Here is an 822,677-nt window from a genome sequence, read left to right as displayed (position 1 = left end):
CAAATTTTCTCTTATTAAGGACACCAGTCAGATTGGATTAGTGCCTACACTAACAGCCTCACTTTAATATATCCTCTTTAAAGAACTGATCTCCAAATAACAGTAACATTCTGAGGTACTATTTATTAGGGCTTCAACATATGAATTTGGAGGGCATACAATTCAGACAGTAACAACTGGTATAGAGAAACACAAATGATTTTTTGCTTATTAGTCATGTATTCTGCAACCTTACTGAACTCATTAATTCTAATAGGTTCTTAATATGTATGGGTTCTATAGTTTTCTATATGTAAGATCATGTTATCTGCAAATATAGTTCAACATCTTTATTTTGAATATGACTGGCCCTTTTTTTTTTTTTTTTTGCCTGATTACCCTGATTAGAACCTCCAGTACAATGTTGAATAGAAGTGTTGAGAGTGGATGTCTTGTCTTGTTCTTAGAGGGAAAGCTTTAGTTCTTTCATCATTAAGTGTAATGTTAGTTGCCAGTTTATCATTGATGCCCTTTATCAGGTTGAGCAAGGTACCTTCTGTTCCTGGATTGAGTGTTTTTTTATCATGAAGGGATGTTGGGTCAAATTCCTTTTTCTACATCTACCAATATGAGTGTGCATTTGTTCCCTTTATTCTATTGGTATAGTATATTGATGAACAAACCTTGCAGTCATGATATAAATTCCACTTGGTAATGGGATATACTCCTTTTACTAAGCTTCTGAATTCAATTTTCTAATATTTTTGGAGAATTATAGCAACCATACTGCTAAGAGATACTGATCTGTATTTCTTGTGATATTGTCTTTTGTCTAATTTTGGTATCGGGATAAAACTAGCCTCATTAAGTTAGGAAGTATTCCCTCTTCTGTTTTTTTTGAACAATTTGAAGAATTCGTATTCTTTAAACATTTGGTAGAACTCGCCAGTGAAGTCATTTGGATCTGGGTTATTCTTTGTGGAAAGCTATCTTGATCACTAATTAGTGATTCATACCACTGTGTTCAGAAAAAGATTTCAGTATTTTAAAATTTACTGAGAATTGTTTGGTGAACCCATCTAGTAAATTTTTCAAGTGGTTATTATACTTTTCACCTCCAATTTTTATTTGGTTCCTTTTTATAATTTCTATTTCCTAATCGACATTTTCTATTTGAGATGCCATTTCATAATTCATAAAAACTCATTGGGGCAGTTTCCTTTAGCTCTTTTTTTTTTTTTTTTTTTTTCCTTTAGCTCTTTTGAACATTACTTAAAACAGCTGATTTAAAGTTTTGTTTTCATCTAGTGAAACACCCTGCACTTCCTCTGATTGTTTCTATTGATTGCTTTTTCCCCATGCGTGGGCTATTCTTTTCTGCTTCTTGGCAAACTTCTTTTTTTGCAAACTGAACATTTCAAATAATGTGACAACTCTGTAACTCAGATGATATCCTCTACCCAGGGTTTGTTGTTGCTGTTTGCTATAGCCACTGCTGTTTGTTTAGTGATTTTCCTGTACTAATGTGAAATCTGTATTCTTTGTCACATGTGGCCGCTTAAGTCTCTACTTGGTTGGCCTCACAGTTGCTGATCAGGTTTCCTTAAAGGACTGGAACTGAATTTTCTGTCTTTGCTGAGGGGCTTGTGTGTATGTTGTATGCTTTCAACGTTCAGCCAGATTAATTTTCACCTCCACTGTAAGTTCCCACTTTCTGCTGACCATGGCCTTATGGTCAGCCAAAGATGAGGCACTGTAGTCTTCTAAGGTCTTTCCCCAGCAGGCACATAGCTCTACACATGCATGTGGCCTTCTAGATTCCCAGCAATATATGTCCGAGTTTTGAAGAGCCACTACAGGCATCTCATTCTTCAGGTTTTCCTTAAGATTTTTGGTTAATCTGTGTTCCCCAATAGTTATCAATCTTCCCAGGCAGCTGCAAAGATAAAGCACTTGACTAATTGTTTTCACTGCAACGTAAGGAAGAAGGCTTTTAGTATAGGGTGTGTTCCAAGTCAGCCTTGAAAGTGGGTCTTCCAGGGACCCTTCAGACAGGTAAAATAATGACCATACTTTGGAAATAAGGCTTTGAAAGAGATGCAGTTCTACTCGCTCACTACTGTAGATGCCATTCTGCACCAGGAATGCAGAATGTTACCTATTACAGCTACAACTGAGCTGGAGAGCAGCATAGGGCTAGAACATGATAAAATGCCCAAAAGCTCACTGTTCTTGAGAGTCAACCATTTTTCTTGCATTAATACTCCTTGGGTTGCTGCAAGCCTTTGTTTAATTTCCAGAATTCTGAAAAGATTTTTCTGCTAATTTTGCCAATTGCTTTTATGGAAGAACAAATGTTCAGAGGTCCTTCCTCTACTATTTTTGCTGACATCCACCCCTGCTTTTTTAAAAACAGTCTGAAAACTTTGGGGATTAGGAGGGTTATAAATCTGAAAGAATTAGAGAATCACAGGAAGAAAAATATGTAAAGTTTAAAATATCTAATTTAATTCTTTGAAAATGTAGAAGAGAACAGTAACATTTGTATACTTTAAGAAGTTTAAGAGACTTACAAAATATACTGGTTCTCTCACTTTTAACACACTTCACTTTTAAAAATTTAACACGTCAGCATAAAATATTCATATATTTAAACTCATTAACTTCATGAAGCTTGCTCCTACCTAAAACAGCTTTGTCATCTACTCCTCAGTGCCCCTTTGTATAATTTTTAACTAACGAGTTATTCACTTTTAATCTTTAAAATAGAAATAAACAACGTACATGGAAGTTGACTTGTTAGGAATCTCAGCATATAATTCGACTGAACTTATTTTCTCACTTGTCTTTTTCTGAAGTTCTTTGTAAACAAATCTGTTTCAACTGATTCATGTCTGTTCAGTCTTAATAAGTAAACAGAAAGAATGTAGTATAATATTCTGCATTTCTTAAAAGTAGAATTTTCCTTAAATGTCTTTATATGCAAATGTTGACTAAAATGAGTCATTAAAATCATCAATTACATTAGATAACAACTATTTTACTGCTAATTGATATTGATCTTAGCCCACTATTTTGTGCTTCTCAACATCCTTTCTAGCTCGATTTCACCGTGTCCCTGAAGTGACACTAAGATCCCAAATGGACTCCCAAATGTTTCAAGGTCTCTAACCTCCTTTTGTAAAAAACTGTGGTATACTGGGCTTCCCTGGTGGCGCAGTGGTTGAGGGTCCACCTGCCGATGCAGGGGACACGGGTTCGTGCCCCGGTCCGGGAACATCCCACATGCCGCGGAGCGGCTGGGCCCGTGAGCCATGGCCGCTGAGCCTGCGCGACCCGAGCCTGTGCTCCGCAACGGGAGAGGCCACAACAGTGAGAGGCCCGTGTACCGCAAAAAAAAAAAACCCAAATGCTGCATGAAATTTAACTTTTACCTGATTTTTTTTTCATGTTAATATACTGTATGAAAATCTCTATTCACATTAAGATTCATAACACATACCGAAGGTAATATGTCCTTTATGGCACTGATTTTTATGGCACTGGTTGTTTGCAATAAGCATGTTTTGTATCCTGTTAGTCTACTTTTAGCCTTTATTCTAACATAGGCTTTGCTGTCACTTGTTTCAGAATTTCCCTGGAAATCTGGCTTGCCCCTTAAGGTCTCCTTTGCCTCCTTAAATATTACTTTTTTTTTCTAACTAGAAATTGTATTTTCATTTCTAGTTTCTTTTTTCTTCTCCCATAAGAAAATACCATATAGTGAATCAACTCTAAACACATTACTGCTAGGAGGAAAAATTAATAACACAGTTACAGATAATGTACTATTTAAATTTGAAAATAGTTAATAGGTTACCACAAGTACAACCACCTTTACTAAGGAATGAAGTCCAGCCCTCACATGGGATGTGGATGATTAAAATCAACACATACAAGAGGCAGGATTGCTCACGCAGTGTGATGCAAAAGCTTGAGAAGTGAAAGGGTGTGGTGAAAACTCAGCTGTACAGTCAAATGAAACTTGATGGCTCCAGCAAGTTTCCACACGCACACATAAACAGGCTAATGTCAACCACAGTCATCTCAGGGATTCTTAACTGTGCCCCTTTTTTGGTCAGAATAAACCCCAAATTCAGGAGATCATATTCACTTCACATGAACCCTCGGCAGATCTGGACTCAAATTTTTAAAGGCTATTTCTGTTGCTTGTTAAATACTGTAAAAATTCTATTATATTAGAGGGATCAGTAGACAAATACATAGGAAGCTAGTTCAGAGTAATCTGATGGGCAATCCTCATTTTAATGGAAAAGAAGTTTAAAGTAGCTTTCAAAGAGTTGATGGAAATGGTACAGTCAAGTTGGATATGACTCCTTTCACAATGTTTTAAAACCAAGTGGCTCTAGCCAGCATCTTTAAAGAGAGGAAGATGCAAATATCCCGTGTTACAAAGGACCAACTCTGCCATTTAAAATTTTAACCCTCAAACAAATATTCCTATAGCAAACATATTATGGTATTAACATTCCTTATAACATATCACAATAAGTTGCCAGGACAGTCTAACTTTAGTTCATAATACTGAAAGTGTATTTATTTCAGAAAAAGATTGTCGAAAGAAACATAATCATTATCATTACATATTAAATGCATACCTAAAAATATCCTATTAATTAAAGTGCAAAGGACATAACATGGAAATACATGGGATAATATTGTGTTGCTAATAATAAGACATAAACTACAAGAGCAACTAAAGTAATCTTCAAGTCATACTGTCCACTTTTAGATCTCCTGCATATGCCTGTTGAGTTTGCCAGAGTAAGGAACTTTCAGATATATATAATCTTGTTGCCATTGTACTTTTGTGGTAGAACATCAGTATTTAATTGTGGTTGATTCATTGAAATACACAATATTTATTGAAATTCTGCAGAAAAGTGAAGGAACATTCAAATTTAGGTATTCTGTGACCCACTTAAAATGACAGAAATCACAGGATAATTTGTATTAAAAAGCAAATGAATGCTTTAGTATCTTCTAGAACATCAAAAAAACTTTAATAAATGCTAATGTGCTATTGTTAATGAATGCCTTTTGTACATAACTGGGAAAGTCTATTAGTTTCTTTTGATACTTAGAGAATTTCATTTATTATTAAAGAATCCAATAATCCATTTTTTCCTAGCTCTACAGAATTTGGTCTGACATATTTTACTACCTGTGTGCATTCTCTCCTTCTGACTTAATTCTAGTTGTCCTGATTAAATCATCCATCATTTTTAGGAAGATTTTTCTCCTTATTGACTTTTTGGTACTGCCTCAGTAGTTTTAGCTATTTGCTACTTTCTCTTCCCAATATGTCACTTTGAAAATATTACTGTTACTTTCTTATATTAAATTTTCTAATAGCATTTTAGTTTTCATTTGTGTTTCAGTTCATTTTTCTATTTCTTATCCTTCATGCTTTTCATGTCTCTGGATTTCTATATCTACTTGGGACCTTCAATTAAATGAGCATCTTCTCCAAAGAAGAAATCTTACCCCTATATTGTCAATATATAGCTTGAAAATATTCCATAACCCCTAAATCCAGTGACACCTAGAAGTACAAGTTTTCTAATGTATTAGATTTAGATGATCATTAGCTACTTTTTCTTTAATGAGCTACAAAATGTTTTGCATTGATCCTGAAAAGACCAATTAAACTTTCCATTTTGTGCAGAAATAGACACCACCAAAGAATTCCAGAGAGAGGACAGAGAGATAGAGAAAACATCATCAAATGACAGTCATGGAGTTAACAACCACATGATGATCTTTCTTCATTTCAAGTGATAACCCAGAGTCCTAGCATCATGAACTAGCCTCATGACTTGTGGAGTCAATCTTGTAAAGCTGTTAAGTTGGGTCATAGATTAATAATGGCAACCTGAATCAGCATCTGAACTTTCATTTGAAACATGATGGTACTTAACAGAAATGTGATTCTCAACAGAATGAGCGTGTTCATATTTCTTGCAGGGCTGTGAGGGATGTTTGGGGAAAAGGAGGCTGTGTAGAAAAAATTGATGTTATAGTTTTGTATGTGGGAAACAAAAGTCTACCTGTTAAAACACAAACTACAAAAAATAACATCTTCTCAGCTAATGGGAATATAAAAAAGTTCATGATCCTTAACTGGAGCTGAAGTGCAGAGGGCACACACTGGCAGGGGTCTTAACAATCTTCATGAGAAGTGAGATTTTTATGTTATGGAGGACATGAAATGAAGCAGAAAATATTAGTGTTGTATAATGACTAATCCAGTGTTGTCACTCAAGTGTGTGTTCAAATCAACATTTGAGTAACTCTGGGCTACTATCAAAGCAAGAATTAGACTTAGTGATATTTAAAAATCCATGATTATTGCCATCATTATGGGAAGTCCCACAAATTACCAATCATCAATTTAAAAAGAAGTCTCACAAAATATACAATAGATGTGCATATCTGACATTAAAGTGTACTTTAAAGAAGCTGGATAGAACACATCTTAGATGTGACAATAGCCGCTAAAGCGGGGCCACTCCTTGAACTATCTCCATCAGGATCACCAGCTATGCTTGTTTTGTATGCATTTCTGATCCACACCCCTGCCTGGTGATTCTCACTCAGTGAGTCTGAGTTGGGGTGGAACGTGGGAAACAAATTTAGGTGATTAAACGGCTCAAGTCATCCTAACACCATACTTTAAGAACACTGTCCTAGGGTAAAGGAATGACAGAGACGTTTCATCATACATGTATGTATAAATGCATTTTATTTTTACTATCTCTCAATTTTTCATGGTGACAGCAAAATTAAAAGGAAGCAAACCTCTACAAAATAATACATGCTTTTTTTTTTTTTTTTTTTTTTTTTTTTTGCAGTACGCGGGCCTCTCTTTGTTGTGGCCTCTCCCGTTGCGGAGCACAGGCTCCGGACACGCAGGCCCAGCGGCCATGGCTCACAGGCCCAGCCGCTCCACAGCATGTGGGATCTTCCCGGACCGGGTCACGAACCCGTGTCCCCTGCATCGGCAGGCAGAGACTCAACCACTGCGCCACCAGGGAAGCCCCAATACATGCTTTTTTAAAAAGTCTTTTCTAACATGTAAATTTCTGCAGTTTTATGAGATTAGAAAGTAAGATGTATTAATTAAAAATTATAAAGCACATTCCTCTATGATTAAATCAGTTTACATAATGAGGTTGTAATTCAGAATTTAGAGGGCTTCCCTGGTGGCGCAGTGGTTGAGAGTCCGCCTGCCGATGCAGGGAACACGGGTTCGTGCCCCGGTCCGGGAAGATCCCACATACCATGGTGTGGCTGGGCCCGTGAGCCATGGCTGCTGAGCCTGCGCGTCTGGAGCTTGTGCTCCGCAACGGGAGAGGCCCCAACAGAGAGAGGCCCGTGTACCGCAAAAAAAAAAAAAAAAAAAAAAAAAAAAAAAAAAAAAAAAAATTTAAAAGTAGTAATCAAGTTGAGGACAAGTCCGTCTCATTAAATAGTTCCTCCTTGGTTATGAGTTAATAATCAGAGCTTAAATCCTTTTGATTCTAAAACAAGTTGCACTTACAGGGCCTTTTAGAGAGATTTGTGAGAACTCCTCTCCTTGTTTCATTGATCAGAATAAGTTTAAAATATATGGGGCAGTTCATTTTTCACATGTTTTTACTATTTTAAAGAGAATTTCTATCTGGGAAAATTAGCCCTTTAATTACCAATACAACCTCTCATTGTGTGTGTATTCTACAGACAGACATCTATTTATTGCTCATTTCTACACAAAAATTATTGAAATTAATAAACCATGTTTGTAGCTTTATCAGAGAAGATAGTACAAGTTTTCTTGTAAGATGTAAGAAATAAAACATTGTTTCTAGTATTGCACAAATACTACTGTTTAGCCTTACAGACTTTTGCTTATCTAAAATACATTATAGGAATTCAAAATTACTGCCTTTTCAATGGCAATAATTTATACCTTGTGGTTCTTACATAAATTATATTATCTAAAAATTTGTGTGGAAATATTAGGATTTCCCAGAGTAAAACAATTGTGCTTTCAAAAAAATCAAAATGACTGTTTCAATGAAAACTGATAGTGTCATATATGCAAACTAGAATGTAAAAGGTATTAAAAAGTTACAGACATTGACAAAATTTTATAGTTGAAAGTTTTTATTCGGTGAGTCTATTATGTCAAACTTCTGGATTTTTGATATCCTACAAACAGGAATGAATCTTTATACTCATAACTGAGTTATGTTCTGCTTAAGTAGAGGATTTGCCCAAATTATGACCAAGCTTGACAAAGGGATCTATTCTCAAAACTAGATTGGAAAGTTGCCACTGTGACACTCTAGTAAAACAGTAGAATTACAGTAAAAGAAACAATACCCTTTTCTTTCCATTTCACGACATGGGTCAATCTAGATAATTTGGAAATGGTGACAAAACTAGAAATGGCTTGTAAGTGCGGAATTTGGAGATTCCATGTTTAATAGTTTGTGAGATAAAATAAATGCATATGTAGAAAAGACTATAATCAGTTCATTAACTCCACGGTCATGATTCTTTTTAAATGTATTTTTTAATTGAGGTATAATTTACATACATTATATTAATTTCAATTGGATGACATAATGATTCAATTATTTGCATAGATTATGAAATGATCACCACAAAAAACTCTAGTTAATATCCATCACCATACATAAAGATTTTTTTTCTTTTGAAAAGAATTTTTTTAAACATGTTTATTGGAGTACAATTGCTTTACAATGGTGTGTTAGTTTCTGCTTTATAACGAAGTGAATCAGCTATACATACACATATATCCCCATATCTCCTCCCTCTTGTGTCTCCCTCCCACCCTCCCTATCTCACCCTTCTAGGTGGTCACAGAGCACCGAGCTGATCTCTCTGTGCTATGTGGCTGCTTCCCACTAGCTATCTCTTTTACATTTGGTAGTGTATATATGTCCATGCCACTCTCTCACTTCGTCCCAGCTTACCCTTCCCCCTCCAAATGTCCTCAAGCCCATTCTCTACGTCTGCATCTTTATTCTTGTCCTGCCCCTAGGCTCATCAGAACCATCTTTTTTTTTTAAATTTTTAGATTCCATATATATATGTTAGCATATGGTATTTGTTTTTCTTTCTGATTTACTTCACTCCATATGAAACACTCTAGGTCCATCCACCTCAATAAAAATAACTCAATTTCGTTTCTTTTTATGGCTGAGTAATATTCCATTGTATATATGTGCTACATCTTCTTTATCCATTCATCTGTCAGTAGACACTTAGGTTGCTTCCAAGTCCTGATTATTGTAAATAGAGCTGCAATGAACACTGTGGTACATGACTCTTTTTAAATTATGGTTTTCTCAGAGTATATGCCTAATACTGGGATTGCTGGGTCATATGGTAGTTCTATTTTTAGTTTTTTAAGGAACCTCCATACTGTTCTCCATAGTGGCTGTATCAATTTACATTCCCACCAACCGTGCAGGAGGGTTCCCTTTTCTCCACACCCTCTCCAGCATTTATTGTTTTTAGATTTTGTGATGATGGCCAGTCTGAATGTTATGAGGGGATACCTCATTGTAGTTTTGATTTGCATTTCTCTAATGATTAGTGAGGTTGAGCATTCTTTCATATGTTTGTTGGCTGTCTGTATATCTTCTTTGGAGAAATGTGTATTTAGGTCTTCTGGCCATTTTTGGATTGGGTTGTTTGTTTTGATATTGAGCTGCATGAGCTGCTTGTAAATTTTGGAGATTAGTCCTTTGTCACTTGCTTCATTTGCAAATATTTTCTCCCATTCTGAGGGATGTCTTTTCGCCTTGTTTATGGTTTCCTTTACTATGCAAAAGCTTTGAAGTTTCATTAGGTCCCATTTGTTTACTTTTGTTTTTATTTCCATTTCTCTAGGAGGTGGGTCAAAAAGGATCTTGCTGTGATTTATGTCATAGAGTGTTCTGCCTATGTTTTCCTCTAAGAGTTTGATAGTTTCTGACCTTACATTTAGGTCTTTAATCCATTTTGAGCTTATTTTTGTGTATGGTGTTAGGGAGTGATCTAATCTCATACTTTTACATGTACCTGTCCAGTTTTCCCAGCACCACTTATGGAAGAGAATGTCTTTTCTCCATTGTATATTCTTGCCTCCTTAATCAAAGATAAGGTGACCATATGTGCATGGGTTTATCTCTGGGCTTTCTATCCTGTTCCATTGATCTATATTTCTGATTTTGTGCCAGTACCATACTGTCTTGATTACTGTAGCATTGTAGTATAGTCTGAAGTCAGGGAGCCTGATTCCTCCAGCTCCGTTTTTCATTCTCAAGATTGCTTTGGCTATTTGGTGTCTTTTGTGTTTCCATACAAATTGTGAAATTCTTTTGTTCTAGTTCTGTGAAAAATGCCATTGGTAGTTTGATAGGGATTGCACTGAGTCTGTAGATTGCTATGGGTAGTATAGTCATTTTCACAATGTTGATTCTTCCAACCCAAGAACATGGTATATCTCTCTGTCTGTTTCTATCATCTTTAATTTCTTTCATCAGTGTCTTATAGTTTTCTGCATACAGGTGTTTCGTCTCCTTAGGTAGTTTATTCCTAGATATTTTATTCTTTTTGTTGCAATGTTAAATGGGAGTATTTCCTTCATTTCCCTTTCAGATTTTTCATCATTGGTGTATAGGAATGCCAGAGATTTCTGTGCATGAATTTTGTATTCTGCTACTTTACCAAATTCATTGATTAGCTCTAGTAGTTTTCTGGTAGCATCTTTAGGATTCTCTATGTATAGTATCATGTCATCTGCAAACAGTGACAGCTTTACTTCTTCTTTTACGATTTAGATTCCTTTTATTTCTTTTTCTTCTCTGACTGCTGTGGCTAAAACTTCCAAAACTATGTTGAAGAATAGTGGTGAGAGTGGGCAACCTTGTCTTGTTCCTGATCTTAGTGGAAATGGTTTCAGTTTTTCACCATTGAGGGACAATGTTGGTTGTGGGTTTGTCATATATGGCCTTTATTATGTTGAGGAAAGTTCTCTCTATGCCTACTTTCTGGAGGATTTTTATCATAAATGGGTGTTGAATTTTGTCGAAAGCTTTTTCTGCATCTATGGAGATGATCATATGGTTTTCCTCCTTCAATTTGTTAATATGGTGTATTACATTGATTTGCGTATATTGAAGAATCCTTGCATTCCTTGGGTAAACCACACTTGATATGGTGTATGATCCTTTTAATGTGCTGTTGGATTCTGTTTGCTAGTATTTTGTTGAGAATATTTGCATCTATCTTCATCAGTGATATTGGCCTGTAGTTTTCCTTCGTGACATTTTTGTCTGGTTTTGGTGTCAGGGTGATGGTGGCCTCGTAGACTGACTTTGGGAGTCTTCCTCTCTCTGCAATATTTCGGAAGAGTTTGAGAAGAATAGGTGTTAGCTCTTCTCTAAATGTTTGATAGAATTCACCTGTGAAGCCATCTGGTCCTGGGCTTTCCTTTGTTGGAAGATTTTTAATCACAGTCTCAATTTCTGTGCTTGTGATTGGTCTGCTTATATTTTCTATTTCTTCATGGTTCAGTCTTGGAAGGTTGTGCTTGTCTAGGAATTTATCCATTTCTTCCAGATTGTCCATTTTATTGGCATAGAGTTGTAGTAATCTCTCATGATCCTTTGTATTTCTGCAGTGTCAGTTGTGACTTCTCCTTTTTCATTTCTAATTCTGTTGATTTGAGTCTTCTCCCTTTTCTTCTTGATGAGTCTGCCTAATGGTTTATCAATTTTGTTTATCTTCTCAAAGAACCAGCTTTTAGTTTTATTGATCTCTGCTAATGTTTTCTTCATTTCTTTTTCATTTATTTCTAACCTTTATGATTTCTTTCCTTCTAACTTTGGGTTTTTCTTGTTCTTCTTTCTCTAATTGCTTTAGGTGTAAGATTAGGTTGTTTATTTGAGATGTTTCTTATTTCTTGAGGTAGGATTGTATTGCTATAAATTTCCCTCTTAGAACTGCTTTTGCTGCATCCCATAGGTTTTGGGTCGTCGTGTTTCCATTGTCATTCGTTTCTAGGTATTTTTTTATTTCCTCTTTGATTTCTTCACTGATCTCTTGGTTATTTAGTAGTGTATTGTTTAGCCACCATGTATTTGTATTTTTTACAGATTTTTTCCTACAATTGATATCTAGTCTCATAGCATTGTGGTTGGCAAAGATACTTCATACAATTTCCGTTTTCTTAAATTTAGCAAGCCTTGATTTGTGACCCAAGATATGATCTATCCTGGGGAATGTTCCATGAGCACTTTAGAAGAAAGTGTAATCTGCTGTTTTTGAAAGAAATGTCCTATAAATATCAATTAAGTCCATCTTGTTTAATGTATCATTGAAAGCTTGTGTTTCCTTATTTATTTTCGTTTTGTATGATCTGTCCATTGGTGAAAGTGGGGTGTTAAAGGCCCTTACTATGATTGTGTTACTGTTGATTTCCCCTTTTATGGCTGTTAGCATTTGCTTATATATTGAGGTGCTCCTATGTTGGGTGCATAAATATTTACAATTGTTATATATTCTTCTTGGATTAATCCCTTGGCTCATTATGTAGTGTCCTTCTTTGTCTCTTATAATAGTCTTTATTTTAAAGTCTCTTTTGTCTGATATGAGAATTGCTACTCCAGCTTTCTTTTGATTTCCATTTGCATGGTATCTCTTTTTCCATTCCACTTTCAGTCTGTATGTGTCCCTAGGTCTGAAGTGGGTCTTTTGTAGACAGCATATATATGGGTCTTGTTTTTGTATCCACTCAGTGAGCCTGTGTCTTTTGGTTGGAGCGTTAATTCATTCACATTTAAGGTAATTATCGATATGCATGTTTCTATTACCATTTTCTTAATTGTTTTGGGTTTGTTATTGTAGGTCTTTTCCTCCTCTTGTGTTTCCTGCCTAGAGAAGTTCCTTTAGCATTTGTTGTAAAGCTGGTTTGGTGGTGCTGAATTCTCTTAGCTTTTGCTTGTCTGTAAACCTTTTGATTTTTCCATCGAATTTGTATGAGATCCTTGCTGGGTAGAGTAACCTTGATTGTAGATTTTTCCCTTTCATCACTTTAAATATGTCCTTCCACTCCCTTCTGGCTTGCAGAGTTTCTGATGAAAGATCAGCTGTTAACCTTATGGGGATTCCCTTGTGTGTTATTTGTTGTTTTTCCCTTGCTGCTTTTAATATTTTTTCTTTGTATTTAATTTTTGATAGTTTGATTAATATGTGTCTTGGCATGTTTCTCCTTGGATTTATCCTGTATAGGACTCTCTGTGTTTCCTGGACTTGATTAGCTATTAGCTATTTCCTTTCTCATATTAGGGAAGTTTTCAACTATAATCTGTTCAAATATTTTCTCAGTCCTTGTCTTTTTCTCTTCTTCTGAGACCCCTATAATTCGAATGTTGGTGCGTTTAATATTGTCCCAGAGGTCTCTGAGACTGCCCTCAATTCGTTTCATTCTTTTTTCTTTATTCTGCTCTGCAGTAGTTATTTCCACTCTTTTATCTTCCAGGTCACTTATCCGTTCTTCTGCCTCAGTTATTCTGCTATTGATTCCTTCTACAGAATTTTAAGTTTCATTTATTGTGTTGTTCATCATTGTTTGTTTGCTCTTTCATTCTTCTAGGTCTTTGTTAAACGTTTCTTGTATTTTCTCCATTCTATTTACAAGATTTTGGATCATCTTTACTATCAGTACTCTGAATTCTTTTTCAGGTAGACTGCCTATTTCCTCTTCATTTGTTTGGTCTGGTGGGTTTTTACCTTGCTCCTTCCTCGTGCTGTGTGTTTCTTCTCTGTCTTCTCATTTTGCTTAACTTTCCTTGTTTGGGGTTTCCTTTTCACAGGCTGCAGGTTCGTAGTTCCCATTGTTTTTGGTGTCTGCCCCCAGTGGGAAAGGTTGGTTCAAGGGGTTGTGTAGGCTTCCTGGTGGAGGGGACTGGTGCCTGTGTTCTGGGGGATGAGGCTGGATCTTGTCTTTCTGGTGGGCAGGACCACGCCCAGTGGTGTGTATTGGGGTGTCTGTGACCTCATTATGATTTTAGGCAGCCTCTCTACTAATGGGTGAAGTTGTGTTCCTGTCTTATTACTTCTTTGGCATAGGGTGTCCAGCACTGTAGCTTGCTGGTTTTTGAGTGGATCTGGGTCTTAGCATTGAGATGGACATCTCTGGTAGAGCTTTCACTGTTTAATGTTACGTGGGGCTGGGATGTCTCTTGTGGACAAATGTCCTGAACTGGGCTCTCCCACCTCAGAGGCACAGGCCTGACACCCGTCCGGAGCACCAAGACCCTGTCTGCCACACGGCTCAGAAGAAAAGGGAGAATAAATAAATAAATAAAAGTTATTGAATAAAATATAATTATCAAAAATAAAAAAAGAATGAAGAGAGCAGCCAAACCAAAAAAAAAAAAAAAAATCCACCAAAAACGGACAGATAGAACTCTTGGGCAAATGGTAAAAGCAAAGTTATACAGACAAAATCACACAAAGAAGCATACACATACACACTCAGAAAAAGAAAAAGGAAAAAAAAAATATATGTATATATATATATATATATATCGTTGCTCCCAAAGTCTACCACCTCAATTTTGGGATGATTCGCTGTCTATTCAGGTATTCTGCAGTTGCAGCATACATCAAGTTGATTGTGGAGATTTAATCCGCGGCTTCTGAGGCTGCTGGGAGAGATTTCCCTTTCTCTTCTTTGTTCGCACAGCTCCCGGGGTTCAGCTTTGGATATGGACCCGCCTCTGCCTGTAGGTCACCTGAGGGCGTCTGTTCTTCGCTCAGACAGGACAGGGTTAAAGTAGCAGCTGATTAGGGGGCTCTGGCTCACTGAGGCCATGGGGGAGGAAGGGATACAGAGTATGGGGCAAGCCTGCAGTGGCAGAGGCCAGCGTGACATTGCAACTGCCTGAGGCATGCCCTGTGTTCTCCTGGGTAAGTTGTGCCTGGATCACGGGACCCTGGCAGTGGCGGGTTGCACAGGCTCCCGGGGGTGGGGGGAGGTGTGGATAGTGCCCTGTGCTTGCACACAGGTTTCTTGGTGGCTGCAGCAGCAGCCTTGGCATTTCACGCCCGTCTTTGGTGTCCGCCCTAATAGCCGTGGCTTGTGCCCGTCTCTGGAGCTCGTTTAGGCAGTGCTCTCAACTCCCTCTCCTCGCGCACCCCGAGACAATAGTTTCTTGCCTCTTAGGAAGTTCCAAACTTTTTCCTGGACTCTCTCCGGTTAGCTGTGGCACACTAGCCCCCTTCAGGCTGTGTTCATGCAGCCAACCCCAGTCCTCTCCCTGGGTTCTGACCTCCGAAGCTCGAGCCTCAGCTCCCAGCCCCCACCTTCCCTCGCAGGTGACCAGACAAGCCTCTCGGGCTGGTGAGTGCTGGTCGGCACCAGTCCTCTGTGCGGGAATCTCTCCGCTTTGCCCTCTGCATCCCTGTTGTTGTGCTCTCCTCCGTGGCTCCAAAACTTCCCACCACCACTCCCGTCTCTGCCAGTGAAGGGGCTTCCTAGTGTGTGGAAACCTTTCCTCCTTCACAGCTCCCTCCCATTGGTACAGGTCCCGTCCCTATTCTTTCATCTCTGTTTTTTCTTTTTTCTTTTGCCCTACCCAGGTACGTAGGGAGTTTCTTGCCTTTTGGGAGGTCTGAGGTCTTCTGCCAGCATTCAGTAGGTGTTCTGTAGGAGTTGTTCCACATGCAGATGTATTTCTGATGTATTTGTGGGGAGGAAGGTGATCTCCATGTCTCACTCCTCCGCCATCTTGAAGGTCCCAAGAATTTTTAAGATTTACTCTCCTACCAACTTTTGAATAATGCAAAACGATATTAATAAGTACAGTCACCATGCTGTACATTACATCACCATATCTTATTTACTTTTAACTGGAAGTTTGTATTTTTTGATTCCCTTCATCCATTTTACCCAACCGTGACCCTCTGCCTATGGCAACCACAAACATGTTATCTGTATTTATGAACTTGGCTAGTTGATTTTTTTTTTAGATTCTACATATAAGTGAAATCCTATGGTATTTGGCTTTCCCTGTCTGATCTGACTTATCGCACTTAGCATAATGCTCTCAGTATCCATGCATGTTGTCGCAAACATCAAGATTTCATTCTTTTTTATTGCTGAATATTCCTGTGTGTGTGTGTGTATTTTTCTTTATCCTTTCATATATCAATGGACACATACGTTTCCTATATTTTGGCTATTGTAATTAATGCTGTAATGAACATGGGGGTGCATGTATCTTTTTGAGTTAGTGCTTCATTTTCTTTGGATAAATATTCAGACATGGAGTTTCTGGATCATATGCTAGTTCTGTTTTTATTTTTTTCAGGAACCTCCTTACTGTTTTCCATAGAGGCTATACCAATTTACATTCCTACCAACAGTGCACAGGGGTTCCCTTTTCTCTATATCCCTGCCAACACTTGTTATTTTTTCTCTATTTGATAATAACCATTCTAACAAGTGTGCAGTTATATCATTGCCGTGTTGATCTGCATTTCCCTGATTAGTGATGTTGAACATCTTTTCATGTATCTGTTGGACATCTGTATGTCTTCTTTGGAAAAATGTCTATTCAGATCCTCTGCCCATTTTTAACTGAATTGTTTGGGGTATTTTTTGCTCTTGAGTTGTGTAAGCTATTTATATAGTTTGGATATTAACCCTTTATTTGACATGATTTGAAAATATTTTCTCCCATTCCACAGGTTATCTTTTCATCCCTTGATGGTTTCTTTGCTATGTGGTAGCTTTTGTTTGATGTACTCCAACTTCTTTATTATATCTTTTAATGTCAAATCCAGAAACTGACTGCCAAGATTGATGTTAATGAGCTTACTGCCTATATTTCCTTCTAAAAGTTTGGTTTCAGGTCATACGTTCAATCCATTTAATTTGTGTCGTGTAAGATAGTGGTCCAATTTCATTCTTTTACATGTGACTGTACAGTCTTTCCAAAACCATTTAGTAAAGAGACTGTCCTTTCCCCATTGTATATTCTCTGGTAATTTGTCATAATTGACTATATACATGTGGGTTTATTTCATGAGCTTTCTATTCCACTGATCAATATGTCTGTTTGTATGCCAAAAGCATACTGTTCTCATTACCATAGCTTTGTAATACAGTTTGAAATCAGGGAGCACAATCCCTCTTCTTTGTAAAGACTGCTTTGGCTTTTCAGGACCTTTTGTGGCTCCATACAAATTAGAGAATTGTTTTTTCTATTTCTATGAAAAATGCCATAGGAATTTTAATAGGGACTGTACTGAATCTGTTGATTGCTTTGGGTAGTATGGATATTTTAACAATATTAATTCTTCCAATCCACAAGCACAAAATGTCTACTTAATGTTTCTTCTTCAATTTCTTTTGTCAATGTCTTACAAGTTTTCAGTGTATAGGTCTTTCACTGCCTTGGTAAAATTTATTCATAGGTATCTTATTTATATTATGAAATGGTAAATCAGACTGTTTTCTTAATTTCTCTTTCTGATAGCAGTCTCTTTCTGCTATTAGCATACAGAAATACAATAGATTTCTGTATGTTGATTTTTCATCCTGTAGCCTTAGTGAAATCCTTTACCAGATTTTAGGTGGACTCCTTAGGATTTGGGTTATATAGTACTATATCATCTGCATAGTTTTACTCCTTCCTTCCCAATTTGGATGCCCTTTATTTCTTGTCTAATTGCTCTGGCTAGGACTACCAATATTATGTTGAATAAAAGTGGCAAAAGTGGGCATACTAGTCTTGTTCCTGATCTTAGAGGAATTGTGGTTAGCATTTCCCACTGAGTATGATGTTAGCTGTGGGCTTGTCATATATCGTCTTTATTATGGTGAGGCACATTCCCTCTTCACCCACTTTGTCTTTTTTTCTTTTTTTTTTTTTTTTGCAGTACACGGGCCTCTCACTGCTGTGGCCTCTCCTGTTGCGGAGCACAGGCTCCAGACGCACAGGCTCAGTGGCCATGGCTCACGGGCCCAGCCGCTCCGCGGCATTTGAGATCTTCCCAGACCAGGGCACAAACCCGCGTCCTCTACATCAGCAGGCGGACTCTCAACCACTGCGCCACCAGGGGAGCCTCACCCACTTTGATATGTATTTTTATCATAAATACATGTTTAATTTTATCAGATGATTTTTCTGCATTCATCAAGATAATCATGATTTTTATCTTTTGTTAATGTCATGTATCACATTAATTTTTGCAAATAGTGAACCATTATTGCAATAAATTCCACTTGATCACAGTGTTTTAGTGTTTTAATGTACTGCTGAATTTGGCTTGCTAATGTTTTATTGAGAATGTTTGCATCTGTGTTTATTAGGGATATTGGCCTGTAATTTTCTTTTCTTGTGGTATCCTCTGGTTTTGGTACCAGGGTAATGCTGATCTCATAAAATGAGTTTGAAAGTGTTTCCTCCTCTTCTGTGTTTTAGACGAGTTTGAAATGGATTAGTATTAATTCTTCTTTTAATATTTGGTAGAATTTGCTAGTGAAGTTGCCTGGTTTTTCTAGGAAGTTTTAAAATTACTGATTCAATCTCTTCACTAATAATCAGTCTATTGAGATTTTCTATTTCTTCCTGACTTAGTCTTTGAAGTCTGTTATGTCTTTAGGAATTAATCCATTAATTTTAGGTTATCCAATTTGTTGTAATATAATTATTCATAGTCTCTTATGATCATTTGTATTTCTGTGGATCAGTTGTAATATCTCCTGTTTCATTTCTGATTTTGAGTCCTCTCTCTTGATTTCTTAATAAGTCAAGCTAAAGGTCTGTCAATTTTATGTATCCTTTCAAAGAACAAGCTTTTGGTTTGGTTGATCTTTTCGATTGTCTTTTTACTATTTCTGCTCTGATCTTTTATTTCCATACTTCTACTAGAACTTTATTTATAATTATTTCTCTAGTTCCTTGAGGTGTAAAGTTAAATTGAGATTTTTCTTTTTTATTGTGGTAAGCATTGATTCCATCTTAGAATTGTTTTTGCTGCATCCCACAAGCTTTTGTATGGTATATTTACATTTCCTTTTGTCTAATGGAATATTTTGATTTTGCTTTTGATTTCTTCATTGAACCATTGTTCAGTAACATGTTGCTTACACTTCACATATTTGTGAATTTTACACTTTTCTTTTTATAATTGATTTCTAGTTTCATACCATTGTGTTCAGAAAAGACACTTGATATGATTTCTCTTTTTCACTTAAGTACAGTTGGTGTACAATATTGTATAAGTTAACAGGTGTACAATATAGTGATTCACAATTTTAAAAGGTTATACTACATTTATAGTTTTTATAAAATATTGGCTATATTCCCCGTGTTTCACAATATATCCTTGTAGCTCATTTTATACATAATACTTTATACTTCTTAATCCCCTACCTCTATCTTATCCCACCCCCTTCCCTCTCCCCACCGATAACCACTAGTTTGTTCTATATGTCTGGGAGTCTGCTTCTTTTTTGTTATATTCACTAGTCTGTATTTTTTAGATTCTACATTTAAGTGATACAGTATTTGACATTCTCTGTCTGACTTATTTCACTTCGCATGATGCACTCCAAATCCATCCATGTTATTACAAATGGCAAATTTTCATTCTTTGTATGGCTGAGTAGTATTCCATTGTATATACATACTGCAACTTCTTTATACATTCACCTGTTGATGGACACTTAGATTGCTTATGTGTCCTGGCAATTGTAAATAATGCTGCTATGAACAGTGGGGTAGACTATCTTTTCAAGTTACTATTTTCGGGTATATACCCAGGAATGAAATTGCTGGGTCATAGGGTGGTTCTACTTTTAGGTTTTTGAGAAGACTCCAGACTATTTTTAACAGTGGCTGCACAAATTTACATTCCCAGCAACAGCAGACCAGAGTTCCCTTTTCTCCACATCCTTGGCAGCATTTCTGTGTTCTTTTTTTTTAATATATAAATTTATTTATTTACTTTTTGGCTGCCTTGGGTCTTCATTGCTGCCTGTGGGCTTTCTCCAGTTGCAGTGAGCAGGGGGGCTACTCTTCATTATAGTGCACTTGCTTCTCATTGCGATGGCTTCTCTTGTTGTGGAGCATTGGCTCTAGGTGTGTGAGCTTCAGTAGTTGTGGCATATGGGCTCTGTAGTTAGGGCTCACAGGCTCTAGAGCACAGGCTCAATAGTTGTGGCACACAGGCTTAACTGCTCTGCAGCATGTGGGATCTTCCCAGACCAGGACTCGAACCCGTGTCCCCTGCATTGGCAGGCAGATTCTTAACCACTGAGCCACCAGGGAAGTCCTCTGTGTTCTTTTTGAGGATATCCATTCTGATAGGTGAGAGTGATATCTCGTTGTGCTTTTTATTTGCATTTCCCTGATGATTAGTAATCTTCAGCACCTTTTCATGTGCCTGTTGACCATCTGCAAGTCCTCTTTGGAGAAATGCCTATGGAGATCTTCTGCCCATTTTTTAAGTGTTTTGGTTTTTTTTTTTAATGTGGAGTTCTATGAGTTTATATATTTAAAATATTAACCCCTTATATCATTTGCAAATGTTTTCTGCCATTCAGTAGGTTGTCTTTTCATTCTATCAGTGGTTTCCTTTGCTGTGCAAAATCTTTAAGTTTAAATAGGTCCCATTTGTTTATTTTTGCTTTTTCTTCTTTTACCTTAAGAGAGAGATCCAAAAAAATATTGCTAGGATTTTTGTCAAACAGTGTCTTCCCTATGTTCTCTTCTAGGAGTTTTATTGTTTCCAATCTTACCTTTAGGTCTTTAATCCATTTTGAGTTTAATTTTGTATATGGTGTTAGAGATTATTCTAATTTCATTCTTTTAAATGTAGCAGTCCAGTTTACCCAGTGTCACTTATTGAAGAGACTGTGTTTCCTTCATTGTATATTCTTGCCTTCTTTGTCATGTATTAATTGATGCTAAGTGCATGGGTTTATTTCTAGGCTCTTAATTCTGTTCCATTGATCTATGTATCTGTTTTTGTGCCAGAACCATACTGTTTTTGATTACTGTAACTTTGCAGTGAACTCTGAAGTCAAGGAATGTGACTCCTAAAGCTCTGTTCTTCTTTCTCAAGATTGTTTTGGCTATTCAGGGTCTTTTGTATTTCCATACAAATTTTAAAATTATTTATTCTAGTTCTGTGAAAAGTGCCATTGGTATTTTGATAGGGATTGCACTGAATCTGTAGATTGCCTCGGTATTGTGGTCATCTTAACAATATTAATTCTTCCAATCCAAGAACATGGTATGCCTTTCCTTCTGTTTGTGTCATCTTCAATTTCTTTCATCAGTTTCTTACAGTTTTCAGAGTACAGATCATTTACTTCCTTAGGTAGGTTTATTCCTAGGTATCTTATTCTTTTTGATGGGATGGTAAATGGGACTGTTTCCTTGATTCCTCTTTCTGACAGTTCATTGTTACTGTATAGAAATGCAACAGGATCTGTATAGTAATTTTGTATCCTGCAACTTTACTGAATACATTGATGAGCTCTAGTAGTTTTCTGGTGGAGTCTTTGTAATTTTCTATGTATAGAATCATGTCATCTGCAAACAGTGACAGTTTTACTTCTTCCTTTCCAATTTGGATTCTTTATTTTTCTTGTATGACTGCTGTGGCCAGGACTCACGATACTGTGTTGAATAAAAGTGGTGAGTGGGCATCCTTCTCTTGTTCCTGATGTTAGAGGAAATGCTTTCAGCTTTTCACTGCTGAGTATGATGTTAGCTGTGGGTTTATCATATATGGCCTTAATTATGTTAAGTGATGTTCCCTCTATGGCCACTTTCTGGAGGGTTTTCATCATAAACTGATATTGTATTTTGTCAAAAATGCTTTCTGCATCTAATGAGATAATTATGTGATTTTTATTCTTCATTTTGTTAATATGGTGTATTACATTGACTAATTCGCAAATATTGAAAAATCCTTGCATCCCTGGGATAAATCCCACTTGATTAGGGTGTATGATCCTTTTAATGTATTGTTGGATCTGGTTTGTTAATATTTTCTTGAAGATTTCTGCACCTACGTTTATCACTGATATTGGTCTGTAATTTTCTTTCCTTTTTTTTTAATATCTTTGTCTAATTTGGCATTAGAGTGATGCTGGCCCCACAGAATGAGTACACAAGTGTTCCTTCCTCTGCAATTTTTAGGAATAGTTTCAGAAGGACAGGTGGTAACTCTTCTCTAAATGTTTGGTAGAATTCACCTGTGAAGCTATCTGGTCCTGGACTTTTGTTTGTTGGGTGTTTTTAAATTAATGATTCAATTTCATTACTGGTCATTGGTCTCATATATTCTATATTTTCCTGGTTTAGTCTTAGGAGAGTATACATTTGTAAGAATTTGTCCATTTCTTCTAGGTTGTCCATTTTCTTGGCATATAGTTTTTCATAGTAGTCTCAGGATCTTTTGCATTTCTGTGGTGTCAGCTGTAACTTTCCCTTTTCATTTCTAATTTTATTGTTTGGGGCACTCCTTTGTCTTCATGAGTCTTGGTATAGGTTTATCAATTTTATTTCTTTTCAAAGAAACAGCTTTTAGTTTCATTGATCTTTTCATATGTTTTAGTTTCTAGTTTATTTCTGCTCTGATCATTATGATTTCTTTCCTTTTACCAATACTATCTTTGGATTTTGTTTGTTCTTTCTGTAGTTGCTTTAGGTGTAAGGTTAGGTTGTTTGAGGTTTTTCTTGTTTCTTGAGGTAAGCTTGTATTGCTATACACTTCCCTCTTAAAAATGTTTTGCTGAAACCCATAGGTTTTTCATCGTTCTGTTTTCGTTCTGTTTTTGGTTTTGGGGATTTTTTTTGCAGTACGTGGGCCTCTCACTGTTGTGGCCTCTCCCGTTGTGGAGCACAGGCTCTGGACACACAGGCTCAGCTGCCATGGCTCACAGGCCCAGCTGCTCTGCAGCATGTGGGATCTTCCCGGACCGGGTCACAAACCCGTGTCCCCTGCATCGGCAGGCGGACTCTCAACCACTGAGCCACCAGGGAAGCCCTGTTTTCCTTTTCATTTTTCTCTAAGTATATTTTTTTTATTTCCTCTTTGATTTCTTCAGTGATCCATTGGTTGTTTAGTACCATATTGTTTAGCTTCCACATGTCTGTTTTTTTCTTTTACAGTTTTTTTTTTCCTTGAGGTTGATTTCTTATCTCATAGTATTTTGGTCAGAAAAGATGCTTTATATGATTTCAGTTTTCTTAAATTTAGTGAGGCTCACTTTGTGGCCCAGCATATGATCAATCCTGGAAAATGTTCCATGTGCACTTGAGAAGAATGTGTATTCTGCCTTCAGATGGAATGCTCTATAAATATCAGTTAAGTCCATCTGGTCTAATGTGTCATTTAAGGCCTGTGTTTCCTTATTGATTTTCTGTCTGGATAATCTGTCCATTGATGTAAGTGGGGTGTTAAAGTCCCCCACTATTACTGTGTTACTGTCAGTTTCTCCTTTAATGGCTGTTAGCATTTGCCTTATATATTGAGGTGCTCCTACGCTGGGTGCATATATATTTACAATTGTTATATCTTCTTCTTGGATTGATCGCTTGATTATTATGTACTGTCCTTTTTTGTCTCTTTTAAGAGTCTTTAAAGTCTATATTGCCTGATATGAGTATTGCTCCTCCAGCTTTCTTCTGATTGCCATTTGCATGGAATACCTTTTTCCATCCCCTCACTTTCAGTCTGTATGTCTCCCTAGGTTTGAAGTGGGTCTTTTGAAGACAACATATATATGGATCTTGTTTTTTTATCCATTCAGCCAGTCTGTCTTTTGGTTGAAGCATTTAATCCATTTACATTTAAGGTAACTATTGATATGTATGTTCTTGTTGCCATTTTGTTCATTCTTTTGGATTTGTTTCTGTAGGTCTTTTTCTTTCCCTTCCTCTTTTGTTCTCTTGTAATTTGATGACTAACTTTATTTAGTGTTGTGTTTGGCTTTTTTTTTTTTTTTTTGCGGTACACGGGCCTCTCACTGTTGTGGCCTCTCCCGTTGCAGAGCACAGGCTCCAGACGTGCAGGCTCAGCGGCCATGGCTCACGGGCCCAATTGCTCTGCGGCATGTGGGATCTTCCCGGACCGGGGCACGAACCCATGTCCCCTGCATCAGCAGGCGGACTCTCAACCACTGCGCCACCAGGGAAGCCCTGGATTCCTTTTTCGTGTGTGTGTGTGTGTGTGTGTGTGTGTGTGTGTGTGTATCTAGTGTAGATTTTCAGTTTGCAGTTACCATGAGATTTTGATATAACAGTCTATATATATATATATATATATATATACACACACACACACACACACACACACACACACACACACACACAAGGTTGTTTTAAGTTGCTGGCCTTTTAATTTCAAATGCATTTCCAATATCCTGCATTTGTACTCTCCTCAGGATTGCTGGGTTTTGGTTTTTTTTTTCTTTGCGGTACGCGGGCCTCTCCCGTTGCGGAGCACAGGCTCCGGATGTGCAGGCTCAGCGGCCATGACTCACGGGCCCAGCCGTCCGCAGCATATGGGATCCTCCCGGACCGGGGCACGAACCTGTGTCCCCTGCATCGGCAGGCGGACTCTCAACCACTGCGCCACCAGGGAAGCCCCGGATTGCTGGTTTTGATACCACATTTGTGTGGGGATAATTTCCTATCTTTACTGTAAATTTTGCCTTTTCCATTAGTAATTTTCTTGTTTCTATTTGTGGTCTTTTCTTTTCCACCTAGATAAGTTTCTTTAGCATTTGTTGCAAAGCTGGTCTGGTTGTGCTGAATTCCAGGCCAGGGAGCCTGATGTCATGCTCAAAACTTTCATTCCTGTGAAGGACTTCTGTGATATAATTATTTTACAGTTTGTGTGCTGCCCATCCAGCAGATATGGCATTTGATTTTATCACAATTGTGCCCCTCCTACCATCTCACTGTGGCTTCCCCTCTGTTTTTGGATGTAGGATATCTTTCTATGTATGTTTAGTAGGTTCCAGCTTTCTTTTAGTAGGTTCCAGCTTTCTTTTGTCAATGGTTGTCCTTCTACTCTGCCATCTTTTCTCCACCTCTGATCCTGCCTCCAGAGTGGGAAAGATGCATGATCCCTGGCCACCTCTGAGAGGTTGTCCCTGCAAACCCCTCACTTTGTCACTGGACACTACCACGGCAAGGGTCCCCTGGGTAAGGAATAAAGACCCAGGAGAATGTGGCATGCTGACTAGGTCCCCTCAACCTAAGAGCTGCCTGAACGGATCCCTCAGGTACACCACAGCAGCCCGTGTATGAGTGTGCTCTCCTGCCACGTCGCTTAGCAACCTGTGAAGCCATCCAGTCTTCCCGACACATCAACTCATCCCGCCCCTGCAAAGTGTAATTTTTTAAAAGATTTTGTTTCCGGGTCGAACCTGCTTTATGCAGCAGCAGGTCTCTTTAGCTCCCATGTTAACCCTTGGGGGAGGATCAAGTCTCCTTTTTTTCCCCTTAGAGAGGTTTCTTTAACATTTGTTGTGAAGCTTGTTTGGTGGTTTGAAGTCTTTTAGCTTTTGCTTGCCTGTAAAGCTTTTGATTTGTCCTTCAGTCTGAATGAGAGCCTTGCTGGGTAGGGTATTCTTGGTTGTAGGCTTTTCTATTTCATCACTTTAAATATATCATGCCACTCCCTTCTGGCCTGCATGGTTTCTGCTGAAAAGTCAGCTGATAACTTTATGGGAGTCCCTTGTATGTTATTTGTTGCTTTTCCCTTGCTGCTTTTAATATTCTCCCTTTATCTTTAATTTTTTGTCATTTTAATTATAGTGTGTCTTGGTGTGTTCTTCTTTGGGTTAATACTTTATGAAACTCTCTGTGCTTCCTGGACTTGGATGACTGCTGCTTTTCCCAGTTTAGGGAAGTTTCTAGCTACTATGTCTTCAATTATGTTCTCAGCCCACCTCCCCAACCCTTCTCCTTTTGGGACCACTATAATGTGAGTATTACTGCACTTGGTGTCGTCCCAAACAGCTCTTTAACTGTCCTCATTCCTTTTTTTTTCTTCTGTTCAGCATCACTGATTTCCACTACTCTGTCTTCTAGCTTTCTCTGTTTCACTTATCTACTGCTGATTCCTTCTAGTGTATCTTTCATTTTACTTATTGTATTCTAGCTCTCTGGTTGGTTGGTCTTTATATTTTCTAACTCTTTGTTAAAAACTTCTCTCTGTGCATCCATTCTTCTCCCAAGTTCTTTGATCATCTTTATGACCACTAACCTGAACTCCTTCTTTGGTAGACTGCCTGTCTCCACTTCACTTAGTTTTTCTTCTAGGGTTTTATCTTGTTCCTTTGTCTGGAATATATTCCTCTGTAGCCTCATTTTGACTAAGTTGCTATTATTTTTATGTATCTGGTAGGTTATGTTTCCTAACCTTGGAGAAGTGGCCTTTTGTAGGAAACATCATGTGTGTCCCTGCAGAGCACACCCCTCTCGTCACCCAAGCTATATGCTCTAGGGATTACCCCTATGAGGGCTCCATGGGTCCTTCTGTTGTGGTGGGCTGAGTGTGTGGGTAATCTGGCAGGTCTGTTTGGCCCCCGATCTGGTTGGTTGCCAGGCCCTGCCTTTTGCAGAGGCTGCCATCTTCTGGTTGGCAGGACTAGGTGACATTGCAGCTAACTAGGGAACCCCAGGGGCCCTGGGACTTATGCTGGCTTACCAGAGGGCAGAGTCAGGATCCAGAGGACCCCGGGACTGTTCTCCGCTCACTGGTGGGTGAAGTTATGTTCTGGGCTTAGTGCTGGACTACTGGCAGGGAGAGGTGGGTCCTGGAGTCTGACTGCAGAACCCAGGGACCTCAGAGCTGGTGTCAGGTCACTGCTGGGTGGGGTGGGGGGAGCAAGTTTCCTGACACAGTTGGGTACAGAGTCTGGGGTGTCCTGAAGCATCTGCTGGCCTTCTCATGGGCAGGGCGAGGGCTCAGCTGGTCTCAGAACAGCATCTGGACAGATTGAGTTCCCAGGATGCAAGATTATCGTTCCCTTGAATCTGGTGTCTACCCCCTAATGGGTGAGGCTGGTTCAGAGCCTAGAGCAGGCTTCCTGGAGTGGAGGGCAGGGGCCCAGGGGTTTCTGAGGCTGGTGTCTTCCCATTGATGGGTGAAGTTGGGTCCTGGGACCTCTGTTGGGCAGGGCTGTGTCTAGAGGCCTGTCTAGAGGTGGCAAGGGGCTCAGGAGATCTTTAGGCAGCCTATCTACTAGTCGCTTGGCCTGAGGCTGTGCCCATCCAGTTAGTAGCCTGGCCTAAGGCACCCCAGCAGTGGTGCCTATAGGCTGTTGGGTGGGTCCAGGTCTTGGTACTAATGAACTAAAGGGAGGATTCCACAATGGTACCTGCCAGCACCAGCATCCACAGAGTAGAAGCTCTCAAGAATGGCTGCCTCCAGTATCTAAGTCCCCAGGGTGAGCTGCAACCAAACCCCATCTCTCCAGGAGACTGCAAGATCAGCAGGCAGGTCTGGCCCATGTTACTATCAAATTACTGCTTTTGCTCTTGGGTGTCAGCATGTGAGATTTTGTGTGTGCTCTTTAAGAGAGAAGACTCTATTTCCCCAGTCTTGTGGGGCTCTGGAAAGAAGCCCACTGGTCTTCAGAGCCAAATGCTCTGGGTTCATGTCTTTCCAGTGCAGGACCTCTGGGGTTGGGGAGCCTGACATGGGGCTCAAGACTCTCACTACTATGGAAGAAATTCTGCAGTATAATTATTCACCAGTTTGTGGGTCACCCCTGCCCCAGGGGTATGAACTTGACTATATCAGAAGTCTGCCTCTCCTACATGGCTCATTGTGGTTCCTTCTTTATGTCTTTAGTGGCAGGTCTTCTATGGTAGGTTCCGGTCTTTTTCATTGATGGTTATTCTGAAGATAGTTGTGATTTTGGTGTTTGTGACAGGAAGTGAGCTTAAGGTCTTTCTACTCTGCCATGTTGGTCAGATCTCCTGGCTGATGTGATTTCAATATTCTTAAATTTGTTAAGACTTGTTTTGTTGCCTAATATATGATCTACCCTGGAAAATGTTCCATGTGCACTTGAAGACTGTGTATTCTATTCCTTTTGAATAAATTGTTATGTGTTATTCTTTCTCTTAATGCTTGTATTTGACTTTTCCTTTCTATGAAGATTCATATTTTTTTAGTCTGTTGTTGACATAAACAAAGAATAACTTACAACCTTGGTTATGTCTCAAATTTTTTTTTAAGGTTAAAAGTATACTCTGGCGCTTGCTTGGTCAATATGTATACTAAAATTGGAACAGCACAGAGAAGATTAACACAGCTAAAGTGCAATGAGGGTTCACATGTTCGTGAGTCATTCCCTATTTGTCAGTCTTTGTCTTGGAAGAGACAGGGCTGGGGAAGCAGGATGGCAAAGGAGATTAAAGGGTACTTAACCTCTACCAATTGTATTTTATTTATTTTATTACATAAAACACTGGTGTTAATGAAGTAAATCTTGGTGTGTGAACGCAGTCTCTGATTTTTATATTTTAAAGTACAGAGACAGTAATCACTACAGCAGTCATTCCATATCCAAACCTATGAAAATTATCAGAAGTGCATTCCAAGATTTATCCATAAGGATATTCTCTTCAGCATTATTTATAACAAGAAAAAACTGGCAACAATCTAAAATTTGAACAATATAGGAATGGTTAAATAAATTATAGTAGAGTCATGTGATTGTTATATATTTATTTGGACATCTTATGTTCCCTATTAGTTTCTTATTGCTGCTGTAAGAAATGACCACAAACTTAGTGTCTGAAAACAAAACAAATTTATTATCTTACAGTTGTGGAGGTCAGAAATCCAAAATGGGTCTAAATGTGAAAAATCAAGATGTTGGTAGGGCTGTATTTCTTCTGGGAGATTGTTTTTCCTTGCATTTTTCAGCTTGTGGAGGTTTCTACATTCAGTGGTTCTTGGCTTTTTCCTCACGTCACTCCAACCTTTTGTTTCCATCTTCACATCTTTTTACCACTGACTCTGACCCTCTGACACCCTCTTTTAAAGACCCCTGTGATTACACCATACCCTCCAGAATAATCCAGTGGAATTTACTCATCCCCACATGATTAAATTAATCACATCTGCAAAGTCTCTTTTACCATATAAAGTAACATATTCACAGGTCTAGGGACTGGGATATAGACATCTTTGGGGGACCATTATCCAGCTACCACATTACTTAAGCAAATAAAGGCATGTGAATATTTAAAGTGTTCAGAAGTGGAGAGTTCCTTGGTAGCCTAGTGGTTAGGATTCCGGGCTTTTGTGGCCCAGGTTACATCACTGGTCCAAGAACTGAGATCCCACAAGCTGCACAGCATGGCCAAAACAAAAAGAATGCCTGACACAAAACACCATCAATTATGATTTGTAAAATGAATGGGTAGATAGGCATACTTCTCACTGCTTTCACAGTCTGATCTAAACCACTATCATTTCTTACCTGGTTAATTTCCATAGTCTTGTCACAGGCCTCCCTGCTTCTATCCTTGCCCCCATCTACTCTCAGCACAGCAACCAGAGTGATGTGTTCAAAACATAAATCAGATTGTATGCTACGCTGGCCTCTTAATGTTCCTTCATAACACTAGTCGTGTTACCACCTCAGGACCTTTTCACTTGCAGTTACCTCTGCCTGGAATAGTCTTCTCCCAGATATTCATGTGTCTCATATCCACATTTATTCAAGTCTTTGCTCATATATCACCTCATTGAGCCCTACCTTATGCACTCCATTTAAAATCTCAACTGTTCCATCATTTCTATGTTCCAAATTCTTACTCAGCCTCGTTAATTTTACATAGCGTATCACCTTTTAGTATTCTAAATGCTTTATTAATTATGCTTGTATTTTCTCACCCCCTACTGAAATATAGATTCCAAAGGACAAGGAATCTTACATGTTTTGCTTAATGATATATTTTCACTTCCTTGAAAAATGCATGGCAAATACAAATCACTCAAAAAAACAGCTAATGAACAAGTGACTAATAAGTTCCTACTGTGTGCCAAGTTACATCCTAGGTACTAAGATCATATCAGTAAATTTGACGGAGTATCTCCTTTATTGGAACTTGCTTTCAAGTTCTCTAGTCTATCAAAATCTACTACACCCAAGTCCCCATGTTGATGAGACAGAAGAAAACACTAGATGAGAAGTAGTAAGACTGGAAATTATTAATTAGCCTTGCTTTCTTTACACATCATCCCCATCCTTACCACTCCTATACTTCTGTCCCAATTACTGGGTATTGTTTCACTGATGTTTGGGAAATTAATTCAAATGGATGTAGTTGTTAATTGTGGGTGCCGAAAAACAAACAAAACAAAACATGGGAATTTGTTTTAAGGGTCACAGAATAAACCAGTGGGAAATGAGAATGTCTCTTTAAACATTCTATCATTTTACAAATATACATATAACATATATGCACATATTCAGATAGAACTGACTCAAAACTAATTAGCCTTTTTCAAAAATTATTTTCTTGTTGACTGTCATTTTTAAGCTGCATTGAGTATAAACCTTTGTCTTAAATGCATCCTTCAGTATGTTACATGGAATCCTGACAAAATTATCAGGAGAGTTTTTTGTTGTTGTTTTGTTTATTTTATTTTATTTTTGGCTGTGTTGGGTCTTCGTTGCTGCATGTGGACTTTCTCTAGTTGCAGTGAGGGGGGGCTACTCTTCGTTGCGGTGTGTGGGCCTCTCATTGTGGTGGCCTCTCCTGTTGTGGAGCACGGGCTCTAGGTGCACGGGCTTCAGTAGTTGTGGCATGTAGGCTCAGTAGCTGTGGCTCGTGGGCTCTAGAGCACAGGCTCAGTAGTTGTGGCGCACAGGCTTAGTTGCTCCACGGCATGTGGGATCTTCCCGGCCCAGGGCTCGAATCCATATCCCCTGCACTGGCAGGCGGATTCTTAACCACTGCACCACCAAGGAAACCCTATCCCGAGAGTTCTGGCTGAGATTTTTCATTTATTTTGCAGGACACCACACTACTATCTTCAGAAATTAAGCAAAGCAGGGGAATCAGTTATTTGTAAGCAAAAATTTTAATCTTTGCTTTACACTTTACCATTTTCTTTCTATGTATAAAATACTCTTAAATTTTAGAGTAAACATGCTGATGCTGCATCATCCCAAACATTTTTTTTTAATCAGAGAATTCAGGGTCAAAACACGCCAAATGGTTGATATGGAACTTAATGACCTCGATTATCAGGCTTCCCAAAGATGAGATTAACTAGATAATTTAATGTACTATCCCACACCATTTTACTTTTTTCTATTACAATGAATATTTTATCACAATTTACAAGTGTAAACATTTAAAAATATGTATTTATTTATTTTGGCTGTGCCAGGTCTTAGTTGCAACACATGGGATCTTCGTTGCCATGTGTGGGATCTTTAGTTGCGGCATGCAGAATCTTTAGTTGTGGCAAGTGGGATCTTTAGTTGCGGCATGCGGGAACTTTAGCTGTGGCATGCAAACTCTTAAGTTGCAGCATGTGGGATATAGTTCCCTCAAAAACCTGGCCTCCCTGAATTGGGAGTGTGGAGCCTTAGCCACTGGACCACCAGGGAAGTCCCAACAACTGTAAACATTTTAAAACACAGTAGTTTTAAAATTTCAACTATATGGGTACCATGACCAATCATGTCCTTTTGGTGTTTTAAAACATCCACCAAGACTTTTCCTTCACATTTTGTGAGAAAAATATATGCAAGTCCAATTTCTCCTCAAAGGTTAATCAACCATTTGAAAATGATGTAATATTTCAAAAGGCATCCATTATTTTATGATTTTTTGCTCTGTGACAATCTACTAATAATTTTTTTCATTATTTGGAGGACTTCATAAAAATAAGATCTGGGAAGACATTTATTTATATTTTTGAAATGTTAGTAAAGTCTAGCTCGCTTCATCATCAACTACAATTTTAGTATTTTCAGGTGTAGATAACTTCTGGTTATACTCCCAACTCAATAACACAAATGTTATTACAGTACAATTAACAACTGATTGGGTAAATTTATACTTTTTTATGTAGCAATATTTTAAAGGTTTACATGAAAACTGTGTCTTGCTTGAAGACAGAAATGTTAAACTCCACATACTTTTGAAGAAGTATTTACTAATACCTCTAAATAGCTGATAGTGATGTGTATGTGTGTTCCTTTCTTCTGTTTCTTCTGTTTCTAGTTTCAACCAAAAGACCTAATTGTAACATATGTTCCGAGCAAGCTGCCCAGTACCTCGGAGCATCACTTCATCTTTGATATGCACATAGTAATTCCTGCCCAACCTCACAGAGAGGTTGTAAAAATGACAATCTGGTGGCATGTTGTAAACTCTAAAGCAACTGGAGATAAAATATATTAAGTGCTTATATAAGTCTCCTCAGCTTAAGTGTAACTAAAATGTTCTCTCCCCCACATTTTCTTCCATATTACCTCTCCTTAGAAAATAGTAGGCAATGTGACACATAAAGACAAGTATTGCATGATTCTCTGAAACAGTCCAACTCATAAAACCAAAGACTAGAATGGTGGTTACCAGGGGCTCGGGGAATGGAGAAATGGGGAGATATTAACCAACAGGAGTAAAGTTTCAGTTAAGTAATAAGATGAATAAGCTATAGAAATCTGCTGTAAAACATTGTTCCTATGGTCAACAATAATGTACTGTACACTTGAAATCTGTTAAGAAGATAGTCATGTTAAGTGTTCCTAACACTATTTAAAAAAAATTATTTGGTGTATGATTCCATTGATATGAAATGTCCAGAATAGGTAAATCCTATAGAAATGGAGGTAGATTAGAGGTGACCAGGGGATGCAGAGGAGAAAATGGGGAGTTAAGTGGTCAGTACAGAGTTTGTTTTGGGTGATGAAAATGTTATGGAAATAGTGATGATTGCACAACACAGTGACCATAATTAATGCCACTGAATTGTACATTTAAGATAAAGTGGTAACTTTTATATTATGTATATTTTACCACAATTAAAAAAAAAGAAAATAGGGGGCCATGAAATTCTGTTTTCTCCCCTTCCATCAACAAATAGACCTTAAAAAATCATGGATATGCATTTATTCAAGAAATATTTATTGAGTGCCAATTTTGAGCTGGCCTTGTTTTAAGGATACCCCAAATGTCTATTGTTTCTCTATGTGAGAATACAGATGTTTTAAGTTAAAGGTATTCACAAATCCTTCTACCTCTAGTGTTAAGAATTTCGTAGCTTAATGTTAACTATTTGCTTAACTTTTTAAGTTGGATATCAATACCCCCGCTTATTTCTTTAAGTTGGATATCAATACCCCCGCTTATTTCTTGTCTCACCGTCACCATTACTGTGATTTTCACAATGAAGAAAAAACTACACTGGCTCTAACTATGAAACTCTTGTTCACCACATAGGAAAATACGTTTAGATCATCTTTTTACCATAATTCTCCCAAGATCTACAGTTCTACCTGGTTATTCTGTTGATATCTCAACATCAGTACACCTCACACTGTACTTATCTCCCTTTCCTCACCCCTAAACTGCTCCTTCTGACTTCACTATTTTTATTAACACCAGTACCATTCGATGAGGCCCTAGTTTGAGAAGTTTTTGTGTTTCCGACCTCATATATTTTATTTCTTCTTGTTTCCATTCTACCTCTATTTTGTTCTCCAATTTAAAAATTTCATATTTCAGGCACTTACAATCTTCGGCCTGGATTTTTTTTTAACATCTTTATTGGGGTATAATTGCTTTACAATGCTGTGTTACTTTCTGCTTTATAACAAAGTGAATCAGTTATACATATACATATGTTCCCATATCTCTTCACTCTTGCGTCTCCCTCCCTCCCATCCTCCCTATCCCACCCCTCCAGGCGGTCACAAAGCACCGAGCTGATATCCCTGTGCTATGCGGCTGATTCCCACTAGCTATCTACCTTACGTTTGGTAGTGTGTATATATCCATGCCTCTCTCGCGCTTTGTCACAGCTCACCCTTCCCCCTCCCCATATCCTCAACTCCGTTCTCCAGTAGGTCTGTGTCTTTATTCCTGTCTTACCCCTAGGTTCTTCAGGACATGTTTCTTTCTTAAATTCCATATATATGTGTTAGCATGCGGTATTTGTCTTTCGCTTTGTGACATACTTCACTCTGTATGCCAGACTCTAGGTCTATCCACCTCATTACAATTAGCTCAATTTCGTTTCTTTTTATGGCTGAGTAATATTCCATTGTATATATGTGCCACATCTTCTTTATCCATTCATCCGATGATGGGCACTTAGGTTGTCTCCATCTCCGGGCTATCGTAAATAGAGCTGCAATGAACATTCTGGGACATGACTCTTTTTGAATTATGGTTTTCTCAGGGTATATGCCCAGTAGTGGGATTGCTGGGTCATATGGTAGTTCTATTTTTAGATTTTTAAGGAACCTCCATACTGTTCTCCATAGTGGCTGTACCAATTCACATTCCCACCAGCAGTGCAGGAGTGTTCCCTTTTCTCCACACCCTCTCCAGCATTTATTGTTTCTAGATTTTTTGATGATGGCCATTCTGACTGGTGTGAGATGATATCTCATTGTAGTTTTGATTTGCACTTCTCTTAATGATTAATGATGTTGAGCATTCTTTCATGTGTTTGTTGGCAGTCTGTGTATCTTCTTTGGAGAAATGTCTATTTAGATCTTCTGCCCATTTTTGGATTGGGTTGTTTTTTGTTATTGAGCTACATGAGCTGCTTCTAAATTTTGGAAATTAATCCTTTGTCAGTTGCTTCCTTTGCAAATATTTTCTCCCATTCTGAGGGTTGTCTTTTGGTCTTGTTTATGGTTTCCTTTGCTGTGCAAAAGCTTTGAAGTTTCATTAGGCCCCATTTGTTTATTTTTGTTTTTATTTCCATTTCTCTAGGAGGTGGGTCAAAAAGGATCTTGCTGTGATTTATGTCATAGAGTGTTCTGCCTATGTTTTCCTCTAAGAGTTTGATAGTTTCTGACCTTACATTTAGGTCTTTAATTCATTTTGAGCTTATTTTTGTGTATGGTGTTAGGGAGTGATCTAATCTCATACTTTTACATGTACCTGTCCAGTTTTCCCAGCACTACTTTTTTTTTGCGGTACGTGGGCCTCTCACTGTTGTGGCCTCTCCCGCTGCGGAGCACAGGCTCCAGACGCGCAGGCCCAGCAGCCACGGCTCATGGGCCCAGCCGCTCCGCGGCACGTGGGATCCTCCCGGACCGGGGCACGAACCCGCGTCCCCTGCATCGGCAGGTGGACTCTCAACCACTGTGCCACTAGGGAAGCCCTCCTATAAGATTTTTAGAGTGTCAGGTCTTACAGTTAGGTCTTTAACCCTCTTTGAGTTTATTTTTGTGTATGGTGTTAAAGAATGTTCTAATTTCATTCTTTTACATGTAGCTGTCCAGTTTTCCCAGCACCATTTATTGCAGAGACTGTCTTTTCTCCATTGTACAGTGTTGCCTCATTTGTCATAAATTAATTGACTACAGGTGCTTGGGTTTATTTCTGGGTTTTCTATCCTGTTCCATTGATCTCTATTTCTGTTTCTGTGACAGTACCATACTATTTTGATGAATGTAGCTTTGTAGTATAGTCTGAAGTCAGGGAGCCTGATTCCTCTAGCTCCATTTTTCTTTCTCAAGATCGCTTTGGCTATTTGGGGTCTTTTTGTTTCTCCATACAAATTTTAATATTTTTTGTTCCAGTTCTGTGAAAAATTCCATTGGTAATTTGATAGGGATTGCATTGAACCTGTAGATTGCCTTGAAAGTATAGTTATTTTGACAATATTGATTCTTCTAATCAAACATGCTATATCTTTCCATCTGTTTCTGTCATCTTTGATTTCTTTCATTAGTATCTTATAGTTTTCAATGTATAGGTCTTTTACCTCCTTAGGGTAGGTAGGTTTATTCCTAGATATTTTATTCTTTTTGATGCAATGGTAAAGGAGATTGTTTCTTTAATTTCTCTTTCTGATCTTTCATTGTTAATGTACAAAAATGCAACAGATTTCCATGTATTAATTTTGTATCCTGCAAATTTACCAAATTCATTGATGAGCTCTAGTAGTTTTCTGGTAGCATCTTTAGGATTTTTTATGTATAATGTCATGTCATCTGCAAACAGTTGACAGTTTTACTTCTTTTCCAATTTTGATTCCTTGTAATTCTTTTTCTTCTCTGACTGCCATAGATAGGACTTCCAAAACTGTGTTGAATAATGGTGAGAGTGGACATCCTTGTCTTTTTCCTGATGTTAGAGGAAACGCTTTCAGCTTTTCACTATTGAGTATGATGTTAGCTGTAGGTTTATCATATATGGCCCTTATTATGTTGAGGTATGTTCCCTCTATGCCCACTTTCTGGGGAGTTTTTATCATAAATGGCCGTGGAATTTTGTCAAAAGCCTTTTTTCTGCATCTGTTGATACAATCATATGGTTTTTATTCTTCAGTTTGTTGATGTGGTGTATCACACTGATTTGTGGATATTGAAAAATCCTTGTGTCCATGGGAAAAATCCTATGTGTTCCTGGTGTATTATCCTTTCAATGCATTGTTAGATTAGGTTTGCTGGTATCTTGTTGAGGATTTTTTCGTCTATATTCATCAGTAATCTCAGCCTGTAATTTTTTTTTGTGGTATCTTTGTTTGGCTTTGGTACCAGAATGATGGTAGCCTCATAGAATGAATTTGGGAATGTTCCTCCCTCTGCAGATTTTTTGGGAATAGTTTCAGAAGTATAGGTGTTAACTCTTCTCTAAATGTTTGATAGAATTTGCCTGTGAAGCCATCTGGTCCTGGACTTTAGTTTGTTGGGAGTTTTTAAATCACAATTTCAATACTTGTGATTGGTCTGTTCATATTTTCTATTTCATCCTGGTTCAGTCTTGGGAGATTGTACCTTTCTAAGAGTTTGTCCATTTCTTCCAGGTTGTCCATTTTATTGTGGACATTTAATGTGAATTTAATGTGAATGTGGTATCTTTCATTAAATTGTATCCATGCTTTAAATATAAAAGTAATTTACTCCAATATACTAGAACAAATAATTACTGTAATTTATCCTCATGACAATAACACCATTTATTGAATGTCTACTATATACACATGCTTTATATATGTCTATACCTAATCTTCACAATAATATCAAGTGATCAATATTTTAATACACATTTTATAAATGAAAAAACTGACTTTCTAAGTATATAAGTAACTAGTTCAGGGTTATGTAGCTAATTAATGATAGAGCCAAGCTTTTAATCCAGTGTTCGTACACATACACGTTTTCCACTAAGCCATGCTGTGCCAGTCAAGCATTTCTAAGGTTAACAAGTCTCCTCAAACTCCCAGAAACATTATTTTAAAAAAAGAGGAAAAGTCCACAGGTGCCAAAAATTCCAAATATTTAAAATTCATATAAGTCAACCCATTCTAGCTTCTCTAGCTCTATCATGAGGTCTGCAATGCTTGCAGGTCCCTTTAAGTGTCACTAACAGGCCTAACGCAGAAGCACAGAAAATGCACATAGGAACAATAAAGGTGATAAAAGAAGAAAAGAGAAAGAAAAGGAGAAATGAAGGGGAAGGATGCTTTTGGTGAGGAGTGGGAAAACCACCACCAACTGGCTACCAGACACCCCCATTTGTGGGTACACTTTAACACTTAATGCATTTCTGATAATGTGTTGAAGTCTCATGTATAGCAGTCAAATATTAGGCAAATACAGGAAGTTTCTCTTAGAGTCTGAAGAATAGAAAAGCTATCTTTTTTTGTTAGACCTAATCATCAGTGATGAAATTCCAACATTCCATACACGTTCTTAAATTTGGTTTTTTGTTTTAATTTGACAGTCAAATGCATAGTATACTTGCTTAAATCTAGTGAGAATCTGGTTACAATATAATTTTTTCAAACATTTTCCAATGTTATTTAAAATAGAGTAGGCTTATAAGTCATACTTCTTGCCCTCTGAGTTGTTTTCCAGTTTTCATAGTTTTCATAAAAGGATAAAGACAAAATGTAGGATATTAAAATAATTACAGAAACTAGTGCACATAAATGGTGATGTTACTGAAATTGAACTACAGCCTGAAAGAGTTCCTTTTTTGTGACAGCTTGAAATGTCTGTCAGCTAATCATAAAAGCCTAAATTCCGAGTAGTGAAGGGTTTTTAGGGACACTGGTGGATAGTTTGTGAAAATTAAACTGCTATGGAAGATGAACACATGAACAGAAATGCCTTTAATTACCTACGTTTTTGTCTCCTTGGTTCAAACTCTCTGAGGCCATCCAGTGTTTCCTTAATTACACTTCATCAAGGACAGAATTGCCTTTTCAAACCTGAAGGGGTCAAAAGTTCATTTCACTCTTTCTTTCTGTTCTACATTCATTAGCTTTTCCCTTAAAGCATCAACAGAGTAAATGCTCTCTTCTATACACCATGGAAGAACATATGAATGAATCAGGGAGAGTCTTCCCTTGAGGAAGACAAACTCTGAACTCCATGAGAATGCAAAGACTCGGTTGTTCATTGACTGTTCTTATCTTAACTGCAGAATTCCAGTAAGTGGAACAACAGCTGGTATTTTATCAGTAGGCATTCAACAAACGCTTGTTGATGACTACACCTAAAACTGGGAAAGTGTATTCATTGACCCAAAAAGGAAGGAAGGAAGGGAAAAAGAAAGGAAGATACAGAAAGACAGAGAGAAAGAATGAGATAGAACAAGAAAGAGAGAAAGGGAAGCTAGGAGAGAAGGAAAGAAAAACTATAGGATTTACAGCTTGGGGAAACCTTAGCAATTATGTAGCCTATGAAAAACCAGCCAAGGTATTCCATTTAGCAAGTGACAGAGTTAAGAGTAATATTTTATTTATAATTCCCAATACAGTGTTTTCTCAACATTATAGTAAAATAAACAAATATGTATTAAATATTTAAGATGAACCCAGCCATGTTTAGGCTTTAAAAGAATATAGGAAAAATAACATATTAAATTTCTCAATCTTTGCAGAGTACACTGCACAATAAATGGTATCTGTAATAGTAATAATAATTATTAAGTCGTTTATATTTAGAATTCTGAGGATGCCTCATATTAATAAAACTATAACTATGAATACCTCAAGAATTAGGAAAATAAAAGATAAAGGAATCATCAAACTGAACTTTAAACAGCACCATAACATTACTATATTTTACAATGCTTGCTATATTAGTCTTAGTTCTTACAAACAGCTTACTGAACATCTCTTAATGTCATGAGGCATTTATTCTTTAAGATAAACTAAGGTTATTAATATTTCCTTTTTTAATTCACTTATACCTTATCTCTAGAGCTCTTTGGAGGCGTTAAAGTTTTTCTGCTTTGATTTTCTAATGGTGCCTTTCCCTGAGGCTGTTATCCAATAAAAAAGCAGATTAATCAGCACACTCAGAGTACACTGCTCAGTTTTTCTGAAGTAAGCTAAGTAGCAACTCTAAGGTAGGCCAAGTCCTGAAAAAAAACTTTCCTAATACCTGCAAAGCAATGTCAAGTACACTCAGAAACTTGCTTCAGGGAGTGGTACTTTTTATTATTTGTTTTGTTTCTTGTTCTTTTTGTTTTGCTTTTGGAATAAGTAATAAAAATGTGAATCAGTATGGAAGAAACATTTTGCTGTAAGAACAAGCAACAACTTGAATTTGTCTATATAACAGCTGCATGAGAGGCCATGTTTATACAGTACAGGTATGCTACCTGCACCAGTTGGGGGTGGGGCAATATATAGTAATAACTCACACCTGATTTATGTATCTTTGTTAGTACTTGCTGAAGTGTGGTTTAGAATATAAATTGCTTATTTCTTAGTTTCCATTTCTGAATTGTAAGCTTCTTGAGGTTACGAGTGCCTGATTTGTTCATTACCTGATGTTCCTAGCCCACATCTTACATATTATAAGTGCTGCTCTAAAATATCAGTAAGTTTAACTAATAATTAGTTAACTTCAGACTTAATAATTATACATTAGAAATTATACACTGTAAATTATTTAATGTCACTAAAATAAACCGTTTTAACATTCAAAAGGAATTCATGTTTGTTGTGGAATATTCAGATCATCTAGAATATAGTATAAGCCATAATAAGAAATAAAATTTTCATATAGCCTCACAAATAAGACACAGTTGTTCATTCAACAATATTGACCACCACCAGGACTTAGGTAGGTCTTGCTCCAGGTGTGGGTAACATGGCTGAAAAGTTCTGACAAGCTCCTCCTGACTTTACAGAGCCTATGTTCCAGCGACAGACAACAAACAAAATTCAAAACTGCTGGAAGGAGCATGCTGTGGCACAAAAGTTCTGAAATGGCAAGAACTTGATATGCATGAAGCTTTTGTTGCTGGAAAAGGTAAGCAAAGGGTGAGATGGTACATGCAGGTGCTCATGCAGGCCACTGTTAAGAAGCTGAGTCTTTATGTACATAGGAAGCCACTGAAAACTCTTATGTAGGAAGCCGATGTGGCTTTATTGAAGAAAAAGCAAAAAAACAAAGGCAAAACCAAAGCAAACCACACTGGCACACTGGTTGCTGTAAAGAGAATGGGTGATGAAAACTGGAAGAAAAGAGACCTGATAGGGAGTTCACTGCAATAATACATCTACCCAGGAGATGATAACGGCTTATACTAAAGGGGTAGCAGAGGAAAGGGAGAGAAGGTGATAGGTTCAAGATGTACTTTGGAAACAAAACTAAGAAGACTGGCTGATAGATTAGATGTGGGGAGGAATCAAGAATGACCCTAGGATTTTTATCTGAATCACTACGTAGACAATAGTTCTGTTTACTTAGATGGCAAGAACGGAAGAAGAAATAGTGTGGAAGATCCCTCTACCTACCACACAGTTCCACTTCTCTCCTCCTTCTTTGGTAACAACATTCAGAGTTTATATTAAAGATGGAAATGGGTCCAGCTAAAACTATTTTTGCCTTCTTTTCCTTGCAGTTAGGTGTGTGCCCATTGGCTGGGTTCTGGCCAACAAAACATAATTGGAAATAACATGTGAGATTTCTGGAAAGTTTATTTCAAGCTAAGTGATGTTCCCTTTTCACTCTTTTATCTTTCCCATCTTCCTCCTGAAACCTGAACATGATGGCGGTGTCCCAAGACCACTATGGATACTGAAATGATTTGAAAGATGGGGGCACCTGCCAAGACAGTGTGATGACCAAGGAGGCTTCATAACAGCTTTGAATGAAGACCTTCAGCCCTCTCATATGAAAAAGAGAAAAAAATTATATTTTAAAGTCATTTTATTGATAGTTTCTTTTATTTGCAGCTGAATTCAATCTCCACTGATACCAACTGGCTTGAGGAGAGAGGTGAAAAATAAAGAACTATTTCTGAAATTCTAAGTTGAGGTGTCTATTAGACATCCAAATGGACATGTCAAATAAACAACTGAATATAGAAATCTTGTCCTAAAATGAGACCCCAGCACTGGAGATATACATCTGGGAGCTACTGTTGAGTTAAAGCTATGGGACTGATAAAGGTTATATAGATAGAAAAGGGCCCAGTCCTGAACCCTAGGACACCCAGATTTAGGCATCTGCACAAGAGAAGGAGCTGGAGAATAAGGCTGAGAAAAGGAGTCCAGTGAGATAGTAAGAAAATTCAAAGACTGTGGTTTCATAGATGCAAAGGAAGGAAAATATACTAAGATATAGGGAGTTGTCAATTGTACTGAATGCATTCAGTAAAGAATTGAATTCAATGTAGAAAGAGTACATGGGAGGGCTTTAGTTTCCTGCAATGCGGAAAAATACATATCCTGGAAAGCCTCCCAACAGAAAACTCAGAAATACTGGACAAAGTACAACAAACACCTTCTTAAGTAAGTGGCTAAGCTACAAGAAACTAAGGAGAATCCTAAAGGGTAGATAATGAAGAGGTGTTAAAGAGGGACAAGCTGAAAACTAAAACTGTTTGGTTGCCCTTGGGTAATTTGCCAATCACCATTTAAATTTTTCTTAAAAGCTGAATAGATACAAAAATATTAAGTATTTGTAATATATGAAAATAATCATAATGAAATGAACACTTACAAATGCCTTTCAAGTCGCCTCTGAGCCCCTTATACTAGCCTTTCCCCTCCTTGCTAAGAGTTAACCCCTTTCCCAAGTGTTATTACTACCTTCACTTAATAGCTTCATTAAAGCTGTGGCCCCCCCAAATGTTACTATTTATAATGTGTTCATAGCAAGTTTTACTATGTTTAAATGAATTCAGTCTTTATGTTATTCTGCAACTTCATTTTTTTGGCTTAATTGTATTTTTCTGAGGTTTATCAATGGCTGTTACATGAAGCCACAATTTAGTAACTGATGATAAAAGTAACACTGCAGTGCTGTGGGAAGAAGATGGTTTTGTCAATAAATGTACAGGCCAATGGAAAATACAAATGAAACTTAGCTCCTACCTAACCCAGCTCACAAAAAAATAGAATGGTGGGTTTGAGAACTAAATGTAAAAGTTAAAACAATCAAGGATCTAGAAGGTAACATCATCGAAAATCTTCATGACATCAGAGTACAAATATATTTCTTAAATTAGAGGCAAAACTCACTAGCCATAAAAAATAAAGAGGACCACATTAAAACTAGAGATTTTTGTTCATCAAAAGATTACTAAGAGCGTAAGAGTGGAGAAAGTATATGCAACAGGTATATCCAACAATGAGTTTGTAATGAAGAATATTCAAATAATTTTTACAAACTGACAAGTTTGACAACCCAATAGAAAAATTAGCAAGAAATCTGATTAAGAATTTCACAAGAGTTTAACTAAATGACCAAAAATTATAAGAAAAGGTCTTGACGTGATTAAACAGGAGGAATATGCAAGTAAAAACCATGTGAGGTACACAATAGAATGACTGCAATTTAAAAATGACAATTCCAAATGTTGGAAAAGATCTGGAACAAAAGAATCACGCTGGTGGAATAATAAATTGATACAGAAACTTTGGAAAATTCATTGGCAGTTTGTATTAAAGGTAAGCATTCATATAGCCTCATGCATGTTTCCATTCTTAGGTACATACCTAGCAAAAATGCATATATATGCATTGTTTACCCAGAGGCATGTCCAAGAATGTTCATAGCAACATTATTCATACAACTCCAAACTGTCCAAACTAGAAACAGACCAAACTGTCCATGAACAGTAGAATGGATAATTTTCAGAATACCCATAGAGCCAATACTTGACAATAATGAAAACTGTAGTAAAATGCAACAAAATGAATGAGTTTCACAAAATCAGTGCTGAACAAAAAGCAAGACACAAGAGAATACTTACTATTCATTTTTCAAAAGTACAATAACACATATGGTGTGAGACATAAAAAGAGTAGTTAACCTTCGAGAAGGGAGGAGTAATGATTGGGAGAATCATGAGAAACTATGAGGGAGGTTTCTGGAGGGCTGGTGACATTTTATTTTGATCTGAGTGCTGTTTACATAGGTGGTCTTATTCATTTCTGCACTCTTAGCAACTGAGAATAGGGTTAAATATTATAGGTTTGCATTAAATGTTTGTTGACTAAGTTTTGTTGAATTTAAGATGAGAGGGAGAAGCCTTATAAATGAGATCATAGCTGTTATATTACTTCAGCACTCCATAATATATCTCTACTGAAACCAAGAAACCAAAAGTGGTTCGCTTATGCTTCACAGATCCTTTTGAAAGCAAGGAAATGTTTGTCAACCATATACACTTTTATACTTTTTAAATTTTTAAATATTTAAAATTAGTAAATTAATAATTTCTGGAAATTTTTTTTTGGCCACACCACACAGCTTGCAGAATCTTAGTTCCCCGACCAGGGATGGAACCCATGCTCCCGCAGTGGAGGTACAGAGTCCTAACCACTGGCCCACCAGAGAATTCCCAGGAAATTTTCTTATTCACATTATCTTTTTCCCTGACGATTACAAATAAATTAGGTAATGGGAATGAAAACGTACATCTGGTCACTAAATTGGCTTCTAGTGGGGATAAGGAAGTCCTAAATGACTTTCACTGAATTTCAGGAATGCAATGTTAAAGTTAGCTCTGGAAGTTTTAGAAGGTGCCAGGAGAGAAAAATAAGAAAGCTTAAAAATGTCCCTAAAATAATAAGGCTTCCAGCTTCACACTAACAAGAGGTTCTAATGAATAAATTGGAATGCTAGGAACTGTTACAACATAACAAATGGAGAGTTAAAATATTTCCTTCTTCTAAATGCTCTCAGAAAAATAAACAGAAAAACACTTAACTACTGAGCCATAAAAATTCAGGACATTTCAAATTTATGAAATATTAAGGACAGGAAGTATGGCACATGAAAAAAAGAGTTCTCTAATCTTTTGTCTCCACAGTAAAGAAAGGAGATGGATTTCAAAGGGAAAAGGAAAAAAAACAGATTTGCGCTTTTATGTTCTCCTTTCCCGTAATAAATAACAATTAAATTTCAGGTTTTCTATTTGCAGGTAAAGAGTGGATACTCTTCATTATGACAAAGTTGAGAAGGAAGGAAATCATCTGAACCTTCAATTATACTTTGAAGCAGACTCAGACTGCAACAATACTCTATAAACATTCAAACATCCTAAAGAGGCTATTAATAAATAATGGCCTGAGAGAGATTTAACAGCAATAACAACAACAACAAAATCCCAAATGCTCCACAGCTACAGACCACTCTTCCAGCTCCAGGTAGCCACCTCCATGAGTATGCTCCTATTCAGAGGAACCAGCTTTGTAAAGGATTTAGCTCAGTGCAACCATTAAACTCACTGAAAAACAGCTCAAAGCACATGTCCTATTGATGGGTATCTACATTGCCATTTATCATTGTCAGTATTATAATGGAACACACATCTCGAGAGGCAACTAAGCCTCACAGTTCAGAACACAAGTTCTAGAGCCAGACTGAGTATGAATTCTGCCTCCACCATTTATAAGCTATGACTTTGGGCCAGTTGTTCAACCACTCTGGCCTGCAAAACCATTAACTGTGAAGAGGAAATAATGTATCTACCTCAGAGATCTATAGGGATTGTGATGGTTTATGTGTCAACTTGATTTGCCACAGGGTGCCAAGATTAAACATTATTTCTGGGTATGCTGTGAGGATATCTCGGGATGAGATTAGCATTTGGATTGGCAGACTCAGTAAAGTAGATGGTCCTCCCCAACAGGGGTGGGCATCATCCAACCCACTGAGGGCCTGAATAGAACAAAAGGAGGAGGATGGGGGAATTCATCTTCCACTGCCTCACTACTCTAGCTGGGACATCACATTTCTTCTTCTGGCCTTGAACTGGGATTTATACCATCAGTGCCCCTATTTCTCAGGTCTTCACACTGGGTCTGGGTCTCTAGCTTGCAGACAGCAAATCATGGGGACTTCTTAGCGAGCATAATTGCATGATCAAATTCCTCATAATATGAAACAAAACCAATAGAAGATATATACCTGGAGAACCCTAATACAGGGGTTAATGAGTTAATACATGTTATCTAGCACCTAGAAAGTCCTCAGTAAGTGTTAATTACCATCGTTATTTTCATTACTATTACTGTGTAACCCAAAGAGCAGGAACAGCTCAAAGACTTACGAACTTTGTTCTAAGAAAGAAGGACAGTCAGTCATAATTAAATAGATTCAAGAAATCAAAACACATCCTGGAAACCAGGGCTGCTGTGGGGGCTGAGTGCAGAAGAAAGAATCAGTATCCAGAAAGGTCTTCCCCATGATTTCCTGGTCTTTAAAGGAGATATTCTACTAGCAGTAAGGCCATCCCAACTCTTTCTTGTGCACAGTGGGAAAAGATACAGGAAACCTCAGTGAGATGTCTCTAACCACTATCCACATAAAAGGAGAGAAAAACACTGTGAGGCTGAGAGGTAACACCTTGAGGCCAGGTGGTGTGAGAGATGTATGATGATGAGTGAGCAATGGGACAGAGGACCCAGGTGAGGCCAGTGGAGGACAACCTGGCCACATAGTCAGTCTTGCTTCCCACTAACAACTTTAAGGAATTTTAACAATATTTTGTCAAACTTACGCCATCTCCTCTGTGAGCAACTCCCCACTCCCTACCCCTAGGTGATGGCAGATGCCTCAAGCCTTTCATGGGTAGCTAAGGGACGTAAGGCCAACCTCACTAACTGCTTGAGTTTCTGACTCTACTATGCAACTTCTGCCAAAGATTTCAGGGTAAGGACTCATGGTAGGGAAAAATACCGCCTCAAGAGGGAAACTGCAAGGTGTGCAGACTTAATGAAGTTTGACTTTGACTAAACGTAGTGAAAACAGGGAATTGGGGTGATTTGTTTTCAAGCGCTTAGGACACAATACTCTCCTTGGTTATATGTTACCAAAAGGACTCACAACCAATGGAAGGTGAAGGGCAGAAGTCCTGGTTCTCACCCAGCATCTGATAAAGGTCTCCCCTTTGGGCTCATAATGACAGAACATCTCGTGAATATTTAAAAGGCAACACCTTTTTGGATACAGATTCAAATAAATGACCTCATTGTACAACAATGAACTCTTCTTTGCCAGGACCCCCTCCTCCTCCTCCCTGCTTCCCATATACTTCCAGGTTCTTTTGTAGGCGCTGATCCATGTCAGTTTTGAATATATATATATATATGTGTGTATGTATATACACACATATACACACACACACACATATATCCAGCTTTTTCCTGAGTGGGGTTGAGAGGGTAGGCATGGGGTAAAAACAATACACCTTTATCTTTCTTTACAAATTGTAAATTAACTCAATTTTCTAAGCTTCCCCCCCCACCCCACCCCTTTTCTGTCTGTATCAACACAGAACTTGTTTAGCCAGAGGAGTCTGTTGTGGTGAGACTGTCAAATATGTGAACAGACTGTTGTCAAACAGCCTTGAAAAAAAACAAGTATTTGTTCACCATATGAAAGAACATTCACACAAACATCTCTCTACCAAATCCCTGAGCAAATATTCTTAAAATCTGTAGTGGGATGGATGTTCTACATCAAGTTTACAACAAAACAACAACAAAAAACTCAAAATGTATTATACACGAGGCACCATGCTTAGCATTGATGTGGACACAAAGGTATGCAAAACCTGTACTGTCTAGGTATGCAGTAAAGCTATGAACTTGGGCCATTTGCTTAATGCCTCCTGGTGGGCTTCAGTTTCTACTTTCTTACAACAGGACCGAATTGTCATACCTCTGTGGTTGTATCTACCCTTAAAATCAGCCTAACTAGAATGGTCAAACATATACACAGGAAATTTAGCCAATAATGTAAAAATACAAAGAATGTTAAGTGTGTGACGAGTGTTATTGCTCCTATACGAGTTCAGAGGAAAGAGTTCACTGCAGGCTGAGTGTTGCAGGGAAGGCTTCCAGGAGGAGGGAGGACCTCACCTGGATACTGAAGACAGAGTAGGCACTGGACGGCCATGAAGACAGGATAGGGAGTTCTATCAGTAACTTGGCAGAGCATTTGTGGGTGGTAAAGACTGGATGTGATAACATGAAGAGGAAGTTTTATTGAGAGTTAGCACAAGGTAGGTTTGGGGAAATGTATTGCAGTTTGACTATGATTCATCCATTCTCCACTTTTCTTTTGTATGAAAAATCTCAAACTAAGAAACATGCAGTGCTCTGTGGGATAAAATCATTCTGGCAATGCTATTAATTGTTTATTTTTGTAATTTTCTAATTGTAGTATGTATTTAATAGAATATAAAACTGAAAAATCAGCTTTCATAACATTTTCCAATCTGCATTTTTTCCATACAGTAAAAAAATGCTAGCTTTATATATTAATAAACCATCTTAAAGTACTGGACAATACTCAATATCAAATGAAAAATAACTAATAATAATTTTGTAAAATATTATTAGTCTGCCAATCAACAAATGTTCATTTGGCACCTACTACGTGCTAGGCTCCACAGTAGGAGCTGGGTCAGACACGAACAATAAATGCGTTCTGGCTGGAATAAGAATCACTGATTTGAAATGCTGAAGTGGGTGTGGAGGAAAGGGAACATTCCTGCACTGCTAGTAGGAATGTAGCTGGTACAGCTACTGTAGAAAACAGTATGGACATTCCTGAGAAAACTAAAAATAGAATTACCATATGATCCAGCAATCCCACTCCTGGGCATATATACAGACAAAACTGCAGTTCAAAAAGATACATGCACCCCTATGTTCACAGCAGTACCATTCACAATAGCCAAGACAGGGAAACAACCTAAATGTCCATCAACAGATGAATGGATAAAGAAGATGTGGTATATACACATATACAATGAAATACTACTCAGCCATAAAAAAGAATGAAATAGTGCCATTTGCAGCAACATGGATGGATCTAGAGATTATCATACTATGTGAAGTCAGTCAGAAAGAGAAAGACAAATACCATATGATATCACTTATATGTGGAATCTAAAATATGACACAAATGAACCTATCTATGAAACAGAAACAGAATCAGGGACATAGAGAATAGACTAGTGGTTGCCAAGGGGGAGGGGGTAAGAGAGGGATGGATTGGAAATTTGGGATTAGCAGATGCAAACTAGTATATATAAAATGCATGAAACAACAAGGTCCTACTTTATACCACAGGGAACTATATTCAACATCCTGTGATAAACCATAATGGAAAAGAATATGAAGAAAAATGTATGTATGTACAACTAAGTCACTCTGCTGCACAGCAGCAATTAACACTGTAAATCAACTATACCGACTATACTTCAACAAAATAAAATAAGGTGTACGTAACAAAACATGGTGCTCTGAATCTGACCTCTTGCATTTCCTCTAGGGGAGGTCTCTAAAAGAGTGAAATGACCTTATACGTAATAGACCTTGGATATTTATGTTCCAACACATATATAATTTTCACTTGTGGGACATAATGGCTCTGTAAGAATACGTTTATTTTTTGAATCTATTTCCTCTTTTATGATGCAAACTTTGAAGTGATATTTCATAAAGTTTCTGCCTTCTCAAATTTCAAGGCATATCTCCTCATTCACATGTGCCAAAATTTGATGAAAGTTAATTATTTCTGTGTATCCATCTGGTTCATGTCATTATACATCTCAATAAATAAATAACAATTAAAAAAAGAAACACTGGTTTGAAATGCTGGAGAGGGTGTGGAGAAAAGGGGATCCTCCTACACTGTTGGTGGGAATGTAACTTGGTGCAGCCACTATGGAAAACAGTAGAGAGGTTCCTTAAAAAACTAAAATTAGAGCTACCATATGATCCTGCAATCCCACTTCTGGGCATATATCCGCAAAAGATTAAAAAAACTAATTTGAAAAGATACATTCACCCCAATGTTCATAGCAGCACTATTTACAATAGGCAAGACATGGAAGCAACCTAAATGTCCATCAGCAGATGAATGCATAAAGAAGATTTGGTATATATACACAATGGAATACTACTCGGCCATAAAAAAGAATGAAATAATGCCATTTGCAGCAACATGGATGGATCTAGAGATTATCATACTAAGTGAAGTAAGTCAGAAAGAGAAAAACAAATACCATATGATATCACTTACATGTGGAATCTAAAATATGACACAAATGAACTTATTCTCAAAAATGAACTTATTCTTGAAACAGAAACAGACTCAGAAAACAAATTTATGGTTACCAAAGGGAAAAGGGGGTGGGGGAGGGATAAATTAGGAGTATGAGATTAGCAAATACAAACTACTATATATAAAATAGATAAACAACAGTGTCCTACTGTATACCACAAGGAACTATATTCAATATCCTGTAATAAACCATAATGGAAAAGAAGATGAAAAAGAATACATATATATATTCAGATACATATCTATATATATCTGAATCACTTCACTGTACACCAGAAACTAACACAACATTGTAAATCAACTACACTTCAACAACAAAAACAAAAAACCCACTGGTTTTGAAACGAAGAATAGCTCAGTCAATAAAAAAATTTAAATAGGTCTTTCTGATAACTGAAGAATGTTGCAATTTATATGTACTTTATCCCAAAGAAACCTAAAAATATTTACCTTGACTTATTAATATTGAATCTGTCTTGATACATAACAGTTAACTACACTACACAAATACATTTTTATACTTGCCAATGCAGAATATTTAAATTATGTTGATTATTCCTAGTTTATAGAGGTGACCAAACTTATCATACAACTGTTTCAAAATATCCACTGATTAGAAGGAAACGAACAAAAGTCTCATAGATATCTATGAGCTCCTTTTCCCTCATCTACAAAAGAAAAAGGTGGTGAGAGAATTCTGACATTACATCCTGTGAGAAAATTTTGTATCATGAATTTCGCAAGGCATAACCCAATCCCATCAATTTTCAGTGTTTTTGGATTTTCCTTGAAAAAACAAAAACTACAGCTGCAGGCACACACAAGGCTAACTGCAATAGCTCCTTCTCAGGGAAGAATTTGTTAAAGGAAATAGATTCTAATGGAGACATGGTCCTTCTGCTTGTTCCCTACATCCCTTTCCTTCCTCGCTTCTCGAGAACTTTTCTTCTATAATTATATTCTCTCAACTGACAAAAATGTCCACTAGTTTTCTCCTACAAGTGACTAAATGTTTAAATCCTAATTATTTAACCAAGGTGTTTAAGGTCAGCATTAATAATGGTGCCTACTTGTGTGTGTGTGTGGAAGGAGGGGGTGGAGTGGGGGGGCTGGGGACATTGGAGAGAGGGGTGCAGACCTGGCAAATGGGGGACAGAGACGGGAGAGGGCTTCTCACTGTTTATCTTTCAAATGCTCTTTGGTCTTTGAAGCACATAAGTATAGACCCTTAACAATCAATCAAGCAGTCAATCAATCAATAATACCTAATAACAGCAACAATAACAACATAACTGGAAATTTAAAAGAAATTGTTCTCCAATCTCTGTAGAATTATTAGAATGGAGTTATGTAAGAGTAGTAGCACAAGTTGCTGGTTAAATCTGTGTAAATTAGACACGCAACTTCAATTGTGGACTTCTTCCATAAAATATTTAGCATATGCATTTTTAAAATTTGTTCTTAGCATGTTTTTAAATATTCACTAATCTGCCACGTTAACAACATCGGCCATCTTTCCCCACGGGAAACACCTCAACCCTAGGGCCATCACCCTTTAAGCAAAGAGCACCAACCCAATGCCTCAGCTTCAACTATGAAGGCTGCTGCATTAGCTCAATGTATCGCAATAACTTACCGCTTTGGATACTTAACTGGTGTCCGGACGCAGGTGGAGGAGCCGGTGCGGTGCTAGGGACTCGTCGCAGCCAGAGGGGACCTGGAGGAGAAGAGGGACGTGCGTGGGCAACCGGCTACGGCTCAGGCTCCTAGGACCATGGGCGTCAGGCTTTGAAGACACGAGGGTCCCTGCGTCCATGAGGAAGAGCGACTGCTCCGGCAGCCCTGCCTTTTCCATGGTACTGGAGGCCAAGAGCCTCAGGCCACCCCAGTACGCGCAGGTGACTTCAAGGGGTGGCCCGCTCCTCTCAACCGGCATCCAGGCCTTGGACGCGCCAAGAGACCGGCCCTTCTACGGCTCTGCCGGGACGGAGCGAAGGGAGAGAGCTTGCGGTTTCCGCAGGCTGCACCGGCCCACTGGGCCCAGTGCCCGAGAGCTGTTCAGAAAGGTGGTTCTCCTCGTCCACCACCAGCTACTGGAGCTCTGCCACACGGTGTTTGCGGCGGAGAAGTGGCCCAGCCCCTCACAGACGGTTTGAAGGCCCCAGGGCCTCGCACAAAGGAGCAGACGCTCTGCTGCGACCAGGAACACTTCCACCTCTTTATGCCGCTGGCCGCCATCTTGGCTGGCAGGGCGGACGCGGGGCGCGGGCTACTTCCGGCTCCACCTCCGCCTCGAGGCCAGGGGCTCACGCCTCTCCCTGGCGCTCTTCGCTGCTTGCAGCCTCTGACGCCGCTTGCAGCCTCTTGACGCCGCTTGCAGCCTCTGACGCCGCTTGCAGCCTCTTGACGCCGCTTGCAGCCTCTGACGCCAGTCTCCTTCCGCTGCCAAGCCCAGCTGTGCTCTGAGTGGAGAAAGTGCGCTGAAGAGCCCGGATATGCGTGGCTTCGAGGTACCCAGCTCAGCTCGCTGGCGTCTGGACTCCTGAGGAAGGCAGCGGAGGAGACGCCGTGAGAAGGCCGGGCTGGCAGGTGCAGAGGCAGCTGGTGATGCCCCGGCGTTTGGAAGGACGGAAGCTGCATGACCCTTCCTGCGTGGCTAGAACGCTTCTTAGGCCAAACGATGCCAAGCAGAGCCTATTTTGTGACCCTGTGTGAAGATATTTTCAGATATTTTTGCGCACCGTTGTACATAAGGAGGGCAGAAGGACGTGGTCGTGAGCTTCCGACGGAGCAGGTACCCAGATCTCATTCTAAGGTCCACTTGGCCCCTTCCAGGCCAGCAGGTGTGGCCACAGGTGAGATGAGGGTGCCCATCAGGCGGGGAAGTTATACAAGCCTCTTGCGCTTTTCTGCACCGCAGGCTTGCTTTCCTGACCCCTTCGACTGTAAATTGCACCGCATTTCAAAAACCCACCCCAATGAATAAAAGGAGACCTTGCTGGGGAAAAAAAAAAGTGTTCAAAGGCAAGAGCATCCATACATCAGTCAGGCATGATTCTGCATATGACAGTTCACAAAAATCAACATTTTCCAAGTGTTTTCTGTTTTAGAAAAGCTCTGTTTCAATGCTTTCTTAAAGAAGAGTCCTTTTCATCATCTTATTACATATTGTTTTTCTAGTGAAGAAAATATTTTAAGAACTTTTGCCATTTCTAAGGTCGAAGAAGAGTGCTAGATAAAAAGCACTGGGTTGGTTATTGTGCCTCTGCTATAATGCCTCACATCTCTAGAAAGTCTTCCATATGAAACTTCAAATACGTTACATTTATAGTGCTATAGTACTATCTTTATTTGATGAATGGGGAAAAAAGGCTCAGGAGGCCAAGGGGCTCCTCCACAATCACAGAGTCAATAGGAAAATAAATTCTCAGAGTGAACCCTTACTGATGCACTTTGCTGATGACATCTGACCACAGGGTAGAGAGAATGGCTTCTCCAAGTGTGGAAATGAGTTCATGTATAAAGGGTTAATCAGTGATCTTACTATTGGAGAGGCTTTCCGACTCAAATAGACATCTTTCCAGAGCCTCTGTTCAAACTGAATCCTGTGGCTTGTATGCCTTCTCCTTAGGCATCATTTTCCATTAGGCGCCACAGGAACAGTGCTTGGAGACTATGCGTTTCCCAAGAGTCTAAGAAAATGTCAAGGGGAAAAATATATTATACTAAATATAAGAAAAAATAATCACAAAATTGAATTAATAAACATTTCATTTGTTGTCTACAAAGTGTGGCCTTACAGCATCTTCAAATACAATCCAACTCATATGATTATGTATAAATTATAAAGTACACTTTAGTGTCTGATATGGTCACATTTTAAAAGTGTTTGATATGACATTAAGTACTTCAAAGAGTATCTAGAATTTACAGAGAACCTCTTCCCCAGGCCTACCTGGAGACAACTATTCAACTGTCAAATGCCAGCTTAAGTGCCACTTTTTGAGAGGCTGTTTATTATTCTGCATTTCTGCTTCCTCTAGGCTGAAGAGCTAAGCACTTGTTTCTCTATGCCCTGATGATAATTTGTTCATATTATTAGTAGTTTATTATAGTTTTTGATTGTTTGCTGGTTTGTTGGTTGGTTGGTGTGCTTTAACATACTGCCTGGATTCAGGGACCAGGAATTACTCAGCTCTGTATTCCCAGTATCAGGAACAGCGCAGGTAGGTCCCATAGTTGTTTACTGATTTAAATTCCTTTTCTGTGCAGATGTCAGAGCATCTGAAATTCTACCGTTACAATTATACTTTTGGGGGGGGGGCAAGTATGCTTATCATAAAATGCACATAATCTTCGGACTTATATTGGAGTGTTTTCCCCATATCTTTTTGAAAACCTAATAGTTTTTCCTAGGACTGGGTAGACACAGAATGTTAGAATCATATTTGACCATTTAACTTTTCCTCAAAGGATGACAGCTAGCCTGAAATCTCCCCCAAATGCTCTTTGCCTCCATTTTCTTTTTCTGTTTCTTCTATCCATCATAATTTTTTTTTCCTCTTTACTCTTTCCATTTTGGACCTATCAACAAAGGTTTTAGCTAGAATCAATTTTCCTGAAGGTTATTTTTATGACAACTCTGAAGACTCAAGCTTTTATTTTATATAAAACTTTTCTTAATTTATTGATACTTCCAGGAGGTTTGTTTTCTCTTTTAGTGGAAGGGAAAAAAAACCAAGAGACAGAGCACGCTTATCCTCATACTTAATATTTTTACACTTACCCATTCTTGATTAATTACAATGATATGCTGCAGATGTCCAACATAAACTGGATCATTTAATGCATAATTATACCTTTTAGATGAATCTCAGATCTATTGCTGTTATTTTCCATGGACTGGAGCTGTTATGTGCCTGACAGAATTAAGTTCCCATCATCCTGTGCCACGGAAGATGAAAGTGAAAAAGAAACGAGCTTGAGGAGAAATTGTTCTTATAGTAGCAAAATTAGCAGTCGAGGTTCCTGAAAGACAGGAAACTGCCACATGCCACTACTAACTCATGTAAAACATAAACTGCATTTTACAGATGATGAAACTGACTGTTCACATGGTAACGAATAATGCCACTAAAAGAGTAGGTTTTCAAGAAATGTTGTATCATATACTTGGTAACAAAATACTGTTCCTGTGCTTAACTTTCTTCATATAACAGGAGTACCAATCTTTTAAACCTAAGCCAAAAATTTAGTGTTGAACGGATAAAAGGGTAAAAACAAAAAGTCTTATAGCATTTTTTTTTTTTTTGCTTCATTTTAAACTTTATCATATGGCATAGAGTTAACAAGATGTGTGTTTTTCTGTAAGGGTAACTTTTTTTTTTTTTTTTTTTTTGCGGTACATGGGCCTCTCACTGTTGTGGCCTCTCCCGTCGTGGAGCACAGGCTCCGGACGCGCAGGCCCAGCGGCCATGGCTCACAGGCCTAGCCACTCCGCAGCATGTGGGATCTTCCTGGACCTGCAACAGCAGGCGGACTCTCAACCACTGCGCCACCAGGGAAGCCCAAGGGTAACTATTATTCAAGACAGCACTGAATACGTATGGCTAAATTTTTAGAGATAACAGTAACCTTTTAAAATTTTGATTGCTTTAATGCTGTAACAGCATCAGAATTTCAACACTGACTCTGAAAAAAATCAACATCACCTATATCTCTAAAATATTTAATTGAATTGTGCACTTGACAGCTTAATTTGGTTGTTGTTTATGAACCTTTGTCTCCCTCTTGGAGATTTCTTTTCTTAACAGGGGTGATAAACTACTGATGTGCTTTCAAGATCAAAAAGCTTGTTTATCAGGGCTGCCTTCCAAATACAGTATTTCACAGAGCTATTTTATTGAGGTCCAGGGCAAGTTCCACAGTAAGAGGATGAATGTCGAGCCACTGAGTGGCAGATCTGATGTGGGAGAGATGTAGGCGGAGAGTCAGAAGCCAGGCTTGCAAGATCAGTTTCATAACTATTCTTTGTGGCTGATCTTAGGCAGGTAAGTCATAAGCCTTATAAAGTTGAGATGATAATGTCTGCTTCAAAGGATGACTTTTTTCAGTTTGATACTACATAGGAAGGCACTTTGAAAAGTGCAAAATTACACAACTTTTAAGCTCTAGATTTTCTCTTGATCTGCTATCCAAAGTATCAAACTTAACCTGAAGTTGAAGTATTTTACTAACCCACAAAAGATGTACCTTGAAACACTTCTTTGGACTTAACTTCAAATACATTATGTACTCCCTCTGGATGATTTAATTCATTTCTGTTAATCCAAATAACTTCAAAAATAAATAGCAACAGAGCTGTCATTTATTGAGGCACTGTGTATATCTCATTTAATTGCCCACTACAAACTTTATGAGGTAACTAGTATTATCTGCATTCTAAAAATGAAATTTAAATAACTTGTTTAAGAAAACCAGTATGTAAATTTTCTGTTTTCATCTTCACATTGTCCTGGAGCTGGAGACCCATATTACCTACTGTAATCACTGGGATATCTAGGTTACTCAATTTAACATGTTTAAACTCATTATTTTCTTTCCCAGATCAGTTTCTTTCTCTTGCATTCCTAATTTAGTTAATTATATCAATATCTACTTAGCTTCCCAAGTCAGAAGCCAAGGGTCATTTTACATTCCTTCGCTTCCCTAACCTACTGTAGCCTAATAATCATGAACTTGCCAATTATACCATAGAAGTGAGTCTTAAAAAATTTCTATCTACAGAGCCATGTTTTTACTCCAAATCCAAATAATTGTTGGTACATATGACAGCTTTTACATTGGTCTCACTGCCCTATCCAAAACCATCTACCACACTGAAACCAGAGTTATTTTCCTAAAATAATAATTTTCGAAAAAGTGTGGTTATGCCACTTCCTTGCTAAAATAACCACCATGGGTATTCTGGCCGATATAGGCTAGAATCCAAACTCCTTATCAAGACACAATGTCCTTTATTAATTTGCCTTGACTTATGTTTCTGGTCTTATTTCCTGCCTCTGTATCGTGTATTTCATGCCTCACACTCATCCCACTCTCCCAGAAATTATACAGTGTTTTTCTATTTCTGCACTTTTGTTCTGGCTTTTACCTTACTGTACTTTCCCAGTTCTTCTTGCTTTAAAAACTCTTTTTCATTCTTCAGACTTAGCTCTTGCTATCACCTTTATTAAGTCTTTTTTTAAGTTCTCTATCTTCTTCTGTCCAGCCCCATTCATGGAACAGAGACTCTACCTTGGTGCAGCATGCTTAAATGGGGCTCTGATCTCTCTTGCCCTGACAAAGTGGTGGTTTCACACTAGAAGAGGAAGGCCAGAGGACCCCACCCACTGAACTCTGGGTTTCTAGAGCAGGATGTCATTCAGAAGATTACAATTGTCCCCAGCCCTAACTCCAGAACACTGGCTCAGAGATTTTGCCTGGGGGGAGAAACAGGCCAAAAAAACAAATCATTACTAATTTATTTCCAAGGAATTGCCTTCATTTGCAACAGAGTGAAGAAATTCTAGCCTAAAGGCACTCTCAAAAAGAGTGCGGGTTGTGGTGAAGGCAATTGGGAGAAGATTCCAGCTTCAGGCTAAACTGTAGGTCAGCTAATTTGAAGGAGAGAGGTAGGGAATAATACAGCTGGGTTGAGTCCTCTGTTTCAGAACAAAAACCCAGCTGTTCATATCAGAAACTAGTCCTTCAAAGGGGCCACATTTTATCAGATTCATTTAATAATGCCCCAAGGCATTATTTTAAAATGATAGAGCAATCAGCTGGTAATTAGTAATAATTTAATAGTTAGGGGTAGTCAGGGAAAAGAGATGAAAAGAATCCTACCAGTGCCACTGTCATCCCAGTGTGTTGTGGGCATACCCAAAGTTATACCACCCTGAGGAACAACATCAGAGGCTGACACTGAAGGTGGGGGGAAATCAACTTCAGTGAAATGAACCAATCAGTTACTAGACAAATAAATAATAATAATAAGGTAGTACTGAAAGTTGCTACAATATATTATATAAAATGTCCAGTTTCCAACAAAAAAAAATTGTGAGACATGTAAAGAAACAGGAAAATATAACCCATACACTGGAAAAATATTCAGGTAACAGAAGTTGCATATGAGAGAGATCAAATATCAAATATATCAGTAAAAGACTATAAAGTAGCCATTACAGACATGTTCACAGAACTAAATGAAACCATGATTAAAGAAGTAAAACAAGGTATGCCACATAAACTATATAATAAAAATAGAGATAGAAATTATAAAAAAAGCAAATGGAAATTATGAAATTGCAAAGTACAGTAATTAGAACATTCACTGGAGGGGCTCAATATTAGATTTGCTCAACTGGCAGAAGAAAGAATAAGGAAACTAGAATATAGGTCAATAAAAGTTATGCAAGCTGAAGAACAAGAAACAAATGAAGAAAAATGATGAAAGCATCAGAGAAATGTGGGAGGCTATTAAATATACCAACAAACATGTAGTGGAAGTACCAGAATGAGACGAGAGAGAGAAAGGAGCAGAAAAATATATGCAAAAAAATTTAATAATAATGGATGAAAACTCCCCAACTTTATTGAAAAACAATATTATACACATTTAAGAAGGTCAATGAACACCAAGAAGGATAAACCCAAAGAGAGCCACAAACAGACATGTCATAGTAAAAATGATGAAAGTTGAAGACGAGGAGAAAATCTTGAAAGTAGCAAGAGAAAAACTACTTGCTACTTAAAAAGGAACCCCAATGAGATTAAAAACAGACTTTATGGTAGAAACAAGGGAGACCAAAGTGCAATGGCATAACATATTCAAAGTACTCAATGAAAAAAACTGTCAACCAAGAATCCTATATCCAGAAAATCTATCTTTCAAAAATGAAGTCCAAATAAAGACTTTACCAAATAAACAAAAACTGAGAGGATCTGTTTCTGGTAAACCTACCTTCTAAGAAATACTAAAGGTACTTCTGCAAGCCAAAAGCCAGTGATTCTAGGTGGTAATCTGAACACATGAGAGAAAACAAAGAGTACCAGAGAACATAAGTATGTAGTTGTAAAAGACAATAGATATACATATTTTTTCTCTTATCTTAAATGATTTCAAAAGCAATTGTATAAAATATGTGCATAATGTAATCTTGGGCTTATAACATAAAGAAATGTGCCAGTAACAGCACAAAGGAGGTGAGTGGGAGAAACAGTGTTTTGGGCTAAGGAAATGACTAGTTTGTAGAGTAATAATTGTAGCAATGTATTGTTGGGTCTGTAATAGTAACAGATATAATAAGCATAAAAATAATACCTCAAAAAAGGGAAAGAGAGCAGAGCTATATAGGAGTAATATTTAGATATATATGGTGAGCCCTGAGCAACTGCTAGAAAAACAACCAACTAAAAAATGTAGTGGAAAAAAATCATTAGAGAACTTAAAATTGCTACATTTGAAAATATTCACTTAATGTTTAAAAAAAGTCATAAAGGAGGAATAGAAAAAGAAAAAAGAGGTGAGATATATAAAAAACAAACAAAAATGGCAGATGTAAATCTATCATACTAGTAATTACATTAAATGCAAATGAATTAAACTCTCCAATTAAAAGGTAGGAATTTTCAGATTTGATTTTAAAAACTGCCACAGTGAATATTCAAAAATGCAAACATATTGAAAGAGAAAAGATAAAAAAGATGTATCAAACAAACAGCAACCACAAAAAAGCTGGAGTGGCTATACTGATATCAAGCATAATAGACTTTAAAATAAAAGATGATACTAGAGATAAAGAGGGATGTTTTATACTGATGAAAGGGTCAATCCATCAGGAACATATAATGATTATATATGCACTCAATGACACTTCACTAAAATACATGAAGCAATAATGACAGAAATTAAGGAAGAAATAGGCAATTCAACAATAATCATCTGAAACTTGAATATCTGATTTTAAATAATGGATAGAAAAACTAGACAGAAGATCAGCAAATAAACAGAAGCTTTGAACCACGCTATAGACCAACTAGACCTAACAGACATTTATAGAACACTCCCAAATAACACAGAATATACATTCTTCTCAAGTGTACGTGGACAGTTCTCCAGGATAGAAGATATACTAGGCTATAAAATAAACCTCAATAACTTTAAAAGAACAGAAATAATACAAAGTATGTTCTTTGGCCACATGGAATGAAATTAGAAATCAGTAGCAGGAAAAATTGGGGAACTCATAAATATTTGGAAATTAAACAACACACTCCTAAATAAACAATGGGTCAGAGAAGAAATCAAAAAGGAAATAAGAACATATTTTGATATACATAAAAATGAAGACAATGTACTGAAACTTATTGGATGGGACTAAAGCAGTGCTTAGAGGTAAATTTATAGTAGTAAATGCCTATAATAGGAAAAAAGATTGCAAATCAATAGCCTAAACTTTCACCTTTAGACACTGAAAAAGAAAAGCAAACTAAACCGAAAGCAAGCAGAAATAATAAAGAATAGAGCAGAAATGAATGAAATAGGGAATAGACAAACAATAGAGAATAATCAATGAAAACCAAAAGCTGGTTCTTTGAAAAGATCAATAAAATTGACAAATCTTTAGCTAGATTGACCAAGAAAAAAAGAGAGAAGACTCAAGTTACTAGAATCAGAAGTGAAAGAGGAGACACTACTATTGCCTTATAGAAATAAAAAGGATTTAAAGAGAATACTATATACACTTGTATGCCAACAAATTAGATAATTTAGATGAAATGGACAATATTTTAAAAATGTATGAACTACTGAAATTGACTCCAGAAAATAAAAGGCAATCTGACTGGACCCTATAACATAAAGAGACTGAGGAAATAGTTTACTTAAAAATCCAACAAAAAAGCCCAGACTCAGATGGCTTTGCCACTAAATTCTACCACACATTTAAAGAAAAATGGAAAACAGTTATTCACAAATTCTTCTAAAAATTAGAAGAGGAGAAAACATTTCCCAACTCTTTGTATGAGTTCAGTATTACCCTGATATCAAAATCAGACAAAAAAATTATAAGAAAACAAAAATACAGACCAGTATCTCTTATGAACATAGGTTCAAAAACCCTCAACAAAATACTAGTAAACCAAATCCAGCAACATAAAAAATGAATTATACACCATGACCAAATGGGATTTATCCCAGGAATGCAAGGTAGGTTCAACATTTGAAAATAATACATTACATCAATATAGTAAAAAATAAAAGTCACATAGTCATCTCATTAGATGCCAGAAAAACATTTGACAGGATCTAATACCTTTTGATAATAAAGACACTCAACAAATTAGGAATAGAAGGGATCATTCTCAACTTGACAAAGGGCATCTATTGAAAAATCACAGCTAATATCATAGTCACTGATAAAAAGCTGGATATCCCCTAAGATCAGGAAAACATAAAAATATCCTTCCTCACTGTTTCTATTCAACATTGTACTGGAGGTTTTAGTAAGGGCAACTAGTCAGGCAAAAGAAATAAAAGTCATCCAGATTGGAGAGGAAGAAGTAAAACTATCTCTATTTGTAGATGACATAACCTTATGTATAGAAAATCCTAATAAATTCACTAAAAAGAATTAGAACTAATAAATAACAAGACAAACAAGTGAACTGAAAGAAACAATTACAATAAACAAGTTCAGTTAAGTTTGCAGGATACATTATCAATATACGAACATCAATTTTATTTATATTGACTTGCAATGAACAATCCAAAAATGAAATTTTAAAAATCTTTTTATGATAGTGTCAGAAAGAATTAAATACTTAGGAAGGAATTTAATAAAAGAAATATAAATCTTATACTCTGAAAATTACAAAGCAATAGTAAAATAAAGAAGATGTAATAATTGGAAAACTTCCTTGTTCATAAATCAGAATACTTAATATTTTATGATGGCAATACTTCCCAAACTTATCTACAGATGCAACACAATCCTCATAAAAATTACAGCTGACTTCTTTATAGAAATTAACAAGCTGACTCCAAAATTCATATGGAATTTCAAGTCACCCAGAATAGCCAAAATAATTTTGAAACAGAATACTAAAGTTAGAAGATGCATTCTTCCCTATTTCAGAAGTTACTGCAAAGTTTGAGTAACCAACACAGTGTGGTATTGGACCAAGGATAGACATATAGATCAGTAGAATAGAATTCAGAGTTCAGATATAAACCTATGATTTATAGGTTTATAAACCTATATATGGTCAACTACTTTTCAACAAGGGTGCCAACACCATTCAATGGGAAAACAATCACCTTTTCAATAAAAATGGCTAAGACAACTGGATATCCATTTGCAAAAGAATGAATTTGGTCCCCTTCCTCACACCATATACAATAATTTACACAAAATGGATTAGTCTAAATGTAAAAGCTAAAGCTATAAAAGTCTTAGAAGAAAACATAGAGGTAATGTTAATGACCTTGGATTTCACTGTGGTTTCTCAGATATGACTGCTCCAAAAGCAGGAGCAACAAGACAAAAAATAAATAAATTGAACTTCATGAAAATTAAAACTTTTGTGCTTCTAAGGGCACCATCTAGAAAATGAAAAAGACAACCGCCAAGATGGCAGAAGATATTTGTAAATCATGCCGATATTGTTGATCATGAAGGTGGACCAAGAATAAGGAGAAAGAACTTCTGGCACCTTTGTTCCCATTCTAAGCATGAGGTAATGATAACCAACTGCTATATGTGTTTGAAGTCTGTGGGAAAAGGTTAGGAGAGCAGCAACAAAACCCAAAACAAGCCAAGTCCTGATTAGAATAACAACCCCACATAATAGATGCATGACAAACGAAGAGGTATGCTCATTTTCAGGCATAAATACTATTTCCTTTAGTCTCTGCTATTCTACATATGATATCCAGCATTCAATGCAAAATTATCAGACAAAAAAGCAAGAAAAGCCAATCCCTAATCGAGGTAATCAGAAGATCCAATTTCAAAATGACCGACATGTTAGAATAATCTAATAAGAGAATTTAAAATAACTATAATTAGTATAAATCTTGCCGAAAAAGTTGATAACATGTATGAACAGATGCAAGATTCAGCAGGCTGAAAGAAACTATTTTAAATTTCAAATGAGAATACTAAAAATAAAGCATACAATGTCAGAGATGGAGAATTCCTTTAATGGTATCATCAGCAGACCAAACACAGCTGAGAAAACTAAATTTGCAGGTACATCAATAGAAATTATCCAAAGAGAAACTCAGAGATAAAAACTGGGGGAAAAAAAAACTCACAACAGAACAGAGCACCCAAGAACTTCAGGACAATATCAAATGGCCTAACATACATGAAATTTGAATCTCGAAAGAAGAGAGAAAGGATGAGATAGAATAAGAGAACAAAGAGATAATGGCCAGAAAATTTTTCAAAATTTATGAAAAAAAAGCCACAGATCCATGAATCCCAAAGAATCTCTAAAAGGATAAATTCCCCAAAACACACCTACACACATTAGAGTCAAACAGCTAAAACTCAATGATAAAAAGAAAAATCTAGGGGGAATCGGGAAGATGCCGGAAGAGTAACATGCAGAGATCACCTTCCTCCCCACAGATACACCAGAAATACATCTACACGTGGAACAACTCCTACAGAGCACCTACTGAACGCTGGCAGAAGACCTCAGACCTCCCAAAAGGCAAGAAACTCCCCACGTACCTGGGTAGGGCAAAAGAAAAAAGAATAAACAGAGACAAAAGAATAGGGATGGGACCTGCACCAGTGGGAGGGAGCTGTGAAGGAGGAAAAGTTCCCACACACTAGGAAGCCTCTTCACGGGCAGAGACTGCGGGTGGCGGAGGGGGAAAGCTTCAGAGCCGCTGAGGAGAGCGCAGCAACAGGGGTGCGGAGGGCAAAGCGGAGAGATTCTCGCACAGAGGATCGGTGCCGACCGGCACTCACCAGCCCGAGGCTTGTCTGCTCACCCACCGGGGTGGGCGGGGCTAGGAGCTGAGGCTCGGGCTTCAGGCTTCGGTCGCAGCTCAGGGAGAGGACTGGGGTTGGCGGCGTGAACACAGCCTGAAGGGGGCTAGTGCGCCACGGCTAACCGACAAGGCGTCTGGGGAAAAGTCTGGACCTGCCAAAGAGGCAAGAGACTTTTTCTTCCCTCTTTGTTTCCTGGTGCGGGAGGAGAGGGGATTAAGAGCGCTGCTCAAAGGAGCTCCAGAGATGGGCGTGAGCTGCAGCTAAGAGCGTGGACCCCAGAAACAGGCATGAGACGCTAAGGCTGCTGCTGCTGCCACCAGGAAACCTGTGTGCGAGCACAGGTAACTATCCACATCCCCCTTCCAGGGAGCCTGTGCAGCCCGCCACTGCCAGGATCCTGGGATCCAGGGACAACTTCCCCGGGAGAATGCCACAGGCTGGTGTAACGTCCTGCCGGCCTCTGCCACCGCAGGCTCGCCCCGCATCCACACCCCTCCCTCCCCTTGGCCTGAGTGAGCCAGAGTCCTCGAAGCAGCTGCTCCTTTAACCGCGTCCTCTCTGAGCGAAGAACGGACAACCTCCGGGTGACCTACAGGCAGAGGCAGGGCCAAATCCAAAGCTGAACCCCGGGAGCTGTGAGAACAAAGAAGAGAAAGGGAAACCTCTCCCAGCAGCCTCAGAAGCAGTGGATTAAAGCTCCACAATCAACTTGATATACCCTGCATCTGTGCAATACATGAATAGACAACGAATCATCCCAAATTGAGGAGGTGGACTTTGAGACCAAGATTTATGATTTTTTCCCCTTTTCCTCTTTTTGTGAGTGTGTATGTGTATGCTTCTGTGTGAGATTTTGTCCATATAGCTTTGCTTTACACCATTTGTCCTAGGGGTCTATCTGTCTGGTTTTTTGTTGTTGTTGTTTTTTCTTAAAAAAATTGTTTTTTCTTAATAATTATTTTTTATTTTAATAACTTTATTTTATTTTATCTTACTTTCTTTTATCTTCTTTCTTTCTTTCCTTCCTTCCTTCCTTCCTTCCTCCTTCCTTCCTTTCTTTCTTTCTAATTTTTCTCCCTTTTATTCTGAGCCGTGTGGATGAAAGGTTCTTGGTGCTGCAGCCAGGAGTCAGTGCTGTGCCTCTGAGGTGGGAGAGCCAACTTCAGGACAGTGGTCCACAAGAGACCTCCCAGCTCCACATAATATCAAACAGAGAAAATCTCCCAGAGATCTCCATCTCAACACCAGCACCCAGTTTCACTCAACGACCAGCAAGCTACAGTGCTGGACGCCCTATGACAAACAACTAGCAAGACAGGAACACAACCCCACCCATTAGCAGAGAGGCTGCCTAAAATCATAATAAGTCCACAGACACCCCAAAACACACCACCAGACATGGACCTGCCCACCAGAAAGACAAGATCCAGCCTCATCCACCAGAACACAGGCACTAGTCCCCTCCACCAGGAAGCCTACACAACCCACTGAACCAACTTTAGCCACTGGGACAGACACCAAAAACAACGGGAACTATGAACCTGCAGCCTGAAAAAGGAGACCCCAACACAGTAATATAAGCAAAATAAGAAGACAGAAAAACACACAGCAGATGAAGGAGCAAGATAAAAACCCACCATTCCTAAAAAATGAAGAGGAAATAGGCAGTCTACCTGAAAAAAAATTCAGAATAATGACAGTAAAGATGATCCAAAATCTTGGAAATAGAATAGACAAAATGCAGGAAACATTTAACAAGGACCTAGAAGAACTAAAGATGAAACAAACAACGATGAACAACACAATAAATAAAATTAAAAATACTCTAGATGGGATCAATAGCAGAATAACTGAGGCAGAAGAACGGATAAGTGACCTGGAAGATAAAATAGTGGAAATAACTACTGCAGAGCAGAATAAAGAAAAAAGAATGAAAAGAACTGAGGACAGTCTCCGAGACCTCTGGGACAACATTAAATGCACCAACATTCGAATTATAGGGGTTCCAGAAGAAGAAGAGAAAAAGAAAGGGACTGAGAAAATATTTGAAGAGATTATAGTTGAAAACTTCCCTAATATGGGAAAGGAAATAGTTAATCAAGTCCAGGAAGCACAGAGAGTCCCATACAGGATAAATCCAAGGAGAAATACGGCAAGACACATATTAATCAAACTGTCAAAAATTAAATACAAAGAAAACATATTAAAAGCAGCAAAGGAAAAACAACAAATAACACACAAGGGAATCCCCATAACGTTAACAGCTGATCTTTCAGCAGAAACTCTGCAAGCCAGAAGGGACTGGCAGGACATATTTAAAGTGATGAAGGAGAAAAACCTGCAACAAAGATTACTCTACCCAGCAAGGATCTCATTCAGATTTGATGGAGAAATTAAAACCTTTACAGACAAGGAAAAGCTGAGAGAGTTCAGCACCACCAAACCAGCTTTACAACAAATGCTAAAGGAACTACTCTAGGCAAGAAACACAGGAGAAGGGAAAGACCTACAATAACAAACCCCAAACAATTAAGAAAATGGTAATAGGAACATACATATCGATAATTACCTTAAATGTAAATGGATTAAATGCTCCCACCAAAACAAACAGACTGGCTGAATGGATACAAAAACAAGACCCATATATATGCTGTCCACTTCAGACCTAGAGACACATACAGACTGAAAGTAAGGGGATGGAAAAAGATATTTCATGCAAATGGAAACCAAAAGAAAGCTGGAGTAGCAATTCTCATATCAGACAAAATAGACTTTAAAATAAAGACTATTAGAGGAGACAAAGAAGTACACTACATAATGATCAAGGGATCGATCCAAGAAGAAGATATAACAAGTGTAAATATTTATGCACCCAACATAGGAGCACCTCAATACATAGGGCAAATACTAACAGCCATGAAAGGGGAAATTGACAGTAACACATTCATAGTAGGGGAGTTTAACACCCCACTTTCACCAATGGACAGATCATCCAAAATGAAAATAAATAAGGAAACACAAGCTTTAAATGATACATTAAACAAGATGGACTTAATTGATATTTATAGGACATTCCATCCAAAAAAAGTAGAATACACATTTTTCTAAAGTGCTCATGGAACATTCTCTAGGATAGATCATATCTTGGGTCACAAATCAAGCCTTGGTAAATTTAAGAAAATTGAAATTGTATCAAGTAACATTTCCGACCACAACGCTATAAGACTAGATTTCAATTACAGGAAAAGATCTGTAAAAAATACAAACACATGGAGGCTAAACAATACACTACTTAATAACGAAATCAAAGAGGAAATCAAAAAATACCTAGAAACAAATGACAATGGAGACACGACAACCCAAAACCTATGGGATGCAGCAAAAGCAGTTCTAAGAGGGAAGTTTATAGCAATACAATCCTACCTTAAGAAACAGGAAACATCTCGAAAAAACAACCTAACCTTGCACCTAAAGGAATTAGAGAAAAACAAAAAAACCCCCAAAGTTAGCAGAAGGAAAGAAATCATAAAGATCAGATCAGAAATAAATGAAAAAGAAATGAAGGAAACGATAGCAAAGATCAATAAAACTAAAAGCTGGTTCTTTGAGAAGATAAACAAAATTGATAAACCATTAGCCAGACTCAACAAGAATAAAAGGGAGGGGTTTCCCTGGTGGCGCAGTGGTTGGGAGTCCGCCTGCCGATGCGGGAGACACGGGTTCGTGCCCCCGTCTGGGAGGATCCCACATGCCGCGGAGCGGTTGGGCCCGTGAGCCACAGCCGCTGAGCCTGCGTGCGTCCAGAGCCTGTGCTCCGCAGCGGGGGAGGCCACAGCAGTGAGAGGCCTGTGTACCGAAAAAAAAAAAAAAGAATAAAAGGGAGAAGACTCAGATCAATAGAATTAGAAATGAAAAAGGAGAAGTAACAACTGACACTGCAGAAATACAAAAGATCATGAGCGATTACTACAAGCAACTCTATGCCAATAAAATGGACAACCTGGAAGAAATGGACAAATCTTAGAAATGCACAACCTGCCAAGACTGAATCAGCAAGAAATAGATAATATGAACAGACCAGTCACAAGCACTGAAATTGAAACTGTGATTAAAAATCTTTCAACAAACAAAAGCCCAGGACCAGATGGCTTCAAAGGCGAATTCTATCAAACATTTAGAGAAGAGCTAACACCTATCCTTCTCAAACTCTTCCAAATTATAGCAGAGGGAGGAACACTCCCAAACTCATTCTACGAAGCCACTATCACCCTATACGAAAACCAGACAAAGATGTCACAAAGAAAGAAACCTACAGGCCAATATCACTGATGAACATAGATGCAAAAATCCTCAACAAAATACTAGCAAACAGAAGCCAACAGCACATTAAATGGATCACACACCATGATCCAGGTTTATTCCAGGTTATCCAGGTTTATTCCAGGAATGCAAGGATTCTTCAATATACGCAAATTAATCAACGTGATACACCATATTAACAAGTTGAAGGAGAAAAACCATATGATCGTCTCAATAGATGCAGAGAAAGCTTTCGACAAAATTCAACACAGATTTATGATAAAAACCCTGCAGAAAGTAGGCATAGAGGGAACTTTCCTCAACATAATAAAGGCCATATATGACAAACCCGCAGCCAACATCGTCCTCAATGGTGAAAAACTGAAAGCATTTCCACTATGATCAGGAACAAGACAAGGTTGTCCACTCTCACCACTCTTATTCAATATAGTTTTGGAAGTTTTAGCTACAGCAATCAGAGAAGAAATGGAAATAAAAGGAATCCAAATTGGAAACGAAGAAGTAAAGCTGTCACTGTTTGCAGATGACATGATACTATACATATAGAGATTCCTAAAGATGCTACCAGAAAACTACTAGAGCTAATCAATGAATTTGGTAAAGTAGCAGGATACAAAATTAATGCAGAGAAATCTCTGGCATTCCTATACACTAATGATGAAAAGTCTGAAAGTGAAATCAAGAAAACACTCCCATTTACCATTGCAACAAAAAGAATAAAATATCTAGGAATAAACCTACCTAAGGAGACAAAAGACCTGTATGCAGAAAATTATAAGACACTGATGAAAGAAATTAAAGATGATACAAATAGATGGAGAAATATACCATGTTCTTGGATTGGAAGAATCAACATTGTGAAAATGACTCTATTACCCAAAGCAATCTACAGATTCAATGCAATCCCTGTCAAAGTACCACTGGTATTTTTCACAGAACTAGAACAAAAAATTTCACAATTTGTATGGAAAAACAAAAGACCCCGAATAGCCAAAGCAATCTTGAGAACGAAAAACGGAGCTGGAGGAAACAGGCTCCCTGACTTCAGACTATACTACAAAGCTACAGTAATCAAGACAGTATGGTACTGGCACAAAAACAGAAAGATAGATCAATATAACAAGATAGAAAGCCCAGAGATAAACCCACGCACATATGGTCACCTTATCTTTGATAAAGGAGGCAGGAATGTACAGTGGAGAAAGGACAGCCTCTTCAATAAGTGGTGCTGGGAAAACTGGACAGGTACATATAAAAGTATGAGATTAGATCACTCTCTAACACCATACACAAAAATAAGCTCAAAATGGATTAAAGACCTAAATGTAAGGCCAGAAACTATCAAATTCTTGAGGAAAGCATAGGCAGAACACTCTATGACATAAATCACAGCAAGATCCTTTTTGACCCACCTCCTAGAGAAATGCAAATAAAAACAAAAATAAACAAATGGGACCAAATGAAACTTCAAAGCTTTTGCACAGCAAAGGAAACCATAAACAAGACCAAAAGACAACCCTCAGAATGGGAGAAAGTATTTGCAAATGAAGCAACTGACAAAGGATTAATCTCCAAAATTTACAAGCAGCTCATGAAGCTCAATAACAAACAAACAAACAACCCAATCCAAAAATGGGCAGAAGACTAAATAGACATTTCTCCAAAGAAGATATACAGATTGCCAACAAACACATGAAAGAATGCTCAGCATCATTAATCATTAGAGAAATGCAAATCAAAACTACAATGAGATATCATCTCACCCCAGTCAGAATGGCCACCATCAAAAAATCTAGAGAAAATAAATGCTGGAGATGGTGTGAAGAAAAGGGAACACTCTTGCACTGCTGGTGGGAATGTGAATTGGTACAGCCACTATGGAGATCAATATGGATGTTTCTTAAAAAACTACAAATAGAACTACCACATGACGCAGCAATCCCACTACCGGGAATATACCCTGAGAAAACCATAATTCAAAAAGAGTCATGTACCAAAATGTTCATTGCAGCTCTATTTACAATACCCAGGAGATGGCAACAACCTTAGTGTCCATCATTGGCTGAATGGATAAAGAAGATGTGGCACATATATACAATGGAATATTACTCATCCATAAAAAGAAATGCAATTGAGCTATTTGTAATGAGGTGGATGGACCTACAGTGTGTCATACAGAGTGAAGTAAGTCAGAAAGAGAAAGATAAATACCGTATGCTAACACATATATATGGAATTTAAGAAAAAAAAATGTCATGAAGAACCTAGGGGTAAGACAGGAATAAAGACACAGACGTACTAGAGAATGGACTTGAGGATATGGGGAGGGGGAAGGGTAAGCTGTGACACAGCGAGAGAGTGGCTGGACATATATACACTACCAAACGTAAAATAGATAGCTAGTGGGAAGCAGCCACATAGCACAGGGAGATTAGCTCGGTGCTTTGTGACCACTTAGAGAGGTGGGATAGGGAGGGTGGGACGGAGGGAGACGCAAGAGGGAAGAGATATGGGAACATATGTATATGTATAACTGATTCACTTTGTTATAAAGGAGAAACTAACACACCATTGTAAAGCAATTATACTCCAATAAAGATGTAAAAAAAAAAGAAAAAGAAAAATCTGGAAAGCAAACAGAAAAAACAAATAAAAATGTACATTACATAGAGAGGAACAAAGATAATAATGTCACCGTTCTTTTCATTAGAAACTATACAGCCTAGAAGAATATGGAATGGCATCTTCACTCTTCTTCAAAGTAATGATAGAAAAATCTCTCATCACAGACTTTGATACTCAGCAAAAATATCGTTAAAAAAGTGAATGCAAAATAGAGACTTTTTCAGGGAATCAAAAGCTGAGAGAACTTATGACCATCAGGCCTGTGTTAAAAGGAATGTTATAGAAAGTTATTTAGACAGAGAAATATGATATTGGATGGAAATTGAGACCTTCCTAGAGAAACAGTGGAGTGGAAAGGGTAAAAATAATGGTAATTTACAGTAGCTTTTTTTCATAGTTTTAGTTGCTTTAAAAGATAATGCAGAAGAATTAACAGTGCATTGTGTAGTTTTGACATATATAGATGTAAAAATTATAACAAAAACAGCATATAGCATTAAGAGGGAGGGAATGAAAGAATAAATACTATTGTAGGGTTCTTACACTATACATGAAATTATATTTCAAGGTTGACGTACATTCTAAACTCTACAGCAATCACAAAAATAATATAATAATTTACCTATATAATACAGGAAATCTCTAGAATAAAAAGTGCTATACTTTTAAAAACTTCTTAATTAATGAAGACTGATGCTCTCTTTTTATAAAGCATTTGCTGTAAATTGAAAGAACAAATATATTTTAAGTGTTTAATCCTAAAGTCAGTGAACTTCTATCTTTTTTCTCTTTACAAATACAAATATAAAATAACTGGGATTAATATAGTAAAGACAAGGACAAGGTAGACAATATTTTGCTCTCTATATACTTTCAGCACTATGGAACACAGTAGTGGAAGTTTAAAAGTATTTTATTCTAAGCAACAAGCAATAAGATGAAATGTTCCACTTTCTATTGCTTAACCATGGTAGGAAAAATAATAAACTTGCATTATAAAATCACCTTCCAGGGTATAATGTTTCAAAATATACCAGACAGTGTGAAGAGCCCAAGGCAATAAGAGGAATTTTAAATGTAGAGCTTTTATTGGAAATAACATTGTTTATTTGTTCCTAATACGTTTTACTTCATTTTCATTTATGCTGATATTTTGGATCCAAAAGCACAGGGAAAATAGAATATTTGTATTTTCAGTTGCCATAAAACAATTCCAGTCCAAAAAAACAAAACAAAACAAAAACTTGAGTTTTAATCCTAATATAAGCCTTCCTATTTTTTCAACTTCCAAATTATAGTTATTGCTGTAATATGATTGACAGAAACACATCAAGCACTGGCCGTTTTCTTGCATTAATTGAACTACATTCATTCTAATCTTTGGGTTGCTAATGGTTTATGCTCTGCATCAGAACGAGCAGCCACTGGGCTAGTTTTCTGAAATTCCCATCCCCCTTTCTTTCTTTTCAGTTCTGCTTCTAGATGCTGCAGTAGATCAAAGCTTTTCAAAAGCAGCATCATGCTCATTGTCTTTCAAGTCATGGTATGATAGAGAGTGACGAAGAGGAACAAGAGTGTTTGGAACAGCTACAATAGTAACCATTATACATCAATCATAGAAGGACAAGCTGAATTGTGCGGAATTGATATGTGCCTATTGTCGAAGCTTTTTCTGTAACATCAGCTAGAAATAATCATTCTGAGGCAGGCTTTCCTGGGAAAGATATCCTCTCTCTTTTGGACGTGTATTTTCAGTATGGTAGGTGGTGCTGCGGTTAATGTAAGGCACATCAAATGAGTAATCCAGTTTCAAAGAATTGGTTTTAATTGCGGTGGCGATGCTCAATGACCGAGCATTGGAATGTATAATGCCAAGCATGGAACTGGCACTCCTTTGAATTAGAAATGATCTATTTTCATATTTATATCTGGCAAGCACCTTAAGTATGGAGAAATGCAAATGCTTCAGGGAGCTGCAAATGGGTATCTGCCCAATAGGCATCCTAATAGAGCAAAATGTCTAGCACTCTTGTGAAATTCGTTTCCAGAAATCTCTAGATCATGAAAATCCTACCTGGCACAGGCATAATTTGTCTTGTCTTTATACTTAGGGCACTGGATACTTCACACCATTTTCTCCTGCTAACATTTATCATTTTAATTGGTAATGTTCAATATTTTACTCTACTTAATTTTACAATATAATATGTCTGATTATGCTGTACTTCATGGAATGTGCTTCAAAAAGTGAAATTCCAAAGTCTTTTTCTAATAAATATTTTCCAGGGGATTCGTTTTGTAGAAAGATGTAAAAATGTATTAAAAACTAGGGGGATTTTTATAGTTTTATAGGCACTACAAAAAACCCATAAATTTTCTGATACGCACATTATTAAAAATGTAAGTCAACCGATTTTAAGTTTATAGCTTCTCTGTAAGTTCCCTAATGTTTTTTACACGGAGGGGAAGATCTGCCTTCAGTCTGTTGCAGTGGGTTCTCTTGAGGAACAGAGCCCCCCTGAACCCAAGAACTGTGCAGACAGAGAGGAGGTCACCACCTTAGAGGACCTTAGAGGACCTTAGTGACCTTAGAGTAGGTCACCACCTTAGAGGACCTTTGAGGACCTTAGTGACCTTAGAGGAGGTCACTAAGAATTTGACCACTAGAAACACTCCCTGTCTTGGCTCAGCTGGGCAGGTGTGGAGAGGTGACTTCTTTCCATGATGGCCATGGAAAAGTTGTCTTAGACTTGGATAAAGTAGAGAAGGTAGCAAAAGAAAGGATTAAGGCCTCAATCTTATGATTTGACACAAACCAGAATGATATGACCTCTCTCTCTCCCTCTCTCTCTCTCTCTCTCTCTCTCTCTATATATATATATATATACACACACACACATCTATATACACCCATCTGTATTTGTATCTATAGCTATCTACATCTACCTCTATCTCTACATTGTTCTTAAGAGCCTAACTTGCATCAATAGTTTGTTTGCTCCATCATTGCAAATCTCCCTATTGAATTGCATGTTGTCTGGACGTGAGGACGTTTCCTTTCTCTCCATACAATGAAACACTTATGTACAGACACAGGATAGAATTATTCATGGGCCGGAGTATGCTACTTACCTACCTGGACAGAATTAATCTCATTTAAATGAATACATTTCCTACTTAGTACACTGGGAAATCATTACTAAATTGTGAACACGCATAAATCATTATCATCCTTGATACTAATGTCATTATAATGTCGAGTTCTACCATAAGTCTGCTTTAATTTAGCACTAAATACCCGCCACTTCTTGAAAATTGTTGCCATATGAAGATTAATAATGAATAATGTTGAGACCTTTATTTTATTTATCTTGTTTCCAAGTTTAACACAATTCAGTACTTAAAATATTTACATCTGAAATAAAAGTAAGGCCATGTAAATTGATTTCTGAGTAATAATATATTTCCTAATCTTAACCATGAAATGTTTATTAGGAAAGTCAGAGTTAAGTGGAATTGTGTTCATTGGGAACAAATACAATTTGGCAAAGTTAAGAGGACTTGTGTTCTACTAGATCAAATCTATGAAAAATTTGGCAAATAAATATTTTTTGTGATTCTTCATGACTTATTTTAAAGAATTTCAAAAATTTCACTCAGTGTTAATTAACTTTCTATGAGTTTTCATTTTTAAAAGTTTCTAAAACTGAAGTTTCTAAAAGTTAACCATCCTGCTCTTAACAGTCTGATCTCATATCACAGAATGCTTTCTGAAAATCTATAAGAATAATATTTTTACATTACTTTAATGATATTTTCATTAAAACAACTTTTCATTGATATGATTAATCCCTAATAATGGACAATATACAGAATGTATCTGTAAAAAGGAATGAAGGAATTACTAGAAAGCTGAAGGGACAGATTTTGTAATCCATTCTTGCTCTACAATCACAGGTCACTGTCTAAATTAAGATCTGAACTTTACATTCTTATTCTATTATTTTCTCAGCCAATTCTTGATATGTTTCCCACACCTATGATCTATGAAAAATGTAACAAAAAACCATTGCGGGTCCCATGTAACAGCACTGTTATGGACTGAAAGTTTGTATTCTCCAAAATTCACATGTCAAAGCACTAACCATAATGTGATGGTATTTGGAGATAAGGCTTTGCAAAAGTAATTAGGTTAAGATGAGGTCATGAGGGTGGGGCCTCATGATAGGATTAATGCCTGGAAAAGAAGAGGCACAAGGAGAGTTTATTTCTCCTTGTCTCTGCCCTAACACAAGGAAGAGGTTGTGTGAGCACACAGAAGGCAGCTGCCTATAATCCAAGAGAAGAGACCTCAGAATGAAACCTACATTGCTGGCACCTTGATCTTGGATTTCCCAGACTCTAGAACTGTAAGGAATAAATTTTTGTTGTTTAAGCCACCCAGTCTAAAATATTTTTTGTTACAGCAGCTCAAGTTGACTAAGGCAAGCCCCAATTTATGCTTCAGTTGGTTTTCTTTGGTTGTTAGCAACAGAAACCTACCCTGACTAACTTTAGCAAGACACAGGGATATTGCTTAATAGACTAATTCCCATCAGAAAAAAATCAATTAGCCTGCCTGAGAGTTGGTAAATTTGAATCCAGGACTTTGGTATCAATTTTTATAACTAACATGAGTCAAAATTATATTTTTCTTTGCTATTTGTGATCTCTTGAATCAATTTTTATAATTGGCATTTCCCTAGAAAATTATTAATTTTATCCAGGTTTTCAAATTCACTAATACAAATTACTTTTTATAATAATTATATTTTTTACACTTTTATTAAAATATAATTGACATAAGACATTGTATTAAAGTGTATTACATAATGATTTGCTGTGTGTGTGTACTGTGAAATGCTAACCACAATAAGTTTAGTTAGCATCTGTCACCACATATAGTTAGTTTTTCTTCTTGTGATGAGAACTTTTAAGATCTACTCTCTTAGCACCTTTCAAATATGCAATACAGTGTTATTAACTATACTCACCATGCTGTACATTATATCCTCAGAACTTACTTATAACTGGAAGTTTGTGCCTTTTGGCCACTTTTACCTATTTCCCCTACCTCCCACCCCAGCCTCGCAACCATCAAACTGTTCTCTGTATCTATAAGTTCATTTTTGTTTTGTTTTGTTTTATTTTGTTTTTAGATTCCACATATAAGTGAGATCATACAGTATTTGTCTTTCTCTGACTTATTTCACCTAGGTCACAAACAACCAGAGGAGAAAAAAAAAAAAAAGAAGATATACAATGGCCAGTAAGCACATAAAAAGATGCCCAACATTATTAGTTATTAAGGAAATCCAAATCAAAACCATAAGATACCTCTTCATAAAAACTAGGGTAGCTATAAAAAATATATGGACAATAACAAATCTTTGTGAAAATGTGGAGATACTGGGACCCTAAACATTGCTGGTAGAAGTGTAAAATGATGCAGCAATTATAGAAAACAGTTTGGCTGTACCTGAAAAAGTAAACATAGAGTTAATTTATGATCCACAATTTCACTCTTTGGTATATACAAAAGAGAGCTGAAATCATACGTTCACATAAAAACTTGTCCATGAATGTTCATAGCAGTTCTACTCAGAAAAGCCAAAAAAGTGGAAACAATCCTGATGTCCATCAATTGAGGAACAGATTTAAAAAATGTGGTATATCCATTCAATGGAATATAATTCAAAAATGAAAAGTAATGAAGTACTTATACATGCTACATGATGGATAATCTTGAAAACATTATTCTATGTGAAAGAAGTCAGACATAAAAAAGTCACATATTGTATGATTCCATTTCTATTAAGTATCCAGGTCAAATCTGCAGAGACTGAAAGTAGATAAGTGACTGCCAGGGGATTTGAGGAGTTGGGAATTGGGAATGACTGCTAAAAAGCATACAATTTCTTTTGAGGGGGCGGTGATAGAAATATTCTGGAATTAGTGAACGATGATGAATGCATAGTAGTTGAATATACTAAAGACCTTTGAATTTTACGATTTAAAATAGTAAATTTTATGGTATATGAATTATATCTCAAAAACATTTAAAAATGCATAGTTCATGAATTATCACAAAGATCATACTTGTGTTACAGCACCTGAGTCAAAAAGAGTAGGGCATTGCCAATATTGCATATCTCCTTTCATGTTTTCTTTCATGGTTTTACCTTCTGGACTTTCACACCTAAATACTGTTCCTAATATGTATGATATTTTTGCATCTACCCTATTTTACTCAACATTATGCTTGTGTGATTCATCACTGTTGTTGCAAATACCTATAGTTTGTTCACTTTCATTGTTATATATTTTTCTAGCTTATTAATAGGCTACACTTTATTTAATATATGTATATACAATGGACAGATATTTGGAATTTTCCCTATTACAAATAATGCAAGAATCATCATTTCTTAATGCACATATGTATGCAATTTTGTTGACTGCACATTTTATTGGATGCATATATTTATTGGATTCACATATGTATGCAATTCCTGAAGAGGGTGAATTGCTGGGTTATGGGGTATGCATATGCTCAGCCTTAGTAGATAATTACAAACAAATTTACACCATCCCCAGCAAGTATGAAGGGTTCAGTTGCTTCATTTCCTTGTCATTGTATACTTTGTATAGGCAGCATCCTTGGTATTTGCTCACTGTCTTAGTTAACTCAGGCTGTCATAACGAAATACCATAGACTGGGTGGCTTAAACAATAAAGATTTATTTCTCACATTTCTGAAAGCTGAGTAGTCCAAGATCAAGGTGCTAGCAAGGCAGGTTTCATTCTGAGGCCTCGTCTCTTAGCTTGTAGGCAGCCACCATTTTACTTCGTGCTCACATGATCTCTTCTTTGTATGCTTAAGGGAGGAGACACAGCCGGCAAGCTCTCAGGTTTCTTGTCTGAAAAAGTCACTAATCCCATCATGAGGGCCCCACACTCATGACCTCATACTAAATTGCGGGAGAGGGGCACAGATATTCAGTCCACAACAGCAACATTTGGTATTGTCAGTCTTTTAAAATTTCAGTCATTCTATCTTGCATATAGCAATATATATTAGCCTAACATCTAGTGTTACCTACTGGCATGTTTAGTTTGGATTTGCCTGATGATTTATAAGGTTAAGGATTTATTCATATGTTTATTGACTCATCTTCTTTTGTAGATTTCCTATTCAAGTGGCTTGTCAATTTTTCTTTTTCTTTTTTTTTTTGATTTACAATGTTTTAAAACATATTAGACATATAAGTTCTTTTTTGGGCTTATAGGTTGCAAATAACTTCTCACATGCTGTGTTTCATTCTTCACTGTCTCAATTTTGTTGAGCAGAAGTTTCTAAATATAACGTCATCCAATTTATTGATTGTTAATTATGGTTAATTTTTTGGTTAAGAAGTCCTTCCCTTCTTGGAGATAATAATCACATTTTTCTATATTCTAGGTCAGCCTGGGAGGTTAATTGTTGTGCTTTTTACCTTTACATATACAGTAAAATCCACCTAGAGATGATTTTCATGTAAAGTTTATAGTGGGAGTCAGATTGCCCTTATTTTTCTAAATTGAAACAGAAGTTTAAGCTTATCATTGAAAATGTCCTCCTTTTTGCACTGTTCCACAATGCCACATGGGTAAGTCAGGTACCCATGTACATAGTATTTGTTTCTGGGATCTCTATTCTGTGTCATTGGTCAATTTGGTTATCTTTATGCCAACACCACAATGCACTAATTATTCTAACTTTGTATATGATATACAGTAAAGAACTCCTCAGACCATATTCTTTCAGAGTTTCCTGGCTAAATTTGGCCCACTGTGTTTCCATATAAATTTGAGCCAGCTTCTCGGGTCTTAACCATCTGACAGGAATTTGATGGGGATTTTATTGACTTTACAGATTAATTTGGAAAAATCAAATATTGTATCTATTTATAGGCCTATTTTAATATCTCTTAATATTTTAGGCCATATATGTCTTTTGTAAGATTTATTATTCCAATGTATTTATTTTAAATTTATTATGATAGTTTCATTTAAAATAATTTGTTTTATGTTTCTTCAAGATATATATTCAATTGAGCATTATATATTATTCTTGTATCTAACAAACTTGTTATACTATCTATAATGACAATGTATTTTTTCTTTTCCAATACTTATATATATATATTTTTCTTTTTTTATGTCTTATTTTCTCACTAGGATCACCAGTAAAAAGTTCAAATATTTTAAAAGAAGTGGTATTAGTGGCCATTCTTGGCTCATTCCTAATACCAAATTGAAATCAACATTCCACCATTAAGTATAGTTGTGAGTATTTTTGTAGCCACTTTTTATCACATTAGAAATATTCTCTTTTTAGTCTTCTAAGATATTTTTTATTATGAACAGATGTTGTAGTGACCAAATGCTTTTTATGCATATATTAAAATGATCATGTGCTTTTTTTCCTCATTCTGTTAATGATTGATTTTTAAAGTTAAACTTAGATTTGTGGAATAAATATGAAAACAGTAATATATTCATAATAAAAAATATACATTTAGTACTTCACATCTGTTTTTATGAGTAACATTGACCTAAAATTTTCCTTTATTGTGATGTCTTTGTCAGAGCTTGTATCGAAATTTTGCTGTCCTCATAAAATGTGTTAGGAAGCATTATCTCTTTTCTTGTTCTCTTGAAGTGTTTATATGTCTGGCATTATTTACTTTTTTTTTTTTTTTGCGGTACGTGGGCCTCTCACCGTCGTGGCCTCTCCCGTTGCGGGCTCCGGACGCACAGGCCCAGCGGCCAAGGCTCACGGGCCCAGGCGCTCCACGGCATGTGGGATCTTCCTGGACCGGGGCACGAACCCATGTCCCCTGCATCGGCAGGCGGACTCTCAACCACTGCGCCACCAGGGAAGCCCTATTTATTTTTTTAAAGTATTATAATATTTGCTAGTGGATCTTATGAGCCTAGAGTTTCTGAAGGAAGATGAGGTATGGATCAATTACTTTAACTGGTATAGGATTACTTAGGTCTTCTATTTCTTAAGTTTTTTTAGAAATTTGTAATTTTCCAGGAATTTGTTTATTTCCTCTAGAGTTTGATATTTTTATATTTTTGGTTGTAAAGTTCTTTTGTCTTTTTTTTTTTTTTTTTTTTTTTACAATACTGTCATTACCCTCCTATTTCTAGGATTTGTAATGATTTTATCATTTCCATTTCTGGCATTGGCTATTTGTACATTATCTTTTTTCTTTGATTTGTTTCCTAAGAGCTTTTTCATTTTATGCTTTATTTCCCCAAAGTTTCATCAGGGGGTTATTACTCTTTTTAAAGAAACAACACAGTTCTATTGTTCCACTTCATTTTATATGTTTTCTATTTTATTAATTTCTTACCTTAGATATTTGAAGAAACTTGGGTGCTAACAATGTAAAGAAGAGTTATGAGATCAGCATCGAGGGGAGGATAGAAGTCCCAGATGGGATGAATCCACATAATATAGAGTGTTTGTTACTTACCTCTCCTCTCACTGTCTCACTGCCTTGTCTCACTTCTTTCACTGTAAATATTTCTTTACAGATATTTGTTGAACAAATTAATGACAATATAGTTATCCCACAGTGACTAATTTTTTTCTTTAGCCATTAGTTTATGGTTAGTGATAGACTAATTGTCTGTTATTAAAAAAATAAAATAAAAAGCTTTATAGAGAAACAAGGTTTCTTATTCCTGATCTCTTATGCTGGCATTTCTTTTATTGGCCCCAAATTATATACTGACTGCAGATAATTATGCTAATTTCCTCAGCTGATTTCTTAGTAACACAACTCTGGGAAAATATTATAAAACTCTGAAGAAGTTGTCTTGAAAGGGGCAAGAACCGGCCTAAATAAATAAACATTTTAAAAATTAGAAGAATAAAAAGCTTTTTATTATTGCTTCCACATTCTAGAGAAGAGACTGTGTTCTTTACTCTCTCAGAATGTTTAATGACATGTATCATGTGAATTTTTAAGTGGATCTTTAAGTATCATAGTCATTCATTCATTCTTTTATTTATTTGCATGCATACTTTGATTCATAGTTAATGAGTTCTTTAATTCAAGATATGGCATGCAACCAGTTTCACTAAAATTTCACAAAGTGGGTGCTTGTAGAAAGTGGTGTCTTTTCACTTCCAATTATTTAAAGAGCAAGGTCTTGAATTTGATGTTACTTATTTTAGACATTAACCCTTGAACTGATTTTCTAGATACAATAGCAAAGAAATCCCAGGCATTCTGCAAGCTGATACAAAGAAAAGCAGAATAACTACTTCTAAGACTCACAAAGCTGTCATTGTTCAGACAGTGAAATATATACTTGAAATCTTATTTTTTAAAAGGCTTTTTGGAAAAAAATTCAGAGTCCTTTTATGGATGTTCCCTGGTTTTTATTTTTAAGAATAAAGTTTAAGACTACTTATTGCGAAAGACATTGCCATGAATATAGTAGTTGGTTTACCTAAAGTACATGCCCTTAAATGCAAAATACAAGGCGGTTATTATTTAAAGGAGTCATGAATCTTCAGTTCTTGGTGTGATAAATGTGAAGAATGATTGACAGCCATGAAGATGAAAAGGGAAAAGCAAATTTTTACACAATTCTTTCAAAATGCCATCTAAATGTAGAAAAAAGTAGGCAAAGATGATATGGGTATAACAGAATGATATGTTATATTTATATACCAAGAAAGCACTATTAAAATATGCTTCTTTATCACATATGTTTGCTAGTTTGCTTACAGCTAAACATGGTTTATCTTATTTATAACATTACTATGCTAAAATTTGGCTGATTCTAGTTAAAATATACATACTGGGAAATATTTTTAGTGCTTATTAGATTTATAGAGATTACTGCTGTGCTCTTCACAGGAAAATATTTCAATATTGTTCTAAGCCAGTGCTCTCGGAGAAAACTTTATGTGATGGTGGAAATGTTCTCTGTGTTGTGCAATACAGTGGCCACAAGCCACATGTGGTTACTGAGCACTTGGAATGTGGCTAGTACAACTAAAGAAATGCACTTTAAAAGTTTATTTAATTTTAGCTAATTTAAATTTCATATTAAATATCCACACGTGGCTAACATACTATACAGCACATTATTTCCATGTATGTGAGTTAAAACACATAAACTACTTAGAACAGTATTTGGCAGATAATTAGTACTTATTAGCTTGCTATTAATGTTGCTATTGTTATTAATATGCTTAAAGTATATTTTGGGAAAGAGCAGGTTGGTCACGTGAATCCAGTTAGCAATGATATTGTCTTAAATATTTGTGCACTCAAAGTCCTAAGAATCTGTCAGCACTACTCATTAGTATCTGTTCTCCTGACATCCACCAGCTTAAAAAAAAAAAATTGTTTTCAATAGATTCTCTGTCCATTGTGAAATCTGAGATGTTTTTATGATTTAAAGCTGAGTTATATAATTTGTGGACTCTGTATACTTCCTGTTGTCCCTTCCTCTATTTTTCTTCTTCCTTTGCCTATTTTAAAAATCACAATGGTGCAAATTTGGACTTATATCAAAAAGTTTTCAGAGGAAGAAATATGCAAATAAAAATATATTTTTTCTAAATCTTACATTAAATTATGAAAACAACATAAGCATCTACCTCTTCTACTTATTGGATAAGAAAAATCAATTTTATTAGTTTAGTTTCATAGAATTGACATATATATTTATAAGACCTCACAAATATTTGACTTAAATATTTTAGAGCACATTTAACTTGCTCCCGAAGAAAATTTTGAACACTTTTAAGAGTATCTTAATTTTTAGGCTCTGTAGATTTTCTGTCATTAGTCTCAATCAGGAGCTACATATGTTATGAATTCTCTCAGTATTCCTATGAAACAAGTCAATTTAAGTTGGATAATCATTTTTATTATCTCTTTTGCACCTTCTCTACATTTTTCATGCATTAGCTTTGAGGTCTTTACTAAAACCATACCTGAATTTTAATTCACTGCTTCTTTAAGAAGTTAGGCAAAGATCTTGATTATATTTGTTTAGTTTTTAACAAATTTATTGGAGTATAATTGCTTTACAGTCTTGTGTTAGTTTCTGTTGTATAACAAAGTGAATCAGCTATATGTATACATATATCCCCATATCCCCTCCTTCTTGCATCTCGCTCCCTCCCTCCCTATCCCACCCCTTCCCACTAGCTATCTATTTTACATTTGGTAGTGTATATATATACATCAATGCTGCTACTCTCTCACTTCGTCCCAGCTTACCCTTCCCCCTCCCTGTGTCCTCAAGTCCATTCTCTACGTCTGAGTCTTTATTTCTGTCCTGCCCTTAGGTTCATCAGAACCTTTTTTTTTTTTTTTTAGATTCCATATATATGTGTTAGCATGCAGTATTTGTTTTTCTCTTTCTGACTTACTTCACTCTGTATGACAGACTCTAGGTCCATGCACCTCACTACAAATAACTCAATTCCGTTCCTTTTTATGGCTGAGTAATTTTCCATTGTATGTATGTGCCACATCTTCTTTATCCATTCATCTGTCGATGGACACTTAGGTTGCTTCCAGTCCTGGCTATTGCAAATAGTGCTGCAATGAACATTGTGTACATGTCTCTTTTTGAATTATGGTTTTCTCAGAGTATATGCCCAGTAGTGGTATTGCTGGGTCATATGGTAGTTCTATTTTTAGTTTTTTAATGAACTTCCATACTGTTCTCCATAGTGGCTGTATCAATTTACATTCCCACCAACATGCAAGAGGGCTCCCGTTTCTCCACACCCTCTCCAGCATTTATTGTTTGTAGAATTTTTGATGATGGCCGTTCTGACCCGCATGAGGTGATACCTCATTGTGGTTTTGCTTTGCATTTCTCTAATGATTAGTGATGTTGAGCATCCTTTCATGTGCCTGTTGGCCATCTGTATATCTTCTTTGGGAAAATGTCTATTCAGGTCTTCTGCCCATTTTTTAATTGGGTTATTTTTTTGATATTGAGTGGTATGAGCTGTTTATATATTTTGGATATGGATATTAACCCCTTATTGGTCATGTCATTTGAAAATATTTTTTCCCATTCAGTAAGTTGTCTTTTCGTTGTGTGAATGGTTTCCTTTGCTGTGCAAAAGTTGTTAAGTTTAATTAGGACCCATTTGTTTACTTTTGCTTTTTGTTCCTTTTGCCTTAGGAGATAGATCCAAAAAATATTGCTACAGTTTATGTAGAGTGCTCTGCCTACATTTTCTTCTAGAAGTTTTATGGTTTCAGGTCTTACATTTAGTTCTTTAATCCATTTGGGGTTTGTTTTTGTGTATGGTGTTAGGAAGTGTTCTAATTTCATTCTTTTACATGTAGCTGTCCAGTTTTCCCAGAACCACTTACTGAAGAGAATGTCTTTTCTTCATTGTATATTTTTGCTTCCTTTGTTGTTGATTAATTGACCGTAAGTGTGTGGGTTTATTTCTGGGCTCTCTATTACGTTCAGAACAACAAAGCTTCTTGACATATATTTTAGCAATATTTTTATATCTATGTAAAGATAGATGTTAAATGATTATTTGAATGAAAGGAAGTTTAGGATGATAATTTATCACATTTTTTCCAAAATGCAGAAATAAATTTTACTCATGGTTATGTTGTTAGGATTACTATGATTTGTCCACCCATTCCTGCTAGTTAGTTTGTATACTAAGTCAGTTCAACTCTGTTTCTAAGGTCAATGGCATCTAAATAAGCATCTTAAAACTTCTTTATATTCAGGATCTGAAACAATTTGATTCATCCTTTAAAAAAATGAAAGGAAAACAAGAAACTTAAGTGGAACATTTTATCAAACTATTCATATATATAATGAAGATAAGGTTCTGATTCAGATTCCATGAAAACATTCAATATATTCCATAAGACAATTTATTTGTAAATGTAATAATTAGAGTAGTATTCTGAATCCCTCCTATTTTTACTATTGCATGAGTTTCTATCAGATTTCACGGACTGGAATATAAGATCATACTTGATCTTTTTTTTGTTTGTTGGCTGGTTGGTTGGTTTTTCTTTTTCTTGCCACACCATGTAGCACGTGGGATCTTGGTTCCCCAACCAGGGGTCAAACCCGCGCCCCCTGCAATGGAAGCTCAGAGTCTTAACCACTGGACCACCAGGGAAGTCCCAAGCATACTTGATCTTGATGGTACTATTTGAGATGATTAGATTCAGTCTCCAGGCTTCCTGATGTTGTGTCATATAATGGATTTGAGAAGGAGTACATAGAACTCTAAAGAAAAACACATTGAAAAAAGTTATGATTTTAGGCGTTAAAATAAGAGACTTCTTTCCAGATCATGCAGATTGAGGTGAATTTTTAATGGATTTTCATTGCAGTAATAACTAGAGCATCACCAGCTCCTACTTCAGCACCTCCAGTCCACACCGCCTGAACCACTGACGCAGGCCTAGTCTTGGTGTATGCCCAGCGTCCTCTAGTGGCATAGGAGTCACTGCCTCATCCTCACCTCTGCATATACCTTATATGGATCATGATTTTAAAAATATAGCAACAATAACAAAGTACAAAACCCCCTACTTACTTATGAGACAATTGGGGTAGGTTGAACACTGATTGAATATTTGATTGTGTCAAGGAATTATTATTAAATGTTTAAGCGTGTTACTGTGGTTATATATTTTTTTATGTTCTTATCCTGGTACAACTGAAGTTTGTACAGGTAAAATTAAATGATATCTGGAATTTGCTTAAAAACACTCTGGTTGACACCAAGAGTGAACCATAATGTAAACTATGGACTCTGGGTGATAATGACATATCAGTGTAAGTTCATCAATTGTAAGAAATCTACCCCTCTGGTGGTGGATGTTGATAATGGGGGAGGCTATGCATGGGTGGGGGCAGGGAGTATATGGAAAGTTTTAGGTTCTGCCCTGAACCTAAAACTGCTCTAAAGAAAATTAAGTCTATTTAAAAAAATATCACCACCATTCTGGTGGGTGAAGGGAATAGGTGGCAGTAGAGGTGAAACAAGAATGACCACAGGTTGATAATTGTTGACGTTGGCTGATGGGTATGTGGTTTTCATTATACTATTCTCTCAATTTCTATTTCAGAATATGAGAATTTTCTCTAAGAATGTTCAGAAGAGTATTTTCGGGGAAGTCTATTTCTCTGTTACAATGTCAGGGAAGGTGCACTTAGTTTAATTAATACAAAGTCATTTGTTTCTGAAACAACAGAAATCAAAATAGCAACAAAAGTCTAGAGCTATGACAGGATTTCTTAGCCATTCTTAATCAGAAGAAAAAAACATGAAAGAGGAATGATAAATATAAAAATGTCAAATTTAAAACACATTTTAATTCCTTACATCATTTGTAACTTTCAGATACTAAAAGTTAAACTACGCTAAAGACTAAAAAGATTAAGTTTTCTTTTCTTTAGTAAAAATGAAAATAGGTTTACATTACACCTCCTACTTTGTCAAGAAGATGTATTACATTTTGTTTCTTAAATATTCATTTATTTATTTGTTTATTATCCATTAAGTAGGGCTACATTTTCTTTTCTTTTCTTTTTTTTTTTTGCGGTACATGGGCCTCTCACTGTTGTGGCCTCTCCCGTTGCGGAGCACAGGCTCCGGACGCGCAGGCTCAGCGGCCATGGCTCACGGGCCCAGCCACTCCGCGGCATGTGGGATCTTCCCAGCCCGGGGCACGAACCCGTGTCCCCTGCAACGGCAGGCGGACTCTCAACCACTGTGCCACCAGGGAAGCCCTACATTTTCATTTTTATTCTACGACTTGACTGACTTGGCAAATCATCCAAATTAATTCTGTGTTCTGGGAAATATCTTCCTTCTTCCTTTCATTCCTAACAAAACAATACTAAAAGTGTATATGACATCATTTTTGAAGATGCAATGCCCTTAATTTCTCCTTTCTTCTTTTTAAGTTATCAGGTAACAGAAATAAAAAAGTCAAGGGTTGTGTTAGACTTCAACCACATCACTCAAAAATACTAGAAACCACCTGATCTGAAACCTTTGCTACTCGGTTTCAGCAACAGTAACAACTGTTTTATGGAGGATTTTCATTAAAAAAATAATAGGAGAAAATGAAAGTTGGTTTTCTACGTGCTCACTTTCACAAGAGAATGAATTTGATACAATATTTCTAAAATCAGATGTAAGGAAGCTTTCATACAGAAGAAGTGATGTGTTATGGCTAATCCTGTTTTATACCCAGATGGATGCTCATATTACCTATTTAAGAAAGGGGTGAGAGAGATTTTATTATACTTGCCATTTTCTCTCTAGCCTACTTCATATTGCACTGATAAGGAGTAGCCCTAAAAAGAGGCCAAGAAAGATGTAACACACTTTTCCTTTCTCCTTTCTCTTTCTAAGTTATCAGGTAACAATCCTCACAGCCCACACCTGAATTGAAAGAGAGCATAGAACGCTATTCTCCCTTTTGTGTTTGGGAATAAAATATGAAGAACAGTCAATGAAGAGTTACTGTGAGTAGATGACTAATACTTTGTGGGTTAAACTGATATTTTCCAGATTCGTCAGCTCTATTTGGGTATGAACAGTGACCACAAAGCCATTTAACAGTGAACTGATTCTACAAGCAGATTGAAACCATCCTGAAATGGAAAATTCTCATTGCATATTTAGAGAGACTGAAAACTCCTTCCCATCCCGTCTCTTTAGTGGAGAAATAATTCCACTAAAACACATCTTTTAACCATGATATGGGAACATGTCCAGACAACACTGTGTGTGTGTGTGTGTGTGTGTGTGTGTGTGTGTGTGTAGTGTGCACGTGTGCAGGCTTGTTCCCCGTTCTGAAACAATACAGTTCATTACCACTTACCTCTGTTTTCTCTGGGTTGCTCCAGTTCCCATAAATTGGATTAACAAATGCACAATTAATACTTCTTTTAGTTTTCCTTAAAGCACCCAGGGCCACAAAAAGAAAAGTAAGTATTAAAACGCACCACACGACATTTTCAGGCTATTATCTGATAGAAATCTTTGGGAGACACATTATCTAGCCAGTGTACTTATTTTTATGAATGTATTTCCATAAGTAAAGACTTTTTTGCAGGATACCAAGGCAAACACATTCTTGAAAGCAAATGTAATTTGACCTCTGAATATTTAAATCCAAAAAAACCCAAGCACATAAAAAAAGTTGTTCTTAAAATTGATTGCTTAAATATTATTCAAATAATACCAAGGTGTACAAGATTAGAAAGAACAATGTTATATAAAGTTGAATTGGTTATAAGGAAAGGCCACCTTGAAGTCCCATCGACTTCAAGAGTTGCCAAACCCACCACATCCTTTATGACAGTGTCTGCCATAAAGATTTGTATGTAGTGCCTGTCATAGTATTTAACATTTTAAACAGCAAATTTAAATATGAGCATTTTGAAGAGATCTTTATGTTACTATTTCCTTTCATGGATCATAAAGAGGCATGTCCTTGGTAATCTGACATACTGGTCTAGATCTGCATAATTTACTCTGATTAACTGAGCTCCTAAATGATCATTTCCTTTTTATACTTCAGTTACTTAAGAGTCAATAGACTTATCGGAAGACAAGTAGCCCTGCTATAGCTGGTCACAAATGATGAAGAAAAAATACTCATCACAGGAAAAAAATAAATATAACCAGATAACTAAATACACCCTATTGAAGATATAAGGAAAATCCCCAATATGCGCGCACACACGCGCACACACGCACACACACACACACACACACACACGTACACGTACACATACACATAGTGGAGAATGGAAGACCGATTCCAGGATGATTGCCAGTGTCTTGAGGAGGCAACCAGGAAGAAAAAATATATAATGCATGACTATTTTTGCCCAGAGTATAATGACAATAAATGTTTGTCAATAATGTACCCTTAAATCCTAAAAGAAAAGATAATAAAGAGGAAGTCTTACTGATTTACTCTTTGAAAAGAAACTGTCAGAGGTATGACCTCTTATTTCATCTACCAAACCACATGGTCCTCTTCTAAAAAATAACAGTGTTAATGAGCACAATAGCATAATCAGGGTAATTGTGTTTGACTGACAATACATTCTCCCTGTGGATTCAGTGTCTTCTAAGCTTCCTGACCTCCGCTGTTTCCATGTAATTGGCTTCAATATTCAATAGCTTAACCAGTTCACCTTCATTGCATCTACGTTTTGGTTATTGATGAAGAGGGCCACAGCAGCCATTTTTGTGAGTTATTTTGTGAAAAAAAAATCATATACTCTTAAACGGTGAGGCAACAAGTTAATTCCTTAACCACTAATTGAAAACTTATGAGTTGCTCTAATTGAATGAGTGGTGCTTGATTCTTTGCCTTTTCTCTCTCCAAGGCTAGTCGATGTTAAGTTCTCAGAGCAGTAAGCTCAATAATTGGCATAGTTAGAGCAAGAGCCTAGACAGTGCTGCTCGCAAAACAGACTGGGTGGGAAGTGAAGTGGTGTTTCGAAATATGTCAAAATGTGAAAGCAAAGGCTGGTACAGGAGAAACAACATGCAGGGAGGGAGGATTAGAACAAAATGGAAATTAGGCACTAGGTAAAGATGGGACAGCCCCAAACACCGACAGCTCAGAAAAATTATTCTTGGCTGAAATCAGGCATGAAATCAGGAAACAGGAGGAAACCCAAACCACAAAGACTAGACAGGACAGATGGTCCAAAGGCTGGGCAGGCAACCAGGAACTGGAGGGACAGGCTCGGCTGTCAGTTGGATAGAATTGAGGTACATGCAACACAAAAGATTTTGATCTGAGGTGCTTATTTTTGGCTTTGAACTGCTGAGACCCCAGATGACCTAAACCAATATTGGCAGGCAGAAGTCAAGTAAATTGATCAATTTTCCAACCCTATTAATTCAGCTATTGAAGCTACTTTTCTTCTGAAGGATTTTAAGTCTTAAATAATTTTCTATTAAAATAAAGTGGCCAGCCTTTGGGGATTGGGTGACTATAAAGAAAGAAGGGTGATACATAAGTGTCAGGATATGGAGTTGTAATAAAACAAGAAAGGGTCACAGTATGAGTAGTGGAAGGTGAGCAAATTTCTTTACTTCAACTTATGTTTATTAGTAATCTCAAACTTTTATTTTTCCCAGATCAAGTGTATGTCTCCCAACATTGGAAATCTCTGAATGGTTGGGCTTAATTCTTAATGTCTTTCCTATTTAAAAGGTAAAATATTACCCACTGCCCATAGATACTTCCATTAAGAAAAATTTTAAATGTCAACTCCATATATTTACCATTTCAAGTTCTATGATATAATTTTCTACCTTCATCAATTATATACATTCAAGCGTAATTTGTTTAAGTAAAACACAATTTTACTTAAAATGATGGATCCTGATATGAGGAAAACAAAATGTTTGACTGTGAAGTTTTCTGCCACTTCTAACACTGTATGGTGCAATGATAGTCTGCATTAGGATAAAAAATGCTTGTTTAACTTACTGTATCTGTCATTGAGCAGACAGCTCTTTAAGAGCTGAGGTTTCAAAGAATGGAGCGACCTCTAGGAATCAGCAAGACATTGACTTAGAAGCTTAGAGTAGAGGAAAGGAAGCTGCGTGGATCTCATGAGTTTTCCTCCCCTAACTTGTGATGAATTCACTTAAATTATTATTAAGCTCTGGCTACATCCAATATGTGCAGGCACTGTATAGGGTGGCATTGCGAAGGGGCTAAACAGACAAAATGTTTCTGATGCAAGTTTCCAATTTAAATTTAGTGAGCATATGAACACCTCTAAAGGAATTGACTTCATAGCTTATTAACTAACAAAGTTGTTTTAGTGTTGATTAAAAACATGAAAGTATTTACAATAGATACCTGAAATCACTGTAGATGGGCAATGAAGAAAAACAAAACAAAACTTCATCTATGTTGCATCCAGTAAACATGACTTTCACACACCATACACTTCACCCATTTAAAGAATATAATTCAAAGTTTTTTAATAAAATGAATTTTATTAATTTAAAAAAACTTTGTAAAATATATATAACAAAATTTTCCATTTTACCCACTTTTTAAAAGTGTACAATTCAGTGGCATTCACAGTGTTGTGCAACCATTACCATTACCTATTTCTAAAACATTTGCATCAGTAGAAATGGAAATTCTACAGCCATTAAACAATAAAAACTGTGCTCCTCTTCCTCCAGCCCCTGGTAACCTCTAACTTACTTTATGTCTCTATGAATTTACCTAGTCTAGGTACTTCATATGAGTGGAATAATACAATATTTATCCTTTTGTCTGACTTATTTCACTTAGCATAATGTTTTCAAGGTTAATCCATATTGTAGCATGTATAAGAACTTCAATAATTTTTATGGCTGAATAGTATTCCATTGTGTGCATATGCTACATTTTGTTTATTCATTCATCTGATGATGGACACTTGAGATGTTTCCACCTTTTGACTATTGTGAATAATGCTGCTTTGAACATTGGCGTATAAGTATCTGGGCCCCATTTCAACTCCTTTGGGTATATAACTAGGAATGGAATTGCTGGGTCACATGGTAATTCTGTTTTAGGTTATGAGGTGGCACCGAACTGTCTTCCATAGCTGTTGTACCATTTTACATTTCCACAAATAATGTATATGCAGGTTTCTATTTCTCCACATCTTCACCAACGCTTGCTATTTTCTATTTTATTATTACTATTATTGCCATCCCAAAAGGTGGGAAGTGGTATCTAATTATAGATTTGATTCACATTTCCCTAATGACTAATGATGTTGAGCATCTTTTCATATGGTTATTGGCCATTTGTATATCTTCTCTGAAGAAATGTCTGTTCAAGTATGCTTCTTTTTTTAAATTGGGTTGTCTGTCGATTTGATGAGTTGTAGGAGTTTTTATATATTCTGTATATTAAACTCTTATCATATATATGATTTCAAATATTCCCATTCTGTAGGCTTTTTCACTTTCTTAATACCCTTTGATGCATGAAAGTTTTTGATGAAGTCCAATTTATTTATTTTTTTCTTTTGTTTCTTATACTTTTGGTGTCATATATAAGAATGCATTGCCAAATCCCAGGTTATAAAGATTTACTCCTATGATTTTTTCTAAATGTTTTATGGTTTTAGCTCTTATATTGAAGTCTTTGATCTGTTTTGAGTTAATTTTTGTGTGTGGTATGAGGTAGGGGTCCAATTTCATTCTTTTGCATGTAGAAATCCAGTTGTCCCAGCAACACCTATTGAAGAGACTGTTCTTTCCTTATTGAATGGACTTGTCAAAAATCGACTGGTCATAGATGTATGGGTTTATATTTGGATTCTTAATTATAACCCATTAGTCTCTATGTATATTCATATGCCAATACCATATTGTTTTGTTTGCTGTGGCTTTGTGGTAAGTTTTGAAATCAGGAAGTGTGAGCCCTCCAACTTGATCCTTTAACAAGACTGCTTTGGATTTTTGGTGCCCTTGAAATTCCATATGAATTTGAAGATCAATTTTCCATTTCTGCAGAAAAGGCTGTTGGAGTTTTAATTGGCACTGTGTTGAATCTGTAGATTGCTTTGGGCAGTACTGACATCGTGACAATATTGTCTTCCTATCCATAAACTGCAAATGTCTTTCCATTATTTAGGTTTTCTTTAATTTTTTTCAGTAATGCTTTGTAATTTTAAGTGTAGAAACCTTTCACCTCTCTGGTTAAATTTATTCCCAGGTATTTTATCCTTTTAGATGCTATTCTCAAAAGTGATTGCATTCTTAATTTTTTTTTCTGATTGTTTATTGCTGGTATTTAGGAGCACACCTGATTTTTGTGTGTTGATTTTGTATATTGCAACTTTGCTGAATTCATTTATTAGCTCTAGTAGCTTTTTGGTGGATTCTTTGAGATTTTCTGTATATACATGATCATGTCATTTGTAATAGATTTATTTATTCCTTTCTAATTTGCATGGCTTTTTTTGTCTTTTTCTTGTCTAATTGCTCTGGTTAAGGTTTCTTATTGGTAAACACATTTATCTCTAGCTTAGTGGAACTATAAAACCTTCATTAATATAAAACAAAATTGTAATGCTAGCGTATGAGGCAAATTATTATGGCAACATTTGGACAGTTTTGGGTAGAGTCTGATTGTCACTTAATGTGAAACCTTTAGACTGGATAAGTGAATAAACCTTTATCTAGGTTGAAAGAAAAACAAGGTGACAGTGAGCATAGGTGTCACCCTGCATGTTGAAGAATGGCTATCAGGAGGGTTACAAGGAAAGAATGACAAGACAATGCCTGAATTGTTTTCATTGACAAGTCTATACTTCAAAATAAACATCAATTTACACATATTGTAAGTTCATTAATTAATAATTTTAATCAACTTTTATAATTTGTCTTACTGAGTGTGTCTTCTTATTAATTTTATTTACTAAATTAATTGTTGCTTTTAGTTATCAATCAGTGGTTTACTTTCTTTCTGTTAAGAACAGACATGTTTTTCTCCAATTTACTGGTATGTCATTTCGTGTGTCTGAGAAACTACTCACACTTCTTAGTCAAATCCACCAAACACCTAGTGGTAGTCCCCACTACCATCTCATGGGAGTAAATCTGTCACAATGTATTCATATTTAAAAATAGGCTTAGAAGGGCTTCCCTGGTGGTGCAGAGATTGAGAGTTGGCCTGCCAATGCAGGGGACTTGGGTTCGTGCCCCGGTCCGGGAAGATCCCACATGCCGCGGAGCGGCTAGGCCCATGAGCCATGGCCGCTGAGCCTGTGCTCTGGCAACGGGAGAGGCCACAACAGTGAGAGGCCTGCGTACCGCAAAAAAAAAAAAAAAAAAAAGGCCATGAGCTCAAAACTTTAGCACAAATTATAAAAGTAAGGTGGAATGCCATTTGAGATGGCCATGCATGATGATTCCTGTTACACCCAGGTGGATGGCATTATAAAACTCTACTGTAAAAACCTGTCTACTAAAAAGTATGAAGAACAACACTTTCTGAAATTGGGCAATCCTAATGCAGCTATCTATGTGGTTTGCAGAGATAAACACGATAATTTATTTACCAAAAGATATTTGCTGTGCATGTGTGTGTGGAGGAATTTGCTCTCATGCTTCCATTAAAGAAATGATTTCTATATTTGTTTCTAAATGCTGAAGAACATTCTAAGATCCAAGAAATAACTGTCCTGAGTTAAGGGCCTGAAGGAAAATGATGTCTATAATGTGGTGACTCACTCCTTAAGGTGGTGAAATGTTAGAATGCTGATTATGTTATTTATCATCTTTCATGTTTGTTTAAATTTATCCAACATTTCTAGGACACATATTATCTAACAAACATTGTGTTAGGTCCTATACTTACAAAGTTGATCATTATTTGTTCCTGCCTCTAGAATTTCTTTTGGAGGGTGGCAGCTTGCTAGATTTCTGTCTCTTAGATTAAATTACATTTATAAAATGCCTACCACAAGTAGATGCCCACTAACTGTCCAGTGCTATTCTTTTACCTTCTTTTCTTATTCTCTCCTTTGGTCATTTATATCTTCTTTTAAACTTCCTACTTGTTTCTCCTGACCCCCAAACTTGGGACCAATGAAAGGACATTGGGATGAAGGAAAAAAAATAAGGAAGTGGCAAAATTAGTAATAATACTCACTGTAGTACTTTTAATTTTTTAAAATAAATTTATTTACTTAGAGCTAGCAAGGACCTTTGCAATCATCTTGTTTATGCCTTTTTTACAGATGGAGCAAATGAGCTTCTTCCCCCACTAGATTATAAGTCCTTTGGAGGATAAGGACCTTGTCTGGTTTACTCTTCTCTCTATCTCAGCACCTAATACAGTACCTAGTGCGGCAGGAATCAACTGAATGTTTATAGAAAGAATAACTTAATGAATGCACATAGTCCGAAGGCTTAATGATGGAAAAAAAGCCACTAACCAGCTCTCTACTCTGTTATTCCATGCCTACTCCCAGCAATATACTTCATCAATACTCAGAGAGAAAAGACATTCATTTTTACTACTGTTACCATGGAGTCACATTTGTATTTAGATTTCTGTTCCACTGAGCCCAAGACTTTAAGTGGGCCAGGAGCCTACTTTTGACCTCTGTCTCTTTCATTTTTTTTTTTTTTTCAGCTGGTTAAGTGCCAGCTCAGAGGAGCAGCCTGGGGGCTTTCCTGAGGATGAGTAGAGTATAAGAGAATAGGGATGGTCCTTCTATCTATTTCATTACATGGGAACTGAAAAAGTCATATTATTGGAGAAAAATTAATTTGGTACAAATAACTCATTTTACAATATTTGAAAAATAAAGGTCTGTGTCCCTTATATCTCATATTCTCTGAAAAATAAGAGGTATGAAATATCTATGTATAAATATCAGGGGTTGATGTGAGTTTTCAGGCTATGAAGTATTTGATTTGTTATTGCCGGGGAAAAATGTTTTCTAACCATAAAAGTACATGTGACATATTTTTTTAAAAAAGGGTCCATCTAAATTATGAAATACAATCATTTCACTGGTGGAAATGGAATTCATTTATTCTGGGAGTCATGCCTATTATATTAAATTTTGCTTAGCCAGATTAATGGTGAATCTGGAGTGTCTCAGAGAAGTAAATCTCAATTCTACTCATTTCCACCTATGTCATTTTAAACTCTTCAATTAGGTTTTTCCAAATGTTTCCAGTCCTAAGACTTTCTATGAAGTCTTTCTGAGTGTGCTAATCTTTCAGATAAAGGGAAAATACATTATAAAATCCTAACGAAAATAAAATATTTCTGGTCCCCACTTTTACTCATATCTATTTTTAATGTTCATTAAACATATTTCTGTCAAGAAGAGATCTTTTTAGAAATGTCTGTTTCTTAGGGTACTAATAATTTTTTTCTCTGCCTCATTATAAAAATTAATGAGTAATGCTCTTATTTTTGCTTCCTGATCTTAGAACCTATAAAAATGAGGTTTTTTTTTTTTTTTGGCTTGTTCATTTTTAACTTGTAGTAATAGGAGGAGATTGGTGCACTGCATTTCCTGTGCAATTATCGGTGCCACACGATTCACATACATCATCTTTCTTTTCTCAAAACCTTAGACAAGTTTTATTTTACACCTGGTCTCTGACTGTTTCCAATTCAAATTTTAGCCTGTCTGAATAGACCGTTTTTAAGGAGAGGTATCACACATTTTTTAATTTAGACACTACTTTGTCCTTTTTGTAATGAGAGCAACTTTATGGCAGTTTGCAAAGATAAGCATAATAGAAGAATATAAGCCAAATGAGAAGGGACTTCCCTGGTGATGCAGTGGTTAAGAATCCGCCTGCCAATGCAGGGGACATGGGTTCGAGCCCTGGTCTGGGAAGATCCTACATGCTGTGGAGCAACTAAGCCTGTGCACCACAACTACTAAGCCTGAATTCTAGAGCCCGCACTCCGCAACAAGAGAAGCCACTGCAATAAGAAGCCTGGGTACCACAACCGAAGAGTAGCCCCCACTTGCCGCAATTAGAGAAAGCCCACACGCAGCAGTGAAGAAGCAATACAGCCAAAAATAAATAAATTAAAAAAAAAAGACAAATGAGAAACAGATAGGAGGTGGAGAAATGGATTCTTAGAACTGGAAAATAGAGTTGAGCCAGAGGGAAAGAGATGGGGACAGTATATGACATGGGTATGGTGAGTCTATTTACTTACTTAATGTAGGATACAAATTTGACTTTAAGATTCTCCAATTCAAATTTAAACAGGACAAAAGAATCAATCACATAGGTCACACTTTCAAAAAACAAAGAAAAAAACAGTTGCTTAGAAGCACATCTTTACCAACTCAGGAGAGAAGACTTATGGTATGCATCCTGTCACTATACTCTAGGCTAACAAGGTAACAAGTGCCCACATTATTTTAGGAAGACCAGCAATGGGTTTCACGAAGTTGTTTCAACAAATATCTTGCAAAATATCAGACTGAGACTATGCCAAAATGTGTCTCAGTGAAACTATCTAGGAGAGGGTGGTAGCAAGAAGCGGGAGGGATTAAATGGAACACTTGAAGCACAACAGTGTGTTAGAGAATTAGATTTGGGGAACATTTTATTTTGGCTGCACTGTGCAGCATGTTGGGTCTTACTTCCTTGACCAGGGATGGAACCCAGCCCGTGGTAGTAAGAGGAAGGAGACCTAATGACTGGACGGCCAGGGAATTCCAATGAGGGGCATTTTAATATGGTTGTGTTTATCATAAAAAAGCCAGCACCAAGATTACAATTTGTAGTGTGTAATTATAGTGTGGCACATTAAATCTGTTTTAAGAATCTATAGATAGTAAAACTGTCACTGTTTGCAGATGACATGATACTTTACATAGAGAATCCTAAAGATGCTACCAGAAAACTACTAGAGCTAATCAATGAATTTGGTAAAGTAGCAGCATACAAAATTAATGCACAGAAAGCTCTTGCATTCCTAAACACTAACGACAAAAAATCTGAAAGAGAAATTAAGGAAACACTCCCATTTACCACTGCAACAAAAAGAATAAAACACCTAGAATAAACCTACCTAAGGAGACAAAAGACCTGTATGCAGAAAACTATAAGACACTGATGAAAGAAATTAAAGATGACACAAACAGATGGAGGGATATACCACGTTCTTGGATTGGAAGAATCAACATTGTGAAAATGACTATACTACCCAAAGCAATCTACAGATTCAATGCAATCCCTATCAAACTACCAATGGCAATTTTCACAGAACTAGAACAAAATATTTTACAATTTGTATGGAAACACAAAAGACCCCGAATAGCCAAAGCAATCTTGAGAAAGAAAAACAGAGCTGGAGGAATCAGGCTCCCTGACTTCAGACTATACTACAAAGCTATGTAATCAAGACAGTATGGTACTGGCACAAAAACAGAAGTATAGATCAATGGAATAGGATAGAAAGCCCAGAGATAAACCCACACACATATGGTCACCTTATCTTTGATAAAGGAGGCAAGAATATACAATGGAGAAAAGACAGCCTCTTCAATAAGCGGTGCTGGGAAAACTGGACAGGTACATGTAAAAGAATGAAATTAGAACACTCCCTAACACCATACACAAAAACAAACTCAAAATGGATTAAAGACCTAAATGTAAGGCCAGACATTATAAAACTCATAGAGGAAAACATAGGCAGAACACTGTATGACATAAATCACAACAAGATCCTTTTTGACCCACCTCCTATAGAAATGGAAATAAAAGCAAAAATAAACAAATGGGACCGAAAGAAACTTCAAATCTTTTGCACAGCAAAGGAAACCATAAACAAGATGAAAAGACAACCCTCAGAATGGGAGAAAATATTTGCAACTGACAAAGGATTAATCTCCAAAATATACAAGCAGCTCATGCAGCTCAATATCAAAAAAACAAGCAACCCAATCCAAAAACGGGTGGAAGACCTAAATAGACATTTCTCCAAAGAAGATACAGATTGCCAACAAACACATGAAAGGATGCTCAACATCACTAACCATTAGAGAAATGCAAATCAAAACTACAATGAGGTATCACCTCACACTGACCAGAATGGCCATCATCAAAAAGTCTACAAACAATAAATGCTGGAGAGGGTGTGGATAAAAGGGAACTCTATTGCACTGTTGGTGGGAGTGTAAATTGATACAGCCACTATGGAGAACAGTATGGAGGTTCCATAAAAAACTAAAAATAGAACTACCATATGACACAGCAATCCCACTACTGGGCATATACCCTGAGAAAACCATACTTCAAAAAGAGACATGTACCACAACGTTCATTGAAGCACTATTTACAATAGCCAGGACATGGAAGCAACCTAAATGTTCATCGACAGATGAATGGATAAAGAAGATGTGGCATATATATACAATGGAATATTACTCAGCCATAAAAAGAAACAAAATTGGGTTATTTGTAGTGAGGTGGATGGACCTAGAGTCTGTCATACAGAGTGAAGTAAGTCAGAAAGAGAAACACAAATACCGTATGCTAACACATATATATGGAATCTAAAAAAAAAAAAATGGTTCTGAAGATCCTAGAGGCAGGACAGGAATAAAGATGCAGACGTAGAGAATGGACTTAAGGACACAGGGAGGGGTAAGGGTAAGCTGGGATGAAGTGAGAGAGTAGCATTGACAAATAAACACTACCAAATGTAAAATAGATAGCTATTGGGAAGCAGCTGCATAGCACAGAGAGATCAGCTCGGTGCTTTGTGACCACCTAGAGGGGTGGGATAGGGAGGGTGGGAGGGAGATGCAAGAGGGAGTGGATATAGGGGTATACGTATGCATATAGCTGATTCACTTTGTTAAACAGCAGAGACAAACATAACATTGTAAAGCAATTATACTCCAGTAAAGATGTTAAAAAAGAAAAAAAAGACTATTGTACTCACTTTGAATGGTGACAGGTGGTAACTAGGCTTATTGTGGAGATCATATATTAATGTGTAAAATTATCAAATCAGGTGTGTTTTACCCCTGACACTAATATAATACTGTGTGCCACTTATAATTAAATTAAAAGTTTAAAATAAAAAGGACAGTTAAAAAAAAGAATCTATAGATAGAATAAAACTGCACATCATCAAGCATTATAAGAAAGAATAAACTGAGTCTATAAATCATCCTTTTCTCACTGAATGTATACTTCTGTAAAATACTGTATTACCTGACCACCGCTAAAGAAAAAAGGGAAGACATCATGAGGAGTAGTAAACAAAAATATTCACCTATATAATGGTCTCTATCTTTGGCAAGATGATGACATTTAAAAAAAAAAAAGAATTACAACAAACAATCTGTAACACGGGACAGAAAGAAAGAAAAGAAGCAAGTCAACTTGAAAAAGCAGGGATAATTTAGGGGGGATGTCCATGAGCTCAAGTTTTCATTTCCCAGTCTTTAAGGAAGAAGCTGAACCAGATGTTTTGGGTGAAAAAGTTCAGAAAGAATTGGGTTTGGAAATATAACCAGAAATGCCCCAAAAGGGAGAGGAAAGGATTAATCATCCGGGGTCACAAAACCAAACCACTGGGACACCAAAGCTTGCTAAACTCATTCACATGATACAGCAGCTGCCATGTTTTTCTCCTACTCTTTTGAGGCAGGAAATAAATATCACTAACCACAAAACATGTCCCTGTTTAATACGATCTTGCTGTGGCAGAGTGCTTACATGGGAACATGCCCAGGAACATGGAAGCAATTAGTATGAATAAAGCTGATCCAGGTTCCTGTAGCTTAACCCTAAGGAGACCCCATGTTGCCAATGGGAGGGCAGTCTCCACCGACTTCTAGCACATTCACAACCACCTAACATGAACCGGATGCACAGTAGAACACAGACTTTCAAGAAGAAAGGTGCATGTACATGTGTGCACATTGATAAAAGTTTGGAAGAAGACACATCAAAATGGTAACAGTCTCTATCTCTGGGTGGTGACATTCAATGTCATTTTTAATTCTTTTCTAGCACTTTGCTGTACTTTCCAAGTTCTATTCATTAGGCTGCTGTGTATCAGAATCTTGGGAGTGGGGTGGTGATTTTACAATTTGGAAAAGACCATGAGGTGTTTCCCCTGCAAGAGCTCCTCGCCCCCACCCTGCCCTGGCTCCTTGTAAATCATTTGCCTGAAAGGTAAGATCCCTACCGCAATCGTTCCTGCCTCCTCTCTCTTTAGCATTTCTTCTCAACGTCTACCTGCCATCCCTGCTGCACTTCTTAGGGGGTTTAAGTAGGTCATAATACCTGTTTTTGCTCTTAAATACCCTCCTCATTGGCCAGAGCCTTTGCCAGCTCTGGAGCCAGATAAACCGTTTCTCTTCTTTGTACTCCACGGTGCAGTGTGCATTTTACTCTCAGGATATATGGTATTTTTGTTAATTGGAATGAAATATTTTTCCCTGTAAATTGCTCCATATGAAAACTCACTCTAATTTCCTTATTGAATTCCCTTAGACACGTAATCTCTTTGCTTAAAAACCGATTGCAGTATTGAAGTTAATTATCAGTCTTTGTGATTTTCCCTAGTGATCACCTAGCGACTGGCTTCTTTCTAAATCTTTTGACAATTTAAAGTTGATAACGCTATGTAAGAATCTGTCTAGAAAAATGAACTTAGTTGCATTTATCTATTTACATTCATGTCTCTCCCACTTGAATGTTAACTTCCTATGGGCAGAGATAAAATCTTTATTTTCCAATTTATCTCAGAAACGTTACTTGAGTCCCAAATATGTGCCATGTACTCTACTGCAGAGCTACTCAGAGTGTGATTTATGTGCGGTTATGGTCTTATTCTGTTTATCGTTCTGTGATGAGATAAATACAAAGATTGAGGACAGGTGTTTAGAAAGAGTAAATAATAGTAATAGGTAGTAATAATAGTAATAGGTGTTCAGACAGAGTAAATTTATGTCTGTTGAGGCTCAGAATAAGACATTTAGACTAGTATTTTGTGCGTCTTTTAATTTCACTTTTCCAATACTTCTTACAAAAGCATTGGTATGTGATGGATTGAAAACAAAACGAAGCAAAACACAGCTGGTCCTTCATCACACATAGTTTTGCTGGCTCTGTTCTGCTAACACTGGTGTTCAAATTTGAGTAAATACACATTTGCCTGGCTAACATTTTGCTAGCTACCTCTTCTGAAAATATTTTCTCTTCCTTTCTCTTTGAATGAATGTGATACCTCAAAGTCCCACAGTTGGAAAGGGCCAAGTGCTATATAACTTTCTTCGATCAGAATGAAATATTTTTTCATGTAAATTGCACTATATGAAAACTCCCTCTAATTTTCTTATTGAATTCCCATAGACACATAATCTGTTTGATTGAAACTGATTGCAGTGTTGAAGTTAATTATCAGTCTTCATGATTTCCCTCAGCAATCACCTAGCAACTTGCTTCTTTCTAAATCATTTTAGACAATCTAAAGCTGACGACACGATATGACAATCTATCTAGAAAAACTTACTTCTTTCATTATGACTTACAAATACCTACAAATTCCTTTAAATATACCCTATTTTGGATTTATTAATACATTTACTTAAAATTCTCTTGGGTCTATGAATTAGTTCAGCTTATAATACTTAAACTTTGAAAAAAGCAATAAAATTGCATTTTCTTGTAGTTATTTTAGAACTTATTTTTAAAACATAAAGAGAAATTATAAGTACACGAGCACATGATTAGTATTCTATGTAGATTTCTTAAAAATAGTCTATCCCTGTTGTTCTCAGTAAATTTCCTATCATTTTTCCTTACCTGACCTGTGTTTTATTCACACTAACCACACCATTCTCCATTATAGCTTGTGCTTTGACACAAACTGTTCTGTCTGCTCTTCCTCATTTTCATCTTGGGGATTTCAAGCCATGAATTCAGACTTGAGTGATGCAGCGTATACTCACTAAATGCTTCTTCAATTTCCCCACCATATTATTTACACCTTTGAAAGAGACTTGGCCTCTCTTTTTTTTTTTTTTTTAACATCTTTATTGGGGTATAATTGCTTTACAATGGTGTGTTAGTTTCTGCTTTATAACAAAGTGAATCAGTCATACATAAACATATGTTCCCATATGTCTTCCCTGTTGCGTCTCCCTCCCTCCCACCCTCCCCATCCCACCCCTCCAGGCTGTCACAAGAGCTATTTGTAATGAGGTGGATAGACCTAGAGTCTGTCATACAGAGTGAAGTAAGTCAGAAAGAAAAAGACAAATACCGTATGCTAACACATATATATGGAATTTAAGAAAAAAATGTCATGAAGAACCTAGGGGTAAAGCAGGAATAAAGACGCAGACCTCTTAGAGAACGGACTTGAGGTTATGGGGAGGGGGAAGGGTGAGCTGTGACAGGGCGAGAGAGAGTCATGGGCATATACACATTTGGCCTCTCTTTTACCTGTGTTTCTCCAGACCTTTGTAGGAAGCAACTGCATGTGTTTCATATATGCTTGTTGAAGAATTGACATTATTTGCTTTTCTATATAATTTACACTTTTACAGAGTGTAAATTATCATTTACTTCTCTATTCCCAGCGACTAGCACAGTGCCCAGCACATAACAGATGCTTAATAAATGTTTGCCAACAAGTACATAAATGAATCGCTGAGAGTTTCTGATATATGTGTTTCTTTTTACAAAGACAAAAATAAGCTGGTCTTTCAAGTTCTCTTGTCATTCTGTCCTTTGATTCATTAGGGAACTAGAAATTCCAACACAGTAAACAGATTGTTGAACTTGTAAGAGTGTCCCTGAGGATGCTTTTAAGGAGAAATTGTGTGAAACATAATTTGAAAGCAGAAAAGAGTCTGTCAGGAGGATGGCAAAGCAGTTAGTGAAGAAAAATGATGAAGCTGATCCCATCTTCCCCTCTTTGAAATTCCCTACCCTCTAGTAACATTAATAAAGAACAACATGTAGAATTCTGATTCTCCAGCAAAAGGAACTAAATGTATTTGCTACATGCCATAGCAGAGCTAAATCATTTGCTAATGGCACACACCTCACTTTTCTTTACTGCCTCCTGTCCTTCCTCATTTAAACAGGTTACCTCTTTCAAGGAGCAACTCTGATTTCCTACAACACATTCTTCTACTCTGATTGCGTGGATATGAGGAAACACATGCAACATTGAAATATTTCAGGACTGAAATGCTGTCTTCCTGCTAATGTAAGATTTATAGTGAACAGAGAGAAGACGCTGAATCCTGCCCTGGGGACTATTTCTGCCAAATAGTCACCTGTATGAAAATGGCAAAATAGCTATTTCAGATCAAATAATTAGAATATGCGGCTATTATACGGTAAAGTGCTCTTTATATTTTTTACACAGAATTTATTTCTTAGACTATTTGGAGTCTGTATCCAATGACAATAGATTTGAAACAACTTGGGAGAGTTTGCAGTGACAACACACACACGTACACACCAACGAAACTTGCATTATTCCAGACTTATATTCCTGACACATCGCATGTAAGCTGATTTTGCATAGTCAAATAATATCATAAATGACCAGGGAACTGGTTTTTTAAAGAGCTACTACTTATTTAGTAAAAACAGCAAATCATTTTGAAATTCACGTGAATTTCCTAATTTTGTTCATTTGATAAATATGAATATTACTTTAAGAGTTAATCTATGTACTCATGAAAGAAAGTAGAATGAGAGTAATAATATCCTTATAAATAAAACTGGTAATCAGATTACCAGTTAGATTGATTAGATTAGATTGTCAGATGCCAGGGTGAAATCTGTCACACGTACAGATATCCAAATTAAATGGTATAGTGTGAGGACGATATTGAGAGGAGTGAATATCATCACTTTTTAAAGTAAATTGAATTTCCTGCCTCCCTGAAATGCCCAGGTGTTTTGATGCTCAGGTGTTTCTTCCATACATTATGAATGTTCATACTTGTAGGGTTTTGGTATTCTCTAATGTCCTTCATTAATATTCTAGGATGTAAGCTTCTGACTATGGGCTGATTTTGTAGCCCATCATGGACCCCGATAATGATTTTGCTAAGGGTCATACATGTAGGGCTCATTTGGGCTTCCTTTATTTGCTTTCAGCTTCTATAGAATAGCATGAAGGTCTATCAAGTTAGATTGAAATTCTTCAAGAATATCGAACAATGATATCCTAACTTTAAGAGTCATCTGAGAGTTTTATAGTAGGAATAAATCCTGGAGCATTGAGGCCAAGTAAAATATTTCTTGGAATATAAAATGTTCATTTGCGCTCAAATATCCTACTGGAAACAGGCTGAGACGTTTGATTTAACAGATATTTACTACGATGAATTTCTAAGGAATATCAATATAAATAGGACAAGGACCCTACCACTAAGAGGCTCACAATCTGTTATGGGATATCTCAAACCAAAAGTCAATCTGACAAGGGAAAAACAAGGCTGAGAACAAAGCGCTTTGGAAGCTCAGAGGTAGGAGTGCTTACTTTTTGTCCAACATGACCTGGGAAAATTCGCAGATGACACTTCTGTGGTTAGCCTTTGTGAAAGTTTTCCCTTTTTATGTTTTATTTTTATGGCAAAGGAAGAAGTAAGCCTAGCAGTTCTGAAAATTTGTTCTATCTTCCTTTGACCAACAAGTTCTTCTTGGCCATTAGAGTCTGGAAAGATGGCAGCTGGCATCACGCATTCAATGTCTTGGGCATAATCAGCCCATAGAGCCTGAATTCCAAGACTTTGATGTATTACTGCAAATCTACAGATCCCAGCCATCTTATTTTTCATCTGCCCTACATGTTACTTATGAAATGCACACTGTGTGTTAGGCAAGGAGCAGAGTAAACAGTCACTGATGTCTCTGCTTCCCAGAGATTTTATCAGTGGATAGAATGATAACCAAGTCCCAGATATTGCTGTTCTTAACCATCAGTCAGCTGCGTGGTCAAGACCACCATACAGAAAGATTTGCCAAGTGCCTGGTTTAATATCGTAAGTTAGATACTTTAAAAATTTTTTAAAATAGGCATTGACTCTCTCAGGAAATTGTAATGCAAAGATAAAGGTAGGGGCTTCCCTGGTGGCGCAGTGGTTGAGAGTCCGCCTGCCGATGCAGGGGACACGGGTTCATGCCGCCGTCCAGGAAGATCCCACATGCCGCGGAGTGGCTGGGCTCGTGAGCCATGGCCTCTGGGCCTGCGCTTCTGGAGCCTGTGCTCCGCAACGGGAGAGGCCACGGCAGTGGGAGGCCCGTGTACCGCAAAAAAAATAAATAAATAAAGGTAGGATACTACTCAGTCAGATAAAAGGCACCCTAATAGCTGAAAGGCTTAATGCAGTTACATCACAACCAGGGAATACTCAGGGCCCAAAAGACCAAACTCTAGTCTATTTAAAGATAAGTAAATAAATAAAAAGAATAGTAAACATAATATATAGTCATGCCCTAAATTGTGGAGGTGGCCTATATACATGACAGACATTTGGGAAAAATTTAGTTCAACTTCCTCATTTTATGTGTAAGAAAATACAGAATATCAAAATAGCTTTCTTCCCTGTTGCCCAGCCTGATTTTCTTCCTGGATTTTTGGATCGCTGTTAGTGGCATTACCAACTGTGCAGCTGCCTAGATATAACATCCTCGGATCAACTTTGACCCCTGTTTCTTCCTCACGTCCTATGTTAGGTCAGTCACCACTGCGCAAGTTCAAGTTCTCACTGTCTCTCATCTAACCTCTCAAACAGGCTTATGTCTCTAGACTGCAGATCGCTTTCTTAAGCTTTTCCTAATCGGTTCTCATGCTCTGCATTCTTTTTTGAACCACAGATATGATCTTGTCAGCCTTCTTACATTCTTAAAACACTTCCCTGGCTTGCATCAGTTAAGGCCCTAGCAGGAAATAGCTGACATACTCAAACCAGGAAATTTGAGGAGTGTTTGATCAAGTGACAGTTTGCAAAGGTTTGGCCAGAATATGAAGAAACCAGTAGCAATGGTGCAGTAGGCTGGGCCAATGACATCACGCCTGTTACCACCCTAGGCTGGAAGGAGGCAGACTGAGAAGGGTACAGCTGTGGAATGCATAGGGGCTCCTCATGGACCTGTCACTGCCAGCAGTCAGCTGGAGCCATGCTGCAGACAGGAGCCAGGGTTATGAATACCCAGCCCCCTCTCTCTTTCCTCCCTCAAGGTGCTCCACTTTGGCCAAACATATGAATTCAGATGAATATAAATTCAGCCCGTTAATGCAGTGCATAGAGGTCAGGTCTCCAGATCCACCTTCTACCCTCTCCATCCTGTTCAGTGAGAAGTGTAGAGGGTGGACTTGGGGGACAGACAGAAGATAGCCAGCACTTAGCCCAATTTTTGAAAATAAGTTGAAATCTCCTTAAAATAGGCATTCAAAACTTTTAACCACCTGTCTACCGTATACTTTTCTAAGTGTAATCTAATTAGTTCTCCCACCCCCATTCTATAGCATTGTCAGTCAATTTGAAAACCATAAGTTTCCACATTCTATTTTCAGGAACCCTCTTTCTTCATCTCTGCCTGGCTTCTCCATCCTTCAAGTCTTTATGCGATTGCTACCTTCCCTGTGCAGTCCTCTTCATCCATCTGAATTGCTGGCTCCCCAGAATATATCACCTCTACGTGATATGCCAAGGCTTGCCCCGGTGCACTACTCACTCCACTCTGAATAAGAGGAGTTCTGACTTCACGAAATTCCCGGCCACAGGGTAGGGAATGGGGCTTTTCTGAGAGGAGCAGAGATGTGACCAGTTTGGGACAAAACTCTTTTTCCTTTGAGGCCTCTTTTATGGGCCTGTTCTACCATTTCAGGATAAAAAAAACAAACAAACAAAGGTGAGGATGAAGGGAAAAGTATAAAAGAACAGGCTGCATAAGATTCTTATTGAAAAAAAAAAGAGAGAAGAAAAAGAAGGAGGAGGAAGAGGAGAAATCATCATTATCACACATGGTCCAATCCCATTTTTAAGGGGAAGATTTCAAAACCCTGCCCTTCATTTGGCTTTTCTAGCTCAAAGTAAACATTTAGCAGGGTTTGGCGGAGCATGGCCAATGTTTGCACAAAGGACTGAGACTGAGGAGTTCGATTCGTGGATCTTAACAGCTGTACTTCTCGAGGGCAAATGCACATATGGAGAGAGCAAAGGTTCGCAAGCGTTATGAGACGACCTTGGTCATTGCCGCTAGTGGAATTCCAGTTTGCCAAGACTAAGTATTCATTTCAGGGACCAAGGACAGGCTCACTGGTGACATTCTAGCTGCAAGAGCAGCTGAATGCCTTGAGGCATAGAGTAAGTAAGGTTTTGATTTTGACTAAGAATAAATACCCATCGCTGGGCCCAGGTTAGGTCTATGCCAGGATCTCACACTGGAAGAGAAGTAAAACTTCTGCCTCCAAAGAGCCACATTATCATACAGGGTGTCAGCAGTGGGAAAGGGTCTGGGAGAAAGAATAATATTATAGAGATAGATATTTTATTTGCAAGTCAGGGCCACTTATTCATAAATCTCAAACAAGAACATCTGTAATCCTCATGGGCAGCTGGTATAGCTTTTGGGATCCTAATAACCTTCTTTCTTATCAGAAATATAAATAACAATCATTATTTTTGTGCTGTACGCGGGCCTCTCACTGTTGTGGCCTCTCCCATTGCGGAGCACAGGCTCTGGACGCGCAGGCTCAGCGGCCATGACTCACGGGCCCAGCCGCTCCGCGGCATGTGGGATCTTCCCAGACCGGGGCACGATCCCATGTCCCCTGCATCGGCAGGCAGACTCTCAACAACTGTGCCACCAGGGAAGCCCCAATAGTCCACTATTTATTTGTATCCTTTAATCTAGATTTCTAGGTGTAGGCTGGATTGTCACATTTACTTTGTATGAACCGCAAACAGCTCTAGAAGGCTGCTACATTTGTTGCTTCCTCTAAAGTGTCATGAGTAAAAATTTGGTGGATTTTGGACCATGGGGACAGGTGTAGTGGATACCTTTCAGAGACCTTTCATGATGACACCCCCCCCCCCCCACAGCAGTCATGTTTGTACTATTGATCCTGCCCCATAGCTCACCCACAGTTGATTTGACCAGAAATGGGATCTTGACCCAAGTGGGCTAATCAGAGGGTTATCCTTTGGAATATGGAATGGAGACGTAAAAACAAAGATATAGTCTCTCCACAGATCTGGGGACATAATGAGTAACAAACATCCATTCTCTAGTCAACACCTTTTTGTTATATAGACAGAGAGTAAAGGAAGTGTGTTTTCAGAGAGAGAACCACCAAGAGTGAAGCAAAAAGCAGCAGAGATGAGAGGCAGATGAAGAACACTGCTGGGTCCAGGTCTTCCTGAGGTCTGATCTCTTTACTCCTACCCTTGTGCTCTGGAAGACGTGTGCATTGTTACACTAAATTCTTTATTTTGATTAAGGGGCTTGAGATGCTTTCTTCCCCTGCAATCAGAGTGTCCTCACTAATACATTCAATGGCAAGTAGCTAACAGAAAGGTCAGAGAATGTATAATAAAATCCAGGAACCGCATCTCTAAAAACAACTTTCAGAGTCTCGTTGCTGTGCTTAGCATTGTCTGAGCATGCAGTGCTCCATCCTGTGTTTTTAAGAAATTAATACAAAAATGTTTCTTTCAAGTCACTGTAGGGCCTCTTATGCTACAGATTCTTTTTATAAAATCCAGTGAAAAATCTTAAGGTTAAGGTTTATTTAGAGAGGATGATGAATTTCCTGCTCACATAAATTCCTGCCTATCTCAAGGTTTTGGTATTATTTTCAAGGTGAGTCACTGTTAACATTTAGCCATCTCTTGGCCAAGCATTCTAACTTGCTTTAGGGCTTAAAAGATTTCATGCAAAAAGACATTTTTTAAAAGTTAATGTGCAACATTTTAATTTATAAGTAATTAGTAGACACGAGCAATGTTTTTGGTGATGGTCAGAAGTATGGATAATGTTCAATAAAGTATAGATAGCCTTAAATGGGCGTGTATCGGGTATCGGTTATTCATACAATGCTAGAAACTGGGGATGTAAAGATACGAACTGGTTAATATGGAAATAGTTTAGTAGTAACACTACATAATGGAGCTATAACTGTCTTCTTGAGGATAACATTCTGACAACTCAGTGACTAACCCTGAAGGGATGCCAGGATATTTTTGCTTAGCATCGAAAATACATCAGTTTGTATTGCTCTGCCAGGCAGAGGGTGTGAAAAGCCATGCACTTTGGGGAAATGGTGAGACTTTTCCCAAGGGTAGGGTGTATGTGGAGGGGGCAGATGGTGGAAAATTAAACTTGGTGCAGTGGTCTTTGAACTCTGCCACTTGAGTTTTCCCTAACATAATTTAGAAAAATATGCATCTCCTTGTACATTTTCATGTTAATATCTAAAATTTTTATAAGTTTAGTGGCTGCAAAGAATATAATTTCTGAAATATTTTATATTGAGTTTTTTAAAATTATGGAATTTGCCTGCCATCTCATCTAAATGACAAAGCCAGTCCTGCTAACTATCCAATCAACCAAATCAAACAATTTTCAGAAAAAGACTGACTTCATTGTTAAACTCAGAGGCATATGTTAAAATGTGTCCCAGGGAATCTAAAAGAAAATGGTACAAATGGACTTATTTAGAAAACAGAAAGAGACTCACAGACATAGAAAATAAACCAAAGGGGAAAGGGTGGGGGGAAGGGATAAATTAGGAGTTGGGGATTAACAGATACACACTACTGTATATAAAATACTGTACTGTACTACTGCACTACTGTATGGCACAGGGAACTATATTTGATACCTTGTAAAAACCTATAATGGAAAGTAATCCGAAGAAGAATATATGTAATATACACATATAACTGCATCACTTTGCTGTACACCAGAAACTAACACGACGTTGTAAAACAACATACCTCAATTAAAAAAAAAAATCATGATTTCAAATTCTAAGTGGGAAAGGAGAGAAAGAGGACGAGCGACAGAGAAAAATTGGGAAACTGAGAAGATAAATTTGGCAAAGATTTATCTCCTGTTTCCCTTTCAATATTGCTTATCTCAAATCTCTTTTGCTACAGGAATCTCTTTTCGGTAAGTTTCAGGATAAGTGTAAGGTAATGAGGACATCTGGGAAAGAAGAAACAGGAGAGGCAATGCCCTGGGGCCAAATGCACCCTTCTTAGAAGAGAATCTATGAAGTTTGAGCTTCTGTAAATTGACTCCCTTGAAACTATTTGTGCCACAAATCCTTGGGAAGTCTCTGAGGCCTCAGGGTAAGCCTCCCCCAATCCAAAGGACTGGCAGAGGGATCGTGGTAGCTCTGGGCTGGGTCTTCCCCACCTTTGGGCCGAGGCAGGTCCAAAGTAGGAGCTTCCTCACTGTGGCCTCTGGGGCAGGGTGTGCAGTGAACAATTCAGGAGATCACTTACAAGAGAAATACAAATATCACTGTCTTGAGTGATATTTGTTTGGGGGAGTTATAGGGAATAAAACCACTGTCTTTAGATTTTGGAAATCAGAAGAGAAGGTACTAGTGAGAGAGAAGAGGACAGGGCGGTAAGTCAGCAGTGAGGAGCAAAGAGGAAGTGAAGGTATAAAATTACAGAAGAATGACAGAAATGGAGGAGAGAAAGGAGAGGTGGCTCTGTCAGGCTGGGCTGTGGTACCACCAATGTCTGCCTGAGAGGTCGGTCTCTCCATAGCCCTGACAGTCCAGGCTGTCCAGTAGGAAGCTGAAGAAGGTGTGAAATTTAGGGTTGTTTCTGAGGACTCCCACTGGTTGGGTTAATATGACAACTTATTTACATACTGCAATGATTAATTTTATATGTCTACTTGACTAGGCTATGGAGCTCAGCTGTTTGCTCAAACACTAGTCTAGATGTTGCTGAGAAGGAATTTGCAGATGTGATTAGCATTTACAGTCAGCAAACTTTAAGCAGGTTACCCTCCATAATGGGGGTGGGCCTCGTTCACTTATTTGAAGGCTGTATGAGTAAAGACTGAGATTTCTTGAAGAAGAAAGAATTCTGCCTCAAGACGGCAGCAGAAAATCCTACCTGTGTTTCCAGTCGGATAGCTTGTCTGGCAGACTTTGGACTCAAGCCTGCACCATCAACCCTTACTTGAATTTCTGCTGCAAGTTTCATGCTTGCCAGTCCCCACTATTACAGGAGCAAATTCCTTGAAATAAATCCCTCTCTCTTAACATATTACATGATTAATTTTCTTATTAATACAATTAAAATATTGATTATTTCATTAATATTAATAAATATAACTTATGTAACTGATATTACATAAATGTAATATATGAATATCTAATTCTTTATATAGAGATATGTTAATTTGAGATATCTTTATATATTATATACTGATATATTTAAACATGATAAGACAATATAGTAATATAACAATAGTTATATAATAATTATATATATATAATAATATATATAATAATTAATAATATATTAATGATATATATTGTATAATATATTATGTATAATATATAATATGTATAATATATAATATATTATGTTTATACATTAAATATATATTATGTATTTGATATTTAAAGATATATATATACACAGAGAGAAAGAGAGAAACAACAGGATATCTAACTAGCTAGCTATCTTTCTACCTATCTATCTATCTATCTATCTTATCTTTCTGTTTCTCTGGAGAACACTGACTAATACATGTATTTCCTAGCACAAAACCAGTATTTCACTTAGTAGCTTTGTTTCTGTTTTTCCCCACTACATTAAGTCCAGACTGATTTTCATTCATATTTGTATCCACATTGTCTGACATATTTTAGGCACATAAGAAACAACTAAAGAATTAATAGGGGACTTCCCTGGTGGCACAGTGGTTAAGAATCCGCCTGCTAATGCAGGGGACACGGGTTCAATCCCTGGTCCTGGAAGATCCCATGTGCCGTGGCGCAACTAAGCCCAGTGTGCCACAACTACTGAGCCTGCTCTCTAGAGCCCATGGGCCACAACTACTGAGCCCACATGCTGCAACTACTGAAGCCCATGCATTCTAGGGCCTGGGCTCCAAAACAAGAGAAGTCACTGCAATGAGAAGCCCACATACCACAACAAAGAGTAGCCACTGCTCACCACAACTAGAGAAAGCCCACGTGCAGCAACGAAGACCCAATGCAGCCAAAAATAAATTAAAAAAAGAATTAATAGTTGGGTAAGATCTTCTTAATAGTAATGGATTAAAATGTCATATTTTTTTTCTAACAAACACTATCATTTTATAATAAATTTGCCTTAATTGATGATATCAAGATTGGTGTCTGCTAATTAACATGATTGCAGACTGGACATCTGAGGAAAATTCAAGTGGGAGGCACATACAAGTTGGCACCAATGAAAATGCAGTTATCCAGTGCTCTATGACACAGAGATTTGCAGCAAATCTAAATCTCTGACCACAAAATCAGGTGTGCAAGAGATAATTCATTTAAAGGAGGCAAGAACATACAATGGAGAAAAACAGCCTCTTCAGTAAGTGGTGCTGGGAAAACTGGACAGCTACATGTAAAAGAATGAAATTAGAACACTACCTAACACCATACACAAAAATAAACTCCAAATGAATTAAAGACTTAATGTAAGGCCAGACACTATAAAACTCTTAGAGGAAAACATAGGTAAAACACTCTTTGACATAAACCACAGCAAGATCTTTTTTTGACCCACCTCCTAGAGTAATGGAAATAAAAACAAAAATAAACAAATGGGACCTAATGAAACTTCAAAGCTTTTGCACAGAAAAGGAAACCATAAACAAGATGAAAAGACAACCCTCAGAGTGGGAGAAAATATTTGCAAATGAAACAATGGACAAAGGATTAATCTCCAAAATATACAAAGAGCTCATGGAGCTCAATATCAAAAAAACAATTCAATTAAAAAATGGGCGGAAGACCTAAATAGACATTTCTCCAAAGAAGACATACAGATGGCCAACATGCACATGAAAAGATGCTCAACATCACTAATTATTAGAGAAATGCAAATCAAAACTACAATGAGGTATCACCTCACACCAGTCAGAATGGCCATTATCAAAAAATCTAGAAACCATAAATACTGGAAAGGGTGGGGTGAAAAAGGAACCCTCCTGCGCTGTTGGTGGGAATGTAAATTGACACAAGGACTATGGAGAACAGTATGGAGTTTCCTTAAACAACTAAAAATAGAACTACCATATGACCCAGCAATCCCACTACTGGGCATATACCCTGAGAAAACCATACTTCAAAAAGAGTCATGTACCACAATGTTCACTGAAGCACTATTTCCAATATCCAGGACATGGAAACAACCTAAGTGTCCATCGACAGATGAATGGATAAAGAAGATGTGGCACTATATACAATGGAATATTACTCAGCCATAAAAAGAAATGAAATTGAGTTATTTGTAGCGAGGTGGATGGACCTAGAGTCTGCAATACAGAGTGAAGTAAGTCAGTAGGAGAAAAACAAATACCGTATGCTAACACATATATATGGAATCTAAAAAAAAAAAAAGAAAAAAAATGGTACTGATGAACCTAGGGGCAGGACAGGAATAAAGACGCAGATGTAGAGAATGGACTTGAGGACACAGGGAGGGGGAAGGGTAAGCTGGGATGAAGTGAGAGAGAGGCATGGACATATGTACACTACCAAATGTAAAATAGATAGCTAGTGGGAAGCAGCAGCATAGCACAGGGAGATCAGCTCGGTGCTTTGCAATGACCTAGAGACGTGGGATAGGGAGGGTGGGAGGGAGGCTCGAGAGGGAGGGGATATGGGGATATATGTATGCATATGGCTGATTCATTTTGTTGTACAACAGAAACTAACACAGTATTGTGAAACAGTTATACTCCAATAAAGATCCATTAAAAATTTTCATTAAATCTTATTCTGAGCCCTTACCTTGTTCAGTTTATGGGAAAGTCAATCGCTTTCATTATTGGGGTGATGTGTTTCCCACACAGGTGATGGGAAGATGGGTATTGGGTAGGAAGCCCCAGGGTCCTGAAAGGCACTGTAGGTTGTGAGGTCTTAGTTATGCATGAGCCCAGCCCACAGAGGTCCTCCAGCTGCAGCAGCTCTTGGCCTCTGTTCTGTATGTTGCCTAGAACATGGGAGTCTTGGTCTGAAACACTGGTGCTTAGAGCCAGCCTCCCTAAGCAAGTCAAGAAAGGATCCCTTTGGCAGTTGTGCTGCCTTCCCCGGGCACTACCTGAAAGTGGGACATCCAGCACCTCATGCCTTTTTAATTTGGGGAGAATGTCAGATTCTGTTTTCTGGTGTCATCAAAAATGTTCCTAACAGAATTGGAAAAGTAAACTTAATGCTTTTTATTTAAAACAAGAGGGATTATCATTAAGTAGCTCTTGCTTTCTACTCAGAAAAATAAATCCATAAAGTATGGAAAACTAAAGTTACCAGTATGTAATATGGGATGAAATGAAAATATAGCAAATGAAATGTTTCAGAAAATTGGTCTGCCACAGCAATCAAAGGCATCACTTACCTTACTGGTACTTTTCTCTTGGCAAGAAAACACAAGACCGCTACTGTTATATGAGTCGTCAGGAAAGCGAATCCAATACCCAGGAGGGTCCATATATCTGGAATTTCAAACCAATGAAAAATGTAAATATTCAGTGAAAAATATTAGAGACTCCAAAACTCAAGTGACTGTGGTCAGAATGTAACCTACTGTTCTGAGTGTCCGTGAAATCAGCAATGGGAGGGTTAACCTTGACATGGCAACGATTTCCCTTCCATCCTTGTCCACATCTGGAAATGAGATAAAATGTAATAGTTGGCAAAAAAAGAAGTAGAAACATATGTTAGCAGTATTGTCATGGAATAAAATGATGAATGTCAATAAACAATGAGATACCAGGAATGTGGGTAACTTTGATACGAAACCAAAAATGTTAAACCAAAGCAAAAACATAATTAAATTGTATTCTTTTCACATTATTGTGTAAGATGATTTTTTAAAATATTTATTCCCTTCTTAACTTTATCTGTAAGGTGGGGACTTGATTTCTTTATCTATAAGGTAAGAACAAGGCTAATTTCTTGCTTTCAAAAATTGACTTCACTTTTCACCAGTGTCCAATATTACTTTACTTTTTCATTTGTCTCAAACTCAAAAGCTACACATTTTTCAACAGTGAATGGATTTCAGTTCTTTCAGATACCAATAGAGAATATTCAAATTATAGATTAACATAAATATAAATCAGAGAGTATTTTTATTTCTCGTTACAAGGGGATGATCTTTCAAGTTCATGGATTTGGAATCAGGTTAAGGATCAAATTGGATATACCATCAGTCCTAGAGGATTTCACTACCTCTGCTATATTTAGCGACATACGTGATGAAGCTTGTAACACTAGGGACATGTCCTCTGATATGGATGGCCTTCAGAAAGTTCAGAATTGGAGACTAGTTTGTGCCTCAAAGGGAGACGAGGTTTATTTCTAAGCAGTGAATGTGCCAGAATTTCTCTGGTGGAGTGTGTTTGCATATGAGTGTGAAAGCTTAGGTATACATTCTTGTTTACCAGAAATAACAGAATACAAGTTAACAAGGGTTTGGTTGAATTTCCTGCCAAATTCATGGTACATGCTATAAAACAGGATTAAAAACTAGCTTTTGAATGTGTGTGCTTAAAAGTGGTGTGTTAGAAGCAATGCTTCTTCGGCACACAGTTAATATATTTTTTTCTCAGTCTCTCTTTTGAATTTGAAAATCTGAATGACCAATAGCAATTTCTTCAAAAAAGAAATAGCTTCTCTAAATATAAAAAGCTTAGTGTCTCCAAAGAAGATATACAGACTGCCAACAAACACATGAAAGAATGCTCAACATCATTAATCATTAGAGAAATGCAAATCAAAATGACAATGAGATATCATCTCACACCAGTCAGAATGGCCATCATCAAAAAATCTAGAAACAATAAATGCTGGAGAGGGTGTGGAGAAAAGGGAACACTCTTGCTCTGCTGGTGGGAGTGTGAATTGGTACAGCCACTATGGAGAACAGTATGGAGGTTCCTTAAAAAACTACAAATAGAACTACCATATGACCCAGCAATCCTCTACTGGGCATATACCCTGAGAAAACCATAATTCAAAAAGTCATGTACCAAAATGTTCATTGCAGCTCTATTTACAATAGCCAGGAGATGGAAACAACCTAAGTGTCCATCGACAGATGAATGGATAAAGAAGATGTGGCACATATATACAATGGAATATTACTCAGCCATAAAAAGAAACGAAATTGATCTATTTGTAATGAGGTGGATGGACCTAGAGTCTGTCATACAGAGTGAAGTAAGTCAGAAAGAGAAAGACAAATACCATATTCTAACACATATATATGGAATTTAAGGGAAAAAAATGTCATGAAGAACCTAGGGGTAGGACAGGAATAAAGAGAGAGACCTACTAGAGAATGGACTTGAGGATATGGGGAGGGGGAAGGGTAAGCTGTGACAAAGTGAGAGAGTGGCACGGACATATATACACTACCAAACGTAAAATAGATAGCTAGTGGGAAGCAGCCGCATAGCACAGGGAGATCAGCTCCGTGCTTAGTGACCACCTAGAGGGGTGGGGTTGGGAGGGTGGGAGGAGGGAGACGTAAGAGGGAAGAGATATGGGAACATATGTATATATATAACTGATTCACTTTGTTATAAAGCAGAAACACACCACTGTAAAGCAATTATACTCCAATAAAGATGTAAAAAAGTAAAATAAAATAAGATTAACACGAGATCTCATTCGTTAATCAACTAAACTTTCTGTTCTCCCTTCCCTTTGTTCTTTGATAAAAAAAAAAAAAAATCTTAGTGGTTCAAGGAGGCCCATAAGAATGCCTTCTTTCCTTAGTAAATACTCTTTAAAAAGTAGAAATTTAAGATAATTTGATTGTTTTTGATGCCTCTGACATTCAAATTAAAATAAATTAGAATGTTTAAGATTGGAGTATTTGTTTTTTATTCTCATAAACTGTAATATGTATTCCTTATCAGTTCTCAGGTTGGCAATGTGAATCTGCATGTAAGTCCTTCACATTTTGCCTGGACTCCCTTAAAATCTTCCTGAATGGGGTGGGTCCTCAATTCTTGTCTTGGAACACGGAGACCTGTAGTGATGGTATGCTAGAATTGGCATGCTGAAGTTCCTTTCGCTTTGAGCAATGGCAGTGAAAGGAATTTCTCTGGTCCCATCTCCCTGAGGACTGCAAGCTAGAAGTGAAAATTGAGCATCCTGTCCTGTCTGCTCTACAGTTTGGGGGACTCATCTCCTCCAAGGTGACCACAGATCTCTATTAAAGATCATTAAGACGTTTTAAAAAGAAAAGGCTAGTCATCTTCTTATTACTTTTTACAGGCAATCTTGGTAGGGAAGCGTAGATATTTCACTCAACTATTTATTTCTCCTTAGCAAATCAGCAATATTAGCATACCAAAGGAAAAATAAGAGACTGACTTTTCCTGAAGAGAGAATGCAACGATTGTTGTTTTTAGTAGTAGCGTGTTGGGTAATATTATAGTTGTTGGGGGTGAAGGGCGAAGGCTTTTGTGGGGAGAAATCAGATAGGGTAAGTGGATGAGATATTGGGAAGAACTGGGTGTGCTTTGGCTAAGCGGACGCCAGCCAACCAGGAGACCAGTCCCAGTGGCCATTCCAGGCACAGCTGTGTGAAAGCTGGGTGGCTGTTAAAGTCCGGTGGGTGTGGGGAGTGCTGCATAATTGGTGCCAAGAGTGAGGTCCCTAAAAGAATGTGGCAATGAGAGTCACCTTATTTGCTTGACAATTAAGGACTAGATAGCCCTTTTTAGGTAATGTTTTAGCTATTTTATGATTAAACAAGATCGAATGCAATGGTGATTCCACCTATTGTGCAATCCAAAAGGATCCATAAGAACGATAAACATTTTATAATATTTGTGCTAAAGACTAGGATACCTCAGTCTAAATTAGAATGCATGTTTGTTTTGTTTTAATGGCAAGAAGAAAGAAATGTTAGATGTGATGAAATTATGTTGGAGGTCTTCTTTTTCATAATGAGTCATAAGAATCGGTTTAATGAAAAAAAATTAACTGATAACTTGACAAAAGGGAAGAAAATGACTTGTTTTTATTCAGAAAGCACCCATAAGAAAAAGCTTTTGAGGAAAATTTGATTTATTCTGAGCTAATCTGAGGCTGTGTGTTTTATCACTTATTTCATATACCTGATGGGTGTAAGTATAACACTGGAGAATTTCAGCCTTATTTTTAGAATGGTGGAAGTTCACACTACCACTTAATTATCCCCCAGATTCATTTAACCACCCACACTCCTTCCCTTCCCTCCACCAAATCATAAGCATGTCTATGGTTTGGTTGGGAGGGAACCACAACCTGACCTCTAGAGTTAATCTCATTTTCCTTGGTGTAGCCTTTTGCCTCAGGACCCTGTCCAATGCATTCCTAAAATCAACAGTGATTGGTTCATAGAGAGACATGGACATAAGTTTGTCCAGTAAGAATTTTGTCACCAGTGGGTACATATTGATGGATACTTGTGGTAAGAAATGTCCTCTGCCCAACTCTGATGTGAAAAAGGAAGAGTATAGCCCTGTGAAGCTACCATTTTGCTACAAAAGCAAGCCTGAGGAGAAAACAAACAGGAAGACAAGCCTAGGAAATCATGGAGAAATGGAGGAACAACCTTAATGGCATTGAAAACTTTCCAGTCCATTCCTGTTTCAAGCCTGCTCTGGGTTTAGACTTTTTAGATACATGAGTCAATAAATTCTTTATTTGTTTGAGCCAGTTTGAGTTTAGTCTTCTACTATGAGCACACACACAAAACCAGTTTTCCTACTCTTTCATTTTGATCCCTGAAGTTCTCCTCATTAAATCAATAATCCCTTATTCATAAAATATTTATTGAATGTCTACTATGTACAAGGTAGTCTGCTAGATATAAAAAAGATGGGCAAGACATGCTTGAGAATTTATAGGAGCATAAACTTGGGAGATAAAAAACACATTTCAAAATAAATAAGAGACAAAGCAGAAAATAAAATATATGAAGTATAAGAAAGGTAAAGAAAAGTGCTAAAGAAGAAAATGAAAAAAATAGCTTTGGGCTTCCCTGGTGGCGCAGTGGTTGAAGGTCCGCCTGCCGAGGCAGGGGACATGGGTTTGTGCCCCGGTCCGGGAGGATCCCACGTGCTGTGGAGCGGCTGGGCCCGTGGGCCATGGCCGCTGGGCCTGCACGTCCTGAGCCTTTGCTCCGCGACGGGAGAGGCCACAGCAGTGAGAGGCCCGTGTACCGCAAAAAAAAAAAAAAAAGCTTCAAGAATCTATTTTTCCAGAGCCAGAAAGTGAAAAAATGTGCAATCTCAACTAGACATGAATGGAAAGGCTGATATATTAAGTTATATTTATTCCAAAGCATTACACATTTATGTATGTATTGAACAACAATGTTTCAGAGAAAAACGGTCATCTAAATATATAGATATCATCTATGACTGATGGGATCTCGAGAGATATGTTTGAATTATGTTCAGATTATTAATGCGATGCTAAACTAACCTCTAGATTTCCCAATTCTTTACTGCAGTATATTTTTTCATCCATACTTACTCTAATTTTATAGTTTTTTATGTCTGTAGAAGGAAAATCCCTTCAGAAGGAGCATGCATTTTGAATATAGTCCAGATTAGATTTAGCATTAGAGCAGTAGACTTGTTTTTCTTTTTATTAGGCATGTTTACAGCAACACGTTATGATTATTAAGATCACGAATATCTTTTTTTTTTTTTTTTTTTTTTTGCGGTACGCGGGCCTCTCACTGTCGTGGCCTCTCCCGTTGCGGAGCACAGGCTCCGGACGCGCAGGCTCAGCGGCCATGGCTCACGGGCCCAGCCGCTCCGCGGCATGCGGGATCTTCCCGGACCGGGGCACGAACCCGTGTACCCTGCATCGGCAGGCAGACTCTCAACCACTGCGCCACCAGGGAAGCCCATGAATATCATTTATAGAAACCAATAGCATCCTACAATGACATTCATGCTTCAGAAAACTACAATATACTAAGCCCCACAGAGATTGAATTGAACACCTGCTGTGTGCTAAACAATATTCTAAATGCTTGTGGAACACTAATGTTACAAGATAGGAGTTATTTCCCCATTTCACAGTTGAGGAAATAAAGGCCCAGAGTGGTTGAGCAGTAAGTCACCAGAGGTACACTCTGAACTAGACTTTAAACTACATCTCTTTGGCTCTCGCGTGGTACTCTGTTCACTACATGGTTTTGCTTCCCATGGTCTTCCTAAAGTTGGAATATAGTTGTTTATAATAGCAGTCAAGCTCGCAATTTTTGTATGTTAGGAGAGAAACAGTGGAGATATTCGTGATCCTCATGGTCTGAAAACTCCCATTTATCACATTAAGCTTTACCCTGGAAACATCTAGGTGTAGGGGAGGCAGATGTAGAGCTGGGAAAAGAGCAAGTAATGAGAGTCAGGGCACCTGGGTTTCAGGCTAGACTCTGCCACTTTCTAGCTATGTGGCTTTAGGAGAGTCAAATCACTTCAGTTTCCTATTTATAAACAGTAAGAATTACAACTCACCTAACAAGAGGTGTAGGAGAATTAAATAAAACAATGCATGTGAAAGTACATTGCTAACTGTAAAGTGTTATCTATGTCAGGCTCTTTGATACCCAGCCTCTTGCTTTCTGGTGTAAATCATGGTCCTGACCATTCCCTGACCTAACATACTGGCCCTCCAGGGAGCTGGCATCAGACAACTGCCCTGTCTCCATCCCTGCCTGAGCAACAGTAAGACTTAGGGAGTGGTGAAAAGACATTGCCACAGGTTCTATTTTCATGACTTATTAATTATGCCATTTAAAAAGCATTTTTACATCTGAATATGCCTGGAGGCTCTTGAGCCAGTTATACAGGGAGGGGAAGGAAGAGCAGGTGTTTAGGATGCTCGCTGCCTGTGATGAACATTTCTACCCCCCACCCCACCCCGCCCCATACTCTGTGGTTTCTACCCATCGGAAGTACTCCAAGGGGGAGAAAGTAGTGCCGTCCCAACTTTGCATGAAAGCATCAGCTCAGACCGAGTGCTTTCTGATCCCTAGGCTGAGCCTGTGCCAGCAGAAGGGGAGTGGGACAATTGAGGTAGCCCCTAATGGGGCTAGAATTCAGGTTCTCGAAACTGCTTCACCTATGCTCTTGTCATCGCACTATATGAATATTTATAAAATTCTTACTATATTCCATTTCCTAACAAAAAAGCAGCATATATATGATCAGATTTTGTCCTTAGGGGATGATTACTTGAACATACAAATCACATGCTGCTGTGTGGCTTTTACTGCAATGTCCACTTGGATTGGTAGTCGAGTTGCACAGAATTGCAAAGGTAGGGAGGAGGCACATTCATGTTATTTCAAATTGTTACAATAGAAACAACTTTAACTACTTCAGAGAAGAAATAAAGCAGATAAAAATTGTCCTTCTTTTCCCCTCTTGCTCATACAGATAGCTGATGTGACACTAAAAAGCCCCCAGAAAACTCCCAAAATTGATGTTTTGAGCTTCTCACGTCCGCTTTTTTTCTCAACTGTTATGAAGTATTATTTCCCTGGAGTTGGATGGAAGGGGGAAAGAACAGCAAAGAAACTAAATAATTCACAAACTGGGCAACTGAAAATGGCTGCAAGTCAATAGAAACCAGTCTTGTTCTAAGATAAAGATGATAAAGGCATTGAGTTTTTGCTGTGGAGCGTACACTAGCAAGAAATAGGTTTCTGAACTTTTTCTCCTGTCATCCTATGAAGTGTGAAAGAATTTTCCTTTAAAACATAGATTGTGACTTAATTCCAGCAAGTCTTTCTTCTTGTTTTCTCTCCTTCATTGAATATATGTGCCCTGAAGTACATACGAAAACACACAAGATGGTAAGGCTGAAAATTAGAAAGAACAAACACTGAATTGTCAGCCTCTGGAAGGAACGTCCACTAACCAGAGTACTCACAAGGCCCAGGGTGAGAATCCACAGGTGTTTAGGACTCACTTTGACCTTTTGGTGAAGTAACAAGGCCCTCTACTTGCTCAGTACAAAACAAAGAATCTTCTAATGACTTTCCAGTCAACTGAGAAAAAAGTCTAAACCCTGCACTTTTTGCTCAGTGAGTAATTACTGAACACCTTCTGTATGCTAGGCCTTGTTCTAGGTGCATCGTAATCTATCAGACCACATGTTGTCTGGTAATGCTCTTCCCTAAACACACTAAGCTTGTTCTTGCCTCGGGGACTTCCTGTTCTCTGCTTTTCCTGAGTTAAGTAGTGTGCCCAAATCTTGGACTAGCTTGAACTTCCATGGAATTGTGATCTTGACTCAAATTACACCTTCTCAGAGAGGCCTTAATCAGCAAGTTTATCTAAAATACATCACTGCCATCATCCCTTCCCCATCCCTTCCTAGCAACCTGCTTACCCTAATGATTTTTCTTCATTGCACTTGTTACTATTCAAATTTCATGCACACCTGCACACACTAGCGTATATATTATACATGTATGTATATTTAACATATATTTGTAAGTGTAAATGTTAATATGTAAATATATATAGATTATATATAATGTATATAAAATAAATTTATTTATTATATGTATATACATACATATTTATATACTAAGCTCTATAAACAGAAACTTGAAAACCTCAACGAAATGAATGATTTTGCAAGGATACTATAAATTATATAATTAATGTAAGCAGTAGAAATCTAGAGTAGTTCAATAACACATATGATATTGAAAAAGCCTTAAAAACTGCTTCAAGACCAGGCTATTTGGCTGCTTTGTCCTCTCCAAGTTTCTAGAAAAGGTTATTCTCATGCTTTATGTGCCGTTTCAGAGAATAAAAAGCTACCCAATTTACTTCAGAGATCTAATGCTTGTCTGGTAACAGAACCTCAAAAAATATTATGCACAGAAGAAAACCTGGGAGCAATGTCACTTATAGATGCCAAAATCCTAAATAAATTACCAACAATCTGAATATAAGAGTACATTGTGCTGTAAGATTTTTAAACTCATGGGTAAAAGGCAGATCAATCTGTACAAGAAACAGAGGACCCTGTGAGAGAGAAGTAAAAATAGTAGAAGAACCTATTGTTCTAAATTATCCACAGGTTCCTTTCAATAGAATTTCTATCTCTAAATCACTATACTGATGAATTTTCTCAAGTTGTTAATGAATAAATAATCCTCATGTTATATAAACTCTTCTAAACATAGAAAATGGATAATAACAATAGAACCGTTTTGTTATTAATGAAAAATCTCCTAACATATTTCCTGGTTTAGATCAATTTACTGGTGAATTCTCTCAAATGTTTAATAAGCAGATAATTCCTAGCTAATTATCTCTGCCAATTACTTACCCTCAAATTTCTTTATAAGATTTGTAATTAGAAATTTATAAAATAATTTATAAAATTTCTAATTCCTTTCTAATTCCTTTCTAAACATATGAAAAAGAAAGGCTAACTAATTTGTTCCATCAAGTTACATATCTCTGCTACATAAATCAAGTATAGCACACCCACAAAATCATAGCTCGATCTCACTCAAAGATGTGCAAAAATCCCCAAATACAATACAGAAAAAAATGATTACACAAACACATATATTTCCATTGTTTATATATCTTTGTTGTTAGAGTATGTGATGATCTCTTAAAACTTCACACACCCTTAGACATAATGAAGAATGATGGTCCTTCATGTGTAACACCTGGTGAGGATGGAGCTCTGGGTGACCACCTCTGTGGGTGGAATCTCTGAATAAGAATAGGGTGGTGCAGCTGGCAACGGAAGAAAAATGACTCTGTTAGAGGCTATTTCACCTTGTGAAAATCTCATAAATTTTAAGGATAATAGGTCGTTAACCACCTGGCTTGGGATATTCTAGGTACATAGCAGGAGAAAGAAATTGGAAAAAAGAAAAAGTCAGGGCAAGAACAAGCTGGTGATGCTGACGGATCTTTACCAAAGAGACGTTGCCTCATCTCTCCTTAGGTTTCAGCAGTTTCTGGTACAATAAATCCCGATATTAGACGATTTTGTGACACCCCATCTACAGAGCAATAAGCATTTCCCGTTAAATTAAAAAATATATATATAGTTTAAATGATTTCTGAGCACCTTACTACATTTGCAAGGAAATAAACATGCACTAAAAATGGCATTTTTAAGCAATTAGAACTGACATGTAGCATGTATTGGTTGTGATTATGTTACTAAATATTTAACTATTTTTGTAGGATGTTATATTTATATATATAATATAAACATAGATTAGTGCAAAATAATTGTCTTTTCATTTGATTTGCATTGCATATTTGTATTAAATCAAATGTTTTTTTAAAAGTATTCAAGTAATTGTCATGCTGTATGTCCAATATTGTGTACCATATATTATGCACTAAAACATCTTTTTAAAAATCATTGTGTTGTTTTGAAACAAAGATTTGATACTTAATTCACTTGTTTGAAGATATTTATTGAGGGCCAGGTGCTATGCCCAAAGTGTTGGGATAGCAGCATAAAAGCCAAAGTCCTGCCCTCACAAAGTGTACATTTTATCGAGGGAGGGGGGTGTAGAGAAAGACAATAAGCAAATACATCAGTAACTACGTTTATGGTGGAATTAGAGAGGTTGCAGTGCCAATGGAAGGACCGAGTTGGAGACACTGAGCGTGGACAACACTTTGAAGAGGATAAGATGGATTTATTGGGAGCTGGAATAGCAAGTGGGAACAAGTGAGGGCTGTGTTGTCTTCTTTATTTTAAGGGTATAGCTAGAGAGCAAGTTTGTTGATAATTCAGTAGATATGGAGAGGTTGCTGTCTGATAAAGAGAGAGGGGGTGATGAAATTCTTGGGGTGCGAGAAGGAATGGGCTCCAGAGCCCATGGGGAACAGGGTCTTTTCTGAGATAGGATATGGATAAGAATGGGTCATTTGCTGATGGAAAAACTTGGGAGTTCTCTGCTAACAAATCTTATAAAGAAATTTGAGGGTAATTAATTGGCAGTGATGGTACTTTGGGGTGGGGGGCTTGAGGAAGAGAGGAAAATGCATGAAACTGGAGTAATTTCTGACTCAAAAAGCACTCAATCTAGAAACATATAACAGCATGTTCAAGCAGTGCTGAGTGCTCATTTGAGGTCATAAATATGACCTCAAACAGTTAGGGTTACGGTTAGGCTTAGTGTGTATATATGTGTGTGTGTGTGTGTGTGTGTGTGTGTGTGTGTGTGTGTGTGTGTGTGTGTGTGAGATCCGGGGGACTTTGTTATATTTATATTTTCATTACAGTATTGCATGCATATGGTTCAAAAACTCAAGTTGCACTAAAAGTCTTAAGCTTCTAAGACAAATACTTTCAATCTCCTTAACTGTTTCTTCTAGTGTGAACCTCTACTTTTATTAATGATACACATATGTGGTGGTTTTGATTTATCTATTTAATTGTTATAGCTAAAAATTTCATTGTGTTATAAAACCAGCAGCTCCTTACTCACTGCCTCTTAGAGCCCTCCCTCCACCACTCCATATAATTAAATCCATATTCAGAGTTTATAATATTATTACTACATAAATATTGCTGTTAACTGCTGAGCCAATAGTGTACGAAAATTAACCATCCGTTTACTGTTTTTGATTTTTTGCTTTTTTCCTGGAGCTAATTATCCAATTTATTTTAATTTGCTAAGTTTTCTAGGCTTTATGGCTGATTCTTAAACTCTCCAACAACTTCTTAATACAATTTTCCACTAGATTAAAATATCAGACAGACTATTAAGACACTATTTCTTTTGGAGACTTCCGAAGTCCCCTTTGGGTTGATTCTTTGGGCCAACCTGGACTGCTTACTCTCTAGACCTGCTTTCCAGGGACTTTTCTGGGACTTCTCTTGAACATCACCCTGGTGTCCTGGATCCCATTTCCTCCTCTTCCTCGGTTTCCTCCTTCATTTTGTTAGGGCACAGACTAGGTGGGATGTTCTTTTTTTTTTTTTTTTTCCGGTACTCGGGCCTCTCACTGTTGTGGCCTCTCCCGTTGCGGAGCACAGGCTCCGGACACACAGGCTCAGTGGCCATGGATCACGGGCCCAGCTGCTCTGGGACATGTGGGATCTTCCTGGACCGGGGCTCAAACCCGTGTCCCCTGCATCGGCAGGCAGACTCCCAACCACTGCGCCACCAGGGAAGCCTCGGATGTTCATTTTTTGAGATCTTTTGTTTGAAATACAACACTCATATTCAATTTTTAGTTTGGAACTCAGTTTTGAAAATCATGTTATCTAATAAATAAGCCAGAAGATGTATCGTCTTCCCTCCATTCTCTTCTAGTTTCCAGTGTTTCTCGGATTATTCCTCATTCTTTGTATGTGAACTGTTACATTCATGGAGAGTGTTGTCATTCCCAGGTTTTCTGAACTTCCCCCATGGACAGTCTTTGTAGGGTTCTTTTTTCACTCACTGTACCTGACACTTCATTAGTCTGGGGAAGTTTTTGCATTATTTCTTTCACAATTCTCTTCCTACTTTATTTTCTCTGTTCTTTCTTTCTGAAGCTCTTACTTTTTAGATACTAACCTTCTGAATTGATCCTTAAATTTTATTTTTATCACATATGTTCTTTGTCTTTATATTCTATTTTTTAGGAGAATTCTCTGCCTTTACCTGCCAACATTTTTATTAAAATTCTGAGAGATACTTTAGATTTCTTTAGGCTCTTTTTTCTCTATTTATTTTTTATAGACACCGGGTATAATGTATTTCCTAACTCTCTGAGCACATTAAACAGAATTAAACATTTTTCTTTAGATTCCCCACACTGTTTCTGTTTCATATGAATTCCATTTTTCTACTTGAATCTTTTGATTTATTAGTTTTATCTGTCTTTTATATTAGCATCTTTCCTCTACATTTGGTTCTTCTTAGCTTTCTAGGTGTTAAGAGTAAAGCCCTGAAAAGATGATCACGGGTCTCTGGCATGGGCTGAACTGGTTGACTAATGGGCTGCATTTTAAGGCAACAAGCCTCCTTTTCTTGCCACTGCCCTATTATAGAATTTGTACGTCTTTATTCTGGTGTCATTTAGCCTCTCAACTGAGCGAGACTTCAGTCTTTCACTGTGTGGTGGTGGTGGAAGTTCGGCATGGGGAAGATATAAAGTTAACTGCCGGAGTTTGGGGGGCTGTGAAGGAAAAGGAAAAGAAAAACAAGGTTTTCATCATTAAAAATGCAAACTGGCAATTCTTGAAGCAGCAGCTCATGGCTGTTCTCTGCTGAACCTACTCTTCTTGCATCCAGAGTGACACAATTTCTCCAGAGAATACATCTCCTGAATGGGTGGGTACAGCTGGGGCTTGGATATCTAACAACTCCTTATGGGCTTTCAACAAGTTATTTTCCAACGTAGTGCTCCATTCTGCCATTGAGGTACTCAGTCCTCCAACTGTTGGGCCCTGTTGGGTGTCTATGGGGTGAATGCACTTATGCCTCATTGGAAGCCCCTTCTGCAGGTGCTTAGGCTTCAGCTTGTTCCACTCAGATAAGTCATCCTTCACCTATGTTTCCCTTTTAAAATGATCTTTTGTTGCCTATTCATCACTGCCTCATCCTTGTGGATTTATACGGCTTTTATTCTTTGTTGTTGTTATTTTGGTGAGTCTGGAAAAGAGATGGGGGTAAACATATATGCACGGCCTACTAGCTTTGATAATTTTCTTCCTCTACATTTAGCTGCCCTGGTGTATTCACAGAAAGGACAGGTAGTTAGGTACATTTAGAAGCGGAGTTTTTCCCAGTAAATAATTCAGAGAGAAATGGTGAAAAGGAGTTGACAATATTACCAAGAGAATACTTTTAATAATGGACCATAGAATTTAACTTTGGTAAGAATGCAAGTAAAGACACGAGGAAGATGAGGAAGAATGTAAAAACTAGTTTGGAGTCAATGGTTTGCGAATCTAAATAAGAACAAAGAATACTGTAGTGAATATATTAGGTAGATTATGTAGTCTGGAAGTATTAGTCAGAAACAGTGTTATTTGAAATCTAAATAATGAAGCTGTCGGTGGTGACAATGTCCAGGATATGCCCATAAGAAGGAAGAGATCTGCAAGTGTAGAAGGAAAGCTAATTGGGGAGAAGTCAGAGAATTGAAAGGACCGAGAGTATTCTGAAGATAAACTCACTGACCCTTAGGCCACTAAGAATGATTACAGGACTGGCGACCCACACAGCTGAAAGCCACAATCAAAGGTGGGAAGGCAGATGCTAGCAACAAGGAGGAGCGGCAAACAGCACAGGCAGAGGGCCGAGTTCTCAAGGCACAGCCTGTTTTCCGTGGTGGCCAGGAGGTGAAGTTGTTGAGGCTACGGGACATTTTGCTGACTGTACATCTAGAGACCGGGGGACAGAAGGAAAGAGTCTGGGAAAATGGACAGAGGTGGGGGACTGAGTTAGGTTAGCAAATATATCTTACAAAATGAGATTGAAAATCCTTGGCCATAATAAATGACCTAGGAGGAAAAATGTAGAAATACTAACGTTTAAGCTAAGGCCCGAAATGCCTGAGTTTTAGTAGGGCTCAGGGTAGCTGCTCCATTCAGTAGTTTAAGAGGATGCGATGTCTTGCAGGAGGAAAAGAATTAACACAATCAACCCTAAATAGGTGCCTGTTTACCTCCCAAGACTCCAGGTAATGGCCTTTGAATTAAGGCTAATGCTCAATGATATGTGAATAATTAATATTATTTTAAAGTAACTTTTGAAATGAAATGCAAAAATAAGTTTATAAGATGTAAAGTACAAAAGGAAGAGTTCTGAGAGTACACAGTGTAATCTTTTTTTTTTTTTAAACTGTATCTTTTTTTTGGAATAAATGTATTTATTTTATTTATTTATTTTTGGCTGCCTTGGGTCTTTGTTGCTGCGCGTGGGCTTTCTCTAGTTGCGGAGAGCAGGGGCTACTCTTTGTTGCGGTGTGCAGGCTTCTCATTGCGGTGGCTTCTCTTGTTGCAGAGCATGGGCTCTAGGCGTGTGGGCTTCAGTAGCTGTGGCACGAGGGCTCAGTAGTTGTGGCTTTCAGGCTCTAGAGCACAGGCTCGGCAGTTGTGGCTCACGGGTTTAGTTGCTCCTCTGGGTGTGGGATCTTCCCGGACCGGGGATCGAACCCATGTCCCCTGCGTTGCCAGGTGGATTCTTAACCACTGCACCACCAGGGAAGTCCATAATCTTAATTTTTAAAGCAAAGGTACATCAACCTATTAATTTTGATTATTTCTGAGGTTTCCTGTTTGATGTACTTCTCAATTTAAAATTTTTTCTATAATAAATACATTAAAATACTACTCTTTTATATGAAAGAAAAATCTTCAAAACTATACAACACTGTGCATGGAATCTTTTCTCTTACTTAGATGTGTGCTTACTTAAAAAAAAGTTATTATACAAAACCTTTAGATTAATAAACCAGTTTTCTTTGAGATACAGGAAGGCTATGACACTTCCATCCTGAAACTCAATTAACACTTAAAGCCAATGATTTCCAAATTAGACTCACCATCGGCATCCTCCTCTGAGATCCCATTAAAAGTCCTTCCTGCTCTCGGGCCCACAGAGCCCAGCCATGATCATACTCCTCTTCTGTGGGCTAACACGCCATGGAAGATGGAGAAAGGCCTCTTCTCTTGAGGGTTTTCACCTTGACTTTCTCTAGAGCAACCTAGCCATCTCCTCAGCCACTTATCTGCAAATTAAGGGCTATCACGGAGAGTTTTCAGAGTAATTTTGACTCACTTTCTTTACCCTCACTGCTTTTGTGAAGGAGGTGACTTCAGTGACAGGCAAAGCTTCACCTTGATGAACCATAATCATGAATCATGTTTTACTACGTTTTATACAGAACTGTACAAAACAGTGCTAAAAGCTGAGCAGTTGGAAATTTAGAAACCCGACTTTTCTCTTTCCTTGGATAACTGGATGACCTTGAGTTTTTAAACTCTCAAAACCTTTGTCTGCAAATACTCACAGTATACTTTTTAAATCTCAGAAATGCTGTAAAGGGACTTCCCTGGTGGTCCAGTGGTGGAGTCTTCACTTTCCAATGCAGGGGGTGTGGGTTTGATCCCTGGTCAGGGAGCTAAGATCCCACATGTCTCAGGGCCAAAAAAAAAAAAAAAAACAAAACCAAACCATAAAACAGAAGCAGTATTGTAACAAATGCAATAAAAACTTTAAAAATGGTCCACATCAAAAGAAAAAAAAGAGTCTTTAAAAAAAAAAGGGGGGGCTTCTTTGGTGGTGCAGTGGTTGAGAGTCCGCCTGCCAATGCAGGGGACACGGGTTCATGTCCTGGTCCGGGAAGATCCCACGTGCCGCGGAGCGGCTGGGCCCATGAGCCATGGCCGCTGAGCCTGAGCGTCCGGAGCCTGTGCTCCGCAACAGGAGAGGCCGCGACAGTGAGAGGCCCGCATACCACACACACAAAAAAAGAAAACAAATGCTGTGAATATATAATTGTTTCCAGAGTCGGAAAATATTTTGAATTCTTCAAAAAGAATGATGCTATATAAACTCAACAATAATGTTTGATTTTGTTCTATAACAAGTGATGAATAAAAGGATTATTTATCTTTTTGCTTTTTTGCTCCTGCAAAGTACTGCTGCTCTGAAATGTACTTGGTGTTCTTTTTCAGTCTCCAGCAAAGAACAGGTTAGGTAGACTCAATGAATACTTTCATCTTAAAGGTCCTTAAATTTCCATTCAAGCCTTTAAATAATGTTAATCTACACGTATTCAATTATAAATACAATATAGTGCTGGTATTGAATAGTACCTAGTCAATATCTAGCAAAAATATATGACAAAACCTTGCCCAATTATTTTTTTCTTCCTAGGACTTAGTATGTGCTAATTATACTCTTTCATATTAAAGTAGTCTGTGATTGTATTAACAGATGCTACATTTTTAAGATACATTTTTTTTAAAGGAAATAATGAAGGAATGGGTGTTACATTGAATCCATCTGTAGGTTGGAAAGTTAATTCAAAACCTCAAATTTTCTATCTGAGCAGCTATTTTGTCCATTGTGGTGTCAGCCATGGTGCCACAGCGGTATATGCACTGTTTCTCACAATAGAAAGTGAGGCTGTCTCCCTTGGTTTGCTCTCTGTGAGTACATTGTTGTTAATATCAATCTGTCATTTGTTTTCCTGTCTACCAAAGAAAAATTGTTAGTGTGTTAGGAATGATGGCATTGGAATAACTGATGTTATCTACCACCTCCTCCCACAAGGAAACAAAAGAACCTGAAGAAAGATAGTTTAACAAGAAAGTCCAATTGTAAAACAGTCCTTTAAAGAACTATGATCACTGTAGCTAATTAGTTTCCTTTTTTAGGAAAACATAGGGAAGTAGAAAAACCTTCTAGAATTAATGCCACTATTTTCATAGCATGCTATTTTGTTTGATTGGGAGCTTATGGGAGAAAATATTTGATGCTTTCAAGTGATTACAATTACTGTGAACTCTCAAAAGCAAAGCAAACCAAAGAAAAAACAGAACAGTTTTTTTCAAATGGAGAAAGGGGAAGGTAGCTTATAAAATAATTTGGGCATTTTGAAATGATACCTGACTTCGGTAAATACACCTGGTATCCTTTTCTTCCATTTTCATACCCTCATCACGAACATGTAATAACCAGTTAAGAGCATCTCTTCCCTCCCAGCCTCCAAGGCCCAGGACGGCCGCAGTAATGACTGTCTCGTTCACTGCTTTATCTGCAGCCTGGGACGAGAGGCGCTTTGTGGCCACTCAGTGCACACATTCTCAATTAAACTAGGCTGAATGCTTATAGCTCCTTGTATGGATATCTCTGATGACCCCCTAAAAGAAGAAAACTCAGAAATCCCAAACTAAAATTGATAGTCCCCCTTTTGCCAGAGACTGGGAGAAATTTCTTCAAATAACAATTCAGGCAGATTACAACAAACATACCCAAGCTTCGACATCTTGTGTAAGCAGACTTTAATTGTAAGCTTAGTCTGTGCCTAACGGAGAACAAGGAGTCATTTTATTACTGCCAAGGTGTGCTTTCACCTCTCTATGTCTTTTCAGTGGAGGGAACCCCCAGAAAGTACCATGACCCAAAGATACTGATTTTGGGGCACATTATGTCCTGTGAGATAAAGCCCTCACAGCTCAAGTCACAGAAGGTGACTATGGAATTAGGTAGAAAATCCTCCCATAGCTCAGGCTATGCTGTGCATTGTATCTTAAACAATTCAGCATCAAGTCAGCAACACATTCATCAAGTCGGCAGATCCAAGGGCCAGTTAGCACCATGAGGGAGAGCTGAAAACGGGATGGCTTGTGCCCATCACCAAACGCCCCCATTTGATTGGAGATGGGCTTCATATCACCCAGGCAGAAGGGGAGTGGGGACGTGGGCACCTGATATACTCTGTTTACTGACCTCAGTCCACAAGGAAAAATAAATATGCCACCTTAAATATGATGTTAGGAAAAGGCGAAAGGAACATTATCCTAAAGATCCAGAGAATGATCTACTGTAAGAAGAAATGGCTTCTATGAAGCAGACAAGTGGTGGAGAGAGATGAAAATGAAATAAATATGAACAGGAATAAGATAAGGAAGAGTATGTGGAAATTTAAAACAAAAGAGTTAAAAAAATTAAAATTAAACTATATGTTGGAGGTAATGAATATAGAAATAGGCATTTCAAAAAATAGTTTATTGATAAAGAAAATAAATTTGAGAATCTCATCCAGTATGTAGAAGATAAAGGTAATTACTTAATTTGTGCTTCAGTTTCCTCATCTGTAAAATACGTAAACGTAATAACACCTATACCTTAGGGCTTAATTCACTTAATATATGTCAAAGTGCTTATAATTGTACTTGATACATATTAAGCATTCTATGAATGTTAGCTCAATATTTTATTTATTGAGCTCAATAGCTCAATATTTTATTGAACTCCTAATATATGCAGTGTGCAGGGCTAATTATTAGAAATATAAAGGCTAAAGCAACTGACATAGGGATGAAAAGTTAATCAAATGACTAGCAGAGCAAATATCAAAAGACTGAAATAGGTAGGAAAGAGCTCCCTATCCTAACATGACACTGAAGGCTACAGAGTAAAAACTAGGAAAATACACAGACGAGTCGTTGTTATAGTCAGTTCAGCAAACAGGCAGTTTTCTGCTTTGCCGATTAAAACACAAGATATCAAACCATTTGTCTTCCAGAGTTAGCTCAATTGATTTTTCATTTGTTCTTTAAAAAAATCATGATTGTTTTTAATGGCATTCCTCTAACAAAGCAGTGCAGCAATATGATTACTTATACAGGTAAACTACCAAGAGACATGTAGAGTTTTTTCACATGTTGTGTGGTCAACATGACAGTGAAAAATAACTGGTATGAAATTAGAGGCTGTGTCGAGTACCATGGTGGGTAAATAGGAGAGGGCGGTAAAACCTGCACTGAAAGGGCCGTTATTGCTCTTCTGGTCCAAGTTGCTGTCCCCGTTCCCATTTATATATAAGGAAATTGGAGATCAGAGAAGTGAATTAACTGCGTAGAAATGACCCAGTTGGGACGGCAGCCATCAGAGCCCACAACTCTTGACTCTCAATATCAAGATCTCCGTCTGCATTATTTTGTCCAGTTCTCAAAATAGCCCTATGAAGCAGTCAAGACAAACACTGTCATCCCATTTTAAAGATGGAGAAATGAGTGTCTATAGAAGTCTCACAAGCAATAATAGCAGAAGACAAGCGTCACCTAAACTTTTAGTGAGGGGGATCATGAAGGTTTTTAATGATTCGTGACGTGTACGTTTTGAAAGTAGTGGTATATTTAACCGATTGTTGAATAAATGTGTATGTAATCTGTAATATTGATTCCTCTCTCTTAATTGCTTTATTTCTAAAGGAAACAAACAAAAACAGCTCTCCATTTGTCCTTGCAGTCACTTCTTGGTGACTGAAATGACCAGGTATTTCAATCACCAAGGTGGGGCTTGGGGGGGCTTCGCCTTGACTAGGTATCTGGACCACCAGTCCAGAGGTCCCGGATGTGGACACTGGAAAATGCTTTCATTGGGTTTTCTGGAGAAGCCACCCTGAGCTCTGCACTCTCAAGAAAGAGAAAAGCAAAGGTCTGAGGATTGTGTGGGAGAATGCACATTGTTAGGATGTGGAGGAAGGGAATGAATTCAATGAAAACTAAAAATCCGATTAGTGCAAAGGCCAAATCAATCAACAAAGCAAAAGTTGAAGACAGGTTAAAGAGAAAAAAGATTGGATTAGATGATCAAGGGTGGTTGAACAACTGTGCCAGCAGACCAAAAGACACAGCGTAAAGGTATGAAAAGATTGGGAGGGAATGAGGATAGCAGGTTGAATGTACAAATGGAGAAATTTGGTGACGGAAGGTAGGAGATATACAAAAACATCACTAACCATTTTGGCCAAACATTGTTTGATCCATATCTATACTAGTATTATATATTGATTCAGCAGCAACTATTCTCTTAGATCCTATAAATTAAAAAAAGTCTGAAGAGATAGTTCACAATAGAATAGAACTCCAAGTGTTTGTAAGCAGAGTGAGGAAAACCAACTAAGTGAAAAAGATTGAGGATGTCATACAAAGAAGCATCCCAAAGGAAAATGGTTCATGAGGACAAGGTCAAGAACAGTACTGGGCAATCTGATGGACAGCCCTAATGAATACATTGTTGTCTGCTGTAAAATCATCATGCTACACATAACGCAGGTATATAGCTTAGAAACATTTCCTAGAATGCCAATTTTCTATCTATTTGGGAAGCTTTTGTAAGATTACATGGAGGTTGCAGATAAACAAATGCATGAGGCTGGAGGTTAGTTTTGAGTCAGACAGAAAAAACAAAGTTCATCTGTGAAATACTGCCAGAGTTCCCTAGGTCACAAGAGCTAAAGGAATACAGAGAATGAATGGTGGCAATTCAGCAAGAAGAAATTGGCCATTAATAGTACTTTAAATTCTATTTAATAAAGAAAAACATTTATTTATAGAATAGTAAATTGGAACTTTAGGTGAATCCGTTTCATTATTGTCTCAAAAATATTAACTATAGAAGCTATATATTGGCCATTGTGGACAATACCAAATAAAGCATTCCAAAAGAGTTGATCTATTATAGATATTTTTTTCAAATATGAGATGATAAATGGTTAGCATAATTAAATGTAAAAATGACCTGGGATGCTTAGACACTCCAATATATATTAGGTTTAATATTTAGGTCAAGACATCAGATACTCTGATTTTTGATAAGCTCTGTTAAAGGACAGAGTTTTTCTTAGTGCCAATCTACCAAATAATTATAATAGCTGCAAGAATCCAGCACTACCTATGTACTTGGCATTGTTTCAGATGTTCTATCAGTATTAGCCTAGTTAACCTTTATACCTACATGATGAGGTAGGTTCTGTAACAATCTGCAATTTACACATGAAAATAGTGAAGAGAGAGTAATTAACTTGTCCAAACTCCTGCAGCCAGCTAGTATCAGAGTCAGGATATCAACTCAGACACCCTGAACCTTAAATTCTATACACTTAATGACACCGTACTGTCTCAAATCAAGTTCACACACAATTAAGGTAAGTGGCCCTCTAGTGGAGCAGAGGTGTGTGGAAAACTGTAAGAAGGGAAATCAGAAAGGTGGGAATAGGTCTTCCTACCAGAGTCACTACCTACCTTAAAAAATTGCCTTATCCTACTGGTGTTATTTTCAGCAATGGGTATGACATATGTCTAGATATATCTCACAGAGCAATCATTTTATTGCAGTTAGGTATAATGGGAATAATTGTGGATAAAACTATTGTCTTATCTCCACAAACGCACATGCCTTCTTGGGATCTGTAGGTTCTGTGATATCAAGTGTATCTTCAAATCATCAATAGTTACATTGAAGAAAGTCAGGCTCAGAGTAGTAAATATATGGAGAAATCAAGGCCATAAATGGTTTATAAAATCACTTCCCTCTTCCTGCATACAAAGGTCAAAATCCTAGAAACAGACCCTTCCAAGTCTTACTGCAGAAATTAAAAAATTCTTCAATTTGCATTTCATTTTTAGAATTAATTTGACCAGAAGACTGAGGCAGAACTGTAACAACACATCCCCTAACTGAGGCATATGTTTCTTTTTGAGCTCAGGTGCAGTTTCTGTAACTTTTGCAGCATTATTCTGTCTACAAATTCCCACTATTTGTAATTTTTATCCCACACAACAGGGCAAAATATTGGCCAACTACGTCATGTTCTTTGTTCTTTAAAATGAGTCTTTAGAGTCACATAAATTCTGTGATTATTGTAAAGTTACTACCAGCGGAGAAGGACTGATTCCTTTCTGTTAAATAAACAGGAAAAAAGTTGCAGTTCTTTACGTTCTACCAAAGCCAAATACCTCAAATCTTCATAAGACTTTCGTGTAGCAGGTGGGGCAGGAAGCTGAAACAGTCCATAAATATTCAAGCCCTCAGGCCCAGCACACACTGCTGTGTCTATCTTTTACATTTCTTTCTTGCACCTAATTCTCTTGATAGTCACTTCCTGATTTCCTCTCTGTATGAGGATATTTTCAGCTTCAATTTTCATCCTGCCTCATTTTCTCTTTTACTATATTCAACGACAGGGAACTTTGTTCCCTAACCTCTTTTTACTTTAAGAACGTTGAATTTTAGATTCATCTGAAAGTTATTTGTTTGCAATTGGGAGTAAGTGAAAACATACAAATGTAGCCATTTATTACAACAAAGGTTTCCTTTCCAAAATATACTGAGAACAAGAAACCCCACTATTTAATATGATTCTCCTTTTGGGTTCATCTATGTAGAAATATGCATAATGGTCATTTGTCCCAGCCAAAGACAGCCTTTATATCTGTTTACCCTGGTGCTTACCATATAAATCAGCAAAGCACGAATAACATGAAACAGGCCTTCACTTACAGGCTTGAATGATGACTGTGTTTGGTGAGATGTGTTATGCTACACATCTTGCTAATAAGATGCATTAAAAAAAAACTCCCCATTTTTTGATGAAATTTTTTTCCCTTTTCTTAATCTTGGTTTAGTTTTTTATCCAACAAAATTGTTTCTTCCCACCGGAGGGAGCAGGCCAGTGGAGACATTACTCCTGCCAGGTAGATGGCAGTGCATATGGGAGGTGATAAATCATTTTGTCATTTTGAGGAAATCACAAATTCATCTGCCGCACAGAAGACAATATAATGTTGTAAAGTCTACGGCTGCCTATTCTTAATGCTGTACATGTCAGGAAGCCACTCAGTATATCCATGATAACCCTGCCCATTGTTAACAAAAATATTCATTAAACTGTTAATGTGCGATTATAGTTCCGCTTGGATTTACCCATCTGGGTGACTGTTGGAATCAAGGATCATTTCTCAGCAACAAAGACATGTTCAAATCTCTCTCCATCAACGATTCAAAAAAAAAAATAGAGGAAGGAGAAAAGACCTATATGATATTTTAGGTTCCTCTCTATAATCTATACAAGTCTTTCTCTGTATTTCTATTATCCTGTTTCATTCATTATAAAGTTAATTAATTAATTAATTAGCTAATTAAACCCTGGACTGTGAGAGCTGTAATGGTGAAAAAAAGCCACATTTATCTTCATGGTTAGCTGGTATATCGGTGAATTGAGAGGCACCTGGGTTTAAGGGAATGACGTTCGTAATTTCTAGAATATCCAAGGGTGCCACAGCAAACGAAACTAGCTAAAGTCTTTAGACAACTGAAAACTTTATCCTGCATACATTTGCATATATATTCATAATGATAATTAGGAGCCACAAGCAATGCTGTGGAATTCAAAAGTTTTTTATTATTAATGGAAAAACTGTGTTAAAATGGATCATAATGGACCACCAAAGAACAACCTAGATATCATTCTGAAGTTTAGACAGACTGTTCCGAAGTTGCCTTTGAATTACCTACATAGAGGTAAAGAAGAACAAAGTCTTCTTAAAGTACAAAGAAAAAGAAAAGAAATTAACAAAGGTAAACGTGAATAGAGGAGGGCAAATGAACTTTAAACTCTTTCCCAAGGATTCTTCTCTGCTATTTTTTCTTCCCCATTTTTAAACCTACAGAAAAATGCAACTTGGAGGAAAAATCATCTTTAGTAATTGTTTAGGTTTATTCTTGCTAGGGATCAGAGGATTCTTTGCATTTTTAAACTGAAAGCAATTCTCATTTTTAAGAAATGTCATTAGCTTCTAATATTTACCCCATATGTTTTATTTTTGAAACACCTGTCAGGTCTATATCTCATGTACCTTCCCAATTCACGGAGCCTGCTCTACATAAGGTGGCTGGTAGCATTCTAGTTGTTCACAAGTGGACGATTTCTAGGCTTTATCTTACTGGGCTCTTCACCATTTGACAGTTCAGACGACACTGGTTGAAATTCTCTAAGATTCTCTGGTTGAATCCTCCCTAGGACTTCATGACATCAACTCTTCCAGATATGGTCCTTACTCAGATTCTTCCTTATATTCTTTTCTGCATTCTGCCCATCCTTTGTGTTTATGTACTGATGATTCCAAAATTAAAACCTCTAGTTCTAAGTGTTGAGAACTACCTGCACATCATGATTGATACACATTATCCTGTTCTTTATATATATGAACCCTAGAGGTAGAAATTATTCTCATTTTATAATTGAAAAACTGAGGTTCAGAGAGGGTAAGTAACTTGCCTAGGTCATACACCTAGACAATTAGTAGAGTGGTAACATTTTTTAATTACTAGAGTGATAACTCAAACCAAAGACAGTTTGTCCAAAAGCTCCAGCCCCGGCCATCACACCACACCGCTTCTGATCAAGAATCTCATCTAAGTGCCAGACGCTCATACTGAATTCCTAGAGGATACCTCCATGTAGATATTCCACAGGTGCTTCAGAATCAGTATATCCAAGGTGGAATTCAACAACATCCTGCAAAACCTTCTAATGCACTTGCCTTTCTTAGTTCAGAGACTCTTATTCCTTGCAACCTAGTTCTAGAAATCTGAGTGTTATCTTTTTTTTTTTTTTTTTGGCCACACCACAGGCATGTGGGATCTTAGTTCCCCAACCAGGGATCGAACCTGTGCCCCCTGCAGTGGAAGTGTGGAATCTTAACCACTGGACTGCCAGGGAAGTCCCCTGAGTGTTATCTTAAGCTATTCATTTTCACTCATCCCTATATCTGATCAGTTTTCAAGTCTCGCTGATTTCTCTTTTACATAGTTTTATTTTTGTAGCTTCCTGTTTGTTCTCACAGCCATAGCCATCATCCAGGCCCTCATCTTTCCTCACCTGAGTTTGATTCAGTGGCCTCCTAACTGATCCTTCTTGCTTCAGTGTACCACTGACACACACTCTATTCCCAGAGCAACACCTATTGTGCGTAGGGATTTGTATAACATTCAGATCCAAGAATGTTCATTCCCATTTCTCCCAGGCTTACCCTCCTATGTGGCACACAGGAACCTTTGTGATCTGCATACTGTCTGCCTTTAGAAGTTTAGCTCCCACGCCTTTCTTGCATGGGCCACGTACTTGATCAGCACATTGAGGAAATATGTCTTTACACATTTGCTCCCTTCTTCTCGGAATATGTAACTCCTTGCCTGTTTAGTAAACATCTATTTAATTTTCAAGATTCGTCTCAAAGGCACTTCATATAAGAAGAGAGAGGCACAGTGCACATCCCACATCCCCTTATAGAAATTGAACACTCCAGACTTTTGCTTTGCCAGTTTCCATGGCAGCTAAGATGTCAAATCCTGGCTTTGTTTGCTGCTAATGTTGTGACTTCTTTCAACGTTCTCATCCATAAAATGAGGATATCTATAGTATTACTCCACAGAGGAGTTTTGAGAATAAATTGAAATAATGCATAAAAAGTGCCCAGCAAAATGCCTGGCACTGAAAAACTCTAAAAAAAAAAATCATACCATCTAAATCATATGGATAACCTTCAGGAAAGCAAAAATGGGTCTGCTCTCTGAAAATAAAAACCTATATTATCAGAACTGTATTTTAAAAAAACTCATGTAGAAAGGATTCTTGTCACTCTTAATGCAGCATTAATAATAAGAGTGTTTACTCTAAATGGAAGTCTCACTATTTAGAAAGAGCTATGACAAAATCCCTGTTGGCAATAAACCAACAGAATATGTTTCCAGAATATAACTAGGAATGCACAGATATGCACCATCTACTTATATTGTTCATTTTTTAAAAAATAGAAAAGTAAATTAAACCTTAACTTTAATTAGCCTGACTAGAGGATTGTGGGTTTTATGCATCTTTGCAAAGAGCAGTCTTTTCATTGATTTTCTCTATTGTTCTGTTTTCAAATTCATTAATTTCTGCTCTAATTCTTATTATTTCTTTTCTTCTACTTACTTTGGTTTTAATTTGCTCTTCTTTTTAGTTTTCTAAGATAGAAACAGATTATTAATTTCAGATCTTCCTCTTTTCTAATATATTCATTCAATGCTATAATTCTCTCTCTAAGCACTGCTTTCACTGCATCCCGCAAATTTTGATGTTATATTTTTGTTTTCGTTTAGTTCAAAATACTTTCCAATTTCCCTTGAGTTTCCTTCTTTGACCCATGTGTTATTTAGAAGCACATTGTTTACTGTCCATGTATTTTGGGATTTTTCAGTTATCTTTCTGTTACTGATTTCTGTTCTTTCAAATTGAAGGTGTGTTTTATGACCCAGAATGTGATCTATTGTTGAATGTTCCATGTGAGCTTGAGAAGAATGTGTTCTGCTATTGTTGGATGAAGTAGTCTATAAATGTCATTTAGATCTAGTTGATTGATGGTGTTGTTGAGTTCAACTATGTCCTTCTGATTTTCCTCTTGCTATATCTGTCCATTTCTGATAGAGGGGTATTGAAGTCTCCAACTATAATAATGGATTTACCTGTTTCTCCTTGCAGCTCAATCAGCTTTTGCTTCATGTATTTTAACACTCTATTGTTAGGTGCATAATACATTAAGGATTGTTATGTCTTGGAGAATTCACCCCTTTATCAATATGAAATTCCTTTCTTTATCCCTGATAATTCTCCTTGCTCTGAATGAAGTCTGTTGTGTCAGAAATTAACATAGCTACTCCTGCTTTCTCTTGATTAGTGTTAGCATGGTATGCTTTTCTCTATTCATTTACTTTTAATATATATGTGTTTTTATATTTAAAGTGGGTTTCTTGTAGAAAACATAGAGTTGGGTCTTGTTTTTGATCCACTCTGACAATCTCTATCTTTTAATTGGTGCATACAGACCATTCATGTTCAAAGTGATTATTGATAGTATTGGAATAATATCTACCATATTTGTTACTGTTTTCTATTTGTTGCCCTTATTCTTTGCTGCTCTATTTTTTCTTCTATGCTTCTGCCTTTTTAATGAAACATTTAAATAACTGCGTTTTCTCTCCTTTTTTAGCATATTGGTTATACTCTTTTTAAATTCTTTTTAGTGGTTGCCCTACAGTTGGCAGTACATATTTACAGTTAATCCAAGTCCACTTTTTTTTTTTTTGCGGTACGCGGGCCTCTCACAGTTGTGGCCTCTCCCGTTGCAGAGCACAGGCTCCGGACGCGCAGGCTCAGCGGCCATGGCTCACGGGCCCAGCCGCTCTGCGGCATGTGGGATCTTCCCAGACCGGGGCACGAACCCGTGTCCCCTGAATCGGCAGGTGGCCTCTCAACCACTGCGCGTCTTCACGAGTAGTAACTTCACGAGTAGTGTGAGTATCTTTTAATAACAAAATAATCCTAATTTTCTTTCCTGTCCCTTGTATCATTGCTGTTATCTATTTCACTTATATATAAACATATATAATCAAATATATTGTTGCTATTATTTTCAACTGTCATCTGTTAGATTAAGAAAAATAAAAGTTTTTATTTTAGTTTCACTTATTTCTCCTTTGATGCTGTTCCTTATTTTGTGTAAGACCCTAACATATATTATTTTCCTTCTCTCTAAAGGACTTTTAACATTTGTTATAAGGCATGTCTTCTGGAAACAAATTCCCTCAATTTTTGTTTGTCTGAGAAAGTCATTCTTTCTCCTTCACTTTTGAAGAATAAATTCATGGGACCCAGAATTCTAGGTTGGTGATTTTTTTCTCAACACTCGATTTCATTCCACTCTCTTCTTACTTGTGTGATTTCTGAGATGTCAGATGTAATTCTTATCTTTGCTCCTCTATAGGTAAAGTGTTTTTTTTTTTCCCCTGACTTCTTTCAGAATTGTTTATCTTTGATTTTCTGTAGTTTGAAAGTGATATGCCTAGGTGTAGTTCTGGGGGCATCTATTCTGCTTAGGGTTCTCTGAGCTTCCTGGATCTATGGTTTGGTGTCTGGCATTAATTTTAGGAAATTCTCAGCCATTTGATTTTTTCAAATGTTTCTTCTGTTCCTTTCTTTGAGTATTTGAGAATTCCCACTATGCCTATGGTACACCTTTTGTAGTTGTCACATAGTCCTTGGATATTCTGTTCTGTTTTTTCTGAGTCTGTCCTCTTTGCTTTTTGGTTTTTGAGGATTCTAATGATATATATTCTAGCTCAGAGATTCTTTCCTCAGCAGTTTCCAGTCTACTAATGAGTCCATCAGAGGCATTCTCCACTTCTGTTACAGTGTTGTTTTTATTTTTTCTAGCATTTCTTTTGGTTCTTTCTTAGAATTTCCATCGCTCTACTTACATTGCCCGTCTCTTCTTGCGTATTGTTTGCTTTATGCATTAGAGCAATTAGCACATTAATCATAGTTGTTTTAAATTCCTAGTGTGATAATTCCAACATCTCTGCCATTTCTGGCTCTGATGCTTGCTAGGTCTCTTCAAATTGTGTTTTTTGCCTTTTGGTATGCCTCGTAATTTTTTTGTTGATAGCCAGGCATAATACACGGTAAAAGGAACTGCGATAAATGAGCCTTCAGTAATGTGGTAGTAAGGTGTGGGGGAATGGGAAGCATTCTATAGGTCTATGATTAGGTCTCAGTCTTTTAGTGAATCTATACCTCTGGACTGTGAACTTCACAAGTGTTTTTCAGGTTTTTTTTTTTTTTCCTCCCCCAGGTGAGACAGGATAGCTAGAACTGGCTGGAGTTTTTCCGCTGAGGGCAGGCTTTATTAAGAAGGACTGAGTGCTCTGAAGTATTCAAAATAGTTCCTTTTCCCCTCCCTCTGCTGGAAGCATGTGTGGATTTTTCTCTGATATTTACTGTGGGAAACTTGTTGAGCTCCTGGAGATAAATCTCACAGTATTGTGGGGGCTCCCTATGACTGAGTCCCTCTGGAGTTTTCAACTCTCAGACCTGTCCACACTGAGTCTCTGACAATCTGTCAATTAAAGTTCAGGCTTTCCTACCCCAGCACTGGTTCCTGCAGTGGTTTCTGCTTGTGATTTCTGCTTGGTAAACCTCGACTGCCTGTATTTGCCTGTCTCTGTAATCTTGGGAGCATCAGTTTGCCTTGTCCTCCCGTCTTTTAAGCTCCAAAAAGAGTTGTTGACTTTTCAGTCTGTTGAGCATTTTACTTGTTGTTATTATCTAGTCCATCTCGAATTTTTAACTTAGTATAGGTTCCAAATGTCTGTTCTGCAGCTGTTGGGTATAGCATTCTATAAATATCATTTAGGTTAAGTCGGTTGATAGTGTAGTTCAGATAATCTTTATACTTATTAAACTTTTATCAACTTGTTCTATCATTTACGGAGTGTGAATTTATCTATTTCTCACTTTAGTTTAGCCACTGTTGGCTTCGTGAATTCTGAAGCTCTGTATTAGTTGTACATGTATTTAGATAATTAAATCTTCTTAGTTAATCCCCCTCTTATCATTATAAATGTGTTTCTTTATTATAGTATTTTTTGTCTTGAAGTCTATTTTATCTGATATTAATAGAACCAAGCTTTCTCATTCTGTCTGTATAGTACATCCTTTCCAATTCTGTTACTTTCAACCTATTTGTGTCTTTTAAATTACTGAGTATCACTTGTAGACAGGATACAGTTGGGTCTTGATTTTCCACCCAATCTGAGAATCTTCCTTCTAATTTGAATGCTTAGTCCATTTACGTTTAATGTAATTTTAAAATTAATTAATTAATTTATTTTTGGCTGCATTGGGTCTTTGTTGCTGCGTGCAGGCCCTCCTTAGTTGTGGTGAGTGGGGGCTACTCACTGCGGTGGTCTCTCCTGTTACAGAACACAGGCTCCAGGTGCACAGGTCTCAGCAGTTGCGGCACGTGGGCTCCAGAGTGCAGGCTCAGCAGCCATGGCACATGGGCCCAGCTGCTCCGCGGCATGTGGGATCCTTCCGGACCAGGGCTTGAACCCACGTCCCCTGCATTGGCAGGCAGACTCTCAACCACTGTGCCACCAGGGAAGCCCCATTTAATGTAATTTAATGTGACTATTGATAATGTTAGTTGTTTCCCATTTGTTTCTTCTTTTGGTTTTGGTTTTGGTTCTTTTAATGCTTCATCCCTACTTTTGCCTTCTCTGAATTAATTGAATAGTTTTTGGTAGTCCATTTTAGTTCTTCTATTGACTTTTTAGCTATACCTTAAAAAAAAATTGTTTTAGTAGCTGCTTAGGGTTACAAATATTCATCCTTAACTTATCAATTTCTAATTAGGGATACTTCAACGTCCACTTCTCAATTAAATTTCCTATTTCCATTTCACAAATGTCATAAACTCACAACTCCGTTTACCTGCCTCACCTGGTCCTTTTGCTATTGTTATTTACCTCACTGTATATCTCTTATTTCCTAACTTATAACCTTACTGTTTTGCTTTAAGCAGTCAGTTGTCTTTTAAAGAAAAATGAGGGGGGGGGAACTTTGTCTTTTATATATACTACTTAGTTGCCACTCCTAATGTTCTTATTTTTTCCCCATAGATGCAAGTTTCCACCTCATATTATTTCTCTTCAGCCTGAATGATATTCTTTTGCATTTCTTATAGTACATAGCTGCTGATGACAGATTTTCTTAGTTTTTGTTTATCTGACAATATACAGTATTTCACCTTTGTTTTGAATGATATTTTTACTGTTTCTTTGTCTTTCATTACTTTATATTTTGGTCCATTGCTTCTGTTGCTTCTGACAGGAAGTCAACCTTCATTTGTTTCTTTGTTTCTCTGTATATAATGCATACTTTTTTTTCTCTAGCAGCTTTTAAGATTTTTCTCTTTCAGTTTGATTTTCAGCAGTTTTACTATAATGTGTTTAAATGTGGGCTTCTTCATATGCATCTTGCTTGGGGTTTTCTGAGTTTCTTGAATCTATAAGTTGATGGTTTTCACTAAATTTGGCAATTTTTTTGTCTTATGTCCTTAAATATTTTTATGGACAATTCTCATGCTCTTTTTCTGGGGCTCTTATTATAAATCTGTTAGATAATTTCATATGTTATACTATTTAACACATCCCTAAGGTTCTGTTCAATTTATTTGTCAATCTTTTTTTCTCCACATTTTTCAGATAGGATAATTTCTATACTCCAGGTGACTGAATCTTTCTTATGCCACCTCTAATCTCTTAACCTTATCCAGGGAATGTTTTATTCCAGATATTGGACTTTTATATTCTATAATTTCCATTCTGTTCTTTTTTATATTCTCTACTGAGATGCCATGTCTGCTTACAAATTAAGACCATATTTTCCTTTAATTCCTTGAACCTATTTATAATAGCTGCATTAAAGTCTTTGTTAAATGCAAAAGTCTTTGTTAAATGGAGTATTTGGGGGTTGGTTTCTGCTGACTAACTTTTCCCTTGATTGTGAGTTACCTTTTTCTTCATCTCTGCATATCTGTATACTGGATGTTGCTGATTATATATTGATGAGACTGTGGTCATCTCCCTCTGAAGAGTATTGTTTGCTTTTTTTTTTCCTAGTAGACAGCTCAATTATTAATTGATTACCTTGAAACTCATTGTCTTGATTTTTTTTTTGCAGTATGTGGGCCTCTCACTGTTGTGGCCTCTCCCGTTGCGGAGCACAGGCTCCGGACGCGCAGGCTCAGCGGCCATGGCTCACGGGCCCAGCTGCTCCACGGCATGTGGGATCTTCCCAGACTGGGGCATGAACCCGTGTCCCCTGCATCGGCAGGTGGACTCTCAACCACTGCGCCACCAGGGAAGCCTTCGTTGTCTTGATTTTAAGCTGTGTTATGTGTTATGGTTGATCTGTGGGAAACCTAAGGAGTTCCCCAAGCTCCTCTAACTTGGCATGACTCAACCTTCAACTTTCTCTCCTTGGCACATTTGTCAAGGTTTGGTTTTAGGCCCTGTTGGGATGGTTTAGATTAGGCCTTATTCTGAGATGTGGTTCTTAATCCTAAAATGAGGCTTTATCTCATGTCTGATTTTATGTATCTCAGATGAGTAACAGTGATGTTAACAAGGTGTTAATGAGGTCTTTCCACTGTGACTGAATTGGACTCCCAACACTCCACCCTTGACTTCTAGAATTTTTTTCCATTTTTGGCCTCATAACAGTTGTTCTCTGGTAATCCTTGAGTAGTTTCACACTGTGCATGTAGAGCCCAACCTTCACAGACGTCCAGACCTCTCATCTTCATAGCTTCCTTCTAACTGGTGCCTTGCTTTGCAAATTCCAGTAGCCTCAGTTGCCCTAATCATCATTCTCTGCTTAAACTCCTGCTTTCTGTGCCACAGTTGGGAAATTATGTCCAGGCAGAGAGCCTATGAAATTGTGAGCCTTGCCTCATGAGTGTCCGTTCTCTCGGGGTTTGCGGACTTGTGCTGCCTATTAGTCCCATGTTTGAAAATATCTGCATCATGTATCTTACCCAGTTTTGTCGTTGTTTACAATGAGATGGCTAGTCTGGTATCAGTTGCTCCATAATAGCTAGAAGCAAAAGTCCTAATATTTTATATTGTTGATTAAAATATTCTATTTAGTATATTTCTGCAGTATTTTTGATACATAAGATATCTATATCCCGGGCTAAATCCTCTTGCTTTACCAGTTGCCCAGTTTACTTTGAATTTCCATATATAAATTAGATTACTCTATGTCCTGGTGTGATACAGTAAGAAATATATATTTTGGTCTTTGTCCTTAGTTTCTGATACAGAGTTTCTAAAGCCTTTGGAGTTGCCTTAGTAACAGGGTTGACAGGAGCATCTTTTGATATTCATAACAACTCCTTTTGACCACATCTGAGTTTATGCTAATGAGGTGACTCCTGGTGGGCCCCTAGATAGCATCAGCATATGGTGTAGTTGCCAGAGGAACCAACCACTGGATTAGATGGTTGGATCTTTCAGCCCTACCCCTGGACCTCAGGGAGGGGAGAGGAGCTGCAGATTTGAGTTCAAACACCAATGGCTAATGATTTAATCAACCATGCCTATGTCTTAGAACCTCGATAAAAACCCCTAAATGATGGCGTTTGGAGAGCTTCCAGGTTGGTGAACATATGGAGGTGCTGCAAGGGTGGCATGCCCAGAGAGAGATGGAAACTCCATGTCCTTCTCCCACACCTTGTCCAAGACATGCATTCCATTTGGCTGCTCCTGAGAGGTATCCTTTGTAATAAACTGGTTACAGTAAGTAAAGCGGTTTCCCGAGTTCTGTGAACTGCTGTGAGAAATGACTGAATTTGAGGAGGACATTGCGGGAAGCCCCAATTTATAGCTGGTTGGTCAGAAGTATGGGAGGCCCAGCACTTGTGACTGGTACCTGGAGTGGGGGCTGTCTTGTGGGACTGAGCCCTTTAACTTGTAGGATCTGGTGCTAATTCCAGGTAGATGGTATTAGAATTGAATTGAATTGTTGGACACACAGTTGGTCTCCTGAGAGTTGGAGAAGTGGTTGGTGTCAGGAAAATACAACAGCTGGTGTCAGAAGTGTTGTGAGTAAAGACAGTTCAGACCTGATTTACCTGGAACAGTCTTAGCTAATTTATCCTGCTTAAATTGCGCCCACTTTCACATTCCAACATGTTCCAGTTATGAGAATACATTATATGGTCACCTTACTTACCTATACATCCCTGCTCAGGTACAGCCAATCCATAATAGTGACTTTCCTATGGAAAGTTAAATTGTCATGTACTCCTAAGGAGAATGGGCATGTGAAACTTCTTTAGGTTGGTTTTATTCAAACAGGTTGGTATAATAGTGGTGTGCTAAGGAGAACACAAAACATGATAGAAATGCTATACCTAATTTTATGGGCATCAATGACACTAAAAGAATCTTGAAAAACATTATTGTATATATGGAAATAGAGATATACCATGCATGCATCTCGAAGTTTGCTAACTTTTTAAAGATAAAGCAGGAGACTATCAGAAAATGTCACATCTGCAGTAAGCTTCGACAGGCTGTACTCCCAAACTTCTCCAGGGATATGCTTTTGTTTCTTTCTGCTACTAGGGCTTTTTTGATGAAGAATTTGAGGAACGCTTACCTCTAGGTCACCTGAGGACATTTTTCAAACCTTATCCAGCTTTTAAAAATCTTCTCTGTGCCTTTCCTCTGTCTGCCCAGTATTTCTCATAGGTCTTTTATCACTCAGTGCTCAGCACGGTTCTTATAAGTTTTCTGTTAAGAACTACAAATATGGGACTTCCCTGGTGGTCCAGTGGCTAGGATTCCACACTCCCAATGCAGGGGGCCAATGTTCATTCCCTGGTCAGGGAACTAAATCCCACATGCTACAACTAAGAGTTTGCATGCTGCATGCCACAACTGAGGATCCCGCACACTGCAATGAAGATTCTGCGTGCCGCAACTAAGACCCAGCTCAGCCAAATAAAAAAAAAAAAAGAACTACATATATATCCAGCACATTTTATGTCTTAAACAATAAAGTAGCACACACTTCTGTCCTTTTTTTACTCCTGAACCAGGACAAGTGAAAGGCTGTACATAGGTAACCCCATTCAACAAATCAATGGCTTTATGAAAAAAATGTATTATCATTTGCTTTATTATTTTTTTAAAGCATGCATGTGCCAACAGTGCCCTGAGTGCCAGGGACACAGACAAAAACAGTACTCAGCTCTGTAGCTGAGAAAATAACAGAGGGAAGCTTTAAAACCTACTTTAAACCTAAAATATTTTATATTCTATAAATATTTTGGGTCATTGGTTAACCAAAAGTTGGAAACAATGTAGTAGCCGAGATGTGGAATGAGTTTTCCTATTAATAATCCCAACCAGCAGCCACATGCCAGCAGCCTCCCTAATGAACTGTTGAAAAAGGAAATGCTAACCTTTGGATGTGTCTCAGAGAAAACAAACAAAAGAAGAAACAGTGTCATCTTTTAAGAAGAAAGAAAAGAAAATTGGTGAAAACTGGATCCATAATATAACTTAGCAAAACTTTGCTTTTCCTTGTTTACATGAGCTACAAAATTTGCATTTTAGTCAACAAAGAAAATGCCAATAAAGGAAAACCAGAATTTGTTTTTGTAGGAAAAAAGATACATCATTGTTTAACGTACTATTTAGGAGCTAAGAAAATAATTTGCTCCCTACCCATTTTTTAATATACTGAATTCAGAGATCATTGTTTAAGATTTTACAAGATATAATGGCACCGTTAAACAAGAAAAAAGGAAGAAAATTATCTGATGATGTCCTTCAATTAGAACTGATACATAGTTTATTCCAAGTTATAATCAGTACAAGATAATTATTTATATATCGTTATCAAAATACAGTTTTTACTTATCCCCAAAGACAACGTTTAGCTTTATAAATGGTTGCTTTTCTACATATGCACCAGAAGGCTAATTATAAGGGTTAAGGGTTAGGAGAATATTATTTATAGTCAGAATGGGTTTACTTTCTGTTGCTTGTTAGCTGCATGACTTCGGGGAAGATACTAAATGTGTTCGATCCTCACGTTCATCATCTGAAAACAACACCCTCACGGTCTTTCTATTCTTAAAATTAAAGGAGACAGTGGTACCTGACCCATAGTATTCAAAAGTGATGCCATTTATATTATTAAATGATAATACGTATCCACTAACACAACTGTTTTGGTCTTGTCCTGAGCTCTTGTCATGAGATAAGATCTTGCTAAATGCTAATTTTTAAGGTGATTCTCACTTAAGAACTCTGTTTTATTACATAGAATCAGATGCTGTCTTGCCTATAAACATAAAGGTCATATATTTACATACAGCCACCCGCCCCCCCATCACTGCACACGATCCAGTTGAATGAACTGCTTCCCCGAGTCCATCTCTGATGCCCACAAGCACAGCAATTGGAAGGGTAAGTTCCCTTCCACAAAGCAGATTGATAGGCAGTTATGGTGAGCATCTCCTAAACCTTGTCTCTTTCAAATGAATAACAATGGGGTTTCTTTATTAGATCACTTACCTAAAATGAGCTCAGAAGATAGTATCCCACAGGATCCCTGGTTCGTGTACTTCCAGGATCTATAAGCCTACAGAGCACTGTAGGAGAAGACTACCTTTGAGTCTTCTTCCCCTTTAAAATCAAGATTTGGGAAGGGAAGTGTTCGGTTAGGGTTTTGGCAGAAAACAGATGACATAGTCCTTTCAGTTCACTGAAGAGGGTTTAGTAAAGGGATATCTTACAAAAATGAAGGCAAGCCTAAGGCAAAGCTGCAGGGATAGAGCTGTATATCAGGACAATTAACAGTAGGAAGCCGAAGGGACCAGAGGAGAGGGCTCTTTCCTGAGCTCAGAAATAGAACTGTAGCAGAGGAGGGTTCCTGGTCAGAAGCTATGTCTTAGAAGGTACAGCCAGCCTGCAACAACCCAGGAGGTAGGGGTCCAGGAAAATAATATCATTCTCCTTCTGCTCTCTGATCTCTACCAGTGCATCCCCACAGCTGAATTCAATTAGAAGCCAAAGGGCAAGGGAGCCTGTTGACACAGTCCAGGAAGGTCGGCATCCCTGGAACAGAGCGTGGGAACAGAGAGTGGTGAATAGATATGGGGGCAAATGGAATACGTGCTGCAGCGAGGGGACAGAGTATGCAGTATTCCTGGTCTTGACACTGCATACTAATAAATACGTCTCTTTTCAAAAAATCCTAACGTCAAACATTTAATTTGATCTGTTAGTGGAGTCAGGGGCCAAAATAAGAAGAATGGGTGCTGATTTTCCCCCTCTATTAACAGAATTCATATGAGATTACATTAAAAAGTATGTTACATTTATTGGACAATTTAATCAAGTACAGTTTTGGTTAACTGAAGAAATAATATGCACAGTCTTATTCACACAAACTTACATCATTTTATCTTACCCAAATGACTAATAATTACCATACTAGTTGGTATGCAAAATTTTTCCTACAAAGGAGAGAATATACAAAAGAAATGCAAAGGCAAACTAGACTTGACCATTACCCACAAGGAGATGATAAGAAGCTATGTTCAAACTAACTACAAAATTCTTACAGCTCCTAAGTCACAATATGAATCAAGTTCAGTGAGACCCTGAAGAGACAGCTTTCTGGAGGCAATGGCAATGGCTTTGTTTGCATAACTCTGAGACCACTCCTTGAAAGCTCCCGCTAACCTCACAGCCATATCCCCTTGCTGACTAATACATGGGAGACAATTATCCTTAGTTCTTCCACTCTAGACTCTCAAACTTGAGGCATCTAACCTAGGACTTTGAATTTTAAAAGGCCCAGATCTTCTCATAGGAACGTTGCCTAAATTGAACTTGAGGATTTCTGTGCAGATTATATATTTTTTGCTCTTAGCTCTTTCTAAATTACTCAGACTACTGCACCTAGCCTTAGAGATAGGTTTGTTCAGTTGGATTATATGTGTATTTACAGTACTGATTATTTTTGTCTTTTCCCCGTGCCATTCTATTCAATAAATGTCTAGCTTGTTTTTATATTGTTTATTTTAGCTTTGTTTGTTTTTTTTTCTTTTTTTTACTTTTACTGAAAAATTGGACGTAACAATGTAGGTAGGTAGAGTTTTAAATAATAATAATAAAAAAACCCTCAATATGTTTGGTTGCTTAGTTAGCTCTTTATAAGTAATTTCTATACCTCTAAATGGATTTCAAAAGAAGCGGCACCAAGCCCCAGTCAAAAATGTATCCATTTTGCTAACTCTGAACATCACAGAGTTCAATATACCTTCACAGAAGAGCGATACGATTAGCCACTAAGACAGTCCAATAGATTTTCTGAAATAGTCTGTTATCCTGTTTCTATCTGATTCAAGCCAATATAGGGAGATGCATAAATATACAAACAAAAACATTGTTTTGCTGGCCTAACCCTTAAAAACAATGTGGTAAAGTTCAAAAAATTTAGTTTGGGGTTGAGTTTGACATATATCATTCAAAAATACCTTAAAACTGTGCCACAAACGATGAAGATTAGTTTTAATTTTAAGGAAAAGTATGCATTAACCTTTATTCACTCAAAGATAATCTCTAGTTCCTACCATTATGGGCTTACTTGTTATTATCAGTAACAAAAGGACAGGGTTTAGATGTATGGACTGTAATACTACTTGGGTCATTTAATATATGTTGAATTTACAATTTAACTCAGAGGAAGTCATGTCTAGTGGTTGGGAAATATTTTGTATATATACTTGTAATAAAATTTTGTATCAGGCATTAAAAATCAACTGAGGAGCTTGCATAAGAGACAGGCAAACTCACATTAGATTGTAAGATAGCTACAATGCTCATTCTCTCCTAACAAAGTATTTTCACTCCAAGAATATAACAAATGGTTTCTATCATTCCTTAAGGGTCTTACTTTTTCCATAATTTGTCTGTTGGATCCTATATGTAATCTGTAATGGAGAATTAGAGCACCACAAACAAAAGTTCTAAACAAAGTCTAATGCTGTACTGGGGAAAAAAAATTTGGTCAAAAAGTAAAACAAAACTATTAATGTCTTAAGATGATGTCTTTGCTTATAAGGACCATACTCTTTTATAAAGTATTATCCACTGCCATTTCCTTTCTGTATTTCAGAATTCACTTTTCCTTGTGAATGTAAAGCCTTTGTCTGATGATCAAAAAGCAATGGGTGTACATATAATTATTGCTTGGTACTCCAATACATATAGTTTATTTTTAATATCTTTAGTGGTATTCATTACTCACTTTAACCATTTTATCTAACAATAAGATTTTGAATGTTAATTCTAGAATGTCCTTATGTATTACTTGCTGTTTATAAGATTCATCATACTATATATGCTATCATATAAAAATATAACCCACCATCATAGGATTTATAGTACATTAAACATACCTTTGGGATGTTTAAATCTGATCATTTTCTCTTTTTTTCTCTTATTTAAACCTATTTTTATCTTCCTTTGGGACCATTAGTAAAAATGAATGTCCAAGATAAAAAACACAGATGGCATTAAGATGATAATAATATGAGTAGAAAGCAATTCCTAAATGATTTCTAGTTGGATATGAAAATAAAATGAAAACCATATAGCAGTAATTTTTTTTCAAAGACAAAACTCCATTATTCTGACAAATTCCTTCTTCATCTTTTTTTCTTTTCATATGAAAAACAAAAAATTATTATAGAATTTCCACATCTCAGCTCTTTTGCTGTGTAATACCATGAATACAGTTATTTCTGGATTGTATAGAAAGGGGAAAGGGGGAAACTAGATAAGTTCAAGAAACAAAATGACAGGAACTTTTTAACCACAGAGTAACAGTGACCCAGAGAGATACAAATTAGAATTAGATGCTGTTGGATACCACATTTTCCAAAACAGTCTAATGTTATGAGAATCCATAAAGTATCAGAATATTTTAAGTATAGAATATGGTTAGGATAGAAAGGAACATTAATAATATGTTGAGTGTTAAGTTTCAATTGTGGTTTTTGAAAGACCCCATAGACGTTTATCTATTTAAAAAATTAAAACAGACTTTCTTTTTCTCTTTCTTCTTTCTCAGGATTGGAGACACCCTTGGATACTGCAACAGGACTTCAGGAAATAGCAGCTGAGGAGTAGGACACAATAAAGCAGTACCCCCTGGTGGGCATCATACTCAATGGGGGAATTACTGCAATACTTTCAAGTTGAGGGGAGGGGAGGCAACTTGCGCTAGTTTCATTTAATTTGCCCAGCTCTACTGTGAAAATCACCTCCATCTCTACTACCATCACTCCTAAAAGACATCCTATATATTCTGATACATGTGATATATAGACACAAAACCACACATTGACTCTTTAGGGCAATAGCAACTCTGAGGTTTATTTAATGGTGACTCAAACTATATCCTACCCTGCTAAGCTAAAAACATACAAATCATCTGTATTCTGAAAGTAATACAGTGGTTAGCTGCTGGCCAGAGGTGTATACATTGCAAATATGATCAGAGAAAATATTAATGTTCGATTGTTGTATATTCATACTCTCTTATTTAATGCCTTCTGCCAACGAAATAATTTGTATCTGTCATTTCTCACACTGATTTTACGGTAGAAGACTAGAGATGTATGCTCAGGTTCCTGTGCACTCAAGGAACGGAACACTGAGATCTCAGTGACCCTTTCAGGTATACTGTGGAGAGTCAATCTCGATTTTGAAGTGTTATTTATTTACTTATTTTTGAGTATTTCCCAAACGTATGGTGTGAGCTGGGGAAAAGTTGCTTTAAAGGGTATGGGAACCTCCATGTGTGGTGGGCAGAGAGTTATTTTACAGGATTCTTGTGGGGATCAAAGAGATGTGCCTGTTGAATTTGAACTACTTCATTTCAGCCATTTTTCTATTCAAGGCCGTGTAAAGATGACTACATCCTGCCAGCATCCTGCAGACAAATAAGCACATGAGTTTCATCCATCTATGTAGGATTGAACTCTATTTGGTGATGCGATGGACGCTTTTTCTAAAATAAAAGCGCAGTATCAAGATTAAATGTTTTTCTCTGCTATATAATTTTTTAAAGGAGAATAACACTGCACATTTTTGACACTGTATTTGTTTCTATGTTTGACCTTCTGGATCATTCCTCACTTCGACATCCTAACTTTTACTTTCTGTATAGTTGTATACCTTATGGAGCTCTGAGCTATTTCTTTTTTTTTTTTTTTTTTGTTTCCCCTCAGATAAAGCAAAGTTTAAGAATTTAGTTTTCATGAGGCTTCAATTAAGAAGAAAAAAACCCTAGCCTTCCTGTTACTCTGGTCACCCACATGACAAAAAGGAAGTTAAACTGTTTGCTGACATGTCTCTTATGGTTTGAGTCTGGGCTTCCTTCTCTAGGACACTTGCCAAACACTCAGCTTCCACAGGCAATCTTTTGTGGGAGGTGACCTCATTGGAATCTAAGAGCAAAGGCTAAAAAAAATGCCATAATAATTGCAAACAAACCCTAGTTCTGGTGAGGATTGGTTGGTTCACATTCCTGAAGTAGCTGGAAATATACTTTCTGAAGATTTAATAGAATAGTAAGTAGGTCTCTTCTCTTGAAAACAACTCTTCTAGACTCTCAGGTTCCTGTTTACAGTACCACCACTTTCCAAGTTGTTAAAAAGGGTTAGGGTAATCTTTCATTCTTCCTTCTTCTTTATCATCTATCTCTCATATTTAATTAATTAGTAAGTTCTAAAATCTCTTTTCCAAAATTAATTTTCTGCTACTCCCTTAATGCAGTATCACTTTACTTTTAGGTGAATGGTGTGTCTGTAACTTTTATGATTAATTTCAGTCTCTTTAAGCATTCTCTCCACTTTCATCCCCATCTAACTTTTTGTCCTGTGCCTTTAACACACTTCACATGTTTTCATAGTTCATGGAGAGAAATCAATAGGGGAAAAAAAGTGACCTTATTCACTGCCTTTGTTTAAACATTTAGCTTTAAATATCCTTGGCATTCCTTTTGTTGATCTTTAGGACTAAAACTTTTGCCTTCTCTCCTGAATTCTTTGATCTGTTATGTGATGTTGTCTTTCTAGTACTGAGTGGTTCCTCTCTGGGAAAGTGATCTCAAATTTGTTTTGGAGATTACATCTTGGCATACTAGTATTGTGACTTAACCCCACGTGCCCACCCCAGCATGTGGCTGGTATGTTTGCTGATTCATTTCTTATTTCTGTAAATAAAATGGGACATTAACCTTCCTAAAACAGAACTTTGACCGTATGACTAACGTGTTATAAACCATCAATGACTCCCCTTTGACTCTGGTTCTGGAACCAGGTAGACCCGATATCCAGTTTTGTCATTCACTAGCACAGTGGCAATCTCCTGAACCTCACTAGGAATAAGTTACTTTATCTAGTAACAATTGATAAATTCAGTTTGAGTATTTCACTTTTGATTTTTGCCTTTGTCTTTAGAAGTAAACGTGCTCGACACTTCCTTTGATTTGTCCTTATCATTGGTATCAATATTATCCTAAGTCTCATAAAGTAAATAGGATGGTTTTTCTATTTCCTTTTATTTTTCTGAAATCATCAGTATAAAATAGGGATAATTTTTCCATGAAGATTTGGTAAAGCTCATTTTAAAAACCATCAGATATGGGAATTTGCTTTGTAATTGTTTTTTAAATTAACATATGTTTTCTTCAATTTTCTAAATATATGATATATTTCACATTAAAAGAGGAAAGAAAAAAACTTGTTTGGTTTCAATGGCCACTTGACAGGAATACTTTTTGTTTGTTTGACTTATCTAAGGTGATTATTTTTGTTTCTTCATAAGTCATTTTTGAAAATTTAATTTTTTGAGATAAATCTCAATTTTATGTATTTTTAAAAAGGTATTAACAATGCAACATAGTAATCTCATACTCTAAAAAATTAATTCAATCACGGAAGTGAAGTTTCCTTGTAACTTGATCAATTTTTGCTATTATGTATTTTGATGCGGTCTTGTTATGTGCATTTAGGTTCATGAGGAATTATTCTTTTATACACCTTTATTCCTATATAATACTTTTTTTCCTTTTCATTCCTATTCTAATTTTTTGCCTCATTTTTATTTAGTTTACTTCTATAGCAGCTTTATTTTTATTATTTTTTTTCCTGGGTATGTTTTACATCCCCCCTTTTTCTCTTCAAACTTTTTGTATATATCCCCTTAAGCAGCATGTAATTGGATATTTTTTAAACCAATAATATAATTGATACCATTAAATAGTCAATTTTCATCTGTTTAAATGTACTGTGATTACTGTTGTTTCAATATTTTTACTATTTTATTTTGTGCTTCCTGTTTAGTATTGCTTTTATTTTCTTATGGTTTCTGTTGGTTTTTGTTGGTTCATAGACTGCCATTTATTTTCTTCTCTCTTTTCCTTGGAAGTACACATTTTATTTTTATTCTTTGCTGGTTATCTTTATCTTTTAAAATATATTCATAGTTTGAAAGCAGGAACTCTAACAGATATTTGTATACCCATGTTAAGAGCAGTGTTATTCACAACAGCCAAAAGGTATAAGCAACCCAAGGGTCCATTGATGGATGAATGGATAAACAAAATGTGGTAGGTATATCCATATAATGGGATATTATTCAGCTTTAAAAATGAAGGGAATTGAGACACATGTTACAACATAGACGAACTTTGAGGGCATTATGCTAAGTGAAATAAGCCAGTGGACAACTACGATATGATTCCACTTATATGAGGCACCTAGAGTAGTCAAATATATAAGAGACAGAAAGTAGAATGGAGGTTGCCAAAGGATGGGGTTAGAATGGGAGTTATTGTTTAATGGGTACAGAATTTCAGTTTTATAAGATGAAAAGTGCTCTGCAGATGGATGGTAGTGATGGTTGCACAACAATGTGAATATACTTAATACTACTTAACTCTACACCTAAAAATTGGTTAAATTTTATGTTATGTATATTTACCACAATAAAACTATGAAAAAATATATTCATAACTAATATTTCTTAAGAAAATCCTAAAGTAATTTGGAATGTTTATCTTCTGAAATGAAAAAAGAATTTAGTCCATATAACTACCTTCTGAACTCTCTCTTTCCTCTTTAATGTTATTCCTTTCCAAATTTTAGTTCTGACTTTTAAAAACAGTATTATTTTTAGAGTTAATAGTTAATACATTTATAGAAGCGTTTACCAACTTCTTTAATCACCATTGTTTTGTGCATCTACACTTTCCCTTTGGGATAAAGTTTTCCCTTTGTTTAAGTACTCACCAAGGAATTGTTTCTTTTATTGGAAAGTCTATGGGTAATAAATATTCCTGATCTTCGTATGACTGACAATGTCAGTCATACGTATGACTTCGTATGACTGACAAGGCCTTATTTTAAAGAGTTTACTAGGGCATGAAATTCTAGTTTGACCGTTATGTTCCCTTGGCATTTTCCCTCTGTTGTCATTTGGCATCCTTAGTCTTGAGAGAAATCCATGGTCAATTTAATTGCTAAAGATTTATAAGTACTTTGTATCTTTTCTTCCAAATGCTTTTATCAATAAACCATTCTCTTTCCCCTGATATCCTGCAATTTTTCTATTACTCATTAAGGAGTGGATTTTGTTTTTTTGTTTTGTTTTTCATATTGTGTAGTACTTCATGTGCTAAATTTGAAGTCATAATTTTACTCAAATCAAAAATATTCTTAGCATTTTCATTCTTTCAATATTGCTTTTCTAATATTCTATTTTTCTATGTTTCTAGAAATCATAGTGGTGTATACTGAAGCTCATCAATCTATCCTCCATATATCACAACTATCCTTTCATATCTTTAATTTTTTTGTTTTCTGTGTTGTATTGAGTTAATTTGTTAATAATATCTTCCAATTTACTTATTCTCTCTTCAACTGTGTTCAACTTAGAACTAGATTTTATTTTAAATTTCCATGAGTAGTTTTCAGTTCATTTTTTGTTGAATCATAGTTGCCTTTTTACTTGAAAAAAATTATTTTGCTTTTTTGCGGGTCATACTTCTTCCTTTAGGTTTTTGAGGCTCTTTAACATTCCTATTTAAAATTTATTTTAAATTGCTTTTTTATTTCACCAGGAGTTTATTTCCAAATTGTTGATTTTCCTTACTCTCTCTCTTATCATTAGGTTTTCTTATTGCCTTAGAGTGTTATTTGGTGAGCTCATCATGAATTGGAGTTCTCTCTCATGATTCTCCCTTGTGTAGTGGTTTTAGGTTACCTTTCTTAGGTTGCCTTTCATTCTCCTATCAAGACTTATTGTTTCAAGGCTCCTGTGCTGTCATGATACCAGAGCTCTCAAATTTGTAGCTCTTGCTCCCATAGGTGGCTTGGCCAAGTACTAGGTGCAAGGCAATCTGTGCTCTTTACTGTGATAGGCATTCAGCTTTATAAAAGGTGCAGATCAAAACCACAATTGCAATTTTCTTTTATCCTAATTTCATGAGTGCAGAATCTTGCTTTCATATCTCATTTCATGTATTGAAATGGAAGTATTTCTACCACCAAACTGGAAGTACTTCTGGTACTGATTCTTCTTCAGGAGTTAAATGTCCAGTCAATTTTGCCCATTTTATGGTACTTTTTATTTGGCTCTCACCAAATAAGTCTCTGGAACCAAACTCTTCTTACTAAATTTTTATAGTTTACTTGCCTTTTAATAGCATATTATTTCTCATAGCTGTGCAGTCATATTTGAGGACCCTGAGTCTAGTTCATCCTGTTCAATCTGCATATGAGTTCTACGGAAGAAACTTCTGGGCACCATATCTGTTCTCTCCTCATTCTAAAGCAAACAAACAAACAAACAAAACCCTGAAAAATGCCCAACTGAAAACTAGTAAACCTGTGTATTGCACAAGCATGGCTTTTGGAATATAATAAAAATAAAATCCGTTTTGTCTTCCATGGTCTTTAAATCTAGTACAGATGAATAAAAATTCCAGTAGCCCTCATGACTTTCCTGCTCACTTTAGGTAAATCAATAATGTGATGGTCACTTTCAGTACCTTGTTTTGGTGATTTGAATGCTTAATCTTATGTAATAACCAAAAGCCCAAACTTAAACTTGTGTTTCTTTCCCTCCCTTAGCAGGGGCCAGCTTTAAGAGGGCTGCCCCATTGGAGAAAAGGTGAGCTGGCATTTTCTTTCTCCCTCAGCTGCTCCTCTCCCAGCTGCTTCTGGTCCACCTGGCCTGGGAGTCTGGGGAAGGCCAGGGGAAAACAGATAAAGTATATTCTTCCTTGAGTTGTTCCTCCAGTTCTCTGGGCCTGGCAAGTGTTGAAAGAATCTGGATTTTTCAGAAGGCTGTTTTGGAGTCCTTTCTCTTTGGGGTTCCCTCACTTCTGGCAAAACCACCTTGAGGAAACCACTTTTAGAACCACTAGGCTGACATTACTAACATGAGTAGAACATTCTGTCTCCAGAATTTGTATACTTTTGACTTACTTGTAAGAGGAGGAATGCAGCTGTTTTCCTATGTCCCCTCTACTGCTTCACTCTGCCCTGACACTGTAGGACAACAGTCACTACCAACCACCTGTAGGTATCTCATGTGCATGACAAACTCCAGTCTGTGAGCTCTTAAATGATAGGAAACATATCAGTGCTCTCCAAGAGGTCTCTTTGAAGCCAATTTCACTGTGCTTTGCCTTGAGGGATGGAGTGGGGCTCAGCATAGCCAAGAAATCTTCATAAATCCACTCCTTCAAAATTCCCCTCTCAACAATTTTAATAGCCTCACTGTTGCACAAGGTGTCTAAAAGAGTCACAATATCTTAACAACTTGATAGTCTTACTGACCTTCACCCCTTAATCTAAACTGCCACTGAATATCTTGTCACAGGTCATTTCTTTGGAAAATGAGACAGATGTGGAAATTGTTAGGTGGGGCTTCTGGTTAAGTCTCTTTTCCCCGTCTGTCCTATCTTTTTTTGAGTTGTCTGGAAAGGGCTCATGATGGAGGACCAGGCCCAGAATGTAAGGTCAGAAGAATTGTAGATTTGCTTTTGGCATCTTTGAAGAAGTGAAATAATGCCAGTAGTTATTTATCTCCAGAATTTTTATTATTAAAAAAATTTTTTTTCCCTTAGGTTTTTAAGTCACTGTAGTCAGATCGGTATCAGTAGAAACTGAATGGGCTTTCTAATTGATACATATACTATTGTTACTGAGTCTAAGCTCGTACTGCTTGCTGCATGACAGGCCAATAATCGAGAGATGAGTTGCCGGGGCAAGGAATAATGACTTTATTTGGAAAGCCAGCAAACCGAAAAAACAGTGGGCTCATGCCCGAAAGAACCATCTTGCCTGAATTAGAATTCAGGCTCCTTTTATGCTAAAAGGGGAGTAAATCAAACACTTCCTGCTTCCCATCAGCCTCCAGAGGGGATGTGTTCATTTCCTTCTCCCTGCAGTCATTCACAGGTGGGCCTGGTCAGGATGTTTCTTGTGAGCTAAACAAAGGTATTTTAGCTTAATGCTCATTACCTGGGAGTCAGGGTTCCCAGAGATGGGCCATTATGTATAATTTAAGCTTATAGGCAACATTCCTTTAGTAATTAGCTTGTAATAGAATACTACAAAAGTTTCTCCCTTATTACACTATGATAGAGACAGGTTAAAAGATCTACCGAGGTCATTCTACAGGTCACTCCCTTCTACGCCCTTATCTGTGGTCTGGGATAAGAACCACTATGGGTTACTTCCTTATCTATGGTCCCTGGTTGGCTTTCTGTTGGGTTTAGCCAAGGGGAGACAGAAGTTGGAGTTTGAAGGGCGGGAGAAGAGAGAATTTGCATATGTTTTATCTGTTTCCTCCAGCTTCTCTGCCAAGGCAGTTGCTTCTCCAACTCCCACTCCTCCTACAAAGCCCCCTCCCCACAGTTCCAGCTCTCACCAGGAACTGGGTATCTAGGACCTACTCCTTGTTCCCTCATTGTAGCCTTTCTACTGTTGCTAGTCTCTTGGAGTCTCAACATCACTTGTCATTTCTTAAACCTTGCCTATACCTTCATTAAAGTAAATATTCTTGAAAGTTTTGTTATTTTAGCCATCTGGAGTGAATTGTCTTTTCTGATAGACTTCTGACTAATACTGCTATATAATCATTAAATGTAGTTAAGGCAGATCTTCTAATTATAAGTCCACTCTTTCTTCTCTTACACCTCACAATATTTCACATACTTGACACTGAATAAATGACTAAGTTATGTACTGTGATGTTTTACCATAAAAATAAATTTTAAAAACAGCAAAATACTTGTCAATATGGATATATATTTGTTCCCCAGGGTGATTTATCCTAGTGAAAAATATACCATATAAAGAATATATTATATATCATCTATCAACATATACCTTTTTTTATAGAGAGCTTACGTCCCTCCATAACCAATAGGAAAAAACAATGCATTATAACTTACATTGCTACAGAGAAAATTCTCGTAATATTTTAAATTCCAACAAAATGGAAAAGAATAATATATGTAAAGCCTTGTTTCCTTTACTGAAGTCTTAATTCAAACTAAAAACATTCTCATTCTGACACTCTAACAAGAGAAGAGTGTTTTTCAGTTTTATCTACAAAATGAAGCAATTATTAGAAAATATTCTTATTCCAAAATTAGAATTCCCCGTGTATATTCAGAAAGCATGCCACTTTAGTCCTCTACATTGTCAGATAGTGGTGACACTAAAACGAAGGTTTTGCTGTGAAGGGATCTTCTATGTTTTCATTCTGGATCCCCAAGCAATAAATTCAAAGGGGATACATTTCTCTCTAACACCAAAATGCCTGTTCTCTCTTTTATCTTTTTTTCTTGCTACTCCTGTGGTATTTACTCCAGTGTATTTGTGTGGTCAGTCATTGCCCACAGAGAATGAAAAGGCAGGAACATCTACCGACACTATCATACTTTCCATAAAATTATTTGTTCCGTATTGTGTATTACTTTTTCTAGTTTTCATATATCTGACTCTCACAAGTTTTTACGTATCAACACATAGTAAACAGAAGGATAAGATGGACCTATAGACTTACCTATAGGCTTATATAAAATCTAGCCACTGATAATGAGTAGTGATAATTTAATCCTAAACTTAGAGACATAAACAAGTTCCATTACCTCCTTCTTCCTCCTGGCGAAAATAAGGAAAATAAACAAAGTCTTTCTCTGAAGAATACAAAGGGATGCCGTACATCTCGGAGTTACAGATGGACAGCAGATTAAGGCAATGGCAAACATAAACGAGGACTTTCAGAGGATGAGAAAAGTCCCACGGGAGTTTCAAAATTAAAATGCATTGAACTACTTAGATGTGTCAACATTTCACTACGAAGAGGGAGAAGTTCAAAAAGTTCTACCTCATTTGCTAGTTTTCGCTTCTGTAAGGCAGAGATCAGCCACCTAGCAACACCACAAAAGATTCTACTCTGACATAGTTTAACTCATGCTGGCTGAGCAGGAAGAAAAGCTATGTAGGATCAGGGCAGAACTGGATGGCCTGTAGTTCCAGTGCCACTAGGGAGTCTGGTTTGGGAAATTGTGAAATTCAGTCTGAGGAATGACTTTTTGTCAGCATTCTTCGAAGCTCAGGTCTCTGAGCACCTCTGCTGGGCTCTTTATCTCCCATTCAATAGACTGCATTGGAAACACACACACACACTCATCACGCACGGTGAAGAAAGAAAACATGTCATTTCCAATCAATGACTATCCCATTAAAGTTCAATTGTGCATACGCTAGGAAAAGTGATAAAGTAAAAACTGTGTCGATTAAGAGGAAACATTTTCCTACGCAGCTGTTTTAGGATTGGTGGAGTACTGAGCTTTTCCAAGTTCCTGATCTTCACAATATAGACAGCTATCTCTTGTTCTCTCTTTTAAAGCCAGTCCGTTGGCATTAGATCCTGCCCCAGAAATAACCCACCACTTTTCTTCCAGGAGAAGAGAAATATCTACTTAACAGTCAGGTCATACCAGAGACTTTGGAAAATATCTGGATCACAAACCCCTGTCAGCAACAGCCAGTGTATGAAATCTGGGCCATGTCCTTCCTTGGAGGATGTCCTCCCTGGATGAGTCCACAGGTCATTCAAGAGGCACTTGCATCAGATTGTCAAAGCAATGCCGTTTTCGGCTGTGAAAGCTTACGGCTGGCATGGAAAGTCTAAAAACAACTGGACAATTGAGTGTACCAACACATCACGAGGCTTCCTTTCTGGGAAAGGGTCAGAGAAGGAAAATTAGGTATTACCGTGCTTTTGATTTTCATGACTCTCTGGGCATATGTGAGCGGAGGAGAATCCAACTCTGGGAGTGAGGCGGGGAGGGAGGCTTGGGGAGAGAGGTTATTTGCTTCATCTTCAATCGCATTCCTGGCTTGTCTGACTCTGCACGAGGCACAAAGTGTGTAATGCTTTCTGACAACAGGGGAGGAAAACCGAGGGACGGGCACATTTCATCTCAGAGCTGCTGCTGAAAGCAGCCAGCTGGCCCTGCCTTTTACTGTAAGAGGTGTTGTTATTTTTTAAATATTGTAACCGTTTTTAAGATCTTTTTGGAAAAATGCATTTCTAAGCTACTAAAGCAGTTCTTGTTAAAATACAAATGCAGAAACTAAAATATGAAACTGCCCTTTCCTCCAGAGCCAGGCTCCTTCTAGACAGGTCACTGACAGCTCTGAATACTTTGATGTGTATGCTGTTACACTTGTTTTGCATTTTCACATACTTTCTGTCCCCTGCATAGTATTTTAATACGCATATTATTTTGGAATTTGCACATTTCACCTAACAACACACATTGCTACGTCAGGATTTATATTTCCATTAAAAGAATTGTTACATAGTATCCTACGTTTAAATTTGTTTTCAGAATAGTACTGCACAATATCAAAATCAACACATTTATCTGCATATTTCTTGTTAATATGACAGTAGGCTAGATTCCTAGGATTGAGGCTGGCTGAGTTTAAGAGTATGAATATTAAATTCTTGAATGGATATTGCCACTTTGTCTCTCCTACAAGTTTCTTTTCCTAAATGTTGTATGTTTAGTTTCCTAAATATACGGGTTATATTCCCATAATCTGTGTAAAAGAGGGTCAATGTTTCTACATTCTCACAAATAGTAGATATTACTAAACTTTTTTTGTCACTTTGATGGGTTAAACCAAGGTTTCAAAGGTTTAACTTTGCACTTATTTATTAAACAGGGTTGAATTTTTTTTTTTTTTTTTTCTTTTCGGTATGCAGGCCTCTCACTGTTGTGGCCTCTCCCGTTGCAGAGCACAGGCTCCGGACGCGCAGGCTCAGCGGCCATGGCTCAGGGGCCCAGCCGCTCCGCGGCATGTGGGATCCTCCCAGACCGGGGCACGAATCTGTGTCCCCTGCATCGGCAGGCGGACTCTCAACCACTGCGCCACCAGGGAAGCCCCATAAAGAGGGTTGAATTATTTTAGATATGTGTTGACCATTGATATTCCTTCTTCTGTGAATAATCTTTGTCTATCATTTATTGTATAATTTTTATTGCTTTGAGGGAACACTACATATTCTAGCTAATCCCCATTTATAGTATATACAGTATATCTTTCTTGTGGCCTGTAACTGTGTTTTTAAAAAATTTTGGTTACGGTGTCTTTCACCATTACTGCAGTTTTATTTTTGTTTAGGAACCATCCATGTGGTCAAATTTCCAAAGCTATTCATCTTTTCTTTTATGGCTGCCTAGTAAGCTTATAAATGACCTCTATTCGTCAAGATTTTAAGCTATTCCCTTATTGTATATTTTCTCTAAGAATTTTTGTAAGTTTTCCCTATTTATACCTTTCATAAATCTGGGATTAATTCCCTGGGTATAATGTCAATAACAATTTATATTTTAAATAAATGGCTAACCAACTGTCCTAACACCAATTATTATGTAGTTCAACCCATCCACTCTCATCAACTTGAAATGCCACCTATTTTACATTAATTTCACATAGCTACATCAACCTATTAGTAGACTCTGTACCTGTTCCAACAGTCTATTTGTCTCTTTCTGTCCCAGCTCCACAATATTTATTACCATGACTTTATGACAAGCTTTACTATGAAGTACAGCAAATACCAATCCTTAATTTTGTCTTTAAATATTATATTTATTTTTCTGGTGAACATTAAGACCCACTGGTGTATTTCAAAAATAAATAAAAATCTAAGACACTAAAAATGTCCTCTGTTAACTGTCATTTGTACACTACTGAATATGGTTAATTCCAGAAAGTAAGTTCATTTGCTTCTTTCTTATCCATTTGATCAGGTCTTTGAGTGTCCTTCATTTGTACCTTCAGTTTTCTTTATGTGGGTCTTAAACATTTACAGTTAAGTGTAGGCCTGTATATATTATAATAACACAGCTAGTTCAGAATGGAGCTCTTTTCTAATTATCTTTCTCAATTATTTTTCCTACTGATGAAAAGGAAATTTACTTAGTGTTGCATATTTACCTTGTATGCATCTACCTTGCTGAACCCTTTTTATCATTCTAATAGTGTCACAGTTAATTTGCTTGAATTTCCTAGTCTGTGAATAACTGCAATAATATTTGTCTTTCTTCTTTTTCAATATGTCTCACTCTTACTTCTTTTTCCTTATTCCTTTGCTTAAAACCTCTTGAGCAAATGGAATAATCTCAGTGGCAGCAGATCCTTTTTTTCTTATTCCTGGATTTAAGGGCAGATACTTTCAGTTTTTTAAAATAGATACACAATTGGAAGAGAGGGACTACATCTTTGCCTTTTAAAATTTCTACTGTGTCACTTAAGCTACTCAACTTTAATACCTCTGCTTGGGCCAATTTTGGTAATTTATATTTTCCCATAAAATTGTTTCTTCCATGTGTTGGATATGAAAAAACTACAACCACATGACCTCTTAAGCTTACTACACAGAAGATATCTAAATGCCCTCCTCTTTAAATTGACTTCTTGAAACTTTGAAATAATTTTCATTTACAGAACATTCAAGTGTTATTATAAATATATTTGTTAGTCCTTAGCACTTGAGTGCTATGTTTGAAAAAACTAACAACAGAGACCATGACGTCAAATTTTGATCATTTGTTCTGTATTCCACCAGTAAAGAACTATTGTTGGTTGCTATGGAGATGACTTCAACAATGTTAAATAAGAAACTGGCAAACGGATTACTAGTGCTTCCCACTTAGATACATTTTAAAAAGTGTTCTTAAGTAAATAAAATGATTATGAATTATACATTTCAGCAGTACAAAAGCTCTTTTCAATTCACAGCTCCATCACGGCGGAGAATGTTGGTTTCTTAGCAAATGTTCATTTTCCCCTCCTCCTTATAAAAAGGTTAGGTAATTTATTCAAAGTTATGGAGTTAGTAAATGGTGGATGGAGTTCATACTCAAACCCAGGTTTACTTGGTTTTAGGGTCATATCCCTGTCCTCTTTTGTATACTACATACAGGATACGACTCATATGTGTTGGTTCCGGAAAATAGAGAGGACGTTCTACACAAGTTGGGACCTAAAAGATAAATCTGGAGTTTTTCAGGTAGTCAAGGTGAGAAAGAGTAATATGGGCAAAAAGGAACAACACGAACACTCATAAGAATACTAGAAGTGCACAGTATGCTAAAGAACAGAAAACAGCCAAATGCAAGTAAAGCTTCGTTCTAGAATTTCTTCAGGCATTTGATTCAAATCTATACTCATTGAATCTTGCAATCATAGAATCACAAGCCACCTAGTCAAATCCCCAAAGAGGCAAAATACCACGATGGTTCATAACTTAGGAGTACAGACGCTGGCCAGAAGACTGAGGTTTAAACCTGAACTCCACCGCCTTTCTTGCTCTTTGTCTTTGGTAAAATTACTTAATTTCACGGTCTCATCTCCTTACCTGCCAAATTAGACACCGTATCATCTGCTCTGTAGGTTTATGTGAAGGCCAAACGCATGTCAAACACTTAAGAGGTGCCTGATGTAAGCCAGTAGCATACCTCAGATTTTTAACATTTGCGTCAAATGAAAGAAAAGCCATAGGATGGTTCTAGCAACTATGACTACATATTTTCATTTTCCTTTAGCCTGCCCCAGGCAACACCTGCCCCACACCTGGTAGAATGGACACTCCTTAACTGTTCCACATTCCAATTGTACTCTGTTGTGTGGATGTACCATAGTTTATTCAGCCACTCTCCTATATGTGGGCATTTAGGTTGTTTCCAATATTTTGAAATTATAAAAATGCTTACAGCAAGTAACCTTGTGGACATTATTCTCATAGTGCTGGAATTGTACCAACAGTATAAATTCTAGAAGTGGAATCGTTAGGTTCAAAAAGTAAATGAATATGTAGTTTTTTTAGATGCTGCCGAAAACAAAATTATACCAATTTACCATAAAAATATCTACCAATTTTTATACCATAAAAATTATACCAACTTGCATTTCTACTAGCCAAGTGCTTGTTTCTTTATATCCTTACCAACAGAATACGTTGCTCATCAGAGAGGTGGGGAATAGCAGCTTAGTATGGTTTTAATTTGTCTTTATCTCATGAATGAAGTTGAATTATTTTCATAGGTTTAAGCATAATTTTACATATTTTTAAACTAATCATTGTCCATTTTCTTAATGTGATGTTTGGACTTCCCCGTATTTTAAAACAGCTCATTAAGTATTACGGATATTTTCATTTTTCTGAGATATATAATACAAGTATTTTCTCTCAGATTGCCAGCTGTCTTTTGATGTTGCATATTGTATATTTTGTGCCATGCAAAAGATTCTAACCAAAATTTATGTAGTCAAATTTATCAGTATTATATTTGATTGCATTTGGACTTGAGTCATTGAAAAAAGCTTTATTCTTACATCCAGATTATAGAGGAATTCACCATGTATGTAAATGGTCTTAAATTCACCCTAGTATGTATAATTTCATTTTGAATTCTGATCTACCTGAAGTTTATTTTTATGTGTGTATGGCGTGAGGTGTGGTTCTAATTTTTATCTTTTTCCAAATAGCTAACTAGTTGCTCCAACACTGCTTGAAAGTCTATCCTGTTCAGTGACTTAAGATGCCATCTTTACCATTTACTGAATTTTCATGTGCAATTGGATATATTTCTAGAATTTTTACTCTATTCTGTTAGTCTGAAATGTCTATAATGCCTATTCAAGTTCCTGTACCACATTGCTTTAATAATAAGGACTTAATTCTGTTTATTCTAGGGCTACTCAGCCTCTAGTAGCTTGTCTTTTTCAGTGTTTAACCAGTTAATTCCATGTGTATTTTTCCATGGGAACTTTAGTACCAAATTGTTTACCCCAATTTGTGGGTATTTTTGTAGGGATTGTGTTAAATTTGTAGATTAACCGAGGGAGAACCAAGGTCCTTAAGATGTTGCGTCAGCTACCCAGAAAAGGAAAATGTCTTTCTACTTGTTTAAGACTTTTGGGATTGTTTTTCAATCATACAGGTTTGCTTTTATTTTTTAAATTTATTCCTAAATATTTTATCTTTTTATTTTTGTTGTGAGTAGGGTTTCCTTTTCCACTTTTTCCTCTAGTTTTGTGTATACAGACTATTGATTTCTGAATGCTAATTTTATATCCTCCAAACTTATTGAATTGATTTTAACTTTTGAATTAATATTTATGATTATTTTCTAAGGTTTTCCAGGCATACTATCATGATAATTTAACTTCTTTCCTAATTTTTATGCTTCTTTTTTTGTTATTTTGTCTTGTTTTATTTTTGGTCAAATTGTATTGACTACTATCTCTCATAAAAATGTTAAATATCAGTGAAGATAGTGGTCATATGTGCCTTGTTCCTAACATCTTCATGGAAATGCCTTTTGTGATTCTCTATTAAGATGCTGATTTAGGAATAAAGAATTTATTTTTTATAATGTCAAGGAAGCATCAATTGGATATCAATTCATATTTTCCTTAATGCTTTTTTTGAAAAGACTTAAGACCTTTTTTTAAAACCCTGGAGAAAATCGTAATAGATTTCTTTGGCTCTCTGCTTTCAGAAGTCTAATGCTTGACTAATCCCTTTTCCTTATTATTTGGTCTTTTTCCCTAGAGGTCATGCGGATATTTTTCTTTGGTTTAGAGCTTAATATTTTTACTAGGATATATCATGGAGTTGCTAGGTTTGTGTCAAATTTCCCAGGTAACTGTTGACCCTTTCATTATGTAAATTCAGGTTTTCTTTCATTGCTGAAAGTTTTCTTGGATTATAGTTTTAAATATTAATTCTGTTCCATTGTTTTGTTTTTCCTTTTTAGGGACTCAAACTGCAGTTGATCTTTGAACAACTTGGGGTTTAAGAGCTCCAACTCCTGCACAGTTGGAAATCCATGCATAACTTTACGGTCAGCCCTCTGCATTTGAAGTTCCACATCCTCAGATCCAAGCGTTCATGAAACGTGTTGTACTGTAGTGCATATTTTTTGGAAAAAATCTGCATGTAAGTGGACTTATAATCTGCATATAAGTTGTGTGCAGTTCAAATCCATGTTGTACAAGGGTCAACTGTACATCCATATTCTTTGTCTTCCACTTCAAATACTTTCTCTTTGATTCTTTTTACTTAATCTCATTTTCATTCCCTTGGTTATTTCCCCACCTTTGTTCACAATTCCTTAATAAATTTAATTTGAATATGTCCTCCCTTGGGAGAACTGTAATTTAGTCTTTCTTTTTTATTTAATTTTTTTCCTGAGTTCCATTGATTCTTATTCGATTCTTACTGTTTTGTTGTCCATTTGTACTTAGACTTTGAATTTCTCAATTAAGAGTTTTTTCCAATATCCTTAAATGTTTTTTCTGACAATATTTAATTTACTTTGGAGTTGGGATCTTAGAGTATTTTCTTTTTTGCTTCATCTTTCTTTCTTTCTTTCTTTCCTTCTTTCTTCATTTTTCTCTTTCTTTCTTTTTTTGGTGGAGGAAGGAGAGTGTTCATAAGCTAAATTTTATTTTAAACAGTGGTTTTGTAGAGATGGAAATTGCATTTATTTTTCATTTCAAGCCTAGGGCTGTAATGAGGTAGTTTACAAGATTCCTAGTTTAAGAGCACCCTCTTCTGTCATTGTACAATTCCCAGAGCTTCTTTAATGGGTGACATTTTTCTTTTTTGGTATCCATGCTGTCCTACAAACTGTAGAGTAATTTCTTTTTAGTATAATGAGCACATCATAGGCTCACTCAATATATTGGGTTGGCCAAAAGATTAGTTTGGGTTTCTCCGTAAGATGTTATGGAAAAACCCAAATGAACTTTTTGGCCAACCCAATACTCCTTGCAGCACACATAGAAAGTACCCAATAGTTCCTCTGTGGTTGATAGTTTGGGTTATGGTGAGGTCATATGCTCATATCAATAATTTAAGAACATATTTAAAAGTATTGATATTTTTTCCTTGAAACTTCAGAACTTTCTATTTGTATTCATTTGTTCATCCTTCATTCAATATATCATTCAAATGGTTCTTACAATGTCAGGTATGAATTTGGTACTAGTCATGAAAAGCTATGGAAAACATACCTTTTGAAGACTATGGTCTTCAAAATGTTTGCCCACACACCCTAAAAGAGTTTTTGAAAAAACTTTGTAGTCCCTTTAATTTTAAGTCAAAGTTAAATTTTTTTCATCTTCAAGAAATTGCAAAGGATGCACTCTCCAGGCTACTATAAATAAAACTCTTAGACTGCTCAAATGTAGACACTGAAATGTAAATACCATAGTGATTGGATACACATCATCTTCCAACAAAAAATACATGAAGACATTTGCCTTTAATATTTAGAATTTTTAATAGTTCCTTTTCCTCCTTAAACTACTATTTTGATTTCCCTTTCCAACTGATTTTTATCCTTCATATTATAGATTATTTTTTAAAATTTTCAGTGAGCATAACTGTCTAAGAGTTTATCCTTACATATAGAACTAGTAAAAATTGGGAAAAACAAAATTTGATAGTCATACAAAATAAAATTGCATTGGAAATATATTTCTTAATAGGATAGGTAGGGCAGGTTTTAAATAGGTAATTTCGTAAAACAAACACTTGTAAAAAAACATAATGAGGGAAGCAATAGCGGAGCCCGGAAGGAGCAATGAGCCATTCTTCCTCGTTGGTATGGGAAAGGATTCCCAGAGAAAATGCCATTTATATTGGATCTTAAGCATTAAAAGGCATCCTTTGGGAAAATAGGGTAGAAAAAGAAAACTCTAGGCAGAGGGAACAGTGTGTGCAAAGCTTGGAGAAAGAGGAGAAGACCACCTGTCAAGGCAAAAGATCTTTTTGGACATGTTAAATTTGTGATGCCTGTTAGATATCCAGATGTGATCTGGTGTCTTTTTGGGGACTGAATTTAAGAATGTGGAATTTAGTGGAATAGGTTTGGGCTGCTGATAGATTGTATTCAAAGCCAATAAATTAACCCAAGCTTAGATGAGATCATATAGTAAGTGAGGGTAGGAAGAAAAGAGAAGAATTTCAAGCACTGAGGATTGGAGTACTACAATATTGCAGGAAAGGGAAGGAACAAGTAAAGAACACTGAGAGTGATGGCCAGTGATATCCCCCAAATCAGGTAAAGAAAAAGGGTAATTCACTCTCAAATACTCCCATGTAGAGAAGGTAAGAAATGAGAAATTACCATTTTTATTGCCTTTTAAATCCCAGGTTAAAGTGCCTTTCTAATATAAGGGTTTCCTAGAAATGGTATTTAAAATTTCCGAAAGGTATTTTTTTTTTGTCACCCGTCTATGTTTTATTTCTTTTGGATATCTAGGAATTTTTGCTTTCTGTATTTTGTTACTATGTCATTTGATACACAGAGAGTTTTGCCTATTGTAACTTTTTAGAGTGTATCATTTTAATTTAAAATGATATAGCCTTTTAAAAACGATATAGCCTTTAAAAAATGTGCTTATACTATAATTCTGTGGGGTTTTTGATATTAATAAGGTCATTACTGTGTATTTTTATTAGCCAAATCATTTTTTCTTACCTTTTGTTTCAGTCCTTCTTCTAGATATATTTCTTGTTTAAAATGAAATTATGCATGAAATATAATATAAAATGTTTATGTAATAAGAATATATATGAAATAAATATATATAGTAAAATTCTATATATGTATATAATTATATATGTATTTTAAATCTGATGCTGCTTCCTATGTCTCTCTTTTAGCCTGGCTAACTGATTTTCTTTTCTTTCTTGTAACCTCTTTCCTGCCCTCCATATTAATTTGGAATTTATATTACATAGCTCACTCTATTTTTCTAATAAACATATTGGTATAATTGAAATAATGATCGAGCCTCCTTAAGTGAGGAATAATTTACCTCTTTCAGCTCACGGTTTGTGTCTTCAGCCCTCAAACATGCCAAGTTGTTAATGTTTCTCAAGTAATGGAAAACCATGGTTCACCTAGTAGTTTCTACTCCTGTGGATAATTACAAGCTCCCAGCAACACAAATGACCTTATACATTCTCCTTCCTCTGGATTATAGATAAAACCTTAGATTTCAAGAGGAAATCCAAAGGTTTTTGTGAGAGGCTTCCTCAGGAAACCATGAAATTCTTGTATTCACAATGGCCTGGATGAGAGGCGGGCTTTGGCCTTCTGTCCTTACTTCTTTGGGTGACAAAGACAATGAATTCCCACTCTTGGGAATAAGAGAATAGGGCTTGACATAAAGCCAAAACCTTTCCACAGTGCCCTATAGTTACTCTAAAACTATATTCTAAAGCTGTCTTCACTTAACCTTAAATCCAAAAATGAGTACCTGTATGTGACAAATGAACTGGACACTAAATTTAATTGGAAATGAATCTGACACTAAGTGCAATTAGAAATAATTTAATCATTATTTGGCATTTCATTAAGACACATTATGCTTAAAGTAAGGAATTGTGCAAGGATAAGTCAAAGGATGGGTATTGCAAGATACTGTGAAACAAAATATTCAAGAACCAAATGACCAGGACTTCCCTGGTGGCACAGTGGTTAAGAATCCCCCTGCCAACGCAGGGGACATGGGTTCCATCCCTGGTCTGTGAAGATCCCACATGCCGCAGAGTGACTAAGCCCGTGAGCCACAACTACTGAGCCTGCGCTCTAGAGCCCGTGAGCCACAACTACAGAGCCCGCGTGCTGCAACTACGAAGCCCACGAGCCTACAGCCTGTGCTCCACAACAAGAGAAGCCACCGCAGTGAGAAGCCCATGCGCCGCAACGAAGAGTAGCCCCTGCTCGCTACAACTAGAGAAAGCCCGCACACAGCAATGAGGACCCAAGGCAGCCAAAAAATAAATAAATAAAATAAATTTACTAAAAAAAAAATAAGAACCAAATAATCTGTAGTAGGATTAATGGGGTTAATTAAATGATGACAAGCCCATATATTAAATACTATATACTACACAGCATAAAACAGTGGCATAATAATACTGATGGCTAGCATTCCTGTAATGTCTTTTATGTGTCAGGCTCTGTGCAGAATGTCTTACATATATTAACCCCTCTAAATCTCATAACTGCTCTATGAGGTAAGTGCTGTTATTTTCTCCATCTTACCAAAGAAGAAGCAGAAACACAGTCAGATTGAGGGATTTACCCAATATTAGACAGCTGGTAAGTAGTGGATCTAGAGTCATGTTTACTGACGTGGAAGAACAGCATGATATTTCATGAAGAGATTAAAAAAAACACAGCACAAAGTATACTGCAAAGTGTAATTCACATTTCAGTAAGAAATAAATGTGCGCTCGTGTGTGCATGTTTGTGAAAGGAAAGCCACATGGATATAAGCCATATACTACTCAAGAGTAGGATTTAGATGTTGGGATTTCTACTTTTTGCCTCATACACTATTTTATGCTTTTAAAAAATTTTATTGCAATACACATGTATCACTTTTGCAGTTCACAATTTAAAGAAATAAAAATTTGAATGAAGAGACTACCATATTATACTATGAAAAAAATATTCAAAAGTCTCTTTTTTTCACCCCGACATAGCAGAAAGCACTCAGTCCAGACAGTTATTTTGATGGTAATTACAGTTATTTAGCTATTTGCAAAGTATTATTTACTATCAAAAGTAACATATTAAAATACTTCATTAGCTTTCTGGTTAGTGAATTCCTTTATACATTTTGCTGCATTAATTTCCTTTCTTTGGTCCTTCTCTCTGTCAATCCTCCTGTCACATCTCCTCCCCACATTAGAGTTTTCTCACTTGAGAGAAAGAAGTTTCGAACATCACCATCTGGATTTCAATTTTTAAAGTTTATTTAAGTACATGAGGATGTTGCCAAGAACGCAAAACTCTTTGCTTGCTCAGCTGAGACTAACTACAGCGGGGAGCTTTCCTGTCTAACCATCAGGGTTAGAGAAGACAAAAATTCAAATGTCCTTACTGTAAACAGCTGACACCAAATAACATGACCCACTCAGTTGATGCTTAATAAACATTTACGCCATCATTCTCAATTTCTTCCAGGAGACTTTTAGAAATTAATATTACTTATTCTGTATTGCCATCAAGTTATAGTTTGTGGTAAGTTAATTTCCATGGAAACCGATACAGGGAAAAGTATAATTTTGCTAAGATGTTGTGAGATAAATTATGTAGTGCATTTGAGAGCCAAATACTTTGAGAAACCCATTAATATTTCCATTTCAACAATGTTAAAACAGTGTTATATTTCATCATAAAATTTTTTGTTGTTGTTCTACTTGGTAGAGGTTTTTGCATTTTTTAGGGATAAACAACTTTTCCTAAAATATGAGTGTTGACTCAGAAGGATATAAGAATGTAAACAACTATTAATCAGTTTTTTTTCCAGATACTCCTGCGTGCTTTGTTATGACTTGAGTATCAACCTGAAACCATTTCTCTAATAAGCAAGGTAATATATCCATCCGTCTGTTAGACTAACAAGTCATAAACACAAATATAATGGAATATGCATCATTTCCTTTAGAATTTATGAAACAGTTTGCACAATTTCCTAAAGGGTGAGCGAAAAAAAAATCAAGTCGTCTTTGATATGCAGTATAAATAATTCCCAGAAGAAATCACAAGGACTGTTTTTGTTTATTTTTGCTTTAAGTAGGCACGTATGTTCCTTATCTGTACCTTAACCTTAGCTACTCATAAGCATCCACTGAAAAAACCGGAAAAAGCTTCTATTTATGAATTAATTTTATCCTTGTCTTGTGAGAAAATAAAAATATGGAATTTGAAATAAAAAGGGAGATAGGAAATACAGACACTAAGTTCATCTGAAACAGGATGATACCCATATAAAACATTTTATAACCTTACATAAATATTAAAAAAAGGAATAATGAGTACTATTAGAGCCATCTGTCCCACACAATATAAAATGTTGAGAGACATAAAATCATGTGAAATAACTGATATTTTTCTAAAATACACTTACATCTTCCTTTCTCTTCTTCAGACAGATAAGTGTAAATGGTGTCGTTATCCACTATTTTTACCTTAATAACCACATGTTCATTCATTAGATCAGCCTCAAGAAAAATAAAACGACAACAATACATGTTAAAAAAAAAAAAAAGGCAATGGTTCTTACCGACACACAGGACCGTTTTTCTCCACTACACAAGTCCCACCATTTCTGCAGTAACCTCTTGGACACTCTAAAACGAAGCATCCGAAAACCCACAGTTAATTATAAATATTACTAGGAAGAAGGAGAACGTATTACTGTTAGTCGTTGCATTAAATCTAATCATGGAGAGTAAATTGCTTCTAGTTGCTAAAAGCACAGAATTCTTTCAGGTTACTTTCCTGTACCCCCCAAATTTGTTCGATGCCGCCTGCTGCCCTGGACGTGTTCATCCTCTTTACATGCGCAGTGCTTGACCACAAGAGACTTCTTTTCTCCCGTGGATTACGTACAATCTACTTATTTAGAATGTCTGCATGACATATTTGCGATTACCCTGAAATGTGTCCTTTACTGAAACATTTCTTCAGCTCCACACTGCTGTCACTGTACCACGGCAGATAAATGCTTTGCATGGGTGACTGTCATTTTGATAAGATGTCACTTGTGTGCACGCTCTTGTCCTAGCTCCACGTCCGTGACAGATGTCAGCACAGCTCAAATGGATCCTCGATGCCCTGGCCCTGCTTGTTTTGCTGCTCGTATCATTCCTGAGTTCTAGGTTAGCATGAACATTCATTTTCAAAGGTGGTTTGTTTATAGGTTAAAAAGAAGCTAAATAGTTTCACGCAGTCACGGTTGTAGAAGTGATTAGTGATTTCAACTCTTTCCTTTACACCGTCTCCTTGTACTGTCACTACAAAATCCTGATCCATTAAGACCTGTCAATTTCCTTACTTAATCCGCTAGTTACTCTTCTTGGCTTTTTTAACACCTCCTCTCTTGTAGGAGACCATTCTTCCCCGGTTGGGCTACCATAGCTCTAATACTTGATGGAAACCTACACTGCCTTTAGTTTGTAATTCAACACATCTATTCTGAGTCCCTGTTCAATGTCTGGCACTCGGCTAGGCACTGGATATGGAATGATAAATAATACAGGAAGCTTACACAGCTGTTAAGGCTGCGGGCACTGGAGCCAGACCACCTGAGTTGAAATTTCAGCTCAATTTATTAGCTGTGTGATACCGAGTAAGGTAACTAATCTCTCTGTGCCTCAGGTTTCTCTCTGTTAAACAGGGTTGAAAAACAGTTCCTATCTCACAGGGTTGTTGAGAATGTTAGAACACTAGGCTCATGGTATGTGTTTAAGAAATGCTGATCTAAAAATGATATAGGCACAGTCTCTGCTCTCACTGAACTTCCACCTTCATGGAGGATGCAAAAAAGTGACGAGGGGATTAAAATACAGTATTAAAAGTAGTCTAATTTGGGATGAATGTAACAAGGGTAATGGGAACACCAAGAGAGCACATAAGTCAAATTTGGGGAATAAGGAAAAGCTTTCTAGAAAAACTTTTACTTGGGCAGGTGTGCGTGCATGTGTGTGTGTGTGTGTGTGTGTGTGCGTACCTGTGTGTAAAGGTAAGCATACGGACACAGGCATGAGAAGACAGTGTGGTGTACTTGACAAACTGAGGGAAGTTCAGCCTGGTTGGATTGTTGGCAATATGAAGTATAGTAAGTATGAGAGAAGGTCAGAGACACACAGGGGCCAGATCATCTGGGTTCAGTGAGGAGTTTAAAGTTTATCCTAGGAGACCAGGATTTTAAGAAGGGAAGTAGTATGCTTTGTGCTTAGAAAGATAATTCTGGCTACAGAGTTTACAGTCAACAGAAGGGCCAAGAGTAAAATCTGAGAACACAGTTAAGTCTTTTGTAACAAATCCAGGAATGCCTGAACGAAAGGGATGGGGTGGAAGCGTTCACAGTTGTGGGAATTTATAAGATATTTAAATGTTGGGATTGAAACATCTTGGTGATTATTTGGGAAAGTCAAGGATGACGTTCAGATATCTGACTGGGCTCCTGGTTAATTGATGGCTTGATTCCTTGAGTTGGGGGATTTATGGGAAAAGGAAGATTTTAAAGAGAAAGATGCCGTGTTGTAGGTGCCTAAGGGACATTCGAGTGGAAGTATTCAGTGGGCAGGATTTGTAGGTCTGAAGCCAAGATGAAATATTAACACACAGAGAGAAGCCATTTACTTGGGTAGGGGAAGAATGATGATCGTGAGGCAGAGTAGGAAAGTAAAGAGGAGAAATAGAAACATTATGTAGGCAATATTCATTGAAGGAAAACGTAGGAGGATAGGGCGTCTCGAGAGAGTCAGATTGTCATGCCAGTCTCTGAATGCTCAGAAGGGGATACAAGAGGCATTAGGAAAGAGGAAAATAGGGAAGGAGGGAGGGTGCATTCTGGGAAAAAACTTGAAATATACCATGTATTTGGTATCTTGTTTGCTTCAAAAGTTTTCAGTGTTTTGCTTTCCCAGGGGTATATTTTCCATCTTGCCTTCCTCAAATCTTCCCATTTAACTGTAAGAAGGAAGTGCAGTGCTGGAGATGGGTGTAAAGAGCTACACCCCTTAGGCTTCGGGGGCAGACTCAGCTGAACAGAGCAAATGTGAAACTTCCTTCATAAACAAGAAATTAGCTGGTCTGACTAAAAATAGCCCATCAATATGATAAAGCATAAATAGATACATACCTTGTTAGAGGAACCATTTTATGGTTATTTTGGGCCTTAGGTACAATTTTAATCTTCCTCAAATAAGAGTTGTATTTTAGCAAAAAATCAGTAGAGTGTCTGATACTGCACAACATCAAAATATACACAGCTGCACATTTTTTTCTGGGGTCATTAAAATTTGCTTTGATGCCTGCTTTACATCAGAATGATTCTGTGGGAATCTAAATATGTATTTTCTTGCACGAGATAGTGGAGCACAGTGGAAACAACACAGGCATTGGCTGCAATAAAGAGTGAATCCTGGTGTTTGGGTGGACAGAAGATTTGTAGATTATCTCTGCGAGAAGTTTTTCTAAGTTTCTGCCTTAGACCCAGGTTCTTTATCCAGAAGATGGGAAGACACAGTACAAGTATTTTCATCTTTCATCTACTCAAAACAATTTACAGCAGAGAGCAGATGAAATGGGGAAAGACATGGGTACACTAGGTAGTAATGAAGAGACTAAATATTTTTAGTAGATAATAGTTGGGACCTAGAAATCCATAAGTGTAATATTAGAATTAGCACTATTATTGTCTCACTGCCTTGTACCCTCTTGAGTTGGTTGTTATGACCATGTGTCTGGAAGCCAATAGCACTCACAGTTAACTACGTGGAAATATCATTCTGTAAAGGAGTCACATTCAATCCCACTCTGGTGTGTTACTTTGGACGAGCAGAAAAACACATAGAAGCTGGACAAGTGATCAGTATAAAAACAAAAGTAACTTTTGAGCTTAAATCTAAATAATTTGCAGTTAGGCACACACACAAACATATATATATATATATATTTTTTTTTTTTCCTTCTAAATTGCATGGAGACTAGGGAAGTGATGGCTATTCCATGATGGACTGTTGGGAAGACTGATAATCATGTGAGTTCTGGTTTTTCCCTCTGTGATACTTGGTTTAGTTAATGAGTTATGTGTTGTCGTTGGGCTAGGTATTTTAGGTATAAGGTTCATCATGTTTAAAGTGAGGATGACCTTTTTTATAGGACTGTTGGGAGGATAAAATTAAATTTATTTATAACAATTTTACACTAGTGAATCGTATGCATAAAGTATTAAATGATTGTTCTCATCCATCTCTCTGTATTTGGAGGTTCTTTGAGTTTGCCATGAAACCTAATTTCTATTACCACTGCTCTCTCTCCAAATTCTTGTTTTTCTTTTCTTTTCCCTCTTCTATCATCATGATCACCATAACCACTACTGGTTACTGAAGACTTGCTCTATGTCAGAGACTGTCCCAAGAGTTATTACTGGTGTTACTTCATTTATTCCTCACAACATTATGTGGTATATCCCATACTTACGCTTTTTTTTTTTTTTTTACAGAGGAAGAAACTGGTCAATAATATAATGTGCTCAAGTTAATAGCAAGGGAGCACCAGATATTCATCTAAATTCTGGTCCTCTAATTCTAAAGCCTGTTAGTATAAAAATGTCAATTATTCAGTTCAGAATTTCTATCACCCCTTGTGTTTCTTGATATTATGGGATCAAGAACCCTTTTGAATTGTATGGTATTTATGCTTTGTCATGGATTAAATATATATATACACAATAAGCTACATGTAGTTTCAGGAGCTCCATGGATTATAAGAGTTCACCAGAAGCTTGTGCAGCAAACCAAATTCCTAGTGGGCACGGACTGTTTCTTTATCTTGAAATCTCAGCACAAGAACTGCAGGAGGGATTAACCATGTTTCAGAAACTTGAAGTAGCTTCATAGTACTTGTATGAGAAGTTTTGTGTTATGTTTTGGTTTGGTTTTCAAAAACTTCTGAAACTTTGTTAAGCTATATTGTTATTATTCATATATTAAGTTAATAATATCTCATCCTATAATTGTATATTTTTAGTGCCTTTCCCTAATTCTCCTTCAAACAGGTGATTATCATAATTACAGTATCACCTTAACATAACCTTTATTAACCTCTACTACTGCAAATGACTGGAAAAAGATTTTCAATTTACATTAACTCGGATGTATCCTGTTCAATAATTTGCTGTTGCCTAAGCAACCAAAAGTTGCAAATAATATGCCTTTTTAATGTAATTTGGGAATAGATAGGACTCACTGAAATATACTTAACCTGCAACACTCATGCAATGCCTGAGCTTGACGTTTTTGTTAATGACTTAAACCTTGAGGTGAGGGGAGACCAGATGCTCACCATCTGTTGTGTGACCACTGGGAGAATTACTGGATGCTGTAAGGACTGGCCTCATAAATGTCTATGAAATGCTGACCTTAAAAGAATATGATGCTTGAAAAGAGAGAGGAAGGTGGAATGTGCATGGGCACAGCATGGATGAGACTTAAAGGTTTTCTTAAAAACAGTGACTTTATCATATTTGATTGACAAACCAAAAAGCACAGAAAATATAAATAAGAGAATGCATAATGTAATACGGATCTTATTTCTGAGAACTGTTTCACTAGTTCTTTATTTCATTTTAACCCAATAGCTGTGGCAATATGACCTATACTTTGTAAATGAACTAAACGAATTGGTGAGTGACAGAAATGATGGACAACAAAAATGTGTTCTATATTATTACCTATAGGTTGTCTATCACGCAGGATGAATGACAGGTCTTCTGTTTTCTGTTTCTTTGTATTTTTAAATATAGAACATGTCAAAGCAGACAATGAACTGTAACATGTTACAATATATTTGTTCTCATATAGGTCTATCCTGAAGAAAATCTCATTTTTATGTAAATACGTTTGGGTACTGGACATAAGTGCTGTGTCTTAATAGTTTCAAAGAATGGAATTATCTCATTAATATCTTTCTTACTCTGAAGAGAGTAATAGAATTTCCTTCCGGGTATCTAATCTGATGTATAAGCATGCATAGTAGAGAAGTAATGCCAAAGAGCATTCATCTTCACGTATTTTATGGAATCAGATTTGTGCCCTTCTTGATTTCCCTTTGTGCTCATAAAACTCAGTGCTGCACAAGTACTCATTTTTAGTAGCATAAAAAAAGATATTTTTTGCACTATGATTTTATTTGAATTATCATGCTTTTGTCACTTATAACATTCTTCTATCTTGAAAGATACAAAAATATATTCTTTCCTACTTTTGATATGAAATATCCCCAATTTATTTAGAAAATACGATTGAATACATCCTTTATCACCAATTTATATTATTGTTTAGTTGTGACATTTACATTGCCCCTAACTATCTTTTATTTTATATATCTCCTGCACGAAATAAAAATTCAATTACTCAGGAGAGATGTTAACAATGGACTATAATAAATTAGAGACTATTAAAGCAGTTTTGATAAAAGTATAATCACAAAAACACATTATCAGATCTTATAAATGTTCTAGGGTCAGAAGAAAGAAAAATGTTTAAAAGTTAGTCTGAAGTTAAATAAATTGACTTTTAAGCATGACTAGATCACGCAAATAGGGAGCTCTTATGAAGAAGTGAGAAAAATTACAATTTAAAAAAATTAATAACATATTAGATTGTGTAGGGGTTTCCCTATTATAGAAAGCAGCAATTTGCATAGAAGAGATTAAATGCTAATGATGTTAAGTTATATTATATTAAATTAAAATGGTTTGATTTTTATTTCATGAACATGGTTTATGTAGAGTACACATGAATTCATTATATTATATACTTGTACATTTTTTATAAATGTAGCAAATTAATGTTAACATTCTTCCTGCCCCCAAACCAATAATAGTAATTCAATTATTCCATGCTTGATATTATTTAGAATTTCAAGTTTTAATATTTTTATTGTGTGCAGGTTAAGTTATTGGCTTATATTACAAAGAATATTTTAATGGATATACAGTACCTAAGCAGCTGGACTCATCAGGCTGGAAATCCATGCAGTCGGCAAAGCCATCACAGCGCTTGTGCACTGGGATACAGCTGTTAGAAGAGGCACACATCAAAGCTCCATCAGAACAATTTTCATTGGCTGAAAAAAAAACAATAATTATCATCGTTTTTAAAAAACAAATTTCTTCTAATAAAATAATAAGACCGTTTATTGTTTTACCCCTCATTTTGCTAGCCCTACATTTAAACTATATATTAGAGTTCTTGGTGAAGGAAACTTCAATTTATGAAATTAAAAATTTCTTCACAAAAAGTTTGTCCATAGAATCATCTCCCAGTTGTGCATTATGTCGTATTATTCGTGTATGTGTGTATAAAATGCATTGTATGTACTATATAGTCCAAACTGATTTTAGACTAGAGTCAACTTTAATAGCAAGGCAGATCTCTTTGTACTTCTGTTGCTCCCCTAACATCTCTATATTATGTGCAACTGAACTAACAGAGATTGTCATTTGTTTGAATGTTCATCCATTTCCAACTGGGTTATAAGTCATGGGTAGTCACTGGGTATCTGTTAGATCTGGGTAGTGATGCAGATCACTGCAGCCCAAGGTGATATGAGTATGTGCCTTTATAGCATTGCCAGTGCATGATGTAGGTATTTTACGAATTTCAGAGTCTCTTGTTGGCTTGATTTCAAGGGACAAGCATACATCTTGTGCATAGGACTTTGGTTGTTTCAGAAAATTGTCCTTATCAATGAACCCATCAATGATACTGACATTTCAATGGCAATCTATTTCTGCAAAGTACTTGACCTCTCTTGGATGCTACCCTTAGTCCTGTAACTGTTTTCTTGTGTTCCTTCCTCTTGCTCTCTAGTCTTTCCAGGATTATAACTTCCTGTAAGGCAGTGGACTGTTCTACACTCCTTTTACGAGTTAGGGCTAAACCAGAACCCTTCATTCCAGGCCACCATCATGCATTTCCAGTCTCCTGTTTGCTTCAGAACCTGCAAACCAGCAGGCTTGGTTCTATTCCAGTTTTGTTCCAGCCCTATATTAATCATGTCCCTGAGCCTTTTTAGGGTCATTTCTTCTATCTAGCATTGTTATGTGCTTGGAGTAGAGGGAAAGTGTCAAAGAATGAACCTACTGCACCATCTTGTCAGGATTTCTGGATCGATTTCAAAAGCACTAAATAATAATGATATTGATCTAAGCTGCATTCCTATTCCTGTTCCTTTGAGCCCTGGGTTTCTGCAGAGATATGTGGAAGGCAGCAGTGAAGAGCCAGGGCTTTCTGGCACTTACCCCAAGTTCAACAAGAATAGCTCTGCTTCTCTCTGATGCACTTAATGGTTTCATATACAATATCTTATTTGAATATTTTAACCCAAACCTATTGCCAAAAATTTAAAAAGGATTTATCTGGAAAGTTACTTCCACTAGAATAAAGACAATTAAGTTCAAATTTCTCAAGCTAAATTGATAGTTTAGAAGACTCAGGAGTAAATATTCCCATGCATGGGTCTTGCACAGATTTTGTCAGTTCGGTCACAAATTTTTCTTTTTTTAAAGTATATTTATGGGCTGGAAGGAGTTGTTTATTTGAGTTATCATAGGTTACTGACAAAGTTCAGCTTGAGAACCGCCTATCAAAATTTATTGTCAAGTGGAACATAAAAATGTTTTTTAAGGCACCCGATGTACATTGCAGCACTATTTACAATACCCAGGACATGAAAACAAACTAAATGTCCATCAACAGAGGAATGGATAAAGATGTGGTACATATATACAGTGGAATATTACTCAGCCGTAAAAAAGACCAAAACAATGCCATTTGCAGCAATGTGGATGGACCTAGAGATTGTCATACTGAGTGAAGTAAGTCAGACACAGAAAGCCAAATATCATATGATATCGCTTATATGTGGAATCTTAAAAAAGGATATAAATGAACTTATTTACAAAACAGAAGTAGAGGGACAGATATAGAAAACAAACTTATGGTTACCAGAGGATAAGGAGGGAGAGGGATAAACTGGGAGGTTGGGATGACATATACACACTGCTATATATAAAACAGGTAACTAATAAGAACCTACTGTATAGCACAGGGAACTCTACTCAATACTCTGTAGTGACCTATATGGGAAAAGAATCTAAAAAAAGAGTGGATATATGTATATGTATAACTGATTCACTTTGCTGTACACCTGAAACTAACACAACATTGTAAATCAGCTATACTCCAATAAAAAATTAAAAAAAAAGAGTATGTATTTCCATTGACTAAAAGTGCTGGGTCTGAAAAATTAAAGTGATACTCCTCATTGAGCAATTCTTCCTGCTAGAACATTAATTCACACCAATAAATATTATTGAGGTGCCACTATAAGTAAGACATTATGCTTAGCACTTCCACTGGTGAGTGCAGGAGAGAAATTTTTAAAAACAGTAACCAAAACATATACAGCAACAAAAGCAAGATAACAATATAAGAATGATTAATGGTTCAAAATAATAATAAGAGAAATGTCATACAGCCAGACTTAGAAAAGCATTGGTATAGATAAGTATGATAAAAATAAGAGATTCCTTTAGCATAGGGAAGTCTGTAAAGGGTGAAAGTAAGAATAGAGTCTTGAGATATGTTTTAAATTTTAATGTTTCCAGAGAATAGCCATTTACCAGAGTGGGAATCAAGTCTACAGATTGGGAATCAATAAGTTTGATACTAGAACAGTGAGTAAAAGCAGTTTGCCTTGGACTGGGGAGTTTGTGTGAAGAGGTAGGACAGACAAATCTAAAAAATGAGGCTGAAACCGGATTGTAGAAATGGCTAAGATGCCAGGAGAAGAGATGATCTTTAAGCTTTTCCAAAGGGTGACATAATTTAGGATATGTAATACATCAACAAGATAAATAATATTCCAAACCAAGTAAACTAAAAAATAGAATAATTTTCCAACTCCTATTAGATGAAGAGATGTTTGTAAAAAATGAATGTGTGAATATATACATGCCTCAGTATATCCATGTATGTGTATGTATACATATTTTCTTATCATTGTTTTTCATTGCAAGGAGCTGAGGGACCATACAAGATAATAGTTTTATGATTTTAAACAATATAATGTGTTGAAATTTGTATACAAAGATGAGACATACTCACCTACTTGTAAAGCATTATTTTGGACCCTTCTTCTCTCAGAAATACTAATCCAATCCTTAACCTAATTTCCAGTGTGACTGAGAGCTTATTTTCAAGTTGACTGTACAATGAAGAGTTCTAACTTGTAAGCGGTATAAATGCTCAACTATGGCCCAAACAGCATTGAAACACATAAAAAGTATATAAGAAAATAAATGGTTTCATTTGTAGAAAGTTTTACTTTTTTATCGAAAGTTTAGTTTAGATAGTTAAAAACTGGCCTTTCACTTTATGAAATTTGAAACTAAAATCTTAGTTTCTGTGGCATTTTAAATGGTATAACGTTAAAGTTAGTATTTATTAATTTCCTTTTGAAAGTGGGTTGAGGGCTTCCCTGGTGGCGCAGTGGTTGAGAGTCCGCCTGCCGATGCAGGGGACACGGGTTCGTGTCCCGCTCCGGGAAGATCCCACATGCCGCGGAGCGGCTAGGCCCGTGAGCCATGGCCGCTGAGCCTGCACGTCCAGAGCCTGTGCTCCACAAAGGGAGAGGCCCCAACAGTGAGAGGCCCATGTACCGCAAAAAAAGAAAAAAAAAAAAGTGGGTTGAAAATAAATTATGTATGCAATTAATACTTATTGACACCTATACAGCAAAGGACTGAATGCAGCAAAGCAAATGGAATCATTAGTTTCTTTTTATCCTCCATTATTAACACATACACAACAAAAACATTTTCCAAAATTAGTCCAAATAAGTTATAAATAAAATTTATAGGAAGTTCAGGCTTCAAAATGTTACCCTGGACAATACCTACTTTTGCCACATTCTCTTTCAAACATTATGGTTTAATGTCTATAAAAATACTTATTTCAATCTGTCATCATCCTAGAGGTTCATACTCTTTCTAATCGAAATAAACTAAGTAACACAGAGAATTTTATGGCTTTTAGCTCATTCACTCAGGTAGATGATACATTAAAGATAAACAATTCGTGAATGGCTCATCGGAGTTACTTCCATAAAGCAAAACCCCTTTTGAAGATTATAGTTGCTGCATAAGAAATATACACAGAAGTAAGGCACGTATGACTATGGGTGTATATCCATTTACTACTAAAATGAAACTCATGTATGTAGCAGATTAAGGTTTCTAACAGCAAAGAAACTATGATCTTGGCCATGGGAATAAAGGCTACAAGCCCTTCAAGGCAGACACACACGTGGCATGGAGCAGGATGGATATGTGTTCTATCCCTGAACTAACACCAATCACTACTCTTATTGAAATATCTTAGCAGCTTAAATAATTTTAATAAAACTATAAATATAATTTAAAGTGGAAAGGATAACAATGTATTACGTCTGTATTATGTACTTTACCATATTAATTCATTTAATTCTCCAATACCTCTGTAAAAAAGACTTGATCTCTATGATTTTAATGTTGAGTAAACTGAGGAACACTCTTGTTAGAAGCTGTCAGATGCAGAGGATGATCTTTACAGTGTGATGGAGAAGCACCAAAGGATGTTGAGATCCTAGCTAACAAATTGAAAGTCCAATAATAAAACTGTGGATGGTCAAGGCTGGTCCACAAGTCTTAGGAGCATGATCCATTCCCAATCTTCAGAAGTGACGCTCCACTTGATAAGACGTATTGACTACTATTGGAACATAAAGTTAGATAGTAGGAAAACTATGCACTTCTCCATCTGTTTTTCCCATTCTCTCTATTATTGATGGATAATGTGCCTCTCCTGAGCCATTCTCCATCTTCTCTCCCTGCTCTGAGCCCTGGGAGGTTGAACTCTAAGGATACATCAACGTGCTTCTTTGCCTTCTAGCTTTGGTTGGGTTTGCTTGATAGGTAGCACCAGCAAGACGTTGATGCAGAGAGAAGAGACTGTGAGATTACCACTGGTTAGCGGCTCCGTAACCAAACGCCACTCCTTTTAGCAGGTAGCTCTCCTTGACTCTAGATTCAGGCAACTGTTCCCTCCTCTCACATCCTTTGTTCTATGAATGATAAAAGGCCCCGCTGTTACTATTCCTTATGATTTCCCTATGCATATTATTTCCTTAATAAATAATCCCTTTATTAAAACAATCTCAACGTGCCATCTATTTCTTGTTAGGATATTGACGGATACATCTGATGAAATCAAAATCTTCTTGGTGAATAGATTGCTATCAGAGGAATATCAATGAGAAGAATGTTCCTGGTTTTGTGTTATTTTCCTATATAATTAAACCATACTTATTTTTCCATTTATTTTAGGGAAAGGAAATATTTTTGGTGAAGTATCACTTCAGTGTATAAAAAAACATGTTTCCAGTGGAAAGACAACATTAAATATGAATTATTTTTAAATTTGGACTTATCACATGCTTTGTTTGAGCATTCTGATCACTAAACATGTATTTTTGCAAGAATAAAAGGCTTTCAAATATCAATTGCTATCGATTTTCCAGCATAAAATTGCAAACTTCTCAGAATTCTATTCCTACAACATTTAACTATGTGCAAGCCTCACAAAATCAACAAACCAAAGAACCAAACCTCTTATTTTATCCTAGACCCCACTCGAAATGCCAACTTCTTGAAGTTTTCTGTAGCCGGCTTCCCTCTGCCATTTCCCATCTTCTCCACAAAAGACTGACATCACAATTCTGCTCCAAGACCACCAGCAACCATTTGTGCTTTTTCCCAGTCTGTATTTTTTTAGTCCTAATCTTACATGATCTCTCAGACACGTCTGAACCTTTGAATACTCTCTGATACGTAGGCTTTCTACCTTTAATTGAAGATCATCACTCTCTTTTGGTTGCCCTCCTATGTCTATGACCACATCTCCGTGTCTTTCGATGTTTGGTTTTTCTTAACAGTCCTTTACGTGTTCCTTAGGATTCTGTCTGCCACCTTACCTTTTTCCTCTCTCCATTATCTCATCTATATCCGCAGCTTGAATCATCGTATGCTGATAGCTATGTATCTTTATATATCTTCCTTTAGCTCGTTCCTGAGCTCCAGACATCCATTTATAAACACATCCTGAACGTTTCACATGGATGTGCCACAGATACCATAAATACAACATGTTTAAAAATGAAGCCACATTCTTACCCTAAGAGGTCCTTCCCCTCCTATTTTTCCCAGCTCAAGGAATGGCTGATTAGCCGTCTTGTTGCCCACATCAGAAACTTGGAAACTAGTTTTGATTACTTTCTCTTCCTCTTCACTTGAATGTCTCTTAAATCTATTCCTAATCTTACCTCATGCCATTAATCTACTCAATCCCTTTATATTTCCACTGTAACATCTCCTAACCAGTCCCCCATCCTCACTGCAATCCATTCCATGTACTACTTAAACACTTCTTCCTGGCATGATGGGGTGGACTCTTTAAGACCTAGTCCCTGCTTATCTCTCCCAACCTATTTCTGCAAAAGTCCCTGTACCGCAAACTCTACTCTAGTTATATGAAATATGTTTCAATCAAACAACTTTTTCTCTATTCTTGGAACATTCTCCACTGGAATCAAGCATCTCTACTTGCCTAATGACTACCTGTCTTTCCAAAATTGGCTCTGCAATCATTTTTCTTGTTAAAATTTATAGACTCCCTAGCACCATAGTTAGGGAGTACCCTATGTTATTCAATAACACTGTTTTTATCTCTGTCACAGAACTTATCACATGGTATTCCAACTATCACTAATCTCCTTCACTAATATGTAATGTATCCAACAACCTGAGCTTGTACCATGTCATGTCCATCTGGATCGCCAATGTCCAATACAACATGTGGCATAAATTACATCCTTAATGAAGATTTGTGATGAAGGAAGGAAGGAAGGAAGGAAGGAGAGTTTATAAAATACCATTCTAAATAAATAGGTGAGCCCAGAAGGAGGGAAAAAAACCGTTATGCTTTCAATTGTTTGGTAAATTGTCACCATCAGATGCTTTTATTCTGTAATTTTGCTCTAGCATTTTGTCCATGGTTTATTTTCATGCAATTTTCCCTACAGAGTCCCAACTCAATAAATATTTTGGACATGGAGAGAAGCAATTCTTTTACAATGCCGTCTATTCCTAATGTGGACTTATTTCCCCTTAGAAGCAGAATTTCATATATTACTATCTCATCGAACACCAATTTTCCAACATATGTCTAAAAGTATAAGGATACAGTCCCTTCCTAAGCTTCTCTTTAAATAGCATTGTTATTTGAAGTCAAATACCATATGACTATATTGAACTTAATCTGATGTCTATCAGCCAAATTCCATTAGAGCCTTGATGGGAACAGGGATAAGTAACTTGGCTTCCTCTTCCTCATTCACCTCCATTTGTTTAACTTGCTCCTAAGAAAATATTATAAGACCTCACAAATTGGCTTTATTATAGAAAGAATATACATGTAGGAAATAACAGGGAGATAGAAAGCCAATCTCCAAACCTAAACCAGCAAAAGAAATTCACTGATTTAAGACAAAAACCTTCAAAAATCCAAAAGTCATCTTCCTTTTCCTTTATTCATCTTCACATCTTTTCCAGTCGTTATCATAATTCTGGATGCCCACAAAAAACAGGGCACTGAAATACCCTTCTATTTCTCCCAATAGCCCCCTCTTACAGTTACCTTCCAAACTTTACTGCTCCCCCCGACAAAAAAGTGGCCACTAACATAGGGCTTATGGAGCTCTATCATTGCAGCCCAAATACAGCACGTTATAATGTGAAACCAAGCAAACAAGGAATTAAATAAAATGTTAGTGATGCTTTGGCTCCACCACGATTATGTACTCACCTTAAAAATTTGTGTAATTTGTATAATTACTTAATTAACACTCTTCCTTCCCTATCTGACATAGGCTAATCATAATAAAGACAGAAGTTGACGGATGCAGGACTGGGAATTTTACACTCATTCTCTCAAATCTGCACAGCCCTGTAAGTTAGGTATTACATGGATGGTAAGACTGACTCAAATAATGTTGCCCAGATTGTACAAGTAGTTAGTGATAAGGATAACGTCAACCCTAATGTCCCACAGATTTACTTCTACATTAACTCTTTCCGGTTTTTTTTTTTTTTTTTTAATCTTTGGCTGCGCTGGGTCTCCACCACTGCGCGACGGCGCCCCCGACCGCGGAGAGCCCCCCTGCCGTGGAGCACGGGCTCCAGGCGCACCGGCCCCAGCAGCTGTGGCATGCAGGCTCTGCAGCCGTGGCTGGCGGGCTCCAGAGCACAGGCTCAGAAGCCACGGCGCATGCGCCAAGCCGCTCTGCGGGTCAGGGCCCGAACCCGCGTCCCCCACACTGGCAGGCGGACCCCCATCTGCATTAACTCTAATGACGTAACATCTACCCAGGTCCAGGTCCTTCCCCTAGCTACATCTATTCACTACAATGGATATTTGCCCATTTGCTCGAGCCATCTTCATGAACATTTACGGTGGGAAGAAATTATAATTACATGTCTTCAATCCATTCCCACAAACATTTATTAAAAAGATAATGGATACATAAGAGCATCCCCTACATGAATGACCCAGTTGTAAATAAAAAAGGAAATCACACACATTTAACAGAGATTAGTGTGACTACAAACAAAATGTTTCCAGAAATGCTAAGCGAGGACAATATGCTTTGTTTAGCAATATAACACAAACAACTATGTTACTTCTGATACGATCATGGTAACACTCTAGAGAACTTTACTTTATCTGTCGTGCTTTCTCTATCATTTCCAAACAGCATTTCTCCCCTGGCACACTGAGTGAATGAAAATAACTCACAGCAGCCGGATTCGTCTTCATTAAGGTGACAGTCAGGCACTCCATCACATAGCAGGAGGGATGGGATACACTCGTTGGTAGAGCACTGGAACTTCATTTGACCACAGAGCTGAGGAGGGGGGCTGAGAGAACAATCCATTTCATCAGATCCATCTATGCAGTCTTCCTGTCCATTACATTTCCCTGAGAGGGGCACACACTGGAGTGTGTAGACACAGGAAAACTGATCAGCTTCACACGGTGACAGCTGTATTGAGACAGGACCTAAAAAGAGAGCCAGTCATTTTCACATTAGGGGAGTTATCTCTCTGTCTAGTGTTGAAACATTATAGGATACTCTCATTCTCGCATAAACATGAAACATTTAGCTAATTTAAGCAAATCAATTTTCTATTAGGAGTAATATGAACTCTAACAAAACAGGCCAACATGATTAGAGAATACACCTTATCTTAACCTCAGAAACATTTATATAAAGGGCATCATTACTGTGAAAAAATGACACTTTCAAATTAAAGAAGAAATTTTGATTCATGCTCTTAAATTTGACCATCAGATTTTCCTTGAGGAGTAAAGATACCTTTATACAGTAAGTTAGGCACTTTGAAAAGTTGCAATCACAATTTTAAAATTTAAGTAAATTGGCATTATGTCATTATATCAGTATACAGTTTAGTAACTGTTTCTTAGTGGCCTCAGCTAGGGGAATTTGGCTCCTGAGAACTTGGGGAGGACTGAGTCACAGAACTGAGGTCTGCTATGGTTTTGTCACACTGCTCTTTGCCCTTGAGTCATGATCACATTTCAAAGGTCTAAAGAGTACAGATCTGTGTAGCCATATCTAAAGTGCAGATGCAATCACAGTTTAAGCTAAGATATTACACTAGTGAGAATCTTCAGGATAATGTAATTCACACCTAACCAACCCATTTTATAGATGAGGATACTGAGGCTCATAAATTTTTAGCATCCAAAGACATGATGTAAATTTAATGAGCTTTTATCATGTGAAACTGTTCCATAGCAATGGTTTAAGTCAACACTTAAAGCATGAGCAAAGAGTGTTGACTTGCTGCTGTTTCTAGAGGTCAGGGGATATCTGTGAACACACAGGGTTGCACTAATTTGCTGGAACGTTATTAGTGGAACAGTTCTTATACTTCGTATCGTCTCTGGGACAGATGTTGACGGGCTCATCAGTATTTTAAGGGAAAAGAAAATCGAAAGTAGTGGGGACCAGTTCAGGAACACCTTATTTTGTGTTTTTTACATTTTAAAACTACTATTATTTATGGGTAATATAAGAATGATTTGTTTTATACATAAGGGTGGTGGTGTGAATTCATTTTAGAAATGAAATTTAAAAGTTACTCTCCCTTACCACTCACTCAGTAGTGGTGACATATCTAGAATACATTTAAATTCAAACTCTGTGATGAAAGTCATGTATATAAGACAATCTTTGTTCATGGAAATAAGCATATTTAAGTGGGAGAGGGATAAATGTATGACTTTGAGACGTTTGTGTCATGTTCTTATTTAACTACCTAAGTCATAGCAGTGCATACAATTGCAGTATTCCAATGGAAACGTTCTGAATTCAAACTTAGAAAGTAAATTGGATTTCAATTTTTATAAATTTATATGTATAACATATATATATCTTTTGATATTTAACTATTTAACCATGGTCAAATAGTTTCTCTTCATTCTTTTTATTAATCTCACATTGAAGACAGGACAGACATCCTTACTTTCATTTCTTTCTCAAATATTTTATGGACTAAACTTTCATCTTTATACACTCACCTCAAGGTTGAACCTCAACTGTAGGTTGAAAAGGCTGAATAAACGTTTTGCATGTGACGAAAATCTAGAACCAACCTTAGTAATACACCTATTACTTAGCTAAGCTAAGGTACCAACCTTTTGTTGGGAATAACAACAAAAGGGAATAATTTTCTCTATTTCAAGACAAGTTTCTCACCTTATTCAAAATGAGTTGCATGTGTGTGTTCCTTTATATTTTTGCTTACATCAGATATGCAAAGTAAAGTTCTCTCTTTTATTTGGAGGCAGCAATTCTGTTAAATTCTAGAATCATTCATATGAAAAGATATTCAAACTCACTTGTTCTAGGTCCTTCTTTACAAGAAAACTGGTGGGCTTTATTGTCTGTAGTGGATTCTGTCTTGAATTGTCCAGAGTTTTCTATCAAGGCCCTCATGCCCCCAGCTGCTGGGAGGTTACCAGATGACAGCTCACAGCTGAGTCTACCTCTAGGATTTTCCCTCTAAAGTCACACAGCTTCCCAGGATCGGCTCCCTTCATTGGCGAATTGGGGATAAGATGGTCCAGCCCCTATGCATCAGTTTGGGACCAGTGCAGCTCCCGGGCTCCCCATGGCATCAGCGTGAGACCCCCTATGGCACCTGTATCAGAGTTCAACCCTCCCTCTGCCCAGCCCTGCTTCCTTCACTTCACAGGGGTTGTTCCTGGGAGAATTTCCAATAAACCTTTTGCATAGGAATCAGGGCCTCACAGTTCACTTCCCTGGGAACCTAAGATACTATCCCACCATCAAAATGCATCTTGTTTTAAATTAAACACCCTCTCCACACTGTCGAATCACTTCTCAAATTTTCCATGGAAATACTTTTGTTGCAAGAGGAACCTGAACTTGCACCCCTAAAGGGAGTCTAGGTAGACCCTTAGCCGGAAGTAGTTCTCCATAAGCTCAACATTTCTTTTAAGTCTCTTGTTTTATCTGATCAAAATTCTACATTCTACGACATAGGACATTCAAGCTTTTTCACTATAAAAGACTTCCTCCAGGAATTCAAATAAAATGAATACTCTTGGAAGATGTACTATGTATATCTTCTGAACTGAATGCCTTCTACTGCATACCCTCTTTGAGAAGTTAAGAAGGTTTCCCTAAAATTTTAATATTAATGTGTTTATTCTTGGGTATCAGCCATGGAGTTACCTAATTAAGACAGTTAATGTCTTTCTCATATAATTCTATGAAAAATGAACGATATTAATTGTTCTCTTTTATAACCTGAAAAACATTAGCACCACCTTAAATGCATATTACTAAGTGAAAACAGTCAATCTTAAAAGCCTACATATTGTCTGACTCCAGCTATATGATATTCTGGAAAAGGCAAACAATGGATATTGTAAAATGGTCGTTGGTTACCCAGAGATGGTAGAAAGGAAGGGAGGAACAAGGGGGGACTTTTAGAGCTGTAAAACTCTTCTTTATGGCTCTGTAATGGTGGATGCATGCCATGGCACAGACTGAATGTTTACATCCCCCCCAAATTTCGTATGTTGAGACATAATTCCCAATGTGATGACATTTGGAGGTGGGGTTTTGGGAGCTGATTAGGTCATGAGAGTGGAGCCCTCAGGAATGCAATTAGTGCTCTTATTAAAACTGGCCCTTGCCCTTTCCACTTTGTGAGGACCCAGCAAGAAGGCACTAGTTGAGGAAATAGTTTTGCACCAGACACCAAATCTGCCAGCATATTCGTCTTGGACTTCTTAGCCTCCAAAACTATGAGAAAGAAATATTTGTAGGCATCCAAGTCTATGATATTCCGTTACAGCATTCTGAATAGATTAAGACATGCCATTACACATTTGTCAAAAGTAACAGAAATTATAATACCAAGAGTGAAAGCTAATGTAAACTATGGGCTTTGGGTGACAGGGATGTGTCAATGTTGATTAGTCAGCTGTAACAAACATAACATTATGGTGCTGGAAGGGTGATTATGGGGGAGGCAGGTGTACCCACACTCTGTAATTTACACCTAATTTTGCTGTGAACTGAAAACTGTTTTAAAAAATAAAATGTGTGTGTGTATGAATCTCAACACCAATATCCCTCAGAATCTACATTCTAGCCCAAGCTCTTCACTAGTGGTGGAAAGGGTGGAGGAGAGACACAGGGCAGTGGATGTTGGGTTACCTACAACATGAAGCTGTGACGGAGCTCGCTCTCTCCCCCAACACACAGAGGCCCCAGACGCAAAAGAAAATCAAGAATATATTTTCCGTGCTAGGGAAAATCAAGAGCTGAAGAAGCAGAACCTATTAAGAGGCCCCCAAAGAGTTATCATTGTTACTCAGCATCAATATTTGCCACAATGATAGTGAATTCCTTCCTAACTATGAATAGTGATACCACTGCAAATGTCTGAAATTGCATAAAGGAAGAGTTTTCTGCCTTCATATAACCTCAAATAATCTAAAACATACATGAATGTGGAAACATATACAAAAATATGAAATGTTAGAGCAGTTGCTGGTCATTTCTTTCTTGTCATGAGGCCTGGAACCCAGAGAGACCCCAGAGGATAAGAGATACATTCCTCTTTTATCATCTCCAGATGGTCCTACACTATATTTCCTGGTCTGACATATCTGTGCTGGTATGGCCTCTTTTATATGCAATGTTGGGCCAGGTTATGTACTTGACCTAATTTAATGCTATTGTTCACTGACAGCTCTATTCCATATTAACTGAACTTTATTTAATAGTCAAAGAATTGCCCAAATGTTAAACTCTTAACTTCTACTTTAGGGCCAATATTATTAAATAATTCCCCCTTTTAATTCCTGCTTCACATTGCTTCCAAAATACATTTCCTAAAGGAAGAATCCTGTTCAAAACTGGTTCTCCAATGCCTCACAGGGTGGTCCGCTGTCCTTACCAGATTAAGGTCCACTGCCCTGTGGTTATTCAACGACCTAACTCCTGACTCAGCCTCACCTATATTCTCCCAATAAAGCCTAAAATTGCAGAGGAAATCATGACTATTTCAATTATGACTGTATTGTACTCTTTGCCGCCTGGGATGGGGCAGGAAGGAGAACGCCGTTGTCGTTCCTGTGAGTGGGAAGGTTTTCACTTACAGATATCATGAGTGGGTGTTTTGGCGTCTAAGATTACATCTTTGTCTCAGTGTAGAAGGCTTGAGATGGAGAGTGGGAAGCTGTCTCTTCATCACACACCACAAATATACACAATTGAAGGAAATCTAAGAGTCTGAGGCAATCGTCTGTGAGGGAATATTGCCGAATTTCAAGTACACTTTGGGGACACCTGTTTTACATGTCTCAGGCAGGTGAAAGGAGAGAGAGGCAGGTACTGAGATGGAGATATCGAGGTGGGCAGTAGAGAAGACCACTCAGGAGTTAGACGTGGTGGTCTCTCAGAGATCTCTCAGCTGTACTGTCTCAACTGCCTCGATGAAAGAGAAACTAGAGAAAGTGGCTGTGATACCCCATAACTTCCAGTTAACAGGGCATTGGCACTAAACACAAATACATACAACTATGTTTAACTTCATATTAACTTCTGAGGAATATGAATAAGTAGCTTTACCTAAAGTTTGGAGTGTTCTACATGATTGAATTAGTTTTACTTTTAAAACCACATAATTTTAAGACTAATTTCTGCCTTTCTAATAAAATAATTTAAAATGTACAGCTGTATAGCTGAAACTAACACAACTATACCCCAATAAAAATTGAAAAAAAAGGAAAATACACTTGAAGTCAAAAAGAACTACTAGAAATAGTAGTTCATTCATTGCTTAATAATAAACAAAAATTGATTTATGGAGAAGATAAAAAAATGATCACTTTAATGTGTGTTGGGTTATGAATGCTGCCCCATATGAAACCCTACATGAGGCATACCCAACTAACATTACCTTAATTACACTGTAATCAGAAAGAGCAGAAAGGGCAAAATGCAAGATCTGGATGTTTCAGCACCTGAACTGACCTCCTAATTGATCCATCATCTGCTCCATCGGGCAGAGAAGACCAACCATGGGCCTGTCATTCCTTTAGACCCCTTTTTATCAAAAACTGGTTATTTCTCTAAACTCATGCTCTCTATTTTGACCAAGTTTATATTAGTGAAAATGATAACTCATACATATAAACCTATTTATTTACTCTTTGTTAAGCCAACAAACTTGTTCTTTGTTTTCTATTTTCCCATTTCCAACTATTTCCACAAAGAGTGACTGGTCTTCTCTAGGTAAAATGTTCTCATATGCCAATAAGATGCTCTCAGAAAAACTGGTCATTCTGTTGAAGTCACTTGTTTTCAATGAAAAAAAAAAAAAAACTTTTCTTAAAACAGATTTTTTTAGTGAAGCAGTGTCACTTTCTTATTTTATTTCTTAGGCAACAAACAAACAAGCTTGTTTTCATAAAGTCTGAGCGTTTTCCAGATAACAACATATGTGTTCCAGGCAATCAGGAAACCCATAATAGAAGTAAACATTAATAGCCCAAGAGAACAAAACAGGCCCAGATTGACCTTGGCTATTGAAAAACTCCCAGAATCCCTCAGACACACTTGGTCTGGTAAAACACTGGCCCGCTGAATATTTCCAAATAAAAAGAAAAGAGTCAGCAAAGGTTATGATAATTTTCAAAAATGACTATATGGTAGACAAATGACTAACTCACCATACCATATTTTATTTTAAATATACATATATATTTATATACTATGGATACATAAATATATATGATTCTGTGGTAAACGTCCTTGTTCATATAAAAGCATTCACCTTTAAGACAGTGTTGGGACAGTGAACTGTGGTTTATCTTCACATTCAATATGAGGAACTTGTCAAACCCAGGCTAATGGAGTATGGTTCCTACTGGGACTGATTTTTCCATGGTTGTCATTTAGATTTCTTCCCCCTAATTCAATAAAATTCCTTCCAGCCTGAAGATCAGCAGGAAACCCAATAAGAACCACCTCACAGTATAACAGACAAGCTCCACCAGATGTAGTTAAGAGGGAATCCTGATCTTACTCCCATAAGCCTGCTTGGTATTAGCTTTTAATGCCATTTTCCAGTTTTTGTGTTTTTTCCTTCTAATCTAGTGTCCCTTCCAGGAATAAAGGGGAATTATCCCATCATTTGACAAACTGGGAGGACTTCATGGACTCTGACTGCAATAATAGATTTAAAACCTAATAATATTCTATAAGCCGATAAGTGAATCAGGATCGACTGATAATCAATTTCATTCAGCTTTTTGTACATTCATCACTATTTGTTTAAAAATTAGGCCCATGAATCACTAACTGAATCAAAATTATGAAAATGACCCATGCGTTAAAACCATGTTCTAAATCATTTATCTACAGTGCTATATCTCTTCTGATATAAAATGGATATCTACTCTATATCATACACTTATTTCAAATTTATATTTTTATCAATCAACCTAAAGTTAAAGATACTCATACTCACTAAAATTTTCTTTAAAAGACAAGATAATGACAATGGAGATTTTTCAATGGAGAGGAACTGAAAATGACAGAAAACAAGCTACACATATCACAAAATACCATGTAAGATATATCACAGGAGAACTGCAAACTTAAGGTCTTAACAATCTGGAACAGAGTTTGCTTTCCTGCTGGGGATATTAAGGATAAATTCATGAGGAAGGTGGCTTTTGCTCTGCCCTTGAAAGTGAAAAAGGATTTACACAAGAGGAGATAAAGGGCAGGGCATCTCCAGCCTGAGAGCAGTAAGATTAAAGTCAATGAGATGAGAGGACAGAATATGGGACATGACTAGAGAAAGGCAAGAGGTCTTACTTTAAGGGATCATTTCATAACCAGAATCAGAGAGATAAGACAGGAGCTGCGACAAAGGATAAGAAACATATTCAGTAGGCAAGTGACAGCCTCTAAGCATTTTTCTTCCTTACAACTTGTATGAATTTATGTATATTGATTAGTCTCAGTTTTATTTCATCTCTCACCATTGGAGTATAGATAGAAAATTTATTGTTTCTCGTCAGCTTTGTAAATTGGTCCAGATGGTTGCAGAATATTCAAGCTCGATTATGATTTTTTAAAAAAGAAGAGGAATGGTCGTCAGCCAGAGGTGGCTGATGTGGAAATTAGAAATGAAAGTGTAACTTACAAGACTCTGAAGTGTAGACATATGATTTGGGCTTGGTCAACAGTATGCTTCCAACCAGCTCCTTTAATTTTAAGGGAGTGACAAAGGGACGATTAGAGATTACTCATAATGGTGGCAGGAAAGTAGATAGCCCAGCTCTGAAAGAAGTATTCATAGGCAGTGGACTTAGGTAGTTTCAGCCTCTGGTTTACTCAGTCTTACTCACTTCCCACTTATTTTTCTGTCTTAGATTCTTAGTTTTACATTTAATTTTTGGAGCAATCAATATTCTTTCAATAAGCTTATTTTCTGCCTTTAAGTGAGCCCGAGTCAGGTTCTGTTGCTTGCAATAAAAAATTCTTTTTGTTATCGTGGTGAATAAGAAAAACGCAAGGTCTACTTTTCTGGAACTTACACTATAGTAGGGACTAGAAGATTAAGCCGGTAGTTACGTGTGTGTGTAAATTAGATAGGTCTGTTATGCAGCCATAACAGGGATTCCGATGAGTAATAAGAAGGCCTTGAAGTAGAGTTTGAGCTGTAAAATGGAACTGAGGGGGAAAAAAGAAGGCAGAATCTCTGGTTTCAAAGTGGATATTGAGAAAAGGATAAAGGCACTAAAAACTTGATGACATCTCTTTATGGTTCATAAACAAGAGGTTTTTGAGGCTTTTTTTAAAAATATAAACTCATACAAATGGTACAAATATCCTTATTATGAGATTAGTTTTCATTAGCAAACTCTTCACCCATTATGAGAAGTAAATATGCTCATTCTTTGCCCTGGACCACAGCCGTAGTTTTCACTCCTCTGTCTAGCTGGGAGGAAAGGAGCATCAGTACCCCTGAGGCTCCTTCCTCTGACGTGTGTGTATGGCAGCCTGTTGTACTGCTTCGCCAAAGCTGACTGTGTGCTTTTCTTCTCAAATACACCTTCGGTGAGGTCATACTGGCAACCTGAAATTAACCATGCTGGGGTATTTCACCAAGGAAATAGGGAAATGCTACACATCAGGGATTTTTTCCCCCTTGAGAGCTAGTCTACCAACACACCACTGAATATTTCTTATGAATATTCATTGATGGCTCAATAAGTTACTTCCATACACTTGATGCTGCCTTCAAGTCAAATGAAATCATCTTAGAACTATAGTTTTAGAGCTGAGAGAGTTTCAAATGCACTTTATAATATTTTAGGCTTCCACGTATGCGTCATTATCCTAATATGTCCTTAGTTTGTAAATTCCTGGAGAGCTGGCGATAATATTATAGGCACATATGTCCTTCCAATCTAAATCCAGGGCAGCACACAGTAGATTCTCAACTTTGACTAAATGAAGGGCAGACTTACTCAAGTTCACAAATACAGCAAGTAGCAAGAAGTCTTCTGTGTCTTCGTGCAATGACATTTCTGCCATAACCCTAGATCCCTTTGAACTCCCTCCTCATTCTCTCTGGACTCTCTTCTTTTGTATGTCATTCTCTATGCCTTCCTTCTGCCTTCCTAATCCTCTTTTACAAACCAAGTCCCATATGATCATAAAATGATAGACCTGAAAGTGTTAAGAGATTATCTATATCATTTCCCTGATGACAAAACATGGTCTAAGGAGTTTAAATTAGTTTCTTAAAATTATACAAGTATTTAGTGATACAGTCACGATTTAGACTCATGTCTCTAAATTTTTAGTGTAGTTGTCATCTTTCTATCACTCAATATAGCCACACAGAATCTATTGGATTCTCTCTGCGTCTCTCTTTGTCTCTGTCTCTGTCTCTCTTACCTCCCAAACAAGGGTTTGAAAATAAGACTGGAGGCAGAGTTCATTGGTGGTGGTGAAAGGAGGTACCATATGTCGATAAATTCAGTTGATGACTTTTACTTATTCATCTACTCATTTGACATATTTCTTTATTCATAGGACATGTTTATTGAGTAGCTCCTGTACAACAGGACTCTGCTAGGCATGCAGAATACATCACTGAAGATGATATAAATGATGAAGATGATGAAAACAGACAAATGTCTCCATCTTTAAATAATTTGCATTCAAGAGAATAGACCTGTCCTGGAAACGCTCCAGAGTAATACTTGCTGCTCAAATTCAGAGATGTGAAACAAGAATGAAAATCTCTATTCCAGAATGACGTGAGAGCCACTGTCGTTTAGCAGTGATAATAGAACAGGAGAACTTGTGGCTGCTTATTCCCCTTGGATGCCTTATGAATTTCATTATTTGTCTGGCACCTTGCTAGTTACTCTCATTTTATACTTACCAAGTCAATTTAAAAAAGGATGCCCTAGGATAATATTTCTTTTCTTTGCATTCACTTCCTGAAGATCATTTTCTTTCAATTTAACAAAAAAATCTAGTTGGAAAGTTTGTTCATAAAGTGAATCCCTAAAACTGGAGTTTTCTTAGATTTAAAATCCACAGCAGCATCCCTCGTTATTTACTGTGTATTTAAATAATGGAGCATCGGACTCAGTACATTTCATTTAGGAATGTTAATTAGTAGAAGACAAGATGTTGCAGAATTATTCTTAGGTTTTTTTTGCCTGAAATAGTTAATGCTTTACGAAACAGAAGTAAAGTCATGGATGTAGAGAACAAACTTATGGCTATCAGGGGATAAGTGGGGGGAGGGATAAATTGGGAGATTGGGATTGACATATACACACTACTATATACAAAATAGATTACTAATAAGAACCTGCTGTATAGCACAGGGAACTCTACTCAATACTCTATAATGGTCTGTGTGGGAAGAGAATCTAAAAAAAAAAAAAGAGTGGATATATGTATATGTATAACTGATTCACTTTGCTGTACACCTGAAGCTAACACAACACTGTTAATCAACTACACTCCAATAAAAATTTTTTAAAAAATTAGTTACTGCAACTCTTTTCAGGAAAGGCACATTTCCTAAATCTTGATGATATCATTTCATGGATAAGAAAAATGGGGTCAAGTGGGTAGTAAGTGTTTTAATGACAATTTGAACCCAGTTCTTGGTTATAAAGTAGACATCAGTGTTACCAGTTGTACTCGTTTCCTAGGGATGCCATAACAAAGTACCAAAAACTGGATGGCTTAAAATGATAGACATTTATTCTCTCACAGTGCCATAGGCCAAAAGTCTGAAATTCAAGGTGCTCACAGAGACACACTATCTCTGAAGGCTCTAGGGGAGAACGCAGTCCATTCCTTTCTCTTAGCTTCTGGTTTTCCTGGCCATCCTTGTCATGCCTTTACTCAGAGATGCATCACTTCAATCTCTGCTTCCTTCATCACATGATATTCTTCCTGTGTGTCTGTTGCTGTGTCCCTTCTCCTCTCCTTAGAACGACACCAGTCATATTATATTAAGGGCCAACCCTACTCCAGTATGACCTCCTCTTAACTCGCATCTTAATTACATCTGCAAAGACCTTACTTCCAAATAAGCTCACATTTTGAGGACCTGGGAAGGCCATGGATTTGGAGGAGGACACTATTCAACCCAGAACACCAAAATAATCTGCTTCCTACCTATCATTCCCCTTCCAGCTGTGTCTACCGGTATTTGCCCCCTTATTAGACTCCTGAAAAAAATTCTGTAGATATGTACCATATCTTCAAGTATGCTACATTTTCTCACTCACTGTTGCTTCAAATACTGTACAATGTCTTGTATAGTTTTAAAGGCAGCAATGTCCTACCAGCCCTGTAAAATGTTTCTTCACCAGGGAGAAAAATGTGTTCCTTCTTGTTTCAAATTATAGAACAAAAATAGAAAACACCTTCCACCCTGGAAACTCACATGGTTAAAAAAACCAGACTCTGTGAAAATAAATGCATTTCTCTGCCGACTCAGAATTGCTGGAGGTGCTTTGTTGCATAAAGGATGTCTCCATTCAGAAAATGTTTCCCTGGGAAACCTGAAGTAATTAAAGGAAGGATAGAGAAGTAATAACATAGAAACTAAAGATCTGTGGGGTAGGGAAGGGGTCGCCATTGTAGGGCAATCTTCTAAATGGAAAGAAAACTACAGGTAACTTATGGTGACAAATGCTGCAGTTCTACATCCCTTCATATTCTGGGAGAGTGCATCTTATTGAGGGTGTGTGGGGTGAATGGTCAAAACAACCAAAAAACCTAATATGAGGTTGAAATGAAGTTGAGAGTTTTTAATCTTAGGATGCTGTTTTTAATCTTAGGATGTTAATCTGGACATCAGAAAATGTAATATGCTAAATGTAAAAATCTGGATATCTTATTATAGATTTGGAGAATATTATCTAAGTTAATTTAGCTTGCTTAGTTCACTTGAATCGAGACTGAGCTAATTAAGGAAAGATGGAAGCAGCAAGTATTCAATAGTTTTGATGGTAGAGAATTTTTCACATTCTCTGAGAGCTGAATGAAGAAGGACACACATGGATGAATATTGGAAACATTTATCTAATCTTTCTCTTGCTTTGTTCAACAAATATTCATTGTAGAAGGCCGTGTACCACCTGAATTTTAACATTTTTTTACAACTCTATTCCATTGGAAAACTGTGTCCATCCTGGGCATTTTCATTCAATAAAAATAGAATATTTGGAGAGAACTTCATTGAAATTTGATCAGTTTTAAATTTTATGTGATAATAATGCTTCCTTTATACAGTATTACTAGGAAATGAAGTTTTCCTTGCTGAGTGCTAACACTTCGAAGACCATTTTTACCAAACGTTTTGGAGGCATAAATATATAATTGCTATTTTTTTCTTTTTAAAAAATCTTTAAAAATTCCATGTGAGGAGAGTGACATCAGAAAGATGGTAGAATAGGAGGTCCCTAGCTCACATCCCTCCAACCCCAAACAACAAACTAGCAGTCACCCATGGACAAAAGTGCCTTCGTGGGAGTTTCAAGCTATCCTGGCAGGAGTTGTGAAACTCTGGTGAAGCCCAAGACCAGGGAGAGCTGCTTGGAGAAGGGAGGCCCATGCTCTGGTGGCAGGTTCACTGAAAGTGGTCCTGGATACAGACCAAGAGTAGCCCCATTTCCCAGTGGACTCAGCTACAGCCATGCTTGGCCACACTTCCACAACCAGCCCAACATGCCCAGAGGTGGGGGAGGACCCATGCCTGTCTGTGCCCCATTAAGAGGCCGCCTGACCTTGGACGTGACTGAAGATCCTGCAGCAGTCCTATGACCCAGTTCCAGCCCTGCTCTACTGCATTCCAGGAGTTAGTCCTGCCTACACACATTTGTGCCCCTGGAAGCAGGCCCGCTGACGTCAGTCCTGGCTGTGGACCCTGGAGCTGTCCTGTGACTAGTTGCAACCCTGCTCTGCCACGGTTCAGTTCCTGCTCCCTCAGCAACCAGGAGGAGCCCTGTGTGTACTCCCAGTCACAGGCCTGCTGGCTTCAATCTGACCATGGTCCCTGAGGCGGCCTCGTGACCTGGCTTGAATCCCACATCATGTGATTCCCAGAGAACAAGAGAGAAAGAGAAAAAGGCAGAAAGTTCACCTAGAGAAATAATGGCCAAAAACATCCTAAATCTTGGAAAGGATATAGAAATCCAGACTCATGAAGCTCAAAAGTGCCCAAACAGGGCTTCCCTCGTGGCACAGTGGTTGAGAGTCCGCCTGCCGATGCAGGGGACACGGGTTCGTGCCCCGGTCCGGGAAGATCCCACATGCCGTGGAGCGGCTGCGCCCGTGAGCCATGGCCGCTGAGTCTGCGCGTCCGGAGCCTGTGCTCCGCAACGGGAGAGGCCTCAGCGGTGAGAGTCCCGCGTATGGGGAAAAAAAAAAAAGTGCCGAAACAGGATCAACTCAAAGAAGTCTACCCAGATACACATTATAATTAAATCATTAAGAGTCAAAGAAAAGAAAGAATTTTGAAAGCAGCAAGAGCAAAGTAACTTGCCACATACAAAAGAACCTCCATGAGGCTATCAGCAGATTTCTCAGCAGGATTTTTCAAGGGATTTTTTCCTGAGACGAACGGTGACAAAAATAATTTGGTTGCAGTTACAGGCACATTTGGAGGAAGGGAAGAGAAAATTAAGGAAGTTCATTATAAACGGGCTCTATTTTCTGTTCAAAGGATATAAGAACATTGGCAGAGTGAAGAAAGTTCAAGGAAGAGACGAGGATTTGAGGATTGTTGTAGAAAAGTAGCGCCAGGGAATGGTCCTAAACCTGCATCTGGGACTGTTGGAAGTCCAGCTAACGTGATAAGTTGACATTTTTAGTGGTCCCAATGAGTATGACCAGTAGCAGTTTGGAAAATGCAAATGGCTACGGCTACTGTAAGTCAATTTCAAAGACTGATAAAGCCATTATACGGAACATGAGCTAGATACTTGGATCTATTCTACAGGGATGGTCTGATAAATAAATGTGTTAATACTTGCAAAGTACTTAGCAGAGTTCCTGGAACATAATTAGGACCCAAATTTATGTTAAAATGAAAAAAAGAGGACAGAATTCAAAGTGCTTGATTAAGAATGGAATTGAGGTGTTAGATCATTAAATCTGAGACCATTAGGGGAAAAGTATAAAAAGCTTGTTTTATGGAAAAAAACAGGAAACATTGCAAATCTAGAGTTGTATTTTTTCTTATTACTTACATTGGAAAACAGGTTTAGGAGGAGCAGAAGACATAAATGTAGAAGACATAATGATTATAGTTTTCAAAAAGTAGAAGACATAATGATTATATTATATTTTTTAACTCTAAATTTTCAGAGGGGATGATAAAGTTCAGAATATAACTATGGGAGTTGGTTAATGAGGAAAAATATTTATGAAAGTTACTAGAATTTAAGAGGCCAATGTTTCACACAGTTTGATTCACCTGGAGGTTGAGATTGCCCAGGATTTAGAATCCAGTGGAAAACCATGAGAAAAAGAACCCAGATGTGTGGCTTTAAACGAGAAGAAAAGTTTGAATAAAGGCTGTAAGAACAGAACTTTGAAAGAGGCATGGAGTAGTCTGAAAGGCAATGACCCTACTCTCTAATGTTGATAACGTGAAGAATTTATAAGAGAGCAAATAGCTACTTAACTGGAAGCATCTTAAACATTAGAAATTCAGATTTCAGTTAAGGCGATGATTTCTAAGAAAAGGAGTTACTGACAAGATTTTTTTTTCTTTATGCAATAGAATCAGAGTTCTAGATTGTAGTGTAGAAACAGAAGGGAAATGGCCCAGGGAAAGGGAAAAGCTAATATGGATGGAAAAGACAGTCTGGAAGATGACAGGTGAACAGAGGAATCTTTACCTCGTGCAGTTGTTGTGAACCTTTGGAAATAAAGAAAGTAGACAATAAAGCTATACTGATGGAACTAAATTTTCTCTGGGTTTCTTAAAGAATTTTAGTCTAAGCTATTCTGCTGCCTAGAGGATATGAAAATTTCATGATAAAGTTTCATGGGGAGAAAAACTTTACCTCCGGCAGTACATACTGTTCTTTCTACAATGTATGAGTAGGACCGGATGTGAAAAGAAGTGCAATGCCTCAGAAATTCCCCATTTTTCTATATTCAGATATTTAAAACAATCCTTGAACATCCCATTTTCTGAAGGGATGGCTTACCTTCAAATCTACATTCTGGGGTAAAGGAGATGTCATCAAGGGCAATAAAGATGTTCTCTTTTCCGCTCAGATCAGCTTCAAATGCCACCTTAAATGGACTGTTACTGGAGAGAGGTACATGTCCATACATCCAACCGGTTCTTTTATTGCCAATCACTGACCACACCAGGATGCTTAGTCCAGATTCCTCAACAGTATACACCTAAAAATGGGGAGGAAAAAGAAACAGAGAAAAATCAACTCTTCATTGTTTGGAAGTTAGAGGCATATGGGCATCCAGGTTGTTGTTGAAAGAATGGAATCTAGCAATGCGACAGCTCAATAATAATACTTTTAATCATCCTTGATGTACAATCTGTTCTATAACATAGTGGGCAAGATCCAGCTTATACTCAGGCAAGGTGTGGTTATAAAGTGAGACTATGGATGTTATATTTCCTTTGGCGAGTTAGACCTTTGTTTAGTTTTGACATATCGATTTCCGTGTACCAAATTAGACATGGCCCCAAACTGTAACTATCTCAAGTATCTAAAAAGCTGGTGGAGGTGTACAACTAGAATTTTTCACCACTTAAAAAAACTTCATCCATCTCGACTAAGGTGTGTTACTGTAGAAAATCCTCATAGTAAATGAATATGAGAGTAAACAAGTCATTTCAGGAACCAATCTGTGGAAAATATTTAACATTTTGACAGACAGAAAATCTATCTGAATTAACTAACGTCAATATTCAGGACTTTTTAAAGTATAAGGACTAACAGATTCAAAAGGAAGAGAAATAGAAATAGAGCTTGTTTTGAAACCAACCACCATGACAAGTTCTGATTTTTTTTAAACAATAAAAACAATTCAGAACAAAATAAAAACAGACATTTCCTAGCGCTCTTCAAAAAAATCTATTTAAACAACAAAAAATAAAGTTGAAAAGATACTTTCCTACATTTTTTTGCACGAAAATTTTATGATTACCATTTCCTTAGTTGCTATACATATGTATAATATATACATATATATTATACATATATAATGTACTTTTAAGGTACTTCAGCAATCACTTCTACAATCCTTTCTTTTACACGGGAAAAATAAGACTCAGAGTAAAGAATACTCATGGATAGTAATTTTCTCTATTGCAATATTCTTTTTCTTCAATGACATTTCCCTTTACTGAAAAACCTTACTTCCTCACTTTTTTCTTAGTGTCAAAATTTATCTACAGATAATTTATCCTATAAAAATCTATCCAAAATTTATACTATTAGAAGGAGAGGACAATATCACTCATTCTGTTACACATGATATTATATTGACATTCTAGGAGTCTTACCAAAAACCACTAAATAATTCAGACCAGAAATTAAGCATACTGCCAATGTGCACTACTACAAAAAGTCTAAGGTCAAGTCAGAAATCCAACTCTTAATGGACATTAAACATAATACCAAAAATAAATCAAGATGACAGACTAAAAAAAAAAAAAAAAAAGAAAAGAAAAACTTGCCTGAAGCTTGGAAACCTGAAAAGTGAGACTTTATCACCAACATTTTGGAAAAGCAGACAGTTCTTAAGTAAAAATTACCTTTCATATTTGATTTCTTGAAAAATAAAATAAGCTAAGATTCAATATGAAAGGAATTCGGGTCAGTTGACTGTTTTCTGTCTCACACATAAGCAAACACTCACTCCAAAGAGTCTTCAGCTCCAAGATTTAGTGAATACTTAGTTTTCAAATTCATACAAATTTTCCCCATTTTTTAAAAGTTAAAAAGAAATATGTATGAAGCTTCTGACTGACCTTGATAACAGGACACCTCTACAAAATCAAACTAAGTTGAGCCCTCCTTTTGCATTAATCCTGGATTACATCACAGAGATTTAAAAAGAAATAGCTTTATTTTTATTTATTTTATAACTCTTTTTCTGGGAAAATCATCTCAGAAAACCAAATTTCATGAAAATATAACACAACCTTTTCTGGTTTTATCCAAAACTCTAGCATACGTGTGTTTTATTTATTAATGTATCATTTTTATTGTTTTAACACTTCATTTTATTCTCTGCTTTCAGTCTTTTAAATCTTCAATCGATCCTACATGCTCTTGACAGATTCCCTTTCCTTCCATTCTCCTTTTACTCTACTTCTCAAAACCCCACCATGACATCTCCTGCCCATCCCTCTTGTACCCTCTCATCATGAGAATTAACTCTCCAATATATGTCAACCTATTTTTATCCCATTATTTCATCCTACTACAGTCCAAATTAATTCTGGTTGAGTTTACTAACTCACTACTTAATTTCAACAAAACTTTTTGACAAGTTCATTAGTTGTTTCAATAGTAATATATATTTATGGAACCACCAGTGTATTAAATTGAACAATTGCATGTCATGTAAAGTGATTTTTGTAGCCACAGTGGCCAATGGAAAAACTAGAAGAATCATTTATGGACTCCTTTTAATGCTGGATTTTATTTATGGCCAATGGGCCACCCACTAAAGACTAAAATTATGGTATGTATTTTTTGCCTTTCAACAGAAATAATACTCACTGTCTCCTGAGACTTTTTGTGTGTGTATGTATATGATAATGCTCAGCAAAGTATTTATTTTAAAAAACTTTTAAACAACTATCACTTTTTTATTTTGCGGTACGCGGGCCTCTCACTGTTGTGGCCTCTCCCATTGTGGAGCACAGGCTCCGGACGCGCAGGCTCAGCGGCCATGGCTCACGGGCCCAGCCACTCCGCGGCATGCGGGATCCTCCCGGACCGCGGCACGAACCTGTGTCCCCTGCATCGGCAGGCGGACTCTCAACCACTGCGCCACCAGGGAAGCCCTAAACAACTATCACTTTGAAAAATTAAAGTGGCTAATGTCTTCAAAGCTAATTAATTCTAAATTCGTTTGTTTCTAATTTTGTATTTTAATACACACATTTTACTGAAAAGCAATTCATGTGGCAATAATAACATTATTTGAAATAGCTTTATAAAAATCAACTGCTAGATAAATAATCTGGTTACTTCTACTTTGATATTCTACATTTTGGTTGAACACTCACCATTAATATAATAATTGTTAACATTATATACTGTAAAACAACCATTGTTACCATGATTTTTATTATAAAAGCAAAATGTATTCAAATAATATATAAAGATATAATGAAGTTTATGTATTGATATTATAATCAAGTTTATATTATATTCAAAGGTGATATTATAATCCAAGCTTATAATGTAGGGTAGGAAAAACTTAAAGAGAACTTGCTAAATGAAAAACATAGATAGTCAGAATAAAATAATATTATACCATTTAAATACAAATATTATAACATTAACCAGTTAAATTTATGTCAAGGATTTGAGAAAGCAACTCCTCAGCATTTGTTTAGAATGAACATTCCTCTGGAGGAGAACACTCAGCAACAGGTAATAGAAAATATGGGTGATGATGATTAAATTCCAGAAGAGCATGGCTCTTAGAGACCAGCTTCCTCAACAATATCCGTGTATCTAGGTTGTCCAGATAAAGAATTAAAAGAACTCGACCAGTAGCTTTTCCTAAAGTTCCTCTCCTGCAACTAGTCAGTCTCCAGGTTCCTGAAACACTGAAGGCAGGTCCCAGTGCCGATTTGGAGACTCTGAATGGACACTTTTGGATAATGGAAACATTTATCCATTTCATCACATACTTAGCTCATTAAAGTTAGGGTGTAAAATGCATCAGTGAGAGGAAACCTTGGCTTTACTTGGCCCTCAGTTAACTCTCAGCTGTTCTGCTAGGTGTCTGCTCTTTAATCACTACTGATAGGGCAAAGCAATGAACTGAACGGTGCTTAATCCTTAGCAGTGCACAATTTCTCATGGTTTCATTTGAAAACACTCAAATTTTATATGAGAGGAAACAAAATAATCAAAAGTAATGAAAAGGGAAATTTCCCTCAAAAGGGAGTTTATAGGCTTTATATTCATTTAATAAAGGATAGAAATAACAATAATATTGCCCATATTAATAAAATTTAGAACATTCACATATGTTATGTTATATGAACACTACCACATGTGTAGATGTAGGGTAAGACTATTAACTTCCCTTAACAGATCTGGGTTAGAAATCTGGGGTAGAGAGAGGTTAAACAATTCATTACACATGTACAGCACAGACCTCTAGTCTCCAGGACAGCAATGTAAGGAGCTTGAAATTGTTACTCTAGTCCTCACGACAAGAGAAAAGCTGAATAAACTGAAAATCAACAACTCTTCTTAAATTCTTCAGTGAATTGAGGTCACAGAGCAATCATAACTGCTGCCTCCAAAATTGGAGAGAGAGACAGGCAGATGCTGAGAATCACAACTTACTAAAACAGAAACCAAGGGACAGAAACCCCTGTGGGGACCAGTAATGAGGTCGAAAAGCCTAAACTGTAGTTGATGAATTGCTGGAGACTCACTGTGGACAAGTTTGAAAGTTAAAAAATCTTGGGTGGCAGGGGTCAGTGGGGAGGATCTCCAAACTTTTGTGAGTTAGACCTCCAGGAGTCCTATCAGGTTCTCACAGGGAAAAATCACAGAAAAATTTCCCTCAATTTTTTGGCAGGAGGAGGGGAAAATATACCCAGAAATATACCTAGAGCATTCTGTTCTTCTCAGCAAGGCCTACCCGCAAGACAAATTATTTAAAAAGAGCTTAACTGACTAGGTTCATCAGAGCCTAACCGAATTGGGGAAAAGAAAATACCCAACTCCAGTGCCTGGTAGTTTTCCATGCACGGGGAAATTACCAATTCAGCTCCCTCTAGTCTTCCTGTATTACCTAAGGAGTGAAAAAAGTAAAAATCTGAGGGGAAATTATAAAGAATAAAACCCAGGGGTAGTAAAGGACTCACTAAAAGACTGAGACCTAATTGTAGCCCTACAGAGAGCTTTCTCTCACCCCACAACTTACCAACATATATGTAGGGCTTCTATGTAAAAATACGGGAATTCAACTTAAAGAACAGTACATTGTAGACCTTATTTAGGAAGAAATCTCTCTGGAAACCCAAAGATAGCAGAGGAGACAAAAACAAGGACAAAAGGGAAAATTAGAGCCCTGATCCTACAGCTAGAGCAAACAGCAAACACAGCTTAACCTCTAGCCAGATGAACATAAAACCTCATACTAAAGGCCTAATTTTTACCCAGTATATCATGTTAGGCTGTCAAGGCACAGACTAAGCATCAGAACCAGATTTAGGTATGGTGGAGATGTTGAAATTATCAGACAGGAAATTTAATACAAGTATGATTAATAAGCTAAGGGCTCTAATGGAAAAAGTGGACAACATGGAAAAACAGATGGACAATGTAAGCAGAGAACTGGAAACTCTAAGAAAGAATCAAAAGGAAATGCTAGAAATTAAAAAAAAAAACACTCTAACAGAAATGAAGCATGCTTCTGATGGGCTCATCAACAGACTGGACACAGCAGAGGAAAGAATCAGTGAGCTTGAAAGTACATCAATAGACAATTCCAAATCTGAAATGCAAAAAACAAACAAACAAAAGAATGGAACAGACTATCCAAGAATTGTGGAATGGTTATAAAAGGTATAACATGCATAATGTGAATACCAGTAGGAGAAGAAAGAAAGAACAGAAAAAATATTTAAAGTGATAATAAATATTTTCCCAAACTTAATGACAGACAACAAACCATGGATCCTGGAAGATCTGAGAACATCAACATGATAAATACCAGCACTAAAATTTATCTACACTGAGGCACATGATATTCAAACTTCAGAGAATCAAAGGTTAGAGAGAATCTATCTAATGAAAGAAGCCAGGGGGAGAAAACAACTTATAGAGCAGCAAGGATAAGAATGACATCAGACTTCTTTTCAGAAAACATGCCAACAAGAAGACAGTGAAACAAAATATTTAGAGTGACGAAAGAAAAACTCCAACCTGGAATTCCATATCCAGCAAAATTATCCTTCAAAATAAAGGAGAAAGAAAGATTTTCTCAGACAAATAAAAATTGAGGAAATTTTTTGCTAGTAGATCTGTCTTGCAAGTAAAGTTAAAAGAAGTTCCTTAGAGAAAAGGAAAATGATGTGGTCAGAAAATCAGATTACATAAAAAAAAAGAAGAGTGTTAGAGAAGGAATAAATAAAGGTAAATAAAATATTTTACTTTTCTTATTATTAATTGATGTAACAGATAATAGTTTAGTCAAAATAATAATAACAAGAATGTATTCAGTGATTTTAGCTTTTGGGCAAGTGAAATGTATGGCAGCACATTATAAGAGAAGGGAGGGAGGAATTGAGAATACTGTGTACTTGCACTACTCATGAAGTGGTATAGTGTTATTTGAAAGTGGACTTGGATTATTAGTAAATGCATGTTGCAAACTCATGGGCAAATAATAAAAAAGGCTTTAAAAAGAAGACATGCTAAGAGAAGAGAAAAAAGGACTCATAAAAAATGCTCATTTAAAACAAAGGAAGCAAAAAAGAGTATAAGACACATGCACACAAAAAGAACAAAGTTAACAAATGTAAAACAGTAACAGATATGCTAGGTATTGACTCAACTATCAATAATCACTTTAAATGTCTGTTTTCTAAATATACCAATTAAAAGACAGAGATTGTCAGATTGTCAGATTGTCAGAGATTGTCAGAAAAAACAAGCCTCAACTATGTATTGTCTATAAGAAACTTAAGTTAAATATAAAGACACGGGTAGATTAGAATTAAGAGGATGGAGAAAAATATACCATGCTAATACTAATGAACAGAAAGCTGGAAAAGCTATATTAATTTTGGGCAAAACAGACTTCGGAGAAAGAAAACTATTATGGATGAAGAGGGCATTACACAATGAGAAAGCGGTCAATTCTCTAAGAAGACAACAATCCCGAATGTGTATGCACCCAACAACAGAACATCAAATACTTGAGACAGTACAACTCAAAAAGTGGTACAACTGCAAGGAGAAGTAGATGAATCCACTCTTACAGTTGAAGACTTCAACATCCCTCTATAAGTAACTGACAGAGCGGGAGGCATTAAATCAGTAAGGGCATAGTTGAATTGAATAATATCAATCAACTAGATCTAATTCATTGGTAGACTACGTCATCCAGAAACAGCAGAATACACATTCTTCTCAGACTCATAGAGAACACTCACCAAGATTGAAGACATCTGGGTCATAAAACACACTATAGCAAATTTAAAAGAATAGAATCATACAATGTATCCTTTCAGATCACAGTGGAGTTTAACTAGAAATAAGTAACAGGAAAATAGCTGAAGAAAAAGGCCAAATACTTTTGAGATTATACAACACACTTCTCAATAAAACATGGGTTAAAGAAGGAGTCACAAGAAAAACTAAAAGTATTTCAAACCAAATGAAAATGGAAATATAATCAAAGTTTGTGGGATAGTGAAGCCATGTTTACAGGGAAATTTCACAGAATTAAATTCATAAAGTAGAAATTAAGAAAGATCTAAAATCAATAATTTAAACTGGTCCTTGGAAGGGAACAATAAAACTGATAAACTTCTAGCTAGGTTACCTAAGGAAAAAAAGAGAGAAGATACAAATATAAATATCCGAAATGAAAGAGTAGCCATCATCATTGATCCCCTGAAAGAATAATAAAGGGTTATTAATTATTAACAACTCCATGCCCACAAATTTGATAATCTAGATGAAATTGATCAATTCCTTGAAAAGCACATCTATGAAAACTCACACAAGAAAAGCAGATAATGTGAATAGGCCTTTATCTATTAATGAAATTGAATCAATCATTAATAAACATTCCAAAAGAGAAAGCAATAAATCCAGATGGGTTTGATGGTGAATTCTACCAAAATTTTAAGGAAGAAATGGTATCAACTCTCTACAGTTGTATCCAGAAAATAGAAGCAGAGGAAACATTTCCAAATTCATTCTATGAGACCAGCTTTACCCTAATACCAAAATCAGACAGAGACTACTAGAAAGGAAAACTATAGGCCAATATCTTCCATGAACATAAATGCAAAAATCCTCTACAAAATATTAGCAAAATGAATCCAAAAATGTATAAATGAATTATACACAACCATGAGGTAGAATTTATTTCAGGTATGTTAAGTTGGTAAACATTAGAAAATTGATTAATGTAATCTACCGTATCAGCAAGCTAAAGAAGAAAAATCATATAATTTTATCAATAGATGCAGAGAAATCATATGACAAATTTTAACATCCATTCATGATAACAACTCTTAAGAAGCAAGGAATAGAGGGGAACTTCCTCAACTTGTAAAGAATATCCTACAAAAAACCTATAGCTAATCTCATTCTTATTTTTATGTCACCAGTTTTTATTTTTTAATGAAGAACATAGATGTTTTATGTTCTGAGTCCTGTTTTTCATTGTCATCACACATTCATTTACCATTTCATTCATTCAGTTAATAAATATTTATTGAGTTTTGGCTAAGTACCAGGCATTGTTTCACGTACAGCAGAAAAATCTTAGCTCAGTCTTACAGTCTTACCATAGTAGTTAATTTGTGCTATCCAACTTAGACACTTATAAACTTCTTTTTCAATATATTTAAAGTTAAATATATTTTTTTTCAATATGTGTCTGAAATTGGAGTTCTTTAAATCACTTTTGCCTGTATATGGTGAGAAACTGGAGACTTTCCTGTTCAGGTCAGGAACAAAGAAGGATGTCTGCTTTCACTGCTTCTATTAAACATTGTACTGGAAAACTGACATAATGCAATAAGAGAAGAAAAGGAAATAAGAGGTATACTGATTATAAAGAAATAAAAATGCTTCTGTTTGCAAGTGACATGACTGTCTATGTAGAAAATTTCAAAGATGCAACAACAATGAAAAAACTTCTGAAACTAATAAGCAATTATAGCAAGGTTGTAGGATACAAGGTTAATGTACAAAAGTCAGTTATTTTCTTATATTCCAGCAATGAACAGTTGGATTTGAAATTAAAAACATAATACCATTTATATTAGCACTGAAAAAAGAAATATAAATGTAAAAATGTAACAATAAAGTACATGGTCTATATGAAGAACACTACAAAACTGATGAAAAACCTATCTAAGTAAATGGATGATATTCCATGAGGAAGACTCAACATTGTCCAGATGTAAGTTCTTCCCTACTTGATGTATAGATTGAATTCAATCCCAGCCAAAATCTCAGCAAGTTATTTCAGGGCTATTGACAAATTCTTTCTAAAGTTTATAAGGAAAGTTAAAATACTTAGAATAGCCAACACAATATTGAAGGAGAAGAACAAAGTCAGAGGAGTGACACTACCTGACTGCAAGACTTTCTACAGAGGTACATTAATTAAGACAGTGTGGTACTGGTGAAAGAATAGACAAATTGATCAAAGGAACTGACTATAGAGCCCAAAACAGGCCCACAAAAATATGGTCAACTGATCTTTGGCAAAGGAACAAAGGCAATTCAATGAGGAAGGTTAGTGTTTTCAACGAATGGTATTAGAACAACTAGATCAACGTGCAAAAAAGTGAATCTAGATTCAGAGCGTCCATGTTTCACCAAAATTAACTTGAAATGGTTCACAGACCTAGATGTCAACTGCAAACTATAAAACATCTAGAAGATAACATAAAAGAAACTATAGGTGATCTTGAGTTTTGCAATGACTTTTTAGATAGAAAACCAAAATCATGAACCATGAATGAAAAAATTGGTAATTGGACCTCAATGAAATTAAAAGCTTCTGCTCTGTGAAAGACACTGTTATAGGTATGAAAAGATGACCCAGAGATTGGAGAAAATATCTTAAAACACATATCTGATAAAGGACTATTACAAAATATACAAAGTACTTTTAAAGCTCAAAAATAAGAAAACAAACAACCCAATTTAAAAATACACAAAATGTCCAACAGATACCTCACTAAAGAAGCAATACAGGTGGCAAATAGGCATAGGATAAAATGTTCAACGTCATACGTCATCAGAGAAATACAAATTAAAACAATTATAACACATATTAGAATGGCTAAAATCCAAATCACTGAAAATACCAAATTTTCTCAAGGAGCAACTGGAACTCTTTTTCATTGATGGTGGAAATGCAAACTAGTACAGCCACTCTAGAACACAGTCTGGCAGTTTCTCACAAAACTACACACATCCTTACCACATGATTCAGCAATTGCACTCCTTGATATTTACCCAAAGGATTTGAAAACTTATATCCACATAAAACCCTCCATATTAATGTGTATCGCACCTTTATTTATAATTGTCAAAACTTGGAAGCAACCAACAGGGTTTTCAACAGATGAATAGTTAAACTTTGGTACATCCATACACTAGAATCTTATTCAGTGATAAAAACAGAAGTGAGCTATCAAGCCACAAAAAAGACATGGATAAACGCATATCTCTAAGTGAAAGAAACCAATCTAAAAGGGCTACAGACTGTATGATTTTAATTATATGAATTTCTGGAAAAGATAAAACTGTGGACACAGTAAAAAATGATCAGTGGTTACCAGAAGTGTGGCAGAGGTAGGGAAGGATGAATAGATTGAGCCCAGGGGGATTTTAGGGCAGTGAAACTATTCTGTATGAAACTGTGTGTACACATCATTATACATTTGTGAAAACCCATGGAATGTACAGCATGAAGAGTGAAACTTAATGTAGACTATGGACTTTAGTTAATAATAAAGAGCTAATATTGGCTCATCGACTGTAACAAATATACTAGAGTAATGCAAGATGTTAATAATAGCGAAAACTTGGAGCTGGGGGTAATGAGAGTGGGTACTGTATACAGGAACCGTCTGGGCATTCTGCTCAATTTTTCTGTAAACCTAAAACTGCTAAAAGAAATAAAGTCTATGAATCTAAAGAATATTTTTAAAAACCCAAAATATTCACAGTAGAGAATGACCGAGCTAGTGTGGAATTTTCCTGATTTGCTTTGATTCACTCAATTTCCTAGTCTGTTGGAAAAAAACAATTGCCTCATCCATTTCAATGCCAATTAAAGCAATTATTCAAATGGTCACTTGGTCTTCTAAACACATTTACTCACCCTCTCTTTCCTCCCTACCCTCTTTCCATCACACTTTCTATTTCCAATTTTGGACATTTAAAAAAGTCAAGTGGCACATCGCCTCTAAGCTTGCCAATGTCAGCTCCTTTTCCCAACTCCCTCTTTAAGACCAAGCTCCTTTGCCTGATCACAGGCAAGAATTATCAAAGTACCAGGTATATTAAGCTATCAAAGGAGGCGCTTAAGAACTCAGTAATAGCAACTTTCTAGAACTGGGTCTCACAACAAAGGTAATAAAAATGTCCTTCCAATGGTATGAAAGTTTTTTCAAGACCTCTCCCCATTCCCCTTCCTCTGTGTCTTCTTACTCTCTCCTCCTTCCCTGTGCTCTAGCCACAAGACTCCCTTGCCTATCTCCCTAAACCCCATGAACACTCCTGACTTGGGTCTTTGTACTGTTTTTTTCTCTCTGTCTGTTCTCCCACTCCGGGCGCTGTATCTGCATGGCTCACAGCCTCACCTCCTTCAAGCGTTTGCTCTAAGCTTACACCCTTAAAGCGGCTCACTCTGCCCATACCCAGCCCGACCAATCCTCTTACACTGCTTTACTTTGTCACAGAGTCTTGAAAAAGAGTACTCAGCTTACTCACTGATCTCATTTCCTGCTGTTTAATGGGAGTTTCCCCATTATGACATAAATTCTACGGGAGCAGGGAGTTGTCTGTTTTGTTTATTTATGTATGCCTTGAACACTGCCAGGTACATAATAGGGGCTCAGTAAACATTTGCTAAAGAATGAAAGAATGAAAAAGCTAAAGATTTAAGAACTTTGGAGTTGGACAGGATCTTGGAGATCATCTAGTCAAAAACTTTACAGGGCCTAGAGACCAAGTAACTCGCTGACCAGTGGTCGAAGAAGAAGTAGCATTCTCATTGTTTCTCACTGCACAAGTTCTACCTTGGCAAATTCATCATTTTATCTGATAAAGAAAACGTATCTACTTATAAAAATCAGGATTATTCAGGTACTGCCGTGAGAGTTAGCAATACCCTAATCGCTATTTCTTACAAATAGTTTCTTGTTCTCACTAAAACATCACCACAATTTTCTTTCTGGGTTAGGCAGTCAGTGAGTTATAAATAAGCTATGGTGTCTTAAAATTTAAAAATACACCATAGGTAAGTAGGAGAATGGATGATTTAAAAAAAAAAAAAAAAACCTTAGAACGTCAGAATTTGAACTGCAGAACCATCTACATTTCAGCTCTGTCCCTGAAGGCTGAGGAAATAGATCACTCTTTTTTTCTTTGCCTTTCTCATTGGAGATGGGAAAAAGGGAATCCAGTTTGTTCTGTAACATCTCAGAGCAAATTAAATGAGTTCACTGACATGAAAACCCTGTTCAAACTATAAAGGACCAGCCAAATTGGCTGGTGAATATTTGTGGTAAAAGGAGGAATTTCTGGTCCCTCTATCATATTTAAAAAGCATATAACTTTCCTTCAGGGTTTTACCTCCCTATAAATAAGAAGGCTGAATAGTGTTATGGTCAGGGGCTAGGACGCAGATTCTAATCCTGGCTCTGCCAATACTAACTGGATGTCTTAGGCTAAATTATGTAACCTTTTCAAGCTTTGATTTCTCTTTTGTTAAATGGAAGAAATATTGATATCTTCCTGATATGTCTGTTATTAGGTTTAAATTAAAATAATGTATATAAAGTATCAAGACTAAATACATTTCCTTTTTATTATTATTTAAGAGCTTGCTATTACATATCATATATCATCCATAGAGAAAAAAAGAGTTAATATAGTAGGATGAGTCATGTTAATAAGAAAGTTAACTAGGCAATTTCACCATAACGAGCTGACACATTCATGGGATTTAAAAAAAAATGATTTCAGGGCACAATTTCAGATTTTTTACAAATGCGTCACTAGGGTGCTTGTAAACAAGGGGAACGAGAACCAGAGAGCTTTAGAAACTCTGTAAGTTTCTAGTCATTAGCAACTTAGAAAGCTGGGTCTAGGACATAGGTTTCCAGTTGATTGTCTTTCCTGAACATCACTTGTTTGCAAAAAACATCACTGGCTGTATCAGAGGAAGAAGAGCTGAGAAAAATTACAGCTACTACGCATGTGGAAATTGAAGTGGCTGACTTGTATTTAGCTCTACAACATTAACTTCACATTCTTTGAAAGAGACAGACTATTTAGGAGTAATCAGACATAAAGCACCAACCAAATATTTCTCAATAGTAGAATGACCTGTGTAGCATTCAGTGTTAGCCTGATACCTCCATGTTTTTTCTCCCAACTAATCACTGTACAGACTACCTTCAAAATGCCTTCAAAACATCTTCTCTCAAAATGAAGGAAATTTTAGACTGTAAAACAACAAACAGAAAAAAAAAAGGGAGTTTACTTTTTTTAGTGTATTCTGCAGAATTGTAAATATTCGGAAAAATGGTTCCTGGTTCTGATGGCTAACTAAAAACATATGTTTACTTATATACCTCAAGAACGTTCCACTGCAAAGACAGGAAAAATACTGAAAGAAATCCACAGAAGCACAGGAAACTTAGGAGCACATCTACCAACATACAAAAATAGTAAGGACTTTCTGGGAGTTTCAAACCAAATGGAAACTGTTGGTTGAAATTACATAAACAAAACTGAGGAACTTGCAAACAGCTACAGGTGAAAAAAAGACCAACAAAAAAGTGACTGTTCGCAGTGGAATTCTGGAATAACTCTAAGAGGTGGACAGCATAGAGAAGAAGCTATGCATGTGTCACTAGCTCATAATTAATCAAAGGACTCCATAAAAAGCCAGATCAGTCCATATGTTAGGAGTTACTGATGCAGGCATTCATACCTAGGACACACAGGTGGATAAATACTGCTGGCGTGGGAGATCTGACACGGGAGTTTTCACGAAAGGGCACTGAGACCAAAGAAGTGAGGTGGTGGCCTTGTGACTGCCACAAAGTACTTGTACTTCCCTCGACAAATAAACAAGCCAGCAGTACATCAGAAATGTAAGTCCACTAGAAAATGCATCTCCTTCTTTACACCAGAGCAATAAAACTGGAGATCTTGAATTAGAATGCATATTCACTGCTAGGAAAAGAAAATTTCTTACTTGGTCTGACACAATAAAACACACATGGTAATAATATCCAATCTAGACGCATCCACATATAGGAATAGAAAACCAATAGTAAGTAACCTGACAGTTGAGGAAAATTCTGAAAGACAGGAATTAAATTGAGACCAGTACTGAACACCATGAGAACAACTGCTAATAGGATAAATGGGGAAATATATAAAGAAATGTAATTAATTCCCTTGAGAGATTCAAGTGTCCATCATATCTATAAAATAGAACAAACTAATATGAAAAAGAAGCATTCAGAGTTCTTGGAAATTAACGAAATGATTGCTGAAGTAAAGCCCCCAGAGATGAACGGCATAGCAGCATCGATACAGATTAAATTTCACAAAGTGAACTGGAAAACGGAACCAAGTGATCCTCCCAAGACCACAGTGTCAGAGGACCAAGAGATGAAAACTTTGAGAATATATGGTAGGGGATAGCAAGGATAGATCCAGAAGTTTCCACATCAGTCTAATAGATGCCTTTAGAAGGAAATAATTAAATAAATTACAGATGAAAGCCTCCCGGAGGTGAAAAATGATGAGAGCCCATCAAATTCCCAGGAGAATTTATCAACTCCAAGGATTAAAAGAATATTTTACCCACTTCCTGTGAGAAAAGTAGGACATGTGAAAATCCTGGAGGAGAAATAATCAGTCAGACAGCTGTCTTCTACATGGCAGATAGACACTGGACATTAGAATACAATGCAGGAGTGCCTTCAATTACTTAAGGAAAAATAATTTTGAACCTAGAAGTTCATACCCAAACTATCTTTCCAGTATGGATTCATGATATGTTTCTTTCAGCCAATCAGGAACTCAAAAAGCTTACCAGCCATGCACTGTTTCTGAAATACCTATGAATAAAACATGCTATGGGCTGCATGTGACCCTCCAAAGTTCATATGTTGAACCCTAAACCCCAGTACTTTAAAATGTAACTGTATTTAGAGATAGAGCTTTTAAAGAGGTAATTAAATTAAAAGGAGGCCCTTAAGGTGAACCCTAATCCAGTCTTGCTGGTGTCCTCATAAGAAGAGGAAATTTGTACATTGGAGGAGATATTAAAAATGCACCCACATAGAGGAAAGACCAGGACATGGTGAGAAAGCAAACATCTGCAAGCAAAGGAAAGAGGACTCAGAAGAAATCAAAACCGCCGACTCCTTGATCTTGGACCATCAGCTTCCAGAACTGTGAGAAAATAAATGTCTCCTGTTTAAGCTGCCCACTTTGTGATATTTTGTTATGGCAGCCCTGAGCAAACTGATATACATATCAAACAAAAAGAATCCAATATAGTGGACTGCAGAGGAATTAATAAAGAGTAGTGAGCAAAGGTAACTGTAAAACATATAGTCTTACTTGATAATTATATACCGGTGAGGTCTAAGGCATTTTAAAGAATACGACTACCAGGGGAGTAGATGAATTATTTACACCATGACTCTAATGTTCCAACAAACTTTAGTAAGTCAGAGAGTTGTTTCGGAGGATGAGCCAGGTCAGTAAAATTTTGCCAAAGGTCTTCTTTAATTTGAGGGGTGGATAGGTTAGAAGTATGCGATTAAGTTTCAATAAAAATGGATAAATATTTTGAATAGATTTACTAAAAATTAAATGTCCACTTTAGAAAAAAGATACAGCAATTAAAACTTACAAACACTGGGAATAAGGAGGAATAAAGGAAATACGATCACTCTAATTAAAGGCAGAGGTAAAGGGGAAGATAATGAAACAAGAAAAAGACTAATACAAAACACACACGAAAAACGTTTTGTACATATGTGAAAGGACTGAATTGATTTATTAAAAAAACAGAAGCTCAGATTACGGAAAAAATAATCCAGCCATATGCTGTTTATAACTGACATAACTAAAGTCAAAAGTCATGGGATTGTTAAAAATAAAGGGATGAGTAAGATGTTAAGGCATTTATTTTTATTTTTTAATTTTTTTAACATCTTTATTGGAGTATAATTGCTTTACAATGGTGTGCTAGTTTCTGCTTTATAACAAAGTGAATCAGCTATACATATACATATAACCCCATATCTCCTCCCTCTTGCATCTCCCTCCCACCCTCCCTATCCCACCCCTCTAGGTGGTCACAAAGCACAGAGCTGATTTCCCTCAGCTATGCGGCTGCTTCCCACTAGCTATCTATTTTACATTTGGTAGTGTATATATGTCCAGGGCATTTATTTTTTAAGTGGTAAGAATGTCCATATTATTAGCAGACAAAATAAGATTTCAGGAAAATATAAAGGAGGTAATTAATATTGATAAAAGTTATAATTCCTTGAGCACCTATAACTGTCTTGAATCTTCATGCATTCAACCATATGGCTTTGAAATATAAGTGCTGAGACCAATAAGAACAGAAAGACAAACTGAGACTTTATACTGGAGGAACTTAAAATATCTTTTTTCCCTAAATTGACAAATTAAGTAGATAACAGTGAGTAAGGATGTAGAGGATTATGATTTAATTTATCTCTGTGTTTCTATCATCTCTCTGTGCATCTATCTTTGCATCCAATGAAGAAACAATCATTCTTTCATACATCTGTAGAAAGTTTACAAATGCATATATGAACTTAACGTATTATGAAAGCATGTCAAATCAACGGGGAGGACACAGTACTGAATCAGTGATGTTGGAAGAACGAGCTTCCTATTTGGAAAGAAAATCATGAATTTCTAACTTCTCACCATACATATGCAAAATCAATTATAAGTGGATGAATTAGTTAAATCTAAAAAGTCAAAATTATGAGATAACTTAAAAAAATGAGAATATTTTATTTTATGACAGGAAAGGGCTTCCTAAGCAAAGTATTAAGGCCAAAATCTATAAAGAAAATAGAGACTGACAGATTTCACAAAATAAAAATGTAGAAGAAAAGTTGCTTTAACTATGAATCTGTTAAAAGTTTTTTTGTTTGTTTGTTTTTTTTTTTTTGTTTTTTTTTTTAAGAAGCAATATTCAGCTTGGGACCCAGACTTCTACGCGAAGCTGAGTTTTGGTTCTTTCTCAAGGTGACTTTGCACCTAGCCTGCTTGTAGGCAGGGGTAAGAAATACCTTCTTTTGCAAATTCCCATGTCTCTGTCCTAAAACGGTAACTTGATTTTAATTTTTAGCAGCATAACTCTTCAACCTGAGGTCACTTTTCTTTTCCTGCTTTTATTATACTCTAAAGGGAAAGTCTAATTTGAAGGTCATATTCGATTAGCTCCTTCTGAGTGTCACCCTTTGCATTTCATGTAGTGCCATCCCAGCCTGATAATTTATACTTTAATAGAAACTTGCAGCAGCGTTTTTTTTTTTACCATCCTGAGGCTTATATGTCTACTATCTACAATAAAAGATACACAGCACATGTCAGCATCGTTTCCTCTACCTGTCCTATCCAAGTATCTTTGCTGTCAAGGTCTGTGTGCCCACCTTTGCTAAGTTGTTAACATAAGCTCATGATTCTCACTATGTGATGGATGGTATGTTGTGTTTGACGCACTCTCCTCGGTGTCCCTCATCACATGGTCCTGAGGGTCATGCAAACTGCTTGACAAAATGCCTGACACATCAGATACAACCTTACATTTCTTCTCTTCTATTCAATAAGACCTGTCAGATTAAATACATCACACTGATATAATACAGGGAGAATCTTGAATCTATACTCAAAAAAGGGAGGAAATCACTAAAAAGTACTTGGGTTCATTTTAACTACTGTTCTTGCGTATTCCCTGTGTCACATCTTACAAATGACTGCAACACAGCAGTGTGTGAGACACATTGAGAATTACTACCTTAGTACATTACTAGCTATGTTTATGCTAAATTAGTATGAAATGCTCAAATGTAGGGTATAATCTCGAGCTTCGACAAGTCTGTTTAGAGGGCAGAAATGTGCTAAGTAAGCTCAGTGACTCCTACACACACTTCCAACCTTTTATGCCTGGAGATATCTGCATATATTATTGTTTCTGCTTTTAAGCACTATCGAATGTTGTTCTCAAAAGCTGCCCTTGATAAGCAGTGTACCACCACCTGTGGAAATAATGACCATGAGGTTTAGCATGTGACAGGGATGAGAGGGAACTGGTTAGTCTGGGACAGTTAAAATGCATATAAAAAAGGAATAAAATTATTGACCGAATACTGATAGTGCCTCTCAACAACTTTCACAATAACATAACATCATAAAAAATGCATTGTTAAATTAAGCACTAATAATAAAGAAAAGGATTAAACAAAATAATCTGACGTGTAAATTGTCTGAAGCATATGCCATACAAACTAGTACCTATTTAATTTTGTATATATATTTCTATATGAATACAAGTACGTATTCAACTTTTTTAAATATATTTTTTCCTTTTCGAAACTTAACATTTTCCTCCTTTCTCTCTCTCTTTTTTTTTTTTTTTTTTTTTTGCGGTACGCGGGCCTCTCACTGTTGTGGCCTCTCCCGTTGCGGAGCACAGGCTCCGGACGCGCAGGCTCAGCGGCCATGGCTCATGGGCCCAGCTGCTCCGCAGCATGTGGGATCTTCCCGGACCGGGGCATAAACCCGTGTACCCTGCATCGGCAGGTGGACTCTCAACCACTGCGCCACCAGGGAAGCCCCCTCCTTTCTCTTTTTACTCAACATATCACTGGAAGAATCTCTAGAGCACTAGTGATAATTAAGAAATGGGCCAGGTCCTCATCTATGTGGTAACATAACATCTCATGGTAATAACCAGAACCTTTGGGGCAAGTCATTAACACAGGTTACCATCTTGTAAATTATTACTTCATTGCACTAAGTGGTAACCCAGTGCCCTGATTAAATGAATGTGAATCTAAAATGCATTTCCTTTGTTAACTAGAAACTGTTCATACACAATATTTCATTGATTCATTATTTAATTATTTCTGATTATATTATTATATATAGTGATAAGGGTAGTTGCTGATTGATGTATCAGAAGTCCTTTCCAGAATATCTCACAGTACCTGGCCCTCGCTGGTGCACTGTGCCTCTGCACCATCCCCCAGAGGGCCCAAGGTCATCCTGCATTTAAGAAACAAGGCTGAACTGAAGTGAGACTCTTTTCCTTCTCTGCTAAACTTCCCGTTCTGAAGTTCATGTGCCTGGAAACATCACAGGGAATAAACAGAAGTTCCTCCTGCATTTATCCTAGAAAACGGGCCCCTGAAAGGTCCAACTCTTCTAAAAGGACAGCTATAGTTCTAATGACAAACCCAAGAGGACTCCGAAACTGACCAGAGGAGGCCTGGATCAGTTTGACAAAGAGGATGTAGTCTGGTAGCTCTTATCCGTGGTGAACGGCTCATTCACAAGTTAATCATCAAAAGCAGCAGCACAGAAGGATTAAATGGTTTGTCACACAGGCAATTATAGGAAAAAGAAACACCAAAAGCGCCTCCCACACCACCCTACACACACTACACGTTTAGGAGGACGGTTTAAATAACTGTTACACCGATTTTTTTTGTTTTTTGCTACATTTGTAATTCAAATCAAATTTATACTGAAAACTACAATACGTAGAACCGGAAATATGCAAAGCACCTTTTAAGGAACCAGATTTCAGTAACTATTGGTAGGAAATAAAAGATGATTTTGAATAATAAAATATGGAAAATAAAATATTCCATAAAAACCCCATCTAGTTCTGAGAGGCAGTAAGCATAGTAATTAAAAGCATATGCTGGAGCCATTTCGTAAATAGCTCTGTGACCTTGAACAAGTTCCTGAAGCTTTCTGTATCTCATTTTCCTCATCTGTTAAAATGTAGGTAATGTCATTACTTGCCTCACGGAAGGTGTGAGGATTAGATCAATCAATACATGTAAACGACTTCAGTGGATGGCATACAGTAACCCTCCGATATTATTCTCGGCTTTTTCCTTTTTTTTCTCTGATCTTACTATCTTCCTAAATATCACATTAAAACGAAACAAAGCAGAATTCACAAGCATGCGGCCACCTCAATAATGGCTTCCCGAATGGAACATTTACATGCTAAATTCCACAGGTTTTAGCAGGAATCATGTAGCTCTAAAACTCAACTTTAAAATAAAGATCACTTCAACCTGGTGGCTAACTGTTCTGATATATGAACAATAGCCTTCTAGAAGCCCATTTAGATATATTAACCCATCTGTTAACACTGAAAGAAGTTTTAGGAAATAGTTCGTTTTTTCCCCCCTGAGCAATTAGAAATTTCTATAAATTACAAAAAGTATTAATTATAAAAGTTCACTTCCTTTTCGTATCTTTAAAAAATGAGTCGGGGGTAATCAAAGGATATTAGTCATTTGCAGAGACATTCTCTTGTCCTGTGTCAAACTTTACCTCTTTCCATAGATATTAAATAACTCACCTGAGCTAGCATTAAATATCAGAACAAGCCAGAAGCTAGAAAGATGAACTACTGAAACTAAATAATCTCATGGGAAATTAATTGGGTTTCACTTAGGGTTCTTTTGGCAATGTGAATCAGAAAGAGACCAGAACCATTTTAAAGAGTGCTTTTAATTTAATAGGTAGGTAGGTAATTGAAAGACAGAAAGAAACTGACCTAGAAAATAAAGTATGTATTAGCATGGTTCCATAATTTGTGAGCCTGTGAATCAAGGGATACTGATGCCTGTATAGATATCTTATTATTCTGAATATTATTCATTCACTATCCTGAATATTATTCACTTATTATACTACCAGGCTTTCCAGTTCCCGTAAAACATTTCCTCCATCATGCAGCGCTCTACTTTACAGGCTGGGATAAAACTGAATTGTTTGGCTTTTTACCCTAAAAAGTAATAGGGACGTCATAATTGAAGTTCACTTTGATCTCATCAACTGTATGTCTTCTTTGACTGCCCTAGCTTTATATGATGTCCTTCACTAATACACTAATACAATTAAAGTGTGCTTTATTTAGAAAATAATCTTAATATGCCAGTGAAGATCTAAGTCATGTTCATTATTTGAAGCAATTGTTTTCCAGTTTATCCTTATACTCCACTTTAAACCAAGCTATATCTTCTCTGCCGGAGACCCCTGGAAATCATCTTCTAACTTGTCTCCCTGTTCCACTTCCACTTTCTGGCCTCCTCTTACCCCCAGGTCCTGTCCTTTTCCCCCTCAGCAGCCAGCCAGATCTTCTAAATTTTCAAATGAGGTGTTATTATCCCTCGATTTTAAACTCTCTGCTATGGACTTAATGAGTCTCCTCAAATTCATATGTTGAAGCCCTCATTCCCAATGTTTTGGTTTTGGGAGGTAGGGTCTTTGGGAGGTTATTAGCTCATGAGGGTGAGGTCCCTGTGAATGAGATTAGTGTCCTTATAAGAAGAGACACAGAGAGATGATCCCCTTCTGACAGGTGAGCACACAGTGAAAAGTCAGGGAGAGGGTTCACAACAGGATCCAAATTGGCCCATACCTTGATCTTGAACTCCTCAACCTCCAGAACTGTGAGACATAAACTTCTGTTGTTTGAACGATCTAGTCCTTGTTAATTTGTTATAGCAGGCTAAGCTAAGAGACTCTCCAATGACTTCCCATGATTCTTACAATAAAATCTAATCTCTTTACCATCCTTACAAGGCCCTGAAGGAGCTGGTTCCTACCTATCTCTTAGCGTCTCTCACTCTCTTGCTTATTTTGTGCCAGCTATACTGGCCTTCAGATACCTCCCACTTTTGAGCTTTTCCATTAGCTTGTTTCCTCTGCCTAGAACATTCTTACTTCAGTTATTCACAAGAATGGATCTTTCTGGTTTTTCAAATCTAAATTCAAACTTCGTATTTTTCAGAGACTTTCTTACCATTCAATATAAAATAACTCTCTCAGCAGACCATGAGTAATTATTTATAACAGAAAACAGTTTACTTTGCTCCAGAGTATTGTATCACAAATTGAAGTTTTCCTATTTGTGTTTCTTAAATTTGTTTTCTGTCCCCTCTACTAAACAGTAAGTTTTTAATAAGTTAATGTAAGGAGGACAAGTTTAAACTGAATGAAGCTCACTCAAAATTTTTCATTGTTTTATCAGTTAATGTCTTCAAAAGATTTGTGTTTTCATTGGGGTGGGCACTTAGACAGGGCTGAGTTAGAAAATATAAACTAACATATTTCAAATAGAGGACCTTTAATATAGGGAATGGGTACCAAGTTTATGGAAGATATGAGAAACTACCAAGGAAATTATGAGGCAACCTCTAGATTAGTATGTACAGGAAGATGTCTCCAACCCGAAAACTAGAGGGTCAAAGGGAGGGAGTAGTGAAGCTAAGTTGCTGAAAGAAGATGGCATTTGGCAGGCATCCTTGGTGGGAGCCAGAGCCAGGGAAGCAGGGACTCTCTAGGGGAACTGAGTCACAGATGAGATGCAGCAGAGTAGCCAGAGAGACAGGGACAGAGATATAGATATAGAGACAGAGAGAGAGAGAGAGACAGAGAGACAGAGAGAAGGAGAGGGAGAGAGACAGAGAGAGGAGGAAGGCTTGTCTCCTCTTCCTGCCCTCAGATCTTTGGCCAGTACCTTCCGTTGGTCAAACTTATTCAGGAATGCAGACAGCAAAGGACTCGGGAAAGTGTAGTTCTCTGGGATACAGAACAGAGCACAGAAGGGCGAGGAATACATGGCACTTAATACAATTTCATAAAATTTGTGCTGACAAGAAAGCATTCTCTCACAATCTGCAATTTGAAATCTCTTTTAGGAATACTTTGTTATTTTTATGTCCTCATAGATGCTCTATCATGAAACTTCACTGTAGGTATTTTCTTTGTCATATCCTTTCTAAAGGATTTATGTAATCAGTGTAAGAAATAGTTTCAGATTAGCACAGTTATAATCTACCATATGCTCCAGAATTGTATTTGCTATTTATTAACTCAAGAAGTCACCTATTTATGGCATATCCTAGAGCAGTGTGTTTCAACCTTTTCAAACATGAAGACCCTTTAGAAATATATATTTTTCTCATTAGAAAGGTAATACATGTTTAATGTAGAAAAATTATAAAATAAATAAGAGTAAAAGTAATGAAAAAAATTTTTTCATTTCACCATCTAGAGGTAATTACTTTTACCATTTTAGTGTCTATCCTTCCATATATTTTTCATATATATATATATACACACACACAGATACAGATATTTATCAAATTAATATATAGATATAGATATTCATATGTTAACATATACAAAACTAGACATATTTTTATATGGCATTTTAAAATACATATTTGTTAATTTGGTTACTTTGGTTATTAATGAATCATAAATACTTCTCTTTATCATTAATTATTCATTCATAGAATTAATTTCTCCATAGTATTTCATTGTAAGAGTGAATGTACTATATTTCACCAATTCTTAATATTTGACATACAGGTGGTTTCAAATATATCCTACTATAAACAACAGTGAGATGAAGAACCTTATAAATAAAACATCATGCATATCTATCTTTATTTATAAATATTTATAGATGTAGAATGTTTTGGTAGGTAGTATAAAAATTATAAAGCTTTTAATTTCCAAAATGCTCTTTATAATTGCATATTGATAGCAATGACTATCTATTTCTCCACATCCATGCCCTCAGTGGACATTATCATTTATTTTATTCTTTAAAAATTTCTTTTTAATATGAAAAAGAGGAGGTTCTTCCTCACCACAAATCCAGATAATATTAGTTGGACTTCTGGTTAATTTAGAAAATACATGCACAAAGTTGGGTTCTCAGACCTTTTGTAAGAAGCTATCTGTCCATCAGACTTGCCAACGCTGTAACTACAGGTTCTTTCAAATGCAACACATCAGTTGAAAAACCCCACCTTAGAAAATGTTGTAAAATGTGACACCGTTACACCCAAATTAGAGATGAAAAGAAAGAATAAAGTTGCATGTGAACAAACAGCATGTTGCTGGAAAGCCTTGATTTAAAGGGTAAAAAGAATGGGTTTCCACTTAATTGATTCACTCACATATAAAAATACGGCACACTCGGGAAGTTTTTCAGTCTGGGAATAATTCAAGATTAAAAGCAATAGTTGAGAAAGAGACCTGCCACAGGAACTGTGATCAGTCAGAGACATAAGGATACATTATGAAAACAGTTTCTCCTTGGGTGCCTGTCATAGTTACGAATTTTTCAATAGCAAGTAACAAATAGAATTTTACTGGCTCAGGTAAAGCAGGCTCCAGGATTTAAACAAAACAGGCACAATTCTGTTTCCTCCTTTGTTTTTTTAGTCCTATGTCCCTCTGTGTGCTAGCTTCTTTCTCACACAATCTCTCTCCCCATATTGGGAAAGATGGCTTTCAATAGCCCCAGATTTAGCCTACTTCCTTGTGACTTGCACCACAGAAGAAAGAGAAAGCCTCTTATAAACATTGCATCAAATACTGTAAATGACTATGATTGACCCCACTTGGGTCATCTATGGAGGCGGTAAAAAAAAAAAAAGCCATGGTGACAGTCAAACCTACCAAGACAATCTGGAGTAGGGTAGGGCAGCTCCTCTACAAAACCTGGGTGTCAACCTGACTACCATTGGCCTCCACTGTTCTTTCCAGTAGACCTCTATGAAGGCAGCCCAGAGTATAAAAGCATTGCTACACTTAACTGCTGGCCTCCAGCTAGAAAAACCTGTACTCACCAAAAGCAAGCTATCAGAAATCAAGACTTGAGGCCAACGTTTCCATTTCAAAGGTTATTTGTAGAAGCATGGATTAAAGCAGTGGGCTGTTTAACTAGGTAACTGAACTAGTTGACTGTCTTAGTTCGACTTTAACATTTGAATTTTGGGAGACAAAAACATTCAGTCTATAGCACTGAATGACCAGCTGGTGAAGAGCTAAAGGATATATGGACACTGTTTTTGAACTGAGGAAGCAACATTTTATTAGACAGTGACTGGAATCTGCGTGCATTCCATTGAATGGTTCATTGGCCTTTCCATTTCTTATTTGCTTCCGTGTGTAACTAATAACCATTGACGAGTGTCCTCTTCAATTGCAGCATCGATGTTTTAAAATGTCGGTAAAAACAACATGTTAGAGAGTCTTTTTTAAGATCAGTAGTTATAAATTACCCTGGACAAAATTTAGCATAAGCAAAAGGCTAATCTACTGAATATTCACATACTGTATGTAAAAACAATGAAAAAAAAAGCAAACTTTTCTCATGATCTACATAGACTCACATGTATTGAAACTGTTAAAAATGAATCTCTTTTTCTGTTGTTTTTACTGGCTTCTCTTTAGGAAAATGGACATTTAAATAGAATCCATATAACTCCTCCACTTTCTTTGCATGTTTTTAGTTTTACTTGATAAGAGCTCTCTTTCCTATCAATGGCTAGAATCGATAAGGCCGTTTATTCTTTCTTTCCCTCATGTTTTTCCTTAGACATCTCTGAATACTGCAGAAAATCTGAGAAACAATGCTGGATAAAGGATGTCAGACCTCTGAAATCAGATTTTTGGCTAGTTGTGTAATCATGGAAAAATTACTGTCACTTTGAGTTTCAGTTTCTTTACTAAAAATTTGGGAAAAGGATACTACCTCATCAGGTGAATGTGAGAATTAAAACGGATAACACATATAAAGTTAAAATGAACAGCCAGAAAGATAGGAATCACTTAATAATAGCTGTTATTATTTATAAGGGACAATGTTTGAGATAAAGACAAAAATTCCAAATTGTATTTATCCCAATAATAAATGACTGTATAATTTCAAAGCCATAACACTACATGTTGTGCTCTGATATACAATCTTTTAATTAGAAATTAAGATTTCAAAATTGGTTCCTAATGAATGAAAAGCTCATTCATTGATCTCTCATGCAATAAGAAGTATAAATGCAGCAACTTGTTTCTTTAAAGACATTTGCATTTGGTGCAGATTCTTATATTAAATTAGTTAAAAATGAAGCAGGTATGTTGTTTTTAGCGTGAGCTGATATATACTTATAATCTTAAGTGTGCTTCGCTTTTACTCTGTGGAAGAAAATTCTCTCCATTATTATCCCTCTCATCATATTTCTTCATTGTCCCTATCTAAGTTGTTATTAGAAGATATATGTAGAATCTGCCCATAATCTTTTATCTCTAGATAATCTTTTAAATAGCATGAACCATAATTGAGTTCAGGTGGCAGCAGTGAATGACATAAATCTTGAATGAGATTAAGATGAATGACAGCACTGCTTGCCAAAGTCCCATGGCCCCAGAAAGAAATGAGAAGTTAATAGAATCAGGATGGGTGCTGTCTGACTACCAAAAAAAAAAAAAAATGTTTAAACACATGCTCTGAATATTTCAGTGAAAGACAAATCTCTATCTTCCTTTTGTACCTTTAATACTCCCATGCTCCTGGGATCGACCATGTAGAACCAGAACCGAACAGTACACATTCCGAGGCTTGCTGGGAAGCATTGAGAAGTAGTGATTCTTGCAGTGTATCCTTCTTTGGGGCCAGATGAGTTGACATACAGGAAGTGCTGGCCACTACCTTGTAACAGATGAATATATTTTTTATTTAGTGAAATATGTTTTATAGCATGAGGCAGAATATATTTAAATCGAGTACGGATTTCATTTTTCCCCAAACACACACACACACACACACACACACACACACACATACACACAGAAAATTAAACACAACTCATTTTCTTTTTCTCAGTTATATATTAATAATATTTAATTCTTTGAACCAATATTAAAAAGAGTGTCACTATGATTATGTGATTCATAAAATTCACCTTGGTATGCGACTTGTGCATAAAGTGATCAAATAGTTGTGTTGACTCTGAAAGTGTATTCCTTTTCTCCTAGTTTGCTCAAACCTGTCTGTCAGTTTCAAGTACATAAAATATTTTGTGTGCTGCATGTAGAGCAGGTTCAGAGGCTGCTGGGGCTGACTGATATTGTATCTCATTTTTGGTTGTTCAGATTCCCACACTGACCAAAGTAACAGTGAATGGTAGGCAAGAACTGCAAAGTGAAATGTAATTCTTAAAGTCACCACGTTATTTTTCTGAGCAATAGATAATTTCTGTTCTTCTCAACTGCATTAGTATGTGAAAGAACTCTCCATTTAAACACAATTGGATTTGATTTTTCTGCCGACATCATCAAAATTCATCATAGTCATTATTCCCTCCGTGGCGTTTATTGGGGGAGAATGAAAAAAATATATATATACTTTCTTACGTTAAATATTTATTTGTAGTTCTAAACTAAGGTTATTAACATATTTTCTAATTAAAAGTATTTTTTTCCTGTGGTATTTATTATTGTTACTGAGATATATGTTCTTAAATCATAAATTGTGAGTTAACAGTATGCCTTTTCCAGAATGTCATACAGTTGGAATCATGCAGTACATAGCCTTTTTAGATTAGCTTCTTTCAGTTAGCAATATGTATCATTTAAGGTTCTTCCATGTCTTTCTGTGGCTTGATAGCTCATTTATTTTTATCACTGAATAACATTCCCTTGTATGGATGTACCACAGTTTGCTTCTCCATTCACCTATGAAGAACATCTTGGTTTCTTCTAAGCTTTAGCAAATATGAATAAAGCTTGTGTAAGCATCAGTGTGTTAAGCTTTTGTGTAGACAGAAGTTTTCAATTCATTTGTGAGTATGCCAAGGTACACAACAGCTGGATCTAATAGTAAGACTATGTTTAGTTTTGTATGAAACTGACAACCTGTCTTCCAAAGTTGGCTGTCCCATTTTGCAGTTCCATCAGCAATGAATGAGAGTTCCTGTTTCTTCTCATTCTCATCCACATTTGGTGTTATCAGTGATTTGGATTTAGCTATTCCAATAGCCAATACTTATTGGTGTTCTCTCTTGAGGGCAGGTCTTGTTATTAAGAACACACTGTTCTGGGTAAATTTCAAAATGGCTACTTTTCCCTTCCACCAGCTCAAAGCAGAGAGGAGGTCTCTCTATCTTCACTGTGAGAAATGGCAGGACTACTGAAGTTAAAGCTTACACAAGTGTGGAGCCCCCTAACACTGAATCCCCTGGGATTTTTTAATCTCTCAAATGTGTGCACATTGAGCCTGCAACAATTCATCAGTTATAGTTTAGGATTTCCTACCCCAGTTCTGATTCCTGCAGAGGTTTCTCTTCGTGAGCTTCTGCTCCAGGAAGCTGTGATTCTGTTTCTCCTGTTTGTCTCCAATTTGGAGGCAGTGGTTTGCCTTTGACCTCAATTCTCTAACAGATCAGGAAGAGTTGTTGACTTTTAGTTTATTCAGCTTTTTGTCTTGTTATGCGGATGGGAATAATGACTTCCAAATGACTTACATGACAGATGAGAAACTGAAAGTGACTTGTATCTATTTTTTAAAAAATGTTCCTTACTGAAAATATTTCTCTTTGCTAAGAACCCTTATAAGGTCTGACAAAATAAAGAAAAAATATCTTAATCAAGAAAAATAACCAAGGAACATGACATGTGAATTATTATAGCAAGATTTTCCTCAATATAAAAGAATGGTAGTGGAAATAATTTGAAAAGTTGAAAAGTCTCCCTACTGCATCAGTGAACAGCCTTCTATCTTCATTGTCCTATGAAATATATTTTATGTGCTAGCAAATACTGGATTAGGAAAATTGTACACACTTTTAATTCAGCAATGAAATAGTTTTCTAAGTTTTCTTTCACATTTCTTTGCAAGGATGTCCCTTATTTGTTTTCTTGTTTGGAAAATGAAGACATATATGTGGCATGCATAACCAAGATACACCTACACTCCATCTGTCAAACCTACCAAGAACCATGGCTTATTCATTAAGAACATGCATTCTTTAAACCCAGGCTATTTTTTAAAATTTAATTTAATTAATTTATTTTTTATACAGCAGGTTCTTATTAGTTACCTATTTTATACATATTAGTGTATATATGTCAATCCCAATCGCCCAATTCATCACACCACCACCACCACCACCACCCCCATCACCTTCCCCCCTTGTAAACGCATGCTATTTTGATTAAACAAGATCATCTAAGTTTTCCTTCATCTTATTACTTTTTACACTCTTGATGACTTCCAGTACATTTAGACTACACTTTATGGAACATGCTTCAAAACATTACCCTGAATGAGGAAATATAATACAATTAGCTGTAATAATTACTTTTTTATATAGTTAAGACTTTATTGAAAATATGGAATCTATTCAACCTATACTGGATGTAAAGAAATAGGCTTGATCTAGTTCCAAATAAGATAAATTAATGTTAACTATGTTTGTATGAAACTATTCCACATTTAGTAGCTCAGCTCTTAAATAGTATGGCATACATAATGAGACTGATGAACTTCTAACTCAAAAGAAGATTATGTCTAATTCAGACAGCAAATATATTTCATTCTATGCTTTACTGCTAACCTGATGCTGAAGGTCAAATGTTTAGGGCAGTGGGAAAAAAGTAATTGTGTTCACTGACACAAATTTAATCTTTACAAAGTTAGGAATTCTCCCAATACCTTTTTCACAGCAGCCCAGGTGGGGAGCAATACTGCAGTTTTGTTTATTAAGTATTTAAGTCCAAAGAACTTAATGCTTATTGGTATTCCAACAATATTACAGGCATTTAAAAACCAAAACATACAAACTGAAAACAAATTATTTCATTCTTAATTAGCCACAGTTACTTTCTATTGGAATGTGTGCCTACTGGGCACACATTCTTAAACCTTGAAATCAGATCGAAAACCCTCACCCTCATTCCCTATTTCACATTTATCTTCCCCAGTACTTACTTTTTCTTACAGCGACTACTGAAAAGCAGTTTAGCAAAGATACATCACTGAAAAGAACGTGGGACAATCTGATGTTTGTATTTTAGGGCTATATCATGGAACTCAGCGTAGGAAAAAAACAGCAAAAAAACTATAGTTCACTGGGGATGATAATTATCCATCATTTCACTGCAGTATACTTATTTCAGTACAAGACAAACAATGTTATATGCGGCGTAACATTAAAGTTAGCAATTCCAATTATTAGTTAGGGGACTCGGGGTGAGTTTCCAAAGCACACCCCTCCTGGCCTCTTCTGATTTGCATATTCAATTTTGGTCTTACAAAATCCCACAGTCAAACACAAAAATTAGAAAGTCAATTCCTGTGTGATGTATTAGTGCGTGTAAATGTAAAGTTTTATCCATTAAAAAATTTAAGATTGCAAGACCGTGCATGGCAATTTAGAAGCCACCATTGCAAATTTGGTCTTTGGGGATTTTAAATTCTAGAACTCAAGCGTCTGTAAGTCTGACTTTGTAAGTGGAATAGACTTGTTGCAATGTCATATTTTTTCTGGAGAATCATCAAGGTGAAAAGTTGCTTAGCCTCTTAAAATTATTAATAGAAATTTATGAATTATCCAGGAACTATGTACTGTATCACAAAATTATAAAATCTTACATTGAATTATATTTTCAGAAATAGACTCGTTCTTTATCTAGCAAGCTCAGACTAGACCCACTTTCGAACATTTATAAACTTGTAGTTGCTTCATTGAGAATTACCTATTTATAGATAAATTACCTATTTCTATCTAGCAAAATCCTTGGGGAAGGTCAAGGGGAATCCAGCCTCCCACACAACTTCAGAACTTGTTAAAGCAGATAATAAAATTGAAATGTCTCAGCTGCCACAACATAGTTAGAATTTAATGATAAATCATTAAACCAGCTTTATTTAAATGTAACTATATGGAATGATCAACAACATTCATTCGTGGGACAGATTTCTACAGAAGCGGAATTTTTTGTTTGTTGGTTTGATTTTGGACTGTTTCACAGCTTTCTACTGGGCATTTAAAATGTTACTTAACTCTCACATATTAGACAGTATGCATTCAATTAAGTTTGTAAAATCTATCATACTTTAATTAAACACTACTAGATGTAATACTCTAGAACATAGGCATTCACTAAATATTGTCTGAATTTCACCTCTCCCCATACTTTCTGCCTCCTGATATTTTCTGTAAATTTTCAGATTAATACTTCAATTTTGCTTGTACATGTGTAATGATTACAAGTTCTTAAGATTCTTAGGGTATAGCTTTTATATTTCACATCTTAGTTAAAATAAGAACTGGATAGAAATTTCTCATTAATGTTCAATTTTTTACCTTAAAAACTTTAAAGAATTGGACATGTTTTCAAAAATTGACTAGTGTCAAATAGGGCAAATTCAGCATCGAAGTGTACTTTGTTCAAATCACTACTGTTTCTTGACATTAGAGGCCAAAATATATTAGCCACATTCAGAATCCATCACCATGCTTCATGGACATTCTTTTTTAACTTTGGTGTCTGTAGAGAGTAAAGATTCTAATTTGTCTTTTAGATGTTATTAGCTACAATGTTGAGTTTTCAAAAATGTTTCATTGAGTTATTATGCCATAAGGTAATAAATTTGACATGTCTTTTTAAAATAGACAGTTAATACTTTTAAAAGAAAGCTGTATTTTTAAAGCTCCAGCGCCCTCAGCAGAATCATAGTCGTTTGCCCTAGGGTCAAATCGTAAAAGACAATTTCCCACTTCAAGTGATCTGAATTCATTCCCTGTTTTAAATTGTAGGCAATTTTCATCTTTTTTTTTTCTTGCTCATAAAATAAAGCTGCCTAATGTTTTTTTTTTTAAATGCGATGCAATATGTCTCTCAAGATAGCAAATTCTCCCTTCCTCAGAGTCAGACTTACTTAGCTGGGCTCTACATTCTCTACAATTTCTACCTGTCTCTCACTCTAAAATAGAAGGGTGCATAATGACTATCAGTTGAAATGCCCTCAATCTCTTTTTTTACTTTCATTCCTCCCGCCCCCAGATTTTCAAGGTGCCGTCTATTTGCATCTGCAAGTTTTACAGCCTGTGAAATGTAAACATACTCAGAGAACAAAAGTTTCCTCAAAGTTGTCAAAATGGCAACCACAGATACAGCGCCTCTCAAGTCAAATGAAATTTTCTCGTGGTATTTGATAGACATTGTCTGTCATTATATCACTTCTATTTGCTTTTTGTAGAGCTGTGTAATGAATAGATTTGGCATTTCTTTATATTTACCCTTTACAACAGTTTATTCTACAGACATTATTCTCTTGAGAGTCATTATTACCTATTTTTTAAAACATCTTTTTCAGCTGAATGTCTCATTTCAGTACTATTTACTATTATCAAATTTGGTGCTGCAAGTATTTCCCCTCAGCATGCAATGTTCTGATATAAAAGTGAAGCTTCTAGTTGTGACAGGCCAACACAGGGTAGATTCATCTTATTTTGAAAGCTTCAAATTTGCTCAGAAGCAAGAATGTCTCAGTCACACGAAGATGAAATATGAATGGAATTGGCTGGTTCTTTCTATAAGTCTAGGAATTTCAAAGGACTCTGTAGTTCTTAACCCTTATACTAAAAGAACACTGAACAACATCTTTAGTTGTCTTTTCTTGTCAAGATGCCTTTGGAAACATTACTGGCTTAACAGCATTTCTGTAATGATTTCATTTGCCAAGTTGAGATTAAAAAGTAAAATAAAAATATAAATCATAAACCCTTTTCTTTAGGTAAGTGAGATATGGTAAGAACTTTGATTTTGTTTGATCCATTGTATGGAAAGCAAATAAGAAGAGAATATTTACTTTTATGGAAACAGAAAACAGGATTATCATATTCTTTTAATAAATAAATAGCAGAAACTGTGGGCTGGATTTTCCACTAGTTAAGTCTGCAGGTACTGGAGGCTTTGATTCACATCCTGACTCTTCCACTTATTAAGTATGTGACTTTGGGCAGCCTATTTAAATTCTCCAGGACTCAGAAGCAATAAGATAATTATAGTAGACATTTTAACCTCATGGGGTTGCAGTAAAGATTAAACAATACACTACATGTTAAGTGCTTAAAACACAGCTGCAAATTATTGTTACTCTCATGAAAAATTTAAAGAATAGATATAAATATGATTTTAGCAGTGGAAATAATCATTTAATAATTGATTAAATAATCAATCACAAGTTACTGATTGGATAACTATTATATAGAAGACACCGTGTCTTGCATTTGGATGTTAGGGAGATGGACAAGTTATGACTGGAAAAATATGAAACATACCCAAAAGACTCTAAGAAAAAAAGCTAACAATATGTACTATTTAGTAGATAAGCTCTGGGTCAGACTAGCTGGGTTCTAATCCAAACTCTGATACTCGTGAGCTTTATGACTTTGGGTGAAACACTAAATTCCCGCTGTCTCTCATATTCATCATCTATCAAATGGGGATGATAATAATAATGATATACAGCTCACTGGGGTTACTGTGAGCATATAATACCAAGTATTGATGGAGATCATAATTGCTATGCAGTTCAACAGATAAAAGATGGCTTAAATTTGGTGGATATAGAAAGACTTCATAAAAGATAGTAGATTATATTAGTATATTAAAGAATACAGTGGAGATGACGTAGGCAAAGAAGGTTGTATAGGAGTGGGAAAAGATTATTCTAAAAAAAAAAAAAAGTGGGGGAAGACTTCTGGTTTCCAGTCCAGCATGTAAGGAGCTTCGAAAGCATCAGTTTCATCTTCACAGCAACAAAAACTCAAAAAACTCTTCTTAGATCCTTCAGAAAACAGAGACCACAGGGGAAACTGCCGCCCCAAAACTGAAGAGACAACAGGCAGATATAGACAGTGACAACTTAGCAAAGCAGAAACTTGGGGAAAGGAACGGTGGCTGGAGCCTGTACTGGGTGAGGAAAAGGTAAACTGTAATTAACAAATTGCTGGAGGCTCAGTGTGGGAAAGCTGGAGGGATATGAACCCTAGCGGGACCAGTCTTAGGGGCACCCCAACAATGTTACCTCCAGGAGCCCTACCAAGTTCTCATGGTGAAGACTGGAGAGAAAAATCTCCTCTGCTTCTTACAGGGAGAGGGGAAAAAGTAGCCAGTTGGAAGTGTGCCTAATTTTCTTGGCAAATTCTAGATTTCCTATCTCACCTAAGGGGTCTGGGGTGGGGTCGGGTAGGGTGAGAGTAGTCACAGTGAAAGGACGCAGACTCACTAGAAGACTGAGCTCAAACCATAGGATTGTAGAAAGCTTCCATTCCCCTGACCTTACACTCAGCACCTGTCCACCCCATCATCACATCCGTAGGGCTCCTACATACTAACAGGGAACTGTACTGAAAGAGCATCATCTCTCAGACCTTATTTAAGAAGTTTGGGACATGAAGATACAAGGGAGACAAAAACAAGGACACCAGAGGAAACTTTACCTTCTGTCATCTACAGCTGCAGTAACTAGTAAACACAACCTTACTCCTAGCCAGATAAACAAAAAACCTTATACTACAGGCCTGCTTACCTTGATTCCTTCAAACCAATTCATCATGTTCATCATTGACACAAAACTACAGGTCATACTAAAAAAATGATATGGCCCAAAGTTGACATTTATAATACCCAAAGCATGTTTGAGGGACAAGAACACAGTTTATAGAAGAATAATAGATGAAATCAGAAATGCAATTTGGGAAAGAACATAGGAAGACTTTAAAGCCAATTAAAAGGCAATGAAGAGCTTCTGATGATTTGGAGACCAGGCGTCATTATTTAGGGATATTAACCCCGCACCAGTGTGAAGAGTGGCCTGGTTTAGGAGAGTATTTGCATGGAGATGAGTTGCCTTGACACGTGCAATAGCCCAGGAGTTAACTAAGATGACAGAGGTGGAGATGCAAAGAAAGAAAAGGATATAAGTTGAGAATGAAGAGGTGACAATTTGCAATTCAAAGAGAATTAACTGTGTTGATGATAATGTCAATAACCGAAATAATAAAATCAGGAGTAGGAGATTCTTTCTTTCTTTTTTTTTTTTTAAACATCTTTATTGGAGTATAATTGCTTTACAATGGTGTGTTAGTTTCTGCTCTATAACAAAGTGAATCAGCTATACATATACGTATATCTCCATATCTCCTCCCTCTTGTGTCTCCCTCCCACCCTCCCTATCCCACCCCTGTAAGTGGTCACAAAGCACTAAGCTGGTCTCCCTGTGCTATGCGGCTGCTTCCCACTAGCTATCTATTTTACATTTGGTAGTGTATATATGTCCATGCCACTCTCTTACTTCATCCCAGCTTACCTTTTCCCCTCCCCATGTCCTCAAGTCCATTCTCTACTTCTGAGTCTTTATTCCTGTCCTGCCCCTAGGTTCTTCAGAACTATTTTTTTTTTTTTTTAGATTCCATATGTATGTTTGCATACGGTATTTGTTTTTCTCTTTCTGACTTACTTCACTCTGTATGACAGACTCTAGGTCCATCTACCTCACTACAAATAACTCCATTTATTTGATGGGAGATTCTTTCTTAAAGGAAGGTAAGTATGAGTCTGAACATGTGACTTGGAGATACTGGCAATTGAAAATATGGGACGAGGTTGTGGAAATAAGGGCTACATAAATGCAGGAATGAGCAAATTTTGAGCACTGAGAGAATAAAACCTCTAAGTAAGTAAAATATGTAGGAAAAGACATAAAAAGGTCAAAGTCAGAATATTGGGTGAGACTCACAATTAGGTCTTAGAAGGAGAAAGAAAAAGCACAAAATATGAATATAACATTAGGGGAAAAATCACAGTCCTCTGTACTGAAAACACAGATGAACACTTCAAGAAGGTGTGGATTGATCAAATGCAGCATTAGAAGAATCAGGTCATTATGATTATGAAATCAATAAAGTCCTCAAAGACAGCCAGAATACCAGCTCCATGAGGGTCAGGAATGTATCTGATAAACAATTATCTCTACAGTTTTACATCGGTGACCAAAAGTCAGTGACCAATAATTAAATGCTGAAGAAATAATATTTTTTGCAGAAGACAGATTGTAGAGAGTCAAAGAAGATGTGTGTAGTGAGGTAAGGGATACAAACAATGTGTGGGAAATGGTAATTGGAGATTAAAACAATAAAAAACAATAATACTTAGATGGGAAACAAAGTTAAGGTTAGGTAGTTAGGTATTTCATTTTGTTTGTTTTTTAAGGTAAGAGAATTGTGATGCTTGAAGGCACAAAGTAGTGATAAAGAGGCAATTTAAGGACACAGAAAAAAGGAAGTAAATACAAGGAGGCAAGGTTCTGAGAAGACAGAAAGGGATAAGCTTAATGGTTCATTATTTTATTGAGAAATAAAGTCTGTAAATAAATATGCATTTAGTAAATTCCTTTTAGAGAAACTATGATTCCTGGATACTTGTAAAATGATAACTAACCTGAAAGATGTTCAGATTATTTATTCAGGGTTTAATCTTGCCCTACAGGATTCTAAAAGAATTGCTTCATTCACATGCTTTTCACTGAACACCATGTCTCACAGATGATAATACATCCTGGCATTTCAAAAAAAAAAAAGCATCATCTGGGTCCTACCTGAAACAATTATTAAGTATTCCTGGAAGTATTTTAAGTGAACACAGACAAAACTAAGACAAAGAAAAGAAAAACAGAAATTAAGATTTTGTTTCTTCCCCAAAGGCAGAAAAACGTGATATAAATTGGTTGGAGTATTGATTCAAATAGTACATGTGGGGACTTCCCTGGTGGCGCCGTGGTTAAGAATCCGCCTGCCAATGAAGGGGACACAGGTTCGAGCCCTGGTCTGGGAAGATCCCACATGCCGCAGAACAACTAAGCCCGTGCGCCACAACTACTGAGCTTGTGCTCTAGAGCCCACGTGCCACAACTACTGAAGCCCGCGCGCCTAGAACCGTGCTTCGCAACAAGAGAAGCCCACACACCACAATGAAGAGTAGCTCCGCTCGCCGCAATTAGAGAAAGCCCACGCACAGCAACAGACCCAACGCAGCCATAAATAAAATAAATAAATAAAACACAAATGGTACGTGTGGATGATTGGTAGTGGTTCAAGGTTTGACACCAGCATTGCTTTTTGCCAACAAAATGGGAATCACTGTCAGATCATGAGAGCTTAAGACACGTAGAGGACTTATAGATGATCTGGGCTTGTTCTTGCTGTCTAAACATCACCAAAGTCAAGTTTACCCTTTGTCTCTGAGTAAAATAAGGAAAAGAGGAATAACCCTGGCTTAACCACTCACTTCATGAAGAGAACTACCCTTGTTTTCTCACTTCATGAAGATGAAGTGAGAAAGAGAATTGCCTTTATTCTAACTCTGGTTGACAAACAAATGATGAGTGTCATTCATTGCCTTTTTGCAATGGTTTAGAGAAATCTAAACCTGAAAGACACATTCTGAGATTTATCAGCCAAAAAAGTCTCCTGTTGTTTTTTCCTTGGCATTGCTGTATATCTGGAGTGGAATGTTTGTAGTTCTAAAAAGTAACACAAGACAAAGAGAGTAGAAATGATACTGAACTGTGGTAAGAAAATGGCAACTAGAGTAAATAAGAAATATAGAAAAAAATACTTGTTTGCTTTGAGCTATTTTATACTGATAAAATGCCATCTTCCAACATTTTTGTGTTTTAGAAGAGAAACTTCTGAGTATTCTTCACGTATCTGATCATCACAGTTTACATTTCAGTAAGTTTTGAGAATGTCATGTTAAGCCTTAGAGACTAAGGGTCACAAATGTAGGCTTTTGCTTTAGAGAGACATGGGTCCCAGTGCTGGATTCCACAAGTGTCTTCTGTGTGGCTGGGGGCAAGTTATTTATTCTCTCTGTGCACCCATTTCCTCTGCTGTAAAACTTCAAGGTATTGTGAGGATTAAACAAGAAAGCCAGAAGAAAGCCAGGGACCTGGTGATCGGCACTCAGTGAATACCAGCTACATAGACACAATTTTTGACAAGACTTGTTCTATTTAGTTACATTTAACAATTATCAATTTTTAGTAGTAAAAAGAAATAAATGATAACAATAAAAAACCTCTCTTCATCTGTACTGTATGAAAGTAGACTCTTTAGTACTCTTTCATTCTAAAGTATATAATTACTGAATTAATACATTTTTAGAAAATATCAGAGCCAAACTACTTTTACAAGATGATATTAAAGATTACCAAAAGTTATAATAAAGTCAGAAAAATATGTTATGCTATTTATTATTACTCATTTTATCCTAATATTCTATGTTTCCTTTTACCTAATGCTTATATGTTTTGGGGGCAACACAGGAGAAAAGTAAAGGGGAAAGAAAAAGGAGGTACAAATAGCAGGAAATGAGAAAAAAATACTAATATTCATAATTTACATACATTCTATAATGCATAACTTGAGCATAAAGAAAAAATATTGACAATGAAAGAAAGTTAGAATAACTACATATTTTGTAGTTATGCTAAACATAAAGGGACCTGTCTAGGCCAAGTCAAAGAAACAGCTCTAAAATTAAGTAGAACAGAGAAAGCTTTCAAAAGAATCTGAGATAAATTCAGAGATCCCACATGATACCAGATCCAATTATGGGGATAATGCCGTCTAATTCATTGTTAAAACAGAGCATTCAAAGGAAATCAATTTATATGACCAGTAAAGGCCCAGGTGGCCGCGCTGGCCATGCTGATGATCATAGTTGTGGTGATGGCTGTAGTGGTGGTGGTGTTTGAGATTCATGATGCAGTGATTGCCACTATTTTCAACTCAATTCTGTAGTAAGACAAAGTTCTTCCTATTCAAGAAACTTCGGAATATGAATGTCTAGTTGTGAAACAACTAAATATCGTAAGGAAAGCATCATTCTACCAACAAAAATTATTGCATTATATAGTACTTAAGAAAAAAATTTAAGGGCTTCCCTGGTGGCGCAGTGGTTGAGAGTCCGCCTGCCGATGCAGGGGACATGGGTTCGTACCCTGGGCCGGGAGGATCCCACATGCCGCGGAGCGGCTGGGCCCGTGAGCCATGGCTGCTGAGCCTGCGCGTCCGGAGCCTGTGCTCCGCAACGGGAGAGGCCACAGCAGTGAGAGGCCCGCGTACCGCAAAAAAACAAAAACAAAAACAAAAAAATTTAAGGTGATTACTTGAAAATGTAGGTCCTATAAGAATTAATACACAACGTATACATACAGATCTGGGATCGTTTTGTATAGTGAGTTATGTAGACAAGACCTGTCATCATAGGGATGTTATCACACAGTCATAACTCTTGTCTAATTGGTATTTCCCAACTCTGTAATTTCATAAAAACAATAGACTATCGACTTTGAACCTTAACTACATATTAGGAAAAAAAAAGGTATAGAAGACAAATGAAAGAAAATATGGAAATAAAGAAAGACATTGTTTTTTCTCTTTGAAAGTTATGGAACAAGGAACCACCATATTTGGGCAATAATACAGAAATACAGAAAGCAGTATTTTTTAACATAGAGACTACTGATACCACAAGAAAAACTGCATGATAAGGTTTAATTATTAGGATGTAATATACACAATATAATATTATGAAGATAATCACCCCACTTTACTTTTTATATGTTCTTTTCTTTTCAAAGTCCCTTTTGCTTAAAGTAGACTTGAAGTTAAATATAGATAATTTTTGCAGTTTCTAGTGGCAAGTGTGTGAATTCATAAGCAAGAGATTGCCCATCTTCGAAGACATCCAGATAGGGATACTTTTCAGTATCTCTTTAGTCAATTCAAGTGTTTTTTTTTCACTTGAGAGACAAGAAAGCTTTCTCTATGTATGCAATGTAATACAGAACAGAACTGTCCAACAGAAACAGTGAGTCACATGTGGTTTTAGAATTTTTAGCAACACATTTAAAAAAGTAAAAGGAAATAGGTTAATCCTTAGTAATACATTTTATTTAACCCCATGTTCCCCAAATGCTATCATTTCAACATATAATCAATGCACCAATTATTAATGAGATATTTTTAAAATTCTATTTTCTTTTGTACTCCATCTTCAAAATGCAGTATGTATTTTACACTTGAAGCACATCTCAATTTGAACCAGCCATATTTCAAGGATTCAACAGTTCCGTGTCACTGGTGGCTATCATATCAGACAGTGTAGGCTATAAAAGAAAGCCTTTTAGTCAGAGAGTTCAATATTCCAATCCCCCTGCCCACTTACCCTTGTGGCTTGGTCAAGTTTTTTAACCTTTCTAAGAATTTAGTATCCTCTACATCACAATGTATTAAAAGGATTAAATAAGATAACAGATGCAAATCTTTTACTGTTTCTGACTCTTGGGAAACATTTAACATATGTTAGTTCTCTTTTTCTAAATCCCTCTGAATTTTCTCCTTATATTTTTTGAAAAAAAAAATCCTTTTGTCTGGATTTTCGTGAAGATAAGAACAACAACTACTCAACAGCCATCCACAGCCCTTTAGAAAACAGCAATGCAGGTACCCTCATTCTAGTGGCTACACAGAAAAATGTCCCTAACTGACAGCACCTTCCCACCCTTGTAGCTCCTAGGCTACTCTCCACTGGTTCCTGGTTCCTGGTTGATCCTTCTTTGAAGGTTCCACTTTCCCTTATTTTCCTCCTAGTAATTAACTTCCCAGAAACTATACGAGCTTTTTATTTATAATGCTTGATATTGATTTTCTATTCCCCTCTGCTACAGTGTCAGCCACATGACAGCAGAGATCCTTTCTTGATTTATTCAATATATATTCCAAATAACTACAACAGCAGCTAGCAAAAAATGGGCTCAACGACTATTTGTTGAATGAATGAATGACTGAAAAAACATTTTTTCACCATGCCAACGTAATTCATTTTATTTGCGCATCACGCACCTGTAGAAACGCTTCCATTTAGTCACATGCGTTTTTAAAGGGGTGGCTGAAGCACCACACAAATCCGAGCTGTTTTCCTTTAACCCTCTTCTCAGACTTTAATGTGATGATGATGATGCTGATGACGACGAAGAGTAGTAGTATGCAGAGTAGTAGTATGTTAGTAATTAACTTCCCTTGAAGTATCCAAAAAATTTCCATTTTAAGCAGAAATTTGCTGTGAACCAGTATCATAATAAATTCCAGTGTATTGTTTAAGGATCAGATAAAATAAAAGAAGTAGATATTTACAAATCATATACTTTGATTCTCTGAGTATCATCTGAAAATCTAGTGAAGAGCTTATTTTTATTATTGTTTTCATGTCTTCATTTCTACCTTGTGTACAAATCCCTTAGTGTTTTCTGAATATCCAGTTCTTATTTCATGCTAGATGTCATATTGCCAAGGCTTTTTCACTTAAGTTGCATTCATATTTATGGGGAACTATTTTTTAAAACATCTTTATTTTGGAAAATTGCAAATTTATACTGAAGTATAAAAAACAGTATAATGAAATCCCATCTACCCAAAACCCAGCTTCAACAATTTCAACCCATGATCAGTCTTGTTTCCTCTATATTACCACCCACATCCTCAATACCACTAGATTACTTGAAAGTAACCCTAAATATCAAATTACATCATCTTTATATACTTCAGTATATATTTCTATAAGATTAGAACTCTTTTTTCATAACTATTATATCACATTTAAAGATGAACTATACTTCCTTACTATAATTAAATATTTAGTCAGTAGGAAGCATATTTTATATGTTAATACAGATATAAGTATATTTATTGGAACATATATGTATACATGGGAATATATATATATTCCCAACTTTTTATATAATGTCACCCATAGAAATGATTATACTCCTATAGCATGCTGCAATAAATGGAAGAGGGTAATTGCTGTTTGTTTCCAAAGCAAAGCCTTCCACATGGGCATCTGATTGGCAGTTTTCATCCTAAGCACATGACAAGTTGGGTGATACAGGACTCTAGAGGCTCAACAGTAAACAAACAGAGCAGTAGCTTTCTAAAGAGCGATGAGAACATATGACAAACGTCTACTACACCGAGTTATCTATTTCCTCCAGAGATAACTGTTCTCTTTTCACGTCCTTATCTTTCTCTTTCATGACATTGGTTTTCTTTAAATGCCTGGTAATTCTTGGTTATCCATTTCAACTTTTTGTTTTTTTCTTAAATTTTTATTGGAGTATAGCTGATTTACAATGTTGAGGTAGTTTCAGGTATACAGCAAAGTGAATCAGTTATACATATACATATATGCACTCTTTTTTAGATTCTTTTCCCATACAGGCCATTACAGAGTACTGAGTAGAGTTCCTTGTGCTATACAGTAGGTCTTTATTAGTTATCTATTTAATATATAGTAGTGTGTATGTGTCAATCCCGATCTTCTAATTTATCCCCACCCCTTACCGCCGGTAACCATAAGTTTATTTTCTACATCTGTAACTCTATTTCTGTTTTGTAGATAAATTCATTTGTAGCCTTTTTTTAGATTCCACATATAAGTGATATCATATGATATTTGTCTTTCTCTGCCTGACTTACTTCACTCAGTATGACAATGTCTAGGTCCATCCATGTTGCTGCAAATGGCATTATTTCATTTCAACTTTTGAATGAAGGCCTTTGTTGCTTAGTATATAGGTAACAGGAAAGAATTTCCGCTGCTGTTATGCAGAGCTGTTTCCCACCGAGCTCTCCTTTGATTGGAAGAATGAAGAGAAGGTGCTGGACAGGTGGGTTGGGCATGTAGCCACACAGACGTCCCTATGGGGCAGTAGTTCTCAACCTTGGATACACATTAGAAACTTATGGGGAGTTCTTAAAAATCTTGCTGCCCAGGCCACAACATTGACCAATTAAGTCAGAATCTTTGTGGGGGGATCCAGATATTAGTACTTTGTTTAAACTCTCCAGCTGATTCTAATATTCAGCCAAGATTGAGAACCACTGTCCTTGGTTGTGAGACCAAGGGGTCGGCAGGCATGCAAACTGCAACGCTCCAATTTTTTATTCTTGGACAGAGTTATCTTTCTTTACTTCCTCCTGCAAACCTATAGTGTTGATCCTGTGCAGCCCCATGTATGACCCTGCCTCTTTTTTCAGGATCTAATTATCTCATGATAATCCTTTCCCAGGCAGGCAGATGCCCAGTTTTCTTTAGATGACAGTAGTCTGATTTTATCCTGGGAGAAAAAGCTACTTCTGTGAGCAGTTGTGTTTGAAACCCTGGTCCTGGCAGGGAAACACGAAGGGTGGGGCCAGGTTCCCAGCTCAGCCAGGTGTTCTGAGCGCTGTTCCTCAGTCAGTTACCCTCAATAATTCTTCATAACATTTCTCGGTATTTGTATTAGCTCGGGCTGACATAACAAAATACCACAGACTGGGAGCTTAAACAATAGAAAGTTATTTTCTCACTGTTCTAGAGGCTCAAAGTCCAAAATCAAGGTGCTGGCAGGGTTGGTTTCTCCTGAGGCCTCTCTCCTTGCTTGCAAACGGCCACCTTCACTGTGGGTTCTCACAGGGGCTTTACGCTGTGTAGGTGCCTCCTGGGGTCTCTTCCTCTTTTTATAAGGGCACAAGTTCTACTGGATGAAGGCCCCAAATTTATGACCTCACTTGACCTTAAAACCTCTTTAAAGGCCCTTTCTCCAAATGCAGTCACATTGGGGGTTAGGGCCTCAACATCTGAATTTGGGGGGGGGACACAATTCCGTCCAGGACAGTGCTTTTGATTTTAATCTTAGAATATTTGTGTAGCTTCCTTGGGAAGATCTACAGCGAACCATGTTTCCCTAGGATGGGATTTCTGCTGTCTTTACTCCATTCATTCTGATCCTATCAGCTTTCTTTTATTCCCTTCTGGAATACCTCAAACATTTCTGGTCCAAGGATTGGAATTTTTAAAAATGTGTTACAGTACAGTTATTATCTCCTTCTGTATGTGTATGTATGTGTGCATGAGTGTGTGTGGACATGATCAAAGTGAGTGGTCTGATAAACATGTGATCGAGGGCTGGCTTTTGTGTATAACACACCATATCCCTGACCAAGCTTCCACCCTCCCTACTCTATCAGAGACCAGGGTGAGATGCTGATATAAACCTAGAAGGAATAGAGGTTAAGTGGCCCCAAACATGGATGTTAAGGAGATTCAGGCAGAGCTGTATAAGGATGAAGGAAGATAGTGATGTTCTGGGAACGGGCTTGGATGAGGCTTCAAACACCAGGGGTTCATTTCTGGCTTGGTCACTCAGTATACAGGCTCAGAGAAGACCTTTAACTTCTCTGGTTCCTCATCTCTAATGTAGGAATAATAACATCTGTCCTGTCTGCCCAATAGGAAGTACAGTTATCACCCGTTAGCCTGCAGGGCTCTGTCAACCAAGTACCAAGTAAGTTCTGTCTGTTGAACACTTAATACTTTAAACTGCTGTCATACACATTAGAGCATTAGTGTCACTAAGATTGTTTGCGGGTACTTTTTGACCTTGGGCTGTGAACACAGAATTGCACAACAGTAAGCATGTGGGTTATATCAGGCAGCATATTCCATTCCAGTTACCTTCCAAACATTTACTTAATTCAGTTCCCAACACATTGTGTGTGGTGTTTAGTAGGCACTCAGGAAATATACGTTGCCTTAATTAATCCAAAATATGTGCAATAAATACAGAAGAAGATAGATCCAGGTCCCGTGAGGCCTACACAAGTATTCATCAAGTGCTACTCAAGTTTAAATGCTGGAGAGAATATAAACATAGCAAAAGATGTGACTTCTGCCCTACCGGAGTTTACAATCTAATTCTAGAGATGGTTAACTTATTATAACATTAAATAGAAAATAAAGTTACGAGGGAAGGGAATAAAAAAGAGACAGCAGCCTTTTGAATTTTACCTCTGTTAATTCATGTCACGCAAATGTCATTCTTGCCATTAAATCCCGTATATACTAAGCCCAAACACTATTTATTCATGTGCAGACTGGAGAGTGGCTTAATGCTTGAAGTTTCTCTCTACAGCTTTGGCAATGGCTCCAAAAAGACTCATAAACAGGCCTGCGATGGGCATTGAAAATGCCCTCCTTATGTATCTAATGCTTCATCTTGGTAACAATAAGTGAAAAGATACATAAATGCAGCTTTAATTAACAACGATGTTGTGATGCTTAGAAACAGACTGTAGGCTCTTTGAATCTGCTGGCCTTCTCATAAAGAATTTTGTTTTTCCCAGAAGGTCAACATTAATTAATGTCCTTATAATCTATTTAGCAGCCCATTGTCTCGGTGATGTCTAAACAAGTTTAGTGAGCCGTAGTGGTGTAGCCAGGATGATATAATCAGAGTGCTTTGAAAAGAGCACTCTGCAAAAATATACTGTCTTGTGTAGTGATTAGCAGGGAGGATAATAAAGGATTCTGTCAGAATGATTAGTTTTCCTTATCTGTGGATGACATTACTTGTATACCATATTGCATAAATAACCAGATGGAAAACTTTTCATGTGGTCTTTAATGAACTCACACAAGCTATAAAAGTTCAAAAAAAGAAAATAAACACAACTATTAATAGTCCTTAATTGTTGCATTAAAAGGTATCCATAGATTACTTATGCTTGTCTTTTGGGACAATGTGTGGAAACTTTCTCATGTCCATCGATTATACTTCTACTTTTTCTTAAACTGAGCCTACAATACTTTTTGTCCCATTAGTAGTATTATACAAGCAGACATGCTCGGTAATTTTCAAATATTGTCTTAGGAGAAGGAAAGATTGCAAAGATTGCTGCAGATGTTATCAAAAGAACCCGTCAGCATTTGTCATCTAGATGTTACTGTCTGGATCTTAGTAGGAAATAAATATTGGTTTATTTCTTACAGTTTCTCAAGGAACAGAAACTGATATTTATCCTCAGGAACTATCGGAAAAGTAAAAAAAGTTCCATTTAAATGTATATTGATTACTGTGATGTTTAATATTAGGAAATAATTTAAGAATTTACCATTAGATAATTTTATAAATTATGGTATATCCAACAAGTAGAATACTATGATATAATAAAAACTATGTTGCTAAACATATTTCATAACATAAACTTGTTCGCACTATGTTTTTTAAATTACTAAATCAAGTAGAAACTTTCTTTTTATCGGCCAATATGTGCATTAAGGAAGAATGACAGGATACACAAATACGAAGCTTAAAGGTGGTTATATTACTCTACTGGAACAACTGGGGTTTTCTTTTTTCTGGTTATTTATATTTCTAAAATTTTAGAAAAAGATGTATTACTCAGTAATGTAAAATTGATGAAAAGAAATACTGAAGAAAAAATAAATATTAAAAGAGTGAAATACAATAGTTCAGGCTTTTTAAGGAGTAAAACTTGAAACTATCCACCACATTTTCCACACACATAAATGTGCTACCATCATGTACGTTAGAGTTTCTTTTGAGGTGTGATTCCTGGTTTCAATTATTTTCTTTTTCTTTTTGCATTTATTCCTCCTCTCCTCTACTCCAACCTTATCACCCATCCAAGTGATTCATGTTAATAAACGAGTATGTATCCTTTTTCATCCTCTTTTCCACGTTCACGTAGTTATTCTGGAAATATCTAGGTATGGAGTTATACATATGCACAGATGGGGGGGGCAGTCATTGTTTGTTTTAGACATATTAGATCACACCGTATAATCATTTTGCACGTTGCTTTACTCCTTTTAGAATATCTTTTGGAAATCCCTGCAAATCAGCTGTATGGCACTAAACTCTCTTTTTAGTGGCTGCGTGATATTGTGTGTTGTGGATGTAACCAGTTATGTTGGCTGTTCCTCTAGGTTCTTAATTTTGGCCCCTTGGGGATAGTTGTCAATTTCTGAAGCCATTTTTGAGTTGTCAGCACCCGGGAGAGGAGTGATGCTGGTATCAAGTGGGTAGAGGCCACGGATACTGCCAAGCATCATGCAGTGCACAGGGCAGCCGCACAACAATGAATTAGATTACCCAGAGCATCACTAGTGTCCAGGCTGAGTCACCCACCAGGCACACTCTGATCTCAGGGTGTTTGGCACTGGCAGTCCCTGGGGCTGGAACACTCTTTCCTTAGGTACCTACCTGTATCACTCTCTCACTTCCGTCAAGTCATTTTTCGAATGGCATTTTCTCAGTGCAGCCTATTCTGACCAGCTTATTTAAATTGCCATCCGCCCCCAACCCATCCCCTGGCCTTCCGGATCCTACTTCCTCTATTCTTTCTTTCCTCTACTTCTAACAGGCCATATAACTTATTTACTTATTATGTTTATTTATTATTGTTTCCCTCCGTCTAGAATGTGAACTCCACTGTGGCAGTGAATTTTGTCTGTTTTATTCACTAATGTATCCCCAGGACCTAGAACAGTGCCTGACACTTAATAAATGAATCAATAAAAGAAGAAAGGAATGAATAAATGATTGTATGAATGATGCATGTTCATTTTATTTCTCATTTCTTTCAACTGCAAACAATGCTGACGTAAATATCCTTACACACATGTACTTATGTCTTGGTCCTTGTATTTCTATGTGGCCAGAATGCTTTCCAAAACAGAAAATTTCCCATAACCATTAATGAGTATCCTTCTGTTCCCCACACTCCATCTCTCAATCATCTGTAAGTGGCTTTTGAAAATCTCTTCCCATCTGATTATTTTAATTTGCATTTTTCTGATGAGTTGTGAACTTGAGCATCATTTAATATATTTGTTGATTATTTGAATTTGATCATCTGTGAACTGGCTAGGCAGTTCCTGGTTGTTAAAATTGCCATTTCTAATAAGTTTGTGAGAGTTATCTGTATATACAGTCTACCTGTAATATGTAAAGAAAAAAACTTCAAATCTATTATATGCCTGTTGATTTTGTTTATGAAATATTTAGATCATAGCTATAATTTTATATCTAGGCTTTTGGAAGTTTGATACTGCCTTTAAATTATACATAGTTTACCCTATGTTTTCTTGGTAAGAGTTTTATTATTTTAATTTGTTAGATCTACATCTTTAATCCATCTGGAATATATGTTGTATATGAAATATATAGAAGAAAAACTGGAATTTAATTTCATTTCCTTCCAGGTGGACAACCAGCTATGCCAGCATCATATTAAGTAATACAACTTCTTCCCACTGAATTGGCCTTTGTTATATACTAAATCCTCCTAATTACTTACCTAAGTGTCTTGATTCTCTGTCCTGTTCCATTAACCTATAACATGGTGTATACTAATCTCATTTTTTTTTTTTTAAGGAAAAAACACTTGATGAAAGGCAGAAAAAATACAACTTGACAGGTCGAAAGGAATAGAAATATTCAATCTGAAGCTGAATTAGGAAACAGCTTTAAAATAAGAATGAACATCTATGCTGTAATTGAACATCATGATATTTTATCCCTAAGAAAAGTTTTGTCCCTAAGAAAAGTTATCACTGAAAAAAGTTATTTTTAATTCCTAAGAAAGTTAGATTCCTAAGAAAAGTGTTGAGTATCAGGCAAGATTTCAGGGTAAAAGTAAACAAGAATACAAGCTTCCTTCTACTCTGACTCTATTAATTGGAAAACCATTTAAGATTACATTGATCTCCTGTCACAGGCAGGAAGCAAAACTTGTTCAGAGTTTGCTGATGCTCATTCTTTTTATCACCACTTACCTTTTAAATCTCTGCCCCTGTACTTCAGAGGGTCTGGAATGAAATTGGTGGCAGGCTAGCGATCATCGTGGCAGCATGCCAACTATATACCTTTGTCTACTGCATGCATTAATCTGAATGTTCCCTACTTGTCCCTGCCCCAATTGGGGAATTTAAGGCCACCTTTAGGGTAGGGTAAATAAAATCTGTGAGTCTCTTAAATAGAGTCATTGATTTCCTTGTTGTGGCAATATCAGTTCTAGGTCTATTAAATAATTCAGGGGTTAAACGGAAGGAACTAACTCTCTTTTCATAAAGGCTATTGAGCTCTACCCCCACAAAGACATAAGGAAGGTGCTCTGACATTCACTCAAATAGTTAAAGCAAATTTCCAGCCCAGTGAACTACATGGCCTGACTATCTCTACTGCATTTACCTGGTGTGTGATCGAGGTCTGGACTCAGTGCTTCAGTAGGAATTCTGCTGCCAATGGCCCAATCCAAGTCATCTTGAGAGTCTTGAGTAAGACTGCAAGCTGTGGTCCAGCTTCCTGAAGTTATTTCAAAATTGCAGCTTCCCGTCGTGCTTGTATACTGGCCTAAGGAAACAAAAATATTAATGGAATGCTGTAGAAATGTATGTCACACTTGATATTATACTACATTTGCGATGATTTAAAATTAGTATTTGCATACTCTGTTTATTTAAAAATTTAAAGAACCAGGGTATTTGCACTCATTGGAAATATCAGTTGTACACCGAAACTTTTTTTATCACAGGGTCTAGAAGCAGTGCGTGAATACTGTCATTTAGCCATTAAGGATTTACATGGATTGACTAATAACATTTTAGATGATAGATAAAACTGTATCTACACATGAACAATGTACAAAACATTATGATAATTTGGATTATTCAGGTCAAATAAATCAGTATCTCCAGTTGTCTGGATGTTTAACTCCTTCCCTCTGTCCACTCTGGTGTTTGAACAGCATAGACCATTACAGAGGAAAAGTCATTTAACTAGAGAAAAGGTGCCTTTGGTAGAAGTAGTAAACCATATAGGATGCAAACCCTCTCAGCATTCCATACCCATCACCCACGTACAACATTTCAGAGCCAGTCACTAAATTATTTCTCACTAAATAATGAAAGAAGTTCTCTTCTAAAAGTATTGATTCATAACTCATCAAAAAACTAAGTTGTTCACAATGAGAAAAATTACTAGATAACTGATTGTCTACTACCTAGTCATCTGTGAAAAGTGCCTTCATAATACCCTGATACTGCTTTCATCTTTCTTTAATTTTCTTTTTGCATAGCAGTTATTATTTTTGAGCATTCACTGTAAAAACTGTGTTATAGAGACACAATGAATTATTGGATGGTTTAATCAGTATGAATCAACTGAGATTGTCATTGACTTTTTTTTTTTAGAAAGATGAAGTTTGTATTATTTTTAACGTTTCTTCTCCAGATGGTTTCTTGTTCATAACTTTTTCTTGACATAAAACTATTATTAGCATATATAGAAACTTTGTCAGCAAGGAAAAACTTGCTGTTAAAATGGATGCCAAACATTTGGCAAAACAAAGCTTTAATATTTTTATAGAAAATTTTCTGGATCTCTAAGAGTATTTTCATAAAATCTCAGCATTTTACTTCTCTGGCATGATTGCATCTTATCCCTAAAAACTAGAATCGTTTTTAATTATATACATTTCTTTCATTCATTCTACATGACTTATGCTCCATTGGTTTTTATATACTTATTTATGGGCTCTGTATATCCTTTTTATGCCATGCTTATACATAGGTTTATACCATGCTTATATAATATGGATAAAAGTGAGGAATGTGGTTCTCCAGGTGTTTAGTTAACACAACCGCAAACATGTGGAATCTTCCAATGTTACAAACAAGACAGTCATTGTGTGTTTGTTAGAATGATGTCACACACAGGTTCTATAGTATTTCTGTGTAACTGACTCCCAGGCACATAGCCCCTACAATAATTATTCTTTTTCTATTCTCTGTGACCACTCTTGTCCTTCCTCTTCCACCGTATTTAATATATGACTTTACCATTGACTCTAAAGATATCTACACAATCAGGATTCATTCTCTTACATTTCAGCCTCCTTAACTCAAATTATATCACTTTTACTTTTCCCTTTTCTAGGGTTAACCTTGGTTTATGATCTCAACTGCTTACCAAACACTGTTATTAGCATTCCACAGCTGCATTTATTTCAAAGTTATACAACTTTTCCACATCTTTCAATCACACATTCTCTATTAATTCCTTTCTTATATTGCAGAGTTAGCTGGGGTGCCCCTCTTGTTAAAAAATTACATAATTAAAAAAAAGTCTCACTCTATGTATCTTCACTCATTCTTTCCCATAGCCTTTCATACTTTTGTGCAGATGACCTACAAATCTACAGCTACAATGAAATGCAGGTGTTTATCTACAAATGTTTGTTGAACATTCCACTTGGAATATGCAATTATCATCTCAAAACCAACAAGCCTAAAATGAACTCATCATTTACCCCTCTAAATGGGTTCTTCTCTCTGAGAATATTGATTAATTTCATAGCATGAATCTTCTCTCTCTTTCTAAAGATTCAAACTATGAAGTTATCTTTGATTCTGCATTCTTTATTTCCATATCTAATCTATCACCAACAGCTATAGATTCTCCCTTCGAGAACTTGTTTAGTTCATTCCTTTCTTTGCAGCTCTATAGTTCCTGTTCCAGCTCCATTGGTTCAAGCCCCTGGTTTATGTTAAGAGCCTCTTTCTTTAGTGTAGCCTTCATCCTATCGACCTTATACACCCAAACCACATTATTAATCTTCAAGACTGCTCTCATGTTATTTCCCTTGCTCGAAATATTCAGGTGTTCACATTATTTGAAAATGCCCTCAAAACCTCTAGCCTTGAATACGATAACCTTTCTGTTGATGCAATGCTTTTTCAGGCTGAAATCTGTCTTGTCTCCAAAACTGCCTCTACTTCAATGAAATCTTTCAGAAAAATTTCTTTTGACTAAAACTGACTTCTTTCAACTTTTATGTTGAAGTACTTCTCTCTCTCTCTCTTTTTTGACACATGTTCTCTAGCAATTCGATGCTCATTTGTCAGTCCTTCCTTCCCTCTCTTGTTCAGGACAGAACTGCAGTTTTATCTAGGAATTCACCTTCTTTCACTCAGATATTTGTTGGAAGAGTGAAACGGCCCCCTGTAACACCAGAGGCGGCTCATGGTTTATCTAAGCAATCATGATGCGCTGTTCAAACTTCCCTTGTCTTGAGTGGTTTAAGATAGTCTTGGGATGCTTTTCTAGACAATGAGACTTACTAGGGAAAAGACACCTAGGAAGAGGTTTCTTTATTCTTAAAAATAAATCAAAAGGAAGAAAACCTATTTGTCCTTTCTCAGGATATCATTGCAAAGATGCGATGCTTGGGACTAAAGAGATTCTATGGGGAGCTGACTTTATAAGAAAATCCATTATCTGAAGATGGCAGAACATAAAGAATGAAGGAGGGCATATAGTTCTATACGTTTGATGACAAAAGTTACTAAATTAACCAACTCTAGAGCTCCCTTGCTTTTGGACTTCTTGCTATTTGAGATAATACATTTTCCTTATTGCCTGTATCAGTTAGAGATGCACTTAGTTTCAAGTAACTGAAAACCCAAATAATAGTAGCTTAAACAGCTACTACTCATTCATCTCAATTAACAATATGTCAGGAAGGTGTCAGTTTAAGGTTGGCACTGTGACTGTGGTTCAAATGTGTAGTTGTGAAGCACGTATTTTCCATCTTTCCTTTCTGTCATCTTGCCATCCTCATGCTCATTCATGGTTGCAAGATGATGCTGCACCTTCCAGCGTTGAAAAATCCAAATATTCAAGGCATTGAAAGGAGTGGGAAGAGGGAAGAAGAAAAAAACGTTTTCCTATTCTGGTGCTTTTTCTTTTTGAAAAGGATACCTTCCCCAAATTCCCACATATATCTCACTGGCGGGCGAGTGCTCACGGGCGGCTACAAAGAAGTTTGGAGGAGATGGTACCTGTGGCTGGTCATAATGTTGCCCTGGATAAAACTGCAGTTCTGTTTCTAAGGAACAAAAAGAAATGGATAGGCAACAAGCAGGGACTGCTATGAGGTCTACACCTGTCAAGGTTGGAATTTCTGTTACAAGTGTATTAATTAATGTATCTTGTCCATTCCATCTAGCAAATAATACTCTTTCTTGAATGTCCAACTTCTGTACTATCTTTCTCTTTCCAGATCATGTCAGTTCTCAGGGTCTGTGTGTGTGTTTTATAACAGTAATCATAGTTATTACTATTCATTTGGCAACTTATGACTTCTTTATTTTGCACTGCCACCTTAATTGTTGTTTACTATTGAACTACTGTAAACATTTCCATGTGATCAGGTATTATTATTGAACTGCATTATATAAGCCGTGATTCCATACTAATTACTGAATGATAGATGATATGAACACTTTGTAATATTAATATTTCTTGCAGATTAATATGTATCAATATTTTCAAAATCGCTATTGCTTTAGAAAAAATATTTTCCAAATTGTGATCTTTATTATGATCCCTTGAATGGATTCAAAGTATTACTAACATTGTTTTAAACGACTGGCACTTTTCCACTGGTACAATATTCAGCCATATTGTTGTAGGTCAGTATAAATATTAATCAATTCAGTTATATTAAAGAGATGGCCCCATAATGAATTATTTTTAATTCTCACATCCACATAGCAACCTTATTTTGCCATACCATGATATATAACATAGAACCATTAAACAGTTTCTCCTCATTGTGAAATGCCTTTTTGGAAAGCTGCACTGAGAAGGATTTTGGAGAATCTGGGTACAGTGGGGAAGAGTGACATGACTGACTAATGATGTTTATCACTGTAAGATGCAGGAGAGAAAGTACCCATCCCATTCTGCGCATCCCTAGCCTAGAATACAAGGCACGCTTACTACGTGTTTTAGGTAATAATTTCCTCCATGAAAAAAAGAGCATATTTTCTAACTTAACTGTTTCTTTTAAAAAGAATTGATCTTATTTGTTACCAACCATGCATTTTTGCAACAAGGGGTAGCAATGCAAAAGAAGATTTTATCTTTGCTCACAACCTAAGGTAAGAATTCAGTCATGAGGAATAGCTGCATTTATTGACTGATAAGTATAAAGGACATGTAAATAAGGCATTCACAATGACGGACAAATTTCAAGAGAATATAAAAATAATGGCATGGAAGAAGCTAACATTAATCCTGAAAGACTGAACAAATATATTCTTTACATTATTTCATTTAATTCTCAAAGCACTCTGTATGTTATTATATGTACTATATAGATAAGGAAATTGAGCCTCTGAAAATTTAAATAATTGCCCAACAAATGATGGTCAAAGTCAAAATGAAGACTTCAGTTTAATAACCCAAAGGTCAATTGTTTCCTTATATTTCTCCAAAGGTGACTTTGAAAATGTTGTAATTTATTCCATTATCCACGATAGATTCTCTGCCTGCAGGAATCCAGCCCTGATGCCTCCAATATTTCCCAAAGACCATCATATAAAATATTGATGGAGTCAATTTGCAGCATCAATAAGTCACCTGTATATCTCTGTGTGCTGTGCAATATTCCTTTTGGAGGTGAACAAAATCTATCAAGAAGTTTTAAGAAAAGTGACTATTTCATTTGTCAACATATTGCTTTTATTTTAATAAATTCAAATACTTCTTGCAGTTGTCCATCAGAGTCATGGGTAACACTAACAGACATGGATATGTAACTGACTTCAGTTTCTGATAATCAAAACTGCCTTTGTGTGTTTTATATCAATACCTCAAATAGCTGTGGGAAAAAAATAAGAATCATACAAGGTACTCTGAGAAGAAAAATGAGTGAAGCAAAAAGAACATGGGCAGCATTCACATTTAAAAAACCAAAACACCTGTAACTCTTTCTGATGTTTTTAGGTCTATTTTTATATTTCATATACAGATGCACATACACACACACACATTTTTCTTCATATGTACTCCCCACATAAGCTGTGATAACCTTATTCCTGATAGCACTTGTTACACTTAAAAAATAATCAGGAATCTTTTCATTTACTAACTACCTTTTCAAAAAGCAAAGAACATTATATTTAATGCATTTTTCCCTCTAGGTTTTTTTTTCCACAGTAGAAAATGAATTTCTGAAGCCCAACACAATGTCTTGTTCGTTTTTATATACCCAATGTTTAGAAAGTTGTTCCTAGCCCTACTAGGAATAGGAATAAACACAAGAGTATAATTTTTATATAAACTTTTCAATATATGTACATTTTTACATGAGAGGAAGATATTTACTGTCTGTAATAAGTTTTCTATATGCATGTGATAGCTGTCCTTCTCACCCCACTGGATTATGTATGTCAATGCCATCATATTCAAATTATTTTTTCTTTAGAGCCTTCATAAATCTGGCCAAGTTTTTAATGTTTTGCTGGTGATTATTAAATGCTCTATTTATGTCTTGTGGGGAAAATGGTGATTTCAAAATGCTTCAGAGCATTGTTTTAGAACTCCATTGAAATCAATTCCTAACAGTCAATATAAAAAATATATATATTTTTGGTGCACTTAAAAGAAGCTAGAAATAACACTAGAAAGTATTATTTAATGTATTATAAATTTCATTTGAGAATATATATATTATAAAGGAAATATTTTGTGAAATTAAGATTACAATACTGTAGTATTCAAAATACAGTTTAAAAAAGTGCCAATCATTTTCACTTTCTTCTTTGCCTGACTTAAAATTAAAAGATGGGATGAATGTTGAGGATACTATGCTAAGTAAAATAAGCTAGTCACAAAAAGACAAACACTGTGATTCCACTTACATGAGGCACCTAGAGTTGTCAAATGCATAGACAGAAAGTAGAATGGTGGTTGTCAGGGGCTGGGGGTGGGGAGAATAGAGCGTTATTGTTTAATTGGTAGAGTTTCAATTTTTCAAGATAAAAAAAGTTCTGGATATGGGTTCTGGACGCCCTCTAAGGGAAAAACCTTTCCGATGACACTTACGCAAGCTGGCATAAGTGTGAAGCTGTGGTGTTGGCTGCACAACGATGCCAATATACTTAATGCCACTGAGCTGTACAGTTAAAAAGGTTAGAATAGTAAATTTTATGTTATGTATATTTTATGTATACTTTACCACAATTAAAAAAAATAGCGAATGCAAGAAAGAGAAATGAACACTTCAGAAGTAAACATCCCGAGGAATAAAAATGACACTGAGCTAAAAATAAACATTTAAACGTGCCTTGTGTAGTAAGCCTTCCCTGTGCATGTGTGATATTTTCCCACTGAGAAATGGAGTCTATTCCCTTCCTCTATTTGAATCTAGGCTAGACTTTGTTATTTGAATAACCATTAGGAAGAGCCAGGAGGGACATTCTGGAACTTCTGAGGCTAAGTCATACAAACTCTTTGCTATTTTTCCTCAGGCTCTTGGAACTTTCTGTGAATGAAGAATGTTGCATGCCACATCAGTAAACAAAGGACACTGTAGCCATCAGCCACTGCCCGCCCCTCCCACCCCCTAATGGTGTGCCCTGAGGGAACTCAGGGTAGAAACAACAGGATGCCCGCCATCAAGCCCTCAGCCACTGCAGCCCCCTCCCCCACTCCGGCAAGGTGCACCCTGAGGGGATTTAGGATGGGAAAAACCAGGATGCTGGCCCTAGATAGCTAAGGTGTGTAGCAAAGGAACGACTTCACTGAACACAGTCTCTTGCATCTTCCCAAACACAGAAAAGCACTAAATTCCTTAACTTGAGCTATCTGGTTTTCTTTAATTAACAGTAATCTTTTGATGTTTGGGCTCCCAAAACTCCTGTATATCCTGTCTCCCCCTCTACCTCTTGGGAGCAGTTCCTCAGAGGGATCTGAGAGGCTGCCTCCTGGGCTGAAGTTCTCATACTTCTTAACTTTGAGGTTGTGCATTCTTTTACAGTCGACACATGGTAAAAGCCAATCCCATGTAAGATGTCTGACTAACCCGTGATAGCCCAAGCCACAGGGATTGCCCTGGAGGTTGATTCCATGTTGATCCAGACAGAGAAACCAAAGAGTACACATGTGCCGAACATGTAGGGGATAAAGGCATCTTGGAAGTGATCCTCCACGTCCAGCTGTACCAGTCTGAGCCATGTGGATCAGAGACAAGCTGCCTAGCCGATTCCTTCCTGAATGAATGATCCACAAAATTGCAAGCAAAATGAAACTTGTTTAGGCCACTAACTTTTAGGGTAGTTTGTTACGCTGCAAACATTAACGGCAACAGGCAGCCTGTATGGTATCAAGATTCCATATGAATGCTCACCAATAAGATATATGAAAAAAAATTCTTTGGATTTAAATATGTGTTCATATTTTAAAATTACACACTTGGCTTTATACATGAATTTAAAAATCATTTGAATTAAAGTTTGAATAAAAAAACCAAAGTGGTTCTTGTATTCCTCTTTTTCCAGGGCAATGTAATTATTAAAATTAATCATTAAACTAGTATTTATTCAAAGTGTTCTTTTTTCACCTCACCTATAAAATCAGTCATTTTTTGGGGAAAAAGGAATGGAATCAGTCATGAGAACTGATGAAGAAATGTAGGCTCTGCTAGTTCAGTTTCTGACAATTTTAACCCTGACTCTGCACACAGTTCTATATAATGACATGATGGGAAATTTTTGTGACATGATTTGCTATAGATTTGGTGCAGTTTTTAGTCTGGGGGTAAAAAGGATGGAAGGGCTGCCATTTAAATATTTGCATAGAGAAGTTGGAAAAATGTTTTGCCTATTCTAAATCTACTCTGGTGCATGAGAAGAACATTTCTTCTCAGTCATCAATGCCAATAAGTTACTCTGCTAACAAAGTGAAAATCTGTGCTGAACTGGTAGCATCAGAACAGACAAATCCACTTACCACAGTGAGCTTCATCAGACCTATCAGAGCAGTCTGGTTGATAGTCACAGACCAGGTGGGATGCAATACACTGCTTGTTGTGGCACAAGAAATCAGTGGCTTCTGGGCAAATCTCAGAAGTCTCTCCCACTGGGGGGAAAACAAAATAACAAACACAAACATCATTTGGTAATACTTTCATCAAATTTGAATACTCCTTTTAGTTCCCACACTATTAGATAAGTTAAAGATTTTAATTGTTGTCCAAGGTAGACTTGTAGACAACTCCCCGTCTCTCAGTCCCACCTGGAACTGTTCAGCAAGTAACATAGATTGTACTTCCAAAATATCTTTTAACCAGTCAAGGGCTGACCATCGTCTATTACATAAACCCAAACTCCCAATCAAGGCATTAAAAATGTTTTGGTTTTTGGCTCCAGCTTAGTTTTCCAGGCTCATTTTCTGCAACTCTTCTCTTAAGCACCTGCAAGTAAATTATATCCTAGGACTGAGGGCTTCACAAATATGCCACTTGGTCTGCATTTTACCACATGTTCACAAATGCTGCTTCCTTTACCTGTACTGACCATTCATTCCCTCTTGTGGTCTTGGTGGTCTGTTCAACCTTAGGACTCAAGGAAACAACTTCTCTCTCTACCCTTGTCTTGCCTTTCTCTTTGCCATCCAAGCCTCTGGTCAGACACTCCCTATTTCATGCTGCCTAAGGATACTTTTATTCCTATATTACATGCTTACCACCTCGTATAAGAGCTGTTTACACTTCTGGCTGTCCTCCCAGACTCTAAGCTCCCTCGACACAGGAGTTTTTGCTATGTTTTCTTGGGCCTAACACAGCACCTAATATACAATTTGTGCTTTATAAATGCTGGTTACAATAACTGAAGGCATAATGGTTTCATCTGAAGGGGGCTTAGAAAAGCAAACTGACATAGAATTTTCAAAGCAATTCACATGTTGGCATATCATTTCAACTGATATGAAGTCTAATGATAATATTTTATAGCTTCAAAGTGATATACATTAAAGGTCTGAAACTATCTTTATCAAACTCAACAAATTAAATAAAGCTCAGCGGTTCCTTTGTTACATCGATTAGTATGGGTTCAGGATAGGGTGTCTGCGGTGGGGGTAGGTTACTCAAGGTTAGGGAGTATTTTCATGAAGGAAAATAGTAAAACTACAGATTTCATAAAAGTGCATTTCCAGAGTCTTTCCGTAGTCATCCCCATAATACAATAGCTAAAACCTCAATAATTTCCAGAAATAATTTACCAGTAAAATGTAGTCCCAATACGAAGATTGAGAGGAGGCATCTAAAAGAACAGCCAATATTTATTAGATCGTGGGTATCAGTAAGGTGAAGAATGAAAGGTCGTGTTCTTTGAGTGATTTAGAAACTTTGCCACATAATTTTAATTAACACTAGTGAGAATTGACAGTTAACCCAGAGAACTATGTGGACATTGTTTAGTATGCAAGTCTATGCATTGGAGATTATTTTTCTATGCCACAGGCTGTGGAGTCATAAAATTACTCCACAGAGGATATGGGTTTTGACTTATAATCTAAATAATTGATTCTTTAGTTTAAAAAAAAAAAGACTGAAATAGACTCCATCTCTAAATGAGGCTTACTACCTTAACAACATAGAATAGAAAAAACATGAAGAGGAATCAAGTCAATGCTTTGAAATATAGTAAACTGAGCATAAACCAGAGTATCTATGGTATATGGGTTGCACGGATTAAAAATAAAAAGAGACTGCAATTCTAAGAAAAGTAGATCTTCTTTAAGACAAGAATATAGTCAGTCAGACTGCTGTTAGCAAAAACAGCATGGTAAATAGAAGAGGAACATTATTTTAGTGAGAATGTCTTGCATGTGTTTAGCCATTTTCAATTTCTTCATTTAGCCAAAATGATAAAGGCAGTACCTATTAACCTGGTCAACAAATATATGAAATGAAAGATAATCTCACATATACTATAGTTAATGATATGAGAATAGAAAGAGCATTGGTGCTCATAAGAGCGAGTTGAAGATGACCTGCTGGCAGAATACGACACATGAAACAGACTAAATATTTATTTTAGCTTAGAAAATACAGGTTGACGGAGTCCAAAAGACCTAAAACTAACACATGATAAATGGAAAAATCCTAGGAAGAAGAAAATGTCTGCAAAATAATGTAGCCATAAGAATCGAATACTTAATCCACTAAAAGCACGAGGAACATATAGGACTAATCCACTGTGGATTTGAATACACTGTCCCCAAAGTTAAAGTGACGTCCATTGAAAACTCACATTATTCTCCTTTGAAATAGAATTTACAGTAAAGAAATCCTTGCCTGTATAAATTTGTATTTGGACTAAAACAGCTTTGTGCACAGGATTCATTACATAGAATTAGATATAATCATTCTACAGATTATGTTTGTGGATACACACTTGTTTTATCATCTCCTTCAAGTGATGATATTCAGTATGCTCTGGGATTTCAGACAGTAAATTTCACGTGGGCACACATTTTTGGCACCTTTATTTCTCATGCAGAATATTACCACATGAAGGACATAAAAGACGTGATGGCAATGGCCAGACTCCCCCTCACTGAAGACCATATTATTCAGGCTCCTTAGGCTGAAGGAGACTGAATAACCATGACCATGTCACGTCTCCTTAGGCTTCTCTTCACTGTGACAGTTTCTCAGATTTTCCTTGTCTTTGATAACTTTTACACTTTGGACAGTACTGGTCAAGTATTTTGTAGGATTTCTATTAGAATTTGATTTTTCCCCCTTATAATTTAGGCAGGATTATGGGTGTAGGGGAGGAAGACTACAGAAGTAAAGTGTTATTTTCATCACGTCATGACCAGCGCACGTACTATGACACAACTTGTCACTGTTCATGTTGACCTTGTCTACCTGGCTGATGTAGTTCTTGTCGTATTTCTCCACTTTAAAGTTACTTTCTTTTTTCTATCCCTTTAAATACAATATTTCTTTGGAAGGAAGTCACTGTGTGCAGACCAAATAGTGGAGAGGAGATCTATGCTTCCCTCCTTGAGGGTAGAGAATCTACGTAGATTAGTGTTCTTACATATGGGAGATTGGTCTTTTCCCTCCCATTTATATATTTATTTAGTAATTTATATCAATATGGACTCCAGGATATTTATTTTACAATTTGAGTCATAATACAATGCTACTTTATTTTTTTATTGCTCAAATTGGCAAAGGGGAGCTCTTTCAGTTGGCTTCTATGTCCCTTTGACATGCTACCATCAATGTAGCCTTTTTTTTTTTTTTTTGCACACTGCTTTCTGTTCTAACACCATACGTTGCTTCAGCCTTACCTTGTATTTTTCCCAGCCCAGTCCTAGAATCAGCCATCAGCCATTTCTCCAAGCAGCCCTGGTTCCTTTTATTGGAGAATGCTGTCGGAAACCAAAATCTGGGTACTAGGTTGCCCCCTGCTACTGGGGTGTCATTGTTTCTATGCTATGGTAACTTGAGGAGTCATGCCATTTTTCAATTACAGAAAATGATCAATTTTATTTCTTCAAGTACTATTTTTCCCTAAGTCTCTGTTTTCTATTTCTGGAACTTTCTTTTTTTTTTTTTAACATCTTTATTGGAGTACAATTGCTTTACAATGGTGTGTTACTTTCTGCTTTATGACAAAGTGAATCAGCTATACGTATACATATATCCCCATATCTCCTCCCTCCTGCATCTCCCTCCCACCTTCCCTATCCCACCCCTCTAGGTGGTCACAAAGCACCGAGCTGATCTCCCTGTGCTATGCGGCTGCTATTAGAAGTGTTAGATTCACTTATTCTATCTTCAATGTCTCAATTTCTGTTCATATTTTTTTTTCTCTTTACCTTGCTGTGTTGCATTTTGGTGAGTAAGCTCATGCTTATTTGATGATTTATCCTTCAACTGTGCCTCTAATCTGTTTGTTTAACTTTTCCATTGATATTTATTTTCAGTTATAATTTCTGGAAGTGAAATTTAATTATTTTATTTAGTATCCTGCCTACTTTATTTTATGCTTTCCTTTTTCTGTATTATGATCCCAATAGCATGTGGTCCCAACAGCATAAATTTACACTGGCTTCATGCATTATCCTTGAAGTTTCAGTGGTTCTAGAAATTTTAATATTAATGTGTTATTTTTGAGTTCTCATTCTCACAGCATGTACTATCCTACGTGTGGTATGGCACAAGTTTTAGGGTTTTGGTTTCATGCTGGTAGCTCCTGTTCTGTTCATTTATTTTTCTTTAATTTTTTCCAACTTCCTGGACAGACAACAAATTTCTCTGGGCTTTCTCTGGAAAGGACCAGGCTTTATGCAAGGGTACATGTCTAGCTCTCCTATTCTGATATAGGGTTAAAACTTCCAGTCTCCAGATACCATTTTCTATGTCTAGGTTCCCAAGTCCTTTAAGCCCCTGGGAAGTTAGCTTTCATCTATGGTCTATGTTTGAGTCCCCTCTTTGGTTCTGGAACTGGTATATTTCCTTTTCTTTTTCAAATTTCAGTTTGGAGTATTAACAAGTGCTTTTTAAAGATATTTTTATATGTTTGTAGTGAGTGGAAAGCACATCCTATGATATGATTTTGTTAATTTTTCTGTAGTCTAATTTTCAATATAAATTTAATATTTAAAAACTTAAAACCTTGTATCATGAATTCTAAAAATAATCTCAAGAAAGTCCCATAAAACAATTTTCTCCAAATTATGCTCCTTATTATAAAAAGAAACCCTCTGAAATTGGCATATATCATTTTCTTTACCTTGTGTTCCTATAAAGGTAAACATATATGAACATTTGAGTGCATTCATTGAAACAGAAACATAAAGATATATTTGTAGTGGCTAGAAGAGGGAACTTTTTCATAAACATAGTTTCTTTTTGTTTGTTAATATATACATTTTCCTTGTCATTTATCTGTTTTAACTTGTAAATAAATCATCTTTGGATAGCTTTTATTGTAGGTATGCTTCAAAAGTTTTATCAGTCTAAGTAAAAGTTTCCCTCTAGTTAAAGCTGGTAATACTGGACAGTAAATATTGATTGCTAGTGGAAAGTCAAAATATGTGTGGCCAATGTATTGATCTGAACCTCCATTCTCATGAAAGCTCTGTAACCTTAGGTAACTCATTTACTATCAATCTCTAAATGAAAACAATGGTAATCACTCTCTCATACAAAGTACTATACCTTTAAATCTAGTGACATCATCCATTTAGTATCTTTACTTATTCATCCTAGAAACATATATTGAACAGTTGTCAGACACCATGGTGGATAGTACTTATCAACAAAGAATTTATAATCTGGTAGTGAAAACTTATGTGTAAAACAGGCTGTTTAGGGCTGTAATGGAAGATATTTAATGGCTTGCTGTCAGAGGACAACAAAATGTAGCCCTAGTTTGCACTGGTGTGTTAATAAATATTTAATACATTTATTCACCGCTGACCTTTCAAAATGCATATCATCTCAGCTTGTCATGTAGCCAATTAGAAAAAGAGGCCAGACCACTCAACTGAGAAGAAGCAGGTCCTTTATAAGACCCCATTCATTTCAATTTCCTTATCAAGTACGTTTGGCCACATGTTGCAAATACGGAAGACTCAATGTTATCTGAAGAATAACACTTGGGTAAAAAAAAAAAAAAAAAGGGCGAAATAGGCTCAAGAAAAAAATATTTTGGGAAAGATCACACACCTGAAATCTTCCTTCACAGATGAACTATTTCACCTGACAGCGCTCTTGTTCTAGAAATAGGATCGGGACAAGTTTGCAAATCAAAGGAAATCTCAACACTGCTGATGACTACATATCTCATGACCAGGATTTTTAAATGTCCAGAAAATAACAATAAACACCTTTCGTATTTTCTATTCAGGGTGAGCGCTTAAATCTATCTTATGTTAGAAAGATTGCTAGGTTTCAAGAAGGTCACTGCACATATCAGACAACTGAGAGCAACACATCTGAATGTGTGACCTCCGTGAGCTCAGTGACAGCAAAGTTCAGTTTGTGCCCAAATTATCGAAGTGTTATCAGCGTTACTGGACCATGTCTTAGAGGACGGCAAGAGCTTAGGAAAATATAAAAAACGCAAATCCACTTGTGCTACACAGAGGCAAGGTGTATATGAAGTGGAAAATAGCTTAAAGATCAACTTTTCAGCTTTTTAAGCAAAACGGTGACTTTATAAACTGATTCTATACTTGTTTGAAAGAAAATCATATGTGTCAACCTCTCTTTTCAGACATGCAACTCAGATTTTTATCTTTAGCTTTTTTTAGATCTGGATGTATTTTAAATATCTAGTTTTCTAAATCATTAATTTAAAGGTTTAGACAAAAATCCTTTTTAGAAGGTTTACAATGAAGGAAAAGGAAATAATAAGAAAATAAAGCAAAATCAACAACAAAATTCAGAAGTGATATATTTGACAATGACCAGTATGCTTTTCAGCTTGAAGAAGCATTTTTAGTGGGTTAGTGATTCAAAAGTCCTCATCCATCCCTCATCTCTTTTCAGGTCCTAATGCTCCATTAAAAGAACCCTTGCTTCGTTTTCTGGTAATTTCCTAACTACCATTTTAAAAGAAATGTTGACCCTTTCCATTCTGGATTTTACTTCTGCATCTGATATACCAAAAATGTCTTCCTTTCTGTGACCCTCAACTCCTTTAGCTCCTGGCCACCGTATTCCTACTACTCCATCACAGCTTAACCTTCCTTCTCTCTCTTGGTTCTTTTTCCAGTCCAGGCCTTCAATGCCAATGCAGCAAATTGTGACCCTATGTTCTTCTTTGGGCATCATATTTACTGTCATGATTTTACCTGACATCTGGGGGTTGATGACCTGATATCTACAACCCAATCTGTCCCTTCTCCTGAGTTTAGTCGCTTAGGATACATTTCCCGCTGGACTTCTCTATAACATATCAGACACACTAAACGTGACCAAAAAATGCACTTTTTTCTCTCTTTTTGCCTCCTACTTTATCTTCCTCTACTTCTTGACTCACACTAAACCTCACAATGCTCATCTGTGGATGGTCCACAGAAGCATAACACCTTTTCTCACCTACTTTGGTCCTTACTCTTGTTTTTACGCCTTCTTCCTGTCTCATCCGTGGGGTGGAGATGGCTGGCTGTTTACAACATATACCTTCAAATTTCTACAGCAGACAGTTGTTGCTGGGTAGCAGCTGCTCAGCCAGGCACTTGACTTCTCAACACCATATGCAACCAGGTGGGGCCACAAGGGTGAGTTCTAGCCAGGGGAGTGTGAGTGGAGGTGATACTCACTCACTTCCAGGCAAAGCCACACAAACTTCCACGCACAGCTCGTCACGTTCTTTTCCTCTCTCCGTTGGATAGAAACAATGTGATGTTCACTAGGGTGGACCTTGAAGGTCAGAGACTAAAGATCTGCCTGGGTCCCTGAATAAATGCATGAGAAGAGTGGTCCCCCTAATCTGTTCACTTGCTAACTACTGCAAGCTGAATAAGAAATGAACTTGAACTGTGATCTAGCTGTAGCCTCCCCTGCTACAACTGGTATGCAATGAGGATGATTCTGTTGATAAATATGGTGGCTCTGACTCTTAAGGAGACTAGATTGCATGTCTCATCCTGTTTAAGCACGTTATATATATAAACTCATTTAATTCCGAAGATAGCTCCACGAAGCAGGTACTATAATTTTTTGTCTTATTAAAATTACTGAAGGTCACACAACTACATCACAGCAAAGCCGGAATTCATGCTTTGACTACAGCCTTTACTCTTTTTTTTTTTTTTGCGGTACGTGGGCCTCTCACTGCTGTGGCCTCTCCCACTGCGGAGCACAGGCTCTGGACGCGCAGGCTCAGCGGCCATGGCTCACGGGCCCAGCCACTCCGCGGGGCACGTGGGATCCTCCCGGACCGGGACACGAACCCGCATCCCCTGCATCGGCAGGCGGACCCTCAACCACTGTGCCACCAGGGAAGCCCAGCCTTTACTCTTAACCAATAAACCCCATTCCTCCTCTCATCCTGCTCAAATATCCAATCCCATAAGCCATAAGTTAAGTGTTACTCTTTCAAAGTCCCATTTATCCATCCAGCTCTGCTCGTGCTCTGGATAATATCAATTATAGCACATGGTATTGAAATACAGTACACTGATATATTTCCTGTTGGATTTATCCACTATACAACAGAAAACTAGACATGTTTCTTCTGGGAAAAAAAGGAAAGAATCAAAGGAAGGAACTATATTGTACTCATTACTACATCCCTAATACATAGCAAAGATCCCAGGGACCTTTTGGTCATTAAGTAACATTTGCTGAACTGTGTTTAAATTTGTAAAATTGCCTGGACTTTACCACTACAATCAGAATAGGTGGTTAATTAAACATAAAATGAATTCTAAACATGCTATGAGTACTAAGGACTAAGAATTACATTGAATGAATTTAAACTATATTGGGCAAAATCATTCCTATAGAACCTCACAGTTAAAAATGGTTACAAGAAAACTGTCAACTCTTGAAAACTGTTTAGAGGATAAATAGGCTGTAGGATAACTACTGTCACTGCCTAAAATAATTTCTGAGATGTAATATATACTGTGAGCTTGATAGTCTATATAAGCACAGGTAATGATGCAATTTATTGGTTTCTACACAGAGAAGTAGGCCCATGGTGTGTGATGACACGAGACAAAGCAAAGATAATCTAAAGAAAAGTGAGGCACAGGAACCTGGAGTATTGAGACAATAAATACTCTTTGTGAGGAAGACGACTTTGGTGTGAGACATAAAATTGTAAGGAAAGAAAAAAACTCACCCAAGGAAATCGTAATCATCATTCACAAGTGGCCCTTTATTAAGGATGTCTGTCTACATGCTGGATTCCAACTCTAGCTTGAAGAAGACCCATAATGGATGGAATATGTCATCTGTTTAGACCTAATTAAAATGTTCTAATTGCTGTATTAAGAGGGGAGTACACACTTTGCTCAATTTTATCTCCATTCCGCTGGAGGTGAGGTGTAAGAGGAAATGTGCACATCAAAGCGCCGATGTCATATGTATCTGATAGAAAATGGCACAGAAGGCAAATGCAATGGCTTATTTAGCTGTTGTCTCAAAATACTATTTGTTTTCCTTTGCTCAGGTAACTTTTGCATAGAAATTATACGGAAGTACTTGCGGATTTGCTCGAAATATTAATACATAGTAGGGATACACGCTTATTTAAATATATTTTATAATAAATAGTTGATTCATTTTGACCAAATTGAAAACAACTATTTTTACACATCTTACTACCCAAGTCAGTAATTATCATGTGTGTTTGCTTCTTGTTCTCCTACACCTACTATGGAGTGACAGAATAATCAATAAATTGAGAGGCAATGAGCTGTATTTCTGTTCCCACAGTGTCAAACCTCCAAGTAAGCTGGAATGAAATCATTCAAACACTCTGGATCCCTAAAGTCTTTCCACTCTAAAGTTCTAGGGGTTTTGAATACTATCTCAAAGACACTTTCTTAGTTAATTCACTAGAAATTCTCTGGTTGTTTTTAAAAAATATAAATGCAAGTACAAAAATGCTGTAAGAAGTAATCTAAGATTATTATTTTCAGCCACCCAAAAGCACATTGCTCTTATGAGCTAAAATGTAAGATGAAAATTCCATTAAAATTGTTGCGCATTGGGCTTCCGTGGTGGCGCAGTGGTTGAGAGTCCGCCTGCCGATGCAGGGGACGCGGGTTCGTGCCCCGGTCCGGGAAGATCCCACATGCCGCGGAGCGGCTGGGCCCGTGAGCCATGGCCGCTGAGCCTGCGCGTCCGGAGCCTGTGCTCCGCAACGGGAGAGTGAGTGGCCCGCGTACCGCAAAAAAAAAAAAAAAAAATTGTTGGGCATTAAAGAGTTAAAAGTTACTCATGTAGAATGTCTCAGCTATAGGCTGCCCCACTCCGATATCTATACTTCCACTAGAATGAAGAAATCAAGAGTTGCATAAAGCCCAAGAATTTACCAGCATTGATCCTATATAAATAAAATGTGGGAATAACTGGAAAAAACCAAAACACTAACATTTTTACCTACAAAATACATAAAAATAATTAGGCAAAAAACTTAGTTTAATGAGATGGAGAATATGGGAGTGTGTGTTGAAATGTAGAGACATATTTCTGAAGTGCACATACCCCCCAAGAGCAGATTATGAATCATCTGTGTTTAATGTGTGAGAATATATCACATGGATATAAAACATGAATAGTTAGGGTCTTATAAAATATGTTATAAACTGATGCTCAAAATAAACACAAGGTGAATGAGCTTCCTGGTTCAAGGTGATGACGCAGGCTATGGCAATAGGTCCACCTTTAACGTGCACAGGATCTGCTGTGGACACCCCAGTCTGTAGGTACAATCCCATCTTCATCTCCATAGTCATCTTGTAGCTAACCTTGCAGCTCAGGGTATGCATACCAGCAGTGCAGTCCCTCCATGAGAAGACAGAACTGGGGAAGAGGTGAGGAAAGACCCCTGAAGCCAGCTTGGAGCTGCATGATCAGAGTAATCTGAGATTTAGAACCGGGAACATAGGCTCTGAGTGGGCATGTCCTTTTAGCTCTCAACAGACTCCTTGCCAAATGGGGTGGGGTGGGGCCTGAGGAAGAACAGAAAAGAGCCGGCTAATGTTCATCACCCAGAATCTCAGTGTGGTATTACATAGCTGATTGATCAAAGGAGAGATAACTGATTAAAGATAAGCCAACAGGATTATTGCATTTGGGATTGAATGTTGTACCAAGACACACAGAAATAGCAGTTCTGGGGGGCACAGGTGTCTAATGGGCACTTCACTGGAGCAACTTCCCACGAGCCCCTGTTACTTCGGTCCTTGGAGCTTATTCTTTTCAAGGATGGCTTCCACAATTGTTTCTTCAATTCTCTGATCCATCCCAGAATCTTTAGAAAAAATGACCTCTATTTATTTGATTGGTAAAATTGGTTTCTAGTACATGCACTAAAAAAGGATATAAACTGTTAACTGCATCTATTATTACCCTATCTTGGTCGCACTTTAGGAGTGCTGCAACCATGATCAATGATATGTGTAATAAAGGAAAACAATATCACTTCAAGGAAATATACGGCCTCCTAAAAATATAAGGTTCTAGAACCTCATTGATATTGATACCATTAATGAGTTTTAATGAAGAATAAGAGATTTTGAAGTGCTGAGCAATCTGATTCAGACTTCTGAATTAGTTTGTCTTTTCTATTATTTGTATAGTAAGGTCACTGCAGGACACTGTTAAATAATTTTCAATTTACATGCAAATTCCAGCATCAAACTGTGATCAAGTTATGTTTTTCTACATAAAATGCATACAAATAAGTCTAATCACCACATAATATTATCTTTGACCCTTTCCTTTGAACTCCGCCATATATGTGAGATGTATAAAAATTTAATTTGCACTGTATTTTTGACATAATATTTCATTCAAATCTTCAGAATTTAATAAGTTTACTGTGGACTAAAAAAAATATTTTGATGCACTTTTTAATTGTTTACAAAGAGTTTAGCCACAACAAAGAAACTTTATGATATTTTTAAACAAAATCTTAAAATCTCCCTGAGTAATATCTCTACCAGTTGTGTCATTTGGCTGAATTAATTAATCTCTCTGAGGCTCAGATTCCTCATCTGACGAATGGAGATACTGAAGTTCCAACATGAATAACAGAGGTGTATGAACATTAAATGAGATCATGTATGCAAAGTTTTCAGTACATGCTTGACATTTTGTAATTAGTTATTTAATGTTACTTTTTCCAAATTTTTTCTTGATTCTTGAGAACCTGCCCTCTCAGAACCTTAGTTTCTTTATCTATAAAGTGGGTTCTTATAAGATTTAGTGAAAGGACTTCCCTGGTGGCGCAGTGGTTAAGAATCCGCCTGCCAATGCAAGGGACACAGGTTCGAGCCCTGGTCCGGAAAGATCCCACATGCTGCGGAGCAGCTAAGCCCGTGCACCACAACTACTGAGCCTGCATGCCACAACTACTGAAACCTGCACGCCCAGAGCCTGTGCTCCGCAACAAGAGAAGCCACCGCAATGAGAAGCCTGTGCACTGCAACGAAGAGTAGCCTCTGCTCGCTGCAACTAGAGAAAGCCCGCGTGCAGCAACGAAGACCCAACGCAGCCAAAAATAAAAATAAATAAGTAAATAAATAAATTTATATGTAAAAAAACCAAGATTTAGTGAAGGTAAAGCATATAAAGTTGGTAAAACTGTCATTGATTTAGAGATATTAAAAGTTCTAATTATTTTTGTAGGCATCCTAGGTCAGCATTCTCTCTACAACAAAACGCTTCTTTGAGGAATCATTAATAACATTTTACACTATTTCTAAATAGTGTTAGGAAATGCTATCAGTATTAAGAGATATTAATTTTTCACTTACAATGGATTGGGTACTGGTTTAATCACTTTGCAAGGATTAAATCAATAGATTTCCATAATAATTCAATTGTATAGAAAAGGCATAGAGTGGTGAAGTAACTTGTCCCAGGTCACACACCTGAGAAACAGTGAAGTTAAAATTCAAACTGAGCTAATGATTCCAATGCCCATCATGTTATATGACCTCTAAGCTATTGCTTTTCCAATCAAAATGGTGATGAAAGAAAATAATTTAAATTGCATATCCCATGCTTTTAAGGAAATTTGAAAATGTTTAAAAGTATTTAAAAATACAGGATTTCTTGGAATATGAGATAATCCTTAGACTAGAAACACCTGGAAGCTCACTTGATCCACTGTCAAATTCAACATAATATTTAAATTGCTTAATATGCTGCATAAGTTATTTTAAAGATAAACTCACCAAATAGTACATTATGTCCAAAATAATAAAGCAGGACATGACATCTTGAGAAAAGATGTACATTTTAAGTAGCTAAACATTAAAAAATGATATAATTTTCCATAAAATACATTATAAAACACTGCAAAATACCTTTGTGTTAGTAATGTATTTTACATTTTAAAGTATTTTAAATAATATTGATAGAAAATCTTTTTTTCACTTCCTTTTTTTGGCAGTATGAGATTTTAGTCACGGAATTAAGGCCAACTGAGAGAAAATATCTACAATCTACACTTCAGTAATAAAATACTGAAATACATTTTCAAATGCAAGACTCTTCAAAGTCAGAAATGAAATGAATTCAGCCAACTGGAATTTATATTGAAACCTGGAGATAACTTCACGGGCTAAGGACTACCCAGGGCAGGAGATTTATTGGAGGTTCCCACACAAAACTGGAACCAATAGGGTTTATATTTGCAGCTTTAGAGTAAATGAGAAAGAAACCTGCCTCTCAGAAGTGGTGGAGATACAGATATACATGAATCACCTGAATATCTATCTCTCTATCTGTCTATCTATCCATCTCTATAGATATATACCTATAGGAGATCTCCCTCCCCCCCCATATATATATATGTATGTATATATCCTGAATCTAGAATTTATACAGAACAACAAAAGGCTAACAGGAGCCAAGACACTCCTGAAAAAGAAAATCAAAATCAAGAGACTATATACTTAAGGTAACAAAACTTATTTAAACATTATAATAAAGAAGAGGTGTGGAATAGCAGAGATAGACTCATAGACCAGAGAACATAATAGAAGACCTAGAATTGAACCCCATGTGTTTAGATATTTGATTTTTGGCAGACTTGGCATGTACATCAGAAGGGAAAGAATGGACCTATCATGTATTAGCAGTCTTCAGGCTAAGTTATGGGTGCACCAGAGAGTACATAAAAATTGTTGCAAGGGAGATAAAGGCATACAGTTTTAAGGAAATCAATTTCTAGATCTTCATTTCCAAATATGAAGCTTCCTGAAATTGATGTGCCAAGAATGCACCTATGATCATCTTGGTTCTACTTTACACACTCTTTCACAACCACACTCCACACTTTATAGAAGATAGAGCTTTGCATCTTTCCCTCTATTTGACATTCAAAAGTATACATGGGCAAGTTGTGATAGTAGAAACATGATAATGTTTAGCTCATTTAAAGTCTCACTTCTTTTATTCCCTATTTTCAAAGAATGTTTCAGCCTGATGGAGTTTCATGAGACTGAAGGGAAAAAATATTAGCATGAAACAATTTTATAATACAATGCTATTTACTAACAATGCATTCATAACTAAAAATAAAGCTATATTTTAAAATTAATAAATCTGAATATGTAAGTACAAACATAAATAACTCTGATATTTTTAAGCTCCCATCGAAGTATGAAAGTTTGATACAAATTAGCATTGCTCACAGTGGAAGCTAGGGAAACATGCACATCCATAGAAAAATGACTGACGTAGTGTTAATAGCCCGAAGTTAAATGTTCATTTCAGCATATCAGAAAGTTGATTCCCTGTAATGACATCACTGTGCTTCATGAATGAATGTGATGGCAGAAGCCACTGTTCAACAGAGTGCATCAAAAATCATGATAGAGGGGCTTCCCTGGTGGCGCAGCGGCTGAGAGTCCGCCTGCCGATGCAGGGGAACCGGGTTCGTGCCCCGGTCCGGGAAGATCCCACATGCCGCGGAGCGGCTGGGCCCGTGAGCCATGGCCGCGGAGCCTGCGCGTCCGGAGCCTGTGCTCCGCAACGGGAGAGGCCACAACAGCGACAGGCCTGCGTACCGCAAAAAAAAAAAAAAAAAAAAAAAAAATGATAGATTAAAATAATGCTATGCCTTAGAGCAAAGAAAGGTATGTTACTACTGAGATTACAACAAGCGAAGAAGAACTTGTTGAAATTTAGACACTTTTGCACAAGTATATTTGGACTTACATTGGGAATAAGGTATTTTTATAAATGTTTATATATTTGTATTTACATCTGTTTATTTTTTCGGATATAGCTGCTCAATGACTAAGCAGAAGGGTGCCCTTATTGCTCATATTCATTCCTTTACTCTTTTTTAAAGTATTTGCTTAAAATTCAACAGCAAAAACACCAAATAACATGGACACAGGACTTGAAAGATATTCCTCCAAAAAAGATATACAAATGGCCAAGAAGCACTTGAAAAGATACTCACCATCACTAATGCAAAAGAAGGAAATGCAAATCAAAACCAAAATGAGGTGTGACTTTACACCCATTAGGATGGCTACTATATTTTTTAAAACCCCAAAGACAAAAAACTCCAGAAAATAACAAGTTTTGGTGAGAATGTGGAGAAACTGGAATGCTTGTGTAGTGTTGGCAGGAATGTAAAATAGTGTGGTCACCATAAATAATATTGAGTTGGCCCTCAAAAAATTAAAAAGAGAATTACAATATGATCCAGCAACTCCACTTCTGAACATATACATAAAACAACTGAAAGCAGGAACAAGAACAGATATTTGCACACCCATGTTCATAGCGGCATTATTCACTATAGCCAAAAGGTGGAAGCAAACCAAGTGTCTATCTTTTTCTTTTAAAGATTTTTTGTATGTGGACCACTTTTAAAATCTTTATTAAATCTGTTACAATGTTGCTTCTGCTTTATGTTTTGTTTTTTTTTTTTGGCCGTGAGGCATGTGGGATCTTAGCTCTCTGACCAGGGATCAAACCTGCACCCCCTGCATTAGAAGGCAAAGTCTTAACCACTGGACCGCCAGGGAAATCGCCCAAGTGTCTACTGACAGACGAATGGATAAACAGAAAGTGGTATATACATATAATGGAATATTACTCAGCCTTAAAAAGGAGGAAAATTCTGATATATGGTACAACATGGATGAACTTTGAGGATATTATGCTAAGCAAAGTAAGCCAGTCACAAAAGAACAAATACTCTGATGAGTCCACTTGTATAAGGAAAATAGAGTAGTCAAATTCACAGAGAAAGAAGGTAGAATGGTGCTTGCCAGGGACTGAGGGCAGGGGAAAATGGGGAGTTACTGTTTAATGGGTACAGAGTTTCAGTTTTGCAAGATGAAAAGATTTCTTGGATGGACGTTGGTGATGGCTGTACAACAATGTAAATATACTTAATGTTACTGAATTGTACACTTAAAAAGGATTAAGCTGGTCAATTTTATGTTCTGTGTATATTGCCACAATGTTTTTAAAAATTGAAAATATTTGCTGATTGTCTACTGATAAGCACTGTTCTAGGAGCAGGTATTATGACAGAGCCTGGCTTTATCCTCTGCTTCAATTTGGGAACATTTTTACTGACAAACAAGCTTTGGATTGCCAAAAACATTTAACCTTGATTTACATAGAATATAGGATATTGCCATTAAAATGGAAAATACTATTGGATATTAGGATATTAAACTTTCATATTTTTAAAAGAGATATCTAAGGAATAAAGGATAAATTAATATCCAGCAATTATTGCATCTAGAAGTGGGACAGCTGTCGTGAGGATGTGTATTTACACACTTACGTAAATTTTAAAAATATACTCAGGCTGATTATGATGAAAACCCGCTGGTTTGAAAATGAGAACTGTTTTGAATTTTGTCTAAAGTTTTTCTGCACCTGTTGAGATGATCGTATGATTTTTTTCCCTTTATTTGTTAATGTGGTGTATCACATTGCTTGATTTGTGATACTGAACCATCCTGGCATCACTGGAACGAATCCCACTTGATCATGGTGTATAATCCTTTTACTGTGTTGCTGAATTCAGTTTGCTAATATTTTGTTGAGGATTTTTGTGTCTATATTCATCAGTGATATTAGACTGTAATTTTCTTTTTGTGTGATGTCTTTGTCTGGCTTTGGTATCAGGGTGATACTGGTTTCTTAAAATGAGTTTGAAAGCATTCCTTCCTCTTCAATTTTTTTTTTGAATAGTTTGAGAAGAAAAGGTGTTATGTCTTCTTAAAAGTTTGGTAGAATTCACCTGTGAAGCCATCTTTTCATGTACTTTTGTTGTTGTTGTTTTTTATTACTGATTCAACTTTATTACTGGTAACTGACCTATTCATATTTCCTTTTTCTTCCTGATTCAGTCTTGGGAGACTGTATGTTTTAAGGAATTTATCCATTTCTTCTAGGTTGTCCATTTCATTGGAGTTTAATTGTTCATAGTACTCTCTTACGATCATTTGTATTTCTATGGTGCTGGTTGTAACTTCTCTTTCATTTCTGATTTTATTTTATTTATTTAAATAAATAAATAAATTTATTTATTTATTTTTGGCTGTTTTGGGTCTTCATTGCTGCGTGTGGGCTTTCTCTAGTAGTGGTAAGCAGGGGCTACTCTGCGGTGTGCAGGCTTCTCATTGCAGTGGCTGCTCTTGTTGCAGAACTTGGGCTCTAGGCGTGTGGGCTTCAGTAGTTGTGGCATGCAGGCTCAGTAGCTGTGGCACATGGGCTTAGATGCTCCGCAGCATGTGGGATCTTCCCAGACCAGGGCTGGAACCCATGTCCCCTGCATTGGCAGGTGGATTCTTAAACACTGCCCCACCAGGGAAGTCCCCATTTCTGATTTTATTAATTTGGGTGCTCTTTCTTTTTTCTTGATGAGTCTGGCTAAAGATTTAACAATTTTATTTATCTTTTCAAAGAACCAGCTGTTAGTTTCATTGAACTTTTTTTTTTTTTAGTTCCTATTTCATCTATTTCTGATCTCTATTATTTCTACTAACTTTAGGTTTTGTTTATTCTTCTTTTTCGAGTTCTCTTAGATGTATGGTTAGATTGTTTACTTGAGAATTTTCTTGTTTCTTGAGGTAGGTCTGTATTGTTATAAATGTCCTTCCTGGAACTGCTTTTGCTGCGTCTCATAGATCCTGGATTGTTGTGTTTCCATTTTCATTTGTCTCCAGTTTTGTTTTTTTTTTAATTTCCTCTTTGATTTTTTTCAGTGACCCACTGTTTGTTTAGTAACATGTAAAGTATGCTTGAGTCATGTGGTGAATAAACTTATTTTATCACAAATAATTGACAAAGGTATATTATTTGTTTCAAATTTCTCATATCTTTGAGTATATTATGTTAAAAAAGGAGCCACTAAATGGAAGAGGAAAAAGGATTACTAATAGTGTCTTTTTAAGTCTTGTTAGGTAAATCATTCTTGGATATTATTCCCAGAAATTGAGAGAATGAATAATTCTACTGACTATATTGTAAAAAATGCTTTTATAAGTCAAGTGGTTTCTAACTTGTCGCTTCCAAAAATTTGAACAGTGACTTAGTTTTCAGATGCTAGATCAAAAAATAATTTTTGATTATAAAATATTGTGACTTTTGACTTATATTTTTGGCAATCCAGTTCAAGCACTTGAAGGACGATGCTGTAACAAAATTCAGTCTTAACAAACATCACAATCTTATGCGAATATGGTTTCTTAGCACTTATTTCAGTAAAAGCAAAAATTAGAAATAGAACTAAATTCTTTCTTATTCTAGGAATATTCATTCATAAATACATAAAATTGAGGTAATGAATGAGTCACAGTTTCATGCATAGTGAAGAATCTCAAAAAAACTTTAGCTAAAAAAGAAACAAGTCACCAAAAATACATACAATTTTACGGTATGACTCTATTTACATAAAGTACGAAACTGGACAAAATTAAATAATATGATTTAGGAATATAGTTATGCCAAAACTAAAATTAAATTCAAGAAGATGATTATCATAAAAGGCAGGGTAATGATTTCCTCTAGTGGAAAAATATATGATTGGAGAAGTGCATATAAGGATTTCTGAAGTACAGGTAATATGCATAATTTCTGTAGAGTAACTCGGGGGAATCATTTTATTTTAATATTAAGCTAAAAGTACACATTTAAAATACACTTTTATATGTATAATAAGGGCTCATACAGCTGGCTGCACATTAGAATTATCCGAAGCTTTAAAAATTATGGATGCCTGGAACTCACATCCAGAGATAATGATTTAACCGGTCTGGAATGGGGCCTGGGAAGAGATATTCTTTTAAGCTCCCCAAGAGATTTTGGTGTGAGGCCAGAGTTAAGGGCCACAAACACTGACGCATTTCACAATAGAAAGTAAACATGGTTTAAAAAAAAGAAAGAAAAAGAAAAAAGAAAGAGTGGGGGAAAAGAGAGAGAGAGAGAGAAAGAGGTTGACCAGTCCTGGAAAGTTGGAGATTCTGAATTTTTCAGATCATCTAAACACTGGGGCTGTTTTATGCCTTTTTGAAGGCCTCCATATGCTTTACTGAGCATATGTTATGTTCTCATGATCTCTTTCAGACACTGCATAACGTATTGGGCAATCGCATCCAATGTTCAAAGAAAGCTGTGTTCCACTAAATTTCATTTCAATGTGTTTATAATATTTAATATATGAGATAACTTTCAATGATTCAACCCATAAAAATATATCTAGGCATAAAATAACACACTAAAATGACCTAGAAATATATTAACAAGAGTAAAAAATCAATTAATGAATAATAAAATTATTAATACTTCCATATTTTTATTTTCTTTTTTTATTAGTTCAACCAACACATTTAGCTTTTTATAGATTAAAAGACCCTTTTAATACTTTGGGCTATGCTTATATTTAAAGCAATTAAGAAAATGAAAGCATCACCCTTCCAAATGAATTCCCATGAGTCTTTGATAATCAGGATAATCACCTAATTCCACATTTTAATTTCCATTAGATTGGGACAATTAAGACAATTCTAATTAACCACTAAGAACTAAAAAACTGAAACGAATGTAGGGTGTTCCCTCAGTGCAAAGTACAACAGATTAAAAAAGAAAAGAGTAGATTACAATACTAGGAAAGTAAAATGTACCAGCATGTTGCAAAGGAAAAAGCAAACAAACAAACAATCTTACAGTGACTTTTCTTTTTGGTAGAACACTTGGGAAGAAGGAATAACCAAAAATATAAAGCATAATTAAAGTTAATAAAAATATATGTGGTGATGAAGTATTATGGTTCAAGAACACTTAAATATAAGCACCAAAATGTAAAGATGGAAAACAGAAAGAAACATGAAGAGTATTTAATCTGAGGGTGTTTCTTAAGCTAAACAACAAAGCAAATTTATAAAGTAAAACCTTGATTAAATTAGATTAAATAAATTGGATGAGGATGTCTTCCTCAAAAGTACCATAAACAATATCAAAGGACAATAAAAAGCAAGAAAAGCATACTTAAAATATATCTTATAAAAGAATGGTTATATAATTAGTGAAGAAAAAGCATGTCCAAATCAATACAAGAAGGAAACAGCTCAACAGAAATTTTTGACAAGGAAATGAATGGGCAGTTCTCAAAAGATGAAATGTGAATGACCAACAACAGGCTTACTGGTTTAAAGAAAGAGATTTAACTGCATTATTAACCACATATGTAAATTAAAATGCTATATCATTTCATCTACTAAATTAGAAAAAAACTCCTTGCAGAAATCGAATGAAAACCAATGTTGAGCAGGATTTAAAGAAATAGATAAATTAATTTATCTAAACTAAAAAGGGAAGGCAATCTTGATGGAAGAGATGGGGGTTTAAGAAAGGTTCAAGGTGTTGAATTATGGAGACAGGCGAACATGGACAAAGGCTGAGGAGAACAAAGCAATAAGCAACCTTAACGGGTGGCATGTGAAGAAACAGCAAAAATAGTGGATGAAGGGTTGCCAGTGGAAATTTACATTTTAATAATCATTCTTTTTTTTTTTTTTTTTTTGCGGTACACGGGCCTCTCACTGCTGCGGCCCCTCCCGTTGCGGAGCACAGGCTCCGGTCGCGCAGGCTCAGCGGCCATGGCTCACGGACCCAGCCGCTAGCATGTGGGATCTTCCCAGACCGGGGCATGAACCCGTGTCCCCCGCATCGACAGGTGGACTCTCAACCACTGCGCCACCAGGGAAGCCCTTAATAATCATTCTTATTGACAATATATATTAAAGTCATAATTTCGTATACCCTTAGGCTGGGATATTACCTAGTAGGAACTGGTGGTAGGCTAGTCACTCTCTAAACAAATGTTCATTTCCTTCCTCATCCTTAGTTTTGAATAAACACATTTCATAGATTTCCTTCCAGTTTGACCATGCAACAAAATTTTGGCTAATTAGTTATAGGTGGAATTGACGTGCAACAGCTTCAAGGAAACCTTTTAAAGGACACTTGGTGTGTGCCCTTTGCTGTTTTCTCCTAGCTTATTTTTTTCCTGCCAGCTGGGAGCTTGACGGGCATCCATCCTGAGCTAGAGTCTCCCCCCACTAGTTCATTCAGCCATCTTCCCCTCTCTATTTCTATTGCAATACTCTAGCACAGTTTATTACTTTTTACCTACTCCATTAGACCAGCCATCTATTGGAATAACCAACTCATCTGTATACTTATTTGTGGAGGTATTGTACTTGTTGAATGAATACTATTCTAAGAATACGTGTTCAGTGAGTCTAGAGGGGACTTGTTTACCCCACTCCCTTCATCTGATGACTCCCTCTCATCCCCTCATCCATATGGTCACCAAGGTGGGAGCTCGGTAGGCATGTTGGTACATATCCCTGACATCAGACTAGTTAACTAGTCTGAAGATGGCTGTTTGACCCAAGATAGGTCAATTGTAATCACCTACCAGAGAATTTAGAAATATAACTACTGGGTTTTTGCAACAGCGTTTTGAGGCTCTTGAATCCTGCAGTGTAGTCACATTTTCTGCCTATGTATGGTGAAGCATAGAAAGCTGGTTCCACAGAGAGGGGCCCGAAACAGATGTGCAGAGGGAAGCAGTTAAGAGAGACAAGAGGCACAGAAAGATCACAGCTCAAGTTCCCTCTTTTCAATCCCTGGTTTTAGAACCTTCCTGAAGCTGAACTGCACTCCTGAGCTCGGCTTTCCTGAGGTTCCTCATACCCTTAAATAAACTCTTTATGTTTGACGCTACTGGCAATTAAACTAGATATGATTAAACTAGAGGTTTCCCAGAAATGATCATGAGGATGTATAAAGACTGAAAGGCCAAAAAGTAAACGAGTGGAAAGAAATCCAAACCACACTTTTTTTTTTTTTTTGCTGAGCTCCTTCCTGACCTTTTAATCAACAGTTTAAAACTGTATTTCCCAGTTCCTCTGAGGCAACTTTCCAAACAATTTGTGTGACTCATTTTGCTCAAATCCCTCAAGAACCCCTTCTGTATTAAACATCTTTATTCCCCTCTTAAAAGAGATGTGCTGGGTCTAGTTTCATGATGTCACCCACAATGGTAGGTGTTCAATATATATTAGTTTCCTTCTATTGTCTTGAAGTTCACGTATGCTAACCTTTGTACGTTATAGTAAATATCTCTATAACGTACAAAGGTTTAAAAATTTTGTAGTCATTTGTTTATAAATCAGTGAATTGAGATCACCATTCTTCCCTTTAGATAAAGAATTAAACTTTTGAATCAATAAAAATTAGTTACCTTTCTTTGACTGAAAAGTCAAAATGCTTAATTTCTGCATAATATACGGTATATACTTAGTAAAGATGCATTTATGTATGGATGGATATCTTATTGATACTGATATGTAAGTTGGGAGAGGAATATAATCAGGATATATATTTATTATAATGAAATACCTTTAAGCATGACTTTGATACTTTTTGTTAATCAAGAAAAGATATTTGCAGAAATGTAAAGTAGTTACTTCAAGTAAAGTCTACTTTTTCATAGTCTTTTTCAGGACTATTTGAGAACCACTGGGCATTTCACCAGCCAACAGATAAAGTTTCACAGAAAATATCAGGTTTAATTTAAAGATATGAATTGGCTCTGACATATAGAATATATTTAACAAATTACATCAATTCTTGGCAGAAATTTTTAGCCTTATGTACAAAAGGTGTATAAGCAAACCTAGAACAAAAATAGTTACATATAATCAGAAAGAAACTGCTGTGAACTGGATCTCATAAGTCCTATAACATTCGTTCATAAAGTCTGTTTTATTTTCCCTCCCTCCTCTTACTGAAAAACTTTCTGAATCCAAAATAAAACAAGTATGTAACAATGAAGACTGGCTGAACATTAAATTTTTAAAAAACAGGATTTACCACGTTTAAAATATTTCAACTAGTGTTACTAAAACACATCATTGTTAGGAGTACAAGTGATATGTCTGATATCGCCTGTTTTCTTTCAAGAGCATTTGAAAGTACTGGCAAACTAGATGTGGCAGGTGTTGTCTGATTGCTTTTACGCCACAGTATTCATCATGATTTTAGTAGTATTCTATGCTGTTACGGCTAAATATGGCTGTTTCTGTGCCATTAAGCATCAGTAAAGAAATCAAGCTGCCTGGTACTGTTTAGTGTAACCTCTGGATCCCTCAATTTCCCAGAGTTGTAATGAAGATTAAATTAAACATGACAGTGAGGATTTCAATGATAATCATGTCTAACATTTACTGAGTAGTTACTACGAAGAGAGTTACTGTTCAAAGCTCCTGGCGTATATTAACTTGTTAAATCCTCACAATTACCCTGTAAGGTAGGTTCGATTTTTACCGCCATAAAGAAACTGAGGTAAAGAGCTGATAAGCACTTATTCAAGGTCACACAGCAGCTAAGTGGCAGAGACAGGAAGGCTGACTCCGGAGTCTGCTTGCTTACCCTCTGTGCTGTGAGATGATCGCTAGTACAGAGCAGGTGTTTCTGATGACAAAGTTCTGCATGATGAGGCCCCCTGCCATCTCCCCACCCTTACTTTCTTCTGCTTCAGCAAAACGCTCCCTCCTAGGAAGTCTGCCTTGCTGGTCCCGAGACCTGGAGTGCTTTATTCAGGGCATTTGCGTGGTTGCCTCTTAGTACATTTAAGCCTTTGCTCAACTGTAACTTTCAGAGGCTGTTTCTGACTAATCAGGGTGATAATCCTCCCTCACTTTCTCCCTATATCATTCACAGCACCTAATACTACATGACACAGTATTACACATTACTTTGCTTACTGGCTGCATCTGCCGGCAGAATGTAACTCAATGAAGGCTCTGTTCTGAATTTTCACACATATAACAAGATTTGAATAAATGTTTTCTATTAATCCATCTGTCTGCCCATCTATTTGTCCATCTATCTATCCATCCATCCATCCATCCACCCATTCATCCATCATTTATGTACCCTTACATTATATGCACTACATATTATCTAGCCATTAGTTATTAAAAATAAAAGTCACTTTTAATTACTTCATTAGGGTGAGATATTTATTTTTTTCTACTGACTATCATCTTCCTTTCTTTTTTCTCTTCTGACACACATTTACTTTAAAAGAAAATTGTGGGACACCTAAATGGAGCACTTGGAACACTCACGTGTAGAGAAGAAATACAGCTTTTCATCTAAACTAAGTGAAGAAGCTAAGTTTTGAAGTCACTCTACAGGGTTCTGTGCATAGATTAATGTATTTGTGAACTCTGTATAGAGCAATCACTGCTTTGTGATCTCCCAAGTTCAGTTTAATTCAGAGTGATGCTGCACTGAAATCATTATCATCAAGCCACTATTTTTCACTCCAAATCTATCACTGCTGACAGTACACTTAGAAGTCATACATACAGTTTTTAAGGGGTTACAATAAAAAGGAAAGTCTTTTCAAGTTATGTGTGAAGACAATGTACTAAACATCTGAAATTATAATATTTCTGTCTTCTCTGACTTTATCCCCAAGGTATTTCCTTCCTTTCACATTTAGGATTATCTGGGGAACATGATGTGCTTTGCTCTGTATGAATTTAGAGACAGACAGAGTAGCTACTGTGCTACTGTCTACTTAGAAGATTTTATTGACTTCTGGAAGCATTTGCTGGTCCCTGAATTATTTCTTCCTTTTCCCCCAATGGAAAACTGGTCATCATTCAGTTGGATCTTCTAGATTTTTCAGTGGAAAAGGCAACGTCTTATAATGTTATCGGCTCCCACCCTGAGGTCCTGGGTTTACCAGTGTCTTGAAGACTGTTCACAGAGCAGTCCTGGCAGCAGGAGGCATGGTGGCGGGGGAGAGGCACACGGGGAAGAGGAGGAAATGCCGGGCGTCGAGAAAGGGGCAGTGAAAGTGGAAATGGAAAAATCAGGAAAGCCAAACGCTGTGTGACACAGGCATTTCAGCCCTGCTCCGAGGAGGTGCACACAGTTCATTGCGCAGAGTTTTCTGCAGACTAGCCAAGCGATAAAGGCTTGCTGGACATGTGAACGGAACAGAACAAGCTTTTAAACATTGATATGTTTAAAGGCGTTGTGCCTAGAACAATGTCAAGTTTTTTGCCAATGTTGTCCATCTATATTTTAGCCAAAAATATTCAGTGCTTTCTGTACACCATGCATTCTTCAAAGTACTTCATATAAAGTAAATGATTTAATCCTTGTGAGAGTTCTATGAGGTGGAAGCAGTATTCTTACCATTTTCCGGCTGAGAAAAATAAGACAAAGGAAGATTACATAATTTACCTAAAACCATGGAGCAGGTAGCAAGTGGGTAAACCAGGATTTGCACCTAATGGTCTTGTTGCAAAGCTGACATAAATGCTATTTAGTATTAATAGTAGACTCAATAAGTATCAGCTGCATGGTTGTATGTAATAAATGATTGCACTTAATAACTAATGTTGATTGAACATGAGTAGCCATTTAAATTTAGAATTGGCACTTTTATAAATTACAGTGATGGAATATTCCTTTCCTCTCTATATGAATTTTCTTTCTACTTTTCTATTCCATAGAATTGGTGGTTGCATTTTATAAGATTTTTGTACAAATCATCTTTAAATCAACTTGAATTTAAAAAGAGGAAATACTGAATTCATAATGTCACTTTTTAAAAATGAATAAGCTACTTGCTTCCAAAAAGGAGATACGCTTCTTAATGTATCTTTGGACAGGACAAAGATATGCCTATTCTTTTATTTTATTTTTCTTTTTAGAAAAATACAATAAATTTGATAGTAAATTGAAGATAGCACCATGATGTGTTCAGAATGCAAAGAAATAAAAAAGCATATATCTAGCTTTATGTTGGCCATGTACTAAATATTATCTAATAAACTGAGTTATGTGTTTTTGAATGGAAAGTAAAAAATAAATATGAAGCTCACGTAGCTTTCTTATTTGCAGGTAAGGTAGATAACCATCAAATATATATCTCATCTATATCCTCTACCTTCTCCACTTTCACTCTTAATCAATTCAAAACTTTGTTCTGCATTACTCTGAAGTCTAAAAAAATATGCAAAGATTACAGAGTTGTCAGAAAGTCCAAGAAAAATTTCAGAGGTGGTCTGTTAGGACCCTAAAAAGGATTATAAGTCTATAGATTCTATATAAATCTATAAAAATATGATTTGCTTTTTGAAATTTTCTGGCTCTATTCCCCTCCAACTCTTTGATGTGGGTCTTCACTATCCTTCATCTATATTTAGTCTATTCAATTTTGATTCTACTCCCAGGGATGTTTTTATTTGTTTGTTCATTTTTTTGTTTTGTTTTTGAATGCGGGCTACTGTCCTAGAAAGGAATCCTGATGGATCCATTTGAGTTTTCATGGGGTCTAGACTGCTCTAGCCCCACAGACTTAACCACAGACCCCTTGGACCCACTTATTCTAAAAGTGGATGAAACCCCTCCCGGTTTTACCTGTCATTCTCAAACCACGTGACTGCATTTTTCCAGTGAATATCTGTTGGGCCTTTCATGATTCTCCTGGCTTCTCTCTTATAGACATAAACAGCATAGAGATCCTGTTTATACTGGGTTTTATAGGGATGTATTTTCACTTAATTTTGTTGCATATGTTTTCCATAGCTTATAGGCTTTGTTAACTAGGCTTTGACTTTAAAAAAATTATTTAAAATACTTTTTAAAAATTGAAGTATCATTTACATACCATTAAGTTCAACCATATAAAGTTTACAATTTAATGGGTTTAGTATATTTATGAAATTGTATTACAATCACAATAAAAATTTAGAATATTTTCATCACCCCATAAAAGAAACCCCATATTCATTAGCAGTCACTCCCTACCCCCTGCTCTTTAGCCTTAAGTAACCACTAATCTACTTCTGTCTCTACACATCTGCTATCCTGGGCATTTCATATAAATGGTATCATACAGTATGTGCTCTATTGTGGTTGGCAGGATGTGACAGAGAAATAAACACTGTCATTTTTTAAGTTCTTCATCTCGATGGGGAACAGCAACAATTCCATGATAGATTTTATGGTGACCGGTTTGCATATGATTTGAAGCTGGTTTCCTAATATGGGACAATAAAGCACCACTTGAAAATATGGCATAGTTAATAATAATGATGATGGAATATAACAATAAAATGGAATACATAAATTTTAGTATGTGCCAAGACTATTCTAAGCACTTCTCATATATCAACATATTTAACATTCACAGAAATCTATGATGGAAGTGCTATTTTTATCAACCCCATTTTATTGATGAAGAAACTGAGGCAAAGTGAAATGAAGAAACTCACCCAAGCTAGTCGGTGGCAGAGCCAGAGTCCACGTCCAGGTAGTCTGACTGGACACCTTGTTCCTAACCACTATTCTACACTGCCTCTCTGATGTTTAGGTGTTTTGTCAGATACCATTCTCTTCCAAGTTGGCAATACTAGAAAACAACATAGGGTAACTTATGCTCTAATTTGCTTTCTTGTTACTCATTTTTCACAGCACTGCTATTTTAGTGGCATATAAAAACTAGGGGGACCAAAAAAGTCATTGTTTTTTAGTTCCAAACACAGTCTTTTAAACTTTTGCAAAATACTTTCTTTTCCTATCTTAACTAAAACATAATCTGAAAATCCTCGTTATTTGTAGCAGGCTGGCTATTTAAAAAATGGTTACTTCTTCCTAAAATATATTCGACAAACAGTTGACCATATTCACTACGATTAACCAAAATTTGCCTTTTTATTTATAACAAAGAAAGCCTTAAAGTAGTATATCACTAAATGTATAAGACATTAAAGTATTAGTCAGTACGGTGAATGTTTGATCAACTTGAACGAAATGAGTTATAATCATGTAAATTTTCACAGGACTTTAAGAGAAGAAGGGAAAGAAATAGTCCACATTTCTACATGAAACTTGGCAGAGCTGGGATAATAGCTCTCATTTTTCTTCTGTCCTGAATCGGCCCATCCAAGAATCATTCTGCTTCCCTTGAGAGGAAAAGAATCTCTCCTGTTTAATAAGTTACTAGAAAAGAGTTTCAAAAGCATGTTCTAAGATACCTTTTCATGATTATATTTTCAGATCCCCTTTTCTGTGGTCCAGGAACCCTCTCCTAAACATCTCCAAGCCCAAACCCTGTCTTTTGCTTGACATAGAGACCTGGAGCTCTGTGACCCCTGTGCTCACCTAGGGTGCACGAATTCTGATTTTATGTAATATGTATGTACCTATGTATATGTGTGTGTATGTATGTAGCTGAGTATCAGCTGCCTTTGCTGGAAACATGGTGGGGTGTGTGGGAGAGACTCACACTCCAAAAGACTGACTCCTAAGCAGAATCCTTTTCACCAGCCCTGGTCATAAAGAGAGCAAATGCTTTCACAGCACCAAAAACCAAAGGCACATTTTTGCACTGCCTTGGTGTAGTGATATTTTAATATGAAAGCAGCAACGGAATTAAACAGCATTCAGGTTTAGCTCTTGAGTCCCAGGGGCTTGCCTCTAAGTGAATCAGTGTAAGACACCACAGAAGGCATATCTTTCATGGGCAGGATATACCACACTGTACTATTTTGGAAATCAGATAGAATGACTCCTCAGAAAGCAACTGTGCCAGCTGTGAAACTGTACCAATGTATTTATAATTATTTTTGACATTTTCTGGGTAGTTTTGTAAAGAAAATCTAAGTGTAATTATACTTCACATTTAGAAGCATGATAAGTGATAGCATATTTTTTCAAGTTACTATTCACTGGCTAGGGTAGCATTTTAAATCCCTTAAGCAGAGCTCTCAATTTAAGTTCTGCTTGAATTATACTTGGTTGCATGTATTTCTTATATATCCACTAACTTCCAGCTTTCTAACCCTTTTTACTGACTCATTTAAAATTAATTAAATTACATAAATGTATGTGAGTATTAGGCTTACATTTTAAATTTTGTTGAAAATTAATTCAAAGGACAACACTGCTGCATGTTAGAAAGGGGATGATGCAGAAGGAAGAGAGGAATTACTTGTGTAATTAAAGGATGGAGAAACTATTATCTCTTAACATGTAGCTAAGTCCAACCATTATGAAATTATCTCTTTTGATTGATTTTTACGTATGTACAAAATACGTAACTGCAGAACATTTTATAAATATGAAGCAAAGATAAAATGGCTAGATTATAAATGTGCTTCCAAACGGCAGTGCTTTCCAGAAACTTACCAGTCGTGCAGTTTTCAAATTCAATGTCATCAATTGCAGCTCCTCCTCCCAGATCCCTTGTTCTGATACCTTGAAATATGACTTCAAAATTCCTTAACTTTCCTAGAAGGATGACAGCCTTTTGCCAATGATCACCAGAGTTCTGCTTACTTTCTTGCCATACTTTGGATAGTCCTTTCTCTGTCTGAAGGTAAAGAAGTTTGCATTAGGCAGATGATTACACACAAAAGAAGGAAAAAAACACAACAATTATTTAGAACAGAAGCATTTGATCAATGAAAACTGATTAAAAAAACTGATAATATTCATGATATATTTTACCTCATCAAAACAGAAGCTCCTTAATCTACTAGGTATTCCCAAAAGCAATACTAGCAAGATTAGCAGTAAACTTGTTTTGCTATTTTCAGAGACATCATTATTAGAAAGTGGCCTATTCAGTTCAATCCACTTCTCCTTGCTTGCCCACAAAATTCTCAATGGATACTTGATGGAATCTGAACAGTTTACAGGTGCCCTGGGTTTACAGCTCTAGGTACCCTTCCCACCAACTTTCTACTCACATTCTTGAATCATTGGTATTGCACCTGCCTTTACAGAGCTTAAATAACTTACATAAGGAAAGAGAAAAGAGAGATAAGAGGAGGCATATGTGGGAGAAGTCACATATCCCTGATGGATATGATAAGAAATTGTGAAGTGAATTGAGCACAGAGGGAAAGTGATCATTTCTAGGACCAGATTTCAAAAATTCTATTATATGATTTTGGATAGTTATAAAATTCTACTATAATGATTATATGAGCACCAACAATAATTATTTTATACCAAATTATTCAATGGTAAAGGAAAAATTAATTTTCTAAGAAAAATTATTTAAATATCTCCTCTTGAGACAAAAGTTTCCTTCAGCAACAGAATACAAAGAAACTATAAGGGACGCATGCATGCACAGTTGGGGCAAATTATGAACAATAAGATACAAGACGACTGAAACCCAACTGCCACTTCTGAGGTGCCAGGAGCAAAAAGCAGGGGACTGTGCATGATTCCTGCACACAGCACCACCAAGGGGGTGGGCAGACCACCTAAGCCGTTCCTCCAGCCCGACCCCATACCCTCACGCCATTTAAGGGACCCCCTCCCCCACCCCCCACCCCCGCCTCAGGGAGCGAGCAAGGGAACCTGGCACTTGTTTTCACTCGCTTGTGCTGTAGCATGAGTCCCAATAAAGCCTTGCCTGAATTTCTTGTCTGACCTCTTCTCAATTTCTATTGATTAGAGTGCAAGAACCTGGGTCAGTAACACTCTGAATGTGTAAGGTTGGTCTGCTAGCAGTACAATATCCTAATATATGAACAATCCTGGTATAACGTGACCTGACATGGTATGACATGACATGTAGCATAACCCTAATGACACAAAAAAATGATACCAAGAGTAAACCAGAATATAAGTCAGTCGAGCACAAGGACAAGGCTTAGACTGTATGTGTTGCTCTCTGCTATTCTGGGCATAGCCCTTATCGGGAATTAGAGGTTAACACATCATGACGATGGATATATAGGAAAGAAAGAGAAAAAAATATATAGAATTATGTTTATGGTTACGCCCCCCAAATTACTATTTCAGGGTCCAGTATTGTGTTTTCATGATGAATTCACAAGTAAACTTTGTCACTGAAGCTTATAATCAAAACAGTGGAATAGAAGAGAATATTTAATGGAACGGCATCTAGAAAAGCAAGCAAGATGTTCCAACTGACTTATAGCACACAACTGTGATATACATAATTTACGGATTTTTAAAAAAATGTACACTAAAGAAAAAAGAGAAATGCTTGAAGAGGGGATCTAAAAGAGTTACACATTCATAGATCCATGCTTTAGGGGAACTAATGTTAATAAATGTGGCTGACACCTTTTTCTGTTAAAGGAGAGACAGATCAATCAAGCGGCTCTTCTGTAGAATAACAGAGAGAAAGTAGAACTCTGTATCAGTTACTCTAAAACTAACTTCGCAAAACAACTAACAGTGCATAGACAGAGCTTTCAACATCCTCCCCAAAACAACAAACACATTTTTACACCCAGAGACACACGTAGCTTCTTCATTGAAGGGGATGGGAAAGTCACACCTTATTAATGGAATTTCGTATCTGTTTAATGACTAAGGAAGAGAAGCTTTTTCAGCGTTAGTCTTTGACTGTCAGTGATGTCTTAGTGATTTGGAACCAAAGGAATTATTAGTTAAATTAAAGATTAAAGTAGAGGGCATCTAACACTTAGCAATATAACAGGCATAGATAAAAGTCTGTTTTAATTAACAAACTTAATTCGCTTTGCTAATTTTTCCTATTAGTCGGTTTCAGCAACTCATACACTATGCCAATCCCCAAAAGGGTTTTCAACAAAGAAGGTTGTGTGATCACTTTAACCAATAAAATACAAACCATTTCTTAAATCTGACACCTGGCTTTCTAATAAATGAGATTTAAATAATACACTCATTGTCATTTTATGTGGTAGGAAAAAAATGAGGGTTAAGTCTTTAAGAAAACCAACTATGGATCAACCTAATGAGGGGTTATTATAATATATCATGCTAACATATTTGCTCTCATTCAACTCTGGATATAACATACCAAATCATATTCCCACAATTATCAAAAGTATTAATCCAAATGTGCAATGGAGATTTATTTATTTATTGACTTATCCAGCCAGTCCTTTTCATCACTTATTCAGCAAATATTTGATGCTCACACAGTTGCCATATACTACGTTAGACACCAGGAATAAGAAGGTGAAAAGAGAGGAAGCCTACCCTGTGATGGTAATCATTTAATAGAGGTGAGTCATAAAAGTAAATTACCATAAAATTACTATAGAAACATAAAACAGAGCAACTTTTAAAGAAGTGGTTATATATCCATTCCCCCAATTGTTGTTCTGCACACACTGTTGCTTTATTTAGTTAAAATTCTGATAACAATTCTTTCTAAATACTTTAAGAGAAAAATCTCTCAATTCCAATCATGACTTTGCTACTGCCCAAGGATACATTTATGGCGTTCATGTGGTTGTTACATTCAAGAACCCAAGGCAGTAAATATTTGAAAAGTGAGTAAACACACTAATAACTGTAAAAAATAGACACTAATACGATAATGGTTAAGTTATAGAAATTGAAAAAATACTTTCTTCTTACAATTCAACATTTTACACAACTTTGAATTTATTTCCCGAAAGTATTATGCATATCGATGATTTACCTTATGTATTGCATATTTGTTTTGGCAATATGCTTGTCTTCCTGCTTTATGCCAGTCTCATTCCCTTTGGGTTATGCAAAGAAAGGCAGTAAGAAATGCTAAAAAGATAGAGCCACTTCAAGTTATAGATATGTATCAATGGAGTATAGCCACTTGGAATTTGTTTCATATGTTTGAGGTAAAGATATAAATTATCTCCAAATTATGAACCAATATTTTCAAAACCAATTGATCAAAACTCTTTCCTCCACCGACACCTTTAACATATTTTCAACCTGTTTCTACAGTTTCTAGGTGAATTTCTGATTTCTATTCCTCCATCAATGTCATACTTATTAAGCCACTGGATTTTCTTCTTCTGGGAAGATTTGAGTGGACTTCCTTTTCTACATTCCTCCTGCTATGAACAACTAAAACCTCCAGAGATCATATATAATTATGTATAAACAGAAGAAGACTCTGAAAAGTGGAGAGAAGGCAGATTAGCTAGGGACCTTGGGACTCAAGGGAGCACAAGGTGGTGTTTCCTAGCTTTTCCTTTTGCATCATATATTCCAAAATTGACACGAAAACCTGACAACCTGGAAATGAAACATGAGCAGACTACTTTCTTTAGCCAAGGGACCAGGAAAGGGGAAGTCCAGCGAGAATGAAAATATTTAGATAATAATAGCTCTACAACAGCCAAATACCATAGAAAAATTACTATCTGACCCCCACTCCCAATAACAAAGGCTGACCAGAGAGTCTAGACTTTCACCTATAACATGCCCCAAGGGCCCCAAGACCTCTCCTCCCAAGTTTTTTTTTTTTTTAATGAAGGAAAACTAAAAGAATACATCACCTTTAGACCTACCCTAAATGAATGGCTAAAGGAACATTTTAAACAGAAAGAAAATGATAAAAAAAAGAAATCTTGGAACACCAGGAAGGAAGAAAAAATAGCAAAGATATTAGTAAATACAATAAAATTTCCTTATCCTCTTTAATTTCTAAGTTATGTTTGATTGGTTAAGAAAAAATTAAAACACTGTCTAATATGATTCTAAATGTATATAAAGGAAATAATTAAGACATAAATATTATAAGTGGGTGAGAATAAAGACATGTAAAGGGAGTTAAGCTTTCTACACTTGAGTTGGTTAAACCTTAACATTAAAATTTAATAGGTCACATTTTTATCCTCAAAATTTTTTTTAATTCTTTTGGTTTTCTCATACATTTGCTCTCCCAAATGAATCTTAGAATAATTTAATGCATAACTGAAATATTTAAATATCGAATTATTTTACCCTGAGATATCATTTATGTTTCAACTTGTTTAGGTCTCTTTTCATGCTACTAACTAAAATTTTAGAGTCTTTAATATAAATAGCTTAACACTTATTATAAATTTATCTCTAGCTATATTACAGTGTGTGTTATAATGGTGATACTTCTCCATTACTGTTTTCTGACTACTGATAATACAAAGAAACAATCATATTGTCAGGATGGTGAGCTAACAATGGCTGGTGCCTCCATCACCCACTATCAATCCTGAAAAACTACGGAATCTATTGGGAAGGATGGATTTGGGGAACAGTAAAAGGAAAAGAAAGGGGGGGAAGGAAGGAAGGACGGAAGGAAGGGAGGGAGGGAGGGAAGGAGGGAGGAAGGAAGAAAAGAAGGAAGAAAGAAAGAAAGAGACAAAAACTGAGAAACACCTGGGAAGGCTATACGTTGTCTTGAACATGGGTGTCGAATAGTGGGGGTGGTGATGGTGGTGGTTTGCAGCAGTCTGGGGAAGAAGGTGGCTGAAAATAGCCATAAGAGTGTAGGTTGTAGTTGAGAGCTCCTGTATGGTCATGTTTTCCTTCCTCCTTGCTTGGAACAATGATTGCCAGACTCTTCAGAAAACAGTAATTCAACTTCAGGCTGTAATATCTGTGAAGTATCAAAGCACTTAAAAACCTTGCTCAAATGAAGAGGTGATAAGTCCACTCTTCCAACACAATTCCCCTTAAAATTCTTAGAGATGTGAATTACAATCTACAGAGTTTGCCACCTACACTTCTGCTTCCAATATTTAAAGGTTCAAATGATGATAGGAGAAGAGATGCTGCCCAGTGGAAACTAATGGAAGTGATCAATAGTTGTTTTGTGGTACTTAGGTCTCTCTGCTGTAAGGCTCACCCTTCATTCACATTTCCTTAAATTCACCTGGATGGACACAGGCAAAGGGCTGGTATTCTGCTTTTTCCTAAATCACCGGAGAGCACCTCACATTACTATAGATGCAAGAGTTCACAGGCCAAAGTAACTGGACTCTAAGAGGCCAAATATCTACTAGAGGATGAGAATAAACTGAACAACATATAACATCTAAAGCAGAATTTTAAAAACAAATGGAATCAGAGTTTTAAAAGGCTTTGTGCAAGGTTTCCTCTGCTGGGCAAAAGCTTTTAAGTTTAATTAGGTCCCATTTGTTTATTTTTGTTTTTATTTTCATTATTCTAGGAGACGGATCCAAAAAAATATTGCTGTGATTTATGTCAAAGAGTGTTCTGCCTAGTTTTCCTCTAGTTTTATAGTATTCGGTCTTGCATTTAGGTCTTTAATCTATTTTGAGTTTATTTTTGTATATGGTGCTAGAGAATGTTCTAATTTCTTGGATAATGATGCCTTTTAAGATACAACAAAACACAAAGGACATGATCTATGGAAAAAATAATTGTTAAACTGGAGTTCATTAAAATTAGAAACTTCTAGCCTGTGAAAGGTAAAATCAAAAGAATTAGAGACAAGCCACAAACTGGGGGAAAATATTTGTAAAAAATATTTCTGAGAAAGACTGTTATCCAAAATACACAAAAATGCCTAAAACTCAAAAATAAAACAAACAACCTGATTTAAAAATAGGGCGAAGACCTTAACAGATACCCCACCAAAGATGATATAGCAAATACACATATAAAAGGATGCCCCACATTATATGTCATTAGAGAAAAGCAAATTGAAACAGTAATGATATACTACTGCACAGATGAGAAAGGCCAAAATCCAGATCACTGACAACACCAAACATTGGTAAGGAAGTACAGCAACAGGAATTCTCAGATTGCTAGTGGAAATGCCAAAAGCCAAATAGTAGAGCTACTTTGGAAGACATTTTGGCAGCTTCTTACAAAACTAGTCATACTCTTATCATATGATCCAGCAATCTCACTCCTGGGTATTTATCCAAAGATTGCAAACTTATTTCCATACAAAAACTTGCACATGGATGTTTATAGCAACTTCATTCAGAATCGTCAAAACTCAGAAGAAACCAAGATGTCCTTCAGTAGGTGAATGGATAAACTGTGGTGCATTCTTACAATGGGATTTTTTTTTCAGTGCTAAAACGAAATGAGCCATCAAGCCATGGAGGAAACGTAAATGCATATTACTAAGTGAAAAATGCCAATCTGGAAAAGCTACGTACTATATGATTTCAACTATTGTAGGAAAGGCAAAATCATGCAGACAGTAAAAGGATCAGTGGTCACCAGGAGGAGGGGGAGAAGAGATGAAGAGACAAAGCACATAGGATTTTTAGGACAGTGAAAATACTCAGCATGGTATTACATATACCACTATATACTTTTGTCCATACCCATAGAATGTACAACACAAAGAGTGAACCCTAAAGTAATGGACTTTGGGTGACGATGACGTACCCTAGTAGGTTTAATATACTTAGTAAAAAAAAAATGTACCATTTTGGTGAGTGATGTTGATCATGAGGGAGACAGGGAGTAGATGGGAAATCTCATTTGTTGTAAACCTAAAATTGTTCTTTAAAAAATAGTTTGTTTTTTTTTTAAAAAGAAACTACCAGAAATCTTAAGGAAGTTTAAGAAGTAGTCGAAATGGGTAATTTGAGAACATGAAGGATTGAGGGATATTAAAAAATAATTGATTTCAGAAAATAACTGAACTAGGATTGAAACTTCTAGAAGCCAAATATGAGATATGAAAGATGATATGGAATTATTATCTCAAAATACAGTATGTGTCATACTGATATGCCTCCAGGCTGTGAAGTCAGACAGTCAGGTTGAAACCTGAGCTCTGCCCCTACTAGCAGTTATTTCACCTATAAAATGGAGAGTAAATGTGTTTACCTCACAGCATTGCTGTGAGGATTAAAATAAGTAATGTTAACAGAGAACCTACATTAGTTGTTGGTATTATATTGTAACAATATTTACTACTAACAAATGCAAAAATGCTAAATGCAAAAATAAAAAGAATTAAACATTATGAGTGAAAAGATAAGAGATGTGAGTAGATTTAGAAAGTCCACATTTGAATGCAAGAGTTCCAGGAAAAAAGAGAGAATAGATTTTGGAGAAGCAATAATCAGAAAGAACCATAAACGAAATTTCTGAGATAGGAACAGCTCAAGGTTTTAAGATCAAGGCACTTCCTGGTGAAATCTCTAAACTCAGAGTTTAAAAGAAAATGTCTCAAACTTCCAGAAATAGGAAGTAGTTGACTTACAAAAAATGAGAATTATATTGGTAATCAGGGTCCTCTCAACTAAAATACTAAGTATAGAAAACAGTGGAACAAAATTTTCAGGCTTCTGAGGAAAACAAAGGCTAAACAAAAATGGTGATCCTAGAACCTACACCTAAGTCAACAGATCTGTGTTAACTACAAAGGTAAAAGCATAAAAATTGTGTTCTTGTCCTTTTGAGGGGCTTGTCATTTATTCCTGCTGTGGAAAGGTCTAGAACAAATCACACTCCCTTTGCCAATATTCATAGCACCTCTAATGTTAGAAGGATCATTATATTCACTCTAATATACTCCTCTAGAATACCACTGCCATGAAAATTGTCATGACATTCTGGAAAAGCCAGAACTACAGAGATGGTAAACATATCAGTGGCCGCCAGTGATTCAGGGTGTGTGAAGGGAATTGAATAGTAAAGCACGGGGGATTTTTTAAGGCCGTGAAACTTTTCTGTAGAGCATTATAATGGTAAATGTAAGACACTGAGCATTTGTCAAAACCCACAGAATTTTACAGTAAGAAAGTAACCTTAATGTATGCAATTAAAAAAACATCTTTAGGAGGTTGCAATATCCCAGGAAGGAAGGCAAAATGTGACCAAACTATATAAATGTATTACAAATGTATGAAACAAGGTCATTGAGGCTAAGACTCATGTCTATTGCAACAGAAAAATGATATTAAGAAAAAATAGAAGATCTGAATAAAGTATGGACTTCAGTCACTAATAATGTATTACACTGGTTCATTACTTGTGACAAACGTGTCATCCTAATAATGTAAGATATTAATAATAGGGGGAACTTGGGTGTGGGGTATACAGGAACTCTCTGTGCAATCTTTGAAACAATTACATGAATCTAAAACTATTCTAAAATAAAACATTTAAATAAATGTCATTTTAAAATATATAAATGTATATATCTATATAAAAATATATAGTGTAATTTCCACGAGTAACTAAAAATTATCAAGTCAAATTTGAGAAAGTCAGAAAAAGTAAGAACTATAAGAACTATTTGATCTCTACTCATTTTTAAGATAATAGAGCACAGCTTCCAAATATTCCACTTAAATAAAACTTTCTTTTTGTGTTTGGCATGTTCATGAGTTATTTTTGCTATTAATTTTTTTGAAATTTCATCAACTTTTAAAAAATTTAAAATACTTTTAAATAAACATAATGCTCACAAAAGATTAAGCACATAAAAAAGATGCAATGTCGTACAGGAATCATTCTGAACCGAAGTCATTTAATACATGTTTGGTCCTAATCACTGGTATAGCAACCAAATTTTGTCTTCTGCCTCTAGATAAAGACTAAAATATTGATTAATGATGCCACATGGTACTAAACCCTTCATTGCCATAATAAAATATTTTTAAATATCTTTTAAGAAATGGAAAGGAGTGGCTAGAATTTAGTATAATATCTGTATCTAGCAGATAAATATTGATAATTCTTTAAATCATCTAAATATTAAGTATTTGAAAAAGTAAATACTAGAAATTTATAGTCTTTAAACCTCCAAACATTTTCAAATATTTAAAGTTTATATATATATATATAGTTTAATCCTATTTTGAATTTTCAAAAATAGAATGAAATCAAGTACAGGCTATTTTAAATGTGCATCAAATCTCTTCCACAGAAATATCTTGCAAACAGCTATTTTTCTGGGAGTAAAATCTGTGGTCAGTGGCTCTTGTGCTTACAGGAGGTTTTCTGCTCTGACAGAATGATTTTGAAGTTTTGACTAATATGCTCACTGAACAGACACGTGTGGTTTTAGACGTACATTCGTTGAAAACATTTTAAACAGTATGTCCTCATGTTTTCCTAGAATAATGCTCCTTTAAATTTAAAACATTTATTTCTTGATAATTTTCTTTAAAATTTTAGGCAACCAATATGGGGGTCTTAGGCAAGGTAGGCAGTTTAATGCAAAGCATAGAGATCAATAAAGCTGCAGTTGTATAATTTCTTACAATCACTGTTGTTTTGTTTTTTTTTTTCTTACCATTCCAATCTTTCTGTTTTCCAGGGTTTCCAACTACAGAATCATAACAACATTTACGCTGTACAAGATGGAAAGTTTAGTTTCTCTTTCATTCATACACATACACAAATTTGATATATATATTTCCCAGTATGATTATCTTCTTCCCTTCAAATGTCACCTTGGAGAAGCCTTCCCAGGACCTTCAGGGCGGGTTCCATTCTCACGCATATGGCATCACCCTGCTTTAATGTATACGGCACTCTCACCTCTCGTTTTCCAGTATCATCTCGTGTTTTAATTATTTCAATAATTTTTCATTGTCTGTCTTCACCACTACAATTTAAAGTCCACGAGGACAAAAGCTTTTTCCATCTTATTAACCTCTGCATCTCCCATGCCTAAAATAAGTTTGGCACCGTGTAGGCACTATAAAAGCATTTGTTTAATCAATGAATACATACTTAATTCAAACTGGGGAATTAAGATGTTGCGTGGAACTCTTAGTCCTGGCTGAAAATAGCCTTCTTTATAAAAATTCTACTGGATTTCCGATTCTTTCTCTGATATAGGTAAAAACTAGTTTTAATGTGTTTAAATTGAATACCTTGTCATAACAAACATTTAAAAATCCACTAACAGGTATGTTCTCTAAACAGTGAGTTACTATATTCATAGAGGTAATTTCCTCAGACATAAACTGTAATTGTTTTAAATCTTAGTTGACACAAAAAGGAGTAAGAATTATTTATAATAAGAAATAGGCTGTGGAGCTGATTGTTCTGACAAAGTTACATTCAGAATGAGTCTTGCGAGGTCTTTACTCACTTTAAAGAAAGGGCTCGCTAACCCAATAAAACTTCCCAATCTATGATATTCAAGGTGATTTCCTACTTAGTGGTTGATGGCTTGTTTCTACTGTCTTTCACACTACCTTTGGTTCCTGAAGGAGAAAAACATTCATATGGTTGAACATAGAAGAATAATGGGAAAAAATAAAAAATGAGGAGTATTTAGGAAGCATCTGGCAGGAAGAACAATAAGAGGTGGCAGCAAGGTCTGGAACAGAATGTCAGTCATGAATGATTGTATGGCATGCTGCCATTCATGAGGGCTGATAACCACTCGATGCAAACAGAACAGCATATTATGACAAAATTATTGGACATAACTCAGCTCACTGTCTTCCTCCAGGGGTGGGGAATAATGAGAGAGAGAATAAAACAAACATATGTGTGTGAGACAGCAAATGTGTACAGAGCAATGACAAACCTCAAGGTAAGATCCTTGTGCAAAGTTTTCTTCCAAAAGGGACACTGGTATACAGTGTTTATACAATGTGAATAATGGTCTTTCAGTAGAGTACTTAAAAAATAAAATTCCCAATTTAAAATAGTAAATAGTAGGCACAAAATTATAGGTATAAAGGTATTACTACCCAGAAAAATATATATTATGTGTGTATAAAGAATGAGAATGTTTGACTTGCATAAATCATTGGATTCACCAAAACAGGAATGCTGTTTGGTATTTAACAAAGTCAAATATATCCACACTTTTACTCTGAAAATATATTAACGAAATAAAAAGTAAATTGAATAAAGGATTACAAACCTAAAATCTGAGCATAAAGATGAAAAGATAATATTAGTATGAGAATTAAATTAATAACAAAAGAATAAGTCTAGTCATCAATTCACACGGGATAGGAATTAAGTAGGATAAACAAAGGTTTATTAATTACAGATTAGAACCCCAACATGATAAAATGAATTTATCATTTTTCTACTTACTTAACCCGTATACTGAGTATCAAGTCTAGGTTAGACACCCTTCTATTTGCTGATAAAATGTTATAATGATAGAAACACAACCTAATATTCAGCTTGTTTTAAATAATCTCAAAGCAGACATGTTTAACTTGCTCACTACATTTTAATATTCCCTATTGCAAGTAATGAAAGAAATGAATAGCTATGATTCACATGAATGTTGAATTTTAATTTAAGTCAATTATTATTAGGTTCTTGTATAGGCCATTAATTGACACGGGTGTCAAGAAGAAAAGTAAGAAGCTGTTATGATTTAAGGGACTCACAAATAAATGGAAACAAAACCACCATGCAACTATTTAACTTGAATGTGAGCAAATCCTATTATATTACAGAAAAATAATATAGTACTTTGGTGGGGTTTCAGTAAACTGAAGGACCTGTGTGAAATTAGGAAGGTGTGATAAAGAGTATAGCATTTGAACTGGGCTTTGAAACCGAACAGAATATCACCAAGTACATAAAGTATATGAGGACATTCCAAGTAAAGAAAATCACATGACTGCAGACAGTGGGATATGGAAGTACTGGAATATTTGGGGAACCCTGAATAGTCTGATATGGTTAGAATATGAAAAGTATGTTAAAGACTGAGGATGTAAGACTCAGACATAGAGACCAAGACCATACAATGGAAAGTGTCTTTAATTCCTTTGTGAGGGTTTAAGAGCTCAATCCTATAGCCAATGGAAAGCCACCTAAAATTTTTTTTTTAAAGTTCTCCTAACTAGGGATCAAACCTGGGGCCCAGCAGTGAGAGTGCCAAATCCCAACAACTGGACCACCAGGGAATTCCCTACAATTTTTAAATAAGGGAGTAACCTGACCAGATCTGCTTTAGAAAGATCTGCTCTTTAGTAGAAAGAGCTGAAGACCCTGGGCAGGATGGATTCATGGCAATTAATCCTGGAGCGATGGAGGAAAGAAATGGATGCAATATATAAGTAGACTGGGATAGGGCAGGTGTCATCAAGAAGGTATGAAATGTGGGGAGCAAAGGCTGAGGGCTCTAAGAGTAGATATCTATGGAATGAATGGGAGACATATGGGGCTGCACTGAAGATCTAGTTGAAATTGGAAATCAAATTCCTAATGGAACTGATATAATACACAGCTTTCTCAGTAGTCCAAAAGCAAAAACTAGAAATCAGATAAAGATTGTGGAAAATGTGGATGTAAAGTGTGTAAAGCAGAGCTGAGAAAACTTAGAGCTACAGCACTTGTCAGAAGAAGGCACATGCTTAGAAATCAGCCTTTTCATACAGAGTGACTCTGAATCTTAGCTGTGTCACTTACTAGTGGGTGACTTTGGGCAATCACTCAATTTATTCCAGCCTCTGTTTCCTTAGCTGTGAAATGGAGATGACAGCAAAACTCATTCACAACCCTTTATTTCAAACCTCTATGACAAAAAATGAGATTTTTTAATTCAGAATTTTTCAAAATTTGGGCAGATATTATGGTTCACATACTATATTTTAGGTGTATATCCAGCAAGTTTATACTATCAATTCCCTAATAAAATATATGAATACTTTGGAAGTAAAATATATGACTATTTACATTCAATGGGATAAATAAAGACTACCAATAGCCTCATGTCAGTTTGTATCAGGTTTTCATGTTGAGTGAGTTAAAACGTTTTTTAAAAAATTTCAGAGCTTTTTATATTTTGAATTTATAGGTAGGGTAGTGTGTGAACTGGTAGCACCTAACTCATAGGGTTGTGATGATTAAAAGAGTATGTAAAGTATATGTAAAGGATTTTGAAGATCATCTACCACACGGGAAATGATAGCTCTTACGATGGGGATGATGGCTGTGACCATGACAAAGAAGAGGCAGAGATTAAGAGAATAAGGAGGATTGGGGGTCACCATGAGATAGAAGATAATGATTAGTAATTTGAGAAATAAAGTAACAAAAGGTAGTATTCAGAGATTAATATTTCAGAGTTAAAGAATTCAGAATTAGAGCAATTTCAAGTAAAGAAATGTTTTCCGAGGTGTTGCTGGAAGCAGGTAAACATATTGCTTGTGCTTTATAAAGAAGGAATACCTTTGAGGAAATTAACAAAAAATGTAGCATGCAGTGAAAAGTAGGTAAAACTTTTAGAGACTGTCCATCCACTCACCTCCTAATCACCAGCACTTCATCTCCCAAAGCCTCTCTCTCCCTACCTGAAGAAGACATGAAGGTAGTAATGGAAAGTGCTATTAGGTCAAACTGTTCTTTATTCTGTCCACAAGGGGGGGACATTTACCTAGAACAGTTGACACCGGTCGGAGCTTCTCGACAGGTGGTGAGCTCCTGATGTTTCTAGTTCAGGAAGTTATTGTATGTGATTTGATATGTGGCCATCTTGCACATGTATGTGTATGGTTCTATGTAGTATACATATGTATCTTTTGGGGATGAACTCATTCATGGGAAATTCCATATCTTATTGCTCTGTGTTCCTCTATCAAAGATGCCTAGTACAATTTGTCTTATATAGAAGATGCTCAATAAATCATAAAATAACTGATGCTCTTTGGCTTTCACGCGTATGTACTGCATATAAATTATAATAATATTAATACAGGAGCTACAACTACACTGGGGTCTTAGATACAGTCTCTATAATGCTCATAACAATCCTGAAAAGCACCTATTATGAATCCATTTTATAAATAAGAAAACTGAGGCTCAGAGTACTTAGGACTCTTGAGACTGAGAACACGTACCAAGAAATGTAAGGATAGAGCAGAGGTTGGACTCAGACTTGTCTGAATCTAATGCTCATGCCACCACCTGCTACCTGGAACAGGAAAGCCACGCTAACAAGAGGCCTAATGCCGTATGGTTTAAGCCTCTGCTAAGCCAAATGGAATATTTCTCTTTAAAAAGGTAATAACAGGGCTTCCCTGGTGGCGCAGTGGTTGAGAGTCCGCCTGCCGATGCAGGGGACACGGGTTCGTGCCCCGGTCCGGGAAGATCCCACATGCCGCGGAGCAGCTGGGCCCGTGAGCCATGGCCGCTGAGCCTGCGCGTCCGGAGCCTGTGCTCCGCAATGGGAGAGGCCACAACAGTGAGAGGCCCGCGTACCACACAAAAAAATAAATAAATAAATAAAAGGTAATAACAACACTCAGTCTATAATTTATTATCTGGACATTTTAACTGCTGAAATGCCAGGGTAAGAACTAAAAAATGAAAGTTTAATTTGGTTTAGCCTTCCAATTTATTATGCATATAAAAAATATGAGAGACATGCTCATTAAGGTTTAATATAAAGAGCTGTGCATGTCCCTTGAAGCCTCAGACAATAGTACCGAGACCCAAATGCCTATGAATGGCGGATTAATTACTCAGCAATAAATGGTAAGACGTTTACTAAGGACAAGAATAAGAAATAATTATCGCATTTATTTATTCATGTCCTTGTTCCAAGGATGAAAGGTGGGGATACTAGAGTATAACAAGATGAAACTAAGTGATAAAAACGTGGTTAAGGGAAAACTCATGCGGTAAAAATTGGGCAAATCCTAGTACACTGACCTAGACGTTGGCCGCAGATATTCCTCGTAGTCACACCTGTTAGTAAAAAGAAGCTGCAAACACACACACGATCTAAAAGAGGGGGGTAATTAGAAAAGGGAGAACATATTTAAAAGGATGAAAAAAACATAAAGTTCTATCCATAGATTTGAGGGGCTAGAATTTCCTCTCATCTATGAAAAGAAGTATTCCAAAACTGCCTGTGGGCTTAGCAGTAAACAATGTCACAACTTCCAAGAATGAGGTTTGGATGGGAGGACAGTGCTGCTTTCTCTAGGTATTTCCTATCCCTTAAACCACATGGTAAGTGATAAATGAATTAAAATCTCTCACTATCTTCAAACTTGACTTATCTATACTTACTTTATTCTGAGCACAATGGAGTATAATGGAAATAACCCAGATCTGTACTAATTAGGTATGTTTTTCAACCACTACGAGCCTCATTTTCCTCATCTGCAAACTATCATATTAACCTTGCAGTCTTTTGTAAGGACTGGAGATCAAGTGCTTGAAGCATCTAACACAATGTCTGACATAGAAGACATTCACATTTTACCAATATATGTTCATACACGAATATTTTATTATTAAGATCTATAGTAAATTAAAAATGTATTTTTAAAATATAAATCATAATTGTTTAAACAGTAACATCTCTCACCCTATTTATTTCCAGTGAGATGTTTTGGGAGTGAGATGAAGAAAAATAAAAATAAGAAAAAAATATATATATATACATCTTCATACTCAAGAATTAGATTAGTGCCCTAGGATTTGGTGGGGAGGGGAGACTAATGAATGGGCTGGTAGCTTGTGGCTCAAAGGAGACTCTAAGGACAAACAGTTTCTCTGCAATCATCCCACTCCACAATGCCCAGGACCACAGAGTCTCCACATAAAATCCATCTGTCCTCTCAAGAAGTAGAGCCAAATACCCACTGAAGGTCTTTTCCCTCTTATTTCCCTCTCCAGTTCTAAGCAACTCAGGACAATGTATGGAGCACTTCTTACACAATAGACAGAAAAGGCGCAGAATCATTCTTTGTTTTTTCTTTTTTTTTTTTGCAGTACACGGGCCTTTCACTGCTGTGGCCTCTCCCGTTGCGGAGCACAGGCTCCGGACGCACAGGCCCAGTGGCCATGGCTCACGGGCCCAGCCGCTCTGCGGCATGTGGGATCTTCCCGGACCGGGCACGAACCCGTGTCCCCTGCATTGGCAGGCGGACTCTCAACCACTGCGCCACCAGGGAAGCCCAGAATCATTCATTTTTTGATTCACCCTTGCAGTTCACAACAACCCACCAACAACAATCACACCCTTTTTCTGATTCCACACTTGTCAACCTCTAGTTTAATAATATATATATATATAAACACATGTAGATACGTATGTATACATATACATGTACATACACATAACACCATACTGAGTATATATACACACACATATGTATATCTACCATAACTTATTCAATGCTACTATTTCTTGAGAGTCACTAGAAGCCATTCTTTCTTTCCACAGGGGGAGGCACTAACAATAAAGGGAAGAAGGAAGAAATCATGAATAACAGGTGAAGTAAAAACTGAGGTAAAAATCAAAATAAACAGCCAAACCTCTACTATTAGGCTAAGAATAAGGAAAAGACTGATTTTTTTCTTGACATCTTGATTGGGGTATAATTGCTTTACATTGTTGTGTTAGTTGCTGCTGTATAACAAAGTGAATCACCTATACATATACATATATCTCCATATCCCCTCTCTCTTGAGTCTCCCTCCCACCCTCCCTACCCCATCCCTCTCTGTGGTCACAAAGCACCTAGTTGATCTCCCTGTGCTATGCGACTGCTTCCCACTAGCTATCTACTTTACATTTGGTAGTGTATACATGTCAATGCCATTCTCTCACTTCATCCCAGCTTACCCTTCCCCCTCCCCGTGTTCTCAAGTCCATTTTCTACGTCTGCATCTTATTCCTGTCCTGCCCCTAGGTTCTTCAGAATCTTTTTTCCCCCCTAGATTCCATATATATGTGTTAGCATATGGTATTTGTTTTTCTCTTTCTGACGTACTTCACTCTGTATGACACACTCTACGTCCATCCACCTCACTACAAATAACTCAATTTCATTTCTTTTTAAGGCTGAGTAATATTCCATTGTATATATGTGCCACATCTTCTTTATCCATTCATCTGTCGATGAACACTTAGGTTGCTTCCATGTCCTGGCTACTGTAAATAGTGCTGCAATGAACATTGTGGTACATGACTCTTTTAGAATTATGGTTTTCTCAGGGTATATGCCCAGAAGTGGGAGGGCTGGGTCATATGGTAGTTCTATTTTTAGTTTTTTAAGGAACCCCCATAGTGTTCTCCATAGTTGCTGTATCAATTTACATTCCCACCAATAGCGCAAGAGGGTTCCCTTTCCTCCACACCCACTCCAGCATTTATTGTTTGTAGATTTTTTGATGATGGCCATTCTGACCAGTGTGAGGTGATACCTCATTGTAGTTTTGATTTGCGTTTCTCTAAAGATAGTGATGTTGAGCATCTTTTCATGTGTTTGTTGGCAATCTGTATATCTTCTTTGGAGAAATGTCTGTTTAGGACTTCTGACCATTTTTGGATTGGGTTGTGTGTTTCTTTGATATTGAGCTGCATACACTGCTTCTATATTTTAGAGATTAATGTTTTGTCAGTTGCTTTGTTTGCAAATATGCTCTGCCATTCTGACGGGTGTCTTTTCATCTTGTTTATGGTTTCCTTTGCTGTGCAAAAGCTTGTAAGGTTCATTAGGTCCCATTTGTTTATTTTTGTTTTTATTTCCATTTCGCTAGGGGGTGGGTCAAAAAGGATCTTGCTGTGATTTATGTCATAGAGTGTTCCGCCTATGTTTTCCTCTAAGAGTTTTATAGTGTCTGGCCTTATATTTAGGTCTTTAATCCATTTTGAGTTTATTTTTGTGTATGGTATTAGGGAGGGTTCTAATTTCATTCTTTTACATGTAGCTGTCCAGTTTTCCCAGCACCACTTATTGAAGAGACTGTCTTTTCTCCATTGTATACTCTTGCCTCCTTTATCAATGAAAAGGTAACCATACGTGCATGGGTTTATCTCTTGCCTTTCTATCCTGTTCCATTGATCTATATTTCTGTTTTTGTGCCAGTACCATACTATCTTGATTACTGTAGCTTTGTAGTATAGTCTGAAGTTCAGGAGCCTGATTCCTCCAGCTCAGTTTCTATTCCTGAAGATTGCTTTGGCTGTTTAGGGTCTTTTGTGTTTCCATACAAATTGTGCAATATTTTGTTCTAGTTCTATGAAAAATGCTATTGGTAGATTGATAGGGATTGCATTGAATCTGTAGATTGCTTTGGGTAATATAGTCATGTTCACATTGTTGATTCTTCAATCCAAGAACATGGTATATCTCTCCATCTGTTGGTATCATCTTTAATTTCTTTCATCAGTGTCTTATAGTTTTCTGCATACAGGTCTTTTGTCTCCTTAGGTAGGTTTATTCCTAGGTAATTTATTCTTTCTGTTGCAATGGTAAAAGGGAGTGTTTCCTTAATTTATTTCAGATTTTCATCATTAGTGTGAAGACATGCAAAAGATTTCTGTACATTAATTCTGTATTCTGATACTTTACCAAATTCATTGATTAGCTCTAGTAGTTTTCTGGTAGCATCTTTAGGATTCTCTATGTATAATATCATGTCATCTGCAAATAGTGACAGTTTTACTTCTTTTCTGATTTGGATTCCTTTTATTTCTTTTTCTTCTCTGATTGCTGTAGCTAAGACTTCCAAAACTATGTTGAATAACAGTGGTGAGAGTGGGCAACCTTGTCTTGTTCCTGATCTTAGTGGAAATGGTTTCAGCTTTTCACCATTGAGAATGATGTTGGCTGTGGTTTTGTCATATATTGCCTTTCTTATGTTGAGGTAAGCTCCCTCTATGCCTACTTTCTGGAGAGTTTTTATCACAAATTGGTATGGAATTTTGTCAGAAGCTTTTTCTGCATCTGTTGAGATTATCATATTGTTTTTCACCTTCAATTTGTTAATATGGTGTATTGTAATGGTTGATTGGCATATATTGAAGAATCCTTGCCTTCCTGGGATAAACCCCACTTGATCATGGTGTATGATCCTTTTAATGTGATGCTGGATTCTGTTTGCTAGTATTTTGTTGAGGATTTTTGCATCGATGTTCATCAGTGATACTGACCTGTAGTTTTCCTTTTCTGTGACATCTTAGTCTGGTTTTGGTATCAGGGTGATGGTGGCCTCGTAGAAAGAGTTTGGGAGTGTTCCTCCCTCTGCTATATTTTGGAAGAGTTTGAGAAAGATAAGTGTTAGCTCCTCTCTAATGTTTGATAGAATTTGCATGTGAAGCCATCTGGTCCTGGGCTTTGGTTTGTTGGAAGATTTTTAATCACAGCCTCAATTTCAGTGCTTGTGATTGGTCTGTTTATATTTTCTATTTCTTCCTTGTTCAGTCTTGGAAGGTTGTGCTTTTCTAAGAATTTGTCCATTTCTTCCAGGTTGTCCATTTTACTGGCATATAGTTGCTTGTAGTAATCTCTCATGATTCTTTGCATTTCTGCAGTGTCAGTTGTTACTTCTTTTTCATTTCTAATTCTATTGATTTGAGTCTTCTCAAATCTCTTTTTCTTGATGAGTCTGGCTAATGGTTTATCAATTTTGTTTATCTTCTCAAAGAACAAGCTTTTAGTTTTATTGATCATTGCTATCGTTTCCTTCATTTCTTTTTCATTTATTTCTGATCTGATCTTTATGATTTCTTTCCTTCTGCTAACTTTGGGGTTTTTTTGTTGTTCTTCTTTCTCTAATTGCTTTAGGCGTAAGGTTAGGTTGTCTACTTGAGATTTTTCTTGTTTCTTGAGGTAGGATTGTATTGCTATAAACTTCCCTCTTAGAACTGCTTTTGCTGCATCCCATAGGTTTTGGGCTGTTGTGTTTTCATTGTCATTTGTTTCTAGGTATTTTTTGATTTCCTCTTTGATTTCTTCAGTGATCTCTTGGTTATTTAGTAGCATATTGTTAGCCTCCATTTGGTTTATATTTTTTTATAGTGTTTTTCCTGTAATTGACATCTAGTGTCATAGCGTTGTGGTTGGAAAAACTACGTGATACGATTTCAGTTTGCTTAAGTTTACCAATGCTTGATTTGTGACTCAAGATATGATCTATCCTGGAGAATGTTCCATGAGCACTTGAGAAGAAAGTGTATTCTGTTGGTTTTGGATGGAATGTCCTATAGATATCAATTAAGAACATCTTGTTTAATGTATCATTTAAAGCTTGTGTTTCCTTAGTTATTTTCATTTTGGATGATCTGTCCATTGGTGAAAGTCGGTGTTAAAGTCCCCTACAATTATTGTGTTATTCGCGGTTTCCCCTTTTATGGCTGCTAGCATTTGCTGTATATATTGAGGTGCTCCTCTGTTGGTTGCATAAATATTTACAGTTGTTATATCTTCTTCTTGGATTGACCCCTTGATCATTATGTAGTGTTCTTCTTTGTCTCTTGTAATAGTCTTAATTTAAAGTCTATTTTGTATGATATGAGAATTGCTTATCCAGCTTTCTTTTGATTTCCCTTTGCATGGAATATCTTTTTCCATCCCTTCACTTTCAGTCTTTATGCATCCCTAGGTCTGAAGTGGGTCTCTTATAGACAGCATATATACGGGTCTTGTTTTTGTATTATTCAGCCAGTGTATGTCTTCTGGTTGGAGGATTTAATCCATTTACATTTAAGGTAATTAATTACATGTATGTTCTTATTACCATTTTCTTAATTGTTTCATGTTTGTTTTTGTAGGTCTTTACCTTCTCTTGTGTTTCCTGCCTAGAGAAGTTCCTTTAGCACTTGTTGTAAAGCTGGTTTGGTGGTGCTGAATTCTCTTAACTTTTGCTTGTCTGTAAAGCTTTTGATTTCTCCATCGAATCTGAATGAGATCCTTGCTGCGTAGAGTAACCTTGATTGTAGGTTTTTCCCTTTCATCACTTTAAATATGTCCTGCCACTCTCTTCTGGCTTGCAGAGTTTCTGCTGAAAGATCAGCTGTTAACCTTATGGGGATTCCCTTGTATGTTATTTGTTTCCTTTCCCTTGCTGCTTTTAATATTTTTTCTTTGTATTTAATTTTTGATAGTTTGATTAATGTGTCTTGGCGTGTTTCTCCTTGGATTTATCCTGTATGCGATTCTCTGTGCTTCCTGGACTTGATTGACTATTTCCTTTCCCATATTAGGGAAGTTCTCAACTATAATTTTTTCAAATATTTTCTCAGTCTGTTTCTTTTTCTCTTCTTCTTCTGGGACTGCTATATTTCAAATGTTGTTGCATTTAATGTTGTCTCAGAGGTCTCCTAGACTGTCCTCAACTCTTTTCATTCTTTTTTCTTTATTCTGCTCTGTGCTTGTTATTTCCACTATTTTATCTTCCAGGTCACTTATCCGTTCTTGTACCTCAGTTATTCTGCCATTGATTCCTTCTAGAGAAATGTAAATTTCATTTATTGTGTTGTTCATCATTGTTTGTTTGCTGTTTAGTTCTTCCAGGTCCTTTTTAAACGTTTCTTGTATTTTCTCCATTCTATTTCCAGGCTTTTGGATCATCTTTGCTATCATTACTCTGAATTCTTTTCCAGGTAGACTGCCTATTTCCTCTTCATTTATTTGGTCTGGTGGGTTTTTACCTTGCTCCTTCATCTGCTGCATATTTCTCTGTCTTCTCATTTTGCTTAACTCACTGTGTTTGGGGTCCCCTTTTTGCAGGCCACAGGTTCGTAGTTCCCATTGTTTTTGGTGTCTGCCCCCAGTGGGTAAAGTTGGTTCAGTGGGTTGTGTAGGCATCCTGGTGGAGGGGACTAGTGCCTGTGTTCTGGTGGATGAAGTTGGATCTCTTCTTTCTCGTGGGCAGGATCACGTCTGGTGGTGTGTTTTGGCGTGTCTATGAACTTAATATGATTTTAGGCAGCCTCTCTGCTAATGGGTGGGGTTGTGTTCCTGCCTTGCTAGTCATTTGGCATGGGATGTTCAGCACTGGAGCTTGCTGGTCATTGAGTGGACCTCAGTCTTAGCACTGAGACAGAGATCTCTGTGAGTGCTGTAGTCAATTGATAGTATGTGGGGCTAGGAAGTCTTTGGTAGTCCAGTGTCCTGAACTTGGCTCTCCCACCTCAGAGGCTTAGGCCTGACACCCAGCTGGAGCACCAAGGCCCTGTCAGCCACACAGCTCACAGCTCAGAAGAAAGGGGAGAACAAAAAGAAGAAAGAAAGAAAAATAAAATAAAGTTATTAAAATAAAAAAAATTAAATAATTATTAAAATTAAGTAATAAAAAAAGAAAGCAACCAAACTAATAAACAAATCCACCAATGATAACATGCGCCAAAAACTAAACTAAGATAAACATATAAATCAGAAGCTAGTCAGTCGCATACAGCAAACCCTAAGTCTACAGTTGCTCCCAAAGTCCACCTCCTCAGTTTTGGTATGATTCGTTGTCTATTCAGGTATTCCACAGACGCAGGCTACATCAAGTTGACTGTGGGGATTTAATCTGCTGCTTCTGAGGCTGCACGGAGAAAATTCCCTTTCTCTCTGTTTGCACAGCTCCTGGAGTTCAGCTTTGGATTTGGCCCTGCCTCTGCATGTAGGTCGCCCTCTGGCGTCTCTTCTTCGCCCAGACAGGAGAGGGTTAAAGGAGCAGCTGATTAGGGGGCTCTGGCTCACTCAGGCCAGAGGGAGGGAGGGGTAGGGATGTGGGGCGAGCCTGCGGCGGCAGAGGCGGCATGACATTGCACCAGCCTGAGGCGCACCGTGCGTTCTGCCAGGGAAGTTGTCCCTGGATCACGGGACCCTGGCAGTGGTGGGCTGCACAGGCTCCTGGGAGGGGAGGTGTGGATAGTGACCTGTGCTTGAACACAGGCCTCTTGGTGGCTGCAGCAGCAGCCTTAGCATCTCATGCCCGTCTCTGGGGTCCGCACTGATAGCTGCAGCTCACACCTGTCTCTGGAGCTCCTTTAGCAGCGCTCTTAATCCCCGCTCCTCGCGCACCAGGAAACAATGTTCTCTTGCCTCTTAGGCAGTTCCAGACTTTTCCCTGGACTCCCTCCCGGCTAGCTGTGGCACACTAGCACCCTTCAGGCTGTGTTCATGCAGCCAACCCCAGTCCTCTCCCTGGGATCTGACCTCTGAAGCCTGAGCCTTAGCTCTCAGCCCCCACCTGCCCGGCGGGTGAGCAGACAAGCCTCTCGGACTGGTGAGTGCCGGTCGGCCCTGATCCCCTGTGCGGGAATCTCTCCGCTTTGCCCCCCGCACCCCTGTTGTTGCGCTCTACTCCACGGCCCCGAAGCTTCCCCCCTCTGCCACCAGCAGTCTCTGCCCACGAACGGGCTTCCTAGTGTGTGGAAACCTTTCCTCTTTCACAGCACCCTCCCACTGGTGCAGGTCCATCCCTATCCTTTTGTCTCTGTTTATTCTTTTTTTCTTTTCCCTACCCAGGTATGTGGGGAGTTTCTTGCCTTTTGGGAGGTCTGAGGTCTTCTGCCAGCATTCAGTAGGTGTTCTGTAGGAGCCGTTCCACATGTAGATGTATTTCTGGTGTATCTGTGGGGAGGAAGGTGATCTCCACGTCTTACTCCTCTGCCATCTCGAGGGTCCTCTAATTTCTTATTTATTTTTCAGCTGATAGGAACTCTGAAGCTCAGATGCTCTCCTCAGAAAGTTCAAGATTCAGATTCCAACTATGGCATGGATAGCAGCCAACAGCAAGATGGCACAGAGGCAAATTCCGCACCTGTCAACTCTACTGCCTGTTGTGGGGGGGGGGGGGCAAGACTGATTTTTAAAGACTAATTGAAAGGGCTGGTGTTTACTTCACATTGTCATTAGCTGTTTAAGGGCAGCTCACCACTGTCTTGCAAAGCCCCTCTGGCAGATGAAAAGATAGGGAGGAAATAGCCCCCAATCATTTCTTTTTAATGATGTGATTAAATATAAAACTACAATATGTAAGAAGACAGAGGCGAAAATCATTCAGGTCAACCATTCCTACGCTTTTTGGAAAAGTGGTCCCCCCCCCACCCCGTTCCAATCCTATCCTCTTACCCTTTGTTGCATTATGTTTCAAATTGTATTTCTTTGAATCTCTTGACATTCAGTTTTAATGAGCCATCCTTTTAGAGACCCAGACTTCTCTGGTACCTGATGTTGATCTGGTGGCTGGTATTGGCTGCCAAGCAAACTCAGCTCAGAATTTTATCACTTTTGGATAAAGGCCATTTCAAGACTCAGAGAGCAAGAACTAATGTGATTTTTAAAGCAAATGTTAATACTTAAAGCCAACACAATTGGGGCAGTTTCTGAGTACAAAAGTGGATTATGGTGAACTGTCCATTTCACAAAAGCAGCAAATACCTTTCTGTAATATTTTAATTGTGGCACTGACAGTGACTTGAGCTCTGGTTTTTGAAGTGTCCCAAGTAAAGAGGCAAACCTCATGATAATGTATGTTTCTGTGTAGGACAGTCAGTGATGTCTCTTTTTTTAGTTTTATTTGAGTTGAAATCAGTTAAGATTACATTAAGGAACAATTGTCATCATTCCAGAAATATGAGCTAGATTTCCCAACTCTTGGCTCAATTGATGTAACTGACTGTATATTCTAAACAAATTGCTTTTCTTGTTTTCTTTTGGCTGTACATCAGTCTCTTCTGTGATTGGTTTCATCCATATTTTTACGTCATCCCTGTTAGATGAATGCCCAACATAAATGATTCACATGACATAATCATCTCATTTCACGCTTACTTTTCATCCTGTTCCTATGTCAAACTGTGTTCATTGTTAGAATGGTCGTCCTTATGCTGATTGCATCCTGGCCCCCATGAATGACAGAAGGAAGTGCTTCAGGGTGACATGAAGCTGCAAGGCTTTTTCAGCCTTGTTAATAGCTAGGCTCTTCGCATCACGTGCGGAAGGAACACACAGCCTTCCACCCCAGGCCTCAACCCCTGATTTCTCCTCCTTTCATTACTGACACCAAGGTTAGTTGTCTCATCTCTCTAAAAGCCTGATGACCTGCCACTAGAGTCCCTCAATACTCTGATATTCTTCCATGGACACTCAAAGTGCCACATGTACTGTACTTCTTGCAGGCAGAATGACTCAATGCTTACTGCACTTAGTTTAAACCTTAGCATCACCATTTGCATAGAGGACTTCATTGTAGGGTCATTTTTTTGTGATTTTAGTATCATATTAACTTGAAACCCTATTACTCCTAAATCATGATCATTTGAGTTAAACTACCTTAAAGATAACAAAAATAATTATTATGATATTTGTGCTTAGAGTAGTAGTAAATTTTTATCTCCCGAAGAAACAGTTTTACTTAGTAAAACTAAGTAAATTTCATTTTACTATAAAATGGTGAGAATACACAATATCTATATCTGTGTTTTGTTGGAAGAGTATAAACAATTACAACTTTATAAAATATTCTAAGCCAGATTTAGCTGAACCTCATACAGCAATTATTAGGCTTCACAAAACTTCTTCAGTTGGAATGAGTACTTTTTTTGGTCAAATCTCAGTCTTTCCATTCTAAGGGGCATCTTCCAACCTGACAGCATGGCCCAGGCAGCCATGAGTGCAGAGTGAGCACTGCACGGTCTCAAGAATCTCATTATGGGCTCCACTCTCAGGAGCGGATTAGTTACAAACATGACCAGTAGGAGCATAGCCTGATTAGCAATGGAATTGCCCAAAAGTGGGACAGAAAGTGAGCGCAGACCCAAACTACTTCTCCTGGGGGCCTTTTTGGAGCACACGAGTGAAGAATGAAAATGCTAGCATTATTCTGCACTTTGCATTTTAGAAATGTCCAGCCCAATTAGTGAGGCTTCATAAACTTCCCACATGGAAAGGAAAATGGAAATCCAGATGAATAAACTTCAGGAAAGCAATCTAGAGGGAAAGTGAAATCTGGCTTAGAAGATTATATAATGCATTAACTGTTTTACATTGTTCCAATAAACCATAGATCCAGAATATGCTACATCTCATCACTAGGTATAAAAAAATGCAATTCTCATTTGGTACATTTCACTCTGAACCTGTAGCTTTGGAGCCAGAAAGTAATTACTACACTATGCACAGATATTATGGGGTAATAATTATCTTTGTCATTCTTAAATTCTTTCTAGCAGGCTGGCTCATAAGCCTTCAAGCTTTCGTTTCATGACTTCTCCAAAAATTGTAGCTATCCTATGTGTTGCTGTGTTTATTTTTTGCATATGGCGTTTTTAACATCTAAAAGATATTTATCTTGCTAATGCTATTATTATTGTTTTGTCTGAAATTCATTTCTCATACATTGATTACTATATTCTGGAATAAGGGTATTTTATTGATCATAAAATTGCAAAGATATTGCAGAGTGACATTCCATCTCAGGGCTTCACCGTCAATTTTAATGAATATTATTAGTGCCAACATGAGGTTAGGAGAGAATGTAAATGTGACAGAGCCCACAGAGAAGCCATGAGACTTTAAAAGTTAAAGAAATGGATTTTCCTTTTCAAAATTTCTTCCTGGAAGAAATGTTATGTTTTCTGCACTAGTATCTTTATCGGTCTTCCAGAGGATCTTGTTCATGACTGGAATCATTCACTGTTCTTTGCTGTGTTTTCATTATTTTTTGTCGCATCATCAAAGGCAGTTTGCTACAGATGGGTCCAGTCATATGCTCCTTCCACCCTTCTTCTTGGCACGAGCACTCTAACCTTGGCTCTTGTCTTTGAAATCCCTGTCTCTAAGCCAAACGCTGGACATGTCTTTCAAGTTAAGGGTTTTAACCCTGTCCTGGTCCAAAAAAAAAAATGCCATAATAATCTGTCATTGAAGACTAGAGATGGATAGGATGAATTACCAAAATATTCTTTATTACTGACAAGCTGGCACTCTGATAGTAGAAAAAGCATAAATGGTATTTTTAGCTATATTAATTTTAGTGGATTATACAGGATATTTTAACTAGAGCAGTAATTAATCATTGCTGCATTTGGTCAGATTTGCAGTCATAAAATGTGTTTCTTTCTTATACTTGTCAGTGTGCAAAGCTTTTAAACATTCTCTACTTCTGGAGTAATTACCCAGGGAAACAGTAATTATAGGACTTTGGTGTCTGTAATATCTTGTACTCATTTCACTGTGGCCTCCAATCAAGAATTAAAAGTACTCTCTTTTACGATTGCCTGTCTTGTCCTACAATGACTTCAGGTGAATTCGGTATTACTTATTATTCCCTATTTAAGTTAGTGAGTTTCTTTACACATCTCCAAAGCCAGGATTATAATGTCAGTGCTTAGCACCAGAATGCATTAGAGAGCCAGGGTTCAAATGCTGCCTCTTATTAGCAGAGTTTCTGGAATATAGTGTGTAACAAATTCTACATTTAACACACACACACACACACACACACACACACACGAGGACAGAGCCATCAGAAATGTCTATGGTGACAGGAAAAGATAACAATGAATATTAAAACTTGTATTCTTCCACTTAATAAAGGGCAGTGAAAGTAACAGATACAATTCTGATTATTGAAACTCCTACAAAATGAGGACTTGCCTTATTCTATACATTAAACACAAGCAAAAGTTTCTTTCAGAGTCACACAGAGAAGATGTCTTCTCCTCTATGTAAGAAAAAACAATGTATATTTATATTCCCAAAGTCATACCTAGAAGTAGTGTATTAGGCTAAAAAATATAACCTTTAACTATTTTTAGTTTAGAATCTTCTAAACCATGGCATTTATGTTTGAAAGCAATGCTACGTGTGTGTGGCAGTGAGGTGGGGCGAGTGGTGTGTATTTTATCCATCTACCTAGCCATCTTTCTATGTCATTTAGCTACCTAGGTTACTAGATGGCTAGCTGAATATATCTATCTCCTAAGCTCAAATATAACAATAGCTTATCAGCACACAGTTATTTTTGGAGATCTACATTTATACTAAGATTTTGCATTCTTTATGATGAATTCACAGGAGTTCATGAATACAGAGAAAGTTGTCAAGACCTTTCATAGGTTAGTATGTTTGCCTTAAGAGAAGTGAATCCACAGTGCAGGGGGGTCTATGCATGTGTTTGCTGTTGTAACCCCAGTGCCACGCACACTACAGGTACTCAGTAACTATTTGTTGAAAGATAAGGAAATGGTATTTCCACTACATCACATATTTACATGATGTGATATGTAACATAATACATGTTACATTACGTATATACATATATCTAACATATACACACATGTATGATGTATGTACACTATATATTAGATATAAATTATATATATTACATATACATTTTATATCTGTACCTATATACAGCCACTCTGAACTGAGATCTCTACACTCTACACTGTGGTAAAGGAATGAGTAAAAATAGCACTCAGCAACTATACAAATCATACACAAAAATGAATGATGTCAGTCTAGAAAAAGCATCTTGTATTCATCTAAGGATATTTCTTAAAGCATATTCTATCCATTTACATGCGTTATGTATGCTTACTTAAGTTACAGTGTTAGATATTTGTGCTCATGTGAATTATTACAGTAAGGTTAATTAACAACTTCACTTAGAAGTAAATTTGGTTCACTGCCTAGAATTGAGATAGCCTTTATTTTACAGGGTATACTTGTCCTGTCATATTGATATATTATTTGATTTCAATGGGTATTAAGCACCAAATAGTTCCCTCTCATTGTGTTATGTGTCATAACAAATATAAAAGTGTAAAATGCATTTTTGAAACTCTATTTACAACCACTCTGGGAAACATAAGTCATATACACATGAAGCTATTATAAAATCAGGGAACTTAAAAGCATGCACCAAAATCAAAGTTTAATTTGTGTATGTTAAACTTATTGGAAATTCAATTCATTAAGTCATTTGATGTGAGACAAGGAACAAAACAGTCAACATTTAAAGCTATATGAAGAACAAGATAACATAAGGAGACTTGAATAATGAGAATAAGGAGGCAAAGATCCTGGAAGAAGAGTTAGGAAAAGATATGAAGAGGAAAAGATGGAGAAGTTAGAGTATAACCATGAAGGTACAGTATCCCATAAGCTAAGACAAGGAAAAGAAAGTGTTTCTAAGCAAGGATGGCCACAGATGTCAAATACTGCTGAACTGCCAAGCAATTTGGGCCTAGAAAAGTGCTAATTGGCTTTGGTGAGATGAAACTGGTAACCTTTCCAAGAGAAGATTTAGTGGAGTTTTGGGAAGGTGAATACGAGTTGGCTGAGGAGTGAATATAAGTTGAAGAAATGAGAGCAAGAATAACAACTTCTTAAGAAGTTTTACTGAGAAGGGAAAAGCCAAGTGAAGAGGTGGTAACTAAAGCAAGAAATTACATAGATAAAGGAGTTTTAAAAGATTGAAAAAGCTGATTGGATGATGCAGTGAGAGGGTGAGACTGAAAACAGAAGAAAGAGCATCATCGTGGGAGCAAGTACAGAAGGAAGGAGGATTACAATCCAGAACAGACGCAGATGCTAACTGGAGAGGAACTGCATGAGTAGGGATGTCAAAGTTGGTCAGTGCCAACAGCTCAGAGTAATATGCGAGCTTTACAGGTTTGAATTTTTTTTTTTTCCAGCTGGGAATGAGGAACTGCTGAATATATATGAGCAAATGAGAACACTTAGCATTTACATCAATGACGTTTAAGCTGGGAGTGGATATCAGGATGTCCCTGTGGCAGCCAGCCTCCAAAATGACCCCACTCTCTATCCTCTTGTATTTCCTGAGTTCTAGCCTGACAGACCTTTGTGTAGCCCCCTCTCACACTGAAGAGTGCTGGCCTATATAACCATGGGTAATTGTGGAAATGACAGTGTGTGACTTCTGAGACTAGGTTGTAAAGACATTGTGACTCCTGTCTTGTTCCCTTAGGCAAATTCGTTGACTATAACCAGTGCTATCTTAGAAACATAGTTTGTTTACAGCCAGAAACAAGCCACAAAACATCCCTTACTTAGATTACATCATTTTTCCTTAAAAACCCCCTTTCATTTAGTAAGTGAATATTTGAGTACCTCTCTTTATCAAGCCCAATTCCTGATGCTTGGGATCCATCTATGAACAAAATAGACGAAAGTCCCTCACTACTTCCAAACAAAGTTTATTGTCCAGAGATCACAAAGACCATGAGCACACCCTTTCCTATTGGCAGTATTACATAGCCAGGGTTTTTCCGCTTCTTAAAATTCTTAAACTATCCCCATAAAACATGAAAACTAAACTAGGATATTTTTAATAAATACTTCTGTGAAAGCCTACAGAAATTATCCATTCTCTAGGATCTACTTCTTAATTAAAACAAAAAATACCCTACCATTAACATGGTCTGGTAATTTGTGTATGTCCTATTAAAAAAAAAATCCTGCTTCCTTGTCTGGTCTACATGTAGAAATGGCATTTTGATTGCCATTTATCATGTTTAAATATGCTAATTAACTTAATTAGCCTGAAGACAGTGTAATAATACATTATTTATGAAAATACAAATCATCTTTAACAGATTCTCAATTAGAGGGATTATATCTTTGAATTATTGATTTTACCTAATAACTCAGAAGGGGAATCCCAATATCATTAATTATTTTTTTTGAAAAGTTTATTTAACCAACCTTCATTTAAATGAATACAAATCTTATACAGATCTGAAGGTATGATCAATGCCCAAACAGAAGAATCCTCTTACGGCTGTGTCGTATTAGGATATGTGTTTAGCTGGCTGGCAGTATGTGGGTGGCTGTTGAGGTTCTTATCACGCCCACCCAAGTTCCCCATACCCTGCCCGTTTCCTGGTGGGCATCTATTAATTTTAGCTCTTTGACTCAAAAGACTCGTGAACCACCCTTCATGCCCACAATACCTGATTTAGAAGTCTCCTTCTCATTCCAATCTACTTCTTTGGTTTTGAAGATATGATGCTATTTTTGGTAAGAGTCCATAGTGTCCCATGACCAATTCCTTAGAGCATGTCTCTAGAATCTCCATAACGGCTTAGGTCCTATGGTTTAGTTTAAACCTCTGGGGTGGAGGAACCTCAACATGGGACTGGAAAGTGCCAGCAGTCTGAGTTTCTTCTAGAGGGTTACCTGCCTCAGGGAGGGACACCATGTGAAGACCTGGGACTCAGCTCAGAATCTTCCGGCTAAAAACTGAGGTCTGGCCAGAGACACAAAATAAAACAAACAAAGAATACGTAAATGAAAAATGAGAATACTGATGTGTCAGGAAGGATCTACCACTGAGGGAGAAAATAAAAAAAAACTTAAGGAAAATACAGAAAAGTAAGGTAGAGAAAATCAATCCAAGGGAGAATAAAGAAGGAATTTTTAATTATGAAGGATTAGGGGAGGCGGTTAGTTAGAAAAGTTTGGTGTTTTCAAATAAAAATGTTTCCTTCAATTAAAATTCAAATAAATAAAATGAACCTAATTGTTGGTGTGGGCAATATACCAATACCAAGCGGAAAAAAATGAAAAGTGTTGAAATACAATTAAATAAACAGAAAACTACAATAAACATTCAAGGACTTTGAGATTGCTCATGAGTTCCCTTTAGTCTCCACATCTCTCCATCTACTTTATCACTCCCAAAATAAATTTAATTTTCCTCACATGTCAACATTCAAAAGTAAATCTAATAATTAGTGATGTTGAGCATCTTTTCATGTGCCTCTTGGCCATCTGTATGTCTTCTTTGGTGAAATGTCTATTTAGGTCTTCCGCCCATTTTTTAATTGAGTTGTTTGTTTTTTTGATACTGAGCCCCATGAGTTTATACATTTTGGAGATTAATCTTTTGTCCGGTGTTTCATGTGCAAATGTTCTCTCCCATTCTGAGGGTTGTCTTTTCGTCTTGTTTATGGTTTCCTTTGCTGTGCAAAAGCTTTTAAGTTTAATTAGGTCCCACTTGTTTATTTTTGTTGTTATTTTCATTAATTCAGGAGGTGGGTCAAAAAAAATCTTGCTGTGGTTTATGTCAAAGAGTGTTTTTCCTATGTTTTCCTCTAAGAGTTTTATAGTATCTGGCCTTACATTTAGGTCTTTAATCCGTTTGGAGTTTATTTCTGTGTATGGTGTTAGGACACGGGATGGGGAAGGGGAAGCTGGGGTGAAGTAAGAGTAGTAATGACATATATACACTACCAAATGTAAAACAGATAGCTAGTGGGAAGCAGCAGCATAGCACAGGGAGATCAGCTCGGCACTTTGCAACAACTTAGAGGGGTGAGATAGAGAGAGTTGGAGAGAGGCTCAGGAGGGAGGGGATATGGGGATATATGTATGCATATGGCTGATTCACTTTGTTGTACAACAGAAACTTAGCACAGCATTGTGAAGCAATTATACTCCTATAAAGATGTATATATATATGTGTGTATATATATATATATATATATATATATATATAAAGTAAATCTAAAAACTCATCTTATTCAGGGCATGTTTTCCACTTGGTTTAGTTATCTCTAACTCAACACATTTAAAAATCATTGTATCCACCAAAAATTATTCTGACTGTCCCATGTGCTTAATTATATTTTTGGCATTAATTAGATTTTTGGCATTTAAAAGAAAAAAAGATGTTTTCTCTACCTATTATTATTATTATTATTATTATTATTATTATTATTATTTTGCGGTACACGGGCCTCTCACGTTGCGGAGCACAGGCTCCGGACGTGCAGGCTCAGCAGCCATGGCTCACGGGCCCAGCCTCTCCGTGGCATGTGGGATCTTCCCGGACCGGGACACGAACCCGTGTCCCCTGCATCGGCAGGCAGACTCTCAACCACTGCGCCACCAGGGAAGCCCTATACCTATTATTTTAATTTCAGATGTAGAGCCATATTATGGTTTCAATAGGGTTTTATAGACTAGTTTCTGAAACAAACCATGATTTACAATATTGTTTCTACAGAAAAATGTGTTGCAAGTCCCAACCAGTGGATTTACTGATGATATTTTGGAAAATAAATCATTCACACATTTGAGGCTGCCTAAGAACAACATGAGGTCTGAAGTATTTGGCCTGTAGTAAAGTATTATAACGCATCAAGATACTCCCTGCATTTTTCATATCTATGTAGAAACTATGGCATGTATAAGTTTTCCAAGCAATTTCGTAACACCCCGATTGTTCAAAAAAATTGCTAGGGCTTCCCTGGTGGCGCAGTGGTTGAGAGTCCGCCTGCCGATGGAGGGGACACGGGTTCGTGCCCCGGTCTGGGAAGATCCCACATGCTGCGGAGCGGCTGAGCCCATGAGCCATGGCCGCTGAGCCTGCGCGTCCGGAGCCTGTGCTCTTCAACGGGAGAGGCCACAACAGTGAGAGGCCCGCGTACCGCAAAAAAAAAAAAGAAAGAAACAAAATTGCTAGCCTACAGAATTCTTGGGGGGAAGAGGTGACTCAGAGGATGCTGGTTACAATACTGATTTCAATAGCTATCATTAAGTCCTTACACTTGCCCTATATACTGAAATGTAATCATTACATCCTTTCCCAGAACTTTAATATATTTCTGAGAGTAATTACCAAATTTTCACTTCCAACTCCAACATCTTTTGGCCACACGTACATAATTCAAATTACAAGCTGTGTGTCATGTAAACACTAAAACACAACCTGACACTAATTCATCAGCTTCGTCCCCCACACTAGGTTGATCTTCCTGATTTCTCTATTCTTCCTACTTATAATTTTTTACCCTAATCACTCACACTAAAAGTTAGGATTATTATACCTCTCTTTACCTGGCTTCCCAATTTCAATTCACAAACCACTTAGTCGACAATGTGTTTTCAAAAATGTACCCTATGGTTTCCATCCTATTTGTGACAAAATGGTTTATCAATTATTTCTTTATGACAGTTTTAAATTACACCTGAATGGATTTTACTCTTTCCCCCCTTATAGTGCATCCCATGTGTTAACCATGCAATAACCTGCTGGAAAAGGAGTAGAGATAATTTATCCAGGAGTCTAATTACTGAACACAGTATGCCATCATACAAAACTCTGCATGGTCTAGAACTAGGAGACCTTCACTGAAAAAAACTACTAAACGATGTACCACATTTAAAAGGAAATTGAACTCAGAGGGAAGGAGTTAGGAGCAATGATGGGGAAAGAAACTGGTAAACACACTATTTAAAAAAAAACTCGCTGGTTATGTAGTGGGGGTAGAAAAACAAGGAGAAAATAGAGAAAAATAATCTGGCAGATGGGTGGAAAAGGGTGGGGATATACATTAATGTTTCCTAACATTCTTATATTTTTCATGATTAAAAGAGAAATAGTCAAATTAAATTGTGTCCACTAAATAAACAGATATTTAACATATAATTTTCAAAGCACAGGTCAAAAATTGCAAACAAGAGAATCTCTCAAAAGCAATCTAATAGAAAGCAGGAAATTGGCAAAAGAAGCCCAGGGCAAGCATAGTAACTGAGAATTATTATTGAAGTATTTTTTTTGTGCTTTCTCTGAGAACATAAATCTATCAGTGTCTCAGACCTAAATCTGTAGTGTTGCGAAACAATAAAAAGTTAAAGCCATTTGACAAAATGTCAGTGTAAAATTATTAATAGGCCCCAAATTTCAAAACTATCTAGTAGTAGTTCATCGTTATCACGGGCTATGAAGTCAGAGAGACTTAAAAATTTTAACCTTACGTTCCTCATTTGTAACATGGATAACTGTTTCATAATACTTTTAAGGGAATTATAGTACATCATGTATTGATATATGGTGTGCCTGCACATAGAACGTACTCCAAAATTGATGTTTATTATCACTTTTTTTCCCAAAGGTTTCAATCCATCTATAGGAGTTCAATTTATAGGAATAAAATTATCTTCTAAAATACATCATACAAGAATGACATTTTTTCCCTGTAAAATGAAATCTTTGATCTACATAGTAATAACTTTTAATTTACTCAATGCATTAAGTATCTATACTTAACATTACTATGAGAGAGAATAAATAATACACAAATCATGGATTTCCCTCAACAATGAGTAGGATTTTCATGGGAAAAATGGCAAGAGATTACTATTTTTATTGGTAAAAAGAACATGATAATTCTCTGGCTTTCTAGTGTCTGACCCATCCTCCTCATGGCTCATTTTCCTACATTGATTTGTGAGTTCATTTCATTAGGCTGTGTGTTTAGATTCTGAATGTGTCCCTATGGGGCTTTAAGTTCAACCCTACAGGTTCCAGTTGTCCTACATTTATTTTAATGCTAATTTCTTAGCTTAGCATGTCTCCATCATGCAGATAGTATACACTGGGATTTCTCATTGAAGCATTTTACAAATCGGGGTTTTCAAGTTATTTCAGAGACTTTTTAGCCCCACAAAAGACTCCTGAAAAATGGCAAACTTCCCTGTTGCTTTTCTTTGCTGGTTGACAGAGTTTTTCTAGTACTGTTTTTATTAATTATTGATTCAATTTATGCAGGGTAATTTATGTGAACCCAAACCCACTTGCCCTTCTTTAAAAGAGTAGATTCCATTCTAAGCTTTTTCTAAGACAGTCAGATATTATGCAATTTACTTACGCAATGATCAATATGAAGTAAAGAGATCTGAGAACGTGTGTGTACCGTTCTCCCACAGAGCTCATACTTTCTTTCAAATTCTTTAATATAGTTTTATAATTAAATAGCAAAATTTTCTCATACCAAACTCCAAATCACTGTTATGCTTAGAGAAGCCTAGGAAAGTACTTAGTGTCTCTTGGTTGTCTGCCTGCTAGTTGTTGAGTGAAGGCTGTGTGTGGAATTCATAAATCTCTACATCCTACAAACTGAGAGACAGCCTCATGTGATGGTTAAGAGCTTGAGTCCTCAAGCTGGACTGTCTAGATGTACACTCCAGCTCAGCCTCTTCCTCAATTTAGCAAGTTAATGAGTACTCTGTAATGTAGTTAACCCATCTTAAGAAGAGTATTACAGTAACACCCTTTTCATCGAGTTAGTGTAAAGAATAAATGAGATAATGCATTTAGTTTAAAAGGTGCTTAGTTAATAGGAAGAGAATAAGAATAGCTACCATTCATTGCTCCATTAAGCACACATTTATGCCTATTACCTGTTAGGTGGGGTTTGGATAATACTGGTATTAGAGAACCCTAGGTAAATGCTAGCAGCTGCTGCAGCTACCAGTTTTCAGAATTATCTATTCACAAACCTAAATATTTTAAATTATGATCTTCACATCTTAGCTGAAAAGGGTAAGATGATGGAGTCTAAACAATATCTCCCTATAACTCTGAATTTGATACATTCAGGGCTGGTCCCTACATCATGGTAGACAATTGCTACAGCGTACTTTAAAAACATCCTTCTTCCACTCACTGTTGCCTAAGAGGGTGACCCAATATTCAACTTCTTTCAACCCCAAAACTGTCCACCATCATACCATACTAAATCATGTACTCATTGACAATACTTTCCTGAAAATCAAATTGTAGCACATTTACCAAAAACGTCCAACTGAGAGACAGTTAATGAAACTAACCTGGAAAAAAACCTTTATGGTCAAATAACATCAAGAGAGACTATGTTGCTAGGAAACATTGACGCCAAGAAGGTTCTTTCTTTAATGTTCTTTTACCAAAGTTCAATTTTTGATAGAGTGGTTGTTCAGGTCTGTAACCTCTGAGCTATCACACAAGTTAAATGGAATTCTTAGAATAATAAATTAATGATCAATTTGCTGCTATCATGTAACATTTATTCCCAGCTATGGCTGGTTTAAAACAGGTCCTCACTAAACACTGGAAGGAAGGAAGGAAGGAAGGAAGGAAGGAGGGAAGGAAGGAAGGAAGGAAGGAAGGAAGGAAAGGGAGGGAAAGGACGGAAGACAGTTCACTAACTTCTATTTCCACTCTCCACTCTCCCTGCTTTTACCACCAAGGTTATTTCCTGAAGTGTACAATGTTCACACTTAACTGAGAGATTTAATTTAGATTTCCAGAGGTCAAGAGCCAGGCTTGTACTACGCAATTCTTTTGATTTGAAATGCCTGACTACAGCTTCATCCCAAATGCAAATTTTAAAGTAGTGAGAAGAGTGTCTGTTTCCTAGACTTGACATTCACAAGGACTGCTTCAAGGTTCATTTAGAGTGATTTGAAATGAGGTTAAAAAAAATATAAACTAAACTTGGGTACAAAGTATCAAAAACTATTTACCCAACATTACTAATTTTTTAGAGAAATGAAAATCAAAACTACAATGAGGTATCATCTCATAACAGTCAGAATGGCCATCATCAAAAAGTCTACAAATAATAAATGCTGGAGAGGGTGTGGAGAAAAATGAACCCTCCTACACTGTGGGTGGGAATGTAAATTGGTGCAGCCACTGTGGAAAACAGTATGGGGGTTCCTTTAAAAAACTAAAAATAGAACTATCATATGATCCTGCAATCCCACTCCTGGGCATATATCCAGAGAAAACCATAATTTGAAAAGATAAATGCACCTTAATGTTCATTGCAGCACTATTTACAATAGCCAAGACATGGAAGCAACCTAAATGTCCATCGACAGATGAATAAAGAAGATGTAATACGTACACATGATGGAATATTACTCAGTCATAAAAAATAAACAAATGAAATAATGCCATTTGCAGCAACATGGATGGACCTAGAGATTATCATACTAAGTGAAGTCAGAGAAAGACAAATATCATATGATATCACTTATATGTGGCATCTAAAAAAAAATGATACAAAAGAACTTATTTACAAAACAGAAGCAGACTCACAGACAAAGAAAACCAATTTATGGTTACCAAAGGGAAAAGGTGGTGGGGAGGGATAAATTAGGAACTTGGAAGTAACACATATACTCTACTATATATAAAATAGATAATCAACAAAGACCTACTACATAGCACAGGGAACTATACTCAATATTCCATAATAACCTGTATGGGAAAAGAATCTGAAAAAGAATATATATATGCATACATATATGTAGCTGAATCACTTTGCTGTACACCTGAATCTAACAACATTGTTAATCAACTGTACTTCAATAGAAAAACTAATTAATTAAAAAGAAATATTTACCATACTATCAGCTAAAATCTAAAACCCAACATGGGATAATATAGGCAATATGAAAAGCAAAATGTGTGAAAATAATACATTTGAAAATAAGGATTGCTAAAATAAGAGTAAAGTTGAACTGTAAGTAGCCACAAATATTATCTGTGTATTAATTTCAGAACATGGCTTATAACAGACACAGAGCAAGCTACCAATTAACCAAAATCTGGAACACCATAAACTAAGATTATTACAGTGTCCATTTGTGGTAATATAATGACCTACAGATTCCACAGAGCTAAATATAATGTCATGATTAAGAAGATGGAAATACTTTCACATTGTATAAATTGCAGAGAAAGTTTAGCTGTATATAAAATGAAAGAAATCACCATTTGGATTTGAATCTAACATTTAATGATTATTTTAAATTAAACTTCTTATTCTGAGATAATTGTAGATTCACAGTTTTAAGAAATAATAGAGAGATACCCTTTGCTCAGTTCCCCCAGTGAAAACATCTTGTAAAACTCTAGTACAGTAGCATCACCAGGATGCTGACATCGGTACACAACATTCTGTCACCACAAGGATCACTCCTATCCCTCACTGTCCTCTTGTAGCTGCACCCACTTCTCTCCTACCTCCATCCCCTCCTTAACTCTTAGCAAGTATGAATCTGTTCATTTTTTAATAAATTCATCATTTCAAAAATGTTATATAAATGGAATCATGTGGTCTACAAACTTTGGGGGTTATCTTCTTTCACTCAGCATAATTCTCTGGAGATAGATCCAGGTTCTTGCATATATCAATAATATGTTCTTTTATCACTGAGTCAGTATCCACGGATATACCATAGTTCATTTATCCACTCACCCACTGAAGGACATATGGGTTATTTCTAGTTTTTGGCTATGACAAATAATGCTGCTATAAACATTTGTGTACAAGTTTTTGTGGGAACATAAGTCTTCCTTTCTCAGGAAGGAACACCTGGGAGTTTAATGACTAGATCATATGGTAGTTGCATGCCTATTTTTTTTTAATTTGTTTAAGCCAAACTGTTTTCCAGAGTGGCTGTACCATTTTGTAGTCTCCTCAGGAACATATGAGTGGCCTAGTATCTCTACATCCTTCTTAGACTTTGGTGTTGACAATTATTTATTTATTTTTATTTTAACCATTCTGATAGGTGTGTAGTGATATTTCATTGTGGATTTAACTTGCATTTCCTTAATAGCTAATAATGTTGAAAACCCTTTCATAATTTTTTTGTCATCTATTATAGTCTCTTTAGTGAAATGTCTCTTCATGTCTTTTGCCCGTTATCTAATTAAATTGTTTATTTTGTTTGTTAATGTATTTCACTAATTCATGATTTTCATTGTTTGAACATACCACATGTTATTTGACGGAGTCTATATATGCATTAGGAGGATAGCATATGTGTGATTCCTTGAAAAGACTCAAAGGAGGGTCAAAACTGAAGTGAAGGAGCAAAGATGGGAACTAGAACGTGCTGAAGGAAGAGTATGTGTGAAAATTTGATATTTGCTTTTCCTTTTGTGCTATGGGAATAGTCGACTGACATTTGGGTCAGTCCTAGCTTAGAGCTTTTATAAACTCTCTGCTTTGAATTCTTTTCATGACTCTTGGACACACAAGCAATTATTTCTCTAGAGAATATACAAACAAGAAACAGAGCTGGATAATGGGATATATGCCATCTCAATTTTACTTACTATTGCAGTTATTTTCCAAAATTGTTGTACCAATTTACACTCCTACCGAGAATATACAAACATTTCATTGCTTGTTCTACTTTCTTGGCAACACTTGGTATTGCCTTTTAAATTTCTGCTCAGCAATTGCATACAGGTACTAGCTGCTTGTGTTTTGATTTGCATTATCCTGATTACTACAGTGGGGGAGCATCTCTTCATATGTTTAGTGGCCGTCTGTACCTTCTCTTAGGTGGAATACCTACTTATGTCTTTTGCCCATTGGCTATGCTTTAGCAATCTGCAGGAATTCTTTCCTTATTTATAGAGGAAATAGGGTAAGTTGGTTTAAAGTACAGATTCTGGATCTTAAAGCTTGAGACTTAATCCAGGCTTATGTCCAGCCAGGTTTTAGAATGGATGGGGGTACAATCAAGACCAGAGGTGGAGGAGTTAGCCTTCATCAGCTAAGAGAGATCCCACCTCATTTAAAATAGGAAGAAAAGTTGTACATTTATTTGGAGAAAGAAGGTGGACACAAGGGTTATACATAGAAAACTAAAAAAAAAATATAAAATCATATTAATTATTAGATTATCCTCCTCATAGTCAGTGCTTTATTGGAGAACCGGTACTCTGATAACAAAGTGTGGGCACTGGATTTTTCCTCCGTACAGAACTACTGAATGAGTTGTCTATGGCACTACATCATGTTAACACACTTCTATCTGTGAGATATGGTGATTATTTGAACATCTGTCATGTGGGAGATGGGGAATCATGTTTTTCTAATGGACTATGTTGGCATATCTCAATGCCCTTCCTTTACTTTAAAAATGAATATCTTGGGGCTTCCCTGGTGGTGCAGTGGTTGAGAATCTGCCTGCTAATGCAGGAGACACGGGTTCGAGCCCTGGTCTGGGAGGATCCCACATGCCGCAGAGCAACTAGGCCCGTGAGCCGCAACTACTGAGCCTGCGCGTCTGGAGCCTGTGCTCCGCAACAAGAGAGGCCGTGATAGTGAGAGGCCCGCGCACCGCAATGAAGAGTGGCCCCTGCTTGACGCAACTAGAGAAAGCCCTCGCACAGAAATGAAGACCCAACACAGCAAAAATAAATAAATTAATTAAAAACCTATGCTTATCAATTCAAACTACAATGACATGAAATTAAAAAAACAAAACAAAACAACGAATATCTTAGTTTTACCTAGGTATGTATCTGTCATGAATAACCCACCTCATGACAACATTCTGCTTTTCTAAACATTATCTCCTAAATGACAGACATCCTTAGCCACGTTATGGGAAGCAAACAATAGCAGCCTGTGCTCTAAGCTTAACGCCTGATGGAATCTCATCATGGCTCAGCTATCAGTGAACACAGGCACAAAGTACTATGCATCCAAACAGACAATGTGTGAAAATAAACACAGGTAATGAATTCTGGCATCAAAGAGAAGGACACTTAAACGGAAATAATATGAAAGCTCCTGTTTAGACAAGTGACAGAACACATTTTTGGATGATACATATATTCATACAGTTTATTTTTAACAAAAGAACAAAAGTATATCTTCTAAATTTTACTTTTTTTCCCTTTCCTAAGCTCACTTTTCATTAGAAATTAATAGAAAAAAATGACCTAAAACTTGTTAAATGCTTTATAGTTTCCAAGGCACACTCTCACCTATTATTATTTGGGTTTGATGATCCTAAAACTGCTTTACCTCATATTATGACCATCATTTTATACATATACATACATATATATATATATATATATATATATATATATATATGGTGGCTCATAGATGCAAAGTGATTTACCCAAGGTCATGAGTAATAAGTGGCACATCTGGGATTCAAATCTAAGTCTTTCTCTCTGGCTACATGTCCAGTAATCTTCTGACATATCCTGAAGCCCACTATGAAATTCTGTCAGTTAAATACCTCACACCTTGGGAGATGTGCTGATATAAGTTGTGGTGTCTTTTATCACTCTGGCAAAAAGGGGAAAAAATGCATCCAAAGTCAAGAACAACTGCTATGTTTAGGAGTGGTGTTATCTGAAACTGGCATCTCCCTATGCATTGGAGGGACAGATCATGTGATTCCTTGAAAGGCTCAAAGGAAGGTCAAAACTGAAGCAAAAAAAAAAAAAAGAAAAAAAAACTGAAGCAAAGGAGTAAGACGGAGAACTAATTTTGTTTCCCTTCTTACTTTCCAAAATACTCATTAGATCCAACCCTTCTGTAAAATCTATGACATACACCTAAGTCTTGTGTTGGTGGTTTTGTTTTCAATGAATGGATAAGATCAAAGGGGAATATGGTTTTCTATGTTTAGTGAAAACAGCAAGGTAATTGTAGCAGAGCATCAAGTCAGGGGTCTCAGAGTCCCAGACAGAAACTAGAACAGAATAATCAATGGCTGAAAACATTGTTGAGAGTTTCAGGTAAAAGTACACAATGCTGAGAAGCAGCTTCCTGGTAAGCAGTTCACTGGGGGATATAAAAATAAGCTCAAAAATATTAGATAATGGTTACCCTTCAAAGGGGAGATGGCCCTTCTTATGAACATAAATTTCCATAAAAGTAATGATTTTGTTCACGCATCTCCTTCTACATTCTACTTGTAGTTCTTACTTCCTTCTTCAGATATAGCAAGGAAGATTTTTTTTTAAAGATTTTTTTGATGTGGACCATTTTTAAAGTCTTTATTGAATTTATTACAGTATTGCTTCTGTTTTTATATGTTTTGGTTTTTTGGCCACGAGGCATGTGGGATCTTAGCTCCCCAATCAGGGATCAAACCTGCACCTCTTGCTTTGGAAGGCGAAGTCTTAACCACTGGACCACCAAGGAAGTCCCAAGGAAGATGTTTTAAGTATTCTTGCCAAATTCAGAAATATTAAGAAAATTAAAGTAATGTCAATACATGCTAAAGACTACCAATGCCTCATTTCCAATCTCTTCTCAGAAATTAAACTTTTGCAAGATTTTTTTGTTGTCATTATGACATTCCTGCTGAATAAAATGCTAATTATTTTCATGAATACATACATAGACTTTTTATTCACATAGATATATTCATAGGCCATTACAAGGAAAAAATTAGTAAGTTTCTTTCTCTTCTCTGTGTATAGAATTTCATGTATTTTCAAACAATTATCATATGTGAGACGGTACAGATGGCTGAATTGAGTACTGTACCTTGTATAATGATTCTGATCCTAGTGATTCACTTGGAAGTTTCTAAATTTAACAGAACTTTTCAAAAGTGCTGACTTAAAAAAAGTTAATACACGTTATGTGTGTGCAAAATTATAATACGGAGCTATCACTTCCCCCCCGAGACCTAGGAAAACAAAGTGAACCTATAGTCATCCATCAGTCATTCAAAACCATGCACTGCCATTTATTTGGCTCTAGGTCACTGCCCAGCTATGCTTGCATTTATAAAATTTTCTTAGAAATTTAATAGTATCTAAGCTACTCAGAAAAATACTATATGTTTGGGGCTAGAAAGTTTGGAGGAAAAAAATGGGAGATTTTCAAGAAAGCAGGATATCTCAGAAACTTCTAATGTGAAATAGAAAATACCACATCTTAGCTACAAATACATTATCTGGAAAAAAATTATCTGGAGCTCCAGATCAACAGTGTGCCTTTAACCATTTTATAAAGTATAAAAATATTTTTCAAGTACTGATGTATCTGAAATATTGTATGAGTTTTTGCAAGTGATGTTTATTGCTGTGTGGATAGAGTAGTAATAAAAAAGTATAAATGCACTATAAAATAACTACTAACTGTATATCTGTAAAAATAAAACTGTTCACAATCTTTCCTCATCTAAGTAAACAAAGTAAATTGCAAAAAAAAAAAAAAATTCAACTATATGTCCCCATCATCTTTTGTGCTCAAATGTAGAAAGAAAATGAAAAAGAAAAAAATGTCCTTTAATTTTGACTATTTCTTTTTCTTAATTTATCTTCTGTTTAGACATCTTTAGGAAAAAAAAACTTTAAAAAGAAAAAAATTGCTTGGCAAAAACTTAGCTTGTTTAGTGCCATTTGAAGTATTATTTTCTGCTTTTCAATATATGTATGTTCCCATGTGTGTTTCTGTATGTTTTTTGACTACAAAGAAAAATTAGCTCTAATTTTAATGAAGCTAAGAAAGTTATTATTTTCATCCTAACATAACTTTTCTCAAAAATAATTTAAATATCCCCCCCTTCAAAATTGAGTCCTCCTCTAAACTAAATAATTTTCTCACCATTCTGTCATAATTCAGAAGACATATGCATCTCTAACTTTGGTGAGATTTTATTTGCTGCATGACCCCAGTGAAGTCAAAAAGAGTCAAGTTAACTCATTAAAAATATGACTGCTGAAAGTCCTTAGGGCTCATGAATGCTGATGAAAAGAAATCCATAAATTCACAGAAAATATTATTTCACCCTTCCCTTTGACCTCAAGTCTCTATGTCACTTCAATTGCTAACACTCAGAATAATGATCCCTCAGCTCGTAATACTGAAGAGGTATATGCTCTCTTGCCACCAGGAGGTTAGCATAAAAGAGGACAAAGCAATGTACGATGACCATCTGTAGGATGCAGTAAATGGCGCATCTTGAATTGAAAATAATATTGATCTGTATCTGTAATCCGCAACAGTCTTCAGTGACTCAGTCATGGAAATGTGCATGTTAAAGTCTTAATATATGACTATATGATACAGGAAATAAAATGTTAAATTCTTGATCCATAAAGTAAATCCATAAATAAATGGTCTAATTCATAAAAAGAACAGTAATTCAGTCCATGCTTATCCTTCTATTTTTCCATTCTTGAGAGAATGACATCAACCACAAGATGATACAGGATTTTAAATTAGGACCACAAAGGTAGTTGTTTTGTAAAGAATAAAGACTCAGTCTAGACTGCATAGACAATTCCATCTTTATGTCCCACCCCAAATATTCCCCCAGATCTTCCATTTTGTAAATTCCTTTTATTATATCCTTACATATTGTTCTCCTTGTTTATATTTAAGTTCACTGAGATATTGGAAATCTGTCTTATTTATTCTAACAGGTACTTTATGTGCCTAAAACGAACTATTTATTATGGAGGAAACAAAAATAAATTGTACTTGTATCCTACCTTCAAGATAGTGGTAGAAAATGACAAGGGCCAGAAGAATGTAGAAAAAGTCATAGATTTTTAAAAGTTATGGATAATGAAAAGGCATGGATAAGAGCATAGAAGATAAATGTGAATGGATAACATGTGGCACTATTTACTGGATGAGAAATATTTTAAGGGAAAAATTAAGTTTAGCAATGGTGTTAAAAGTTGGAAAGCTTGCCCTTACAAATGATGCAGAATCATGTCCCTCACAAAAGAAGGAGGGTTCCCAGAACACCACAAATGGGACTTGCAGAGAGGCGTGTAGGAGGGTATAACATACATTTTTTAATGGGGTTAAAAATTAGTTCTTGGGGAGTAAAATCTTAGACATTATAATGGTGTGTGGCCTTCCAAAGTTCAATGTTACCCAGAAAAATTTTATTCTTCAATATTTAATTAATCTTGTTGGGGTTTTTTAATATCACATGAGCAGCACTGATAGGGAAAATTACATAAAATGTATGCAAGGCGAGTGCTACAAAATGCTGGTGAATAGATGGTTCTGACTGGAGAACCTTCTCTTGATTGATTGTTCAATCTTACGGTCATATCATGAGAAGTAACCACTGTGGGCCTATTGGCTGCCATTGACTGTTTTGTCAAGGCTGTTTATGTTTAACCTAAGTGATTTCATATATAACTTGGGCTATAAGAACTAAATGAAGAATTTATATATTTTTAATTTAAATCTACAAAAGCTATTCAACCCATCATGTCAATTGCTGAAAAGAAAATAATGTCAACCATGCTTGAATGAATATCTAGCAGCTAAGCTGAAATGTGTTTTCTCATTCAAGCAGAAGTTAAAGTTAAGTTCATTAAAAATAATCTTTAAGAATTTGATTTTTCAATTGATTTTCTTCTGCTGTTCAAAAAGCAGTTTGGGATTATTTTAAATTTGATTAACGCTATGACTAGTGTTTATACAAATTGCTAATCTGCATTTATAATTTGGAACATTATTTAATATAAATGTATTACAAGTTACTCAATAAATATGGTTATAAAGTTAAAGCTAAAGATAATAAAAAGTCAGAAATGACTGAAAATGACAAACACAGTAAATGTAAGCAATACTGTATTAAATAACAAAAATAACTTCATAGTACCAGATAAACAAATGTATGCTGTAAACTTTAAAGGGTCAAATAAATGCTTACTTTATTATTATCATTAATATTATATCTTTAATCACTACCTGATAATTGGTAAATTCAGGATCCACTGAAAACATCTTAGACTTCTCTACCTTTATGCATTCTTTCATTTGAAATATTCTCCCTTCTTTCCTCTATTTATCCAAATTCTTCTTACCTTTCAAGATCCAGTTCAAATTTCTCTTATTTCCTCTAAACACTTTCATTCCACAAATATTTTAATAGCTTTTGAATTCCTAGAATATTGGATGGTTTGTTCTCTATAGTCGGCATTTAATTATATATGGAAATCCTGTACGTTCACTCATTCATTTCAAACACCTATTATACGTTATACACGAGGCCCTATGCTACATGCTACAGATAAGACAGGAAACAAGGCAGGTACAGTCTCTGTACCATGAAAGCTCCCTAGCCATCAGACAACAGAGCTCTACACGTAGATAGTCAAGATGCAGTGTGGTGGGGTCATGAGACGTAGACTCAGTGGTATGGGAACACATACCACTCATCTAGGACCCACCCTGTGGACCTCAGAGAGCTTCCTGTTCCAGGAATATGGCACAGCAAGTCATAAGTCATCCTCTCAGGAAGAGGACAACTTCAAAAGAGGGTAATTAAATATCAAAGAACATTCAGTTTTGGTGGGAGAGCTCCAACTGTTTCTGATAGACTGAGTACCACACTGCTGCTTTTTGCCAACAGTTAAGTCCACTCTAAACTCACAAGCTCCATGAGCACAAGGCATGTATATTCAGTAGAAGTTCACGGAAGATTGATTTGAATGCATGAACGGAAGCAAGGGGTGAAAAGAGTTGGGATTGAGCTTGCACAGAAAAGTTGTAGTCCTAAGCTAGGAATACTGTTAATTAGCAGTAAACAGTCTAAGTTAGTACACAGTACATCCAAACTGCCCAGCTTTTCTTTATTTACATCTCTCACATAATGGGATCCACAGAGGGAGGATCACAGCAGAATCTGCTACACTGCTTTGTTGGCACAATTTACAGATTATTAGAAAATATTCCTGACTTCTTTAGAAGACGTGGAGAGATGCACCCATCTGGAAAAAGTAAATTAAATATTTCTTCATTGTTAAAAATAGGTTTTAAACATTTGTTGTAACTAAAATTCACCAGAGATTACAGATAGGAATGTGTTACCTATTCATCTCCTATAGAGATAAGATTGCCAACGTTATTCGGATTTTCACGTTCAGTTTGATATGAATCATAGGGTTTTTCTCTACTCCAATTCTGTGATCTATAATTGGTAAAACATATCACCAACCTTGTAGCAGCCTCTGAGTCAGGCGTGTGACTCAGTTACAGCAGTCAGCCCACAGATAAGCAATTCTAACCAATTTTAGTCGAAACGTGTGTCGCAAACTCCAAAGAAAATTAACTGAGCAGGCGTTAAAAATTAATTGATGAGAACTTACGAGTTCCAGAAAGAGTTACTCTCATGTGCTGAAGACTATTTTAATTTTTCAGGCACTGTCCTCACTCCCCCAAATGAAATAAAATGAAAAGGAATGTTTTGCCATGGTAAATTGGTTTTAAACAGTTAAGATGCAAATATTATCGGGAAGTAAGCAAAAGTTGAAAGGAAATTAACCTGCCCTCGGGATTCCTACGTAGGGCAGTCCATATACAACAATCGCACCTATGAAGTTTCTGTCGGCAGATAAGGAGTAAGCAAGTGAAGCTACTGGCCAATTATACCTTAAAATTAATTTAAAAATTAAAGTTAAATTTAAAAATGAGGTAAGTTACAATATTGTTTTTCTTCCCTTTCTTCTCCCAGATCTTATATTACACAGAAAGTCAATAGCATGACTACTTAACGACATTTGAAAAGACACTCCTGAATCTGGGTGACAAATCTCGCAATATTTTAATCCATCAGCAGTCAGTTTGGAAGTTGCTGACTCTACCTGGCTGTGAGCCTGATAACCAGCGACTGAAACAGCTCTTTGCTGTGGCAGCACCTAAGCCCATTTAAAACTACCCTGCTCTGAACTTGGTTCAGATTGAATGTTATCTTCATTTTATGTTTATGTTTCAATGCCTTTATGTTTCAATTATTGGGAACTGCAGTTGCTTTTCCATGCAGAAAGCTCCTACTCAGATAAGGTATTTGATTATAAATGTTAACACTGAACATATAAGGTAGATACCCTTACAAAATAAAAAATTCTCAAGACCCCTTATATACAGAATATTGGTTTTCAAGAGGGTTGGAACATGGATGAGGGAAATACATCTTTATTTCTACTAACTTCAACTAAAATTTGGTATTTTCTTCAATCGTGAATACAGGCAACAAATCATAAGTATTAATAGTACCTGTGACTTTCTCACCAATAATAATAACAAATATTTTAATATCACTTTAAAGTGCCATGATTGTCTCAAAAATATCACTTATGCTTACATCACCCTTTGAAATAGTAGCAGTTAGCTCATCCTCTGCTAGATTTTGTCATTTAACACAAGTTTACTAAGTCACCATTTTGGATTTAAAAAAATATTTTAATAATTAGTATTAATTTAACTTGTTTCTTTGTAATTCTAGTATTTTATGCATTATAACAGTATGCTGAGAAGTAATGCAGAAGTTCATCAGACTGCCAAAGAGGTCTGTAACACACACAAACACATACACAGACTATTGATTAAGAGCCCCTGATCTTGAAGATTTCTGCTTTTAATTTAGACGTCTCAGTTCTCAAAGAGGGAAAAATAGTTATCAAGTTTGATCTTACTAGAAGGCAGAGAGAAAGAGAGAGAGAGAGAGAGGGGGGAAGATTCTGAAAGAATAGATGGTTGCAAGTTTTAAAGATTTCGTGTTTGAATAAAAATTAAGAGCTTTCATCTAGCTAGTTTTGTTCTTATAAGAATCAAATTACATTGCTTCCAATTCATTCTTTCTTCACCAACATTAAAGTGTAACTATTAAACATGATTTTGAAATTTTTATTTTAGAATTTTTAGAATTTTTTAGAATTTTTTTTAGAATTTTATTTTAGAATTTATTTTTATTTTATTTTATTTAGATATGAGGTAGAGTGATTTAGATAAATACGGTTATTATTACTAGATGTTGACAAGCTGTTAAAAAACAAACAAATAAAACTACAGAAGCTGCTAAACACAAAGTAATCCCCTCCCCTCTCTAACATGTGTGGGGACAGGCCTGTGGATTTATTAATATGCAGAGATGGAAATCTCTAATTTGTATGATCTCAGAGCCACTGGAAAACTTTGATGAACAGTAATATATTTGCCTCCTGGGTATGAGAATGTTTTAAAATCTAACAGCAGAAGTTGAGTGCAGTGGTTTAGAGCATGGATTTTGGAGTTAGAATTGGCTTTAATCCTGAGAACACCACTTATTATTTATGTGACCTGGGTCTCAATTTCATGGTCTGTTACAGATTTACTCTGAAGATTAAGTGAATTAAGTGAATTACTATGTGTAAAAAAAGACTTAGCACATTGTATAGAAAAAAGAAATTGGCCACGATATGGAAGTAACCTAAGTGTCAATCGACAGATGAATGGATAAAGAAGATGTGGTGTGTGTATATATATATATATAAAGGAATATTACTCAGCCATTAATAAACACATGAAATTTTGCCATTTGCAACAACATGGACGGACATAGAGAATATTATGCTACGTGAAATAAGTTAGAGAAAGACAAATACTGTATGTTTTCACATATATGTGGAACCTGAAAAATAAAACAAAATGAATGAATATAAGAAAACAAAAACAGACTCATAGATACAGACAACAAACTGGTGGTTACCAGTGGGGAGAGGGGTGGGGAGAGGGGCAAGATAGAAGAAGGGATTAAGAGGTAAAAAGTACCAGGCATAAAATAAATGACATACATGGATGAAATGTACAGCATAGTGAAAATAACCAATATTTTATAATAGTTTTTAATGGAGTATAACCTATAAAAATATTGAATCACTCTGTTGTACACCTGAAACTTACATAACACTGTAAATCAACTATACTTCAATTAATAAAAAGAAATCAGTCAATAACTAGAGGCTTGTCACAAGAGCAGTAGCAGTAGTGGGAACAGAAAGGGAAGTGAAACAGCAGTAATAGTAGTGAGAACAATCTTTAGAGCTGACCCTATGAGTCTCTTGAAAAGTAAAACTCTGGGATCAATTTAAGTTGTTAGCATCTTAATAGAAATCTTAATAGAAGGGACTCCACTGGCTGCCTGTGAGTCATAGGGGGCAGCACTGGGAGGTAAAGGAAGAAGTAAGAAGTGAGAAGTTTAGAAAAATCTCACTTAGTCAAAAATAAACCTGAAATAAACATTGCCATGTTCTCTAAGGAACATTTATTTTACATAAATCATGGCATTGTGATCTTGTGACAACTAATTAATAAAACTCTGGGTGTGTTGATCTCTTGCAAGGCTATAGCTTGAAATGCAAAGATCAACTTTTCTCCCTTGATTTGGTCAAGGTCACTAATATAGTAGCGCCCAATCTACGCAGATTGAATTGTTAATGTGCTGAAACAATGCCAGAAAAGCAAATAAAGTTCTGGTACTAAAGTTTAGTTTAATGGATTTACAGCCCCCAATGCACGTGACAGTCTTTGAAAAATCGATTTTCTCTATCCAGCTTCCATGTATCCTCTCTATCCATATTCTCTACATCCTTTACTCTGAAATAATGAATAAAATCCCAACAATGTGACTAAAATAGCATCAGATATTCAGTAGGCCGAAGAGATCAAAAGATGCGTAAATATAAAAATCTGTCTGACATACTCTTAGGCACGTTAGTATTAGCAATTAGTTGTAAACCTTCTGTGGTGAGTGTGTGTGCCGGGGACAGGGTAGTGGTGGGTTAGGATGGATGGAGAATGCCCACTTTTTCCAGTTGACTCTTAAACCCAACTGATGCTCATTGTTTGCTAGGTTGAGGGTAAAACAGAACCAGAACTTCCAGGCTTCTAAGTAGGCAAAGGAATCTGGCCTTTCCTTTGTTGATCTGACATTTTCCACTGCCTATTGAACAAAATCTGTATTTCCATATTGAATATGATTTTTAGATAGAATTTCGAGGAAGTATGTAAGAGCTCTGAATTAGAAGTCAGAAAAATTGGATTTACATCTTAACTTTTTTCTTAAAATACCGTATGAGCTGGGACAAGAAATACAACCTCATAATCTTAATTCCTTCATCTGCAAAATGAAGAGTTTAAACATATTTCGAAGGACCCCACCAGCTCTAAAATTCTCTGAATCACTAAGCAAGATAAAGCAATAAGCTAATTTAATTACGTTCTTGCATCATAACTAGGTTGCTATAATCAGGAGGGCTCTCCTGAAATACATTATTTTTCTCCACTTCTGGCTTGAATATATTATGTTTTCTATCATGATGGCATAATGGATAGTCCTGAATGCCTTCAGTCAAATAGATTCAAATTCCCTACAGCACGCAGTCATCTTGATTAAAATATCAACAGTTTATCAAAGATGGAGTATTTCTAAAACACAGTAATGCCCTTCAGGTAGCAGGTGTTCCTGCATTTTATTCACATGGCTAGTTGAAAAGATGCAAAGGTCTTTTGTTTCGTGATGAGACTAGATAGACTTTTTACCTATGAAAACACTTTATCAAACACAAGTAAATTTTAAAATTCCCCCAAAATTCTTTTTAGCATATTAAAATCAACATATTACTCATAATTAACCCCATCAGAAAACAAGTGACCAGAAAAATGTGTAAAATTAAATATAATTGTAAAAACAAGTTAATTTTTATGTGGAACTCTTACTCTACCCCTGAACATTTGTTTCATATTTTGTTTTAAATCTTAGATGGTTTGAAAAGTAATACATTTAAATGTAATGCAAAATTTAATACTGAATGTAAATGAGTTAAATGGTAGGTAAAAATGATAGATGTTTTCAAGAACAAACATACTATTTTAAAAATGAATTATTACTACATTCAGAAAAAGATATGACCCATGTATTTTAATTTAGATGATCAACTTTCAATCTTCTCTCATAGAAAGACAGAAATCAGATTGTGTAACATTCTAATCTTAATTTTTATAATACCTGAGTTCAAGTCCTAGCTCATCCACTTACTTATAACCTTGGACTTCCTACTTAGCCCATCTGAGTTTTGACTGACTCACCCATTAAATGAACACAGTGGAATGGCAGGGATCACAAGCAATTCCCATGGACTAAATCCCACTTACAAAGTGGCTTGGTCCAAGCAGTGAGGGATAGCTAATAATCCTTCTACCTGGTAGACTCTTTGTTCTCATTAAAAAAAAAAAAAAGCAAACTATTGTTTTAAAAAAGTAATTTCTCTTGAAAAACTGTACCTACTTCATTTTATTGTGTGTGCTTTACATTTATAACTGAAGCAGACTTCAAGGAAAGAAAAACATTAAGGTTCATTTCTCAATAAGATGCTCTTTCCATCTTCTCAGAATTCACCAATCACTTTAAGACACAAAGATTACATTTGATTTAATCACATCTCTTTAGTGAAAAGTCTTCACGTGACTGAAAGCAGGAAATATAGAAGGAAAATGTAATATAGACAATATGTAAAATAGTACTGCTCTTCACTGAGTGTTTCCTAAAGCAGTAGCTTTGCCTTGCTGGGGTTTCCCTGAATTCGCTCCTTTGTAACAGGATAGTTTAAGAATCACACATATCCATTATAGGAATTCTTATTCATTTTTCCCCTTAAAAAATGATTCTGTGCAATGAATATAGATCTCAGGAAAACAGAATCTCTATTTCATTATGAAGAGTAGAAAACTCAGTATTATCAGTGAGGAACACTGGGGAGAAGGGTGAGGGGTGAACACATAAGTTTGGGATGTAAACATACCTGGATTCAAACTCCCACCTGTCACTGACAGGCTATGTGGCTATAGGGTGGTTAGGTTCTTTCTAGGGGACCCTCTTCAGTAAAATGGGGCTCACTTTATTTACCTCAGAGGGTTGTGCTAAGAATTACATGAAATAGTGTGTGTGGGTAAATGTAACTCTCAGTATGTATTATTCTGGTTGTGATCTGTAATCGATACTGCCCTTTAAAACTAGATTGTCATTAAATTATCGGTCAGTGTTTACATGCCTTTTGCATCTGATTGCATGTATATATTTCAGACCTAGGTTTCAGATTCTCCAGATTAGACTTTAATGTCATGCATAACAGCCATTCCTGCACAAGGATTAACTCAAACAAGGGGTGTCCTGAGCCCAGCACTGGGCTCTGGGAGGGAACTACTCCCCTCTTGCAATCCCTTCATCCAGCAGTCCCTTCTCTGAAGAGCTGAGAGACATAAGGACTAAAGCCTCAAGGCTTTGCCTTAAATATTTTATAATGTATCTATTGAAATAGAATAAATATAAATGAACACCCAGTGAGCAGGAAGAATTTCTGGAGTTGTGAGGGACGCTCAGAAAAAAAGGAATAATCATGGTGGGCAAAAGCGGTCAAGGAATGTTTTGTGAAAGGCTGAATCTACCAGACTGTGCTGGACTTGGTATGGAGGGAAGAGGGGAACACAGAAGGAGGCATTCCTGAGGAAAGGCAGAGGAAACTGGGCCAGGGGCAACATATGTATAGATTGGGAACATTTTAAAAGATGAGGAATAAAGAAAGAAAGAAAAGGTAGCATCCCTGACCCTACTGTGCTTGCCATCTGGCTAGGACAATTTCCAACCAATGAGCAAGGTAAAAATCCAGCATGGTTCCACACAGAGAGAAGCCTAAGAAGTACTTTGTAATGATGATCAGAAATAGGTATTGTTAATTACCAAAAATGAAACAACTGACCTAAAATTCACGAATATAAAATCAATATATATTATGAAAGATTTCTCTCCTTTGTAATAAATGTCACTGAATAATAGGCATATATATATATATATATATATTTTTTTTTTTTTTTAATACGGTAGGAAAATGGGTCTCTAAAGATGCTGTTAAATGTCCATAGGAATCAACTGGAGGAAACACGGGAGCTCAACGTGACTTGATAGGAAGACTTATATCTCAAAATAGTTTAATTTTACATTTTATAGTAATATACTATAAGAGAGGAGAAATGTAAATACGAGTGAAACAAATAATAAAAGCAAAATCCAGTGTACCAAGTCCTTCACACGGTACTGTTGACAAAAGAGAAAAGAGGCTCAAAATGGAGTCACTTGTGCTAAGCCCCATGACAGGAAACTAACACTTAACACTTAACCTAACTGCAGTTTCAAGTTGCTTCAGGACTGTAGTCATAACCAGTCAGCACTAGGAAAGTAATCTGCCCAACAGAACCCTTCCATCCTCCTCAGAAGTGCAACCTTCCCTGAAGCAATGCATGTTTTGCTAGTAATTTCCTTTTTCTGCCCCCTTTCTGCCTTTAAAAACCTTTCCTTTTCCACAACTTGGCAGGGCTCCTTTCTATTTATTTGCTACATGGGATGCTGTCCAATTCATAAATCGTTCAATAAAGCAATTTGATCTTTAAATTTACTCAGTTGGATTTTTGTTATTGAGCAGTACAGACCATATAATCCAGTATCCCATTCAATAGAGTACTGGCAAAATACTCTTACAAGAACTTGAAGCCTTACATACATTTCAGTAAGTTTTCATATTTAAATATAAGAATAAATCACTGTGGTACTGCTGCATGTATTTTATTAGGCAGGCTTTTCTGCATTATTATGGAAGAGTCCTAAAACATAAAGTTAACTCAGGTTTTAGATAAAACATGAACTATGCAGCATTAGCTATTCACATATATGAGGCCTTTGGTATTCTGGTCAGGCATTTTCTATCAGTGTCAGGGCGCTTCACTGAAGCCCAGTGTGTGATAAAACAGTAATGGCCTCTAGAGCATGGTTTTAGAGTTAGCTTTCTTGGAATTCTAACGAGATTCTTGAAATGAACACACGTGCGCGCGCGCACACACACACACACACATACACACGCACACACCCACTTATCTCCTTTTTGCTGCTGTTGTAATTTGCCAAAGAGTAAAGGTATATGAACCATGTCTCATTAATATTAATGTATACTTTGGTATTTTGGTCCCTGAACACTGTCACTCTGTTAAATGAAATTAAAGCCCTGACAGAGACATCTAATTAACCCACAGTAAGAAAATGCATTACTGTGTCATAGTTAATAAGCAGTTCAATGTAATCATACCTTCCTCATTCTCCTGATCGGTTCTGTCCTTTGCACGGTGTGTGCTTAGAACCAGAATGTCTAATATTAATTCCCTTAATGATTGCTCATACATGAGTTTAAATGGATAGCTGCTGTCCTTTCGGATGTACAAATAATCTAGTTTCTTTTACTGAGAAGGACTGGGAAAGAAATACCTAAACTTGTGTGTCTTAGACTAATTGTTACCTTAAAAGGAGTCTCTGGGATTCAATCATAACCACAGGGTACAACGCTGGGCTCAAAGCTGGTTCCCACGCCCAGTTTACCAAACTCCGCAGAGCATCTGAACCACAAGTAGCAGCTCCCTCTGATGGGAGGAGGCTTCCCAGGGCCAGGTAAGCAAAGTTGGGATAATCTCCTTTTGGCCATGTGCCGTCTCTAGGAAACTTCACTAAGCTCAGAGGCATTGCAGGAGAAGATCCTACCTTAATGAGGACCTGAATGGACCCTGTGGCTTTTGTGGATATAAAATACCAGAAGCTCATGGTGCAGGCAGCGCTGGCTTCTTGCCACAGACCACTCTTGAGGTGTGCTTCTTCGCCCCGAAGGCCCACCGGAGTAGCCTCCAGATACAAGAAGTGCCCTGGGAACAAGATGGGATTCAGATAACGCAAAACTGACATCGAGGGGATTATGTTAGCTTTTCCATCTTTGGGTTTTTAATTACATTTCTAGGATCTGAACTGCCAAAGGTATTTCTGCTTGAAAGAGAAAGGAAATCTAGTAGCGTTGCCTCTGGCTCACTGACAGAGCAATATCCAACTGTCTCTGTTTTAGCAAAGTACTTCACGGTATGCAGATTAACTGACCTGACAGGGTATTTATGCCATGGACTCAACGAGATAGTTATAGGAATTATTTCATGGACTCCCCAAACTCTCCAGTTGTTGTAAAACAATGCAAAGACTGTCTATGAAATACAAATAGAGGGATATGACATACTTTCAAGAATTCAGTCATCTGTTGAGTACATAAAGGAAAGGCTGAGGATTTTAATATACAACACACAAGGAAAGATACTGAGTTTTCTGCTTGTGTATCCAAATATCCAAAACATTTTAGGTATGTATAGCTGAGTGTTTGAATGAAACTTACACCTACCTTTCTTTGTCATGGTTGGTCTGGCTTGGAGAGCTTTGTTTTATCCCAGGCCTGTGAAATGTCACTATTTCCTACTCTGTAGCATCCAGGAATTCAGGATGCCTTCTTTATTCTCCTAATGTCTTTTGCCCCTTGACCAATGAATCTGAGACCTGACCTCAGCTCACTGTAAAAATGAGCCATACCTAGCACCCTTCACATAGATGATCTTACAGCTACGACTGCACGTCTCTACAGCTTTCTAACTGCTTTCCCCTTCATACAGATCATCTCATTTGATCTTGACAATCCCTGTTTGGTACACAGGGCAAATTCTATTATCTCCATGGGACAGATGAGAAGTTTGAGAATCTGAAAAGTTAAATGACTCTCTAATGATCAAATGAGTGGCAGAATTCACGGTTACTGATGACAAGTATGTGTCATTTAGGAAAGGTACCTGAGAGCAGCGTATATTATCATCTATCTACAATTATCAAAGTAATATTCAATTTTAATTACTCACTGTTATACGTTAAATGGTGTCCCCCCAAAGATGTGAAAGTCCTAATTCCAGTCCCTGTGACTGTGACCTTGTTAGGAAATAGGGTCTGTGCTGATGATCAAGTTAAAATAAAGTCATGAGGGTGGGCCCTAGTCTAGTAAGACTGTTATAATAAAAAGGGGAAATTTAGACACAGAGATGGACATGCATAGAGGGAAGACAATGCAAAGACAGAAGGAGAGTACCACCTACAAGCCAAGTAGTGACTGAAGCTACCAGAAGCTAGGTGAGAGGCATGGAACAGATGATTCTCCTTCAAGGACCTCAAAAGGAACTAGCCCTACTGACACCTTGATTTCAGATTTCTAGGCTCCAAAACTGTGAGACAATAAACGTCTGCTGTTTACACCACCCAGTCTGTGGCAGTCTGTTATGCAGTCCCAGGAGACAAATACACTTGTTAAACGTTTGACTTAGTTGCCCTGGCACCACGGTGGTCTCTCCAGATGCTCTCAGGGAAGATAACGTGATGCTCACTGTGAATGCGATTAGAGTGACTGGAACAACCTAATAACTTACCATTTTCATTTCCAAGTGTGTGGTCTCTGGGAGGTCTTAGGCTTTGAGGAGAGCCAACCCCCAAAACCCAATCAAAGTTTTCAGCCAAAGAGTTTTGCCAACCACACCAGCCTTTTTCAAAAGTACAGGAGCTACCGCAGTCATTTTCATCAGTATAATCTCCACAGTCGTCTACAAAATTACAGCTTTGCTCCGGTTTATAACATTTGCCATTCTGACATTCCCGATAACCATATGGACAGTAACCTAAAAAACAGAAAACAAACAAAGAAAGGATGAGGAAACACTCCTAACACATTAGTGAGCTTAAAAGGTAGTAAGAGTAGATTCCCTTGAAAATGTAAAGAAACACGGTGTCCTTAGGAGTTTGGGACGTCTGACCCCTACCTCTCTCTCTCCTAATCCCCTCTAGGTTCTGGTCTATAGATCCCTCACAAGCATCATTCAAAATGAAAAAAAAAAAATTAAGCATCAATTTATTGATCTAGGAAAGTATCCCAGTCCTCCCCAAATACAGCACTTCCTGTAAGCTATACTCAAAAAATATAAAAGCCAAAGTGAGGCTTTCCATTTTTTATCCTGAAACAAAATCTTCAGGGTAATAAGAGTTTATATATTACAGGGTATTTGAAAGTACATTCCATCAGCATCCTTGCACTCCAACATTTATCAGAAGCCAAACATATATGATACTTCCTCAGAAGCAGGGACATGAATATACAAGTAATATCCAACTTTCCAACAGATTTTTTTTTTCTCCAAAACATTTATTTGTCAGTTGTTTGGAATTTTAGGAGCAATTTCCCGACAAAGCAATGTCAACCATAAAGACCTTTCCACAGAGTTTAAGATAAAGAGCAATGCTTTTGAACAGCTGAGCTCAAACTGATTCTGCTACTTCTCAGTTATGCCACTTGGATCATACACTTGATGATCTAAAGAGAAAGAAAAACAGTAAAAACTAGACAAGTTAAGCTAATTAGAGAGACTTGTTTATATCACCAGTGCCTAGAACAGTGCCTGGCCCTTCATAGGCAATCAGTAAATATTAGTTAAATAAATGAATGAGCAAAAGTGTTTTGGAAATGATAAACCAGTTCGATATGCACAGTCAAGGTACTATTATTGTCCTGCTCCAATATTACAATAGAACATAACAACCATGGGTGAAAATATTTCAGCAGGAAAAGCTGTTCCGAGATCCAGCTTGGGACATCAGCTTCACATTTGCTTTGTGACACTATAGTATCTGAAAGTTTTTTCCTTCCCATCTTCCTTGTCTGCCAGTTAGGGGAGCTGGTAATACCACTTTCTACTTCATTTTTAGATGGTAGCTTCCATGGCCTGAGGCAGAGTGTCTGAAGATTGAGGATTGGTGTGCATTAGAGGTAGGAAGTGATTCAGGGATTTAATGGAAGGTGTTCTGGGAATTGGAAACTCCTGCTGATAAAATCTCATAGAAAAGCTTTTATGTTCTGGATCGGTCTCACATTTTAGAGAATAGATGGCTAAGAGAGAAGAAGTGGCAGGAGAGGAATGGAAGGCCATGTAGAAACCACTGGGGAGGAGGCTGGTGTTCTGAAGCCTCCTAGCCATTTTGTGTGCTGAACTCTTCTTGGACTGCACACTCAAGATTGCCTAATTAAATGGCCTTTACACTCGCAAAGCCTTTGAAAATAAGTTTCAACCATGCATTCTGTCTCTAACAAAACTTTCTTGTCTGGGTTAATTGCTACCATTTTCTTTTCTTGCAGTGTGGGATTAAACTATTTTTATTTAGGTGCCCAGTTCAGCTAGCAGATTGGAGGTTAAGACAAAATACCTTTGATGTTTCAATTACAGAGCTTGACTCAGAATTGTAACATTAAAGCATTTTTGAGTTTTAATGGAAATGGAGATCACTTACATTAACCCTCTCATTTATAGATGAGAAAACTGAGGATTATAGATGTTAAATGACTTGCTGATTTTTCAAGAGCAGAAATGCAATTTGGACCCAGGTCTGTTGTCTTCAGAATTATTTTTTAAAAATCCATTGACTTGAAGCGCAGTGATAGGTCAACTATCGCAAACACAAGACCACTGAGGGACAGAAATGGTGGTGTTGACTACTAGATGCAGTATCTCTCATGGATCTGTTGAGAACCTGAGAAATTACTAGATCATTTGATGTTATACAATTGATATTTATATTGATTCTGTCAATTCCAATTTGTTTGGGGAGTAAAAACAAATTTACTGGTTTTAAAGATGCTTTTCTCCAAAGCAAGTGAATATCAAGCTAAAATCTAATTCTTTTAAAACACACAAGAAAGTAATTTGGATGTGTTTCTAAATGGAAACATAGAGCCTGATATATTCCACAATCAATATAGCTACTATTTTAAGATAGTCACAGTGATTAAGTTTTATCGATCTAAAACATAAATACCTGCATAATTTAAAAATACAGTAATTCGAATATTACCCAAGATTAATTTTGAACAGAAAGCCCTCTATGTTAATAAAGAAAATTTCACTGCTTTAATGCATTCTATTCATAAAATAACAAAAAGCACTTTTGGTAAACATCAAGGGAAGTTATCAACTAATGTTATTTACCTATTTCTAAATTATTTTCCATGCCTGTTGTTTTGTCCAAAGAAATCAGCTACTTGAAAGTAGGGTGTATACCTTTAAATGATTCTGATATTAAGGCTCTTATGAAACTGTGTTCATTTTTACAGAAAAAAATATTGTTTCAATTAGGCAGTGACCCCGTTGAGAGGCAGTTTAATTTTGTAAGAAAGAACAAATTATAAAAGTTAAAAACCTCCCGTGTAAACCTTAGAGACATCTGAAACTTAATACGCTTAAATTCAAACTCTGATTCTTCCCCTCCAAACTTTCTCACTGAACAGTCTTTCTCATCTGTATTAATGGCAACTCCAGTTATTCAGAGAAAAAATATCTTGTAAGGAGCTCTGTATGGTAGAGTCTGACTCCACTTTTTGATGTATGACTTTGTTCCACATTGTGTTCCACATCTGGGAAAGCTGGTAAGAAAGTCCAGGTGCTCCCCCTGTTGGTAGAAGATTCAAACTACGCAAGCCCCTACCTGTGCACAGGAATCCTCAGCCAGGTCCCACCACCTAACCACCATAAAACTCTATCCCAGTTTTCTTTCCTCGTTCTCTAAAACTACTTTTGGACATGCCTAGGAGCTACCTTGATTTCCTAGAAAGCCTCATTATGTGAGTAACAGACATTTTCAAACCATCTTGGTGTGTATGTGCTGTCATCAGTCTTGATACCTGAACCAAATTTTGGATGACGGACCATCTTGTAATTGAGGATGGCCCCAAGTTCTAGGAGCTGTAATAATAATATATACAACATTTTATCTCATAACTCACATGTAATCTTTCAGTGAATTCTGTCAATTGTCAATCCTACCATTAGAATATATCTCATTACCTCTACTGTTACTATTTTGGTTCAAGCCACTATCATTTTTTTGTGATTGCATTGCAGTGCTTTCCTTCATGATCTCTGCACCCTACCCTTGCCCTGTATGGTCCATTAAACAATAAAGAACCATGCTGAGGTTAACAGATATAAGCTATTATATATAGAATGGATAAAAAACAAAGTCCTATTGTAGAGCACATTCAATATCCTATGATAAACCATAATGGAAAAGAATATAAAAAAGAATGTGTGTGTGTGTATATATATATATACACATAACTGAATCACTTTGCTGTACAGCAGAAATTAACACATTATGCATCAACTATACAGCAATAAAAATATTACAAATATTTACAAAAATATTTACATGGTGATATTTGAAATAAATTGAATGTTACTTCTCTGCCCCAAACTCTACGTTATTTAAATACTATTCCCCATTACAAGGAACTAGGTCTTCTTGGGAAAATGGTCTGTCTGGGGCTAAGGAAAAGAAAGTCCAAGATGAGCCTGGGAATTTTTTTGTGTGTGTGTCAAAAATTAATGAAGTTCTCCAAAAATTACATCATTATGATGAAAGGTTGAACTACTGGTCAGAAATAATTTCAACATCAAAATAAGTAATGAGAGGACTCTGGCTCTTAGCACACGCAGAAAGAAAGAGTAAGAAGGTATGAAATTACCCTCCAGCCATAAACAACTAGAAGCCTGGGAAAAATCTATGAAACAAGTGTTCGCAGACACTGCACAACAGAAAGCACAGGATTGTGATCTCTTAGAGAAAGGGAAAAAAAGGCAAATCCTATACAGGACCATGTCAGACTTCTTCTTGGAGGAACTTTCTAGATTGTGGCTCCAAAATGGTCAGCCCAGCAGAAAGTGAGGTTGCAGTGAGTTGAGAAGACAGAGTCTCAGACAGATAGAATTTGCAAGGCAGGGTGGTGGAGAAACAGGAGGTATGTAGCTAAGGAGACCCAGAGATATGCTTAAGGCTTTGCTGAATTCTAATTTTCATGTTTGCTGGGTAAAATCCACAAAGAGAGATAGAGAACAACTTCTAAGAAAACAATAACTAGGAGCTACAAGCTGAAAAATTACCAGAATTTACAGAAGACCAGATATCTTTGAGTTACTGCCAGCCAGAGTGGAGAGTCCTTGGCGAATAAACAGGGCATTCAGTAGGAAATCCAGAAAGGGTACAATTTAGTAACAAGCAAAGAGACTCTAGCAGGAAGTAGTCTCTAGACCATGGATTGGAACTATAGTCTCAGGACCAAGTCCGGTCTACCACTTGTTTAAGTAAATAACATTTTATTTGGACTTAGCCATGCCCACTTGTTTATATATTGATATTATCTATGGTTATTTTCACATTGAAATGGTAGTTGAGTAGTTTCAGTCAGGACCATATGACCTGCACAGCTGAACATATTCACTCTCTGAACATACTGTTTTCTTAACCTCAACTTGTTTTTATTTATTTATTGTTATTTTAAATTTTTTTATTTTTTGATAAGAATACTTAAGTTCAACTCTTAGCAAATTAATTTTAATTATACAACACAGTGTTATCAGCTATAGTCACCATGTTATACATTAGGTTCTTATTCATCTTTTTTTTCTTTTAATATTTATTTATTTATTTGGCTGCACTGAGTCTTAGTTGCAGCAGGCAGGCTCCTTAGTTGTGGCTCCAGGACTCCTAAGTTGCGGCTCACCAGCTCCTTAGTTGCAACACGTGGGCTCCTTAGTTGTGGCATGCGAACTCTTAGTTGCATGCATGTGGGATCTAGTTCCCTGACCAGGGATTGAACCTGGGCCCCCTGCAGTACGAGCGCAGAGTCATCCACTGTGCCACCAGGGAAGTCCCTCAACTTGTTTTTAAACTAGACTGCTCTAAAAAGAATACTAAATAAAGTTTCCTTTAAGTTAAAAAAAAAATTGACTGTAAAAATCTGCTGACTTCTATCCTAAACCTGTCTTTACAAAGACTTAAAAATAAGACTTAAATGGACCATAAAGAACTGTAAGCAACTTAAGTGTCTCTAGAACAAAGTTCAATGCTTCTTCTTAAAGGAATTTACCAAACTTCAGCACTTAGCAACATAGAATTCACAATGTCCAGCATCAAATTAAAAATTAAAAGCATATGAGGAAGTAGGAAAATGTGATCTAAACCCAGGAGAAAAATCAGTCAATAGAAGCAAATATAGATAAAATAGAGATGACGCAATTATCAAAGAAGTTAAAGCAGCTATCATAAATGTGCTCAATGTGTTCACCTACAATTCTATAAAATTACAAAAAAGCTATTTGTACCAGCAAGTAAGTTTAGCAAGGTTACATGTCATCACTATACAAAAATAAATTACATTTCCATATGCTAGAAATAAGTAACTGGAATCTGAAATTTTAAAAAAATCCTTTAAAATGGCATCTCCAAACATGAAATTCTAGGGATAAATTTAACAAAATACATGCCCGGCCTTTACACTGATAACTACAAAATATTGATAGGAAAAGAGACCCTGAATAGATGGAGATACATATCAGTTTTATGGATTATAAAACTCAATATTGTTAAGAACTCAATTCTCTCCAAATTTAACTATAATTTCAGTATAACCCCAATCAAAATTTCAGTAGGATTTTGTATAAATTAACAAAATGATTCTAAAATGTGTATGGAAATGCAAGGCACCTACATTAGCTAAAAAGTTGGCAGATTTACAGTACCTGCTTTCTATATACACTGTAAAGCTATAAAAATTAACACTGTATGGTACTGACTTATGTACCGACAGATTGCTTAGTGGATCTGGATGTACAGTTCAGAAATAGACTCACAAATATATGATCAACTAATTCCCAAAAAAGCTGACAAGTCATTTTCACCCAAAAATGCATAAACTGAATCTAATTATGAGGAGAAATCAAAAAACACGAATTGAGGGATATTCTACAAAATAAAAGGCCTATACTTCTCAAAGATATCAATGTCAAAAAAGACAAAGAAAGGCTGAGTAACTGTTTAGATTAAAGAAATCTAGAGCTACATAAAAACTAAATGTAATGCATGATCCTTGAGTGGATCCTGAAAAAAATTAGTCAACAGAAGCAAAAATAGACATGACAGTAATGACGGAATTTTCAAAGAAGTTAAAGCAGTTATCATAGATATGCTCAAGGTGTTCATCTATGATTCAGGTAAAAAGCAAAAATTACATAAAGGATATTTTTGGGGCAATTGGTAAAGTCTGAATGAGGGCTATAAATTGGATAATAATATTGTATAAATATTAAATTTTCAGATTTAATCATTATACATTAAATGACTGTCCTCTATTTTAGAAAACAGACTATGAATTATTTAGAGGTAAAAGGACGTGATGATGTCTGCAATTTACTCTGAAATGACTCAGAAGAAAGTAAGTTTATATATAAAACGAATGGGCAAACTGATAATAATCTGTGAATCTGTATGTAGTATATGTTTGAGTTCTCTGTATAGTTCTTGCAATGTCTCTCTCAATTGGAAACTACTACAAAAATTTTTTAAATATAAACTTTTGAAAGTTAAAAAAGTAAAATCTTCCAATGGCACCCCATCTCACTCAGAGTAAAAACCTCAGTCCTCGAAGTGGCCCACACATACTGTACAGTCTTGCCCCATTCTCTCTCTGGTACCATTGCCCTCCAGCAAAGGACTACAAGGCACACATCTATAGCTGAAAGTAAGTTGGGTTTATTACTCATTGTAGTGATGGAGCACAAATACCCTCGGGAACCACAAGGCAGCTCAGTAAGAGAGTATTAGAAATGACTTATTATAGGATTAGGGCTTTGGTTAAGTTATTTTGGGGAGGCTCCAAGAAAGTGGAGTTTTGCTCCAGACTGGGTGCTGTCAGGAAGCAGGGATAACTGGGTGCTGTCAGGAAGCAGGTATCTTAATAATTCTTATATAACAAAGGGAAGACTAGAATAGGCTAAAGTTATAATTGGTTAGGAACAGGTTTCATTCATATGAGTAAAGACAGCGGAATGTTTGGTCATTCTTTTTGCTGAAACAATGTCCATGTTTTTGTCTGTGTTCAAGCACAGTCACAGAGTGATCTTGTTTTCGTCTTGCTCCATCATGGTACCAGAATGGCTTTGTCTGATGCTGACACCCTGTGAAATTGTTTACATTAAACAGGAGAAACACCAGCTCGTAGCAACCCCAAGGCCTAGCTGACAGTTCCAGGCCAGGTCCTGAATGTCAGGGGCTGCGTTTCTCTTTCTCACTTTGTAATTCTATTTATGTGGCAAGAGAGTTCAGTGGCGCAGCAAAGCCTTCTAGGTGATATGAGGATAGAAAATAAAACCCTTCTGGCTATGGTCTTTGCAGTAGGTAAACATGGCAGATCAGGTGCTTTGGGAGATGATGAAACATGTGAAAGCCCTTCCTATTTGTTATTTTTTAAGCATCTGGATATTTTCCCAGAGTAACTTGCAGCAAAAACTTGAAAATACCAAGTTGCTGTGGGATCTCCTTTAATATTAGCATGAAGGAGAGAATACGTGGAAAGAAATTCCATAAAATAGATCATGGTAGCCTTAAAGAATTGACAAAACAAAACAAAACAGGTAGAGGATTCATGATTTGCATTAAGAAAAAGAGGAAGGCATGGAAGGAAGTCTAAACAGAAAAGAAGCCTCCAGGGTTTAAGGAGAAGGAACTAACGTGATTCCAACGGACTGTGACTGCAGTACTGCTGAGGCTTTAGTTTGGAACAGCAGCATTCCATACTTACATGTTTCCTGGGCAATGCTTACTAGCCACAGGCTCAGCCCTCAACTGGCAACAAACTGCCTATTAGCCAAACTATTGTGCCTGCAGCCTCCACCTTCTTCACTGCAAATAAAAGCAATCCAAATACTCAAAGAGCACTTTCTAACTGTCTTGCTCAGCGTGACAAAATTTATACTGACAAAGTTACCACTCATGTTCATTCAAAAAGATATTTGCAGAAAGAACAGTTTATTTCTCAACTTCTTAATGACTCATTTTTAATACTTTACATCGAAGAAATGTTAGGCTGACATTACATGCTAACATTCACCTAATTCTATTAGAAGAGCACACAAATAAGAAATACCAAGGAACCTATAAAGATAAATGTTTCTTAATAATTCTGACTTGGAGACAATTTCTAATGTCTTGGTGGTGAACAATTTGCATACCTTGAGTTTTGAGTGTATCATATTTAGGAAGGTAATGAGTTTAATCATTAAGCACCATCATTTTCTGAAGTCTTAAATTCAACTATCAGAGAAGGGACATGAAGACAGTCCAGTGGATTATTTTTGCTGTCAGGAAATGTAAACTATAATAATCCTTTGTTTTCCTTCAGTGTACCTAATAGAGGCTTTGCATATTTACAGAGAATTATTTTTATGTAAGACATCGCAAATGGAGCTGCTGCCGTAACACAGAGCTAGAGCCACAAGTGTGACCTAGGGCTAAATCTCAAGATAAAAATCACTTTAGGAAAATTATATTTTGTCCTTTTATGCAGTTGAATTTTTCAATCCTTCCTTGAATGCTTTTTGACAATCCAACATTAAATAAAAATCTTCCATATGTTTTCTAGTGTTATACGATTACTATACGTTATATGATTCATTTTTTTAAAAGATTTTAAACCTTTGATGCACCTGAAATTTACTTTGGCTACAAATGAACAAGATTTTTAAAGTGAAAAAGAGGAATACATACACAGGCACAACATACACATGTGCCCGTGTATTTATTGAACATCTCTGGAAAGATACATAAGCAATAAACAATTCCTCTGGAATTAGAAACATAAAGACTGAAGTCAGAAGAAAATGATTTTTTTTTAATCTATGCCCCTTTTTGGTTATACCGTGTGTGTGTGTAATGAAATAAATATTTGTTTTACTTTAAAAAGAAATAGGCTAGAACAAAGGCCTGAACACACCAGGGCCTTATCCCAGGTTAAAGAAAGGGTTGAAGTAGTAAAGTTATACTATAATTGGGAAATCCAAAGGCTGAAGCTCCTTTGAGGAGTATTAACCTGAAATGAGTGGCAAGAATGTTGACAATTTTCTGGACACCACGGTTTATGGGAATTGGAAGACTGAACCCTCCACTCCAGATGGCTATGGAAGAAATGTTGAAATTAAGGGAGAACCAAATTTCAGTTTTCAAAAGGAGATATAAGGAATGAAATGCCCTGTGAAAATATCTAAGATCTATACTAAATATAGGGTAGTTTATGAGTTGCAAAAGGTAGAGCAAGGGCTTCCCTGGTGGCTCAGTGGTTGAGAGTCCGCCTACCGATGCAGGGGACACGGGTTCGTGTCCTGGTCCGGGAAGATGCCACATGCCGTGGAGCGGCAGAGCAAAAAGGGAAAGTGAGTAGTGATAAAAGAGAACCTGGGAGAAATTCAGTAGTCCCCCTTGATCCCTGTTTCTCCCTCATTTCCCATATTCAATCAGTCACTAACAGTTTCTCGTTTTACCTTCTAAATATCTCTTAAATCATCCACTTCTCTCAAGGGATACTCATCTCTCTCCTTGACTAATGAAATAGCTTCCTAATTGATTGCTCTGCATCTATTCTGGTCCTCCTGAAATTCATATCCCACGTTGCAAGTCCAGTGATGTTTTCAAAATGCACATTGGATCACCACCCTGCTTGAAAGCTTTTCATGGGTACCTATCACAGTTAGGGAAAAGACCAAATTTGCTAAGGTGATGGAGAATCAACTCAAAGTCTGTTCACTACTCACCTTTCCAGCCTTCTCTCTGATCATGCTCTCCCCCTCAACTCCCCACCACAAACCTACTGGCCTTTTTCCAGCCCCGCCAGCCACAGACACTTTATACATGCTGGACCACCTGCCTCCTGAACTCTCTCTTTGAAAATCTTGCAGATTTCAGCTCAGTCTCTACTTCCTGCAGGAAGTCTTGGTTGTTCAAATCCGTCTACTATAACCTCTTAACATAACAGGCAGCTCTTCTTCAAAGGACTTTAATAACATATATACTTGTCTGCATGGTTATTTGCATTATGACTTTTTCCACTGCTAGTCAGTAGGGTCCACAGGGGATAGAAACTGGCACGTATTTCAAAGGACTCACTATACATTTGCTGGCTGAACAAAAAAATGAATGAGTGAGTATGAACGAACTGAATAAAGCAAGGAGGAGGGAATATAGTGCGCGAGTGAGAGCCTCCTAGGAGATGGTTGACTGGAAGATGAGTTGATATTCTGGTTGTTGGACAAGGATGACAGGGATAGGGCTGTGTTTGGATTGATGAACTTTGAGATACCAAGACTGACGCTATTATACAGAGTCAATCACCTTGGACCTATCTGCTGTGATGAAAATAAACATTTCTGGTTTTTTTTCCTTTTGTTTTGGAAAGTGACAGTAACTATTCAGTTTGTTCAAAATATACATTTTTTAATACCTTAAGCAAAGATTTACCTATTATGTCTATAGATAGAATTCATTATAGTCACAATCCCAATTTAATACTACCTTTATACAATTTGATCCTATAACAAAGCAATTTCCATTTGTAAACACTGCTGACTTGGTTAATAAAAATTCTATGTAATGAAACAGACAATCATCTAATTCAAAGGGGAAAATAAAACAGACCATCTAAGCTAAATTCTATTAATAGGAAGCAAAACAAATCCACAGTATTTGTGTGCCTAAATGCTACTCCCATTTGTGCAGTATATTATGTTTGAATTTGTTTTAGTTTATGTATTTTTGACTTAGTATACATCATTCATAGTGAGTAGAGTGCAAAATCCTTTTAAAACAGGATTAAAATATAGGCTCCCTTTCCTTAAAATATATACCATCTAACTCAGGTAAAACTAGTTTTCAGTATTTGTGTGTATGTACCTGTGTGCATGTGTATATATGTTACATATGTGTTGCACAATTCACACATATTACATATATACATGTGTGTATATTTTGTGTATGTACCTATGAAAGTATTACATACATGAATACGCATATATATTAAAATATGGTTAAAATGACTGAAGAGCAATTTTAAAGTGAATGGTAAAATTAATCATAATGATAACTACTATTTATTAATCACCTCCTATATGCTGTGCTTTGCGCTAAGGATTTTATGAATATTATCTCTAATATTCATAACAACATTGTAAGAAATGTTATCTCCATTTTCAAATGTGGCAATTGAGGATAAGAAGGCTAAAGTACAATTTCCAATGTTATAAAATCAACCTTGCAATATATATAACATATACATACGTATGTGTCTGAAAATTTTTCCTAAATTTATCACACATGTACAAAACAAAATAATACCATATTAATAACAGGTTGCAATGGCTAATGATCGAATTATCAAATATTTAATTCTGTCTGGCTCTGTGGTAGGTGTTTGCTGTGCATAAATCATGTAATCAACAAAATCACCCGTCTGGTACACTGAACATCTATTACAGTGTTGGACTAGACAATGTATCTCATATTATCAAATACCTAATCTGATTAACCCACTCCAATCCAATATGCTCCAGAGAAAGGCTAAAAGCCCTAACCTCAGATGTCCACTTGAGCTGTGAAGTTTGGTTGCTGTGTCACCAATGACTCTCGAGAGCATAATGGGAATAGTATGACTGTTCCATTCCTTTGTGTGGGGATGACAAGAGAGAGAATATCCAAAGCCCCTTGATTAACACTGAATGGGCAGCAACAATCATCAACATGAGAGCCCTGAGTGCACTGCATCCAGATTTGTTGGAGAATTTTCCAACAAAATGTAAGAATAAACAAATCAAGGAGCTAAAATGGCTAGGATCACCAAATATTTCATCCGGCCAACGCCAGCCTCTTGTATTGAGGGCAAGTCATTTTGTCTATTACTTTAAAGCCTGTTGAGTTGATACACATGACAAAGAATGAATAAACAGAATCTCAGAGGTTGCTATAGGTACAGTCTATTAGTATTTTAATATTTTATTTCTTTTCAGTAAGAATTGAAGTGGCCAAATGGGTAAACTGATGGAATTGGAAGATAAAGAGAAACTAGTACAATGAATCTAGTTACAAGCTTACAACACAAAAATCATCCTGCAGATTTATAATAATTGGGCTACAAGAGCAGCACTCTGAGAGTATTACAAAAAGGAGGCATAAGGAACTATTAAAAAATCAGTATCTGTAAGATTAAAGTCACAATATTTGCTTAGGAGAACCACAGCATTCCCTCACACAAGGTTGTAAAGAAATTTCTCTCATGGGTCTTCATTATTGTAAAGTATATACATATTAAGAAAATAAAAAAGAAGAAGAAGTAAGCTAAAGCTAAGGAGCTAAGGGAATTAATCTTTATAACAAGCTTACACTAAGACCAGAAGTATCACAAGAGTCTTCATGCATTGTTCCATTTATTCCTTTATACAATAAAGAATTAACAATCACCTCCTCTGTACCAGGCACACTGCTTTGGCACAGGGCGTATAGCAGTGGGGAAGTCAGTGTTTGTCCTTATGGTGTTTCTCCTCCACTGGAGAAGAAAGACAATGACGGAACACACATACAGAGAGAATGATAGTAAATGGAGTGTGGGTGGAAGAGGGGGTGGTCCTTTGTTGTCATCTTTAAAGAAATAATACTTAAGTAGAGAACCTGAATAGAGTGAAGGAGAAAGCCATGCAAGTTGGCTGAGGGAATCACAAGTTCAAGGTCCTATGGTGGGAAAGAGCTTAAAGTCATGGAGGGTCGTCAAGAAGGCCATATGGCTAGATCCTAATGAGCATGGTTCTGAGCTGTGGGAGGGGATTTAGATGGGGCCAGGAGGAGGGCTCTGTGTTCACAGTAAGGACCTTGGCTTTACTCTGAGATGGGAAGCCATTGGCAGCTTTTGCCTATAATTAATGCCACCCAGAAACAAATATTTTTTAAAAAATCCTTGACTGGAACATGGAAAGAGTAGCATGACTACCTAAAAGGAGACCCATTAGGAGGCTACTATAGTTAGGGATGAAGTAGGTTCAGACTAGCAGGAATAAGAGTATTAAATAAGCAGCGCCTGGAACAAAATGAGTAATCAACACATGTGAGTTGTTACCATTGGCATTAGAAGGGTAGCAGAGTTGATGGGGAAAACTGGCTGAAATCGGGAAACATTTTAAAGACAGAGCCACAGAAATTTCTGATAGATTAAAGGTGGATAACCAGCATGGGAGAGGTCAAGAGCTGCTTTTAGGTTTTTGGTATGAAAATCTGGCTGAATGATTTCAGCATTTATTCACGTGGGGGTTTTGAGGAAAATCTGAGGCAGAATAAACTCCTATTCCATTATTATTTGCAAAAAAAGAGAAATTAATATCATACTAGATAAGAACATAAATACCTTATTTTTATAGAACATTAACATGTATTATCTCATATTACCCTCATCTCAATTCCCAGGGAGATTAGACACCAGGATTCCTTTGTATAGATGAGAAAATTGAGCTTGAGGGAGGTGTAAATGGCTTCAAAGACTATAAATCCACCAAGACATATTATCATGGCATAGCACACACTGGCAAATATTGACTATCTGCTGTTTTCAAGTGTTCTCTCTGGTGAATGATAATGCTGAATCTTCCTTGAAATTTACTGACAAGTAACTATATATATGATGTATTTAAAAAGAGAAGGGGGAAGAGTCATACATTGTGTGGGATAGGTTGAGAGATGGAATGAAGGCTGAAACAATTTAAGTAATGAAGCTAATCAAAGGTAAACAAATAATTTCCTCCTGAAGCGTTTGAAAAATACAAGAAAAAAACTTAAGTAACAGGCAAAGAATTAATGGAAAAAAAATCTAGAATTTTTTTCAGGTTGTCTGCAAAATCGAGAGGCCAAAAAATTTTGATGAATATATGTAAATGCCAGATAGTTTTAGGACTATGAATTCCAGTTTTGGTGAGAGAAGGCTAATTGCTAATAGTTAACTAAGCATAGCAGCTAAAGTCATCACATTTAGGTCAATTCATAGACCTCAGCGATTCAAAGTCTGGTCTTAATCACTTCCTTTAATTTTCCTGTACAAAATTTTCCATTACTAAAATTGTTGTTAAAACTGACTTCATTTACAAGGCTGTTTTGAAATATAAATAAATGATTGTAAGATGTTTGGGAAAAAATGGATCACTACTTAAATAACTATATGAAACCAAATTTAGGTGAACACATGCTTTGGTTAAAAAAAATGAAAACACCATTTAATAGTCATCACTTTCATTATCATAACTAAAATTAATTGAATGCCAACCAAAGCTGGACATTTTATACATATTATCGCTAATTCTCACAACATTGAAAAATAAATATTATCTTGATTTTACACCAATATTAATTAACTTGTGCAAATTCACATTATTGGTATGTGGCAGAGCTGGGATTTAGACCCAGATGGATCTAACAGTGAGGTGTGTGTTCTTTTTCATTATAGCTCATTACATAAAATCCTAGGCCAAACAGAAAAACGAACAAACAACAAGAAGCAAAAGACGATATCTCTGTCCTAATAGAGTTTATAAATAACAACAATGTACACAGTTAAACTAAAGGTTCACTGAGAATACAAATCAACATATGATGGAAGAATTGAATGGCATAAGTGAATTCTAGGAAAGATCAGTGACACCAGGAGACGTAGCACTGGGGTCACCAGTGATGGCTCCACAGAGGAGTGTGGTACTTAATAACCTTAAAAGGAAGAGTAGGATTCATGGAAGAAACACAGAGAACAGAAAATGCCTTTCCAGCAATCAGCAAGTGGTATGAATAATGAGAAGTATGATTCACAGCATGCTTGTGGATAAGAATTAAATCAACCTTGTTTGAGATCCAAACTAATGTTTTTATACCATTTATAATTTACAAAGCACTTTCATGTGTGTATGTACCTGTAGAAGTGTATACGCACGTACATGCATGTACACATGTGTATGACGGTATTTATTCTGCATCAAACCTTAAAAGCAATCATGTAGAGAGTAAACTAGTCAATACTGGAGCCAGAACTAAAAATCTGTGTCCTCTCACTCCAAAATTCATGTATGGAATTAGGAGAGATATGATCATATAGGATTCTCAGCTGTCTGCTTGGTGGTCAAAACATTTCCTCACCCCTCTTCTTTAATGGGATTTAGTCTAAACTCCTGAGCACATCATTCAAAGACATTCACATGCCAGTCCCAGCCCATCTTCTAGCATCATTATTTCAAATCCTCACTATACCATCACCTTTTCATTCAACCAGATATCTGTCCATTCCTCTAAACACACATGGACCTTTATGTCCCTGAGTCCTTGATCATGTTCTTCCTAGTTTTAAGTATATATTTCTCTCTCTATTAAAAGGCTACTATTCCATTAGATCAAACTAATCCCACTTTACCAAATCTCTCATTCTTTAGGAAAAAAATATAAAGAAAGAAACTGGGTGTGGTAGTCTGAACAATGACTCATCATAATGTTCCTGCCCAAATCCCTAGTACCTGTGAATATGTTACTTTGTGTGTGGGGGGTAGGGGTGGGGGGAAGGTGTGATTTTGGCAAATGTGATTAAAGGTAAGGATCTTGGGATGGGAATATTATCCTGGATTATCCAGGTGGGCCTGATCAGATCACATAAGTCCTTAAAAGCAAAAGAGGAAGGCAGAAGAGTGAAGTACAAAAACTGAAGAAGAGGCAGAAAAGAGTCAAATGATGAGAGGGACTTGACCCACTATTACCAGCTTTGAAGATGCAGCAAGAGGGCCACTAGCCAAGGAATGCGGGTGGCCTCGAAAAGCTGGGTATGACCTGCAACTGATAGCCAGCTAGGAAATGGGGACCTCAGCCCTACAACCACAAGGAACTGAATTCCACCAAAGACATGAATGAGCAAAGAGGCAGATTCTATCCTAGAGCCTCTGGCAGGAGTACATCCCTAAAGACACTGTGATTTTTCACTCAGTGGGACCCTTGACAGACTTCTGACCTAAACAGCTGTAAGATAATAAATTTGTTTTCTTTTAAAGCCACTAAACTCGTGGTATTTTGTTATGGCAACCATATAAAACTAATACAGTGGGACATGGATGTTGTAATTAGGCAAATATGAGTCTGAATCTCACTTTTATTCATACGCTTTTGGGTAAGTCATGTTTTCATTGAGTTATATCATTTGTAAAAGGAAGATAATCTTACACACACACACAAATGCATCTAAAGTGCCAAACAGTGCCCTGGTACACCATACATGGCAGACTATCAACAAATGATGGCTGTTATCATTATCACTATTACTTTATTATTTATTTATTTGGGGGTGACCCTTATAACCCTGATGTTTATCATAATACTAAAGCACACAGTAGGACTTTTAAAAGCCATTATTCATTTACAAGGATGCCTCTTCTACTAAACCCTAAGCTCCTTAGAGAAGAGCAAGAGGCTTATGATATTTATCTTTGCATCACTAGAGCCAAGAACACTTTCATATATACACTGTCCACTCAATAAACATATGTTGAATAGAACCAAAGTGGAATACCCATCTAAGGAGTCTGAACTTTAACTTTTAGCATAGGAAAGCTATTCAGTAATTCTCAGCAGAGAGTGATGTGGTCAGAGTATTGTTCTAGAAAGTTTAATCTTTTTAAACTGACCCATGAATTGAAATTGGCAGTGACTGGAGGCAGTGAGACTAGTTAGGTTTCAATTAGTTAGTCTCTTTCATTTGATACTTAACATATTAGGAAGCTGATGCAGAGAGGTGAAGGGACTTACTTAAGGCTCTATTTTTAACTCTGAGTTGACAAAGGGCTAAAACTCATTTAAAAAAAAAATCAAGTCCAATATTCTTCCCACTATATAGCATTGCTACTTGTGGTTCAGAGTCTGATGGTGAACTTTAATGCAGAATCCTAAAAAGCACCTGCCAGACAGTACCCACTTTTCAAAGTATAATGGGAAATTAACCAGGGAGAGCCTCCCCTGGTCCAGCTTAATTCCCAAGGAAGCACCAATTCAGAGGACTGAAACTGGACATAAAATCATGTAAAGCTATTCCTGTGAGTATATGCCTACAGTAATTTCTGGTTACTTTAAGTCTCGTAAGACTAATAATATTAAGAATAATGAAGAACCAAGTATAATAATAATTACTGGAGGCAGAATTATAAATAGAGATCATTTAGCCTAATAGGATTCTTTGAATCAAAGGGAATTGTTGTGGGCCTTAGGATGGTTTTTAGAAAAACCAAACCAGGATGCAAATAAACTAGATTATATGTTGCAAATACACTGAGGCAAAATATAAAATAAAAATATTCTTAAAAAATTTTAAGAGTTTAAATTCAGCTATAATAAATGATAAATTCTTTTAAAATATGTATCTTGAATTGGGGTCCAATTCGTGTTGGACCTGGCAGGAAACATACAATTTAAGCTATGATCCCTACCTTCTATGAGCTTAAAGTCTTCCTAGTAGAATAAGACATTCATACACGAAACATAAACAATAAAGACTTGTTTGCCTATATCTGGTCCAAGGCAAGAGTCTTTTAGAGTAGTTATTGGGGCTGGATGGCTGCTGCCACCCAGTGGACATTATCAGCTTTCAGTTTGGCCAAGCCATTGATAAACCAAGTCCACGCATACGTGAGAAATTCCTGGAAGGACTACCAGGGTGCCAAGGTAGTCAAGGCTTCCTCTGTTACTGATCGAGGGGGAGCTAAAGGTTCTAAGGATGTGCCTGTGACATTTTTACCTAAGGAAGACACAACTGCAGAACCAGATGGGGGTGTCTCTTGGGTATACCATCTCCATCTCATAAGAGAAGATGGTTGAACCTTTCCAACTCCATGGTTAGCACCTGAATGGCCCCCCAAGCTGGTATGGGAATATCTGGACACAGTGTTACCTGGAAATCCTCTGAAAGGTACTTGGTCTCCAAAAGTTCCCATCAGCAGACCGGTGTCTATTTCTTGAATGAATGTATTGGGTAGACCTACAGAGAGGCACTGAGTCCAGTACCTTAAGGGAACATCCAGGCAGAAGCTGCCTCCAATTGCCAGAGGCTGAAATCAGTTTAGTTATCAGTAACAGACACCTGTAGTTCAGAGGGGGCCCTGGGGAATTTAGGCCCCAAGAGGAATGATGCTGAGACAGCCTGTTCCACTGTCTCTAGCGCTGTGTGCCGCTCAAGACCCCAGCTAAAAAGTTGGCACATGTTCTGGTCAACTTGTACAAAATCCTTAGATGAGGCAAACGTTGTTTCTAATACCCAAACAGTTGACTTGGTGCTGGACTTCCTTTTTGCTGGTAGAGGGGGACACAGGGCAAGTACATTTATTCTTTCCCATCTTAGGGATCAGTCTCTGAGCCTCAGCTTATATTGTTTCTCACAATTTGACCTGTACGTCAAGAATTGTGAAGGGTCTGAGATTTCACCTGAATTGCAAGCTAATAAGTAAGCCTGTCATTGTTTTAATGGATGCTACTTATTAGAAAACAGAAGACTCCTGGATCAGAGATGGACAGTTTGTCATTCACAGTAATAGAAGCAGACAGAGTATCATCACTTTCGCATGTGTTAGTTCTCTGAATCTCAATTTCCACAGGATGATGTGAAGAATATACAGCACCTGCACAAGTAAAGGGCTGTATTACAAGAGAGAAACTCTGAGCATAAAGAACCTGAATCTTGATAATGGGCAGTAAGCATGCCTGCCCTTTGCTTCAGAAAGAGAAACTTGACATTCCAAGGCTCTTAGCAAACCTGAACTTTGCTTTGGGGGGAGACAATGCTTGTATTTTCCAAGGCCGTTTATTATACAAACATCCATATAAAGATGGTTCAAAACAAAGAACAGAAATGTGCGGAAATGCAAGACAAGCGTGGAAAATTGTCTCCCAACATTGGGTGATGGGTCCCTAATATTTCACCAGTACTAATGAGTCATTTCTGGGGTCTCATGTGAGTTAGTATCCACTCTAAAGCCGTTGTCATTTATTCTTTTTGAGGCCTATCATCATTATATCATCTACATAATAGAGCCAATTAACCTGTAAGGGAGAGGGCTGTTTGTTCTATGTCTCAGTCCATCCACTGGTGAATTCAAACGCTCTTGTTGCTTGCCTGTTTCACTTAAAATAAAATAGGTGAACTCAAGCTCTGTTAGCATATTAATTATGTTTTGGAGGCCTAACCAGGTGATGTCAAATGGATCTTGATCTGGTACCAAAGGGATCAAGACAAAGGCATGAGCAATGGCCCTGGTGGCATAACAGATACTGTCAGTTGTACATTTGCTTCAGTTATAGTCACAATGTCTGTAAAGCTAGGGCTACCTTAGCCACACTAAATTCAACTGGTAACAGTAAACGGTACACTTTTCACTGGGCACACAGGGTTGATATTTTGAGATACTGCATGTTTCAGCAAAGGAGCTCTGCCATCTTAAAGTCATTAATGAAAGCTGTGGTCTCCTTTTCTCCCCCTGGAATGCTGTATTGTTTTTAATATAACGTGGGAAGCCTATCTGGTGGTCTGTTAGACACTGGTCCCACTACTGCCTCCCAACAAGATGCTCTTTGCAGTCAGCTAAGTCCCACCTGGACTTGATGAGCAGGTAAAACATCACTGCCAATTATACTTTCAAAGGCATCCATGGTGGAAGAAAAACGTCTGAATCATCTTCCCCAAGTGGCTGCAGTTACTGCCCTTACTGATTCTATTTCATTTCCAAATCCAGCCAAATTAATGCCTGGCTCTCACCTTTCAAGAGAACGTGATATTCAAATAACATAAACATTTGTATCCATCACTTTTTGCCTGTACCCTGTTGTACCTTCACTGGGATGTAGGGTCTTCTGTTTCACCTGGAGATGGGAAACCTGAGGCCCACCCTTGATCTCCCTTTTCCTTAAAAGCTGTCAAATCAGGATATTGGGACCTAGGGTCAGATAGTGGAGGAGCTAAAGGAGTAATTTGTTCTAAGGGCCACAACCTTGCCTTAGTTTCTCCAGTATAGGAAGATTCATCTCTATGGAAGAGTTTGGTCCTGTAGAGGCACCTTCTGTTTCAACCAGTTGCACAATTGCCTGATTGGCTTGGATTACAGATTTTGGTGGCTTAGGGGACGGTCTATCTTGATTCTGGGCATCTTTTTGCTCAAAATATAACCAACCAGGATCCTATGGGGCCTTCTGTGACAGACCCCTTCCTCCGTGTCCTCTGCCTGCCTCTTGTTTGTAGAAAGCTGTAATCACAAAAGCCTGGTTCAAGAATTAATGATTGAAAGGATGTGAACATGTAGTGACAAAAGTAGCAGTTGGGCCAGGAGAACTGGTAAGAATTTAAACAGTAAATCAGCCATACGGCAGTCACAGAATCTTTAGCTCCTCCCTGAAGTACCCAGATAACAGTATCTGATGCACATTTCCTGTGTTGTTTTACAGATGCTAAAACCCCCAGCGAACAGAAGTTAACTACTTGATGACCATGAGCACACAGCTGTTAGACCTACCAAAGCCTGAGGGTTGATAATGTTGACTCCCGTGTCACTGCCCTATTACCTCACCATCAACAAATCAGAAAATTGTGTACAAGCTGATCACATACCTTGCGACTCCATTCTCTCACCTTGCCATTAAAATTGCTTCTCTGAAACCCATCCAGGAGTTCGGGTCTTTTGAGCATGAGCTGCTCTGCTCTCCTTGCTTGGCCCTGAAATAAAACTTTCTCGGCTCCAAAATCTGACATTTTGGTGTGTTTGGCCTCACCGTATGTTGGGCACACGAATGTAGTAAGTTCAACAACAAAAATGATCACAGCCTCCTACATAGGGTCTCCTGGTACCTACGACAAATTTAGTGGAGCCCTTCACATTGGGGAGTAGGGTGGTTGGAGCAGATCTTAAAATTTATCAGTTATTCTCTGTGTGAGGGACTCATGATCAGGGCTGTCATTCTATCAAATTATATAGGCAGAATCAAGCAGCTTTGACTAACATCCTCCACGGGATTGTATAAAATTTTACTGGCCTTGGAGAAGTATCCCTGTGTTAGTTATAATATAGTCATAGAAAGAGAAATCCAAAGTAGCAAGCTTTGTTGTGGGGCGGATTCTGTCCCCAACGGTATCATTGTGGCTTGTAGCATGAGGTCATATGTGAGATGACCCAGGTGCTGCCATTCACCCTCTAAGAACATAACCTTTCTCATCTCCTCAGAGAGGCACCAGCAAAGGCTCAAACAGCTCTGCAGTCTATTGTCTAAAGTGGTCCTGAATTTCCTTTCCTTTTCTCTAATTATAGGTCAGCATCTCAGTATTACACAGTCACCCTGACATCCAGTCATGGCTCTACACGTGCTACCTCGGAGGCACCTAAGACCTCAGGCTCAACTCTTTTTGGAACAAGCAGCAAACAAGGCAGTTCCTCTCCCCCATGGAGGAACCAGTCATACTATATATAGTCACTCTCTGGTCACTTGACCTACTTAATAGCCTTTGTGACGAGCTACAGAGACTGCTCAACATCAAGGCACACGTTGGCCACTGAACAAGGACATGAGTAGTGCTGATGGTACTTTCTCTCCCAACAATAGATGAAAACGAAGGAGTAGTGTTATTTGCAGAAGCAATGGCAAAATGGAGTCAACTATTATCACATGATGCACGCTATGCTAAACTCTACTTTTCTGGATTTTAATACTATATATTGTAATAAAGTTGATAAACTTTGAGATGGCAAAGTAAAGCCAATACAAATACACATCTATAAACTTGAAAAAAGTCCTAATTTTTTAGTTGATTTAAGGGACTGCTTTTTAGTAAAGGATACAAAGTTAACACAAACATTAGTCTAAGAATATATGAGTTTGTTCCTTTGCCCAAGGGGATAACGAATCACTGCATATGTGAAATGTGCTTATTTGACTCCCTCCTCCCTAAAGCCCAACCCCAACTCCTTTCTTGACACTAAGAAACAGGAAATATAAACAAAACCCAGAAAGGAACCTCCTTTGTCCCTTTCTCACATTTACTTCATAAGACAACTTAAACATACTCATCACCTGAGCCTCTTGTTCCTATTACCTTAAGCGATACCCACCATGTTTCATGACTACAAAGGCATCAGTAAAAAAAAAAAAAAAACATCTGATACACAATCAAAATGGGGACTGAGTAAATACAAAATATTTTTGATGTATCATCTAAAACCAACATTCCATTTCTAGGATTGTATATGAGGAATTTGATAGCAATTACAGCTCACATGTGTCTTGCACATTGTAGGCACTCTAAATACTTAAGTGGAACTGCAACCTGGTCCTAAGAATATTCACAATTTTGATGAGAATTGCTTGTTGGTCTTGGAGTAGTCAGAATACATGTAGAAAATGAATAAGATGAAACACAATGAATACTGGTCAAACTATCACAAAATATTTTAAGTAGTGCAGTAGATACATAGAAAACCGCTTGGAGAGCTACGATTTTCATTAAATGAGCAAAGACAGCTGAGGAAATCTTATGATTTATTTTGATGTTCTTTCAATGCAATTTCCCAAGTGGGTAAAGGTCATGCTTCCAGTTTTACTATCCATAGCAAGCAGGTATTATTTAAAGAGAGGATAAGAGGGCAGGATGTAAGAGGGAAAAGGGAAGAGGGGGGATGAGTTTATTTAAAAAAAACAAACTTATTCTTAGCTCTGTATTGCTGAAATAAATGGTATTAACAAGCAAGAGTAACAATGACATGGTACACAACCACACCCTCATTAACTGTAGTCTTCCTTATTTCTGTGACTTTTGCAGTTAAGGCTCTGGTGTTTGGTGTGTTTTATGGTTCCTAGCTCTCCAGGCACATGAGGCTTAATTCTATTTCCCGTTATGTACTCACTAAATATTTCTCCTCTATAAACTTGCCCACCATTTAAGGGTTCTTGTAGAGAAGGAAATGAATGGCAGCATAAGCTCAAGCAGGTATTTATCTGGTAGCCTTATACGCTGGTTTTAGTATATAAGACAAACTACTCCGTGGCTAGTTTGTAAAAAAGAGCTCTTGAGTATTCTCCATGGTACATAAAGTCAGAGTGGAGCAATTCATTTACTTCCTATTCCTTTAGTGTTACTGGTCTCTGGGCTGTGCACTCACTTGACAGGACAGCAAAGGAAAGTGCTCTCACTCCCAACAACAGAGTGTACAAAGGACTCAGGAAACATTTTTAGAAGAGATTGGAATTAGGAGAATATAGGTAAAATGGACACGTTTAAAACTGACTGAGAGATGCACGAGAGTGGCACCTACTGAAATCATTTTGATAGGCAGTATTTTCATGTCAATTCAGTTCAAAATGTTTTTGAGTTTCTCTTGTGATGTCTTCGTTGAAAACTGATTTATTTAGAAGAGTATGACAATTTTGTGTATTTGGAATATTCCAGATATGACAATATTAATGCCTAATTAAGTTCCATTGTGTTTACAGACATGCTCTGTATGATTTCCATTCATTTAAATTTACTGCGACTAGATTTAGGATTCAACATCTTGCCAAATGTTCCATGCGCACTTGAAATCAGTGTTTCTTCTACAATTGCATGTAAGTTTTCTATTTTCATGTTACAGATTTCCACAAATTTGACAGCTTACACAACACACATTTAGCTCAAAGTTCTGGTTGTTAGAAGTCTGGACAGGCTATACTGGGTTCTCTGCTTAAGGTCTCACAAGGCTGAAGTCAAGGTGTTGGTTGGGCTGGGCTCTTATCTGAAGACTTTGGGAAAAATATTCTTGGAAGGTCATTCAGGTTATTGGCAGAGTCCAGTTACTTGAAACCGTAGGTGTGAGATCCCAGTTTTCTTGCTGGTTGTCACCCAGGGACTGCTGTTCCGCTCCTACAAGCAACCTGCACTTCATTCTCAAAATCAACAATAACTTCTACCTACCACCCAGAGAAAATGCTCTGCTTTTAAAGGGCTCACCTGAGTCAAGCTCAAGGGATAAACTGACTGGAGACTTTCATCACACAGGTAAAACACCTGGATTAGTGTTTGACTGAACAAACATGGAACAGGAATTTTGGTGGGGATGGAAAGGCACCATTACAATTCTTCCAGCCACACTGGGTGAAGGGTCCCATAACTGTGAATTATGACAAAATGGTTGATAATGTTTTATAAGTCTTCAACGTCTTTACTGATTTATATCTTTTGTTCTTTCAATTACTGAGAACAGAATACTAAAATTTCCTAGTACAATTGTAATTTTTCCATTTCTCCTTTCAGTTCTCTCAGTTTTCCATGTATTTTGCTGTTGAGTGCATACTCTTTTAGGAATGTATCCTTTTCTTATTAGCTGATCCTTTTGTGGTTATACAATTTCCCTTTTTACAACTGGTAATATTTCTTGTTTGGAAATATATTTTGTGTGAAATTATTATAGCCACTCCAGCTTTCTTATTATTAGTATTTTCATGCTATATCATTTTCTATCCCTTTTTGAGATTTAAATATTTTTTACCTTTTTTAAAAAAAATTATTTGCTTATTTATTTATTTTTATTTTTGGCTGAGTTGGGTCTTCATTGCTGCGTGCAGGTTTTCTCTAGTTGCGGCGAGTGGGGGCTACTCTTTGTTGTGGTGTGGAGGCTTCTCATTGCGGTGGCTTCTCTTATTGCAGAGCACAGGCTCTGGGTGCAGGCAGGCTCAGTAGTTGTGGCTCGTGGGCTCTAGAGCACAGGCTCAGTAGTTGTGGTGCACGGGCTTAGTTGCTCCACTACATGTGGGAACTTCCCAGACCAGGGCTCGAACCCATGTCCCCTGCAATGACAGGCGGATTCTTAACCACTGCGCCACCAAGGAAGCCCTGTTTCTTTCTTTTTAAAGTGAGTTTCTTGTAGCAGCATGTAGTTGGATCTTGCTTTTTAACCCAATACCCACTTTTAGATTGTTTAAGGTATTTAAAATAATTGACGATTGTACTTAAATCTCCCTTACTATTAATTGTTTTCTATTTGCCCCATGGAATCTTTCTTCCCTTTCTCACACTTTCCTTAGCTTCTATTTTGTATTTTTTTTTATTATACAAGTATTATTTTGCATTTTCTTTCTTGCATTATGTCCTTAATTTCCTTTTCTTCCTCTTTTTTAAGTTTCTTTTGAGTTTTTTTTTTTTTTTTTTTTTTTTTTTTGCGGTACGTGGGCCTCTCACTGCTGTGGCCTCTCCCATTGCGGAGCACAGGCTCCGGATGCGCAGGCTCAGCGGCCATGGCTCACGGGCCCAGCCATTCCGCGGCACGTGGGATCCTCCCGGACTGGGGCATGAACCCGTGTGCCCTGCATCGGCAGGCGGACTCTCAACCGCTGCGCCACCAGGGAAGCCCTGAGTATTTTTTAATAATTCACTTTATCACCTCTATTGACTTATTACTTTACTATATTTTTTATTTTGGTTTAAAATTATGTACCTTTAACATACTAATAGTCTACTCTCAACTAATATTATCTCTGTTCAAATATAAGCATCTTACAAAAGTATGCTTTATTATCCACGCCCTCCCTTGTGCTTGTGTTCCACATATTTTACCACTTTATTGTTGTTTTTGTGAAATCCCACAATTCATTGTAGATATCATTCTCTTAAACAATTATATCTTAAAGTCTTTTTAACGAGGAAAAATATGCAATAGTTATACACATATTTAGTATTTCTGGTGTTCTTTATTTCTTGTTTAGATCTGAAGATATCTAGATGATAGTATTTCCTTCCACTTGTGGAAATCCCACAAACAATTCTGTAGTGTGTCTAGGGTGTGTGAAGAATTCTCTCAGCTTTTAAAAAAGTTTCAGTTTCATTTTGATGGCTTTTACAATCCTTTCTTGGTTTTGTTTCAGCAATTTTTTTTACTTATGTCTTAGTGGCTTTCTTTTTATGTGACCTACTTGGTATCCACCAAGGTTCTTGAATCAGTGGGTATACAGAATTCACCAAATATGTGGGTGTTGTAGACATTTTTTCAAATTATTTCCTACCCTCTGCTTCATTCTAGGGTTCAAACTACCTGTATTTTAATTCAGTTGATAATGTATTGCAGGTCACTGAAGCTCTGTTTATTTATTTTTCAACCTTTTTCTCTTTCTCTGCTTTAATTTGGATTATTCTTATTGCTCTGTCTTCAAGTTCACTGATCTTTATTTTCTGTCATGTCTAACCTTCTGTTAATCCTACCTACTGAATTTTTATTTAGTATTATTTTCATCTCTATAAATTCCATTTATTTTTTTCTATGTATCTTCCATTTTTCCTCATTATGTTCATGTTTTTCTTTAAAATTTTGATTATATTTATAACTAATGTCTTCATTTCCTTCTCTACTAGTAATTCTATTATCTCTGTCTTTTTTGGTCTGATTAATTTTTCTTGTTATTGTTCCTTTTTTGGCTTTTTTTAATCACATCTAGTAAGTTTTGATTGCATAATGGACATTGAAAATATAACTTTATTGAGTATCTCATTGTTTCTTTCATTTGAAGAGTCTGGCCTTGAGAGTGGCATCAGCAAGATGGCAGAATAGGAAGTCCTAGCCCTTCTCACCCACGGAAACACCAATTTGATAATGACATATGAACCAAAATACCTTTATGAGAATTCTAGAAGCCAGGTAAGTAGTTACAGTACTCCAGGCAAGCACAAAACTGACAACAGCCACATTGCAATGGATAGCAGAGCAATTTCACTTTACCTGCATCAGCCCCTCCCCACAACTGGCACAGCTCAGTACCAAGAGAGATTGCATTAGCCTTCAATTTCCTTCTTGGGGGAAAGAGAGAGTGGAGTGTGCATCCAATGTCCTAGCCTTTCCCTGCACTGCCTGAGGTATGGGTTTCTATCTCACCTCACACATAGCATTGATAAAACTGGCATAGTTTTGATGTCTGGAGGCTGCTAAGAACAAATAAATGGTGCTGGCAGCTTACCGCTGCCAGCATGACTGTAAGATTGGGAGAAGGTGCACACCTTGTGGCTTATGGATGTAGGGAAAGAGTGGAGCTTATCTCCAACATCCTGCCCTTTCAGTGCACTGACCTAGGGATGAGTTTCTGTCTTGCCTCACTTGGAGTGCTGAGGGAATTGGCATAGTTTGGATGTGTTGGAGCAGCTAAAATAAAGTAAAGGGCTGGAAATCTTACTGTATCCACCATGGCTCTGCAAGACTGGGAAAAGGTGCACAACCTTAGGCTTCTCCCCAGGCAGAAGGGAAAGGAGTGGAGTATGCTTCCAACACCCCATCCTTTCAGTGCACAGCGCAAGGGATTGGTTTCTATCTCACCTCACCTGAAATGCTGATGGAACTAGCGTGGTTTAGTGGGGCCAAATAAAAACAAAGGAAAAGGGACTGGTAGCTTACCATGCCCAGCACAGCCTTGAAACATAGGGAGAAGGTGCAGGACTCAAGGTTCTCCACAAGTGAGGAGGGAGAGCCCACACTACAGCAGTAAGACATGAGAAGGTGCAAGAGATTATGGTATCTTGTGAAAAAAGAAACCAGTACATCTTTCTATTTAGGAATTTATACTCACAAGTCCAGAAAACACAATCCATAGAAAAATTTTGAGAAGCTCCTAGACTCTCTAGCTGGGCTCACTGTTGAAGGTCTTTTCCTGTTGAAACTAGACTATAAGACTGGGAGAGGTGAACATTTCTTCAAAGGAACCAAACAGAATTTCTGGAGCTGAAGAATATAATAATGTACTGAAAAATTCAATAGAGAGCTTCAGCAGTAGACTTGATCAAGCAGAAGAATCAGCAAACTCAGACAGAAGTCATTTAAAATTATCCAGGTGAAGGGCTTCCCTGGTGGCACAGAGGTTGAGAGTCTGCCTGCCAATGCAGGGGACACAGGTTCGTGCCCCGGTCCGGGAAGATCCCACATGCCGCGGAGCGGCTGGGCGTGTGAGCCATGGCCGCTGAGCCTGCACATCTGGAGCCTGTGCTCCTCAACGGGAGAGGCCACAACTGTGAGAGGCCCGTGTACCACAAAAAAAAAAAAAAAAAAAAAAAAAAAAAATTATCCAGGTGAAGGAACAAAAAGAAGGAAAACCAGAAAATTCACAGATATGTGAAATTTAACATATTCTTGAACAACCAATGGGTCAAAGAAGAAATAAAAAAAGAAACTAGGAAATATCTCAAGAAAAATGAAAACATAACATAACAAAATTTGAACTACAGCAAAAGTAGTACCAAGAGGGAATTTAGACTGATAAATGGCTACATTAGAAAGACCAAATAATTCAAGCAACCTAACTTTACACCTCAAGGAACCAGAAAAAGAAGAACAAATTGAGCCCCAAAATAAGCAGAGGTATTAGAGTAGAAATAAATGAAATTGAGACTAGGAAGAAAATAGAAAGGATCAAAGAAACTGAGAGTTTTTTTTTTTTAAAGATAAGCAAAGTTGACAAAGTCTTAGTCTGACAAAAAAGAAAGAAGACAAAATCTGAAATGCAAAGAGAAGACATTATAACAAACGTCACAGAAATACAAAGGATCATAAGAAACTGCTATGAACAATTATACGCCAACCAAGATAATCTAGAAGTTAATAAACTCCTAGAAACATACAACCTACCAAGACTAAATGATGAGGAAATAGAAAATCTGAACAGAGCAATTACTGGTAAGGATTCAGTTGAAAACCTCCCAACCAACAAAAGCTAAGAACCAGATCACTTCACTGGTGAATTCTACTAAATACTTAAAGAAAAAGTATCACCAATCCCTCTCAAACTCTTCCCAAAAGTTGAATAGGAGGAACATTTCCAAACTAATTTTAAGGCCAGCATTACCCTGATACCAAAACCAGACAAAGACACTAAAAGAATAAAACTACAGGCCAACATGGTTGATAAATATATATGCAAAAATCCTCAACAAAAATACTATTATATCAAATTCAGCAGCACATTAAAAGGATCACACACAATGAACAAGTGGAGTTTATCCCTGCAATGCAACTGATGGTTTAAATTATGCAAATAAATTAATATGATATCCTGCATTAATAAAATAGAAGATAAAAATCACATAATCATCTAAGAGGAAAAAAATCATTTGACAAAATTCAAAATCCGTTCATAATAAAAGCTCTCAACAAGTTAGATATAGAAGAAAGATACTTCAGCATAATATAGGGCGTATATGACAAGCCCCCAGCTAACATCATACTCAATGGTGAAAAACTGAAAGCTTTTCCTTTAAGATCAGGAACAAGGAGAGGAAGCCTGCTTTCTATCCAACATAGTACATCTCTGTTTTCAGATGGTATGATCTCATGTTTAGAAAACCTTAAAGACTCCATTAAAAACTGTTAGAATTAACAAACAAATTCAGTAAATTAGCAGGACACAAAGTAAAAAAGCATTTAGTTGTGTTTTTATACTCTAACAACAAACTACCTGAAAAGGAAATTAAGAAATAATCTCATTTACAATAACATCAAAAAGAATTAAATACTTAGAAATAAACTTAACCAAGGAAATGACAGACTTGTACACTGAATTATAAAACATTCATGAAGGAAATTTTAAAAGATACAAATAAATGGAAAGATATCCCTGTTCATGGATTGGAAGAATTAAGATTGTTAAAATTACCACAAAAAGCAATCTACAGATTCAGTGAAATACTTATCAAAATCCCAATGTCATTTGTCACAAAAAAATCAGTCTTAAAATTCAAATGGAATCACAAAAGCCTCTGAATAGCTGAGTGAATGCTGATAAAGAGAAGCAAAGTTGATGGCTACATAGTTTCTGATTTCAAAATATATTGCAAAGTTCCAGTAATAAAAACAGCATGGTACTGGCATAAAGACAAACATATAGACTGAAGGAACACAATGGACAGCCCAGATATAACTCAGGCATATGTGTTCAACTGATCTTCAACGTGAGTGCCAAGAATACACAATGGGAAAAGGATAGCCCCTTCATCAAATGGTTTACTTGATTAAACACTCCCCTAAATTTTGCTCAGAACTTTTACAAAATCATTGTTTCTCTCAAAAATTTTGTTATAAAACAATGTGATGGTTTGTGTTCTTCCAGAAGGTGACTCGAGACAAGGATTTGCACTGGAGTAGTTGAATTGAGATAATTATTTGAGAGGTAAAGAAAACACTACTAAGTGAGTAGAGAAATAAAAAGGAAAGATAGGCAAGCAATTAAGATGGATAATCAAGCTATTTGCGACTATGGATAAGAGGTTACTTCCACTCAAGAATATGGGGGCAAGTTTAGAGCATGTTTTAGATATTTGCCCCCCTATACCATATGCAGGCAAGAAAACAGGGTATTTATACACCTGCTCACATCACTCATGGGCTCAGCCTGCTGGGCAGCCAGGCATTGATTTCCTGGTACTACTTACCTGACCTATTGGGTCGGCCAATAAATTCGTTCGGTTTTAAGTAACTATAAAAGACACATTTTTCATTTTCACAAAGAACTTTATTGCATGTATTCACTAACCGAATGAACTTTCTGGCCAATCCAATACTTGGCTTCTGTGGTCAGAGGATGCTCACAAGCAAAGCAATGCAAGTTCTGGCATTTGGAAGCCGGGTTTCATACTCTGAAGTCGTAAGGATAAGGGGTTATGGATAGGGGGCTGCCAGGGTCCACTCTTTTGATTCCTTAGTGCTATGTAATCATTCTGAGTGGTGGACTCTTTTTCACACATCCTTACAGTGTGTACCCTGGGGAGATTTAATTCATCTCTCCAAGATTACTTAATACTACCTACCTCATGGAGTTTATACCAAGATCAAATGAGAGAATGTTTATCTCAGAGACAGGCACATAGTAAAAAGCTGATCGTTTTTTGGCCATCTTCTAATTCTTATTGAGGGAAGTACAAGGATACTCAGTATTGGGTGTTGTGATAGATTCGGAAATTTCATGGGTCCCTGCTTGATTTTTAATGAATGATCAAGCAACCTTAGGTGGTGACTAAGTGTCAGCAGGAGAGCAGGAAAAAGCACTATTTTTGAGGTTTTCTAGCTGAGAGCTTCATGTCTGTGCTAGAGGATTTTTGTTTTGTTTGTTGTTTGGGTCTCCTGCCACCCCCTGTTTGACATGGTAACAGAAATTATTGGCGGCCCTATATTTTGACCCGGCACAATTGTCCAAATTAATTATGAGCAGAAGTGCACAGCCTCTTGTGTCTCCATCCCCAAGTGTCCTTAAATACCCCCATTGCCTCCTCCATTCCGGCAACTGCTTATAGGAATTAGCAGCTGCCACCTGGCTTCTTCTGGAGTCTCTTCCACTGATGTCCTATAGAAGGTGTTTTTGTTCACATGTGTAGAGCATGGGATGAGCTATCCTTTTCTCCAGATGTTCCTCTCTGAAGTACACTGAGAAGAAATTCCTCAGTAAGTCTGGTCTGGACATGCTGCCTGTACCCAGTTTCCAATGCTCATGCAGATTCCTACTCGCCCCCCGGCCACTATTCATATTATAGGGCCCATGGCAAGAGCATCTGAAGAAGTCTTCCTTCATAATTTTTTAGACCTACTAATTTAAAGCATAGTAATCGTGCTATACCATTTTGTACCTAATTCTTCTCTACTTATTTTCATATTAGGACTTGTCTTTCCAACGTTTCTGCAAGTCCCTTGAAGACCAGTGCATAAAGTTATTTTGTTTATATCAAAGTCAACCACAGAAGTGTTTGTATAGGTACTTGTCAATGAATATTTCATTGATTATATTATATATTCTTTTTGTTATTGAGTTTAAGAGTTCAGTTACATTCTGCCTGAAGTACAATATGCTCTCTTTGTTCCTCTAGAAAATATGATTAAAATGGGCCTTATTTACCGTTAACGCTATGGTCTCCAGATAGTAGCCACTTTGACTAAAGATGCTATAAACTTGTATGGATCTAGCAATAGATGCCTACCTAAATTGGCTTGGTATTCTAGTATGCATAATAAATAATAGATTGAATATCACTATTGTTTGATTTCAACATCTTGAAGATGCCTTGTCAAACTATTATATAAACACATTGGAAATCATCTTAAAACAAACAAAAAATAAATTTGTTCAAGATGCTCTACACCATTATTATTGAATCACATCCATACTATCAACTGTAGAAATCTTTAATGTGCTCTTATCTTAATTGAAAATATGCATATCATATTTCTTCTTCTTTTACATAACACTGAATTGAACTACCAATATGTCTCTCTTTAGGACATAAAATGTGTTAAGGAACATGTTGGATGTGTGTTAAACATGTTAAGCCTTAGATCAGTAGAATTTTTACATATAATTAAAAGAGATGCCAATGGACACTAACATTTAGTTACCACTAAATACCACTTAAACAAAGGATCCTTCAAAAGTAAAGACTTTCCTTGGTGAGGGAAAAAATGTATCATGCTTCTTGCCTCTCCATCCTATTTCAATACCACCATCATTAACATAAACTTGAATATTACTTTTCAAAAGAATTATGTGTAAAAATATCTGGCCCATACAATCCACATTGGCTTGTCTACATATACCAATGCACCCAAGGCTTCCTAGCTCCTCTATCCACTTCGCAGTAAGATTAGCTTACAAGAATTAGAAATAATTACTTCTACTAAGCACAATGATCCCTAACAAAAATTCAAACATAAAGGAACTAACCAGATATTACTTATGTGTCATGTTTTTTTCTTCTGTGTCTCACTTTGTATGGTGTCTTTAAGATCTTAGCACATTAATCAGTTCTTGCTTTTGCACCTATAGCAGAATGCTTATCTTTACATCTTTATATCCAATGCCCTTAGCTTTATTTTGTGCCCATTTTTCTTTACTTTCCATTTTAAGATACACTGTATTTTTATATTTATACACATTTGTCTGACAAAAGAAGTTTTAACTTTAAATTGTGACAATACTCCCACGTTCATTGAACTTAGTAAGAAGAGGAACCAGCTAAGAGTAACTTTATGCTATTGAACTCATTCTATCATCCCTGCAACAAACATTAACTTAGGTCTGTTTGTCCAGAACAATGTTAAGCACAGTGGTTAAAAATACAGAATACTCTATTGTAAAACTGGATTTCTCTAGTATCTGGAGGATTACAAGAATTACTTGTCTCTATAATGTCTTATTTACATTCAGCTGTAAATATTTCTGACAGTTTTTTTAATCTTCCATTCCTGTTATGAGATTGAAGCCTATGACTACATTGGAACGGTCATGCTACATAGCACATGGACACAAAATATTTGCCTGATGGCCTCACTGAAAGGTTAGTCATAAAAAACAAAAGAAAATAGCTATAAAATTTGGCTGCCTCATGTTTATGTTTTGTAGTAAGCGTTGGCTGTTTTCAGCTTATTCTCGTGGCCTTCATTTCAGGCCTCCTGTCAATTTTTTCTGTCCTTTCAGCTTGGCATGCCTTCGTTAGGCAAATAACCCATACAAAAACATTGTTTTGTAAGTGTGTGTATGCTTCTGTCAATTGTTAAAGGTCAACGTTTACCAAATTGTTTAATGTTTTTTAAAAAAATTTTTGCAACTTCCTATTGCATCTTGCGTCTTACATACAAAGCATGTCTGTCAGCAAGAAGCCAAACGTACATGACCATCACAAAGGTAGTGGAATTAGCAAAGGTTTTCTGTAGAATATGCTAGGAGGGGAATTGTGGTTTTGCCTCTGTCTTAGCTCTCTTAATCTGTTTAACACTCAGGAAAATGTCTTTGGTAAACTGTAACCTACCAGTGTATTTGTAAGGACTAGTAAAGGTAAATTTTCTAGCAATGTCGCTGTTATAGTTACTCATGTTTTTTCTCCTCCTTCTCTCCTCACATCATTCTGTTGGGGAGGGTATGTGTCTATTATGATGTAACCAAGACTACTCCCATCTAGTTATCAAAATGCCTCCAGATTTCTGGGGTCACTGTTATGGAAAACCTAGAGATTTCTCTGGATTATAAACGTGTAATTAATGGGTTCCTCACTCACATAAATTCTACCTATTCTCCCTTTTAGTAAAAGTAAAATACAGACTACTATGTTTCTTATGCCAGAAACCCAAGCTTTGTCTTGATTATATCCCAGATTCTACCAATCTCTATGTCCAGTTGCTTCTACAACCTAAATATCTCTTTAATCCATTTCTCACCACAGTGGGCAACAATCAATTACTCTCTGGCCTATTGCATTAGGGAAAATTATCCAATACTTGAGAATAAAACACACAAGAGGACTGTACGTCCTTTCAGTATCATACTGGGACACTAATAAGCCCACCCAAAGATTATTTGATTTTTTTAGGAGCATGTATCATTTTTGGCTTTGCTATTTACTATTGATGGATAGACTGTAGGAAATTACATAGTAACTTGTAGGCTCGTGATCAGTAGAGATACAAATAATTTCTGACCAAAAAAAACCTCACCAAAAACCAAAAAAAAAAGTTCCAAAAAAGTTCTCTAGATTTTTGTCCTTTAGGAAATTAACCAAATTTGTCTCTAACCAAAACAATTTTTTTTTTGTTTGTTTCCTCAAATGCTGTTTGAATTCATTTTAATATCTTGGTGAGTTCACTCATTAATTTACTGGTTAAATAATTTTGACATTTATTTCTTTTCTATTTCCATGAGAGTTATGTTTTAACTTTTGAAAATTATACTGTGATGACTGTAACAGTCTTTATTGCTCATCCTAATCTGGTCACCACACTATTGCTGGAGTGATATATCTAATAAGCAAATCTCATCATACATGTATGTGCATATATAGTTCAATATAAATATCATTTAAGTGCTTCCTCAAATCAATTATAAAATAAGATGCAACATTAGAATATGTAACTTCCTCTAAAAATGTACATAGAGCTTCAGAAAATATACTAACTAGATCTGTGATACCTTGAAGAAAACAGCCTGTACCATTTGTGCTGCTGGGCTTTACACTAATTTTCAAATCTTTAATGTGAACATTTATCATGAAGAATATTACACTGAAATTTTTTTTGAACTCCTCTGTCACCTCAACTGCTTTTTATTTTATTATTATTATTTTTTTATTGGCATGTAGTTGTTTTACAATGTTGTGTTAGTTTTTACTGTACAGTGGAGTTTCCTGTGCTACACAGCAGGTTCTTATTAGTTATCTATTTTATACATATTAGTGGATATATATGTCAATCCCAATCTCCCAATTCATGCCACCACTACCTTCCTGCTTCCCCCCCTTAGTATACACTGAAATTTTTATTTTATCTGAAATAGGCTATAGTATTAATATAAATTGAAATCTGAGCTGCATACACTGGCAAGATTATGCAATATAATTTCCAGTATATTAAAATGTTCTCTGTATTATAAGAAAATGGGTTTCTGCATCACTATTTTATTGTACCATGCATGCAGTCTAAGTAACTAAAGCATTGAAAGAAACAGTACTGTGTGTTTATAAATGCAGTCTAAGTCATTGAAAACATTTAAAAAGTAGCTAACGCATGCACATATTTAAGTAATCTTTCTTTGGAAAGGCAATAAAGATGCCAAAATTAAAGTCCCTTCACAAATAGCTTCTCAAACAACTTCCTGTACAAACAATAATTTATGCTAAGTGAGCAGTAAAGAACTGCAATTCATTCAGTTCAATTGCTTTTGCATTATCCAATGTGAGGGAGAAACAACCTAGTAAGAAATTGTTTTGAATTCATAAATGCGTGTTCTTGTATATTCAGTGCAAATCTAACCAACAGAAAATTCTGATTTTTCAGTTTCCATGCTGACCTATATTTTCACTCTAAAGTCTGGGTCAGAGGCACAAAACCGTGTGAAAACTGCCAAAGATTCTTGGCCAACTGACATTCATAATTTTTAGAAAAAAATTGTAAATAATGTCCAGCCTATAGATCCAAGGACAATTAATTCAAAGTGAGGAACAATACATATTAAAGTGTGAAGAAACTTAGAAGTCATTTCCTTAAAAAGTGTTACAGAGATGTTTTCCCTTACAGTTTACCTTGTCATTCATTTTTGGTGTGTGTTTAGAATATACTAAAATGCAAGAAGTAGATTTTCTGGAAAAAACTGAGATCAACTTCTGTCTTTCTTTTCTGTCTATTGAAACAACATAAATTTCAGCAATGGCTTATTTTTTTCCACAAAAGTGTAAATTCACCTTTTTAAAGAATTTTAATCTTTAAAAGTCTACTTGAGGATAAGCATTTGGCCAGGGGACTTTAATTCACAAGCATACTCCTTTTATCAACATCAATGGTCTTACTATAGATTATCTATGAAGACTATAATCACAATGAAAAATACATGGTTTGATGGTAATTCCAGTCTTGAGAAACCTAATGATTTTTTTAATAACTAGAACAGTCTTATCTATTCATCATACATAACCTCTCTTATCCTGATAAAATTTCCTTTAAATTACTTGTAATTTTTATTAAAATGATACATAAATGGAGTTTTAAAAGTTGAAGACTATTTCAAGTAACTCATGTCTCGTTCCACACTCACTATATTGCCTTACTTTGCATACATTCATTTTTAATTCTTTTCTATTTTGTTTGGTATTTTCTGATGTGTCTAAATAAGATATTTATAATGTTAATTCTTGATTTTTCAATTTTAGGCATAATCTATTGCTTCTGTCCTATGGGGAATAAGGATATAAGTCATGCTACTCCCTTCCCCAACACATATATTCTCTTTCCACATATATTCATGAATTGTTATAATTTTTTTGTTAAATTCATAATTATATTGTGCATATATGAATATATGTTCATATTATTATAACTATACAAATATTGTTCTTGACTTAATCACATATGTATATTTACATTTATAATAAAGTTCTTAAACAATTATTATTTTTTCCTGTACTTAACTATTTCCTATTTTTCTTTCACTTGAATATATAAATTAGATATAAAATTCCTCTAAACAGAGTCAAATCTATGAAGTAATTGTCCACTTGTATGTTTTCTGGAAGATATTGCTATTGCAATTTATGCCTCCTGACCCAATCTTAGTTGACTGCCTTGTGGACCTCCTGCATGCCCCTATCTGTGGGAGTTCCCCTTGGCTTTCTTGTCAATCTATTTAGGAAATAATTACTGATCTCCTACTATGTGACAGGCAGTAAAAAAAAGAACAAAAAACAAAAACAAAACAGGGGCAATTTAAAATATGCTTTTAAAGCAATTTAAAAAATGCAACTTAAATTTCTGTGAGAGGAAATACAAAGTAAATCTATAAATATATATGATATATATGCTATGAAAGATGAAGTCACTATAAAAAATTACCAAAAAAGAAAGTTACAAAGCAATGCTTTTCATTAATATAAATGCAAAGATACTCAAAAACGTTACCAACTAAAATGTAGCAATATGTAGAGAGGATAATACATTCTAATCAAGTGGGTTTAATTCTAAGAATACAAGGCTTACTCAAGATTTGAAAATCAATTAAGGTAATACCTGCAGTTAGATAATAAAGGACAAATATTATGTGATTTTATTCTTCACAGATTCAAAAAGAACATTTGACAAAATTTAATACCCAATCATGATTAAATGTCTTAGAAGATTAGGAATAGGAGGAAACGTCTTTCAACTTTAGATAAAGCTGTACATTAAGAATGCACAGGTAACATCATACTTAATGGAAGAAAGAATGCTCCCTGCTAAAATCAGAAACAAGGCAAAATGTATCTGACCACCACTTATTCTTGATATTGTACTGGATATTCTAGCCAGCAAGAAAAATAAACAAAAGCTTGAAGTTTGGAAAGAAAGAGTAACACTGTGTTTTATCACATGTTCCATGATTTGAAGTTATAAAAAACTTATGAAAAGGCTACTATTAGAATATGCCAATTCTGCAAAGATATAAATTTATCAAAAATTAATTATAGTTTTATAAATTAGCAATGAACCTCGTAAAATAAGATAAAATAAAACATTACCAATAACAATAGCACTAAAACATTTAAAAGTTAGAGGTATTTTTTGGAGAATTTTTGTAAGTGGACAAGATCGATACAATTAAACTACAAAGCATGGTTTAACAACCACGAGTCAATCAACATGATACACATTAATGTTATCACATTAACAAAACAAAGGATAGAAATCATATGATTATCTCAGTAGACACAGAAAAAACTTTTGACAAAATTCAACATTCATTTATGATAAAAACTCTGAGCAAAGTGGGTATAGAGGGAACGTACATCAACACAATAAAGGCCATATATGACAAACCCACAATTAACCTCACACTCAGTAGTGAAAAGCAGAAAGCTTTCATATAAAATCAGAAACAATACAAGGATGCCCACTCTTGACCACTTTTATTCAACATAGTATTGGAAGTTCTAGCCACAGCAATTAGGCAAGAAAAGAAAAAAAGGCATCCAAACTGGAAAGAAGTAAAACTGTCACTATTTACAGATGACATACCATACGTAGTAAACCCCAAACACTCCAGCAAAAAACTATTAGAACTAATAAATGAATTCAGTAAAGTTGTAGAATACAAAATTAATTAATATCCAGAAATTTGTTGCATTTCTATACATTAATAATGATATATCAAAAGAGATGGAAAAAAATCCCATTTATAATTGCATCAAAAAGAATAAAATACCTAGGAAAGATCTGTACTATGGAAACTATAACACAGTCAGGAAAGAAATTGAAGATGACACAAATAAATGGAAACATATACAGTGCTCATGGATTGGAAGTATCAATATTGTTAAAATGTCCATACTATCCAAAGCAATCTACAGATTCAGTGCAACCCCTATCAAAATACCAATGAGATTTTTCAAAGAAGTAGAAAAAATAAACCTAAAATTTGTATAGAACAACAAAAGACCCTGAATAATCAAAGCAATCTTGATAAAGTAAAACAAAGGTGGAGGTATCACAACACCAGACTTGAAACTATACTACAAAATTCTAGTAATCAAACCTGTGTGGTTCTAGCACAAAAACAGACACATAGATCAATGAAACAGGAGAGGGAGCCCAGAAATAAACCCATGCTCATATGATCAATTAATCTATACCAAAGGAAGCAAGAATATACAATGGTGAAAGGAGAGTCTCTTCAAAAAATGGTGATGGGAAAACTGGAGAGCTAAATGCAAAAGAATAACACTGTACCACTTCCTTACACTACATATAAAAATAAACTCAAAATGGATTAAAAACTTGAATAGAACACCTTAAATTGTAAAACTCATAGAAGAAAACATTGGCAGTAATCTCTTAGACCTTGGTCTTAGCAATGTTTTTGTCAGATCTGATTCCTTAGGCAAAGGAAAGAAAAGCAAAAATAAACAAATGGGACTACATCAAACTAAAAAGCTTTTGCATAGCAAAGGAAACCACCACCACCACCAACAACAACAAAATGCCACCTACTGAATAGGAGAGGATATCTGCAAATGATATACTGGATAAAGGGTTGATAGCCAAAACATATAAAGAACTCATACAACTCAGTATAAAAATCAAAAACAAAGAAACCAATTAAAAAATGGGCAGAGAAGCTGAATAGACATTTTTCCAAAGAAGCATGCTGATGGCCAACAGGCACATGAAAACATGCTCAATATCACTCATCATCAGGGAAATGCAGTTAGAAAACACAAGCTATCACTTCACACCAGTCAGAATGGCTATTATCAAAAAGGCAAGAAACAACAAGTGTTGGTGAGGATGTGAAGAAAACAGAAGACTTTTGCACAGTTGGTGAGAATGTAAACTGGTGCAGCCACTGTGTAAAACAGTATGGAGATCCCTAAAAATTTAAAAATAGAACTATCAAAGAATCCAGAAATTCCATTCCTGTGCATTTATATGAAGAAAACAAAAACACTAATTCAAAAAGATATATGTACCCCTTTATTTATTGCAGCACTACATGTACATGCAATAGCCAAAATATGGAAGCAACCTAACTGTCTATCAATAGATGAATGGATAAAGAAATTGTGAATAAGGGAATTCCCCGGCAGTCCAGTGGTTAGGACTCCACACTCTCACTGCTGAGGACCTGGGTTCAATCCCTGTTTGGGGATCTAAGATCCCACAAGCTGCATGATGTGGCCAAAAAATAAAATGAAGTGAAATGAAATGAAATGAAATGAAATAAAGTAAAATAATAAAGGTTCTTTTTTTAAAAAAGAGATTGTGAATATGACTCAGCCGTTAAAAAAAACAAAATGAAATGTTGCCATTTGTAGCAACATGGATGGACCTGGAGGGTATTAAGTAAAATAAGTAAGACAGAGAAAAACAAATACTGTATGATTTTACTTATATGTGGAATCTAAAAAACCAAAGGAAATGAACAAATAAAAACAGAAACAGAATCATAGGGAACAAATTGGTGGTTGCCAGAGGGGAGTAGGTTGGGACGAAGGGTGAAATAGGTGAAGGGGATTAAGACATATAAACTTCCAGCCATAAAATAAGTAAGTTATGGTGATGTAATGCACAGCATAGGGAATATAGTCAATAATAGTGTTAACAACTTTGCATAGTGACAGATGGTAACTAGACAATGTGGTAATCATTTAATAATGTATAAAAATATTGAATTACATTAGTTTCATTGTACACCTGAAACTAATATAATATTGTATGTTAATCATAATACAATTAAATAAGTAGTTGGAATAGAGTTACTTGTGCCAGTACTTTACTATTGGATTCCTATATAGAGTAGGTTTCAAAAATAATATTTTAAAATATTGTATGATTCCACCTACATCAGGTACCTAGAGCAGTCGAATTCTTAGAGATAGGAAGGAAAATGGTGGTTACCAGGGGCTGGGAGCACTGGTAAATGGGGAGGTATTGTTTTATGGTTATAGCATTTCAGTTTGGGATGATAAACAGTCCTGGAGATGGATGCAGCGATGATTACACAACGTGAATGGACTTAACGCCATACAACCATACACTTATAAATAGTTAAAATGGTAAGTTTTATGTTACATATTTTTTTACCACAATAAAAATTAAAACTAAAAAAATATCTAAAAGAAAACAATGGCCAAATTAAATCTGGATATCCAGTGCAACTACCTTTCAAACATTTATGTTGAAATTAAAACATTTAATCTAATTAGAATTTACTATCGAAAGATGGTCAACAAAGCATCCTCTTCTAGATATATTTCAAGGAGCAAGGAGATAATTTCAGAAGGAAAATCAGAGATCCAAATAGAAACAAATAAGGAAGAAAACTGGATCTAAAAATTTTATGCCTTTTTCCTTTACTAAAATCTTTTTAGGTAAGAAGATTTCAAAGAAAGAATATGTATATCTTGACACAAAATTTGATATCAGCAATTTGGGGCTTTTAAATGACATTTTGAATAGATAATTTTATTTTGATTATCTATCCATATGTCTGTTAGAGCAGACAATGTGCAATAATAAGATCAGATATCAGTTAAAATAATAGCACCAGATATTCTAATTCCCAATATTCTTTCCATAAAGTAATAGAAATAATTTAGGTAGAAAAAAATCCTAAATTGAATAAAGGACATGTTCTTGGAACAATGATATAGTTAAAAATTGAACTGCATATCCCTCCTCTACTACATTAGTAGAGCCAACTGACATTTCAAATGAAGCTGAAATTTTCCAACATATTAAGTTCATTGGGACATAAAATGTATTTGACTTCACACGATCATATTTTTCTTCCAAGAGAAATGTAATCTATGTTGTTTCACTTACATTCAACCATTAAAATAGCTTATCATACAACCTTTCTTGGTTTTCATTTAACTAGAATGTACTTCGGGGGCTCAAACAGTAAAAACAGTTTAATTTTAGCTTGATAACCAAGATAATGCCAACAACATTGTAATTTCTAAATTTGCTTAAAATAAAAATATTTCAGTAAGGATCAAGTTTATGAGAAACACAAACACATATATTATTTAAGAGAATGCAAATGCAGTGTTTTGTTTTAGAGTTCCTAAGAACCAAGTTGTAAATGTAAAGGAACATATCTAAGATACAAAAGCATATTACTGAGAATTATGTAACAATATCACTATTACCAATCATTTAACAGGAAATGAGATAATCATTACAAGCTAGTGTATCAGGTACTAAAATTTAAATCACTTCAGTAGTTATTCAACAAATACAGTGTAAGGCATTACCAGTTCAAAGTTCACAGGACACTGTCTTTAGATAATTCCATCCTTGACTTTCATTATGATCCTAACACTTTAACCAAAAAGAAGTGATTTCCAGGTCCCAGTCATTTCTTATTCTCTCATACAAACACTGGGTTTTCCTTCCTTCTCCCATGCTTTTTTTTCTTTCTGTTTCCCTTCCCAATCTTTTCCATCATGCCCTATGCTTCAATTTGTAAAGAAACTCACTATATTTTCAAGGCTGGTGATCCTCCAAACTACAGTCTACAGCCAAAGTTATCCTTTCTAAATGGAAGTCAGATCATGTCACTCCTTTTAAAATGTTGCATGGCTCTTCATTTCATTCAGAGTAAAAGCCAAAGTCCTTATAATAACCCACAAAACCTACCTCTCCATTGTGTCTCTGATCTCCTATTTCACCACTTCCACTCTGAATCCTCTCCAGCTACACGGGCCTCTTTTTATACATGTCAGGCATGCCCTGTCTTGGGGAGATTCGCCTTCCTATTCTTGGAATGCCCTTTGATAATCGATTGGCTAATACCCAAGCCTCCTTCAAGTCTTTGCTCAAATAACCTCATTACATTAAATTTTCATTGTCTGTTTTTATCTGTATTATTTACATGATCTGATTAGATTCAGAAGAAGTGAGGTTCTGTTACCATTAGAAGAAAGTTATTACTAGCACTCCACTCTACTCAGTTATCATTTAAATATTACCTGTAGTTACCTAGAAAGCAGTGTTCATTAAAAGCGAAACTGTACAAATCCAAGTGGTAGTTTCCGTACGACAATGTGCAACACATAAGAAATTCAGGCATTACTGGAGTGAGCTAGCTACACTGGAGTTTATAGCCAGAGAGTTTATAAAAAGAAATTACTGGCTCAGAACTTTCAGTTCTTGGTTTAAGGCTTGGTCAGAGATTCAGGATGTTGCTGCGATGGCCCTAAAGGGATTTCTTTTTGCCTGTAGGCACGAGGTTGATGTAGGCAAAAATCAGACACAGAGTTTGACTTAACAGATTGCAGGATTATAACAGAGGGTTGAAATCAAAGCTGGCAAGCAAGGTTTTTTAAGTGACATTTGGCACACTGTCTGGGAAGAAGTTCTATCATTAGAATCAGAATGGCACGTTTAGAAAATTCATACAAACACAAGTGATCCAAACAATAAAATCAAACGTTTGGTACCAAATGCTGAGATCAGTCAGCATTTAAAAGCAGATAATACAAATCACTCTAAATATTTTAAACAGAAAGTGATTTCACAGAGAGACTTACATATCTAAGAAACTGTTGAAAGAGTTGGAGAAGCGATGTACAGTGAGTTCCCACAGGAATGACTCCCGTAATTGACTCCCCAAGAGACCAACTGCCGATACAGAGATCACAGAACATTGTTCTTGGTGACAGGTGGAAAATTAGAGATCTTCTAAGAGTAACTAGGGACAAGCCAACATCCAAATAAACATCATAATTACATATCATGTAACAACGGAAAATAATAAGTTCCTTTATTAAGAAATACATTTTGGCTGCTGTTCCAAACCACAAGATGACAGTGACAAAGTGAGAGTTTTTTCCCCTCTCACTTACTAGGGTGAGCTGAACAACCATGGGCGGATGTCCTAGCTCTTTGGTGTTTGGGAGACCAAACTCCTTCTATTTGTTGGGTGCTAAAGAGGCAATTACTCAACCTCATGAACTAAGATCACAACCATATTCCAGCCTGTGGGGAGAAGAGATGGAAAATAGAGGGAATGTCTCTTCTTTTTAATTGTACAACCTATAGGGTGCATGTAGTATCTTCAGATTTCACTGGCTAAAATTTAGTCACATGGTCTATACCCACTGAAAGGGAAACTGAGAAATATAGGGTTTTTTCCCCGAATTAAAGATGGGTTGATAAGAGTATAAGGTCAACATATAAAAGGCAATTATATTTGCATATACCAGGAACAAAAACAAAGAGAAAATGAAATATTAAGAGACTAGTTTTGAAAATCATTTGCCTTTAGCATTTAAAATATTATATAATAATGCTCCTTCCATAAAAACGATAAAACATTACTGAGAAAAATTAAAGATTACCTAAATATATGTGTTTATCCTTACCACATACAAGGTTAATATTTTAAAAATCAATTGCTTTTCTATATTACAGCAGCAAAAAGAAAACAAAAATTTAAAGATACCACTTACAAAAATTATAATTTTCAAAAGCATAAAAAATATTAAATACCCTTACCATAAATTATAATACATTATTGAATATTTCAACCTACGGAAATAACATGTTTTTCCATTGATTGCAGCAGTGAAATGTTCAGCCATGTGCCTATCTAAATATAGGTATATCTTACATACTACAAGAAAAAAAAATGGGTATTTCAGACCAAACAGCAGACTACCACAGCTTCAGGCTTGGGTGATTCAATAAAAAATGACACCTTGTTTAGACAGCAGAACTTACTTTTATATAGTTAACTTGTATAATAATCCTACTGTAGTAAAGCTATATGAAAGAATAAACTTTAATAAAAATTCATTAGTTGCTTACCAAATAAAGAGAATTTAAAAATTGATATTATGCCAATATTAACTAATATGAATTATAATTAACAATATGCAACATTATTAACACTTTATTATTACGACTTTATACTAAAACATTCTAAGATTTGTAAATAAGACATAATGATGTCACTTATTTAACTTTTATTCAGCAGCTTCTCCCTCATAAGTAATGAGGGAGAGACTGCTGGACAAATATTTATAAAACAGCTTATCAAAATTAATTTTATTATTTTTTTCTTTTCTTTACTGAGGTATATTTGATGTACAATATTACATAAATTTCAGGTGTACAACATAGTGATTCACAAGTTTTAAAGCTTATATTCTATTTATAGTAATTATAAGATATTGGCTATATTTTCTGTGTTGTACAATATATCCTTGTAGCTTATTTATTTTAAAAATAGTAGTTTGTACCTCTTAATCCCCATCCCTATCTTGCCCCTTCCCCCTAACCTCTCCCCACTGATAACCACTAGTTTTTTCTCTATGTCTGTGAGTCTTTTTCTTTTTTGTTAGATTCACTAGTTTGTTTTATTTTTTAAATACACACACACACACGCACACACACACAGAGACATAACAAGATGAAATTTTGCCATTTACAATGGCATGGATGGACTTGGAGGGCATTATGCTAAGTGAAATGAGTCAGAGAAAGACAAATACTGTATGACATCACTTATATGTGGAATCTTAAGAATAAAAAATAAAACCATAACTAATTTTAAATACTCTAAAAATGTTGCCTAGCATTTTCAGGAATGTTCTTTATACAAGTTGTAGAGAACTTTATACAATATCTGTTCTATTATATCTGAAATTAGAAGAAGGACAATTCATAAAATATAGTTATCACTAGCAATAGAGAGATTTGGGACATAAGAAAGAGGAAGGCTGAGCAGGCACCTTGCTACCATAGTGAGGAAATTTTACTTCTCCTTGGAACAAATATATAAAAAAGCAGAAGGATTCCAGAAAAAAAAAATGTATTGTACTAAAGGAGAAAGGAGAGGCTATAGAGTTACCTAGGCTATTATTATTACATCCATGAACACAAGATGAGTATTTTTTCAACAGACGTAGGCAGCACAAAAGAAATACAGCTTTCAGACTTTATAAGTCCCAGTCCATTTCTGCCAATTCAAATCTGAACCCTCACAAGTCCAAGTGCTGTCCAAACGTATCTACCATCATGTCCCCTTGAAAACTTCAAGTATAGCTCCTTCCTACATACCGTTAGTAATGTATTTCTAAAATTCAGACGTTCTGTTTTGAAATGTTATATCCATAGCCAATTTCCCATTATTTAAGTGTGAAAATTATAATGTATGACACATCTACCCATCTAACCCCAACTAAGTTCTAAAAATGCAAATGAAACACAGAGGAACACCAATAAAGGTATTATGTTTATCCCTACATTTATAAGAGCCATAAATTCTTTCAAGCCAGTGATGTCTATCATTTTGATTAGCTGGTGTTTTGAGTCTTCCTTAGACTAACATTACATGTTTACATGAACAAACTTAGTAGTGAATCCTTCAGTGAGCTATTATAAGAGCTCTTTAATTATTTTTTAAATCTACGTCTTCGAAGCCAGCTCTTTTGTGAGTAAATTCTTTGAAGGGAATAGGAGGGGCAGAGGAGGTCTGAACCTTTGCTTTAAGCAATGAATGGAACATGATGAAGGAAAACTAGCAAGTATACAGCATGCTTTTAAGAAATTTCAACTTATGCACACTTTAATTACATAATCTCTTCAGCAGGGAAGAGGACTTGCTGAAAAAAGGGAGATAACATTTACTAAACACTGACTGTATGCCAATGGTTGTTTAAAACATACTATACATGATCTCAGTTATCTTTCAAATCACTCAGAAATAGATTCCAATAGCCCCATTTTTATAGATAAGAAATATAGATAAGAAATAGGTAAGAGATAAGAGAGAGGTTAGTAGATCAGGTGACATTTCATGGGCAGTAAGCAGTACAAAAGTCCAAATTCATCTCTTTAAACCTCAAACACATGCACTTTGCACTAAACATTGTGTACAGGGTTCACTAAATTATAAAGCTGAGTACAATCAGCCAGATTTCCCTAACTCAGGACTCTGAGTTGCTATGTCAGCATTCTCATCAGTAGAATGGATAAATGAATAAATTACTGCCAAGTATTTCAGGGAAATCCTTGACCTCAAAGAGAAGCTAATCCATTCAGCCCCCATTGCCTTACATACATTTTCTTAAACAAAAGTTGATTCCCATGTTATATCCCAAAATATAATTGCTGTATAACTCACATTTGGAAATTACCATGGGGATTTAAAATACACATGCACATGTCCCACACGAAGTAAGACTTCATCCCTGTCCTTATTATACTGAAACTTTTTATTAAATATCTGCCAATAACACAGAGAATATGATAGCGGCTGAATCTGCATATGGACATTTAGGAGAGGAATCTTGGTTATCTTTTTCTTATTAAAATTCTTTAAACAATTATTTTTATCCATCATCATTTAGCAATTAACAAAATTGCCATCCAAATACGCTCTTAAATATAACTTCTAGAGACTCAATAATAACTTAAAATTACTTTTGCTAAAAAAACTCTGGGTCTTATTTGACTGATTAGAATCACTGATTCCAGATTCAGTTCAATTGCATCTTCCTAAATATATATGTTTTGCCTCCTCTTGTCTTTTCTATTTTAACCTGTCCTTGACGATGTTGTTAGCCTACGTACATGAATATAGGTGAAAAGTGTGCATGAATTAAAGTCACTTCCAAAAGTTTAATGGATGTAGTCACTGCTTGTGGAATGTAACGCCATTTAGCCTTCTTTAATCTGTGAAAGTCCCAAGTTAAGTGTTTTTGCAGTAATGAGAAACTGAGAAACATTAAACATTTCAAAGATACACACACATCAGTCACGACAGATCAAAAATACTGAATTAGAGATGTTTTCAATAAATGATAAGATTGAGTGATTACAATGTAATATAAAATAATTATATGTTTGTGATCTCTGCAAGAAAGAAAATTTTGCTAACACAAATGGTAGAAATATATCCTTAATAAAATGCAAATAATGGAGGCTTACACTCAAATGCCTACTCCGTCTAAGGAATACTGGTAAAGATGCCCAAAGTATAGGATAATGTAAAATGATATGATTCTTATTGAATAAATGCCTACCGTATACCAGACATGAGACTAGGTAAATTATGTAGGTGATTACCTCTTTTTATTTTTAAGAGTCTAAGAACCTAAGAAATAGGTCCTCTCTGCTTTATAGATGAGGAAATTGAGTCTCAGAGAAGTTGTACAACATATAGCTAGTAAGAAGAAAGTCTGAAATTAGTACCTAGTCCACTAGAATATGGTACCTGTGCTTTCCCATTTAGCCTGGGAGTATATTTTTTTGCTTCTATTCAAATAAGAATACAACTGCAATTCCTGAGAATTCACAAATTTTACCCTGACTAATGGAACCCCATTGTCAGGGACAGACATGAAAGTGCCCTACAGTATTCACTTCATCTCCTGTGCTGGCCACTGGGGTAGCCACTAGCCACGAGAGGCTACTGAACAATCAAAATGTGGCTAATCCAAATTGAGACGGGCTGCAGGTATAAAATACACACTGGATTTAAAGACTTAATATGAAAACAAGAATATAAAATAACTCATTATTATCTTACATTGTTTTTGTGTTAAAATGATAATATCTTGGGTATACTGAGTTAATGCAAATATATTCTAAAAATTAACTTCACTTTTTTTAAACATTACTACTAGCAAATGTGAAATTACACATGTGGCTTACATTTGTGGCTTGTATTATACTTCTGCTAAACGTCGGTGTTATTCCTGAATTCTCTTGCACCAACTTTCATTAAGATCAATAAAAATCAGTTTGGCTTTTCCTTTTTATTTGTTCAGGATACCCCGCCAGGTATATTTAAATACATATATACTTATATACACAAGTGTATACATATATACACTTATATACATATATGTACACATACATACTGCCTTCCTTTAAAATGTCAAAGACTCCAAAAAGAGTCCTCTGATCTCACGATGCAGTCAGTTTTTCTGAATCATTTCACAGTTTGAGTCTGAAAATGCTTAGCTTTTCACTCCTACCAAGAGAAAGGCATATACTTTGAATTTCTGGAGGTACATAAAGGTACATCGAGTAGTTTTTAGGAATGTTAACTCCATAAGCATTTTTTTTATTTGCTGCATTTGAATGTAAGCGTCACAGCTGAGATAGCTAGGAAAACATTAAATTATTTCACCTCAATTTTCAGAACGCTCCTGATAATATAAATAATGGCAATTGGTTTTTTCAGTTCATTGTTTTTTTTTTTTTTTTTGGCTCAGATTCTTTCTACTGCAGCCATCCCTACCAGTTATCATACCTCCGATGAATGAATACTGTATCTCTTTTGGGCTCACTTTGTATTCTTTCATTCTTTTTTGTATGCTTGTTTTCTAAGACCATTCAGTATCCTTTCAGTGTATGTTCATTTTGAGGAAAAAAATTGATACTCAAGGTGGTCCCAGTGTAGTTCCCATTTCAAACCCAGTTTAGCTTTATAAAGGAAATTATCTGAGATACTTCTACACAAGGTCCTGCTTCAGTCAAACTACCCGCCCACATCCACCCCCAAGGTTTGCATGACACAATCTCTGCTCTGCCTTGTGCCTTAGGGCCTGCCCACAGTGCTCTCCCCACCTCATTCATTATATGGTCCAACTGTGCTCACGCTTGGTCTCCCTGTGCCGCAAAGGGTTTCCCTTCTATGAGCTCCAAGTGTGTTTTCAAACTCCTGCCCATCCTGTGCAGAAGTCTCAAATTAGCTCCCTCCACTGGATGTTTTATCTTCTTTACATCCTCATAAAGTTTTATATATTTTTCCTGGCACTTTATTATATCCAACCTAATATTAGAGTTATTTGAGATGTTTTTCCCATTCTCCATTACCATGTTGAGATATTCTTAAGAGCAGAGATTCTCCTATTTTCTATTCATCAAAATTTTTAATAAACACCTAAAATAGCAAAAGGATATACAAATTACTCTAGCAATATATGCCCTTAATTTTATAATTAATATATAATTTATACCACTTTGTATATATTTTTAAATTTTCCTTTTGGAAGCTTTTTTTGTTTAAGAAACTTTATTCCAGATTTCACAGATTTAAAAATTTTAAATTCCCAATGAGACTGGTTTGTTCCTCTGACATCCCACTTAGTAGTTGTTCGCTAAAGTTTAATGTGGTTCAACATAAAACTTTTGCTCCCTCACTACTTGGATGCTATGAGATTACTTTTTATTACGATCAAAAATTTCTTATTTAAAAGGCCAGACCTGTACAAGAGCTAGCATAGCTGCCAACAAACCTCCTACACAGAATGAAAGGTGAAGGTTTTCTCAAGAAAATAGATTAGGGGTGGAGTCAAGTTGGCATACTAGGAGGATGCGGAATTCGCATCTCCTCACAACTAGGGCACCTACCAGGCACCAGTGGGGGACCACGGACACCTAAGGGGACAGGAGGAAGCCCCAGTGACCAGGTAGGATGTGGGGTATGGGGGGAGTGAAGGGGGAGGAGAAGTGGAGGCAGGTGCCCCTGAGGGGTGGCTGGGGGGGAGGAAGGGATCCCATGCCCAAAGGGGGAAATTGGGGAACCGCTGGGAGAGCAGAGGATCAAAAGAGAGCGTGGCCAGGATTCCCCTGCCCACTTGGGCCCCCAGGAACCTGCTGAGATCCCGGGCCTGATCCTCTGCCCACTGAGGCCCCCTCCAGCCACGCAGGTCCTGAGGGAGTGGGAGGGAGGGAAGCGGGGAGTAAAAGTAAAGGCCGGACCTCTGGGATCAGCACGCTTGAGGGGCAGCAAGGGAGGGTAGGAGTTCCTACACCCAGCGGAACCCACCCACGGTTAGGGGTAGAAGGGTGACAGGGAGACCCTGGTGGAGACGGTGGGGGAGGGGCACAAAGGAACAGGAGGGAACGCGGCCAGTGCTTTCCTTGTCCACTTAGGCACCGGAGAGCCTGTGGGTTCCTGGGCCTAAACCTCTGCCCTCGGAGCCTCCCTCCTGCCACGTAGAGTCCAAGCCCTGACCCTACACCCCCACCTAGGGCCCCACCTCTACACTTGGAGATCCCCTCCAATGCACTGGGCCTAAACCCCACCCACATACCCTCACCCAGCGCCTTATCTCCAAACTCCAGAACTCCACACTCCAGAGGTACTCCTTTCGACATGCTGCCTCTCCCCTTCTGTACAGGTACTAAGCAGAGGACCCGCCACATACTTGAACATCGCTCCCCCACCTGCCTAGGTCCCACCCCACCCTAAACCATGCCCCTGCCTAAGTTCCAGCCCCACTTAAACTCCGCCCCCACAGCCAAGGGTTTTTTTTTTTTTTTCCACCTCTTTTAGACTGGGGTTCTGTTTTACCTTGTAGATTCATTCTTATTGATTCTTTTATATTTTTATTTTTCCTAATAAATCTTTTATTTTTCTATTTTATTTTATTCTTTATACTTTGTTATTGTCTGTCCTTTTGGCTTATTCCCCACCCCCTTTTTTGAAATTTTAAAAAATTTTTTATATTTTCTGTTGTGGATTTATTGTACCTTGTTGCAGTTATTTCCATTACAGTGATATTTTCCCTAATATATTTTTTATCTTTCTAATTTTATTTTATTTTTTATTCTTTGATATTGTACTGCTCCTTTTTTTCTTTCCTCCTTCATTTTTTTTTTTTTAACTGTGCCACAAAGCTTGCAGGATTTTGGTTCCCAGGCCAGAGGTTGGACCGGAACGCCTATGGTGGGAGCTGTGAGTCCAAAATGCTGGACTAAAAGAGAACCTCAGACCCAAGGGAATATTAATCAGAGTGAGGCCTCCTGGAGGTCCTCATCTCAGCACCAAGAACAGGCTCTATCCAACTGCCTGCAAACTCCAGTGCTGGACGTCTCAGGCCAAACAACAAGTAAGAGAGGAATACAGCATCACCCAGCAAAGAAAAAAAAAAAAAAAGACAAAATAATATGTTACAGAAGAAGGAGCAAGGTAAAAATCTACAAAACCAAATAAATGAAGAAGAAATAGGCAACCTACCTGAAAAAGAATTGAGAGTAATGATAGTAAAGATGATCCAAAATTGCAGAAATAGAATGGAGAAAATAAAAGAAACATTTAAAAAAGATCTAGAAGAACTAAAGAACAAACAGTGATGAACAACACAGCTGCTGAAATTAAAAATATTCTAGAAGAAATCAATAGCAGAATAAATGAGGAAGAAGAACAGATAAGTGACCTGGAAGATAAAATAGTGGAAATAACTACCACAGAGCACAATAAAGAAAAAAGAATGAAAAGAATTGAGGACAGTCTCAGAGACATATGGGACAACATTAAATGAACCAATATTCAAATTATATGGGTCCAGAAGGAGAAGAGAAAAAGAAAGGGTATGAGAAAATATTTGAAGAGATTATAGTTGAAAACTTCCCTAACATGGGAAGAAAGGAAATAGTGAATCAAGTCCAGGAAGCACAGAGAGTCCCATATAGGATAAATCCAAAGAGAAACATGCCAAGACAGATATTAATCAAACTATCAAAAATTAAACACAAAGAAAAAATACTAAAGGCAGCAAGGGAAAAGCAACAAATAACATACAAGGGAATCCCCATAAGATTAACAACTGAACTTTCAGCAGAAACTCTGCAAGACAGAAGGGAGTGGCAGGACATATTTAAAGTGATGAAAGGGAAATACCTACAACCAAGGTTACTCTACCCAACAAGGATCTCATTCAGATTCGATGGAGAAATTAAAACCTTTACAGACAAGCAAAAGTTAAGATAATTCAGCACCACCAAACCACCTTTATAACAAATGCTAAAGGAACTTCTCTAGGCAGGAAACACAAGGGAAGGAAAAGACCTACAAAAACAAACCCAAAACAATTAAGAAAATGGTAATAGAACATAGATATTGATAATTACCTTAAATGTAAATGGATTAAATGCTCCAACCAAAAGACACAGACTGACTGAATGGATACAAAAGCAAACCCATATATGTGCTGTCTGCAAGAGATGCACTTCAGACCTAGGGACACAAAAGGACTGAAAGTGAAGGGATGGAAAAAGATTATCCATGCAAATGGAAATCAAAAGAAAGCTGGAGTAGCAATTCTCATATCAGACAAAATAGACTTTACAAGAGACAAAGAAGGACACTACATAATGATCAAGGGATTAATCCAAGAAGATGATATAACAACTGTAAATATTTATGCACCCAACATAGGGGCACCTCAATACATAAGACAAATGCTAACAGCCATAAAAGAGGAAATTGACAGTAACACAGATATAGTAGGGGACTTTAACATCCCACTTTCACCAATGGACAGGTCATCCAAAATGAAAATAAATAAGGAAACACAAGCTTTAAATGACACATTAAACAAGATGGACTTAATTGATATTTATAGGACATTCCATCCAAAAAACAACAGAATACACATTCTTCTCAAGTGCTCATGGAACATTCTCCAGGATAGATCATATCTTGGGTCACAAATCAAACCTTGGTAAATTTAAGAAAATTGGAATCATATCAAGTATCTTTTCTGACCACAATGCTATGAGACTAGATATCAATTACAGGATAAAATCTGGAAAAATACAAGCACAGGGAGGCTAAACAATACACTACTAAATAACCAAAAGATCACTGAAGAAATCAATGAGGAAATCAAAATATACCTAGAGACAAAAGACAATGAAAACACGATGGTCTAAAACCTATGGGATGCAGCAAAAGCAGTTCTAAGAGGGAAGTTTAATTCAATACAATCCTACCTCAAGTAAAAAACATCTCAAAAAACCAACATAACCTTAAACCTAAAGCAATTAGAGGAAGAAGAACAAAAAACCACAAAGTTAGCAGAAGGAAAGAAACCATAAAGGTCAGATCAGAAATAAATGAAAAAGAAATGAAGCAAATGACAGCAAAGATCATTAAAACTAAACACTGGTTTTTTGAGATGATAAACAAAATTGATAAAACATTAGCCAGACTCATCAAGACAAAAAGGGAGAAGACTCAAATCAACAGAATTAGAAATGAAAAAGAAGAAGTAACAATTGACACGGCAGAAATACAAAGGATCATGAGAGATTACTACAAGCAACTATATGCCAGTAAAATGGACAACCTGGAAGAAATGGACAAACCCTTAGAAATGCACAACCTTCCGATATGGAAACAGGAAGAAATAGAAAATATGAACAGACCAATCACAAGCACTGAAATTGAAACTGTAATTAAAAATCTTCCAACAAACAAAAGCCCTGGACCAGATGGCTTCACATGCAAATTCTATCAAACATTTAGAGAAGAGCTAACACCTCTCCTTCTCAAACTCTTCCAATATATAGAAGAGGGAGGAACACACCCAAACTCATTCTATAAGGCAACCATCACTCTGATACCAAAACCAGACTAAGATGTCACAATGAAAGAAAACTACAGGCCAATATCACTGAAGAACATAGATGCAAAAATCCTCAACAAAATACTAGCAAGCAGAATCCAACAGCACATTAAAAGGATCATACACCATGATCAAGTGGGCTGATCCCAGGAATGCAAGGATTCTTCAATATACTCAAATCAATGAATGCGATATACTATATTAACAAATAGAAGGCTAAAAACCATATGATAATCTCAATAGATGCAGAAAAAGCTTTCGACAAAGATCAACACCCGTTTATGATAAAAAGTTTCTAGAAGGTAGGCATAGAGGGAACTTACCTCAACATAATAAAGGCCATATATGACAAACCCACAGCCAACATCATTCACAATGGTGAAAAACCGAAGTCATTTCCTCTAAGATCAGAAACAAGACAAGATTGCCCGCTCTCAACACTATTATTCAACATAGTTTTGCAAGTTTTAGCAACAACAATCAGAAGAGAAAAAGAAATAAAAGGAATCCAAATTGGAAAAGAAGTTATACTGTCAGTGTTTGCAGATGATATGATACTATACATAGAGAATCCTAAAGACACCACCAGAAAACTACTAGAGCTAATCAATGAATTTGGTAGAGTAGCAAGATACAAAATTAATGCACAGAAATCTCTTGCATTCCTATACACTAATGATGAAAAATCTGAAACAGAAATTAAGTAAATGCTCCCATTTACCACTGCAACAAAAAGAGTAAAATACCTAGGAGTAAACCTACTTAAGGAGAAAAAAGACCTGTATGTATACAGAAAACTATAAGACACTGATGAAAGAAATTAAAGATGATACAAACAGATGGAGAGATATACCATGTTCTTGGATTGGCAGAATCAACACTATGAAAATGACTATACTACCCAAAGCAATCTACAGATTCAGCACAATCGCTATCAAACTACCAATGGCATTTTTCACAGAAATAGAACAAAATCTTTCACAATTTGTATGGAAACACAAAAGACCCCTAATAGCCAAAGCAATCTTGAAAAAGAAAAATGGAGCTGGAGGTATCAGCCTCCTTGACTTCAAGCTCTACTACAAAGCTACAGTAATCAAGACAGTATGGTACTGGCACAAAAACAGAAATATAGATCAGTGGAATAGGATAGAAAGCCCAGAGATAAACCCATGCACATACGGTCACCTTATCTTTGATAAAGGAGGCAAGAGTATATACAATGGAGAAAAGAAAGCCTCTTCAATAAGTGGTACTGGGAAAACTGGACAGCTACATGTAAAAGAATGAAATTAGAACACTTCCTAACACCATACACAAAAATAAACTCAAAATGGATTAAAGACCTAAATGTAAGGCCATACACTATCAAACTCTTAGAGGAAAACATAAGCAGAACACTCCATGACATAAATCACAGCAAGATCCTTTTCGACCCACATCCTAGAGAAATAGAAATAAATACAAAAATAAACAAATGGGACCTAATGAAACTTAAAAGCTTTTGCACAGCAAAGGAAACCATAAACAAGATGAAAAGACAACCCTCAGAATGGGAGAAAATATTGGAAAATGAAGCAACTGACGAAGGATTAATCTCCAAAATTCACAAGGAGCTCATGTAGCTCAATATCAAAAAACAAACAACCCAATCCAAAAATGGGCAGAACACCTAAAGAGACATTTCTCCAAAGAAGATATACAGACTGCCAACAAATACATGAAAGAATGCTCAACATCATTAATCATTAGAGAAATGCAAATCAATACTACAACAAGGTATCACCTCACACCAGTGAGAATGGCCATCATCAAAATATCTACAAACAGTAAAGGCAGGAGAGGGTGTGGAGAGAAGGGAACCCTCTTGCACTGTTGGTGGGAATGTAAATTGATACAGCCACTACAGAGAACAGTAAGGAAATTCCTTAAAAACTAAAAATAGAGCTACCATATGACCCAGCCATCCCACTACTGGGCATATACCCTGAGAAAACCATAATTCAAAAAGTGTCATGTACCACAATGTTCATTGCAGCTCTATTTACAATAGCCAGGACATGGAAGCAACCTAGGTGTCCATCGACAGATGAATGGATAAAGAAGATGTGGCACATATATACAATGGAATATTACTCAGCCATAAAAAGAAATTAAATTGAGTTATTTGTAGCGATGCGGATGGACCTAGAGTCTGTCATACAGAGTGAAGTAACTCAGAAAGAGAAAAACAAATACTGTATGCTAACACATATATATGGAGTTTTAAAAAATGGTTCTGATGAACCCAGGGGCAGTTCTGGAATAAAGACAGAGATACGGAGACTGGACTTGAGGACACGGGGTGGGGGAAGGTAAGCTGGTACGAAGTGAAAGAGCAACACTGACCTTTATACATTACCAAATGTAAAATAGATAACTAGTGGGAAGCAGCTGCATAGCACAGGGAGATCAGTTCAGTGCTTTGTGACCACCTAGAGGGGTGGGATAAGGAGGGTGGGAGGGAGACTCAGAAGGGAGGGGATATGGGGATATATGTTTGCATATAACTGATTCACTTTGTTATACAGCAGAAACTAACACAACATTGTACAGCAATTATACTCCAATAAAGATGTTAAAAAATAAAAAGAAAGTAGATTAGTCTGAGGTATCTGAAATTCTTTTACATTAAATTCACATAAGTATACTTACCCCTCAACAGAGTCTTGAAATGTTTCTTTTCCTCTGTACTATTTCATATAGTGCTGGAAACATCAGGCAAGGAGCCTGGCTTAACTATGTGTCAATGGGAAAATATTTATCTAGAAACCTACTCTTAACCAAATTAAAACACTCCCTTTAAAATGTATGAGGAAGTTATGGCAGAAATGGCAGTGTTCCCCATTCCACCCACCATGTTAAAAATCAGTACAAACAAATTAGGTCATTCTTCTTAAAGCACTTCTGTTTTTGTTAGTTACAAGATATAATTTATATACAAAATGAATGGCACTTTTATTTTCTACTCCAAACTCATGGTTTAAATATTAATATATGCCATATTATCAACTGATAAAATTTGTTTTTTGCCACACCATGCAGCATGTGGGAGCTTAGTTCCCAGGTGAGGGATCGAACCCATGGTCCCTACATTGAGAGTGCAGAGTCTTAACCACTGGACCTCCAGGGAAGTCCCCAAATTTTTTCTTTTGTCATTGTAACACTATATACTGCATTTTCATCTCATCCTCTAATATTTTATATGAATTAATGCTACTTGCTATTTCCACTTCTTACAATATTGTCACTGTATGTATAATATTGGACATCTACCAATAATCTAATTATTTAGACAAATTACCGCTAAATTTTTAGGTGAATGGATGGACATATTCAATCATCTAAACTATTTAAATATATAAACTCAACATTCAAATGAATAAAGTATTGGTCTAAAAAGAATAAAGTAAATAACATAATCACAGTAACATCTAATTAAAATTGAGTAAGTCTGTTCTTGATGTTCTTATATTGTATTAAGAGTGAATCAATATTTACTAAGGACTGAATTATGAATCAGACTGAAAACAAAGGAGTCTTAGTTTATTGATCTAAGAAGAAATTGACTAAACTAGGAACTGGGGAACTGGTAAATATACCAAAGCTTGGAGAAATGTTGGAAGACAAGTTTATGAGTAAAGCCTTGAAAGATAACATTTTAGGTTCAAAAAGATTTTTCTTTATGAAAACAATGATTTACTAGGTGTTTATGTCACTTCTTTTCCATTTCCTTCCTTCCCACCTACCACTCTGTAAAAGCACCACAGAAACAAATTGAAATGTACCTGCTGGAAGAGGCACTTTGAGTTCTTCTTTCATGGAGTGATGGAATGATAGACAGTTCTTTGTAAGCACAATGTCATCCAGTGCAATATCTCCATGGTGGCCTTTCCCAACTCTGCCTTCAAATTTGAGTTGGAAGTCCTCATCACCAGACAGGGATAATTCTTCCCGCTGCCAGAAATTGCCCTGTTCTACGGTGAGGTTAAGTAGGACCTTCGTTTGGTTTGAGACTGACACCTGGATCAAAGTGAGCGCTCCAATGCCATGTCCATACATGTGATAATGAAAAATTATCTGTAACCAAGAATCAGAATATTATATATAATTAGTACAATTAATTTCACCTTATTTTCAATTATATCATATTGTCCTCTCCTTTCTTAACAGATTCCTGAAGGAAAATTAGATCTGTATGTTCTACTGCTCTGTGAGTACTCTACCAATGAATGAAGTTAGGCCAGCCTTAAATCATATGTTGCAAAACATGGAAAATAGTACAATAAGGATCAAATAGAAACTTAGTTGAAAAATGAGCAGAGTTCACTTCCTTTCTGTGACTTATAAAAGTAGGATTCCTCCACAAACTCTTAAGATCCACTGTCAAAGGAATAAAAATATCATTAAAAAGTGATGTATTATATAGAAAGACTTTTCATGATTAAGAAATATCAGGTACTAAAGAAAATCATTTCTAATCTCATGAAACTTAAATCATTTTCTTCAAAATAGCAGAGTACTTTATTGCTTATTCTACCACATCCTTGCACTTGAAACACATTTTCAGTTCTACAAGATCCTCAGGGTTGTACTATACATAGCAAAACCACCAGAATAGCGATTTCTAAATTTTACTTGAAACGCTTTAGAAGAGCAGACTTGAGAGTTGTACCCCCAAGTAAAAATTAATGTAAGTATTTCCAGGGATTAACATTTCAATGTTTCAAAGATGTAGTTTACCAGATTTTTAGTGATTGTTACGCAGATGGAGAAAGTCAGGGGACATTCTAGGAGGAAGAAGAATATGAGTTAGGAACAACAGGGACTGAGAGTGTTTTTAAGCTTTTGTCTTGTCTTTTTTATGAATGAGGGAAAAGAGTAATGGTGGGTGATCTTCACACAGGAAAATCACATTTTGGAAAGACTAGCACTCATGGATATTATATTCTAGAGAAAGAAAAATGAATGTGTTTAAAGGGTAAAGAATGTGATTAGACAATATATGCAATGCATACTTCAAAGAGCACCAAGAAGAGCTAAGCCATGTAAATAATTCTATGCAAATTTCCTAGCTGATGAATAATACCTGAATTTCAGGTATTATTCTATGATCCAAAAATGTTTCTTCTATTGATTAATCCATTACTGTTGGAAAACATGAGCTCTATGACCACTTTGGCTTGTTTGGGGAGGACTGGTCAAACCTGAGTGTCCCAAAGTGAGAAACACAAAGAGTCTGAGGCCAGCCACTTGAGCAGCATCAATAGGCAAGAGAGGAAACTACCCAACAGGCATAGCATGTCTGTCTGGAGCCCTTGCAGTCATAGGTGTGGTCTTCCCAGTATTCTCCCTTGTTTTGTCTTCTTATTTGCACAGAAAGCATAAGCCATATGTTTTATGTCAGAGTAAATACTTCCTTATCTTCTTGAGGCCATTTTCTGAATGATGCCATTGGGTCAACATGCAAACAAGCATCTAAACTCCATTTCTACAGAGAACACTTGATGACAATGTAACCTAATCACAGGGCAACATGAGTGAATGAAAATCTCTTAAGTATTAAATTCTTCTAAGGAGGCATTTTCACCAGAAATTTCAGTTACTCAGAGTTTTGATCTCTACCCTCATCAATCTATGTCTGCATCCCTTCATACCTCTCAACCATCCCTCAAAAGGAAGAAAAATCTCCAATTCGATTTTTTCTCCCTGAAGTTTTCCACAAGGTCAAGTGACAGAAAGGATTTTCATGAAATTATGGAAGGGCACACTGCTTACCTGATAAACAAATGTTTATATATGAGAGACCCAATCATTCCCAGCATGACCTTTCCTTACTTCTTTGTATTCAATCTATATCATAAATATTCATAAAATGAACCATTCATCATTAATTTTTTGACATTTCTCCTAGGCATACTTCATTATTCTCACACAGGTGTTTAAAACAGTGGGAACTATAGTGCTGGGACCAGGGAAAAATAGAGATGAATGAGATCCTTAGTAACTACAGTATGAAAAAAAAAATCTTTTGAACATTCTTAGAGGAAGTCTGAAAAGAAAAGCTAGGGAGTCTGTTTTTGATGTCTTTCAAATTACTCAATATTTTCTTGAAAATAAACCCCAGCATACCAGATTTTATATATGTTGAGTCTATATCTATAAATCTATATACCCATATTCTGAAATTTGTAAATTAGTTCTAGTCTTAAAAGCTGATTAAAAATTAAACATGAAATATATACAATTTCAGTTTGACTTTTTTGCTTTTCTAAAACTCAGTGTTTGCCAAACTGATTAAATAAAGTTTAATATAATTGTGTATGATTCATTACATCCATTCTGGACTGCTGAGTTACGTCTTTAAAACTCTGAGAGTGTCACTTTCTTGCAGAAAATCTATGAAATTTGCCTGAAGAGAGAAGAGATATGTGATTATTCCCTGAGAATTAAACTATGAAATCAATTTAAGATGACACAGGAAAGCTCCTAACACAAACTAAAGGTTTAACATGTCTTAAGACTGGGGAAATGGTAGGATGTAAAGGATGGTCAGTATAAAACAGAGGAACAAACATCTGTGATAAGTACAGGTACAGCTGGGGAGCCTTCGAGCAAAGATTTAATATGTCCCCTTCTGGGGTTAGGGCTGTCTATTGAGGAGACAGGTACACAAGAATATTACAATTTGAAGATAATAAAGGTTTAAATCATGTTATTGTCTCCCAGCCTGATTCTTGATTGGCTAGCAACTTTCTGAATATAATTTGTTTTCCTTTCAGTGTTCAGACATTGGGGAATACACCAGTCAGAATACATGTGTTCAGAGCTTATGGAGATTGCATTTCTTGCTGTAAATATAAATAAATGGCAAATGTATTCACGCATTAATCTCTTATAAGCAAGATTCTGTGAAGTCATCTCTGAGTGCTTAATTTATATGTAAAGATAACTTTAGCCCCTAGCCTAGCTGACTCAAATCCTTTGGGGAATAAAAATAGACAATCATGCAAACAATAAATAGTGAAGGTCCTTGCAAATGCATAGTCATCATATGAAGATCCATACAACTCTATTTATACTTTAAACACTCTTATGTTTTCTTCAAATTTCCACAGCATAATGGCCAAACCATTTTTTCTTCCTGCCCCTAGCAATTCTACTTTTTAAAGGGTCAATTTCAGTCTTTCCTTTTCCATGAAGACGTCTTCAACCATTTTATCATGGTGCCAACTATGACGCATATTAGTTCTTGGAAATATTTAACTTTATACTATTTCTCATTGTCTAATTCTCTTTCTTATGGTGAAATTCCCATAATTCCAATAAGTTCCCCGAGTGGACACAACTGATATTTCGCTTCTTTTGTTCTACCCGTGGTTATGGATAATAAGCATGACATTTTCCAATGGTTTCCAAAATTCCTTATCTATGGAACTTATCCACAGGATAAATTCTTCCAACAGCTCTAATGGTCCTTCCCTTTCACCCTTACTTCACTTTCTACCTCCCTCACATATTCCAAGTTGAATACGTTCAAACCCATTTGTTGGTCTGGTGCTGGCCGTTTCATTTTCTGTACTTAACTCCATCAGAAGTTGTTCATAATATTTCTGTTTTTTTCCCCATACCTTGCAGTTTTTGCTTCTTCTGCTTATGACTGGGCTTGAAATTCTGGCTGCTCTCATGGGCTGCTGCGGGAACAAGCTCTTTATAAAGATGTAATGACCAGATGAATTTCGCAAGGTGTGATCAGCAGCCGGCTGTGTGCCTGAGGCAGGGATGCCGCTAGCCTTCAGATTCCAGTCAAAGTCATCATCCTGTTCCTGCTCCCAGGCACAAAGATCAAACTCAAAATCACAGCAGCCACTGCAGGTACCTGGAAAACATTTTCCAATTTATGGTGGAGAGAAAAAGGAAATTAGTAGATAAAGCATGCAATCACAAATTACAGTAATCTTATTAAACACACTCATGTTTCAGGATCTTTGAACTTGCTACTCTCTCTGCCTGGATTCTTTCCCAAATGGCCTGTCCACTCACTTCTATCAGATCTGTATTTGAGCATCACCTTCTCAGTGGGTCCTTATTTATCAGTGTACGTAAAATCTCCTATCCTCAACTCTGTCCTGCTTCACTGTTTATTTTTATTTTGGGCACTTTTCTAACACATTATATGTTTTACCGACTTATTTTTTGTCTTCCCCCACTCCTCACTCATCAGAATGCATGTGTTATGAAGGAGAGAATTTGCTCAGTTTTGTTGTTATATTCCCAGTGCCTGGCAAATAATTGCTCAATTTGCTGAATAAATAAATGAACTTTTAAAAAAGAAAAAAAATACAGTAATCTTATGTAGCTTTTTTTTTTTTTTTTTTTTTTTTCTTTGCGGTACGCAGGCGTCTCACTGTTGTGGCCTCTCCTGTTGCAGAGCACAGGCTCCGGACGCGCAGGCTCAGCGGCCATGGCTCACGGGCCTAGCTGCTCCATGGCATGCGGGATCTTCCTGGATCGGGGCACGAATCCATGTTCCCTGCATCGGCAGGCAGACTCTCAACCACTGCGCCACCAGGGAAGCCCTTATGTAACTTTTATATATAGAATGGATAAACAAGGTCCTACTCTATAGCACAGAGAACTATATTCAATATGTGATAAACTATAATGGAAAAGAATATAAAAAAGAATGTATATATATGTATAATGGAATCACTTTGCTGTACAGCAGTAATTAACACAACATTGTAAATCAACAATACTTCAATTAAAGAAACTGAAAAAAATTGCAGTAATCCTGCCACATCATGTAATGTTAGAAACCTTACAATATTATCCTGACTGCAACATTAAAATAGAATAGTTTAGTTTGTTACACACAGCTATTTCCATGGCTCATTTAAGTTTATTTCTTCAATAGTCTGGTCCCTGTGTCAAAATCCATGAGCAATATTCCAGCATTACACACATTTCCTCCTGCAAACACCTATTTGGTCAATGTAATTTATTTCTTCTCTCTTCTCATCTTTGCTTCTCAGACCTTGGTAGGGAATTTAGGACGTTTATTATTCTGCAACACAGTTTAGCTGGGAAGTACCTCCTAAAGCAAAAGTTATTAATCATTGTAATTATTTTTTAAAACATAGACTTATTTTAGAGATAAGAAAATTGTGAAACAGAAAAGGTTAAAACTAATGATTTAATTTATTATAATAAGTTGCAGAAATTAAATATGTTGAGTTACATTAAATATCAACTATCTCCCAGGTATTTTAAAAATATTTTATTATTAACATTGCTTAAGTTTTTCTTCCATTTCCAGGATAGTAAGTATTCTAAGTCCAACTATGTCCTTATTGATTTTCTGCTTGCTGGATCTATCCATTTCTGATAGAGGGGTGTGAAAATCTCCAACTATGATAGTGGATTCATCTCTTTTCTTTGCAGTTCTAGAAGTTTTTTATGTCACACAGGTTGACTGTCATGGGATTGTCATGTCTTCTTAGAAAAGTGACCTCTTTACTGTTGTGTAATGCCCTTATTTATCCCTGATAATGTTCATTGCTTTGAAGTCTGTTCTGTCTGAAATTAAAATAGCTGTTCCTGCTTTCTTTCCATTCATGTAAGCATGGTATATATTTCTGCATATGTTTACCTTTAACCTATAAATATCTTTATATTCAAAGTGGGTTTCTTGTAGACAACATGTAGTTGGGTCCTATTTTCTATTCAATTGTTAATTCAGTTTCTAAATTACATTTGAAACTTCTTTTGAAAATTTACTCTGTCCTAAAATAGACTGTAATTCCTACAGCCTCTTTTAGTTCAGAATGCTAAAGTTCTCCTAAGTATCCTCTCAAAGGACTGGGAAGTAAATCTCACTAAAATAATAATGAACCCCAACTCACCATCTTGTTTATAATCTGAACTCTTATCTTGGTTAAGAATATAAAATGAAGTAACTAATTCAGTTGCCCTTATGTTGGAAAACTTAGCAGCCCATGAGGACCAGATTTCCATATAGACCAGCATCTAGAAAGGCCATTTGTATAGGAAATGATGTGTGTTGCTGAAAAACAGATTTGTTAAAAAAAAAATCATACAAATACTGCTATATGAATCTCTATAGTGTAAACCATATTTTTGCTTTTGATATTTACTATAGTTTTGAAGATATATTTCCTTGGAAAGTTTAATTCTAAAATACCAGTGGAGGAAAACACAGCAAGCAGGGCCTAAGTGGTTTGAATTACACATCACTATGGTAAGAGGGAGCAACTTATAATTTCATTTTCTACTATTTCCCACAGGTGCCATGCGAGACAAGTAGCAAATAGTCTTCTGTGCAGATGCCAATTCCTGGCATTTCATGGAGCAATTAATGCCCGTGCCAGACAGGTGTGCCGTCAGGAAGAAAATGATCCCTTCGTCTACAGCTGTATCATCAATCAAACCAGTTTCTCCCTTCCAAATGCTATAATTTTTCCATCGATCAATATCTTTATAAGTATAAAAATGTTTCATTTAAAACCGACATAATTTTGAAAGAACACAACCTAATGCCTTTTAAGATCCTACCATCAAATTTTTAAAAGATATCATTCTATTCATTTATTCATTTCATATAAAATTTTTACTTATTTTTTAAATTGATATATAGTTTCTGTAAAAGAGTGTATAGGTGTACAATATAGTGATTCACAATTTTTAAGTTATACTCCATTTATAGTTATTATAAAATATTGGCTGGGGCTTCCCTGGTGGCGCAGTGGATTTTTGCTACCACCCTTTGCAATTCCTATCATCTGGAACCTTCTTTACTATTCTTTATTTAACCAACTCCCTATTCATTCTTCATAGATATAATCAACACAAGGCTAACTAAAAAAATAAAAACTAAAGTATTAAAATTCTTAAGATGTGTGAATGTTATCTTATGCAAAAAATGACACAATATTGTGATAATTTACTCATAATTAGAGTACTGTGGTATTTGATGAATATTGAATTCCCATGTTTATGGGAAACTTTGAGAATTTAAACCATCCAATGAGAGGGATACTAGATAATAGAGGCCTTGAACTGTGCATATAGAATGCTACTAAAGGATTCTAAGAATATATATATTGACATCCTAACTATGAACATGAGAAAGGGGAATGTGAAAAAACGTGCAGAATCAATGGTACCTGTTTCTAAATCTTAAAGTTGTATTATTATGAAGAACTACAAGTAGTAAGAAATATTATCATCAAAAACTCATACTGAAAAAAGATGGAAATGTAGATTCAATATTAGGAAGATCATTATATCAAGGGGTGCCTGACAGTTGAAAAGGCTTTTTATGTGAGACAGAGTATTCTCTCCTATGAAAGTGTTCAAACAGCAATCAGGTTATTTTTCCTTTCCCACCCCCATTGTCTGCCAGATCAGGGAAGTTATAGAAATGATTCTTTGATTGGTTGGTGACTCAGTTACCAATTCAATCAACAGCAATTCAGTAGATGTGATTCATCAATAAACATGTCTTAGTGGAGTTCTCTCATATATTAATAGACTGTGATAAGTGCTAGGATATAGATAAAAAATTTACGATCAAGTGTAACTGAGTAAAAGGGAATCCTTCACAGAAGTCTTAGTGTTAGATCCCTGTTTCAAAGAGCATGGAGTAACTTCTTTTTTTCTCTCCAACTCTATGATTCTTTGCTTTTATGGTTCAATAACTTGAACTTTATATCATATTTTGACAAGTTGTTTATATTGTATTCATAAAAAGGTTAGTAGCTAGATCTATTTCTAGATTTTTCTTCTTAATGAATTAGTATTTTCAGTCTCAAAGGAATGTCAAAGAAAAGAGAAAACACAGATTACCTATGACAGGAATGAAACAGGGGATATCATAGACCCTATGGATATTAAAAGGATGATATAAGATTACTATTAATAACTCTAATGCACTAAATTGACAACTTCTATGAAATGGACCTATTCCTTGCAAAGAACAAACACAAAATGATTTGAGCAGCTTTATAACTTTTAAGGAAATGGAACTCATAATTTTATAATTCCTGAAAAAGAAATATCCAGGCTCCGATAGTCTCATTGGAGATTTCTACCAAAACTTTAAGGCACACAGATCAGAAAGGAAGACATAAAACTGTCCCAATTTTCAGATGACATGGCTGTCAACATAGAAAATCTAAGGAATGTATTATAAAAATTTGAGAACTAATACATGACTCAGCAAGGTTGCAGGACACATGATCTACATATAAAATTAATTGTGTTTTTATATATCATCATTGAATATGTAGAAACCAAAATTTAAAATATAATATCATTTATAATCCCTCAAAAAATGAAATACTTAGGTGTAAATCTTATAAAATATGTACAGGACTTGTAAGCCAAAAACTACAAAACACAGGTGAAAAGAAATCAAAGTCTAAATAATGGAGAGACAAACTGCTCATGGATTGGAAGACATCCTATTAAAGATGTTATTTCTCCCAAACTGATATATGTATTTAATAAAATTCCTGTCAAAGTTACATCACTTTTTTGGTAGATATAGCGATGATATTTTTTTAAAGTGAAAGCAAAGCCAAAGGAACCTGAATAACTAAGGCTATATAGTTGAAAAAGAAAAATAAACTAGAAGGACTCTCTCTACTTAATTTTAAGATTTATTATAAAGCTTTAATTTTCAAGACTGTGTGGTACTGATGAAGGAACAGACACTTGGATCAACGGAACAGAACCCAAAACAGCTTCACACAAGCACAACCAACTAACATTTGACAAAGATGCAGATGCAGTTAAACGAAGGGAGGACAGCTTTGTTAATCAGAAGCAACTGGATAACTATTGACAAAAAAAAAATGACCCAAACCTCACAACTTATACAAAAATTAACAAAATGGAGCATACACTTAAATATAATACTGTGCAACTTTTAGAAGGAAAAATAGAAGAAAATCTGGGACCTAGACCTCAGTGAAGTGTTTTTGACCGTGATATCAAAAGCATGATCCCTAAAAGGAAAGATCAATAAACTGGACTTCATCAAAATTACTTTCCCTGTAAAGAGAATGTAAAGATAATCTAAATCCTATGAGAGAACATTTGCCACTCACACATCTGCCGAAGGACTTATATCTATAATATATGAAGAACTCTCAAAACTCAACGGTTTGAAAACTTCTGATTAGAAAATGGGCAGAAGACATGAAGAAACATTTCACCAAAGAGGATATACAGATAACAAAGAAACACATGATAAGATGTTCAACACCACTAGCTATCAGGGAAAACGCAAATTAAGACCCTGACGAGATATTAACCTATACCTATAAGAAGAGCAATAATAAAGATAAAATAGTTACAATACCAAATGCTCACAAGGATGTGGACAAACTGGATCTCTCACACATTGTTGGTGGTAACGTAAAATGGCATAACCGCTCTGGAAAACAGTACTATGGTCTGTTACATCCATGCCATGGAACATGAGTCAGCAATAAAAAGGAACAAATGATTTACACACACATCAACTTGGATGGCTCTCAAGGAGATTATGCTGAATGAAAAAAAGACAGTCTCAAAAGGTCACAAACTGCATTTACATATTTATATAACTCTCAATATTACGAACTATAGGGATGGAGAACAAAATAGTGGTTTCCCAAGGTTAGGGACGGTGAGAATAAATGTAATTATAAAGGAATAGCTCAGGGGAGATTTTGGTGGAGACAGAATATTTGATTGTAGTGTGATGATTACACGAGTTTTCACATACAATAAAATGCCATAGAACTATACACACATATTGAACCATATTGTTTCCTGGTTTTGATATTATACTATACTATAAAATGTAACCACTGAGGGAAGCTACATGAAGGGTACACAGAATTTCTCTGTACTATCTTTGTAACTTCCTATGAACCCACAATTATTTCACGATTCAAAAAATTAATGTCATGTGCCAATTATTATTCGGTGACATCATCAGGAAATTGTGATACAGTGATTTCCTTTGTATTGCCTTATTCTATGAAGTAATAATAAATTCTGTAAATAATACTTTCCAAACTGTTTCACAGAACAATTGTTCTATAAGGAGTATACTTAATTCCATGTAAAAAAAAGAGTTTCTGGGTAATTTGGAAAAATCCTATTTATAATACCAGGTTTTCAAAAATTGTCATAATTTTTTCTTCAGTGATGACTACCTGATTTCATAATTCTGAAAATATTACCCTAATGCGTGTCACTTTACAACACTGAGTTCATGAGAAAGGGATCAGTGTTGATAATCCTGGAAAGACAGTGAAAGCTTTCTAAACCTCAGTCACTAGGCTACAGCCTGCAAATAATGAATTCCTGAAGCTTAGGACAGCAGATCCTTCACAGGAAGCCTGGTTTATTAACCTTATGATACCTGACCTACTTTTGAACATCATCTCCCAAAGAAAACAAAAGCTATTCATAGTGCATGATTAATAAAGTCTCTGAAAATACACTAGCTGTTTTCAAGGTGATGTAAAAATCCATGTTGGGATTAGTATTTAAATACCCTAACTAAATTACTTTTCCCTCACCCATCCAAAAGTGTTTTGTACTTATTCTAACTCCCATTCGCAAGGTGAATGTTTAAGTACCTATTTCTCTAGCTAGACAAGAAGCTCCACAATTCTTCAGGTAATATCTTATTTTTCTTTGTTTTTGCTCCAGGGCCACTTATATTACATGCCCAATGTTTAGCCAAATAAGTAAATGTCCAGTATGCAAGGCTAGGCCAGGATGGTGTACGCTGGTGCCAGTAGAGTCCCACAGAGGCACTCGACACCTTTAAATTCATTTTTTGCCACAACTGAGCACAAATTCTGATATGCTAAAAAGTTTTAGATGGAGCACTGGATATGGTGTAGAAGTAACAGCTATAATATAACCTTGCTGTGAGTAAAAAGTCACATGTATATCATAGCATCAAACAATAGCCCCATCTCCCCCCAAAATTCATCAGTTTACTTGAAACAGAGAGAATTCTGCTATAACAAATGAGAAAGGGTAGTCAGGATGTAAATGAGTCAACTCAAATATGTCCTGAAGGATAACTATTTAGGGGAATTACAGTTATACATTCATAGAAATCAAAGGAAATTGTTAGTGATGTGGTGATAATATAGAAAGGACCGTGTTTTAATTATTGCTGACTTTTTAAATGTTTTTGAATTTTTAAAAAATTCATTCAAATACATCAAATATCACTTGGCTCAAATCCATTATTTGTTCCATCTTTTTTGTTTGTTTGTTTTTTAACATCCTTATTGGAGTATAATTGCTTTACAATGTTGTGTTAGTTTCTGCTGTATAACAAAGTGAATGAGCTATATGTATGCATATATCCCCATATCCCCTTCCATCTTTACTTAAATGTCAATTTCTCAGTGAGAACTTTTCCGATGGCCCTATTTAAAACTATAACTACCACTCCAAGCATCTTCTTTCTCATTTTTCCCTATTTTACTTTTTGCCAGAGCACTTGTCATTATGAAATATGCTGTGTTATTTTACTTACTCTGTTTTGTCTGTGTCCCCTTCCACTACTACCAAATGTAAAGCAAGCTCCATGAGAGCAGGAAATTTGTCTGTACTGTTCACAGCATTATTCTTAGTAACTAGTATCCTCGCACATAGTAGATGCTCAGTAAATATTTGCTGAATAAATGCATGAACGTTCATTCTTTAAAACTTCTTAAAATCGCCAATAAATTATATCAGGCAATTAAATACATACGTAGGCATTAAATCTTGACTTAACTATAAATGGTTCAATTAAATTCATTAAGAAAATATACACAGAATCATTTTTAATATTTAAAAAGCTAATTATTGCCCCTATTAAAATCCTGATATATTTGTATATGTCAATAAGGAAACAAAGAATAAAGTAATAGCTCTTCCTTCTCACCAGAAAACTTTTTCAAATGTTTGTATTGTTTAGATGAGTGCTTCTCAAATTTTAGTGCACATATACTTGTTAAAATGCGGTTTATGATTAAGTCTGGGGTGGGGCCTGACTTCTGACAAAAATGCTGTTTGTCTCTAGACCAAGATTTGAGTAACTGAGTTTAGATAACTTTTCAGCAGTGTTAAATTGCACATTGATGTAACATTAAAAAATGATATTTTTAGAAACATTCATCCAATAGGAAAAAATGTGTTTAAAAATATTTGTAATGACTTTAGCAAGGTTACTATAAGTAACTGAGTATAAGAGTTTGATTTATTGTTAATCACGTGCTCTTTCACCAAGAGGGAACCCTAACGTAAACTATGGACTGTGGTGAGAATGACATCTCCCGTGTAACAAATCACCACTCTAGTGGGGGACATGATAGTCTGGGGCGGGGGGCTGTGCATGTATGGGGATTAAGTTTCGCTGTGAACCTACAGCTCCTTTAAAAAATAAATTCTATTGAAAAATTTAAAAGACAGCCTCCAGAATGAGAGAAGATATTTACAAATCATACATATGATAAGGGCTTAATATCCAGAATATATAAATAACTCTTACAACTCTACAATAAAAAACACACAATTCTGTAAAGAAAAGCACGAAGAACCTTGACAGTTCTCCAAAGAACATACACAAATGGCCAATAAGCACAAGAAAAGATGATTAACGTTGTAGTCATTAGGGAAGGACAAATCAAAACCACAATGAGATTCTACTTCATACACACTAAGATGGCTATAATTTAGAAAAGAAAGAAAGAAAGAAAACAAGTATTGGCTAAGTCCCAGATCTCCTTCAAGAATTTGCCCAGGAGGGGGAATTAGATGAAGGGAGTCCAAAGGTAACACTTCCAGTTACAAGATAAATAAGTACTAGGGCTGTAATGTACAACACGATGACTATAGTTAGCACTGTTGTATGGTATATTTGAAAGAGATTAGATCCTAAGAGTCCTCATTTCAAGGGAAAAAACATTTTTTTCCTCTTTTTATTTTTTTGTACCTATATGAGAAAATGGATGTCAATGGATTACCACTAAACTTACTGTGGTAATCATTTCGCAATATAAGTAAGTCACAATGATGTATACCTTAAACTTAACGGGGCTGTATGTTAATCATATCTCAGTAAAACTGGGGGGGGGGGAATAAATAAGTAAAATGAAAAAAAATTGTTTAAATATCTTTCATCAGGCCTATCCTCATCAAGCTCCCTAACATTGCTATTTTCTCTCTCTCCATTTTCCATCTCCTTTAATTTACTCTATATTTTCTCATAGAAAATGTATCACTTATCAACTTCTGACAAACTCTGTAATATACATACACACACACATGGATATTCTGCGCCTGTGTGTGTGTGTGTGTGTGTGTGTGTGTGTAGAGGAAGAGAGAATACTTTCTGTTTAACACGGGAATGGGTAACATGATTTTTGTCTGTTTCATTTACGGATGTACACTAGATGTCTCAAACACTGCTTGACATATATCTTTTCAGTAAATATATGTTAAATTAATTTGATATTTTGTCTTCTAGATTTCTCTTGATCATTCTTGACAGCGTCTTGAAAATGTTATCAGTCTTTCCAAATCCTCTCTCTCTGACATTTGTGTTCTGTTCTATTTATTTGTATTATTAGCTAATTACTTTCTTTGGTAAGGATTTAAGTATATAAATTTTTCACTAAGCATTTTCTTAACTAAATACCACAGGTTTTTTAATGCACTATTATTATTATTATTTATTTAAAACATTTTCTAATTTTACTGTAATTTTTTTGGTGGGGAGATGGGTTATCAAATGTGTCTTCTAACTAACAGGGAATTTTCTAGCTTTTGTCTTACAACTGATTTCCAGCCTAATTCAAAAGATGTAATCCATGTCACTTTAATCCATTTAAAATTATTGAAGTTTGTTTAGTGCTTAATAACATATATTCTGTGTGTACTTGAAATAGATGTCTGCAGTTGGGAAATACAGTATTACATGTGCCCATTAGGTTCAGATTACTTACTAATTATTCTGGTCAAATATCCTGCATCCTTACTAATCACAGTGCAGAATTAAATTATTTTGAGCATGCCTGAGATACTCTTGTGTATCACCAATAAATATGCTAATTGGAAAGTACAGAGAAACAAAAATATGATTGTTTGCCAAAGGAGCCTCTGTATCAATGGCAAAATATGTTCAACTAAGATTTCAGATTTCTCAGATACAAATCACTTTCTTTTTGACTATGTCCTATATTTTAGATATATTTATATTATAAAGCAAAAAAAGAAACCAGTTAATCTTTCTTCCAAATCTTGCTTTCTGAGCCTATACTGGTCTACAGAAAATTAAAGCCACAGGTACTTTTGTTTTATAAAGGATTATTTTCTTTTCCTTTGTCAGAGATAGTCTATGCCTTTACAAAGAGCTCAGCAGTTTCATTCTTTCTTCTATTCCTAGGTGGTGTATTTATACCAAATGATATTTTAGATGTTTTTTTAGAGTTATGATACATGTTCAGCCTTTACTTAGACTTCTCACAAAAAAAAAACAACACACAAAAAAAAACAACAACCCAAAACAAACCAAAAAAACCTCACACAAGTTCCAAAGATCATGAAACCTAAGCCTAAATTCTCGGTTGGTTGTCAGCCAAACTTCTGAGATCAGTTGCTATGGTGATTTTTTTTTTTAAGTTTTTCTTCCTATTCTTCTGGGTCTAATTCAGAATCAAAGTTTATAGTATATGCAGGAAAAATAACAGCACTCATATTTCATATAGCAGGTTCTAGCCACTCTATAATTGAAACATTTAAAACCATTAACGTAGGAATACAATTGAATTTTTAAATACATAATAAAATAAGCAGTGTTATATAAAAAGAAATTATATTCATGTAATAAGAACCAATATCAAAATGTGGGTTACTTTTAAGGTTTGTTCCAACTTTTTGGTTGTTTATTTGTTCTAAGGAGCTGAAAAAATTTTCTTCTTCTTATATAATATCTGGAACTAATTCATCTCTCTTGCTCCAGTATTACTGATATCACAGCCCCATTCAAATGTTACAGTGATTTGGCAATCAGTTCACCAGAAAGCACCTTCTGATAAAACTTTCCCTCCAAGGGCTTGTAATTACTTTTGTCTTTATTTTCCATACAAAAGAACCACCAAGACAATAAATTTCAGTACATTTCTCTGACCCTCTTAGTATATCAGTATACCCTCCCAAACACAGATAGAGGATTCCTAGAAATATTTGCAAAGTTATTATCTAAGTACAAAGAGTTCAAGGAAAATTTAGCCAGAAAATTTAGCCAGTGTTTTCAGTGAAAACACTGAAAACATTGCATTAAATCATATCTTGGGAAAGAGATAAGTTGGCAACATGACAAATAAAATTCAAAAGCATAGTATCTGTTCTGTTCGACTGATTAGCTAATAGATTTGTGACTCAAATGAAAATGGCAATGAAGAAAATGTAAAAGCATTTGATGCAGAACAAAAAACGCAGCAAAAATATTCATAAGATAAAGGTAAAAATTAATACAGAATACAAGATTAGCCAAACAGTTTTGCTTGGTTCATATAATAGTAATAATTGATATTATAAGATATAATCCACACTTGAAGAAACAAACAGTTATTGGATATACACAGGATTTCTACATCCACAACTTTTTTGGTTTTCCTAAGATTCAGTTGTACACAGAAGTGGTATGGTGGCTTGGGCAAAGCAGTGAATCATAAATCAAAGTACCTGGAAACTAGGATCAACTCTGTCAGTACCAGTTTTATGAAATTTGACCAAATCTTAGCCACTCTTGTTCAGCAGCTTTATCCATGGAATGCACTAATAATATCTGTCCCACTTATTCGTCGGGTTTCTGTGAAGATCAAGTGGAGATCAGTAGATAGAAGGGCTTTGAAAGTTAAAAGTTCTATGTAAATGTGAGCTCTTAATATACTGACGTTGTTCTTGTGATTCCAGATTTGGTTTCAAGAGGCAAAAAAGAGATCAAACTGTAGTACGCTAGCTCAGAAATTATTATTGGTAATAGTGGAATAATTTGTCAACCTTAATTCTGACAATTTGCATTCACTTCATTTGCAGTGAAATGAGGCAACCGTGCACTGTGTTCCATGATTTTACAGACTTCCCTGAATGAGCACATATGGCCCATTTAGCTAAGGATATTTTAATAGGTGTCATTTATTATGAGTTGATCTCTTGTAACAATATTACACAGCTGATATGTGTTTCCCTTAGGAGATCACGTTGCCTATTTTATACATTATCTGGATATTGATTTTTTGTTTTTTTAGCCACTTATCCCAGCTCATAATCGACCCAAGGGAACGACAACTCCCTGAAATCCGTCAAAGCACAAAGGCATGAATTGCCGTTTATGGACGTTTTGCTTGCCTTCTTTCCAAAAATTTATTTCATATGGAAAATACTTGTTTGCATACCGTTTGTCTTTGAAGACACCTGTTTTCCAGTTAATCTCCAATTCTTCACATACAAACAGAAAGCCGTTGATTAGTTTTAAATGACTTTCGGTTCTAAATTAGGTACTGAGAGGGAGAAAGGAATGTATTTAAATGGTTAAATCACCTTACCTGCCTTGGCTGCTGAGTTATATATACTCTGTATTTTTCATCGATGAACCCATTGCACAGAGGAAGGTTGTGGGAGACAAAGGCAAAAGTAAGGAGACAGAACACTTCCACTCACCACAGATGAAAGGAGTCTCATCTGAATTATCAGCACAATCGTTCACAAAATCACACAGCTTGTCCCTGGCAATGCAGTGCTTGTTAGCGCATGTGAATTCTTGAGCCGTACACGTTCTGTCTGTGCTAAGTAGGGGGGCACAATCTTGAAAGGAAATATCATCCACTGCTACATCTCCTATGTAACTGATACCACGTTTTGCCCTGAAGACAACCTTTAAAAAAAATAAAGCCAATATCAGTTGACTCGTCCATCAGGAATCCAAAACTTGGGGCAAACAGTAAATACAGTACAGAACATAAGGGTTTGAATCTGATAAAAATGACCCCGTAATCCCTACGATGAAACTGACCCAGGAAGTTTGAGGGATATCGAAGATCTCTACCACACTCAACAGGTAAGGATGTGGGAGTGGCAACACCATTGTCTCTTGTCTAGATTTTTAGGATACAGGGCCTAAGAAACTGGCAGGAGTCACCTACCACTGCAGCCTCTGCAACTCGCAGACCCAAAACAAAACCTGCTCATTTCTGACAGCCTCATCACACGTGGAAGCAGGTCAACCAGGTGACGGAATGCACCAAGAGACAGAAGATGCAAGCATATCTTTTACTTTATTTCATCCACTTCTTGCCATTCCTCTGATCTGTTCAACTCAACTATTTGAAATCGAAAATATGTCGAACCTCAAAACTATGAATTTTTTTAATTGGCCGCATCTTTGGACTTGAAATGATTGTGATGTGCCTTTGATTAATGTATGTGATGAATGAAATCCTCCTGTGTGCCACTGCTGGACAGTGAGATCCCACTTCTACAGACTTTGATAGAACTGATGAAACTTAGTCACAGGACTCACTAAAGTTTTCAAAGTGAAAGTAATTCAGACAGCTTCTATTGAATTTGTCTGCAAGTTAAATATATATTTGTGTGTTAGCATAAGAAATATTCATATATTTTAAAGTAAATTTAGGACAATTAGAGATGCATTAACAAGAAATACCTATTTACTTCCATGATTTTTATACAAAATAGTTATCGTCATCAAACTCCCAAACATCTTTTTACCAAATCTAATCAATTACTTTTCTTGAAAGAAGTAGTTTTTCCTTAAGATGTGTTATGCTTTTATACTATTGTATGAAAACCTAGTTGTTTTCCTTTTAAGATGAGAGAATAGAATAACTGAAAATCATGCCTTTCACATTATTATAAAAAAGCAAATAAATGTACAATTTTTATATAAATTCATGTATCAAATTTACATAAAAGGCATACATTTGTTTTCTTCAGAGAAGATGTGCTAGAAAAGAAAAATAAATTTGTAAGATAGATTAAGAGCTTGGATGTGATTAAGACGAGGTGAAACTAGAAAGAATAATGACTACAACTCTTTTATAAGAAAATTGAGCCCAACAAAAACATGGATACACAAATTGAAAAAGGTACTGTATTATCTGGATATATCTGAACATTTAATTTAAATCTGTGAGACAATGCTCTGTGATTAAGAAATCAGATAATCCAATGCCACACGATGTTGGTTAAGATTCCACAGACTTTAATACTGAATGTGATTAAACTTTTTTTCAAGAGCAATTATGATATATTTTTTTCTGGTAAAATAAAAGCTGGGTCAATCATTTTGTAAAATTTAGGAAGCAATAGAGCATAGCATTTGTATTATGGACTTGTAGATGACCTGCCTGTGTTTAAAGCATATCACTGCCATTGTAGTTATATAAGTAGGGCAAGTTATCCAAGTTCTAGGTATTTCTGTGCCTAATCTATAAAATGCAGGTAATAAAGGTAGGTACCTCATACAGTTACAGGAGTAAATTTTTTGTTCATAGAACAGAACTTAGCACTTAGTAAGTGCCAGGTATGTGATTGCTCTAGTTATAAAAATTATTATAATTAAACGCTATGCTTAAATTGGGGGTTCCCAAATATAACTGTGAAAGCTACCCAATGCTGTATGCTTTTACTCAAGGGTTAAAGGCGCTCATGTTTCTGAGGCTAAAGGGACTGATACTGTAAAAATGGAAGAAGCATGGATAGTATGTGCGTCTCACTACTATTTCTCCAGTGCATAGTAAGGTGCTTGCACATAGTAGGTTCTTGATATGTTTTTACTGAAGGAACGAATCACATTAAACATCAATATTCAGAAACCATTAATATTTCATTTTAAGATTCAAACAACATGGGCGTATTTCTCTTCAAATTTCAATGTGAAAAATGAAATTTCAGAAAGACTAAATCAATAATTGATTCCTCTGCTTAAATCCCTCTTAATGTTTTTGTTTGTTTGTTTTTGTTTTGTTTTGTTTTGTTTTTTGCGGTACGCGGGCCTCTCACTGTTGTGGCCTCTCCCGTTGCGGAGCACAGGCTCGGGACGCGCAGGCTCAGCGGCCATGGCTCACGGGCCTAGCCGCTCCGCGGTACGTGGGATCCTTCCGGACCGGGGCACGAACCCATGTCCCCTGCATCGGCAGGCAGACTCTCAACCACTGCCCCACGAGGGAAGCCCTTAATGTTGCTCTGAACATGATTTTACCATGCAAATATTCTACTTGCGCAGACTAGTTGAGAATTCACTGCCTGAAGTGGAAGCCGATGCCTGGCAGCAGCACAGCCTTCTGCATGTTCTTGCTGATGATTCTTCTTGCCTCAGTTAAAAGGTCTTGGAGGTTAAACAGGTGGAATCCTCTTAATGATAAATTTCATACTGTGCAAGGCCACTAAACTGCAGTCTAGTCTTTTCTTCTTCAGGCTGAACTTACTTCTCACCCATTTCCTAAATTATCTATAAATGACCCATAAGAAAACTGGGTCCCAGCAAGAGGTCAAAAATATACGGGATTTATTATAGCTAACATTCTAAGAAACTGGGGATAATGTTGCATCAATGCCTTTAAACAGCTGTATCTAGCCTGTGCTTCCAGTGGAGTTGAAAGGGGCTGATCTATCAGATACGGCATGTGATTGTAGATACAGTTACTGAATATTCACAGCTGAGTTGGTTACTCTTGCTACATATTGCATTTCCAGTCCTCTGTATAATTAGCAAAGATATTATAGCTTGTATCTATAGACAAGTGGCTCGAAATTCAAGGAATTAAGCCCTGTGCAGTTATGACTAAGAAAAAATGTTCTCTGACATAAATGGCTCTGGATTCCCACTCTCCCTTATCTAATCTTAAATCTTAATAGCTAAGTTTTACCTTCCAATAAACAACCCTTCTGTCAAAAACAAAACAAGCAAAAACTCCAAAAGCAAAAAACACACACATCCATGGAGCTCCTGTTTTCCTGATAATCCATAAAAAAATAAAATTCACACTAAATATCTTGGCATATAATTACTTTCAGTTTAAACCTTTTATTCTATGTATTACTTGTTCTTTCCCTTTATTTTTGGGTCTTATCCTCCTAATATTATTGTAATCTACATGAAGACAAATACAGCATCACCCAATTTTGTGCCTCTGAAAATATTTTTCAGTCAAGTAAATCTATTTTCTCTAATAAGGTTCAACAATATAGTGTGCTTTCAAAGGTCTCTTTAACTGGGTTTGAAATAAACTAATGTAATTACTCTGCAGTCTCTGAGAATATATTTGCAAAATAGTGGGAGGTGTTCTTAACATGTAGGAGCCTGATCGTGGAGGCAGGAGATGGCTGTCACTAAAATGAGATGTTCCTAGAAAAATGGTCGCCTCTTTGGGAAAAAAAATTAGGGTATTTCAGAACCGCAAATTCCTTATGGAAAATGCTGTATGGAGTGGTGAGCGTTCATACAGCACATCAGAAAGGGAAAGAGAGACAAGAAGACAAGGGGAAGAGGAAATAAATTAAAGACTCAACAAAACTCAATCATCACCTAAATACTTGGATTACAAACCTGTATATGCGAATGAACGCCTAAAAACACCTCTATTTTTTTCCACTGTGCACCTTGCTGTCCGCTTTGAGCCCACAGTTTAGAAGTAACATTGTCTATCTTGCTGAGTACCTGCAGAGATAAATCAAGTAAGAAGTGTTGAAATATTTTACCTTGACAAATTCTAAACATATAGAATTCTCCCAGTAATTTTTTTTCATTTTAATATCAACATGAATCCCTGAGAGAAAAGCTCAGACATTTTTCATTAGATGTCTTTGTTTTCTAGAACAGCACTGTGTCCCCAGGGTACCTCATGAGCTTTGTGTAATAAAGTTGTGCATGAATATCTGTCAGTCAAGTCTGAAGTTACCTGGCACCATTTGATTAAGAACTCTTAACTACCTTAGTTTTTAAAAATCTGACAGCAAGAACATTTGGAAGTCTCAATATTAAATAATATTCATGTAGTCACATGAAAAGCACAGACTTGTTTACTAAACACAGTTTTGAGAATGACATTAGGTTCAGTGGGGATGGTGATGTTACAATGGGAGTCCATTCAATTCCAACAGCACATACGGGTGATGTGAGTGGGCACCTACTCACATCAGCCAGCAAGAGCTCCCCACCCAACAAATGGACCCTCATTCTAAAGGGAAATTGAGAATCATCTCAGCAAACAAATTATCATGGCTCTTCTTTTAGAATGACACAAAATGAGCCATGAAGAAAGTAATTAAATAGGGAAGAGCAGTAGAGTTCCACATTTTAAAATAACTGACTTAGATGATGTATTTAATTATTTCACAACACTATTTTTTTTACATCTTTATTGGAGTATAATTGCTTTACAATGGTGTGTTAGTTTCTGCTTTATAACAAAGTATATCAGTTATACATATGTTCCCATATCTCTTCCCTCTTGCGTCTCCCTCCCTCCCACTCTCCCTATCCCACCCCTCTAGGTGGTCACAAAGCACCGAGCTGATCTCCCTGTACAACACTAATTTTTAACAATACGATGTGTGTAACCAATTCATTATTCACATAAAGGGTTTGGGGAGGTTTTGACTTTTGAAAGTGAAGGTAACTTTGAATGCTTTCATGATCAGTTTTTTAAAAATTAAATGCAGGGGACTTCCCTGGTGCCGCAGTGGTTACGAATCCGCCTGCCAATGCAGGGGACACGGGTTCCAGCCTTGGTCCGGGAAGATCCCACATGCCACGAAGCAACTAAGCCCGTGTGCCACAACTACTAAGCCTGTGCTCTAGAGCCCATAAGCCACAACTACTGAGCCCTCACACCACAACTACTGAAGCCCATGCGCCTAGAGCCCGTGCTCTGCAACAAGAGAAGCCACAGCAATGGGAAGCCCACACACTACAACGAAGAACAGCCCCCGCTCGGTGCAACTAGAGAAAGCCCGTGCGCAGCAACAAAGACCCAACGCAGCCAAAATTAAATAAATAAATTTATTTAAAAAATTAAATGCAAATGGTTATTTTTATAGAGCTAGAGTTTCTAGAGTCATATAAAAAGTTGTATGTGGCTAGCAAAGATATCACTAAATTCTTGAATTCAAGTTGAATCAACATATTATTAAAGTCAAGAAAATAGAATTTCTAAAAAATATAAAAATCTTTTTTGAAGGATACTAAAAAGAATGTATAGGAATTAGATCTTCTTTGTATGAATACTGCTCTATACACAAATCACTAAGGAAAACTGTGTTCATGCAACATAGTAATGCAACATTTAATGTTATTTTACTCAGCTGTGCACAAAATAAGGATCATATGTATTACCATTTTAATTATTTTATAATTAACTACTTATAAAATTTTAAGGTTGTTTTATAATTTTTCATCTACTAACACAAAACCTTATTGTGAAAAAATGAAAGCCTATTTCAGATAATTAATCTCAACCACAAAATATACCTGGTAAGTAATTCTCATTTTTCTGATGCAAACCCTGCAGTTAGCTGTATTGATTGTTTTGTCTAAAACCATTGTTAAAAACTCAATGAGACACAAATGGTAAATTGTCACATCAATCCACAAGACTACTTGGATGCTTTCAGGTTATTAAACATGCACACATACATCACACAAACAAGTTTACTCTTAAACTGTTTTTGGTGAGAAGTCTCACCTATAATAAATAAAACTATTCTTCCAAAATTACTTTATACATTTAACATGTTTCCAATTAAAAAAAAGTAACAGCATTTTTAAAATATGTTTATCTAATTTGGGGAGGAAAATAATATTTAATATGGCCAGGAAAATCGTAGAATAAGACAGTTAAAAAATAAAAAAAAATACCTAATATTAAAATTACATCAAGCTACTAGGAAAGAAGTGGTTAAGCAGCTGATCTGCAGTCTACTTCTATTTATTGGGGAAAAATAAAGCAGGCAGCCCAAGTGTAATCTCTTTGCAAATATACTAAACATAGACTTTTTGGAAAACAAATTAATGCTATTTGACAGGGGGAGAGACCTTATCTATGGCTGCTTTTAGCGAGATATCCCTGGTCTAAAACTGCTCATGTAAACAATTCTGAAATCTGGGGATTTATTTTTCAGACATGGCTTCTTGGAAAATGTCACATAAGCTATGAAACAGAGTATAAACGGAGATGCTTCAAAATTGAGTTGGCTTCTCTGTGTAAATGATGTGTCTATACATATACTTACAAACCTTATCTATTATACAAGGCATGTCTAATAGGGGAAGACAGGATCTAGGGGATCTGCATTAAAATTGCAGAACCTCTTTCTGTTTTGTCCATATAACTTGGTCATCTAAAAGAAACCAGGACCCCCTGGAAAAATAGTTACCTCCAGGGATGGAACAGGATAACAAAAAGATGAGTCTGGAACATCTTCTTGGCCAGAAAGAAAGGAAATGGTCAAAGAATGATTGGACTTGTCAAAGAGACACAGAAGTCAGTTTAAAGGGTCTCCTATAACTGAATCTGGGACGATGTAAGAACCAATAAATAGTAACAGTGTTGACAACAAATTGGATAAAATAGGAATCCATGAGTCCACACTGATATAAATCAACAAATGGAGAATTTTTCTAACAAGAGAAAACCAACCTACAAATGTAGACAGAATAATGGAGTTAGACACAAATAGGCAATCATCATAGTAAAATTAATGTGGCAAAAAATACTAAAGGAAGCAAACATTAGTGGGTATAATTGAGTTGAGATCAGGATTTTACATACTCTCAAAATATCTCATCACAAAATATTTATTGATAACAAAGGGAACAAAAGTACTGAGACCAATAGACATCATGTACTAACCAATGGGATACAATAAAAATAATAAAATATTGGTGATATTACAGGGAAAAACATGCTTAACATTGAACAAATCCAATTTGAAGGACGTTTCACAAAATGACTGGATTATAACCTTTAAAAATATCAAGATCATAAAGTTTAAGGGAAATGAAGGAATTACTTCAGTTTTAAAGACACTAGGGACTTCCCTGGTGGTGTGGTGGTTGAGAATCCACCTGCCAATGAAGGGGACACGGGTTCCATCCCTGGTCCGGGAAGATCCCACATGCCACGGAGCAACTAAGCCCATGTGCCACAACTACTGAGCCTGAGCTCTAGAGCCTGTGAGCCACAACTACTGAGCCCACGTGCCACACGACTGAAGCCTGCGTGCCTAGAGCCTGTGCCCCACAACAAGAAGCCACTGCAATGAGAAGCCTGTGCACCATAACGAAGAGTAGCCCCCCTGCTTGCCACAACTAGAGAAAGCCCGCATGCAACAACGAAGACCCAACGCAGCCAAAAATAAAATAAAAATAAATAAATTTATAAAAAATAAAGACACTAGAAAGAAATAACAATGGAGTGTGATAAGTAATTCTGTATTCAACTCAATTTTTCCTATAAAAGATGTTATTGGGACAATGGGCAAAAAACCAGAATCTCTGAGTGAAAGGTAGAATGCAGTTGTCTGTGAGATTCTTGCAACCTTTTGTGAGTATGAAACAATTTAATTTCTTTTTTTACAAAAAAACAATTTGAAAGAGAATATTGGAGAATGTAGCACCACTATATCAAAGACAGCAAGAAGGCACATCCGAATATCACCAAAATGTATATATTCACTTGATTGTGTTATTCTCAGAATATTGATACTGAAACCTATATGACATATTTCAAGGGTAAAACAGTATTACACAGAAGCTGCAACCTCAGAATAAAGACCATAATCATAAATAGAATAGTTTAAAGAAATCCTATTAGCCATTCAGGTCCAATTCTACTAAAGCTTTTTTTCAATCATACTGTTTTCAAACCAGTGAAGTGTTGATAACTGTCCATTTTCATTTATTAGCAGACTACATATTTTAATAACACTGAATTATACAACATGAATTTTTGTAGAAGAAATTCAGAAAATGCAATTGCCTAAGCAGTACCTGGAGAGAACCAACTGTGGCACCATTCATATGAGTCCAGAATACCAGGGTACATTTTGGTCCCGTGCGTGAAATAACAGGAGTGAGAATGTCAGCCATGTCACCAAACTTTCCATTTGAGCTATCAGCATACAGGTACCAGCCATCTGCGGTATTTCTGGGGAAAGAATGATGCATTTATCAGGTAAAAAAAGAAAATCATAAAATACAGTTTGTCATTAACCATATTTTATTGTTCTAAAATTTCTCCTAAAAGTATAACAATGTTTTTAGAACAATGGTGATGCATAAATAATTCTACTATTTTGATTTTGAATCCATGTGTCCATTGGTACAATGTACAAAAATTATGGTAAAGGTTGAAATCATTAGGTCTAATATGTAATAACTTGGTTGATTGTTTTATAATAATACTGCTGATACTCTGATCAGTTTTGTAGAGTTTTTTTATGTGGGTAAAATGAGACATTGAAGCACTGAATACATTTAGAAGAGGCATAAAAAGAACAAAAATATAAATAATTAAAGTATGAAAAAGAGAAAGGAAACTGTCTTGGAGTTCTATTCACTGGTCTAAAAGGCTTTCAGGTTCAAATTTATTTTATCTATTAATTTAGGTAAGTTTTACTTAAACATATTTTAATAAGCAGGTAGATAACCTTTTAATGTTGTTTTAAGTAAAGAAGGGTATTTATTAGTTCACACAACTGAAAAGTACAGGGGATACACCAGCTTCAGGCACAGTTGGATCCAGGGGCACAAACACTGTTATCAGGACTCAAGTCTCTCCATCATCTGGCTTAAGTGGGTAGATAATTTTTAAAGTGTGTCTTTTTTTCCCCCTAGTTCCAAACCAGAGAGGGAAAATAATGATGGAAACACTTAAATATCAATGTAATCTTGCCATAAGGGATAGAGTTTATGCCCCCACTTTAATTACCAATTCAAAAAAGAGATAATAAAACGTTAAAGACATGCTATTTTTGAAATATTAAATAAGTGATTCCTCAAAATTCGGACTTTCTGGCACTCTTTAATCTCTTTGATTAATTATATTTCACACCACTTTTTCACCACATGTGATACTGGTACCATGGAGTTTAAACTTGCTACTTATTAAAACCATTTTGAAAGTTTTATCTTTTTTTTTTTTGAGGAAAGACATGAATCATTAATAGAAAATAGATGGAGAGAAAGAGAGAGGTATTCATTCAGTCACCATGTATTTACTGAGTCAGTCTTTCCAGTGTTACTTGTCCAAGGCACTGGGAATGTGCTGTGGGCAAAAGACATGGCAGGGCTGGCCTCTGACCTCAGCACTTACTAGACGGGCAACGTTAGGCAGGTTATTCAACCTCTCTGAACCTATCGGTTTCTTCATTTATAAAACAGGATAGCTCCATGGTACTACTAGGAGTTAGAAATAAAATAAGTGGACTTTCTATCCCAGTACTGGCCCATCTTACATACTTAATAAATGGTAGTTGTGATTTGTGGTTATGTTTATGTCATTAGTTGCTGCTAATAAAGAATTCAGTGCCCTGTGAACTACACAGGGTATGAATTAAGACTGCTTTGAAGAGCTAGGATTATTATATTAATTTGTCTGAATTGTGTGCCAATGAATAAAAAGTTCCAGCTTTGTTCCTTGTGTGTGTTTAATATCCCAGGACCCCACAGATGCTGAGAACAAAGATGAATACATGAATTCTTCATTGGTTCACAGATTCACTGTGATCCAGCACAATTTTAGTAGATATATTTTCCCCAAAATTGACAAACTGATTCTAAGCTTAATATGGAAATCCAAAGGACTAAGAATAGCCGATTTTATCACAAAGGAGAACAAAGTTAGACAATTTACTCTATCAGATACTGATTCATTATAATGGTAGAATAATCAAGACAGGGTGGTATTGAAGTAAAGACGGAAAAATGGGCCAGAGAAATGGATAAAAGAGTCCTGAAAATTCTACATATATTTATAGATCTGATTTATGAAAAGCTTAGCTCTTCAGAGCTGTGAAGGAAAGGACAATCTTTTCAATGTGGATTGAATAAATTAGGTAGCCTTGTGGGGAAAAAACAAACCTTGACCCCTATTTCACAGCATTCAAAAATAATAAACTGCAGGTAGAATGTACCTGAAATGTGAAAGGTAAAACAACAAAGCTTGCCTAAGATACATAACAATATCTTCATGATATGAGACTGAGAATTAATTTTTAATAATATGTAAGGATTACTATCCATAAGGGGAAATACAAAAAATAGGACTGTATTCAAATTAAGGATTTCAGTTTATCAGAGATACCAATCTGATGATCAAGGCCAACCAGTGAATGGGAGAAAACATTTGCATCCCATTTAACGAATGTTACACTTACTATCTACTATATGTCATGCACTATGCCAGACGTTCACAATGCCTGCGTGTTTGTAGTGTGTGTATGTCTTTATACATACATATTATATAACTACATACATACAAGGAAGAACAGAATGAAACGTCCCCAAATGCTAATATGTTTTTATCTTTGTTTGGGGGCCACGGCTATTTTCTTTCCTACACAGTGCCTGGTTCACAGTAGACTCTCCAAAAGTACTTGATAAACAAAACACACAAGGTAGTTTAAAATCAGTACAGCACATGTGGAAATAAATAGACCAATGGAGTGACAGAACTGTAGAGTCAGATAAAATTACACAGGAAAAGTTGGTCATAATATATTCCAGGCTGGGGGAGAAAAAAACATAAAAAGACAGAACAATGTTAGAGACCATGGAAGAATTAAGTGACTAAAAGTCACAATTCTAGTAATGATAAAAGCATCTACTCAATGGTTCTTCAACTGGAGGTCCCTGTACTAATTTCCCAGAAACTACACGATGAAAAATGTTAATGTTTAATTTCCTCAATACAGTATAACTTGAGAAAAATTCAGTCACAATAATAAATTTAAAATAAATTATTGAAACAATTCTTTATAGTTATATATCCTTGAAATATATATATTTCAACTGCAAGGAAAACGAAAAAAGGGAGACATGCCAGGAGATCAATTTGAAAAATGCAAATAACAAAAGTACATTTGTGTTTTTACACTGCCCCACAAACACCGGACTAGTGTAAAAGTATAACATTCGGTCGCCAGTCTTTTATGCATTAATTGGGGACACATGATGTATGCATGATTCCTAATGGAAAAATGAAGAATTATACGAACACTTGCCTATGTCTGAGATGAGATTATCTGAGCGTGTACCTGCAAAGGAAATCAACTGCCCCCCTGGGATGAATACAGCAGTAATGATCACACCTAACAGTGCTGTCACTCGTAAAGTATCAGCATCTCTCTACCAGCCTTCAAATTGTCATTTCTCAAACAGGACTGGAAGGAGGATGTTTTATAGAAATATACCTTTCCTAACAAAACACATCATAAACCACACAGTGGTAAAGGTTTAAAGAAAGCAGTGCTTTACACTCAGGTGTTGCGAAAATAAAGATCCCAGGCGATGATGTATAAGTCATTAAAAAGTCACTTATTAAAAGAGATCTGATTTATAGTCCAAGCTATTTTAAAGAACGTTGCCTAAGCCTCATAGGATAATCAGTTTCTAAAGTCTTAATATTACACAAATTAAGCAATTTAAAAATTGACATTTTTCCCCCTTATTTGAGAATCTCCTGGGTATTCACCCTAATTAAATTAATAAGAAAAAATACCCTTGCATGGACAAATAAAAATATTCTTGAGTTAGGTCAATTGACCTTTAATACTTGTACAGTATAAGGGACATATTCTTCAGGCTTATCCTTTGGGTTGAGATATAGCCTGTGACTGATTATGATGATGTAGGCTGTTATAACATACCTGATGGGATATGAGCTACTGAAAGTTGTCATGAACTTGATTACTTTCATGAGAAACAGAAAATACAAACTGTTCAACAGTACAATTCTCCTAGGGGTTTCCACAGTATTACCCTTGTGTCTGTGGTGCACCAACCTTGCTATGTGCAACTGCTCCCCGCCCCTCCCACCAACTCCACCGTCTGACCCACCAACTGCTGGAGCTTCTTAAATAAGACGGAACACTCAGAGTCCTTATGTGGGATTTTTAGAATATAAATTAAGGAAAAAGGAACATTCCTTCTTGAATGTCAAGGCATGCTTCCCCTCCATCCTCCCACCCCACCAACCAAGGTTTGAAACCGGCTCTGTCGGACTCCAAAATTCCACACACACCCTCTAGACTCTGTTGGAGTATTGCAGAAGAGACAAACAAACAAAAAAGTTTCTATTTGACCTTACTGGTCCTTTATAATACACATCTGATCCTACCATCCTGCTAGAAATCTTCAACACACCTTTACTGACTCAAAGTGAGATCCTTGAACTAAACCGTATGTTCCTGGATTGCAAGTAAATAAGAAGCCACAGTACACATCAGTTCATTACACACACTGTCAGATCAGCGGACACTTTTTTTCATAGTGAGACTTTCTTGATAATTGAAGCAGTGAATTAATTTGCATTCTGGTGCAAGCTCTTCTATATCATTATGTATTTGTAACTAACAGTCCACAGGAGGGGGGAGATGGATGGGCCCCCGGGCCAGACAGCTGGTGCTTGTCAAGTGGAGTAAAATTGAAGCTTTGTTCTCACCCAGGAACTCCAAGGACAAAGCTAGTGGCAGAAGCTGAGCTCTGCTGAGGTAAAGAGATAAGGTGCCCACTCCTGAGGTCAAGGAAGACTTCCCTCTGCACATGTGCAGGAAGGCTTCTTGGGGGTCAAAAAGGGAGGGGGGCACCACCCCATAATATGTGTGCACATGCACCCACAGGCCTCTGTGGTGGGATCAATCTTAGCAAAAAGTTGAGCACGCATGTTGGGGACGGTCCTGGAAACATTCAGGTGTGAAAAAACACAAGAAAATTGGCCAAAGGTAAACAAAGACCTGGAAGGACTGTCCTGTGTAAGTGAATTAAATCATGTCTTTCCAGCACTCTTCATTCAGGATGCCCCCAGTCCCCTCCAGGTGTGTATCCCTGCTTTGCTTCTGACTTACTGTTCTCCTTCTTAGAGAGGACACCATACCCTTTCTCTCTGGATGTGTATTTCTGCCTTGCTGCTGTCTTAAATAAACAAACTGTTTGTCTGTGTGCTCTCCCACATGTTATGCTGTGTCTCCAATAGTAAACTTTGTACCTATTTTTACAGTTTTTGCCTCCTTAAACATTCTTGCTTTCAAATAGGGGAAAGAGCTAGGGCCACTTTGCTTCTAGCCCCTAGCCCCTGGTGGTCTAGTGGCTAGGATTCCTGGTTTTCATCCAGGCTACCCAGGTTCAATTCCTGGGCAGGAAACTAAGATCTCCCTTCAGGACCACTCACTGCTGTCTTCTCCGAGATCACCCAGAGTGGTCTTTCATGCTGAATTGGTATATAACCGGGATCAGAGGATATTTTTCTGTAAAGGCCATATGGTAAATATTTTAGGCTTTGTGGGCTATACGGTCTTTGTTACAATTATCAGCTCTGTCTTTGTGGCATAAAAGCATCTATGGACTGCTTAAATGAATGATTATAGCCATGTTCCCAATACAACTATATTAACAAAAACAGGCATCAGACCAGAATTGGCCCACAGGCCATAATTTGTTCACCACCGTTCTATGGATAAAATTCTCAATTCATCAGGATCTGAGAAATAACTTTCTATACTAATATCCAGCTTCATCTTTCATATATTACTTTACTCAGACACCGAGATTTATACCCATCGTATGTGTTCATGCAGTTACTTGGATACATCATGTACTTTGTCTCCCTTACATTGGTCTTTCTCCTGAGCACACGTATAACCTCTACTCTTGGTCTTTCCCCTATACTACTTTGATTTACCTTCCACAACATATCTCAAGTACACTCTCATTTCCAAGCCTTCTTAAATTCCTACACTCAAAATCCCCTGATTCAAAATCACCCCCTCACTTAAAAATTCCATAGCATTTTATACATAACTTTTTATTTTTATTTTATTTTTATTATTTTTTTTTGCGGTACGCAGGCCTCTCATTGTTGTGGCCTCTCCCGTTGCGGAGCACAGGCTCCGGACGCGCAGGCTCAGCGGCCATGGCTCATGGGTCCAGCCGCTGCGCGGCATGTAGGATCCTCGCGGACCGGGGCACGAACCCGTGTCCCCTGCATCGGCAGGCGGACTCTCAACCACTGCGCCACCAGGGAAGCCCTATACATAACTTTTTAGATGCATTTTTCATATTAGATTTTAATTCATTGAATATGAAGTTATATGCCCCACTAGATCATAAATATACCAAGGCACATATTTTAACTTACTTATTAAAGTATCTAGAATACCTTATAAAATGGCTTAAACTCAATTGGTGCTTAATAAATATTTCCTGAATATGTTGCTAAATAAGCAGGAGATATTTCTTGCTTTTCTATAACAAAATTCTCCTTTACACATACAATTTGCATCTCAATTTTGAAAAAGGATTTACAATTTTAGCAGCTTTTGGATTTCTCTTTCCTAGTCTTGTGAAACCAAAAATGAAGAAAAAGCATTTGTTGAAATTTTATATAACCACCTGTTTTACCAATTCAAATTCAATAACAAAGGTATTACAGTCAACTACTTTAATTAGGAACACCCATGGTTCTTGTTTCAATATTGTACGACATTCACTGGAGAATAGCTCTTTGTGAGGCAAGAAGAAACACATTTAAAAAAAACCAACTGATAAATTTAAAACTCTAAGAAATTACACAATGTAGTTATATTTATTTATGATCTAATTCCAAAACAGGAATTCAGAAGGCTCACTAAAATATGTATATTCTTTGTTAAATAGATTTCAGGTCAAAGAAACACTAGCTTCTACAATGTATAAAATATGGGAATTTTTAGAATCAGTCTTTAAATTAGTACGCCTTTAAATTAGGGAGTATTAAATAATAGTTTATTATTTGATACTTGCAACAAACCTAAGAAGGTAGGATTATACATTACTATTTCATACATGAGATATCTAAAATTAAACAATGTGCCAATGGTAATTCCCTTGGTAAATACTGAAGTCAGGACTAGAGTTAGATTCCTCTCCCCATATTTTATACTCTAAACTCGTTGTCCTCTAAGGATGGTTCTGGGCCAGCAGCATCAGCATCACCTGGAAACTTATTTAAAGGGCCAATTCTTGGGCCCTATCTCAGACCTACTGAATCAGGAACTCTGGGGTAGGGCTCAGCAATCTGTTTAAAAATTGTTTCAGGGGCTTTCCTGGTGGCACAGTGGTTGAGAGTCTGCCTGCCGATGCAGGGGACACGGGTTCGTGCCCCGGTTCGGGAAGATCCCACATGCCGCGGGGCGGCTGGGCTCGTGAGCCACGGCCGCTGAGCCTGCGCGACCGGAGCCTGTGCTCCGCAACGGGAGAGGCCACAACAGTGAGAGGTCCGCATACCACAAAAAAAAAAAAAAAAAAAAAAATTGTTTCAGCTTATTCTGCTGCATGCTAAATTTTGAGACCCACTGCTCAAAACCACTGACACTAACAGTTAAGAGTATTTACAATTCCAAGTTGTTAAATCAATGCTAATCCAAAACGAATATGTAGAAAAACAGCTATTCAAGCTTTATTATCCTTGCTACAATAAACACTGTGGGGAAAATAACTATAAGATTAAAGAATTTTTTGACATTTGTTATTACAATACCTCATTTTCTATTACGTAATGTGTAGAAAACAGCTCCTATGTTCTAATAGTAGAAGGAGAAGAAGAAGAGGAGGAGGAAGGAAGGAGAAATGAGGAAGAAGAAAGAAAGGAAGAGAGGAGAAGGAGAAGAAGAAGGGCAAGGAGAACAAGAAGGAGAAGAAGAATTAGAAGGAGAAGGAGGAGAAGGAGAAGGAGGAGAGGGAGGAAAAGGAGGAGAAGAAGAAGAGGAGGAAGAGGAAGAAGAGGAAGAGGAAGAAGAGGAAGAAAGAGGAGGAGGAGGAAGAGGAGAAAATGGTTGGGAGAATTATGGGTTGAAATTCTTAGTCGAGTGTATTTGAGAAACACAGGGCCCAACTCAAGGGTTCCATTTAAACACACACACACACACACACACACACACACACACACACACACACAGAGTTTGATGTAAATAGTCCTTCAGGAGTTCTGTAGACAAGAACTGTAGCCATTATATTCTTTTTTTTTTTTTTTTAACTCATGGATCCCTAATGTATTTGAACAACACCAAAAATAGTCTGGCACATGGTAAGTACTCAATAAGTATTTGTCAGCTGAGTAAATAAAAAATACTAACGACTTGTGTTTGAGAATCACTAAATACCTTTTAATAAAATTTTTTGACCTAGCTTTCAAAACAAGTTAGAATAATTTAAATTTTTGAGAATTTTTAAAAAATTTTAAAATTAAAAAACGCATCAGAGTTATAAGAAATGACTCATATTTATGCAAGAATTTACTCACATGTAATTGTGAATGAAAACTCTATTTGCTCCAGACAAAACAGACTTCAAAGTAAAGAAAGTTATCAGGGATAAAGAAGGTATTACATAATGACAAAAAGTTCAATAGTTCAAGAAGACATAACAATCCTCAACATATCTGACCCTAACAACAGTGTCAAAGTGAGGCAAAAACTAATAAAACAGCAAACAGAAATAAATGAATCCACTATCGTTGTTAGAGACTTCAACACCCCTTTATCAAAGATGAACACAAACAGCAGGCAAAAGAACAGTAAGGTACGCATTTGCAAAATAATGAAGTTGGACCTTTACCTTATATCATACACAAATATTAACTCAGACTAAATCACAACCCCAAACAGAAGAGCTATAAAACTCTCAGAACAAAGCCAGGGGAAAAGCCTCATGACATTGAATTTGGCAGCTATGTCTTGGATATGACCCCAAAAGCAAAGGCAACAAAAGAAAAAATAGATAAACTGAACTATATCGAAATTAAAGATGTTGTGCATCAATGAACACTATCAACAGAGTGAAAAGTCAACCCATAGAATCTGAGAAAATATCTGCAAATCATAGTCTGATAAGAGATTAATATCCAGAATATATAAAGAACTCCTACAACTCAACAACAAGAAAGCAAAAAACCCAATTCAAAGTGAGCAAAAGAACTTAACAGATATGCAAATTACCAATAAGCACATAGAAAGACGGTCAATGTCACTAGCATTAGGGAGATGCAAATCAAAACCGCAATGTGATATGACTTCACACTCATTATCTTGGCTATTGTAAAACAAAACAAAACAAAAAATAAATGTTGTCAAGGATGTGGAGGAAGAAATGCTTGTTATATATGTAAAATTTTATGTTACATATATTTTATCATAATAAAAAATTTTTTTAAGATTTATTTTAATAGGAAGCAAATTAAAGATCTTATCACCTTTCAGGAGAGAAAAAGCATTAGCTCTATTCAAATCCAATATTTAATATCTTCCAATACTTTGCTTTATTCCTCTTACCATAATTATATAAAGAAAACATAAAGACTTTTTATCTTAAGTATCATATATATAAGTATGCCCTCAAATCTCTAATTTACCCAGTGGATATTACCTGTATTATCATTTTCTATAGGTTCCATGTCATGAAAAAGATTGAGAAGCCCAGCTATATTCCAGCTTCCTTTCCTATCTATTGGCTAGTTAATTTAGTTGTAGGAATATAGGAATTGAAAGTCAAAGGAGAAATGAGAGTAAGCAGACGTATAGCACTCTGTCTCAAAAAAGTAATATCTGTAATGGAGAGATAACAACTGCTTGGAAAATCTTCCTTTGAAAAGCAGTTTGGCTTATTCCATAATCTAAAATCAGTATAAGCCTGCTAACGTCAAGGGGATAAAATCTATGTACAAGCAGTCTACGTTAACAGGTAATAGGCTTGTCAGATGTAAATGAAAATCACAAGTATGCAAATGAGTCAGGTTTTCCAGTCATATTCTGACTCCTTCAACATTACCAGGGTCTGAAAAAAAGTGAGCTGTCCTATGCTCAAAATTTAAATGATTTCTGTATTTGAATACTTTTCAAGATGATTAAAGCTATGATGCCTTGAGATTAAACACTTCTCCCTTTGCACCATTGTTTTCTAAAACGCCACACTGTACTACAGATTAAATTAGTAATAAAGCAGGAGTAAGAAACAGCTATGATGTCTGAAACTACCTGCTCTCCTGTGTTACACACAGAAAGCTGACCCTCAGATTTGTGCATTTGTAGAGAGAGATGATTTGGTTCTGGTTCTTAACCTCCTTACAATCACAGTTATCAAAGGGGATTCATGTTGTGCCATTTCTTCTCTGTGAGCTGCCACCAGAGTTCAACATCAGTATTTTAACACCTGTATACTTTGTTAAGGATGGTCATGAATTATCATTCTTTGACCTTTACATTATTCTACAGCATTGCTCATCAGCAACTGCTGTTATCAGTTATTTATAGTATCACTGGTCTGTGATGGAAAGGGCAATCTAAATTCTGAATATATAAAAGATGGAGATCATGTTAGAAGCATGTGAAAATGTAAACAAACACTACCACAGTGTTTTGTGGCTGATTCTGTTTTTCTAATGACGTGAATACAGAATGTCACAACTGGAATCTATACTAAGGCAATGCTAGTAAGGAAACAGAAATGGTACAAGCTATGACAGTTAAGTGCTGTTAAGAGGGAAATCTTTTTTGAATGGAACATGAATAGTGAATGGGTCTAGTCCAGGATAATTCTGGAGCAGATTTTTCCACTCTATAAAAAGCCTCTCATGTCCTTTCATTTTACACCGGACTTTGAAATACACCAATTCTATTGGTTAGAACTACTGGCTGTCCATATTTATGTCTCAGAAATTTTGTTGATAAAAACTGAATTACTGAATTTAATATTTAAATTAAAAAATAATTTAATAGTAAATAAAATAAAAATCATTTAATTTTTAAAACCTACGTTTTCTAATTAACTCACTAAAAGCTTTCCCAGAATACTATTTTGAGTTCATGACATCCTAACCAACAGTATAACTGTGTTTGGTTAGAAAACTTTGTATTTAACTTAAAAGAGACTGAAAACTAATCCCTGGCAGGAAATTTAGATCCCACTTTAAAGAGAATATGAGAAAATTTTATTTTAAACTTAGTGATTTCCCCAAAGAAATTCTAGGTCAAGATATTTTTCTGTGTCTTTCTTCTCTTTTACAAGAAACTGCATACATCTCATGTAAAATACATCCAAAGTTAATAAAAGTAATATATCCATGCATATGAGTTAAAAACATAACAGATCAGGAAATAATCTATAAAAGCACTCTAATTCTATCTATAGCAGCTTAGAAAAGAGAACTAATTTTATCCTCAAAATTTTATTATTGCCACCAATCTTCTCTGGCTTTGCTTTCAGCTTCACTTTATCTTTTAAAGACTCCTACATTGGTCCAAATATTAAATGTTTCAACTGTGTTGTCTTACCTTTTCATCACTCCTCTTTTCTCACAGTCACTTGGTATGAGACCAGCACTATGGTAGGTGTTATAAAACAGTCAAATTGTCAGCACCCTTTTCCTTGAGATACTTACAGTATCATGAAGGAGTTAGACAAGTAAATTAACATTGGTGGTACTCTGGGACACGTGCTGTACTACAGCTAATGCCCAAAGAAGAACTATTTGGATTTGACTGGAGAGAGGGATCAGTGAAAGTTTCCCAGAAAAACTGACTTTCAACTAAGATTGAAAGGATGGTTAGGAGATAGTCGAATGAAAGCACCATGGCATGACAGAGAGTCACATTTAGAGAATAAATAGATTTGCTGGATGAACAGGAGAGTGGGCTGTTGATGATGAGACCAAAATAAGGAGCCTGAGTCAGACAAAAAGACATCTTAATGATGGATGTATTAACTAACCTTACTCTGGTAATCATTTTGCAATATGTATACATGTGTAGAATCATTACATTGTACAACCTAAGCTTACACAATGTTATATGTCAGTTTTATCTCAATAAAGTTGGAAACAACAAAAAAATTACAATACCAAGCTAAGGCGATGAAGAACATCGACTTGGATATTTGCTAAAGAACTCAAAAACAAAATCAGGTATCTTTTTCTGTTCCCACAGAAAGTCCAACCTTGGGTTGGACTTCTGCCAACCCTGGCTTCCAAGTTAAAAACTAACAGTGCTCGTTAGCAGCTCTTTGTTTTTTCCCTTACATATCCAATTAATCCAACTGTACTGCATTCACGTGATACATGTATTACATTAAATTACATAGCTATTCCTCTTTTTTGTCCTTCCTAATTTCACTCCTTACTCATCACTTAGAGTATTTCAACAATGGAATAGCTATCAAGCACAAAGTGACATGCTACTCCAGTCAGTCACTGTTACCAATACTTTTAGAAAAGCAAATCCAAGCACACCTTTCCCTTCATTAACTGTCTGTTTTATCACTCTACTATTGCAGAATAGCCCCAACTCTGAAGACTGCTATACAATGAATCACCCAGGTTCCATTAGCTTCTAACGTCCAATTAGAATTGGCTGGTGTAAGACACCGGCAGAAGACTGTAGGGTGGAAGGAAAGAGCATTCAGGGTATTTATTCCCACAAACCCATCCCCTTCCCTCTCTGCCTCATCATGGTTGTGGCAGGGAGACACAAAGTGAAGAGGAGGTGGGTAGCCTACCTGAAAAAGGATTCAGAGTAATGATAGTAAAGATGATCCAAGATCTCGAAAAATGAATGGAAGGCTCAGACCGAGAGGATACAAAAAATGTTTAATAAAGAGATAAAAGCTTTAAATAACAGAGATGAACAATACAGTAACTGAAATGAAAAATACACTAGAAGGAATCAATAGCACAATAAATGAGTCAGAAGAAAGAATAAGTGAGCTGGAAGACAGATGGTGGAAATCACTGCTGCAGAACAGAATAAAGGAAAATGTAAAGAAATGAGGACATGAGCTGTTTGTAAATTTTGGAGATTAATCCTTTGTCAGTTGCTTCATCTGCAAATATTTTCTCCCATTCTGAGGGTTGTCTTTTGGTCTTGTTTATGGTTTCCTTTGCTGTGCAAAAGCTTTGAAGTTTCATTAGGTCCCATTTGTTTACTTTTGTTTTTATTTCCATTTCTCTAGGAGGTGGGTCAAAAAGGATATTGCTGTGATTTATGTCATAGAGTGTTCTGTCTATGTTTTGCTCTAAGAATTTGATAGTTCCTGGACTTACATTTAGGTCTTTAATCCATTTTGAGCTTATTTTTGGGTATGGTGTTAGGGAGCGTTCTAATCTCATACTTTTACATGTACCTGTCCAGTTTTCTCAGCACCACTTATTGAAGAGGCTGTCTTTTCTCCACTGTACATTCCTGCCTCCTTTATCAAAGATAAGGTGACCATATGTGCATGGGTTTACCTCTGGGCTTTCTATCCTGTTCCACTGATCTAGATTTCTGTTTCTGTGCCAGTACATACTGTCTTGATTACTGTAGCTCATGCAGCTCAATAACAAAAAATCAAACAACCCAATCCAACAATGGGCAGAAGACCTAAACAGACATTTCTCCAAAGAAGATATACAGACTGCCAACAAACACGTGAAAGAATGCTCAACATCACTAATCATTAGAGAAATGCAAATCAAAACTACAATGAGATATCATCTCACACCGGTCAGAATGGCCATCATCAAAAAATCTAGAAACAATAAATGCTGGAGAGGGTGTGGAGAAAAGGGAACACTTTTGCACTGCTGGTGGGAATGTGAATTAGTACAGCCACTATGGAGAACAGTACGGAGGTTCCTTAAAAAACTACAAATAGAACTACCATATGACCCAGCAATCCTACTACTGGGATATACCCTGAGAAAACCATAATTCAAAAACAGTCACGTCCCAAAATGTTCACTGCAGCTCTATTTACAATAGCCAGGAGATGGAAGCAACCTAAGTGTCCATCATCGGATGAGTGGATAAAGAAAATGTGGCATATATATACAATGGAATATTACTCAGCCATAAAAGGAAACAAAATTGAGTTATTTGTAGTGAGGTGGATGGACCTAGAGTCTGTCATACAGAGTGAAGTAAGTCAGAAAGAGAAAGACAAATACCGTATACTCACATATATATATGGAATCTAAGAAAAAAAAATGTCATGAAGAACCTAGGGGTAAGACGGGAATAAAGACACAGACCTGCTAGAGAATGGACTTGAGGATATGGGGTGGGGGAAGGGTAAGCTGTGACAAAGCGAGAGAGTGGCATGGACATACATACACTACCGAACGTAAAATAGATAGCTAGTGGGAAGCAGCCACATAGCACAGGGAGATCAGCTCGGTGCTTTGTGACCACCTAGAGGGGTGGAATAGGAAGGGTGGGAGGGAGGGAGACTCAAGAGAGAAGAGATATGGGGATATATGTATATGTCTAACTGATTCACTTTATTATAAAGCAGAAATTAACACACCATTGTAAAGCAATTATTCTCCAATAAAGATGTAAAAAAAAAAATGAGAACAGTCTAAGAAACCTCTGGAACAACATTAAACTCACTGACATTCACATTACAGAGGTCCCAGAAGGATGAGAGAGAGAAAAAGGGTCTGAGAAAATATTTGAAGAGATAATAAACTGAAAACTTCCCTAACATGGGAAAGGAAACACTCACTCAAATCCAGGAAGGGCAGAGAGTCCCAGGCAGGATAAACCGAAGGAGGAACACTTCGAGACACATATTAATCAAATTGACAAAAGTTAATGACAAAGAGAAAACTAACATTTATTACGGCTCCATGATGGGTATAACTGCTACTTTATCTTTTCCTGTTGAATTTCTGTGCAGCTCTTTAAAACCAGCTCAAAAATTACTTCTCATGACACTTTTTTTTTCTTTGTGTACTATCAACCCTCCTTCCTCTGCACCCAAATAACACTGTACCTTCTTTATGATCCTTGTATTCTGTTTTAAATGATATTTAATTTTTAAAATTTCTCTTATCTCCTAGATTTTAAAATCCTTGCATCTCCTTCTATTACTTGCATAAAGTATTTCTCATAACTGGTATGCAAAAATATCTCTTAAATTGCATTATAATGTGTCTTCAGAAGTAACACCTCTTAGGGAATATAAATGATGTTATGAATATAGTGTACAGATTTATGAAGCTGTGTATGATGTCATTACAGTCATAAAAATTTGACTAGATATATAGAGACAAATCTGAAAAAAAACAATGATGATACAGTTTTTAAAATCTGGAATCTGGCCCAAACATTATCCCAGAATGTATTATTTGTACTGTTAGGCCACAAATGAAATATCTAAATATTTTTAGTTGTCTAAAGAAAACATCATGTATATATACTTGTTCTTTTAATCTTATGATTATAGAATTTTAAGAACTCTATTTTATGCTGAATAGTAATAATGAGGAAAATGGAATTACTTTATAAAAATGAAAATAGTTATGTCAATAATAAATTATTCCAGTTAAAACAAAGTTCAGGGCTTCCCTGGTGGCGCAGTGGTTGAGAGTCCGCCTGCCAATGCAGGAGACATGGGTTCATGCCCCGGTCCGGGAAGATCCCACATGCCGTGGAGTGGCTGGGCCCGTGAGCCATGGCTGCTGAGCCTGCACGTCCGGAGCCTGTGCTCCGCAACGGGAGAGGCCACAACAGTGAGAGGCCCGCGTACCGCAAAAGAAAAACAAAGTTCACAGAACTGGTGCATTTTAGTGAGATCATTAATATTACTTACACCTCCTTAACTTAATTTTTATTATTATTGTTAACTCTCACCTTGTTCTCAAAATGTACTGCTATTTACAAAAATATGTGATATGGTATAACATCATAAACTAAAAGATACATACACACAAATATATATATTTTGTTCTTACCTCGTATATACATATGAGGTAAGAACAAAAGAAAATAAGGATTCAGACACTAAATGGAGCCACATATAAAACTGGATCACAAAATGCATTCTGTAAGTTTTATAGAGTCACTAATATTAGATTAAAATTTTCATTCTTTCTGTGAGTCAATATGAACAGGGAAGTATAAATAGTAAAGTAATTCGGAGCCTCAAGAAAATGCGAAGCCAACGTGATTGTATTAAACTTTGGCATCAATGATTTCTTACAGTCACAGGGAACATACACACACTCTTGATGGTCTGCCTTTCTCAATATGACAGAAAGTTGATAAAGGTAAAAAAAATAAGCAAAGTTAGAAACGCATTTTTGGAGCCATTCATGTATGAGTACCAGGGCAAAAAAAAATAATAATCCCTGGAGGTTATGTTTTGGGTTATTGGTATATTTAACAGTGTCTCCAGGTTAAGTCCAATGTGCTGCCAATCTTGAGAACTGGAGCTTGACTAAACAAATGGGTCTTCAAAGTGTGGCTGCCAGACCAGCAGCACCAGCATCACCTGGGAACTTAAAAATGGAATATTAGGGTCGACCTCAGACCTACTTAATCAGAAATTCTGGAGTGAGCCCAAGATTCCTGTGTTTTAATAAGCTCTCCAGGTGATTCTGATGCGTGCTTGAGAACCTCTGGACTAAAACAATCCCCAGCAAAGCAGAGTAAGATTGCCTTACACCAACAAAATTTGTGTTTTGTACATTAAGAACAAAAGAAGGCAAGAATGGATTTGGGCACTGGACATTTCTTATTATTGTTTTCTCTCCAGGTTACTGTCACTAACACTTCACCTATCTTCCCTTCCTTTTTCTTCAGAATTATTTATAGAGTACCAGTTTTCTGTTTCTCCATCTCCTGTGGCATAAAACTGCAATCAAATCAGGTCAGAACCACCTAGAGGGGTGGGATAGGGAGGGTGGGAGGGAGACGCAAGAGGGAGGGGATATGGGATATAGGTATACATATATTCACTTTGTTATACAGCAGAAACTAACACAACATTGTAGAGCAATTATGTTCCAATGAAGATGTTTAAAAAATAATCAAGTCAGAAATCTTAAAAATGTTTGGTTTTTAAGCAGGAGATATTCCCAAGATGTGGGATAGTGTTTGAGAGCACAGATTTGAGCATCTGTGATTTGGATTCAAAGGTTCCAGCTCCCAAGCTTACTAAATAGTGTGCACAAAGGCAAGCTGTTTAACATCTTTAAACCTTGGTTTGCTGACGTGTAAACAGGGATAATTATACAAGCCTGCAAAGTTCACTGGGAGGACTTAATGTGGATTATGTATGAAAGGCATCCACCTAATGCCTATCACATAATAAACACTCAATTAGTACTGCTTTCACTTCTAAGATGCTTCACTATATGAAAGCTACCACTGCTCATTTGTCAGACCTCCCCGGTAGTTTTTGTAGTCAAAGAGGACATGCTGGGGAACACAGGCCTATTAAATATCAGAATTTATACATTTATAAACTTGGCATTTTTCCCTTTTCATTAACAGCCTCCACTTAACTGTTTAGGTATTATTCTTTGAAATAGGCAAATCAAAGGTAGATTTTAAGTATAAATTAGATATAATTTTTAATTCTATTTAAAGTTTATTAATCATAAATAAATCACCTGAAGTTTCCGGAGAAAAAATGATTTAAAGAAGATATAATTGAACTCATATAACATCCTTCCATTAGCCAATACATTATCGACGAATTGGTGAGCATAATGGCATTAGTACCTATTATGTATAAAACTATGCATGTTTTTTAATAAATATATTTAAAGTATTTTTTGTAGATACTTTTAAAATAAGCACCGTGGAGTCAATCTGTGAAGAGATATATTCATTTATTTGGGCATGAAAAGATAATAGTTATTATATATTCTTGTCATATCTCAACCTTTCATCCTTTGGTTATTTGGCCATTAGTACAGAACAAAAATAAAACAAACATTTTTTGTAAACTATTTTTAATAAACTATTTTTAGTTGATCTGCTCCACCTGATAACTCAGGCAAAACTACACTTCTTGGATAGTAATGTTACGAAGAACTTGAAGAAAATTAGTTCCAAACAGCAAATTTACTGAGTTTTACTCAAACCATGAGATTAAGGAACTATGTTTTGAATTTCATTATGTCTGTAATTTCTAAAAGATAGACTTTGTAACCTCAATGTAAATAATTCTTTGGAGAAAGTCTGTGCCAGATAGGATTACTAAATAAAAACTACCTTTGCTTATAGTTTACGGTTGAATTTAAGTATCATATAAACTCTCAAGAACAATTTATGTTCTTAATGTCAGAGATATTTGAGTGGCTACCTTAAAGTCATATCACCTTGCAAATAAATATCTTTTTCAATACGCACACACAGGCATCACATTTAAGCAAAAACCTTCACACCATAAAGAAAATGCACTGTCTTCCCTTACTTGTATCTCTGTGTCTATTGAATGAACACACAACAAATGTAGGAGATAATAGAGACAATAAAAAAATAAATTTTTTTATTCTAAAGCCTTATGTAGACTTTGGTAACTCTTGTTCCATTTATTTTATTATCTCAAAACTTAAAGTTTAAATTCAATTCAGTAAATTTCTTTTAAATAGACAGAAATTTAAAAACCCACTTTTATAGTAATCCTTTGTGACTGAAAACGTTAAACTAAGTTAATAATGTTTACAATGAAGTTCAAAATGTCAAATTGAAAGTAGAATTAAATCAAGCTGGTTCAGGTGAAGAAATGTTTCCTTTAGAATAAAATTACCTAAGAAGTTCAAATACAGATTACAGTAAGAGATGAATTTAGCTAAATAGGAAGGCATTTTATAAACTCAAAAGAAGCATCTTCAAAGCACTCTACTTTCTTTTTTTAGTATATGTGCTGTCAAAGCAAGCACAAAAGCACTTTACTGATTGCTTGTATTTAGGAAAAGGGAAAATACTAAGATGACTGGATTCTAATGAGACTTACAACCTAGTGGAAAAAGGAAAATAAACCCAGATGTATACATGCAGAAAACTCAATTGATGGAATTAATGTTAAATATTTGGAAAGTAACAATAGCCATGAAGAATATTACTGAAATAAATTACAACTCTAAACAGAAAAACGTTCTCTCATTACATCTCAACCACTTGTATCCTCTACTTGCAAATACAGTTTTCTTAACAAATATTCTGAAGTTTAAATGATACTATTTCCTTCCTGGCATCTTGATCACAGCAAAATATGCTCTCCACTACCACCATCAACTTCTGGTCAAGGTTCTCATTTGACTTAATTTTGATATCAATACTCAGTGCCCTTAAGCCTTAATATAATGACATTGCTTCGGGGATTTATAATGTTATTTTCTAGACATATTCTGCACATAATACTTTTTCACACTGCTTTCCACTGCCATCAAAGATAAGATGCCGACATCAGAAGCAAGTTACTGTTACTTTCTCTAGAGTGATAACTTGTTTGCATTTTTTCCTTTATTTTTGTGAATTTTTCTATTCCCTTTTAGAGAATCATCCTCTTCCCCTTATGCTTGATAGTAATTCATAGTGTATTGTGGGTGGAATGTGTTACAACATAGCAGAAAATTCTTCTCTGGTACCCTAAAGAGGCAATCACTCATCATCAATGATAAGCAAAATGGCATTACCTCTGCCCTCCTGAGCTTGTGGTCCAGGAAAGACATACAAGGTCTTTACTTTATAGTAATACTGCTTCTCTCTAGTTCATGTCAACAAAACCCCTTCACACAGTTAGGAGAAATAACTATGTACATCCTAAGAATTGTAAGATGTCAAAAATATGATAAACAGTAACAAAAGGCCAATAAAAAATTGGGGAAAATCTCTACAGCATTCGTAACAGATAAAAAATCACCTCATTGCTTTAAAAGATCTTATAAATCAGTAAGAAAAAAGCAAGCACTGCAAACTGAAAACCAAGGAAAGAGCACAAACAGGAAACACACACACAGAAATAAACTTGGACAAGGTACAAAGAAAAAAAAGAGGTTACCCTCTCTTTGTATTAAAGAAATGAAAAAATACAATTAGCTGCTACTTTAACCTATTAAATTGGAAAATACAAAAAAAAAAATTAAACATTCAAGTGTTTGGCAAGCATACAGAAAAACAGACACCATCATGCACTGCTTTCAAAAATGGTACATTTTGCAAAGTAACACAAAATATAAATCAAATGTTTTAACGTATAAATAACAACAAATATAAAAATTCTACTCTGTACTCTCAGGATATAATCTACAGTGTGTGTAAAGCTGCATAGTGTTCAGTGCAGATTGATTAAATCTGTGTATAATCAAAAGGAACTCAGAAATCAAATAGTGAGGAATTAAATTAGTGAATTATGGTACATCCTATTAATGGAAAACTACTGCCCCATTAAAAAAAAGTATTGGTAAATAATTGCTTATAGATTGTAAATAAAATTAAAAGCATATTAAAAAATGTGATTGATAGAACCTATTTTTTGCTAAATATATATGTATATATGCATAGTGCTTTTATCATAGTGGCAAGATTATAGTTGTTAACATTACTTCCCTTTCTTATCTATATTTAAATATTTTCCTACAGTAAAAATACATTTCTTCATTTGTGGAAAAAAGTATTTTTGTAACAATAAAAATGTCAAATTCTTAGAATAATAAGTAAATGGTCTTTACCCATAGTATTATTTTAGTTCATTTATATTAGCCACTAAAATTCAGTTGGAGAGTCTTTTCAGGTATTATTCAATACAGAGACACAACCAAGATAGACCCACAGACCTGAGTGTCCACCGTGGGCCTCTCTTTCTGCTGGGCATTACACATCTATTCATGTGTATGCTGGTTTCATGTCTGATTAAGCTTACTATTCTCACAGACCAGATGCTCAGGAAATACATGACTAATGTAAGAATTAATTGTGTGCCTAGTCAAGGCTACTTCTCCTCCAGACCATAAGGATCTTTGAGTATTTGGTGTATCTGCATATACAAATGTCATTAGATCATATTGATGTTGGTTCATATGTGATATATATATATATCACATATATCACCTATATATATCATATATATATATACATAAATGGTTCATATGTGATATAGTATGTTCATATTTTCAAGTCCTTGTCTTAATATAAGAATTAAATCTAATTTATCTTTATTTAGTTGAGAAAACATATTTTTTCCTCCACATTTTGTATAACTATAACAATTTTGTGCAGGAATTGGGATGCAAATAAATTTACTTCATCTTAACGTGGTTAAAGAGAAGGCACATTCAAAAATTATATAATGAGGGCTTCCCTGGTGGCGCAGTGGTTGAGAGTCCGCCTGCAGATGCAGCGGACACGGGTTCGTGCCCCGGTCTGGGAAGATACCATATGACGCGGAGCGGCTGGGCCCGTGAGCCATGGCCGCTGAGCCTGAGCCTGTGCTCCGCAACGGGAGAGGCCACAACAGTGAGAGGCCCGCGTACTGCAAAAAAAAAAAAAAAAAAAAAAAAATTATATAATGAAAATGAATTTTTAATTTCGGAATGCAATTGTAACCATGATATAAAAGTTATTATTTTATTATTAAACAGTGATCTTTGGTAACATAAATCATACACTGTATTATGAATATATTCTTAAAACCTTACCATGTACAGCAAATATATATTACCTAACCTCTGTATATATATTATTTTAGGTACGGTTTACAAGTATTTTCAGCATAGATTTCTCTTAAATTCCATGTTTTCAAGTCACTGTAGTTAATTTTTTAAATTCTTATCAAGCTAAAATACACTGAAATAAAATTAAAGTGATTTAAAACAAATTACTGATACGTATGCAAAAATAAAGAATAGGTGCTTAACTCAAGGTCAGTCTAAAATAAAAGCAATTTTTCCTGTGTTTTAGAGGTGCAATTATGCTTTATATTCAGTCCTGTGAAAACACTGCCGGAAATGCTATTTCCCACCAGTACTAAAACACTGAAGAGAAAATTACTACGGTTAATTTTTATTTTGCCTGTTTGTATTTGTATTTTTATTTTAGCAAAACTGTTTCTAAAGCCTGGTATTTAACCATTACTCTGGATTTATAAAACTGGATCTTTTAGAAATTATATTGGGAGAGTGTTAAGGCATCTAAATTGGCCTATTAAAAATTGGCTTACCAGAGAAGGCTCCGAGAAAGCAGTAATTCTGGCATTTAATGTCTGAGACTAAAGCTTTGAAAATTGTTACTGTTGCAGAGCAGAAAACATTAAAATATTTTCAGCTTTACTGAAGCTTTATCCACATTTATATCCAGCACTTAGATACATTATGATATGCACAGTTATGTCACAGAAACAACTTGCATTATTTATGTGGCTTTTAGTTTATAATGATGTCAAGCCTGTACAAATGCATAATGTAGATAGGAATGTAGGTGCATCTGCAGCAGTGGGGACTATAACTCATTTCCACCTGAAAGACCATGATCAGTGTTGTGAAATGAAAAGAAAAATCTAAGAAAAAGTACTTCTACTTCATAAACAAGCAGCACAAAATTGTGTTCTATCTAGTCTGCATTTTGAATGAGATGGCTCATATTCAAATAGTTTCTCAACAATCTGTAAGCAAACCTAAAAATGCAAAATATTTTAAAATATCTGTTTTTTCCAGATGATAATAAAATTGGTATGCTTGGTTTTGATCCAAAAGAAAGACTGAGATCATTTTTTAGAGGTAGAGAAGAGAACACATAGGCAAAAAGATTTGAGAGAAATGGCTGGGTGTTTTACAGTGAAAGAGGCAGCATAGAGGGTGTCTTGAGTTACATATCTTTTATTTATTTATTTTTAATGTATTTATTTATTTATTTTTGGCTGTGTTGGGTCTTCACTGCTGTGCGCAGGCTTTCCCTAGTTGTGGCGAGCAGGGGCTACTCTTCGTTGCGGTGCGCGGGCTTCTCGTTGCGGTGGCTTCTCTTGTTGCGGAGCACGGGCTCTAGGCACGTGGGCTTCAGTAGTTGTGGCACACGGGCTCAGTAGTTTTGGCTCGCAGGCTCTAGAGTGCAGGCTCAGTAGTTGTGGCACACGGGCCTAGTTGCTCCGCCGCATGTGGGATCTTCCCAGACCAGGGCTTGAATCCGTGTCCCCTGCGCTGGCAGGCGGGTTCTCAACCACTGCGCCACCAGAGAAGCCCACATGCCTTTTAGATTAACACAGGGTAGAGTTTTCTCCCAAATGATTTCTCAATTATATGTTACTTTATAACACACAAATTTTATTTTTAAGAAAAATCATCTTAGAATATTTTTTGTTTATTGTTTTTTCCTGAAATATTTTGTACTATTTTTTTTAATTAGTCACTGGATTTAGAGGAAAATGAGTCTGCTCTGATCAAAATTGGAATTAGTTGATAAGAAAGCCACCCTCTGTCTTTTAGCAATACCCTCCCCACTTTCTGTTATGGAGGGCCCCTAAGAATGAGGTTCTAGAACCACCTAGGAGTTACACTAAAAATACAGAGCCCCAGCTCTATTCCCAAGATTCTGGTTCAAATGTCAGAATCTGCTTTTAAATGTATTACATATTTAAATATTAATAAACCACATTTTCGGAGGTACTTGATCCACACTTTAAGAAACTTCCCTAAAGCTTCTGTGAGCACAGTAAGAAACTACAGACCCAGAATATGCATACGTACTCTACTAGGTATACTTCCATATGAACAATAAATAGGAAGAGCTTAATCTTGCTTGAGGGAATGATTTAAGACTCCTAAAAGATCTTAATATTAAACCTTATTTAACCAATAGATGGGCATTTACTGTAGTCAAATAAAATGGATTTGAGGGCCAAGGGCTCAAAATGTTGCTCTCCTTGGATTCCAGCTGTGAAAAGGAAGTTGGGTGAAAAAAAGGCTTTCCTATGAGTAAAAAATGATCATAAAATTTATGGTATTTAGCTACAAGCTAATTTACCAATTTGCGTACTAATGTAAAACTGCCTTGTGGCTTCCCCGGTGGCGCAGTGGTTGAGAGTTCGCCTGCCGATGCAGGGGACACGGGTTTGTGCCCCGGTCCGGTCCGGGAGGATCCCACATGCCGCGGAGCGGCTAGGCCCGTGAGCAATGGCCGCTGAGCCTGCGCGTCCAGAGCCCGTGCCCCGCAACGGGAGAGGCCACAACAGTGAGAGGCCCGCGTACCGCAAACAAAACAAAACAAAACTGCCTTGGCTTATTGAACTGATTATGGAGGTCAGAGTACAGGATTCTGAGATCTTATGAAATTACAAACCGTGAGGAATCATTACACAACACTTCCAAATCTTCAATGTTCTAAACATATTTAAATTTGAATTAGCTACAAAGCTCAGATGCTAGGTAATCCAAATACCTTGATTCAATAATAAGCAAATCATTTTTTTAAACAATTCTCAGCTGAGTAAGACTAATGTTTTTGCCAAGTTTCCTAGTAGTTCCTGGAGCACGAATGGATATAAACTCATTTTTCTTCTGTGGTTGTGTATGCGTGTGTTGTAGTTGTTGTTTAACTAGATTAGGGTGCTTTTCCCAAAATACCAAGAAAAGAAAATTTCTATTAAATATTCCCTCTCACTGCATAAGTTAGAGGAAACAGAAATTTCATCCAACTCCAATCTCAAAAGAACATGCAAATTGCAACTGATGATATTTACATTGAAGGGATTTTACTTTATTTTTTCTCTGGTTGTAGTTGAGAACAATATTTATTTCTAAATAAATATTTAGATTCCAATTCTAGGGAAAAAAATCATGCCAGGTGCCCTTAGTTGGTCCCTGCTGAGCGGGATGAAGGGAGAATCCACTCACCATGCCCCGTGTTAAGACCATGGCCACACAGAAGAAGCCCTAGAAGAAGAGATGACTATTTCTAATTCATATACAAATGCTGAATGCACCAGCTGTATGGAATGGTGTTACTCTCCCACAAACAAACAAGTAAAAAATAAAGATGCAACCCTTAATTTAGACCCAGAGTGCACTTTAGATCCTCAGGTACAAAGAATAGTCCATTAAAGTGTGAACACAAAACAAGAGATTGTGGCTTAGACTATGACTTTACTTGTTTTTCATCATGGAAATGAAATGGTAAAAGCTGAGACCTTACTGAAGACTCATCTGCACGATGAAAACTTCCCTGCATATTCCTACCCCACCATGACTCTTCTAGATGTTTTATTGCTTCACTAGGTTATGAAGTGAGAGAATATCTTGAAATACAGTAATGTGATTTTTTTTCTTTTGCACTTGCTTATGAATATTCCTTACCAACCCAAGCCAGAAGCAATCTTTACTTAGGGTGAAGTGGAATCATAGAAAGTAAAGAGAAAGAAAGAACTGGTGTTGAGCTTTTTGATTTTCAAAACTGGTCTTGAAAACTGTTTCAGACACAGTAGTCTAAAAACCTGGCTTTAAATCTCTAGAGCCAGATACCTGAGAGAGAAAAGCATTTTCTAAACGGAAAATCTCCCCTTTAAATATAAAAAAAAAAACAACAACCCATAATTTGGACAAACTGAGCTTGGAGTTCTACTATAAGCCATAGAGTAGAATAAATGATATATAAGAACTGTTTCACAAAGTAAAAAATGTCAGACCTTCCTTGGCTGAAGAAAGGACCTAGAGAGAAGGGGAGAGGAAAACTAGAGAAGATAGAAGTTTAGGAACTGCCCCCTTCTCCAGGATTTTGTCATGTAGAGCACATCCATTCATTATTATCTGATTATTAAGTATTCCTATTTGAAATATATTTAATTTTGTGCCTTGTAGCCTTTAATTCTAAAGCAAAAATATATTGATCCTAATCATCAACTAACTCACTCAACAAATAATTACTGGGACTTAATACATAATAAGCCTTAGAAATAATGCAATAAGTGGGAATCACAGTCCTTGAAATTCCTCAAGGAATTTGCAGTCTATTGGAGGCAGAGGGTGAGGGTCAGAGACAAGTTAAAAGCCGATTATATTCCTTTGCTTATATGCTGCCATGTTTCTGTTTATACTTTTACCACCTAGAAGTGAGATTCTAGTCTGCCTTTTTCCTTACAGAAATACAGTTTATTAATGAAGTATGGCTTATTTGCATGAGCCACAGAAACTTTCTGAAATTACCCTGTGCTTTTTTACGTCAGAAGCAGCCCAAGGAAATTTTGTATCCTGAAATTTCAAACATTACTTGCCAACTGTCAAATGTGATCAAAACAAAGCAGTATGAATATCTACTACTCTATTACTTTGGGCATCCTGGCTGCAGACGTTTAAATAAAATGATGGTAAAACTGGAACCATTTTCATAGAACAAAAGGGAGCTCAGAAAACCAGGGTGAAAAAGTCAGCCCAGGGAAAGAAAAATCATTGTACACTTAAGATACCGTGGTCCCCTTGAGTACAAGGTCAAATTGGCCAGGGCAATGATGGACTGGACAGTGGATATACCTTTAGTTTTCTTTGAAGCAGCAACCTAGGAACTGGGGGTCATGAAGCTTTAACTGAGGAGAAGTGTGAAGGCATAAAGGTTTGGAAAAGATTCTCTGTAATATAAATGGGGATTCCTTTGTTGTCTTCAGTAACATTTCCTTGAAATCAATAAAAGGAAAGAGGAAGAATGGGATCTTGTAGGAAGTGGGCACTCAATATATTTGTGGACAACAAAACAGGGGAAAGGTATGAGTTATTAAACCTCGAAAGAAAAGACCAAAATAAATGATGATAAAGAGCAAAGGCTGGAAGAAGAGGGAAAGGGGCAAGGTGTTGGAGGAGCAGCTGAAAAAGGAAGAAAAGGAGAAAAGGAGAAAAGAAATTTGGAGGGGAAGGAATGAATAGATAATTCTAAAACAACATATTAACAGTGCTTTTCGATGAGTGGTGATACTACAAATAATTTTTCTTTATTTACTCATGCTTTTCTCTGGTTTCTATGACTTTTATAAGAGCATTTACTATTTTTTAATTAAAATTTTTTTTTAATTTTGTAAGAAAGAGTACACTTAGCCCACTTATGCTCTCACTTAAACCTTCATCTTTACAAGAGCATTAACTTAGGGTAAGGTGGTGTGGCAGGAATTTGGGAACTGCCTAATAAATAGTCCCTAACAGACATGTTCCAAATGCGTGTTCACTTACGTTGTATGATCCACCGACGGCCTGTGATTTTCCTCCCCATGATGAATACTGGTTCCATTACCAAGTCCCCACCTGAATGTGTTTGAATGTTGAATTAATTTTTCTGAGATTGGCTGGTACCATCTACACAGGCTTCCTTTTTCAAAGCTGCAAACTTCCATAGCTTGAATAGGACGGGACAGAGATAAGATGAGCTAATCACAATAAATGTATTAATAAATGGCGATTTCCATCTGCATCAGCACTTTCTTACTCTTGGGGTTTCTTTAAATTATAATCTAACTTTTAGGCATAACTGAAAGAATTAGGCAAATTGTTTACATAATCACTAGAAAAGTTTTAAAGAAATCTAGGTGTATTATATTCAAATATCTATATTAACTGAAATATGGAAATAAACGCACATACTGAAGATTCTGCTTTCATAAAGAAGTGAGATTTTAATTCGCTCTGAAAGCAGCAATTTAAGAATCGCCACTCTGTTCTGACACAACACTTACATTGCTTATATGACCTCCAAGTTCTGATAGGTCTGTTCTTTTTTCACAGTATTATCGCAAAGCTAAATCCCAAATTCCAAATTACTTAAATTCAAAGCTATAAGATTTACAACAGCTTTTAGATTGAACCTCTTTCCTTGAAAGTTTTGAATATTCTTGTAATGACTGTATTCTAATATCAAACAAAATTAAAAGTCCAGTGATTTTTTAAATATATAAGTTGTGTGTGAAAACAAATGTTTCTTTTTCTCTCCTTCTCTCTCTGATGTGTTCATGTGTCTGTCTGTCTTAAATCCTCTACTTCTTGAATAAAAGAAAAGATTCAACTCAATGAGGTCTTGTGTATACAATGGAAAGCCTGGTGTGTACTCCAGGTTTTAAACGGCATAAACGGTGACAGCATAGGCTACCACTACTATGGACTGTGGTACTTGGATTCACGATTTAACATAAAATTCATGATTTAACATAAAATTTGAGAAGGAAAACTCCATCAAAAAAAGTGATTTTAATCACGACATTCAGGTGTGTTATTTAATCTCTGATGTTAATATTCATCATATAATTATACTTATTTTGTGAAGAGATTTAGAATTCAATAGACTCCTGTTCATATTATTAAACAAGATTTTAAAAATTATAGATTTTTTAAAAATTAGAGGACATAGAGTTTCAGGCAACCTAAGATCTGCTGTACAACATTGTACCTACAGTCAACAATACTGTATTGTACACTTAAAAATTTATTAAGAGGGTAGATCTTATATTGTATTCTTATCACAATGAAAAAATTACAAAATATGACTGTAGATGACAAGCAGATTTATCACAATAGTTCATTTTACAAAGAGGTGGCGAAGACAAGACACAATTTGTTCAGAACTAAATGGTAATAATTCATGTTTAATCAAAATAAATAAATATCCCCATGATTTTAATAATTTAATAGTAGACATTCATTCAGGACATTTACAAAACTTATCAAAACTTCCCATCCAATCATAAACGGCATTACTAAAATTTCAAAGTTGAACTAAGAAGAAAGTCAGTATTTACTAAAGATGCTCACTAGGTGTAATTAATTAGATTTTGTGAAAACTTTTACAAAGTCGACTTATGTGTGATCAGAAGAGGATTTTAGTGTCTTCCCATGAGGGAGTCTGAATACCACAGCATCGTCCATTATATTATCTTACATCTGTGATGCACAGTACATCCTTCTGACCAACTCGAGTTAATTACTGTCCCATCTTATTCACAGAGTGAACTAGCTTTGATTTTATGAGGTTTTTTGGCCTGGATCAGTTTATTGTGTATTTGTATTTTTTAAGTTTTAGAATTCCTTGATGAGGCTGACATAAGATAAATTAGAATTTCACTATACGCTATATTATCTGTATGTTCTAAACCGTCAGTATTATCAAGACACTTGATCAATATTATGGTAAATTCACATACAACTTAATAAAGAGCAAGGAAGGGGAAAAAAATCACAAGTGTTTATTCCTTCTGATCCTGTGTTTTGCCCATTCAGACACAGATTAATTTTTCTCCTCTCAGTTTGTATCTTTGACGGAGAAGTTCACTTCTAAATTAAATAATTTGCCTTGATCCATTCAGGAGAAGCCATAGATTGGCAAGTGTCAATAAATGAAAACCATCTTTCAACAGTACCTAGCCGTTGAAGTGTCCACATGTATTAGGATTGGTTTTCTTATTAATTCTGCACATTTGACACAGTATTCATTTTATGTGTGCGTTTTGACAAGGGTAAAATTTGAGCAGATTCATCTAATTTGAGGGTATTATGCTTCTTCCCTAAACATTTCTATTTAGTGATTGTGACAAGCAGAGACAAAAAGGGGGATGAATAAAAATGATAAATGATAGCTCTGGAATCAAGCTAAGTCCATGAAAACAAGTATTTTGAATTTAAATATTAATTTAAAGACACTTCTTGTTGGACATGATACAAGAATGTATGCTGATTCTTCTATCATTTTCTATACAAATAGTCTTTATGTTAAGAAACTGCTTTAAGCCAGGTTGAAATTTTCTAACTAGGACATTATGCCACGCTACTTGAGATAACACTAGTATTTTCTTATCAGTTTTATGGCTATATTTAATGCAAAATTTGGGAATTCACGTACCGCAGGATGATTCATCTGATTTGTCAGGGCAGTCATATCTAAAATCACATTTCTGGATATTTTCAACACATTGACCATCAGAGCTGCAAACAAATTCATTGTCGGTACAGTTGTGTGGAGGTAAGTTTACTGGAACTAAAGTTTCTGGTGGAGTTGGAAGGTTCACTGGCAAATTACCTTGAAATAATAGACAAGTATCATTTTGCAGATTTTTCCATTTCTTTAAAGATTTCACACAATAAACTTTATTAAGTATGCTTCACACTCAACATTATAAAGAATATTTGATAGTATTTGCTAATCTGCTGAACTTCTTTATGTAAGCATATAAGTTGGGGTTCATGGCTTTAGTAATGGCAAATAACTTTAGATATCTTTGATTATAAAAATAAGTGAAGGTGCAGATGGAAATTATTGAAAAGCTCTTCAGAGCTCACTGAACAAATGAGAGGCTCAAGAACAGGGCTTGGAAGATGAGCAGGAAAAAGTGAATCCCAGGTACTGGCGTTAGGAACCAGAGTCAAGGTCAGGTTAAACCTTCTAGTTCACTAGGTGAATAAACTTTGTTCTTCCACTGCTACAACGAACTTAACATCTCCTCTTTGTTTCAGATATCCCCACATAGCTGGGATTCAAGGTTGCAAGATAGACCCAAACCAAAAGTATTCACCCAGAAATATTTAAATAAGCTATAATTTCTGATATTACAGAGTTTAGAAGAAATTTATAGAAGTTGATTAACTTAGACAGTAAGCTATCCAATAAGCACTTATTACTAACATCTCTGTGTCATATACATGGTAGATGTAGTGGATTTAAAGCCAAACATGCTGTCACTGCCATAAAAGGCTAGTGGATAAGGCAGTCAGGAAATTCCTTCATTACAGTTCCATGGGATGAGTTTAGGATAGAGATTTTAACATGATGGAGGCAAAAATGACACCTATCCCTTAACTCCTGTATTCACATCCTCAGACCATGGTATATGGTGGGTACACTATCATTGTGAAGTGAGTGAATACATATACAGATGGATAGAAGGATGAAGGAGGGATGGAAGGATGGTAGAAGGGATAGAAGGATGGATGGATGACAGAGTGAGTGAATGAATAGATGAACAAAGGTTAAGATTGTACAGTATATTAAGAGAACACAGGAAAATTCTGTCTCAGATGGGGAAGACTTCCTGGCATGGTGATGTTTAAACTAAGTTTTTAGTTTTCATTTTTTTTAAACTTTTTATTTTATATTGGAGTATAGTTGATTAACAATGTTGTATTATTTTCAGGTGTAAAGCAAAGTGATGCAGTTATACATATACACTTTTTAGTTTTAAAGGATGATTTGCTGCTGGGTAGATAAAGAAGGGTACAAGGTCTTTTGAGGCAAGGAGAAAAGACTCATGTGAAGACAGAGGAATGTATTTTCCTGTTGTTTTCTGGAATACTGTGAGAGTTTGACAAGAAGACTATCTTGGGATATGGTAAGAATGCATCTGATGGAGTCATCAGATACGGGACTAGAGAGGAGAGGGTTACCAGGTCACAGAGAGCTAAGTGGGACCAACCAGGATTTTGAAGTAAATATAAAAAGCTGTGGAGAAACACCAAGATATAAAATTTCCACTTCAAGAAATACTTATCAGGCATTAGCGTGGAGAATGATTTGCTGGTGGCTCTGACATGGGGAAGAGAGAACAGCTGAGCTTCCAGGCAACTAATAAACCAAAGCAGAGATGTTTTGCAGGGGACAGAAAAGACCTGAGCAATATTACACATCCAGTGTCTAGAGGACTGGGGATGTGGGTGCTTTGGGGAACTTGAGGAGAGTCCAATAAATAGTACTTTATTTCTTAGCTCAGGCTTTGAAGCAATTAAGGACTAAGACTGAAGTGTAGGGCAGCTAGTAGATCAAAATATCAACCTTTTTACGGATGAAGTTGATACTGGAAAAAAATAGCCTGTATCTGTAGGCAGGTAATCTTTCAGAGTGTGAAACACAGACTAAGTTATAACCTGTGCTGGAAATTTCTATACAGAAGCTGACCATTGTGAACTACAGCAGGGAAGAGCTGAGCACATCTCAGGCTTCCTTCAGCTAACTCTCTCCACAAAAAGAGGAAACTAAGAGACCAGGTATGCATGTGCAGGCTCTCCTTGCAAACTCAACAATCCATTGTTGCTTTTCCACAGTTTACATTAGCGTTCACTGTTGGTGTTTTACATGCTGTGGGTTTTAATAAATGTATAATGACAAGCTTCCACCATTAGCGTGTCATACAGAATAGTTTCACTACACTAAAAAACCTCTAGGCTCTGCTTTTCTGTCCGTCCCTGCCCCCAATCCCTGGCAAATATTGATCCTTTTACTGTCCCCATAGTGTTTTCCAGAATGTTATATAATTAGAATCATACAGTATGTAGGCTTTTCACGTTGGTTTCTTCCACTTATTAATATGTATTTAAGTTTACTCCAAGTCTTTTCAATGGCTTAATAGTACGTTTCTTTCCAGCACTGAATAGTATTCATTGTCTGGATATTAATCCAGCACTGAATAGTATATCCATTGTCTGGATATACCACAGTTTATTAATCTCCTACTGAAGGACATCTTGGTTGACTGGGCATCTTTTCATATACTCATTTGACATCGATGTATCTGCTGTGGTGAGATGTCTGCTCAGATCTTTTGCCTGTTTCTTAACCTGTTGATTTTCTCACTGTTGAGCTTACAGTGTTCCTTGTATATGTTGGATAACGCCTTCATCAGATAGGTCTTCTCCCAGTCTGTGAACTGTCTTCTCCATCCCTTAAAAATGTCGTTCACAGAGAAGTTTTCAATTTTAGTCAAGTATAATTTATCAATTATTTCTTTAAATGATTGTCTTTGGTGTAGTATCTAAAAAGTCATCACTATAACCAAAGTCATCTAGATTTTCTCCTATGTTATCTTAGGAATTTTATAGTTTTGCATTTTAGATTTAGGTCTACAATCCACTCTGAGTTCACTTTTGCGAAGGATATAAAGTCTGTGTCTAGATTCTTTTTTTTTTTTTTTTTCACATGGATGTCTAGTTCCAGCACCAGTTTTGGAAAAGACCATCTTTTTCACATTGAATTGCCTTTACTCCTTTGTCAAAGATTAGTTGACTATATTTACATGGGTAGATTTCTGGCTCTCTATGCTCTTCCAATGATACAGTTCTCTGTTTTTTCACCAATACCACACTGTCTCGATTACTGTAGCTTTATAATAAGTCTTGAAGTTGGGTAGTGTCAGTCCTCCAACTTCGTTCTCCTTCAATATTGTGTTGGATATTCTGGGTCTTTTGCCTCTCAATATACACTTCAGAATTAGTTTTTCTATATTCACCAAATAATTTGCTGGGATTTTGATTGAGATTACATTAACTCTATAGATCAAGTTAGGAAGAATTAACATCCTGAATATAGTGAGTCTTCATGCATGTTTTTGTATCCTTATCTCAAACATACATGTTCCATTTAAAACATACACTATTTTGTGTCTTAGAAAATTTTACATAAATAATATTCATATTTCTTTTGAATTTGCAATCTTGACTCCAAACATATTTTTCAGATTTATCTCTATTGTTACATAGAGAATCAATTCATTCATTTAACTGGTTAGGGTAATCAATTAAATGAATACCTGGAGTCAAATATTTATTGTACGAATATTCTGTAGCTGGTATATCTCTTCTCAAGCAGGACAGTAACAATATCTATAAAGTGTGCTACAATGGATGTCTTTGTACATTTCTCTTTGCAAACATATGCCAGAGTATTTCCAAGGCAAGGTACCTTGAAATGAAATTTCAAAGTTATAGGGTATGTAATCAGTCAACTTAAGTAGTTTTCAAAGGTGGTTTACCCATTTCCACCCAGAAACGTGAGCATTTCTCATATTCCAGCCAACACTTGGCATCATCAGATTTTTTTTAATGTTTGCCAGGGTAACAGGTCTGAAATAATAATTCCTTGATATTCTAACTTGTATTTCCCTAATTATTGAGACTTTTTTTAGGGGCCACACAAGTATCTTACTCTCGTTTTTGACTAACTATTCACATACCCTGCTCTTTTTCTCTACTAAATCCATTGTCTTTTTCTTATTAATTTACAGGTTTAAATTAATCCCATATTCTCCATACTAATCCTCAATCATTTGTCTAAGTGACAAATACGCTCTCCTAATCTAGTCTTGCCATTTTCTATGGTGTCTTTCAGAATAAAAAAACTCTAATTTTAATATATCAATCATTGCCTTTATGGTTTGTGCTTTAAAATTTCACTAAAAGTAATCTTCCCTATTCTAATATCATAAATATGTTTTCTATAATTTCCATGAAATTTTGATAGTTTTATTTTTCATATTTAGATCTTTCCTCCCTCTGGGCTCTACTGTTATCTATTATCTGTGATGAGAATCTAAATACAATTTTTTTTCACATGAATGGCCACTTTTTGATCTATTAGTCTATTGGTGCAACTCAAACTTCTCTCATTTATCATTTTATATTTTATTATGAAATATATTATACATATATAAGAAGGAACATAAAATATATGCCTGGTTTAAAGAAGAAGAAGAATAGCCATATATTTACCTTCCAGTTTATGGAAATGAAATTCACAGTTTTGAACCCTCCAGTGTTTCCCCGCTGACTCCATCCCCTCATTGGCATCTCTCCTGGTTCACAGTACACTGAAATTTGTGTTTTATTTCTTTGCTTTCATTTGTGTTTACATTTTCTTCATTTGCATATATACCAAATAACATCTTACAGTGCTTACTTATTAGCTTATGTGACTAAATAACTTATTGTGAAATTCTTAGAATAGTGACCATATACATGGAGCACCATGTAGGTCCTTTTTAAATAAATAAAATGTTGTTTAGATTCAAACTTTAGATGAATGGACTCCACTCTCTATATAATCTGCAACTTGATTTTTTTCTGAACATTGTACATTCATCCATCCAAACTAATGTGTGTTCTTGCAGTTTAGCTGTGTTGACTGCTGTATAATGTTTCACTATATGAATATGTAACATATGTTATACAGCCATTCTACCATCGGTGGTTTTTGAGTTGACTCTGAGGTTTTGTGTCTTTGTACATTTCTCCTGAGGTACCTACATGTGGAATCGCTTGGTCACAGAGGATGCACATCTAAATTTACTAGATAATGCCAAACTGCTTTCAAAAGTAATTGTATCAATTTCTATACTTCTCAGTAGCGTATAAACATTCTGGTCATACCACATGCTCATCATCCACTGGTATATCTAGAATTACCCGTACGTGTGCCATTTTCTTTGCTGTCTCTTCCCTTTTGCATCTCAGCCCTTGTTGAGCTCATTCTGTCTCCTTTAAATGTTCACATTTACATAGTTCATTTGGTAGGAGTCTGGTGCAGTGAAATCATTTTTTGTTTGTTTTTGGATGTCATGCTCTGAGTGCCTATTTTCACCCTCATTCCTGAAAGAATTTTGCTTTGCTCTAGACTGTTATTTTTTCTCAGAACTTTGAAAATAATTTCAACTGTCTTCCTACTTCCATTCTTGCTATTGTGAAGTCATCTATTAATCTGATTGCAGTTCTTTTTTAACTGTATTTTAATCTCTGGCTATTTTTACCATAATCTTCCCTTTCATTTATTTTTTTCTAATTCATTTCCATAAGCCTAGACCTGGATTTATTCTAATATTTTGCATGAGGTTGAATAGGCTTCTTAAATCTTATGTTAATTCTTAGCCATTATATCTTTGAAAATTGCTTCTCCTCCATTTTCTTTATTCTCTCTCTGGAACTCCATTAGCTTTTATGATCTATCCTTCAAGTAAATCTAACCCTTCTATTTTCCTTTTCTATCTCTCTCTGCTGCTCCCTGAAATTTCCTCATAGTTATTCTCCAGAAGACTAATCACAGCATTGATTCAGCTATTTAATTCATCCGCTGGGATTTTTATTTCACTGATTTTACTTCTCACTTCACGATGGCCAATTTGCTACTTCTTTCAAAATTTTCTGGGTTTTTTTTTGGACAACATCATGCTATTTTCTTATGTCTTAGAGTCCTTTAATATTTTAAATTATTTATTAGTTTTCTATTTTTTGCATAACAAATTTCCACAAACCTTAGAATTTTAAACTAATAAACACTTATTATCTCACACAACTTATGTAAGTCTGAAACACAGAAGAGGCTTAGCTTGGTGGGTTCTAATTCAGGGTCTCATAAGATTACTGTCAAGATGTCAGCCAAGGCTGCAGTCATCTGAAGGCTTGACCGGGGATGGAAGACCTGCTTTCCAAGGGGGCTCATGCCTGGGGAGTTAGGCTACTGTTGGCAGGAGGTCTCAGTTCCTGGGCTTTCTCCAAAGGGCTGCTTGTGTATCCTTCAGACATGGTGTCTGACTTCCCCCAGAGTGAGTGATCCAAAAGAAGACAGCAGAAGCCTAGCTTTGGAAATCACACCCAGTCATTGCCACATGGGTCATTAGTTACCCAGGTCAGTCCTACTCAATATGGGAGGTGCCTGGTCCACAGATCATGAATACCAAGAGGTGGGGATTACTGGGGGCTATTTTGGAGGTTGGCAACCATAATTTTTTGTGCTTGATTTTTATGTGAGAATCCCTTATGATCTAGTTTGTAGAAGAGTCCTTCTAGATTAACTTTGAGTTGTTTCTTTTGGAACCCCACTGGTACCTCCACCCAGGGACGATATACCCCTTTTGGCCCTCCTCTCCCCTTTTCCTGCCTCTCATCCAACCTATATTCTCTTTACTCCCTAACTCTGGCAATCACATTATGCTTTCTGTTCTATTTTTCTATTTCTCTCATGTGGGCATTTCTCTTTTGTAACCTCAGCTTAACATTTAAAAAAATGCATGTTACATTTGACATTTCTAGGTATATGTAGTGTTACAGTTTTCAGATCATCTGGTCTGCCACATTATTAAAATCAGTAGTCTTAACTGCATCTTTAGGCCTGGTTTCAATTTATACTAGGAAACAGTCCCTCACTTAAGAAGAAATCATAGACATGCGTGGCTATCTTAGAAAAAGGAGGTAGATGAGTCTATATTCAGGAAAAATAGAGACAACTCATTTTCTATCTCAGAAATGATCCAGGTAAAATGACCTGGATCCCAGGTAGGTAAAAATATCACTACTCTAAAAAAGAAATAGGAAAACCTTAAAATTCTTTGTCCTTTCCTCATTACTCTTTGTTATTCTACCAGAATTAGTGAATCTTAAAAGATAAGTGTAATATGTTTGTATCTGAGAGCACCAAAAGAATTATTGGAAGAAAGTGTTTCTTACTCCAAAGTCCAATTCTGGAAATGGTGGTATAACTGGAAAGATGGAGTTGCCACTGATTCCTTGGGATCTGCCATGTAGAAGTAAAACAGAGCCCAGACACATGGTTAGACCAAGACATCATGTGGAGCCTGAGGCATGGCAAGGACTGCAAGCCTCCTGACACATCTCTGACCCTCACAGATGGTTTATACTTTCATGTAAGGAACACGAAGTCAGTTTGTTTTACTTTGCTATGACTCAGAGCAGTATTTCTTATTAAAAAATCCTGCTCTTAACTCAGGTGAGAGGCCCGCATACCGCAAAAAAATATACATATATATATAAATTGTGAACAACCTTAATAGTAAAACATACCTAGAACAATAAGCCCATCTTAGTCAGTCTGGGCTGCCATAATAGAATCCCACAGACTGAGGGGCTTAGACAACAATTTATTTCTCACAGTTCTAGAGGCTGAAAGTCCAATATCAGGGTACCAACGTGGCTGGGTTCTGAGGGCTCTATTCCAGGTTATGTCCTTACGTGGCCTCCCTTGGTATATGCATGCAGAGAGAAAGAGATCTCACATCTTTTCCTCTTCTTATAAAAGCACTAATCCCATCATGAGGGCATCAACTTCAACAACCCAAATTACCTTCCAAAGGCCCCACCTCCAAATACCATCACATTGGGGGTTAAGGTTTCAACATATGAATATTGGAACATTCACTCCATAGCAAAACTTGTGATTTTTTTTAAACCTATGATTGTTTAGAAATGCTGAAGTTGGTAGCAATGGTAGAGTTAATGCTCTTAAAATAAAAAAAACACTAAAAGCTTTGCAGATGAGACAAAATTGAAAGGTGAAATGCAAATAACTGAACACCAAGAAGCAGAGATTAGTCTGGTTTGATCTGATTTTCTTCCACATCCCTAAGCCAAAGGGAAACCAACTCACCTGCACAGCTGTCACCCTAGATGACTCAGGCTCCAGATGGACTCGATGTTCTAATTCCTTGCTCTGTGAATTCCTTGTAACAAATATGATATACTTCATGCTACCCTAGTATAATCTTTCCGGTAAAAATAGATTTTCCAACTTCTTTTATACTAGACTTCCCTCCCGACAGCTATTCCCACACTGGTAATTAAACAAGTAAAAATTTTAACATCCTAAGCCCTTGATAAATTATTGCCAGCTTTAGACATATCACAACTGTGTGAATTACTTGACTAATATGCATGGTTGTTCTGTATCTCCAAGTAACAATGCGTATCTTTTTCTTGTGACTTCTGATGTTAAGAAATACATTTAATTTAAAAATCTAAAAGTCTACTTGAGGTTTAAACATAATCAATCTTCAGAAAAATTAAAAATTTGAAATATCTACAGCACCAGAAGAAAAGCGTTTCCTATTGTTCCTATTGCACTTAACATAATAACCTGGGGTTATAACCACAAGCTGAAACGACTACATTTAGCATAATCATACTAAAGTGTCTGTGCTAGGTCTACTTCCTAGGATAGTAGGTTTTACTGAAACATAGCTACTCTTTGGATATGATTTATTAACAATTGTGACACAGCTCTTTGCCTCATATGATGCACTGTCTCTTTTTTTTTTCTTTCTCCACTAGCAAATCAGCTCTTTTTTGAAATACTTTTGCTCTACCACATGGATTCAATAAAATTTTCCAGGTAGCACAGGATATTTTCCATATTTAAAGACATTCTACTATCTTTGAAAGTGACTAAAAATAAACTTAACTAGCAGTTGGACAATTTTCAAGCTAAAATTTAAGTATTTCAACAGCCTTCTCCACTTTTGGTATTTAGCATTTCCTTCAATTAAAAGATGACAAAATTTTAAAGTTTTAAATTTAAAATAGTTTAAACCAGTTATTTGTCGAATTTTATTTTCTAGAAACTTATTGGGTTGGCCAATAAGTTCATTTGGGTTTTTCATAAGATCTTATAAATAAAATACTAAGTTGCATGGACCATAGGCTTTGGGCAAAATTTTTCCCTAGGTATATGCTCAATCACTTTACGACACTACACCAAAGACAATAAAACCAGAATATTTTAGATTACAATCACTGAGTCTCAAATTTCTTCATTTTTGCCTTGAAGTGTTTTACTGAACTGCAAATATTTCCAACATTTCTAAAATTTTCTTCAGAGGCTATATTTCCTTCTGAAAAATATGGATAAAAGAGGACCTCAAAGCAAAATGCTTTCATTTAATTTACTATCCTGATAAAAATGTAATGGATACACCAAAGCTTAGTATTAGAAGGTAAAAAGCTGCAGGTGGGGCTTCCCTGGTGGCGCAGTGGTTGAGAGTCTGCCTGCTGATGCAGAGGACGCGGGTTCGTGCCCCGGTCCGGGAAGATCCCACATGCTGCGGAGCGGCTGGGCCCGTGAGTCATGGCTGCTGAGCCTGCATGTCCAGAGTCTGTGCTCCGCAACGGGAGAGGCCACAGCAGTGAGAGGCCCGTGTACCGCAAAAAAAAAAAAAAAAAAAAAAAAAAAAACCCAAAAAACTTGCAGATGATATCTGAAAAATGAACACAAAAGAACTCACACATTTTGCCACTGAAACAAACATCACTCTTTGCAGAAAGAAGGGAGACTTGATCAAGCACAAATAAAGCTGGTGAGATATTGAGGTGAAGGAGGAGGGATGTCAAAAATTCAATCAACTCAGCCAGTTTAGCAATAACAACAACAAAAACCATTCAGTGGGTAAGGGAGGAACATCATAAAAATTGTTAAGCATTCTCTAAAGAGTTACCATACTTTCTCAATTTTAAGGTATCATCAGTTGCAAGATATGTCACTGACTTAGTAACAACTTTCCTGGGAAAAGAAAAACACTAATTCCTTGGACAGTGATACTCATTCTAATAATTAGTAGTTCTAGTAACTAATAAATCTAATGCACATGCTGAATTCTGAAATTTTAACTTTGATGAAAAGTGCGTAGGTATTTTTTTTCAGTTTGCAAACAGTGTGTTGTGATGCTATGTCGTCACAGATTTATTTTTCCAAATAACCCAGCTATCTCACCAATAATCTTGGACACAAGAAAGAAAACTCCTGTTGCATGTATTCTGCTAAAAGACACACACTCCTTACTTTTCTGATGGAAGATGGAAGGAATAATGCAAAACAGATACTTCCTTTGGGATAGTATTTTAAAATCTGAATGTCTGGCAACAGTTCTTCCTAAATCTACTCTGAAGGTCTAATTCAAGGTGAAGGGAAAGCTATTTAACTTTGCCATTATTCCACATCATTATCTACTCTGGGAACAGACAACATCATCACACACCGATGCAAAGAATCATAGGGTTCTATTGCATGGTTAAGATTGTCTACTTTCCCTAGAAATGTAATTAATCTTGCATAAACAGCTGTTTCTCTATTTTCCTCCTGAATTAGATTTAAAATGATAATCTACATCATCGAAGTATTGAAACAAAGGAGATACGATCCATTATTGAGAAGGGATTTGAAAATTGTTGGAAACAACTAGAAGTTAGAAAATGAGAGACAACCTAACCTAGAGGAACAAGTAATGATGGTCTAGGACAAAGTGAAAAGAAACTAAGTTTATGGCATAAAAACTATTGAGGAAAATTAATAAAAGTTTGCAGTTAAGAAGCTCAGTCATTCGAGTCAACAGCGTTTTGAACCAAGGTCATGGCAGAGGTAATGGAAAAAGTAGAACAGATGTGAGAAATATTTTGGAGTTTAAGGAGAAACTTAAAAGTTTAAGGGGAAAGCCAAAGACGACTATAGTATTTCAATCCTGGGTTGCTCGAGGATACTGAGGTCATCAAAAGGAACAAGGGAGACGTAGGGGAAAGAGAAGTTGATTTTGAGGAAATAGGTAAAAATGAAATAATCTCCTCCTTTTTAGTCACTTTTAGTATAAAATAAAATTACAGGTTACAAATCTGCTTTTTGGACATGAGGTCAATAGTTTGTGTTTTTTTTAGTTTTTTATTTGTTTTGTTTTGTTAATCAAGGAGGAAACATGCTGTAGATAATGTTCATATTGAAAGCAAATCAATGTCTGTAAGTGAACCTACGCGGACTGATCCCACCTCAGCTAACATGATGTCATGACAAAACACTGACTGATAATCAAGAGCAATATTTCTATTAAAAACCTTATTTTTATTTTCGTTTTCATCTTACGGTAAGATCACATCAGCTTCCTTTATGAAACCTATGGCTTCAGCAGGCTTTGTGGTTTCTGTCCAGAGTTTCTTTTGCTATGAAGCCAACATGAAAACCACGCAGTTCAGTCTTTAAAATTCCATATTTTTCTTCCAAAACTTAAAGCAGAAAATTGAGACTAACAGTGTGTAACTGATATTTCACATCTCTGCCCTTGTTTCTGGCAGCTCTCTTCCCTCTACCTTGGAAACATCAGCCCCAGAATGCATGTAGCAGGATAATTAAAGCAGCAACAGTAGCAACAATGACTTGTGTTCCCTTTCTGTATTCTTTTTTGTTCCCCTCTGCCACTGGGGTCACAGCCATTCTCCCTAAGCAAAGACTGGGAGGCGATTTGGCCCTGAAATCAGACCCCTTAGGTGAAAAATCTCATTCCTACCCTCAGTTGTGCATTCTTACCCAGGTCACCGATGCCCTTTAAGTTTAGTTTTTCACACCCATAAAATGGAAATTGCTTTCTCTTCCTTGGGTGGTTAATGTATTTGATGAACAATATAATAATAGTGATAAACATTATGATCCAAAGAAGCAGACATTGTACTCTGCCACTTTATAGCTAGATAGCCTTGGGCTGGTTAGCTCCTTCTCAGTTTGCTCCATAAACTTGGGATAACAAGGGCATCCATCCTATTCAACATTCAAGATCTCTTCACCTGTGATGGACCAGGCACTATTTTGTACTCTTAAAAGAAAACAGGATTATATGAGATGATACACAGAGTGATATATGGTATTAATGTAACCATTTATCAGCTCCCTCCCTTCTAAGGACTTTCTGTATTCTCAGCCCCTGCCAAGTTCCCTGTCTGTGGCAAATACTTCCCTGAGCCATTGTCGGGCTTGGTCACTTGACTTGCTCTGACCAATGGAAATGAAGACACATGATGCCCTAATAAAAGCTTTAAGTATGCTTTCTTTTTCCAACCCTCTGACTTAAAAACAGAATGTGTCAGACAGGGACTTGGTCCATCAGCCTGGGTCGCATATAGACAGGACCCACAGAACAGAGATACATAAGTTGAACTACACGGAATTATACAGAGCTATGAACAAGAATTACATGCTGCTATTCTTCTACGCCAAACCACACGCTTAAGAGTAAGAAATAAATGCTTGTGATTGTAAGCCACTGAGATTTGGCTGTCAGCAGAAGCTGACATACAACATAGTGTCTTACATATAGAAGTAATTAACATTTTAACAATAAGAATAATAAATTAAAATATATAAACACTTAAAAAGATATAAACATCTCTCCACCTATCCACCCACCTATCCAATAGATGTTTATCGAGTATTACTATGTGTCAGATACTGTTTATGCTACTGAAGGTATGGCAGTGATCAGATAAAATCCCTGCTCTCATGCCACTAACGTTATTATGGCGGAAATAAAATTTGACTATAAGGGGATGCGTGTTGTGGAGAAAACACAGGGGAAGGAGACAGAAAATGTAAGGTAAGGAGATAAGAAGAGATGTGTGTGTGTGTATGTGTGTGAAAGAGAAAGAGAGAAAGAGAGAAAGAGAGAGAGAGAGAGAGAGAGAGAGAGAGAGAGAGAGAGAGAGAGAGAGAGATTGATTGAGAGAAGGTTTCACTAGAGAAATTTTCCAACAGAGATCAGAAAGAAGTAAGGGGGTGAAGGGGATATCTGAGGGAAGTACATTCCAGGAAGAGAGAATAGCAGGTATAAAAGCCCTGAGGCATGAATGGGTTGGAGTGCTCAAGGACCAGCCAAGAGGTCTTGTAGTTGAGAGACATCAATTAGAGGCACATTGGCAGAAAGTAAAGTCAGAGCCGTATGAGAGGGCCGGTCATTTATTCCTTGGAAGTTATTGGAAGAAGTTTGGCTTTTGTTCTGAATGAGATGGGATGTCATAGGAAGACTCATGATAGGGTAACATGAGCTTATGTAAGTTTGAAAAGGATCATTCTGGCTGCTGTTTTGAGAAGAGATTATGTGGTTCAAGGGTAGAAGCAGATAGATCATTTACAAAGCAACCACAATAATCTGTATAGAGACGACAGTGGCTTGGACCAAGGGGAGAGTAGTAAGAGCAACGAGAAGCAGTAGACTCTGGATATATGTGAAGGTAGTGGCTCATCAGATTTGTTGATGAAGAAGCAACTGGAGATAAACTATCATTTACTGAGACAGGGAGGCGTGCAAGAATGATCGGATTGAGGGAGCAATGGGTCATCAAGAATTTACTTTTAGACACTGAGGGATAAAGGTAAACTTGTTGAATTCTGATTTCCTTCTGCTGGCTTTCCAGAGAAGCATTTGGCTTTCTGCAGAGTTTCATAGAAACCACTGCACAGAGAATGGTAATTAATTCTGCCAGAATGATGAGGTGGAGAATCAGAGGTATGACATTAGCTACAGCAGAAAGAACTGGAATCCAGCCCTCTGATTATGTCTGGGGAGAGGCTGGTACTCCTCTGACCAATAACGCTACACTGTGATGGACCAGGGCTGCAGGTTAAGTTTTCAGCACTTGAAAGTGCTCTCCACATGGATTATTGTGATTGATTTTTAAATTATCCAGCCTCTGATCACTCTAGGAAGGAGACTGTGCTTTCTCTTGTCATGCAATTAAAGAGTCTACAACCTCAGTCCCAGGAGTTTGAATTTCAGCCCTTTTAGATCATTATGCACTGCCTAGAATGAGTTTCCCCTGGGGTGTGTTTGTTTTAGGTTATTTTCCCTAGTTATCTTTGAGATGCCTAGTACATCTAAGTTTGGATGTTGAGTAGGTGGTTAGTATCTAAGTCAGGAGTTCAGGTGAAAGGTTGAGGATGGAGATATAAATCTGGAAGATATGTATTAGATTTTTAATGGAAAGAAGTCCATAACTTGGAAGGGAAATGGCTGGCAACAATCCTTAGGAATATTTAAAGTGCAGCCCGAGAGTAAAACATCACTGAAGGTACCTGAGAGGTTATTAAAGTCTCCAAAACAATGTGATTATAAGGCAACCAATTCTGTTCTTATAACCCCCCAAATATGATGGAATTACAGTTTAACTTCAGACACGATTTCCTAATATTTTGCATATGATAAGACACAAACACAACTGATTCAAACCTCTTTACTATGTTTGCAAAGATTTTAGACTAATTACTAGAAAAGATTCACAACCTTTTCCAGGGTTAATAGATTAGTAGAATAGAATAGAACTGAGAGTATTTTTGAATATTTCTGGAAATGAAATATTGATTTCCTTGGCAGTTGTTTCAAGTAAACAGGTTTGAAAACACTCATATACTAAAATATCCTTCCTTACCAGGGTAGAGGGTGCAGTCCATAAATGACAAATCATCAATTGCAATGTCTCCAGTGAAGCCATCTCCCACTGAAGCTTCCACTGAAATCTAAGAACAATATAAGAAATTTGTTAATACTGTGAAGGAAATTAATTTCTGGAAACTCATGGTTGAAAAGGAATTCAGAATTTACCTAAAGAAAACTCTCTTCTGAACCATTAAAAACATAGTTTGCAAAAGTCTCCATAAGTAGGTATCTTATCTCTACCTGAATACTTCCAGTAATAGGAAGCTCCACACCATACTGGGCCCATTAAATCCACGAAGCCCATGCTGTTTCTGGTGAGTATTGATTTTTTGAAATTTCAGCATATCAGATTGATATCTACTTCCTTTTAACTTTCAACCATTAATTCCAGACTGGTCCTGCTTTTTTCTGAGCCTTTAAGTATCTGAAGGCAAACTACGGAATCTTTTCCCACCGTTGCCCCAGTAGTTCAGCTGTTTCCAAGGTTAAACCTCTTCATCCTTCAAGAAACCAAATTTGTTGCCAGAGGTACTCCCTACAATGCACATTTTGAAGAGCTTTAAAATTTTTCTCCCGTCGACCGTATTCTGTAACATTTTATGGAACTGGCTAATCGTTATTAGATCTCCTTCAGAACCTCATTAATCACAGTGAACTCAGATGACATCGGTGCTTACAGGAGCTGCAGTTCCACTGAAACTCCAGTAAAATGTGAAATACTGACAAACCACTATAGTATACGGCAGATTGTGATTAGGGCTGAGATTTACTATAAAAGAATTAATCATGATGAATTATTTTAATACTCATGCAAATATGCTGCATACTTACTAGGAATCCTGCTATAATTTAATAATGAAGAACATTAAGCAAACTCAAACTTAAAAAACACATTCCTTTTTTCCACTATTACATGAATATATGTTTCTGTTTCATTTTTCCTCACAAATGCTGTATGTGGAAGTTGAAATTTTATTTCATTTTTCAAATTCTATCCTCCATTAAAAGTTGTTTCATACATTATTTATTCCTAATTAAAGAAGATAATTAAAAGGTCAAATTACTGACCTTAAGCCTCTTGACATCTTCCACCAACTTTCTAGGTTTTCTTGAGAACTACCAGAATTTGCTCCTTTATTTGTCACTGAGGAAATGACTCAATTTGGAAAAGGTTTATTCATTTAATTAATGGGCAAATATAGTTCACCTAATACTGCCTGGGGAACAGGCAGTCTCCTACTGCTTTAAAATGGGTCACCGCAAATATAAAATGCACCCTTCTTTTCACCACCAGCATGATTAAAAGAAATAAGCAGAGAAAACAAAAACACAAAAAGAATACTCAGTACAAAATCATACAATTATTCTAATAAACAAAAAGCCAGCAGTCAGAATTTGGCAGAACATACTGTAATAAAATATCTTCTGTTTTATAGGGAAAAAAGACTGCAGTTGGGTGAACAATAGGGAAAAGATGTAAGCAAGGACTGATTAATAACTAATACACTAATTAATTACAAATACATTCTTTGGATCAATATTTGTCTATCCCAATACAATACAGGACATGGTAATAAAAAGCTCAGAAGATGCAAGAAAAAGGAAAAACTAGGATAAATAAAAATGAACACTACCAACGTGACTACACTGCTCATGATTATCTTAGTTTATTCATGAGAAGGGATAGAAAATTGATATAAAAGAATCTCAAGTCTATGAAAAGCATACCTGTACATATAAATATCTGTAAGCTAACTTTAGGGATATATACACATACATAGCTCCATTTGAGCGTGTAGGTGGACTTAACTGTTCCAAAGCATTCCTTTTGTTGTCTTTATATGGTCACAAGTTAAAGAATTAGCCATTTGTGAAAGTTACAAATTTTCTCATTTATGGTCTACACCAGGTGAGCAGCATTTCTGAGTGGATGTTGTCTGCACAAGGAGTATTTGTATTGGAGTTTACTTCATATTACATGATAAGCATTTTGATATTGCTTCTACTAGCATTCATTGCCAAAGGGAAGACACGGAAATAATCCAAGGCAGTGACAGTTGGGTCTTGCTCTAAGACACAATTTAATTACAATTTTTTAACCAAAATATCTTCAATTTTCTAGTCTCTAAATGGTAGCATTCTTGAGAAAGAGTGAACAATAATTTCAAGCTGAGATACTAAAAAAATGTCAATTTACATATATAACTGCAATCTCAGCCTCTTTTGAATATTTAATTAAGTCAGCCATTAAAAAAAAGCCTACCTGATAACATATCACATCTTGAGAAAAAGTTATGAATGCTGAAGTTCAATTTTACTTCTGCCCTGTATTTAATTTAGCCTTGCAAAAAGTTTTGCAAATTACCCTAAGAAACTAGTCACAAAAAAAGAGCAAACCCAAGTGTGTCTCTTCTGGAAAATCCACTTTCATTTTTGGTGTTTTTCCAATAAATGGAAGGGTATTAAAACACTAATGTTATTGTATGTGAGGCAGTATTGCCACTCTAGACATTAGGGACGCCAAATTTTACTCTTAAGTTTCATTAGCACCTTACTGAATGACTTAAAGGGCAACGGAAAATTCCAGTTTGGTCTGAATGACCTGCATTATCTGCAGAGGCCAATTCTACTTACATTAGAACTACTATTGCCGTGGAAGTTTTCTAAAGTAATCCAGCTACTCTAAGTTGTTCTCATGGGCTGGTGCATGCTCCAAATAAAGATGGAGTGGCCTTGTCAACTACCTTGGAAATATTAGTTCTAATATAACCAAAGACTATAATATAAATAAGGCTCTAAAGACTTAACAGATTTTTTTTCTATATTTAGGAAACTTTGAATTATTCATCAAAATATTTAAATGATATGAAAACTATTATCATACATATGTAAGACAGAATTTAATCATAATTTTTACCAAAATATCTTCAATTTCCTAACATATATATAATTAACACACACATATATATACACACTTACAAATAAAATAGTCTCTATTAACTCATAAGAAAGAAAAATGGAATTGACTCAGGCTGCCACCTAACCAACCTGTGTTTGGAAAAAAATATGAAATTCCAGCATAATATACCAATTTTTAATATAACACATCTTCAGAAAGACTTGAAAGAAAGGAATTGTTTTTAGAATGTATAAAAAGCATGTATCCTATGTGGAGCAACTGGAACTCCAATGCATTACTGATGGGAATCCAAAATGGTACAGCCACTTTGGAAAATGGTTTGGCAGAGATAAACCCATGCATTTATGGTCAATTAATCTATGACAAAAGAGGTAAAGACAGTTTCTTCAATAAGTGGTACTGGAAAACTGGAGAGCTACATATAAAAGAATGAAATCACAACATTCTCTAACTCCCTATATAAACTCAAAATGGATTAAGCACCTAAATCTAAGACCAGAAACCATAAAACTCCTAGAGGAAAATATAGGCAGAACACTCTTCGACAAAAAATCGTAGCAATATTTTTTTTGGATCCGTCTCCTAAAACAAAGACAATAAAAAATAAACAAATGGGACCTAATTAAACTTAAAAGCTTTTGAAAGCAAAGGAAACCACGGACAAAATGAAAAGACAGCCTACTGAATGGGAGAAAATATTTGTAAATGATGTGACCTATCACGGGTTAATATCCAATGTATATAAACAGCTCATACAACTCAACAACAGTAAAACAAATAACCCAATTAAAAAATGGGCAGAAGAACTGAATTTTTCAAAGAGGAAATGCAGATGGCCAAAAGGCACATGAAAAGATGCTCAACATCACTAAGCATCAGGAAAATGCAAATCGAAACCACAAGGAGATATCACCTCATACCTGTTAGAATGGCTATCATCAAAAAGAACACAAATAAATGCTGGTGAGGACGCAATGAAAAGGGAACCGTCCTACACTGTTTGTGGGAAAGTAAATTGGTGCAGTCACTGTGGGAAACAGTATGGAGGTTTCTCAAAAAACTAAAAATAGAACTACCATATGACCCAGCAATTCCATTCCTGGGTATATATCTGAAAAAAAAAATACTGTATTTCTTCTTCGCTAATGCCAGGCTTTACAATATATGGATTGCTAAGAATTTTTTTTCTTTGAGTGTCTACTTTGGTATTGTGCCAACTGTTTCCTTGGTTACCAAGCAGGAAAAAAGTCTGGAGTTTCTCACCATCAACGACAGAAGAGACTAAATGGTGATGACCCAATTCCCATGAGTTTAGTTTAACGCAAACAGTGCTTTCAAGTAGAATAGTTTGCCAAGTACTTTTAGAGGAGGATATTTCACAAGAAGATACTGCCTGTAGTTGCCACAATCCCCATTACTCCCTATCACACCTAACTCTAAGGCGGAGTGTCAGTTGCCATTAATTATTTTACACCTGAACTGCTTCTCTTAATTCACAACCCTTGCTTCCAGGGGCACTTGGGTTTGCAATTCCTTTTGCATACTAGTTAGGTCAGAAACCACGAAGGGTCTGAGACTTTACCCTACTCGCAAGCTAACGTCAGCCTGCCACTGTTTCATATACATTTACTGGCAGAAGACACAAGATCCTTGATTTACAGAGATAGCAAAACTCATCAGCCAGAGAAATATCTTCCACTGGTTCCCCACTTCCCACAGGGAAACATAAGTGCCAGATGTTTCCCTGCATGAGTAATGGGTTGCACCATAGAAGAAGAACCCCAACATTAGGAATTTCTAGCTGTTATAGGCTGCTGGCACATCTGAGGGAGAGGGAGGAGGAAAAGGAGGAGGTGAAGCAAGAGGGAAGGAAGGGGAGGGGCAGTAGGTAGGTAAATTACTCCAGAATGTAAGCAAATGTCTCAGGGTAGACTCCATGCAATACATCCTTTGCTCAGAAGCTGAATAATGCAGGACACAAGAAATGCATGGAGAACCGTCTCCCAATGGGGAAGCTGGACAGTGCTACATGGCTGATATATTTAATTTGTAGGAGTATGATGATCCCTTCATGTATGTGTAAATTGAAACGTTTATCTAAATTCAGCCTCCTTTCCTCTTATACCTCATTTTATACTATTCTGAACTGAATGAGTGTAACTTGTTAGAGTCTCTCAGAGATGGCCACTCAGCTGCTGTTAGCCCAGGTCCTTTTCTACCGACAAGATCTTTTCCCATCAGAGCTTCTGCTATATTAAGAGTAGAGATTGTTTTTTTTTTTTTTTTAATAAATTTATTTATTTATTTTTGGCTGCGTTGGGTCTTCATTGCTGCACGTGGGCTTTTCTCTAGTTGCGGCAAGTGGGGGCTACTCTTTGTTGCGGTGCACAGGCTTCTCAATGCGGTGGCTTCTCTTGTTGCAGAGCATGGGCTCGAGGTGTGCGGGCTCAGTAGTTGCAGCACGCAGGCTCTAGAGAGCAGGATTAAGAGCACAGGCTCAGTAGTTGTGGCGCATGGGCTTAGTTGCTCCACGGCATGTGGGATCTTCCCAGACCAGGGATCGAACCATTGTCCCCTACACTGGCAGGCAGATTCTTATCCACTGCACCACCAGGGAAGTCCGAGAGTAGAGATTTAAAAAAAGGAAAAAAAAAATCAAGGAGGGAAGGATGTGGTTGAAGAAATAAGGTCACTGAAAATTTCATTCAGGTTTCTTTATTTAGACAGAATTTTGTTATTCATCTTGAATGAAAGAAACCTAAAAAAATTATCTCTGAGTTATTCAGGTCATATTAGATTGATTTGCTTTCCATGGTTTTAAAGGGTTGGCAAGTCACAAAGATTATGTCTGCTACTTTCTTCTCTAAGCCATTTTAGATGTACAGGAAGGGCCAAAATTTGGGTGAGTTTTTTCCCCCTCTAATTCTTCACAGTGCCTTTGTGGAACTTGCCTAAGTGGATTTTAAAAGGGATAAATGTTAAAAAAAAAAAAAAAAGGGATAATGTTGATCAATTTGAAATTAATTTGCTACGTGAAACTCTACAAACTCACGTTATTTTAAAGCATCTTCCAAGGACTCATATAGCACATGACCCATTTCACATCTCATCTATTATGTGATGAAGACAAATAAATAGTTCTCAATTTCCCTACGGAACCTATTTGATTGGAGGTTACAAAGATACATTTAATTGAAAAAAGCCTGATCAATATAGAGAGAGAAAAGGGATGCACATTTAAAATTATTGACTTTAAAGTTTGGAAAACTGTGTTTTTATTATTTTAAAATGATGCAATATGATATAATAGGATTTTTTTAACTTCTTTATTAGAGTATAATTGCTTTACAAAAGTGTGTTACTTTCTGCTTTATAACAAAGTGAATCAGTTATACATATACATATGTCCCCATATTTCTTCCCTCTTGCATCTCCCTCCCTCCCACCCTCCCTATCCCACCCCTCTAGGTGGTCACAAAGCACTGAGCTGATCTCCCTGTGCTATGCAGCTGCTTCCCACTAGCTATCTATTTTACGTTTGGTAGTGTATATATGTCCATGCCACTCTCTCACTTCGTCCCAACTTACCCTTCCCCCTCCCCGTATCCTCAAGTCCATTCTCTAGTAGGTCTGCATCTTTATTCCCATCTTGCCCCTAGGTTCTTCTGACCATTTTCTTTTCTTTTTTTTTTTAGATTCCATATACATGTATTAGCATATGGTATTAGTTCTTCTCTTTCTGAATTACTTCACTTTGTATGACAGCCTGTAGGTCCATCCACCTCACTACAAATAACAGTTTCATTCTTTTCATGGTTGAGTAATACTCCATTGTATATATGTGCCACATCTTTATACATTCACCTGTTGATGGACACTTAGGTTGCTTCCATGTCCTGGCTATTGTAAATACAGCTGCAATGAACATTTTTGGTACATGACTCTTTTTGAATTATGGTTTTCTCAGGGTATATGCCCAGTAGTTGGATTGCTGGGTTGTATGGTAGTTCTATTTTTAGTTTTTTAAGGAACCTCCATACTGCTTTCCATAGTGGCTGTATCAATTTAAATTCCCACCAACAGTGCAAGAGGGTTCCCTTTTCTCCACACCCTCTCCAGCATTTATTGTTTGTAAATATTTTGATGATGGCCATTCTGACTGGTGTGAGATGATATCGCACTGTAGTTTTGATTTGCATTTCTCTAATGATTAATGATGTTGAGCATTCTTTCACGTGTTTGTTGGCAATCTATATATCTTCTTTGGAGAAATGTCTATTTAGGTCTTCTGCCCATTTTTGGATTGGGTTGTTTGGTTTTTTGATGTTGAGCTGCATATGTTCCTTGTACGTTTTGGAGATTAACTCTTTGTCAGTTGCTTCATTTGCAAATATTTCCTCCCATTCTGAGGGTTGTCTTTTTGTCTTGTTTATGGTTTCTTTTGCTGTGCAAAAGCTTTTAAGTTTCATTAGGTCCCATTTGTTTATTTTTGTTCTTATTTCCATTTCACTAGAATGTGGGTCAAAAAGGATCTTGCTGTGATTTATATCATAGAGTGTTCTGCCTATGTTTTCCTCTAAGAGTTTGATGGTGTCTGGCTTTACATTTAGGTCTTTAATCCATTTTGAGTTTATTTTTGTGTATGGTGTTAGGGAGTGTCCTAATTTCATTCTTCTACATGTAGTTATCCAGTTTTCCCCGCACCACTTATTGAAGAGGCTGTCCTTTCTCCAGTGTATATTCGTGCCTCCTTTATCAAAGATAAGGTGACCATATGTGCATGGGGTTATCTCTGGGCTTTCTATCCTGTTCCATTGATCTATATTTCTATTTTTGTGCCAGTGCCATACTGTCTTGATTACTGTAGCTTTGTAGTATAGTCTGAAGACAGGGAGCCTGATTCCTATAGCTCCATTTTTCTTTCTCAAGATTGCTTTGGCTATTCGAGGTCTTTTGTGTTTCCATACAAATTGTGAAATTTTTTGTTCTAGTTCCATGAAAAATGCCATTGGTAGTTTGATAGTGATTGCATTGAATCAGCTATCTTCTATTAACTACATTTAAGTTGGTGTTTTTAAATACAGTTTAAGAGAGAAAATAGGCCTCTTGATGCCATTTAAGAGATAAGCTTGAATGAATAGTCACACTTACAGTACATCTCCAGGTATTTTTAAAATAAATTCAGACATGAAATAACTGTGACACCTAATTTAGATATCATTTAATATTTCCTAAACTTGTCTTACCATCAGAATCACCAAGGGTTTTTATTAAAAATGCAGGTTCTTAGGAATCTCCTCTGGGGCTTCTGATATATAGTACATGTAAAGATTGAGAATCTGTATTTTTTTTTAAATGCTCCAGGTGGTTCTGATAATTAGGAACATTTGAGAACTACTAGTCTAATCCTAATGTTGTGTTTGAAAGGATAAAGTGGATTCCTAGAGAAATAAAATCCCTCGCTAGATAACTTAGACACTTTACACATACATACATACACACACACACACACACACACACACACGCTTTAGAGATAAAAAGTATTCTACCTAATAACTGAGATAAGACATAGTATATGAATGCGTCTTAAACCAGATTCTGTCTACTCAGTGCTACCAGGAGAACGTCATTACGCACAGATTTGTTTCTCAAAAGGAAAAGTTTGCTGTCTTTTTCCTAAACTCTGGAGATCTTTAGTTTTATCTTGTAGCCTCCTGTATATCAACTGAAGCCTTGAGAGAAAATTATTTTCAATTTTGATACGCCCTCTCTTTCTACTTCCTAAGAATCTATTCCTCTAGGTGTCTACCATCACCTCTTCTATACCTAAAAATAATACCGCATCTCACAGTGAGCTCTCAGCACTCAGGCTTATGCAGAATATAAGCCTCCTTTAACGGCAATATTTCAATGTTGAAAGAATATTAAAACTAGCACAATATGCAAGCCACTTAGTACAGACTTCATTTAAACCTGCTTCTCATCTCCAGGATTTTAAAAGGTATGCTGGGCAATGCTGCAAGTTCACGGATAGAAATCAACAGTTACCCTAATGCAATGAAAATCAGTTGAGATACCATCCTCACTGCCCTGTCCTCACTGTCCTGGTTCAGGGGGGCCTCTGCAGGAGGTACAGACAGGCATGCACAGGACAGGGACAGCTGTCCTTGTTCTTAACTCACACCCAAGGACACAACGTTTTCAACAGGTGTTAAAGAGACCAAGACACAAAACCATTAGTCTACTTTTTTTCTGGTAGGTAGATGAACTTTGCAATAATTAAGTCTCAAAGTAAATCTAAAATCTAAATATACATATAAAACAGTTTGCTTTCTGAATTGCACGTTGACATATCTGCTGGTTCTGTAGAAAATGCAAGTAAGCAACGGCCTTTAAAAACAAAAGTCATTAGCCCTGAAGCCCTCCTAATTTTGAATCCCATGGAAACCAAAGTTTCACCTCTCACTAATCTCTTAAAAATTAATTTTACATAAAATTATCTAAGTAAGCAAGGGAAGGTAAGGCACCTGAGGAAGCAGTGAATAGAGGAATAAATGTAGTAAGTCAATGTGTACAAATGTCATGGTGTGATGTGGTAATACAAAAATCAATATCACCTAACATCTTAAACCTTGGGTTAAAGAGACTATTCTTTAAAAACTAGACAGTTTTGGACAGAGTTTTAGATAGGAGAATGGAAAGTCATACCATACAGATTATTAAAAGTGTTTCCTTTGGCGTAATTTGAGGATAGGACATTCACTTCCATATAATTCATAAGAATCTGAGAGTTAAAAATAAGGTTGCCCTGTCAAACCCTCACTTTCATGCTCTTTTGCATCTCCTCCATCCTTGTGTGAGTGACCTCTTTTCAGCCTCTTCTATTAAGCCTTTGGAAAACATATATTTTGTTTTCACCTCATCAGAAAACCATTACTTCGCATCCTAGCCTTCTGGGTCGGCAGAAGACCCTTTGTATTCCAAGCTTGTTTTTAGTATGTATTCCTAAACCTAGATGATTGGGAAGAGTTGATACAATTCCCAATATACCTTTCAGTTAATAATCAGTGTGATCTGTCTACAGGGTAAGAGAAAAAAGGCCTGAAAGTGTTTTCTAATTATGCAGCCTTTTAAACAAACCTAAACAAATCATAATGCTTGGAAATATTCAAAAGTTATGTTCAAACTGGTAATTGGTAATGTGGCAACATGAGAAAAACAAAAACAAAACAAAGAATCATGTCTAAGGATGACATACAACTTCTAAGATCAACAACAACAATAATCCTATTTCTATTATAATATTGAAAGAATATAATGATCTTGTGGAATCCATAGTGGCATATTGTAAAGATCAGGGTTCAACAAAGTCATAAAGTTTTTTTTCTTTAATTGGAAGCTTCATTCATTAAAAAAAAAAGTTTGTTTTCTCAATTGGAACACAGCCATACCAATTTTTTTTCTCTCAATTTTTTTTTAAGTCTCTAAGTTGCCTTTATTCTGCCATGACTCTGTTGAGTAGAGCAACTCTATGGCTCATGGTGCCTAAAATATTTACTACCTTGCTCTTGACGAGAAAAGTTTGCAAACCCCTGGTATAGATTAAAACTGTTTTGACTGTCAGAATCAATAACAATCGAAAGGTCCTTTCACAGCCTTTCATTTTTTAAGTAAATAATTTAAAAATATAAAAATATCTTAAATCACTTAATCCTGAATAATTTAGGCTAAACTGTTTTGAACTTGCCTTTTTTCAAAAACTTATTTCCTTTCTATCAAAGTTAAAAAGTTGTGTGTTCAATTTAGATCCAAAACCAGAAAAAAACTGTGTTAGGAATATTTGTAGATGCTCTCAATTTTAAAAGTCTTAGATAAACTTTTGAAATGCAAAATATATTTTATGTACTCTACTCTTAAGTATAACCTTGGGTGAGCCCTTCTTTTAGGTGAAGCTTACAAAAAGGAAAGGTATAACCGTGATAAGATTTAAAGTATTTTTGAAAATTATAGCTTAACCTGTAAAGCCAGATTTTCTATATAGTAACCTTCCATTTTATGTGCTTTTGGTGGTTTTAGAGGCAGGAGTCTAGGTTTTGGAGATATAAATAGAATATCAATGTATTTTACCTAATATAAGGTTAAATACTGAAAGGACATATGTTGAGAAGTTAACTCAGGAAGAAAGAATGAGGGGCAGAGTGAAACATGGAAGGAAGCAAGGCTGCTTATAAGGATGACTTATCAACTTGGCTATCACTGTGATGCAACCTAATGGGCCTTTTGAGAAGCTCTATGGAATAGTCTAAGAACCATCAATCTGGGAGGAGGGAAGGGCTTCATCCCCTACTGGTCATGGGTGAGCCCCCAGGGCATGAACTTCCCCACACTTCAGGGCTGCACCTGCAGGAATATCCCACCTCTTAAGTGACAGAAGCCCGTGGGTTGTGGGCAGGCCCAGGCAAGTGTTGTCCTATCACACCTGCACCAAGTGGTCCAAGCCCGAGGTGGAAGCCTGCACAGAACTGTTACAGCAGGAGCTAAAGTAAAAGGTGGGGCTGAGAGAGTGAGAAGTGGTGCCCAGGTGTCCTTAAGTGGGAACTGGGAAATTTTTTCCTTTGTATTATAAGAGATGCAGATGTGCATCTTTCAAGAATATCTCCATACATTAAGTACTATTTAAGTACAATGATGAGTCACCTAAGTCTGCTCTTTGGTTTTCCCACTTTAAACACCCTCCCTGGACGAATCAATCCTCTATTTTCAACCACTACTGATATGTTGATTATCCCAAACCTCCCTTCAATCCATACTTCCCTAAACTTCAGACTGTTTTTCTTTTTTCCCCCAACCACTGGCTGAGCCTTTCTACTTTGACGTCCCTCAAAGTTTTAAAATGTCTTTAAACAACTCATCTTTCTCCCTAAAACTCCCTCTCTTTCACCCTCTGTTCTATATTTCAACAGATGGCTCTTGTTGTTGTTCCCACCAGAATCATGAATTACTTTTGATTACTCCCCATCATTCACACCACACATGCAAGCCTCAGTGGCATTACTTTCTAAATATTTCTTGAATCCTTTTCATTCCATCTGTACTAGCTTATATTCCTAGCTTAGGCCCCGGTTGCCTCCTACCTAAACTAAACTGTATATATATATATATATTTTTTTAATTTTATTATCAGTTTTTTAATGGTAAGCCCTACTTCAAACATGTTCTTCAAACATCACTAACAGAGTGATGTATCTAGAAGTCACTTAGGATTGTTTCACTTAACTGATTAAAACCTCAGTGGTGCCCATCAGCTCTAGGTCAATGTACTCATTCGTGACCATGACAAATGAGTCATTCCCTGACCTGGCTTCTGTCTACCTTTCTCTGCCTCAAACCTTATGCACCATGAATTATACATCAGCACAGCGGTTCTTCACAGCAGCATGCTGCTTCTCGTCTGTGTGTATCTGCATAGGTTCCTGTGACTCCTTACTCCTGACCCCCAGCCCCAACATGGGCTATTGCCTATAGACACTGTAAGACCTAAGTCATACAACACCTTCCTGGATATCACCATACCCAGGTCAGATGTCTTTTAAAATAAATCATTTTTATTGTAATTATTTGCTTGAGTTTCTCACTTTGTCCCCTTTAGAATGTATGCTCCATGAGGACGATGACCATCTACTATTTGTGTCTGTATCGACACCAAGTGGCACAGGGCCTAGGGCAATGGAGGGCCTAATATCAGTGAACAAATGATAAATCAACAGACATGAACGAGCACTTTAGAAAAAAAGTTAAATTTTACAGAAGGAGATTATGCTAGAAAGTTCATTCTGCTGTTTATGTTCCATTTCTATCAGGAAATTATTTCATTATTTACTTTCAGTATATAATAAAAAAGAGAGAGAGGAACGAATGGTCATCTCTAAAATATACAATAGTAGAGCTGTTGCTATCAGTAGAATCTGAATTATCTGAAAGTAAAAACATAAACTATGATCTTAAATGCGCTTTAGGGGCTCAAAAATAATTGAAATTCATGGTAGCTTAATAAAAGTTTAGGAAAGCTTTTTTAATATATGATAAAACTAAATTTTAGTTTCTTAAGAAGGATTTTTGTGACTCTCATAACATGCAAGAAGAATTGTAGAGTTCAGTCAATTGTGAAAAAGTGGAATTTATAGAATTTTATAATTAGAAACAACTTATAGATTATTTCATTATTCTGATGAGAAATTAGGTAATGAGAATATTAAGTAACATCCATAAAGTCACTAGGTCCCTTAATGGAAAATTTAACCTTTAGAATCCAGGTATTTTAATTCCTGGTTTGAGGTTATTTCCATTTTAACACATTGTTTCCCCAGTATTTTTAAAAATTAAAGTTGGGAAATTATATTTGTCTTACACGTACAGCAAAATATATCAAACTCAGCATAACAGCATAACTAATATGTATATCTATTAAAAACAAAACGAGAAACTTCCATATAAAAACCATCTCAAAATAATTGAACATAACTAATCGGGTAATCTAACAGGAAAAGCTCTAACAAAGGTATTTTATCCCTGAAAAGGGAAAAAATTGAAAAACATAAGATAAATTCTTTGTAAACATGATGGAATATAAGCTGATTCATCTTAATCCAAAGCTTCAATTTGAAGCAAATTGACTTTCAAGTTATTCTCATTTTTCGTTACAATCTCGTTTTTCATTACATTAGACTATGCTTCATATTAACTATAATCAATTTTTCATCCTAACACGTGATGAAAATACAAAGGGTCACCATGCTGGAAATAAGTAGGAAGAATATTTGTTTCTAGCTAAATTCTTTTAGTTTCTCGGAGAGTTTTTTTTAATAGAATGGTCTTATTCGAACACAATGATTCTTCTTCATCCTCACAGAACTGGGGTCTGTGAGGAAAAATAAGCAGCAGCTTAAAGATGACAAAGTGTTAAAGATAAGGTGCTACTAACTAAAACTGCAGGGGGACAAGCAGACTGCCTGAACCATTTAACTCTATCCTTATAACAATGAAAAAGCAAGAGGGAAGAGAGTGGGAGTCACATATTCATTCATTTTGGATATTGACAAGACTGTATTCACTGAAATTCACCTTCATGCTTGCATATGTGCTTTTAATTCTGGCTGATACAGCAAAAATTACAAGAAATCCATCCCTGTTTTTCAGGTAACTATAATCTAAGGGCTAATATTAGACTGATAATTTATATAAAACTTTTATCCATAACAGAATATTTTAGCTACCTGTTGCCTGGATAAACACCCATTTCACTCTGTGCAAAAAGGCACACAATCATGTCACTTTGCTCTGGTTTGAGTCCAAGAGGACTTTTGCTTTAAAGGCAATTTATGTTAGTATTTAGGAACTTGAACTCTGGAGCCACACTGCAATCTTAAAAACCTGGTTCTACTACTCAATGTCTTTAAATTCCTTTATTTTGACTTCATTTTAGACTTACAGAAAAGATGCAAAAATAACACAAAAAGTCCCCTTATGTCCTTCACCCTATTTCTAATGTTTACATTTTACTGAACAATCCTATTTTCTCCAGGAAAGAATAGAACCCTCCCCTTAGTGTTTTGGGGAGATTATAAAAAGATAATATACAAAACACAGCACCTGGCACATAGAATGTTAAGTTAATATTAGCCATGGTTAATTATTTTGTTTTATATCTACATGGGTAAAGCTTTGGTAGAAATGGAGAAGCTCCATGATTTGGCTCTGGGCTTCTGTGACTAATTAGGGTTACGGCCAGAACTCATGGAAATAGGTCTCAGGGCAGATTCCCTTTAAAACAGATATGAGACAGAGATTTGGGTACAGAAATTTTCCTGGGGAACTCACGTGGAACCAACAGCTGGAGGGGAGTCAGGGAGGAAGGGCCGAGTGGAGGGAGCAGTTGAGCTGTGATGCAGTCACAAGAGAGGCCGCAGCCAGCCCAACAGGGAGCCCAGGAACTGGGACAGTCCTTCAGAGTTGTCCTACATTGAGGCAAGAGTACTGAGCTTTTAGGCCCGCATTGACCATACTGCAGATACGGGCTGTCTTCAAGGGGAGGCATCCCCTTGGCAAGTCAACTCTCTTGAATGCGATTTCTAGAGCGAGAATCAGCTGAGAGGCATTAGCTGCCAGCAGTCCCAGCAGCTAGGGGAGGAGCACTTCGGTCCTGAGAAACTTTGTGTGGACAGAGCTAATTCACGGCCAGTGAATCAAAACTACATCATCTATTCTGTTCGGTGACAGATACTGAAAAGTTAAATTAAAATCTATATATTAACACTCAAAGTCTGTTTGAACATTTGCCTTTTGCTACATTTTGCTTTTGTTTTCTTTTGTTTAGGAACCTCTAGAGAGCAATCATTATTAATATAACATGGAGGTATACGGAGTTAGGGAAAAAGAGAAGCTAATTCTCTCCCCCTTCCCAGGACTCAGACTGATCAAGATGCTCAGCGTCCTGCACCTTGGCAGCATTCACAGATGCCACCACCTTTGGACTGAATATAGGCAGACCTTCTGTCAGTGGGAGTATGTCAGGAGATTTTGTGAATAGTGACTATAAAGGTTGGATCTGTTACAGAGTATTGAGTAGAGTTCCCTATGCTATACAGTAGGTCCTTATTAGTAGTGGCCTATATAGGGAAAGAATTTTAAAAAGAGTGGATATATGTATATGTGTAACAGATTCACATTGTTGTACACCTGAAACTAACACAACACTGTACATCAACTCTACCCCAATAAAAATTTAAAAAATAAATAATAATGTTTAATAATATAAAGGTAAAATAGTATTAATATTATTAAATATGCATAGTATTATTAAGTAATAGTAGATATCAAGCTCAATTTCCTGATCCTAACCTTAATGTAAATGCTTAAACTTTTCTGTACAGTTGTTAACAACTATTTAATGAAAATTAATTAATTTATGCATGAACAATTTTATTCTACAGGACACCATCATCTTGAGAATATCGTGCCAATATTTTTTTGAAAATTATCAGAATTATTTACATTTTATCCTTCTTATTTCAGTACTATTTTTACCTTGACTTTCTATCATTATATTACAAGATAAGAGACAGAACAGGTAGTCTGTGCTGGCTACCAGGAGGGGAGAAATGCCTTTATTTATTTAGAAGAATTAGGCACAAAGATAGAGGGAAAGGCTTTTATCTCCTCAACCATTTAGAAAGGAGAAAAAGATCATATAATGTTATTCTAGTTCAGTGTCACACTTCAGTTTTTATTTTTAAACTTAATAACTCATATTTATTATTATTACATTAAAGCTGTTGTTATTGCTAACATTTGAGTAATTACCGTATGCCTAGCTCTTTTATAAGTGTCTTATATATGTATATATGAATATATGTAATCTTCAAAAAAACTATACAAGGTAGTACTAGTATTATGCCTGATTACAGGTGAAGAAACTGTGGCACAGAGAGGTTACATAGATTTCCTAAGGCTACACAGCTAATAAATGACAGAGCCAGGATTTGAACTTAAGCAATTTTACTCTAAAGTCCATATTACATCTTCTTCAATAGCCTGAATTCACTTTATAACAGAGTAAAAGTTAAATTTATTGTACCAAAAATACCACTTAAATCTGAGCTACTGAAAACGCAAACTAAAATTAACTCATTTTACACCAAACAGTAGCTCCAAGTCAATGTAAAGTTCTCCAGCACCGCATAAATTGTGGCAGCAGTATAGCACTATAATTTGCAATGGAAGAATAACACTAGGAATTGTAGTTCCAAATGCATAAAGTTGACTTAGATAGAATGACACGTAATACACCTACCTCGATCATTAGCAGTTATCTGAGCAAAGATAATGTCAAGAGTTATAGAGGAAGCTGCCACTACCTAGGAGAGCAGAGAAGCCAGGAAAGTAGCAAAAATAAATCTTAAAATGTAACCAAATCAAAGATCTGAAAGTCAGGGACAACAACATAGGAGGGGCAATAGAGTCCTGGAGGTCAAAACAAGTAGTTACACAACGTATTTGATAAAGAAAAATACAGCCTTATCCTAAGATAGAGCCTGGGTGCCCCCTAGCTTTTTGGACACTTCCTAGTATATTTTAATTGCTTTTGACTGTGTTATAATTAAGATGAAGTTACAGCCAGGAACACAGTGGGCGAAGGACTGCTCTGTACTGATTGAAGCAATAAATGGGGCCCTGCAGTTAAAAGGATGATCATAGTTATGATACATACAAATGAAAGCCATAGTAATCCTGCTAATAATAGAAAATATATTTATATGCATTTGCCCATATACACATGTGCACAGAGACACAGAAGTATGCAAAAAGCCTATACCTGATAAGGATGTATTTATATACAAGGACACACGTTCCAGATTTTCCAGAATAGTCCTCATTTCAAATATCATAGTCTCTACAAACCTCTCAAATGTCCCGAAAATTTCAAAGTTTCCAAATGCAAATAAAATTTCCATAGGCAGCAACTCACAGAGAAACTGGGAAGAAAAAAGTCCTTTGTCAGATATTCAGCGTAAAGGCTTTAGGAACTTCACAGAATTCCCCAATAGATCATAAGTTTGGGATTATGGGGACTGACGTCTATTTTTCACCATTTTTACAATTTTTCTCCATCTTCGTTCTCCACCCTTAATCCTCCTGGAGACTGGTTCAGGGATCAGTAAACATCTTTAACCTTAAACGTTTTTAAGAATTACATTTATTCATGTTTTTTTTTTCTCCCCTTGGCAGAAGGCTTTATATCATAAAATGTAAAGAAGACCTTCTGCACAAGTGCAAAATGGGCCTAATCATTATTAAGTTCAATAAAAAGTTCAAGATGGTAACAATGAAATATTGTGTTTCCAACACAAATAATGACATGACAAAGCAAACCAGAATGGGTGTTTGGGTAAAAAAAAAAAAAAAAGTTACTTGGAAGATGATTTCTTGAATTCTATTTCAAGAAATTAGCTTTCAAAAGTTTACAATCAGGGCTTCCCTGGTGGCGCAGTGGTTGGGAGTCCGCCTGCCGATGCAGGGGACGCGGGTTCGTACCCCGGTCCTGGAGGATCCCGCATGCCGCGGAGCGGCTGGGCCCGTGAGCCATGGCCACTGGGCCTGCGCGTCCGGAGCCTGTGCTCCGCAGCGGGAGAGGCCGCAGCAGTGAGAGGCCCGCGTAACGCAAAAAAAAAAAAAAAAAAGTTTACAATCAGATTTCAGTTTGGCCATAGCTGACAATGCTGCTTTGAAAATAATTTCCATACACGTCCTAGAGCAGTTCGAAATGGCAGGCCTGATAAAAGAGGGGGTAATTTTGCGAAGACCAAGAACACTGAGTTTCTTTTCAGACACCGAAATTCTGGGCAGCACTAGAATAAAGGAACACTTTACTAAAAATTTTAATATAAAAATTTGGATTGAACCAAAATCATCAATCTGACATGTTTAAGAAGGAAGAAGGCATTGAGTCCCTAATCTGTTGTGAGCTGATACATTCTATAAACACTTCTGGAAGGAGGCTGCACTTCGAGCATAAATTGGTATATATCGCTTTGCTCTCACAGATACCGACACAATATTTTCTGCTGAATGCGAAAAAGTTTAAAGGCATAAATCAAGGTAAAGCAATCATCTGACAAAGAACTACAAAGAGGTCCCATACCTTTTTCTTGGCCAGAGCTGACACATTGATTTTTTACTGAAGATAAAAGCCAAAATCATACATCATTAATATAAGTAAGCAAAACTATTTGGTTCAATGTTATACTGTTAAAAAAAAAATCAAAAAAAAGAAACAGTTGCAAAGAAAAGGCAATTTTGAAATGTTACACATGATTAAAATAAGTTTGTATCAGCAGAGAAAAACACGTTTGAAAGACATTTCATAGAGTTTATTCCTAGAGGGTGAACGACACATCAGAGGGGAATAAACTATTGCTTTTGTTTATCCGGATTAATACACAGACACTGTCTGAATAAGAAGACACATATCCAGTATGCTACCTAGAGAATAGTTTTTAGCAAAATAATTCTGCCCTGATAATCGAATGCACTTTTCCTCATATTGCAGCTTCACACAAGTGTAGTTTAAAACTTTCTCAAAAAGAGACCAGCATGGCAGCTGTTAGCATAGCCAGCACTTTTGCGCAAATTCCAAAATGGCAAATAAACCTCACAACTGAGATTTCAACCCCATTCAGAGCCCCTCATCCGTACAGCCTCGCTATGGCAAAATTTGCAAAATCAGACACGGCGACACCCCCCCCCCACTCCACACACACACACACACACACACGCACGCACGCACGCACGCGCACACACACACACACACACACACAGCGTCTATGTTTTCTCACTCCATTTTACTGCTCTAGCCAGAAGGGAGGAATTGGAAGTATGCATGAGTAGAAAGGACCCAAATGGCTCATATACGCAACACCAAGGACAAAAAGAAACCAAACCAGAGACAAAAACAAACCAAAGCATAGTTACACGCAGTTTCAAATAGGCCATAGACTGAAAAGGGATAAAACACACTGGAATTAAAACATTCATAATTACCATTTTTCTAACTCTTTTTTTTTTCTTTTACCAACCGATCAGCAATTTTAAAAAGTTAAACCCAACAACCCAAGTCTGTCTTTCTCTTTCTCTGTTTCTTTTCAGCATGGATTATATAAATATTTTGGATACTACTATAGCATGTATTAATTTCTCTCACTTTCTAAATGACCCATAATATATATTAATAATATATATAAAGTATATTTCCAATGTTTAATGACCCATATTAATATTCTACTGTAATTTTGGAGGGTCAAAAATGTTAGATGTCATTTAGTATTACGTAAGTCATAATGAGTAAGATTTAAATAATGGACTTATTAAGAAATTAGACTTGCTTTCTGAACCTTGCATTCTTGTAATACTCCTTACCTAAACTTTTCTTCCCTTCTCTACTCACGCATTCTTCACACCAGAAACCAAGCTCATCACTTTGCATCAGGATGTGCTGAAGAGCTGACACACAAAGCTATGGTTATGTTTGAATTCAGTGGAAGAACATAGCCCATGAGAAACTTAAGATTGTAAAATAAGATTTAGTATGCTGTTCAGTAAGCAACAGATCTATGAGTGTTGCTTCCACAGGCTTCAAGCCAGCAGATTCTATTCAAAACCTTTCAATGCAAATTCTAGCAAACTCTACACACTTGGAAGAAAAATGTTACATGAGGCTGCATAAATAATTTATACTTTTAGCATTTCTGTATATAATTTCCCAAAAAGTGGGATCAACTTAACATTATTAATATGGTCCTATTTTATTTGCAACATAACTTATGAAACATTTTCCCTAGAAGTACTGAAAAAGGATGCATCACCTAGGATTTAAAGGTATATCCCACATATGAAAAAGTAAATTATGATATGAATAAGATTTCTAAAATCTTTTCACAAAATCCATCAGGGAAAAATCTCTTTATTACTGAAAGATGTTACCAGAACACTACACAATTCTTTCAGATTTAGTCAGAAAGTTCTGTGGCATTAAGAGGTCTGGCCAAAGAATATTTTCTTTGAAAGCCCATGTCCTCTCCTCCTGAGGGCCTACCTCATACACAAAGATATGCTTCAGAAAACGAGGTCATGTCAGGAAAAAGTAAGCAGAAGCTTGTAAATACTGGTTCCTGTGGTGCCAAAGAATTAATAAGTTGCATTAAACAAGGTTTTTTGCAATACTTATCAGTGACTGCTGCTGACACTGAATCCACGCCAAGAAACTCAATCCTCCAAGAGAAAAGCAAAAGGGAGACAGATTTCAATTCTGAGTAAGAAAATATTTTCTGTCAGCGTGTCCAAAGGTCGGATGGAAAAACCCCATGAAGTAATAAATTCTTAATACCGGAGGTTCAAGAGTACAACTCGGTCAAATACTCATTGAGAAAGTGCTTGAGCTGATTTTATTGTTAAATAATTCAAAATGGAGCATTTTATGATTCTGATATGGTGCACCACCAATAAAGGCTGCTGAAAACATCAGATAATAGGTATTTGTGTGAAAGTTACTTCTCATTATGTACCTAGACCCTCATTTAAGTGTCAGTAAAATGTGATGTGTAGGTGAGAGCAGAAATGATGAAGAATCTCATCGTGTTCCCTTTGTTAGAAATTGTCCTTTCAGCAGGGCAGGAGTATGATCAGTATTATAAGAGTTGAAACCTCTTTAGAAGCTATCATTTGAGTTTTCTTCAAAATAGGTGTAATAAAGTGTCCCTTCTTTCTCAGTTTCATTCAGCAACCTCTACAACTGAGCATGGCTCAAATATTTTTCCTTGCTGACATGCGAATATGACCCTGCAAACAGGGTGCTCTATTAACAAGTTCTGATGTATTGATTTTTCATGGAAATTTCCTGATGATGGTATAAACTCAGAAAAAAGAGAGATGTCTCCTATCCAAAATGCATGCTGGGGAAATGAATTAGCAGGGAGTTCTAAGAAATTCTAAATAATGTTTTAAAAAGCTGAAGGAAGTCTTTTTTTTTTTTTAATTGAAGTATAGCTGATTTGCAATGTTGTGTTAGTTTCAGGTGTACAGCAAAGTAATTCAGTTATACATATAAATATGTATATATAGATTCTTTTCTAGATTGTTTTCCCTGATAGGTTATTACAAAATATTGGGTATAGTTTCCTGTGCTATACAGTAGGTCCTTGTTAGTTATCTATTTTATATATAGTAGTGTGCATATGTTAATCCCAATTCCTAATTTACCCCCCCTTTCCCCTTTGGTAACCATAAGTTTGTTTTCTATGTCTGTGAGTCTATTTCTATTTTGTATATAAGTTCATTTGTATCTTCTTTTTTTAGATACCACATATAAGCAGTATCATATATTTGTCTCCCTCTGGCTTACTTCACTTAGTATGATAACTTCTAGGTCCATCCATGTTGCTGCAAATAGCATTACTTCATTCTTTTTTATGGTTAATATTCCATTATACACACACACACATATATATATATATATATATATATATATATATATATATATATATATCCCATCTTCTTTATTCATTCATCTGTCGATGGACATTTAGGTAGCTTCCATGCCATTATTCTCCTACATAAGGCTATTACAGCATAATTTTTTTTCTGTATTATGAAAATCTGGAAGTGTCCTCTAAAATATATTTAGGAAACACATAGGGAAAATAGGTACAATTTCACAACATTCATATATTTTGAAAATTAGCCTTTTGGAATCAATCTATCATTCTCCATGGCACATAAATAAACACATTTTTCAGACCACCAGGGTAGCATTTGGAGAGTCAAAATTATTAGTTTACTAAATTGTGATCTTATTGGAAAAAACAGTTTACCCAAGGAATCACTGGAATTATTAATCTTTGAGTTGTTACATATTGAATTTGAAAATCAAAACATTCAAGATAATATATTTTTCAGGTTTCCCAGTACCATTTACTAAAGAGAGACTATCCTTTCCCCTTGTATTCTTGGAACCCTTAAAAAAGATTAGTTGACTCTATGTTTGGGTCCACTTCTAGGTTCTCTATTCTGGGTTCTCTATGTGTATGTTTTTATGCCAGAAACAAAATGTTTTGAATATAAGCACCGTGTACTACAGTTTCAAATCAGGAACAGTGACGACTCCAGCTTTGTTCCTCTTTCTGAAGATTGCTTTGACTATTCAGGGTCTTTTGGGATTCTGTACAAATTTTAGGATTGTTTTCCTAATTCCATAAAAAAATGAATGTCAAGAGAGATTGCACTGAATCTATAGATCCCTTTGGGTAGTATGAATACTTTAACAATATTAATGCTTCCAAATCATGAAAATAGGACATCAATTTACTAGTCTTACAAATTCTTTCAATAATGTCTTATAGTTCTCAGTGTACAGATCTTTCACCTCTTTGGTTAAATTTATTCCTAAATATTTTATTCTTTTTGATGATATTGTAAATTGGATTGTTTTCTTAATTTTGTTTTCAGATCATTCACTGTTTGCACAGAAATGAAACTAATTTTTGTATGTTGATTTACTATCATACAACTATATTAAATTCATTGATTAGTTCTAAAAGTTCTTTGGTGGAGTGTTTAGAGGTTTCTATATACAAGATCATGTCATCTGAAAACACAGACAATTTTACTACTTCCTTCCTGATTTGAATGCATTTAATTCATTTTTATTGCCTAATTGCTCTGGCTAGGACTTCCAGTACTACCTTGGATAGAAATGGTGAGAGTGAGCCTCTCATTGTCTTGTTTCTGATTTTAGAAGAAAAGCTTTCAGCTTTTCATGACTGAGTTAATGTTATCTGTGGACCTACCATATTTATTATGTTGAAGTATATTCCTTCTGTACCTAATTTGTTGAGAGATTTTTAATAAGAAAAAAATTGCTGAATTTTGTCAAATGCTCCACCTGCAAGTATTGAGATGACTGTATAACTTTTAGTCTTCATTTTGTTAATGTGAGACAACTTCGAGCAGCTTAATTCATGTGTAATTGATGTTTCTAAAGGACAGGAGAGAGAGGAGGAGAAAGTTCTGGGGACTCTGAGTTAGTTAAAGCTTTCTTAGATACAACCCAAAAGCTTGATACATAGGATAACATATTGGTAAGTTGGACTTCACCAAAATTCAAAAGAATATGCTCTTCAAAAAAATCTCTTAAAAGAATGAAAGGACAAGCTACAAACTAGGAGAAAATACTTGTAATTCTTATATAACTGATAAAAGGTTTGCATCCTGAAAATATTTTAAAAGCTCACAAGTCAATAATAAGAAAACAAAAAAAACCCAATTTAAAAAGAGGGCAAAAGATTTAAACAGACAACTGAAACTAGACATTCGTTTGGCAAATAAGCACATAAAAATACGTTCAACATAATTAATGCTTAGGTCAATGCAATCAATACCCCAATGAGATAACCACTGTACACTTGGAATGGTTAAAATTAAGAAGACTGATAATAACAAGTATTAACTAGGATGTGGAGGAACTGGAACTCTCATATTTTGCTGGGAATCAAAAATGGTATACTTTGTTGTGACCACCTAGAGGGGTGGGATAGGGAGGGTGGGAGGGAGGGAGACGCAAGAGGGAAGAGATATGGGGACATATGTATATGTATAACTGATTTACTTTTTTATAAAGCATAAACTAACATGCCATTGCCAAGCAATTATACTCTAATAAAGATGTTTAAAAAAATGGTATACTTTGAAAAACAGAGGAAGAGTTTCTTAAAAAGTTAAACATACTCCTTCTATATGATCCAGCCATTCCACTCCTGGGTATTTACCCAAGAGAAATGAAAGCAGATGTTCATATAAATACTTACACACAAATATTCACAGCAGATTTATTTATAATAGCCCAAACTACAAGCAACCCATATTCTGATCAATAGGTAAATGGAGAAGCTGTACTGTACCCATATAATGGAATACTATTCAGCAACAGAAAATGAAGTATTGATATATTCTATAATAAGAATGAATCTCAAAGCAATTACACTGAATGAAATACATCAGAAAAAAAGTACATACTGTACTATTTCACTTATAGTATAAAAGTGTGGGGAGTGTACGTTGACGTATACTGAGAGGAAGTTCAGTGGTTATCAGGGATGGAAGTGAGGGCCAGAAGGAGGTATTACGAAGGGATATCAGGAAAGTTTTAGAAATGCAGTCCATTTATATTTGAATTATCTTGATTGTGGTGATGGTTTCAAAACTTTCAATATGTATAGTTTATAACATATCAATTATATCTCAATAAAGCTCATAATAAAAATTAGAAGTCTGACCTGAAGTTTTATATGCAATGACTTGCTGGCCATGCCACACATAAAAGCAGTGGCTGTTATTTCCACTGACAATAATAAGCCAAACAGTTCCTATACCTGCATGTACAATCTGGTCCTATCCTGTGTGTTTCATTTTAAATGAATGATCCTGAAAAATCTTTGAATTTTTCTTTTAAACAAATATTTAATGAGTACCTGTTATCTGCTGGGCATGATACCAGGTAATTTCACCTGCAGTATCACAGTTAATGAAAATGCTGGTTGTTGCTGCCCTTGGTCACTGGAACAGAAGCTACGTATATCCATTACCCAATGAACAAACACATCCTGTTGCTTAAATTGGACCCAGTCCTTAACTATCTTAAACAAATCATCTACACAGCATGCAGAATCTCTGATTTCATCTTTTCATGCCTAAAATTCATTTAAAAAAAAAGAAAAAAGAACCCTTGGGGGCTTCCCCGGTGGCGCAGTGGTTGAGAGTCCACCTGCCGATGCAGGGGCCGCGGGTCTGTGCCCCGGTCCGGAAAGATCCCACATGCCGCGGAGCGGCTGTGCCCATGAGCCATGGCCGCTGAGCCTGTGCTCCCCAACGGGAGAGGCCACAACAGTGAGAGGCCCGCGTACCGTTAAAAAAAAGAAAGAACCCTTGGATAAAATCAAATAGAGCATTCTGTGTAAGCCAGGATGGGTTTCAAACCTCAATATTTATGTTTTAGATTCACAACCAAAGGATTCCTTGGTTAGTTCCATGGTCAACTGACTCTGAAGCTGTTCCCGTGTCAAGCTGATTTTCTTCTGGAAACCAATGCTTGACTAAATATCATAAGTAGAGTTTATCCATCAAATACTAGTTAAGCCCAAATTACAATTGACCTGATCAGACTAAGAATTAATTTGAAGTGGATAAGCCATTATTAAATAAAAGTCAAAGATCCCTCTTCAGTTTCATTTCACACGATTACATGCATCTTACCATTGTGGCTGAACTGCAAGATATCCCTCTACACATGGCAGATTAGTTCTCATGATTTCCGCTTATGTCTATCTGGACAAATCACCAATCCCAATGTGTTCTCTACTGAGCACGTACAATGTACATCTATGATGGCACTGATGTACCAGCTGGCCTGGAGCTAAGTTCTTGGCTACAAAACTGTTAACTCGAGACATTCAGATAAAGACAGTGCTTTCAATTAGGGTAATGCAAAAAAAAAAAAAAAAGTTTAGCCAGTAAAAGTAAGAAGTTTCTTCCAATATATCATATGTAGATCTATTTGGCCAAAAGGAGAAAACAATCTTCAACGCTCCTATATGTTACAGGCTGTATGATATATTGGAAGCAGAAAGAACATGAATTTACTAGACACTTGTGGGTTCTCGTCCAAGTCCTTGTTTTCCTGCTTACCATCTATTTGGCCAGGGATAAACAACAACCTGAGTTCTTTCCTTTATATCTATAAAATTGGCAAAAAGGATCTCTGACTTACCCACTTCAAGGAATTGCTGAATCAAATAGATAATATATGCAAAAGTCCTTCACAAAACTGTAAAAGCCACATAAGCATTTGAACTTTCTATGGCAAGTCTGACTTTCAGGAGAAGGTAGGTAAGATTTAGAGTAAAGAATAGTCCACCAGGAGTACGAAACCTAGATTCAGACTCTGGTTCAGCCCCAGAATAGCTTTTCCAACAAAGCCTGCACTCTTCCTGGATGTTTTTTGCTTACCTACGAAAATGTGAAAAAGTCAAAGGATAGATTCAAAATAACACATTTGAGAGTCTGAACTTTTTGGAGAAGACAAAAGATTGTGTGAAACTCTTTTCCTCCAAGTTTTTCATTTCAGCACAACAATTACTTAAAACTGGAGGAACCTGCAGCTGTGTCCAATGCCATGTGTCCAGCTTTAGAGACTTTCATCACACATTATTGTGGGTATTCAAGGAGGAAAGCAACCTAACGAGCTTTGGTACACTCTTCATTACATGACAAATATGTGTCAAAGTAACTGATCAAATTTCACTTACTTTTAATTCAAGAATATAGTGATCTTTCATATTCCTTAGACATCCTGACTCATTTCCAATACAGCTTGTGAAGCCCATTATCCATACCTGAAAAGGCCTCCTGCTGAAAATGTTGAGGTGTTTCCTTATCCAAATGTTGCCTTGATTCCCAAATATTTCCCATAGCAGCTGTCCTCTTGTGTTGTTCCAGATTCGCTGGTAGATGGCCAGCTTGTAAATGTGCTTTCCAAACATGTGGTAATAAAAGCGGAAGGTGCAGCCCACTACATCAGTGGCATTGATGATCGGGCTGAGTAACGCAGCTCGGTGTTGGAAAACCTGTGGTTCAGAAGATTCTATGTAGAGATAGTGTCCTTTAGCTGTGCCCAAAGTATTATCCTTCATCGGCCCTGTATTAAGTGTTGACGTTGGACCCTGGTTCCAGGTCCAATCAAAATCATCTTCTGTATCTTGTTCCCAGTTACAAATTCCATTTTCAAAGTCACATTGAAGTTCAGGTACTGAAATTGGCATGAAATAAAATCAAAAGATAATCAAGGACAAAAATAACTATGAATGGGAATACTATCAATAGTTGATACTTTGCTCCTGCCAAGGTAAACCACTTTAATTTTTTTAATGCAACATTAAAGCAAAACGTTTAAAAGAGTAACTAAATCCTAGCTAATACATCAAATGATAATATTTTATAGCCAGAAGGTGGAATTACTTTGGCCATTATTTCCCAAATGCCTTTTCTACCCATCCCTTGCCCACTGTTAGTACCATAACTCTATGCAAATGATCACTACCCCATGGCTGGCTTGCTGCCACAAACTTCTGGCTCAGTGGATTTCAACTTTAGCTGAATGTTCCAATCACCAGTGAACATTTAAAAAAAAAAATTAAAGCTCAGAATTCACCTCCAGACATGTTGATTTAATTAGTTCAAATGGTGTAGCCAAACATCAGGATACTTTACTAGCTCACTTGGTGATTCTAACATGCAGGGCTAACAAGAGTCATAACTTAACAGATCTCTATCTTTCAGCATCCCCTGGGGTGCATGGTAAAATTGCTTACTCCATGGTAAAGTCCTGCACAAATACTACTATGTTAGGTATGGAGTGAAGCCCGAGAATCCCTATTTTTAACAAGCACCCAAGATGATTCTGATGCAGGTATTTTCCAGACCTCACTTGGAAATCAAATTCTTCTCTCTGGTTCCATCCTGCCCCAGTTTCAAGCATCCCTCCACACTTGTAAAAGAATGACCATCTTTAAATGGTAGTTTATCATTTTTTCTCTATTGAGAATCCTTTAATATTGACTCATTTAATCTCAGCTTAAATCTAAACGTCTCTATCTTTCAAGCTTCACTCTTCCCAGATTAAAATAACTTCCTGTTCGTCCCCAACTGCCTTTCCCCTTGGCATGCACCAATTTACCATCGTGCCCTAAACCTCTCACCCCTCTGTCTCTATTTATGCTTATTATTATGCCTATTTTGCCATTTCTTAGTTGTGTCTCCTCAGTGGTAATCTTTTCTTCTCACTGGATTGTGGCTCCTTTGAGTTGGTGCTTTTAAACTTCTAACTCCCTTCGGTCAGTAGAAGAATTCAAAGCACTTTTAAAGAATTGACCAGTCCCTTATCAACTGAATACTCTACCTACGTTTGTAGGATATAGGAATGTATGCATTTTTCAAGATGTGATGATTTTGTCGACACCAAGTACTTGTTTAGAATAAATGGGATAGAATATACAAATACTGTATTTGTATACAAATGTATACAAATACATTTGAGAGTATTTGGGCAGAAGGGACAGGATTTAAAATTAAGGAGGAGTTCCACATTTTAGCTTCATTTACATAAGTTAATATTTTTGAAAGACAAACGTCAGCAGGCCTTTAACCATTCATCTTATAAGGGCACTTGGCGCCAAAGTGAACAAATATTGTGAAACAATAAATAAAAGGATATGTGAATAAATGCAGCCAGGCAAGAACAAATCATCTGTCTCTGAAAACCACAGAACAGGAGCTTAGACCTAATGAGGGGAATCAAGTGAGTAACTGGCAAATGGGAGATGAGCTTTCTTTTGATGTTTCCTCACTTGTGACTAATCAACGCAGCTGGGACGTGAACTGGACCCCACAGGTCCCCTGCAGGTGTCAGTCTTCAGTTGTGCAGAGGAAGGGGGATGTCAAGCTACTGAGGTTTTTGACATAAAATTGGCACTAAAGCCAACTTCTTCATACTGACTGCATGCTCGATCTTTATTTCAAAAGGGAAGGCACGTGGCTCCACCCTTAAATGAAAGACCACGTTCTAAACATACTTTAGAAAATAGAGCATCAATTTCTGGATGTCTAACGCATTCTGTTAATAAATCACTAGGTCTGGGGACTTCCCTGGCTGTCCAGTGGTTAAGACTATGCACTTCCACTGCATGGGGTGTGGTTCGATCCCTGGTCGGGTAACTGAGATCTTGTATGCCGCGTGGCGCAGCCAAAAAAAAAAGGAAAAAGGAAGTCTCCATTTAAAAAATTTACTATGTCTAGATGGAAGGCTGCGAGAGAAACTGACAGTCACTACTATTTCCTTTCATTGATACTTAGTCACAATAAGTATTTTGATAATCCCATTCTACTCAGTTAATGCTGAGAAGTTTGAAGGATAATTTGCTTTTTTTAAGAAGTGGGATTTGAAGTACATGAAAAAGATGAAAAGGCTTTCTAAATTTGCAAAAATAAATTACCTTTAGGACAAGCAACACTTCTTATAACAGCCATTGTCGAAATCATCAATTTTCTTTATATGCACTAAAGGTATTAGCTGTGTAACGAGCTGCATGGTAATTCTGACTTTAATGTGCCTGACTGTATTAAACACCACATATGTGCAAAACTCTCTACAATGATTTATATGGAAATTTCTCAATGTAATGTTTCCTATGATGTACCAAGCATTTGATGGCTTTACTTTGGTTTATGGTAAGCCTCCCAATTTAATAGGCACATAACTTGAATTTAAAGAATTGTTGCTATTTCTGGGTAATGAAAGATGCAAACTTTCTCTGACTGATGTTGGTAATTAAAAAAGAAAAACGTCTCTTAGCCTCTGACTCATTTTCAGGACCAAATGCACTAGGCACTACCAGGAACCAGGTTTATTAAATTGCAAGATATACATAATCATCAGGTATGATAAACTTTTTGGTAATTTAAACCAGAAGCTCAGGGCTTATCTTTGACACCTCACTCTCCGCTCCCTATAGCCAGAAGATTTTTAAACGTCCCTACTAAATATCCCTCCTCCAACTTTAGTCCATCCATCTCCACCACTTGTCACTGTTATAGAGGCTGCCAGCCCCTCTCAGGGGAACTACTGCCAACGGCCTCCTAGTAAATCTCCTGAATCTATTGTCCTCTAATCCATTCATTACACTGTATCCACAGTGACATTTTTAAAACTGTCCTCATCACTATATCTCTAGTATCCAATTTATAAACATACATAATAAATACTGATGGCTTGACTAATTAATTAATCACACATAACATTCATTGACTTTGGAACAAGGCTTAGGGCCTTTATCTTGACTGACTAGAAAACAGTGAACCAATCCAGATCACCACCATCAAAATGAGCCAGAGGGACCAGAAAGGAAAGCACTTACCACAGTTGACCTCATCAGTATTATCACCACAATCATCCACCAGATCACATAACTGAAGCTTTGTTATGCAAGCCTTCGTGTGTAGACACCAGAAACGACCTGGCCCTTTGCAGCTCTTCGAAGGGAGTGGAAGAATACAATTTTCAAATCTGACATCATCGATAGCCGAGACCCCATCATAAACATCAAGGCTGACTTTATGTAGTGACAAATAGAAGGGCTGAGTAAGGCGTCCAAGCTGAACAGTCGCCTGGGACCACTGGTTGCCCTGGTTATATAATACTCTCCAGAGTACTGTGGAGTCACTGGAATTTTCCATGTGTAGCTGTAACTCAGCTGCTCCCACTGATAGGCCATAGTTATAAAACCTGAAAGAGAACAAACAAAAGAAATGGAAATGATTTAGGCAATAGACTAAATATATAACTTTTAGACTCTTCCACTCAGTTAACAGTCAATTAAAAATGAGTTGTAATAATAGATGCCTTTAGTTATTATTGCATAATTGTGGCCACCTGTTTGCAAGAGCTTCTCTGCCGAGGTGCATATTCTGGCTCTCAGGACCCCATGAGCCTTTTTCAAGGAGTTTAGTCCAGAACACAGGAAGCAGTGTTAATTAAATTATAATCCATTGTCGGAGGGAGAGTCCCTTTCATCTTAAGTAAGAACATAACAAATATTGATAATGTGCTCCTAAGTAAAATGCTAATTGTGCGGATCTAATGCAATAGCTATTTTTAAAGCAAAGCCAGATTACAGGACAGATTACAATATCTAGTAAATGCAGGAGTATGCCTGGAACCGCCGGGCTGCTAGAGTAGTTGACCATTTTTTTTTAGTATTTACCAGAAGGAAAGTGTGCATCCAGGTCCTGTCTGGCCGAAAGTTGGGCTCTGGAGTTTAGCAATTTGTGATAAGCTGTTGCTTTTCTTCAGAATGAACATAAAGTGCCCTATTGGGATACAAAAAGAAACCATTAGTTTAACCTACTAAATTCTAAAATGAGACATCTGTCTGTAAACCCTACACTGAAGACTATACAACAATTCAAAATCAATAAAAGTGACTGTTAGTCAAATTTACTCTTATAAATATTAAACTATTATCTAGAGCTGGGTCAAAATTATGCCAAAAACAACTGGTAATTTCAGTTAATTCAGCCAAAATATACCTATATTCTATCTCCAAAACCCATAAAGGAGTGGTTCTACGTTGACAACATAAGTATAATCGACAATATTCAACTATCCTACTATTTGTTGTAGTAACACAGAACTTTACTGCTTCTCTTTCTCTTTTCAGACCCGAGCAAAGGTAAACTGAACTACAGATCTTCCTTGACTTAAGATGAAGTTACGTCTGATAAACCCATCATAAATTGAAAATATCAAAGTCCAAAATGCATTTAATACACCTGACCTACTGAACATCACAGCTTAGCCGAGCCTACCTTAACCAAGCTCAGAAAAGCTACATTAGCCCACAGTTGGGCAAAATCATCTCAGAGCCTATTTTATACTAAAGTGTTGAATATCTCATGTAATTTATTGAATGCTGTACTGAAAGTGAAAAACAGAATGGTTGTCAGTGTATCAACTGTCCACCATGGGGATTGCGTGGCTGACTGGGAGCAGTGGTTCTGCCTCTGCCCGGCATCAGGACAGAGTATCACAAGTATATTGCTAGCCTGGAGAAAGGTCAAAATTCAAAATGTGAAGCACAGTTTCTACTGAACACGCATCTCCTTTCACACCATCATAAAGTTGACAAATCATTAGGTCAAACCACCATAAGCTGGGGAAAGTCTGTAGGTACAGAGACACTGGGCATGCTTCTTACCTTGAGATGTGTTGTGAGTGTGATCCCAAGGTGGAGCCTGTTGCTCAAAATCAGCAGAGAGGTTACTTCTAGAGCTCCAGGTCCAGTCAAAATCATCCTCACTAGCTGCTTCAAACCAACCACAGCTATTTGCTTCAAAGTCACATTCAGAAACTGAAGAACAAAAACGTAGCTTTTAGGTTGACTCTCCAAGGTGATCGCACACTTTAAGAAGGGTAGACAACCCTTCTACCCTTGGAAATCACCTTGTTACTCTTCCCTAAGTACATTAAAGCCACACTTGATGAAAAAAAGGATCCTATCTGATCCTCCCTAAAACTCAGAATTGTGCTTTTCATAATGGAAATTGATAAGGCAAAATGATCAATTTAAGAATATTTTCCAAATATTCTTTCTAATAAACAGCATCATTCAGCCATATTGCTTACAGAATTGCCAAGGCCTGACTAATTTATTTTGATACTCACGTTAGTTTCTCTGCTGCTATTACATCATCTGGAAGACTTCATTGTTCCTACAGAGTATTTTACACTAAACCATGAAAAGCTACTTCTAAAAAATTTAATGTTTGAAAAATTCAGATCCATTATATTTAATATGAATGTTCACCTCTAATTTTTGTAGAGCTTACTATTTCCCAAAACATTGAATACATCACCTAATTGGCAGAAGGCAGAATAATTTGACCTATTTCTCAAGTAAATATGAAGAGAAATAGTTAAGTTACACAAAGACATTCTGGAGGAGGAAAAGAAGAAAAGAGAGAGAAAGGGAAAGAATGGGAAGTTATAATAATAGCAGTGTCAAATTATAGCTAATATGTGGTGAATACCTAATGTAATAGACCCTGTACTGAAGGTTTTATATAAATCTAGGTTTTACAATAGCTCTTGGGAGAAGGTATTATTATTGCTGCTTTACAGAGGAAGAAAGGAAGGTTTAGGGAAGTTTTTAACTTAACCAAGGTCATATAGTTAGAAAGTTGTAGAGACTGATTGAAATCCAAATATTCTAACTCCTAGTCTAATATTCTTTCTGCAACTGTTGACAATAACGTTTAATTGTCATTAGATTGGAAAAGGGATAAACCAGAAAGGCATAATCTGAATTTGTTTACTGTGGATATTCAGGTGTTACTACAGACTCCAGTGCAAAATAAGATTTGCCCCCATTGATGATTACTACACTGGGACCCTTGGCCATTGGATATTTTTATCCAAGGATATAGTAATAAACTATATAGATCTTCCCTTAAAAAAATAACTTAGGAAGTAAACAATAAATTTAGAAGATAAAAGTATAAAGTAAATCACTCAGTGAGATTAAAAAATGTTAAATTGTAAAGGCATTTTTACCTAATGATAAATCATGCTTAATTTTGAAAATGCTTCCTTCCACATGGGGAGGAATGTGAGTTGAGTAGTAACATCATAAACGCTATTGATTTTTTTTAAGTTTCTGGGAAATATGTGATCTCAGAAAATATTTGTTTTCTTTCAGGTCTCCTGGTCCAAAATATGGCCAGCAGAATACTTTCAAATTTTACCAAAAGTCAATGAGAATGTATGAATACATTTTAAAATAAATACTTTAAGAATGTTGCATCAACTTTAATAAGCAAGAGATAACTATATTTCAATAGAGACAAATAGAAATCAGCAAAACGGAGAGACTACTGCTATACCTAGAATAAAGATTTCTCAAGTTTAGAAATCTGTGGTGAAGCAAAATTAAATGCTACTCAAAAGTGAAAAACAACAATGATAAGTTAGGAATAAATGCTAAGAATATTTAACTCTTTGTATTTTCAACAGCCATCTCTATAAATATAAATAACCCATAAATATATATAGATTCCAGTATGTAGATGCTATTTCAATCCCAGGGGAAGCAAATACTTTTGATTCCTATTTCAGACAATCCGAAAAAATAGGATCCAGGAGTCTTTGTTATGCAAATAGAGAAAGAAAACAAGTTATTGCTACTATATATCTATCCCACATAGACCCCTGGAAAGGAAAACTTATCATCTGCTATCTCAGGAGATATTGCTGTGGAAATAAATGAATATTCAAATAGTAGTAAAATTTAAGAAACTATTGCAGCAATTCTGTAGTTCTCTTAGATAAGGCTCTTCAAAGATAGTGATTTTTAAGAGATGATTATGCTGTTCAAATTCAAATGTGCCTTTCTAGTATACTTTGTTCCTGTATATTTAGATTTCTATACACATTTAAAACCTCACCTTGATTAATCAGAGATGTAATAATCAGATGAAATTAACCTTCTTGTTAGCCAGGAATCAAATATACACCTCATTAGAACAGTTTTTGGAAAAATATGTAATCTTTTACTTAGAAATACAATATACTGGGTAAGTTTTAATAATTGAGGTTGAAGGATTCTTCGCTGTTTTCTAGACCAACATCATGGACTTCCTCAATTATCATCATCATCATCAGAATCGACATTTTGCAGTAACAACTGCAGTTACCATTTATTCGAGGTTTATTGTGTACCAAGCTTTGTGCTAGGGGCCGTTCCATTCAAAACAGGTTGTCTACTGACACAGAATTTCCAAAAATTTTGCTTGTCTATTCTATGGCTATGGATACAAAGGCTAGTAACTCTAGCAGCGTTTAATTTTTTGAGTAAAATTACCCTGTGGCTTCTACTAGTTATGTCAGTATTATTATAGTCTCTGTCCCTGGGGAAAGCGTGCTAGGGGGTATTTGGTAGACTAACAAATAGGTCCATCACCCTACACTATCCCTGTCATTTTTAGAGCTTTTCACTGAGGGAAAAGAAGATGAATTTCTGTAAGAGCCAAGAAAACTTGTGGGCGGGGGACAACAGAATCAGATGCTGTCTCATTTCAGATTCACTGTTTTAGAACTACTTTGATGGTTTGGGATGATTCCTACCGAGGTTCGTGTGTAAGGAATAAACATGAAGTATACAAAGGTGAAATCTGGCTGACAATTTGGGCCTCACATAAAGACTTAAAAATGTATAGAAGAGTACTTATTGGTATTCACCCAAAGGAGTTGAAAACTTATGTCCATACAAAACTCCGCACACGGATGTTTAGAGCTGCCTTATTCACAATTGACAAAACTTGGAAGCAACAAAGATGTCCTTCTGTTGGTGAATGGTTGAATAAACTGTGGTACATCCAGACAGTGAAATATTATTCAGTGTTAAAAAGAAGTGAGCTATCAAGCCATGAAAAGACATGGAGCAACCTTAAATGCATATTACTAAGTGGCCAATCTAAAAAGGCTACATATTGTATGATTCCAACTATTTGAAATTATGGAAAACACAAAGCTATAAAGATAAAAAAAAAAAGTCAGTGGTGGCCAGCAGCTGAGGGTGACGGGAAGGAGGAAGAGTTGGAGCACAAAGGATTTTTTATGTGAAAAGACTCTATATGACGCCATAATGATAGCTGTCATTATACATTTGTCCAAACCTATAGAAAGTACACCACCAAGGGTGAACCCTAATGTAAACAATTGACTTTGAGTGATTATGATGTATCAGTGTAGGTTTGTCAACAAACGTCCAACAAACGTTTGTCAAACAAACGTTTGTAAACAAACGTCCCAGTCTGGTGGGAGATGTTGATAATGGAGGAGGCTATGGATGTCTGGGGGTGTGGGGTATATGAGAAAACTTGGTGCATTTTTCTCAATTTTTCTGTGAACCTGAAACTACTCTTTAAAATGTCTTAATAGTTAACTACTATTTAATATAAGTGCTCTAAAGAAAACACAAAATTTATAGGACGAAATATGTCCTGACACATCATGTGGTTGAACTTCAAACTCCCTTTGGTCTTAGCCACACCGGCAAAAGATGACCAAGTTTAGGGGGGAAAAAATGGCTAAACGGGCTTCCCTGGTGGCGCAGTGGTTGAGAGTCCACCTGCCGATGAAGGGGACACGAGTTCGTGCCCCGGTCCGGGGAGATCCCACGTGCCGCGGAGCTGCTGGGCCCGTGAGCCGTGGCCGCTGAGCCTGCGCGTCCGGAGACTGTGCTCCGCAACGGGGGAGGCCACAACAGTGAGAGGCCCACATACAGCAAAAAAAAAAAAAAAAAAAAAAAAAAAGAAAGAAAGGCTAAACATGCAGGTGGTAATTGTAAAAAGTTAGAAAACTGGAGCCTACCACTGTGGATTACAGAGAACAGCAAAGGCACAAATGCAGTGTGGAAGACATGCATTCAATACGTATGTTATCTTATTTATTCCTCCTGAAATATACATAAGAATATTGTCCCCATTTTAGAGCTGGGAAACATAAGGCTGAAAGAAGAGTAACATATAATTTCTCAGGGCTCATTACTGCTGACACAATTCCTTCCCAGACCTTTGATGTGAAAGCCTGTGCTCTTAAAAAAATTTTACTGTTTCTAGTAGTTTAAAAAGTAATAATAATTATATCTAACAATTTTTGGACAATTCTTATATGCCAGGCACGTACTATGTGTTTTTAATGCAAGATCATATAAAATCTAAACATGCATAACCACAGGATATGCTCTGGAAGCAGATTCTAAACTATATAAAAGTCCACTAGATTGGCTCTCCCTGTTTATTTTAAGCTTTTTTTTCCCTCTAGCCTTTTGACCTTCCTAAAAGTTCCATGAAGGACAAAAGTTAATTGAGTATTCCAGTATGTTGGCTTCAGTTCACTGAGGTTGTACTCTGTTTGATTAAGCAGAGGTTACTACAAACGTCAAATGCATTAATACTATATATCCTATTTTAAAACATGTTCTCTACTAATTATATTGCTTTGAGCTTCAGGCTTTTCCATTCATTCAAATGGTCATATGTTTGGAAATACGATAAGGTTGAAGTAACTGAACTCTAGACTTCATCAATAGTTAATATTCATTAGTTATCTAAAACATATAATAGTAAGGGAATACTTGCAAAAGTGCCATGAAATTTAAAAAGTCTATAAAAATAAATAGCAATAATGAGATATTTTAAAGAATACTAAAGCATAGATAACTAAATAACATTTGGCATTCAAAACTACTGCATTTGAAATAAGAATGATTAATTACATCATTCTACATATGATTTTCAGGGTCTCCTGTGATCTGACCAATAAAGACACTGTTGGAAGACAATTCCCCATAGGTCTCTCATATTTCTGCATGTGTTATAAGCTGAGTCATAAACTGTCTATTTGTTCCAAACATCTTTTCAAGGATGTTTAAACAGCAAATAATCATGAAGAATAGAGAGAGTGATTCTGTCTACCAGAGGGCAAGTTCTTATCCAATATAATATAATAAAGATAATGCTTTCCTCTAAAGCAAAGGTCAGACATTTTGTTTGAATCCCACTATAAAAGATTTGGATTCCAGAAGCTCAGGCTTTCTTACCTGTAACGCCAACCCACTTTATATGTACATCCACCTGGGCCCCTCTGTGTTGCCCTGGGACTCAGAAAGCAAGAGGAAACAAGGCAAGCATGACGCTTATTATGCTGTTTGTTATACTATTAGTAATAAAGTCCTTTGTCTCTGACCCAGGAGTCTCACCCCTCCTGACATCCATAAAACTATGGCAGATAACTTGTTAGCTTATAACTAGGGTAAAGTTTCAGACCCTTCACAGTTGTCAACACAAACTACATTAAACTTTATATGTATAGTACCCACCATTAAGAAGCTTAAAATCTAGCATGGGAAATTTATAAGCAAATAGGCAATTGTAATAGCATAATAACTACCATGTACTCATTCATTCACTCTTCATTCGTCTGATAAACATTTATTGAGTACATGCTATATGTTTGGCACAGGTATAGAGCCTAAGAACACAGCAGTGAAAAAAAGCAGTGGGGCGGGGGGGAGTGGAAGAAACCAGAAAAAAAAAAAATCTGTCCTCATGGAGATAAAATCAGAGAGGTTACTTTAATTTTTTGGCTTTAATTTTGAGTCAGATTGAAGAAAAATTGAGATGTTTTAAGCAGAGAAGTGACAAAATCTGACTTAACCTGATCACGGTGGCTGCTGTATTCAGAGGAGACAGAGTGGGTCGGGTGGGCAAGAAAAGAAGCAGGAAGATAGTACAAAAATCCAGGTCTGATAATGGTCTGGGCCAGAGTGGTTGCAATGAAAATAAGGATGAGTGAGGCGTTCTGCATGTTTTTTTTTTTCTTTTGCGGTACGCGGGCCTCTCACTGTTGCGGCCTCTCGCGTTGCGCAGGCTCAGCGGCCATGGCTCACGGGCCCAGCCGCTCCGCGGCATGTGGGATCCTCCCGGACCGAGGCACGAACCCGTGTCCCCTGCCTCGGCAGGCGGACTCTCAACCACTGCGCCACCAGGGAAGCCCTGGATGTATTTTGAAGGTAGACATGATAGGATTAACTGACATGAGATATGGAGTGTGAGAAAGAGAAATGAATCAATATGATCTCAAAGTCTTTGACCTGAAACAATGGAGGTACCATTTTCTGAAGTGGAGCAGGCTGTGAATAAGCAGGTTTGCGGGGGAAGTAGAGGAAGTGGAAATACTATAGTTTCGGAAATACTAGAGTTGAGATTCCTATTAGGTATTCAAGAGATCATGTCAAGTAGAGAGCTGGATATACAAGTCTGGAGTTCAGATCAGAAGAGTGCTTCTTGATGTCATGGAATCCAAGGCAAGTAAGTGTTTTAAGGAAGCGGGTCATAGTATCTCTGTCAAGTGCTGTTGACGGGTCAGATGAACAATGAGAAGAGACCACTGAATCTAGATCACTGCTAACTTTGATGAGAACAGTTTATTTTGAATAGTGACAGCAAGGCCCCGATTGGTAAAAAGAAATCAGAAAAGTTGAAGACAGTAAAATACAATTAATTCTTTTGAGGTTTATACTTTGCAAAGGGGCAAAAATGATGTGATAGCTGAGGAGGAAGTGGGATCAAGAGAAGATTTTAAAACGTGAGAAATAAAAATATGTTTTTATGCTGATAGAAAAGATCTGGTAGACAGGGAAAATCGCTGGAGCAAGGTTGCTGAACAGGCAAACAGAGATGGATTCTACTTACACGAGAAAGAGCTGACCATTAGAAGGAGCGTGTTATTCAGGGTAAAGGAGAAAAGAGTTTAAGGTGGGTAGAAGGGATACTGGAGCTCATGAAAGTCCTTTTCTGGGTGTTCCTATTTTCTCAGTGAAATAGGTTGTAAAAGCATCAGCTCAAGCTAGGGAAAGGGAAGTAAGACAGATGTTGGAGAAGACAGGAGAAAAGTGTTATTCATTGAGAAGAGGGGGAGGGGGCAGAGGGAATGGAGTGGGGAAACATAATGTGATCCCTAGGGAGTACGAGATTCCATCTAGGGTTGTGAACATCTATTTAAAGCGAGAACAGATAACGCTGTTGTGTTTTCTTCTCCAGCCACACTCCGCTATGCAGATTCTGGCTCTGAGAGGGCTGAAAGCCACATTTAAACAGTTTGTGCTTTAGTGACTATGATATACCAGAAGACACCAAGGCAGTTAAAGGTCAGTGTATGGCAGTCATTACAAGATTAGACCATGGAGTTTAAACTGCGTAAGAAAGGAAGTGAGTGCATGAGGGGCTGAAGGATATAACTGCTTTACCTGGAGGGCTTTGTCTTTGGTTTCGGTTTTAACTGTTGTACTTTATTTTCTTTCCTGTGGCCTCATCTCCTTTGTGTCTAAGTGCTTGGCAATGTATATAACAAAAAGTAAAATAATCTGGGGTCTAAGATGTTATCGTCCTTCGGTAAGATTTACGTTTGTTTCTGCAGGCACATAGAGTAAATAATACTTGAGGATTACATCAAACTAACTTCAGGGATTGAGAGTATTTGGGGCTGGGTTTGAGATCCTGTGAGGAACAATAACTTCTAGCTCACACAGACCTCTTGGATTCAGACTTTTAGGTATTACAGATAAAATTCTGTGGAGTATACCAATCCATATCTATACTAAGCCTGGACTCCAATTTCCAAAGTGCTATAAGATTTCCAAAGTGCTATACTCAGATTCTCAACTACTTGTTCTATGTTGGCATATGAAAGTGGTGTTAAATACCAGGTTCAGATATCAAGGTCATTATTCTTACTTGGTCACCTAATTTGTCCCTTCCTTTTTACATCTTCAATGAATTCAAGTAGATTTTTTAAAATCATTTTGTTTAGATTTTCTAGTTGTTCTCAGTTAGAGGGTGTCCCGAATGACTCAATCCACCATAACTGGAAATAGAAGTTCTAGCATTTTTAATTTCCATTTTTTAAAATAGTACTTTAGAACAAATTTTATATAATAATAGTAGATACAGTAGTCCCGCCTTATCCATGGGGGATATGTTCCAAGACCCCCAGTGGTTGCCTGAAACCAGCAGAGAGTACCAAACCCTACATATATTTACTATGTTTTGTGCTACACATACATACCGAAAATAAAGTTTATCAGTTAGGCACAGTAAGAATAATAACTATATAGAAGAATTATAACAATATACTGTAATAAAGTTATGTGAATATGGTGTCTCTCTCTCAACATATCTCACTGTACAAATTTAATGCCTTTCCATCAAGCACTTATCATGCATTGTGGCCATGACTTTTGTAGTTTGAGATGCAACAGTAAACTAGAACTAATTTTTTTACTTCTTCAGTTTCACGCATAGAAGATTCATTCTTATTGTAGATCTTAGCATATCTGCATACACTTTTTTTCTTTCCTTATTAAGTCAAGAACTTTCACCTTTTCACTTAAAGGAAACAATTTACAGCTTCTCTTTGGCATAATCCAGATTGCCAGAAGTACTACTCTTGTGTTTTGGGGCCATCATTAAGTCAAATAAGAGTTAGTTGAACAAAAGCACTGTAATACCATGACAGTGGACCAGATAACTGAGATGATACTAAGTGACTAAAGGGTGGAATACAGTGAACAAAGGGATGATTCACGTCCATGGCAGGACGGTGGGAGATTTCATCATGCTGTTCAGAACAGTGTGCAATTCAAAACTTATGAACTGTTTATTTCTGGAATTATCCATTTAATACTTTCAGACTGCAGTTGACCACAGGTAACTGAAACCACAGAAAGTGAAAATGCTGATAAAGGGGGACTACTGTATTAAAATATGTGTAGAGTAATTATGGGTGCATAATGCTCTGGTAGAATTATATAATATTGTGGAATGGGGAAAAGTTATTTTTCCAGATGTCAAATTGTTTATTATGAAATAAAGAAAATATATGTGTCTAGATGTGTACATAAGGTGTTAATTGATCTATATGTGATACACAAATACATAATACAAAATATTCATTTAGTAACTTTCCACTCTTTGTGTATATTATGTTAATAGTTAATAAATTTTTGTATTTATATAGATTCTAAAATATTTTATTAACAGGTGTTATAATGGGTTCTCTATATCCAAAATAGTAATTACTATTAAATACATTCATAAGATATTAGGTCAAAATGGATACATAGTCAAACTTAGTTATAAATGGTCTTTCATTTTTGTTTGGGAAAGGAAAAGAGTGAAACAAGCTGGAAGAGCCAGAAAAAGCTACATTTGAGCAATTTAGGATTCTTTTAAAGTCAGTGAATTATTAATGTCAATATGTTTTTCAATTTGAGGTCTCTCTCGAAGCTAGAGCTCCAAGAGGTACTACTTCATTTATCCATGAGGTTGAGAAATCCTTAAAAATGCACTCAGTCTCACAATGAATTCTGAAAGGCCAACAGTATTCCACCACATAATAAAAATTATAATTTCAACAAGGAAACGGGATGTAGGAATAAAATAACTTATAAGATAAGCATACAAAATCAAGGAATAACAAGGCACCATTAAGAAATGATACAGATAGGAAAATATTAATAAGACTTGACTTGCATCTTAAAAATGGAAAAAATAATAATATAAGTGACTCAGAAGTGACTGAAGAACAGGATATCTTGGGTAATGAAAAGTCCCTATGAATTTTAATGAAATAACCCGAGCTTATTAACTCCACAGATAATTGGGCTCTTCCCAAAAAGTACAAAACGTTTGAAATCATTAGGTTAGTCAGAGGAAAGAAACATATTAACTACACAAAGAAGATATGAATAAAAATCTAACAGGACAGAAAAAGAATAAACCATTTAAAAAAATTCATTAATTTCTGCCTATCTTAGGCAAAGAACAGTAAGACCTTTTACAAACCGTATTTTCTGTTCATTTATATTACTGCAGTATATATTTAAGGTGATTATTATCTCAAAAATTGTTCCTAGAAAGTTCAGGTTAGGGAGATGAACGTAATGAGTTTACTACATGCCTGTGCCATGGTTTATTCTTGTCCTGTGGTAGCAGGCACAAAACAAGAGGTTACTGGACATTTTTCCACGTAAATGTGACGAAGCAGAAAATCTGCTCTTATTCAGCAAAAGGTAGGGAGTTCTCTTTGTTTATATTTCTGAAATGGGAAGGCCTTGTGATATTCTTGAATTATTACTTAAGGCAGAGCTATTCTAACACATGGTTATCCTAATCTAAGATTCGGTTAACCTTGTTCAAGTTTTAAAGAGAGTTAAGAATAAGAGAATGAGGGGGAGTCAAGACGGCGCACTAGGACGACACAGAATTCACATCTCCTCACAACTAGGGCACCTACCAGGCACTGGTGGGGGACCACGGACACCTAAGAGGATGGGAGGAACCCCCAGTGACCAGCTGTGGGATCTTGGTTCCCAGGCTGGAGGTAAGACCCAGGCTCCTGAGGTGGGAGCTCCGAGTCCAAACTGCTGGACTAACAGAGAACCCAGGGAATATCAATAGGAGTGAGGCCTCCCAGAGGTCTTCATCTCAGCACAAAGACCCAGCTCTATCCAACCGTCTGCAAACTCCACTGCTGTACATCTCAGGCCAAACAACCAGTAAGACAGGAATACAGACCACCCATCAAAAAAATAAAAAATGAAATGACAAAAAATTTGTTACAGATGAAGAAGCAAGGTAAAAACCTACAAGACCAAATAAATGAAGATGAAATAGGCAACCTACCTGAAAAAGAATTCACAACAATGAGGGTAAAGATGATCCAAAATCTTGGAAACAGAATGGAGAAAATATAAGAAATATTTAAAAAGAATCTAGAAGAACTAAAGAACAAACAAACAGTGATGAACAATACAATTACTGAAATTAAAAATACACTAGAAGGAATCAATAAGAGAATAACTGAGGCAGAAGAGGGGATAAGTGAGCTGGAAGATAAAAAGGTGGAAATAACTGCCAAGGAGAAGAATAAAGAAAAAGAATGAAAAGAACTGAGGACAGTCTCAGTGATTTCTAGGACAACATTAAACACACCAACATTTGAATCATAGGGGTCCCAGAAGAAGAAGACAAAAAGAAAGGGTCTGAGAAACTATTTGAAGAGATTATAGTCGAAAACTTCCCTAACATGAGAAAGGAAATAATCAATGAAATCCAGGAAGCACAGAGAGTACCACACAGGATAAACCCAAAGAGAAACATGCTGAGACACATATTAATCAAACTATCAAAAATTAAATACAAAGAAACAATATTAAAAGCAGCAAGGGAAAAGCAACAAATAACATACAAGGGAATCCCCATAAGGTTAACAGCTGATCTTTCAGCAGAAAATCTGCAAGCCAGAAGGGAGTGGCAGGACATATTTAAAGTGATGAAAGGGAAAACCCTACAACCAAGACTGCTCTTACCCAGCAAGGATATCATTCAGATTCAAAGGAAAAATTAAAATCTTTAGAGACAAGCAAAAGCTAAGTTAATTCAGCACCACCAGCCTTACAACAAATGCTAAAGGAATTTTTCTAGGCAGGAAACACAAGAGAAGGAAAAGGCCTACAAACACAAAACAATTAAGAAAATGGTCACAGGAACATACATACCAATAATTACCTCAAATGTAAAAGGATTAAATGCTCCAACCAAAAGACATAGACTGGTCGAATAGATACAAAAACAAGACCCATATATATGCTGTCTACAAGAGACCCACTTCAGACCTAGGGACGCATACAGACTGAAAGTGAGAGGATGGAAAAAGATATTCCATGCAAATGGAAATCAAAAGAAAGCTGTAGTAGCAATTCTCATATCAGACAAAACAGACTTTACAAGAGACAAAGGATACTACATAATGATCAAGGGATCAATCCAAGAAGAAGGTATAACAATTGTAAATATTTATGTACCCCACATAGGAGCACCTCAATACATAAGACAAATGCTAACAGCCATAAAAGAGGAAATCAACAATAATAGAGATATAGTAGAGGACTTTAACACCACACTTTCACCAATGGACAGATCATTCAAAATGAAAATAAATAAGGAAACACAAGCTTTAAATGATACATTAAACAAGATGGACTTAATCAATAATTATAGGACATTCCATCCAAAAACAACAGAATACACTTTCTTCTCAAGTGCACATGGAACATTCTCCAGGATAGACCATATCTAGGGTCACAAAATAAGCCTTGGTAAATTTAAGAAAAGTGAAATGGTATCAAGTATCTTTTCTGACCACAACGCTATAAGACTAGATATCAATTACAGGAAAATCTCTGTAAAAAATAAAAACACATGGAGGCTAAACAATATGCTACCAAATAACCAAGAGATCACTGAAGAAATCAAAGAGGAAATCAAAAAATACCTAGAAACAAGTGACAATGAAAACACGATGGCCCAAGATCTATGGGATGCAGCAAAAGCAGTTCTAAGAGGGAAGTTTAATGCAATACAATCCTACCTCAAGTAAAAAGAAAAATCTCAAGTTAACAACCTAACCTTACACTTAAAGCAATTAGAGAAAGAAGAACCAAAGAAACGCAAACTTAGCAGAAGGAAAGAAATCATAAAGATCAGATCAGAAATAAATGAAAAAGAAACGAAGGGAATGATAACAAAGATCAATAAAACTAAAAGCTGGTTCTTTGAGAAGATAAACAAAATTGCTAAACCATTAGCCAGACTCATAGAGACAAAAAGGGAGAAGACTCAAATCAACAGAATTAGAAATAAAAAAGAAGTAACAGCTGACACTGCAGAAATACAAACGATCATGAGACATTACTACAAGCAACTATATGCCAATAAAACACACAACCTGGAAGAAATGGACAAATTCTTAGAAATGCACAACCTTCTGAGACTGAACCAGGAAGAAACAGAAAATATAAACAGACCAATCACAAGCAGTAAAATTGAAACTGTGATTAAAAGTCTTGCAACAAACAAAAGTCCAGGACCAGATGGCTTTACAGGCAAATTCTATCAAACATTTAGAGAAGAGCTAACACCTATCCTTCTCAAACTCTTCCAAAATATAGCAGAGGGAGGAACTCTCCCAAAACTCATTCTACAAGGCCACCATCACCCTGATACCAAAACAAGACAAAGATGTCACAAAAAAAGAAAACTACAGGCTAATATCTCTGATGAACATAGATGCAAAATCCTCAACAAAATATTAGTAAACAGAATCCAAGAGCACATTAAAAGGATCATACACCATGATCAAGTGGGGTTTATCCCAGGAAGGCAAGGATTCTTCAATATACTCAAACCAATCAATGTGATATACCAAATTAACAAACTGAAGGATAAAAGCCATATGATCATCTCAATACATGCAGAAAAAGCTTTTGACAAAATGCAACACAGATTTATGATAAAAACTCTCCAGAAAGTAGGCATAGAGGGAACCTACCTCAACATAATAAAGGCTATATATGACAAACCCACAGCTAACATCATTCTGAACAGTGAAAAACTGAAACCATTTCCTCTAATATCAGGAATAAAACAAGGTTGCCCACCCTCACCACCACTATTCAACATAGTTTTGGAAGTTTTAGCCACAGCACTCAGAGAAGAAAAAGAAATAAGAGGAATCCAAGTTAGAAAAGAAGGAAAACTGTCATTGTTTGCAGATGACATGATACTATACGTAGAGAATCCTACGGATGCTACCAGAAAACTACTAGAGCTAATCAATGAATCTGGTAGAGTAGCAGGATACAAAATAAATGCACAGAAATCTCTTGCATTCATATACACTAATGATGAAAAATCTGAAAGAGAAATTAATAAATGCTCCCATTTACTACTGCAACAAAAAGAATAAAATACCTAGGAATAAACCTACCTAAGGAGACAAAAGGCCAGTATGCAGAAAACTACAAGACACTGATGAAAGAAATTAAAGATATACAAACAGATGAGAGATATTCCATGTTCTTGGATTGGAAGAATCAACATTGTGAAAATGACTATACTACCCAAAGTAATCTACAGAATCAATGCAATCCCTATCAAACTAACAATGGCATTTTTCACAGAACTAGAACAAAAGACTGCACAATTTGTATGGAAACACAAAAGACCCCGAAGAGCCAAAACAATCTTGAGAAAGAGAAACGGAGCTGGAGGAATCAGTCTCCTGGACTTCAGACTATACTATAAAGCTACAGTAATCAACACAGTATGGTACTGGCACAAAAACAGAAATATAGATCAACGGAACAGGATAGAAAGCCCAGAGAGAAACCCACTCACCTATGGTCACCTTATCTTTGATAAAGGAGGCAAGAATATACAATGGAGAAGAGACAGCCTCTTCAATAAGTGGTGCTGGGAGAACTGGACAGCTACATGTAAAAGAATGAAACCAGAATGCTTCCTAACACCATACACAACAATAAACTCAAAATGGATTAAAGACCTAAATTAAGGTCAGGCACTATAAAAATATTAGAGGAAAAAATAGAACACTCTATGACATAAATCACAGCAAGATCCTTTTTGAGCCACCTCCTAGAGAAATGGAAATAAAACCAAAAATAAACAAATGGGACCTAATGAAACTTAAAACCTTTTGCACAGCAAAGGAAACCATGAACAAGACGAAAAGACAACCCTGAGAATGGGAGAAAATATTTGCAAACGAAGCAACTGACAAAGGATTAATCTTCAAAATATATAAGCAGCTCATTCAGCTCAATATCAAAAACACACACAACCCAGTCCAAAAATAGGCAGAAGACCTAAATAGACATTTCTCCAAAGAGGATATACAGATTGCCAACAAACACATGAAAAGATGCTAAACATCACTAATCATTAGAGAAATGCAAATCAAATCTGCAATGAGGTATCACCTCACACCAGTCAGAATCACCATCATCAAAAAATCTACAAACAATAAATGCTGGAGAGGGTGTGGAGAAAAGGGAACCCTCTTGCACTGTTGGTGGAAATGTAAATTGATACAGCCACTATGGAGAACAGTATGAAGGCCCCTTAAAAATCTAAAAATTCAACTACCATATGATCCAGCAATTCCACTACTGGGCATATACCCTGAGAAAACCATAATTCAAAAAGAGTCATGTACAACAATGTTCATTGCAGCACTAATTACAATAGCCAAGACATGGAAGCAACCTAAGTGTCCATTGACAGATGAATGGATAAAGAAGTGTGGCACGTATATACAATAGAGTATTACTCAGCCATAAAAACAAACAAAATTGAGTTATTTGTAGTGAGGTGGATGGACCTAGAGTCTGTCATACAGAGCAAAGGAAGTCAGAAATTGAAAAGCAAATGCTGTATGCTAACACATATATATGGAATCTAAAAGAAAAGAATGGTTCTGATGAACCTTGGGGCAGGAAAGGAATAAAGACACAGATATAGAGAATGGACTTGAGGACACGGGGAGGGGGAAGGGTAAACTGGGACGAAGTAAGAGAGTAGCATTGACATATATACACTACCAAAAAATAGCTAGCTAGTGGGAAGCAGCTGCATGGCACAGGGAGATCAGCTCAGTGCTTTGTGACCACTTAGAGGGGTGGGATAAGGGGTGTGAGAGGGAGACGCAAGAGGGAGGGGATATGGGGATATACGTATGCATATAGCTAATTCACTTTGTTATACAGCAGAAACTAACACAACACTGTTAAGCAATTATACTCCAATAAAGATATTTTTTTAAAAAAGATACATGCACCTCAATGTTCTCAGCAGCATTATTTACAATTGCCAAGACATGAAAACAACCTAAGTGTCCATCAACAGATGAATGAAGTTGTGGTGCATATACAGTATGTTTGTAGTGTGTGTGTGTGTGTGTGTGTGTGTGTGTGTGTATACACACACACAAATTGAATATTACTCAGCCATAAAAAAGAACGAAATTTTGCCATTTGCAGCAACATGTATGGACTTTGAGGCCTTTACGCTAAGTGAAATAAGTCACACAGAGGAAGACAAATACTGTAGCATATCACTTATCTGTGGAATCTAAAAAACACAGCAAACTAGTGAAGATAACAAAAAAGAAACTGACTCACAGATATAGAGAATGAACTAGTGGCTACCAGTGGGGAGAGGGAAGGGGGGAGGGGCAATATAGGGATGGGGGAATGGGAGGTACTAACTGTTAGGTGTAAGATAGTCTTAAGGATGTATTGTACAACATGGGGAATATAGCCAATATTTGTGATAAATATAAATAGAAAGTAACCTTTTAAAATTGTATAAAAATTAAAAATGTTAAACCTTTAAAAATTATATAAACAAAGAATTTATTTTAAATAAGTAAATAAACAAAACTATGTGTAAAAAAAGAATAAGAGAATGTTTTTCATAATTGACTAAAAATTTCAGTAGTAAACTAAAATTCAAAAGGAAACATGCACATTAAAAATACCCATAGACACAATAATCTAAAGATGGTAATAAAATTAAAAATTTTAAAATAATGTCATCTCAAAACCTTCTTCTCTTACTAAAATGGTTTTCTTGAAGAATATTAATGGCTCAGATACCAGCAGTATGAATAGCGGCTTCTAAAATGTATGTATATGATTAACTGAAAACAGGTGATGAGAAAAATTTGAAGTTTGCTTTTTCTTTTAAACTGAAAACTAAACACAGAGAATATTCTCTTTATAATGGAACTTAAAGTGGTCTTTTGAGCACGAAAGGTGTTTTCACTTCTAAAATGGTGCTCCAGAAGTCTGCTCTGTATATGTATTGTCATGGATAGATATAGTATGAGCTTTAGAAGCAGAGAAGCCAAGGTGGAATTTTATCCTTCCTATTTACTAGATTTGTGATTTCAGTTGTTAATCTCTCTGAACTTCAATTTCCTCATATGTAAAGTGACAACAGCACCAACCTCAGATAAAATACAATGATATATGACAGCATCCAGTGCACTCTCACAATATGTAAGTCCAAAAATGGTAGATATGATTATTAGTTTTCAAATATGGGCAATAAGAGAGGCCATCTCTTTACTAAATCCTCAAGTTAAAAAGACTGAGTATTTGGAGAAAATCACACTGGTGGATGGGGTGTTGGTGCTGAGGAAGAAGGGATGATTTGTAAGAAATCTTAGAAGCCAAGCTCATGTAATTGCCTAGGGAAGTAGTGAATTGAGGCAGGAAAAAATGTAGACATAGGTAGAATCACTCAGGGAGAGGCAGAATGAGTCTAGAAGAGAGTTCCTGATCCCTTGACCTCTACTCAATAATCTTGTCGAGTACTGAAGTCATAGCAACCCTTTTAAAATCACTGAGAATCTGGCCATTCTGTGGCTCTCCTAGGCCTTCTGTTTGCTACCGTAATAATTTCCTGCTTCACATTTTCTTCTTTACTCAGTTCCCAACCATACTCTTCTCAACTCCCAACTAGTAAGTCCTTCGCTGTGTTTCACAGGACAACATTCACACCAGATTCTTACACTATCACTTTGTACAGTAATTTTAATTTCAATTATCCCTCTCTTATATATCTCCTTGATGAAGTAGACTTCCCATTACTTCATGCTAAATCCAATCTAGTCCAAGGGGGGGAATCTAGTAAGGATTAAAACAATGTCAGGTGAACAATAAAGCAAATATAACAACCGTATGTTAACGGTCCACATCACAGTCACTTATAGTTTCCTATTTTCTTTCTAGCCACACCATCTTCCATGCTTGGTGGTTACCCAGAAATTTGAGAACATAAATCCAGACACTATCATAATAATTACTGACTGAATATCAACTACATTCTAGGCCTGAAAATAGGGCCTGGGAATAAAAGGAACTATAAGTCATGCCCCTCTCCCCTACTGGTTTGCAGTCTGGCAGGTCGTAGCATTATTTCCATTTAACGTTTTCCAACTTGATTCTTCATCTCTCTAACAAAATCTTGATTATCCTACTTCTGTCTTACCTAGTCCATCTTGTAAGTCTGATAACAATGCATTACATGTTACCAGAGCACTAACACTCTTCTTATGAATATAAGCACAGTAATGATTATTATTAATTTCATTGATTGATTAATGAAATTTCACAATTCAAACATAATTATGGATGTCCCTTAGAGACTCTGATGAGCCTGACTTAACATATATTTATTTCTAAATATAACTCAAAGAAAATAAATTTAGGTTCTTGAAAATTCTTTAAAAAATTAATACAGGTAACTGTACAGTCTTTCCCTGTCTTTTTGAAATATTTACAATAGCCTATTGACGCCTCTTCCCTTAAGGACTCTAGAGATGGAAGATCCAAATTAGGACTTATGAACCCAGTGACAACAAAAATGTTTTCTTTTTCATTATCAGAGTTTTGCTACTACTCAGTGGTATCTATTCATCATTATTCCTACAGTTTCTGAAATAAAATTTCCACAATTATCACCACCACATCTCCCCATCTTCTACCATCTGTCTCCATAGATTCCAACTTCTTTCTGTTACCCTAGATGAAGTGTCCAGGCTCTTGGCCAAGGCCGTTCTCCACTTGTGCACTAGATTCCATCTTCTCTTGTTTATTCAATAGCATCTCTCCAGAAACACACCCCCGCCTTCTATAATCACACATTGTCCCTCTTCTACTGTATTTTCTCCATAAGCCTTTATAAACTTGTCGTTAAGCTCTCTTGACCCCATTTCATATAACAGCTACCCTCATTTCTCAATTTTCCTTTAAAAAGTCTTAGAATGAGGTTGTCAAAAGTTATCCTTTCCTCCAATTTTCTATTGAGCTCCCTCCAATCAGGCTTTTTACCCATCTTATCAAGGTCCACAATTACCTCATACTGTTATATCCGAAGTCAATTCTCAGTTCTCATTTTCTATCAGCAATATTTGACAGTTAACCATGTTTTCCACCTTCTTAAAACATTGTATACTTGGCTTCCAAGACAGTAAATACTCCAAGTTTTCCTCCTTCTTCTCTGGTTGCTCCTTCTCTATCTTCTCAACTGGTTTTTCCTTTTACTCTGACTTCTAGATCTTTAGCTCTTTTATCTTCACTAGTTTAAGAAACTCTTCTAGCTCAGGCTTTAAATGCCATCTATATGTCGATGTCTTACCAGCTGTAATCTATCCTGAACCTCTCCTTTGAACTCCAGACTCATATACCTAACTCTCTATTAGACAGCTTCACCTGGATATCTAATTGGCATCTGAAACATGTTCTAGATTTCCTGGGTCAGAAATGGCAACACCACTCTTCTAGTTTCTACAGGCAAAGACGTTGGAGTCCTCTTTAACTCCACTCTTCCTTCCTTCCCCCATATACAATTAACAAATCCTTTTACTTCTACCTACTTTCAAAATACATCCAGAATCTGCCTACTGCCTCCACTGCTTCACCCTGATTCAATTTACCATGATTTCTTCCCTCAGTTTTTAGAATATTCTAACTGGTCCCCCTGCTTCCAGCCTTGCTCCTGATGGCCATCAGATGGTGGTTTGCCTGGCACTTTCAGCTAGACCTTGGTGTTGCTAGAATCTGGAAATGACAGGAGGGCTACATTGCTCTTCTGCTAAACAAAAAGATTTTCACATACCACGAACCAAAGACGTTCTGTAGATTGAGAAAAAAGAAGATAAAAAGAGGACCACTCTGTAACATGTCTGAGTACAGGAAGAGTACTGTGCAAATTCAAACATTGCTCAAATATCCTACTCACCTGGCTGACATGAGTGACTGCTGCATCCTCACCAATTACCATGTTTGTTCTATTTCTCTCACCTCCCAAATAAAATTTATTTAGGTATGCAATCACAGAATTATCCTGTTTCTTGAAAACACCCAATCCAGAGGGAATTCTTGCTCCCTTGAACCCTCCCACAAATTACACAACACAAGCCTGAACCCAGTAATAAGTTCCTCCTAACACTCTTGCTGAGATGCCCCACAGGTCTCCGTGGTAAGCCATTTTCCTTGTTCAGCAAGTATCAGTAAACACAACTTTGTTAGGCGTTTTACTGGTGTTCTTTGATTGATGGGTAATAATACCCTCCTGTCTGTTCTCAATATAGAAAGCATAGTGATTCTGTTAAGTCAGATCCCATAAGTCCTCTCTTCAAAGTGCCACAATGGTTCCCTCTCACTCATTTAAAGCCAGTGTCCTTACACTGACCTGTAAGGTCTTAGCTGAATGGCACTCAAACTTAGTTGTATGTTAAAAATCACATGGGGAGCTTTAAAATTATTAATGCCTGGGTTCCACCTATAGTGCTTGCAATGTAACTGGCCATGGCAATTACAGCTTTAGAAGCTCTCCAGGTACTTCTCAAATGTCGCCAAGGTTGAGAACCACAGCTCTAGATGGTTTGCTTATCTCTCCGACCTCATGTCCTATTACTTTTTTCTTATAATCACTCTCCTCCAGCCACATAGATCATTTGCTATTGCTCAGACTCACCAGGTTCCCTCCTATCTCAATCCCTTAGTTATTTCTTTCTGCCTGAAAAACTTTTCCCTGAGATATTTTCCAGGCTTATTTCCCTTACCTTCTTAAGTCTGCTTTAAATCACCTTGTCCTTGAGAGCTACTGTGGAAACCCTATTTAAAATTGCCAGGTCCCTCCCTCTATCATTACTTTATTGCCTTCACACTGCTTTATTTTTTTTTTATAACATATATCCCCTTCCAAAATACTATGCACTTTACTCATTTATCATAGTGTCAGTGTCTACCTTACTAGGAAGTTAGCTCCAAGAGGAGAGGGATGTCTGTCAGTTTTACTTACTGTGGGATCCGTATGCCTGGAACATAGTAGGCACTCAAAACGCACTTGTTAAAAGCATTAGTGACCTTCCTTTTTCCAAAACTACATTTTTTCTCATTTCTTATTTTCCCCCCAATTCTTGATCTTATTACAGAGTTAGACTACTTAGTTGGTACCCCAATACAAGCCTACTTATCAGCCCATCACTCCTAATTTATTTTCACTAGGTTTCTCTTTTGGCATAGTTCCCTAATTGTGTGTTTCTCTTTAAGTTCTACTTGACCTTTTATTTTTCTTAATTATATTTGTATTTAATTGCCTCTCGAAGGAGAAGCAATTAAATATCATACTTCATCTGAAATGGAAAACTTCAAGTGGCGTCACCATTTCCAGAGTTTTAGTTTAAAATACTGGCTCTTAGTCCACTCTCTCTCCCTGGTAAACTTCATCCAATATCAAAGCTTCAATAACTATTATGTGAATAAAAAGAATCCAATAATTATTTCTCCAACTCACTCCCCTCTTGTTAGTGTCAGAACTGTCCAAACTACAGACAATAATGATCTCCTCCCTCAACCCTACTTCCCCCTCTCACTCTATATTCTGTGACTCCAGATAGAAACTGGTAAGAATTACTTAAAATACCCCTTTTCCCTTTCTTCCAAAATTCAATGAAGTGTTTTTTTTTTTTTTTTTTTGCGGTACGCGGGCCTCTCACTGTTGGGGCCTCTCCCGTCGCGGAGCACAGGCTCCGGACGCGCAGGCCCAGTGGCCATGGCTCACGGGCCCAGCCGCTCCGTGGCATGTGGGATCTTCCCGGACCGGGGCACGAACCCGTGTCCCCTGCATCGGCAGGTGGACTCTCAACCACCGCGCCACCAGGGAAGCCCCAATCAAGTGTTTCTTTATTCTACCTCATAAATTTTTATTATGACATATCTCTACATGTCAGTTCAGTCTATGATAATCTCTCATATTTACTCTTAAATTCTTCCAGCTGAAACCATTACTTCCATACTCTCCCCTTCAATTCATGCTACATACTACCCCCAGAGTATAAAAATTTAAAGGCCTTAAAAATTCAAACTTGATCTTGCAACTGCTTAAAAATCCTTACATTGTTTCCCTATTATTTAGTATAATGCCCCAAATCTTTAACATTAGGCTAATTCCCAAGAATCTCTGTGCTTCTCCTGCCCTTATGCTCAAGCTACCTTTATTACTTCAGTTTCTTTAATAAATCAAAACTACTTTCCTCCTCACACATTTTAATGCCTTGTCACAGCCTAGTTTTTCTGTTTGGAATCTACTATTCACTTTCACCCAGCTATTCAAATTCTTTCTATTACTTCCCTTTAAAAGTTAATGCAACGCACATAAATATAGTTGAGCTTGACAAAGGAGAAGATAATACAATGAAGAAAAACAGTCTTTTCAACAAAGGATGCTGGAACAACTGGACATCCATGTGCAAAAATAATAAATCTAGACACAGACCTTACACCCTTCACAAAAATTAACTTAAAATGGATCACAGTCCTAAATATAAAATGTGAAACTATAAAACTCCTAGAAGATAACATAGGAGAAAACCTAAATGACCTTGGGTATGGTGATGACGTTTTAAGATACAACACCAAAGCATAATCCATGAAAGAAATGATAAGTAGGACTTCGCTAAAATTAAATTTTTTTACTCTGCAAAAGACAATGTCAACATACAGTATTTGTCTTTCTCTGTCTGACTTATAAGTCACAGGGATGTAATGTACAGCACAGGGAATATATAACTTTGGTGCATAATCTATACAAATATAGAATCACTATGTTGTACACCTGAAACTAATGTAATACCATAAGTCAACTATAGTTCAATTAAAAATTAAAAAGACAATGTCAAGAAAAGAATGAGAAGACAAACCACAGACTGGGAGAAAATATTTATAAGACACATCTGGTAAAGGACTCCTACCCCAAATAAACAATAAAATCTTAATACTCAACAATAAGAAAATAAACTACCTGATTAAAAAACAGTCCAAAGACTTGAAGACACCTCACCAAAGAAGATATACAGATGGCAAATAAGCATATGAAAATATGCTTCACATTTGTACATCATCAAGGAAATGCAAATTAAAACAATGATATACCACTGCAACCTATTAGAATGATCAAAATCGGGAACACTGACAACCAAATGCTGGCAAGGATGTGGAGCAACAGGAACTCTCGTTCATTGCTGCTGGGAATGCGAAATGGTGCAGCCACTTTGGAAGACAGTGTGGCAGTTTCTTACAAAACTAAACATAATCTTACATATAATCCAGCAATCATGTCCCTTGGTATTTACCCAAAAGGAACTGAAAACTTACGTCCACACAAAAACCTGCATATAGATGTTTACAGCAGCTTTTCTCACATGGAGTACTGGACAATGGAATATTATTCAGCACTAAAAAGTAATGCACCTAAAAGCCATGAAAAGACATGCAGAAACTAACACAACATTGTAAAGCAATTATACTCCAATAAAAATTAATTTAAAAAAAGACATGGAGAAACCTTAAATGCATATTACTAAGTGAAAGAAGCCAATCTGAAATGTCTATACAGTGTATGATTCCAACTACATGACATTATAGAAAAGTCAATAAATACTATGGGGACAATGAAAAGATGAGTGGATGCCAGCAGTTGGGAGCAGGTAAGGGATGAAGAGGCAGAGCACAAAGGATTTTTAGGGCAGTGAAAATACTCTGTATGACACCTCAATGATGGATATGTGTGTTTATACATTTGTCCAAACTCATAGAATACACAACACCAAGAGCGAACCATGAGGTACACTATGGACTTTGCATGATTATGATGCATCAATGTAGGTTCCCCAATTGTAAGAAATTTCCCACTCTGGTGGGTGATGCTGTTACTAGCAGGAGCTATACATGTGTCGGCGCAGGGGTCATATAGAGAATCTCTGTACCTTCCCCTCAATTTTGCTGTTAACCTAAAATTGCTCTAAGGATTATCTTTATTTTAAAAAAAGGTTAATGTACTAAAAAAAAACCCCGATATCTTCACACTAGGGCCAAAGAGTCAATCTATAACTTTCATAGGCCACTCTATAACTTTTACATACTTCTCATTAGAATTGGAATTACAGCTATATTAGTGTAATGTAGTTCTCCCCACTAGATTGTAATCTCTAGGAAGGCAGGAACTACATTATGTCTTGCTCACTCTGTAAACAGCTGTAGAGTCAGTATAGTGCTTGATAGTTATTGAATGAATGAACTAACCCCGAGGACAGCAAGTGTTATACAACACCTGCTTCCTATTATTACCTTCTCTCTCCAGACACTCTCCCAAAGCACCCACTCCTCTACCCCAGTGATACAACACTAACGTCCCAGGTGAAAACTTTTCTAGCTAACTTTCCTCTCTTTACTTTTAGCAACAATTTGATTCTGCCGTTGCAAACTGTGCTTCTAGCCAACTTCCCCTGTGCCTTATGGAATGTCCAGCTGAAGCCGGGATTGACATATATACACTAATATGTATAATATAGATAACTATGAGAAACTGCTGTATAAAAAAATAATAAAATTCAAAAATAAGCAAAAAAAAGAAAAATGTTTATTCCCAAACTTTTCATTAAACCTTCCCCTCAAGCTCCTCTTCCCAGAATCTCATCCATGCCTATCATAGTCCATCCTTACTGTCTATGGAGCAAAACCAGCTTTTTCTAGTAGTTACATTTTTATGCCTATTTTCATCTAAATTTAAACTACTCACAGCAGAGCAAATATACTAACATCTTTTCATCCTCTGCACACATTTCTTTCAGCAGGTGTTAAGTAGTTGTTAATTATTATCATTATTATTATTAACTAGATTTGACTGGCGATAGATTATCATGGCTTCTTTTATGCACACATGTTTAGATTCTCTCACTAGATTGTTTTTCCCTAAAGTAAAACCTCCTTTCTGCGTCTACCATACAAAACTAACAAAGTGTGAGAAATGCTCAAACACTCTTAAAATACAAAGTCAATGGAAATACTAGCCTATTTTAAAGCCTTTCTTGTAAATGCCCATGGGGGTGAAGAGGTTTACATTCTTTGAGAACTTTACAAATTGAATTGCCCTGGAAGACTCAGTAGGCAAAATGAAAATCAACCTGAGGTCCATTTTCCACTCCTATCTCTATCTCTATTGAACTAACTGTGTGACCGTGACCGCAGGAAGAGCCGTGACATTCATTCTCTGTGTGCCTTGCTTTTCTTATCTATAAATTAGCTAAGACATATAAATGCATTTCCAACAATGCCAGGTACAAAATAAGTGCTTTATAAGTGTGTGACAGTATTTATATTGAATATCATTATCATACAATCTTTCAGTCTGTTTTTAAATCTAACCCCAAAGATAGGGGTTTATATAAACCCTGGAAGGAAACGTAAATCTCACTATCCACAGTGGTAAAGTTCTACAAGGCAAGGAGACAGGATTGCTAAGAAAACCTGGTGTTGAACAGGAGAGGATCATTAAGTCTCATACTTGTCATCACAAACATCACTAACCTGAAAACAGAAACGAAAGGGACAAGAGTAGCAGGTGTGAAAGAAAAGAGAAGGACTGAAGTAGTTTGGGTATACAAGCAAAACAGAAATGCCACTTATACTTCTAGTTTATAATTTTCAAAATGAAGAAGAACAATGATCTTGCTGACAAATAAAATCCAAATGAGCTCAAAGTAATAACACACACAAAACCTTTCCACAGATACTGTTAATAATGTAATTTATTGAAATTTAATCTTAAATGATCATAGAAAAAGACTTTCTTATTAAATACATAGATTTTTATTCTCAATGGAGTTTTCAACTGAGAGAATTTATTATCTACTTTATTGACTATTTTATTATTTTCCCTCTACCGTCCTGATTTCTCAAACAACATAATTATCTACAGCAAAGACTGATCAAAATATCATGGATTATTTACCAGATTTTACTTGTCTACAAAAATCATTTCTATTTTTTTTTCCCCTCAGTGATCAATGGCTCCACAAATGGGAATGAATGGACTTTTTCTCCACTTCTCAGTTTTATGTCACAGAAATGATGAGCCTTCACCAGAACAAACTTCCCATTCCAGTCTTACAATTACCCCTGTCTAGGGAGTTTTTTATTTTTTTGGACTGGCAAACAGTATCTAAATTGTTGAGGACAATATGAAGAAGAGAAAGAGAATCCAGTTCACTAAGAAAAAATAGCAAGATAGCCTTCTTTCTACAAGAATGGGCACACTGATGTGCATTTAATGAAAAAGCAAAATGCTAAATAATTAGCAAATTTAGGTTTATTTTGAGACATTTTTTTCCCCTGGAAGTTAGGCCTATGGAAAACAGCATAAGATAGAAAACAGAAAATAGCAGCTTATTTTCCTATCTTTTATTAAAATAAAAAGCAATTTATGGTTATACAGAGAGGTGCATTTCAGGAAGCCTTTAATTCTATAATTAAGTTTAAATATGTTCAATCTCACCAAAAAATACCTTCTCAAAAACATTTTTTTTTAGAAAATAGGCAGTAAAAACATAGCCCTAATTAGATCTCTCTCTCTCACACGCACACACAGACACAAACGCACACACATTCTCAACAAATACAGAGCAGAAGAAACATAGCTATAAAAAAATTCAAGCTTTCTCCCGATGCACTTATGTGATGAAAGAAATTTGTAAGACGCAATGAATATAACAATTACTATTGGAAGGTAATGAATTAGTAAAAAATACATGGAGATGGAGTCCAAAGCATCAGCACATAAAATCACTTCGCCTCTACCTTACTGTCAGCTGTGGAAATGCCAGTGTTTAATACATACATTTGTATATTGAGCAGAGACAGTAGTTTTGGAAAAATATACAAACAGTATTTAAGTTTGAAAAAGCAAATGAGAAAAATGATAAATCACTCCTTCTTCCTATACTGCTCAACCTGCCTTTGCTTAGACTTCACTGAATTCAAATACTAAGTATTGATGTATGTGGTTTTTCCTGTGAGCAGAGAGAAAAGTAGAAAATGAGAAATTGTGTAGATCTATTTTTAGGAAAAAAGCATATGCATTTCAGACTAACCAATTTTTAGACCGAAATAAATTACGATGCTCAGAAAATGATGTTTGGGAATATTAAAATAACTTTACAACAGAGTTGTTTTAAAATTTTTTGTCTTTCTCATCTATATGATAAACTATTTCTTTTACCAAAATTGGTTAAAACTTACACTTGGTATCTTAGTCTGAAGATATTTCAGAGGCAGAGAAAACCTAAATCATAGTAAGTTTAACAACTCTTTTGAGGTAAGGCATAATCAGTCTTATTGTAACGAAAGAGAACTCAAATTGGGTTAGAGATAGTTGTGAAAATGAGAAAATTAGAATAAATTGCATTAAAATACTAATATTTGAAACTCTAGAGGAGCAAGGTTCCTTTTAAGGAGGATTTATGTTTATGAGTAGAAATCCTGAGACCCGTATTGTCTTTTTCTCCTTACAGAAAACCCCTGTTTCTTCCAAGCAATTAAGTTTTCTATGGGGAAATTGACAAGTGGGTTAGTTCGATGCTAGACTCTCAGCCTAAAATCACTGTGCTTACTTCTCTCCTTTTTTGCTGTAAAGAAGACAAAAGACTCCTGCTTTTACTCCTCTAAATTCTTTACTGTGGCTTTACCTCATCCCAACTCACTGCTGGAATCTTTAATGTATGAATTCACAAAAATGGGATGAAGAATTAGCATTTCTATGAATAAACAGATTCCCAGCATAAGATTCTAGAGATCTGGAGTTCATTTGTTATTTTTTTTTTTAACTCAGTTCACCACGATCATGGGTCCGTTGCCAAACAGTGATCTCCATCTTCTTTTTGTGTCTATAAAACAATATTTTAAGTCCCTGAAACACACTATAGGAAATGAAGGCAATTTAGTACATTTCAGATTTATGAAATGTAATGTGATAAACAAAGTAATTACTAAAGGGAAAAGATTAAGGTTTTGTTTTTTTTTTAAAGGACATTAATCCTTTCAAACTTCCAGACAGAATTACTAAATTACCATTTGACATTCTAGGGGCCTAAGAGCATGATTTCTCCTCCAAAAGTGAAATCTTTCACTGGCTTCAAATTCCCTATTGCTCAAACTGATCAAGGAAGCAACTTTTCATTTCGGGCAAGTATCATTTTCAATTTAATGATGACCTTGAAAGGACAGAAAGGTTGCATAATGTGTGGTTAAGAATGTGTTCTGGGGGCAGATTAACCAGATGTAAGATGGGGTTCCACCAATTATGAACTACACAACATTAGGCACGTGTGCCAGCTCTAAATGTACTGTGTCTCAGCTCCATATCTACCCTCTCTGCCCTGATTTGAGATCTGGAGCTGGACGGTGCAAACATTTCTCTTTTGAATAGCTCATACAATGTTTGGCTTCGTTAGTAAAGAGCACAGGATGCCACAAAGCATAGCAGAGGAAGGAGCTTCTCTTTTTGGTTCCAGTGTATGTTTTCTTGCTGTTCTTGGACCATGACTGCCAGCAATATAAAGCAACCCAGTTACAGTCACCCTTCAGTGAGTTTTGCAGGCATCCTGGTGGATAATTTCTTCCTTGGACACTAAATTGTTAACCAAGTCTAGCCCACATCATCCCAGCAAACTTCTCCACCTTCCAGAGGGCTCCAGTCACACCCTCTCCAGTAAAGTTTAATTCTCAGTGTTGGGATGTGGAGGCCACCCCTCCTCCAGATGTATCCTTTCCTTAATTCTCTGTCGCAATCCTAGAGGCAGTAGCTGCTCCCTACATTTGTTAATTCTTTTCTTCTCTACTGTTCTTTTAGTTCTTTTTGCAGTTAACCATGTCTCAAAAGGTAATAATTCTTCATATTACATTTTCTCTGTTCAAATTACTAGGGCGGTTTCTGTCTCCTGAATGAACACTAACTGATATGAAAGTCTGTAAAATGAGGATAATATGAGGGTTGAATTATTCGATTTGTTTTGATGATTAAAAGAATTTATATGGATAAAGTTCTTAAACCATGTACATTGGTAACAGTCTTAATGTATATCAGGGACAGGCTTACAACTGTAAATCCCAGGCAGATATTTCCATAGATAACTCTTCTGATATAGTAAGAAAAACAGAAAATATTTTAAGAAATTCCTACTTGGGTTCTAATACAAGATGGTGACATAGGAAGATCCTGAACTTACATCCTTCCACAGACACAATGAATCTACAGCTACATATGGAGCAATTTTCTCTTGAAAAAACAAAGAAAACAAAACTAAAGCCTAGGTGAGAGACTCTTACACATTGTGCAAATGAGAAAAAATCCACTAAAAAGCCGGTAGGAGAGGCTGAGACACAGTGTTGCCCTAAACCTGACACCAAGCACAGCGATTCACTATCAGGAGGAAACTCAAAACACAGAGCTTCTCCCCAGGGAGTGAAAGACTGGAACCGTGACATCAGGTACCCCAACTTTTAAGACCTGCACCTGAGAAAAAGCCCCCCAAACATCCAACTTTGAAAACAATGGGGCTCACATCCAGGAGACACACAGATTATAGTGAACTGAGAAATGGCTCCTAAAGGGCTCACAGTCTCGGGCTCACTGTCTCAGACTCACCCTATGGACCACTGCAGAAGCAGCTTATGGAGAGGTGCCTACCTTTATGTGAAAGAGGCTTATATGCTTATCTAAAAAGTGTCAGCCTAAAGGGCACACGTTTACTTTAACACACATCCAGGGCCTGCTGGGGAACTCCCCAGGAATGGAGGCTGGCAGATGCCATCTTTGCATAGCTGTCTCCATCCAACTCCATCTAACTACATCCAGCTGTACCTCTTGGAAATGGCTTGCACCCTCCCCAGTTCTGTGCCTGATGCCCAGGGAACACCTCTAAGTCACCTGTCACTGGCTTATGTCACCAGCAGGGCTTATGCTAGGGGGATCCACAAGACTGTAACCAACAGAGAAAATGTTCTTAATTATCTACCACCCCCAGGAGACAACAGAAATACCCAGTCTTTCTATGAAAAAAACATATTAGCTTATCTTCATAGCTGTGGCCTGAAGGGCAGGCTTCTGATCACACAAACATGTAAGAGACCTCAGAGGGTGGGCAATATCCTCATGTCCTCCCTCTGTCTGATTCCAGAATGCCAGTATCTCCCAGGGAGGAACTGCACAGTGTCCGGTGTCCTGGTTTCTGTGGCTGCCGTCCAGAGGACAGCCCTGGATTGCCGAGCTCTGGTGGTCAGTAGGGTTTTTATTCCCAGGTCCCGTTAGACTGTAAGCAATGGAGAGACAGAGCTTGGCAGTCTACCACCCCCAGGGCCCTGTGCAAACCAAAATACACCCCCAATATTTCTGTGAAAGAGGCCTATTTGCTTGTCCCAGACCTTTGGTCTGAGGGGCAGGCTTCTGGTTTGGCACACTTCTAAGGGCCTACCAATGTGCATTCCAGGGATGGAGGTCAGTGGACACCATCTTTGCAATCTCCTTCTGCCTCGCTCCAGGTCACATGGTGTCTCCCTACAAGAAACTCATCTGGCATCCTGATTTTTTCAACTGCCTCAGAGAGGACACCCCTAGATGGTCTGGCTATGGGGGCCAGGAGGACTTAGGCTTGCAATCTCACAGGAATGTATACATTTGCATACTTTACAAGTTGCTGCCTGGAGGTCTGGCTGCCTGAGAGTCCAGCTTCCAATCAGCCTGAATCTAGGCGCTGACGGAGAGCTTCTGCTTTGGGACATTGACAGGACTTAGCACACCCTCAACTACTGGGAGCCACTAAAAGTAAAATAGGCTACTTGGACAATCACAAATGTTTTAGAGATAACCCAAGAGCTAGGTTAGTTCTACACGAGGCTACTTCTTCAAGACTGGGAGAGGTAGCTGTTTTATCCAATGCATAGAAGCCAACATAGAGAGACAAGAAAAATGAAGAAATGGATGAATATGTTCCAAGAGAAAGAGCAAGATAAAACCTCAGAAAAAGTCCTTAATGAAATGGAGTTAAGCGACTCATCTCTTAAAGAGTTCCATGTAATGGTCATAAAGATGTTCACCAAACTCAGGAGGAAAATGGATAAACATAGTGAGAACTTCCACAAAGAGGCAGAAAATATAAGAAAGTACCAAACAGAAGTCCCATAGCTGAAGAATGCAATAATTAAACTGAAAATACACACGCAGAGTTCAAGAGCAATAGAAAGGATCAGTGAAATCAAAGACAATGCAGTGGAACTCTCCCAATCAAAGCAGAAAAAAGAATTTTTAAAAAGTGAAGTTAGTTTATAGGACTTATGGGACAACATCAAGCAGGCTGACATGTGCATTATAGAGGTCCCAGAAGGAGAAGAGAGAGAAAAGGGGGCCGAAAACTCACCTGAAGAATAAGCTGAAAACTACCTTAATTTGGGAAGGAAATGTCCAGATTCAGGAATCCCAAAGAGTTCCAAAGAAGATGAACCCAAAGAGACTCACACCAAGACTATTATAAATTTAAATGTCAAAAGTTAAAGACATGGAGAGAATTTTAAAGCAGCAAGAGAAAAATAACTTGTTAAATACAAGGGAACCCCCACAAGGAAATAAGCATATATTTCAGCAGAAATTTTGCAAGCCAGAAGGGAGTGACACAATATATTCAAAGGGCTGAAAGAAACTTCCAATTAATACTCTACTTGGCAAAGTTATCCTTCAGAATTGAAAAAGAGATAAACAGTTTTCTAGCAAGAGCTAAAGAAGTTCATCACCACTAAACTGTCATTACAAGAAATGTTAAAGGGACTTCTTTAAGCTGAAAAGAAAGGATGCTAATTAGTAACAGGAAAACAAATGAAAGTATAAATCTCACTGGTAAAGATAAACACACAGTAAAATTGGTATAGTCTACTCTTGTAAAGATGGTGGTTTAATCACTATTAAAGATAGTATAAAAGTTGCAAGAAAGAAGTAGTAAAAAAACTGTAACAACAATAATTAGTTAAGAGACACATAAGATAAAAAGATGTAAAATGTGACATCAAAAACAAGAAACATGGGGGTTAAGAAGAGTGAAAATATAGAGCTTTAGAATGCATTCAAATTTAAGTTGTTATCATCTTAAAATAGACTTAATAAATGTAAGTTGTTACATGTAAACCTCATGGCAACCACAAAGCAGAAACCTATAGTAGATACACAAAAGATAAAGAAAAAGGAACTAAGCATACCACTATAGAAAATCATCAAATCAAAAAGGAAAAGAGCAAGAGAAAATAAAAGGAATGGAGGAGCTACAAAACGGCCAGGAAACGATTAACTTAATGGCAACAAGCACCTACCTATCAATAATTACTTTACATGTAAATAGACTAAATTCTCCAATCAAAAGGCACAGAGTAGCTGAATGGATAAAAAAGAAGACCCATCTACAATGCTACCCATGAGAGACTCACTTCAGATATACAAACTGAAAGAGTTAAGCTTTGGAGACAAGTGATATCAGACACAATAGACCTTAAAACAAAGACTGTAATAAGAGACAGAAGAAGGGCATGACATAATGATAAAAGGGTCAAACCAACAGGTGGCTATAATGTTTGTAAATATTTATGCATCCAATATAGTTCCTCCTACATATATAAAAATATATTAACAGACCTAAAAGGAGAAATAGACAGCAATACAATAATTGTAGAGGACTTCAGTACCCCCATTTTTATCAATGGATAGATAATCCAGACAGAAAATCAAAAAGGAAATATTTGGACATGTTGGACCAGATGGACTTAACAGATATATAGATATATATGAAACATTCCATCCAAAAGCAATAGAACACACACTCTTCTCAAGTGCACATGCAACATTCTCCAGGACAGATTATATGTTAGGCCACAAGACAAGTCTTAATAAATGTAAGAAGAGTAAAATCATATCAAGCATCTTTTCTAACCACAATGGTATGAAACTAGAAATCAATTACAAGAAAAAACTGGAAAAAACTACAACTATGTGGAGGTTAAAAATATGCTACTAAACAACCAATGGTCAAAGAATACATCAAAAGAGAAATCCAAAAATTTCTTAAGACAAATACATATGGAACTACAGCATACCAAACTTCTGGGATGAGACAAAAGTTCTAAGAGGGAAATTCATAGGGATAAATGCCTATCTCAAGAAACAAGAAAAACCTCAAATGACCTAACTTTACAATTCAAGGAACTAGAAAAAGAACATAGCCCAAAGCTAGTGAAAGGAAGGAAATAACAAAGATCAGAGTTGAAATAAATGATATAGAGATTAAGAGGCAATAGAAAAGATCGATGAAACTGAGAGCTATTTCTTTGAAAACATAAACAAAATTGACAAATTGTTAGCTAGACTAACAAAGAAAAAGGGAGGACTCAAATAAATAAAATCAGAAATAAAAGAGGGGACATTACAACTGATAACACAGAAATACAAAGACTCATAAGAGACTACTAGAACAATTATACACCGATAAATTGGAAAACCTAGAATAGATAAATTCCTAGAAACACACAACCTGACAAGACTGAATTATGAAGAAATAGAAAATATAAATAGACAACTATGAGTAAGGAGAGTGAATCAATAATCAAAAACCTCCCAACAAACAAAAGTCCAGGACCAGAAGACCTCACTGATGAATTCTACCAAAAAAATTTTTTCTACCAAACATTTGAAGAAGAAATAATACCAATCCTTAAACTCTTCAAAAAATGGAAGAAAACTTCCAAACACATTTTCAAGGCCAACCTTACTCTGATACCAAAACCAGAAGAGGATGCCACAAGATGAAAAATTACAGGCTAATATTCCTGATGAACAGAGATGTTCATCAAACACCTCAATAAAATATTAGCAAATCAAATTCAAGAGCACCTTAAAAGAATCATACACTATCATCAAGAGTGGTTCATTTCAGGGATGCAAGGATAATTCAACATTAGTGAATGTGATACATCATATTAACAAAATGAAGGATAAAAATCATATTATATCAATAGATGCACAAAAAGCACTTGACAAAATTCAACATCCTTTTATGACAAAAACGTTCAACAAAGTGGGTATTAAGAGAATGTATCTCAACATAATAAAAGCCACATATGACAAGCCCACAACCAACATCACAATCAATGATGAAAAGCTGAAAGTTTTTCCTCTAAGATCAAGCACAGGATGAGGATGCCCACTCTCATCATTTTTATTTAACATAGTATTGGAAGTCCTAGCCACAACATTTAGGCAAGAAAAATAAAATTAAAATAAAATAAAAGAGCATCAAAATCAGAAACAAAGAAGTAAAACTATCACTATTTGCAGATGACATGATTTTATATATAGAAAACCCTAAAGATTCCCAATAAAACTGATAGAACCAATCAATGAATTAGTAAAGTTGCAGGATACAAAAGCAATATACAAAAATCTATTGCCTTTCTATACATCAATAATGAAGTATGAGAGATAAATTAAGAAATGAATACCACTTATAATTGCATCAAAAAAACACAAAACATCTAGAAATCAATTTAACCAAGGAGGTGAAAAACCTGGGCACTAAAAACTACAAGACATTGATGAAAGAAATGGAAGAAGACACAAATAAATGGAACAATATTCCATGCTCATGGATTGTAAGAATATTGTTATAATGCCCATACTACCCCAGGCAATGTACAGATTTAATGCAATCCCTGTCAAAATTCCAGGGGTATTTTTCACAAAAAATAGAACTATCCTAAAATTTTTATGGAACCGCAAAAGACCCCAAATATCCAAAGCAAACTTGAGAAAGAAGAACAAACATGGAGGCATCTTGCACCCTGATTTCAAACTATATTACAAAGCTATAGTAATTAAAACAGTATGTCATTGGCATAAAAACAAACATAGATGAATGGAACAGACTGGAGAGCCCAGAAGTAAACCCACCCATATATGATCAATTAATTTTCAATATAGGAGGCAAGAATATACAACGGGGAAAGGATAGTCTCTTCAATAAATGGTGTTGGGAATACTGCACAGCCACATGCAAATAAAATGAAAGTGGGCCACTATCTTACACCATACACAAAAATTAAATTAACTTGAAAAGGATTAACGACTTGAACATAAGACCTGAAACCATAAAAATTCTACAAGAAAACATAGGTAAGAAGCTCCTTGACATCAGTCTTGGCAATGATTTTTGGATTTGACAGCAAAAGCTGAGTCAACCAAAGCAAAAATAAGTGGGATTACATCAAACAGTTTCATCCGTTTCTGGCCCAGACTTCCTAAAACACTTGAAATTTCCGAGGTGTTACATGTGACAAAGTTGTCTTTTGTTATGCTAATGGGGTGACTTTGGACAGTATCTAAAGATGGAGGCTGGTTGCCAATGGAGCCAACTATATGATTAGAGGGTTGGAACTTTCAGTCCTACCCCTGACTTCTGGGGAGAGGAGATGGCCTGGAGGTTGAATCAATGGCCAATGATTTAATCAATCATACCTGTGAAAGGAAGACTCCATGAAAACCCAAAGGACAGAGCCTGGAGAGTTTCTGTGTTGGTGAACGGGGTGCTGGGAGAGTGGCACCTGGAGAGGACAAGGAAGCTCCTCGTCCTTTCCCCATACTTTGCCCTATGTTTCTCTTCCAGCTAACTGTTTCTAAGCTATATTCTTTTACAATAAATGGGTGATCTAGTAAGTAAAATGTTTCTCTGAGTTCTGTGAGCTGCCCTAGCAAATTAATCAAACCCAAGCCAGGAGTCTTGGGAACCTCTGACTTATAGCCAGTCAATCAGAAGAACAGTAACAACCTGGGCTTTAGACCATCATCCGAAGTAAGTGGAAGAAGAGGGGAGGCAGCCTTGTAGGACTGAACCTTTACCTGTAGAACTTGACGGCATCTCTAGGTAGATAGTGTCAGAACTGAGTTAAATTGTAGGACACCCAACTGATGTCCTGAGCACTATCTGGTGTGGGGAAGACCCCTCCCTACACCAGAATTGAGTCCTTTGGCCACAAAAGATGGGAATTTATCTGAAGAAAACAAAAACACTAACTCGAAAGGATATATGCACCCCCATGTTCACTGCAGCATTATTTACAATAACCAAGAAAAAGTGGTACATATACACAATGGAATAATATTCAGCCATAAAACAGAAGAGAATCTTTCAATTCGTGACAGCACAGATGGACCTTGAGGGTATTATGCTAAGTGAAATAAGTCTGACAGAGGAAGACAAATACCACATGATTTCACTTACATGTGGAATCTAAAAAACAAACAAACAAAATAAATAAATAAATAAAAAATAAAACAGAGGTCCTAGTTCAGAGGACAGATTGGTGATTGCCAGAGGCAGGGAATTAGGGCATAGGGGGCAAAATGGGTGAAGGGGGTCAAAAGGTACAAAGGTGTATTCTAGGTATAAAATAAGCAAGTTAAGTCATGAGGATATAATTTATAGCATGGCAACTATAATTAATAATATTGTATTGCATATTTGAAAGTTAAGAGAGTAAATTTTAAAAGTTCTTATCATAAGAAAACAATTTGTAACTATGTATGGTGATGGGTGCTAACCAGACTTATTTTCATGGTTATTTTGCATTATATACAAATATCAGATCATTATGTTGTATGTCTGAAACCAATATAATGTTATACATCAATTATACCTCAATAAAAATATTTTTAAAATTTAATAACCAATAAAAAACATTCTTAATTAAACAACACTCACTTAAATAGCATGTACTTTACATTCAGAGAGTAATTATGCACACACAAATCTTAGTCCAGTCAGTCAGGACTTTCACTCACCACAACTGGCTTCATCTGCTCCATCTGGGCAGTCAGATGTAAAATCAGAGAGCTTGCTGGATGAAATACAGCCTGCATCGTCACGTGGCCCAAATCCAGCTTCAAAATTAAGAGATCGAGAGAATAAAACATCTTTTTTCCTCCAACATAAATGGGATGCATAATTGTTTCATGAACATTAGTTTTTAAATATGCTAAAAATGGCAAGCACAGGAGGATCTCAATAAACCTCTGGCCATTAATATAACATAAGTCCCTATCAGTGGGACGTGATAAGTCCCCTTCCACTCCTGTCCCTAAACTCCTGGCTGGCAATAATACTAAATTCAGTGAAGGAGATCCTATAATTGCCTACTGGATAAATTTATGAAAACGGTGAGAAAGTTTCTTTTCCTTTGTGTAAAATCATTGGTCTTTCAGGAATAATTCATGTAAGTTTGGCCTAATGAGAATTATGCTCTAACCAACTGAGCTGGTGTTCAGATTGAAGCACACATAAATGAGTTTTGAGTTAATTTATGAAAAGAATTCTCTGTATGTGAGATCGAGTATTCTCACAGCCTTCTGCTAAGGTTAATTTTAGTGATAATTTAAAACATTTAACCACACTTCTGCTTCCAAATACATTCTCCTCAATGTCAACTCTAATGCCTTCCTACTACTCCAATTCTGGTGATGCAGTATATGATTAGAAGAATAAAAATGTTTAATTAATTAACAGAAAGAAGTAATTCTGGTTAACCCTCCAAAACTCATTAATCATTAAATCTGCTGCTTTACATTCTTTAATGTCCATCAAAACAACTCACACACACAGAGCTTAGAAAGGTTTATTATAAATTCAGGACACATATTCTGAGTAATGTAAATGCATGTTAACACAATACAGAGTTAGGACATAGAATATACAGCCTTACCAATGAAAGATATCTTTAATAAAGGACTTTTAAAAATTCTTTAACCCGGATCTCAATCCAGAACTGATTCTCCTATATCATCCTTGATTAGTGAGTGCATTTAGCTCCTGTTAAGAATGCAGTTTTTCCTCTCACTAAATATGTTGTTTAAGGAAACATAACTTCAGAATGTATGACATGCCTGATGTCCACATGCAGTTATTTTTCATGGATGGAGAGTAAGAAAAATGAAGTGTTTCAGTTTTCAGGCAACATTTTTAATATTTATTTCTATTTGTTAACTGAGACCTGACTGTAGGGGTGGTCAGAAAGAAACATCAGTTAGTGTTAAAATAACAAAGTAACTGCAGGCACAATGTATACCATTTCAATGCACTCTCAGAACCTAAACTACAGTTAGATTTTCAAAAATGCCTATTCTACTATTTGGGATCCATTTTTATGACAATATACCTGTCTCTTAACTGAAATCCTCTACAAAATATTTAGTCAAAGAATTAGCCGAACTCCATCTGTTTCTTGAAAATATTATGTTTTGAATTTAAACACAGAATTTTAGGGTCAAGTTTGAAATTTTTCATTGGCCTTAAGTCAGTTTTTCAACCATGATAATGTTTTTGAACTCCTGAGTGATTGTGAAACATGAAGTTAATTACATATTCACTTGAAGTGTCAAACAAAATTAAAATACAATTGAATTTTTATAGCAGTGTTTTAAAACATGCAAAATATTTTAAATTCATAACTTTTATAATTAAAAAAAAATCTGTATGTGACAATTTTAGCCACAAATGTAGAATGTTATTAGAAGGGAGCCTAAGGCCTAGACTGTGATATAACATATTCCTTTAAAAAGGTAAAAATATATTTTAAAAGGTAAAAAAATATGTTTTAGTTTTCAGGGACATGTGATATAATCCACATCTTGGTATTAGGCATTAGTGAACTATATTATTGAAGGATTCTAATATATTTTATATTTTGATATCAAGGAAAACTAATTATTTTAATGTTCAAAACTGCAGCAACCACAAGAAAAAAACTTACCTTTGCTTTGAACGCTAGTACTTGGAAGTGTCTTATATGAAATTTCACATTCCTGGGATACACTGATGTCATCTAGAGCAACGGTAGCATGTGATGACAAAACAGTAGCTTCTAAAATTAACTATAATTACAGAAAGACAAATTATTAAAAATATACTATAAAAGTCTTGAAATAACTTTCTAGGCCCAAAATGGAGCCATTCCTGCCCTGGATGCCATGACGGCAAACCAAAACTTAGGTAACTTTCATGCCCCTTTAATGCTCCCCTTGACCAGAAACAGAGTATATTCAGCAGTCAGTCCCCCAACTTCAAGCCAACTCTGGGCTCTATATTTCCTTGTTCCTTCTCACCCTAAACAAGGTTGACTATATGGCCCCAGTCAACTCGATATTTTCTGTTTTACTCTTTCTCATTCTTTATTCTTTACCCTATAAAGCTTCCTGCCTTCCACCCATTTTACAGTTCTCCAAATAGAGACTGTCTGCTTCATGAAGTGCTGAATAAACCTTGCTTGTACCACCTAAATTGTCTTCTTTAACCATTTTTTAACAAAAGTAAATTTATTACAAACATACTTTTTGGTGTAGAGAAGCTCATCTGCATCTGTCCCAAACTTCCAAACTAATTTTAGAAAATTGTTTGACCAGAACATTCAAATGAGGAATTTATAAAGTCATAACTCCTTTGACAGCACCTTAGGTAACTCTAATATCTTAGGTAATCCTAATATCTTAGGTAACCTTGTTTCAATTAGAAGTTGTAACATTCATCATGACTGAAGGCTGCCTTCCCATTGGAGCCATTAAGTCATAAGCATTTAAAATGAGCTCTTTGGGGTAATCAACTGTGTGGTTTACAACTCAGTTTAATTGAAATCTGAATTCGTTTATAACAGGTTGGCTGAAGGCAACAACTCATTTCTGTATCGAATATTTAAATACTTATATATATATTATATATACATATATGGAAACCTACTTAGTGAGGTAGATAACCACATACAGTGGTTAATAACACTCATATGCTAAAGCACTGGGAGGCATCTATTTAAGTTTAATTTATTCTAACATTCTAAATAATGACTGGTATATTGTTTTCTTTCTTGTTAATCACTCACATTATTATGTTGTTTACCATAAAAGAAAGGAAAAGAAAGAAAGAAAGAAATGAAGAAAGAAAGAAAGGAAGGAAGGAAGGAAGGAAGGAAGGAAGGAAGGAAGGAAGGAAGGAAGGAAGAGAGGGAGGGAGGGAGGGAGGGAGGGAGGGAGGGAAGAAGAAGGATGAATTTATGTCCAGAGCCTTAAGGATGCATAGCAGGACCACTAGACCAGGACACGGCTAGTAAGTGCATCTCCATGTAATCAGGGAGGATTGCTGGTCTCAAAGATCTTAGAATTTACTTGATATGATACATTAACAACTAAGCTATACCATAAGTACTATATAAGAGAGAGATACAAGATACTAAAAATCAAAGAAAAGCACTTCATTATTTCTGTCAAGAATATGAGATAGAGTTTGAAAAAAAAAAGATTTAGCAAAGAGGTAATATTAAACTTCAGTTTTAATTGTTGCCTAAGATTCTGTTACCATGAGAAACTGGTAACATAACAAGAAAAAAAAGGAAATGTGAACATGTAGAGTATATTTAGAAAACTTTGGGCATTGTAGGATGATGGGGTTTAGGACATGCTGTCCCAAAAGAGGGCACCTATGCAGCATATGGAATATTTCTAGTCAAAGGAACTTGAGAAATGGTATGTGCAGGATGGACTTTTTGACCTTTCCTCTAAAGCAGATCAAACCCTCATGTGAGAGGAGCCCTCCCTATGCCAGAGATATCCTTATCTCTGAAGACAAAAGGACACAGAGAAGCTGAACAAACAGGCCTAGCTAAGTTCCCCAGTTTATTACACTCGGCTCATACTCTTTGCCCTATCGTACCTTTCTACACCTATTCACTCTTCATCAAACCTCTCACAAAAACCCTCAGGTTTAACTATTTCTTCAGGTCTTCATTTCCTTATGAAGGCCCCCACGTCAAGTAAAACTAACATTAAATAATTTTATATGCTTTTCTCCTGTTAATCTGCTTTATCAGTTTAATTTTGAGACCCAGTCAGGTACCCTAATAGGGCCAAGAAAGACTATTTCCTCCCCTATGGTAGGAGTATAGGATTTTTTGCCTAAATGAATTATTGCCTAAATATTTGTTAAGAGAAGAGGACTGACTGCCTGAATTGGTGCAGCCCAAGTGGACAGCAATTTGATGACATCTATTAAAAAGATAAATAGGGCTTCCCTGGTGGCGCAGTGGTTGAGAGTCCGCCTGCCGATGCAGGGGACACGGGTTCGTGCCCCGGTCCTGGAAGATCCCACCTGCCGCGGAGCGGCTGGGCCCGTGAGCCATGGCCGCTGAGCCTGTGCGTCCGGAGCCTGTGCTCCGCAGTGGGAGAGGCCACAACGGTGAGAGGCCCGTGTACCGCAAAAAAAAAAAAAAAAAAAAGATAAATAGCATAGACTACAAAAATTAAGCCCATCCTCAGGGTTTACCTTAGAGAGACACTCATAGGCACACATATGAAGACCCTGGGCAGGAATGTTTGCTTTAATGTCGGTTTTGATAGCAAATGAATCAGAACAACTCAAATGTCAATCAATAAATAAATGGTGATATAGATCATGGACTACTGAGCCAGTTAAAAAAAAATCTGTCTCTGTATGCTAATACGGAAAGACCTTCAACATAAGTTTCTGAGTAAAAATTAAATTACAGAAAAAATTTATAGTATGGTACTACTTAGGCTAAAAATACACATGGTTCAGATTTCTAGATATATGTGGTACATACATACATATTAATTAAGTAGAAAAGGGTCTAGAGCTAAAAATAAACTAGTGTTATAGTTACCTGAAGATACAGACTATGATGGAAGGTAAGGATGCTCAGGAGGGACGATTTCTTAATCTGAAACTTTTGATACTTTACAATGAGATGTATATAATTTTAATGATTTTTTAAATTCTGATTAGAGCTGGTTTCTGTAGAGTCTTAGCAAAGAAATTTGGCCTTCATACAAGAGGCAGAAAATAGTAATAGATTTTAAAGAAGGATTTTGATGAAATGTATACAAGCATTGTGAGAAATAAATTATGCTTAACATCATTAAGTTATTGTAATGTATTTGGACAGCTTTAATTTGGAAGAATTTTTTTTATTCATTATTCTAGTATGTCCTACATTGAAGTCAATTAAAATACAGATGTTTAATTCTTCAAACTCATTAGACAGGTAGTTATGACCACCATATTTGAAGGACTACACTACTCAAAGGAAAGCTGGAAAAAGAATGTTTGTTTGGGGCACTTCTGTGTCCCAGGAGAGGTACATGCTCCTATTCTTTGAATGGAGTGGGTGCGCCCTGGGATGAGCTGAATGATGGGATAGGTCTTTAAAATATGGTTACATCATTTTGTCCGAAGAAAACCACTAGGCTCTTTTACATCTTCATATTAAAATGTAAGTATAAAACAACTCCCAGGGCTTCCCTAGTGGCGAAGTGGTTGGGAGCCCGCCTGCCGATGCAGGGGACGCAGGTTCGTGCCCCGGTCCGGGAGGGTCCCGCATGCCGCGGAACGGCTGGGCCCGTGAGCCATGGCCGCTGAGACCTGTGCGTCCGGAGCCTGTGCTCCGCAACGGGAGAGGCCACAACAGTGAGAGGCCCACGTACCGCAAAAAAAAAAAAAAAAACTCCCAGAGTAAAATAAAGATGATATTGGGTCATGTACATGTCTGCTTGCTTACTTCTACATAATTAAATTCAGGACCATGTAATGAACGATTATAATTTGACCATTAATCAAAATTTTCCAACTTTAAACAGAGAATAATGTTACTTCCTTTAAAAAAAAATGTATCTCATATCTGTAAATAATATCACCTGATTATTCCAAAATCATCTTCACTGTTCCTATTTTGTATTACTTGCTTTAACCAAGCTGATCGTTTGATTTGTCACCAAAGGCAGTTCCCTTTGGGAACTACAATGTCATGTAATAATTGGTATGTGAGCCAGAGGTTGCTCACAAGAAATGTTTCAATCATTGACAAAGGCAGAGTGAAAACCTCATTTTATAAGTTTCTCAAGGTAATTTGAGAGTTAAAATTTCAAATTATATGTAAATATCTTTCCTTCTAAAACTACTTTTTAGGATCTTGCTGATTTTTGTCTTATCCAATTATATTATATTACTCCCTGAGTGAACAGAATCACTTCTTGTTTTTCCTTCAGGAAGCACAGCAACGTGTAAATATTGTCTATAATCAAGTGATTACTTTTTAGATCTGCAAAACAGAAAGAAACTTTTCCAGAGAAATACTCAACTAGCATATTTAAATTTTGGTTCTTTGATATCTTGCTTTAAAAAAGAATAATGAGAGTGAATAAATATGAATCTAAGAGGAAATGGAGACAATAGGAATATAGTAAGATGCAGTAAAGAAAAATTCGACTATAGTAATTTTTGATGAATGATGGTGGTATTAAAAATAAGATCAACAGCAAGCTTTTATTTAGAGCTTACTGCATGCCAGGCACGTCCACTTATTTTAACACTGTGAAGACGATGTTATTTTCTTCCACATTTTAAAGCAACGGAAACAGAAGCTTAGAGAGTTGAAGTTACTGGTTGAAGGTCACATATCTAGTATGAAAAATGTGTGACCTGAGCCATGGGTGACTATGCTGTACTATAGCACTATCATGAAATAAAGAGATAACTGGTCTTTAGCAGATACTGCAGAACAGAGCTACCTGGCAAAACAAGATTGACTGAAGCCCTAGGTTAAGAAGGCTGAGGACAGAGCAACATTACAGAGACTAGACCAGCTTTTACTTTGCATTATAAATCTCACCCTTCACTGAATCTTCAAATAATATCAGGAAATTGTTATTGATTTATCCCATTGACTCTGATCAAGAGCGAACGTGGTATCAATCACTGTGGAAAATTTCACAAAAGGGTCATTTTAAAATGAAATCTGAAATATGACACAATTATGTTTTAGTAGCAAACTCAAAGACAGTAGATCAACTGGAAATCAATGGACAGTATTCAGAAAAAGTACTACCTCTAGATATGAAATTAAGAAGAACAGTTAGGAAAGAAATTGTAAATTAAATATTTGTGTAAAACACTGAACATATAAAATGAGTAGGCCCAGTTAAAACAGATTGAAAAAATTCTATTAACTACTTGATTTACATTCTTCCAATAAAAACTGCACAGAAAATGGAGAGAATACTGAAATGTTGTTAATCTGCTGTTCTTACAAAATAAACAGTAAGCCTAATCCTTTTCCACTATGAAAAATGAAAGCCCTACCTAACCAGGGGTGCTGATTTCCTAAGGAACTCAGAGCAATTTGCATTCTATTGTGATGTGTACAAGAGACATAAAAGGACCACACTGAATCTGAATTTCATGGCTACAAGAGAACCAACTGAGAGGTCATATAGTCCTATGCCTTTCTCCTTTCCAATGTTTATATAGGATGACGCCATATAAATACATGTTCAGAGTTTAGTCACATTGAACTGATGACCAGGCGATGACTAAGGTCACCCTTAAATAATTCAGTCCACTAAATTTAAAGTGCCAAAGGAGCTTGTTTCCAAGAAGATAAACTTTAAATATTTGAATATTTAAAAGCTAGATTGACTATTTGTAGGTATAATATCTTTTCCATTTGCTATTGATAAAAGAATGACGTAGAACTGAACCTAGCTAGACTCCTCATGCATATTTCCATAGTTTTGAAAATAGACGTAGAAAAATCAGGTTAAAAACAACATATTAGAACTTTTTTTCTCCTGTAAAGGACAAGAAATGGAATAGAAAAGGGTACAAAGAGGACAAAAGCTGCATCTTTAGAAGCAAACCTATCAACATTATAAGCAAACAAAATGTTCATATTAGTTCATTCTGAGGTGTGAATACAAGGGTATTTGCCTCTCTATTTTCTATTTGTTTGAAAGATTTAATAATATATCTAAGTAATATTAATGTATTAAATAAAACCATGTAATGTATCTGTGTGTGACTGTGTGTACTTATGTATCTTGTGTGCGTGTGTATGTGTATAAAATCTGGACTTATTCATACCAGAATGTTAACACAGGGTCCAAATTCCTTCACCAAAGTCTTTGAGTCCAGCTGGGTTTTGAAATCTGAATAGTTCAGAGTTGAGGATGTTCATCTAAAATGTATCATGTATATTACTTGATACCCTCAGGGAGACTGGGGGCAGCACTTTATCATCCAACACATCACTAAATGAACTGCCTAACGCTGGTTCAGGTCAGGAGAAATCTTGCCTCTAATTTGTTTTTCAAAAGCTTATTGCTTTCCAAATTTTAATTTTCCAAATTGCTGATTAGAGACTGTGGACTTGTAATGGCCTTCTGAATAGTGACATCTGAGAGAACAGTTCTTATTTTTCTTTTCACTGAACTGTAGTTTCTAAAACAAGCCTGTACTTCGGCCAAGTAACAAGATTACATAGGAAGGAACAGAGGTGCATGCTAAAATCCTTACCTTCTCGGGCTGAATTAAACACGGCTGCTTAGCAAGAACCCAGGACAATTCACTCCCCTCAAAAAGCCAGCACCATTAAGCAGAGGCTGGGAATTCCCTGGCAGTCCAGTGGTTAAGACTCCGCCCTTCCAATGCAGGGGGCACAGGTTCGATCCCTGGTCGGGGAACTGAGATCCCACATGCCGCATGGTGCGGCCACAAAAATACATTAAAAAAGAAGAAGAAGAAGAAGAGGCTGATTGGTGCCGACTGGGAGCCCCCAGGTAGGTGAGAGAAAAGCCAACACGTGGTGCTGATCCAGCACGGAGGGGGTGAAGACAGAAAACATCACCAATCTGTGGACACCAAGTCACAAAATTCCATCAACCCACTGGTCAGTTTAAAAACTAGTTAATATGCCCCCAGATAATAAAGAGCAGTCTCAATTTGCACCTCAAAACAAAGCAAGACAAAAGTCCCAAAAGAAGAAATATTAAACAGGAAAAAAAAAATACCCAGTGCCGAAACTCTTCAATAATGATGGTAGGTTAACGAGGCCAAGAGAGAACGGCACAAGTTTCAACTCATAATATTTCTCAAATAGCCAGTTCTAACAAAGGACATTCTGGGTTTTGTCTTTTGTTTTTTTTTACTAAGACTTTTCGAGCAGTTTTAGGTTCGTTGCACAACTGAGAGGAAGGTACAGAGGGTTCCCACACACCTCCTGCCCCCAGGCGTCCATAGTCTCCTCCATTATCAACATCCTCCACCAGAGGGGGGCATGTATTCCAACCCATAAAACAACACTCACACATCATAATCACTCACGGTAACAAGGTTTTCCCCAAAGGATGAGTCCTGTATTCTCTAGCAGTCTGCTGTTCTCTGGGTGGAGCTGTGTGTTCTGAGGTCAGGTATTATTTTAAATACATCTTCTCCAAAATATCTTGTGCTCTCTCTGTTGGATTTCTATATTTACCTCAGTTTGGAAATGAGTACCAGATGAGGTGTGTTATTTTTCAGAGGCTCCTAACACCCCAACAATGTTCTTACTTCCCCAACCCCATTTACAGAGGAAGAATCAGAAGCACGGAAGGATTAAGCAACTTCCCTCTGACTGGACACCTGGGTTTGAACCCCAGGCTCCAGAGCTCCTGTTCATAGCTACCATTTTAGCTACATTCTCTTTCATTCAGAGTCCTCTCAAGCATTGCTTTTATTATCACTGTGGTTTTCACAGATTGGAAAATTTGAAGCTCAAAGATGTAATGTACACAATCACTTAACAACACATGGGGTGAGCAGAGATGGGAACTCAGACTATGTGACTCCTAAGGCAGTGAGTGTTCCACTATGTTCCACCATCTAATCTAGTCTCTAAACTAGCTCTTTGCAAACATCATCTAGAAAGGAGTCATGTCCAGGAGGGTGGAAGCTGCTGCACCCATCTGATAAGCTACAGTTTCCTTCTTTCATTATTAACCAAGTAAATGACATAAAAGTGATAAAATTCTCAGTATTAATGGGCAGCAGAAAATAAGGCAATAGGATTAAAATATGAGTGCAGCCCAGATTTTTTTCACTACCTCATATAATCCACCATCCTCACTTAAGAAAACAAATATTTTCCTGTTAAATTACTCTTCTCTCTGCCATCCTATTCAATTCTTATCTCCATTTTTGCTACGCTTCCACAAGTAAGTCTTTAGCAATCAGGATAACCTCCCTTCTCATCCCTGATTGTGAATGTCTGCTTTATTAACATCAAATACATTTATGGGATATATGTATTATATTATTATCTGGAAAGATCAGCATTAAATAAGCATCTTCGGCTCAGTTGTATTAATTTCTTACGTGCTTACCTGAAAAGGCAGAGTAGATTCTCCAGCCTTCGCAAAGAGATCGATTTTTGCTTGTCTCCACTGAGATTTGGAGACTCTGATGAGATCACCTTGCTTCTGCAAATCCCCATCCAGTGATGTTCTTGTAAAAACCGAGAGATGTGAATGCTGAGACAAACGATACCAAAACTGCACCTGGTGAAAAATGTGTTTCAATGATATAAATATTCCATTTACCTGTGTCCAGTAGCTCTTCTATAGTTAAAAATACCCCAAACTACTTCTTAATTCTCCTCCAAACATGCAGACCCAGAAAATGCTAAGTACATCTTCTGACAGCCTTTGTATTTCCTCCTTAAAAAAAAGGCTCAAGGTAGCTACATTAACTGATATTTTTAACACATGCCACAGAGATATCTAAAGAAATGGGACACTAGCACCCGGCTCAGACAAGTCTGAGGACATGTATTTGTCCACACCGTCATGGAAGTTTTACAGAACCTTCGCTATTGCTTCTTATGAATCTGGGGAGATACACGTTCTATATCTGACTCAAAAATTACAAAACCATGTATTACTATTCATTCTCCTTGATGTCTCAATCCAAGAAAAAGTTATCTCAAAAACTGATTTCTCAGGTAAGAGAAAAATGCTATGAATACTTTTCATTAATTCCTTCTCCATTGTGACATTATCAAAAAACTTGGGAGATTATATAATACTGTTCATCAATAATTTAATCCAACTAGAAAATGTTCTTTTTGAGGCCAGGGAGCCCTGACTTGATCAGTTTGGTTCCTACTCACCACCAGTGATGACATAATCTAAAGGACTGACAGGTTAACTAGGTAGTGGAGAAAACACAGAGGAGTATTTTAAGGTGCCGACAGCAGTAGCTATAATGTGGAATTCAGCACTATCGTTTATTCAGCAAATACTTATTGAGCATTTACTAAATACTGGGCCCTGTGCAAGGTGAAAATTAATTGCCTCAGTGGTTGGATGACACAATACAAAATATGACAAAAAAAACCCCACTAAAGCAAGTTCAGACACACAGCAATTTTTTCTTCTTCTCATTATGCCATAGAGAGTTCTAATGCTGCAGATTTCAAAGGAAAACACAGTATCATTCAGAGATGAGGTCCCTGAGAAATGAAATCACTCTCTTTGGACTCAAAGTGACTCCTTTTCAGTTTCACTACATTTTAAATTTTTGGTTATCTTCCTTTGTCATTGGGCTTTTATTTTTTTATGTGGACAGATGTTATTACATATATTATTTATTTATTATCCCATTTATTTCACTGTTGGTACCAATTTCAGTGGAGATGAAAGTTGAAAAAAAATTTTTAATGCTCTTTTAAAAAATTGTTCACAACATCAAGCATTCTCTGTTCCAACGTGGTACACATTTTTCTTTCAATGTCTACTGAATTGCCACCAACTGATCCAAGCATTCTTTCTGATTGTTCATTTCATATTAGATTTTACTACCAAGCTCACCTACACTCAGGCCTTTAAGCAAGAAATGTAAAGTCAAACAGAAGTGTTTGATTAAATTCTATGGAAAGGGAGGATGTTTGTTCCTCAACCATAATTAAACTTTAGATCCCTGCTGTAGTTTCAGCATGTTCCAAGCTTGTAAATATGCAAAATGGAGCTTTAAACCTAGTTGCACAAGAGCTGTGCAAGCCCCATCAGAATTTCAAGCTGTCATATTGTCACTCAGTACATTACCAGTGCGAAGTTATTTTAATAGTGCATTAAGAGTAAATACCAATGGGATCTATATTCAATAAGATAAGAGCTTAGAACTTATATTTAATTTAAATTTTATATTTAATTTAAATTTTATATTTAATTTAAAACAGAAATAGCATTGTAGAGATTTAAGGAGAATTCTTTAGTTTGGTATAGACCAAGAAACTTTCCAGAGTCTTTTCAAATTTAATATTGGTAAGGGTAAAATGACTGAACAAAATTTATAAATACAGCTGTGATTTTCGATAGGAACTTAGCCAACATCCGTGGCTCTCACTGTGATACACACTAGTAGTGGAACACTGAGTCTTAAACTCAAAAGCACAATGTATGCTGTGAATTCCTCTTAGAACATATCAAGGCACTTTGTATTCAGTAGGTATTCAGTTAATAGGTATTGAAGAAAAGAAGGACGTAGGAGTGGAGCTATCAGCATTCTTGCTAAAGCAAACGTCTATAAACCTTCAAAGAGAGACAGGAAGAGAGACCTGCTCTGTGTTACAAAATGTGCAAGGAATTAAGTGTCCTTAAGGACCTCAGAGTTTTATGGGAGAGAGTGAAAAGAAAAGGAACAATTAAGTATAATGCGTATAATGACAAAGGTATGAAAACAGTGTGGCTATTTACATGTAAATGAATTAAACAAAATGAAAAAGTCACTTTCTTGGTTACACTCATCACATTTTAAGTGCTCAATAGCTATTTGTAGCTAGTGACTTCCATAGTGGACATAGCAGAGGAAAATGTCCATCACAGAAAATTCTATTAAAAAGAGCTGTATGTTAAAATTATGCCAACCATTTAAAATTTATTTACTACTTTTCATTTTAAAGGAAATTACTGTCTTGATTCATGCCTGATTCATTAAAAAGCAGTTATATAAAATGTTAATATTAAAGGCTTGCTTTTATTTCTCCTCGGTTTTCACTTAGTTGTATATATACGCACAACTTGGGTTGTATGTATAGGGTGACTATGCAAGACCGTGAATCATTTTATTCAAGAAAATTTCCTGTGGTTAAATAACTTCCAACAAAGCAGTTCCTTTAATTGCAAATTGGAAAGAAAAGAAATGAAGTTCAAATTACTTTACTGTTTTTAATTGTGTTCTCTGATTTTATATTATTTGTATATTTTTAGAAATATTGAATCTGGGACATCCCTGGAGGTCCAGCATTTAAGACTCCATGCTTCCGGGCTTCCCTGGTGGTGCAGTGGTTGAGAGTCCGCCTGCCGATGCGGGGGACACGGGTTCGTGCCCCGGTCCGGGAAGATCCCACATGCCACGGAGCGGCTGGGCCTGTGAGCCAAGGCCGCTGAGCCTGAGCGTCCGGAGCCTGTGCTCCGCAACAGGAGAGGCCACAACAGTGAGAGGCCCACGTATAGCAAAAAAAAAAAAAAAAAAAAAAGACCACGCTTCCACTGTAACAGGCATGGGTTCCATCCCTGGTTGGGGAACTAAGATCCCACATGCCACTTGGTGCCACCAAAAGACACACACACACACACACACACACACACACACACACACTGAATCATTCATTTTACTATAAAAAGAAAGGACACCATATCAGGTGACTTATACTACTAGTTACCGAGTGTAGGTGAATAACTAATCTTGTTGTTTGGTTTCTACAGTGCCCTGTGATATTCCCAGAGGAATGGCCAGTTCTACAAAAGAATGTAATTAGGAACAAGTAGTAATTACTAATTAGTAAATCTCTGACACTAAATTCTGCAAAGGACATTATTTAGAAGTTCAAAATAATGTCTTCTTTCTTTCTCTTTTCTGTTTCATTTTATTTTGGTCTGTCTCCAGTTGGAACTCTTCAAATTTTCTGCTATTTTCCTCAACTTTCCTATGGTCTTTGTTCCACTTGCTTCCCTAATTAGGGAGATTTTTAGTCAGATCTTCATGTCTTTTCTCAGTTATTCTCCAAATTCTCAGCTACCTCTGCCTTCTCTGCTTCATGTCGACCCCTGTCTGGTATTTGCTACACCTGTTATATCTTCAAGATCTAGGATAATAAAAAGAGTAAAACACAAAAAAAGTTTAAAAAAAAAAAAGGAAAAGAAACAAGATATCTGTAACTCCTCAAAACTCAAGTGGAATTAAGTCAGTGTAGGGGGGATCATTTATCTCTCTCTCTCACACACACACCCCCCTCATCATTACCATAGTGATTCTTATGATTCCTATTCATAATCATGTTTTTGCCTCTTTTTATCTGAACAAGCTTAAGTAAAAGTCTGCAATCTTCAATAAAATATAATCTGTTTTTCTCATCTAAATGATTAATCTTCATGTGTTTTGACAATGTACAACTGGGGAGAATGTCTGCTCAACCTTTCCCCAATAAACCATTGCTTCCTCTAGAATCTATCTCATGCTCTAATACTATCCTTGGAGTAAACAAAACAATCAGAGAACAGATCATGAGTGCACCATTCCAAGCCCCATTGTATATTACTTTTTTTTCTAAATTTCTCTTTGCTATGAGCTCATAACTCTACTTGGGGAACATTACAAGACATGGCCTTTTCAAACTCATTGAGAGAGTTGTTATAAGTGGGTTATCACTTATATATATGGTTTATACGTATATATGTGTATGTTATCTATTATATTTATTTATGTTTAATTTATATACTGTTACATTATATATTATACTTACATATTATATGTATTTTATATTTTTATCACTCTCTGTAGCACTTCACACTGAACTGCTATCAGTATGCCTCACTAAATTCTATACTTTGTTATGGCAAACGTGTTTACATTGTCCCTAGTATATTCCCAACATTGAGGGCTATGATGAGCACGGAGTAGGGAAGCAATAGGTGTGCACTGAATCAGAGAAAGAACATTTACACTGGTATGTGTGCAATCAGGGGAGAAGTCTCAGAAGAACTATTTTTGTTTTGTTTTTTACTTCCTTGAATACGAACCAAATGAGTTCTCACATGTCTCTCTCTGCATTGGCTGCTGGAAAACTTAGATGCAAAAATGTAGCCTGGGCCTCGTAAACTTTATTTTTGGAGCCAACCTATTTTTTGTTTCATCTGTCTTTTTCCTGGTATCTCTATTCACTTCTTTTTAATTGTATGAATTTTCTGATTAAAGAGGATTAGAATAGCAAAATGAGTTGGGGAATACAAAAAAAGACAAACACACAAAATGGCATTGAAAGTGGAAGCTTCATGTTATCAGTCCTGCTATATTTAATTATGAAGTCCTAAAAGTGAGATATGTCTTTTATACAGTAGCTCAAATATGAGAGTGAGAAAATATTAACATCCACATAAATCTCCTTCAGATTTTACATTTCCTAAATTATTAAAAGCAGTAACAGGGCTTCCCTGGTGGCGCAGTGGTTAAGAATCTGCCTGCCAATGCAGGGGACATGGGTTCGTGCCCTGGGTCCAGGAGGATCCCACATGCCACCAAGCAGCTAAGCCCATGCGCCACAGCTGCTGAGCCTGCGCTCTAGAGCCCGTGAACCACAACTACTGAGCCCACGTGCCACAACTACTGAAACTCGTGCGCCTAGAGCCCATGCTCCACAACAAGAGATGCCACCGCAATGAAAAGCCCAAGCATCGCAACAAAGAGTAGCCTCCACTCGCCGCAACTAGAGAAAGCCCGTGCGCAGCAACGAAGACCCAACGCAGCCCAAAATAAAAAATAAAATACATTAATTAAAAAAAAGAAAAAGTTAAAAAAAAAGAACAGTATTTCGACAGCAATAAGAAATACTAGCTTCTGGCTCCCACATGTTCTGTTTGTCCTATCTCCTGGTTACTCCAAGGAAAAATGCCAAATTTCCACCAGTGACCAAAGGAGCTTTTGAAGCTTTTAAATAAAAGTCCACATCTTGAACAATGAGTACTTACAGGAACAATTCTGCATGTTGATGCCATGTGTTGGCTACACATAAAGTACAGAGTAATTCATGCAAAATGACCCTAAAAGGCTGCTGTTAGGAAAAAAAGACTCAAAAGAAAGCTTCATATTCCTTTAAAGTCCTTTCAAACAAATATTCTTAACTCTGTTAGCCTGGTATGATTATGTAGACAAAAAAATGTAATTCCATATAATGAAGGCTTTAATCATATCAAAGTGCCCAACTTTGGTTGTTTCACCGCCCCACTTTACCATAAATATAATAAAGAACATTCACTATTCCATGAATACAACTATTATCAATCAATATGTTCCAACTAGGAAGATCGGCTGGATTTTCTGATTACTCAAGAAGATAAGAATTTGGTTTGTTAGCTTATTTTGTAACTTTCATGAAAGAAAGAATCTCACATTACCACAAACTTATAAAACAGTAATAGTATATTCTTAGAATACTCCTATGGGAGAGCACTTTGGCCATGTGTATCTCAGACTATAAATAACCTCTAACAATCTAATAGTAATTCTAAGCTGGAAAGTACTATAAAGTAATCCAAATATCCCTCCCTCTAACTCAAAGATTACCAACATTCAAGCAGATGCAGATAAAAGGGAAAAAACAAATACCTCTTTGGCAGTCTGTAATACTCTTACTTTTCCACAAACCAAGGCAAACCTCTAAATCAGTATCCAAGGCCTTGGAAGGTTGAGGACTTGGTTCTGAGAGATAAACCACCAAGTGTCTAAATTGTCCACTGCTTTCACTGAGGCTCCACCCCAACAGCTCCCACAGGTAAGCTCCAAATTTAAGCCACAATAGAGAAAAATGTCCTCAAGTAGAAACAACCATAAATTGTGGGTCAATCCCTACGACCACAAATTAATGGCTACTCACATACAACAATGGGAAATGTAGACCATCTTTAAAAAGAAGAAAACTGTTTGATTTCTCAGTGAGTCTCAGAATTTTTAATAAGCTCTTAGTGTTAGTGTTCACATTTCTGTAAAAGAGGCAGAATTAACAAATTCTATTCTTTTTTATCCAGTGTCATTAACGAATTTAACAACAGCAATTGCATTGCTTTGGTATATGACCTTAAATTAAAGTTCAGTAAGCCTGTAAAGTACTTGTAAGGAGCAAGTAAATGCTTCAGGAGTTCTCCAAAAAAAAAAAAAAAAAGAAAGAAAAAGAAAGAAAAAAGTAAAGAAAAGAGTACATCTATCACATAAGATTTAATTAAAATAAACCAAAGGTGGGAGACTCTAGAGTCCATCTGGGTGAGGTGGAAGTGGAGTCCAGGCAGTTGTTTTAATCCAAATTCCCACAGAGAAATGGGCAGCAAAAACCAAAGGGGAAAAATAAAGAGGACAACCTATTAAGAGTTCTGGACACTCTCATTGAGAATTATATCAAGTTGAAGGTATAATTAAATTTATACTTTAATTATAAAGGTCTGATGATCTGTAATTTATCATCAGGAATGCCTGTGTTAGTGCTGTAACCCTGCACTTCTAGGTGATGAATTTAGTGCGTGGCACTATTGATCCCTTCATTATTTTCTGATAACCAAGGAGAAAAAAGCTGAAATCCTAAAGGCTTAGGGACATGTCAGAACTCTCAAAAGGATGGAAAGCAAGGCAAGCTGAACAGAAGCATCTAATAGGCATTCATGTTACGGAAAGTAAAGGGATTATGTTTATTGAACACGTAATACCTGCCAAATACTTTTCCAGATGCTTTACTTAATCACGTTTGAATTCTCACAACCATGTGAAGAAGGCAGGCTAACACTATGCTGCCAGTGTGGACACTGAGTCTCAAAGGAAGCATATCATTTGTGGCAGAACTGAGATTAGAACCAGTTGGAACTAGGTCCACCTGACTCCAAAGTCCCTCTTCTTTCTTGGCTGTGTTTACCTGGCACCAGAAGGACTAACTGAAAAAATAAAATTTTGGAAATGTAATTATTTTTTCTGCACATATTTATCTTTCTTTATTCATCCTTTCATTTTTCTTTCAGTAGAACTTCTTGAACTGCTTTTATTTTCCTCAACTAACACTGTTGGCCAAGATAACAAGCAGTTTGGGCAACCTGTATCCACAGCTTTAAATTATTGAAAGAACTACATGGAAAGAATGCAAAATGACAGAAATATTTTTGAATAGGCCCCCCAAAAGAAGGGTGTAAGTTATATACTGCAAATGTCTTTGGGAACGAAATGACATTTCATGTTGAAATAGCTCATATAAATCTCTCAGTTTATTGTGAAAATATTAGTAAAACACAGCCGGCATTTACTAGCTAGAGTAACCCAAGCTTAACAGTTTACAACTACAGAATGGCCAATGGAAATTCCAATAACTGGGTACCTGACACGGGGTAGAGGCATTGAGTGATTTTGTAAGAACAGGACTTCCAAGCTTGGCCACTGCAGGTGATCGATGTGCCCCCAAATAAATAAACGATCCTGCAAAAACAAACGTAAAGCCATATGGATACAAATTCTACTATTGGACATTTAGTCATTCTTTGCGCTAACGTGCACACATTCAACTGTCAATCAGATAAAGAAAATTACATTTTTACTTCTTTACCGTTAAGCTCTGTAGATAACCAAAAAGTGCTTTCATATGGATAACATTAAATCTAAAATAAAACCCAACTGATGAAAAACAAGCTCTTGATCTAAATCCTCTCAACAAATATGTTTATTGGCTTAACTCACGTCATAGTTAGAAATCAAATTAAATGAAGCTTCTAAGTTTACAATTAGATATTCAACATACCCTTACAAAATTCCCATGAGACATTTGCTTGTAAGTTTCTTCATGATGTACTGAAGGATACGAGCCTATAGAATGAGTTTGGTTTCTCCTGGGGCTTACATGTTTGACACTGCTGTCTGTGCTAGTGGGGATGAAAGCTTAATTAAAGATCTAATCTAGTGTTAACAAAATAACTGCTTCTAGATTTTAACTACAGTGGATGTGTTCATGGCAAATGTACGGGGGGGATAACATCTCTTAGCAACTCAAAGGATCACACATTCTGAACGGCTGTCAGGGGTAGCTTCATTGAATATTGAAAATTTACAAGGAAGGTTATGCTAAACAATGTCAAGTCCTGATCCTGCCCTTTGATAATCATAGAGTGATGGGCAACTTGTAAAGCCAACTATTTTGATGAAAAAAACACATTCAGAAGGTGATTTTCTTAGACACAGATCAATGCTGACTGCACAGAATGAAAAGGACTTCAGAATTAAAACATATTACTTTACAGATACCACCACATGTTTAACCAAACAACCAAGGTTGCAAGTCAGCAGTGTGGTCTCTGAGTGGGAAAAATAGAACCCAGTTTATATGGGTGTTAAATCTCAAAGCCAATTGGGAAGGATAAAGATCACTGTTCCCAAAATCCAAACTAAGAGTAACAGAAACAGTATATATGAGCCCATTAAATTCTCTATTTCCCCTATAAAAGAGTAGAGTAGGAAAAGATGATTTTGAAAAATTAAACCAGCTTAAAAATCCTTTACCTGAGGTTCAAGTAAAACTCAACTGAATATTGTCAAAACATAAATTAAAATTCTAAAAATTAACATACATTCAAAGATCTTACTCCCCTGGTCATTTAAAACAATATGGATGATTTCAAACAAGCAGTTAATGAAGGATGAAACATATAAACTCTAAAACTCCAAAATCTAAAAGAAGCGAACGGTTTGAACAAATTGATTATGCCACAAAAGTAACTGGAAAAGTGATAGGAAACAAATCTAACAGAACATATGGCCCTACAGCTGAATTTTATTTAATTTTATTTAATTTTATTTAATTTTTAAAGAATAAATACTTGCACATGACTTGCATATATCTCAGGTCTTAGAAAAATATGGAGAGCTCCCTGACTCATTTTATGATGCCAGATATCTCTAATGTTAAGAATGATGAAAACAGAATAAAAATAAAGCAATATCACTCATGATCATACATACAAAATTCAAATTAAAATGTTTCAATTGCACCTGAAATTCTTATCAAAAAATAATGTATCCTGACAAGTGAGCTTTCCAAAAATAGAGGTTTGATTTAACAGACATATCAACAGTCAATTAGATCAACAAATTAAAGAGTAAAATCATAGATTCATATCAACAAATATTGAAAAGACTATGAAAAACAGTCAGCCATTCCAAATAACCTCAATAAAATATTTTTAAAAAACACTTAATAAAGATTAATGACCAACCTCAAAATAAATAACATTTTCAATGGTAAACAGCAAAACTATTTTAATTAAAATGAGAAACTACCTGGAGAATTGTGTCACCATTAGTAATTAGAGGAAATATGAGATAATATTAATTATCTTGGACTAGGATTATCTTATAAATCTAGTAAATGTGGAAGTCAAGAGAATAAAATTTCTAGTAAACACAATAGAAAAACAGAGAGAGTTCCACATGTATTGCCAATAATATAATTGTGAAAATAGAAACCCCAACAGCTTCTATCTTTTAATAAAGACAAGTATTAATAAGAGAATTTAGTAAGGTAAATAGAAACAGAGAAATACTTTTAAGTCATTTTTATTTATTTTAGCAGTAAGACACGGGATTTAGAATGGTAAGAAATATTCTACTCACAGTTAACAACAATAATACAAAATATGTAGGAATAAATTTAACAAGAATGGGACAGGACTTATATGAAGAACATTATAAAACTCCATGGAAAACTATAAGCCTTCTGATTAAATGAAAAGAGATAACATGTTATTAGATGGAAAGATGATATTATGAAAATATTATGTTAGTAAAAACTGATGTGGAAGCTAAAAGCAATCCTGAGAGAATTTTAACCAAATATTTGAAAAACAGATAATACTGACTTAAAGTTTATATATGCAGGTTAGGCCTAAAGACACTGAACTCTGACCCCAGACTCATGTACTTCTAGGAATACGTCTCTGGATTTATTTTCTTGCAAGCCTGCTCCACAGAATACACTGACTTAAGAGACCCGTGGAATTACAATATGCCAAAGAAAGTGTTTCTGTTAATCTGAACTGTTCATTGTAAAACTCTTGTACACCCATATACCCCGGAAGAGCTAGCTAACCAGCACAGTATAAAAATAAAGAATGGAGGGGTGATTTTGGGCTGTGTTGGGTCTTCGTTGCTGTGCGCAGACTTTCTTTAGTTGTGGCGGGCAGGGGCTGCTCTTCGTTGCAGTGTGCGGCCTTCTTGTTGCATTGGCTTCTCTTGTAGCGGAGCATGGGCTCTGGGTGCACAGGCTTCAGTAGTTGTCACACGGGCTCTAGAGCACAGGCTCAGTGGACGTGGCTTGGTTGCTCCGCTGCATGTGGGATCTTCCTGGACCAGGGATTGAACCCGTGTCCCCTGCACTGGCAGGTGGATTCTTGTCCACTGCACTACCAGGTGTATAGTGAGGAGGAACCAAGATGGCGGAGTAGAAGGACATGCTCTCACTCCTTCTTGTGAGAACACCTGAATCACAAATAGCTGCTAGACAATCATCGACAGGAAGACACTGGAACTCTCCAAAAAAGATACCCCACATCCAAAGACAAAGGAGAAACCGCAATGAGACGGTAGGAGGGATGCAATCACAGTAAAATCAAATCCCATAACTGCTGGGTGGGTGATTCACAGACTGGAGAACACTTATACCACAGAAGTCCACCCACTGGAGTGAAGGTTCTGAGCCCCACATCAGGCTTCCCAACCTGGGGGTCCGGAAACAGGAGGAAGAATTCCTAGAGAATCAGACTTTGAAGGCTAGCGGGATTTGATTGCAGGACTTTGACAGGACTGGGGAAAACAGATACTCCACTCTTGGAGGGCACACACAAAGCAGTGTGTGCATTGGAACCCAGGGGAAGGAGCAGTGACCCCAAAGGAGACTGAACCAGACCTACCTGCTAGTTTTGGAAGGTCTCCTGCAGAGGCAGGGGGTGGCTGTGGCTCACCATGGGGACAAGGACACTGGCAGCAGAAGTTCTGGGAAGTACTCCTTGGCAAGAGCCCTCCCAGAGTCTGCCATTAGCCCCACCAAAGAGCCCAGGTAGGCTCCAGTGTTGGGTTGCCTCAGGCCAAACAACCAACAGGGAGGGAACCCAGCCCCACCCATCAGCAGTCAAGCGGATTAAAGTTTTACTGAGCTCTGCCCATCAGAGCAACAGTCAGCTCTACCTACCACCAGTCCCTCCCCTCAGGAAACTTACACAAGCCACTTAGATAGCTTCATCCACCAGAGGGCAGACAGCAGAAGCAAGAAGAACTACAATCCTGCAGCCTGTGGAACAAAAACCACATTCACAGAAAGAGAGACAAGATGCAAAGGCAGAGGGCTATATGCCAGATGAAGGAACAAGATAAAACCCCAGAAAAATAACTAAATGAAGTGGAGATAGGCAACCTTCCAGAAAAAGAATTCAGAATAATGATAGTGAAGATGATCCAGGACCTCGGAAAAACAATGGAGGCAAAGATCGAGAAGATGCAAGAAATGTTTAACAAAGACCTAGAAGAATTAAAGAACAAACAAACAGAGATGAACAATACAATAACTGAAATGAAAACTAAACTAGAAGGAATGAATAGCTGAATAACTGAGGCAGAAGAACGAATAAGTGACCTGGAAGACAGAATGGTGAAATTCACTGCTGTGGAACAGACTAAAGAAAAAAGAATGAAAAGAAATGAAGACAGCCTGAGAGACCTCTGGGACAACATGAAATGCAACAACATTTACATTATAGGGGTCCCAGAAGGAGAAGAAACAGAGAAAGGACCAGAGAAAATATTTGAAGAGATTATAGTCAAAAACTTCCCTAACATAGAAGGGGAAATAGCCACCCAAGTCCAGGAAGCACAGCGAGTCCCATACAGGATAAACCCAAGGAGAAACATTCCGAGACACACAGTAATCAAATTGGCAAAAATTAAAGACAAAGAAAAATTATTGAAAGCAGCAAGGGAAAAACGACACATAACATACAAGGGAACTCCCATAAGGTTAACAGCTGATTTCTCAGCAGAAACTCTAGAAGCCAGAAGGGAGTGGCATGATTTACTTAAAGTGATGAAAGGGAAGAACCTAAAACCAAGATTACTCTACCTGGCAAGGATCTCATTCAGATTTGGTGGAGAAATCAAAAGTTTTACAGACAAGCAAAAGCTAAGAGAATTCAGCACCACCAAACCAGATCTACAACAAATGCTAAAGGAACTTCTCTAAGTGGGAAACACAAGAGAAGAAAAGGACCTACAAAAACAAACCCCCCAAAATTAAGAAAATGGTAATAGGAACATACATATCGATAATTACCTTAAACGTGAATGGATTAAATGCTCCAACCAAAAGACACAGGCTTGCTGAATGGATACAAAAACAAGACCCATATATATGCTGTCTACAAGAGACCCACTTCAGACCTAGGGACACATACAGACTGAAAGTGAGGGGATGGAAAAAGATATTCCATGCAAATGGAAATCAAAAGAAAGCTGGAGTAGCAATACTCATATCAGATAAAATACACTTTAAAATAAAGAATGTTACAAGAGACAAGGAAGGACACTAGATAATGATCAAGGGATCAATCCAAGAAGAAGATGTAACAATTATAAATATATATGCACCCAACATAGGAGCACCTCAATACATAAGGCAACTGCTAACAGCTATAAAAGAGGAAATAGACAGTAACACAATAATAGTGGGGGACTTTAACACCTCACTTACACCAATGGACAGATCATCTAAAATGAAACTAAATAAGGAAACAGAAACTTTAAATTACACAATAGACCAGATACATTTAATTGATATTTATAGGACATTCCATCCAAAAACAGCTTTATTTTCAAGTGCACACAGAACATTCTCCAGGATAGATCACATCTTGGGTGACAAATCAAGCCTCAGTAAATTTAAGAAAATTGAAATCATATCAAGCATCTTTTCTGACCACAACACTATGAGATCAGAAATGAATTACTGGGAAAAAAACATAAAAAAACACAAACACATGGAGGCTACACAATACGTTACAAAATAACCAAGAGAACACTGAAGAAATCGAGGAGGAAATCAAAAAATACCTAGAGACAAATGACAGCGAAAATACAATGATCCAAAACCTATGGGATGCAGCAAAAGCAGTTCTAAGAGAGAAGTTTATAGCTATACAAGCCTACATCAAGAAACAAGAAACATCTCAAATAAACAATCTAACCTTACACCTAAAGGAACTGGAGAAACAAGAAAAAACAAAACCCAAAGTTAGCAGAAGGAAAGAAATCATAAAGATCAGAGCAGAAATAAATGAAATAGAAACAAAGAAAATAATAGCAGAGATCAATAAAACTAAAAGCTGGTTCTTTGAGAAGATAAACAAAATTGATAAACCATTAGCCAGACTCATCAAGAAAAAGAGGAAGAGGACTCAAATCAATAAAATTAGAAATGAAAAAGGAGAAGTTACAACAGACACCGCAGAAATACAAAGCATCCTAAGAGACTACTACAGGCAACTCTATGCCAATAAAATGGACAACCTGGATGAAATGGACAAATTCTTAGAAAGGTATAACCTTCCAAGACTGAACCTGGAAGAACCAGAAAATATGAACAAATCACAAGAAATAAAATTGAAACTGCGATTAAAAATCTTGAAACAAACAAAAGTCCAGGACCAGATCTTTACGGGTGAATTCTATTTAGAGAAGAGCTAACACCCATCCTTCTCAAACTCTTCCAAAAAATTGCAGAGGAAGGAACACTCCCAAACTCATTCTATGAGGCCACCATTACCCTGATACCAAAACCAGACAAAGATACTACAAAAAAAGAAAATTACAGACCAATATCACTAATGAATATAGATGTTAAAATCCTCAACAAAATACTAGCAAACAGAATGCAACAACACATTAAAAGGATCATACATCATGATGAAGTGGGATTTATTCCAGGGATGCAAGGATTCTTCAATATACGCATATCAATCAATGTGATACACCATATTAACAAACTGAAGAACGAAAACCATATGATCATCTCAATAGATGCAGCAAAAGCCTTTGACAAAATTTAACACCCATTTCTGATAAAAACTCTCCAGAAACTGGGCATAGAGGGAACCTACCTCAACATAATAAAGGCCATATACGACAAAACGACAGCAAACATCATTCTCAGTGGTGAAAAACTGAAAGCATTTCCTCTAAGATCAGGAACAAGACAAGGAAGTTCACTCTCACCACTATTATTCAACATAGTTTTGGAAGTCCTAGCCATGGCAATCAGAGAAGAAAGAAATAAAAGGAATACAAATTGGAAAGGAAGAAGTAAAACCTTCACTGTTTGCAGATGACATGATACCATACATAGAGAATCCTAAAAATGCCACCAGAAAACTAATGGAGCTAATCAATGAATTTGGTAAAGTTGCAGGATACAAAATTAATGCACAGAAATCTCTTGCATTCCTATACATTAATGATGAAAAATCTGAAAGAGAAATTAAGGAAACACTCCCATTTACCATTGCAACAAAAACAATAAAATACCTAGGAATAAACCTACCTAGGGAGACAAAAGACCTGTATGCAGAAAACTATAAGACACTGATGAAAGAAATTAAAGATGATACCAACAGATGGAGAGATATACCATGTTCCTGGACTGGAAGAATCAATATTGTGAAAATGACTATACTACCCAAAGCAATCTACACATTCAATGCAATCCCTATCAAATTACCAATGGCATTTTTTACAGAACTAGAACAAATCATCTCAAAATTTGTATGGAGCCACAAAAGACCCTGAATAGCCAAAGCAGTCTTGAGGGAAAAAAACGGAGTGGGAGGAATCAGACTCCCTGACTTCAGGCTATACTACAAAGCTACAGTAATCAAGACAATATGGTACTGGTACAAAAACAGAAACACAGATCAATGGAACAAGATAGAAAGTCCAGAGATAAACCCACGCACCTATGGTCAACTAATCTATGACAAAGGAGGCAAGGATATACAACGGAGAAAAAACAGTCTCTTCAATAAGTGGTGCTGGGAAAACTGGACAGCTACATGTAAAAAAATGAAATTAGAACACTCTCTAACACCATACACAAAAATAAACTCAAAATGGATTCAAGACCTAAGTGTGAGACCAGACACTATAAAACACTTAGGGGAAAACATAGGAAGAACACTCTTTGACATAAATCACAACAAGATTGTTTTTGATCCACCTCCTAGAGTAATGGAAATAAAAATAAACAAATGGGACCTAATGAAACTTCAAAGCGTTTGCACAGCAAAGGAAACCATAAACAAGATGAAAAGACAATCCTCAGAATGGGAGAAAATATTTGCAAACAAATCAACGGACAAAGGATTAATCTGCAAAATATATAAACAGCTCATGCAGCTCAATATTAAAGAAACAAACAACCCAATCCAAAAATGGGCAGAAGACCTAAATAGACATTTCTCTGGAGAAGACATACAGATGGCCAAAAAGCACATGAAAAGCTGCTCAACATCACTAATTATTAGAGAAATGCAAATCAATACTACAATGAGGTAAAACCTCATACCAGTTAGAATGGGCATCATCAGAAAATCTACAAACAACAAATGCTGCAGAGGGTGTGAAGAAAAGGGAACCCTTTTGCACTGTTGGTGGGAATGTAAATTGATACAGCCACTATGGAGAACAGTATGGAGGTTCCTTAAAAAACTAAAAATGGAATTATCATATGATCCAGCAATCCCACTACTGGGCATATACCCACAGAAAACCGTAATTCAAAAAGACGCATGCACCCCAATGTTCACTGCAGCACTATTTGCAATAGCCAGGTCATGAAAGCAACCTAAATGCCCATCGACAGACGAATGGATAAAGAAGATGTGGTACATATATACAATGGAATATTACTCAGCCATAAAAAGGAACGAAATTGGGTCATTTGTTGAGACGTGGAGGGATCTAGAGACTGTCATACAGAGTGAAGTAAGTCAGAAAGAGAAAAACAAATATTGTATATTAACGCATGTATGTGGAACCTAGAAAAATGGTACAGATGAACCGGTTGGCAGGGCAGAATTTGAGACACAGATGTAGAGAACAAACGTATGGACACCAAGGGGGGAAAGCCACGGTGGGTGGGGATGGTGGTGTGATGAATTGGGCGATTGGGATTGACATGTATACTGATATGTATAAAATTGATATGTATAAAATTCATACATATACTGATATGTATAAAATTGATGAATAATAAGAACCTGCTGTATATAAAAATAAATTAAATAAAGTTCAAAAGTTTAAAAAAAAAGAATGTAGGTGTCAGTCTCCCCACGTTAAGCTTTCCAGGCCAGCCTCAACCTCACCTTTTGGAAAGGATGCACCCCCTTAATACAATTGCCCGGAAGGGATTCCTTACATGCTGCAAGAACATTTATAATGACTTTATAATGAATTTAGGTAAAAAAATCACAAATATTACCATTAAGAAGGAAGAAAGAAATCATAAATAAAACCAATGAAAGGAGGTTTGGATCAGGAATGCAAAAATGGTTTAATATTTGAAAAATCATTCATTTTATTAGAAACAAAAAGGATAATATCACGATCATATGATTATCACAACATATGCTGAAAAAAGCACGTGAAAAGTTTTAACATGCTTACATATATATGTGTGTGTGTGTGTATATATATATACATAAACTTAACAGACTATGAATAGAAAGAAACATCTTTTTTTTTTCTTTTAGCATCTTTTTTGCAGTATAATTGCTTTACAATGGTGTGTTAGTTTCTGCTGTATAACAAAGTGAATCAGCTATACATATACATATATGCCCATATCTCCTCCCTCTTGTGTCTCCCTCCCAGCCTCCCTATCCCACCCCTCTAGGTGGACACAAAGCACTGAGCTGATCTCCTTGTGCTATGCTTGGAAACACCTTTATCTGAAACAAAACAACCTTTTAGGAACTATAGCATTCAAGGCTGAATTACTGACAGCTTTTCCCCTAAATAGGAACAAGACAAGTACAGCAGCTATCACAAGCTCTATTTAACATTTTTCCAGAAGTCCTATCTAGGGCTATAAAACCAAAAAGAAAACAGAAGGCTTAAGATTTAGAAAGAAGGAAGTAAAATTGTCATTATTTGAAGACAAAGTAATTATGAACCCAGAAAATTTGAAACATTTATAAATTCTTAACTGTAATAAAAAAAGTTGGGCTTCCCTGGTGGCGCAGGGGTTGAGAGTCCGCCTGCCGATGTGGGGGACACGGGTTCGTGCCCCGGTCCGGGAAGATCCCACATGCCGCGGAGCGGCTGGGCCCGTGAGCCATGGCCGCTGAGCCTGCGCGTCCGGAGCCTGTGCTCCGCAATGGGAGAGGCCACAACAGTGAGAGACCCGCATACCGCAAAAAAAAGTAAAAATAAAAAAATTAACAAGGTCATTGAATACAAGGTCAGTATTTTAAAATATAATTGTACTTATATATACAGCAACCAAAAAAATTAAGTTTTTAAAATGTGACACAGTAGCTGCAAAAATATTAAAAACCTAAGAAAATATTAGCAAAGTATTTTTTAAATCTATGCACTGAAAGCTTCAAATATTTAGCAAAATTGAAGATCTAAATAAATTGAAAAATTAGAAACATTTGAAAAATCATTTTTCAGTGAAAGACAAATCAAGGTTACACACAAAAAATCATTTTATGCCCATAAGTTTTTTAAAAATTAAGAGAATATAATGTCTATTGATGGTAGGCAAATAGAAAAAAGCACTCCTTTTTGCTGCTGGAATTTTAAGTATTAAAATTTGATGGGAAAGTACATATCTTTTGGTAAAAATATAGGAGTCTCACTTTTAGTCCTTTACTGCATAGAATAAAAGCTCCCCATATAAGAAAATGCATACAAGTACGGATTTTGCAACATTGTCATAATATTGTCACTCAATACGAGTATGGCTAGATATATTATGGCATATCCAGACCAAAGAAATAAAGCAAAAAAACACAAAGAATTAGGCTTTTTCTGTTTCCAGGCAAGGTTGGGTATCAGGGACCAGATTTAGCCTTCTGTCTAACAGTAGCAAAGAAATCAAAACAATATATACTAAATAATAGTTTTCAAATGTAGGGCAATGGGAATGTAGAACCACAGGATAATGATCTCTGAGAGGGGAAACAAATGAACTAAGCCATACAATTTCCCCAGCTTACTGCCTAAACCGCGTTTCCAGCTGCCATTCAGGGAGAGGAAGCCAGGAGGAGTGTGGTCTTCTCCTCAAGTTGAAAAGATGGCACCCCGGGGAGACTCAAGTGGCTACAATTCATAAAGCACAGTTCCAGGAGGGGAGAGCTGCAAAGAGAGAGAGCTCCAGAGAGCTCCCCCCAAATTTCCACCTGCGTACTGACCAGGGCATGGATATAAGGAAACTACCTGAGGCTGGAGGAAAACCTTCTAAAAGGGGCAGTTGAAGCATTGCCTCAAGGTCCCAAAGGGCCAGAAATAGTAGGGTCTTTTCACTAACCAGAGTGGAAACGTTAATTATACATAGGAATTGGAAAGAGTGCTCAAGTTAAATGAAAACTTATATCCAGACAAAACCTGTAGGCAAATTTTATAGAATATTCATAATCACCAAAATTTAGAAACAACCCAAATATCCTTCCATCTGTTTACACCCAACTCTAGTAATGTGATATATACTCAATAACTGGTTTGAGAAAGGAAAAAAAAAATCATTATATGAGCTTGGAGGAAATGTACTATTAATACATATAGTTCTAATAATTAACAGTCTCCTTCCTATGATAAACTTTAAATTTAATCCAATCTGTCACAGAATCTTAAGGGAAAAATGAGACTCACTGGCACAAAAGCAACAATTAAGATCTCACTCCACTGTTAAATAATAAGCTGCATTTATAGTTTTAGATAACGGATGGATAGCCAAAGTCTCCCTTCCATCCCCTAACATCCTCCCCAACCCCAATTTCCAGTGGTTGAAGACACAGTCAATACTGTTAGTTTTCACATACTTCTTTGGAAATCTCAAAGGAGAAACAAATATAATAATGTCCAGTGGGGTTATACAAGCTTAAAGAGGATCTACAGTACAGTTGCCTTATTATAAAGTTAATATGATACTAATGTACCTTTGTAATGTTATCCAAACAAAACAGAAATAGAACAAAACCTTGTGTTTTCCTTGGAGCTTCACAAACCCTTATTGGAATGCCCTATGCAGTTATGGTTGCTCTATTTTAAGGGGACATGTAAAAATTGTACTGCTGATTAAAAGTATATATGCGGAAGAAGTAAGATTGTTTATTACAAAGAAGCCATAAGAGTGATTACATTGCATTCAAGTATTTGTAGATTTATTTTAAAGACAGTGCTAACTCTCTGTTCTTAGAAAAAGGATTAAACTATTTTTCTTTCTGTTTTATGAAATTTGGATTGCTCTAAAAAGAAGACAACCCTACTGTACATGATTCATGACAACTAGAGAAAATTACCAGAAGACTTTTCCCCTCTTCATGCCTTCAATCCAACCTTTTAAAAAGTGTAACGAAAAGTTTTGTTATTAAAACAATGCTCCTTTCAGGAAACTCAATTAAGCACAACTTATTAAGTTGATCAGGACAATTTAAAGCAAGACAAACCAGAGTTGCATTTATAAAGTCTATAGATAGAAGTGAAAACACATAGTATCATCATTCACAACAGGAAAGAAAGACAACAATTTTGGGGGGGAAGGAAAAAGAAAAGAGGAAAATGTCCTACCATGATTTGTGTTTGTTGTGTTCTCAGCATCAGGAAGATGGTGGTCTACACTCGTCAGCCTTTTCACGAATTCCCAGTGTGAATCTTCTTCTGTGAGAAATGGCTCCCAGCCACAGAAACCAGACTCAAAGCCACACCTGACATGATTTGCTGTTATGCACAAAAAGAAAACTGGTAAGGAGAAATGAAGGGGGAGCAAGCAGGGAAACACTGACTCTATGTTAGCCGATGAACTTAGGCAGTCAGAACTGTCACTCCACTTCGTAAAGAATGTTTCCCGATCATCAGAATAGTTTTACTTTTTCCAACCTCACAAAGTGTTCCATGTGCTGTGTGAGGCATTGCCCCTCTATACTCTTCTGTTTCCAAGCCTGGCACATTCCACCCTGGTTGGCCATCTCCACTGCATTTAATGAGACAGGGTGAAACTCTACAGCTTTTCAGAGAGTAACCAATTCACCTGCCAAGATGAAAAAGATTCACCTGCCGAGATGGTTAAAAAAAATTTGAAAGGATGGTATTTAAATTAATTCTAGACACCTGAAGAGCTTGAGGTCAGCACCTTAGAATTCATTCTATTATGTTACTTCAACAGCTTCTCAAAAAAAAAAAAAAAACAATCCCTAGCCACTTTGCATTGCAGGTAAATTAGATATTTTGAACTTTGCTTTGTTTCCCCTTCTTAATACACAACTAAAAAGTTGAAAAATACTTAAGTTCCTACATTTATCACAAAGCACGACTTCTAGAGAAAGTCGGGATTTGGGGTAAGCTTCCTAAGCACCTTTCCTAGCTTTTTCACCAAATTAGTGAGGAAAAAACAAAAGTTTCAGAGGGCTGGGCCATACACCAGAAGTTCTAACAACTTGATTTGTGCTTTCAAGAAATTAGCTTTTATGTGTTTAAATTTTCTTTTCCTGAAATAAGAATCATAGTATCAGCCTATCTTAGTTTGGGGGATAAATTAATACAATTAATTTAAAACGTATTTCCAGGTATTCCTCTTTATGCAGACACATTTTCATAACATGGGAGGACAAAATAATTCTTGGTCAGAAAACACCTAAAGTTTTGACAAGCTCCCTAACATCACAATTCTATTATCTTTAATAAAAGTAATAATAGATGTGTTCTCACTGAGCTCCAAGTATGTGTCAAATATTTTGCATATATTGCCATTTGTTTTCACAAATACCCTACACAGCAAGCATAATTATGCCCGAAAGATTTTCTTTTTGAAATTTTAGCACTAAGCAACTCACCTATGGTAAGTTTTAGTAAATGGAATGTCCAGGCTTTGAGCTGTTTGACACCAAAGCTTATACTTTGAAGCCTCCCTGCACCTGGGACTCTGTCTCAAAATTTAAAAGACTGCTTCACTGTATGCTTGCTCTTAACCATTATTTTCAGTTTTAAATAATGTGAGCAATTTTATAAGCAATATTGAATAAGCCCACTATATCTTAATAATCAAAGGATTTTCAAATTTCTATAAAAATGGAGGCCTGGTTTCATGACCAGATATTTCATCACTAACGTGTCAACTCTTAAAACACTGAAGTGCACTTTGTAAGTGACAGGGCCACTTAAATTTTCTCTACGTGTAAATTCAACGTATAGATCTTAGAGCTATGCTTGTTTCGACAGTCATATAATGGATATATAATGAAAGATATTTTTCTTCACAAGCAAATATTATTTTCCCCTTAAATATATTTCCCCAAAAATAAAAACAAGTGAATTAACTATCATATAATAATGAAAAAATGTTGCACATCCCCTCATGGTGAATCAACATGACAAGGAGATGCTGTTCACCCACATAGTACTTGGCTGGAAATCTATTGCTTCTGGATGTTTCTTTTCACAGCTCTGGCTACAGAGTTGATAAGCTACTGTTATTGATAAAAAGTGAATGCTCCAAGGAGAGCCTCTCCTGTTTTGTGACAGTCTTAAGAACCTATGACCTAGCCGTGACGGTCTTCCTGGGGATCCAGAAAATCCTCTGGTCTATTCTTTGGTCCTCTGTGAACTTTGCCACCTGCTAAGCCACCTCCCAGCTCTTCTAAGTCAGTTGGTAGAATGTAGAAATAGACAAGATTTGAAATATATACTTGACCCGTGACATGTGCTTACAAGTTGCAAATTCTTGGTCATGAACTTGGTCAAGGAATCCTTCCGCCTCCCCCACCATGGGTACCCTCAATTTCTAAACGCACACATCCTTGGAATAGAAAATCTTCCATCTGGGTTGGCCCAGGATTGTCCCAGTTTACACCTGTTGTCCAAGGATAATAATACCTCTCCTCTTTCCTCTCAAGTGACTCTGTTTGGGCAATAAATTCAATACTGCCCTATTGGGGCAATAAATTATATATTAATTCACAAAGGAAGCAAGTCCATGCAGATAACAATCTTATTGTTATATGCAATGGTGTGAAATAGCTATAAGACCAGTGAGTGTGGAAATGGAAAGTCAAAGTCACCCAAGCATCACCAAACCCTTCCGCAGACTCTTCACACCTGTGCCTGTGTCACTCAACTGCAAAAATGTAAAGAAGATTTCAAGACGAAATAACTTTGGATTGAATAAATGTTAAAAATTTGGCTTTAGGAGAAAAGTTCAAACCATTTCTTTCATTACCTGGATGTTTTATCAGTTAAAATGTCAATCACTGCACTTTCCACAGAACACTAAACACCACTGTCCTTTGAAAAATGAAAATTAATTTTTAAAATCCATCACTATAAAGATATATGAAAGCACAATCGTGCAATCACCTCTGTAAAAATCTTGGTGAACTTCTCAGATGTTTTTACCAAAGACATTCGTTCCAGTACACTTCAAAGGACTTGTTTTAAAGCTATATATTCTAGAACTTAACTGCACTATAAAATACCAGTCAAGCTTCAAACCAAAGTTGAAGTTCTTCCATTAATATTTCCCCTACATAATTCAAAATATTTAAGGTGAAGTTATAAATATCTGAAGAAAACCAGGAAGGCCAAACACATTCTGGCAGCTAATAAATGTCTTATGAAACCACATGTGTTAAACGTTAAATGTTTACAAAATCTAAAAAATCATGTATTCATATAAACAAAATGTATTCATTACAAACAGTGATTTTGATTATGTGGTTGCTTTTATTTAAATTTCTGTGACTACAAAACACATTTCACCATCTCTAATCATCAGATGAGATATGCCACAGTTCATAATTTTAGTGAAATTTCACTGAGTTCATCAGTTAGAGTAATATTTTTAAATTATGACAATGCTTTTTCTTGCATATTTAACCACTGAAGCATATTAGCAGAAGAAAAAGAATTTCATTGTGGCGGCTGAGGAAAATTCTGGATCGTGAAAATTAAAATATTTATGAGCTCTCCAGTTTGGAAGTAAATCAGTTCTCTATTGCATAAGAAAAAAGTTTGCATGGGAATGCTCCATTCAATAAGCGTATATTAGGCTTTAATATGATTATAATATATAAACATTTCGTTAATATTTATTGAGAACCTACAAGGATCTTTTCTCCACTAAACATACATGTATTTCCCTTACCCTCAGGAAGTATTGTTAGTATTCAATATTTATTTTTCAAAATATGGAAGACATCCAGAGACAGTATCACGGTAAAGATTAAATGCATTGCACTGGATTCTTGGTTTAAGCTTCTTTCACTTGAATATTGTACCAACTTCTCCTTTGAAGTGTAACAATTTATATTAGCAGGTTAAATGCTCTAACAACTCCTATTTATTCAATTAAAAGCTTTTTTCCCCATGGAATTGTCCAAACGGTTTTGATTTAAACACACATCTGTCAATCCTGCCATCCTTTTTGGAACATACAGTCTTTTTCTGTATGTTATGATTGAAAATTAGATATATATATATATATTCAAAATTTTATTGTGATAAAATATACTTAATATAAAATTACCTTTTTAACCATTTTTAAGTGTACAGTTGAGTGGCACTAAGCACCTTCACACTGCTGTACACCCAACACCATCATGAATCTCCAGAACTTTTCCATCCTCCCAAATCCAAACTCCATACCCATTAAACACTTACCCCCATTTTTCTCTTCCCCTCACCCCGGCAACCACCATTCTGCTTCCCATTTCTATGAATTTGATTCCTCTAGGTAAGAAGAATTATACAATGTTTGTCCTATTGTGACTTGCTTATTTCACTTAGCATGTCTTCAAGGGTCAGCCACCTTTTAGCGTGTGTCTACATGTAAGCATTGGGTATATTTTCTTTGTAAGTTGTTCAGCTAGTCAGTGTATACCTTTAGATATGTCTGGCACATGTTATATTAGAAATGTTTTAAAACTATATTACATATTTATTTTATTCTTAAATGTCCCTATTTTATACAGGATCATGTTAATAACGATCAAAAATCTATTGTTTGGAATCATGCAGTATTTGTCCTTCTGTGACTAGCTTATTTCACTTAGCATAATGATTCCACTTACATGAGGTACCTAAAATACTCACACTCATATGTTATTCAGTTGGTATAAAGTTTCAGTTACGCAAGGTAATGTCTATAGTCAACAATACTGTATTATGCACTTTTGTCAATTGTTTTGCAATACTTAATGCTTGTCAAAAATACAGCCTTTTGTGAAGTATTTTGAGAAGGGAGAAGCAGAAAGGAGGAGCATGAAAAAAAGCTCACTTGTCTGCCACTAACACCGGTTCAGCAGGGCCTCTTTTATGTTCATGTGAACGATGTATTTGAAGCAGAAGGTGCTGTGGAGGACAGGCGTTTCCTGTGCATCTCCTGCACCAATCGTGAGGATGGAGCCTTTTAGGGTGGAATTGGCAAAGTTTTACTGGACAAGAGCGTCTAGACTGTTTAGAACTTTGACAGGTGACATCCTCCACTCGGTAAGGGTTAGATGACTTCGGACAAGTCCTACAAAACTGCTTGAAGTAAACCTCGTGAGCGCGGGGTTCACACCTCGCACCTCCACTTTCCCATCCTTGCAGTAATCACAGCCTTCTTCCTGCTCTAAGAACTGGAAACGCCCGCCACGCTCCTCGCTGGCTCCCGGCTCTAGCCACCACCTGTTCCCGCAGCGGCCAGCTCGCCTGGTCACGGTCACGGCCGTCTGGGGCCTCCCCACCGGCGGCGGCTGCTTCAGGCTCCTGGGAGAACGCCTCCCCAGGCCTCCCCCGGCTCCCAGATCACCCACACCGTGGCCTGGGCCACGCCCTCCTCCAGGGACCACGGCCATTGGGGCGCCTTCCTCGGCGACACCTCTCCTGCCTCGGGGTGTCAGAGATGGTGGCCCTCCCTCTCCCTCCGGCGCCCCCAGCTCCGCTCGCCCTCTCGGCCCCTTCAAGGAAGGTGATGCGGCGGGATGCAAGGACTCGGGACAGCGCGGGAAGCGCACGCGTCCCGGGGCACCGGGATGCCCTGCTTGGGGAGGCCCCCAACCTGGGTGCCCTGCGGGGGAGGCCGAGCCGCCTGCACCCGCACCCTCAGGTCCGGGATCACAGGGGCAGGGGGTCGCGGGTCTGCATAGCTCCCTGCACTGTCCCAGCGAGGGCTGCACCGAGATGTCGTGGCGCGTGTTCACCTGCAAGGGCCCATTGAGGCTGCTGACTGCAGGGCGAGGCGGGGCCTCGGTCCGTGAACCTTGACCGCTGGGAGATGTGGAAACACTCAGCGGCCCTCAGCTCACCACAGCCCCGGAAAGACCACGAGGTTGTGCAGAGGAAGTGGGAGGGTAGCGCCGGCTCGGGTGCCTCCAGCGGCCCTGCCCAGCCGCGCCCTTGGCTTTGGCTGCCAGCGGATAGGGGTAAGGATCCTAGCGGGGGGCGCAACCTGGTACATGCAACCGTCCAGCACCTTGGCTTCCAGGGCACCCACATGCATAGCCCCACCTAGTTAAGAAGATAAATCTTGCGTCAAGTGTTCTCACTACAAAAGGGGTGGGGGGGGGGGGCAGGGGAGGACAAGGAAAACTTTGGATGTGAAGGATGTGGTGACAGTTTCACAGGTGTATGCATATGTCCAAACTTATCAAACTGTATACATTGATTTTGTGCCGATTTTCATACAATAATTATACCTTAATAAAACTATTTTAAAATATATTGTTTGGAATTATAATGCCCTTAGGGATTAGTGAAGTACTGGGAGTTTTGTTTCTATCATGAAAGGCCTCCAATTTGCCTCTTAAGACTACTTTTTTTTTTTATTGCCACCTGTTTTCTCTCTCAGCCATCTCTTCTAATACGCAGGTGAATCACCAGGGACATTGTTAAAATGAAACTCCGGATCCTGTAAGGCTGGGTTATATTCAAGTTCTGCATTTCAAAGGAACTCTCAGATGCTGCCGCTGATACTGCTGGTCAAGGAAGTAACGCTATAATAGCAAACTAGCAAAACCCATTTTCCCTTTACCATTAACCGCTTTTGAAAAGGCACTAGGCTACAGGCTCAATCAACTACATTTGTCAAAACAGTATAAAAGTAAGAGGAACTTGGTAAAGAAAGAACACCTGAGTGAATGTGCCTTTTGCAAAAATCACACTGACTACAGATACCAACTGACAATATTCATGAGTTAATATTTACCGAGTTTCCAGAGTATGGTAAGTACTCCTGGTGATTTCAAACTATATCTATGAGCTACAGCACTCTGGAGATTCATCCTATACTGGGATACAAAGAAGATATAAAAGCACTTTCCTTGTGCTTCATGAACTTTAAAATTCTATTTTTAAGAAAAATTTGTATAACGAATTCAAATTTGTAAAATATAAATTTAAAAGTATGTGGAAAATGTTTCAAAGTGGCTTTAACTTTCAAAGGAAAGCCTCTTAATTTGTAATGACATATATATGCATGTGTATATATGCACAATATGTTAAACACTTTAGTGCAGGAAATAGTGTAACGTTATATCAATTCTAATAATTCAATTACTATATAAATAATTTCCTCAAAGCAAAAATGATTGTACAAATATTTACATGAAATACTCATGCTGACATCAAAGTATATGGATATTTTGTAATATGTAACATGGCTACCTTTTTTTTTTTGGTCATATCCCTTACATAAGGTTGATCTCAAGCAAGCATGACAGGTTTTCTTTGGCCAAATGAGCTTACATTATTTGGAATACTTATCAGACTAAGAAGTAACACTATCTGTTGATAAGCACAGCCATCTGTCCCTGAATTCACACAAAGGAAATGGCAGGATGGTATCAAGATATACTCTATGGGGAAAATGCCAGATAAGCAATCAATAAAACTTCAATAAAGGAGGAGAAATGGGAAAATATGTCCAAAATCAAATGCTAAAGTATCTACCAATACTCTAGGTGGAATTCGATTACGAAAACCAATTGAAAGGAAAGCCTTCACCAGAGGAAAAAAAGGAGAGAAGAAGCTAAGTTTCCATATGTAGAATTGAAAAGATAAGAAATATATTTACTTTCAGTTATTGGAATTGAGAATAATACAAACCACTAGAAAGGTGAATTTCTCCAAAAGAAATGAACCAAATTGTCTGTTAAAAAGCATTTAAATGAAGCATAAAGAGGAATGTGACACTCACATTGGAGAAAATGAATGGTCCTCATATTTTTTAATGAACAAAAAGAGAGCACCGAAAATATCCACAGAGATCATATTGGTAAGGAGATTATTTTGCTTCAATCTATGGTTAAGACCAGGTGTCTGAGGAATTAATTGAATTCCTGCTTACAAACAGGCAGAGGATTTCTCGCTTGCTTTCCCATCTTCCCTTTTCTACACCCCAGTCCACTGCTGTTAATAAAATGCTTACTTGCCCATCAGCAGAAGCATTTTCATTAAAAAGGTGACATTTATCTTACTGCCATACTTTTCTTTTGCTCAACAAAATATATCACTAAAATAAAACACTGCAGCAAAATAAATGTCAAATTTTTAATAATTAAAAAACCCTCTTGTTTGTGACATAAAAATTGGATGCATTTAGTTTTAATTCATTTCTAAAGAGACACAAGTATCTTAGTTGCTAAGTTACCTCATATGAGAACCATCATGTAGGTTGTAAATTACATTATATTTCCTTTCTAATACAACTAGGTTTGAATAGTCATGGAATTTCTCATCATTACTCCTATCAAAGACTCTCCATAAACGGTCTGAAATGAAGTTGTTGGGCTTTTTTGCCTAGTCATGAATACCAACCATGGCTGACAGGATTTCTATGTCACCATGGTTGTCTGGAAGGCCATGGCAGCCCTTCTCCTCTTTACCCTTTCCCCACAGCTTCCTACATGATTGGTCAGAATAGAAAAAGCCCTACATTTAATAAAGGTTAGCAATCCATAATATATGTCTCCAAAGAGAAGAGTACAAATAGGTTCCCTCTCCCATCCATTTTCCTCTTTAATCCACACACACACACACACACAAACACACACAACTAATCACAACTATTCATTTGTTGAACAAATAGAGAGATTTCAAGTGTTAGCAAAAAGCACCAAAACATCATAGAGATGTAGGACAGAGACGCCCACGAGGAATAGTAGTGATGGCTTCAGAATGAGAATGTACATTCATCTTACTTCATACAAATTAAATGTACCTTGCTCAAGACAAAGACTCTTAAATCCAAGCATAGTCATGAATGTGAGCATATGAGTGAGTAAACCATTAATTTACTTACAGCAAGTCGCTGGATCCTCATCACTCTCATCAGAACAGTCCTGCTGAGAGTCACAGACCAATTCCTGGGCGATGCACTGGCCGCTGGCACAAGTGAATTCATCTGCAGAGCAAAGCTGTCTGGATGGGGCCTGTGCACAGGCGTAGACCCAGAGCTCGTCTAGCCCAATAAAACCTTTCTGGCTCAAAATAGTCCCTTCAAAAATAATCTTCAGGGAAAAACAAAGAACAATTTGTGAACTTACAATCTCTTCAAAAAGACCCAAAAACAAATAATAGAGATTAAAGAATTATTAAGAAAAATGCCTGTTTAAAGAGCAAGCAAATACAACTAAGAATAAAGTTCCTATTTGATCAGCTTGACCCACACACATAAGACTGATGGGCACATTAGATCCACTGAGGCCTCTGAGAAACGACCCATGATCTGACGAAGGCATCCCATTTAACCACCGACAACGTCCCTGACTGCAAACTTGTTGTTTGGTCATCTTCACAGCCCTCTTACTTTAATATTCAAGGAAAAGAATAAGTGTTAACACTACTTATACTAGAGCTATAACTGCATTTGTTTTTTTAACTACTAAAATTAGTTATTGCAATGCATGAAGGGAAATGTCAGGCAGACAGTAAGATACACAATAGAAGAGAACATTTAGAAGAATAAATTTAGGGCTTCCCTGGTGGCACAGTGGTTGAGAGTCCGCCTGCCGATGCAGGAGCCTACGCGTCCGGAGCCTGTGCTCCGCAACGGGAGAGGCCACAACAGTGAGAGGCCCACGTACGGCAAAAAAAAAAAAAAAAAAAAAAAAAAGAAAGATTTGACCTGAGTAGGGCTAGGTACAATGAAAAGTAATTGCTCTCCCCAGATATACAAGCCTACATCCCTAATTTCAATGCTAATTTAAATTAAGCAATGGGTGATAAATTCATAACTACAAAGCTAAAAATTAAACTCATGATAAAAAATACTTGTTTTTCCCTTTTATACCTGAAATGTCTTCAGTCCTTCTGGTATTAACACATCCGCTTTCACCCATTTTCTGTGAGTTGATATGCTGTATGTCCAAAATATTTCTTCTTCCTTTGATCCAAAGAAAAAGATATCACTCATTCCCAAATTCTATTCCCATAGTTATATATGTGGCTCTCTTAATTATATTTCAGTAGATTTTACCCTACCTGTAGGATATTAAGTACTAAGAAATCTAAAGTATTGGTTAAAAAGCTATATAACATTTTAAACGAAAAATGAAGAAAAGGAGAGGGGAAGGGATGAAAAGATAGAGCACAGAGGATTTTTAGGGTAGTGAAAATACTCTTTATGATAATATAATGATGGATACGTGTCATTCATTATACATTTGTCCAAACCCATAGAATGTGCAACACCAAGAGTGAACCCTAATGTAAACTAGAGACTTCAGGTGATAATGACATGTCAATGTTGATTCATCAATTGTAACATGTGTACCACTCTGGTGGAGGATGCTGATAATGGGTGAGGCTAAGCATGTGCGGGGACAGGGGGTATAAGGGAAATCTCTGTACCTTCCTCTTGATTTTGCTGTGAATCTAAAACTGCTCTATAAAGATTATTGTTTTTAAAAATAAGGAAATAAAACATGTCTACATAGTAAAGCTGCCTATTCTTTTTTTATGATGGAGAGTAAGGACAGAAAAATTTGAACGGAATCTTGAATAAAGTACTGCACTTCAAAAAATAAAATTCTAAATAGCAACTAATAAACCAGCTATTTATATCTTAATCCCACTGACATTACTTCATTTTGCAATATTGCCATGATAACAGGAAAGAAAAAATGGCAGGCAAATATTTAACATGAAAGTTAAAAAATTGTTATCAGACATATTTTCTGTACAATCTCATCTTACATATTTTTTCCTATGGAAGAATTCATTCCAAGTTCCAAATAATACACTTGTTTTCTGGAGATTATACTTCTATTTGACTCTCCAGTCACTCAGTCAAAGACCTTTTCATGTCTTCTAAAGCATGCTATGTCATGCATTTGTATGGTGATCATTTTCTAGGTTGCAAAGTGTATCCAAAATTATGTTACTATATACTATGAGGTCAGATATTCGATAAAAGTCTATAATGTACTCCGCAATTTTGCCTATGGTAGTGGACTTTATGATTTATGACTGTGCTTTTACGTTCTGAAATAATCCTATTTTTCCTTAGATTTAGTGAAATATATGTATAATGAACTATGGTGAAAATGCAGACAGTGGCATAAATATGTCTCAGGTTGAGCTCTGAGACTACCTCTGTGTTCTCCTTCTGAGAGATAGGAAACAGCACTGAAAGGTGACATCTAGTTGTAATTCAAATGACACATGACACTCATACTTTTTCAGACTGTCGTTAGCCTTCATTTCCTCACTTGGTTTCACTTATTTCATTCATACTTAAGATTTTCTAAAAATGAATCTATTTTTAACTTAGTCCTTTGCTCTTTGTTATCTACTCCAATTTCCAAGTCTTAAGTATTTCAGAAGATAGTCAAAACCAATTAAAATATACTTCATTCCATTACTTATTCATATCAATGGTTAAGACTTCCACAAGACAATGAAACATACATGGGGGACACATTTTCAGCTGATAGCTTCCAGGTCACATCACAATGAAGTGAAGTTATAAAAAGTTGATAAATACAGCAAATTTTTCTTTCAATAATTTCTAATGCAACGTCAATTATTTAGCATCGAGACACGACATTCTCCACAGATGCTGTCAGTGACACTACTTGGCAAGCTGCATTCACCATGTCCCCTCACTTTAATTTTATGACGATAATTTACAGCTATTGTGCTCTCTCTTCACAGTGCCTAACTGATTCCCCCGTTCTACTTGAAGAAGAATGCATTTACATTTTTTTCAGAAAGCTGAGCAGAGTTCTTTCTAAACTTAAATGGTTTTTCACACAAGTTAATGGTATATTGTGTATGAAATCCAGAATTTTTTTAACACATTTTCCTATCTGACAACACAAGCAATGAAAAGGAAAAAGGATTTACCTCAACTAAATGAAATCAGCTTTTATTTTATTTTTGTCCTTACTCTCAGACTCTTATCTAGTTACTTTCAACAGGTGTCAATGTAAAAAAGAAACCCTCAGTTCCGAAAAGCCTTTCAAGGGATGTTCTAATTTTCTATTATCCTAAAATCAATCAAAATTATTTAAATGTCTTTATTCCCCTAGACCAGGATCAATAATGCCATTTTACCTTTCAAGAAAAATCACTAGATCTCTTAGAGATCAGCTTATCCTTCCCCCTTTCAATGAAAAAAAACCAAGGTATCAAATTCAAGGTTATTTTTTTAACTACTTTTGATTGCATGTGGTGATAGGACCATGTACTGTGGCAAAAACCTTCCTTCAAGGAGAGCTTATTATAGCTTTAAAATCTGTATCATACAAGAAAAGATATTTTCTAAGGCATTTTCTTTCCTGTCCCAACTATGTGTTCCTGCTATTTATTTGCCAGTGGGAATTTTAAAATAATGTAAAAGGCACCATAAGCTGGACACCCCCACTATCCGTGGCTCACTGACATGGCAGCTGTCCTCAGGATAAAAGATAGGCCATTGCTATGATTATTTTCTTATAGATGATGGACAGAGACTTAATCCTAAGAATAGTTCGATGGTACAAACTAGAACTGCTACACACTGAAGCTGACTTGAAAAGTTTCAACTTTTGAGTTAACTTGTCTTTTACCTATTTTCTATTTCTCAAGTTCTAAAGTACTCTGAAAATAAAGAAAATTACCCTCAGCATTCTCACCAGGTATTTCTTGGTTCATCAGCACATTTCGTTCTAAGGGTTATTTTCGTTATTCTATTCATGGAATATGTAAATGATCATTTTCATCAAGAGCTAATTTTTTAAATGATAGGTTTGAAGTCCTTTTAACTTTGTGATAAAACATCAACTTGTAATTTAAATGTGCTTTGATGCAGTTTGCATCGGTGACCAACGTTTTACGTGTATAGAGCACAGCAAACAGTGTCAGAAAAGACTGGACACTGCCTTGCAGAATTCTGGGTAAACTAAATGGATCAAACATCAGTCAACACTCTCTAAGATGTACCCCCACCAATTGGTTCTGATTAGCACACTAGGTCAGTTCTCCATAATTAACTTCTTCTTTTCCTATAATGTGGGAGACGGAATCTTGGTAAGTCTGTTCTCATTATATGAGGTGGTATCTGAAGCCAATTTGTTTGCACTTTTTTCTTGTGCAACCCCAGAGCCAGCAGAGGAATGATATTGCTCACTTTCAATAATTCAAAACTCCATATCCACACACTGAAACTTAAAATCCATCACTGATGTTCAGGGTAGATTAAAATAATCCTTAGTATTAGAAGATAGATAACAAGTTTCTACTCAAACTTAGGACAGTGACTCATTCAAAATCTAATGACTATTGATTACCCACCATGTGAAAAACACTATTGTAGGACCGTATATTTTTAAAGCATCTTTAAGTATAATATAAGCTCAACAAAATTATTCCAGACTTTTTTTTTATGCCTTTGTGAAGAAGGATTTGGAAATTACAGAAAATTTCAAATTGCATGAAAGCTCAGTGGGCTTGGTTTACATGGCACAGGTGATAACAACTAAAAGGTGCTTAAAGCTTGAATGGCATAACATATACGGTTAAAGTTTAACCTCTTTTTTATTTGTAAAATTTCTCTCAATTATCTGGAAAGTTTGGAGTATTACACAAAGGGCAGGGAGAGGTTTCTGTCCCTCCACCCACCCCACACCATGTCAAATTGAATGAAATATATCAAATAGATTCTAGGGCAGTGGACTGCCAAATATTGCTACAAAAAAAAATGTTACAAAATGCTACAAATTGTGTCTCATCCGGGTAACAAAGGACAATGTATTAGGCCATCTGATGAGAGTAGTCATTCAACTTCATGCTTTAGAAGTCTGGAAAAGAGAAGTAGAAGAAAAAAGACTGGATATGACGAAAACAACACAAAAGGAAAAGGGGGAGATGATATGATAGAACTCAGAAGAAAAGGGGAATGTCTCTTGAATGTTCAAGTATCTTGGTAATAAGCAGTCTGATACTTGAGGATTAATTATGAAGTCACTGCAAACTTCAGAAAAGAATAGAAGAAAATGCTGTTGGCAGATGGTTAGTGGCACTTGTTAAGTACAGATGACAAACTTTTGTTGAATAATCAATCTGGCTGACGTCATGCAGAAGTTTCAACTGGATTTATCCAAAGTATTCCTGAGCCCAAGGAAACTTCTTGCTTGGATACTTTTACTGTCTTTCTTTTCCAATGTCAGAATTCCTGCAATTATTGTCAAATGTTTCCCATTTGTAGAATAACTGCTGTTTACCCCTATGATTTTTTTCCTCCTACCTATAAATAAATTCTTCTTCACAATAGAAGTTCTTAAAGTGTCTCAAGTGTTTTCCCAATTGTAGAGAATTGTTTTCAGTTAGTTAGGTTAAAAAAAAAAAAAGGGATTTGTTTATTCACTAGCATTACCACTACAACTTTCACTCTGCCCAGCACACCATTTTTTTTTTAATTTATATGACTCATTTGGCTGTATTTAATCAGCAATTACCAATCTTTTAAAACTGTATCTACTGTACCAGAACAAGTAATTTGCTTCCATCATATTTACAGCTTTAAGTATACAGAGATCAAAAATCCAGAACAGATCACATCAGAGCTTCAGTATAGAGTTAACAATACAGAATCCCAAATATATTATTACACCATAGTGTTTAATGTATTTTCATGAATTTTACCAATTTTATGAAATATTTTGCAAACTACCACAGTGTACACGACAATATCTCCTAAACCAGCTTCTTAATACTTCTTTTTAAACGTATACCAATTAAACAACATTTGTGTTATTGTATTGCACAGGGAACTACATTCAATATCCTGCAATAAACCATAATGGAAAAGAAAAAAACAAATTACCCCTCAGAAGCAAAAAAAAAAAAAAAAATTAAAGGTATCCCAAATAAAGTCAAGATAAAGAATAGCCTACATGCAACTGAGAAATGGAAACAGAAGTTGCCAAGAATAGAAATTTCATTTATTCAATGAATTTGAAATTGATGCAAGTTTCTTCTCACCTTTTTATTATACAGTCCTACTCTCAGAACACTGTTTTCCATAGAGTAATAGAATTGAAGATGACAGCTCTTGCCCAAGCAGTGACACACAGAGCTATTTAGATAAGCCCTGCTGCCTAAATGGTTAAGAGTAGAAGCATGCTTAGCCCCTACCCATATATAGTAACCTGAAAAATAAAGGGGAAAAAACGCAACTTAGAAAAAATTAGCTGCTTTCTGTTTGAACAAAATTATTGTATTACTTTTCCAAATCAAGCTCGAAACACAAATATTTTATTTAAAAGAATACCATGTTTTTAAAAGATTGCATCAACTACAAATTACAGATTTTCGTTTCCATATTTGATTTCTAAAATGCATTGTAATCTCCTCCTAATTCCTAAAATCAGTTTGACAATACCTTCAATATGAAAATTCAATATTCTTATAAAAAGAAATCTACTGATATAAAAATCTCTGTGCCACCAAATGATCATTCTTCTGAATATAACAATGCAATCTTTCTTTAATCAAAAATTCCTCATCTTTCTTCCCAAAATTATTTTCCCTTTTGATTATTTTTTCTATTCTTCACAGAAAAACTTTTACCTTTTAAGGGAATATAATTTAAACTGCCCTCTTTCTTACCAAACTACATGGAAGCATCATATACTTACAGTCCTACTAAACTACACATATGGATTGTACAGTACATAAAAATACTGTCAATCAATTTTTTCCATCTGATTCTTAAAACCAATTTGGATTGCTTTTGAACTCAATAATATACACAATACAGAGATACAAAGATATTTCTGTTTTATAACTTCAATTTTCAAAGATAAAGTCTTTCAAATGTTTTATTTCTTTGTAAGAGAGCAAATATTCCTGCAACATCTAAAAACGTTGAACTTAAATTCAGTGAAATTTATTTACTAGACATGTTAGCCTTTAATCAAACTAGTATATAATAAGTTAATACTTTTCCTCTGACCTATATGTAAGGAAATGATAAATAAAATAAAAACACATTTTTACAAAAGCAGAGACAGACTAAACAAGATAAAACATCTCAAAAGATAAGGAAAAAATAGATATGCCAAGTGATGAGCAGGGCTGAAACCACAGAACTCTTGGATGTTGGGACCAGAAGCAGGCTGTAGTAGCTAGAATTTTGACTAATTTAAATGTTGCAAAATCCTGGATGAACAGAGTCAAATTCTCTCTATGAGGTCAAAGATTAGGTCTGGAAATCATTCTCGTAAACTGAGGTGGGAAAGATACTTACCCTCACTGTTGTGGGCTATGGCTAAGAGACAGTACGTGCAAAACTCCAAGCATTACCATCAAGTATAAAACCCTAAACCAGGATTGTTACTCAGATAAGGTTCTGGGTTGCTGAGTAACACCACGATAAAATTGCTGAACAAGGAGGTAGGAACAAAGTAGAAGAGCAGGAAAGAGTAAAGTGGGTTTAGAAAGAGAACAAATCTCATTGAAAAAAAGCCTGCAAAATTTCCAGTTTCTGGACCACCATGTAAGAAGCTTGGAAGTTGTTATTCCTGTCCACTTAGCAAGAAAATATATGAACAAACTGAAAATCAACAACTCTTCTTAGACCCCTAGGAAAACTGAGGTCATGGTACAAACCACTGTGCAAGAATTGGTGAGGTAAGCAGATACAGAGAATCACAACTTTCAAGAGCAGAATCCCAAAATTGTATGGGAAAGTACAGGGGTGGAAAAAACTAGATTGTGATTGATGAACTGCTGGAGGCTCAGTGTGAAAACATTTGCGAGTTAAAAACTCCAGGCAGCCCCATCTTAGGGAGGACCCCACTCTTTTGTGAGTTTTACCTTCAGGAGCCCTACCAGGTTCTCACAGTAAGAATCAGAGAAAAATCCTCTTGTGCCTACAGCTGGGGGAGAGGAAAAGTAGTCATTTTGAAATATACCTGGACTCTCCTGTTATCCTTAATAAGGCTTTCACTCAAGAGAAGCTTTACAACCAGCTAACCGACTGGAGATCCTAACTGGGAGAAGTGAGATATCAAATCTAGCAGGTTCTAACCTTCCACACGACAGGAGCAGAATACCCAGATCCAGCCCCCACTGGATCAAAGACTGAGATCCATTCATAGGACTACAGGATGCTTCCCTTCCCCTCACAACTTATCACCACATCAAAAGTGGTCCTGTCTGATAACAAGGAAATAGTACCAAAAGAACTGCGGGTCTCAGACCTTATTTCAGAAGATATCTTTAGAGAAACCCGAAGACAACAGTGGGACCAAAACAAGAACACTACATGAAATTTTAGTCTCAGACATTAACGGCTACAGCCAACAGTAAACAGAGCCTAAACTCTAGTTGGATAAACATAAAAGCTCACATTAAATACCCATCTACCTTAATTCCTTTTATGCAGTACATTATGCCTGGCTTTCACACACACAAAAATTACAAGGCATACTAAAAGGCAAAAAAATATATAGTTTGAAGAGAAAGAAGAGACATCAGAACCAGACCCAGATCTGGCAGGGATGCTGGAATTATCAGACTGGGATAAATAAGTTAAGAGTTCCAGTGGAAAAAGTAGAAAACATGCAAAAAAGATAATGTAGGCAGAGAGTTGGAAATTCTAGGGAAGAATCAAAAAATGCTAGGGGTAAAAAACAGTATAACAGAAATGAAAAATGCCTTCAAAGGGCTCATTAGCAGACTTGACTCAGCTGAGGAATGAATCTCTGAGCTTAAGGATATGTCAATAGAAACTTCCAAAACTGAAAAGCAAACAGGAAAAAAAATTAATAACAGTGAAGAAAGGAGTGATTCTATCTAAGAACTCTGGGGAAACTACAAAAGGTGCAACATATGCGTAATGGAAATATGAGAAGAAGAAAGAGAGAAAGGAAGAGAATCAATATTTGAAGTAACAGTGACTGAGAATTTTCATCCAAATTAATGTCAGACAAACCAGAGATCCTGGAAGCTCAGGAAACACCAAGCAGGATAAATATCCAAGAAACTACATCTAAGCAAATTACTATATTCAAAACTGCAATCAAAGACAAGCGAAAACCTTGAAATATTCCAGGAAGAAAAAAATCTTACCTATAGAGGAACACAGATAAGAATTGGATCAGACTTCTCTTCCGAACCACGTAAGCAAGAAGAGAGTGGAGTAAAATATTTAAAATATTAGAAGAAGAAAAAAACTCAACCTAGAATTCTATGTCCAGCAAAAATTATCCTTCAAAAATGAAATACAAATAAAGACTTTCTCAGACAAATAAAAATTGAGGGATTTTGTGGCCAGTAGACTTGCAAGTAATGCTAAAAGGCATTCTTCAGTGAGAAGGAAAATGATACAGGTCAGAAACTCAGATCTACATAAAGAAAAGAATAGTATCAGAGAAGGAATAAATGAAAGTAAAATGAAACATTTTATTTTCAACTTGCTTAGTTAATGAAAAAATAAGTTTGTTCAAAACAGTAATAGTCCTAATGTATTTGATAATGAAATGAAATGAATGACAGCAATAATACGAGGGAAAGGAGGGAAGACTTAGGAGTATTTATTATAATGGGCTTGCACTACCCATGAGGAAGTATAGAGTTATTTGAAAGTAGACTTGGATTAGTTGTAAATGTATTTCACAAACTCTAGAGAAACCACTAAAAACAGTTAAAAAGGAAGCATAATCCATATGATTTTTTATTTGCTACCTTCATCATCACTGCTTTGATGCTGCTGAGGTGGAGATTCTAACACAGAAATTTCTCTTGCTTTTGTGCGCATCCAGGAAGTTTGCCCAGCAGATGTTTCTGACACCCAGTCACACATGTCAAAATCAAATCCACAGGCCTGACACACTAAAGAGAGGAGAAAAAGATGTCAGTGGACTATCACAGTCTACTAGAGTGGCTGCTTAACAATGGTTATAGTTGCAATCAAGGCTTAAACACACACACACAAATTCATATCTGGAAATTTTGATTCAGTAAGTCTTAGAGTGCCCTCTACTTTTTAAAAGTTCTTCATTTGATCCAGATGGGCATCCTCCGAATGAGAACCACTGCCGCCAAAAAAAAAAAAAAAATGAAGAGATTTCTTTTTCTTGTACCACTGCTTCCACTGTGGTTTTTTAAATGGCATAATATCTGACCTTACCTACTTTATGGAATTCAGTTAACTTAAATAATTTACTATTCACAATCACGTTGAAATTTTAAAGAAACATTGTATATAATTCCAAGATCTTTAATGTAATTGTTTTACAAAACAACATTATCTTAAATTGACATATTTACTGTCTTTCACTTTTTGAATAAACAACAGACTTGCAATAACACTTCAGCTAAAACCCCAATGATACTCCTGCTAAAACTAAGACATAGATGGCAACAGAGTTTGTCAAGTGAGTATCCCTACTAGTGGTCTGATATTCCTGTTAGACTTCTGAGACTCATGGACGGCCTACACACTGACAAGGCAGGCAGACATCTCATCTTAACACTTACACCTCAATCCTTCAACTGTAGAATCAAATCTGCAGAGACTTGCATCTGGATGGCATTGTTCCATCTTGGTATTCGATGTTTCTTGACATGGTAAAATTTCATCTGTAAGATTGGCAAGAAGTGAGATGCAGGTGTCACTAGAAAGGATCATGTATTTCTTAAAATGTTAATATTTGTTCTACAGAGCATGCTCAACCCAACTCCTCTCTATGGCAGCATCATGCCTTAGGGAGACTCATTACACAAAGAGAGATCGATTCAGAGAGAGGAGAGAGAGAGAAAAAAACAACCATGCCAGTGCTTCTGGATTTTAATCAGATCTCTGTAAAACTCTTAGAGGAAAATATAGGTGGAACACTCTGACATAAATCACGGCAATATATTTTTGGATCCATCTCTTAAAGGAAATAAAAGCAAAAATAAACAAATGGGATCTAATTAAACTTAAAAGTTTTTGCAAAGCAAAGGAAACGGACAAAATGAAAAGAAAACCTACTGAATGGGAAAAAATATTTGCAAATGATGACTGATAAAGGGTTAATATCCAAAATATATAAAAAGCTCATACAACTCAACATCAAAAAAAACAAACAACCTGATTAAAAAATGGACAGAAGAACTGGATAGACATTTTTTTTAAAGAAGAAATGCAGATGGCCAACAGGCACATGAAAAAATGCTCAACTTCACGAATTATCAGGGAAATGCAAATCAAAACTGCAATGAGACATCATCTTATACAGTCAGAATGGCTATCATCAGAAAGAACACGAATACCAAATGTTGGCGAGCATGTGGAGAAAAGGGAACCCTCTTGCAGTGTTGGTGGGAATGTAAATGGGTACAGCCACTATGGAGAACAGTATGGAGGTTTCTCACCTTCCTAAATATCTGAGCTTTGAATCTTTTGACATCTTGTTACAGTCATCTACAGACACTGGTGCCCTACCCCTCAATCCCTGATTACTTTACCCGTTGGCTCAATGTCACTCTCTGTCACTTCAATGTTCCCATTCATCTTGCCCTTCAATTTCTCTATTTTTCTTACTGATGCTCATGAAGGAGAACTGCTGATGTAAAACCACTTCTGCCACCACTCGGCTGACTATGATCGTAACTAATGGTGATAACAACTTCCTCTATCTTAATTATGAGGGGCCCACTCCCCAACCATCACCCCTATCTTTCCACCACTCCCTCTAGTATCTCTACTGTAAAAAAAATTTTGACAGCATCAGGACCTACAAAGCTAATGGTCCTCCAGTTTTGCAATTCCTTTCATCCTCTCTCATGTCCTCATTTCTTTTCTTACTGGTGTTAGAAAATAGTCATCTGCTGGCTCTTCTCATGCTTCCACAAACTCAGGTCAAAAACTCTGACAAGTACAATCCTTCATGTAGTGTAAATGCCTGACAATTAGCTTTCTTGATTGTAATGTAAGTGCCTGACATCAACCTTTTGATTGCTGAGGCATCCATTTCAAAGACATCCATCTCTAATAAACACATTGCCCCCTACACTGGATAAAGAGCCAGTGCGTCCCACCCATGAAGTTCCCCTTTTCAAAAGCCCTTGGTGACCTAGATAACTGAGCACTCGAGTGACCCAGCTTTTCCCTTACTGCACTTTAATTCCCACTTGTATGTTTTAAATTCAACAATAAAAAGTAAAACCGGGAAACCCTAGGCACCCCACCCTCGACCCCAACAAAGGCAGAACCCTAGGTTTACTCTCTCTCCCCACAACCTCGCTGTATGGCCCCTGGATGTGCTGGGTACCCTCCAGGACCTGTAAGAAGCAAACCTTGTTTTTCCAAAGTTCCCTGATGTTTGTTGCAGGGGTGTGTCTCGTAATCATAAGAACCGCAAGGGCTGGACTAGCCACAACATCACAACACTGCCTCTGGTCTGGGAAATGTCTGTGGGGACTCACGACATGTAATCTGGGCCCAGGTGAGCGCCTGAGATTCCTGGCAGATAGCATCACTGTGAATAGGCTGAGACCCACGCGACGCACTCCACCTGCATCTGTGCAGATGAACGGGAGTGATGGGTCAACACCAAGCTGACTGAAACGACTTCATATCCCTGACTACTCACTTCATTGCACTGGGGCCATCCCGCTACATCTTCCTAATTCTTTCCTTTTCTTCCATTTCTAGACAACTGTTCAAAACCCTCTATCCACTCCTTAAATCTCCAACTCCTCCTCCCCCTGAGCTAATCATCTTGCTTTATGTTTCATTGGGAAAATGAGAGAAACCAGAAGAAAACCTCACAAGCCCCACCACCTGCACCGCCACCCACATGCCTTTCCTCTTCTTAACTCTGATCAACCAGTCCTTCTCTTCTCTAGGTCCACTCCTTTCATTTACCCTGGAAATGCATCTCCTCTCCCCTATTCTGCAATCATTCCAGCAATTTCCTCCCCTCTTTTACATCCCACATGCTTTCTTTCCCTTCAGTATACAAGAGGCCACAATTTCGACCATCTTAAGAAAATTAAACCTCCAACTCCCTCCAACTAACTTCTCCAAGTTCTGCCTATCCTCACTGATTCCAACACCACTTCTTCTCCCCCCATTCTCTCTTGCATCTGTTTCAATGAGGGTTTTTTTTCAATTTTTTAAAAATGAAGTTAAAATTCATATAACCTAAAATTCACCACTTTAACCATTTAAAAGTACACAATTTGGTGGCTTTTATACATTCTCAGTGTCATGCAATTATCACCGTTATCTAATTCCAAAACATTTCCATCACTCCAAAATAAAACCCTGTACCCATGAGCAATCACTCCCATTCTCTCCCCCTCCTCAGCCTCTGGCAACCTCTGATCTGCTTTCTGATGACTTTGCCTATTCCGCACATTTTATAAAATGGATTCACACATTATATAGCTTCTTGTGTTTGACTTTTTTTTTTTTTTTTTGCGGTACGCGGACCTCTCACTGTTGTGGCCTCTCCCGTTGCGGAGCACAGGCTCCGGACGCGCAGGCTCAGCGGCCATGGCCCACGGGCCCAGCCGCTCCGCGGCATGTGGGGTCTTCCCGGACCGGAGCACGAACCCGTGTCCCCTGCATCGGCAGGCGGACTCTCAACCACTGCGCCACCAGGGAAGCCCTTGTGTTTGACTTTTTACTTCTCAGATGTTGTCAAGGTTTATTCATGTTGGTGTAACATATATCAGAACTCTATTCCTTTTTTTTTCTAACCCTTACCACTGCGCTGAAACTACATATATCAAAGTTGACCTCTCCATTGTTAACCTACAATAATATTTAATTTTTCCTTCCCAACATACCTGACATATCAGTAATACTGATATAGTTGATCACTCCCTTTTACTTGAAATGTTTTCTTCACTGGATCCTGGTATATAATTTTCTCCTGGTTTTCGTCTTAAATGACTAGCGTTTATTCTCGTCTCCTTGGCCGGTTTTCCCTCATCTCGTCGATGTGACACAAGGTGACATTAGCCTTGGATCTCGTCTCTTCTCACAATCTTGTTAATATCACCTAGTCTCCTGCCTTTAAAACATTTCCAATGCCAATAACTCATAAAACTATAACTTAGGTCCAGACCTTTCACTGGACTCTGACATATCCTGTTCCCGACTTGGCCACTTCACTTGGATAACCAACATGCATCTCAAAAGAAATATGTCTGGAACTAGGCGTATTTTCTGATTTTCTCAGCCCAAACTTTCTCCTCCCACATTTTTCTCATCTCAGTCCATGACAACTCCATCCTTCTAGTTCAGGTAAAAAGAGTAGGGTCATGTATGATACATCTCTTACTTTCATCAGACATGCCATCCATCAGCAAATCTTTGCTTGATCTATAAAACACATCCGGAACCTCACTACATCGAGGTACTCACTACTGCTACCAATTCTCAGTTAAGGGAACATCATTCTTTCTGGATTATAGATAAAACTTCTTACTTTGCCTCCTTGTCGCTGCCCTTGCCCCACTATTATCTTTCAATATCCTCAAACTAAAACAAAATTAAACTACACATCTGGGAAATCCACATTTATTCGGTAATGAAATATCACACGTTTAAATAAAACTTTGAGATAACCAAGTATTTTGTTTGATCTGAATGAAAATATAACTTACTAAAATTTGTGTCATACAGCTAAAACAGTACTTAGAAGGAAATTAGTAATTATAAAAGTTTCCATTAGGAATGAAAAATGATTGACCTCAAATCCTATAATTTAACTATCCATTTACAGAAAGAAGGACAAGAAGAACATATTAAAGCTAAATCAAGCAGCAGGTCAGATCATGTCTCCTCTGCTCAACATCATCACACGGGCTTCTATCCTACACGAAATGCATGCAGAAGTCCTTTCCATGAGCCTCCTCTTACAAACCAGGCTTACGCTTACTTCAGAACCTTCGCCTTGACATGTGGCTTCCTTCCAATATACACATGGCTTGATCTCTCAACTTTTTTTTTTTTTTTTGCTCAGAAAATATGTTCTTCACGTGACCATGCCTGACCACTCTATTTAAAACTTATCTCCCCCTTGCCTGTGGCACCCTTATCTCAGTTTTCTGGTTTATTGTACCCACAGCACATAACACCACTTGACATAAAGTACATTTTTCTATTTACTTGCTTAGCTTCTTTCTCTTTATGACTAAAATATAAATTCCATAAACTCAGGGATTACCATTTGTTTTTTCACTGCCTCTCCCTCATGTCTAGAAAAATTCTTGACATAACATAGATGTTCAATATATACTTGTTTAATGAATGAATGAATAAGTGACCTAAGACCAATTCAATCAAATCTTTTACAACAGCACAGACTCTATATAAATTGTTCACATCTGTATTGGAAATAAAATTGAAGCGATTGGTTGTGAAAATGATTTACAAATAACATCCATAATCTGGTTTCTCATAATGGAAGCTAACAATGATGAATATGCAAAGCTTCTTGAACATAAGATCCACTGAAAATAAAACTGCATATGCAATTAAGGGAGTGTGGGCAATAAATGAAACTAAGATTGCACAATAACAATTACCATGAAACAATTAAAACTGTAATTTTTGTAGATTTGTATAATAGCTACAAATCTTCAGCCCCTGGAGGTGCATAATTAAATGTTTGCCATTGTTCAATTAAATGTTGTATATTATCTTTAATTTTTCACTATTTATACAATAACCACAAAAGTACTGTAAATAAAAATAGCAAAATAGTCAATTGTAAACTGCATGGAATTTAAAATTCAGCTTGTATCAGTTGCTATTAAATATCTTCCACCAATATCAACCACTTCTACTACCTTTAGTCCCCCAAATTGGAATTTGCAAGCACAAAAACAATGATATGATGGGGGTTAATAAGTTGTCAATCAACTAATCTCCTGGACAGCTTTTTATTTTAGTGCATTCTATTTCAGAGCTCAAAGCTATTTAAAGATGTCATTTAGCTATTTAAATAGCTCAAAGCTATTTAATATATTCATATTCATTTTCTCTCCCTCCCCACACCCTCTTTCATTTTTATATTGCACCACAATCCAGCAGTAGAAAATTACGTTTGGCATTTTAAAATTCTCCATCAATGATGTACAATCAGCAGGATGAAGCTTTGCCAACAATTTCAAAGTCTCTATACCAATGAAGACACATGTGTAGAGCCTGCCATCCTTCAAGTCTTATCTTGTACAAACAGGTTATGTGAAATTGGCCACATAACTCAGATGGAAGAGAATGAAGTCCAAGCCTCAAGGCCATTGCAGCAAAAGTTATAACTGACATCCACTTTTGACTCCAGGGGCTTTTGACAATTTCTTTATCAGTTTTCTTAAAACATCAATGAATTTCAGTGAATAGTCATTACATCTTAAAAGGTAGCTAGAAGTTAATAAGATAAAAAAGGTAACTAGTTAAATAATGCTTATTTAACTGGATAATATATAAGCATTATTCAGGTTCTCATTAAGGAATAATTTGTGTATTTGGAATGTTTTAAAATGAGACTAAGGCAAAGTCCTGGCAAACCAACCTAAAAATATTCACAGAATATTCATGATATTTGATTATGAGCCCTAACATGCAATCTTTATAAAAATATACAGTAATTTGCTCAAGAAGCAATGTTATTTAAGAATCAGTGATTAAGCACATTCTTATTTAGTCACAGTCACAAACCTGGGTCTTTTTAGACTTTGATAAAGTCTAAACAGGTCTTCTTTCAATAAATGTACAGTGAATACTTGTATCTTGGGAAGGGCAGTAATTAGAAAGATACTGTTTGAAAGTGTGGGAATACTCTAAAAGATTTCTTTAATATTATAAAAAGAATTTAGTTTTATTTTTCATCTTGAAAATATTCAGAAACCACGAAAATACCTGTATCTAGCGCTTTTATAAAGAGAGCTGTATTTCTATAGAAAAGAGTAAGTAGAGAGAATCAGTTATGTTTCTTCCCTAAAGATAATACTACACTTAATAATCTATATGGTGGATTACTCATCATCAGAATTTTTCCAATTGTAAACTATTTCCAATTGTAAACTATTTCTTTTTTAAACATTATATACAGTAAAATTGTACTTTTGGGTATTTATTTCCATGACATTCGACAAACATAGAGCCATGATCTGCAAATCCATCAATATTTCATTTATTCAGTCAGGGTTGTCCCTAGTTGTTTAGTACCTTGCTCTTATGGGCTGAACTGTACCCGCCACTCCCAATTCATATGTTGAAGTCCAAACCCTCAGCACCTCAGAATGTGACCATATTTGGAGGTATACAGAGGTAATTAAGGTAAAATGAGGTCATATTGGTGGGTTCTAATCCAATATGATTGGTGTCCTTATAAGAAGAGGCATTTAGGACATCGACACACACAGAGAGAAGACTGTGAAGATCCAGAGAGAAGACAGTCATCCACAGGCAAGGAAAGAAGACTCCAAAGAAAGCAAACTTGGTGACACCTTGACCTTGGACTTGCAGCCTCCAGAATCACGAGAAAATGAATTTCTGTTGCTTACCCAGCCTGTGGTATGTTTTTATGGTGGTCTTAGAAAACATGCACTGACCCTGGGGTGATTAGGGCAGGTACATAGTGACCCAGAGTGTGAAAGCCTAAAGTGGCTGGGGTGGGTGCTCTGGATTGGTCGGTTTGCATTTGAAACATACACTGTAAGGTGAGCTGTTTTACCGTCTCTAGGAATTGGCTCACCCTGGAAGAGACAGTCCCTCCAGGGTCAGCAAGACCCCAGACATCAAAGCATCAGAACATAGAAAATAAAAACAGTAATAGAATTGCTCCCTACTCTCAAAACAAACAAACAAAAAAATTAGAACAAATTTTTGAAAGCACACTGGTTTGAAGAAATAAGAAAATAAAGAAGTCTTGTCAGAAAACCTATATATCTTAGAACCATTTTTATAACCACAATAACCCCCAAAAGACATATTACAGCATTCACTTCCAAGCAGTATTCATTTCCAAGTACTATATTTCGGCTATAAAATGACAAAACACTATGTTTCTACTAAAATATGGCAAATGCTTGGCCCAGATTAATTCATCCCAGATAAAAAATCACATTATATAGTTTGAAGACATATCTTTATTTTTGATACTAAAACAAAAACCTAAAAATAATATAATATTTCTTAGCATAAGTGTAAGTACTGCTTTAAACATATTCCCATGATATTTTATTTAAACCTGATTTTTATAGAATGGTGCTGTAGCTTAAAAGAAAGAAGAAGAATTCACACAAAATCCCAAATACTTGATGTTTAGATAATTGCACATATTCTTTATTCAATCAATTATTTATTAAGTACTTGCTCTGCACTCGGGATCCACAAATGAGTAAGACACTACTAACTTTGCCCTCAAGAAACTCAGCATTTAGTTGTAGAGATAAATTAATACACTGTGTGTGTGTGTGTGTGTGTGTGTGTGTGTGTGTGTTTGTACAGGGAGTGGGAGTGTGGGGGGGATTTTCTGTAAGAGAAGGCTTCTCAGAAAAGAGACATTGACTCAGTCTGGAAGGATATCTAGTAGCAGAACAGGCCAAAAATTTTTTTCATGAAATAAGAAGAGGGAGCAAGGTTTGAAAAGATACCCAAGAATGAGATAACACTGTGTTGCTGGATTCACAGGTAGTTCTTTTTGGCCAGAATATGGGAATTCTTGGGGAAATTAAGAAGGAAGAAGTTGGACTGGTGCCTAAGAGCAGGATCCTGGTGAGCTTATGTCATGACAAAAAATTTCAATTCCATTCTGAAGGCAATGAGACTTACTGATGGATTTAAACAAAATAGAGATTGGTCACATTTGGATGTTAGAAAGTACAATCTGGTGGATAGCAGGGAGTAGTGAACAGGGGAGTGAAATAAGACTGAAACCGGAATTTTTAACAATCCAAGAGAAAAAAAATGGGGCAAACAAAATCAGAGTTGGATAAATAATAACGAATAAATAAGTGGAGACAATTTGAGAAATATAAGGACATTCCCTCGATAACGTTTTTAACCAAATTAATGTGGAGATGAGAAAAGGAAAGAAGGATTTAAGGACAACTCCTTGGCTCCTGAGTGAGACCAAACAGATGCCAACAACTAAAACAGGGAACGCAGGAGAAGGAACAGAATTTGAAAGAAGATTGGAATTTAATTCTAAACATACTGATGTTGAATTTCTGTAGCAAATATATTTGCACCCTCGACTTATAAACCTGTTCCCCTTGCCTGCCTTTATTACAGAGGCCAAATCTAAACCTTCAGTTTTCTTAGCCTCCCTAGCAACTAAGGTTGTCTGCCTGAACATCACCTAGCCAATGAATGACATGTCCGAAACTACGTCACTTCCCGTTCCTTCCTTCTTCCTGCCCTGAATGTGAGAGGTTATTCTATGAGCATAAGATGACAAGCCATGAGGGAAATACAAAGGAAATCTGTTAGTCCTTGAATTTAGCAGTATCAGAGTTGAAGAACCTATGCCATGACTGTCTATATCCTCTATTAAGTCATCTAAGCAATCTTTTCTGCTTTCTTGCTTCCAAATGCATACCTAACCGTATTGTCCATTGGAGTAGGATTTTCTGATGGAAATGTCCAGAAGATGTTAGGTTGTATCTGCCTGCTTCCCCTACCTGGACTGTCACCACCAGGACCGCATGAGACTGAAACCACAGACTCTAGTCATCCAGAACCCTGCTCCAGGGCAGTCACGGCCAAGTGCAATAATCAACACGAGACTAGGTCTTGTGGATCCCAAAAGGTTAGTTCTGTTCTTAAACCTAGGATTGCCTGACTTCACAAAAATTTCCGGAGAACATTACTTTAAATGTAGGCTCCATCCTCAGTGATTCCCATCTATCGGGTCTGGAGTGAATCCCAGAATCTATCACTCTTCTATGTGATTCTGATGGTTAACTAGGTGCAGTCTATCATGATAGTGCCTGAACTTGACTGCAGAGTCTCATTTGAAAATTTAATGCTACTTAACTTTACCACCTCTCACATTCTCACCATTTACAAAATAGAAGTCCATCCAAGTGCCAGTCCTATCCCATGATGCTTTATCCTTTTTCTCCATTATTCATCCTCACGCTGCTGTGCTTTCCTCCTTCTATTTGAAAAACAAAAAACAAACCCCCTGCACTCTCACCTTCAAAGAGTCAAAGAACACTCTGTGACCTTACCTGAGTCCTGGCTTTCCCCAAAAAGAGACCACTTCCTTTGTAGCTTTCCCAAGGGGAGACCTTTCCCAACACCCCATAAAACAAAAGGCCTAAAAATAAAATTGTCATCCTTCTAAATCTCCAATGTTGCTTATATACAATGATTCATTCTTCCATGTCGTAAAAACATCTTGGCCCATGACATCCAACTTATAGCCCTGTGTCATCCATGCAGGAGATCTGATGTCCATATTCACTAAAGACTTCAGTCTTGGATTTCAAAGTCTTCTTCTCTAGGCCTTTTCCTTGTAACCTTGTATAACTTCAATATCCATGTAAAAGGCCTGCCCAATAATTTAGCTTTAAAGTTCATGTCTCATCTTCAGTAAACTTTATTTCTACACCAACTCAAAACAATACGGTGATAACACTATCTAGAACTATTCTTAGAAATTGTAGACTCCAATATTTTTTCTATGTGACCACAACTTTTCCTTGAATGTCCAACTTTCTGATGCTCTCATTCCCACTACTATTGCTTTTTTAAAAAAAATTCTATAGTGATTTTAAGGAGTTCTTTTAAGTGCTTACTAAAAATCTGGCATTCGTCTTCTGAGTAATTATTATAGCCCATCTACACCAGCCTCTGTCCCAGTGTATGGATCATGGGTAATTAGGGAAATGGCTTTGGTTCCCAGAGCCAAAGATGAAGAGTAAGTTCATGTCTGAAATGATAGCAGAGTCCTATTACAAGCGATCTCAAGTCCCAAGCACAGCCCAAGCATTCTCCTGTGTAAATCTGTAATGTAAACAAAGTTTCAAGGGCAACAGCCAGTTCCTAACTTCCTGATGGTTCAGAAAGTCCAGCCAATAGCTGATTTCACTGCTTTATTCTCCTTTGAGGGTGATCAGCCAGACTGGGCAATAAATAGAACTATTAGGGATCATTTTGTTTGGCAGACCTCAATTTCTGCAGCAACTATAAAACTGAGAATATATAAAGACCCTGCTGAAGTGATCAGGGTCAGGGACTAGGTGTCTCATTAAAACTCAAGCATAAGCAGGCTGTGCTCTGGCCTCAGGAACCACCATGCACAGTAAGAGAAGAGGAATTATTAGGGGACATTTGAATGGCAGATCATACTTTGTCTGGAGTTAACAATGTAGTCTACACTGGTATATTGATTCTCTTCTGATAAATCTAATAAATATTATCTTCTTTTAGTGAAAAGGCACTGATGTTTATACTTAAATTATTTACTTCTAGGAATGGGTGGAGGTTATAGTCTGTTCCTTTAAAGTTCTCCATTTCAATTTACCTATGTTTCAATTTATCCTATCATGATTTCTTACTAACATATACTGAGAACTGACAGTACAAAGATGAAAGAGACCTTTATGTGTTCCAGTGTTTAGAAGGTGCTGTCATCAGCTCCTGTAAAACCTTATCTTGGTTTGAGTGGCAAAAGACACATACCTGTAAGCTCTTATCATAACAGCAGGAGTGCTTTTTAAACATCAAAGCGCAATACCCGTTATCAAGTTTCCTTGATTTCTCTTAGGGAGACCAATCCATCTCTTCTGTTACTGGAATATTTTTTACCATGACTACCATATCTTTGTACAAAATTAGAACTGGGAATCCTCTCTACAAAATAGCTATCTTTATTCTACTATATCATAATAAAATTTCAAAAGGAAAAATATCTATCAAATATCTATAATATATATCTGAATATGTATAGTTATTGCTTATTAGACTAAGTTAATTTTATCATTACCAATTTATATTTTAAACATTGAACATTTCTATTGAGAACAATGTGACTGGTGAATTGAATATTATACAGTTAATATAATCAAGGGACCGCTATGGATGACTTTTTAGATCTGTGTGGTTTATTGATCTAGTTGTTTCAGTCTAAATAGAAAATAGATTATAATTAATATATTTCTCCATTTGTGTCTTTCAGTGGCATAGTCAAATTGATTCTCCAAGAAGATAATTTCAAGTCTATGGAGGCCAGTTTTCTCCCGATCTCCTAGAAGGCATAGAGTTCGCTGAGTAAGATTTAACTAAACAGTGTAAACATGGCTACAAGGTTCCAAATCTGAGACTAAATTACACCCTTCAGCTCTTCATAGCCTCAGCAGTGAAAAATACCCTGCCTTCACCTCTAGCACAAATCTAGTCATTGTTACACAGTGTATTAGAACAATGGGAAATAGCTCACTCTAAAGCATTAAGTAAAAATAAAGAGCAGATCAAAGTCATTATACAATAGTTAAACTGCACTGCATTTATTATACAATAAGGATCAAAATAAGGAAAAGTTCTTACCATTTGCAGGCAAGCAGCCTGAGCTGAAGGATATATCATCAATAGCTATGACTTCATCCTGTTCATGAGTTGAAATCATCTGGCCTTCAAAAACAACCTGGATAAGAAAAATGAAATAAAACAAAAACAAAGAGCAAGGAACATGATTACCTGACAGTCTTATAGCACAGAGCCTAAAATAAGAAACATGTCACTTCCTAGAAGCACTTGGGTGACCATACCAATTCCAAGTGGAAAGAGATCTAAACGTACATTTTGAAGAACAAGAAAATGTACAGTCATCTCTATCCCACATGTCTATGTTAGGTAACATGTTTGTGAAATGAAGCAACAGTCACCTGGTTTCTGCCCCATATCATCTCCTAAGTTTGGTTCCTATGCATTCATACTATTTAGTATTTACCAGTTCTTGGACCCATGCTCCATCTTGAACTCTTGATTCTTGGCATTTTTCATCTGTGCTTCACTTCCACCTCTGGTTCTCTGAATTTTACTCACAGTCCTGCCTTGGATGTCCTTGTGGTATCCTCCCACACATTTTCTGCCATTATCTAGACGCAGCTTGGGACACTGACTGGAAATCATTGTTCAGCGACTTATTGTTAAAATGACTGAATGTTATATTGTGATATGAAGCCAGCCCAGTCTCCACCAGGAAATTCTCTGGTATAATGAATCTGAGAAACTTGGAAAGATCAAGTAATCCTAATTACTTAAATCAATAGAAAATTGGTGTGTTGGTGGAAAGTATTATTCCACTTTCACTAATGAATACCAATGATGTGTGAGGCTTAATTCATGGATGCATTAAACTTGTGTGCACTGCTCAGCCTTGTTCATAATATAAACATTTTATTATGCCAAAACATCACACTGCTTCTTAGCTTAACAGATGGTCTGCATTTTTCTGTGCTGCATTCTCTTTTGTTTCTGTACAAGATGTACTAATACATTTCTTTTGAACCAGACGCTATCTACTAGTCTATTAAAAATATAAGAAACATCCATAATGTGTCCAGCAAACCATCAATATATAGCCCTCAGAAAGTCATCTCCTCTTCACATAAAACAGAATAACCATGTGACTAATTATAAGTCAGGACCATGCTGGGAAAGGTCTATCAAATTTTGTTACATAGGGGTAGTTTCATATGAGGCCAATATAGCACAGTGACTAAAGTGTATATTTGGAACCAGACTCCTTAAATTCAGATCCCAGATACACCACTTCATAGCAAGAAGATCTTGGAGAAGGTGCTTAATATCTCTGTGCCTCAGTTTTCTTTGTAAAAATGTACTGATAAAAATAATAAGTTATTACCTATATGATAAGGTTTATGTAAGGATTAATGAGTTATTACACATACAATTGCACTTGGCCTATAGTTGGCATTAGTGTTAGCTATTATTATAACATAGTTATTAAAATATTTAAGCTATTGGATGAATAGTGTTTACCAATTAAAAAAAAATCTATTCTCTACAGATTAACTTTATTCTTCTTGAAAGCTTTCTCACATAGACATATTCCCTAGTTCTTGCCAAATTAAGCATATACCTGTAGCAGCCACATTTAAAGAGAGAAGTGGAAATAAGTCTTAACTAATCTCCAGTCTCTTCTTTTTTCCTCTACACCCTTCCTGAAAACCCATTCATCCTCAGGGCTTTAACTGTCACCCAGGCTGATGACAAATTTACATCAGGAATGTCAACCTCTCTCTTGAGCGCTCCTCCCACATCTCCATAGCCATCTCCATAGCTGGATATTTTCACTCCGATGACATGAAGTCACTTCTGATTCATAACGTTCTTTCTCCTCAACTAGGACCTCTCCCCTGACACTCAAAACTTCAGAAAACTGCTCAAAACTCTAAAATGGTCTTTGGAATGACTTTTTCCTCCAGTCACATGTCCAATCAGTCAGGACCTATTAACACCCCCTCTTTTCCATCCCTGTTGCCACTTGTATATCTTCACACCTGATCTAATGAAGTAGATTTTAAATTACCTTCTTAACTTCAATCCTCTCCTCACCAGAGTTTGCAATATGTATTTATTCGATTCAACTGAAGAAATGTTAGTATGAAAATCGGCTGCCTTTTGAGCCCACTGGCACAGAAAGAGGAAACGTTTTCCTTAGGTAAAGAACAATTTCTCTAACTGTAGGGAAATTACTAATGGACCTGTGAGGCTATGAAACAGAAGACCCACCAGGCACAATGAGATACACCAGTTAAACGTATTTAACAAAAAGATTTACCAGGGATTTTGGTTGGGATCCTGCAAAGAGGGATAGGTTGAATGAGTTAAAGAAAGTGGAACCCCATGATAATTTTCTACAAAGAGAGGCCCTATATTCAGAAGTTATGTTTGTAATATGGAAGTTATGTTTCTAAGAAAAGCAATTAACATTCTTTGTTCTCTCCAAAACTTTGGCAAACAAGGTTTTCCAAACATCCCCACCTCACTTTTCTGTGTTAGGTGAAATAAAGAAAAGAAAAGGGAATTTTCTGGTGGCCCAGTGGTTAGGACTCTGTGTTTCCACTGCAGAGGGCAAGGGTTTGATCCCTGGTCAGGAAACTAAGATCCCCCATGCCGCGGGGCATGGCCCAAAAAAACAAAGAATAGCAAAGTAGCAAAATAAAAGCAGATCACAACACAGATAATGGAGTTAGGAGTTTGGCAACATCACAAAAGTCAGGTATTGCCTGCACCAATGCAAAAATAAACATGAGACACAGAGACCTCTGGGACAACATTAAATGCACCAACATTCGAATTATAGGGGTTCAAGAAGAAGAACAGAAAAAGAAACGGACTGAAAAAAAATTTGAAGAGATTATAGTTGAAAATTCCCTAATATGGGTAAGAAAATAGTCAATCAAGTCCAGGAAGTGCAGAGAGTCCCATACAGAATAAATCCAAGGAGAAACACACCAAGATACATATTAATCAAACTATCAAAAAAATAATACAAAGAAAAAATATTAAAGGCAGCAAGGAAAAAGCAACAAATAACATACAAGGGAATCTCCATAAGGTTAACAGCTGATCTTCCAGCAGAAATTCTGCAAGCCAGAAGGGAGTGGCAGGACATATTTAAAGTGATGAAAGGGAAAAAACTACAACAAAGATTACTCTACCCAGCAAGGATCTCATTCAGATTCGATGGAGAAATCAAAAGCTTAATGACAAGCAAAAGCTAAGAGAATTCAGCACCACCAAACCAGCTTTACAACAAATGCTAAAGGAACTTCTCAAGGCAGGAAACACAACAGAAGGACAAGACCTACAATAACTAACCCAAAATAATTAAGAAAATGGTAATAGGAACATACATATTGATAACTATGTCAAATGTAAATAGATTAAATGCTCCAACCAAAAGACATAAACTGGCTGAATGGATACAAAAACAAAACCTGTATATATGCGGTCGACAAGAGACCTACTTCAGACCTAGGACACATACAGACTGAAAGTGAGGAGTGGAGAAAGATATTCCATGCAAATGGAAATCAGAAGAAAGCTGGAGTAGCAATTCTCATATCAGACAAAATAGACTTTAAAATAAAGACTATTACAAGAGACAAAGAAGCACACACATAATGATCAAGGGACCAATCCAAGAAGAAGATATAACAATTGTAAATATTTATGCACCCAACATAGGAGCACCTCCATACATAAGGCAAATGCTAACAGCTATAAAAGGGGAAATTGACAGTAACACAATCGTAGTAGGGGACTTTAACACCACACTTTCACCAATGGACATATCATCCAAAATGAAAATAAATAAGGAAACACAAGCTTTAAATGATACATTAAACAAGATGGACTTCATTGATATTTATAGGACATTCCATCCAAAAACAACAGAATACACTTTCTACTCAAGCGCTCATGGAACATTCTCCAGGACAGATCATATCTTAGGTCCCAAGTCAAGCCTTGGTAAATTTAAGAAAATTGAAATCGTATCAAGTATCTTTTCCGACCACAACACTATGAGACTTGATATCAATTACAGGAAAAAATCTGTAAAAAAAAAAAAAAAATACAAACACATGAAGGCTAAACAATACACTACTAAATAACCAAGAGATCACTGAAAAAATCAAAGAGGAAATCAAAGAATACCTACAGACAAATGACAATGAAAACACGATGATCCAAAACCTATGGGATACAGCAAAAGCAATTCTAAGAGCGAATTTTACAGCAATACAATCCTACCTCAAGAAACAAGAAACATCTCGAATAAACAACCTAAACTTACACCTAAAGCAATTAGAGAAAGAAGAACAAAAAAACCTCAAAGGTAGCAGAAGGAAAGAAATCATAAAGAACAGATCAGAAATAAATGAAAAAGAAATGAAGGAAACAATAGAAAAGATCAGTAAAACTAAAAGATGGTTCTTTGAGAAGATAAACAAAATTGATAAACCATTAGCCAGACTCATCAAGAAAAAAAGGTAGAAGACTCAAATCAATAGAATTAGAAATGAAAAAGGAGAAGCAACAATTGACAATGCAGAAATACAAAGGATCATGAGAGATTACTACAACAATATGCCAATAAAATGGACAACCTGGAGGAAATGGACAAATTCTTAGAAAAGCACAACCTCCTGAGACTGAACCAGGAAGAAACAGAAAATATAAACAGACCAATCACAAACACTGAAATTGAAACTATGATTCAAAACCTTCCAACAAACAAAAGCCCGAGACCAAATGGTTTCACAGGTGAATTCTATCAAACATTTAGAGAAGAGCTTACACCTATTCTTCTCAAACTCTTCCAAAATACAGCAGAGAGAGGAACACGCCCCAACTCATTCTATGAGGCCACCATCACCCTGATACCAAAACAAAGATGTCACAAAGATGTCAAAAAGAAAGACAATGATGTCACAAGGAAAGAAAACTACAGGCCAATAGCACTCATGAACATAGATGCAAAAATCCTCAACAAAATACTATGAAACAGAATCCAACAACACATTGAAAGGATCATACACAATGATCAAGTGGGGTTTATCCCAGGAATGCAAGGATTCTTCAATATTTGCAAATCAATCAATGTGATACAAACAAACTGAAGGAGAAAAACCATATGATCATCTCAACAGATGAAAAAAAGCTTTCAACAAAATTCAACAACCATTTATGATAAAAACCTTACCCAAAGTAGTTATAGAGGGAACTTACCTCAACATAATAAAATCCATATATGAAAAACCTACAGCCAACTTTATTCTCAATGGTGAAAAACTCAAAGCATTTCCTCTAAGATAAGGAACAAGACAAGGTTGTCCACTCTCACCACTATTATTCAACATAGTTTTGGAAGTTTTAGCCACAGCCATCAGAGAAGAAAAAGAAATAAAAGGAATCCAAATAGGAAAAGAAGAAGTAAATCTGCCACTGTTTGCAAATGACATGATACTATACATAGAAAATCCTAAAGATGCTATCAGAAAACTACTAGAGCTACTCAATGAATTTGGTAAAGTAGTAGGATGCAAAATTAATGCACAGAAATCTCTTGCATTCCTATACACTAATGATGAAAAATCTGAAAGTGAAATTAAGGAAACACTCACATTTACCATTGCAATAAAAAGAACAAAATACTTAGGAATAAACCTACCTAAGGAGACAAAAGACCACTATGCAGAAAACTATAAGACAATGATGAAAGAAATTAAAGATGATACAAACAGATGGAGAGATATACCATGATCTTGGACTGGAAGAATCAACAGCGTGAAAATGACTATACTACCCAAAGCAATCTACCGATTCAATGCAATCCCTATCAAACTACCAATGGTATTTTTCATGGAACTAAGACAAAATATCTTAAAATTTGTATGGAAACACAAAAGACCCCAAATAGCCAAAGAAATCTTGAGAAAGAAAAACAGAGCTGGAGGAATCAGGCTCCTTGACTTCAGACTATGCTACACAGCTACCGTTATCAAGACAGTATGGTACTGGCACAAAAACAGAAATATAGATCAATGGAACAGGATACAAAGCCCACAGGTAAACCCATGCACATATGATCACCTTATTCGTGATAAAGGAGGCAAGAATATACAATGGAGAAAAGGCAGCCTCTTTAATAACTGGTGCTGGGAAAACTGGACAGCTACACGTAAAAGAATGAAATTAGAACACTGCCTAACACCATACACAAAAATAAATTCAAAATGGATTAAAGACCTAAATGTAAGGCCAGACACTAGAAAACTCTTAAAGGAAAACATAGACCAGTCTATGACATAAATCACTGCAAGATCCTTCTTGACCCACCTCCTAGAGAAAAGGAAATAAAAACAAAAATAAACAAATGGGACCTAATGAAACTTCAAAGCTTTTGCACAGCAAAGGAAACCATAAACAAGACAAAAAGACAACCCTCAGAATGGGAGAAAATATTTGCAAATGAAGCAACTGACAAAGGATTAATCTCCAAAATATATAACCAGCTCATGCAGCTCAATATCTAAAAAACAATCCAGTCCAAAAATGGGCAGAAGACCTAAATAGACATTTCTCCAAAGAAGATATACAGACTGCCAACAAACACATGAAAGGACGCTCACCATCATTAATCATTAGAGAAATGCAAATCAAAACTACAATGAGATATCATCTCACACCAGTCAGAATGGGCATCATTAAAATATCTAGAAACAATAAATGCTGGAGAGGGTGTGGAGAAAAGGGAACCCTCTTGAACTGCTGGTGGGAATGTAAATTGATACAGCCACTATGGAGAACTGTATGGAAAGTCCTTTAAAAACTAAAAACAGAAATACCACATGACCCAGCAATCTCACTACTGGGCATATACCCTGAGAAAACCATAATTCAAAAAGAGGCATGTACCAAAAATGTTCATTGCAGCTCTATTTACAATAGCCAGGACATGGAAGCAACCTACGTGTCCATCAACTGATGAATGGATAAAGAAGATGTGGCACTTACATACAATGGAATATTACTCAGCCATAAAAGAAACGAAATTGATTTATTTGTGGTGAGGTAGATGGACCTAGTGTCCATCATACAGAGTGAAGTAAGTCAGAAAAACAAATATTGTATGCTAATACATATATTTGGAATCTAAAAAAAAAAAAAATGGTTCTGAAGGGCCTAGGGGCAGGACAGGAATAAAGACGCAGACATAGAGAATGGACTTGAAGACACGGGGAGGGGGAAGGGTAAGCTGGGACGAAGTGAGAGAGTGGCATGGACATATATACACTACCAAATGTAAAATAGATAGCTAGTGAGAAGCAGCTGCATAGCACAGGGAGATCAGCTCGGTGCTTTGTGACCACCTACAACAGTGGGATAGGGAGGATGGGAGGGAGGAGATACAGGGATATATGTATATGTATAGCTGATTCACTTTGTTATAAAGCAGAAACTAACACACCACTGTAAAGCAATTATACTCCAATAAAGATGTTTTAAAAAATAATAAAATAAACAAACAACAAACATGAGACAAATTCCTTTCACATCAAACATTTTAAGAGAAGATGGCTTTTGAAGCGAAGCTTAGGGCTCAGAACACTTGATTTAAATCTTAGAGGAAACTTTCATGTAGGTGAATAATGGACATAAACTCACTTGGATGACACTAGTAACTACACGAACAGAAACCCTTGTAGTTATATTTACTGTGTGAAAGTTTTCTTAATTAGTAGTACACATTCAATATTATTTCTCAAGTAAACACGTGAAACACAAAAAAGATGACAGTAATCTTTTCTCCATCATGTGTTCACACTGTAAGTATTCTTGAATTAAAAGATAAAATGTCTCTCATATTATGATTTTGAAAAGTTTGAGAGTAACATTAAGTTAATAGTTTATTATTAGTAGTAACATCTTTTGTTCATATTAATAAAGCCTATTGTTTCTGAATAGGAGAGTGGTGAGAACTCTCTGGCATTTCTAAATGGAATATCGAAGAAATAACAAGTAGATAGTAGCATATTAAAAATGCTTCAGTATCTTTTCAAAATTCAGGCACTGACTTCTCAAGAATCCAGACATTCAACTTGAAAACCATAGTCGGTGATATAATTAGTAACATAGTATTCATTCCTTCCTACCCATAAAACCAGTAGGTGAGCTCCCTTCAAGAGCCAGAAAAAAACATGGATGAGGGAATTTTTCACTTGAATTTGAGACTAAATTTTTGCTGTACATTTAGCCTATATTCTTTCCTTCTATGAATATTTGAAGAAAATACTAAAATTAATTGCTTATATCCGCAATTTTGAGAAATGTGATTGCAGTTAATCAGCACCACGCAATGCATAGTAATGTTTCATCTAACACAGCAGACAAAAGAGTATTTCATGAGTCACATTAGATCTGACCAAATCTAGAGGTTGGGATTTTTTTCCTATATTTTATAAATCCTTATACTGCTTTAACATGATACAAAATTATCACGGCTCAGTGACTAAATGACTGAGATCTGAAATCAAACTATCCTATGTTCTAATTTTGTATGGGATTTGGTAGGTTATTTCATTCTCTAAAGCTCATAATACAAATGTGAACAGTGGGGTAAATTATAGTTCAGAGGACTGCCGTGAAGGGTCAGTAAGATAATATACATGAAGGACCAAATGCAGTGCTTTACACATAGTAAGTGATCAATCAGTGCTAGATGCTATTCCTTAAACATCTCCAGAAACTTTCTGAAATACTGCCATCTCTGTGGACTAAATGTGTAAACACCATTCCTTGTTTATTCTCTCAGAAATTAACATATGATTCAGGTTTATTAAGAAATGGACCTAGTCCTTTCCAGATGAAGGTGACAAAGCCCACACACAGGAGCCAGATCCAGAGGCTTTCTCAGAAACCCATGCTAAGCCAGGGTCCAGCTGGGATAAATCTACTATTTGGGTATTTCTAAAGGAAGCATAAACGGCTTTAAAACTATCAGAAGGCAGAATGGAGGAGAAATTGCAAAACACAGAGTAATTCTCGGAGGCCTGTAAATTGATGAGGCAGCAGATATTGCCTGGAGACGCTGATTACAAAACGGCCTCAAATAAGCCTCTTGCTTAAGCTTTTTAGGAAAGAGCTACTACATGGTGGCAGACAATATTCCAAGCACAGCACATCTCTGTGGCCCAGCTCAACAAAAGCAAATGAACATCTGTTCACTTGCTGACAGGACAGAACTAAAACATACCTGCAATCTTAAAGACTGGTGTAGCCAAAAGATCCCAAGAGAGTCATAGGGTTTCCTAATTTTTTACAAAGCCTTTAAGGTAGAAGCACTGTTTTCATGTCAGCAATAAAGTATTTTGAGAAACAAATTAATATGCTACACGTGCATCTGCTTTGGTTGAAGATACTGCTGCATTTTCAAGTGTGCAGGTGGATAATCTCGCTGCCTCTGCTGAAGCTGAAATGCCCTGGAGATAATATATTTGGGAATTTGAAGTTTTACGTTTATCTACTACACATATTTAATCATCAACACCCATAGTATATGCTACTTGGGAATGGACAGCTGAGAAAAGCAAAGGAGTTATTTTAAAAGGTTTAACCTACAAGCAGCAAGTTTCTCCTCTGCCCAGCATCAAATCGCCGTTGTGCTACTAACAAAGACCTTGACTGAAAGACAGAGACCGTTAAATATAAGAAGGCACAATGCGTGACAAAGACAGCTTAAGACTCTTTTACCATCCACTGTTTCAAAGTTGGAAAAGATGTATAAATACTGATAAAGTTTATACACAGACAAGAGTCCCATCTCAGTCCTTAAAGTTTATACAAGTATGCAGAGGGACTTTAGCAAGCTCCTCCTTCAGCATCGAGTCAGTGTGACTCAGTCCCTTCAAAGGCACCCTTGGCTCTGTTTTGTTGCTCTTGTTGTTACTGAAAAAAGAGAGACACACAGGGATGTAAAACAAAATCGTAAGAAATAAACTAGAAACTTCTCTATAGTAATTAATGACACCTGAACATCCACAACAAATTGGATGCATTATTGGTGGCTGGGGTTCTCATTCTGCACAGCACTCGCCACTAAAGGCAGGGACACAGGGTGTCTCAGCCCCATGCCTGATCAATCCCTCACAGGAGGACTTAAATGCCTGATGGCTTAAAATACCACCTCCCACCCCCATATACACCAATAATATTGGATTTCAAGAGAGTACAATGCCTCAAATGACAGAATTATGTTTCCCACTACACAGTTCTGTTCTCCTTAAGTCCTATCACCTAGGAGTCACTTAACTGCCTACTAAGTGATTTTCTTTCATCTTCTTTGGAACCCCATTTAGTTCTACAAAACCCTGAAAATTCCAAACTTCAGTGATTTTATGACAGATCAATTAAGAAAATGTGCCATTCTTAGAGTTTATAATTCAATTTTTATACTAGAGGTCCTGCTCATTCTCCCATCTTCCCTCTGCGCCACTCAAAATTCAATCCGATTCAATCTCTATATTCAGGCAAGCGCTAAATCCATCAAATATCAAATGATTTTCTATTCCGTATCAAAATTATAAAATATTATACTATTCTAATAATAGATGCTAAAAGAAACCTACTTGGGTTAATTTGGCTCACGAACCAGGTTTAAAAAGCAAATTTGGAGAGTTAGCTTCAAGATGGCAGAGGAGTAGGACATGGAGATCACCTGCCTCCCCACAAATACATCAAAAATACATCTACACGAGGAACAGCTCCTACAGAACACGTACTGAACACTGGCAGAAGACCTCAGGCTCCCAAAAGGCAAGAAACTCCCTACGTAGCTGGGTAGGGCAAAAGAAAAATGAAAAGAACAGAGACAAAAGAACAGGGATGGGACCTGCATCTCTGGGAGGGAGCTGGGAAGGAGGAAAAGTTTCCACACACTAGGAAGCCCCTTCACTGGAGGAGATGAGGGTTGGGCAGGGGGGAATCTTCGGAGCCATGGAGGAGAGCACAGCAACAGGTGTGCAGAGGGCAAAGTGAAGACATTCTCGCACAGAGGATCGCTGCTGACCAGCACTCACCAGCCTCAGGGGCTTCTCTGCTCACCCACCGGGGCAGGCGGGGGCTGGGAGCTGAGGCTCGGGCTTCGGAGAACAGATTCCAGGAATAGGACTGGCGTTGGCTGCGAGAACACAGCCGGAAGGGAGCTAGTGTGCCACAGCTACCCGGGAGGTAGTCCAAGACTACCTACCCGGGAGGCAGTCCAAGACTACCTACCCGGGAGGCAGTCCAAGACTACCTACCCGGGAGGCAGTCCAAGACTACCTACCCGGGAGGCAGTCCAAGACTACCTACCCGGGAGGCAGTCCAAGACTACCTACCCGGGAGGCAGTCCAAGACTACCTACCCGGAAGGCAGTCCAAGAAAAGTCTGGACCTGCCTAAGGGGCAAGAGACCATTGTTCCAGGGTGTGCGAGGAGAGGGGATTCAGAGCACCGCCTAAATGAGCTCCAGAGATGGGCACGAGTCACAGCTATCAGCACGGACACCAGAGACAGACATGAAATGCTAAGGCTACTGCTGCAGCCACCAAGAAGCCTGTGTGCGAGCACAGGTCACTATCCACACCTCCCCTCCCCTCCCGGGAGGCTGTGCAGCCTGCCACTGCCAAGGTCCCGTGATCCAGGTACAACTTCCCCACGAGGACACACAGCACGCCTCAGACTATTGCAACATCACGCCAGCCTCTGCCACCACAGGCTCGCCCTGCATTCCGTACCACTCCCTCCCCCTGGCCTGAGTGAACCAGAGCCCCCGAATCAGCTGCTATTTTAACCCCGTAATGTCTGGGGGGGAACAGAAGCCCTCAGGTGACCTACACAAAGAGGCGGGTCCAAATCCAAAGCTGAACCCCAGGAGCCGTGTGAAACAAGAAGAGAAAGAGAAATCTCTCTGCGCAGCCTCAGGAGCAGCGGGTTAAATCTCCACAATCAAATTGAAGTACCTGCATCTGTGGAATCACTGAATAGACAACGACTCACCCCAAAATTGAGCTGATGGGCTTTGGGAGCAACTGTTGACTTGGGGTTTGCTTTCTGCATCTAATTGTTTCTGGTTTTATTTTATCTTAGTTTAGTATTTAGAGTTTATTATCACTGGTATGTTTACTGATTTGGTGGCTCTCTTTTCATATATATGTATTTTTCCTTTTTTCCCCTTTTGTGAGTGTGTATGTGGATGCTTCTTTATGTGATTTTGTCTGTATAGCTTTGCTTTTACCATTTGTCCTGGGGATGTGTCTGTCCGTTTTTTGTGGTTTTTTTGTTTTTTTAGTATAGTTTTTAGCGCTTATCATTGGTGGATTTGTTTTTAGTTTGGTTGCTCTCTTCTTTCTTTCTTTTTATTTCTTTTAAATTTTTATTTTTAATAATATATTTTTTATATTTTATTTTAATAACTCTATTTTATTTTATTTTTCTTCCTTTCTTTCTTTTTCTCTCTTTTCTTCTGAGCTGTGTGGCTGACAGGGCCTTGGTGCTCCGGCTGGGGGTCAGACCTGAGCCTCTCAGGTGGGAGAGCCAACTTCAGGATACTGGTCCACCAGAGACCTCCCGGCCACATGTAATATCAAATGACAAAAGCTCTCTCAGAGATTTCTGTCTCAATGTGAAAACCCAGCTCCACTCAACGACCAGCAAGCTACAGTGCTGGACAACCTATGCCAAATAACGAGCAAGACAGGAACACAAACACACCGATTAGCAGAGAGGCTGCCTAAAATCATAATAAGTTCACAGACACCCCAAAACACACCACCAGATGTGGACCTGCCCACCAGAAAGACAAGATCCAGCCTCATCCATCAGAACACAGGCACCAGTCCCCTCCATCGGGAAGCCTACAAAACCCACTGAACCAACATTACCCACTGGGGGAAGGCACCAAAAACAACAGGAAAAACGAACTTGCAGCCTGCAAAAAGAAGACCCCAAACACAGTAAGTTAAGCAAAATGAGAAGACAGAGAACTACACAGCACATGAAGAAGCAAGGTAAAAACCCACCAGACAAAACAAATGAAGAGGAAATAGGTAGTCTAAATGAAAAACAATTCAGAGTAATGATAGTAAAGGTGATCTAAATCTTGGAAATAGATTGGAGAAAATAAAAGAAACGTTTAACAAGGACCTAGAAGAACTAAAGAGCAAACAAACAATGGTGAACAACACAATAAATAAAACTAAAAATTCTCTAGAAGAAATCAATAGCAAAATAACTGAGGCAGAAGAACAGATGAGTGACATGGAAGATAAAATAGTGGAAATAACTACCACAGAGCAGAATAAAGAAAAAAGAATTAAAAGAATTGAGGACAGCCTCAGAGACCTCTGGGACAACACTAAATGCACCAACATTCGAATTATAGGGGTCCCAGAAGAAGAACGAAGGGACTGAGAAAATATTTGAAGAGATTATAGTTGAAAACTTCCCTAGCATGGGTAAGGATTGTCAATCAAGTCGAGGAAGCACAGAGAGTCCCATACAGGATAAATCCAAAGAGAAACATGCCAAGACATATATTAATCAAATTATCAAAAACTAAATACAAGGAAAAAATATTAAAAGCACTAAACTAAAAGCAACAAATAACATACAAGGGAATCCCATGAGGATAACAGCTGATCTTTCAGCAGAAACTCTGCAAGCCAGAGGGGAGTGGCACGACATATTTAAAGTGATGAAAGAGAAAAATCTACAACTGGGTAGATTACTCTACCCAGCAAGGATCTCATTCAGATTCGATGGAGAAATCAAAAGCTTAAAGACAAGCAAAAGCTAAGAGAATTCAGCACCACCATACCAGCTTTACAACAAATACTAAAGGAACTTCTCAAGGCAGAAAACACAACAGGACAAGACCTACAATAACTAACCCAAAATAATTAAGAAAATGGTAATAGGAACATACATATCGATAACTACCTTAAATTTAAATGGATTAAATGATCCAACCAAAAGACATAGACTGGCTGAATGGATACAAAAACAAAACCTGTATATATGTGGTCTACAAGAGACCCACTTCGGACCTAGGACACATACAGACTGAAAGTGAGGAGTGGAGAAAGATATTCCATGCAAATGGAAATCAGAAGAAAGCTGGAGTAGCAATTCTCATATCAGATAAAATAGACTTTAAAATAAAGACTATTACAAGAGACAAGCACACAACATAACGATCAAGGGATCAATCCAAGTAGAAGATATAACAATTGTAAATATTTATGTACCCAACATAGGAGCACCTCAATACATAGGGCAAATGCTAACAGCCATAAAAGGGGAAATCGACAGTAACACAATCGTAGTAGGGGACTTTAACACCTCATTTACACCAATGGACAGAACGTCCAAAATGAAAATAAATAAGGAAAGAGAAGCTATAAATGACACAATAGAACAGATAGATTTAATTGGTATTTATAGGACACTCCAGCCAGAAAAAGCAGATTACACTTTCTTCTCTAGTGCACACGGATCATTCTGCAGTATAGATCACATCTTGGGTCACAAATCAAGCCTCAGTAAGTTTAAGAAAACTGAAATCATATCAAGCATCTTTTCTGACCACAACACTATGAGATTAGAAATGAATTACAGGGAAAAAAAACGTAAAAAACACAAACACGTGGAGGCTCAACAATACGTTACTAAATAACCAAGAGATCATTGAAGAAATCAAAGAGGAAATCAAAAAATACTTAGAGACAAATGACAATGAAAACACGATGATCCAAAACCTATGGGATGCAGCAAAAGCAGTTCTAAGAGAGAAGTTTATAGCTATACAAGCCTACCTCAAGAAACAAAAAAAAATCTCAAATAAACAATCTAACCTTACACCTAAAGGAACTACAGAAAGAAGAACCAAAAAACCCCAAAGTTAGCAGAAGGGAAGAAATCAAGATCAGAGCAGAAATAAATGAAATAGAAACAAAGAAAACAATAGCAGAGATCAATAAAACTAAAAGCTGGTTCTTTGAGAAGATAAACAAAATTGATAAACCATTAGGCAGACTCATCAAGAGGGAGAGGGCTCAAATCAATAAAATTAGAAATGAAAAAGGAGAAGTTACAACAGACACCACAGAAATACAAAGCATCCTAAGAGACTACTACAAGCAACTCTATGCCAATAGAATGGACAACCTGGAAGAAATGGACAACTTCTTAGAAAGGTATAACCTTCCAAGACTGAACCAGAAAATATGAACAGACCAATCACAAGTAATGAAATTGAAAATGCGATTAAAAATCTTCCAACAAACAAAACTCCAGGACCAGATGGCTTCACAGGTGACTTCTATCAAACATTTAGAGAAGAGTTAACACCCATCCTTCTCAAACTCTTCTAAGAAATTGCAGAGGAAGGAACACTCCCAAACTCATTCTATGAGGCCACCATCACCCTGATACCAAAACCAGACAAAGATACTACAAAAAAAGAAAATTACCAACCAATATCACTGATGAATATAGATGCAAAATTCCTCAAAAATATACTAGCAAACAGAATCCAACAACACATTAAAAGGATCATACACCACGATCAAATGGGATTTATCCCAGGGATGCAAGGATTCTTCAATGTATCCAAATCAATCAATGTGGTACACCATATTAACAAACTGAAGAATAAAAATCATATGATCATCTCAATAGATGCAGAAAAATCTTTTGACAAAATTCAACACCCATTTATGATAAAAACTCTCCAGAAAGTGGGCATAGAGGGAAACTACCTCAACATAATAAAGGCCATATATGACAAAACGACAGCAAACATCATTCTCAATGGTGAAAAACAGAAAGAATTTCCTCTAAGATCAGGAACAAGACAAGGATGTCCACTTTCACCACTATTATTCAACATAGTTTTGGAAGTCCTAGCCACGGCAATCAGAGAAGAAATAAAAGAAATACAAATTGGAAAAGAAGAAGTAAAACTGTCACTGTTTGTAGATGCCATGATACCATACATAGAGAATCCTAAAAATGCCACCACAAAACTACTAGAGCTAATCAATGAATTTGGTAAAATTGCAGGATACAAAATTAATGCACAGAAATCTCTTGCATTCCTATACACTAATGATGAAAAATCTGAAAGAGAAATTATGGAAACACTCCCATTTACCACTGCAACAAAAAGAATAAAATACCTAGGAATAAACCTACCTAGGGAGACAAAAGACCTGTATGCAGAAAACTATAAGACACTGATGAAAGAAATTAAAGATGATACCAACAGATGGAGAGATATACCATGTTCTTGGATTGGAAGAATCAATATTGTGAAAATGACTATACTACCCAAAGCAATCTACAGATTCAATGCAATCCCTATCAAATTACCAATGGCATTTTTTACAGAACTAGAACAAATCATCTTAAAATTTGTATGGAGACACAAAAACCCTGAAGAGCCAAAGCAGTCTTGAGGGCAAAAAATGGAGCTGGAGGAATCAGACTCCCTGACTTCAGACTGTACTACAAAGCTGCAGTAATCAAGACAATATGGTACTGGTACAAAAACAGAAACACAGATCAATGGAACAAGATAGAAAGCCCAGAGATAAACCCACGCACCTATGGTCAACTAATCTATGACAAAGGAGGCGAAGATATACAATGGAGAAAAGACAGTCTCTTCAATAAGTGGTGCTGGGAAAACTGGACAGCTACATGTAAAAGAATGAAATTAGAACACTCCCTAACACCATACACAAAAATAAACTCAAAATGGATTTGAGACCTAAATGTAAAACCAGACACTATAAAACTCTTAGAGGAAAGCATAGGAAGAACGCTATTTGACATAATTCACAGCAAGATCGTTTTTGATCCACCTCTTAGAGTAATGGAAATAAAAACAAAAATTAAAAAATGGGACCTAATGAAACTTCAAAGCTTTTGCACAGCAAATCAAACCATAAACAAGAGGAAAAGACAACCCTCAGAATGGGAGAAAATATTTGCAAACGAATCAACGGACAAAGGATTAATCTGCAAAATATATAAACAGCTCATGCAGCTCAATATTAAAGAAACAAACAACCCAATACAAAAATGGGCAGAAGACCTAAACAGACATTTCTCCAAGAAAGATATACAGATTGGCAACAAACACATGAAAGAATGCTCAACATCACTAATCATTAGAGAAATGCAAATCAAAACCGCAGTGAGGTATCACCTCATCCCGGTCAGAATGGCCATCATAAACAAATCTACAAACAATAAATGCTGGAGAGGGTTTGGAGAAAAGGGAACCCTCTTGCACTGCTGGTTGGTATGTAAATTGATACAGCCACTATGGAGAATACTAAGGAGGTTCCTTTAAAACCTAAAAATAGAACTACCATATGATCCAGCAATCCCACTCCTGGGCATATACCCTGAGAAAACCATAATTCAAAAAGAGTCATGTACCAGAATGCTCTATGTATAATAGCCAGGACATGGAAGCAACCTAAGTGTCCATCAACAGATGAATGGATAAAGAAGATGTGGCATATATATACAATGGAATATTCTCAGCCATAAAAAGAAACGAAATTGAGTTATTTGTAGTGAGGTAGATGGACCTAGAGACTGTCATACAGAGTGAAGTAAGAAAAACAATTGTCGCATTCTAACACATATATATGGCATCTAAAAAAAAAAAAACAAAAATGGTTCTGACGAACCTAGGGCAGGACAGGAATAAAGACGCAGATGTAGACAATGGACTGGAGGACACAGGGAAGGGGAAGCTGGGACAAAGTGAGAGAGTGGCATGGACATATATACACTACTAAATGTAAAATAGATAGCTAGTGGGAAGCATCCACATAGCACAGGGAGATCAGCTCAGTGCTTTGTGACCACCTAGAGGGGTGGGATAGGGAAGTGGGGAGGGAGACGCGAAAGGTAGGGTATGTGGGGGTATATGTATATGTATAGCTGATTCACTTTGTTATACAGCAGAAACTAACACACCATTGTAAAGCAATTACACTCCAATAAAGATTTAAAATTTTTTAAAAAAGCAAATTCGTTCAGAACAAAATGCTGTAGGATCCCATTTTTACTGGAAAATTCTGCTTGGCTGTCCAAAATGTTAAAGTGGGCAATTCTCTTCCAAGAACTCCCATAATAATTATTGGATTATAATTTCCACCATCCGTAAGTTTTATTAGGCTGCATAAATAAGTTTGTCTTTTATAGGCTTGCATTGGCTTTAATTCTCAAATTTATTTTGGAAAATGAAGGCTGTATTGAATAATTTGACTTTCACCATGAAATGAATATGACAATGATTCCACTTCAACAGCATTTGGAATTAGTATTTAAATCAACCTGTCTATTTCCTCATTACCTAAGATAGTCCCATTCTATCAAAAGCATGAGAAAACTTTGGAAGGGAAGTGATTCTTAAGAATAAGAAATGAAAAGAAAGAGAAGATTGGAAGAGTGAGAGCTTTTAAGGAAAGTGGAGGGATTCAAGAAATTAGGAAGAGTATTAGAAGGTCATGTTTTACTTATATATCAGTATATGTTAATACATAACAACCTTAGTTTTGATACATAAATTTAAAACTTTTTAAAATTGTCTTTTAGGGTGACTGGCCATCCCAATTTTCTGACTGTTTGGTTCCAGCACTTGAAGTGCTGGCAAATTCCTCAGTCCTCAGACAACTGGGATGATTAATCATCCTGCTTTTAATTCACCTGGTGCAAAACATCTATACTTTATCATTTTTCCTTCAAACACAGAAAATACAACGTGCATACCTGAAATCTCTGGGGGCTCTGGATTTTGAGGACATGCCTCTCCCACTGATTGTGGAGCCCAGCCGTGCTTTGCCATAAATGCCTTGTAGGACCACCACAGGTAGTTTGAAAGCCAACTGTTAATTTGCCATTCATCTGGCTGGAGAAGTAATAAAATGTAATCTGTGAAAAATAATGGATGTCCAAATAATTATAATAAAGAAGTTCCCAAATGTGGAAAGTAATTCAAATGCTGTGTGCTTTCAAATACCTGACAACCCTGTTGGTTATCTGTGGAAAGAAAAACTCTGCTTCGTAAGTTTGAGGAAGGAGAATCCACGTTCGAGACCAATGAGAGGAAGTGAGCTGTGAAAAACAAGGGTCAGTGTGTTAGACGCAGAGTCACCACTGGTAAACGTATTTAATACACCAGGCAATAATTCAGGCCTATATCCACTTTGGGTCAATATATTTTTAAAGAATGAAATATTTAACCGTACCATTTATCTTTGCAAATGGTCTGGCTGATATTGTTACTTCAATATATTCCCCAGTAAAATAACTAATTGTGAGTGTACTCCCTAAAACACTGTTATGGGCTGTAGTCCATGACCAAATTCATCTCATAACTTAGAAAGTTATAACCCAGCAAAGATGATATCCAGAGAAAACATTACACTGGGACTGCCCACCAAAATAAGTAATTCAATGAAGAATTCAAAAGAGATCCTATTTTGTTGCGTTTTTCTCTGGAAAGAATTGGATCAAATAGTCCCAGCTTTTGCCAGGATTATGGAAAACGATACTGAGTCCCGATGCTCTTCTGTATGCTGCAGTACAGACCATGCCGGTCAACTTACTATTTAGAAGCCTATAAAATAAATGTGGAACATTCCCTGGGCTTTCATAGATTTTTTTGCAATGCTTGACAAGGTTATAGTGTATGATGCGGGAACCACTGTTTCCTGCTCATCTCTTTGGTATGCCACTCTTTGTCAAAAAGAATGAAAAAATGATGTTGATGATGTTGATGATGGCATACCTACCCAAATTATTCTGTGGTATTTGAAAGCTGTCTTGGAAATCAAATTTAATTGTCACATCATTGAGAGAATCAATAGTAAAATTATGAAACCTAAGAAACCTCTTCTTCCCTATAGCTATTCCCAAACTGTACCCTAATGAAGCAGAAAAGAAGAACATTAATGATTGCATATAACATAGTCATAAGCATAACTGAAGTCCCTGCAATAACAGAAAATTGTTCTCAGAATGTACTACCTGGAATAATTTTATAAACATAATTTCGATGAAGAGCTGGTATCATGTTGATACAAGTGGACAACCATTATTTTGCTCTTGCTTCATATTCAGCAGGGAAATCAAATGCTAAGCAAGTGAATAATCAAACGAGCATAATAAGCCATATGGATTTATTGTTTGCAGTTTAAATACAATTATTTGCAACACAAATGGTAATAGTATTCAACAGGCCTTCAATTACTGTTTATAAATATTCAGCTACTAAAAAGCACTTGTGATACATACAGTAAAAATTATTTTCATTTGTCAAGGAAATCACTTAAATTAACCATATTTATTTTTGAAAGTTTGGTCCTAAAACTCAGACTGATACATTAAGGTATTAAATAACAGAACAGCATTTTCAATAAAATAATAAATTATATGAATATTTAAGCTAGGTGTTTTATAAATACAAGCTATGTCATCTGGTACATTTTATGACACTGTAAATTATTCTGTATTTTGTCAAAAATTAAATGAGGTTAACCTTCAGGTTATCATAAAAAGTAAAGTTTTAAATTCAGAAACAACTTGAGATCCTTTAGCCTTTGTTCTAGTAATAAGATTTCTTTTCATGGGGTAAAAAAGTATTCAAAATGCACCCAATAACAATACTTGTTTTTTTGTTTTTTATTTATTATTTTTTTAATTCCAATTTAGTGACAATAGCGTTCTTTCAAATGCACACTCAATTTTACCTTGCTCCCTATGAGTATAGAAGTTCTTTAATTCACAGTTGGAGATGTTCCTTAGAGAACATCATCTTATAGAAAGTTATCTTGCTTTCCCTAGGACTTTAGTTATCGGGTCTACGAGTATAAAAGAAAGAAGCAGATCCTTGGCAGCATAAGTTTTTCCCACATGCCCATTCCCTCATCTGATATCCTCTCCTACTGCTGGCTCGAAGCATCAAGAAGAGACTTACAAAGCTGATAAAAAAAAAAAAAGGTGTTCAATATTATCTCCACACACCCCTTTTAGTCCTTGAGGGAGCCTAGTAACATCATACCACACAACACCATTCTCATCACATGTCTCCTATTAATCTCTACCATATTCATTTCAGTTTGTTCATATGATTCATAAATTCCCATTATATTCCTGCATCAATAAAAGCAACTTCATAGCCTATCTTCGAAACAGATTTAAAACCACCTTGTGATGAAGTCGTTAATTATTAAAGCTACAAAATAAGAATTATTAAAATTACAAAATAAGACAGGATGACTGCATTTATAATCTTTTTTTTTTTTTTTTTTTTTTCCGGTATGCGGGCCTCTCACTGTTGTGGCCTCTCCCATTGCGGAGCACAGGCTCCGGACGTGCAGGCTCAGCGGCCACGGCTCACGGGCCCAGGCGCTCCGCAGCATGTAGGATCTTCCCGGACCGGGGCACGAACCCATGTCCCCTGCGTCGGCAGGCGGACTCTCAACCACTGCACCACCAGGGAAGCCCTCCATTTATAATCTTAAATGTTTATGTTAAAGGGCTTTTTCTTCTTAGTAGCTGGGTACATGTAGGAGTAAAACCCCAGAAGTATATAAAATATGAAAGCAACAAAAACCATGAATCAAGTTTTGAGGGCTAATTCAATAACTTTGGGCAGTGAATTACCCCAACCTTGATCCTTAGAAAAGATAAGGTAGCATTTTCAGTCTCACTTTCTTCAACTACTGATAGGCAGTCTTGCCTTTCTTCCATTTCCCAAGTTCTAAGTGATTAATGGGAATGAATGCAAGCAGGAGAAACAGAAATCCTATTGCATGCTGTAGAGTAACCAATGGGCTCAAAGGAACTCGAAAAACTGAGTATTTTAACAGTAAGATAACATCAAAAAAAAAAAATCAGGCTGCAGGAATGGATCATTGTGACAAGATCCAAGGCCTGAAGCAAAGGTTAAAATGTCAAAACTTTTGGAACAGGAAAAGTGTGTTCATTTGTGACAGAAATATGGCTCAGTTCAGATAACAGAGGTTAAATAACAGTCTTAGATACAAACTCCTTCAAGTTGGTAATTTCTGTTTATTAAATTCCATTTCTGTTGAATCATAAGGTTTGCCTCATTCCTGTTCATTAGACTAACAAGTTTGACATAAGCACATAATATTTGTTAAAACTGTATCAAAGGATACCCTCAAACAGTAATTCCCTATAATTGCTAGCACTGTGTAAATAAATGCTGCCATGTACCTTTAGGTCTGCTTCAGTGATAAAGGGCTAGGTGGATCACTTTAGGGAATCATAAAATAAGCAATAAAAATGAGAGTGATATTAATAAAAATGTCAATGTAAAGACCTCTGAAATTTTTCTCCTCAATAAAAACAATGAAAATATTGGCAAAAATGGCCACAGTAAAGCTTACAGCAAACTGGAGACCTTTTATTCAATAAATAACTGAATCTCAGTAAAAACAGTAAATTTTAGGGGGGGGGGGGTTCTTTTCTTTTTCTTTTTCACTTGGCCCTGTTCCTACCGCTCTCCAGCTCCACAGCAACTATAAAAAATGGCAGCCCACACTCCTGGGGCAGCATGGCAACCACAGAAATGAGCAGAATAGAGTTAACACTCTTTCAAGTCTCATTACCAAATAATTATTAAATAATTATCATTATTTGATATGTCTGGTGTTTCCTGAAAGATACCACTTATAAGGCTGTCTGAGATTGCCCAGTGCAAATAGACTCTTTACAGTAGGCATGTGTTGAAAACAATTACTGGCAAGTGTTTTAACTTTACTGTTGCTTGGTGCAGTACATAACATATGGGGTCAACAATAGACTAACCAAAAGCTTAAAGCAAAACTGAAATGTTGCATAGGAGCTTTGAAATGCTCCAACATCTTCCCGCAAACCTATAGAGACACGTGCATGCATAGGGCTGTACACATGCTCTGGAAAGACCTGAAAAGGCCCTAAGCTCTCATCTCTGGCTGACTTTGAAGCTCTCTTAAGGCAGGAAGTGAAGAATAAGACAGAGATATCAACTGCCTAGGTAAGTGTTGAAGATACACCACAATAGAGTCCCTCAACGAACACTGGGAAATTTATTGGTTCCAGGCATTTAAGAAACTCTCTTTACAGCTGACCACTTAGCTGACCAAGCAGAGAATTCAATGGACACACATGACAGGAATAAAGACTTTACAGAATTATTCCAGGAAAGTCACTAAAGTAAAAACAACAAATACAACAAACCACAACAAACTGTAAAATTGAGGGAAAAAGATTTCCACACTTGCCACATTATATTGTTGTAGATGTCCGTGTTTCAAAAGAAATTGTGAGAAATGCAAAGAAACAAAAAAATGTGACTCATACAAAGGAAAAAAACAATCAAACAAAAGTGTCTCTGAGAAAGCCCAGATGCTGGACCTACCGAAAAAAAGACTTTAAATCAGATATTTAAAATATTTCAAAGATCTAAAGGAAACCATGTCTAAAGAACTAAGAAACCATGAGAATGATATCTTACAAAGTAGAGACTATCAGTAAAGAGATATAAATTATAAAATCAATAACTAATCACTATAATTGATTGTTATATTTGATAAAACTCAAAATTCAGTGTTGATGGGCACACAATATATTAAGATGCTATTTGTGGCAATAGCAGCATAAAGGTGGGGAGAATAGAGCTAGGTAGGACAAATTTCTTAAATACTATTGCAATTAAATTGTACTAATCCAGCATCGATTATTGTAATCACTATAAAGAATCCAGTAAACTAATTCAAAATATTATATATATACATACAATATATAATACATATAGAAAATATATATGTAACAGAGAAGAAAACAGTAATGGAGGAACAGAGTAACAAGAAAGACATAGACAAAACAAATAGCAGATAGCAGGTGTAAATCCTATCTTATCAATCAAAAGTCTGAGGTTGATACATTGTATAAAGACATAAGCCAACAATTCAACTACAAATTAAAGGGTTGAAAATAAAGAAATATAAAAAATATACAAACAACTAAAAGAGAGCTGGAAATTCATAAAACATATTTTAATGCACAATAAAAATGTTATTAGAGACATAAAAGAACAATTTATAATGAAAAAAGAATCAACCCATCAAATAACAATTATAAATATATATGCACCTAAAAACAGAGCCCCAAAATATAAGAAACAAAAACTAATAGAATCAAAGTGAAAACAGAGAATTCAACAATAATAGTTGGAAACTTCAACATCCCATTTTTCAGAATGAATAGAACAATTAGACAGAAGATCAGTACGGGTACAGAAGACTTGAGCAACACTATAAACCAGTTAGACCTAACAGACACATATGGAATCCTCTATCCAACAGCAGCAAAATGCATATGCTTCTATTATGTACACAAAATGTTCTCCAGGAAAGACCTTATTTTAGGCCACAAAACAAGTCTCCATATATTTAAGAGGATGTTAATCATACAAGTATGTTCTACAGCTACAATGGAGTGATTTGAGTCAAAAACAGAAAGAAAGAAAGAAAAACAGAAACAGAAAGAAATTAAGGAAATTTGCAAATATGTAGAAATTAAATAACACACTCCTAATGGGTCAAAGGTGAAAATCAGAAGAGAAATTAGAAAATACTTGAGATGAATAACTAATTTAACTGCATCTCATGCATTTTGAAGCACTGTGAAAATACAATATATCAAAATGCATGAGATGCAGTTAAATTTGTGCTTAGAAATAAATTTATAGCTATAAATTACTAAATTTAAAAAAAAAGTTTTAAAATCAACAATCTAAACTTGCACCTTACAAAGCTGGAAGAAGAGCAAACTAAACCCAAAGCAAGTAGTAGAAGAAAATAGTAAATATTAGAGCATAAACAAATCAAATAGAGAATAGACAACCAATAGAATAAAATTAAGTAAACCAAAAGTTGTTTTTTGGAAAGATCAACAAAATTGACAAATCTTTCACTAGTCTGACCAATTAAAAAAAAAAAGACAACTCAATTTACTGAATGAATAGTGAAACAAGGGTCAGAACTACCAACTTTATAGAAATAAAAAGAATTATAAGGAAACATTATCAACAAATGCAGGCTAACAAATTAGATAACCTTGATAATATGAAAAAAATCCTAGCAAGACACAAAAACTGATTCAGGACCTAAACTGACTCTAGTAGAGATAGAAAATCTGAATAGATAACAAAAGAATGAATCAGTAACCAAAAAGCTCCCCACAAAGAAATTCTCAGTCACAGAAGGATGAACTAGTGAATTCTATAAAACATTTAGAGAATTAACACTAACTTCACCAACTCTTGCACAAATTATAAGAGGAAAGACTTCCCAATCCATTCTGTGCGGCCATTATTTCCTTGATACCAAAACCTGGCAAACATGTCACAAACATATCAAAAAAAAAGAAAATTATAGATCAATATCCCTGATTAACATACATGTAAAAATACTAAACAAAATACTGGAAAGCCTCATCAAGCAAGACATAAAGATACAAAAAGGATTATTCACCATGACCAAGCGGAATTTACCCCAGGAATGCAAATTTGGTTCAACATATGAAAACCAATCACTATATGAAAACTAATCACTATAAAACACCATATAGGGCTTCCCTGGTGGCGCAGTGGTTGAGAGTCCGCCTGCCGATGCAGGGGACACGGGTTCGTGCCCCGGTCCGCCAAGATCCCACATGCCGCGGAGCGGCTGGGCCCGTGAGCCATGGCCGCTGAGCCTGTGCGTGCAGAGCCTGTGCTCAGCAACGGGAGAGGCCGCGGCAGTGAGAGGCCCGCGTACCACAAAAAAAAACCAAAAAACAAAACACCACCACCATATAAATAAAGGCCCAAAATGACATGATCATCTCAATAGATGCAGAAAACACATATGACAAAGTCTAACACTTTATTGGGATAAAAAACACTTCATATATTAGAGACGTGAACATGCTTACTTGATAAATGACATCTACAAAAAACCCTCAGCTAACATCAAACCTGATGGTAAAAGTTTAAAAAGTTTTCCACTAATGGAAATAAGGATATCTGCTATCACCAATTCCATTCAACATTGCACCGAAGTTTCTAGGTGGGCAATTAGACAAGGAAATGAAATAAAAGGCAGCCAGAAAGGAAACAGAAAGTAAAAATCTATTTGCAAATGACATGGTCTTGTACATAGAAGGTCCTAAGCAACCATGCAATTACATCAGCCCATTTGAACAGTCGATGATAATCTTCCCATGTTAAGATCAGCTAATTGGTAACTTTAATTACAACTGCAAAGTTCTTTGACAGAAGTACCTAGATTAGTGTTTGAATAACCAGGGGATGAGAGTCTTGGGGGAGACATCTTTAGAATTCTGCCCACTACAATCAGTAGCCACTAATTTGGTTCCCTTGTTCCATTTGCTATGTTATAAGGTACTGACCAAAATCTATGAGGCCTAAAGTAGTTATGTTCCTACGAGTTCTCCCTTTACTGATTCGGTTGTAGGACACTGAATCAGCATAACTAATCATCAGAATTGCGAGACTTCATTTGCAGAGAACTAAAATCTTCTGAGTCCTTTCCAACCACTTTAATTGGTAAAAGTCCCTGCCCACTTTCATTTGGCAGAATCTCAGTCTACTGACCATTTGGCTATGATTCAAAAGGTACATTCTTTGAAATTTGTATCATATTTATTTCAATATACATTTATTTTATGTATTTCTGTTCAGTATGGATTCAGTATGAGGCGGAATTAATTTGAATTAATACTCATATAAATTTAACAAATAAGTCACCTGCCTGTAAAGATAAAATTTCTGCCAAAAGGAAAGCAAATGATATAAAGGAAAAAGTTCTATGTCTACAGAGAAATTGTAGCACATATTATTTTGTGGCTCTAATTAGTGAAATAATATCATTTACTTTAAGATAGGTTTACTACTAATTTATGTGGAGTAATTTCGTTGACGTCATATCAGTTAATTCAAATAATCATCTGGGTTGTCAATTATGCTTCCCTGACTGATATATTACCTGAATTTGAAATAAAAGGAATGAGGAAATAAACAAATATATTATCCAATAAAAAATAAGCATCACGTTTATAGAAGAATTATATAAACCTCATGTAGCTTATTTTAAATGCACACATGCAGGCACACATCAAGAACCCTGATATCATGAACTTGGCAATCAAAGAATTTGTGGGAAAGAAAAACAAAAACGGAAGCTCTCTGCAAAACACTACTTGAGGCAGAAAGAATTACGAAGTACCAAATGTGTATGCCTTTGAAATTAATTATGTGGTGTGGCTGAGGAGTTGCATTATCCATCAACCCTCTCATTTCCACTGCCTGCTTGGACAGTATTGGTAATTATTGGTAATAGGACTGTCAGCTGTGAAGGAGTTTGGGTAGAGATGGGAAAAGAGGGAAGGAAATGGTACTGATGAGCAAAATCTGTAACCTTTGGGTGACATAATTCCTGACATTCCCAAATACACTTTTGGCCTAATCTTCATTTCCAGAGACCGTATTCTCTAGCCATAGCAGACTGCTGTATCTTTGCCTGGGCACACCAAGTAACTCTATACGGTCCTTATGGGGTTCTTTCAGTTTGAAATATTTCTTTCACTTCCTTGTCCATTGAAATATCATTCATCTTTCAAGTCCTTTCTCAAATGCCCTTTTCCTTTCCAGTGTCAGAATTTGCCTATAGCCACAGAGCAATCTGCTCAGACTAATATTATAGTACTTTTCTAATTTCTCCCTGTATTAAAATTAACTGGGTTATTCTTGAGAATGCTTTCCAAAGAGATCATAAACACTCTAATATACAACATGTATCTTAAAAATCTTTATAACATCCACAGCCTTTATCATGATGCCTTACACACACTGGGCTTAATAAGAGCTTTTGAACTGAAATTAGCAATTGATACCAACATATAAAATTATATTTCATAAACATAATAAATTTTTCATCTTTAATTTTTACTTTTAAACTAGTGTAACTACAATATTAAAAATGCAACAAGTGGAAAAATACACTGTATACCCACTTAATGAACATAATTCTTATTTTTATTTTTAAAGAAACAGGGTTAACTACTGTAATAAAATCTCCTCCATAATTGAAAATTCAGATGAATTTTTAAATAACAGTGTAATGAAGCTGATTTCTTTGCAAAATCAGAGTATAGATCAAAGTAAGCTTCACCGATGTTTGCTACAAAAATGAATTGAATACTGACCACTAAAATTAAGATTATAACTTATCTGTTAGTGGAGGAATTTTATCCTTTACTTATGTATCCCCATTGCATACTGTCAGATGCAAAAATGCTCAATTAATGTTTATTGAACAGACTAAGGGACAGCAAACTATGACCTGCAGACAAATCTCACCTTCCACCAGATTTTGCATGGCCTGAGAGCTAAGGGTTTTTACACATTTAAATGGTAAAAAAAATTCAAAAGAATAGTATTTTATGACATGTGAAAGTTATATGAATTATAAATTCCAGTGTCCATCAGTAAAGTTTTATTATAATATAGTCAGGCTTTATCTTTAAGTATTGTTTATGGCAACTTTCGCAGTATAGTGGCAGGGACACAGACTGTATACCCTAAAAAGCCACAATTATTTACTATCTGGCCCTTTAAAAAAAAATATGCAGATCCCTGGAATAGAACATTAATGTTCAGGTTAATGTCTCCATTACTAAATTGCAGCTTCACTGGGGACAAGATCTGTGTTCTTGTTCACTATTATAGCTACACATACACAATGTGCGGAATAATATATTTTCCCAATAAAAAGTTTTTAAATATATAAAATAAATAAACATTACTTTTTCACTAACATCAAAATAAATGGATATTAAGACTATAAAGGCTATAAAAACTTGATCTACAGAGTAAGAATATGAGACTCTTTTCTATTTTTTGTCTTTTGGTGTTTATTATTAATAAAAGAATCTAAGTCACTGTCTAAATAACACAGCCTGCCAAGTATTGAGAAATAGATTATGGTTCCTAGTGCCCTTCAGAAAGGGCAGCATAGATCAGTTTAGGACATCCTGGTGTTAGAAAAACCAGTGATGAATATAATGCTTATATTAAAAAAACAAGAAAAACCTAAAAGCTTTGGCCTGAGGTTAAGCTACCACTGCAGCTAAAACACTGATAGAAAGGTTGCTATTTCCTTAGCCTGAAGAATCAGGTAAAGAAGCCAAGGACATGCAGGTCCGCCATAAATAAAGGGCAGAATTCTAGAAAGAAAAGAGCCTTAAAAAGGGGTGACCCATGTTCTATGAATAAACTCTACCCAAATCTCCACCTAAAACTGAAGCATGCATGTGCAGGGAACACTTCTAGTAACTAAAGCTAAAAGAGCTGAATTGATATTTGAACTACTGAATTGATATCTAAACTACAAAACAGAGTTCTCAATTTGAGTCTAAGCAAGCTAATCATCTACTTAAACGAAATCAATCATAAATACTCTCAATAAATATAACAGAATCCAGAGACTCTACAGTAGTACATTTATAATGTCATAGATATGATCCAAAATTATTTGACAGAAAAAGGACCAGGAAAATACGACCATGCCATGGGAAAAGACAGTCAACGGAGGTCAATTCTGAGATGAAGGAGACAAGGATTTTTAAATTACAATTATACTGATGCTCAGTGAAGGACAATACACTCATAATGCATGAAAGGATAAGAGATCTTAGTAGAGAAATTAACACAATTTAAAAGCAATTAAATGAAAATTTTTATATAATATCTGATATTTTTAAAAGATCATTAGATAGGCTTATAAGCATATTAAAGATGACACGGAAAAAAATCACAGAACTTGAAAATAAATCAGTTGAAATTGTTCAATGTGAAAAAAGAGAAAACAATCAAACTATATAAGACCCTCAATAACAATATGTTAGACATGTTGTCTAACATCATGATGATTGAAGTCCAAGAAGGAGAGGAGAGAAAGAATGAGATGGAAAAATATATCTGAATAAATAAGGGGAGAACACTTTCCAAAACTGGTGGAAAAATAATTTAAAATTCATGAAGCTTATTTAACCTGATTAGGACTTTCAAAAATCTCATGCCTAGGCACATTATAGCCAATTGATTAAAACCAACATAAAACATCTTGATAGCACTAAGAAAAACAAAGCTATATTAAATATAGCAAAACAATCATTTTAATAACTGTGAATGTCACATCAGGGAATAGGGAGGCCAGAAGACAGGGAAATAATATCTTTAAAGCACTAAAAGAAAAACATGTGCATGAAACAATTCTATATCTAATGAGAATATATTTCAAGAATAAAGGGAAAATAAAGACATTTTCAGTAAAGGAAAACTAACAATTTATCATCAGCAGAACTGGACTACAAGAAATACTAAAGGAAATTCTTTATGCTGAAGAGAAATGATACTAGAGACAAACTCAGAAGAAATGGAGATTATTGCAAGTAATGTATATGATAAAAGAATATTTTTCTCTTAATTTATTTTTAATAATATTTAAAGAAAAATAGCATTGACTTGTAAGATTTATAACTTACATATTATAGATTATAGACGTAATACATGGGATCACTATAAAGTAAAGGACAATGAGAAAGGGATAAATGACCTATGCTTTTCTAAATTTTCTACATTGTAAGTATATTTTACAATATCAATTTTAAGTATATTATAAAGAGTTAAGAGTATATGCCATAATCCCTAGAGTTACTACAAAATTAAATGTTAAGACATACATCTAAAAAGCCAATTAAAAAAGGATTTTTAAAAATATTCAAATAATCCCAAAGAAGGCAGAGAAGGAGACCAGAAGTATCAAAACCAGAATGTTCAAACAGAAGACAAACAATAAAATGTTGAGCTAAATCTAACAATACCAATTATTACATTAAATTAAATGGATTAAACATGCCAATGAAATGAATTATCATAATGGATACAAAAGCAAGATTCAACTATATGCTGTCTCCCAGAGACACACTTTAAGTATAAAGACACAGACAGGTTGAAAACAAACAACAGGAAAAAATATATCGTAAAAACAACATAAGAAAAGACAGATGACTTGCACACTATTTTATCACCTTAACCTAAATGATAGTTATAGACCCCTATACCCAATAATTGCAGAATACACATTCTTTTCTAATTCACCTGGTATTTTCACCAAGATAGATTATATGCTGTATCATAAACTAAGTCTCAAAATATTTTAAAAGATTGAAATAAAAGAATGTATTAACCAAAAGGTAATTAAAATTAGAAGTCAATAATAATATGTCAAAACCCCACAAACATAATATTTGGAAATTCAACAACACACTTCTAAATAATCCATGAACCAAAGAATAAGTTACAAAGGAAATTAGAAAATGTTTTAACTGAATAATATATATCAAAACTGGTGAACCAAAATTTCCACTTCAGGAAATAAGAAAAAAAAGAAAAATAAATAAAAGGAAAATCCTAGGTAGAAGAGAAGAGAAGAAGAGAGGAGATCAAACACAAATAATCAACAGCAGGAATAAGGGGGGTTGTTGCTATACATTCTATAGACACTGAAAGGATAACTGACTCTTAACAACTTCATGCCAACAAATTTGACACAGTAAAAATAGAATAAATGGATTTCATAAAATTAAAGACTTCTCATTAAAAATATCAATAAGAAGATTAATATACATTCCACAGACTTGGAGAAAATATTTGTAAGCATAAATCTTAGAAAGAATGGGAAGCCAAGATATATAAAAACTGGTACAAGGAACTCTCATTCATTGCTGATGGGAATGCAAAATGGTACAGCCACTTTAGAAGACCGGCAGTTTCTTATAAAACTAAGAATCAAGCAGTCATGTTCCTTGGTATTTATACAGAGGAGTTGAAAACTTACATGCACACAAAAACCAGCAGCTGGATGTTTATGGTAGCTTTATTCATAATTGCCAAAATGTGGAAACAACCAAGATGCCCTTCAGCAGGTGAATGGGTAAACTACGGTACATCCAGACAGTGGAATATTATTCACCACTAAAAAGAAATGATCTATCAAGCCATGAAAAGACATGGATGAAACTTAAATGCATATCAATACATGTCATTATACATTTGTCCAAATCCATAGAGTGTACAACGCCAAGAGTGAACCCTAATATAAACTACGGACGTTGCGTGAAAATTATGTGTCCATGTAGGCTCATTGATTGTAACATATGTACCACTCTGGTGAGGAAGTTTTGTAGTGGGGGGAGGCTGTGTGTATGTGGGAGCATGGGGTGTACAGGAAACCTGTGAGGTCTATTCAATTTTGCCGTGAATGTACTCCAAAATTAGAGCCTATTTTAAAAATTACAACTCATTCATAAAAAACAAGTAGCCCAATAAAAATTAAGCAAAATATGTGAGCAGAAAATTTACAAAAGAAGATATATTAATAGCCAATAAGCTCATGCAAAAGAGACCAATATCAACAGCCATCAGGAAAATTCAAATTCAAACCGCGGTGAGATACCACCACATACCTAGCAGAATGATCAAAATGAAACCACTAAATAGAAAATATTAACAAAGGGGCAGAACAACAAGAAGTCTCATAGATTGTTGGTAGGAGTGTGAAATTGTACAGCTACCTTAGTAAAAGCTCTGGCAGTCCTCATAAAAGTAAACATCCATTGATGCAGCATTTCAGTTCTAGGTATTTACCAAAGAGAGTTAAAAACATATTCACAATGACTTGTACAAAAATATTCATAGCAGTTGTATTTATAATAGCCCAAAACAGGAAAAAAACACAGGTGTCCATCAATAGGAGATCTGACGAATAAACTTACTCAATTGCAAACTGCTCAGCAATAAGAAGGAAAGAACTCATGTTACATGCTACAACCTGGATGAATCTGAGAGCAAAGTGAGAAAAGTCTTACACAAAAGGGCATACAATGCACAAGTTCATTTAAATGAAGTTCTAGAATAGGCAAAACTAATCTACGGAGGAGGAAAAAGGATTAAAGCAGTGATTATTTTGAGAGTAGAGGATGGGAGCAAGGATTGACTAGGAAGGGACCTGAGGGGACTCTGTGGTATGACAGTAATGTTTCACATTTTGTTAGGGGTTTGAGTTGCACAGGTGAATTCATTTGTCAGAACTTATCCAATAGTATTGATACACTTAAACTGGTATTTTCATATAACGTAAGTTTTACTTCAAAGGGAAAAACAAAGAAGTGTAATGAATACCTAACTCCAGCACAAGGACGAACTTTTTCTTAAGGGACCAAATAGTTTAGGCTTTGTCGACATACGGTCACTGTCACAACCACTCAACTCCAAGACTGTAGTACAAAAGCAGCCACAGACAATTTGTGAATGAATGGGCATGGCTGTGTTCCACTAGAACTGTATTTACAAAAATAGGAAAATGACCCACAGGACATGGTTTGTTGATCTCTGCGTCTAGTTAATGATACCATGTTGCCGTATTTGCGGTAAAGTTATTCCTGCAACTTTCTCTGAATGCATAGAAAATATGACAGATTGATGGATGGAGAAAGGGTTGGGTGGATGGATAGATATTGATAAAACAAACATAGAATAGTAATTTTAATTATATAACCTAAGTGGTAGGTATATGGTTAGTCACAGTAAGCTTTTTCAAACTTCTTCACATTCTTGAAAATTTTTATAATAAACTCTTGTTGGGGGAACATACAAATAAAAAAATAAGTGGGTTCACAGATCCTGTTCATAGCTTACTAGGCAAAATAGAGCTAATACGGCCATAAATTAAGAAACACAGTGTAGATGAAACTTTCAAAGCTATTATGTGCTGCCCAGCAATCCCACAGGACCAAAGAAATGCCGCAGAAATGGGTCCTGCAGGTGTGTCTGTGGAGGATAGCAAAGGACCTCCAGTCCTAGACTATGATCACCATACCTCCCTAGAACAAAATAAAAACACTGGATGCTGTTTAATAGTGTGTGTGTTTCATAATATAATATATGGGTTTTAGACCCAATTTAGCAATTGGTTAAAATAACAAAAGTTCTCATAATCCCATTTAAACCTAATTTTAAATACCCAAATAAGAAAAATAATCTGTGGTATAAAAGGAAATATTAACTTTTCAAATAATGTTTTTTTATCTTTGATAACCTATACAGTTTAGGTTTACAGAGAACTATATATTTTAAAAACCTCACGTATCACCTTTACCATGAGCTGAATTCTAGAATTATTTAAAACTATTTTTATAAGAATTAAGAAAAACTCATATTTTATGTTATAAGAAAAACTTTTATATTCTTATAAGAAAAACGATTATATTCCATTCTTTTAAAAAAAGTTTTACTATCATTGCAAAGATATATTTGAATTTGTGTAATGATACTATTTTATCTAATTACAATGTTATACACTTTTAAAAATCAATACTACATCTTAATCACTTTGCCTCAAGCTTTAGTAGACTTCAAATATTGACACAGTGATGTTTTTAATGTTCTAATAGATCTTCAAACTTAGCTCTGAAAACTTCTCAAGGCATTGATTACATGATGAAAGATATTAATCTGGAGCACTGACAAATTATTTCAAGTGTAAGTTAATCAAAAATTTTATTACTACTCATGAAATAAGGATTGTTGAATGGAGACAAGATTCCAGCATGACTACTTTTTCCATAAACATTTTCAAGCACCTTGTATCTGAAGGCAAAACATTTGCTTATTTAAAGCAGTCTCTAGGGAAATACTCATATTTTAACATTTAATTGTAGTTATAAGAGATGCATCACTATTATTAAAACCACTAGCCTTCAATTATTATGCTAGGCAACATTTTGCCCCTCTTTCCCTATGAGGCTTATAGTATTATTATTATTTCCATTTTACAGATGAGGAAACTGAGACCACACAGCTAGCAGGTTAGCAGGGCCAGTGTTCAAACACAACCAGTCTGAATCCAGAGATCTTAAATTAAACCAAGCGATATAGCTAAGATAGTGTCTGCCTATATAACATTTCAATTTTGATGTGAATTGATCCCATTTTATCTCTTTACTAGGCTATCAAATGGCAAAATAAGAAAAGAGAAGGAAGAAAGAAAGAGGGAGGAAATGGAGGAGAAAAGAAAAGGGGTGGAGACCCTGATGTTGTCTAACTTCAAGACGAGGTGGCAAGAAGAAGAGAATCAGAGCCACATATAACATAAAAAGAAAATATCAAGTATGCTGCCCATGATGGAGACTAAGGTAAGTAGCTGTATATTGTGAAAAATCTTCCTCTAAGTAAAAGGAAAAAAACAGTGAGGAGGTTCTAAAAGGGAAATGGAATTACAATGGCTAAAATTTGGGAACCAGATTTAATATCATCATCTAACACAACTGTATCCATAATAAATGTTTCATGTAATTGCAGTGAGTCGGTCCTGTTTGTGAAGTCTGGCTCCCCTCGTTTTTATTTTTAGTGATAAAGTTGGCTTATTCCTAACAATTGTTAAACACTCTTTTTTAAAACTTATTTTTGTCATCAAAGCCAAGGACAATAAACTCCATTTTACTTACATAAGAGTTAAAATTAGGAACACCAAAATTATTCAGAAATGTACTAAACATCAACTTTTATCAGGTATTTTATGACAAGCTCTACTTACAATATCTTACTTAGCTCTCAAATCCTATCTTATGATAGATTTTAGAGTTGAGAAAACCAAGGTTTAACAAAGTAAATTGCTCAAGATTATATAGCTAGTGACAGCACCAGCATTCTAACCACATGTATAGTATTTATGTAAACATTTCCAAACCACTAACATCTAATCACTTTAAATTGTCTCTAGGGAATACTCATATTTAACATTTACTTGTATTTATTTGAGAGAAGTATGAATTTTATTAAAAAATCACCAGCCTTCAATTAGTTATACCAGGCAAAAGATTACCTCTTTTCATACCATGTGTAAGGCCATCAGGTGAAGGCAGGCACAGAGTCAGTTTTTGCTTTACTAAAATATCTTAATCACCTGGTATAAAATGGCAAGTGAATGAACTTCATTAGTTAACAACTAAAGAAATGAATAAATGTCTGGCTCCAGAACTCCCATCAGAGCTTTCTAGTCAGCCGAAGAATTCAAGTATTACTAGAGAAAGCTAAAATCAGTCTAAACAAAAGCAAAGATATTTGACAAATTAATCTATGGAGTACTATGCTTAAATTTCACAGTTTCCTTACAGAGTCAAAATAGCTAGAAAATCCCAATTATTATCTAGATAGACCTTTGAGGTCCTAGGAACCCAATTATAAGTATCTGACATTTTAGAATCATAAATATCTTGAATATAGTTAAAGAATGTATAAAATTAGACATCATCATCCTTAATATCTAACCATCAGCTCTGATTCTACTGTCCTTACCAACCACTTGACCAAAAAAAAAAAAAAGTTCAAAGCACTTACCAGACATATCACCGTTGTGGTCATGAAATGGAGGTGATGGGCCAGTTATCCCACTCCTCTTTGCCCAGCCAAGTCGCAGACTCTGATCTTGCATCATACTACAGAGTCCATCCTCAAAATCACATCTTTCATAGTTTGAGCCTAATGGGAGAAAAAAGAAATCCACTTTCACAACCCCACATGTGGCTTTTTAAGAAATAAAACAATAGGTGAAAAAGAAAGCTTAGGAACAAATTACAAAGAGATTAACATCAGGATAATTTCTCACAATTTAAGTCTACTTCATCAATGCAAAGCTTTTTTGCATATGACATTCAAATAAATCACCACATATTAAAAACCAGTGTGGTCATACAGAAAGAATGCCACTCATGAGGTCAGAAGACTGAGGACCTAATCTTGATTTTGTCTCTTATTAACTGAGGGCCTTGCTAAACCACTTAACCACACCAAGCCATTTTCTTCACCTATGAAATTGAAATAATGGCATGCTGCCCTTTCTCCCTCAAATGACTGCTGTGAGAATCTTATGACATAATATATATATATAAATACAACTCTTAGGCACCACAAAATATGAGGCATTATTATTAAGGTTACATCTTCAAATCCACCTTAATGTTCCAGCCATATCAGAATTTCAGGTTTGGGCAGACCATTTCAGAGAGGACCCTCTGATACAAATTCAGCCATCGTGGCTGCGACGGAACCCTGGAATTAAGCATAGCACCTCCCTGTTGAATCTCAATGTTCTTGAAATCCCTGGTGTTTTTAATCACAACAAGGCATTTTCTGGCTTTTTTTTTTTTCTTTTCTTTTTCTCTTGGTATAAGTGATCCAAGAGGCTTGGGAGAGGGAGAAAGACCTGGACACTTGGTTGCTCACAATAACCCCTCAAGGGGGGCTTTATTCCATTATCCACCATCTGTAAATGTCACTCTCTAAAAAAACAAATTAATTCAATGGCAACCATACCGTCCCTGGGTTGTAGCTCTTAGTAACTGGAGATGTTCCTTTGACAAGCTTGTTCTTGTGCTAACTGGTTGCATCAGCCACAGTGGTTATTCTGATTAATAGATAGACAGTGCCTGGCAACCCAGTCACAAAAACATAATTTTTAAGTCACATTTCGGAAAAATATTACTTAGTAATAATACATCTGGTGCATATCCTTGAGAACATCCATGTGAGTACTGAAAGCTGAATTAGAAACTACACTTTTAAACATTATCTAAACCTGCTTTATTACCAATGGTCTATTTTATTATTTTCAGTCCTAGATTCCTTATTTTGAAAGATTTTACAAAGCAGCTGTATTCTGTAATGTTAACAGGTATCTTCATAGCCACGATTTACTGAGGGAGATCAGTGCTAGGCATTCTAACCGCGGTAGTTTATTTACTCCTCAAAAAAACCTTACGAAGCAGGCAGCCAGTGAACGTTGGGGCCAAGATTGGAACCAGGTCTATTTTGACTCCAGACCCTGAATTCTTAAAGCTCTGTTCCAAGGTCTCATTGTTAAGCCACTAACCCACTTTTACCTCTAGAATTAGAGGCCTGTCAGAGTTTCTAGTACTGAGGAAACCAGTATTTCCAGGCAGAATTCATGTCATTCTATCTAAAAGCTGAGAAACTTGATTAGTCTGTGAATCATACCGTGCTTAAATTTACAATTGCCTTAAGGCCTTTGAAATATTTAGAATATCCAGAATATCCCAATCATTACCTCATGGACCCCTAGTGGTCCAGGGCAGCTGGTTAAACAGAAAATGAACTCAATTATAGTTATTTGTATATGAATGTGCATGTCATTCAACTAGTTATGCATGTGTATCTTCATAGGTATGTATGTTTTCAAGTCTCTTTTAGTCCCAGCATTTTTTCCAATGATCTACTTGTGATTACAAAATATTCTAAACTATTTTTTATCACCATATTTCAGCAATTATGTGTATGAAATGTACACACACACTCACATAGGTGTCAAACAGTTTTCAAATACCAAGAAATTACCTTGCATTACAATTACTTAGTTGATGTCTGTTTCCAATGTTCTTTGTTCTCTTTAATAAACAAGGATGATGATGATGTATTCTGGAAGTGTTAGAACTAGAAAAATAGCTAAACGAAACATTTTTATTTCTGAATAGTCTCAACAGGGGTTCCTTTTGTTACAAAATGAATCTAATGAGCATACATTTTTCAACTAATTGTTATTAAAAAAGCAATCATGAACTTCTCATAACTGCCAGATTATTCAAAAATGCATCAGAAAATTTTCTAAGTATTCATTTTCCTCCCAGTAGAGAATTGTGTATTTTAAACCATTTGAACAATTTTTCCTGAATTGTGGTTGATTTGCCTTTTATAATCTCATATCCCACACATCTACATTCAAATCTGATAGTACTTACTATACTAAAGTGTGTCTGCGAGGAGATTTTCCTCCTACCACAGCAATGCTGCAGTTGGACAACATATGGAACGGGAGGAATGGGATGCAGGAACTTAGGAGAATCCATGTTCCTCGGCTTTTTGAACTTGAGCAACTCATCATTTTGTTTTTAATTTTGTGATCCCACAGGTCCAGCATACTGCAGTGAAAAAGAGAGGGTATCTCCATGTTGTGCTTTGAGGTTGCTTGGAAGACCCAATTATCTTCTGAATTGGCTTCCACCATGCCAGATTCTCTCATTAAAATTTTACTGCAGAGCCATTCGTGGATTCAATCATTAACACCATAAGTGAAGAAAAATATTAAACTATATCCTCAAGTGATAGTTAACATAGGGCATGCTTCTGAGAAAATGGTAAGGAATAGAAAAAAATTTTAATAGTGGTAGTGGTGAAGAAATTGATGCAGAACTCGGGATTAACTTAGTATGAGTAGATCATCACAATATAAAGTTCTTAGAAGACAGGGAAACTGTAAGAGTTAGGAGAACTCTAAAAAGGAGAGGTAGAAGGTATTAAAAGCAAGCCATTTATTTCACAATTTTGCCTGGGCCTGTATTAATATTGCACGTTTCTTTTCCTCCTGAAAGTTCTATGAGGCACAGTTGTAGACTTTCCTAATGTTAAATCCTGCTTTTCTTGGAAAACTGTGCCAAAATATAAAATGCATCATTTTAACCATTTCACGTATATAGTTCTGTGATAAAAACAGTAATTCACATTGATATGCAACCATCCCTACCATCCAAGTCCACAACTGTTTTCCCCAGCTGAAACTTTTCATTCCTCCCTCCCCTCAGCCCCTCGGAACCACCATTCTACTTTCTGTCTAAAAATTTGACTACTCCAGGTACCTCATGTAAGTGGAATCATGCAATATTTGTCCTTTTGTGATTGGTTTATTTCACTTAGTATAATTGTCCTCAGGGTTCAGCCATGTTGTAGCATGTGTCAGAATCTCCTTCCTTTTAAAGCTGAGTAATATTCCACTTATGTATCTACCATATTTTATGTATGCATTCACCTGCTGGAGGATACTTGGGTTGCTTCCACTTTTTGGCTATCGGGAATAAGGTTGTTATCAACATGGGTGTACAAAAATCTGTTGGAGTCCCTTTTTTCATTTCTTTTTGATATGTCTCCAGATTTGAATGGCTGTATTATACAGTAATTCTATTTCTAATATTGAATGGAATTGCCATACCATTTCCACAGAAGCAAAAGCGCTTTACATTCCCACCACCAATGCACAAGTGTTCCAATTTCTCAACATCTTTGCCAATACTTGTTATTTTCTTGGGTTTTGTTTGTTTGTTTATAATAGCCATCCCAATAGATGTGAGGTGGTATCTCATTGTGGTTTTGACTTGCATTTTCCAAATGATCAATGATATTGAACATCTTTTCATGTGCTTATTGGACATCTGGATATCTTCTCTAGAGAAGTGGCCATTCAGGCCCTTTGTTCATTGCTTGTTTTTTGTTGTTGAATTGTACGAGTTCTTTATTTATTCTGCATGTCAATGTCTTAGATATATCGTTTGAAAACATTTTCTTCCATTCCATGGATTGACTTCTCATTCTGATAGTGTCCTTTGATACACAAAAGTTTTTCATTTTGATGAGCTGTAATTTATCTAGTTTTTCTTTGTGGCCTGTGATTGCCAAAAAATCATTGCCAAATCCAATGTTATGAGGCTTTTCCCCTGTGTTTTCTTCTAGAAGTTTTATAGTTCTAGCTCTTACATTTAGGTCTTTAACCTATTTTGAGTAAATTTTAGATATGCTGTAAGGTAGGGGTCCAAATTTAATCTTTTTGCATATAGATGTCCAGTTTTTACCACACTGTTGAAAAGACTATTCTTTCCCCATTGAATGGTCTTGGCACCCTTGTCAAAAATCATCTGACCATCTATGAGACAGCTAATTTCTAGGCTCTCTATTGTATTTCATTGGCCTATGTGTCTGTCTTTATGCCAATTCCATATTCTTAATTACTGTAGCTTTGTAGTAAGTTTTGAAATCATTAAGTGTGAGGGCTATAAGATGGTTCTTTTTCAAGATTGTTTTGGATATTTAGGGTCCCTTAAGATTCCATATGCATTCTAGGATGAATTTTACTATTTCTGCAAAAAATATTCTTGGGATTTTGAGAGGGATTACTTTGAATCTATAGATCACTTTGGGTACTACTGACATCTAAACAATATTAATTCTTCCAACCCATGAACATGAGGTGTCTTTCCATTTATTTGCATCTTCTTTAATTTCTTCCAGCAACAATTTTTTGTTTTCATAACCTTGGTTATGTTTAGTCCTGAGTATTTTATATTGCTTGAGGCTATTATGAATGGACTTTGTTTTATTTCCTTTTTAGATTGTTCATCATTAGTGCACAGAAATGCAACTGATTTTTGTGTGTTGATTTTGAATCCTGCAACTTTGCTTAATTTGTTTCTTTGTTCTGACATTCTTTTCATAGACTTTTGGAGTTTTCTACATTTAGGATCACATTTTCTGTGAACAGAGATAATCTGACTTGTTCATTTCCAGTCTGAATTTCTTTTATTTCTTTTTCTTATCTACTTGCTCTGGCTTGGACTTCCAGTACTATGTTGACAGAAGTGATGAAAGAGGGCTTTCGGTCTGTCACCGTTGAGTATGACGTTAGTTGTGGGTTTCTCATATACAGCCATTTGCGTGTTAAGGTAATTTCTTTCTATTCCAAGATTGCTAAGTGCTTTTATCTCCTTCCCTTCTTGAGGAAGCTATTTATTACATAGTTACAAAATTTTACATACATTTTACTGTTTAGAAAATGATTTCCTTCTTGTAGATAGCATATAAAAACATTTGTACAAAGAATTACCTCCCTTACTCTCATTTAATGTAAAAATTAATGGCCAGTTCCTTCAAAGGATGAAATAAATTCAAAATAGTCCAATTAAATGAAAGTAAAATTTATTCTCAAAAGTAGATTTCCATGAAAGAGTGCTATTATTTGGCCTGGCAATGTGAAACCATTAATTAATTTTTATCAGGGAAATGTTTATCTTTCACACTGAACTAATTTTATTAGTTTCATTGAAACAAAAACAGGAAAAACTGTAAATCAGAAAGGTATGTGATAGCATATGGAATTACAACTTCCATAGCTCACACCAGAATTATCTAATATTACTTAAGTTGGAATCTTGCCATATAGTTGCCTTTAATCTCAAACCATTGAGCACATCTTTGGCAAGAATTTGACATAGATACCATCATTGTCACATGAGAAAAAGATTTCCAAACCATATTTTAACTATAACACTGTTTCAAGATTAGTAAATTTCACAGAATTTGTTATAATAGCCCAAACTGAGACATTTTGCTATGATGAATAGGAGTTTTAGTTGATTAATAAAAAATATGTTTAAAACATTTTGCATCCAATGTAGTGGTAAGATAAATATTGCACATGAAATCTCACATTTCACTCTATTAATGCTTATCTTCAAGTATTTTAATGAACTTCTACAACTACTTTTAAAAGTAGTTGACATTTATGTCATCCTACTGAAGAAACAATGTACTTACTATCATCTGATTAAACACTACCACCTCTCAGATTTTCAGAATGCACCTCTAATGTAATTTTCACACATTTCACATACAAATTTAGATTTATATGAAGTAAAGACCTTTTGAAAAAATTATTATTCCTAAATCCAAAAAAGTTTGCAAAAGAAGTTAGGTAATACTTCAAAACTTTATGATATATTTCATCAAATCAAAGTATTAAAAATAGACCAAATGGAAATGTTCTTAAGCAAGACATGTACGTAGGGGAGAAATTATTTAACTGAATATATTTTTCCATTTTGAGTCACAGTAATTTTAGCTCTAAAAGTAAATGTATGGAATAGTTCATGTTAATACTAACTTCAGGTATGCTACAGTAATTATCTAATTACTGGAGTAATTTCTGAGAAAATACTGGAGTATTTTCTGGTAATATTCCAATGGTAGGAACCCACTGCAGGGGATATATCTCAACATTGTAACACTGTATCAACAGTACAGTTTATAGTCTTATGGTTGACTTGGACCTGAATAGCAACATAAGTAATATTACTGTTTTACTGTTGAGTAAAATTAAAACAGAGTAAAGCCTTTATATATCAAATAATTCTGAACAATTACTAGAAGAGAAACTAAATTATTGCTGTGCTTAATAGAATGAGGAAGACCAGGCAATGGGGTTCTGCGTAGAAGCAGACATTGAAACACTAGAAACATAATTTTTTAAAAATACCCAGATCAGTACCACAACATGTACTTTCCTGGCTCAGGATATTAATAAATTCTAATAAAGAGAGATTCTTGTCAACATTAGAACCAAATAGTTGTTACACCTAAAAATTATTTTTCTTGCTCACGATTTATTGTGTTCAATATTGTGTATAAATAGAATTTATTTCATTGTGAAGATTTAGTCTTTTTAAATCTAATATCTTTAAAAAATACTGAGTTAAAATAATAGGTTCAAGTATTCTGAAAAACAGGTCCATCATGTAAAATTAAAAAATTTTCAAAAACACTATTAATAGAATCAGTTGCATCCAAATTTCAACTTCAACTATGCCAATTTCATTTTAAAAAGTCAACATATTAATCTATTTCTTTAAAGCTCACACCATTTGTACTTTAAAGAGGGTCACAGATTAATTTTTTTCCCGAAATGTGACTACTGAAACATCATTATAAAGTCAGCTTCAGTAAGAACAAAAAATCTTGTCTATATTTTTAGCATCACAAATTTTCAAGAGAAAAACTGCTTGGCCATCATTATTCCTCCACAATATTTTCCCCCTAGTGGGTGTACAAAAGAAACTCACGCTTTAAAGTGATTCTCAATTTTATCTACAGGTTATCCCATTTTAAATAAAATACCAAAGTGGAAACTTCTCAGAAATGAAAAGCGAAAGAGCCAAAAGGTGACCTCCCAGTGTAACATTTAAAATGAAATTTGTTTATTTGACAAATCTGTTCCTTCACTCTCCTCTAAGGCTGGGCTTATTAGTATCTTTCATGTAGCTGAGACCTTGCCCACTGGGCGGCTTCCCCTTCTTTCGCATTAACCTTTTCCCTGAAGCAGGACTACGCATGTTATCACAGCAACCACGCAGAAAGGAAGCTTCAGAGGGATTAGTGATGGAAGGGACTTTGCATTTCTTGTCAAACCAACCGAGTGGTTCATCTTAGCTGCTCACCAAAGAACAGCAAGGGCTTTCCCCAGACAGGCCAGAGAAAGGACAGCACATCCACATGTAGCGTCTCTGGGGAAATGGGACAAATATAAAATGAATCCCCGTCTTAGGAATTGTTAAACACAAAGTGCAATCAAACAGCACCATCACAATTCCCAAACTATGGGAGAAAAATCTTCCACCTGTTTCCTTCTAAAGAGAAGAAATTATTCAGTAATCACTCCTCTTGTTTTAAAGTAATAACGACTGAATATTTGAATAGAATTCCAACAATGGTAAAATCAAACATGTAGAACCTTATGTAAGAGAAAAAAATGAAGAATTCTGTAAACACTAATTACTATAGTATCTGAATAAAAAGTAGAAAATACGTTTGAGCATATTGCTCTAAAATACTAGACTTAGTGCCTCCAAATAATTGACTCAATAGTTACTAAAAATCAACATGAATGAACCTATTTAATTGTATGATAATGTTTTTATGAAAGGTGACTGTAGGAAGGGCGCTAGTTCCATTGATGAAATGCAGTCTTCTTTCAGGATGTGATACTGATAATAGAAACTACAGAAACATGCATGTCTCTACCCATATCTTCCCTTGGTGAACTTTTATTAATGTTATACCTGGAGTATTTTCCTGCCAGTGAGATCAGTTTATCTCACTTTATGACCTCTTATAATAAACTGGAGGTTCAAAATCACACAATTAGTAGATGGTTTACCCAGGATCCAAGTCTAGGCCCTGCACTCTCTGATGCTTGCACTCTTTCCTCTGCCTTAGAATCAAAGGATATAAGTCATTTATGCTCTGTGTATGAGAGGTACCAACTCACTTGGTGGTAGTGTCCTATAAGCAAAAATAAAATCTTCTCACCCAACCTAAACTTCATTTCCAATATTCCCATACTGAACTCAAACTTAAGCTCATAATTTCCATCACAGCATTTTAAAACTGCAGTCACAAGCTTCTTTCAAATCTTGTTTCACTGATATACCATTAAAAGCTACCTTTCTACATTTCACTCCTTCTTTATAATCGGTAAAACTGATTCAAAATACATCCCATTTAGTTAGAATCTTAGCAATTTGATACCATTTAATTAGAGTCATTTTTATTTGTGGATCTGTCTCTTTCTTAAAAAGAGTATTTTAGTTTCTGACTGACTCTAAGCGCATATAAATGGGATCCGTGCAGGGCCAGGTGTCTTAGCCTTCCCAGGCGGCTCAGCAGCCTCTGGACTAAAGGTGGACAGGACTTGGAGGAGGGAGAGGAAGGGAACTTACATTGTTGTTCATCGCTCATGTCGCCACACTGATCTGTGAAGTCACACACATTGTCAGGAGGCAAGGAGACCCCATTGTCACACTGAAAGGCTTCCATTCCTTGCTGAACCAGTACAGAGGTGAAAACGCAGGAAATCCAAAGGATACCAAAAGCTTCATTCTTCAGGAAAGCTAACATTCTGGCCAGGCAGAGGAGCACTGTTTGGTAGGTCTTCTTAGAGATCAGGCCGTTGTAACGGGTGGGTTCATAATTAAAAACATTCTTTCTCTTTTCTCTATTTTTTGATTTCCAGATTTGCCTCTTATGACTGAAAGTGCTGGTAACTATCCGCAACTCTTAACAAATGAGTCCAAGGCAGTTCATTTACTCTTTCAGGGGAGTGTCTTTAGAAAATATTTAACTTGAACAATTGCACCATTTCTCTATCTAGCTAAGCACAGATGTTTATTGCCCTATGTATACCATGTTTAAACAATTTAAGCCCTTATGATAAATTTTTCTTTCAGGACATAGCATTAACTACTAAAGGGCAGGCACATAAATGGGAGGAAAATTACAATAAAGTTATAAGTAACATAAAAAGGTTCTATATTAATTCCTATGCTTAATCATGTTCATGTAATTTAGAACATTACTGTCACTAAAACTCATTCAAATACTTCAGGCCCAATTACTAGAATTGTTTCATGAGAATGAAATGCTTGTCCTCTATCACTGAATGGAAACTTTGCATTGCTTGCTTAGATAAACTGAAAACCACAGGATTTTAAAAACTGAAGGGACATCGGGCATCATTATTTTCCAAATCACATTACTTGGACCCAAGAAAGTTAAGGGATACTTATGAGGAAACACAGTAATTTGGTATTAGAAACTGGAATTCAAATATCCTGCTACCGGGTGCAGTGTTTCTTCCTCTGCAGTACACGGATTTTCATGTCAATGCATCTTCATGCGCTTTTACAAGTGAAACATACAATTTCAGGATCCATATTCAGAATGAACAGTACACTAAAGTTCAGAACACCTGAACTTTATATTATAAATAATAACATTTTATGAAGGTGAATAATTATAGAAATTATATGGAGTTAAATATTCAAAATATTCCTTTATACTTGATTTCTTAAAGGCATCTTGAAGTTCTATTCAACTATCTTCTTTTAATTTCTGCACTATAACTGCAAGAGACGGAGACACCAAGACTTTAAGAAGAGACTGGAGAACGCAGGGTGGAAAGAACCATAGATCAGGGACAGAAAACGCTTCTGTGCTTTTAAAGAAGATACAAAGAAAGCAGATTTTCCAAATATTCTAAGAAAAATGACTCAGTAAAAACAATATTCTAAGATATGAGCATTCAGAATTCTAGGAGGAAAATCCATAATTTGCCCAATTACAATTGACCACTCCACACAATTTAGCATTTCATTGCTCTGTGCTCCATTCCAATTTCAGAAATATTTATTCTCCTTACCTCTCTGCTTTGTAAATGAATTCTAAGAAACACATTGCCTACTTCTCTCTTTGTATATCTCTTAAATGTTGACTCTCCTTATAGTTCCACATTAGTCCTCCTCTCTGCTCAGATTATACATTTTTCTAGGTTTTCTCTTCATGCTCATAATTTCAAGTAATATCTATACGTTGTTATCTCCCCAATCTGTATCTGAAGTCCTGATATGACATGTTACTCAAACCAATATCTTAAGTGTTCTTCCAGCACACACACACACAACACATAGCCTAATTGACTTGTCTACTTGAATCAAAAACTAATTTCATCTTCCCTCCCCCCACCCAACCAACCAGTCTGTCTTTACTCCCCTATTCTATATTGCAGTGAACTGCGCCTTCTTGCTGTCCATCTCGCCAAGCCAGGAACCTATATGTTGGTCCTGGACTACCCTTACCCGTTCTAGCCATCAATCATCAAGTCTCACACATTCTATATATGTCAAGACTCCATCAATTCTCAACTCAGCAATACCCTGAACCAGATGTTTCCACTACCCAAAACTCGTTTCTCATTCTTCAGGCAGAGTGATCGTTCTGAAGCATAAAGCCACGCCTACATATTTCCGGAAGCGCCATATTTCCTAGCATGGCTTGCAAACACAGCTCACCTTCCGCAGTTCACTGCTGATTACATCTTCCTCTGTGTTCTCAGTCAAGATCTTACTCAGTTATTACACTAGCAGTTTTCTGAACATGCCACCTGTAGACTCCTGATCTGAGATCCCTTTCCCACCCCAAGCACCAGGTGAATACTAATTATTCTTTAGTTTCCAGCTTCAAGGACTACTGCTAAAGTATCCTGGCTTATTTTCTCAGGCTGAGTTAAATTTCATTCCTGGGTTCTCTCACAGCCTTCTGTTCTCACTGATCTTAGCACTTCTGGGGCTGGTGTGGTCATTGCAGGCTTACTTCAGTGATTCCTCCATTAGTCTGTAAGACTGGAGCTGGATTGTGACTTTCTCACTATTGTATCCCCAGTTACTAGCAAAGTTCCTGGCAGATAGATGTTGCTCAATAAGTAATTCCTTATTGAATGTATTTTATCAGGGCTTACCATCATTTCAATTTTTGCTAGGCACATGTAAATAAATGCAAGATGTGAATTTTTTTTTTTTTTTTTTTTTTTGTGGTACGCGGGCCTCTCACCGTTGCGGCCTCTCCCGCTGCGGAGCACAGGTTCCGGACGCACAGGCTCAGCGGCCATGGCTCACGGGCCCAGCCGCTCCGTGGCATGTGGGATCTTCCCGGACGGGGGCACGAACCCGTGGTCCCCTGCATCGGCAGGCGGACTCTCAACCAGTGCGCCACCAGGGAAGCCCAAGATGTGAAATTTTTAAATGCCATTACATAAAAGATATATAGAGAAAGGGCCCAAATTTGCTGTCTCACTGAAATAAGAGATACTTATCCAAAAAGAAAAAATAAGATATACATTTCTTGTGTTCAATGTGGCTTTTCTATTTCTAAATCTCATGCTATTTTTAAAGGCCCTTTAGATTTTGAAATTGCAATTTGTGTTTCATTGGCAATGCACTACACCATCCCCCTACACTGAATAAATAAGGAATGCATCATATCAAAGCTCATTCCAGGTTTTCCTTTTTAAGGAAGGACGGAAGGAAGGAAGGAAGAGAGTAAAAATGAGAAAAAGTTAAGAAGAAGGAAGAGAAAGATGAAGCAGAAGAGTGTAAAAAGGCACGCAAACACAGAAACATTTCAGTTTTACATCCGGATTCTGAATTTAGGTCCCGTAACATTTTATACGTTCACTATTTTCCATTTAGAAAAAAAAAAATCACATATTTCATTGCTGTCATAGCTGTTTACTGCCTAGTTTCAGCTGGGAAACTCCTTTATTAACTGTTACCACCTACTAAAAATAACATTACTCGGGCTTCCCTGGTGGCGCAGTGGTTGAGAGTCCGCCTGCCGATGCAGGGGACACGGGTTTGTGTCCCGGTCTGGGAAGATCCCACATGCCGTGGAGCGGCTGCGCCCGTGAGCCATGGCCGCTGAGCCTGCGCTCCGCAACGGGAGAGGCCACAACAGTGAGAGGCCCGCGTACCGCAAAAAAAAAAAAAACATACTGTTTCAAGTGCCATTCATCATTTAGACAAGAAATGAACTGGAATGGTGGCACCTAAGGTAAATCAGTACAATCCAGTAGTATAATAGTTTATAAAGTAAATTTATATTTTGTTGCCAAAAGATAAAATTATATTCAACTGATAATTTCTCTATCACTTTTTCTCTACATATACCAAAAGGGGCAAAAAAATAAACTGGTAGCAACCAGAGTTTTTTTTATCTAGTTTATTGAGGAAAGCTAACACGTCTTAGAGATCCAGTGCTGTAACACTGGGCTGCGGGCATCATACATATTGTCTCATTATGTCCAAAACATCTTGCATTGTTCCCTACTTCTACTTTAAAAAAAATATTACTCAGTTGTCCAAGATCACAAATGATGGAGCTTGACTATATAATTTTAATTGAATTATATTGCTTCTGGATGAGACTTCCAAGAGGCAAAGTGAGAGAGCAAATTCATTTTAAAAAGAAATGACATACTGTTTTATCTTTTTTAAAAGACTGAGCACCTACTTTACACTAGATATTGGGCGTAGGGAGATAGGAGAGATACAATGAAAGATAAGACAATACACCTAACTTACAAGGATTTACAACCTGGGAAGTGCATATACGACCTTTATAAAAAATGTACACACACTGCTTCTACTTTGGTCTTAAAAAGAGTGGATTATGTTTTCTATAAAAAAAATAAGCCAACTCTCAAGCTACAAAGAAGGTAGATGCTGGATGGAGTGAGATATAAAATGCTTTAAAATATATAAATGAGGGGCTTCCCTGGTGTCGCAGTGGTTGAGAGTCCGCCTGCCGATGCAGGGGACATGGGTTCGTGCCCTGGTCTGGGAAGATCCCACATGCTGCGGAGCGGCTAGGCCCGTGAGCCATGACCACTGAGCCTGCGCGTCTGGAGCCTGTGCTCCGCAACGGGAGAGGCCACAACAGTGAGAGGCCCGTGTACCGCAAAAAATAAAATAAAATAAAATAAAATATATAAATGAGCCCTGAGCCTACAAAATGCAGAGCAAATTCCCAGGAGTTGAAAGGGAGATAGAAGGAGACATAGCCAATGCAACAGAGTTTATTATTGAATGACTGTCCTAAAGAATATTTTAAGGAAAATTCCAGAATTAATGTGGAATAATCATTGAAAGAAAGTATGAGATGCAAGAAGGGGTGAGTAAATACTGAAGCTCTACTGCAGATTAAAGTGACCCAGAACCCTAATCTTGAAAGATGAACTGAGAAAGGTCATTAAAAGATTTCTATTTACATAAGATAGGGAAATAGAAGTGCTATCACTACAGAAAGCCAGAGGAAGAGTATGCTAGGAAAAAAATTCCTGGCACCTTCAATAAGGATTCCCATAGATTCTGACCATCCAAATAAGAGCTCTCAGCGAAAAATTAACCAGCAAATGACAAACAAGACTCTATGACTCAGGGCCAGCACAAAAAAATAAGCGAAGGTACAATTACATACCTGATAATGTCATATATTGGCAGTATGTCATCGTGAATACAAAATAATTATGTATCAAGTGTTAAAAAGATTAAATTTTTAAAATAAGCTCTAGGAAGAAGAGACTAGCCATGCTTTTGTTAAAGTGACCAGGAAAAATATAATCACTGAGAATGAAAGAAAAGTAGATTGTATAAGTAGGAAGAAAATAAACAAATGAATAAAGAATTTAGTGAATTGGAAGACAGGTATTTTTTAAATGTACAAAATGTACCATAGAGATGTATGCACACATTTTACAATATAGTTTAAGACTGTGGAACATAGCATGGTAGGGTCCAAAATATGACTAAATGAAACTTACAGGGGAGATTTTAAAAAAAGAATGGAGAGGCAGTATTTGAAATAAAACTTTTCCAGAAGTGAAGAAAGTCATGCACTCTGAGGATTCAGATGACTGCAATGACTGCAAGTACTTCGAATCCCTTACCCCTCCCCTCCACCTTCCCTTGATAAAAGAAGTAGTCCTTTCAATTATTCCAATTCTCTACAATCTCTTCTAGAAAACAGAAGCAGAGGGAATGCTTCCTAACTTATTCTGTGAGGATAGCATTACCCTATTACCAAAATCAGACAAAGACAGTAAAAGAACGAAAAGTTACAAACCAATCTCTCATGAACATAGATATAAAAATCCTCAACGAACTACTAGAGAATTAAATCCAAAAATGTATAAAAATAATTATATGCCACTGTATATATTACCAAGTGGAATTTATTCCAGGTATGTAAAATCAGTTCAATATTCAAAAATCAATTAATATAGTCCATCACATCAAGAATCTAGAGAAGTTATATGATCATATCAACTGATGCAGTAAAAGCATTGGACAAAATCCAACATTAATTATAATAAAAACTCTCAGAAAACTAGGAAAATAAAGAAATTATCAACTTGATAAAGAACATCTACCAAAAACCTATAGCTAACATCATACTTAATGGTGAGAAACTAGGTGTTTTCTCCCTAAGATTAGAAACAAGGCAAGGATGTCCTCTCTTCCTATTCAATATCACACTGGAAGACCCAGCTAATGCAGTAAGACAAAAAAAGAAAAGAAAAGATATACTGATTGGGAAGGAAGAAATAAAACTGCCTTTGTTCACAGGTGACATAATTTTACATGTAGAAAATCTTTTAAAAATCACACATAAAAAACCCCTGAAACTAATAAGTGGTTGAAGTAAGGTTGCAGGATGCAAGGTTAATATACAAAGTTAATTGATTTCCTATATACCAGAAATAAACAATTAGCATTTGAAATTAAAAACACAGAACTATTTTTATTAGCACCCAAAAAATGAAATGTATAGATATAAATCTAAAAACATATGTACAAGAGTAGTATAAATAAACCTATAAAATTTTGATTAAAAAATCATAGAAAATATATATAGAGTGATATCCCATGTTTATGGATAGGAAGACTTAATGTTGTTAACAGCTCTTCCCAACTTGATGTATGGATTCAACACAATTCTAATCAAAATTCCACCAAGCTATTTTATGAATATCCACAAAGTAATTCTAAAGTTCATATGGAAAGGCAAAGACCCACAATAACCAACACAATACTGAAGAACAACAACACTGGAAGACTTCACAACAGTGTGAATACACCACCTGACTTCACAAGTTAGTATAAAGCTACAGTAATCAAAACAATGTAGTACTGGTAAAAGAATAGGCAAATTAATCAATGGAACAGAATGGAGAGTCTGGAAATAAACCCACACAAATACAGTAAGTTGGTTTCTGGCAAAGGAGCAGAGGCAATTCAATGGAGAAAGAATAACCTTTACAACAAATCTGTTGGAAAAAATGGACAACCACATGCAAAAAAAATATTAATATAAACATGGACTTTAGAACTTTCATGAAAATTAACTCAAAATAGATTATAAACCTAAACGTAAGAAGTTTAACTATAAATTCTAGAAAATAACATTGGGGAAAATCTAGGTGACCTTGGGTTTAGCAATGACTTTTTAGATATAACACCCAAAGCACTATACATAAAAGAAAAAAATGGATGTTTGATTTTATTAAAATTAAAAATATGTCTCTGAAATTCTGTTAAGTGAATGAAAAGACAAGCCACAGACTGAGAGAAACTCTTTGCAAAACATTTATCTGATAAAAGACTTGTAATCCAATATAACAAAGAACTCTGAAAACTCAACAACTAAAAAAAAATCTAATTCAAAAATGGACAAAAGAAAAATGGATTATAGCCTTTAATCCAAGACCGGAAACCATAAAACTCACAGAAGAAAGCACAGGGAGTACGCTTCTGGATGTTGGTCTTGGCAATTTTTTGTTTGTTTGTTTCTGGATTTGACACCAAAAACAAAGGCTGCAAAAGCAAAACTAAACAAGTGGGACTATATCAAACTAAAAACCTTCTGCAAAGCAAAGGAAACCAACAACACAATGAAAAGGCAACCTATGGAGTGGGAGAAAATATTTGCAAATCACATATCAGATAAAAGGCTAATATCCAAAATATATTTTTTTAAAAACTCACACAGCTCAATAACAAAACCCCCCACAAATAATCCAATTTAAAAAATGGGCAGGGGCTTCCCTGGTGGCACAGTGGTTGAGAGTCCACCTGCCGATGCAGGGCACACGGGTTCATGCCCCGGTCTGGGAAGATCCCACATGCCGCTGAGCGGCTGGGCCCGTGAGCCATGGCCGCTGAGCCTGCGCATCCGGAGCCTGTGCTCCGCAACGGGAGAGGCCACAACAGTGAGAGGCCTGCGTACCACAAAAAAAAAAAAAAAAAAAAAAAAAAAAGGGCAGAAGAATCAAATAAACATTTATCCAGAGAAGACTCATAAATGGTCAAAAGGTACATGAAAAGGTGTTCAACATTACCTGGGAAATGCAAATCCAAATCACAATGAGATATCACCTCACACCTGTTAGAATGGTTTTCATCAAAAGACAAGAGAAAATTGTGGGTGAAGATGTAGAAAAAAGGGAACTCTTGTGCGCTGTTGGAAATGTAAACTGTTACAGCCACTCTAGAAAGCAGTATGTAGTTTCCTCAAAAAATTAAAACTACCATATGATCTAGTAATCCCACTTCTGGGTATATATCCAAAGGAAATGAACACCAGGTATCAAAGACATCTCTGCACACCCATAGTGATTGGAGCGTTATTCACAGCAGTCAAGATACGGAAACAACCTAAGTGTGTCAACAGATAAGTGGATAAAGAAGATGTGGTACACGTATACCATGGAGTATTGTTCAGCCATGAGAAAGAAGAAAATGGCGCCATTTGGGACAACATAGACGGACCCTGAGGGCGTTACGTGCAGTGAGCCAGACAGAGAAAGACAAATCGTGTATGTCACTTGTATATGGAATCCAAAAAAGCTGAACTCATAGAAATGGAGAATAGAAGGGTGATTACCAGGGACTGGAGAAGGGGGAAATGAGGAGATGTTGGTCAAAGCATACAAAGTTTGACTTAAAAGATGAATAAATTCTGGGGATATGATGTACAGCATGGCAACTATACTTAATAATACTGTAGTAATAATACCTGAAAATTGCTAAGAGGATAGCTCTTAAATGTTCTCATCACAAAAAAAGAAATGGTAATTATATGACATAACAGAGGTGTTAGCTAATTCCATGGTGGCAATCATTTTTCAATATATAAATGCATCAAATCAACATGTTTGATACTTTAAACTTACACAGTGTTATACATCAATTGTATCCCTATTAATCTGGGGAAAAAATTATAATGAGGGAAGGGTATGAATAGTTACCTCACCTAGAAGATATACAGATGGCAAATAAGCATATGAATCGATGCTCAACATAACACGTGTGCAGGTCACTGTGAGTTAAAACAATGATATAATACTACACATCTATTAAAATGGCTAAAATCCAAAAAAGGAGGAACTCTCATGCCCTGCTGGTGGGAACGCAGAACGGCGCAGCCACTGTGGAAGACAGTTTGGCAGCTCCTTACAAAACTAAACACACTCCACCTTAACGATCCTGCAATCACACTCCTTGGTATTTAACCAAATTTTTTGAAAACTGGGTCCACACAAGTTATTTATAACACTTTATTTATAATCACCAAAAACTGGAAAATATGAAGAAGTCATTCAACAGCTGAGTTGATAAACAAATTGTAGTACATCTATACAATGGAACAGTATTTAGTGATAAGAAGAAATGAGCTACGAAAAGACATGGAGGAAATTAAATACTCTAAGTAAAAGAAGTAAGATTTGATTCCAACTGTATGACATTTCAGAAAAGGCAAAACTATAGAGGAGTGGGATAGAGAGGGTGGGAGGGAGACGCAAGAGGGAGGAGATATGGGAACATATGTATATGTATAGCTGATTCACTTTGTTATAAAGCAGAAACTAACACACCAGTGTAGAGCAATTATACTCTAATAAAGATGCTTAAAAAATAAAGATTTCAAAGTAATTAAAAAAAGAACTATAGAGAAAGTGAAAAGATAAGTAGTTGCTAGGGTTCCAAGGAAGGAAGAAATTGATGGGGCACAGAATTTTTAGGGTGTTGAAAGTATCCTATATGATACTGTGAAAGTGGATACCTGACGTTATACATTTGTTAAAACCCAGTCCTGCACAACACAGAGTGAACCCTACTGTAAACCATGGACCTTAGTGAATAATAATGGCAATATTGGTTCATCAGTTCTAACAAACATACCACACTACTGCAAGATGCTAATAACAGGAGAACCTGTCGGGGTGAAGCAGGGGAGAGGGGTTATGCCAAACTCTCTGTACTTCCTGTGCAAAGAGCAATCCTCGGTAACCCTAAAACTGCTCTAAAAAGTAAAGTCTATAAAATAAATTTTTTTTAAAAGTAAAGTCTATTAATATAAAAAAATTAGGCTGAGTCCAGGAACTGAGCAAGAGATCATGATTTTTACTGGGCTGACAACCATCAACCTTCTGCACCTCCATTTCTCCCTTTTCTGCTGGCAGATGTGAAGCAACGCCCTCATTGGCTGCCCATCTGTGCTCCCCCTTCCGATGCCAAGCTCTAATAACCATATCCACAACTTCCTGCCGGTCAAGGCCGTTCAGCTGCCCCTCTGACCTTGAGGATCATTATGGAACCTCAGTTACAGACTCTTGGCTTCTGGCAGTTAGATCCTGCTACCTGGTCTCTATTATTTCAGGGCCCCACCAGTCCCTTGGATAAGAATGAGCCACATTCTGTGACCACTTATCTTATCAAAAGGTCTGGACTGCAAAGGAGAGTCACCACTGAACGCGGTGTTGGTGGTGACCCTTTCATCAGCACATTCCTCATGGTCTTGGTCAGTGATGTGCCCTCTGGGCTCCCCCCAACCCTCTAACGTGTCTCCCTCAGCAATATTCTCTGCCCCGGAAACTCGGGCACATCTACTTTGGTTGCCTTTGTCCGTCACTTTCTCCAGGCTTGTAAGAAAGTGACGAGAAATGAGTTCACCCCACCCCCTGGACTCTTTGCTAGGGTTTAAAATCCTGTGTTGTGAAAAAGTTCTCCCAAGTCCTTGAAGCACTGCTGATTCAGGCCAACATTCCAGAACCTTCAAAATCCAGTCCTGGGGCTCTCCTTAGGCTCTGCACGGTATGGCATGTATGACTGATTCCTACAACTTCTAGAGTGTATAATTTCTTTCCTTTGTTATCAAGCCCAGCCCACCCATGGCCAGGTTATGCTGGGATTTAACTCTAGTTATGGGCCTGGCAGCCAAGGAGAGGAGACAGGGACAGCTCCTAAGGAGGGCATCTGTTGCCTTCGAGGAGAGATCTCTGCAGCATCTTGTAGCATGGGGGAAGCGCTGGCCCTTGGAGGACCCTCTCCTACTTTCCCCCAGCCCCCCAAAGGAAAGATTTTGGAGAGGGCGGGGGAAGAGACAGGGGTAGCATGTGGGGAAAGGGGCACCAAATACAAGAGAAAGTGCCAAGGTGCAGCTGTTAGAGCCGCCCTGGTGAGAGACTGAGTAGAAAAATAGACAGTGGCCAGATCACATGAGATGATAGAACTTGACCCACCACTTCTGTGGCAACCAGGCCAGGAAACTAAACCACAACCACTGCAGCAACTGGCACAGAATGGCTAGGACTTGCTCTATAGCTGCCAGCTTCTCTCCTTTTATGCCCCTGCTTCCAACTCAAGACCAACCAAAGAGAGTCAAACACGGCCCCCAAACCAATCAGACAACATGCCTCACGTGTTATTCGCGAGTCCCCCTCCAGTTTCCCCATGACAACAACATCCAATGAGGCCACACCCAAAGCCCTTTTTTCCATTATAAAACTTCCCTACTTCCCTGCCTGCCTTTGAGTCTGTGCAAATGATGGCGACTAACTCTCTTGCTAGACCAAGCTGGGAATAAAGAGCCTCTGTGTGTTCTCATGTGGGTGGTCTTTGTTTACTTCCACATCGGTAAGAAGGTTAACAGCCGTTCCCCATGCCTTCCAGCTGTTCTACCCATCCTGGGAGAAAGGATGCGTCAACTCAGGATTTCAGAGACGAAAGTGCATTAAACGTGTTTAAAGTACAGATCCTCAGTGTGTGCAGAAATTTATGTTAATTCTAGCAGCTAGCCACTCTTTTCGTGAATGTCATAGCGCTGCCAGCTTGGGGCGGGGACAGCCAGTACACCTGCCGAGAGGGGCTCCCAGCCAGCCCGTTACACCCACAACCAGGATCCCACCCCGCTCCCCATGACACCAGAGTGGAGAGAGAGGTCAACAGAAGGTCAACCTTCCCTCACCGCTTGACGATACCACACCACCGATAGGTTCTGAGGGTTCGGGGCATCCACGTGGATGTTTTAGTCTCACATTTCAGGGTCTAAGGTTTTCCCAGCCAGGGCCTGACCTGAGAATAGCAGGCCTGCCTCTGAGCCTTGAACTGCTTCCTAAGGACCTGCAGTTTCTCATCATCCCTCTGCAGGGCACTAATACCACTTAGCAGTAACCAGCCAACTCTGCTGTCTTTGAAAGCTTTGGTTTCAAATAACCTAATCGTTGCATCCTCGAGGGCATTTATTTCCCGGGTCACTACTGGTAAAATCATTAGCAGTTGGGCTGTCACCTTGTGTCAGGAATTATTTTGCCCCACATACCATTCTGAGTGGTGTCCATTTTACTCACAAGGTCATGAGTGCACCAGTCCCCAAACCCCATCTTACCACCTTCTCTCCTAGACCATTCTTGTTATGCAGGTCTAAGAGCAGATGCTAAAATGGAAGACAAGATACTAATGAGGCAGTAGGAGGGGCGATCCTCATGAAGAATAAAGGGCTGGGAGATGCAGGAGCAGGAAAAGTCTTCTAATACCTCGTAGAGAAGCGAGAAGGGAGCTTGGATAGCAAGAATCTGGGTCTAGAGCACAGAAAATTTTCCAGAAACCACCCCTTCGCTGTTTAGACATTATAACAAAGCTAATGACATCACCTTAGAGAAAGTTTTGTGCTATAATGGCCTTTTTTCCCCCCAAACTAAACATATAATTTTTGCCTTTAAGACTTGAGAATGTTTTGCCGACAATTTTGTTCCCACAGGACTTGGGTATATAGTGTGATGACTACAGTCTTAGTTGAAGAAGAGCCATCCAGAGACCCTGAAGTAATCAAAACTGTATGATCTCTCAAACTGTGGGGTTCTATTGCTTTCCTCCACAGTGGGGTGGGTGTTTGTTATTACTGGTTTCTGCCATAAAATAAATACAACTCTATAGAGAGCTAACTGTGCAGAAGTGAGGGTGTAAAGAGGTTAGATTCCCCACAAATATTAGAGTATCTCTTTCAAGGTATCTATGAGCACAAGGTTAAACTTCTTCTCAGCCAAAGTCTTGACAGCAGGTGGAGGCAGGTGATGATCTCAATCGACCACCAACCCCACGTTCAAAGTCCATCCCACTGAAAAGTGACCTTGCGAGATTCAGGGGCATGTTGGTTCAGGTCCCCAGCTTGCAGTTGAATTTACTGAAATACAATGCCGTAGTAGCCAGGCTGTCTAACATAGCCTTGTGGCCCCACTGGACTCTTCTTTCATTGTATTTAATATTGATTTTGATTTTAAGGAGATAAAACATTGATTTCAAATTTAAGGGAAAGGGCATATTTTGAAATGAATCTCTTCTGATTACTCTATTCAACTAGCTTTAAGAAAACTTTATTATTAAAGACATATTTTCTAAAAATTATAACCACACCAGAAACTTACCTTGTGGATTTTAACATAAGGGTACTTAAAAATGGTTTGTGTAAGATAACTTTTCATTACGCTATAATGAGAATATCAATAGTGGTCTCACAGTCTTGCTGGAAATTCATAGGAACTCTAGTTGCACAGTTGCAAAAAAAAAAAATGTTTCTATTGGAAATAAAAGTGATTCTCTGATAGAGTAGTATGGTAGAGAATATCTAAGAAATATCAAGTAGTAAATGAAAGATGAAGGAAATAGGCCCCCTCTTTCTACCAAGGGTGCTTTCCATGAGCAGGATGGTGAGCACACAGCTTGATCTGAGCAACCAGCAAGCACTTCACTGGCGCATAGATCCCAGAAGAGGAGAAACTAGACTGCTTGAGGTCCAAGTGTAAACTTTAGGATCTCATGCTGAACCAACAAGCAAGCTTGACGGGAAGCCTCGCCGTATTTCCCACAATGGGAACAGCGTATTTGCATAAGGGTAGGATTTGGTAAAGTGGAATAACTGGAGAAGGTAGCCATCCGCAATATTATTTGATCTGAGTTTACCTCATTTATTTAATTCTGTATCAGACTGTGAATGGTACACAGGCAAGAACACTGTTTTAGTATGATAGATATTCCCAGGTAAAAATCTATACCAAAGAAAGCTGATGGGTATATGAAATCCCTAAACTTGGCAACACTGAAACTCTGTTTAGGAAAAGGAATTCTATTTAAAATAAAAGTCATATAGGTTTACAAATCTTCACAAGGATATTCTATATGATTTAGAAGAATCTCACTCCAGTCTTCTCACAATTTAATTTTTGTACTTAAACCATATATGTAGGCCTCTAGTACAACTCTATCCTTCCACTGAACAGTTATTGAATATTTGTCTTATCAAAAGCTTTTGTTGTAATGTTTGAGAAGCCAACCCTTGACAAAGACAGCTAGAGAAGAGTGACAACAAATAATAATCATTACAGAGAGAAGGATTAGAAACCAACATATTGGAAGATTAAAGTAGTAAGTCATTAACAGCTTGACAACATCACAACAGTGATGGACATTCAGATGTTAAGGTGACCGGTTCAGTTCAGGAAATACATGATCATAAATAAAGAAAACAAAATCACTGGGTATTCATGTGTCTGTGTTTAGAAAAAAAAGTAGAACTTGGACCATATTATGTTATCTAACAAGTGACCAAAACTCTTATCACTCCACATGACATACAGAAGACCTGGCATTGTAGGCTTAAAGACAGAAGCTACACAAATACATCAGACATGGAATATGCCAACTGTGATTAAATCTTAGTGATGCACGGTTCCTTGACATTTGCTTTTTTTTTTAAATTTATTTATTTTTTATTTTTAACATCTATGACGTTTGCTTTTGTACTTGCCCTTTACCCTTTGTTCTTTGGCAAGAGTGCAGAGGTAAGGGTGGGAGGGAGGGAGCCATGGGAAAGGCTGCTTGTAATTATTAAAAAACTCCATAGAAGGGTCCTTCAAAAACTTGCAGGGCTTCCCTGGTGGCGCAGTGGTTAAGAATCCGCCTGCCAATGCAGGGGACACGGGTTCGAGCCCTGCTCCGGGAAGATCCCACATGCCATGGAGCAACTAAGCCCGTGTGCTGCAACTACTGAGCCCGTGTGCACTAGGGCCCGTGTGCCACAACTACTGAGCCTGCGTGCCTGGAGCCCATGCTCTGCAACAAGAGAAGGCACCACCATGAGAAGCCTGCGCACCACAACGAAGAGTAGCCCCCGCTCCCTGCAACTAGAGAAAGCCCGCGTGCAGCAATAAAGACCCAACACAGCCAAAAATAAAATAAAAAATAAATTTATAAAAAAAAAAACTTGCAAGAACAGGAAGATGTCCAAGTGAATAATAGAGAATTTTGTTTCTTTTTTTGCTCTTCAGTGGTAAACAAGGACACGTCTGGTATTTCTCATTCTATTCACCATTCTATTCTCTCTTGAACTACTTTTGCTTCAACCTTTTAAAGGCCTGTTTGTGTTCAGAGTTCTTAGAATTACAGCTGAATAAAATCCAGTCAGAGAATAGAAGATGTGTATGGTACGGGTTTGAAGTGAGAAAGCATGAGTCAGAGACACTTGCTGCAAGACAGTGGAAGGTACGTTTAAGGCAGATGATTAACAAAAGCAAGCAGGACTAAGAGAGAAATTAGAAAGATTCACTAACTAAGCTAAACATAACATCAAACCATCAATAAGAAGTTGGAATAGTACCTATACAGAAGGCAAGACAACTATCATTGCTCCACTAGTAAGTAGGAAGCAAAATTAGGAAAGGAAAAATGATCATTTATGATGTGTGGGTATGTTGTAGAAACGCAGGGAAATTACTTATGAAACAATCCAAAGGTATACAGTTATATAGTAAGTGTAATTTAACGCAGTAAATTAGCGTTGAATAGAGAGCATCCAGCCTGAAACAAGATTGTAGAATATGATTGTTGCAGACAATTCTGTAATCTAATGAAAAGATATATTTTTGTCAAGCCTATATTTGGAGTACTTAGAGGAAAATGTAAATGATATTCATTGCTCACTGCCTTTCTTTGGAGAGCTGTGAAGTAGTGATGAAAAAACTAAAGCAGCAGGGGATGGAACAGCAAAACTGACTATGACAGGAGAGCCGAAAAGTGTGAAAGAGGAGAGAATTTATCCACTGGATCTCATGTCCCAGTGGGGTAAACTCCGGGCTGCACAAGTAGGGATGGGTTGCACAGGCGCAGAGGTCTCCAGGTGGCATGAACCAAAAAGCCTCTTGTGGTGTCTGAGTCCGTTTGGACTTCTGTAACAAAATACCATAGACTGGGTGGCTTATAAACAATAGAACTTTATTCCTCATAATTCTGGAGACCGGGAAGTCCAAGATGAAAGCACCAGCATATCGAGTGTCTGGGGAGGACTCGTTTCCTGGTTCATAGACAGCCTTCTTCTCCATGTCTTCACATGAAGGAAGTGGGGAGGAAGCAATCTGAGGTCTCTATAAAAGTGAGGTCTCGGGGCTTCCCTGGTGGCGCAGTGGTTGAGAGTCCGCCTGCCAATGCGGGGGACACGGGGTCGTGCCCCGGTCTGGGAAGATCCCACATGCCACGGAGCGGCTGCACCCGTGAGCCATGGCTGCTGAGCCTGCGCGTCCGGAGCCTGTGCTCCGCAACGGGAGAGGCCACAACAGTGAGAGGCCCGCATACCGGAAAAAAAAAAAAAAACAATAAAAAAAGTGAAGTCTCTGATTGCATTCACTTTGACCAAATCATGTCCCAAATCTTGGGGATTTGGTTTCAACATATGAATTTTCAGAGAACACCAACAATCTATGGCATGCAGGAGGCAAGAAACAAAAGGTACAGGGGTGCAGTTTGAAGGCAATGAAGAGCTGAAACAAAAGAGAGTCTCTGAAATGCTGCCCAAGAAAAGCTGATGAAAACAATATTGAAAACCATGATGCAGATGAGAGCACCAAGGTAGTGAAAAGAAAAACTCTGAATGCTATTCCACTCCAGCAATTCGAGGTCAGAAAGATAAGGAACAAAAGTGGCAGAGAGGCAACAGTTGGGAATGTAGGATGAAAGCCATGACAGTCTGGCATTCCGGAAACTAAACTGAAGATGGAATTCAAGAGGAGAGAGTGATCATCTATGTCAAATGCAGCTGAGAGATCAACTAAGAAAAGATGGACAGATGGGTACTGCAACAATGTGAAGCTTGTTAGTGACTGTCAAGAGCAGCAGACCAGAGCCTACTCAGAGCTCAGGACTGAATGCGAGGAGAGGAATTTGGAGAATTGATTATAGGTAACTCTTTCCAAGAGTTTTGTCACAGTGGGGATAGGAGTGGGAGAGTAACTGACAAGAAGATGTGAGATAAAAAGAGTTTCTCTTTTTAAGAAGAGAAATGAAAACTGGTTTGTATGCTTATGAGACTAACCCAGAAGAAAGGGACAAATTAACAATACAAAAGAGGAGAAAGTTGCTACAGGAATATCGCTGAGTAAAGGGGATATGCTCTACTACCTAGGAGAGGAGCTGCTGGGACAGTTGATCCTCTAGAGGTGAGGCAGAGTATATATATGGATGCAGATTTAGGAGGATGGGGAATTAACAGTGGTGGAGAAACAAAGTCATGAGCTGAGAATGTGTGGAGGAGAGGAGATACTGGAGGTTCGAGGAGAAAGGAGATGTATAAAGTAGTCCTACAGGAGAGGAGGGGAGAAGAAATGCACCAGGGACAAGTATGTGACGGGGGCGGCATTCAGAGCCCACTGGGGGATGACGTGGGACGTCTGGGCCAGATTCTGGAGTCAGAGAGCTTGAATGAGAACCCAGCCTCCAGCACCTTTCAGCTATGTGATCTGGGCAAGTTAGCTAAGCTCTCTCTCTAAGCCTCCCTTTCCTGCTCCATAAATCAGAAATAATAATAATACTTTCTCATAGAAGATTCACTGATTGGATGGATGGATAGATGGATAGACAGATAGAGATAAACAGCATAGAAATGTGCCTGAAACAAAGTTTTATATGACAGCTATTATCTACCCTGATGTTAATGACCATGAATTTAAATTCAAGATAAACACCAAAGATCAACATTTATCAAAGTCACTTAACTCCTTCCTCTTTCACCACCTAATGCAACAAGTTACCAAGTCCTGTTAATTCTAACTGAAAAAACAAAAACTTTAAAATATCACGTTGTGTCATATAAAATTACTGATATTCAATTGCTGATTTTCTACAGATCTGTATACAGTTCAACCTATTGTGTTCCCTAACTTGTGTCAGACTGACTTTAGATGAGGGACCCAAACCCTAACAGACGGTGGAATTTTTGTCCTGCTTTATTGGAAAGTTCCTTCAGATGCCAACATACGTCTACCTTCACAGCCTTCCCATATCTTTTATCTATGTCTATTCCTATTCTATTCTAGAATCTCAGGACACACACATACACACACACACACACACACCCCTTCTAAAAACTTTCTTTTAAAAAAATCACTGGAAAAGGTATTTTTCTAAATCGAAGAAAGAGGCATCTAAGCCGGTCAGGAGAAAAATGAGTGATGAGCTCTCATGAGCTGAAAGGAAAGTGTTGGATCCACTGAGCAGAAAGATCAACTGAGGCCTGGAGGGAGCAAAGGGAGCTTCAGTAGGGACCATCCCTGTGCCATGCCTGAAACAGATTTCCCAGAAAAATATCGTGAAGATGAAAGATGAGGCAAAGCCCTGAGAGGCAAAAACCCTGAAAACAATAACAACCAAACCAACCCTCTAAAAAGTCAACTCTCATAAAAAAAATATATATATATACCACACACAGAAACCTCAAGCTTGAGACCAAATGACTTGCGTTGTTTTCTATCAATACATAATGCAATAGGTTCCACTGAATCAAACACTCATCCCATCCCAAAAACTTTATATGATACTGCAGTTACTCCAGTTTCGACCCAAAGAGTCAATTTTTTAAAGGAACCTCAACTCTTCTGAACAGGCTTATACACCTGCTGGATAATAATTTACCTTTTTAAAAAAATGTGATCACAATTTCTGAAGAGTTGAAAATATCTCTGCTGCTTGGGTGGTAAGTGAGACTGTGTTTGCAGTACCTCCGAGCTGCCTTCCTTTAAACCAGTGAGAATGCCGGGCAGATGAACAGGCTGCACAGTCTCCCTGGACTCCGTGCTGGAGAACATCTCACAAGCATAATGAACTTTATGCAAACTACCGCCCATGTTTACACAGGGACAATTTTATTTTCTAACTTAAAATTAGCAAAAATAAGTTTTATCTCCAAGAGGAATTCACTACCCAACTACTTCATTTTGAAGCTGAGGTGCCAAGATGCATAACGCATATATAATTTATGTGATTTCTACACATTTTAATTGCCAAATTCAAGTTGAATTAACTGTATTCATGAAAACCCCAGCAGTTTCAGTAACCCTTGGCTTAATCCGTATTTAACAAGTACTGACAGGCTTTTTTTTTTTATTAGGAAGGCAGTAATCACACACCATCTGCTGCCAGTTAAATGGAAATAATTCAATTGTTAAACTACAAATGTAAAGGACTGACTTATAAATATGTTTGATTAAAATAGACACTGGGGCTTCCCTGGTGGCGCAGTGGTTGAGCGTCCGCCTGCCGATGCAGGGGACGCGGGTTCGTGTCCCGGTCCGGGAAGATCCCACATGCCGCGGAGCGGCTGAGCCCGTGAGCCATGGCCGCTGAGCCTGCGCGTCCGGAGCCTGTGCTCCGCAACGGGAGAGGCCACAACAGTGAAAGGCCCACGTACCGCAAAAAATAAATTAAATAAATAAATAAACAAATAAATAAATAAACAAACAAACAGACACTGGGCAGATTTCTTTTGGCAGCATCTGGTGCAGCCAACTCTCGATCACTGAAGGGTGGATAACCCATCCCCTTTCCTTTTTTCCCTCTCATGCTTTGCAATTTCAGGGTATGAGCACTTTTGTCATAGAATGAGCAGAACAAGAAGTGATGGATACACATATAGCCCTGCCAGGTATATGACTCCACGTTAAAAACAGTAATAACATTCCCTGTTTTAAATGACAAAAAAGTGACCAAAACACTAGTCACCTATATGGTAACTAGGAAACAGTATTTTTCATTGTACTATAGTGTTCAGATTCATGAATTTCTAGACATAAACATTTAGTAGATGAAATTGTTATTAATCACCGCTTAGTTCATTCAATTCTGAGTCCATTTATGAAATTTATATTCTCCATGAGTCAACTTATAAAAATAAGAATTTTCATCACACATGGCAGATGGTCTCTCTGATCCCTAAGCTAACTGATATAAGGACAAAAGACAAAAAGATATAAATACAGAGATATTAGGAAAGGAGATGATAGCAGAAACGAGATCAACAAATTTTGAAAGATGGAAAGTAGACAGAGAAATTGTAAAGGAGTTGGCAGAGAAGAGGAGGGTTAAAAAGCTGTGTGTCTCACAGAAATCCTGAGAATTTCAGCCACTAGAGGCACTGATGATTTGGAAAGCAGAGCTGAGTTGCAGGAATGAAAATTAGGACTTTATTAAAAGCTGGTATACAAATCTTAGACTCTCAGATCTCTCCCTAACCCAGCACATCAGGTCCTGTCCTCAATTCTAGTCCTTTCTCCCTCCATTCATCATAGAGAAGACCAAAGATCAGCCTCTAAGAAATCCTAGAGTCTCAAATTACATAGCATCATTCACAAATGAGTGCATAGCAAAGGATCACTGATATTTTAAGGAGGCTCAGTGCTAGATATTCTCCCTTTGTCTCTCAGAGCCACCCCCTCCCATCTCTACCCTGCAGTGTGACCCAGGAGGCCAAGCCCTAGAGACTATACCCAGGCTCCTGAATTCTGCCTCCTATGTGGATTAGGTGAATGGGAGGCACCAGCCAGAGGTGGCAGGGCAAGAGTCAAATCTCCCTCTCTGTGGGGCTAAAGGTTATCAGTAGCAACATTCCCTTATTAGACAATATAATATTATTTAGTAAGCAATATAATAATGATTTTTTTAGTAGCCTCATTCAGGCAACCCTCTCCCCGAGCTGCAGCTGTAACTAGTGCTCTCTTCAGGTCCCAACAATTTCTCCCTCCACAGCCCTTTAGGTCCAGGGACATTAACAGCTCTTTGCTGCTGTAAACCTCTGCTTTTCACCATCTCTTATTTACCCTAAACCCTGCAAACAGATCTTCCTAAGTGTGACAATAATATCTTCCAAATATTATTATCTACTAGGATCCTAACTGATACAGTCTCTGACTTGAAAGAGAGAGATCAACTCAAACTAGCTTTTTAGAAGTAGCTAGTAACATAGGGACAGAAGATACAAAAAATATCAGAGAAATAAGATATTAAGATAGTACATCTAGTAACAAGAACAAAATGCTAGAGAATAGAAAAAATCAGAAGGAAAAACTCCTGGAATTTAAAAATTTAACTAACTGAAATAAAATAATAGAGGTGATAGAAAGTAAAAAAGAAAATCTATCAGAAAGAAAATGATAAACACCAGAACATGAAAATGGGAGAGAAAATAAGGTTTGGGCATTGACCTAGGGTATCCAATATCCCACTAATAAATAATCCAAAAAGAGAGCAGGGAAAACAAAGAGTGAATGATTAAGAATTAAAGAAATCAGGGAATCTGAGTGAGCGATATACAAGAATTATGTGTGTTATTTTTGTGACTTTTCTGTGATTTAAAAGTTATTTCAAAATGAAAAGTTTATATATATATGATATATGTACATACATATATACATAAAATTTTATTTGGCTACATATTCAAGTAAGAAAAAAATGTTACTTACAAAGGATCAACATGGCACTGAACTTCTCAACAGCAACAATGGGGATGTGAAAGCAATGAATTTATAATGTTAACATTTTGAGGGAAAATTACTTTCAACCTAGAATTTTGAGCCCAGTCAAACTGTCCATCAAGTTATAAGTTTAAAATAAAGAGATTTCAAAAATCACAAGGACTGAAGAAAATTTATCATGGATGCTCTTTTCCTTAGGAAGGAAGCTACAGTAGAATGTGTTATAGCAAAACGAGGTAGAAAACCAAGAGAGGAAGACACTGGATTCAAGAAATAGCATTTCTAACCCTGGGGCTAGACAGTGGAAAGCTCCAGGATGAGAGCCGGCAGCACACCTAGAGCCGGCAGTTGAGGTGGGAGCAGGGGTGAACGGCTAGAGCAGGACATTTATTTTCCAGGGGAAACAAAAAGGAAGTTGTGGGTTAATTGACGTGTTTGAATATTTTGAAAATTATTGGTCTATTGAGTATTTGGTGGGAAAAGATATGTAAAAAGAAAACTAAGCAAATGAATGAAAAAGGAAGAGAGAGATGAGAGACAGAGACCACCATTAATTCCAGGAGAAAAAGACAAAAGGCTGTGCCAGAAAGAAGACGATCAACAGTGTTCAAATCATAATAATAATGGTATGCACTGTGAATAGTAATAATATGCACTGACTATTGGCATAAATAAAAACTATAATACAACTCATCAAGATGATGGTGTTGGTGGTAAATGAGTAAGATGGTCTAAGAGAGGCATACTGTCAATCACCATAACAGGAAGCAAATAAAGTCTAAACATTAATAATTAAGAAATCACAGGGGGCTTCCCTGGTGGCACAGTGGTTGAGAATCTGCCTGCCAATGCAGGGGACACGGGTTCTAGCCCTGGTGTGGGAAGATCCCACATGCCATGGAGCAACTAGACCTGTGAGACACAACTACTGAGCCTGCGTGTCTGGAGCCTGTGTTCCACAACAAGAGAGGCCGTGACAGTGAGAGGCCCATGCACCGTGATGAAGAGTGGCCCCCACTCGCCGCAATTAGAGAAAGCCCTCGCACAGAAACCAAGACCCAACACAGCCAAAAATAATAAATAAATAAATAAATAAAAATTAAAAAAAAAAAAAAAAAAAGAAGAAATCACGGGACTTCCCTGGTGGTCTAGTGGGTAAGATTCAGTGCTCCCACTGCAGGGGGCCCGGGTTCGATCCCTGGTCAGGGAACTAGAACCTGCATGCATCTTGCAACTAAGAAGTCCACATGCTGCAACTAAAGATCCTGCATGTCACAACTAAGGCCAGCCACAGCCTAAGTAAATAAATAATAATAGTAATAAAAAAGAAATCACAACATTTGCATGTTGTTTTAAAACATGGGTGTAAATGCCAGAAGAAACAGCAGGGAGTTAAAGGTTATTGCCTTTGCAGAAAGAGACTAAGGGTTGAATGGGGTTAGGGAGGCAGACCCGTTATTTAGGGTAAGCTTGGCGTTTTAACATTAAGCGCATACATTACTTTGATAAAAATAAAATTAATAACAAATTAAAATACAATGACCATGTATTCCTTATATGTCCTATCTTTCATGTAAAATATAGTTATATCTATATTACTTATATCTATAATTATAGATAACTGTCATTAACTTCAAGGAGCTTTTGGGAAATAAATAACCCATGGAATGGAAGTAATGATGTACCTTAAAATCAGCGAGACGCATGCTCATCTGTTCATACCTCATTAGATTTTCCAGAATAGTTACGATTTCAACTATTTAATCCCACTCTTTTGATAAATATGCTTATGCTTTTCAGATAGTGTGACCTAATTTTCTGCTTGAAAATTATTGTTACCCTAACTATATATTTAACCTATCACTAATTGAACTTAGGCATATCAGAGAACTTAATGCTGTGCTATCGTCAACATTTTACACCAGATACAGAAAAATCTATTGCCTATATCTTCAGTGTGATAAATATCACCTTCAGATGAAACAATCATTGTGCTGTTTTAGCCTTGGCATTTAAAGAATTAGAGCTACTATTCTAGAAATATAGATCCATTTTGAAATCACCTGTCACCGTTTGCTTAACCTTTTCAGATAGCTAAATCATAAGGTATATTGCAAGTAAAGTGAAGAGCTTTAAAAGAGAATAAATAAATGGTAGACAAGGAGGCAAAGGGGGAAAAAAGAGACAACAATGTTTTCATATCCATCAGTTCATCGAACTCTCTTAACTGAATGAAGTAGATTACACCTTACAGATGAGGAAACTAAGGTTCAGAGAGCTTTCAATTTGCCAAGGATCACAGAGGATAGATCAATATAACTGAACAATTATTGAACAGCTACTGTATACCAGATACTGCACCACCACACACACTAGGAATGTTATGGTGATGGTTTTCAGGGACCTTACAAAGTCAAAGGGGACAGAGGACAAAACACTAATGGATTAGTAAGGTACTACGGCAGCTAACCCAGGCTTCCTGGAAAACCAGCAGCTAAACTGAAACCTGGAAAACAGGTAGGAATTATCTGGGCAAAGCGTATTAATTTTCATTCTAAGTAATATTAACTCAGTATTTCTTGATGAGAATTTTAGAGCATATCCAATATATACAACACATTCTTCCCATCTGCTATGGATAAAATGTGTCCCCCCAAAATTTGTGTTTTGAAGCCCTAATCTCAATGTGATGGTATGTGGAGGTGGGGTCTTTGGGGGTTCATTAGGTTTAAATGAGATCATGAAGGTAGAGCCCCCACGATGAGATTAATGTCCTGAAAAGAAAAGGAATAGAGACAAGAGGTCTCTCCCACCATGGGAGAACACTGAGAAGGCTGCCAGCCAGAAAGAGGGTTCTCACCAGGAATCAAATCAGCCATCATCTTGTTCTTGGACTTCCAGCCTCCAGAACTGAGAGAAAATTCATTTCTGTTGGTTAAGCTACCCAAAATACCTGGGTTAAGCTACTCAGGTATTTTGTTATGGTAGCCCAAGCCAACTAAAACATCATTTTTTATAAAATTCAAAATCTACCTAGGAAGGCAGAATAAAACCACAAAACAGTATCAGAAACAGGCAGAACTGAATAAAGCGACCTGGTTTTGAATCTAAATTCTTCAAGGGGCTAAACCTCTCCAAGACAGAGTTGTCACCTCTCTAAATTAATAATCATATTGACCTAATAGAACTGTTGTAAGGATTAAGTGAGTTAATAAACGTGAAGTCCCTGTAAAAAGTTCAAAAAGTGATAACCATCACCATTATAACAAAAGATGTCATGAGACTGTCGAAGAAAAATTAATCAGTTGATCTAGAAGAGAAATGGGAAATTCTATTCAAGAAAAATTTGAGGATTATAACCTGGGAAGAGCATCTCAGAAAGCTCCAAGACCTGTTCCATGCATTAGAAGTCAAGACATAGTTATAGAAGCTTTTTGAAGTAGAGGGCTGTGTATTAAATGATGTATTATTGACAGTTCACACAATCCAGATCTGTCTTCAGCCTAGAAGATCAAGAAGCAATGTTATCTTTTAAGGAGTTGCCTCGTTGCTGCTAGGAGGAGGTTGCTCTTTCTGGTTAAGCAGGTATTTCTGCCAACCGGGGAAGGTTTGGTTGATGCATAAAGCAGATACACAATGCACAGTAGAGGGGAGAGAGGAGGCCAAAGGGCAGAGACAATATTTTATGTTTAAATTTTTCTCGTCTTGCCATAAAATATGAATTTTATTTCACAAGACAATACCTAATTACATGCCAAATGATTAATTAGTATAAAAAACATACTCATTTCTCTCTTCAGCATTTTTGCTCCTCCCTCCCTTTGGAACACACTCTCACCAGCTCTTATCATCTCACCCCACCTCTTATCATCTTTCAGATCTCCATTTAATTACCCACCCCCAGGACTTGCCTCAACTTCCCTGAGCCTAAGAGACTCTCCTTCCTTCCTCCCTCCTATGGCTCTATCTCAGCCCAGGATTCAAGGACTTGTGACCACATGAAATCACCCACTTTAATTGCACACTTTTCTTATCTCTCTCCTCCTAAGATAACGTAAACTTTATAAAACCAAAGGCATTTTCTTAGCCAATGTCCTTACGCAGAAACAGTATCTGGCACGTGGTAGTGGCTCGATGAACTTTTTGAACAAATGACTGACCGCTGTTGGATTAAGCATGCATATATCAGATAAAGAGAATTCAACAGTTTCTTGGGAAGTTGGCATCTATGTAGAATCTTAATAGTATCTGTAGGGGTCACCACAAGGGAAATAATATTCTATCCAGGAAGCCAGTGTCCACAATTTGGGTAGCTGTCCCCATAGAGCATTAGAATTTATCTTGATCTTGACACGCAGTATGTTAGTGTGAGATCTTTACATCTCACCCAGTAGCTCTTGAAAAACCACCCCCTTGGGGCATATCTTTTTGTTTTATTGTCTCCCGGCTATGGGGTATTTTTTGACGAATGTGCACACTGAGCAGTACCTGCAGAGTTCTGCTGGCACCTAAGGCCTGAGAGTGAGGGATGCTAGATGTCCTGAAGCACAATGAGCAATGCCTCACCACAAAGAATTACCCTGAGGGGAAAGAAACAAAAACAAAAACACTAGTACTGCTCCCCTCAAAGACAATGCAGGGCAAGGCTTCATAGCTTCCCCCGCTGCTGAGGCTAAGTAGCTGAGAATTTGGTGTTTCTCTTTTTGAACAACTGAACCCGCTTGCTGTCTAGTTTAACAATTCTCTCCCTCTGCTGACATGTTTACCCTTAGCCAAGAAACTTTTCCTGAGCTGCCTCTTCCAAGAATTCTTCAATTCTGATTAAGGTCAAACTCTCAGTTGTGTATCACACAACTTTAAATCTGTAACATTTTAGTAAATACCTGAAGAGTTGATTTTTTTCCCCACGATCTATGGTCTCAAAATGAGTTGAACTGACAGCATTATAGCTCTTAAACAAAATTTAAAAGACAATGTTTTTTTAAAAAAAAAATATACTAAGTTGGTATGAATCCATAATGCTAGGATTTAGGTAGATGCAGACAGCTGCAAGAGGCCGTATAATCGGGTTTTTAATTTACTCAACTCATATATCTTGAGCCACTACGTGTATAGGCACTGGGCTAGGGATATAGGTGACATCAGCACATGTCTAAGTCCGTTTGGGATGCTATAACAAAATACCATAGACTGGGTGGCTTAAACAACAGACGTTTACTTTTCACAGTTTGGGAGGCTGGAAGTCAGAGATCAGGGTGCCAGCATGCTCACATTCTTGGCAAAGGCCCTCTTCTTGGTTTGCAGATGGATGTCTGCTTGCTGGGTCCTCACACGGCAGAGAGCAGAGAGAAGGAGCAAGCTCTAAATTCTATCGTGTCTCTTTTCAGAAGGCACAAACCCCATGCATAAGAGCTCCACCCTGATGTCCTAGTTACCTCTCAACACCCCACCTCCTAATAGTATCACATTGGGGGTTAGAATTTCAGTGTATCTATTTTAGGGGAGACACAAACATTCAGTCCATAATAGCATATACAAAGCTTCGTCCTTACACTAACGATATTGAAAGAAAATTCCCTATTGGTCTCTCATGATTTGCACATCTTCTGAGCAGGGGCACCAACTGCTTTTTGTTTCAAAGATGTTTGTAGAGTGAACAGGCTTGGAAGACAGAAAGAACAGAGGGCAAGTTTGTTGACTGTCCAGTATAAAAATATGTCTCCTTTCAGAGAGAGAGTCTACAAGACTTATTTGGAGCCCACTGTAAACTACTCCCTAAGTATGGGGTTCCTCTACTGTGGTACAAAGCATCCACCTGGGCTTCTCTGTGTTACTCCCATGGGACTCAGGGAGCAAGAAGAACCAACTGAACAAAGCTCACCCTGCCTGCTATGCCATAAATATCAAAGTCCTTTGACTCAGAAGGTCTCACGTCTTCTGCCAGAACCCATGAGATTGTGAATTGCTAACTTTTTAGCAAGCAATTAGGATAAATTCTCAGATTATTCATAATACTTGACAATAGGAACTAGCAATCATGGTATAAACAACCATAGAGCATACACCTTGAAAAATATAATCAAATTGCATTAGAAGTGAGAGGAAGAAAAAAGTGTCCTCAGTAGCATTTGTATAAGATCTCATGAACAAATGTTTAAATGAATAAAGAAAATAAATTTTAAACAGGAAGAAATGTCATGTGTAAAAGTACAGAACTGAGAAATAGGATACAAGTTTAGGAAGTGACAATTCTTCTGGCTGGACGAGAGAGGTGATGAAAACAAAGCTAAATATAAAGGCATTGCTTTCTGGCATGCAGTATTTATTCGGGGGCTTAGACTGGAGAATCAATGATCTATTGCCCTCAGAGGGCAAGAGCCTAGACTGAATAGTCTAAATCTTGTCCCTTCTGCTTCAGGGAACATCTAGGCTGTTTTCAAGATTGGAAACTAGCTGCATAACTTACTCTCAGACCACATCAGCCCTCACTTGAATGACTGTAACAGCCCCCTAGCTGGTCCCCCAACTTCTACATTTGGCCTACCTACCACACCACTTTCCTGTCTCCATAAGTTGGCCAGAAAAACCTTTTAAAATAGTAAATCAGATCCAATCACCCTTGATTTAAACCTTCCAAGGGTGTCCAATCATACTTGGAATAAACTCTAAATTCTTACCAATCTAGTCCTGGCCTACCCCCCCCCCCCCATTCTGAAATTTCTAAAGGCTCAGTATGGACAAGTCTAAGAGTTAAAAACTCCAAGGGGAGACAGTTAAGGGGAGCCAGGGGCTCACACTATTTTGAGTTTTACCTCCTGGAGCTCTACTAAGTTCTCACAGTGAAGATGAGAGAAAAATCCCCTTGGGCCTCAGGTGGTGGGAAGGAAAAAGTGACAATTTTGAAATATGTCAGAGCATTCCGAACTTAACAAGGTCTGACCTCAAGAGAAACTATTTTATTAGAAAGTATTTTAATGTATTGGGCTTTTATCAGAGCCAAACCAACCTGAGGGGAAGGGAAAATACCCAACTTCAGTCCCCTTTAGCCATCCTATACCACTTAATGGGGGGGGGGGGAGCTAAGAAGCACTTGTAAAGTTCATTCCAGAAGCACAGGGTCACTAAAAGACCAAGCCCTAATCATAGGACTCTATGACACTTCCCCTACTCCCATACCTTACCACCACATGACTGACAGCTTATTTACTGCAGTTCATCTTATCCAGTATATCGTATCTGGCTATCAGGAAATAATTACAAGGCATACTACAAGGCAGAAAACACAGCTTGAAGAGACTGAGCAAGTATCAAAACCAGACTCAGATACAGCATGAATGTTAGAATAATCAGATTATACATTTAAGACAACTATGATTAATATGCTAAGAGCGCTAATGGAAAAAGTAAACAAACTACAAGAGAAGATGGAAAATGTAAGCAAAGTGATAGAGATTCTAAGAAAGACTCACAATGAACGGGTAGAAATCAAAAACACCATAATAAAACTTTGTAAATGCCTTTAATAGGCTTATTAGTAAACAGGACATGACTGAGGAAAGAATCTCTGAGCTTGAGGATATGTGAATAGAAACTTCCAAAACAAAAAATAATGGCTAACGATTCCATAAATTTGATAAAAAATGTCAACTTCTACAACCAAGAAACTCACCAAGTCCCAAGCAGGATAAATACATAGAAAGCACAATTAGACACATCATAATCAAATGCTAAAATCAAAAGAAATATTCCTGAAGTAGCATGAGAAAAATTACTTTAAAAATGACTGCTAACTTCTCATTAACAACAGAAGAGGCTAAACGACAATGGAACAACAATGTTTAAGCACCGAGGGAAAAAGAAAACAGTCAACCCAGAATTCTACCTCCAGTAAGACTATTCAAAAACTAGGGTGAAACACAGACATTTCAGATTATTAATAAAATGTAAAAATTCAGCACTAACAGATAGGCTTCCCTAGAAATACTAACAGAAATTCCTCAGGCTGAAAGCAAATGACACCAGGTGATAATTGGTGGAAGAAATGATAAGAATATGACTACATTTTCTGTAATAGCCTAACAAACCATCCCAGACGTTAGTAGCGTAATATAAAAATGTATTATTCTCTACCATGGTCCTGTATATTAATTGAGATCAGTTGGGCAATACTTACTTGTGATCTCTCATGTGGTTTCAGCCAGAGGATGGCTGAGGCTAGAGTCATCTAAAGACACAACTTTAGATGACTCACACCATGGCTGCTGGCTAGAACCTTACCTGAGATTTCTCCATATAGCTTGAGCTAGTCACAGCATGGTGGCTGAGTTCTAAGGGGAAATGTTCTAAGAAACACAAACTGAAGCTGCAAGGCTTTTTATGAGCTATCATTGAGAGAATAACATAACTTCCACTGTATTTTATTGATGTAGCATTAAAGTCAGCCCCAAGTCAAGAGGATTGGAAAGTATACTCCACACTTCAACAGAAGTAGTAGCAAAAGTAAATATGTGTGGCCATGTTTAATCCACCACAAAATATAATCAATCACAAAATGCTCATTTCTTTGTGTTACATAATAGTTTAAAACAAAAATTATAACACTGTATTATGAAGTTTATAAATGTATGTAATTGTAAGTATATGGTGCAATGGCACAAGGGACAGAGAGGCAAGTAGTAGTACACTGATGGAAGATTCCTATACTTTGCATGGACTGATACAATATTAACTCTAAGCAGATTTTTATTAAAGATGTAAATTGCAAATTCTAGAGTACCACTAAAATGTTTTCAAAGGGGAAGACCTAAAATGTCAACATAATTATCAAAATAGAATATTTTTCAAATATTTGGTTTGCCCTAAAGAAAGTAGGACAAAGGAAGCAAAGGAAGAAAAAAGTTAATAAAGTGGTAGATTCAAATCCAACCATAACAATTATGTTCATTTTAAATGAGCTGAACTTTTCACCAAAAAGGCAAAGATTGTCAGGCTAGATAAAAAAAAATCAGGGCCCTATAATATGTCTTTAAAAGATGCACTTTAATAGAAATGAAAGGGAGGAAAAAAAGATTTATCATGGGTTATACTAACACTGGACGAAACAGACATCAAGACAAGCAGTATCAAAAATAAGACTTTTCATCATGAGAAAGAGTTAGTTAATACATCATGAAGATATAACATTTGTAATGTGTGTGCACCTAACTACAAAGCTTCAAACTACAAGAAGCAAAAACTAACAAAATTAAAAGGCAAATGATAAATCTAACAATATCAGAGTTGGATAGTCTTGTATCCCTTCTCAGCAACTGATAGAATTACTAGGCTATCAACCAGCTTGATCTGATTGACATTTATAGACACTATACTCTAAAACTGTAGGATATATTTCTTTTCAAAAGCACGTGAACATTCAGCTAAAGAGACCACATGCTGAGCCATAAAACTCCAGTCATAATCCCAGCAAGGTATTTTTACAGGAATTGATCATCTATTTCTAAAATTCATATGGAAATACAAAGGACCTAGAATATACAGAACAGTCCTGCAAAAGAAAAACAAAGTTGTAAAATGTATGTTGTCTGACTAAAAGATTTACCATAAAGCAACAGTAATCAGTTTGAGCTTGGAATACAGGTAGAAAATAGAGTCCAGAAACAGACTCACAGTTACATGTTAATCAATATTTGACAAAGGTGTCAAAGCAATTGAGTGGGAAAGAAAAATCTTTTCAACCAACAGTACTGAGACAACTGGACGTCCAAATGGAAAAATGGGTAAATAAACTCCACCCCTATTTCACACCATATACAAAAATTATTCTGAAATGTAGCAGAGTCCTAAATGTAAAAGATAAAACCGTAACACTTTTAAAAGAAAACATAGAAAAAAATCTTTGCAGATTTAAGCAAAGATTTCTTGGAAAGCAGAAATAAATAATCACAAGAGAAAAAAAAAGAAAAATTAGGCTTTCTCAAAATTAAAAATTGCTCATCAAGAGACATCATTGAGAAAACTAACAGCAAATCACAGACTGGGAGAAAACATTCACAAAACATGTAGCTGACCACAGTCTTGTATTCAGAATATGTAAGAAATTCTTTTTGACAAATCAACAGTAAGCACATCAAAAAATGCTCAATATCATTTACCATCAGGGAAATGCAAATTAAACCCATAAAGCATCACGAATGGAAACATAAAGTGGTACAACTACTTTGTAGATATGCTTAGCCTTTGTTACACAAAAAAACATACACCAACACTTTAGCCTAAAAGCTCCATTCTTAAGCATTTATCCAAGAGAAGTGAAAACATATGTCCAGAAAAAAAAAAAAAAAAGACTTAAAGAATGTATATAGCAGCTTTTGAACCATAGCCAAAACCAAACTCATTTCAATTGCACATGAAACATTCAGCTAGATAGACCACATAAAACAATGGCAAATATCCGTTACTGGGAGAATGAAATGACAAATTGCCGTATGTTCATACGATGCAACACTACAACATGATGAGGAACTAATTAGCATTAACACATGTAAAAACGCGAATGAATCTTACATTGTTCTGAGTGAAAGCAGGAAAAAATGAAGAATCCCTAACGTACGGTTCAATTTAGAGATGAAGTTCTAGAACAGACGAAACCAAAATAAGGTGAAAAAAAAATGAGAACAATCATTGCCTGGGTTAGGAGGAACAGGGATGGTGGCAAAAGTAGATTGCCTTGGAAGGCACACGAGTGAACTTTCTGGGCAGATGAAGTGTTTCATATCACGATAAAGACATGATAAAGACATACTAAGGTATATATATTTGTCAAAAATCATACAGATAAGATTTATGCATTTCAATATATATAATTTTACCCTCTCCCCCCCAAAAAAGAATTGTGTTCCCACTGAATTATCAAGCATGGGATAAATAGGCTAAATGATATAAGAATGGTAGAATGATGGTAACTGTTGAAGTTGGATGATTGGTACAAGGGGTTCATTATACTAGTCTTTACTTTGTATATGTTTGATATTTACTATGATATTAATTTTAAATTATTGTATAGCCATCATTCATTCAACAAACATTGCTTTGTGTTTATGTGCTAAGTGTTCTCAGTTTTGATGATAGAGCAATTAATACAACAAACATTGCTACTGTCATGGAGGTCACATTCTAGTGGAGGAAGATTTAAAAAATAAAACAGTAAATAAACAATAAATAAGTTAAAGATGAAGTATAACAGGTGGTCATAAGTGCTTTAAAGGAAAAGTGGACAGAGAGGGAAAATCATGAGTGACAAGGGCCAGGGATATAATTTCATAATAGATAGAGTGATGAAGGACTCACTGAGATGGTGATATATGAGGAAGAAATCGATCACGAGAGGGAACACAACAGGCAAATATCCCAAAGTGGGAGTATACCTGGCATGTTCAAGGGGCAACAAAGTGGGGAGGGGAACAGGTCATTAAGGAACCTTGTAGGCCAGTGTAAAAACCGGCTCTTTTTTTCTTTGGCTGTATTGGGTCTTCGTTGCTGCGCGTGAGCTTTCTCTAGTTGATGCAAGCAGGGGCTACTCTTTGATGCGGTGCTCGGGCTTCTCATTGTGGTGGCTTCTCTTGTGTGCATGGGCTCTAGGGGTGTGGGCTCAGTAGTTGTGGCTCGCGGGCTCTAGAGCACAGGCTCAGTAGATGCGGTGCATGGACTTTGTTTCTCCACGGCATGTGGGATCTTCCTGGACCAGGGCTCGAACCTGTGTCCCTGGCGTTGGCAGGCAGATTCTTAACCACTGCGCCACCAGGGAAGTCCCAAAACTTGGGCTCTTAATTGTAATGAGATGAGAAGCCATTGAAGGGTTTTAAACAGAGTAGTGATGTGATTTTATTTACATTTTAATAGAAACGTTCTGGCTCCTGCATTGGGAATAAATTTAAGAAGGCCAAGGTGGGAGCAGGGAGAACATCCAGATGAGGCAGAAACTAGATCTGAGGATGTTGGTTTGTACCACAGTGTCTGAGTTATGCAAGTTGCGTCAGATCCCGGGCACATTCTTCAGTGAAAGCTGCCAAGCTGTGCAGCTTTATTTCTGAAATCAAGAACGACTCCCAAATATAAAGATGGAACTTCCTTTTATGGAAATGGGGAAGACTGTAGAAAGAGTAGATCTGGGGATGCACTCCATCCTAGGAGGTCAAGGTGGAATCCTGGGGGTTTTAAACATCTGTCATGGTTCTCCCTAAAGGCTCAACATCAGATCTCACAGGTTATAGTGTTTTTTTCAGCTCTTAAGAGAGGAACTCTTCAAGGCAGTCCAAATTTTTCTTATGTCTTGTCCAAAAGCTTCTTTCCAAAGAGGGTGAAGGTGGCAAATTTAGAATGGCGTGAGGGAGAAAGGAAATCCAACTCTGTTCTGTGGAATGTGAAGCCACGTGACTCTCAAATTTCAGACTGTAGTCATTTATTGTCCAAAATACAATTTTAGATTCCTAGTGCATAGGAAGAAGGAAGTTAAATGGAAACAACATTAAGAGATGGTGGAAACAAGAGTGTACTGGAATATTGTGAAGAGGGTTAGGAATATGGATAGGACAGTAAGGAATCATGTTGATGTATCCAGTTGTGGCATGTCATTAAGGGGAGCTTTGGCTCTCAATCTTTAACTTAAAAGCTTAACGCTACTTTAGCTTCTTAATGAGATTATAGTATGGATACAGACCATTTTTCAAAGTACTAGTTCGAGGACAATTGGTATAAAACTATGATTTGAGCCACAGATTTCTGAACACTGCCCGTAAAATAAGCCTGGTCGTGTTGATATTAAGGTTGTTTGGTTTAGGCGTCTAGGGACTGCATCTGTTTTTAGGCCTAGGGAAGGTACAGCCCATGAGTGTAGCACGTCTTCGGAGGAGACTAGTATTCGGACTGTTATCTCTATGGGTAAGACTACTCGGTTGTCCACCTCTAGTAGCCGTAGTTCTCCTGGTTTTAGGTCTGATGTTGGGATTATGTAAGAGTCGAAATTTACGTCTTCGTAGTCAGTGTATTCGTAGCTTCAGTATCATTGGTGACCCATTGTTTTTACAGTGAGAGAAGGGTTATTAATTTCATCTATCATGTAGAGGATTCGTAGGGAGTGTAAGGCAATTAGAATTAAAATGATGCTGGAAGGATGGTTCAAATGGTCTCTACCTCTTGGGCGTCTATTGTACTGGTATGTGTTAGTTTAGTTGTAAGTATTAGGGTGATGATGTAGAGGACTAGGGAGCTAATTAGGAAAACAATCATTAATGTATAATCATGGAAGTGTAGGAGTTCTTCTATAATGGGTGATGTTGCCTAGTTGGAAGCCTAGTTGAAAGGGATATGCCATGGACATATACAGGATTTTCACTTGTAACTTAGCTTTGACAAAGTTATATAAGGTTTTACTAATATCTCGTTTATAAAGAAATACATAGTGGTTATGATGTTGGCTTGAAACCGATTGGAGAGGGTTCGATTCCTTCCTTTCTTGATCATTTTGGGCTGACGTATGCTGGCTCTTCAAATGTCTGATATGGTGGAGGACATCCATTTAGCCACTCAAGGTTTGTGGAAGTGTAGTCTACTGATATTACTTCTCGTTTAGATGTAAATGCTTCTCAGATAATGAAGACTATTAGTATAACTGCTGTCAGTGAGATAAATGAGCCTATTGATGAATAGTATTTCATGTTGTTTAGGCGTCTGGGTAGTCAGAGTATCGTCGAGGTATGCCAGATAAGCCTAAGAAATTTTGTGCGAAGAATGTTAGGTTTACACCTACGAATATGATTATAAAGTGGATTTTTGCTCATGTTAAGTGTATATCCCGAGAATAGCGGAAATCAGTGGACAAACCCTCCTACGATGGCGAAGACAGCTCCTATTGAAAGTACACAGTGAAAGTGAGCAACTACATAGTAGCTATCATGAAGAACAATGTCTAGTGATGAATTGGCTAGAACGATGCCAGTTAGACCACCTACTGTGAAAAGGAAGATGAAGCCTAAAGCTCATATTAGGGCAGGGGATCACTTAATATTGCCCCCGTGAAGTGTTGCTAGTCAACTAAAGACTTTTACCCCTGTGGGGATAGCAATGGTTATAGTGGCTGATGGAAAGTATGCCCGTGTGTCAACGTCTATACCCACTGTGAACATATGATGAGCTCATACAATAAAGCCCAAGAACCCGATAGAATTCAGAGAAATAGAAAACTCAAAAGAAAGAAAGGCAGGTAGGCAGGGAGGGAGAGAGTCACCAGGATGATATAAGCAATCAGTGTTTTTGTGTCATGTCAAATATCTTGTGGAAAACAAAAGCTAGAGGACCTTTTCCTAACATCTTGCAAGTTTACCTCTGATGGTTGATAGTTAATTATCAGCTGTCATTTCAATCCTCCCCTTCCTCCTCTTTGGATGAGGGTTCCCACTGGAGATACTAAAAATATCTATCCCTCCATTGTCTTGCTTCTGAATGCTGTTGGACTGGTTCCTAATGCTTGGAGTTACCGAAGCTGTCCAGGGATAGGTGGAAACCATGCCCAGTGATATGAGGAAGACATAACCAACACAGTGAGGATGTTACAGAGTATGGAAAGGGTGTGGCTGACCTTCGTGCCACTGAACACACTCAGGGACTCTCTATTTCTGGATTTCTGATTATGCAAGATAATGCTTTCTACTGTTAAATCATCTTCAGTCAGGTGTTCTATTATTTGTTACACAAAGTAATCCCACCTGAAGCACTTCCTCTGTACCAGGGGTTCTCAAAATGTGATCCCTATCCTAGCACTCTTAGTCTCACCTGGAAATTTATGAAAATAAAATTCCCACGCCCTAGCCTAATCTCTGGAGATGAGGTCCAGCAACCCACTGTAACAAGGTGATGCTGATACACCTCCATTTTGAGAATCCCTGCTCAGTAATTTAATGAACAGAAGCAGATGGATTAAAAAAAAAATTTTTTTTTTCATTCCATTCCCCTAGATTCTGACTCCTAAATGCAAGTCCTATCAGGGTAGGACTGAGAATATACCTCTGTTGAAAGAGCCACCCTTACATCTTGGAAACCACAAACAAGGAATCTATGGGAATAATCGTGTAAAGTCTGAAGCAATTGTGGTCTCTGCCACAAGTTTATTCTCCAAAGCATAACTATTCAAGAGAGATATTGAAAATTTAGCTACTGGAAGGAGAGGGAGGTAGTAGTTCCTACGACAGGCCCTACCCCTCAACAGGCCACATCATGGTCAAAGTTAATTTCACAGCCGTTGCTAATATCCTTTCTATATGCATATTTTAACCACCTCACCTATAATCCCCAAACTTGGTTCCCACTGATAAATTTATGTATCAGTTGCTGGCAGCAGCTAAGTTTTTTGAGCATGGCCAATCATATTTCATACACCCTGAATTTAAAACATTTGAAGCTAATTTAGTGGTTATGTCTAGCATTAGATATTTTAAGTGCAGCAATAAACTCTTATTGCTCTCCTGACTGACGGAACATGTAATACAGTTGCCACTGTGTGTTTTGACTGTCAAGATGATTCATTAGGTCCCATATAAACTATTTTAAGAGAGAGCAGGTTACATCAAATAACTTGAATAAAAGTTTAAAACCAAGGTCATCAAAGTGCTTGAGACTCCTTTTAGAATTAATTAAAATTCAGGTACATTCTCTGGAATGATTTGAAGTCTCTTCCCAAATATACAAGCCGTCTGAAAGCAACAACTTGCTGCCACGCTAACTGAGCTGTTAAGCAATTATCAGTGACAACTGTAACTCAGGGCTACGCCAAGCGGGACCTACACACAGCCAGCTTTTTAATTCTTTCAGCTGACAGTTACTGGATTAATATTTGACACAGTTCAACCAGCTCTACTTTATTGGTGATCCTGGGACCCCAAGATACCGAGAGCCTCCTACATGCCAAACTCTCTGCTGCACAAATTCACACCTATAATCTCACACTCGTTTTTTTACTACAATTTCAAGCAGAGAAAACCAGAACCCAGAGAAGATAAAGAGTTTTACCATGACTCTAGGACTAGTCACATATGAATTCAGACGATTCTGACTTCAAAGTGCTTTCTCCTTGTATAGCACGTTAGGGTTTGTGTGTCATCATTTGCCTAATTCTTAAAACCATCTTGTGATGGGAGAAGCCTAATGTGTAAGAAATTAGACATCTTCCATGTTTCACTGTGCATTTTAGAAAGAGCTGTTCCACTGTAAGCCAGTCCTCAACTACGCCATAAGTGGTTACACTCTTAAATGGGAAAAGAATTTGAAAAAGAATAGATACACGTATATGTATAACTGAATCACTTTGCTGTACACCTGAAACTATCACAACATTGTTAATCAACTATGCTCCAATATAAAATAAATTTTTTTTTTTAAATAGTGGTTACGTTAATTTATAGGACCTCTCACTTCCTTCTGTGGGGGAAAGAGAGGAGAGAAAGAATGAATAAAGAAGGAAGATAAGCCAGGCACTTGCTCAACCCCTACCATGTGGTAGCCATCATGCCTGATTATTTACGCACATATTAACTCATTTAACATTATTCTCCCCACTAGCCAGTGAATTAAATATCTGTTCCAATGGTGAAGCTTGGTCTTCAATTGGTGAGATGATTTTCCCAGAGATTACAGGACTACTCAGAGGTGCAACAGAGATTAAAATTGAGTTCTGCCTGATCAAAAGTAATTGCTTTTCCCATTATATCTTTAAGATATATGCACTCTCTCTTCTCTCTCTTCCTGGGATAAAACTCTAATAAAAGAATTTCAGACAACAGGGCAAGTCCCCTATTCCCCACTGTAGACAAATGCCTCTTTTTAGTCACCCTGGCTTTGGTCCCAATTAATATCAAAAAAATATATGACTGCGTCACTCAAAAACTTCATTTGTAGCCAAGCACTTGAACCACTATTCTTCCTCTCTTTGCTACTGAGCTTGGTAGTAGGGTTTCACTATCTTTGATTTCCCCTAGGCATCTTCCTGATGGATTCACTGTGAACTAAGTAAGAGGTGAAAAGAGGAAAAAAGTCAACTGAAGAAGTTTATAGTGTTGTGATTAGAAAATTAAATGGAACTCCCTTACAAAAAAAAAAGTACATTTTATTTAAAATGCAAATATTCATTACAGATTGATTTACTTTAAGTATTGCATAGGCATTTTCACTAGGAAACTAATGGTTTATAATTCTTTTGTTGTTACCAAACAGGAAGTTTTCAAAATCTAGGGTGCATTAAAGGGCCTACTTTATATAACAGAGTAGGAAATTTTTCACTGTAATGTTTTCCCTCATTTTAATGAGAATCTCAGCAATTCTCAGTATTGTATTTACCAGTGCACATTTATCAAAATAAAAAAGTTTAGACTTTCACATACAGTTAATCTGCAATGATTGTCAAATGTATTCTAATTGATTTAATGCCCATTAAAATTCTATTTTGAAATATAAAACACCCAAACATGAAATAAATGATCAATCATCTAGCACAACCAGAAAAAAACACATTAATTATAAATTATTCAAGTGAAATGGCATCTCAGCAAAATCTTTAGACCATCTCTGTCTGAGAATTAGATAAATAAGAAAAAAATCAAGGTTTTAAATGGATTTTCATGGTTAAATTGGTATTATGCTTCAAACACCCATTAGGAGTTACTAGAAAATACTACTAAAATAAGCCCAATGTTTATATTACTGTTGCTATGTTTAATGGAAGAAGGTAAAGTCAAGAATGTTCCACTAAAATTATGAAGATTATTCATTTTGAGGTTATATGTTAAACAACTTTTTCAGGACTGTAATATGCTATGAAATGAATCTTAAATAAGCCTGAAGATATTTTCAGAAAACAAGATGAATTAGTGCTTATGAAAAAAAACAAGGAAGAAGTTACACAAAGCTTAACAGACTATAAACAAACATACACACATATGGATATAAATAAATTATATAGCTATATCTACATATCAAAGACAGGCAGGGAGAGAGAGCGGGGGAGAGAGTATAATAGCATAAAATCTGGAAAGACATCAAAGATTTGGCACATGTGGCTATGTTAAGTGTGTTAAGGACCTGGTCAGGTGATAATTTGCACAACTGGACTGGATGAATCTAGTGGTCCTGTGAAACAGGCTGTGTGCTTGCCAGATCGCAACTTTTCAATTACTACTTCTCTTGGGTGACGCTAAATGCACACGAATATTCAGCAAAAAATCAGAAACACAGATCATCTGACACAATGTATCACGTATTTACGTAGAGGAATTGATGAAAAAGCTGTGTTAATGCATAGTGTTCATTGTAATTTCGTCCTGCATATATAACTTTCTTTGGGCAAACTCCCTTCCTGTTGTTTTTAGGAATGGTCTAACCATACCTCCATACCTGGTTCAAGATGTTCAATCCATATCTGAGGTTAGGGTTAACAGGTTATAGTTATTAGTTCGGAAATGGATGAGTGACTCACTTCCTATCACTAACATGTAAGAAGTTTACTGTGGATTCTAAGAAAGATGTTTAGCCACTCTGTGAGAGACCTTCTAGATGGGTCTCTTTTTCTAGCATTGACAAGAAAGCATGTATCCCTGGCAATGATTGGCAGCATCATTACCTAAATGAGGAAAAATGAGAATAAAGCTGACATTGTCAAAATCAGACTGGAGAGGTATACATGAACTTGACCCTAGATGAACTGAAGGAGCCACTGTGTCAAACCAGCGTCAAAGGCCCTTTCACTTTTGTACTTTCCTGATATGTGAACCATGAACCCTCCCCACACCCACAGTCTAGGCCAATTTGAGATAGTTTTCTTTCATTTAGAACCAAATTCATTAAAAATGATATACTCACTTTACAAAGTGTTTATTCAATCAAAAATATTTAGCTTCTACTTTTAAAAAGGAACTAAAATTTATGAAAATAAAAAAAGTCATACTTCCAGACTATATCTAGACAATAAAACAGAACTCTGCATCACTCAGCTTTTATTAAGTTACACAATGGCAACAAACTACCCCAAGACCTCCGTGGATTACAATACAGGATCATTTCTCACTTCTGTTGCACGTCCAGTGTGGATCTTCCCCATGTTGTTTTCATTCTGAGCACATAGTGGCAATGGTACCACCCACACCCAGAACCCAGCCTACAATCTCTCCAAGCAGTGGAGCCCAGCATATAGCCCTGCCTGCCTGCTGAACATCCAGACCCACTCAACTGTGGGGTCCATGTGAAGGCCCTCCCCAACCAGAGAGCCAGACCAGTGACCTTAACCAAAGGCAGAACACAACCAATGGGCTGCCTGATCGTAAAGCCCAGCCTGGAGCCCTGCCCAACTCTGGGGCACAGCCTGATGTCCCATCTAACCATGAAGCCTGGCATATAAGCCTGCCTGCAGGGACCTCCCTGGCAGTCTAGTGGTTAAGAATCCACACTTCCAATGCAGGGGATGCAGGTTCAATCCCTGGTTGGGGAACTAAGATCCCACATGCTGTGTGGCCAAAAAACAAACAAAACAAACCAAAAAACCCTGCCTGCATATGCAGTCCAGCCAGTGTAAACATCCATGCAGGGAGCACAGCCTAAGGCCCCACCCACCCCAGAGTAAATGTGGAGCATGGCCCACAGCCCTGCCCAATTGTGGAATCCAACCACTGGCAACACCTTGCCAGAGAACACAGCCTGCAGCCCTGTCTGACCAGAGGTGATTGCAGAGCCCACCTGACTGCGGAACATAGCCAGCAGCCCTGCCCAACCAGGAAGCCCACCCAGTAGACCTACTTGAAAACACAGCCCAGCCAGCAGGCCCACCCGACTACAGAGCAGCTCTTCCTCCCCCACCCCCCAAAATCAAATCACAGGCTGTGGCCTTGCCCAACTAAGCACCCAAATAGCAACACTCACCTGCCCACAGATGCTACCAGATGAAACAACAGTACCCCAAGCTGAGTTAATGGTGAGAGTATGTCCCTGCTGAAATGAACCCATAAAGTCTTGGGAAAAAAGACCACTTACTAAAATGCAAACACCAGTGCAAAGATATAAGTATCATGAAAATCAGGCAAACATTACACCACTGAAGGTAACTAATAAAGCCCTAATAACAGACCCTAAAGAAATAAAGATCTATAAACTGAAAAAGAATTCAGAATAATTCTCTTAAAGAAGTTCAGGGAACTACAAGAACACACAGACAACTAAAGAAAATTAGAAAAACAATGCACGAACAAAATAACAGTTTAGACAAAGAAATAGAAACCATAAAAAAAAAAAAAACCCTAGAGATGAATAACACAGTGGCTGAACTGAAGAATTTCAACAACAGACTCAGCAAAGAAGAAAGAGCCAGTAAACTTGAAGACAGATCATTTGAAATTATCCACAGGAGCAAAGGAAAAAAAAAAATTTTTTTTAAAAAGAAAAAGATAAGAAGAGTGAAGAAAACCTATGGGATTGATGGGAAACAAGTAACGATGCACTTATTATGGGAATCCTGGAAAAAAGAACAGGAAGAGAAAGGGACAGAGAATCTATTTAAATAAATAATGGATGAAAATTTCCCAAACTTGTAGAGAAAAATGAACACTCAGATCCATGAGGCTCAAAAGACCACAAATAGTTTGAACCAGAAGAGATCTACACTGACACACATTATAATTAGATATGCAAAAGTCAAAACCAAACAAAATTCTGAAGGCAGCAAGAGAAAACTGACTTGTCACATACAAGGTGGCCCCGCATAAGATGATCAGTGGTTTCTCAGCAGTAACTTTGTAGGCCAGGAGATGGTGGGAAGATGTATTTAAAATAAAAGAAAAAAACTCAATGAAGAATTATATTTTTCTGGAAAAGTTGTCCTTCATGTAATTGTTGCAGCCATTAGAGAAAACAGTGTGGATATTCCTCAGAAAGGTAAAAATATAACTATATCATGATTTAGCAATCCCACCTCTGGGTATTTATCAAAAGGAAATGAAAATACTATCTCTAAGAGACATCTGTATTCCCCATGTAGCATTATTTATAATAGCCAAGGCATGGAAACAACCTAAGTGTCCATAGATGGGTAATTGATAAAGATACACACACACACACACAACGGACTATTATTCAGCCATTAGAATAAAGGAAATCCTGCTATTTGCATCAGCATGGATGAAACTGAAGGGCATTATGCTAAGTGAAATAATTCAGACAGAATGATTACAGAATAATTCAATTTGTGATCTCACTTAAACATGGAATCTAAAAAACCGAACACATAAAAACAGACACTAGATTATTGCTTGCCAAGAGTGGGGGTATGGGATAAAGTGGTCAAAAGGTACAAACTCCCAGTTATAAGATGCATAATTTCTAGGGATCTATTGTACAACATGGTGACAATAGTTAACAACCTTGTATTTTATACTTGAAAGTTGGTAAGAGAATAAATCTTAAAAATTCTCATTACACAAAACACACACACACACACATACAGTAATTCCAGAGGTAATTTTTAACTAAAAAAGAAAAAATGAATTTTCAGAATACCATAGCTATTAAAAGGTCCCACAAGTCTTCAGAAGAAAAAAAAAGTATATATATACACACAAAGGATTGAGAGCCGGAATGTCATGAGACTTTTCAACCAGAACCCTAGAAGATAAAACAATTGTATCAGTGCTCTGGAATTATGAAGTACAAATTTTTAATCTAGAATTCTTCGTTAACACTAAACACTCAATTAAAAGTATGGGGAGAATAAAGATTTGCTACCAAAGCAACCTTTCTCAAAAAGGTTGATTATATTGAGAGGAGTTTTACAGTTTGGTCCAAAACTAAGCCAAAAGCCAAAAAGAAGTATCTTCCAAGGAAAAAACTGTACATCATAGCAAACATTATTATTGATGCAATGCAGTTCACTTGTCAACAATATTTACATACTATCAATATTATTATATTAACAATATTATCAGAGGGTTGGGACAGGGAACTGCTTTTTAATATTATAATCCTTATGGTACTACTTGACTTTTAAATTACGACCAGCTATTTCTTTGATTAATTTTTTTAATTTAAATAAAAGAAAATAAGGAAAACAATTTAAATGCTTAAAGTTCTTTCCAAGGTTTTCATTTTATTTTAAATGAGCTTAATTTCCTGTCTCTAAAATGAGAAGCTGGACCAAATTATTTCTATGTTCTCTCCCAATTCTGTTGTTTATTCTATGAGTCTATGTGTCCATAGACAATTTATTCCATTCCACTGGTGGAGAAGAATTATGAATGTGTAAAGAAACAGAGCATTGACTTCATTTTTTGAGCTCTTTTCTAGAGTTCACATTTGCTGAGTTAATACATTGTTTTCGAGACTCATCCAGGCATCACCTTTAGATTATTATTGATGTAATGTAGCTAATCTTCATCTCTCCACTCCCACCTTTAAGAAACAGCATATCCTTAAAAGCTGATGAATGTCTGTGAATTTCACGGTAGAATGATCTTTTAAGGAAGGGATGGCTTATTGGGATACCAAGTAGTTCCCATTTTCTGCACTTGCCCATATTTTCCAAATGACTTTAAAGACATTTTTGGTTGTTTTTTTTTTTTTTTTTTTTTGCTGTACACGGGCCTCTCACTGTTGTGGCCTCTCCCATTGTGGAGCACAGGCTCCGGATGCGCAGGCTCAGCAGCCATGGCTCACGGGCCCAGCCGCTCCGCAGCATGTGGGATCCTCCCGGACCGGGGCACGAACCCGTGTCCCCTGCATCGGCAGGCGGACTCTCAACCGCTGAGCCACCAGGGAAACCCTGGTTTTTTGAATTTATATATTTTTGAAAATGAATTTTGTGCTAAGACTAATGTGATAGAGAGAGCCCTGACGGGTTTATGACAAGGTAAATTCCAAAACCAAAGAAGCACAATTTGCTTTTTCACATTAAAGGTCAAATTTACAAAATGTCTCTCAAAGGCACAGGTCTGCTTGTCAACTTTATCAGATAAGATCTAGATGTATTGATTCAATCACCTTGATTGGTAACCCAAATATACAGTATAGGCCCTACTAGGAAGGTTACTGAATGCTGTATCACATTCTGCTAACAGAAACTAAAGGTAAAAATGCAGAACCAATTTGGTATAGTTACGCATGAAATCTTTTACAGTACACAAGCTTCAACTTTCTTATACAAAGCATCTTAGAACTCAAGAGCAGTTGTATCTGAACCTTCCCACTGAGACAACTAATGCAGTATTACAGACATGATCATTTGATTTTTGCCCATATTGTTTACGGCTAATTCAATCTATTTTAACTTAATGAATGGAGAAGTCAGCGTTTTTTCTTTCAAAATAGAAAAGCATTTTTAAAACACAATGGAACTGCCTCTGATGTATATTTGTTGTCAAAATATTCTAAGCCAAGGTGAAAAGTGTTGTATCTTATTTAAAATATTTTCAGTCTTAAACAGAAATTCGAACAACGGGACAATGTATAAGCTACTACTGAAGTAGTATTTGAGCATCTCCTTGGTACTATTCTATGTTTAGTGGGTCTTTATAGGGCCAACCACAAACTCTCCACAGGTTAGGAAGGATTCCTAGTACATTCCTCCTTCAAAAATAAATCACTGCCCACTTCCATCTATATTATGCTAAGCAAGGCAACATGTGAGATTTGATGCTGAAGCATTCATCAGCTCTGAAATTTGGGACTGGCAATAGTTGGGTATCTGTAGCTATTAGTACTCTCAGTTGTGAAATTTAAAAATCTGAATAAAATTAGTATTTTTCATTTAAAAAAGGAAGCTATTGCTAAGACGGCTGAAAAGTCCAATCCAGAATGTGAAGCACTGTCACAGGACTCAGTTTCCTTCTCTCCGATCTGTCTTTCCCTGGATTGGTTTCATTCTCAGATTTTACCCTTGGCTAAGACAGCCATTCTTCTTGACTACAGGGAGCTAAATGGAACAATGAAAGCACACGCGTCTCTCCTCCAACAGTCCCAGCAGACATGTTCTTGGCTCTGATGTGGTTTCAAGTCCATCATGAAATCAATCCCTTTGGCCAGTGAAATGTGGTGTTCAGAGGGGCTAAGACTGAGTTAAAGGTCTACTACTTGAGCACCTAGTCTCTGCCCCAGGTTCCTATTAATATTTGGTCTTTGATTCCGTTTCCTAATTTCCTAACACAGAGCTCCTAAAACCCTTGAAATTTCCTGAGTGACAGGAGTATGTGACACAGGGCTCCTAAATCTCTTGATACTTCCTTGGTGTTAGAAGCATCTTTTGTTCCAATGAGGTGACTCTCGGTGGATTCTTGGAAAGGGGCTGGTCATCAGAGATCAAGCCATGATTTGAAGCTTGGAACTTTCAGGCCTACCCTCATTTCTAGAGTGGGGAGAGGAGCAAGAAATTGAGTTGAAAATTGATGATGCCTATATAATGAAGCCTCCATAAAAATCCTAAAAGTATGGAGTTCAGAGAGCTGTCAGGTTAAGAAACAAATCCACTTGCCAGGAGGTGGCACACCCCAACTTCATGGGGACAGAAGTTCCCAAAGTTCCCATGTTCAGGACCTTTTCAGACCTTAGCTTAGGCATCTCTTCATATGGCTCTTCATCTGTATCCTTTATTATAATAAACTGGTAAACTGTAAGTATTTCCTTGAGTTCTATGAGCTGCTCTAGTAAATTAACAAACCCAAGGTTCCCAAGACCTCCAGTTTATAGCAAATTGGTCAGAAGTACAGGTGACAACCTGAGACTTCAAAGCCCTTACCTTGAGGGATTTGACACGAATTCCAGTAGGTAGTATCAGAAATGAATTGAATTATAGGACACCCAGCTGGTATTAAAAATTGGCTGATGTGAGAAAAAACGCACACATTTGGTGACCAGACGTAAAGGTACTGAGTGTCACGGAAAGCACAGTTCGATTTTTTTTTCTAGGTAGAGAGGAACATAGGTTCTCCAGAAGATAACAGGTGTATTCTCTCCAGAGAAAAATAAATACCCAACGGCAAAATCAAAAGTCATTAAAGTCCCCATCGGATCTTCATTCTTTTTCTCCCTAAATATAACTGCCAACTCGCTCCATAAGTCAAGGAAAAATTCTGTATGTATACATCCTGTTGTTACATATATTGTTGATTCATTAACACTGAACTCACAGCTAAAAGTTGATTCATTGACACTAGAACTCATGCCTGAAAGAAACTTATCTAACACAGGTATTTTGTCCATAAGACACACCACTGCCTTCTTGCACTTGTGCATAGTAGGCAGTACTTCAGCACTATCCTTGGGGCCAATTTTAAACAATGAAGTCATCAACAAAAAGCACAGAAATGGAACTCACTCTATCCAAGACCTCTAGGAGAGGGTCCGGATCATGAAGGGTGCTTTCAAGAGGGCAGAGGAGTAAGAGGTGGAGATCACCTTACTCCCCACAAATACATCAAAACTACATCTACTTGTGGAACAACTCGTACAAAACACCTACTGAATGCTGACAGAAGACCTCGGACTTGCAAAAAGCTTTGCTTTTGCCATTTGTCCTAGTGTTCTGACTGTTCATTTGGGGGGATTTGTTGTTTTTCTTTTTTTTTTTTTAGTATAGTTTTTAGTGCTTGCTGTCATTGGAGGACTGGTATTTTGGCCTGCTTGCTCTCTTCTTTCTTTCCCTCTCTTTTTATTATTACTTTTTTATCTTTTATTTTTTAATAATTCTTTTCTATTTTAATAACATTATTTTATTTTAATTATTTATTTTCTTTCTTTTTTCTCCCTTTTCTTCTGAGCCGTGTGGCTGACAGGGTCTTGGTGCTCTGGCTGGGTATCAGGCCTGAGCCTCTGAGGTGGGAGACCCAAGGTCAGGACATTGGTCCACCAGAGACATCCTGGCCGCACATAATATCAAACAGCAAAAGTTCTCCCAGAGATCTCTTTCTGAAGCTAAGACCCAACTCCACCCAACGGCCAGCAAGCTCCAGTACTGGATGCCCCATGCAAAACAACTAGGAAGACAGGAAAACAAACCCACCAATTAGCAGAGAGGCTGCCTAAAATGATAACAAGTTCACAGACACCCCAAAACACACCACCAGATATGGCCCTGTCCACCAGAAAGACAAGATCCAGCCTCATCCACCAGAACACAGGCACCAGTCCCCTCCACCAGGAAGCCTACACAACCCACTGAACAAACCTTACCCACTGGGAGCAGACACCACAAATGACGGGAATTATGAACCTGCAGCCTATGAAACGGAGACCCCAAGAAAAGTAAGTTAAGCAAAATGAGAAGCCAGAGAAATACATAGCAGATGAAGGAGCAAGGTAAAAACCCACCATCCAAACAAATGAAGAGGAAATAGGTATCTACCTGAAAAAGAATTCACAGTAATGATAGTAAAGATGATCCAAAATCTTGGAAATAGAATGGAGAAAATACAAGAAATGTTTAACAAGAACTGAGAAGAACTAAAGAGCAAACAAACAATGATGAACAACACAATAAATGAAATTAAAAGTTCTCTAGAAGGAATCAATGCAGAATAACTGAGGCAGAAAAACAGGTAAGTGACCTGGAAGATAAAATAGTGGAAATAACTACAACAGAGCACAATAAATAAAAAAGAATGAAAAGAATTGAGGACAAGCTTTGAGACTTCTGGGAGAACATTAATCACACCAACATTCGAAATATAGGGGTCCCAGAAGAGGAGAAAAAAAAGGGACTGAGAAAATATTTGGAGAGATTATAGCTGAAAACTTCCCTAATATGGTTAAGGAAGTAGTCAATCAAGTACAGGAAGCACAGAGAGTCCCATACAGGACGAATCCAAGGAGAAACACACAAGACACACATTAAACAAACTATCAAAAATTAAATACAACGAAAAAATATTAAAAGCAGCAAGGGAAAAGCAACAATTTACAAGGGAATCCCCATAAGGTTAACAACTGATCTTTCAGCAGAAACTCTGCAGGCCAGAAGAGAGTGGCAGGACATATTTAAAGTGATGAAACGGAAAAACCTAAAACAAAGACTACTCTATGCAGCTAGGATATCATTCAGATTCAAAGGAAAAAGTAAAACCTTTACAGATAAGCAAAAACTAAGAGATTTCAGCACCACTAACCCAGTTCTACAACAAATACTAAAGGAACTTCTCTAGGCAGGAAACACAAGGGGAGAAAAAGACCTACAAAAACAAACACAGAACAATTAAGAAAATGGTGATAGGAACATATATAACTACTTTAAATGTAAATGGATTAAATGCTCCAACCAAAAGACACAGACTGGCTGAATGGATACAAAAACAAGACCCATACATATGCTGTCTACAAGACACCCATTTCAGACCTAGGGACACATACAGGCTGAAAGTGAGGAGATGGAAAAAGATATTCCATGCAAATGGAACTCAAAAGAAAACTGGAGTAGCAATTCTCATATCAGACAAAATAGACTTTACAATAAAGACTATTACAAGAGACAAAGAAGGACACTATGCAATGATCAAGGGGTCAATCCAAGAAGAAGATATAACAGTTGTAACTATTTATGCACTTCCCTGACGACTAGTGACATTGAGTAAGACTTGGTACTAAATAGACCATGAAAAGTGTTTTTATTGTTTTGTTTTCTTTACAGTTTGACAGCTGAACCAAGAAGGAAGAACATCACCTGTTCAGCTTCAGTTGAGAACATGAGCTTCAGCCAACTCAAATATTTCACCACTCTGCATTTCCACAAATGACAACAAATGCATAGTAAGTATTAATTTGAGGGTTACAAATAATCTTTGGCAAGTAGGAAAATTTGCAAATATGATATCTGTGAATAATGAGGATTTATTTTATTTCCTATCCATGACTTTTTGAGTCCTTTAACGTCTTACAAAGTCCTTGTTTTATTCTCAGCTATATAGGTTAGTATTTTCTTTTTTTTTTTTTTTTTAGTTATTTTTATTTTTAGGCCAGTATTTTATTTGTTGTAAACTTATTTCTCTCAAAAGTTTCATAGTAATTTTAGTCATTCCACTCTATTTTTTAAGGCTGAACAAAACATGTTTTATTTCTCATTATTTCATATTCCATTTCCATTTTGAGGCACTAGAAAAATGTATATAACCCTATTTGTTAATGCATGACACATTATCTTACTCCAGCTTTTCACATGCCATTTGCTGTTTCTGTATTAATAGCTCATTTCATGCTGCAAATTGGACATTTGTTGAAATTTTTAGTGTTCTATAAGTGGTAGCTTCTGGGTGCTTGAGGTTAAAATGAGATTTGCATGATATGGCATTTACAGATTAAAAACTAAGCTGGAATTGAAAGCTTATTTGGGAGAAGCTTCTGCAATACTACTTCTTTCTTCTAAATCTAGACTGAAAACAGAATCAATAGATATCTGAAACTAAAAATATAAGGCCAAGTAAAAACTCTGAGGTATTTCAATCCTCTCCATAATAAATATATTTTTCCTTAACTTTATATTTGAGGACCAGGAAGTGTCACAAAACTATTAGAACCTTTACATTGAGTCCCAAAAATCACCTTAACACCTGCTATAACTCTTTTCCAATTGCCTGTGCTAATTAGGGATACAGGGGGAAAAGGAAGAAAATAATATCTTAATTTTCAGTAAAAAGTAACCTATAATTTCAAACTACCATTCCTTTTTACCAAACCATTTATTTGTAAGAGATTAAAATAGTTACTTTGTGTACAATCTGGATTATACTTTGAAATACTAGCCTTAATAGATGCAAAGAAAGAATTCTTTGGCTGAAATGGTGTTAACAATTTCTTGAATTTTCTGGATAGCTCTTGACTGTTTCTTAATAGCTTTCTTTATTTCTCCTTCCCACTGACACATGCTATTTTTTTGCCTGGTGTTATTTCACTCACCACTTAGTAAAACTAAGATTTTATCACCAAGAAGCAGCAGCAGATCAAAGTTCAAATATATGTTGCTGCTTTATCTTTGTTTCTTGTGTCTGAACCTTGGCCTAATAAATCCACAGCACTAATTATAACCACAGGGAAGATCAAGATGAGGATAAGGGTTGAGTTAGTGTTATAAAAGAATCAAAAACAACACTGATAGTGACTTTCAATTTAAAGTAATCAGTCTGTTGGTGGTTTTTATCTAAGTTGCAGTTTACCAGTTATTAAACTTGGATGTTCTGTTTTCATGTTTTACTATTTGGGGAAACAAATTGCTCTCTTTGCTGTTGAAAATTCAATCTTGGGAATTATTATGGAAATTATTATTTTAGATGTCAATGGTTGCCTTAAGGAAGTCAAATAAATTTAAAATAAGAATGTATGCTAGTCTATATTATCTCTACATAAAAGTCCTCCAAGTTGAAGGTATAATATCACAAAGACAGAAACATCCATCTCTCAGAGTAACTGGCTTCAGCACAGAGTAAAACCATGGCTCAGTAGGTGCATTTCTTAGGTGTTAACCCTTCTGACTTTTCCTTTCAGTGTATACAATGTGAAAATCACAAATTTCCCAGAACCTATTGAGCAATTATTTAGTCATCTGTGATCAAAAAATTATTAGACAAACACTGCTCCAGGGTGTCTGGAGACCCAGCTTCCTTTATGCTGTTGACTGTCATAGCTGGTCTCAATCTCACAGTCCAAGATGGCAACATCCAAAGAGTAGGATGGAGGAAGGACCAAAGAAGAGAAGGAGAAAGACATGAATCTGCTGTTTCCAGGAAAGGATCCCAGATGATTATAAGCTATGACCCAGAATGTGGCCATACCAAACTGTAGAGGCGGCCGAAAAATAATTTTTATCAATGATCTGTATCTATAGATTACATGATTTTCTCCCTTCTTATATTAATGTAGAACACCATACTGATAGATTATCTAATGTTAAAGTTAAATCATTCTTAATTTTTTGAGATAATTCTATTTGGTCATCATGTATTCTTCGAATATATTGCTGAATTATGTTCACTAATATTTGATTTAGGATTTGAGGATGGTAATGAGTTAATCTATGTAAAGCATTTAGAAAACTATCTGGCACATTAAAAACAGTAACTGTTAGCTTATTAAATTTGTAAGTCAACTTGTCATAATTTTTTCAAGATAGTAATAGTCCTTTAAATGTGTAAGTTTTTTTAAATTGAAGTTTACATATAAGTTTGTATCAGCATGTTCTTTATGAGTAAATTTCTAAATATCAATTTAAATTTTATTTTAAAAAGATGTTGGGGGCTTCCCTGGTGGTGCAGTGGTTAAAAAATCTGCCTGCCAATGCAGGGGACGTGGGTTCAAGCCCTGGTCCAGGAAGATGCCACATGTCATGGAGCAACTAAGCCCATGTGCCACAACTACTGAGCCTGCACTCTAGAGTTCGTGAGTCACAACTACTGAGCCCACATGCCACAACTACTGAAGCTCGTGCGCCTAGAGCCCATGCTCCGCAACAAGAGAAGCCACCGCAATGAGGCGCCCGCACACCACAATGAAGAGTAGCTCCCGCTCGCCACAACTAGAGAAAGCCCGCGCACAGCAACGAAGACCCAACACAGCCAAGAATAAAAATAATAAATTTATTTTTTTAAAAAGAGATGTTGGTTTATTCATGGTTTTCTCTTTCTTCATGACAAGTTTTTGTAATGCATGTTTTTCTAGAAAGTTGTTTATTTCATCTGTCTTCAAATTTGTGAGAAAAAAAGCTATCCATGATATTTTCTCATTGTTTCTGAAATCTTCACAGTGTTTGTGAGTCATTTTCATTCCTAAAACTCTTTACCTGTAATTTCTCATTTTCTTTATAATTTTTGATGGCATCTTCTGTTTTACTAGCGTAAATGATTTTATTGCTTGCAACCATACAGTATTAAATGTTATTTTCCCACTGGTTTTTCCCTTCATAACATCCTGACCTGATTGCATACTATTTTAGTATACATATTTTTATTTATCTCAGTGATTTATTTTTAAAATATTTAATCTCAAAATTAGTTATCACTATATTTATTGTTATTGTTGGGGTAATTCTTACCACCTTTTGTTGTAGTCAATAGTTATATAGAATTACTCATATACTGAACTGGTAAATACCAGTTCTCCTTACACATGATTGCTTCTTGAACCCCACTTACTTCTGGGTTCAAAGTCCTGCTTATTGAAGTGCAGTCTTTATCAGCACTTCTGGCAATTATCTGTAATTAAAAGGTTTTGAGTTTTGGTTTCCAACTTCCAAAGATATTGTTCCTGTTGGGAGATTCTAGAGTTAAAAGTCTGTTTTTGATATATTTGTCATTTTTAAAATAATTGTCTTTTCTCTGATTGCTTTTAAGTTTTCTCATATGCCTAGTGTTCTATTGCAATGTATCTAGGTAGGATCTGTTTTATTTATTCTATTTAAGAATCAGTAGTGTCTTCAGTTTAGATTCTTGTTCATTCAAGAAAATTTCTACCAATTATCTCTTACTAAATCTGTCTCTCTTAGTCTCTATTTTCTCCTTGTAGACTTTTAATTGATTGTATTTGGTGATCTATGTACAACATTTATACTTTTAAATCTTTCATATTTTTTCATTTCTTTGTCTTTCTGGAGTCTATTATGAATCCCTTAGCTATATCTTCTAATTTACCAATTCTCTCTACAGCATTGTCTAATATTCTCTAAAACCGTCAGATTGTTAATTTCAGATTTTGTCAGGTTGTTAATTATAATGAACATATTTTTCATTTCTAGATGTTCTGGTTGATACTTATAACAATAACAATACTGTCTATTCTTTCTTCATCGTGTTGTACTCTTCACTATAGTTACAATTTATTTTTTACTGCTTGAAGAATTTCAAACATGTTGTATTCTTAGAATTTTATTTATAATCTTGAGAGCATCAATTCTCCCCTTATTTTATCTGTTGACTTTACCTTCTGATGGTTTCCTTCCTTGTAAGTTTTATAATTTTTTAATTGTGAGATAAACTTTAATGCAAGGTTTTTATTATGAGAGTCCAGTGTGCTCTACTTCATGCATATGTCCATATATACAATGTTTTCTCCTTATTTTTCTGAAGATTTTGATATTTTTCCACCTCCGGACTAATGTTTATGTTTACAGTTTAGCTTGGATTTCACACAGCAAGTATATTGTGTAAAGTCAGATCTCACTTCCGTATCTTGATGTTTGACTTCTCTGATGGAAATTTTCTAATTTTCTTTTTACTGAGCATCTGACATATCACTACTTAGCCATGGTCCTTAGTTTTTCTACTCTAGCTCACTGACTGGAAAACACTTCCAAGAATTCAACTTCACACAAATAAAACTGGTTGCAGCTCTCCACTCAGTGCAGAACCAGGGCTATAAACCCTGTCCCCATATTCTGGTTAAAATTAGAACCTCCTTCCCCAAAGGTCACCATCCAGGTCTAACGCCTCATGGATTGTTTTAACATCAACTATAATTTGCAACTATTCCTTTCATTTTTGTCTTTTGCATCTGGAAATGCCTCCCTTACCTTGTTTCTTGAACTTGATAATATTTAAAAAGTGTATTGTACTGTACTGTATTGTATCCAGTATTTCTATGTATTTGTACCAGAATACTTATATATCAACTCAAACCATTGTTTCCTTAACATAGACTTCCTCTTTTATAAAAGATTTTCAGATTTCCCATTCCCTAAAACACACATGTAAATCACAGAAGCGAGATTCAAGTAACAGACACCATGATGTATTTAGTATCACCCCACACATGACAACTGCTCTAATTTGTGGCAGGTCAAGATTTTCTGCCTAACTTGCTCTGCCTTTTGAACAGTTCGTAAGGAAGTATCTCAGTCCCCCAGGCAAGTAGGATTTTAACACACATTCCCTATTAGTTTTCAGACATGTCTGAGTATCATTTATAGGCTAGCATTAGTTCAGTCTGGGACCCTCTTCCATATGTAGAGATCATCTCACAAATAAAATATGTATGAACAAAGTTAGTGATATGGGTCCTGAATGAAATAGTGTATATCATAGTAAAGAAAAAAAAGAAATAAGACAATGTGTACCATGAAGAAACAGAAAGAAAAGGAACACTGCAAAAATTATCTTAGTCACTCTGATTAAACGATACCACAACAATTTCCTTAGTGATAAGGAACTAGACACATTAAAATTCAATACAGGTCTTTTATTTTTCAATCTGGTCTTCTTTCCGGCTTCCCTGTGAATGAGTTTATCATCTTTTCAGCTGTGCAACCAAAATCCAACACTGGATTTAATTAATCCTTGGTTATTGGTCATTATCAACCTATGCATGGCCTTACATTTAGTCAATTTAAAAAGTATAACGACCAATTTTAATTTACAACTCAAACTAAGAACTAGTAAATTAACAATAACTTAAATCTACCTACAAGCTCCTCTTCTATCCCATCTCTCTTTCTCTCCCTTTAAACCCCTCCTGGAGATAACTAATCTAAATTAATGCTAATCCCTCTATAGATGCCAAACAATATGTTGCTTAGTGTTTCCTGTTTTTGAACTTTATATCCAGCACATAGTCTTCTGGGACTTGGTTTTTTCTTTCAAAACTATACAACAAATATTATCTATGCTGTTATTCATAGTTGAAGTATTCTATAGTGGGAACATTGCATAATTTATCACTCTTTGATAAAAAATTAGATTTTTCCCCCCAATTTTTTGCTGTTAAGAATAGGAACATTATTTTTTATTTTTCTTGGAGCATGTGAGTAAAATTTTCTCTTGAATATATAGCTAGGATTGGCCTTGCTGCATTACAGGGTAAGGGATTAAAATAGAATGGCCAATGTTTTTAAGTAGTTTTACTAACAGCATATAAGCTACCAACAATGTATAAAGGTTTCAGCTAATCCATCTCTCTAACACTGGCAATTGTCAGCCTTCTCAATTACTGCCAGTATGAGTTTCTCCTTCTCTCAAATATTTATTCATATATTCTACCCATTTTTAGTATGTGTGCTGCTGAAGCGAGAACAATTTTACCCATTTTTATGCTGTGCTGTTTTGTGTTCTTAATGATTAGTAGCAGTTTATTAAATAATCTGGTTCCTAGTACTTTGTCAGGTATTTGTAACATAAATATCTCTTCCTAGGTGGTAGCCTCCTTTTCAGGCTCTTCAAGGTGTTTTTAGTAAAAAGAAGTCCTTAATTTTAATGTAACAAATATATCTATAATTTCTCTGCTAGTTGACTTGTTTGTCTTAAGAAAGCCTTTCTAATGCTAAAGACAACAGGGCATTTCCTTGTATTTTCTCCTAAAAGTTTTAAATCTTTACTTTTCATATTTATGTCTTCAATCCATTAGGGGTTGAATTTTTAGTATGGTGCAATGGAAGGATCCAATTTTATGTTTTCATATAGTTAACCCATTTTCCCAATCTCATTTATGAAATAGTATCTCCACTATAAATCTGTTTTGTCACCTCTGCCAAATATCAAGTGCCAAGTATGCATGGTCTACTTCTAGTCGTTCTATCCTTTTTCATTATTCAATGTGTCTACCTATGCACTAACACCACAAGGTCATAATTACTATAGCTCCGAAGAATCTTGATACAGGGTAATGCAAGTAATTTTTTTTTTTGGAGTGTTTTGACTTTTGACCCTTTGTTCTTCCTTATAAACAAGAAAATTAGTTTGTCCAGCTCCATGAATAACTCTGTTGCGATATTTATTGGCCCTGCATGGACTCTATAAGCAGATTGGGAAAAACTGAATTATTAATGATATTAAGTCTTCTCATTCCTGAATTTGGCAGACCTCCCCATTTTCTGAGGCTTATTTAATGCTTTTTTTTTTTTTTGTGGTATGCGGGCCTCTCACCATTGTGGCCTCTCCTGTTGCAGAGCACAGGCTCCAGATGCACAGGCTCAGCGGACATGGCTCACGGGCCCAGCCTGTGCATTGACTTGATTTTATACAGTTGTATTCTATTCCTTCAAATAAATAATTTGTATATTTTCACCAGTATTTATAGTGAATATAGTATTTATATACTAGAATTTACAGTATAATATAGTAAATACTATATATTATAATATTATTTTTGTCTGCCTATCATCCCTCCTTCCTTCTTCTCAAATATAAACACTTTTCATCACGAAGAACAAAATTTTAATGTTTTGTGTGGGGATAAACTATCACCTGCTCCAAACACAGGCATGGATAACCCGTCCTTCCAAGCCATAGTAATTGCCAGTCCAATAAGAAGTCATCTGAGCTGGGACAAGAGAGAAAGGAACATTTATCTGCTCCTGAGATCACTGGTGCTAAGGACCATGTAAACCTGCAGTACAGAGTCATCTCAGCTAAGACATAGAGAAAGCCTGTCTGATAAACTACCCAAAGTGAGCAAAGCTGGGAAATGGAGAGCAGCAGTCCAGTGGTCCTAGAAGGTCTGAAAAATAACCTCCACTTTTCAGTTATGTGCCAAAAATTCCTACCCACATCTACCACTTTTATTGCCACCATGTTGATTTTCCATTTGTTCTGCTTACAATCAAAAGAATCCTATATATCAACACAGATGGTATTTATTCTCTTTATATCCTAGTCCATAAACTAGGAAAACAGAAGCCATATCTATTTCTACCCACAGTACCCATCACAATGGCTGGCACACAGAGATAGTTCATTTTTGAATGCATCAATGACTAGACTCATGAGTATGTAAAAATTGTATTTCGTTTTCTATATAGAATATAAGCTGATATATTTTGTCACATCAACCTAAATTTATTTTGACTTAATATTTTATGTACAACCCAATAATGATAAACAAATTTTTATGAATTTTCCATCATTTTAAAATTGTCACTCCTGTACTTTTTCTCCTTTTATTAAAAGGATATAAACTCTTATTATTGGTCTTATTCTCCTCTCCTTTAAGCATTCATTCAACAAGCAGGTACCCAATGTCCATATGACACTATGTTAGATACTCCAGGACGTTCAAATTGAGTAAGGTATGGTCACCACCTCCAAAAATCTTCCCCATGAATTCAAAATGTCTTCAGTGTACTTCACAGAAACAAAGTACAAGTGGGGAAGAGGACTGTGGTCATTCAATGGCTTTCTAGTAATCCAAAAAACAAAAAGCTCTAAGTATATGATCCTGCCTAAGACAAGTGCAAAAGTAAAGAGGAAAATCAATAGCAAGAAAAAAAAGTAGTATGATGAAGAGGTTAAAATAAAGAGAAATGAAGACAGCCAGAAGCATGTAATTAGAACTGAAACAGATGCTGAATCACCAGCAGCATCTTTAAAATCACATTTACAAACCACCAATCATTTCTAAAATCTTTATCTTTGAGCATCATTTTTCAGACAAATTGCCTACGTACGGCCATAACTTCAGGAGTTTGCATTTATGCCAGGAGACTCGAGAAAGCAAAGCTCTTACACAGCATTCAAGCTGTTGTTCTTGCCATTATTAATCTGGCCATTTATACTGGTGAATGAAATACAGCCCGCAAAAACTTGAACTTCAATTTCCTCATCTGTAAATGTAAAATGTAGAATTTCCACCATCCTAATTCACACTGATGTTGGGGAAATTAAAGAAGATGATGCATTTGAAAGTACAACATACACACAGTGGACTTGATACAATTAAACCGTGAAAACTGAGAGGCCACTACAGCAAATATTTTCTATTAACACAAAAGAAGTGTCATAAGTTCTTTGTGCCAGACAAGACTTTTTCCAGGTTACTGTCAAGTCCAGAAGTTGCTCTTTTCTTGTCCAAATCCTATAAACTCCTCCCACGGCACAGCACAGATCAGCAAGTTCACAAAGATCAGACTAAACTCCACAGTGGATAGAAACCCATTCCCAGGATAACAGGCTACAGGTATTTCTCAGGAACTTTAATGAAGAATCTTCTTATGGACCATCTTTGCTAAGATAGTCACAAGACAACAGAACGGAGGAGACACCGTTAGCTGATTCTTAGCAACCTGCAGAGACCCTGAGCTCAGATTAGTACTGTTTCCTAGTGGGGCCACCCCACTATCCTGCTAGGTGCCCAGACTCGATAAGCTAAAGCTAAGCTTTCCTGTACACGTATTAAGAGTTGACCAAAAAAAGGGACAATATGGTATAAATAGGAAGATCAGAGGATGATGGCCCAGGATCAGACTACAGAAATGGGAATAATACTGCATACTCACTAGTTATGAATGTGTTAAATATTTGTGATTACATGTATATGCATATGTATATAATATACATATACAAAATATATATACATAATTGTGTATACATCCATACATATGTATATATATTCATGTTTTAGCCAGTCGGTAATAAGCTCATTGATAAGTAAAAATAAATAGCACTTATTTCATTGAGTGGATTCATTCTAAGGATGTTTTTTAAATTCTTACCTTAAGAACACCATTTTTTTTTCTTAATTTGTCCTAAATGTATGCTGAAATTTAAAGTGGTGTGCAGGCATCAACACTTCAGTTGTCAGATCCGTAGGGTGAGAATATTCAGGAGGGTCTCGACAGCTTGGAGGGAGAAAGCAGGGGAAGAAAGCTACTTAGGAGGAACAGGGAATTATTTGAATATCTCAACAACTACCCGACTGGGTCAGTATGTCCTCTAAAAGCACCTCCAATGAACAAGTGCAGTTAAGATTAGAGCACCCAGAGTAAACCGACCAAATAAGCAGCATCCCTTACGGCACGATGACTGAATAAGGCCTGCCCCTGCTTGAGTGAAATCTCTTATATAGGAGAGGCTGTTATATGACCCAGCAGAAAAATAAAATATTCACTGTAAATACAGGCACATTCAATACAACCATGCGTGTGTTGCCTAGGTGTTCTGGGCAAGAAGAAAAAAGAATAAAGATACTGTTAATCCACCAAGGATTAGAGCTTAATCCTGTGTTTAAATCTTTTTCCAACAATGATGCTGCTCACGTGTTTGTTTCCAGACTCCTGCAATTTCCCCATGGTAACCAGCCACAGCCTTTCATCAAGTGGCCAAGAGAAGGTTTCAGCATGTCTTGTGTTCCCACAGAAGTAGACCTTGAGCAAGTATTCAAGTACCAGTAGTTTGAGAGGTGCAGGAAATTCCTATCAAGGAGTGAGGATATAACAGCAAAGGGAAGGCAGCCAAAAAAAGCTCCATCACAAAGCCAGCTACCAATGTGGATGATAAATGATGCAGAACACACCCTCAGAGTCATTATCCAGAGGCCAGGAGTCAGACACCACCAGCCAGTGGTTGAGCGCTTTGAGGGTTGAGAGAGCACTGGTTAATTTCTTGGCACTTCTCAGACTGCAGACTGAACTGCCTTTGGATGCTTCAGAGAAATTTCTCAGACAAGGTGCAGAAGATGGTTATTGAACCTGACCTTTAGGCAAGAAGTGGTGCTTTAACTTAGGCTGCCACAACAAAATATATAGATTGGGTGGCTGAAACAACAGAAATTTATCATCTCACAGTTCTGGAGGCCAGAAGTCCAAGATGAAGGTGCAAGCATGGTTGGTTTCTCATTCCTGGCATGTAGATGGCCAACTTCCCATGTGTCCTTACATGTCTGGGAGACAGCAAGCTCTCTGGTATCTCTTCTTATAAGGGCCTTAATCCCATCATGAAGACCCACCCTCATGACCTCATCTAAACCAAATTATCTCCCAAAGCCTTATCTCCAAATACATTGGGGACTATGGGTTCAACATATGGATTTGGGGGGCACACAATTCAACCTATAATATTGGTAAGGTCCTTAGGACAGGACACAGTCTACCAGCATATTTCCAGACCTAACTTGGCCATATGGAAACAGACTACAATCTTGATCCATTAGCCTCTTGTCTAACCATATGCAGTCATAAGATACCAACCTTTGCATCAAGGGCAGACTTGAAAATTAGCCCTCTCTAAAGTGATTAAAATCATACTTCCTCAAAAACATTTTACTTACAATTATTCAGAAATAGGATGAACTGAATTACAATGTCCTCAATTCCCTATGCAAATGTAAACTTCACAAGAATTAAGTGGAAAATTTTAATTTAATTAGCAATGAACCTTGTCTTATCCGAAAGAATATTCCTTTTTATGATAAAACAAAAAGTAAAAATATCAGTGAATATGGTTTAAATTGGAAAATCATTCACTGTGTAAGAGAAGCATCAAATGGATTTGTAGATGGGAAATAAATGAGCTGGAAATGAAGGAGTCATGCATTAGGGATGTTATTCTTTATGGAATACTTTTCTGCATCTGATGGAATCTGAATTGACCACCTCTCCAATACCTCATGAGATGGAAATGTCAGCAAGGAAGAAAAATGCTAGAACTAAAATTCTTATTGTCCAGGGTATTCATTGAACTCTTATCATATGAAATCTTAGAGTTTCAGTTATCTTTCTATGCACACGTGTATTATCTTCCTGCTACTAAATTATAAACTGATGTCCTGGAGGATTAAGGTCATATCTCAACAAACCATATCTTTCCTTTTTTCAAACCATTTAACTATTTCAACCTTAAACCAATTAAGAATACACAATGATGACCCTTAGTACAACCAAACTAACACTTGTACATTTTTTGTCTGCCTCTGAGTATTCTCATCCATATTCACACAGTTTTCTCATCCATATTCACACAGTTTTATAGTTATGATGGCTTACATAGAATTTCATGTTGCCTTCAAATAATCCATCAAGTTGATTTAACAATTTCTATAACTGTTTCCCTTTATCCCTAGTTTAATCTTTTAAAATTGTTGTATTAAAAATAATTTGCAATAAACCACTCCACACAAATAGATTTTACTTTAAAAATATATCCATAGGGTACATTTCTGGAGTGCAATACACCTTCTAAACCAACAAAAGTGTTTGAAACTGCTTTGTACACAATACAAATAAATATAAAAGACAAAATTGGAAATACTCAAGGAAAAACATTGAAAGTAATTAAGATCTATGGATCAGGAAAGTTAACCATTGAAAGACTGGAGTGGGACAGTAAGGATCTTACAAGTCTACCAATTGAACCCACTGGATAAAATTAATAGCTTGCATTACCAGGAGGAAGAATATAGGATAATTTAATAAAATGAAGAAAATGAAATTTAGTTTTAAAATCTAAAGATCGGATCCGTACAATGTTTTTTCGATGGTAATGTAGTATCGTGTGGCTTGGGGCATACTGCTCAGAAGGTGGCTGTCCTCTGACCCAAGTCCTGGCCCTCTGCACAGTCATCCTTGGGCCTGAAGCCTGGGGGTTCCACCTCCTCAGCTGGCTCCCCAGAGTTTCCGTATTAGTGGCTGAGAATCTGCAGTCAAATACAATTAAATCTCATCCCTTCTGGGAAAGTTCTCTTTTCTTCCCCCCATTTAAGAAAAATTAGCCAACAAAATAAACTTTTTAATAATGTCTTACATCTCTGCAATTCTGGACTCCGCTAATTGGAATTACAGATCACACAGGGTAGAACACTTTGTTATGTCAGTAGGAAAACTATGTTTTGATGGGTAAGCAGGACCTCTTTCATGGTACCTTTCTAAAGATGACTTACATGTGACTGCCTAGCCCACCTAATTATGTATAAAAAGACTTACTTTTATGTAAAGTCTATTTAGTATCTCATAAATAATTCTAAATTAACAGCATAAAAGAAAAAGAGAAGCTCCTTCACTCTTCTTCACAGTTATTGTATTTACAGGCATATTAAGGAGGCAGAATAAGAAGCTACCTAGACTAGGAGGACTTCAAGCAAGCCCAGGGGTCACTGCACAGCCAGAAAAAATGGAACAAGTAAACTTATAGATTGCTGAGTGGTATAAATTTATATAGCCGTTTTGAAAAACAATTTCATACTACCAACAGACATTTATAAAATGTTTTCTTACCCTTTGATCCACTGAATTCACCTCTAGGAAAAATCCTAAGTAACTAATCTCATACATAAAACGTTTCATGCCCCAAACCTACTTCTTGGAAATATTTATAGCTTAAACAGCTTAAATGTCCATTTATAGAGACCTGAGTATGAATCTTGGTTCTGCCACCTTCTGGCTGTGTAACTGTACACTGCAGGCAAATTACTTAACTTCTCCTGTGTCTGTTTCCCTGTCTGTGAAATGGGGATAACAATATTACCTACCTCATAGCCTCATAAGATTGTTGTGGGAATTATATGAGCTAATTAGTGTAAAATGCAAAGAGAATGTAAAGATGGCAGATAAGCCCATGAAATGATGTTTTAACCTCATTAGTCATTAAGTATATGCAAATCATGATGCGCTACTACTCCACACCTATTAGAATAACTCCACACCTATTAGAATAACTAAAATTACATTTAATACTAAATTCTGGCAATGATGCAGAACTACCAGAACTCTGATGCTTTGCTGGTGGGAATGCAAAATGATGCAGCCACTCTGGGAAACTTCGGCAGCTTCTTACAATATATAAACTGCTGGGTCATATGATAATTGAAATCTCACTCCTAGAGAAAGGAAAAACTATTTTGCAAAAAAAAAAAGATGTGAATGTTTATAAAAACATTTTTATAATCCCTCTCCAAACTGGAAACATAAATGTCCTTCAACTGATGAATGGAAAAAAATAACTGTGGTACAGCCATACAATGGAATACTACCCAACAATAAAAAGATGTACACTATCAATACATACAACAACTTGCATGATTATCAAAGGCATTAAGATGAGGGAAAGAAACCAGTCTCAAAAGGTTATGTACCATATAATTTTATACATATGTTGCTCTACAAAAGACAAAACTAAGTTCAGTGGTTGCCAGGAGTAAAGGGCAGAAGGAAAATCTGACCACTAAGGGGTAGCAAAAGGTTGTTTTGGCGGGTGGGGAATAATGAAACTGCTGCATATCCTGATTGTGGTGGTAGTTACATGAATCTATACATGTGTCAAAACTCCTAGAACTGTATACCAAAAAAAGGCACTTTTACTATGTAATTTTTTAAAGATTTTTTTTGCTGTGGACCATTTTTAAACTTTATTGAATTTGTTACAGTATTGCTTCTGTTTTATATTTTGGTTTTTTGGCCTCAAGGCAAGTGGGACCTCAGCTCCCCAACCAAGGATCGAACCCACACCCACTGCATTGGAAGGCGAAGTCTTAACCACTGGACCAGCAGGGAAGTCCCCACTATAATTATTTAAGTCAAAAATAAAAATAGTAACTATAAAGTACTTAGAAATGTACCTGGCACATAGGTGCTTTATATATGTTAGATACCTTAGACCATACATCAAACGGGATATTAAGCATTAATCTTAAATGATGTTTAAATGACTAGATGATATATACAAAAGCTTATGAAATCATGTTGCTTAGAAATATTCGTCTATGTAGTATAATAGTAACTGTAGTATAAAATATTTAAATTTTGTTTCTTTCTAAGACTTGTTCAGACTAGTTTAACTTCACAGCGAAATTCAAGGGAAGGTACAGAGATTTCCCACACTCTCCCTGCCCCCACACATCCGCAGCCTCCCCCCAACTAACACCATTTCCCACCAGATGCTGCATTTGTTCCAATCGATGAGCCTACATTTACACATCATAATCCCCCAGAATCCATAGTTTACATTACAGTTCACACGTGGTATTGTACATTCTACGAGTTTGGACATTTGTATGATGACATGTATCCATCTTTGTAACATCATATGGAGTGTTTTCTCAGCCCCCAAAAATCCTGTGCTCTGCTTATTCATGCCCAACCCTTATTCACACCCCCAACCCCGAGTAATCACTGATCTTTTTACTGTCTCCACAGTTTTGCCTTTTCCAAAACTTCTTAAAGTTGAAATCATACATTGTGAATATACTTAATGCCACTAAACTGTATGCTGAAAAATGTTGGAGAGTCATTTTTACGTTAGTTGTATCTTACCATAGTGAAAAAATCTCAAAAGTAAATAACATCACAAGGGTTCTGAATAACAAAATTACTGCTTTGTTCTTAAGGAACACAGATAATAATTTGGTTAAAATACTAGATTAAAAATGAGATGATTCTAGAAGACGTATTGTTTAAGTGAAGAGGAGGGATTTCTTCACGATAGTTTTTTTTTTAAACAGATCTTTATTGGAGTATACTTGCTTCACAATACTGTGTTAGTTTCTGTTGCACAACGAAGCGAATCAGCCAGATGCATACAGATGTCCCCATATCCCCTCCCTCTTGCACCTTCCTCCCATCCTCCCCATCCCACCCCTCCAGGTCATTGGAAAGCACAGAGCTGATCTCCCTGTGCTATGCTGCTGCTTCCCACCAGCCAACTATTTTGCATTCAGTAATGTACATATATCGATGCTACTCTCACTTCGCCCTCCCACCCCCTTCCTCAATTCCATTGTCTAGGTCTACCTCTTTATTCCTGCCCTGCAACTGGGTCCATCAGTACCATTTTTTTTTTTTTAGAGTCCATATATATGCATTAGCATATGGTATTTGTTTTTCTCTTTCTGAATTACTTCACTCTGTATGACAGACTCTAGGTGCATCCACCTCAGTACAAATAACTCAATTTCATTTTTTTTTTAAGTCTGAGTAATATTCCATTGTATATATGTGCCACATCTTCTTTATCCATTCATCTGTTGATGGATATTTAAGGTTGTTTCCATGTCCTGGCTATTGTAAATAGTGCTGCAATGAACATTGTGGTACGTGTCTCCTCTTGAATTTCTCAGGGTATATGTCCAGTAGTGGGATTGCTGCGTCATATGGTAGTTCTATTTTTAGTTTTTTAAGGAATCTCCGTACTGTTTTCCATGGTGGTTGTATCAATTTACATTCCCACCAACAGTGCAGGAGGATTCCCTTTTCACCAAACCCTTTCCAGCATTTACTATTTCTAGATTTTTTGATGATGGCCATTCTGACAGGCATGAGGTGATACCTCATTGTAGTTTTGATTTGCATTTCTCTAATAATTAGCAACGTTGAGCATCTTTTCATGTGCCTCTTGGCCATCTGTATGTCTTCCTTGGTGAAATGTCTATTTAGGTCCTCTGCCCATTTTTTAACTGGATTGTTTTTTTGATATTGTGCTCCATGAGCTGTTTGTATACTTTGGAGATTAATCCTTTGTCTGTTGTTTCATTTGCAAGTATTTTCTCCCATTCTGAGTATTGTCTTTTTGTCCTGTTTATGGTTTCCTTTGCTGTGCAAAACTTTTAAGTTTAATTACATCCCATTTGTTTATTTTTGTTTTTATTTCCATTACTCTAGGAGGTGGGTCATAAAGGATCTTGGTGTGATTTATGTCATAGAGTGTTCTGCCTATGTTTTCCTTAAGAGTTTTCTAGTGTCTGGCCTTACATTTAGGTCTTTAATCCATTTTATTTTTGTGTATGGTGTTAGATAGTGTTCTAATTTCATTCTTTTACATGTAGCTGTCCAGTTTTCCCAGCACCACTTATTGAAGAGGCTGTTTTTCCTCCATTGTATGTTCTTGCCTCCTTTATCATAAATTAGGTGCCCATACGGGCGTGGGTTTATCTCTGGGCATTCTATCCTGTACTTTTTGTGCCAGTACCATACTGTCTTGATTACTGTAGCTTTGTGGTATAGTTTGAAGTCAGAGAGCCTGATCTCTCCAACTCCGTTTTTCTTTCTCAAGATTGCTTTGGCTATTCAGGGTCGTTTGTGTTTCCACACAAATTATAAAAATTTCTGGTCTAATTCTGTAAAGAATGCCACTGGTAGTTTGATAGGGATTGCACAGAACCTGTAGACTGCTTTGGATAGTAGTCATTTTCACAATACTGATTCTTCCAATCCAAGAACATGGTATATTTCTCCACCTGTTTATGTCATCTTTGATTTCTTATATCAGTGTTTTATAGTTTGCTGAGTACAAGTCTTTCACCTCCTTAGGCAGGTTTATTCCTAGGCATTTTATTCTCTTTGTTGTAATGATAAATGGGAATGTCTCCTTAATTTCTCTTTCTGATTTTTCATTGTTGGTGTATAGGAATGCCAGAGATCCCTGTGCATTTATTTTGTATCCTGCAACCTTACCAAATTCATTGATTAGTTCCAGTAGTTTTCTGGTAGCATCTTTAGGATTTTCTATGTATAGTATCATGTCATTGGCAAACAGTGACAGTTTTACTTCTCCTTTTCCAATTTGTATTCTTTTTATTTCTTTTTCTTCTCTGATTGCCGTGGCTAAGACTTTCAAAACTATGTTGAATAATAGTGTTGAGAGTGGATATCCTTGTCTTCTTCCTGATCTTAGTGGAAATGCTTTCAGTTTTTCACCATTGAGTACGATGCTCGCTGTGGGCTTTTCCTATGTGGCCTTTATTATGTTGAGGTAGGTTCTCTCTATGCCCATTTTTTGGAGAGTTTTTATCATAAATGGGTGTTGAATTTTGTCAAAAGCTTTTTCTGCATCTATTGAGATGATCATATGGTTTTTATTCCTTAATTTGTTAATGTGGTGTATCACATTGATTGATTTGCATATATTAAAGAATCCTTGCACCCCTGGGGTAAATCCCACTTGATCATGGTGTATGATCCTTTTAATGTGCTGTTGGATTCTGTTTGTTAGTATTTTTTTCAGGATTTTTGCATCTATGTTCATCAGTGATATTGGTCTGTAATTTTCTTTTTCTGTGATATCTTTTTCTGGTTTTGGTATCAGGGTGATGGTGGCTTCGTAGAATGAATTTGGGAGTGTTCCTTCCTGTGCAATTTTTTTGAAGAGTTTGAGAAGGATGGGTGTTAGGCTCTTCTCTAAATGTTTGATAGAATTCGCCTGTGAAGCCATTTGGTCCCGGACTTTTGTTTGTTGGGAGATTTTTAATTACGGTTTCAATTTCATTATATGTGATAGGTCTGTGTATATTTTCTAATTCTTCCTGGTTCAGTCTTGGAAAATTGTACCTTTCCAAGAATTTTTCCACTTCTTCGTGGTTGTCCATTTTATTGGCATATAGTTGTTTGTAGTAGTCTCTTATAATCCTCTGTATTTCTGTGGAGTCAGTTGTGATTTCTCCTTCTTCATTTCTAATTCTATTGATTTTGTGTCCTCTCCCTGTCTTTCTTGATGAGTCTGGCTCATCAATACACACTGGGAACACTTTTATAAAAGCCTTTGAAAATTATCTGACTACTGACTTTATATATATGTGAAATCATCAATTGAGGTTACACAACAGAAGGTCACCCCCAAAACTGGAGATAGAGGCAAATACAGATGATCACAGTATACCAGGAGCAAGAACCATCCTAGGAGCTAGTAACTGGTAGGAAAACTTAAAGGGTAATTAATGAATTGTTGCAAAATGAGCAGGGACAAGATTGAGAGATAAAACTTCCTGAGAACCCAGCCTTAGGGAGATTCCCCACCTCCACCACTTTCATGAGTTGACCTCTAGGAGCCCTATCAGGTTCTTAGGGTAAAGACTGGTGAAAAAGCCTCACAAATTTCCAGCAGGGATAGGGAAAAAGTAACCACTTTGAAATACTCTCAGAGGGTTCTGTTCTCCTCGACAAAGACCTGCCTTCAAGGAAAACTATTTTACCAGATACTAATTAATGTAGGTTCCACCACAACCTAACCAACTCCAGCCCCCTCTAGCCTTCCTATCTCTCCTAGGAGGGTGTGAGGGGTGTGGATGGCTGAGAAGCATTTGGACAAGTTTACAGTCCAGAAACACAATCAGACACCGGTATGATAGCAGGTAATTACAGCTCCAAGAACTAGAAATCTCAGACCCTGTTTGAGAATTTTCTAGAGAAACCCAAAGATGACAGAGGAGACAATAACAAGGCCACCAGAGGACATTTTAGCCTCTGAGACCTCCAGCTACAGCAAAGAGTAAACACAGCCTAACTTCTAGCCAGGTAAACATAAAACCTCAAACTAAAGGCCTGTTTACCTGATCTTTTACCCAGTTCATCACGTCCACCTTTTCACAAAATATTACGATAATGCTAAAAATAAACACATACTGAAGACATAAAGCAAGCATGAGAAGCAGACTTAGATATGGCAGAGATTTTGGAATTATCAGATGAGGAATTTAAAGAACACCGATTCATGTGCTAAGATCGCAAATGGAAGTTCAAGACTGAAGCAGAAAACAAAGTCAGAGGACAGGCTCTGCCTGACATCAAGACTTACTATAGATCTACAATAATCAAGACAGTGTGGCAGAGCCAGAAAAACAGACAAATAGGCCAACAGATCAGAATAGAGAGCCCAGAAACAGATATACACAAATGTAGTCAACTGATCTTTGACAAAGGAGCAAAGACAATGCGATGGAAAAAGGAGTCTTTCTAACAAATAGTGTTGGAACAACTGGACATCCACATGCCAAAAAAAATCTACGAAGAATTAAGAGGTATTAAGCTACTATAAAATAGACAAAGATGTTATGTATAAAACAATATTTGACAATAACGTTAAATGAAGTATAATCTATAAAAATATTAAATCACTATGCTGTACACCTGAAATGAATGTAACATTGTAAATCAAGTATACTTAAAGTTTTTTTAAAGTATCTAGAAAGAGATTTTAAACCTTTCACGAAAATTAAGTCAAAAATGGGTCATAGACCTAAATGTAAAATACAAAATAAAACTTCTAGAAGATAGCATAGTATGAAAATCTGCGTGACCTTGAGTTTGGTGATGACTTTTTAGATAGGATAACAAAAGCATGATTCATGAAAGAAAAAAACTGATAAATTAGATTTCCTTAATAAAAATAATCAATTGCCCTCCTAGGTATTTACTCAAATGAATTAAAAACTTATGCCCACACAAAAACCTGAACACAAATGTTTTTTAAAATGCTCTAAAAAATAAAGTATATTACAAAATACTAAAGGAGTAAAAACAAAATAATTGTAGGAACTGCGTAAGCTGTAAAGAGTAACATTAAAATCACCTTTAATAATATCCCCCAGAGCCAACTGCTCTGATTTTTTTCTACTTCCAATTAATATATTCTGTTCTATTTATAAATAGGTCACGCCATATATTCATTCCTCTATTCTGCTTTTTCCATTTAACATCACACCGTGTTTTACTATGTGTGTAAGATGTGTTTCACCAAGTAAAAATTGTGCAAAAATGTCAGTTTTTATAAATTTTATTTTATGAATGCGATAGGTTATTCTTTTTCTATTGCTGAATATTTAATTGTATCTTCACATATAAGTAGTAGTATAAGCAGATAGGGTAGGGGGTCCCCAGAGAAAGAACCAGGCACACTTTCCTGACATAAGAGAAGCCATTTTTGACCTAAGCCATTTTATAATCTAAGCCTGGCTGCAGTGATTGTCCGTGAAAAGGTCTCAGGAATTAGTGATCTTAAGGGAACAATTAGTGATCTTAACAGAAACAAACTGTTATCAGGAAAGAGAAGTAACAATAGCAAAGATAATGTATCAGTTGTAAAGAGCCCCAGTTCTGTTTCAATGGTGAAGATTAGCCTGAGGCTCAACTACCAGATCAACTGGCACCTAAGGGATGATGATGTTGACTTTTTCTGACCCTCCTGACTTCAATCAACTAAAGCTTGGAATCTGTCCACCACCCAGGCCCCTTCATGAATATGCATGAACCCTTAGTTTAAAACTTCCAATTTTGCAGACTGGGGAGACATAGCTTTGGGAAAGATCCCTGGTGTTCTCTTGCTGCAAGTAATAAATCCTTCATTCTCCTGCTCTTTGCCTTGGTTGTGCCTTCTGGTTCAATGACCACCAAGAGGTGAATGCAGTTTTCAGGTAACAGTTTCTACCTATTTATTCGTATCTTGAAACAGTGATGTGGCAAAAATCTTTGACCACAATTTTGCCTGGTTTTTTCATCTTTTTAAAAAAATTAATTTATTGAAGTAGAATTAGTGTGGCTAACATTCAAGGAATTACTTAAGAGGCTATGCTGCACACTTAGAAAACGTTTTATGAACATTTTAATGAAATGTGTAAAGCCTTTCATACATAAGACACTACTAGTATCTGGCAAGAGTGTGCCATGTCATGGTCATGCCCTGATTTTTCCCATTCTTTCTCAATTAATGAAAATGTGAAGCTATTTCATTGCTCAAAATACAATTGTAATGCCATACTGCTAAATACTAATGTAAATGAAAACTTTACAAATAGCTACATGTTTAAGTAAACTTAAAAAATTTTTAGATCAGATTTCTGACATTGACACTGTATAAAGAAATAAATTAGATCAGGACAACTAACAGAGATTAAGCATTCAAAAGAATTAAAACTACAAAGTACCTGGATGTTTTCATTCAGAAAGCTATCAAAGTGTCTTGTCACTGAATATTTTCATCCCACTTTAAATTCAGGATCTCCAATTATAACAATCACCAAAGTGTGCAAAACCATTTCTATTAATATTTCCTATTTTCACTAGCATATAACTCCTCTGAACAATCTCTGCTGGTTTTACACTGTACCTTTCCTGGTTACAGTTTAATGGTAAATTTGAGAGATGTGGTGAAAGTCCTTTCAGCTATAATTAATTTTACTTGTTAGATTTACTATCAAATTTTAAAAGTGAGACTTTTCTCAGTTTTTTACAAATTTCTTGGAATCAGTAACATAACGAGGCATTGATAGTTTGAGGAAGGAAATAAACAAGGAAGATAATGAAAACATCAGGTAGAAACAGAGGTACTGTTAATGCTTACAGATAGCAGTATGTACCATATGACTTTCCAACTGGAGTCAATTACACCAGAAAAATCCATGCCATTCATTCCTTGTATGAATGAGTACTTAACTATTTGCAGAGTACTATGCTGGGTGCCAGGAATTTACGTGCAAAGGCTGATAAAAACCCAGTATGACTTTTCAGTAGGACATGTTATGTCCCTATGGAATGATTGAAAGGTTAAGTCACAAGTCATGTTGTCCCACCTTCTCAAATGACAAGGCCCTCAGAGATCAAGCGACTTGCCCAACACATATTCCCCATTTACCAGATGTCCCCAAATGTTCACATCAAAAACGAAAAGTTTCCCATTGATTTCAAATACTTTACCCCCACCCACCCAAATCCCACCTTGAGATCACTGAGTTTTAGCTTCCTATTTTTTTTCTTTGTATCAGGCATAGTCAAAAGAAAGTAAAATAATTAGTTGGGGTTTCAAAAGAAAAGGGTCAAAAATATGCAAGATAGAGAAGGAACAAAATCCATTGCATTACAGTCATTTTAAAATAAAGACTTATCACAGGAAATCAAAGAATTGGATTCTATTACGTAGAAGCACTTCTGCTGTTACATTAAAGGAAATCTGAGCTCAAGGCAGAAGACTTCGGAGAAGGAAAAAATGGAGAAATGCCCCAGCACTGCAAATAAAATGCAGGTCTTTATCAAATTTCTAGCAGAGGAGAAAAGCTGCAGGTTTTCCTCATTTCTTGTCAAACAACAATAAACCAGAAATATATCTGAAAGTGTTTAACTTTCTTTTAATGGTTTTGTCTCAGACTTTACTACACCATATAGATTGATTAGTTAATCAAAAGGGGGCCTTTACGAATACTTGAATGTTTTCTCACTGCGTAAATATGTCCTCATAAACATCACCAGTCTCCTGTGCAGTTTCAACATCTTTCCCTTGCCTTATCAGGACCAAGGTTCTGATAATTTTTCACTATAAGTTTTCGTATAGAGAGGGAGACACAAGAGGGAAGAGATATGGGAACATATGTATATGTATAACTGATTCACTTTGTTATAAAGCAGAAACTAACACACCATTGTAAAGCAATTATACTCCAATGAAGATGTTAAAAAAAAAAAGTTTTCTGGACAACAGCTTGTCTTCCTTATCGGTAGGTAAATCAAACCCTGCCCCATTAGTCAACCTTTATCTCTAGGGCTGAACTTTTCAAATAAATCAGGTCTAAAGTAATGCTAAGGGCTTGAGTGTCATCAGGCCTTCTTACCCAGGTCCTACCTACACACCTAACACTCACTTGCACGCCTATGTATCTTCTTCACCTGTGTGTCTGAAACTCTACCCACTGCCTAACCTAATAGGGCTTATCCCTCAAGTTAAAAACCAGGGCTCCCAATCATATCTACCCTATACTCCCTAAAAAATCATTATTTTGTAGTTTACTTTCTCATCCTCATAATTAAATTATTCATCTTATTTTGCACTTCTGAGTGCCTAGTATGGCAGTAAACAGTTAAATACTATTTGGTTGATTTGATCAAGGTAATTCTTCAACAGCAGCCATTTTGTTTCCCGCATGCATTTCCAGGCAAGTGGTGGCCTTATTTTATTAAACGTGGAGAATCAAATCATGTCCTTCTAAGAAGTATAAATTTTAAATCTTCATCTTAACGTGGTATTAAGTAAATTGCCATTCTACTCCTCTTAAGAATTATTTGAAACCCTCCTTCTATTTTTATTCCCAGAAAGGGCACGCCTGTTAAAGCTGACCCTTTTATTTTTTCCCCTGCACTGCACCACTATTATTACTTTATTTTTCCTTTGGGTAAAATAAGTGTGGACTACCTGACAAGATGTGATGTGATGTGTGTGTGTGTGTGTGTGTGTGTGTGTGTGTGTGTGTGTGTGTGTGTACACTTATTTGGGAAGGGGATAAGTAAAATATAATTCTACATTAGCCTTAAGGAATCTTTTTTTGAGTAAATTCCACATAGATGCAAAATACAAAAGACATTTAGATAAGGCCGGTCCGTTTATTTTTCTAAATGTGTACAAAGACATGAAGAATATAGGTAATGAATGATTTACTTTGAATTGATTTTATTGGAAGAAAAAAACTCTTTCGGGCCTAGACCTAAGTATTTATTTCATTATGTTATTTGTTAAAAATATTTTATGGGAGTGTCTTTGGGTGCTACCTCAAATGATTCCAATAACTCTGAAAATTTTGAAAAAAACATTAGAAATTGGAGAAAATTAAAATTTTTAATATCATAGAAAACTATAATAATTTCAATTAATATTGTTACAGGCAGTTGAGCAGAGCAAAATTTTAAGTCTCACAATGCCCTTGCCCACATTTGACAAACAAAATAGTAAGAGACATAGCAGATTATTACTTAGAAGGATACTGAAGCTTGAAGCACATGTATTAAATTTGGGCAGCCTTGGTGAAAATGAGAATAGGTTTCCCCATTATACAATCTGACATCCTTCACCTAAAACCAAATGAGATAATAAAGAGAAACGAGATAATATTTTCTGCATAAAGAACCATATAATCCTTTATCTCATTTAAATAATAGATCCATAATTTTATTCCAAGTTAACTATTCTGTGAAACAAGATCATGCTTGATAATGCCACATGCCCAAAACATACATGATATTCCTGTATTCTTATTATGTGCACAAGTTCTCACATATTTTGATTTTGGTCTAGACATTTTTATGGAGTTTTTCATGTGCCATATACTATAAACTGGAGGAATAGAAGGAGGTAATTTTCCAAAAATAGGATGATAAACAGTTTTTAATATAAAACTGACAGAGATTGAACTGACAATATTTAATGCACCTATTAAAATGTTAAAATAACTAAAGTGTACAATTTCTGGAATATCTCATTTAGAAATAGGATTTTTAGTTCTTCGAGGTAGAAATAACTTTCAAGAATCAACTCAAATTTTTAAAGATTTCATTAAAATGTAATTGTTACTTACTGTGCTTTCTTATGTTTAAAATCTTTTCCAAATTCTGAAGCTAAATAAGTGATAGGCAAATAATATTCATCCTATTAGTGTCTACACTTTTCTGTACTCTTGAAATCCTTCATTATATAGAATTTATTCAATACTTTAAAATTTTTCATTCCACAACAAAATCTCTGAAACTTAGAATTCTACGATTATACCTTCATATTCAAATATTTAATACAAATATATAAACATAAATTTCAAGTAACATAGTCTATTATGCCTAGTACAATATTATACTTTTAAGTATGAACTAGCAGACACATCCCAACCCTATCAACTCTATCAGTTTCTCCCTGAAGTTCTTAGAAGCAAATAGGAGGCATAAAAATTAATCAGTTTTCCAAGACTGAGGAAAAAGGGTAATAAAATTTAGTTACCTAGCTATTCCCTCTTTCACACACCCTTTATGAAGACACAAAACACAAATTCCTTCACTCAATTCAACAAACACTGAATAAAGATAGGGACACTGCACATAGGAATTCAAAAGCTAATGGGGCCGTCATAGTATTACACCAGCTGATACTAACAGAAGTGTTTTCATTAACTTGGTTTTATACTCAATAACTCATATTAAATACAGTTCACTTTTATTGAGCTACATACTCAAAGTTTTAAAACAAACAAAAAAATCTCCAAATTCAAAATGAGGAGGAAAGCGGTTCCCCAGCAGCTGTGAGGTTCTCAACAGCCACAGGTGTCAAGGGGGAATATTGGGTTCCAGCAAAGGGACAGTAACACTTATCATCCTCTTTCTTCTTCCAGCCCCATCAGCATCATTGTAATGACGTCTACATTACATCCCTCTCTACTCAAAGTACCCAAAGTGGTTTCTTTTCTCTGACTAGACACTACTGACTGATAATATGAAACAGATCCTTCTGTTTAATTTTCAATTTATCTGGGTAGTTGGTATATGTGAAAGAAACTAGAAAAATATCAACAATATTACAACTATGGATTATTCTTACTGTCATTTCATAGAAGTTTCATAAAAAGGAATGGAAAAACACAAGGTCAAAAAAAGAGTAAAGTTGGGAATAAAGGGCAATTGCACAATATGCTGTATTACAGACAATTTATCTTCATATTCATGATCAACAGTCCCAGTACGTATTAGGTGAAGAGAAAACAGTGAGCATTGGGGTGGTCTTTTCCTAAAATAAGTCTTGGGTTGGTATCCACTCACGGACACACAGCCCTTCTAACAAAATCCTTGTCAGTCAGAATAACTGCAAAATACACAACTCTTCATCATACTGTGCACTAGCTGCCAGAAACAGTAAACAAACAGCAAATCTAAACAAGTTAACATATGTCATAAAATTCTACAAAAAAGGGGGAGGGATAAATATATTTAGGTAGGTCACTGAAAGTTATTATATTTGAAAATTCTGATGAAGTGTGCAAACAGGAAATGGATTGCTCTTATTCTATGAATTTTTTTCTCATTGACAGTTTATTAGCTAATATTAAAACATTAATAACATTTTAATAACCTTAGCATTCACTCTCCATCAATTTAATGCAACGTTTATTGATTTCCCACTATGAGCTAGGAATTTCATATAGAAAAACCAGAAAAGAACAACCATCACCTTAAGATTCTCATCGCCTCCTCATTTTCCCCTTCAAACAATGGTCTCCTTAGCTACGTTTGAATTTTAAAATTTGAAACTGTTTCATTTTCAAAGCAGGAGATCTTAGTTTTTAAATTTTACTTCAAGAATAAAGTTTTTCTTATCCAATAAATTATGATAGTTTAAAGAGGAAATTTATCCAGAATTGAAGTGTTCATACAAAGACTATATGGCATGAAAATAATGTGTAAAGTGATAGAAATGATAAAAATGCAATGATCTAAATTATTCTTCATTGCTTGAAAAATATATTTATAGTAAAAAACACTTGGGAAAACATATTTTTTTATTTTTACTGTGAGTCAGGTACTGTGTTAGACACCAGAGTACAAAGGAGTATGATACAGTTCCATCTCCAAAGTACTCATTCTAATCTATCTTTACATATAAAACTAGTCACTTTGACACCTCAAAAAGAAGAATGCAATATTCTTAATAATTGACTATTATTTCCCATACAAATTCATTACCAGATATGCCTAAAACATTGAGATTTGCTCTTTTTGCTTCTCTTCAACAACCTACAAAAGCATATATTCATAGTAAGGAAAAGTATATAATGACTCTGGTTAGTTTGTTTTTAACAAATACATATTATAAAACTCGTTTCATAAAAATTACAGCCTTCTTGGCAAAAAAGGCAAAGAAAAAGAAAATGTTTTTTAAAAGAGCAAAAGGTCACCTTGAACCCATTTCATTCATCCAATGTTACCAAACTTTAATTGGCTTCAGTGACATGAGAAAGGAAATAGCTCATCATTTTAACCAGGTGTTTTGAGTAACTTTTACCTATACTCATTTCCAGTTTCCATATAAAGTTTCAAAAACACAAAACATTTTTCCATACACTAATCCTAAGGCTCCAAAGTCCATGTTGCCATTGACTTTGACCCATGAACTTTCAAGTCCACATATAAATCTATCCATTTATAAACAAGTACTCATCACAAGGTTCAGCTTTGCTACAAATTAGCTGATCAGCCTTTGTTTTTTTTCTAAACACACAGTGTTCTAAACACTTTTTTCTAAACACACAGTGTTCTAAACACTATGTGTTTAGGAGAAACTACATTAGGCAACAAGCTAGAATATCTATAATTGATTTATTTCACAGTGTGAACTGGATGAGTTGCAAATAGAAAACATTTATTGATTGATTGTTTATTTAAAAAATAAGAATCTGTGGCTTCAAAATTGCTTTTTGGCTTTTCTTTCCCAAGATACCTTAAGACAGATTCCTTAATTTATGGTTACTTTAGCATACTAAAAATCAGTACAGATTCTTCTTCCAGTAATGGCAGAGTGGATAACTCTCCCATAGATAAAAATTATAAACTCTAGACAAAATGTGAATAAAAAGATCATTCTAAGTTAAGGGACTAGAAAGTGAGCAAAACTTTCAGAATTGAAGGAGAAAAGACTTTTGAAAGAGTAACTGCAGTGTGTGAAATTTACGTTCACACAGCTCTTTCTGTGAGGACACTTTCCAGCCTGAGCAGTTCAATACAATGTGAACTCAGTTCTGAGAGAAAACTGCCTATGAAGAGAGCTATAAAGGAGGAGGACTAAATCTATTTACAGACTCTAAACCCAATCCTTCTCTGATCCCTGAACTACATGGACTTCAGGTCACCAGGTAAAAGAAATAAGTGGACGCTTAAAGAACTGAGAGGGAATTTCGGCAACTTGCTAACCACAAAGGTTACAGAGCTGGGAGCTGCAATTCAATTATGTTAAAATGCCTGCTAGGACAAAAGCCAAGATTCTACAGTGCAAGACAAAATCCACAACCCCAACAATATATCAAGAGTAATGCCCATTGAACAACAACAACAACAAAAAATACTTGACATTTAAAAAAAGGCAAAAACATAAGAAACAAATTAAACAATCCCATTTACCACTGCATCAAAAATAATAAGATATCTAGGAATAAACCTATCTAAGGAGGCAAGAGACCTGTACTCCAAAAACTATAAGACACTGATGAATGAAATTGAAGATGATACAGGTGGAAAGATATATCGTATTCTCAGATGGGAAAAATCAATACTGTTAAAATAACCACAGTACCTAAGACAATCTACAGATTCAATGCAATCCCTATCAAAATACCAACGGCATTTTTCACAGAACCAAAGCAAATAATTTTAAAATATGTATGGAAACACAAAAGACCCCAAATAGCCAAAACAACCTTACCAGACCTAGAGGAATCATGCTCCCTAGTTTCAGACTATACTACAAAGCTACAGTAATCAAAACAGTATGATACCAGCACAAAAACAGACACAGGTCAGTAGAACAGGATAGACAGCCCAGAAATAATGCCATGCACTTATGGTCAATTAATCTATGACAAAGGAGGCAAGAATATAAAGACAGTCTCATCAACAAATGGTGATGGGAAAACTGGACAGCTACATGTAAAATAATCAAATTAGAACATTCTCTAACACATATAAAAAAAGAAACTCAAAATGGATTAAAGACCTAAGACCAGAAACCATAAAACTCCTGGAGGAAAACATAGGCAGAATACACTCTGACATAAATCATAGAATTATTTTAAATCTGTTGCGTAAAACAAAGGAAATAAAAGTGAAAACAAACAAACGGGACCTAATTAAACTTAAAAAGCTTTTGCACAGTAAGGGAAACCATTGACCAAACAAAAAGACAACCTACTGAATGGGAGTATATATTTGCAAATGACATGACCGACGAGGGGTTAATATCCAAAATATATAAACAGCTCTACAACTCAGTATCAAAAAAACAAAAACAACCCTATTAAAAAATGGGCAGAAGACCTGAATAGACATTTTTCCATAGAAGACATACAGATGGCCAACAAGCACATGAAAAAATGCTCAACATCACTAATCATCAAGGAAATGCAAATCGTAACTACAACAAGGTATCACCTCACACTTGTCAGAATGGCTATCATCAAAAAGAACACAAATAACGAATGTTGACGAGGATGTGAAAAAAGGGAACACTTGTATACTGTAGGTGGGAATGTAACTTGGTGCAGCCGCTGTGGAGAACTGGGTGGCAGTTTCTCAAAAAACTAAAAATTGAACTACCATCTGACCCAGCAATTGTACCCTGAGCATATAGCTGAAAAAAAACAAAAACACTAATTCAAGGAGATACATCCACCCCAATGTTCACAGAAGCACTATCTACAATTGCCAAGATATGGAAGCAACCTAAGTGTTCATGAACAAATGAATGGATAAAAAAACATGTGGTATGTAATATATACAATGGAATACTACTCAGCCATGAAAAGAATGATGGATGGACTTGGAGAGTATTATGCTAAGTGAAATAAGTTAAACAGAGAAAGACATACTGTACAGTATCACTTATACATGTAATTTAAAAATACAACAAGCTAGTGACTATAACAAAAAAGAAACAGACTCTCAGAGAGAACTAGTGGTTACCAGTGGGGAGAAGTTAGTGGGGAGGGGCAATATAGGGGTAGAGGATTAGGAAATACAAACTATTATTTATAAAATAAGTTACAAGGATATATTGTACAACACAGTGAATCTAACCACTATTTTATAACTATAAATGGAATATAACCTTTAAAAACTGAATCACCACATTGTACACCTGTAACTTAAATACTGCACATCAACTATACTTCAATTTTTTAAAACTCTTAAAAATTAAAAAAAAAATAATAATGTAAAACTAGTATTTACATCAACCAAAATATACTTTTGAGAACCTGGAATTCGTAAGATACTTTGGAGGAAAAAAAAAATTCAAAACAAAAAATTGTCCCACAGTCAAGAGGAAAACCAGTCAAGAGAAACCAACTCTAAATTACCCTGATGTTGGAATTAGCACCTAATTCAGAGTAGCTATGATAAACATGTTCAAAAATGTAATGAAAATTTTTTTCAAATGAACAGATGAAAATGTTATAAATTTGGAAACTATAATAGTAAACCAAATAGCAATTATAGAAGTGAAATTCACAATATTTAAAATTGAAATTTTGCTGGATAGTCTTAATAGCGTATTTGAGATTCCAAATGACTAGAACAAACTTGAAGAGAGATAAATTTAAATATTCCAATCTAAGGAATAAAGAGAAAAAAGTATTTTAAAAGTCACTGAAATCATCTCTATCGAAATTTCAATGGCATCTTTCACAGAAATAGAACAAACAATTCTTTGCATAAAACCATGAAAAACCCTTGAATAGGCAACACAATCTTCAGAAAGAAGAACAAAGATGGAGGCATCACACGTCCTGATCTCAACCTATACTACAAATATATAGTAATAAAAAGAGTATGGTCCTGGCATAAAAACAGGCACACCAATCAATGCAGCAGATGAGAGAGTCCAGAAATAAACCCACACATATATGGTCCATTAATTTATGACAAAGGAACTAAGAATATACAATGGGTAAAAGGTAGTCTCTTCAATAAAGGATGCTGAGAAAACTGAAAAGCCCCATGCAAAAGAATGAAACTGGACCACTATCTTGCACTGTATACAAAACACATCTCAAAATGGACGAAAGACTTGAACTTAAGACCTAAAACCATAAATCTCCTGGAAGAAAACAAGCAGTCAGTTCTTGACATCAGTCTTGGCAATGATTTTTTGGATTTGACACCAAAAGCAAAGACAACAAAAGCAAAATTGAACAAATGGGACTAAATCAAACAAAACAAAAAGCCTTTCCACAGCAAAGGAAACAATCAACAAAGGGAAAGGGTAATCTTCTGAACGGAAGAAAATATTTGCAAATCGTATCTGATAAAGGGTTAATATTCAAAATATTAAATATTAAATAAAGAACTCATACAACTCAATACCAAAAAAAAATCTGATTAATAATTGGGCAGAGGACTTGAATAGACATTTTTTTTTAACATCTTTATTGGAGTATAATTGCTTTACAATGGTGTGTTAGTTTCTGCTTTACAACAAAATGAATCAGTTATATATATACATATGTTCCCATATCTCATCCCTCTTGCATCTCCCTCCCTCCCACCTCCCCTATCCCACCCCTCCAGGCGGTCACAAAGCACCGAGCTGATCTCCCTGTGCTATGCGGCTGCTTGCCACTAGCTATCTACCTTACGTTTTCTTCCAAAGAAGACATAAAGGTTAACAGATACATGAAAAGTACTCAGCATCACTAATCATCAGGAAAATGCAAATCAAAATCACAATGAGATATCACCTCATACCTGTTAGAATGGCTATTATCAAAAAGGTAGGAAGTAACACATTCTGGCAAGGATATGGAGAAAAGGCAACCCTTGTGCAAGCTGTGTCTAGCTTATTTCACTTAGCACAATGTCCTCTAGGTTCATCCAGGCTGTCATAAATGGCAGAATTTCCTTCTTTTTAAGCCTGAATAATTTTCCATTGTATATACATACCACATTTTCTTTAGCCACTTATCCATTACAGGAGACTTAGGCTGTTTCTGTGTCTTGGCTATTGTAAACACTGTTGCAATAAACATGAGGGTGGAGGTATCTTTCTGAGCTACTGTTTTTAGTTCTTTTGGATAAATACCCAGAAGTGGATTGCTGGATGATATGGTAGTTCTATTTTTAATTTTTTGAGGAAACTCCATAGTGTTTTCCACAATGGTTATACCAATTTACAGTTCTACCAACAGTGTAAAAAGTTTTTTTTCTCCAAAATCCTCAACAAAATACAAGCTAATAGCACAATTCAACAGCACATTAAAAGGATTACACACCATGATCAAGTGGGATTCATCCCCGAGTTGCAGGGATGATTCAATATACACAAATCAGTGTGATACACCACATTAACAGAATGAAGGACAGAGATCAATCATCTCAACAGATGGAGAAAAAGCATCTGACAAAACTCAACATCCTTTTATGATAAAAACTATCAATAAATTAGGTATAGAAGGAACATACTTCAATATAAATGCCATGTATGACCCACAGCTAACATCATCATACTCAATGGTGAGAAGCTGAAAGCTTTTCCTCTAACATCAGGAATAAGACAAGGCTGCTCATTCTTGCCACTTCTACTCAGCCACTTCTACTTAGCATAGTACTGGAAATCCTACCCAGAGCAACTAGGCAAGAAAAACATATTAAAAAGACATCCAAACCACAAAGAGTCTAATTTTTTAAGCATTTAAATAATACAGAGTATGTTATCTGACCACAGTGGAATTATTATAAATTAGCAATCAGTAACAGAAAGAAAAATGAGAAACCCCAACTATTTGAAAAATAAACAACACCTTTAAATAATATATGAGCCAAAGAATTCACAGTGGAAATTAGCAAATTTCTTGAACTGAGTGAAAGAAATCATAATCTATCAACCTTCAAATAATGCAGCTAAAGTACCCAGATTTGACCACATTAATCTGTAGAACTGTGGCTCAGAGAACCTGGATGGGGGGCGGAGAATTATGGAACTATGGCTACTGCTACTGTGAGTAATAAACTGTCCTTTGCCTCTGGCTCACGTGACTTCTCTTCCTGAATCTATAAAACTGGCAGGCCCTCTTGTAAACTTAGTAGTAAGGTAAAATCTCAGAGCCTTCATAGTTGTTGGAAGAGAATTGTAAAACCCAACTCAGAAATAGATCTACTGTATTTGAGAAGTTACTGTTTGACAAAGGAGGAATTTTATTGCAGTGAAAAACTGACATTTAACAAATGCTGTCTGAACAACTGGCTTTCCATCTGGAAGAAAATTAAAGCAGATTCATTCTTTCCTCACAAACAAGTTTTAGAAGAACAAAAAAACTTAAATATAAGACATAAAACAATAAAATCCCTGCACAATATAGAATCTAAGGAAATATTCTTTACCATGGATAGAACCCCAATAGCTATGAAAGATAAACTTATTAAAAGTTTTACAATTTTGTATGATAGAAGATATCACAGCCTAACAGATGAATAAGATTTTGAAAATATCACAATGCAAACAAAGGATTAATGTATAATATAGTGTAATTTCTTACCAATAGCCAAGGAAAAGATAAACTACCTGTAGAAAATGCGCTAAGGATACAGGAAGGCCATTCACAAAAGATTTAATCCAAATGACATACGATAGATTAGGAAAAGATGCCCAACTATAGTAGCAGTAAGGGAAGTGCAAACTAAAGTTACTGTGAGATATCATCTTATCCCTGTAAGACTGGCAAAAACTAAAAAACTTTTTTTATCATCTCTTACAGGTATAATGAAAAGGAAAGGGTACTCTGACACACTTTTTACGGAAATAGGGCCTCTTACTACCTTATTGTAAGCCTTTTGGAAAGCAATCTATCAACAACAATTAAACTTAAGAATATTGTACCCCTTCAACACAGCAACCATACAAGAACATTTGTATTATAATAATGTTAAATCAGCACTGCTGATAGTGGCTAAAATTGCAAACAAACTGAAATGCCCACTGTGGAGGGAATACTGTACAACTTATAGTATGCCCAACCATGATCTAACCTGTAGTTAGTAAAAAGAATGAATGAGAAATAAAGCTTAAATTAGGAGAGATTTTCAGACTGCATTATTGAGAAAAGTAAGATGCAGACAACTGTGTATATTATGTAATTATTATTCATCTTCATGTATATGTATATTTTAAATGGTTATTTAAGCATGAAGAAAACAGGAAGATATCTTTAGCATTGGATGCCTGTGTTAGAGATGGAGGGTCAGAGTGATTTGATGGGAGAGGGAAAAAACGGCAGAGGGGAAGCTCAGAAAAAGAGGAGGATGCATAATATAACATGAACTTATGGAATGCCCATGTGTGTATGCACATGTGAAGAATTTAACCAAAGAACTGTTTTTTTTTGTTGTTGTTATTTTGTTTTTTTGTGGTATGCGGGCCTCTCACTGTTTTGGCCTCTCCCGTTGCGGAGCACAGGCTCCGGACGGGCAACCTCAGCAGCCATGGCTCACGGGCCCAGCCGCTCCGCGGCATGTGGGATCTTCCCGGACCGGGGCACGAACCCGTGTCCCCTGCATCGGCAGGCGGACTCTCAACCACTGCGCCACCAGGGAAGTCCCCAAAGAACTGTTTTAATAAATTATCAGAAAATAATAGACTCTTTAAATCACTACAGTAAAGGAAGAAATGTATTCACTTCAATTAAGTAACCTGGCTTCAGATTTTGCCTTTGTCACTATGGCCAAGTTAAATAACCTCCCAGTCCCTCAGTTTCTTCATTTGTAAAATTTAATCAGAAATATGACCCACAGAGGTACTTCCACGAGGTTGTTACAAAGGTTTAACTCTATAATGTCCATATAATTTTAATAAATTGCAAAATTTGCACTGCATGACTGTTATGGTTGGAATTACATAAATTATGAAAATGTCAGGATGAAATCTATAAGTCACTAAAGCCATCACTAAACAGGAATTACCTGGTCTTACTTCCAAAGTAATAATTTCACCAAACTGGAAAATGAAAATAATCATAAACATGGCACCAGACCATACTGTACTGTAAGCTTTTCCTACAAGTACCACCACCATTGCCATCACCACTTACCCTCACACATTTTAGGTTAAATACAGGGCAGCCTGAATTCCTTCCTTCAGAAATGCTAGTCATGCACAATTTGTATTTGACCTTGTTCATAAGAAAATGGAATACTTAACATATACTATTTTTCTAACTCTACATTACTACACCTCAAGGACGATCAATGTCACAGGCATCCAGCATCACGGAGACAAGGCTGCAGCAGCAGCCGGAGAAGAGGGTGAGTGCTGTGCTGCTCTGGAAACACTTACAGGGACTTGCTAAAGTAATGCGGGTGGAGCTCTTGAGGATGTGCGTGGGTAGCTGATGTTAACAGTCGGCAAATAAAGGATGATTGTTTCTGAAGTGATCCCATTTGGACCCTCCTGCTACCTCATGTACCCTCATGAGACTTGGAGAAATACAGGTTACATTACACAATATTTCTATGTTTTTCCTTCTAAGACAGAATCTAAATGTGGTTAAGCCATTATTTCTTAAAGACTTCTAAATTTATAGGACAAAAGACCTTCTACGTATTCAGCATATTTGTCCACTTGGAAGCACAAATACAGCAGACTGACTAACATAGTGCTAGTGGTAACATTATAGTTAATGAAAGAATCAGCTTTCACCTCTTAAAGCTATTTTTCCAGGATGACAAAAAATGATTGCTAATGTTATCTTGCTTTTAGACTACATTTTTTTCTTGTCAGTGGCAACGAAAGCATATTTCTTAATGGAGATTTTAAAAAGATGTTTTCTGTATTCTTAATTGAATTTGGTGATTATATAATCATTTCTCCTCTAAGGGAAACCAAGAGCACTGTATTTTTTTTTTTCCTACTCTGAACTAAACCCCTGCAATCAAATAGGGAGGAGGCAGGGCAAAAGGGTATATTCATTTATAAGTAAAATAAATTGAGCCTTGACTTTTAGAAAGTGCAATTTGAGAACAGAAAAATTACTTTCTTCATATAATAGCTTGGCATTTCTCATCCTTACATAAATCTGTTCCTTTTAAACTCTTAGCTTTTAGGCCTTGGCTGCTCTCATTACATTCAGGAAAATTGTCTTCAATTACATGACCCCAGACAAGGCCCTGGACTCTTACAAATCCATTTCTAATGTGATCTGTATGCTGTACCTTAAGGACTCGTATCTCAGACTGAATAGAACTGCATCATGGTGGAGAATTATTATTTCCAGCATCTTAGACACTGAATGAATAGTGAAGCAAAAGAGAATCCTCATGCTATGTAAAACTGTCCCTGAGAAGCTAAAATAGAAGATTTTCCAGATGCCAAATATCAGCTCAGCTTCTCGCACCATATAATCTCCCTTACAGAGGCCTTATAGCATGGGTTGTAAACAAGTTTTCGACAATTACTCAAAAAAAATGTATTACACACCTACGACATTCTAGGCACTGATCCATCTAGGGGGTTAGAACATGAACAGATATATGGAATTGTTAGTGATTGTATTTGTCTCAATGTAACTTAATTGATTCTACCTGTAGCTCCAAGAGGAAAATAACCACGTACACCAAATTTTAAAAAAAAATTAATGAGACAAGGTACCAGTTGTTCTGGCACCAACAACACATGAAAAAGAAAAGTATAGAAAAGTACAGTGTTCACCTGACATTAAGTGTTACTCAGTTCCTTAGCTCCTACTTCTTATTGGACCCCACTTTAAACCATGAATAGAGACAAAAGAATTGAAAGAAGCATGGCCTTCACTCTTTACTGATTCAATAGTAAGTCAAAAGCTCAAGCTGAGGACACAAAATGTTGCTTCCCAAAGCAGAAAACAGTAAACTGGGAAGCAGCCTTTTTCCTGAACTTAGATTAAAAGTCTCTTACCGTAAACACTTTCTTTTCCTTTCATTGAAAAATAAAATTCTAGATTTTCTTGGAACGTATTCCTATTTAAAATGTAAATGTGGCCATAATGTATTTATATGTAGTAACACATTCTTCACAACAATGTTTGTGTAACAGTGAAAAGGAGAAGCATTCAATGTCCATCATGGGGGTCAGATTAATAAATGTTGGTATGACCACGGTGTATTAAAATCATGTGGGGATTCAAGATGGTGGAGGAGGACGACGACTTGGAGTTCATCTCTCTCCACAGATGCAGCAGGAATACACCTCTAGATGCAACAATTCTCACAGAACACTAGCTGAAAACTAGCAGAAGACCTTGGACACTGGAAAGGACTAAAGATCCCTGCATAACTGGGTAGGACGGGAAAAAGAAGGGAGACGGAGGAGGAGAGGAAGCAGGACGGGACCTGTACCCTGGGGCAGGGGAGCTGAAGCAGAGGAGAGATTACCGAATTCGGCAAAACCCCCTCTCTGATAGGGAAATCGATTGGGACAGAAGGAAAGCATTTGATGTTGTCGGAAAAGGATGAGGTGGGCGATCGGAGGCAGACAGGACAGAGTGAGAAATACAGATGGTCTGTACCACAGCCATACGTGCCCCAGACTGGGACGTATGTTCACAAGTGTGAAAGGGGGGTGGAAGCTGGAGTGCGGGGATTGGAAATCAGGCCCAGAGCGAGAACTGCCGATGGCTGTGGGAAGACAGACTGAGGGGATGGGAGGGAGGAAATCCACAGCAGGGAATGCCTACAGAGAAAGACCGGTCTGTCATGGCAGCAGGGCACTACTGCTGAGTCACACGCAGCGGGTGGAACCACTATTGTAGCCTCTCTCTCCCCACATGCCGGCGCTGCCAATGAATGATAAAAGAAGCCCTCTCAGGGCTGACTCTTGCACACCAGCTGCCTAGCAATAAAAAAGCCCCCTTAGGATGGCCCTCGCACACCTGCTGCCAGGCACCAGAAAAAGCCAGGCCAGAGCTGGCCCTCACATGCCTTATTCCGAATGCCAGAAAAGACCCTCACTAGGGCCATATCTCTTGCGCCTGTGGCCACCAGCTTCCCCGTGCATTTGGTGCTGCCAGCGTTCCCGCAATCCAAGCAGTCATACCACCCTGCGCACGGCCCTCACTGGGGCAGACCTACGAGCTCCAAGGCAGCCTCAGCACCAGACTCCTGTGGGTCCTGAAGTGGGGATAAAACCAAAGCTGAACCCCAGGGACGGTGTGACTAAGGAAGAAGATAGAGAATCCTTCCATCAGCTGTACGAGCTGCAGATGAAATCCCCATGATCAGCTAGGTAGACCCTGCATCTACGGAATATCTGAGTAGACAGTGAGTATCCCCACAAAGGAAAATGGTCTAGCTCTGGCAGCTGTAGACTTTGGGGGCAGCACACGCAGGAATTGGGCCAGATCAGAGTGGTCCCCACAGGACCACAGCAGGTCCAGAGACCAGCCCAAAGGCAGAGGAGAGCCTCTTGGGGAGGCAGAGGTGGGCTGTGGCTCACAGCATGTGCAAGGACACTTTCAGCTGAGACCCCAGGGAAACAATTATTACCATTAATTTCATTATGTTTTCATTTATTCTGTTGTTGGTTTTGGGTTTTTGTTTTCTTTTTCTGTCTGTTGTTTTAATATTTTTTTATTTTAGTCTTTTGGGATCTTCATGTTATATAACATTTTTTAATTTTTATTTTATATATTTCTATTTTTACTTTGCTTTTCTGTTGTGCTGTACTCTTTTCCCTTATTTTTTTTCTTTAATATATTCTTTAATCTTTCTTATACATTTCCATTTCTACTTTGTTTTTCTGTTGTCCTGTTTCTTCCCTATTTTGTTATTTTTATCAGATTGTTATATTTCCTTGCTTTATCCTTCAGTTGGCACACTGCTTTGGTTTTGGTTTTAGGTTTATGTGTTGTTAGTTTTGATCCTAATTGTCTGATTTCATTTTTGAGTTCTTCTGTTTGTTCTCTTGTTTTTGTTTTATTTGGTTCTGTTTTTGTTTCTTTTGCATGTGTGTGTGTTTCCCTGTTTGATTTTGTTTTTACCATTTCCCTGAGGTTTTGTTGGGGTTTTTTCTTTAATATAATTTCTATTTTATTGTTTTTATATTTCTATTTCTATGTTGCTTTTCTGTTGTACTGTCTTCTTCCCCCTTTTTTTTTGCATCATTTTTGTTGGTTTGCTTTGTTTCATTCTTCAGTTGGCACTCTGCTTTATTTTTTGGTTTAGTGTTTTTTGTTGTTGTTATTGTTGTTGTTTTTTGCGGTACGCGGGCCTCTCACTGTTGTGGCCTCTCACATTGTGGAGCACAGGATCCGGACGTGCAGGCTCAGCGGCCATGGCTCACAGGCCCAGCCCCTCCGCAGCATGTGGGATCTTCCCGGACTGGGGCACAAACCCATGTCCCCTGTGTTGGCAGGCAGACTCTCAAACACTGTGCCACCAGGGAAGCCCTGGTTTAGTGGGGTTTTTTGTCAGTTTTCTTTTTAAGTGTTTGATTTCATTCTTGGGTTCTTTTGTCTGGTTGTCCTCTTGCTTTTTGATTTTTTGGTTCTGTTTTTGTTTCTTTTCTGTGTGTATGTGTTTCCTTGTCTCTGTTTTTGCTTGTTTGATTTTATTTTTTACTATTTCTCTGGAGTTTTGTTAGTTGTGTCTTTTTTTTCTTTTTTTTTAATTCCCTTTATTGCAGGGACAAGTGACTCGTGGGGTCTTGGTTCCTTGACCGGAAGTCGGACCTGAGGCTCTGGGGTGGGAGTACTGAGTCCAGGATGCTGGACCACTAGAGAATTCCCAGTCCCAAGGAAGATTAATCAGCAAGAGCTCTCACGGAGGCCTCTATCTGAATCCAAGACCAGCCTCCACCCAAATGCCAGGAGCTCCCAGCACTAGACATCTCACACCAAACAACAAACAAGACAGGAAAACAAACCCACCCATCAGCACAGACTACCTAAACTCATACCAAGCTCACAGAAACACCAAAACACACCACCTGACATGGCCCTGCTCATCAGAGGGAAAAGATTCAGCTCTACCCACCAGAATGCTGCCACCATTCTCTCCCATCAGGAAGGCTATGGAAGCCACTGGACAAACCTCACCACTGAGAACAGAAGCAAGAAGAACTACTACATCCTGAAGCCAAGGGACAGGAGACCTCAAATACTGTAAATTACACAAAACGAGAAGACAGAAATATCTTGCAGGCAATGGAGCAAGATAAAAACCCACAAGAAAAAATAAATGAAGAGGAAATAGGCAAACTACCTGAAAAAAAGAATTCAGAGTAACGACAGTAAAGATGATCAAAATCTCGGAAATAGAATAGAGAAAATACAAGAAATGTTTAACAAAGACCTAGAAGAACTAAAGAGCAAAAACACAGTAATGATAATACTGTGTTTCAGTTAACATATGTTAACATATGTTTCAGTTAACATAATAACTGAAATTAAAAATACTCTAGAAGGAACCGAGAGCACAATAACTGAGGCAGAAGAATGGATAAGTGAGCTGGAAGATAGAATGATGGAAATAACTGCTTCAGAACAAAGAAAAAAGATTGAAAAGAATGGAGGACAGTCTCAGAGACCTCTGGGACAACATTAAGCACACTAACATTCAAATTATAGGTGTTCCAGAAGAAGAATGAAAAAAGACAGGGTCTGAGAAAATATTTGAAGAGATTATACTCGAAAATGTCCCCAACACTGGAAAGGAAATAGTCAATCAAGTCCAGGAAGTGCAGAGAGCCTCATACAGGACACACCCAAGGAGAAACACGCCAAGACACACATTAATTAAATTATCAAAAACTAAACACAAAGAAGAAATATTAAAAGCAGCAAGGGAAAAGCAACAAATAACATACAATGGCATCCCTATAAGGTTAACAGCTGATCTTTCAACAGAAATCTACAAGGCAGAAGGGAGTGGCAGGATATATTTAAAGTGATGAAAGAGAAAAACCTACAATCAAGGTTACTCTACCCAGCAAGGATCTCATTCAGATTTGATGGAGAAATCAAAAGCTTTACAGACAAGCAAAAGCTAAGAGAATTCAGCACCATCAAACCAGCTTTACATCAAATGCTCAAGTAACTTCTCTACGCAGGAAACACAAGAGGAGGAAAAGACCTACAAAAACAAACCCAAAACAGTTAAGAAAATGGTAATAAGTACATATTGATAATTACCTTAAATGTAAATGGATTAAATGGTCCAACCAAGAGACACAGACTGGCTGAACGGGTACAAAAACAAGACCCATATATATGCTGTCTACAAAAGACCCACCTCAGACCTACAGACACATACAGACTCAAAGTGAGGGGATGGAAAAAGATATTCCATGCAAATGCAAAACAAAAGAAAGCTGGAGTAGCAATTCTCATATCAGACAAAATAGACTTTAAAATAAAGACTATTACAAGAGACAAAGAAGGACACTACATAATGATCAAGGGATCAATACAAGAAGAAGATATAACAAATATCTATGCACCCAACAGAGGAGCACCTCAATACATAAGGCAAATGCTAACAGCCATAAAAGGGGAAAACAGTAACACAATCATAGTAGGGGAATTTAACACCCCACTTTCACCAATGGACAGATCATCCAAAATGAAAATAAATAAGGAAACACAAGCTTTAAATGACACATTAGACAAGATGGACTTAACTGATATTTATAGGACATTCCATCCAAAAACAACAGAATACAATTTCAGCTCAAGTGCACATGGAATATTCTCCAGGATAGATCACATCTTGGGTCACAAATCAAGCCTTGGTAAATTTAAAAAAACTGAAATCATATCAAGCTTCTTTTCTGACCACAACTCTGTGAGACTAGAAATCAATTACAGGGAAAAGCTGTAAAAAAAAAAAAATACAAACACATGGAGGCTGAACAATACACTACTAACAGCCAAGAGATCACTGAAGAAATCAAAGAGGAAATTTAAAAATACTAGAAAAAAATGACAATGAAAACATGACGAACAAAAACCTTTGGGATACAGCAAAAGCAGTTCTAAGAGGGAAGTTTATAGCAATACAATCCTACCTCAAGAAACAAGAAAAATCTCAAACAACTAACCTAAACTTACACCTAAAGCAATTAGAGAAAGAAGAACAAACAACCCAAAGTCAGCAGAAGGAAAGAAATCATAAGGATCAGAAAAGAAATAAATGAATAAGAAATGAAGGAAACAACAGCAAAGATCAATAAAACTAAAAGATATTTCTTTGAGAAGATAAACAAAATTGATAAACCATTAGCCAGACTCATCAAGAAAATAAAGAAGACTCAAATCAATAGAATTAGAAATGAAAATGGAGAAGTAACAACTGACACCACAGAAATACAAAGCATCCTAAGAGACTACTACAAGCAACTCTATGCCAATAGAATGGACAACCTGGAAGAAATGGACAAATTCCTAGAAAATCACAACTTTCTGAGACTGAACCAGGAAGAAATAGAAAATATAAACAGACCAATCACAAGCACTGAAGTTGAAACTGTGATTAAAAATCCTCCAACAAACAAAAGCCCAGGACCACAGGCAAATTCTACCAAACGTTTAGAGAAGAGCTAAGACCTATCCTTCTCAAACTCTTCCAAAATAAACTCTCCCAAACTGATTCTATGAGGCCACCATCACCCTGATACTAAAACCAGACAACGATGTCACAGAAAAAGAAAACTATAGGCAAATATCACTGATGAACACAGATGCAAAAATCTTCAACAAAACACTAGCAAACAGAATCCAACAGCATATTAAAAGGATCATACACCATGATCAAGTGGGTTTTAACCCAGGAAAGCAAGGATACTTCAGTATATGCAAATCAATGTGATACACCATATTAACAAACTGAAGGTGAAAAACCATATGATAATCAATAGATGTAGAAAACGCTTTTGACAAAATTCAACACCGATTTATGATAAAAACTCTCCAGAAAGTGGGCATAGAGAGAACCTACCTCCCATATATGAAAATCCCACAGACATCATCATTCTCAATGGTGAAGAATTGAAAGCATTTCCTCTAAGATCAGGAACAAGACAAGGGTGCCCACTCTCACCACTATTATTCAACATAGTTTTGGAAGTCTTAGCCACGGCAATCAGAGAAGAAAAAGAAATAAAAGGAATCCAAACTGGAAAAGAGGAAGGAAAACTGTCACTGAGAGTGATACTATATATAGAAAATCATAAAGATGCCACCAGAAAACTACTAGAGCTAATCAATGAACTTGATAAAGTAGGACACAAAATTAATGCATAGAAATCTCTTGCATTCCTATACACTAACTATGAAAAATCAGAAAGAGAAATTAAGGAAACACTCCCATTTACCACTGTAACAAAAAGAATAAAATACCTAGGAATAAACCTACCTAAGGAGGCAAAAGGCCTGTATGCAGAAAATTATAAGACACTGATGAAAGAAATCAAAGACGATACAAACAGATGGAGAGATATACCATGTTTTTGGATTGGAAGAATCAACATCGTGAAAATGACTATACTATCCAAAGCTATCTACAAATTCAATGCAATCCCTATCAAATTACCAAGGGAATTTTTCACAGAACTAGAACAAAGAATTTCACAATTTATATGGAAACACAAAAGACCCCGAATAGCCAAAGCAATATGAGAAAAACGGACTTAGAGGAATCAGGCTCCCCAACCTCAGGCTATAGTACAAAGCTATAGTAATCAAGAGAGTACAGTACTGGCACAAAAACAGAAATATAGATCAATGGAACAGGATAGAAAGCCCAAAGGTAAACCCATGCACATATGGTCAACTTATCTTTGACAAAGGAGGCAAGAATATACAATGGAGAAAAGACAGCATCTGCAATAAGTGGTGCTTGGATAACTGCACAGCTACATGTAAAAGAATGAAATTAGAACACTTCCTAACACTATACCCAAAAATAAACTCAAAATGGATTAAAGATCTAAATAAATATAAGGTCAGACACTATAAAACTCTTGTAGGAAAACATAGGAAGAACACTCTGACATACATCACAGCAAGATCCTTTTTGACCCACCTCCTAGAGTAATGGAAATAAAAACAAAAATAAACAAATGGGACCTGATGAAATTTAAAAGCTTTTGCACAGCAAAGGAAACCATAAACAAGACGAAAAGACAACCCTCAGAATGGGAGGAAATATCCGCAAATGAAGCAACTGACTGACAAAGGATTAATCTCCAAAATATACAAGCAGCTCATGCAGCTCAATATCAAAAAAAAACCAATCCAAAAATGGGTGGAACTAAACAGACATTTCTCCAAAGAAGACATACAGATTGCCAACAAACACATGAAAAGATACTCAACATCACTGATCACTAGAGAAATGCAAATCAAAACTACAATGAGGTATCACCTCACACCAGTCAGAATGGTCATCATCAAAAAATCTATAAATAATAAATGCTGGAGAGGGTGTGGAGAAAAGGGAACCCTGTTACACAGTTGGTGGGAATGTAAATTGATACAGCCACTAGGGAGAACAGTATGGAAGCTCCTTAAAAAACTAACAATAGAACTACCATATGACCCAGCTATCCCACTACTTGGCATATACCCTGAGAAAACCATAATTCAAAAAGATACATGTACCACAATGTTCATTGCAGCACTATTTACAATAGCCAGGACATGGAAGCAACCTAAGTGTCTATCGACAGATGAATGGATAAAGAAGATGTGGCACATATATACAATGGAATATTACTCAGTCATAAAAGGAATGAAATTGAGTCACTTGTAATGAGGTGTATGGACCTAGAGTCTGACAGAGTGAAGCCACAAAGAGCAAAACAAATACCGCATGCTAATGCATATATATGGAATCTAAAAAAACGGTACTGATGAACATAGTGGCAGGGCAGGAATAAAGACACAGATGTAAAGAAGGGACTTGAGGACTCGGGAGAAAGGGAAGCTGGGACCAAGTGAGAGAGTAGCATTGACATATATATACTACCATATGTAAAGTGGATGGCTACTGGGAAGCTGCTGCATAGCACAAGGAGATCAGCTCACTGCTTTGTGATGACCTAGAGGGGTGGGAGGGAGGCTCAAGAGGGAGGGGATATGGTGATATATGTATACATATAGCTGATTCACTTTGATGTACCGCAGAAACTAACAAAACACTGTAAAACAATTATACTCCAATAAAGATGAAGAAAATAAAATCATGCTGCATTTGTATTGTGGTAGACTATATTAATTACGTCAATTTTTCACATCTCCCAGTACTTACATCTTTATTTGTATGTTCCCATACTAATTCTGCACTTAGCCTTATGATACGCTTTGGGACAATAGCAAATGTGATGCAAACAGAAGCTTGACAAACTCTTGTATGCTTCTTCAACTCTGATTCCTGCCTCCACAATTATAACATGCATGAGCTAGCCTCTTGAGATGTGCGAGACATACGGAGAAAAGCCATGTCTTTCTGACTTATTTCACTGAGCATAATACCCTCAAGTGCTTAGCAATGGATGAATGGATAAAGAAGATGGTATAGTATATATATAGTAGGCAGGCTTTCTTTATGGAAATTTAAAATGTAAGAGCAGGAATTTAACATGCAGGAAGACAAAAAATAGCCCAACTGGTCGGCTATTAAAATCAACCAAGATCTCTAAAACAAAGGAACCTCCGTTGGGGGAGGCCACACGGCTCTCTGCCTAGTCATGAACTGGATGTCTCAGCAATCCTAGCTTAAGCCAGGCACCTGCTTTATAAAAGCAAACAACAAAAAACAAAACACCCCCCCAAAACTGTCAGGGCTTACACTACAATACAATCTTTATTTAAATTTTCTTCTCAGTGAGTATCTTTTCACATATTACTGACAGAATTTTAAGAGCACCTTTAAAATAAAACATAGCTCTAGCAAACTTGCACAAGGAGGTATTTTCTCTTCTTAGCCCATTTGTTAAAAGAACATGAGGCTATAGCTGATAAATATTTTAGTGAGTTTCATCTGACTTGCAGAACACTTCGAAAATCTAGGAACTTGAAAGAGCCTCTTCAAGGAAGGCATAGATAAATGGGTGGACAACAGACCTAAGGGTAGATCCCTGGTTGATAGAGTTGTTGATGCTATTTAATGGTGGCCTTAATTGTGGTAGATGAGAAACAAGACAGAGCAACACTCAGAATCCTAGTGAACTACCTGGGAAATCCTACCTCGTCACCATACCGGATATAAACACCATTTCCTTGAGCCCAGAATTGTCTCGAATATTTGGAGATGTGTCATTCCAGGGCACCTAGTTCTTAAACATCTCTGTTAGAGAAGTTTCCATTAAGAAAGTTGTTACAGTCTGAAAGTTTGTGTCCCTCCAAAATTTATGTTGAAATCTTAATGCCCAATGTGATGATATTAGGAGGTGGGGCCACTGGGAGGTGATTAGGTTGTAAGGGTGGAGCCCTCATGAAGGAATTCATGCTCATATACAACATACCCCAAAGAGCTAGTTCATGGGGTCCACCACATGCAGATACAAGAAGTCTGCATGCAACCTGCATGGGCCCTCACCCAACCATGCTGGCACCCTGATCTCAGACTTCCAGCCACCAGAAGTATGAAAAATACATATCTGATGTCTAGAAGCTATCCAGTCTGTGGTATTTTGTTAGAGCAGTGTGAAAGGACAAAGACAAATGTCACAGCTTTTCAGTTAGGGAATCCAGTTTTTTCATCCCAATTTGCTCATTTTCTCAGTCTTTTTTTGAACTTCTATTTTTATCGGTGCAAAAGTGTGAAATGTTATGCTCTCACAAGATAACTGTGGAGATTAAATACAATACGTAGGGGAGGAAAAAGTGTTCCTCAACCCTCTTAGAGTCCCTGGCTGGGTCTGAAGATTAAATTGGCAAAGAAATTAACAGGAGAAAAGTATACAAATTCATTTAACGTAAGACCTACATGACATGGGAGGCTTCCTAAGAAAATTAAGACCCAAAGAAACAGAGCTGTGTATTTTTATACCATGTTTGATGAAGAGTGGACAGTTATGGAGAAATACAATAGGACAGTGTGAGGTAAAATGGGTAAACTGAGAGAAACTTATCAAGGACAGTTTGTTCTGATTATTCTCGGTGCCCCTTTGTTTTCAGAGAGAAGGATGCTCCTTTTCCTCTGGGTGTAAAGAGGGCACCTTTCACATGAGTGTTTTATGACCTGTTTCAGGGTCATAAAGGGAAGGGTCGGAGAGAAGGTCTGATTCTGCCATCTTCTCAAATTCCTTCAGCTTAAAATACTCAATATGCCAAGGTGCCATATTTTGCAGTAACATGTCCTGACCCCCGTTCGGATACCTTTCCCCACTGTATAAATAAATGGAATTATATCATTTAAACACCATTGGAATCCACCAATGAGGCACACAAGCAGACCATCACCCATGGGATAAGGTTTCAAGAAAACCAGAGATGATGCTTCTGTTCCTCAACACCATCTCTTTTCAGTTATTCTGGATTACTGAAATTTTGCATTACAGAATCACTTAATTGGATTAAAGAATGTTCCTTTAAAAATCTAAAATCCCCAAGGGGTAGGGAAGTGAAACCATAATGTGAGAATAGTGAATCAGTACTAGCTATATAATGATGACTACAGTAAACAACTTACTTTGCCAATTTGTAGAAATCAAATTAGGATGCTCAATATGTAATGCCTATTACAAAGCCTGGTTGACAGAGAGCAATAAACGTCCTGTTGGTCATTCTGACAAGTGTAGTCATATTATAGTAGATTCCTAAAGCCTTTATAATGAGTCTGAAAAAAGTAGCTTAACAGAGGTATAATATATATACTTAAAACATGACCACCAGATAGAGGTGTTAGATAAACTTGTACTGAGGCCCTGCCATCTCCCAAGTACTGTAATAGGCCCTACAAATCCAAAGTCAAATAAAATAAAAGTAACTTTCTCCCCAAAATTCACTCTCTGGGTCCAAAAAGTTTAGAAAGAAATCATGTCATTAAACAATATATTAAATGCAAGAGCATACCTAACTGTGTGTCCAGGGTGTTATGAAATTAGCCAACACAACAAAGCCAGATCTCTACACCAGTGCTATCTACTATCTACAGGTGGCTTGGTGAGACTAAAGGGCTGATTTTTTATTTTATTTTTATTAATTTTAAATAGCCACGAGGCTGGAAGCTACCATAAGGAAGAGTACAAATTTAAACATGTCCACCTCGACAGAAATTTCTATTGAACAGTAGTGCTGTAGACTAGGGATTAGAAAATTTTATCTGTAAAAAGGCCAGATAATAAATATTTTAGGCTTTGTGAGTCATGTGGTCTCCGCCACAACTATTCAACTCTGCCACTAGAGTTCAAAAGTCATAGACGATACATAAACAAATGAGTGTGGTTACACTATTTGTACAATACAACTTTGTTTATGGACAATGAAATTTGATTTGCATATAATTTACATGCCACAATATTATTCTCCTTTGGATTTTTTTTCCCAACCATTCCAAAATGTAAAAAACATTCCTAGCATCGGACCATACAAAAAACAAAGAGTATGCCTCACTCGTCCTGCAGACCATCCAATTCCTACTCTAGATGTTCAAGAATGCATCCAAGAGGGGTTTCATTTCGTTGAAACCTAAAGAAGTAGAACTCATCAGGATAATAATATTCTGGAGGAGAAGAAGGAAGCAAGGACAGAGGGAAAGGAGAAGGGAAAAAAGAGGAAGAGGAGGAGGAAGAAGAAACACATAACAAGATATGAGGATGAAGTATAACACATTCAGAGAACTACAAATAGAACTGCTGTATAAGGTATGAATTTGAGTGGATGGAGATAAATGCGGAAAGCGGGAACAGGAACTGGCAAGTCATTGCCATGTCCCCTCTTGTTGATCTTTGAGTTCAGCTAAACCATCAAGCCCACAGGACTGTAATCATCTATGCTTGGCATAAGATTAACTTAGAAGGACACCGACATGCCAGCAGGGCAGTATCAGGCATATTTCCTCAGAAGAAGCCCTCGTGGCCTTACAGAGTTTAGTGTTCTTTGGCCCCATCCCAACCAATACCCTGGTGCCAGAGTAAGGTCTTACTGGTCAGTGTAGGAGTCACAACAGTTTAGCAGCCCCATGACCCACACAGAAGCCAGTATCTCTTGTAACAGTTCTATAGACAACGCTTTCAGGGAGCCAGAGACATGTCCAGTTACAAGCGCCAGCACACCTGAGGAACCCAAAGCTATGGTTTTCCACTCAAAACTCTCCTGGACGAGGGCTCCCCTGGTGGCGCAGTGGTTGAGAGTCCGTCTGCTGACGCAGGGGACACGGGTTCGTGCCCCGGTCCGGGAAGATCCCACATGCCGCGGAGCAGCTGGGCCCATGAGCCATGGCCGCTGAGCCTGCGCGTCCGGAGCCTGTGCTCCGCAACGGGAGAGGCTGCAACAGTGAGAAAACCGCGTACCGCAAAAAAAAAAAAAAAAAAAAAAAAAAAAGAGAAAAAACTCTCCTGGACAAGATGCAGTATCCCAGTGACAGGCGACCTTACCATTAGAAATACTGCCTCGTAATACAGCTGACATTCTACCTTTACCCAGTTTTCAGGGGGAAGGAAGCACTTAATTCAAGATAAATTTCTCATGTAGAAGAGAAAAGAGTTTTGTTAACACTTTACTCACAACCGTGCTAAGGAACCTGGTCTTCATCTTACAGGCAACAACAACAAATAACAAAAGCAAGCTTGCATTTTAGGAAGAACATTCTGGTAGCAATGTGGAGTAGGGACAGAAGAGGAAGGGGAGGCTTGGATTTTGAGAAATCAATAAAGAAGTTGTTGCAATAATCCACAGGATCGCAAACTAAGGCAGAAATAATAGAAAATTGAAAGTACTTGAGGACTAATTCAATGTGGCGGGTGAAAGAGAGGCATATGTCAAAGATAACCCACACATTTCTGGCTCACAGGACTAAGAATTTAGTGACTTCGGTCACTGAAATAGAAAACATGGATAAAAGAATGCTGCCAAAAGTTGTATTAAATGTACAAAAGAAAATAATAGCAATTCAGCACCATTTGTAAAGGAAAAACACAAAGCATTCTTGATTTACGTATCTTGTGTGATATCTTGACCCAGAAAGAATGCTTAATTTTCAGCTTACAGTTACCTAAATATAGAGAGTAGTGCTACAGAAGGCACTCCCCTAAACAGAATATTTTATATTAGAAGGAAAGATTGTAGTTTTCTATTCAACTGCTCACCCCCAGAATAGATTTCCATAAATCCAACTTGATGTACGAATTTAGCGCCCCCCATTAACAAAATAAACAATGATGAATCTGATGGTAAAGCCAAGATAATTTCTAGTGCTTCATTCATGTGCACTCATGTAAACACATGTACTCACCCCATGTCTTCAGGTTTTTCCTTTTGAATAACACATACGCTTTGCCCTTGAAAGTACACTTATAATAAGAGATAAATCTATCATTGTGCTAAACAGGCAATGGTACGGTGTGACTACAACAAATAGTATTATCCTTCTAGACCACAGTTACTTCATAGTCAAGTCAGATCAGCACTTTCCAACCATTTTTCCATCATGATATACCTATAACATGGTCATGTGTACAAGGAACACTGGAGTAAATGAAAGGCCTTTCCACGTCCGGTCTGGCAACTCTGCAGTGCACTGGGGTTTGTGAGTTCTGCGTTAGATTATACACGGAATTTTCACTTTCTAGTATCTCTCTAGCTTCCATTTAAGACCCAAAGTCAACTGCATAATCTATTTGAAAAAGATTTGTTCAAGGTCTGATGGGCCTGAGCTTTGAGAAATATCCTTGGACCATCACCAAATTCGTACCTTTTCTGTTACTGCTCCATTTGTAATATATTTCTATGCCTTGACCATCAAAGGGGCAGGAAAGTAAGGCTGACTCAAAAAAGGAAGTCTTCTTTTAATATTTCTTATGGATTAATGAATCCCTCATGAATTCTAGAAGGATACACAGAACAATTCTTGCCTTCAGCTAAGTCATACATTGTTATCCACATGGAGTCCATCTGGAATGGGTTCTCTATGCTTTTCAACTTGTCCCACTAGAACCTTGACAATCCAAGGAAGACTTCCATCCTGTTCCTCAGGGTCACCCAGAAACACAGCACCTTTGCCATGCACTTAACATTAGAATGGAAACAGGATACCATCCATAAATTCTCCTGAAGTTCTTCTGACAGCCTACATATTACAACATTTGGGCCTGCACAGACGTGTAGAGCCATCTTTCACCACAGGTTCATGCCACGTTAAAACCCATAAATTACCCTATTCCGTTCAATCCATCTGCTTCTTACAAACCTAACAGGCCTTCACTTTCAACTGTAAATATTCCCAAAATTTCTTTCCTCCATTCTCTTTTAAAAGGATGTTTCTATGTCTTATGAGCACTTGTTCACTCAGTTTCTTTTCCTCGTCAGTGAAGACATTTTGTCTCCAGCAAACTCTTTTTTTTCTTTAGAAAGTTGCAACCATCTCCAAAAGAATACAGAAAATGAGTGAAAGAGGAAGAAGATCGGAGGAACTCAGAAGAGAGATTAGTTTCAACATATAATACAAAAATAGTTTTAATCTGGGAGAAAATGGAGAATGAGACAAAGATCTACAGTGCAGACCTCATGACCAACCCCGATGCTTCCCCAGGTGGCCCCTCAGGTCATGGCATGCCCTCTCCCCTTAAGAACTGTGAGTAATAAACTATCTTTTTAATGAACATTGTGTGCCGATATGTTAGTCTTACTATACCTCAAGTTTTCTATTAATCCAGAGCATTTTAGAACAGCTGCTCATAAAAAGGAATGAAATTGAGTTATTTGTAATGAGGTGGATGGACCTAGAGTCTGTCATACAGAGTGAAATAAGCCAGAAAGAGAAAAATACCACATGCTAACGCATATATATGGAATCTAACAAAATGGTACTGATGAACCTAGTGGCAGGGCAGGAATAAAGATGCAGACATAGAGAACGGACTTGAGGACATGGCGGGGGAGGGGAAGCTGGGAGGAAATGAGAGAGTAGCATCGACATATATACACTACCAAATGTAAAAGGGATGGCTAGTGGGAAGCAGCCACATAGCACAGGGAGATCAGCTTGGTGCTCTGTGACGACCTGGAGGGATGGGATTGGGAGGGTGGGAGGGAGACGCAAGAGGGAGGGCATATGGGATATATGTATACATATAGCTGATTCACTTTGTTGTACAGCAGAAACAAACACAACATTGTAAACCAGTTATACTCCAATAAAGATGAAAAAAATCACAAAAAAGAACAGCTGTTCTCACTATAAGGTAGCATGAAGGAGTGATCACAGGGACTAGATGGGGAACGTATAAACCAGACACTAAAGCTAAGACGTTACTCCCCAGTAACTGTCATTTGGAAGAGAAGACCAGCAGCAAGCACCCCATCTCCCAAGTGGCCCCACGCTTTGAAGCATCACCTCTTCCTTCAGAAGGACATAGTAGGGTATCATGAGTCCAACCACTCAAGTCTTACAAGCCCAGACCGGCTCCATTGCTGCCCTAACATATCTGACCATCAGTTTCCTTGACTGTAAAATATGAATAAGATAATGCTTGCAAACTCATGATGTGTGTGAGAATTAAAGAAGCAACAGCTGTGAAGTTCCTGTTACATTGCTTCATACATAGTAGGTACTCAATAAACAGTAAATGTTATTACAGGTATTATCAATATCACTGTAATTATTTTAAAATTTTTGTTTCATGTCTCATTTGCTGCTGAAATGGTAGTTAAGATCCAACAAGGCCCCACATTTCTGAATTACTTCAAAATTGTAAAAAATAAGTGAGTCTTTCATCAACGAAAAAACACAAGATTTGGCACTTCATCACTCAAATATTCTGACTTGTTTTCACAGCGACCAGCCAGCTTGTCATGTGATAGTCAACATAACTTGTCAATTGTTCACTCCAAAAGGGAGAGAAATCATAATGATGTGACAAGGCAAGGAGCCATCAAGCATTCAGTAATGAAGAGGGGTGAACCTAACTATGAAATATTTTAATAAAACATTTAAACATCAATAAATCTCAATCAAAAATATGACAGAATCTAGAAACTAGTTATGCATAGTGTTGATGTTATGTCTGATGGTTTCCATGCTGTGCGGATTAATTTTGTGTGTCAACCTGAATGGACCATGGGGCACCCAAATAGTTGGTAAAATATTACTCTGGGTGTTTCTATGCAGGTGTTGGGGATAAGATTAACATTTAAATTGGTAAACTAAGTGCAGCAGACTGCCCTCCCTAATGTGGGTAGGCCTCATCCAATCAACTGAAAGCCTGAACACAAACAGTAATAGGCCTGCCCGTATTCTTATGCTGAATAAGAGAGAAGTCCACCTACCTGACTCCTTTCAGAATGGGACATCAGCATCTTACTACCTTTGGACTCAAACTGAAACATCAGGTCTCCTGGATCTCTGCCTTGCTGATTCACCCTGTGCACTTTGGGACTTATCAGCCTCCATAATTGTTTGAGTCAATTCCTTAAAAAAAAAAAAAATCCTATTGGTTCTGCTTCTGTGGAAAACCCTAAGTAATACACATGCTCAAGAGCATGTAATAAGTAAGAAATAATTACAGAATGTTTACTATACAGCAAGCACTGTTCTAGGCCCTTTATAAAAATTTCCTCATCCCTTACAAACAATCCTATGAAGCAGATACTATTGATATTTACAGCAAACAAAGGCACAGAGAAGGAGAATGACTTGGAAGAGCTCATATAACCAGAATTTGAATCTATGCACAATGGCTCCAGAATTTGTGCTTCTAACTACGATGGTACCCTGCCTTTTATATTAAGAAACAAAATACTTGGGATGAAGTGGACCATCATTGGAAATCCAGTATCACCGTGGATGATTCAATGTGATGTCAGGCCCATATTCCTGCCTTTTAAAAAATAACTCATAGGATTTCATAAAAATTGAATACTCAATTCACAATATCAATGCCTACCATATTTTCCTAACAGAGGGTCAGTACTCAGTTGTTAATTACTTTTCCTATCATGAATGAAATCATTTTGATTCTATTTTCATAAACAGGCTATATTGACCTGTGAGTATTTCTTCTCATCAGAAAGCAATACACTGCTATGTGCTTTCATTCTTTCCTTCTTTGATGATATATTCCCCCATACACTTTCAAAATTAGCAGTAAACATAAAAGTGACCCAATTTTAATACTCACATTTCTATCAAGTTATACCATGCTTTCCATGTTGTAAAACAAATTTTCATAATTTCATTACATAAAATGAAAAAGAACTTGCTTTCTGACATTTAAATAATATACCTTCTCTAAGAGCTCTAATTCCAGCTTCATGAATGTGACAGGTTACTTTTTTATTCAGTTCATACTTTATGTGGGGAATTTACTTGCTAGTCAAACTATATATAAATTGCATTGTTCATTATTGCTTACAAGACAGAAACCACAAGTGCTCATAATTTTTGTAACATGTGAATTGGTATCAGTGGCACTAATGTTTTGTATACTTTGCATTTCTTTACAGAAAGCTGACTGCATTAATGTCATTAGTACAGTTTCATCTAGAGAACAGTCAAGGTCATTACATAGGCTCACTTGTCTGCAGCTAAGGAAACGCTTATGTTTTTTCTCACCTTTTTATCCTTACTTGGCTTCAGTTTGAATCTGGATATATAAGCAAATATAATTTTTTTAACAGATTTTTATATATTGCCGTCAATAAACTATTTTACTATATAATGATACGTTTGGACATATGTGTACACCCATGAAACAATCACCACAATAAAGTGATATATCCATCACCTCCAAAAGCTTCCCTCTGCCCCTCTGTAAATATATGCCCCATTTCAGCAGTCCTCCTATCCCCAAATGTGGTGGACAGACTCTGAGGTGGCCTCCTGTTGTTCATGCCCTTGCATAATCTCCTCCCCTTGAGTGTGGGCTAGACCTGTGACTTGTTTCTAACCAACAGAATACGGCCAAGGTGATAGGATATACATGATTGTGCACATAGATTGTAATGTCCACCTAATCTCTCCCTTGCTGGCCTTGCGGAAACAACCTGCCAATTTGTGAGCTGCCATATGGAGAGGGCCATGAGGCAAGGAACTGAGGGAAGCTTCCAGTCCAAAACCAGAGAGAAAGTGATGTCTTCGGCTCTGCAGCCTGCAAGGAACTGAATGAACCAGTAACTACATGAACTTGGAATCTGACCCTCCCCCAGTCTGGCCTCAAATGAGAGCCCATTCCTGGCCAACACCTTGATTGCAGCCTTGTAGAGGACCCAGTTAAGCTGTGCCCAGACTTTTAACCCACAGAAAGCATAAGATAATAAATGGATGTTGTCTTAAGCTGCTAATGATATTGTTATATAGTAAATAATGATACACCAGGCAACAACTGACTTGCTTTCCATCACCATGGATTAATTTGAATTTTCTAGAATTTTATATAAAAGGAAACACAGAGTACAAACTCCTTTTGTCTAGCTTTTACTCAATGTATTTGAAATTTATCCATGCTGTTTGATGTATCAATAGGTCACCTCATTTTCCTACTGAATAGTATTCTATCGCATAGACACACTGCAATAGATACCTGGGTTCTTTCTACTTTGGGGTAATTACAAATAAAGGTTCCATGAATGTTTATGTGCAAGTCTCTGTATGGGTATACATTTCAATTCTTCTTGGGTGAATACCCAGGAGGGGAATGGATAGGATCATGCGGTAGGTCTCACTATTTCATATTTCTACCAGCAGTGTATGAGAATTCCAGTTCTTCTCCCTCCTCACCAGCATTTGATATGCTCAACCTTTTTAAAAGGTGTGTTTAAGTTGTATCCATTGTAGTTTTCGCTTGCATTTCCTTAAAGATAAATGATGAACATCTTTTCAAGTGTGTATTTTCTATCTGTATGTCTTTTGTTTAAATCGCTAGCCCATTTTTCAAATTAGGTTGTTTGCTCTATTATTGAGTTTTGATACTTCTTTAATATATTCTGGATACAGGTCCTTTATCAGACATGTTATTTTTAAATATTTTCTCTCAATCTTTTCATTCTCTTAATATCTTTCGAAAAGTAAACATTTTAAGTTTTGGTGTCTAATGTATCAATTTGTCATTTTATGGGATCATGCTTCAAACTAGACTTCAAGTTGGTCAAAGTTCCAAGCATTTTAACTAACCAGTGTATCTTTCAACTTTTAAAAATCATGTCACTGTTCAAGTTCTACTTCTACATTGAGACCTAATCCCATCAGTCTTCAGCAATAATGACTTTTTTCAAATCTATGAAGCTTATTTGGCTGCGTTTTCTATTTACACATCACTTGTGCAATCAAATACAGTGATTGCCTTATCAACTCTTCCAAGAAAGTAGTGACAATATCTGCTTCTGGTCTCTACTGTATCATAAGTTCCTAAGGTAATATCTGGCAAATAAGTGATCAATATATGCCTTTGAAAATATAATCTGATTTTGTATTTCTAACACTTAGTGCTAGGTGGGGATCAAATAATGTCAGTTGATGACTATGATTAGAAGAGAAATTAGAGAAAGTAGGGAGAGATCTAGCAAAAGAAAACAATAGGATTGGTGGAGAAATGCAGTGAGTGCTTTTTTTCCTGCCAACTTAATGTTCATTTTTTTCCTTTTACTTAATGACCATTGCAATCAGTTGATATTGAATTAAGCCCTGTTTTATACCAGAAAATACTAGATGATTTGTCCTTATCGTTGAGCAAAATATTTAAACTCTCATGATCTCACTTTTACGTGGAATCTAAAAAAAAACAGAAAAACAAAACAAAATGAAAACAAACTCATAGATAAGGAGAACAAACTGGTGGGTTGCCAGAGGGGAGGGCAGGTGGTGGTGGAAGTAAAATATGTAGACGGGATTAACAGGTATAAACCTCCAGCTATAAAATAAGCCACGGAATGTAGTATACAGTGTAAGGAATATGGTCAGTAATATATTAAGAACTTGGTATGGGGACAGACAGTTATAAGACTTATGGTGGTGATCATTTCATAATGTATATAAATGTTGAATCACTGTGTAGCTCACCTGAAACTAACAAAATTGTACATCAACTATATTTCAATTAAAATAAAGAAAAAAGATGAATAAGTAATTAAACTCTCTGCTATTTATATTTATTTCTTCATACTTAAGAGCCACAGGACCTAAACTGTTAAAAATCTTTCAATAACTCATCTCAAAACTGCAGCTTGTGCTTCCTATCAGGTCAGATCAATGTACATCTATTGAGCACTGACTATATGACAGTTGTGTTTAGGTACTGGGGATAGAAGATGAATAGGAATGGTCACTGTCCTTGAGGAAATTTTATTTGCACAGTGGACTTAGAAACATAAGTAGAGGATTCCAATGCAATGTATTAAAGTACAATGAGTTATCAAGACGGTACAGCTTCAAGGAATTAACCTACATAGTAGGCAAGTGGCTGTGTTGGAAAGATTTGTTCTCCAGGTTTTATCAGAAATATTTCCACATGACTTTGCTATTAAAAATCTGTCACCCTGCCAACATAAGCCCCAAAATCAAAATGTATGAACTACAAGAAAAGAGAATTTGAGAACAAAATCAAGGGGAAAAAAATCAAAACAATTTTTCTTTTATCATCATCCTCAGAGTCCTATCTCTACTCAATACAAAGGGTCCGTACATTCTGTTGAATGGCTAATGATATTGGAATGAGGCAGAGGAAAAGCCTTCTGATTGTCCTAATGAGATGTTAGAAGTTCAATGTTATAAGTTTAAAAAAATATATAGGAAAGCTGCACGTGGGCTTTCTCTAGTTGTGGCAAGCAGGTGCTACTCTTCATTGTGGTGCACGGGCTTCTCATTGCGGTGGCTTCTTGTTACAGAATATGGGCTCTAGGCACGCATGCTCAGTAGTTGTGGCACACAGCCTCAGTAGTTGTGGCACGCAGGCTCAGTAGTTGTGGCACGCAGGCTTAGTTGCTCCGCGGCATGTGGGATCTTCCTGGACCAGGGCTCGAACCTGTGTCCCCTACATTGGCAGGTGGATTCTTAACCACTGCGCCACCAGGGAAGTCCTTTTTTTTATTCTACATTACAAGTTGTATTTAGATGTAGAACTACAAGAGACAGGATAAATGCAGATGAAGAGGAATATAGCACACCAAGCTTCTAAATGGTTCATGCTTTTGCAAAAAGAAAAATGAGGTATGGAGAAAAGTGTTTCACCTTCGTTATAAAAATTAAACTCAGGTCAAAGTACACACTGTTCAATTTAAATTGCTTTCTTTAAAATCACAGAAAACTCAGATTTAATAACACTAAGCATACATGGAATAATAAGTTCACTTCGCAGTTGCTGTGGTTCATTTCACTTATAAGTGAAATTTATATTTATTTAGTTCTTGTAGTGACAATGCAAACTTTCCTGCAGAGAAAAACCAGAAAGCTGCATAAAATGTTTTAAAGATCTATAATCAGCAACAAGTGGCTAATGAGGCATTAAAAAAAACCTGCATGGCCAAGACCTGGATAAAGAGGAGTATCCAAAGAGATGAAGCTAGCATTTGAGGCTATTTCCCCCCTGGGGATATTTTCTAAGTCCAAAAGAGGCAGAAAAGAGGAAGAGTAGCTGAGCAGGGCTTTACAAAGATTCAGGAGGCTAGTGGACCAAAAATTGGAGTTCAAAATCAACTAAGAAGGGAATATCAACCTGAGTGCTTTTCCATGGTCCTTCCACCCAACTTGTTGTATCATGCTAAGTGAATTCCAAAAATAAGCACTTCATGGATAACATGCCAAGAGACTCAGTAACAATATGGCATTATTTTTGCCATAGTCTACTGGAAAAACTGAGTCAAAGTGTTAGTCTAGACTCAAAGGTAGGGGAATATACAATGCTGTGAATACTGGGGGACATGATTCACTGAGGAGGACATCTTTGGAGACTATTTACTATAGAAGAACTTTTCGTCATAGGAAAGAACTTAATTGATCGACAACCCCAGCTGAGTTCCCAACCAGCATCAACTGCTGACCATGTGAGTGAACCATCGAAAACACTCAGCCCAGTTGAGCATTCCAATGATTCTAGCTCTAGTAATCATCTGACTAGAACCATAAGAGAATCCAAGTGAGAATTCTCCAGGTAAGTCCAGTCTCTACAGAAACATGAGACTAATAATAAATTATTGGATTAGGGCATTAAGTTTTGTGATGGTTTTTTGTGCAAAATTAGCTAAAACACCTTTCACTGTCTAGACATTAAGAATAAGGTAAAAGTGTATGCTGTAATAAGTAGGGTAAAAACTAAAGTAGAGAAATGACTATATAACTAAAAATCCAACAAAGAGGGGAAGAAGGATAATAAAAATAACCAATCCAGACAAACTTCAGTTTATCGGTATTTCACAGCAGGCCAATGCTCCTGCAGCAACAACTAGTAAAAAATTAATTATTCAAAGCATGTTTTAAAAGGGTACTCAGAATCTGTGGAAGCAAAGAATTAGATGAAATAAAATTCTAAGGAGAATTCTAAGAAGTATCTAAGAGAAGAAATTCTCTCAGGGGAGCTAATAACATCAGATTACTTTTCCCATGGAACATGAAATAATTTCTTTTGTAGACTCAGGGTCTGATTTGTCCAAGTTTCAAGTCTGCCTAAGAACAGAGCCCCTAATGGGGAAAAAAGTGAAAAGCTTTAAGTAATTAAAGAAATAGTGTGGCAAATTGAAAACTTGAGAACTAAAACAATAGTTCATATATTCAACAGGAGATTTTCTGAATTTTGAGGTTTATAAGGTATAAGACGACATAGGTCAAAATCTAGAAGGAGACTGAAATTCTTAGTTTCTCAGTGCTTAGGCAAACAAAAACTTGCTTCAAGCACACTGTCAAGTTTTTCTTTCAATATTTGTCAAATTTTGAAAATATGCAGGGTGCGAGCCTGGAGATTTGGCTCTGAAGCACAGAATTGGAACTACAACAATATTTCACACCTAAGAAAAATAAGACCATCCAGGCTCTAAACCGGAGGTCTGGGAGAGCCATATCCTTGAACAAAGATGAGCCAGAGGTAGACTGTGTAACTTAAACTTAAACTCAGCTTCAACCCAGTTCAATTTTTAACTGGATTGAGATAACAATATTCTCACTCTTATCTGCACAACATAAGAAAGAATCCTCTCTAGTGGAAGTTTGTAACATCAGGAATCTCTACCATTCTTTATATGCCCAACATATGTAAATGGTGAACATATAACTTAAAAATTACTAGAACAGCAAAGAAAATGTTACTGAAATTGAAAAAGAAATGGTAAACAGAAATGGACAGATAAACGATAGACTTAGTAAAGACTCTGATATGTTAAAGAAAGAAAATATGGATCAAATAGATAAAATGGAGAAATTTAATAGAAAATTGGAATCTACAAAACAGAATCAAATGGACAATCTAGAACTGAAAATTGCAAAACAGAATATATAAAATAAAGAACTCAATTGATAGATTAAATAACAGACTGAACACAGAACATGAGAATAGTAAATTGTAAAGCAAGTCAATAAAAATAACTAGATGAAGAGAAAGAAATGGGGGAAAAAAATAAAAGAACAGAGTACAACAGGCAAATGGTAAATGCTCAAAAAATCTATCATATGTATAATTGGTGTACCAAAACGAGAGGAAAGAATGGAGCAGGAAAAAAAATACTTGAACAGTTAATGCATGAGCTAACTCCAAAACTTATTAATGTAAGACTTCAATCCACAGATTCAAGAAGCTCTGTAGATCCTAAGCACAATAAACCAAAGACAAATACAACTTAAAAGTAAACAATGTGGGAAAATATACCTTCAAAGGAACAATAATGACAGAATGCTTAACAGTGATGATAAAAATAAGAAGGACATGGAAAGACAATTCCAGAGGCCTAAGACAAAATAACCCTCAACCTAGAATTCCATATCCATTGAAAATAATTTTTTAAAATAAAGGTTAACAAAGAAATGTGCAACCAATGACTGAGTTTTTCTTCCTTTCAGTTATGAAAAAATTAATAGTAATGAGGCTTCTCTGGCAGAAGAAAAATTATTCCAGAAGAAAATGTGTAAACCAAGAGAAAATGAAGATTACCAGTAAAAATAACTATAAATGAATACTAGATATATATGAACATATAAATAAATGTTAATACTATGCAAATAATACATATGAATGAATAAGGATGAACCCAGATAATTGACTATAATTGTGATATTTTGTGAAATTTTAATTATATGTAGAAAAATACAAAAGAATAAAAGGTAGAAAGTAGGTAAAAAAAATGTTAGAGATTCTAAGATTCTATCCATATTAGGGAAATGGTAAAATTAATACTCTTTATTAGTTAGTAATAAGGCAATGATGTACAGTAGCATTTCTATGGTAATCAGTAAAAGAATATTAAAAGAATGTATAATAATTTGTAGTACAGGGGAAATAACAAAAATATTTAATACAAAAAGAGAAGGTAAAAGGAACATTAAAAATATGAATCAAATAGAAAACTCCAAACCTAACTACCAATTAAAATAAATTTAAATCAACTAAACTTATCAAGGATAAGACTAATATTGTCAAGTTGGAATTAAAATCAACAAAAATTGTATGTTGCTTAGAAGAGATTGACTTTAAATATAAGGATCCATAAAGGCCAAAAAATAAAAAGATGGAAAAATGTATACCATGCAAACAGCAGTCAAAAGAAATCTTAACTATTGTAAGAAATTATACATGTATACATGTATGTATATATATGAAATAAATTAACTATAGCTAGTCACAAAAATTTGGATGAATCACATCAGCACATTAGTCAACAACAATCAGAGCCACATAATAAACATATGATTCCAATTATATAAATATACTAAAGCTGATAAAGGTGAAACTAAACCATAGTGTTAAACGTCAAGATTGTGGTTATTTTTAGAAAGAAAATAGGAAGATTGAGAGAGGGCATTAAAGGGTCTTATGTGATGTTGGCAAGAATCGGTTTTTTACTTAGATGGTGGTTATACACTTAGTGATAATTCCTTAAAGTGAGCATGCATAATTTATTGGGTGTTTTGGGGATGGGTATGTCAATAGAGAAATGTCAAGTCATAAAAATAGATTTGTTTTTAAAAAATATTTTTATGAGAAAGAACTAATTAGTGTGAGAGTGCTAATTGGAAGCAAGAAAACATGAAAAAATAAATCTCATGGGAAAGATAAATATAGAGTAAAGGTAGTGGATTAGTCATTTATACAGCTATTATAAAAGACAAAAGTAGTATAAAAAAGCAACAGTTACAGTAATTATTTAAAGGATACACAAGATTAAAAGATGTAAAATATGGCAACAGAAACATACAAATGTGGAAGAAAGTAAAAACACTGAACTTTAGAATGGGGCCAAACTTAAGGTAAAATAAAATTTAAGTTAAAATCCACTTAAAATAGACTGTTATAGATATAAGTTGTTATATGTAAGCCTCATGGATTAAAAGAATGTTGTTAAAATGTCCATACTACCCAAAGCAATCCACAGATTCAATGCAATCCCTAGCAAATTTCCAATAGCATTTTTCAAAGAAACAGAATAATCCTAAAATTTGTATGGAAACACACACACACACACACACACACACACAAATAGCCAAGGCAATCTTGAAAAAGAACCAAGCAGGAGGCATCATGCTCCTGATTTAAAACTACTTTACAAAGCTATAATAGTTAAAACAGTAGGGTATTTGTATACAAACATATAGATTAATGAAACAAAACAGAGATCATAGAAATAAACCTATGCATATATGATCAATTTACTACAACAAAAGGAGTCAAGCATATACAATGGGGAAAGGATAGACTCTTCAATAAATGGTATTGGAAAATCTGGACAGCCACATGCAAAAGAATGAAATTGACCACTCTATTACACCATACACAAACTAAAATTGATTAAAGACTTGGAACTATAAAAGACCTAGAAGAAATTTTTACAACATCAAATCACAATATAGAAACATGAAAATAAATTGAGGTTTAAGAAACACTTAAGAAAAACATTTTACCGAATTGTTTTTCTCATCCACAGAAATTCATCTGACTAAGCCTGGTGACATAAACAGTCACTATCAAGTATACAATCACAAAATTTAGGGCTGAAAATTATCTGAAATCATATTTAGAAAGTAAGGTGATTTTGAGAATGCCAATATATAATTTTTTATTGGATTATTTGAATAACTGTGTTGGAATTAGGTTTACTAAATGCTAAAGAGAGAGAGGAGAGAGAGAAACTTCATCGTTACTCAGTTGGACCTTTCCTTAGTGGAAGTGCTGATTACATAAATCAGGACTCCAGAAGTCCAGGTCTCTAGACCTCCAATCCAAATATCACTCACGAAAATAACAGTAATAGCATTTAATACTCCTGACACTATGCTACAGTAGGGATAGAAAAATGAAATATATTACAACATAACGTTATAAAGTATTAAAATAGAGCTATGATCATCTAATTATACTCAGGCAAAAACAATCTGTGATACTGTAGGAAATACATGAGCAACCTCTGTTCCAGTTCATAAATTTAGTGATGGTTTCTCAGCTTATTGTGCTTCACAACTTACAGATATATTACATATTTTTGTATATATCACTAAATATTTTTTTAATGTAGTGTTCCTAGAGAAATGCACTTTTAGATTAGATTACTGAATTGACATGTCTTTAGATTAATGTGGCTTAGGGGAAATGTCATTGTACCAGCCCTTCTAAGGTCATGGCTTGCTTTTCATTAGACCAACTATGCTAATTACCTGGTCCCAATCATGGGGAAAATCAGCAGCCTTGGCCTAACATAAATTAAGAAGAAAGTAAGAATGACAATAACAGATACTGAAAACAGTAGGTATATTAGATTCCTAGGGCTGCTGTAACAAAGTACCACAAACTTGGTGACTTTAAACAACATAAATTTATTCTCTTACACTTCAGGAAGCCATAAGCTTAAAATAAACTATATTGGCAACATTGGTTCCTTCTAGAGTTCCTGAGGGACAATCTGTTCCATGCCCCTCTCCTAGCTTCTGGTGCTTGCTAGCACCAATCCTCGGTGTTGCTTGGCCTGTAAATACATCACTCTGATCTTTGCCTCTGTAGTAACATGGCCTTTTTTATAAGGACACCAGCCATTGGACTGAGGACCTCTCTGTATTTCAGTATGACCTCATATTAACTAGTAACACCCACAAAGATGCTCTGATGTTATCAGAGTCCAGGGATGCCAATCACCAAGTAGTAGCTAAAGCAACAGTGAGCCTGCCAGGCACAAAGGGGACACATGAGGGGATAGAGCAGCTGGCAGAGGTAGATCAGGGGTGGGCACAGGGGAGAGAGCAGTATGGGGATACCCTGGCTTTTTCTTCCCACTGCCATCTAATCCCTGCCCACTGCCCCTCCAGCCTCCCATTTGCCAGGCCCAACTGGAAGCCAACATCACCTGGGGGAAAAAAAATCAGCCCAATGTTGTTGATCCCTACACTGCCAAGCAAGAGAAAAGCTGGGAAGGAATCAGAGAGCAAACAGGCCATGGCCAGCCCAGCAACATGGACAGAGGCTTAAAAAAAAAATAAGTCAGGGGCTTCCCTGGTGGCACAGTGGTTGGGAGTCCGCCTGCCAATGCAGGGGACACGGGTTCGTGCCCCGGTCCGGGAAGATCCCACATGCCGCGGAGCGGCTGGGCCCATGAGCCATGGCCACTGAGCCTGCGCTCTGCAACGGGAGAGGCCACAACAGTGAGAGGCCCGTGTACAGCAAAAAAAAAAAAAAAAAAAGTCAATTCCTCAGATGCCGTTAATTCGAATTTAAGATTAAAATTAATATTTTAGGAGGTAGTCATGGCTTTAAACGCTTCCACTCTCTTCAGTCTTCTCACTGACAGGAAATGTTGCTGTATTATTAATTCTTGGAAAACTTACCATTTAATAAAACAGTGAATGGACTTAGGAAAATTCTTAAAAGAGCTTAGTACATTTTTAAATGTGTGCAGCCTCATATGATAAATATGTTATTGACCTAAAATTCTAACTATGTTTTCTAACTTTACCTTTTCTCTAGGCTTGTTATGAGCTTATATAAAAGCATTTTCTGTAGGAGAAGCCACATTAATAGAGTAAGTAACAGTCTCCTTTTCCTTTCTCCTTCCTTCCCATTAGAATTAAGAAAATTAAGGAACATAAGAGTATATACTCTTCCTTGAAAAAAAAATCCACTTACACATTCTGATTCCAACTTTCCAAGCAATTGTAAACTCTTACAAAGCATTCTGATTCTCCTATAAAAGTGCAGAAAATGGTTTCACCGTGCACTGATTTATTAAAAAGTATGAAAATGCTATCAACATTTATATTTTGTGAATTATCTATGACCCGAGTATAATTCAGTATCTCCAGTAACAAAAAGCTTAAGAAAAAGAGTTTTGAAAAAAAAAATCCTGCCCTTTTTAAATGCTTACTGATACTTTAATAGCTTTGATGCAAACCCATCCCCACAATGACAGCACAGCAGATAATTAGGATTGTGGCCATTCTGTTGGACTTTAGTATTAACAACATAACACGCAGAAAGACTGAACAAAATGAGAGTTAGAGGATTTGTAACCTAAAGCTTAGCAAACAACATCCTTGGCAGATGGCACAAAACTGTCAAATCATCTTTGGAAAGTAGCAACAGATTAAAGCTGCCCTTTAGATATTAAGGACTCGGTTGACAGCAAGGACCCACAGGTGTGAGGGGTTTTGTTTCGTCTTTACTAGCTAAGGTTTTGCTGGTCATTTGGCTCAATCTCAGTAAAAGCACGAACAAATGGCTAAAAAAAGTGGCTCATGTATTATTTAATAAAGACATTTATGGAAAGTATCAATGAAATGATCTTCTAACAAAAAATGTCCAAGTCATTTAGACAAATGTATTGTCAAGTCATCTTGACGATTTTCTTAAAATTTAAATAAGTAACAAATTCGTGCTTTCAAGCTATAAAAGAGATGTGTTTGGATTCATCCAAAAGTATGAATATAATTGAAGTGCAAATTAATGGACTTTTAGGCCCAGTAAAGTGCTTTCTTTCCCTTTCAGTTGTGAAAAGATATTATAGTCACAATTGTTTTTACACAGATGAAAGCATTCTGAGAGTAAGTAGAGCCAACAGAAGACCCATTTGAAATATAATTTGCTGACCAAACAGGAAATTTCACTATACATTTAAGCATCTGGTTACATAACAAACAATTAAGCATAACTGAATTATGCCTTCGGTTTGAAATTGTAGTTGTTTTAAGGGGTGTCTTGACTGGACAAATACAGGCTCTGCAGAAGTTAGGAATCCAGGCTTTGGAGTCAAGTACATGTGGCTTAGAAACTGAGCTCTGACACTCACCATGTGTGTGACTCCAGGAGTTCTTTTAGCTTCAGTTTCATTGTTTTCAAAACAAGATCCTCAGTGTATCGCAGGCATTTCTTCTAAGAAATAGTGTACAGAGACTGCTCAGAGCCTGGTACTGAGTAATTGCTCAGTAAGTGATTTTACTGCTGTTTTAATATTATTACTGAGGCATAAGACCACCAACCACATGGTTTTAGCCAAACTAGGGCTAAAACAAGTCAATCGTGTCAGTTGAGATGACAAGTATGTCCCTAAAATATCTAAAGAAAATCTTTCATTCCTTCAGAAAGGAGAAAACCCAACCCCTATTCTGAGAACTGTTTGTTGTTCAAATTCTCAGAAGGTTTGGGGAAATAGGTTGGGTTAACCATGGGGCAGGGCACCAGAAGTAAGACGGCAGCTTAGCAGCTGTTAGTGGACAATTTGGGTTTTAGCAAGAGGGTGGGGAGAAACATCTAGGGGCCAAGGTTGTGTAAAGATTGTACCAAAAATGTTTAGTTGTTCAGGGTCTTTTCAACATATTTTATGATGACAACAAAATAATTATTTCACAACTACTGCACTTACACTAGAGACTGAGCTATAAACTAAGTGAACGTAAACTTGTGGTTATAGTTTTAGGGTTAACACAGAACAAGGTGGAAGCAAACAGAACAGTTAGGAAACAAAATGTGACAGAAAGAGTTTCAGCAGAATATTTAAGGCTGGGAGGAAGATGGCAGGAGTGTTTAAGGTGAGAATAATTCCTTCATGAGGATGAAGCCCTTAGCCACGAATGGCTAGGGTGTACCTACCCACTCAAGTTATTGTCTAGATTTGTTTGTCGGCAGATTAAGACCACAGACTCTGGAAGCAAGTGTAGAGGTTTGAAGACCTTGGGCTAACCCTCAGTTTCCACACTTGCAACGTGAGAATAAAAATACCTGCCTCATAGGACAGGCTTTGAGGATTAAAGAAGATAATATGTAAAAACCCTTGTTCGAATTAGTAGTCACTCCAGTGATCACTATTATTTCATTCTGTGCCAGCCATTGATGTGCTTCTATAATTCATGTCTGAACTTCTCACATTTGCATTTGAAAGGAATAATAAAAGACTCTCCACCTCTTGAATTTCCTACATTCTCAAGAATGCTGCAAGAGCTGTTAGGAACAAAACTAACTAGAAATGACCCATTCATTTCTCTTCTAGTAATATTTCCTAAGGGAATAATCTGAAATATTAGCAAAGGTTTACATACAGACAGGCATATGCTTAAAAATTATGCTTACCAGAGTTTTCGCCAGAGGAAAGTTCTAATATTGCCTGTGAAAAATGACTTGGAATTTTATTTGCAGTCCAAATTCAGCTATTTTAAAATGCACAGAGAAAAAGACCGCCTGGAAACAAATGTGCTTTGAAACTCACCTCTAACTTCTACATGATCCCTCCCACCACAGATTTTCTTCTGCACAAGGTGATGTGTTTTTTAGACCTTTCTAGCTTTAGGCATGGGCATTGTATCCTCCAGGCCAAATGTTGCCTGAAAGAGTGTCTTACATTATTCAGAATCTTATTGCTTTATGACTGTTCCCTATTATTTGCAATTATGCATGGCCCAGCTCAAATGGCTGATGTTAAGAGCTGTGTTTTTGCTACAACAGTGCATTGTAACATACGAAGTGGTATTATCCCATGTGGTAGAATTATTTCTTCAACCTTGGGAATTTTTCAAACAAAAAACATTGCTTCCCTTGATTCCCTCTGTTTCCTCTATTTCAGGAATGTCTCATACCCAGGTTATTGAGAACTTCAGCACCAGTGTTCCTTCTAACAATCTCCTCCTCCCTCACCCATCATACAACTACGAAGAAATAAAATGTCCTAAACCAAAGTTTTAGTTACATTATTGTCATAACAGATGCTTATTTCCTAATTAACAAAACCTGTATTCCGTGCAATTTTGCCTTAGACTAGTCTCAATTTTTCAGCCACCCCCTCACCCAGAACACAAGCTCTCCCGTCAGTCTGAATTCCTCTCCATTCCCGTCATATTTTACTGCCTCCAAGTTTGCTCAGACTACTCCTTCACATTGAAACACCCTTTCCATCCTTCTGCTCAGTCTTAAATATCCTGCTCAAACTTGTTCTCACCATTAGCTTTCTAACTGTTTTCCCTGCTTCCATATTTGACTGCATACCTACGATTCTTCACATGGTGGCCAACCTGACCTTTAGCAATTAAGTCATCTCACTGCCAATGCCTTTTGATGACCTTAGAGTAAGATCTAGAGGACACCAATCCCCCAGCCCCAGCTCTCTGAACAATCCTCACTGTCTTCAACACTCTCCAGGCTCTTCCCACCACTGACCCTTTACAACACCTGCTTTGTCCTCCACCAGAAACATTCTTCTCCACTTACCTCCCGAAGTCTCATGGCTTTGTCATTCACATCATTCAAATTTCTACTCAAATGTTACTTTCAGAGAAGCCTCCTCCAACTACCCTGTCTGAAATAACATCCTTCTCACCTTTTGACCACACGTTATTCCTTTCCCTGGTTTTTTATTTTTGTAGCATTTATTTATATGATTCAGAGCATTTGTTTTCTTGGTGGAGACTAAGTAAATAAATAGTGTCTAGGTCACATGTAAAAATAGAACTCTGACCCACACTCTGTAGCAACCAGCCCCGGAAGCCAACCTATTTTCTACAAATCAGACTTGTCAGAAGTCAGACTACAATCTCTAACAGCCATTCCAGGAAGCCAAACAATAACCTCTGTAACAAACTGGCCCCTAAATGACCAGTGTTAATAACTGCTTCCCTAATTTTTGACCCACTGCCAACGTAGAGTCAACTGGACAAAGCCAAACATGTACCCCTAGCTAACCTCATAAGGTGTCCACTTTTATTAGCCTGCCTACAGCTTCCCCTGCCAACAGCCTTCAATCAGGGCACATATGAAGCCTTCCCTTTTTCTCTCTTATAGTTTTCCCGCTCCTCTGCCTGTCTTTGGGTCTCTGTCAAATTCAAGTGATGGCAGTGGCTTGCTATAGCAAGCTCTGAATAAACAGCCTTTGCTTATTCTGAATTTTCATTGTTAACAATGCAGAAATAAATGAAGACCTATCTATCTCAATAAGTTTATAAACTCTGTGAGGACAAAGCATGTCTGTCTTGCTCATCACTGATTCTCCAGCATGTAGAGTGGGACTTAGAGCATATGCTAAATAAAAATGAATGATCAAATGAATAAATGAATGAGCAGTTTTCCTGAATACAACAGCCACAATGCACCCCTTATTCCTCTGTAATTCCATATAAACCAGCCTCTATCACCTGTGTGGACCCTATAAGTCTGCTCTGTAATGTAGTACCTTGTGGCCCCTGCATTATCTTCTCCCTACTGTACATTACTTGAATACAGAGAATGGTGTACATTTCTTTTCCCCACAGTAAAAGCTCATGCTATCCTCCAAACATGCCTCCGATTGTTTTGTGCGTGTCCATCTCATCTCTAAACAGGACTGTCCTCATTTCTGTTCTCTCTTAACTTACACGGCGTGGCCTCATGGGAATCAGAGCTGCTCTGAACTGTAGCTTGCTTCTGCATAAAAGGAGTTGGTTGGACCACATGATCCAAAGTCCCTTCTAACTCTAACAAACTGATTACCTTCGGGCCTGAAGGTAAAAGACGAAGAGGGCGGAAAGTTCAGGTTTTAAATGACTTTCAGTTTAGCATATTCCATTAATATGTAAGTTATAAAGTCAGCTGTTACGTATTGCAGGTAAAGCTTATTTATATTCAGAGAATTGGGGAAGCTTCCATGTAGAACACAAGAAATGTCCAGCATGTTGATGAAGTTTCTGTCCTTTGAGGACAATCCAACTTGAATTGCTGGGGGTAAAATGTGTCAATCTTTTATGTCTTAGGGCAAAAACACTACTAAGGAGTTTCCCACCAGATAAATAAAATCTCTAATACAGATATAGTTTTACAGTCTCCACCAATTATGTAACCTGAACACCGAAGGAAAATGCATTAGTATTAGATGTAGAATTTCTGACTTTAAGTTTTTCTTTAAACAGCTACCTGATATTAATTATGTTTCCAAAATATATTTACTGACTACAGCCCAGCTCTGGGCTCTGCATTACTAGCTAAGCGAGTCTGAGCAAGTTATTTCACTTAACTTGTGCCTTAGTCTCCTCATTCGTTGCATGGGGACAGTGATAGAGCCCAGTAGAGAGTTGTTGTGTGGCTTAAATGAGTTAATACTTACAAAATCCTAGAACAGAGACTAACACAGTTAACACTATTGAAGTGATTTACATTGTTACTGGTGTTACTGCTGTTGTTCTGTTATTGTTACTTTTCCATGCAAGGCACTCAGCTAAAGGTGTTAGAGAATTTAAAAAGAGATGACGGGGGTTTAGAGAATTTAAAAAGAGATGATGGGGTTTAGAGAATTTAAAAAGAGATGATGGGGGTTTAGAGAATTTAAAAACAGATGATGGGGTTTAGAGAATTTAAAAACAGATGATGGGGGTTTAGAGAATTTAAAAAGAGATGATGGGGGAGAGAGGGCTGAATAAGCAGAACACAGAGGATTTTCGGGGCAGTGACAATATGCTGTTTGATACTCTAATGGTAGATACATGTAATTATATATTTGCCCAAACTCAAAGAAAGTACAACATCAAGAAAGAACACGAACGTAAACTATGGACTTGGTGTAATTTTGATGTTTCGATGTAGGTTCATCAGTGGTAACAAATGTACCACTGTGGTGAGGGAAGCTGGGGTTGGGGGGTGGGGGGGAAGGGGTAAATGGGGTATCTCTGTCCCTCCCCGTCAATTTTTCTGTAATCCTAAAACTGCCCAAATAGTTGTCTTAAAAAGCACACAACATAATATCTATACTTTGCACCTCAAAAAGTTTGAAGTCATAGAAGTCAGAGGAGAAAACTACTAAAAGCTGAAAGTAATAAAGTCATGAGAGATAAAGATAAAATGCTGTGAAAATTGAGAAAGAGAAAGGATCACTTGTATAAATTTCCACTTTAGCCCTTACCGTACCATGTGATTCGTTTTAAACATGCGTTCTGTCCCTCCTACCCACCCCCACTGGGCTGAAAGTCACCTGGACCGTAAGTACCACGGCTAATCCATCTTTGACTCACTTTGCCTTGCACAGAATAAAACATAAAGGAAGACTTCAATACATCTTGATTTAATGGGGGTAAGTAAGCTCAGTTCAGATAGGTATCATTTAACTGTAAATTGAGCATCCACATAGAAATTTCTGGCAAGAAGTTAGAAACAGAAATTAAAGTTCCTTGAGTAAAGGAAGGGTCATGTACTGAGATCTGCACTTTAATACTATGATAGTTGTCTTCAGGATGAATTGAAAAGGCAGGAGGTCATTTAAATTTTCCAGTGTCAAGAAATTTAACTCAACATATTTTGTTTTCCCTGAGTTTTACATCTTTAATAAGATTTACTTTAAAAAACACTTTAATTTCATTATTGGAGTGGTTATCACTTGGTTCATTATTAAAATTAAGTCAGGACACTCAAAATGTGAGGCTATTCAGCAGATACTGAATTTTATCAGTTCTAAGATAACATTCATGTCGTAGATAGTGTCAGAAAGAAGGATCTTAGAACAGAGACTTGGCTAAGAAAATTTTATTACAGATTCTATAATTGAGATTTTCTATACACCTAGTCCTCTCCATGAAGATGTGACTATAATCTACAGCCCTTAGAAAGTAATTTAGGGCAACAGTTCACAGTTAACACAGAGAACAGAATTAATGAATTAACCTCTTCTATCCTGCAGGCATTTCAGAAGCTGTGGTTACAGTAAAATGTCTTCTCTTAATGATATTTAGCCATACCACCTCCGAAAATGTTGAGATATTTGCAAAGTACCTTCCCACATTGCCAGGCAATTATTTATTTCCTTTATTTCCTTCTTCTCCAGAAGTTCAGAGTAACTGAAATGCTGTTTCATATATATTTCTGCAAAGACACTGAGACATTTGTTTCTGGCTGTTTGGGAATTAATACTCTGAACTTGCTAGGCCAACCTACTGCATTAAAAAATTGATATTTGATAAATTACAAAATCATATTTTTAAAATGCATTGCTCTTCTAAAAAGAAAGTCTGGGAAAATCCCCAAGAAGAAATAATGATAAGCTAAAAATAGAGTGATAAAGAGAATATGAAGCTGGAAATGTTCTGGTGACAAATGCCAACAACAGAAGTCTAGAGCTCCACCATGCTGATATCTGAGGACAGGACCTTTGCAGATGGAAACTGGACTGAAGTCCCCCCCAGCCCCAACAAAGAAACAACCAGAGGGAAAGAATGACCTGACAACTCAGCCCTGCAGCAAAGGGAGCTAAACCTGTCTGTCCTAGTCTTGGTTCTACGGGAGAAATAAAGAAGACAAATGGTCTCTCGTAAAAATAGTTTAGCCATGGACCTGCCACCACATGCATCTTGGGCTTGACTTCATATCGCACGTATGACCTGTGAAGTAAAAGCCAAAATATTTATTCAGGTGGACCCAGGATGATCACACAAATCCTCTCTGGAGGAAAGTATCCTCCACGTAGCTCCCATAGGATTTTCCCCACAGTCAAATATTAGTCCAAAATAATTAACAAATACATATGAAAACAAGTCATCTTGGGTGAGAGCCAGCAGAAACAAAGACAGCAGATTTAGATCCCCGAGGAATCTAATCTAATACGTAGAAGATAAAATCAAGCAATAAAATGTTTAAAGAACAAAGAATCAAACCATAGCCAAGGATCAAGACCCTATTAAAAATGACCAAGCCAATTTGACAAAGAACCAAGAAAAAGGTCTAAAAAAGATAATCATTGAAGTTCAAGACTCAAGGGAAGAGTTAAACAGCACATGAAACAAAACCAAAGAGAATTAATAAACCAAAATAAATCTGAAGAAATGACCCAAATGCAGTGCAGTTAAATAGGAGAATTTAAGAGATACAGAAAATAGAATGAGAAACTGAAATATATTGAGTCACTCTTCCAGACAGAAAGAATACAGAGATTGGACTAAAAACCATCTCAAGAATGTCGTCTAATACGCACATAGAGAATGGACTTGAGGACACAGGGAGTGGGAAGGGTAAGCTGGGACAAAGTGAGAGAGTGGCATGGACATATATACACTACCAAATGTAAAACAGATAGCTAGTGGGAAGCAGCCACATAGCACAGGGAGATCAGCTCCGTGCTTTGTGTCCACCTAGAGGGGTAGGATAGAGAGGGTGGGAGGGAGATGCAAGAGGGAGGAGATATGGGGATACATGTATGTGTATAGCTGCTTCACTTTGTTATAAAGCAGAAACTAACACACCATTGTAAAGCAATTATACTCCAATAAAGATGTTAAAAAAAAATGTCATCTAAGAATTTTCTAGACATGATAAAACATAAAACACACAAACAGGATTTAAAAATATAGAAAATCACACTCCAGACACATCCTATTAAAAATGCAGAAAACCAAAGGTGCAGAAAAGATTCTTTAAAAAGTCATTTGGAAAAAAAAACAAAAGAGTAAACCAAAGAAAGATAAAGGAGAGAATCAATAGCAGAATGAAACAAACTAAAAATAGAAATGCAAAAATTTTCAATTTATCCCTGTCACACCAATGAACACGTGGCTCCCCAGTGGGGCCCTCAGGAATAAAAAGCCCTAAAATTGACCCTTATATACAAGGAGACATGACACATGACAGGAAAGGCGATGCTGATCAGTAGAGATGAACTAGGAGCTTAAATGATGATGGAAAATGGATTAACAAAACAGCAATGTTGGAATACTGATTAAACACATAAAAAAAGAGAAATAGGAATTCACACCATAGAGAAAAATCATTTTTAGAAGATCAGAGACTTAAATATGAAAACTTTTTTTTAATTTAAAAAGTAAATATAGATGAAAAAATTGAAAAATAAGAAAAAAAATATACAAGTGAATATCTTCAGGACCCTGTGAGCATGACTTTCTTAAACAAGACACAAAAGCATAAATCATGATTGAAAAATAAACTTGACTCATTAAAACTAGGATCTTTCACCAGAAAGTATTTTATAAGAAAATGTAAATTCAAGTTCCAAACCTAGAAGGTATTTTTGCAATTCAGAGAGCATAAATCAAAATATATAATCAAGTCTTGTAAACCAAAACGAAAAAGATAAATAACCAATTGAAAGATGAGCAAGAGAAGAAATATGAATGCCTTATAAATGAAAATATGCCCAATCTCATTTTTAATCAGGGACATGAAAATTAAAACTGAGAGAATATTTTACATACATCAGATTAGTGAAAACTTAAAAACCTGACTTTTACACTTAATGATAAATAAAATGAACAAACAATACACCATAAATGTGAGGTAAACTCAGTCAACAATCTTGGTAAACTTATTTTGCCAAATTATAACACCACTTGCCTGCGATCCACATCACACTCTGCTTTAATGCTTACCCAATAATAAAATTGTTTTCTTTCTCTTCTGCCTTCGTGGACAGGTTTCCTGGGTTGGTAGGAGATTTTGCCTTTAGCTACATTTCCTCAACAATTGCAAAAGCAAATCACAGAAAAATACGGAGCAGGATGCAATTTACAGATGGTTCAAGATCCAGAATTAATATATTGTTAAGAATATGTACTACGTATTTCAAAAATGCAACTGACAATGTAATTATAATACAAAAATCAGAATAGATTTCATTGGGAAGGGGAAGAAGAGGGTTTGAATGGAGAAAAGATATCTAGGAAGCCACAGTGTTACTGGTTTTATTCTACTCCTTAATCTGGGTGGTGAGTACCTGGATATTCCACCTCATATTCTTTGTACCCATTATATACTGTTGCTGGAGTTCAGTACATGGGACACCCTTGCCTTGCTGTCTAGACAGAGCAACCCTTTGAGGTGACAACTCCTAGTCCTTCATGTGTCTCAGCACAAGTCACCCCTGCCTCTCCACACCCCTCCCTGTGCACCTCAACTTCCACCCTGGACGTCCCATTTTTGCTGAGGCACACGATCAATGATGGAGGACAGAAAATGCAAGGAAGTTGGCACTCTGACAAGATAAACTTTGACAAATGAGAGGAAGAACCCAATCGATAAATTATTTTTTCTTGCCCCCAGTAAACTATTTGTTGGACAATAGCTTCATGGAGCCCCTCTGAGAACATCAGGGCACAAATGAGCATTAGGCTCCCTGAGAAAGCTGTGAGCATCAGTGACCTACAGCTTCGTGTTTGCTCACCCTTCTTCCCTGTCTCACACGCCTTTGTTCGGTCCCCATAAAGCTTAGCACAGAAAGCTTTTGCCTCGGGTTCTATTCTGCCTGCAAACAAGAACTAAGACAATTATTTTACATCTGTTTTTTATTATTACTATTAAAATTTATATTATCTTATATATTTAAGTTTTTATGTAAATCTATATAGTTTTAGGAAACGGTAACAAAATTATTTTAAAACAAAAATAATGCTAACAATATAAAAGATGAATATGGATAATTGTCCCAGGGAAAATGGGATCCAGAGAACAAGTGGAAAGGTTATTTCAGGAATAACTACTCAGCTCTAGAAATGGATGGAAGGTTGGGATGAGAAAAGAATATGAAGAAATAAATAAGAACTTGGGCAGGGGAGCTCATGTTTCATCTGTCTTTATCAAACAGAAATCTTGGCCATTTACTGAGATTGAAGGTGACAAGGAGAAAATTGAGAACTGAAGGAAAGAGAAGGAAAGTTGTTATTGTAGGTGCAGTGTACATCCCTAGGAAGGGTCGGTTCAGGGCAGAAAGAGCTGGTCAATGGGAATCTGAAATGGACAGGCTCTGGCAGCTCTCCGGCTTCCACCAGCAGTGATCAGTTCATAGATCATGGCAAATTAAGTGACCTGCCAACATGGCAAGGTAGCATGGAGCTGCTGATACCTCTTCCCAAAACTCAACCCTGGAGAATATACAGAATTAGGAAGCAAACCGATTCCAGAACAAAAAACCAAATCAAGTAAACAAATGTGACCAACTCCCAGTATGAATGCAAGCTGTCTCGAATTGGGGTACACTGGTGGGGGGAGTGAGAGCTGTAGGAGGAAGGCCCTTCCTCTCCCTTGTGCTGCCCTGGACACCTGTTATGTCTACACTCAGGAATTTGCAGCAAAAGCCCAGGCCTCTGGTGCCGGTTAGGGAGGGGGCTGTCTAAATAGCACAAACAACACCTGCTACAGCACAAACAACACCTGTTAGGGGTCGATGCAAACAGGTAGGACCTCCTGCATTCCTCCTCCACTTCTTCCTGTTCAAGTCTCCCAGGGCTGGAGGATTAAAACATGGGGACTCTATGGCCCAATGCTGTTTCTCTGTCAAGGAATAAAGGTGGTTCTGGGTGTGGTTATGCCACGTAGAGCTCAATAATAATCAGTGTTCTCTCATCTCCCCTCTCCTAACAGTATCCCAGAATAACAGCGATAAGATCCTGAGTTTTTGGCTATCCTCAAATCACATTGCCAGAGGGTTCCCCAGATAACCACACAGACAAAAATAACTAGACAACTGAAGCTTAAGATGACCTCAAATGAAATCCGATGAATTAGCAACATATAAAATCTACAGCAGAATTACTGTCAGGAGGACCAGGAAATTGAGTTGAAAAATCTGAGTGATATTCAAAAAATTGACAATTTGAAGGTAGAAAAAGTAGTCACAAGAAAGGCCAAGTGTAATAACTATGAAAACTACTATATTTAAAATAATGAAGCAATACATAATTTAAGCAATAAGATGAATGTTTTTATTTTTAAAAAACAGAACCAAGATGGCAGAGTAAAAGGACATGCTCTCACTCCCTCTTGCGAGAACACCAGAATCACAACTAGCTGCTGCACAATCATCGACAGGAGGACACTGGAACTCACCAAAAAAGATACCCCACATCCAAAGACAAAGGAGAAGCCACAATGAGACGGTTGGAGGGACACAATCACAGTAAAATCAAATCCCATAACTGCTGGGTGGGTGACTCACATACTGGGGAACACTTACACCACAGAAGTCCACCCACTGGAGTGAAGGTTCTGAGCCCCACATCAGGCTTCCCAACCTGGGGGTCCAGCAACAGGAGGACGAATTCCTAGAGAATCAGACCTTGAAGCCTAGAGGGAATTGACTGCAGGACTTCGACAGGACTGGGGGAAACAGAGACTCCACTCTTGAAGGGCACACACAAAGAAGTGTGTGCATCGGGACCCAGGGGAAGGAGTAGTGACCCCAGGTGAGACTGAACCAGACCTACCTGTTAGTGTTGGAGGGTCTCCTGCAGAGCCGGGGGGGAGGGGCTGTGGCTCACTGTGGGGACAAGGACACTGGCAGAAGTTCTGGGAAGTACTCCTTGGCCTGAGCCCTCCCAGAGTCTGTCACTAGCCCCACCAAAGAGCCCAGGTAGGCTCCCCTGTTGGGTCACCTCAGGCCAAACAACCAACAGGGAGGGAACCCAGCTCCACCCATCAACAGTCAAGTGGATTAAAGTTTTACTGAGCTCTGCCCACCAGAGCAACAGTCAGCTCTACCCACCACCAGTCCCTCCCATCAAGCCTCTTAGATAGCCTCATCCACCAGAGGACAGAAGCAAGAAGAACTACAATCCTGCAGCCTGTGGAACAAAAACCACATTCACAGAAAGATAGACAAGATGAAAAGGCTGAGGGCTATGTACCAGATAAAGGAACAAGATGAAACCCGAGAAAAACAACTAAATGAAGTGGAGATAGGCAACCTTCCAGAAAAAGAATTCAGAATAACGATAGTGAAGATGATCCAGGACCTCGGAAAAACAATGGAGGCAAAGATCGAGAAGATGCAAGAAATGTTTAACAAAGACCTAGAAGAATTAAAGAATAAACAAACAGAGATGAAGAATACAATAACTGAAATGAAAACTACACTGGAAGGAACGAAGAGCAGAATAACTGAGGCAGAAGAACGGAAAAGTGACCTGGAAGACAGAATGGTGGAATTCACTGCTGTGGAACAGACTAAAGAAAAAAGAATGAAAAGAAATGAAGACAGCCTAAGAGCCCTCTGGGACAACATTAAACGCAACAACATTCGCATTATAAGGGTCCCAGAAGGAGGAGAGAGAAAGGACCCCAGAAAATATTTGAAGAGATTATAGTCGAAACCTTCCCAAACATGGGAAAGGAAATAAGCCACCCAAGTCCAGGAAGTGCAGGGAGTCTCAGACAGGATAAACCCAAGGAGAAACATGCCAAGACACATAGTAATCAAATTGGCAGAAATTAAAGACAAAGAAATTATTGAAAGCAGCAAGGGAAAAATGACACATAACATACAAGGGAACTCCCATAAGGTTAACAGCTGATTTCTCAGCTGAAACTCTACAAGCCAGAAGGGAGTGGCATGATATACTTAAAGCGATGAAAGGGAAGAACCTACAACCAAGATTACTCTACCCGGCAAGGATATCATGCAGATTTGATGGAGAAATCAAAAGCTTTACAGACGACCAAAAGTTAAAAGAATTCAGCACCACCAAACCAGCTCTACAACAAATGCTAAAGGAACTTCTCTAAGTGGGAAACACAAGAGAAGAAAAGGATCTACAAAACCAAACCCAAAACAATTAAGAAAATGGTCATAGAAACGTACATATCAATAATTACCTTAAACGTGAATGGATTAAATGCTCCAACCAAAAGACACAGGCTTGCTGAATGGATACAAAAACAAGACCCATATATATGCTGTCTACAAGAGACCCACTTCAGACCCAGGGATGCATACAGACTGAAAGTGAGGGGATGGAAAAAGATATGCCATGCAAATGGAAATCAGAAGAAAGCTGGAGTAGCTATACTCGTATCTCACCACTATTATTCAACATAGTTTTGGAAGTCCTAGCCACGGAAATCACAGAAGAAAAAGAAATAAAAGGAATCCAATTTGGAAAAGAAGAAGTAAAACTGTCACTGTTTGCAGATGACATGATACTATAGAGAATCCTAAAAATGCCACCAGAGAACTAATGGAGCTAATCAATGAAGTTGCAGGATTCAAAATTAATGCACAGAAATCTCTTGTATTCCTATACACTAATGATGAAAAATCTGAAAGAGAAATTATGGAAACACTCCCATTTACCATTGCAACAAAAAGAATAAAATACCTAGCAATAAACCTACCTAGGGAAACAAAAGACCTGTATGCAGAAAACTATAAGACACTGAAAGAAATTAAAGATGATACCAACAGATGGAGAGATATACCATGTTCTTGGATTGGAAGAATCAGTATTGTGAAAATGACTATACTACCCAAAGCAATCTACAGATTCAATGCAATCCCTATCAAATTACCAATGGCATTTTTTACAGAACTAGAACAAATCATCTTAAAATTTGTAATGGAAACACAAAAGACCCCGAATAGCCAAAGCAGTCTTGAGGGAAAAAACAGAGCTGGAGGAATCAGACTCCCTGACTTCAGGCTATACTACAAAGCTACAGTAATCAAGACAATATGGTACTGGCACAAAAACAGAAACATAGATCAATGGAACAAGATAGAAAGCCCAGAGGTAAACCCACGCACCTATGGTCAACTAATCTATGACAAAGGAGGCAAAGATATACAATGGAGAAAAGACAGTCTCTTCAATAAGTAGTGCTGGGAAAACTGGACAGCTACATGTGAAAGAATGAAATTAGAACACTCCCTAACACCATACACAAAAATAAATTCAAAATGGATTCGAGACCTAAATGTAAGACCGGACACTATAAAACTCTTAGAGGAAAACAGAAGAACACTCTTTGACATAAATCACAGCAAGATCTTTTTTGATCCACATCCTAGAGTAATGGAAATGAAAACAAAAATAAACAAATGGGGGGCTTCCCTGGTGGCGCAGTGGTTGAGAGTCCGCCTGCCGATGCAGGGGACGCGGGTTCGTGCCCTGGTCCGCGAGGATCCCACATGCCGCGGAGCGGCTGGGCCCGTGAGCCATGGTCGCTGGGCCTGCGCGTCCGGAGCCTGCGCTCCGCAACGGGAGAGGCCGCAGCAGTGAGAGGCCCGCGTACCGCAAAAAAAAAAATAAATAAATAAAAAAATAAATAAACAAATGGGACCTAATGAAACTTCAAAGCTTTTGCACAACAAAGGAAACCATAAACAAGACGAAAAGACAACCCTCAGAATGGGAGAAAATATTTGCAAACGAATCAACGGACAAAGGATTAATCTCCATAAACAGCTCATGCAGCTCAATATTAAAGAAACAAACAACCCAATCCAAAAATGGGCAGAAGACCTCAATAGACATTTCTCCAAAGACGACATACAGATGGCCAATAGAAAACTGATGAATTTACAGACGTGCTAACAAAAGATCAAGATGAAAAAAAAATTAATTACATGGGACTGAGTGAACTGATGAGGATGATTATAATTTTTGTGACTTTGTTTGAATAAAAAAAAAAATCCCACAAGGACTCAGAGGCAAAAGACATACAAATCAATTCTCACTGAAAAGTAAAGGAGCTGTTACAGTGGAGGATTACTGGACTGAATGTCAATATTATGACATAGTATGAATGTGTTTCATGTTTGGTAATTTCAATCATTGTTGCTTTTGTTGTGGTCATCCATTAAAAAAAAACAAATTAGAGAGCTGGAAGCAAATTGAGAAACTGAGAAAATAGCTAGAAAGGATAAAGAGTGGAAAATTTTTTTCAAAGTTAAGGAATTTGGAAATACATAAGGCAAGATACAGATGTAAGAGTCATGAGAAGAAAAGTAAAATATTGAAGGGGCAAAGTATAAGAAATAGAGATAAATGTTTCAGAATTGAAGAGGGGTGAAAGAACTCAGTTCAAAAAGGGCTCAGAGTGCCAACCATGAGAGAGGGAAAAAACCCAAATAAAACAAACAACAGTACGTTTTAAGAACATTAAATAGAAAGTTCTAAAAACCTTTCAGAGAGAAAGAGCTGATCATCTACAAAAGAATAAAACTCATTGAGTGAGGCCCAAGAATATGCATTTCTAACAAGCTCCCAGGTGATATTAATGCTGTTGGTCCAGGGACCACACTTTGAGAACCACTGTAATAGATTTCACTCAGAAACTATCAAACAGGAAAAAAAAAACTTCAGAGACATGGAATATCTAAATAAACTAATACGTTATTACATATATACAGAATCTATATCTAAGAGTGAACACACACTCTTTTCCAGTACATGAAATATATTTACTAAAATAAATTATTAGGCTCCAATATAAGGGAGACTCAATGAATTCCAAAGCAAAAATATTGTACACACTCTTTTCCAAACATAATGCCAAAAAATGGTTTTGTAATAATAATTCCTTTAGAATGAAACTGGTGGTGCTGGACTGTAGTCAGATTATCATAATGATTTTAAGATAGAGAGACAGAGACAGGGAAATGCAGTTGTGTGTATACATGGGTTACTACATATACGTGTATTTCCTAGTTCTACTTACTGAGGGGTATTAGAAGCAATGAAACCAGTAAAAAATGAACACATCTGAGTACTCAAATCCTGGTTTCCAAATATCGATACCATCCTCCAACACAAGGAGCAAGTCCTCAGAAGACTGGTTGATTTCAAGGGTAGGGATTATAAGATTGAGCCTAGAGCATTTTCTGGTGTCAGAAACTAAAGAAGAAAAAGGATGATAGCATATCAAAGAGCATAGGAATAAATCTGGATGTTAAAAAAAGGGTATTAGACTCAAAGCATCTCCCCTAAAATACTCAGTAATTTCAAAGGCAAAACAGTTACTTGTCTATTAGAAAATCCTGACAAAACACCTTAACCGAGTGATCAAGGTTAATATCACTAGTAATATATAGACATTAAAGACCCCTGATACTATGTTCTGATACCTCAGTGGCATCCTTCTCAATTATGCATAACCACATTCTAGTCATGCAGAATCATCTTCTCAACCCAGATTGAACGACATTCTACATGACCCACACTTTTGAAGAGCACTGGTCAAAGTTACACAAGAAAAGACTGAGGAACCAGCACAGATTGGAAGAACTTAAAACACACAGAATTAAATGTGATACAGAATCCAGGATTGGATCCTGGCAATAGAAATAGGGCTTTACTAGAAAACTGGTGAAATCCAAATATGTTCTGTATGCTAGTTAATAGTATTATACTTGGTCAATTTCTTACTCTTGATCATTGCTCTGTGGTTACATAGATTCTGACATAGGGGAGCAAAACTTGTCACCCCGAAGTATCTTTTTGGCATGAATTTTATTTCCAGCTGAAAACAATCAAGGCCTAAAAGACTCAGGAAGAATCTTTGACCTTGCCTCTCACTGTCTAAAGAGTGTAGGTAGAGGACCTGTTCCAGGAAGGGTGCTCTCACCGTAGACAACTATAATATGAACTAGGTGTGGTAAACAGGGAAGGACCTAGCAAAGTCTGCTAAAATTTCTCTCTGCCCATTGTCTCAGCATGGCCTAGCAAACACCTGTTTATCAAATATTTGCTTTCCATGTCTATGTAAATTGCCTCCCTCCCTGTTGAGGTCCCAAACCATTACCCCCAACATCCTCTTTTGTCTTGAACTGAAGATGGCATTCAAGGTGAGAATTTCAGCCATTTTGGCAAGTTACTCAGTTCTCCTGGGTCTCTCCTGTGTACACATGTTATCAAACTCTTGATTTTCTCCTCTGAATCTGTCTCATGTCAAATTAATTCTTAGACCACCCAGGAGAACCCAGAAGGGTAGAAGAAAGCTTCTTCTTCCCCAACACTGACATAAGAAAAGGCTGAGGGCTTCCCTGGTGGTGCAGTTGGTTGAGGGTCCGCCTGCCAATGCAGGGAGCATGGGTTCGTGCCCCGGTCCAGGAAGATCCCACGTGCCGCGGAACGACTAGGCCCGTGAGCCATGGCCGCTGAGCCTGCGCGTCCGGAGCCTGTGCTCCGCAACGGGAGAGGCCACAACAGTGAGAGGCCCGCGTACCGCAAAAAAAAAAAAAAAAAAAAAAAAAAAAAAAGGCTGAATGAAGGGCATCCAAATACTCTATTTTTCTGCAACTCTTCTGTTAAGTCTAAATTATCTCAAAGTTAAAAGTTCATTAAAAGTCAAGTCATACCTAAAACCTCAACAAAATGGAAAATTTTAAATTTATAGCTGTGCCCATAATGTAATTTTCAACTCTCAAATGCACTTTTTCATTTTTAAATTATTAGTAATTTAATATATACATCAGATTTTTGTTTTCATGGCTTTTCAACTCATTTCACAGCAATTCAAAACCAACAGAAAATCTAAGAGTAAGTATGGAAATGTTTTGTGTTGCCAAAATATTGAAAGTAAAATTCTAGAAAATGTTAAGGAACAATATTCAATAGGCAGCGTTTGTAATTCTTGTCCCCCCGCCACCCCCCACCTCTTGCCTGAGAACTTTCCTTTAGCACCTTCTTGCCATGGCTGATGAAGGCTGGGGTAGACACCTGAGCCTCAGAGGATCCTCTGACTGGCCTGATTCACTCAGATTCTCTCATGTGAATGAATAATGTTGCCTGCCAAATCAGTAAACAAAAGATGTTACAGCCGTCAAGCCACTACAGCCGTCCCCAGTAGCGAGGCCTGATGGGACTCAAGATGGGAAAGAATAGGAGACTGGCCATACATAATTAAAATACATATCAAAGGAATGATTTCAGTAAGCCCAGACTCTTGATCTTCCCATACATAGAAAAGCATTAAATTCATTAACTTGAGATAGCTGGTTTTCTTTAACTAACAGTAATCTTTTGATGCTCCCACTACCTGGTTTTTGTTGTAAAAACCCCTGTATATCCTGGCTCTTCCTTTACCTCTTCAGAGCAGTCCCTCAGAGCTATCCCAGAGGCTGCCTCCTGGGCTTGAAGTCCTCAAAGTATAGGGAATTAAACAGAATTCTCAACTTTTAGGTTGTGAGGTTTGTTTTTTTTGGGGGGGGAGGGGGGCCACACCACACGGCATGCGTGATCTTCCCTGACCAGGGATCAAACCCGTGCTCCCTGCAGTAGAAGCTTGGAGTCCTAACCACTGGACCGCCAGGGAATTCCCAGGTTGTGCTTTTTCAGTTGACACTCTATCCAGTAATTTAGAGTCCAGACACTAGACACTAGTATCACATTTCACTGACGCTAAGATGCACATTTTTGCACATTTTATAACTTATAAAATCAGAAGGCATCTTACAGAAGCTTGTGCATATTTGATAGACAATATATTTTCTTAGTAATACATAAAGTAATGGTGTCTTTTAAAGTATTTGGGATATAGTATGTGTCTCCTGTACACTTGGGTGGGAGACCATATAGGTCTGGAGCTGTTATGAAGATAAAGAATGAAGCAAACATATAGAGGAAAGACCGATGAGAGACCTTGCGGCCCCAGAGAGACAAGAGAACATTTACGTGGGATAGTAAGAATCACTGCTTTGGCTCCCGACAATATTCCATTTTGTTTATCTAAGCTTTTGCATGGCCCAGTGGCACTTTGATTATTAGGTTCTGCAAGTTACTTTCATACACTTAAGAATACACTTAAGTTATTCTTCATTAAAACATATACACTCAGACACCTAGGTTATTCAAGGACACCAAAAAGATTAGTAAATCAGCCAAATCTTCCAAAATTTCAGGAAGAAATTTGTCATATGCATGTGTTTAATGTGAAATGGGCTACTGTTTGGTATACATTCATCTTATCAAAGTGGTTATTACCAGGCCAGAGCTAGACAAAGATCACATAGCAATGTTTAAAGATGAAGCCAAATCTTATTAGGAAAAGACAAAGGCAAAAATAAGAAATTAGGAAGAAAATGCAAGAACCTAATTGTGTTATACATAAATTCAATTAAGCTGTTACAACGAAGATTCCAGCCATTATGTGTTCTCCCTTTTAAAAACATTGCTGGGGTAGTGAATTCTTTGCTTCCCATATTTTCTTCCTCTTTCATAACAGTGGTGCTTCTAATCTATTTTGTGGTTTTAGTTTCTCAATTCTATAAGCATGGAGAGTGAATTCCACATGAATTTTACATATTCAGTAGTACCATTTTTATGGGTGGACTTGTGTACTTGAATTTAGAATTGAGCAAATGAAAAACATTCATAGGGCACAAGTCATTGACGAGTTTTTTTTCATATACACTCGTGCTTACTTGTAAATATCTCCATGATGTCATTGCCATGGAGATTGGATAGAGTGTTGTGCAGCACACATTTTGCATAACAAAGTAAGAAGAGCAGCAACTCAAAGGCAGTGGTGGAGAGCCCAGTGAACAACTAAGGTTCTCTTGTGTTTAGGAATACTTGAGAACATGATCCTTCCTGCCTTTGCCCTTTTTTCTGCTATCTTGGCTCAGTTTCCCCCAAAAGACAGAATCTGAGACAAGAATTTACATGCAGCTACTTTAGTCTGGAAGGTAATCAAAAGAAACAGAAATGGGAGACTAGGAAAAATAAAAACAGAAGGTACGATCATAAGAAATGAATATTTGGTCTTTGTTCCCAGTTCCTGACAGAACTTCTAAAACATTTGGAAGTTCCTGGGTGATAGGAGCATCTTTTCTTATTCATAACAAGCCCCTTTCAATCATACCTGAGCTTATGCTAATGAGGTGACTCCTGGTGGGCCCCTAGATAGTGTCAGGATGGGGGTTGGTTGCCAGAGGAACCAACCATGTCTTAGAACCTCCAGGGAGCGGAGAGAGAATGGAGATAGACCTCAATCACAAATGGCCAATGATTTAATCAATCATGCCTATATAAAGAAACTTCCATAAAAACCTCTGAACAATAAGCCTCAGAGGGCTCCCCAGCTGGTGAACACACTGCGGTGCTGGGAGGGTGGTGCACGCAGAGGGAGCGTGAAGTTCTGTGCACTCCTCTCCCCTTGCCCTATGCATCTTTTCCATTTGGCTGACCTGAGTTATATCCTTTATAATGTCAACTACAAATTGGCAATTGCCATCTACCTCTACAAGGATTAAATCGTGTTGCTGCTGCAGCTGCTGACTTTCAACACCCCCTGAAAGGAGTTCAGGGTGGAGAGCAGAAATGAGGCACTCTGTGCTCTAGGAAAAACTGGCAGAACAGGTCTTCAGGTAGATATTTTCAGGAGCCGACATTATGGGCCCAACTCTTGTATCTCCTCACATCTAGAAAAGCACTAAAATCCTTCATGGTGACGTCTGCTCCTCGTGACTAACAGTAACCTTCACGAGACTAGCAGAAACCTTCTGCTTGAGTACACTCCCCCTTCACCAAAATCACATATATACTGACCTTCCCCCCTACTCTTTGGAGCAGTTTCTTAGAGCTATCTGAGCTACTGTCTCCCAGGCTATAGTCCTCATTTTGCCCCGAATAAAACTTAACCCACAACTCTCACTGTGCTTTTTTTTTTTTTTTAAGTTGACAATATACCAGTAAACATAAGTATTTCCCTGAGCCATTCTAGCAAATCATCAAACCTGAGGAGCAGGATTGTGGGAACCCCCTACCTTTATAACAAAATGGTCAGATTGTGGGAACCCCCTAACTTTATAACAAAATGGACAGGTGGCCCAGTCTTACAACTGGCATCTAAAGTGGGTGCACTTTTGTAGAATGGAGCCCCTCATCTGTGGGGTCTGTGCAAACTTGATACCTCAAGTTTAGTGTCAGAACTGAACTGAATTGTAGGACATCCAATTGATGTGGGAGAATCGGGTGATGTGGGGAAATAAACCTCACATTTGGTGTGAGAGTGATGGAATAAAAACACATAGGAGGGGGAAAAGTCCATCTAAATGTGCATTACTGAGCTGACCACAACTGTGGGTGGTCCTGCTATCCTTGCTGAATTCACTTCAGAATTGTTTACATGAAGAACAGAAGAGAGAAGTATTCATCTATAGGTTTCTGCTCATTCGTGAAGGGCTACCCCCATGAAGTGTTCATTCTCTCACCCTTGCAGATGTATGCATAGGTCCAAGGGGCTGTGTATACTCCCATGGAATCCAACACAACCATAGCAGAATAGTCCTGAGGCAGAAACATTAGATCAGCTGAGACAAAGTTGTATCAGGTTACACGTCCATACAACCATTGCCACAGCAACAACTGGAATAAAAAGGTAGGTCATGAGGACATAAACAAGGGGGGAGTGGAGGCAGACACAAGAGGTGAGCAACACTGCTGATTTCTTATCCCTTTTAAACATCATTTTAATTACATTTTCAAATATATGCTGTATTTAATAAAGCTTCAGATGAACTATTTAAAAAAATAACTTCTCTCACTATGCACTAAGAAAAGCAAATAAAAGTATATCTTAAAAACATTATGATAATCTGACCATAGTCCAGCACCACCAGTTTCATTTGGTCTTTCATTTTAGTAGTGTAAGTATCAATGCATTTACTCTTAACATAATTGTGCATGATATTATGGCAAAAGCAATTAGTTTGAAGTATAATCCCAAATCCTTATTGGATGTGGCTGTGTGTGTTTGTGATTCACAAGACTCTTTCAACAGACGGTTATTTCTCTACAATTTTTCTGTTGGTACAAAAGGCAGGCTTAAATTTACCATGGACAGCAAGGAGGTAGTTTATGCCAATAATGAAAAGCAAGTAGAACGATACAAAATGGAATGGACTGCTTTATGGAATAGAAAGATCTATATCCATTCAATGAATTATGGTATTATGGCATATATCGAGAGAAGGAAATGCACACATAACCAAATGAACCGTAACGGACACGAAAATGCCATCACAGGTGAGTGCTAATTGCCAGGAGCACAGAGAGAAGTGTCAAGGAATTAGAAAACCCTTCATGGACGGTGACCAGAATACAAGCTACTCTCACATGGCCATCTCCTTCTTCCTCAGAACTACTGGAAGGTGATGGGCCCGAAGAGATGCCCTCGCTCTTATAGGAATCTTCAGGATCTAGCTTTGGCTAGTATTTTCAGTGTCCCATATTCATTTCAATTCCCTCTTATTTGACTCATAGTTTCTCCCCCCCAAAAAAACTCTTCCCATTTTAGATTACTTCATATCAGGTTTATGTAGCTTCCAACCTCAACTGTTCTAAAGCTATATTTGTGCTAAAGCTTTTGAAGTTGTGCTTCGGTGAACACCTTTAAAGACTTGAGGCCATTCTTTTCGCTCAGTGACTCCAACTCTCTCTCACTATCCAGAGCTGCTTCAAACAATCCCGCTACTCTACACCGAGCTGACGTTCCCAAAGGCCGCTCTGCCCCAACGTGTGGCGCGTTTCCTCTACCTCGATTGTGACTCCTGCCCTTTCTTGCTGAGGACGCTTATCAGTGACATTGATTAGGAAGGTGAGAAAGTCATATAAATACACGTGTATGAGCACAATTTATCAAAAACTGGCCACTAGTTCTGCTTTGAGCTTTCCTTGTGCCGATGCACTGATATCACATTGAATGAGAATTTCTCAGTAACGTGTTTTATTTTTCTTAATTCAAGTCATATTGCCTATTTTTATGAGAGCCTTGAATACTTTCAGAGATAGGGGGCAGCAAATAGGTGGCAGTTTTCTTGTTTTATAGTCTTTTTTTTTTCCATTTGCTCCATTAGAATTTCTTACATGAATGTATGAAATAAACGACTCTGAAACCGAGCGAAAACCTACAGGGACCCCCAGGTACAAAGGCCCCTCCACATCCCCTGCCTCTTGTTTGTAGAAAAGTTGAAATCTCCCAGGCCCCCGAGTCAGAAAGAGCAGGTTCGAGCCGTTAAAGATTAGGACAATAGGGTCACAGACTCAGTGTCTGATGCACATTCCTGAGTCTTCTTACAGATACTATAATTCCCACCAAAGGGAAAAAGCTAACCGATGACCAGACTGTAGCCATGACTTAAGTTGCTCCATCTTGAGCACTACTGAGTCTCTGGCTAACACAATTCCAAGAACTGGCCTCAAGAGAATGGGATTAACACTATTGCTCATAATAATCTGCATCTTTGTGGGCATCAAAATAATTGTAGCTTGCTCTGCCCATATATGTAAGTGGGCAACTGAAATTGTCAGCAAAGAGACGCTACAGACCCAGGTTGACATCTTCCACTCTAAGAATATGATGCCCATGTGAGCATGAAGAAGTTACAGAAGACTGCTCTTCACCCCTAATTTCACAGAAATGGAATGATGTCTGATAAGTGGGGATTTGTAAGCAGCTTTTTTTCCTGTTTGTCTATTTCTGTTCCACTTAAACATTAATTATAAAAATGAGATCACTAGGTAACTTTTAACTTAACTCCTGACTCTGCTCTACTGAATGTACACAATGCCTTGCCTAACCTGTTGATTCCTTTCCTGGATTAAAAGGGCTAAGAATAAAGTAGTTAAAGAATGACTGACTCTACACCCAGCTTCCCCCTTAGAAAATCTGCAGGCAGACCACACAGGCAAGATAGCATCCAAAGGAAAATCACAAGTCAGCAGGTCTGCACACAATGGAAAAATGAAGAATCTGATCTTCTGCCTCAATGACTAACAGATTCTTTCCCCCTTTTTCCCCTTAAAAGCTGTCACGGTTGAGCATCTTTGGAGTTGGTTTTTGGGGACATGAGTCAAACCTGAGTTCAGTAACAACTCTAATGGTGAAGGCAGATGTAGGACATCAAGTGATAATTCATGTTTTTATAGGGAAAAAGAGTTAAACACTGGGAAGGCTATGTACGATGGTCCATGATATATTGTCAGTAATTCAGGAAGCATCTGTAGGATGTGGTGGTGGTTTTGTTTTGTTTTACACTCCTCTCATTGAAAGGTAGCATCTGTGTTCCCTCCCCTTGAACTGGAGATCTGTGAAAACTTGAAAAATACAGCAAAAGCAGCAGCGCATCTGTTTCTGAGTCAGGTTTTATGAAACTGGCAGCTTTCACTTCCTGTCTCTTGGCATACTTGCTCTTGGAACCCAGCCACCATGCTGTGACGAACTATAAACAGCCCATGGAAAGGTCCAGGTAAACAGGAACCAGAACCCCAGTCCACAGGACTGACTGAGTTCCCAGACAGTGGCCTGTACCAACTTGCTAGCCACGAGACAAGAGCTAGCAAAATGGATAAAAATGGACCTGCTAACCTCCATAAAAGCAGCCCCAGCTGATATCCAGTAAAGATGAGCTGCCCCCTTGCAAGTTCTGCCCAAATTGCAGACCCATTAAGAAAAAAGGGGGCAGCAACATTGTTGTTTCAAGCCACCAAATTTGGGGATGATTGGGTAACCCCTTAAACTCTTAAACGCTGCACAACATTTTAAAGAATTAAAATTAACAAATAAATACATATACATTTTATGACCATGTCAGATATATTTACATATATCAGTTTAAGAGATGTTCATGTGTTCTCGTTATAAATAAGACGGTCACCAAAAGGTTAAGAAATTTGCCCCAAATTAAGAATGTAATGAGGAAAGTCATCAAGATTAAAATACAATCCTCCAGCCTTATACTTTGATGTTTTGCTGTTAAGTTGTGCCCCTTTGCAAACGTTTGAAAGGTATTTATTTTCTAGGGCAGGTCTGCACTTAATTGGCCTTCTTCAAAAGATAATTCCAGCATTAATCAGGGCAAAGGAAACTAACATCATGCAAAAGTCAAATGCATGTCCCAAACATAAACATTTTAATATCAAAGTTCCTTTTCTAAGCCTTAAGAGTAGTATTTATGAATAATTGGCAACAGCACTCTACCCAAACATCTGGGCAGTACAGCCAATTATACCATTAAGCAAGGAGAACAGAACAGCATCAACTCCAGCAATAACAACAACAACAAAATAGCCAGCCAAATTAAATGTTAAAGGTTAGCAAAAAAGTCAGATGATAGGCTCTGATTGTATGCAACTCGAGAATCCACTGATCCATCTGTAAAAAAATAAATTTAAAAACGTATATCCACCTACCATTCCAGAAAATATCATGTGATGTTTCCACTTTTAATTTACTGAGAAGGGACCCTATTTAACTGGTATTTCCTACAGTGCTTGCATATCATTAACACTCAGTAAATATATAACAACAAAATCAAAGAATACAATACCATGTGGAACAGGTTAGACAAACCTGAGAAAGCCAAGCACACGAAGAAGAAAATGTAAGCAGACTATCCATCTTGTTTATATACTCAACGAAAATACTGGAAGCACTGCTCAGGACTCCCTTCCACACCAAGCCAATGAAACAGAAAACCTTTTGTCCTTCTGCCTAGCAAAATGAAATAAATATTTCCTTCTCCTGTCCCAATGTTTTGGCCCAGATGAATCAGATGAATATATAAATCTAAATCATTGTTTGTGTTTCTGGCTTTCCTAGCCAAAATCTCAGCAGCCAATAGACAATGTCCAGGCCTGGATGGAAGACAATTTCTTTTTTATATCAAATTTCCCTCTAAAAAAAACTTCAATAACTGCAATGACATATGTTTTTTCTGGGGATGTTCTGAGCTTTGATTTCTCTGGCCTTAGCACAACTGTGTCTTCTAAGAGTAGTTCAGAACACTCTTCAAGGATATGGTGATGAAGCTTCTCCCTTAAATGTTAACTACTAGATGTAAAACACCCATTATGGATTATACCAGATACTCCATGGATTTGTAATAACACAGTGGTTAACAATTCAGGATTGGGAGTTGTAGAGACCTTGGTTTGAATCCCAACTCTATCTTCTATTAGCACTATGACACTGGGCAAGATACTAAACCTCTCCAATCTGACCTTTTACAAGGAGTAAATTGGATTAAGTACGAAAAAAATTTTGAGGATTTTTAAAATTTTCCCATGGATGAAGAAACAGGCCACTTAGCAATAAAACTTACTCTTGTCTGTCTCCAAAGCCCCACTCTATCTACCGCACGATACCATTTCTAAAAACATGTATGAAATGCACACTGCAGTACATGGCACAGAGCTATTATTCTATGCACGAATTTTTTTAAACCAGCATTTAAATATATTGTCATTGCAAAACTTCACGCACATGATCACATTTTCTCAAAAATATAGCAACATTGCTGTAAGTGCTTCTGAGAAAACATCCCCTCATAACAATTGCTGGAAGACAATTCTCCACAAGGCCTTTACATCTCTGAATGCCTTGCAAGCAAGGTACTAACTCTCCTTTGTTCTGGACTTCTAAGGATATTTGATTAAAAAATAGCCTTGGAAGACAGATAACTTCCCCCTCAGGAGCAAAAGAGTAGGTTTGCTCCCTTGGCAGACAGAAATAGTGTCTTTCTCCAGAGCAACTGTCCAAAACAGAAGATTCAGATTCCCTGCAGGGTTCCTCTCCTGCAGTGCAGTCCATTATGTTTGCAGGGATCTTCGACTCTCTTCACAGCACCTGGTAGGACAGGAGGCTGGGAAACTGGTGTAAAAATGCTAATACTCTGTTACTACTATGAATAATAGCATTATCTCTGACCCAGGATGCTGGTTTGTTCTACCAGCATCCATGAAACTCTATTAGGCTGACGTGTCAGTCTGCAAGTACGGTACAATCTCAGACTATTCACAGCTCTTGACAACAACTTACAATACACGTTTAATGTAACGCTCAAATTTTGATATTGAACTTCTAGGTAATGATAGAGTTAAGCTGGACCACAGATTTCCTCCTCATAAAATTAATGAAATTAATAAAAAGCAGCAATAGGTATACCCCAAACTCAAAAGATCTTGAAGAGTGGTATGTCAAATGGAGAATAGAAAATTCTGGGTCTGTGTGACTGCTAATCTCACTAGCAACCTTTAGAGAGGGTATCGGTGAAAGAAGAGAATACTAAAAACTATTATTCTCAATCTTAAAAGAAACCTGTTATGGGAGAAAGATGGAAACCCCCCAAAATGTCAAGAAAAAACTACTACAATCGCTATAGGATATTCATGTTTGCAGTGAACGCCAGCAGGATTCATCATTTCTATGACTGTTATGGGTTGGATTGTCTCCCCCAAAAAGATGTGTTAAAGGATTAGCCCCCTGTACTTCAGGATGTGACTTTATTTGGAAATTGGGTAGCTTCAGAGGTAATTAGTTAAAATGACATCATACTGGAGCAGAGTGGGCTCCTAATCCAATATGACTGATGTCCTTATGAGAAGATAAACATACAGGAAGACAGCCATGTGACAATGGCCGCAGGGACTGGAGAGATGAATCTATAAGCCTAGGAACACAAGGATTATTAGCCACCACCAGAAGCTAGGAAGAGTCCAGGAAGGATTCTACCTAAAGTCTCAGAGGAAGCATGACCCTGCTGACCCTTCATTTTAGACTTTTGTTCTCCAGAACTTTGAGAGAATAATTTTTTTTTTTTTTTTTTTTTTACATGTTCAGATTGTGGTACTTTGCGATGGCAATCTAGGGAACTGACGTGATGACCACAGTGGAGGAACTACCTGTATCTTGGGGACAACAACCTATACCTTGGGGACTACACCCATGAGCACAGCATATACAAAGCCGCATAAAGGCCAAACTGAACTTCAACAGTCCCCCAGCTACCATTCCCACCCACTCCATCCTACCACTACCCCAACAAGACAGAAAGGGAATAGGACAAAGTGTGCTGTTCTGCAAATCAGAAAAATAGGTCTTAGGTTCATCTCTCTCACTCCTCACATCCAATCCATCATCAAATCCTCCTGCCATCCAAATACATTCAGAACCCTCCACCCCTCACCCCCTCACCAACGCCACCACAATCACCTATCTCCCAACTGCATTCTTGCAGCAGCTTTCTAACTGATCTCTCGTGTCCTTATACTCTATCTCTACGTTGCAAAAAGAGCAATCCTATTAAATATAAATCGGATGTCACCCTGCTCAAAATCCTTCAATGGCCTCCCATCTTTCTTAGCATAAAAGCCTAAGTCCTTACAAGAACCACAGGGTCCCACATCATCAGCCATCTGCTACTCTTCCAAGTTCCCTCCTACTGTTCTTCCCCTACACTGGCTTCTTCGATGACCTTCACACATGCCAAGCCTCCTGGTGTGTTCCTCTGCCCAGAACACACTTCCTCCAAAGAGGTAACTTTGTGGTTTATTCCCTCATATTCTATAGATCTCTGGTCAAAAGATCCTTTATCAAAATTGCCTCCTTTAATCACTCAAAAATGGTAAATCTCTCTTCCCTACATTTCCTTACCCTGCTTTATTTTTCTCAATATGTCTTTATATGTCTATATCTAGAGATACATTGACTTATTGGTGTATTGTTATATTTTTATTGGTTTATTATCTGGTTTCTCCTACTAGACTGTAAGCCCCTTGAAGTCAGGAACTTTGCCTGTTTTGTTCATTATTATATCCTCAATGCCTAGAACAGTGCCTGGAACATAATACCTGTTGAACAAATATTTGTTGTTAAGTAGGTGAAGGTCAGTTCCGTGTACTATCTAGTGTTTATCTTTGTAAGAGTAACTAGGAGGTCTGGACAGATGTCCCACATGGGCCGAGTAAGATGAAATGTGCTGCTTAAAAAATAAAAATAAAGGAAGGAATACAGCCTATAGTCCTCAGAAGAGGGATGGTAAAAGATAGAATGTATGTCCTATTTACTCTGACTCACAATTTTTAATATACATTTGTTTAAGTAACTTTGTTTTATGAATATCACACATTTTAGCAACAGTTAGGTAAAAATGATAATTTATGTTTCCCTTCCTATAGTCTATAATATCACTCTTTTTCTCACTCAAAACAACCTATATATATATATATATATATATATATATATATATATTTTTTTTTTTTTTTTTTTTTTTGCAGTACGCAGGCCTCTCACTGTTGCAGCGCACAGGCTCCAGACGCGCAGGCTCAGCAGCCATGGCTCACGGGCCCAGCCGCTCTGCGGCATGTGGGATCTTCCCGGACCTGGGCACGAACCCATGTCCCCTGCATCGGCAGGCAGACTTTCAACCACTGCACCACCAGGGAAGTCCCAAAACAACCAATATTTGTAATAATTCACTCATTCATAATCCCATTCAGTGATAAATATGGAAAAATTCATCTTCAAAAAAACTGATCCTATAGACAATGTCACAAAAAACAATTTCAATATCTATAATGAATGCAAATTTAGCAAGTAGCTTTCTTTCAAATTTGATGTTTTACTCAAACATATGTATATATTCACGGTAATTATTAATATGCCTAGTGTGTTCATTAACCCTCACCAATACATTTTTCTCAGAGTCAAATTTACCTTTTTTAACTTTCATGCTCTTAATAACTACACATAAACTAAAACCACTGTGCTAATATTTTACAGTTCCTTCTAATTTTCATTACCCCCACAAGAATGCATAATACCCCTCAAAAATAGTTTTAACATGCATATAAGTTAGGGAGTAGAATTTACAATGATGTTCTTCAAACTAAATTCTAAAAGTTTTTGAAAAGAGTAAAATATTCTTCAAAGCAATGATTCCACACCTTGAAATTACACAAACACAGAATTCCAATGTGTGGCTAAACTAGCACATGGTCAATGGGTATGCTCTCCACTGTGTGAAATCCTATTGCCCAAAGTTAATGTATAAACTTGTCAAATATAGTAATGAGCCAGACACAACAGTGTACATCACAAGCCTAGCAAGGCATTTACAAGTATATAAACCGTTGGGATAAATTATTTCCTTGACTTCTTGGATTACAATGTTATTGGAACTTGGCATTTGGGGGAATTGGAACTTAATGAACTTTAGATGAACTGGGTTATGGGCGGTTGCCTCTAATGAATCATTGTGACAGAGGCTTCTTTCCTCCCCACCCCCTTTTCTTTTAATAGGAATGTGAGCTGGGTGAGAGTCACAGTTTATTTCCATCAAAAGCTCAATGAGGATTTGCAAGCCTTTGTTTTGATGAAGAGCTAAAAGGGTTCACTGGCTGAACACTAGATATCCAGCCGTTTGCCAAGCATCTAGAAAATAGAACCTTCCACTGTGTTTTACAAAGTACACTTGGAAGCAATTTAGAGGACAATGATTCTCCAAAACAGTTCATCAGTCACAAGCAACCTAACTTCCCACTGGCACACTCAACATCAACCCAGGGAACTGCCCTTCAGTTCTCAGGCATGAGAAGGTTTTGCTTGAATTTCTAAGAAAGGAGTTCCAAGGCAAAATGAAAATGATGCAATTACACAGTTCTGGACCTCAAACCTAAAGATACGAATTCTGACATCAACTCACCCCCCGAGAAGAATTTCACTTATAAGTGATGATTTCCTTGTACCCAATGTCTGACTGAGAGTATCGCACTTCTTAACAAAGGAGACAAATTTTATACTACCACATACTCAATTTTCCCTCCTTTTCTCCTTCCCCTCTTCCTACCAGCACCACAGCTGCATGCAAGTTTGTGTCCCTATCCATTTGCCTTTGAATTATGGGGTAACAAAGTTACCATTTAAGTCCCTAGAGCAGGCACGAAAACCACTACTAACCATATAAGCGATTAATCTGAGTGTAAGTCGTGTAATATCCTGAATATACATATGGAACTAAAAAAAAAGATCAAGAGGAACATCTTCCTTATGCAATTTTTTTTACTCTGCTCTACTCCAGAGCAAAGAACGATGCTTATTAATGACTGAGATATTATGTAGTTTAAAGTAACATGATGATCTGGTGGATATGCTTCAGGCAGAGCCTGGCACATCTGAATTCAGCATGTCCGAAACAAGGTCTACCTGGCAGTTACAAAGCCTCTAGTTTCATTTCCCCCGAAAGGCTTTTCGGAGGCTGACCCTGCCAATTTATAATACCATTCTCAATCGTACACATCATTAGATTAGCAGCCTCTTAAACACAAGCAGGCTAAAGTCCGCCACTAATTTCTGAATTTTCTCCGCTTTCTTTCCGACTTAGCAGCTCAGACTACAGGAGAGAGAGACCCAGATGGGCCACTGCTCTGAATGATGTTGGTGCCGTCACACAAATATTTGCTCTCCTTGTGGAGATGGAGATCAAAAGATAGAGAGGGGTGGGCTGGCCGGTGAGACTAGCAGGCTGTAATTTCTATATCCTTTTGTCATATCACCAGTCATTCTAGTTACTTAGGAGTTGCTCTCCCTAACAGACTGTACCAATTCTGCAGCCAGACCATCTGGGTTGGAAACCAGCTTCACCACTCTCGGGACAAGTCACTTGTCCTCTCTGTAACTCAGTTTCCACATCTGTGACATGGGCATAATACTTACTAACGTCATGGGATTGTTGTTCTATAAGAACTGATTCAGTTATTCATTACAGATCTATCAAATACTTGATGGTGGTGGTGATGTTGAAAAGGACCAAATCTTTGTGTCTATACTCCCAAAGGCTCACCCAGCATTTAACCCATGAGAGAGGCTTGAAAAGCATGCTAATTGTGTAGCCTTAGGTAAGACATTTAAATTCTCTGAGCCGTAGGAAAGGAAAACATGGAAGAGATGCAGGAGAGAGAGCACAAATGAAACAAGATCGGCAAGTATCAGTAATTCTTAAATCTGGATTTCATGGGGTTCCTTTACACTATTTTCCTTATTCTTGTGTATCTTTGAATATTACCGTAGTAAAATCTAAACAAAAAATTTTATCTGAGCCTCATTTCTTTCACCTGGAAAATGATACATTGTCCTTGTTGGTTATCTATTTTATATATAGTAGTGTATATACGTTAAACCCAAATTCCTAACTTTTATCCCTCCCTCCACCCTCCTTTCCCCTTTGGTAACCACAAGTTTGTTTTCTATGTCTGTGAGTCTCTTTCTCTTTTGGAAATAAGTTCATTTGGGTGTTTTTTTTGGTTTTTTTTTTTTTTTTAAGATTCCACATATAAGCAGTATCATATGATACTTGTCTTCCTCTGACTTACTTCACTTGGTATGAGAATCTCTAGGCCCTTCCATGTTGCTGCAAATGGCATTATTTCATTCTTTTTATGGCTGAGTAGTATTCCATTGTGTATATATAACACATCTTTATCCATTCAGCTGTTGATGGACACTTAGGTTGCTTCCACACCTTGGTTATTGTAAATAGTGCTGCTATGAACATTGGGCTGCATGTGTCTTTTCGATCTTACACTCATTCTAAGTTGGCTGCCACAACTCATAAATGCTACTCTCCACCTCAGGTCACTCATGACCTCACTGCCTATTAAATGTTAGTAATACAACATTTTAATCTTAGAGTTTTACTATCCTATTTCACATCTCCACAACATTCTACACTGACGTCCCCTCTTTCCTTTCTAAAGCCATCTTTTCCCTGACATCACACTATTCTGGTTACTTCTTCATGTTCTGGCCTCACCTTTCAGGCTCATCCACCACTCATTGCCTTTAGAGGTTATAGTCTGGCCAGGCTCAGTTCTACCCCTTTCTTTCACCATTATATGCTCTCTTCCTAGATTCACCAGTATTCCCTCAGTTGACATTTCTCACCCAGAACTCTTCTCTGAATTTCAGAACTATATAAGCACCTATTTGACATCTCTAAGATGTCACAGTGATTTTGTAATATATAAAAAACTGTATTCATCATCCTGCCCTCAACCCAACTTGCCTCCTGTGTTCCCTACAAGACCTAGTTCTACATGCCAAAAAAGAAAGTTTCCCTAACATCTCCTTTTCATTCATTTCTTCATTTCACATACATGCGTGTGTACTTGTACACATGTGTATGTGCGTGCATGAGAGAAAAAGCCTCCTAGGAGCATTGATGGATAGTTGAGTTCCTATTTGAAGTTTTTGGTAATTGAAGTGAAATCAGTCAATAGAGTATGTGATTTGCTCTAGAAACAATAAACTGCTCAGAGCAGGTACAGAGGTCAAACAGAGTTTAATGGGAGGTTAGGCTTTGTAAGATTAGTATCATGCAAGAAGAAAAGGGCAAGGGATTGGAGAATTTCAAGAGAGTAACTATAATGCTGGATCATAAAATCTATGTTGAGTAGTAGAGAATATAAAAGGGAATAAGGATTGTTAGAAATAATGGTGAAATCAATGGATTAGAGGTGAAATGGATTAGAGGTCTCCATGGAGTCAAAGAAAATGAATGGAACAGGTTGGAGATCAATGAAATGCTTAAAACTGAGGGCTTGAGAGGCCCAGTTTTGAGGAATGAGAAGAAATATGTTAATGTCATTGTTAACCATGATAAGAGAGAAAGGCATCACCAAATCAAATTCATTCATTTGTTTTTACCACAGCACCCCAGGATATGTTACCATGTATGGAAATGTCCAATATTAATACCAGATTATTATAATATACATAATTTTTATATTTACTTCTAAGGGCAGGACCAAAGTTATTTCTAAATTACCTACAGCAATATTTTTCTTAGAATAAAAAATAAGTATACCTACTGAGGATAATATCAATGTTCACTGGAGTCATATAAAAAATAAATTAAATTAAAATGAACATTACAAGAAAACAGTTATAATATACACATTAGTAAAATTCTGCACATGTAAAAAGTCTGGGAGAAATATCTAAAAATATAAATTGAAAAAATTATATTCCTGTAGTAATAGCTTAAAAGGTAAATGTAGATAAGCAACATAATCCCCAATATGTTTTATTCTGCAGAAATACCTTATGGGGACTTCCCTGGTGGCACAGTGGCTAAGAATCCACCTGCGAATGCAGGGGACACGGGTTTGAGCCCTGGTCAGGAAAGATCCCACATGCCGTGGAGCAACAAAGCCCGTGTGCCACAACTACTGAGCCTGCACTCCAGAGCCCGAGAGCCACAACTACTGAGCCCATGCGCCTAGAGCCCGTGCTCTGCAACAAGAGAAGCCACCACAATGAGAAGCCCGAGCACGGCAACTAGAGAAAGCCCGCGTGCAGTAACAAAGATCCAATGCAGCCAAAAATAAATACGTAACATATATACATTTATATGGGGGAAAAAACTTTAAAAAAAAATACCTTATACATGGCATTGTAAAATAATGACACCTTATCTAAGGTTAAAAAAAAATGCAAGAATTTGCACCGGTAGTAAATAGCTATGGCATGGGAGATGCAACTTAGTGCCTCTCGTAAGGCAACAGAAACAATTATGTTTACATTATGTGTTTTCTTTAACCAAAAATATCTGAGTTGGCAAATGAACGAATCATGTAGTAGAAACTCTATGACAAAGTTGGCTAAGACATTCTGGCAGATTGTAAAGATATTCCAACCACTCATAATTGTATGATTTCTGGTCAAGTACTGCAATTAACACTTTTATTTTAAAAAAGAATATTTTAGAAATGTTTTGTTGTATACAGTGAACAGTAATATTTCGGAACAATTTTTAAAAACCAATGTGTCCTGATCACCTCTAAAGTAAATTTAGCTCTATGAATACAGTTCTATAATTCATTTAAGATTTCATACTTTACAAAATTCCCTCAATTAGTGTTATTAGAGTGAGATTCAGCACTACTGTCTAAATTACTCAGCATAGCACTTACCAAAACCAGCAGTATAAATATGATTTCTTAGTAATGATATAAAAAATTTAAGCCTATGACCTGCAGACAAAATGATCAGTTTTAAATGTCTACAGAAATGCTTCTAAAGATAAGGAACTGTTCAGTTACCTTATAAGCATATCCTTTTAAGTAGAATTATCCTTTTAAATTGCCAGACCTGGATAATAAAATATGCCAGGCCAAGTTCCACCTGTACAGATGAACGCTTCAAAATACAGGTTTTGCAGTGCTTTAAAAAATTTTTATTTCAATGTAACTGACAGACCAAGAACAGATTCGAAATCCAAAGATATGAGAACCGTATCTTACCACCACTTCCCTTGAAGTTTAATCACAGAAACAGCACAGAGAGCACACAGATTGGTCTTTCTTATTTTTGAGACTACATGGGAAAAAGGCATTTTTCTAAGGTAACTAAAGTCCAATCAACATTTTTTCATTTAAACTCAACATCTCATATTGCAACCTGGAGGGGAGTCACAAAACTGATATAATGCCTGTAAGCCTCATACTTCAAGGAGATGGGCCAGCATGTCCAAATTAAAGTGAGTGATATTTCCCAGATATCAGGAGGCCCTTGCCTGAACAGAAAGGAAAGCCTTAAAATGCAAACGATACTTTGTGAGATTGTTTTAAGCCCCAAAAAGTGTATTGGGCGAGAAAACTGCAGAGATTATAGAAATGAAAAAAATAACTAAAGCAGTTTCTGTTCAGAGGTCAGGTGTTAAAAGTGCTACTGAAGATACAGTATCAATCGTTCAAAATTTTTTTTTAATATTTCCTAAATTTTTAAACATAAAACTTAGAGAAAAATAGCATTTCAAAAGTGGAAGTCATACTTTTCCACCCTTTCCATTATTTGGCTCCTCGTTTTTGGAGAACAGGTTGGAAACGAGTTAGATCTCAAACCAGGTAAGTTTTGCTACTTACTCCTAGTTTCCAAGAACGTTTTAGGGGTGGTGGGCAGGTGTGTCATAGAAAGGATGGCTTACGGTAGAAAAGTGACTAGATGAAAGTAGAGAGGTACTTATGATTCTGGTCTACACATTCCTGTCCAAATACCAATAGAAATATTGTCTTGAATTCTAGTCATCTGATATTTAAGGAATAAAAAGGTAGACACCCTAACTAGATAACACACATGTACTATGGGGCTAGCAGGTCCTAACCACAAGGCAGTACCATTGTGTAACTATCACCAAGTATTGTAATAAAAGGCTTTAACTAAGTAATAATTTTAATTACAGTTAAATGTCTTTAATTCTGTTATTTTGAGATGTCCAAGCTAACTCCCCTAAAACAACATATGGAAGTAGAGAAGGGGCTAGATGTGAATAAAGCTTGCAAACACTTGATTCACATTTCAGTCACACTGAACACTGATTCTTTGTGAAGAGAGTCTCTTGATTTTTAATTTTTTTTAACATGTGTGGTCTGCATTGATTTCTAATTGTATAGATGACTGCAATGTGACATTAAAATAGATATTTCAGCTGACACTCAAAAACAGCGTTTCTCAGTGGAGATACTATTGATATTTGAGGTGCAATAATGCTTCAGACTTGTCTACGAAATCCAGCCTCAACATCTCTGAACTGGAGCAGAGATCACAGGGAGGGGATACCAGAGAGCTGGGCTTTCAAAGGAAAAGCAATGGACCAGCACATCACTTCCTGTTCCCTCTCATTCCTCCAAATCCCCCACTGTGTCCTCAGGCCACTGCTGATCTACCTTCTGTCACTATAGATTAGTTTGCATTTTTTGAGAATTTTATATAAATTAAATCATATAGTGCATAATATTTTTTACCTGGCTTCATCCACTCAACATAATTTTGAGACAAATCAGTGTTGTCGTGTATAATAAGAGTTCATTCTATTTTCCTACTGAGTAATCCACTGTATGAATATACCATGATTTGTTTATCCATTCATAAGCTATAGACATTTGGGTTGTTTCCAGTTTTTGGTTATTACAGAAAAAACTGCTATGCTGTGAACGTACAAGTCTTTGTATGGATGTATGCCTTCTTTTCTCTTGGGCAAATAGCCAGAAGCAGAATGTACAGGTTATATGGCAGGTATATTTTAATTCTGTAAGAACCTGCCAGTTTTCCAAAGTAGTTGTAATATTTTACATTCCTATCAGCAGTTTATGAGAGTTCCAGTTCCTTCACACTCTGCGAACATTTGCTAGTCAGTCTTTCTAATTTTATCCATTCTATTAGATACCCAGTGGTATCCCATTCAGACAATTTGCATTGCCCTAAGCACTAACTATAAGTATCTTTTCATGTATCTGTATACTTAGTTTTATCCAATCTTACAACCCCTGCCTTTTATTGTGATAATTATTCCACACTACTAAGGCAAGACCCTCTGAGTTCTCTACTCAGGGCTCCATAATTGTAAAGTTTTCCAGTCTAGCTGGTGGGACGGGCACTATTTCGACCTTGATTGCCACATAACTGCCCCAGCTGATCCCTTCAAATGGTTTCTTCCCTCAACTCAGGTTTGTTGGTTTCTCACATGATGAGCTAATCAGTACTCTGCTAAACACTTGCAATAATCTTCTTGCAGATCAAGGATTCTTTCTTCATACAAAGCTTTTGCAACTCTTTTTCAGGACACTAATTTGTTTTCTGTCCGTCATCACTGTCTCTCCATGCCTGATGCTCAATGCCTTCAAAATTGTTTCATATATTTTATCTAGTTTTGTTTCATGAGTTAAAGCAAATCCAAGACACAAGACATATTTAATTTTAGAAATTTAAGACTTAAGGGATGGTAGGACTTTCTTAACAGTCATCAGATAAGGGCTCCCAGGGTTTTCAATCAGGGCAGAGGACAAGTCAGACCCACCAAATAAACGTGGAGGGACTATTGGAGAAAAAAAAAAGAGAGAATTACCTTTCATTACATCCCACAAATTGTTTGTTCATTGTACTATTCAACTACTAGAAAAACTTTGATGACTCTACGTATGTGATTCACTCATTCATGCAATCCTTTACTGCTATTAAGGATAACTGCAACCTCCCTCAATGATAATCGTGAAACTTTCAATGATAATCGTGAAACTTTCTCATAGAATGAGGCATTTACTTTGTCCTTGTAAAGTTTACCAGTCAACATTTCCTGCCCATCAGCTGCCACTGGAACTTAAAGGAAACCTGCTACACGCTGGTCATATTTACTGCTCACACAAAAGGATTTGACAATGGAATCAGGCTTCACCCTGCAAGTTGTTCATGCAGGGTCACAGATAGAGGAATCTTTACGATATCGCCAAATGGGATTCTACTGCCCCACACACTATGTTTGATATTCCTCTGACATAAACCCACCCGGGTCTATGTCTTTGACTCCATGGAAACCCTAAGTAAAAGCTTTCAGTCAGGAACTTTTTTGTACTGCAGCAATAAAAATGCTTCCAAAGGCAAGCAAAACATTGACAGGTGGGCTCATTATTGTATAATAAGGAACCCTTGAGTCCTTTCCTTGTTTCAAGATTTTTAGAATTTTTACTGCACTTGAAGCAGCCTAGAAATGTTTAAACACTTGATGCTTCAATTAAGACGTCTATTAAGTATCTGTTTAGTGATGGGCACTATACAGTGCACTGAGAATATAGACGTGAAATAAATCCATTCTGCCTTTAAGATGCTTGTGGTCTGGAATGGGTCTCAGGGTTATATAGGCAAATAAGTACAAAATTATAAAAATTTGCTTTGTTTCCATAAAAGGTCATATCCAAGATGAGCTACTACAGAATTTTTAAAGTATAAAATAATAAAGTTTTTAGAAGTCACAAAGATAGAGCTTGTTATCACTCCTCTTAAACTCTACCAAGCAAATTTTCAAGTCTTACACAGGAAAGTGTTATCAGCCCACAGGGTTAGCAAACTATGACCCAGGGGTCAAATCCCACCTGCCTCCTGTTTTGTTAAATAAAGATGTATTGGACACAACCATGCTCATCATTTACATATTGTTTAAAGCTGTGTCATCCTACCACATCAAAGTTGAGTAGCTGCAATGGAGGTCACATGGTCCCCTACACTAAACATATTTACTACTGACGCTTTATAGGAAAAGTTTGCTAACTCCTACAACAGATGATTAACTCATCAGACCTGTATCTAAACAAAGAGCTCTACCTAAACAAAAATACTTGGCTGCTTTGAAATCTGTATTAAAGGAAATGAAACAACCCATGAGCCAATTTTATGTTCAACAGTGGCTTTCCTTCCACTTAGCCCATCCTATCTGTTTTGTTTGCTTGTGTAATGCCTGCACCCACAGTGGAGGTGGCGAACACTTGACCATTAAACTCTTTATTATAGTCCTCTACATGTTTCTTTATATGCCACCCCTTCCCTCAAAAGCCAAAATATTTCAAGGATCTTAGAATCATCATAATGCAAGACTCAGTGAAAACCTTGACTCCAATCCCACCTGCCACGTGCCTCTCCAAATAAATGAATCTCAGTAAATCGTTTTCTTTGCATTACCCTGATTTGGTAAATGTCATTAAAAAGTATCAGCTGGGGCTTCCCTGGTGGCGCAGTGGTTAAGAATCCGCCTGCCAATGCAGGGGGCACGGGTTCGAGCCCTGGTCCAGGAAGATCCCACATGCCGAGGAGCAACTAAGCCCATGTGCCATAACTACTGAGCCTGCGCTCTAAAGCCCACGAGCCACAACTACTAAGGCCACGTGCCACAAATACTGCAGCCCGTGTACCTAGAGCCTGTGCTCCGCAACAAAGCAAAGCCACCACAATGAGAAGCCCACACTGCAACAAAGAGTGGCCCCCACTCACCGCAACTAGAGAAAGCCCATACACAGCAAAGACCCAATGCAGCCAAAAATACTATTTTCTTGAGAGGTTTTCTTAGAGTCCTTTTTTTTTTTTTTTTTTTTTTTTTTGCGCGGGCCTCTCACTGCTGTGGCCTCTCCCGCTGCGGAGCACAGGCTCCGGATGCGCAGGCTCAGCGGCCATGGCTCACGGGCCCAGCCGCTCCGCGGCATGTGGGATCTTCCCGGACCGGGGCACAAACCCGTGTCCCCTGCATCGGCAGGCGGACTCTCAACCACTGCGCCACCAGGGAAGCCCTTTCAAGTCTTTTTATAAGGGAATTAGTCCCTCAATATCAATTTCTCACATTCTGCTTTTCTAATTTCACCTTTCGCCCACAACACAGATGTTCTCATTTGTTTACAAATACTTCTTTGAGATACAAAACAACTTCCCATGACACAGATTTCTTAATGCCATTTAATTTGGAATTGCTTGCATGAGGTAGAGCTGCCTTAAAATATTATCAATTACTCCCAAATCATTAGGCAACTCAAGCTACAATAATTTAGAGTATCAAAAAAAATCTAAAGAAGTTCAAAAGTTAATAGTTTAGAACTATAAATAAACTTCCTTAAATAAGTCAGTGTTAACAGGCGTTTCCCTTAAAAGTATAGTAGAGAAAATGTTTTTATATATTTCTGTACGGACAGGTTGAAATTGGTAGTTGTCTTAGCCTGTATGGGCTGATATAACAGAATACCACACACGGGAGGGCTTAAACAACAAACATTCATGTCTCACAGTTCTGGAGGCTGGAGGTCTGGGTCTCCGGCAGGGATGTCTTCCTCGTAGGTCCTCACACTGCCCCACATCCCGGATGCATGCTGGGAGAAAGAGCGAACCCGCCTCTCTTCCTCTTTTTATAAGGGCATTAGTCCACGTGAGCGCCCAGCCTCATGACTTAATTACCGCCCAAGGCCCCACCTCCAAACACCATTCCACTGGGGATTAGGTTTCAATCCATGAATTTAGAGGGGACACAAATATTCAGTCCACAGCAGTAGTAATTAGCCGCTATGATAAAAATACCCTTAGATAAGAAATCATCTTTACAGACCCCATATTTTTAAGTGAGCTTTATTTCTGCTTCACTCAACCTACTCCCTCCTCAAATCACTTCTGGAGTCTCAGAGGATACTTGCAAAATGAGATTGCCTCAAGGGTCCTCAGCTGAAGCAACTACACAGAAAGGGTTCAGGTTTTTCTATTTATCCAAATGGGTCGATCAGTGAGTAAGCCGACTTCCACAGTGGCTATTCCCCAGGCCCAGCCACTGTATTCTTTAAATGTAATTAGAGACATTAAGCACCTTTGTGAGTTTTCAGGCGGGTTTATGCTGTTGCTCTTGTAATCTTGTACTTTAAATATTTTAAACGAGGTTACGTCTAGTCACTGAATTATTTATGTTAATTCTTAGAAAAGTCAAAAATTCACCCTGAAGCTTCAAAAATAAAAAGACAGAGCTAGTTTTCTAGCTTGTGGTATTTCCTTTTTTCAAGGTAATAGGATGCAGTTCAATGACACGTTTTTGGTTACTTTTATATTTTTACACAGCAACACTTACATACATTATATGGAATAATATGCAATAATAAGACAAATGTCACCCCTCCAGCTGCTGTCTTCATTTAATAAATTAATTGCTCCATGGTTTTACCTAAAAAATTCATTCTGTTTATTTGGCAATTAGTTTACTTTCCATTCCTGTTTCTCTTTTGAACTCTCATTTTAAGTAAACATTTATCTTTTTCAGTTTAAGTACCATCAGAACTACCTATAAAAATCCATTGCCTTCTCATATATCTAGATTTGTTATTTTAAAAATCACTGGATAGGGCTTCCCTGGGGGCGCAGCGGTTGAAGGTCCGCCTGCCGATGCAGGGCACACGGGTTCGTACCATGGTCCGGCAAGATCCCACATGCCGCGGAGCAGCTGGGCCCGTGAGCCTGCGCGTCCGGAGCCTGTGCTTCGCAACGGGAGAGGCCACAACAGGGAGAGGCCCGCGTACCGCAAAAAAAAAAAAAAAAAAAAAAAATCACTGGATAGAGATCATTAGTCTTCCTTTTATATTTTTTATTTTCTTGACGAGGCCCTCTAATGAGAACAGCTTTAGAATAATAGAGAGAAAATAAGCAGCATAGGCTGCTTTCTCTCCAACAATTTTACATGTAAGGATGTGGTATCCATAACAAAGAAAGCATCATGTAAACCACTGAAATATCAATGTGGCTTGCCAGTCCCTCCCTCACTCTAAATACTGACCACAGCAGAAACATCAAGGCCTCCACATAAACCCCTTTTGACATGGACTACTGCCCTCAAACTGATTTTTTTTTAATGTCGAGCCACTCCCTAATACAAATTCATATTCCAAAAGATTTGTTTAAAGAGTTTTACTGGAAATATTAGCAAAACACTTCCATACAGGAAAATATAAGGACTTTTATTTTCTAGTAGTATTTACTTGTGCAACTCTGGCATCATAGCTTCTGCTTTAGAAATTATTGTTACATCTAGGAAGGATGGAATTTAATAATAATAATGACAATGACAATAGCTATCATTTAATAAGCACTAAAATGTGCCAAACTTGTACTAGGTGCATTAAATATAATCTATTTAATCCCCACAGCAATCCTATTAATATTTCCTTTTTGCAGTTAAAGAAATTGAGAACCAATGAGATCAAATGCAATGACCTAGGGCAGGTAGCTAATAAGCCTCTGAGCTAGAACATGCGTCAGTACCTGAATCCCGACCTCTATACAACGTGGTCTCTCGTTAAAAATGGCTTCACTTGGTTTTAGACTTTTAGAGGTTTCTATATTAGTGGCAAAAGAATAGGCTAAACATTTCAGAGTAACCCCTCATAATCTCTCTAAATTAATATAGTGCTGACTAGAAAATTCAAATGGCAAATTTATCTTCAGAGTAACCTGAGTCTATTATGAACATCCCTCACTTACTTTACCATACTGAATGTAAACATTTAGATTGTGAAGCTAGATGTCTCTTATTTGGGGTTTTAGAAATTTCTGAAAACCATCCAACACTTAGCATCCTCTCCTGAGAGATCTACTGCCCTTTGCTATTTTGCTTACCTTCCCTCTCACTCCTCTGTGAAGGCATTTTCTAGATCATTTCTGTTGAATTCTAGAAGGCAGTATTATAATAAGTTGGTGGATCCACACAGCACTAAGCATTGAATTTTGGTGGAACAAATAATGTATTTAACACATGTACTTATTGCATTTCAAATAGATTTTAGTGATTAATACATTACAAATTATTTGAATGTATTTTAAAATTCACAGCATTTTTGTCATGTCAACCACCATAAAAGTTATAAGTGGGCTTCCCTGGTGGCGCAGTGGTTGGGAGTCCGCCTGCCGATGCAGGGGACGCGGGTCCGTGCCCCGGTCTGGGGGGATCCCACATGCCGCGGAGCGGCTGGGCCCGTGAGCCATGGCCGCTGAGCCTGCGCGTCCGGAGCCTGTGCTCCGCAGCGGGAGAGGCCACGGCAGTGAGAGGCCCGCGTACCACAAAAAAAAAAAAAAAAAAAAAAGTCAAAAATCAATACACATCCTTGAACAGTAAAATTTTCTTTCTACCAGGTCTATCATGATTTGAACATTAAAAATAGTCTGATATCGGGCTTCCCTGGCGGCGCAATGGTTGCGAGTCCGCCTGCCGATGTAGGGAACGCGGGTTCGTGCCCCGTTCCGGGAAGATCCCACATGCCGCGGAGCGGCTGGGCCCGTGAGCCATGGCCGCTGAGCCTGTGCGTCCGGAGCCTGTGCTCTGCAACGGGAGAGGCCACAACAGTGAGAGGCCCGCATACTGCAAAAAAAAAAAAAAAAAAAAAAAAGTAGTCTGATATCTTCTGCATAATTGTGCAAGACTACAGCATTAGACAAAAGAAAAAACCCACAAGCAAAAGAATGAAAAGTCCCCCAAATAGAATAGCTCATTGACTTCACCCAAGAGATTAATGCAAGAATGTAAAAGAACAAAAAGCACTAATACTGACTCTTAGGATACCCCTCTGTCTTCTCTCCCAGCATAAATAATAGGCACTGCTGCAGCCCCTTAATATGAAGAACCAGGATGCAGAGTCTGAACAGAAATGTAATCTAGACTGTGTTTCTTCTCAGTTATTAGTATGTGTTTTTTAAAGGACTTAGCAGCATAAAAGTGAGGCATGGATATTTTAGGCAAAATATTCAAGAGCCACTCTTTAATTAACTTCACCAAAGATATTCAGCATTATCCACCAATAATTAGAATGTAGAGCTATTTGCTCTGTAATATTAAAGAAGGTCAAGACTTCTATTATTTATAAAGCTCTATTTTTTTTCAGCTTTTCATTTCACTTGCTCACATGGTTCTGAAAATATATTTAAAAGTATCTAGCTTCACCATTAAGCAAAATCATCTCAGAACTCCAGTGTGTTTTCATTGCTAATAATGGTCACCCCTAAATAGATACTTACTCCACAAGTATTGACATTGATATGATAGACCATGATGAACACTGACGTAATGTCCCTCCAACAGTTATGTGAGAAATAGAATGCTGCCTGTCAGCTAGTCTTTGATCCACATCATTTCTCTTAGTCTTTTATCCAAAACCAGTAGAAAGAAGTTAACTTCAGAGTTAAATCTATCTGCCTATCCCAGCTCTGTTACCTACCATTGTTTTATTTAACGCAAATTGTTCAACTTCTTTGAACACCCCCTCCCAACAAAATTTACTTCACTATCTAATGAGAATTACATGAAGTAGTGTTTCTTTATACACAACTGACAAAAGCATGATTTAAACCAGCATCGTTTTATTCCCTCAAGTAGCCCACCCCCACTCTCCTAAATGTTTTTTTATTCATATCTCTTCCTCGGCTCTGAACACTCCTTTCAGTCCACACTGCCCAGTGGCTTTTACCTTGCCCGTGAAATATGGGGACTAGCTAGAATCAGGTAGAAGCTAAGCAAATTTTCTAAGAAAAATCTACCTCCGAAGTATTTCTTTTAATCATTGCAGTCTTCCGCCTCCCTCCAAATTAAAAATTTGATCGATGTTGGGAGTATATGATCACACCCTGAATCCCTATTACAAGTTTTTGCCTCCTTATAATTATCATTGGCCTATCCTCAGGTTGTAAAGGGAAGGTCAGGAGAAAAGAACTGAGTCTTCTGGCAAATGTTCATATCCAGGCTAATTATAACAACTATATCAAAAATCACCTCTATCTTTAGAGTGTTTGGTACACCAGAAATAGGCTAAATTGGCTAAAACAAGAATAAAGTAATTGCACTGGAGGAATCACACTGGAGAATCTTGAATGCAAGCCAACTAGTTTAGTCTTTATTATCCAGCAATCACAATAATAAAGAACCTTTAAAGAACCTGACAAACAAGTTAAGAACATGTGCATGTGGGCAGGTATCAGTTTGAGCAACAAAAATATACCAAACCTGTAGTAGTCAGTGGTAGGCAAGAGGGATTCCAGGAAACCACAACTATTTGGAAAGGTCCACTTCATCTGTCACAAGGGTCAGGACATCATTACTCCCATTCTAGCCTTCTGCAATGCAAAAATCCTAATGTGCCAATAACAGTTGGGTTAACTTTGAAGGGAAAAGACAGTTCTGCATTTTAATGTGAACATTCATAACCACGGAGCCACTGGTTTCTCTGAGTCCTTGAATTCATTCTCAAGACAAAACAGAAAAATGCTATTGTCTTTCAATAAGAGCCTCCTGGTAATACACAGGCAAACATTTTTCCCTCAAGGATGTTTTCCAGGCAGACCCTCAAATGTGTTCAATAGCTGCTTTTCCACATCTGCAGTTGACAGCCAAAGACACCTGGACATTACTCACTTTGGTGCTAATGGGTTTAGGGCTTGGTAGCTTGAGTTATGTGTCTCTAGTGGTAAAATTTCTGTAGGTGATCGAAATTCTCACATATCCTCACATTTTTCTACCAAAGAACATATCTTAGAAGTGCTTCTCAGAGCTGACTACACTTCAGATACACTTCTTTCACATATGCCCAGGCTCCAATTCCAGAAATACTGATTAATGGGTTTGGGGTAGAACCCGAGAAAGTACACTTTTTCCCAAACTCCATGGGTGACTGGTGCATAGCAAGATGGAGAACTATACCCCTGCAGAAAAAAGGTTGATAGTAGTTAACAATTTTTGCATGCTTGCCATGTGCCAGGTGCTTGACTGAGGGATTTACATGTCCCAGCACACTTGATCTCCATAATAACCTTCCGATATTGGGACTATTATTATCTCTATTTTTCAGTTAAGAAATCTGAGGCAGAGACAAGTGAAATAACTTTCTCAAGGTCACAGAGGAAATGCATGGTGGAGCTGCTATTTAAACCCAGGCAGTCCTCAATAGAGAGATAGATAGATAGATATTGGTGTATATATATATAGACATGTTCCTTACATCAAATAAGAAAGAGCAATTTTTTTCTATAGCCCTTGTCATGGCTTAAGATCTTAAATCTTATAATCTTAAAGCTTAAAGACCTTAAAATTTAAATGAGATTGGCTTGAACGTCCATTGTATTATCTGTGAAAGTCTTATTACCTTCCCCAAATTTCTACACAGGGTCTTAAAGTGGTGAGTTCTAACTCCAAGCCCTGACCTTCACTGAATTAGTCCATCCTGCCCTTGGTCTTGCCCTTCCTTATGTTTTATTCTTTTTTGGCCCATGAGACAACCATACATGGTAATCGGCCAATTCCCACTATTTTAAAAAAGAAAAAACTAAGCTAAATAAGTCATAATATGTTTAATAAGGCACTATGTAGCAAACTAATGATTTCTTGGGTGAGACAGAGTTTATTATTTTTTTTAATTGCAGGAAAAGAAACAACTTAAAGTTGAATAATAATGTTCTTTCTTTGAAATTTCCCCAGCCACCTACTATGTTCAGCTACACTCCGCTTTCCTCTGTTGTTTCCTCACCTCTCCACTCTGAGGTTCTATCTCAGCCAGCCTTTTCTTTGTCCTCACCCCTGGATTTCTCTTCATCTCTAAAGCAAGGATATTTAACAAGCTTATTGGTTGCCTCGGGTGTAGCCTTCTACTAATAACAACTTCAGGTTCTCACATTCCATCATGAATGATTTATCAATTATTTTCTCATGCAAAGGTAGTGCTTTCTCTGAGTGGTATCTTATCCTGCCTCTTTCTTTTTTTTTTCACCTTTATGTACCTTCTCTTTGCCAGGGACTAGGCTGGGTTCATGGTTAT

General features: G+C 36.7%; 1 protein-coding gene and 1 pseudogene across 1 annotated transcript; one reads left to right on the top strand and one right to left on the bottom strand.

The window, feature by feature from the left end:
* The first annotated feature begins 51,678 nt into the window (after positions 1–51,678).
* On the top strand, positions 51,679–52,436 carry LOC132419003 (E3 ubiquitin-protein ligase MARCHF2 pseudogene; annotated as a pseudogene).
* A 32,695-nt stretch (positions 52,437–85,131) lies between these two features.
* On the bottom strand, positions 85,132–678,742 carry MALRD1 (MAM and LDL receptor class A domain containing 1). Its single transcript, XM_060003111.1, has 41 exons — positions 678,617–678,742; positions 659,628–659,838; positions 650,638–650,778; positions 633,124–633,218; positions 632,874–633,035; positions 614,053–614,149; positions 602,028–602,129; positions 601,233–601,379; positions 597,525–597,691; positions 592,351–592,443; positions 591,361–591,568; positions 582,657–582,806; positions 570,157–570,254; positions 562,136–562,309; positions 553,693–553,813; positions 514,732–514,884; positions 513,739–513,844; positions 512,893–513,260; positions 509,317–509,729; positions 482,393–482,480; positions 467,517–467,693; positions 464,864–465,026; positions 437,695–437,851; positions 433,252–433,362; positions 429,345–429,558; positions 416,222–416,469; positions 412,379–412,670; positions 353,662–353,907; positions 351,923–352,080; positions 295,749–295,932; positions 266,267–266,395; positions 257,660–257,821; positions 235,041–235,198; positions 208,408–208,609; positions 192,856–193,119; positions 183,902–184,027; positions 177,450–177,516; positions 115,315–115,394; positions 115,126–115,222; positions 87,828–87,903; positions 85,132–85,212 (listed from the first exon to the last, which is right to left on the bottom strand). The coding sequence occupies exons 1-41, from the start codon at positions 678,740–678,742 to the stop codon at positions 85,132–85,134; spliced, it is 6,612 nt and encodes a 2,203-aa protein (XP_059859094.1).
* Between the last annotated feature and the right edge of the window lie 143,935 nt (positions 678,743–822,677).

Source organism: Delphinus delphis, chromosome 2 (genome assembly GCF_949987515.2).
Source record: "Delphinus delphis chromosome 2, mDelDel1.2, whole genome shotgun sequence".
NCBI lineage: Eukaryota > Metazoa > Chordata > Mammalia > Artiodactyla > Delphinidae > Delphinus > Delphinus delphis.
Note: the sequence above shows the minus strand (reverse complement) of the source record. Positions and strands in the feature narration are given on the sequence as shown.

Excerpts from the sequence above, each read along its gene's own strand:
- MALRD1 (XM_060003111.1), bottom strand. The coding sequence starts at position 678,742 with ATGGGCGGTAGTTTGCATAAAGTTCATTATGCTTGTGAGATGTTCTCC. Across the intron at positions 482,481-509,316 it reads TCAGCAGGAGGCCTTTTCAG|ATTTCAGTGGAAGCTTCAGT; the intron begins GTATGGATAATG and ends TATTGTTCTTAG. Across the intron at positions 429,559-433,251 it reads GCGTTCATTCGCATATACAG|GTTGTCTTCAGGGCAAAACG; the intron begins GTTTGTAATCCA and ends TTTTTTTTAAAG.